The sequence below is a fragment of the Lathamus discolor genome, chromosome 3 (assembly GCF_037157495.1).
Source record: "Lathamus discolor isolate bLatDis1 chromosome 3, bLatDis1.hap1, whole genome shotgun sequence".
NCBI classification, from domain to species: domain Eukaryota; kingdom Metazoa; phylum Chordata; class Aves; order Psittaciformes; family Psittacidae; genus Lathamus; species Lathamus discolor.
In genome coordinates, this window is record NC_088886.1 from 109214110 (window position 1) to 110267853 (window position 1053744).

Genomic DNA, 1053744 nt, shown 5'->3' on the forward strand with positions numbered 1-1053744 from the left:
TGCAATGTTGTAAATCAATATAGAATTCAGATCTTTATTTTCTGGAGATGCCATACTGTAAATGACTAATGATTTTAGACTCTGAGCTGTCAGTAAGCACGAAAAACAACATCAGTAGCAGTACAGACTGATATGGTAAAAAAGGCACTTTTCCTTTGGGAAGTGAAGTATTAGCATGGCTTTGGTGGATACAGTAAGTAGAATAACGTATCAGAGTCTTGGGATATAATTTACAGCTATTTAACCAGTGAAATTTGTAAAGCTGACGTAAGGCGTTTGCCACTGGGTTGCAGAACTTCTGACTGCCTAACCAATCAAGGTGATAATCATTGCTCCTGACACTGATGTAATTTGTACACTCCTCCAAGGAGGCAGTGATAGTTTTGTGGTTTAGTACAGCACCTGCTATGTTTTCAGTATAAGCAAGATTAAAATGACCAACTGTGTGGCTGTAGAAGGTCAGTGCAATGAGGCAGTAAAAGGAATGTGAGGAGAAACATGGACACTTTTTTTTTTCCTCCTTTGTTCAAGTACATACTACTATGATCAAGACTGTAACGAAAGCTCCACAGATCTATTTTGGACCTGTTAGGAGGCTTAAGATATTTATGCAATAATGGTAGATAGTCCTTGCATCCAGGATTTGCCTGAATTGGTATGGGAGAAAGCATAGTGCTGTGATGTCAGCGATGTCTTGATGCTTTCTGCTGACAGAGTGGTATCACAGTGCGATCACTCAGCATCCCTACACCACAGGTTGAATCCTTCCAGAACCTGATTATGTAGCTGGAAAACTTGCAGAGTTAGCAAAAGAAAAAAAAAAAAAAAAAAAAAGATTAAAAAACAAATCTGAATTTTTAGCAATGGGAGAACAGCACCAATCTAGGACACAAATTTCAGATTCTATGATGGAAAAACATGTAGTGGGAATGGGATATTTTCAGGCAGTGGCAACCATGAAAGTGCTGGAAAGTGTCACACACCTCTATGGGGATGCAGCTTGGTATTTGAAAAAGTGTCTGATGGATCACAACCGTGGTGGTTCTGGTTTCTAATGGTAGTTGTCCCCACATTACTTCCATGTGATGATTTCAGTGGCTCTGAAGTGGCTTCTCCTTTTTACATCTGTTTCTTCTAGCAAGTGTCACTTGTAACTCAAGACTTAACAAGTCTAATTTAAAGCTGGTGGATGATGATGGATGCTTCTTACCTTTTAAGGTCCATAATTGTGCTGCAAATGGGGGTATATATTTGGATACTTTCTCATCAAGCCCTAGTTTGTGGCAGTGCAAAGACAGGCATCTAGCTAGAAGTAAAAAGGGCAGCAGCTTTCTTCTGCACAGCACACATTTGCTTGCTGACACTTGAAATGCTGCATGCAGAAATTACAGCTTAAGTTACCATTGACTGTCTTATTGTTTATAGTCTGAGAAAGACTTGCACTGATTACAAAGTATTGATAAACCACAAGGTTTGGTAAACCCGAAGAATGGTGCACTTTATCAAATGGATTTTGAAGGCAGCTGGTTCTCAAACGCCCATTAGGGGAGTACTGAGGAATATTACCTTTTTTCTTTATTATTGGAAGAAGAGAATCTCGGTGATTTCAGTGTTTGGTCTAGGAGCACTCAGCCCAGCTGATCAAATGATAAAGCTGTAGCACAGAGCTAGATCAATAGTGTAGCAACAACATGAGCAGAATCAGGTAATTTACTTGTAGCATAACAAAACCAAAGCTTTCAGGGTGGCAGCAGCCTGGACAGCTGGAACACAGTTTATCTTTCTGTCATTGATTGTTGCTCTTTACCAGTACACAATAAAATTATATTGTTGTTTTTGTGAGCCATCCAACATGAGCAACACCAGCCCTGCAAACTGTGTGCATGTTGTTGAGAACAGCTGACTGTGATTCCGCCATGATGCTCAGAATGAGTTGTAGCATTCCATGGAGTGTTTGCCTTTCCTCATATGAATGCCCTAGAAACATATGGGTGGCTGTGATATTCAGAAAATCCTGCCATTTGACTCTGTCTAAACAGCCAGCATGGTGTGAGCAGTCATGGGGAGAGCTATGGACATGGTACATGGCAAAGTCGAATGCAAGTGTCTGTTCCCAGGGAAGGTGTTCCTGGAAGCCCTGTGAGTACTATAGAAGTTCAATTGGAGTTTTTTGGGGAGATATTTGGGAAGCCAGGTAAGGATGCTGATACAGAAGGGCAGCTTTAATGCAGAACTGAATATTGCATTACACTTAAGGGAGGTTTAGTTTTGTTTCAAGAGTTTAAGGAGAATATAAGCCTTTTTATTGATTACAAAACCATGTTGTACACCAGTGTTGCAGAAATGGAAAGTTAATGTCTCATTGATGAAATCCATTGTAGGTTCTCCTCAGCAGTTAGATTTGCAGTATGCGTGTGCATCATCTCTCTGTCTGCCTGTAGATTCTCTGTTATCTTTTGAGGCACATAAGTGAGGCAAGTTTCCATCTCAGAAGGCAGTGGTCTCATAGGAGTTTGCACCCTGCAGCCAGGTGTCTTGTAGAAGTACTTCCTGCGGCGCAGTAATTTGTCACTGGTCATGTGGATTGTAACTGATGGCATTTCATTTGTGCGAGAGTCAAGCCCAGCCTCTAACAAGGTACTGTGTTGTGTAACATGCTCCCGTTTGCAGACTGAGCTGTTCCTGTTCAGCTACTGGCATGTGATGTGCTGTGTGATATAATTAGTTGTGCCCAGCCGTGCCCTACTGCAACTTAGCAGTGACTGTTTCTTGTGAGAGAACATGGCAAATGTACAGTGCTCAGCGCTGCCATGGTTTAGTTTCTACTCATTGAGGTAATGCTTTAGATTCTCCTTAATGCCTATATTGAATGCCAACAGGAGAGTTTAGAGAAACTCTACTTTGTCATGATTATTTTTAGTATCTAAGAATTTCTTATTTCCTCAGTAAAGGTCAGCAAGGGAAATTGTATTAAGGTCATTATTTAAACTGATTAATTTTTCACAGGTAGAAAGACTATTATTTTTTAATGCATTGCATTTTAGAAACTAGACCTAGACAGCATCTCTCTAACAGCATTCGAAAAACACTTCTTTATTCTAACATGTTATCTCAGAAATGCTGGTAAGAGGCTGTTTTAATGAAAAAGGAAAGTGTAATTTTTAAACATATAAAATATTAAGTAGGGTTTGCCCTGATTTAATGTTTCAAAAAGCTATTGCAGCATGTTAGTCCTAGGAAGAGGGGGTAAATAAAATGTCAAACACTGATTAATCACAACTGTTTAAATGAGGAACACGAAGTATAAGAATGCAATAAACTACAGCACTTAATACCATCATCAAGCCAAGCAACAACAGTAAATATTTGTCTCTCTCATCAGTTTAATTTACTGATACATTTTTTCCCTTGCAGACTTAAAAATTTGTGTACTTACACTATCAATATGCATAAATAATTGAAGCATAAAGGATGTGAATTCTGAGCAGACATCCAGGCACAAAGTGGATTGTAGGCACTTTGAAGGACCTTCACAATGTGGTGAAACACTGGTTGTGGACAGAATTGTTAAGGCCAAGTGAGTTAGAAGCACAGGAAGGGAACAGAAATGATGCTCCCAGATGTCATGTTTGGAAGCTATGCTTGACTCAGCCACTGTCTCCTTCTTAATCTCCTTAAAAAGGTGAGCAATGGCAGGAGAGACAGGACTCTGCACAGTGCATGGAGAGATACCCAGTCTAGCACAGGTGCCAAAGTACAGCCATGCTGGGCATTTTGCTGCCCCAGCTAATTATCCTGCCAAGATGACAAATTACAGTCCAGACTTAAAGAATAACCATGCCCTTGTTTGCTTGGAGGATATTTGCTCTCTTTGTGCACATACATGTGTGTATCTGTACACATACATGCACCCACCTGTCCATCATCCTTCTCCATTTATAAATGTATAGCTGTAACATAGAGTGTTAGACTATTAGATGAGTACATCTTTCTGTTAAAACAAGCTAATGGCTAATGAGTGACTACTGTAAATGAAAGATGGAAATTCTGAGAAAAAAAACAGATCTTAAAGGAAGAGGGAGAAAGTAAGAAATGCTGAAACATGCAGCAACCATTATCACTATGTAACACTGTGACCGCCAGACCCTGGCAGCTCGTGAAGCAGGTCCATGTGGCTGCAGCACTGCGGCGTGCACAGGGAAGACTTTGCAGCAGCAGGCGGTCTGTGGTGGTGCAGCATGTCTCCCTCCTGCTCCCGCTTGCTGTACATGTGCCATGGCCTTGACTGAAATACAGACACAGAGCTGCCTGAGTGCTGCCTTGTGCACACAGCTGTCACATATAGCTCCCATAGAAGCCGGACCGTGTTTCTTCTGCCACTGTGAAGGTAACAGCTAAATAGCTTCTTGTGCCAAATAAGTTTAGGTTAGCAGGAGGCAAAGTGCTCAGCTGTAGTCTCCACAAAGGCAAGCAGAAAAGTCACTTTGATTTCAGCAGCTGCTCTGTTTATGACGCAGCTTTCCAGACTCCCTGATAACCTTCACGTCCTCAAACTAATGAAGATGTAGTCACTAAAGGAGAAAAGTGTAAAAAGAAAAGACAGCAAAGCTTCTGAGGTTTAAAAACAAGGTAACAGTCTGCAAGTACAATGAAACACCCCATCTGCTTCTACTGCAGGATGTGTCACCTTGATTTCTTGAGCTTCCTTTGCAGCATCCATTCACCTGGAATGTTGCTTGAGAAACCAGGTGAGGGAATGATTTTTCAGAATTGGGGTGAGGGTGGAAAGATGTAGAAATGAATTAATCCTAGGGTGTGATGCACATTCATCTGAGGGCTGCTAGTTTAGTCTTTATAGAAAATACACTCTATTCTTACAATTTGGGGCCAATAAGATCTAATAAATCATATGAGACAGCAGCTGGAAGCGCAGTCCTCCTAAGGTCCACTTAAGAGCAGAAACTTTGCCAATATGTAAGCACACCATCCTGTGTTAGCAGTACCCTGAGCACAGGTGAGTGTAAATCTGTGGCTGCTACAGGTGGACATGTGTACCTTTTCCAAATTTTAGACCTTCCTTTACTCATTTATAGACGGCTTTAAAACAAAGAAATTAAAAAAGGGCAGGGTGAGTATGGTCTTGATTCCTAAGGCCTGGGGTAGTTGCAGGTAAGTGCTGATACTATCAATGTTAAGTCCTTCTTGAGGAAGCTTTCCACTTTGGCTGAAAAAAAAAAAGGTGCTCATTTGCCAATTAAAATCAAACCATCTCCCAGAATTACGTAAACTAGCGTCAAATATATTTAGCACGTGTTGGGATTTTGTGCTGGTAGTATACTACAGTAGTAGAAGGCCTAGCTTGTTGCATGCATCTAGCTATGGTAAGTGCCCAATTACAACCTGGCTGCAGAGCCTTAGTCTTGGTTTCACTGCAGATCACTAGGAATGCAGTGATTCCTTTTGCAGAGTGGGTATAGGTTACCAGGACACTGACACCCTCAATTCTCGTCTCCTCCAAACATCATACCCACTTTCTCTTGCTAACTGCTCTTTTTTCCTTTTGTCCATTGTCCAGGAGATCTCTGATAGCTGCTGAGCACTGCAGTGTTTGCAATGAGTGTATAGGAAAATGAAAGGCTTGTTAAACAGTAGGTAGCTATTGGAGGTTAACAAGAAATCACCAGTACTTTAGGCTTGATCTTTTCTGGTTGAGTCAATTAGGAGCAGGCTGTTAAAATGATGAAATCTTCGAATTGCAGTAGCTACTATAGCACTACAGTTTCTGAGCATGACTGATGTTAAAATCAAAGGATGCTCAGTGGTCACACACACTGACTATGCCTCCATACAGGGAAACTCTGCAGTAACATGAATTCCATCTGATGACAGATATAATACAAGAGCAATTTTTTAGGAACTAGTGAAAAATATTCCTCCAATGCTTGTTGTTGCTGCTCAACTGCAGGTTTTTAGTTACATTTAAAAAACTGGGGAATGAGTCTCCTGAATATAGCACAGAAGAGCAGACCATCTAGGATCAAACTGATTCTTACACAGCCTTAGCAAAGGGGACTTCTGTGAGGCCATTTCATCTACGAGTGTAGCTTTGTCTCTCATTATTGATTCATATTTTAGAAGTTTAATAATACATGCAAATGTTTATAAGTATTGAAATATGGACCCTTCCTTTGATTCAAGCAGCAAAATGGATTTATTAAAGGAGACTATCTATGAATGCACTGAAATTACAACAAAAAATTGCTGTAACGTGGGACTTGGTTTGAAGTGGGGATTTTTTATAATAAGTTCATTGTGGAAGGAAGCTATTAATAGCTAACCTACTTCCTGCATAGCTAGCTTGAACCATATTAGTTCTGTATTGCAGAGTTCAGGGCCTAAGGTCATATTCCTTTTAAGCGTCAATATGTAACTCCTTGGACTTCGTTCCCCACTGTACATCCCAGTCTTTTCACATTTTCCTTTTGGCAGGTCTGTTTATAGGCATTGATTCAGTTTCTATAAAAGTGGATTTAAAACCAGGTTGACCGTGTTGAAGCAGAATAGGGACACAGAAATATTGTTTAGTGCTAGTAAAGCAGCCTGGTTACAGTGTGTGTTAGATAAAGCTGACTTCTCAGTGAAAGGTTTCTTTCCAATGAAGGTTCACCATCCAAGGCAGTCTTCTCTCTGTCTTTTTTGCAGGCAACTTCTGCAGCAGGATTTGCATGGAAGAAGTGTTTGGCCTCTCCTAACTGCTTTCTCATTTCATGCAAATATTAAGTAAAAAAAGTCATCTCTGCCGTGACCTGTCTGATAATATCCAATTATTTATTTTAACTGGTTTTGGTTTCTGAATACATGCTGGGCTGTGCCCTGATTTCAGAGAATTATCTGTGATGACTCCAGGAGTTCTTCCTGTAATACCCATCAGTTCAGAGTGCTTCATTTGATAGGTAGCATTTGGACTATTTTCCCCTGTATGAATTTCCTTGCATTTATCTCTGATGAAAGTCATCTACTTCCCTTTTTTTGCCCACTCATTCAGTTTTGTGAGGTTTCTCTGGCATACTTCAGCATCACTGTGGCATCTTACTATCCAAAACTGCTGGTTTATTTTGGTTTTTTTTTGTTTGTTTTTCTTGTTTTTTTGGTGTTTTTTTTTTTTTGGGGTTTTTTTTTTTGGGGGGGGGGGGTGGTCTGTGGCTTTTTTTTTTTCCCTTGGATTTGCTTGGTTTGGGCTTTTTTTTTAAATATATTCTATTATTTGGAGTGAAATAGCATTTGGTGGATTTGGTATTTTGCATGGTTACTGGTGACCAAATAGCATTTATCTGTATTTGAACAATGCAGTATGGATGGAATGTTCTTAGCAGCCTAGCAGTAATGTGTGAGTCTAGCTAGTCTTTAATCCCTCTCCATATTTCTAGGAAAGGTTAGCTTTATACATAAATTATGAAATAAAAGGTCTGGTCAGGGTAGATAGTGTTGAAGAGATCTTATTTACAGTTGAACACATCTCTGTGTGGCTGAACTGAAGAGGAAAATGTATTCCCCAAACCGAGAGGGAAACCGAGGCAACAAAAGTTGTGGAGATTAGCAGCAAGAGTCTCATGCTCCTGCAAGTGACACTCCTTACGTGGGCTAATGGAGTTTGTGCAAAAATGCATACACCATAATTTAATCTGATTATTTTTTACTTTTTAAACACCATCTTGTTAAAAGTTCAGCCTGAGCAAGCATTCTGCTGATGATCTTACTTGTACAGGACTATCGTGTTAACATTGCTAGTTTCAGCCTGTGAATTTATTGCTTTACAAACTAGACAGAGTGGATTTGTTCTCTTCCCTACTCTACATTGTAACTATTGGAGACTTATCTTTTGAAAAGGTATAGGGAGGAAGTTTTTAGCTTTTACAGTCTTGCTCAATAACATGTTTCCAGAATCTTTCCAGCTGAATCCAAAGAAAAGAGTGTTAGTTTTGATCTCACAGGGTTGTTAAAATATCCAAAACCAAGGCTTGATCAAAAATTGAGCAAAAAAGATCTCAAAGAAGCTTTGATTTTGTGACATGTCACAGGCATCTGAAGTGTGGGCAGTATTTCGACCAGCTGCTGCTGATTGCCCTCGCTTTCAGAAGTGCAAGTTCTGTTCTAAGTGATTGTTTTATTTATAGATTTTACTGTGCTCTTTATGTTTGACAAAGAGCCCTGTTATCCATAGTCATGCCTGTAACTTGTGGGAAGTCACACTGTAGCATCACTACACCAACGTGCATATATAACCAGTACTTCCCAGATGCGTGGTCAAAATTAGTCCATCAACAATTATTTCTCCCACAGGTGTGATGTACTAATTAGGTCTCCTAAGATTTGAGAACCTCTTTTTTTCTAATGTTCTTGTTAATCTCTTGATTTCAGTTTTATTTCCTAAGGGAAACAGCACTTACGTGACTGTAGTGTCCATCCACCTGTCCCTTCCACTCTAAACAACTTAGGAACCAAATGACTGATTTCATCCAAATTTGAATGAGGGTTACAGTCTCCAAATTAAGTTTCCATAACCTTTAGGAAAAGCGGAAAGTGAGAAGCAAATGAATGCTTTTGTGCCCCCAGAGGAAGACAAGAAGTCAGTCTTTCACAACTCAGTTGGCCATAAACAGATGGCTAGCCAGGATGCACGCGGTTCTTCCATGACTGCTGGTGGGTGTCCTGATGGCCTTGGGATGCCTGGTGTGACTGTGGTGTGGGTGGCAAAGAAAGAGATGGATATGAGAAATCCAAATACTTTCTTTAGTCATGGTGCAAGTCACTTTATTTTCCTACTGTCTGAGGTTCCTACACAGCTGAGATCTTAAAAAACGTTTGAGAGGTAATCATTGTCTGACGTGTACATCTGCCATGAGATGCAAATGTACTCGTTGCTGTTGCACTTTGACTAGCAGAAAGCTTCAAACACTGTACTCCAGCATAGACTTAAAAACCTTTGGCTTCCAGTTTTAATTAATGTTTTGAAGATATAAGAGGAATTTAATATGTTTAGTAAGAACAATTATTTGCTCACTTATAATAAAAATTATGGGAACTGTGTAATGCATTTTCTTTTCCCCCACTATAATGAAGTTCTAATTAGAATTATAATTTCTCTTCTTTGGAGAAGCTTTTAAAGTAATTGTGAGGTCACCTACAACTTACTTTGAATGAGCAGTTCATTGTCAGTTTCATTTTCATCACGATCTTCTGTGACTTTCACTGTAAACCTGCAGCCTGCCACTAAATGTAACTTTACAATAACAGAGTTTTAGTTAGATTACAATAACGGAGTTTTAGTTAGATACTCAAGGTTTCTTTTGCATTTTAGCAAACAAAGGTACTGCATGGACAGTTCAGGGTGATTCTTATTAACCCTGTTATATTCAGTTCCCAAAAATTAGAGAATAGAACTTGGGGTTTTAAATGTCAATTTTCAGTTTATCATCTTAAGTGAATTCTAAATACTGATAAACCTTACAGTGTGTGCTGTATCTGAGGTAGAAAGCGACTTCTGTATGTCACTTTCTACCATATTGAGTTTTCATGGTAGCTGAGTATTAAAAAGAGGCACAGCAAACTATGGTTAAATATGTGCATGTTAGCAGAATCCTTAAACTGCACTTTTGTTCTTCTGCCAGTTTATGATGTGTTACTCTAAGGCAGCCATGGCTCCTTAGATGGCTCAAGCTGACCACCACTGGGCACTCTTCCATGTCGTATTCCCTTTTCACTGCTCTGTCGCCCAGCCCCCAGCCTGCAGCGTGCACCTCATGACTTCTCTGCAACCCTCATCTATGTTACTGCCTGTATGCACTGCTGGGGACATGCCTCAGCAGCACAGCAGATTCTCCCAGCCCTGGAATATAGTCAAAGGTTTCTATGGATGACCAGGGGTCTTATTTCTATCTGGTGGGTCAACAAAGTCTTTTAAATTCTCCACTGTTAGGAAAATGAATGGGATATTTGCAATGTGCTACATGCAGTATAAAAACAGGAGCTGAAAGGAGCCAGAACAGCAGCTGGACATGAACATAAACTGACACCTGTTAATGAATGTTGCAGCTTAACAGTTCTTGCAGGCTGAAAAACTTCAATCCTAAAATGGTCTCTGCACATTTAGCTGCAGAACTGATTTATCCATCCTTTCCCTTCTCTTGGAAATTAATTTTGTCCTATAAAGTTATAGAAGAGTCCCCCTTGTGGTATAGGCCATAAAAGCAACATGCAGGACTGATTTTATCTGGTCTGGTTTTCCACTCTGGCCTGCAGCTTAAATGTATAGCTGTCTATTAGGTCGGTATGCCCTGACTTTTTCTTGGGGAGTTTTGTAACTGGAAGACCAGAAAGTAAAGACATTAAGACTGGTTTTCTTCCTCTTATCGCAGCTCTAATTTCACAGCTTGCCAACTGGGAACTTCTTTTATCACAGCTTCTGCAAAATGTAGTACTGGAGGGGTGAGCGCAGAGGGTGAGCAAGCTGTGAAGAAGGCATTTTGTGGGATTTTTTTGCAAGTCTGAAAAGCTGAAGTGGGGAAAGGAAACAAGTCAGTGGGTCTGTGTTTCCAGAAACCCCAGCGGCGCTGGGAAAGATCAAGAGCTATTCAGTGTGGCTGTCAGCACTAGCTTGCCCCTCAGTCTTCTGGGAGAAGATGCAGCAGCTTTTCTTCTGGTCGCTGCCACTTTCCTCCTCCTCTCTAATGTATTCAAATTTGTTTATATTGAAGTGTACAAAAGTCTGAGTGCTGCGTGGGATGGAGCTGTGAATCACCGTTTCTGTGTTGTTTATCTTATAATGTGTTTTCTGTGCTTTACACCTCCACTGTGGATGTGTTAAAAACTTTACCCACTAATGAGGTGTTCAGGGCAGTTGTGCTTTGTGGGTTTCTCCATCTCCCTCACAGAGCAAAGGGCTTTCTTGAGTACACAGTGATTTTTTTTTGGCAGGAAGTCTGGTTCTGACCCTGTCTGATCGCACCTGACACCAGTGTGATTACATTCAGCTCCAGACAGCAAAGAGGAGATGCAGGTTTTGTAGCATGTTTTTAAGGCTGGTTTAGCGTTTGGGCTGTCTTACTGGCTGACAGAATTCCCCCCTCCTTTGAGAGCTCACACCATACTATTTTTTTCCCCTTTTTTTTATTTTCAATTGCAGCAGTCCCTGCTTTGTGTTCGTCCGTTATCTCTGCACAGCAAAGGAGGAATTCATAACTTGGAGGCTTGACACACTGCTACTATGATGCAGCAGCGTTTCTGGGTGAAATCTGGTTTGACTGTAACTGTTTCCTGCAGTGTGGGAGAAAAACAATGAGGCCCAAACTATACAAAAGTTCTGCACTTTTAAACAAACAAGGTGGTCTTTAGAAGTGATGTTCCTTCCGTTAAACCACGGGTAGTCAACTACCCTGCTCTGAAGGGTGGCCACGCTGGCCCTCTGAAAGTATTTAAAGACTATAATCTGTTTACTTTACCAATGCACCAAACGTGCATTTGCTTATGAAGCTTCCCCCTCATGTTTAACTCTGTAACAGTTCCTGGTCCCTCCCTTGACATGGGACCACGGACAATTTATTATGTGGGATGGGGTAGGGAGGACATCCTGTCCTATGTGCTCTGGTGACCAGAAGAAAGCCACAGTTTGAGTGATTTCTAGCAGACTGGGTGTACCCAGGGCCACTTCCAAGCATATGGATGCCCAGCTTAATCTTCTTGTGGGAACAGGGAGAGGCATCAGGCATGACTTGCCTGGACCAGCTAAAAGAGAGAGGTATATAACTATGTTTTCCCCTTTATGGGAAAAGTCCTTCCAGGGGTTAGCTGAGGTTGGGCCTGTAATGGTTCTGTAACTTTTTCTTACCTTCTTCCCTGATTTGGGTGCCATGAAAACTACCCAACATTTTCTCATTCTTGCTAAACTCCCATTTAAAAAAGAAAAGCAAAACAAAACACAAAAAAACCCAGACCCAACCAGCCAAAAAAGGTATCTGCTCAAGGACACGTGTGATACAAGGATGTTGTTCCAGATGACCAATACCTTTTCTTCCAGCCCAAGCTATTTGGCTTTATACAGGGGAAAAGAGATAAAGTTAGTGCCCTGTGACAGAACTGAATGCCAAAATATCTGCGCAAATGCTCTCTTCAGGAAACAGCTAATTTGACACTTGGTTACATTACATTATTTTTGTGTGACAAAACTTGTATTCAAGCCAGCAGCACTTCTTAGAACCACTTTTTGAATTATCATTGACTTTTCTAGGTACTGCCAAGTGTGTTTCCTATGTTCTAGGCTTATTTAATTGAATGAGAAAGTGCTGAGAGTTTTGTGTATTCACTTGCTAACTACACTGGACTCCTCACCTCTGTTGGCATTATTCTATTTCATTATCCATGGGGCTACAGCAGACAAGAGATGGGTGAATAGTTACCAGTCATCTGAAGCTCATCCGTAGCCAAGAGGCCCATTCTCAAAAGGATGCAGGTAAACTAAGATAGCGGAAGTGAGAGGCACAATTCTGAAACATCCTGCTCTGAAACTGCTTGACCGTGGAGGCCAGTAGCCTCAGCAAGCAACTTCTATTGGTTTTGTAAAGGTTCCTTAGTGCCACTTTTCATGGGCAGAAAGCACTTTATTGGAGCACATGCCTGGAGAATAAGCTCAAAGACAGCTCAGGACCCCAGTGGGTGTCTGTTTCAGGGCATGTGTTAAACGTGGAAGGGCCCAGGCTCCTGTAAGGAGTCTGACACTGTGAGGACAGTGCCTTCCAGGGTGAGGGAGGGAGAGAAGTGCAATTTTTCTAGAGTTGCTTAAGCATTCAAGACGGAGTTGGGGGAAGCAGGGAACGTGTAGTTCTGCCTTGATGTCATCTGTAGTCTTGGTGTGTAGTTGCCTCCCTATGTAGGGTACTAATATATCCTGGGGTAAATCTGTTTGTACCTTCTGAAGGGCAGTTGTTCAATATTCAGCTATAGCACATGTCCATGTGAGGATGAAGCAAACCCCTTGAATCAAACCAATGTGCCAGCTGAGATGGGGGCATTAAGCTCTTGGTCAGGCTGTGAAGGCATTGAGTGTGGAAGACGTCCACACCTTCTGAAAGAGCTGTCCAGACCAAAGCTTGGGGTAATTGTCTTATATGTCCCTGTATACAGCTTTCCATTGGTTAACACTGACTGGATGCCAGGTGCCCAACAAAGCCACTTTATAATTCCCCCTCCTCAGGGGGAGAGAGAAAAATATAACAAAGGTCTGGATAGGGACAGGAGCGATCATTCACCAATTACCATCACACAAAACAGACTATTCAAATAAGAGTAGAATAATGAGAAATAAAACCAAACCTTAAAAACACCTTCCTGCCATCCCTCCTTTCTTCCTGGGAACTTTACTCTTCAGTTCTCTAACTCTCCCTGAAAACATGGATAAGGAGTGGGGGTTGGGGGTCAGTTCATTACATGTTGCTTCTGCTGCTCTTTCTTCCTCAGGGTGAGGACTCCTCACATTCTTCTGCTCCAGTGTGGGGTCCCTCTCATGGGAGACAGTTCTCCATGACCTTCTCCAATATGAGTACTTCCAATGGACTGCAGTTCTTCACTAACTGCTCCAGTATGGGTACCTTCCATAGGGTGCAGTCCGTCAGGAACATACTGCTCCAGCATGGGTCCCCCATGAGGCCACAAGTCCTGCCAGAAAACCTGCCCCAGAGTGGGCTTCCCATGAGGGCACAAACTCTTTTGGACATCCACTGCTTCAGTGTGGGATCTTCCACAGGCTGCAGGTAGATACCTGCTCCACCATGGGCTGCAGGGGCACAGCCTGCCTCACCATGGTCTTCACCACAGGCTGCAGGCAAATCTGCTCCTGTGCCAGAGACACATCCACCCGCTCCCTCTTGAAGAACCTTGGTGCCTGCAGGGCTGTTTCTCTTACATATTCTCACTAGTCTCTCCAGCTGCAATTGCTCCTGCGCAATATTTTTCCCCCTTCTTAAATATGTTATCCCAGAAGTGATGCCACTGTCACTGACAGGCTTGGCCTTGGCCAGCAGTGGGCCCGTATTGGAGCCAGCTGGCGTGGGCTTTATTGGACACAGGGGAAGATTCCTGTAGCTTCTCTCAGTAGTCACCCCTGTATCCCCTCCACTACCAAAACCTCGACATACTCTCCAGAATGAAAATGCAGAACCAGGTCATTCCTGTTGAAACCCAACCCAACCCAAATGGAAAACCAAACAACAACAACAACGAAGAAAGGGGAAAAAAAAAAAAAAGGAAAAAGGGCTTTATTAGGGGATATAACCAGTTTTGGAAGTTGAAGTAGCCTTTGGACAAAGCAACAAGGGGCAAGATGCATTGTATAACTGTCCTGGGTTCAGCAGTAGCAGTCATTTTTCTCCTTCTTAGTAGCTGGTGCAGTGCTGTGTTTCCACTTTCGACCTGCGAACAGAGCTGATAACACAAATGTTTGGTCTGGCCAAGGACTTTCTGAGCCTCATGCTCTGCCAGGGAGGAGGGAAAGCCAGGAGGAAGCAGAGACAGGACACTTGACCCAAACTAGCCAAAGGGGTATTCCATACCACAGCACGTCATGCCCAGGATGTAACTGAGAGTTACCCAGAAGGGCTAGGGCACTGCAGGGCTGGACGAGGTATCAGTCGGTGTTTGGTAGGGGTGGGGTGAGTTATCGGTCGGCTGGTTCTGGGGTGTTTTATTCTCTTCCCTTGTTATTTCCTTTATCATTATTATTATTGGTGGTAGCAGTAGTGATTTGTGTTATACCTTAGTTACTAAACTGTTCTTATCTCAGCCTGTGGGAGCTGCATTCTTTTGATTCTCCTCCCCATCCCTCCAGGAGTGCGGGGAGGAGGAATGGGGGTGAGTGAACGAGCTGCGTGGCTGGGTTTAAACCAGGACAATGACTTACACCCTACACCCTACTTCTGCGCTCTCTTTGGTTATAGCATAATAAGTGATGTGAAATAAAAACAGTAAAACAAGTCAGTTCTTGGGAACAGAGTGGGGGTTTGCTGGGTGGGGTTTTGGCCAGCCAAGAGAGTGCTGAGTGTAATAGTCCTTGTGGGAAAACAGAAGAGTGACAATTTTTTTGGTCCACTTTACAAGTCTCTTAATGGCCCGAAATTGCAGCGTTTCTGAGCTGTCCTCCGACAGTGTTGCTGAATGAGGTTTTGTGCAGTCTGAGTAGAGCCCAGAAGATGTCACCACAGGATAGTAGAAAGCAGGCAAGCTCCTCAAATCCGCTTAAAAACAGAGTGCTAGGTCTATGCAATAACCAGTCCAGGCAACCTCTAGGGATTTCGCCGTTGGATTTAGATTTAGAAAATAGTTGTTCTGTTGGGTTTTTAGTAATCAGATGAACATTAACACAACTATGGTAAGAGAAAAGCCGAGAATGTGGTAGTAGTTGCAACACTTCTTCCGGGGAAGATTTTTTGGTGAAGATTTGCATTCTGGAATAGATATTTATAAGCAACTTAGACAAGGCTGAAGACTATTTTTGAACAGTCACAAAAGTAGTCATGGGAAAAAAATCGGTTTTATCCATAAAAGGAGTGGTCAGACAGTGAAATGAGTGGGTTATTAAAAACAAGCAGTGTCCTGCTCTTGTTTTTGCATTGCTCTGGGGCTCTTCCGCTCATTTCCTATTCCCTACCATAACTTTAGCGAGTTTATCATTTTTACTTGAAAGCCTAAAGGGTCGTTCTTTAAACAAAACAACGATGTACAAATAAATAAAGCAACTATTTCTTTTGCAAAGTCAGCATCCAAAAGAATTATACAACCAAGTATATTCATGATGTGTCAAAGCAATCCACTGGGGACTGACACAGGCATTCACAAAAGCTTTATGAGATCTGCAGCTGTATACTCAGATGTATTTTAGTTGCTTGCTTAATTTGCACTTAACTCTTAAGTCTCCAGTCTAGTGCACCAGGCGACCAGGTTGTAAAACTCATCCTATCCAGACCATTACAAAAATTGCCATGAGTAGTTTCAAGCAGCTTTGCCCACTTGTTTGTCTAGAAAATCCCAATCTAGAAAGTATTTCCCAGTGAATTATATTTCTCATTTGACAGGAGTAATAAGACTTACAACATAGTGATGGAAAAAATCTATATGCTATATTACGTGCTAAAAGAAAGGGGTATGTTGCACATTGTTCTTAGTAGTATTCCTGTGGCTTCCTCTTTTTAAGGTCTGCATATCAGAACTATCACAACACTTCAGTTAGGGTAGAAAATATGTAGATGCATCCATGCTATTATCCCCTGGTTGATGTACTTCATGACTACACACCCTACATTCATCCTTATGAATGCCATAATCCACTAGGCTTGTATACCAGCACACAAACTTCCAGTAAATAAAAAGGTTAAGATGTGAATAAAAGCTAAAAATAACTGATACTAACAAATAAGATATTTTCTAAGTGTTATCTATATCTCCAGATCTACTAAATATATACATCCCGGACAATTCTTCCGATAGCTAACTAATGCTTTTGTAGGTAACATCAGCAAAAAAAAAAAGTTTGCCCAGCAAGGTAAAGTTTCATTCAAATCTAAATCCCAAAATATGTGCTCCTGCTTAAAATCACCATGGAGGATAGACCACATTGAAAACCTTCATGCTGATACCACCAATAATAATAATGATAAGGGAAATAACAAGGGACGAGAATACAACACCCGAGCACCAGCCGACTGATAACTCGCCCCACCCCACCCGACCGAGCACTGACCAATACCTCGTCCAACCTTGCAGTCCCTAGCCCTTCCGGGTAACTCTCAGTTACATCCTGGGCATGACGTGCTGTGGTATGGAATACCTCTTTGGCTAGCTTGGGTCAAGTGTCCTGTTTCTGCTTCCTCCCGGCTTTCCCTCCTCCCTGGCAGAGCATGAGGCTCAGAAAGTCCTTGGTCAGACTAAAACATTTGTGTTATCAGCTCTGTTCGCAGGCCAAAAGTCAAAACACAGCGCTGCACCAGCTACTAAGAAGGAGAAAAATGACTGCTACTGCTGAACCCAGGACAGGGATGAATCTAACTTTTTGAATTAGAAGCTGAATGTAGCAGGTAAAAAGTATAGCAACTCAGTCACATAGTTAGAAACCGTCTTGTATGTTGGAACACAAAATCAGTTGTTTTAATTGCCTGGCTTTTGAAATGGCTCTCTGATAACTGCTGCTACACAGCTCAGTTTAGCTTCATTGTAATTTTAACTCTAGCATCCTCCCTGGCTTACAGTGTAACTGATAACCATCTTCCTACTCTTTTTTTCTCTACCTAGAATAGTGTAGTCACAACATCATCACACTAGATGGCAATGATGTCCACAGAGAAGGAAAAAAAAAACCCAACATTAAGTTCTGCGGAGAAACTGAGTTGAGAAATTTTACGCCCTCTTACTTCAAAAAGTCTTGTATTGGCTAGGGAAATCATGGTAAAAAAAATAAGGTGAGAGTGATTTACATAACTGAACTTGCCAAGGTGTGTAGGTGAAATGTGTGTATGACGACAGCACAGCTATTATTTCCAGGGCTGGATATATTTTAAATACTATTGATATCAGAGAAATGAAAGAAAGACATACCTGAAAAACTGAATACTGATGCCTAATACTGCAGCAGATGAGCAAAATCACAATTTCCTTTCAGCACATGGTTTCCATAATTCTCCTTCAAGCCTTCCCTTGGTTGTGTGCTTTCTGACTTGGCTCATCCTTAATCTTAAAAATGCTTCATCCTTAATCTTAAGGATGCTTCATCCTTTAATCTTAATTGAACCATGTAGACATAAATCCATAAATTAATATTTTAGGAAAAGGAAAGGCTGGGGGAAAGACCTTTTACCTGTTAGAAATCTGCAGATCATTTACATAGATGAGTCTTTCAGGGCAGCAATGTCATAGAAATGAAATTTGCTTGGAAATCTGTACTCTGCATTGTGCTGCTTTCAGTAGAAAAACAGTAAAAATGTTAATCTGCCCTTGTGGTTTTGTACACATATACTTACGCACACGTGTATATTTATAAGTGTACATATACATATTTATATATAGATGCGCACACTATCACGTGTATTTGTATTACCCCCCCAGTCTGCACCTAGGTAAAACTGAAAAACCTCCTTCCCCAGGTCAGCGCAATGTAGATTTATGTGCCTCTCTCAGGCTTTATCCTGGAAACATTTCTGAGCACATTGTTCCCTTTGACAGCACTGTGTATAGCTTCTGGCCCCTTTCCCTTCCCTGACAGCAAATCAGCTTTGGAGCAGTTACAGCTGGAGCTATCAGTTGGTCCTTACTTGGAAAGCCCCTCTTGGCTACTCCTGCCGAAACACATTACTGCTGGATAGTACAGAGTCAGCACCCCAGAAGACCAGTGGGGCAAGACCAAAGCAGCTCTGTACATGAGGGTGGGCTGTTTGTACTTGCCTAAGTGGGTTCTGGCACATGCCAGTGATCACTGCTCTCTGGTTCTCTCTTCTGGTGTCTCTGATGATCTACAGAGACACAGCTTTCGTAAGCCAGTTTACCCTGAGTAACCTCAGTGTAACGTGAAGGTTTGCTGTAGGTACAGACTGCAGAATATGCCCACCTCTTGGTTGATTGTCTTGTCTGCCATACAGATGCTGAATGGACCACCTCCTGGGTGCCATGTACTTGTTTCTGTAGCAGTTGTGTAAGATGGCAATGGTCTTTCACAAGAAAAGCTGGAGAAGCTTGATGATTGCAAGACCTAGGTGTTGAAATCAGGGGTTTATTTCCTCATTAAGGACAACTGTTTGTCTGCTTGTCTGACTTCAATGTGTGCAGCTGTCCTGTCTGCCCATGAAGTCTCAGGTAAGTGGGGCTCTGCTGCTAAGCCAAGCTGGTTTTTGGTAAAAGTAAACAAGACTACGCTAGGAGGCCTCACACTATCATGTATTTGGAAAATACGCCTTTCAGATATGTGTGCCTCATTTTTTCATATAATTGACTTTTCTTTTCAAAATGAACATCCTGTATTATGCTGCTTTCTAGTCCTTACACCACAGCAAAAAAAAAAAAAATTGACATCGTACATTGCCCATCTGCAAAATCTAATTGTTTTGGTGCATAGGTTATATAGGGTCTCAGAAAAGGTAAGCAGGGTTTATCTCTAAATCTTACTTTTTTTTAGGATTTTGACAATTCTTTAATGTTTATTCAGTGAAACTTTTGCTGTTGGCTTAAAGGAATTACAGACCAGCCCAAAATCCTCTGAACGGACTCTCTGCTGCCAATAAATTATACCTGTGTTTTCTTTCTTAAGGGCATTTCTTACACTTAATGTGGGAATTCAAAAGGTTAAATATAGAACCGTGAGCTATACAAACAGAATTATGTTTACTATGTAAATATTTACGGTATAATCTGACCTCTTGGTTATGGTGCTGTTATTAGCTGCAGTCTGGCTAGGTATTTTTAGTTTTCCCTGTTTACATAGCATGTTCACATACTTTAAATTTATTTATTTTTTATTTTTTTTTTTACATGGACATTTTTATCAGTAAATGTATTTTGGGGAGGAAGATACTGGTATAATTTGGATAAAACATTTTAAAGACGTGACAGATTCAAACTGTATCTCCTAGAGTTATAAAGTTACCTGCAAACTTAAAGCGAACTTAAATCACTAGAACTGGTTTCTGTTAATCTTTTTATGCTGGAGAAGTTTTGGAGGAGTCAAGAAAAATTAGTATTAAAAAAGGTGAATGTTGACCTGTAGGCTGGTTGACTTCACGATGAGCTTGAGGCTGGCTATTGGAAAGATATGGCCAGATGCAATCAGTGAAAGATTTAAGACAACATAATTAACACCAATCAAGGCTGTTTTGTGAAAAATAATTCTAGCATTGCAAATATGAAATCTATTCTGATGAGGTCAAAAATTTAATTAATAAAATTAACTTTCAGTAGAGGGGCTGCAAAAGATTTTGCAGCACTTAAATAAAGCCACAGGAAAGAGCATGTCGTGTGGCGTTAAATCCAGACTAGACCATTTAGAAAAGCGAAGAGTACGGCTCAAACAGGAGTCAGACTCTTGCTGGTGAGTGATGTCCTGCAACACCCAGCCTTGGTGAGCTACAGTCTATTCTGGCCTTCAAATACCAGAGGTGAGTTGGGCAGAGTTCCTCTAAAACTCCTTTAGGTATTAATGTAGACACAGAAAAAATAAAGCATCGCCAACCCCAGCAACCGTAGATCATTGGCTGTTAATAGCTTGCTTGGGGTGCTTCTAGGATGCAATGATACTGGGATGTGTTTTTTTGTCTCTGCTCACAAGGCTGAAATTTACTTCTTTTTTTTTTTTTTTTGTTTATGAACAGTGATACATTTAAAACCATTGTTATTACCTCATTAACCATAGTCCCAATAAAATTATGAGGGTTAGAAGCACTTAAATGTTTTCAATCAAATATGGAACCTCTGTATACTTTTTACTACAACATAGTGGTACATATACTGATTAATGTGTACATTCATGGTAAAGAAGTATACAGAAAAGTATATAAAGTTATAAATACTGATGCTAAATCGTTTGGTGCTGTTTTCAGGACAGCATGCATATGTTAAAAACAGGATTGGAGATTAGGCAGAGGATCCTAACTAGGCAACGCTTCAAAGAGAAGATATCTCCTCTTGTAGCTTCACTGTGGATGAGCAGAGAAGAAACTATTTCAGTGCACAGGAATTCCAGGGCAGGTAAGGGGAGGCTTTTAGCTCAGTCTGAACTGAAAAGAAACAACAGGATCTGACTTGTCAGCAGGGCTCTGTAGGAAGCCTACTATTGAAGTTTGCTCAGGAGAACCTGCCTCACTGTTAACTGAAGTCAGCTACATGTCTGGGCTGTGAACTGTATGTAACATCCAATGTCAAAGTGTGAAGTGGTGCAGCACATTCTTGTATGACAGCATTAACTGTTTGTCCTGCTGGGAAAATAGTGTTAGGCTTACTCATTTGTAGAGGCATGCTTTTCACAGGACCTTTACAAAGTGAGAATAAGTCTTGATGTCAGGCAAAATGTGGCAACTACTCACTGATAACTGCAGCTCCTTATCAGTGTTGTAAATGTGATCAGCCCTTGATCAAGTACAATGTTTTTGGCCTCTTGAGGGTGGTTACAAGTTCCCAGAGAGGTAGCTTCAACTTCCTACAGTTAAAGTTAAATTCACAGCTTTAAGATACAATGCAATTTTTTAAACCTGGAAAACCAATCTTTTATGGCTATTCACCTGGCAATAGCACACCCTTTTATGTGGCTTCACCACAAAGGTGCTGATCCATATTGTTTAAAAAGTCATTTAGAAGAGTTAACTCCAGGTAATACAAGGCACTGCAAGGCAGCTGTCACAATTTGGAAATCATCCTAGATCTTCAGTATGAGAGAATGTTTTTCCCCCTTTCTAGGGACTCTGGCATTAAACCATGTGTTTGGTTTTATTCATCGTGTTCTTGTATATCTGGAGCAAAACAGTGTCTGACCTTTTTTCTTAACTGGTTTTAGGATAACTCTCCTGAATTCATCTTTTATCACCAGATGTGCAGATTGGCAGCATGTTGGCTTCTTTTGCAAGGAATGGATGAAGCAGTATTTGAAGTAATTTTGTAGGGAATCATCAAAGATATTTAGTGGTCTCACTCTATTTCACAGGTGGTTATTTCCCTGGCTCTTCTCAGTTTCTGTGCAAACTTATACAATGAATGATTTGGTTATTTTGAAATTGCAGGTAATCCTACAATAAATTGAGAGATTCTGTTACACTTTACACCATCTTAAAAAGAGGAATTACAAGTTCAAATGATACAAATCATTAGTAAGTTAGTGATTTACTTACTAATATACATAGTAACACAATCAAACCAGAATCGTTTGGTTGTTGGTTTGTTGGGTTTTTTTCCCCAGAACAATCACTTTCAGTTCTCCTGTGAAGTTATTGAAATTGCAAATGAGGTAAATTTGCAATCATCTTTTAGATGTAATTGATCATTTATAAGGTACACTTATTTCAGTGACAGGGAAGAAAGGGTTTAGTAAGGGCTAAATAGGTTGCAGGACTGTTACTGAATAAATTTAGTCTGTCCAAACCCAGTGTATTTTGTGCAAATTTTAGTGAAATCAGGCTTAAATAAGATTTTGCAGAATAGCTTATATCTGAGCGTGCCAAATGCTGTTGAACTGTCATGAGTAACAGACAGCTTGTTTCCATGTCCTGTGTCAGGGAACTAGAATCAATTTGTTACAAAGACATTGAAAATTAAATAAGTGAGGGAAATCGTTAACAGTCCCATCATGTCTGTAAGCACTAGCAAAAGCCAAAAAGGAACAACTTGTGCAGAGTAAAACCATACCAGTGTGAAGGTGGGTTGTAGGAAAGTGTTTGGAAAACTGACTAGAGGCTGTAGCAAGCCTTCTCACCTCCCTCTGCAGTGACTTAATTCGTTTCTGCCCCCAGAACAGGTGAAAATGGTTTGCAGTAAGAGGTGCAGTCTTTGGGGGAACATGAAGGGCTGCTTCATGAGAGTCTGCAAAGCTTTTAGAAGGAAAAATAATTTTCAGAAAGTTTCTTCTGCTTCTCTTCCTTCCCATTATGTTTGTCTCTTTTCCTCTCTTTTGCTTACCTCTCATTTTCCAAGAAGTGGCTGAGCAAAGGCACTGATGTTGAGTAACCTAATGGGTATTGGGAGCTTTTCTTACACCTTTTTTTCTGAAAGATATGTCTGGGGGATGTTTTGTTTCCAGACCTGGTATATTTTGTGAGTGAAAACACATTTTTTTCTGGAGCATTTCCCCACAAACTTCTGGGTTTTGCTGCTGGGTCCCTGACAGCTTTAGCATTCCTTTATATTTAAAAGATTTAGAAGACATGCCCATCTCTTATGCTCCTTTGTCTCACTGCGGCAGCTGTGGGGGCAGCACGTTAGACCTCATGTTTCTCTGGTTATAACCTGGCTTCAGGGTGACACGGTTATGTCTAAAGCTAATGCAAGTATAAACTCTTTTGCTCCCCCGGAGTGCCAGTCTGCACAGCTGAAACAAGTGCTGAAGTAGTAACAGGCATTGCAGTCTTGAAGCTCTGGCTGGATAGGAGTCTTCAGAGCAATACATTTAACTTACAGTGCTGATTGATCTTGCCTCCATTCCTACTTACTTGAGGGTGAGTTCATTTGTGAAATTCACATTATCTGCAGAGTCTTCTGCCTCTGGAGAGATGACTCATACTTCCAAGGTAAAACAGCTTATCCTGAGGCTGTCCGTCTTATTTAGATAAGGTGAGACATTTAGCCTGTCACTAGAAAGGCTTGGATAGGGAATGGGTTACAGGAATTTGTTTGCAAAGCATTCAGCTTTATGCTGTTGGTTGCTCAGGTAAGTGGCATTCTGATCACTTATGAAAACATATTCTGTGCACCTTCAGTGCTAGTCAATATGGTTATAAAAGGGTGGATCATTTTGATTCTAGTTACCAAATTTTTGTATATATTCACAATTTCAAAATTGCTTATAAGGCAGGGGAGCCATGTGTTGGCTGAAAACCTCTGTGCATGCTCCTGCAGCTTCAGCTTCATGGACAGATAGTTCTTACTGGGGGGAAGAGTCACCTGAATAATAACTGAGTAAAACTTACTTTGTTGATCTTCCCATCCCACATGTCTTACTATTGTAGAGATTCCCATATACATACAGGCTTTTGGCATTGTTGGGTCACAGTTCCTAGTCTGCACTAATAGGCACAAAATAAATAAAAAATAGGTCAGTCTCTGTCTAGCAATACCAAGAATTTGGCCATTATGCTGTTGTTTGCAAGGGAGGCTGGGGACACATACTGATGTTTCTCCACAGTCACAGAGGTACATCTCCTGTGGTGTTCAAGATGTAACTGCTGACCATAAATGGCTTCAGATTTAATTGTGGGTCACCTAGGCTACAGCTGAAGGCTATCATGGGAATCACAAACTTCTGTGAGGAAAGAACTCCAGAATGAGCTGCCAGCAGCCAGAAATACTGTTGATTTTGATTCACCTCCTTCATGAAGTTCAGATAGCATGGAAGTTTGTTTCTGGAGTTGCTGGTGCTGCAATTTCATCTCCTCATTTCAAGATATAGGGGAAAAAGTTTCACTAAAGGATCATAGTAGGTTATTGATGTGCAGGTAGTTGGATGCTGATGTACAAGGGCATTTATTGCAAGAGCCTGTGTGTATGTACAGTGGTGATTTTGCTCAGAAGCTCATTTTAAGTATAAGGTTTTCTGGACATTTCTGACTATTGTAAAAGTGTTGTGCTTGGAATATTGTCTAAATCTGAGTGAAATCAGACGCAGGCTACAAGTAGAGGTCTTTATATGTTTTGAAAATTACATTAATAGACATCAAAGTGTGCAGATTAAAGGCTGACAACTATTTGCATGATATTGTCATCAGTGCTGAGTTCAGATTGAGCTCCACTGGAATGCTGATTGTACAGGTTATAAAGAGGACACAAAAATAGCTCTGGGTACAGCATCAGACACCCTCTCTATACTGCAGTTCAGCCCCCAAAACATGGCAGAAAGCCTATGCATCAGACGAATGTACTTAAGAGATCTACAGTTTGGTTTAAGTAATCTTAATTGGTGTTGTGCATCTGTTATTGGACAACAACTACACATTATCAAACCACGAGGTTTGCTTTGCCATAGACTATTAGAGCTGAGAATAGTTTCTGGCTTGTGGCTTATATATAGAAAATTATGGTTTGTAAAAGCTGTTTCCAGTCTTTGACTGGAATTTACTGAAAGGTCCAAAAGGATGCATGTTGTACCCTTTTGTACTGAGACTTAATGTGGTGAAACTTAAACTGTTGGGTCACAACATTTCAATTCTGTATAGAGCCAAAAGTGTAGAAAAGGCCATGTTTTCAGATGTTGCACTTCTCTGTAAACAAATATTTTAAGGGTTCCCTGTTATTGCATATATTCAATGCAGTATAAAGCAACAATCTAAGTGCTGTTATTGTTCTATGGAGTCATAGTGTACTAGGTAAAAACACATGCTTTGTGTAAAATTGTTATACATGCAATGTAGTTCACATGGCCTTCTTCAGTGACATCACTAGAAATGCTTACTATGAGCTCTCAGATTTCTTTACTACAACCCAGATATTATGTCAAGACATTTGTCTGTTGCATAGGCAAGCTGGTATGCCAATAACTTCTGGCACTTGAATATAAAACTTCCACTGTGAAACAGAGGCCTGGAGACTCTATTTTGGGGCCAGGACTCAAGTCCAGCAGCACTCAAATTGAGCAGCATATCCAAGGACTTTAAACAGGAATTAACAAGGTAAGAAAAGGCAGGGGTCCCAGAGGACATGCCTTGGAAATATTAGTTAACCCACAACGTTATGCAAATTATTGCAAGTAACAGCTGCTGCAATCTACTGTAATTATACACTGTACTTTGTAAATTCTGGAGATTACATTCTGCAATGAGAATTGAATTGATGGTGAACTGAATAACTGTTAAATATCTTGGTGTGGAGTTGGGAATATGATGTGTAAACTCATGGTTTCAGGCATCACCTCTGTAACATGGGCATAAACAACCTTGTAATAGCAAAGAATGGTGCTTTTCCAGACCTTTGGCTGTCTCTTCTTGTGGAAACACTGTCTCTTAGAAGCCTTTTTTGCACTGGCACTTGTTCATATACCTTTCTGCTGTGTGGAATTTTGATATCTTCAATAAACCTGAGGTGGTTGCGTGGGCTTAAAGCCACCTAGTAGATTTAAAGCCCAAGAAAAAAACAAACGGAAACAATAGAATAAAAATCTTCTTCAAAACTGTGTGATATTAACTGTGATTTGGACTGTGTTGAGATTTATATCCAAATTTGTACACTCTTATTTTTTGAATGCGGACAGAAAGCTAGCATATCCATGAAGACTATTGGGTAAAGTTTGCTCTCCTGAGTAAATCCAGAGCTTGAAGTTTCACTCCTAATTTTCATGCTGGTTTGCTCAGAACAAAGTCCACCTTCCCCCAGGAAAAGAAGTTTGAAGGCCGTATGAGAAATTAGGACAGGATAAGTGTATAATTGAATTATATAAGCCCACAAGGTGACTTCTGAAGGCCAAGGAAAAATGTGTTCCAGAAAAGGAAAGTAATAGGCATTCAGAATAAAAATTCAGATGTGTAAAGCTTAATATCTAGGACAAACTTATCTTAATTGGCAGTAGTAAACCTTCCACTTTGTGACTTTCTCTCTACGATGCAGGAAAGGCCAAATTCCCTTAGATCTATCTAGAATCTACCCAACAGTAATTTGTCCAGTTCAGGTTCATATTTGTCTTCTCAGGAATAATGGCTAGCAGTCCTACTGCTATCTGGTATATTAGATTGCTGCTGGGTGACTATCAGCATCCTTTTGGGGGCAGGTATCCCAACATCCCAGCTGGGTTTGGTTTTGGGGTTTTTTGAGAATGCGTATTATAGTTCATATACTGTAAAAACAAAGACCTGACCTGGGTAACAGTGTCTGGAAAGCACCAGCAGTTGCTGGCATGCAAAAGGCTGGAAACAGTCACTATGCCAACCAAGTAACAGAGAAGTGCTGCCTGTAGCACTCCATTTACTTTTCCAGGAGAGTCAAAAAAGTGTGGAGTGGCAAAGAGTCAGTAAAGAGAGTTGGCAAATGTATCAAAATGCATGTGGAGTTGCAAAGTTATATGGCAGTTTGGTAGTAGGTCCCATGAAGGAACTGACCTCTTCTTTATGCTACTTCACTGGTTTTGGTGAACTTCTTTAGTAAACCTGGCTTTAAGTATGGACTCGCACTTGATGTTGGGGGTACTGCGATTTGGTCTTGAATTCTTTCTTTCTGAGTATAGTGCCAGGCATTGCAAATTATTTCAGTTTGCTTTTAAAATGGTCTTGTATTCTGTAAAGCCTATTTCTTTAACAGACTAGTGGAAGAGGAATGAGTTTACAGAGTTTGACTCTTGGTTCTTCGAAAGTTCCCGTTTAACTATAAAGGTATTTCCAGAAAAAGACAGTAGAGGGGGCTCGTGAAATACACGTTTTGTTAGTTTCTGCAGTAAAATACTCAATTTCTTCGTTTTCCTGCTGTTGGGGTAGAGAAACGTGCTGAAATTGTTTTTCAGGCAGACAGTGTACTGCCACTGTAGACTGGAAGCTGAAGATAGTTTTGAGCAGATGCCAAGTGAGATCTACAGTGGGAAAAAGCCTAAGACACCCAAGGAATATATATCCCATTATGGAATTTTTTGTTGTTGTTGTTGTTTGTTTTAATGTATGGAGTATATATGGAGCATGGAGTGACCTAACTTCCTGCGCTATGTACCTTGAAGTCCTAGATTCACCAGAATGAGCTTTTTTAAAGGCCTTTTGAGTGGTTTTTCATATTTTGTCATCTTGGTAAAAATTTCATTCTATTTTCAAATAATCACAAATTGTGACAACATCCCTCTAAACAGACATATGATCAAATGACGGATTTCTCATGATAATGACCTAATCTTAAATGTGACATAAATGGGAAAGGTGAGCCAACATGAGCCATATGGGTAAAATTACCCGGTTAGTAGTATATATCATGATGCAGCTATAATATGTGCACATAAGCAAGTTATTTGAGAGAAAAGTTATTTCTCATTTAATCAAATCTTATACGTACTTCTACAGTTTAGGGCTGTTTCTTCACTGTTTTTTGGTGCTGAATGTGTCCTCATGTTTGCTGTTGACAAAACAAAGTATCAGGAATACTGCAAGCAGAATCATAGAATGGTTTGAGTGGGAAGGGACCTTAAAGATCAGCTAGTTCTAACCCCCCGCATGGGCAGGGACACCTTCCACTAGACCAGGTTGCTCAGAGCCCCATCCAACCTGGCCTTGAACACTGCCAGGGACGGGACAAAGAGAAAAACAGTATTGCTATAGCAAACCGATGTAGTTCTAAATGTTGCATATATTACAGCTTTTTTCCTCTTCCACCTATGTTTCACGCATCTAAAAGAGCATCCCACCCTACTCAGTGCTTGCCAGACCTGGAATACTGTGTTCAAATTTGGTCCCTGCTGTACAAAAAGATGTGGACAGGTTGGAGAGAGTCCCAAGAAGGGCCACAATGGTGTTCCAAGGACTGGGAAGCTGTGTAAGGAAACTAAAAGAACTGCATTTGTCCAGCCTGGAGAAAAGAAAGCCTAGGGAGACCTTATTATTATGTTCCAGTATTTAAGAGTTGGCTACAAAGAAGACAGAGTTCCTTTTTACAAGGAGTCACACAGAGAAGATGAGGGCTAATGGGTGCACATTACTCCTAGGGAGATTCTGGTTAGACACTAGAGGAAAATTTTTCACCATGAGAACAATCAGCCATTAGAATAATTTCCCCAGGGAAGTAGTGGACTCCCCAGCTTTGGACACTTTTAAGACTCAGTTGGATAGGGTGCCAGGCCATCTAGTCTAGGTCATGCTTTGCCAAGAAAAGCTGGACCTTGAGATCACTTCCAACCTGGGGTTCTAGGAGTCTATGATCCTACCAGTTGCACTTTTTCAGTGCCTGATCTGCCAGCATGCCCAGGATACTAACATATCACAGGATTAGCGCATTACTTGTAAACAAAACACATATACAATTGACTCAGAACAGTATTGCAACCAGTAGGACATAATACAACATCGATTAAATACGTGCTTAACTGTTCTCTTAACTGTGCTGTTGAAGAGATTAAAAAGGTGAACAGATTTCTTTTTAACTTGAGGTTTGTCTCACTGAAATACATTTGCTGTTTGATATACCACCTTCTGTCGTGACTCAACTGTTGACAGAAATGACCTTTGATTTGCTGTCAATGACATTGTATTGAACCTTGGTCAATATTTCCCTGTGGAAACATGATCATAAGTGTTGTGTGCTGTGTTTGCTTCCACATTTCCCTTCCATAATAGCAATGACATAATAGGAACCACAGTGGTGGGTTTTTTTTCTCCAGGTAATTGAATTCATATGGATTTTGGCCTCATGTCCTGTAGGAAACCACAAATACAAGGTGCTGAAAAATCCCCTGTAAAGCTAAGGAATGACAGTGGACCTTTGCAGAGTAGAGCTTTCAATGAAACATTGTGTCCTGGAAAGCATATTACAAATGTTCATTGTTAATAGCATTTACATGATATCTGAAAACAAAATCTTCCCAGTAAATTAGCCAAACAGGGTGAATTTTTCCATGCAAAAGACTACAGTCCTGGTGTTTATATATATATATATATATATATATATGTGATACAGAGTAATATTTCCTGGGGACTGTGGAAATGTATCAAAACCCATAACAAGACTATTAATGAAAGTACATCATTATGAATACATATTTTGTCCAAAGTACTTTGTCAGTAAAATACTAGGTAGGTATAAAGTGCCTCTCCCTTAATTCTTCACAGACTAAATGCTGTAGAACATAAATGTTGCTCACAAATCCTTGACAGAAGGATTGTGTTGCAATAAGTTGGCTTTTTTATTGCAGGATAAATAGGAATCTGTGTATATAGGAGGGCTTGCTCAGGCCAAAAAGATGCGACATTTCTGTCAGGCTTGTATAAACCTGAACAATATGAGGGATTGTCTACTGATTCTGGACATAGACTTGAGGTTTATTATTGATGTCTCTTCCTCTTCTCCTTTTATGGTCCAGGACTGTCCATCACAATGTTCACGTAAATTATTTGTATTGTCAGAAGGAACTAACTAGAGTGCTACTGTGAGAAACTGAGGGGAGGGCAGGGGCAGATATCTTGACCATGTATTGGCTGCTGAAGAAAAGCAAATTCCAGCACCTGTCAAATGCACTCTGCCTTCTTGTCGACTAGGGATTTTTCTAAGTACATGAGAGTTTTTTGCATTTTCTTTCTATTTAATCCAGTTTGCTTATAGTCCAGGTCCTGTATGTCTATGTGATGGGTTGACCTTGGCTGGATGTCAGGTGCCCAACAAAGCCACTCTATCACTCCCTTCCTTATCTTGAGAGGGGAGAGAAGATATAGCAAAAGGCTCATGGGCTGAGATAAGGACAGGGAGAGATTATTCACCAGTTACCATCACAGGCAAAACAGACTTGACTGGAGGAAATAAATTTATCACTATTCAAATCAGAATAGGATAATGAGAAATAAACCCAAATCTTAAAGACACCTTCCTGCCATGCCTCCCTTCTTCATGGGGCTTTAACTTTTCTCCCAAATTCTCTACTTCTTCCCCATGCAGTGGAAGAGGCGAATAAGGAATGGGGATTGGGGGTCAGTTCATTACATGTTGCTTCTGCCACTCCTTCCTCCTCAGAGGGAGGGCTCCTCACACTCTTCCCCTGATCCAGTGTGGGATCCCTCCAGTCCTCCAGAACTTTTTCAACGTGAATCCTTCCCACAAAGCTGCAGTTCTTCACGAACTGCTCAAGCATGGATCCCTTCCATGGGGTGCAGTCCTTCAGATATCGGCTGTCTCAGTGTGGGTCCCCTGCGGGGTCACAAGTCCTGCCATCGGACCTGCTCCAACATGGGCTCCTCTCTCCACGGGTCCACAGTCTCTTCCAGGAGCTTGCCCCAGCACAGGCTTCCCATGGGGTCACACCTCACCAGTAATTTTTATTCCTTCTGGAATAGCAGGTCAAAAGGACGAGTTAAATCTTCCACCTTTCCTTAACATGTCGATGTATGAACTGACTGCAGGAGCCACATTACTGGGGCTAACTTGACACCTGTCTGCTCCTGTGGCTGACCCTGAGTGAAAACCTGGAATCGGGTAATTAGGGATCCTTTGCTCCTCTGTACTGAGTTTCATTCTGTCACTAGTGGCAGGAGATCGGAAGTTCAGAACTGCCAACCCCCAAGTATCGAAATCTAGTTTATATATTGAAATCTCGCACAGAGTTTGGTAGAAAGGTAGTGTGCTGCTGTACAGCTGATCTCAGCCCCTTGCTGCTCTGTGCAGTCATGCATGCATGACAGAATATCATCGTATCTCCTGAGCTGTGCCTGGTGCAGAAACGAAGTGTACAGTTCTTCATTGCTTTTTGCAGTTTTACCGCAAATCAGGTTTACCTTGAAGTTGTAGCAAAATTGTTCCAATCGTTTCTCATATTTTGATCTTGTGGCCTATGTTGAAGAGTGAAGTAGCTGGGCTAAGAGGACATGTTTTACAGCCAAATCCTCTGGGAGCTGGCTAAGCAAATTCAGGACTAAAGCAGAGCTGCCAAAACACATGTGTAATCCTAAATTGCAGAAAACGTCAAGTTCTCAAGACTTCTGAGATCTTCAATATCAATCAGAAGCAGAACAGAACACCGATCTAAACCTTCCCTCTCTTCCCCTCTCTCATCCTTTTTTTTAACAAGAAAGAAGAAATTATTCAGTCACTTCCTGTTGAAAGAAAAACATTCAACCCAAACCCTGATGCTTAAACCTGTCACTTTTGTCTTCTGTGTCAAGCAGAGAGGAGATACAAATTCTATGGCTTTGGGGAATGAGGAACCAAGAAATAAAATAAAAATATATTGTGCTATTTCTGAAGTAGACTAATGTCATGTTTTAAGCCCAACTGGCAACTAAGTACTATGCAGCTCCTTGCTCAGCCACCCCCACTCCTGGTGGGATGGGGAGGAAAATAGGAAGATGGTAAAACTTGTGGGTTAAGATAAGAATAGTTTAATAACTGAAATAAAGTGAAATAGAAGAAGAAGAAAAATAATTATAGGGAAAGGTTGGAGGAAAAATAAAATTCAGGAAATACAAGTGATGCACAATACAATCGCTCACTGTCTACTGACTGAAGCCCAGTCTGTCCCTGAGCAGCAGTCAGCAGCTCCCAGCCAACTCCCCCCAGTTTATATACTGGGCATGATGTGCTGTGGTATGGAATATCCCTTTGGTTAGTTTGGGTCAGGTGTCCTGCCTCTGCTTCCTGCAAGATTCTTGTGCCCAATTTCTCACTGGCAGAGCATGAGAGACTGAAAAGTCCTTGATCAGGGTAAGCACTACTTAGCAATAACTAAAATATTGGCGTGTTATCAGTGTTGTTTCCAGACTAAAGCCAAAACGCAGCACTGCACCAGCTACTAGGAAGAAAATTAACTCTCAGGTGAATCAGGACAACTGAACATAAAGGGAAGAATATTAACGAGAAAACATAAGCTTTGCAATGTAAAGAAAACTTTGAGCAAAATATATTGAATTATTTCAACATCAGTTGCAGCAACTTTATAAATTGATGTATTTCTTTTTGTTATGTCAGGTTAGTGCCAGCACAAACCTTTCTGTCTTTGAGCTGCTGCTACAAGCCATGGATGTTACCTGCATCTATCTACCTGCAGTCTATAGGAGTCTAACGTCTATAAAGTTTCATAAATCTAAAGAATGAGGAAGAGTGAAGAGAGAGGGAAAAAGAGGTAACTGTAGCTGTAAAGATGAGACTGTCCTCCATTTCTCCCCCTGGAGCTGTGGATCTGGAGCTGTGTTTTTATCTTTGTGAATTTGTTTTAAACTGTTACTGTAATTTTTCCTTTTTTTTTTCCTGGTAAATACAGAACACTACTCTGAAGTGTGTCCACCACATGTCCTCCAATAGAAATTAAATTGGTCAGCTCAGACTTTTATAACCACAGCAAAATTTAGCTTTTAGATGTACTATTTCAGGTCCTAGCAAGACTGGAGGAGGTGATAGGAAATGCCTCTTCTCAAGGCTATAGCTTGTGCAATAGTTATTGCCAACTTGAATGTCTCACCTAATTAAAGGCCTTAATATCTGAATGGAAATCCTTTTCTACCCCAAATAGATATGATTTCCAGGGAGACCTAAGTAAAAGGACCTGAACTGTTTTTTCTTAATGAGAAGGAAAAAAAACCCTCCATGCTTCTTCCTATGAAAAAAGAAAAAGAACCCCAAACCATTAGCACAAGTCTTACCAAACTTAGTTACTGGAAGCAGCTGAGAGGTTGGACAAGCTAGAGCTGGATTAATGAGCAGAATACAAGTGGGCTTACTGGCACAGAGGTTCACAATGCATGGAGCATCCATATGAATCACTGGCTGAAATATCTCCTGCAGTCCTTGACATGTCTTTCATGTTAAGGTACTTCCACTTACGTGGCTCATTAATGGTGCATCTTTTGCATCATCAAATTCCCTCAGGAGCTGTCTCAAATTTCCCCTCATCTTTGTTGGCTTATATACAGCAATATCCTTCTAAGTCCTTGGCATCTGTCTCCTTTATGTAAGTATGTAGAAATTAATCTCCGTGTATCTGAACAGCTCATTTTCCAATATTAACACAAGGGCTGCTTACATTGTTATTAATAATGCACCTCTATTTATCAAAGAACTCTGCGAGGAATAGGCACATAAACTTCTATGTGTAAATACTACACTAAAATTCTAGCTGTCTGGACTACAGTCAGATATTGGAATGCAAATGCTGCCTTCTTTTACTGCAAAGACAGCAAATGTTACAAATCAAAATTTTTCATCAGCTGCAAAACACACTGCTAGATGTGCATCTCCAGGGCAGCCCAAAGCCCTAGGTGACAGGCTTCTAACAGATATCTCATGAAACCCAGCATTTGTATTTTTTAAAGCTGAACTTTAGTCCATGTTCTCATCTTGTGATACAAGGTGTGATATGTCTGAGCTAGTCTTAGATACCATGACTCTTTCATACTAGAGGAAAAAAAGCATGAAAGCAGTGCAAGTATGCAGCCTAAATGCATGCAAGTCTTTTTTTTCCCCACAGATCCACGAATTTTGAGGATTTTTTGCAAGAATGTAAAAAGCTCACTTGAAAGAAGCATCCAGTCAAATCCACAGAGGTTCACTCGGAAGTCTGATGTCCCAGTGAGCTATGCCATCGTTTCCCATCTGAGGAAATGTCAATTTCCAGTAATATATGCTGTTATTAAGGTAAAACTTGGAGCTAATGCTTATACAGTAGGTTAGTTTCTCATTGTACTGCAAAACAGAATGTGGGTCAGGGAATGGGCTAGAAGCCAGCAGTGAGACTACTCCACAAGCAACTAGTTTTGCACTTGTGGCTGAAAATGTATCATCCGTAAACTGCTTCAGACCTTGTATGTATAAATCATAGAATAGTTAGGGTTGGAAAGGACCTTAAGATCATCTAGTTCCAACCCCCTGCCATGAGCAGTGACACCTCACACTAAACCATGTCACCCAAGGCTCTGTCCAGCCTGGCCTCGAACACCGCCAGGGATGGAGCATTCACAGCTTCCTTGGGCAACCGACTCCAGTGCCCTACCACCCTTACAGTAAAAAACTTCTTCCTTATATCCAATCTAAACTTCCCCTGTTTAAGTTTGAACCCATCACCCCTTGTCCTGTCACTACAGTTCCTAATGACAAGTCCATCCCCAGAATCCTTATAGGCCCCCTTCAGATACTGGAAGGCTGCAATGAGGTCTCCATGCAGCCTTCTCTTCTCCAGGCTGAACAGCACCAACTTTCTCAGCCTGTCTTCATACAGGAGGTGCTCCAGTCCCGTGATCATCCTCGTGGCCCTCCTCTGGACTTGTTCCAGCAGTCCCATGTCCTTTTTATGTTGAGGACACCAGAACTGCACACAATACTCCAAGTGAGGTCTTACAAGAGCAGAGTAGAGGGGCAGGATCACCTCCTTTGACTTGCTGGTCACACTCCTTTTGATGCAGCCCAAGATATGGTTGGGTTTCTGGGCTGCAAGCGCACACTGAAGCTGGCTCATGTTCATTTTCTCATCAACCAACACCCCCGAGTCCTTCTCCGCAGGGCTGCTCTGAATCTCTTCTCTGCCCAACCTGTAGCTGTGCCTGGGATTGCGCCGACCCAGGTGTAGGACCTTGCACTCGGCATGGTTAAACTTCATGAGGTTGACATCAGCCCACCTTACAAGCATGTTGAAATGTGAAGTTCCAACAGATTCTATTGATAAATTTCAGAGCAATGGTTTCCTGTTACTTTCCATGCAGCAGAGTTATCTGTGTTAACAAAATGAGAACTAGATGTATCTAAAAGCTCCCTCCCCATTAGAGTAATATAGTTCACGTGAGCATAGACCTCCATGAGTTTAGGAAGGGGAGGGCCGCCAGTACTGGAGTAGCAACACCCTAAACGGGCTGGTTGCTCAGCCTCACAATAATCCCTAGAAAAGAATGTTCTATTCCATTTCCAAACATTTTAAAAGCAAAAGGATAATCAAGGATGCATTTCTTGAGAGCAAATTGTACTTGACCACCTGGATTGCCTTCTCCAATTAAATGACTGGTTATATGGTTGAAGGAAGAATAACAGACACAAACTACCTCGATGTTTAGAAAGGCTTTTGACAGGATCTATCACAGCATTTTCATTTGGAAGCTGTGTAAGGTGTGGGTTTGAAGAACAGACAGAAAGATGGGCTGGAAGTTGCCTGAGCTAGGCTTGAAAGGTAGTGATGTTGGGTCATATGTCCAGGTAGCAGCTGGATAAGGGTAAAGTACCCTAGGGATTGATTCTGGGGGTGATGTGGTTCAGTATCTTCATCAACAACCTCGATGATGAAAGAAATTTCCCCCATGACAATTACTAGGTTGTTCTTTATATATGTGTCCTAATTAGGAAAAGAACCTCTGAGGCTGCTGAACACTTTTGGTTTAGACTTTGGATTTTTGCTAGTCCTAGGTTTTGCAACACAAGATCTTCTATGAAGCTGTAGAAAACTTTTCAATAGGCTGAGTTTACTTGTCAGTATTAGAATAAAAGGGACCTCAGTAAAGTAATATGTGGGGCCTTGTTAGGTCCAGTTCCACGATCAGCCTTAAAACTTATAAACAAAGTGAAGCAGTCCAGCCCCAAGAGCAATTCAGTTATTATTTTAGTAAACCTTATAAATTTGACTTTCTGGAGCAATTTAGTACCTTCATGTAATATAAAATTAGATTATAATGTCATTCTCTTGCCAAAAAATTGGCACTTTGAAACAGGTCTACTTTCTTATTCTGGTATAATTTTCCAGAGTAGTGGCCTAATTAATGATTTATGCTAATAGGTCTTTTGCTCATACACCACCTTCAAAATGCAAGCTAGGGGACTAAAATCTACTAAAAGACATAGGGTTTTTTTCTGGTATAATGTCTTAAATTCTGAACTAATTATGTAGTGGCTGGAAACATGCTGTGATCTCACATAAAATAATTTTCTAGATGAAAAGACAAAAATAGTAACTTAATGTTGGTGGCCCCTGAGGAGGACAAAAGTAAAATATTGGTTCTAATACAGTTTTAAAATTCTGTGGCATTAATTAAAGCATGTTTTGGGGCTGTTATCTGTTGAAGGTCTTAGAGCTTGCAGAGCCTGATAAAGTGCTTCAAGAAAAAGTAACTTTAAATATAGGTCATGGATTCTGGTTCTCACATACAGGTTTGTATTGTCATTGTACGTGTTTTGCAAGAACGTAGTATAAGAAGGGCCATACCAAGAATAAAATTTACTTTCCTAGCTTCCAGTGATTTTCAACTCAAGCATCCTCCTACACCTTGTATAGTTTCTGAGTGCTAAGACATTTGGTAAACTGTTCACATCCAGGACATCTTGTGGCAAGGAATTATATGGTTTAACTAAGTATTGTATGAAAAAAATACATTTCCATGTGTATTCTTGAACCTTCCAGCTGCTAGTGTCTATTTTATAACCCTGAGGTGCTCTGCTGGAAGAGGCAGGCAGTAGCTGGCCCCTATTCAGCATGAATGATTTTACATGATCTCTGTTGCTCTTCTGTATCATATTTTCTAGATGAGAAAATGATGGTTTATGCAGTCATTCTTTGTATGAAGGAATTGGCTCTTCAGAGCACTGAAGTCCCAAAAGAATTCCTGCAGACCTCCTTGGGTAAGGTTCTGCTCAGTGTTTGGCAGGTTTCTGCCAGAGCTTGCTCAGCCAGCCTGGATCTGGCTTATTTTTATCACTTCAGACTTACACAAAATTTCATTGAAGTTGCCCATATAATTCTGCTTAGGAACAGCCTTCTGTGGAATACGAAATAGTTTCCTGTTAATACTTTCTCTGTGAAAATCACAAAAATACCTCAGAGAAATCCAAATTAGCTGATACAAGTTAATTTAAAAATCTAATTCCTTCAATTGAATTGGAAGAATATTGGTTATTAATAAAAGCACAAACCAGAAAGAAGTTTGAATCTTCTTGATATTCATAAGGCAGAAAGCTATGAAGCTTAGCAAAAGTCTTTGCAGCTCAGGGTCTCTTTCCCAGCAACAGCCAGTAGTGTGATTTCAAGAAGAACCTAAAGAACTTGCTGTTCTCCTGTTATTTTTTGTCATAAGCAGAGGCAGTTTTGCAAAGTTTGTCTGACATCTTCTCAGCAGAGAGATGCGCACACACAGAAACTCTGTGCAGCAGTTGGTCTAGGTAAAGGCTGGATCCAGGGTGCCTTGGGGTGACCTGGCTGTACTGCCCATGTGCTGCACAACTGGGCCTTCCCATGTGCAGGAGTTGGCACCCAGAGCTAATGAATCCTGAGTGCCCTGGATTTGTTCTGCATGCGTAGGCTGGCTGCGCAGCACGTGGGCAGCAGATGTTGTGTGGTTGGTCAGTGCTGGGCGTGCTTTGTACACATGTGCTGTGGGGGCAACTGTGCAGCAGGCTGCTGTGGGGGCATTGCTGATCATTTCGTCCATCTGAATGGTGACCAACAACCTATATATGGACAAAGCCCACAACCTGCATATGGCCGAAACATCCTTTGGAGAAGATGATGTATTCCAATGAATTTGGATAATGCAGGAGATGCTTAGTATTAAAGAGTTTTTAAATAGCCATTATGGCTATATCTCTGCACATCTCAGAATTTGGACTAATCTTTCTCCTGCTGAAGCCAGGGCCAGAATACACACTTGTTTCTACTGAAGCAGTCATTGGATCTCTTTTCCCTTTTCACCAAAAATCATACTGCCAGCATGTATGACAGTAGTTGGAAAATAGGGAAGTGCAAGAAGGAGTGAAATCAGTGCCTGTCTAGATCATGGCAGCTGTGTTAGCAACTTGTCTGGAGTTAATGTTTTGGCCATAAATTTTAATTCATCCAGTGCTGAATTTCCATTCCTCCGACAGTGAAGAGGAAGGACTAAAATCATTGAATTCACTGGCTATAGGAGTAGGCTTAGCTAATTTCTTTGCTGTAATTGCTCTTTATCTTGAATAGTCTTTGAATAGTTCCCCTATTGTCAAGGAAAATCAGTCTTAATGCATCTAACTCACAAGGGTTCCACAAAGCTTGCAAACATCTCTGAGGTACTGGCAGCTGCGGAAGTGCTTTTGAATGACAGCACCACTTTAATGTAATAACTTCAGTGTTTCCTTTTGTATTGTTTTCAATTACAGTAATTTCAACAGAGTTGTCTACAATCAGAAACTATGGAAATTGAATACAGAAAGATGTAATATTTCAAGGAAGAGTAAGTATAACAGTGCCATTTTTTTCCCCTAGAGAGAGGATATAGATTTCTCAAGACCAGCACTGTATTCTCAGTGTAACTGGCAGACAGGAAATGTTTTTTCTTTCTTTAGGATGTTTCTTTGTTAGAAAGCCAAACCTCCATTTCCTCCATTTCTTGTAACACAGTAAACCTGGTGAACATAGAATAGACTTGGCACCAAATGCATGAACTTGTAGCCTATTTCTTTTACAAACTAATTTTGTTTGAACATTGGAAGTCTGCATTTGTTTTTTGATAGATAACTCGGTGGGCAATTAATTGATGTTCTTGTGGCCAGATGCTGGAGCCTACCCTGATGTTAATGAGACTCCACTTACACAAACAGTCTCAATGAGGTTAACAGCAACCCATGTGTGCATGGAAGTCCCTGATGTAGCTCTTTTATGCTGAGAAATGTAAGCTGTTGCTTGGTCTCAAGCCCCACTTTGACCTGCAAAAATTCCCTCTTTCTTCCCCAGGATCCCGTGCACACACTGAATATGGCTAGACGGCATAATGCATACACAGAAGTCCCCAACCTAGTTTTGGTACAAAATCAATACCTATGTACACCTAAAAACCTGCTTTTAAGAGGACTAATTGCATTTGGGGGGGCAGAGCATTCTGTCCAAATTGCTGTGCAGCTAGCACATGGGCTCACGTCCTGTTAGATGGTAGGATAGAGATTTCAATCGCATTTTGAAACAAATCAGTCTTGTGATCAAAAAGCTGTGATCACAGCCAGGTGGTTAGGTTAAGTAAATTGGCTATCTAGGAAGCTGAGTGAGTGTGGCATGATGATATGGAGCAGATATGTATCTGAGAGAGCTGGAGATGTATTGCAAGGATATACAGAAGTACAACGCCAAACAGTGTAAAACTGAGACACGGCAGAAAACAGCACTGGAAGTCAAGATTCTGGCTGTTACTGCTACGTAATAGTCAGCTGGAGGGCTGCAAGAGCAGAAGCATGTATGGCTGAAGCTGGCCTCATGTTCATGGATGCAAAATTCTAAGCACCATTTAGTTTTATTTTTCTGTACAGAGTTTAGGAACCTCAGTGGCTGGAGTTTGCCATTACTGCAAGCTAGTCTGAGTCAGTATCTGCAACATTACCTCTTTGTTGTCTTTATGTTTTCAGGGGAGGATTTTTCTTGATTTACTTCAAATCAGGACATAACACCTGTGTGCCTTAGGATTACTGCCTGAGGAGTTCCCATGATTCTGAACTCAAGTTTAAAGTTTCTCAGTCATGAGGCTCTCCTTTGCAGAACTGCTGACACTATTTCCATTTACAATTAAATGAGAGGTGAAGTTTAGCCTTCCATTTTGTTTGGTTTTGTGCCCCCACCTTAAAACTGCTTCTGCAGTGGTTTGTCTGATCATGCAGCTATAGAGATCAGACAGAGACAAGGAAGGCTTCAGCTATTTCATTGTCACCCTAACTGGCAATACTAGTGTTTAAGTAGTGTTTGGGGACTTTTCAAGCTGATAAGTAGGTTTATATGTTTGAGTGCGTTTACTCTTGGCGGACGATTGTGTTTACTTCTGGTTTAAAGAGTTAATTGAACAACCAGTTGCTTACTTTCACCACATGCAGATGTTCACACTTCATTGGTGAATTAACCATGTAATTCTTGTTTAAGAGTTTCAAAATATTCCTGCATGCTGCTAGGTCTTTGTACATGAGAAGAGAAGGAGAACAGTAAATTTATTAAGCTCCTCATAAGAAGCATACAAATAAAAATTAAGGACTCATGAAGGACCAAATTATAGGGTAGAATTGTGATAGTTGGATATCTTAAAAAAAAACATATGTTCTGATTGCAAACAATCTGCAGGAACACTTTAAAAGGTTATCTGTGAAGACAATATATTCAGAAATAAATGCCATGTGTTCTTGGAGGAAACTATAGCAGTGAAGGAGCACAGGAAAAAAAAAAAAGAAACCATGCAACAAGCAAGCCTATTATGTTGCCTGACTTGCATTGTACACTTTACTTATCCTGAGGTTAAGATTGTCAGTTCTGTAATGAAGTAATTTGTTGTAGCACTCTGTTGCATTACCATTCAAAAAGGTAAAGAGGATTTTTGACTGGTTTAGTCCAACTTTAATAAAACAGGAAGCTAAAACTGCACCTTTATTCAAGCCATCAGTAAATTTCAACTTCCTTAGCTAGCAAGAAAAATAATATAAATTTTAATAAGCTTGATAAAAGTAGTTTTATGGTACAAGATGAGTAATCAGCCTCTGAAAGCACACCCAGGTAACTACTAGTAGCTTTTCGTATAACGACTTGATAACAAAATTAACCACTGTTAATAATTTCATTGTCAGTTTAACTTTGATAAAACGCAGTCACTAGCACCTACATATTTTGTCTAATAGTGCAATGCCAAGGTATTTTAGGTCCTGTTCCCAACAATAATTTATTTTGTACATTTGTCTCCAACTGCATATTCTCTGTAAAATCATAATGGCAGGATGTGGTTAGAACATCATACATGATATTACAGCTCTTAACAACAAGGCTTTTCCAGGAAGGGATGTCAGAGACTTGTCTGATATAGTGCTTGCAACCATGCCCCAGCCAAAATAGTGCAGACTGGATGTCTGCAGTTACATTACCAACCTCACCAGAAGAGCAGTGAGGCTCATAGTGGGGTATGAATTGGTGGTCTTCACAACTGCTCTCACTGGTCTTCAGCAATGTCCCTTTACTGCAAAGTTATGCAATAAGATGGTTGGCCTTGCCACTGATTTATTTTTAAATGGGATCAATTTTAAATGCAATCCACTTTCTTAATTTCTTCCTAATTAGTCTCTTTTAGACATTATATAGGTCAGTGGTCCCTCAAGATAGAGATGACCTGCTGCAGGAAAGATAAATAGGAGTCCAAGATTTGTTCACAGGCCTTACAAATCTGTGTTTCTCTCCAGAGGATTAGTTTTCTTTCTTTCTCATTCCTTTGAAAAAAAAGTCTTTGGTACAAAGCAACCTTGAAAAAAATAAAGTAAATTCAACTAGCTCAGATATCTGAATCTGTGAAGAAGCTAAAACAAGATCCCAGAAATTACCTGGAATTCATATGCCAGTTCTGTGATCTTTTTGGCATCTTCTGAATAGAAACACTGCTCAGAAAAATTTCCAAATAGTGTTGCCCAAAGCAGAGGGTAAAGCAGAGTCCATTGAATGTGATTGCTGAAGACAGGCAATCTGAGATGTGTAAACTTGTAATGGGGGTGTGTGTGTGTGTGTATGTGTGTGTGCTTTAGAATTCTCAAACACCTTCCTGAGTCGGGGTTCAGATGCTGGTGGTTTGGGAAACATTGTTGTGGTCATGTTAGGGTTTTGTGAGAAGCTTTCTTTGCTTAGACTTAGTCTGTTATATGGGATTGAGATCTCAGAAAACTCAAAAGATAGACAAAGCATCCCATTGCTTCACTTCAGCCGAGTTTTACTCTGTTGAAAAATATTAAAAAAAACCTTTTAAATGAGGAAACTTATCAAAGCAATATATTGGCAAGAACCAAATATTTGGTTTCTGTAAACACATAAGATGGACCCCTTAGTGCTTTCTGCATTCACCCAGGGACCTGACTTAACTTGTGGAAGCCACATCCTGTAAGAAATCAGTCCTCATTCAGTCAGTGTTTGCCCAATGCTTGACATGCAGGAGAGCTGATAGAGCTGACAGGAGCATGACCAACGTATGTGTGTGTTTATACTGCTTGTGGTTACCACAAGGCAGAACTTTCCTTCACTACAATAATACCCCAGTGGATGCTGCTCTGCTGATGTATGGAGGTTCACTGTTTCCTCTTCATTACATGGTAACTCTGCCTTGTGGGCAGAGGTGAAGTACTGAGCTGTGTGGACCTGATCAGGCCCAGTATGGATATATTTGTGGGTGCTTCCTGAGAAAAACTCAGAGAAAAACAAAGTGTTTGCTATATGCTTGACACAGATACCGATGGGAAGAAAAAAAATATTTCAGGTTTTACTGTGTACAGTGGTGTTTTGCCTGCCACAGAGAGCAGTGGTGAGTCAAAGAGGTAGCTGGTTTAGTGGGTGAAATGCAAATAAAAGTTACAAAAGCAATGGGTCTCTTGCTGATGAAGCAGTTCTTTTCCCAGTTATGATGACCCACTGTAATATATAAATCTCCAATCTGATATTTCCCCCTCTTCTTTTGCTAGGTGAACTGTAAGTTTCAATAGCTACTTAAGATCCTGTGGTTAAAATAAGATCCAGAGGTGTGTATGTTTATACTTACCAGCTGCCGTGGCAAAAGCTCTGTAGTTTGATGATCTTATTTAATATAAATCACCACTTAAATGCTCACTGATATATCATAGTGAGACGCCAGCCTTTGAGAAGGGCCTTTGTGGCTGTTGACTAGTGATAAGGCAAAAAAATGCTTGCTGCTCTGAATAAGGAACATTATTAAGGTAGATTGATCTACTACTGTGTTCTGCAAACCATTGGAATCTATAGCACATCTTTGCACTAATCCTTGTTTAAACTGCAGGCCTTGAAGCTACATCTAAGTTACTGTACTAAACTCACATGTATACTCAGCACAAATTCTCTGTGTTGTTTCTTCAGAGCTTTGACTCAGTGCCATGAATTGATCCTCGCTTTTTTGCAAGAAAATCACCGTTCATCATACACTTAGGGATTCAGTTTGGGAGTAGGGTGATGGTGAAAAACTCATTTGTTCCATTTGAAGTAAATTTTACATTTCTGCCTCGTGTGCCATATTTTGTGTGCTGTAACAGCCAGATTTCCAAACAGATATTGTGAAGCCTGATCTGTCCAACAAATTTTAATGAGGGTTTTCAAATGTTTCATGCAGGAAGGCCTAAAAATTAGTGCTCCAAGGAGAACAAGAAACTTAACCCACTTCTGCTGTGTGGAATCAGTTCATTATTTACAGAAGTGCTGCAGCTTCTCAGATAAGACTTCTGTGTGTTTTTCTGTTTAGGAGTTAATTCAATTTTAGCTGAATCCGTCACTTAGACTGTCAATAGTGTCTCTGTTGCCGCAATGTCTAAAGATGTAATAATTCATTCCTGTTGTTTGAGTATGAGGCAAAGTGTATGTGTGAGAGAGAAGAAAAATAGATGAAGTCCAGGAAAAGAAAATTGAGGTGTTTCTGCAAACCTTGTGGAGGTGATGGATGCTGTTGATGTAATGTGCAAACAGCAAAACAAGTGGTTTGGCAGCCGCTGCAAAGCTATTTACCTTGCTTACCAATACCACCTCAGTCGCATTTCTGTGCACCTTTCATGGCTTGGATACTCCGTGGTTCCTAGTCTGTAGCTCTGTACCTGGGCAGGCCAGGGCTGTTCTGTTTCTGTGGGTGTCTAAAAAATGGTGTTGCACAACTACTTGTTACTAAAGTTAGCAGCAGCTTCATCATAGCTCCCTGGGACCGCATAACCTCCTGCCCATTGCTGAGGAGTGTGCGTGACAGCAACAAGGCTCTGACATCCCCTGGGATTTTCCCAACTTGTTCTGGTGGGTATTAATTGTGTATGTTAGTCAAACATCACTGTTGTTAGCCTGGACTTTAGGACACAGAACAAGCGAGACCCCTCAGTGTGATCCAGGTTTCACTGAGTACAGCTAAAACTTTGATGTGGTACCATCTACCAGGGAGAAGGCCATGTCTTTCGGCTGCACTGCGTACTCTATGGCATAAAACTGCTAAAAGCTATGATAGCAAGACTGAACCCTAGCTCTGTGGGAGCTGTGCCAAATTGTAGTGCAAAAGCTGCAACACAGCACTCAATGTGACTGATCATACCTCAGACACTGCTCTGAGGTCTCATTAGAAAGAGTTACAGGCTGCTCTGACCATGACCTTCAGTGTGAGAAGATGGGATAGCCCACTTAAGACTGTAGTAAAGAAGTGTCCACAGGGTGAGAATGTCAGTCATGTTAAAATCCCTGTATCAGCAAAAAGTTTCACATGCTCTGTAAGATGGTCAGCAATGGAAGAAATATCATAGAGTTCCCTCACTCCGTGCTTGCAGCAACAATGCTGTTTGGAGTCTGGACTGCAGTGGTGGCACTGTAGGGCCTTAGCTGGTGCTATAGGTGCTCCAGGACCTGGGAGCATGGCACTGGAGCTTCTCCAAGCAGATGCAGCTGCTGGGGCTCTGCCACTAAGTCCAAGGAGGCCCTTGAAATATTTTCATGGGTACAGAGTGCTGCATCTCAGCCACTGACACTGTTTTGTTAGAGCTGGAAGCAGCTTCAGTATTTCTTTATCAAGGGCAGCCTAACTCTAACTAGTGGCCTGCAGGCATTAGTTAACTGGGATTAAGATATCCCTGTTCTGTGGGTATTGGTGGGCTTTTGGGGGTTTATATCAGCAATAATAAGTCACCTCGCTCACCCAAATGACTGTGAGTCAGGCAAGAACACCTGCATTTAATCTGGAAGGCCACTCCTTATCTGATGAGGAGAGCAGGAGAAAAGGGTTGGGTAAAAATTGCTGTGTGTGATGGACACTGTTAAGATGGATGGAAGAAGCAAGCATTAAATGCTATGCAGTTCAGTGAGTGCTAGCTTGCAGTAAGAAAATATTGGCTGGACAAGATGAATTTTGACCTTAGGGTTTTGGTTCTTAATGTTTCCTCAGAGAGGCTTTTTATACTCAGGTGAGACAAATCAAAATGAGTATTTAATGTGAGTGTGTGTGAGCACAATGCTGGCTTCCAAAAGCCAAATCTACACTTCAGAAATTTCTGTAGCAGTGTCTATACATGGGGATAAAAGCATAAGTATTATAAGCATTTATTTTCTTTGCTATCATTGCTTTCCACTGTTACAGGTGGCCAAGAAGACCATGCCAGCTGGTGTACCTTGGTTTCTACAAGTGTTTTAATGCCCCTGTGATCAACTGAGACAGGCCATCAATTTTGGTAGATTTCAGTAGTGATCTTTGACACAATTGATCAGATTTTATGTGTGATGGATAATTGTATATGAAAATAACATGGCAGTATGGTTAAAATCTTATCACAATATTTATTATTTGCCTGGGTAATTCTGTTCAAAAAGAAACAAGCTCACTTTCCTGTGGTATGCCACCAGCATTTTGTATTGTTTGTATTTGTATTTGTATTTGAATTGTTATTGTAGCAATGGTAACCTGTCTTTTAAAAGGAATACAGAGTGGCCATAAAACTGTGCATGTTTCAAAGAGCAAATGTGCGTGCTAAAGTTTTTAAGCCTTAGACTTTTTAGGATAAAAAGGGGACAGTATGGCTAATTTTTTCTCAATAACAACTTTTTTTGCATTTCATTTGGTAAATAAGTCCCAAGTGTATTTCAGACTAATTATTTCAAAGTATGGTTGCTCACAGCTGTAGGCCAGCTGTACAATGACATCTATGAAATATTCAGAATTTAACAGATCTGGTCTTTTAAGCCTAATAGAGGCACACAGTCCACAAAAATGCTTGATAAACAACTCATTAATTCTACTACTGGATTAAAAAGGAGCTTCCTGATTTGGTGCAAAAAAAAAAAAATAAAATCTCCTTGTCTTCAATTTACAAAACCTCTCTAAATGTTATGCCCCTTTCTAAATTTTATGGTGGGGAACAGGAGGTATTCTGGGTTTTGTAGCCTGAAAAACTCAGTCTTCTCTGGTACCTTCTTCTGACATCATGGATTGTATTTAAGTGATTGTCATACCCTGTCTACAATGGAAAAGAGTTCTTGGTGTCTGGTTATCCACTGAATGGCTTGCTTTTCTCTTGTACTCTATGAGACCTTACGCTGTTTTCTGCTTCTAGAGAAATGTTCTGATTTGGTGTTTCAAAGGTGCAGTGAGCTATCTCAGAAAGGCACAGTTTGAACTGTTTCCCCTTGCAATAACTTGAAAATAATTGTCTTATATACTTTATATTCCCTGAGACCTATTTTCTTTCCCTTGTTTTTTCCTAGGAAGTATTTATAAAATCACTTCAATTCTGTCTTTCTATATTGTAATGACAAAAGAGATAGTCTGAGCTAATGTCGTAAAGTATCACTGAGGAAATTATTAGTACATTGGTTCTGTTATCACTGCTGTAAATACCAGTCAAACACTGACAGAGGTGTATTTCTTCTCGAAAGTGCAATGAGGTAAGATGTTAAAACTGTCAGTGGTTCATAACAAACTCTTCACTGTAGCCAGTATGGTTGGAAGGATACTTGTGTGATTAGGATAAGCAGCTTGGGAAAACACCTTCTGAAATCATCCTTTAAAGCTGCCTTGCTGCATGTTCCCTGCAGCTTGCTTGGAAGAAGTAAATAGTTGGTAATTACATGGGGAAGTTGGGCCACCTGCATGCTCCTACTTCCACACTTAGTTATACCCCTATGCTTCTTCTTAGCAAATCTGATTTTTGCTGCAATTCGAAGCTAAGTATGTTTTTGCATTTTTTGCAAGAGAAAATCACAATTGTTGATAGTAGGCACAGACTTGGCTTTAGCAAAGAACGATAGGGAGGAAAATCTGTGGTATTTGACTACTGTGTAAGAGATGAGCTGGCTGCTCTGAGGGTGGGCTGAGCTGCTAATCCTTCCCTGTTGCTTGTACAGGCCTATGCTGAGATGCCTTTGGGCTGGCTTTGAAGGAGGCATGATTCACTGAAAATATCTGCTCCCATGTTCTTGCTTCGCAAGCAACCATGCTTTGTAGTTTGTCCCACACTTGGAAATTTAGATTAAGTAGTGACGGAAGGTAAAACAGGTAGTGTTATGGTGGACTAGAGAATTAAAGAATAACCTTCCCAGAGTCAGAACTGAATGTGGTGCTGAGACATATTTTTCTGTGATTGTGTCTTTCAACTTGACAGCATCCCCTGCTCAGTGCTGTTTACTAAGCTGCTCACCTCTTCTCCCTGTTTCTTTTACTGTGCCCTGTCTGCACTTCTCCCAGCAAACACCCAGGTAATTTTGAAAACATCTGCTGGTCTCTGACATACCATTGGCTTTGCTAATCTACAGAGGGATACAATACTTCAGTGATAGAGTTTGTATACTTCTTACATACATAGAAATGCTGGGAGGTGGGCTAAAGAAAACAGCTGAGGCTTACCTGCAACTCTGTACACTTGTCCTTCTCATAAATATTCTTGAAAATGTGGTAGCGTGAGTCCACTAAAATGTCAGCAAATGTTGAGTGAAACATGTCTGCCACTACTTACCTCCTGACAATATACAGCCCAGCTCTTCTGTTTGGGGCACACAAGAAGCAAGCGGAGTGCAAACACCCTAAGGATGCAAATCCAAGCCTGAGGTTAGGACATTCCCTCTTGAGCCAGCTTAGGGCACAGTAGGAGAATCTATTGCCTAGGCCACCCCTAAACAAGACTGTAGGTCCTTTCTGTATAGGAAGAGCTTAGTTGTGAAAGAAGGCAGTGCTTACTGTCTTCCCCACAGCAGCAGCTGCTGCCTCACAGGGAAAGCAGTAGGACAATGCCCTTCTATCCAACATCTGTGCTCTCTTTTCCTTCCCAGCTTTGTCCTTTATCTTATATATGTCGTGAAGGAGGAGGACTCATATTTTTCTGAGCCATTCCTGCCTTCTAAAGGGGCCAGGGGGGTAGATTCTTCTTTGTAGAAGAAGTAGGTAGAGGGGTTGTGGAGGCCTGCTGGTGTAGTCCTCAAAGGTAAAGGTTGAGATCAAGTGATGGGAAGTAGGCTTTCATTCTTCCTTGTGCTTTTAACCCCAGTGCCCCTCCCTCACCTGCTCTGTATCTTCCAGGACACATTCTGCTGCCGAGAAAGCAAATTGAACCTTGCCTCTGGGGCTGAGATATCTTGCATGCTGAAGTCTTTCTTGTCTACCAGTGACACTGTTCCACATAACAGCCTCTCTTTGGGGTGTGACTCCACGTGGGTGTAGGTATTTCCCTGTGTTCTGGGAAATTTAACACTGGGAATATAGCATTATGGAAGAAAGAGAGCTGGGAGGGATCTCCAGTAATCAGTAAATCCAGGCCCTTGCCCAAAGCAAAGAATGATTGCAGCTAAGCCATTCCTGTGAGATTCTTGCATCATCTCAGTTGCAGATTTGTAACCTTCCTGGACATCCTTCCTGTATTTACCTCTCTGTTACTTCTTACCCTATCCACTGCAGATCCAGAGGTGACCTGTTTCCTTGGGGTGTGCAGTGGCTTTTTATCAGTTTGAATGGTTATTATTTGAAGATAGTTATTGTATGTTTCCTCTGTCTAGCCCTTCTCCAAGGACTAGCCCTTCTCATGGAATGGATGAGTCTGGTTATTCCAGATGGATGCACAAAACCAGCTCTCTGGACTAACTTCAGCTGGTTCTTACCTTCCAGGAAGGGTCCTGTGCAATACAGGATACCGCACTCTGGCAGAGACATCCTCGGTAAAGCATGAAAGTACATGGTAGAATGTATCCTTTCCCAACTGAAAGGTAAGCTGTTCTCTTCAGGAGAGAAGAGAGAAAAGGGCTACTTTTAAGTATTTTTTAAGAAATAAAAAAAGTATTTGAGGTGGAAGGGAGACAGGCTATTGTCATTTATAGGACAGCTTCACATAAAATCTTTTTCCTCTTCCTGATAGAAATGGCTCCATCCCTGATGGCATTGATCCACCTTTAGCAGTGCATATGTTTTGGAAAATGAGAGTCAGGCACTGTATTGTCTCTGTGTTGTTGGCAGGATGTCCCCTTGATGTGCTTTAAGGGGGTTGCTCCTGTCCTTGGCATGATCTAAGCCTTTATTCTCCCCAAAGCACAGGGGTTGTCTTAACACTTGCTGACAGTTGCAAAAGGAATTAGTTTTTGCTTGTACTTTGTGTAGGCTGTTACTGGTGTTGCTGTTATGCAGATGAATCCTTCCCTGGCTGCAAACCTCTTCTTCCCATACAAAAACCTTGAAGTAGAACACAAAAACATTCTTTATAATGATGTAATGTATGTGAGCAAAGCAGCTGTCTTACTGCTACCCTGAAGTGTTAAACAGTTTTTCAATCAGCTGAAACCCCCATAACTTAAATTATGTATCTGATCCATATAGGATCACAATGCTTTGCTCTCTCAGATCGGAGCCTTCTTTCTAACCATAACATACTACAGAATTTATCATACACAAAGAAAACACTATTTCTATGCAAACATCTATTTCTATTTCTTTTTGTTGTTTTTCCCCTGGTGTTTAATACTGTGCCTATTATACTAGTATCTGAGTAATTCCTTGGTTTACAGTTGTCAGACTGTACTGGAAGTTAAGCCTTCCTGTGTGGCTAGGTATCCCTCTAGCCTACATGTGGATTAGGTATGAGCAAAGCAAAGCAAGGCTAGTGAGGTTTGCAGGAGATCCCATGAATCTTGCTTGATAGTCACCTGGGAACTCCTAGGTGAAGCACAGGTAAAGCTAATAAACTGTGTTTGAGGAAGCCATTATGGTCTTAAAATTGCTGCAAAAGGTGACACTGATGGAAGTCATTGAAAGAATGCAATTTTTCTGTGGTATACCATGTTGTACAATGCTGTTTGTGTCCACAAAGACATGATAAGAGGAGCCACATCTCTACCCCTTGTCATGAAATATGCTTCATTTCAACTGTACCAACAATGGTCAGTATCAGAGAGCAACTAGAATACTGTGAATGACCCAAACCTATATTTGCTATCCTGAAGTGCTTGCATATTGTCCAGAAAACACCTCTTGCTGTCAGTTCTGTTTTCTGCTTTCTTCTAAGCCTATTGAACTGTATTTTCCCCTAGATATTTTCAGTAAGTGGCAAAAAAAAGGGTGTTTTACCTCTCAATGTGCATGTATGATTAAATAAGACACTGTCTGTATGCTCACTCTTAACAGTGGCACTCAAAGAATAGTATTAGTTTCCCCCATGTTCTAGTGCTTTTATAAATAGCTAAGAGCAATCATGCTGTTACTGGTTTTTTACAATAAGCAACAATATTTTTACCTCTATTAAAGCCTAAAAAAACTCAATTAGATGCTTTCACCAAAGTATCTATAAACGGTAATGTAGAAACTTTTACTGCCTTGTTTCTGGGAGTGTACATGCATACAGATTCAGCTGAATTCCTCCAAAAATGTATATATAGTTGCTCAATTTAATAAATTTATGCGACAGTGAATAAAAAAATCTTTCTATTCTCTAAAATAATTGTATTTATGATGGTCTTTGGGAACCTCAACTTCAGTTGCTGGTTTGGTTTTTTTTTTGGTGACAAGCCATAGTTTCCTTTAAGCCAAAGGCATGGTACTACAAAAGGAAGATAGTTTTTGATTTAAAAATACATAGGACAAGAATTGAAGGTGATTCCGTTTACATTTGGGATCTGCTTGCACATGACCTCTGCATGCTATGTCTTGTTCTCAAATTTGCTGTTTCTTGAATGGCTTTCCTTACTTCTGACATCATCCTTCTTCTCCAGGGCAATTGCAGTACTGTTTGAGAACTTCAAAGATTTTGAATGTCCTTTGAATATCCTTGAAACCAACCTGGTCATATCTGCTAGGAACCAGCATGCTGTTGTATACAGTTCAGGTCTTGTTTGAATCTAAACAACTATTTTTGAATAGCAGCCAGAGATCTGCCCCAAAACTAGATGGACAGTTACGAGTGACAGGGTGTGTGGGATAGTATGGGCAAGTACCTAGGACAGTGGGTACCTCTAGTGTTTTGGAATGTCAACCCTGAACAAGTACAAAATCTGGAAAAACTAGTAAAATATTTGGAAAAAGTATGCTGTTGCCCTGACAATACCAGAGAGGCACAAACCAGTTCAATGTGCTGGGGTCTGGCCTATGCCTACCCAGCCCTGTTCAACACTACTCGGTACCTTCAAGGCGAAGAAAAGTTTTCTGGATCTGATAACAAGGTGACAGGCACTGAAGCTACTCCAACCACTGTAACAGGCACTGCAGCTGAACCTATGACTTAACCTGTGCTGGTATCCTATACATACGAAGAAATGGGCACGAAAGACATCTCATTTCGTAAAGGAAGTGTAATTGCAGCTGGAGAAAGAAGTGATGAGAATATGTGAGAGAAACAACTCTGCAGACACCAAGGTCAGTGAAGAAGTAGGGGGATGAAGTGCCTCAGGTACTGGAGCAGAGATTTCTCTGCAGTCCATTGTTTAACAGGCTCTCACTCTGCAGCCCAATGGAGGTACATGGTGAAGCAGATATCTACCTGCAGGCCATGGAGGACCACATGCCAGAGCAGGTGGGTGTGTGAAGGAGGCTGTGACCCTGTGGGATGCCTGTGCTGAAGCAGGCTCCTGGAAGAACCTGTGGACCCATGGAGAGAGGAGCCCACACTGGAGTAGGTTTGCTGGCAGGACCCGTGACCCTCGTGCAGGACCCGTGACCCTCGTGCAGGACCCGTGACCCTCATGCAGGACCCGTGACCCTCATGCAGGACCCGTGACCCTCATGCAGGACCCATGCTGGAGCAGTATATTTCTGAAGGACTGCACCCTGTGAAAAGGACCCATGCTGGAGTAGTTTGTGAAGAATTGCAGTCTATAGGAAGGGCTCGTGTTGGAGAGGTTTGTGAAGAGCTGTGTTCTGTGGGAGAGATGCCACACTGGAGTGAAGGAAGAGTGTGAGGACTCCTCCCCCTCAGAGGGAAGAAGCAGTAAAAACAACATGTGATGACCTGACTGCGACCCCCATTCCCCATCCCCCTGTGTTGCTGGAGGGGAGGAAGTAGAGAACTTGGGAGAAAAGTTAAGCCCTGGGAAGAAGGGAGGAATGGCAGGAAGGTGTTTCTAAGATTTGGTTTTATTTTCTGTTATCCTGTTCTGATGTGATAGATACTAAATTTATTTCCCTCAGTCAAGTCTGTTTTGCCTGTGACGGTAATTGGTGAATAATCTCTCCCTGTACTTATCTCGATCCATAAGACTTCTGTTATATTTTCCTCTCCCCTGTCCAGCTGAGGAGGGGAAATGATAGAACAGCTTTGCTGGGCACCTGGCATTCAGCCAGGGCGAACTCACCACAGTCCTTTATCCTGTGTACCAGGAAGAGAGGCTAATGGGAGGCTATCAAAGAGTAAACCACTTGGGGCAGTGGACTAGCAGAAGTGTGTGAAAGTAAGCCTGGGACATATTCGTTAATGGGGAAGTAATGTGAGCTGGCACATCTGGGAGGAGAGAAGCCTGTCATGGGGATGATATGGCTGATACGAAACTGGGAGCTGAATTGAAAGTTGAGACAAATGCCAGAAAGCCTTGGGCCACAAATAGAAAATTGCTGTCTGAGCAAGGTTGGGAAAAGGGAAATTGAGTTGTAAAATTGCTGCTGTTCAGAAATTGAGCCATGAACTATGCAGAAAAGGTTGGTCTTCTATAGGTGTAAAGATCCTCTCTTGATGAATGCCCTGAGGAGAGAAGTAACCAGAAACTGGGAAGTATGAATGGGGGGTTTGTTGTGTCTTGTCTTGGGATTAGTGTTCTTCAGTTTATTCAGCAAAGAGCAATTACTTCTCTATTTCCTTTAAATCCGATAGATGCCTCCAAGCAGGGGATTGACAGAGGGAGGAGAAAAATTGTTAATATTAAAGGAATCTAATGGGTATACACCACAGCCATGAAAATCTACTAGACCAGGTTGCTCAAAGCCTCGTCCAGCCTGGCCCTGAACATTTCCAGGGATGGGGCAGCCACAGCTTCTTAGGGCAATCTGTTTCAATGCCTCACCACCCTCGCAGTGAAAAACTTCTTCCTAATATGTAAATCTTTCCTCTGTCAATTTAAAGTCATTCCCCCTTGTCCTGTCTCTACAGGCCCTTGTAAAAAGTCCCTCCCTAGATCCCTTGTCAGCCCCTTTAGGTGCTGGAAGGCTTCTCTCAGGTCTCCCTGGAGTCTCCGTCAGGCTGAACGGCCTATCAAGTCTTCTCCATTTGGTTGCCAACAACTCAAGTTAAACTCCCTCTGCCCTGAGGTCTGACAGTGTCTCTTTCACTCCCTAAATCCAGCTCCTTCTATATCTTTCTAACTAAAATGAAGCACACATCTACTCTGCATATGGCCCACTCTGAAATGCAACTGGGACAAACTCCTGGATATAGAGCTACTACTCCAGAACTAGCAGCTGCCAGGGTTTTGAGATGTGGAATCAGACAGACAATGAGAAGTCCTCTAGCAAAACTTTCCCTTTTTTGTTTGTAGTTTTAGTTGTTTGAGGGAGAGTTGGACAAGGACATGACTCAAGGCCAAGCTGAATGTGGTTCTGGGCAACATGATTTAGTTGAAGGTGTCCCTGCTGATTGCAGGGGTATTGGACTAGGTGACCTTTGAAGGTCTGGTGCCTTCTAACCCATACTATTCTGTGATTCTATGACAAGGCAACAGAGTTCCCTTCTTCTCCCCAAAATAGAAAATATAATTTTAGTCCTCTAAAACTTGTAAAATAAAGGATTTAGGAGGATGTAGTTGTATATTTTGATCATACACACACACCTTTTCCTGTGCTGCTTCTAACATCAGCCACAAAGTATGCAGTGGAGAGTGCAAAGCAGCACATTAGGTGGGGATTAAAAGACTGGCTCCAGAGAGATGAATAACAAGAAGGAGGAAAAGATCAGAGTGAGGAGAGAAATAAAGGGAAAAAGTGTGAGACACACAAATGGAAGGCAGGAAGTGGAGTTCAAAGTGGGTGAAATTCTCAAGGGGCTGAAGGACCTGTTGCACTTGAGAGGGCTGAGAGGGAAAATCTGAGCCAGGTAGAAATCTTTGTAATACATGTGATTTTGCTTCCAGCAATTCTCACCAGTAAATACACTGTTGTAGGAAGACAAGATGAAATAAAAGTTCCATTGGTTGGTGAGGCTTCTGCCACTCCATTGTAAGAACCTCTCCAGAGTGGAGACTTACAATCTGATGCAAGTGTGTGAGGAATTGGAGGAAAACAATAAATAGCTTGTTTTCATCTCTGAAATTAGGATAAAATGCTGGCCCGGAGATGGCAGACTAGCATAACTCATTATGCTACTGAGACCCACTTTTGTTTTCCATGGTTAATTGTATGATAAAGAAGCAGGATGCTTATGGAAGCAAAAGAGTTTTCTAGAGAGGGTTCTGGCAAACAATGCAATCCTTGATATGAAACAGCAAAATTGAGAGAGGTTATACATAAAAAAGTAGTGTAACGATGCCTTTCTTTTTTCTAAATCCTTCACAGCTTCTGACATCTGAAAGCTGTCTTGCTGTGGTAGGTTGCATGGTGCTGGTGTACCAGCAGATCAGGGTACTCAAAGGATTAAATATCTGTACTTGATGTTCAGCGGGCAAGTGAGGTTTGTGAGCTAGTAACTTGTTTGCACTAGGTTCCCTTTTGGGCAATGTTAGGCTCCAGGACCTCAAATCTTGTTTTTGGAAACTCTGCATAAACAGAGCTAAAAACTTGCTTTTGAACACAAATGCATACTTAGTAGACTAATCCTTAATTTCAGGGCCTTTCTGAGACATGGGATCTTTGTCTGAATTCCTTTAACAAAAGAAAATTGAGGGTTTGTTGAGTCTTTCTTTTTGGGGGGAAGGAGGGTGGAGAGGGAGGTAGTTCTTGTCTTTTGGGGTTTTTTTCTGTGTTTTTGACCAGGGCTCCACTAATTAAGTAGCAATTTAGTTGCTTACACTTTGAAGTTTCATTCATTACCTGTCCTGTGTTAAGTCAACAAAAGGCTACATCTAAGGCAGTGAGTCTCAGGCCATCACTTTTTTGGCTGCCTAATTAAATGTAATTACTTTATTTTGTGCCAGGGTTCATACTTGTAACATTGCCTTGTAATAATTTAAATTGCATGTGTGCCGTAGGGGGACTGTTAGACGCCAGAAAGGAGACGCTCCTGCTGTCCTTCCTTGCAATAGCATGTAAGCCAAAAGTACAGAGACATCATTTTTCTACCTACTTATTAGCTACCCTACAGGAGGATCACCAGTAAGGCACTCATTTTATAGGGACAGGATGTATAACGGACCCACTATTGTGCCTAAAAATAGCTCTTATTCAGGACATGCTGGGATTAGCCACAGAGGGAATCCTAGACGTTTAAAAGTAAGTGACCTTCCCATGTCACGTGAGCTTTGCATCCATTCTCTTTTATAACTATGACAGATCAAAAGCATTACATTGCCACTCATTGTCTCTTCAGAGGGATTTGAAGAGTTACTGTCCCCTTGACAAGCAAAATATTTCTGCTGCTTCTATTTGTTGAGATCAAGCAGCAAACACTGCTCAGACAGACAAATCACCTGTATTCTATTTTTCTGCTCATACATTAGGAAATGGTTGCTGCAGAAAGAGTAAATGAGCAGACCAGCACAGTTAATGAGCTCTGGTAAAGCTTCATGACCCATGGAGTAAGTACAAGCCAGTCCGAAATTTGAATTAGACTTTAATGATTAATAATATGGTAAATCTAGTCTCACAAGCACTAATAGTAGGGGTCACTTTTGCCTCTTTGTTGGTTACTGAAATGTGTGCATCTTCCTCGTGTGTTGGAGCCCTCCCTTTTTGTCAATGGTGCCAGCACGTCTACAGTGAAGCAGTTAAAACTAATGTGAGTCTCTCAAGCTGCATTCAGGTTTAAAGGGCAGTGGGGGGAGGAAGCTAAACAACTGCTGGCTTTCTAAGGGCTAGATAATTTGTGGAGTGTTTCGAGGAAACATCACAAAGAATACAAATGGAAAAACAATTAATCAATTTAATGTAGAAGATGGATGGGACTGTTCCTTCCCAGAAACAATGCCATATCAGTATTTGGGTACAAACAGGAAGCCGAAGTTCATTTGCAGTGTATTTGGTTCAATGTAAAATGGCTTCATGGGGGAAGACTAAATTTTTATGGCAGTTTTGTGAGGGGCATCCAAATAAAAATCAAACATGCATGTATTTGCTGTGGGGTTTTAGTTTGGTTGGTTTTGTTTGTTTATCTGCTTTTAAATACTGTCAAGAAAACCTTATTCCTGCTACACATTGTTTTAATTTAAGCACCTTTGGAGATTCAAGTGCTGGGTATGCCTAAGCTAATTCTTTATCTTGCTGCATGTTGTTGGCATCCAGCCCACTAAATTTATCCTACCTATGGCACAGCATACATGTCACTTGCAAAAAACAGTGGGAGATACTGGGAAAATTGTTGCTCTGTGACTGTAGTAGTAGGTCATCGGGCTTTTAGGCAGATTTTTAATCTGCAGAAATCTGGGGAGGGGAGTTATATGTCCAGCTGATCCTCTTTTGTGTTTAGGACTCCATTATATGTACAAAGAAGTGTTTTATGTGAGGTATGAGGATGTTCATCTCCATAGAGTAGGGTAAACAGCATGAAAAGTAATTCAGCTTTGCCGCAGTAGCTGCATAAGCTAAACCATGTAATTTAGCTTTCTTTTTTAACCTGCATTTACACCCTCTTACAGCTCTGTTTCCTATCTCATGATGACATAAGCTTGTTCAAAAAGGGAGATGATCAGTCCGTGTTCGATTTTAGATGTAGGGATATCATTAATGATTTCTTCCATTGAATGTCAGTTTAAATCAGGTCCATTTAGAACATTCATTTAGAGTGTTCCAAGCACAGAGTCTTCAGACTTGGACCTCCTTAGCAGACTCACGTAACTGAATACATTTAAGAATGAGGTAAACAAGGTCATGGTACTACAGGCGAAAAGTCCTTATGCACACTCACTGAGGAGCATCAAAGACATGCTCTGCATGTATCGAGTGGTTTGGTTGGAGAAGAATGTAAACCCATACCTACTACTGATGAAAAAGCTTCAAACACACAGAAAATGCTGCTGCCTCTTGTGAAGCTCTCTCTGTGCTATGCTGGCAGTGCCAGGGAGATCAAACTCTGTTACAGGAGTAGTGCAGGGCTATCTTCATAGCTAAGTTTGTATGGCTTCCTAAACCAGCAGGTCCATGATTAGGTGTGTCTGCCCTGCAGTTGATTACGGGCTATGGAAATTCAGTGACAGAAGAAGAGCTTGTGATCTGAGGCCACTTGTGTAGAGCTGGCTGAGATGGTCTCTTGCTTCCTCAGTCAAGCTGTCTTAGATGAGCAAGCAGGCAGCCGAGCTATTTGAAGTCAAAGAAATGAGGAAAAGCTGAGAGGTGCTATAAGAGATAACCTGTTCTGTGCTTTGGTTTTGTTGGGTTTTTTTTCCCCCTTCAAACTGTAAGAGACCTGTATTAAGAGAGATTGAGGTAGTACCCATCTTGCTTCCACATTTCTTGCCTCTTTCTCTCTCAAGGTTCAGGGCAACTAAGCCTGGCTGTGTCCTGCCAAAGAATTACAATGAAGAAGAATTTGTATGTTGTACAATAGGAACTAAAAAGAAAGAAACCACTCATGTGAGGATTGTGAACAGGTCTTCCTTTGTTTCTGCAAAAGAACAAATATGACCTGAGTCATTAAGCAACTATGCAGCATATTTTATATATATATATATATATATATATAAAAGCAAATATGGAATTGTCAGCAGGCATAAACCTATGCATAATGGTGCATGTTTTACTAAAGCTTAGATTAATAGTCGTGTTCTAGATTTACTTCCTGCCAGAAGATTTCAAGCACAGCTTCCTTTCATTTTGTTGCTCTTGGTGGACTCTTGCAGGATGACTGGCAGAGGTTTTTTTTTCAGACTGAAGAGTCTCAGTCTACACAGTCATTCCTTGTCTGGGATCTGTTCTGTAATTTTATAAGACTGCTCTGCCTGTTACAGCCTTTCTTGAGATAAGAAGACAAGAGTATTCAGATTGTGGGTGAACCATGGATTTGACAACATGATATTCTTGGTTTTATTTGCTGCTTCCTTCTAATAATTTCTAATATTTGAATTACTTTTTTACTTCTAATCTACACTGATATGGTGATTTTGTGGACCTTTTGTCTATAACATCAAGATTTGGTAACGGTCAGATCAGATGTCACTATTTCTGTGTATGCAGTTATTTTTTTTTTTCCCCCATGCATCATTTTACATGCATTAGTGTTTAATTTGATCTGACATTTTATTTCCCAGCTTTCCAGTCTTATATGGTCCAACAATTCTTATCAGCCCTTATTATCTTAAATCACTGAGTGATGTTAGCAGACTTTATCATCTCTCTGCTCAGGTAATTTTGTTAGTATGCTGAATAAAGTTAACCATTTAAATATATAGTCAGGGCAAGTCAGTGAGCACATAAGCTATTTGTGAGATGGTTCTTACATTCGGTGTAAGTACTGTTTGCTTCCCTTAACACTACTTAGATTTCTAACCACCATTACGTTTGATAGAGTTATTTGGGCCCAGCTTGAGACTTGTAAGGCCCTAAGAAATCTCTCCACAGCTGTCATCCTGTTGCTTTCAAAAACATTTTGATAGATTTGGGAGAAACAGTTACATCATTTCTCTCTGATGGAGTTCTGGGCTGTGCATAGAAAAGATGTGAAGCCAACATTAAGATCTTTGCTTGCCAGGAGCCGAAGAGGCTCAACTTGAACATCAAAAATACCAAACCAAAATACTTCCAGCCCCTAACTCCTCTCATCAACAGATGGTATTGATAGGCTGTTCCATAGTAAAACAACAAAGGTCTAACCAGGATCTTTAACAAATTGCCAGCAGGGAGGACAGGAGGGAGGATAAAGGAAGGTGTTGCTTTTAAACAGAAAGGAAGGAAAGAGAAAAGATAATACTTACAGTTTTATAATTGCACAAGCCCTGGGACCAGCAAGAAAAAGTCTCAGGCATATTGGAGACCTACAAATGGAAGCAGAGTAGGAGAGAGAGGAATGGAATTGCTCACAAAATTTTGAAGTCTTTCCAATATTAAAAACCTTGAATGTTACTGGGGGAGTATCAAACCACTCAGCAACAAGTATAATGTAGCTTAACTCAGTTTTCTTGTATGCACAGCAAATGTCCCCAAATCTGTTGTTGTCACACTCTGTTTCAAAAGAGGGACTACATTTTTCACAAAATAGTTATGTAAAAACAGCTTTGGTTTTCTACCAGCTCCAAAGACAAATCTAGGTAAGGGTACCTAATCTTGAGAATAGGGAAAGCAGTGCTATGGGGAACTGCAGACTCGGAAGCCTGACATAAGAGCTGGGCAAATAAAGAGGGACTGTGCTCTAGACTATAATTATCTGGTGCTTTGATAAAGATATATCTGACAGCAGCCAGTGGGGTGTCTGTGAAGGCAAGCAAAGTCTCATGGTTTTTTGAGTTCTTTGATGGAACCCCCTTGCTGTCTGTGTCCCAACTCCCAGTTAATACAGATTTTGAAAAAGTGCTTGGCAGTTAAAGGCACTGAGAAGGAAGGAGTTTACATGTTAAGTAATTAGTTGAAAGACAGGAAGAAATTAGCAGGAGTAAGTAACCAGCCCTCAGAAAAGACAAGAGGGGTCACCAGCAGATTGTGGAAGGATTTATTCAGTGTTCAATATACTGAGAAATGAATGAGTGAACCACATGGTGGCAAAGTTGTTGATGATGATACCTAGCTTTTCATCAGAATAGGGCTGAGGACCAACAAACAGGCTGCAAAGAGATACTGACACTAAATGACTTATGTAACAAAACACACAAAGCAGCAAAAGTGCTGATACACAAGAGGGTGGGGGAAGTGCACTTACAGCTCTGAGCAGACACTTTCTACCTTGGTTATAACAAATACTGTTATGAAAACAATAGCTGAGTGCAGTAGCAGTTGAAGGAGGAAATCAAATGTCAAGAGTGGAGATGACTGTAGCTCTGTGAATGTGTTGTAGTTTGGTGTACAGCAGTCTGTGTAGTTTTGGTCCCCTGAAAGGATGTGGGCAACAGGAAAAAGCCCAGAGAATGTTGGTGGGATAATCAGAGTTCTGGCATGACTTCTGTATGAACAATGACTAAATAGCAGGATTCATCAGCCTGGAAAAACACTCAGGAGGATATGATAGAACTATATGAAATAAAGGAGGTGACTGCAGACCAACTGTTCAATGCCAGTATAAATATTTTTTTTTTCCTTCTCCCTTTGTAACCAGGTTTCTGAGTTCTTACCAAGATCTCCCAGTTTGGTCCTAGTCTGCCGGTATCCTTTGCCTGTGAGTGATGGCACTGCCGAGTAGAATGGATCACAAGCAAAAAATTGGTATGTCTGTGTTTTAATGTTCGGTGCATACTTTAAAACACATTAGCTGAAATACTGTCTATACCTTCAAGCAGCAGAATATCAGTCTTAGGGCAGTTGCAGAGGAAAGTATTTAATGTTAAATTTTCTTGCCTTCAAATTTGCATTATAATAATTTACTGTTGTAGCTTTGCATTTTACAGTACAACTCAAAAAATAATGCACAAACACTTTAAGATACTTCCCTTATGATTGCAATGTCTGTCCTGGCAAATGGTGTTCTTTACGAAATATATATATATTCATTGTAAAAATGTATTGTAGCTGTATTGAAGTTACAATTTACACCAAAAAATTCCTAAAACAGATGATGTATTAATCATAATTGTATGTTCTGTTTGAAAACTGAAATTGTTCTTAAATCACCTATCAAAAGTTAAAGTAACAAATTTGCTTTTTTTTTTTTTTTTTGCTTATGTATCCCATCCTCCTTATCTGTGGGAGGGGAGAAGGAAATCCAAGCAGTATAGAAGTTTAAGCTATAATGTTGTTGCTATTTTCCTCAAGCTTCCAAAGCTTTCAAATAGCTAAATATTGCAAAACAAATTTTGGTGTGCTGCATACAGTACTCTGAATTCCCTCTCACTATCACTTTTGCATCTCAAATTTACTATTGTATGTCAGAATAGTGTGTGCATATAATATATAAGAACAAGGTGGTGCATGGAGATCTTAGAGGAAATTCTGAAAAGTAGATTAGGTATTTTTACTACACAGTCTAGAGATTGTGATAAAAATATATCTTTGGGATTATAATCTTTTTTAGGTATAAGTTAATGCTAGTAAACAATGTTTAGCAGAACTGCTGAAAATATTGAGTCCATTTAATCTGCAAGCAAATCCTTTGAAATCCAAGAAATGCGCAATAAAGGTTACTGTAAAAGAGGTATGAGGACTTGCCAAATTTTCCTCCTGGTAAGGTAGACCAGATATTCAGCATATGAAGTAAAACCAGGGTCTTGATAAGCGACCATCAGTATCTGACTCACTCTGTCTCTCCATATAACTGATTCATCTATGTATCATATATGTTCAGTCATGTGCTTTTCTCCTTATATAAACCCCTTCCCTGATCCGTGCTACTCTGGATTCATTATTTTTTGCTCTGATGAACTGTAATAATCAGACTTCTAATTTGTCTTATTTTGTTTGCAGTTTCTTGTCATCCTACAGTATTGTAAATGTTGCCATTTTATCTTTTGATGTTTGTTGGGCTATGTTACATCTGTGCCTCAGACATTTCAATTTATAATGTTAATGCCCAAATTCTTCTACCACCCCTATTTTGTTGTGCAATCTTTTTTTAGCCTTTGAGGTTTTTGCACTTTGAGTTGCCCATGTCACAAGATCCAGTTCTTGCACTCTTAGTCCCTCTTTCCCATATGTGTTCCATATTCTGTTCTGAACTCCTCCATTATGTCCAAAGTACTATCCAGGATCACTTGCCTGTCACTTTCTTGAAGGTTTACATATATGGAGTTTTTTTAATATATATATTTTTTAAAAAGTTGGTCAGTTTGCTTAAAAGATTTCCTCTGAATTTATCGTTCAGCTATGTTTAATTTTTCAAGGGAGTAAGAAGTTATGCCAATGACTGAAAGCCTGGCCTGTTTCCTAGGTAAGCTCTGATAAGATTTTATTGCAAAATGATGCAAACATTCATAAGATACTCCATTTTATAAACAGTAAAAAAGACAGAAATCTACTTAAACTGAGCAAGAACAGAAGGAAAGCCATTAAACTATTAGTATATTTTGTTTTGATGTCATCTTCTCATTTCAATCTTTGGAAAATGAATGTGTTTCAGCAGAGACATCTGTAGTTACACACTTGATTGTTGTGTTAGTGTACGTGTGGCCAATATTTCTGTCATTACACTGGGATAGATACTGCAGTTAATTAGCCACTACCATGCTTTTTTCTTTGGCAGCTGCTGGGGCCACTTAGTGATGGCATTGCTCTAGGCTGGGAGAGAAGTGAGGAAAGAGGTGGTTCTAGTAAGTTCCTTGCCTCCTGTTTGCAGCTTGACCCATTGCATCTTGCCAGACACAGAGACTCCTCCAAGTACTTTCACAATCATTTCTTGTCTCCTCAATTACCACTTCCTCCTCCCCCTGCCTCTCTATTCTGTTTGACCTGGTAATTCCTCCGGCACTGGTTCAGTATGGTGCAGTAGGCTACATTACCTCCTCCAATTAAAGATATAAGTATGTGCACATTAGAAGTTACCTAACAAGCATCTAAACCCCCCCTCAAACAAGAGCTCACAATCTCACTGGTCTTGCCTGGCCCATTCTGAATCCCAAATTTTTGTAGCCTGAAGTTAACTGTCACAGCAATTTCAGGTTTTTGGAACTTCGCTGTTGCTTTGCTTTAGTTTGTGCTGTCAGGCAGCAGTGGGCTTTTACTTCCAGATTTAGGCAGTCTGATTTCCCAGGTTTACCTATTACGCTCAGGGTTTATTTTTAATTGATAAAGACCACTTGATGTAATGATCAGCAATCAAAGTACATGCAGTTATCACTCTTGCAAACTTTCCTGTGTCTCAGTAATTAAACCAAGAAATTAGTTAAAGGCTCCAATGCGGAAGAAGATTGGTAGACTGTGGTCAAGACACACATTTATAGATTTTTCCCTTAAGCTGCTTTTCTTGAGGAAGCTTTGATAAAGACCATATGATATCAATTATCATTAACTCTGTGTGGTTTCTCTGCATTTAGAGCCTTCAGACGTTAGTAGACAGGAGTCCTGTGTTAAGTCTTTAATGTATAACTGGTATTTATGCTACATAGCCTATTCTCATTTTGATTTGTCAGCTGACATTTGAAAAGGAAGATTTGAGACAATTTATATGCGCAAACTGTGGCCTGTTGTGCTGAGTGACACTTCCTCCTCTGATCTGATTTGACAGAGAACTATTCTAACAGCAGCAACATATTTTAAATGCCAGATTCAAAACCAAACATTTTAATTATACCTTGTGTTCAGTTACTGCCTGAAAAATTGAAGGATGCTTTTTTGTTAAGGTGTCACTGCCTAAGCTTGAGAACAAAGTCAGCATGATTTAATAAACTGATTTAAATCCTCTGTTTAGAGAGTGCACACTCACATAAAGTGCCTAGACATCAAAGTCTCTCTTGTCTTGAGCTCTGTTCTACAGTCCGTCAGTGTGAGCCTTCCTTCACAGGCAGCAGCAGGAATTCAGCAAACATGTAGCTGTGATTCATTCTTAAGATCTTCAAATATGTGGATGAGTCACTGATAAGTACATGTAAGTTGTGCTGACCAGATTTAGAGTGCAGCAGTCAGCACTGGAAATTACAGGATGTAGCTGGGAACAGATGAGTGAGCCTGAGAACTCTCATAATTGAGGAAGTACATATGAAAATCCACAGCAGCCTGGAGAGTTCATTTCAGTGAAACAATAGCAAAAACCCTAAAACTCTACCATTTTACTAGGATTTACAGACAAGTCTAAGCTGCTAGTTCATAACTCTTCTTTGCTACATTTTCTGTTTGGGGTACTCAAGAACTTGGGGGTGGGGTGGAGAAGGGGACAAGGCAATCAGAAACCCCAGCCCTGAATTGTTTTGATTGTGTAATTTTCTGTAAGTTGAAAGGCTGCATGTGATTTGTAATACTGGCTTACATGTTAGGTGAGCTTTATGTCCATGTCTAATCTGGATGCTGTGAGCTAGGGAGAGTGGGGGGCGGCAGCAGGGGTGTGGATAACCAAGAGGCAGAAACATCTCAAGAATTGTTTTAATTTTTTACTTGTTTTTAGCAGCAGGTAGGGCTAGATCATAAAAGCTGAGAGTTGAAAAGTTTCTCTTGACTTTTTGTTTACATGGCGGAGCCCATGCGTTGCTGCTTTACTTCATATGTAAGAACACCACGACTTCAGGGACAAGGAAAAGAGAATTATGTTTGAACACATGCTTTCAGGCAATGTTCTTCAATCCACTGAAACAGCATGTAGCATTTTATACCCTTTTTGGTAGAGAACACCCAAGAGAAATTTGGAGACTTGAAATGACACTTCTATAGATTACGTTAGTCAATTTGACTGACAGCTACATGAGGTTATCAAGTTCTGCTATTTGTCTTTCTGACTTAGAACATCACTTTAAGGCAGTCCAATGTTACTATGCCTTATGTCATGTTTTACTTAGGGCTTTTCTTCTGTTCATTTAAGTTTTCATGGCCTTTTTTAAAGTTACAGTAGTTATCATGAAATAATGCAGGTGGTGCTTTCAAGTGTCGTAACATAAAACTTGTATATGTTTTGCAGCTACTTAAATATGAAACAAACCAACCTGTTAAACAGCCAGATTCCTGCTTGATGTCAGCACACAGCAGGGCTCCACCTGCACAGCAGGCCTGGACTTGACCTTGTGATTTTTCACACTGATCCATCAGAAGGTTATTTGGCTGGGATATTGCTATAATTGTGGTTTAATTGGAAAATCTTATGCTGTTCAACTGCCTTTAACCACCTATTCTTGTTAACTGTACCTGAGCAAATATCTTCAAGGACAGCATGCCAGGGATGCAGTTTCCCATGGCTATCAAGAAGAATTGGTGGGTTCCAACTTTTCTCACAGAAAATAGCAGTGCTACCTTAATGTTTCTTATTTTTCAACATTTTCAGTCTCTATTTTACCTGTTCATCTCTCTGTTATATTCTAAACACCTCAGTGTTCAGCATGGGAGTTTGCATTTTAACTTTAGATGCCTAATAGTTCTTGCTTAGTTATTAGAACCACTTGTCCTATACTTCTAATTTCTGAGTTTTTTCTCAACCAAAGGTAGTGGGAGCATAGACAGGCAGAGATTTAACTTTCCTTCACAGATTTTCCACACCAGGTTACACACTTTATTAAATAGAAATATGAGAATCCCCTATTTCTTGTGTGAAACTCTAATTTTTGCAGTGTCCTCTGACCCAGGCAAGATATACGCTCATGGCACAGTGTAAACTTCACAGATTACAAGTTTCTGTAGTGACTTCTGATGTTTCTGAACAACAAAACCCAGGTTTTCTACCTGAATTATTGCTAATTTCAAACTTCAGACTATCCGCATTAAATTTAACATCCTGGCACATAAAGGGCTGGTTTAATACAAGACTTTCATCCCTCCAAGAGGCTGGCATTTCAAGATGATGCAAAATTAAAAATGGAACTGAGCTGAGTGGTGTATCCCAGGCTGTCTTCACTAAGAGGAGCAGTTTTCACGTATAAAGCCCATTCCTGGAAGCTGTTAAAGCCTAAGTTTGTTGCTGTTGTCTTGATTAGATGACCCAGACTTTTGATAAAACCTCTCCTAGGTAATGATGCCACCAGATCAAAAAATGAATGTCAGCAGTAGAAGAAATAGAGGTAGAGGGATGTAGAGGGAAAATAAATAGACCTTCACCAGCCACTTGAAAACTGCTCCACTTTTTAAGAACTGTGACAGGCAGCTCAGAAGAAAACCCAGACAGGAGAAACAAAAATTCCCCTGGTAATTTGAAAACAAGAAAGTTTGGAATGCATACTTGTGTTAAACAGAGGCTGGCCCCTGGCTTAAACACAGCCCTTGCTTAACCAAATGTAGCTAAGAAAAGCTTGTGGTGCTCAAGGCGTGCAATTTCTGAGCGTGGTTAGTGTTGTAGTGAGAGCCACCAAAGAAGCAAAAATTCAAGTACATCACAGCAGCAGCAATGTTGTGTTTTGATTGAGTAGTTTTGCTATTACCAAGGATTTGAATTAATTGAAGTAAATCATTTCCCATCAAAACTTTTCATGAATTACCCCAGTCTTTCCGTTTCCATAGCTGACTAAGACAGGAAAAAGTTCTTGCATCAGTCTCACAATGCTACTGAGATTATGTTTAGTGAAGTTAGGAATTAATAATATTTACTGAGGTACATCTTGACTGTTCATTGAGCTTTTGTTATTGCTGCATTTTATTAACCTTCTTCAGCAAAATATGCTGGAATTGCATTTGCTTACCCTTTGTGTAGGCTTTTACCATTTACACAGAGCCACCTCCAAACTAAATATTATGCATGCACTGTAAAGCTTCAAAGCAATACTCTTAATCTACTGGGTTTATGCAATGAAAGTTGAATAGGTTACTGAAATTCATAGTGATCCCACCACCTCTGCTCCCTAAGCTAAAACCTATTGGGATATATCCTGCAATGCCCCTTCTCAATTTTCAGGTTCTTATGAAACAAAACTTAAAAGGATTTGGGAATGAGCTTTAAAAAATCCTATTAGTAAACTGGATTAGCATCGCAACAGTATGTGGCTCCGAAGAAGGCACAGGGAAGCTAAAAATCAGGTCCTGTTTTAAGATTCTTGTAAAGAAGGCATGCCCTCAAACTTCTCTCAACTTGCATGAACCATCTTTCACTGCTCCTCTCTGTGTGTATTAGGGTAGCGTCATGGCAAGCTGCATGGCAATTATGCTTTGTATTTCATTGCACATACAGCTCTGCCAGTCCTGCACAGTTTCCACCCTGGAAGCTATGAAAAACAATTAAATACAGTTTTGTTTGTATTTTTAAAAGAAATATAAGCAAACAAAGATAAACAAAAACGCACACACACACAAACAAACAAAAAACAAAACAAAAAACCCCTGGCCTGTGAGGACTGATAAATGAATTGGTAATGTGATCGCTATCTGTGTAAAACTTAGGCAAAAAGCCTCCAGTAGAGGGAGTGACCAAATTAAAAATCCTATCTGAACTCCCTCTGAATTACACGGTGCTGGTAAATATTTTTATTCCCCAAGTGTATGTGCCCTGGGAAGCAGGGAACTATCTTAAACGGGACTATGTTTTACAGAGCCTTAGGCTGACAATCACGATCCCATGTGTGAACCAGTGCAATTCAAATAGTGACATATAAATATGCCAACTGCATTAAAAAGAGTTTTTCCTTTCTGCAGCTCATGCACTGTGGATGCTGTTACCCTAGTTCACTGCTCTGCACTGCAGTATTCAATATGCCACACTGCCTTTCCATTCACAAGGAATGAAAAAAAATCCAGCTTTGATCCTCGAAATCCCCATTGAACAGAAGCCCAAACATGAGTCATATTTACTTTGCCTTCTAGAAAAATTTTCTAATTAATCAAAAGCATTAAAACATTGGTTAGCTTTTAAGTAGCACCTAAAACACTGTTATAACATCTTTGAGGTACTTGTGTATTTCCCTGATGATGATGCTAATCTGTCTTCTTTCAAATCCATCTTCATTATCCTTCCATTGTCACCCATGCGTATGCACCTAAAAATCACTTTTTCTTCAAAAGCAGCTCAGAGAAACTAGGCCCAGCCTGGGTTGTGATGAGACATAAAACCTCCTTTCCCAGTGAACTTTATAAATGTATATTCTTTCCATTACACAGAATCACAGAATGGTTTGGGTTGGAATGGACCTTAAAGCTCATCCAGTTCACCCCCCTGCCATGGGCAGGGACACCTTCCACTAGACCAGGTTGCTCCAAGCCCCATCTAACCTGGCCTTGAACACTGCCAGGGATGGGGCAGCCACAGTTTCTCTGGGCAGCCTGTTCCATGATGGCAGAGTCAGCCAAAGCTGACTGGGCTCCCCTGTCTCTTTCTTCCAGTGGTGTTGGCTGTTGGCTTTCCTCTAAATCTATTGAAGCCACTAGTGAAACCCTTTTAGTTTCCATAAGAAATTCTCACCTTGCAGGATTCTATATGTTTTTAATTTTTAATTCATTTAATGTATTTAATCCAGGGTCTATCCATTCTCAATCTCTCTTCGCCTTCCCCTTCTTCCCCCTCCCCCCCCTCCCCAACTGCTGTTCTCTTTAATGTTTAGGCAGGAACAGGAAATATTTGCATCATGTCTCTATTCAGAAGCTTATTCTAAGCTCGCCATATAACCACTGCACAGGGAAGCATCTTACTGATCTATTAATAATCATAATGGTAACATTAGCAAGTAACTATCAAACAGAACAACAGAATACGGACCCATGATCTTATCCCAAGGTAAGAATGATATGAATGACAGTGTCATAGCCTAATGATTATCTAGCTACTAAAATTATATCCCTACAAAACTAGACAGACGTGTTGCCCTTATTTTAAAGATTACGTCTAATTAAGAGCACTCCTGATGTGTCTAGGAGGTTAGAAGAGTTTAGGCGACTGTTGTTATACTTTCAAAGTAAATCAGACTGTTAGGCTCTAATATTTACATTCCATAATTTCTGGCTTATTGTATTATACTCCCAAAGTAAATATCATTGCAGCTATTCCATCATTTATATTATCATCAAGGTGAAAAACACGTTCTTGCAATCACCTCACTGGGTTCAATCTTATGCTCAATTAGCAGGAACCCTTTTCATTTAAGTAAGCACAGATATTGCTTTTGTAAAAGAATTTTGTATTCTGCAGCAATGCCTCATCTCACTATCAGTAAAGTCAGCGGGAGACATGTTTCTGAAGGTAATAGTAGTAAAATGAGATCTCTGGTGGTGTTCCCTGTGCTACACCATCAAGAAAAGAACCATCAGTTTCAGAGGTCATGGATGTTCCCATCAAAGAATCTATTTGCTTCTAATAAAAAAACAAATGGGAGTGGACCTGAAATTTATGAAACTTCAAAGTGACCTACACTGCAGCATGGCAAGAACATCAGATCTTATGCATTTTAATAATCCTCATGAGGACAAATCACCTGATTGAATCAATGACTTCAGTGCTCCAGTTAATGTCAATATGTATACAATACAGCATCTTCAATTCTTGATTGTATTAAAAAAGAAAAAAAGTAAAATTCAAAATTCCCTGTATTCCCTAGGAATGCCACAGAAAGTAATGAAACCTTTTGTTCTAAATGAAAGATGTTTCATTTTTCCAAGCAACAATATTCTTTTCACTTTTTAATTTGGCAGGAAGCAAAAGGATCCCCAGTTTTCGCCAAAATTACTCAACTTTTTACTGTGATTTGTTTGCATTTTCCTACTTTGAACTCTCTTATACGTACTAACATCTTAGTTTAATCTCTTTTTTTAAGTTCAATCTTTTATTTTTTAATCAAGTTTTTTACATATGGCATGCGTAATTTGAACTGGGATCTTCATGTTATAAAACATCAGGCAGTGGTGATACAGTTTCAGAAGCCTTTCTACAAACTTTTACTGAACAGTTTAAAGCAGTATCAAAAACTGTCCTAAAATAAAAAATAGCATAAATTCTATTTAAAAAATTGATTAGAAAAGCAGTGTCTGGGAATGCTGGGAAATGCTGCACTTAAGAACTGGGGGCATTGGAGGGAGGAGAACTCCACCTAGAAAAGAACTTCAGAATTGAGTTTAAATATGTATTTTTGATAGACATCTCATTTTTCAAATGATCCCTTACGTTTGCACTTTCTTGCAGCTTTCAAATGCAAGGGTTTTTTTGTTTTGTACCCAAGCTGAACTGTGTGTAAAGTGGTAGTCCCATTTCAGGTGAATTTTTAAGTTCTATAAATTTCATAATTGTAGCACACAAACACTTTTTTCCCAAAGACAAACAATATAATATCCTCTGGGGAAAACAAGAGGTCTCCAAGTTTAGAAAGCAGGCTGGAGTGATCATTAGTGAAGCACAATTTCATGACAGGAAGTCGGCTTGGATCCCGTCAATGTATCCCAGACATTTTATGGTCTGGATAGAGAAAGCTCATATGGTGAATGTTGGGGTTTTTAACAGCCATATTTTGGGCCCATAAAATAACCAACTACAACAGTTAATTTTCACCCACACACCCAAATTGCTAGTTGGTATCACAATTTCAGTCCCCTGACACCCCTTACACAAACATACGCTATTCACCACCAAAAAAAGTCAAACCAGGAGGGTAGTCTTTGGGGATTGCAATGGAAGTTAAAAAAACACACACACCATACACACAAAAAACGAGCAGCAGATGACTGATTATACCTTCCAGCAAGCTGCAGAAGGAAACAGTTTACAGAATGTGTTGCCTCACACATCTCTCCATCACCTCCCAGTTCTTTTCCTTTCTTTTCTGCTCTGGCCTCTGCCATACTCCTTTCATAACCTGTTGTAGCCAGGAGCAGAACCAGCAGCTTCCAAGAGTACCAGCAACTTTAAAGTTTGCTTTAACTCTTTTCAAAATGGCTCCATGTGTTTTAGCAAGAAATACAGCAGATAGGTTGCAACTGTGTTGTTCTGTATTGCGAGAAAATACAAGCAGACAGCTAGGTTATAATCTACTTATCCCAACAAGAACTTAGCTCTATGTAAAATATTACTGCATTGCAGAATAAAGTACTGGTGATCCTCTGGCTCATTAGAAATGAACAGCTTGACCAAGCTAAGTTGTGAAACACATTAAAGTTTGTTGATCATTCAGTTCAGTAAAAAAGAAACGGAGTGAACACTCACTAAGATGGGGGATTTTTTTCTTAAGCTATCTGAAGGATTTGGCTCCCAAGTCCCATTAGAAGTCAGTTAGAAGTAATCAACAAGTCCCAAAGATGGTTTTGAAAAGATTTTTCAGTGTAATTTTATGTTCGGCAGAGAAAGGTACTAATGTGTAAATATGTATTTTGAACTAGGATCCTTTTGTTAGGAAGATGTGGGTGATTAGGGATGCCTGGAGGATGTCATGTTTTTAGGGAGAGAGGTGTTATTTGATAAATTATTGCAAGCTACTCAGTAATTTAAACTGTATTGAAATTAAAATGGAAATTTTCTGAGGTGCATAGGATGTCCTGAGACATATGAAATGCTGACCTAAGGATCAAGAGCAGGATGCTGACTCAGCCATTTCTAATACAAGAAAAGTGGGCAATGGGCTTTAAAGATGCAGATCGACCACTCCTTCATTTACTTAATTAACTATGTAGACTATTTAAATGGCTTTCTTTCACCTTTTTATGTCCTCAGCACTTCCTATGGGAAAACTATACCAAGCACAGAAAAAGTTAAAAAAATTCTGAGGTACTGGAAAAACTAGCTGTAAAATACAGATATAAAGATGACCAAGCCCTCCAGCCATCCATGCTGCCTTTCTGTCTGCTCATTTAATTAATCTTGTCTAAAGCAAGCTACATACTGTAACACATTGCATCTCTTTTTACTGTGTGTTCAGACTGGTCATCTTCCACCCAACTAAGTCAGAAGGAAGCTCAGCACACAGCTTGTAAACACAATTCCTTTGCAGTTTGCATGGGCTAGGTGGTGTTTTTCCTGAAGCCACATTCCAGGAACTTCTCTCCTTAAATTACTTCCTCAGCATCGCTTGATAGTTCCTCATAAAAAGGACGACAGCTTCCTTATGGCCTTCCTGGGCTGACAATATGTCAGACAAGCTGTAATCCTTTTGACCTATCTCTTGCCAGAAGATATTTCATCCTGTTGAGGATCTCAAATCATGTTTCCTGAGTGGAACTTGCCTACAGCACACACTTCAGTACTCAGAGCTGATCTCTCCTGGCACCTTGCCCTGTGATCCGATGACATCCTTTCAGTTGTGGTCCCCAGCTTCACCTCACACACTAGTTCTTTGCAAGGCTTTGGCCTAGTTTCTAATCATCAGGTTTCTTCATTTGCTCAGTTTCTACCTGTCTGCACTCTTCCAGCCTCAATCAGTGTCTCCAATGGCTTTCTGGATTAAGCCCTAACAACAGCATGTTTCCCTCTGTTTACCTGAACATGGGATTTACTGCAGTAACTCTCAGCATCATCCTGGCCTAGAGGTTCTTTTACTAAAAATATATGTATTACAGGTACTATTGCTGCTGATGAGCTCGTTCTGGGTGTAAAATCTTGAATCTTGAACCACGACAGAGCTGAAGATAGGAAGGGATTTACAGCTCAGCTCCCTTAGCATCATCTCTTTGAACTATTACTCATTTTTTAAATGCAGGCAATTTGGCTGGCAAAAGCTGCTGCTCAAGAACGTTTGAGAAACACCATCTCAATGTGCTTCACAGGACTGGCCCATCAGACAATTTTCACTGGCACTGTTTCAAGAGTGTTCAGTCAGGTTTGTGTTATTCACACTAATTCTGATGAAGTTCCATGTAATATGTCAAAGATAAAACACTTAGGTTTTCCAGACTGCAACATGTTTCAGGTAGTGTTATTAAGAGAAGGGTGAGGGCCAGCTTTAGTTCAAACAGAATATCATGTACCATATCCATAGCTTGAAACATGACAGCTTTGTGGGATACACTGAATGTCTGACCTTATATAATATATAATATTATATTAATAACCTTATATAATATACCCTGCTCATAAAGATTATGGCCTACACTTACTATGCAAACTATTATTTATCTAGTCTTACACATACTCCTTTGGGGCCTGAAATCCATGTCTAAAAGATAAAAGAGCTGAAATTTCATTGTCTGACATGCAGAGCTCTCTTTTTTGAGATGTGATATATATAGCAAATTTCAGCTTTAAATATGTAACAATAGCAGCAACACTCTTGAACGGTTTACACCATTGTGGAAAACAAAGAAATTTCTGTCATTTATCATTCAGCTTCAGCCAATACTTTCACATTTTAGAGTCTTGGTTTGTGGCAAACTTTTTCTGGCTTTAATTTTCAAAGATTTTATTTTACTTCTGATCAAAGTAATTCAAATTGAGCTACAGTGAACTTAGCCAATATAACACCAACAGAACTAGTTTCCAGATACCTCATTTTAATTTTCTGTAAATCAGATTACAATGGTTAGCCTTATTGTGTGGTTTGCATGATTGTAAGAGAAAGCAATCTTCAGCACTCAGCAAATTCACAGAAATCCAGTGACAAACTTACTGAGCAGAAAGCAGCTAGAAAATGTTGAACATGGGAGACTGCAGTCTAACAGAGCTTAGCTGACAACCTTAGTTAATGATTCACCTTAATAATTACCATGGAAAATTAAAATATTTAATCCACCTATAAAAGACACTTTCACAGCATTTGATGTTCTTTTTTAAGGAAATGTCAATTAACACAATGGAGTGAAATCTGAATCACAGCGCAGAACCACTGAAGTACTGGATCAAGTCAGGAAGTACCACCATGCATTAGGAAAAGCTTTGGAGTTGCTAATATTTTTTTAATAATTACTCCTCTGTTGCATAATTTGGAGCACTAACTAAACTTGAAGAGCCATACTCTACCATGAACTCCACCATCATAAACTCTCTGCATGTTATCTTGCATGATTACATATCTTACACCAGCTAGCAAGAACACAATGCATATTTGCATGATCACAACTGTAAGGAATTTAGGTTAAATGTTTGGCTATTGCTTCTGTTCTGATGCCCACAAAATAGTATATACTGACTGCCTGCTTATACAGTGTTCCCAAATGCTCTAAGTCATGTTCCCAACATGACTCTAAGTCATGTTTTTTCATAGACGATATTTTGGATTGTCTTGCTTACCAGTTCCAAAATTGCTATCTAAAACTGTGTTAAAAATCAGTATTTGGATTGAAACGAATCTTTCAAACTTGCAGTGATTTTAAAAGCAACAACTTGCAATTCACAAAGTAAATTGCACATAGCCTCAGATATTAATTTGCAGTAGTTTTTCTTCTTATATATAGGTAGCATCATAACTAACCCTCTGCATATGTATCCAGTCCACCAGGTTGGTTCCTGATGGAGGAGTGGTTTTGACCATTTTAAGCAACCATATTTTACACTTTCATTGGCTGGGTTTATAGCATAAAAACCCATGTTTGCTGCTAGTTTTCTCTGAGCCTTTTGCACAACTTTTTCTATCAAAACCAGAAGGAAAAAAAAAAAAAATTTAGGTTAACCCTCATCAGAGTATAGCCTTTGCACCCATTTTCATCCCCAAACTGCAAAAGCAAAGACAGATGCTGTGACAATATGCTGTAGCTAAGGAAAGCCTAACAACTTTGAATGCAGAGGAGGGCTGCAGTGGCTCTCCCACATTAGATAGTGGATCAGGCTGACCACTTACTGCAAACGTGAAAGATGTGAACTACTCTACAGGAGAGCATATTTGCTGGCAGCAAGCCAGGTGTGTGCAACCATTAGCTCAGGAAGCTCTAAAGTTTGGAGTGCCAAAAGCTGGGAGGGCAGCCAGGGAAATACAGGTGCCATAGTCGCTGGTTGTGTTTTACTGAAACCTTCAGTACTGCTGACAGTCACAAACAAAGGCTGGAGCAGATGATTTGGGAGGGCTGCCTTGGTATAGCTGTTCCTGTATTATGTTCTGTGCATGACATTTAGCAGGAGTGATCTTCTCATGCTGCTTAAACCCTTTTTGTGCAAGTTTTGCTGACACTGAGGAGAAACAACTGACCCAGATAAAAAGCACTCGCCCAGTGACATTTACTCCTCTGTAGTATTTTAGAAGCCCTGATCCAGCCAGTGCCAGAATTTAAGGGCACATTTTAGGTACTGGTATGCAGAACTCCATGTTTTGTAATGTAAATGGAAAAAGTTGCGATTCAGTGAGTTGAACCAGACAGCCTTTTCCTTGCCGGGGGCTGGTGACTTCCTGTATTTCTCTTAACCTGTTGTTCCTGGTATCTACCACAGGGAGCAACCTAATCTGCAATTGACTCCTTTTTTAGTCTAAAAATCAATCTAACAAAGTTTTCACAAGTATCTTGCAAGCAGAATCAGTGGATTAAGTAGGCTCTTCTACCTGCTTGCTCCTCCCCTCTTCCTCACACCCTTCCATCCTACTATTCTGTCCTGCAGCACATCCCTGCCCAACTGTACCCAAAAGTGTACCAGGAGACTCCCATGAAAACTAAATAATTACGTTTTCTGGGCAATTATCCTCTAGGCTAGTAGTGCTCTGCTTCCAGAGGGCTTTGCAGAAGGCTGGGAATAAGAAGGTGTTTTAGCAGTTTTGCCGACAAATGTTTCAGCCCAGTTTAAGCAGCATGACCTGGGAGACCTACAAGCATAGGGGGGCCTCCCCAGCATCTCCCCCAGTCTCTTGTGTGCAAAAGATCTGCAGAGCAGTGTGAAACACATTTTTTGAACTTTTCCTAGTATGTAGGCTGTGCCACTTCAGAACTTTCAGAACTAAAAACACTAAAGGGAAAAAAACGCTCCCTTTTTATAGCCTACTGTCTCATTGAAAGTGATTTATGAAATGAAGCTTCCTGCCCACCCAGTGCACAGAACAAATACAGACAGTGCTTTGAAATAACTACAGTACTATGCTATTTTCAGTAATATTTAGCTCAGACTTAGCCAAGAAAGCCCACTAAGCTTAGCAGACAGACATAAAAAGAAACACTCTTTCTGCATTTTTGTGTGCACATGCATCTATTTTAGGTTTTACTACTCTTTTCTCCAATTGCATAGCTGAGTATCAATGCAGCAAAGTCTCAGGTCTGAAAAATGCCTTAAGCCCCTTTCTCAATACAAGTAATAGCTCTTGAGCACATGCCTTATTATAAGTGCTTTAATAAACATAAGCTTGTGCTTACATTGAGATGATACTTTTATTTACTGTAGTGAAACTTGTTTAATTCGTTCACTTCAGTAACTGTAGAAAATACTGTGGTCCATATACTTGCATAATTTGATCATTCTTTGTGTATGTGTGTTTAGAAAGTACTTTTATCTTTTCTATGACTGTGGGTTTTTTCTATGAGATTACTACCTGTCACACTTGGCATCAGTAGTGCTGTTGAGGGGGAAGCGCTACCTGACACTGTCTTGGCCATCACCTACTGTATTTACACACCTTTCTTCCTTATCTGCAGATTCTGAGCCATAACTTGTTTTCACTTACATTCAGGACAAAAGATAAAACCAAGCCTACCAAGTCATTTAGGTCTGTCAAATCCATTTCTCCTTCCTTCAGCAGTGGGTGCCTAAGGAAGAATATAAAATCAGATTGAAAATACAGTAATAGTTCTCCAAAGTACTCTTCCCTTTTCCCCAGTGATTTGGAGGTTGAAGGACTTCTTAAGTCAGCAATATTATTTTTGTGCTAGGTGGACTTTTACTTGAAACAGTCTAATACTTTTGAATGCATGCAGAGCTCAATCATCCAGTCTTGCATCAAGGAGTTTTGCAGTTTAATGGGAAGTGGTATGACAGAGCATCTCCTTGGCTTGTTTTGAACTTGCTGTCTCCTGGTTCTGTGTAACACTGCCTGGCTTTTGTAGCATAAGACAGTAAATTACAGCTCCCCTTTCCTCTTATCCATGCCACCTAAGCGGTCACAGAGCACTCTGTCATCTCCTGCCCTGCAGGTATTTATGATCCTTATTAAGAGTCCTTCCTGCAGGAAACTCTCACTGGTGCAGTTCTGCTGGCACTAGTGAAGGTGCTTGCAGGAGCGAGTGCTGGCAGGATCACAGCATTACTCAAGACCAAGAGACAAATGTTTTATTTAGGTATTGTGAGTATTGTCCACAGCAAGCATTACCATCTTCACCTGGGCATCTGGATCCTTAAAGCGATCCAGTGTTTGTCATAATTCTATGGAAACAGAGGTCCTTCCAGTTGTGTTTCTACTCTGAGATTTTTGGGATACATATGCATGTCAGTTTCAAACTGCTCCATTAAGATAGTATCCTCCCACACAAACCTACGAAATATCTGTAAAGCTTACCAGTTTATGCTAGTTCACCACCACCACCTCCATTTTCTATTTTTCCTGGTTCAAAGTTCTTTTGTTATTCCGACTAAGCTCTAGGATCTAACTAATGAGAGACATCAGTGGTGCAAAACTAGAAATCTCATCATGTTCAAAACACAGTAAGAAAGGTCTCTCTTCTTGGTGTTCCCACGCTGTTAACACGTGGTTTTCTTATTGTGGTTTACTTTATAGATCAAAACCATATGCTGTATTAGGAAATGCTGTGGAAGGTCCATTTCTCATGATAGTTTATCAGATGAGATCCTTTAGAACATACATTAAAAATACATCAAACAAAATCGTTATTATAGCTCACTATCTCATTTTAAGGGAATGGTAGGAAAGCACCACCAATGATAAGGACTTGGACTTTGTGTCTGTTCCCATGTAAGCAGCTAAACTCCTCTACCCAAATAGATCTCCAAAGAAATCTTATAAAAAGATCTTTCAGAATGAGAAATAACATGTTGTTTTAGTTCAGTGATGTAGTACTCAGTTGCATAGTCAGATTTAATAAATGCTGAGACTCTAGTAGATAGAAAAATAAATAGTACAAATTAATTTACATCCAACTCTGATTATTTACATGTCCCTATTTATTCTTTCATGGTCAACTAAGGTAAACTTTTTGATGTGCTTTTTCCTCATTTAAAATCTATTTGGGATATTAATGTCCTACAGTCCTAAGACCTGAGACAAAGTGCATCTTTTCCTGCTCTAAGAAAGAGGATGGAAATTTCAAAGGTAGTAGCTGCATGCTCTGCGAAAGACCCCAGGTGTAATGGAATGCTTGGTCTTCAGCCCCATAATCACAAAAAGTATTTCCTTGTCAAAGACTAAGATACTGATTTGCAAACTTTCTGATGCATTAGTTGGTGAGACATACTGCTCCTTTCACATAGCTGTTTTTCTTCCTTCTCTTAATTCAGGAGAGACTTTGACCCAGCACTTTCTGTCATGCATTAGTAACTCTGAAAACATGTTTACTTAAGTACAAAACCACATTAGCTCGGCATTATTGTATACTTCCAACACACATAAATTACAATATATTGTGGGGTAGGAACTTTGATCAAGAAAATCCCACACTGAATTAGCTTAGAGGTGGGGAGGAGGGTTGGAGCATTAAATGTTCTTGTCTCCTTTTCCTCTCATCTCTACGATTCCTACTGCCAGTCAGTCTTTCCCAATCACTTGCTATATCTGCACTTCATGCTACAAGAAAAGAAAACACTGGCAATAGTAGCCATACGAAAATCATGTTATTTCGTGAATCTAATCTTCTCTAACATTAATTTCCAAATGCAGAATCTCAAGTGTCACTTTTAGAAAATCCTCAATCGTTGTCCCCAACATTGTATCTCTCACCCAAACAGCACTGGGGTTCTGGAGTATAAAAGCAGTTTTGAGAGGGAAAAATACTATAGATAGACACCCAAAAATGTAACTTGTAGCCAAGATTATTTAGCCTAGGGAGTGAGGAAGTTGCTCTTAACATATGCTGTTGTTTGTAGAGGACAGAGGTGGTGAAAATGGTGGCCTTAGTGTTCCAGGCAGGGCCGCAGCAAGGGCACAGCAGACCTTTCTTCTGTAACTACAGATACCAAGTGCCTGCACACAGTCCAGCTGGCCCTTACTGGCCACTTGCTCACTGGAAGACAACCTGGATGGGAGGTGGGCAGAGCTGAGAAACAAAACCAGCATAGCATTCCTTACAGACCAAATACAATTGACCTGATTGATATAATAGGTCTTGAAGGTTAACAAGTCTAGAAAGCATGTCATTGCTCCCTCCCTCGTACCCATCTGATAAATGAAAAACACACATCTTCCCACTCCTATGCTATTTTTTTTCTGGCAGCCTCTGCTCAGCCGCTTTTTTAGGGCCTTTTACATGCTATCATTACATGCTGCACTGAGTAAACTATTATATGGCTGCTCTGAAGTTGATTCTATAGACATTGATGCCATCACCAGAAGGTACCCAGTGGCTGGGTGTGATTTAAAGGTTGAGGAATCAATGTCACTTCCATTGAAGCTGGAAGAAACTTTGCTCCTGTTGCAAAAATGCAAAAAAGCAGAAATCAGTCCTTACTTGTATTTGAAGTGTTAATTGATTTTGCTGATTAGATAGCATGAAACACTGTATCAGCTACTAAGTAAAAGCACAGATTCTTTCCATGCCAAGTATTTGATTTTTTTTTTACTTATCATTTGTTTGTAAGCATAGAAATTTAAAGCCATAAATTTTGAGAAGCTTTAAAAAGTGACTTATCTATTTATATACACACAAGTACACAGAGTATTTCATGATAGTTTGACTCTGATACTAACATGCTTTCTGTATTATTCCTCACTCTTTTTTTTTTTTTTTTTTGCAAGTTAGAACATCCTCCAAGCCCTAGGCTTTATCTTGTGATGAAATTGATACTGCTGTTATATAGAACTTTGTCCTTTTAAAGGGCTTGGATCCTGCAAGTGATGTGTGTCTTGTCCAGAAGCCTATCCTTGTTGCAGTAATCCTAAAAAATAAAATATCTTTCTTTCTATTTAGTTTGGGGGCTTATTACGCAAAACTATATTACAAGAAGTATAAAGTTTAGCAATGTGCAAAAGCAGAGAGAAAAAGTACTAAGAATTGTTTTGTACTTGTATTTATAAGACATCACCTCCTTTTCTTTGCTTTGTCAGGCTCTACAATTTGCAGCTCAATTTATTGTGAAAATTAAGCTACTTTAGACAAAGAAAACAAAGATAGCATGATACTTCAGAGAAATTATCACTAGAGAGTGTCAGTATGTCCCTAGATGTCACCTATGTTAAAGGCATTATCTCTCTGGCTCCAGAAGTCTTGTTTAGAAGTGGACCCAACTACAATGAAAGGTTCTTTGCAACTCCACAGATATTCAGGGCAATTTAAGAGGGCAAAATGAGCTGTAAGTAGTTCACCAGTCTGGCAGAGTACTACATACAACCCATGGGACCTTTGGCAGCGCATCAGCCTATATGCTACTCCACCTCATCATAGCTAGTGTGTAGGGCAAGATGTCTTTTGTACTTGTATAGTGAAATGTCAGATCAATCACCAAAAATAACAAGTGAAAATTTTTTAATTATATCCATGTATACATTGTAGGCTCAACTGGATATACCTTACACAAGAAACAATTTGAAAATCTGGCTCAGTTGAAGGCCAAGAAGCTTTCTCATATTAAATATTTGTTATTTTTATGCAAATTAACATTAAAGAAACATCTAGATTCCATAACATCTGCAAGGAACTGCTGAGATATATTCAAGCATTTCCTACACTGCACATTTTATGTCTGTGCTCCTCAAGCCCGTCCTAAGAATTGATAATTATATTTCATGAGCTAATTCACAGCAGTTATAGAAATTATAGGTATCATAGCTGCCACTGATTTTTATTATTTAATAAAACCAAGTAGCTGATAAAAGACATAAATATTGCTTTATGTTAAACTGCTATGCCACATTATGGTTGTCATGCTACCATACAAATAAGTAAGCAAAAAAGAACTATAAGATTTAAGAAGGAAGGCTTTATCTAGAACTCAAGTAATTTACAACACACAAGGAAACAGCTCACATCTGTTAAGGAATATTACCTAGTTTATCTCTTCTTTGATCAGAAAAATAAAAAATAATTTCAAGCCGCTGTGGAGGTCACATCCATGGGAACAAACTGGTTATGACAACGCTTCTGATTTTTAGAGAAAAATTCAAGTCAGTACAGCTCATGGATTTCTACATGCTCGTATACGTACCCTTCTGTAAGCCTGCTAATGCATTTAAAATTAATGCTTGGTACGGTAATAGAGCTCTTGTTATAGCAGAATTGCATTTATATGGTTTCATTATTATCTACCTGAACCATCTAACAAAATCGGTTTATACAATAATTTACTTTTTACTGCATGCAGATCATCTGTATTCAGTTGCATTGGGTTATCTTGTGCTTTTGCAGGCTGCTGGTACAACATGTAGCTCTAAATGATCTAAGATGGCACACTCCAGGAATTCATCACAAATACAGCAGGGTTCTCAAATCAGAGTTCAGATATTACACCTGTCATGCATGAATTTACTGAAAGAAGTTTGCCAAACACAAATAAAACAATGTCTGCTGTCATTTCCTGTCAGAAATTACTACTAATTGAGGCAGGGCTTTGCTTTAACCTGATGAGGTACAGGGGTAACTAAGTGCAAGTACACTACCTTTTGCTGGTTTTCTCATTAGGGCTGAGAGAGCCTTTAGGAATTCCATTTGAGTCATAAGAAAATGCTGTGCTCACAACAGCAGCCCATCAAGGTGCTGTCATTGGAAATCTTTGTGTTTAGAGCATAAGCTTGGCCACTTTCAAGGTCCTTTCAAAGTATATGGGGACATGACCTTGATCACAAATTTATCTAACCCGTTTTTAACCTGCTGGTGCTGCATCCAATGGGAAGTCCCAGAGGCTTGTTATCTGGCTGGCATTATAAATTGAGCTGTGGTTTCATAAAACCATCAGTGTTAACTTTGGCATGGTTTCTGACTGTAACTGCTATTTCAGAGCTCAGGATTAGGCAAGTAGGCTCTGGTTGCTTTTTTCTTCAATGCATTACTTATGTTTATCTATACTTGGACTCCTCTGCTTCCTTTTTGCCCTTTCACTCTGGGTTGAGAGATCCTTATGGAGTTTCTCACTGTTATCAAAGCATTTGACTACCCAGAAGAGCTCAGTGTGATCCACAAGCCTGGATATTTCACTGCTTCTTTCCTCCCTAGTCATCAATAAGACTGGCTTTATGTCACAGCTTCAAGGAACCTGTTCACCCTTCCCTCTAGCTGCCTGGCACAGCAGCAGTTTGCGGTGACAGGCTGCACACCCTGGCTAGGAGTTTTGCAGTCTCACAGCTAAATTCATTCAGGACTTTCGAGCGATGACATTCAATCACTTGAATGTCATCACTTGTTTAACCACACCTGTCTAGTGTAACTCAAACTGACCTTGTTCCTCTGACCAGTCCCTGTTGCAAGGCACACATGTAATGTCTCCAGTACTTTCTGGAGGAGAAGGTAATGGGTAATGCAGTTACTATTTTGTCTGTCACTACCTTATTATCCCCAAGTGCCCTTTTACACTTTTATCACTAAGTGGTCCTACTGATTCCCAGGCTGCTTTTCTGCTTTTGAGGAACGCAAGTGTTTACTATCAGCTTGATCATGTTTTCCAAGGTGGTCTGCAAATTGTTTCAGCCCTCCCCATATTTTGCTAGCACCTGGCCTGCCCCACTTAGATATAGTGTTCTACTTCACACTATTAAATGCTGACCTTTCCTTATAGCATTTCCTTAGCTTCCTTGTTAAACCATACAGGGACTTCTTGGAAAGCTTTTGTCAAGTGTCAGGACAGGCTTTACCTGAGCTTATAACAGTATATTTTGAGCGGCTTCCAGTTTGCTTGTAGGCCTGCTTGTACCCTTCTGACCCAAAGGTCCCTTCTTGGTCAAGCACCAAGCTCCAGTGCTTGCTGCTCCTTGGGCCTTTTGGCTTGAAGAGGTGACCATCAACTTTATGATGCCTGTTCACACATCGCACCTCCAAGCTGTTGAGGCCAGCATTGCTGAGAACAAAGGGTAGACTTATACACATACCTGTGTTCTCTGACATGGATCCATCTTCCATCTCATGGCTTTCATATCATCTTGAAAACAGCAGATGAGGTTACAAAAGCTGGCAAACTCTGAGCTTGCTTAGCATCTATCAGACACTTGCTTGACTTATAATTTGCAGTGCCTTAGGCTAATAAATACAGACACAGGTGTTTGTCCCCACCTTTTCCCTGAATTTCCTTGTCTGTGAACTGTATGTGTTTAGATAGGCTATATATATTGTAGTAAGACTGAACTGTAGTGTGTCAGGACTGCAAACCTGTTGTGCAGTTGGAAAGCACCTGCTTGACACCTGTCAAAGTGATAGACCAGAAGCTTAAAGTTCAGTAGAAAAAAAATAGCTCCTAGAAAGATGTCATGCTAAAAGAAAATAAAGAGAAAGATCAAATAAAACGCAGACTCAAAATACTCTCTCTGTTAAGGTCCACCTGCATCAGCCTATTTTGTTCTAGCAGTGCCATAAGTGAATTTTCACTTTGGAAATACAGCTCCCATTCAACAATTGTACAGTTTTGGGCAGCAGCTTCACCACTGAACACTGCTGGGTATTATATAGATTGAATGAATGCAGATGCCTTACCCCAAATATTTACAGCTAAGCAGACAGATTCATGAAACTGAACATATTGATCAGAGCTGGTGTGCAGTAACAAAAGCAGTTATAATTTCTCTGCTTGGTCTCTTTTGTGCCTGGAGACTCCCCATCCCCATTCAACCTTTAACCTAACTAAGGAACTCAATGAAGTAGAGCCAATGGGTATAGCATAACCAGGAGCAGCCCCAGCCCAGGGATGTTGGGCTCCTCTGTGGAAATGGGCTGAGGCCAGGCGCAGGCAAGTCATGGTGAGGATGCAGATCAATGGGTCCATGGCCAGAGTGGCAGGTTGACCCTGGCCAGCAACCAAACATCACCCTATCTTTCACTCGGTACCCTTTCCAGGGGAAGAAAATGGAAGGAGAAAAGACTCATGGATTGAGAAAATGAGTGTTTAACAAGAAAAGCCACAGCTGCACAGGCAAGCTAAGCAAGAAGAGGAATTCACTCATTTTTTCTCATCAGAATGTGGATTTTCAGACACTTGCTGGGAAGCAAGCCCTCAGCATGTGTAGTGGTTGCTTGGAAAGACAAATGCAATAACTGAATGTGTCCCACTTCCTTTCTTCTTTCCATGAGCTTTTACTGCTTACTACAATATCATATGGTATACGATACCCCTTTGGTCAGCTTGGGTCAGCTATCCAAGTTGTGCCTTCTTCCAAGCTCTTGTCTGCACCCAGCCAACTGACTTTGGAGAGCCTTGACACTACTCAACACCATCCCTACTCAACACTAGCCAAAAAAATGTTGTGTTACCATCACTGTTTCAGCCACAAACGCAAAGCAGGACTCCATGGGGGCTGTTATGAAGAAAATTAACATTATAACTACATCGCATTCAGACCCAGTACAATCTCTTCCCCTTATCCCATACCACTGCATGCTTAGACCCCACATCAGCTATATGTCTAAGTATCCTCTAATACTTACAGGGGATGTCATACACCCTATCTGTTTCTTGGCCTTGGAGTACATGAGGCTATTTTAGAAATTAGTCCCATCATCTGACTCAGTTCTTTCTGGGGTACTGTGTCACCAGAGAACTTGCCTTTTGAGGTCCAGAATGATGTTATGGGCAGTGGTGTGGTTTTCAGGTTTCCAGCCACCAGGTAGTCACTTCCACCATGGTGAGCATGTAGCAGTTGCCCTGGCAGGACTGTCGCAGCTGTCCAAAAATCAATTTGCCAGGCCTCACCACAGTGATATCCCAGCCACCACTTTCTATTCCAGAGAGACTTTGCTCACCTGGATCACTTGACTGTGGCATGTTTCGCATTCATGTAATTACCTCAGTGGACAGGTCCATCACTTCATCATGAGCCCATCTGTATGTTTTGTCTCTCTTAAGATGTCCTAGTGATTCGTGGCCCCACAGAGCTACCAATAACTCACCTTTACTTTACTAGTCCAGGACCACCTGAGCTACTTCACTTCTGGTAGCTTGGCCTCCCTGCTCATTGCTTTGATGTTCTTTGGTAGCACATTTTTTTGGGGTATTATTTTTTTTTGGCATACGGGCATGTACATGACATCTCTTTACAATAATGTTTTCTAACTGACCAGTGATGTCTTGTCACAATCCAACAGCTCATACGGGTTTACCGCTGCATTATCAGTATGTCTTTTTCAAAACCCCACAAGACATTTTTCACCATTCGTGAGTCAATGTAGAGTTAGAGTACTGGTCACTTTTGTCATTCAGCAGCCTCGAGGCCAGCTGGATGGCTTTCACTTCTGAAAACTGACTTAACTCGCCGTCTTCTTTGGCAGCTTCTTTGGCTTGTTGTGGGGACTCCATGCAGCAGTTTTTCACTTCTGATGGTTTCTTATAATGTGACAGGATCTATTAGTGAGCAGAGCACTGTGCTTTTCACCTACTGATAACTCATTGCATAGTGGAGCCTTTTGGGCACAAACCACCTCCTCGGGTAATGCTCTGAAATCCCTGCCTTCCTTCATGCCAGTTCATGACCTTTTCTAGGATTCCTGGGCAGTTGGGGTTCCCCATTTGAACCCATTGTGTGATCAGCACTACTCACTCCATGTAGTTTTGGCTGCATGGTGTGTAGAGGGGACCATGAACATCCAGTGCACCACAGGTAATCATGGTGCAAAGAGCTGTGCTTCTATTCCAACAACTTCTGAAATGGCACAACTCCTGCTCATACACTGCTAATATCTTTTTTCAGTTGGGGTGTAGTGTGCTTCAGCTCCCAGCTCTTAAAGCAAATTGGAAACATCAGTTCCTAACTTGGAGCGTGCCCTTCAGTGACTACTGCATAGATAATTAATGATCTGTGGGACTACCACACAAAACCAATTACAAGTTTTTCATCCAGACTGTGGCCCATTTCTGGGGGCCTCAGCCCAGCAGGCAGTGACATCTGATCATTTGCTACCACTATCTTATCCTTGGCCTGTACAGTTCACAACTGTAGTTTAAGTATACTACAGGGTTAAATAGCATTAGGGCTATTGAGTCATTAAGTCTCTGACTGAGCAAAACACTTAAGTAAGCATGCACTTAGCTAGTTTGGTTATTCTGAAAAATCCTTACTTACCCAAACAATCACATAGCAAAGGAAATAAGCCAAAACTCACAGGATAAAACCTTCTCTTACCATTTGCAGGAATAGTCCAAAATTGTTTCGCTTAAGCTTTTCCTGGTGTGATTCTGTACTCTTTCACAAGTCCCTCAACTTGACAGCTATTAAAGTCACTCTTCAATAAAGATGAGTCTTTCACTCTATATTTTCTAAAATAAGTGTATGGCATGAGGTGGTTTTTTAATGATTTGAAAGTACAAAACCAAATCCTTGTACTGTTCTTGGCCAATCATATGTAGTCATGTGGCCTGACACTTTTGACACTTTTTTGTGTCCTGAAACTTTTTAATGTGACAACAGGTATCAAATACATGTTGAGAACATGCTGTAAGTTGAGGAGAATCAATAAAGCGTTCTAGAACCTTCTGTGTTTTTAATTGATAAAGTCTTGCACTAAGCCAATGATGCTGAATTTGTTTAGGGCACTGGTAGGTAAAAGTAATCAGTTGCTTATACAAAGTATTCTTCTGTATTGATAATACTGTAAAAGACCCTATAAAAACGTCTGAGCAAAAATAAGGTCATGTGCATTTTCATGACCTTATTCCCATTTATTTATTAGTTGCCTTTTAAATTCAGGTCTTCAGGTCTGCTTCTGAAGTTGTTCCAGCATCAGAGAGGAGACTCCAGACACAGGGTGATAGAGAATAGATCACAGACTGATTGGGATGACAGCTCTGTGCCAAGGATGGCTGACAGCTGTTTATGTTAAACAGCAGATCTTGGGTACCGGCAAATGATGGGCGCTGTATTTTCCTGTATTCCAGGGCCTCATGTTAAACAAATTCTCTGCCTCATTAATTTCTGTATGTCTCTAAACAGCCAAGCAGTATGAACTTGACTTTATACGCAAATTTCAAGGCAAATTCAGACCCAGAAGAAGATAGTATGTTGCCATGGATTTCAGCAAGACTATTTCTAGTTTGTCTAGCTCTTAATTTCGCTCCTCTTGCTCATAGCATTAATAACCTCATAAAGGAGGCTAATTAGTTGAGAGACTAAACAATTTGCAGAGAAACCAATAGCTTCTTCAAAATGAGAATAGCTCTCCAGGACATGATCTGGTCAACTGATTATGCAGAGGCTTCATGGCTTCAGAAAAAAACAGGTGATGGGCAGTGAACCCCAGGGCACATTTTTATTCTCCTGGCAGCTTTTGCCATTGTGAAGTGCCAGAGTTATCTTACAGGACTTTCCTGTCCTGCTCTTGGGATTCTTATCAGTTATTGATTGTGTAGTGCAGATTAAAGGAGTTGTTTATGTTTAGCAAAAAAAATCATTCTTGGCCGTATGGGAGTGCTTCTGCAAAGTGTCCCACTTTCTGCATTTCCCCTTTGCCTTTGACAGGAGGAAGGTATTAGAGTTACATACATGGTGACTAGCCCCTGTACCCTGGAGACCTTGAAACAAGAAAATAATGCTACATATTAGAAATTCCACCCCAGCAACCATTCACAACTTAACCCTTTGTACTCAAGACTTGTAAAGTCAAGGAAACACTGACAGTTTAGGCTGTTTGATAGATTTTCGTCTAAACCAGTTTCTTGATACAAAGCAAAGAAAGGAACTGAGAGGTTTGATAGGACTGTCAGGTGTATTAAATATATCTTCTTAATCTTTATTTCACCAAAGTTCTGTAAGTCCAGTTAGCATTTTGCAACATACAAAGGTAAGAAAAATATTATTAAAGGTGAAACTAAATCCAGACTTTTATGTCCATGAGACCACATTTAGCCTAGAGTCCCTTCCAATTTCATTAGAAAAAAGAAGCAAGTTACAAAAGTGTAGGTTAAGATTGCGTGAGCCAGCACCAAAACCTTAACCCTGGTCCTGCCTTCAAGCCATCCACTCCAGGCTCATCCAACATCCCAGTTTCTGTCATAGTTCACAACCCTAGACATTTAGCCATAGCTCTGGAGCTGACAAAATATCCTGAGCCTCTTCTGGCTTATCCCGACAGTGCAGCACTCAGGAGGCTAAAGGCCCACTATAGCATGTCAAGGCATCAGTGAAGTGTGGGAGATACCTGGGCATTAACCCTCTGTCTCAGTCTGTAGGCATTTTAAAAGTGGAGTGCTATTTGATATTTAGGAGATAAAAAATGTGTCCTCTCAATTCCTCAGAGCACCCCAGTTTGCTATGCTTAGCAGATAAGGAACATGCCCTATCTCTAGAACTGCACCAAGGCTGCAGAGCTAGCAATGAAAAATACTGCCCAAGGATTGCTGCTTAAAGGGTAAATTTTCAGCATATTTTTAGTAAGTTTGTGGGTTTGGAATTTTCATTTCATTGTAGCCAATTGAGGAGGAAGTATCAACAATTATGTTCCTTTTCAATATAGCCATAATTATGTGTACTTTAATGTCCTTTTCAGAGTCAGTGTAGTATCTGGGGACTTCATGTGTATGAAACAGACTCCCAGCCTTTGTTTAATAAACTTTTACAAGACGCCTTTTTTTGATTCTTATGATTTCCAGGTGCTCATGTGGAAATTTTCATAAATGCTTTTGTTTTACTATTGTAAGCAAAATAAATGTGTGTATGACGATGCAAAGTAACCTGCAGATATTTTTGGAGCTTCTGCATTCAGTAGTCCCATGCATCTCCGGATGTCATTTATCAAAACCAGATGTTCTTTATATATCACTGTGTTTTGTATCAATGTCTATTTAAAGTTAAACTGAGAGCAACCAAAGCCAAAGGAGCATGCTTTGATTTAAATAAATCAAAGCATATCACAGTCATAGTAATTAATAATCCAAGACTGGAGCAAACATGACGAGTAGGAGAAATCCATTCAGACAGGATTGGTTTTGTTTCTTGCTGCTTTTCTAAAACTTATTAGAAGCAGCAAGTCTTTGATTAAGCTAGATCTACTTCCACAAAAATCCCTCAGCAACAGTAAGTATTGAGAGGCTCAGTCCTGACAGCCTGAGCAAACAGCCTGTATAAGTCATGGCTGGGGTTTTGGTTATAATGGTCCCTTATTTATGACAGGTCATAGAAAACAATTCTTCACTTGAATCATTCTCAGCTTTAAATGGAAAAGCTCCTGCTAATGGTACAGGATGAGGTCTTGAACTGTAATTACGTTACTTGCATCATGTATCAGGCAAATATACTAATGAACCACGACTCAGGCAATTATAGCTGCAGGAAAGGGAGCTGTAGATTATAAAACAAACTTCAAATTGTACTGGGGCAGCAAAATCAATGTCTGGTTTTATTCCTGATAAAGTCAGTATATAGTTAGTATTCTGTGTGCGTTCGACTGGAGGGCGTCTTCTTCCCATGTCTCCAGCATACATTTGCCACACTACCAAGTCTGATCTGCCTGAACTACGTCATCTGAAGAGGTATCACTGGAAGAGACAAAAGTTCAAAAACATATTTAGGAAATGACAAAAGAATGTTCTGTTGGGAGGGCCCATCTTCAACAGAGGTATAAGGGAATCACTGGAGAAGAAAGTTACTGGTGGAAAACTGCAGAAGATTCAGCTTTTTCTTTGGAGTAGGTGGGAAAGTCCCACCAAAACTTTCGTCTCTTTCTAATGAGAAATTTTGCTGTAATAGTGAAAGATATACAGCACATTTTTAAGGCAAAAACACTTTTTCTTATTGCAAAGCTAATGAGTATTTGTTCTGTGAAACTCTAGAGTAACTATTCCATTTTCCTGTACATGTAATTATTTTGAAACTAGTATATATATATCGTTAAATACTTGCAAACATTCCCCAATGATTTGAAAGAACAGTACAACGACACCACTGACATTTTATCAGTATTCTTGAAGACTGGCTTTAGGAAAAACCTCACATCCACAGGACAAAAATCCTGCCCTCTGCTGCATGCAGAAAAGGGCTCAATGGGATGAAAGCATGGAGGTAGTAATACGGAGGCATCAAGCAATATGCTTGTCCCCATTTTCTACAAGCAGTAGGCTGATCATGTTCTATAGTATGTTATTCCTTTGCTTTCTCTCCTTCATTAACTGTAAACCAATCCACTTATTCTGAACATTGGAAAACAAGCATTTTATGTTTTCAGAGAGGATGGCTCAATCAGAAACATTCATAAGATCTAGGATGGCATAATATTAGCGAAAGCATCAGTATAAACCTAAGGACAAATAATTGTGGTCAAAACATTTTTTCCATCAATAATGTATTTTTTAGTTTATCCAAGCAATTAAGCAAATTGAAAAGGCCATAAAAATGGGGAGCTTTGCCCACGTTTTCAGATTTTTTTCAATGCTTCACCTTTTGTTCAAAAAGGACTTTTCTACCTGATGCCAGCTCCAGTCTTGACTGGCAAGCATTTTTTTCCACCCCCATTCTCCTTTAACAGCAGCTCTTTGCTCATCTGCAGAGCCAGAGCCGAAATCATTGGAAACAAGAGTTATTAGGTAAAGTGCTTGTAAAGTTTAGGTTTAAGCTTGTTATATCCATACCCACTAAAGCAGAAATTAAAACTATTAAAGAAAGTATAACTGCACTTATTTTAACCAATTACTCAAATGGCAAATTTGATGCATTTATTTGTTTTCCCCTTACCACTTAGATGGTAGTGCCTCTCTCTATTAGAGATTTCAGCCATTCAGGGACTGCCATGATGTTGTATCTCTCAGCACAGCATGTACCATCGTGTGGTGTGGATGGGGGCACATGGCCTGTCTGCCCTCCAATGACTGGACAGGCACCCAAAGGAATAGGGGAACAGACAGCAGCTTCTCTCTTCTTTTAATCAGATGCTCAGAGGTCTGGTACTTATTATCTTCTGAAGAAAGGGCACAGGTTTTTGCAAGCAACTTGAGCTCATATCAGCACTGAGATCACAGCGCATGATGTAAATGGTCAGTTCAGGAAGACAAATTGGCTTGAAAAAGAAAACGGATGCAATGCTCTGACCCTCTGGCTTAATTACTTTCTGCTCTCAGTTGACAGGCTGGAGTTTAGCAGGCAAAACATGAAGCAAGGCAAATGAAGATGCTTCATGTGAGAGGATGACGTAGCCCCATTTAAGGCAGGAGATGATATATTGCTTGCTGAGCTGACTGTGAAAACAACGGCGCCTAAATAAAGCTGTGAATCATCCCCCTGTCTCACACCACTTCCACTGCAGTAGCTTCCTTTCTGAAAAAAAAAATGTGGCAAATCCTTTGATTGCAAATATTGCAAATAAGCATGTCAGTCCTGGCAACTCTTGGACAGACTGTAAGTAAGTGGATGCACGTCCCCCTAGTCCTACTGGGGAGGCTGCTCCCTTGCAGTGGTGCTGGATGGGACCATATCCACCACTTAATGAAAGTGAAAAAAATATATTCATCCTTGTTCTGGTTCTGATGCATTCCAGAACATGAAATGACTGATAATTTTCTGAGCAGAAAAAAAAAAAAGCGTGTGACATTTAGCTCGGTTAATGGTTAATGCTGAATACAAGTGTTGCTGGTAGTGTGACTAGGGCTAGGTTTGACTCTTTGCCTTCAGGGCTTGCGGTGTAGGCTCTCAAACTGGGAGAAATAGCTGAAGGAAAAACTGTGAAGTTAATTGAGCCTGCCCTGACTGTATCAGGAAACCTGATGCACTTTACTTTTTTTGGTGGATGCATTGAGTAAAAAAATATATCCTTAACATGCATATTTGTTTTCCCCGTTTTCCTCCATGAGGTGCAACTTCCCAGTACTTGAGCTCATCATCATTTAATTTAGTTGAAATACTTTGGGGATAAAACAGGATAGTGGAAGTACCCCTAGCTACAATCTACTCAGTCTTATCTAGTCTACTGAAATCAAAATGTGGTTCACTTTATGTTTCACTTAAACTCTGAAAAACGGGACGAGGGGGAAGTAAAAAAAAAACCCTAGAGAACAGGTGAAAAACACGCATTTTATAAAGTGTGTGTGGGAACTATACAGACATAAGTCAATAAATAGAGTGCCTGTTTGTGCTGCTGTGCAGTCTGAGAGGTGTTCTGCACTCCCTGAGGTAGAAAAAAAATGTATTTGTTTTTCTGTAAACTGTGTACCTTGGACAAAAACAATGTAATTTGAAATGGCAGTGAAATACACTTTTCTACTCTAAATTAGCAAGCGAACTCTGTGAACATGAAACAGACTTTGCCAAATTCACAAAGCCCCAAATACTGCAAAGTTGGCCCACCTCTAAATTGAGCTCCAGAACCATGCAAAGGGGCTCCTTCCATGGTGCAGTGTAAGCCCAAGATCTGGGGATGGTATTAGAAATATTAATATTTACTGAATATATGACAGAGATGATAACTAGTGGAAACTTGGTAGCCTCCATCAGCTATGAAGTTTCAAAAAAAAATCTAGAAGAAATGCTGTTTGACCTTTGGCCTGTTGACAGAGATTTGGCTGAATTTTCAGAATCTGAAAGCATGAACATCCTAGAAGCCCCTTGGGAACAAAGTTTAGTACTATAAAAGAGCTAGCTTAGGCTTAAGGAAATCACAGCCTTAGTGGTACAACTCTAAAATCTAGCAAGCCATGAATCAAGCTGATAAGTAATTAAAAACGCTGCAAAGACTTATAACTATAATCTTACTGCCTCCTGTCTGATGATGGTACTGTCACACTTGATGCAAGAGAGAGTGAAATCATACTTTCAACCCTGGGAGCCTCACAGCTTCTTGCACAGGGGGCTCTTTCTCTGCTCATACAACTGCTTCATGCTTTTGTAGTCACAACTGCAAGCTAAATGTGGTGTACCCTCTTTAGCAGGCATTTTGCCTATAAGCTTTCTTGCTTTAACATGGGACTGTGATGTATTTTTTTATATGTTGTGAATTCATTGGTGGAAGTCAGCAAAGACTTTATTTCTCCCTTTATTTCACTGAAGGAATATCAAAAAGGACTGGAAGAAACTGTTACAGACTGATTCCCCTTCAGGTCTTATAGCCCTACATGGCTAGAAGGAGCTGAATCCAGCGGTTTGGAAGATGTGAGAGAATGCTTTTGTTGTTTGAAAATGTGTTGACTGCCACGGTGGAGTCTAGCTCAGAACTCACTATTTAAACATGGTTTTTTTTAATGTCTTCACAAAGTCACTACACATATACTGGAGCTTTTGGCAGTGAAGAACTGCAGGTAGAAGAGGTCTGAGAGTTTGACAGCAGCTATCTGTGGTCTTAATTTAAAACGTGAACAAAGATACAATTTAGAGTAAACAAAATTGCTGCAGCAAAGCCATGAAGTACGAGGAATGGTGCCCCAAAGAGGTGCAAGGCCTGAGCCAATCTTTCAGTAGTTTCTTAAACCATTGATCATGTATATAAATGTAATTTTACCAAAAAGCTGTTTGATTTCAAATTCTTTCAAAAGCGTGGTAGGTCACGGATGCTTAAAATTTTGTTCCAAAGTTACATTAAGAAAATGTATACTTAAATAGCAGTTTAATCATGATAGGTAGTGGAAAATAAGTGAGCAAAAAAGCCATCAGCATGTGTTTTGTCCCCTCACAAATTGTGTGTTTTTCAAACTGTTACTTGTAGATGGATTTTGTTGTTCCCATTTAAGACATTTGACTGCTAAGTGGATTTGTTGTTCCCATTTAAGACATTTGACTGCTAAGCTGGAAAATCCCAGCACTTGAAGCCCCAGCCATGTTTATCCTTATGCCAATAATGCAAAATGGTATATCAGATGCAGGTAGGAAGAAGAGTCTTCAAAGGTGTGGGACTGTATAAATGATGCCATGGCACTGAAGGACAAGGACCACTTAGAGGACTCTTCTTATACCACTCCAACTTTCTCCTTCTGAGTGCAAGGAGCCATAAATTAGTGGAAATTGCCAGCTTAGGGAGTAAATTGGCAGAATGAAAGACATTTGTTGAATGCTGCCTCTGTGGTAGAGGGAAAATAGGTGTGATAGAACAGTCAATGTGAGTGATCACAGGAGAAAATTAATATATGTGACCCCGTGTTTTTGGCAAGTTATTTATTGCAGCAGCGAAATACATACTCCACAGTTACAGTCTCAAGTCTTATTGACTTCTTTTATCACCAGTAATAAAGGCAAAGCAGTGGCCCAAGTTGAGTTTATTTAATTTTTTTATTTTTTGTGTCGCTATTCCCAGGAGAAAAAAGGAACACGTTGCTTTTGGGAATTAAATAGGGGTATCATGCCTAGAGCAAGGGCATGAATTATTTTTTCCAAGTTGTTTACTGCAGTTTTGGCATACACATATCCTGTAGAAATCTTGATTAGGAAAGCGAAATGGGGAGCTCATCCGAAAATGTATCAGCTGCCTTTGTGGGGAAGTTGGAGAATGGACTGATTTTCCATCTACAGCTGGATTTCCAGGGGGGTTGGGGTACATGACTATGTTAGAAATGTTTTAGTGATAAGTTGTTAGGAGAATGATAGTCTCCTTCCTGTACTTAAATTGGATTATTAGAAATTGTTAGAAATCCTGGAGGAAAGTAATGTCCACCATTGAAAAAAACACACTTTTTCTAATTTTTCCAGAGGGCTTTCCTTTCAGAACTGCACAAGCAAAACTTACATGGTGTTGCATGTAAATACAACAAAAAAAGTGGAGAAGCAGAAGCACATTATTAATTCTCATTTGTTTTTGCTTACATCTCAAAACAGAAGAAAGATGTTGATCAAAGAGGAAACTTTCAGCTTGCTTCCAGCTTTCTCAGTGGAAAGGGCAGAATTTTGCTTCTGCGAGAACAGTGCAGATTTAACCTGGTTAAATCATATTAAACGTGCAAAGTGTGCCACTGTAGCTGTGGATGGAACTGAATCTGCTGCCAACCTAGCATGACTTTCTTACAGTCAAATGTTTTTCAAGGGCACAATAGGAATAGAAAAGAAGAAAAGGAAGCAAAGCTTTGTATCCTGAGCTCTGAGATGGGGTATGTGTGTGCTCAAATACTCATCATTTTTCTATACAAAGCCTCTACAGTTAGGCACTACGTCCAGCATAGTTAACACAATATGTGGTGTTTTTATACCAGATAGATACTCTTGAAAGGCTGTGAGAAAATTGGTTTAGGAAGGAGGCCCATCAAGAGAGAGTGATGGGTACTCAGAAAGGCTGCAGCCTTTCTGAGAACCTCTATGAGGTACTTTATGAGTACCTCTGCTCTATGAGACCGAGTTTTGCAGGTTCTCTCTAGACTCAATATCATAGAATAGTTAGGGTTGGAAAGGACCTCAAGATCATCTAGTTCCAACCCCCCTGCCATGGGCAGGGACACCTCACACTAAACCATCCCACCCAAGGCTTCATCCAACCTGGCCTTGAACACCGCCAGGGATGGAGCACTCACAACCTCCCTGGGCAACCCATTCCAGTGTCTCACCACTCTAACAGGAAAGAATTTCCTCCTTATATCCAATCTAAACTTCCCCTGTTTAAGTTTTAACCTGTTACCCCTTGTCCTGTCACTACAGTCCCTGATGAAGAGTCCCTCCCCAGCATCCCTATAGGCCCCCTTCAGGTACTGGAAGGCTGCTATGAGGTCTCCACGCAGCCTTCTCTTCTCCAGGCTGAACAGCCCCAACTTCCTCAGCCTGTCTTCATACGGGAGGTGCTCCAGTCCCCTGATCATCCTCGTGGCCCTCCTCTGGACTTGTTCCAACAGTTCCATGTCCTTTTTATGTTGAGGACACCAGAACTGCACACAATACTCCAAGTGAGGTCTCACGAGAGCAGAGGAGCAGGATCATGTCTTTCGCCCTGCTGGTCACACTCCTTTTGATGCAGCCCAGGATACGGTTGGCTTTCTGGGCTGCAAGCGCACACTGAAGCCGGCTCATGTTCATTTTCTCATCGACCAGCACCCCCAAGTCCTTCTCCGCAGGGCTGCTCTGAATCTCTTCTTTGCCCAGTCTGTAGCTGTGCCTGGGATTGCTCTGACCCAGGTGTAGGACCTTGCACTTGTCGTGGTTGAACTTCATAAGGTTGGCATCAGCCCACCTCACAAGCATGTCAAGGTCCCTCTGGATGGCATCCCTTCCCTCCAGCATATCAACCGGACCACACAGCTTGGTGTCATCGGCAAACTTGCTGAGGGCGCACTCAATCCCACTGTCCATGTCAGCGACGAAGATGTTGAACAAGACCGGTCCCAACACCGATCCCTGTGGGACACCACTTGTTACTGGTCTCCAGCCGGACATCGAGCCATTGACTACAACTGTTTGTGTGCGGCCATCCAGCCAGTTCTTTATCCACCGAGTGGTCCATCCATCAAATTGATGTCTTTCCAATTTAGAGAGAAGGATGTTGTGTGGGACAGTGTCAAACGCTTTGATGTCCAGGTAGATGACATCAACAGAGAAGATGACAGAAATCCTTTGCCTGCAGCACATCTGGCTGTAGCTAAACCACTTTATAATACATGACAATGGTATTGCAAAATAATGTGATTTCACATATGTTGGGGGGGGCAAAAAAAGCAAACAAACAAAAGAAAATCCAATCACACAAAAGTTCTTCTTCATTTTTCTCCAAAGCATGGAGATTGTCTGCACTGGAGCTAATTAAAAGCAGGCTTTGCATGAGCCCTGTTTCTGTCCAAATTCTTCCCTTGACCTAAGACTAATTAAGGAGGGGTTATGATTTCTATTTCTATTTACCTTTCTATTTCTCTATTTATGATTATCTTTATCTTTCTATTTCTTTATCTTTATATGTATAAATTGTTGTTGTTGTTATTATTTACAGGACAAGCTACACCTATTGTATAAATGGTCCTTTTCCTGAAAAGCCAGAGCAGGCAGACATGTTGTTTCCTCCTTTTGTACTGACAGCAGTAGATGGCAGAAAATAGATCTTCCTTCAACACCACAAGCCCAGAGCAGCTCTTGCCCTGTCCTTGCACATAACAAGGACATGCAACATCTGAATGCTGGGGAAAACAGCACACTTGAGCTTATTTTGAACCTCTTTATTAACGTTTGCAGTTCACTGTTGCTCTGCTTCCATCCCCTATCAGGTTTTCAAAAATCATCGTTGACCGAGGACAGCAGCATCTCATCTCCTATAAACAGCCACACTTAACAGAAGTGTTTCCATCCAGCATGTCCTATTTTACCTTGCCACCCAGTTTCAGTTTAATGAAGCTGATATGTTTTCAATTAGTTTTGTACTGCACGTTTGAAAATATAACCATATATTTCGAATTACATGTAGAATTCAAGCTGAAATCCTGCTCACAGCAATGTGATTGGGTTTTCTTTCTTTCATGCAACTCTTTTCCTTTTTTCCCAGCAGTCTGTCCTGCCATTCCTTGAAGTCCAACATTGCTGTGACAAGCCAGAAAGAAGTGAAATGTTTTTACACTACTTTATTTAGCTTGTTGATTTGTTTTACAGGATGTCCAGGAGAATTATTGCCTTGCAAGTCACTGATGCTTCATCTCTAAACTCTGGCCATGCTCATGGCCGGGAACGTACCCCAGAGCCATTTCCCAGGTTCATGGAACACATCATTGCTCTTCTCCTCCTCCATAAGGTGGTGGAGAAGAGCATGGAAAGGCAGATTCCTATCTATCTGTGCCATTTGATCCTACTGCTCAGCCTTAGGCTTGCACATCCTTAAGGACTGTTTAAGGCTGCCATGGGAATGGATGTCAATGTGGGAGAGGTCTGTCAAGTACTAGGCAAAAAAATCAGAGGTTCTCCACAGGTTTTTTTCAGATATTTTTACCAGATATAAGCAGTGGAAACTGTCTGCATACCTCCTGTGGGCTCATGCCCTACACCTTCCCACCCCACATCCACCACCTTTGGTGTCATGAATGTGATGAGGCATGGTGGTAACTACCTCCCCATCTCTCCCTAAATACCTGCAGGGTTACATTTTCAAAGTGAAAAAGGGACTGAAGCTGAAACCTGCAGCATGCTGGCTACTTTCTAAGCAGCCACAACACTCCTCTCCCTGTCATCTTGCTGAAGGGGGTCTGTGCAGAGGAAGTCACGCCAAAGCCCAAGGACCAGAGCAAGTGGCAAAGTAGAAGATGCCTTAAGTATCCCTCCCTCCTCACTGAGCAAACTCATACTTTCCACTGAAGAAAAAAGCAGAAGGATAACTGTGCTAGGAATCCACAAGCTCCCTCCCCATCTGAGCAAGTGAATCCTGCCTTTAAACCAAGGCTTCCACCAGCAAGCTCCCTGCCGGATGTTGCTAGACACCGCTCCTTAATGAGACTGACGTGTATTTTTAATGTGGTAATCTTCTGGCTCTGGCAATTGTACAGACACAGAGACTACAAAAGAGTCACTTCAATGCAATGAGCTGCCAATGAGCCTCATGTCAAAAAGCCACTGTGCCACAGGGACGAAGACATTGCAAATAAACACTTCTGGGGAACTCTCTCTCCTTAAATAACACATTTATAGAGCATCCAGATGTTGGTTTAACACTTAACGATTGTGGGAGAAAACAAAGCATTAAGGGCTGTGTTTGGTTTGGTTTGAGTTGTCTTTTTTTTCTTTCTTCTCCTTGATCTCATATATTGAGTGTGTACAAACAGATATGGTCTAAAAAAAGTATAGGAAACCCATATATACGGGTGGATGGATAGATGGGTGTGTGCCAAGATAGTTATTGGTCTGTGATAATGTTATTGGGTCCTGTGAGGATGGAGGTAGAAGAATAATCCTGCATGAAGTGTGGTCTGCAAAAGGGAGAGATATGTCTTTGTTTTAATTTGAGAGGGTCACAATGAATCCATCTTACCCAATTTACTCCTAGACTGGTTGCAGAAAAAAACAGGGAGGTGGAGGGAGAGTAGCCCCCAGACCTCAGTAATGAGGTGCCTCCTAAAAGGAGATTTGAAAATTGAGGAGTAGGAACCTGATGAAGTTTTATGGCTTTGATCAGGGCTTTGCAAATTGTACTGTGTGCTCATCTGGTCCTCCAGGGGATGGGTCCTGCCTTTAAAATTGAGGTGTCCAAGAAGGTCAAGGACTGTTTGTGAATTGAGAATGGGAACCCACTACTTCAGTCCCATGCCTTGAACACCAGGTCCACCAGGCAAGCCTGATTGATAGGCACCCAGGCACAGGTGAGGGCATTTCCTCAAGCCCCAGCAGTTCCACCCAGAAGAACCTGAAAACATTTCAGAGAAGCTCGTTGTGGTCTTGGGGAACCACTCTGAGTGAGAGATGAATTTGGAAGTGAAGGGAAAGAGCTTGTGTTTTAATGTGTCATTTCACAGTGAGACTTATGTAGAGGAAATCTGGCTGCTTAATCCAGACTTCCTCCTGGCATAACCTATCTTTTGTTGTTGTTCTCCTCACTTCCTTTGTTCCTCTGGTGGGGGGAGCCCTCAGCATCCTACACAGCTCTGATACCAGGGAGGCAAGAGCAGTTCCAGCTGTTGATGCTGGAGATCAGATTGCCTTCCTTCTCCTCTCAGGAGCCAGGGCAGCCTAACCTTCCCAGCCATTTCACAGCTCCCCAAGCTTTCCCTGCTGTTCTTGTTGGATCCTTCAACTGCACAGCATGCAGTCACATTGGTAATGCTGAGCAATGTTTATTTCTATATGGGAAAATGCAAGAAAGTAAATAGTGGATAACTTTTGTAAAGCTGGTTCTGGGCATCCATGGCCCAAAGAGTCTGGGGGAGTGTAGATATTCCCAGCCAGTATAAAGAAGTCATTAAATTGATCATTGCTGGGGGTGCTTGTAGGACAATTTGGAAACAACAAACTTACTTAGATTAATACAGGGCTTTCCATGGGATAGGGCAAATTCATTAATATGGGGTGACCACAGAAAGCTACTGCACTATTCCAGATGAAATCACAGTAACAAAACATGGCCCACAAGCACTGGTACCCTCCAAGGATGAAAGTACTAAGCATTTCCAAAAGGCAAAACTAGTTTTTAAGGTTGCAGCACCAAAGGCCACACACCCAGATTTTGCTCCCATGGGAAAGTGCTTTGTGCTATCATCATGTAAAACCTATTTCCTAAAAAAGAGCTGCAAACACTGTGACTGTGTTGCTAAATTTGCCTATTTTGGGATAGCTCTGGGGGAGACAAACATTCCAGCTCTTGCCCTGAGGGCCCCTGGCATGTTTGCCACCAGAGAGTCCCTGGGGATGCTGCCAGACACCCCCAGCACCCATGAGGCTGTGCTGAACCAAGGAAGTTATGATGGATTCAGTGCTGGGATTTATTTTCCCTTCATCCTGGCAAATTTTCTTCTCTCCTTGCCCCAAAATGTCCAAACTGATTAGGATATATGGTTTCCTTTAGGTGGCAAGACTTTGAGGAATGCACATACATAGAGCAGAGATGGAATTATTTGGTTTGGTTTTGATTTAGGGTGGCTGGTTCTTGGAGGAAGAGGCAGATTCACACAAGTAAAAACCTTGCCTCTCCCCTCTCAAGCAGCATCCAGCACCACCCACTGAGCCACAACTATCTGAAATTCCAGCACCTCATCCCTCATCCTTCTATCCATCCTTGCCACCGTCTCCTGGTCTGAAGGCAGCAGCACCACTCCTGCCCACCACCAGGTCACTCCCAGCCCCTTTGCTCTCTGTGCCTCTCTACTGCATTCTGAAAGTGTGCATGTTTGGAAAGTTTATCTATCTTTGTGTCCTTACTCACATATTTAATACGTATTTACTGGCCTGAGTTTTCCTTTTCCCATGTCTAACACACTATTTCTGAACTTTCCATCTCCCAGCTGTGCTACATTGGTGCCTTGCTTTTCCCATTCACTGTCGTGTGATTGACTGAGTGGTGGATCAGCTTGTTTGCTTTCCTCAAATCCTCATCCTCTGAAAAATCTCAAAGCATGATGATTATTTCAGGGCCTGCCATAAGTGTCGGATATGATCTAGCGAAATGCCGCTTGCAAGGATTTTCTGCAAATCATCCCTGCATGCATGTTTCTCTGAGCATCTGTTTTTAAAAAGTGCTTAATAATACAGTCAATACCTGAACTGAGGTCACACTCCCCATGCAACATCCCCACCATAAAATTCAGCAGATAGATAGATAGGCTCCATCTCCTTTTTCTTTTTTTCTTTCTTGTAGGAAACTATTACATCCTAGCTGCAAAATCTGCCCTGGAGTCTGGCAGAGTGGAATGAGGAGTCCTCACTTAAAAATCAATTCATGGTGGTCTCAAGCTATGTTTTTGTTCTGGCACATTAAACAGAATGAAGACATATGTCTGAATTTAAGACATCCTTTTGGTTCCCTGTATACACGAGCCAGCCGAGAAATTTGAACTATTTCAAAGCGCTACGAAAAAGAATTGTAGACACATCCTTTGTTTAAGCATATATTTTTAATTATCCTGCCTTTTAATATTCCTCTCCATTTGAGTATAATCAGAGAAAATAGATCCTGCTGGGCATTGTCATGCTTAATAAAAGTAAGACTGAACATCTGCAAATTTGGCGACAGTGTGGCGCATATGATGCACCAGCGGCTGAGCTGCATTCTTGCGTAATTATAACACCACATGCAGCTGTAATAGTGTAATTCTCTGTTTACATTAGTTCTAGCACTTATCCTAAACTCTGCTGGGTTGGGGTGCTAAGCATTTGCAAACTGGTAATGTTTTTCTCCCCTACAGAAGAAAGCTGAAAGGACAGGAGGACTGTCTGTTGTCTGCCCATCAGTGAGACACTGGGTTTGGGGGGGGAAAACTCTTGCAAGGCAGTAGCCTGCCCCGCTGTGCAAAGTAGGGCTGGTGTTGCCAAAGTTAGTGCTGTTAAAATTAAATCAGTGAAAGTGAGAGCAGACTTTGGGTTTTCTCTCTTCCTAATTTTTTTTTTTTGGCAATGCAAACCCCACAGCCTTCAGTGGCTGAAGCACACACTTAACCCTGCATCCTGAAAATTACACCGCTGCCTCCAGGGAAAACATGGTTTTGCAGGATGGAGAGCCAAAGGCAACACTTCCTTCATTACCCCAGAGAAAGCTGGGCCATCTTGCCCTTCTGTGAAGCTGAAAGTCGGATATAAACTCCTCTGAGCAACTGATGCATGTGAGACTGTGTGGGAGGGAAAGCAGGGAAGGTCTTCTCTTTGCGGGCAGCTGTTTGCCTCCTGCACACTTCACCTCCTGCCTGACTGGTGTATGCACTGGGTGTGCTCTGTCCCTCCAGGGCTGGAGAATAGGGAAAACGGGCAACAGGGAAAAGGGACAGAGGAAAGGGAGCAAGATGCACAGTGATATGTTCCCAACCCTGGCAAACATGAAAAGCTCAAACTCTCACCAGATATAAGCAAATATAAGCATACCTTGCCTTACCATGAGCCTTCCCTGCAGCAGCACTGCTCCAAGAAAGAGAACTGAATTTAGACCTAGCAGCTTGGAAAGTTGAGCCTGGTACTATTACAAAGGTATTCTGCCCTTGTACATCCAAAATCTTGCTGCACATTGAGGTTGTTTCTGTCTGAAAGCCCTTTGGTACCTAACAGATTCCTCAGCTTTCCCCCTGAATGCAACAGTTCTGTGTCTGCAATATCATGTGTCCCACTGTCAGCACATTCACGGAAATACAAGGGTGACAATGGTACGCAGTCATCTCAGCCCCAGCCAGAGGTGTGGGAGGCAGTAGGTGGAGGATGTAACAGACCTCTGATGCTCTGGATTGTTTCAGGGGACAAGGAACATCTCCCTCTTCTGCCCTAAATCAGCCCCTGCAGTAGTAATAAGTGAAGATAATTTTTACACAACATCATAATTTCATCTCCAAGAATATCTCAGACTCTCTGGAACAAAAACTGGATAGTCACATGCCAAAAAACTGTCACAGGCTGTAAGGTGAAAATGCAGGGAATGAGCAAATAAAGCTATTGCACTCACCTAGCAAGTGGGTGCTTCACTGGCCCAAATCTCCCAACTTGCAGCCTAACATTAGGAACTGCTAAATGATCTCCTAGGAAGCTCATGGTGGCACACCTGTGCTACAGTGGCTCAGTCCTGATGTTTTGAGGGAATTTGCCAGCATTTAGTGCTGTGCTCAATGAGAAAAATGGGACCAGTCCTTCCTCTGAAGCTGATAGAAGGCAATGACCATGGTGCTGTGATTCCCAGCATGCTCCTTTGTTATGCCAGATGTTGCCTGCACCCTCCAAAGAACCATTTTTCACAGACATTAGTACAACTCGGGTTCTTCTAAGGCATCCTTTTTTATAAAGGCAATGCCAAATGAAAGCTCTATCATACCCTTCTGTCTGTTCTGTGCCTAAATGGAGAGCCACGGGCTGGCAATGCTTGAATGCTTTTTAGCATAAGCCACAAATCTCAGCATCTCCATCTTTCAACAACTTTCTAAACCATTGTGCTCTAGTGGGAATAAAGTGATCCCCCCTAATCTCAGCCATTGGTTCACCATTGGTGTGGAAGCCGCTTTATATTGCTCTGAAATCGCAGAGCTCAGAGGGTCCAGGAAGCCACCCCCAGCAATAACGGTGCTGCTGAGAGTGAATGCTCTTATTATAGCGTCCCTTTAACTAGCAGGCAGTGCTTTCCCTTTGCACATGTGCTCAGCAGCTGCCTGGCTGATCTTTTGAAAAGATGCCACAAGATGCAGCACCATATGTTCAACTTTCCAGAGACCAATAATGGTGGACTCGATTCTGTCTTCTTGACTGCTGCGCCAGAAAGGAAAAGGATAATAAACGACCAGCTTACCATGGCAGGGACTGCAGGGGTTGGGAGTTTCTTTACATAATTTAAAAGTGAGACAGCAAGAGAGAGATAGGACGCTGAAAGTACTAGATCAGTTATTGCATCTTCAAGCATCTTCTTCTTTGCTATTCTGACCTCCTTGAGCTGCAACAATGACTGAAATCCAATGGAGTTACTTCATTGCAAGGCTGAGTCATGGTGTTGGTTTGCAGTTTACAGGGTCCGTCTAGTGTTCCAGTCTACAATCTTATGTGCTGATGACAGCAGCAAACACTAGCAGGAAGTGTGTACCATTCCTGTTCTCACAAGTGGCAATTTTTCTGCTGTAACATGCTGCCAGAGATGGGTTTTGCCACTGGTTTTGGGATAAAACAGGCTGGGAAGGGAAGAGGGATTTCAAGGTCTACTCTATTTTATGTAAGCTAGAGCTGTGTCCTATGGAGAATAAAATACCTCATCAGTAACCAATCTTTAGAAACTTGCGTTAAATCCAGCCTTTGTATCCGAAAGACTTTTCATTACAGTTCAAAGCGATTTTGTATTTCAATTTCAACATAACACATTTTTCAGTGTATTTTCATTACTTGCTATCATAGCTGTATGCTTCAAAGTTGTAATTATTGTACCAGGAATAATTCAGAGGTGGCTCACAAGCAAGGCATACAAAATCATACCTCCTTACTGATGCAGCTGATGGGTTTCCAGGTGATTCAGGCAGGCCTATCAAGGCAAGAGCAACGAAGCAGAGAGATAGCATGACCTGCAAAATGCCCTCTGCTGGTTTTGTGGAAATCCCTAGATGCACAATTCAATCTATCTATCTCAATTCTTGACCAAGTTGCATATTAAATGAAGTGAAATTGTACCGAAAGCAGGTAATATTACCAGCATAACCCAAAAATATACTGCAGGATAATTGCAGCTGTAAAATGGCATTAAACAAAGTAATTATGAAATGTTCATGGTAGTCTTCTCTAATGATCCTTGGGAGCAAGCAACATAACCTGTTCCAAACCCATGCTTGATGCAAGAGGGAGAGTGAGTTGGCAGATCAACATTAAAGCTTGTCCCATGGTGTGCGTGGCTTGTGATATTCCCCAGTATGATCCAAAGAAGATTTGATTATTGTTTATTTCACCATATATATATATGTAAATGTATGTGTGTGCACACTGTATTAATCCCAGATATCTACCACTGTCTGCAGAGACCAAGAGTTTTTCCCATTCTTTGCATGTTAGCTTTGTTGCTCAGTGTTTTGCCCTTCTCTGTAGTGACAGTGAGAGATGGGCTGTTGGATTAGTCCAATGACTCTGTCCTGCTCATGCTAATTTTGTGATCAAAACACCATCAGATTTTCGTGACATTTGGTCTTCTTTTGTACTAACAGCCTATGTTCTGACCAGCATTGAGTGTTTGGGGTATGGAGGGCAGATGCTCCCTGGACCAGTTTCTTTACTTGATGGCTTTTGACCATGAATGATGGTTGTCACATGCTGATGACCCTCTGCTTCTGTAAATGTGCCAGTGAATACTTCTGCTTCGTCCCTGAAAGAGGTGCAATCCCATCTGCGTGCTGTAATGGTGGGAAAGAGGAAAACACAGAGTGTCAACACCAGATGATATCCCAGGAAGCATCTCACCAAGCAAACTAATTGCTTAAGGCTCCAGGTGTGACACCCAGCCCTGTGCATGTCTCTTCCGTACGGGCACAGCAAGGGGCAATACCATATTCCCAAAAAAGTTCCTTCCCTGTCACATTTGACACAAACCCGAAGAGCCTACCCAAAGTTCTCCACAAAAAGATTTCCTCTGGGAAGAGCACAGCAGCATTGCTCCACCAGCAAGGTGACCACACTGTGATATTGCAGCGACATTCCTTGTATTCCCTACACATTATAGCATTATGTACTATCATCTTGCACCTACCCACATAATTCCATTTTTATTCACCATTAGACAAACACAATCAGCCCCCACATTCCAGAAACGCAGTGGCATGCAGCTAATTAAAACCACTGTACACTTTGTTATCCCAGCTTTTCTTAGGCTTCAGTTTCCACAGTCCAAAAGAAATGAAAAGGAGTTGGTTCTGAACCGCTTTTCCTCCTCTGGCTCTGCATTCCTCAGGGTCTTACAGGAATTGCTCGAATTCTCAGATGTTGTTAAACAATCAAAGAGTAAATATTCCATCACATCCTGATTTTTCTAAAATGTTTGTGGTTGCAGAGAACAGCTTCTGTAAAAGGGGGCTCAGCCCAGCAGGCCTGCAACTAGTGGTTACTGAATGGCCACAAATTAAAGGCAGTCAAAAACAAAAAGAAACAAGCCCAGACCACAAGCAAACGATATCTAGATGTGCGCTGAAGCATGGATGAGTTTTGTGTCTGCCAATTACTAAAGGGAAGGGTGTGCTTGCTTTAGAGTGACTTTCAAAATGCAATGTGCCCCTTCTCTGCATTCATCCCAAGTTCCCCAATAACGGAACTGAGTCCCAGAGCCCAGGTGAGATTTAAATGTACAGACTTTGTGCAGGAGCTTCAGGCTTTCATGTATGCACCTTCATAGACGCTGTCCTCTTCAAATCATCACAAATGATGTTGTATATCCAAGGGGTTTAAATTCTTGTGGAGGTCAAGTTACGCTGTGGTTGTCCCAGAAGAGGGCAGAGGTGATCCTTCCAACCCAACTTGTCATTGAGGTGGCTTCAGGAGCCACTGGTAACCACCATGAGCTCTGCAGTCTCCACAGTACCTTATCTGACACCTCTGGAAAGCATGACATTCATCATTTGCTTCTCCCATTCACAGTGTGTTGCAATCAGGTGGCAAGGGTTGCTAATAAAATGACTGGCACTGAAGAGAAAAAGCCTGGGGTTTTAGATGGACGCATCTTTGAGTTGCAACCATCTTGGTTAACTGCATGGGTCTCTATTTTCATGAGCCAATAAATTTAGATGTCAGATCTTAAATGGTGACTTCTTAAACGTAGTCCCATGTCTGAGGAAGTTATCAAGAGATTATTTCAGACTGATATTGTTCAGAGATTTAAAATGTGCAACCATGAGTGCTCCTGTCGGTCCTTGTGTATTTGTCTTCAATAGCACACAATACAGATAAAGGTCAAATATGGGTTATACTTATTTTTAAAGGATTTTTGTGTAATATTTTTTTTCATTTAAATGTCCGTTAGCTAAAAATCACATAAGGGAGACAAACCATAAGGTGTTAAACTTACTGATTAGCCCCGTGGATCAGCATTTTACCTCACCATGAAAATAATACCTCATTAACTTTTACATACGCATCTCATTTATTTAAAAGTGAAAATGTTGAATGCTACAATACAGTTTTTAGGTTCAGCAGCATTCCAAGATGGTTGCAAGATTTAGTAGCAGTGATTGTAACTGCAGAGGTCTACAAGAGTAGAAGGGGTGAGGTTTGTAGGACAGGCATCTATCAGAGAAACCAAGATTTTGGAAAAATAGAGAAGTGTGAGCAAATTTCCTCTACTTCTCATATTTTTCTTTTGCTTTCCTTGTTCCCTCCTCATGGCCTCACTGTATAGAGCATCCTATTCTTTGGAAATAAATGCTGTATTTTATCCCCCAACAACATCCCTCTGCTTGGGTGTTGTGTTTGCCCAAGCAGCAGGTGACTTCTCCAGTTTTCATCTGCTTCAGATCCTCTCGTTCCTCCTTTTAAAACACCATTGCTTTCAGGAGAGGCAAGATGAAAGTTTCCACTAAAACAAGTGCCCCCCCCCCCAAAAGAATGAAGGCCAGCTCAGGTGGCAAGGCCGCCAACACAGGCAAGGAGATGAGTCTTTCATCTTCCAGATGCCCTCCACACCCAGCTGTTTGTCCTGGTCCCAGCAGCAAAGGTTGTTTGTCTTTGGGGCAAGACTTCAGCCTGTGAAACTTTGAAGTTCCCTCCCCGGCTTGGTGTCACCTACTGCTCCTGTCAGCAGCAGCCAGATAAACCCGATGGGCTCAGGGTGTCTGCTCTAATGCCTTCATTGACACATAGGCTTGGGTAAATGGCTGAGTGTGGAGATAGTAATGCGTCATTAATCCCCTGCCAGATAAGCACCCTGATGTATGCACTGGCCATAGCTTCCTAAGGCCCTAACAACCCCCAAACCTTACAAATTAGCACCTCACCAAGATCAAAGATTTCGCTTTCCTTTCTTTCTGCCTACAGTTACCTACTGGCAGAGTTTAGGCACCAAGCCTTCTCTGGCTTGAGCATGTCTTCCCCAAGTTACAGAGCAAATGGTTAAATTACACTCCCATGAAGGTCTGAGTGTCTATCCGTGCTCATTTCCCCAAAGAAGTAATCTGGGACAGGGCTGGGAGAGGAAATATTTTCTCTTACAAGATGAAGATGACATACAGGATTTTTTTTTTTTTTTCACTGCCCATGTGAGTTTATAGTAAAAACAGTAAAATTCTTATGATTTTTACGAATCAAAGGCTTATGATTACAAATACATTGCATTGTGTGCAACCATAATTTTAAAGGCTACTTAACGGTAAATATGCTATCATCTAACAGGGTGGCAGAGATGTCTCTTGGTCTTTCCTAAAAATGCCCTGCAAAGCCTCGTCCTTCAGACCAAGCCCAAAATAAGTGCTGTGAAAATAGTGTCCTCCACAGGCAGGTCTGAAACATGCAATGCACACACAGGGAACGTCTTACAAAGGAAGATATTTTCAATCAAAAGCATTATTTTCCTCTTTGAGATGCTATGGAGCACCATGCATCTACATAAGCAATAGGTATGGATAAGTACTGCCTTATATGCAATATCTTTAGCATAAGTATGAAGTGTGGAGTAAAAGCAAATATTGCATCAACCGTGCTGCAGCTTCTGGTCTTTAAGTCTTGCATAGCATGTAATGTTTTATATAGAGGTGCTAGTCCTTAAAAAAGTGTCAGAATGTTTAAAGCAAACAGAAAAAAGTACGCAGGTATTAGAGGAATTGAATCTGCCTCAACCAGATACCTCAACAGGCAACCAGATCTGAAATGGGGGCATCTGGGTTTAGAAGATGAGTCATATAAGACAGCTGGTAGAAACTGGTTAAAAGACAAGTATAGAAAACGCCCAAAGAAATCATTATGTCTTTTCAAGCAGGCTTCATTACTCTGGAGGTCTCAGGAAGCCTTGAAACTCCAGCTGCATTTTGCCCTAATACTTTTTTTCAAGAAGCAAAAAAAATCCTTTCTTCCTAAAGGCACCCTCCTTACTCTCCTTATGTAATATCACAATGATTAAAGCATCCATTTAGGAGGTGGGAGAAGCACATTGAAGTTCCTCCTTGCCTGGAGGGGTTTGGACCTAATCTCCAGTATCAGGAGAGCATTCAGCCAGCCAGTACATCACAGCTCCTGAAGGGCTGGGTAGCATGAAGTAAAAAAATCCTGCCTTTAAAATGAAAATAAAAGTTAAAAGAAATGTTCCTTGTAGGTCATACATGTCAGACTTCTAAAAGAGTTGGCATCTTCCTTTTTACCCACAAAAGTAAGTAAGAAAAATAGTATCATGGTGAAAACAGGATTTAAATAAAGTTTCATGAAGTTTTAATGAAGTTTAATTAAGTTTCTCTTTTATGATACTTCTACCCATGAAAGAGGTGGCAATGACTTTCCCAGGACAAGTGAAGGCTGGCTTCTGTACACAGTGGGCAAAGCTTTAACATTGGTGGTTTGTATTGTGAGTAAATTCCTTCAGTAGGAAAGAAATCATTTAGAATGCTTGTAGCACATTTAGCAAACACTGCCCAGAAAAAATGCTTCTAGGTTTGGATTGGATGTGATGGCTTTAATATGCCACTCCTTTAACCGTGGAGGATACTTATATATGGGCTTCTCCTGCTCCATTTTTTACGCTAACTCTTGTCCCACACATGTAGCGGCATTAGCACCAGTGAAAGCAGCTGAGAAAAATGGCTATTAGTAAAGAATATATTATTTTAATAGTGGTTTAAGTCATCCCTTCAAGAAGCATTTCATCAACTCATTTCCAACATGCCAAACTGTTCCTACAGCAAGTCCTGTGGATTTTCTAACTCTGATGAAGGAACTGCTTCATTAGCCTTCACAATGATGGAACTTCACCACTGAGCTCCTCCCATGCCACCAGCTCCTGAGAGGTCTGCAGTAAGCTGTAGCTTCCTCTGAAGCCACAGACATGGTGGTAGGCTCTGCACCTACTAGGATCTATTGCACCAAACTGGAATTTGGGACAAGGTGCATTGGTTTTAGCTCAAAAATTAGCTGGATGTATCTGTGGGAGTACCTATGCAGCTTTATTCTTAGACACTAGGGATGGAATTTAGTCACCTAAATGTAGTTATTTGAGGTGCTATAGGGGTATGCAGAACATCTCCACTCTTGTTCCTCACAGCCTCCTGCAGGTCCTGCATCACATCTGCTGGTCCCCTTTGGCTGGAAATTAAAAGGGGTTTTGGGGCTCCTGGTGGGGTCAAGCAGGCAAAGAGGATGCTAGACCAAACCATTATCTGAAGTCAGGCTGTGGCAATCGGCAAGTGGAAGAGCAGATGTGACATCTTCCTACCCAATCTCCTGCCTCCCCTTTTGAAGTGTGAGATTAATGACCATATCAGATTGTTGACTCTGCAGAGGCTGTAGTTGGGGCTAATGTCATAGTGTGATACTTCAATGGCGGGAGGACTATCCTCATGTCTGACAAAAGCAGCTAATAAACAAAGATAAATTGAATGTACTTCCAGGTTATTAATGACTTCCCAGCACAGTAATCTCTAGAAACAATAGGGAAATGTTTACTCAGCAGGTTATAGTTTTACTGAGGTTAATGACTGTTGAATTAACTGGCAGCTTGGGCGATGCATTAGTGTGTGCTTCGCAGCAGTATCCTGCAGGGATGGATCAAATGGTATGTTTTGGGTTGGGGGGAATGAGAGCTCAGCTGTGACCTGTGTCTTCTCCAGTACATGAAGGCACCAGGAAAAATAATTGGAAGCACTCTTCACCCAGTGCTGCTCAAAAGATGAAGCACTCTGTTTATCTGCCTGTGTTTGCCTAGTCTTTCTTCGTCATCTTCAAAGCACTTGGCTAGCATTATCTCATTAACATCCAAGCGGGAAAGGTAAGCAACGGGCACCAGTGTGGAGACAAGCTTCTGTGATGCTGACATCTGCAAGCACTGCCAGCAGCTGGCTATGGGGGACATCCACCCCTAAATGATGCACATTCCCCATACCCAGGGCAAGGAAAGTCCAGCTCAGGTCCTGCTCCTTATAAGATAAAGATGCTGCCCATGGTAGGAGCTGAACTGCTGTTGTCTGGACACAGATTTACTAGGAAAACTCAGAGACCTGGCCTTAATAAACCATTTCCAACAGATAATATTAATTGTCCCACAGGGGTCTTGCTGGAAACAGGAGCTGCATGTACACATGCATGTTCACTCAGACACCTGAGCTACCAGCAGTGACTGTCTGCCCACAAGTAGGGCTATACTAGTTTTAAATACAGGATTTTTTCCCATTTGTAAAAAAAAGTTTTCTCTTTTACCCATGGTTGCCCAGTGAAAGTAGAGCCAAAGCATAAACAGAGCCACCAAGAAACTGAGGTTTGTTTTTCTATTGCTTTTCTGAACAATTTGAACATTGTAATTTCGGCATGTGGTTCAGCTGAAGGCATCCCACTGGGATGCTGCAAGACATAGAGCAGTTTCTCCATAAGCAAGGGTTCTTTAAGGAAGAATTTCTTAATTTCTTCTTGTTCTTCTGCCTTCCTTCCAGCCCAAAATTGCTGAGAAAAAGCTCATGAGCCCAGGTGCCCAGGAGAGGAAGAGGCTGCACCAGGTGTGAAAGCAATACAGTTTTAAAGGGAAAACATGTAAAAATCCAAATATTGGGAGTAGCAACACAACTCCAGCGTTGCTCTCAGATTTGAAAATCTCTGTGCGTCACTCTCAATGAATTCTTCCTTCACTACCAGCCAGAGGGCAAGAAAACCAATGTGAATTACATCTGGTCTCACACTGCCAGAAGCGGTGCATATGGTCTTACCTCAATTTAAAACTTTAATAATAATAAAAAAAAAAATAATAATCGCCCATGCTTTCCTCCATCCTGGCAAGGACGCTGCAGAGGGCAGTGTCTCATTTTCCGCATGCAGCGTCTTGTCATGTCATTTCTTTTTATCGGGCACTTAAATTATAGATCCATCGTCGGCGGTCACCTGCTGAGAGGCTCTGTCGTTCGCACTCCCCATCTTCCTGTCTGCTGGTCATGTCAGAAGGTCGCGCAGCATGAGCGGGCTGATTTATGGGCTCGCCGGAGTGCACAAAGGCTTTCGGAGGAAGTCAGAGCTCTCCTGCCAGCGCCTTTCAAGGCTGGCGAGTCGGGCGGCGAGGGGCTGCCGCGAGGAGCTGCCGCCCAGATGAGGCTGCCGCATCAGCAGCACAGTGAGCGTGCTTGCCTGAAGGAAACAGGCGGCTTGCTTTTGGGTTTTTAGGCAAAGATAGATAGATTTTTTTTCTTTTTCAAAAAAGCAATATAAACCAATAATTTTTAAAAATTATTATAAAAAATTGGTGCCTTACCTGTAATATCCATTGATTCTTATATAAAGATTTGACACTGCTCTTTAGTGATGCATTATTGCTTTGGAAGCAATGCGTCTCAAGAAAAACCCAAGTCCATTTTTTAAGCCAGATTTTCCCCTTGTGCATTTGTTTCCCACCTTTCTCATTAATTCAGTCCTTGTGCTCCTCTGCCTGTTTTGTCCCACCAGTTTTTCCATCTCCACACACGCAGATCGATACCAGCCCTGCACCTGAGTCAAGCACAGGGTAGTCTATGTGAAAAGGTTGAGACCTGAGTTGAGGTCACTGCGAAATATCCTGCAGATTTTTTTTGCCTCAGTTTGAACCTTTGCTGCCTGAAGTCTCATTGATTTTTAGAATTTAGCAAAAGCTGAATTAATACAGTGGTCCTCGAATGTGAGCAGGGGATACTTTACTTGTGAGGAAGCATTTATTGTCCAGAGAGCCATGTAACATTAATCCAAAAAAAACAACTTTTTATTTTACCTTATAGCAAAAAGTATCCTTGTGCTGATTCATTACTTTATAACAGCTTTTTTTACTGATACTTTTGCGCTTACATGCATCTTTTCCACAGCAAGTGTACACTTAGCCTGTACTCAGTTGCACTTCACATCAGCATCAGTTCAATGTGAAACAGGAGACCTGTCACATGCCCTGATGGCTGGGCTGATCTATGATATTAACCTTTATAGAGATGCTGTTTTGCAGCCTTTTTCTCTTTTATGCTTTCCTGGTGGAAAGTGCTCCCATGGCTTATCAAAGAAAACTTGATTGTTCTTGTGAACACACAGAGGGAACACAGTTCAATTTTTATGTTGATATCCCGTGTCCTTGCCATAATAACTGTAAATCTGGTTTTTTTGAAAAAACAATTTTCTAGAGCAGAATGAATATTTATTAAATGGCTGGGTTAACCACAAAGTGCAGTTGTCATTATGTTAATGTGTGTTCATGTATGTGTATAAAAACAGTATATGTATCTAAGAGTATATATTGATATATATGGAGAGAGCACCATCATGTATATAAACCTTTCCCTTTTTCACTTGGGAATGAAGGATGGGGGGGGATTCCAAACAATGGCCTCAAATTCCAATGAAAAAATACACTTCAAAGTATCTGACTGTATTGAAAAGGGAAATACTGCAACAGTAGTTTTTCTTGCACTAGTCAGTTCATCATGGTGTTGGATGCAGTTAAAGGAAAAGTATGCATAAGTTTTGTGCAGCAAATCAAAATGGTTCAGTGAAAGAAGCCAGCTTTGAAGGGACCACCTACCATAAACATTATTCTGAAAGCCTAAATTCTTAGCACAAGCATCCAAAGAGTAAATGATAAACAGATGAGGGAGCAAACAGAAATTTCACAGAGTTGTAACTTTAACTTTCTGCATGTGTCAGAGAAATATGTCTTTTAAAAGAGCAGCGGAGCTGTTTACTATTAACAGCATCACTTTATTTATATACACAGCACCTGGCACTGTTCTGATCCACTTGATTCAGCATGTGAAGGGGTTACACCTTGGCTGCCAAGATACAGTTTCTTTTACTGTAATACAACTTCTTTTTTTGCTGGTCACTGGTCTATGCCTACACTAAAGCAATCAGATTGCATGCATTTTTTCATGCTATATACAGCATATTTCCGGGTGCGTACAACTTATATTAGCAAGCGCACTGGGAACAAACAAATTGCAGCAGCTGCAATGCAAATTTGAGTGCTTAATAGTCCTGGATTGGCTTTTTTTTTTCTGTTACCTTCCTCAAAGTTGTCCAGTACTTTCTGACCCCTCCAGCAGCACTCAGCACCTGCAGTGTCTACCAGCACCGTCAGCCAGCCACATCACTCACTCTGCTGTGCCCCACCATTTCCACATGATTTCTGTTGGTTTAATTTTGCCACAGTTTATTAATTAGTGACAAATTTATAAATCAGTTCAACAGCTCATAGACAATTTGCATGTGCAGCCTCAAGAGAAGGCCTCAGGTTACCAGCTTACCACCACTACCTGTTTGGAGTCAAACTGAAGCAAGAATCTGGAGCATGGCTTGAAAAATGTCAACCAAATTCACTAAGTACATCAATCACTTCATCCAGAGGGTATTTATGACTGAGAACAAAAACCAATCAAACAAAAAAACCAACAAGCATATTTTGCTGACTGTCAGGTCACTGAAAATCCTAGAGTGGATTTTCAACTCATTTCAAACCCATAAGACGCTTTTGTAATACATGAAAAAGTAAATAAAAGGGTCTAATGAACAAACAGTTTGCCTTTACAAGATGCTGTGGGGCCCTGAGCACCTGAGTGCTGCATCCCAAAAGCTACTGGCAGTCTCTGTCTTCCAGGTGTAGAACTCCCAGTATTTGTAAGTATATTCCTAACCAACAAATTGCTGGCTTGCCCTGTTACAGCTTAAAATTGTGTATTTCAAACCCTTTTGATTTTAGAGGTGTCAGACATTCATGACAGCCTGACCTGCCCAGTTAGATTTGTCATGTATGGAGGAAACCAGGCTGGGATTGGTGGTGATGACTTGAGTTCACCTTCTAGACACACTACCATGGTCCAACAAAACTGGGCCTCTTGTGGACAATGAGGCTTTTGGTGCTTTCAGTGCAACATTTAAATTCTTAACTCTAAATAGTGGGGAATTTGGACTGATCTGAGGGTTTAATCCCTTCTTGACCCCAGAAATTTAATTTGTATTTCTGATGCAGCAGGTCCTGTGTTTTTCTTTATCTGAGGCAGCATCACATCTTCACTGTTCAATACCAGTGAATCCAGCATTTTGAGACAGGAGTTTGATAAAAGCCGTCAGATTAACTGATCAAGGACACTTGGGATGCCCATGCCCTATGAGTTTCCTCTTTTTCTGCATAATCTGCTTTAAAAAACCTTTTCTCCTCTATCCCTAATTTGGAAAATGTGTGAACACCACAAATCCATGGGCATGGCCATATACCCCAAACCCTATCTTGGGCATGGCCTCCCCTTTGCTCACCTCCATGGGTCCCAAACTGAAACGAGCTTCCGTGGTCTCTCTTGAAGAAAAATTAACCGTGCTAGTTAATGGTGCTGCTGAAAGGAAGCATCTGACTCCTTCTGTTTGGGAAGGGAAAAAAAAAAAGGAAACGAATAGCAACGAGCTGAAATCCAGAGCATTTCATGGTCAAAACCCCAACTATTTCATTATGGGAAGCCTGGGTGTCCTGTAGCTTCTTCTTACACCTTCAGCCTCACCTACCAAAGGACAAGGAGTCAACACAGGGTGAATTTTGGGGTGCTCCACCTTACTGGCCATGACCAAAAGCCATCCGGGCAGGACTGAAATGGTGACGGCATTTTAGTGTGGTAGGCCAAGCCTTTCCACACTGGGATCCCCAATAATAGGGTTTGGAAACAGCTTCCTCATGTTCCACAGCTCATGGGATTCAGTTTGCCTGCGTGTCCATCCAGGCTTTAATGAAAGGATCCTGGGTGAAATCTATTCATCTGCAGTCTCTCATTTCAACACATCCCTAAGTATACTGTATGTGCCCTGCAGAACTGGTAACCTACTATCAAGGGCCTGATACTGCAAAATGTGGAGCAACTCCTGGGAGGTGCTGAGCATCTGCAACCCCCAGAAGTCCCTCCATGCTTCCCAGCACCAAATAAACAGGGAGAGTTATTCCAAGGTCTGCAAACCAAAGCAAAGATCCAACCCGAGCCAGCTCTTGCCCTGTGTTATTTGCATCTTACTATGTTTAACTCCAGATCACAGTTTTTAGTAAATTGGGCTTGAAAACTATTCGAGCGGGTTAGAGCTTGGCTAGTGGCTGGGTAGTTATTTCCTGGTCCTGTTATTTAGCTACTTCTACATTTGTCAGAGGAGCTGGAAAGTCTTTAAGAGAGCAGGATAACAAAATGTGAGCTGGAGCCAGTTTACTGCTTGAAACCCCAGGAGGAAAATGGGCTTGTGGTAGTGGCCAGGACTGGGACATGGGCTGTCCAGTTCTACCTCTGGATACCAGACCTGGAGGCACTCTGCCAAACAGTCTGTATTAGAAGATGCTAAATCTTTGCATTCTTGATTTTGGCCTTAAAAATAAAAAATAAAATAAAGTGTGTTCACCTACAATTATAGACATTATTCTTGTTCCCATTATGTGCAATGAAATAATTTGTACTTTTTTTCTAGCTTACCTAGGACACTTCACAACAAACACGGTGATGAAGGGATGAACTTATTCAACAAGACAGTTGTAGTGGTAGAACTCTCTGGGCCTTGCACTGCCAGAATGACCACTGCTCATAACAGTTGTATGGTGACTGAGCGTATGGCAGTGCAATACCTATCTTTATAAGCAACTTGTGCAGATGCTGTATGCAGTCAGAGAATGGACCTTCATGCAGCTTTGCTCTTACTCAGTTTTCTTCTTTGAAATTACAGGAGCTAAAGAAAAAACAAGCCCAGACATGCAGCAATTGGAAAGAAAGCAATTTCAAATGGGAGCCTCCCCAGGTGTTGGCCACACAGCAGGAGTGTTACCACTTCATGATGAAGTGGTCTTGCATTTTAGGACTAAAAGCATCCCTTGGCAAATTATCAAGCTGTATTTAATGTAATCATTATTTCAGCTCTGTGCTTTGAGTTCACTGCTTGTAGAGCATAATAAACCCTATTTCTCAAAAACCAAACCAAACCAAACAACGCATCATTTGGGGTATGATTAAGATTTTTTTTAATTAATTGTGATGAAACACCTGATGCAGTAAATTAATAGATATCAAGCCTACAAGTAAAAAAAGCTGTCCTATGTTAGAAAAAGTTTTCTGTGAGGAATGACACGCTGGACTGATTTATTTACTGTCCTTCTTCTCTTTATGCTGAGCTGCCCCATGGGTGCTAGCTATATTATTCACGATTATTCCCCCAAATCTGTACCCTTCTTCTTACAGTAGCTTCATTACTACTTAATTCATTAGCAGTTCAAGGACAGCTAGGAACTTGCCTTTTCTTTCTATTAACTGCTATGACACCATACATAGTTCTACTTTCACTGTAAGAATATGGCCAGAACACCCATCATTGTCATTGTTATCCCACCCCATGTGAGAACATTGGGTAAGTGGACATTGCTGGCAAGAAGTCAGATAATTATAGGGCTGAATTCCACTGAATAATACAAAATTGAAACCATTCAGGCCATGGTGGTTTCTGGGGTTCTTCTTGCTGAGTGAAACCTACTCACACAAGGAAGGGCTGGCTGTTGGGACATGGTTTTCGGAAGAAGGGTTGAATTTAATTTCAGCCTAACCAGGCCAAACACGATACTATTTGTTGCTCTCCTCCCCAGTATGGTTGTGTAAATGCTTACTTAGACAATCCCTGGGGTGCAGTACTGTGGAAAGACACTCAGAATTTACCTTCCAATCCTGTATGGTATATATAACAATGCACATGCTACTTTTATTTACTGATTACATTGTTTTGGGTTTATTTAACTGTCAAGCTTTGCTCCAGTTAAATCAGTCACACATACAAGACCAAGCCTTCACGATCATGGGACTATGGTAGACATTTTCTGTGGATGTTGAATTAGGGGAAAAAGTGGCTCGGAAATAAGGGCAGGAAAGTACTATTCCTGTATCCTGAAGAAAGAAAAAAAGTAATGCCAGTGTCTGACAAATGACTCCTGTGATGCTGAAGACCACTTCATGTTACATGTGTGTGTGTGCAATCAGCTGCAGCACAGCACAAGTTTTCCTAGGCACAGGCATCACATCTTGATGCCATGGCAAACCACACACAGAGTGCTACTGCTTCTAGGCTGAGTCAACAAGAAGAATTAAATGTAGACAAAAATTAAGGGAATGAAGATGATTGATAGAGACTCTGCTGTTGCTAGCTGAAGGAAAATAGATTTTGGATTGCAGCAGTGGAGAGTAGAAATCAAGATGCTCTTGAGATGCCTCTGATCACTGTTCCTGCAGTACTGCACCACAACCAGGAACCAAATCTAACCCCAAAAACATTTCTAGGGCCACAGAAATGGAGTTGAGGAGAGGATGTGGAGATGAACTTTATTGTTAAACACACAACTGTGAGACTAGCTGCAGAATAGCTGTAATCTAAAGGTAAGTGACACAAACATGCAAGTTCCTCGACATGCAACACTTAAGTCTCTTTTTTTGGTCAAAAGACTTTAAAAAAAAATAAAAAAAAAGAATTTTGGGTCCCTGTTTTGCTAGACTGTGAATCCTTTAAACACAACAGGCTTGGTTCCTAGTTGGGAGATAACCACAAGCCAATTAGAAGTTAAATTGTTGAGCAGTATGCATCTAATTGAAGTCTCTACTTTCTGCCTGCTATTTTTAGCGTTTGGACTGAGCTGCAGCTCCACATAGGGTATAATCATGTTTATTTAAGAGCAGCATGTACCTCAGTGAGAAAAATAAAATCCAGGAGGCAGAGCTGGTTTTTTTACCAAACATGGGTGGGTGGTACACTTCAGGTCTAGACTGCTCTGTCTCTCTTGTTGTACACTATCTTCCATTGGGCATACAACTTTTTTTGCTTCAAGACAACGCCTGCATGTTCATGCACATGCTTTAATGCAAAGTGCATTTCCCCAGTTATTTTACTGTCACTTATTGTCATCTACTATTGTGATTTCTTGATCGTCTTCTACATACATCTGAGCAGTAACAAGAGACTCTGGTTGTGCTGGAGCTAATAGATGAGGCTGACGCGCTTATAATTTAGAAGATAAAAAGATGAAGAAGATGTAATTAACCAGGTCTGAGCAGCTTTCCCTTTCCCAGGGAAGTTTGAGGGGTTTTTGAGTATGTATGTTCTCAGGTATTGAAGAAGTGATTTGAATGGCGACAACAAAGTGATTGTGTTGGAGGTTTTGGGTAGCTTCCAGCAAGAAGAGACATAGAAAATGGTTATTTGTTGGAAGTTTTCAGTGTCTGGGCTCTAAATAGTCATGGGACTGGTAGGACTGGGATGGGACAACTTCAGCATCAGGTAGGATGTCTTGAAGGTCCAGACATTTTTGTTTATGCTTGCTGAATAAATAAAGGGCCCAGAATGAATGGAAAGAGAAAGCAGGACAAGGGAATCAAATCACATTAAAAATAATAGGAAAAGGACCTTTCCAGCAACTTGTCAAGTGGACATGAGGACTGAGACAAATCAGCAGTAAATCAGAGAGTGGACAGCCATGGGATAGATGATGTTGGGTTGCAAATAAGACCATCAAATCAGTGCTGTAAGAGATGAAGAGCAGGGGATAATGACATGACCACATGGGACACATGTTGGGAGCCAGAGCAGAGATGAGTAGAGTCATAATATGAAGCACAGCCTGAAAAATGAGGGAGGAAAAGCTTAAGAGCTTTAAGCATTTTTTTAGCCAGAGGTTGCAACAGAAGCTCTGGCTCTGCCAAAATGTCACATCAGTCATCTTAGCTTTAGTAATGATAAGAAGGGAGATAAGGAGATCACTTTGTACCTTAAAAAGCTCTGTCTGTCCTGTGACTGTTCATCATGACCTAATCAGCTTGTTTCATTAAAACACCCCAAGGAAGTAAACAAAAAACAAAACCCCAGCAGAAACTGCAGCAGTGTTATACTTGTTCTTAGTAACAACTGATTTTTCTCAGTAATTTCTATTTTATATATGCCTGTGGAATAGTTTGTGTTCATGCCAAGTCACACTGGGAGGAAAATAGTGGGGTTTTTCTCAGGAATTTTGCATACATTCTTCTTTCTCACCACAAAAAGGGTTTGAGTTTGTTTCAGTGAGAAGCCATAAATTTTATTAAAAATAATCCCACAGTGATTTATCCCATTTCAGTGGCTCTGCAAAATACAAAGCCAGTATTAAACAAATACTGCAGTGCTATTCCTAAAATACACACCCAGAAAGATAAGCCTCGGAACTTCATCCTAAAGGATGCTCTTGCTCCTTATCTTGTTCCACAGCATTAGGTGCGAAATCCCCAGATGAAGGCAATTTGAAAATTAAAAAATGTTGATGAGGAAATAAAACCCAAAATATACACAAACTGATGTTCTGAGGATCAAGAATATTTAAGGGGCAAGCTAAGATATTGAGGTTGTTGAGTTACCCAAGCACTCTTATAGAGCACATTTATCCTTTAGCACACAAATGCAGGCCATGGTCTTCAGATTTTAATGACAATGGTTTTATTAGCAGTAGACTACTTACTAGTAAGAAATGTTCAAGACTAAGGTGTTATGATAACAACAACAAAAAAACCCAAACAAAGAAAGAAACAAAAAACCTCTAGCTTTTAAAGGCTCTTACTAAATATTTATTTAATTACACCCACAGCTTCAGAGAGAGTCAGATCTAAGAAAGGATTAAGATGCCCAAATACAAAGGGGGTCTGACTTTCTAGGCTGTTGTATTTCTGACAAAATGAAGAATGCCTAAAAACAAAAGCTGAAAAACACCATCAGGAACATGATGTCAGGTCCATTCCTATCTCCAGAGGGTATTTAAACACTTCTTGAAGCTAATTCCACCAGTCTAAGGATAATGCTTGTACTGCACAGCCGTGTTGACATCAGCATAGAAGGCATTATGTCATGAGCTCAAATGACACGGCACCTAGGACACACAAACAGGACCCTACGTGACATCAGAAACTTCATGGGGCAGAACCTGGCCTCCCAAATCCAGAATGAAAGTTCAGCAACATGGACAGATATCTGTTGAGCAACAGATGAGTATGGGAAAAACGCAGACATAAGGGCTCGGCTAATACCTGGATTTGCTCAACAGCAAGAAAATAAGGCATTAGGGAGCTTCCAGGCATTAGAAGCATTCACCACTAGCTTGCTGACAGCTACTGTATGAACAAGAGGTCAAACAGCAACCTATAGGGCAGCACATAACTCGATATTCAACATGTCAGTAAACTTCTAAAAGGCAATGAAACCTGGAAGACCTGCAAGGGAGAAAACCAACATTCTTCTGTCTAGCTAGTTGCTGTTGTGTCATTTGAAGTGCAATGGTATCATGAAGACTCCAGTATAAATGCAGCACGTATTTATAACCCCCATGATACAAGCAAGTCCACAGAAGCAGCTATAGGCTATTTTGCTGGACAATAAGGATCCTACCAAAATTGTGTGCCATGATGATTCCTTGTACCAAGCTCTCAAAAAAAAAACAACCCCAAACCCCCCCAAAAACCCAACCCCAAACCCAATTTGAAGGGCTTTAAAAGCTTTACAGATTAGATGAAAACTGGAGGCGCCTTTCCCCAATACAATGCTTTGGCCAACAATTAAATGATAGTTTTTAAGAACATGATATCTAAACCAAAATAAATATAAGTTATTCAAAGCTCTGGAAAACCTTCATATGTACAAATTTTCAATGCGCATGATATAAACTGAAGTTATTCCCCTCCCTGCTGATCACTCCAGCTTGCAGTGGATCAAAATGTAACCTGGAAAATACTAAGCTGGTTTCCCCTTGCCACTGCCTCCATTTAGTCTGGTAGAACCACTGCAGCTACTGCCAGTTTTCAGCAATTTTGAATGTGTGCTTTCCTCAGCTTCTGAGCTCCCGAGAGAATATAAAATTGTACAACAAAGATTTAAGCACATCAATAATTCGGGGCATAAGGCTTACATTTTGCATTCCCTCTGCTTTGTAGTTGCTCAGACAAATAGGCTGACAGCAGCTGCTACCAACAAGCGCTGCTGGCTTTCTGATGGAAATAATATCAGAGTGCTCAGGCAAAGGGCATCCATTTGAGGAATGCAATTAGCCCTTCATCACTCTGATGGAAGTAGAGTAGGTCACTGGCACACGGCCAGATTTCATGGACTAGAAAGTCCCCATCTGCCTCTAAAGGAACTCCTCATGAAGGAGAAGCTGAAAGCTCTCCGCAACACACAATGGGACAAAATACTTCAATATTGCTCATAATGATACCTTGTCTTGAAAAAGGGGAAGCCAAGACAACATCTTGCATGAATAAGCCTTCTCTAAAATTTACACAAACACTCTGGGACAATGCTGAGTTTGAGTAGGAGCTTTGCCCATGAATGAAGGTGTTGGCCCTGGCCAACCTGGGGACAGAGAGGCTGGGCTGCTTCCTCAGCAGATGCCTGAAAAAAAGACACCCAAACATGCCACCCCGTGCCCCTGATGGTCTTAAAAAAAAGAAACAAACCAGAAGAGCTACATGTAGAAGCAGATTTCTGCACATAGATTTGTGTTTAAGGCTGAAAGCTCAAGAGCCCATGAGACAGATAGATTAAATCATCCCTGTGGATGGGAATGGAATAAAGTACTGTCTAAAAACAGCTCCAGACTCTTGCTTTACTTCCTCTCTGAGTGCAGCCCATGGGCTGTGGTATGCAAGAAGCAAGTCTCCAAATAGGGGAAAAAAATAGGCTCATGCCCATCATTCATCCCCCTATACAGGCTGGGCTACAGCCAAAAGAAATTACATTTCTTGGATGATCATTTATGGTCAGGCATTCTTCCTGGCTAAAGCACCTAAGGCCTCCCTAACGTGAGATGTCTGGGATAGCAAACCCACCATGACAGGGAAGGATAAGCACAGGCCAGTCCTTTGGGAGGATGGGCAGTCTGGGGCTACCTAAAACCAGCAGAGACCTGCTCATATGCAAGTTAAAGAGGAAAGAGCAGAGCAGAGACCTCTGGCAGACATTTGTAATGGAAATTCGCTCCATTAGCATTTCATTTCTTCCACTTTACCCCATGGACCATAGCCTGTTCTCTTGCAAGCTGGTTGTGTGAAACTCCCCAAGCTCCTCCCAGAGACAGATGACCTCAGCTTGGCATTGGGTGCAAAAAAAGTCCCGTTCATTAGATGAGGATTCAAGGGAGGCTGTCCACACTTAAAGAAAATGGACCACAGCTGGGCCTTTTATACCACCTGTTCTCATTCTGCTACACACCAATGGAGTGGCGCTTCTTCAATGTGCAAGCTAAAATAAACTACATTATTAAAATTAATTGTAACTTTTATTTACTGTTCCTTGTGTGAATCCAATTGTTCTGAAAAAGAACCGTTAATTCCAGATCTTACCTGGCCAGGATTATCAGACTTCTTTCCAAGCTGTGCATCTGTCATTTTTGAAGTGCCACCTGTACACCACAAGACTAGCTATAAAGCTACAAATCACCTGTGGATCAACAGAAAATAGAGCATTAATGTTAAGGTGAAAGATCAAAACTACATGAAAATACTTTCATCCGTGGTTAGTTGGCTTTCAGGATTAAAAGAAAAAAATAAAAGAGGAAGTGACCCAATGCTGGAACATGCTCTTCCACACTTTGGCCTTCTGTTCATTCCTGATTTGTGATGGCATTGACATATTTTTACGTCAAACTCATGAAACCCAGGCATGTTAAATAGCACACAGTAGAATTACTTCTTATTTCTTTTTCATAGCTCATCCACCTTATGGAACAAGTGGTTAGACAAGCCTACAAGAAGTCCTCCACTGGGCACAACAAATACAGATGGAGGATGTGCCACTGACATCAGCCTGAAGTTTCAAGAGATCATTTCAACAAGGACATCACAACAGAGGGCAAGATACGGCTCTGAGTCACTGCTTGCTTGCCTGCCAGGGTCATTCTTCCATGAATGGAAGCTCTAGCACAATCACTCTTCTCAAAATCAGCATCTTGTACCAATTACATGTTTTAGATGAAGTTTAGTTTCAAGCTATAAATAAAAAAATGAAGATAGACCAACACTTCCCTGTGGGTCTGACATCCACATATTTGCAGCCCAAGATCATTTTCTCAAAGAGACAACAGAAAGGCCTTAAGAAGCTGATATTCAAGAAAAACAAAACAAAAGGAATAATTAAATAAAACCCACCCCTCGGACTCTTCCAGTATCACCCTTCCCACTGCCAATAATCAGCAGTTAGAGACTTCCTCAGCCAGTGATCACATCCGAACCACTGTCTTCTATGAAATTGCCCTGTCCCCATGTGACTTAATTTTTGAGTTTTCATTTTTGTGGTCATCAGTTACACAACTTGGCAGCATGCTGGGCTTGCTTTAAACTCACTGGCTGAGCAGTCCATCTCCTTGCATTGCAAGAAACAAAAATAACCACTTGATCACCTCCTCAGCATTGTTTACAGCTTTACAGACCTCTCATACCCTCCCTTAGTCAGCTCTTTTCCAGCTGAGAAGAGCTGCCAAACCTTTCCTTGTATGGGAGCATACTCTCACCTCCTTACCCTTTATTTTCCACTGTTCTGCTATACAATATGCTTCTGGAGTCACTTGGTGTTGCCACGTTGTCCTGCAATATTTTCCTAGTCTGCTATTGGGATTATTTTTCTTCTTTTTAACTTTTCTCCAGATTTACCTACCCTGACTCTGTATCATGCACAGTATTAAAAAAAAACCCAACCCAAAACAACAACCAACCAAACAAAAAACTGTGGGGTTTTGTTTGTTTGTTTTTGTTGTTGTTGTTTTTAATAAGTTAAGAGCTGTACAGCACAAGTCCCACTAGCCATCCTTTTAGGACATCATCACTTCCACTATAAGCAATAACTATTTGCTCCCTTGGCTTACTCCCCAGCTACTTCAAAGGAAGGGGAAAACTTTGTTTCCTCTAGCAGCAGCTTCATCTCTTTAGTGAGGCTTTTCACCAAGATCTCCTTGTTGATTCCTTTAACCACTTCTAGACTACCAAAGCACTGCTTTCTCACACAAAATTCACACTGACTTTTTGTCCACTCCACAATATCCATCCATTCATCTACAGTAGCTTCTCTTTACTCATTGAACCATTCAGACCCGGGATCTGTAAAGGTGGGAGCCATCCGTACCAGAAGAAAGACTTAACATCCCATTGTGGCCCAGCTGCACCTCTCACCCTCCCCAGCCAACTCTTTCATCGGGCCACAGCCATTTGCATGCTGATGGACTTATTACTCACTTAAATCACCTGCTAATGGGTCCCCTCCCTCACTGGCGGTAGATTAGAAGCTCTGCCCAGAAGTGCCCTCCTTAAGTATCTCGGTTATCCTCACCCCCCTCTTAAGGTGTTAATTAGGGACACAAGTCAGGCACTGGGGGGCAAAGAGGGAAGAGGGGAAAAAAGCTATTTGGGAAAAAAAATAGTAATAAACATCACTCTGGATTAGCAGGGATGTAGTGTATGTGTTTGAAGGAGCAAAAGGAATGGGGTAAACACACCTTTAACGCTCTACAAGGGGTGGTGATGAGCTGGGCTACCTGGATGCTCTGTTTCCCACCACTCTAAGTAAGATCAAAGTTTACTTCACCAAGCCCTCAGCTGAAAGACAATAAAGAACAGCTTCAGCAGGTGGGTTAACACCCTGCAAGAAAAACCCACCCCCAAATGTAAGGAAAAACAAACAAACAATCGAAAAAGCAAAACCTGAAAAGCTTTCTGTATTGCATTACACCCATAAAGGTTTTCACCTGTTGTGTCTGCTCAGGGCTTTCATCTTTCTAAGCCAAAATGTTCAGTTTTCGGCTCTGTGTCAGGAGAGATGAGTATAAAAAAAAAAAAAACAACCTCGGAACTTTAATTGTCCTAATGTTTGTGGATGGATTTAAGGACTTTTGTAACCCTATCTTGCACTGTATGAGTATGGAGAGGAGTTAAGTTCCTTGGACAAGCAGTTTTATTGGCATGGGGGTTTAGTTTTAAATGTGATGTGAAGATCGGTGGAAGTAACAGGGGCACAAACATCTATGTAAAAGCTTTGTTTTAAAAGGAAGAAAGGATATTTCTTAGGCTACAACTTGGGGCAAAACTAGTTTCTGAAAGAGCTTAGGAAGAAAAGGAGAAGAAAATAGTATTTGCCTCCCTGAAAATTCATTTCACCACAAATCACAGCAAAAACTGCATGTCCCATCGTACCCCCTCCTTCCCTTGTGAGATTAATGCCTTTAGACCAGTATTGTCACTGGGAGCAACAGAGAGAGGGTTCTGATGATCTTGAAATCTCCTTGAAATCTGTATCCATAGTGCATACAAATAACCTCAGGAAAACCATAGCATAGTTGGAAGAGTGATTCCGTTTTCTCTTCTAATCATTGATACATTTATGCAGCCCACGTAATCTTGGGGCTGGGGTAGGGCTATTGGGTACTGGGATGTTGCTTTGTCACTTTTAGCTGAGTACTGCAGAGATGCAAGGTATCCAACGAGCCGGTGGTTAAGAGTTCAGGAAGGTCTTAAAAAATTATAAATCAATAATTAGGCCAATTAATAGCAAATTACCCTGCAACTCAATATTGAAGGGAATAGGACCTTTAAAACCTGTAATATTACACTTGTAGCTGTCAGGAGGAGTATGTGAAGGAGTGGACCCTTTAAATACTGTCTTCCACCACTGCAGAGGCTCAAACCCCACCTCGTTACATGCTGCTTTTTTTTATCTGCCCTTCTATAGAACCTGAAAAGGTAAAACTTTGGAGGGGGTATCACTAGTTCCCTTCCCATGCCTCTGCTAACCTGGGCAATGTACTCAGTTTAAGGGATGAGCAGGGCAAGCACTGTACCCTCATCCTTTGCACAGGGCTGTGCTGCCTATATAGCAGTGACAATGAGACTGTCCTTATTTATGCTCCGCCAGGCCTGCAGCCACCCTTCCACTGGCTGTGCATGATGCAGGATTTAATTTGGAATAATGAAGGAGAAGGGTTATATTTGCAGCAGGCTCTAAAGCTGTGCTAACAGCAACCAGTCATTAGGAGAGGCTGCTTTACAATGTTCTTGGTTTTTATTATTATAAATAACAATATTTCACTTCTTCAAGCTTTATTGTTAGCTCTTTCAGCCCTACAGCCAGGAACAGCAAGTAAACAAGAGGCACTAAACCTTCTTGTCCACCAAAACCTGCTTTTTTAATTAGCTCTTCTCTGCTTAGAATATGGGTTTTTTTCTGTCTTTTAGGGAAGAATGATTTCATTGTAGAGGAGACAGTGGGGGAATTGCATCCTGAGATACCTTTGACGATGGGTGTTACTGGATTGTGTGTCACGTGCTGAGATAATGTGGCTTTCCATATTTTCTCTCTTTGGATAAGTGCATGAGATCCAGATCTGAACACACCTGCCAGTTCAAACTTCAGGGCTCCCAACATCCCATTTTTTTCTGTTCAACTTCCCATATGCTTGCCTTTTCTTTTTCCTTTTTTTTCGGGGGGGGGGGGGGGTGGAGGTTGCATGTGTCAATTCAGGTTATCTGAAATACGGAGCATCTGCTGGGTGAGGAAGGACCATGGTGATGCTGCTTATTTATTCCTCAGGGCATCCCAATGCTGCCACCCATCTTCCAGGTGCCTCTGCCCTGTACTGGGGGCACAGGCACCTTTTGTTTTGCTTCTGCCTCCTTGTGACCCCATTTACAGGTCAGGGCCCAGGTACTACTTACTCACATTTTTGAGCTCCTGCTGGCACAGTATGAATATTTTGACTTCCCAGGCTGGGGATGATCCCTCGCCTGGGAAGTAGAAGGCTCTTTTTTGATCATTTCCCTCTACATGGGGTTGTGTGCTCCTTGGCATTTTCTACAGCTGTGAGCTTGATTCAGCACCAGCTGGTACTTGCAGGTACCTGTGAGAGCTGCAGTTCAGGTTCATATTCAGTAATCCCATGTACCAGTGCGGTCCCCAAAGTCCCTAAATAGGCAGCATTAATGCTAGGGGCAGCAAACAGCAGCTAGTGGGTGACATTTTAAAACAAGACGCAGCACTGCTGGAGCATCCCTGCAAATGGGACACAGTGCCCTCAAAAGCCACAGCCTCAGATTTGGACTTCAGGTACAAAACACTTTTGGATTGTTCATTGTTTTGCATCCTGAACACCTTCCACAGACTGCAGGGTAGCCAAGGGTAACCCACTAGGTAGGCACAAGACAGACACTGGACTTGCTGCCCACCAGCCCTATACTGTATGACATGGCCCCCACGCTCACCCCATGCACATTTACAAACACTTGCAATCGGTGAACAGTATTAGAAGCTAAAGAGGATTGGAAAACAATGCATATTTGCAGCTTTCTCTCCCTCCAGACCACCCAAAAGGGAGAAAACTCATAGTAACAGGCTGCAAAGTTAGGTGAAAAATAAAGTCTTTGCTGTGCACGGAGCAAAGATTATGTGACGGACCAGTTAACATTGCTGTGCTCCTCAGCACCCATCCCGTGGTCAGCTACATGCTGCAGTCCAGCACAGCCCCTCCAGTGATCCTTCATTCCCTCTTCACCCCATAGGAAAACTGGCCAGGAGGGCGTTTCGCTGCCACTTGCCCTTCCTTCCCAGAGCCCTGGCCATGGTACCCATCCTTGCCCTGCATGCGGCAGTCAGTACTGGTGGCTACCGTGGCACACTGGTAATTCCTAGAAAGCAGTTGAATAAATCCTGATAACCAAACAGCCTTTCCCATGTGGCATCAGTGGTGAACCACCCCTCTCCCCCTCCCCCTTTGGGCACTTTCACCGCAGGGCACATCTCCCCTCACACGCAGGCAGCCTGGGCTCACTTTAAAGAACGGTTTATTCGCTCGGAAACAGACGGTCACATCTCTTTGACCGAGATTTAAAATCCCAGTGTGTACAAAGTCACAGTCACGGCTTGCAGGGCACACGGCAGCGCCCTCGGAATAAAAAGTCATTAAAAATCCCAGCGCTATGTACAGCTAAGTGCCAGCTCAAGTATTCACAACACAGTAACGTACTGCAATTAGTTGCTTAAAAGTAGTTCCCTTGAGAAACAACCTTCTGCTCCGGCAGAGCCGGAGTCTGTTCCGTCCTGTCCATCAGTGATGCTCAGTGTTGCTGGCAGGTGTGCAGTCGGGAGGCATCAGCAGGGCCATGCTCTCGCTGGAGGCGGCACACCAGCCCCTCGGCGCACTGGCAACGCTGGAAGATCTCCAGGCTATGGGTGCCTTTCCGACGGTGTCGGGTACACACCTGCCCTTCCCGCAGCACTGGCTTGCAGATCTTGGACCAGAAGTGACGGGCACAGCACAGCCCGGCTGCACAGTCTGAAGAGCGTAGGCAGAAGTCCCCCTCCTCACCTGTGTGGGGACAGCATGGCATGCGCTCAGCCCAGGATGCTCCCACTGGGATGAAGGGGCAGGGTGGGCATCCCCCATCGGGGATAGTGAGGCGGGGTGCAAGGCATGCACTGCTCCATAGGGATCAGTGGGGCAGGATGGGCAGCCCTGAAGGGGACAGTAGGGTCACAACATGGCTTGACCCCCTTACCTTTGGCAGTGGGGAGCCAGGAGGGAGCGGGCGTCCGTCGGGTCAGAACCTCAGCGCCGATCTCGTCCGGCTCGGTGGCTCCCTGGGGTGGCTCCGGGGGCGTGCAGAGTCCTGTGGGAGGCAGCGGGATGGCTGTCAGCCACGGATGGACCCCAACAACCCGTCCCGCATACACCTCCAGGGTGTCGTCCCCCCTCCCCAAGCCCTGCCGCCCCTCACCGTTGCTGCAGGTCGTGCCGGGGCAGCACATTGCGTCGCGCAGACAGCGTTTGCGGCGTCTCCGGCAGGCGAGGCAGAGCGGGGCTCCCCCGCCGCGGGCCGCGCCTCCACAAAACTCCTCGGGGCCACAGTCCTCGTCCTCGGCGCAGGGGAAAGGCTGGAGAGGGGGCAGAGAGGAGGCGCAGGGGGTCAGCGCGGCCGCCACCCACCCATCCCCACTGCGTCCCTCCATCCCCCGTGTGTGTCCCCCCTCTCCATCCCCAGTGAAGCTCTTTTCCTACCTGCCGGGTGGCGGCCGGCGGTGGCTTGTTGCTGCCGTCGAATGGGGCAGCGGGGGGGGCGCTGGCCTCGGCCCCTACCCCCGGTGGGGGTCCCTTGATAGAGTTGGAGCTGAGCGCGCCGCCGGGTACCGCCGCCCGCCCCGCCGGGGCCGCGCAGCTGAGCGCCGCCAGCAGCGCCACCAGCCCTCGCATCCTCGTCCCGTCCCCTCCCAGCCCCTTGTCCCCGGTGATGTCCTATCGGCAAAGAAGCTCCCGCGGCCCCCGAGCAGCAGCTACCTGCGCTGCCCGCCGCCGCCGCCTTTATACCCCTGGGGGTTGCCTCCTGCGCCCGCCCCCTCGGGGAGGAGGGCACGGCGGATGGGATTTCAAAGGGTCCCCGGGGGGTTGTGAGACCCCAAAACCTCCCCCACCCCGCCCCGAGGGCTCCATCATTGGCCGCCGGCCCGGGAAGGGGGTTTCGCAATAGCGAAGGCAGACACCACCACCACCACCGCCACCACCGCCCCCCCCCCCGCCCCGGTCCGCGGCCAGATGCTCCGCATGCCCCGCCGCTGTCTCCAGGCGGGCGCGCCGCCTCGCCCGACGGGAAGGGACGGGAAAAGAAGGGGAGGGAGGGGGGAGCACCCCATACACTCCCCCCAGTGGCTGGGAGCCACGGTGGGATGCAGAACGGCCGCCCCCCCGGTGACAGAGGCAGTCCTTTGGTCTCCTATAAGTCTGCGCACCCCCTCCCCCGCGCCCTTCCTGGCGCCAGCGCGACTTTACAGGAAGGGAGGGGGCCGCTCGGCACCCCCTCACCCCCCGGCCCGGTTGAAGGGGGGTGCGGGGAGACGGGACATGGGAGGGGCTGAGCCCCCAGTTGGTGCCCCCCCCACTCCCGCGCGCTCGCCTGACCCTAACCGGGGCAGCTCCTCGGTTGGGATGGGGGGGCCGACACCGTCGGGGGACGCTCCCGGCACTTTGATGCGGGGAGGTCTCCCCTTTCACCCACCCCCCCGGCCCCTGCATCGGCGCCCTCGGGGCGCCGCGGCCGCCCCGCTCCCCCTCCGAGCCTCCCGCTCCGGGACAGTGCGGCGAGGCTGTCACCCCCGCGCCCCCTTGCGGCCACGCCGGGGTAGCGCGCCCCCCATGCTCCGGAGGCTGTGCAAGCGCGTTAGCAAACGCCAGTTAATTAAATGGGCTTTTCACGATGACGGCCTCCTGCTCGTATTTATTTATTGACAGAAAATACAGGAACAAAATCAGGGCCACGCACCGCTCCGCTGCCGAGCCCACCATAAATAGCTATTCCCCCGAGGGTGGGTGATTTCAGATGTCACACTCCTGCAATCAAAACCTCAGCAGTGCTCACCCACCTCCAGCGCAGCGGGTATCGCTGCGGCTCCGGAGGAGCTCCTATCAGGTATTTGAGGTCCAAGAGGCTCAAGCTGGGCTAATAATTATCTGGGAAGGTTTCGGCGGGCACCTAACACAGGTGCCGGCGGAAGCGGCGCTGCTGAGTCAGCGCTCGGCAGACGTCCCTGCCGCAGCCAGGTGAACCGGAGCCTTGCTGGTTTTAGCCTGCAAGAACGAAGGCCACACCTTGCCCCCAAGCCCCTGTATTCCCCTTGCAGTTTCAGGTGAGGGCCACCAAGGGTTTTTATTGTATTACTGACTTGTATCTGCGATTGCTGCATCCTGCAGTGTTTCCCGGCTCCTGCTTGTGCAGTTAGGGAATTTATATCCTTCCTGAGAGGATGTTTTCATGCTCCTGTCTCCAGTTTTTACCTGTCTCTGTGTCTACATTGCACTGAAGTACACCCTTAACTTTGACCTTGCTGAGATTTAAATGAAACTGTGTCACACAGGGGCTGAGCTGTTTCTCAGGGATGGATTTAAATCTATTGGGAGTGTCAGTCTCAGCATCCTGACCACCACATCATCCTGCACACAGAAGCGATGTCTTCATGACATCTCTTATCTGTGCTGCCGTTAGAGGCTGTGCCTCTATCATTACATCTTGGCATTTTCCACGAGGGGCAGCAATGACAAGGACACCATCGTTTTTTGACACAGGTGTTGTTTGCAGTCACACCCCACCTATGGATGACGCAACACGTGTTGGAAATATGGCTCCTTCCCAGCTGCGTGCCCTGGACTCGCTTATATTGGCAGCAACCAAAATATAAAGTGAATTCTTCATCCCTGAAGAATAAACGTGCCGCAAATGTGCTTTTTGGTTAATGTATCCATAGAATAATTCGGTTGGAATTGAGCTGTGGGGCTCACCCAGTGCCAGTCCTGCTTGAAGCAGGACCTCCCATCAGCCTCAGACCTCTTTGTCCAGGCTACTCAGGGTGGTGCTTGTGCTCAGGTAAGTCCTGTGGCAACTGTGGCCATTTGCCTTTGCAACCTGCAGAAAATCTGGATCCCAGTACGAATCTCCAACTACCATGCATTTTGTTCAGTTGTGTCTTACTGCATAGGATCATAAGAGAGAATAAACCCCCCAATTTAATCACTACCCGGAACCCCTCTCCCAGTCTTGGCTTCTGCTGTGGAAGAGAGCCACCGACAAGTCGTTCAAAAGTAATTATTTTTATTTCAACTCTATAAAGTATACAACAGGCACTCGGCAATTACAGCTGCAGGGAAAATACAGAGCAAAACAAAAGCAGTTAAAGTTTGTGAAAAAAAGGTCTTAAATCTACATCAAAAGAATGCAACCGGCCAGCGACCGGTGGGTGACTGACATGTGTCTGACAAACAAAACCTCTTTCATGTAGGAGGAAAACTGGAAAAAAAAATAAGAATCTGAACCAAAAGGCTAGTGTAAAAACAGCGTTAATTGGGACTTGGGACGATGGGCAGCTCAAAACAAAAATTTCTCCTTTTGCCAGGAAGGCTCTAAAACTGCCCAAGTCTCAGCGTTACGGCTGGTTTACACAGCCACGGAGCTGTGGAGGACAAGGAGCTTCCCTTCCAGCTTCTCAGCTCAGCTTTGTGAGAGCGCCAAGGGCTCGCCTCCACGGTAGTTTGCATATAAGAGTCAGGGGAAAAGCACAGATCCTGTTTTGTTGAGTGGTGCAAACCAGCTACTCCTTTGAGTCAGGCTTTCAGGTCAAAACACGCAGGTCAGGTTGCACATCGAGTCGCTCATCATTTTTTTGTGTGTGGGAGATTTCTAAAGGAGTTTGTATAAGACAGGAGGTTGGCATTGGACAGCACGATGGGTTGAATCTGCACACCTTAGCAAAACAGGAATACCTGTCTACAGACTGATAGGATGTCATATATTAATTTGACCTGCACATAACATTTATACATTTCACAGAAATGACTCTGTATCTCATTAACAGATACACAGCTCTGGTACATTGAACAGAAATAAGAGAACAACTTCATCATTTCTGTAATTCATCAATATTATATAATAAAGGCTTAGAAATTGGTAGCAGAAAGAACTGTAAAACGCAGCAAGCTAAGAAAGGACGACATTTTGAGGTGTGTTTGTCTTTGTCATGCAGCATAACACCAAATTTGTAATCTTTTTTTATAGGATGCCACAGATTTAAGGCACTTGCAACAATGCCAGATAGCTAGTCATGTTCTAAAACTATGGGACAGATGAGTTAACAATACAGTTGACATAAAGTTTAATAATACTGACAATTATGACATTAATTCAAGTCTACCTTGATTTAAAAACATTACATTACAAATAAGAAAATGAAGTAATAATGCCATGGAACTCTAAAAGAAAAAGTTATATGTGTACCACAAAATATCAACACGAAAATACCTATTTACATAAATATTTGCTTGTGGTCCTGTTGTTAAATAAGAGTTTGCTATGGATAATGCAGCACTGTGAGAAGCTACAGATCATCTGTGTCTTAATGACACCAGCCTTAATACACTCATTTTAAATATGGGAGCTGCTTTCACCTTACACAGATATGCCACTGTCCCATATATTAAAAAAAGGAGACAAAGAAGAAAGGACAGTAAAGTGGAAACACAGAAGCAATCCATCGTTGTGAATATATATATATATATATATATAAAATGCAACTCAAATATATTACTTATAAACGAAGGTGGTTATCATATACATATGCTAAGTATGTTGTTTAAGGTATGCTTAGGAAAGGTAATGAAAGTCAAGTGAGGTGTTTGATATCAAAATAAACTTATATTCCATATAGTCCATGCTGCACGCCGCAGGTATTAATAACCGTGCTTGGCACAAGGAAAAAAGGACAGGAAAAAGAAAAGTAACTCAGCCCATTTTAAAACCTTTTTTCCTGTAATGTTTTCAGGTTGGCCCCCAAACTCATTGTTGATGCTTTTCCTTCCGGCAACACCTTAACTGACAACTGCATCTCAGCTTTTGGGACAAACTCTTCTCTACATTCTTCTATAGAAAGTTACCAAATACAATAAGTTTTCTCCTCCAATGTCACTGCATCATCGAGTGAAAAAACAGGGGGATGAAAGTAAAGAATTCAGCTTTTAGGTAGCAGCCTGTTTGCTAAGATGCCTAGTGATTATTTTAGCCCTAGTACTCAGCATTGGCTTCCAGTGTTTTCCATCCCTCAGATAAAGGTTGAGAAGCCAGTAGTTGCTGTCTTGTCCCTATGGTTTTGAAAGCAAACAAAGTTTTAATGATTAATGAATAGCAGAAGTAACCTGAAGTTACTGTGTCAATGGTGTTTCCTCACCCTTTGGAAACAGGAAGGAAATTCAGAGACACAGACTGGTTTCAAAGGCATCATGATGACTGAGCTCTTTAGTTTGCTATCAAACATCAGACATTGTCAATGCTGTCAAAGAAGGGGAGAAAAATACCTTTCTAATATATTCTATTTAAAGTTCCTTTCATTAGAAACGTGGGAAAGAGTTGGGATTTAGCACAGGGGAAATATTTTTACTGTTAAAACATACATTTTCTGTGTACTATGCAGGCAAAAGTCATATGCATGACTTTTTAGCAAGAGCTGATCTTTCAACTTCCAGTGTATACAACTACTCTTGGCTGCCAAGCTCTTGGCAGCTCTGAGATGAAATGGGGCAGTGCCTGCTAGTGTTTTGAGTCAGGGTCTGTGACAAAGACTGAAAGCTGACATTTTTTTGTTGGTATTATGGGATAAACTTTTAGTCCCATGTATATGCAATAAACAGGCACACAGGAGAGATTCCTGTTACATCCTATAAATCAGAAGAGACAGTATTCAAGCAAAGGAAAAACAGTGGAAGTGAGGAAAAAGTGTACATATGATAACACTATAAGAGCTGACTCGGGTCTAGCTATCCCCGTGCTTTAAACATGGTCACTGGGGTCCTGGTACAGCAGAGACATGGAGACCTTGCACAAACACATCCAATATTGGTTTTCCATTTATTTCCACTGACTTTCCTGTGATGTTCCTTAGTCTGACGAGGCACTAGGATTACATTTTTATGGGCAATATTACAAACAGAGCCAGAAAACTGGCCCAGTACCACCTTTTATTATAACTAGCTTTGTACTGAACCTGGAAGTGATGCAGACTTGAAGATGTAAAATTATGTAAGAACATGATGGAGAATGATGCTTCTTGCTACATATTTCTGAAGTGGTGGTTGACTGAGTAGGTAGATTCACAGATGAGGGATGTACATAGCACCTATAAAGTACATTATGGGTCTTACATTTTCCCTTTGGGCTCTAAAAAGACAAACATTAAGCTTAGTTTTATGCCTAATAGCTAATCAATAAGACCAGTGGGCTGCTGTCACTTTATTACAGGACCATGATTTAAGCACTATTTTATGTGTAAAATGGATTAATGTTATGATTTTTTTTTTCATGCATTTATGTATTTGTATCAAGGGAAAGGAAAAAACCCCAAATAAATACCGTGTTACAGTATGGTCTCAGCTGTATGAGAGAAGTGACCCATATCTGCCTTAACAGGATCTACAGCAGTTGTGCTTTTGTTTTACCAGGCTAAAAAAAGAAATTCTCAAAAATAAAGAGGAACGGTAACATTCATTCTTGTCATGAATACTGCTCAGAAAGAAAAAGAACAAATTTTATCACTGCTTTGATATGAACTCCTTGACCAGTACTGTTGTGGTCCTCCTTTGCTCCTACACTGGCCTACAGTAGAAGACCTACAGGGTTTGGAGGGTGGGAGTAGCCCAAATCCTGCACTGTATTTAGCTACAGCATTTAACAAATTACTATTGAGCCTACTGATAAAGCCAGAACCTTGCAGCTAGAATTAAGTGTGTCTTAAACTATGTATCTCTCGACTTTTATAATTAAGAGCGTAGCAAGATCATCGCAGTGATAGAAAACATATTTCTTTACTGGTGAAAGGCTTTGTGTCAGGACCACCATGTCAACTGCTATTTTAAGTTTGAACATAAAACATGAAGAGCACTATTGTCATCTAAGCAATAAGTCCTAATGCCACTGTAGTTACTGTAGCAGCATCAATCAAGGCATCATGGTGACCCCGAGCACTAATCCTCCCCAATTCTTTCAATTTCGCTGGCAGCCATGTCCCAGGAAGCTGTCTTCAGCAAGGCAGAAGCAGGTAAGAGAAATACATTAAAAATCTATGTCCCATCCTGAGTTGTCATCAGGGGGTGGTTCATCACTGTCCTCTGGGAAGCTGTCAAAATTGCTTGTGTCTGTTGGAGATGCAACCTGCAGAAAGAAAAGAGTGACAAGAAGGTGATGGTCACCAAAGTGGACCTCTGCAGTCATTTCCTCTTGATCTCACAACCATGGTCATTCAAGAGTGTTCATTGCTAACTGCAGCAAGCAAGAGAAGTTCTTGCATTCCACAACTTTTTGATGAATCCCTGGAGGACTTCCCACAGCTCCCCTACTCTAATGATCCAGGCTCTTTAGGGTCTCTAGTTCAAGAACAACTGTCCTACCCATTGGTACGAGGTCATCAGAAAAGACTTGGGAAAGCTCTGGGCTTCCCTCTGTCCCTGATTTCCAATTTATGGCTAGGATCCTGAATCTGAGAGGCTGTAAGCTGGGGCCTGCCACATTTGAGTTTCCTGACAAGTACTGCTTGGTCTAGCGAGCCTACCAGAGAAACTCATCAACTCATCTTCCTAGGATGAAGACCAAATACCTTTCTTTTTTGTTTTTTCACTTTACGATGTTGACTGAAACTTCCTCACACTGAGACATTCAATGTAATTAAAAAAAACCAAAAGAACAATACAAAAACAGACCCGCAGCTCACCAGACCAAAATTATCAGTGTCTTACTAGAGAAAATCAGTACTTTAAACTGTACCCCAAGTAGCCAGCGCAGGCTGGAGGTAACTGCCCTTGCCATGGGAATTCTGGTCAGGAAACGCTGTCATTTTTAGCCATTTCACTAGTGCGACTAGTGGAAAAGCCACAGCCAGAGGCCAGCCTACAAATACATCTCCAGCAGTCCAAGAGATGTATTTGATGCTGGATGCTGCTATAAGCCTTGGGAAACAAGAGCTCCAGCTTCAGCTCTAAATTTAATTTGCTGCCTAGCTACATCAGCAGTTTCCTGCTGCTGAAAACATCTTGGGGAAAATTAAGGCTCTTGAATACCCAAATAATTCTGGAAAAAAACAAAAACTGTAAAAGCTTAGTGGAGTACTACAGACTGATGTGATGCTTCACTGTGTACTGAATACTGTAATTTTGTTTCTTTTGAGTTATCTGGATCTGTTTACTTTGTTGGTGCTCCTCCACCCTTCAGGTTTTAACCCTTGGGGTGCTCTACACTTGTTTTCCTCCATGGTGCCATGAGCTGGACCACATTCCTCTGTTTCTCTCAGCCCATCCCATGTGAGCTCTCCCTCTGGGAGCAGAAGTGTTGAAGATGTATGTACAAGGTACCAGCTACCAAAGTGTAAGAGATGCAACTGGTATGGCCATTCCAACCAGCATGCACACAAGCTGTAACTTCTCACAAAAGCCTCTCAGCAGTGATGGGCAGTGCATAAGGCAACTTCACTGGGAGAAAGCATCTATGGAGATTCCTGGGGCTCCTCTGCAGATGTCTCCTCTGGAAGCACCTAGCAGGCAGCATTTTTGAGCTCTGGTTAGTTGAGCCCTAAGGACATGGAACTGCTGGAACAAGTCCAGAGGAGGCCATGAGGATGATCAGGGGACTGGAGCACCTCCCGTATGAAGACAGGCTGAGGAAGTTGGGGCTGTTCAGCCTGGAGAAGAGACGGCTGCATGGAGACCTCATAGCAGCCTTCCAGTATCTGAAGGGGGCCTATAGGGGTGCTGGGGAGGGACTCTTTGTCAGGGACTGTAGTGACAGGACAAGGGGTAACGGGTTAAAACTTAAACAGGGGAAGTTTAAATTGGATATAAGGAGGAAATTCTTTCCTGTTAGGGTGGTGAGACACTGGAATTGGTTGCCCAGGGAGGTTGTGAGTGCTCCATCCCTGGCGGTGTTCAAGGCCAGGTTGGATGAAGCCTTGTGTGGGATGGTTTAGTGTGAGGTGTCCCTGCCCATGGCAGGGGGGTTGGAACTACATGATCTTGAGGTCCTTTCCAACCCTAACTATTCTATGATTTCTATGAATTAAGTCCTGTTTTGGGAAATGGACTGCATTTTGTGTTCATCTAACAAAACAAAAAGTATATCCAACACCTCAAAGATAGAGGGCTTTCTTAGAAGAAATATGATTTAGGGAAAAAAAGGTTGGATGAGTTGTTACTCTACTCATTGACATTATGTGATGCTAATGCTGTTGTGTGTGATTCCCCACAGTTCTGAGGTTCAGGTCACCTATGTGGCCTGCAGTTCTTTACTGCTGGAGACACGGGAACAAATGTCCTCTAAATGCCCTCTCCTAAAATTACCTCCTGTCCAAGAAGATAAAGTGCAAATGTCAATATCAGCTTTCTGGTTGCTTAACAACATAAGGGCTTGAGATGAATTATGGTGGAGAGATCTGTAGATCTTTCTCAAAGGCAGAAGCTGTGATTCCAGATGGCACATCTTTGGAAGACTCAAGAGCTTTTAAGGACAGACACTGTCACTGATTTCTGCTGTGGTATCAAGGGTCAGCTGCTCCCTGAAGCAATGTCCTAGCAGCAGGATGTAAATTAAGATTTTCCTAAAATTCCATAGAATAAGAGCTAAGGAGCAGCTTTTGATTGCCTCACTGGTAGTACCACATAACTGTTGATAAGAGTTAAAGAGCTGGGGAAGGCCTTTTTTAATTAACAAAAAACCAACCAAACAAAAAGCTATTCTCTATGTTTAGCCCTGCTTGCTCCTTTACAGCTAACAAGTAACTGGGAGAGATGCACTGATTGACGTTAAAATGGATTTCTTTCCCAGAACTATGTATTTTGGGCCGCTTTTCAGATATGGCTCTTACTAGCAGTTGGGACTTTTGCCAAAGCAAGTGAAAAACTTGTGGAAAACAAAGCTGAGCAAGACTGACAGCTTTGATTTTGACAAGATACACTAGTTAACAGAGGAAGGTTTTGGAGAAAATCTCATGAGTATGTCTAGAGAAGATATTACTCTTAAGAGCTCTAGGAAAGAGGTAGCTGTGTTGAATTGGAATCAGGTCAATGTATCCCTGTCAGCATTGAGTTGCTCTGGAAGAAGGATTCTTCTGAAGAGGGAAGGATTTTCCCATCTATTTTGGACAGCCTTGATAGTGGTGTGCTGGCCAAAAGGGTAACAGCAGATCACTCTCCTGGAAGCAATCACAGACATATTTCTTGGTAGGATATTCGCAGTCCCATCAGCATCCAGCCTTGATGATGCCAAGGAATAATGCCAACAAAGTAAACTGGGTGTTCACAGAGCCCTTTTCTACTACTGAATTGGAACACAACTGAAAAAGCAAAGAACGAGTGATTTCCTGCACAACAGACTGGAGAGCAGCCTTCCTCTAGGCAATGTCAAAGGAGCAGAGACCATTTCTGGTAGTGAAGCAACATCCCAGCTTGGGGATGTCAGGAAGCAATTCATGTCCATAGCGAGGAAATACAGCTGAAGTCACTGCTGCTAGTTGTTCTGTCTGAGAGTTAGACATGCAGGGTCCATACATATACTGGGTAAAAGCAGTATTGGAAATGCTCTTACAAAAGTAAAAATTAATGAAAAACAATTAGAAAATCATGTTTGGGCATTTCAGGCGGCACTGACATCCTGCAGAGGTAAACCAGGAATTGTAACTGGATATAAAGGAGCAAACTTGACTTTATATTGTGATTTTGAAACATGGGGAACAGTGCTGCGGACAAATTAATAGTCATTACAAAGAAGCTTACCAGAAGAACCATAGTTTTGATTTATAAAACATTTAGGTATCCTTTGGTATCCCACTTTAGGCAGATATTTGCCAAGTCCTGCTTTCCCACTGACTGTCAGTAACTGCTATAGCCTGTACGGCAAAAGGTGACAGGTCCTGCTTTCCCACTGACTGTCAGTAACTTCTATAGCCTGTACGGCAAAAGGTGACAGGGGCGCAAAACCCTCTGCTTTTTCATAGCTGGTAAGAAAATTTTGGGATTGCAGATTTAGCCCTGAAGCTGTGCCTGCCACTGCTGCAGGAGGTGCCGGACCATGGGTGGAAAGAGCAAGGGGCTGCAATTAAACATGATTGCTAATGTCATTCTCTTGGTGATCCTGCGGGACAGGCATGGAGGGAAAGGATTAAGTTGAAACAAGGAGGGGAGGCTGCAGAACAGAAGGGGCCAAGGTAATTTCTATCAGCTAATCCTGTTTGGTTTCTCTTTGTGGCAGGCTTTGTGGGTAAAGGGCTCACAAAGACATCAAAGGAAGAGCTTTGCTCCAAAGGAAAATGAGTCGAGCCGTTCCTCCGTGTCTGCTCCCAGTTAAACATAAACTAGGCGGTAACAGGGCTTTTCATGTAGGACACAGACACAGGAAAAAAGAAAAGACAGAAGAAGAGGTTAATGCAAAAGAAAAGGGAAATGACATACAAATCCCACTTGCCTTGCCAAAAGAAGTAAGAATAAAGGAGGAAGAAAAGAGGACACATTTGAGAGAAGGGGTGAAAGTGGCATTTCTTCGCTGAAATGTGAAAAATAGATGAAAAAATAAGCGCAGCAGTTGCAAAAGAGAAAAATATGTAGTAGTGAGTGATCCTGCCCTGATCTCCTGCCGAGAAAGGCATTTCATCGCAATCATGCTCTCCCCAGACTGCCTTCTCCTGTAGAAGACTGCCTGGAGACCAAACATGGCTGAAATGGCTCGACTTCTTCAAGCATCTTCAGAAGAAATAAAGCACATGCTGTTGCCACTTGACTGCAGTGTACTAGTGCCTGCAGCTCCTAACATTCATGTAGAAGAAACTCATTGGCTGTGAAGGAGAAAATAATTAGGAAAACTTACACTTGGTATTATAGGAGGTGTCAGTGTCCCTTTTCGTAACCCTTCCCAGTTAAAGCCTTCAAACCATCTAGAAGGGAGAGAATAATGAAACAGTTACACATACAGTGAAAATCTCTCTGTAGCATAACATTAAATTGATTGCTTAAACAGTGGGTTTCGACTCCCACGGTTATCATCTTCAAATGGTCTAATTAGCCTTAATAATTCTTCCTGTCAACTTTATATATGTTTTTTTGGGAACTGAAAATGAAGCGTGTGCAGCAACCAAGTGGTGATACCATGGCAAGTACAAATTACCAGTGCTCAGAAGAAAACTGTTCCTCACTGCAGATGTCCTGGTGGCTGTTCTTTTCTTTCTATAAAGTTGATTCATCCCATATGAGACCTCTAATGTCTCTTTTTTGTAAGAGATTGGGAGCTAAAGGCACGCACAGGGATGTCCTCCTCCTGGTTTGGGCACTTCAGGTTTGCTCAAGCCATGGCAGCTTAGGTGTGTAGATGAGCCCTGAGCTGAGTCTTCAACCCATTCACCCAAAATGTCCATCCAATTCACTTCTGTTGCTTTGGGTATGGATGACCAGCATGGATGGATGAGAAGTCCTACTTCTGTGATGGGTCTCTAACTTGTTCTTATCCTGCTCCAGCAGGAACTTGTAAGACATCACTTAACAACTCTGCCATCAGACCAGAAGTGATGATGAATTAATATTACAGATAGGGAAAAAGTGTGCTGGGCTTTGGGGAGGAAGGGAAATTGAGGAAAACCTTGGAAAGTGATTCTGCAAACCAAAAAGTCCAAGCAGGCAGTGGCTCAATTGGATTGCTTTCAAACGCTCTTTTGCATTAGACTAAAGCATAATGGTCAATATGCAATGCATTTTGCTCAGAGGCAAGGCTAGACTCTACACCAAACACTGGGGAAAAAGAAGTCCGATGGAAATTCAAATAGGGTCTAAAGCATACTTAGAAGGCAAGTATTATTTTGCAGAAAATTGAAGTGTTTGAAATGCACGTTTTTGTGGATTGAATCTGATGATTGGTGGAGGAGACACTTACTTGTGCTTTTGGATATCTTTCACTCCATTTTTCAAATTCCCTAACCTCTCTGATGGATTGTCCCTATAAAATAAATAACAAATTGATTACTTTCTTAATCCTTCTGAACAACTAATTTCTTTGCAAACAAGATCAAGGTAATTATATTTCATGTGCTTACCTGCATAGTTTTTTAATTAAATTGGCAGCATTTTTGGCAATCTTCTTTGGAAATTCAATCATGTCTATTCCCCTTAGTATGATGTTATAGGTCTTCATGGGGTCTGGGCCTGAGAAAGGGGGACTTCAGAGGGGAGAGGAAAATAGAGAAGATTAAAAGTTTGCCTTTAAAATAGCATTGAGGATTGATTAAAAAAAAAAAAAAAAAAAAAAGACCAAAGCAAAAGAGTACCCTACTGAAATGAGAAAGGGCAGGGGACAACGAGCAATGCTTTGCTTTCTATAATCTTAACAATTTCTCAGTCAAGGAGCTCTGATACTGTCTGGATTTCAGTAATGTTGGCTGCAGGGAAGTATCAAAGAGTAAAGTTTTGCAGAGCAGCACATGCTAAACCTCTTCTTTCCATAATGGCCCATGTACCAACAGCGTGAGGAACAAGTGTCTGAGTAATGCTTGCTGGCTTACAGCGATATGACACAGTGGAGATTAATTAGGTTTCCAACAGTTTAACAGAATAGTGCCTTAGGTCCATCCCTAAAGGATAAGCCAGGAGTGAGTGATGGGGGATGAGGTTAGGAAGTGCCAGGAAGCCTCTACTGCCAACATCAGCACTAATATATACATCCAAAACTACGTAAGGGAAGGGATGGATATAGGGACTCAAGTCCCCATGGTCTAGCTCCTCCTTTTCAGACATGCAACAGCCCATCACTGCACCTCTCCAGTTAAATTGCAAATTTTCTTTCACCACCATGTTCAGCTCACTTAGGCCCAAAACTAACTTTTTGGTGCAATTTTACATTTCCTAAAGAGCCTGCTCATGTCTTGCCCTTTGAGAGGTCTGCATTGAAGCTGTGATTTAAAGTGGAAAACTAATTATTAGGTTCAGCAGCACAGCGCTGTGCTGCTACAAGCACACACCAGCTCTGAACCTTCCTCTTGCCTAATCAGGGTGACAATGGCAGAAATATTTGGATCTATTTTCAGCAGCGGTGCCGGCCCCGATGCCCATACCTGCCAGTCAGGAGTTCATACATTAAGATTCCCAGTGACCAGTAGTCTGCCGAAATGTCGTGACCTTTGTTCAGGATGATCTCAGGGGCTACATACTCTGGGGTTCCACAAAAAGTCCATGTTTTCTTTCCAAATCCTATTTTCTTTGCAAAGCCAAAATCGACCTGCAGAAAGGAGCAGAGTACCCATCAGGGCAGAGCACGAGAGGGAATGTCAGCCATGTGCTCTGCTCCTCTTGAAGTGAAGCAAAGCAGAAAAGAGGTTTCCTCGTGGGAATATTCTCCTAACTAAAGCATTGTGGGTCGTTCCAGGACCAGGCAACCGCAATGACCTCTTAACTGATTTATCCTTTGTAATATAAAAGGAAGAGTCTCATGAAGAAGGAAGAACAAATGCTGGCACCAAGAGCTTCTTGGGAGATGAATCTTTGTATCATTCAGTTTTGCTTTTGCGTTTTTGTTGTTGGTTTGTTTGTTTGTTTGTTTTAACTCTCAGCTTTAACCTGAACAAGGAACTATTTAGGCTAAATATTGACCATTTTGGCAGCTACTGAAAAGCTCAGATTTCTCTCCCAGGCTAAAGAGCAATGCAGTACAACAAGTGTCCTCTTGGTTTGCTTGAGGCTGTTAGAATGTGCTGGTGGGATCACAAAATGCAGCATGTCCCTATAGCAGTGCCCTTATAGCACCAGCAAGTACAGAAAATCAAATTATACTGGGAACTGAAGCTGTCCTTTTCGGTCCAGGCAGAGATCATATTAATAGACTTACTGTATTTCTAGCTCTACCCCTCTGCCCTTCCCTGCCTCAGTGCTGTGACAGCCCACAGCTGTGGTCTGTAGCAAACTCTGCTGTCTCTTCATGGCTGTGGGATGCTTCTGCACCTGCACCAGTCAGGAGCAAAATGTCCTACATGGTCACAGTCCCACAAAGGATCTGAGACACTTCTTGTGCTATCATGGGCATATTTGAGGGGAGATAAAAATGTCTAAAGAGCTGGGGGACAGTGATGGGGTCAGAAGGCACCCAGGTCCAGATCCTCCTGCAGCAGAGAGAATGGCTTTCTATTAACTGAAAAAATTGCTGGAGCTCCCCAGCCTTATCAAAATGCTGTAGAGTATAATTTCTGATGTAATTCATTAGGCTTAGTGTCACAGTGAAACACGGCGGCTGCCACCAGGCTATAAAAGTCCATGATGATGGTGGTCTGACTTACTGCTCCTAGCTGCTGATACCACTCCCAAGTTTCTCTTCCCAAAGGCAGGGAAGAGACCTCAAGACAAGGAGCAGAGACCTTGGCCCCTGTAACTTCAAGGGAGGGCATCAGCCCCTCCTGGATGCAGGGGCTTTTTAGGGGTGTATTGCTTCTCATGGTTTCCCAAGTGCTCGCATCCTCCAGCACCCTCCTACCAAGGGAAGTCTTTCTTTTCTTCTCCCCTTCTTCATGGTATTACCTGGCCATTTGGGATGTACCTTACATTCAGGGCACCTCTGCATTCATTTTCAAGGCAAAAAAGTAATTTGAGTGAATAATGCAACACAGTGAAACTCATCAGGAACTCCATAGTTTGGGGGGTGGAGGTCTTGTACATACTGCCGTCCTGGTTTGAGGAGATGGATCTCACAGGGGGACAGCACCAAGAAGGACCATGACTTTCTGGGAAGACCAGTTTCAGTCAGAGCCTTATGCAGTTTTCCCAGAGGAGCTTGCACAGATTAGACAGGAGTGTTATCAGTGCTAAAACATAAGTGGCCCTCCTAAAGCAAGAAGCTGCACTGGCCACAGTTCAGCAACACCATCCAGAGCAATTAGTAGTAACTTCTTGCCATGACAGAGTCATGAATAATATTTCCATTTTCCATTATGAATTTATAATTGCTTACACAAAGGACCTGACATAGAAACAATAGTGTGCAAAATTTGTTTCACCAGTCACCTCTAAAGCCCACAGATGCAAGTCCTCCTGGTCTCCCACCAATACACCTATTTTCAAGTTAACTATTAATCTTTCAGTAGCTTCAAAACAGCTAGGCTGATGTCTCCGGGTGCTGGTTTTGAAAGTTTTCCGGTTCAGTAACACAGATCTGAATTTTAAACCAGAATTAGTGTTTAAAAGCTCAACTGTACCCTGAGCCTCAGCCTGCTGGACGTTGGGAAAGTATCCTGGTGGTGGGTGACAACACCCATGCCCTGATCTCATATCAGCATCTACTGATGGCAACCGTCAAAGACAGGACCCTAAACTGGGAGGACTTTGCTTCTGACCCTCTGTGGCTAATCCCGTGTTCTCCTCTATCCCTAACATCAGTAAGTAGCAGTGACTTTTTTGACAAACCAGATGTAGGCACTCACCAGTTTGGCATAACCTCGATGATCCAGAATGAGGTTTTCTGGCTTGAGGTCCCGATAAATGATCCCTTTGGAATGCAAATAGGCAAAAGCTTCGACCACACATGCTGTGTAAAACCTGGTTGTTGAATCCTCAAATGAACCTCTACATAAAATGAGAGAGGGAAAGGGGATAAAGTGATTACATCTCTTCCCTTATTTGACTTCACTCTACTGTTAAAATATCTATATAGTTCAGTAGAATCACTCTTACACCTGGAAAGTGCCTGTTGCTAAACTCACCTTTGGCCAAGCCATTATCCATCATATTTGAGAAGCTGTGGCAGTTGAGTGAAATTCCTGCTGACTGGAAAAAAGGGGAAATATAACCCCCATTTTAAAGAAGAAGAAAAGAAAGACCCAGGGAACTACAGGGCAGTCAGTCTCCCCTTGGTGCCAAGCAAGATCATAGAGCATATCCTCCTGGAAACTATGTTAAGGCACATGAACAATAAGAGGCTGACTGGTGACAGCCAACATGGCTTCACTAAGGGCAAATCATGTCTGATAAATTTGTGGCCTTCTATGATGGGATAAGGGAAGAGTGACTGATGTGATCTACCTGGATTTATGCAAGGCATTTGACACTACCCTGTACAACATCCTTGTCTCTAAATTGGAGACGGATTTGATGGATGGACCACACTGGAAGTGTCCAAGGCCAGGCTGGATGGGTCTTTTAGCAACCTGGTCTAGTGGAAGGTGTCCCTGCCTATGGCAGGGGGTTGGAACTGGATGATCTTTAAGGTCCCTTCCAACCCAAATTATTCTATGATTCTATGATTTGCGTCTTTGAAATTAGCATCTTTGCCCTCAATCCACCTTCATACCAAACATTCATATCTGAAATATTTTAGGTTTCATTTTATAGTTTCATCTTGTGGAATTAAAATTTACAAATCATTACCTTGTAAGCAAAAGGTGATTTTTTTATCATAATCTTTGACTTTTGGGTGTAAAGCTATTTTGAGCTGTAGAGATCAAGAACTCCTGTACTAATATTCATAACCAAGACAAAAGGCAGAAAAATTACAGTTGCTAGGACTTGAAGTGTTAAATGCAAATTCAGCATAAACTGCACCATATCCCCCTGCCCACCAGGAGCTGGCAGTGAGAACTGCCTGAGCTCAGAAGCACATCTAAGCTAGGTGGCAGCAGAACCACAATTTAAAGCTGAGAGAATTAATGAAATTATCAGGCTCTGACCAAGACAATGAAAACTACAAGCTAACTTTGCTATGCTTCTTGTTTTAATGGCCCAGAGATGGCATGCTGTTAGAAAAAACAAGAACTGAAAAAAATTCATTCTAGGTAATTAAAAAATTATTTAATCTTTGATTTCTGGTCAGTCTTTTGGATGCACTTCTTTCACTTTCCAAATTTAATTAAATTGTGTTCCAATCATGAGCCTATTACATAGTTACAGGCAATTCACCACACCTTTTCCTTCCCCATGGATGATGAATTATGTGCACATCCCGCATACACCTGTGCAACCCACCTGCCACCTACTCACACAGAACCAAAACCAATCGCTGCAAGCTCAAAACCTCCCAGGGCAGGAAATACCAGGGCCACATTTGGTTGTGCATTACAACGTGGTATGTAATTACATGCTTTCCTATTTTTTTCCATGTCACTTCTGCATCCTGATGGTGTAGTGCTCCTTGCAGAGTGAGGACTTGATGCACGATCCTGTTTCCCACTTTGATGAGTGGCCCTCATGTACTATGCGATATCTGGACTAAAAGCCTATGCAGAACTACTGATTTCCTCCTGCTCATTGCTGTCACAGCTGACTGTGTCATAAATATTAAGAAGTATTAATAGATATTATTTATGACAGTGCCTCCATGAAAGAGGTGGATGTTGCTATTTACAGTTATTGAGGGTGGGCAGCAGAGCAAACACTGAGATGAAAAAAGCAGGTCTTTCTTTGGGATGGGAAAGTGTGATTTTTTAGATGACTTTGAAGAGGTCTGTATTTTTTACCCTGAAAAGGCACTTCTCCATGGATTTCTTTCTCAACTGTGAAGTGTCACTGATGCCAGTGCTGCCTTAGGGCCTTGCTTTACAAAATCCAGAGTCTAAAATAGCCATTTAAGCAGCAATGCCTAAAGTTGTGGCACTAGAAGGGCTCTGACTCCGGGAGTGTGTCTTGCAGGAATGCAGCAAGACTGGCTTTGACATTGCACCTACTGAAATGCCTGGAGGGTCGCTCTCTGCCATCATCCATGGTACCCAAAGTCTTAGTCTCTCTTAAGACATTCCCATGTTTCCCTATCAGGTGCCTGAGCCTCCCACCAGGCTTCCAAATGCAAGAAATGATAGCACGGGCACCAAGAACACAACTGTAATTTCTGTGATTGCAAAAGGTTGTTGTTCTAGGTAATTCAAATTAATTTAAATAATTAATTATTTTGATTAAAATATGCTGCTTGCTATTTAGGGGTACCTGTTAGAGATGAAGACAGAGAAAAGACAGTCAAAGACTTGTCACAGATGCAAATCATCACGTGACTACCATCACTTCTATCACTACCTTCTGTATTTTTTCAGAGATGCCACGACAAAGCAGCTCTGGATAAGTCTCTACTTACATGAAGCATTGTACATATTGGATACAAACTAAATCTGTCCTTATTCTCAGTTATAACTGGATTCACTTTGTGTCTAGTCAACTGCATAGGAACAAAAATAGCTCCTCACCTTTCTGGAATCTTAAATCAAACACACATAGTATGGTAAGATCCAGATCTTGATCATGAAAGGTAAAGATGTTTGGTTATCTAGAGGCATATGAGAAAATATTCCACTTTGTAGGACAATAGTTTCTTACAACTCACCTGTCCCTGAGAATTGTCCAAAGCTCTCCACCTAGACAGGCTTCCATCAGCATGTACAGGTATTTGCTGTCCTTGAATGTCCTGTAAAGCCTGTTGTTGACAAGCAAAATCATAAATAAATCCACTATACAAATGAAGACACCAGGCATTCCCACTTCTCACAGACCATACACTTCATCCCAGGAAGCACCACAAGACTAAATCTATCTTTCAGAGTTAGTGCTACATTTAAGGAGATCATTTTATTTCTCTTCTTGGGTAGGAGATACTTCAGTGGAAAAGGATGGGCATCGGAGTGGCAAAATGTATTGTGGACCTCAGAAGAAGAGGTCACAACTCCTCGGGGTGCTACATATAAAATTGGCCATTTCTAATGGTGTAACCTGACACTTGGCTCTCCAGATGTGGTTGTAAGTTTTCCTACTGTTTTTTATAACATTCATATCATCTTGTTCTTCATGCTACAAAGTCCAGCTGCAGATCAGTGGTCTTCTTTCCATTTGATCATTTCAAAGGAGTGCTGCCCAATTTGTGATTTGTTACAGAACATAAACCCACTGATGTGTTAGAGTTTAAAGAGAACCTGCTGACACGCAGGTATCCTTTTGTGAAGTGCTCTTCCTCTTCCCCCCAGGGACTCAATATGGAGGAAAAATTGCCTAAACGGATAGATGGGCCAGGCTTTATGAACCTGTCTTTCTCAATCAAAATGCGTGTCAAAATCCGTGCTGTGTGTTTAATATGATATATTAAACAAATGCAATTATAAAATTATGAAAACAAAAAAAGAGAATTCAGTATTAGCTGATTCACTTAATTTTAATGTTGAACTACTTCTGTACTTATTACATGAGTGGGTATACCAGTTTAAGTTGCCTGCAAAAACAAGCCCGGATACTGGAAAGGTTCTTCACAGCTGTACTGTTTAGAAATTAGTTTTAAAAATGCAAGCTCCACAGCAGAAGGGGATGCTGAGGGATATGGTGCATTCATGGGAGTTACCAAGAGTTAAAAATTGAAGGGCCAATGCAACATCATATAAATCAAACAGGTGGTTTTGCGAATTCTAGCTCTTCCCAGCTAGTGCTAAATGTAGTTATTAATATATGTTATTGAGCTGTGATAGACCAGGGAGAAAACACAGCAGGATATGTTTCTTTCTAAGGCATACAGTTAAATATTAAATTAAAGTACATCGCAAAATATCCTGGCAGCTACAGCTTGGCTCCAATATGCTTTCACATCACAATGCTAGACAATGTTTGTCTCCTGTCTGTATCTACGTAGTATCCAGCACGCAGCTTAGCAGCCGTTACCTACTCTATTTTTGCCGTGTTTAAAAGGCAAAGATCCCAGCAGCTGCAGCTGTGATGTAGGCAGGAGTCTGGGTACTAAATATGCTCAGGTAGATAATATGAATATTGTCTACCTGAGAAATATTATGTAGTCAAATATTCTGCTTGCTTCCACAACAAAATTTAGAGAAGAAAGCCAAAACAAAATAGTATTTCAGATCTTTCTTATTCTAGTATTACCTACATGACCCTTAAAACCACAATTATAACGTGCTTCTTGGAAAAAGTTGGAATAAACCTGCTGATCATTTCATATGGTTAAAATTTTTGAGTTAAAAAAAATCTTATTTCTTGCCAGTTGGACAAAACATGATTCATCTTAGTAAATATTTAATCCAGATGAATGTTTACAGAAAACATACATATTCAAGAATCCAAAATGTGAGTAACTAAATATGTTTCATTTAAATGCTACTGAAATATGGCACTTTCTCTAGTTAAGGTAGCCCTGCTGAAAAATTGCTTTCCAGAAAATTCTATGTGCATCAAATTTGGCCTAAAACACGCAGAACAAAAAAATATTGTTTATCAACTGTAATGGAAGCATAAAGTTAATACATGTTGAAGTCATGCTATTTCAGCAAATCAAGCAGTCACCAGTTTGAAATGTCACAATATTTGAATTAATTTTTTTATTTTTTATTATTCGTTGAGTATTTGCAGATCCAATGCAGGCATCCACTGCTCAACACTTGTTAGGCCTTTTACCAAACCCAGATAATTTTGGTCTTGAGATTCTTAGTTTATCTAAAAGTAAATTTTATTTAGCCTCTTCTGCTTCTTTTGCCTGGTTTAATGCATTTTAGTAACCAAACTGAACTATTCTTCAAAGATTTTTAATGAACCGTTTCATAATGAGCTAAGAGTTATTTGGGATTTTTTTTTCCCCATTCTGTTATCCCAGAGATTGTGTCCTTGCTCCAAAGCCATTTTAAACCCACCTTTCACCCAACATTTTGAAATACAATTAATCTACTGAAATTACAATATTTCTACCTGTAGAACCCAGAAAAATATTATCCCCGCTGGTCCAAGAAAGGGTATAAGCAGGTTATGAATGATTTTAGAATAGTAACTGTAAGACAACTGAAAATCCCCATGAATGTGCAAAAAGAGAAGAGAGGGGGAAAAGCAGACATGGAATTTGACAAACCAGCTATTCTCTAGCTAACAGCACATGGAACAGCAAAAGGCTGAACTCTATGACTTAGAAAGTCCCTTCCCAGTGCAGGATTTACATGGGGTATTAAAAATAGTTAAGGCAAGCTTGTTACTGTAAAGGATGGGAATTGCCTGATATGGAAGGAAAAGACATACATATAACACATTCTTTTTTCACTTGCCTGCTGAAAGAATAAAAAGTGGGAATGAAGAAGTATTTATTTCATCAGCCATGAATATCAGTGGCTCCATTAAGAAACGTTTACAGACTTGAGGTTTTTATTTAGGAGGGGATATTTCTGGAAATGATGTCAAAATGTCCCTTTGCTTGGCTAGCCCCACACTTCATCTCCCTTTATATCCCCATCACAAGACGGTGCAGGCTTCAGAAGATAAATCTATAGGCTGAAATAGCCCACAAGATATATTTGGCTCTAGCCTAAGTAACAGGGGCATGTTTGTGAATTGAATATTACAGAGTGAAGGAAACTGCAGCTGGGTAGGGTACTGGGCTGCAGTTGTCAGCCATGAATCAGAGGCGAAGCTGTGGGCTCTGGGGGAATCCCAGGGATCAGCCCAGGAAGGAAACACCCCCCTAGAGACCGATGGGTGGCTGTCCCGGCCACATGCTTGCCTTTGCATTTATCACAGGGGTTTGGTTTCGCCCCTAGGTTAGTATGTCTCTCTGTAGCAATTTTTGGGAGCAGGGTTGTTCTCTGGCAAAAGGCAAGTGTTTCAGGCATCTCTTTGAGGGTGGGACTAAGCACCCTTGGCTTAAATGAGAGACTGCCCTTTTAGATACCTCCAGCTGGGTGAAATGCATTGCTCTGCCAGAGTTTCATACCACTCATTGTCCTTATCCTCATCTTAAAACTATAAAGAACAATCTCTGTTTCCTGTTAACAGATACTCACAATCCTTGAAGAGTCAGGTAACTTTGCTATTAGGATTAAAACAAAAATGCCTGGAACCTGGTTTTATTGACTGAAGAATTGCCTCTGCTTGGGTTTGGTGGAGTGATACAGCTTTCGTGCATTTACCCATGATGAGTCAAGGGATGCTGAGCTAGATTTATCTAATCCACCCTAGAGAGAAGTGCTGGCTACAACTTTTTATTCACATGACAGTGCATGATCTCAAAAGATTAAACTCTACCTTCCAGCTTCCTTTTGTGGGAAGAAAAATTCAGAAATTAAGAATAAAAAGGAAAATTAACCTTGAGCAGGGTCAATACCAAGTCATGGTGCATATATCTACATGGAGAATCGCCCACCAGAATCAGCAAGCTCTGCCCAGGCTGCAGGCTGGGGGGTGTGTTTGCTCCAGGAGCCACAAAGCCATGTAAGCAAGGCATGAGGCCAACACAAATCAGTTAAGACATGAGTTAAGTTTAGGCTTGGGTGACTATCCCCCATGGGCAGAGTAATCTCACGTTTGCCTGAATAGACTTTATTCTACGCACTGTATTTGCAGTCCCTCTCAGGAAAGCTACGGCTAAAGGGTTTTTGTTGTGATGGATGTATTATTCCTATATGCTTTTATGAAATCCTGAGACCAGCTGTGCTTCATTCCCCTGTGGCAGCACGTAAAACAGAGGGATGGTACCTCACAATGAAGTCCGAGTGTGCGCTCTGCATGATCTGCTTCTCTGAGCGGATGTGCTCCTGCTGCCTCGTGTCCACAATGTGACGTTTCTTCAGTATTTTCATGGCAAACGTTTTCGATTCTTCACTTTTCAACTGGACCTTGGGTAAAGCAGGCAAACACAATGGTTAGAAGCAAGGCAAATCCCTTTGCCAAACTGTGACAGTCCAACTGCATGGGAATGCAGTAATCCCACCACCCTACCTTCAAATAATTCCTCTCACATCTTCAGCCACCAGCTTCACTTCAGTATGAAACAGATTTCTAAATACCTGGCCTATTGCTAAATTGAAAACCTATTTCTAAAACTCCATGTGTTTAAGGAAAACCCAGCCATCAGCATTACCCACAAGTCAGATGATGTTGCTACCTAACTTGCAACTTTCACAAAGCCTTTTTCTATAGCTAGTAACAAATGCAAAGGCTCTGGCAAGGAAATGCAGTTCTTGGATGTTTGTAGAGGATGAGCAGAGCTGGCTTTTCAACAGCACTGCTCGGTCATGTCTGTACTTTCAACCTTAAGCCTCAGCAACCTATTTTTAGCCTTATTTCCCAAAATAAAGTTGAAGGAAGTTGTTTGCTTGCTTGCCAGGGTAACACTGGTAACTTTTGAACCCTAAGCCATCCCCAGCCCACCCTGAGGTACTGATACCCATCCCAAAGAGAGCTGGAAGGCAGCCATCCTTTCCATTTTGGCCTTATCATCTTAGTCACCACCAAATGAGAAAGGAGCTTTGCCATGGACCTACCAGGCCTCTTCTTTGTTAAATTGCCCCAGCAGCTGTTCACAATAACATTGCCAGTTAAATGCTTTGCCTCTTTATAGTAAGAGATGCCATTTGGCAACTTCTATTTTGATTTTCTTTTAGGAATTTGGCTTCTGCCAGCAGACGAGTGGCTTGTCTGTTGTCAAGCCCCACCATAAATCCAGCTTGCTTTTTAGGTTAGGAGACAACAGTCATGCAATCACAATGTATTTAATATAATATCTATTTTTATATTTTTTTGGTAACAAAAATATAGACTGATATGAGAAATGGCATCTTCCATGTTTTTCCCAGGCAGCATACCATAACCTTGAATAGTTTCCTCTGCATCTGCTTTGTTCATGTAATGGCTCAGGTCACAAGGAAAATGCAAAGAAGGATTGTATCCTCAATATCCCATCTTTGTCAGAAATGAGACTGGTATTCTGATGTCCACAGAGACACAGCTTAAGGAAATCAAACTCCAAAGGCTGATTCCCAGCTGGCAAAGAGATTGCCAAAATCACCACAAGTGATACAAAAATAAATATTAATACATGAGAGTCTATGGCCAAAGTTTTCATCATTAAGTTCTTCAATACGTATACATGTTTGCATGTATTTTTCTATCTGTTTTAAAATCACTTGGGGTTTTGATCTTCAGATTTGTGGCTTCTTATTTTCCCTGCAGCCACAAGCATTTCAAAGCCCACATGATGCTTTTCTTTTTCCAAAGGCGCTGTTCCGTATTTCACACAGAGACTCATAATTATTATCTTTGCATGAAGCCAGTGTTTGCCATTTAATCTTCAGGGAGACAGGGTACAAAGACTTAAACAATCTACATAAAATAAAGAAAAACATTTTTCCTCATCTATGCAGTAGAGCTGCAAGCTATTTATCAAACGGGTGCTACACAATGCTGCCTTTGCTATGCAGCTTGACCACATCTCAAAGCAGAAAGGAATTTCGCATTTATGGAAGACTGAAAGTGAATAAAATCATTTTGGGTTTAGGATTAGTGTTTGTTTTGGGTTTTTTTTTTTCCCCCTTTTTGAATAAATGGCTCATGGGCTTCAGTTCAACTGTTTGAACTAAATTACTTAGTAGCATTCTACCTAAATCAAAACAGGCTGTTTCAGGGAAGTAGGAAGAGGAGCGAGGTGGCACACATGGAATGAAGACATGATGAAAGTTAAGGGAAAATCTGGGCTGAGCAAAATTTTTTAAAGTTAGCAAAAAAAAAAAAAAAAAAGATGAAAAAGAAGATTAAGGTTTAGTATGACCAGGCACATACTTCTGGAGAACTTACACCTCTTGCTTTTGATGGCAATCCAGATTGCCTGGTTTCCCATCAGACCTGTGCATCTGGTAATGGACAAGTAGAATCAGCTGCCACACAAATTATTTCAAATATAAGTCTGTGCAAAACTTCGTTAGGTATTACAGATCCGATTTGCTTTCTTTCCCTCTGTGTTTTTTTAATGTCGGCTTGTCCACTGACAAAGTATAATGAAGAGTGGAACCAAGAAAGTAGCTCCAGTAGCAAATTTATCAGTTAATTTGAACATGAAACATTAAAAAAATTAAAAAAGTATTTAGCACTCTAAACGTACTTCAAACATTTCCTGATGTTAATCTGTACCAGGCATCAGTGTTAAAAATAAACACAACAACCTGGTGGAGGCTCAGATGAATAAAGTCCAATATTACAGAATAAAGGGTACTATGAATAAATCCAAGTGTGCTTCTTTACGGTATTATCAGTTTAACGTGATGGATTCGGACTACCTAATTTTTTGTGTCTTTCATTAAAAAGGATATTTATTTTATTAATGTTTTTTTCAGGGTTTTTTTTTCTGGGATACCTACTTACACAGCTTCAAAATTAGTACAGAAAAGGAAGCAGAAGGCAGTGGTTTTATTAGGTGTTTGATGGTGTCATCAGTGCCACAAATGTTTAAATATAGAACAACCAGGTGGCTACAATTAGCTAATGCAAGACTTTGACCTAATGCCACAGGAGAATTTAGATCCATTTTCCATTCCCACTCCTGTCGTGCTTCATAAGGCAGAAGACATGTGAGAGTTTGGGAGCATGGGGTCATTAATTTGCATTAAATGTGCTGATACATCAAAATAAGCTGCTGAGGTATGAAGTTTGAAGTTTTGGACTGCCTCATTGTCCACCTGGAAGATGAACCCTACAGACTTCTTCAACATGCATGAATCCTCTCCTTGCTTCGGTGTTCCTGCCAAATGAGGTGACTGTGAAGACTACTTTTATGATGCAAGTCTGGGGAGCCCCAGGTAATTTATATTATTCTTGCAAAGAGCAAGTTTAAATATTAAGCTCCTGATAGTTCACAGAAAAAAAACCACAACAAAACCCTCATGTTTAATACCAATCTCCTTTCAAAAGTAGAAAAATATATTTAGGAGTCACCTGGATATTTAATATAAAAAAAACAAACAGGATTAATGTTGAGAAGACGAGAAGGGCTGCTAAGAATACCCTGCCTTTCAATTATAATGAGAAAAATGGCTCAGAGAGCCACAGAAGCCATAAGGATTTTGACTCTTGGCTCAGAGGTAGGGATATTCTTGGCAAGAAGCTCAGCCTCCCAAAGAAACCCACTACAAAATCTCCCGAACAGTTCAGAAAAGGGAAAAGGTTGCAGCTTTCCTTGGATGGCAGTTTGCAAAGGAGTTTTCCCTGCCGCAAAGCTCACGAGATTAGCGTTCACTCACTTGGAAGCAACATCTTGTATTTCAAAGGCCCCAGGACTATTCATTCAGTGGAGACCTGCTGAGCCTTGGGTTTCAATCCCCCTTCTTCAAGAGCAGCTGAGCCACTAAGAGGATCAACACAGGGTAACCACCAGCCTCCATCTCTCTCAAACTTTTTTTTTGCAAGTTAAAAGAATTTCTGGTCCCTTCCCTCCTCACTTTTTTCACTCCTTTCCTTGAATTGACCTTACCCAGTCATTGCCTTTTCATCAGTGTAAAAATCTCCCAAATTAACTCTCTCAGAGATAATTTCACTGATTGTAAGAGCAAACATCAAGGCCACTGGAATGTTGACACAGAACAGTGATATTAAAATCAGGTATCTCCTGAATACAGGCAGGGAAAAATTAGAAATAACATTGATAGCACTGAATATACTCCATCCCTTTCTCCATCCCTTTCTCTCCACCTTCATACATGTTTCAGTTTTCAATTTTATGTCCATCTCATCATTGAGCTCTGGTCCACAGTTGCAATCCTGCCTCCAAATTGCATGGATTGCAAAAGACAAAGCAGTCTGAACAGCAAATCTACACCAAGAGCGGTCTCATACCATCCATTCCAGTGCAATAATCACCCAAATAGTGAATTCTGGTAAAGCGGTAGTTACTACTGATGCTCTCCTGGTCAGACTTCCTCCTGGTGAATCTGCTTGAGCTCTTTCCCTCACTGTTGCAAATTAACTTCTGAGGGAGGATATAAGCTGTTTCAGTTGTGGAACAGGAATACATTTTCTCTCAAAAACAAACAAACAAAAAAAGCAATAGGGAGCACAGTTAAATAAAATACAAACCCCACCTTAAAAAGGTGATGTACAAAGCCAGAGAGATAAGAGGTAAAATTAATTAGATCAGGTCATTCTGCAGGATTATGACCCAAGGAATAAACTGCATCCCAGTGAAAAAATAACAGGAGAAATTTTGTTTGTAAGTACATAAGCCAGTTGTAGAAACAAAATAGAATGAGAAATAGTTGTGTTCATTTTGCACAGATACATATTTGCATAAAGATATAAAATACATATAAACATATATTGCATATGTTGATATGCATATCAATTAGAAATAGAAATGTAATGTAAATATAGTTGCATTTTGAAAAATATTCTGGTCCAAGCACCATGGTGATGGGATATCACAGTCACATTTGGAGCTGTGGCTGCATCTTCAACCATCAGGTTTAATTGGACAGCGCTACGTTGGAAGAACCATACTTCCCTATCTTTTAGCACCTTCCTATTGCATGAGCTTGCTTCATAAAGAAGCAGCTATTCCTTTCCTCCACATGTCACATCCATCCAGCCCTCTGAAGCAAAGAAGCTCCACAACATAAGGGTGGACAGGAGTTAAAGCAAGCAACTTTCTTGCATGCTAGCCCCATGGCTGCCCTCTCCCTCCCTTGTGGTTGTGTAGGAAGCACCATTCACTCAGATTCATGGCCTTTGGCTGTGTTCAGTGTGGTGCCCCATTTCCATGTCACCAGGTGTTTGTTTTTTTTGGCAGCCTGAGTCATTGTGACAAAGCTACTCCTGAACAAACCCAAACAGGTGGGTCACTATCTAAAAATAAGTTTCAGAAATTCCCTTAGAGAGGACACAACAACAAAATGCAAATGCAGAGGAGAACAGAAAGACAAGAGGAGAGGAGAAAGAGAGATGGAGAGGAGAAGAAGGAGGGCAAGAGAGAGAGAAGAGATCCAGCCTCTCTTGCTCTTCCAAGTCCTTGTTTTGTTAGACCTCAGCTGGCTTCTCCTTATGTCTCCCCATGCTTATATGAAAATGTTGGAACCATTCCAAAAGCTTTGCTTTGCTTTATGGTGTATAAACTTCTGCAACTTACAAAACACACAGCACACTCAAGGCCTGATTTTTGTTTCTTTTCACACAGCTGTAATTCATGTATATATAAATATGGTTCTACACCTTAGTGCTTTCTCAGACTTTCTTGGAAAACGGATATTGATGAGACAAAATCCAGAACTTGATGGAAAAAAGAGTAAATGGCTCTATCTGTATGTTTCTTATCCTTCCTCTCTCTGCCTGTCTTTACTATAAATCATGTATGTGTATTATATATAGTCTGCAATGTGAGCAATTTCCATGCAACTCCAGTGACAGCCGAATTGATACAATGCAAGCTGGCCTTGAGAAACTGTAAAAACTAATAAATTTTTACCAGAATGTAGAACAATACCCCTCAGAAGGATTAAGTTCAGTGATGATTAGTGAGGTGCCTGAACCTTGCCATACCTAGCTTGAGGATATGCTATTTTAACTGCATCTGTCTCATTTATGGCCAGTCTTCTACTCCTGCATGATTTTCTTCTAGAAGACAGCAAAGAACTTCTGATTTTCGTTATGCCTGTGAGTTACACGTCTTGCATGGCTGTGGGTTTTTCAAGAAGCCCTATGATTGTGCTTTTTTCCCCAAGGAGATGCTACAAACAATATCTGGAACTATGGTAATCTGTGTAGACCCCTAAAGCCACAAAAGAGCAACAGACCCAAGGGCACAAAAGCAGAGCTTAACATTATATTTATATATATATATTTATATTTATTTTTTTTAATTCATATTTAAATTTATATTTTTAGTTTATCCTTCATTCATTTTGGCCAATGCAGTGTTTGCCATTCAAAAATCTCCAGATTTCTTTCACTTATGTAATGGAAGCGCTTGAACGAACATGAACTTTCACAGCGTCTGGACGCTGTGTTCACAAAAACCTTAGTCAGGAGCTTTTTCTGTTGATCTTCAAAGGCAGCTGGCCAGGCTCCCAGCTGAATGGGAACACACAGGGAGAAGAGTTTATGCAAGTAAAAAATATTTTGTTTACATCTGGAGATGTGGCTTTTTCCTAAACACACAGCAACAGTGAGCTTTTAGGAGCTGGACAGAAGCTTTTCTTGAACTCTTGTGTCCGCAGCTCACAGATCAGTTGCTTGTTGCTTGTGTCTCCTGTTGAACTTCCCTTGTGGGCACAGTGATACCTTTGTAATGACAGAGATGCTTTTAGAGAGGTCTTTTGCTGGCTGTGCGTTTTGCTGTATGTGTATTATTCAGATATAATGGAGCCAGAAATCTGTGTTATGAGATGCCAATATCTTCATATCATGTTAAATAATAACTGGTTCAACCATAGCTCTTGGGAACTGAAGTGCAAATGCTTTTGCTTGCTGGGTATGTCCAAGGTCCTTTATTTTCTGCTGTTTCCCAGCTAGATGCATTTGAACCAACGAAAATAGAAGCAGCTGTTGCTGAGCGCAGCACTTGCAAGATGAGCTCTCCTAATCCCAACAGCTGAAATGCTGCACGAACAAAGCAGAAACTTCTGCCCACCCCCAGCAAAATGGTACAGCATGCTTTGTATTTATATTCTTCCAGGATGAAGCAGATTTCCTTATACTAATATTATTTGCCTTACAACTTGTTTTCTTGTCAGCATTTCTTTTCATTGGGCAAGTGAGGGTATAGTTTGCTCATATTTATGCCTTAAAGTCTACTATGGTGCTCAGTATTTCAGATCTTTCCATTTGGGTTTTGAATGTACTTTGCACATCTCCTTAAGGCCAAATTCAGCTGCTCTCCTGACCTAAGGTTTAGAGAAAAATTGTAGTTTGCATATCCAAATTATAAGCAGGCTACATGGTGCTTCTCACTCTATCCTTTCTACCTCATGCCCAACATCACCTTAGTTTTGGGTTAGCTGTCTGCTGAGTGTGAATAGGCATGGTGATTGGACCAGGTTAGGCTGGAAAAAATAAGTCAAGGCTTAAAAAAAAACAGACCTAAGATGGAAAGAAAACTCAAGAAGCAGTTTATGTCATCTACCTGGCGAAAGTGTTCGATGCTGTCCCACACGACATCCTTGTCTCTATACTGGAGAGACATCAAATTGATAGATGGACCACTCAGTGGATAAAGAACTGGCTGGATGGCCACACACAAAGAGTTGTGGTCAACAGCTCAATGTCCAGCTGGAGACCAGTAACAAGTGGTGTCCCTCAGGGATCAGTGTCGGGACTGCTCTTGTTCAATATCTTTGTTGGTGACATGGACAGTGGTAGTGAGTGCGCCCTCAGCAAGTTTGCCAATGACACCAAGCTGTGTGGTTCGGTTGATACACTGGAGGGAAGGAATGCCATCCAGAGGGACCTTGAGACGCTTGTGAGGTGGGCTGATGCCAACCTCATGAAGTTTAACCACAACAAGTGCAAGGTCCTACACCTGGGTCAGAGCAATCCCAGCACAGCTACAGACTGGGCAAAGAAGAGATTCAGAGCAGCCCTGCGGAGAAGGACTTGGGGGTGCTGGTCGATGAGAAAATGAACATGAGCTGGCTGCAGTGTGCGCTTGCAGCCCAGAAAGCCAACTGTATCCTGGGCTGCATCAAAAGGAGTGTGACCAGCAGGTCGAAGGAGGTGATCCTGCCCCTCTACTCTGCTCTCGTGAGACCTCACTTGGAGTATTGTGTGCAGTTCTGGTGTCCTCAACATAAAAAGGACATGGAACTGTTGGAACAAGTCCAGAGGAGGGCCACGAGGATGATCAGGGGACTGGAGCACCTCCCGTATGAAGACAGGCTGAGAAAGTTGGTGCTGTTCGGCCTGGAGAAGAGAAGGCTGCGTGGAGACCTCATTGCAGCCTTCCAGTATCTGAAGGGGGCCTACAGGGGTGCTGGAGAGAGACTCTTCATCAGGGACTGTAGTGACAGGACAAGGGGTAATGGGTTAAAACTTAAACAGGAGAAGTTCAGATTAGATATAAGGAATTTCTTTGCTGTGAGGGTGGTGAGACACTGGAACAGGTTGCTCAAAGAAGTAGCAAATGCTCCATCCCTGGCAGTGTTGAAGGCCAGGTTGGACACAGCCTTGGCCGAAATCGCCTAGTGTGAGGCATCCCTGCCCATAGCATCGGGATTGAAACTAGATGATCTGGAGGTCCTTTCCAAGCCTAACTATCCTATGATTCTATGAAGATGCCCCTGCCATGTCAGGGGTGTGGGAGCTAGATGATCTTTAAGGTCCCTTCCAACCCTAACTATTCTATGACTCTATGAATTAATTACAAGTGGACAGCAGGGTGGAAACTGTCCATGATGATCTTATTTTCTTTGAAAAAGTCTTACTTCGACTGGTTGGGAAAGCACTTAAGTATCATATCACAATCTGAATGCTATGGGACTCTACAGGGAAATAAATTGCAAAATTACAGTCTATGAATACACCTAAGTACAAGCTAAAAAATCCACAGTCCTTAGGAAATCTCATCTCTTCAACAATTAAAGTTGCTTAATCAAATACTCAACTGTGCTAAAACCCTGTAATTTAATGTTTTGATCCCTATACTGAAAATTGATATTCAATGCTTGACAACATGCACAACTAAGTTTTTTAAAAGCAAGGGCACTGGGAAATACAATAAAACTTGTGTCTTTCTTTCCTGGTTTCATCTGGGGAATCACAACACTTTCTATAAAGGTATTATTTTTCAAAAATGTCTAGAAGGAAAAAGCTAAAAGCAGTGAGAAATGTAAACTGTTTCATGCATAAAATCACGCTAACAAATGTAAATAGCAGAAGAAGGGTTATATATCTAAAATATGAGAAACCAAATGGAAAAAATTCACTACCGTGGTTTCTTGTAAATGTCAGACAGACCTAAACTCTCCAGCCCCATACGTGATCCTGACCCCCTCCTGATTTTCACTTTGTCTACAGTAGAGCACCTATTTTTACATCTAATTCCTGCTTCCAAACAGAGCTGAAGCCTCTGGCTTGACAGCTCATATCCTTATCCAGCCTCTGACAGTATTTGATGGGCTACAAATGGCATCTCATCTTTCCAAACTTTGAGAACAGCTTTTCCATTAAGGCAAGCCCTGAGAATATGTTTTCATCTACAAAGGATGTATTTAATTCCACTAGGAATTAAAAATCAAAGGAAAAATAAAAAAGTAGCTCTGCAGTGGCCCAGTGCTATCTGACAGTAACATTAAAATTAAGCATCCTGCACATAAGAAGGGAATAGGCTGCATATGTGAGAAGGAAAGGAGGAAAAAAAAAGGGGGGCTTAATCTTCATAACCATCATTTTGTTCAGCTGAGTAGCAGTAGTTCTGCTGTCAGATGAACATGGGATTTATTCAGGTACCTGATCTTCAAATCCCTCACTTAAAGCTCAATTTCTTCACCTTGACGGCACCCAAAATGCCTATTCTTTCAAAAGGAAGGAGGCCAAAGTACTCCTGATAATTAAAAATCAAGAGATTTCAAAGCGAAGACTGATCTTTCTAACAAAAAGCTTAATAATAGCTGGAATAAAAGGATAGCTATGCAGCTGGAAATTTTCACTAAGAAATATCTGAATTATACATCTGTCAGTCTACTGGAAGACGATTACAGTGTTTTTTTCCTCACTATCTAATTCACTAATGGTTTTGTTTACAAAACAGGCTAGAGGCTATAATAAATTTGATTGCACTTCATAATCTGTGGTCAGATTTCTCTTAAAACATGAATAAAAATGACAAATGCTGTACTGACCATTTTAAAATGGTCTTGTATAGCCCCAGTAAAATATGGCTGAAATTGAGGCTTCGTTTTTATGTGTATGTCCTTATTAATCTCCATATTGCAAAGGACTTTAGCTTTCAGTGGCCACCATGAAGCCAGAAGGACTTCAAGGGGGTTTGTCTAGTATATGGCACCATAAAACACTTTCATTAACGGCCTGGATTATAAAATAAGAAGATTATTATTAACTTTGCACCTATTAAAATCAAGCCGTAAAGGGTTGGAAGCACTTTTGAGAAGAGCAAGAAAATTCAAACTAATTGTTGCAAATTGAAGTAATGACTTGAAATAAAAGGGACACCATTTAGTAGTGGCAATATGCTGCTGCTAGCTTCCAGCTCTACCTGACCAGAGATAGGTCCAGGTTGGACTAATGTGCCTGGTTTGGGTATTGCTCCAAAGAGGGGAGAGCCAGCTGGTGCTAAGGAACAGGAATGACCACAGGCCTATAAAGCATAAATTAGATGTAAAGCTCAACACCAGCACATTTATTCTTTCAAAGAGAATTGTTCTTCAGGTTCATGTGATAATGGTCTTCAAATAATACAACCCAACCTCAAGGGCTGTATGTATTTGTATTTCAAATCTACTACAGGCTACAGCACAGAGATGTTATAATATTATGAAAAACCTTCCTGCAAACTTCCTTCTCTAAAGACTTCAACAACAAATTAGGGAAAACTGGTCAGAAGTGGCTAGCTATATTTGAATCTGACTGGATGACGATCTCTTTAGGTCCCTAACAGCCTGAGCTTTAATGACTGTATGGTTTAAGTATGTGCTCTAAGTGCCAATGACTTCTACAAAACTGCTGAATGTTAAAACATGTGATTAAACTTTTGTCAAGTCAGGGCTAAAAACTGAGACTGTCCTGAGACAGCCTTTTGCCTGCTGTCATCAGGATGTCCCAAGCCATATGTTCCCCATAGGAGTGAAGGCACAGCTCCCTTGAAGCTTGTGCACATGCAGGGAAAGTGGGTAAGCCTACAGGTTTTTAAAGGTGTATCTGTCCTGAGAAGTGAACGAAGATGTAGCTGAAACCAAATTTCAATTAAGCTTGCAGTGGGGTGTGGAAAAATATTTTATTTTGCAATTTTATTACCATCACTGAGTGATTGTTGGAAGCAATAACTGTGTAAACCAATGTAACAAAAAGGCATATGTTTATGCGTGGACCTGGTTTTTAGTCTACCTTTGCTCAGCCATCACCTACATGAACTGATTTCACAGCAATAATGACTCCAATCCTGTATGTTCAGATACTCCAATACATTTATTTTAGAGCTGTCTAAAATAATCTTGATTTCTATCAAAAATAACTGACCTAGGGCAGATGATTGGAAACACAGGACTTAAATTAAAAGGAAATTAAATAACAAGGACAAGAATACTAAAGTTCACAAAAGATTACTTATGATGGCTGGGGACACCAGACCTGCATTCCTATCCTTTGCAAAGCGGTGTTTCGTGGGACATGAACCTGAGATGATATTGCTTATTCCAACATATTACTAAGGCACTTTCATCCCAACACAGAACTTTGTCAACTGTCATACAGCTGAGAAGCTGAGCTGCAAAAAATAGTGGATTTGTCTCTTAATCCATGCTATTAAAAAATAAGAAGACCACTGGAAATATCTCTTGACATACAAATAATAAAATTAACTAGAAAAGCAATGGGAAAAAAATAAATATGATATTTCCACCTGTAATCTCCATAAAATTAAAAAGATTTTAAATTTTAGGCTGTCCTGCCTGAAAGCCATGTATTTGTATATGAATGCACTGAAGGGGTGACCTCTCCAAACAGCCAGCGTTCACAGAGTTGTCTGGAAAACCAGTGTGTATTGATACATACCACATCCGGAAATTAGCATGCAGACCAATGGGATCATTATTTCTTCTTGGCCAGCAAGACCCAAACTAAGCCCCAGACATTCCAGTTTTCAACCAGACACCACCAGCTGCCTCTTGAAGGGTATGGAGATGCCCTAGGGGGAATTTGCCCACAGCGGCTGAGGTCAAGCTACAAAAATCTTCTTCCTTTCAAAGTACTTTATTTATTTGATCAATTTTGCTCTTGGAAAGTGCAAAAATGTGAATGTTTTCCAGAAACAAATCCCAGCACTCCAGTGCACTACCAGGCTTCTGTAATACACTCAGGCAATAGTCAATTCCTCTGATACATTTTGCATTAGTTCATTTTTAGGCCTTAAATTATAACATCTATTTTTCATGGAGAAGTCAGAAGCAAGAGGTAGCAATTCTAGGCTTAGTTTTGACAAAAAGAATATTTCCTTGTTTTAATAATAAAATTTCCCTCTCTGGTAAAGAAACATAAAATCTGGAGCATTAAGCTGAACTTTGAAGTATCATTTATCCTTCTGTGCGCAATTCACTATTAGTTAAAAGCTATAGAAAATGACCTTAACCAGCATTTTCCTGCTTAAGAAAAGCCCTACAAGATAATGGAAACATTCTTCCCATCAGTGGCCTTTAGCAGTCTGCATTGGTGGCACCATGGATTTTTGCAGGTGTCTGAGATTTGGATGCCTCCTAAGAATTACCTGACTCCGATCTGATATGTTGAAGTGACAGAGCATGTCCATTCCTGCTTTTCTTCACACCTGGCCAAGTGTCACACGTTGCTAAGATTTAGTTTTTGACAACATCTTAAACCTTACAAATTAATTCTTTGAGCACCCAGAGTTAGAGGACTGGCCCATTGCCATAAGTAACAGTCCAATCTGCTTTCATATCTGTGTGGTTTGAGGGTCTCATAAGCAACCCTTATGAACACAAACTTATGCACCTTCCCAGGAACATCTCGAGGTTTTCAAACATCTTGAGAGCTTGTGCCAAAAAAGCCTTAAAAATGAAAACAATCCTCAGAAGCTCCTTCAGAAGATTCAGAACAAGCACCAAACTGGTGGGTCTCTCACTACAGGTCACATCGGCCAGAGAAGCCAGAGGTGGTGTTAATGTGGAGACGAATCTCCTGAGCATTATGCTGCTGTCAACAGAGGGTGAAAGGCCTTCAAAAGGGAGGTCGAGCACAACCCAAATTAAACTCCTGCTTTAAAGCATTCTCAGCAATAGATGGCTATAGAAGGAGTGGGGAAAAGACAGCCTTCCCAGACTATGGGAGAGCTCTTGTAACTCTCTTCCAAAATAACAACAAACAAATAAATAAATAATAAATCGAAACCCAAACTGCCAGAAGGGACCAGCATTCTCATGGACATGCTCTCCTCTGCACAATTTTACATACACCCAAACATGAAAACTTAGAAATAAATTACATGGAAGAGCTAGTTGCACTTTTAACACAGAATCTACCTGATAACAACACAAATAATCACCAAACCACTTAATTTTGTTAGTTTTCCAGTTACCAGCACTACGAGTGTGTTTGGCGCCAATAGGATTACAGAGTGGGAACTTCCCTGAGGTTTCATGATGCAGCAGTAACTGCTCCCTTTTCTGCCCCTAATTTACAGGAGTTCCTAACATACTGTACTTGTGGCAGTATCAGAAGCTCCTCCATGGTCAGCACCATGATGTAAACTAAGCTCCCTCTTTCCATTACAGGTTTTTGTATTTACATTATATTTCAGATGGGTCACACAATGGCTGCCAATTCGGTCTTCTCCTGCTCAGTTTTAATAAAAACTGCTGACCTCTAAATCCAAGAAGAGCAAAAAGCAAGGTCGAATTTTCTCCTTTCTACAAAATTCTGCACAAAATAAATAGTTTTCTATGAACTGTTGCAATAGTTTAGACACTGAATGTCTAAAATGAATGTACGGCTTTCATGATAACAAAACTATCTCTATACCTGAATCAGAAACTGCTTAGAAGAGACTGTACCATTCTCCGGTTCTGGTGAAGTAAGATTTTAGATTGCTCCTTCAACCTTAACACTTAACAGCTACACAATTCTTCAGGTTATTTTTAAAAGGCAATTAAAAGACCACTCAGAGAGATGTGTGTTCATCTCTCAACCTAGTACATAAATTCTTCTTGGTTACTGCAAAGCATTTATTTGTACATTTTTATTTACCAGAAAATGTAATTCAGCTTTCTTCAACCATTAGAAAATATATAATCCCATCACACAATTTTCTTCCAGTTATTCAGGTGTAAAAACAAAGAAAAATTAAACAACCAGTAACACAGTACTTACTCTAGGACACTCAAACTTCAAAGAAAAGGTTACCTACCAGCTCAACTCGTCCAAACCCTCCGACTCCAAGGGTGTCAATGATGTTGAAATCAGACAGTTTCAGGTTGGCGAAGAAGGCAGCTTCGGCTTCATATCTGGATTTTTTTATGTGAAAAAATGGAAATTTCTTAGAGGTGTAAACATGAGTACTGTGCAATACTGTACCCGAATGGCATGAGCGTGGAACAGCCTTTACCTGCTCAGTTTCCATTTTATCTCTTACAGTTTGCTTTTATTCACACACATCGATTTACTAGTCCCAATTATAGCATCTCTCCGATGTGCATGTTTTCCAAGTGAGAAAAGCAAACATACCTACTGCATGCCTACAATGCAAATGTCTGGTACTGCAATTCAGCTCCAGCTACCCAGCACATGCTACATTTTGATGTTTTCTATTGATCTTCTTGTGGGTGGGGTTTTTTTTGGTGTCTTTAAGTATTTTTAGAAGATAAAGTCTCTCATAGGAGTATGTCTTATCCAGAGGCTAGCAGTAGTTTCTACAAATGTTTATTGAAAGTGGCAAGATCATTAAGGTCCCTGGAGAGAAATCACAGCCAGGTTTTATGAAATCAGATCCGATAAGCTGCAGGCTGGTGTGCAAATGCCTGAAATGAATGACTTCAGTCACATATCAACATTTCTATAGGAATATCTTCACTTCTTTTCCTCCTATATGATCACTTGGAGTAGACGTCCCATCCCTGCAGGTCTCCAAATCCAGATGCTCTCTTTTTAGCCCATGTCCAACTGGCTCACAACATAGGTTCACCAAGCCCTTGACTAAGGAAGCATGCAAATTGAACACATGCAAGCCTGCCAAAATAAGCTTCCCATGACTATCCTCATGAACATGATTCCTCTAAAATAGCTCCTTGACAAGGTTTATGGTATTTTTAGAAAGGCTCAGAGGGGAAATGGATGAACAGGATCCACCCACTCAATAAAGTCTGACATTCAGCTGCTGAAGGAGTCCCCGTGCATGTACAACCTTTGGCTGCTGGCAACACAGACTTGTATGGGAAAAGAGCATTGACAGGATTATGGAGAGAGGCATGAAGGGTGTAAAGGGGGCATTGGTGTGGTTTGCAGTACTTCATTTTAGCCAAAATATTTTTCATATAATCCGCTGTTTCACCTGGATGTTTCATTTGTGCCTGATAATGCTAGCGTAAAGATAAAGCATCATAATGCTAGCCTCAATCATACATACATATGCACCTGTCTATCCTTTTAAGCACCTTGTCCATCACATCTGTCTTTAATTCAATAATGGGATGGAATTGATCTATTGACTTATTCCCTTCAAACTACCTGCTTTATTTCAAACTTCAATGACATTGGGAGAGAAAAAGCCCCTCTCTCCTCCCTCCAATTTTAAAGTTAAAAGGGAAAAATAAAAAGAGATGTGAAGAAATGTGAAAAGTCACATCTCAAAGGCCCAAATCCAACGCAGTAAAGCATAATTTTATCATGGGGTGTTGTAGACAAATTATTTAAGCTCTACTTTATTATTTATACTGTCACCATATCCTCTTGGTGACCTTGCTCCTGTGGCCACAGCAGCCTGATGCATCTGACTTTGGAAACCAATCAGAACTGAGCCTGCTTTACACTTGGGATAACCTTGTGTGACACAGCTGCTTATCGATTGTTTTATACTCATCATGAGGTGTGTACTAAACCTGTCACTGAAAACCTCTGCTAAATTAAAGGCGTACCTACGTGTTCCCTTCTAAATCACAGCAGAAACATTATTTTAAGGGTGACAGAGCAATGAGATGGATCTAATTTTCATGATAAATGTATAGACCAGTTGAATACCCTTAATGATTTATAATTGCTAGGGAGATGAAATCCCAGCATGGAAAATTTCCCTTCAACAATCAAACAACTTCAGGTCAAGGGAGCTCTGCATTACTTTTGCCTAAGGCTTGGGAGCTGAATGAAGCCATCTCATGCTTCCAGGAAGGCATGGGGTCAGCTACCCCATCTTCTCTCCTGAGCAACTAGTAAGGATTTCTCAATGCTGAACAAGCAGGGGATGAGAAATGCCAAACAGCAGCGTGTCAGAAGGGTTAGGGGCTCCAAAATCATATGGGGCAGAGACGGGCAATACTGCTTTCCCTATAATACCTCATCTTGAAAGATGACCAAGTCCTAAAAAAATTCTGTATAGTTCATATCATGTGTCATGAGAGGACAAAAACTAGGTAAGACATGGCATGCTGCTGGTAAGGCAAGCAGGATGCTTGTTCCAGCTCCTGCAAATTCCACCAGTTCTCCCCAAAATCCCTTAGTTTGATGAGAGTCAGGATCTTCTACTCTAGCCTCAATTTCTTCATCATTTTGTGTTGAGTTGCAGAAGCCGAGAGCTCTCCTAATGGGTTTTAAAGTACAAAAATATGTTCATTTATTGTTTTGCTTAGAAAATGTACTTGCAGCATTATTGTGATAGCTTTTTGAAATCTCTTGGCTAATTATCTTTGACAGACTTCTTAAGTGTAGTTAATAAAGACAAGTGAAACGAAGCATATAGAACAGTCAGATGCAGTTTGGTAGATATTGTGCAACAGGCATCCAAAAAACCGAAAGAAATTCCAAAAACATATAGTGAAACCAAACATATTTAAAATCAGGCAAGCAAGCCTTTCACATGCTTAGCAACAACAGTGATACCCGAATTCTGTTTTAATCCAAGCTATAAAGGTCAAAGCCCACTTTCAAGATAAATTCCTATAAACCACCAGAAGTTATACATTTATAAGCCCTGCAAAGCTTAAGAAAAAAAATCTCTTCAATTGCTAAATAAAAATATCAAAATGCGAATATTCCCAAGACATCTCCTAATCAGAAACTGGGGTATAATCCTCACCCTGACACTTAGAATACGGAATATTCAACTTCTGTCCTCCAATTTCCTTAACTGAAGCATGCTGCTCCCTAAACAGAAAATCCCAAGGCTTTCTGTAGCATGTGTTCCTCACTCAATAAAATTACAGTGAAAAAAAATATGTGATGTCTGATTTTATCACCTCCAAAAGAAAAGAAACTCTTTCAAGGCATTGGGAGGGCAGCGCAAAGAAATACAGAAGTAGTTTAAAAATTAATATCTGTGTGTCTACAGGAAAATATTTGGCTCTGGACCAGGCTGAAGAAATCTGCTACACTCAGATACTGGGGAGGATGCTTGGGATATTCCCTGGGAACGTACCAGAGATGGGAGGAATGGTGGAGACAGTTTGACCACATTTGTGCAAGATGACATGGAAATAACTCGCACTCAGGATAAAATACATGTGTGCCAAGTCAGGGCATATTTCTTCTGGGTACCACTTTGCAGATGCTACAGGCTTTTCCCATCTGGTACTTAGCAGTCTAATAAGAAATGTGGCTATATTCTAAATACACGGCTGCATGCTGGTGCTCTAAGACTTTTCAAACAAGAAAATGCTTTTTTGACCTCTGGAAGAGTTGGTGATTTAAGTTTCTAAATTAATATATAAGAGATATATTCGGAAGACATCTCGGTCAAGCTTAGAGGCATGAATGCTGATCAGCGTCACACCCATGTTCAACGACACTCTGGAGCTACACAGATGCAATACCCAAACTTTTTATGCTGAGATTCCTGCGGTTTTCTGAATCAGATATAATTAAGAAGAGCCCATCTCCAGATATTTTGGTAATTGCGCCTCTCGCCCACGCTATTACAGGCCAGTACGCCTGGGAAGTCATAGCTGGAAGTGCACAACAAGAAAAGACACAGAAAACATTCTCCTGGAAGGCATGCTAAGGCACATGAATAACAACAAGGTGCTTGGTGACAGCCAGCATGGCTTCACTAAGGGGAAATCCTGCCTCACCAATCTGGTGACCTTCTATGATGGGGCTATGGAACTGATGGACAGGAGTAGAGCAGTTGATGGACTTCTGCAAAGCGTTCAACACTGTCCCACACTACATCCTTGTCTCCAAATTGGAGAGACATCAATTTGATAGGTGGACCACTCTGTGGATAAAGAACTGGCTGGATGGCCGCACGCAAAGAGCTGTGGTCAATGGTTCAGTGTCTGGCTGGAGACCAGTAACGAGTGGTGTCCCTCAGGGATCGGTGTTGGGACCAGTTGTGTTCAACATCTTTGTCGGTGACATGGACAGTGGGATTGAGTGCGCCCTCAGCAAGTTTGCCAATGACACCAAGCTGTGTGGTCTGGTTGATACACTGGAGGGAAGGGATGCCATCCAGAGGGACCCTGACACGCTTGTAAGGTGAGCTGATGCCAACCTTATGAAGTTCAACCACGACAAGTGCAAGGTCCTACACCTGGGTCAGAGCAATCCCAGCACAGCTACAGACTGGGCAAAGAAGAGATTCAGAGCAGCCCTGCGGAGAAGGACTTGGGGGTGCTGGTCAATGAGAAAATGAACATGAGCCGGCTGCAGTGTGCACTCGCAGCCCAGAAAGCCAACCGTATCCTGGGCTGCATCAAAAGGAGTGCAACCAGCAGGTCGAAGGAGGTGATCCTGCCCCTTTACTCCGCTCTTGTGAGACCTCACCTGGAGTATTGTGTGCAGTTCTGGTGTCCTCAACATAAAAAGGACATGGAGCTGTTGGAACAAGCCCAGAGGAGGGCCACGAGGATGATCACGGGACTGGAGCACCTCCCTTATGAAGACAGGCTGAGGAAGTTGGGGCTGTTCAGCCTGGAGAAGAGAAGGCTGCGTGGAGACCTAATAGCAGCCTTCCAGTACCTAAAGGGGGCCTATAGGGATGCTGGGGAGGGACTCTTCATCAGTGACTGTAGTGACAGGACAAGGGGTAACGGGTTCAAACTTAAACAGGGGAAGTTTAAATTGGATATAAGGAGGAAATTCTTTCCTGTTAGGGTGGTGAGACACTGGAATCGGTTGCCCAGGCAGTGTTCAAGGCCAGGTTGGATGAAGCCTTGGGTGGGATGGTTTAGTGTGAGGTGTCCCTGCCCATGGCAGGGGGGGTTGGAACTAGATGATCTTGAGGTCCTTTCTGACCCTAACTATTGTATGATTCTATGAAACATTATCAAAACAGAGAGAAAACAAAAATTTTGCTCTTTAATAAAGAGTGTTTAAAACTGAGGCCAAAATTTTCACCAGAGCTTGTGAGAGTCCAGGCTTTAATTCCCAATGCATTCTTAATAGGACTTTTTGCTTATTGAAAACAAGTTTTGTCGCATACCCTACCAAACCAACCCTGCCAGAGCATATAGTCCACTCCTGTACCTAACAGGAGAGGCATCTTTTCCACAGTGGATGTCACAAAACAGCATAGAGGAGATGTTCCGATCTAGGTCAAACACAGGCATCCTTCCAAATCTATCAAGCTCTTCTCCAAGATTTCTTGAAAATCTGAATGATAGAGGTACCTACTGAAATCTCACTCAAATGACTGGCTTTCTGTAACGTTCTTGCCCTGACAAGTATCAGGGCCCTTTTATGGGCGAGCTGAGGCTCGGTACCATCACTTCTTTCTCTCCCTCCAAATAAAATACATACTCCTAAGGAGCTGCTAATTAAAATGCCTTGATTCAGCCTCCTCTTCAGCACGGACAGGCATCACATGCGAGAAACCAGAGTAATCAGGGGGATCAGGAGTAAATACCATCATCCACATGTCCCCATTACTTTGAAACAGCAGCGCAGAAGCCACAGCCCAAGCATTTGGGCAATGCCTGTTATGCAGAATAGGAGAGAAAAACACATGGCTTCTTACACTGCTGGACATTTCCAACCATTTAAATGAGTGATTGCCTCCTAGGACGACAACTACTCTGAAACACGTTTCAAGCTTCTCCTCCCAAATCTATAAAAAAATAAATAAAATGAAATCATCTTACCTAGGCAGCTAAAAAGGATAAATGACAAAATGTGAGGAGCAGAGGTTTGCAGTTGCCCAACTGCTCAGCTTTACTAAACTAGCTCACAATTCCTATCACATGAGCTAAATGTGTTGGGAAACATTAGACATCTGTTACCAAACTGTCATCTTGATAGACAGCTTGGCTCTTTCCACCTGCATGCTGCCAACTAGATGTAAATTACAACCAAATGGGAACCAACCACCAACTCCCTGATAAGAGTGAATGTAACCATTTTGGGTGAATAAAACCAGAATTTCAAGGTCTTCCTCAGTGTCAGACACCTGCTCATTTAACAGCTATTTTGTCAGCCTTATATTCAGCTTTTTTGGCTGGCCTGATCACTGTATCACCCATAGTTGAGGCATACACTTCTGCAGACAGAAATAATGAATCTCTTCAAAGACTAAAATAACTTGAGTTCCAGTACGTGGATGGTGATCATTCGACCCAGCCTGCAAGAAGACACAAATTAAATGAGCTTAACAGCCACAGGTGGGGAAAAACGCTTTACAAAAGAAAACCAGATTTCTGTGTCCACTAAAGAAGAGAGTCCATCTCGTTATGGTTCTTAAGATATATCTAGATTCTTACGATACAGCTAATTTCTTTTTAGCATGCTGCTTCAACTGATGCAGCACTTAAAAAAACCCCAAACAAAACTAGTTTGTGAATAAATGACAGCAAAAATCCCCCAAATCTTTGATTTTGTAACTATTTTTTCTATATATCTAAACATACATATTTTAGCTCTGGTGAAATAACACACCTGGGTCTAGTCTACTTATGGCACCTGGCTGCTATTGCCCTGCCTTGGACCCTGAAGTCACAGCAGGCTTTCTGGATTGGGTTCATGCTATTAAGAGAGATGCAGTTCCAAATGCAAGTGAAAAGTGGTAGAGAACATGGATCGAATTCATGTAACAAGGAAGCTTCACTATCTAAAAGCAATGTAAAGAAGAGCAAATGCAGTAAATGGTGGTAGGGATCCCATGTCTTGCCTTCTGCTCCAGTCAGCCCTCTTCCCACCTGCTCAAATGACTCCAAAAAGCCAAGACTCATGTGTTTCTGAGCGATTTTGGATAAGGGGAAATCTATGAATGGTCATATGGGTGAAAGCAAAATAAAAAGCACCTTATGTCATGCCCACATGAGATCCTTACCTTCAACTACGCCCTGTTTGAGTGGGGCTCAGAAGACTTAGCCACATTCAGGCAACAGACAGAAGCATGGCACAGCGACAGTGTATTTTACACAACCAGCAAGATCCAGAGCCTGGGAATGCCTGAAAGCAAATTCTTGAGAGGCATTGAGAGCAAATCTGTTTTTCTTTATAGTGTGTTGCCACTCAACCTCTCAAAGGTCCCACCCCACATGCAAAACCCTTCTTACTTAGCATTCCCTCCAGATATCAATCTATTTGAGTCACTACACCTGGTGGAGGGAGATGTCCCTTGACAAACTATTACAGTAAAAAAAAAAAACCAACAAACAAGGGTTTGAACCCAAAATCCTGTAACATGCTCATCAGACTTCTTCAAGAGTCTGATCCTAGAAAGTGAAGAGCACTCTCAGGTCTCCACTGATTTGTATTAGCTGAAAGTGTGATGCTCCCCCCAGAATTACACTTAGGTAGAGCAGGCAGTGATAGCAGATAATAACTATTTCCTAACTACCATGTATCGAAATGTCTGGGAAATGCCTATGTTTTGTGTTTCTTCCTCAGGGTACTAGATGTCCATTATCTCATGACACACAAATGCATCTTTTAACTTCCAAAAGTCCCTTTCAGGTAAACACTGGTATCAGTAAGAACAAAAATAACAAGAAAAAGACCAGCTCTTTACCTACTTTACTGTCAATCACATAACATTACAGAAAAGTTGAATTAATTTCAAGCTCTGACACATTATTGCAATTTATTAGCTCATTCACAAATACAGGATCACAAAATTGTTCCAGGATATCTCCATCAGCAGGGAAAGCAGGAAAACACCAATCAAAGACTGCAAGCTGTTGGATAAAAGTACCAGCACAAGATGACGGTGATATCTCACATTGGCAGTAAGGTTGCTGTCACCCACCCAGCCCTGAGTTGTATTAACCAGGGAGCACTGACATGCTATTGCCCTAAATCCAGATGGTGTTTTCTGTCCTTTCACAGAGATAATGGACAGATGGCATTTTAGTATGCCCATAAGTAAATTCTGCCTGATATTTGCTAGCCTGATGCAAACCCATTCCTGGGAGAGGTGGATGTTACAGTGTTACCTACAGATCTTGACTTGTTAGAGATGATTTACTGCCCTGCAACAAGGATGACCGAGGAGAACATTAAACTCATCTTACTCTTCCATTTTTCCTAACTGCAGACAACACTGAAAAAGTAGAAGGTGTATATCAATCTATCTACCATGTCTGTAGATAGACAGATACAGGGAGAAAGTATGATAACTTAAACCCCAATTTTTCCTTAGTTCAGGTCTCCTTCTTCCAGACCATCCTCCTGAGGTCAGCAGTGCCATGGCTTTAACTCCCGATTTAGCTGCTACCACTTCTTTATATGTCTTACACTTTCAACTGAAAATCCAAATCAAGAGAGATTTCATTTGGATTTTTAAAAGCAATGTGCTAGTGGCGACGATGCAATTGAAAGCTACAGCTGCATAGACCATTGCATCAAAAAGAAAGGCTGTCTTTCTTTTCAAGTTCATGTTGTCAGGGCTGGGAATTTTTCTTGGACGCCCCAGCACTTGAACTCACAGCATACTTGCCTTTAATGACTTTCACATCAGGAGAAATAGCATACCTCCTGGTTTAGATTTTCTTACAGAAAGTGAACATTTGAGTGGCAGCTAAAACAGACATTAAAGCTATGGCATCTCTAACTTCCTCTGGAAGGGGAAGGAGATCTGAAATTAAAAACATAAAGTTAAAAAAAATCATTCCTTCCCCTGTTTAAAAAGCACATTACTTTTTAATTAGAACTTGGCAACATGAACATGATATTAAGTTATTATAATAAGCTGTGCTTATTGTAAGTTGTTTCAGTACTTTAGCAAATAGAAGATTTTTTGAATTATGGGGCTTTGAAGACTTGTTATTGCATGGAGACCAATTTCACTGAGAAATGTTACTGAATGTACCCAAATACAGTCAGTTAAAATAGCTCGGAAAGACCTTGTCATCATTCAGGCTCTTTAAACTTCAAAGTTACTATTGTTCAACTTCTAAATGTGCCAAGAGATTGGCAATACCTTGTTAAACAAATTATGCTTATTGGGTTCAGTACCTTCCTTCTAGAAACAGCATGAGCACTGCAGTGGGATCTTATCTGAACAAAGGATGTGCAGGGAGCAACTTTAGTTAAATTCCTAAAAATTTCAACCTTTTTTCAGATGGTCACTGTGGGATCCTCTCTTCTTGTAACACCCTTATTAAATATCCACACAATGTGCACGTGACAGAAACAAGCCAAAATTTTGGTGGAAGAATCAAACTGTCAGCTGACCAGGGGGTGATAATGCCATACAGGTATGAAGCAAAGTGCTTTCAATAGAGCACAAGGGTATCAGGATGTTTTTTAGGGAATAGGTAGCCTGCTTTTCACTGAAAGTCAAAGGGAGGTCACCACTGAAAATGTGTGGTTTATTTTCTAGATGCATGTGTTTCTCCTCCAACTTCTAATGAAACAGCCTGGTGCTTCAACAGGACTCTCAGGGTCTTACTTCAGGAAGTCCTGGTTTTAGCTTTGGTTAAAATAACATTTGCACTTTTGTAATATGCCTAATGCTGAGAACATCCTGAAATAGTTCAAACAATATATTCTACAGAGTAGACTGACTTACAAACCCAAGACTTTAATCAATTTTAATTAAAAGGGGCGGAGGGAGGATGTGGAGTATTCCTTCCTCTGGCGGTGTTTCCTGTTCTGTACAGTATTAAAAGATATTGCTTAAGAAGGAGGTTTGTTTCTTCTTAACTCTGGGTGTTACTATCTGGAACCAAAGAAACTGCCTCATTGCCATTGTGTTGCAGCTCTGCCTTGGCTCAGCAGTGAGGGATTGAACCCAAAAGATTTGCTGATAGCACCATTGTGTATGGTATGCTGGATTAACCTGGGTAGGAAACTCATTGGTGACACTGGAAAAATAAAGCATGAATAACTTTCCTGACTCTGAGACAGGCAGCAACAGCACAACCTGAAATTTCACGCTATAAAAATTCTGAGGAAAAGTAAATTATTTTACACAGCACTTCAAACATTGCACATCAAATATAAAATGAAATATAATTTAAAAATGTTATTCATCAACATCAACAATTAATGTTCAAATCATATACTTCTGTAAAGCATTTCCTTGACAATTCAACACTTTCATTAGAAAAATTCCCACCAGTTTTCCTTGGGCAATGGGTATTATCACAGTTGCTGGGTGAAAGAAATACTGATTTACACATAGCCCAATATCATCATGTTTTGATGCCAGCAGGCATGAAGTACTGAGATGTTCTGTTGTTTGGGGGTTTTTTTGTTGTTGTTGTTTTACTGGGAGTTTTTAAAGGACATTCAGCTGAAATGTTACAGCCACTAGATAGAAGCTATTATATACTTTAGCTCACCCTAGTCCACAGAGAGTTTTATGTCCTGGCCACCCCATCCCTACTTCCAAGAAAGCTGTTTTGTTTTTTTTCTCCATGCAGCTGTGATTATTACAGTAGAAATGTGGGGTAGGAATCAAACTGCAAAGATACATTTATCATGCTCTCACACACATGCATTATACAACGAGAAAACTCTTCTGCCTGGCTGATGGGAATAAACTGAAAGTGCAGTGCACTTCAGCTTGCCTTCTTATCTTTGCTATGCCAGTGCCCAACAGTATTATGCCTTAATAGCCTTCTTGGCACATTTCTCTCATCACATGCTAATTCTAATCTGAATAATCAACCTTTCAGAGTAAAATATTAGATTCATGGGTTGTTGGATTGCAGCACAACATCTAACATCCCACTGCAGGGTGACAAGCTAGATTAAAATGCAGTTCACTGAAGGATTGCCAGGGACTATAGCATACTAATTCCTATATAACTCTTCCTAAATCATAGGTCACTACCAAGATAAAATTTGGGTTTAAATTCTCATATTCACCAGCTGAATCAGCTGATGTACTTGGGTATACTCAGCAATACTGAATTCTATTGTAGACTCACACCTTAACCTTAAAATAACACAAAATCAGTGAAAAATGAAGCTCCCACAGTGATGTTAACTACCCTTGAATAATTTAGAAGAAAAAAAATATTGTGGTGAGAAGGAGACAAGTCACAAGCTTCCTTCTATTTTCCTTATTAGTTCTGAATTTAACAGTTTCTATTTATAAACAAGAAAATGTATTTGGAAGATAAGGCATCGGGTTTTTTCCTCTCATATTTCTGATTGACATCAGAGGAAATACCTTCAGATCCCCTATTTTTTCCTTTTGAAAATACCAAGGAAAACCCATGCTTATGAGAAGTGCTCATGAAAAAAAGGATTTCACATTAGAACTCCAAATGGTGAACAAATCCCAGCTACCAAACTTGATTCAAAGATGCCAGCATATACACCACAGAAGAATACCAAAGTTATTTTAATGCAACTTATTGGAGTCACTGGGGAAGAGCCATGTCCATGTTATAACCTTGGAAAGCCAGATGCAATCTCAAGGAAAATTCAGTCTAATTACAGCTTGAAATTGCTCAAATCACAGTTAGTTCTGCTCGTTGCTCTTCTACTTTACAAAATCCCACAATCTAATTGCACACTGCTAATTAGATCCCACGAACCCCAAATCAGCCCATCTAAGCATGTAAACACTAAATGGCCCTTTTGCCTCCAGCCTTAATGTAAGACTGTGTTTCTCACATAAGTAAAGGCTCACCATGGCAACAGCAATGCTCAGATTAAAAAGACTCGGTTGCAGTTTTCTTCTCTTAGATTTTTTAAAGAATGCGCAGAACAGATTGATATGTTGCTGATGTTAGACATTTGTCTGACTTACTGTGTTCACAACTTATTGCACATTTGTAAGAGTCCCATGTGTTTTAGACAGAGAGACACTAAGTTTTGCCCCCAGTTCTTCTTCCAAAAGAAGAAGAATCGTCTATGAAAAAAATCACTTGCTAGATGGTTTCCAGCTTGATGGCTACTAAGTAGAGGTCCACCTCGAATGAACTTATGTCCCTCCTCTAAGGGCTGCCCAGAGGCATTTCTGCAATACTTCCTGCAGCCTCGTCTAAATTCTCACATACACCCACGTATGATAGGATTTGGAGATGTTGCTGTAGCAGATAGGTGAATGATGTTCTTTTTACCCAGTGGCTCCCCCAAAATGCCCACAGACCATCAGTGAGAACTACTAATTGCACTGGGGTTGCTGGACTAAACTTCCCAAAATTTTAGTGCAAGACCTTCAAGCTTTTATTCCTTTGGCCAACCTCAGAGCACCCCAAGCATGCCTGCACTGCTGGCATGTTTCATCCTAATTAACTTTGGAAAAAAGGTGACATATAAGGAGAAGGCAGAGAAGAGGACATAAAGTCCTACAAAAAAGTGGTAGCAGGCAGGAAGCAGTTTTTTCCTTACAAAGCAAGTACGTGTACACACAAAGCGAGGTTTGTCTCTCCTCTTGCTTATTCTGGCAGACAGATGAAAATGTGGGAAGAGATCAGTGAAACTGGGTTCCACACAACCAGCTCCATCCTGATATCACCCTGTGTCAAACCTGCTTTTAATTTGACTTATCTGCTAAGATTTTACTTTTTTCTGTGACTATGACTTTCAAAAGCAAAATCAATTACTTGGGCCATGCAGGTCCTTTTTGCTCCAGGTTAGAGAAACTCTGCAGAGGCAGAAAGTTTCCTCTCCAGCTTAACAGCTCTACAGAAATAATGAATTTTCCAGTATCTGGCAAAGTTAAGAAAAAGCATCAAAACAAAGGGCCAATTTAAAGAAAATCTGGAAAAAATAGGTAACAAAACAACTGTGCATGTACTGTCCCAAAAACACAAAAAAAAAGATCTAAGAAAAAGAATGGGAGAACTAGGTCAGGCTCTCAACGAAGCTGTGGCACGACAAACATATAGGAGGCATGAAATGACCATGGCTAGGATGACATAATAGCAGCCACAGAAGACACGGGAAACATGAAGGCTGGAAACACCAAGTAGCCTGGTCCTAAGGAAAGAGTGATCTGTTGCGTTAAATCAGGTTAACAAATTAAATTATCAAGTCATGCAGGTCATCTGTAATTGGAAATTACAGTCTAAACAGGGAAGGAGAGTATCAGGATGAGATTACTGACCACCCATTAGACAGGCAAGGGTGGCTTTGATCTGCTGAAGGAGCATCTGACAAGACCTCATCAAAGACAAGACAACCAGCATGAGTGTGCAACAAACTCTAGATATACTATCTGTCAAGCCTGAATTTTTAGGCACAATTAATGATTATTTTTAGAGATGGCTAAACAGGTGGCCCAAGAACAAAGAAAATTTGTGACTTAATGCCAGATGATATGCACGATGCATTTCACACTACCACTATTGAAGAATCTCCCTGTAACAGAAACCATAATGTATTGAGATTTAACACGGCTGGAGGTCTGAAAAGAGGTTTAAAATAAACGCATCACTCTTGCACTTAAAAATTCACAAAGGGAATTCAGAGAGTAGCTAGGAGTTGAACATGGGAATTAAATTTAGCAGCAGCATGTAGGTATCCAGAAACATGTAGCAAACATACCATCTATTGAATGTGGATCTAGGATAGGTCAAATGGAAGCTGGTGTGGCTGAACAGCAGGATGAGACAGTACGTTAAAAGCAAAAAGGCAACCTTCAAATATGAACTGGTTTCAAAGAGACCAATAAAGAGACAGGAAAAGAAAAAAAAAGAAGAATTAAGCCCTGTCTGGTTGCAAGGAAAACCACCATAAGGCAGGGGGAAAAAGTAACACAAGTAACAACTTCAAAAGGCTTATAAACAAATAATAAATCCTTCTCTATCATAGCAGCAGCAAGGAGTCTGACTGTAGGCTCTAGGGTCTCCAGAGGCTCATGCTCTAGAAAGAGCACACAGAGGAAAACAAAGCCATCTGAGGAAAGCTCTGTGCACTTTTTACCCCAGTGTTCAACATGGAAGACCTTGGGGAAATCCTACCACTGCAAACTTCCTTCCCAGGGGAATCACCAGAATAAGTGTCACCAGTTGAAGTGTCAGGAGGGGCCCCAAGTCAACTAAAGGAACGTTAACTCATTTCCAGGCCCAGATGGTGTTCACCCAGCACTTCTGCTTGAACTCAAGGTGAACTACTAACTGTGGTTTGTAACCAGCTCTGCTCACAGAGGGATGGAAGTGGCTTTTTGATGTGATCCAGAGTGCTGTACTTGACTAAGCCCAACATCTGCCCTAACAGAATTAGTTGACACATGGATAAATCTGACTTCTTTGGGGAAGAGCCAACATGTTTCACAAGTCTACTGGAGTTCTTTGAAGGAATCAACAGGCACATGGGCTGAAGAGGTCTGGTCGGTATAGCTGGCTTGGATTTCCAAAAGGCATTTGACAAGGTTTGAAAGGCTGTTAGAGAAATTAAGCTACCACGAGATAAGACGAAAGGTTAAAAATAGGAAACAGCAGACAGTAATACATAGCTGGTTTTCCTAATGGATAGAGGCCAAGAGTGCTCAAATCTTTCCTGCTCAACATCTTTATAGATGATCTGTAAAATGGGAAAATAAGTAAAATGACAACATTGGTCAAGGATATAAAATCACCAAACACCAAAAAAAAAAAAAAAAAAAAATAATCCCAAGGTGAAAAATTGCCCAGGGACTCAGGGACAAGATAATACATTCATCAAAATCCTGTAGAAATGTAGTGAAGAACATCAGGGAAAAAAAGTCCTGATCTTATACATGCAGTAATGGTTTTCTTCATCCACCTTTACCCCCTCCATTCCATCTCCAAAACTACAGAAAACAACTGGAAAAGATACTGAGGAATGTGATGGCAAGAAGCACAGATCTGGATTGGTTTTTGTTGCAGGAAAGACTGCACTAGGTGTTTCTTCCTGAGAAAAAGACAATTCAGGTAGGAGAAGGCAAAGGTCTAAAATCTGGATGTGCCATGGAAAGCAGCTAAGGGGATTCAGGTTAAAAAACCAGACCACCAAGAGCTACTAAATATATCAACAGCACCTGCGTGCAGGAAGTCTCAGAGTCCCAAATCACTGGAGACTGGTGCATCATGTATCCACAAGCATCTCTTTGCTCTTATTCTCCTTCCTAGATATCTGCTATTGGGCACAGTCAGAGACAGGATACAGGGTTAGCCACATCTTGATGCAGTGAGGCCATTCCTATATTGGCACTTCCAGTGTATCTGTACATAACTAGAATAAACTGAGAAACTCAAGGCCCCTATTTGTAATGTATAATAGCACAAAAAAAAAAAAACAAACCCAGAGTTGTGTTTCACCATGCCTGGTGCCTGATCTGGAAGCCTGCTTGTGTTCTGCATGGTGAGAGATGAGCTGTTCAATCTTACGACTTGTCTTGACTTGATAAAAGGAAGTTTTAATCAGACATTTATTTAACACATGGCAGCTAACATGAGGAAAAAACATAGTTCTTGCTTATTCACTGATGCTAATCCTAAATTCGCCACATGAGAAAACTACCAAGTGCTTTGTCAACATTTGAATATTATCACGTTCTAATTATAGAAAGAGGAAAAAGAAAAAGGAACCAAACACATCACCATAACCCCAAAGTTTTTCTACTGCAGATAACTCCTTGGCTTGAAAAGTGATACAAGCTGTCTCATTTCAGGAATGAAATGAGCATGCTGGAAGGCTTAAAACTCTTCACAGCACAGCAGTTAAACAACTCATTTGCCTCTCCTAGTGGAGGGGAACATTTCCTAACACCCCCCCAATGTACTCAGCTCATTTTGAAGAGTGACTCATGGAATCCCAGGAGCTGAAGCACTCCTCAAAACACACTTCCAAGCCATGCTCCCATACAAAAACACTGAAATATTACTGGCTACACATCACCTAGCTGGTTCAGTGCCTCAGATTTGGAAAATTTGAGTACAGGTAACGATGGGTCTACCAGCACGCATGGGCAGGTGAACCTAGAGATGACCAAGGGGATCTGCTGGGAAATACCGATTCTGGGAACATCGGATTAAAAGCTGTAAGTTTCCTGGAAGTTTCTTAGCATCTCTTTGCGGGCTCCCTTCCTCTTCTAGCCAAGAACTTCCGAAAGGCACTTTCCCGTACTTCCACTGGAGGGCAGAATATCCCACGTTTTCAGAGGCGACCCCTCAGCTCATTGCGACACACACATCTGCTTGAAGCAACTTTAGCAAGGCTTCACCTCTGGGAGACATTCTTGAGCAGTTGCAGACTTTAATTTGGTCTCTACCCTACTTTTATGAGTAGCTCCATTTTAAAAACCGACATAATTACTTTCATAAAAAGCCTACACTATTGCCAGTTTACCCTCATATCAATGCCTTCCCTCTCAGTGCCCCTTTGCTTCTGCTCCCTGAATTACCTGCAGCACTCCAAGTTCACTTATTTTCCCCACCTACCTTTCCTATAGGTGGCATAAATATATTGGAAGTATGTACGTATGTGAATGCCAGGAAGTTAAAATCCTCACTGCCTCCGCAATAAAAATGAGATGAGCTGACACTCATAGGAAAAATAACCCAAACTTCTAATGTCAAAAGACAGACTTAAAGATGATTGTTCACCCTCAGAAGTTTGTAACAGTCCCATGAAAGCAACTGCTGAGGCTTGGTCAAGAAGACAGACTGAATGTCAGGGATTACTAGGAAGGGAGCAGAAACCCGCTTGTCTTTATACAAGCCAACAGGCTACCTGGTACCTCTGTGTCCTTCTAGTCCAGCAGAGCGAGCGCTGCCAGGGAAAACCCAAGCAAAAGGCAACAGGGTTGGTCAAAAGTAAATGCCTCTACAGGAAAGCAAGTTGGGACCTTCTGGCCTACAAACTGCTTACAATGTCACATTGTCAAGATTTACTTACTAGAGGGAGACACCACTAAAATCTGTTTTTTGTTTGTTTGTTTAACTGTATGTGGGGTAGTGCTGAACATAGTCTGCTATAAGGAACTCTTCTCCACGCTTAAGTACCAAAGTTTTACAGACTAATTCTTTCACAGCTGAAACCCAAAATGTCATTTTTTTCCTTGCTGTTTGCTATAATGACCCTATGTTATCTCACTAAACAGGAAATCTGCAGGTGAAGCTTTTTCCACTCTGTCTCCTTCTCTGCCATTTACATTTACACCTGAGGACTGAAGATGGGAGAGTAGGATGGTGCCAGCTCCAGTTCTGCTTTGTTTTTTTCTGACCTCTGGTTTATTTGATTAACCTATCCATGTCTGTTTCCTCACCTGTAAAATGAAGATACACTTATTCAAGAACAGATCACCTGAGGACTGTCTGGGACCAGGTCATGGGTCCATTTTGCTCAGTGCCTTCTCTGGAGAACAGCCATGAGGAAGCACATGGAAAAGCAGAGGAAGTAGTGATATTTCCTTGAATACTCCTGCAGCTCTCAAGACTGAATGGGTTTGCAGCATATACTGTAAAAGTGTTACATGAAGGGGCAGAGTGTTGCACACCAAAGTGATCCTGAAGATCGTGAATCTCATGAGAGGCTTGTTATGACAAGGGCTTCAGGACCAGGAAACATTGCTTAGCATTCTCCTAGGCCCACATAAAGAGGAGGACTGTGTCACCATTTCTACCATTATAATAAATCCAAGTTTTTTTCATTTAACTCTTAAGTATCTCTGTGGCACAAGGATGCCCAAAGCTGCTTCTTCCAACGGAAGCCTAAGCAGTCACAAAGGGATGACCCCCTCTACCCCATGAGACAATGCAAAGCCCAGATCATAGCAAGGATTTCTTGCACTTCTCCACTATTACCCAGTACTCAGTCTATACACAAAACTTTCCAAAACTCCATTTCTTTTCTCAAAGAGAATTACACACTTCCTTTAATGAGTAGGTTTTTTCCTGCCTCTTTCAGCATCTTTAATAAACAACAAAATTTTAACTGTTACTCACCACGATGATGGAGAGACCTAGTAACACTTATTTTATAATGTAATAAAATAATACTTAATGAAAAGGTAAATAGTGGCTTTTGGAGAAGAACAATATAGCCAAATACATGTTTTCTGATAAAGATTGTATTCCTGTATTTCCCCTCTGCTAATGGCTATGCTGTCACTTGAAACTCCCAAGAAAGACTTAATGCCGCCTTATTTTACTGGAATTAGCAGTGGTTGTTTCAAATTAGCTTCCCTTAGCCTGAAAATGAATTAGAAAAGGCCTGTACTCAGCTACATGCCAAACAAGTGTAATTTTGTGAAATCTATTGTCAAGCACTTCAGTGTTGAATGCTGTCGACCCCTGATTAATACCAGGCAGACCAGAGAGGGACAGAACTCCTTTGTAAGAGATGCACAGGGATTAGAAATGTTTGCATCCAACAGTGCTATATAAAAATTTGCTTTTTAAATAGGTAGCAGTGGTTTATCTTATCATGGCATAAAAATATGTGCTTTTGTTTATTTTCTAATGGAGTGGGCTTCAATGCTTTCTATGCAAGGCTATGCAAGACCTGCAATAGTTCTTTTGACAGCAGTGTAGTATTTCTAAAACCACTGGGGCTCTAAATGGGCCAAATCTCTCTTCTGGGTTCACAGAGGGAAAATTCTTCATTACGAGGGCAGTGTCACACTGGCACAGGTTGCCCAGAGAAGTTGTGGCTGCCCCATCCTTGGAAGTGTTTAAGGCCAGGTTGGATGGGACTTTGAGCAACCTGGTCTAGTGAAACCCTTTAAGGTCCCTTCCAACCCAAACCATTCTATGATTCTACGATTTCAGCCAAAAGGCTGTTAAAAAAAGGCTTTTCTCCTGGAGCCTCCAACCACAGCAGCAAGGCATGAACTAATGGCATGAACACCGAGCACCCATGAACTAAATAGGCTACATCTATAGTAAAACTATAGGCCACTGGAAAGGTCCAAAGCTTTCAGAGGATGTGGGAAGAGAACACCTCCCCTGAGACCAGGGGAGACGATAAGGTTCTGCCATAAGCCTCAGTACTCTCCCACCATGGGGATGTGCAGCACCAGAAGGAACAGGTTGCTTCATCATTGTTTAGCCCAACAAACATGTACAGAACATAAAGCCTTAAAACTACCTATGTAGCAGAAGGGAAGTGAATCTAGTTGCTGTTTCACTCTCTTCTTTTGGAACAATTAAAAGACACTTCAAAGCACAAAAGGATGTTTCAGGAGGCTGTAGAACACATCAATACCGAAGACAGAAAGACACATCTGTATAATCCTGGGAATTTACAGCATCAAGTGGTACGGATTTTCCCAGGAAAAGGGGAGAACTAAAATTCTCTCACTGAAAAAAAAAAAACAAACAACCCAACAAAAAGCAACCCAAGCCAAAACGCAGACAGTTTGGCCCATCTTTGATAAAGACTGCGAAGGAAATTTCATGGCCAAAAGACAACATATATCTATATCTATCTATCTATCTATCAGGTTAACATCAACTATAAAGAGACGCCTGAAAAGAAAGACCCACAAGAACAACTTCCTGGAATGGTTAAAAAACTATTTCTAGATGCTGTTTTAAAAGGTCAAGTGCTCACCACTCCCCTTTTGAACATTATTTTGAAAGATAATTTTAAAATTGCTTTACCGCAAGAGCAAAGTGACCAGGAGGCATGGGCACTGACACACATCCTGAAGTTGTAACATGGAACTATGGAGATAATATAACTACTGATGTAGTGTGTTTGATTAGTAGATTTTAAATGCCCTTCTTCAGATCAGGAAGCCAAAGGACAGAGAAAAGCAATTTGCCTAGGATTATTCATCATTCAACACTACTGAGAAATTAAAGGGGTTTAGCGACCCTGTTCTTTCCAGACCCAAACAGTGGGAGTAGGGGAAGACACACAAGTTCATCTCACATTACAACTTACTAACTTGACTCATCAATACCAATTCAAAACAACTTCACAGAAGGTACAAGTGAGATGAAAAGCCATCTGTCAAAAGCAGAGTTATCTCAAGGTGACTGGCACATCAGCTTGCAGAGAAACATGGATTCTGGAGAGGGCTTAGAGACCAGATGGTCTTGAACAGGCCTACTTGGCCCTAAGAATAAGCATTTGTGAGAAAAAAATAGCCCGAAGATAATACTACTTAGCATCCTAAAGGGTGCTCTTGTTTCAGCTGATTCTGCAAGGGCTGCTGAGAGACATTTCTAGATATTCAGGAACACAGCTGTGAACATCCACCTTGATGCACATGAACATTAGAACAAATGAATAATATATTTCAGGAACAACAGTGTAAGTCTTGCTGGTATTAGCTCTACCAAACCCCACTGTTTCAAAAGCCCTTCTGTTTGTGTACATCCTTGCAAAGTTTTCCAAATCCACTGTATTTTAAATCTAGACCTGTTGAAAGATGTAAAAATTATCTTTACATTTTTAGCATAGCCCTAGACACTCTGTATTCAAAACATACATTCATATTCTTCCAAGTTAGATTCAAATGCAAACATCATGCAAGGAATCCATATATACACCATGGTGCTGCAAGAAATGTCCTCAAGGAGTTTTTGCTAATTATTTCCTAATAATTATTTCAGCTCATCTACATTGCTCACCTTGATTCACTGACAGATACTGAAGCAGTGGAACCTAGATGATACACTGTAATATACAAACTAGAATATGTTTCTCTGCAAAATGTATGGAATTGTACATGAACATCACATTTCCAACTTATTAGTGTAATTAATTATTCCTGATAGAGAGGGATTTTTTTAATTTTTGTTTGCAATGGAGCACTTTGCACTAAAACCGCCATAAAGGGAAGCAATGCAAATCATTATCTCCTCCTCAGAAAATGTAAACCTAACTTTTAAGCATCATACATAGATTTTCAAAACAAAAAGCATTCGATAAAGATGTTTCTGGAAGGAGGAAATTCATTTACCGTCAACTTTCTTGCCTTTAATTTGCCCTGATTTTTTCCCTTCCCAGTTTATTTTGTTCTAAGTGTGTTTGTGCCTGATATACCATAGTGACAATACAGCAGAGAAAGAGAGTTATGTTTCTGAAGACCTCTCTTCATCTCTATTCTCTATTGTCGTAACAGCCCAGGTTCCCATAGAAACAGAGTAAAGAGCAAATGCGTAAAATACAAATGAACAGGTCTAAGCTGGCAGTTTTACATATTATTAGACATATAAATATGACAAACAGGCACTGGGTATGGGTTCCTTTCTAAAGGAAAAGCTAGATAATGCTACACCTTATCAAATGAATACAGGGCATATAAATTTTACAGACTGAAGTCATCAAGTGCTGAGTATTAGCAGGTCGATACCGCTTTCTGAAATTGAGTCATTTTTTAAATTATTCATTTTTTGAGCAAACAAAATACTTTTTCCTCATCTGCAGATCTCATCCTGAATCCCCCAACTGCCCCAAAGCTATCGATTCCCATCTATTAAGACAGAAGATTTGCACTGTGGGAATGGAGCAACAAGCACTGATTTCACAGAGGATTAGGACCTTGTAAGGTGGACTTTGCAATTTTAAATTAATATTGGCGTATAGACTGAAGTTCTCGGAAAAAATGCCTCCATTGTAAAAAAGTTTTTCTGAGTAAACACTAGTCCAGACACTTTCTTAATGCTTTTGAAGAAGTTGATGTATTTTGAATGCATTCATGGGTTATTTTAACAGAACTAGCTTCAAAAATACAGTGAAAGGGGTTTCTTAAAGATGCAGGACTTCAGGAACATTAACAATTTGATTGCCCTGGTGAGCTGCCAATATGATAGTAGGATTCTTCACATCATAACCAGGTCACTGAAAATTGGGGAGAGATACTAATGTGACTTAAATTATTTCAAGCTTTCAATAGTTTTTAGAAGCCCATAATAAAATATGATCAAGTATATGCAAATGAAGTACTTTTTATTAAAGACACTTTCAAGCACCCATATACAAATATCCCATTGGTGTTTATCTTTAAGCACCCTCATTGTGCTGTCTCCAAATGAGTGACAGAGCCCCAGTCCTCCTGAGCCCCAGCAGTAGGAGTGATGCTGTCTGCTAGAAGTGTTCATCGTCTAAGCAGTTCAATCCATTAAAACTTACAGAAAATTAGGAAAACTTTAAAATATCTCAGGTGAGTATGATTTCTTTCTTTCAAGCCAAACTGTGGCATCCAACATTCACTGACTTGAAAGGGGAATTCATTGTCAGTGGCTCCTGTTGACTTCCTGAGTGATATGGACCCTACAGCTCATCTTTTTATGTTTGGCTTCTCTTTTTCATGGCATAGGAGATGCTGAAGATCAAAGAAACATTTCAATTTCTTTCCCCAACTCTGTTCAAAACAATATTGCAAAATGCTTGAAGCCATTGAAAGAGACTCGCTATAAAAGGACCTTCACTCAAGAGACTCCTACCTCTGTACATGCCCTCATAAACCCATCACCAACCTTTATGCACTATGTTAGGAAATAGAAGGTACAGGACTGCTTTTTTCCAGCCTATATATCTTCTATTTCTCTCCTAATAAGTCTGAATATTGTTTCCATTTCTAGGAGCAACTGGTGGTAGCTGTCCTGTGTAAAAAGGCAATGGTAAAAATCTGCCTTCTTTAAAAAAAGTAGAGAGGTTGAAACACATATATAAACAAGAGAAAATACTCTTAATTTTGTTTCTACATTTAACAATTTCACTTAAAAGAGGTTTAGGATACCAGAGTTTTGTTTTAGTTGATTGGAAGAAAAAAATTTAGTTATATTTCATTTTAGAGGGGAATCTGTGAGGTGCTGAGCATGGTCTATAACTACAGGAAGGTTGCTGCCAGCACTCAGTCTTGCAGGACTTTACCCTTTGCAAAGGCTGCAACCATAAAACACGAAAGTTATTATTACTGTTGTTGTTATTATTATTATTATTGTCAGTGTTGTTACTTAACAAAGGCACATCTGAAGCAGCAGTAATCCCATGAAGGTCTTGCTTTACCAAGACATGAACTTTGGAAACACATTTGCTTGTTGATACACTATTCTTTGACAAGCAGGTCATGCCTTCAACTAAGCACATGTCCAAATCTGATCCAGATGTAAAATATACAATTCAACTATCACAAAGTTGTTCAAATAGCTTATTTGGAACCTGTGCAGTTGAGAATGGGATCACAAAACATCTTTTTCAAAGCTAAACTTAAGGCAAAGGCATCAATTTCTCTAAGTGTATGAAATCAGAAAGCAAGCTAGGAAGCTGTGGGAATTTAAGGAGATGTTTAATGTTCCAAAGTAGCCAAGTAGTTAGCTTTTTCTTTTTGACTTTTTTTTTTTTTTTTTTTTGCAAAACCAGCACCCATAGAGACCCCCTGGCAATTTCCTTCCATGTTAGGAGTCACAGCCATTTACTGGCCTGCTGCAAGCCCACTTCTGATTATTAACGCCTAAAAGAATTTCAAGCAATAAGAATTACATTTTGCCATCCAAGATGAACAATATCACTTCTGCACAGAAGCAGCCTCCAAATGAAATAGGAATACCTATCCATTAAAATTGCAGTGTGCGAAAAATACACCTTTATTAGAAAGCATCTTCTTAAAGCGTAAAGGATTAGGATTAGGAAATGCACCAAAGACTGGCAAAGCTTGTGATTTAATCCAAGACTAAGATCGGTACAAGGATCTGAACATACACCTGTATCTCTGATGGGTTTGGGTGGAAGTACAGCACAGTTATTCACAGTAGATCATCAACAGCCAAGTAAACTGCAATTCCACAAATGCTTTTTAAACCTCATTGTATCAGACTAATCCCTTGCTTTCCTATCGGCAAATTGTTATTTGATGTCTTTTGTTGAGAAACTCGACAATCATACCTGAATATGAAGAAAACCTAAGAAATATTAAAGACAGAGTCCAAAACCATCTGTATGTGATGGTTCACTGAGCAGACAGAATTAGGAACACTTCTTTCTCATTACTAAAATGAATTTTAAATACAGCAGTGAATAAGATCCTTTTAACTTATATCAGAAATTAAATTACAATAGCCCTATTACAAACCTCCAGGAAGTTTCACATTAATGTCCAATATAATAGCAAGATCAGACTTTGATCTTCTCTTTAAAGGTTTACAGACATGAAGCTTCCTCTCACATTCAAAATTTCATGTTATCTGTATTTTTGATGTTTTACCATGCTATAACTATATAAAAGCTGTGGGATCAGTGAAATAATGAGAACAGCTTTTCTTTTTTTCTTTTGCCCCCCCCCCCTTTTTTTTTTTTCCAGGTGATTTAAAGATTTAATGCTCAGCACTTCTCAAATCATTTAATGGAGTACTCAGTCAGGCACTGAGAAAATATAACAAATGCAGCCAAGGGCAAATGAATGTAAGTGGAGCACAGCATAGTCAGGATAAATAAGTGCACTGCCTAGCTGTGGGCTTTGGGATGCTCTAAGTGCTGCAAACAAGCAAATCTAAAAAGTAGTATTCTCACATGCCAGCAGTTTCTCAGGATCCATCAACAATATTGGAAGCATCAGGTTTTTTTAAACAAACCCCCTTTACTCAGTGTTATAGCGTATTGTAGTGGCAGGCTGTCACCTTAACATTGCACTCAAAGAGGTGACTGCTGTGCTGTGTGGGTGCCACAGCTGGCTGCCAGCAGCAGTGAAGGCAGACACCCGTCTTGGCAGTATCATTTGCTCTTCTGTGGTGCCTCTTGGCCTGCCTTTAATTTACTGCTTAATTTCTGGCAAAATTGAGAGAAATCAAAATGAGAGGGTCTTGCAGTTGAATGTTGGCAATATAGGCGGCACAACACTGCCGATATTGCAGTGATCCAATACCACTCGTGCTTACTAGATAAGGATCAGATACCTGTAGAAATCCTGAGTTTAATGTGGATTACATTTAGACTGTAATTTATATGTGGAAATTAATTTGAACTTTTGGTAAAACTGATTAAGTATTCTTTATAGGGGAAAAGGGAAAGAAGAAAAAAGGGTTTTTTCTTTGGCAGATCAGCAGCTGGTGGGATGGAGGTGTCACCAGTAACTTCTGAGTTAAGGCTGCTCTGAGTTTTTCACTTACAGTGGGATTTAATTTCTTCCATTTCACAGTTCAGTGATTGAATTTCATCTTTGAATTTGACACAATTACTGTTCAGGGGTCAGCTGAATTTGCTCTGCAGTTTTTGGGTACCACACTTACTAACTTTTGCAGAGAAAACAATTCATATTCATTCATCTTTGAAATATGGACCTCCACCATCCACTCTTTCCCCTCGCTGTCCTGTTTAAACAACTGCATACAGCAACATTTCAAAACTTTGGAGCTATTCCTATCACATCTGAGCCTCAGAAGTTTATTGAGTGAATGGGAATTAACTTCTTTGCAACACATTTTCCAGCTCTGCCAAGACAATTTGGAAGTGAAGACATGGTGTTCCCACACCTCCTCCCCTGGTACCTCCCTCCTGGACCCCAGATGTCTTCCTCCCAAACCTTCCCTGGATGCCAGCACCATCCACATACTTGCCCTTCAGCTTCCACTGACTCTACATTATCCTCTTTCCCTTTCCTTAACAATGCTTGAACATAAAGGTGAGGTCTGACCTAACTCCTAGTGGATCTTGTAGGAGTTGCTGACAACTCCCACACTTGCAAAGCCCCAGATGATTCCACAACTATTTCTAGCAGTTTCAAAATTCAGTAGGTTTCTGTAGTAGAATGATCAAAGTTTTATAATACATTTGATTCCATTCAAGTGCCTTTTTGTTATTTAAACCAGAAGTTGCAAGGAAGACAGAAACAGCCCATCTTCCAGTGGCTTAATCCTTACAAAACTATTTAGACAGATCTTCAGGACAGCTCAAAAGTGCTGGACAACAAATGTACAGGCCCAGAAACTGCTAAAATGTTTTAATGCTACCTTTGCCTCATCCATCCAACAGATGCCAAAGTTTCTGTTTAAAGCTACCAAGACTGTGCTACATGAAGATCTAAATGACTGTATGTGGATTAGTAAAGTATTTTTAGCACCTACTAAAAAAGTATTTAGATAAATGCCAAACTTACATTTCCATCAAGTGCTACCATGTACAACTGATACTGCCAAGCACCTGGATGCATTCACCACAACATTTTTCTGTTTCCTCTAGAATGAGACTCATTATCATCAGAAAGCTTTCTGCTGCATTTTTATTTCATCAGTACAGGCCCTAATTCTATAAAATAAATGAAGTAAAATATTCTAATAGCAGCCTGCTTCAAAGGCACTGATTTTTTTCACTAGCACTTCCATCTGACATATCCCATTATCATACTGAAAGGCCAAGTTAGCAACAGGAAAGCATATAGATTATTACCTAAATAAAAATGACCTGGTTTTAAAAGCTAATTTAAAATAGCCCTTGCAAGTGACACAGTGCATTACACAGCGCATTTTCTCAAGAGGAAAGCAGCCATAAAGTCTACCCACTACATATCTCTGCATGAGCAATGCAAGTCTGCAAGCAAATAGCAATTCACTTTCAAAAAAAGACAGTCACAATTTAGGAGTCTCCACCAGCTTCATTTAGGGATATCACCCTCCATGCTATCTTGGTGGACTCTGGCCTTTTAAAATGTTTTCTGATGCCTTATTTTCTTAGTAAACACCTATTTTTACAGCAGTTGGGAAAATTCAATAGCTGGACTTGGATATAAAATACCAGTGGCTTCAGGATGAAGCTACAAATCATTTGAGGCTAACCTCTGTTATAAACAAAATTCTCTAGCAGAAAGAAAAAAAGCTCTTACACACCAGAGGCCAAACAATGTCATCTAAAATGTCATTTTTTTCTAAACAGCTAGATAGTTAAACTCATACAAACTTAACAGATATCAATGATCAGTTATGACTTCTCCATGCACCAACCAAATAGAATTATTTTAATTATTTCAACAGCTTAAAAGAAACTATCGCATCTGCTGCTTTTGGTAGCACTAATGAGCCTTTCCCCCCTCTTTTTGCATATCTCATGAGGTTTTCCCCCAAGTCTGGCCCCGCAGATAGCCAAGGCAAAAGCTAGTTCCCATATGGTCCCTAATTCACAAAACAATTGACACAGAGGGAGACCTGCCTCAGAAGATGATTTATGCGCCCCAAGCCCAGTTCAACATTGAATCCAGAGAACCAGACTTAAAGTAGCCACAGGAAAACCCCACTGAAAGGCGAATAGTCTGGTACAGCAGGTCCTTGTCACCAATGTTTTTTTCCCTACACACATATATTTCTCTGAATCTGTGCTACTTACTAATACTTCGATTTGTCCATGTATAGTAAGTTTTCAACTCCCAGAGACAACTTCAACTATTAAAATAACTCTCACAGAAAACCTCATAAAGCAAAAGAAAAGGCTGTATAGAAAGGAGACACATATAGAGCCAGCAGTATCCCCCCAAGTAACACCACCAAGGACACTCAGAAATATTTCCTCTTGCAAACATGCTGGCAAGGAGAAACTAGATGTATTGGAGGATACAGCAATTTCATCCTGCAAAAACCAACACACAGGATGAGGAAAGCCTTCGACAGCAGATGGCACCGGCACACTGGCCACCAAGAAACGCCAGGAGCAGGCTTCACTCCAGCCACCTGTGGGAGCACTTGCTTATGGCTGAGAGCAGAAAGCTTCCTAAGCTGGTATCTTCCAAAAAGCTAGTTCTAAAAGGCATTGTGGTACATAGTACCATTTTGTAAACATCGAAGGAAAGGAAAAAAAGATGGCGCACCCTTCCACCTTACTTAAACCACAAAGCCATATCTGTACCTTTCTTTTTAGAATAAAGTAAATTTCACCTTTATAACCAGGGTGGAAGGGGAAAAGAATGTACAAAGAATGCATATAAAACCAAAAAAATATTAATAACCACTCTCTGCAGCAAAACTATGACAATAAACTGCTAGGATGCTTTGAATATATGCAGTGAGAGAGGAGGTGTAAAGTGAAAAAAGGGACAACTCTGGCCAGTGAAACAAAAGGTTTGGATGGAGCATTTTATTAAAGCACAGCACAAATAAAGATAAAGGACATCTGGAGCAAGAACTGCTATGAAAGGGAAAGGCATCTTATACCTACACAAAGGTCACTTCCTCTCCAGTCCTATGAAGAAGGGACAATTTTGTCTGTGAGTACTGAGATGTATTCCCCCAGAGCTGCAATGCAGCTGGAATTGGGGGGGAAGGAACGGGGGAAGCAAAAAGTGCAATCAAAATAGCTTATATCTGCAGAGAGCTTGGAGCAACAGCATGAAGGCTCCACCTCTGGACTTTGATAGGGTAATTAATTTCAAGCCGCACTACCGCAGAAGATCAAAATCAGCAGATAATTCTGGATGTGACAGGAGAAAATGAGTGCAGGACCCTGGTCATTTGAGTAGATAGGCTTTGCTTGGCTAGGCAAAGCCTAGGCAGATGCTCTTTTCCAGCCTGACAGTGAGGGCCACCTTGCTGCTGTCCTTGTCTCTCTTTTGCTACAGCCATGTCATGGAAAAGTGGGACCAAGCTATGGAGGACCTCATCTGATGACTTGTTCATGGTGAAAGTAGCGTGCAACTTCAGGAGTTTCTGGACAGGGAAGAAATCAGCTCAAGGGGTTCATGTGCCTGGAGCTAATAGCATTTGCTGAACCCTCACCTCACTTGGCACCGACAACTGCGTGGAAACCACCTGTTTCTTCTTGGATTTATGAGAACTGCAGTAGTGGCTCTATCTGGAAATAATCTACACTTATACGGGTGTCTACTCATTTAGGTAGCTCCTTTATGCCCTAAATACCAACGTGCCTGGGCCTGATGCTGGGACACAAGTGCTGTTCTGCTGAAACTCCTGTTTTCTCAGAATGTGAAGCAAATTAAATGTTTGCCTCTCTCCTTCACCTTTTCTCTGGTAAGGATGTAACCATAATATTCATTAGTCAATGAATTTAACTTATCTGAATACATCTGATGTGTAGAATATTAATTATATAGTCTCATAGGTGATAAGTCAACCTGAAGGGGGCCTACAAGGATGCTGCGGAGGGACTCTTCATTAGGGACTGTAGTGATAGGACCAGGGATAATGGGTTCAAACTTAAACAGGGGAAGTTTAGGTTAGGTATAAGGAAGAAGTTCTTTCCTGTGAGGGTGGTGAGGCACTGGAAGGGGTTGCCCAAAGAAGTGGTAAATGTTCCATCCCTAGCAGTGTTCAAAGCCAGGTTGGATGGATCCTTGGGTTACATGGTTTAGTGTGAGGTTTAGTGTGCCCATGGCACAGGGGTTGGAATTAGACCATCTTAAGGTCCTTTCCAACCCTAACTATTCTATGATTCTATGACTTCTGAACTAAGAGATTGAACACAAAGAATGGATGTTAAGGAGAACTACCAATCCCAAATTTGCAAAAAACAGGGAAAAGTGTCTCCAAAATAGGCATTAGTTGGGTAGTAAGGTATTATTTATAAAGAAGAAAATCAGTTCTGGTGCTGGAGTAAACTCATGTTATAAAGACAACTTCTGTAATCTTGAGGATGAAAAAGGGTTCTTCCATTCAGATGAAAGCCTCAATTTCAGGAAACTAATTCACAAAGCGGCAAAGATGACTCAGCTTGGGCATATGAACAACTGTGCTGAATTCCACTGCCTTCAGTGGCCCAGGTGCCCACATGCTTTCCTAGACAGAGAAGTGTCCTCTTGAGGGAAGGCCAAAGCCCTTGAAGAACACAGCTTTCTTCGAGGTCTGCTTGGCAGGGACTCCTGGGCACCTTCCCACTGACACAGCCTTGTGTTAGGCATCCTGGCTGCCCATGCAGGCCAAGAGCCAGCCATTTAGGACACAATCTGAAGGTGCCCATGCACAAAAGAGACACCTACAACTGTCATAGCCAGTATACAGATACCTAAAGCTATGGTCCCACCTGTGACACCTCATTTAGTGGTGTAGGAAGCCCCTCTGCTGAGCTTACCTATTTTTGAATGGTGATAGGTATTTTTATTTTGGTCGTCAAGAGCCGAGCAGGCCTTGCTCTGTCCTTCAAACTATGCCCAAAGGTAGGAAGGGATAGCTGAGTTGTCTACAGCAGTTTGATTCCTAGAGTATTTTCGCAGGTCCTAGGAGCATCCTAATCATACCTCAAGGCTTAGCTGAGAAAACACCAGCTAGCCAAGAGATAAAGCCAACAGAAAGTTCACCCCTTTCAAGATCTAAAGGGCTCCAGGCTACATGGAAAGGTCTTCTGACCCTGCAACTTTTGCCCAACATCCTCTCAGTCATGCCCTGCACTGAGACTACCAGCTCTGTGACCCCAGGGTTTCACTGTAACATGGAGATTAGAAAACCCACCACTGGCACCAATTTGTTAGGCATTTATGTATTGAGCTCCTGCCCATGGCCCAAGTCCTACTTTAGGAAAATGAACCTGCATTAGATGTATTCTAAATCTGTGATTTTGCTGAATAGGGGACTACAAATTAACAGGAATTTAATAATCACCTTGATATAGTAGATATATATGAAAATATATTGGCTACCATTTTGTAAATATTTTTCTATGTATCATTGCAGTTCATGTTTCTCAACTGACCACAACTAATAAGAAAATATTAAACTGTACACATTTTGGCCCTGAAAATGGCCACCACACCATGGAAAAGTAAGTTCTGACACTAATGACATCTCACAACAATATCCTTTGTGTTTACTTTGTCACTACATCCCATGGTACAAGTCATTGCCCTCGCGTGTCCTCTCCCTGACGCCGGCGGACACTGAGTACGCACCATGGGCTTTGGCCACGTTGTTGATGAGCTCCATGATCAGCATCTGCTGAACATCTGACCTTTGTGTGGATCATCCTGATACAGTGAGACACGGATATACAGAAAATTTCTATCCATCCAAAGGCCTTTTGCCACCTGCCATACAAGCACCAAAAATGAGATGCTAGCTACAAGGTTGCAAAAAGGGGGTTGTGGGGGGGTGATGGTGGAATTAATGTGATTTGGGTAAAGTGTGTAAAGCCTCAGCTTTCCTCCCTTTCACAAACTTTCCCTTGGAAAGGATAAAGCCTTGAAGAACTAATTAACAGCTGCCTGAAAAGTAATCCAGGTTAAAATTTGTGCCAAGAAGACTTTTCTGCCAGAGGAGTTTTATCTTGTGAGATACAGAAACAATAACTCTTGAGCGACAAAATTTTCTGAAACAGGTTACAATGCATCATGCTTTACTCTCCAAGTAACTTTGCCATTTTTATCTCTTCCATTCATCTTTCTGCAGGCATGCGCTTGCTTTCAAGGAGTTGAGCTCACATAAATATTTGACTAATAAATGCCGTATCTTTAGAAAGAGCATTCCTATTTTTAAATGTTTCTCCAGTCAGCCAGCACTGATCCCTTCTGCTTTTTCAAAGTGTCAATATGCAAAGGGCAATGTCACTGTCCCCTACAGTCTCAAGTGACAGGACACAAGCACAGACCTCTGATTTTTCAGATAGAAAAGTTGTTATCAAAATTAATTGATTTCTCTCTTTGGGGAACAATTCCTCTATCATCGGGAATCCTTCGCTTTGCCCTTCCATTGGGATGAAATATTTGGCATTAGAAGAAAAGAAGAGGAATAAAGAAGAGAAAAGCTAAAAAGTGTTAAGGTTAACAACTGGCCAATTGGTTCCCAAAATGAAGAGTTTATTCTAAACAGGTCCAAAACTGCAGTCCCCTCAAGACATGTTATAAAGTGCATAGGGGATCCTGAAAGCCCTCCTCTAAAACTCACAAAACTAACCGAAAAAAGCCTCCAATACAATCTGCATACACAAACATTTCCATAGAGCTTAAATTCATAGATGTGAAAAGACAAACTATGAAATGGGGAATGGCGAGTCCTTACTGCAAATTACGCTTGGTGCTAAAGGTGTAACCTTATGAAAGCTTCTGCGATTACTAAAAGCAAAAATCCTCAGTTTCATTACGTTTTCTTTCCTTTTGTTCAAATGGAAATCAATATAATCCAAATAGTAACACTAAAACAAACAAGATAAATAATCTAAAACAATAATAGCACATGCCTGAGATACTTGAGACTATCTCTCTGAAGATGTACTGCTTTGCATAAACTGATACTGTCATTGAAATACCATGTTTTCAGCTGGTACTAATAGCTAATATATATGATAATGCATATTTATCCATAATATCTAATTCCTAGTTATCTGCTGCTACAGCACTGTCCCTATTTGACTTTGCATTCTGTGCCCAAAATACATACTTTCTGAGACGGTAAAAAAGGCTGATAGCCTCCTGCATACCAACACCATTTTTAAGGAATGTAAACATTCTAATAAGAAAGCTTACACATTTTATTTGGAGCAGGGAAATACAGTTCTAAACTAAAACGCAAGCCTACGGTGCCTTCTAGTACCTTAAAATACATTAAGCATGATTAAAAATGTATTTCAAATATCACTCAACGATGATAAAAAAGAAGACACTATTTCAATTTGTGGGTACTCTGCAATATTAGCAAGTCTTTTTTAAGAAACTAAGTTTCTTGGGATGCTTATTTAGTTTCTGAAACCAACAAACAAAAAGTTATTTTTAGTCAACTATCTAGTTAAGGATTCTAATTTTGTGTCAAATATCTTTTGTTATATACTATTTCAGACCCGTCTTGTTGCATAAGAAGATACTATGCATAACTTAAGAGCAATTTTAAATTTAGACGGCTGCAGAACCCTTATTAACAGTCACACTGAGCATTTGACTTTGAGAAAACACCTATCTATTTTTTTACTGTGGTAATTAAAAAAATAAAAAGGAAAGAGAAAGTAAAATAATTTTAAAAGAGAAAAAGTAAAATAATATTGAAGACAGAAAGTAAAATAATTTTGTATAGAGCAGCTTCAGTTTTCTTTTTAACAACTTTTGCCTTTGAATCATACTGGCTAATATTCAGTATTCCTCTAATGAGAACATGTTCCTCTTCTAGAGCTTTACTGTCGGTATACAATCAAAGTACAGACATAACAAAGCTTTCTTATTAAAAACAAATTTTAGATCAAGAACGAATATAGAGTAGGATTTTTCTGCAAATATTTTAAAATCACAATACACTACAGCTCACTTCTGAAAGGAATGAATATTTATAGTAGGACCTTAGATGAATATGTTCGTTCACATCAAGGTAGCCCTAGTATTCATTCAAAAGTGACAAAATCAATTTCACATTCTTTATCTCAGAACATGCTTTGACTTTGTGAAAATGTCTGAGAAAGTTCAGAGCTCTCTGAAGAAACAAATCAATGTATTCAACAACAATTTCCTTCACTATGAGAGCTTTTAAAGATGTGTAATTTCTCACCTTTAAACTATTTTAGAGAATTTTTTGAAGATCCAGTACTTCTGAGGAATCAAATACTGTGATTAAGATAGACCTTGGGACCACCTGGCTCTTGGCACTGACCTGATTCATTACTTTTTAAGCTGTTCTATACTACTGTGTTAAAAGAAAGCAGAGTATTTTTTGAATTATAGTGATGCACCATCAATAAAAACAAGGTTAAGATTTTATGCTAAACACAAAGAGCAGGCACTTACTTTGCTTTTGCTTCTGCATCTTCATAGGCTTTATTGGAAACGTCATCTAGGCCACCAATCAAATGTTTGAAGGAGCTGTAAAAACAAAAGGTAATTTTTAGTGGATGAGTCTCTATTTGCGAGCCAAGCATGCCAACACAGCTGTTCAGCAGCAACCAGCGGCCATACCTCAATGCTAGGGATGGCTGTGACTGACCAAACCGGGGCCAGGGTTGTGCATCTGTTGGGAAATATGGCCTCAGATATGCTGGAGAAGGGGTGGAAATGCAATAACTAATGTCAAGAAGATCAAAACTTAGGGACTGAACCCACTGAAATTACTGCTGACGTTTTTCCTCCCTCCAGTGTAAGTTTCAGAGTAAATCTGTCAATGTGGCTGGTAAGTCCCATGATGGTAAGGTGCTATCACCCTATCCCTGTCCTCTGATCAGAAGCCCTAGAAGTCCCTCTGCTTTCAAAGTGAAGGATAATCTTTGTTTCTGTATTTCAGCTTTCTCATCTTTTGACAAATTGCAGCCAAAACCACAGCAAAGACAAATGAAAAAAAAAAAAGGCAAGCAAATTGTCATCAGCCAAATTGCTTAATGACATTTAAGTGGAAATTTGACTTTAACTGGGTTAAACTGAATAAGATGGCGTGAAATGTTAGGAGTGCCTGATACACTCAGTGCTGAGCTGTCTTCTGCACAAGCTGCGAGTAGCTTGAGAAGTCCCCTGACACCATCCTCTGTCCCAGGGGAGATATAAAAGGCACAGACATACTGGAAAAAGAACCTAAAAATCTTTTTATATTGTGGGTGACTCAAACAAATGGACTCAGTGACCATTTAATCAATTAACAAGCAACACTCCAGAGGAAAAAAATCCTAAAATACAGCTGTTATGTCTTTGGCATTGATACTACACAGTATCAGAGACTAAATAAGAAATTGAGTATTTTTAATAACTGAAATCAATTAATACCTATAACTGAAAATATTCCAGGTACAAAACATAGTTTGCTACCATATATTTTCATTATTTCTAGCGTGTCTGTCATGCATAGGCTTTCTTTTTTTTCAAGATAGAAAGCACCACTTGTAAAATGAAAAACAGCTAGGCTAATTTGAAAGGACAGTGGTGTAAACTACAGTCTCCTGACTAATCTCTGCTTTAAGGTCACAGCTTCAGAAATTAAAGACTTGCAGTTGCTCTGGCTTCTATACATTCGTGACACTCCTGAGGCACCAAACATAGAAACAAAGAACAGAAATGGCAAATAAGAAGTTCAAAAAATATTAATTGAAAAGTTGAAATTTTTTTTGAAAAAAACTATCACCATTTAGTGTCATATTTACAAATTTAGGAAGAAGAACAGAATATTTAGCATGGCCCTCTCTCCACAAAGACTTTTAGGATGAAAGACAGTTAATGCTATTCAGTGGGTGAGGAAGATATAGGGCAGGTTAATAAAGGTAACAGTGTGCAGATCGTTTGCATTTCCTCCCCTAAATCACTTGGTCTCAGATCACTTGACATTAGGTAGGATAAAGAGTGGCATATTAAAAACCTACTAGCTGAAGAGTTCCAAATCCCAGCTGCTTGTGAAAACACAGGAACGAGCAGCATTCACCAGCCTGATGTATTTGGCTTGGGTAGAGGGCAGCTGTGGGAAATGCAATATCCTGCGACACACAAGGTTAACCAGGGTGACTTTGGCCCTTGAGCACAATTAAACCGTTCAGACCGCACTTTGCTCAAGCAGCTTAAACACGTGGTATGGTCTTAAGTGGGTACTTAAGTGTACTGCTGCATCAGGAGATGCCTGACCCTAAGCAAGGCACCCCGTGTACATGTGTGGTGAGTGATGATACGACTACCAGACGAATGAAAGGAGGCTTAATTATTTTGCTTTATGAACAGCAGCTGGAAAAAAACATATTTTACTCATTATTGCAATAAATATAAGGCAAAAGGCCACAGTCAGGGGAGGTATTTGTACTGGTTTGTATCTACAGCTGCTGTAACAGACCTTTCCAGGGTGGCCTTTTGCATAATTACAGTCATCACCACTCCGGAAATATCCTCTGCCCACACAAACTCCCTGAGTTTTCAATTTTCTTTAATTCATAATATTTTAAATGATACAATCTAGGAAATAATTTATGCAGCCCAGGGAAAGCAACAGGAAATCATTAATGAGGAAGAGAAGGCGAAAAACCCTTTACTCGTGCACAGAAATTGTGCTAGGCAGGCTATAATTTTCAATATGAAGACAAGTTAATCACCAGAGTATCTTTTCAACCCCAAATTCCTTTCTCAGCAGTGAAAATATGAAAAATTCAGCTCATTCAACACATCAACATTTGTCTTTCTTGTGCTGAAGATGTGCCATTGGATGAGGCCAAATACAAAGCAAGATGTGTATGTTAATGCTCATTTGCACCACAAACAGATAATTAGGCAATTAAGTGAGAGACGGGAATACCATAATCCTCCTGGAATGCTATGAGACATGACCTAAGGCTTAAAATGCAATTTAAAACAGCTAGTCTGAGTTTGCTTTCATGGGGTTAGGAAAATGTGGCAGGGTTAAACATTCAATTTTTTTTGGCAATGCAAATAGATCTGTGTCTAGTGAAACATTAAATAGGCAAATAAGAAATAGTCACCAAAATGAAAAACAACAGTTTGTCTAATACCAGTAAGTTTTTATTAAAATACGTTAAGCAAGACTTAGGACTCAGCAAGATATTGATGTTCACTCAAGTCACTTTTGTATTCCCCATTGCAGTGCTGTTGAAGTATCATCTTGGTCACAACCTCCCCAAGAATTTAATCAGAAAACTGCTTGGTATTTTTATTCCGCATAGCCTTCTCTCTTCACTTTTTCTATTCTCTCCTCACAGCCAATTTTCTCCATGGATAAACTTCACCCTAACTGGGAAAAACAGTAAATCCTAAAATACCCAATGAGGGAATTCAGCTCAGCTTGTATAGAGTCAGTCATGCTAGGATAATACTTTTTTATGTTATTTTTTTGCAATTTCCATTGCCAAGAGGGTTGATACAGTAACCTTTCTTGATATCTCATGGTTATCCCTGTTAAAAAACAAGGCTTTCAAACAGAGAAAACATAAAATCAAAAGTGAAGAATCTGAAAGTACCTGAAATATTGACAAAGCTTCCTTAAAAATCCTATATATGTATAACTGAAGAAGACAATAAGCAGAAAAAATAGCATTTAGCACTCAATATCTGCAAACACCACGTGGTTTTGCAGCACTACTGGCCTCTGTCAGCAGCAGCTGTGCCTTGAGTTTTAGTGGCTGTTATCCTTCAGCTCCTCCAACATTTGCATTAGATATTTTTGTACTCCCAGCACCCACAAAATTTACACCTGGTCAATCTCAGTGCCCCAGGAAAATACTGTTATCAACATAAGTCATATGTAAAGACAACCACATATAGATAAAAGATGAACCTGAATCAACTTTGGTGTAAATACATTTACAGTTCAGGAGAATCAATGAACATTTCCAGTTTCAAGAAGTATGTGTGAAGAAAAAAAATATTTAAAAAGTTTCACTAACTTCTCTCTCAAGGGCGCCAATGACCATAATGTTAGAAATGAGTTTTGAACCTTTTCTCCTGCTTTATCCCCATAAAAGGCAGCTGCAAATAAAGTGTATCTGTACATGCTTATTCAAATTGATTACAGAGCAGATCCTCAAAGTTGTCCCAAAGTTGTCTACAGTTTTTATCAGAAGATGTTTTATAGAAAATTTCCTGGAGGACCAATCCGTTAAAGCCAGCACATCATAATTATTAACTTTTCCCAAGTCAAGTCATCTGTGCTTCTGCAACAAATCTAATAACCCCTCCAGGGAGCCTGAAAATTCACTAAGATGAACTACAACAGGGCCAAGATTGAAACACATTGGAGACAACAACACCGTGAATCTCCCACAATTTGTTTCTTCCCAAAGGATGAATTACTGCAGTATCACAATAGGAAACTTAACTAGCAGCAGTCTTTATTTTATTTCACATAGGCTCTTAGCAAGTAATAAACACAGAAAGCCTATGAATTGTAAAGAAAAAATTGCTCTTGGAAATAAAAATGAATAAAAGACATCTGACAACTAATAACTGTTATAAAATATTAATATGTCTACATAGATCGTAAGTTTGATCATAAGAGAACTGTATATTTTGCAATGAGCTGACTGGCTCCCCAGCTATCCAAAAGCTTCTACCATTCTTTGAACTGGTCAGACGTATAGTTTTACAATTACCATGAATAATATGTGGATTCTGCTGAATTTCTGAAGCCAATTTTTAGGCCTCCCTCTATGTTTTATAGGTTGAAAGGAAGAATATCTCCCTCCCTCCAGACAGCCTGGCTAAATCAACCCTGTCTTACCATTAAGCTTGAACACAGAGTAGACACCAGCCTGCCAGGTGCTGAGCAAAGCTGTCATCCTCATTTGATCAGCTTTGTCACCACCTCATATTTTCCCTATCAGGTTAGTGGAACCTTCTCTTCAATGACAGAGTGCATGGACATGTTGTAATTTTGAATATAACATGAAATTACCTAGAAATTTTTCCTACTGATTACTAAGTTGTATCTTTGACATACACTCCTTTATCATATTTCCATTACCTCTGTGTGTGAGGTTCCTTCTGCTTGGGAGGCTTCAGTTTGCCCTCTCTAGCTCCCTGCACAATTCCCAGTTTTGCAACAGATTCCTTAAACGATTTCCCATAATGTCTGCAAAATCTCTCTTCTTCACTCACACACAGCCTGTATTTCTTCACAGGTTCCAGTTCTTGTCTGAAGCTAGGTGTTCTTCCTTGTTTTGTCATCTTCTGTAACTGTCTGCTGCTCATATTCATTCCCCAGCACAACAAACATATTAATTTCTGCCTTTCTTCCCTCTCTTAGTTCACATTTTCTGCCTGTTCATGAATGTTACCTTTGAACAACTATGGTACTTATTGAGACATTTGCCATCCAGTGATGTTTCAGCTGGTATCTTCAATGCTTCAGGTGGTGTCTTTCATGCTTCCATTCTTTGTCCATCCACTTCTCCATGTCTTTCAAATCTGAAGTCGCGAATCATTTCCAGTTGAAACTCAAACTCTCGCTTTTTCTCCTCCGTGAACTATAGCGTATAATATACTGTCCTTATCCAGCTTCCAGCTCAAGGATCACATGCACTGAGCTTCAGTAACTTCCATTCCCTGAATAAATATATTTCCCTTGTTGCTATCAACCTTCATGCATGCTGTTACCTTTTCTTCCTTTCATTACCTTAAAAGAACACGTCAAACCTTTCCTAAGTTTTCTGAATGCCCTTCTCCGGACCTACTCTAACAGGTCCATGTCCTTCCTGTGCTGAGTATTCCAGCTCTGGACACAGTACTCCAGCTGGCAGTCTGATGACAGTGGAGTAGAGGGGCAGGATCACCTCCCTCAACCTGGTGGCCATGCCTCTTTTGGTGCAGCCCAGTATACAGCTGGCTTTCTGGGCTGCAAGTGCACATTGTTGGCTCATGTCAAACTTTTCATTCACCGGTATCCTCAAGGCTGCTCTCTATCCCTTCCTTTCCCAGCCTTTGTTGACAGCAGGGGGATGCCCAGACCCAGGTGCGGAACCTTATGCTTGGCCTTGCTGAAACTCATGAGGTTCACATGACACTTCTTGAGCTTGTCCAGGTCCCTCTGAATGACATCCTGTCCCTCAGGTGTGTTACCTGCAACACTCAGCTTGGTGTCAACTGCAAATTCACTGAAGGTGCACTTGATTCCACTGTCTATATCCCACTATACCAATGCATATTAGTACTGGTCCCAATACAGACTCCTGAGGGACTCTGCACATCAACGATCTCCAGCCAGACATTGAGTCATTGACCACCACTCTCTGGATGTGACCATCCAGGCAATTTCTTAGCCACCAAACAGTCTATCCATCAAATCCACCTCTCTACAATCATGAGAAAAGGATGTTCAACTTGCATATTGTTCATAAGACACATTTATTCATTCACATGGGAGAAAAATGCAACATAATCTGACATCAAGCCTTAGCAAAGTTATCTGAAATTTATCCTACAGCTTGGTTGGAACCAGATGATCAACTCCATCTCACCTTCTGTGTGGTGAAAACTGGGTGTTAAGGACCAAATCCCACTGAAATTCATTATTCTGGTAAAGGAAAGCAGTCTAAAGGATAATTGCAAGATGGAAAGAATGTTAATCTTATCCTTTCTAACAAATATTTTCAGGACAAGGACAAGTGGTAGAAAAATGGCTCAAAGTCCATGGGACACATCAAAAGCACTGCAAGTCTTTTTCTTTGTTAGATCACAGCTCTGCTAGTGTCTACATCAGAAAAGGCTGCACAAAATCCAATCCTGCAAAGCATGTCTACACAGATTTACAAGAAACAGCTATACTACTGTTTTTCGTATTTTTGTGCCTGTAATGGCCTTCTTATTTCACAAGGAAATAAAAAGCAAGGCAACATCAACATCATGAGAGTTTGGTAATGAAAGACCCATCACTTACTACTGTTTGGCTTTCCTCATGGTATTTTCACCTCCTACTTCTTCACCCCTGTAGCATTGTAATACATGTTTTTTGAATTTCAGGTATGATTTTAGGCAAACCATTTCATCTTTTCATGCTTAAGCAATGTCCCATCTCAAACCCAACTTTTCCAGAGCTTGCCTGGTGGTCTGGCTCATCCCTATCAGGAAAGTTTCCTCTATTATTACATTCAAATCCCTTCAGCAAATTGCTCAACCCTACAATTGTTCATATTGCCAAATCCAGAGACCAGTCTTCCTTCTCTCTTAGAAATAATTTGCTGGGATACCAAAGTGTGACTCTTACAGTTCAAGTGTTAACTAGATGGGAGTACGGCAGCTGTATTAGCAGCGTGGCTTTCAGGTGTCCTGTAGAACAATTTTTTGATGCCTTGGGAATACTTTTACATTGAAGCCAGAAGAGTTACCCTGATAACAAGGTAATGCCAACAGGTAATATTAAGCCCTACTGTCAGACTAAAATTCTCCAGTTTCTCAGAGAAATGTATTGACCGTTAAGGAAAAGATATTTTCCTATAACTTGTTCTTTGAAATGGCAACACCAATTTTCCTGAAATGTTTTTGATCAAGACACACAGTGAGCATAAATATGTCTGCATCAGTTGGCACATCTGATTAAGTAAACATTTTTTCTTGTAATAAAAAATATTAGGCAACCTTAATGACATGCATCACTCCTATTGTGCAGAACTCCTGTAAGTAAAGCTGACTTCTAATTTCCTATGCCACCTTGCACGTAACTCAGCATGAACATTTACCACGACCACCATAACAAACTAAATGTTGCAATATTCTGTGTATCTAGATCTAAAGAAATGCTTTATTTTCTCATTAACAGAACAGCATCTTCATAGTATACCAAATTTACACAAGTCTTAGTAGATTTACTCCTTATTAAAATTATCTTCTACAGTTATTCACATGCCTATAAAATAGTATCCTAAGAGAAAACCATGACAAGAAAGTCAGAGCCAGTCAGGACATAGGACAACCTTTCCTGAACTATAGAGTGTTATAAATAGCATTACTTTTCTTGCACTATAAATAGAATTCTTATAAATAGTGTTTCTCTGCTACTAATTGAAGCATCACTAGAATCTCTGGTACAGACTAACTACAGCTTCATCAGTTTAAATTTGACTTGTAATTCCTTACTATTTCAAGGGCATTATATACTGAAAAACAGGCATGAGGGACAAGCAAAGAAAGAGTCTGTAAAAGGATCAGGAGTGACTGACTCTGCCATTACTAGTTAACTGCTTACAGGGCAAGACCAAAATAGCTCCTAAGAGTGTTCAGAAAAAAAAAAAGCATAAATTACTTGCTGCTTTGTATTTACTTGAATTAATGCTTGCTAAATTATCTAATTACTTCAATTCTTCTTCTCTTTGCCTCACAGATTGATAAGGGATAGTGTGACTTTAATCTACCAGGCTACCTTTCTTGTCTATGTGAAAGAAAGCCACTCAGCTGACAGTGCTGAAGTTCACCATCTGTTTTCAATGGACAGACCATATTTTATTTTTTTTAAGTTATCATAAACAAACATAACAGGAGACCTCAGATTTTTTAAGTGTTTTTCACCAGTTCAACCATTACAAAAAACTAGATTTCTAGAAATGCAGGACTGTAAGATAACTATATACAAACCACTTGCAGCTTAGCAGGATTGAGTGCGTGTAGATCACCCTACAAGATACTTGAGCACAGAATCAAATATCCCATCCGAATATAAGTGCTTAATAGGTAACTCCTAACCCAGCATGTGACCTTTGACACTGCCATGTGTCAGGGAGGAGTTCAAGGACAGAGGAACCATTTGTGATATTTGCCTCCTTACTATCCTACACCTCTCTGAAAGTTCCTAGCCCAGAGTAGGTCCTATGTAGTTAAAAAAAAGAGTGGATTTCCTTTCCATTTGAACACCTGAAAACTTTTCTTATTTTCCTATAGCTCTGTGAGTGATGCCCATGTGAAGAGAAACCTCTTCTTAGCTTTCACCTCCCTCCTGCAGGTTTCTTTGGGTTCTTGCACCAGTGGAAGCAAAGTTAATCCCCATCAATCTACCTGCCTCTCATGGTTTCACAGATCTATACTGCATTCTCTTGCATGGATTCCTGTGGAAGATTTGTTTGCACCTTTTGATGGTCTATGCCAGTGCTTCACTGCCTCACAACTAGAAAACCATCCCAAGAGTTCGGCTGAATTTTGATTGTAATGCTATTTTTGTTTTAATCCCATTCCCAACAACTGTAGAGAACAGTTAAATTTGCAGCACTGTTTTCTGGAGATCCCACACATTTCTTTTCTAGATTAATCCCCTCAAATTACTTTAAATTCTCTATACATTATTTTACTCTCCTGATCTCTTCTATCTCCTTTGAGCCACACAGCTTCAAGCAGGGTTACATCCCTTGGACAAAGGCTCTCCATCCCAACATAGACTAGAATAACAACACCTTGCTCTAACATTTGCCAGAAGCTTGATGACTTTCATGACATTTTGACAACCAAAACCACAATCTGTGTTCAAGCATAACGCCTGGATCCATTTCCACAGTAATGCTATCTCCCCATTTATTTCCATTTCATCTTTCTGCACTTCTTAACTGTTTGCATTTGTCACTACTGAGTTTTATCTTCTTGATTTAGGGGAACCTTTCCTCTACTTCAGCAAGGACACATATATACAGTGACTGCATGACTCAAAATTAAATGGAGAAAATGATCAAAGGCTCTACTTAAAAAATGTGAAAGGTGAGAACTGGAGATATTCCCCACCTCAAAGCACGAAAATTATGTACTTACTCTCTGTCTATGACCAGACAAGTTACCGCTTCAGCTGCAATGACATTGGCTGTTCTGACATCCTCCCTGAAAGGAAAAATACATTTCTTAAATGAACTGTATTATTTTCATGACAATCTTTATTTTTCCAAACATACTGCATTCTTAAAGCACTTCAGGAATAAATTTCTTGGTTCCAAAGCTTTTCCCCTGTATTGATTTGATGTTCATCATCCATAAAGGCTTCAAAAATGCAAAAGCTAAAAACCATGCATGAAAAGAAAAAAAGAAACAGGTTCCCCTTGTAAATAAGACATCCAGCTATGCATCAGTCCATGCTTGTTATCTGTTCTAGTCAAAGCGTCATTTCTTATCATGCACGTTTGTGCACAGAAACCATTTTATCAAAATATGGGCTATATCCATAGACCTATTTATGAACATTTAGTCTTCTGCTTATGTTCTTCTCTCCAAAACCCCACATAATATCTCAGGGCTGGAACATGAAGCATCTAATTAAGAAGGATGTCAGCTCTGCTACTCAGAATAGGTACAATGTATAGGACTTGCATTTGCTATATGAGCATGGGGGAGGCTGGAACTGTGCCTGTGAAAGGGGTCTGATTAGTAAAGAACTTTTGAAAGGTCTCAACATTAAAACACTGTGCTGGTTATTTTCACCAGCTTTCCAGAAAATAAAAATATTGCACTTAGATTTTTTTTCTTTATCTTCATTACCAAATGCTTTGTATTCTCCCTCTTCCTGACCCACTGAGAATTTAGCTGTGGCCAGCCCAAGCTATACAATGTGAAGTTCATTCATTTTAATCAGACTGATTCAGCATTTCATCAGGGTTTACGAGATGCTGTTCTATTATCTGCATTGACCAAACAAATGTACATGATTCAGAGTTGCTGTTTTACTCAAACGCACTCCAAACCTTTCAATGTATGAAACGTAAGTGGATTACAGGCAAAAGAGACCCACCTCTTTTAAGCATATCTAATTAATTTAGGCTGGAAAACCACTGTACATTACCATTGAAGCAGAAAATGAGATTTAAAAATGCTGTTAGAAATAGCATTTCCCCTGTTTAAAGACTGGAGATATTAAAGCAGTAGTATAGTAAAAAAAAAAGGCGGGGGTGGTACATGTGCACTCATACAGGAATATGCACTCTCCCCTTAAGGTAGTCATTAAATGACTTTAATTAATTATTGACTTTAATTATTTTTGAGCTATCTTTACTTTAATATCCTTATAACAAAGCAAGCAGAAATACAAATGAATAATATTCGAGCCTACATTTAAATGATGCCTTCCAGTCTATTTTCAATTAAAATAAGCGTACATTAGTACTAATTTATCCATACTGATAAACAAAATTATGTTAATTTAAAGCAAGTAGAAAGAAGTAGCTAAGTAGCAGAAAACAATTATATCTATTAACTTCTAAAACTTTGGTAAATATAAAGAGGATAAGGAATGATAATATCTAATATCCTATTATGTTGCTGCCAGTATATTAATACACTAAAATGAGTATGCAAACTTTTGGTTGTTCAATAATTCCAGATAAAACTTAACATGCTTATTGCATTATCTCAGATACCTTTCTGTCACAACAAGCCAGTTTATAACTTCACAGTTGCAGATTATAGACGTGATTACAGTTAGTATATTATAGTTATATGATTATAGACGGGTAAAATACAGCTATTGGTTGCTTCAGTTCAAACATTTTAAATAAACATTAATATTAGGGATTAAAATGCATAAGTAACTATTAAGGTTTTCACTACCTTGTACTTAATACATACTTTCAATCAGCATGAAATAAATGTAGAATGAAGGCACTTTCCCAAAAGGCATTTCACTTCACACAAACACCCAAACCAGAGGAACAACAGAGTTCTTGTAATGCAGAAAGTCACGCGATTCTGAGGTTTCCTCATGTTATGTTAGAAATAACTGATAAATCAGGTAAAAAAACCCACTTTTTTTTTTTTAAATGAATGATAAAATGGCTCACATATGAAGTGTTAAGGAAAGAAATCCCTATGTTTGGGTATCTCCAAAGCCATCCTGTACATCCTTGCCTACAAACACCACTCCTTCCACTTATGCAGGAGCCTCATTCCACAAATACTGAATGAAGAGACCGATGGGGGGAAACAGCTTTATGTTTACAATCAAAATTGATTGTAGTGGGTTTAAAAGCCTCAGCTGCTCTTGTGTTAGTGGATGTTCACCAATCAGGGTGCAAGCAGGATTAAAAATCTCGTAAAGTTTCTAAAAACAGAAGGGAAAAAACTCCAATGTATTTTCAGCTCTATATAAATGTTAAACCTTTATGTGCATCAGATGTGAAATACAACACACACTCAAACTTCCAAATACTGCCAACACATCACATAGGCATAAAAAAGACAAACATACCTAGGGCCATGCCACTGATGTACAAACTAACCTCAGACACCTTCAAGCAAAACAAATGGTCAGTCCATGTTCTGAAAGGTAATATTTCAACAGGCATCCACCGCTACAGCATTTAGCATTAAATGCAACAAGTAATTATTATAAGTTCAAAAGTGCACAGCATTAAATTCAAAAGTAACTACGCAAAGTGCATGAAATTAAATGCAACAAGTAATTACTAGGAATGTATGGCATTAAATGCAAAAGTAATTATTGGAAGCACATGGCATTAAATGCAAAAGTAATTATTAGAAATGAACACCATCAAATGCCACAAATAAATATGTGAAAGCCTTGCTTGCAAGCACTGACTCGGACACTTTCTGGACTTCATCACAGGAGTACTCATCACTGCTTCCCGAGAAACAGCACTCTTCATCAGAGGAATTGCCTTCACTTTCTGAAAACTCCATCACTACTGTTTGCCTCCACCATTTCCCCATGGGAAAATGCCTGCTTCCTTCCAACCGCTACTATATTTTGTCCTTCAGGCGAGCTGGGGTTATTTTAGAGCCCCTTCAGCTTCAAACTTTGGGACTTGGTGAAAGGTCACAGCTGCTGCGGGGGCTTTCTAGGATGCATCATCGGGAAATACAAGCGGAGGGTATTTTGGAACCACAAATTGATATGCAGCTGCACACAAGTGGGCACAGCTCCTGCCCTGAGCACACGCCAAAAACTGTGACAGGAGACCTTGTACTTCTGTGCTTCAACTCCTAATCCACAGCAGAATTAGATGGCAACATCCCTAAAGCTCTACTAAAGCGTGTTATCACATCACTGTAAACACGAGTACATTATTTAAGAGATAAAATGCATACATTTTTTTCCTTCCTATAATTTGTAGCCCAGTTCACTACTTACAACTCAGGAAGTTTCAGTAATTTTGCTTCTGATAAGCTGCCAACAACTTACTTCGAGCACAATAATTTTTTAACCATTTCCAGGAACTTTTCTGATAAAAATATACTGATGACATGATTTACAAAGCTGTGTTGGAAAATGTGAATACAAAAGATATAAGACAGCTTTAATCAGAGGTAAGGTCATACGTCAGCCTCTGTTCCCTGATTTTACATTAGGCTGTAAAAATAAGTCTTAGATTTAAAAATCTTTGAGATGATTCCTATCTTTTTGCTTTTTTACCCTCCTTCATAGCTTAACTCATAAAAGTCCTGCTGCAAAACTGGTTCTCATAGCTCCTACTATAGAGTCCCTTAAAGATGCCTATATAATTTGTCAAATAAATAAAAACTACATTTGGATGATGTAATTTAACAATATACCATTATATTTGCTTGAAGACTTGCATCAGGGACACAACTGGTCCAGCCTTGGAATGATTTCTGTCAGGATTTTGGGATTGCTCTCCCCAGATGCAGCCTCCCAGCACAAAATAGTATTTATTATGCAGTGGGAGTATCCTGCTGCTGGAAGTATCATATTTACAGCCAAGCCTTTTCTGCTCGCCTCCTGATGGGCATTTTGTCAGTCAAAATTGATTTCAAGCTAAAATACAGTAGAGACATTTTTAAGTCTATAGGTAGGCAAACACTAGCTTAGAGCTAGGGCTGGTTTTTTCAGAAGACTGCCAAATTTGGGTACCACTCCTCAGAATAAATAGATAGATATAATTTTTATCTCCCATGATAAAAAGTCATGGTGTAATCAGAAATACCCAAGAAAATCATACAGGGAAGTAGAGAGGCTGGGTTTTGAGCTACTGCTACATTCAAGTTAATAACTGATTTTTCCCTTCCCCCCCCCCCCCCCTTGCTTATTTCTGACATCCCTTGTTCTTAATACTTCGAATCAACCTTATTAAAAGATTCTGTACAGGGTCAAGCGTACAGTGCTGGAAAGGAGTAAAATGCAATAAAGAACTTGAATATCAGCAAATTAGGAACCTCCAAATAGTCTTCCTACAGCAACTTTTTAAAACCTACCAGGGAAGACCTACTTTTTTTTTCCCCATCTTTTCTTTGAAAACCCTCATTAATACTATTATGAAGTTTAAATGATCTAAATACTCATTTCCAGAAGTCCCATGGGACTTGAGCTTTCTCCCATAGGCCTCTCCCAGGAAGCAGCAGCTTCTGCAGAGCAGCTGGCAAGGATCAGACATTGACCTGTCTACACTTGGTGACTGGTTGAGGTCCTTCAGTTACTTGGACAAAGAAAAATGGGCTGCAGTCATAATTTTTAGAGAAAGAAAGAAAAAACCCAACAATCCTAAATATACGATTTGGGATACTGCTGCAGCCAATAGCCCTTTGAGAGTCTACAGGACCATTTAGATAGGATGCCCATCACTCTTCCCAAGAAACACAGTCTGATCATCAAGACAGGTGTCACCTGTAGGAAGTTTTATCTGAAATGTTAGGACAATCCCTGTAAATGATCACCTAACACACATGGAATTTTAAGGTACCTTCAATTGGTAGAATTGGTGCCACTCTACACCCTCTTTCCTGCTTTTTCTCGGTTGCCGTTGCTGAAGTCAAGTCAGACCTACAGAATGGTGATAAAGTCCATCATGATTGATGGTGTAAGCCATGGTCTGTACCAGTTACCTGAATCTATTGACTGATTTCCATAGGGTAAAAAGACCCCTTGTAGACCGGTGTTTGGCTTCGCAATGCTTCAGCTTTCTGACAACACAATATCCATTTGCAATTGGTTTTGAATATAAAAATACATTACTGGAATTAGTAAACACAGTCTGGTCTTCTAAAATGAAATTTTAGTGTGAACCTAATAAAACGTACAACTTTAAAAAAGCTGCACTTGAAAAGAGTCATGCTGTACAACAAAACCCGTGAAAATCCCCACAGCATTAAAATCACGCCTCTGTAAAGGGAATGAAATAAGGTAGGAAAGAGAAACTGCTTTAAGGTACCCCAATTTGAAAGCATGTATCAAAATGTGCACACTACCACCTGCGCTTTTCTGCAATTTAGGCTATATGGCTACTGGGAAAAGGAAACATTTCTTATAAAAAAAATTACAGTTCATTCAGAGAAAATGGTTTAAAAATCCTATTTTACAGTTTTTTTAATTGAACATAAGCAAACCATACAACTGTCCAAATAGGTTAGAAAATGTACTGACCCCTTTTAATAATTTATGTCTTGTGAACATATCATTAGCACTTACTGTTGTTAAAATACATGTATACTGCCCGTGGCTCCATCTGAAGGGTTTAAGTCCTGGCAAGGACTGCACAGCAGGATTTATGAAAAACCAGCCCTTTCTAATAACTTATTTTAATATTTAAGAAGTTAAGGACTCAGAGATGGCGAACGGGTCCTGACCCTGTTATTAAAAAAGTTCTGCTCCATCCTTATTGTACTGACACTTTTAAAAATAAATGAAACTCCCAACACCTGCTGCTAAGATTATGGTGAGTTTTAACTCAAAATTCTCCCAGGAAGTCACGATGTGCTGGGATCATTTCAGGATGCTGTGTGAAGTCTGACAATTATTTTCTGCTTCATGTTAATGACAGATGTTATTTCATGAAAAGGTGGAGGGAGCTGGAGCCTCCAGGCTCCATGAAGCCTGGAGGGCTTCCATTTCCTTTCAGTTTCATGAATATGAAAAATCAAGTCCATTTTACATAAAATGCAATTTATTTTGGTACTAATGCAAATGCCCTAATTTATAAAATATAATTTTTGCAGTCATCATATGCAGAAACATATGCTATTACAAATATTGCACTGGACTGTGACTGCTCCTTTGTCTGCTTTGTCACTGCCTATAGCCTAGCCTTGAACATGCCATTTTATATCTGATTCCTATATCCGTATATTTCCCTATATTCCTATATAAGTATACACTTCTGTATGTAGGAACATTTCTTGTATTTCACTATATTGCTATATTTCACTGTCTGATTCCTACATTACAATGGGAAAACTGCCTTTTCTCACTTTGTGTTCTCCTGGGTCTACAGACAGAAGAAAAAACGTGAGATGATTACTGTTACTTTTATTGGAGTAGAGATCTGACATAGTGATGCTGCTGAATTAACAGGTGTTATATCAGAATACCTACACTGAAATCAATAAATGCAATGTAGATAAATTTTGCCAAAAAACCAGCATTAATTAAATCAGAAGCACTATGACAAGCTCTTTCATATATGACAATATCAGACCCATTCCCGCCCCTTGAAAGCAAATGGGGAGATACAGAGGGTATGATAACACAGAGACCTCTTGTTGCATATTTAAAAGTTGGTGTAAAATCAGGCCCTGCTCTCCACCTTCACATTTATATACATAATCATAAGCTGCCAGTGATTCAGGAAACCTAGAGGGGGTTATGTCAGCTGCAAACTCTTCTGAGAGGAGTACATGCCCCTCCTGATCTGAAAGAAGAGAAAAAAGGTCTTGCTATCACTTCATTACCATGAAGCTGGTGAAATCTGATGATACCTGCTCTTTTGACAGTCAGCACAAGGATTTTCCCCTTGCTGTGAGGCATAATCAGGTTCTTCTGCTAACTCCTGGCTGCAAGGTAATTGTGGCTGCAACAATATGAAAGGGTTATGAACCACACGGGTAACAGCATTAAAGGCAGTATTCTGCGCTGTTTATTCTCATTGTATTTAATCCATAATTGATAATTGCAAACTACTCAGAAAAAAACCCTATAGCCTCTGCCACAACTAATTTAACACGCAAGCACTCTGAGTGGTTTCTAACTTGCCATTATTTATGAAAACAGCCAGATTAAAATCAAATCCAACTGTGATCTGAGAGTTAAAGTAATATGATACACCTATTATACATGAACAATAGCAATACTGTTCTTACACAACAGCATTCTAAACCACATGCAAAAGGTCACAGTTAAATCTCAGAAGCAGTAAAGGTATACAACAATATGTGCAAACCTATTTTATAGGTGAGTAAACAAATGCACAAGGAGCTTGAGCAAGGTGCATTAGATTGTACAGGCAGCAATTAGCCTCAGCACTACCAGAACTGGCAGCTGGCTTCTCTTCAAGAATTAATGAGACTACATCCACTTGGCCTAATGTCTTTACTGTGCTGCAGTGCTCAAAAAGCCACATGCACCTGATTGCTGCAGAGCTAGGGAGGTTATCCCTTAACTGTGCCACTCAGATACCATGCCAGCCTTACTAGCTGTAACCACTATATTTACTCCAAACCCTACATTAACACAGAATCTTTGGCCAGATTAGTGGAAACAACTGCATCCAAAGCAGCTGCTTACAGGTTGAGTTCTGTACATAGCCAGATTCTTTTTTTTTCTCCCTTCAGGTATTTCTATGACTGTTACGTTCTTTTTCTTTCTTGGCTTTGTGCATTAAGAGTACCGGGGCAAATACCCTTTGTCATGCTGAAGTGATGAGCAATGTATTTGTCTATTGAAACCATATCTCATCGCAAGAATGTCTGGCCTATGCACAACTGACAAAAGGCTTTTTCAGTTAACATTTTTTTAGACTTTATTATGAATTCATGTTTTGGGTGTTTTTTTTTTAAGAATAACTATATTTTAAACAGTGCTCTTGTTAAATTCCTAAGCACTGCAAAGAGTGGGAATTGTAATGAGATTATGGCTTCTCCTTAACAGATGTCAGCAGCAGGATCTAGACACTAAGCCATGGGAGATATTTTTTCAATAACACTTGTTAGCTGACACTACCAGCCTCCACCACCAAGCTTCCTGGGTACCAAATTCCCACTCCCATATATTTCAGGTCAGTGCAATCCCACGTAATGCATGGGGTGTGCATCTACCTCTTCCCATGGCCAATGCTTTTGACTGTCATTGGATCTGAGTGCCCCAACCCTGGTAACCAGGCCCATCTTAACTTTCTCCCCATGTCACTGACTCCTCCAGATCCACCTATCTCTTCTTCACTTCTGCAGGCCAAATTCACTGCATCTTTCTGTTATCCCACAAATGATTTTACTTTCTTCCATTCTACCCAACAACTGTCACTGATATCAAGGACTGCATTTTATATTCACAAAATAAGGGGTTTGTGCCTAGAGTGTGCCAACAGGCTTTAATTACCCTGAGCAGCTTGACTGGGACCTTCACCCAGCACTTTCTGCCAATAGTCCAGGAGTCCCATTTCATCTCCATGTGGTGCCACATACAACTTTGTGTTCAAGTCCAGACAGATAATGCCTGCTGTGGTTCCCTTGTCCAAAAATAGTTTTCCTGCACAGACACAACATGTAGCATTTTCTTTCAAGCTTTTGCAACAAATTTGGAGGGAAAGGATAACTAAAGATTATATAACATTGCATTTTCCAGCTGATAGCCAATATATGGCCCCACTGTTCCTGATGTCTCTTGCTCTTCCCACTTATAATGGCACTCTTGCTCTTCCCACTTATGATGGCACTCATGACCTGAAGATTCACATGTCCAGTTTCAGAAACTAGATTGACCTGAGCTTGCGGATGGAGATAATCAGGTCCCTGTAAGTCTGAATCTACTTTCTTTTAAAAGATTTGTTTACCTTTTCCTTGTAATAATTTCTATGCCATCACCTTCATCTTGCCCTACAGTTACAGCATGGCCAGTTATAACAACCATCTCTCCTCCAGTGCCTACTCTTCCTTTAGTAAAAAAAAAATAAATAAAATCAATGTTTTATTTGATAAAAACAAATAAAAATATCATAGTTACTAGGTGTGATCTCACTTAATTCACAAGACAATTAAATGAAGAAAACAAAAACTGGTTTTGCTTGTAGGAGCAGAATGAACCAGAGGAGCTCCAGAGGTCCCTTCTGATCCAAGTAGCTCTATGATGAGGACAAGATATACAGTATTTTGGAATGCATCAATTTAAGTATTACTCAAAACATCTGGTTTACAGTTTTTAAAGACAAAATTTAATAAATTAAATTAGAAAAGACAAATTTACAAGTACCCAAATAACCAGTAACACCTTATTGAAAACTGAGCTTAAACTTGAAAAAAACCCTAACCTTCTACCGATAAGAATTATTGGTCTTAAAACAATACACCACACACATAGGGCATGACACATCCCTACTACAGGGTTTTGCAGATCTCATTTTCAAGGATGTATTTCCTTAATAAAGACAAATAAAAGCAAGGAATAAGAGCAAGTGCCTAAGATCCATTTCACTCCCCATGAGTCTTCTCTATGCACCTGCTGCAGAAAAGCATCACAACGAACTCTGATAAACACATCCTTATAAGAGGGAATAATTTCTATATGTATAACCTGAGAATACTGCAACTGTTAGAAGTATGTTATGCTGATAAAAATGACTTTTTGTTTTTTATTAAAAACACTTTTTAAGTTTTACAACTGACATGTCTAACAGAATTACAAACCGTGCCTGTGAGCAGCTCTTCTCTGTTGCTGTGAGAATCCTACCCGAGAAATAGAACTGACATGGAAAGAAATTAATTAGTTTCAGGCACCAGTGGGGGTAACACATTTCTGACCTACAGGAAATTATACTGCTGGGAGTATGATATAAGTGTTAAGAGAGCAATTAGGATTGTCACCTAGCATATTCCCAGGAGAAAACTGACAGACCCTTATTCCTGGCCTCGTCTCCTACAGACATCGGCGTGTTGATGAATATTGCTACTGCTTTGAACAACCCCAACAAGAGGCATCTTATTGTTGGCCTCAAAAGCATGATGTTATATCAGCTCTTTTGTACTGCAGAATGGCCAGTCTTCTTCTGGGGGGGGGACATATACCACCCTGATACATTTGATTTTATTGCTTTGAGGGATAGTTTTATATGATTTTATATGAGTTTTATATAATTTTATATGAGTGAGATTTTTATGACACACACAGATAAACACATCAATATCAAGGTGGTATATTCAGCAGCCAGCACTGGGGAATGCACAACAGAAACTAAGCAATTATTATAGCCATAATTAAAAGCCATTATGACTCTCCAAGAAACTTTCTCCTTCTTTTATAATTCATATTAGCCAAGCAGATATTTAAGAACAAATTGTGATGAATGCCAATATCATGTTTGAATACAAGGCCATTTAACATGGGAAACAGCAGAATGACTTGCATCAGAAAGTATAGGCAGGTCCAGGTTTATCCTCTGTTCTCCCCTTTCCTCACACATCCAGTTTGCATGACAGGACTCTAGCCCTTCTCCAGCTTCTGAACCACCTAGTCCATGTACAATTTACTGGATCATTACCAGCTTCATCTGGAACAAACCCTCTTTACATCACAGTTCTATGCAACAGCCCTAGAACATTAAAAGGTTCTAAATAAATCAGTTAAGATGATACTCTTTTGGTGAGGCAGACATGCCCCTCTAAGTAGTGTATTTCTAATTAAAAACTGAATTTCAAATGACAGATGGGTCTGAAATCAAACCATAAATGCTAACACTTTGAGAGAAGACTGACTTGCCCCCAAGGAAGCAACCAATGTGAGTCCAAGCCCCTCCTCTGGTGGGGTGAAGAGCCTCTCTGGGTTTGCACTAAACCACTTCAAGTGTTATAATAGGTGATCTCTTCCTGAATTTTGACAAGGGATTAAAAGGTTTTTAAATAATGCCGGGTTGAAGGAGAAGTACGAGTCAAAGCTTAAATAAAATGATCAAGAACACTGAAGCAGACTGGCTTTCAACCACTTTTAACTGATGTAACACTGAACTGCATTTTTCCTAAATATATACAAAGAAAACCATATCCAGCTTAGGTAGGATTAGAATTTGGACATAAATCCCACTAAAATACCACTAAAATTTACAGTACCTAAAACAAAGCACTGCGGTTTTGCTTATGGTTTGTTGTCACATCAAGTTGCTTAAAAGCCACTGCATTAATAATGACATCTACAGAACAAAAAAAAAAAAAAAAGAAACCTCTTTATATCACCCAAACAGTAACAGAAAGATTACCTGGGCTTTCTTCCCTACAATCATTATTCAGCTCAAATGCCAGCAAACCACAGCAGAATTTTAAATTGGATGTGCTTGTAATTTATGGGTATCACTTCTCATAACTCACATACGCTTTACAAAATGATTATGACATGGATAACTTTGTAGTGTTTTACTGTATTACGGCCTATGTCATCTTCTATAACCACAAAATACAAATCCTGCATTAGTGATCAAGAATGGGGCATCACCATTTTTTTTTAATCTACCTACAACTTTCATCTTACCTGCAGTTATCAGAGCAGTGGCAAGCCCAGAAATCTTAACACAGAATCACAGAATCAACTGGACTGGAAAAAAATCTTTAAGATCATCAAGTCCAACCTTTATGCCAGAATTGCCAAGACCACCACTAAACCATGTCACTAAGGGCCTCATCTACATGGTTTTTGAACACTTCCAGGGATGGTCTTTCCACCACTGCCCTGGGCAGCCTGTTCCAATGCCCAACTACCTTTTCAGTGAAGAATTGTTTCCTAATATCCAATCTAAACCTCCCCTGGTGCACCTTGAGGCCATTACCTCTTGTCCTATTGCTTGTTACTTGGGAAAAGAGACTGACCCCCACATCACTACAATCTCCTTTCAGGTAGCTGTAGAGAGCAATAGGATCCCCCCGAGCCTTCTCTTATCCAGATTAAACAACCCCAGTTCCCTCAGCTGTTCCTCATAAGAGTTGTGCTTCAGGCCCTTCACAAGCTCTACAGAAACAAGGCCTGTGGCTGAATTATAGAGATGGCTTTTCAATAAAGCAGTCTAAGTAGCCTGTGAAGGTCATCTGGAAATCAAGAATTAAATTTCTAAATTTTCTTGTGTTAATATTCACAATATGGATTTTTCTCATTTGGCAGTAATAGTACCACCAGGTGTTCTTGGGATGTCAGTGTCTCTATGGGAAGGCAATTTATGCTCAACTAATTTTCTGAAGATGTGAAATTCTGGTGTATTTGTGACATAGCAAAGTTTATATATAAATGAGTGTCTTCCCCAAGTACTAAAATTTCACATGCATATTTCAAGGACGGATTCACAGTAGCCTAATGCAGGCAAAATACAGGCATCCCTAGGTCAACATTTTTATTTTTTTTTTTTTTATTCAAAATAATTTTTTATAAAGTATGTAGGTTTGGTTTGTTTTTTTTTTTTTTTTAGAGAAAAATACATTAAAACATATTGTTTTGTGCTTACAAGCAGTAAGTTCAACTTAAAATATCTGTTAATGGCTTTTATTTACTAATCTTTGAATGTGCTTGCATTTGACATTGTGTTCAAACTGTGGGCTGGAGTTATTTTAAGTCACTGGGCCATACTCTAAAATGAGTATCACAGGCTGAGCCCTGTTTCCCTTACTCCATAGCAGAAACACATACTAAGTGAAAAAGAAAACCAACTGATAAGAATTCTTAGGTTCCACAGAAAAAGACTAAAGGTAAGTAACTGAGTCCCTGCAGTGTCCCTTACCCTTTTTGTAAAGCAACAGTTATAAAGACTTCCCCTACATATGTTTGCAATGGTTCTTTTTTCCCATCCTCTTTCCACTCATTCCATCTTTTTTATCCTCTTTCAAATCTTCACCAGTTTTAGTTTCATGTTATTGCACTTTTTTCTGCTCTTCCATCACTGCACAGAGGTAGCATGGCAAAGAAAAAGCACATTTTGCATTAAAAGGCAAAATATAAGGGACACAAAGGATCCAAAAAAGCAGCCAATCAAAATTTCTTAGCATTTTCTGGCCATACTGGTTGTTCTTAAATCACCCATATTCATTATGTAATGCTTGTTAGTCTTGTAGCTGTCAGAGCATTAGGCAAAGATGCCAAATTTCACTATATTCCACCATCCATGATGCAGCAGTATCCATCAACAGCAGTCTGAGCTTTTGACAGGCCTACAGGAGCATGTTTCCCATATCTGAGATGGCAACAGTTCTTAGAAATCATCCTTTGCTGGTGGGAAAACCATTTCCAGTGGACACACTCCATCAGTATCACTCAATAATATTTATATGATTTGGTACATTTTTTTTCAGAAGACAAGAAAGATTGAGAAGAGCAAATACAGTTCTCTAAAGGAATCAAAAATGTTATTTTTGTAGGTAAAATGTGGCTTAAGCATGAAATGAAAGGCTAAAGAAGAGTCGTGGGTGACATAATTCTGATTCTAGAATTAATACCTGCTTGCTTGCCAAATCTGTTAATGACTTAAACCAATTATTCTTATAAATTTATTCTGAATCATTATAATGAACTAGTATCTCACTAGCAACTAATTAATAATATTCCCTATGTGAAACAACCCAGAGGTATGAAATTACCAATTTTTCATTAAGCAAAAGTGCACTAGTATCCTACCACACACAGTACATTACTATTTCAATCAGCCAGTGGGTAACAAGAGTGTCTTTAAGATATATTAAATGTTGATTATCACATTCAAGAACAATTCCATTAAACTGTGGGGAAATCAGAAGAGTTCTAGAAACTAGATCCTTGCAGACCTACTTTTTATGAGATATGAATCTACCAGCCTTGATAACACCAAGCCAGAAGAAGCTGAAAGACCAAAAAATGTATACAGTTAAAGAGGAAACCATTTAATTGCATACAGATTTCCTTGAAATAAACGTTTCAGCTGAACAGAATAGGTGTCACATTTTAGTAAGTTCTGAACAGTATAATCTGTTTCATATGTACTGACTGCATTTATGTATCTACACATGCATGTTTCTGTTGCTTTTCTGAGTCTTTTTACCTTTAAAAAAATGGTAACACTATAAAAGTGTTTTGAAAAGGAAGTAAGAAGCAGCAAACCACACAATTATGCAAAGATTATTTGCAGAAAAGTAATTTGCAAAGCAGCAGAAACAGAATTTGGCATACAAAGCTACATGAAACGGTCTTTGACCCACTTTCATCATGAAGGACTCAAAAGCTGCACTTTAGCACATTATTTATTAATTCACTAGAGAGAAACACAGGCAGGGAATAGAAAGAAACCTCAAAGTCTCTCAATTACTTCACTTTGGGATATATTGATATTTTATCCTTGTTAAAGAATCAAAGAATTTGGAGGAAACAAAGCCCCATTATTAGTAAACCAATTAATTTTCAAAACATGTTAATAAGCAGAATTTCATCCCATTAAATAGCATTAATAATATCTGAGTTCAAAGTCTAGCTAATGACAACAGATGCTGTTCTGAGTAACTTGTATAGAATTAAACAGATTAAGAACTTGGGGTTTCTGTTTAGATTTTCATTGTTTAAATTATTTGAATCAAGGGAGACCAATATAATATTTAATTTGAATAAAATCATAGGAATTCGTTACATGCCTGGTTCTTTACAGGTTACTCAGGCCAAATTGTCATCAGAAGAGACCTACTGCTTGCACGAAAAGAAAGGACCTGCTAAAGCAGAGAAAACAACAAACTCTCACACCTCCTCTTGTTCTGACTATGACATGGAAAAGACATGCACAAAATTGCTTTTAATTTTGTAAATAAAAATTGGAAAAGCAATGCAAAATGGACAAGCCACATGATGCCTCTACAGCTGATAACTGAAGGCATCAGTGACCATCTGTGTATGCTCTTCTGGACCTGGGGAAGAAACATGTTGCTTCATTATTTGCAAAAGCAATGAAAGCTCATGTCAATTAACTTGTGTATTTCGTTCTAGGAATGAGTGTAGGAACCTTCTTATACCTTCATTTTTTCCTTTCAAAATTGGATGAAGCTGGCATGAAGACTTACACCCTACCAGTGTATGGAGAAGAGAAGGAAAACAGGGAGGTGGGAGAGGACAACTAAACTGGATAAGAAGCAAGGACAAGGAAGGACATGGAGAAAACTGAGGTCATTCAGCCTTTGCTGAGCATATATACACCATGTATGTGTGCTCAGTGTAGCCCACTCCCACTCTCTGATTATCTGAGAAGCTGAGAAACCTGTACCCATGACCTGCCTCTCGTTAGTCCCTACAGCTCCTGCAAGAGACACACAGGACTAGAAATGGAGAGGGGAATGAAAAAAAATTACATGACCTGCAAATGATGACTTATTGACTGATTCGAGATGAGTAAACTAATGAAAGTGTGCCCTAGTTAAACCATGTCTCTTCAAGTGTATCCTTCCCCACCAGGTACTGACTCACTGCAGATGACCCCATATAAAGCCATAAACCACCACAGATTATTTCAAGAGGGAACACTTGCAAAGTGTCAGAGCAGTAATTAGAAAAAGTCTGCAATGCTACTGGCAAATGAATTCTAGCAAAGCCTTATCAAAGCCTACAATCAAACATGCCACCTTCATTTAAAACTGTGCGCATCAATAACCTGCGTCTTACAAACCGGGCTGCTCATTTGTGGTTGGAGTATTGTATAAGACCATGCTCCTGCTCCTCTCTGAACACAAGTAGCCATATTGTTCTCAAAATCTCATAAATCTCATCACATGCTCATAATAAAGGAAAGAGATAAAATATATGCTGATGACCATGACGAAATCCAGATTTGATCATGTATAACATTATCCACCAAACTATGCCTACTAAGATGAACAAATACCATCCTTTGATACAGTTTCAACATTTTGCATTATTAAGTTAGATTTGTTGTTCATGAAAAAAAACCTCTGAGAAAATGTATTTTTTTAATCCAAGCTAAATCTGAAATGTAAAGGTTTGCCTACGTAGCAGACTAGTGCTGCGCGGAGATAATCCAGACTTTGAACACCCTAAATGAGTTTGAGGGCTGTTAAATCATTGGCACAAGATTCTTAAGGAGACAAATCCAGCAGGCTGGATTCCCATATGGTTACTGGCACATATTTTGACTGATTCCCTGAACATGGTGGCTTGCTCATTTTTGCACAAGCAACGTTTTTCAAGGAAATATGACTGCTTTCCCCTTGTGTTTTTAGAAATGACAGGGAACTTAATCATATATATTCAATATTCTCTTCAGTTAGAAAATCAAAAGACATGAACTAATATTGGAAAGTACAGCCATAAAGTGCACATAATTTAGAAACACTGTAGCCATTTGAGTATGCAAATATTGCCAACAAAACTATCACCAACGTCACAGGTTAACTGAGGACTTCTGCATCTGTTGGGGAGTATCAGCAGTAGAATTTGTGAAAATTGAGGGGCTTAGGTGTCTGACACAAGTCCAGCGGTTGGCTCATCTCTCTTCAAGCATTGGGTACTGATAAAATCTTGAGCCTGGATGGAAAATGAAGAAGCACAAATTGTGAAGTGGTCCAGTGCTTCTCCTGAGCGCTGGGAGGAACACAATGTCACAGTGTCAGTGTCTCATCACTAAATCAAAGCTCTTGACAATTAAAATACTTCCCTTCCACATTCTCACTATTCTTAATCTGGAATCTCCACATGGGAAAAATATGTTCTACTGCCATAAAAGGAAAAATAGGGCTATAAGGTTAACTACAGTACTTTATTATGAGCCTTTCGTGAACAGTTTTAAAATGATAAAATATTTTCTAAATGAGCTTGCATTCCTCTGAGATGCCCTGCTTAGAGAGGTGATATCCTTATCCGTAAAACATCATTGATCAAGGACACACACCTGGGGTTAGTTTAAAAATATAAATCTTTCCTAAATTCTTTGTAGCATCAGGGTAATAAAGCAACAGCACAAAAGGCTCAGTCTTTCCCAGTATTCAAAAGATTTTCAGCTCTCCTAGGTAGACATATCTCTCTAAACTGCCAAATTATTAAAGTCTTTCTCCAAGCCTCTAGAAACCTGTGCAGGAAGGACATATGATGCAAGACTGAAAAATACGCATATTGGTTAACTCCTTTGATCTTGTGGACCCCCCCAAAGCCCATGCAGATCAGACACATTCATTGCAATAAAACACTGGGCTCAATAGCTTTTTGAAGCAAATAGCTGCAATAATCCCTGTTCAATGTCAGACTGTTTGGTTTAAATGACTTCTGTTGCTAATTTCCCTCCCCCCTCAACTGTTTTTAAAGCAGCAGCCACATGTTGTTATTTAGGAAGTTTAGGTTGGACATGACGGAAAACTTGCAGCAGTGCAATAGGTCAGCTGGAGACCTATGCTCTGTCCTTGAAGATTTTCAAGATTAGGCTGGACAAGGCAATGATGAATTTGCTCCAACATCAAGCAGGAGGTCAGAGAAGAGACACTTGGAGCTCCCTTTCGGCTAACGTTCATCTGTTTTTTGTCTACTTCCTGTACATGATTCTCCCTTCTCTCTGTTAAATTCAACTCATTGTTAAGAATTGTGTAATAAAAGGGTCACTTTCTAAAGTAAAATAGACTTTCACTCTGGCACTAAGAACTGCTAAAAACCATGGTGTAAGCTCCAGGTCACCTGAACAACAAGAGTCAAATGCCTTTTTATGCCACCTCTCAGTTTTCCTTAAGGCAGATATAATCAAGGAAAGCTTAAAGAGAACACTAAGAGAATTTTAGATGAGGTTTTCAGACGTGAGATAGGAGAGAAAATCACAACTAGAGTCATCTTTAAAAGCGCTACATTAACCTATGGTAATATAACATGTTGGAAATACCTGCCTTCATAACAGAATAATATTGAGTTTAAAATTAATTCCATCTCCGTTCACAAAGTTTCAGCCATTACTAGAGGAAATTTCAAAATGTCCAAGGTCAAGATATTAAAATCGCAGGGAAGTCTTCATCAGCAGATGCAATGGGTAACACATATTATCTCCCAGTTATTTGACAGAAGAGAGATTTACTCTACAGCTTTTGCATAAAAAACTTGTGTGTAATTTCTGTCTTTCCAGGCTATTTATGGACTGCTGCATACACACTGCTCCTTTTAACTTCTACATATTCGCATTGATTTTTACCTTCTTTAATTCCTGTCCTTTCAGTGCAGAGATGAGAAGACACTCCTGACCACTTCTGCAACCAAGTGTGTACTGTAGCTGGTTCTTAGACTGGACCTGCACACCAGACTGGCATGAAGGAGCTGTATGTCATCAGTCTATAAAAGCAATTCCTTGGCAAGGAACCTTACACATTTCACTCTTCCTGATTTAATTTCAGCTTGCTTGTTTTCCCCCTTCGGGTTGAATGTGACCCCACCTATTTCATTGTAGAAGACTAAAAATGTTTTTGAAGGTTACAATCCAGGACCAGATGAAGACCACCTATGTATTTCACATCACCATCTCTATCACAGCATGATGCAAAAGTCAATCATGCATTGCAGAAGATATTAAAGAATTAAGAATAAGGTTATCCCCAAAGTAATGCTTTTGTAGATTTTTAGCTAGATTATCATGGGGCTTTTGCCAATGTTACTGATTCTTCAATTCAGAGCTGACTTGGGCACCTCAACACTTAAATTACCTAAGAGAACAGACATTTTAATTTGGAAGAAAATTAAGAAAACTTCTTTGTGACATCAGCACAGTCAATATTAAAAAAAGCCAAACAACCCACTAGTAAAATATAAAGTAGATTTGGACCTAAGAGAGCAAAGTCAAGCCAACAAAGCCATCATCCCTCTATCCCTACTTAATGCTTAGCCCCTCTTGCTGAGTTTACTTTTCACTAGTTTGTGCTTTCTGTTTGAAAGGGAAAAAAAAAAGTACAAGACTTTACTGGACAGTTTAAGACGTCTTCTTTGTAAAGTTCCCAAACATACTTTATCTAAAATTACACTACGGAGTGGGAAATTAAAATAGCGCCCAGGACAAATGATGACTAACCTGCTGCCTAGCAGTGAAGACCTGTATATTTCCTAACTATGGCAGGAACTATTTATTATGTTGGCACTTAAATCTACACTTCAGCTTAAGGCTAAGACAAAGTGGCTGGCTGCTGAGGAACAGAAGAAAATATGTAGAAAAAAGATGCATATAATGGCTCAGAATGACAAGAGGTGGTCTTAGCACATCACTAGAACTCTATGGGGAAACAGCTTCACACACATCGTTGTAAAGGTGAGCTCAAAGGAGTGAAGCCTGGCCAACTTTTTGGGTCTTTACAGGGAACTTCTCCCAGGCTGAGGGGCATCAGGAGAAGCACAAAGGTACTTTTTAGACAAACATAGTAAGCGGGCATTAATGCCAAAATCACTAGTGACTACCACAAAAGGCCAGATGGAGTCAAGTTGTGAACACAAAGAGGAAGAACTGGTGTTTGAGGCGAGAAAGCAGAAGAGCCAGGACACAAATAAATGGATCCTAGTCAAAGAAATCAAGAAAAGAAATGAAAAAGCAAAAAAGAAACCTTAGGGTAATGTTTGGACATGCATTTGAACATGTTCCTGAGGAACCTGCTGTAATTAGACTCCTTTTGAGCCCGGAGTTGTACCAGATGCCCTCTGTAAGTCCCTCCCAGCTTAAATCATGAGTAGGTGATGCTGTAATTCTAGAAGAACAGCTTTCAATACAATAAATAGTATTAGAGGTATAAAAGAGAGAAGAATGGGGTAGCAGTTCATCTCTCTGTGACTGAGGAGATAACAATGTGCTTATCTGGTAAGGGATAAGGTAGATGATGTCAGCAGCTCTTCCCTTATCCATCAACACTATCCATCAAAGGTGCTCTTTGGGAAAAAAACAGTATTGTCTACTAGGGTGCTGTAAAGTGCCCTAAGAATAAATCTCCATTTAAGCCCTGTTCACAGGGTTTGCAGTGTCTCAGTTGTGACAGACAGGAGATTGCCAGCACTGCTCCCATTCCAGCCATGGGGCTAGGCTAGTTCACACACTGTTCAACACAACTAGCACAGGTATAGCTCATTCCCTGGTTAAATTTAGTCTAAAACTTAAAAACTTGAGCCCTAGACAAAGTTTCTGAGGGTCAGTAATAATATGGTTCAGCCTAATAAAATGTTTGTAGGCCATTTAGCACCCATAAGGAGCACTCCTAAATAATTCTGCATATAACAATCCAAATCTTGTGTTAAGTAAACAGCTATCTTAGGTGAGGATCCACACTGATGTTACAAATCATAGATTTGTAAATAAATAACAGACTTTCCTAGCAGAAAAAAACATTTCAAAAAATCATCTCTCAGACGCATGTTATGGGAGCCAAACACAAAGGTAACATAAGCTTTGGACATGAAGTCCCAATGCTGTAATGGGAATGCTTCTGCGTCTTGCAAAAGCTATGCTCAGATTGCAACTTTGCCTAAAATAGGATCTCACTTTGTCTAGTGATAACACAATCTATTTATTTTTAAATATTAAAACTGGCGATATTTCCGGGCAGTATTTCCAGCTTGCCTAGATGTCTCCAAGATCCCAGAGTTAAAGCTGGCTCCAGCTCCACTTTCAGAGCCCCAGTGACAACCCACGGGGACAGGATGGGACAACACATATTTTCTTTAACGTGTTGAGTACTCCAAAGTTCAACTGTATCATTTACATCAACAGTCAATGTAACTTATATGTTCAGAGGCTATAACTGAAAATGGAGCCGTCAGAGCCTAATTTGCCATTGCCAGCATAAACAGCCCTTCTGCCAAGTCCTGAAATGGGGGATAGATCTGCTCTGAGATTCAAAATTGATGTTAATATTAACTGAATTCAAAGCAAGGGTCTAGTAGACTGATGACTGTCAAGAAATGGAAATATAGACAGCATATGAACAGTATACCACCTATGAAACTCCTGGTACTTAGGTAGACAAGATGAGGAGGAGAAAAGCAGACTTGGTCTAGAGATCCCACACCCATCACCCAGCCCTGATGTGCATCTGGTCTGACAATATAGCCATTTTCACAAAGGGTGGGCATCATACCTCATGTCTCTGGAGAGATTACCAAGTTGCCAGCCCAGGTAAAGTTTCTCATGCTGTGCTCATACCTGGATTAAGAATTAATTTGTTATCACCAGTTTGGAGGACACACAAGCACAACTCCCACTGCTATTGCATCCAGCACCTGTTTACTCTCCCTGGCAGACCCACTCAAAGTGAAAAGCTTCGCACTCTGTAACAAAGCCATGAAAAAAAGCTAAAAGCCAGCTAAAAAGGTAGATGGAGAAAACCAATCAAGCTTATCTCTGCATTGCTACCAGGCTGACATTTCTTGTTGAGTGGTGCTTTGCAGATGTCAATGCCAATTCATGTTTCAGGGTGACACACCATGAGCTACACAGAGGCAATTACCCCAGTCAGTTATTATTAAGTGCCTATGCAGTTATGATTTCTTTCTGCAGTTTATTAGCCAGCTTGGGACAGCACTGGAAGCAAGATTCTAGGTTGTGGAAAGTAAATGCACACATGCTCCTTGAAGCAGTCCATGGCTCAGGGGACAAGCTGTGGCTTCGCATGAGGGCCTCAGGTTCTTTGCTCTAGGCTTTTGAAATGCAACTGTGAAGCTTCTTGGGTACGAATGATATTCCAGCTCTGCCATAGAGGAAGACTTCAGCCCATCACCAAGCACATTTCTCAGACAAAACAACCAAGCAAAAAAGAAACTAAAAACCCAAACTGGACACTGGGCTCAATCAGATTCTTAAATTAATGCCATAAAAGAGGACATGGCTCTTTTGATATCTTCTTTTCAAATTAAATTAGCATTACTTGAAAAGGGTGATCTTAAAATGGTCTTTTAATACTGTAGAGTTCCTAACAAAATAGAATTAAATAGGCATTCATATGGACAAATAGATAGCTCCAGTCCTGTAAATATTTCATCCTTAATTTTGAGCTTCTGTGTGCAGTTAACTGTGTTACTTAATGGTTGGACAGCCGTAACATAAAATCTGAAGAATAACATCTCAATTATCTGGAGAATAACATCTGGAGAATAAAATTGTCTGAATAATGTCCATCACTAGGATTCCCACTGGTAATACTTATTATGTGCGGCCACCCAGAGGTTTTTAATTTTTTAATCCCAAAGGAAATACAGTCAGTGCCTCCAAGTGGGATACAGCTGCCCTCCATGATACTGGGATTCCACCCAGCCCAGCAGTCTGCAAGTCCCAGGCAGCACTGAAAGGCACAGACAGCAAAGGAGTTTCAGAATAGGATGAATCACCCCTTGAAGGGTCATGGTGTTCCTGTAAACCTATAAACCACTGACCACTGGGCAAAATTGGGTGTCCTATGTAGCTTTCTGTGCAAAAAAAGTTTATAAATTAGAAAGAACATCAATTATTAGGTGCTCCAGCCACACTGTCCGAGTTGTAGAAGGCAAAAGCAGGGAGTGGAAGAATGAAGAACTGCCCTATGTAGCAGAATCACAGAATCAGCTAGGCTGGAAAAGACCTTTAAAATCATCAAGTCCAACCTTTACCCCAGGACTGCCAAGTTCACCACAAAGATCAGGTTTGAAACCGTCTAAGGAACCTAAAGGTGCACCGGAACATGCAGGAACATGATGCCTGATAAGATGCAACTGTGGATCCTGAGAGACCTGGCAGATGAAGTGCCCAGGCCATTGTCCATCATAATTGAGAGGCTGTGGCAGTACAGTGATGTTCCCACTGACTGGAAAACAGAAAACATACCCCCCATTTATAAAAAAGGCAAAAAAGGAAGACCTGGGGAGCTACAGGCTGGCCAGTGTCACCTGCATGCCTGGCAAGATCATGGAGCAGATCCTCCTGAAAACATGGAAAATAAGAAGGTGATTTGTGACACCAGCATGGTTTCACTAAGGGCAAATTGTGCCTGACAAATCTGGTGGACTTTTATGATGGGGCTAAGGCATGGATGGATAACTCCAGAGCACCTGATGTCATCTACCTGGAATAAATAACAAGAATTTCCTAAACTTTTCCTTTCCTTCAGGAAGAAGTTCATCACTGTGAGGGTTGTGGGGCACTGGACCAGGTTGCCCAGAGAAGCTGTGGCTGCCCCATCCCAGGCAGTGTTCAGGGCCAGACTGGACAGGGCTTTGAGCAATCTGGTCTAGTGGAAGGTGTCCCTGTCCATGGCAGGGGAGTTGGAACTACATGATTTTTAAGGTCCTTTCCAACCCAAACCATTCTATGGTTCTAGGATTGTATTGCACGGTGTTGCAGAACTATACAATCCACCCAACTTTCCTTAACTGCTAATTTATCTAGTTTTAGTGTTGCTACACAATATTCTTCTTCTTAACTCATAACCTACTATGATCAAAACCAAAGTCATCAGGATTCTGGGATAGCTAAATGCAGGAGATTACGTGTAGCCAGTGATGAAACCTGAGAACATCAGGGCTGGGATCCTGACAGGTGTGAGAGCTCACAAAGGGGATTAGGTCATTGAAGGATGACATGTTACAGAAAAATAATGTAAAAATAGCAAATCTATAATGGTGGAGACCATTCTTCCCTGTTGAATAACCTGGATGACATAAGTTAAATCAAGAAGTCATTACGTGTTGTTCCCAACATCCAATATGAAAACATGATTAACAAAATAACAGGTTATTAGAAATGTGTGTTAAATGTAAACTTACAGAGTCACAAAATCATAGAATAGTTAGGGTTGGAAAGGACTTTAAGATCATCTAGTTCCAACCCCCCTGCCGTGGGCAGGGACACCTCACACTAAACCATGTCACCCAAGGCTCTGTTCAACCTGGCCTTGAACACCGCCAGGGATGGAGCATTCACAACGTCCACAGGCAACCCATTCATGTGCCGCACCACTCTTAAAGAACTTCATTTACTATATTATGACTATGTCATGTGTCAAAATCATAGCTAATTTAAATGGCTTACCACTTGTTTTTAAATTAGCATGAAAAATGAAAGCCATGAAAATATACTATTCTATATTTTTATGGGTTGAATTGTTTTAATATGATTCTAAAAGGAACCTTCTACAATTTTTAAAACATAAGGCTTTATATTAAGTATTCTACATTACAACGGTGCCTTATAATCATCAACACGTAATGGGGCACTGCATCCCAATACCAGGCTACTATGCATCCCTGAAGAAAAAAACCTTCAATTTTTATGCTTGAAAAATTTATAAATGATAGTTATTTTATATGGAGTTACAAGTCTGACACACGATACCAAATACATGCTGATATAAAAAGGAGATTTGAAGAGGAGCCACAACACATTATGCTGTAGCGAGCTTGTCTATAAATTAAAGCAGCCAATCGAGATGCCCTAGGCAGACATGTTTTTATAATGCCATTAGATGTGATGACATTCAAGGTTGTATGTTAAAGTGCATGCATAACTGTGTAACTGTGAGCATTTTTTGCTCTTCTTTTCCCCTGTGATTGCATATTGTTATAAACCTGCTCTGAGGGTTAGCTTACACAAATTTTCTTGTCTGCATCCTGGGTAAGTTACACAGAGCAGCTGGCAGGCTGTGAGTTTGCAAGCAGTATCCCCATCAGTAATTTGTACTTCTGCCTCTGCATCCCCAGTAGGCATCTTTAGTTATTTATTTTTGTTTAAGGAAGTCAAGAGAATTATAATTCGTTGCTGTATTTTTCAGTTCCATTTAATGCTTACACACCTTAACAGAGCTATCAGGAACATTTTTATGGAAGCATTTTCTCAAGAAAATGTCTGATTTTCTCAGGAGGTCTTCTAAAGGGATATTTTCTCATCTCCCTATAAACACATATACTTTGGATTAGGGATTTTTTTTTTTCTAATTAAAAATGTCATAAAACAGCGTTTCAGCATTTTGACAAAAACATAATTTTGAGATTTTCAGGTAAAATGTTTTGTTTCAATCACCAATATTTACTGTTGACAGTAACATGTTGACATAAAGGTCTTATTATTTAAGAACATAAAAAGAACCCAAATACTACAAGTAGATGCAGGACAAAAATTAGGTTGGTTTGACTGGTTTTTGTTGCTGTTATTGGTTTTTTTCCTTGGGGTGGGGGGAGGGGTGGTGATTTTCTGTTGCTTTTGCTTTTGCATAGTAGAGGCATTGTCTGCAAAAATTGCTTTCCAGGCTATTTCACATCCTCCAAATAAGAAAAACAGACTGTGATTTCAGGTTTATACTCTTTCAAGTAAGCGAGAGCTACCAAGATCTGACCTCTAAAATAATTTCTATCACTAACCAATTTCGCTCATCCCATTTCATGTAAGAAGACACATCCCCCAAATTGTGCTATTTTAAAAACTTTATAATAAGAACATATAGTTTCACATGAATAGCACTCTAGCAGTGTTATCTCTAACAAAAAAGCAACAATATAATACCCCTGTGGTATTTCCTATGCATTACCTATTTTAGCAAGAGGGTTTCTTTCAAGGTCTGAAATGATGCTGAGGCAAAAAGACACGAGAAAAATTCTCAGAGACTTTCACTGCAGTAAGTGTAAGCAAATACATTTGTAACTATAAACCCTCAGTAATTCTGCTGTCCTCTATTTGGCACAATCCTGTATATGTATATTCTAAACTCAGATGTAGGAATATTGTGCTTGCTCTGTAGGGCTGCACCCTCAAAAGAAAGCAAACACACAGTTTTGGATCCCAGGCTATGATTCAGTTGTAAAAAAGCCAAACATATTAATAAGCTGTGATCTTATAAACTAACAATTGTTATCTTTAAGACTCAACCTGATTATTTATGAACTACATTTGAGTCCTGAAGCTGGCTCTGAGCATAACTTCCCTGTAGAAATTGGAGCAACTTTATTTCTGGAGTTTTAGTTAAATAATAGGAAAATTTTGAATTTACTGCCTAATCGCTATTTTCCCCAAAATAAGTCTTTTGTTTGACAGAGTAAATAAAAAGCCAGATATTTGTTTTCTTTTTCTCTCAGGCAATAAATAAAAAGAGATATTTGTGCACCAGCCTTCTATTAATATGACTGTCTATAGTCTTTCAGTAACTGATGTATTTTCATGATTATGTATTTTATGTAAACAGGCTTGTGAAAAGCAAAGTGGCCGCTCAAAATACAGCATGAGGCAGGCGACTGATAAGGCACAAAAGACTGCTGTTCACTGATCTTGCTTAAGTACATAAACACTTGGTTTTCCTTCTGAATGTGGTGTTTACTGTTGCTTGACTGAAATGGCTTTTGTTCAGCACTGTTATAAAATAAAGCTGCATCTCATTTCCAAGTCAACTGCCCTGAAATTCAAGAAATTTAGAAAATATTTAACAATGGGGAAAATCAAGCGGCTGAACCCCTCCCCACCCCCCAGTTCATTATCTCCCTGCTCAACTCAGGTCCTACTTGAGGTTTTTAAGTTATCATTTAAACACGGACATTGGAAGAGCTTTTGTAGTTGTTTTTTTGCAGCTAGTGTCCTTGCTGTACTACTTCGGGTCTAAAGAAACCCTTTGCTTATTCTAACCTGGAAGAGTAGTTCTTTTGTAACTTGCTACGTGCAGCAAATCTGAAAAGCTGCATAGCTTTTCGGGAAGGCTCACCAACACATGGTTGACTAAGATGTTATCAGCTTCCTGTGCCATGAGCACAGAAATTATGAAAACCCTCAAATTATTAACTGAAGAGCTGTTTGTCAAAATGCAGAAAGATGCTGCAGTCGGTTAACTCTAATTCTAAATACCTTTATGTAAAAAGTGTGGTTCCTGTTAAAGAAAAAGTAGAACTGCTCTCATGAGATCTTACCAAGTCATTTAAGATGCTAAAACCTGTAAATATAGTAAAGAAAAAATATTATTTGTCTTCACATGTAATCTCTTGTTTCACGTCTATAGTCTCAGAGAACAGACCCTTGAGCTCTGCAAATCAAGAAGTCCACTGCACATCTGAGAACTTGGAGGCAGCTCATAAGAGGAGCAGATGGCCCACCCAGAACAACCCCCATAATAAAATCAGCATTTCTTCTCATCCTGCGCACTTAAAACTGTGAAGCTAATAGCCATAGAAGTTTGTGGATTTTAAAACCACTTGCACATGTTTGGAAGGTAATTCGACACCCCACCAAGGATTATAAATTATTAAAACCACCAGCTCTGGTTCAGGACATTCTTCAGCAATTGATTCTGGTTCCTGTAAACAATAGGATGCCAGGCTAGGTGGACCTTTGGTTTCATCTGGTGTGATCTACTCTGTATTCTTATTTAAGACAAGAAGAGTCAACAATATCGATTCATTCCTGCTGGAAAAATATAAGACAACCTTGATTTCAGTGGTCACAAGACAGCACTCCCAGATAGGATGCTGAGAGTCAATTCACCTTGCTCTGTCCCTCTGGGTTCTTCTTCATTTTTTATACAGGGGGTGTTTGAAGTTGACACAGCTCTAAAAATAACAGATTTATTTTTGCTAGGTGGCGAAGGCATAACAACACTTTTGTGAGTTTAAGCATGCCAACTAGGGTCAATCTGCTAGCTCATTTTAAAAGACTTTGTATAAGTCCCTTAATTGAGAGCCTCTTCCCTGCCAGAGAACTTCTTAAATCATCAAGAGCTTTTGGTAACCAGATGAACATGCTTGCCACAAGCATCTGCACAAGCCATCATAACACTGGCTTATGTTTTATGAAGAAATAAAGGGTGAAAATTGTGTATTTGGAGACAGTGAAGCAGCTACATCAGCAATCAATATGTGCTTGCAATAATGCAATTAAACAAATTGCGAAGGTCGTGATGAAGATTTCATGATTTACTTTGCAACAGCAGTATCATAAAACATCTCCATCTGTGCTACAGTGATGCCCTATCTAAGGGCTTTAAGACCAGGGCTTAAGACTCAAACACCAGAAGCCAGCCTGGAAAGGATAGGGAGACATTTTAGCAGGGTGTAATTACTGCCACGGTGTTCCCTTAGGAGATCAGTCTGACTGAAGGTTCACCTGATCACCTCTCCTAACACAAGGAGGGACCAGATGGCTGCAGGAAGAAATCCAACCCCATGGGGAAACATATGGTTATACCATCTCAGTGTCACTTTGCCTCCTTGTTTCCAGCTGTCTGGCCTTCTGAGCTCCTATCCTTCAAAGCCTCCAGAAGGGTTTTGTTTCAGGGGGTTGCCAACAGCTTTCCTAAACCTTCTAAAAGCTTCTGGTATTCCTTGCATTTCTGGGAAATGGGTTAAAATCCATCAGCCATCAACCCCTTTTCCCACTTCCCAGGTCTCACCTGATTTTATGGGCAGGGTTCTACCTGGGAGGAAAAGATAGAAAATACACTGTAATAGCCAAAATACCTTTTATTATTACCCAGAACTTGTAATAAGTGTAAAAACCAGCTTATGTAATGGACGAAATAATTCCAGCTGGTCCTTGGAGGTCATGAGTCGCATCAATGGTCCATGAGCTATGCACAGAGTATTGCAGGTGCGGAGCAGGAAAAGGGCTACAAAACGCCCTGCACTTAAAAAAAAGACCCATTTTTTAGCAACAGCTGATAAAAAGTGCTTCCCAACTTGCCCCCTCCTATCAGCCAAAGTTAAAAGGGTCTTTCTTTACAAGAGGAAGCAGAGATGTGTGCATATCTACAGGGGTATGACATCACAGAAACATGGTGGGATGGCTCCTATGACTGGAGTGTTGGAATGGAAGGTTACAGGCTCTTTAGAAAGGACAGATCCAGCAGACGGAGAGGGGAGTTGCCCTTTATGTTAGGGATAGGCTGGAGAGTATGGAACTCTGTCTCGGGACAGGTGAGCTGTCAACAGAGAGTTTGTGGGTCAGGGTTAAAGGGAGAACAGCCATGGGAGACATTACTGTGGGGATCTGTTACAGGCTGCCTGATCAAGAGGAACCTGCGGATGAAGCACTCTACAGATAGGAAAAGCCTCACGCTCGCAGGCCCTTGTTCTCATGGGTGATTTCAACCACCCTGATATCTGTTGGAGTGACGGTACGGCCCTGCACAAGCAATCCAGGAGGTTCCTCGATTGTGTGGAAGACAACTTCCTTCTGCAAGAAATAAAAGAGCCGACAAGGAGAGGTGCCCTGCCTGACTTCCTGCTCACCAACAGGGAAGGGCTGGTTGGAAATGTGACGCTCCAGCGCAGCCTTGGGTGCAGCGATCACGAGATGGTCAAATTTGAGATCCCCAGGACAGTGAGAAGAGCGTGTAGCAAGCTCACTGCCCTGGACTTCAAAAGAGCAGACTTTGGCCTCTTCAGGAGCCTGCTTAGTAAGGTTCCATGGGATATAGCCCTGGAGGGCCAGGGGCCAAGACTTTAGTTGATATTCAAGGACCACCTACTGCAAGCTCAGGAGTGTGGCATCCCAACTAGAAGGAAGTGCAGCAGGAGGGCCAGGAGACCTGCTTGGATGGATAAGGCGCTGCTGAGAAAACTTCAAAGGAAAAAAAGAGGCTTATAAAAGGTGGAAGCAAGGACAGGCGGCCTGGGAAGAGTACAGGGATGTTGTCCGGGAAGCTAGGGACCAGGTTAGGAAAGATAAGGCCCAGTTAAAATGAAACTTGGCTAGGGATGTTAAGGATAACAGGAGGGGATTCTATAGGTACGTACGAATAAAAGACAGACTAGGGACAATGTGGGCCCTCTTCAGAAGCTATCAGAAGAACTGGCTACCTTGGATTTGGAGAAGGCTGAGGTTCTTAATGACTTCTTTGCCTCGGTCTTCACTGGCAAAGGCTCTGACCACACCACCCAAGTCTTGGAAGGCAGACGCAGGGACTGTGAGAATGAAGACCGTGGGCCCACTATAGGAGAGGATCTGGTTCGAGACCATCTTAAGAACCTGAATGTGCACAAATCCATGGGACCTGATGAAATCCATCCGCGGGTCCTGAAGGAGCTGGCGAATGAAGTTGCTAAGCCACTGGCCATCATATTTGAAAAATCATGGCAGTCAGGTGAAGTTCCCAACGACTGGAAAAAGGGAAATATAACCCCCATTTTCAAGAAGGGGAAAATGGAAGACCCGGGGAATTACAGACCAGTCAGTCTCACCTCTGTGCCTGGCAAAATCTTGGAGCACATTCTCCTGGAAGGCATGCTAAGGCACATGAAAAACAACAAGGTGCTTGGTGACAGCCAGCATGGCTTCACTAAGGGGAAATCCTGCCTGACAATTTGGTGGCCTTCTATGATGGGGCTACGGAACTGATGGACAGGGGTAGAGCAATTGATGTCATTTGACACTCATACCCACACAGCTATACAGTATTTCACTGGTTCTGTGAATTATCAGCACACAAAACATATCTCAGGGGTTTTTTCGGAGTTATAGAAGAGAAAGCTTCTGTAACTTTGGGACAATAACTACACAGAAGCCTCCAGATGTGGAGATATAAATAGGAGATAGTACAAATTTTCTTGATCGGAAGATGTGTTGTGTCCCATGAGAGATAGGTGCTACTATAACCATTTTCAAATCATTGTGAAGATAGCAAAAATAAAATATATGAATTTGTTATAGTAGCTCAATTATCACTATAATTGCCCCCATTGCAGAGCATGACCCAAACCCCACAATTTCTTCTTCACCCTATGCACCACAAACACATTTTGGTAGCAGTTTCATCCACAAGACAACACACCATGACCCTGGAAGCAGGAAGGCTTCCCTTTTTCATACACTGTGTCCTAAAATAATTTATACCAGTCACCAAGACTCCCTCATCTTCTCAAACTGGCTGTCACCTTGCTATGGTTTTGTTCACAGTCAAGTGAATATGGGTTTTGCTTTGGCTTAATTACATCACAAATACACACCCATGTGGATTTAAAAATCAACACGACTGAAGATGGAAAACTCCAAGTGAAAACCACGTAATTTCATTATTTTCAAAGACAGCTCATATGGCCAAATTAGAAAATGAAGCTGTTTTCAAAATAAAACTGTGTTTCCATAACCCTGTTTTTGTCCACCCCAGCCACACTGAAGCAGCTGCCTCTTCTGGTAACTTGCATTAAAAGTGCTCCTCTCAAAGCCTAAAAATACAGTAAAACAGCCTTACAACAATCTGCCATTTTCATCTTACTATGTGTAAAATATCTTTGCTAAAACCATTTCATATATTTGTGTAACTTGAAATCAAAGTGCGGCATTCATATTTCCATAACTTTTTTCAGTACAATGCAACCCCAGAATTTATACTTATACATGGATACATGAAATTATATACATTGTGGAGGTGAAGGGAAACCATTTCTCAGCTTCAACCTGGCCGGTTCTCACAATTTGTTCCTCTCTTGCCACTACCCAGGAGACTTGAAGCTACCAAATTATTAAGCATCCCCTTTTTTAAAAGCCAATGCATTCACCAGATAATCCCAGCTATTTAAAAATCCCTTTCCTGCTCACCCAGGTGGGCTCCATTGTCACCTCTCCAAAACATCAGCCCTCTGCCATGTGCCACTGCTGTTTTGCCTCACAGTCTGGATCTCCTGGATCTCAAAACCAGGTGAAATTCACAGCACCTAAAACAACAGGCCCATCTAAATGCAATATATGATGCAATATACAAGGTAACAGTAAGGAGGCAATGGCTCAAATTGTTCTTCTTTTGAATTGGCCTATGGGAAACAATTTCTGAGGTAGAAAGATCCTTTCCTATATTCCTAAAAATTTGCTTTTATGTCCTCTTGTCTTTTCCCATCATTCTCTGTAAGACTGTCTGCAGACTAAACCATGTTTTATATCCAGTGAGATGGATGGATGGATGGATGGATGCTCCAAAACCAAAATCTCTGGAAGAGGATGTGGCAAGATGATGCAAGATGATGCAAACATTCATCTGTGTGATGCCACCAAAGCAGCACACCGTAATTATTAGCTATTTTTGTGCATGAGCCACAAAGTTGCAATGAGTAATTTTCCTTTGCTTATTTGAATGAATTGTTATTTCTCTGTTGATAGAAGTAATCATTATAAAGTCTTATAAAACGTTTTCTTTCCCATTAAGAAAGCATCACCAAACAAACCTGACTGTGAGTCCACTGTAAATTATATATTGCTATACTGTAAATTATGTATCTGCTATCTTGGCACCAATTAGCCAGGAAGGTTAAGAGTATTACTGCAAGATGATGTGGCTGATCATTTCATGACTTTTTGTTACTGCCAGGGTGTAATGGGATACTGTGAAATAATACATGCCATCTGGAGTGAGAGCAAAAAACAGAATAATGTATATCATCACCCAGTGTTTATGTCAGTACACATATTGCTGTGAGGGATTAGAAGGTATTTGTTATCTGTCCTCCTGCTGTGTGGCACAACACAACGGATGCTACAACTATTATTTTATACTGTCAAGAAGAAATGTCTTTTAGTTTTTATTATATCCTAAACATATGAAATCACAATATGATTTAATAACATGCAATTAAATACTGCTAGGCAAGTCCTAGTAACTTTTGGGAAAATTAGCCAAAGATGAAACAGAAATACACTAAAAATTCAATTTTATCTTGAGCTTTCAGCCATAACTGTATTTTACAGCAGTAGGAACATCCTAAATGTTTCCTAAGTTGCTGAACAGTGATGTCTTACACAGTCCTGAAAGATACTTATTTATTAGCAATTTATGGAGCTGCTGGATGCTTTATGTAACAATATTTTCCACACTAACCAATCTAAATCTAGATAACAGAACTACAAGTGTATTAGCAAGCTGGAGGTATTCTTCAGATATGCCATCTTGCCTAGCAAAAAATCTCAGTATTATGCTTTCCTTGCATTTTGAGAACATACTCTCAATTAAGTTTCCATTTAGTTTTGGAAGATCGAAGTTACTATGTACTGAATATTTAAATATATGTAGAAAAGTATTTATTGAAAATTAATCTCAGCCTGAGCCAGTTAGCCAAAATCCTCTCTTTGAAATGATGAGAAATTCTCATCATGATGTTGCTGCATGGCACTAGAACTGGAGCGATGCAAGACAGGAAATCCTTTTTATTTCTATACGGGTCTTCTTCAAAAGATTATTTTGTTGGAGACACTACTGCCTACTCTCACTATTAGAGTGGATACCACAATATATTTTGTGCTGGTTTAAAAAAACACCAGGTCTAAGAGTCGAGCTTCTGTGAGGGTCCAATAAGAAAGTGTTTCTGTCTTATGTTTGTTGGGGGAAATTTAAAATTATAGTTCAACCCATTTTAGTATTTAAAAAAACACCTTATTATTTTATAAGTAAGGTACAGATTTGCAGGGGCAAGACTCGAGTTTTGTGCTGGATACATCTCCTTGGCTGCCAAGAAGTGACGTATTTGGCCTTTAAATGTTCTGCCACCTTCTAATTGGAAGAAGGCTGATTGATGAGGGATTGAACATGTTATTGCAACATCTAAGAGAGGCCACACAGCTCTTATGCACAGATATGCATTCAGGATGGGATAAGTGTTTGTTCATTGATTTGAATGGGTGCCCCAAACTCCTGCCTAAAGCATATTTTACTATTCCTGTTCTTGTTCCTCCCTATGGAAACAAAACATTTTTCTTAAATAGTCACCCATTGAAAATGGATTTACAGCTTCTTTTAGTTCATCCTCAAAGGAAAATGTTTATATAGAACAGGTCACTCGCATACAATTCCCACCTCCACCAAAATCATATATATACACAATAAGACAATTTAAAACCCACCTCTACTGCCCTGCCCTCAGCTGTTGACCCTATCAAGAAGTCCATGATTATATTACCATACATGAAAAATACTCCAGTTACAAAACATCAAACATTTTGACCTTTAAATGAATGGTCAGGGAAGACAACACAAAGATAAACTATTTTCTGATGCCTACAAACACAGTAAGATATACATCTGGCCACTCAACTGCAGAACATACTTTATTTCTCCATTTAAGTGCATCCACCTTGCAACATGCAACACCAAGTAACAATTCCTGACTCCAAAAGCATAAACCCACTCCAAATCTCTTTCCAAATTGTAAGAGGCCTCTGAGGGTTGCAAAAGTCCTTGAAAAAGTATCACAATGTAAGAGCTACATCATAAGGAGCACTTACCCTTGAAGGGCTTTTTCTCCAAACCAATCTCCCTTCCCTAGAGTACGGAGAAAGACTGGATCTTCACTGGGGGAGTCTTCACGAGTAACATTCACCTGTTGAAAGGCCAAAACCCCCAGCATTTACACAACTTTTAATTAATAAATAAACCCTGTTTGTTCAGAGAGAGATTTGTCATCTCCTGGATCTCTCAGGAAAAGCTGTGGTCTATATCTCCTCTGGGAACCATGTAATTCCTCAGAGTCCTGCACTATTGCCTCAGCATCACCAACCAACCATCTAAGAAAATGAAGTTATTTTCCATTAATGTACCTACTACACTTGCAAAAATGCAATTTGTGTGGTTTTGAAGGGTTTTAACTCTAAACATGGAGTTGGTTGCACAAGCACAGTCACTGCCTGTATAGAGTCAGCAGCAGAAATAGATTTCAACTTTTTACCGCGTATCAGACACACAGATGGCATAGGCTTCTGTTAGCTTTGTTTCACATGATTTCTTGTGTTACTAAGTTCACTTAATGGAAAGGAATAACAAAATTAAACCACATTTAGACATAATTGAAACAAAACAATTTGGAGCATTACAGGATGAAAGATGCCTCCTCTTTTTTTTACTCTCACAAATTCAGGTAGGGGACAACTCTAGCTGGAGTAAAAATCAAGCACTTTCATTGAAGTTTAAAGAAAAATAACATCTTATTTTTTAGTGTTTTATTTTTGCAATGAAAGAAGAAAGCAAGTTCTGCTGATGGAAAGCAGACTTTCTACCCACTGTAAAACCACGGGTAGTGTAAGCCGAGGATGAAGAAGCTGGCACTGCAACAACAGGAAGATGACTTCATATCCGTGAATGATAATTTCTCATTGCTGGGGGGGTCCTTCTTTCCCAAAACTATTTCTGAAGAAAAATAGTAATTGATCATCTGAAGACCCCTGCCTCTGTTTTCCTGTACCAGTATGGAATACAAATCCTGGCTGTCATGTAATGGCAAAGCCCTTGATATCCTACTGGATGCTGAGGATGGCATGACATAGCAAGGATTCAAAGGGCTCCATGAAAGATGAATGTTCTTGATGTAATGCCTGCTATGAGAAATATTTCTTCCTTTTCAGCTGTTATCAGAGGTAACTAATACCTCTTACAGTATGAGAAGGCAGGTAAAATACAAACCCCTCCTAAAAGTACATGGTAGGCATCACCTTTCCCAACATTAACCATACATAAACTTAGTCGTCCAGTCTCTGTCTGTGGTCAGTGGAAAGGGACAGCATTTCCAAACCATGGGTTGTCCCATACTTCACTGGGATGAACACCTCTCTGAAGGTACCTAATACGCACAGGAAAATCTCTCATCTGCTTCTCCTTTTCAGGCTGCTTAGTTTTAATCAGAGCTTTTGCATATGCAAATTCACAAAGCCAAAATCTGTGATGTCAGACACATCTTTTCAGATTTAAAGACATCCCAGTTTAATTTCACTATTAAATATACAACTGTGGCCTGCACCTTCTCCCATCTCTTTTATGGATGGTAAAACCAGTGGGTTTGAGTCATTAATGAGCGCTTAGTCTACATCATGCTACATTTAACATCTGCAGCAACTCATTGAAGATCAGATGAGGGTAGGGAATATGTAATGGATGAGTCAGGAACATTTTTTAACTTATGAAAAAAATTTTGGGAAAACAAAGGGAACTTTAATGCAGATTTAACCTTTTCTCTGAGACCTCTGCTGATTCAAAGCAATGAGTGCTAAGGGATTATGGGAGTGTGATCTCTGTGTGGTTCAAAGTGATGAGCTATTTGAATAGCTATGGTGCCAATGCAGAACCTACATGATCAGGCATTAGACTGGTGCCACATCATGGCTCTTAAAGGGAAAACAGTGTACAATGGCACAGCATGACACATGCTGTCTCCAGGTAAAGGCAAGGTAAGTGTACAATGGCACAGCTTGGCACATGCTGTCTCCAGGTAAAGGCAATGTGCGGAGCAGGCACGGCGCAGCAGCACTTAGAAAGCAGAAGGGACCAAGCTGTTCTCATCTGACCTATTATTCAACATATTTCTGCACACAGGATGTTTTGAACACACTTTTGATTTCTGTTCAGTTGGATTTGAAGAAACATGCTAAAATAAATAAATTAAATCAGGGGTGAGTCAAGTGCGGTGAAAGGAGTTGACAAAGAAAAAGGGGAAAAGGATTTTACTCCTAAAAGAACTATCCATGGAGCATGGGCTGAAAGAAAAGGAGCAGAAGTCTTTCTAAGCATTTCTGAGCTGAGTGATGGGCTCAGAAATGTAAAATATCTTCTCTATTCACTTGACCGTCCCTACAGATGTGTTGACATAAAAGGTAAGGCAGAGTTTTTATAAGTAGCTATAGCTGATAATACCCATGTAATGCTGCTGAATGCAGAAACTACACATGAGGTCCCAGGTACATGGGCTGCTGCCAACATTTTTACTGGCTCATTAAGTTGCCTGGGTCAGGTTTTAGCATGGGGCATGGGACATTATGTGCCCCTGCTTCAGAAAGCCCCAGGCAGCATACATTGACTTAGTAATTTTATACTTCATTGCTATTTATTCCATATTTCACTGCTGAGGCTCAAAGTCTTCCTGTCCTGGGCTGTATGCTTTGCATGCATTAGTTATTACACCCACTGTGTAGCTCTTACATCCCAATATAGGCATTAAAACTAACCAGTCTCCAGCTCTGTTCATCTTATGCAAGTCACTGACTATATTTTGCAAATCAGTAAGCTTGGAAAACTGGGCAGGACTTAACTGTGCCTGTGGGAATTTCTGTTAAGCCACCAGGATCCAGCTGAGGGTCTTGGAATTTCTCAGCAAGCACATGTGCATTTTATTTTAGCTCCCTTTTTCTGGCCATCAGCTGTCATAGTAAGATATAGTAGCAAAAGCCAGGGATAAAGCCAAGGACTACAAGCAGGACTACAGGGCTCTGGAGCAATAGCTAAGGGCCATTTGGTGTACTTCTCCTCCACCCTGCAGGTGAGATATAAGGGCTTAAGGAGGTGCAGGTCAACAACCGGTTGCCCAGCTGATGTCAAGAACAGGGATTTGGTTTTTACAATCAAGGGACTCTCTTTGGAGACTGAAGACTGCCAGAAAATGAGGGGAGCCACCTGACCAAGTGGGGCACAAGCATCATTGCTAACAGGCTGACCAACATGACAAGGAGGGCTTCAAATAGTCAACAGAGGAGGGAGGTGCACCCTCCCATTATTTCTGCACATTAAAAAAGGGGAAAAATAAGGATTTGAAGCATGCATCAGGGTTGTCCTTATTCTGGGAGTAGAGGAAATATTACTTTATTACTTATGAATGGAGGGAAGCAAAAGGGCATGAGGGAATACCATCTGGATTTCTGCAGTACATGATTATTTCAGAAACTTGCCTATGACTCTCTTATTCATCTACAAAAGACCATGTTTTTCTTCCAATGAAGACTGGCTCTCAGATATAAAGAATTGAAGATTACACTGAAAATCTCATTTTAGCACATGCAAGCTTATAGCTGTCTTGGGAGACAACCCAATGGCATGTACAACACCGACACTGTTTCTCCATGAATGCCATGGGCAGGTTGCTACTCTTAATTACACTAGGCCAATGTTAATACGTGCCTTGGTGCAAACCTCTGAACCAGGAGGCTGGGGCTGGCCTGCTTTCAAGCTTATTTATCCATTTGTGCTTACTTTCAAAGTATCACATTTCATCTGCAGTAGGAAATCACTGCGTATTCCCTTGAATATCTCCATCCTGCTATGTGAAAAGAAGCCAAATGCTTCTCAAGTGTAATAGTATTAGGACAGCTAAAAAAAAAAAAAAAAAAAAAAAAAAAATTGCATGGAAGGAGAAACCTCAGTCTATAAAATCCCATCAGGATTTTATGGGAAAAGAGGTCAAGCTCCATATTTTCCTTGTGAGCAGTGGAACAGAAACTTAGACATTTTTTCCCCAAGGAGAGTGTTCAGACCTCTCCAGCTTCCTATTATTTAATTTGGAGAAGATGACTACTGATATCTATGGGAATGAAATTTGGAAATCAGACTTGTAAGAGGGATATCTAGAAAGAAAACATTGAGCATTGTAGGGTATACTGTTAAAAATAACTGAGCTTTTTGGTCATTTACTGTAAAACTCACTGCTTTCAACTCCAAAGTGTTTGCTGTAAGCACACGCATAAAACAGCATGAGATCTATTTTTTTCCCCTTCAGGCCACTCTTCCCTACTGGTACAGTGCCAAGATGTTTAATTAAATGCCAAGTGTTGCAACGCTTGTGCCTTAGGGAGGAGAGAGAGAGAAAGTGTTGACTGGCGCTGAATTTCGAGAGCATCATATCATGACCATTGTTTCCATCATCTCTCTTGCTTTCCAAGGGTGTCAACTTACCTTTCCTTTGCTGATTATGAAGAAAGTGTCTCCTCGAGCACCTTGTCGTATAATATACTCTCCATTTTCATAGTGCGTCTGTAAGAAAAAAAGTTAAGATGAACAAATAGAATCAGAGACTGTTATTCAGCAAGATAGCTTGGCAGTTTCACAAGATCGCACTTCTGGAAACATTACCCTGGACCAGTTTTATCTCAGTCTGACATTGACCATGATTTACAAATTGTTGTGTGTCAAGGAATACAATTAAAATTAAACTGTTTATGGCTTGCCCATTTTTCTTCTTACTGTACTACTGCCAGGTTTTGCCCAGATAAATTATCCTCACAGCCTAAATTCATTTATACTATGTAAACCAGAGGAATTTTCAACAGAGAATATGGTACATAAATAGTAATAATATTTATGTTGTAAAAACAGTTCTTTTCCTCTTGTTGGTTTTGGTATGTTTCCTGCTTTGCTAGCAAGGGCTTTTTTCAACAAATAATTCAATTTGTTCAACAAATTCATCAACTCTTCTCCTGTTATTATAATAGTTTAATCTATACTTTATACCTTGTTTTGTGGAATAGCCCTTGCTAAATTTATGTCACAGCTTATCAACGCTTGCATCTACACTGCAAAGCCTTCTTCCAACATTCAAATCACGTTTCTGTAGTTCTTCCTTGAATGCCCAATCACGTAGAGCTCTCTCTTTACTTGACCTCTTTCTCACTGGCACTTCTCTTCATGCCCTTCCTGCGCTCCACATCTTTGTCTTTATATATTTCAACTCACTCCTTTCACAGCTAATTCTGCCTGGCCTTACCACAACTCTTTCTACTTGATTCAACCTATCCTTCTCAATCCTCTAACAATGCTTTTCCTCTTACTTCCTCCTTTCCTAACACAAATCAGCTTAGTCATTGATTTTGTTTTAACTGAATTATTTCTGTCTTCTAACCTTCTAACCGATTTATTTCTGTCCATTTAGACTCAAAGCAGGCAAAGTGTGTAAGTGTTCACTTATGACACATACGAATAAATTACAACCCTCTTGATTTTAGCTGGCCATGCATAAGGTAACAAGCTTTTGGAAACCAGAGTCTGTTGAAGTGGATCCTTCTGATAAAAAGAACAATGATTTTTGTCATCTTCTTAAATTCTAGCTCCAAAGCCCTGTATATACTGGTCAAAGAATTTCCAGAATGCTTTTTAAATGGGCAATAAATATTTTGCAGTTGCAAATGAATAAAAATTTATACAACTAGTTTAACACCCCAGACTCTGGCTTAGAACTTGAATGCTTTCAGTTTTAGACATTCGTCCCAAGAGAAAGGACGAATACTGTGTGGACAGAATACTGCGTTTTCAGAGGCAATATTAAAGTTCAGTGATGAAAGCTAATTTAATATCTCAGATAGATTTCACTGAGAACTAAGCATCACATCGGGTTTTGAGCATACGTCTTAAGACATAGCTCCTTCAGGCCTCAACAAAATCAAAGCAAAATACAGAAATTAATTCCTAGCTGGAAGAGTTGACCAGACTATATTAGCCATTCTTACATTTTTTTTCTCTCCAGCTGAAAACTAGAGCTGAAATAAGGTGTAAAAATGGAACAGAGAAAACCCAACTAGAAATGCAGGCTGCAGAAATACAGCTGTATGATCTGCCAAGGTCAAGATAACCAGGCAGCAAAGCTAATAGTTACAAAGGTCTTGTGTGTGCGGGGGGAAAGAAAGATTATCATCTAAGGCATCAAGTTGCCAGTTTGGCATCAAAGTCTGAGAAAGTCTGCACTCAAGAAAACAGCAAAGATAAAGCAAAGAAATTACTGCTGGGAACACACATATAAACAGCAAGCCACAAACATATATTTTATAAGCTTTGGAGAATGGGGATAAAGGCTCAGTTTCTGTGAATTATGAACACTAAGGCATTTACTACATTGTTGTTTTACAAGTAGCACCAGGCCCTTACAGTACTTCACTATGGAATGAATAGCTTTTATCACCTTTTGAATAAATTCCCAGTCCCCTAGTACCCCATTTTCCTATATAATACAAATTTTTCCCAGGCTAAACCAGTAAAGGGGTGTATCCTTAGCAACGCAGGGTTGTCCATAGGGATGAAGAGTGCAAGCAAAGCTTGCAATCCAAATGCTCATGCCTTTATCAGAGCATAGTTAAGTGCTCCAATAAGAGGTTTCTTTCTAAGAAAAGAAGTGATAAAATAAAAAGAAGTGATAAAAAATGAATCTTGTTTTTTCTGCTTTTTTTGGAACATGCAACACATCCAAAATGAAAGATTAAAGGTTTCCTTAAAAAGAAAGTTTTAGTTCTTCCATTAATATTTATGGCCTTGATTTCAGTATGTCATATACAAGGTTTAAGTCCTATAAGCACTTAGTATTTGTAAAATAAAGGTTCCAAGTCTTTCCAGTCAACTCTCAACTCAAAGCCACAGCATTACATCATATTTACAGAAAGAATGTGTTGGAGGGGTGTGTGTGTGGGGGGAGAGGACAGAGAGTGAGAAAACTCTCATTAGCTTTACAACCAAGAGAAAGTCACGTACATATTACATAAACTCAAATTTCGCTTAAATTCATCAAACACAGCTTTGTGGAACCACCTTCTATGTCAACCACAAGAGCTTCAGATTCTTTCCCATGCTTTTGGCACTCCTTGCTTGCCAGCATTTTCTGATGAAGTCGTCCTCCACAACACACTAGGGGGGATATCTCATACACAACACAGAGAAAACATGAGCCTTACAACTTCAGACACCCATGTTTGGGTAAAGGCTTTGCCCCACCAACCTTACTCTATCAGTCACCAAGTTCAACTGGAGCTTCTGTTCCTAACCACCATCAAACACTGAGACAATTTAAAGCTCAACCAAGTGTTGACACAGGCTTCATGGAGAAAAACCAATACTGGAGACCAACCCAGTGGGTAAACTTTTCCTCCAGCTGGATGTCTTTGAATGCTATGTTTATACACAGAACATTTGGAAAAAAGTGGAAAATAGATCGTGTGTTTGGAGTGCTATGTAACCCATGTCAGCTGTGGTGCTGAGAGGCCAAAACCCTGCCAAAGGTCATGTCAGGGGAGCAGAAACACAAAGGTGACTTTGAAATGGAGTTTCACTCCTTGCAGCCAGTTTACACCACATAAACCAGTGAGGGCAACCTGGGTTTGATGATTGCACTCAATGTATAATCCCTCTCTCCTATAATGGGATGTTATTTTGCTGGCGGTTTAAAGAAATATTCACAGAACCACCAGCAAAACTCCAAACATAAGCAGCTTTCAAAATACTTTTGTTTCTGTTCTGAACTTTCTGTTAAGCATTTTTTCAAGTCTGAAATGACAACAGCAATGCTAACAAAATAGAATTTGAAAAAATGTTTATTTGCTGAAAAATGCTTCAAACTAAGCAGGTTGCTATTGGTCTTCTGCACTGAATTCCTTAGGAATCATGAAACTTCACTTCCCTTGTTTTACTGTGTCTCACTCCCATGAATTCTCTCAAAATGCTGCTCTTTGAAATAGCCAAGGGCATAATTATAATACTGTGGTCCTCTCCTTATTTATCTCATTAATTAAAGCACAGCAGGTGGATCTTGAGTTTTTGACACTCAAGATGTCTCAACAGCCCTCTAAACAGCAGCTTAGTTAAAGTTAAATAATTGGGAAATTACAATATGAGAAAGGTGGATCATTGATGGGAATTGAGGCTTTTAATTCAACATCATTATGGAAGACAGGGTTGCGAAAGCAAATGAGGAAGGGTAAACCGAACAGATGGGGGATGTTGCTAAACAGCTCATCCCATGTACACCTTCCATCATCCACTGGGGGATGAGGCAGCACAGACTGGCAGATAGTGGGGTATCACAGCAGGAAGTAGTACATTATTACAGGAATTAGTACATTACTAGCACACGTCCACCATCCCAAACAGTTCTGAACTTGAGCTGGAAACCTGTGGATGACCCTACTGCAACCTGGGGTTGCAAACCCCTATTTCAGATTCAGTCGGCTCTAACTGAGCTGTAATCTTCTTCAGCAAAGTTTTCTTTTTCTCACTAATGGATTACAAACTTACTCTTCCTTCTTCAAAATTAAGCTATTTGAATTCAAATTACGTATTTGAATACATATTTTAAAGTCAAGGTTGTTTTGTTATAGGACAGTGTTGCCTTAGTAAAGCCTTGTGGTAAACATTTTATTTGTACTGCACTGATACAGTGTGGCTTCTTAGTGGACTGTGACAGCAATGAGAAGAAAAAATGTCCCTAGGCAGGTTTTGGACAGTCCGGGCACCCAACTGTGGTGTCTTCTGCAGTTTACAGGTTGCTTCTGATCCCCACAAAAGCATCCCCTGAACAGCAATAGTCTTAATGCACCTAAAAAGACTTCCTGTGTGGACACTCAGGTCTAGTCTACAGCATAATACAAATCACTCCAAATGCTGGGTTTATTTATCCTTGACTGAAGTTTGTCTTCACATCCTCATGAGACAGGAGGTGAGGAGCTGGCAAAAAAAAAAAAAAAACAAGCTACAAAGCAAACAAAAAGGAGGAGCTGCTCTGCTATGAGATGCATTTTCCTTAGACTGAAAAATGTTGGTGGCGTACCTCCTAACATTAAGATATAATATGTGCTTCTGAAAACTTGTTCACCTTGATTTCTCTAAGTGAAAGGAATATAACAGGATGTAAGGGAGCAGTCAAAGAGGTACACTCAATTATTTCATTGAAGCAAAAGTACAACCTACACCTACTCTACTGGGTACAAAAAGAAACAAATGAAACAACAGTCCTATAACAGTTCCTGCTGTTTTTGAAATTGAAAGATGCAATAAATGTTCCCAATTTGAAGATCTTCGTTTAAATGATTGCTTTAATTTCCTGATTGTTTTTCTTGGGTTTTGGCACTACTGTTTCATGAATCTGAGTTTCACTGTGCAGAGAACCAGTGGGAAAGGAACATGCAACAACAGTAGGGATGGAGCTGAGACTGGTACCATTCTTCTCTTCCTTTTTCTCAAAACATCCCCCAGTTTCAATGTCCTACAGATACACAAAGCACCCATGAACTGAACTGGAAATGATCCTCTCCCACGTTTGCTGCTGGGTGGTACACACCAACGCTGCTGGGGACAGGGCAAGACATGCAATGGAAATATAAAAATGGAAATTGTGGAAAAGAAAAACTCAACGTACTCAGTTCAGAGCAAAAGACAATCTCCAAACTGCAATTTTTCCAACTGTGACCTGAGCTCTGATGGCATCTTTAGGTGAAACTGCTGGTCCTGAAACATAGGCTGAGTTTTCACCATGAATTCAAGACTTTTGCATTGACCTGCAAATATGAGAGATGTGATCATTCGGGAGCTTCCCGAAGGTTGACTTCTCTCATGGAAAGAAGCAGCAGTGCCACACCTTTGGCATTTTGATGACCAAGAGCACACAGTTGGGTTTCCTTTTACACCATGAAAGGTGTAAGGTCTTAACACCAGAACATCCAACTTTAAAACAGCTCTCCGCATAGTAATAAATAGCAGACAAATAGGACCACTAGTAACTTGTAAATTTTGTGAGATACATAAACAAGATTTCTTAGGTTTGACATTAAACAAACATGCCTCCTCAAAGAAGACCCCTAAACCAGGCAATACTAAGAAAAGGGCATGAAGCACAGACAAACTTCAGTATAGTAACATCTTCTAGCAATGAAAAACACAACACTGTCTTTTTGCTCTGATTTTATCATCTTTCTTTTAGATTCCAGTGGACGTCAATCCACTGCTCAGCAAGTGCAATTTTCACGGATATATAAAAGGTAGCACAATGTATAAGAGACCATATTTGGCAAATTGTGCCTCAGGTTCCTGTGTTCAAAAGGGAAGACATGCATCAGACAGAAGGAGCTTTTGGCCCTTTCCTTTGCCCACTCCTGAGCACCTTTCTCACAACCCAAGGTGGTGGCCGCACTGTTACAGAAGGAAATGCCTTTTCTGCACCCCCTATGCCTTTTTCAAACAGCAGTTTTCTACTGAGGCTTCTTCTCTTTTTCATACTCCTCGAAAGTCAGCAAGGAGTCCTGCGGTAAAAGGAGCCTCCTCTGTCCTCTCCTACATAATCATAACATTCGCTCAACTCTGCCTTTACTGGAACCTTCTAATCTGACATGACTAAAAAATTCTCTGGCAGGAGCCAAGTTTTGCTGTCACCTCCAAGTTTCATTCCCGGCTCCAAGTTTCATTCCCAGCCCACTCTCAAAACTCACAGTTTTAAGCAAATCTGAGCATATTCAGGGACTCTTGAATGCCCACGGGACTGAATGGCAGAAACTGTCTTGTGTAGATGAAGATTTGTTGAGCTTCAAAGATTTTTATACAGCCAACTCTAAGACTAAAAGATGTTGCAGACTACCAAGTAGATGATAAGACACTGACAGACTGTGAGCCAGGATGATTTGGACTAGATAAATCCATTAAGGTTTGTAATGAAGACCTGATATACAGTTTTGATTCCTAAATGCATCATGCACTTTTAAGGGAGAAAAAAAAGGAAAGTGAATCTAAAAAAACCCCATTATTTACTTTAATGCATTATTGTGAAAGAAATTTCCTGTCTTAATTTGGTCTAAAAGTAGACACAGGACATTATAAACCACATTTTAACTCTCGTTCCATCATTACTGTAATGCGGCCTGACAACCATTTTTGGAGAGCAGTTAGGCTTCCTAAGTTGGAAACAGCCTGGGAAGTGACCACTCTCAGTTACTTTTTCTCCACAGTGCTGAGGCAACCATGCGTTTCTCTGTTTCTGTCTGGAAAATAGATCAGGTCATAAAATGCTGAGACCAGGTGGTGCAGGGGCTGCTGCCTTTCTGACCCCCAAGCCTGACTCTGTCCCTGCTCCCCCCCCATCCCCAGGTCAATGACAACCTCCTTGAGTGTAAGCACTTAGAACAGAGGTACAAGAGATGCTCAAGCTGTTGCCTGCAGCCCAACATCTTTTTATAAGGGAAACGTGTAGGAAAATACAGGAAGCTCAGAAGCACTAATTTTTGCATGCTCAGACACTGAAAACAGGTTGTCTATCCGCATATACATAGCAAACATTGATGTGAAAATATAGGAGGAGAAAGACAAAGTAGCTGGTGAAAAGAATGAATGGAAAACCTGATGCTCTTGAAGAAAGACCACATGTAAAGATGCTCAAAGGATAAGAAAGGGCAAAAGGAAGGATGAGGGGATCAGAGAAGGAAACTCAGCCCTTCTTGCACACATTCATTTGGTATCACAAGAGGCCACCAGAAGAGATCACCTGCAGAAGTGTTGTCAGGGGTGGAGAGCTTCATTTCCTTAAGTGTAAAGAAACAGGAAAAGAGAAATAAAAGTAGATTAACGGACAGGACAATCTTCTGACACAGGAATTTCAGAAGGATGAGAAATGAAGGAAGGAGAGGATGCTGAAAAAGCTGGAAAGTTTAAAGAGATACTAGATGGAGATGAAAAGGGTAAAAAGTCAAGACAAACAAACCTCGAAGACAAGGAGGGAGAACTCAAGGAGCAGTACTTCAAGGATTAAGAGCACACAGAGATGATACAGGTGGATGAGAGCAGCACACTGGGACAGGCTAAGAAGCTTTATCAAAAAGGGTTGCTCAGGAAGACAAGAGAGGAACCAATGTGGAAAAAAAATAGGATTTCTCCCATTAGAGATGATGGTGATATTGAGAGACAGCAAATTAGTCCAGTGAAAGTTGATAGTGGTCTTAGGCCACGGATCAAGCTGTCAATGAACTGCAGTAGAAAAACCAACCCTTTTCTTGCTAGCTGAAAAACAATTGATTCATAGATAATCATAAACATGAAAGGTGGAGAATTAACTCAGTGATAGGTAATTAGAAACAGGATAGCTAGGCAACAGAGTGGAATTAATCAATTCCCCTGACTACAAATTAGCAAGCAGTAAAATCAAGTACAATTAAGTAAAAACTAAATTTTTTTAAGAATGCATCTACATACACATAGCAAGTTGCATGGGGTTAGTGCTGACTCTTGGGGAGGGAGGAAACAAGCTGCCAATTGGAAGTATTAACACGAGAAAAAAGTTTGCATGCCCATGACCAGTCACACACATTTAATTTTGAGTATAAAATTTTGTAGGATTGAAATCTCTACCTGAGCAACCCCTGCCCCACAGTATTTCCAGCCTACTTTGAACATTTACACGTTGCTGTGACTCAGATTGCTTCATTTTAATACAGTGTTCTGGACGGGAAAAGGGCTTTGTTTTTAAATACAGATATTAAAAGGTCTCCCTCATCAATATGACAGAATATTGACTTTGACACCTTTGCTTTGAGAAAATACATCAGAAAAAAATATCACACTACATCACTGCACCATAAAACGATTCTCCAATCACAAGCAACTTAAGTATAAGGGATTTTAATTGGATTTCACTGAAATTCAAGAAAAGTAGCTGCTCTTCTCTCCTTCTTGCCTGAATAGCTCCGACTTGTTCTTCTCTTTATAACGGAAGAGTGTGTGTGTAACACTAATTTCACCCTGTAAATCCAAAGACTGGTTTCACAACTATTAAAATGGCAATCAATTCCTTGCAAAAAATGAAACTGGAAGCAAACAATGTAAATCAACATATTTGTTTAATTTATGTTTCTTAATTTGCTCCAAATTTTGTATGCTTATTGAGACAAATTATTTGTATTGCCATGAGGGTCCAAACTAATTTTCTAACCTATCCTGAAGAATAAAAAAAATATTAATTAAATATATTCACCCAGTCTTCAAGTAACCTGTGATGAAATGTACTTTCTTTTTGTGCTCTGAATCAAAGAGAAGACTCTACCTTTCCATATGCAAATACATTTCTTTAAATTCTCATTAGAAACTGAATTTACTGGAAGCAAAATCATGAAAAGCATTTGGTTTAGCCAGTCTCTACAGAGTTTTACTGAAACAGGTACTTCGCCCAATTCAAACGCCTGAATTCACCAGTTGCTTCCAGTTTGACAACTTCTTTGGGGGTTTGTGTAGGTGACGACCAGTTCTGATTTAACACATGAACCTTACAGCACCAGATGAATTTAACACTATCACAGCTTATCCTCTCTTTCATACCTCCATGGATTTTGGCTTTTACTAGAAGATACTCTCCTTTTCCCTCAATTTCTCTCATTAACTGCACAGAGGAAAAAAAAACCCAAACAACCCAACCGCAGAGCTTTATCAGCCTGTATGCATACAAACTGACTCAATTCCCAGTCTGCCAACAAGCATTCTGGATTACAAGTAATTTTGGAAGTGAATTACAGTGAAGTAACCAAGATGAAATGTTTGTTTGAAACATAATTATTAAAGCAACGAATGAATTTTCCCTCTGAGTGTGCAATAAAATGGGAAAACCCCAAAACTCTATTATTTTAAACAACAATAACAACTTTTCTCAATGGAAATAGAAGCTGCCTTGAGCCACAGACCCTAACCTGGGTTGCAACTGTCTTCTTGACAACAGAACTTGCTAATTCCAGATTTAATGCAGAAATGCAAAATATCCTCCCCTAAACACAGAATTCAGTATTTATTACTGTTAATGTAGACTTATTACTGTTAAAATATGCTCATGCAACTCCAGCCATGTAAATTTAAACTTTGCTATGAAGTTGTTAAAAAGACAATTTTATTGGATCTTTCTGCTGCCTACAACTTATTAGGGCCTTTGCACAACTACTAACAAAACACGAAGCTGTAAGAAATAAAAAAACCCCAAACGCATTATGAACTCAGAACATGGTGAACATTTACATTAGTAAAAGATGTAGCATGACATGAATTAACCCTCCAACAGTAACACCTTCATCAATCTCTTGTGCAATGACCAGGCATATAAATATTTAAATGACCACATCTATTTTGCTCTTTAAAGCAGCTTTTTTTGAGTATATCAGCCATGAAAAGAAAACCAGACCAACACTGGGAAATGTGACCTAGGTCAGAATTTGGCACAAGATGCAGTAGTGACACAGCTGACTCTGTCCTGACCAGGAAAGGACAGCACATCAACCCAGAGATTACTTCATTAGGGTTTTTTTGAACTCCAGACACAGAGAATTATATTTTTTGTGGCTTTCTCTGTGATGAATTTGGAAAATGACAATTTGCATTTACAAGTGGACAAGCATGGGATCGAGTCTTACTGTAACAGAGATGGGCTCACCCGTCACTGCAGTTAACAAAACCCACTCCTACATAGCCAAGGAAAACCTTCACCCTGGTAAAAGAAGAACATAAAACTATTCTTCTCATTTCACAGTCTCTTATGGTGGACAGAAATCAAAAGGGACAGGAGGAGGAGAGCACATCTGTTCCACTGATGCCCTGATTTAGGACATCAGCATTTTCCACTGCAGCAGTATCATAAGCATTCCCTGCAATAAGCTATTTTTTGCACTCGTCTTCTCTCTGAATTACTGATAGTTATTTTCATTTTATGTTAATTCTGAGATACTTAGAGTCTTATTTTTTCAGCACAAGTGTAACACTGAATGGACAAAAGGCATCTGAAGGACACAGATCTCAAGCAAGAGATCCCTTCTTGCCTGTTTTCCATGGCTTTCAGAATCAAAGACAGACTTGGTTGATCCCAAGAAGCCTGCGGCTGGGCAGGAAGCTGAGTTCCAGCCCTTCCCAACATATAGCTGGGTTTTGGGGCGGGTGGGGGTGCGTTACCCTCCTTCTGGGGATACACAAACACACAGTGAGCTGTGCTGAGGTCAGGTGACTTCCTGATACCCCAGCTGTGCACTGGGACCCAACTGGGCAAAATTCAATGGTGAACACTGAAGCAGCCTCTCTGTGCTGTGACCCCTGAGCATATGGCAGCACGACAGCAGCTAATATTTCATTTATGATGCTAAGCATCTGTTACCAAAGCTGCCCACTGCTGATGGAGAATCGAATGACTCGAGAAGGAGACCAAAGTGCTCTTTAGTGCATCTAGCAGGAAGCTTTGGGGAGGTGCTAACCCAACCCAGTGTGCTCTCACCCTTCACCTCCCATCTGGTGTGTAATAGCAGAGACAATGAGCATTTATCCATTGTAAAACTGAGTACTTTCTTGTCCACAATGCATCTCTGAGATCCGACTATGAGTAATTTTATGCAAAATTTTTTTTTTTTTCAGACAAAAATATCTTTTTCACCATCCCTCAGAACAGAATTAGTTTTTCTGCCATGCTGGCAAGGTAGATCTGAATATCTTTATTATTTCCACTCGACAGAAAGCAACAAATGAGTGACCTGAGCTGACTTTCAGTGGTGTGAAGAAAACCTGTAAATCCCATCTGAAGTTCTTGGTGGGCATGTTTTACAGGACCAGTCTTTTGCCTTCACCTTTCCAAACCCCTCACCAGCAAGGGAGGCAAAACAACCAAAGAGAGGGCTTCACAGAACTAAATTATGTCAGTCGCGATTCCTCATGCTGTATCATGCTTAGGCTATAGGCTACGCCAGCAATTCAGGTTGCCTAAATAGCTTATTAAGCTGCTTAAAATAGTACTAGAGACTATATGAACCTGGAATCTACCCCCAAAGTCAGAAAGGTCAGGTTAAATACACCTTGCCATACACTACAGCAATAGTGTTATGAACAGTCCAAAATTATATACAACTGTAATTTTTTATATTTCTTTTGAAATCTTGGCAAAATATACATTTTCTTATCCAAGTACATATTTTAGAGGCCAATTTGCCTAGCATACTTAATTTCTATACATTTTGATCATGAGAATTTTTTGATAGAAGCCCACATCTTGATTTCATTCCAAATGCCCATTTATCAACTGGCATGGCACTGGTGATACCTACACTCCACAATCCAAGCAAGGATCTGCCAGGAACCAGCAGGTTCCAGAGCCCATCCCAGGCCAACCCTTCCTTCAAGACGAAGATGGATCTATTATGGGGATGCTCCAAAAAAGGTACTAAAGACAGATCTGCTTTGGGAATGCTCAATCAAAGTTACACAACTTTCAGTGACCTCTTGTGACAATGTTTTGAGGTGATGAGTTTCATCCCTGTTCTACTACTACAGGGTCTAAAGCCATATACCCAAAAACTTGTGTATGTCCCCCAAATATAGCCACATGCTGTTATTTCCATACTTCCTGAAGGCTTCAAATGAGAGGCAAAAGTTCCAAGCTGTGCTCAACTCCCTGGAAGCTCTGAAAACTAGGATTTTCATATAGGGTCACTATATGAAGCAGCTAATCCTCAGAAACACAAAAAGCCCAAACCAAAACCACCTTCATCTAAACTGTCACCTCATACACAGCCAGATCAAAAAGCTTCTCCTCTAGAAAGAGATCCAATTTCCACCAAAAAACAGCGTGAAAGAAGGATTTAGCCATTACCAAGCAGTGTTTCCTAGGGGATGATAAACTTACTGTAGCCCTGCAATTGCGTATTATAGCCTTATGTCCTCTCATGAGTCCAATCTGGCAGACAGAATCTGATCCCTATGCTATGGTGGTAAGAAATTCTATTTTGGGAAGCTTCATGGTAAATTCCTATTAATATGGACAGAAAGCCACAAGGTATTAAAAATGTAAATAGGAAAACTTATCTCAAATGGTGTTTCACTGCATTCTGCACAGTATGGAAATAAGGCCATTTCAATTTTACCACATCAGTAACTCCATTTCTAATGTCATTCTCCCTTTCTCCAGTGGCTTGGTCTTATGGTTATCTATTAAAATATCCAATGCCTAATAATTCATGGAATAAGGGTGAAATGGCTTTCTGATATTATAAAGACATTTTTCAATTACTATTATTACAACTCAGGGATACTACAAATACTGCACCAACAGTGGGAAATAAGAAGTTAGTTTAAACATATTCAAGACTTTAATTGAATGCTTAACAATATACAGGCACGAAAATTAAACTTACTCAGGTGAGTATGAGCAAGTCCATTTCCCAAGGAAAATAAACTCCCTGAAAGAAGAAACACCTCCCAGATGGGGTGTATTTTGAGAAGCCACCAAGGTCAGGAAAGGGAGAAGCATCTCCCCATTTTAATGCCTGATCTTTTGCCTAGCACAAAGCTGGCATTTAATGACCAGCATCATTGTTAGAGGGTCTTCTTCAGCTGGTGAAGGAAGACTCAAAGGGCAGAGCAGAGAGCCAGCATGCAAAGGTTGGTGGCCATTCCTTGGGTGGCCACAGGCGTCTCCACGACCACATCTGCTGTTCTTTTCACTTTTCCTAATTGCTCCCTGGCATGACTTGCTTATGAGGCTACAGCCTGCAAATCAGCCTTGTTTAAAATGCCAGTAGGTGTCACTGTGAGCAATGGTATATGAGAAACCAGATGAATAAAATTTGAATCAAAGGGAAAACACCCATCAAGTTAATTAATTAAAAAAAAATATATATAATTGGTAATTATATTTGTCTGCTTTTAAAGATAAAAGTGCACTGTCTGTGCCTCACAGATAAAAGAGGCTTTTTCAGAAACAATTCACTTTTTCTGTCCCAGATCATTTATGGAATATTATCAAGCAAGCACAAGGTTGGATTTTGTTTCTTTGGTTCATTGCCATCTAAATTAGCTGATGTATGTATGTATGTATGTATTTAACTAGTGATATGTGGGTTAAAATTATATCTTTTTGGAAACTGCTATTAAAATAAACTCACAAAAGGAGATGCTTAGCATGCCACAGACAGGCAAGCTCTCATTCCGGAGCTTCCCACAAAGACAGCACAGCAAAGCCCTCCACCTCCTTCTCCCCCATGCCTGCACACCACCACGACACTGAGCAAGTGCCTCATCAACAAGGAGACCTATCCCATAAATCACTAGGTGGCTGAAAGAGCTCAGGCTGTCAGAAATGCTTTTTAATCGTAATATCAGGCCCCAGAGATGCTCCATGCAAAACAGGCAGCTAGTCCTGAGCTTAGGTGGCTGATGCAGGAGGAACTGAGACTGTTGCAGATGTTCATGTGGAGTCTTTTCATAGGTATACTTCATTAACATTATACAGGCTTGTTTTCTCTAAAAATTAGTAATCAAAGCATTATTAATCTTATTAAAAAAAGCATAATTTGCTCTACAAATCTGTACCCTGCCCATAACGTTGGAGCAAGACGGTGCCACACCTTGCTGCTGATGCTCACGTCACTAGAAACAAATGGACTTTTAGAAAGAGTATTTCTATCTAATGTCTGATTGAGATTTTCTAGTTCAATTTTAAACTTACTCAGATGCAACAGGAAATATCTCTGAAGTGGTTTTGGCCCAGAAGAATTGCCCATGTCCCAAGAACAGCAGCAGCCTTGGCTCAGGGCGCTGCTGGGGAGAGGGGCTGGAGTTGAGCCACACTGGCTGCAGAAGAAATCAAATCTAAATTATATTTTAATTTGAAATTAATATACTGTATTTGCTTAACACAAGAAGTGAAGGGCAGCCACCAACCCATTGGCCCTAACATGGCTGCAGGCAAAAACAGCATATAAAATCCACAGAAAAACAGAATCCATGTGTGCTTTTACTGAATATATGCTGCAAAGCCTTTTAAAACTAGAAATAGTAAACTAATGAAAGTGGGAAAATCAAGCACATGGCTGGATCACAGAGGAGACATTTACTTGGACCTCCCAACTTGTATGCTGTGACCTCCCTGTTGCCCCATGTGCTGTAAAAAATTCACATCCATCTTGCACGTTTCTGAAAGAATATGCAAACCTGCCACAGAAAATGATAAACTGTGCATTTACTTAGAGCTTGTTTTCACATCTATGAAAACTTGGAAAACATCTAGGACTATCAACAGAAAACACTTTCATGTTGTTTGGCTTTTTTTGTTTTGGTTTTTCTTTTTTCTTCCTTTTATAGCTGTGACAGACTGCCTGAAGAATCCACATACAGAGAGTGTAAAGATTGCCCTGGATTCAGCTGCAACAGTCATTTTTCTCCTTCTTAGTAGCTGGTGCAGTGCTGTGGTTTTGACTTTCGGCCTGGGAACAACACTGATAACACCGATGTTTTTAGTTGTTGCTAAGAAATGTTTACGCCAATCAAGGACTTTTCAGTTTCCCACGGTCTGCCAGTGAGGAGGGGCACAGGAAGCCAGGAGGAAGAAGAGACAGGACACCTGACCCAAACTAGCCAAGGAGGTATTCCGTATCACGGTACGTCATGCCCCACATATAAACTGGGGACAGTCACCCAGAAGGGCTAGATCACTGCTCGGGTCAGGCTGGGTATCGGTCGGCAGGTGGTGAGTGATTGCATTCTCTTCCCTTGTTATTCCCCTTATCATTATTATTATTGGTGGTAGCAGCAGTGATTTGTGTTATGCCTTAGTTACTGGACTGTTCTTATCTCAACCCGTGGGAGTTATGTTCTTTCCATTTTCTTCCCCATCCCTCTGGGAGTGGGATGGGGACAGGGGTTATTAACTAGCATTTTATTGGTGACTTACCACAGAACACTTTAACATCTGCTTATTTTTACTCAAAATAATAATAATAATAGAATACTGGAGCTCAAAGCAGCATTTCAGTGATTTTTTTTTCTGTTCTGCTGAAAACCGTTGCATGACATTGCCTTTGCCATATGTCCTGAAGGCGACCACATTATTGCTGGAGTGGCTTTCTCTACACACTGATCTGGCTGAGAGGTGTTTATTAATGATAAATGCCTAAAACAGGGAGACAGCATAATAAGCTGGAAAAGGTGATGCTACCTGAGAGGCAGATGAAAAAACAGGGAACTAAAAAACTCTTTTGGAGGATACATTAAAAAAAAATTATCACAATGGACATACTGCACTTGAAAATACAGCCTCTAGCAATGGTTTTTGCATCTTCATTCCTGGGATGCTGTTGAACAGACAGGATAGCTAATGAGCAGTCTACAGCTTCTCCAGGTGGCTCCACAACAGCATGGAAAGCTACATTGCTGTGCTAGCAGCTGAGAAAATCTTTCCTTACAACCCCAGACTCCTACTGTTCTGAGTATCCTTTGGGATTCTTGTGGAGGTTTACATTAATACATATATATCCACATGCTTCCATATCAGACGGCCATGTAATTCTCCAGCTGGGTGCTTTCACCTATCTTCCGTGGATTTTACAATCTGCACCAAAAAAAACCCCAGCAACCCAGATCCTGTATTTGTGGTTTAGGAAATAAGCACAGAGAAAAGGGCAGCCATACTTCTGATAGTAAATTAGGTAATAATAAACTCCTACACTCTCCAGAGAAATCTGGCTCCCTGTGGAAAGCCTCCAGAAAATGATCCCTCTGAAGCCACTGGAATTTTCAGTGTAAATGCAAGCTACTTCTTAGAGAGATTTAAAAATAAATTTTGTTAGAATCAGTTAAAGAGCGAACACAATTCTATGATTACAAACTGTATCTGACAGAAGCCCTCTACAAGCAGAAGGTTAGCATTAGTCATTGGCTGTACCCACTGAAAACACAGAACAGGTCCCACTGTGAAAAGACTGGAAGCTCTTGCCATGCTGAGCAGTTGGAACTTAGTGAAATGGCTTCATGTGAGTTCAGTACAGTGATATTTTTAGAGAAAAGCTAAAGTTTTAAAAGCCAAGAGTGGACTTAGCCAAGGCCTTGGTAGAAGACAGGGTTCATCAGGAACAAGAAAGTATTTCTTGCTGAGCCGGAGGCACAACAAACCCAACAGTGCCAGTGCCCACGAGACCTTGTAGGTCCTCTGCAGCTCAGGAATGAGGTATGAAGCAGCAAGAGATCCGAAGAATTATGAACAAGTCTCAAAAAATTTCCAAACTAACCTTTAACACATATTACCAAGGTTTGTCACAGTAGGAATATTAAGCTATTCCTACAGAAAATATTCCTACAATAAGCAGAACACAAGTGTAATTTATTTTAGAGATACACATAAAGAAAGCAAAAAGATAATTACTTCCAGCACTGAAAGACCTCCCTAGTTGTACACAAAAATATTTACATCCAGGGTTTAAGGTACTTCTTTGTTTACAATGGTTTTAATCATTGTTTCATCATTGCCATTAAATAGTCTCTGCCCTTTACTCAGAGCAGAGCTTTCCTACATGCCAAGCTGCCTAAGCCAAAGGCAGAGGTGCTGTCCCACAGCTTCTCTGCACTTCTTGCCCAGTAGCATCAGCCTAAGCCCTCATCTGCCTCTACCATGAGGCAGAGAAGGATTCCCTTGATTGACAAAACAAAGTGGGTTTGTTGAAGAGTGAATCAGCCTCTATTTCCCACTGATGCCAATGGTTCAAAGCACAGTTTACCTACCACCAGCAAGGAGCCCAAGTAAACTAGAAAAGGGAAATTGGCATTCAGAGGAGATTCTCAACACAAATCCTGCTATTTTTAATCAGTCGTATTTTTTTGTGGTTAAATGCAGCCAAGTCTTAGCACAGGTCTGCAGGGACTCAAACTCAGCAACCTTTACAGAAGTGAGGATTTTTCTGGTGTGTCATGTCATTTGTTCATCCATGTCCTTTCACACACCTCCTCTTCCCTCCCTTCACCAGGACACATAATGTTTAACTCATTCAAAGTCACAGTCACATCGATGCTGACCCTTTTCCCTATGTTCATTATGATATCTACATTTTGCATTTTGAGATACCGCCATCTCCTCATACGTTCTTAATAATCCCATCTTTTTTCTACAGCCTATATCCATATTTTTAGAATTTTTTCCCTATTTACAATACTCCTGTGCTGTTTTTTCTGAAGAAGTTTGATGCTCTGTTGATACAGGCAGATCCAGTGTCTCCTGCACTACACACTCTTCTAGGGAAACAATAAAATTGAGAAAAAGGAGCCAATCAGTCAGGGACTTGATTACACCTTGACTTTCCAGCACCTTTATTTTAACCAGTGGCATTCTATTTTCCTCAGCCGTGGTCATATTAACTAGGTATTTAACCACATTTATTTGGGGTATTCATAAGTTTCCATTTTCTGTTTCCCTCCACTCTGTTTCTCCATTCCTGTTATTCACACAAGACATTATTTGGTTGACTTTTCTTTGCAGAGGCCCAGTTCTACCCAGCCCAAAAGTTACTTTTAGCCCTGCTCACACTGAAAGAAGTGCAGTGGGATGCATCTTGAGTGCCAGATCCTGAACAAGTAGATATAAAACCCCACACCATAGTGCCCTGTATGAGCGTCATCTCACTTAGTTTTTCTGGGTTTCATTCCCACTAGGACAGAGTGGCCATGGAAACCATCAAAATAATCACATAAATTTTTAGTAGGATGGGAGAATTAAATGGCTTATTCAGTTTTGTTGCAAATTTTAACAGATGACTTGTCTTGTTGTCCTTTAACTTGTCTTCAAATTAAATAACAGCCTCCAATCTGAATAAAAAAATATGTTCCAGTTAGACTGAACCATTCACCACGTGAAATTTTGAGTATTCTTGCAAGCTACTCCATCAGGCAATAATTTTTTAACAATTCCTTTGTTACTTGTATGAAGAGCCTGCTAGACCTTGTTGGTCTTGCTCTCAGCCCATAAGCTCTGCTCATGCACTGAAGGTCTCAATTTCTCAATCACAAGGGACACTTCAAGTGCCTTCAACCCACAAAGTTTCTTCCATCTGCATCACCCTCTAACAATAAGATTTGCAGATCTATTAACTGTTGCATGAAGAAACACCTTCTTCCTTTCTATTACTCCAGAACAGAGCAATCAGGATGGTCATTATAATAAGCACATGGATGACAAAGCTCCTGACAAGTTTCTGCAGGGAATATTTAACTCCTTTCCTCTTTTGATAACTTAAGCATGAGCTTGTTTGTAATTGCCTTTAAACGGTCAGTGCCCACAATAAAGAAAATCAAAGAAAAACTTATATCAAAATGAGAGCATTTATCCCAAAGTAAGTGCTAGAGCAGCTTCAATATTCGCTATTCAAATTCAATATTCAAATATTGTAAGCATCACTGTACAGCCACATCATCTACACAGAAATAATCATGCTTCTCTCTTTTTCCCCCTAATATTTTTTAAAATCAGTTTTAGGTAATTCATCTGCACTTTGATAAAAACTGAAAGAGGCATAGATATTTTCCAGTTAGACCAAAATTCCTTGTTTCTCACACTGGAAGAAATTGTTTTTAATTCTTTGAACAACTGTGATTTGTGGTGGAAAATACAGCATATGTGCACTACACACATATTCTCCCAGAAAAGGTTTGTCAGTGCCATAAAAGGAAGACTCTATTTTACTCCATTGCTCTAGACATTGCAACTGAGTACTTTATTGTACTCTTGCGCGTCATTATTTCCAACTGCATTTTTTTTCCCTAATCCTTCTTTTTTTTTTTCCCCTGGCAGAACCAGAAAGCTTTTTTCACCTGCAAAAACAAAGCTATGTTCTCATGAATCTCATTCGAAAAAGTAATGGAAGTACAAATCAAGTTAAAACTTCACCCATATATGTCCACAATTGAATCAGTTGTGACTGAATTAGTTTTGTTGTCCTCCACATGCAGCACTTCCATAACTTTATTTTTGTTTGGTAAATATACCTCAAAATCAAATCAGATAATTAAAAAAGATAAATGAAATAATAAAAATGTTTTTTCCTAACCAAAATATTTCACTCCTTTCTGTTTATTTCTAATTCCCTCTCAAATCTAGCTTGTACCTCTAAACCAGATCAATACCTGCTACCACCAGCTACAGTCCAGACAGAACATACAGTTACTTGAGGGATGGACCTGCAAAGAATTGCACAGACCTCGTTTTCTTTACCTAAGAATGATCCTTAGTCTTTTTTAGGCAGAAAAAATCCAAACCAATTAAATATATTGAAAGCTAATTAACTATTCACTGTTGCCATGCAGTTCTGCATAAAACCAGGATTGTATTCAGACTCTGTTAATTAAATAGAGGCATCCTAAGAATTTATGATCCATACCGATTTCACAATGTGAAGCAAGAAGGATAGTTGGCATCTTTGTATGAAAGCCGGAAAGAAGAACAGGTCTGCCCAAGCCAGCTTGTGAGGCTAATCTATTAAATGAAACTTTCTTCAAGATCATCAGAACCTGTGACGGAAGGAGTACCACTAGCAACAGAGATGAATTTTGGTTTTCTTTTACCATTTGCACCTTACTAACTTCATTCTTTAATTGGGGGGAAAAAAAAGAAAAAAAAAAAGGGGGGGGGGGGGGAAGAAAAGAGTGGCAAGCAAACCTCATTACATAAATTTATAATGGCATTAATGAAATGGCTGCAGACAGCCGCTGTGATCTGTGCTTTCATCACTTCGAGATCACACTCCCCAGAAGCTCTCTGCATAGCGACAGCAAGCTGCAAGAACACAGTTTTTAGGCTTAGCATCATCCGCCTGTGGTTTTTAACACATTTCTCTTTGCTTGTACTGCTCAAACTGTTTGGCAGTGCCACTTCTCTATGACCATATATGCATTGGGATCAATGAGGTAGCCAAATCGTAGCTGTTTGAGTTTGGAGGAAGCACATCATTGGTGCCTGGACCTCCACAATGCATTAAAATAAATTTTTAAAGTATCAATGCTTCTAGTGAAATAATTTCCAAAATGCATGCTGGGAGACATGGGGAATGGTAACCTCAGGGCCTAACACACCCCCAAGCCAAACTCTGCAGTTTCAGCAAGAAAAAACAAGAACTAGTTAATGGTTTATAATAATATATATATATATTATATATAATATTATATATAATATATATATAACAATGAAGGCATACTTGATTCAGGGCAATTAGTTTAACTTATAGTATATTTAAATATTTATTTTACATTGCATATGTAATATTATATATTTGCAACATATCATAAAAATTATATACATACAGCAATAATATAGACATGGCAAAAAACTATCTAGATCTCTGGATACAAAACATACAATAAACAATTTGATGTAGTTAAGTTCTGACATTAGCTACACAAAAGGAATCTCCATTATTATTATATTAGATGATCTTAAGGTCCTTTCCAACCCTAACTGTTCTATGATTCTATGATTCTTTTCTGGTTGCCACGTAAAAATCGCATCTGCTGCTTTCTGTCTCTCAAACTGCCCAGATTCATACATATAACATCCTACATGCATTAGTACACTAAATCCCAAAGGGTGAAGACACACCAGGGACACAGGATTTAGAAAATGCTAGAGTCAAAAATGCAAAGGTAACCTTAATTCAACCCCCTTTTGAGTACTTATAACTACAAAACTCTCCAAGGCTCTCCAAATTTCTGCCCCTTTCCGCTACCTTGAAACCTCTGCATAATTCAACAGAGCTGAGACAAATACTAAGGTCCATCCCCGACACACAGATAAAGCAAACTCCTTCTTTGAAACAGAATTAGTACTTCGAGTTTGGGGAGTGGGGTGGGGGGGATAAACAGAAAAATCACCTGTAGGCCAGCAGCTGCAATGATTAATTTAACTCCTAATTGTCAAGACAAAGTGAAGGTGCTTAACGGTGGGCAAACACATGTTCTATACGCACTTTGCTAAGCTATAGGGAGACAAAGAACCTATACATTTACCATGAGGAGTTACATCTAAAGAAATCATACCACAGGTTGGGTATTTGTGGGCTTTGTTTGTTTTTTCTCCTCTATGACCATAAATTCCCTTTTTTATTCTCTCACCTGGGGTGTAAGACTCACCACCCTCCTCTCTTCAGAATGTACTTTCATTTAACTAACAGAGTTAATCCATAAAGACTAAAACTACTGGCAATATCAGTACCTTCCAGATAATCACTGGGCGAGACACCAGATGTACGCTGTCCATGAAATAATAACAGTACCATGATCCAAAAGGGCTTTTTACAATACCTCAAAGTCCTTATAGATACTGGTTTTGACAGTCCCACAAGAAAAGGAAGGTGAAAACTCTCAGAGACCTGAAGCTTGGTAAGATTCTCTTCCCTTTCTGCCCAAATTTCCATCCAGGCAGCAATGCCACGCAGAGTGGGAGAATCCCCTCCCCTCAACCTACTGGTCATGTTTCTTTTGATGCAGCCCAGCATATGGCTGACTTTCTGGGCTGCAGGTGCACCCTGCCAGCTCATGTTGAGCTTTCCACACCCAAGTCCTTCTCCTCAGGGCTGCCCTCAATCCAGTCTCCACCCAGCCTAGTTGTGCTAGGGACAGCACCAGTGTGGGTGCAGGACCTTGCACTTGGACTTGTTGAACTTCGTGAGGTTTGTACAGATCCACCTCTGAAGCCTGTCAAGTTCTCTCTGGATGATGAGCAACTGCAAATAATTGAGAGGGCTGTCCTACATACAGACATAAACCTCATTCCTTAACATGCTGAGCTACCAAAACACAAGTAAACCAAAAATTAAGTCTTGAGCTGCAGAAAAGTATTACTTGTTGACTCACACATTATGCTTGGCAAACACAAGGATAAACAACACAATAAAATCAGGGGCCGAGCAGTGCTTTTCCAGCTATCTCTGCTGGAAAAGCATCCAAACTAAATCAGCCTCTTTGTTGGAAGGGATGCTCAGCTTCCCGGTGTGGTGAAAATCACTGCAGCATACACAAGTTTTAGAAATGTTAACAAAGTAATCTATACATTATATTGATACTTGTTAATAAGTAATGTTGAGAAATATTACTATATTAAAAAAATGTCATGGAAGAAAAGGGTCAGGTTTTAGCATTGGGAAAAGCTGTACAAGGGTCTAGTAGTGACTCCCAAATCCTGGGAGTGGGGCTATAGGTGCAGCCTAAAGCTCCTTTGAGATTAGTGTCAACTGGAATAATCTACAGATGGAGAAACCTCCATCCCCAAAACAAGGCCCTGGAAATGGGGTAAATGATGGCCCTAGAAAGCTAACACCTTGGAGATTTCTTGGCAAAACCAGCATATTGGTAGCTTGGGATTGAATGCACTAAAACTGAACCCAAGAGTTGTTTCTCTTCTCATATATATGCTATTATGAACAATTTCATTGATGGGATACTACAAGCTACTGCAAGAGAAAATGAACCCCTGTTTTGGGGGATTGTTTTTAATTCTTGAGTTATCAAAGGACTTCTTGTAGTATTTCCATCAATGCTAAAAATGAAATTATCTTTCAAACACTAACCTTTGTTCCTCCCCACTGTTTTTATAAAGCCATTTCCAAGTTGATTTGGGTAACAGGCAATTAAACAGCTTTTTTTCTTGCTTCTGGATTTTAGCTAACAGGTTTTGGAAATTATTTAAAGAATGTAGGACAGAAGTGTTGCATTATTCACAGCACTGTATCAAAAGAAAAGCTGCATGAAATCTTGACATTAAGAAAGAGACTTCCCCCTCTCCACCTCACACTGTGCCAAATCAGTCACTTTTATCCAGTCCTTGTTACACCAACAGAGAGAATAAAATAGTTATTGCTGCTTAGTTTCAATAGGTTAGATACTATTAAATACAAGATGCTTAATAATATCATAGCAGAATTATTTTTTCAGTTTATGTAAAATGTGGCATGTTAATTCAGAGATAAACCCAGAGGTTACAACAAGAGTGATTCCAAGTAGGAAACTGGGAGCGGTATCTCAGTACAGACCGGGACAACCAGCCTCTCTTGCTATATCATCCACCCTAAGGTACAGAGTTATCTCCACAGATGTTATCTCCACTGATCTGGTGGCTCATATCTTCATTAATGTTTATTATCTTTTCCCCTCCTGCCCTGAAACTGGAAGTGTCCCTGGAAAAGTTTTATTGACTTTATTCTTTTTAACTCTCGATAAGGAGCTTAATGCTCGTTACAAGATCCAAGGAAATTAAACTGTTTCTGGTTAGGCATGCAGTTTTGAGATAGGCAAATTTAATTCATAGCATATCAATTTAATATGCCTTTTCTCTCTAAATCTGAGCACTTCTCCAGCAGTAAAGGAAATAAAGCTTATCTATGAATATGCAATTATTCTGTATGACAAACAGCTGATTTGTTCAAGTTACAAAATTTATCTGTACACTAAATAGAGGCAAAGAAGTAACAATGTCCTATCAATGCTTCGAAAAAGGAAACGAGCTTATATGGCAGCAGCATCATTTCTTAAAATAAATGGCACTGGTAGTGCACATGAACATTTTTCTTGATGGCAAAGCATGTATAAGAAAAAACAAGAAGGAATGAAATACAATGCTGTCATGCATAGAGATTTCCTAAAGTTAAGTCACACAGGGCTACATTTTGAAATGGTTTATTAACAGTTTCTGTAATATTTAATCACATGCAATTCTGCAGGCCCTGAAAAGAGCGCTATGTGAATCAATTACGTGGACAAAGTGCCTGCAATGCAACTCAAATATTTTCCATTACTTTTACACATTCACTTTCAGAGCAAGCTAAGGTTTTTGGTTTTGAGGGACTGTTTGTTGTTGGGATTTTTTGGGGGGGGGGGGGGGGATGCAGGGTTTAGGGGGGATATTTTGGTTGGGATTTTTTGTTTTGGGTTTTTGGTTTGGTGGTTGTCTGGTTTTTCTTGGTCTTTATGGTTTGGTTTTTTTTCAATGAAGAGCCATGAAAAGCCTGACACTAATGAGATTCTAGTTATAGCCAGGCAGGCAAAGCACAGCTGTGTCTGGACCATCAAATATCTCAACACATGCTACATTACCCCTCTCTGCTGTAACTCTTAGCAGCTTTTCTATGACACTTCCTTTAAGGCGTGATATTGCCCTCTAACAGGAGTGTCCCACCAAATTTGAAAGGAGGCAGCGTTTTCACATCCCTCCTTCCTCACCACTGAGCTAGGGCCTAGAGAAAGTGGTTTCCCTTCTGCACACCACATGAAAATACTGTTTCACTCCCCAGTTGGACAGAAATCCAATTAAAAATACATAAGCCCTGTTCAAAACTGGATTCATTTTTCCCACAGCTCATAATCTCAATGTGCAGAAACATTCAACCATAACTGGGAGCAAATTTGTCCGTTTGGAAAAAAGAGCCTGGATATTGCCACCAGAAGGCTCACAGATGCTCATTAGCTCTCAAAATTAAAAGCACTTACCTCTTCAAGGACATCTGCAAGCTTACTAAGTATCTCCTCAGGAAGGCTCTGGAATGTAGGAACACTGCAATACAAGAGAAACCTTGATTAATGGATCCCTCTATATGTGCCATAAATCTAGCTGCATCTAGTTCATCTGTCTTCCAGAGATATTTTGCCCTCATTGGCATTCACCAGAAACATGGCAGATATAATGGAAATATTATCATCTTCTAGCAGCCAAGATATATTTTGTTTTGATGGAGGACCACTTGTAGTAAACATCTGGAGAACCAATCGTAGAGCTGGTAGTCAACTAAGAATAAATCAAGGATTTACTGGAATTAATCTGTGCTGCAAACCTGCTCAGTCACATGTGTGACTGTGCAATTTTTTTCCTGATCTGCTTCCATCCCACTGGATACGAATTAAAAACAAAACACAAAGAAAGGGTGCAGGCGGCAGAAAAGATCAGCTCTAACCAGCCACAGACAAAAGACTGACAGAAAACACACACTGACATAAATATGAGACATGAGGCAGCAGCTGCGAAGTCCAGGGAGGCAGCATGGACACTGCCCAACCCAAGATGGAAACACTGTAAAAATTATTGAATACTTCTCCAGGAGTTTTACATTAAAGCTTGATTCATTTCTTTTGCCAAAAAGGCACTTTTCCTCTTGTAAGGTAACATTTCTCTTGGCAAAGTTCTCCCAGGCTGGACCTGCCTCTCAAGATGAGCGGGTGATGCAGCAATAAAGAGCCCATCAGCCCCTGGGTCATCAGGACTGAGACTTAAATCATTCAGGATGATGGATATGAAGCTGGGTCTCCAAATCTCCCACAACTACCCTGACCTTGAAGCTGTATCTCTATTACCTTACAGCCTGCACAGCAAGATTGTGGAGTCTCTGTCCTTGGACATATTCAAAAGCCATCTGGACATGGTCCTGAGTAACCAACACTAGATGGCCCTGCTTGAATAGTGGGGCTGGACCAGACGACCTCCAGAGGTCCTTACAAACCCCAACCAGTTTGTGATTCTGCAATATCTTCATTTCTCATTCTTTATTTTCCACAAAATGTCAATGATCATCAATATTCCCAAGTGATACTAAATGAAACACATAGACACAACGTACAGTCCACAGGCAGAAAAGCAGCACTATACCTGCTTTAATTAAAAATGCTTGTCATTGGTAGACTAGCAATGTATCTACATGAAATATTAGCCTGAGCTAATACAGCTCTACCAAGGCTATTTCCAAGAACAGCTCACTCAAGAGTTGCTTTCTCACCCCCTATTACATGGTGCAAACACAGTCCTATGCTCCTAATATTAAACTGAGCTCCCCAATGTATTGCTCTGATTTCAGGAACACTGATGATCAGGTACAAAGCGAGGAGTGAGGTGTTGGGAGGAGTCTCCTGCAGAGAGGTAAATATAACCCAAAATAAATCATGTTTTCGCTTTCACATAAGGCGTCACTTACTTTGGATCACATAACTGCGTAAGTTATCCTCCACATTTTGGAGAGCTAAAAAACCCAAACCAAGCCCAACCACTTTTTGCAGTCCTGAACTCTGGAGAGCAAGTCCTGGCATGTGCCTTTGGGGCAATCACCCCACCTTTTTCAGGAATCTTAAACACCTTCTGGATGCACAATTTGGTGGCTGTTTTTGCACCCAAAGTGCACCCACAAAAGCAAAGGGAGACCTGAAGACTGCTCAGTGAGCTTGATAGCAAATCCCTTGGGTTTTTCTCTGGAGACAAGCACAAAGCGCCTGGTGAACTGAATTTGTGTGCACAAGTAAAGCAGAATTTGCTTTTATTAACTTAAGCAATATGCCATGCTGCAGTGAAATTAGAAAGCTGGGAAACTTTCATTCTTTGTTTAAAAACACCAACAAAACTTGAGCTGAATGTATTAAATGATGACAAAATGAAACTAAGTGCAGAAAAACATCTTTTGTTTATTCCTTAGGAAACACTCTTTTCCACTAGAAACACATGGCTTTACAATGTAACAAGATCAAACAGAAGGAACTAAAAAGGAATTATATTATGTCTGGGCCTAAGTATATAATGAAAGTTCATTATGCCAACTCTAGCATTCCCAAACGAGGAATAAAATTATGGAAGAAGATAATAATCCCAGATATCTGGTCAAATTTTATCGTGGTTGCACACAAGAGAATGCATCACAGAGTATTTTTTTACAGGTAATTCTATCTGTGCAACCCAAGGGAGAGTAGTGGAAGACACCTATTTTACACCAAATGTGTTAGAAACAGAGAAATAGCATATCAGCTCTGAACAAATTCCACAGCTTACTTTTGCTAACTTAAAATATTAAGTAAAGAGGAAAATTTCCTGACAGAAATACTTACAACTTTAACACAGCAATGGAGCAGATAATAGGAAAACCAAGTTGTCGACAAAACAAGCTCCAACTACATCATATCACATCTGAGAAATACACACTATTCACAGATTTGTGACAGTTTATGATGGTCCAGTATCCTCCTTATCAGCTGGTTGTGGCTGAAGTGACAATACAACGAAATTATATTTGAGTCACAAAAGAGGTCTTACAGGACTGCCCATCAGTTTAATACCAAAAAAACCTCTTTACTGAACAAATACCTTTATAAAATAGTGGAGAGAAAGCATTTATCGACCTGTTAAAAGATGTTACGAAGTCAGGCAAACAGAGCTAATGATAACACCGACAGAAGAACAAGATTAGAAAAGATGTTCAAGTGTACAAGACAATATTGAATATCCGGTTTGATTGTCCAGGTCAATAAAAATATACCACCACTCTCTCCATAACAATATTGAACAGACTCATAAAATAGATTCTTGCTTTCTTCTAAAATCTGCCTGTACTATTTAAAGTTTTGCATTCAAAAATCAATGTTTTGGAGATTATTTCCATGTGGGTACTTGCATTCAAAGGAAAATGAAGCCTCAGCTCTAAAAGAAGAACAGAAGAAAACAGGTGACCTGCAAATTGCTGCAAGTGGGAAAACACATGCTAAGGAGAGAACCAGGAGCACAAGACTCAAATGAAATCTTCGAATATGTTGCAGCACAGCAAGAGGTAAGAAAAATTGTACTCTGATCTCTACAATTTTCTAAAAAAGACTGAGACTATATGGAAGAGAACATTCAGCACTTGAGTTCAGATGCATTCCTTATTTATGATAGAAGAAATCACAGCAAATGGAGCTCCAAGTTGTTTTCACAACTGACATTCTACTCATCTGCTGCCCTCCCTGCTCCTTGAAGTTATTTATGGTCATGCAGATGTTAAAAAATATTTCTACCAAAATACTTATGCCTGCTTTTCAGGTCTCCTTTGCAAAAGTGCAGTCCAAGATCCACATGAAGATGTAGACCACCCTCCAAAGGCAGAACATAACATGGCACACCAGATCCCTAACTTAAGGAAATTTAAACAGCAAATGCCAACATGGTATTTTTTAAAAAATCAATCCACAAACATCACAATGCTTTATCACAGATGTGTGACTGCCATTGCAAGCAACAGGAGGAGGAGCAACCTCTGACCTTCTCCAGGCTCCCCAAGCCACGTTAGACTGAGCACAAAAAGAAGTAGCTGAATTGGCAGAGAAACTGCACACACTGGCATGGAAAGGTGACTTTTTGCTGGCTATTTTCTACACTATTCAGCCACGTAATATTTTGTAGGGGATGACCGTCCAAATACCCAGTGAGGACACCACAGAGAATTGCTCACTGTCTACAGGAATGGCAGAGAAGCTATTCTGGTTGGCTCTGAAAGTGACACATTTTCACAGAGAACTCAACATGCTGAACAGAAGCTGCCAAAACAGAGGAAAACAGCTGCACCAAGATGTCCATGTTGAATCTCCATCCCAACACAAAAAGCAAAGACATGCCCAACCTGAAGGTAGTGGAAGGATGAGTGAATGGTCAGGTTTCCATCCCTAGCGATCTGCAGTCACTGAACTGCTCTCAACTTTCTGTCAGAAGTAATGTCCAACTCTTACTCACCCTCTGATTCATCCCATGGGGTTACTGTTGTACTAAAACAGCAGGGGCTTCCAAATAATACTGGCTGTGCTGACAAGGTTGGTTTTACCTAGAAAATACTCAGTGGCAGAGATGACAGCACTCTAACAGGACGTTTATCTTCTGACACACATAAAAACTGTTCAGGGTCCTTGTTGGGTTTTTCAGCCCAACACAAAAGTGGCTATTCACTTTCTAAATGCATTTCAAGATATGTTCCCCAAACTTTTGAAGGGTGTTCACTGAAATTGTTCGTCCAGCATTCCTTGCGGGATGACTCCAAAACAAACCATTTATCTTTTACTAATAGATGTCACTGTTCTCTGCCTTGATGGGCAAGCACAGTTGAAAAATCAAGACAGAGCAGTAAAAGGAAATGCAGTGTGTCTGCATTCCCTGAAACTCTTTGTTTTGCATCCAATTGGAGTGAAAGTTGAAAAATGCTAATGTCCTCGCTTTACCACATTTGGGATACCCCTACAGCACTGTCCCTCTGTTCCAAAAGAACTAAAGCTAAATCTTACCTAGCAGAATCTGATGCTTCATACTCACAAAAAAATTATGTTTTGAGCAACTCAAGTTGGCAATGCTATGTACAGGCAGCCTCCCACTGGCCATCAAGATGTGCCAAGTAAGGACTGCTGCCTCGGCCAGGATCATGGCCTTAAAAAAAGAGAGAACTAAGAAATGTGTTTGCAGCCTGACTGATGAAAGTTTACAAAAATTTACTGTGTAATCTTTCATGCTGTCTTCTCTTTGCCTTCTTCAACTGGGAGATGTTGCACCAGAGAACCCCACATTTCCCATTTGACATCTGTCCTGAGATATGATCAATATCCTTTAAAGCGGGATCTTGTAGAAGATTGTTTCAGAAGGAAAAAACTAAAAAAATCTCTGTTGCTCCGAAACCATACTTAATTCTTCAGGGACAGATCCTGTCCCTGTCTGCATGTATGTTAACACAGCCATACAGAGTGAAAAAAATGCTGATTATGGAATAAATCCTAACCAAAGCCAGGAAGGTAGAGAGCAGACGCACAAAGCAAGACCTGTCTCTTACGTTTTGCACCATTGCATCTGTGCAATTTCATTCCAGTACTTTAAAAATGTACTTACATCCTAGTAAGCAAATTGCATGCTGAGTTTCAGATCATCAGCAAAACCAGTTCCCAGGGTGCTCAGAGACTGGGGATTATCCCATATCAGAAGCGCCCAGCAATGCCAGAGCGCTGAGATAATCCAGTGACTGGACACGTATTAGCTTGCTGGGAAGAAAAGGCAAAAATATTTGAAGAGGTGGTAGGACAGGAAGTATCTTTTGAAAGGTGAGAACAAGTGAGAACTTGCCTGAGGCCAGCACAGCTGGTGGATGTCTCCGTGCAAGAGACTGTGCAGAAGAGGCAAGTGTGAGGACTGAGTTACATATTGTGTATGTAACACAAACCTCATTTTGTGTTGCAAACTCTTGCATCAAAATACAGTTCTTCTTTACTGTCAGATACACAGGTATTATTTGGAGGATAAACTGTTAGGTTTTGGGTTTTTTTCTCATATGTAGTTCCCACCACAATAGAAGTGGCAAAAAATATGCATTTCGTTCTCTAGATACTCAGTCCTTACCCTATTATAAATGTCATTGGTAAGACAAAACCAGCTTTCCTGAAGCAATTTCCTGCACATTCTGCTTAGCTTAAAGAATAATACAGAAAAGGAGAAAGGAAGATGGAGAGCAACACTCACGCTCGCATTAATTACACTTAACGTCTGGCCTTGAAAGCAGCTCATACAATGCAACGCTGAGGAAGAGAATAGATCTGTTCTGCAGGTGTTGCAGATTACTTGTCTGCTGTGCTAAAGCTACAAAAGCATTACAGTCATTTTCAATTTTTAATCTCAGAACGGGTGAAAATGTTATCGCTACAGTTTTAAAGCTCAGCTACTCGTAACACAGATCTTATTCTGGTAAATAAACTCCTGAAATTGGTTTGCAGTTATTTTTTTTTTTTCTCCCAGACATCTGGCTATATACTAAGAGCTGCTATACCTATGAAAATGGGGGTGATGCAGAAAACAAACACAGAATCACAGAACATGTCAAGTTGAATGGGACCCATAAGGATCATCGAGTCCAACTTCAAATGAACTGATCTTTTTCCTTACGAACAAAAATCTAAAGTAAAACAAGCACAAAAAGTTGCATACTTTTTTCATCTTAAACATACTTTTTGCATCTCATGATGCAAAGATGTCGTGGTTTAAACCCAACCACAAACCTCGTCCACTCACTCCCCCCTTCTTGCCCTCCCCCTGCTTCTGGAGGGACGGAGAGGAGAATCAAAAAGAATGCAACTCCCACGGGTTGAGATAAGAACAGTTTAGTAACTAAGGTATAACACAAATCACTGCTGCTACCACCAATAATAATAGTGCTAAAGGAAATAACAAGAGGAAAGAATACAACACCTCAACACCAGCCGACCAATAACTCACCCCACTCCCCCCAGCCAAGCACTGACCGATACCTCCTCCAACCCTGCAGTCCCACTACCCCTTCCGGGTAGCTCCCCGTTACATCCTGGGCATGACGTGCTGTGGTATGGAATACCTCTTTGGTCAGTTTGGGTCAGGTGTCCTGTCTCTGCTTCCTCCCAGCCTCCCCTCCTCCCTGGCAGAGCATGAGGCTCAGAAAGTCCTTGGCCAGACCAAACATTCGAGCAGCAACTGAAAACATCGGTGTTATCAGCACTGTTCCAAGGCCAAAAGATCAAAACACAGCACTGTACTAGCTCCTAAGAAGGAGAAGAATGACTGCTGCTGCTCAACCCAGGACATTATCCACCCCTTATTCCATACCATTCACGTCATGCTCAGATCCCACATCTTCAATATCCCATCACTCTTACATATATATATATATACATCTACATATACACAGAGAAAAACATCATTTCTTAGTGCATGGACCTATAAAGCTGCTGAGTCCATCTGGTCCATGATGTCAGGCTCCATCTCTTGTAACAGTCTCTCAGAGCAGGAGAGGCTGTGTGCAGTGTTCACACTAGTGAATAACCTGGGCAATAATGTCCATTGATAAGTCCACCCCTCGATCATGAGTCCATCTCTATGTTGCATCTCTGCCCTGATGGCCTGAAGTGCCATGGGCCCACCAGGCTCAGAATAATTCACTGTCCCCTTCAGCAGTTTCTGCAGCTTGTTGCTGGGGACCCCATAGAGCCACCTTCCATCTCCAATGCTTCCAAAGCACTGGAGGGGCCCAGTGGACCAGATGCTCGGTCATACTGTCCCACACACCCTGCCACTCATGACTGTCCAGCCTTGGGGAAGATCTCCTGGTCCTCCTATATTGTTGTCTAACCCCAGACAAGAAGCAAATCTGACTCTGCTTAACTTCTGAGATCAGACAAAATGGCCGTGGGTAGAACACACTCTGTGTGTGTGCCAGCATGCTGATCCCCATCACAATCAGCAGGCAGGTCCCAAGGGTACCCAAAGGCCATTCAAACCCTTCAGAACTCTCAAATGGTGCTGCTGTGCTTGTTCCTGGGGCTGGTGGAGCTGCTGTGCTTGCCGGCTCTCCCACCACCAGCTTCTCTCTTCCTGGGTGCAGCTCTTCCTCCTCTGCCGTGCTGGGAAATGCTGTGTGCACTCCTGCATCCTCCTGCGGCTCTGCGGGCGGCTGCCGGGGGACGCTCTCGGCCGCCACGAGGCTCGGCTCCTCCACGGGGCTGGGCTCGGCCGCGGGGCTCGGCTCCTCCGCGGGGCTCGGCTCCTCCGCGGGGCTCGGCTCCTTCGCCGCCTCCCCCCGCTGCTCAGCAGCCGCCTTCCTCCCGGCCTCGGGCCCCGCTCCCGCCGCCGCCTGGTCCCCGGGGCCGCTCTCCCGGGCCGCTTCGGCCGCCGCCGGCTCCCGGGGCCGCTCCCCCTCGGCTCCCCGCAGCCTCACGAAGACGGAGGCGAGGACAAGGGCCAGGACGGTGAAGAGCAGCGGGACGGCCCGGTACAAGTCCACGGCCACGTCCATCTCTCCCTGCTGCTGGAGCCCACCCGTATTACAAGCCATTGCCATAAAGTACAGTGAAACAAAAACCTTAGCCCAAGCCCCACACTTGATAAACACGAACACAGGGAATACCGGCTCTATGTAATGTACTACATTCTGAAGCGCTGAGAGCAAGAGAAACAACTTTGAGAGCCAATAAATCAGCACTGTGACGACTATTAATCTGATCATCTCCGTCGTTATCTCAACCCTTCGAGCCCCACGTTGGGCGCCAAAAAGAACTGTCGTGGTTTAAACCCAACCACAAACCTCGTCCACTCACTCCCCCCTTCTTGCCCTCCCCCTGCTTCTGGAGGGACGGAGAGGAGAATCAAAAAGAATGCAACTCCCACGGGTTGAGATAAGAACAGTTTAGTAACTAAGGTATAACACAAATCACTGCTGCTACCACCAATAATAATAGTGCTAAAGGAAATAACAAGAGGAAAGAATACAACACCTCAACACCAGCCGACCAATAACTCACCCCACTCCCCCCAGCCAAGCACCGACCGATACCTCCTCCAACCCTGCAGTCCCACTACCCCTTCCGGGTAGCTCCCCGTTACATCCTGGGCATGACGTGCTGTGGTATGGAATACCTCTTTGGTCAGTTTGGGTCAGGTGTCCTGTCTCTGCTTCCTCCCAGCCTCCCCTCCTCCCTGGCAGAGCATGAGGCTCAGAAAGTCCTTGGCCAGACCAAACATTCGAGCAGCAACTGAAAACATCGGTGTTATCAGCACTGTTCCAAGGCCAAAAGATCAAAACACAGCACTGTACTAGCTCCTAAGAAGGAGAAGAATGACTGCTGCTGCTCAACCCAGGACAAAAGATAATAATGATCCTAATGGATTAAGTGGCATGCTGACATCACGAGGCCAATACTCTGATTTCCCTGTGGAGAATGTATAGGGGTATGCAAAATGATTGCCAAAGGATGTGGTTGCGCACCCTATTTTGGTCCGGGCTCTGTTTATGTTCAATAGGGTACTTGGGTACTGTGGAATATCATTTTTCCTTGCTTCTGTTAGTCCCTGTCTTTCCCTGACAGGGATTCATTACAACAGACAGCCCTCCTCATTTTGTAGTCACTGAGGAGATTGTGCAATTTAAAAAAAAAAACTAAATTGTTGCTGCCGTGAGGAGTGAGAGGGAGAGAAATTAGCTGGTACGTAAACCCCTTCACCCATTTTACATGCCTTTATTCAAGATCATTCATCTTGAAAATGACAATTGATCCCAAAGAGCTACAAATGCTCAATAGCACAAACTGCTTTGGAAACATCACTAAACTTTAAGCAGGCACGGTTTTGATTATTCAGCTCAACACAGAGGATTCCACATTGCCCAGCTGTGATCCTTTTGTGCCGGCCTATGGAGAAAACCTACACCTGCTATTAACATTTTAGTACGTTATGGATTTTTTTTTCTGCTGTGGCATTTGATATTTCGTCATATTTGCAAACCAAATTATACCCAAGTCCTAAGGGAAAGCTTCTGTACTTTTCAACTCACGCATCTTCTCCAAAAATATCATATAGGTTATTAAAATAATAGCTGTTGCAAGAGGTCTCACACCTGTGTACCCTGCATGTTTTGTTTCTATGATCCTGCATTCGCAACACAGCTAAAAATCAAATTGCCCGTGATTTGCAATATAATTGCTACCTCTTCAAAACAGTTTACTGTCAAGGCATTTCTCTCCAACACTTTTTTTTTCCCCATTCTCTGGGAGGTTTCATAGGAAGCTATCCCTCAGCATCCGTGGACAATCCCAGAATGGGTGCACCAAGCCCGATTTTTGCTTGAATTACAAATCCATCACTGTGGCACCAGAATAAAGTCAAGTAAAATCCATTCTCTCTCACAAGCTGCTAATAACATGCCTAGAAAATGCAAGATGTTTGCGACTGACTCTCATGCTGTATCTCAAGAGTTCCTTAAACACTGATCAATATTTTGAAGACACAGTAGTGTTAAATGAAATGACAAGTCACATTTGCATGCACAGTCCATTTTGTCTTATTTCTCTAAATTGATATTTACAACATCTCCAAAACCAACTGAAGTCAGGTGTTTTGTCTCTAACAGATGTCTACTGCACTTGACAGCAAATTGTCATAATAATATCTTTTTCATGAAGACACTGACCATACTATTTCTAAAGCATTACCTTGTTTTGCACTGTTCGCTGCTGTTGTAATGTAGCTTCCTGCCTCCCTCATTTTAACTCCCACCATTAAATGAAAGTATTAAAAATATTGCCATGGTTTTTTCTCGTTTTTTTTTTCTCCTTTTATAATTGCATATATCCAAAAGAAAAGTAGGCTGTAAATGTTTTTAAATTCAATTAATCATAAGCATTTCACATTCCTTCAGGTAATTTCTTACAGCACTCACCAAAGGAAAGAGACACGAGAGCTGGGTCCCTAGTTATGAACTTTGTGAGAAAAAGTACTCTCCGACAGACACATTGAATGAATCTACACAGTTCACAAAGCAAGCACTGAAATACCTAAATGTCTTTTTTCATTATTGTTAATTACAACAAGAAGAGTTAGAAGACTTCTTGCACTATAGCAAATGAATAAGATAGGATAAAAACCATGGAAATCCTGCCCAACACATTTGTACGTAGTAAGGTGACCCTTAGGTGGGCAGCATTATCAACTGTCAGATTCAGCAATAGCATCAGAACTACCTTGCAGGCAGTCTTGAGCTCCTCACTCTGGAAGGATGCATCTGAGATGATTTACGGAGAAACCAGTCCAAACAAAAGCAGTTTAGATCAGTAGATCATCACTGAGAATAATCTTTCAGGTATAGACTTAGTTACCCCATCTGCAGAGAAAAAAGCTACAAAAAAAGCACCAAAGTCCAGAACAGTTTGCTCCTCTTCATGGTGGAAACCTGGGAAAACTACATTTCAATGAAATTATGAAAATGGTGCCATGTAAATTCATCTCAGAGTGTTTGATAGAGGCATTTGTGACCTTCCTACAGACAAGTAGTGCTGGTGCAAACCCCAGATAACACCAGCAAGTACATCCAGGATATCCTAACCAGCTTAATTCAGTGATTCTAACTCTCCTAATTTCTAATCTGCATCGCCTCAGGGCAATGTTGAATAATTACTACTTAGTTGGAGACACAAGAGGAACACTGACATCAAGATTTGTTCAAGGCAAAAGTACACAGCCGGAAAATCCCTTCCTATTTTAAGCAAAGAAATTCTCTCAGCGGTGTGCTCATTTGCCAGTCGCAGCAGAAAGGACAGCACACACGTTATTGATTTGGGGGTGTAATTCAGGACATTCATTCTCTGTGAAGCTCTGAAGGCTAACAGACTGTGGCTCATCTTAATTCCTTATTTCTAATGGCTTCTACTCATACTCTTGGGGATGCTGCTGCTGTTGCTCTGTCTTTTCGTAGAAGAGATCTGTTACCTCTGAATACCTTTTAAAGATATTCTAGGGACTTTTGCCTGAGTTGAGTTTGGACCTACTTGAAATTTGTAATACTACATGTTTTAGGAGGCTCAGCACACCAAATACCTCTAAAATGCCTCTAAAGCCACAACTGATACAACTTTCTTTCTCCAGGATAAGCCACAGTCCCCTTATTGAACTAAAGAACTAAGAAAAATGATGTAGTCTTTCAGTTTACAATGCTGTTGGTTTTCTCCTCCCCTCAGTAAAACCCTTACATCTCGGGAGCCCAAAATTTGCTATGCACAACAAGCTTCTGTAGCATTTTATTTTCAGTGCTGAAAATAAAACACAGCTGAAAATTAATTAAATGTTGAAGATTTTCAAGTGGCTTGGATTATATTGGAGAAATAATCAAATAAGCTTGACAGATTTGAAATAAACAATTGAATTTTCAACCCGTAAGAAAACATGATCTTGGGAATATTACAGACAGGCAAGCAATATAATGTGTAACAAAAAACCCAAACAAAAAAAAAATGTGCTGGGAAGACATTTGCAATTATTCACTACAACTCTACTCAGCTGCTGTCAAACAATCTTTGCCTATCATTTCCTTTGCATTTGCCCAAAGAACAGCCCATCTAAGGATTGCAATCCTAAAAACTGCTCCCAGATTCTTGATTATAGGACATCCCTGTTAAGACCAGGTATAACCCTATGCCCAGGCTCATTCTGAAGCCCCTGCTGAGAGCACAGCACCTAACCCACATAACCTTCAAACTGGATCATCTCGGGTTTGGATGAGGATAAGTGAGAGCACAGATCCAGCCATGCAGATGTACTGGAAGGTGCAAAGCACTCCAGGTACCAAGTGGTGTCCTGGGTTCAGCAGTAGCAGTAATTTTTCTCCTTCTTAGTATCTGGTGCAGTGCTGTGGTTTTGACTTTCAGCCTGGGCACAGCGCTGGTAACACCAATGTTTTTACTTGTTGCTAAGTAATGTTTCCTCTGACCAAGGACTTCCTGAGTCTCATGCTCTGCCAGGGAGGAAGGGCACAAGGAGCCAGGAGGAAGCAGAGACAGGACACCTGACCCAAACTAACCAAAGGGGTATTCCATACCACAGCACATCATGCCCAGTATATAAACTGGGGGCAGTGACCTGGAAGGGCTAGATCACTGCTCGGGTCAGGCTGGGTATTGGTTGGCAGGTGGTGAGCGGCTGTATTCTCTTACCTTGTTATTTCTCTCATCATTATTATTCTTGGTGGCAGCAGCAGTGATTTGTGTTATGCCTTAGTTACTGGACTGTTCTTATCTCAACCCATGGGAGTTACATTCTTTTGATTTTCCTCCCCATCCCTCCAGGAGTGGTGGGTGGAAGAAAGGAGGGGAGTGAGAGAGCGGCTGCGTGCTTCTGAGTTACCGTCAGGGCTTAAACCACAACAGTTCTTTGTGGCGACCCAGATGGGACTGATGTGCCAGGCCGTCTGATCCACACAGTCCAGTAAATCTGATTGGCCCTTACCTCCACCTGGCTGGAGGCAGGGCCCCTCTAATGGTGATCACAACATTGGTCACTTACATCTTGTTGAAAGGGATTAGTCTTTATCACAGGAGCGGGAGTAAAATCAGCTCTTCTACTTTCTGGCCAGAAGCAAGCAGTGAGACTAACTAGCCAGGGCCACATGATCCATGCAACGGTTGCTCTTTTTTGCTGAAGGGGCAACTCTCAGGAAATTTTGTGTTGGGTCCAACATGTATTGGATCTGTCGCTACTAAAATCACAACAGATGTCTAGCTGTGCTCTTTTATTCTTTTCTTTTCCATTATTTTTTCTGCTGCAATGTGAACGCTTCACTAACTTCTATCGATTTGTTGCTAATCAACACAGAAGATCAGCATATTGCACAGATGCCTCTGTATCCCAAGAATGAATCTCTGCAAACACTCGTAAGTCCTTCAAAACTGACAGAGCACCAAGATCATTGATACTCAAGGATCATTTTGCCCATGGCTGAACTTCTAAACCTTTTCCACTTGTCCTGTTTCAAGAGTGATAAAGACAATATCGAAACTTGAGTGGGAATTTTTAGTGGGCACTACCTGAGCCAACACGGTTGATATTTAGATAGAGAAATAACACACAGGGAAAACAGACACAATTTCAGAAATTCTGTTGCAGACATGAAGCAAGCAGAATGGAAACCTGACCCCAAAATTAGCCCACGCATATGTCGGTGGACAGGGACCTGAAAAGAATGAACTTAGCGTACTCATTTTTGGTGCTCAACATTTACCCTGAGCCCTGGATGCACCATCCTGTCCCTTGCAGGCCATGAGCAAAAAAAGGGACTCATCCAGTGAGCCTGGCTATGCATAAAGGCAAAATGGTTATTTAGCTACATTGACTTATTCAAGACCTCATAGCATCTTGATAAAAAACACTATCATGCATGTTTAGAAGGAAAAACTTTAGATTAAAATCTGACTCATTGACAGACATCAAAATATAGTGAAAAGAAGTGAGCAATGGGTGTTGAAAGCACTTCCCATAAATCTATTTCTGTAATTTCTATTTTATTGATGATCATTCCTCAGATTTGCAGATGAGTCAATTTACTCCTCTCAGGTGATTAACATCTAACAAAATGCCTTAAATAGCCCAAGTATTCAATAACTCAGTTTTGGAACAGGAATGCAGATCACGGCTACAGCATCACAGCAGGCACACAAGCGCTGACTTGAAACAAGATAGCCAGGTCCTCCCGAATAACCTTCTCCAAAAAAGCTCTGTTAACATTCATTGGAATAATGAATTTGTTATTCAATATGGATTCAGTGATTATCACCTGCATGGGAGAAAGATCAGATGGTGAAATCACCTTACAGGTGAAGGAAGACAAGGTTCAGTGGAATTAGAAATCAGATAAACTGAGATTTTCATAAAATTACCTAGTTTCTAGCAAGAAGGCAAGCACTAGAACAGCATCATCCAGAACAGAGCCATCTTAATTTGGGAGCATTCATTTGGGAGCATCTTCATATTAAGGTTGGATATTTTCTCATAAAGACATGCTTTTCTTTTCTCTAATAAAAATCCTGTGGTATATCTAGGGAGGCTGTAATGGATCTTGGCAGCTTAGAAAAAAATGTAACTTTTCAGCTGGCTTTCAGACATCCAGGACCTCATGAAGACAGCACTGGGAACAGTTTGCTTATGAAGGGTGGAAATTTCTTGAAACATCAGGTTAACCTGTCATCTGAAAACACAAAGGAACAAAATATCCTGGATTTCTGGTGCCATGTGGAAGGGTAAATCCCATTAGCCTGGACTTGAAAATCCAGGTCATGGATTTCAACACTGGTTTCCTCCAACAGAGGATCCAGGAGATGCTGAGTGTCAGCTTTCCCTACAACTACAGTGGAGTAGAGGCCATGCTGTTGAGCACATCTACCCCTTTCAGACTTTTTTATGTTGTTCTGATTAGCTCAGCTTCCCCATCTGTTTTGAAGGAGGGTTTTAACAGATGACCCCTGAGACCCTTCAAACATGAACTGCTCTTTTATTCTGTGCTCCAAAAGAAAATGCTGATTTCTTCTGTATTTACCTACTCTATACTTTATTTATATACTTTATTTAGTTTTTCCAAATACCCAGCCAAATTGATTTTTTTAAATAACGCCTTTTATCTTCCCACCCTAGTGGAAAGCATTAAAAATCCTGTTAATACAGATGTGTGTGTTTGTGCACACGTATATGGCAATTTGTTTTGAAAGTTATCTTTAAAGTTTTGTATATCTAGCAGTTTGGATTTTCTCGTTAAAATCAGGATGCTATTGATTTATAGTGTGCTTTGGCCAAAAGGTCTTCCTTAGCCTCCTTGTTAGCAGCTTAACAAGAATACAAACTCACTGCAGGTCAGCTGTAATTTTCTAAATACTTAAGAAGTTGAGGATTTTTACTATCTCCCTAAGGACACTTTTGCCTTAGCCCAATTTGTCTTCATCTGTAGTCCAATTCAACAGCATAACTCCTGCAAGCAAGTTCTTCGAGATAATCTTCATTTATGTAATGCCCTTTCTATGTTCTCTGCACTTTAAAATATACATTCCTAATTTCATTGTGAACTGGCAGAGGCACACGGTAAATTTGACTTTATTGAGCTGCAGACACCCTTCATCTTTTTTCCAGAAATTATTATGCTGGTTATCAGTGTCTATATGAAGTGAAGAATATTCTTATTTGCATTACCTTGTATTTTTTGAAGTCCCAAGTAATATGCTGCTTCATTGTTACAGTTTAAGTCACTCTGGTGATTACTATCCTCCTTAGTTTTCAGTTATCTATGAGTTCTATTTATTAGCAAGTGACTATCACACAGCAATACTTCCAGAGACAGTATATAATTGATTTTAAAATGCATTCCTGATGCTCGTAAAATTAATAAAAATGTCACCTTCTGCGTGCACATTAAAAATTCATCCCATGCACACAGAGGATGAATGCATAAAATGCTCATTATGACATGCAAATGTACTAGATACAGGAAAGGAAAATGAGACCAGTCTCTGACCGGAAATAAAAACTTCTAATAGATCTATGTTCAAATGGCATTATTTATTGAACTTTTCCAAAGTTGCTGAAGAGAAAATGCTCCCATTAATAACATGACTAAGTCCACCATAGCTTGCTTACAAAATGTGATTTGTACCATTTTTAACAAGAATGTGGATCCTTTGTGAAATTAGGATTAATTCCCTTAAATAAAATCCCCAAAATACACCATTTCATGTTAGGTGATTCTATCCAGACAGTCATTTTATCTATGTGACTACTTTTCTGATAAGCCTATATGCCAAAGGGGAGACTATTAGAATCTTAAATCTACTCCCAGTCAGAACAGAACCTCAACACTTATTTAAAGTTTGGTAACTCATACCTGAGCTCGATGTGGACAGCCCTCTCTGTGAAATCAGGCCAATGGAGGTGCTGTCATTCGTCTTTTCTCTTCTAAAATGCCTGCATGCAGCTTCTAAGTTACTATCTCTGTATTTAGATTTTTTTTTTAATGTCTGAATTTGTATTAAAATCACCAAAAGATTCAAGCCAGCCTGCCCTAGTGGACAGGACATAGAAATAACTTTTGGGGAAAAAAAAAACCTTTTTCTTGACTTGAGCACTTTTCTCAAGCAACCAGATGTTGTATCACAATGGTTTTTTTCAACTCCTCTTTAACCTTGGCTAAAGAAGTGATAAGCCTTTCAGAGCTGCCTGCTCAACTCTTATTTTTTATCTGCTTGGCACAAATATTAACACTGTGAGTCATTAACTCCTCTCAAGATTCTCGTGAGACTTCTTAAAATTGGGTGTAGAAGTAAAAATTAAAATCCATACTTTGATCACATGGATTATTTTTCATAAGCATGAAAAAGCCTCCTTTTCCCACATCAGGATTTTTTCTTGCATCCATGTGCTGAAGCCCTAGTCACTTGGAAGCCTTGCTGAGCACCCGGGATTGGCAAGACAGCAGCTCATACACAGGCTGATGAGTTTTCCTCCTCTGTTTGCCCTGATTCAAATGCAAATACCTCCAGGAGTTCAGTATCAAGGATTTTCTGTGTTCCAGGTTGTGGTGATGATAGCTTGTTATTCTTAAGATAGTCTATTTAAATACAGTAGTGTCCTGGGTTCAGCAGCAACAGTCATTTTTTTCCTTCTTAGTAGCTGGTGCAGTGCTGTGGTTTTGACTTTCGGCCTGAGAACAATGCTGATAACACCGATGTTTTTAGTTGCTGCTCAGTAATGTTTACTCTGACCAAGGACTTTCTGAGTCTCATGCTCTGCCAGGGAGGAAGGGCACAAGAAGCCAGGAGGAAGCAGAGACAGGACACCTGACCCAAACTAGCCAAGGAGGTATTCCGTATCACGGCACATCATGCCCCACTGGGGGCAGTCACCCAGAAGGGCTAGATCACTGCTCGGGTCAAACTGGGTATCGGTCGGCAAGTGGTGAGCGGTTCTATTCTCTTCCCTCATTATTTCCCTTATCATTATTATTCTTGGTGGTAGCAGCAGTGATTTGTGTTATACCTTAGTTACTGGACTGTTCTTATCTCAACCCACGGGAGTTACATTCTTTCGATTCTCCCCCCCATCCCTCCAGGAGCAGGGTGGAACAAGCTGGGGGAGTGAGAGAATGGCTGCATGGTTCTGAGTTACAGCTGGGCTTAAACCACAACAAGTAGTTTGAAATGGTTTAACCTAGCAGAATATCTCAGTTTAGGCTCTAGCAACAGCCAGGTTTGCTGGAGGTTGGTTGTAACCCCAGCCTGACATTGCTCTGCCTACATCTTCTCATTCTGAGCAACTATTTTCTGACCAAAATCTACTAATACGGGATTTATCTTTTAAGTACCAGCATCAAGATGCAGCTGACACCTTCTAAAGAGGCAGAAAACCCCTCAGAGCAGGAACCTTCTTCCCAGATCCTCAAAGTACACACAACAAAAGCCATAATTTTAAAACAGAAACCAAGCTGTAATTTAAATTTAAATTCATCCACAGTTTCTTAGGAAAGAAGAACGTTTGCTTCTCCAAAAGAAATATTTATTAAAACAGTCATGTAGCATGGCCATTCAAAAACTACCTTTATGTGCTACCACAGTTTGCCACATGTTTTTTCTTGGAAGATCTCATGAACATATTTCCAAGCATTGAAACAGTGAGTGGGTTGAGAAGGCTGCTCTCAGCCTTTCTTGGGAAAATTTATGTCTGGCATGGAAAAATGCCTTAATTGTAGAGCCAAAAAAAGCATCTCATTGAACTGAGTTTCTCCTGAGATCAAGGTCAAGCATTGGTGCACAACTTGTGGAGAGTCTCTTCAGCTGGAGACTCTCCACCGGCAGAGATTGAAAACTGGCCACTCCAAGTATCTGACACAACCACAGTTAGGACATTATCCTGAGGAGCAGGTTTAGGTCAACCTGAGAATGAGAACAAACCTGATCTTGGACTATCAGATACAAGCACGTATGTTTTGGCTTAAAGCAGATTGAAGAAAGATCAGACCCATTTCTCTCCAGTTTGGTGAAAGCTTCTACACTCCTCTCAGTTTCACTTCAGCCAGAAACTCCCAAATAGGAGCCAGATTCTTTGTTTTCTTCAAATCAACATGAGATTAACACTTTCAATTCAACAAAGGGGAAAATGTAGTTTATTAAAAGCCTTCACTTTTTCCTGGTTAGGTTATTAATAAAAATCCCCCTACTCCAGGCACTACCAGCCTTGCCCATGTAAGTAATTTGAGCAGTTAATCAGAAAATTGGCTCATATCATTAAAGAGAATATTTTCACACATACTCTGACACGAAGACAGACACCGTGAATTAGGGGTGAGGAAGACACAATAATCAATTTACCAAACCTATAATCCGTGGGAATTTGTTAATCAAATAAGTTAATTTTACTCAGTAGGATTTCACACTAAACAAAAGCTTCTGAATGAGATCTACTGTCATAAATGCCAATGGCTACTGTAACAATTTATTTTCTGCTAATTATACTTGAGTATCTTTAGATCAGTACTTTCTATATCTTCATCCTTCAGCTTGTTAAACCATTCTGAAAGGAAACTACTATTTGTATATGAAAGGCAAATTGCCAAGTCTCAAGACAATTACAAATAATGAGATACACATCTAAACAGCTATTTCTAATCACATTAAAGGCTTTGTACTTAATCTTTCTTGTACTTTGCTAATACAAAACATAATAATTACCAGGTAAATTATACGTATTCTACTCAGAGAGATGAAGACGTGTTTGGAGAATGGCATATACAGGGCCTTTTCTAGTCTTCAAGCATACCTCAATAAAACTTAGAACTTACTATTCAATGTGTTTTCCTGTGGGAAAAGCACCTTCAGGTTTGAATATTCAAATAGCCTTCCTATTTTCACATCATCACAGTACAGTGCCCCCACAGCAAGAGACCACAATGTTCAAACCAGCACCAGTGTGGTTTATTTTTTTGCAACTATGATGCTCCTGGTACTTCACAGTCCACTGCTGTTTTACCTCCCTGATTTCTCAATTCCCACATGCTCCTTCTTCAACAGTTCTGTACTTTGATGGATGTAGTCTACATCCAAGACTGCAGACTTTGCACACCTGTACGCTGCTCTGTCCATCCAAACAAGCTGCATTTAACGACACAAGCTAAAAATAGAATTCTAGAATTACAGAAATACTTAAAATACTCAGGATAGCATGGACTGAGGCTGAAACAATAGTAAAGGTATGAATACCACATTCAAAGCATACCCCTTGGAGTGAGTTTCTTCCTTGTAAAACCTACTGGTTCACACCAGAAAACACTACAAACATTTATTCTAGACTTTGAAGATAAATGTCCAATTTCATACAATGGATTATTTAAAGAGAAGAATAAAACCTATCACCTTCATTATATATCTCACCTTGTTCAAAATTACAGGACAAAGATAGAGAAGCACGCAGAGGACAGATGCAATGTTTGGAACCACATAAATCCCAAACATACAGAAAATATCCTCAGCAGCTGGCCAGGTAGTGGGACAAGTTCTATAAGCCACCACCATCCATCATGCTCTACAACCTGTGTCCAGCCCACAATGGTAATCTCTCATTCATACTGTTAAGGGAAGCTCAGAAATCCACTGCTATTGCAGCACAGTGATAATCCCAGTGATAAGAAATTAAGAGGTACTAGATAAGTAAAATCAGTGAAAGTTAAACTCAATGACAGAAAAAATTAAATCAGTAAATATCTGACATAATTCCTTTGCTCCTAGGTCCATCCATAGTCATGGGTGATTGTAGGGGTTTTGTCTGGGTATCAAGGAGGAACAGAACCTGTCACTTTAAGCAAAGAAACAGTAAAAGCCCCCTAAACCACTATATTAAGATTTATTTCAAATATTTGTTAAAGCCAATTTTCTTCTTTTATCTGCCAAATTAGCTACTGACAAGCTCACCAAGCTGCAGACATGCAATACATAGGATATAAAAGTGGATAGGCACAAACTAATTGCATTAGTATGACACATTTAAGAACCCTTCATCTTGAACATTTTGGAGAAATAAAATCTAGATACAGAAAGGATCTTTTTCTCCTTATGAACCATCATTCTTATCCCATGGATATAATTAAATATTTCACTCACACCTCTAATTGCACCCAAATAGCAAATTAGCAGCCTTTTCTATGCCGAGACTTCATCTCCAACTCAGCATGCTTTCACATCTCTAACAGAAGCTGCAGCATATTTTTGTAATGCCAAGGCCAAAATTAGATGCACTATTCCTTGCCAGAGTACCAAAGGGTAGCCTCGCTATACACTTCCTAGCTGACAAGCCAAAAGAGGGCTGAAGTTTAATGAGCTACTCATTTGAAAGCATGCCCAGGTCTTTACTTAATTTGGCCTTTAAACTCTAATTCAGAGTACGAGATGTGCTCCTGAGTTACATATTGTAACAGGACAAATTCAAAGACCCTGGCCCTATTCTTCATCTCAGTATGGTTTGTTTTGCATTCAGCAACATGGCTTATTTGCAGTCAGCAACGGTTTCTTCCATATTATTAACAAAGATTAAAATCACACCTTCAGAAGAATCAAGACCAATTCATGTGCTTCATGCTCCCGTATGCATGGTTCCAATTATGCACAGGCAGTAATACATCATTTTATTTCAAAGCTCCTAAAAGCCAGTGCTTGATATTTCATTTTTTCTTAAACAAACATAGACTATGACATATATTAATCCCCAAAGGATTTCTAATCAACAAAACATTACATCATCTATATTCAAATGCATACATCTGAATAGTTTTGTGTTTATGAAGTTTTAACTCCATGACAGCTAATCAGGCTCTTGAAGAAATCTTTGTTCTTGTTGAAAATACATTTTTTTCCAAAGGTTTGCCAAATGGCCCAGGGAAAAAAAAAAAAAAAAATTCCAGTGACAAGTGGCACATCAATTTCCATTTTTCTATCAGTCTGCTTCTGTCTGATTCACTCCTGGGTTAGCTGGGCAATATAACTGCCAGCCACCCATAAGGAAAGATAAAATGAAGGCTAAAGGCTTTGATATGCAAGTTTGCTTACAAAAGCATATGGGTGATTTTGTTGTTTTGATTTGGTTTGTGTTTTTTTTTGTTCCCATTGTGGTTCTCTTCAAAAGCACCGCAGCTTTTGACTGGCTTTTCCAGCAGAGAGAGAAAACACATCATAATCTGTCTAAATGTATTTAAGTAGCAGTTATGAAATGCCTCTACTTGTGGATCTGCATTGGGTCTTACAGATCTATAGAAAATTAATGCCAATTAGATAATGTGAAGAAATAACATCTTTCTTTGTCTTTTGTCATGCCCTTTTTTACTGACCGTACTAGAAGAAGGTTATGGCTGGTAGACAAAGGTGTTGTTGATATATCCTGTGAGGATTTATTTCTTAAAGGAAGAACTAGCACCACCTAAGCACCATATTATGGGAGTAACTCCAGTTATAGAATCATACAGTCATAGAATAGTTAGGGTTGGAAAGGACCTTCAGATCATCTAGTTCCAACCCCCCTGCAGGGACACCTCACACTAAACCATGTCACCCAAGGCTCTGTCCAACCTGGCCTTGAACACCGCCAGGGATGGAGCATTCACAACTTCCCTGGGCAGCCCATTCCAGTGCCTCACCACCCTTACAGCAAAGAATTTCTTCCTTATATCCAACCTAAATTTCCCCTGTTTAAGTTTGAACCCATTACCCCTTGTCCTGTCACTACAGTTCCTAATGAAGAGTCCCTCCCCAGCATCCTTGTAGGCCCCCTTCAGGTACTGGAAGGCTGCTATGAGGTCCCCACACAGCCTTCTCTTCTCCAGGCTGAACAGCCCCAACTTTCTCAGCCTGTCTTCATACGGGAGGTGCTCCAGTCCCCTGATCATCCTCGTGGCCCTCCTCTGGACTTGTTCCAGCAGTTCCATGTCCTTTTTATGTTGAGGACACCAGAACTGCACACAATACTGCAGGTGAGGTCTCACAAGAGCAGAGTAGGGGGGCAGGATCACCTCCTTCGACCTGCTGGTCACACTCCTTTTGATGCAGCCCAGGACACGGTTGGCTTTCTGGGCTGCGAGCCTACACTACCAGCTCATGTTAAGTTTCTCATTGACCAGCACTCCCAAGCCCTTCTCCGCAGGGCCACTCTGAATCTCTTCTCTGCCCAACCTGTAGCTGTGCCTGGGATTGCTCCGACCAAGGTGTAGGACCTTGGACTTGGCATGATTATCCAAAGTTTTCCTCTCTCCCTTAGCTGAGAAAATTCGACTTCCAATGCTCTGATTTAGGATACACATCCTTCAGACCAGGCAATCAGTTTTAGAACTGTGTTTGTAAAGCATTCTTTATAATGGAGCCTGACGCATGTTTTTAGCTAACACCACTTTACTAAGCACTACTAAAACCAGTGCCAGGAGAAAGCAACAATGACAGAGGTTGTTTTCATCAACCAGCAAAATGCTGGGTCTTTGCATTGCAAACTACTTCATAAATACTGAGCAGCTTCACATCAAATTTAAACTTTAAATGATTCCTTCATAAAAGAGTGAACTCTAAGTTAATGCACTGCTAACTACTTACTGACATTGTAATTCCTGCCTGAATGTTTCAGACCAAATCTTCATGTCACCAGAAGAAGTCACTATTTCCACTCAAACCTGACACAAGACTTTGAGGGTTTGGGAAAGGTGTAAGCATGGGCCTAAAATATGATGCTGAACTAGACACAGGCTATTAGAAAGGTAACTGCTGTTTATTGTCATTTTGATGCCCATCAGGTCATTGTAAAAATAATCCTGTTTAAGACCCAGCAATGAAACTAATGTAAAGAAATCACTCTTAGGCATCAAGTTAGCCTTTTCTACTAGCAATTAAGCAGTTGCCATGGAAATGAAGCTGATCCTGCCCGACCTATTTTTCTTATATGCGGTGGTCATTATGCAAAGTATTATTTCTCACTGTGGTATTTTGCCTTGAAAAATATCTAGATTTGAAATAAGATGATCATGCTTTTAACTACTCAGGCATATACAACCCCCTGTTTCTTTTTTCCTTCAAGGCTACTGACTGCAAAAGTTCCAGCTATATTTATTTAACAGATAATTTTCAAAGTTCAGTTGACATTTTCAGACTTTAAATGAAATGTGAAGTCATAGAAAACATGTGACATTGCTTTGTAGCCACGGGTATTTATTAGTGCTTATTAATGCCATGAAAAACAAAAACGAAAGAGTTTGAAAAAGGAAAACAGCAAGGTGATGCAAAAAAACTATACCAGGAGTCCACTAGAAAGCAAAACAAACATAATGGGTACAATTCCTGTTAAGAAAGTAGCATTTTTTATTTAAGAGGTCTATCCAAAACCAGCTGAGTAACTAGCATACCTGTATCAGTCTTCTGCCATCACTCTCCTCTGTGGTTGGGCATGGCATTAGGGCAGGCCTTTCCCCTCATCTTGAACCAGCTCTATGTTAGTTCATTGTTATCCATTTGCTGCCAGATTGCATTTAATTCCACTCTGCCTAGTGCCACTTGTCCAACCACAACACCAAAATGCAGAGGCGCCAACAAATCTAAAAGTGGCCCTCAAGGTCCCTTTCAACCGAAGGTCCACTTTTTGGCTTGGCACTAAGCCTTTTCCCTAATTTATAGCTGGATGCACATACATTGAAGATGACTGTCCCATCATCTAGGCTGTCAATGGATACAAGGAGTATCTGCCCCAGTATCAATCCCCACCTTACTCTGCTTTTCCCTGGTACAAGCTAAACATCAAAGCTGCTAATTACCCCTCCTCTAAGACTGACAAACTTGCCAGCTTTCAACCCATCTAACCATCTCTGCATCTCAGCCCACCCATCCCCAGCTTCCAAATGACAATGCTGCAGGCAACAGTGTCAAAAGCCTTTGTAAACTCCAAACAAATGACATCTGCTGTTCTCCCCTCATCCTCATATTCATTTCATCGTGCATCCATCACTAAGAGAGCACAGATTTTTTTCATTATTTCTGAAATATTTCATCAACAAATTATTCAGCCCTAAAGCTGCATTTTTCATCAAATAAATGGTTTGCCAGAATGCTTTGCTTGGCATTGTGTATTTGCAGGCAAATTCAGATATTTCATTAGGATCAAAAGACAGTTATTGGATACACAGTTATCAAACATGAAGCCTAAGACATCCTTCTAGCAATTAGTCTGTACTCAAACTTTCTCACCATCTGTGGATAAAAAGACACTTTTTCTGCTACTTTCTCTACGAAACATTGCACATATTTTAAGAATTTCAATTTGCACACAGATAAATATGGCTTCCTTGCAGTCCATTTGTAATTATCTAGAAGCTTTCTTTACCAGAGACCTCAGCTGGTTTTCCAGTTACCAACTCAGAAACTAAACTTCCGCCTGTAAGCTGTCAAGCAATGCTCAGGTTACTCATTCATCTGAAAAATAATGCTAATAAAGATAAGAATCCTCCTTTCACATAGGAGATAAGTTAATATGTGGTTGGAACTAGATGATCTTAAGGTCCTTTCCAACCCTAACTATTCTATGATTCTGTGGTTATTAGTTGAGCACAAGGAAGTGAAGTTCAGAAGCTTCCAACTGCATTTCTACCACTACAAAAAAGTTTTGAGTGGCTGCCACCAAGAAGGCTAGTCTCACTGTCTGGTCAAAAGCAAAAAAGGAAAATCTTTTAAAGCAGACAAGCGGTACTGCTGAAATCTTTCTCCTGATGTCATGGTTTAGACCCAGCCATTAACTCAGCATCACACAGCCATTCACTCACCCCTCTCCCCACTCTGGTGGGGTAGGGAGGAGAATTGAAAGAACGTAAACCCCATGGGTTGAGAGTCAAACAACTTAATAACTAAAATAAAGTAAAATATAGTGATAATAGAAGGAATATCAATAATAATATTAATAATAGGAAACAGCAAGAGAAGAAATGAAAGCTCAGAAAACACAAGTAACGCACAACACAATTGCTCAACACCCCCTGACTGATACCCAGTGCCATCTGAGCAGCGATCAGTCCCTTCTGGGTGACTTCCCCCAGTTTATATACTGGGCATGACATGCTGTGGTATGGAATAGCCCTCTGGTTAATTTGTGTCAGGTGTCCTGTCTCTGCTTCCTCTTGGCTTCTTGTGCCCTCCTTACCAGCAGAGCATGGGAAACTGAAAAGTCCTTGGTCAGGGTCAGTGCTACTGGGAGACAGCTAAAACATTGGTGCTTTATCAGTGTTGTTCTCAGACCAAAGCTGAAAGACAGAACTGTACCCGCTACTAGGTAGAAAAAATAACTGTTACAGGTGGAACCAGGACACCTGAGCATTGCTGACTGATTCTTTTGAGGACAGGAGACTGCCAGATGCTTTGGTGAGTATCTATTTGTAATATGAACATGCAAATAGACACAAGAATAGGTACTGTCTGGCAGGATAACATGTTGGATAGGTGGATAAACTTTTTTTATGAGAAGCATCAGACACATAGACAAGCTCTGAAATGTCTGTGATTATCAAAAGGCTGCACACTAACCAAGGGCTCCAAAACTGCCTTTGGGGCCCATGAGGGAAGACGACAGTTAAATGGCTCATGGGAAACTTACCCTTGAAAAAAAGTTAAGAAACAGACCTGGACCCTCAAAACGATCATGTTGTCTTTGCTTTCCACCCAGCAAGGTGAGTCCACCTTGCAGAGACTTTGAAAGCAGACAGATGCAATACCCCCTCCTAAGGCTGCTGTGTTTATGCTTTCACTTTGATTTCCAACCCATTGATTCATATTGTTTCAATAGTTAAGAATTACCTTGTCATAACACCAGGCTTATTGCTATCTAGCTCAACTTCTCACCACATTGCTTCCTTTTATTTGAAAGTCTTTTATTAAAGACTTTTTAATAAAGTCTTTTGTTAAAGACTTTTTAATAAAGTCTTTTGTTAAAGACTTTTCCCTGCAAAGCCTTCTATCAACCGTGACTGTTACTCTGTTGTCTTCTCTAGGTTAGACTACATGTACTCAGCTCCTTGCAGCCCTCAGTGTCAGGCATCTTTTCCAATTCCACGACTCTTCTCTCAACTCTGTGCAATGTATCTGTTTGTGTCCCTCTTGAATTATGGACACCTGAGTTGGATGAGGCCTTACAGCTGCAGAGAGTACAACATATGCAAGGTCATGCAATAGCCCTGTCCATTCAAGGGCTTTTTTTTTTTTTTCTTTTGTCCTAGCATTGAACTAGTTTCATTTCCAGCCACTGATGCAGACCCTCCAACCTCTTTCTAAGCCAGCTATCAGCTGCTTCATACCAGGTCAAATTCATCACAGGTGCCTGATTACAGAATGTCAATGCTTCCGCACTTATCATCTAGATTTGTTTCCTAATGGAAGAGACCAGAAAAAAAATGTTCCAAGGCTTACTTCTCACAAGCTCAGTTTCTCACAATCCTATCCTCTTCTTTTACAATCTGAATCCTATTTCAGTTGCTATATATTTTGTCCAAGATCAGTATCAGCCCATTTAATCAACAGCAGCCTGACAAACTCTGTCTTCCACTTCTGGAACCTCTGAGCTGTTGCAAGATTCATCACAATCAGTACTAATGACCAAAAACCCACCCTCAACAAGTCTTAAAATAATTCTTTGATGCAAGGTACCTACACTTGCTGATTTTAAACTAACTTATTTCAATAGCTGTTCAATTTCATCACCAACATACCAAACAGTTGGAATACAGTGTATTCCACCATTTCCAATTATTTTTCTGTCTTTAGACAGCATTACCATTTCCACACCTTATAGCCCTGAATGGGACCAATTTTATGACAACTATTTCCCTCTTGCATGGTCCTTAGAACTAATAGTTCTCATTTTTCTCATGCGCTTTTGCTTCTTTTACCATATCTATACTTTCCTTTTGTATAGTTCCAGCTTCATCATCACCCCCTTTCCTTAGATATTCCAGAAGACAGAGTAATTTATATTGGCATGCTTCAGTAGCTTCCTGTTGACTTAAGTATCTCCTAAACACATTTCATTTTAATGCTGTTTTGCCTTATATCTCTTCCACTGTTTTGGTATGGGATCCCAAACTGGCCCTGTCCCCAGCTGGCTTCTTCGGACAGCTGAGTTCATGGGTGAGAGCTGATGAGTAGTTTTGGTTCTGGCTGGGCTGAAGAGCCACCCTAGGCTGCTTCACATGCTTGCCACTAAAACTGGTCAGTACCATATCTTCTATTTTCCATGATGACCTTTTGCAATTCATTGCAATTCATCCATATTTAATGTTTTAATACCAGGCACCACTGTTCAGTTCTAGTCTGCCACAGCGAGGGTATGAACAACTAACCTGGGCATTTTAAATACTTGATAGATCAAAGGCACAGAGATTATCACCATATAACATCTGTGAAATAACAACCTAACAAGTCTTACCCAGTTATTCTGGGCTGCCTCCTCACTCATCTTTTGTAAGGGAAATGTCAATGAAGCTGTCCACAGCTGTCCAGGATATAACAAACTACCGCAGATCTCGACTTGGATATCACACTACCATTCCAGAGTCCTAAATTGTAAGTCACACTATAATGCGATTAGAATAAAATAACCTTAATATCTAATAATTTCATCTACTTTAATACTTGTATTATAAACCCCTAATCTTAATCAGTCTACTCTTCACTACATTTAAGCAAGCAATGGAAAATTATCTTCTTGGTATATACAGCCACAACCATACACATAATATTACAAGACTAAAATGTTAATTTAGTAAGGGTGAACTACTTCAAATAAATCCTAACACCCTAGTAAATCCCCAGTTATGCCTAATGTTCTGCATCAAGCCGTGAAGAGCTTCATTTCTTTGCTGCTACAGAAAACACAAATGTAGGAGTTGGCTGCTCTGGAGCTCAGAAAGCCACTATCCTCCAAATCATGATAGCAACTAATAGTTAGGCAGAGAGCCAGGACTAGGTTTGACCTGATGAAAAATTACTGACAAGAGCTCTCTTTCTCTGAAAAGGCAGAATATTGGATGGACCATACCTGAATGCTCTGAAGCACCACTGTGACAACAGAGGATCAGATTCTGGTCCCGTTTGTATCAGTATAAAACCACATTAACACAAGGTTTACCAGTAATCATGTCCTGTTGGTTGATATGCAACTGAAACCACACTCTATGGGTGTGGAAAAGTAAAATGTGATTCCTATCATGGGAAGAAATGATAGCTGATGATAAATAAAAATGACAGTGCTCACCCTAAAACAAATATATATACACACACACATATATATATATGCACATAAAAAAGTGGGATTTGGAATTTAAAAAGCAAAAATAAACACTAAGAGAAAAACTACAAGATTTAATTCCTGATATCACCTTGTCTTCTCAATTAATCAGTGGCTATACTAAAGCTGAGGGCTAAACCACTTCAGAAAGGAGGGCTTAGAGGTCTAGCCTTCATATAACCCTGCAAGAACAGGTACAAAAGAACAGGTACAGAGCATCACCAAGAAAAGCTCTTCTATTCACCGATCATACAGAACAGATTAATTTGTTGTTAGTTGCAGCCTTATTCTGGCTTGACTTCAGTTTTTTGCCATCTTTGCCTTCCCCACAGACACCAACCCCCTTGCCACTTCGCTTCCTGCATCTCTTAGGCTGGTTATTCTCAGCAAGTTTTACAACAGAGAAGCACAGCCCATTCTTACATTTACCTTCAAGAAAACTGCAATAAAACCATTTCAAAGATGCTGTTAGTGCATCAAATTTGTTTTTGAATGAATGAGACATTCCAGTCTTCCTGAGAGCATCTACTTTGTGAGTATAATGAGTAAGGGTATTTTGACTAATCACAAAATTTCTTTAGGTTTCAACTGCTTCCTGGGGTTTTTTTCTGCTCATTAAAAAAAATAAAAAAAAAAAAAAAGAAAGAAAACCAAAACCTCTCTTCCAACTTAAGTGTCAGGATTGCTGACTCAACTGAATTATTTTGCTGTTGTCTTTTACCCCTACAACAGTAAGTCTTTATGCACAACTTTGCTTTCCTTCTTTTTCTATGCAAGGTTACAAAGCTTCATCACTATTACCTTTTAACATTTAGCAATGAAGGGATTGTCTTTGTCTTTTCTTCCGATGTAAATAAATGTGAAGAGACCAAATGGCTACACATGGACCCACAGAACAGATTTTTCTGAACGATGTTAACTTGGGAGTGATTTAAACCAAAATAAGATCTTGTGCAAATTGAGACCATGAGTTCATCTTTGAAGTGTTTTTCCTTACTGATAGTGTCACTAGGGGAGGAAAAAGGACATAGGTAGCTTTGCTCTCCTTTGAAATGTAAAGAGGTTATCTCATGTAACAGAGCAATTTTACCAGCAAATTAGATTTTACTTCACCAAGAAAACTCTGAGTTGAATGTAGGGGAAAAAAAAAAAAAAAAGGAGCAAAGAAAATAAAATGCTTCAAAACCTTCACAATCCACAGACATCTTATTACCACTACCACCTGTGGCCTCAGACACACAGCCTGCGGTTTCCATTTTTCTGCCTCTGGTCCCTGTAACTGGCTTTTTCTCACTGGACATATCAATTTCTCATTTCTACAAAGCCCTAAATTGCCAAATGGACAGGTGCTGGAAGCAAAGTCACTGTCTATCACCTGAGTTGGGTAAATTATTTATTGTGAAATTGCAGATCTGTAGCAAAAAGGAAATCGCAGCACACACCATCAACACTCACTGCATTGATGATGAATACCCCTTTGGTGTGCAAAGAAGGTCTGTGCAAGGACGGTAGGTTTAGACTGGATGTAAGGAAGGAATGTTCTACAATGAGGGTGAGATACTGGACCATGTGGCCAGAGAAGCTGTGGAGGCCCCATCCCTGTAAGAGTTCAAGGCCAGTCTGGACAGGGTTTTGAGCAACTTGGTCTAGTGTAAGGTGTCCCTGCCCACAGCAGGGTGGGTTGTACTAGATGATTTTCGAAGGTCCCTTTCCACCCAAATCATTCTATGAGTCTAAGATTCAATAACATTACAATGAGGTATAGACTTATTCCCATGTGTATTAATCTACATTGTAAATACAGCTGACACCAAGACCAATGCTATCTATCTTCAGGGAAGTCCAGGGGCTGCTTCAACCCCTTAACACACTTAATTGTGTTACTGTATCTGCCTTAATTGAAATGCTGCAATGTAAAAGAAAACCCAGCAATTATTCTTCCTCCTTCTTCATGCTCTGAATCAACAGGAACATGAGACTTTCACCTTCTTTGCACTTCTTCTCCTTTTTCCCTGGGCTGCATTGCCTCCAATACAAATTTTCCTCAGATTAAAACACGCTTCCTCAATATTAAACTTCTATTTCTTAAAAAATATCTGCCTCAGCCCCTTCATACACATTAACAGCATTCACAAAGGATTATGGAGGCTAGACTGTGGTTACTGAAATAACTCATTACAAAAATATTTAAGAAAAAATCCTAACCTGGCCTTCTCTCCACCAAAATATGAGAAAGACTATTTTTCTTATTAAAGGCCAGAAGAAAATTGACAGTTTGATACTGTGGTGCATCATTTCAGTTCTGCTTCAGTGCCTGCCTGTGCACATCCTTACACTCAGCCACCTGCAAACAGAAACTTCCTTCAAGATATCCTCAAGTGTCCCCAGTACAAACTGAATTTAAGGCAATGTGGGGAAAAAACAGACAAGACAGACAAGATTTGTGCAGTTTCCAAAACTGAAACACTGCTTTTATTCCATGCAGGGCTACTGAAATACCACAAAACCTGCATCACACGCTGTCTTCATACTTTATGTATGAGCTTCGGAGGTGCAAGGACCTCCTGAGAGCTCCAGTGGGCACCCTGGGTATCTTCACTGTCTGCAGCCTTACGCTCAGTTTCTTACAAAAAGCCACTCCTGAAACCTTCCCACACTTGCCCAAGGAAATACAACTGCATTTTCCTTCTTTCTACCATTAGGCAATACAATGGCATTTTCTTTCTTTCTACTTTAGGCCAACCCTAGTTTGGTTCCCAGCATCTTATTTACTCTCTGGTTTGCATCCTGGAAGCTGCTGCCATCCTCCCCTGCTGTGGTAACTCATTAACACTCTTCAAGCCTGCCTTGGTGGATTGTGCATCTCTAACCTGCTGCTGCTCCCTCTTGCTTTTACCCAGCGGGGGTGGTGATACTTGGCAGCCCATTAGCTGCATCCTGTTGACACGTGAACAGATTTGTGGCAGTTTGCATGAACTACAGCCTGGAATGCAGCTTCCTGTACATTCCAGTTCGTCATTAACAGTGAGAAACCCAAGCTGAGAAGCACTAAGCTAGTGGTAGTAAGCATGACTTTCTAAAATGCTTGTTTTCCCCAACACTAGCTATAACACATGATTTATCTGACCAAAATGCAGAAGATTTAACACATGATTTATTTAACCAGATTTTAGAAGACCAAAGTTTCAGTCTTGCAAACCCTTTCAAGTCATCTTAGCCTTCCGCACTAACGCTCCAGGCATAACTCACTCTAGCTCCTCATGGCACAGTGAGTTTAACATGACCTTAGTCAAAGACTAAGCTGTACTTCCATCTCACCTTCAAAAAATCCCAACAACACAAATGAAAGGGACAGTATATAGATGTCTGCTCTGAAAGAATCCCCACTGCTTCCATGTGCTCTCTTCAAAGCTGGCCCTTTTTGTGATGTGGAAAGACTCTGTCCTCTTATGCTTTCCAGCTAAAATTGCCATGTAGTAGATGTGCCCTAATGCAGATCACTCATTCAATCTTCCCTCTCTTAGCAGATCTGTGGGGGCTCATGCAGCATGAGGCAATAGAAGGAACAGTACATCTTCAGAGAGAAAAGAAGATACTACTTGACAGCTCTGCAAACTGGAGTAAAACTGTGGATGGCATACGATCTGCTTTGCTTGAGTTATGCTATCAAGGAAGAGAGGGTTTAAAAATGTCACGTGTGAATGCTTCAGAAGAAATGAACGATTCAGTTTTCCACAGACAAACTGAGCTGAAAGCCAGCTCAGCTGTCAAGCAGACAAATGATCTATTGCCTCTCCCCAGTTTTCTTTATTCTGGGTTGCTTATTATGGTCAGTACGGGGGATGGCAGAGGAAGGTGAGCTGATTTTCACAGAATCACAGAATCCCAAGGGTTGGAAGGGACCTAAAAAGATCATCTAGTCCAACCCCCCTGCAAGAGCAGGGTAACCTACAGTACATCACACAGGAACTTGTCCAGGCGGGCCTTGAATATCTCCAGTGTAGGAGACTCCACAACCCCCCTGGGCAACCTGTTCCAGTGCTCTGTCACTCTTACAGTAAAGAAGTTCTTCCTGATGTTAACGTGGAACTTCCTATGCTCCAGTTTACACCCATTGCCCCTTGTCCTATCACTGGATATCACTGAAAAAAGCCTAGCTCCATCATCCTGACACCTACCCTTTACATATTTGTAAACATTGATGAGGTCACCCCTCAGTCTCCTCTTCTCCAAGCTAAAGAGACCCAGCTCCCTTTTCAAGTTTTGTCATCTCATCTACAGCTCTTGGGAGATGTTGTTTGGATGTTTCCAGCCTTTCTGGCTCCATCCAGCAGATCATAATCTGGACATAAGCTTTCTTGTCACCATATTAATAGCACAGTTCATATATCACGTTTGATCTAGTGTTCACCAACCTGGACAGAAACAGGGAAAATAAAAGAGAGGTAACTTGACAGAATTCTTGGCTGCCTCTGAGGTCAGAAGGAACTTGATCATAATGCAAGTTGAACAGTCCAGCTTGTTCCTCCTAGAGACACTCCTTGGACTGTCTAAAAATTTGGACATCCTTAAGGTGGGTAATGGCCAGATCTCCTTGTTGTGAATATTCTTCAATATGATGCTCTTGGCCTTCCAAGTCTTCCACTGCACACCCATTGTAGTGGGGATGGTCCTGTCCATTCTGGCCTTGAGCAACATCTCTGGATGAAAAGGATGATAACCTAGATGGGCTCTTGATTTGAACCAGCACATCTGTTCCTGTCTTTAGCTTTACATTAAGAATAGTTGCATTTATGTGCTACAGAAATAATTTCCCTTTTTCTCTTTTTCTGCTCTGTTATCCCCTCTGTTAACTTTGTCTACACTAGTGTTCTACTAAAGTCTTTTTTCAGCCAAAACCCATTTTTCAGATTTAGTCAGCCAAAACAATCTCAATGTACATATTTACCATCTCACCACCCACCTCCAACTCTCTTTTTCCAAAGTCTCTCTTCCTTTTGCCTCACTTAATTTCTCTCCCACTTCTATCCAGTATAATTTCACTGAAAGATGCACTTTGGGAACCATTTCATGCAAAAATGCAGGCAATTTTTCAAAGACAGTCATTTAACAAAGCTTCACACATTTTCGTATTTGTTTTCTTCCCATTGACAAATGACTCATATTAAATCATCATGCTGACCAATTTGAGTATGTATCACCACAAGATCACCTTCCTGGCTGCACTTGCTACACACAAAAAATTTTACCAGCCTAACTTCCCATGTAGATAAGCTGTGAGTGCATAAACTCCCATTTCTTAGACATAAACAGCTCACCTCTGCCATGTCAGCCCAGATCACAGCTTCCCACTTCAGCTAATTTGGAGTCATAAAACTGTCAAGGAGACTCAAGATCAAGCCAGAGCATTATGACAAAACAGTAAAAGCTGAAGAGCAGGCATTTCTTCAGCCAGATTAAAGTTTTTGACATTGGGTTAAAAGCTTAGACTAACAACATACTTTGATTTTCTTTTTATTAGCACCACTGAATTTTGATTCATAAGATTCAAGATTGTGTGCATATGTGTATATCTCCTTTAAGTTCCAATTCCAAAGCTAGATCTTGCCTCTGAGGTGACACAGAGGTGACACATTTATTCTCCTGATCTGTTCCAGGGGCTTGGCTGAATCACAGTTTACACAGTGGACCGGAACATAAGGCCTCTTTTTATGGAAAAATTAGGAAGAGGTTTTTTTTTAGATTTTTTTTTTCCTTTTTCTTTTTTGTGATTGTTTGGGTCTTGTTTGGTTGGGTTTTGTTTGTTTGTTTGTTTTAAATATAATATTTACTCTCCCAAGGCATTCTGGTCTTTAAACTTTTATGATCTAGGAAATTATTACGCTTGCCACAATAAAAGGCTTTTCCCTGTCTTCTATTTCCTGGACAAATTTATCTTACAAATGGCTGTTTCTTTAACTGAAAAATTCTGATCTTGCTTATATGGAATTATTTTTAGTACAGGCTTGAAAAGAAAATAATTCTAAATGTTGTAACAGTTACTATTGCAGTGAGATCTACTGTTAATTTTAGCATACCTGTAACCTCCACTGCAGAATGATGCTGTTTCTTGCTTGTATAGCGGCAAATATATTAAATGACACATGCCATAAGGAATTACTAAGTCTACAGTACAAGATTATATTTTAACTTTTTACTGTTAGCTTCACTACGAACTAGCTTGATCTAGCATTGATTTGACTACATAATCAGCTACTGAAAACTTGTGTTTCAAAGAGAATCAATGCTATGATTCGTCATTCAGCATATACACAGGGATCAAAAACCGTCTGGATTTTCCATTCCTTACTTGAAGCAGGTTCTGCTAGGGAATTAGGCCATCTTTTGATCACTTCAAAAGATCTGTTGACTTTACAAGCAGCAGAAAAGAATACACAAACTGGTTCTTCATAAATTCTACGAAAAAGAGGCTGTTCACTTGCTCCTTACTCCAGTATATTGCAGTTGATTTATATAAGTCAGAAAAGTTATCTTCAATTTCATAAGCCTGTGAAAATTACGTACTTCTAGCCCAGGAGCGATTAGGAAGGTTTCTTAACTAGGAAATGTACTTTTTATAGTTTTCTTACAGCATTCAGAACAAAGGCTATACATACTTCAAACATAAAAGGGTGAAACTAAGAAAACAGTAGCTGATCTGTGTCACCAATACCATTCTGCTGTGGTATAACAAGGCAAAACCACAGCACTGGTTATAAGGTAATATTATGCACAATGAGTACAAGGACACCCAGTAATATTACTGCACAGACTGCGCTTATTTTCAGAAAGATACATGAGAATATATGAATAGTTTTTTTGCAGTCCCCAAACTTTAATTTCTATTGTATTTTGTTCGTTGGTGAAAATATGTTATTGAAGCATTATGTTATTGTTTTTAATGACAGGATTAGAAAGGGTAACTTTTTCAGACCAGTATCAGGAGAATATCATGCCCTCCAACCCCATTGACTATTCTGTGCACAGGTGCCATTTAAACCTTTGTTTCTATTCCATTTGTTTTCTTAACAAGAGCATTTTTATTAATTTATTAATATAGGAAAGAAAAAAGACCTCCAAAGAATAAGAACTGACATACTCCTTGTATTAAAGATTTAACCTATTTTTTCCTTAACAATATTTAGAAGGAAAGCATCCCTAAACAAGATCATTTAATGTAATAAATGGAATTTAAGATAAGCTTGAAATAGCTATTGATAAACAGATCCCAACTGGAAGACATAATGGGCAGATACCATTTTGTCATCACCTTCCTACAGCTACTTGCTCCATTTTACAGCTGCTGTGTAGGATGAAATATTTTTCTAAATTCAAACTGTAAGACTTAAAGAAAAAATATTTGCTTGCCATAGGCCTTTCTAATGAGAATTATTATAACATAATAATAATATTAATATATAAAATATTAGTATATTAAGTATATTATAATAATATTGTCATTATTAATATAATGGCTCGACAAACTGTAATAGGCTGTGTTCAAGAAGCTCAGCTACAGGGTGAGAAATGTTTCTTGGTTTCTTCCTAACACTATTTGCTTTACAATTAAAGCTGAGCAGGCCCTGTGGAGCCTGCATCCAAATTAATCTTGACAATCTTCTTGAAAATCTCTATTAAACCTCAAAGCTTAAGATCTTCATATTGCACAATTTCTGCTTTGAAAGAGAGGCTCTAACCCCCAGAACTGATCTTACGTACATCTTTTGGTTTCATTCACCAGCACACAAAAAATGCCAACACTTGTTAACATTTGAGTTTATGACCTTTTTTTTTTTAAACGCTTTCAGCATGGTAATAGCTTTTGTTTTCTCGTCTGAGTTTACTTGTTAATAACAATAAAATGAGACACCCAGAAAAAGCTAGACTTTGATGACTACACTTTCATGGGCTGCAACAAAAAGGTCGAAGGAGGTGATCCTGCCCCTCTACTCTGCTCTTGTGAGACCTCACCTGCAGTATTGTGTGCAGTTCTGGTGTCCTCAACATAAAAAGGACATGGAACTGTTGGAACAAGTCCAGAGGAGGGCCACGAGGATGATCAGGGGACTGGAGCACCTCCCGTATGAAGACAGGCTGAGAAAGTTGGGGCTGTTCAGCCTGGGGAAGAGAAGGCTGCGTGGGGACCTAATAGCAGCCTTCCAGTATCTGAAGGGGGCCTATAGGGATGCTGGGGAGGGACTCTTCGTCAGGGACTGCAGTGACAGGACAAGGGGTAATGGGTTAAAACTTAAACAGGGGAAGTTCAGGTTGGATATAAGGAAGAAATTCTTTACTATAAGGGTGGTGAGGCACTGGAATGGGTTGCCCAGGGAAGTTGTGAGTGCTCCATCCCTGGCAGTGTTCAAGGCGAGGTTGGACAGAGCCTTGGGTGAGACGGTTTAGTGTGAGGTGTTCCTGCCCATGGCAGGGGGATTGGAACTAGATGATCTTAAGGTCCTTTCCAACCTTAACTATTCTGTGATTTTATTATTCTATGTCATCTCTCATCAAAGAACATCTCCGTGGAGCTCCTGGTCCTCTCCAGGGAAACATCTTGTCCTCTGAGGAAGACAATGTTGCCTGGACAATTATTTTAGTTTCATTATTTTATTATTACTATTTTTATTCATGACTGAAAAGAATCACAGGTGAAACTTCAAGCTACACACAAGAGGCCAGGATGTAAGGTGTCAACCCAGCCAAGAACCAGTGTTAATGGGCAGGGCTCCACTCCCAGATCTAAGCAGTTAATGGTGTCCCAGGTTTGATCAATTTCTTACCCTGTGACCTGGGTGAGCTGTGGTATGGAATGCATACAGGCTATTCTTTGAGTTTATGTTACTGAATGTCTAAGTGAATGTACTGTGAATGTTTTTCCAATTTTAGAAGTCTTATATTTGAAAACATATATAAGAAGCAGGTCAGAAACAAGAGTATATCAAGGATGCAACATGGTAGGGCAAAAATTAGTATGCCCACATTAGGGAGACTTGTTACTTGCCATCTGATATGGCTGCATGGCTCTAACTTTTCATTCAAAATATCCTTTTTAAGAGAGTGTACCATCACTCAGGTCATCAGCTTACAAACTGTGAGATCTAGATCTTACAACAGCACTTTTCCCTGAAAACCTCTCTCTGGAAAAAAGAGGGAGCTTCTGGAAATGAGCAATAATTGCTAAAACATTTCCCTATGTTGAAAATAAGACACATACAAAACAAAAAAAGAAAGAAATCAAGCACAGCTTCCCCCAGGAAAAGGTGAAAAGGAGACCAAATCTGAAGGATTTTGATCACACCCCCATCTACCATCAAAAGAAATTATCTCTTGGGCATAATTTTACTCCTTGCACTGCTTCTGCACAGCAGGGGGTTGCTGGTTCAGAAGGGAAATTATGCAGCGGGAAATGTTTTGATCTGGGACAAGCCTGAGGTAGAAACATCTTACTAATGATGTGATTACTTAGAGTATCACATTGACTTGGGTGATTTTTTTTCTCTAGAATTCAGTGACATTATTCTGTTTGGGATTATTTTGCTGACCTGAAACATAGCCCACTCCTCACTGCTATAGCACACTTGAATTACTAAGATATTAGACACAGCTTTCACAAGGAGGATTTGTTCCACTTTGAGATGGCAACATGATCCAAAGGAAAGTTTGAGACAGTCAAATTTAAGGAGTGAAAGACTTGGCTTTATGTCTTTCTTGTCACCCAAATAATCCACATTTTATAGCAAAATGAAGTTTTTACTTCTCTAGAAACTTGCATTTTATTCTGGAAGCACAAGAACACACTTAGAACGGGCTTACTTCTTTCTACAAAAGTTTAATAACCAGGGTTTTCCCTAATGAGGGTGGTTTTGGGTCTTTTTTAAATTATTATTTATTCTTTAATGGGTAATAAGGTACACTTTGACTCATATCAAAGGTTTTTCTCTCACATCTCAGCTGCATGACTCTGCCAATGAATAACTCACAATAGGATGAAACTAAGCTGCAGCAAGACTTCCTAGCGCTCACCCTCCTTTCATCTGGAGGATACAGCATCCAGATGGTTAAACAGCAAACAAACAAACAAAAAAAGACATGAGAAGGAAACAAATCAACCACTGGACTCACACAAAAAAAGGCAAAAGATGAGGACAGCAGTTTCACTGTAGTTTTTGATAAAGTAAACAAGGGTCATACCTTTTTAAAAATTCCATATACTCAGTATGCTTGATGAGGCCTGTCCTCATCATTATTGTTTGAAAACATTGCCGATCAATAGCCCAAAGTTTCACATTTACGAGAGCTGGAAAAAACAAGACAAGGGGAAAATGTGATTAGCAAAATGTCAAAATTTGAAAACCTGTTGTGAACTGCAGAGGAAAATGGCTTCATTCACGAGAAAGCATGAAAATGGGTACACACTTCAAACAGTAACATAAAATTCATCTGCTGGACAATGGACTAAGCATGCACTGAAATGATCTGAAATACCCTTAGTTTTAGCTATAGTACACTGGTTTTCCAGAAAGACTGCCTACAAGCAACTCTGAGATGCAAAGAAATCAATGCAGGTTGAAAGCAAGCAAGAAATACGGGCTCAGTTCATTGTAACCTGAAACAAATCACTGTCTATGACACGGAGTGATCTGGGGAAATTTCTAGTGCATTATGCTGTTTCTGAGGGTTTCATCCTACTCCCAAAGTAGATGATAATTTCTCCTTGACCTCGAGAGATTTTACGCAACTGAGTCCTGTTATACCCTAATAATTGAACACCTCCCAGTTCTGGAAGTTTTGAGTAATTTATTTCCAACTCTAGTTTTCATGGTTCAGATAAATTCCAAGACTTCAATGTTACACACCATATGCTACATCATATACTTTAGAAGCAAAGTCCTGTTGTAAAAACAAGCATAACAGATTACTACTGCATAAAGTACAGATGCGCAAAGAAAACAGGACCACATGTATTGAATGCACAGGACCCCAAGTGGTCAGATTTTAGTCTCAGATGTAGCTTAGACATTTGTATTAGCTATAAAAGTTTGCGTATGTACAGTTTATAACAGTTTCTCCCTATAGAAACAGTTAAATTAAAAAAAACTACTCTAAAAGCCTCTTCACTTGTACTAATTATTCTTTTTTTCAGAGAGTAATTGCAATGAATTTCATCCCCATATCCCATTTCACTACAGGAAATAGAAATGAGCAGAAAGACACTCAGAAAAATATTGACAAATATTCTCACAAATAAAATTCCAATAAATGACTCTGCTTTTATTTGCTGATCTTTTCAGTCACAAACCCCCTGGTTAATGAAATTAGTTTTTATTCCTAACTGCATTTGCAGGATACAAAACCCTTCAAAGTGCAAATTCAATCTTTTCTTCTCAAATTGCATTGCAGAACTAAGTGAATGCATCACATCATTTAAAGCCTCCTCTCATTTTCAAGACAGAAATTCCTTTTTGAGAAGCATTTTGATTTTTTTAATCAAACTGATGAGAAAGAATGACCCATAGCTTTCATATGAAAGATTTCTGTAAAAAAACCAAAAAACAAACCCTGCGTCTTTTACTCTTTAGAGTGAAAGAGAAAATTAACAGAATGGGATCTCTAATTTCCATGTTTGGTGTCTTTTTTTCCTTTTTTTTTATTCTCTTCTGCCAAATAGGGGTTTTAAGAAGAAATTAATATCATTCTATAGGGGGTGTTTGCTGGGACTCACTGAAAAGGATGGTTTCCTGCTGTACTGGCTGATGATGATGATGAAGGTTTGTATCAAGTCACTAAAACCTTAAAATCTCAGTAAAATCCTAGTATACTCACTGAGAGCAGGAAAAGATGACCTTGTAAAGTCAGTGCTTTCTAGCTAGGAGAAAAAAATGTAGGGGATTTCAGCCAGCCTGGCCATTTCAAGATGGTTGGTGTTCAGTGTAATGTATGATTATCACACAAGGCAAAAAAGCAACTTGCTTTTTGATTGGCAACAATACTGATAAACCCATGTACTGAACATGAAAATAATGAAGAGTTCATAATTTTTATTTTTTTTTTTGGACTAAAATATCAAACAGGACCCCAGTGCCCTACCACAAACACGTACCATGAGCATATCTCACGAAAACATCAAAACCATTTTTTCCTTTAGAGTAAAATTAAAACTTTTGCCTATATTTCTATCATGCGGTCTTTGCAGCAAAGGCGTGACTGTTAAGCTGACACAATAGCTAAGTAAGCTCAGAAGATAGCAAATTCTTAAATTCACTTTTTTTTGTCTATCATCACGTGTAATTTTGAAAGACAGGGCAGCCTTCCTCTAAATATTTCTGTCTGCCATTGCTTCCCAATGTATTTTAACAGTGTCATTATCTTATGCAAAAAAAAGTAGCCCTGAAAAATCACAGAATCACAGAATAGTTAGGCTTGGAAAGGACCTTAAGATCATCTAGTTCCAACCCCCTGCCATGTCCTTTTTATGTTGAGGACACCAGAACTGTACACAATACTCCAAGTGAGGTCTCGCAAGAACAGAAAAAGAAAAAAGGTTTTAATTCTGGCCAGCTGGTCCTTAATGAACATGTTCAATCAGCATCTTGGACTAAATTCGTCTTGGATTCCATCACAGTGTGAAAGAGCATGGCCTCTGAACAGAAGAGTCCCCATCCCATCAGATGCATTTATAGGCTATATGGCATTATGCCTTAAATTGGTGACTGATGGCAATCAGCTAACACTTATTTTTCATGTACATAGTGAATGATGAAGGCACTCTGTGGATTTTCTCTCCCACAGTGGGTTCAGATATAACTGCAAAGATACCACCCACCTATCTCTGATGTCCACATGGGTACCAGGAAGCCAGATAAGTGACGAACACTCACTCATTCTCCCCTGATCCCCAGGTGTTTTACAAAGTACTACGTAATATTTAGTATCAATCCCCAAAGACTTACACGCTCATGCTAGGTATGTTCTGACTAGGTCTCTTAATGCACTTAGGTAAATGGCAAATGTAATTTAGTACCTTTCAAGCTAAATAAAGATCCATTTATTGCTGCTAGAAATTGTTCTGTTAAAACAAATTTCTGCAGCTGGCAATCTTCATCTGAGCACAGGACCAGAGGCTTACTTAGTGAGCCTAGAAGAAGTCACGTTCTCCCAAAGGTACCCCCTAGTAACCCAAGTTATATATATATAAGACTGCATATACAAAAAAATTACATGTCTGTACACATATTTATATATACTCTATGTAACAGAATCATAGAATCATAGAATAGTTAGGGTTGGAAAGGACCTCAAGATCATCTAGTTCCAACCCCCCTGCCATCGGCAGGGGCACCTCTCACTAAACCATCCCACCCAAGGCTTCATCCAACCTGGCCTTGAACACCGCCAGGGATGGAGCACTCACAACCTTCCTGGACAACCAATTCCAGTGTCTCACCACCCTAACAGGAAAGAATTTCCTCCTTATATCCAATTTAAACTTCCCCTGTTTAAGTTTTAACCCATTATCCCTTGTCCTGTCACTACAGTCCCTGACGAAGAGTCCCTCCCCAGCATCCCTATAGGCCCCCTTCAGGTACTATATATGATTTAATTTAATAATATATATCATTTAATGTAATCATAATACTATAATACATAATGTGTATTTTAATATATCCATATGTATACCACCTCATTAAACATACAGCTGTTTAACAGCCCCCTCACAAGGACCGTGTATCTCAGGAAAAGTTAAATGCAGACAATACATTTCTGTACTGCTAATTATAATCACTACTTATATTCTTTATTCACATTTACCTTGCCTAATGATAAACAGAGGTTTTGCTAATGGTTAGTCACAGTAGGGCTTTAAATGTTAGTAAGACCCCTATAATCAGGTGTGGCCACAATCTCCTGTTATGCTTAAAATCCTCTGTAAATGTGCTGGAGGGTTAATGAAGGAACAGTGTGAAGTCGTTAAGATTTGATGACATTAACAACTTCAAAGAGACATATTTATGAGTCCCCTGAGATGAAAAGTATTTATATGGTCTGTATACCACAAAGGCAATTCTGCCATGAATAACTTTTATATATGGTTATATACAGATTTATAACAGATACAGACAGAGGTGACGCAGAGATATTCTTGTCCATTCAAAAAGCATGTATTGGATGACAGAGACAACATTTTCTGTGAAGCGTGATTTCAGGAGAGGATATTATTCTCTGACTGCAAGAACTACCACCATAAAATAATATGATAAATAACATCATGAAAACAGATGAGTGTGCATATATCTGTAATGGAAGTTTCCTAAAACTACTCAATAATATAAATTATCATACTGCGATCAAAGCAGCTAAACTGGAGTTATACTACATTTAATGTTTATTGCCTCTTTTTTTCATACTAAAACTTTCTAGCTGGGGTATTGTTTTATCTTTGTAACAGTACATAATGCAATCAATGATCATCCTAGAAGCCACCAAGATTTTGGCTGGCACACAAAAAAATTAGCATGGTGTAAGGCAGCAATATGCACACTCACAAATTATGGTATACTATAAATTATGTGTCTATCATAAACTCTTCCTTCACTCTGAGGCACAGATAAAAATAGGGATATCCAGGACTGAGACCTCTAAATGGCTGTTTATATGGTATTATCATTGCATTTTTAGGAGCCACGGCTCTCTGGGTGAAGGTATCAGCTGATGCTGGGCAGCCTGCAGTCGCTGAAGTATATTTTAATGCATTGCAAGGGCTGAAACCAAAGCAAAATGCTCCTGGAAAAAAACATGGAAGAGCAGTGACAGCCAAACCAAGAAAGTCATGATTTCATGCATCAAAACTGGATGGGGGTGGAGATATCATTAAAGTTTAAATTTGAAGTGTTCATTATGGTCAGTACTTAATTTCTGATAACAAGTTGACTGAAATTATTTAAGTCAATCATATCAGTATATGAGTCAGACCAAAATCAGTGGTTTAAGCAAGTAAACAACTTCAATAAACAATTTCAAACTTCTTTTCCAAAAAGGAACTTTCTTCCTATTCATTTACCTGGACAACCTATGAAAATGTAGCCCATTTTAAACAGGTGGAAATACATCCCCAGGGGTACAGGGCTCCCAACACAGCTCAAAGCTTGGGCTATGCCCTGGCTGGTTTATTCATGTCCACTGGCTTGCCTGTGTGCCAGAATGTCTCTGAACATAAGGCAAGATAAATGTATTTTCTCTGTTTGTAAAGGATTATATGAGCATATCCTCCATGACGCAGCTCAAGCCTGATGGATGCAGCAGCTCAGACCTTCTCTAAGTGTTTTCTCCCTGTGCAAGGCAGGGCACAATTTCAGAGTGATGCAAAAGACTAAAAGTAAAAGCAGATTTTTAGGTTGCAGCCAGCCTCAAGCTTAACGTGTAGATTTTCCCACCATCTGATAGGATTTTCCCACTGGCCCATGCACAAGTACCCCGGTGTACTGCGAGGTCAGAGCCAGAGGGATGCCAGGGAGGGTGAATGGACACAAGACATGGTTCCAAGGTAAGAAAGGCCAAAAGGTTGCCTTTCTCCTGCTTAGCATTGCACTCTTAAAAGATGTTTGCAACATTCTGGCTTTGATATATCTCCTTCTGAAACCACAGCATCATGTTTTAAACTGCAATTTTTGTCTAGTCTTTACTGTATATTCTGCTATCAGTTACACAGTATTATATTTTGGTGCCATCAGGGATAGAACACAAATTCCATGAAAATTAGAAAAAGTATTCAGATTTTCTGCACCTATGGCACTAAATAATAGAGACTATTCATTATTGATCCTCTCCAAGGCTTAATTGTCTCAATTTCTAACACTGCCATCATATCCCCAGCCTGCTGAAGGACAAGGTTTTTGCTCTTCTGCTTCTTCTCTTCTTGTGGACCCAGCGACTGAAAGACATAAACTTCAGGCTCAGATCCAAGTTACTCCTTTTCTCTGCATCACACACAAAAGCAATGAAATAGGTGGAAAAACTGCAAAGTTTTATGTGAAAGAAGTATTTACAAAAAAGCAACATAACTATTATTTATAAGTATTATATGATATAAAATATATATTCTATAAGATTATATATTATATATGTTAATATAGCTGCAGAAGTCCTTCAGGTGCAGCTGCTAAAATGCACCAGGAAGTAAAGCATCATTTTGCATAGCACAACTGAAAAACATCTTCCACATATTTCAAGCAAACGGTTGCTTTTCTCCAAAGCTAGGTTAATCACAAAATTTGCTTTTAACCACATCCAGTTCATCAAAGCTTTACCAATAAAACATTAAAAGATGCTTTAAATCCTTTAAATCCAAGCAACCACCAGAATAGTGCCCAAATAGGTGTATTATGTCAAAATGAAATGCAATATTCATATGGCCCTGCAATCCTTTAGCTTCTTTCCAAGTTTTTACGTGCTCAGTGAAGCCTTTCCAAGGTTTTCAGGGATCACAAAATGAATCATCCTCAGCTTAAGAACTCATCAGTAGTATTTTCAGACCTGAAACTTTTTATTGCCTTGCACTGTAAGTCAGAATTCATCGGCTCACTTTTGCCTTTAGGCTATTTTATTCAAAAAACTGTTTGTTTACCTGCCCAGGCAAGCCTCAGGCAAAGAAACAGCAGCATCTTTGTGTCCTTAGGGCCTTTCTGGCAGCAATGATATGTAGTATTTCCACTCACATTTAAGCGCCCTCCCACCAGGGTTTGATTTTGCAAGGATTATTGTGCAAATTACCATTGGGGAGAACAGTCATTTCCAGTTACTTGTGTTTCATCATGTATATTTTGTGAAATTATGATGGAAAGCACATTTAACTAAACAGAAGGAGCACACTCAATTATTTTACCCCCTCAGACACACAGTGAATCATGAAAGAGGCCCCAGCAGACTCCATTTTGGGATATGCATGGAGCAATGCACAGTGGATCTATTTAACAGTAAGATTAAAGTTCTCTATTTTCTCATGTGTCTGCTTCACATTTCTAACAAGGATGGCACCAGTACAGTGATGACTTCATCCTAATGCTATCCATTTTCTCAATAGGTCCTTTCCCGTAACTTCCCAGGGGGTTTTGTCACTTCATGGCATGCGAAGCAAGAAGTAATTTTACACTTGTCTAAGGAAAAATGCAGCATTCAAGCAGAGAGAGATAAGCATTTAAATATACTTTTTCTCCTGGCACAGTTTACATCTATGTGCTCCTAAACTGGGACAGTTTGTTAAAAATGTTTCATAATAAGAAATTAAAACATACCCACAGAAGCAGGAGAAAACATTAGGGTGGTTTTATTTTGCATTCTCAGGCCAGAGCTGTGGTTTTTCCTGGCACAGAGAGCATGGGATAGGAATTAAGGAAAATTAAGAAAGGAGAAAAGAAAAGGCAAAAAGCTTCCAGAAAGCTTAAAACTAATCCCAGTGATGGAGAAGAAGATGATTTTGGACGTCTAGGGCTCAGCGCAAAAGGATGCTCAATGCTGCATTATGGCAGGACTGCATACTGTGCAGTGAATTTTTGGAGTGCAGTGTCAGGATGGCAGCAGGACATGCCAGCCATGGTTCTTCTGGTGCTGGGCTACAAACACTGTGGCTTTTTTTCCCACACAGTGGCAACTCTGCACTGTGACACAGGTGCAGGATAAGGTTCTACCTCCCTTCTCTGTGGACTGCCCATTATGTAGTGACATTTAAAGCAGAGGTCAAATATGCATTTTTGCAAGTGCCTGTAATTACCCTCACATTACTAAGACCTGAAGTACAGAGACCAAGATTTCATATTTACTGCGGTCTTTTATATTTTTTTATTTATGTTCCCCCCCCCCCCCCCCCCAATCTTGACTAACTTGAATTTTTATGCCAAAATAATCTGTATTACATGCAATAGAAAATCCTGTTGCGCAGAATTCCTGGGCTGTACTGCTCATGTGGAAGACTGAAGGTAACTGTATCCAAAGATAACAACTGCTTCAATACTTGAGCTTTTTTCAAGCCATTAATGAAATTGATTTCTTACTCAGACTTGCATGATCCTTCAGTAAAAGAGAGCCTCTGCTTTGCCATGGAAGGGTGCACTTAACACCCTGCTCAACCTACTCCAGCCTTTTCTCATCGGCACCATTTCAGTGCCTAACACTGGGGAGGTGAGGCAAAGGAATCCTCAATACTTCGGCACAACTACACGCAAGAGATGTAGCTGCAGCAAAAGATGCTCTTGCGTATGTACCTAGGACTGTGACATTAAGAAAAGTTAGCAATTGTGAGACACCTCACAGGAGGATGCTGCACCCATGCATGTTACCTCCAATTCATCTCCCGAGCCTCCACGCAGGTGATTCTGGATGCTCACTTACATGTGGTTGTAGATACAGGTAAGATAATCTTCACATTGCATGAGAGATAAGTCCTTTTTCTTTTGAAAACCATACACCATACTGCACTTTCATAGTACTCAAAGTACAACCAAGATTGCTGCAGACTTACAAAAATGGGCATTTTTTCATACTAAATGGATAAAAGATTCAAAACCAGATTAATGGGCAAGTCTCAGAATTGTATTACTTTTTAAAGAGTTGGTTTGGGCTGCTGCTTAAGCACTGGTCTCAGAGGTAGTTGGTAATATATTCAGGTTATGTGAGAAGGAAACAAAGCAAGAAGGACCTGACTCTATGAAAGTTCTCCAGATAGCTCTGCTTTTGCTGCAATAAACTATGAAGACACTGGATATCCCAAAGACCTGTATACACTTTGCATAAAAATGAAACATGCCTGAATGAGATCAGATGTAACTAAGAAAAGAAACTGATGGAAACTGTTATTAACAAGCTCTGCTCTTTTCCATGATAATAAAATCACCTCTAGTTTTAAAAAGACAGTAAACTAAATTTTAAGGGTAGCAACATTAGCAATGAAGAAAACTGGGAAAAACTGAGGCAAACAAAATTAAACACTGCACGTGCACTGTAGAAATTACTCTGGAAAATACAACCACACTTTCTGTTCATCTCTAGTAAGAGGCAAGTAAATAGAATAACACTGTTGATATTTAATGATAATTAACAGAATTCACTATCGGTTTTACTGTGGTTTCAGTATGTTATGCAGGAGAACGTGGGCTAACTCCTCCTGCTGAAGTGACTGGCCTCTGCAGAGTCAACAAAATGCTCTATTTAAAATAAAAATTTAAAAAGGATCAATTAATCCCATTGCCAAAAATAACAATGCTGTTATTTGCATTTGAAGGAAGGATGTACTTCATGTCTGAACGACACCAGGGGGAGAGACCTTTTCCACTAGTGCTACAGGCTGGCTCTTCCCATTGCTCCTATGTGTGATTCAGAGGTAGAGCTGGTCTTACCCCAAGTTCCCCTTGTGTCTACTCCAAGGAGGTCTAGACTCTGATTCTTTTGCTGTAAGTGATCATCCCTGTGAAAATCCTGTATCACAGCAGAAGAGGAATGAATATGTATAAATGACAAGTGGAGTTTAGCCAGCTTGTGCAAGCCCTGAGACCCTTACAAGGCCTTACAAGCTTCAGACCAAGCACTGGTTGACTTCAATAGAGAGGATTTCATCCTCCCTCCTCCATCATATGGCTTACAACCTAAAATACCCTCACACTTAAGAACCGACAACATCTATCAGCCAGAGCTAAGTAAAATAATCCGTATTAGATACTATATAGTATTGCAGGACTTTTCTTGATAGAAGAGTGAATCAAGTAATCCAGCCTTCTGCCCTAACAACCACCTTTACCCAAAGTTTCAAAGAAAACTACATGTCTCCTAGTGAATTATTCAGCAATAACCCCAGCCTGGGTGTTCTTATTAATTTAAGGCTCACAATGTTTGGCTGAGGGTATACACTGTCATTTGTTTTTATCTAATGTAATTCACAGAATCACAGAATCACAGAATCCCAAGGGTTGGAAGGGACCTAAAAAGATCATCTAGTCCAACCCCCCTGCAAGAGCAGGGTAACCTACAGTACATCACACAGGAACTTGTCCAGGCGGGCCTTGAATATCTCCAGTGTAGGAGACTCCACAACCCCCCCTGGGCAACCTGTTCAAGTGCTCTGTCACTCTTACAGTAGAGAAGTTCTTCCTGATGTTAACGTGGAACTTCCTATGCTCTAGTTTACACCCATTGCCCCTTGTCCTATCACTGGATATCACTGAAAAAAGCCTAGCTCCATCATCCTGACACCTACCCTTTACATATTTGTAAACATTGATGAGGTCACCCCTCAGTCTCCTCTTCTCCAAGCTAAAGAGACCCAGCTCCCTCAGCCTCTCCTCATAAGGGAGATGTTCCACTCCCTTAATCATCTTTGTGGCTCTGCGCTGGACTCCTTCAAGCAATTCCCTGTCCTTCTTGAACAGAGGGGCCCAGAACTGGACGCAATATTCCAGATGCGGCCTCACCAAGGCTGAGTAGAGGGGGAGGAGAACCTCTCTTGACCTACTAACCACTCCCTTTCTAATGCACCCTAAGATGCCATTTGCCTTCTTGGCCACAAGAGCACATTGCTGGCTCATGGTCATCCTCCTATCCACCAGGACCCCCAGGTCCCTTTCCCCTTCACTACTTTCCAGCAGGTCAACCCCCAACCTGTACTGGTACTTGGGGTTGTTCTTCCCCAGATGCAAGACTCTACACTTGCCCTTGTTAAATTTCATCAAGTTTCTCCCCGCCCAACTCTCCAGCCTGTTCAGGTCTCGCTGAATGGCAGCACAGCCTTCCGGTGTGTCAGCCACTCCTCCCAGTTTTGTGTCATCAGCAAACTTGCTGAGGGTGCACTCAGTTCCCTCATCCAGGTCATTGATGAAAATATTAAACAGCACCGGTCCCAGCACCGACCCCTGAGGAACTCCACTAGTCACAGACCTCCAGCTAGATTCTGCGCCATTGACCACAACTCTCTGCCTTCTTCCTTTCAACCAGTTCTCGATCCACCTCACTACTTGATCGTCAAGCCCACACTTCCTTAGCTTATCTATGAGGATGCTGTGGGAGACAGTATCAAATGCCTTACTGAAATCAAGAAAAACTACATCTACCGCTCTACCATCATCCCTCCACCTAGTCACTTCCTCATAGAAGGCTATAAGGTTGGTCATACATGACTTCCCCCTCATAAAACCATGTTGGCTGTTCTTAATGACCCCCTCATCCTTGATATGCCTAGTGATGGAGTCAAGAATAAGTTGTTCCATCATCTTTCCAGGGATGGAGGTAAGGCTGACCGGTCTATAATTACCCGGGTCCTCCTTCTTGCCCTTCTTATAGATTGGTGTGACCTTTGCCATCCGCCAATCCTCAGGCACCTCGCCCGTTTCCCACGACTTACCAAAGATGATGGAAAGTGGCCTAGCAATGACCTCCGCCAGCTCCCTCAGCACCCGTGGGTGCATTCCATCCGGACCCATCGATTTACAGATGTCGAGTTTGCATAGCTGATCCCTAACCCAATCCTCATCTACCAAAGCAAACTCCTCCTTTGTCCTGACTCCTTCTGGGGCTATAGAAATCCGGGGCCCTCGGGGAGAGTCTGCAGGAGTAAAGACAGAGGCAAAGAAGGCATTCAGCACCTCTGCCTTCTTTATATCCTCTGTCTCCAGGGTACCCACTTCGTTCAGCAGTGGGCCTATATTGCCTCTTGTTTTAGTTTTATTTGCTATGTATTTGAAGAAGCCCTTTCTATTGTCTTTAACCCGACTAGCAAGATTGAGTTCCAAGGAGGCCTTAGCTGTCCTAATTGCCTCCCTACATCCTCTAACAACTGTCCTATATTCCTCCCAAGCGGCCAGCCCCTCCTTACATAATCCATAGATTCTCCTTTTCCACTTGAGTTTGCCCAGCAGCTCCTTGTTTAACCACGCCGGTCTCCTAGATCCCTTACTTGACTTCCTACTCATTGGGATGCTCCGATCCTGAGCTTGGAAGAAGCGGTCCTTGAATGCTAACCAACTATCTTGAGCCCCTTTACCGCCTAGTACACTTTCCCATGAGACTTCCCTTAGCAGTTGACTGAAGAGGCCAAAGTTGGCCCTTCGGAAATCCAGAACTGTGGCTTTGCTAGGTATTCTATTCCTCCCACACAGGATCCTAAACTCCACCATCTCATGGTCACTGCAGCCAAGGCTGCCATTGACCGTCACCACTTCAACCAAACCCTCCTTGTTGGCGAGTACTAAATCTAGCAGCGCTGCTCTCCTAGTTGGTACGTCCACCATTTGCATTAAGAAATTATCATCAATGCACTCGAGGAACCTCTTAGACTGTGAATGACTGGCTGTGTGAGTCTTCCAGCAAATATCGGGGTAATTAAAGTCCCCCACGACGACTAAGGCATGTAGTCGCGAGGCTACTTCCAGTTGCCTGTAGAAAGCCTCATCAACTCCTTCGTCCTGATCAGGAGGTCTGTAATAGACCCCCACAACTGTATCACCCGTGCCCGTCTGCCCCTTGATTCGTACCCACAGACATTCCACTTGCTCCTCATCCGACCCCGGACAGAACTCAATACATTCTAGTTGCTCTCTCACGTAAAGAGCAACTCCACCACCTCGCTTCGCTGACCTATCTTTCCTAAAAAGGACATAGCCATCCATGACCACATTCCAGTCTTGTGAACTGTCCCACCATGTCTCTGTAATTGCCACTAGATCATAACCTTTAGCCCGCACACAGACTTCTAACTCCTCCTGTTTATTCCCCATGCTGTGTGCATTGGTGTACAGGCATTTCAGGGAGCCAGTCCTAGTACCCTTTTTCCCCTGCGGGACAGGGTCTAAAAAGCTATCCTTTCCCACAAGTGAAACAAGAGATTGATAGTCCTCCTTAGCCCGCCATCCTTCAATCCCTAGCATGTTCCTCTTGGGCTTGTCCCCAACAGGCCCAGTTAAATCCCCTCCCCCCTTCCTAACTCCCCGAAATACCTCAGTCCTATTCTGAAGACTCGTAACTTCTTAGCCTAAATGAGAAGTTGTGACAAGGATTAAATAAGTATTATGAAAATCTTTATTTGCACCTAGTATTTTTCCTTGGAATTTCAAAGCATTCACATCATCTGTACATGCTAATTAGATGTCCTAGTGCTCTTTTGAAGCAAACTGCTATTTTACATAAACTTTACTATACCATCTCCTATTCGTCCCTTCAGTATAAGCATAGTTCTACTCTTCTTACACTCCTATAATACAGAAGTTTTTCTAGGTTTTTAATTAAACTTACCTTGCATGAGCAAGAGCTTAGAAAATACTCAAGAATTGTATTCATTATAGTATTAAAAGTCCACATAAAGGATGAAAGCTGAAACAGCTCCTTAAAGTAGTTTAGGAAGAATGTATTTAGAACAATTTGAAAGCCACTAAAAACACTTTCAAGTACTGTTTTGAGTTTGATGGATATTGATGTGAGTCAGGCAAAATTAATGGAAAACCAACATGTCCTGGTTTCAGCTGGGATAGAGTTAATTTTCTTCTCAGTAGCTGGTACAGTGCTCTGGTTTTTTGATTTAGCGTGAGAATAATGTTGATAACCCACTGATGTTTTAGCCGTTGGTAAGTAGTGCTTACCCCTACTGAAGTCAAGGACTTTTCAGTTTCCTATGCTCTGCCAGTGAAGCTGTGCACAAGAAGCTGGGAGGGAGCAGAGACAGAACTGACCCAAAATAGCCAAAGGATATTCCATACCACAGAATATCAGGCTCAGTATATAAATGGGGGAGGAGCTGGCCAGGAGGCACCAATCACTGTCTTTCTGGGGTTTTATTTCTCTCTCTCTTTTTGTTGTCTTACTTTTCATTAAAATTGTATTATTACTATTATCATCATCATACTTTATTTTAATTATTAAACTGTTCTTATCTAAACCCATGGGTTTTACTGCGGGGGGGTGGGGGGTGTGAGTGAGTGGCTGTGTGGTACTTAGTTGCTGGCTGGGGTCAAACCCTTACACAGCAAGGATTTAATACAGGTCAGAAGCCTAAAATTTAGTTGCTCAAAAAACTAACTTAATGCAACACTAGAGGGGTTGAAGTAAAATGTCTCCAATTATTTTCTAAGGAAAAGGAGAAAAAACCCAAACCCCTCGTGGGGGTGTGAGATTCAGCCTGGGATGTATCACTTCATCGACACGCATGGATCATAAAAGCAGTACCAAGAAACCTTACGTTATATGAGTAATGAGCAAAGTAATAGATTCACATTTTAAAGAGACCTACAGATCAGTTCAAGTTCATTGCCTAAAGGAACCCCAAGAACAAGGAAACTGAACGTACCCAATTAAAAGTGGTATCTTAACACTACCCTAATTTGTAAAGAAAGGCAGTGATAAATGAAGCAGACAGCTTGCAGGGCCATTAAAGAAAGTGACAAAAAAAAAAAAACCCAAAACCCTACTAAAAAGGTGAGGCATCTCAGCAAGACTCCACAACCAGACTCCTGCAATACAGCTGGGGAAGAACCAGGGGTCTGTATTTTGGGCAGGGATGAATTGTTCTGCTTCTAGCAAATAAAAGTTGGCCAGAAGAATTGCATGTGGTATTAAAGAAAAAAAAAAAAAAAAAAAACCAAAAAAGAAAGGTTCTAAAAACAGAGGAAAACCCCAGGCACCAATACCTGTGGCTCCTGGGGTCTTACCAAGAGAACTGCCAAAAGCCATATGGAAGAACCTGTAAAAACAGTATGTCCCACAAGTTGTTCCATTTCTTGAAGTCACCAAGGCTGGACAAGCATCCTTGTGATGGCTTTTCTGACGAAAGAGCCTCTCTCAGACTCCTCACTTGAAAAATATACATGTTTTAGTGTTCACCCTAAAAAATGATCTTGGGAAGTAAAAAAATAAATACAGTGAGTGGGTACAAAACACAAACCTACAGGGCAAAAACTTGGGGTTAATTTTTAAACTGATGTACACAAGTTTAGAACTAGGTTGATTACTTGTAGGCTGTAAAGGTTTTAATGAACGATTAAAGGCAGTGGTTGGTATCCTAAACAGACATGTGCTTGAAAATTTGAATGGGGCTGAGTATTTTAGGAACTATTGGAAAACACAAAAGAGATTTTATACTCTATTAGAAAGAAAATATCACTTTCTAGATATATGACTGCCAGATACTGTGTGCTTGTTGTCCTGGGTTCAGCTGTAGCAGTCGTTTTTCTCCTTCTCAGTAGCTGGTGCAGCACTGTGTTTTTGACTTTCAGCCTGATAACAGCGCTGATAACACCGATGTTTTTGGTTGCTGCTCAGTAATGTTTAGTCTGACCAAGGACTTTCTGAGCCTCATGCTCTGCCAGGGAGGAAGGGAAACTGGGAGGAAGCAGAGAGAGGACACCTGACCTAAAGTGATCATAGAGGTATTCCATACCACAGCACGTCATGCCCAGTATATAAACTGGGGGCAGTTACCCAGAAGGGTTAGATTACTGCTCGGGTTGGGCTGGGTATCGGTCAGAGGGTGGTGAGCAGTTGCATTCTCTTCCCTTGTTATTCCCCTTATCATTATTATTATTGGTGGTAGCAGCAGTGATTTGTGTTATACCTTAGTTACTGGACTGTTCTTATCTCAACCCGTGGGAGTTACGTTCTTTTGATTCTCCTCCCCATCCCTCCGGGAGTGGGGGCAACAAGGTGGGGGGGGGGGGAGTGAGCGAGTGGCTGCGCGGTTCTGGGTTGCCGGCTGGGTTTAAACCACAGCACTTGTTAAAATAATAACAAGAAAAAGTAAGAATAAAGAGTAAAAAGAAATCTGCAGCACTTTATAAGCAATGCTTATGCCTCACAACATTTGCAGAACCTCTAAAGCACTATATATTAGAATCATGGAAAAGAAGAGAGGAAAGTGTCTCTGACACTGCTGGTAGAAAGCTTTGCTAAGACTTCAGCTCTTCGCAATTCACCCATTTGCCAGTACACATACCAGTATCTCCACCTCAAAAATAAGCAATGGGCTCTTTAATTGCTCCTTTACCACCTAAGGTAGTGCTAACACCTAAAGCCAGGTGAAAGTTATCCTCTGCCTTCTTCAGTCATCACCAGACCCCCAGCAGTCCTTGAAAAGGGAGAAAAAGATTGTTTAAATGTTTAACTCCACAGCAAGACACAAGGCAATGAGGTCTTTTTCTCCGTCTTTATTCCAGGTTCTCTCACTGACATTTGCAACCGATCTTGACACTAAAATATCTAAAATGAGCACGAGTTTCAGCTTCAATGACTGATTTTTTTTCTAAGGACAACATAATGCAGGTCCAAAAAAACCTATATTCCACTCTGAGTTATCAGGAATGATTTTGTAAGGAAAACAGCCTTTTAAAGAGCTGTTCACATATAGTAAAATTAATTTTACTTTCTAAAAGTAACAAACCATTATTTTAATGCAAAGTAGTTCTGTCGTTATTGTTTGTTGATTTTTGGTTTTGCAGGTTTTTTTTTTCTTTCAGCTCTAGGTGCTATCTGATTATTTAGCTACAAAAGTAGCTCCTACAGACAACTTCCCATAAAGCTTAGTCAACCACACAGATCAGCATGAAGCCATGTGGAAATTCATTTCCACAGCTAGACACTCTCACTTATAATTCTGCACTGCAGGATGCTTTAAGTCATGAATAACAACAATAAGAGCAAGAAAAGTGCCATATATGCCTTCACTAGGTGTGACTAATTGATCAGGGACACCTTTCTGGCAAGATTTTTTTAAGTGATTGAAAAGCCCAATTAAAGAGGGACATAGTATAGAATAAATGAGTGGGTTCGGTTTGGGGGATTGTTTTTCTTTATGTAACAAGTACCAAAATACCCTGTGCTAACTTTCTCAGGCCTGGTATGCATAAAAACTCATTACAGCTCCAGTGGACAGTCTGCTGCAGGAGCTAATGGGATCCCCTGGGTCCCATTCAAGTTTCCAAGATCTTCCCTTCTAATGCAGCTGCCCCTGGGATGCATCACATGGTTGGATCTGTAGAGCAGTGTCTTGGTACATTTGTCGAGTTTCAAAAAGGAAAATGACACCATTGGATTTTAGAGTTGTTTTTACACTTTTATGAAAGGGGCTTTGTTATTTACTTTTACTCCTTTTATGTATGAGTCAGTTCAAGTATGTGTGTTGAATTCATTTTATTGCTAAAGCTCATAGCTGCTCAGTGAGATGTCAGATACAAAAACTTAGAATGTACTCAGAAAATACAAAGGAAAAGCAAAACCACCGCTGTTTGTATGTAAAGCAAAGCGAAGAATTTAATTTTTACATTATGTTATTAGTAGAATTATTAGCAAACTCATTCCTCGAAGCAAAAGGTCACGTACATAAATGAAGGATTTTTGGACTGTATAATATTAAGCAAAGTGATGGAATAAATAGAGAATAGTGTAAAACTGATGACAGCTGAGCCCTATAAACCATTCTGCATTCAATGGCCCTGGTAGGACACTATAAAATAGAAATAATCACAACACTGAGGTACTTACACCTTCCTAACTAAGAGAAAAGCAGAGCCGCAGCAGAACCCTTGCCTGAGAGGCACGAGGCTCCCAGGCTGGTGCTCCCCTGCTCCACCTAGGATATTTGTTTCATCATAAAAAGGACATGGGGTGGGGGGGGGAAGAGATGGATGAACAAGTTATCAACCTTTCAGAGGCTGTAAGGAAAATATTCTCACAACAAAGCCATGACGCTTTGAACCCTGCTATTTAAATTTGTATTGTCACCTTCTGACATTCTCTCTCTTTTCACTACAACCCTGAAGTCCTATTTTATACCAAATCTTTAATTACTCTCTGTGATGTGGTTAGCAGGAAAAAAAAAAACCCAGATTTTTTCCCCATTTAACTTCAAATTCAACTGAGTTTCTAACCACTAATCACACGAACTTCAGTCAGCACAAAGTCAACCAAGTACAGCAACAGAAGATTTTATCTTCCACCATATTCCCTTCATCAAAATACTGCATGTAATTCTGAAATTTAACATAGCACAAAATTACTCCATTGCTGCTATCTGCAAATAATGTTAAACTTTCAGATATGAGCCTGAATAACAAATCTTTTGACAAGTCCAGAAAAGTTAAACTGCATCTTGGTAGCGCACTAGGAATATCAAGCAACTAGAAACCTCAACAACACAAAAGCCTTTCTCTCTGATTAAAAACAGGCAGTTTACTAACTAAATTTTAAAATAATTCCACACGTGGAATAACCTATCCCAAACCTGCTCCCTGCCATCACAGGTAACGAGGATTAAACATTCTTGCTTTGCTGCATAAAAACAAGTGAGGTCCTAGCTCTCGCACAAATCTCATTGCACAAAAGCTCACGACTTTTCTCTCTTGAGCATTAACAATTTGCAGCAGGCAACTTATAGAAACTCGTCCCATCAGCTATCACATGTCTAGTTACTTTGCATTAGCTTTTTAAAGAATCTTATGGATGCCGTGAGAGCACCAACAACAGGCTTAAACTCCTCCAATTTGTGCTGTTTATCATCTCTCATTGTCTGTAAAAGTAATCCCAGCCATAATTCTTTCAATTTCCCTGTAAGTGCCCAGGCTAGCCAACAGGGTGTCACTTCTGTAAGCTCTTCCCAATGACCCAGGAGCTTCCCCAGTTTGGAGATATCCCCTCCTACAAACTCTTTCACCTCCAGCCCCATAGCACAAGTTGCAGACCTGCCTGGAAAAAGGGTCTATTTTTGTTATGACACTGAAACCCTCTTTTTTTTTCCCCTGTCAATACTGCTTTTGGAGAACATAAGCCATGTATAAACCCTGTGCTGTTATACACTGGGTATTAAAGATCTGTCTTAAACATTTAGCTGTGCTTAAATAGAACGGAGTAGGGTGCAGAATATAGGCTGCATTAATGCCTCTGTATACCACATCCATTCCCCAGTTACCTGTTTCTGCCCTCAGCAAAAGCTGCAGTCTGGGGGACTTCATCTCATCCATTGAGCAAATTCAAACCCCCAGTGAGACCCCATATGCAGTAACAAGACATATCTAAGATACCTCCATGGAAAAGGGCAGAAGACCCAAAGCCAAACACTTGTGTGATATAAGTAACAGAGATAAAAAAGGGTCTGGTCATGCCATACAGAAGTGACTGAATTACATAACAAGATAATGTTTTTCTAACTTTCCATGTAAGGTTTAAGCTATGATTCAAATGCTCAACTTCTGTTTCTTTACTTCTTTTTTTTTTTTCTGGAAGCTGCAACTTCTTTCTCTCCCGCATTAATTCTGTCACTTTCGAGCTGTTAAGTTCCAAGCCATAGGAAAAGCACACCAACTACAGTCTTTGACTGGATGAAAGAAAATACAGCAACACTACAAGCTAATGCAAACTAGTTATCAATAACCTCCATATCCATATCCATAAGGCCAGCATAAGACCCAACAAGGGCTGTGTGAGAACCTTTCTACTTTCAAAGACAAGGGACTTTGGCTTGAGACACATGCAAGCCAGATAATTCAGTCTGCCTCTATTTTTGTTCCCCTAATTTTAATTATTGGATGATTACAGGGCAATTATCACATATGCTTTACCTGGTCAGGGTCTTTACCCTAAGGATCTGCTGCAGATGATACCTGATTAACACAGGGCAGATGGGATGGTCATTCTTATACCAGTAGCAAAGCACCATAGGCAAAAGCTGTGATCAACTACACCGACAGTAGGGAAAAAGCCTAGGTTGCTAAAACTTTTTCTGTTGGCTCACATCCCATTGCATAGCTTAAAATATTGGTAGGCTTGTAACAGCTCCATTAATTCTACATCAAACACCGGCATTTGCTTGTGCAACGCCTTTGAGAAAAGAAATGTAAGTGCAGCTTCACTTCTGCTGGCATAGCAATGAGAAAGTCACATTTCTGCTTAGTTCTTGACCAGGTTTAGCTCTACAGAGCAGAAAGCTGGCAAAAGTAAAATATATCACCAGTCACCTAAAAACATTTAAACTAAAACAATGGACATTTCTTCTGCAAGCTGACTACAGCTGCTGAAATGCACTGTTATTTCTACCAAGTGTCAGAAAATTCCCTCACTCTAATGAGAGTGCATCACCATTTGTTGCTTTTGACAGCACATTTACTTTAAGGAAGTTCAACAAGCAATCACATTCAGGATTCTATACTAGATTTTATTTAGTACCAGAGTTATTAGTTTGGGATATAATTCAACAAATCATTGCCTCCTTGATAATTTTCTAGTTCTAGTCAAAGCAGGTATCGCCCTTCCTTCAGAAGAAGCAGTTTTTGGAAGAATTACAGTCCAGCTCAGAGTATCTACACTTCAATTACCAAAAGCATTCCCTATTAAAACAAGACTATAGCACTTGATACCCATTAATCAGATCTAAAATGTCCTTCCAGGGCATTATTTCCTCCCTGTATTCAGACTTCCTGGTGAGTGTGCAAATAACTGCAATCAGGTCCTGCTCCTTTACCCGATGCCTTCTTAAATATGGTTATTCACACCAAGATTACCCTACGCTCCCCCAGCAAGACCAGCTGCCTCCAAGACCACAGGGATGGTGGGGAGGCATCTCCAGAATCAATTCTTCCAAGCAAAGCAGTTCTGGGACTTCAACCTACATTAAGAGGAATTCGAGAAAGACTGTGAAGCTTTTTCTCTTTGGTGTGAGGCTTGAAATCCAGATAGGTCACAGGGGATCAAAAGTTAGCACCACGTGCTGGTTGTTTGCTGGCTCGGGTAGAAAGAGATAGTAGTTTCAAGTCCAGCTGCATGAAGATAACTCTGCAAGCAATTAGCAGGCAGCTTCCTCTCCAGTAAATCTTTCATCCCTCTCCACAGTGTGCTGATCACAGCAAAAAAGCTCACAGATTAAATTATTAAAAATAGCCTGTACAACTCATGGGTACTCCAGGGGAAAGGGAAAGGATTGCGCTAGCCACGTGACCACCTCTGGGACCATCAAAAGCTTTTCCTGTCTGCCACCATTCCCTCACCACCCTTTGTCATGCATCATACATAATTTAATGATATTTCTGCTCCTAATGTTGTGTAAGATTTGATGCCCAGTCATGCTTTACCCTGTTTGCTTTGGTTTTCCTAGTCTCTGTGTCTCCCTCTTCCTGAAATGACCTGATCTTTGGGAAAGGACTTTTCTTGCTTCTGTATTTGGAAACCAGTGGACAACCACAGTCTGAATAAAACAAAAGTCAAACAGCAGCAATAACACTGGACATCAAAGAGCATTGGCAAAGAAATGGAAAAGGGCAATTTAAAAATATCATATATGAAACAGGAGGACTGAGCAGTATGCCTTTTGAAAACAAGGTCTTGTTATACATCCGATGAGAAAACAGGAGGTAGAAGGTATGACATTGCCTCAAAGCACCCCAAGAACTTCCACAAACATTACTGTCTTGATATTTTCCTAAGCACAAACAGCAGTGGCTGTCCTCTCCACATAGCATTTAACATGGGACGAATGAGAAATCTCTTCCACCTTCCCCAAGTGACAGGATAGCATCTATCCTGTCTCCTCCTCCCTTTCTGGGGAAAACCCCTACTCCTGCTCTGCACCAAGGCATGTGCTTTAAACACTCAGGTCAGACAGCTAAAACTTGAGACAGGTGAGAATTACATGATGGTCCTTTCAGATCCGGAGGTCCACAGCCGGGTTCCCTCTGTCCTTGCTGTCTTCAGAGGCCAAATCCTCCACCTGCCCACTCAAGAGCTGAAGGGTAGATTGTGGCACAGCAGGAGATGACGGTAGGGAAAAGGGATAATAGTAAAAAGAAAGAAGGTTTCCAGGAAGTGCTGGGGAGATGGAGAAAGCAGGTGAAGAAAGGGATGTCACACCAGAAGAAAGGCACCGGAAAGAGCAGCAGTAAGGAAACAGGAGGGCACCTTCCAGATAGCAGAAGAGCTACTTTGGACTTGTGCAGGCACTTCTCATCACTTGAAAGCCTTTTTGGAGTGCCTGTTTTGTAAATCAATGAGGAAGGACCTTGTAGGGTTGCAGGAGGAGTTCTCAATCCACTAGTACTTGGATCACATGTGGGTGAGAGTTCTGGAGGGTTAGTCTCCACCAAACCAAGTTGGCATGTGCCAAAACCACTTTGCGTTAGCAAAGCAACACACACTGAGTAGGGATGAGCAGGGGACTCCCTTCAATACCAGACTACTGAATCAAACTTGGAGGTAGATAGAGCCACTAACAATACAAAGGGCACAAAATCTGCTTATTTGCAGAAAGAGCAAAAAAAGTTAAATATAAGTATTTTTTTCTGCAGAAGGAAAGAGGGATATAAAGAAACTAAGGCAACATCTGCTGTGCTGGGTTTTCTGCCTTCTTGCACTACTGCCCTGCGCACAAGGCTGGGAAAAAAGAACCAGCCTCAGAGCGCATGACCAAAGACGCACACATGAAGAAGTTTCTCCTTGCTTAATTTGCTTCCTCTGGGAGGTTAATCCCCTCAGGATGACAGGGCAGGCTAACTTGCCTTTCTGCAGCAGCTCACAGTTTTACAGCTTTGGTCATACAACACATTAAAAGGCACTACTGTCATCCCAACATACTGATGGCTCCCTTTCCATCCCTGAACCTTGGGAAACCCACCAGCCTGCCTGGGAGAGAGGACCTCAATGCTCCACTCAAAGGCAGCAGCACATCAGTTTATGGGAAAATTATGAACATTTTTCCTGAGCCTCCAAATCTTGCTCCTCTAACCATCTGATCTAGGTGGCAAGAACACTTTGCCTGAGCAGAGGTAGACATTCATTTTCTCTGGATGACAGTGTATTTAATGTGATTCATGAGAAGCTATTTTCCAAGCCATTAAATACATAATACAGAAAGAAAATAACACTGTGTATTTCATTAGATAAACTTGTGGGTTTTCAATACATGCTGCAAGGGACAGTTTGGAATAAAAAAGTTTCTGATGTGTTTATTGAAGTTGTTAAGGGGCATACAGCTACAATGGCTGTTGATTAATACATACATCAAACAAAAATCCCTTGCTGATATACAGAAGCATCATTCCATCATTACAGATCATTTTGACTTTGATGAAAAATGCTGCTAACTTTAACTGTGGTAGCAGGCATCTCAGCTGTACTGAAGCACTTAGTGATCAGAAATCATGTTTAAAACTGAATATCAAAGAGCCTTTTTTCCCCTATAATAATATTTATTAATTATTTTAAAATGTCTCCAGTCCCCAGGCAGCAGCAATTTTTCATAATTAGCATAAGATTTGATGTTGCATCCCAAAGGCAAGTGGTAACTGAGGTTAAAACACACTGAAGATTTCCAACCCTGGAAAGTTTGCTCATCTACTTTGCAGCTAACTAAACATCCTTGCTGCTGTTCAGGATTTCTTTTATTTGTTTAGTTTTGAGAGCCAGCAGCAAGACACAGAAGAGTGAGCTAACAAGCACAGAGGTATAAAACATGAATCAAAGCTGGACTTGCTTGTTTGCAGTTGGCAAAGAGAGGCTGTGAAGGAGTAAAGGCAAAAGAGAAGGTGTCCATCACAGAGAAAACCAGACTTAGATAAACCTTAAGATAACTTGAGGTAAACTTGGCTAAATCTTAGGACAGCTTAGGTAAACTTGAGACAGGCAGTTAGGAGGGTCTGTGGCAGATGTGATGCAGACAGGACCATGAGCCGCAGCACACAGCAGTGAAGCTTCTGCATCTGCCCAGATTTTGAGACGAAAGATGAAAAGAGGGATGAAATGGATGCTGAAGAACCTACTGTCCTAATTCATAGGGAAGGCATTTTACTGCTCATTTCCAATAGTTCAAGCAGTTCAACTTCTTCAGTGAAGTAGGCTGGAGCAATTCCAGGTATCTATTTCTCCCCTAATAAACAGGAGCTTGAACTTCTTATTAAACTTTTCTGTTTAATCACACCTCCTTTAAGTTCTCAAACAACCAGATCCAACAAACTGCCAAAACTCACTGAAACAGTAATTTCTTTCTGCCTATACCCTGAAATTTGTTACCTTATGTTTTTCTGTACTAGCATTAAATGACGTTACACATATAAACTCTCATAATAGCTGTGTTTCAAATACCTTTGCAGTATAATTTCCTCTGATTCAGGGAACTGTAGCCTATTTATGCCTGAAGATTTCAATTCTGCAACACATGGAACATGCTGGAAAGGAGCCAAAGCACCACATAGGTGCCTATATATATATTAAGAGAGCAAGTAACTAGACTTTAGCAGCATTGTTTATGTGCTTGCACCTCCCTGTGATTCCACTTATGCAAATTATTTGGCCTGTAGACCAGATCCCACTATGAAAAGCACCAAGAATTGACTGAATTAGGCCTTTAATGAAAAAGAAATTGTTTACTGCAAATCCACAAGCTCTGAAATGAAGAACGAAATCAGATGAGACACAGAGAGAGCCTCGGCAATAACTGCAATACTGACTGTTTTTTTCCATAGTTATTCCTTACCATGCTTTTTCTGACAGATTAAGGTAGGTACATTACTAGCCTCAGTGGTTTTGGCCAGGGAAAAATTAATTCTTAATGTTTATTTTTATCACTTTGAATCTTTGCAAAGTTCATCTTTTTGTGCTTACATGCATATTAAACATGTCTCTTCAATACATATTCAAATAGGGATACAGAAGAGGCTTGTTTTAACAGAGCTTAAATAGCAAAGAGTTGGAGGCAGCTACAGTTTGTTTACTGAGGTCTGAGAGTTTTGAATAATTTACTTTTAATTGGATCTTGATTTTTTTTTGGCACTTTCTCTTCCATGATCCTTCTGAAAAATTGGCTTAAATCATCACTTGACTGACAAGAAGGGAAGCAGGTAACAGCAACATACACCCAGTGCACCCTCAGTCATTTCAATGACAAGAAAAAAGCCAAATACCATCCTCCTCAAGCCTCACAGCCTGCCAAATTCCTGCAATTACAACAATCAAAAGCTATAAAAAGTAACCCTTGAGAAGACAGACTGCATCTGTGCTCCTGTTCCAGCCATGTCTCTGTGGACTTTAAACTGGCAGATCAGGTCTCCTTCCCAGAAACAGTGACCACAGTGCCCCCAAAATTACGATTTCATCAGAAAGTTTTCTACAAGAACAAGGCCAGCTTACAGGATTGGAAGAACATTCATTTCAGAACTATACGTTCCTTATGTATGAGGGGCTTAAAAATTCAATAGCCAAAAAAAGTAAGAATAAAATAGAGCAGTAGGAACAGCCCAGTATGAAACAGCATTTAAAGAAAGCTCAATTTAAACAAACCACAGAAAAACACGTAGCAGAACTAGGACCAGCTGCAGACGCTTTCCATAGAAGCATTTGGAAATCTGTAAATTAATATACATGAACTGTGATGTATTATTTTAAGCTGAAAATACTCAGCATCTCAGAAACTTGTTGGAGAGGACTTTGTAGCACAGTAGAAAGTATTTGGGAAACTGCAAAGTCAAAATTACTGGACAACTACCTCAGTTATCCTTCTTTGACCAAGTGAATACCAAAGCTGTCTCAATAATACTGAAATCTCCTCCTTCAAGCAGTCTTGGCCAAAAAACAATTCTCAGACCACTGCAAAAGGTATGCTTTCAAAGATTTCTGCTGAAAGACTTACATTTAGCATCTTCATGGAAGTGCAAAATCAAAATTACAGCTACCACATGGTCAACCTCAAAAGAGTCACCATGCAATGGGCTCTTAAATTACCATCTTGGTGTTCAGCCATGGTCAAAAAGACAAAGTTATTAGGAAAAGAAACAGAACCAAGAAGAAAATCCTGCTGTGATGCTGTAAAAAACCACTGTGCCTCCTTATCTTCAACTCCACATGCAGCCCTGATACCCACATTGCAAGGAAACTAAAGCACGGTATGAAGAAGCACAGAAAAGGGAATGAGAAGAGAATGAGGGGCATGTGGTTCCTATATGAGGGACCTGCTCCATGGCTCCTGGAGGGAGCTACAACTTGCTTCTGATGTGCTCAGAAAAGGACAGAAAGATGTGATAGGGTTCAAAACAGGAAGCAGAAGAAGTGCAGCATGAGATGCTGAACTGCTATGGAGTCTTCTAGCTCAGGACACCACCAAGCTGCTTGTAACCAAAAGCTGATGAACGCCAGCAGCCTTGGTGCTGTGTATGTGCTGTGCTCTTATCCTTCTCCATCCCTGAGTATCATCACATTCCTGGCATTCACAGACCTGGGTTGCATGGTGCTGATTAACATTACATTCATTAATCCAAAGAAGCCTCTTGTTGATGAGTGTGCCTGACAGAGATGTGTGCACCAAAAGCAGTGCTGAAAGCATCAACATGGAAAAGACCCTTGGCTCCTAGATCAGATTAAAAGAAAGCTATAAAAAGCACCCTATTTTAAATTTTTAAAACTTCCAGGAAACCTCTTATAAATATGTGGCAATAAAAAAGAAAATCTTCACACATTTTACTATACCACCTTCAGCTGCACTCTCCACCAGCTCCCATCGGACAGGACGTGAAAAGCTTTCACACACTAAAAGCTCTGTACTGATGGAATACTTTCACATAGTACAAGGAAAAAGAAATATATTAATTAAATCTTCATTCCAGGCTCTTTTAGCCCCAAAAGTGCACTCTGCATTGCATTGGATCCATCTAGAGTTAATGAATCCTCTCTTCTAAGCTCTTTTACCATTATACCGCTACCACCCGCTATCAAAACAATAAATGCCATCCAAATAGATGATATTTGATGAAGGATGTATCCATCTATAGAACAACTGCATCAGGGCACAGCACGCTAACTGCCTTTGCTCAGATGGGCAGTGGGGATGATCACATTTAGACAACTCATCAAGGATCTGCAGTACCAATTCCCAGCTTCTTGAGCATTATTTTAGTTATGTGTCATAATTTTTTATGGTGTTTTTTTGGTTTTTTGGTTGGGTTTTTTTTTTTGGCAGAAGTTTGAACAAGAACTGCAGAACTCTGGAGCTACTGCTATTAAGCTCAGCAGCAAGAAACTTCTAATTGAGATCAACACCAGTCCAAAATGCCATTGCACTTATTAATGCCAGTGCATGAGGAAGCTAATCCATACGATACAAACGTAAAGATTCCTGTGATATGAAATGCTTATCAAAAGGGGAAAACAGCTTAAAAATATGGAAAAGCAATTTTGCGAATGAGAGAATGACTGAATTTGAGCACGCAATCAGCACACAGAGCATTAGCTCATGTTAAGCAGCTTAAGACAGCTGGACTTTTGAAGACTTTTCCTGATGTCTGAATTTATCCTCTGAAATGAAGAGGGGGGTTGTTCGGTGGTTTGTTTGAGGTCAGCTCTTTTGTGTATTTGGGGGTTTTGTTTGTTTGTTGGCTTTTTTTAGTAATAGCTGTATGAATGGTCAGTTTAAAGGTACATATTGATGGGAATATGGTTTAGCTATGGACAATTAGAAAATACACTTCCAGAAACAGGAAAACAATGCAATTTTTAAACTAAAATTCTGTATTTCCATCAACATCCCCCCAGAGACACATGCATGTGAAAACTTTGGAGAACTGGGTGTTTCAGATGTTCCATTTCTCACGGCTAGGAAAAATAAATAAAAAAATAAATAATTACATTTCACTTAAAATCAGAAAGGTTAAAGGACACAAGAATAAAATGTAGTAAATGTAGGGCAGGTTTGGTCCAAAGCTCAGTTCTCTCAAGGAGATTACTCAGCATCATCTCCAGAGTTTATCAGTCAGGTCTGACCTGAAATGGCACACCACAGCCAATCCTTGGAATTTTTAAACATCCATTTTAAGCTTACAAGCTTAAGCTTACATTTTAAGCTGTAAGGAAACCTTAAACTGTATATAGTTAACAATAAAAAAGAAACTGTAACAAGGGGGTATGTTTAGTATAGGCTAGGAGCCTTTTTCAGAATTCTGTCTCAAGCAGATAGCTATTTTCTTCTTCATATATTATTTTTTGTCCAAAATGTTGAAAATCATCTATATAAAACTGTACAACAGGCAATTTCCTTCCTTCTTTAGGAATGTATTTAAAGTAATTTTTGCAGGATAGCCTCCACTTACACTCATTAAATAAGGAACAAAAAGACTCAATGAGACTTCCAGAGAACTGTCCAGTTGTGAATCGATGCTTTGTTGGAGACGAGCTGTAATAAATGCATTTATCTTTTGCATTTGTCAGCTCCTTCTCAGACATTTCTGATCTGGTTAGAAAAAAGTTTAAGAAGAAAAAATACTAATTAGCATAACTGGAGAAAGTTACGGAAGATGGGGAGATGAATCGTGATCCACCTATTTTTCCTTCAATGTAAGACCGTATTATTCTCATTTTCCCTTTTTCATAATTTTCATGAGGATACAAACCACCATTTATACAAATCCAAACAAGACTTTTAATGATGGATTCAACCCTAAAACCAAGACAAAACTCAAACGAAAAATCCGCTGGGATTTGCGTTTACAACTTATTCCCTGACAAAGCCACTTTTGGAAACAGGAAGTTTGTTGCTTGTACACTGGCAGCAGGACAGAGCTTTATTGTTAAAGTCACCACCTTGTTCGTACCTTAGATACTTAGTTATCATATCTATCGCCTACTCTTTAACCGGGTTAAGCAAACAGGAGACATGCTACCTAAGACACAAATTTTCCTTGGAACCTCTCAAAGTTCAAAATGTAAGAGAAAAGTAACTAATATTCTATTTTCTCAACATGTAGAGCAGCTCAAAAACATCACCTGCTGGAGATGTCTGCTGGGATGGCTGAGGTGCTGTGCACAGAAAGTCCATGAAAACCAAACCTGTGCCTGTGAGTGGTATGGGTCGGTGGATGGGTTCCTGTGCGTATTTATGTCGCACAATGCTGGCCCAACTCACTGAAATACAATTTTAGGACAGCACTGAAACAACTCAGTGGTCTTATTAAAAACCTTTGTGGATCCTTCTGCCTGTAAGAAGGCTGTTTTCATCACAACCCCTACTACTAAGCAAAGTCATGCCCAAGTTGCACAACAGTCCTATTCAACAGAAGGGTCAAAACACCATTTGCTCAGATACCGGGTCTTGCTGGTGTCACTCTTCTGCAAATCCTCAAATGTCCACATTTTAACCAGTGCTTACACAGCTTTGAAAAAAGGCACGAAGAAAACTGTAAGGCTACATTTCGCAAACTGGGGTCCTGTTGTACTTGGCCTGTACTGCTGCTTCTCTCCCTTGGCAGAGAAGTTTAGTGTCTCCATTCAACTTTTCAAGGTGTCTCCATGTGTAATACAACATAAGGACATTACAAATGCCAAGCAAAAGTATTTTTAAAGAAGCATTTTTAGTGCTTGTCATATTCCAGCCAGTTACAAGTGCAGTAAATTAACAAAATTTTTACGTAAGTTCAGTTACATTCAGCTGAGGCCAGAACGGCCAGGATGTCAACTGTAGACATCCGTTTCTGCCAGCTAAATACCATCAAATTTTTAACCCCAAATTTCTGCACAAAAGGAAATGAGTCCTTCCTTGAAAACGAGCCATTTTTGTGAAGATACAGTGATATATCATCACTGGAGAACTCAACTCACTGGAATTTATCTAGAACAGAAAAATAGAGTCATTCCACTATTTCCTTTCCTGAACTATAAGAAACTACAGATTTGTTCTTGCCTGAAAGAACATCAAGAGTATCACACACACCAAATAAAAGCATTTATTCTTCCTTGTGGACAACTTCTAACATCAAGAAACTACTTAAGAAAAGAGTATTGGAATTGATGACAAGGAATAAATACATAAAAGCTGATAAATCCTTAATATTTCTTTTCAGCTATTATCTGGTAAGAAAGCCACAGGTACTTACATCATGAAACCCAGCACTAGAGTTGATGGGAACACTGCATTTGTTTGCTGGAAGGGCACGCAGACTCAAAGGCATCTTGCTCCCCGGCTCATTGACTTGCTCCTTCTGCAGTGTAGTACAAACTTCTGTTTGTACTATGCAAGCCCAAGGCAGGTTTTGTGTGGCTTCTCCTGACTGCAGCCAGCCAGGTACACCAGGGTCTGCTTGAAATCCAGAATACAGTAGTATCCTCCCTAGTTCCATAGTCTGCATTCCTGTACGTTTATTTTCTCTTTCTGGTATGGTATTTGTTGTGTGGCAATTGCTATGGCTAACAAACCCAGCCGTTCAGCTGACTTCTTCCCAAGTCTGAGCCAGCTGAACGCCTTAAGGGTTTGCAAATTAGTCCTTGAATATTAATGATGAGTTTAGGGCAGCCATGAAGAAACTGCAGTTTAAAAGATGAGAAAAAGAAAATGGCATTAACTCTGAACCTGGGACAACCACCTCATCAGAAAGTAACTGAAAAGCCACCCTAACCTTATTGCTAAAATACTGTGTCTTGACCAACCAGAAGGAAAAAAAAAAGTTACGGGTTTAAGAAGTTGCGCTCAACTCAACAGAAAGCAGAGCAGGGGTTTCAGCACAGACATAGAGAACCTCTCTATTCCCAAACTGCTCCTGCCTGCTTAATGAACCACCAAACCCCTCCCAGAGTTGCTCAAGATCTACCTAAAAAACAGCTCTGGGCCCAACCACTTTGTCCTGGTTTCAGCCGTGATAGAATACCTTCTCCCTAGTAGCTGGTGCAGTGATGTATTTTGGCTTTAGTCTGAGAATAATGTTGATAACACACTGATGTTTTAGTTGTTGATAAATAGTGCTTACCCTAAGGTTTTCAGTCTCTCATGCTCTGCCAGTAAGGAGTGGCACAAGAAGCTGGGGGGAGCAGAGACAGGACAGTTGACCTGAAATAGCCAAAGGGATATTCCATACCATAGAATGACGTGCTCAGTATATAAACTGGAGGGAGTTGGCTAGAAAGGGCTGACTGCTGTTCAGGAACAGGCTGGGCATCAGTCAGCAGGTTGTGAGCAACTGTATTGTGTATCACATGTATTTCTTGGGTACAATTTCCAGAACAGATAAAACTTTACTGCTAACATTTAATACTCTTCTGCAATTTAAGAAACACACAATGCAAAAAATGATGGCTTGCTCACATTTCCTTGAAATATTGCATGGAAAACCCAAAACAATGGTACAATGAACCATTTATGTTTCTTTCACGCAAAACTTCCCTGTGAAGAAGATAAATTATTTCAGTCTGTTAACTCCTAAAGTCAATTTGGACAGAAAGGACAAAGGCCCATGCACTGCCCTAGATACGACTACGTCAATATATAGATATATCACATATGGACGCAAATATTCATTCTGTACAGACATACGTATTTACATAGAGTCTTATCTAGACATCCATGATTGTAACATGTATCTGTGTGCATATGAATTTTAAATATTAAAAAAATTGTCTGTAAAGCTAGAGGCTCTGTTTTCTAGATTATAATTCATGCAGCTAAGCACGGATGTCAACATTTCCATGAGCAAATCAAAGCAAGACCCAATGTTGATAGATATGTAAGGAAATGGATTGTGACTGCCAACGCTGCAGTGTCACGTAGGAATAATAACTGCCCTCAAACTGAAGGGCTGTCAAACATCAGAATGTCTCATCTTCCTTTCCTTGTTTTCCTCATCTTTATACTGACAGTGTAAAGAAGCAAGATTAAAAAGCGGTGCAGTTATGCAGGCTGTGGGTGAAGATGCTACAAGTGGGGCGACATCTAAAAGAAAGAACTCTGTATAAATTCAGCTGTAGCGTCTGTTGTGTAGGGCAATTTTAATTCAGACAAATATGCAAATTTTATTAAAAGGACTCTGAGGCTATATCCCTACTTTTAGCTAGTTTAGTAGATGGTGATCTGGGAATCAATCAAAAATCACACAATTACCACAAGGTCTTAAATTTCTTATTCTTTGCCAGGAATTTTTGGATTGACACCAAACTCTGTCAGTTGTAATCTCGCCTGTAATCCAAAAGGCTTACTGTACTTGACCCCAGAACAAGAAATATATCCTGACAGTTTCTCTCACAGAAATCCCTCATTTGCATGGTCTGTACTGAGATCCCGAGGCTCAGCATAGGCTAAAAGGTCTTTTATGAATGTTGACAACAAATAGGTCTATTAAGACCAAATTGAAGACTAAAATGTCAGACTAGATCTGTTTTGCTGCTTGTAAAACTCCTATTTGATTACTCATTGATCCAAGTTAAGCTTATTAATTCACATTTCTATCAAAAGACCAGGATAAATATTATGTGTTGAATATGACACAACATTTATGAACTGCTGGACATGACAACATTTGAAAGCAATTGCAACCTAAATTTTAGCATAAAATTGTACAATTTGCATTTTTTTTGTTGTCATTCCCTTTCTTTGGTAAGCATTTAACCACACTTCTTCTTTCAAGACATACCAGTATCTAAGGGAGAGGTGGGATGGAAGGAGAAAACAGAGCTGTGGGGAATCTTTAGCTTTCTTCTAATTTGACACCAAGCTCATGTGACAAAACTTTTTTCTGCGCTCCAAAAGCTAAAAGACAATAGTGGTTTGTGTTCAACACAGGACTGCTACCTACTGAATGATACCGATTATGAGCAGAAGCAATCACCAAACTGGTAAACTTTGAATATTTCAGGAAGCCTGTAGGTAAATGTTAAAATCCATCTAACTGACTTAGGCACCGAAGTCTCATTTTCCATTGCTCACTATAAAAGAAGATGGAAAAGTCCAACTGATGTTTTTAAATGGTGTATTAGTTCCTAAGTATCTGGTGCTTCTGAAAATGGAAGCTGAGCACTTTAGCAGATCCCGTATCAAGCATTTAATGCATAGTGCAGACTGCATTACCATTACTTTTTCCCTTCCTCAAAAAAGGAAAAGAAGTTGCAAAACACCAAAATCATATGAAAACAACCATGAGACCTGCCACTGCTTTTTAGGCAGAACTCAGCTATAACTAGATCAATTACCTGGCTTCTGACACAGGTTTCTTCTCAAAAAACTCCAGGAGACCACTGGCTATTCTCATAATTTATCCTAAGGTGCTCATGCTCACACCCATCAGTAAAACTACAAGGTTGTTCCTGAACTTGATGACTTGCTCAATACAGTATACTGAAGACCCCATGATCTCATCCTCCTGGGCTCTTTCTCAGTGCGGTCTTCCTTTTCCTAAGCAAGGTAAATTTAGGAAAGACTAAGTCAGGCGGTTTTTTCAGGCTTTTGACTTCCCTTCATTCTTGAGACATGACCCACAAATTCCCTGACCTTACTAGGAGGGAAACTCCCTTCTCTTGCTTTCCTGTGTGGTCTGTGGTAGACAGCATGTTTTTGTTATTAGCCAAATATCACATGCTCTCGTAATTAGAAAATCAGTACCTCCTTAATTCGTAAGGCAGCCCTTCCTTGGCTTGCCTGTCCTCGACAAGCTGCATACTTCTCTATCAGTTTTCCAGGAATGTATCTCAGCAAGCCCTAGTAGTTGTAATTACGTCATAACATTGATTACGCACCCAGCCTTCCAGTATCTTGTTTATTCTTCATTATTAGCATACAAATATCCAAGATATTCCATCACTATTTAGAAACTACTTGAGGTTATTCTTATTTCAAGGCAAAATACAGGCACATTCAGTTTAAAACTGAAAAAGAAATACTAAGTCCACACATATGCAGAAAGCACTGATGGCTATTAGAAGCAATTCACACCTCTGTATTCATTAAAAACAAATTTATCCTGTACTCATATTACAGCTAAAGAAAATCTGCAGTGATGATCTAAAAACTAATTTTTTTTACTACAATATATTTGAATTGTACCAAGGGTACAAATTCTGTGATGTTCTGAACATCTTTTAATGCTTTGTGAAGTCAGTCAAGATAGAGGATGCTCAGCCTTAACCCTAATGAATTTAGCCACTATCACTCTGGAGTTCTTGATGTGAAGATAAGTTATCAGCACTCTTACTATGACTGGTTGTGTATATATATATGTAGCCACAGATAATGTATGTGTATATACACAAATACACACACACATACACACAAATCACAAGCATTCCTGGATTAGCAAGATCTAAAGGCTGGCACAATTTTCCATGACAGAAGGAGCAAAAATAAGCACAAAACTAATATAGAAGGTTTTAACACCTTGTAACATGAATAGTTAATGTTACAAATATTATTTGTTGGACATTTGCATAGGATTCATTTTATGATTAAAAATGCTAGTGCTCAGCTCTTTTCTAAAAGCAGAAGTTACAGGTTTGTCGTGGTTTAAACCCAACCACAAACCTCTTTTACTCACTCCCCCCCCTTCTTGCCCTCCCCCTGCTTCTGGTGGGACGGAGAGGAGAATCAAAAAGAATGCAACTCCCACGGGTTGAGATAAGAACAGTTTAGTAACTAAGGTATAACATAGATCACTACTGCTACCACCAATAATAATAATGATAAAGGAAATAACAAGAGGAAAGAATACAACACCTCAACACCAGCCGACCAATAACTCACCCCCACTCCCCCCAGCCAAGCACCGACCGATACCTCCTCCAACCCTGCATCCCTCTAGCCCTTCCAGGGTAACTCCAAGTTACATCCTGGGCATGACGTGCTGTGGTATGGAATACCTCTTTGGTCCGTTTGGGTCAGGTGTCCTGTCTCTGCTTCCTCCCGGCCTCCCCTCCTCCCTGGCAGAGCATGAGGCTCAGAAAATCCTTGGCCAGACCAAACATTCGAGCAGCAACTGAAAACATCCACGTTATCAGCACTGTTCCCAGGCCAAAAGATCAAAACACAGCACTGTACTAGCTCCTAAGAAGGAGAAAACTGACTGCTGCTGCTCAACCCAGGACAAGGTTTCAAGAGGAAAAACTAAAAATCGCATTAGATACCAGTGTTAATGTTCAGCTCTACATGATATCAGATAGAGAAACCGAGCTTTAAAATGGCAAGTAATTTAGGCAAATATTTAACTGATTTGAATTAGGTAATTATTAACAAAGTTATTTAAAATTTCAGAAAAATTCTGGTGGCTGCACATAGCACATGGTTTACACTATAGTTTTACCTTTAAAAGGTAACCTCTCTTTCCAAAACCTTGTATTAACACTTCACTGCATTTAAGTAAAGTAAGGTAATAGTCACGAAATTAATTTACAGTTAGTGCTGCTTTCTCTTTTCCCTGCCTTGCCATAAGTCCCCCAAGAGTAGGCAGGAGATGTCCCATGTAGGAAAGGACCTGACACTGCACAGGCCTTCACTGTCAACATCAATGGAGTCTCAAAGTTGCTGTCAACATGCTGTGACTAAAATTATCTTTGCACTGGAGATGATGACCTCACTCATATTTATTGGAAAGTAATTAGCCATGTTTGCCCATCAAGACACTATATGGCTTCATTTTAGAGGGCTTAAATTAGCTTCTGTTTAAATTGTTTTGTAAGCATACAGTTTTGTTTTTGTGATACTGGATTAAAGCAGAAGCATGTAACAAAATAAAGAATCACTTTCCTTCAGGATGGAAGGCCCCATTCTGGCCTTATGTAAAATATGGGGTTTAATTATATAATCTCCTGCTGTCTGGTATGTAATATGCACCAAGTTTAATCATGGGGATAGACACTTCCAACCTCATCAAAAAGTTTCCCATAGCTAAGAAATATAGTTCAAGTATCCTTAAACTTGATTCATGAAGTATTACAGGCAATTCATGCTCACATTTGTAATCTGTAGATCCAATTCTTTTCCTTATCAGGTTATGAACAGAGGCAGGAGGATGCAGCATATGTAGGAAATACAACATACCAGCAGGACTTAATCCATCTGCATCTACAAAGTGAGGGATTCCCATAATACTGAACACCAAGGTCTATATTCAATGAAACCAGAGCAATTTTGCTACTCTCAAATGGATGATGTGAAAAGATAATCATGGTTCTTCTGTCAGAGTTAAAATTGTATTACAAAAACGATGCTTACTATAGATGATTACACCGGACTTTGGTGAGATTTTTTTTCATTAGGCCTTGAGAAAATCATTAATCAGTGAGAAGGAAAGGTGGCTGGTTACATAAACATTATTGTAGATTTCAGAGGTTTAGATTTCCAGGAGGCACATGAAAAACAACAAGGTGCTTGGTGACAGCCAGCATGGCTTCACTTGGGGGAAATCCTGCCTGACCAGTCTGATGGTCTTCTCTGATGGGGCTACAAAACTGATGGACAGGAGTAGAGCAGTTGATGTCATCTACCTGGACTTGTGCAAAGCGTTCAACACTGTCCCACACCACATCCTTGTCTCTAAATTGGAGAGACATCAATTTGATGGGTGGACCACTCACTGGATAAAGAACTGGCTGGATGGCTGCACACAAAGAGTTGTGGTCAATGGCTCCATGTCTGGCTGGAGACCAGTAATGAGTGGTATCCCTCAGGGATCGGTGGTGGGACCAGTCTTGTTTAACATCTTTGCTGGTGACATGGACAGTGGGATTGAGTGCACCCTCGGCAAGTTTGCCGATGACACCAAACTGTGTGGTTCAGTTGATATGTTGCAGGGAAGGGATGCCATCCAGAGGGACCTTGACACGCTTGTGAGGTGGGCTGATGCCAACCTTATGCAGTTTAACCATGACAAGTGCAAGGTCCTTGTCGTGGTTTAAACAAAGTCAGCCATAAATCACGCAGTCGCTCTCTCACTCTCCCCCTTCTTGCCCTCCCCCTACTCCCAGAGGGACGGAGAGGAGAATCTAAAAGAATGCAACTCCTACGGGTTGAGATAAGAACAGTTTAGTAACTAAGGTATAACACAAACCACTACTGCTACCACCAATAATAATAATAATAAGGGGAATAACAAGGGACAAGAATACAACACCTCAGCACCAGCCAATCGATAAGTCACCCCACACCACCCAACTAAGCACTGACCCTGCAGTCAACTAGCCCTTCTGGGTAACTCTCAGTTACATCCTGGGCATGACGTGCTGTGGTATGGAATACCTCTTTGGCTAGCTTGGGTCAGGTGTCCTGTCTCTGCTTCCTCCCAGCTTTCCCTCCTCCCTGGCAGAGCATGAGGCTCAGAAAGTCCTTGGTCAGACTAAAACATTTGTGTTATGAGCTCTGTTCCCAGGCCGAAAGTCAAAACCACAGCGCTGCATCAGCTACTAAGAAGGAGAAAAATGACTGCTACTGCTGAACCCAGGACAGTCCCACACCTGGGTCAGAGCAATCCCAGGCACAGCTACAGGTTGGGCAAAGAGATTCAGAGCACCCCTGCGGAGAAGGACTTGGGGGTGCTGGTCGATGAGAAAATGAACATGAGCCGACTGCAGTGTGCGCTCGCAGCCCAGAAAGCCAACCGTATCCTGGGCTGCATCAAAAGGAGTGTGACCAGCAGGTCGAAGGAGGTGATCCTGCCCCCTACTCTGCTCTTGTGAGACCTCACCTGGAGTATTGTGTGCAGTTCTGGTGTCCTCAACATAAGAAGGACATGGAACTGTTGGAACAAGTCCAGAGGAGGGCCACGAGGATGATCAAGGGACTGGAGCACCTCCCATATCTGAGGCTGAGAAGGCTGGGGCTGTTCAGCCTGGAGAAGAGAAGGCTGAGTGGAGACTTCATAGCAGCCTTCCAGTATCTGAAGGGGGGCTATAGGGATGCTGAGGAGGGACTACTCATTAGGAACTGTAGTGACAGGACAAGGGGTAATGGGTTGAAACTTAAACAGGGGAGGTTTAGACTGGATATAAGGAAGAAATTCTTTACTGTAAGGGTGGTGAGGCACTGGAATGGGTTGCCCAAGGAAGCTGTGAATATTCCATTCCTGGTGGTGTTCAAGGCCAGGTTGGACGAAGCCTTGGGTGACATGGTTTTGTCCCTACCCATGGCAGGGGGGTTGGAACTAGATGATCTTAAGGTCCTTTCTAACCCTAACTATTCAATTATTCTCCGGTAGAGAAATAGATATGCTACATAAAATACATAAATATATATTTTATGTATCTATTATATATAGTTATAAATTTGCATAACTATAAATAAGAATGTGTATATACATAAAAAGTATAAGTATATATTTTTGTGTATATATATATATGCATTGAAATATTGGCATTTTGATAAAGCAAAGCAGCTCAGGGCTTACATCCTCCAGTACAAATCATGATTTTCTCAGTAAAGAAACCCTGCCAATTTCAATAATCATCTTAATTCTGAATTTTCCTGATTTCATTAGCTCAATTGGGACTGGTAATCCAATTGCATCACAGACTTTTTTAAATCAGACCACATGCTCTGCCTTATAGGCTAAAACACCTATAATAAACTCATGCTGTACGCATTGACTCAAATAATCCCATTCAAACCTCAGAACTGCTTATACTGTCCTGGCATGGTTTTCCAAATAAAAGGCAATCAGACAGATTGAAACAAATATGGGCTCTGTCAAGTTACTACTTCACGGCTTATAAAAATTTAAAGACTGAGAGCAGGTCCAGCTCTGTGCTTTGGTGTCTAAAGCAAGTCCTGGCAAGATATTACCTCCTGCTGGTGAAAAATGACTTTTTAGACATAACTAAGGAGCCGCTAATCTCTCAGACTGACCAAGGGTATGTTACTCATCATTTAAAAAGAAAACAAAGTACAACTATTAAACTTTCTGTCTTCTTTCTGAAATTGGTCCATAATTTGCTACGTTCTTGACTGTGAACTATCCAAGGGACAATTTCTGAATATATTATGCACAGAGCTTAATTAAATTCTGTAGGTAACATAATAACAATAGAAATAATTCATTATAAAATGAAATAATACCAAAATAATAATTTAAAATAAAATACATAAGACTCTTGCCTTCATTTTAAAGCAGATATTTGTGTTTAGCCCATTACCCCTTGTCCTACACCACTACAGTTTGTTAAAGAACAGTTTGTTAAATCACTGCTTTGTCAAAGAAGATACTATGTGGTGAAATACAAGGTCATTTAATTTTATGCTTTCCTCTATTATGCATTTGAAGGTATGATCAAAACTGTATGAATTTTTACACCTTGTTAAATATATCTGATTTTTCTGTGTATACATTGCAATTCTGTTTTAAGAACTTCTTTAATTAATGCCTACAGAGTATGCAAAATTGTTTCCCTCATTCATTTCCAATCACCTTATTATTCCAATACCAAATATCACACTGAGCTGTATAATCCTGCAAAAGTAACTAAAAATTCAGCCATGCAGAATGTTCATGACTCACATCTTCCTGACTTAAGATAATATATGATTTTGTCTATCACTGTCCTCTTCCTGTGACCTGTACAGATCATAACTACTTTTTCGAGCACCCTGCTGTATATCAGTTCCCAGGTCATCTATGAATACAAAAAAAATCTGCTCTTTACTCCACATCTCATCCAAACAACACCCACCCCACATCTTCTGATACTGCTCCAAAACCGCACATCAAAAGGAGTCCAAACTAATCTGTTTCCATTCTGTTTGTGCTACCATCAAATATCTGAACTTATGCCTTTGCTTTTAGAGCATCATGCCAACTTGTCATTTCTTAATCTGAGCCTGTTTTCTAGGTCAGCAATCCAATTTCTCAAAGCTTTAGCTTAGTTGTCTGAGATTAGTGTCTCACCTACTGATCTTTATTTCAAGACTGCAGTTCCCAAAATACTAAAAAAAAACCCCAAACCAACAACAACAAACCCACAACAACCCACTGTGCAAAGAGCAGTCACTGAATCACATTAAGACTTTCATGGGGCTCCTCTGATGGAAGTCAAACGCAGTCTGACACATCAAATCTGTATCTCCTCCTGATGCGAAATAGAAAATATCAGATTTACCTCATGGCTATCAAAAGATGCATAATATCTAGGGCACAGAAGTTACTGGAGTGGCATTCCTCCACCTTGAGGCAATGCAGAGGACTAGGTCTCACAGCTCGATTCTACCTTTCACTGTGCACATGTTCCCATGTCCCTGGAGTTCTGTGTCCAATTTCAAGACATGCACAGACTAGACAGCATCCAAAAGTGGGCCATGAAGATCATCAAAAGGTTGAAGAACCTGCCCTATGAGGAAAGACTGAAGGAGTCAGGTCTCTTCTCCCTGGAGAAGCCTCAGGGGGACCTCAGTATTACAGAATTGAAAAGGTGGCTACAAAGGTGACAGGCTCTCTCTTCATGAAGAGCCACTTGGAGAACACAAGGGGCAATGGTACAAGTTGCATAAGGAGAGGTTTTATTGAGACCTAAGATAGATATTTTTTACAGTGAGAACAATCATTCACTGGAACAAGCCCCCCTGGGATGTGGTGGAGTTCCCAACATTGGAGATGACTGGACAGGGTGCAAAACAACCTCATTCAGGCTCCTTTCCCGCAGAAGGTTGGACCAGATGATCTTGCAAGGTCCCTTCCACCCTGGACTATGCTATTAGTCTATGATTTTAAAACACACATGGTTTTTACATATAAAATCACTGCTTCTCAGATGCACCTTACTTCCTTAAAAAAATAAAATAAATAATATATATATATCTCCATATCTATCTATATCTGTTATCCCCTGAGGTTTAGGACTAAATTAATTGTCCATCTTTTCTTGCAGAGTTCGGCAGAACCTTGCAAGATTCGTGAGTTGGCTCAGCCTATTTCAGAGGGCAATCCCTGACAACAATGGCATACCCAAAACTCAAACCCTAACCACAGCTGCTTAATCCACTATTTTAGATCTTTGGAGAAAAAGATCAACATCATTTAGAATCAGAATTTGAGAATTTAGGTTTGCAATTTAGGTTTAATCAAAAGTTTGTCTTTTTAAATCAAAAGGCAACACTGACTGAAATAAGAAATCTTGTTAAAAAAACAGAACAAAACCCCGAGTGCTGGCAGGAAATGTTATTCATTACAAGCTACAATCTGATGCCTTTGCACATTATTTGGCACCTCTCCCCACAAGATCAATAGCTTAATTTTATTATAAAGATACTAGTCCCATCAGCAAGGAGCAGCTGATGAGAACTCCATTCAATCTTTCTCAACAGAACAGCTCTGATCATCATCTTACTAAACAAATATCAGATATAATCTGCTCTGCAGTTTTAGACAGTTTCTTACAGGAAAAATCAGTGAAATGTACTACTGGAGAACAGCACCACGTAAGTAAAACTCAAGATTTCATTTCTGCTCCTCAAGATACTTTTTGTTAGTCCAGTTTTCAGATAGGCATTTCTAAAGGATTACTTCAGCGTATATTACTTTTCTTTAATGAATTCTATTATTCGGAAGTGACATCAAAGTTCTCCAGGAAACTATGCAAATCTTTGAGAACCATAGAGAAGAACAGCCAATAAAACCAGGCAATTCTCAAAAATGTCTAAACACACAGAAAAAATAAATCTAACAGTCCATGCAAAATTTCTGCTCCCCATCTTAAAGAGTATTTGGTGGTCCAGACACTTAAAGTTAATGGGATGCTCAAAAGCTGTGTTATAAGACTGCTTAAAATCAACAGCAAAATCTATAAAATGTTGTTTGAATAAAAGTTTTATACCAAACCAATGAAACAAACTAAATAATGGAGAGAATATCTGAAAGAAAGAAAGATACGCTGTAGAGTCTTTTACAGGAATCACGATATTTTGATATTAAACAGGAGCCTGAAGGATTTGCTGTCTTCTAAAAGTAACTTAGACATGTGGCCATTGAAATGACCGGATTCCTTTCCCCAGAGGTCTGATTTATTATAGCATTGCTGAAATGTTCTCCTTCTTCCACCATTAAAGCATCTGGCCCTGTTGAGTTGAACACACTTGGTTTAGCCTACAGCAGCGACTGTTCTAGGCAGAGAGGACAAAACCAGATTACTGGGCTCGACAAGCCTGGAAACAAGACTTGCTAAAGGGAAATTGCCTGGGAATAGAACTGACAGCTTCTATTTTCAAATGCACAAAGTTTATAAGTTTAGTCTGAGTTACCTTACTGAAATCCCATTTTATATCGATAATTTAGAAACAATTACAAGGTTTATCTAGCACATTGTTTCACTACAAGGTTCTCTTAAGACAAAAATCAAATTTGATTACAGAAGTATAACTGAAGGTTTTCTTTTCTTATGTGATGATGGCAGCTCTGTGCCAACATCTGAAAACACAGGACTATGAGAAAATACACATTCAGCCTATTTTTTTTTCCCTGAGAAAAAATGGCCTCAATATAGCTACTTATGCAAAAAAAATGTTTATACACTGGGTTTTTAAAATATGTATTTATACAGATAAACAAGAAAGTGCATAAGAATCAAGATAAGAAAAAACAGCCCGGGCTGATTCTGTCATTTTAACAAATGTCAAAGGAATGAAAATACATACACTAGAGAAAAGTAAATCCACAAAAAAGTAAATCTCAGCAAAAGAGATTTTTGTTCTGCACATTTTCATATGCAACCCTAGGACAGTATCTTCCCAGATTACTTGTATTTGTCATCTGATGGGCTCCATTATCATCCTCTAAAAGACACCACCACTGCTTTACTTGCAGAGCAGCAAGGGGCAAGAAGCGAAGCAGAGATGTCACGTTACCAATACTCAGTTAGATGTGGAGGTAAAAGATATTACAGTGATTATGCTGATGCAACCATAATGCAAAAGGCATATACTGTGTGCAACTACCACCTTCAACTGAAATCCCTGTACTGTCCTTTGCTTCGTAGCACAGGTTCCGCAGAGCGATACCCCTCTGGACATGACAGCATCAGGCAGTTTGAACATAGCAGGAAACACTGATGGGTCTGAGACACTACAGTTTTGGAGTTCAAGCACAAAACAAGTGGAAGACATTAAAAAAGTATTAACTACTTGGAAAGGTTGCAGTCATCAAGGCTTTAGAAACTTTCTGCACTAACCTGACTGATTAAAATCCTGCACTGAAAATAATACATTTCTATGATTCAGGATTAGCCAAAATCTTTCTTGAAAAGCACACAAATACATTGAGCCCAGAAAAGACTAAAGATAAATACAATTTGGCTCTATTTGTACTAGTGCCAACTTCAAATAGTTATTCTGTTGTCTTCGTTTTTTATTTTCAGTTTTCAATCAAATAAGTATCATCCTATCCAAAAGCATCTAAATTAATATGGAATTTCTAGACCACATGGGATTAAATCATCCATTAAACCCCAGAGCATAGATATACTGACATACAGAAGTACATACAACCTTTTCTAAGAAAAAACAAAACCAAAACCAAGCAACAACCAAGCATTTTGACTTCTTAATTTTTGCAGCCGCACTTTTGCCAGCTTGCTAAAAACATACCTAAAATGAGAAATAAATGAGAGGTACAACTGCTGCACAACCCAGGTTATACTTACTGGAAATTTCCTCCCAGTCCCAGAGGAGGCAGCACTGCCAGAGCATACCTAGTGTTTGCTTGGGTGTATTTACAGAAGCTGCATCTTCATCTTTGGTGGCTTTTTGGCAAATCCAAGAAATTCACAGAGCCCTGTGGCTGAGTTAGAAATCAGACTATGTCCTGTGCCATGGTCCAGCTCAAACAGAGGGTTACTGGAAGAAGGGGTGCAAAGGAATCCCTTATTTAAGCTGCATGCCATGAGCATCTAGCTGCACACCCTAGGAGTGGGAAGCTACAGCAGAAAGTAAAAAGTCTGCTTACTTCCTTTATTCCCTTTGGATAGCACTAATCCATTCTGCCATAAAAAATAAATAAATAAATAAATTCTCCCCTTATCTCTCCTTTGCAAACCATAATCAATCAAGTCTTTGCTGTTGTTTAACCATCTTTACCTTTGCTAGACAGGTTAGTGGCAGCTACCAGACCAGAGACCCCTCCTGGATCTGCTTTTGCAGAAGGATCGAGTTTGCAAAGGGTTGCTGGGAGCCACTGCTCCCAGTTCTGAAGAACATTTCCCAGTTACGCCACCCTTCTCTGACACTGGTGTTGCTACCTAGATATGCATTTATTGTAAGCAGTGATTTTTTTTTAGTTGAAAAGTCTAAAGGAAAACATTTTATGTAATTAATTCTAAAGTAGAAACACTTCTGCTGGAGATAAAATAAATTCTATAATCATGCACATTCCTACATTGCTCATCTCCATCCTAACACTATTAATATAATGGGATATAAAATGTCAAGATACTTCATTTGACACTAATATGCTCAGAGCTCCCAGGCATCTTTGCCTTCAGTCTGGGGAAAATACCATGAAGTGGAGGCAAACAGCAGGACTCCAAGACAAATGTGCAATTCTTGATCAGAACAACAAGGCTGGAACAGGAACTAATTTATCTGGCCCAAAACTACCTAATTCACAGTCTGTGGACTTCAGTGCAGTCCAAATCTTCACCATAAGCCACTTTTAAAAAAAAAGACCTCTCAAAGATAGGAGACTTATCACGCTTGCTAACACCAGGGTAGTTCAGGTCCTCTACAGGTCATCACCTTCCATCAAATATACAGAGTATTTCAGATTCTAGCTCAAATTAACAGAAAATAAAGAGTTACATCCTATTGAGTCCCTAAAAAACCTAAGGATCGCAAGCAAAATCAATTTAAAGTGCATTAAGTCTGGGATACACACAACCATTCTGTATATTTGTTATACACACCAACACTGAGCATCAGAGGGCAGCTTGCTCACTTAGGAAACATGACAAAAAACTGCTTGTACCAAAGATTTTTGCATTTGGGAAATGATACAGTTGACAGAACTGGAAAAACTAATAGGGCTGATTGGCAAGGTGCTTCCCAGATGAGTGCTCAGATTAATAAAAGCTGTTCTTGGGGTTCAAGAAGTGCTCTGGCCTATCTAAAAGCTACAGACAGAGAATTCTCCTTTTACAGACTCTCAACCATAAAGTTCATTAGGGAAGGCTCTTTGCTTTTATAATTCAGGAGGAGTTATCAACAAGCTTTGAGGACTCTTTCAGAGGCAAGGGGACTGATTAGCACAGGAATGATGCAGGCAAATCCAATTTATTTGGAAGAGCCAGTTCTATTTGGAAGAGCCAGTTCTTCCAAATAGAGAGGGAGAAAGGGAATGGAAGAAAGTCATACCGAAGACAGTAAGATTTATCGTCTCTATGTAAAACATGGGATTTTTTACCCTTCTGGCACCAGAATAGACCTCCAGAAGATTTTTGTTTAGTCATTAAAGAAAAACACAATTATTTTAACATTAGATTGGAAATATAGGGCGCTTTCACTATTTCTGGAATAATTAAGGCATTTTCCTTCACTGGGGTTTCATTCACTTGAGGAATACACAATATTGCCATAACAGCAGTGGGTAAGAGATGGGTAAGACTCACTTTTATTTCTTTGTGGTAAAAGAGTTTAATTTTGAAATTTGTTCTGAAAATATTTTGTATCCATATTCAAATTTGCCTTAATTTTCAGCTTGCATTATTTCTGTTTTACAATTAATATAATACATAGAACAAAATTTTCAAATAAAATATCCATTGTTAAAACAGCCTGAGGCTGAATGGAATAATCTGACCCTTTCTTAGTGATCTACTTCTTTTGTAACCAAAGCTAAATGCAATTAAAATCAACATGTTTCCGAATAGCAGTCTTGGCATAATATAGTCCTAAAAACACCCAACGACCTCCTAATAAGCATTAAATGTCACTCTAACAGTTGATATAAAAGCATTACAGTAGATGGTATTGAATTATTAAATGTAATATGCTTTTTTTCAAACATGATTACTTCAGAATCACTGGAGAGTTGCAAGTAACTGTAACTGGAAATCTGATGTCTGAAATTATTTTAAATTATTAATGGTACCTAGCAATGCTTTACGTTTGAATTTTTACATTGGTTAGATTAAAATTAATCATTCTGGGGGGAAAAGATCAACCTCTGCTGACAACCTGCTAGCAGAAAGTGTAGATGTTGACAAGCATCTGTTTCCATCAGCCTGGGAAGGGCCTTTGGGTTTGTATCAAATTTATAGTAATAAATAACCCACAGCTTCCAGATCAGGTAGGTGAGATTTACCAACCCCCTTCAGCGGCAGGATAGGCACCCTTCTTGAAGGAAGCTGCCATTTTACTCAGCTGTATTTAACTGTCTTCAGTATTTCCACTAGAATTTCCTCTAAGGCTTTGTACACCTTTGATATTAGACTATGAGCATGAGCTACTACATAAATTTTTAGTAAACCCTTCTTAATTCAAAGTAATATATTTGCTGTTCTTTCATCACAGGGTGCAAGCGTTGATGAAAGATGCATTTAACATTTCAAGTATCAGTTCTCAAAAATTCCTGCCATAGATATCCCTTCTCATATGAAGGCATCAAAAACCTTATTTTATTGTTCACCAGATGTTTTAGATAACCAGATTATGTTATTGTTCAGAGATACTGTTTAATCTCACTACACCAGAAAGCTTCCACTGCACTGACTCTCCTTTTGCTATTCTTGTTGCACTGGTTTATACTGCTGAAAAGAACAAACCCCATGTTTGATATGCTCAATTTACAAGGAGGTCCTGGACCAGTAATTTCCCAGTAATTACTCCAATAACAGAATATACACAGTAGGGACTTATATACCCTTATTTTTGCTTCTGGACTGGCTTACACTAAGCAGCAGTTATGTAGAATGTTCATATGTATCCTGAAGGCATACATCCTCAATCTCCATTAAAAAAAAACTTGCTTTTTCTTTCCCACTTCCAAACAATGATTTCGGGGGGGGGGGGGAAGGAAGACATCATCCAGGTAAGAATTCTGCAAATCATCCCACCTAAGTGCAGTTCAGCATTACTGTTCCTTAAGCTGAAAAATAAATGAACATGTTGATGCCCCTAGCCTTACCTCTCTGCAGCACATTGCCTCCTATGAAATCAGAGGAAGTATTTTTCCTGGAAATTAAGTATTTCAGTGTATTCTTTGTAATGAATGCCATTAGCAAATGCTGATTCACTGCTTTACCTATGCTTGCCTTCATCCTTGCAAATAAGAAGCAGCCTTATCTGTTATAATCTTACTGCCACTTTTTCCTGGTATTTTATAAGATGATTCAGAAGTCACTTCTGAAGGTGGTTGATTCAGAAGTCTTTAACTGATACAAATTTAACAAACCACAACTTTATACTGTAAGATGTTGCAAAGTGCCTGGATCCAAAGCTGTTTAGACTCCTTGGAAACACCATAAACTATAGTTTCATATATCAGCTCAGGAGCTAACCTCACCTCAGCTAAACAAACAGCCCTGGACTTGGGTTGGAGAGCTTAGATGAGAAATACACAGCTGTAATGCCAGAAAGGGAGAAACAGTTTGGTTTGCTTGTCCCTTATTTACGTTCATGCCAATGCATTCATATTAAATACAGTTTGCTTTAAAATAGAAAGATATCTTAAGCTCCAACAGGAGCTTTAGAAGAATTGCGAATATGTTGAACAGCAGCATCTTTTGAGGATCTTTGCCTAAAGTGAATGAAACAAAGTAGAAATTGCTTCTGTGGTATTAATTACAAAACTGTCTGTTTGGCATCTCAATGCACTGGTAAATTTGTGTGTAAATTTTTAATTTTTCTGTGCAAAGAAAATTTACTATTTTTCACTTCCAGAAGGAAGAGCCATGAGAACTTAGTGAACCACCCCAACTGGGGACTGCATTTCATCCAGACTGACCTCTTTCTGTTCAGAAAGTGAAATCTTCCCTACATTAAGCAGCAACTGCAGGACAAGAGTCAGTCAGCACAACATCAGTCAATTTTTTATATAGATCTACAGCCAACAGTGGCAAAAAGTTTGAAGTGTGTGTCATGGAAAAACTATTCCTTGGAGGACTGACCAGTCACCAGAATTATCAAAAAGCACATCACCTCAGCTTTGGAATATACAGCCTACATCTCAGGACAAAACTCCCACCACCAAAAATTAAAACATAAACCTGACCCTTTCTGCATCCCTATGGCTCATCTCCCTAAGTGCTCGTAAATACTGATTTGCTGAAAGAGTGTTTGCCTTTAGATCTGAATTTAAGAGTGCAGCAAGACAATTATAGAGGTAGGTATATCTTGTTTCCCAGGGCAGCTTTTTAAGCTGCCCTTATGAGAAAGATGTTGCAGGTCAAATCCACTGTCTCTCCCAGAATCCCCTGGCTTTATCAGAACCCCCTGAAGAGTTACACAGGTATGGCCAGGCTGTCTTCTAGGTGAGGAAATAAAGCCTTTCCACATGGAAAACAGTGCAGCAGGTTGCCAGGAAGGCTGCTCTCCATGCTCCCAGGACCCACCTAGATGAAGCCCTGAGCAGCCTGGTCTGAACCCTGAGCTGCCCTGCTTTGAGAAGCTTGGACCTTCTGAGGTCCCTTCTGTCCTGATTATCCCCTGATTATCCTATAAATGATAATATTTGCTATTTCATCTGGATGGATATTTGTATTTTTTTAAGTCCAAAATAAATTGCAAGATTAGTGCCTGTTTAATCTTTAGCATGAGAAGACTGCACTGGATGTGCAGGGAGAAGTCAACATGGCAGATGAGAAAGGAGAGAGTAAAGCAATTCACAGGACTGGAGTGGGTTACACATGAGCTAGGTAATGAGAGCCATCAACCCTTCTTCTTGGGCAGCCTCAAAAGCTTTGGTGCCTGGGAAATCAGAAGATCCTGGTTAAAATGTTCCCTGTATCCTCACTAGCAGCACTTCTAAAGCATGTCGCTTCAACAACATCCTCCTCCTCTAGTACCTTTTCAAATCATAGATCGTTTCTTATTTTACATACTTGTAATTTTTTAGTTATCTGTGACAGAGTGTATTTTAATCACAAAGCATGTTTCAATGGGAAAACAGTCTCTTTCTGAATAACAAGGACTAAGGAATTTTTTATTCCAACATGTACACATCCAACATAAATATCTAGAAAACGCTAAAAATACCCAAAACTGTAACTCATAAAACAAGCCCTCTTTGCTAATAACATATTTGCATCTACGCAGAGAATCCTGTCATACCTGGTAAAAGAGTTCTAAACATTTTCCAAGTAAAACATACTTTCAGGTCAGGAACCAAATCAATATGCTCTTCTGAAGCAATGCTCCTAGCTAAGCCTGCACCGAAATGGTGGAAATAGCTATACACTGAGTTGCTCCATTTGAAATTTCCAGGGAAAACATCCTACATTCCTTAAAATGTACAGAATTAATAGAGAGTTAAAGATGTTCAACATGACCAGAGCAACCAATCCACCCTTAAGAACCTCAATTACACAGTCCTGGTTGGCATTAAGGCTCTCCATGTTGTATTCCAAAATCACTCCAAACAAGTAAAAATGCAACTTTCAGGTCTGTTGAGCATCAAGTTTTATCGGTACACCCTAATCGCAGAAACACCTGTGCTAAATAACTCTGTATTTATTCAAATCCAGAACATGGATAGTGTCTCATTATTCATCCGCAATTCCATGCAAGGAAGGATGCTATGACTGCAGGAAGACAGCGCTGGGCTGGCTTTTCTTGCTGAAACACCAGATCTTGAAGACTTTAACTACATATTCATGCCATTTCTTCCAGATTTTTAACATATGCCCATCAAAAATGTTATAGGATTGCAAAGAAACAAGCGTGACTATCCTATGTGGCTCTATCCCTATGAAAAACTTCATCAATGAATATAACAGATATTAGGATCATGACGATGGGAAGGGAAAATGAGAATTATGACTGCTATGACTTGGTTACACCTGTAGCATGGACTGATACAACGAAAACACAGAGCAGGCAATTGTTCATTAATTCTTAATCTCACTGATTAAAACAAATTTCAGCAAAAAAGTCTGTTGCAAATAAGCTTCTCCCCCAAGAAAGTGTTCTTTAAACAACCTGGGAACCAGCCAAGTTGAAATTCGACAAAATCCACATATATTGGCAAAATATTTTACTGTCAAGAAAATGCAGCAGCAGTTACATGAAAAACCTGTTTTCTTTTAAAGAGTTCCTACGGTTGGCTGGAGTGGCAAGGCTAGAAAAAGAAAGCCTAAAATAATTTGTACTGTGCAATAAAAATCTAAAACAGACTCTGCAACATAATTTCATTACAGCTAAAGTTAACTCTATGGAGCCAAATTAAAAATTTCTGAAGCACATAATACATCTAACTGCAAATATAGAGACCTCTGCTATTTTTATGTATAACTTGCAGCAGAAAACACTATCTAAAAACCCACATCTGACAAGGAAAGCACTAACTTGCACGCCTTGCTCTTCCTTGCTCTACAGAGGTAGCATTAAATTTTGGTAAAGATTGGGCTGGGACTTTGGAAATTTAGTTTCAGGATAAATTCTGGTTTGGATCTCTCTCCCTTGGATCCCATCACAACTTTAATAAAATATAATGATATACTAAATTACCAGGAAATATATTGGAAAAAGGAAAAAAGTTGGAGGAGGTAGAGACAGTTAACTTTAGGTAATAACCACTAATCATAAACACTAAGCTAATGAGCACAGTGTTTTTAAATTGCATCTCGTAATTAAAGATATTAGTTTAAATGGTTACATCGTGTCTCATTTTCCAGCTTTTCCTACTTCTGTGTTGTAGGAGAAGATGGGAAGGGGTATTGGATGACTACTCCTGGCATCTATCACTATACTCTTGGAGGGTATGATACACCTCTCTCCCCCTCCCTCCCCTGAATACGTAACAAATAATCACACTTGTAATAAGAGATAGTGATAGTCTTCATGCTCAATAGCCAAATGACACTTATACACATGCTGGAAACGTACAGAAATATCAAAGGGCATGTTATCTAAATCCTGCAGGCTCTCTCTTTAGGGCTACCCAGGCTGATACAGAATAATGATGCTACCTCCTTGTCATCCTTAAAATCTCTCTTTAAAATGCTCCCCCACCAGCTCGCTGGTGGGACCCCTGCACCTTTGCTCCAGAAAGCTTACCCCTATGCTACTCCCTGTCATACATGCAGATCCAAAATACTCTCTTGTTTGCATCTGAGTTGTGCCATTTGAGGTTTGCTTTTACTGGGGATGGGAGCCTGTCAGGGGGTAGCCCAGGCAAGAGGCTCTCAACAAATTAGTAACATCAGCAAAACCAGTTCAGGGTTGGTTTGGGTTTTGGTTTTTTTTTAATCTAGATGCTGCCTGGCAAACTAAAATTGGAGCTGGCGAAAGAGCAATTGCCTTAATTTTCATCTATCTCCAATAATCACATGCCTTTATTCCAGAAGTAAAACATTTTGCAGACATGCAAGCTGACTTTTGGAAGGTAAATCAGGACTGAAATCTAATACTAGATTATTGGTATAAACACCTTCTTTCAAACCAGAGTATAAAGACAACTAACTACTCTTTGCTGTCATTTCCAAAAATTAGACTTTATATACAAATTACCTCAAGCAGCAAAGCTAACATGTCTATCTCCTCAATGCTGGACCTGTCTCTCCATTGAGCTGAAAAATTAATAACAGTTATAACTCTCTCAAACTTGCATTTGTTAAACACAACTGCAAGCTGTGGAGTTCACTGCACTCCGCCACAGAAGAGACAAGATCTACAGTAAAGCTGCTTTGGTCTTTAACCAAAATAATCAGATCAGACCTAACCCATCTTGACCTCCTAATGCCCAGCAAAAGCTCGAGGCAGCACATTTAAATTGCACACGGTACCACCATGTATCTCAGTTTGAGAAGCAAGGCATTTTTGAAAGACTTATTAGGAAGTTTATTTGTAAGCAAACTGCATTTACAGAAACCTTTGACAGTCAGAAAGTCCTGGGTATTGAAGGGATGTGTTTAGAACTTCAATTTATTTTTTTTCTTCTTTACGCATTTACATATGCAATCAAACTCCTCCTTTCTCATCCAAGAGGAAAATGGATAAGGACGAATGAAAGGAGGAAAGCCAGGCTCTTTGTGGATTCTCCTTCCCTGCAATTCTGAAGGAAGAAGAAATGCAGGAGACAAGGTACTGTCTCCACAGGAGAACATGGTGATTTCCACCCTTCGAGCCCAAATTTCGTCCCAGGCTCTCTCACAGAGGCTCAACCCCACAATGCCAGTGCAACACATCAGTGCTTTGTACTAGCTTCAATATTTACAGTAGGAATATTAATATACTTGCATATAAACACATAGATATTTCTTTAAATAATTCGGGTTGGGAAGGGTGCATCTCATTTTTTCAGGAATTCATTTCAAATTCCAGATGGTTTTTAATTCAAAATGAGAAGGTTTCAAGAAGCGGCCAAAATTCTAGAATGAGCGACGACACCTACACTAACCCCTCACCAGGAAAAAAAAAACTCAGCCCCAAGAATCCCCTTCTTCTCTTTCCCAGCTAACAGTGATGAAATACGACAGCACATTAAACTGAAAGCCCGTGCATCCCTCCCATGTGCTATGGTAATCCCACAGCCTGGGTTGTTCCTGTGTCCTGAAAATGAGAAATGGCAGAGAGAGAGGACGGGGTGCAAACATGATGAGAAAATCTGGGCAAGCCAAAGATGCAGCAGCAGCATAGTACTGGGGACTTAAACAGAGCAATTGAAAAAGGTAATTTACTTGGTCTTATTTATTTATTTACTGGAGGATTTTCCGAATAGCCTGGAACAAGCTATCACACAGTGACACGAACACAGTTTTTATACAGCGCTGAGCATTTCCCCAGGATCTCGTTTTCCCCTTTTCTCATTCTGAACTAACCTGTGACTGTCTTAACTCTTTATTAAAGTACAGACAACCCATACAATCACTTTGCATGTAATTCCCCAAAGGAAAACGTGAGTCTTTAAAATGCATTTACCAATCAGGCATTTTACCCCTGGCAACTAACTTCTTGCAAATGTAGCATGGATTTATAACAATTCAAAATACGAGATATCAGCAAATAGAAGGCCCTATAGACAGAACTGGTATGGTATGGTAAAAAGGGTGATATCAAAATGTGTTGTCTTCTGTATAGAAAACACACAGATAATACACCTACTAACAGAAGTAGGTTTGAGAATATATTAATAATCCAAAAACTTTATATCTTCTTGAATAGCAATCAATCTTTTTTTGGTGGAAATCATATGAAGAATTATATGCCTTTAGGAAAATAAGCTGAAAAGTGGTTTATTTTCCATAAAAGCTCAAAAAGGGCCAAGATGACCATTTAGCAACCTCTGACGCAATGTTGTGATGTCAGCAGTCCTAATTTTTGTGACAGCAGGCAAGTGCCAACAACTAAATGCTCAAATGCAATAATAACTTGCTTTGCCACATGTGCTCTACAGACCTCCAGCCTTACATCTCCACTCCTGTTCCATAGCATCCCCAGCACAGAAGATACAGGTTCAATCAAGTAGCTCTGAATAAGAATAAAAGTCTTTCTCCTCCAAGACCCTAAGAAGTTTCTGTGTTCCTACTAGCCAACCTAAAAGCCAAATTTAACATACAAAGGAAGATAAACAGGTTCATTCCTATGCACTTCAGTGCAGTAACACAACACTAACCACTTCCTATTACGTACTTATAATCTATCAAATATTTCATACACAAAAAAACCCCACAATATATGTTGCTTCTACAAGCATAGGGTAAAAAGCAAAAGTCTCAGTTACTGAAAATAAAACAGCATTCTGTAGTTATGGCAACTAAACTTTTTAACAACATTAAGGAAATGGTAGATCATCAATAGCTGCATCTTGTTGTTATAGCAACAAAAATGTTGAAAGTAATTGCTTCTAAAGATTTCTCTCTTTTCCTTTGAGTTTTAATAAACACCCCAATATAATAATATGCTGTTATTAAAAGGATGGAGTATTTTGCCTTTTGGCCAAACAAGCAACATTCATAGTGATTTAATGAAACAATTACTTTTGGTACTCATTTGTGGGCTACACTGTTATCTGTAGAACACAAGGAAAGGGAATGCCTGTAGCACCAACTCCAAACCACTGCTCATAACATTTTGGCAAGAAAGGTTGAACCAGGTGATCCTTGAGGTCGTCTTCCAAGCTGGTATTCTATGATTCTCTGATAACCACAGTACTGAGACTGTAAAAAGTTTGATGCCAGGAGCAATATTTTTGATGAAGAAGTTAGTTATAATAAATATTTTGCTTTAATGAATGCAGCCTTAAAAAAAGATGCACCATGCAATTTGTATAACGCTACTAAGTTGCATGCGGTGGTTGGAAACAAGAGGTTTTCTAGGTTTTGAGAATCAGCAAAGAAGGGAACAAGGAATGTTTTCGAGAGCCAGATATAATGGATCAAGGAAAGTACCTTCTCTAGGTATTACCTGATAGATTTGTTGAGTTTTAACTGCTGATAAAACTGATACTTCTCAATCCCAACTAAATTTTAAAATATCATATTGCATAAATGTAATTCACTACCGGCAGCATTAAACTTTCTACCAGCATATAGCAGTGGTGTGTTGTATAGACTAAGAATATACCACTTTTATGGTAAAGTTAGGGCAGTGAATACATTTTGTTCAGTTGTGTGTGTGCAAAACATATAAAGATGTAGTAATTTTGTAAAAATACAGAAACCTAAAAGTCTCCAAACCACTGAAATATTGCACAGAATATAGCAGTGCCAAAAAGTCCTATGTATCGTAGAATCACAGGTTGGTTAGCTGGAAGGCATCTTAAAGATCATCTAGTCTGATTTGGTTTTTAAAAGTGCAGAAAATAACTTTTCCTTACTTGGAAGCATAATCCTGTGAAATAACAATTACATAACAATTACTTTTTAATCCAAGATTATGGAATATCATTAATATAAACAAAACTGGCAGTCTAGCTCATACAAATGGGTAAGAAAATGCAATGGCAAAAATTTATCACTGGAAGTGGGTAACTTGTATGAATGATGCATTTACTGTATTGACTGAGATCACACTGCTAATGACGCCTCCTGAGGACCTGCCCCCAAAACCTCTAGTATCTTTGCAGCATCACTTTCTCCTTCCCAAAAATTCACCTGTATTAAAAGTTTAGCCTTAACTAGAAAAAAAATCCAGGATGTGGATCTCAGCATGCTGCCTGCTTTGTGCTTTGTACAGTTTTCATTTATGGACAGTTTTGAAACAAGGAAAGTTTTACACATACGTTTTTTCTGTTTCTCCCCTACTCTCCCCTCCCCTCAACATGTTGCTTCTAATGCATTTTCATGTCTTCATTGTATCTAAGCATCAGCCACAAAACTGCCAGTGTACCTGTCTATATGCAAAACCTCAAAAAGGCTATTTAACTTAGCGAACTGAAGGACATTTTAAAATTAGCACAACTGCCACTAGCTGTTTGAAATGTAAATTCTGTTTTAGGTCTTTTTCAAGCAAATCCCAGGCATGCAGGCACATGGCCTGCCTCCCATCCCTCTCAAATACCCAGTGACCTCTTGGCTCAATTTATTCAGGTATGATGGCGGTATAATTAAACTATGCTCAAAAGCAATTAATCACACAAGCCTTCTGCCAACAGGTGACTGGGTTTGAAGAAGAGCTTGCATGATATTGTGAGTGCCAGAAAATAGCTCAAACACTATTAGAGACTCTGTGAAAGCCCCTAAATTCCCCAAACGGGAGAAAAACATCAGTATGAATACGTGTTTTCCTAGACGCAAGCTTTCCTAGCACCATCAGGGGAAAATCAGGCAGTGTGGCTTCAGGCTTGCAAAAATATCATATTAATTTTTGTGATGCTCTAAAGAAAAGCCACTTTGTTAGGTGGCAGCAGGGACAAAAGACATGTGGACTTTGCTTCCCCTAATTGAGAAGCAAGAATATGCACATCAGGGTAAAGTTACAGGACAGGTATTAATTACATAAACTGCAATTAATTGCAAAATGACAGTCAGGCAAACACTTTCATCCTAAATATGAAGCAAATGAGATTTGGTTTTCTACCCGGTTTCCCTAGCAACTGTGTTGTCTCTTCTGAGCAATAAACTGAAGATCGCATATTACCACCTAAAGAAGAAGCCTCTGGCATTCATACAGGAGCTACCTTCCAGCATGAAGTTGCTGCCAAAGCAGACCCTGAAACTGCAGAGGCTTGTACTGTCCTCCATTGGACAGCAATCATGGTTTCAAGTGGGTGACGTCCCTCAGAGAAAGCTACTCATGCCCACTTGAACGGGAGGGCAGGAGGCACCTATACGGCACAGACCGGGAAGCAGCCTTCAACAGGCACCTATGAACTTATTTATAATTAAACATGCTTCATGTGACTTATCCTGCCTCAGCTGCACATTAACAGGTATTTACTACCTATCAAATACCCCCTCCTATGAGAGAAGAGTTAGCAATGACCACCCTAGTGTCTTTTACATTCATCTCCCTTGCCTTTCTGCCCATTACTAGCCATCTCCATTTGATGCAAACTAAAAACACTGATGCAAGGCCAAGACAGATACCTGCAGAGGATCCCCTCTTCTGCATCACCTCTGACACTTAACTGCTAGAGTGCTCTTTAGAGGAGGATGTAGACCTTCCTCTTCTAAAATACTTTCTATAGCAATTTGGTGCTGCCCGCTATTTGTAAATACTAAGATAATTGATTGAATTAAAAACAAAAACCCACAACCAAAAGAAACAAACAAAACCAACAATAAAACAAGAACAAAACAAGCCACATCAAGCAACTCTTTATGCTCCTCTCACCACTGCTGCCATACAGTTTCCAGGGAAGCAGGGAGAATGACACAGGCTTTAGCATTTATCAAGGACATGACCTCATTCTTAAAGCCCCCAAAAGGAAGCACAAAAAGCCCACTATTTTAGCAGGGGTTTTTTTGGGGTTTTGTTTTTTTTTTTTGTTTAAATAAAGATATACTCTATCTGAATATAGCCCATGTTATACTGATTTACTAATACGCTTCAAAAGCAGGCGCTGTCCTTGTTCAAAGGTGAAAATCTCACCTTCACTGGACTTTCTTGTCCTTCAGACGCTCTTCTCTAATCACCTTAGCAAATCTCTTGGTTTTGTTGTTTTAATGCATCGAAAGAGAATAAGTATGATTAAGACTGTCCTAATTTGCTGTGACTTCTAAAGTCTAGCGGAAGGTGTCTCTGTCCGTGGCAGGGAGTTGGAACTGGATGAGCTTTAAGGTCCCTTCCAACCCAAATGATTCTGCGATTCTATGATTTCAGAGATCAGGAGCTGTCTGAACCCCACCTTATCCTTCGTGACTCTGCTTGGAGACATGGTGAACCTACAATTTTCATCATTATGGAAAAAGACACTGGAAATCCAGTTCAAAAACACTGTCTAAATTTATAATACATAACAGCCACAAAGGTGACCAGAATACACCATGAAGAATGTGCAGAGCTCTCCATCTCCTCCAGTTTTCCCAGGGAATGGTATGAAAAGCACCATTTCAGGGAACAAAAGAAAACTGGATGTCATCTGCTCCCACAGACAAACACAAAATAATCATTGTCTTAAACTGTTCCGCAATATTTGGATTGCTGCTTTTGAGTTACGCTGACAAGTAAATCGATGCAATGTCAGTATGTTGCCATGATTATTTTTTGTTTTGTTGCATGCCTCCTTGATGACTAATTGGCTGCTCAGACATTCAAGGTTGAACAACAATGAAGCAAACATTCAAGCAACCACACGTATTATTATAGTCAATGGTATTTTTAATTACTTGGAAGCAGCAAACACTGCCGATCATTTACAGCTATGACATCCATTTATACCATAGAGCGTGATTAGCAAGCTGTTGCTCTGTAAGGGAATATGCTTAAATGTTGATTTAAAATAGTGAATACTAGCAATTCTTCTGATGATACTGAGGAATTGAAAAGCTGCCTTCGCCTCCACTGCATTTTGGTATTATAGATATTAAGCTGTCACAGGCATCATGCTTGGAGAGAAGTAAAATGAGCAACTGAAGAAACAAACATTACACCATTAAAGAAACTGAAAGAAAATTCCAAATTCTTCTAGCGAATGATAAACATCAGGAGTTTTGTGGTCACTTATTAAGGAATATGAATATATAGTTTTAGAGTTAAAAATAAGAAAGGAGTCACAAGTAGCACTTGGGTCTGAGAGGTCGCATACTGGTTCTAAGCCATCAGGCTGGTATGGATATGATGCTGGTAATATACAATAAAGACATACATCGAAAGCCCTTTCTCTTTGCTGTTCTTGAAAAGACCCTTTACCCCTTGAAAAAACGAAATTCTGCTTCAAATTACCCTATAGTGATGTCTATAAATTATTACTTATTGCCATGATTACCCTACATTCCAAGATCAGTAATCATCATTAGGAAGTCATATGTTGAGACCTCTGTTGCCTCCTACTTGAGAGAGGGTAAATGCCCTTGGTATACAGAAAGCTGCACATGGCACTCTCGCGATGCTAAGAGTTTATCAAAGCAATAACTTTACCAGTAATAAAGACTTTGTAGCTAGAAAGTCCAAAGCATGGGGAGAGAAAGTGCAAGGAGCATTTTACTGGCCTGCCATACAGTGGGAAGGATGCAGGCTGGATTCTATAGACCATTAAAAGCCCACTTATTCAGCTCTTAAATAATACTCAGAATTGCTTGAAGGAAAGCATGTAAGTGATGAAATTGTGAAAGTTTTCCATGTTTGACAATATGATCATGAATAGCACTAAAAATCATCAGAAAACTTGCAAATGTAAAAGGGTGCTAGAGCTAGATAACAAGAAGTGAATCTCATATTTACCAATTTCGGGAGAAAAAGGGAATAAACCAGGAGAGCAGAACACTTTAGGGAATCACTTCTGATGATGCTGGTCACTGTTTTGGAAAGAAAGAAAAAGTAGACCTGCTACAGTAAATAAAAAACCAAACCCAGCAGGCTGCTGGTTCAATAAACAGTATTCGAGCTAAGAAAAATAAAACAAAACACTAGCTGGCAGCAGTTAAGAAGAGTTCTGTGGATTCAAGAGACATTCAAATCAAGCAGGAGACTAAGAAATATGAAATCAGAAAAATAAAACTAAGAGAAATACCAAAGACTGGTGTGGCATAAAGCAAAAAAAGTGCTTGTGCACTTTGTTAGAAGATCTGGAGCTGTGAGATGAATGAAAGCTGCAGAGGTGTTCTGCCAGTCTGAGAGCAAAGTGATAGATTTGTGATTTTGGTAAAGAGAGGAGATGTCTGCTATGCATGAACTACAGAAAATTCTGAAAGGTAGAAGAACAGTTTAATCGCTTTTTTGAGCCAAGACCAACGTTGCTGAAATATCTGTGAACGACCTAAATGTTAATGAGCCCAACATGAACAAGAACACCAAACAAAAATGTGGGCAATGTTCCTGCTGAACTGAAGAAGACAAGACTGTGTTAAGCAAAAGAGCTTGAAAATACAAAGAATTAGATGCCTGAAAAAAATCTCAAAGGAAGGAAGAAGGCATGCTCATGTACAGCAGGCCAGCTAGGACATAATTAGGGGAAATTTTGCTTTGGATTGACCCCAACCTAATGACTACTTGAGAAATGAAAAGACAAAACTGATTTGGGTCCAAGAAAACTTTGTTCACTCTATATTGTGGTGTTTTATCCTAAACTCTGACGAAAATCTCAAGCATTTAGAAGATTTTTTGATGTTTAAGAAAATGTTCCATTATGATTATGGATTCCCAATCTCTTCTTAGCCCATGTTCTGATATTTTTTCAACACAGCAGAACCTGAAGTGAAAATCAGGATGCCATAGAACTGATCGGGGATCATTCAGCAAAATGCTTCTCATTGCATTTTCTGCACGCCAGAAAGTAAATTTCGCATATCAGTCTATTTAAAAATCTATTTTTTTTCCCTGAACTTTGGATTGCATTAAAGGCTTTTGCTATAAATAGCACCTATGACACAAAGAGGCTATTGTAGGAGACAAAAGAGAGGGCTGAGCCCACGTGTTGGTTGTATCCCATCAACCAAGTGGATCAACTGGCACTGCCAAGCTGTGCTGGAGATATCCGATGTTATAACAGTGCTGTGCTATTTCTGAATGCACTCTACCTACTTATCCCTGCCACTGACCTGTCCTTGGTGGCTCAGTATTCATAAGAAGCAACAGAGAGGAATGAAGGAGCTTTACTGCAGAGCCACAGTTTTTATTTCTATGCCACTTATTTTTATTATTTTTAATGAATTAATTGGCAAGTAGCTGAAAGAGGTTGGGTTTCCCTGGTTGGATCTGAAGATAGATGGGAGGGGAAGAGACTGGCAGCAGGAGCAGTTACATGTCCCATATAATCCATACTCCTTGCCTCAGCCTATCCTATTCCCCCATCTCATAGTCCTCTTTGTTTACCTGGATGCAAGCCTGCCTAGGACAGATTGCCCACTCACTCTGTGCCCAAAATTAACACAAAAAAATCCTTCTCCATCACTTTTGCAATACAGAGAGCTGAACCTCATTACTGCTCTTTACTTCAAGGTTCTTTCCTGGCATCCCAAAAGAGCATCCTTTGTGGCTGGTATTCTGAAGTATGTCTGATAGGTACAAAATGAAGTGTTCCTATTATTTCCCTGAAAATACTACAAAACAGATAAAATAAATGCATATTTTGGGAAAAATCTTGCAGAGAACTCACATATATGCCTGCAGAAAACAACCATCTGCATTACAGGGCAAACAGGAGCCCATCCATGCCAGGGGGTTCACTTCTGCAAGGGAAAGGATTTTTTCCAGAATTTATTCCAATGGCAAATTTTCTCCTGTGAAGCTGCATGCTGAGTTTTTCATATACATCAAAGTGTCAGCTACTTAACCATTATACTGTACCAGGTATCACATGATTATTCCAGCTTATTGCTGGCCTCAAAACAACTTCAGTTGAGCAGGGCATTCATATAATTACTTTTGAGTACAGTTTTGGGACAAATGTGAAGTAAAAAGGCACAGGGATCTCCAGGTGTATTGGTTCAAAGCCAACACAGGTATTCAGTTGTACTGAACACAGTGTATTCAGTTGGCCGCAAATCTTTCAACATGCCAATGTGCACCAGTCTGGTACAGGCAGCTTTGCTGCTTCCTTGATCTGTCCCCTACAGAAGTCACTTTGTTTCCCTGCTTTTTTGTTACTTTGATTAAAATAGGAATATTACCACATTTTAAGCACAAACAAGAGCTTCAGGCATTATCAGAGTTGTAGTAACACACCTAATGAAATTGAAAAGCATCATGTGAATTAAAAACTTTATTAATGCACTAATGTGGCATTATCACATCAGTGATAATGTGTGATGAAAAATTTGTTACGAAAACAAACTTCAATTTGCCTCATGGTCCAAGTCATTTAAATCTCCACTTCAATACAAATAATGTCAGACTATTTCTTATTTTGCTAATGTAGGAAACAGTGCAAGACAGCATGTTCCCATAATTCCAGCCTGACTTTTAGGTTGTGGAGATGCAGCCAGCCTGATATACTACTTGTCACTATCAATACCAAGTTAGCAGGGTATCTAGCAAATTTGGTTATCTCCTTGATTCAAACTGATGGAGCTTCAATTACTACCAACTCTCCTGCACAATGCTTATTTTCATCAATGTCAGCAGTCCCAAAAGGCAGAGGCGCACAGCAAACTAGTCACATGGAGAATAAAAGCTAAATTATTTTGGCACAACAACAGGAGGAAGTGTGCAGGTTGGTCTGTCACTGGGATGGACTAACAAAGGATTCAGTTCTCGAATTTCTTCTCTTACACGTTCACAAGTGCTACATTCATGCTATTGATCTCCTCCACGTAGAAGCACACTAGTGCTTGTGGTACAGCCATAAAGAGCTCTTGATTTTAGTGTCAGTCCCTCTGAATTCAAGCCACAGGGAAAGGCGCTGCTCTCCCTGGCACAGGCTTCCCATTAAATTCAAGTGCACTCAGCTGCTTGAATGGACAAAATGCAGCAATGACATAGAAGTTATAAAATGACAGTTTAAAGTGGTTCTTTGCAGCACCAAAGAGTGCTGAGAAGAAACGGGGATAATGCTAATATCTAGACTGGTATGCATTAATAATGACTATGATGACTTCAACAGCAACAACACATTTTTTTGCTCAAGCTCATCCAAAACAGCTTCTTGAAAGAAGCTATCCTTATTTATTGTTATTTCTGGATAAACACCATCAGAAGGGTAAATAACCCATTTCTATCACTGTAAGCAGAGAAACCCAAAATAGATGTCCCCTTGAGTATTCACAGCAGGCTGCAGGCTACTGCAGGAGCCTTGCCACTTAATTGCTCATCAATCACTTGCAGCTCTAGCCACAGCCACTTTTTAATACATTCACATCATCCCATTTGCTCTTCTCAGCCACTTGGACCACAGTGGCATTCTGTGTCATTCTGAATGCAAATTATGTCCTAACGCAAAACCAGATAGTTATGATGTTCCCTCGGCAGCATTAGTTGTTTGTAAATGCCCCATCAGTCAGAGCAGGTTGACAGCGCTCATGCATTAAGTCAACTGACTTGACGGATCGTCTCGTCTTTGCATCATCATGTGGTGACAAACATTTCCTGCTGGCAATTTGTTTTGTCTATGAAAGTTCACATTGGGAAAAGGAAAAATGGTGACTGATTTGTGCATGGTGTTCAAGCGTGGCTGCATGAATCAGGGAAGGTGATCAAAGCCCACCCACATGCAACACAACATGCCATGGAATTCCATACTCTTAGTAATACACACCAAGGTTCGGTGTACAGATTTGACGCAACCATTTCCAATGTTACAGTCAATTAACCTTTTGCCAAAATAAATTAAAAAAAAAAAATCCTGTAATCTCTATAGGTCTACATTATGTTCACATTAATGTGAGTGGTTGTTGCTTTCATACCAAAATTATCTCAAAGTAGTGGGTTGAGAAGGGTTTCTTTGCCATTTAAAATATGTTCAAGAAAATAAAATATTACCAGTGACAAAAAGACCATATATAATATCTCCATGTCTAACTCATATATTAACAAGAGGTGGATTTTTCTCCTCTAACTGTTCAAGCTCCAGTGTGATCCCACATGTAGGATTGCACTCCCAATCTCAAATTTCATGTTCCCGGTAGCAAAAAACAATGGTGGCCAGTCCACAGCATAAAAAGCCACCTCTGTTTCTCAGGCTTACTCGGAAGGTCTTCCTCCAAGCAGCCCAAGTGCCCTCTCATCTTTCTGCTGCTTCCATTTACAACCTGAGCAATCACACTTCAAAGCGCAGGGGCTTAATCAGTGGTGTCAAAAAAGGGGAAAAACTCCATGCAGACAGCCCGAGGCAGAATGCCTCTTTGCTACAGAAACTTCGACCACACCAAGACATTAAAAATCAGATGAGAGTGATCTATCTGCAAAGACTGCAAGGAGCAGCAGATTCCGAGCACTCAGGCACATGGAGACTCACCCATCAGTTAAGCCAAGGGACATAAATTAAAGCTCCACTACATCTGCCTGCAACAGCTCTTACCCAGGAGTTAAATTTCTTTAGGTGCACTGTAACTTAATCCTCTTCAGGATTAAAGCCGCTGCATTCCAGAATGAGAGCTCAGACACAGAGCCCTAGTGGTGCTTAAACTTCTGGTGAGGGTGAAGGAAAAGCAAAGCTGGAGTAGAAGCACTCCAGTGCTGGAAACCAAAGAGTGGATGGACAACACTGTCTGGAAGTGATGGGGATGTGAACATGGATATGTCAAGGTTGCAAATTTAAGTCTTAGCCCTTTCATACTCCGCCATGGCAAAAAAATCCAGCAAAGCAGCTCATGTGCACAGATTGCCATTAAATTGCCCATTCACAGCAGTATTTGATTGACAGTTTTTATTAAAATAATAGGGCTGGAGGAGAGAAAACTGATTTACCACTGGCCAACAGAAGCAGTATTTCCACCAGCTTGCACAGGTGAAAAGAAATTGCATTGAAGTTATTGTTTACTCCGCTTTTGTCCAAGTCGGGATTAAAATATAATTTCCAGGACCATAGCACAGGGCCTCTAAGGATGTAAACATGAGCTCTAGGCTCTTGGCAAAGGTGTGGCTACAATGTGCTGTGACTGTCCATGAATGCTGTCTCCTGAGTGGTGAGGAAGAGATAGCAGGAGAACGGATACTACACTGTAGCTACAGGCTGTTGCAGAGATAACTGGAAAAACTTGTTTGTTGGTTATTTCACTTCTGCCCTTAAAAGGACATGTTTTCCCACAGCTAAAAGGATTCGCATACTTCTCTTTCATTTAATCCTTGCTTTTTTCTCTGAAAAATAAAAATAAATAAAAATGCTGACCCAAACTGAAGCCCAAACTATGACACAGAATTTAGAGTAGCTGGACCATCTCTGGAAAGCACAGACGGTACAGCCTGATAAGGCAGTCAAGGAGGAAGCTCTATGTTAAAAGAACAGAAGGTTAAAAGAAACCGTGTTTGCCAAAAAGAGAAAGGAAAGTGAGAAAAGATGAACAATCTAAACCATAACAGCAATATTATCATAAACGCGCATATTTAGAGTTTCAGCATTCATCTCAAATTATTTTTATATTACACTCCATTACTAGTTACATTATAAATACTACCAGAAAATCAGGTGAAAATATTCTTCATTTACAAGAATAAAGTATTCATAAGCAGATGATGTCCTTTTACCTGTTATTACAATGAATACCCTTCAGTCTAATAAAGGGCTACAAAGTTGGACCATATTTTCTGTAACTTTATCACAAAAGGGTCATGAATTTTCAAATATGCTTTCATGTACCTTACACTCCTTTAATAAATGAATCAGCAAATTTCATGTGGTGCTCAGTTAAAAAACTGCGCCCAGTTCTAACAAATGGTATGTTTTACCAAATCCCTAGGAAATCAAAAAATAGCACGTAAGGGATGAAGTTCGGAAATACCACAGGAAAATTAAAAGTGCCACTGGCACACACTTCTTTCCCTATAAATGCAAACAATTTTTGGTATTTCAGAGTGTATGTTTTTTGATTATTATTAGCTCTAAGAAGCAGGATAACTCTGAAATACTATTTTCCAGGAACAAAGCAGATGAAATAATGTTAAAGACTTGACAGAGCGCTGACTTACAGAATCATAGAATAATTAGGGTTGAAAAAACCTTATAGACCTAAAGTAGTTCATCACCTTGTTTTCTAAAGCTCTTATTGCTCATGGTCAACCATAATCAGACGAATTAATTTGGAAATGGAAGGTCTTTGGGGACATTAGTAATACAAGAAGTTTTGGTGACTTCACGAATGACATTTTTTCTTTGGCTACATACTTAAAATTCCTCACCACCTGATTACCAGGATGAGAGTTACATGATCAGTCTTACAAGACAGGCCCAGAACACCTGAATTTCTAACCAAATCTGACTGTTAAACTTCAAAAGTGGCATCTCCCTGAGCCAAGGGCTTGCTTTGCATATAGGAATTTCACAAAGTATTGTGCCTCAAACTGAAAACTCTACACTTCCTGTTTGGATGCAGTATTCTCTTCCTAGCCTAGCTGGATTCAGTATTTACTCCTTATTCCAAAACCATTTTGTTAATTTACTGTTAATCTGAAATCATGTTCATGCTGGGTTAAGACATGAAAAAAAAAGAAAGAATAATCACTATTTTAGAGAGGCATCCTTTCCAAAGCCTTAAACAATACCGTCTGCCAAGTCTCCTCTTCCAGATGCATACGAATTTCTGAGCATCATTAAACTGTTCCCACAAAGGTCTCACCAGCTGTTGCAAGCTATTTGCATATGGAGTCCATATTCATCTTAATTTCAAAAAGCTACTTTCATCTGAAGCTGTTCTTAATTTTGCAAACCAGTTAATTCACTAGAATTAGGAAATCGTAAGAAAACTGACAGATCATTAACTATGTGCTGGATAATACTACCAGAGCATGCTGACTTTACACTTCACCTGACACCACCTCATTTCCATTCCAGAAACTGATTTTCTTGCCTGGTGCATTCCCTCTGTTCTGCTAAATATTAACACACATATCAAAGCGAGGTGAGATTTTAAAAGAGAGTTAGCCAGTGGCAGAGACTTAACAACCAATGGGTGCCTTTGAATTTACAGCAAAATCCTTCATTAGCTGGGGATATAATCAAATTAATAAATATTGTGGGGTTTATAAATAAAAGGTTTGACACTGATGACAGCTTTAAGTGGTTATCTAAAGATAGGTGATTTATTCTAGACAACACTCATGAAAACAATCTCTCTCAAGTGGATTCAGAGTCTTACTGCCCTGACAAAGGCAGGCACAAGTACGTATCTCAGCATACAGCTATGCCTTTTACGTACAGTTATGCTTTACATAATATAAATTAATATTGCTAATATCACCACAAAGATGTTAAGCAACTGCAGTTGCATTTTCTCCCTTCCCAAGGGTAGTCCATAGTCCCAGAAGAGCCACCTGCATATTGGCATTTGCTGAACAATGCAAATTGCGGGCACGGGCATACAAACCACCCACCTTCCTAGTTGTTCATCTGAACAACTGGCTGAAATTGTGTTCATCTGGTACATTTTGAGGACATGGCTCATTAAGATGAACTCATACACACAGACAAAAAAAACCAACTCCGAGAGACACATGCCCCCAGCTTGACGTGAGGCACCATCTTGGTCCCTCTATGCAGTGGGAATGGAGCAGGGAGAACGGAAGGTGGGAATTAAGGAGATGAGAGAAAGCAGAAGTAAAATGTCTTCACGAACTTGCTCTTGTGTATCAAAATTTCTGGTACTAGAATAAAACAGCCTTGAGGATGCCAACATCTTCTCTTTCGCAGGTTAGTGTCCCACAGTACCATGGTGGGTGGATCTTACATCCTGGTTTGATTTTAAACATAGACAATAAATAGCAACTACAAGAATCAAAATAATCACATACGCTATCTTGACCATCAACACCAATGTCTAAAAATGACTGCTGAGAAGTCAGTTCTGGACTTTCTGAAGTGCCCAAGTCTGGGTCTGTGAAAGTCAGTGAACTACTGAAACGTAGTACTGTAGTATCACTGGACTTCAGTTTCTGCCCTTCTGTTTTACAACCTCTATTGCTAGTGGAGAAGACTTGTGCAAGCAACATAATAAGTTTCCCAAACCAAATATTTAGCACAGATTTCAAATGAAGGTAGTGAAATAACCCTACGCTTGCTTAAATAACCATCTCTAAGGGTGACATAAAAAAATATATACATTTATAGAAGGATGTTGGGATGAAGGTAAGGTGAGGATTTTCTTGTTGCTTAGAGGGGATGGTAAAGTTATTTCTGCCTTTTAAATCTAACCACATGGCTAAACATTAAAATAGGGTTTTGCAGGATTTAACTTGTGAATTATTCCAAAAATTATGTGTTAAACTTCTCTATACCCAGCCCCCTTTTTTTTTCTTTGAGAAACTTTTCACTTCGGTTTTCAGATGCTGAACCAACTGCAGCGCCAGCTGATACTGTTAAAGTTGCAGGACAAAACTAACTGTGAGGCATTACACCTCGTTAGGATAAGTCCACCTACTTAAGGCTGTTACTCATAAAAAGACTGTTTTATTTCTATTATTTTCTTTCTGGTTTGTTTTTTTCCCCCTTACCACAAAGAATAAATTGCTACTTTAATTTAGAAGTACAAATCATGTTGTCATTACAACAGAGCCTGTACCACAAGGCTAACTGCTAAAACCTACAAAATTTTACACTACAATGAAACACCAAGACACGTAGTACAGTCCCCAGGTAATGAAAACCAGGAAGCTGAAAAGCATCTCACTCCTCCTATTTTTTAATAGTTTGCCTACCTACCTCATTTTCTCTTCAAAGTAATTAAACGGGCACCTGCAATCAAACTATATAAATTCACCCATTAAATAAAAGCTTATTGCAATACATTTTTAAGGAGCCACAATGTTCCCAGTATTTTCTTCAAGTCTTTGAAATTCATCATGATGGATGCTCAGATCAGAGGAACGTCCTCAGCACTTGCCACGAGAACCAATTGCATGTTCACCCAACTCAACACCTCCTCAAATAACCATTGCTCTTGATTTTGCTTGCATGTGTCCCCAGGTTTAGGCAGACCCGCAAAACAATAACCCCCAACTACATCCGTGTAGCTACGTGCCAGGCACTGACATGGCCCACATTACTGTCTGACAAAACCGGGCTCCACGTTTACCCCACACATCTGCTGCTTTTATAAGGCTGAGATGGGAGATCCCTGTGTCAGTTTTACAGACAGAGATCTAAGAAACAGGAAGGATTAACTATTCATTTAATTAAACGGGGAGTCTGTAACATAGTAGGTAACAGGCCATTGTATTTCAAGCTTCAGTTTACTGCCCAGTCATTAAAGAAAAATCAAACAAACAAAACAAAAACCCCAAACAAAAAAAAAACACCCAACCAAAAACCAAACCAAAATTTCTTCCGAAAAGCCCTGCACTCTTTAAATACACCTTTGGACACCAAAAGTAACAAATCAGACTTCAAATATTCCCCCCTCACCATGCAGAAATACATGCATCATCCTTTTCCTTCACAACCATAGGAGGGAGTGATTTAAGATGCTCCTCAGCCCATCAATCTACACCTTTTCATCTCTAATTCTTGCACATGGAAGAGCAAGCACAGAATTAGAGCAATACCATTTTTATATCCTTAACCACAGACTTTGACTGCAGAATCACAAGATTATAACTTTACTGTGGACCACAGTAATAGAAGAATTAGAGATCACGGCTGAGATTTTGTTGTAAGAGAAATAATAACAGCCAATACAGAACATGACTGGAAAACTAACTAGCTTTGTGCATTGAAACAAGAGGGACAGAAAATCACAAAATGGAATATATAAACCTTTAGAATCACTAACTGATAAGTAGGAGGATAGGAGGATTATTATGTCTCCTGTGCTAATGAACCAATTAAACTGGTATGAGCATCTACTGCGCGTGCTCCAAAGGCTGCCAGAAGTGATGAAGATTGTTGGAAGAAGTAAACGACCCTCAGAGACCACCACCACAATTCTGTACGCATGCGGGGAACTTTCTGGAGAATGACGTAATGCATGTATGCCCAGGGACTATATAAGGACGGCTTGTGGAGCAACAGAGAGACACACGTTAGGAGGAGCTATCCCCCGTGTCTCCCGGCACCACAATAAAGAATACCTGTTTGTCAGCTTGAAAACTTTGTTGGCAAGTTTGTTCCTGGAGTTTTCTCCGAATCAGCATGTACCTACTCTTAACATTTGCTTGAGTGTGAAAAGGCTGTGATAACAGCATAAATATTAATACTTACAATACCCACTTTTTTTACAGTTAATCCCTTTTGTTATCTTCATGAGCCATTAATGTATGGTCACAAGCATTTCAAAGAAGTAGCAACTGGGAACAAAATAAGGACAGGCACTTGAAAATATTAAAAAAACCACCACATACTTTAAAGGTACACTTTTGCACCATTTTTGGAAAATCACTATTTTCCATACATGTTACTGCTTGCTGCACATGTGCAAACAGAGCTCTGAAAATTTTGTGGCTTTCAAGAGTAGATCATGAAAAACATCAGACCGGGAGCATCTTGGACCAGACTGCTTTTGCAACCCCTTTTTTGTGTCCACTGGAACATGAAGAATGAGAAGGGCTGATACTGGAAATCACTTTATTACAGCTAGCCAGCCTCAAGCACCTTTTTGGTAGGCTGCTGCATCTAAACCATGCAGGAAGGGGGTGAGACTGTACCTCTACTAAAGCATAAGAGCCAGCTTTGGAGAGCACAGCCATCGTGCCTTATCACCACAGCATGAGTAAAATAGTATCACTGGAAAAAACTGCTGTGAGCATTAAAAAAATGCCTTTCCAAACTTCGCAGATGACAAAATTACTTCTCAGATGACATGGCACAAGGGGAATGTAGCAACACGGCTGCTCTTACTTGTTCAGCAGTACGTAAATATCCCACTTCCCAAGAGCTGGGCAAACACCGAATGCAGAAACAATTCCCACCCCATAAAGACATTGATTTTGGCAGGAGACTCAATTCTCTCTGCCTCTCTCTAATTGCAAGAAACATTTTTATTATCTCCTCCACAATCTCAATGCCATCTCTTAACAGCAGAGCTTTTACAGTAATCTGTCTCTCAATTGTGACTACAGTGACTGGTCCAGGACTTCTAAAAGTCAACAGGAAACTTTGCCTTTGACTTTCATGGACATTTAATAAAAACAATCTCCAAGAAAGGCATTTGCCCCATTTCTTTCCCATGCAATCTCTTTTCCAGAGCTATCATTGTCACTATCAACACAGTATTTTTGAAAGAGGCAGCCAGTGAATTAAGTAACAACCCCTGTGTCATCTACATCAACACAAGAAATAACAGAGCCTTTGTAACACAGCTCGCAACCTTGCCAGGAGAAATTTGGGTGAATTAATTTTATACAAAGAGAATGGTATTTCCTCTCTAAGTATTTTGGGTAGTTAAGAGCGAACATGCCAAGGTCAAAAACATAAGCTGTGGATTTCCCAGTTTTACCCTGTGTTAAAATTGCTGCATTTTCCCTCAAGCCAGGTCACTGCCGTCTTTTTAGGAAGGTTTTAACCAATGGCACTCTCATCATTAACAAAAAAATAATATCTCATCTAGAGATGAATTACTTAAAGTGCTTTAGTATGCTCACACTTGACATCTTCAGTGCTCAACACCAAAGCATTTCATGCTTCAATGCTTTGGTACGCTCACAAGGACATGACATCTTCAAGAGGCAGGCTTCCTCTCTGCCATACTTGTCTCTCTAAAAGCCTGCCCAAACTACAGTAGTAATTAATGCGCTTTGAAAAAATTCACTCTTGTACAGGCTGTCCTGGGTTCAGCGGTAGCGGTCATTTTTCTCCTTCTTAGCAGCTGGTGCAGTGCTGTGGTTTTGACTTTTGGCCTGGGAACAGCACTGATAACACAAATGTTTTTAGTTGCTGCTCACTAATGTCTACTCTGACCAAGGACTTTCTGAGTCTCATGCTCTGCCAGGGAGGAGGAGAAGCCAGGAGGAAGCAGAGACAGGACACCTGACCCAAACTAGCCAAAGGGGTATTCCACACCACACCATGCCATGTCCACTATATAAACTGGAAGGGCTAGATCACTGCTCGGTCAGGCTGGGTATCGGTTGCCAGGTGGTGAGCGGCTGAATTCCCTTGTTATTTCCCTTATCATTATTATTATTGGTGGTAGCAGTAGTGGTTTTGTGTTATACCTCAGTTACTGGACTGTTCTTATCCCAACCCGTGGGAGTCACATTCTTTTGATTCTTCTCCCCATCCCTCCAGGAGATGGGGGGAGGAAGTGGGGGAGTAAGAGAGATACTGTGTGGCTGACTGAGTTTAAACCACAACACAGGGTTAGAAGTTTGACACCTAAAAATACAAGAACAATTTCATCTGCATTGCCTGGAAGAAAAAATGATTGCTTATGGTGGAAACAGCTGTGACAAGATTTGTGGACTGGACCGAAAGCAGCTGATCCATGTAGAATGGGATTATCTGCATGTGTTAGAGCCCACACTCAAAGAGTCAAAAAGTTCCCAAGTCCCTCATCTTTTTGTTCTCAGGAAGCCCCTGTATATGTATCTTCTCTTTCTGCTACTTGGATAACACCGCATGTCAGTTACTACCATTAGAAACCAAACCTGATGGGTAACCTGCTCATGAAGCTCATTTGATGGCATTTCTGGTTTGATTTTCTATGAAACTTGGGTAGTGGGAGAAAACCTACTTTAAGAAACACAGTACTGCAAAATCAGAGGGTTACTTTAAGAAAAAAACGTACAAGCATCATTAATTCCTTGGTGAACACACATCACAGTACTACACTTACACTACGCAAGACTTCTCTCCTATGTCTCCTGCCTTATTCCAGAGGTCTGAACAAATAACAGAACATATAAAAATGTAATTAAAACCCTAAATCAAAAGCAAGTGGCCAAAGGTACAACAAATAGGTGTTCTTAAACTTATGAGGTCTCTGGCTGTGCAACTTAATTGTATTTTTGTACCCAATTTTTCACTTGTAATACAGAAATATTGTTAACATTATATTCTGACTATTAGGTATTTGCCTGTGTGCATGCCCAGGTGAAAGGTCAACTCAAAAACACTCAAACCAAAACAACAAATGAACAAAATTAAAAAAAAAAAAAAAAAAAAAAAAAGAAAAAGTGGAAGGATTTCTTCCAGAAACCATGAAGAAAATGGTATTAAAAAGAGGAAAAGTATAATTTCAGAAGCAACTATTATCCTCTATGTGCGATTAGCTAAAGCTGTAGTTTGTAAAACAAGAGAAAAGCTGGACTTAATGAGACAAATTTAGTTTAATTCTATTAATTTAAACACCCATTCTACTGAAGCTAGAAAGCATGAAAATGAAAGTCACTAGAGTACTGTACAAACACTAACAAATTATCTCATCTTTATCAAAACCAAGCAACACAGAAAGGATGGGGTTTGCCAAAGGAAGCCATAAGCACAGAGCCAGGAGAAGAGCTTAAAAGACTTATATTCAGTCCAGAAGATCATCCTTTATCATTCTGTAAGGAATTACTGCTTGGAAAGCTGTTTCCAACTAAATTAAAATAATGCAAAATCTTCCTGCCAGCAGACAGACATCTTTACAAACTCACAATACATAAATGTAGAGAGATTGGGTAAAAGCTACCACATTACTGGGTAAAACCTGCAGTATGCTCAATGAAAATACATCCAGGACTGTAGATTAGCACCAAAATTCACAGAGAACAAGAAGAGTAATGATACAGTCATACTCTGATATTCTGAATTTTTCAAAGTTAAACTTAAGGGAGATAAACTCACAGAGCCACAGGAGATACTCGGAGACCTCTTGCAGTGTTGCATTCAGTCATTGCTCACCTCCACTATCAGAGAGGCTGAACACAGAGCTAGGATGTAAGGAGTCTGTCCTACATTGTGTTGGTTTCAAGTTATACTAACATGTTTTGGGACAGGTAGGCTTCTCCAGGAGGTGACTCACAGCATCTTTTTTAGCCATCTCCCCCTCTCAGGTGACTGTACAGGGAGGCTGAACTTGAATGATATCCCCTATCATGTCTACAATTATGCTATATCACTCAATTGATGTCAGAGTATTGCTGTAATACGGAAAGCATGCTAGCTGTAATGTAATGTGTTTGCTCCTTTTACCAGCAAAGAAACCCCTATGCAAAAATCTTTGGAGGTACCAAAATAGATCTCACTGAGGTGAAAAGGAAACAATAATTTTGGTCTAGGGCTGGTGAAAAAAAATAAAACCCCTGTAATTGCATTGAAAACACTGCAAAGCTAGATCAAAACCTGCTGTATGATTCTGGCCGTGCCTATCAGGATGGGGAAAAAAAAAAGTCAGCAATCAGAAGTGGTTTGGAGAAAATACCATTCCAAGGAACAAGAACAATCTCAATGACACCCTCTTATTTATGACCTACCACTACTCCAACACAGAGACAGACAAGGAGAGAGGAGGAAAGAGATCAAGATAAAGTCAAGGATATTATTTTCAGGTCAACACACAAACACAAACCACTGCAAATTTCACCAGAAGCCCACACAAAGGAGTCTGCCAAAACAACATCTTGTAAGTCTGCTACTGCAAGAATAACACTTAGCACACTCTTCTCTTGCAGCATATATATATGTGGAGTCATACATTGCTGATACCATGTTCACATCTTGGATAAATCACAAATCACCCTTTGAAACAGCTCCTCTTGAAATGAATACAAAATGCGGAAATCATCAAAGCTCCTAAGTATTTTTGACCTGTGTAAATCTTAGGCACCAAGCCGTGATCCCCTGATTCCAATAAGATTAATGCCACAGAACATGGCACCACTCTAACAGCCAGCACTTACAGAAGCAGCAGCTGATGCCAACTGGCATCTCACTTGGCTGGCTAACAGAAAGATAGCAAAATAACCCATGAAATCTGGGATACACATAGATTTCAGGTGTAAAACATGATTTTACACCTGAAGAAGCAAGTCAGTCACTGACTTGGGACATTCAGTAGGAGAATAAAAGAGCTTAAAAAATCACATAAAAACCACATGAAAGTATGGATGGAGAGTCAAATCTCCAAAATTAGGTCACATTTTTCTTAAACCATGGTGGAAAAAATTGGCCCTTACCCTCAACAACAGCAGGAAATCTTCCATGTACTTTCCAGGCAATTTCATGAAAAAACAAACAGCACTAAAAGATACTAAAGCAGTAGGAAAATCCATGATTAACATGGATTTTGATTTTATTCTTTTTTTCAGGATAATGTTCTCTCTATTGCAGACCATTTGCTTTGTGTAAAAACTTACTTTGCACGCAGATGAAGTTTCAGTGTGCTGTTCCAAAAGGTAAATATTAAATGAACATTCATTTCTAATTAAAAGGATGCACTGTGGCACTTTTTATTAGATTTGAGGAATGAAATACTGATCACACTTCCGCAAAGAAACCATCACCCTTTCCCCCTCCCCCACCTCAACCTGTGTAGGTGAGCTTTCAAAAATTATCCACCTTTTCACAGGTGTCAGGACCGAATTTTTCATCGCAAATTCATCTGAAAGATTTCTATACACTTTGGGATTTTTAGCCTTTCTGTAGAAAACTCCAATAAGAAACAACATAATTTAAATTCCTCAGACTTTTGGTACCTAGGTTCCCTACATTCACTTTTAAGTGTTTCTCATAACTCCTACAATTTTTCTAGATTTGGCTCTGTATTTTCTCACCAGTATATATCTTCATCAAGATGAGAAAAAACAGCTTGTTGTCTCTACACCTTTGAACTGTCTGGAAACATTCAGAAACAGGGCATTTCATTTCATAAGAGATAAACCTTTAAATTTGAAGAGACAATGCAGGAATTCATTTAGGAGTACAAGAGTAAAGGGTTGGTCTCTAGATCTTGCTACAAAAGTTACCCTGTACAAGCAAATGTCCTTTCATTCTTGCAGTAAGCCCATCGTAAATCATTCACATGTGATAGCTCAGTCCATTACAGAGAGTAAGACTGCTCACCTGGCACATCTTCCATTTAACAAATTCCCTCTTTTGTACCTTAAAGGGAAGCTCCTGGAGTCTGCATTGAAATCAGGTTCACCTAATTTAGAAGAGTATACGTAAATAACACATTTCGATTCCATTTGCTCCAAGTGATACTGAAAAGCTTAAAAGCATGCGTCTTACGCAAAAAAATAAGCTTGGCTTCATAATGAAGGTTAACTTTCCAGCCTTTGTACCCCGTGAATGATGAGCTATCTGCCTGAATTTCACTGAGGCTGCCCTTCTACCACCAGAAAGTTTAATTTGGTGAAATCTGTGATGTGTAGTAATACATATGATCCCCTCCTAGCTTTTCTCACCCGTGGGTCATTCCTATCACCTCTAGATGTGGATTCTCAATGGTGATGCATATCACCTCGTCTCTCTCTGGCATCTCTCTCCCATGGCAGAGAAAGGGTTTCTTCCTTCCCTCTGCCAGCCTGTTTTCATAAAGAAGACTTTCATATGGAAGAGCTCCATAGTGTTGAGATTGATCAATATCTCCATCTTTCCGGTTTTGTTTTCTAAGGGCTTTCTAAGTTATTTCCAGACTGATGCTGGGCAGGTACACAGAGCCATGCGCTTGTCATGACTCTCTGCAAAGACCACTGCAGGCAAATAACTGGAGATACCTTGGTTTTAACATCTTGACCCAATTTTTCAAATGCTTCAGTCACCAGCAATGCTATCAACGTCCTGGCCTCTATGTAATCAATTACCCCTTATGATTAGAAAGGGGAATAGTATGTGCAAAATACAACATTTCTTTTCAAAACACTGTGTTACAAAGCTCAAGACTTTTCCTACCTGAAAATCTTAATTGCCACTTTCATGTTGAAGGATGCTCCCCTTCAACACTTGGAAACCTGAACCTGATGTAGCATGAAATGAACCTGGTCAGAACTCCCAGCTGCCTCTACTCCTGAGTCCTGAAAGCCACCTCCAAAAAACCAAACAAGCAACAACAACAAAAAGAGCAATTTAGGTCAAGGAGTCTTCCTCCAACACTCCAAAATACCCTGCTCATATTCCAGTTAAGAGTGGACATCTATGCATGCAGCACAGCCTCTCCATCCAGACCTATGCTGCCTTTCAGCCCCTGCCATGACTTCTCATGCTGAGGTGGCAGGTAGTAAAACTACACAGAAACTTCAACTACAGCCTTGCCATATGTATGTTCATAATTAAAAGCAGTTGAGCTTGGGGGTTATGCTGCCATCCACTGTCCACTCAGCCCAAAGGGTTAACATGCAAATTCAGTTAGTTTACCTTCATTTCATGCCTCATAATTTATATAATCCATTACTTCTTGTGCTCCTCATAAACCCATACAAATCACAAATCAGGAGTACAATAAATAGTGACAGGATTTCTGAAGATTTTATCTGTCAGAACTTGGCCCATGAAATGACAGCATGGAAACAGAAAAGCAAGCATCTTCTACAATACATTTAGAAAACACACCTTTAATGAAAAGATTGTAACATAGAGTTTTAGTGACTTAATTTTGGGGGTTTTGTTTACTTTGAACTTCCTAAACTCCTCCACTGTTCTTTCTGAAAAATGAGTAACAACAGCAAAATTATTGAAACTAATCCAAAATAAAGCTATCTGGTAACACAAGTGTGCAAAACAGTGGTTATAATTCAATAATCTTACTAAAGAAAAAAAAAAGGAAAGTCAAGTTGCACAACATCAAAGTAGCAACTATGTATGCGGTTGAAGTAAATAAGGAAGGGTTTGGGGGTTTAGGTGAGCACCAGCTTATTTGGCAGTCAGCTTATCACGTGGGAGGAAAAATGCCTGGAACTGTAATTCCCTGTTTCCTCTGGGAGACCTGATCCAAAAAAAACACCAAAACCAAAACCCCGAACGCTCCCGAGAACTGCAATGCAGTAGTACAGGAGAGAATTGCAAGCTATCTTGAAGACACAGATACTGTACAGATGATACTCAGTCAATGTCAGACTTCGCCATTCACACCTGCTTTTATCCATTCACCAAATTGAAAATGAGTAATATTGTTCTGTGAGTGAGAGGTCTCATGTCACTGTGCCTACCACTGACAGAAAGGACACAGGCTCCACTCCCATCTGGTTTCCTTCCACCAGAATTGATTGATCTCAGTTAGGAGATAGTATTGGTCTCCTCATTTATGTGTTTGTGAAGAATACCGGTATTTTCCATACACATATAAAACAGGAGATACCAAATACTGAAAGGGCTCCTGTTGAGAAACAACAGCTATCTCACTGGGTGAGGAAAAGCACTTTTTTCACACAGCAGGTTCACAGTTTTCTCACAGGCACTGGACAAATATTTAATTAAACAGTGGGGAAACACGTAATTAACAGACTCTGTTTCTACTTAGGATTGGAGATGATGCAAAGGTAATTGATAGTCCAAGGGAAAAGTTGACAAACTTCCTGCTACAGAAGTGGTGAATTGATAGCTTCTCTACCAGGGAGAGCCCCGGTGGAGTGCTAGCAGGTAACAGGTTATTCTTGAATTGTATCTGTTTTGCTATCACATTATTTTAAGCAAATAAAGTAACAAAGCACAGGATACATTAGTTGTGTCTTGTTTGTACACATGAATGATAGAAATCTGGGGTTATCACTTAGCTAATTTGTTGTGCCCACCATAAGATTCCTGCTCCTAAACCTCTATTCTGATATCCTACGAAATTTTGTTTCCTATGGAATTTTATGGCTGTTCTTTTATAAAAATACATTAATATTGAGAAAGAATCATACAAAGCCATTCAGAAACATTAGAAGATTCTATATCCATCTTCAATTATCAGACACCTAAGGAATTTCCTTGCAGAGTATGCCCACCCATTTAACCTATATGCAGCCTGATGCAGGGAAATCATCCACTTAATTTACTAATTTCTAATCCTCTTCAAAGAGTGCAATTACTGTAACCAAGTGTTACGAGGGGAGGCAAGGCCAAGAGAGGTGATGAAAGCAGAATGGCTGCACAGGAGACATGGTAAGGGCTGGTGCAGGAGCAGGTATGTAGAGGAATTGACGCTGCAGCACAAGGCAGGAAAGCAGAAACCACAGCAGCTGCCATCAATGCACAAGCAGATTTCAGGTCCGGTGTAGGCCGGGAGCAATAGACCTGTACTTCACTTAGCTGGTACATGGGAAGATTTGGTATGAGGAAAGCTGGATGGAAAGAAGAGCTCTATTGAGCATGGAAAGCTGGAGAAAAGCACCACAGAAGGGCTTTAGGGTCAGCTCACACATAAAGCTTCCACACCTCTTTGGTAAAGAGGAGAACTACCACCTACCTAGCCAGTTATTTGCTCTCATCATAGAACTTGGAGAAAGCTATTCAAATGGTGCTGTATCACTGTAGGTTTGTTGTATGTTATCCAGCAACCTCTTAGCAAAGAGAGAGGTAAGAAAGCTCTCATTTCAGGCAGTATGGTACAGCTTCTGTTTGCACATAAAATAAATTTCCAGTGTTGATCAATATGTTACGAAGGCTTTATTAATTACCCTCCTTTCTCCAAATATCCCTCCAACAATATTTTCTAGGCTTCTGAGGCTAGAACATTTGTTTTTTCTGGAATAATTAAATTATTCCCATCCTCTCCCAAACTCAGGATTTGGTGCTAATCTGCTAATCCAGGAATCTCGCATGCACCCATTGCTCATATTATTTTGCTGTCAGAGGAGGGCTGAGAAATCCAAAACTAGAGACTGGGCCTTGTCCAAGGGTTTGAACCTCACCCTTAAGCTCACAAGAATTACATAACAAGAACATCAAGTGGGAAAATGATAGCATACAGTAAATGTTCTAGAAATTCAAAAGCCATCCCAAAATAAATTAAGAATTTATCAGAATGAAATGTTTGCTGTGGAGGCATTTGTAACAGCATCTGTGATGCTACTTGTGTAAGCTCCTTTTTCTTCCTATTACCTTGGGTAATGCACAATTCATGAGTCATACTGGCACCTCATTATCCAATTAAAATTACCAATTTTTAACAAAGAAATAATGTTGGAAAGGGTATGATTAGGTTAATGATTAATTCTGGCTACTCATATATGAAATAACTGTGCAATTAATTTGGGAAGGTTTGTGTATTTTAAGCTCCTCAGCATAATTATGACAAGCTGCATCACTGGGTCTTAGAGTTCTCCTCTCTAATTAATTTGTTAATAAAGCACAAGAGGAATCACTCCTAGAATACAAGAGGCACTGCCACAGAAGTAGACAAGAGGTGTTTTTGTTTTGTTCTGGTTGTTGGGTTAGGGGTTTTTTTTGGGTGCATGGGTTTGGTTGGGTTTTTTTCAAGAAAAATCAAAAGAAAAAAAAAGGCAAAACAAGCAAACAAACAAAGAAAAAACCAACCACAAACCAATGATTCAGGAATAGATTACTGACATCTTTTTTATAGTCAGTGAGAGGGTTTTTAACTCTTTGGCAGCAGACCTGGGACCTACTTCCATCACACTACTGGAAGGAGTAATACATTGTATCTGATCAGTTAAGTAGTCTTGATGTAATCATAACATTATTGTTCAATTTAAGAACCATCCAGCACAGAATTTCTTAGGTGTTAACCTCTGGAAATTGCATTTTAAGACCAAGGCTGTACTCTTTTAATAAATTCTTTATGAGATCCCTATGAATCATTTGGAGAGAAAGGCATTGATAACTCAGAGCATAATATCTGCAAACATGTTTCTCTAGTTTACTCTCCTTTTTGTTTAACTCGTTATTTAAAGACCCTTTCTCTTTGCTGCTAGTATTTTGCACCCTTGACCAGAATGAGCTGTGATTCCCTCCCTGCTAATGACCCCCAAACTTTGCTATGAAGCCCTTAGTGTGCACCAGGACCTCCCAGACACATCCCAGAGGCATGCAATAACATAGAAAGGCTGTTGTCATGGTACTTAGCAGTTCCTGATGAGCCACAGGTGAACTACTATGGAGACAAACCCATTGGAGACCTGATGAAATTCTTCCTTTCAGTCTGGATTAACATTATTTATTGTTTGTCCCACCTATTTCTATAAGTTTTTTGAGAGCCATGTCTTGGCAGCAATTCCTCCCTTCTCGAGAGGCATTAATTACAAGGTACAGGGCAGATTTTGTCTCTCAGTTCACAGAAGGATAAAAAGGACACTGCCACATGCCTGCCTTGAGAACAGTCCGGGTCTCACCCTTGCTCCACAGAGAGGTGTGGGAGTGAAAAATGGCAATAGTCAGTGTTTCCCTGGGCTCACCGGTCACCAAGCGTTGTCACCTGCATGTTGGGTTACTGACAATGTGATCTACAGTCCAGTCAACGCTTGAGCACCTTCAAAACCCGAAAATAAAAGGCAAGTTTTTATCCATTTTGAAGGTCTGATGTTTGCTTTTGTTGCCCATGAGAACAAGACTGGGGTGGTGGAGGATTTCAGTCCTCCTGAAGAGTAGGTGAGAGCTTAACTGAATCAAACTTAGACACTTAGTAAGTTTTGGTGGAGAAAAGTAGGCTGGGTGCCTCCACAGCAACGCCAAAAATTATTTGACTGCTATGACAAACCAGAAATTGCACACGTTTTCCCTGGAGATACTGTGAAAAACAGGCAGAAGAGATTTTGGAGGTTGAAGGTCCCACATTCCTGGCTGGGTTGGAAGTAACACTGCTCTGCTGGGTTCTTCACATCCACTCCTCAACTATCAGTATAGGTTATAGTCAATGAAGACAGAGAGCTGCTATCCAGAGCCAGTGCTCAAGGTGAAGATGCAGCAGGTGCCACCTCCACACGTCTCCTGCGCAACCCCAGAGACTGCTGTCACAGCTGCTTCCACACAACATAGAGAAACTCACTGTGTAACAGTAAAAACAGCTGTGATTCATAGCAAAAGCTACCACTGGAGGACAAACTTTTCAACAGCAACACGGTATTCCATGATGCGGCACAAAATATTTCGTAAGCAATGCAACTCAATTTTTAGCCTACTGGGAGAAGGTCCTGTTACTGGGACATTTTTCACCATTATCAAATCATTGTTTGTATGATTCAAGTGCTTTAAGCAAACAGACACCATTTTTAAGGACTTTATGATCTGGTCCATTACCTTCTTAGCCTCTACCTCACTTGTGATGGCCCCTGTCCATTACTAGTTTCTTCTGCAGAGCCTCCTCCAAGAAAGTTCAGGCTGAATCACATCCCTTGTGCCATGGCATTCAGCACCGTCTATGCATTTTTCTAAGTGTTGTTTGTTAACAGTGTCGTGGTTTAAACACAGTCAGCCACACAGTCTCTCTCTCTCTCTCACACACACACATACCCTTCTTGCCGTCCCCCTGCTCCTAGAGGGGTGGGGAGAAGAATCAAAAGACTGCAACTCGCACAGGTTGTTGAGATAAGAACAGTTTAGTAACTAAGGTATAACACAAATCACTACTGCTACCACCAATAATAATAATGATAAGGCAAATAACAAGGGATGAGAATACAACACCTCACCACCGATAACTCGCCCCACCCCACCTGACCAAGCACCTACCGATACCTTGTCCAACCCTGCAATGCCCTAGCCCTTCTGGGTAACTCTCTGTTACACCCTGGGCATGACGTGCTGTGGTATGGAATACCCCTTTGGCTAGTTTGGGTCAGGTGTCCTGTCTCTGCTTCCTCCCAGCTTCCCCTCCTCCCTGGCAGAGCATGAGACTCAGAAACTCCTTGGTCAGTCTAAACATTTGAGCGGTAACCAAAAACACTGGTGTTATCAGCGCTGTCCCCAGGCCAAAAGTCAAAACCACAGTGCTGCACCAGCTACTAAGGAGAAAAAACGACTGCTACTGCTGAACCCAGGACAAACAGTATACTGACATTAATTTTATGGAAATAATCTCCGCGATTTTTAATTTCTCCATTTTCCAGCCCAGGCATACCACTTACCACTAATTTCTCCTCAACCTCAACAAGCACTCACATCTTCTGCCTTGTGTTTCATATTTAAAACATGTGAAAAGCATTAAGTTTGGTAAAAGCTTTTCTACCCCTTTCCTCCCTGCCTCCATAGATCTTAACCTATCTAAAAAGCAATGTGACTTCAGTTCCAAGAAGGTTGATACCATATTCACCGCAGAGTAGGTCACCTATCAAAGCAACTTGCCATCACAAAAGTGTTACCCAACTCCAAACCTTCCTCTCTGCACAGACATGCTGGGTGTTTTACGTAATGCATCCTATTTCAGCACTGGGGAGGACACCAACAGTTGTTTTACAATGCTGCTTAGCACAGACCTTCGTTTCTTTTTCCTCTAGCAATACCTCTCAACACAAAACTGCGATGTGGATTAGGCTCATCAACCAAATGGTATTTTCCTTCCTTGATAAACCAACCCAAGGGTGTGAAAACACACATTAGGAGGCTTACTTCTCCCAGCAGTCATGCATTTCTAAGATGTGTTATACTACAGCTTTTACTACTTAACAAAATCATACTGAAAACAATCCAAGAGCTAACCAAATCAAGTCAAAGTCAAAACAGCTACAGTTTACAGGCTCCAGGCTGATGAGCAAGAAAGCTTTACACTAAGGAGTAATATATCCACTGCCACAACTGTTGTTTAGCTGCACACAAAGTCAAACTTGCAGGGGTTGCAGGTGCAGAAACACACAGGGGAAAAGCAAAGATATTTACTGCCAAACACCCACTGCAGAATGAAGAGCCACAGGGATGCTATGTCATGAGCCGCCTGCTCTCTTCTGAAATAGAAATGGTCTGTGGGCTAAAGGGAAAAGGCATGACAGCAAGCCGTGTGTTTTACCCAACAACAGCAATCAGCCAGGAATGAAAAAAAACTGAGGTGAAGATAAAGGACATGTCACTGTAGAACTTGCTAACTGACAGTTACATCTAGAAAGATGTAATCTGATAGCAGTCAGGTACTGCTGATATTTCTGACATCCGTTATCCGTCTTACGCTTTCAGAGCCTGCTTGGTGATGAAAAGCTAAATTATTTTGCATTCACTTTGCATTTGTGATCACAGCTGTCAAATCCCTGATGTACGAACACTGCCTTTTTTCACAGGCAACCAATTAATTTTATTACACCAGTTGAGAAGTTTGGAGATGGAGTTACAAAGCATTTAATGATCAAAGAAAATAGTGAATAAGATAAATAGAGATGTCCTCCCATTCCTCATTACTATATTCACATGCTTTCTAATAAAATGGTCTCCAGAACTCCCTTTGAATTATGTCCATTTTCATTTGGAAAAGCACAAATATTACATTTATCGTAAGCAGTGACTGAAACAGACTGACAGAGAGAATTTGCCTCCATGCAAGCACCACTAAAAAACCCTGTCCATCAAAAGAGAAGCAGAGATGGGCTTTTCTCACTCTAATTCTTCCATCCCACAATTTCCATCATCTCTTTTTTATTTAATGTTATGGTCATAACAATATCACCTGGCAAAATGGCAGGTAAAGAAAAAATAAAGTGCAGCCTGCACATATTCCAGTTGCACTGCTATACGGCATCCAGCTTGCTCCCTTCTGCTGTGTACAAGAGCTGCTGAGGGGCTGCATAGTAGGTGTGGCTGACAGCAAGCTGGCAGGAGAAAGACAGCCATTGGGCTCCTGCCTGCTGCTCCCTGCCCAGGGGAGCATCACTTGCTGCTCATACATCAAAAGAGGGTAGAAGAGGTGGCACTTTTTGCTAACGAAGTATAATACTTCCAGCACCACAAATGAAATGTGATATGCAAGTTCAATGATAGAATTTAATTTCTTTGCAAATACTACTTTCTTGAAGAACCACATGATTGCAAATAAAAACATAATCTAATCCTGTTATTTCCTGTGGCAAATCTTGACTTCTTAATATTGCTCTTCAAAATAACTACTAGTACGGCATAGAGGTAGTAAATCAGTGATGCATTTAGTTTGCCCTGTACATTACGCATTTTCAGTTTTGGAATTATTTCCTTACATGAAAAAGGTGATGTTTCCTTTGAGGATAACATTCCCTTGACAAAGTTCCCTTTCCATTATACAGACCATCTTTGACACAAGGGATTGACTCATCCACACTTATCCACAGCATTTGAGTGAATGGCACACAGGAGATACTTGGCCAAAAATATTTTTACCAGTTTTCCTGTCACACTTCTTTCATTTAAAGAATGTTCATCTTTCCTGCATAGGAAACACCTTACCCATCTGCTTCACGGGAAATAAATCGAAGACCCATCCCTGCCTCTGCCTTCCAAAAGGATACAAGGCCGTTTTTCCTAAAAATGAGCAGCATGAGTGGAAAAGTCTTTCCCAAGAGGTTTGTTGGTTTTTTTTTTTTTGGAACAGTGAATTGACAGAGTCAAATTCAGAAAAGCTGGGAAATCCCCACGCTGTAGTTCTTCAGCAAAAATCATCAGTTCCCTTTATATCCAGATGAAGCACAACAATCGACTTCAGGATCACAAGTGGTTTCCATTCCCTGGAATACTGCACATAAATTCAATCCCGTTCCAGGAGGAAAAGCCTGCAATTTGAAGACTGTGGAAGTGGAAAGCAAGTGCAGAGCAATTTTTGAAACTTGTATTAAGTAACAAAAGCTTCACAGGGCTTTCCACACTCTTATCCGTCTCCTTTACAACATAAAACACAAATTACTTTTGCTATTTGGTACATAAGATAGCAAACTGAACACATATCTGTGTTTTGACTGCCTTAGGCTTTTGGGTTTGGTACTCATCACAATAGAAGGGATTATAAAACATTTCTTTTTCTATTATGTGAAGCTCCACTATGATTTTACATGATAACAGGCTAAATGTTCTAAATGAGTTTACTGAAGCTTCATAAGGGATTTGAATAGCCAGCTGCTGTTAAGGCTGAAATGATTCGCAAATATTCAGTTTCTAAGTGACTTTAATAATAGTTCTTAGTGAAACAACACAACAAAATCAAATCTCTAGTACCCTAAAGCATGCCAAAGCAGAAAGCTCTCTTCCTCTCTGCCTTCACCCCCCAAATAAGATGGCTCCCCACCTAGAAGATAAATGAGATTAAAACTATTCACCCATTCATAATACATCCATTCACTAATCAGAATCTTCTAAAATGCAGTAATCCATCAGAAATCTGCATACCTGTTGATACCTGTGTATAATGGAAATAGTTTGAGCAATAGAAAGTCTCCTGACCAAAGGCTTATTGCATTTCCAAAGCCTGTTATTTTGCTATGGAGATTTTTCTTTAACTTCTGTCTCCCATGGCTGTAGATTATACACTGTAATACATTCTAGTGATGGTTGGCTGTAAAAATCTGTCTAGATTTTATTTTCATTATAAATATCAAAAACTGCACACAGATTTTTAAAAGTGGGAAAACCTCATTATTAAGATGAAAATCTGAAAACTTCCCCAAATGAAACTTTTGGGAATTTTTTTGTTTATTTTGCCCCTTCATATATGTTCCAAGTTTTGAACAGCACTAAATACAACTGTATGCATCAGCAAAATCAGGATGGAACATCAAAAGCATTCTGTATGGTTTATCATCTCAAGCTGCCTACAGACACCAAACCAAAAAAATTCAAACCATCCTATTTTAAAGCACTTTGTTCTCCACTGCACATTTATTTGCAGTATTTGGAAATATTTTGCTTGTGAGAGCAATATTTTAAATCTCAGGGCAATGGAAGATATTCACAGTCTAATTATAAAAATTATTAAAAACTAATAGAAGCAAAACAAGATATTACCATGGAGTTCTATCTATCTATAAGTGGGTTGTGAAGTTAAATTCAATTATCTTTTTTTTTTGTAGCATGTATTAAACGAGGGATCAGTGCAACTAATGAACTACTTAATGAGCAGGATTAATAATACTGAGGTACAAAAATGACAGCATCTATTAAAAGAAGTCAGATGAACTAAGGTCACTGGAGATGTACTGGAGAGGAACATACATTTTGGCTTATTGTCCCAGTGCGTTTTGCTTTCCTGGACTGAAGGGACCACATGTAGGTGAACAGAATGTGCTGGACTTTTTCAACAGATGGGATGCCAGATCTGCTGGTATGTCTCCCAAAAATGTCATTCCTGTGCTACACACCTTTGATAAGATCAAGGTTTCCAAAGACCACCATAGCTTGGATTGACAAGGATCAGGGACATTAATGGGTTTCATCAGCAGTCGAGCCAGATTTAGCCCAGTGACTTGGTAAGTGGCCGATTCTCCATGGCAAGACAAGTGTGCTGCATTGTGGACATTCAGTCCTGGTCCCCAGCACCATAACCTGGCCACATCACCACTGGAGCTGAGTGTGAGACCCAAGCACTCATCCCTGTCTTTGACTAAGAAAACTTTATGCGAGAAGCTGAAATGGTTGCACAAACAACAGGCTGAAGGCAAGGTTGTAGCCGCAGGGAAACTCATGGAGCAAGGAAGCAAAGAGCAGCAAAGTACAGTTGGGACATAAGGACAACATGAATCCCAAACAAGAATTCTGCTCCATCCCATCCTTTGTTTACAGCAATTTTACTGTAACATTCCACTGAAGATACTTATCTACACCTGATAAATGGCATTTCTATACATGTCAGGATGGGCACTGGGGATCACAACAGGCAGCAGTGGACCCTCTGAGCCCACGTCTCACTGCAAGAATTCACTACAGGAATGCTGATCTATGGGGTTTCAGAGCCACACTCCTTATTCAGGATTTGAGTTACTTGTTTGCTACTTTTAATATGTACTAAAAAGCTACATACTTAGGTCTGTTGCAAAAGTAACTTCCGCTTACCCTGCTTCCTCCCCAGCTCCTGGGTCTCTTGGGAAGGAGCTGTCTTATGTGACTAAAGGTCTAGGTAGCCCAGTTACCATTTCTTCCTTCACATACACATACTTGTAACAGGAGGACAGAGAAAACTAATAATAAAAGTCAAGAAAGTAACAAAACAGCTAAATGAACTGAACTTTCCACCATATGACGAATCAGCTGCAGGCCTACAGGTGCTCTGCAAATAAAGAATCTGCTAAAGTGAACTGCAAAATATATAAGTAGAAAAAGGCAGGCAAGCTTTCAAACTAGGATATCTGCTGTTCTACTATCATGAGCTCCCAAGATAGCCCTCTCTTACAGGTTTCATTTCACAGCTTATCTGTTAGCAACAGAAAATCATCAAAATCACCCTGGGGTCTGGAAGTCAGGCTCGGTTCTTGCTCCATTATACATCATTGTCTGCAGTTTATTCTGCTCATAGCAGTTATTTCAGCAATTGCTAAAAATACTTTGTCATCCCAAAATGAATCACTTGAATAATTTTAAAAGATACTGAACACAATGCTAAGAATTTAAGCAAGCCATCAAAGCAAGCACATAAGTTTGCATGTATGCAAAGAAACCTGAAGGTATGTTTTCAATCTTCATATAAAGCATGCAGAAAATTAATTCTCCCATTAACAGAATCATTCATATGATCATGTCCATTCCTTGTTTTGGTCTCACATCTTCATTCTCAGCCTGTTTTCACAGTATACCATCTCCATTACTGCACATACATGGCACAACCATGTTTATGAAATGGTAACCAATTGTGCTTGTACTTTAACACATTTTCTTTTGAAACAGTAAGTTATGTTCTAGAATGAGAAAACAAATTAGCCAAGAGAAAATAAGATCTCCAAAGACGGATATTCAGTCACCTCTCTGAGCCCTATACAAACATAGCACTGCTCTTGATCACATATATAGTGTGATATATAGACACATAAAATAGTCACTAGCAAGAAAAGACAGAAGGATAAAGGCACAGTCACATAAATCCAAATAATGTTTTGGTTTCAAAAGTCCAAAAGGTTTGAGTGAATTAGAGCCAAAACCCATCAGATAAACTGCCGTAAAAGTAAGCAAAAAATCTAGAAAGACTTCAAAAACTTTGGAAGGTGCAAAATACAGTTTTTCTGCCTCTTTACCTCTGCTTGTGTAGGTAAGTGGGACAAAAGCATCTTCATTCTGAAAAGCACTTCCTTCAATTCACTGTAGGACACATGCAAGAAGTTTTTTTGCAGTAGCATACAAAACCACTTACCACATTAAATCTTCCTTCAGTGATATTTCATTTGCTTTCTATACAGTTTCTATTCTGTAATATTCTTCCTTGACCTTATCTGATCCAGCTTTCCTATCTGATGGTGCCATTTGCCATCTCTAACTCTTAATTTCAAGCTTTGATCAGATATTACTCTATTCACTGTGCATTTAGATCCTACATCAAAATAACTCTAAGTGGGAAGATCTATTAACAGACTTCAACAAGGGCTATACTTGAGCCCTTATTTTTAACATTTCCTTTTTAAAAAAGTTATTATATACTAACATTTAATGAAAATAAATTATAAATGATTATATATTATTCATTATAAATTTGTGTAATAATCCCCAGTAAATGCTGCTATAGTACAGGAAGTTGGCACACCTATAAAGTAATCTTACGAACACTGTGGACTAATTACTATGTGAAGTCATGTAAACAAATTCTGATCTGTATTCTGATGATTTATTTTATATATATGACACTAATGCAATGGAATTGGTCATGGTATATTTTGCATTATGAACACACCAAATCTGCTTTTGTGGAGCTGTTGCTAGTAGCTGTTCAAAACAAAAAAATAACTAGTGAAAGCAATATTTAGTAACAAACTGAAAATGGAAAAAAAAAGGTTTTAAATAAAGCTACTGTAAAATCTCCACTATTTCATGCACTTGTCACAAGATTGTAGTTCAGTTCTCAGTATTAGTGTATTTCTATTCCACATAAATATTCACAGACTACTGCGTGCAAATAACAGTTTAAAGATATAAAGATATAAAGAATAAAATATTTCCAAGGGAAATGAGAGTGTTGACTTCATGATCAGACAATTTTCAGACCACTGAAATATCCATTTTATAAACACAGTATTTTCATAGTTAGGAAAAGCTATTGAGATTGGAACAGAAAAATTAAAAACACCATGGCTGCACTGGCAAAAAGGTATGGTCTTGCATTATAGCCTGTATCAATGTACGTATTATATACAGGTACCCATACACATATCAACAAAAAAATATAAAATTGCATAAAATATAAAGTCCCCAAGCCAAATCAGTAATACCTGGGTACATACTCAGATTACATCTCCTGCAAGTTGAATTAATAATTGTGCATGCTGTGACCCCAGCATGAGGCCAAGATAACCAGGAAAACACAAAATAGGCACTGGCAGAACGTGCTCTGTGATGGAGTCTCCATGAGGGACCTGCCACCACCACAACTATGGGCAGATACTAGTTGAAGCACCTTACTGATATAACTTTGCTTTTTGATAGAAAGCAGACTCTTTGTAGCAAAATAAATGAAACTATTTTAAATGGGACCATCAGATCACTGTTTGCTAAGGTATACATTCTCTAATATTTTATCTGCATTCTTCCATATCAGTGCCTATCAGGTCAAAAAGGCAACAGTGTGAAAACTGAGACTTCCCTATGGGCAAAAAGGAGGATTTCTGCAATACCATGCAGTGGCCCTAGAAGCCATTGCTGTCAATGGTAGGACAATAGGTATCACAAAGACAGCAAACAGAATCTGAACAATTCTTTCCTGATGGATCTTTCCTACAGCTTCATCTGGAAATCACATCCTTGTTATTCAAGGCACAAATATTTAAGAAGTGACCAGGATTAATTTCAGCAGCGTATAAATGCAAGAAGGAAAGACTGACCTATCCCAATCTATTTTGCTCAGGACTGCAATTCAGAATTAAGAGTGCTGGTATAACTATAGGAGAAGCTAGTGCATCCAACCATGCGCTCTTTCCCAGCTTGTGGTATCTTTGCTTTTCCATTAAACGTGCATGTCTTAGGACATGAAAATAATAGCATTGTTAGAAGGCTTCATTTAGACTATGATACTTTCGTTAAATCAGCTGCAGTATTATTCATGCATATGGATGTCTTCTAGCCCCTTGAACTCAGAAAGATCAAATTTACAGCGGTTTCATGAGTTTTTCCATACAGTGAGGAAAAACCAATTACCACTTCATTGAAATTCATCATTGCAAAAATTAATGGGCTTCAAGTAGGAACGAACTTAGCCCAAGATGTGGTCTTAATGATCATGTTAGTCTTTCAGCAGTTACAGTCCCTGCAGTGGTTAATGAAGGTTAACACCTCTAGTGTTGGATAACTGTTCTATGCAACTTGACAAATTTTTGGTGGAAAGTAAGTTAGAGAAGCTGAGAAATAGCTTCAGTTGACAACAGAATTTATCCAGCAAAAGGCCTCCTAGAGAGGCCATTTTCCTCCTGAGGGCTCAGAGAGGCTGACTTCTCATGTTGTTAAACTTTATGTTCTAAAATTCAAATTTTAGAAAATGTTCAGTGAAGCAGATGCTAACTTCATCTCCAGCCTGAGTCTTCAGGATTTCTGTGTCATTTCCAACACACTGTGGAATACATAATATTTATGAAGCAACTGGAACTGCTAAAAGGCATTAGGCAGCTGAAGTCAGTTTAGGGTTTAATATGATCAGCACATCAAGCAACCCTTAAAACCACAGCAGATACCTTTGGGACTAGGAATATTTTCTTCTTTTTACACACTATTAAGCAAACTTTGTGAAGAACAGAGATCCCAACACCACAGGTGGCTCTGTTGAACTAAGGTAGGCAGCACGTCCTGAGTTTTCATCACAGGCAGAAACTTGCTGCTCTTTCAGCTGTTATTGCCCTTACCAGCATGAAAATGCTTGCCCATACTGGTCCCTCACTGCCTCCCTATAACATGCTAATGTTCCTTGGACATATTGTTGTGAAGATGATATCAGCCTCAAACATAATCAGTTTGCAGAGCATAATTAAGGGTTTATAAAATAAATTTATTTAGGACCAGGTTTGTATGTACAGATAGTACTTTTTCTCAGACTCAGCAGTGTAATATATGTAACTAATTGCACTCAAGGAATTTTTTTCTCAACCTTGACTTAGTTTCAAGGTTTGCTGCTTGATTTGAAGCCTAAAGGAAAACTTACAAGGCAGGAACATGCCTGTGGTCTCAGACAGCCCTGGCGGCACCAACATTACAACTACTGCATAGCCAAGCAATAGTTTGAATAGCTTTTATGCAGTTCTGCTACTTAAACTGATGTATTCCTTCCTCTGTCAGGTGTGTACAGTACTACTTACAACAAGAGCAATGTTCTGACTGGAAGGGGATGCTCTTTAAAGCCAGTGTATGATTTGGAAATGGACTGATTGTGTTTGGGTAATGAAAGGCTTCTACAAATAGCACAATCGCAGCAAGTCGTGGGGATCTGTAAGCATTGGGCTTACAATGAGTTGGTCAGTCATGGAAAAGCTATCGAGGAGAAGAAAGGATCATGTGCATCGTACCTCACCAACCGTGCATGAGCCATTCAGCGTTATTCCCTGAAAGAGGACAGACCTTCACCAAAGGAGCCTGCCAGGACCAGAGAGATACTATGGATAACACAAAAGCAGAGATAAGATTACCTTTTAAGGATAATCGTAAAGACTAACTTTGGGTCCTTCTCATCTCCAGACACTGAATCTCTCCGAGAATGACAAATAGGCTCTTTTTTTTACCTTCTCGTTCTAGATGGAGGTGCAGCTCAGAAGTGCTTCCAACAGAAGACCTCACAGCATTTCCAGGTTGGCAATACAAGGTACCTAAGCTACCAATGTCTGCTCCTGTCCCAGAATAAAAGCACTGGGGACTCAAGAACTAGAAAAGGAGAGAAATTTTAGCAGAGCTTTATTTATGCCTAATATGGAGTTTCAAAAAAGCCTTGTGAAAATGCAGAGACCTTCCCTATTCAGCAGGTCATTCCACTGGAAGTCATAGGTGAAGAATATGGATACGTAGCATTTTCATCCTATCCTTTATAAGCAAAAATAGTAGCTGTTTTTTACGTGACTTACATTCAAAGAAAACACTGCAAAAGGTGGTTTGTGGAAAGGCACATCTCCTCGAACAGCCTGGAACATTTTGGTTTGGAAAAATTCATACTGCCTGTGTCAGGCTTTCATTTCAAACACACCAGAGAGCTGTTACACGCCATTGGAGTAAGTATCACAATGGTGATTAAAAGACATTTACGTTGTTCCAGTTCTATGTGACGGCTGAGATCAGACACACGATGAATTCAGAATCTGTGTGTTAATTGCCCATACAAATCCACCGCAGTTAATTAACTAAGACTATAACATAAAAGAGACTCAATATGGAAATGAGCATTTCTTTCCAGAAGGAATCATTTCTTTACCAGGTTCTGCTCCTGTGCTGTTCAAGGATAAACTGGTGTTAGAAGACAAAGCTGGTAACGCTTCCCCTTTATCAAAGTAAAAGCAAATAAGGACTGCTTTAAATGTGGTTTCATAAAATTCTTTTTCTTCTTTCAGAGCACATCATATATAACAAACACATTGAGAAAAAAATAATTCGCAAAACAATTTGGAAAAGCAAGATCATTTCCTTCAAACCTCCTACCCTCCAAAAATCTCTCAACATTTTGGGAAATGTTGTTCAAAGACTTTCTGGTTTATCTCAGCTCTAAACCTGTAATTCCTACAGGAATTTAAAAGTGCATATTTTTCTGCATCTCTACCACCTCTCTGATTTTTGCCCAGGACTTCCACATGCCTGCTGAATGCTCTTGAACAACCTCCCAGTGAGCCATGACGCTATCTAGTCAGCTGCAGCTGAAGCCAAGGGAACTTCATTCAAGGAGGTATTTCAGGGATTTTGAGGCAAATTGCCCAGCACAGGAGGATCAGTGGCTTCTAGAGTTGTCTAATGGCACACGGAGGGACATGGTGGCTCATGAGAGGGGAGGACTGGAGCCAGGCCTTTTCCAATTGAGGACTTTTTAAAATATAATCCCTTTTCTTCATAGAAGGAAGATCCAGCTCTTGTCCAGAGACATAAAACAACTGGGCAAAACCTCCTTCTCACCTTAAAACCCAATGACTGAAATACAATCTTGAAGATGGAGAGATTTAAGCCTACTCCTTCCTATTGAAACAGGGGGTAGGATAACAGAAGATGTGATGACAAAGAACCAAGAAACACCGCGGATTTGTTAAAACTTTGTTCAACCCTACAGAAACCACAAAGCACAGTTTAAAATTAAATCATACCCACTTCATTCGCAAGATCATTCTACACAAAGCTGCAATTTACTACAAATGGAAATGGTCTGCTTCAGCTGTTAGGGTACTTCAGGAAAACTACTTATCTTGTCAAATGCCGTGCCACGAGACTGTAATCTGCAATAAGCCTTATACACTAATGGCACAAGGTTGGAGGTGAATCCTGCCCAACGTCTGTGACGCTGCAGTTCCCCTGGAAACTGAGGTTAATGCTAATGCACCATGTAAACCTGGGGCAACAGTCAAATCAAGAGACAAGCTGTATGAGACACAGCAAAACTTTGTTGTGCATTTTTAAGTATAAATGTTTTTCTGTTTGTATTCTGATATATTAGAAAGGAATCAGCACTTTTGCCTGGTTTTGCTCTATTTTATTAATAACAGGTAAGAATGCTTTGTGACAGAGAAATCTTACGAATCCTATCAAGTTGTTGGCATGATCTGGGCTGCCAGCATCACAAAACAAATCTGTTTTAAAGACTTTTCTTTCAAGCCCAGCAGAATTCAAAAATATTCCCAGTAATTGATTTTCATTATAATTTTCATTATAAAATCCCTATAAATTTGTTAATAGAGATGAGTAAATATGGCCAAAAAACTACTTGGGGTATAATCTTAAGTCCCATGAAGAAAAAAACCTTGCAGCCTTTGATGGATTTGAGGCCTTAATCTTTTAACTAATTTATGTACTCAGCTCTGGTCCAGAGCTGAACCAGATCTGTAATTTTTACCCTTAAATTCAGGATTGTCTTTACTGCCTTCATGCTGTGCATCACCACAGCAAGTCAAGGATATTCTGAAAAACTTTCAACACAGGCTTCAAAATTGAGGAAAAACCACAACAAAACCAAATAAAAACACAGCCATCGCAAAACCAGTTGAAGTCTACTGTATTACTGGGTGATATACTGACACCACAGCATCCCTGGGACGTATACATCAACATGATATAGAGGTATCTGGGGTATTCGGAAAGGGGAATGGGAGAGGGATATGTGGTTAAGTAGCGTCCACCACTAATTCAGCAAGGATGGAACAACTGTTTTCTGGATGCTATTGTCAAGGTTTTTAAAACATGCATTAAAACACCACCAAGGGGCAATGTAGCAATGAGGCTTCATGATTTGATGCTTAATTTTACATGTATTTTTTAATATATTCCCATTATGGAGACAGTGCAGCACATCCATGCTTTTCTCCAGCCAAAATACTATGCTCTGAAACCAGCCACAAGAGAGCCAGATTTGCTAGCATGACTGTAGTTATTCCTGGGGTTATTAATTATCATTAGCTGGAAGAAGAAGCAAGAGTAATATAGTCTGCACAGTGTATCCCATCCCAGACCTGCCTGCAAGCTAATTCCAGACAAATATTTATGGGAATCATGGAAGCAAATACATTCATATATGGTCCATTAGAGAAAAATATGCTTTCACTGATATCTTTCCATGCTTCTGTTAATATCCAGAAAGAGGGCACAGAAAAGCCTGGGAGTCTCCCAGTTTATTGATAGCATCACTTACTATAGCCGATGTACTGATGTGGATTTTTATTTGACCATAATTCAAGGGAGATTATTGTATTAATAAAGCAGGAGTTGAATATTAGCTGTTGAATGCAATCATATCATCTTCCTTTACTCAGAAGGAAGAAGAATTTCACTGAAACCACAAAAAAAGTCTACAGCAGTATCAGCCAAAACTAGGTTAGAATGTTTCCCACTGCTTCATAATGCTTGGGTGTTAGTAACTCTTTTGAGATATTACAATGTTGCCAAGCAACAATTAAAAACACAACAATGCTTGGGCAAATATCATAAACCTTTTGTAATTGATTTGAAGCAGTCAAATATTTGCGCTTTGTAGGACAGCAACAAAAAAAACCCCACATAATCAACCTTGAATGACGGCAATACTTGATCCTCTGAAGATTTAGAATACTTCATTTTGAAAATATATTAAAATAAAAATCTAATCGGCTGTATACATTTCCTTATAATGAATACATGGACGTGCAAACACTATTGGACAGGTGTAACTACCTAATTACATTCTAATTGGATTATTTATTATTATATTATTACTAGTAAAAATGTTTAACCCTTCAGTGTCCACAGTTTCCAGGGGAAGTAGAAACCAGCCTTGTCCCAGAAAGCTTACAATCTCAGCAATGACACTGATGACTGCAAGTTGTATTATCCTAGGTTTAAGTACACCCACAGTAAAGGACAGGAAAACTGATCCAAAAATCACATCGCATTTCTGACACAAAGCAGGAACCTCAACTCATTCTTAAACTCTGTGCTTCACTCAGGTATTTTTATTTTCCCTAAAATAAAATAAAATGGCATACTACATTAAAATGGCACAACTGAGTATATGCTGTGTAGGTCCCCTGATACTCCCAACCTTCTCCCTGGGCAAGGTCAGGGTATGTTCAAACAGCTCTTAGTCTGAAGCAAGAGAACAATTAAAGCTTGTTAAATCTTACCCAAATATTGTAATACAGAATAAAGAGGATTTATGCACTTTTAAACTTCTTCACTGCTACTCAAAGCAATCCTGACCACACTCCTCCTCCCCCCACACTTCCTATTCCCACATATTGCACCCTCCCTCTTGCCAGCAGTAGTTTAAATTGTACATTTAGCTTAAAAATAACCTAAAGGGTTAGATTTTTTGGATGCTGTGGGGAATTAATATTTAACCCAGATTACTTCTTAATCTTGTTCCTGTACCACTGGACACAAAGGTGTGAACCTGAATAATGAGAGGCAGACAACGTAGAAATAGCTGTATCTCCTTAGGGTTTGCTCTTGCCAAGGGGATAGCATGAGGAAAGGCTGAACCCTGACTGAGCCTACACCCCCGGGAAGGTAGTTACAAAGCTAAACATTCATAACTAGGAACAATGCTCAGCAGATGCAATTCTTCAGAAGCTCAGGTAGGACACGAAGGAAAACTTCTTCCCCAAGAGGGAGCCCTCCCTCTTGGGACAGGGCACCAGAGAGGTCAAGTAAGTAAGAAGAGGCAGTGTAAATAAAAGGTGGCCTTACATATACGCTGGGTGTCCATGTTAACAGCATGTATTTCAGTAAATTTCAGTATCTGACATGCAAGCAAACCCTCCTCTGCCAGAAACAGATAACATTATGCAATTCCTTCCATTAAATATAATCAGCTTCCCACATTGCACTTTAAAAAGTGGGAAGTCAGGACTGCCCATCACCAAAGGCAAAACAGAAAGCATGCAACGTCCCCAAGGGAATACTTTCTATTTTTGGCAACAGAATTTTTAATGTGAGAGTATCAACGTTGGTATATTCCACAGGCAGTGTGAAAAATGTTAGCACTTTAGTGCAAATTGACAACTGCCCATGTGATCAAAAAGCGGAAAATAAGTTCCCTTTAGGATGACAGAAAAGCCGAGACAATTGTTTGCAATGCCGCAACGATCTCTGCATGTGAAACAAGGTCTTCTCAAAACCAACAGGTAAGACGTAATGAAACGGGGCACTAAGTAGTTGCTGTGCAAGCTGCTTAGAGAAAGTGATTGGAATGAACTTTTCCAGATCAATCGTTTAAATATCTTTATCATTTAAAACCACCTTTAAGTTCTGATTTATTCACCTCTTTCTTAGCGCTATGCACTTTTCTGGATGCCCATGAGTCACCCTGGCTATGGATGTGGCCAGCTCAATTGATGGTTTTCAGCAGTTGGTAGTATTTTGTGAACCTATGGACCAAATAAATCACCTAGAGATCAAGGCTATAAAATATGCCTCCTGCTTATCTCCTCTCTCAGCAAAAGGGGATAATCAGCTTCCTCCTCTTGAGAAAACAAGGTGGGATTTTCTTACTTTGCATTATGGTGCTTTCTGAGGCTCCTGGCTAAAATTGTGGCCATTTGTGCGCATCTATTTTACATATATAGTTCATATATATATCACATATACATACACACATATATATGTGCCTATATATATATGCATGTGTGTGTGTATATATATATATATGTATATATATATGTGAGTGTGTGCATACAACATAAGATCAACAGACTTTAGGCAAAATTTGCTTCCCACTTAGATGGCTGAGCAAATACATGGAGGTTTTAAAATTCATGAGTGGGCACACAGGGATAAGACAGGCAACAATTTTCTAAATTTGGATCAGTGGTTGGAAGGGCAGCAAAAGGCAAAACAATAGTCATCCCTCAGCTGAATAGCCAAAATAAAGTTCAGCAGAGGCAGCCATTAGAGGTAACTAGAAAGAAAAACCTGAAAAATGGGTTACCTTCAAGGCATGGAGTTCCCCACTATTCATATGCCTTTTACGCCTTTCCAGACCTGAATTTCTGCCCCAACAGTTCGATAACACCATCTTGGCTTCACGACCTAGAAGAGTCCCTAATACAAACTGCTGAACACTGACTACTACTGAACACGCTCTAAATACTTACACACAAATGCACACACTGGAAGATGGCTGTGGGCAGGTGGATTGAGAGAGATCACACAACTTCACCATCATTATAGAAGGAACAAATACATCATGTACTGAGTAACAAACCACTCTGAAGCAAAGTAGAGACAGAAGTGGGACCATCACTCCCTTCCAGCAAAAAGCATCTTTCTGCAATTCTAATCAGACTCTAATTACCACATCAGGTTGTACATGGTAATGAGCATGTGTGTGATCTGTGAGTGACGTAGCACATCCTCAGGCTCCGCAATTGCTGATAGCTCCAGCAGCACCAAACGGACCCACTGCAGCTCCCACTCAACAGCTATAAAACTATCTGTGCTCATATTTCTGCTGGGGCATGAAGAGACGTGACAAGCTTTCATAACAACTAGTGTTTGGTATCTGTGAGCAGGGATGTTATAAAAATACAGAACAAAGCAAACTTGGCTCTTTTGCAGTATGTCTGACAACAATAAATCTATACTTGGAATATCTTTCAACGACTGTGAAAAAAATCACAGAACTGTGCAAAAATGAAAGACTGTAAAAGCACATGGAAAAATGAAATTTGAAGAAAAGGCTCTGAAGTAGTTCAAGAGACTCATCAAACCGATAATATGCAATCTAATTAGATACTAAAAAGTTTGTAAGTGGAGAATGTGTCTTAACAAGGAGGGAGCGGGCCAGGAAGGCAGGAGAGTAACATGTCATCACCATCTTTGTTACCAAGACTCAGACTCCCCACCCCACAAGTGCTCCTCCCTCCAGCTCACTCACTTCTCCTCTAAGGATGATCCTAACCACAAAGCTTTGGGCATCCTACTGAGTTCCCAGCATGAGTCCATTGAGAACTCACTGCCATTTGCTCTTAGCTTACTGGATTTTCCTCTTCTAGTATAAGCTTTTAGGAACATGGTTCTCTCCCAGTTACTTTAATGCACACATTTACACTAAACCCCCTACACGACATTTTTGGTAGTGCTCAAATTAGTCCTGTAAGAGCACTTCACAAGTTTTACCTTCATGCTTACATATCTGGGGTGTAATTTCTAAAGAGCCTTGTCTAGGATATCTCTTTAAGGAAATAACATTTTGCTATGAGTGGCTCCATGTATGATGGTGTTACAAGCAATGTAGCTCAATGCCTGGCATGCCAGAAAACCCTTACCCTCAGATTTTGGTAAGTTCCCAAATGCTGCATTATTCAATACTGATACTCTGCCACAAAGAAATTCCCATTGCCTTGCCCATGAAAAAAAATCTAAGTTTAAAAAGACAGACTCTGAGCTGGACACATGCGAATTTAATCAATCATTACTCCTGCCCTCTATTATAGGTAAGGCAGGCAGAGTAACCTGAGAGCTGAAAAACAAACACAAGAAATAAGGACAATTCTACATCTTCAAAGGTAGCAAGGATTTTTCCTTGTTCAGATCTCTGCATTTAATTTTCAATGCTATCTGAGCTACTCAGCTGGCTTCAAATGTCTAAAGTTCAACACAATTCCCATCAAAAGAACAATTTAGGGTGTCTAGGATATGTCATAGAAAAGTAGAAGACAGCTTCGCAGTGGCATCTGAACTTTATGTTGTTGAGACAGGTTGCAGACTACCCTGAAAATACAAAGAGCTAACAAAATATAGTTGAGCCTCTTTGCACATCCCTTTTTCCTCTGGTTAAAAACAACACACTATTTAAATCTCATTTCCTCATTTCTCATTTCTTCGTGGAAAGAGATGACCTTCATCAGATCCATTTCAAACACCGACCACTTTTAAATGCAGAAGTTTTTTTCAAACAACTTAAGAGGAGTGAATCCAGTTGTCAAGAGCCTATTGTATGGATGATTTTAATTGCAGTCTAAAGACAAATAAAAGTGCTTCCATTCTGAGTTCATTCAGAGAGATGATGCAATTCATGAAATGTAATGAGTTTTTCAGACCTGCAATTGCCTTTTTTAAATTAAAAAACCTATCTGCCATTTTGTCAGTTTATTTGATATCCAAGTGCTTTTAAACACTGGCACTTAAATAATATTGAAATCCCACCTTGGCCAGAAACCTTTAGAGCAGGTAAGTGCAAGTAAACCACAGCCTGCTTTACAGCATCGCAATCTTGAGTAAATACTAGCCATTATAGACTGCATCTAAGGTATCACAACACACTGGAAGCTTATTTTCTTTCCTTGACGCAACTAAGTTGCCACTAGTAAATGGATTTATGGTTAGAAGATTTATGTAACAGAGAAGATGTCAGTTGTTTTGTCACTATCTACAAATGAACAAGGCCAGGAGGTTTGATGAGACAGTACACAGTCCCAAAAATACAGTCGCATTTTTCAGCTCCTGTTGAGAATTTTGATCCTTTTAGGAACTATACATGATGTGTAGCATTAATCACTTTTAAATTGACTTATCACAGCAGTCGTACAAAGCTACAGAAGAGGAAGGCTTGCTAACATACAGCTCTTGCTGCCCTACACAGCCATTTCTTAGCTTTAAACATTTTCTGACAATGCCTGGCCTATGTAAAAAAATCCCACTTCAAACAATGTCCATTAAAACGAGACACTGAATGGCTCTGCTATGAGAATGCAAAGGTAATCAAAGCAACACAAACTTATCAAGAACAAAGATGGTTCACTGAACACTAAATAATGAACATGGCTTTTTTTATCAACACAGAAATTTGCAAATCATCTACAATTGGAGGGCTGCTCCCTAAACCCTTAGACTTAAGTTTCACCCCTGACAGTAGACAGGGAGAGATGATGACCTCACATGCTAAGTCACATCCATGCTCTTAAAAACCTTACAGGGACGTTCATGCCTGCAGAGTAGATCACCAAGTCAATCAGAGGAAGGTTTCCTTGGAAAACCAGCCTCCATGATGGCTACGCACTTGATTTAGAGACTGCTTCCTGGCAAAAGGCCCCACAATGGTATACAGCAGTACCATCTCTTCAGGTTGAACAGCTGAACAAGCTGCATGTTTGTGTGCAGGCATTAAAAGGATAGAGAGAATACAGCCCATGTGAGCCAGGTGCAAACCTGAAGCCCAGACTCTATTTCATGAGAAATAACCATCGGCTGTCATTCCATTCAACGCACTATCAGGTGCATTCTCTGTAACCACCTTCTACCTTATGTCTGCCATAGAAAAGAGGAAAGCTTTCCTTTTAGTCTTCTCCATTTGATAAACTATTGTCCACTACCATCAGCCAGCTGAGAATTTAGCAAAGCTTGAAAGGAAAAAGTATTTGCAGCTGCTCCTACTTGTTCAAATAACTCAATTTTGAAGGATTTACAAGCCCTGAATATTTTGGGCCAATTATTTTGGGAAATGCTAAGAAGTTGGGCTATGGTAGAAGCCCCTAAGAGGAGCATGTTAATGTACAGGAGGACACCAACTGTACTCAGAGGAACCCTCAATTCCTAAAGCTAAATCAGCATTAACAGATGGTGAAAAGTGGAAAAAAACCCTACCCTACTAGCAAAGCCAGAATTATAGTAGACAGACGCGTTTTCTTCTGCCTCTTTGTTTTTCTATATATTAAATATAACCTCAAACACTTTGTAATAGAGCACATGGCATACCCATCTGCTACACCAACACCTCTTACTCTGAAAATACCCATATCACAAAAAGAGAGTGGAGACGGCTTTCAGAAAGAGCCACCTACTTCCCATCAGCAACTTCCAGCAGCTTTGTCAGTCACAACAAACTCCACAGCCCCTCCTGATTTCCCACAAAATCCACTCTCCATCCCCTCCAGTGTAATCCCACTCATGCTTTCTGTTCTTCTCTCCCATTTCTCCAGTCTCCTTTCCTGCTACCAAGAGCTCCACTCCTACAGTGATGTCCACAAATATAATGGGAAGATACCCTTCACTGATCCAACACTGTTATAAGGGCACCCTGCTTTATTTTGAGCCATGCAACAGCTAAAAATTAAGGAAATAATAACTAGAATCATGCTCGGGGAGTGTTTAAGAGAAGAATACTTTTAGTTTTAGTATTCACAAACATATTTCTTCATTGCACAGACATTAAAAGCAGAAGCAGTGCTCTTGATCTCCAGCCTAAACTTGAATATGGTCCTCTCCTCGTCTCCATTTTGCTCAATCTAAAATAACATAGCACAATAAACAGTGCCGGTCTGCCAACAAAAGCACTTTGGACATCTTTATGTGCTCTTTAAAACTCTGCGGATGTCTATCAATGACTTTTAACCATGTGGAGAATAAATTTTACTGCTCACGTTGTGCTGCATGCTAGTTCTGCACCACCCCAGAAGAATATCCCTTGTAAAGGCACGCGGCACCTCAGTTTGAGATCCAAAAGTAAATGAAGGGATTAGAAAAACCTAGTGCTAACTAGCTTTCCAGAGGAGTATGAAGTTTCAAGATAATTCCAAGCTAATTTTCTATAGAGACAAACTGTTTTCCTGCAACACCCAGGTAACTAGGACTGATTCAGAAAGAGCCAGAAGCTGAGGGCATCATTACTCAAGGAACAAGTGCTGTACAGGGGCTATTGCTCACCTTTTACAATGTCCCTAGAACCTTCCAGATTTTTATTTGCAATTTTCCTTGTGTAAACTATACTAATAGGTAGCCCAACCTGAGGCAGACTGTCGCTAAAGTATTTCCTTAGTTTTTAACATGGACAAAATCTAGGAAACTGTGTACGCTTCTACAGTTACTTTAATTAGAGAGTCAGAAATCCCACAGAAACTAAACAATTTACCATACACCTTTCAGGGAAAATTTTTTAAGATTAAGTAGGGGAGAAAGAGTTCATCATTTAAAAGATAACAAAACACAGCAGATACAAGTATTCTTTGTTGATCTATTACTTTTCAAGAAAGTAAAAAGCCAAAAAACGAGCAAAAAAAAAAAATAATCCTACAACTAAAAAAACAAGCACAAAAATAAAATGAAAAAAAAAAAAAGTTTTCTCCTACAAGGAAAAAAACAAACAAAAACAAAACGCTTCCAACTCACTCTTTTTTCTTTCTTGCTAATACTTGGGAGGCACAGTGGGAATAGTGAACTTAATGTGTGTTTTTTCCAGGAACTAATACTTAGTAAGTCTGAACACAAGTTCACAGAACTACAATGCAAAATCTTTTAGAAATTGTTACATGCTAAGAATTCTGGATTCCCTGTCTGTAAGGTTAAGGTTATAAATGTTATAATGTTATAAATGACAGCAGTATAAGTTCCTTACATTCTCGAAGTCTGACCCGGGACATCAGAAGCTCCCAACACAAAAGCATGCTGGTAGGAGCAGATAAGCTATATTCACGGCACAAATTCCCTGCCAGAACCAGGGGCTGCAGCCTTCTTGACTGTGGACCACACACAGGTGCAGTCCCCTGGCAGGTGCTCCATCACTGCATCAGTCCCTGTCCCCTCCCAGCTGCACACCTCCCACCAACACAGCCCATGGCCCAGCTCCAGCTTTTAGACCACTTCTTGGCCCAGCCCCAGTTTTTAGACCACTTCTTTCAGCAGTCTAGAAAAGAAAACCCTCCCTGTTTATTTCCATAGTTACATTTTTGCCAACGTATATTCTTAAATACGGGAGATAGCAAAATCTGACGCGGATATGGAATGTCATACAAGACGGAGGGTAACATCTGCTGATAAATAATCCATTGGCACTCCCAAAAACCCCATGCTATGAGGTAGTTTGACTCTGTGAGACTTCAGAAAGTCCAAAGAGGCAGTATTTTCCTGGGACAGAGCAGCTGCCACACAAGGAGAGGATGAACAGATTGGCAATCTGCAGTCTGGAGAGATGAAGACTAGGATAAGGCTTGATATCATCCAGGTGGTGAATAAAACGAATGCAGAACCACTTTCACGATACCCCACAATATTATAAATGGGGGGTTGACATAATAAAAACAATAATCAATGAAACCTGTAGCAAAGTAGCAAATTGGCTTAACAGTGGAAAAAATGCTACTTTTCCCTGTGGGTTGGGAAGATCCGCACATCATTGCTTCCAGAGACAGTGGAGGTAATAGGATCAGCATGGTCCAAAGAAACCAAACACATCCATCAGCAGAGATAATGATGTTGTAGCTCGGTTGAAAACAGTATAAACTGCAGTAACACTTACTAACTAGTTATACATTTGAGCTTATTGTTGGGAGATTTCAACTCCCTTAATGGTAGTTTATTAGAAGTGATGGACTTCAAATGCAGGTAAGCACAACTCCTCCAATACAGAAAGGTATAATAGAATCATAAAATCACAGAACAATTAGGGTTGGAAAGGACCTTAAGATCATCTAGTTCCAATCCCCCTGCCATGGGCAGAGACACTTCACACTAAACCATGTCACCCACGGCTTTGTCCAACCTGGCCTTGAACACCACCAGGGATGGAGCATTCACAACTTCCCTGGGCAACCCATTTCAGTGCCTCACCACCCTTACAGGAAAGAACTTCTTCTTTATATCCAATCTAAACTTCCCCTGTTTAAGTTTTAACCCATTACCCCTTGTCCTGTCACTACAGTCCCTGATGAAGAGTCCCTCCCCAGCATCCCTATAGGCCCCCTTTCAGATACTGGAAGGCTGCTATGAGGTCTCCACGCAGCCTTCTCTTCTCCAGGCTGAACAGCCCCAACTTCCTCAGCCTGTCTTCATACGGGAGGTGCTCCAGTCCCTTGATCATCCTCGTGGCCCTCCTCTGGACTTGTTCCAACAGTTCCATGTCCTTTTATGCTGAGGACACCAGAACTGCACACAATAGTCCAAGTGAGGTCTCACGAGAGCAGAGTAAAGGGGCAGGATCACCTCCTTCGACCTGCTGGTCACACTCCTTTTGATGCAGCCCAGGATACGGTTGGCTTTCTGGGCTGCGAGCGCACACCAAAGAAGGCTCCTGTTCATTTTCTCATCGACCAACACCCCCAAGTCCTTCTCCGCAGGGCTGCTCTGAATCTCTTCTCTGCCCAACCTGTAGCTGTGCCTGGGATTGCTCCAACCCAGGTGTAGGACCTTACACTTGGCATGGTTAAACTTCATAAGGTTGGCATCAGCCCACCTCACAAGCGTGTCAAGGTCCCTCTGGATGGCATCCCTTCCCTCCAGCATATCAACCAAACCACAAAGCTTGGTGTCATCGGCAAACTTGCTGAGGGCACACTCAATCCCACTGCCCATGTCAGCAACAAAGATGTTAAACAAGACCGGTCCCACCACCGATCCCTGAGAGACACCACTCACTACTGGTCTCCAAGCTGGACACTGAGCCATTGACCACAGCTCTTTGTGTGTGGCCGTCCAGCCAGTTCTTTACCCACCAAGTGGTCCACCTATCAAATTGATGTCTCCCCAGTTTAGAGACAAGGATGTCGTGTGGGACAGTGTCAAATGCTTTGCACAAGTCCAGGTAGATCATACAATCACAGAATAGTTAGGGTTGGAAAGGACCTTAAGATCATCTAGTTCCATCCCCTGCCACGGGCAGGGACACCTCACACTAAACCATGCCACCCAAGATGACATCAACTGCCCCGGGTCTTCCATTTTCCTCTTCTTGAAAATGGGGGTTATATTTCCCTTTCTCCAGTCGCTGGGAAGTTCACCTGACTGCCATGATTTTTCAAATATGATGGCCAGTGGCCCAGCAACTTCATTTGCGAGCTCCTTCAGGACCCACACATGGATTTTATCAGGTTCCATGGACTTGTGTACGTTCAGGTTTTGAAGATGGTCTCGAACCAGATCCTTCCCTACAGTGGACCCAAGGTCTTCATTCTCACAGTCCCTGCGTCTGCCTTCCAAGACTTGGGTGGTGTGGTCAGAGCCTTTGCCAGTGAAGACCGAGGCAAAGGAGTCATTAAGAACCTCAGCCTTCTCCAAATCCAGGATTGCCAGTTCTCCTGATAGCTTCTGGAGGGGGCCTAGGTTGTCCCTAGTCTGTCTTTTACTTGCTACATACCTATCGAATCCATTCCTGTTATCTTTAACATCCTAGCCAAGTTTAATACATAATCAAATCTTGAAAATTAATCCATTGCAACTCAGAAAAAAATCCCTTGATTTATAAGAGTAAAAATATCAACCATACTTTTATGTGGACACCAAGAACAAAAGAACAAAAGGGGATGATTGCTTTGGTTTTGAAACAGATTGATCAGTTCCATGTCAGGTTTAGTACTAAGCAGACTTTTGTTCCCCAGTTAGTACCAGGAAATATATCAGTGAGTCAAAACAAGACCCTGTGCAGTCTGTTGCATTTTAATCCGAGAAAAAACCTTGTACTGTTGAGCCTATGAATTAATAGAAATGGCAAATACTACTATTGCATTCTCTTGCTCACCAAACTCTGCTCAAAGCAAAGGTTTACTATTATTAGCAAAGTTCAGTCATCTCATCTAGCACAATCACTCTAGCTGTATTTCATGCATCAGTAACATTTTCAGAGACATGAATAAAAGGGGATGAAAATGAAGCTCTTGTGAAGTAATTATTTTACAGACGCTGTTAATATTAACTACTCCTTCAAGGGTTTCGTAGAGAAAGTCATAATCTACTTATAAACATGTTTAACTGATGGTTTTTCAGACTACCCAAGTCTGCAATTAAAACAACATGAAAAATTTCAACAAAATTATTTTCAGGAGTATTTAGAACACTCGAGTTCTTCATTTCCCCCGCATGATGATCATTATTCTTTTGTTATCAGTCACAAAAAATATTATCTTATTCTGAGCTCTAGCAAAAAGGTCTATATAGTTTTTAAATATGGACTTATACTGAAAGCTTTTTCTTGTAATAAAATGATTTCATATGACTGAGTTTCAAATAACATCATATTTTGAAGGAGAGGAAAGCTATTCTCTGCAACAGGAACATGAATAAAGATATCATCCAGGGACAAGAAGATACAGCTTAGTATCTACATGCTTTCCAGAGTGCAGCCAGGGTACCCAGCAGCACACACCTCCATTTGCATCACTCCCTGTGCTCTAGCTTTACCATGCAGCAGACAAGTCTTAAAATTGTGCATGATGCCTAAACCTCCACGTGTTACAGGAGCTGCTTTTGCTAGTATGTTTGATGAACACCTTTCAAGACTTTTATTGGGCTATATCATTGTACACACCTTTATTTCTCCAGGTATTCAACCTCATTGTAAAATAGAACTATCATTCAAGATTTCCCCATGCTCCATTTGCAAATTTAGATGCAACACGTTTTCAAGTACCACTCTTAGAGGTATCTCTAAACTCCAGATTATTTGCAAGTTTTTTCCAGACTGTTTCATAATACATTTTCTAATGCCTTAAATTACATGCTGAAGGAAGAGTTACAGAAAACAAGTAATCCAAGACTTTGATTTGAGCTGTGCTACAATTAACTGGGAAATATTCTAAATAAGGAAAGGAAAACTAAGAAATTCATAGGATGCTGCTGCATTTGTTTCCTGCCATCTTTCCAACACATTGGCACACACACCAAAACACTGCACTGAAGAATTTTCTCTTTGATTTGGCAGAAATATTGTTTCATAGACCCCCAAAATGTAAGCCATCAACCACACTTCAGCATCTTTCTTCCATTCCTGCATCCAAGACAGCTTGTAATGTCTTCACAGAGCAAAACCACTCAACTGGCTCCAAAAGTTATCACTGCTTTCTCTCTCTGATCTAATGAGCACTGCTAGAAAAACAGCTCACATTGATGACTCTCCTCTGAAGCATCCTGCAGGCGAGCCAATAAAGATAACAGCAATATTAAACCAACTACAAGGATCAAGGGGAAAACTCTGAGTACTGAGTAATCGCTGTGACAAAGCTAATCTAGATAAGTTTAGGAGGGAGAAAGAAAAATATATACATATATATAAAGAAACATTCAATGTACACACAAAAAAGAGTAAAAATATAGAGAAAAAAGCCCAGTCAAATGAGCCACAGAAAACTAAGCCCCTAAACTGCAACAGTTTCCATCCTGAAAAGACTAGCAAAATGCTAAAGATGCCAAAGGCAAGGAAACTAAAACAAATACATTTAAAAATAAATAAATAATAATAAATACCCCAAAGAAAAGGAAACATATCTGTGGTTTTCTTTCCTTAAAAGCACTTACTAAAGGCTTTGAGAGACAAGACAGATCTCAAGAAAAAAGGCAAAACAAAAGGCAACAAGGGCATTTAAATAAGCAGCAAGCAACTGCCAAAGATTTCTTGGGTTTAATAACAGCTCAAATCAAAGAAAGAAAAATCCACAATGACAATTCTTGGAGGCTGGGCCAGCACTTTATAACCCTTTCAAGCCACGTAGCAGCAACATCCATCCCCCATTTCTTTTTCAATTCAAACTGCAGTTGTTCCTAATCTAGGAACTGAAACACACAAATTAACACACTGATCCAATAAAGTGGGGGAAATAAAGAATCTCTTCAGAGAAGCAAACAAAACATTCCCAGAGTTTGCACCTTTCTTATTTACAAGTAATTTTTTTTTATTTCAATCTCATGGTTCTTAGGAACTGGATATATGGGACTTTCTTTTCTGTCAGATCTTTTACGTTAGAAACACTGAAGGGGGGGGGGGGGGGGAGGAAGGAAAAGCAAAAGCTGAAACTTTCAAATTTTAGGCCATGGGGTTTAAGTCTGAATAAGTCACTACCTCTCCTGTGCTACCAGGATAGCAAATTTAATGTATAGCAGAACACATCTATTTCTTAGATGGGACTGGTAGCTGTCTATACTGAAGACTTTTCAGTGGTACAAACCTGAGTCACAGTGAGTGTTCCTCAAAATCCTGAGCAGTAAGGATTAAGGCCTCCTACCCAAAAAGCCCTGAAATTACAATCAAAAGTCAGTATGTACACAGCTGGGGAGGTGAAGGTCACACACAGAAATGGGAGATAGAAGGTATATGCAACGGTATACGCAACACAGTTCTGCAAGCTCATCACTTCCTGAACATGCAAAGCAGTGAAGTGCTGCTGACAAACGAACCATCAACAAGTATCTGCTCTTCCACAGCCTCACTGCTCCCTGAATCAGCTTTCTCCACAAAAGGCTACCAGCATCATTCTCATTCACCATTAGAAAACATGGCTCTTCCCCCGACAGTTATTTTTGATTGTACCCTGCTTGCAATATTTTGCTCAGCTTTGCTGCACTGCTAGAAACCAGCTGAAGTTCACATGATTGAAAAAGTCAAAACAAAGGTCAGGATAAGCAATAAGCCTAAAGCTACTGTACAGACTGTCAGCTGCACAGTTTGGAAATGTTAGTGCTGCCACAGCTCTCATAATTGATGCAGTGACTTGAATCTTGAGGCACCAGAACTGCATTGAGATTAAAAAAAACAAACACCATATTGGAGGGAAACCAGTTTAAGCATTGACTTGACACTTAACCATCATCAAAACCAAATCTAAGCTGATTTTCTTTTGCTCAGTCATTTCAGTTTCCCATATTGAAAAAGCAGTTCAAAAGAACAAGCTGCATCGGCTGGTTTCTACAGTCAACAGCAAGCTACAGCACCTTTCAGATACCCTGAAAGTTTACATGTCTTGGATGGTACCAGAATTTGTCAATTAAGTACATAGCCTGGCTTCTGGACCTTCTTATTTTCACACAGAAAAGGTGTATATGTAGAAGAGAATTACAACATACTGTTTCACACCAGGCTTGTGTCAGGTGGATGCTCCCTGCATGCCACCAGGCAGGATACGACAGCATGCCTCACCTTGGACTAGAATGTTTCATGACTGGTCATTCCTGTCTACACCACACCACTGGACACCTTACTATTTAAAAATAACTAATAAACCAGTAAGTATCAATTCACCCCAAGGTGAATCATTCCCTATTTCTTCTTTTTGCTGTGCTTCCTTAACCAGCTCTGATTTTTGTCAATGAGTTTGACAAGTGTGCTGACATTTCATGTACACAACAAAACCAGATACCATATGAATTTTTTATTTTGCTCTTCCCATCTCAGTCTATTCTCTCATTGATTAGACTGCCTCTCAGTTAAAATTTCACTGCCCTGTTCTGAGTGCTCAGAACCACCCATCCCTTCATTTGTGAGACACAGAGATGCCATTCTGAAGATGCTCCTGCCTACTGAACAAGATGAGGGGAAAAAAAGTTCTATGTCATGTCCATTATCCTCAAAATAATTTTCTCTTGTTGTCTTTCTTTTGAGGAATAATCCAGTTCCACTTTGTCACATTACCTGGCAAAACCTGTAAAGGTCAGATTAAAATATAAGCAGTGCAAGGGAGGGCTTAAATTACTTTCTCCAAGGATATATCCACTGGCACACCAGTCTGATCAACCTGATCTCCTCTAGCTTGGACAACCTGGGCTTCATATCCACAAGTAATCAGAAAATGGCTGAATACTGAAAGTTAACTTCTTTCCAACATGCAATTGTTTTAAGAAGATCTGAGCAAACTTTATACTAGCTTCCATAATTGTTAGAAGAGAACATATGAAGGCAGCATCCTTCTCAAAGGCTTTTAATGAGTCCCTGCAGTTTTAATTGGCAACTGTCTGTTGCCTTATCTTGTCTTGCAAATTATCCACGTTACCAAGCTCCTTGTGAAGTTCAAGCAATTTCTGGGGCTGAAGCAAGCTAGAGCATTATTTTCACAGGACTCCAGTAAAAATACACAGCAGTAGGAAAATTCAAACTCATCCAAATTTGGCAACAAATTGCTAAACTACTGCCTTAAACACACAGTGTGGCACTGAGTTTTGTACAACAAGCACTGCTGATAAGCAGAAAAGCTTCTCAGAGGAGCTTGAGAACCTCTTGTGCTGGGTCTTCAGGACACGCTCTTAGTTTCACCAGGAAGAAGATTTAAGTAATTTACAGAGAGCTTGAGCTTGTGCTTTTTTCTTTTTGCTATTACTGTTTTCCTAAACTGATAAGACTGCTGTTGAGCATAAGTCCACTGAAACCTGCACCCTCGCGTCAAGATGCTGTTGTGGGAAGTTTTTATTCAAATTTTCCCTCTGGGAGAATATAATTTCAGATGCTAAGGGCACCTCTCAAATAAATATATGTGCATTAAAAATCCACTCCTTTCACAAAATCCTTGCTCCCCCCAAAATGCAAAAAATACTACTTAACTCTGCTCATCAGATTATTCTTTAACAGGAGTGACAACTACTGCACAATATTAACAGCAGATAAGTTTTCACTTACTAAGAACATATTTTGTGTTTTCAAATGAAGAATTACAAACCTTTATATTCAACTGAATATAAACAACCTGAATTCAACCCAGAGTTGGTTTTGTTTTCCTTTTTTTTTCTCTGACATCTCATTGTTCCTTGTACCACATATGTTACTAAGAAACAAAACCGCATTTGAATTTTAATGTAATTTTGCTTCTTCAGGCTCTTGCGATAACACACTTGGAATCCTGTTTGCTTGGCAATGAGCAAGACAAAAATCCTTTTTTGGTGGAAAGATTCCTAATTGACGGAGTCTAATATTAAGCTCTGTGGCTTGGGTAGTGCCAAGGTGCATCTGCACATCTCATGTTCAGCCTCCTTTACTATCACTGGACTCCCATATTAATGCTATACTCATGAATAGGAAGAGAAAGGTATCAGGCATCTAACTGCATCAAGTCACCCGCTCCCTGATATTTATCTTCGTGATAACAAGTGACCAAGACAGAGATTTTCGGCATGCTGGCATTCAGGCTGCTATTAATCTACATGGGTGGTGGCCCTACCTTCCTCAGTGTTTCTGAACACCCATGGGTTTGGTCAATCTTTCTTCCCAGGCCCTGGTTAAATCTTATCCTGCTTTTATTTAAGACTGCAATAATGAAAAATATTATAATAATTTTCTTGGGGTAAGCTTTCAAAAGAGCTGGGCTGTCTTATTAAAGAGGTTATAATGAAACAAGATTCAGATCAGAATAATTAAATTTTAAGTTCTAAATTACTTTTAAAAGACAAAGTCTTTCCTACAGTTATTTATCCCTTTCAGCTTGCAGTCTCCTACAGAGCAAGCACTAGTTAAAGAGCTGATGTAGACTAATCCAGTGAGTAATGACACTAAAAACTTTATTATTTACAAAGCTAGAGTACACATACAATGAGTTACAGCAGAAGATGTCCACACAGCTTACATATCATTACCGCCCAAAGGCATTAATGAGCTTTACACTACCATAATGCATCCTTCATTCAGTTTTTGCTGCAACTTCATTTTTTAAAAACAAATACTTAAGGTCCTTGTAATGAAATTTTGGCAGGCACATTAAAACAACCCACTTCTGTCACTCTGGAGTTAACAGAAATTTATCTCATGAAAATTGGGAAGCCCTGACTTAAACTATTTCTCTCGATGAAAGTTGGATGATACCCCTAAACACATCATCACCACTTCCAGCATCAGGGTTGACTGGGTATCTACTGTAATTATAATGACCAATTGTTCACTTCTTTTTAACTAAACCTTGTAATGATCAAAGTTATCATCAGACTGAATGGAACACGTACTAGCGTTCACCTTCCTAGACATTTGTTACATTTACCATTTAGCCAAAAGAACAAACAGATGTTTGAAGTTAAGCAAACAATTTGAAGTGCAACAGCAACAATTTATGTCCTAAATTCATCTGCACACTTCCAAGACCTCTGTTCAGTTAGGTCTAGATGCATCAATTCCCCAAAGTCAAGCTGTGACCTTGTGTGCCACCACACTTGAAAGGATATAAAGGTGATTCCAATCACAACTGCTACTTACTTATGCAAGAGAGAAAATATCTAAAAGTCACTTGCTGGCTTTGGAAACAAGATCACATATCTCACAGCTGCCAGCAAAAGTAGGTGCGTAATTACCATATCTTTATGCTATTGGTGGGAAAGGAACAGACTGTAACAACAAATGCAGACACCTTTTCACTGAAGAGAGATCTCTTTGAGGATGATTACAGTAGTGACCTTACTACTGCCCCAGATTTAACCACAATAAAAAGATTTAGTAAAACTAAGCACCAAGTGGCAACCTGAAAGTTTGCTCAAGAGAGGATAGTACATGAAAAATCAATAGCAAAACTAGTAGTAAAAACTGCTGCCAGTATTATTTCCTGCTGGAGTCACTTTTACAAACAGGTTAAACATGGACCCAGGAACAGTGTGAATATGTAGGATTCTATGATGTACCACTCATGGTACTAGAGAATCAGGTGCTTTTTAGCTCTGCATTTCTAAAAGGAACTAAACAACCATCCTTTTGTTTCCTTTTCTAGGATTCAAACATCTCCCCCCTCTTTCTCTGCTGTTTCCAAATTTCTGTAATTGTATTTATCACAGATGAGCCTGCAGCGGAGCCTGCAGCTCCGAATTCTTCACCATCATCAATTCTCCAAACCTTTAACTGGACAGAAAACCAGGCTATTCATGGATAATGCGCCTAGGGGGCAGGAAAGTATGGGAAAGAGCGGTTTTCAGGACATGTCCCATTTGCACCTGTGTCTGCATTGGTTCCTTGACGGACTAGGGGGAAAGAGAAAAAGCATCTCATAGAAAAGCAGCCCCACACACACTGTCTGAAGTAGCCTGGAGGTCTCTGGATCTGAGGCTGTCCCCGTCAAACTAGGTATGAATTGTGCAATACATGCACATTTGCTGCATCATTTAGATTACTCCAAAGCATTTGCTAATAATTTGGATTACTCCAAAGTACAAACTGTGCCACTGATGAACTAACTATATTGCAGCCGAAGACTAACCTGCAATAAACAGTACTTGTGAAAAGGCAAGGTTTGTGCAGGTAAAAACAGAGTACATCAGTCAAGTTCTTCAGAATTATGGAGAACAGTGCATTCTTCACAAAAAAACAAAACAAAACAAAACAACCCAAATCTGTTTTGTCATTTCTGCCCATTTGTTATCTTTCTTTATCATTTTGAAGCAAAACTAAGTATTTCTAAAAGGCTTTCTTCTGAACAGGGATTCACATGCATCAGTATTTTGGTACCACTTGTCTTCCAAATCTCAACTATTAAACTGAATTTAAATGAAAACATAGTTTTCTTGTACATAGCAATGTGATTTTTTTTTTCCTCTACTTAATATACAGTCCAGGCCTTTACCCAGAATATTCATAAAAGAAATCAGATTGCAGGAGAAGCACTGAAGACTTGAGAGCAGGGGATCAGTGCTGTCCAGGCTTTTTTCCTGGTTTTTTTCAGTCACTTTAGGGAGAAAACAATGACTCGTCCTGAAAAATTACATAAGTGTAACTTACCTTCTCTTGAAGATATACACTCCTAGGGTCAGATATGCTTCTTCCCATTCACAGTGGCTAAATTCAATACTATAATGGCTATAGAGCACAATTAAGTAAGAAAGTGAAACATCTAAAGGAGGCTGCAATCCCAAAGAAGAGATAAGCAGAACCCTATTTCCCAATTAAATAACATGTCATTCAATATCAATAATCAAAAATTATCTTACTTTTGACAGTTGCTGTCCTGGTACAATTGTAGAGGATGGCTAACTCCCCAAATACCTTGCCAGGTCCCATGGTGCACAGCTTTACACCTTCTTTTGTCACTTCAACCTTCCCATCTGTGAGGAAAAATAAAAAAGACCATTTTAAAAGGGAAATTAAGAATATTTCAGACTTTAGTTTTAAAAATTTATTCTATTATACTGTGACTAAAACCAAAAGAGCCCTACACCTATAAAACCAATTAAACATATTATGAAGGAAAGGAAAACCAGAAAAAGGTTAAAACCAGCCATTGCATATATACGCTTTCAACACTTGAGGGCTTTTTTAGTGGAGCATCTGTACAGTCAGGAAATACTTACTAGCAAACTAAGCTTTATGTGAAATTATTACAGTTTCAGATGAAATTTTTTCCAATTTTTTGTTTAAAAAAGGAAAAGATTCAGGTCTTTAACACCACACATGAAAACCAAGTAATTTTGCTCATTTTCACTGAAAAACTAATGCCCGAGAACACTCATCCATGAATAACACAGCTATAATCAAAAGGAAGATTATTTTGACCCGTGGCCATTATTTAATTCCCATCTCACCATACGTTTCCTTTTGAACATTTCATCTTATGAGAGAGCAAGTCTGCTTTATCTGCTTTATCAATCCCATGCCAAGAGGAGATATGTGAGGGGGATTTAAAAGCAAAAGTTGAATGGAACGAAAGCAGCTCAGGGGCAGTCTGGGGGTTTCAAAGGACATCTGAGGAACAAGAACTAGGAGAAGGGAAGAAACTGAAGATGGCCTCACCACCTGCACACACAGGTAATGCCACAAGAAGCAGGGAAATTGGGATTAGGGTTAGGGTCAGGGTTGTTTAACCACCATTTAGGCTGTAACAAACTACAAGACAGAGAGTGTGAATTTTAAATGTTATTAATCACTAAAAAGCCTCCTCTCACCCCAAACTGGGAAGCAGATTGTCTACACCAGCCCACATTGCATCACTGACTTGTTCTCTGTGGGTTTATATGAGGCAAGAGGAAAGGTCAGCAGTTACTGGCTCTTACCCAGCTTACAGCTATCTGCATTTGTGTGTTAGATACCAAACTAGGCCTCAAATGCCTGCATTGATAACTCTGCTTATTTGATTAGAGATTATACAACCCTCTCCTCCTGCAGATGGAGTCCAGAGGTACACACCTCAAAGCAAAAAAGAAACTTCCCCTATATAATATATACTCTAAAATACCTGCCAGCTCTATATATCTGTGTGTAAATCTACACCAATCTACCCATGATACCCCTCAAAGCAAGAATGACTCCAGCCTACCCCTACTACCCTACCAAAATAACACACCAGTGAGAAAAAACAAACTTTGAGGAGCCTGAAACAAATTTCGATGCCATATCGCTGCTAGACACATAACAACGTAATTGAAACTAAGCAGAAAACTTCAAGTATTTCCACAGCAGAATAAACAAAGGCAGTAACAGTATGTAGAGGTGAACAGAAGAAGGTATTGTATTAAGGTAAGGCAAACTTTAAAGGGTGCCTTAAAAGGGCATAATGTATTTTGGAGAGAAAGTGTTTTCGCACTATCTGGTACAACAGATCCCAAGATCTAGTACTGGTTTTAAAAGTTAAATTTAAAAAAAATCCCACATCATTTATGAAACTAAGAGTTACTGTTTGATAAATACCATGACCTAAAGGTTACCTGGTCTGTGGGAGCATTAAGATTGCAGCAGTGTACTCTGTAATACAGAAGCACAAAGAGGTTGAGGGGGAAGGGTGTCTGTTTATTAAGTTTCTTTATTACAAGTTATTACTATTAAGCAAGTATGTGTGTGTGTATATATATATATATAGATACTATGAAATTGCTACCAGAAAGCAGGTACATATTTCAATATTAAAAACAAGTTTCTAAAGTTATCACTCGTAAAGTAGAAAATATGCTTACTTATATAAGTACATACATATATGTGTGTGTGTGCGTGTGCATAAATATATATGCAAACACACATTTACATATTAGTAGGAGAAAATGTCATTTCTTTTGGGAGCTGACCAGTCATGCTGGGCTGGCAGTCACAGTGTGCAGAGTTCTGCAGCTTCCGTCACGGCAGGGAGAAATACACAGGATGGTGAATGTGTGAAGGCAAAGTATAATGGCATCGATCACATTAATACTAGCCATTGATACTGAAGAGCTAGCACCTACTAAAGGTCTGCCAAGAATACACTCGCCTATACTCACACAGTAAAGCAATTCCACTAATACTAAAACTCACAATATAATACTAATAAATAACCCTGAGAATTAAAATCTGAGGTTGCTGATTTACTGTTATCTTCAAATGGAGACAAATTCCATTATTGTGTAGGCTAACTTCCCTTTAACAGTAAATTTGTCATTATCTTGTATAACTTTGATTCATTTGTTCATATTAAATACCAATCTAATATGAAGCACAAACCCAGGTATTTATCTCAAGAATGAGCATAATCAACCTTTAATAGTGCCTCACACACTTCACAGACTCCTAAATGACATTGAATAATATACTTTTTTAATAGAAGCGAGTTTCAGCAGAGATGAAATGGGGATATTGCTGCACAAAGCTCTACAACAAATATCCACAAAGGGAATGAGTTTACCTCACTTTCAGCTCCTGAAGTCAGAACCAGTTCCAGAGAAAAGACAGCCAGATCTGAGCAGTAATGCACAAATAGATCATATCATTTAAAAGCATTTTGAGATCTGTCCCACTGCTCAAGATGTTATTTGTTACTTCCCAAAGCAATCCATGCTGATCATTCATCTTTGTAAGAAAGCCACATATATTCCCATATCCCATATATTTTTTTATAAGGACTTCAAAATAAGAAGCTGGGTTCTGATTCTTACAGCTCAGTGGGTTCTTTTTGGGGGGAAGAATTCCCCAATGTACTAAGTTGTTCACTCACAATCATGCACGATTACAAGTCAATGATTCATCACCCACAGAGGCCCTCCAAGGCTTGAGAGGAAGAGCGGGTGAAAATCCCCATGAGGGAGTGACAATGCCGGAAAGGACCACCTTGTGGTTGAAAAGGGCTTACTGGAATAATACACAGAATTACTATCTCAGCTTCCATCAATTTATAGACTATTTTCCACATGTAAAAAATTGAGCTCTCACTGCTGTACCTTGATGACAAATTCCTGCTTGATCACGGCAAATGACTTTGAGATTTGCGATAGAAAGAACAATATTGCACAGATTATTTTTACTATAGTTTTCATGACCCGTTTACTGCATCAACCATTTACCCCAGTATTCAAGAAGCATATTAGTGATCAAATTAAAATACTAATTTTAAAAGTGTGAAGATTTCCTACAATGATATTATGGATACAGGCAAAAATGTGTAAGGTAACGTTCTACAAAACCAAAGCAAACTAATTCCACTTACAGAAGAGAAGATCAACTGCCAAAGGCAAAAGTTATTTAGATTTGCATGTACTTATCTCATCATCACCTTTGAGATTCAAGCAGCAGCTATAAAGTTGAGCAGAAAACCATAACCTTCAGGAAACCCCTGGACAAGCACAAATTGCTCAAATTCAATACAGTTTCTATTTCACAGCAAACCCAAAAAGCCATGGACATTAAACAAACTATTATAGTAAGTTTTTTTCATGATCCAAGATAGCATATGGTTTGGATATTAAACAGAAAAAAGACAAGCACTGGTACTGATGAATTCAGCAAGGATTTGCTATATGAGAACTGCTAACATTTGGAGGTGGTTATCAATAACCACTCTTAACTGCTTAACAATTTAGAAGTGCTCTGTTTATAAAAGAGAAGAATGATGACACAAAACTGGGAGGAGTGGCTGACACACCAGAAGGCTGTGCTGCCATTCAGCGAGACCTGGACAGGCTGGAGAGTGGGCGGGGAGAAACTTGATGAAATTTAACAAGGGCAAGTGTAGAGTCTTGCATCTGGGGAAGAACAACCCCATGTACCAGTACAGGTTGGGGGTTGACCTGCTGGAAAGTAGTGAAGGGGAAAGGGACCTGGGGGTCCTGGTGGATAGGAGGATGACCATGAGCCAGCAATGTGCTCTTGTGGCCAAGAAGGCAAATGGCATCTTAGGGTGCATTAGAAAGGGAGTGGTTAGTAGGTCAAGAGAGGTTCTCCTCCCCCTCTACTCAGCCTTGGTGAGGCCGCATCTGGAATATTGCGTCCAGTTCTGGGCCCCTCTGTTCAAGAAGGACAGGGAATTGCTTGAAGGAGTCCAGCGCAGAGCCACAAAGATGATTAAGGGAGTGGAACATCTCCCTTATGAGGAGAGGCTGAGGGAGCTGGGTCTCTTTAGCTTGGAGAAGAGGAGACTGAGGGGTGACCTCATCAATGTTTACAAATATGTAAAGGGTAGGTGTCAGGATGATGGAGCTAGGCTTTTTTCAGTGATATCCAGTGATAGGACAAGGGGCAATGGGTGTAAACTGGAGCATAGGAAGTTCCACGTTAACATCAGGAAGTGTGGGCTTGACGATCAAGTAGTGAGGTGGATCGAGAACTGGTTGAAAGGAAGAAGGCAGAGAGTTGTGGTCAATGGCGCAGAATCTAGCTGGAGGTCTGTGACTAGTGGAGTTCCTCAGGGGTCGGTGCTGGGACCGGTGCTGTTTAATATTTTCATCAATGACCTGGATGAGGGAACTGAGTGCACCCTCAGCAAGTTCGCTGATGACACAAAACTGGGAGGAGTGGCTGACACACCAGAGGACTGTGCTGCCATTCAGCGAGACCTGGACAGGCTGGAGAGTTGGGCGGGGAGAAACTTGATGAAATTTAACAAGGGCAAGTGTAGAGTCTTGCATCTGGGGAAGAACAACCCCATGTACCAGTACAGGTTGGGGGTTGACCTGCTGGAAAGTAGTGAAGGGGAAAGGGACCTGGGGGTCCTGGTGGATAGGAGGATGACCATGAGCCAGCAATGTGCTCTTGTGGCCAAGAAGGCAAATGGCATCTTAGGGTGCATTAGAAAGGGAGTGGTTAGTAGGTCAAGAGAGGTTCTCCTCCCCCTCTACTCAGCCTTGGTGAGGCCGCATCTGGAATATTGCGTCCAGTTCTGGGCCCCTCTGTTCAAGAAGGACAGGGAATTGCTTGAAGGAGTCCAGCGCAGAGCCACAAAGATGATTAAGGGAGTGGAACATCTCCCTTATGAGGAGAGGCTGAGGGAGCTGGGTCTCTTTAGCTTGGAGAAGAGGAGACTGAGGGGTGACCTCATCAATGTTTACAAATATGTGAAGGGTAGGTGTCAGGATGATGGAGCTAGGCTTTTTTCAGTGATATCCAGTGATAGGACAAGGGGCAATGGGTGTAAACTGGAGCATAGGAAGTTCCACGTTAACATCAGGAAGTGTGGGCTTGACGATCAAGTAGTGAGGTGGATCGAGAACTGGTTGAAAGGAAGAAGGCAGAGAGTTGTGGTCAATGGCGCAGAATCTAGCTGGAGGTCTGTGACTAGTGGAGTTCCTCAGGGGTCGGTGCTGGGACCGGTGCTGTTTAATATTTTCATCAATGACCTGGATGAGGGAACTGAGTGCACCCTCAGCAAGTTCGCTGATGACACAAAACTGGGAGGAGTGGCTGACACACCAGAGGACTGTGCTGCCATTCAGCGAGACCTGGACAGGCTGGAGAGTTGGGCGGGGAGAAACTGGATGAAATTTAACAAGGGCAAGTGTAGAGTCTTGCATCTGGGGAAGAACAACCCCATGTACCAGTACAGGTTGGGGGTTGACCTGCTGGAAAGTAGTGAAGGGGAAAGGGACCTGGGGGTCCTGGTGGATAGGAGGATGACCATGAGCCAGCAATGTGCTCTTGTGGCCAAGAAGGCAAATGGCATCTTAGGGTGCATTAGAAAGGGAGTGGTTAGTAGGTCAAGAGAGGTTCTCCTCCCCCTCTACTCAGCCTTGGTGAGGCCGCATCTGGAATATTGCGTCCAGTTCTGGGCCCCTCTGTTCAAGAAGGACAGGGAATTGCTTGAAGGAGTCCAGCGCAGAGCCACAAAGATGATTAAGGGAGTGGAACATCTCCCTTATGAGGAGAGGCTGAGGGAGCTGGGTCTCTTTAGCTTGGAGAAGAGGAGACTGAGGGGTGACCTCATCAATGTTTACAAATATGTGAAGGGTAGGTGTCAGGATGATGGAGCTAGGCTTTTTTCAGTGATATCCAGTGATAGGACAAGGGGCAATGGGTGTAAACTGGAGCATAGGAAGTTCCACGTTAACATCAGGAAGAACTTCTTTACTGTAAGAGTGACAGAGCACTGGAACAGGTTGCACAGGGGGGTTGTGGAGTCTCCTACACTGGAGATATTCAAGGCCCGCCTGGACAAGTTCCTGTGTGATGTACTGTAGGTTACCCTGCTCTTGCAGGGGGGTTGGACTAGATGATCTTTTGAGGTCCCTTCCAACCCTTGGGATTCTGTGATTCTGTGATTCTGTGATTCAAATGCTCATTTAACATTTGCATTCAAACTAGTTTTATTCCTAATTTAGTTGTTTGAAGCGTAGTTTGCAGAAAAGACACAAGACTGTGGGCACATTTTGTGCTACAAAACCTGATTCTTCCAGAAGTATATGATATGACATGAGGCACAGGCCTTGTCTATCAGAACAGAACTAAAACTTGCTTTCTTAAAAGATAATGAACATGAATTTCATGTGCAGTCATTTAAAAGCATTTTCTCAGTTCTGCTATGGAAGTGCTGTTTTGATTCCAGCACCCATTTCTTATTTTATGAATTTGAATATAAAGTTACTACACACAGATGAAATGGCTCTTATAAAATGTATTCTGTTGAAACAATCAGAAGGAATGCAAGAACATGATGATGGAATTTGCAGAAAAGCCTCCCTAAATCAGTTTGAACATGAAAGCAACCTCTTTCCTGCAAAGCATCAACAAATCTCCTCTTTACCCACAGTGTTCTCCTTCAAACAAAGGTTTTGCTTATAGAACATAAACAATGCCTTAGCAAGGCTGTATTTTACGTTCCCACCTTGCGACCGAGTAGCAGCTCTTTGCTCAGGTTGCAAAACGGGTCTCAGTTAGTTCCAAGTGACCTCAATACTGAAAGGCAGTGTCCTGGCACTGATGATGCATCGCTATTGCAAACAACAGCTCCTGATGACACTGTTTCTGCCCTGTGCTAAGCCCAGGGCACAAAGCCCACCACAGCCAGATCCACCTCTGCACCACAAGTAATGCAATTTAAAGTTACTGGGTTAAAGTACACTGCCTTTCCCCACCACCCTTCCTGGTTTTTAATGGAATGCCATGGGGCTGTCCTCCTAGGGCTCCCTGCAAGGATGAGCTGCTCCTTGCTCTCAAGCTTCGCAATCTCTAGACAAAGCCAAACACAGTCTCTAAGAGATCTTTAGGAATTATCTGATCAGCTCAAGAAGTGATCAGAGCACAGGAATCCACTTGGCTCCAAGCCCAACTCCGCTGCTGTTTCTCCCTTTTTCCAGAGCTCTGCCATGCTTCTGATGCCTGAGCTGAGCAGCCTCTTGGTCCTCCTCAGACAGCTGTATTCTTCTACCAAGCCATTCCACCAAAGATGTCATTAGACAAACTCAGCTGCTGCAGGTTTTTTAATAAGTACTTAAGAGAAAGATTGAACAGGACAGTAGCCTGAGGAACAGTGGAATTGAAAGGCGAAAGGTATTCGATCTTTGACACTACAGGAAAAGAAGAGATACGGGTAGAACGCTTCTCTTTCAGTGTGGTTTAGTAATCAATGTGCTGTTTAACTACCATTCATTGTACTGGACAAAGTCTCTCATTCTCCTGTTGTGTAATTAAGCAACCTGGAACATGAAACACCTAACAGTAAATTCCCCAGACCATGAGCCAAATTCACCTTTTGTGGAACTAAAGGTTCTAACACAGCTATAAACAAAAGGAATTTTACCTATTTTCTTTTCCCAGCTGGCAGCCTGGGAAAAACACTGCAGTTTTCCATGTAGGAAATAAATAGCTTTCTTTGATGTTTCAAGCAGATTAAGAAGCCGAATGAAACGCAATACAATTTTGTTCAATTAATGGAGATAAATTTGCAACTTTCTTTGACAACTCCATCAGATAAATAGTAAATTATGCAAGTGATGCTTTACTCAAGGCAAGGAAAAGAAGTTGGAAAATGCTGTGTTTCTGCCAAAATATTGAGCATTACTGAATTCAACATTGATATGTAATTTACAGCTAAGCTGATTTTGTGGAGCTTTACTTACATCCAAAATCTGCATTTTTATGTCAGCTGTAAGAGACTATTCCAGATTGGTGGAGGACAATGCAAGTTATTTTTCATACAGACAGAGCATAAAATAAAATAGAAATTTCTGTATCTTCACCAGCATGGAAGACTTACCAAGAGTAAAGGTAGGCAGCTGTATTTTGGTGGCTATACTTTGAATTCCCCTCAAGTCCCTATTCTTCTCTATTCGCACACAGACAAAATATGGCCTGATATCATCTGACTGATGAGTCATTTCATTAATGGTCCTGCAAGCAGTGAAATAAGCCTTTGCCATATCACGCTGGTAGTTTTGACGCACACTTTCAGCAAAGCAAGTTTTATGAATCAATTCTCTAGCTCAAAGGGTGCCATCCATTTGGCTTTCTCACAATGCAAATGAGAAGGTGACCAGCATGAGGATATAGAAGAGAACGATACCTCCAGAAGCCACCAGCCTGCTCCCAACAAAACTAGCTGCCCGAAATCAGTTTAACCATGCATAACTCCAAATATTTTGAGCAGATATTTCTGGCTGATATTCAGAAGACTCAATTATATGGGAGGCTCTTTGGTTCTTTTTCCAGGCTCTGTCATTTGAATTGTATCCCACCTTTGGCAAAAGGAATTTTTATGCTGGAAATTTTCTACCCTCATTCCTTCGATTCAAAGAGCAGTGACCTTCCTCTTTTATCCTCATTTATTTCTTCCCAGTGCTCCTCCTGGACAATAAGAGCTAAAGCCTTACCTTCATTCCATTGCACTGATTTTTACATAAATGTAATTCATTTAGGCATAAAATTTCTGCATCGCCGAAAACTTTGCCCTCTTTCCCATCCATTTTTTCACTTGTCAACCAGAACTCACAACTTTTCTTAGCAGCTTGCAAATTAGCTGAGGAAACAAAATTATTTGTGGAAGGTGCAGCTAAACTCATCAATTCTTGCTGCCTCCTAATAAGTTCATGGAATGTTGTTTGCACTATTTGTCATATTAAATGCACTGTTCAGCTCCAACAGATGCAAATTCTCCAAACGATGAGCAGAGGCCCTGTAGCAAGCTCCCCTCCTGCAGCTACAAGTCCATGCTGCTACCAGTAAAGCACTACCTTGAAAAAATGGAGTGTGCTATAAGAACAGCAGCCTCAAATCACCAGGAGCATCTTGCACCCCACTGCTGAGGGCAGCTCCATAAAAGCTTTGAAATAGCCAGTTTTGCAGTTTTATACATATGACTTTTGGTTGTAACTCAAGACATCTTGAAAACCAGAGTCAATTTGCAAGATTTCAGGAAGATGCACTAAAACATTGGGAAATTAAGCTTTCCCTACAAAATCCAAGGGCAAGTGGCTTCCTTTGCTGACCTGGACCCCACCACGTGTTCCTCGAGCCCTGGGACTCAGCCAGAGCCACGCTTTTGCAAATTAAACTCTGCATGCTAATTGCATTGTAGCTGCAAATATAATTGCAGAGCAATTAAAACTTTAATTGCAAAGTGGCTAGTTGACATTAGAACCAGTCTGATTAACATTTGTTATTGTTTTTTGCTGTTTCAAAACACAGGCTGAAAACTGCCTGCATTAGTCATGGAGCTGTGCCCAAGCCACTGTATGGTTTAATTGTAGTGGCTGTAGAGCATTACATTTCATAATGACGAATATTAACAATATTAAAAGTAAATAAATTATTTTCTTTCTTAAAACAGGCTGACATTGATATAATCCTGGCTCATCTCCTTCCCCAGCCCCACATTTGCAGTGTCTAATCAGACTGCAGCATTGCTCAGGCAACGCAGTGAATATAAAACCACAGGTGTCGGTGAGCATAGTTCATACCTTGAGAATGACAGGAACAGTCCCTGAGAAATAGCCTACAGATGGAAAATGCTCTTATAAGCATGTGCTCCGATAACTAATTGCTCTTGCAAGTTACTTTGTACCTTTCTCAGGATGCAAAGTTAAATGTGGGTCATTGTAAGGATAGAAAAGTAAAAATACAGACTACTGAACAACGTACAAACAAAGCAGGATCAATTTTATTCCATATAACAACACGAGCAAAGCACACAGGCAGTTTTTGTTTTGATGAGGACATTCAGTGCTTTGTCACTTTAAGTCCACAGTTAAACATTAAATAACATCTTTGGCTGAACTACATCCGTGTCCCTGAAATAAATCAAATGATAAACTAAAATGCACTGATGTGACTCTCTCAATTAGTAGGATAATTTTTTCTCCCAATAATTAAATGTCCATTTTCTCTTTCCGGGCACGGAAGAAAACAGATTAAGTTGGCTTGAGGAATTTGTCAGCCTGCGTGTAATTTATATAATGGGCAAAATTCTTGTGGTATGTTGCCAGCTCTCTCTCCTCCCATCTTAGAGGCACGGTGGAAAGCCAATTTCTATTTCAAGTCAAAGCCTTCCATGACTCACAAGCCCAAACCTGCCCCTTAGCTTCTTAATTTTAAAGATACAAAAATATCTGAGAGGATATCTAAGAATCCAAAGTGCATTTTCATACAGCATGAGGTTTCAATAACATACACTTTCTTCTCTTGTCCAGTAAAGCCCTTAACATCAGAATTTGGTAGTAATATTTTTAGGTTATATTTTTCCATTTCTTTGCTTGGGCATAAATTGTATATCCTAGAAATACCTTTGAGACATGGATAAAAGCAATTAGTTGCATCATTATTCACATTTGTCCCTTTTCAGATCCTAGACCTGAAAACGAAAAAAACAAAGGCAGGTTCTGCCATGAGGACACTAATTATTCATTATACCTCCATACAAGGTAAAAAAAAACCCAAACAAACACTTGATATTGCAGAAATTCAGAAAATAACAAAGCGAGGTTCAGTGTGAGCTCAGACTTCCTTTAGGATGTACATTTCATCATGCAGCTCCAAAATGACAGGAGGGATGGGAGGGGGATTCCCACGATTCAGTGCAGAATTCACTCAGTATTTTGTCAGTGCTGTTTCACACTTGGACTGCAGCTTTATTTGTTGAATGCTATTCCAGCCCTGCTCTGAAAACAGAGTAACAACTATTTGTAATTAGTTTTCTCTAGGAAATACCACCACAGATCTGCAGATTTTCCTGAACAATAGCGAATGCACTTCAAAAATTGCCCCTGAGATGAACCATGAGTTATCGCATCACACAGCGACAAGGGCATTTATATTAGAAGTACCTTCTTTGGAGCATCCAATAGGAAAATTAAATTAAACTCAAAACAGAGTCTTATTTTAATACTACTTCTTGCATACCCTTTGTATTCTGAAAGTTCAACTCCACCAACTTTAATTATAGCTTTCAAATATTCGGCACATTGGCAAACCATAGTTTGAGCTCAGAAAACGAGGACCTTTAATAAACCCAAACTTTTCACAACCATCTGGCCTCAACCTTACTAGCATTCACGTCCAGCACATTCAAAATGGAAATGGGTTTTCCCTGAAAGCAGCTGGCAGCTTTAAACAGAGACTTGCTTTGGCGTTCCCTGTTATCAATGTCTTCTTTTCTGTAAAACTTACTTTTTCCAGGGTTTTACTGACAATGCCTGAAATTCATTGCTCGCAGCTCCATGAATTACACACAAACATGGGCCATGCAAAGTAAGAAATAAATCTGCAGGTGGGGGAAAGAGGAGAAATAAGAAAACTAAGAGTTAAAGCTGAAGCAACATTGTTACACTCCTTACTTGCTCTGAAGCTAACAGGAAGAATGTCCAGTCTGTGTTTCAGAAGCCCAGAGATGCCCACCTATAATCTGCTTTAACAGGATGTCATTAGTACCACAAGGTCAATGGGCGTCAACTTACAAAAAGGTGATGCAGTATTACAGCTAGTCATCAGCAACAACACCTTGCCAGCTGAGCTAACCCAGCAGCTCCCATCAACAGCAGGGCACTTCCTTCCCTGTTCCAGTTTCCACTGCTTTGCCAGCAATCTGCAAAGACCAGTCTTAGTCCCTTTGGTCCATGCCTCATCCCATCCCAGTATCCCTTCCGCAGCAGCCCGTGACCTCACCCAGCCAGAGCTCACCCTGAGCCTGTGCTGCTTCTCGGCCCATACACATGCAGGAACTATAACCCAATACCTTTATTCCTTAACCAATCTTAGGTAAGTTTTGACAGAAGAACTGTAAAAAGGGAGAGGGGGAGAAGCCACATTTTTCAAGTTGTGTTCTGAAACATGGCAACTTTGCAAATTTGTTGCAACAGTGGTTTGAATATGTAGAAAAATATAAATTTTCCTTAAACACCTCCCTGGAAAAGACTGACTTCGGACAACATTTCCCAGAATGATTTCATTTTAAGCTGGCACCTGCAGCAGAAGTTTAAATCTCAACCTTCTAATATTTTGCAAACAACAGACAACTGAAAGTAGGGTTTGAAAATATTAAGCACCTGGTCAGCCTTCAGATTAATAAGACTGAGGAGCCCCATCTGTAACATACCTACAAAAAGTCCTAAAGAGAGCTTTTTGCTTGTTAGATAAACCTAACAAGAGGAGGGTAAATTATACAAGACATGAAGACGTAAAACTCTCAAACCGGCTGGCATAACCAGTGGAACTCTAACAAGTCCCTTCACAGAGTCCAGTAAAGCCTTTTCAGTTGAATGAACTTATTTCACCTCCTGTAAAACTCTCTTGGAAAGACCTTCCAAATTCGGTGGACCACTGGGACAGTCTCTCCCAAGACTGCACACTGGCAGCCTCTCTGGGGCACTAGAGAAGAGGGAGTCGCTGGGGTCCCAGACCCAATAACCTGGTTTGTGGGAATTTCCAGTGCCTAAGCTTATTTAGGAGTTAAGCAGACAGGATGGACGCTCTGACATCAGCGGAAACCCATGCCAAGCTGTCCACAAGAGATGGCCAAAACCACTAAGTATCTACCAACCCATGCTGCCCCACCTCACCTCACTGTTTGTGACCTGCTAGCAACATGGGGGAAGTTACGTTGTGCCTTTTCAAAAATTACATGCTGTGACTATTCTTTTTAACATTTGCTTTTAAGAAGTGGTTTTGAAACTGGGCTTGAAACGGTGAATCAACACGTACAATCTCAGCAGCCTTAAGCAGTGAATAACAGTGAATAAACAGTGAATAAACGCTTCTTGGACTTAAATCAAGACTCACTCTTGAGAAAGGATTACTGGAGATAAGAGCAGATCTGCATATGAATTTCTACCATGTCTGCAGAAATATTTTGAAAAATAGGAAATGGAAATAAAGAAGGCGATCTCCAAAATCTGTAACAGCAGCCTAGGAGCAGAGAGAGAAGAGCTTGGAGGGTTGAAAGCATCTGAAAAAAAGCATAAACAAACTTCCCCTGGGCTTTAAAGGTAGGAACTAAAACCTATATGAAAGGCAGGAAAGTGAAGCAAAGTGTGAAGGGCACAAGGCATAGCCAGTAGAGCAGGGAATAAGTATGCAGAGCAACCAGAAACATTAAAGTGTGTCAAAGTAGACAGAAAATAAACCAGGTAAAGACATATTGAGTCGATTGGTAGATGAAAACTTGGGAACCAACCAAAGCTGTCCCAAAAGTCAGCCTATCTTGGACAATACCACATCACAATGTAGCTTTGGGATGTGCACAAAGAAAGCAGCAAACAAGGCTATTGGGCAGAAAAGTCATGCTGGAGACTGCTTAACAGAACAAAAGATCTTCCCAAAGCAATTCATAGCAAGATTTCACCTTCAAAGAAGTAAAAGGGCTGGGCTGATATTAACACTTCAGATTTAGTTGTGCCTCTATGGGTTATGGTTAAACCTCCTTTTACATCCCCAAGTAAAACAAACCTCTTGAAAAGTACACTGTTAACATTCCTCTTGAAAGGAGAAGCAAATTGTTACTGCCTGGCTTGCTAATTAATTATCCCAGAAGAACTACTCTGCCTTTGCAGGGATGTTAATTCTCTACTATTTTCTCTTGTGACCTTCACAAGTAAACTCTACAACCAAAGAGTTTAGCGAATTAAAAGCAAATTAAGCAAAGCAAATTAAGTGGGTAACTTTTACTTCAATCCAAGTGACTTCTGTCTGGGAAGATACAAAACCGGGGGGATGGGATGGAGGGGTACGTGTTGTTAGTACGATTTTTATTGTTCTAAGGATTTTTGTTAATGCTGGAACACAGAGGACCCACTTTGTCCTGGTTTTGGCTAGGATAGAATTAATTTTCTTCGCATTAGCTGGTACGGTGCTGTGTCGTTTCTTTTATTTAGTCTGAGAATAATGTTGGTAACACAGAGATGTTTCAGTTGTCACAGAAGAGTGCTTACTCTAAGTCAAGGACTTTCCAGTTTTCCAAGCTCTGCCAGTGAGGAGGGGCACAAGAAGCCAGGAGGAAGCACAGACAGGACACCTGACCCAAACTTGCCAAAGGGATACTCTATACTGTAGCATGTCATGCCCAGTATATAAAGTGGGAGGAGTTGGATGGAAAGCCACCTTTTCTTGGGGTCAGGCTGGTGGTGAGCAATTGTACTGTGCATCACTTATCTTTCTTGGGTTTTACTTCTCCCTTTTGGCTGTCTTCCTTTCCATTACAACTGTTATTATATTCTTATTATTATATCTTATTTTATTTCAATTTTTAAACTGCTCTTGTTTGAGACTATGTGGTTTACCTTTTTTCCAATTCTTCTTCCCATCCTACTGGGGGTAGGGGTGGGGGGATGTTAGCGAGCGGGTCCATGGTATTTAGATGCCAGATAGGGTTAAACCACAACACACTTCCAAGTGGAGATGCACATCCTCAAACACCATGCAAAACTTTAAAGAATATATACATATGTACACATACACAAATCCTCTTTCCGATATCTTTACAACTGTAATACAGAAGTTTAGGCATATGGACCTGCAAAACTCTCTCCAACCTCAGTGATTCTGTGACTATGCAAATTACTGCCAATGTGAGGTTTCTTTCAGCCTAAAGCTGTGCATGTAGGATTGTGAAACTTGCATTGAAAAGCACCATATAATGAGTTTGGTTGCAATGAGGCTCTAAGACCATGTTAAAATCTGCAAGATAGTGAATAAAGCTGCCAGAGAAACCTCTTAAATTAGGGTGTGAGTTGGCAAACAAAGATACAAGGACTCAAACAGCTATGAGGCAGGCAGAATATGAAAAAAAAAAACCACAAAGTCAAACCAAGTTGTGGTTTTTTTTTCAAGATTCAGTTTTGTCTCAATAAATAATATATTTCAATTTCAAAAGCAAACAAACCCAACAACCTCAGATACACCTTGCTTTTTCCCCTAGCAAGTAATTCTGTGGCAGGACGCTGTCCACCCTGCCAAGTTACAACGTTTAAACGTTTGTCTCTAATTCCTGTTTTTGCTGAGCGGCAATTAATCTGGAATTGTGACTGCAACACCACAAGCGCAAACTGTCCCTTTTTGGTACTCTTGTGCTCTTGTGAGCATGACTCACAAATGCATTTGTACAATGGCAGATACAATGTACAGGACTCTACTGCAATGGAAGGTTCGCAGGAACTAGATTACACTTAAAAGAATAAATTTAGTCCATGAGTAATTTATTACCCTGGCTAAACGTCATGAGCCAGCTCACCCTTGGGTATGGATGCTTTCAGATCAGGTATATCAGAGATCCCTTTGTATAAATCCACACTTGAATACAAGATCTTGTTTCTTCAAGCTGTGCACACTATCTGTAGTAAATGGGCCACAGCAGTCCCTCAGGCAACCTAGAGTTAGGTTGGGAAGTGTGAACAAGCTCCAGATATATTTTGAAACTCTGATAAATGGCACACCACCTTTCAAAATAGGAAGAAACCAGTTATAAAGAAAGGAGGAATCAAGAAAGCAGGCCTGAAACATGGCAGCTGGGCTGGGAGCTGGATGAAGGAAGCTGGATCTGCTCTCAGCGCTACAAGCATCTCTGGTTTATTATGGTCTCCAAACTGCACAGACTTAGTTCTCCGAAAAACAAAGCAACAGACAAGAAACTTTACACTCTTCTTTGGAGTTTCCATACCAACATTTTTGTTACTAACATATTTCAAATGCTGAGAAACCCCAATTTATTATTTTTTTCTCAGGCCTTCTAAGAAACTGAGTTAACTTCATCTCTCTTATGGCACAGAGATGTTTTCTGTTGAATACACTGGGAAGAGACTTATTTTGTTCACCTGCCCTAAACAGCTGTTAGATCATGCTATCCAAATTTATTTTCCCTGCAAACCTCCTCCCTTGCTGTTTAGAGCTCTGGCCTTCATTTCCTGGCTTTTCAAAGTGTTTTGGGAGGTTTTCAAAATGTTAGGGAAAGAAAGAAAAAATAATGTTGAAGCTATCTACATATAAAACAGTGGAACTGACTGGTCAATTTTAATTTATTCTTTCAATTAAAATGAAAACCAGATTTGGTATGCAGTGTGGTAACTGACTCCAGGACATGCGGTCACTGCATCTCTTATGAAGCACCCCAGAACAAAACCAGAGGTTGAGATCCCTTTGAACAGCAAAACCATCATTCCCTTCTCTCCCTTTTACCCATGATAATCATGTGCTTTAAAGACAATGATAAAAGAACAGATACATTTTTTAAAAAATTGAGAAAGTTACTTCATACAGAAGTTGCAAATTCACAAAATCTGAAGACTAAAATAATCTGGTTTATTTTATTTGGTTCTTCCAGCCCACACTGCTTGGCCAAGCAGAGAGAGCAGAGCTAGTCTGGACAAATGCCTTTGACTCTGCAGCTCTCTACCAGCTTCGTGGCCATTGGTGGCAGTAACATGAAGGACTCTGGCCTAAGCATGTGATGTTTGCATAGGCTCCATCCTTATAGGTTTTTAGGTCCAGACTGGATAAAGCTCTAAGCAGGCTGGTCTGACCCCAGAGCTTGCTTGAACAGGAAGCTGCACTTGAGACCTATTGAGGTCCCTTCTGACCTGAAGTATCCTACACTCCTATCTTCTTTCTCTACCTATAAAAAGGAGCTAAGAGGACTGTACAATTTTATGATTACTGTCACTAATTAAAGATGCACATCTGATGGGGAAAAAATAAGTATTCTTGATATTTCCATTGTCCCTGTCTTTGGAAATGTGACACGTCACACAGTGTTCCATGTGCCAAGTAACACGTAAGTCTACACATATGATTACAAATCTCATGCTCACTAAGCATGACTCCTCTCCCCCCTATTTTCCATGTTTCACTGGTAAATAAGTATCTGAGATGAGACTGAACTATGGCCACCTTCATGGGCCTGGCAGCTGGAAGGAAAGCTCAAAGCACAGCCTGGGCCAACAGGCAATGTTCTCAGTTGAGTGACTCAAATGAAGCAGGAAAATGCTTTGAGTGGATCAGCGTTTTCAGCTGACACCTTCAATAAGCCCAGGTTTCTGAGTTACACAGAACCAGCAGCATTTTGTTTTCATTTCTTGTCCAGACACAAAAGAGGTTTGGAATAACTGGCCAATAAAACTTAGTAACATTTTTGACAGCAAAGTGTTACGGATAAAATAGGACTTCAAAATTTTACTCTTACCCCTGCCCCCACAAGGCAAAAAGTAAACAATTTCTTCTGAAAACAAACCCTTTTCCATCTAACAAAAAATAATTCTCCAAGAGGGGCACTGCTGGATTCCCAACCACCTTAAAAACAAACTTAGGAACTTTCATTAGTTACTTTAACCTTCTAAACTGAGAAACCAGTTGCCCAACACAGTGGAGTAATGCCTCTTTAAGGTGGCTGCCAGCCCATCCTACTTATCATATACATTCCCAGTTTTCTCCCAAGTCATGCTTTGCAGCAAGATCCTTGAGATGAGGAGACTGGGTGGTTCATGCTTTCATCTGCCAGGGCATGCAGTGCTGGCATCCCAGTAGGCTCCTATCAAGCAGATGACATCCTTGCAGGCACCACAGTGGGATTTCTTTTGGCATATCAGCATCAGCCTCCAGAACAGGTACATACAGCAGTAATGCTGTTCTCTTTAAGCTTTACACGTAAAGCTTCTCTAGCAGGAGCACAAGCAAATATGATATTGAATGTAGCTGTTTTAAATCTTGACAGGTGAAAATATCCTTGCTACACCTCCAGCTGGTATTCAATCACTTTACAGAAAAGAGTGAAATGATCTAGAGACTCTCCACTGATCTGAGGCAGAAATACCTGCTGAAAACAAAACCGTCCGATTCACTGCACAGAGCAAGGTTTTTAGGAGGAGAGAACTGCAGCCAGACATGTGTCCAAGAAAAAGGCTATCACTGGAAGTGCAGCACAGAGAAATATACTATCGGAGCAAACTGAGATGGCAGAGGGGTTTTTTTGCTATGAGCCTGAACACTTTTCAGCACTGTGAAGAGGGAAAGGAATGTGCAGCAAGCAGACTTGGAAGCTGCTACCCTTCCAGTTTCTACACTGCAGCCTCAGAGAGAGATGAATGTCTGTTATTTAGTTATTGCAGCTTGTTATTTAGTCTACTTTGCACTGAGAAGACTCCTAACTCTGATTTAGGATCTCAAATGCTCTATGAATGAAGCAAAGACAGTTTACAGCTTTTTTGTGCTAGGGAGAGAGGGGAAAATAGCATCAATGTCTCAGCACAAATTTTATAAAAAATGTCAAGTGTGTCATAAACCATCCAGAACAATCAAGAAGAGAACCAGGAATATGAGAAACTGTCAATACCAACCAAACCACTGAGTCCTCAGAGACCCTCACATGCCTGGAGGATGCAGGTTCCAAAATGAAGTTGTAGAGGACATGTACCTAATAATGGCTTCCATTTGTTTAATAGATTTTGCTCTTGTATTGCCCAGCATGGTTTCTTACATTCACTCCCCATTCACACTGCAAATGAGCATAGCTCTGAGATCTCCATGGCTATCCAGAGCAAAAGCTGGGCTGTTTTCTTCTGCAGCATACAAGAACAGCTCTAAAAAAAAATCAACAGTTCACTGAGCAACAGGGAAAGTATGCAAGACTTATAGGTTGGATTAAACAGTAATTCTGCCTTGCCTGTGACTAAAAAGACATAACAACCCGAGTGGGAATGCTTAGGGAAAGTGAGATGATTTAGGCTATACTTTCTTCCTTTCTCTCAGCTAAATGTGATCCTGTCCCTGCTTTCTTCAAGGGGGTATGAAATCACTACAGGAAAATCAAAAGAGAGAGCAACAAGCAGAAATGGTTTGCATACAACTCAAAGAAAAAAGAAGGCTGAGCTGAACGTATTCTTTGCCAACCAGACAGGACCATCTGCATTTCCTTGCTGCAGATCAGGCAGTCTCACAGCCAGTAAAAGGATTATGAGGCTGAAAAAAATCAGCTAAAATACAGAGCTGTGTTTCCCTGAAGGCCATGTATGGATGCCTCATTCCAGACAGCAGCTGCTAGCTGAGAAAGGTAACAGGGGAGCTGTTTTGGAGAATATTAAGGATTTGATAACTTGGAAAAATATATATGCACTATGAACTTTAGGAGTTTTTTCCATTCAAAGAATAAAAAGTAGGAAGACAGAGAAACTAAATTTGTAAAATAGAGTCGTTACTGTGAGACAGAGAAAAGGCAAATTCACCATCTAGGAGCCAGATGTTTAATGTCATCACCTAAGAATCAAGGTGGCAGGTCTGAGGCGAGGAACCAGGGCTTAATGTAAACTAAGCCGTTCATTATTCTTCCCCTCCTCTTGCAGACCTGCATATTTACTTTACATAGAATTTGTTTCTAAAGCAGCAAAGACAGACACACTGCTAAAGGGTGTCATGAAAGATGAAAAATTGTACAGTTACGTGCTTGGTAGGCTTAGGCAAGACCAGCATGTGAGTCCAAAAAAACACTTCCCATATACAGCAATTAGAGCATAGGCATGTCTAGCTTAGCTTTCTAAAATAAGACTAGAACTAGCTCAGACTTACACCTTTCTTGAAAGAAGGGCCAGTCTACTTGGTTTGTGTTTTGGGAACGCCCAACAAAGCAGACTTTTTTTCAGCAGATGTACCAGGCCAGCTTGGTCTTGTAGTGGTAAGCACTTAAAAGTCATAGAATCATAGAACAGTTTGGGTTGGAAGGAACCTTAAAGATCATCTAGTTCCAGCCCCCTACCATGGGCAGGGACATCTTCCATTAGACCAGGTTGCTCAAAGCATTCTTCTTTTAATCTTATTTTCACCAGACTTGCATTTCATTTTTGTTTAGAAAATCCAACATGGTTGAATCCACACCAGTATGGAAAACATGGACCAGAAGAGTCTACCCAGTAGATTGAACCTCTGCAGTTATCAGAGATGTAACAGCTCACAAGGCTGCTGAGGATTTCTGAACCACACCAGGAATGGGAAAAAATGTGCATATATAAGAACTACACTGTTCTTTGGAAAAGTAAGCTTAGAGTAGCAGGTAGCAGCATTTCTGGGGATATCCTGAGGACTGGAGATCAGACTAACAGGGGCTGCTCATGTTGTACAAACATGGTGAATATTCCACCTCCTCCACAGACAAGAGAACCTAAAAGGGCTGAGAGAATGTTTGGAGATTTTATACAATATTGGGTACCATTCACTTGAAATATAAAGGTAAGAATAATTACTTATTGTTATGAGTCTTGCTGGGTGATTGCTGATAGAGAAAAAAGATTGCTTTGCTCTTATTTAAAATCAAAGTTGACAACTGGGAAAATGTCCTGGGTTCAGCAGCAGCAGTCATTTTTTCTCTTTCTTAGCAGCTGGTGCAGTGCTGTGGTTTTGACTTTCGGCCTGGGAACAGCGCTGATGTTTTTAGCTACCACTCAAATGTTTTAGTCTGACAAGGACTTTGTGAGTCTCATGCTTTGCCAGGGAGGAGGGGAAGATGGGAGGAAGCAGAGACAGGACACCTGTCCCAAACTAGCCAAAGAGGTATTCCATACCAAAGCACATCATGCCCAGGGTGTAACTGAAAGTTACCCGGAAGGGCTAGGGCACTGCGAGGTTGGACGAGGTATCGGTCGGTGCTTGGTTGGGCTGGGTTTTATCGAGCTTGTTGGGCAGGTGGTGAGGTGTTGTATTCTCTTCAGTTGTTATTTTCTTTATCCTTATTATTATTATTATTGGTGGTAGCAGTAGTGATTTGTGTTATACCTTAGTTATTAAAGTGGTCTTATCTCAACCCGTGCAAGTTGCATTCTTTCAATTCTCCTTCCCATCCTTCTAGGAGCAGGGGGGGAGAAAAGGGGGGGTGGAGCGGAGAGAGCGACTGTGTGATTTATGGCTGAGCTTAAACCACAACAGAAAATTACAAGATTGGAAATGCCTTGTAATATAGAGGCATGGGATTTCTCAGTCCAATGTATTTGAAGTTTCTTCTGAAATCACAAGCAAATTGAGTTTTAATTAGTTTTGCACACATAAAGTATATGCTGCACTTTCAAGCAGCAAAACTCCAGTTCATTTGTTGTAGCTGCAATCTGCACTACTTCAGGTTAATCCAATGTGTGCTCTTTAAAAATCTGAAATGCTACTTCATGTTTACAAATCAGCCCGTTGACTTGGCTCAGTCAAATGTGGTTTATTACCGTCTGTAGACATCGAAGAGAAGCAAAAATCAGCACACTGACATTAACTAATGAAGGTAATACAGACTGGCAAGTCCCATTTTGCTTCTGCGTTATGTCGCCAGTCTGTTCACTGTGTAAGAGGGGAAAAAATACCTGATATTGCTCTCTGGGCATGCAATTTCAGAAAATAAAGCAGACAGATCTTATGATCTGCCTACAAACAATTTTTCAGCTCACAGTCTGCAGCCTTGTGCTACACAGTGCGGTGAAGCATGTTTTCCTCAGCAAGCCAGAAGTTTTAGTCCTCCTATTCAAATGAATAGTACACAAAAAAGTGAAGGGACCAAACATTAAAGCCAAACTTGTCAAGCACTAGTACGAATTTGGATGGGAATACGGCTGGGCATGTTTGAAATTATTTTCACATGGCAAATACTTGCTTTCATGTCCACACTCCAGGGCAAGAGCCTGCAGATGCTAACAGGTATTACGCAGAAGCCTAAAGCATGAGTACTTAATGCTAAACACTGGCAATTCAATTCTCTGTCAGTACTGTCACAGGGACGGCAATTACAACCATTTTACTCTGGTTGACCTCACACTTCTTCCTGTCTAGAAGCTTCAAAACTCCTATATATATACATACTTCCCTGTGTCACACTGAGAAGCTCTATGCATGTTTGGAATACTGCAGCATTTACTGTAAGAGCACATACCAAAGAGTCATCCAAAGATTTTACTAAAATGCAAAATGATACATCACTTATTTCACCATGAAGCCTTCTGCATGGAAAAAAGTCCCTTCCTCTGGGGTCATTCCTGGACCTAAACCCAGGAGCTCTACTGGGTAATCACCAACACCAAGTATTTTTTGCTCTCATTTATGCAGGCTAAAAGGCTGCAGGCTTTTCTCCCCAGCATTGATACATACACACCTATGCTTTTTATCCATTTCTCACAAATCTCAGCTAAGTCAGGTGACGCATTTGTTAGAAAGCATTATATGAAATGGAATCATCTTTCCATTGCACTACAAGCAAAGCAGAAGCTTTTATCAGTCCAGGTTCCACCATGAGGTAGCCAAAGAGTCTGTGTGTCTCAGTCACTTGTGCTTCAAGGACCATTTGTTCCCCAAACCCCCTCCTGAGGAAGTAAATGATATACCAGAGCTCACAAACTGCTCTGGGTATGAAATTCAGAAGAAGAATCAAGCCCTCATTAATATATAGCAGACCCACCAGTAACAAGAGCTCTCTGTGAATACACATGCTTGTATAAATCAAGGAAAGTTCACACTAGACTAAAGCCCGCAGCTGAAGATTAAAATTGCAGAAGGGAGCATTAGTTAAGGAAGAACACAAAAGAGCTGGAAAGGTTACAGACAAAAGTTTCTGAAAAGAAGCAAAAGAAACACAGAATCCTCCATAAATCTCGTTTGCTTTGTTTAATTTTCCTGAGTGCAGAGGGAGATGAGACATGGAGAAGAAAAAGCCAAAAAGGGGTCCCAACACTGAACTATTAAATAGATTTTTCCTGAGGTGAGTTATTTATGGTTATTCCTAGGAACAGCATTGTCTTTTCAAGAACTAATTCTTCTCTATTTCCCAAGAGGATATATTAATTTTTCTTCCACTGAGCAGTGAGAATAAAGTTTTTTCCTACTTCTCCAAGTGGATGTCTTCCTCCTACAACCAATAATTGCCCTGACAGTTCCCAAGGTTCTTAATAACAGGTATATAATCTTATAATGAACACTAGTGGATAGAAAACTGTGTCTTGCACAGCACTGCAGAGCCATAAATACAGATGATTTTTATAGTTTACTGTAGTGCATTGTATTTGTCATCAAAGTGATGCAAACTATCTCACAGAGAAACACAGTGAGGATACTCCAAACTCACCCATGGGAGGAAGCCGTGCTCCCTAAAAACCAACTTATTAAGCTCTGGATGGGCAAGCCTTTCCACCTGATGATCTCAGGACTGAACACCGCCTCTACAAATATGATTTGGAAATAGAAAACAATACCATTGTTGCTAAATTATTAATACAACTTTGAGCTTCAGCCTCTGCAAATTTGACTGCATTAAATAAAGCATACAAAACTGCTTTAAAGGAACTACAGTTGAGAACTTTTTCTGGGTAAACGGGTTATAGCAAATAGTAACTAGAAGCCCTGCTCACCTTTTGTGATACTAACTAGCAAAGGATTCAACTAATGTAGATGTCACCACTGCCTCCTAAAGCCAAGTCAGCCCTCCTTCCTCTACACACTATGAGAAGTGCATATTACTTGATACAGCAATATTCAGCATCCACACCACCATACCACTGGAGGCTACTACAGTCCACAAAGGAAAAGAGGATATTAATGTAGGCAGTGCATTACCAAAGCCATTCAGTGCAAACTCTGGATAACACCCGGCATCCAGCAGACCCAATCAAATCACACTGTTTTATACTGATGTGTCTCTTCAGACAGTATGGCCACAGAAAGCAACACTCCAGTCACAGAAGCCCTCTACCCAAGATGGTGAAGTAAGATGTGGACAGAGATACGATGTGGTACAAGACTCTGCACTAGGAGAGCACACTGGCATTTTTCTCTACTCCCAAAACATCCTCAAACCTGCTGCTGTCTCTGTGCAGAAGAGGCAAATGGGTGCATTAACTATCTTTCTCATGTTTTCCTCAGGGAAACAATCACAACAGCTCTACACTTAGTTCAGGATATGAACCTAAATAGCTTCTACTCACACTTTCTGGCTGTCTACGAGGACCATATTGCTGCCAACTGAATTGCAGGGACATAGTTCATTGTGCTGCCAGCTGAAACGTGAGGTCTGGAACCAAATAAGTAATGTCATGCTGAGCCATTAATCAGAGAGTTGGCTGATAAATCAAAACCACTTTCAGCTACTCTTAAAGACTCCCTCTGCACCCTCCCTACTGCCTTTCCCACTGCCAAGAGCAACACAGCCATGACCAAGAAATAAGTGGCACAAGCAGTTCACAGATTTAGGAGGCATTTACAACTTCTAAATAATCTATTCAACCCCACCTGTAAGACTGCCACTTTTCAGATGACCTAACTGTGATGTGAACTACCTGAAGGTCCACCAGCTACCTGAGCCTAAAACACCTCTTTGAAAGATGCTGACTGGCTACTGTCTACTGAAGCTGTAATATTGCCTAGGCTGAAGGCTGGTTAATTACTCCTCGGCATGTAATCCATTTTAGTGATTAGGATTAATGGAAGGGTCACCCGGAAAAAGCTCTCACAACAGCCTTAGATCTGAGTGCCTGTGGTCTGCATCAGGGAGAATGCATTAATTATGTTGTTCTATGGCCACTTTTGCAACAGTAGAAAGCAATATGGTTCTTGTCCCTTACTGAAAAAGGGTGGGAACAGTTAAAGATGGCTAGGGCAACAGATATATAATGCTCCATGAACATACGAAAAGGTCTGGGATTAAGTGTTAAGGATTTAGGTCCAAATCTTGGCCTATCCAGAAGGCAAACTATTTTCTTTCATTCCCGATCCCCTCCTCCACACACCCTTTTCCCCTCCATACTCCTCAGCCTTCCTCTTGCTTTTTTAAAAGTGAGAGATACCAAAGTGCATTTAGTTTTTGCAACACTATTGCAGAATATGGATTTAGTAAATACAATATTGAGATTTGCAAGCATTTTTGCTGCTGGCCCTGATCCTGTCTCCATGGAGCACAGGTGGGACAGGGTGCAGGCACAGGGCTGTTCACTTGCTGCATGTCAGGAACACAAAGAAAATACCATCAGCAGCTACCCAGAGCAAGACCCAGTCTGGGATACATTTCCCATCCCTGTCACACTGTGTGCAACTTCAGATGATCTTGCCTTGTGTTCCTCTTGGGGGAAAGAGAGCTGACATTCTGGAAACAGCATTCATCTGTCAGGCAATCTAAAGCATTCAATAGTTAGGCAGAGTGTTACATATTTGAGGGCTACATGCTTAAGAAAGGGAAGATACCTTCTCCTTTCCGCTGGCACCGTGTTTGGCAGCTTGCCTTTCATTTTTATATTTATCTGTGGTGTTGTTGATGCTTTTTTTTTTTTTATTTTTTTTTTAACTGAATCTCTGCAAACACAAGGAAATAAGAATTTCCCAAACAAACCAAAAGCAAAGAGTTACTACAGTAGGGTTCACCATTTCCAATACACTTTAAATCCCAAACTAACCATTTCAGCAGAGCGCTTTTCCACTTTTATGCCTGAATGATACTGAAGCAGGCTACAATGAGAGGAAACATTACTTTAGATACCTTAAAATGGCAGGATTCAAAAAGGAAATAAAAATGCCAGGAAAAAATAAAATATAGAAAAATATATGAATTGAATTGTCCACCTAGAACATCTTGGGAGGAAAGGCATGCAAACCTCAAACATACCCACAGAAATGCCCATTCAAGTATGTTGGCATGTTAGCAACTTACATGGACACGATCTTAAAAGCACTTTTTCAGTGCTTACTGCCTTTTTCAGTACAGACACATGCTTCCTCTATTTTATGAACTAGGTTTGTGTGTCTGTTTAGGAGGAGAGAAAAAGCAAGGAAGTGGAGAAGGTAGCTCAGGCTCACTTCGCCATCAGAGCAACTTCTGAAATAGGCTGGAGATAAAGAAGCAATGGGGAAGAAATGTTCTTCTCAGACTGGAAAACACAGCAAAAACTAATAGTCAAAGTGACACTTCAAAATCTCACCAAGCAAGATCAAAACAGAGTAGTTACTAATTTTAACATCAAACATATGTGTTACAACCTGCCATCTCTCCACCCTGCCTGGCTCCAGGACCACACATAGCATCCTTTGAAATTATATGCACCAAATACATGCACCAAAAAGTCAGACCTAGCAATCCACTGTTTCTGCAAGTCACCCCTGCCGCCAGAGCCCTCAAACCAGTATATAAACCCTTCAAAGAAGAAAATGAAGAAGCCCAATTCCCAAAAGTAGCAGACAGCCCTGGCCGCATGTCTCCCATGGAAAGAAGGATCACAGCATCATTGTGGCTTCACAGAGGTGCTCCTCCTCGCTGATTTTCAGGTGTTTGCAGAGGAGGAAAGCTCTTTGCAGAGAAACACAGAGGATTTGCTTCCCTGCACCCCTCTGCTCAGAATAGGGGTAAGATGTGACCCCTCTCCTTCAATCTCTGCCAGTTCCCACAAAGCTGTTTATTTTGGAAACTTTAAGATGGGAGAAAGGGATTTATTAAATCCTGAGGGGTCCAGAAGGCATTTCATCAGAGAGACAACCACCTGTAAGACCTGCTATATATGGAGAACACATTAATTTATTCCTGCTGTCACGTGGACAGCCAGTCTAGCCAAGGCTGGATGCATTCAGGTCTCTTGCCCATGCAACCTGCAGCTGTAAAAGCAAACATTGAACTACCAACTAGTACCACAGTGATTTAATGTTGCCATCAATTAATTCATTAATTCTTGGCTTCTTTTGTCAAGACAAATGACAGCATATACCAGTGCATTCATCCTTGGATCCCAAGCCAGTGTTCAGTGAAGCCCAGCTTCTGGCAAACTGTACTGAACATGCTGATTAACAGAAAGTAAGATGCAAACAACCAGTCAAGTTTCCAATTAACACAAATAAAATGATAAATGGATCCCCGCAGTTCAAAGAGGGAAAAGAAGCAGAAATATTCCTTTAAATCTGCCTCATTCGGTTAACTTCAGGTCACAAAGAAATTAATCTTCCTGTTTCTATGACCTCTTCCCTCTCTCTAGAGGCACAGTTTGGGAGGCAGAAGCAATGGGAGAAATGTCACCACAAGCTGAAGGATCCTTACCCCCTCAGGAGATCTGAGGTTCTGTAATACACTCTGTTCTCTGTTTTGCATTTTAAGTGTTTGATGTGCCTAAAGCATTGGACAGGTGAAACTGGGAAAAAAAGCAGGGATATGCTGAGAAGTACACCAGGTCTCAGGAAATGTGGAAATTGAAATATGATTATCAATTTTAGGCATATTCTAACAATAAACATCACTGATTTGCAGATAAGTAACTTGGAACAACTACAGTTACTTCACACTAAAATCGCATTTTTTAACCTGAAAATTGTTTTCTAATTCCACATATTGAATTTCAGGTTTTCCTTTATAGGATTAAAGCACAATAATGAAAGACAAAACCTTTAAGCATTCATTATACACTTACCTAACTTAAATTTTATTACTATTGTTTACATTGTCCTTACTTAGATAATTGTGTTTATTAGCAATTGGGAAAATAGCAATGTTATAAAATAAAGGCATGTGGTATGTGCATAATTTCATGCACTTGTTTCATACCCATTTCTCACAGAGGAGAGAGGAGAAAAGGCCTCCTCTAGCTGCATTGTTAAGGGATTTCAATGGTCCAGATTCCATTGTTCCCACAACCAATTGCTATTTACTTTGTCCAATCACATCCATTAATAGCCACATGTATTTATACCCAATTCCATGCAAGGGAAGAATAGACAAAAGCTAAGAAAGCAAAAAGCAAAGCAAGAAGTTGAACGAAAGCTTTAATATTAAAAGTGAGTTTGCATTAAAATTTTAAACCTGTTGTACCAAACACTGCAAGATTTTGTAACAAGTTCTCCTATTTGCTCTTCTCCAGAACAATCTGGTAGTGAAATGAAGTCACAGAAGATTTACTGCTCTTACTTCGTCGACTCTTATCTTCCACACACACACTTACAGAAGCAGCACTGCGCTGTAATTTGGAAAATAATCAAACTGTATCACAAAACAAGAGCTACAAACTCATGATCAGCATCAGGAACATGTACCCCACTGATGGTGAAAAATTGCAAATACTTTCAGACTAGTAGGCATGGTTTGCAGTATAGTTTGTTTTACTTCTCTTGAATGCTTAGCTCTTGATTACAGAGCTGCTCAGCCAATGTTTTTTTAATATCAATGTATTTAAAGAAGCTCAATTCAATCACATATCACTTCAACTTTTCTACCTTTTATTGGTGTTGAATGTGTAACTCCACAGACACGTATGGGTTACAGAACCAAAATCTGTATTACCACTGCACTCCCAATTTGTGACTTAAATTATTCAGCAAGTGAGGGCTGATTATTTCCTTACATTTAGGAACCAATTATGAGCAATTTATTAAGAATAATTCCTGAGGATCTCTACAAAGCTGCTGACAGGGTAGCAAATTAACACAGGAGCCATATTTGCATACTATTTACAAACAGTTTGTCCCTGTGTATCCTCTCTGAAAGTAGCTATTCAGGGCACTTGAACTTGTTGGAACAACATACTGCACAATTTTAATCTACAACCGATTCTTTCCACTTACCCCATTTCTGACTGGAATAGTTGCCTTGGAAAACATAAGTAATTTACTCCCTCAAAACTCAAAATATTGTTTGGGTTTTTTCTCTTTACTTCTCAGTAGCTAAGGATTTTTACAGTTCTTGTAAGAGATACAACCCAGAGACTGAACATACAACCCATTAGTATTTATTATCTCAGTTTTGGGGACATCATAGCTTTTGGGCACAAATCCTACGAGAAAGGCCTAGGACGAACCAGAACAATTCAGTTCACAGAATCTGGGGAACTACTGAAAAACAAGTCACATATTCAGAAGGGTAAGATCCACAAGGGAAGGGGATGACAGATCTGTTCAGGCACAGGTAGGAATTAATCATTTTAGTCCTGCTGAGGGTTTCTGCCTCCTGCCATTGGAAAGAGTAGAAAGCTGCAGATGTAACAAGTCCCAGTGGACTGGGAATGGGTAGGCAGAGATGAACAGGAAGATTGAGAAAGATAAATCTGGGACCTGGATAAACTTGACAATCTATCTCAGGCCACACCTCTCCCACCCTGGTTGGTCTTTTGGTAGGGAGCTGTCCTGCTGGGAAGCCACCAGACTTCCAATCTACCAATCTGCAGTAGAGGAGAATTAAGAAAACCAGAAGGAGCATGTGGCTACATAGGTACTTGCTTTCACAGACTATAATTCACTCACAAGGCAGCAGAGGTTAATGCAGCACTTTATAAAAGCCTGCACTGAGGCAGCCCCTTACTAGCATTGATATAACACGGTTGTTAGGGCACATACTCTAATTTGACATGGCAGCTGACACTTATCAAGTAACTGACCCCAATGCTAATGCTATACTACAGACCTGCAGGATGACTGGGTGCTGCTTTTAGCCAGTTGTTAGCAGTGGGGCAAAAATTGAAGCATAATTGTTAGATTCATGCATAATTTGGCGTTTTCCTGGGTAAAAACTGGTCTTAAAAGGATCCCTACAGGCTTTGCATTTCCTTTTTCAGGGAACACCAGAAAAAAAGTTTAGCTTGCAAATCAATCTCTTTGCAACCATTCTGCTGTCTCAAAGCATTTGGAACAAATAGGCTGCTGAGATGCCAGCACCTGATGAGGCAGGACAGGCTGAACTACTGGGAGAAGGGCTCTGAGCAACAGCCCCACAGCACAACACATGTCAGAGCGCTGACTGCCACACAGGGATCCAGAGGAGCCATGATTCGGAGCCCAGGCAGTCTGTAATCCTTCTGGATGACAGCTAGTGCTGTGAAACCTTATCAATTTGGACCTTCATGCTTTACTGCATGAGACTCCTGAAAGCAGATTACACATTGAATGAGGCTGTGCCATCACTGTAGCTGACACAGGCAGAACTGGGAACCACAATCATCAATATGGCAGCTGCATTCACTCTATCATTAAGATACTGGAAAGATTCAGACCCTCCTCCCACATTTGAAACCTTCCAGGAACAATGTTTAACCACTGACACAGCACTACAACTGTGTTTGATCTCTTTTTCCCCTTTACCTTCCACTACTGTTCATACATAGCACTTGGTGGCAAATGACAGCTCTTACTTTTCCAAGAGGAACAGGTAGACCTGCAGCTGTTTCTGCCAAGTGATGCAACTGCACAGCTCTACATTCACTTTAGAGAAAAAAAAATAACAACTTAGTTTTATGGATACGTAACTCTTACTGCTGAAACACAAAGATGGAAACCATGTGTCTGTAACAGACTTGAAGCCTCTATGACTATACCAAACAGAAATAGGAGATGGTGCATCAGGATGAGGATGGGATTTCCAAAATATCTGCCACAGCTTTCAGCTCTGTCAAATTCAGGCCACACTAAAATCCACCTCAATGAACTTTTTACATGACTGTTTCATTGTTTTCCTTACACGAGCCTGGAAGGCAGAAATTACACCTAGACAGAAAGCCTACGGAAATATAAGGAGCAACATGAGACATGAGCAGTTGTGTCACACAGAACAACTTCAAATACTGTGAGCTCGCAGCTCTGATTTATAGGCAGAAGCAGGTAGTTCCATTTTGAACAATCACTAATTCTGTGTAATTGCTCTTGCTGACAGCAAAAAAAAAAATGGGGGGGGGGGGGAGTGGAGGACTGCGCAAACTGTGCAATCACTCAGATCACTCTACATCCAAATGCCACATTAAGCAACCACAAATACTAGTTCATCTTTTCCAACTTGATAATGCAGATTCTTAAAAATCACAGCACAAGGTACGTAGCAACATCCTCCACAGACACAAAATTAAGAACTACCATTGATGCAGCCATTAACTGGGGAGAGAGAGGATGATTTTACCATTATATTTGAAACTAGATCTCTAAGCCTTCACATTTTAGTTATTTTACTTTATTTCCATTGCCAAAATTATTGTTGCATATGCTAGTGTAATTACTCAGAGTAATTATTGAACTGAGCAAGTTACCACTTTGCAGTGAGCCCATATGGATGAGGACCCAGGATTAGCCTCTGCAATTTGCTGCCAATTCCAATTAGGTTTCACCAACAAGGCAATATTCCATGTACATCACCAGATCTTTTGGGTACAAGTCTTAAGATGCTTTTTCATGCAGTAAACCAAGTCACACAGAAAAATTAGAATTAATAGGATGAGCTGGTTAAAAGCGCAAGCTACTGCTGCATTGGGTACATATACACTGAATTACTGTGGGTATACACCAGTGTCAGGTGGGACAAGGCACAGGTCTCCCATCACTTTCTGAGATTAAATTAAAGTCTTTCTGGAAGCTGAAAGGCATTTTACTCCCAAGAAGTTTGGTTAGTTACTAAAATAAAACTGCAAGATTTATAAAACAAGCACTTATGCTAGCAGAAAGCAATAAATTTTAAAGATTCTGATGTTTTTCCCTAGCAAATACTATTTCTATTTGCTAATCAAGTGCATTTTAGTCAACACGAAAGCTAAAATGTATTTTTCATTTTTGCTGTTTTCTCACTTGGAGAATTTTCCAAAGACCAATTTGGAGGAACTGCCAGTTAGGTAATTATTTTGTGTTCAGAACATATGTTACAATAGATACAAGCAAAAACACGCATTAAAGAAGAAGAGACATTAATGGCTCGTTAGTTATATTGCTGCCTGAAGTGGTATCCCATCTACTGTAATGTCAAAATTTCTGCACACATCTTCAGTGCTGAAAGGTTTTGGGTGCCATCTTAAACGCAGAAGGGTGCACTGTAGAGCACCACACCTGGTTTCCTACCTATGGCTATTTTGCATCAGTTTCTTATAAAATATGATTACAATAAAGAATTTTTTGATGAACAAACCTTAGTATTCACATTTGTGCTTAATTTTGTAAAGTAGATTATGCATTAGTAATCTTCTACACATCCAAACTCCCCAGTTAATTGCCCCTACATGACAAGACTGACTGCCCTCTGCAAATCATGGATATAACTGCAACGTTAAACACTGTGTATTCAATACTCTGAAAATCCTCACACAGGTCTTCTACCAAGAGCAGAAAGGAACGGAACACAGACCTAGACCTAAACCTTGGCCAGACCTCCCAGTGTGCCTCAAACAGAAAAACATGTGGTGTTTAAAAAGCTCACATAAAACCTGCATACGTGTTAAGCAGGAAATGGAATATATATGTTAACTCACTGACTTGTTTAATAATATTCCTTGCCTAGACAAATCATCCCTACCTTGGTTTCTCCTAAATGTAATCATAATGGGCATTTGTAAGATACAAAATGGAAAGCGGGTTTTGAGCCTGCTTTGAATCCGAGTCTTTCTTCTTTCTCTCTCTCTTTTCATTGAGTCCTTGCTGTCTTTACTCCTATGTGAACACCAACTCCAACTGCAGCGGCAACCGAAGCACCGCTTCTAAGGTCCTTCAAAAGCCAACTCTTTCTCCAGCACAACAAGAGAATAAATATGAACAAAACTATGACCTTCCTGCTTGGCATATTACTGACAGGCATACAGGCATGTTCTCGAGAAAGAAGAGATAATATATTGGAACCATGAGGTCCTTTGTTTTGATATCTGTGCTAGCAGAGAAACTTTCACTGAACCACTCTCCATTGCTTTCAATACCATTAGAAAAAGAGAGCTCAAAAATCCCCCCAAGCACTTTGCTGTCTACAGTTAACATCATGGCAAAGACCTTCCAGTCTTCTTGAGGAGCCACACTGACTGTGGACAAAATAAAGCTTGCTCATGATAAAACACAGTGCAAGGGAGAAATAATCTGAGGTATCTAAATGCTGCTCACAGTCACACCATCACGATCTGATGTCTTGTGTCTACTTTGGTTTCATGGGGAAGTTCTCATTTGTCCTTTTAAAAAATACCCTGACAAAATAAAGCAAGGTTACCTACTAAAGATGTGGCATGGCAGCCACATTCTAAAGGGAAATACCAGATGTCAGTAACAGACACCAGGAACCAGAATTTCAGAGAATACGTAGGCTCTTGCAGGGGGGTTGGACTAGATGATCTTTTTAGGTCCCTTCCAACCCTTGGGATTCTGTGATTCTGTGATTCTGTGATCCCAACAAAGCCATGGTTACGATTTTCTCCAACTGGACTCATTCCATTCATAGTTTTGTTTTTGTCTTCAAATTATTAAATTTAATTATTAAATTATTAAATTTAATGCAGGGGTTGTATTTGCTGAATTTTAACATCAATTTGTATAGCATACAGCTAAGAGACTAGCAGAAAAATTCCAGGTTGTTTTTTCTTAGGCACAAACACAGAACTCTGTGCATGAGCACTAATTACAGAAAACATCTTTCATCTTCCTGAAGACATTTGTGAGCATCAAAACTGCCTCAGGCTTGCTAAGTTAGATGATCAAGGGGCTGGAGCACCTCCCGTATCTGAGGCTGAGAAGGCTGGGGCTGTTCAGCCTGGAGAAGAGAAGGCTGCGTGGAGACCTCATAGCAGCCTTCCAGAATCTGAAGGGAGTTAGGAAGGGACTCTTCATTAGGGACTGGAGTGATAGGACAAGGGGTAACGGGTTGAAACTTAAACAGGGGAAGTTTAGATTGGATATAAGGAGGAAGTTCCCTACTGTAAGGGTGGTGAGGCACTGGAATGGGTTGCCCAAGGAAGCTGTGAATGCTGCATCCCTGGCAGTGTTCAAGGCCAGGTTGGACAGAGCCCTGGGTGGCATGGTTTGGTGTGAGGTGTCCCTGCCCATGGCAGGGGGGTTGGAACTAGATGATCTGAAGGTCCTTTCCAACCCTAACTATTCTATGATTCTATCACTGCACCATGCAACAGTATTTTCATACACCTCCCCATTCTCCCACTTTTCTGTGGTAATGAAACAGTGGGAATTCAGGTAGGCATATGCCCACAAATCAAGTCCTGACATTTTTTCTTCTGGCTGATGACAAACAGCCCCACAAAAAGAAGAGGCAGTATCTGTAAAGAAAACTTGGCCAGCTTTTGTTTTTATAAGGTTAATTTGTCACTCTTCAGTGCATTCAATAAATTTTTTTGTAAGCTCAAGTTGATAGAAATTGCTAACTCAGTTGATCCAAGCATATTCCACTACATGCTTGCAGATGCAAAACAGAGAGCCTAAGAAGTCTTCCCCTCCCCCTTCTCTTAAACAGGACTAATAGTTTTCTTTTTATAAGGAAGTATTTTAAACTGTGGTTTTTTATTCTTTTGATAGTTCCAGCAGACAGGAATTGGTGCAGCACAGATCCTTCTGCTGATGACCAGCACTCCTGAGAGCTCCTGGGTGCCACCCTGCTGAGTGCTAAAAGCATGATAAAAGAAAAGAAGGTTTACCACGTGGAAGGCCACAAAGGTGCTCAGGCAGGTGGAACACCTCTCCTAGGAAGCCAGGCTGAGGGAGCTGGGCTTGTTCAGCCTGCAGAAGAGAAGGCTCCAGGGAGACCTTAGAGCAGCTTTCAGTACCTGAAGGGGGCCTACAAGAATGATGCACAGGGACATTTTAAAAGGGCATGTAGTGATAGGACAAGGGGGAATGGCTTAAGGTTGGTGTTTCCTGCTCCTAATTTGTAGTTTTACAGAGCTGGGAGGCTGGTGGGATGGAGCCTCTGTTCCAGCCAGCCAGGAAGGTGATAGAATCACAGGCAGCAAAAGTTCTTCTTGTTGAAACAGGTTTTTCTGCTAAGGACCACTGTCCCTGCCTCACTTGGCTCTCTCGACTGTGAGTTGTTTCCATACTGTCTCATACCCAGTTTTTGATTGGTCAAGATTTAATTGTTGTGGTGAAGAACCCTGTGAAAGCAGGGGGGAAACAAAGGTGGCTGCCTGTGTCAGAAGCATACTGGTGCCCTGTATCTCTTTCAGAGGCAAATAAATAAATTTTAAAGAGTGTGTCCTCTGAGATAAAATGGATGATTGTAGTTCCAGAGACTGATGAGACTTGTAAAGAGACAAAGCTCAGTGTATCAGGCAGGTGCCATAAATAAAGGGACAGATAAAAATTTACTGATGGTAGACCAGTACAGAACTGAATACAATTTTGTAGCTTCACAGTCCACAGCTCCTCAGAGAATCACTCACTGGAAGGTGATAGAGAAAAGCAAGCCTGCTGCTGGCAGGCTAAGGTCAGAATAAAAGGTCTGCACCTATAATGGAAAATGCTCAGGTGCCTGCAAGTCACAAAAAGTTGAAGGCAGCAACTGTAGAGAACCTAGCTCCATGTCTGCACTGCACAGGCCTGCGAACACCAGTGAGATTTCATGCTCATGTCAAGAAACTCCTATTTGCTGGTACTTGCAAGGCACCTTGCAAAGAGAAGGGTGGCTGAAGCCCAGAGAAGGGAGTCTGGAAAATCACAGCTCTGTCTGAGGGATGGAGGTGATGTTGGACATGGCTCAGTCTCAGCTTCAGCCACAGTAACTTGCTCAATATTTGGACTAAACTCAGAAAATCAGATTGGTTATAAAGCTAGCAGGAAGGAGCCCATATAGTACTTATCCTTACGAGATGTGCAAGATCCTAGAAAGGCACTTTTAGAGCGCTACAAAAGATGCACAGGCTGAAGCCAAGACTGAGCATACAAAAGTACATTAAAAAAAAAATGCTAACCAATGGACCTTAAGGACGAGAGGGGAAGAGGAAAAGAATGCGGTCACCCTTGCTTTGCCTGGACTTGCTGTCAGAAAAAACAGTCACATAGGACCAGGACTTTTTCCACAGAGTAAGGAAGAGCAGGTGACTGCAGAATGGAGAAGCCCAGAATAGGAAGGATTCATTTTTGGGCAGTGCCACTCTTCTCAGTCTAGACTAAGTGACATAAAAGAGGGACAGCCCACCTTAAATTAAGAGGCAGAAGCTAACCCAGATGTTGAAAAGAGTAACAAGGGGATTCATTTCTAAGAATATTCGAATGCATTTCTCAGGCTTATGTTTTCTGCACTGTGGTTGCGTCTTTACAATTCTGTTTTAGGCAGCCATATTTTTTATAAACACAAGGAATAAAGCCAACTTGGAGCAACCTGATACACAGCAAGGACGTTGTTCAGAGCAACCCTACCTCCTTTCCTTGTTCTTTAAAGAGAAGTGGAAAATAAAAATGCTAAACCTTTAAAATGTGTTTCACTTGATGGATTTATCAGTGTGTTGATCAAACAGAATAAGGGTGCTGTTGGGTTTTTTTATAATAAAAACTGCTTTAAGTTAGGACATCATTAGCAATTACTTGATTTATTTTCCTCATCTTCAACAAACACTCTTACTGCTGCTGGTGGTGATGACTGATATTTTTCCAAAACACTCAAACAGAAGATATAAGGAATTAATTTTCAAACTAAAATCAAAGCAATCTAAGCAAATAAATGTACCTGACAACAATGCCCCAGATAAAGACATCTGAAATGTGCATGTAAACTGCACTGGCTCCCTGCTAGACAGGGCATGAACTTCTCTACACTGAGAAGTTACATGCACCATGTACACAGAAGGTCATTGGGTTTCTGCAGACACATCCTCTGATCTACCCTGCTCCATCTTTATGCAATCTTTCATTTGTGATTTCTGCAGACCATCAGGATTATAAAGACACTGCCAGGGCAGTGCACTTCAAACAAGGCTAAAGGGGATTCCATAATAATGAACACATACAACCAGTCTGTACAGCACTGTAACATACTGTTCCAGTAACAAGATGATGCTTTGATGCATCTCTAGATTTAAAATATTCATCTCTGAAGGCTTTTAAAGTACCAATATGCTACCTTGTGCTTAAAACCAGTGTTTACACTGCAGCACTTGTGACATGCCTGAGAAAGGAACAGGTAGAAACAATACACCAAAAGCAACTTTTTCTTTGGTATTGATAAATTAGTCCACCACTGAGTCACTCCTGTGTTTTAGAGGGAACAGTGCTTGCCTGGCACTTCACATAAAAGCTATGTCAGTGATGCCTAGTGCTCTGAACATGAATGGGTACTCCAACCTTAAAACATGTAATAAAGGGAACAGAAAATTAAAGAAATCTTCAAATTTCCCCCAAATTACTCATTCTTTCTCTGACTAGAGTAATTTCTCACTGGCTTTATTACTGTAGAACAAACACTCGCATTTTTTAGATGTTCCCATTCCACAGTAATAATTATGACCCAGATATCCTTGTAACAAGTCTTAAAACCAACAGATTCAGCCAAAGATGAGAGGAACAACATCTTTTACCTTTTTTTTTCCTATACAACTAAAGCTGGTGATCAAAGATTTTAACCTGACTACATCAAACAAAATGTTCCAAGTGATGTTCAGTATGTCTTAATGACCTTTTGATTTCAAGCAGGCCACATGAGGAAGACTACCTTTACTCAAAATACAGGTGGTTTCACACAGTGAACAACGGCATGAACTGAAGAGAAATTAAAAATTCAGAAGACTTTCTATTTTTTTTTCCCTGTACTAGAGCTTAGGGAAATGAAGGCAAGAAAATAAACTCTTCACTTCAAAGCTTTATTTTACTGTCGCTGGTATGGTAAAAACAGCTATTACACCATGTACCACTGCCACATGACTCTGCAAACACAGGCAAGAGAATAGTATGCCCTTTTCCCAGCAGCCAAGCCAACCAGTTTACAAAAAGCTGATGTGAAAAAAAACTTCCTGAGATGTGTTCATTGGTTCAGTGCTTTGAAAATGCAAAACACCATATAAAAATTAGCCCCTTATTTATGATTCAGGCTCCTGATTAGTGCTGCTATTGGTTCAGCTGAGTGCTTTACCTCTGTTCTGAAAGTCCACTTCTAGTAACAGATAATTTTTAACAGTTATCATTAACCTGTATTTAGGAACCATTTGTTACTGTGTATCATTCACAGAATCACAGAATCCCAAGGGTTGGAAGGGACCTCAAAAGATCATCTAGTCCAGCCCCCCTGCAAGAGCAGGGTAACCTACAGTACATCACACAGGAACTTGTCCAGGCGGGCCTTGAATATCTCCAGTGTAGGAGACTCCACAACCCCCCTGGGCAACCTGTTCCAGTGCTCTGTCACTCTTACAGTAAAGAAGTTCTTCCTGATGTTAACGTGGAACTTCCTATGTTCCAGTTTACACCCATTGCCCCTTGTCCTGTCACTGGATATCACTGAAAAAAGCCTAGCTCCATCATCCTGACACCCACCCTTCACATATTTGTAAACATTGATGAGGTCACCCCTCAGTCTCTTCTTCTCCAAGCTAAAGAGACCCAGCTCCCTCAGCCTCTCCTCATAAGGGAGGTGTTCCACTCCCTTAATCATCTTTGTGGCTCTGCGCTGGACTCCTTCAAGCAATTCCCTGTCCTTCTTGAACAGAGGGGCCCAGAACTGGACGCAATATTCCAGATGCGGCCTCACCAAGGCTGAGTAGAGGGGGAGGAGAACCTCTCTTGACCTACTAACCACTCCCTTTCTAATGCACCCTAAGATGCCATTTGCCTTCTTGGCCGCAAGAGCACATTGCTGGCTCATGGTCATCCTCCTATCCACCAGGACCCCCAGGTCCCTTTCCCCTTCACTACTTTCCAGCAGGTCAACCCCCAACCTGTACTGGTACATGGGGTTGTTCTTCCCCAGATGCAAGACTCTACACTTGCCCTTGTTAAATTTCATCAAGTTTCTCCCCGCCCAACTCTCCAGCCTGTCCAGGTCTCGCTGAATGGCAGCACAGCCTTCTGGTGTGTCAGCCACTCCTCCCAGTTTTGTGTCATCAGCAAACTTGCTGAGGGTGCACTCAGTTCCCTCATCCAGGTCATTGATGAAAATATTAAACAGCACCGGTCCCAGCACCGACCCCTGAGGAACTCCACTAGTCACAGACCTCCAGCTAGATTCTGCGCCATTGACCACAACTCTCTGCCTTCTTCCTTTCAACCAGTTCTCGATCCACCTCACTACTTGATCGTCAAGCCCACACTTCCTTAGCTTATCTATGAGGATGCTGTGGGAGACAGTATCAAATGCCTTACTGAAATCAAGAAAAACTACATCTACCGCTCTACCATCATCCCTCCACCTAGTCACTTCCTCATAGAAGGCTATAAGGTTGGTCATACATGACTTCCCCCTCAAATATTGATAATATACAAGCAAGTCTTCTTTTGATTATCCTGCTTGTTCATAACAAATAAACCACTGTTTCCAGGGATACAGGAAGAAAGGCACGGAGGTGATGCCTGTTCCCTTGCACTATAAGGTTGCTTCACTCATGTTTCTAGAGCCCCTTCACCATGACTTTAACTAAAAGCTCTTGCTGCATTTTCCTTGGGCAAGCTTAGTGCTTTTCAATTTTCATATTCAGGTCATTCCATTTGTTGTCCTTCACAGTTCCCAGCTCTAATTTAATATCTCACCTCTTGCATTTTGATCCAGACTCAGGCAAAGAACCCTTGGCCAACAAATCTGGTTTGGGCATTATTGTTCCTCCAGCTATCTAGCTGCAGACAACCCCAGCCCACCCCAATGCTATGTGGTGTTACCACCACCTTCAGTCTTATCCAAATTTTAGCCTAGCATTAGATAGGCAGCTTCTCATGTGTCTTGGGCTTCATCAGTTCAGTAATCTGGTGCCAACCACTTTTGAACCTCCAAGGTAGCTGGGGAAAACCCTTTCATTTCCGTGCATAGTTCTTCTATTATTGCTGTCATGACTTATCATCTACTTAATAACCTCTTTGGAAAAACATGGCATTTAGATCACCAAGAACTGAAGATTAAAACACTGTCCTGCAGGGATGCCTGATGAAAGCAAACCCAGAGCACTCCACCATAACACATGCAGCTAGACCTAACACCAGCTTTTTAACAACACAGAGTGCATGCAGTTACACAGGGCCATGGGCAGTGGCAGACAGGCAAAACTAGAGGAAAAGCAGAAAGAGCAATGGGCATGCATTTTACTGAACAACTTTTCCATACCCCAAGCTTCACCCAATACCATGTTAGAAAGTTTCTTGCCATTTTGACATGGACTTTCAAGTCACCACACTGGTAAGCCCTTTGTATCTTTAAGTGTCTAACATGGTATTACAACTCTTTCATATAGTATCATATATACTACAAGTGTTTCACTGAACAGACTTACAGGTTAGGCAAAAAGGTTACCAAGAAGTAGGTGACATTCTTTTAGGACATATGGAATAAGTTGCCAAGCACTCATTATATGTACGCATACAATATTCACAGGGCTTTATAGTCTGCACAAATCCCACTCACAGCCTTGAGCTTAAAATGGGTTTGAACCAGACGCTCTTGCCTAAAACCTTTGATTTTTGCAAGGCCCAGGACAAAAGCGTTCAGATTCAAACCCAAATTCCCAAGGTTAAGTTGCCTCTCCAATTTTTGCCCAGATGCAAGAACCAATCAGAGGTTTTCCAGTCCCACACCTGCCTCCCTTGTCAGCTTCTCAACTTAAAAATAACAAAACAACATACACCCCACCACAATATATAAACAAGGCAGCAACAAATGAAGCTGCTATAAGCATGTGGTGCGCACAAATCCCTCTCTACTAATCTCATTGTTTTACATCTATGCTATACAGCAAAGAGAAAACTCAGAACTCAGGATGACTGGACAAAAATGAAGATATGAGATCTACATGGTACTACCTTAATTCTGTTGTGATCCCTGGCTGATCCCTGGTACAGCAATGAACAGAGCATGTTCCAGCATATAAAGCCCATGCTCTTTCCTAGCAGTGTTTTAGAATCATAGAATAGTTAGGGCTGGAAAGGACCTCAAGATCGTCTAGTTCCAACCCCCCTGCCATGGGCAGGGACACCTCACACTAAACCATCCCACACAAGGCTTCATCCAACCTGGCCTTGAACACCGCCAGAGATGGAGCACTCACAACCTCCCTGGGCAACCGATTCCAGTTTTATATGAGTGACTCATCTCTACAAATGATAATAGACTTAATTGCTCCAAAACTATTCTGTAGCATGTAGTAACAGTAGGGAAGCATTGGAAAAATTACTCACTGTTTAAAACCAACCATTTCACCTTCTTAAAATGAAAAAAATCCAAAATCCCCAGTGTTGTTTGCAGCAGCAAGGTCTCTTCAGCCAGTCCATGACAGCTCTCACATTAGATACTAGATACAAGCCCCCGAACATGCAGGGCTTAAAAGGAGGAGACACATACCTCAGTCTTTTTGAGGGGTGGGATTGACGTCAAGCACCCCTTTTACTGACAACGGCTGAGAAGCTACTGTGAAAGTGGGTAACAGGGAAGGCGCAGATGACATTGATTTGAAAGGCAATTTAAGAATCTTTACCATTTTCAATTCTCACCCCCTATGTCAGTTATCTCGAATATTCTATTGTAAGGTTAATTGCCTGCCAAATGGCCACTGTGAATATTTAGGGAGCAGAAATAATTTATCTAGAAATTGATGTTCGTGTTCTTCAGCTGGTACCAGGGTCCTTTGAATTTATAAAAGACATTCTTAAAACACAATAGCCACCCTTCAGCTTCAAAGAAAATGAACATGCCAATCTTTGCCATTACACCAAACCAAGCTTTCAAGGATGTAAACAAGTGAAAACTTCATGCTCTGAGGTAGGCACAAGATTTGGGGGGGACACTGACTCCAGCTTTCCAAAGGAAAGCCTGTCCCAGTGCCTGCTAGAGCGTACAGGGAAGGATGGCAAGAGCCAGCTAAAGATTTGTGCAACTGAATCCAAAGGCCAGCAAAGCTTGAGAAAAATGCTAATGAATCCTTAGAGTGAAACTGGAAATTAAAAAGTTACACTAAGCAAACAAAAATGCCAGTCCTTGAGTCACTGGAAGGCCACTTTAATTTTAGTTCTTGAGTTCCTCCAGTCATTTTTCCTTCCAAATCTGTCCCCCATACCACCTACCTGCTATTTAACTTGCCCAAAAGCTATTTACCACTGAGCGAGGTGGAATTAAATAACAAATCTCTACAGGACAGCCTCTGAATGACGAATCCTCCCCAGTGCCCCTGGCCTACGTTTTGCCAGGGAGAGTGCAAACACAGCCCTCCCACTGCCAAAAGGCTGCAGGGTCTTCTTGAATTTGGGCAAACCACAGGAATGGGCACGCCTAAAGAGCAAGGGCCTCAACCTCAGAGATAGCATATTCCCTGCTGGGGACAAGAAACACAAGACTACAGATCCGACCTAATGCAGGCACTCACACCTGGGGAGAATGACCGTCTTAGAAGTTTTATATGAATACCTACAGCAAACTGGTACACATGACTCCACATTCTTATCTTGAAAGAGAGAAAAAAGTCAATATTGAGTCTTGCCCTCCAATCTGAATCCTTCTAAACAAGATTTCCTGCTCTTGAAAGGACATGGCCTGAAGAAAAACAGCTCTGATGTCCATAGCCCTTCCAATGCATTTATCCATGCCCTCTCCACAGTAGGACAGCACTTCATAGGCAGAAATATCCATTCCCCATCTTCCCACTCATGCTGACTTTATGACCCTCTAAAGTGGGCTAACAGGAAATCTATGGAAAATTAACAGAAAGAGAATACACATTCATTAACATAGGAGAGAAGGCTGATAAGTATCAGAAATGCTAGGACAGGTACTACCAACAACCATCAGCCACCAAACCACAGAAAGCACTATTTGCTAAAGCAGAAATATACAAGAAATTATCAGAAAAAGGAGCTGTGAGTAAAGGTTTTCCAACACCACTTGCTATTCTGCTTTTTAATAACACAATATGATTTGACTGACAAAAAATAATGTAGGTACTGTCAAGGAGGCTGCTTAAACTCATCAATCATCTGTTTAAAGGCAATCCACCCCTGCTGCCAAGCAGAAAGCTCAGACATACAAAAAGTAGTGGTTACAAAACCCAAAGTCTCACCGACTGCCTTCATTATTGCTTTTGGTAAGCATTATCCTCAGCAGATTTTGTTGCATCTATCAATGAGAAAATCCAGATTAAAACCTCTCTAGGTACAGGCCCTCACATGATACACCTCCTCTAGGACCTATTTTAGAGTATTTCTTCTACCGAGCGGATTTGAGCAAACCTTTTTCTAGGGAAACAGAAAAGCTGGCAATGAGAAAAACCTGAGAAGCTGGACCTTATCATGTGTCCATCACCACAAACATTTCTGCTGGCAGAGTCTTCTGAGTTGCAGCATAAGGAGAAACACTGTTTGTCTCTGTCACACTTGCGGCTCTAGTGCATATGAATTCCCTGTGCTGCAGTCAATCTGACCTGCGGTACATTTCTGCTACTGCCACGCTGTCCTCTTTCCTTGTCACTTCATTAGCTGCATGGTAGCTTGGGAAAACCACACAGTAGTAAGGGGCACATAGGTTTCTGGCTGTCAGTGGCCACTGATAAATGACCATTATATTCACTACAGCAGAAATTGAGGGGTTCAGCGGACATGCAGTAACATCCCTTAGATGCTGCTCAAACCAAAATGATTCATCAGTCTTACTGGGCAGGTCATCAAGACAGGACCTTGACCTGTGACATAGATGAAAAGCCCATGAGATGAGGCTTAATTTGCTCATGGAAGAAATGTTACCTTCAAAACAAAGAAGCTATTTCCAACGTCCACTGCTACACAGAAATAAAATGAAAAGCAAGCATGGAAACAACAGCTGGCTCTTTCTTACCCCAAATGGTTAGGTAATAAGACCCTGATGGATCAAACTAGAGATGCCATTATTGGACCCACACTTGACATCCCAAACTTACGCAGCTGGCTTGGTAATGACTACCAGAAGGAAGATATGGAGAAAAGTCCCCTTCAAGTAGAGGTCATGCAACAACACTCCCACATGAAAATGCCCTCAGTACGAGCAGCCAACAAGGGTTTGTATTAGCCATTTTGCAAGAGCCATGAAATAAGACCCAAAAATGAAGCTACTGCCATCTGTTGTACTTCTGACTTCTACCCTGTTTAAAACTATTTTTACTTTATCTTAAATACTTAGCAATACACAAACAACTCGCTGCTTATCTAATGAAAACAACCCAGCAAAACACAAACATGCCCACAATGGCAGCAGTCACTGCACTCTCACTGGCAAGGCTGACATCTCGCCCCTTGTATGAATGGCAAAGGGACATCGGCTGCACAAGCGTTGCAACTCTTCTCCAACAGATGAGTCAGGGAGGCCATGTGCTTAATATATCATTTTATGCTATAGCTTTTCTCACCTACTTTTGTGTATTACAATATTTTTAGCATTTCCAGGAGGGGGAGGATGCAGGTATTTGCCATTTATTGTTGTAGCCATGTGCCAGTTGCACGGGAAACAGCCAGAGGGGGGAATTACATTGGCTACGTTGACTGGAGTTTGCAACAGAGAAAAAAATCCTCTCCTCACTCTACTTAATATGCCAGAATACTAAGAGACCCTTGTATACACGCACATGTGTGAGATGATACATGTCATGTTGCCTATTGCTGTTAAGAGTTGGGTTGACTCCATACATTGCCCACATTGGCACTATTCTCCCCCCCAACAGTGTAGGTCTGCCCAAAAATAACAAAGTGTGTAGACTTTACATAGCATTTTATGCCAAAACTGAGAGAGCAAACAAGTCCTATATTCAGTCTCTCACCAGACTGCTGTCTTGCTGCAAGGCACTCAGCATCGGGCTGCCTGCAGGTAAATGATAAGACATCTTCTCTATTGTTTCTGACTTAATATATCTGATTAATAACAATAAAAGCCACTGATCTTTTTAGTTATTGGCTTTTTCTTTAAGCGAAATCAGAGCAAAACAGTGACAGGCAGCAGATATTAAAACCCAGAGGTGAAGAACACACTGCATCACCAATGAGATTCATGAAACTCATTTGTTAGAGTCATTATACTCCAAAGCAGAAAAGTTTGCAGGGCTTCATAAGGACTGAGGCATTCTGTTACATACAAAAATCAAAACAGCTAGGGAACAACTCCAAACAGGCTCTTTACCCAAAAACTATGCCTTCCCTTGTGCCATTTTACCAAAAGATGTTCCACACAATTTTACTCTGTTAAAGCAAATAAAAACATTCACTGAGGCTCAGCAATCTTTTTACCCCAATATTTATAAGCTCTATATTGCAACCCAAAGTATACCTCTCAACATCTAGCTTACTTAGTTCCCTAAAAGAATATGATTTAATAAAACCAAAATTGGATTACAGTAATTTACCAAGAGACAATGGAGAAAATGGGGAAAAATAAGGAAAGAAAGTCTACTGGTCACCTCTGAGCAGAAAATGGGAGAAGATATTAAAATCTGGCAGGTTCTTCCTTATCTAATTTACCATATACAGTTAGCAGACCGTTTTTAAAATGAAATGTTGAAATTTGAACAAAAGCAGTGTCCCAGCAGGTCACGGCAAAAATTGCTTGACTGCTAAAACCAGAGCAATCAAACCACCTTCTGCATGTTAATGTCATACATGCAAGAAAAACAACAGGAAGCAACAAAATTACAAGAACGTATTTTCAAAGTGTATCAAAACCATATTTAGACTTCATGAAGGAGCCCATCTCTACAAACCAACGAGTAGTCTAGTAGCAGGAATTTATGGCAGCTTTAATGCATAAGAGATGCTTCTCTTCAGTGGATGTCAATAATGCTTTAAAATGTAATTAACTTGTGTCAGTGGGCTACTATTAATTTAAGCGTGGACTGAATAGTAAATCACAACAGGTACTGTCATTCAGCCGTACATAATCTCTATGGAAAAACTTTCAGTCTGACTGAAAAACATTTAAAACTTGCTAACAGTTTACTATTTTGTTTCTTAGCACATTCCAGTTTCTTATTATATTGCTTGCACTGTTACTTTTGCTTCTTTACCCACATCCTCCTTCATCCTCAGTTCATGTCTAGCTCCACATAGGCACTTGCTGACTTGGGAACATGGCCATTCTTTGCTAAAAATCCATCCACAGATTATTTTAATACTAGACATCTACAGTGCTTTACTCACATAGCAGCTTAGCATCACCCAAGCCACTCTCTCCATTTCAGATCTCTTCTAGCATCTTCCCTTTAAATTACTCCATCGGGTCATTAGACAGGGAGCTTTACCTGTCCTACCCATGGATATATACAACCTTCAGAAGCTTTAGGTAGATTATCCAGTACATAGAACAAACACTTTTCTTCCTTGAATTTTATTCAATTTCTACAACATTAATGAGTATTTTGCTCAGTGCTTTTCATGAGGCTTGTGAAGAAGCCTTCAACTACCCTTTCTTTTCTAGGTGGTGTCAGGCAACTATCCTTACATATTTGATGTATTTTAAGGGTAAAACATTCCCACAGATTATCAGACATTACTCCTGGAGTAATGAAAGGAACCTTTAGCCTTGTTTTGCATTTACTTATTCATGCTATGGGCAGCTCTTCTCCTCCCTCTTTCCTTGCTCACATCACATAGGACAAACCATCCTGTTTTCCCTCCCCAGAACACAACAGCCTAGACACAACCATTTATACTGCACAAACCCCCACTGCCTATCCAGAAGGTCTCATGTTCAAGTGATCAAAATTATTTTTCCTTCATGCTTCCTGCCCCTTCACATTTTGCAAGAACATCTCTCAGTGGGGTTTGAGTCAATGAAAAAATAAACAAACAAAAAAACCAGAACGCACTGGTTCATGCAACCCATATAATAATCCTGTAGAGTCCACTAAATTCAGAGGCTCGAGATTGCATTTGAAACGAATACTCTGAGAACACCACTGCAGCAATATATACATTTTCTTTAAATATTTGTAATTTGCCAGGTTTCTTCTGTATTACTGTTGGTGCAATTGCAAACACAAAAGACTGACTTGCCACACACTTCTGCTAGGTAAGATGAATCAAAGATCATTTATCAAGGTATTCATTTGCTCTTTGGGGAAAAAAAAAAGAAAGTGTGGGGGGAGATCACACTGGGGGGGGGGAAACCTGCCTACAATGCCATTGGTCTTGGTTATCCAGTGTCAGTTTCAGACTTTGATGCACACTGCACTCTGTGATAAGAGATCTTAGCAAAAAACAAAGAGATCCACTGTTACACATCACACAAACAACAGAAAATTATTATCTTTTATATTCTTATTCTTTTAGAATTTGTGCTATCAAATCTTGCATTTCCTCTATGATACTTTGATCCTGCAGCACGTGCCAAGCACGCTAAAGATTTCAATTAGTCTGTGACAAGCTCCTGCTCAGCTGTATAGGTCAGAGGGAAAATATCTCACCTGTTCTGACCCATCCACCAACAAAGAAAATTATGAATCCCTGGAAGTTTTCAAGGCCAGGCTGGATGGGGCTTTGAGCAACCTGGTCTATTAGAAGGTGTACGTGCACATGGCAGGGGGGTTGGAACTGGATGATCTTGAAGGTCCCTTTCAACACAAATCATTCTGTGATTCTATGATTCTACGGCAAAGTCTAACAGAAGAGGAGAAGAGAACGATGGCACCTGCAACATAACTCCCAGAGCATAAGTATCCTCTTATATCTATCGTGACATCCTACACTAGTGTTAGTATTAAATCAGCTATGCTGGAGGCTTGGGAACCAGCGATATCAGAAGCTACTCCTAAAAGTAAGAAATAGTAAGTTTCTCTCTTGTGCCTTTCAATCAGATTTTAGATAAATGGACATTGGGAAGCCTGAACATTACCACAAAAATGTTGAAGCTAATAGTCATGCCTACAAGAACAAGCAAACCTGCTTAACTTTCACATCGCTTTCAAGTGCTGCCTGAAAGAATGAGAGGCAGAGAAATAAATAGAAACTTCATATTGCTGCAAAGCTTAATGTAATTTATAGCCACATCTGAAACCCATCACATTAAAAGAGCACAGCTTTTTATGCTGAAATGTGTTACCTATAAAATGTTTTGTTAATGCAACAAATAATCCAGACAGGTCAATATTACCTTTTTTGCAGAGGGACTACTGGTATTTCCCACTGTGAATTTAACTATTATGTGTACTAGCCACTGAGAACTGAACATTCAACAAATAAAATTCATCACACAAGCTAAAGAGATGATGCTCTCCAAACATCTTGTGTTTTGCAGGGCATGGTATTTGTAAATCAGCAAATTGGATTTGTCCCGTTGAATTTGCCCCAGTCTCACTGCTGGAAAGAGCTGTTCACAGGATGAGAGAAGATTCTGCTGCTTCATTAAAGGTCCCTTGGTATTTTTTGAAATATAGATGATGTTAACTCTAATTTCTTGGCCAATTTGGAACTGGTAATTGCTAAAGCTGCTCAGCATTTCCTACTCCATTTCTGCTAGTGGCTGTTAGGGACTAAATATTGTCCCCAGTGGCAGACACTGTCTGTGGAAATGCCCTCCTCAACCACAGGTGTGCAAGAAAGTGAGAGAACATTTTGCATAGAAAATTAAAACTTCCTCAGTTTCCTTTAGAAGGTCTTTATAGGAAGCAAAAAACCCTCCCAGAACAGCACTGCTAATTAAAGCCTGTGCAATTTAAGTTGCAGACTGCTATTAGCCTCAACTCCTAGACATCCACATACAGGAATGTCATGCTTCTCCATAGCCAGGAAGGCTGGAACAACCAAAACACAGGGTTGTAAAGAAGAGCTAAGCTTAATTTAAAGACATAATTATGTGGCCATTTTAATGTTGGACCTTCCAAAGCACAGTGCACCAAAAGCCTTTTAATACCATTAAGAAGTCAACATCGCAATACGAGGCAAGAATTGCATTTGTTACCAAACAGTTTTGTTGCATGCTTAACCAGCAACATGCCACATATGTTCAAACCAGCAAAAGTGATTTGCATCCATTCTTGCTAGGATCCTAACAAACTAAAAGAGAATTAAAAGGAAATCTTTCAGAAACAGGAGCTTCACTGTCTAATGGGTTTTAGAACAAAGAACAAAGTTAAAAATATCTATCCTGTCTGTCATTTTTATTGAGTATTCCGCTGTGCGTCAAGCTAACATTTCCCATCAAATGCTTTTTACTTGCTACAATTATCTCTCTTCCCACAAAAAAAAAAAAAAAAAAAAAAAAAGAAGAAAAAAGGTAACTTCCTGATACTGAACATTTGAAAAGATGCCTCACAATAGTATCTTGCGCTGCCAGGATGTGAAGTGACTTAAAGACATCGCCTCAAGATGTTATTATGTAGCTTATTCTCCTTAAGTGCTAGCTACTACAGCTTACAAAAAAATCCCCAAACTAACAGCCTCACACCTCTGTGTCTGTAGTTCTACTGAGCCCAAACTGGGGTCAAAACCTGCATAATGCTTTGGTCTCTGCTTACTTTACATCCAGCCCTGTTGAGCTCAGCTCTCTCAAACGTATTTACCCCATTACTGCTACCTTGCTCACACCCAAGCACACTTGGCAGCAAATTCTTAAATTTCACCTTCGGGGGATGGTTTTCTGTAAGGGAGAGCTACAAAAGGCAGGGAGCACCACAAGGTTTAAAGACAGCTGTGAAGCCCATGGTTTAGAAGTGCAGCTGTGAAACAAAAGTAGAGCACAAGCTGTGGAGGTGGCATCACTCTGCAACAATTGCTTTCTCCCAGTACAAACAGGCAGAGTGGAAAGGAAGATCAAAGTGAGACCCTTTCCTCACTATTATGCTACCGCCTTTCTATTTCTAAAAGAGAGAAGAAAAAAGGTCACACTTCAGCTGAGAAGTCAAAATGGTTTTCCTACTTTCAAAGTGCTGAGTGTGATTTCCCTTCACAGCTCTCAGGAACACCAATAGCACCCACAGAGCTTAAACCCATGAGACACCTGAGAAATGCAGGCAGTACAGCAGGATACTGTAAGGGGACCACCTAGTGCCCTCAGAAGTAAAGGGCTACCCTGCTCTAAAAATTGTTCACCCTGTCATTCTCACTAATAAGTCTAAACTGCTTATATTTTAATCAAGTGTGGTCTGGAAACAAATCACAGCAGAATTGTCAGCCACATGGAAACTGATTTTGTAAGAGTAGGCATAGATATAAAATACAAACACAGAAGAGCAAAGACACTGTATTTTAAAATACCTCTGAGACATCATATGGCGTTAGATAGTGACTATGATGGGAAAAAATTAGAGGGAGGGGGTGGAAGAGCATTTTAAACCAATTAAATTCACACTTTTGGGAAATGGATGCCTAACACTCACTCTTACCAGCAGCACTGCTTCCAAGCCTTTCTTGGTGAGACCCACACTTGTTTAGAAACGATTAAGTTTTCTTCACAGGAAATGCAAAGTGTTTTCAAGCACCATGTGGCCTCTCGCAGAGGGGGAAATTAGGAAAAGAAGAAACTACATAACATCCTCATTTTATGCCAGATATTCATGCTGTGACAAGCCCAGGAAAAATGCTAAGATGTAGCAATAACCAACCAACCTGCTCTCTTTGACAGAGGGCCTGGGGGGGGGGGGGGAGTGTGGGGGGGGGGGGGGTGAACCAACAAAAAAAAAAACCACAAACAAACAAAAAAGAAAAAACACACACACATTTCCAGCAAAACTCATCACTGCATTTACTTCAAAGCACCTAAAAATAGCATCATTTCCTCAAAAGAAAGATATCTTGAAATAACAAGCCTATTGTATACCTCTTGCCAGAAACATTTATTTTTAAATAATGACATATTTAAAACAAGACATTTTTCCACCTACACTGAGACTGTCACATACCCATAAAAACTTTACAAGAGGTTTGTGCTGTGTCTTTTTTAGCAAATCAATTGTCTAAGTTCTGCTATGTATGTACTCAAAATCAGCTTTAGAATAAAAACAAGTAGTGCTAAAGGGCATTTCTGAAATTTGCTTTTTTATTTTACAGTAAACCAGTAAGGGTTTTATTCAAGTTCTCCAGGAGGCTGCTGCAACCTTTCCTGAGCAAGGGTTGGGGCCAGCTGTTTCAGCAGCCAGAAACATTATTTGAACACTGAAACTGCTGTAGGACTTTGCAGCCAAAACCACTTTCATATGCCTGGATGCTGTAGCTATTGCATACAGAGAAAATAAGCAAGACCTCCTGCAGATGAATGTCCATGTGGCATAAACCCAAATCACACCAGTCATCCTTGGGAAACGTAATTATTCCCACAGCAAAGGAAGCAAAAAGATGCTCCAGCAATTCCTCACAGCAAAACACAAATACTATTTGCATCAACAGTTGCCAAAGATGCAGGAAGGGAAAACTATCTGATTTCTTTTCCTTCTGTGCCTTGATAAAGAAATACATTAGCAGGAACTTGCAGCAAAAGTCTTCAGTGTACAAAGCAAAGCTGTTGCCAAAAAGCAGGACTGAGCACACTAGTACTCATAACAGGATTCAAGACTAGGATATTAATGAAATAGTCACCTTAGAAAGCTGGATTTGTCCCGTTTTGAAAGGAAACAATGAGTCTTCATCTACACTTAATTTCTGCAAAACAAACTACAACAAAATTTCCAACTTGCAATGGCATCTGAATTGCCATTTATTTGTAGAGTAGTTTGTCACAGTGCAAAGCTCTGAGGTCTTACGCAAACCTTTACATCAGTTTTATTTAGTAGAACATCACAATATTTGACATGCAAGTGGCATTTTAAAGGTAAAAACAGATAATTTATGTGCTCTGATGCTCCCATGAACATGTAGCCCAAAAGTACATGGGCATTTGAACATATTTTCAGGACTCAGTGGGATTAAGAATTTCTCTCTGCATGCAACCAACTGCAAAAATGCCACACTAGGAGCTGACGTAATTTTCAGTTCCATTCCCTGAATTTACAACAGTGTTTGATCCTGATTTCAATCACAGCAGTGTAAATCAGAATAACTCCATTATGTAAAATCAGCATGTGATTTTGCTCCATTGATTTACCTTCATGAAGAAATTTAAAATTCTTCTTTTGCAATAAACTACCAATTTCCATGCTCCTTAGTGGAAGAAATGAGGTGTTTAACAAGAAATATACTTGGACTAAAATTAACAGCAATGCTTTGGTGATACCAATCTGGAAACAGTTGCTATGTGTTACTACCTACAAAGCTGCAATCCTTGCTTTTATGTCAAGTGCTAGTATTAAGACTTCCCAAAGAAAATCGTAAGAAATAGGTGAAATCCCAAAGAAACACAAAATTATTCAAAACGACGGTTAAGAACCAGATTTTGGCTTGAGCATGTTACTGGCTTGGACTTTGCCAAGGACAGGAAAGACTGGATATCCATCTCCACAAGACAGTGAAAATGACCCACTTTCAAACAGCAGACTGTTTGAGCTATTTTGCCCCCATTCATGTACCACTCTTCTCACCTGCTGTTCTTGTTTCACTGTATTAGCCCAACTCCTGCTAACATGCTCAGTGCAAACAAAGCAAATCCCATTTGACAGGGACTTTTCTTGTACAGGCCTTTCATAAACAAAAAAAGCAGAGACTAAAAGTTGAGACCATAGTTTCCGCCCTCATGACACCAACTAGCCAAAAGTAGTATTTCACTGGATATCAAACTTCCAAAGCAGATCTGTGCCCTGCTCTTTACACAACCATCAAATGATCTCAGAAATTTGAGCGGAGAATAGTTGTATTTTATGCCTGTTTTCCGCCACACAACCACGACAGAACAGCCAGCAAGAGTGATTAGAAAAACACAGTGGTAATCCAATTTGTACCCACAAAATTACAGGCTGTTAAAAATAAGTCACAGACACCTTATGAGTCTCTCTAACTCAAGGTGGAAGTCTTTCAAATGTACTTAACAATAATGGGTAAAAGCAGTGAGGGCCTTTAAAAAGCAAAATGAAGGAGGTATAATAACTAAGAACCTAAGCATGCTTTAGCTCTCAGCAAAAATTTTTACTTCCAATTAATTCCTAACTGCCCTCTTTGAGCGCAGGAGTCTGTTCCTTGCACAAGATTTCAGCTCTCTTGCAGAGAGGCACATCTGAGTTTTCTTCTTCTGTTTGTGCAGATGGCAAATTATATACTGGCAACAACCAACTTTCCTGTAACCTTCCATCAAAAGCTAGCCTTGAAGAACACAGAGATAAAGAACAGTTTTGTTTAAAAGGAAATATTATTATTTGTGCTTCTTGCTCTGCTGTTACATTTTATTAAAAACAGTTCTGTGATAATGGGGCATGCTTTGACTTTGTATCCAAAACTACATGAAACTATACTCTGCCTAACCAAAGGAGGAGGTGGGAAAACATTTACTGTTTGGTTTGGGATTGTTTTTTTTCAAGGGGAGACACCAATCCCCTCCTGACAGGCTACAGCACCACAGTACTGTCATTTTGGGAAGTACCCACTCAGTACCCTCTCAGAAAGAGTATGGAAAATGAGATTTCAGCAACATCAATCCTTTCTGTTAGAAATATATTCGCCTTATTGATTTGTTTGGCTTTTATTTCATTTTTAACTCATTAAGCATCATTGATTTAAGAAAAAATAAAACACTAGAGAATTTTCCAAGGGCCCCAGCAATCCACTATAGACTTGTAATCCACTTTAATCACAAATGCCAATGCACTTTCTAGTGATGTTTTTGCATTATCCTGGGTGAGAACAAAAGAGGGATAAAGCAAACAAAACAAGACACAAGAAAACTCACAAAACCTCTCCAAAAACCATGCAGACGTTTCATCTTCTGATCTCTTTAACTGCCCATTAGATGCACCAGGTAGCTTCTTGCATCAGAGCACAGAAATGCCTCACAGCAACTTTTATGGTAGAGGTGCTAAAAGTGACACACATCTATGTGTATATTTATATCAAAGCACTCTAAAAAGGAATAAAAATCACATGAACTGTTAAAAGATTCATTATGTTTTTAAAATAATTAAATATATTTTGTGGCTCATGCTCATGAGAGAAATGTTTCACTCTTAATTTGAGAGCCAGCACTGAAAACACCTCAAATTTCTCAAATTCTCCTAGTTATGTTACAATTGTACAGTTAAAAGTGAGATGGGTATTTGCAATATATCTATTAGAAAAGCTTCAACAACCTTCATTATGCATTAATTAAATCAAAAACATTATTTACTTTGGAAGTCTCTACTAGTAACAAACATCCAACGGAATCTGACACTTCATATGAATTAAAAACCTCCAACAAACTGAAAGCTGTGATCATGTCTCTCTTCACATTTTGTAGTTTTGGCACTACATTTGAGAATATGGAAGTAAAATATATTTCTTTATTTAAAACTAGAAAAAATACACATTATATTAGAAAACCTGCCAGGAGCTTTCCTAGAGATACTTAAGGATCATACAGAAATATCTTTCTCTTTTGATTGTTTGTTATTTATAGGTATGGAGAGGTTTTGATCCTGGAACAGTTCATGTATTGTAGCTATTTTTCGAAGTGAATTCTTTCAGAGATCTGGCCTTTTCTTGGTTCTTTGCAAGTGCAGAGAAAAAAATTCAGTTAGTTTCAAAAAAAAAAAAAACAAACAGTGTTACTCTCCTTGCAAACAAACAGACAAGACAACAAAGGTTTAGCTACCATGGATTTTCCAGAGAACAGGAGAAAAGAAGGAAGAAACCCCTCTGCACTGACACTTCAGGAAATCAGATCTGTAAAATGAAAGCATCTGAGCTGACTGGGTTTGTTTTTTTCAAGGCTATACCTCTATGAGCACCTATGACAAAAGCTCATGTAGAAATAAGAGGATGATCTATTTATCTCAAACAGAAAATGCCATACATTTCCATCTCCAAATGATTTCAAAAAGAAAATCTTACTTTCTCAACACAATCAAGTAACTATATGGTTACATTACGTAGTTAAGGTATAGCTAACCACAATAATTTCACATTACAGGTGGTTTTCCTTGGTATATAATAAACCATGTTTTTACACAAACTTATAGTCAAAATACTACTTAACAGTATGTTGCATACAGAAGCTGCTGATTGAGCTCATTAATAAATCAGATATTCCTAATTCATTGTTAAATCAGCCTGTCATTTCTTTTTATGTATATCATAACTGAATTAATTTATAGCCTACCTGCATTTGCAAAAACACATGCTGATGCCTGTCTGGCATGTACATTTGAAGTTTAAAACAGGATTTTAAATAAAGAAATCGGAACACCAAGCACAGAAATAATCCATCAAACAATGTGAATAGAGGTAGCAAGAAAAACAGCATGCAAACCTTAACTTCAAGACTACTCTATTCAAGTGCTCAGCTTTCTTACTTTTGATTTTGTTTGCTTTGAAAAACATCATTCTTAGGCAAGCAACACTTGAAAAGCAAGCAGCCTTTCCGCTAGCTCACAGCAATGTTGGCATGGTCTTCACCTGATATAAATGAGGACAATTCCTTAGATTTCAAGAGATCTGTAGCAAATGACTTCTCTCAAACACTGGCCCACAGTCTCAACACTTTCAGCAGATACTCGGCTCCTGCATCCCCTGGACAAAAGTGATGATTTCTACTGCCTCAGCTGCAGGCCTTTTCTGAATTGCCACTGTCAGCCCCAGACATATCACCTATTCAGTTTTCAGAAACAGAATGGCAGAGCTACAAAAATATTTTACAACACAAAAATTGTATTCTCCTCATGCTCCTCTTCAGGTTTATTTTTCTTACCTTCAGACAGAAGCTAAGGATGTCACATTGCTGTCTGAAAAAAGCAGAAAAATATTTTTGTCTACCAGACCAGGGGATCGGAAAGTGATGGAACCACAGATTTCTGTCACTCTTGCTACCCACATGCTCAGAAGTACTTGAAAAAGGAGGGCAGTTAAACACTGTAATTTTCATTACAGAAACTGCACTTTCTACAACAGGAATTTGTCCTTTTTATAGTTTGTTTTATGCTGAACACATGCACCTGAAAGCAAGCACCTTCTCAGTATGTCCCTGTAACCACAGGGGATGGAGAGAGAGACAAGACAGGAGAACACTGGACATTTCATTCAGCCTCTTTCAATAACATACAACCTTTTCAGGGAATGGGAAGATGTCATGACAGGTAGATACATAGAGAATAGTATACAGACAGGATGACACCCTAGTCCTGAGTAACGTATTGTGAGATCATATCAAGTTAAGATGATGTCCAAATCATCTGGAGGACTCCTACACATCCAATGCAAACCCTGTCTCAGACTGACAATACCTCTTTTTAGGGGATTCATAGTAGTCAAAAATGAGCCATATTCTGCTTTAAAGGTGATTTTCTAAAGCCTGCACACTTGCCCAACCAATTAAATAGAACAGAGACAAACTAGTGGGAAATAGCAAACTAAAAGATTTTTCTATCCTTTTTTTTTTTCTGACAAAAACAGAACAGTGAAAAAACTCTTTACAGAGCAGTTTAAGAGGGATCAACAAATACCAGCTAATGAAGTGTGTCGCTTTAGCTATCTCACTGCCTTACGTTCAAGGACCAGAATGACTGCAAACATCCCCTGCATGCAGATTGAGAGGAACATTATTGACAGTCATAGGAAAGACATGATGAGATGACAGCAGCTTCCTCGAGTATAGGCACAACAGAATAAAGATATTACTAAAAGCAAACCAGAGATAAATTAAATGTTAAGTACACTTATGCAGATTAAACATCCTGGGGAAAGGCTGCAATAGCCTCTCTTTGACAGTAAGGACAGAGCAAAGCCTGCTGCCTTTGATTCCCTTGAATTTAAAGTATCAAGTTGACAGGTCTAAAAGGGGATGGATGGCAAGTCCAGGGGGAAAATCACAGGGCAATCAGTAAATACTGCAAAATACAGAAAGGAGAAGATAGAGCCATGAGTAGATATTATGAGGAATACCAGAAAACAGTACTTTTCTATTTTCTCTAAAACATCAGCTTTTCTGCTTCCATCTCTCTGCTATTCTGGACTACCTTTGGAGGAGGAAGATGAGTGAATGAGCCTGGAATGCAGGGACACATCGGATGGCCCCAGCAGAGAGAGACCAGTCTCCACACTGCCTTAACCCAATGTGTCAGGGACAGGAAAAACACTCTCTCTTCACCAGGACCCTTCTCTTCTTTAAGAATCAGAGAAAAGCAACCAGCTTCTACATGATACATTTTGGTTTCTACTCTTCTCCATTTTAAAAAGGGAAGGAAAATGACTTTTTTTTTATCTCCGGGAACTGGGGAAAATTAATAAATATTTGACCTTCATGTCTAATCCCTTGTAGGCTCGCCTTCTTCAAGTACACTAGAAACTAAGCTTCCTTGAGCCTCAAAACAGTCCAGAACTAGAAATCCAGATGGTTTAAAAAATCTAGGTACTCAAGGATATGCAATCAGAAGCCATCTACAACCATAAAACACTAAACACCTCTGAAAATGTGATGTCAGGAAAGCCCAAAGGCATGCTGCTCACTCTGCAAACCCAGCGATGCCCACTGACGGCAAATACAGCACCTAAACTCCTGCCTCAGCCATTGCTTAAGCAAACTAGCTTTGCTAGCTCCTTTTTCAACATCCTTTTCAAACAGTCATGCTTCTCATGTTATGCCATTTAATCATTTAAATGGACAAAAGGAGTACTATAGCAAACACAAAATTTACCTTTCCACACAGAGCACAGCTAATCATGCATGAGCCACAGAAGGGTCTTCACCTGGGAGGCCAACAAAACCATGGAGACATTGCCTTATTTTTACTTTTTTCTTTTTTTAAAAAAAAAAGCATCACATGAGAAAGTGTGCAAAGCTGCAGAAATTATTCTTAGTTTCTATGACTAAAAAAAAAAATATCAAAAATAAACTTCTTACGAGGGGGTTTTGCTTTCTTAAGTAACAAAAAAGCTATTGTTTCTATTCAAAACCAGAAAATTTGGTGCCAAAGAAAGGTCGACATTTCTGAAGGCTTTCTCTGAATTCCTGTGGAATGAACACTTCACTCAGTTCATATAAAGAGCTTAACTTTCTTTTTTAATCTGCCTCAAACATACTATTACTGTGCCAAGCAGTAGCACAGCACAGACAAACAGACTTGCTGAAGTGATATATTTCTATGCCCTAGAAATACACATTGTATTGTTCCCTAGTAGCACACATTGTACAGGCAGGAGATTTGATTACTTTTTCCCTGGGGATGCATTTTACATTGAGATACCTTTCTATAGTTAAGGATTGGCTTAATTACTCTGTGAATAAATGTATTTAACAGAGGTGAAAGTAAACATCCCAAAACCAAAGCTTTGCTGTTACCTGCCCAGTGTGGATATATATGTGCATAGGGGTACTCACCCACAGGCTTCCCTTAGGGAAAGGGATGAGAAAGGACTATATGAATCTCTGCTAGAAAACGAATGGGAAAGCATCAGCAAAGATAGACTTTGCAAAGTCACATTTAGTTATTCAAAAATCAAGCAGGCATTCTGTCCTGGCTTAAGCTGGCATAGAGTTATTTTCTTCGTATAGCTGGTACAGTGCTGTGTTTTGGCTTTAGCCCTAGAATAATACCGGTAACACACTGATGTTTTAGTTGTTGCTAAGCAATGCCTACCCCAAATCAAGGACTTTCCAGTTTCCCATGCTTTGCCAGTGAGGAGGGACATAAAAAGCTGGGAGGGAGCACAGCCAGGACTCAAACTAGCCAAAGGGATATTCCATACCATAGAGTGACATGATCAGTATATAAACTGCAGAGAGTTGGCCATGAGCCATAGATCACTGCTCTTGGAGTGACTGTACTGTGCATCACTTATCTTTCTTGGGGTTTATTCTTCTCTTTTTCCTTTTTGTTATTATTATTATAATACTTTATTTCAATTATTAAACTGTTCTTATCTCAATCCAAGCGTTGTACCACGAGCAAGCGGCTGTGCGGTATTTACTGCTGGCTGAGGTTAAACTACAACAGCACCTCCAAAACTGAAAACATTTCATATAAACACCACTCTCTGGGATCCAGAACATGTTTTACGCAGCTTCTTTGTTTCTCTAAAGCAACTCCACAGAGGCAGAACTAATCAAAATGCACTGCAATATTAACTGTAATCACAGTGCTCACCCAACAGGTACTTCCAGCAGAGAGAGCTGAACAGAAGCAGTTGAATGAGTAAGGAGCAGCTTGGCAATGGGCTCTGACATGTCATTGCATGGGGACAGTGGTAGGAGGCTTTAGTCCTACAGGGAGCAGAGAATACTGCTTATATCAACAACTGCATTAAACATATCCCATCCTAGAGCAAAGCCCAGGCAGGTGAAGCTACCTGTCTTTCCCAGGGCCTCCCAGAGAAAGGGGAGTGGGTAAGAGCTATAGTAGCTCCTCTGGGTTTCTGTAGGAAGAGATGTACGTCAGTGCACATACACACCTAAACTTATACATATAGACCATAGCTAATTATCAGTCTAGGATTGTCCTCACTACCTGTATAGTCCAATTTAGACTTCCCCACCAAAATCCTGTCCCAGGACACATTCACACAGCACAGCAACGCGACTGTGGACAAGCAGCCCACAGCAATATAAAGAAGATTCTGCCTGTCTGTGAATTTGCAGCACTAAAATGGCAGATTAAAGCATCTTTTCCTTGGAACATCTCTGATTTTTTGCATAGCAATGTTATATGGTATCTGTCACCTGCAGCATTGTATGCATACTGGAAAAGAATGGATGCTCTCCGGGAAAGACAAGACTTTCAGTAGAAATCCTAAGTTCCACATGACATAAGGACAGTAGGGGGGCTAACACCCACCTCCCACATATCACACCCCCATGATTTACACCAAATTTTATCAGTGAACAAAATTTAAAAACAAGTTTCTGCAAGAAAGAAACAGACAAGGAGAATTTAAACTGAATTTGTATATGGATGCACACTAACACCGTAGTATATAGCTTCTGTACATAAATAAGTCACCGGCAAAGATGCAACTCTGCACCAAAACAAGAAGCCACTATTTTGGGGAAAAGAGAGAGACACTCTAGACAAGAGCTGTAACAGCCCTACCTTCTCTGTACTGAAGCAGGTGGGTGGGTGGCAAAGTTACAGATGACAGTTATGGTACCTCCATATATCCACAAAACGTTTTAAGCTTCATGGGCACAAGTTAAACGTATTTTCTGCTTGCAATGATCGTGCAAGTACCTCACATCCAACACATAGTTTGGATCCCTGTAAGACTGCCCTATACTGAAGTGCTTCAACTAACACATTCAATATTCGAAAAGTGGATGGTCAGCAGAGCAGTTTGAAAGGTTGAGGAAGCCATACTGTAACATAATGACAAGAGGACAAGAGGAATAAGACCAGATTGTTTATCTTCAAAGATGAGGCCATATGAAGCAAATGATGAAAATAAATGTTTTAAAAGAGCAATCACTGTCATTACTACCCAGTGAACTTCTATTTTGCAAGCCCATGCAAAAAAATAAGGTGACCGCCACACGAGAGAAAAAACACGTTTTAGATGCGCTTCCCCTTTTTCCCATCACTGAGCACAGAATTCCCATAACATAGGAAAGCTGTTTCCTCTACCCAGCAAAGCAACACAAATGAGTGACAGAGTAGCTGGCATGATGACAGATGATACCAACATCTTCATCCTGCCATGGAGGGGCCAAGAATACACAGGGAAAAGGGTGCTGAAGAGCATATTAACAGATGGCATCTTAATGGTTGAAGCAAGAGGCATCTAAATTAGACCCAGACTGGAATCAAAAACATGACACATTACCAACAGTAGCAACACCAGGGAAAAATACTATGAAAGAAGCATGCTCCCATCTGCAGGTGCCACCCAAAATTAATGACACAGCTTCAATCATTGCCATAAACGCATCCACCTGATGGAGCAGCCAAAACATAGCCCATGGGCAGGGAGCTGAAAACACAAACTCATCTCTCCTCAGACAAGGGCACTGAAGAAATTCTTCGGGCATTGTATGCATTTTTACATATGCTAAGCATTCAGAAGTTCAAGGTGTCATAAAACTTCTTCACTGGTTCATCTCTATATACCATACAGGAGTTTTCAGCACAGCTCCAGATTAAATACAGTGTCACTAAAATTCACATAACATCTGTGCCAGAAAGCTGCTATAGTGGACTTAACCAAACAGCAGGACCAAGAAACAAAAAACATGCCTGCATTTGAAGGATTGTGGTCAACACACACCCCCTTACATCATGGTATCAGCTTTGATGCATAAAGAGCCACTCAGAAAATACAACCTGCAGCATACTATAAAACCTGCTGATACTAGTCCATAGCTGAAGTCAGATGAGCTCAGGAGCCACAGCCTCCATAGGAATATAAAAGCTCTTCTACTCATCAGAACTGCTCTGATTCCAGAAAAAATGCCCCCAGCCTCTGATCCCTATATCACAATTACAGTCTGAAATACTCTGCTCAATAAAGAGAGTTCTGGCTGAACGAGACAGGCAAGTTAAAGGGGAAAAAATGGTATCATTGATGCAGCTGAGATTTTTTTTTTTTATTATACTCTTATCTCAGTAATCACACTGCAGACATACAGAGATTTCAGGGATTTAAACCCTTTGCCTCAAACCCCAGCTAAGGTTTCCTACAGGGGAATGCTCAGAAAAATTAATCCAGATTAATATTGAACAGTTATTTATCCTTGAGCATCTGCACAGGCTCTCCTGCACAGCTTTTATGTGGTTTGCTTCACTGGCATTGCAGGTGAGTCATGCTAAACCAAACCAGGGAGACTTTAAATCCAGACAAGAATATCTCTACAGGGGTGTAACTCATCATTCACCCCCTTTCTGCAGGGATTAGCACTTCTGGACAGCACATGGTGTGCTCCCACACAGCACACGTGTGGCTTGGGACTCTGCCTGGTGTTGTAAAACACTTAGCATATCATTCGATCACATCATCTGAAACAACACTGCTGAAATTTAAAATTACATCAGCCTCTGTACTTTGTCCTCACCAAGTGCCGTGTCTTAGCTCGGCCAAAACTTCTGTCTGCACTCTGGACTTAAAATCAGCCTGCTGGCTCTGTCCCAGCAGAGGGGTAAGAGCAGAAATGTTACTATGGATAGAAGGTGAGGAAAAAGGGTGGTTTTGCCCCAGTCACTACAGTTTTAATAGAGTGAAGTCAGCACTGTCCTCTTCTTGCACTTGGGAAGATAAAGGGTAAGGACCAAAAGCTAGCCAGGCACCTCTTCCTTCATCAAGAAGAAGGGCAGAAGATTGAAACAAGGCTAGAGGAAGGACTTGGTCTTTAGACAATACAAACTAAAGAAGAAGGGGGTAAACATGCCAGCTTGTGTATGTGAATCTTAAACTCATTTGTTTAGTCTTTAATTAAGTAAACTTGAAATAAGTTTTCCCAGTTGTCCAAACAGATTACTCTTGCTAGCCAACAGGATAACCTGGATATTGCCACTGTAAGAAGGAATCCATTCTCTTCCACATCTCTGTGCTTTTCTGTTTGCCCTTTCTTGCACTATCTCCTTTTATAATTATTAATATTTTCCTTAGCATTATGAAAATGGTTAGGTCCTTCTGTAAAACAAAACAGCAGGGGGAAATGCCGTTTAGTGGTTATTTCCAAAGTAAGGTTTGTATTTATATCAAAATTGAGGCTAAAGGCATGTAACACCCCTAAAAAAAGTGTTCAGCATGTGTTAAGCACAGCGTGAAGAATTCTCAACACATGCAGCCTTCACTGCCAAAACCCAGTGTGCAATATTCTATGCTGCTGTTTTTCTTCTTCCCTAAATCAAATCACTGTTACTAGGCAGAAACATTATCTTTTAGCATCTTCCCATTTACTATTTCCATGAATTAGCATTCAAGACCACATGAGTGTGATGAAAATTTTAACAGCACAATGTTCTTTGGTCAAACTTTTGCATAGTCAAGGCCAATACCAATAGAATAAAATTTCCTCCCCCATGCCCTAATCTAGACTAGAACTGCCCCATTATTTTCATTATTAAAAAAATTTAAATAGTCTACAGAGATACTGATCACTAAGTGTTTTAGCTAAACTGCAAAATTGATATACCAATATGATTTGCTCAGATGTCAAAGTATCCTTGTAACACATTCAAATACAAAAAACACGGGCCATCACAGCCTGGTGACTTTCAACCAGCCAAGCCAGTGCCTAAAGGCAAAGTGTTCAACATTAAAAATAACACAGTAAAGGACACTAAGGCTTTCAGTACATCAAAAACACATGCAACCAAAGACTTTTGGAAGCGAAATTATACAATAGATTTCTATGCAACAGCAGAAAAATTATCAATGTTGCTTCAATAAGGTAAACGTTGCAATCCACAGACAGGTCAAAGTAACTACGGCAAATGAAGAAAAGATGTAACTCTGGTTGGGAGCACAAGATACACCAACACACATTTTCGTTGAAATAGCAATAGATTAACTGAGATCACACAAGTAAAATGGGGGGAGCATATTCCACTACAACTTTATGACACACCTAGAGACAGTGGGGTAGAAAACAAACAGACCATGTTTCTGACAGTTATAGGGCACAGAGAAGGTTGATAACTTTATCAGCCATAGTGCAAAACTTTATTATCCTGAAATATTCCAGCACTGGTCCAAGAGTTGCTGACCACCAATAGAACAAGAGAGAAAAATACTAAAAGGAAAGACAAGCAAATGTCAAGGACAAACAGAAAAGAATCAAGGGGTAGTTTAGCTGAGAAGAAAGGAAAAAAAAACTAGAAAAAATAAAAAAAAGCTGAAAGAGGAGATGATGTTGCTTTTAAGTAACAACAATGATTAAGTAAATGAGAGATGCGACTGTTCTGCAGGACATCAGAAAAGAGATTACACAGTAGAAGGAGAATTGAAATGGAGAGAGTATTCATCAAGTAAAAATACCAGGTCCTTGAAAGATACTGTCACAAATTCAGCAACAGGAAGTAACTGTTACTGGGAATATAAACTATTTTCTTCTTCATTTCACAAGGACAAGGAGAGAAAGGTCAGAAAGTGAATGATGCTTGTATCACTCTAACATATTCAAGAGCACATAAAATGAAAATATACCAAAGCTATTTGAGAGGAAAAAAAGCATAAGGCACAGGAGGGCAACAATTTCATAGGTGAGTATTATGGGATCTCCTTAAAGCAAAACAGTGCTTCATCATGACTGCTGGTATAAAACAGAGCTGATTCTCTCCACTACTGTTTAGTTTTGCTGTGGTCTGAAGAAGCTTACAGGTAGCACAAATCCTAGCATAAACAGATGGCAAAGCCATGAAGACTTCATTTGTGTTGATGATACCATGACAAAGAAAGGAAAAATGGAAGTTCATAGCTGAGCTGAACCCATCTCCGTGTCTGAAACAGAAGTCCCACTTCCCATCTCTGACAGACTGTCCCCAAAATCAAAAAGTTCAACAGCCCTCCAAGTCCAGCTGTCTTTGAAACCTGTCAAGTGGTATCATCAAAGCAGAAGACCGTCAAGAAAGCAGAGGGGCTCCTGTCCCATGCAACCCAAAAACAACGGAAAGGTGGAAGTCACAGGAAGGAAAGCAGGGGCAGCCTCTGCATTTTCTAAACTCAAGAGTATCCTAATTTAAGATGGACAAAACAAAATATTTCCAAAACAAATCCAACATTGTTGCCAGACTCTTGGCTCTAAGAGAGCTCTGCCATGGCCTTAAGTATGTTAACCGCACATTTGCAAAAGATACCAGATGTCAAATGGAAAGACTGCATCACCACCTGAGACTTTCAAGAACCTGGTCATTGTTGGTACCTGCAAGAAGCATGGAAAACAGTCAGAACAACACACACCCTTCACGTCAACACATACACCATCCTATCAGGCAACCAGGAACAGAGAATACCCAAGATAAACGTCTAGAAAGACCTTACAGAGTAAAGAGCCATCAGTCTCAATATGGCAGGGCACATGGAAACAACAGCTCATGATTCAGGCAACAATAGTGCCTTCAGTGAGCAACACTGACAGCACAGGGTGGACATAAAGCAACACGATTATGGGCTTTTAGAAAAACTCTCTACAAAATACTTCAAAGTGTTGTTAACTGTCCTCTGAAACCAATTATTCTTAAAAATAAAGATGTCCAACTGTTTGAAAATCCCAGAGAATATGATGGGTCTGATAACATGACAAAAGGGACTGTTTCCTATGCTTTACTCTTGCGTTTTGGTTACTGTAAAGTATTCCTGCACTCTTCTACACAAAAATTAGCTTTTCTGTTTAACAGCTGCTCCCCATCTGGGCTAGCAGCAACTGCAAAACCTTGCAAAGCCAGAGTTCAGGAAAGACAATGAGAAAGCTCATGATCCACAGCATCTTCTACCACTGGCAGGAACCAGCATAACACCAGCAGCCTGTGAGCCCTGCACAACACTCCTTTCTCACCCCAAGTTTTCCTTTTTACACAACAGAACTCTAATCATGAAACCCATGTTGAACCATGTCATAACACATCACGGTTTTGGTACAATAATCAGAGCATTGGTGCATGTGAAAATTATGGAAAGTATCTATAACTTTGCTTGACGTGAAACATCTTTGTACCCAGCCTGGAGTAATTTCTGGTTTTGCAAATATATGCTCCAGTTTGGTTGTTTGGGGGTTCCTCCCTGTCACATCTCAGTCTTCCTACTATCCTAAACAGGATCTCAGAAGAGTTGGCGTAAGGAGGAAAGCAGGACTGCACTTGGGCAACTAAGGAGGGTGATGGTGCAGGAGCCAGCAGACCAGCTTCAGCAGCTGAGGAACTGCAGCCTGAGACTGCAGATGGGAAAGATGAAGCATGTGCCCTTTTGTTCATTCCTCTCACTGTATTTAAGCAGCACAGATCATTAATGAAACAAAGAGATAGGGTTGGCTTCCTTAAAAAAAAAAAAAAAAAAAAAAAAAAAACATAAAATTCTATTATTAACAGAACCAGCTGGATCTTATCACTTTTCTTGCAACTAAAAAGCTATCAAGCTGCTCTCCTTGAACAGCACAAAAATTCACCCTCTCCTTTGTTTAAGCTGGAAATACCTCAGCAGCCTGTCTTACATTTACCACCAAAGAAATTCTGTGAATATGAGAGCTCTTACACACTGAATAAAATTTTACACTGAATTAATTCAACAGATCACAGAAATCAGACCCTCCTCCAGCTAAATGGTTTGCTTTTATTCATGGGGTTGTTACGATTCTTTTCTCTACTATAATACAATTACGTATGGCAATTAACCTGACATTTCTTCTCAGTATCCTTTTTTTTAAACTACCTGAATGAAAAAAGGCTGATACGGGTCTCCGCAGTATGTTCATGATTGCTCTACGTTGTATCTTATTTAAGATATGACACTTTGAAAACACACATTAAAACACAGTACTACAGATTGCTGTAGCCTTTTCTACTGAATCTCTTTCAATATTATAAGCATATTAAATACTAGCAAGTACTTTTTTAGTATTTGTGCATCAGTGCTAAACCATGCAAGCAAAGCAGAACCAGCGTTATACTGTAGCCAGAATACTCGCTTTCCAGAACAAAGTTTTCTATGCAATGTTTTAAAGTTACATCTCTCTATGAAAGTATTTGACCATTAACTCCCACGAAAACTATTAAACAACATCACCAGAATGTCTAACTCAATTTGGAAGTTTGGGAAGTTTGGAAGATTTAAAATTTTCTTATTTAATTAAAATAACTGTTAATATTATTTTGATCTTACTAAACTTAGTCACATAAAATGTTTGTCTACTTTGCAGTTTAGAAACAGCAGAAGCTATGCTTTAACATCTCTTTCAGCAGGCTCTTGAAAGGATACTCAGAGAAGCATTTCAAACATGCTTGTATACCTAACGCGCAGCTAAGCATCTCATTACTGATTCTGCTGTTAAGCACCAAGAAAGGTCTGGCAAAAGACATCCACAGACCCCAGTTATTCCTCCTGAAGAGATCAAAACCTGGGGATCTTTGGTCCTCAACTCCGCTGTGCTGGAAATCAAGAGTCCAGATGCTGTAGCACCAAGCCTATCCCTAATAATCCCAGTCAAACACATCTTGATTCTGCAAACAGCGATTAACTTTGTGGGCAAAAATGTTAACAATACAAAATCCTGCACTAGGATTTGTGGGGGTTGGGGAGGGGTGGTGTTTGTTTTTAAAGTGAGCCTTCACAGAAAAGCAGAAAAGAATTGAGAGGTTAGGGCTGCTGCTGGGGAAGGTAAAGGTGACATGGAGCCTGCAGACAGAAGTATATGAAACATTGAATTGTTTTACATTTTCATGAGCTGCTAACACCAAAACCTGTTGCACTTCTGCTTACCGACTTTTAAATAGCTACATGCAGTATTTGTCTGCAGGGTACAGGCAACAGCAATAAGCCTGCAAGTTGCAAAGAGCCAAGCCAAACATTTTTTAGAGTATTCATACAATTTGTGTGCTTTCCACTGTCCTCCTTAATTGGTGTTTGCAGAGCTAGAGTCCTGCAGTGCAATCTGTGGAAATACAGGACCTGAGCCAGCAGCAGCAAAATGAATTGAATAAACTAAAACACTGCTGCAACTGCACTGATTGGCAAACTTGGGAAACAAGCTCAGGTACCTCCACAGAAAGAAAAAGATGCTCAGAAATCACTAACTGTTCCATAGGGGCAAAAGACCAGCTGCCACAACCTGTGTTATAAAGCCCAGCCCCCCAAAACTGCAAGCAAAACTTACACATCTTTCAAGTCCAAAAAACATAAATTGCACTTCCATCCATCCTACACGCATTTTAGCATTTGGCTGTGAAAGACAGCCTACAGAACTACAGAACAGCAGATAAAAGGACATATTGATGCCTTAAGTCCCACAAAGTGCGTTTCTAAAAAAAGGAAATTCCAAACCTGCTGATTTGGGTCACAGGGTACAGCTTTTCAGACTGCAAAAAGCAATTTCACTTTCATACCATATAAAACTCATGCAGTGCACTCATTTTAAGAAAAAACAACTAGTTTTGCATTAGTCCTCAGCAGATATGGTCTTGCAGGTGCTGATAAAATTGTAGGCTTCAGTAAAATAGAAAACAACAAGGTAATCCATTGGAAATGCTTCAGTAAACACGCATAAAATTTGCTGCTTGTTAGTAAATACAAAACACTGAAGACAAAGCCCAGTGCCTGAGGAAAGATGTCGGTTTGAATGCTTAATGCCCACAGCAACTGGCGATCACAATCACTACACTGCTGCAAACGTTCCTGCAGGTTCAGGTTTGGTATTCAAAGCTCCGGATGCTTTGGCAATACTGCCATAAATCACATTTACGTGGCTTCAACTGCGCCGCTGAGCTTTCGGCATGCCCTGACCCAATGCTTTCCAGCTTGTGATGTGCCATCTCCTGCCCTTGGCCTTTCAGGGTGTATGCAAAGCCCAAACACTGCAGCAGAGGCACATCCCACACACAGGCAAGGCAGGCATCCTGCAGCATCTTCTCTTATCACAAAATGTGTCCAGCTTTGATACAGAGGGAAGAGGACATTAAATCAAGGTTTTCTGCAAAATTATCCACAGTAATACTGAAACTCCTCTTTGTAGCTAAACTAATTTAGAGCATCCTGCTGTACATCTAGAGTTACATTTGTTCGGCCCATGTATGCTATTTTGTTCCAACATCAAATTTCAGTTGCCAAGTTCCTAAGCATCCTACCACAACTCTTGCAGACTTCCAATTTTACTACACCATCTGACCAAACTTTGCCTCCTGCCCACCCCTTTTCCCAGATCATTTATGAACACAATGAAAAGCACAAGGTTCAGAGATCTCGTGAAGGTGATCACTGACCACATGTTGAGAGTAGGGAAAGACCATCCTTCAGAGAACCTGCTAGTATCATTTTCCTTGAAAATATTCACAATTCAACAGAGCTCAGAGTAACCTGACTTCACATGAACATCATCCTCGCTTTGAGCAGCAATCTCCAGCCTAGAGAGCTACAAAGGTCCCTTTCCAACCTATATTATTCTATTATACTATGATTAGTCCCTAATGCAACATTTACCCAGAGTACACAGAGGGTAATTAAAACCTCACACTATTATTTTGTTCTCTGTCCTTATGATGGCTCCTATCTCAGTGCATCACATCCACTGCAACATGCAACAGTCAAAAGGTTCACCAGAGCCCTGATATTTTTATTGTAAATCTAGGAGTCAGTGAGACTTGCTGAAGCAGATAATTCACATACTTCTTTACTGTGCCACTCTGTCCCCAACACAGTCAAAGTCCTGTGTAATACCAGCTCTCCGATTAACCCACAACCTGTCACCAAAGGTAAAGACATCTTTCATACATCAAGGTCCTCAGTGAAAACCAGGCTCACGTGTTCAACCGACCTGTTCTTTGGGTTTCTGGCAAATCTGCAGGAATGCACATAGCTTTGATTCTACTTCGGCTGTCCGGCTGCCCTGCTTAAATGAGATTGCACTTGTTGAAATTGCTCTGCGCATTTTCTTATTTGAAGTGTATTCTGCCCTATCCTTTGTTCCTGAATAAAGAGCTTTTCGGGACTTAATTGCTAAAGAATGTGTACTAACAGCTCTAATTTTAATCAACTGAGGATCCTTGTTCCACAGCCTGAACAAAACTCATTCTCCTGTTGCTGCTAGTTCTCCTGCACTGCGTGCTCCACCTTTTGCACAGCTTTAATTTACACTTCATAAACCTTGAATGCATTGCTGCCTCACTAGCAGAGAGCCCTGGCCTTCCCTGGCAGCTGCTCCATTCCTCATCACCATTTCAGGAGTTCATCTGATTTGTTTGCCCTATTTGATAAGTGGCTTATCTCCCCACAGTTTTCCAGAGAAACAGCTCCATCTGCCTTGTCCTCCTGCCCCAAAGCTCACACTGAAGCTCAACTTTCTCCTCAGGCAGGCACTGGCTACTTTTAAGCTGCAGATTTATATCTGAATATTACTAAAATCTACTAAATTAGGCATGAAAAATCAAGCTCTAAATGTTTTACAGTTCTACCACTTTACAATTCTAGGTTCACATGAACTTTGCATACACCTCCTCTCTTAAATTTTCTTGGGACTGGATGCTTAACACTCTAAAAATACCTTTTAAAATCTGCTTTAGTCCCAAAACAAAGGAAACCATCCCAAGTAAAACCTTTACACTGACCATCACCAAGAAAACTCTCTGAATTCAGAGCTGGTTTCATATTTCAATATCTGTATTGAAAAACACAGACAAAAATCCCAACTGAAAGAGAATAACTGAAGGAGAGATAATATCCCTGGCAACACATCTTCTGGTCATTCTTAAATGACACTATGCCACAATACTTTATCTGACGCAAATTCTTCAGTCCCATGTTGTCCTGGGTTCAGTAGTAGTAGTGATTTTTCTCCTTCTTAGTAGCTGGTGCACTGCTGTGCTTTTTGACTTTCAGCCTAGGAACAATGCTGATAACACCGATGTTTTTAGTTGCTGCTCAGTAATGTTTACTCTGACCAAGGACTTTCTGAGTCTCATGCTCTGCCAGGGAGGAGGGGAAGCTGGGAGGAAGCAGAGACAGGACACCTGACCCAAGCTAGCCAAAGGCTATTCCATACCACAGCACGTCATGCCCAGTATATAAACTGGGGGCAGTTACCTGGAAGGGTTAGATCACTGCTCGGTTGGGCTGGGTATTGGTCGCCAGGTGGTGAGCGGTTGTATTCTCTTCCCTTGTTATTTCCCTTATCATTATTATTATGGGTGGTAGCAGCAGTGATTTGTGTTATACCTTAGTTACTGCACTGTTCTTGCCTCAACCCATGGGAGTTACATTCTTTTGATTCTCTTCCCCATCCCTCCAGGAGCTGGGGGGAGGAAGAAGGGAGGGGAGTGAGCAAGCAGCTGCATGGTTCTGAGTTACAGGCTGGGCTTAAACCATGACACATGTATAACAATCCACCAACAAAATCAACACATAATGCAAGCAGAACAGCACCCAAGCAAGTTAAGTCTGTGCTTAGTAACACAAATACATTTTCACACATTATTACTACACACCAACACCTTAAAAAAAAGAAATATTTCAGAAAAGGCCTTTTTCACTCCCAGTGCACAGTTCAAAAGTTCCACATAGCACTCATGAGGTGCCTCACCAATACAGTGAGCCACACACAGGCTTGCCAGTGGCCAAACAATATCAGTGAGCCAACGAGCTTTGGCAGGTCTGACACTAGGAGCATGCCTTGGGAGCTCACTTAGTTAAATACTAACTCTGTTTCAGCAATTACATCCAATACTGCTTACAATTGACAGCACCTTTCTATATAAGGCCTCAAAATGAAGACATCTTCACAAATTGTGTTGGGAAGGAAAATGCATTCTAAGGAAAGGTTCTACAGTATCTTTATTTACCCTGGTTTTATCAACCTGCAGAAAGAGAGATGCCCTGCTCCATGTACCAAAGCAGTTCTGGCTTTGCTCAAACCTGCCCTCATCGACAGAAAAAAACCCTAAAGATGGGTTATGGTACACCCTACACTTCTTGTAATGGAAGTGAAGTCTCTAGATAGCTTATCTGAGTTGGAAATAACAGGTAAAACATACAATTCCTTCAGGCAGACTGTGAGAGTGAGGGTTGTGTTTGGGTTTTTTCCTTTCTAAATAAATCCACTTCCTGGAATCCCAGACACAAATATCTCGCTCTGTAGAAAAAAGTATTAATTGTTTCAATAACTAGAAAATGTTCTGGAAGCTTGGTTTGCAGTTTTGGGGTTTTCTTCCAAATGAATACTTTAATACATCTTAAAGCTGGATTACATTCTCATTATAACCAATGTCATATATTGTAAACCTTGAATCCTCACTGATATAGGTCCACATACCTAAAGAGATGCTACTGATAAATGATGAAAATTAGCTTTTCTTAACAGTTAAAACACATTAATAGGAAATTGATTTAATTACAATCCAATATCCGGAAATCACATATGCACATAAACAGCTCCTTAATGAAAGGCATTAGGACTTGTGGGCTTAATGCATGGTAAATAAGAAGGTGCGTATCTTGGTTAATGGCATTCTTGTCTCCATTTTTCTAGGTTTTTCTCAAGTTCTTTAGTCTCATCCTTTAATGTTGGATGTGTATCAGAGACTGTTAGAATAACAAAATTCCCTTTAGAAATTGATTTGGCTGAGAATCAATTGAAAGACAATTTGCATTGCAATAAACTGTTTCCTGCAGAGAAAGAGAATAGCTCTAAGAAATATGAAACACAATTCCCTGCTATCAAAGTTATAGAGCCTGTGTGTGCATATACATGCTTTTCCACATAGATGCTAACAGAAGCACGATTAAATATTCATGCTGTCATCTCCTACACACAGCACAGGCTGTATTGCAGTAGTATTGCTCTAATCAACAGCAACAGAAGTGAGTTGATACCATGCTCCAATCTGATGGTTACAGAGCATTGCTGGTGACCTGGCTTCTTCAGAGGCACATAACAGCTACCGACGTAATCATTATTCTACTTTGTTGAACTGAGAAGTAACACAGCTACATGCAAAGAACTGGGAGCTATACACACACTGTTCCACTGTTCTCTTTTACATGCAATTAGCTGATGCCATCTCAGCAGCCACTGAGTTTCTGTACAATCATACCTCAGAGAAAGAAAACTGCTCTGCCTTGCTACGGTTCTTCCAAGTATTTACATGTCAGGAGATATTTGGCTCTACCTTTTATAATAAAAAAAAAATTAAAAAAAGAAGAAAAAAAGGCATATAAAACAGAAAAAGTCAGTACACTTTCCCAGGAAATCTATAACCTGGCAATCATGAGACTATGTCCAGTGCCGAGTTGGAGCACCTCTGGAGCTGCCATCACCATGCCGAAGCCAGCCACATCTGCACAGTAACAGGCTGTTACTGCAGTTACCAGTTGCTAGCAACTCTTCCAAGCTCATCTGACACACGTTTCTCCTACATTGCTGGTAAGGCTTCCAAGTGTAGAAACAAAGCCTTCTGGCACAATATATTTGGGTAGATTTCAAGCTAAGTTAAGAGAATTGCTTTAATTTTGGGAAGTGATGATACGTGTCTGTCATGGTTTAAGCCCAGCCGGTAACTCAAGACGTGTTCTATTGACAACCAGACTTGGGGGCCTGGGAGCCTCCTCATTTTCCTCCTTTGCTGCCCCCACCTACAGCAAGCTAATGCTGTAGCCTTACCAATATTTCTATATTTAAGTAAGGAGGCTCCCAGGCCCCCAAGTTCTGCGGTCAATGGAACACGTCCTGACTTATCAGCTGGGCTTAAACCACGACAGTGTCAAATAGAAAAGCTGCAATGCAATTTGTGACACACATCGTCATGTATATTTTGAAGAACTGAACTGAATCAGGGCAGTAAGCAGCACTGCAAACCTTGGCTTGAACCAGCTGCATAGGCCTTGAGGAGCAGAGGAATACCACGTCTAAATTTCACTCCTACAGACTAGCACAGTGGCAAGGCCACAGAAGAGTCATTGCAAAAATGGACAACAGCAGCACAACAGCACAGAAAAACTCTTTACTCTTCCAGCAGTCACCTGTTCCAATTTTTTTCTCATGCCAAGATCTGAGCAACACAGTACTCCTGTATTCGGCAATTTCATGGACTACAGACAGAAAGACCCAATCAGGCAGACAGACAGACTGCGATCTCTGGGGAACTGCCTACGGGTGGACCTCATGACAGAGCTGACTCCATGGCAATACATATGCATAGCAACAGAAAGCTGAATTCCCATAACCAGGTTCTCCTGGGACACTTACCCAGTATGCAATAATAAGCCTTTAAAAGTTTATCACAAGAAAGCCAGATCTGTTCCAATGGATGCTCCCCCATGTAGCTTTTAAATATTTATTCAATTATACATCCTTATGTTTGAGCTATTTATTCTTAGTTTGTGTTAAGTTTATTCAAAAGAAAGGCTGTTTCAACAGTCTTTGCTCACTTCCTGCCTTACCATTTCTGCAGCATTTCTACATACTTCTTATACACGCTTATTTAAGAACATGTTCATTTTTCCTCTACAAGCAAATAAGGAAGGATCTCTCTATTGGATCTTCTCAATTTGAAGTATCTTTTAAGAAACATCAGCCATATTCATGTAACTAAACTTGATATAAATCCTATTGCTCTACTAAAAAATCTACACTAGCTCTCAGCTTGGCATTACCTCACACAGCTTTTGAAGAGCAGTTAAGCAGAAAACATATTAAACTCCATGCACAAAATTTTGGATGCACCTACTCCTCACATCAATAGTGAGGCTTGCCCAACAAGCGGTTTGATCCTGAACAAGCTTCACCAACAACTCATATTATTTAGTCTTGCTAGCCATATCTTGAAAGATAAACCCAACCTTATCATACGCATTAGGTCGGATTACTGAAAGCTCCCAAGACTTGAAACATCTCAGGACTGTAATCCAGGATCTCACAAGATCACAAGGCAGCCAACTTCAAACATTTCAAAACAAACCAGCTTGCATTTGGCAGACTATTGAGATGTCTTCATCACATAAATAAACAGAAACAAAAACAGTGAGGCAGCATAATAGCAAAAGCAAACCACTGTCCTCTAGGAAGAAAGGATTCACATGTTTTCTGGGCATTAGTAGGTAAGACACACCCTGTGATGGGCTGCAACTTAACCAACCTAAACACTCCTGAACATGATCCGCACACCACCACTTCTTTTTAAAGTCCTTCACCCTCCCAAACAATTTGTACATTTTTAAAACACTGACCTCATGTCTTCATCTCCAATATATATAAATACAAATGGGTTTCTAGAGACCGATTTTAAATGCAAAGCAGAGTCTGCCGAACAGAAGTAGCTGAACTACAGCATTTAACACCCCTGTTTTCACTTTCTACCAGCTTCCAGCAAACTGGCTGCATGAAATTCATAAATATCCTGTTTAATATCTTCAAATCCCTAAGCAGTCCAAGGCCCAGTCTTTGCCTCTGGTTCTTGGGTTTTGAGAAGTATAAGGGAAATTAAGGATTTCACGTGCAGAGTTCCCACCAGCGGCCTGGATCAAAGGTGCTAGCTGCTCTGTGGATGTGTATGCAGAAAGAGACTCTTCACTTGAAGGAAGCTATGTAATGGCTGCCAGGTTTGCCACAGGGGCAGAGAATTCACAAGGGTAAATCTAAATCAGATCCAAACATCTTCTAAGTTTTCTGCCTCCACAAGTTTATAACTTAAGCTGTGTTTCAGACCACAGTTGAGCAGATGGATCATACTGCAGCTCCCCAGTCAATATTAAAAAGTCCACAAGAATTTACACCATTATCCTAGGACAACAAAGCAAGGACATCCATATCAGCTGAAAAGCTATATTGCACCTAGTCTGCTATGTCAGTTAATATCTAAAATTAATGACGCTTCCAAGAGCCATACACAAACTAGAGCACAGAAATAGACTGTGCCCCCTAATCCTAAAGTCAGCCAATGCACAGTGATATCTATGACCATCATGTCCTTATGGGAAATACAGCAGGGCAAGAGTCAACTTGCTATCTGCTGCTCTCAGTGCATTTTCAAAGGTAACAAGCACAAGTGGCCACATTCTCGCTATCAGTAGTCAACTCCAGTGTACAATTCTCTTACTAAGCTCTACATCATTCTCGGTTTTAACAAAGCTTTTAAATGAGGAACAAATATGCATGCAATTGGCTGTTATGGTCTCTGTGGGATTTAAAAGAAGATGGGAAAAGAAGTCATGCATTATTATGGAAGTCATTTTCATGGCTCGCTTTTTGAGCTATGGAACATTTCTTTTGGAGAAGAGTCACAAATAAATTCTAGGGGAATTTCCCCCACCCCCACCCCTTACAACAATAAGTATTTCCTGTGAACTAGAGTTCTGAAATCTTAACAGGTTTAGAGGTTCAGTTTTGTAAAGGTAAGCACTCAAGAGTTCAAGTGTATATCAAGGCTTCTTTGATCTGCACACCAGGCTGGAAATCCTACAAGAAAAAAAAAAAAAACAAAAAACAAAAAACTTTCTTGAGAAATTTCCTGTAGTCCTAAATTTTTACCAGTGTGGAAATAGCTTATTCCTTTCTCATAGCAGCTCAGTGTTTTTACTTCTAGCTTAGCTGTGAACAAAAGACACAAACAATTTAAAGGAAACAATCGAACAGAAAGATCAGCTTGCACATGCACCAGTATGCAGGAAAATCTCTTGGGAGTACTGAGGTTTACAAGAGTTTCTCAGGTTAAATCAAGGTGGTGGGCACTAAAGACTGTAGCCTTTTTTTGCATTGGACTGTTCTACCTTACAGAAAATGCTAGCAAAATACAGGGTTTAGCCTCCCAAGTTAAAGGATCCAACAGCACAGAGATTTTTCTCAGCCCAGAGGACCATAACCTTGCAGAAGCGTATACCTGTATATCATACAGAACTGGTAAACAAGTATTAGCTATCAAGCCCAAAGCACCCTCAGAGGTCATTCAACCCTGGATGCTACCCTAGAGGCTGCTCCTGCATTTCATTGCCACAATGGGTTAGGTCAAAATTTTGTGTGTCTGACTCTTTTCCGACACCTTGCAGAAAAAGTACTGAAAATCAGAGGAAATCTTCTCTGATGCTCACTCTGAAGCACAAGTTCTATTATCAGGCTTCTATCACCCCATACCATGCACTACTTCAATGAAAAGGTCCCAGTAACAAGCAACAGTGCAAAAGGACCTGCTGATTTTCCAGTGAGACACTCCAACAACCAACTAACTCTCTGTAACCTATAAAAAGGGGCTAAGTGTGGACCCAAATTCCAAGCCACGTTTTATTAACATCACCAGTGGTCTCAAAAGGCCAGAAACACACTTTGAGTTGCAGGACTGTCTGCAATACTGCACCAATACTTCTGCAGGATTTTTTTTTTAGAAATGGAAAAGCTCTAAGCTGTTTCAAAGGAGGAAATTTGTATTGCAAGTCCTGTTCTCTGTGAAGGGAGGGGGAAGACAGTCCAATTATCTCCCCAGACAGGAGGATGAGGTTTGTATGAGCAATCAGCATATCTAGACACCTGAAGATATCAGACACCAGCCGGACTTGGGCCCTGCTTCATTTACATGCTTGTGCATACTCCACACAGCTCAAACAATGTACTTCACTGAAGTTATTAGCAACAGGGAAGTGTGGGGGACTCCAGACCCACTTTTGACTTTAATTTGAAAGCAGAAAACTCAATAATCATCAGGAGTTATCTTCAACAAAGAAACCTAAATCCAACATTGACAGAATGCCACCTTCTCGGAATAAGGACTGTCTTGAAAGAATGTGAAATGACAACACAAAGAGCTAATTTCAGCTATAGACAGAACACACTTTTTATCATTTTCTACTTTCCCATTATTATAATTATACACTCCCTGTGGGTTAATGAAAGGGTAACAGAAGTCTCAGCTGGTGGGTGTTACTGGGCGCCCACCAGAAAGGGGAACAGCTGGGTGGGGCAGCTTGGGGAAAGCACTTCCTTACACAGATAGCCATCAAACACCACACTTATCACTAAGGTAATACCCCTGTTTGTCTTCTACAGTGAAAAGGCTCTGCCTTTCTTTCAGGCTTTCCAGGGCTACGGTTTAATTAGGAAGGTGTTTATAGCAAGGATGCCTAGATGTATCTATTCTACCTCAAATAATGACTTTGTAACCTCACACTGCAGTGACGCCCAAGAAAGCTCATTCCTGGTTTAAAGCAACAGTAGAAAGGCACAGTTCAAGACCACATTGAACCAAAACCACTCATTTTGGTGTCTGTCATTGAGCAGCCCTTTCGTTTCCACACACTAAGTGCAGCTGGAGTTCACTATACACACACAAGGCTTACTCAACCCTCGGCAGCAGCAGCGGTGGCAGAGGCACCCTTCCCCTCACACAAACACGGCACCCACCCGCTGCAACCTCACTCGCCGAGCGAGAGTCGCAGCAACGGCTTTTATAAGCGGCAGCCACCACGTGACAGCACGTCACTGCTCTGCAGCACGGCACAAGGGGAGCGCCCCGGGCGCCCGGTGTCGCTTTCACGGAGGAGCCGATGCATGACCCTTACCAACAGCGGCTATCGGCAGCCTGCCCCGCAAGATGGCGCCCGGAAGGTTGCGAGAGGGGCACAGGGCTGAGGGAGCGCACCATGACCCATCCTAAATTTTCAGTTCCTACTTCAATTCACCCGTGAAAGGCCCTGTTCTCACGAGTTCCCTTAGGCCTGAAGCACTTCAGGGAGTCTAGAAATGTTTTTGGCCAGACAGAATGTTTAATTAGAAAGGAGTAGAAAGCTATAGCAATAACAACCAGGAGCCCACAAAACCGTGACAATGACCACCATGGGCCTTCTCCCACCTGAGCAATTGTCCAGCAGCACAATCAGTGAGACATCAACAAAACAAACTGTTCTGCAACTGTATTTAATGTCTTCATAATTAACACTCACGTCCAGTCATAAAATAATTTAGTTTGAGATCTCGAGGCACAGAGGGGCAGTGCAAAATCTAGTCCTTGGAGGTGCTGGAGAGGGTCTAGAAGAGAGCAACAAAGCTGGTGAAGGGTCTGGAGCACAAATCAGATGAGAAACAGCTGAGGGAACTGGGGTTGTTTAGTCTGGAGAAGAGAAGGCTCTTGCGGGGACCTTATCGCTCTCAACAAGTACCTGAAAGGAGGCTGTAGTGAGGTGGGGGTTGGTCTCTTCTCCCAAGTAAACAAGGGACAGGACAAGAGGTAATGGCCTCAAGCTGCGCCAGAGGAGGTTTAGATGGGATATTAGGAAACATTTCTTCACCACAAGGATGATCAGGCATTGGAACAGGCTGCTCAGGGAAGTGGTGGGGGCACTGTCCCTGGAACTGTTCAAAAAACATGTAGATAGGGCCCTCAGTGACGTGGATTAGTGGTTGACTTGGCAGTCCTGAGGAAATGGTTAGACTTGATCTTAACAGTCTTTTCCATCCCAGTTGATTCTGTAATTCTATGGAGAAATATCCAACCCCTTGAGTTACAACCCAGAAACCTGCAGAAGAAGATGGAGGGCTGCTCTGCCTCCAGCAAGGCTTAATGCCTTTGTATTAAATACAGGCTTATGCTCACAAAATGCACTTGTGGTAATAATTTTTTAAGCTTTAAGCTTGACAAAGTAAGTATTTTTTGTAAGTCCTGTTACTTCTGAATTCCTGTTTATTTTTGCAAGTTTGCCAGAAGAATGCAGAAACACTTTAGGTTTAAAGGTGAAAATACTGAAAACAATTGTAAAGAAAGCTGCCAGGGGAGAGTAAACATACTCGCCCAGTTACTTTGTTTAAATACTGTTTATATAACCAAAATGTATTAGGAAATTTTGAGTGAATACAGCTGAGAAGGAGGTTTAGTGCTTGTGCTTCCTTTTGTAGCATTTGTTCTATGCTTGTTTATCAAAACTTAGAAGGTCACAGCAATCAAGAGGTGCAGATGCCTTTTGTTTCATTAGCCTGAAAATGGACATTTGATGTACTGGTATAACATTTCAGTTATGAAGGCTACCAGCTTATTAGTAATAGAAGAAAAATCCAGGAATTATGGAAGATTCCTGTCTCTTTCTGGCCCTTACACCTAATGTGCACAAGATCATTCAAGCAACTTAAAAAATGTAAACTGAATCTTAATGTAGCATTTACGTGGCGCCTCTTTATGGGTGTTTTAGATCTGATATTTATTTCATTCTGAGTCATGACTAATTGATAAGATGATATGCCAGTGCATTAATTCTGTGTGTACAGTGAGGAAGAAAACTCACATACCTAGTCACTCCATGTGGCACTGTGTTGCACGAGCTGAGTATAGCTTATTAACTATTCAGGTTAGTGAATAACAAAAATCAAAAATGTCTGTGGACACGACTATTAGTAGAGAAGATCCTGTGAGAAAATGCAGAAAAGGAAACTCTGTGCACAAAAGTAATATATTTATCCACAGCTGCCTGACATCACTCTCTAGGACTATCTGTAGAGACACTTCTCAGGAGCAGCATTCACCTTACATTGATGCACACCTCCCAAAAACAGGAAGGAGAAAAACATGGAAAGCCTAGAGCTTTCCAGCATTAGGCAAGTATGGTATTCTTTGTCCCTCAATAAGACAGATATATTTTCAACTCTTGCAACTGTAACTCATCTTGCACAGACTGCAAGCAAAATACTCGAAGGCAGACAAAGAAAATTCACCTTTCCAGCAAACCACCTGAAATGATCCAAGCAACATGTAAACCGGAGAACTGATCTATCATTTTCTTGCCTATAATCCTCACTGGCACTCAGGAAGTTGAAGATTCAAGGGGAAGCTGAATTTTATTTTCATTACGAGTTACTGACACCTTCTAGATAGGTTTTTCTAACTACTAATCTACTGTTTATATCAGAAGTGAAGTCTGTATTAACTTAAGGGCTCCTTACTACTGCCAGCAGAATGGGAATGTCTGATCTGACACTTCACCAATAGTCACATTTCTTTGTGTACAGTGGGGAAAAAACTTTGGATTGCAATTTTGTTCTCTGGGAACACCCGGGAGAATCCCAAGAACAGTCCAGGAATCACCACCATTAACCACTTCGATTGTGGTTAGAGGGCCTTCTTGTTTTTAACTTTAATTCAGTACAGCTACTGCAGCTCTGGAACACACCAAGAACCTCATCTAATCTGCACCTTTAGGCTTATTAGCCTGTTAATCTGCTTATTCTTATATTTTAAGTAGGACTTTTACTGGTATTAAATAGCAAGTTTTGAATGGAAAAATTCTATGCTTGACAAAAATTCACTTCACTACAGATCAGATTAACTTTCCCTGTCTCAGCAAGCATGTGGTGAGGACAGAAGATTGTGGTGGCAGCACTGGTTTATCCAACTAAGAGCATGGATGCCCAGATCTGTTTTCTCCATCTGCAGTTTCACTAATCAAATGGTAGATCAGCACAAAATATAAGGTCCAAAGCAAAACCAGCCTTTTTGTCCCAAATCTAACAATTTCACACATCTCCTCCAAATCCCTCTTTCTGCCCCTAAAACCTCCACCCTAAAAGCAGCAGTGGAAGTGTTTTGGGTTTTGAGGAGCAAGAAGGACAGCACAGGGAGCAGCTGCCTTTGAAGCCCCTGGTCCTCACGCTGCATGCTGAAAAGGCATTGCTGCAGGAGGTGGCAGACCTGTGCAAAAATACTTCGAAGTCTCTTAGATTTGGAGCCTATCAGGCAAGAATGCTGCTGGAAGGAAAAAAAAAAAAAAAAAACACACCAAAAACGTACAAAAACCAGAAGTCTAATAAAGCATGCAAAAACTTGGCTTTAATAGGCTAAATAGATGCCAGCCTAGCCTAAAAATGCAAATGAAACATGTCTCCAGATTTCACAGAGAGCTGCTTCAGCTCTATTGTAAGAGTTAGACGTCAAGTCAACTTTCTTTATTAGCTACCGCTATGCATCTGCTCCCCAAACATGGCTGGAACACAGCTGATACTGCAGAAACAATGGGAGAACAAAACACCAGTATTTATAAATGAAAAAACGCATTTGGCCTACAATGAAGGCATCGCTGTGTTAAATATTGCACCCTAGCTGGATTTTACAATCCAGTGAGATCACATTGTCTGGAATACTACAAAAACATATTTAATCTTCTGGGAGCTGATGAGCATGGACTGTAAAGTGCCTCTCGGTTTTCAGTTCAAAAAAATAACCAGAGTTGGAACCTTTTAAATGGCTCTGGCCACGGCATCCACTGCTTAAATCTGTCAAAGCTAGAAACTGATCTGAAGCTCTCACAAAACAAAGGATTTTGTCTTACCTAAAACCATCTTGGGCACAGTCCCATCGTGGTTGTAGTATGCATTCTCACTGACTGTCCAGGGGGAGTATGGCAGGGAGGAAGTGGGGGAAGAAACGGGGAGAGTGAGTGAGCGGCTGTGTGGTTCCGAGTTACCAGCTGGGCTTAAACCATGACACTGACACATTAGATTAAGTAGTGTTGCAGTGTGGCAAGAGTGCAAAAGTATGTCGTCAGATTTCACAAACTTAAGAGATCCTCAGCAAATCCCAGGCATGTTATTATGAAGCTCTGAAGCGTCACAGAAAAGTTTGGAACACTCCTAAAAGGACTATCTTGGAGACTAAGATGAAATGCAAGTGTTTCCCATCATGTGCACTGTATCACAGTAAGCATGCAAACAGAAAAAGGCATCTCCACTTCTAAAATCTCCAATCCACAGCAAAGCAAACAGCTCACACCGACTAAGTTTCTAAGAAAAGGCTACAATTAAATGAAAAATAAACTTTCTGTAGGCAGTCCTTGTTTTATGACAGCAATGCAGATGCTGACATTGCAAATTTCAGACTTCCTACAACTTCCAGTATGGATAGGTCTTGCCTGAACAAGCCTTACCAGAGGGACAGACCTGAAGCATGAGCAGTAGGATCCCTCCCTGCTTTCAGGTCTCACACCCATTCATCAGTCCAGGTCAGACAGATCAGCCCATCCTCATTATACAGTCTCCCTGGCTGAAATTCATTGCATGAAATCCCCTTAATGGCCCTCAAATGCTTTGTCATAAGACATAGATAAAAAAGAAAAGCAATATATATACCATCTCCTATATGTCATGCTCCTAATAAATACAACCATATGGTAAATGCAACCACAGTGAGCATCAAAACAAATAAACGACATACTAATTAAAGCTAGTCTTACACAAACACTGAGTAATTGCAACCAGTCCTCCCACCTCCAAAGGAAGCAGTAGGAAATCAGCACGAGCATCATCCAGAGAAATTGGAGAGTTTGAAAAAAAAACTCAACTGTGGCTGTGGCCAAAAGACAACAGGAGTCTCAAGAAGTCCTCACTAGTTGTAAGAAAGCTTCAGATGATGAAACATTCAAAATCATATCCAAAAAGAGGTGGGAAAGACCATACAGAGTTGCGTGTCACCAGAACTGCCAAAGGGAAAACTTTTTTCAGATTGACAGCTCTGGCATCAGGAAGGAGCTAGCAATGGACCATATCCCAGAAAAATACGCATTATACACTGAAGGAATCAAGCACATTCAAGCCCCAATCGGCTCAAAATGAATGGCTGCAGGCAGCCATGAACATTACAGACTGTAAATCCCATATTGAAATTCAGTTGGTGGTTTTAAGAAAAGGATTTTTATCTTTAAAAAGTCTCTTTTCTTCATTCAGAATGCAGAAAATATCTGGATAAAAGAACAAAAATACCAAGACAGTCTTCTTACCTACCCCAAACTTTACCAAAAAGGTATAACTTGTGTTTAAGCTGTCATAATATTTTAAATATGAACTTCATTTAGCTGATTTAGAAACAAATGTTGATGTTAATGACTATGGGCAACTAACCTCTGCCACCTAAAAAAAATAAGAAATTGACCTATAAGCAGTTAATTGCTTAAAATATGTAGACTGCTGTTCAGGAGCAGCTTGAATTTTTTCCATCTGTACTGAAAACCATCTGTTCTGCATGGTAGATTTCATGACTTTTCAGGTCCATTTCTAAATTGAAATGGATGTTTTAATGATGAAAAATGGGGAGAAGTGATGAATACTTCATTAAAGCACATTATTTCCCTGTCAAAATTCTATTCTCCTGACTGTAAGCAAAAATAATGTCTGAACAGAGTTAACATCTTGGGTTACCAGGACTGCAGATGCCTCTTGGCAATTGGTTGAACAAATGAGCTATTTCATAATCTGCAAACAAAAACTATTCAATAAATTGGAAAGACTTTCCCTTCTAATGAAAACCAGAGTTTCCAAACTCTTTAAATTACCTACATGTAATGCAAAAGACACTAAAGAGACAGTATTTCTACCTGTTTACTTTCAATGTACCATTGTTATGACCAGCAAGGCACATTAAAAACATTAACAGGTACACAGTATAGGCTCAACCAGTGGTTCCCTTTGCAAACTGTATTTAATTATTTTAATAAGATGAGAGGATATTATTACCTAACAACACAAGCACATGATGAGGAACCAGCAAACTGTTGAAAACATATCTATCACGCAAGCCCTCTTTCTGTAACATTTCTCACTATATTTGCCAATTACCACATACTTTTTGGACTGAAGCAAGTGTTTGCTCAAGCATAGAGAAATGATAACATAAATATCCAAACAGGGCTGTCTTTTGTGCTTAGGCAATTTATTAAACCAACAAGACATTTCAGCGTGGTATGAAATTGAAAAAGAACCAGCAGCTAGAAGAGACTGACTGTATTAAAATTCTGAATAAAATACCAAAAGCCTTCAAAATCATCAAGCATCAAGAAGCCATGCAAGTCCCAATGTACTCCCACTATCTCACTGGACTGGGTTAACGATGGCTACTTCCTGCCAAAAGGAGAGCAAGACTTTACAAATTGACATATGACTTTCAATATGTCACCTTCTGAAAACACCCAGGAGGAGAATTCTTAAAAACTTCTGGTATTCAAAGGATTGCTATGGCATCTTTAATAGTCAATTTCCTTTTCAGACACGTAAAAGATCAATAGATATTTATGAAAAACCGAGCCTTTGTTACATAGCTTTAAGTTTCTTAGTAAAATCATTGTTTATAGAGATTCCCAATGAAATAAAAGCCAAATCCAAAATGCAAGCAGCTATCTCAACCTCTGAACATAACACGCCAGAATGTTTTTCCTTTACTTGAAGACTTCCAGGCAACAAGTGAAGTCTATACAACCTCCTACCTGAATGGTATCAGTTCCCCTATGCTCAGCTAGGCTTCAACAGAAGTACAGTTATACATGCTTAACTGTTCCTCTTGTCAAAGTACCCAACAGAGTCCTGTGGGCCCTTCAGGAAAATCAAAGCAAATTAACATAAGACATCCAGATGTGGGACACAAAACACTTCTGCTGAGCCATCTTTCCACCAGGTTTATGGGAACAGCAATTTAAGCTCCTTAGTAGCTTAAGAGGTATCATAAAACTGGCCTTGTTCTTCTCTTCAAAATGCATGCCAAAAAGACCACCATGGCCACACCATCACCACCTGCATGGTTGCACTTTCTGCATTGCAGGCCATGAAGAAGAGATGCTGGCTGGCAATATCAGGGGAGGAAAATGTAACCTACTACCCAGCTCATCCACAGCCCAAAATTCAGTATTGTTTACAAGTAAGATAACCTCTTGTTTAGCTGACAACATACAAAGAGCTACATAAAGGTGTAATGCTGCTTTGGTTATTTAACCAAACAAGGGGAAATACACAATAATAATCACTTGAAAATCATGTATAATGTAGTACTAAATATGATACTGGATTTAATCTAGCAAATTTCAGCTTGTTGACAGAAACAGAGTGATTAGATGGAAGGAATCTCCACATTCATATGAACAGGGTATCAGGAAGAAAATTATGACAGTGGAGACTTTGTGCAATCACTACATAATGAAATAGCTTTAAAGGAATAATGTTTTGCTTGCTCAGTGCCTGTTTCTTTTCTTCATAATTGATTTTGCACTGAAGTTTTAAGATTGCATTAGCAGCCTCAAAAATCATTGCTACGAAAACAGCTATTTTATACCTCTTGTATCTTCTCCCAGCAAGTTAATTCCAGGTTGAAGACTTTCCACTGATGGTTCTGCTTATGTGGTGAATTGGAATTTTAATTAGTCAGTACATTTTTTCCTCTGTTTGTTTCTACAGTGGAAGACACAGTGGCTTTACAAACAAGCCAGTTCTCTTTCTCTCTATTCATACTCTTAGCTCAAGTTTGAAAAAGCCTGACAATGTCGTCTGTACCACTGGTGAACACATTTCATGCAGCCATAAGGGGAGGTTATGAATGGATTACATAAAAAATATTGAAAATTCTGTCATCACACTCAAAAACTTTATGGCAAGTCTATAAGTCCTTGCCAAAGGCAATGTATAATATGCTATCTGATTTCTGCAAGTTGAGCTGACTGGCGCCTTTGAAACCAGTTTTGGCACCAATAAAAAGAACACAGTTCTGTTGGTTCAAGGGACTGGAAAAAAAACAATGTAAATTTAGCTTTTGAACAGATATAAAAGTACTTTGGGTAAAACATCTGTTTGTTATTAATTTTCCTCCGCAGACGCAAACCGAAAGATAGTACTCCAGATGACCCCAGGATGTGTATATTATTCACAGTATAGCGTTTCATAGAGTAACTGCTGTGTTTGACTTGGATCCAGACCTGAAAATTTTCTAGCACAGTTTAAAAGTATGATTTGGAGCCAAACAGGATACAACTATTTTCATTTTAGGTTTATTTTACTTTTGGTAAGTACATTCCATATATAGTCCTCCTTCTAAACTAAGAATTCTTGCATATGTAATATAAGAAGGAAGTCAAGATTTAGAAATACATGGCCTACCAAAAGCTTTAAAAACTAAGACCAAAAGACCAAAAGTTTTCAACAGGATAAACATGAAAGCACAAGTACAGTCCTACTCTTTAACAAAAAAAAAAAAGTGAGATCAAGAATGAAATACTGTCTACAAAACAAAAGCAAGAGCTGTATTTTTTTAAAGCCAAGAAATTTGCAAGTTAAGGTTTTTATTCAACCCATTCTATCACTTTAAATAGCTGCATACTTAAAGATTTCCAGTGTGTCATTTTAAAGTGCCCTTTTCATAAAGATGCCTTCCAAATTTTTTCTCGATTCACACTGCGAAGTATTCTACCACTTGACAAGCAAGAAAAAAATTATATATAAAATCAGAGGACGGAAGGATACCTGAGACACCCTTCTTGAAATCCTCTTTAAATAACACTAAATTACAGTAATCAGATCAATCATATTTCCTATGACACCACGCAGTGAAAGGAGGGCCTAAGGTAACCAACCTCCATTTACAAGTTTCTAAAACAAGCCTGGTATCTTGAACGTAAAAGTTATGGGCACTTCCAGAAATCACTGACTCAGAGTCATGTGCTTCCTTAATTCTTTAATTCATAATTATACTCAATTTGGGTGTCATATTTTGGTGTGGATCTTCTCCACTGCTGTCACTTCTGGAATATGCAGACATATCTTTATTACCAGTGAAAAGGCCATCATGAGTTTTCTCTCTACTAGGAATAATAATTAATGAAAAGAATATAGCAAATGGAGAGAAATAACAGGGGAGAAGCAATGCTTACTCTCAGTCAGCTCCCACTGGAGAAGTCTTCAATCATCAAAAAAGAGAAGATGAACCATTGCTTCCCAGACTGCAAAGTCAGGGGCACACTTTTCAGATACACATGGAGAAAAGCAACACCAGAAGTCCCCAGTTATATTACAGTCAATGGGGTTTGTAACCCAGTTCTACACTTGTTCCTTTTTTTGCATAAGCAAGAAACCTGAGAAGTTCAATTCTGGTTCAGCATGTGTTTCTGCTAAGGATACCTTTCTGGAAAGGAGGGGTTTAATCTTCTTTGTGTGATTTCTGTTATTCTCTGTTTCTGTTGGATGGTAGCAATGCTATGCAACTTTGTTCTGATTTTTTTCCAGTATTCTTTAGAGTGGAGTTCCTGGGGACCGGTCTATCTAAGGATGAGGCTTTTTGGTTACCAAACAAGGGGAGTAAAGGGGATCTTTTCTATTAGCAATTATGTTCTAACTGCATAGTCTGAGAAGTTTTTCCCTATCAGTGAAAAAAAAAAAAAGTTTCAGGCAGTGTTCAGCAAAGCTTTTTATTAAGGTAATTATTTTTAAATCCTAGTCTCCGAGGTTTGCGCAAAAGCACTCATTTTGCTGTGAAATTAATGCTTACAGGAAGATCAACAGGAAATATTCATAAATGCCTTCCTCCAAGACTGACACAAAATTAGCATCAAAATTCATAACCTTTAGGTAAATAGGGACATGGCATGCACAAAACCCTACTAGATTCTCTAGGTGCACTGGATATATCTGTTCAGGATTTTGAGACCCTGAATCTCTGTAGACTTCCATAGTGAGGCAATTTTAGTGCAATTCACAGCAGGCCAGGCACGCTTTCCAAAAATACCAAATTGAGATTACATAAAATGAGTGGAAGGACTGCAAAGGAAGAAGGGTTTTGATCAAACAATTTATGGTATTTCTGACTGTGAATGTAAATGAAATAATATCAGTGACCTTAAAAACGAACTGAAGCAAGGGGTCCTTGGAGGCATGGAGTCAGAATAGAAGGGTTTTTTCTCCAAGAGTCAGATAATGCTTGGGCTAGAGCATTTTAATACATTGTGTTCAGTAAATCGAGTTCAGGGACAAAACTCTGCAGAATATTTGATTTCTGGCACAAAACCTACTATGTTGAATTAGTAAATCATTCTGCACTAAGTCAGGTTTTCAAGGCTTCTGAATGCCTATTTTCTGGAGATTTTTACTCAGTAGTCATTTTTATAGAGGTTATATAAAAAAATAAAGGAGGCTGTTCTGAAGAGTGCTTTATTTTTCTTTCTTATGTAACAGACATGTTTTGTTTCAATTTTTTCCCATAGGAAAGCACTGATATTAGCAGTACCCAAAGTTTTGAAGAGATGTTAACAGATGAGACATGGAAAGACCTTCCACCCTGCTAGAAGTAATTTTTTCCTGTATCACATAATACATTCTCAAAAACCTTGAGATCTCCATATTTACTTTTTGCAATGTTATCCGGTATCTATAGTGTTCCCCAGTGTGGTACTTTCCAGTGATAGCTTTACCCCAGTCCTCACGTGAATCACTGTACCTGGCTTGTAAAGAAGACCTTATGTGCAATATTTTGTGCAGGAATCAGACATTGTGGATCTTCTACTGCCAGGTGTTTCCCCGAGACAGCAGTCCATTGTTTTTTACTACCCCTGAAGATTGTTCACTTCTTCAAAACTCTCCTTTTACCAAGAGGTGATGCTTGACAAGGGCTTGCTTTTCTCAAGGGTGAATATCTTCTTTTGGGAACAGCTCTGCAAATTTATACTGCCGATTCTATGAAAATAATGGGTTTGGAAGCCAGACATTTATTTCCCTGTTCCTCTCAGACCAAGATAGCCTGGAAGTCTGCGCAGGAGGAGCACCAACTATGTTCTGAATCTGAACTGACATTAACAGAAAAAATTGAGATGGCTGGTTGTTGGGTCTCTTGGGAAAAGCCTCTTAAGAGTCTCTCCCAGGATAATTTAGTAAAAACAATTGCTCTGCAAGACCATTTCCATTCCTAAGAACTACCCAATTAAGACAGCTTTCTCAGTCTCTTTCACTCTAAGAAGAAACGTAAGATAACATCATTTTCTACAGCTTTTGAGAATGAAAAGCTAAAAAGAAGCTATAGATATGGGTTTCTAGATGGACCATACACTTGCAAAAGCCCATTAAGTCTCATTGGAAGACTTTTTAGAGTGACCCTCTCCACAGGACACTGGTACCAGATGCACTAATGACCACTGCCACAGCATCATTGGCATGATCATGCATCTTGGCTTGTTCCTGGTCCAAGCTCTCTTTGGTTGGCCACAAGCAGCCAAATCCTGGAAAAATCCAAGTATGGAGAGAGTCTACAACCTTTCCAATCATCAGTACTTTGGTTGCACCTAGAGCAAGAGCTCAAGAAGCAGGGCCCAGAAGTGCATTGCAGCAGGTTACCTTGCTTCTACTTGGCTAATACTCATTTTGCTTTCAATCAACGTGGTCACCATGAATGCACTAAGATAAGTGCTACAGATGGAAGAATGGTTGTTGTGGTTTAAGCCCAGCCATAACTCAGAACCATGCAGCCACTCCCTCACTCCCCCACCCCCCACCCCCCCCCCCGGCTCCTGGAGGGATGGGGAGGAAAATCAAAAGAATGTAACTCCTACGAGTTGAGATAAGAACAGCCCAGTAACTAAGGTATAACACAAATCACTGCTGCTACCACCCATAATAATAATGATAAGGGAAATAACAAGGGAAGAGAATACAACCGCTCACCACCTGGTGACTGATACCCAGCCCAACCAAGCAGTGATCTAACCCTTCCGGGTAACTGCCCCCAGTTTATATACTGGGCATGACGTGCTGTGGTATGGAATACCCCTTTGGCTAGTTTGGGACAGGTGTCCTGTCTTTGCTTCCTCCTGGCTTCCCCTCCTCCCTGGCAGAGCATGAGGCTCAGAAAGTCCTTGGTCAGAGTTAACATTACTTAGCAACAAGTAAAAATATCAGTGTTATCAGCGCTGTTCCCAGGCCAAAAGTCAAAAAACACAGCGCTGCACCAGCTACTAAGAAGGAGAAAAATGACTGCTGCTGCTGAACCCAGGACAAAGGAAGTATTTTCTTCTGTCCAGAACGGGTAGATGGTGGCAGTAGAAGAGTCATAGCGAGTAGTTTTGAACAACAAACATCTCAGATAGCATGGAGGTGGGGGGGAGGTGAGAATCCATTATTGTTTATTGTCTGTCTAAAGCTTAATTCAGCCTAAACTCACCAGTTATTCTGAATCGTTCTTAGTTCCATCATGTGACACACACCAAAAAAAAAAAAATCAAAAGAAATATATCCACAGAATCTAAAATTAAAGGAAAAATCTCTACATCACTGTGGATTTTATTCTGCAAGCTGAGCTCAGCAGGCACTTTATCATTACCCCAGACTGCTGTTTATTTCCACTCCTGTATCCTCCAAAGCAGCAGCATTTGCACCGAAGACAGGGACTGATCAAAGATTCCCCTGGATTGTCTCTACCCTTTCTCCAGTGTTAAAAAACATCATTATGAAAGAACAAACCATGTGTCACATTCAGCACATCCAACATAACACCTGCATTCATCCCACAGTATTTCCAACAGTGATATTAGACATGTAGTATACAGCTGTCTCATACATGGTTATTTCTATTTCTCTCTTAAAATGGGAGACTTTCTCACAACAGTTCTCTGCTGCGTTATCTATGAATATGCAACTATGACAACTTACAGAAGCATGTGTCAGTTTTGCTCATAAAACCAATTACTCATACAAAATGTGGGTTTGGGGTTTTTTTTACACTGTAAACCCTGTTGGTTTTTTACCTTCCAAAGACTGCTCATTGGACACAGCTTTCCTTTCATGCATCTGGCTGCTACGTACACCTCTCCCTGGAAATGTTCCTGTGCTTTTAAGGCTTCAGTCATTGCCCTATTTCTCTATCAGTTCAGATGCCAAATAAATAGCATTCAGTTGAAATTACTAGTCAGGGTTTGGCAGCCAGCACAGCAGTTCACAAAAGCATTTAGGTGTATAACTAGTTGACAGCTACACAGTTGGTTTCCACTACAGAAGCAGCAAAATAACATGCATGCAGCAGGTAACAGTCAGCAGGCTGTTAGTGCCAGCTACACAAAATTTTGCCAGTTAAGGCAATCATTTAATTTTCTTGCAGAGAGGGAGACAATCGATTTTTCATTCAAAGCAGCCTTGAGAAGGTCAGCAGAAAAATATAATGTAAGTATCCAAGCCAAGATGGATTTCAATGTGCTGGAAGGCCCATATTCACAAACACGGGCTATGCAGATTATCATCACCAAAATCTAAATAAAGTGCCTTTGTCTGGGCACTGCAGAGGAGCTTTGCGGAGCAGTAATAAACTCCATCACGAATGGCTGGACATAGGCAATGCCTCACCCGTACAAGTACCTGAGAAGTCCTGTTCACGAATTACCAGTTTATTCCTTTACTTAGGTTTTAAAACTGAACTTCTTACATAAAAGGGCTCTGTGACCCCACTGTTAAGCACACTGGAACATGAAGCTCCATCAGCTTCCTCTCAACCACCTTCCCAATTTCTACTGACAAGAGACTTTGGACAACTGTTACTGAAATTATGGTCATGTAAAATTTACACACAAGCTCAGACAATGTCAGCAATTACGAGAATGACCTCAAGGCTTAGACAGGAATCAAGATTAGAGTGAAGCTTGTTTTTCTGAAGTAATTTAGCAGTAGATGGTGACTCTTGTTTAGACCTTCTGACAAAAAGTAGCCTTGAAACAGGCCCTTTGCCAGGTTTATTAACATAATCTCGAGAGGAATATTAAATGTCTAAAGCACGACCAATTCCCAGAGCCTCACACAATCTTTAACAAATCAAAACTCTACTGCAGAAATTTGGTGCCTTTTTTGGGACGTGAATCTCAAACATCTGATGCTTCATTCTCTGTGCTTTCCAATTTTATCATGCAGTGAAACTAGATCAGCTCAGCTTCTTGATTAAGGCCTTTGCTTGTAAAATGCCAAATATTTTACAGCTCTCAGAAGAAGCTGGCACCACTCAGCATTTCACCTGCATTTTGTTTGCCTGTAGATAAAAGAAATAACCAGAAGCACAGAAGTTCTGTACCCAGAACATTTTGAATTTTCTTTCACAATGTGAGTCTCTTCATAAACCAGAGATTCCAAAAGTGTAAAATAGGCATAAGGGAAGAAATGAAATGGGCCAAGGTTTAAAAAACCAACAAAAGCAGCAATCAAATATCAAGCACTTAGCAATGGGTCACAGGTCAATAGCATCACATTCAGAAGGACACGTGGGTCAATTTGTTGCTGTCCAGTCAAGATAAACCAGACCTGCCTACAAATCACAGAAAATACTGCCATACGTTTTTGAATATTCTGGGTTGAAAACACTACTCTCTCTGAATAATTTTGACTGTTAAAAGAATACCACAGTTTCCCCTTGCCTAAAGAAAACACTTACGTCATCAGTTCTTCTGTGTAAGGATCAGAACAATGTGTTTACGCTAGGGTGACATTTCACAAACTGTGTCTCCATTACCCTCCCACTTACTGCTTGACAAAGGCAGCATCGAGCCCGCACTGATGCACACTAACATGAATAAAACCACTCTATTTCAACTAATAAATGAAGATAGAAAGAAATTCAATTACAGACAGAAAATACACATTTCTAACCTGTATATTAAAGGTAAATTTGACTCTTTTATATAGACTGAGATATAGCTGAGATTTCTGCAAAGCTTTTTTTTACTACTAAAATAAAGCACATTAAATGTTGGCTTCCATCATCACATATGGTATGCCAGGAAACACATGAAATAATCATGTGAACAAGCAGCTATACGTACATAAATGAAGGCCAAAAATCAATTGCTGCTGCACTTACTACTGAATGAAAATCATCCAGAAACATAGGGGAAAAATTTGCCCTAAAAACTGAAATGGAAATTGAAGAATTGAATTTGCTTCTATAACTTAAATTATATATTTCTTTTACTGCAGTGGTTTGGTTGTTGTGGTTTTTTTTTTTTAATTCCATTGATACATTCTCTTTTCATGTACTCTTTTATATGGATATACCAACATCATATTTGGCTTAATGACTCAGAGCAATGCATCTTCTGGAAGACTCAGCACAACAGCACTACTGTAAATCACTGTGTTTAAAACTGAATGTTTTAAAAGAGCACCTAGATCTCTCTGAGTACCTGAGTAAACATCACCAGGTTATTTGTATTCACAGTGCTCCCTCACCAATTCTGTGGGCCCACCGCTTCTTAAATGTATTACCTTGGTTTTATTTATTCTGCAGTACTATAAATAAAAATGCTTAAGTTAAATCTCCCTGATCATAAATTCAAAAAGGAAACCTACGACTGAAGGAGTTAGCTACTTTAAGTGTTTTCAACTACCAAAACGTGTATAAAATATCTCAGCGAAACTTGAACTGCATCAGATCTATAACAAAAAGAAAAAAATAAATACTAATTCCTGTCAGAAGCTGCCAACCCTCGTTAATTGTGTCCTGATGAATGTAACCCTTTTCCTTGCCCTGAACATACATTAACTCTGAAATGGTAAAAATGTTGCAGGTTGATCTTTTTGACAAAGTAATCAATTCAGTGAAATAATTTTCTCCATATCGCCTGGTTCCTCAACTAGTATAAATTTGAGAGGCTCAGCTGGAGCCAATGAAGTTATGCTGATTTATATCAGCTGTGGCCTCAGCCAAGAATTTCTCTCTGTTTCAGTGAAAATACATTAGTGAAAATCCTCAGGGAACTTTGGGACATATTGTCACATGTTAAGTCGATGATCTGCTTGGAGAAGCTTCCAAATTTATTTTAGAAGACAAGCTGAAAAATGCATCGTCATGTTATCCTTTAAAATGGTGCTGTGAGGGGCTAAACTGACCTTTGCTTAACCATATTTTAAGAATGGGAGTCACTTGGGGAATACTTAATATTTTGGAATAAACATATTTAGCTGGAAATGAGACCTGAACAACATATAAAAAAACTGGCTGTGTGCTTTAGCATACTGTACTTACAGTATCTATTCTTTAGAAAATAGGACACCAGTCATGAAAATGAGAGTTTTGGTTCTGAAGTTTTGTTTGATCCTCTTATAATTGAGCACGTGAAATACAGCTTCACAGCACCAGAGCTCATCATGTTTAATGAGCACTGTTGTCTGACCTGATAGGAAAACCTATTCCTTATTTCAACAGGCTCCAAAATCAATTTTAACATTCCTTAGAACTAAACTGTTAACTGCACAAAGAAAAACATGCATACATTGATCCTGAGTTAAGCTTTTTCCACCATTTTCAAAATACTGCACGATAATTATTAAGGTTTGGGGTTTTTTCTTAACCAATAGTTTATCACTGAGAACATGATGTTTAGCAACACATATCTAAGAAAAATTTCTTTGCAGTTCTTTAAACTAGCCTGGGACAACCCAAAGCAGAGGCACTGCAAGTATACCACTTGCACGAGGACTGCAAAGCAGTGGGTTTATATGCATCTCCTTCTGAAAGTGAAAGCCAGAGCAGAGGCCGTATATTTTATCAGCTTTTAGATTTTAAGATCATTTTTTGCTGTTAAAAAAATCTGATCATCTGATTTTCAGAATGGTAATATATAGAATTCTTCCTGGAAGGGAACACTTGAAAAAGAAAATTCAAATTACAGACTTATTTGCCATGGAAGTAGAAAGCAAAGTACAAGGAAAGTCAGGATATATCAGCTATGCTGAACATGCAGGGGTAGGACTGGGCTTGTGGCCTGCTGCTGGCTGAAGGTCACTGCACAGGCTTAGCTTTTAAGTATCAGAAAAAAACAACAGGGATCAACAGCAACAGTAATGAGTCGAAGGTGACACATATTAGTGAGACAGAGGATTTTGGTGGGTGGAATGGGAGGTCTGTCTCCCTCCTACTAAGCATTCACAAATATTTATACAAACTGGAACAGATTTAGGACATGCTGAGCCAGACCATCCAAACAGAAGGCAAAGACAGGCTCACTCTTGAACAACCCAGAGTTTGATATTTTATGTATTCTCTGCAGATTCAGGCCTGTCTTAGACTAAGTCGGGTCAATAAAAATGAAGTCAAGCTCCTAACATCCAGTAATAACTCAGTAATTTAAACCATTAAAAAGATGAGGTTAATAATGGGGCTAAAACTAGAAGTAGGGTGACCGTGCTGAGCCCAAACCAGAAAAACCCCAAAACAAACAACATTACCACTTCAATTTCACATGAACTCAGAGGCAAACGGGCTGCATCGATTCATGCATGTGATGAGAGATAAATTATTTGTACTTAGAAAAGCCCAAGCCTACCCTCGCTGATGGACAGACACATGCCATACACTTAAAGTGAGGTGCAGCATTTACCCCATGGAGCCACTGCCATGCACACTGCAGCACCATTACAGTTTGAAGTATCGCCTCTAACAGACAACCCTAATGCTGCAGAAAAAGTCTGTCCCACCTTAGCCTGGAAACAGTAAGAGATCTTGCAGGTGGTTATCATAGAATCATAGAAATACTCCGTCTTTTTAGCATTTGGATTCTTAACATCTGTGCTCATAGCCCTTGCACCTTTCAACTAGATGTGTCACATCCATCCCCCACTGCCTGCGAACTGTACATAGTGATGACACAGTAAGGTGGATTCTGCGACTGCAAAATATGCTGCTGGGTAAGTGGTCCCATGGCTTAATTTGGAAAAGACAGTCATCTCTCAAAATATCAGTGTTATTCCCACGGTGTGATTTAGGGCAATTAAAAATACCCTGATAGTTTCTTCATTATATTAGCAGCAGCCCCCCTTTTTTATACCACAAAATCCATTTATTTTCAAGATAATTATAAACAGACATAGACTCATTAAGTTGCCTTTATAATCACTCTTATGCTAACACAGGCTGCAAACATGCAGCTACAAAAAGAAGCTACTCTCACACAGGAAGATAGAAGCTATAAAGCCCAGAGAAGGATCCATTTCTTCCCCAAAAGCAACATCTTAGCAGCCTTGTATTATAACTACAGATTAGCTTAATCCAGAAGATGACACTAAAACAGTCATTTAATGAATTTCATAGTACAACAGTGCAGGGGGGAAGGGTGGGGAGAAAACAATTTACTATTTATTCCTGTAAGTGCTGCACAAACCAAGAGCAAACAACTCTACCAACTACAAGGGTGATCTTTTATTCTGATGGCACAATAAAATCCTCCTTATGGGGGGCGGGGGGAGAATGGGCAAGGGGAGAAGGCACTGTACAATGCTGACATCTTCTTGCCTATAGCCAGAAAGCACACACAAATTCCAGGCCTTGCATTCAAAGCTTTGCCCCTGCAAAAAAAACAAGTATTAACGAACCTCCAAGACAGAAAAAACATGAAGGAAAGTGTAAAGTAAATCACCACTTGCGAGCCTCATAATTCTCGTGCAATTTAGTACGCAGAGGTAAGTAGATATCAAATAAAATTTAAACCTCCATTTGGTGCAGTACAGCCACAATCATAACCTTAACTGCCATAATTATTCAGTACATTTCAAACTCCTCTAACATTTCTTCAAGCAGTAACTAGATCAAACCCTGTGATTTTTTAATAGAAGAGCTGACTCATTTTTTCCCAGTATTATTTTACCTGTTAGCAATTTATCAGTCAGATTAATAGGAGAGTAATAAGAAGCTGTGCTGCAAAAATTACTCCTGGGCTCTGGAGCAGAGTTGCCATGTGGAGAATGGGAGCAGCCTGCTTTTCACCAGGTGGTCCTCCTCGGTTTTCCCATATAAACTAATACATGGACTGCAGATCTGCAACCAGGGCACTCATTGCTGCCTGAGCACTCCCAGATCAATCCCTTAATAAATACATCTTGCATGTTCAAACAAGTTTCAGGGGACTGGGAAATAGCAGTCTGGCAAGGCCTGTGTGGCTTTAGTCTACCAGAATTGCAGAGCACCTGCCCAAGTTAGAAGTGCCTGCGCAAAAGACATCTCATCATCATTGACCTCTCGTTTGTGGGCTGCAGCAATCTCTCCTGCACACTCTTTCAGATGCTGGACAATGAGAAGCTCAACATAACCTGGCTATGTGCACTTGTAGCCCAGAAAGACAACTATATCCTGGGCTGCCTCAAAAGTGCAACAAGCTGATCAGGGGAGGTGATTTTCCCCTGTGCTCCACTCTGATGAGACCCCACCTGCAGCACTGCGTTCAGCTCTGGGGCCTCCAGTGCAGGGAGTATATGGATTTGCTCAAGAGTCCAGAGGAGGCCACAAAGAAGTCTGAGGGCTGGACCACCTCTCCTATGGAAACAGGCTGAGAGAGCTGGGCTTGTTAAGCCTGGAAAAGAGAAGGCTCTGGGAACACCTTAGAGCAGCTTCCAGTGCCTAAAGGGTCTGACAAGAAATCTGGAGAGGAGGTTTTTACAAGGATCTGTAGGGATACGACAAGGGGGAACGGCTTTTAACTGACAGAGGGGAGATTTAGATGAGGTATTAGGAAGAAATTCTTTACTGTGAGACACTGGCACAGGTTGCCCAGAGAAGCTGTGGCTGCCCCATCCCTGTCAGTGTTCAAGGCCAGGCTGGACGGCGCTTTGAGCAACCTGGTGTAATGGAAAGTGCCTCTGTCTGTGGCAGGGGGTTGGAACTGGATGAGCTTTAAGGGCCTGTATAATATATATAATATGTAAAACCCCAAAGTCTGCTGGTATTTTCTTCCCCTTCTCCCTAGTTTAACCTCTGAAAAAGATGGGGCTGAAATCACATTTGACTATCACTTCTACTTTAGATGCCTCTCCAGATCAGGAATGCCAGCACTTTCCACATGGCAACACCGCACCACTGTTGCAAGATTACTGATTGTGTACTTCTACGTATAATGTAGTATTAGAATAAACAAAGCCATCCCACTTGTAAATCTTAAGCAGTTGTTTCTGCTTAAGAAGCAGAACGGTACCATAAGCGGTTGGTAGATCTTTCATAAAGACGTAAAAAAACAAGCACCTCCCTGCTACATCTGCACATCCCACACATGCTCGGAGGATTCTGAGGTCTGTGGTTGCTGCCCGCATATCACAGTAAGCTGTATTCACTCACATGCAATTTACTTAGCTCAGCAGTCAGAAGGCATGGCATCAGACATCCTAAGGAGAATCAAATTAGTCCACTCAAAGTTCAGGGCAAGGAAGTGTTTTTTTAAAAAGACTTGTCTCAACGAGGTGACAAGAAGAGGAGAGACTGATAACCTCAGGCATTTGCACATATACCCCTGGGTGAGCAAGAGAGGAAAACAACTTTTCCTTTAGTGCTTGGAAACGGAGGACAGTTTGTGCTCAATATAAAGAAGCAAATAAATTGAGAAAGTCCCCCTGCAAGAAAGATGCTGAAAAATTTGATTTCAGGATTATTCAGTAACACTTTTTTTTTTCCCCTATTGTTCTGATGAATGAGAATTTGAGTTAATTTGCTGGAGTTAATTGTTTATTGTTATGAAACATTATGGCTCCCAGATGGTCACTGTTATTGTAATAACTTCCAAGGAACCTGCAGTGCCTTGCAGGGGCCTCTTCTGTTTCATTCAGTTCAAGAAGAAAATAGAAGTATCTGCCAATTCCCCAAAAACTTCACCCTCTTCATATTATCACTGCAACCGTAGTGCTTTCCACTACTGGCTTCTCTCCTTTTTCCAATAAAAGGCATCAAGTGCAGTCTGATTTCTAAGAGAGAGAATTAAGCAGTTCTTTCTGTGCAGATTACCATGAAAATGAAGTCTCAGCAAGAAAACCCTGGTGTAACCAATATTGCTGAAGTAGTTCAAGTACAGGCATGCTGATTGTCCTTGCATCCCTCAAGAACAACAACCCCCATTCCCAAGGACAGAGCACACGGCACACATTAATAAATAAATCTAAGATAATATATGTGTAATGATGTGCCTCAGCATCCCACCCCAAATCTAACAGAGCCATTGAGCTCCCTGCCTCCATCTACCTCTGAGAAAACACTGAAAGCCTGTTTGCAGATGTAGGCTTGAGATGCTGGTGGTGTTTTGACAAAAGGCTCTTCTGAGTTGAAAACAAGAAGGAAGAGGAATGCAGCAAACATTCAAGGTCTGTGAACTCTTCTGTGCTGCTCCCCAGCCAAACAAAAATATAAACTGCAGGAGACCAGTGTGTCTCTGGGTTTTACCCTGCCAGAGGCCAAGCTGTTGCACTTCCTGCTCCAGGAAGGGGAAAAAAAGAATAAAATAAATAAAATAGAAAAGTGAATTATCAGAGTTCCCTTGCAAAGTTTCATAGCATTAACCCCAGTAAGCCAACTTCTGTGCCTCAGCTTCTCTCAGACTGCAAACACTCAAAACTGGCTGCATTTCAGCAAAAGTGGGAATCATTAGGCTGTCAAAACACACAGTGAGACAGTATCATAATAAGAAAGCAGGTTCTCACAAGCTCTTATTACTAACACAACCTTTTCCCTGTCACTTCTTGACCCTGGGCTCAAACTTGGAAGGACAGAAAGCAGAAAACAAAGTTGGAGTAAGCATTTTTTTTGTAAAACATCCTGTTTCTTTGAACAGACAAATCTGATTATCAGCTACTTCAGCACCAAAAGAGCAATTAGATTTGGAAAAGTGTAGCCACCACTGAATATGCATACACAGTAACTCTGGAGTGTAAACAAAGCTGGTTTAAACCATTTCACTTTCTTCTTTTTCATTAGTTTGCAGAGATTATATACAACTATTTGCTTTTTAATCACATCTGAAAACATTAATTCCATATAAACAGTCCTGATTTCAAGTGCAAACACTGCTTAATTGGAAGTAGTGGGGAAGCGATTTTAGGTCCTGTGGAAAATGAGCCTGCTCTGATTTCAGACAGAAAACTATTCACAGCGCAAAGGGCATTCATTTTATTCCCGGGGAACATAAAAATCCCAAATATGAAAACCAAAAATGCAACTACCATTTGATGTGGATCACAGCCCTCCAATTCTTGAGGACAAGGTAAATGGAGAGGTAAAAAGGGAGGAAATCTGTGCTTTTAAAGTGAAATGCTCCCCCCCCAGAGCAATAACCCCATGTCTCCATCTACACTGGGAAGCCACCCTGTGGAAAGGGTCCTGGGGTGATGCTGGTACCTGGCAGCTGAGTGCTATGAATAAATACAACATGAAGAGAATACGTCCCATCTATATTGCACACAAGCATACCTTTCAAAAAGTCCAGAGCCTAGAAAAAAAGTAATCCTTTGGGGAAATAAACAAAACCTGCTCATATCAAACCAATTTTAAAGAAAGAAAAAGAAAAAATAGCAACAACAAAGGAAAAACCAGAACCTGAGGATCTAAAAGCATTTTTTAAAATCCCAGCCTCTGTTCGTTGCTGTGCTTTCACCTGTGCAACAAATCTATCCTATATAACTTAAATGAAGAAAACTGAGAGAAAGGAGAAGAGGCGGTATTACCTCCAGTGTCACTCTGTTAGAAGCTGTTACTATTAGACATTCATGCCTCCTGTTAAATTAGCAGGGCTGCTGTGAATTATTAAGCCTTGCCTGGGCAGAACAAAAGGGTGGGAGAAGACGCAGCTTCTGAAAAGGTTAACTTAAAAGTATAAGACTCTAACAGGTACATTGATAATCTCAGTTTGCACAAAAGATGGACTTAGATAGGAGGTTATTGAATCAATGCACACATTTACTTAAGGAAGTCAAATGCAAGTTATTTTGAATGAATGAAAACAATACATGAGGTAATGACAGCATTTAGCGAGACATATCAATAAAGCTAACTTGCCAAACAGCCACTCAGGTCATTTGAGACCACATTACCATTACTTAACCAGCCAGAATTACCGACTGCTGTGCTGAATTTTCACTGATGCAATGAATTTGCATTCCTGTAAATTCCCAGTGCTATGCAGCTGGCAAAGGCTGGGCAGAAACACAATATATATGGGTGGCAACAGAGAGTCCCTTTTTTTCACTGTGGCTTTCTAATTAGAGGAAACAAGACTACTGGACATCACATAAAACAAACACGTCTCCTATAGTTTACTAAAATGCCTACCAAATGAAGCTCTAAAGATTGGAGCAGTCTGTAGCACATGCCTGTACTCAGCACTGCCAAAATCTCCTCCTTCCTTTCTTCCTCCCAAGTTTGACAGCATCACTATTGAATGAAACAGAAAGGTTTGTGCCCTTCAAACCCTCTAAAATATGCTAGAGAAACAGAGGCTGTGTGACTTGAAACTTTATGCAACACAACACCCCAGCCTCAGCACAACTTCAGGCAGATATCCAGTCCCAAGAGTGATCTTTGCCCCAAAATTCATAATCTTTCTTAAGTACACCCAATTGTCCTCAGTATTGGCCATTACCTTCTGCCTTGTACTGTCATTTCTGGACTCTCAGTTATTTGAAGAGCACAAATAAAGGTGCACAAACACAGCTAACCTTTCTTCTGAAAGTTTTCAGAAATGTGATATCCTTATGAATATTAAAAAACAGAGGCAGTAAATTTTTCATCTTTTATTCATTTGACTATCTCTAACTGCAGAAGAGTTGTGAAATTGAAAATTAAAATTTGGACAGACCCCAATAAATAAAGCAATTCAAATACAAATACCAGGAGCTTGGTGCAGAGACAATGAAATTCAACACATGGACATCAAATTACAACAACAAAAAAAAAAAATCATTACAAGAGGTGTCAGAACAGACGAATAACTGCAACCTGCCAGAAATTTCAATAAATCTGCTTTACAAAATAATCAGGAACTTAGTAAAAAGTTTCATCAGACACCTGTCATGAAGGTGAAACATAAGACTTAGGTCATGTGTTCCTGGGGTTTATCCGAGTTACAAAACTGTTCCTGTGCAATTCTACATGAGCCCTCTCTCACTGTGAACAGTTTAGACATTTAGCAAGGCAAGCTATCATTTTTCTCAAATAAAACAAGTCTGGACTAGTGAGATTTACATCACCATAATGCCTGTGCATTGCAGGAGTTCTCCATCTAGTTGGCTTTCTGCTATCCCACGCTTCAGGGTTGTCAGTACATTGCCAAGCATCCTTTGGGAGTGAAGATGCAATTTTGGACCAGCAGCTCCGTCCCTCTTCACAATGCCTTGTTCATCCTCCTGAAGCTTGATGAGGTCATTGTCTTGAGTGCTCCAAGAAGCAAAGAACATATCAGTTTCCAGCCATGACTGCTGCACTTGCATACTAACCTCAGCCAATGGCTGTCTGGTCTCAGAGATGCATTAGCTTGTGTCTGAAAGAGCCACTGGGGATGGGAGGCACAAAGGCTCCTTATACATCTTGTCCTCAAAGTTTGGGAGCTTGAGGTTTCACAAATACAGCGAGAAATAAAACATGACTTAACACAGGTGATGTTATTCACAGTAGTGTGAAGATGATCTAAAATCCATACTTGCCCTTCAGTTCACTAAAACCACTTGGCATGAGCATCCCAGAACGATTTCAGATGACAAAGTAATGCCTGGCTCAATCAAGACTTCTGGCAACTCAGAGAAGTAGGAGGGAGGTTGAAATAAAAGTTTGTGTAATCAAGAAGATGTCAGAGCTTCCTGCTTCACTCTCGTACAAAGACTTGAATTTCATTCATAGCAAAGCAAGCATTTTTCAGCTGACCAACACTCTTGATGAACCAAATATATCCTCTCTGATGACTTTGGACTGTACTCACTTTGTTTTCCTCTAAATACACTCCTGCCATTCCTCCTTCCAAATACCATGAATTCCCTACCAATACAGTAAAAAATGATACAATCCATCACAATATAAACATCCTGAAGCACAACCAGGAAAGAATGTGAGTCACGAGTTGTGACACGTTTAACTATGCTGATACATAGACCTTTCTTAGAGGTCAGAGATGCTCAGCGATGCTGTGGAGCACACCACGCAGTATGAACCCCATAAAGGGACATGCATCAAAGTGATTTAGGATCCCTTTTGGGGGATGCTGGGAGGCTCCGTTTGGCAGGCATATTGACCTTGTTTCCTCATGTCATATTCAGTAGACAAGTACTTATCAAAAAATTATGTTTTGAAAATCATGACTATTTAAGAGCAAAACAGAAGAAAGGGGAAAACTATTTCACTATGCAAACATTACCGCAGCTTCCTCCATCCCTCCTCCTTACGGGGCTACAACTGAAAGTGACCTTCAAGATGATTTACAGCCATTTGCCATCACTACCCCCCAGACCTGAGAACAGTTCACCAGCCTCTCTCCTTGCAAGAAAAAAGCAATAAACTTCAGTTAATACGCAAGAGAAGCCCATGTTTTCTGAAAAACTGAAAATTAGCATCTTCCAGAAAAACAAAAGCTATAATAAACAGCCTAATAATGCTTGCACACTTTATCTCCCTCACACATAAGCAAAGCACAGATTTTCTGCTAGATCGTATTCAATACGTAAATCCATTTAAAAAAATCCACTTAAAAACATATGGTTACAGCTTTGGCTACAAGTTTTGGGGGGTTGAGTTTGTTTGGTTAGTTGGGTTTTGGTTTTGGTTTGTGCTTTTTTGTTGGTTGCTTTGTTGGTTTGGTTTTGTTTGTTTGGGTTTGTTTTTGGGGGGGAGAGGGGTGTTGTTTTTCCTGAAAGGGCACAAACCAAGCAATTCTGAACATCATCTGAAAGAATGGAATTGCTACCAACTCAAATCTGAATCAGCTATTAAACACCTCTACAAATTACCTTAATGTCTGAAGAAAACAAACTGTCCAAGGCTAGCCAGAAATGCTGGAGAATGTGGGATGAATCACAGCAGTGACATTGCTGTTGTGGTCGCAAAGGCACAGGCGTGATTAGGTGACGTTATCACACAGAACAATCACTCACCAATACATGTATTTTTGGTAGCTGCTTTTGAGAGCCTTTCAGGTGTCTGATATGTAGTAAGATTTATTTTTGGCTGATAAAGCAACATTCTCACTTCATCAGCTACTTCATCTACCCGCTAAGGAGCAAATGCTTTTTAAATCTTGGTTTTTCTTTAAAGCACCCTCAAAAAAGTAAACAAAAGTACTTAAAAGGTCAGAGACAGATTTTCTTTCTTACACATTAAGGGCAGAAATATTTTTAAGCCTACCAATGGTTTCAAAGAGAGCCTGCTGTATCACCTTCAAAGAGCTGAAAGAAATTGCCTTTCGGCACCCGTTTTTTAGCCCCTCTAAATGAAATGGTTGTTTTCTGACCCACTGAAAAATACAAAGTGAATAATGAATGACAGAAACAAAAGTGTTTTCAGACAAAGACACCATATGTAATTGATGTGACATGGGGATGGAAGACTGGATCAGAAATAAATGGGATGCTAAGTGATCTCACCAGTTCTTGAAATAGCAATTATGATACATACTAGTATACCCAAAAATGAAACAGACTTTGTCATCTTAGGAATGTTATCATCTTAGATGTTGTCATCTGCTTGTTTTCTGTAGAACACTGGGATCTGCATCTCCTCTGGAGTTACTCCCCCACTGAGATGCAGCAGGTAGAAACCCACGCTCATGAGACAGGGATGAAACAGGAAGGAAGGATGAATAAAAATGCATAATGCACTCAAGCACACACACTGTCCTTTACACAAGAGGAGAGGAGCTTGCTGATCATGACCACTATTCAGCCAAGTTTCCAATTTACAGATGCACAGGAGGTGCCCTTGAGGTCCCCTTAGCAACACCTGCACAACCCAGGGTGGTCTGCCATTATGATGCTACACAGCAGGCCTGGTGGAAGGCTGAACTGAAGATAAGAATAAAAGAGATTTCATGCAAAGGGATGGTGTGAGGAATAGGATAGAGAAAGGTTTCACAGTCCGAACAGGTCTTGCCAGCCACATCATCCTTAGTCCGGTTCGCTTGAAGATTGACCACTGAGAGCTGCAACAGCCCTACAGCCACAACAGATTAGACTAAGAAATAAAAAGAGGTGAGCAAAGGTGAACGACAAGCCCGAGGCTTATTTCTGTACATGGCTTTCATGCAACTCCTGCAGAGCACAGGCATACTGATACAGACCTCACTGTTTCAGGGCAGCCATTCCCTGTGACGTTTGTTCTAAAGAAGAGCTGATTTACACTGTCAGATGGGTGTACCGGCACCCAGATGTACTATAAACAAGACTTGGCATATGGACTGTCATGGATAAAAGGAAGCCAAGATAATGGAGTGCAAGTCCACAGGAGAAAAATTTTCCCAAGCAAAGAAACTTTAAAATATAGTAAAATCTTCAGCCATGCAGTCCTTCCATAAGGTTCAGTCAATAACACGTATGAACAAAGAATGCATTCTTTTTACCTGGATTATTGATTGTGAAATTGCCTAATATGCATTCACTCAGGATTATTCAAAAAGTTTATTCATTAATTCTTGGCCTGCAGATCACTCAGATGCTTTCAATACCTATAACCTGACACATTAATTCAACTGTTTGCTTCTACAAATAAATGCCTTCCAACCAAGATGATTGGGTTTTGGTTTGTTCCTTTTAAGATTATATTCAGTCTCTTTGGCTCTTCAGGAAAGTGCTGTGCTTTCTGGATACACCAGTCTGTGGGTGCTGGTGGGACCTTACATTTATATAAATCATCAGGTTGACAGCACTGTCATCATTCTGCTGAAACACGTTGGACTTGGCCGTGGAGATTTAGTTTCAACTTGCTTGCCAAAGCAGCATTGGCTTTCTCATGCCATGGAGCCCTAGTCCTTCATCTTGCTTACTACTTACCCACTTGTATGGTTTTGTGCATGTTTATTGTATTTCCTGTTCATCCCACTGCTGGGCATCTACTCAGCCCAAAGACTCCATACCCCAAGTGCCTCTTTCAGACTGTATCAACAGATCTAACAAGCCTCGCCTTCCTTTGAGACTAAAACAGGACTAAAAACAATACCACGCTGCCAATTACAGTATTCAGTAAGACCCTTTCTGACCATCTTTGCCAGTTTTCCTCAACTGCTTTATCTGTTTACTGGTCTTGGTTTTCCCCATTCATTCAGAAGACACATCCTACATGGTATTACACCATTCTCAATGCTCTCACAGTGCAAGAATCAGTATCTTTTGAAAGACAAACTGCTTTTTTCTGAAGCCAGCACTACCTTCCCCTTCCCTCCCCTAAAGCCTTAGTTGTGTCACAATCATTAACCTGTACTGGATAGATGATGGAAGAATTTTGCACATCTTATAAAATGGATTCCTAAGGTTGGCATCGCAGCTGAAATAGTGTTCATTGATACATTGAATGTACTGGCAATTGTTTCAGCTCTGCTCCTCTTTTAGGTTTTGGAATTGCTTTTGCTGAGGTTGCTCTTTAAAGTAAAGACAGTTTCAGATTGCCTTGAAATGCAAATCCTTTGGGCAGCTTAGCAACAACAGCTAAGGGGGGAACTATCACAATTACAGAAGGAAGAAAATAGGAAGGATTTAAAAAAATCTCCAGCGAGATCTTTGTTAAAACTTGTCAACACCATTATGTGGCTGCTCTCTTGTGCTGTAAGAATTAGGTTTTACTTTGGTAAATACCACTGGGTAAGGGCAGGAAAACTGGTTTGGACTCAGAAGTGCCAGATGTCGTTTTAGTGGCGTGTCAGGGATCCTGAAGTCCCTTTCCTCTCTCTCTCCAGCTGGCTTCAAAATAACAGTAGTTTAGGACACACTGTGGTTTTGAGGCTCTGAGTACAGAGGGAGATATGTATTGCCAAGATTATAAGAAGAGGTGATGCAGGGAGTCCTTGCTGTAAGCTGGGTAGCAGGGCTAGCAGTAGGGAGTAAGGCTGGAAAGATGCATTGGGAACTCTGCAATGCTTTATGCAGGTATTCAAGCACGTCAGTTCAGATTTGAAAACTGTGGGCCAGAGTTTACTACAAAGTAAATGAAAAAGATTATTATTGCTACAAAATACCTACCTGTTGTGGTTTAACCCCAACCAGCAACTAAGTGCCATGCAGCTGCGTGCTCGCTGTCCCTCTCTGTAGCAGGATGGGGAGGAGACTCAGAAAAAGGCAAAACCCACAGACTGAGATTAGGCCGTTTAATAGAAAATAATAATCATCATCATTATCATCATCAGAAAAAGAGAGGAATAAAACTCCGGACAGACAAGAGATGAACAATGCAATTGCTCACCACCCACTGACTGATGATGTCAGTCCCCGAGCAGCAGTCGACCCCTCCTGGGCAACTCCCCACAGTTCATATACCAAGCATGACGTTCAGTGGTGTGGAATATCCCTTCAGCTAGTTTGTAGCAGCTGTCCTGCCTGTGCTCCCTCCCAACTTCTTGTGTACCTGCTCACTAGCAGACCATGGGAAACTGGAAAGTCCTTGATTTAGAATAAGCACTACTTAGCAACAACTAAAACATCAGTGTGTTACCAGTATTATTCTCAGACTAAATCTGAAACAGCACTGTACCAGCCGCTAGGAAGAAAATTAACTCTATTGCAGCCAAAACCAAGACACTGCCTCTTGGTAGTAAAAGAAGCCTTATGGCTGCATCAGTAGTATAAACACTACTCACTGAAAGCAGTATTACATACAGCAGGTCCATTTCATAGGCAAGGTATCCTGCCTAAAAGCCTAGGTTAATTTTGCAGAAAAGCACAGGCAAAGCAAGGGTTGGAGTCCAAGTTTTAGCTCACTACAAACACAATTGCCTGGGGATCCATGGGTGCTTCAGACTGCTCCCCAAGATACCTGGCCAAGTTTAACACCTGCAGCACAGGCACTGGGGGAAGGAGCCTGGAGAATCTGACCCTTACAGTGGCATTAATACACTTTTTAATATGAAGAACACTAATAAACCACCAAGTCATACATCAAGTTGAACACTGATACTGCTTGGCATATGAATCATATCTTTCACAAAATAATTTTCATTAAAAAAATTTTACAAGCTTAAAAACCATTTCATTTCTCCATGCAATGCTTTGTTTATTGCACGAGAAGGGTCTTTTACAAGCTCCTGCCAGAAATCTCCGTCACACCTAGAAATTCAGAACATAGACCAAGAAAAATCACACAGCAAGGACAACGTGGCAAACCTACAGCTACCTATGATCAGGAAATCATTCAGAAAGGCCAGAAAAAATCTTCAAAGATAGACATCAATTAGCCAAAGAGTAAAAAGCATTAGTCCTGCTCCAGACCAGACAGATGTTTGGCACATTGAAGTGGCCTGGAGGTTGTCACTTTTTTTTAAGATCAAAAGTTGATGAACTGCAGTGAAGCTCTAAACTGCTCTGTTCTGACCACACAAGAAGATAGCCAAGTGTCACTGTCCAAATAGTAATGCCTGTCCTCCCAGAAGGGAGTGACTTGGCTTGGGACAGCAGGTTGGCACATTTCACAGGTACTGTGCAAGTCAAACGAAAATCCTAGTTTACTTAGCATGTGGCCTTGATAATGACTCCTTGACAATGATAAATGTTGATAAATATCAGTATTTTTAATTTGCAGAGTCCCTTCAGCTGAATTTACCAAATTAATAATTCCTGTTTCCTGGGAATTATGTAGAAGACAAGATTGAAGCACTCTTTCAGTAAGCAGCATTAAAATTCAGAAAGAGCAGTTTTAATCCCAAGTCCTACATCATGTACTGATGGATGAAACTTCTGAAAAAAAGAATGCCTTATGTTTCTGTCCAGTGGCCTATAAGAAGCACACTGTCTATATTCTGATATACCTGGAAGATCCCGTGTTTCACAGTTGCACAGCTGTTTGGGTCTTTTTGTTTTTCATATGTCATAAGCCACTCACAGGGGTGTAGGGCTAATGTTCCTCAAACCATCATGCTCTTTCATTAACAACCCAGCAGTCAAAGTTTAAGCTCTTCACCAAGTAAGTTTAGAAGGTGTTCACTCCCCACCAGAAAACACTGGTTTTGTGATGTAAGCCTTAAAGAGGACCTAGGTTGTCCATTCCTCCAGACAGCACCAATATACGCTGGGCAAAGTCAGCTTCATAGCAAAACTTTGTGCAAAACTCACCATCTGGAACAGAGAAGGTGCAATTCACAGAGATGACACATGTTAAGCACTCAAAGAATTCTTCAAAGCAGATAAAAGTCATGGTCTGCTGGCAGGCAACACTCCCTTCACCAGGGTGAGACAACTGCCAATTAACTACTGAAGCTGTGACACATGGTAGCAACAAGTGATTTTAGAAAAATTGGCTCAGTCCTTTTTCTTCATTCTCGTCTGTTTGACTTGCATGACATGGAAACCTTCAACATCACTTAGGGGCATTTTCATAGCTTTCAGCCCTGACTATGACAGAATGATGGTAGAACTCAAAACAGCCTGGAGAGATCAGCAGTAATTTTTCAGCACATTAGCAATCATCTGCCATTAGGAAAGGCTAATTTTTGTTCTCATTATACCCTTATATGAAGCTATGATGTTGAACAGGTAAGTTTGCACCTGCTCCTAACCTGTGTTGGTTAAGTTCATATGGTAATCATTAGGCTTCACCAGAGGAGGAAATGTAGGGAGGAAATGTTGGTAAAATACCTATTTCAAAAGAAACACAGTAGTGGTTAAACCACACCAAAATCACAGCCAATGTATTACCCTGCTGGTTCTTAAAACACCACAGAAGCCTACACTTCAAAATTTTCAAGGGACCAGAAAGGACATCCAGTGATGAGCAATGATACAATCTCAGAAGCCATCATATTCTAAATACCCTGCACATAGTAAAAACAGTAAAACAAATGCCATATAAGGAAGTAACTGTCAAATTACTAAAAATACTGTTTTCCAGAATGAATATTCCCTCAGGAATAAATTCATACTTTAAATTGTAAAGTGTTTCTACACTTTGCAAGGAATTAGGTGAAATTTGTGTATGGAGTTTGACTGATTTTTCTTTCCTAAAGCATAAACCACCCAGAATTGATATGACTTCTACGGCAAATTTCCATGTCTCTTGTATTACTAGGTTTGAACAGCAGGTAGTGTTTCTATTGCATGCCTGGCATCAAACACTTTCTGCCTGAACTGCACATCCAGGTCCTGTCTTAGCTGTTCCATTACTGCACCCAAAGGAATTTTGTTCCAGTACAAAACAAAGGCAATGGATTGCAAGGGAAGAGTTGCAACAACTGCCCTGCTTAGTTATACTTAATCTCCTTTTCAATCTGTTTACGTTTCTAGCTTTATATATCATGTTAGCATGAATTTCACCACTAAAAATAAAACAGCATTTTTGCTGTTGAAGGTTGTTGTCTGTTCAGGTCTGTTGGTGCCTCCTGATTCCTGAATGATGGAGCCCTCCTTCTACTCTGATGTGTTTTCAGTCGCTGTTCAGCTTCTCCACAGTATTTGCAATGTTTATAATTTCCTTGTTCTTTCACTGCCTCTTTCCTAGCATTTTCTGAAGTTATTCCATACCTCCCAACATCCTTTTCTCTACATCTTGAACCTTCACTGTGCACACTTTTGATGTGATCAGCACTGCATGAAGTCCTTAATGTAGGGACAAACCAAAATCCTGAGGCATGTTGTACTGATGTGATTTGGTTTAATTTCAGCTCCTTTCTCAGTAAAGCCAAATACGCTATTTATTTCAGGGCGCTTTTTTTGCTCACCACTGGATACAAGGAGGTATAGCCACAGCATACAGAAATAACAACTCCAGCCTTTCTATCCTGGGTACAATAGCTAATTTAAAACCAATCACTGCGTGCGTTCACTAGAACTGCTGCTTTGAATTTACTGACATCAAGCCTCACCTCTTCAATCATCCAGTTACTTCCTATATATGTGTTTTGTGTAGGACATTCCTTGTACGTATAAAAGCATAAGTTATACAAACAGGTACTCAGGAAAACAAACAGCCCATTTTGCCTAGGGCACACTTTAAAGGTTTTATACCATGAAGCACAAGCATTCCCAGATTTACTGCTGAGGACTCCTACACAGTAAATGTGTTCAGTTTACACATCCCAAAGCTACTTCATTTAATGACAAATTCAGTTTTAAGATCCCAGACCAAGCTTTACTAATGAACAAACATACAAAACAAACAAAAACAACCAACCAACAAGGAAAAGAAAACAAACAAACAAAAAAATCCAGACTGCATTTTCCCCAGCTTTGATTTCATCACTTGTAATAGTCAGTTATAAGTGGGCATCAGGTGATGGCTTTGCTGAGGCTGCAGAAAACAGGGTGGAACTGAGCTTCTCTGCTCACAAAACTTTGGTGAGCAAACAGGCAAAGCTTCTTGTTGGTAAAGCAAGCAGTTGCCCTAAAAAACATACTTAGGTAAACACTGCTGTCCTATCCCAAAGCTCACTGCTCATAGCCAGTTAACACAAAACTCTTCCACCAGAAAGCAATGTACAAAGTTAACACATTCAGCATTCTCACAGCTCAGAAAGCCAACCGTATCCTGGGCTGCAGCAAGAGGAGCGTGACCAGCAGATCAAAGGAGGTGATCCTGCCCCTCTACTCTGCTCTTGTGAGACCTCACCTGGAGTATTGTGTGCAGTTCTGGTGTCCTCAACATAAAAAGGACATGGAGCTGTTGGAACAAGCCCAGAGGAGGGCCACGAGGATGATCAGGGGACTGGAGCACCTCCTGTATGAAGGCAGGCTGAGAAAGTTGGGGCTGTTCAGCCTGGAGAAGAGAAGGCTGCGTGGAGACCTCATAGCAGCCTTCCAGTATCTGAAGAGGGGCTGTAGGGATGCTGGAGATGGACTCTTCATTAGGGACTGTAGTGACAGGACAAGGGGCAATGGGCTAAAACTTAAACAGAGGAAGTTTAGATTGGGTATAAGGAGGAAATTCTTTCCTGTTAGGGTGGTGAGGCACGGGAATGGGTTGCCCAGGGAAGTTGTGAATGCTCCACCGCTGGCGGTGTTCAAGGCCAGGTTGGGCACAGCCTTGGGTGAGATGGTTTAGTGTGAAGTGTCCCTGCCCATGGCAGGGGGGTTGGAACTAGACGACCTTAAGGTCCTTTCCAACCCTAACTATTCTATGATTCTATGATTCACCTGCATTAGTTCGAAATTTTAGAAGTGACGAGTTCAAGGTGTGCCTTTTTTAGCCTGCCCTGGTTTATGTAATGAAATTTTCTCTTCTGTGATCATTTTTAAGTCACTGTCATAGCTTTACATAGATGTTTTCTTTTCCTTCTTGAATTTAATTGCACAAGTGAAGGGTTTCTGGTAAAAATCATTAATCGTAATCTACAAAGCTCTTCATCAATTGACAGCAGAACGGACATATGCTCCACTTACCACTTTCTAATAGTAAAATTTGAAGAATGATGACCCACTACTGAAACCCAGCTGCAAGCCCCGCCCCCCCTTCCCTCTCCCCCCCCCCCCCCCCCCCCCCAAGCATATCTGAGAAGGAACTACGAACTGAATAGCCAGCACTGGCAAGCAGACTTCATTCTTCCTCTGCCATTCCAGAGGAGATAACACCTCTCTACGCACTGACATTCACTGTTGTAGATGATGCTGCTTCCAAGAGGGAAAGGAAGATAATTTAGAAGTCATTTACTAATCAAATAATAGCGCAGGTTTAATTCAATTCACTGCAACACACCTTGGAACAGTTCTGTTCTCAGACTGCCAGATTACATTTATTTGCACATTTTTCCTAGAGGTGACTTCATATTAGAAATGTAAATTCTACATGCTTTTTTGATTATTTAGATATCCTTTGTACTAATGAGATTATTTTGATAGATTTACAATGGCACATTCGTAATTTTTTCCTTTGTACTGAACAGTCTTTCAATCTTTATAAACAACTTCAGGAATTTATTCTTGGGACACATTTCCTGCCCTTGCCCACCCCTACAGGTACATATGGACATGCATTTTGAAAATCCCAGTTACCCCACCATAAGCTGTCCAAATGGGCCAGCAAGACAAAGTCCCCTACCTAAGGATGGAAGTGGAACTGTTTTCTACATACTTTAAAGGAGGCTTTCTTTAGGTTTAGGAAACTATGCAAGGTTTATGAGAAAGCTCCACAACTGAAACACATCACACATACTGAGAATCAAATTTTCAAGGCCTCTTGCTGGTCACCAGTGGGACCCCCTCGCACTAATAGCTCTGTGAAACAAGGCTATGGGGAATAACATCCTGGATAAAAATACAGGACGATCTAAATAGGTCTCTGATGACAGCTATCACCACCTGCAAAGGAAAGAAAGCCCTCATCCTCCCAAACCCTTGTGTTATCATGGTAGGAGCTTTAGTTACCGAAGGGGCTGTGAACCATCACCTGCTCTGTCGCTCACACTGATCTGGCACACACAACAGGAAAGATAGATGCTATGGCCTCCCAATATCAGGAATACATGCTACCAAGTATGCACTTTGAGGTCCCAAATTTCCAGACTTAAGAAAAAAACCAGAAGCGACCGAGGATACGTACTTGGCTTTTCAATTCTCCAACCTCGCCCCCAGCAGGTTTCACTGAGAAAACATAGCCCTCCTTATTTTGACAGTTAAATATGACACATTTATTTTGCAAAAGTAAGACGGAAAACTGAGATGACCGTTAACATTTAAGGGGACAAAGCAGCACAGGAAGCTGCTGGGATATCTTAGCACTGCCTAGTGCTTCAGTCTTCCCAGCCACCACCAAAAATACCGAAGGAAACCCAAATGCTTCAATTCCCTGATGTTCACCATCTGCCAACAGAGCACAAGACTAGAAAATACGTTCTCCTCCAAGCAGCAGTTATGAGCAAGATTAGTTCTGCAGTGTAAATTATTTTCAAGTAAGTGGGGTCTGAGAAAAAGGCTTGTTTTTTCCAAGAAGGAAAACAACGTATTGGAGATAGCTGACAAATGATAACAACCGGGAGCTGCCGGTTGAAAAACAGATAAAAAAAAGAAAATAAACTTGCTTTCTTTTCATTCATCATGCATGAGGTCCAGTTGTTCCCTCCAAATGAAGGATACCTCCTTTGCTTCTTATCTCATACCAACTGGGAACACACACATTCCTTGGTTAAAAATTAATAAATATATCTTTCATGGATTTAGTTTAGGACAAATTTTAACAAGAGTATTTTAAAAGAGTATTTAAAGGAGATCTCTGGAGATAATCGTCATTTTAGGGCATGTTGACCACTTGGCTCCAATAAAAGTCTATACTGAGACCTAACAGTTTCTCAGTCACTGTGGAGCATCTACCCATGGATTACTACAAACCTCAAAGTATGACTGGAAAACTACCTGATTTAGGGGAAAAAGAATCACCCCATGGTCCTTAGGAATATATTTCCAGGGATGTCTGCACTAAAATTCACGAGTTATTCCCCATTTTGCACATCTTTGCCACAGATATTTCTTTATTTCCCACTGAAGATCTATCAATATCATCGACTTCACTTGTACTAGTGGAAACTACTGCCACCAGAGAACATAGGAAAATAACACAGTGCTTGGAGCTGAAAAGCTTTAAGTAACATTTCAGCCTGTTATGAGCAAAGTTCTTTCACAAGCTCCTGCACCTCTCCATTGTCTCCCAAAAGCAATGGCAGAAAAGTGGTGGAAGCAGATGAAGAACAGGTAACACAAAATGTAATTAACTTTAATAAACCTGTGAAGTTATATGTCATTACTAGGAAAAAAAACACCTCACAATCCATCCAGAAAAATAACTTCAAGTTTCCTCCTACCTCAAGATAAGAGTTTGTATCATTTCAGCAGTGATAAACAGTCCCTTGTAGAGCTCTACTGGAAGGATGTGACTGCATAACTACAATGGGATGATTGCTTTTCAAGATCTCATAATCTGAAACCTCAGCTCCTGCTTTTATTTAGAATATGAGAAAGCCTACCTAGTGTTATTTCATGTTCTAGCCTATTTCACAAAATAGCTGTTTCCAGACAGAACCAAGAGGTTATAAAAATACTTAGCACAAGGATAGCAAGCTTATTTTTATTAGTTTTTCAATCTTAAATTCCCATGAATTCAGATTGCATTTAATTATCATCTGCCTGGATGTGCTAGGAATAGCTGCTGCCAGGATAAATTGTAATTTTTATTATTTTAGAAGAATGCAGTGCAAACATTGATCTGACATTTTGATATCTTAAAGACTTGTTTCATAAGAGGAAAATACTATTTTTTCCCCAGAACTCATCTGCCAGAGCTACATAGAGGTTTGAGATCAAGACCAACATATTAAAGTCAAAGATAAGAAAACTTTGCCAAAAAGTGCAATCAAAAGATCTCCCCACCTCTCTAGCTGTATTCCCTTTCTTTTAATTTATTCTCAGATTTCTTCCTGCCAAACTTCTGGTCTGCAAAAAGTCTTGCCCATAGAAATCCATGGGAGTTCTTCCCCACTGATAAGAGGAGAGAATGAAATCTAACCTGAATTTCTCAAGGCCAGAAGCTGTTCAACCAAGGTGAAGCATTTAAGAGACATGGTTATATATATAAATGTTTCTTTCGTGTCTTACAAAGAGGAACTGCTGTTGGATTTCTCCATTTCACTCACTGGTGCATGAAATAGCTATGACTATATCACCACTCAAATAAAACCAAGAACTGGCATCACTGGAAATCTTAACAGCTGGGGTGTTTGCAGTGCTTTACCCTGTTGAGAAGCAGTCTTGAGCACCCAGTGATCATATTGTACTTGCCAAATATAAACCAGAGATTGGGTTCAAGAGGCTATATCAGCAGCCTATCAAGCAGGGGGGTAACCCAGGTGGCTTAAAATAACTTGTCTCCCTTTCAACTGGTTTGTATAGTGCACTTTCCAAACAGTACTGGAGACTTTGATGTTTATGGACTAGAAGTCCCTTGCTTTCTCCATTTTCTTGTTTTCTTCTCTTATTTTCCGCTACAGATAACGGGGGAGCGGGGAATCTTACAAGGTAGAAATGACCTGACATTCCAGTTTAAACAAGAAGCAGGAAGCCTTTGTCTCCTTCCCATTCCTCAAACTGTTTATTCTGAGCTCTCTTTGTACAACCTAGAGCAGTAAGAAAGGTCAGGAGACTTGCATGTTTTGATTTTTTATCTGTAGATCGGCTTTCAAAATAAACAAGCAATCCAAAGCAAATCAAGCCAAACGAAATGATCATCTGCCTCTAATAATGATCCTTTAATAATAGTTCAGATTGCTAACACTAGAGTCTTTGTACCTGCATGCACAGATTAAATTATATAGCCATGCATTTTAATGGACAGAAACAAAGGTCAAAATCCAGGCACTTTCATGTGTACTATTATGATGAAAAGTCCTTTTATTTTAAATTTCAGTTGTAGGAGTTTCAATTAAAGGGAGTCATGGGACAGGGTGGGAGACAAGACAGACATTTGTGCCGCCCTTTTCTGTTGCTATTAATAAAGTGAATGAGGCTTTATTTCACCAATGTATTTTATAAATAAAACCCCCTTAACAACAAAGCAGTCTTTGCATAACTGCTCGAAAACACAAAAATAAATAGTGCATATCTATGATCTTATGTGGGCGAAAAAAAATATATACATATTCATTACGTCTCCCATACAGCTGGAATCTTTTAAAGATGTTACGCCTATGCATTTTCTTCCCTGAAGAGTGGAAAAATGAGTATTTGGCTGCTTGCAGAAGAAACAGGTTGTATGAATGCATTTACAGAACAATATATCTACTTGATAAACTCTGAATACTCCTACCTAGCAATGAAGACTAGAGCTTTTACCACATCTGCTCCACCCTTGTTCAAAACTACAATGCAAAGAGACTGGGAAATTTAGATTCAGAGGAGCTAAGATAATGAACAAAGTGGCAAGAGTAGTACATCACTGTGAGTAGGGGCAAAACCCAAAGCAAGCTGAACCCTGATTCTGGAAAATAAAAATTTTTGCAGTCATCTTGACACTAAAACTTTTACAGTATTCCTTAAGAACCTTCCAGGCTTTGGACTTGAATGAGTACAGAGATATGAGACTCAGCTACTCAGGTCTTGGCAGCTTTCATATAAAGGCATTATATACTGTACAGTCCCACCTCTCCATTCATCAGTTTGGCAATACCTTGAGAAATATGAAGTTGGTTGATGATGATTTCTTTAAATCTCTACAAGAAATTATATCTGATAGGTCTCAATTCATCAGCTCCCAGGTTTGATTGCATTTCTTCTGCACCCCCACCCCCACCCCAAATATTTGCTTAGACTAACCAGAGGTTAATGGATTTTTTTCAGTAACAATAACCCATTTAATCATATATCCTTAGAATATACACACATCCTCTTGCCATTCCTTAATGTAAATTACAAAGGGTTCGGGGCTTTGTTTATTGATTTGTTCTTAAGAAAAGATCAGTGTATAAGGCCAGCACAGGTGAACTAAGGGTTATTTGCTCACCCCACACAGTATCTCAGCCAAACAGAGGGGCAGGTCACAGGACAGTGGTCACAGACAGCACTGCATTACTCCTCTCTGAATACCACTTGACTCAATTTATGCTTCACAATCTCATATCTTAATACCTGTAAGATTTATACAGACTTTCTTTCCCAAATCCCAGCTTAGGTGACAATGAATGTTCCCACTGCCAATATAAAACCCTATTATCTTCCCTTTCTGTTTTGCTTCAATTCAGCAATCTTGCTAATAAAATCTGTTACATTCATATGAGTTATTACAGAAATATATACCAACCTGCAGTTTAGTTTGTGTTATTTTTAGGAGAAAGGGTAAGAATAGCTCCCATAATATGTTGCAACAGTATTACTGTACTATGGTTATATACCTCTACTGCTCTTATTCCATTTAAAGTGCTAAGATTTAGTTCTACATCTTTAAAAAGATATATAGAACAAATAGTAAACTATATCATGAGCAGTCACTGTCACTACCTATAAAACACTGCTACTATGATCATGATGTGTGATTTCAGACCCTATTTCAGCTCATGAACATTTTTTGAAAGTACAAGAAATACTTACTTCTACATCGCTAGTATGAGTAAATAACTACTCTTAGAAGAGCTAATTATTAAGAAACTAAAATTAAAATAACTAGACGATAGCAGTGGAGGATGTGCAGTCAGTTGTCCTGCATATGAAAACAACCATATGCAACTCAATTCCGCTAAGAGACAGGCCATACACAAGGCTCTCGTAGCACCAACACAGTTAAATGAACACAACATCTGAACATTCAATTTATCACATACTGGAAGACTGCTATAAACAGGTTTTAAGTTGATAAAAATTTGGAAAGATACAGAAACAAACACCTGTAACGGTGCTTAAACAGGCTGGGCCTCAATATTTAATGCCCTCGATATTGCAAACCCAAGCCTTCTCAAGACTGCAGCCTCACAGAGACGTCCACACTTTACCTATTTATGTAAAAATAGTTGGTGAGAAATACTTGTGGATTTTTAAAGCCAGTTTTGACTTTAAGAACTAAAAAAAAAAAGGGGGGGGGGGGAGAAGGGGAGGTAGAAAAAATCAAATTTTAGTGCGAATCATATAACTCCAAAAGGAATTAGTTAGAATAGTGTCCAAGTTCTGTAAGCAATAGTTAAGAAACTCACAAAAGATTAACAAAAAGTTTTCTGCTCCAGCTTTGTACTGACAGATTTTACAACTTTTACAGTTCACAAAAGCCTATGAAGATGCATGAAAACATTCAGTTAAATGCTTAAGTAGATTCAGATGAAGGCACAGAGTGCTGCAGCGAATGTACAGCTGCTTCTTTGATCCAGTGCCTAACTTTTTGGTGATTTTTTGAGAGGACCAACTTTTCAACCTGCACCATAAAAAGCATGGGACCACCAAGTCATGGAAGTCTTTTCACTGTTCTCATGCTGCCAGTTCCTAGGTACACTCACAGGGTGTTAATTCCACTTAAACTACAGCAGGAGGTTCTGAGTATTTCCAAGTAGATCAAGATAAGCCGATATAAACATATGCATTCAATTGTCTTTTTCCACCCCATGTCTAGTCAGGTGCATGACTGGAATTATGCACAGCTGATACAAAAGCACAAAGCAATGCCTACAGCAATAGAATTGTTACCTTAAGATAAGCAGGTCTCATAGTAACATAACCATGTTTCTTGCAAATATTCAGGCTAGACATAAACCAGTCTCAAAGCATCAGCTAAGGGTTACAAACAAACCTGACTGTCTCCAAAGCAGGTAGACTGAACGCCATGGAAGGTGAGTGTGTAATGAAAGAGAAGCAGCCATAAATGTTTGGAACCCTCAAGCCTTCACTCATCTGTATGACTCTTCCCCAGGATTTGCGATAAAGGGAACACAGTGCCAGATGTGAAAACATTTATTGACGCCGCATTTCAAGGAACCTGGTTGATAACATCCCTTGCTCCTTTGGCCTATATGCACATTTGCATAAGAAGCTCCAGGAGCTGTATTTTAATGCCACTACATTGCCCAAGGGATGGTCTTCAAGCCCTACAAAAACACTGGCTCCATGAGAGACCAGTTTTCCTACAGGCAGCTACTGAGATATCATGCACACCTGGAATGACGCCTGATATTTCTGCCCTTCCCTTCTCCAGCATGTCTTAACAAAATCTGCTCTGCAGTAGTAATATCTAGAATTAAGACATCATAGAGAATCCCTTAAGCTCAGAGAGCCTTACAAAATGGTCCTGCCCTGTTATGTAAAGGTCTCAGCACTGGACATGGGAGATGTGTAAAAGGATTATTGATGAGTGATTAAAAAATTTCCCAGAGGAGCAATGACTACTAAACTACTTATCCCTATGGGAAAACAAAGACTCAAATGGGAAACCCATGAAGGCTGCAGGATTCCAGCGAGAAGCAGTATCTCTGACCACAGGAAAAAACCCTGATCCAACTCCTTTTGCTGGTTTTGGCTGGGTTAGAGTTAATTTTCTATTGCTGGCTGGGACTATGTTTTGGATTTGTGCTGAAAACAGTGTTGATAATACAGAGATGATGTTTCCTTGTTGCCGAGCAGAGCTTACACACAGTCAAGGCCTTTTCTGCTTCTCACCGCACCCTATCAGCAAGTAGTTGGGAAGCTGGGTGGGGGGGGAAACCGCCAGGACAGCTGACCCCAACTGACCAAAGGGATATTCCATACCATATTGCATCATGCTCAGCATATAAGCTAGGGGAGGAAAAAGGAAGGGAAGGACATTTGAAGTTACGGCAGTTGTCTTCCCAAGTAAGTTACACATGATGAAGCCCTGCTGTTCTGGAGATAGCTGAATGCCTGCCTGCCCATGGGAAAGTGCATGAATTCTTGTTTTGCTTTGCTTGTTGTGCACGGCTCTTGCTTTCCCTATTAAACTGTCTTAATATCAGCCCATAGGTTCTCATTTTCACTCTTCTGATTCTTTCCCCCATGCCAACACAGGGGGAGTGACTGAGCGGCTGTATGGGGCCTTAGTTGCTGACTACACTCCTGCACAACTCTACATTAACCAGGATGAAGCAGAAAACAAACTGAAAAGACAGCTGAAGATATTAAACAGAGGAGTGCAAAGAAGAAACTGCTGCCACAGTACAAAACTAATTTTCACAAAACTAATGGAAAGTCCTGTAAAAGGCAAATTCTTCAGAGGCTAGTGATTTGTTGGCATGCTGTGCAGAAAATCCCACTTTGCCATAAATGCCTAATTGATGCCTTCCTACACAGTGCTCCTTTTGAACACTTGAGTAAATGCTCTCCAATCTCAAGAGCCATCTAATGCCTCTGCAATTAGATGGTATTTTTTAATGTTTGCTTGGCAAGGCAGATCCAACCCCTTCGAGAAGAGGTTTGGAGACTCAGGTAAGGCCCAAAACACTCGTATCAAAAGGCAGAACACATCTTAGAAGCAGAACTGCTCCAGTTGCGTTAGAAAAGCCCTGACTGCAATGGATATAGTTCTCATTTACCTTCCCAAGTGTCCTTGGGAGATGCAGGGAAGGTGGGAGCATATATCAAGACCTAGCTACATTTTTAAGGCTATATTGGAAAGAGCACTCAAAGCTCTCTGGTTCTACACCAAGAAATTCGGAAATTCATGGATGTCCAAAGAACCAACAAGCTGCAGAAAGTCTAGCACAGATACTACTTGGTCACACATGACAAACGCATTATGCAGCCAAGCAAATCCCTACCTGCAAAGGCTCATCTCCATTTCTCCAACTATAATCTTAGAGCATGAGACTGACCCAAATCACCCTGGCAGGTGTGGAGTTCAGCCAACATCTCTGCATTTGACTGAACCAGAAAATGCAAATTCACTCTTAGCCCCAGAGACTAAACAAATAAAAACAGCTTAAAGAGTTTATAAAGTTTATTCCAGCAAGCATCCTTTCACCAAAGCTGGGGAAAAACAAATTAACAAACAACAAACCCCTCAATGTGGTTTTCTTTGAGGTGAATGATCACCACCATCAGTGCTGGTGAATACCAACAAGGAGAAGCTCAGCATTAGGACTTCGCAATGACAATAGTAGCAGGCTGTAATAAAGTAAGGGACCTCTTGTAAGTACAGTGAATAGCAATATAAAAATAAATGTGGTGCAGGTCAAGAGACGTGGTGCATTGTATCCACTGAGGTGGCAGCACTACTGCTCCCATTTTGCTATTCTGGAGTTGCACTTGGGAACAAAGTCATTTAGCCTACTTAAATCTAAAATGGGTCTGTTCTCCATTTCTCTTTCATTTACAAGAATCAGTCCTACCAAATCCTTTCTCTGACAAGAGAGGGAACTGACTCAAAAGACCCTAAGGCTAGAAGAGCAATTACATCCTATTAAATCAGACCCTTATGAGAGTAGTCCATAAAGAGAGACAAAAGAGGGGTCAGAGGGAGAGTGACACAAAGACAGACTGAATGCAGCATTTGTGGATGATTGCACATAGCTTCAAAGAGTATGCAATGGTTGTTGTCCAGTTGGGGAGAAACATGTAACCGCAAAGTCAGGAAAAATCAAACCAGAAAGAAAGGGTGATGCACTCCAGCACACCTTACAAGTGAGAACAAGTGTGTTCTGGCCAGCAGATTGATGATGAAAATTTCAGAGTGGAACAAAACTTGGGCAAGGCTGTGATAACCCACAGGAGGCAGCAATATAGAGGCAGTATCTATATGCTTGTTTTGGTTTTGACTCAACAGCAAAAATCCCCAGAGACTGAGAAGTCGCTACAAGTATTTCACCCATCTGAGACCAGACAGCTCTACTGCCTCCGAAGGGAGGTCTTCTACAGCCTCTTGCATTTCAATCTGTAGTTCAAACAGCTACAGAGACTCTGTTTGTCTTCCCTTATCAAACCGAGCTTGATGTCCTGGCAAATCCCGCAGTTTCTAGGAATACATTCCTTCCCAAGAGATCTCTGACACACACACAAAAAAGCCCCCAACACATTACCGTGAAAAGTCATGCTTCATTGCTTTGGAGAAGCTACAAAGAATGAAGCACGAAACAAAGTCTCCTTTTAAAATAAAATGCAAATCTCCATGACTGAACACAGTCAAAAATTTGAGAGGAAAGCTACTAGAACAAGGGGTGGGGAAATGTAAGCAGTTTCTCAACATGGGTTCTTAAAAAGCTGTTTTTCGTGTCAACAGAAGTATGAGCCCACAGGATATTGGTAGAGCTATTTCTCTTTACTTGGGTACTCAAGCTATAGAGCAGAGGTGCAACCTCAATATTAATTTGCAGAAGGACAGACAGGGAAGATGTTATAGCACCCACTGCCAAAAATCATGAGCGACAAACCAAGTATTTTAACCTATGTTTTCACCCAGGCTCATTGTATTATTTCTTCCATATTTTATGGGAACAGCGACAGAATAAAATGAAGACTCTTCACACTTATTAATATAGCTTCAAAAAAAATAAGAACATCCATTTATAACGACATGACTGTTATTCACATGAGTGCCTGAAACTTGTACCTTGTCACCTATGTATCTATAGTTCTGCTGATATATTTTCCTTTCATCATTCAGCCATCAAATTTGACATACTGCGGTTGACAGGTTCAGACAGAGAGGGAGCGCAAGAGGAAACATTTGGTTTCAAATGTGGGGTATCACATTTATCCTCATTAATGTGAGGTAACACCCACACATAACTCAAACCTGTCAACACAGTACAGATATTGATGTACCTCTATAAAAGAGACCTTTCCAGGTTTTCACATTTTTAAGTGCTTTCAGAAAATTTAAGTAATATTATGCCCAAAGAAGGAATAACAACAAAGAAGTCAATAAATGCTAACCTCCAAAACTAGAACTTTGAAAATGTTTAGGTTTTTTCTTTAAAGAAAACTGGAGGTGGTGGGCTAATTTTAGAGGCGGAGTATAATTAACCAGCAAGAACCCTTTCTGGCTCTAAAAGAAACTTCAGTTTTAAGACAAACAATCTGTTGAAACACTCAGAGTAATACACTTTTCATGTAAGAAAGGGAATATTTCTGATAAGTTCATTTTATTCTCAAAATTGCTTTACTGCAGAGTGCCAGTATAGACTAGTTCAGATGTATAAGCCACTGCATCTCTCATCCCCCCTTTTCACTACTAGTCTCATCAGTCTGGAGGAATACTGTTGCTGTAGATGGTCAGAGCATGTATGTTTAATGCTTCCAGCAATTACAGCCCCTAATTAATACTTGTTTATATCACAAATAAGTTAATTTCAACCTTCAAAGCACAGCTATAGGAGAAGTTTTCTGGTGCTAGAGATTAAGGGCATCTCTTTACCAAATTTAGTTAATGTGCAAAAGTTGTTGGGTTTCCTCACTACTTAGTGAACATTAGAACTAGATATCTTAAGGTCCTTTCCAACCCTAACTATTCTATGGGGAAATTAAGGGGTGTTCTCTGCACTTATTTCAGAGCCTGCTGAAATACCAGTTCCTAACTTGCTACTTCATATAAATCCTTCTTCCATAAGTCATGAGAGCTACCCAAGAAAAATGGACACATATCATTTGCCTCAAGAGTCCATTATAACCACCTTCTCTCCTGTAGGGCTTAAGGGAAAACTTTGGAAGGAAGAGAAACACTCAACTTGTACAAAACACTACTCAAGAAACAGTTTGCTATTACCACCCAAATCCAATGGCTCCTCAACATCCTGATCAAGGTCTCTGTCCTGAGAAGTCTTTCACAGGCAAAGGACCTAGTTTGTATTACTATTTCATGATTACACAGATACCTGATAACAGCACTGCTGCTAAGGAACAGACAATTACTAAAAATGCAAAGAACAGTCTGTAAAAAAACCTATCTGAGGTTAGGTATAATAGGAAACAGTAAGATCTCTCTTCATTAAATTCCAACTGAGATGCCACCTTCCCTCACACCCTGGCACCTATCTAATAGTGCCTTTTATGCTTTTATGGAGCTCTTCAGCTTGTTGTGTCTCACTGTGGGTACCTCCTATTAAGGTTCCCCCTTCTCCTGGAAGAAATACATTGGCATCAACCTGCTTAACTTTGGTAAGCAAACAAATGTAACCTTGGTTATCTGCATTTAACAAATAAGGCATTTTTTAAGGTTGTCTGTGCCACAAATCATATCATGGAATAGTTGGGATTGGAAAGGACCTTAAGATCATCTAGTTCCAATCCCCTGCTATGAGCAGGGATGACTCACACTAGACCATGCTGCCCAAGGCACTGTCCAACCTGGCCTTGAACACTGCCAGGGAAGGGACAACCACAATCCATCAGATCCAGCTACCCTAGGGGACTAAACTAAGTAACAGCAGAAAAAGGATGAAGCTAGAGAAAAGGTGTTTTAAAGACTGGTATATGGTGGATCCAGCAGTAGCCCTGAAAGTCCAAAGCAGGTGAACCAGGAGCCATTTTCTTCCTAGAGGTGGAAATCTGGCAAGCAAGACACAGACTATGGCTAGAGTTAGGCCAGAACAAAAACTAAAGTTACTAAGAGCAAAGCAGTCCTACATTTGGGATTCTGCTTGTTGCAAAATTTAAGTTTCAGCTCCTGACTTAGGGCTTTGTTTTCTCACTACCTACCCAAACAGGAACAAGAGCCCAAGTTCAGCCCAAACCAGTATTTCCTGGTAAAAACAGCACAAAAAAAAAAAAACCCAAACCAAACAACAACAACAAAAATACCCTCTTTGCATAAAACTTTTCAGATTTCAGATTCCAGAAATGCAGAGCCAGTCAAAAAGTAAAAAGTCCAGATGCTCACTCAGGAGGGAATTCTACCAGGACTGGAGCAGCCTCCTCTTTCAGATGCAATTGAGCATATCAGCAGTTGCTGGGTTTAGAGGATGAGACTAACCACACATCTCCCTCACCTTTGCATAATTTAAGAGTGATGCTAACAGCATTAAAAGTGACCTCTCAAATCAGTACAATTTCAGGCCAGAGGCTATTTAGATTGAGAGGTCCTCAATCTGATGGGTATTTCCCTCCTGTTGAGACTGATGAACAAAATCCAATCCAGCTGAAGTATGGCACATAACAGAGACACACTTTTACTTCTCAAACTCAACATTTGCTTCTGTCCTGGGTGCTGGATACAGAGAGAACATCTTCGTCATTCTGATTTCCTTCAGAAAGCACCTTACCATTTCTACTCCAAAAACATTTCCCTCAGCTTTCTCCTCTACCCATCTAAATCACAATTTACAGTATCCTCCTCTTTTCCTGTACTGTTTCACTTCTCCCTGCCCAGCTTTGCAGACTGACACATAATAGGCTGAATAACAGAATGTATGAGAGATTTTCTTCTTGCATTTTCAGTAACCTCAGTGTTTTCTTAAGCTTCACTGTATTAAACAACTTTTTGTCTCTGGAGTCCAACCTGTTTGTACCACTGCCGCTCTCATTCCTGATAAGAAAAAAAGTGTGGGGGAAGGAAAGGAGGGGCAGAAAGTCTAATGTATGACACAGAATAATATGACCAAGAATACAAAGGTTTTAGTCATCGCATGCATGGGAGCACAAGACCGAAAAGGAAAAAGTCAAGCCTACTAGTGTGAGTAGGGTTGGGCAAGTACACAAATAAAAATGACTGACCATATAAACCCAGGAAGCTCAGCAAGTGTCACATACATATGAATTTTAACATCCATGGTAAAGAAACCAAATATTCAAGAACCACAGTTAAAAAGGTCTCACCAGGACTGGTACAGCCTTGTGTCTATGGGGCAGGCACTACCACTGCTTCACCATGATAAACAAGAACGCAGAGAGTAACAGTGAAAATGATGGATGTTTTTAAATCTTTCTCAAATTGTTATTCCAAATTGGTCTAAAGAAATGTCACCAATATATAACTCAAACTTCTGGTAAGAGGTTTTATCTAAATGCTAAATCATAAATTAAAGCAAGTATGAGTATTGGTGATCAAATCAAATGCTCTACATAAGTAATTTTCATTCATACTAAACAGAGCTGTAAGTTCAAGCAAGGAAAGAAAGAGGAATTAATGGAAGAAACACTTCCAGCATTTATTTGACTTTTGAGGAAAGAAAATACCTCTTAGTAACACTCAAAGATGGATTTCTCCAGTAGAGTTTCGTAAAAAATAAAACTTATAGCTGAGGAGTGGTGAAGGGTGTTAGCAACTGAGAGGACACAGAATGATAAGCCAAAATGAGCTAGTGAGTCTGTTTTCATAACCATAATCCAACCCATTTGATAACGTCTTCTTCCATTTCCATTACTTCATCATCACTCATTGCATTATGTCTGAACATAAGACTACAAACTCTTCATAATTTTGTTTGAAAAGCATTATGCGTATTTATGGAGCTTATATGAAGTTACAAGACAAAACAAAGACTGGGGGAGAGCCAAGTCATGCTTACATAGAGGGCTTCCAGAAGAGCAAGGATAAGCCAAAGCGCTCAAAAGACACAAGAGTTGCCTTTGACACACATTTGCTTTAGAAGACAAGAATCAAGAATTCAGGGATAGAGTCTGGACCAACAATTAAAAATATCTGGTAAATTCAAGGAAGTAACAGGACGCTGTCATCAGATGTATCAAATAAGCAGACGTTTGTTCCAATGATCTCAGTGCAAGGTTAACAGCTTTCACCCTTTCTTTATATAGGGAGGCACACAAACGTAGTCGGAAATTTTTCCACGCAAGACGCCACACAATTTTCAACAACCATATTTAGACAATAGCTTCTTGCTTTAAAACTGTTTTTCCCATGAAATACAGTTTTTATCTATGTGTTGAAAAAAATGAAATAAATATCATCTTTTTAAACCATACCTTCCATGACATACACCAGGGAACCCACATCTCCTTCCTTGATGATGCAGCTATCTTTGCCATACTCCACAGGATACATACAATCCACAATCTCTTGGATCTGAGACAGTTCCAGATTCTTCATGAAGTCATTGTCAAGGATTGCTTCCTTTATTAGCTCCTTGGACCTGTATATAACAAAAAAAAAAGACAAGATCTATCCCTGTACCCATCAGCCAAGATCATTAATACCAGGTGAACTTTAGTACAATTGCATGGTGCCCCAAATAAGTATTTTCGGGGGGGGGGGGGGGGGGGGGGGGGCAGGGAGCAGGGGGTGGAAGGGGGAAATCAGTATTTTCCCTAAAATTCTGATAAAGTCCATCTGCAGAGAAAGAAAAAAAAAAAAATCAACACAGGAATGTTCACTTCTAATTATTTTTGCAAGTTTTAGATACATCAAGTATTGAAATAAAAATAAGATTTCATGTGATTGCAAGATCCTCTTTTAGGTACAGGTTTCACATCTATAACACCACCAAAGACTAGCATAACTACTGGAAATATCTTCCATATACAAAACTGAAAGGAAATAAACACAAACAAGAAGTTAATGCATTTGTGACTTAGTTTATCATATTTTTCTATTAAATTACACAAACTGTAGCACACAAAAGCACAATACTTCACTGATTTTTCAAGTATTAATCAAATACCAAATGTTATTAGATTCACTAGAGGAGTCACCACTGTTACAGGAGTGATACCACTATTAACTGATTTCTTTGATGATTAAACAGAAAATTGCAAAGTTACCTTAGAGTTCAGAGAACTACACATGCAGTTTTGGGTTGGCATGCAATTAGGTTGGAAGCCTGGAGTTCTTAAGTAACCACTTTGCAAAGCTGAAGAAGGAATGAGTTGTTTCTGAAGATTTCAGAACTCAAAAGTTCACAGATTCTCTGAGAGATGACCCAAATGGGTATGCAATATAACCTGCTCTCTCGCTAGAAGTGCTCTGCCGGTGCCATGACAGAAGATGTGCAACAAAACCACATGTAGTTTTGCCGAGATTCTTTCAATTCCTACAGCTAAAGTGCTCGCTACACAGCGAGTCACACTCAGGTGCTAATGCAGCATAACCAGCATGTTACAACATTTGCAAAAACCTCCTAAAGTAACTTGTGCAAATGAACAACTGAGAGGTTAAATCTAGATCTAAACAAAAACTAAAGCTCCTAAAACACCTACAGGCTGGACACCAGGTGCTAGGCCCTTCATTTCTATTATGCAGCTCCTTTTCTACATACTAATTTCTATTTTCTGTTTGCTAATGTGAACAGACAGAGCTACCTGCAGAGCTTATGCATCAAGAGTTTTATTTTTTTCAGATATGAATATGAAACAAGGTTTTCAAAGATAAATATATTAATGCATCATGTCTTCTTGAAAGAGAACCAAATTGGAAATTTAGAAGTCCAAAACCAGCCAGCCAGCCTTGCAAATATTACGGCTTTCCCACAGTCCTTTCAAAGTACACATCAGGGTTAAATACAGCACAGATTCAATTCATTAATATTTAAGATACTTTTCGTGCTTTTGATAGTTTTGAAGTTTTTTTAACACAACATGTTACTTTACAGCGTCCATCGCTACTGACCCAGCTGAAGCACAAGATGGGAAGCAGACCAGACTTTTCAAGTACTGTCTGCACGACGACACTGCTACAAAACCATTTTGCTCTTGAGAAATTTAATTTGACTTCATATACTGTCACTCCAGTTCCTCGTGCACGCAAATAAAAACCACCGGAAAAACCTGCATCTGTGTTACTTCTTGCTTTCAGTAATGCAAGAACTGAGTAAATAGTAAGGTTCACCAGATGACAGATAACCCTATTCCTTATTCCCTCCTCCTGTGCTAGAGCAACACTACACTTTCTGTGCTATACCTTGACTCAGTGCTGCTCTTTCGGTCTCAGCCATCCCCACAGGTCCCAAAAATCCTCATAACAAAGGCACTAATTATAAGAATTACTCAAACTGCCTGCTGAAGAAGAAAGCATAATAAAAGCTTTTGCATTAGTCATATCAACTAGCATTACAATTTCAGCCATTTATTTCATTCCAAGGCTCAAAATGAGGCTTTCTCCTTGATAAAGTCAGCCTTTCAAATGGAGCATTTGTAAAAATACCCACAAGAGACTGGAGGGAATTCAGACATGCTCAAATCAGACCACCCTTGTTAATTTAGAGGCCCTCAGTAAAAGACAATGCTGCTCTTGTCAGAATCAAGTACAGCAAAGGATTTTAAAAGAATCACAGAAACTTGGTCTAAATAACAGAGAAGGAGCAGCACAGGGGCTAGGAAAATCCACTAAAAGTCTATTTTGGGGAGAAACAGCAAAACATACACAACATGAACAACCTTTGGGAATTTATGAGCTTAATATTACAGTGTAGGAGCCCATCTGAACCAACTGAATCACAGCCTCTCCCCTTCAACATGGAAATATCAGAGCATTAAGGCTCAGAGGCCCACCACGCCATTCAAACCCCTTACCGTCAATACAAGATACACCTCTTAAGAGGAAAAACACACTGGCTGGGATATCAATAACAGTTTAATCTCTGCCACATCTAAGCATCTTAAAATTAAAGCTCTCCATGGAACAGTCTGGATAATAACTCAGTCACGCTTCAATGTAGCCAAAATAGATATTAGTTAAAGATAATTAGTTCAAATGAGACTTCAAATACAAAGAGCAAAGCATGAGAAAAAAAGCACCTCCAGCTGCCCATAAACAGTGCTAGCTGTAGGAGCAGGCACCTTGCAACCCAACTGTGTATTTATGATTTAATTTGCATCAGACTAAAACACACTTTATAGTGTGTAAGCAATGAACATTTTCATCATGAAATATTCCATCCATCTTTAAGAAATAAATTAAAACCCTTGTCTGGCACATTTGAAAATTAGATGATACTAAAAATACATTGTCATAGCTACAGTAAGAGTTACCCTATTGGTCCCTGCAAAAGAATATTCGCCACTCTGATAATTCAAAAAAAAAATTATTCATGCAATGTAGATTACCATTTCCGCACACTTGCACATACCAGGCCTTCAGCAACTCCTGCGTTATTTTATCATGCAATTTTCTTTCAATATAATTCACAGGTCAATTCCAGGTAAATATATTTTTTCTTTTATATTTATTTTTATAGGAAATCAAACTCAAAGCATAAAAAAAAATTAACTTGTAGTTCCTAATTATTCCATAACAAATGCTTTTCTAAACCACAGCATTCCTTAATCATCATCATCAGTATTTTAAAACAACATGTATATCCCAGATACGTGAACACACAAATCTCTCTCATAATATTAAAAAAGGTATTTAAAATGGTCAAAACCACACTCCTATCATTGCAAGTAAGTGGCTTAAACAAGATACAGCTGTTTCATTACCTCTTATTTTCAAATAGTATTTGTTCTTTATTTTCTGAAGTTTCTAATAGAAACAATCTTCAAACAAAATCAGCTACAATATTTGTAAAGGAACATGACTATTTCCAAATGACCCCATTTTAAGAAGGAGGCATTTTCATGAATATTTACTAACGGCTGAGTTGAAGGGCTCCTAATGCAGGCAGGCAGGCAGAGTAGAAAGCAGTAGTTATCTTTACTCTCCACAGGTGGGAACGTGGCACTAAGCCATCACTATTTTTCTGAAAGATTAATGACCAAATGTGATGGAGACTGGATGAAGAGTTTGAGAAAAAGAAGATAAAAACAGAAGAAATCGTGAAGGGCACAATCCTCTGCAAGGCATCCTATCCCAAATCAGTTTAGGACCATCATAGTAATTAATAAGGCAACAGTAGGAAAAAGCCAATTGCATTCTGATTTGCAGGGGTCATGTGAAAAGCAACTTACAAAGTTTTATAAAAATATATTGAAGTAAAAAACCTGTATGCCTGGGTTGCAAATGCCTCTCAAAAGAAAAGCATATAAACATGCATTAATTCACACACCTCCTAATCCTGCACTGGGAGTCACTACGGTCCTCTAGCCAGATCAGAGCCAGCCCCCCCCCACACCATTCCCCCCCACCCCCCCCCCCTCCCCGGCAACAAACCAGCATGACAGCTTGGGAGCATAAAAATGCCTGGAAAAAAAATTGGCCACATTTTCTGTCTCAGTAGTCAGGGGCTGTGCACAGAAGCTGTTTCAGCTATGCTGGAAAAGGCTTGTATTAAAGGCTTGCCTTACTTCAGTGGCCAGAAAATGCAGAATTTCAAAACCTGCTGCTAACATCTGCTGGCTACTCATCAAACATGACATCAGAAGATAAAAATTATGGCTTGCAGCAGATGCAAAAAAACAACCTGAGATGTTAGGCAGCCCTAGATAAGAAGCTAAGTTAATGTTACAGTGGTATGCAATGTACACAGTAAAATACCAAACCCTGTATTATAGCCTGTTGTTATCCTGACAGTAATTAACATTTTACAAAGAGCAGAACGAACAGTCATCTTAGGCTCTTCACCCACGGATAAAAACAAAACACATTCTCTATGCTAGATTTGTACCTTCCAGCACACACAATACATATTAGAACAAAAAGTTAATCTTCATCCCCAAAAGTCTTATTTCAACATCAGTAATGATGCTTGCCAAGTTTAAGGAAGGGAAGAATTTATATGCAGATGGAAAGACTACCTCTATACACATCCAGGGACACTTAAAGAAATGCAAAGCCCTCTTTATACATAGTGTGCTGGTATAGCATCAGTTTGCAGTGGAGTTTGCAGGAATCTGAGCTTCAAATGAAGCAGCAGGTATTCTGCTCCAGGTAATCTACTGCTGGCACGAATTAATAAAACATAGGTGGATCCAGTGGAATAAAAGAAACCAAGAGGTCAATTTAGACAACACTGATAGAGAGCAGTTGGAAGCAGATCTGAATTTTACAGTGTTCACAAGTATACCACCATAGCTATGTATCAAAACCATTTTGAACTACCAGCAAAAGAAAAAAAGTAATGTACTATGCAGACAGCCCGGAAGATAACTCAGGAAAGGGAAAGAAAAAGTACATTTTGTATTAATAGTCAACAGACGAAAAGTACAATTACCTTTTCTTTACCTGTTCCTCTCTCCAAAATTTAAATAAGACTTTTCAATATGAGCTTTTGTGCCAATAATAATCAGGGGAAGGAGTATTTTTTCTAAAGACTCCCCCATCAAAAGTCTGCCAACTGCTACCAATGACCTAAAGCTCTGTATTTAGGAAGGAAACATCTACAGGAATTTGACTAAGCAGAGAGACTGAGCTCACCGTCAGGGATGAAGTTTAAAGCAGCAAAAGTACAGCTCCCTGGGAGGTGCAGACTCTTTATTTACTCAACAATAAACCTCGCTTAAAGCTACCACAACCAGTGGCATCTTTTTTGTGCTGTTTCCTCATTGCTGTAAAAATAGAAGTTAAATACACACGTATATCCTTTACATCTATCCATCAACATATCAAGCATATTTGTGGAAACTCACATCCAAGCACTCCTTTTCTGGGAGTATCCATATGCCTTCACAAGGAATTAAGCTCATTTCAGTAGATAAGAAACATGGGGGAAAAAAAAAAAACTATGTGGCCTCTGACCCAGAATATGGCATGCAAATCGGAGTCCAGACAACCCCTACAACAACCGTGTGTTTAAAATGCACACTGTGAAAGGTTTAAAAGTGTTTACTTCTACAGAATGGGGCAGGGGAGAGAAAACATGGCCAAGTATTGTGCCTGCTCCAGACTTCCAGAAACTAGGATACAAATACATTCAGCAGGACACAAATACAATGCAAAATTTGTTGAACAGCTTTTTGGGGTTTTTTAAAATATGCGTATTTTAGATGTATCTCCATATCATAATGGGGTATCCATTCCAAGCAACACAAAAAGCAAAAGCTGTAAGTTTCTAGCAGGTTTGGGGAAGCTTTTTGCTCAAAGCCCACTTCACAGAGTTTTTAACTACCTTTTTAAGCCCTTGTGTACTTAAAAGAGTATGTAAGATTCGAACACATATTCACACGCTGTTCCCGAAACGGATCTCGGCATTTCAGTTCCCAGTCTAGTTAATACCAAATCACTGGAGTTACCAATTATGAACCTCCGTTTCTTTAACCAACAAAACTAGAGAAAATTCTGACAGAAGGATGTGTGCTTAATTACTAAGGACAGGAACATCAGGAACAGACAAGTTGAATAATCTGAATAGTGATTTAAAAGTTCTCTATAGAGATGCTCCCTCCCATACAGAAAAGGACCCACCTTTTAAGAAGTAGTAAATATAGAAGCCTTACTAAAAACTTGTTATTGCTTACTATAAAATTATTCAATCCACCAAGTGGCCCATGGATCCTACATGTTTTCATCTACATACTTTATATTCCTGTATCTCTTTATGAATGCTGTGGCCTGGCCAAGCATGCAGAGGTTCAAAAACAACAGCTGAAAAGTCTTAAGTGATTATCAAAATTACTGTCAGCAAGAGACCGCAGTCAAAATCTCTTCCTTGCACTCATCCCTTCTGAACAGGTTGTGTCACACACTGTAGTTCTCTCTTAGGCTTCTACATAAGAAATAGAGGCACAAAGTAGAACTTTCCAAGATGATTATTTGATCCCTCTACCACCAAGTCCATAGCCCTCAGGCAAGCTGGCGTTGCGAACAAAGTGTTTATGTTGTTAGAAATTTTTTTGTGCCAAGTCAATCACAGAAAGCTGGAGGGTCCTCCCCAAATGCTCTAGGAAGCTTTGCACTGAAGGCAGTAACAAATATCTGCTGCACAGGGCAGTATGCACTTTTTGCACAACAGCACAACTGCAATGCAATAGAAACTGTCGCTTTCTAGAGTCTGTAATACTGGATAGTGTCTTTAAAGCCTGCAAGTAAACAAATGAGTTTCCTTTCACAACTCATTACTAGGATCCAAACAGTACAGAAAAGCCTAGACCTTTTGGTAAAATCATGGTCTTGTTTGGACTGTAATGCCATTAATAGTTAATAACTTTATATTTGCTGTTTCTTTTGGCTATGGATAAAGAAGCTTTGAATGTTTCTTAAATGGGAATTTTAAATATAACTCTAGCGAGCTATTCTTGTCTTATTAACTGGGAATAAGAGTAGGATTGCAGTCCTGGACTAAATAACGTGAAGGCCCTTAAATATACTTGTGGATTTTCTTTACGTTGCTTGCCTTTCGCACAATGTGCAACCCCCAGCATATCTTCAAGCTGCAAGCGGGAATTTCTGAGTAGTACCTTAAGCATCTGCAGAAGAGACTGTTACTGCATAGTTGGATAGAAAAGTATGTTCTTCAGAAGAGCACACTGAAATTTTTTTGAACTGACATTTTGATTACAGTGACAAGCAACAGGGAAAGTAACTGTGCCTTGATGTAAACCTGCAAAAAAAGAAAACCACACAACCCCCCATTTTTGTTTTTCTTGTACTTAAATACAACTTCGAGTTGCAAAAACAAGTTGCTCTGCAGAGAATGTGTTGATCTGACAGCTTCACTTAGGATTTCTAAATATATCGGTAAAACATGCAGTTCACTTACACTGCTGTTCATTATATCACACTTTGGCATTCGACATTCAAAAAAGCAAAATAATTTCAAAAAAATAATTTTAGAATCCTTTTTCACCTACTCTGAAAATTGTTGTTAGTCTAAAAATACCATAGGCAAGAGTTGGTTAATTCTTGCATTTTAATGTGTCTCACCCCACAGATCTTAATTTACCACCCTTTTCTAGGCTAGCATTTTGCATCCTACAAAAACCCAGGTTTAGATACTGAAAACGTTGGCAAGCTCAGTTAAAAAAAGTCAATTCTTGCTGACACAATTTGCCGAATTCTGAAATTTCCACCACCTCCAACGAACTCCCACATGAGATTCATTTTGAGAAAACACTACCAATACCTTCAGACAAGATCAAGCAGCTACTTGATTACCTGAAGCAAACAGCAGACCTTTGAGCAGCTAATTGTAGGTGAAAACATGCAGCAAGGTTGTGGTGAAGGAGAATGGGGTGTCTGTCAGAGCCTCCTACCCGCAAAAAAAAATAGATCTTTTGAGGGCTGTTATCCCAGTGCATCTCACAGTTTTGGTGCTCACATCCAGCGCGACTGAGATGGAGACTTTTTGCACTAGCAAAAACAACAGAGAAAACATATGTACCCGTATGTCACAGCACCAAGGGAACCAGAAACAATCCAGACTCCTCCAGGAGTTCAGTTTGCAAGATTCAGTCACCTTTAAAGGCAACAGCTATCTATGATTTACAATTATCTATGGACACCTCCACCCTTGACAGCTCCAAGCAATTAACTCGGGCTGGAGGCAGGTATGAGGGGTCTAGCTAAACAGCAACTAAAACAGTTCTCCCAAGTCTATTAGCATATTTTGAGGTCTGCATGACTTCACATTGATAAATGAACAAGTGGACAGAGAACTGCATTCAGATGCCCTGAAGAAGTTACTGATAGCCACTACGGAGATGGCCTTCGCCCTGGTGGAATAAGCAGGAAATCTGCCAAGTGGATGATAACCTAATTTAAATAGATGCAGAAATCCAATTAGAGATCCTCTGAGCAGAGACAGCTCATTCTCATCTCTTGGATTAGAGGCTACTAACACGTCACAAGCTTTTCCAAAATGCACTGTTGTCCAGGAGAAATGAATGCGCTCTGCAAAACCACTTTGTTCCTCCTTGGCATAAGAGCATCAAAAGTGAACACTGTCACAACAGCGTAAATATATAGCTGCTTCCAGTGTGAGTATAGGATTGGTTTTCACAGCAAATGTGAGGTATGGGGGGAGGGGGAAGAGTGACAGAGATTTGAGGTCATTGATTCACCTAACACTTCTGATGGATGTTACTGTCACTAGGAATGTTGCTTCAGCTCTTTTGCTTTTTAGCTGCCTGGAGAAGTCCCTGGCTTAAATGCCATGGGTGTATGACAGCAGAATGCAGACAAGCACTTAGAGCCTGTCTTTCAATAAATATTTGTAGGGATTTCAGGGAGAGAGATTTCTTCCTGCTTTACAAGTCAGAAAAAAAAGCACTGGCACTAGCAGCCATGCTTTGAGACATTATCTATATAACATACCCCCCTGCCAAGAGTCAAGAAGCAGCCTGCAGGGATTTAAAGGCAAGCACCACCACTGTTCTTGGTCACTTCGGGATACAGCAATCCCGAGTGGAGTTGCAGGGGCACCATCATCCAGGCTCTGTCTAGTCTGCTAACAAACCAGATTACGGCCCGGCAAGCACCTTTTGGCAGACAATACGAACTCTAAACAACCACACAACTTGATAACGTTTAAATGGACCAGTAAGCTCATAAAGGTGTCTGTGCAAAAGCAGGGAGGCTGGGGCTCATATCAGGGCAGTACCACTGACAGTTTCTTTCCCTTTAAAGTCAGACTGGGGAGAGATCATCACATTCAAATTATCTTCCAATTCCTATTTGCACTGCATGAGCATTGACTGTCACCATCCTGCTGAGCTTTGAAGAATACCCTGAGAGCAACTGCCTCATATAAGATGCTTTTTTGTTCAGAAATGCTCTTGCTAATCTTGTTTTAGGAAGTCTACTAAGAATCCCAGGCTTGTGATGCTGCCTTTGGCTGTAACCAAAAAAAGATATAGACACTCTGAAGCAGAAGATGCAGGCTTTGGCACTGTCCTCACTGAGGGGTGCTCCAAGTGGGACTGCAATCCAACAGCCACAGCAAGGATGCCCAGCTCCAAAGCAGGTACAAGAGCAGCACAAGGCAACCACCTCCAGAGAAGCAGACTTCTCACAAACAAGCCAATATGAGCCCAAGCTTGGAAAGTTGCAGTCTCAGGGCAAACAGTTCATAAAATTCCTAGGCTACCTAGTAAAGAATAATCTACAGGAGGCAAGAGGAGATGCGCTGGGGATTCAGAGAAATTTCTCCAATTCTCATGAGCTATGAGGCCAACTCCAGGGATACCAGAAACCTATTCCATCCCATACAGCCACATATAAATACAAGCCAGAAAGAACTTAAAAGAACTGTTTTGAATAATAATAGTTACAAATATGACATCAGGAGAAAGGCACCAAATTCATATGGAAGGCAAAGAAAAGATGAAGAGCTCTTGCAGTCTTTGCAAAATGACCCTTCTTTGATCAAAAATAGCTGTCCACCAGAGGAGCTGAATGCTCTCAGGAATCTCAGCCTGAAAGGATATTGAAGGGGAAACATATTTCTTGCAAAAGGGGGCATATTTTTCCACAGTCAGCATACTAGTAACCTCACATTTCATGACATCACTTGTCTTCAGGGAATGCTAATGAGAATGGACATACAAAGGTAAAAGAAGGATGCAGCAACACAAACACATCTTACCCAGGGAAAGCTGAGCAACCACATGCTCACTGGGGAAATGATCCCGCTGAGCAATTTTTGGAGATCAGAAGGGCAACCTGCCCCTGTGACCAGTTGTAACCTACTGGTGTTACAGCCTAGCAAGCCATAATCCCAGCATGGGAGATGTTGAGGTATTCCCAAGTGAAAGCTCTCCTCTTTACAAACAGGACCACTTCAATGAGAAACAAGAGCACTGCTTATTTCTTGAGGATAGAAAACAACATGCATTAAGCAGATTGCTATTCTAACTCCTTCGGCAAGCCAAAAAAGCCATTCCTTTAATAAGACAGGAATACTCAAGATGCATTCTGTTAAAATGTGAGTGATGGGAAGCATACACATTTACCATCATAGGACAGGCTTTGCAGACAACAAACAAGGCTCCATTCTCAGAGACATGATGCGCAAAATGTACCTGCAGCTTGTTGCATCAAGGGATGGGGGGAATTCCTTTTCAACCACAGCAAATGAAAAGGCTATGGGAGAACATGGGATGGGATTATTCAAGTATAATGGAAACAGAGACAGACACATACTGATTTGCCAGTATGTAAATCCATGAACACAGACAGCAATAAGGATTTGAAAGTGCAAAGGATCATACATTAGAGAAAAGATCAAGACTGATCAAATTTCACTGAGAAAGAAATACAAGGCAGTTTCAAAAGCCTTAGGAAGGTTTGTATTTTTAATCCTCAAGCCTCTGGGATGGCCATCTTACAGAACCTCACCTGGAAAACCACCCCACCATTACAAATGTTGCCCTGGATCTAGGATTTGTTGTGTCAGGTGAAATAAAAATGAAGACACCACTTAGCCATCAGCATCCCTGATACATCAGCATCAGGGATATAATATATGTAATATATATATACACATATAATATAAACATATAATATATGTATAATACATCAACATCACTGCAAGAGTGCTAACAAGAAATCAGTCATTTATGTTTCTCCCAACACATCTGTATGACACGACAGATCAAACTTTGCTATGTACCGATTTAAAAGCGCCTACTACAACATATGTTATAGTTATATGCAGTTATCAATGCCTCTGCTCTCCCCATAATTTGAAATTTAAAAGTGCTGCCAGTCTGCTGTCCAGGATCCTTAACAAAACCCCTTTTTTTGTTGTTGTTGTTTAGGAAGACTCTAAACAGGGGCATTGGAGAAAAGAAATGGGTATCAGGGCTGAGAACCGTGGCAGAAAAGCCAGAAAGAGGGCACAAAATTAAGTTACCTTCATCTGCATCATAACAGCAGAAAAGTAGGTTTGCTCACATGCCTAATGTACTTTTATGATTATTTTCTTTTTCTTGCATTACTAACCTGCACTTACTCTCCAAATTCCCACCACCCTCACATCTCATTAACCTTCCCACGTCATCTTTAAACTCAGATACATTTGCTTCCATTAAAACATTTTTTGTCTGAGCACCTTCCTTGAAATTCCTAGTGCATAGTAATATTGTTTCCTTTTCTCTTTCCTTCCACCACCTGCCCAAACAGTTTCTCCCCTCCTGCTCTCCTGCAAGTCCCTGCTCCTTAACTATTTCACTGCTTCCACCAGGCAGTTAAGCAAGCAAACAGCAGCCAAAGCAAACCAGAAAGCAGAACCTTCAATATGAGAGGCACAGAAAGCTGAGCCCCAGGCCAGGAGGCAAAAGTCTGAAGGAAGACATGACCAACTTGGAAACGGGCAATAAGGAGCTAGAAGGACCCTGAGGGTTTAATGTGGAAGAACAGAAAAGGAAGTAGCAGAGGTATTTGCATCAGATTTGGTGGAAAAGGGGGAGCAGAAGAGGGGGGTGAAAACAACCACATACAAAAAGCAGCCAAGTAAATCAGTGTATCCTTATGAGACAGAAACAGCAGTCCTTTTGATACAGCACACATGGCTCTCTAGGGAAACAATTCATTTCCTCTGTCATAAATATTTTACAGGACTAGGAATGCAGTTTCGTTCACTTTCTGAAAAGCACTGATACAACTCTCCCACATTTTGAGTTTGTTCCACGTTCCACAGGCTGCATTTAGGAAATATTTACATGAAGCAATACACAGAAAGAGTCAACGAGATTGAGAAGCTGTGCATGCCAAGGAGCAGAGTTATTTTGGTATAGGAGACAGGAACTACTGGAGTGAGCTGAAACAATTTCAGATCCAATTTCACCCCCACAGAACTAGAGTGTTACCTGAATGACATTTAAGTCCACTTAAAAGATGCTCAGGCAGTTCTGATTCAAAGTCAAAAGCAGACACAAGCTCTTTGCCTATATGCTAATATACTGCATGTTCACAAGCAGAACATGGTTAGAAAGATCAGCTCAAGCATGTGTTAAACCAATAAGCAATGAAACTAAGGGACAATGAAACTCCTGAAAAAACACCTCCCTTTAGTGAATTTATGGAACAAAAACATACAAACTTTTGAAGTCAGTGAGCAATTAGCAAATCTTTCAGTATTTTTTTTTTGTTTTATTTAAATGCAGCCTTTGACCTTGTCTCAGCTAGCAAACACCAACAGCAGTCAGAGCTAAAAGAGAACTCCATGACAATAGCAGAAACAGCAGCTGATCTCTATACACTTTGTCTAGGGACATGCACTTTCATGTCTGCCTTTACAGCAAGTTTGAAACTGAAACATCCTCTATTTCCAACAGACTTCAGTTTATTTACCCTTATGCACACACTGTGCAGGTCACCAACTGAGTCATATAGATTCACCTATCTTAAATGAAATACCTTTACTCACCCAACAGAACATTTTTAGCTAGCTATGATGCATAGACAGATCTTTGGAAATGTGCTTAAAGTTAACTGTGTCCTTATGAGACTGATTCACTCTAGAAATGAAAACTTCCCAAGTTTCTCCATTATGAAACACTAAGAACTAGCATCCATTAGTTTTTCTTGGTCATGCCAATCTTCCCCCTATTGTCACCTATTTACTCATATTTAACCCTGGTGTCCCTTAGCTGTCTAAAATATTAGGTGCAGCGTTCCTAAACAGATGCTAAAAGCAACATCAATATTTTTGTTTCTCTACAGCATATGATTTCAGCAGTTGGTGGCATTAACTTCACAAGGCGCTCAACAAATCAGAGGGGCTATAGGGATGCTGGGGAGGGACTCTTCATTACGGACTGGAGTGACAGGACAAGGGGTAATGGGTTAAAACTTAAGCAGGGGAAGTTTAGATTGGATATAAGGAAGAAGTTCTTTACTGTTAGGGTGGTGAGGCACTGGAATGGGTTGCCCAGGGAGGTTGTGAGTGCTCCATCCCTGGGGGTGTTCAAGGCCAGGCTGGATGAAGCCTTGGGTGGCATGGTTTAGTGTGAGGTGTCCCTGCCCATGGCAGGGGGGTTGGAACAAGATGATCTTAAGGTTCTTTCCAACACTAACTATTCTATGATTCTCTGATTCTTGCTCAAATCCAAAGGAAGATATTTAGGAATACAACAGTCAGTTTTCATCTGCAGGTTTTATGTATATTATCTGCACTTGTTCAGCAGTGGTATGAGAGAGCTGGTATATATAGTGCTAATCTGTCCAAATCCTACTTGGACAATTTGTCTTTCTGCTCAAGGAATAAAATCTAGCAATTCCTATGTATGATAGTTAATAAATACGTATACTACTTTCAGGCAGGTTTTTTTTTTTTTGCAATAGAGATACAATGGTGTTCTATTTATAAAGGTCAAGTAAATTGTATGCAGTGTGTGGAGCCCTAACATCTCTGTATTATTAAAACAAAGTGTTTTATTTAGACAGCTCATTTCAGGGAGAGGAAAAAAAAAAAAGTATTCTCAGAATGTCTTTCCCCCTCCAATTTGAGTTAAGGTATGTATGCAATTTTGTGTACACTGAGGAGAACAGGAATCCAAGTGTTTGTTCTTCACTTGAATTACAACAACTATTATTTTTTTCTAAACACTATAGCCTTTTACCAGTTGCAGGATAAGGCACAGCTATAAATCCTGCTAGGCTGTCAAGCAAGGAGAAGGCCTTGCTTCTTGTGGGCAAGGAAATAAACTGCCAAGAACAGCAAAGGAGATGGGGAGTGAGAAAGGAGTTAAATCGTTTAACATGCTTAACCTGGGTCCTCACAACAAAATCGTCAGCCACGCCTCTGCCATCTTCCCATATTGGAATGATGCCCCTGTGATCAACACTTCTACAAGTGTTCAAGGCCAGGCTGGATGAAGCCTTGGGTGGGACAGTTTAGTGTGAGGTGTCCCTGCCCATGGCAGGGGGGTTGGAACTAGATGATCTTGAGGTCCTTTCCAACCCTAACTATTCTATGATTCTAAGAATTACTGAGGAGGTCAGACAAGCATTCAACAATATACAAAACTGACAATGCTCAACTATTTCATAGTTTTGTTAGAACCAGCTAGACATTTTTTAATCGTTATCCAGTGCACAACAATTTCAGAATAAGCAGGCTTCATGATCATTCTGATGATTATGCCACAGTAAAATGCAGAGAGGCCCATGCATAAGACAACTTAACTTACTCAGCTAATAGTAATGCAGGAGGTGCTAGCTCTGCAAAAAGCCCATCCAGGAGTCTGAAGAAGACAGCAAATGAACATGCAAACATAGAAATCCCATCTAAACCAATTCAAATGGCAGCATTTACAGTTAAAATGTGTGATTTGCGTTGAAACCACAATACATAAGAAATTCCTCAACTGAACCTGGTTAGGAAATTTAATTCCTGATGACATTTCATCTTTGAAATTCTCCTACCAAAGCCTCTAAGGTACAGTGAATGCCTGAGAGCTGAGGGCTGTCCTGTGCCATCAAGCCAACATCAAAGAGCATGAGTGCAATCAAAAATGCACCTGAGGAAGATAACTCCCTGAGTTTCAGCTTTATAGTTGTCATATTTCTCCCCCAAGCAGTTCAGAGAAGTCTGTAGAGACAAGAGAGGTCAAGGAGAACAAAGAAGTACCAGGCAGAATTACTACTTGCAGGTGCTCTAATTTCATTTTTTTTGGACAGATATGCCCAGCACACGCAGCTGAAGTTAAGTAGCAGAAATCCCAAATGATCGGCTATACCTGCCAAGAATCAAGCTGGGGCCCACACAGCCTTTAGACTAGACAAAAATGAAGAAAAAAGTACAGAAAGTTCCTCGCCTGAATTTTAACTATTCAAAATTGTCAGCTGTTCACACTCTTGACATCTCTATAACAGACAAACCCAATTCTAAAGATTGTTGTGTGAGTTACTCTCAGGTTAATTGGAAAAGAAAACCTTAAATAAATCTGTTATTAACCTATATCTGTATGAAGTTTTGTTATTTAGGTGGAAACTTGGGGAAAACTACTCTGCGTGTGAAAAATCAATTGCTCCTTAAGCAACAGCACTGGAATTTTAAGTGTCCCTTTTTTGTTAAAGACTATGCCTTGTAGTTTGCTATTTAATTAGGAATGAAACCTAACTTCTAATCACCAAATGCTCATGCTTACAAAGGAATTACAGTTAACATATTCTCTGGGATTAAAAAATTAAGGCTATAAATGCTGGTTAATCAGCACTGAAAGCCAGAGAAATCAAAGACTGGAACGATGGGGGCAGACCAAAGCTCATGCTGACCACAATTCTCAGGTTTTATGTACACCAGCTGCCCCAAACTGCCCAACATCTTGTAAATTATGTGGCAAAAAACAAATGAAAAACACAAGTATGTCTTTAAAAGGAAAAATAAAGGAATAAGTTTCATACTGCACTCTGGCCATTCTTGAAGTTCCAAGAAGCACTTAATGTGGGCAGATGAAATCCTCCTTGTCAAAAGCAGAAAATGATTGTTGCAGATCTGCAGACTCCCTCTCCTAATCTGTTCTGGCAAGACGATTATGCTATTTGCTTCCTTAAAAAAAAAAAATACAAAGAAAATGCATACACTAACAAAGGGCTAACCATGCAATCAATACCAACAGCAGTAGCAGGAAGAGAACCTACTGCAAGATAAAAATGTGATTTTCCATATAAAGGAAGATGCTTATTTTTTAGCTCATACTTTTTATAGAGATCAGTAAGACTTTGGTCACAGAGAAGAGTTTGTGGGTTTTGGCTCCTGAAAGCATTACTGTTTTGTACCTAAAAGAGCCTATGGATGTAGTGCTAACAAAGGGCCAAGGAGAGAGAACAAAACTCAACACAGTGACTGTGTGCCTAAGAGCTTGCTTTTTCTGATTTTTTCAGATGTGACAGATGTCCTTTCCCCGCCACTCAGAATCACTGTTTTTGCAAAGAACAGAATCCACAAACAGACAAGACATTTACAGACAGTATAAAAAGCGGTTTGGAGGGTGTGAGGGGGAGGGTCAAAAGCAGAAATCTTTGTTTGGCACCTAAATATAGACCAGTTAACTCAGCAAACATTTTTTCTCTACTACATGCTATTTTGTCTATATTTAGAGGCTGCAAGGAACCAGCTGTAGCATCACCATTTTATTACATTCTCTGATTGAGAATTTGCTTTGTTCCCCAGAACTAATCTCTGCTGGTAAATGACCATAACCATGACTTACCTGAGTCTTGCATATAAAAAAAATAAGATTTCCACTCAAGTACCAGTAGTAAGGATAAGCTCTTAACCTTAGCCTTACACAAAAAAACTCTGCTTAACTATGCTTGGCTGTGAACCAAGCCTTTACCAATCAAAGGGAACACATCAGCAGGCTGTTAATCAGCCACGGGTTGATTAGTTATTTTATTCAACATGACACAGCTGCTGGTAAAAGACAGGTTTCAACAAATTGCATTCAGAAGGAGGCTGCTTTTAAGGAAAGCCTTTTCAGATAGTAAACATGAAAAAAGTTTCAGCACTTTCAGATTCTTGTTTTAAAATCATTATAAACTTTCAGAGTATTTTTGCCCACACCCCCCCCCCTTTTTTTTCATAAATAAGATTGCATATTTGGACACCTATAGCACGTGAAAGAAAACTTTGTGATGAAAATTACTGTACATTAGGATTAGGGCTAGAATGATTGTGGTTTCTTTTCTATAATCATTTAAATCAAACCTTGCCTGCTGAAGTTTTATCATAAAGAGAGATCTCTGTCAGTGCGGCATCTGTTTTACCTTTTTAGATAAGCTCACAACTGGACAACTGATTTGACTTCTCAGAATCCCTTCCTGCACAACAAATACTTTTTAAAGAGATCAGGCCATGGGCCACAAAGGGATAGCATCTCACTCAGAAAAAAAAAAAAAAGCCCAAAAAAAAAAAAAAAAAAAAAAAAACAACCATATTCTACTTCTTTTTTTCTCCAATGCTTTCATGGTAATTTGCTGGGGTACCTGACTCTTATTCTCAGTATATGCACTGCAAGAAAGTGCACTCAAGTTTACAAAGCAATCCAGAGAAAATGGTATCAAGGCACTGAATGGCTGCATTTGAGCCATTTCAGGATTACCAAGACAAATAGATAAAGAGAAATTTCTAGGTCTTCTGAAAATGTGCAGAGCACAAGAAAGGTTTAAAACAAGCAGATCATGTTCTGCTTCATGCTCATGGAAGGAAGAAAACAGCAGTGTGAGAGAGGTGTAGCACTGCTTGTCTTCAAGAGGTGGATCTGAACCATCAATGGGTGATGATCAGGCTCCATGCCCAGGACCTCACATCATTCAGTTCTGCCTTCTCTGTCTCTTGGTGACCTGTAGGATTTGATCAGGCTGCAAATACTTGCAATTTAGGGTGTGATGGCCCCTCTCACGTTTTGTACTGTAAAGTCAAATGGAATGCCGAGGCAACTCTGAAGAAGATACAGAGAAAGCAACCTGACATCAAGTTAGCTTTTTTGTGTATTGTACTGTTCAATTGAACTGATGAAAATTCCATTAAGAAGCTTAGAAGAAGAATAGAATATTATCTCTCCATGATGTATCATTTCTTCAGTATGAACAAAGTAAAAAAATATTTCAAGGGCTGACCAACAGAATCAGTATAGGTAAAGGAGCTGAAGGCTTCCAACTATGCAAGCACAATATGTAAATTTTTCAAGCTTCAGGTACTACTCAAGAACTAGCATCTAAGACTTGCAAGGCTCCTCCAGCATATATTAAAACTTAAAATACCTGCAAAGATTATACTTTCTTGGTACATTATACAAGGATCCACATTTTACACAGTTGTCTTGACCATCCTTAATCTGATCTGATTTAATTTAACATCTGATTTAATTCAGTACATTAAGTCAGGTTATCCTAACTTACACTGCCAGATCCTATACCATGCAATCAGGGTACAGGTTCATGAAGCCTTACATTTTGTTTGCTACATGATCATAAATTTTGCATTGATTTAACACCTCTGCCCCCATGCTCTGGAAGATTGTTTGGCTCTATTTAAACAGTAGCCTTCTTCAGTACTAGCCTTGCAGCCAAAATTTTTGTGGCCACTAAATCCAGTGAGCTTAATCAAATAACATAGTTCCAATCTACAAGAGTTGCCCATCACAGACTGTACCAAGAATCTTTGTGGTGGAAAAGTTTGCAAAAAACAAGTTGGAACAGGTTCATTTTGATTAAACCTGCAACTGAAGGTCCTCTCTAGCTCACAGTTAGAATTTCCAGTTGAAACAAGAAGAGAGAAAAAAGCCACTGTGCTCCAAGGGTGAAATGCGAGTGACACAAACTGATGTCCCTGGTTCTGCCTAATTTCACTCAGCTCCCCCATGTGTTTGCCCTCACTATGCTGATGGAGCAGCTGCATTCTCTGTGCAAACTTTTCCGTCTGTACCTGCAAATACTGGGATAATGCCTTAACATGGGTTTATATATGCTAAGTAAGGCTAGTGGTTTCCTATTTGAGCTCTTTCAGGCTTTCAAATAAAAATAAAATAAAAACCTGTTTCGTCCATGCAAGAGTAATAGCATCAGATCAAAAAGCTGAGATTTCCTTGACGATGTCCCTTTTGGACTTGCTTTGCCTATCTAAATATCAGCAACAGTTATCCTTCTACAAAGTCCACAGGGAAAAAAAATGTTGTGGATTTAAAAGTGAAGTGATAATTTGCTCCCAGTCACAGACAACACATGCTCTTGAAGTACCTGCTATGATGGTCAATGAGAAAATAACAACACTTGCAAAGCAGAAGGTAGAACAGCTGCTTTCTGAGCAACAGGAGCAGAGGTCAGGTCTGCCACCATACAGAACCAAACATCATTTTCCCCAGTGCCTAAGCCCTAACAAACAGCAGCTGCACACATAACATACCTGTGTTTGCAATTACTAGCTAATGTACTCTGGTATTCATGCTTGCCATGCCTGCAGAAAACACTCCTTGACGGTGTGTGCTCTCCTGCAGGCACATTAATAAATCTTGCAAATGAATGGAGGGAAATAAGGCCGTTAGCATTCCCTTGGGACTCCTCTAATGAAAGACTGCTGGGCCACAATACAATACCCACCCGCAACAGATAACTGTACCACTGCCAAAAAAAGACCATGTGAGCTTTTCCTGCCAAAGCAAGCTGTGGCTCTGAGATACCCTGTCAGAGTCAGTTAAAAAGGAACAAAATGAGATAGTTGCACCCACCTGTGTCCCTTCTCCAAGCAGAAGAGTTATGAAACTTCAATTACCTTCCCGCAGCAACAAATCTAACTTCAAACAGCAAGTAGTCAGAGGCTGCACCTCCCTTTCAGCAACCTGAACCAAAGTAATGCCAAATAAAACCAGGGTATTTGCCTTACTTAAGCTGTCCCAACATACTCATTATCACAGTATCTGAATACATCTGTGTTTTGGTATACTGCTAATAGAGAAAAGCCATTGCCTCGCCATGCTTCATTTCTCTTGTGTGCCTCTCAGAGCTAGGCTTCTACTGGGAAAACAAAAAGCAATCAAGTGTCTGATGAGTGGGAGATGTGTTCTCTTGTTTGTGCAATTGCTGTGTTAACAGGATTTAAATATGCAAATAAGGAAAAAAAAGTATATTTATACATTTATATATATACACTACAACTTTTTTTAAATATCTAGCAAGTTTAGATAAATAGCACCATTTGAACACTCAGACACAAGTTGTGCATGAAGGTATATACACACGTATTTCTAACAGATTTAGATTGCTTTTCTGTCCATACACTCTGCACCGCTGAGACATTTCTGTTACTTGGTCCATCAGCAGGACTACAATAAGGACAAGTAATAATAAATACTAAAATACAACCTCATGGAGCTGGAGCAGCACTTCATCAAGCAGCACAAAAGACATCGAGTCACTGCAGGATAACAGCCATCGCATGGTATGCATCATGAAGTTTTGTCAATACAGCTCAAAAGCATTACCACTAAAGAGTTTATCACTGCAACAAACTCCCCTTGTTCCTAGCCCAGGTAGCAACAAGGTGTTCCTGCTATAGTAGTTACCATAACATACAACTCAAATCCCAGGTTACAACAATTTAAAGCTATTTCCATTACAATCTCCATTCCTCATCCTTTTGAAGCAAGCCACAGGGTTTAGCACTGCAGTGAACTCCTTCCCTTGCTCTTGCTCTGGCTATGACTTATCCATAGACTGCAGTCCCTTAGGGGTGTACCTGCTCCAAGAAGAGCCTTATCTATGAAGCACAGTCTCTCCAGGGGTATACTTGCTGCAGCAGACTTATCCATAGCCACAGATGATTTGAGGTGCACCTGTTTCAGCTTGGCCTTCTCCATGGGCCACAATGCCTTCGGAGATACCTGCTCCAGCATGGCCTTACCCGCAGCCACAGTCCCTTTGAAAGTAAACCTGCTCCAACATGGCCTTATCCATGACTGTAGTCCCTCCAAGGGTGGACCTGCTCTATCTTGGGCTTATCCATGGCCATACACTGTGAGGTGCTCCAGCATGACCTCATGTACAGCCACTGATGTTTTAAGGTGTACCTGCTCCAGCATGGACTCATTCTTGGCCCACAATCCCTTCAAAGATACACCTGCTGCAGCACAGGCATAACCATGGCCACAGATGCTTCAAGATGTAACTGCTCTAGCGTGGACTTATCTATGGCCATAGATGCTTCAGGGTGTCCTGCTCCCACAGGGACTCATCCACAGTATAGTCCCTCCAACTCGAGTTCACACTGGAATTCCAGCCTATGCAGTACAGCAGCACAAAACCAACAGCGATGCCCTGGTCATCTGCCAGCCCAGTCGCACAGCCATTGCTGTTCCCAGGCAAAGCACAGTAAGGTGATAAGCAGTAGAGCAGTACATCAAGCAACAAAAGCAAAAATCAGCTGCTAATGAGCATTAGACTCTAATATACAGTGAGGCAAGTGAGCCCTAGGGCAAACACAAAAACTTGTCAATTAATACCTAAACAGCAATAACAGTTGTAAATTTGATCTAGCACATGCCAATCAAATCTGTTGTTATTTTGAGCTCTTCAAGCCCCACATTGGTTGCCAAAACGTATTGTCATGGTTTAACCCTAGCTAGCAACTAAGCCCCACACAGCTGCTCACTCACTTCAACACCCTCCCCCCTCTCAGTGGGATGGGAAAAGAATTAGAAAAGTGAGAAAATTTGTGGGTTGAGATAAAGACAGTTTAATATGGAATGCAAACGTTGCACACACAAACAAAGCAAAACAAGGCATTCATTCACTCTTTCCCATCAGCAGGTATACATTCAGCAATGTCCAGGAATGTGTAATGGTTACTTGGGAAGACAAACACCATCACTCCAAACATGTCCACCCATTTCCTCCGTCTTCCTCCAGCTTTATATGTTGAGCATTGTCGTGGTTTAAACCCTGCCATCAAGTTAGCCATGCAGTCCACTCCCCGCCCTGCCCTTCCCCCCACCCTCGCCCCCCACACCCCCCCAACTCCCAGAGGGACGGGGAGGAGAATGGAAAGAATGTAACTCCCACAGGTTGAGATAAGGACAGCCCAGTAACTAAGGTATAACACAAACCACTACTGCTACCACTAATAATAATAATGATAAGGGAAATAACAAGGGAAGAGAATACGATACCACCCATCGAAAACCAGCCCAACCAAGCAGTGAGTGCCCTTCCAGGTAACTCTCCGTTACATCCTGCGCATGACGTGCTGTGGTATGGAATACCTCTTTGGCTAGTTTGGGTCAGGTGTCCTGTCTCTGCTTCCTCCTGGCTTCCCCTCCTCCCTGGCAGAGCATGAGGATCAGAAGGTCCTTGGTCAGACTAAATATCTGAGCAGTAACTAAAAACATCAGTGTTATCAGCGCTGTTCCCAGGCCGAAAATCAAAACCACAGCACTGCACCAGCTACTAAGAAGGAGAAAAATGACTGCTACTGCTGAACCCAGGACAAGCATAACATCATAATACATGGAATCTCAGTTGGGGTCAGCTGTCCTGGTTGGGTCCCCTCTGAAGTCCTTGTGCACCCCCAGCCTACTTGCTGTTAGGGCAGCATGAGAAGCAGAAATTACTGTTTGCCCATAACAACAGGCCCACAGGAAGTCACATCTGATCAGTTCTGAATCAACTGATTTTGTACAAACTGGCACACTAGAAAAACTGGAGTGTCACAAAAATCAAGCCTCCTGCAGTATCTTGTGCTACAGCCACTGGAGGCTTTCTGCCTCCTGATGCATAGAGGAAACAAGGCAGGTTTTTAGGGAGATGTGAAGTCTAGACTCTATCGGATCTGACAGCTTTGCAGAAGGAAGAGCTTTGGGGTTGAGAGGGAAAAGAAGATCAAGCATCCATAGGATGAGAAAAAAAAAATCTTGGGCTGAAGAAGAAGGAGCAGGAACAAGACACCCAGGGAAGTAACTGAGGGCTCAGAAGAGAAGGAAGAAGACAGTCAGGCCTTTCCTGGGAAGAGCAGTCTGCCCAGCCATGGTGGGCAGAATGACAGCAGCATGAAGGCAGAGGCCTCTGGGAACATAATGCCAGAGCACATGCCACAAACAGGACAGAGAAGACATGCAGGGATCCCAGTGGGAACCTGGAAGCAGAGGTGAAGGGAACAGATGCAAAGGAATTCAGTCCACAGAAACTGCAAATCACTATAATCTCAGATTGTACAATCTCACCCTGCAGATTCATATCCAGCTTCAGGTAACTGCAGAAAACTGGAAAGGAAGTATAATTTCTTTTGCCCCTTCCACAGCCCCCTCTTCCACAATGCTTAAATGCTCAGTTTTTCCTCCCTCACTTCTTAAAAGCAGGGAGAGAAAAGAAACCCTAGTGCCTCATTTGCTTCTTCCAGCCTCTTCCCTGAGTCTTGCTGCCATTCACTCCACACCTCTTTCTGCATCCTCCAACACAGGGAAGCCAGCTGCCTAGCCAAAGACAGAAGTGAGCTGCAACAGTTGCAGCTGTGGTCTTGGTGACAGCTATGTTGAACAGCCCTGCTGAAGACCACATGTAATTTATCAGGTATCAAAGTCATTTATCTGTTTTGTCTATTAAATATATGTATCAAACTACAAAAGACAGCAGCTGCTAAAAGATGTGTATCTCCTCTATGTGACCAAGTTTAGCCACTGTTAAACATCACATGTAACCTCTTATAAGACTTTCAATAATTTAAGCAATAGTGAAACTTCAAGGCAAAGACATGGATGCTAACTCCATTGCGTATGTATTTCCAACTCAGAAAGGCAGATGCCTGATCTCCCATTTTACCTAAAGGAACTTCTAGGGTTTTTAAGAGTCATGATTTTCAAAGCATCTCTATAGCTACTAAGATAGCTATTGTTTCCAACAAGCATAAATGTATAGCTGAATGGCATTATTTGCATCACATTTGTTTTATTTACCCCTTTGTTAAGTGCTTGGCTATTGCCTTGGCCATGCTGTTGCCTGATTCATATAGAAATTGATTTCTTCTATTCATCAGAAATGTAACCCACCAAGAAAGTTATTTTCCTCATTTAGCCTGTAGACTACAAGAGCACTAATGAATTCCTCTCAGCCAGTGGATCAACTGACATCAAATAGGCAGTTTAAATAGTAACAAGCACTGACAGATCCCAGGGACCCACTTACACTGGGGGCAGGGAGCACTAACTTTAGATTTTCATCACATCCATGTCACCAGTTATTTACTCCTTCACTCCTGAATCTGAATGATACTCTGTGGCTGTGAAGCCACAGAAGCCAGCAGCATTTTGACATTCCTATCTGATATTGGGAAAAAATCCATATCCTCCACCAGTATGAAACTGTGATTGTTTTCTATCCTAATAAAAGTCCATCTCATAGTGTATTTGTATTAATGCAACTCTCCCACACATGTGAATAAATACATACATGCACATACACAATTATCACTGTTTGTATTTCTCTTGAACCTAGGATATCACATTTAACACAAAGTATACGTATATCTACAAGACTCCAGTTTCACTTTTGGTCAACCCAGCCAGCTACATTATGATTTCTACTATTTGTTCAAATCACCCATGATCACACATGATCACACAATATTAAATAAGTGAACAAAATAAGCTGGCCTGGATGGGTAGTTTTCTTATCCACTTCAAGCCCACATTGCAGAGCCAGTTCACAGCTTTCCTGACAGGGTTTGTGTGTTTAACAGGATACACCTCCAATAAATATGCTCACAAACCAAATTTAAGGAAAAAAAAAAAAAAGGCATTTTGGAGAAAGAAACACAGCTTCGGGGAGCAAAGGCATTGCAGTATGATGATGGGATTTTTTTCAGTGATATCCTAGTTCAAGATTGTTCCTAACAAGCCCCTAACAAGCTCCTAAACAAGCATGAAGTACAGTCCAAATATGCCAATCCTACTTTTTAAAGTCTGTGAGCCCATTTTCTACTTTGAAACCAGGCACCCGTGTTCAAGTTTGGCTATACATGCTCAGGCACTAGTTTCCAAGGAAACCAGTGACTGCAGGAGCATTGCAAAATGCAAGTCCTGGCTGTTTCACAAATACACTGTGGCTACATCCATGACACAAACACTTCCAGGTAGGTGCTTTACCATTGTTTCTAAAAGACCTTAATGAAATTTCAGACATTCAGGGTGTCTGTATGTATCCAAGCAACGTGCAAACTTGTAACCAAACCACTCTCTGTAGATGTTGAGAGAAAAATAAAGGAATTATTTGTGTTGGTTTAGAGTTCAATGTAGGAATACTTTTAGCTTTCCCTGTTCTGTCAGCAGTTCAAAACTAAAACACTAACCATGAATGTCAGGGACTCCTCTGCCTGTATGTACCCCCTCGAAATGGCAAAACAGCAGATGGAAAACATTTATACAAGTATTTATCCTTTAGCCTACTATAAATGCAAGTATTATGGCATCATGAGAAAGAGAAGAAATACCAGCAGCACAGACATTTATGAAAGTAAGTGGCATTTAAGCCACCATCACCGGTTCAAAAAGTACAGCCTTCCAGTACCACTTCCCTCAAGGTAAGGTTCATACTCAATGACTTCTGAAATCTTAGCATCCCGCAATATCTGTGCCAAGCAGGATGATAACCAAATAAAGAGGTACATATCAAGACAATGTGGGGGGTTTAACTCTCTGAAGGGGTAATTTTTTCCTCTTGGCTCATGTTTTGCACCTGGCATTCAGTAAGACAACATTTAGTAAAGTCATGGAGTTCACTTGCCTTCCCAGTGAGTCTGTATGCTGCACACAGCTGGCTAGCCTGAATTTTGTGCTACTACGTACATTTTTGCTCAGTATGGGCACTCTGATCTGGTGCCATGGGGGGTTATTCATTTCAGACAAGTAAGACACATATTGTGTTTAGGAACACAGGATGCTACAGCTCAGAACTATTTTCACAGAAAGTCTGGAGTGAAGGCATCTGTGTCCGTGATCTGGGACTTCATTTTCTGCTGACGTACTTAAAAACTATCTACCTACAGCATTCACTCAATAATACAGATAAGAGGGCAAAAGGTTAACTATGTAGAAAATTAATTTATGGAGATGTATTACAATAAAAAAAAGTTTCTATGTTAACAACAGCCTTCATTTATGTGGTACTAGCTCATTTAAAACTACTGTACTTGCTGAATAGCTTTGTTTTGCATATAACCACCACAAAGACTTCAATATTGTTTCTGAACAGAACTAGTTTGCTTTAAAACATAGTGTATTTATGCTATTCTGCTAAAACAAATATCAAAAAGCAGCAAAAAAAATCAGAAGTATGTGTTGCTTATTGCTACTGAGCAGAACTAAAAATAACTGAAATTGCAACAAAGTTTAATCTTGCCATCACTCATCAAAGTAAGAATCAGACAGAAAATGATAAAACAAATATGTGGCTTTAACAGCTTTGTCCACTGAATTGTTTTTTTACCTTCCTTTGAATAAAATGCCTCTGGTCCTTTGAGTTACATTCAGCATAAACATTACCTGATTAAACAAGCATACTTCACAGATGACCCAAAACACTACATGCCAGTAGAGAAAAGCCTTCTGCATAATAACTAAATACTATATAGTTATTCCTTACCACAACTAGTAACCGAAACCTCTGAAGGCTGAATTATACAAAAAACTAAGCTATCAGCAGTCTCACGCTTGCCACTTCACAAGGCAGTAAGCAGCACTGACTCCGAGGTGTGAGTCACACGTGTGCCTCTTGCATAGAGGAAAGCCCCATCCAGCACCACCTCCACTGCCTAGCCAGACCTGTCAAAACAGTATTAAATAACATTTGACTGACTTGCATTCACCACTATGCTTGAAACACTGCATGTTAAAACTTCTGTCAGGAAGCGTACCATTCTTCACAATAAAACCTCATCCCCGTACAGCACAAGGAGGCTCTGCTCTCAGCCCTGCTGTGCGAACAGAAGCAGAGCAAGTTGGGTATTTGGGGAGTCAAAAGAAGAGACGGCTCACCAAGGCAACTCTGCCAAGCTGCCTTGCCCAGCCTTCAAGATAAGTTCAGGACTGGGCTGACAGCTAAGCAACAAGTCCCACATACATAGATTCAACAGCACTTGCTACAGGAGCAGGCTGTCCTTCACAGCACTCAAGAGCTTGTCCATGCAAATCAGGCATCTGAAGCCAAACACGAAAACCACAATAGGGTTTTATAGCATCACACTGCTAGAAAGGCAGGAGAAAAGTCAATCTGTCCCCTTGACAGCCTCCAAGATGAGTGGAAAGCTATTCAGCAAGGGCCTAAGGGAGATTGTTCCCCAAGGCGATGCTCTTGGCCACATCTCATATTGGTAGGCATGTCCCATCACCACTCAACACATACCAGTAAAGTCCTAACCCAAAAGTCCTAACCCAAAACCCCCTAGATCCTGCATACTGGAAAAAAAAAAACACTGACATTAATAGATGTCAGCATTTAATCAAGCATTAGCAGATTTTTCCAGGCACACAAATTCTTTCTCAGAACAATGTTAAACTACATTCAGATGGATCAAAGCTTTATCTCATAGCACATAAAAGCAACCACAGTAGTTAATTACTCTCAAACAAATGATAAATACATTTTAATTGGTCACTGGACACATCATACCAAATTACATCTTGATACTGAAAAAAAAAATAAAGGTTTCACAACTACATCCATTGCTGCTGACTGCTTTTCGTATTATGTTTTCTGCAGTACAACACCAAAACCAGAAAGTAACAGGATTAAAGAGGCCACCATCCTTCATCTGATTTCACAGCTCCTGTCCCACACCGCAGGAAGCAATCACTGCAGGCGTGTCTCAGTTCCTGATCACAGGTCCCTCAATCACCTCGACCAACTGTTTCTAGTGGTTAAATTATGTTGCAAGCATCCTCCAAAGTATTTCAGAAAGAGGAAAGCATGGGGTTTAAGAAAGAGGTTGGTTTTTTGGTTGTTTGGGGTTTTTTAGAACTATAGTTTGAGAGTTTTAATTAATGAATGGATCCTGGGTACTACAGCATTCATACCACTTATAGATACCAGCAGATAATTTTATGCAGACACTCTAAATATGAAATGCTTTTCAAATATTTCTGGGGATTTTATTACTATTACAATTACTTAAAAATATGTCCTTAGTCCACAGAAGACATGCACATTTGCCTTCAAAGAACCAATTTGGCCATTGAAAGGATTTTGTTAAATCTCTTCTATGCATGTTGTACTTTCCCTAAGGCTGCACAACCAAGTGTTTGTTGGGGTTTTTGAATTCTTTTAAACAGAACTCCTAAATACAACTCCTAGGCAGCTCCTCCCCCCGAAACCAAATCTCTGGGATTTTGGCAGATTCCCCAGCTTTACATTCAATTCATCCTAAGTCTGTTAACTCACAAAAACAAGTCATTCTTCATCTTACTCAATATTTTCTACAAATGACACAGCATTTTGCCCTTATCTCAGTTAATGACAAGGCGTACACAACCTCTGACAAGAGAAGATCAGGCCCTATACGTTTCCTAAGGCTCACAAGCTCTCGCTTTGTTTTACATTCTGCTTCTACATTTTTTTCTTTTACCCTTCTGGAAAACAGAATATGCTGATTACATAGTCTTCAGAAAAAGCATACAGCTGTTGCCAATCACCAAATGAAACAGCCTTTTAAAATTTAAGTCCTGGGTATTTTCCCATGGCAAGTACAAAACAACGAAAGCAAAGCAACAAGAGTTACAGCTTCCTAGTTAAAAAGGCTACTCTTTAGTTTGCAGCTCTGTAAAATCTTAACTGGAACAACAGTTGGTACGAATCTGGTCCCACAGTATTCTTTTCATGCTGACAGGCTGTTAGCAGCCAGGATATACTCTGTGAGAGGTCAAAGGTGTGGAAAAACAAATAGAGCAGCAATTTTAGAAGATGAAGAGGAGATAAGGATTTGTCACTGCATTTTTCTACCATGGAAAACCACCCAGCTTTCTTCAATTTGTGCTCACTTATTCCAGTTACTTCTTGCAAGTTATTTGCTTTGAGGAGAGAAAGAAAAAGCCACTTATTCTGGGGCAACTGGCTTCTAGTTACTTGAATACGAAGAGTGATAAAGTCTGACTTCTCTCACTGGTCTTGTGACTAGGAAGAAAATGGCAGGATGTGTCCCTCCATGGATTTTAGCTATTAATTCCCCATGTGAACCCACAAAGCCCATTTCACATTAAAAAAAAAAAAAAAGAGAGAGAGAGGCAAAATAAGCCCAACCCTGCAACAGTAGCTAAAATTCTTTAATACCCTGAAACAGGTATTTTTAAAACTATACACATGTTAAAAGGTGTGGGCTGTTTGCAAGGTAAGATCTTGCAGGACATTTAATGGTATTTTCCTATATGAGGCAATTAAATTTACTTTCATGTTAGAAAGCCATTCAGAGTTTAACCATTTTATAACCCAGAATCTGCTAGCTGGTATCACCGCAGCTTCCATAGACACTTCCCCACAGAGTCAGACCCACAGGTATCACAACTGTACAATGACTATCATGATCACTGCTCCTCATTTCTAACAAACTTCTACTACTACTGATCCCACCAATATCCAGCCACTTTAGGTGGTCCACCAGATCAGGAGGACAGACCTAGCACCACCTAACTGCAAAAAAAACACAGGATACCAAACAACTGAAGATTTCCTGTGCATCCTCTTGGTGCTCCTGTTCTGGTTAGAATGCTGGAAATGTTGGATGCCATAACCTCAAGAGTCACTGAGGCTTGAACACAGCAAAAAAAAGTCAACCTTCTTTGCATATTTGATAGTTTCTGTTTGCTTCCAGGTCCTTCCCACAAATATTATCTTGAACATCAAAATGGCATCAAGATTGTGTCACATTCATTTAATCAAGACAAGGACCCTCCCTCAACCACTCACAAGCATTGTGTAAGCAATGTTTGCAGCCACACGTAGGAAAGTGTAAGAAAAATCAAAATTTGTGTATTAATGATCCCAAATAAACTAGACCACTTGTGCTTCCTCACCCAGTCTCCCAGCTACATCCACGACTAACAGAACAGTTCATGTGGATTATCTTTTAAACATGAGAACTAGAGGTAAGCAAAATACACAGCTCACATTTTCCTTTATTTATGTAGAATCATAGAATCATAGAATAGTTAGGCTTGGAAAGGACCTCAAGATCATCTAGTTCCAACCCCCCTGCCACGGGCAGGGACACCTCACACTAAACCATCCCACACAAGGCTTCATCCAACCTGGCCTTGAACACCGCCAGGCATGGAGCACTCACAACCTCCCTGGGTTGTGAGACACTGGATTCCAGTGTCTCACCACCCTAACAGGAAAAAATTTCCTCCTTATATCCAATCTAAACTTCCCCTGTTTAAGTTTTAACCCGTTACCCCTTGTCCTGTCACTACAGTCCCTGACAAAGAGTCCCTCCCCAGCATCCCTATAGGCCCCCTTCAGGTACAGGAAGGCTGCTATGAGGTCTCCACGCAGCCTTCTCTTCTCCCTTCCTTTCCACCGAGATGCTCAAATTACAACTGCTTATCAGTGCAGTTACAGATTTAGGCAAGCACCTGAGATGACCATCTATCTCCAGAGGACATCGCATCACCTCAGCAGGTGTCCACCCGTGAGCTTCTAGTCACCATAACATGATGGCTGAAGCAGAACCGCGAATGCTTCCCAAAGCAACGTGCACTCCTGAAGCCATTAACAAATACCTTTTCCACCTCACTGATCAAGATCTGATCTTGATACTCTGCAAAGAGTATTGGAGTATTAACCATGATCAATATGAAATACCCCCTCAGGGGGGTGCTGTGTTACACCCCACATGAGACTACAGCAGGGCATTTTACGCAATGAGCCATTAAAGTTCAAGTTAGAAAACGTTACTTCAAGGTTTTGTCAGGCTTCCCACATGTTTCACCATACACATCAGAGGCTCCACGCTTGTTCCGCTGAAACCTCAAGTGCTTCCCTGAGCTCTGGGGAGCTCAAGTCACACACTTTGAGGGCACCAAAGGGCAAACACCTGTGTGTCCCTGACAGTATTTTTGGTAGCGATACTCTGTGCTACACCTCAGCTAAAGAAATGATGCTTCTGGGCTGCCCCATCCAACCTTAGATGTTTAAAAGAGACACCATGGCTTTCACACACCTGCTCTCCTGCCCGCGCCGCAGACCCACAGCCCGTACGTGGGTGAGCCGTGCCTCGCAAGGCCCGACAGAGCCTGGCCTGCACGCCTTGCGGTGGTTTCCGTTAGCTCTGGGGCTTGGTAAGGGGTGGGTTTTTAACCACCCGTGTCTCCCCACTGCCCTGTTGAGTTCGCAGCTGCGGCCGTTCGCCTTAAAAGGGCAAAACATCTGTGGATGAACGGCGGCAGGAACTGGGGGCCGGGCGGGCAGGCAGGAGAGCGGGCACCCGCCGCCCGCCCGCCCGAGGGTCCCGAGGCGGTGGCAGGGCCGTCCCGGCGCGGCGGTTGCCAGGAGACGGCGGTGCCCCGCCATGGCGGCGGGAAGAGCCGAAGCTACACGGGAAGGGCCGGGCCGGGCCAGCGGTACCGCTCGACCCCAGCCCGTAACCAGCCGGGGAAGCAGACAGCTCCTGCTCCGACATCCCCAGTGGGCAGTACCTGGGCATCACCCCTCGCTGCTGCCCCACCGCGTCTGCAGCACCCGCGCCACCCCCGCCTCAGCCCGGGCGTACACCCGGACCCATGTGGGACTGGTGAAGTTCCCCATGGGGCTCCAGAGGGGCCTCACTGAAGAGCCGCAGAATCGGGACACCGAGTGCCCCGTCTACCATGTGCCTTAACAAGTGGCTGGGGGTGACTTGCACCCGAAAGCCCACCCAAAACAAGAACAACCCCAACTACTAGGATGCCTCCAGCCATCCTCCTCGACCCCACCGCTCCCTTTTAATTCAGCGAAGAAGATGTCAGCTGCAAAGGGGAGGTGGATTTGCCCACCGACTGGCAGCGGCGATGGGGAGGCCGGGCCCCGATTGCCGCCAGCCGGGGGGCACGGCACGGCACGGCACGGCACGGCACAGCAGGGCAGGCAGGGGAAGGGAACGCTGGGCCGCCCTCCACTGTGCTTGCACATGAAGCCTGGCGCTTTAGCGGCAGATAATCTCTTTCTTTTTTTTTCTCCCCTTAAGGAGCGCTGAACCAAATACATTGCGATTTACTGGATAGAAAAGGATACGCGGGGGGGAGGGAGGGGAGAAGTGTGTGATCCCGCTCCTGCGAGGTCTCCGTTTTCTCTATTAAATCGCTATAATTTGCCTAATCTGCAGCAAGTGTGAAACGAGGGCAGAGCATCTCCCAGGCGTGCTGTGAGCTCAGGTTGCCCGTAACTTTCCCTTCCCGCCGCCTCTCTCCACCACCACCCCCCACACACACACTTTCCCCCGCCGGCACACGCTCCACCGGACCAGGACGTTGCAACGAGCCCCTGTCACTTGCCTGCCTTTCCCCCCCCCAAAACACCGACACCCACGGAACAAGGCACGCTAGACAGGACGGTGGGAAGGCTACTGGGGACCCGGGCAGCGCACCCCGCCGGGTTCCAAGTTTCCCTGCCCGCTCCGCTGTGACTCGCTGCCGGCAGGACGCCGCTCTTTCCCGGAGGGGAGAGACCTCCGGGGTTCCCCCGCTCCCTCCAGCAGCGGTAAAGCCCCCGAGACCACGATGCGCGCCGGTTCGAACGCCGGCAGCAGGAACTACCCCGACCACCGACTGCCCCTGCCCAAACTGGCCGCCGTGCCTCCCCCGGCGGGACGGGGGGGTGGCCGAGTCCGACAAGAGCGCGGTTCCCCCCGCACCTTCGGGTTCGCTCCTGTAGCACATCACCCCAAGCCCAGAGCCCTCAACTTTCCCACCCCGAAGGGTGCGGGGACAACCGGCATCCAGGGCGGCTGCGCTTCGGCGCTCTGCACCTCCCCCTCCCTCCCTCCCTCCCCCCACCCCCTCATCTCTTCCCGGCGGGCGGCGGCAGCGAGGACCGGGGTATCCGCCGGCTGCCCCGCAGGCGGCTAGGGGAGAAGGCAGTGAGGGGAGCTGAGCGCGGCGGGTGGCGAGGCGAAGAACGGAGGGCTCCGCTCCCCGCGGGTGATGGGTACCCCGGGTAACCCCCCTGCTTACTGTGGGCTCTTGGGGTAGAAAGGGAGGGTGACGTGGCTGAGATCCTGGATGTCAAAGGCGGTGGGCTCGGCCGAGATCGCCTGCCGCTTGGTCCTCTGTTCCCCCTGCAAGGTGCCGGCGCTCTGCTGCTGCGCCTGTTGGGTGGCGGGCCGGATCACAGAGCGGTACTTGTCCAGCTCGTTCTGCAGCTTCTGGATCAGTTCGTCCTTCTGATCTAACTCCAGCTCCAGCTCGTCGATGAGCGCATCCCGCTGCCGCAGCTCCTCGATCTTTTCCTGCAGCGCGTACTGTAAATCCCGCAAAGTGCCCATGGTCCTGCCGCCTCGCTCGCCCTTCGCCTCTCCCGGCAACTTTCCCCTCCGGGCCGCCCGCCGCCTCCCTGCACTTGGGCCAACTTCACCTCCGCCGCCCCCTCCGGCCCGGCCCGGCCCGGCGCGGCCCCGCTGCCCGCCGGGGCCCCGCCGCAGCCGGACCCCCTCCGCCGGCACCGCGCTCCGGAGCCGGGTTGTTAGGGGCGATTTCGATCCGCCTGCGTCAGGCTAGGCTGGAGAGGGAGCGGGAGACACACACTCACGGAGGGGGAGGGAAGGAGGGAAGGCGGCGGGGAGAGAGGCAGGGGCGCCTGCGAGGATGCACATGCACTCCCCGCTCCCTCCTTCCCGGCCCCGCCGCCCCCCCCGCGCCGCCCACAACCCCTCGCCGCCGGCCCGCGGGGTCGCCTGGCGGGGGATGCGGGAGGGGGCTGGCCGAGAACAGCTCCGCCGCCGGGAGCCTGTGCCGAGCCCTGCCCTCCCGTCCTTCTGCAGGAAGAGGCCATCAGACAGGTCCAAACCTTGGGAAATGGCTGCACAAACCTGCCCTCTCCGTCCCGCTTTAGGGGTGTCCCCTGGTTCTCTCCCTTCCCATCCTCTGCTCCAATCAAAGGTGCTACTTTTTACCTACAGAACTTGGTCGGCTTATCTCCAGTTTACTTTGTTTTTCTTAAGTAGCCAATTTGTGTGGTCGTCTCTGAGTGAAAGCACAAGCCAATGCCTGGCATGGTTCCTCCTCAGTCTCAGCAAGCTTTGGGCTCCAAAAACCCAGATTTTGATGTGAATATCGGTCAAGTATGCCTACCCTGGAAAAGCCTGGAGGCAGGGCGTATGGGTCTTAGAGCACTAAACCCACCCTAACTGAAAATGTGGGAAACAGACTGACTTTCTGTGTAGCCCATATACCCACATGAAAGCATAAGCTAGTTTCTGCCGTACCAAACACAACAGGATTTTCCCAGTGCGACGCTTCATGCACTAGGATTTTCTGCGAGCCAACAAACCACTGCACACCAGTTCTACCTATGTGATACAGCCCATGGGTCTGCAGCAGAAAAATAACAAAATAAAATAAATGAGCTGCATCGGCTGAGCCCTCGGTGCCAAATGGCTCTGTTTTTTTCTTTGTCTTGCCTGCATTTGCCAGGCGCAGAAGGGACAGCGATGTACGCTGTGACAATGCAGCTCCTGGGCTTGGCCCTCAAGGGCGGAAGAGGGATCTGTGGGCAAGGAAATAGCTCGTTTGGGGGTTTCCTGATAAGCTTGCACAGTCGGAGGAGTCAGGGGTAACTCCCCCTTCTCCCCCAAAGCCCAGCCAGGCACTTGGATGTTTTCAGGGCAGCAGAAGCAGCTGCTTCAGTTCCCTCTCTAGGAGTTTGATTTGGAGATAAGAGAGGTAGGATGCAGCCATGGATACATTCTTTGGAGGTGGGTGGTACCTATGTGTTTGTATCTGCTGTTAGGAGCGTGACTAGATCACGCATTCGGGCACTAGCTGGAAATGAGAGAAATCCAGACAGAGACCTTGTCTGTAGGATTGAGCTTTTTTGGTTGGGTTGCTGGGGTTTTTCAATTGTTACATGCTGGTGCTTGGCTGAGTCCAAAGTTCCAGCTTTCAACCTGCAGCTGGTCTTTATAAAATGAATTTAAAAAAAAACCCAAAACTGTGGATGAGGAATTACAACTGCTCCCTTCTCAACACTGTTGTTTGAAAGGACCTGGCCTGTGTTCATACGCATGAGGCTTTGCAGGTTCTTCCAAGGCATTTGATACTTCCTGTGTTTGTTGAGATGCGTGTGAAAAAAAAAAAAAAAATCAGGTTATGCAAAGTGCTTCAGTTTTCAGTCCCTTGATACAGATGTGCCAGGCACAAAAGCAAAGTCTCCTGATTGTTTTCACAGGTTGCCAACGCACTTTAAGTTCAGACAGCATTTTTTACTGTGTATTCCCTCCATTTCAATCTTGCATAACTTGCTAGGAACAGAAGTACCAAATATCTTCTGAACATTTCCATTTTAAAGACAACTGGCATTAAATAGATGCAATCCTGCTACCTACAAACTAGAAATCAATCATAAATACTTCAATAGCATTCGGCCAACATGCTTTAAGTTTTATTGTTTTCCTCCCTGCAGCAGTGATACCAACTCTGGATGAGGGAGACAGTGATACAGCTGACTGAAGCCCACCATGCTTCAAAAAAGTAACAGCCCTGGAGCAGAACTTGTGCATAATTTCTCAATGACAGGCAGTAAAGTTCACATTACTTGTTTTTAATTAGAGGTGCACAGCCTGGCACTGAGACAACAGTACCTAGAAAAGAAAGGATCCAGAGAAAACCATGAGAAATTATGGGAAATAAAACTGGCAAGGGATTTACCAGCTAATATCTAAAGAAAATATTCATTTACAGGTGGGAAGAAGATTCTCGTAAGACCTATGAGGTCTAAAGAGAGATTTTTATGGCTCAGTTTCAGATTTGGGACTGTAACCAGCAGCCATCAAGTGTAAGGCTGGTCTTCCCTGATGTAAGGATGAGGCCAAAGCAGCGCAAAGGTCTTACACAACCTGAAAGCCAAATTCTGTCGCAGGAAGACAGCCAGCAGTTGCCTATTTTCGGCTGTTCACTGCTCTCCCAAAGCAACCATTGGGCGAGTGCAGATCTCCTCCCTGTGGTTCATACCTAAGGATTTCCTAGTACCGGCTGCTACTAGGATCCCAGCCTGGACCCCAGGCTACTGCCCCACTCTGATAAAAGTAAATCCTCTCATCTCATTCCTTTCAACTTAGAGTTTCCAATAAAAACATCTCAGACTCTCTGAGCAGCTGCTTTGTCTTCTTGATCCAGCGAATGGAAAGAAGCAGCTTTAGGGTGAAGAATGGCAGGAATGCACCAACTGGCTTGGTTTTGGGAGGTTGGGACGAAGCTGCTTGCAGTTTCTTAAGAGAGCTCTTGGCTACAGTAGTTCTAAAACTTTTTTCTGACCTGGCCCCTGTAATACTCTGCCTGGATGTCAAGTAGGCAGGAAGCATCTGCAGACAGGATCCTCTGTCTCCCACAAAACGTGCACTGTGGCTGCTGATGGTAATCATACCAAACCAGGATGTTCCTTCTTTTCGAACAGGCTCTGATGTACTCACAATATTTCCTCTCTGCCACAGCTCCTAGGTTTTAATATCTTTTGCTTCTAAACCTTTCAAGGATCATCTGTCACCAAATGCACCCACTCAATACCATCTTCCAAGCTAAAAACATATTTGAAAGCTCTCTATTCTGCAAACATTTCCCTGGTCTCACCAGTCAAAGCTCAGGTAGCAAGTGGGATTACTGACAGGCAAATGTCACCTTACTACAGCCAACCATGACAGCATGGTTAGAGAAGCTGGAGTTTCATCACCAAGTACATACATAAACATTTTCTTCTTCTAGATAGCACTTTTTTTTGCCCCTGCCTAATCCATTCCAATCTACTTCTTTCCCAAAATATCTACAGGAGCAGATGAGCCTGGGATAGAAACTTGAACTGCTTGGATTTTGCAACATATTTCTCTGCTTATCAGGGCTTTGTGCAGATTTTGAAGGGTATGTGACCTATGGGACTTTACCCACCACTGGCACACAGCCATTTGCACAGCCAAATGTGTTCTCTATGTGCATAGTCATATGTAAAGAAGGAAAGACTAAAAATACAGAAAGATCTAGAGGAAAGCAGCATATACATGAGCTGAACTCTTGCAAAAAGCACGTTATAAACAACTCGAGTTGCAGTTCACCCCTGCGAGTCACCACATCTCGTCTGTGGGATACTACCTGCTATTCCACCATCCACAAAATTCATGCCAGTCCCTGAGGCAACGGAAGAAGTGCCACCTACTGATACACAAACACACCTGGTTCCTTCCTAGGGCACATCTGGCCATTCTTTTTGCCTTTTGTCCCAAACAGAGTGCCTCTGGGAGCTCCTTCTGGGGCCATGGTGCCCTACAGATTTGTACAGTGCAGCTGGAAAAATAATTTAGCACCCAAGGACTGGGAATGATATTGGAACTCCTGTGTCAAAGCAGCCCTGCCAAGACCAAGGATCAGGAATTGGCAATATCTAGGAAGTGCTTCAGCCCTATTTCTCATGACATTGGATGTTCTTCCTTATTTTGGTCCTTTCTGGACCAAAATGAGAGGTGAAACCTATTTGTTCTTCCCCACTGAAAGGATGGGAATATCTAGGGTTGAGCAGTCTTGCAGTGAGTGCTGTCTTTTAAACCCCATTGATTCCTGAGTGCTTAACTGGATTATCTTGAGGATTTTCCTGAAGCATGGAGAGTCTTTCCATTATCAATAAGAAATGTGGAGAAGGTCTTGTGAAGAGCATGCAGTCACTCCAGTCTGCGCCTTAGGAAATCCTCCCAGGATGAGGATCATTTAGAGAGAGTGCACTGAGGGGAAAAAAAATATAAATAGCCGAGGACATATTTACAGTACCAAAAAATGCTCACTGCAGAGACAAGAAAAAAATACCAGTGTGCTGTACTACAATTGGTAACATGCCTAACATTTTATATCACATTAGGGGCTTACGTAACACAAAATGAAATGTTTGCATCATGGAAGGCAAAACAATGAGTCTTTATGAGTACATAATAGCTCAGAATTATCCGTGTAATATGGTGATTTCAAGCCCTGGTCTCCCCGTGTGCAGATGCATGTGCCAGATTCAGATTTAAGATTCACATTCCTAGAATACAGAAGTTTCTGTAGTTTACAGAAATTACAGACCCTTTGCCGTCTGAAAAGCATCTGCCACACTTTAGCCAGGCTTTTTCTCCTGTGATCGCATGGAATGTTGGATTTTCAACAGCTCACCCCATAAGATGTTAGTATGTGGTAGCAGTGGGTCTCTGCATCCACTCACACAGTGCTAGTTCAGCTGCTCATGAGTACGCAAGGAGTAAAAGGGGATGCTACAGGCTTCCTGGTAGCATCTTCTCATATCCTCAGCCTACATGAAATCTCTGGTGTTGTGCTTCCTCCAGGAAAGAGCAAACACATTTTCTGTGTACACCCAGGTAAGAGCTGCAAATAGCAGCAGATCTTCAGGCATGGGAACCACAGTTCCTGATCCTGATCCCTCTTGTCCATACACAGCTCAAGTGACTAGTTGAATTTTACAGCCTTCCAGAAAGGGTTAGACTGCCCAGCAATGTCAGGCAGAGCTTAGACATGTCTTCCCATAGGCTGGATTAAGCCAGAAGCAGCTTCAAAATGATTCAGCTGCCTTAAGAAGTCTCTTTAGGCTCACGTTAAGCAGCAACTTGTTCTGAAAACTGCCAACATAAATTCTTACTGCTGTTTTGCAGTTACTACAATTAGACCCTGACTATACCCCTGCTTTTCTCAGCAGTCCCAGGGCACCAAATATGTAGAGTAAAAGCAGCATTTAGACAAGGAGAGCCCTGAAAATGCAGTTTGCTTCTGCTTTCAGCCTTAAGCTATCAGCAAATGAACTCAGGGACCAATTAAACTCAATGTAAGGAAGCAGATGTAGTCAAGAGATACAGGATATAAGGGAGGTGAAGTTTGTAGAAAACATCAACTCAGTTGACATAGTTGGAAAAACAGATTCATTCTAGCTCTCACACACATTTCTGTGACACTGGGGGAAGCTGAAAAGTTTGAAGAATGATGGGACCCACATGTTGGATCTGATTTTTGCAGAGCTGGCTGGGATAGCCAGGCTAGTTTCGTTGTACTTACCAACTAGAGTTTCACCGCTTGAAACAGCCCATGGTCAGTGACCCTTTTAACTTCACTATTAAATATACATTCCTCCTCCTGCTGTGTGACATCTCAGTGTTGCAGTGAAGGTGTGAGAGAGACAGGTAACTCATCCATCACTCAACCCATGCACCAAATGGTGTGGGGTTACTGTCTGAGGCCGAAACCATCCCTGTCTGACCACACGACAGAGATAACATCCTATTGCTAACCGAGCTTGGCAATGTCATTCAGTCATTGAATGACTAACACGCAATTTTATACCAAAAGTTCTCCACACCTCACTTTTCAGAGATAAGACCCTTACAAACCCATTGACACAAAAATAAACCCTACAGCTGCCTAACACATGCTGCGTATCACCTTTGTATTGTGTTGCTTAGGAAAGACACATGGGCAGAATGTAGATCTGACCTTACTGTGTTACACAGTCCAGCCCATCAGGAACTCAACGGGCTGTCAGGACATCTGGGGTGAAATCACAGCTTTCTGCCATTGTTTCTGAATTTGTCTGTTCCTACTAACCTTCTCCATGCTAGATCATTTCTTCAGTTGTCTTTGTGTGGGACTCCAGCAAACAACAATAGCTTCTAGAGGCACAATTTGGAGTAGTGATTCTTGCATCAGTATTGGAAGTATGCTGGTAAAAACTTGCATTGACCAAAAGTGAGGTTTGTCTTCTGAGCCAACCTGCAATTCTTCATGGTATACTTTTAAAACATAACCCAAACACAGCTAAATTCATCAGCTGTTACTATGCAGTTACTTCTTTTCCTTTCTCCAATCTCAATCACCTTCTGCAGTTTGCTGATTATTTTAGTCATGGTTCTCTGGTTGCAAGAGGTAGAAAGCAAAGTACTCAGGAAGGTACAAACAGTGAAAGACTTGTTTTCCCCTCAAATTATTTTGATTGATAACAGCATTGATGACATTGATTTCTGCAGCCTGATTTTGAAACTGCTCGATGCTATGCTTAACTTCACCACCTGGTTTAACAGTGACAAACCACTTGCTAGCCCTGAGTGCAGTTCCAGGTACTCCTATCTCATCGCCCTTTTGGACCCTGCAGTGCTTCTTATCTCTACTTGCCAGCAGTGTACCACTCACCTATCATAACTGCCTTGGCCTGTTGGGGTGATTTACCCAACCTTCAACACAATTCATATATATTTGAAATTTCATTAGAAATAAAAACATTTTCCGCTACCACTGATACAAAAGTAACCAGTGAGTTACCATTATCTTATGATGAATGCATTGAGAAGTGCACTGTCTCTTTGTGTAATCAAATTAATTCCCCTGCTTATTAAAAACATTATTTAAATGTTTCAGGGTTTTATAACAATAAGCATGAACCATAGATTTTACGCTTTGGTTTACATGCCTGGGAAACACTCTGGTGAGTCTTAAATAAGTGGCACTGAAAGCTGTCTTCCTTTTTAGGAACAGATCTGTGTTAGAATTTATTCCGAAGTCTTTGACATCTGCATGTCCCGAGCAGCTACAAATATTTCACTGAAGTGCCAAGCTTTCATTTAAGTATCAACAAGTGTTTACGTCCACAATTCTAGTAACACTAAACACTTCCTTGCAGAAAACATTTCCAGAAAAGGTTTGTACTCAAGAGTTGAGCCCCATCACGATTTAAGGCTCGGAATAAACGACTGCACCCCACAGAGGACCCAGCTCATCAAGGTACGAAGGAAATATCCGTGAATCATTCAAGCACAATCTGCAAACAGGGCTTCACATCAGGTTTCGCAAAGGTTTTACAATGCTCCACTGACTTCTACAGCTATTTCATATTCATGCTTGGGGAAAGTTCATCAACTTGGGCACTCTGAGTGTGTAAAAATATTTATGCTCACAGTTTGTTCTTTGTCGGTGTTTGCTTGAAACAATTGCTCTACTTATCAGGGCATTAGAGGCTGGTGTTCGCCTGATTTCCTAAGCATTGCCAACATCTTTCAACTGACTGCCCTGCTGTGCTGGGTGAATCAGGGAATGGTCAGCACTTTTATTCTCACCTTTCTGCACAATTTCTGCTTCAAATCAGCAGCTAAGCCACTGGGTAAGGTGCAGGGGTGCAACATGCACTTTGGATCTCTGTGCTCTAGAAAGAAAAATTTCTAGGTTGGTATTGACCTTTCATAGGCTAGTTCTCTGCAAGAACTGTTTCTGCTGAAGCTTTATCATCTATGCTTTTGCTTGAGCAGCTTGGCCCAGACGGGGGCAATTTCTTCATACCCTTGTTTATGCAATCCATATACACCAAGCTCATCTCGTACGAAGCTCATATCATGCAAACTCATCTTCAAAGCAGCTGATGTGCTGTGAAAGGCCCTCATGCTGTTAGAATAGGAAGAATCAATATTGGTACACAGCATAAAAACCTGCATTGTAGCAGACAGGAAGGCAATGTGTATTTTATACTTCTGCTCCCTGGAACAAAAGTGCAAATTCACAACCCGCTTCAAAAATCCCCCTGCTCCTTTACAGATACACAAAATTCAATTTGCTTGTTTGGCTGGGTGTTTAAACCCACTGTTTTCCTTTCTTGTTTTTGTTTAAAAGCCACGACTATCAGCAAAGCAACTGTTTTCAGCTCATGATTTGTGCATGACGTAGCATGAAGAACTGTGTGCCACCTCCCTACGCAGTGGGTGTTTGGCCCAGCTCTGTTCCCTTACATGGCCTGCAGCTCTGGCAGGCACAACATTCTCCACATTCTTTCTTTTTTCCCCTGCTTTTTAGTTTTCATTTCTTTTAGCAAGAGAAAACGCAAAACACAAGGAGTAATGCCGCCCTCTACTGTCCCGCTCTCCCAGTTGGAGCCGCTCAGCTGCAGATCTTCACACCAAACACTTGTTGAACCAGCATGCCACAACACAGCCACAACATTAAAAACGGAAAAACAAACCCAACCCAAACCGAACAAAACACTCAGCCAAAAGGCACTAAATAAACAAAAATATGCATTCACTTAAAAAAAGAGAAGATGCAACATGGGGTCAAGAGTATTGCTCAAGCTCAGTTTTGTTCCCACTCATATATTAATATAGCTTATTTCTCAGCAAAAGAGTAGGATTAATAAGTTTCTCTTCTTTCTTCTTAATAGTCAGTTTACTTTATAAATGAATTATTTCAGAGAACTAATAACTATACCCGCAAGTCCCAGCAGACTAGACATCACATTTAAGGTAGGTTTTCTTTACCACACCTGTATGTGTTCCTCCTAGAAAGACACAAAAGATAGATAGATTTGTTGAAAGTTTTCATCAATTATTTGATTCAGTAATAGACATTATATCATTGGTTCGCACCAGTTTCTTGCTCTTGGCTCAACACCCAGTACATGCTGCCACTATGATAACATGAAACAACTCCAAGCATGTACATAAAAGTCAGGATACAACAATTGAAAAGTCTGTTTCTTTTAGTACTAACGACAAATTGAATAACCAATCTGAAAAAGGAAGACACATCATTTTCTCTATATACCACAATTCTGCATTTATAGAATCATAGAATAGTTAGGGTTGGAAAGGACCCCAAGATCATCTAGTTCCAACCCCCCTGCCATTGGCAGGGACACCTCACACTAAACCATGTCACCCAAGTCTCTGTCCAACCTCGCCTTGAATACTGCCAGGGATGGAGCATTCACAGCTTCCTTGGGCAATCCATTCCAGCGCCTCACCACCCTTACAGTAAAGAAATTCCTCCTTATATCCAATCTAAACTTCTCTGTTTAAGTCTTAACCCATTACTCCTTGTTCTATCACTCCAGTCCCTAAAGAAGAGTCCCTCACCAGCAACCTTCAGGTACTGGAAGGCTGCTATGAGGTCTCCACGCAGCCTTCTCTTCTCCAGGCTGAACAGCCCCAACTTTCTCAGCCTGTCTTCATACAGGAGGTGCTCCAGTCCCCTGATCATCCTCGTGGCCCTCCTCTGGACTTGTTCCAGCAGTTCCATGTCCTAGAGAAAAGGATGTCATGTGGGACAGTGTTGAACGCTTTGCACAAGTCCAGGTTGATGACGTCAACTCCTCTACCCCTGTCCATCAGTTCTGTAGCCCCATCATAGAAGGCCACCAAATTGGTGAGGCAGGATTTCCCCTTAGTGAAGCTATGCTGGCTGTCACCAAGCACCTTCATAAAAGCATAGAATCATAGAATAGTTAGGGTTGGAAAGGACCTCAAGATCATCTAGTTCCAACCCCCCTGCCATGGGCAGGGACACTTCACACTAAACCATCCAACACAAGGCTTCATCCAACCTGGCCTTGAACACTGCCAGGGATGGAGCACTCACAACCTCCCTGGGCAACTGATTCCAGTGTCTCACCACCCTAACAGGAAAGAATTTCCTCCTTATATCCAATCTAAACTTCCCCTGTTTAAGTTTGAACCCGTTACCCCTTGTCCTGTCACTACAGTCCCTGACGAAGAGTCCCTCACCAGCATCCCTATAGGCCCCCTTCAGGTACTGGAAGGCTGCTATGAGGTCTCCACGCAGCCTTCTCTTCTCCAGGCTGAACAGCCCCAACTTTCTCAGCCTATCTTCATACGGGAGGTGCTCCAGTCCCCTGATCATCCTCGTGGCCCTCCTCTGGACTTGTTCCAACAGTTCCATGTCCTTTTTATGTTGAGGAAACCAGAAGTGCACACAATACTCCAGGTGAGGTCTCACAAGAGCAGAGTAGAGGGGCAGGATCACCTCCTTCGACCTGCTGGTCACGCTCCTTTTGATGCAGCCCAGGATACGGTTGGCTTTCTGGGCTGCGAGCGCACACTGAAGCCGGCTCATGTTCATTTTCTCATTGACCAGCACCCCCAAGTCCTTCTCTGCTTGTTGTTATTCATGTGCCTTAGCATGCCTTCCAGGAGAATGTGCTCCAAGATTTTGCCAGGCACAGAGGTGAGACTGACTGGTCTGTAATTCCCCGAGTCTTCCATTTTCCCCTTCTTGAAAATGGGGGTTATATTTCCCTTTTTCCAGTTGTCGGCAACTTCACCTGACTGATTCTAGTCTAACCTAGTCTAATTTCTTTAGATTTTAAACTATTCAATTTTCAGGAGACTGAATCTTTTTACTTTCCATTTATATTCCTACATAAATTCTCAGAAAAGTCAAATTAAAATAGCTCATGCTAATGCCACCATACATATAAACATATATCACTGCTATTGCAATTAATCCATCACCTCAAAAAAAAAACCCTAATTCTTTGCAGACTCCTCAGATACACATATAAAGTTAAACTTCGCAAGCAAACTCTTATTTAAAATACATTAATGTAATTTCTAGATGCAATTGTTATTGACTGGGCAGCAGAACAGCAAATGCTGAGTATGGAGGTCTAAATTATGGGCAAAGAATCAATACAGAAGACCTACTAGAATGGAAGATTTAAAAACTCCCCCCCCAGGCTTCTATATATCTTTGCAGGGGACACTCATGAGGCAAGATAAATAGTATTTTTAAAAGGCAAATCAAAGCCAAACATATGAGGAGATTCAGGGAAATAAATGTAACCTCAGGCTGAAATGGTACAGTACCCAATTCTTTGGTGGCAAAGCAAGGTCAGCCCAAGGTCTGAGAGTAAGTTAAAGCCTCTCCCAGCTTGTAGAGAGAGGTAAAACCTTTTATTAACCCAGATAATGAGGTTGGAAGCAAGATCAAAAATCAGAAATAGCTAAGAATTACCTTCAGAGTGAAAAGCAATGCTTATTAACAAGACAGGAGCAGAAGGAAAATGGGAATCCTCTAAGATATTTTCCTTTAGACCCAGACTTGCTGATATGTCCTTCAAGGAATAAGGATGGCAGATGCCTCTTCGTGTAAATAAGGGGTTATAGATGTTTTCAGCATGATGCTTTTAGGGAAAATATAAACCACACAAAAAGGGAACCAAATCTGCATATACCCACTTATAAGTAGGAAGAGCCAAGACAGTGTATATTTCCATATGAAGGCTTATAGTGAAAATCAATTATCTGTATACAACACAACCAGTTCCAAGTTTCTGGAAACAAGACCTGTTTCCCCGAGGCTAGGTGTTACTCATCCACCCAGGAGAGCAATACAGACAAAGCATTTGGGTAATGAGTACAATGAACATAAATCAGATTTAATTTGAATGCAGTTTTCTGTTGATCGTTCAAATCACACCTTTTAACCCATATTTTTTAACGGTAGCTTCAGTTTATTCGTATTTTAGTTCATTTTTGTTCCTAAAAACACAGAGCAGCCTAAAAAACTTTTTCTTTGCTTAACTAATTGCAGCTCCTGCTAGCTGCATGGGTTAATTAACATAATTACTTATTTGTATCCTGGTCAGCTTGCTAAATTCATGTACTGTATTTCCAGCTTGAATAATTTAACAGCTATTAATTATTTATATCCTACAGCACTTTCAAAGGAGTTGTTCAGAGCCAATGCCAGTTATTAGACTTGGCAGACAAAGCCAAGTGCTGCCCCACAAGGGCCAGCTCATCCCTGCTCTATCCTGGGGATTACAGAAGAGAAATGGGAAGGCTTGCATTTAGCCACCAAAAAGCATCATGCATTGAATCTCCCTATATCCAGCACTTGATTTATAGACAGTGCCAGTGAGTTCAAAGGAAACTGAAAAACACATCTCCCTGGTACACCTTTTTCTTTTGGCTTGTCAATATAAAACATTCTAAAGGGCAAGACTGCAAGTCAGCAGACATTCTTCCCTCATAGTCTTTCCAATAATTTTCTCTTCCTCTAATCACAGTGTTGGTTTCTAGCTAGGGAAAGACCATACAGGTGGATGACAAAATGGTCATCAGAACATCCAAAAAGACCGGGAGGAGGTATGCTGAACATCACCCACCCACGGCTTTATCTGTGCCCATCCCACTGGCTGCCTTCTACAAGAGGCCAAAAAAGCCAAGGTGATCTCCTGCTGGCCAGAACCTCTCCACCTCCATCCTGTGCTTCAGTGGGAGCCTCAATGAAGAGCTGCTTCCATCCAAACCCAGAGGGTGAAGTTATGGCCAATGAGTAAGTAGGAAACGAATAACTAAACGAAGAAGTAACAACCAGAGAACAGTAACAGCATGTACCTACTGGTGGCTGAGGCTGAGCTGCTTTTTCAGAGTGCTAATATCCCCTATGCTGGAAAGGATACTGCACAGCTGGAGAGGGTGTTGAAGAAGGCAAGCAAACACCACAGAGCAAGAAAAATATCAAGGACAGAAAGGACTTGATTTGTTTAGCTTATGGAAAATAAAATATTAAGGGAAATTTTAATTATATAGACACTATAATGTAGATGAAGTGCTCTGGGTTAAATGGCAATTTTAGCATAGCAGGGAAAGGTGTTACAAGAACTGGAAGTTATTTCCAAATGAAAAAAATGAGGCCCCTATTTTTAACATGAAGGGCAAATAACCGTAAGAACAAACTCCCTAGCAAAGTGATAGATCACATACATCTCAAGGTTAGCAGTACCACCTCAGGCCACCTTCTCCCCTGCTCCATCAGTGAGGTCTAAGGTGCCCACCACTACTGCAGCTGAGATTTAAGTTATAAAAGCCCCAAACCAGCCTTTTTTTTATTCTGCCTAAACATGTTTGCGTATATTTAGGCAAAGTATTTATATTTAATCTTCCCTCTTGCTCTCCATCTCAGGGTCACCCACTGCCGTTGCTGGTGTGGAGGATGTTACAGCTGCTGCAAAGAGCCATGCTGACAGGAAAATATTTTGCACAGCCGAGCCACGTGTGCCAGCATACAGGAGACACTTCTCCCCACCTAACAGTTGTTTTGGGGGGATTTGGCAGCTTTCACCCAGGAATCCTTCCCCAGGGTTTAACCGACAAAAATAACAGTGTCCGAACAGTGCAGCCTTTCAACCTCCCCTGGTCCCGCTGCGCCAGTGCAGCCTCCGGTTGTATCTTGTGAAGCTCCTCAGAGCGTTGTGCGGTTACCCAGATGTACCCAAGGGCACCACTGGCTATGTACTTTACCTTATTCAAACCATCTGTTTAAAGACTTCTGGTCTATGACTCCTTTTATGAGAGCAGAGGGTGGGGAAGCAGACCTGAAAGAGTTTTTTCATTCCAGGGAATGCCTGGGGTCTGTGCAGCCCTCCAGCTCTTCCCTCTGCAGTGGCGTCCCTCCATTCCTCAGCAGCTGAAGCATCATATCTTTTGATTTTGTTTTAACCACTCCCTAGCATTAAACTAAGGGTCATCCTCTGCCTTTTGCCTCTTTTACCACAGTCTTGACAGACACATAACCTTAAGTCAAAGCTGCGAGACGTGGGTCTGTCATTGCCTTAATCATCAAACTTTTCCCATCACATGGAAGATAACGCTGAAATAATCCTCCTGTTAAATCTCCAGCAATAAAAGACTGCCTCGTAACCTCAGCTGGTGCTTCAAAATGCTCCCATCTTGTTGCACTGTGGGGCAAGTACCCAAAGTCTTAAGCAGCCTCCATCCTGTGGTCATTCAGTCACCCCTTCTGCACATGCATGCAGAGAGCGGTTGATCACAGCACTCACATCATCAAACCCCTCTCCTCTGCTGTAAGGCAAGTGTCATCCCCTCCCCACTGGATTAAATAATCACAGCGGCAGGGGATGTGCTGGAAAACCAGGCGTTTTGGGACCACCATCAACTTTGTGATATGATTTATGATTAAAGGAAGATAACACATTATGGTTTTAATATTCTTTGTTACCATAGGCTGATCCTGTTCAGCAGTGTTACCCCAGTCTTAAATCTGATTTAAATGAATGGTCTGTCCAGACCAAATCCATCCCTGGTTCTCCCACACAGTGGTATCAAGCCCTTTAGTCCTTGCACTACCAACTATTCTACCTAACTCATATGAGCTAAAACACGATTCAAAATTAGCAAGAGATTGGCTATGCAAAAAAACCCAGGACAAATACCCAGTTTTACCAGTTCTTCCACTGTTTGGCCAGGTTTTTCAGACCTGAGACTCCATTTCAAGGTGAGTCCATGTGCACTCAGAAAGTTAACAATATGGAGATCACAGGGCCACCATTTTCTTCCCACTATTCCATCATTCAAGGCTCTCTGTTCATCTTTTGGCCCTCAGCGGTACCACAACTCAAACACAACTTCAGTTTCCTCATTTGCTTGCAAAGCCAGATCCTTATTACATTGGGGCATATTGCAGTTTGAATACGAAAGCTCCTGCTTAGCTACTACTTTCAGCTCAGACTTGGTATTTTACAACTAGGTATAAGCTTCTAAAGCTCTTCACAGTCTGAAATACTGTCCCTTTTCCACATACACTTCTGGTCACTGGGATTTTTTAAGTTAGGGATTTCGCACTCCTCTTTCTGTTTGTCAATTGTGGCCTTGCAGGAACTTTGAAGAGATGTTACAATTTCATGAGGCCAGTAGCTGCAAACCTCCAACCCTATAAATAACACCCACATGAATATATGCCATTTAATTACCTGTTACAAAAGCATGCATACTTTGCAGTCTGAAAACACCCTCTTCACTTAACATCTCCCATCAGTGATGGCCTGCGGGGCCCTTTCCTGTGGTGCCATACACCATCTTTCTCTAGCCAAACCGATAGCTTCACCTCCTCTCTATTGGGGAAGGCAATACAAGTCCATAGGAAACATGGCTGGAGTTCACCTCCACCAAACAGCATATCGTGTAATCTGTGCTGAATTTCTTCTTACCCTATCGCTTATCAAAATGCAAATCCATCAGAGCTGGAACTAGCAGTACATCCTCCACATGGTACTTATTTCAGAGATGCCAGTGATGCAAGTACCAAACCAACCTGCATCCTTTCTCATTTCAAGCCTGAATTTTCCTTCAGTGCTCTTAAATGAGAAGTACACTTAAAAATTAAAATCTGTGTTTAAGCTCCTGGATGCTTTTATTGGTCAAAGATCAGTAAACTGTCATTTACTTTAGCATGCCAAGACAGCTTTATCACACTGATAAATATAGTAACTACTTCATGCTGAATACGTCTTTGAACGTATATGAGTGGAAACTGTATTTGTAAAGGCAAAAATGAAAGATCACCTAAAGGTTTTAAAGATCAGCCAGTAACAGGATAACATTTCACTTCTTCAGAAACATTTGTCTGTAACAAAGGCAACGTCTAAGCACATGAAATTGGGTTGTAATTATCCCATTATCTTTGCGTGGGTCTAAGGACTAGAGCAAGATAATGTTAGAGGAAAATGTTTCCTCCACACTGGGAAATCATTACCTAGATTGTTTCATTAGTAGGGAATTAGGCTCAAGTAGCTTCTGCTGCCAACAGACACTCAGACAACCAGAAACAGACTGAAACAGCATCTCAGCTGTTTCCTCAAACCCTGTTACTTAAAACCACCTCTTACAATACAGGCTGGGGAGAGAAACACTTGTGATGGGATCACCAGAGAGAAGAGGAGTAGAAGAAATCTCACGAGCTCAAAGCCATCCTCATGTTCTCAACATGGCAGCTGCAAATAACATACCTGAAGACCTATATAGAATGTGCTAGTATTTGGGGCAGCTATATATATATTATGCATGCATATATATATGGGTTAGCATGTAGGCAGCTATACAGGGTATACCAGCAGCAGCCCCATCTCTACAGCAATGAAGTTATCTTCAGCCATCCCAAGTCCATCTGTTGCAAGAGAGCTGTGGCAATCCTGATAGTGTTCAGGTGAAAGACCACCTCTCGTTTTGAGAAAAGACACCTTAGACTAGGAGGAAAGGTGTTGAAATAACGGGAAAAAGAAAGAAGGACCTCCGTTTAGTAAAATTGAAGTGTTACAACAGCTTTGCCAAGACATCGTGGGCTGGAAAGAAAAGTCTCCTGCCCATCAACAGCACAGCCTGGCCATAAACATTAGAATTGCCCAAATTACACTTAATTCACAATAATTGAAGGGGGCAGGAAGTCATGTTATTGGGAGGGTAAACTCAATGGTCACAGTTGCCTTAGGGAGACAAAATATTATTATTGGGCAAGTCCCTGGATAAAAAAAATGTGATGTTAGGGGTCAGCATCTTAACAGCTAAAACACGGAGTGGGACATGTGTTATGGACAGCCAAAATATTGGCAGAGTGGATCAGGTCTTTATACACTGGCTTTTCAAACTAAAAACAAAAAGGAGGGACCAATGGGTCATCAAGTTTTCTCTACTGATGATCTTCAGTCGGTTTTGAAATACTGAGAAAAATATTTTGGAGGGCCAGAGAAAAGCAAGCAGCCCATGAAGACTTTCAGCAGGTAAACAGAATTGCACAGGTAATTGTGTCAGCTTGACACCTATCCTGGACATCCTTTGGGATGTGTGATTTTCAATTTAATTGCTGAAGAAATTAAGTCAATATAACCAATGCCAATCTATTTAGCTCTATGGAAAATAGATCTCACGAAATTAACTTAGCAAGTTTTATTAAGCTGCCTGCAAACTGGGTTGAAAAAGCATTCTCAGCAATGTAACGTAATTAAGCTGCTGTAAACTGTCTGACTTACAAACTTGAGCTCATTGAGCATGCCTCCAGCTCCAGGGCTTTTTATCTCAGCAAAGGGGAGGTCAGAAGTGATGAGTAACCATCGGAAAAGGACTTGGGAGAAGCGTGAGAACAGACAGCTAATCCAGCCAAAAGCAAGGGCAGAATTTAACAGCAGGACCATGAAGATAGACAAAATCGGGCTTGAAATGTGGAACAAATACTTAAGGCAGAGCAATTAGGGCAATTACTGTTTTCAACAGTTTGCAAGGGACCCTGGTGCTTTCTCAAAGTTTTAAACAATTACTGGACTTTTTTTTTTTCCAAAAACGAAAGAAACTCTAATTCGTTCTTCTGCCATTCAAGCACACTAAAACATCTCAAAAGTGGATATAAATGTAACTGCAGAGTCTCTTTCTCCAAATCAAGGTTATGAACTGAATTTACAAACGCTGTCAGCCCAACAGCCAACAGACTTTTCAGTCTAGAAACACGTGCAGAATGCAGATGTATGGAATTTATCAGCTCCATATTATGCCTCACAATGTGAAAATGATTGCATGACAAGTAAATCCAACACCCACGCAAATAACTGCTGCTTCCAGTTCCTAATGAATCACAGACCCAGAAAGGGGTCAGAAGAGTCATTGTGGGGAGAGGGAAAAAAAAAACAACAGAGAGAAGCCCAGCTCAAACAGACTGTTTCACATGGTTGCTTGGGGTAGAATGATCAAAGAAAGAAATAAATGACATAATTTCAGTGTACACCAATGCCAATGTATCCATGTGAATTTTTTCCCTGATGTTTTCACATTTTATTTAAAGCCTTTTAAAGAGTTAATTTTTAGCTACTTAATAGTTAGCAAGAGAATAAAAAAGACGCCTCTCCAATACAGAAGTCAAGCAGCCCAATGTGAAAGGATGGAAATCAGTTGTACCTGCTCTCTGGCATCATATTAGCAAGTCGAAGTTATGGGTCAACCCAGTCAAAAAAGTGCAAAAGCTGTTAATAAGCTGCAGTGGAAGGAGCTGGGTTGGCATGACACAGGTGGTTCAGCATCTTCTGGATGCAAATAGCCTCTTCGATGAGCTGGTTATCTTCACTGATGCCTTAGGATAGATTTAGCTGCACAGACTCAAAAGAGATTGATTGGGCACCAAAATTTCCATAAAACTGGCCTTCTTTTGACCTGTGACACCATTTCCACTTCCCTTTCCCACGCATTTTTTGCTCTTCTGCCCCCAAACATATGGCTTTATGGAGTAGGAAATTTCATATCTGTAATACTGACACTAGCTCAACCCATTTTTTTCTAGCATCTTTCCCCAGAGGAATGAGCTTATGACTGAAGCTGCCACAAGCAATCTCCCATCAAAAGATAAAACATGCACTTTGAATTTATTTTTATAAGTGGTTATTTTAATGCCATGGAGGGGAGGGTGCAAATTTCAATTTTGCTTCAACTCTCTCTGCTCCAGCAGTGCTGAGTTATGCAGGGAAGGGAAGACGCAAAACTCCGGGATTTCTACAAGGGAGACCAAATGTTCCAGTCTGTGTTTCCAAAATGGCAATCCAGTCCTTTCCCTGAATCAGGCGTCTGGTAATAAAACTGCGGATCAAAGCAAGAAAAGTGCTCCTGGCAGGGAGAGCTTGACTGCCAAAGCATCATGTTAAAGCCCCACCCATATATATTATGTGATGAAAGGGAGCATACTCATCCTTTACCCTGACATAGCTTTCGTAAAGTAGTGTCAAAAATCAATAGGGGTGGGGGGGAGAAGGATAGAGATGAACAAAGCCTTTCAGGCTGCTTTGATTTTTTTTTCTTTTTAATATTGAATAGCCCTTCTCTGAGCTACAGAGGCAGTTTAAGACAGAAATAAAGTCGCTGAGAAAGCAGCCGCTGTGTCATCTACCAGGAATTCACACAACCTGCTCCCCAAAGTGACTCCTTACTGCACCAGGATGTGAGCTGTGACAGAGTATGTATCTCACCTCTGCAGAGCCCAGACAGAAAGCTGCAGCCTTTCTTTTGGGCTTATATATTAATAGATGTTGCTTCATAGACACTCAAACCCAAGGAGAACAAGGCATCAGAAAGATTTGAAACAGATGGTGATTTGAAAGTTACCCTGCAATTCCACTCTGTGCAGAAGGGAACACAAAAAGGAGGCAAAATGGGGCAACTGCAGCCTTCCCAGCTGGGGAGAATGATCTATTTTTCAGCAATGGCCATATATGTGGTTTATAGTGTCACCTCCTGACCCTGCTACTAGTCAGTAGACTCATCCTGGGTAAGTTACTCATGTTCCCCATTAGCGAACAGGGGGCAAAAAGTCTTACTTCCACTTTCCAACCTACTGATAAAAAACATTCTAACACCTGCAGTGTTGTTCAATGAAAATTTTCCCTATAGAAGCTGATCATGAGATTCCCCGCAACCCCACCTCCATTCAGGCTGAAATGGCATCAGAACCACCCACGTGACTTCATGAAAAGGACAAACCTAAGCCTCACTGTGCCCTCAGCCAAATATCAGCCTCCACCTGAGTGCATATCCCCATCTCTCCATCATACTGCCAAGAAAAATGGAAGATTTAATCTGAAATGAAAATGGTGTCTTGCAATGGTGCATCAATGAACGGCCTTCATTTGTCCTTATTTACAGTCCTTGTTTCAATTTGTTGACAGTAACTCATTATTTTTTTAATAAGCAGATGCTTTCCCATTTACTGAAAGAAACAAATCATCTTGCCCACTTACTAAGTCATCAAGCCACTGCCCATACGTGTATACCATGATGGACACTAGCCGTAATTAATCCAATCATTGTACGCTGTATTCCATCACTAATGCTGCTTTTCCTTTGCACAAGCTCTACAGCTGTCCTTCCACTCATCCCCCTCGTGAGTCGTTTTTGTGGATTTGGAGATCTGCTGTATCCTAGCACTATTGCACTTACCTGAGTTTTTGCTGTTTGCAAAACTAAATTCAATGGTCTAAAAGCAGATGCATCAAAAGGGAATGATCAGTTTCTCCAAGACTGTAGCATCTTCCATCCTGCTCCTTGTTGTGATAGAAACATTCAGATAAATCATATCTGGTTACGCAAACATAATGTACCCCAGCATCAAAAGTGTGTTTTTTCTCCACTTTCACAGAGATTAATTATTCCTTGTTTCTTTGTTTCTACACCAAATCCAGTCCTGATTAGTTGCCATCTGCCATGCTCAGACCTCTCATTTCTTCAAGTGCTCAAGGTTTGTCCCTTGTCTCCAGAAGGACAAAATGTGCATTGCCATGAAAATTCCCTGCTTTAGCATCAAAACATTGATACTGTTATGCTGCATTAAATAATAATAATAATAATAATAATAATAATAGTAATAATAATAATAATAGAAAGTATTTTTCCACAATTTGCCCCCAATTACACAGCGAATACACAGCCTATGTGGAGAACCTCCCACTTGCTGGAAAATTGAATTTGATAACATGAAAGCCATTTAAGCTACATGGTGGGTAATGGGCCAAGTCAAACCCAGAACAAATATGGTTATTCCTGGGGGCTTTTTCAGGAGTTCCAATATGGACTTGGAATAAAATTTCTTAATTGCAGTTATAGTAGCTAGGATCAAATATCATGCTCAAAGAATACAACTCATCAAAGCAAACTCATGCCACTTGCCCATGTTTATCACCTTCCATATTTAACAAATCACCTCATTTTATTTTCATGGGGCTGGGCCACATGAGCCCTCTGGATGTCCAGGTAAGGAAACCAAGGCAGAGAGGTGTGCTCCAACCCATTCTCCATAGCATCGTTGATGTGGTCAGAACAGTGTTGCATAATGCTGCTGTGATGGGGACAGATACAACATACCAAACACCACCCAGATATGAGGTATGATTTTAAAGTAATGCAAGACAAAGAAATACCCTTAAATAATAAAATCCTCACTCTAATCCTCAATTACTTGTTTAATGTTTTAGGCATGTGTTGCATTCATTGCCCAAGAGCTATGCTATCTATATGCCTCATCTGTGGTTTCATTTTCCACTCATCTTCTCAGACACCACTGCCCTCCAGTGATAAGTGCTGGGAGATGAAAAACAAAAATGCCTCAGAGTACCCTTGGAGACGCAGCCCTGTTATCACCAACCTTTTCCCCTGTGTCTAGCAAACTAAAGCAACTTTCCAGTTATTTTACCAAAAATACTCTCTAGCATGCTGCAGTCTGTGTTTCCTTCTGCTCATGACTGCAGCAACAATCCCAGCCCAGGGACCTGGTTTGTTCCTGGGAGCCGCTTCCCTCCAAACACAAAATTAAAAGGTTTTCTTGCCACCAAGCCATATTATAGTCCATAGGAACGTATTCCCTCTGCTGTGTTCCTGGGCATAGTTCTTACAGACATGGGACAAAACAGCCCTCTAATAATTGCAGAGCAATTTTATAATGCAGTTACACACCCATGCCTCTCAAGAGCTGTTTGCTGCTTCAGAGCTTTTCACAGTGATGCCTTTCCAGATTACTCCAAATCGAACTTTTCTGTGCTTGCTAAATTTCCACAAGACTCTTCTCAGCACACAGATTTATTTTCTTTTGACTTTCAAGAAAATCATGGACTTCAGCATGAAGGAATATTTCGATGGATTTGCACCTTCTAGTTTTGGGGTTTTTTTTTAGATAAGTGTTTAAGTAAGTTTAGCAACTACTCATCAGCCCTATTCAAAGCATAATATCTCTCCTTGCATCTTTCTTTGCACCATATTTGCTTGTGACATGCCTTCAAACCATTAAAAACAACCCAGCTGGAAGCCATCCTTCAGGGTGCATTTTTTAAGGGAGCCCTTCCTGTTACACCCACCAAATCCAATTATTAAAGTTGCATTTAGGCTAAGTTACTATGCCAAAAGCATCTACCATACACCCAAATTTTGGCATGCATGTTAAGCCACTCAAGGGATTTGGACATATTTGTTTGAGATCTCATCACATTAGCTGCTGGAGAAACTATCCCCAGTTCTCCTCCCATTTTCATACACTGCAGGATAAATAATACAGAACATGGCTCTTGGGCCAATCCTCAGCATATGAAGCATTAAAGGGTTTAAAGAAATCAAACACTGAAAATATCACATGCAGATACATAAATACAAAGTGGAATTACAGTCAGGACCTGATCCTTTCTTACAAACAACTCAACAGAATATTGTTTTTTACTTTGTTGTTGTTGTTGTTCGGAATTTGTACACTCATTGGTCATTTAAAATCCCGGTGGTGTTTTTTATCTTGGAGGATTTTATAGGAACTTCTAAAAAAGAGCAAAATACAAATGAAAATCATTCAAAATTCCCTTCCTGTTGCACTTGATGGAATCAATCACAGCTTCACACTGTGCTCCATTACTGCAAACTGTATGCCAGAAAACCCAGCTATTAAATTGCTGATGTCCTGAACATGATTCCCACCTGCACAGTCACCTTCTGGGCCTTTCATGTAAATACTTTCTTTTCTACCAGGCGATTCTATGCCATTTGAATTTTAACAGTCACAGGACCAACTTGTAGTAATTTACTGTTACAAGGACACTGCAGGTGTATGTTTTTATCCCATTCTACATACCAATAGGCCTCAAAACCACAAACGCACCTAGAAAGCCAGTGTCAAAGGAGCACAAAATAAAACCAATTTAAGTGAAACAGGGGCAAAACTTTCCTTATGCTTAAATAACATCTTCAGCTTTAATTTTTCTGTTGTCTCTAACCCAAATCCTGCACCACTGCAGGTCAGGAAGACTTTAATATCACATTCACCTGCTGCTGTACCAGCATGCACTAGCCATAACGTGCCTCTATTAAAGCTCCAATTGATATATTCTCCCTGTAAAATATAGAAAGGCTTCCAAGCCCTAGAAAGGGCAGGCAGTCTTGCTCCAGTGTGTATAACAGTATACAACATCCCACACATCTTTAATGGATAATTTTAATGGATCCTCACTCGTTCAAAGATACACAGTGTCTCTTGGGAGAGGAAAAGTAACACATAGCTGCTTCGGCATGTCTTTCACAGCTCATAGCCTTTCAGGAAAGCCATCATCTGTGTTTTAGGACTGTATGTCATTTCCTGTTCTAATCGACATTCAAACTAAATGAAAAGCTATACCTGCTCCATTACACTGGAATCAAATGCACTGGAGTGCATTGCAAAAGAAGCCCCCCCCCTCCCCCCCAACTAACTATCATTATCAGCTAGGATCAAAAGCAGAGAAGGATACAAATGAGCTTTTTTTTTTTTTTTAGCCCAACATTGATTAAATCAGTTCATTTGTGCACCAGTGGAACATTTTCCTTTGACAAGTTCTTGGGGAGGTATTCAAATTTTTACATGAGAAGAGAGGAAGCCATCAGATAATGAAGCAGGTTTCATTAATCTGATCATTGAGCAGCAATCAAAACAGGAGCTGGTGGAGGCAGCAGAGTGAGAGGTTACTGGGGCACAGCAGACCTAGTCCTGGTCACAGGCTAATCAGGACACCATTTGAGCCTGCATCAAATCTAGGATAGTCCCTCTCTGGCTGCACAGTATCTCTCTTCTCCCAAATCATCAAAGCTTTGGTTGACCCTCTTGCCATGAGGTCTGGGTACAGCCACAACCACTTTGCTAGCAGATTTGACTTCAAAGAGCTCATCACTTTGGAGCACTAAGCCTCTGGTATCTCAGAAACTCCAGAAAGATTTAGTTTGAAGGGTCTCTGGTCCGCTCTCAGCACAGACAACTTTGCAACTACAGCTGGTTGCTCAAGGCCATGTCCAGGTGAGTAAGAGGAGTCCCTCAGGGTGAGGAGCCCACAAGCCATAGCATCAGCATGACAAATTTGGGTGCTGACTCAGAAATGCCCTTTCTGCATCAGGTACATGACCACCACCTGATATTCGCACCTGTCATGACCACAGTGGACACAGCCAAGAGATTTGATTGTACTGCTGGAGTTGTTTCCCCTCTCTTGCAGTAATTTCCACAAACCTTGGGCTTTGCCCCAAGTGTGAATTTGATCCAAAAATATAACCACCACCATTTGTGCTTGCAGATCCCTGAAGGTCAATATGGAGCATCCTAAGTCCTGCCAGCACATGCACAGTCCTGAGCTCAGCCTCCCTCTCTCAATCTTTTTCAGCATCTTCATGGGCACGTGCTTCATTTGTGACTGCAGGGTTTTTTTACTGATGGAACCAATATCCTGTAAGAACATCAAAATGTAGGAAAACAAAAAATAAGAAAAAAGCAGTCCTCATCTTTTCCAGCCAGGAGGTCGTGGCAAGGGGATAAAACTCTAAGAAGCCCCTTGCCAAGCTCTGTTAGATATTTTTCAGGACCTGCATCAACTCCACAGGCAGCTAAGTGGATATCTTGGGAAAGGTTTTACCTGAAGTTTCTCATTAGTAAAGCTGCAAAGAGAGACTCACAGTCTTATTTTAGTTCCTTCTATCTCCTTTTATTTCAACACACTTCACCACCCAGGGGATTTTTGCTAGAGAATTACCTTTTCCATGGTACAGTTCTGACCAAAATGACACTTGCTGTGACTAAAAAGAATCCAAATAAAGAGCAACTGTGGCCAAGCACTTTATAGTACTTTCATGTCTACATCTATGTGCTACCTTTAAAAAGGCAGCAGCAAGTGAGACACAGGACCTTTTTCTCCTCCAAACCAAGTGATGTCCACAAGCTGCTGCAGAAAAATAGCACATTTGTTAGATCACATCTCCCCGATATGTTTTTTTACATGAACTCACGTCAAAGATCCAAGAGAGAAAAGCAGTTTATTGTGACCTTGCCTGGGAGTGAAGCTGTAGGGTTAAAGCTTATATGTAATCACATTTTCAGGGATTCATAACCAAAGCCGGCAAAAGGTAGGTTATACAGTAATCTGGCAGCTGCCTGAAAATCTGTCTGCCTGTGGTTTATTCCCCAAGGGAGGCACTGAAAGCCTCATGACTTGAGTCATTTAAAAATAGGCAGAAGGAAGAATTTGCAATGACGCTGCTGGGAACAGCTCTGCGTCAGCCAGGGACAGGCCATGGCAGCTCATTCCCTGCCCATCCTGGGCCCTATCCTAGATAGGATAGTCACCCCCTTCACGGCATCATGTCAGTAGGAGGGTGCTGAGACCCAGCAGGCAAAGCGCAAACTGCTCGCCGTGATGGTGACAATTAGGTTTCTGATTTTGTGTTACAGCGTTGTAGGCTTTCCTCGGTACAAAACTGAGAAATTAATAGCAAAACCAAATATTTCAAGTTGTCATTAAAAACTACCTGGAAAATTCTTAATTCAGCCATCTTGTCCATCCTTTTCCACATAGGCCAGGGATCATATCAGATTACCTAAATTTGGTTTAATTTCATGTATTTATATATGAGTAAGTATACGTTTTAATTATTTTTGCAGGAGGTGGAAAGCAAAGCTCAGTTTAGCTGCTTTTGATGTGCAGCTGTAACAGTGATGCCATTCTGCCTGCAAAGAAGCACCAAATGGATATGATGGGAAAGACAGTACTGGTCGCCAGGATTGCTGGTGACAGACAGACAGACGCCTAACTGTACCCAGCAGAGAGGTGCCATCCGATGCCTTGGAGTGCAATTTCCCCACGTTGCGGCTTGCTTTTCAGGTCTCCCATGAGCCAAAGAAAGCAATGCCCAGGGAGGGGGGAGCAGTAACTTCAGCCCATTAAAAATTGAAAGAAGGGAAATGGTTTCAATTGATTAACCATAAATGTTTGCCTCTCTCTCTCTCCTTAAAATCCTTCCACTTATTTTACTGACCTCAGACCTCTCAAGGGACCCAATGACCTGCGCTGTACCTCTTCCTACAGCATGCAACAACCTTTTGTCTCCAAACTGCACTCAATATCCTTCACTGCTTCATGCCACAGACTAAGTTAAGTTGCTCTATCCAAATTATAGAAGGGAGATGGCCAAGCAAAGAGTTGGGTTCCCAATTAAATCGCTCTCTTCACAATATTTTGTGGCTCTCCCAGAAGTTAAATAACACCCAGTCAAACTGTCACCCTTCATCTCTTCATCTGTCTTTGGGCCAGCAACACGCTGCTGACACTACAAGCAATGAGAGCAGGATTAATTCTTCCTATGCTGATATAATCGAATCTAGCAGAATCTTTACGATCTTCAGTGTCAGTCACCCAGGGACAGGCAGCCTGAGAAGAATACAGTGACACTGTCCAGGAAGCTAGGGATCAGGTCAGGAAAGCTAAGGCCCAGTTAGAATTGAGTCTGGCCAGGGATGTCAAAGAGGATTTTATAGCTATGATTCTAACAAAAGTCAGACTTGGGATAATGTGAGCCCTTTGCAGAAGAAAATGGGAGAAGTGGCTACCCTCAATTTGGAGAAGGCTGAGGTTCTCAATGAATTCTTTGCCTCAGTCTTCACCGGCAAGTGCCACACCGCCCAAGACCTGGAAAGCAGAAGCAGACACTGTGAGAATGAAGACCCTGGGCCCACTGTAGGAGAGAATCAAGTTCAAGATCATCTTAAGAAACTGAACGTGCACAAGTCCATGGGACCTGATGAAACCCATCTGTGGGTCCTGAAAGAGCTGGCGAATGAAGTTGCTAAGCCACTGTCCGTCATATTTGAAAAATCATGGCAGTCAGGTGAGGATGTGAACAACTGGAAAAAGGGAAATATAACCCCCATTTTCAAGAAGGGGAAAATGGAAGACCCAGGGAATTACAGACCAGTCAGTCTCACCTCTGTGCCTGGCAAAATCTTGGAGCATATTCTCCGGGAAACAACAAGGTGCTTGGTGACAGCCAGCATGGCTTCACTAAGGGGAAATCCTGCCTCACCAATTTGGTGGCCTTCTATGATGGGGCTACAGAACTGATGGAAAGGGGTAAAGCAGTTGACGTCATCTACCTGGACTTGTGCAGAGCATTCGACACTGTCCCACACGACATCCTTCTCTCTAAATTGGAGAGACATCAATTTGATGGATAGGACCACTCAGTGGATAAAGAACTGGCTGGATGGCCGCACACAAAGAGCTGTGGTCAATGGTTCAGTGTCCGGCTGGAGACCAGTAGCGAGTGGTGTCCCTCAGGGATCGGTGTTGGAACTGGTCTCGTTCAACATCTTCATCGCTGACATGGACAGTGGGATTGAGTGCGCCCTCAGCAAGTTTGCCGATAACACCAAGCTGTGTGGTCTGGTTGATACGCTGGAGGGAAGGGATGCCATCCAGAGGGACCTTGACACGCTTGTGAGGTGGGCTGATGCCAACATCATGAAGTTCAACCATGACAAGTGCAAGGTCCTGCACCTGGGTTGGAGCAATCCCAGGCACAGCTACAGGTTGGGCAGAGAAGAGATTCAGAGCAGCCCTGGGGAGAAGGACTTGGGGGTGCTGGTCAATGAGAAAATGAACATGAGCCGGCTTCAGTGTGTGCTCACAGCCCAGAAAGCCAACCGTATCCTGGGCTGCATCAAAAGGAGCGTGACCAGCAGGTTGAAGGAGGTGATCCTGCCCCTCTGCTCTGCTCTTGTGAGACCTCAAAGGAGTATTGTGTGCAGTTCTGGTGTCCTCAACATAAAAAGGACATGGAGCTGTTGGAACAAGTCCAGAGGAGGGCCACGAGGATGATCAGGGGCTGGAGCACCTCCCGTATGAAGACAGGCTGAGAAAGTTGGGGCTGTTCAGCCTGGAGAAGAGAAGGCTGCGTGGAGACCTCATTGCAGCCTTCCAGTATCTGAAGGGGGCCTATAGGGATGCTGGGGAGAGACTCTTCATTAGGGAACATAGTGACAGGACAAGGGGTAACGGATTAAACTTAAACAGGGGAAGTTTATATTGGATATAAGGAAGAAGTTCTGAGGGTGGTGAGGCACTGGAATGGGTTGCCCAAGGAAGTGGAAAATGCTCAATACCTGATGGTATTCAAGGCCAGGTTGGACAGATCCTTGGGTGAGATGGTTTAGTGTGAGGTGTCCCTGCCCATGGCAAGGGGGTTGGAACTGAATGATCTGAAGGTCCTTTCCAACCCTAACCATTCTGTGATTCTATGAAGCATCCAAGGAGTGTGCTGTTACAGCACACCAGGAGCAGACGGAAGCAGATCAGTGACAGGTAAATGAGGGAAGAAAGGTATTTTTTAGGACAGCAATTAGTGTCAGAATTACTGCTGTCACCCATACCCTCCCTCTGAGTTTCGGAAAGTGATGCTGATTCTTACAGAGGTATTGCTGAAGACAAATAGCAGACACATGGAAGACTCAAAGACAGGAAAACCTGGCTGCTTAAACTATTTAAGGCACAGCTGCTTAGTGGTATCAAATACTAGACTGGCTATGGTGCCAGACTGTCCTTTTCTTAGATTGAAGACTGTCCCTGAATATCACGTATTTGCCCCACAATAGTGGAAAAAAAAAAAAAGGACAGAAAAGCAAATGATCCTTTTCCAGCCTTAAGGGATGGTGGTTACGGGTACCAGGGAAGCAGCTGGGCTGTTTTTCACATGGAGGCTGAATGCAAGATCGATATTGCTTTAGCGGCCGGCAGATGATGAGATCATGTCTAAATTAATGCAACTCAGCCACCCGGAGGGGAGCTGAGTTCCCAGAAAGAGGGCTGGGGGAGGAAGGGCACAGCCCCAGCTGCCCCAGGGAGGGATAAACTCTCTCTTGCCATGCTCAGGGTGATTGGAGGATGGGTGAAGCCATTAACAGACCAGCTCCAGGGGTAGTGGAGACAGCTATGGCAGGTGAGCTGTAAGCCAAAACTGTGTTACAGAGGAGGGAGAAGTGATGGAGAAACACAGGGTTGTGCAGGAGATCTCTTTGCTTTACTCTGGAGCAACACAAGCAGCTCTGTCCATGAGGGTAAATGACCTTTCCTTGAGTTTTGGCCCACAGACCTCCCTTTTCTTACCCTCTGTGTGGTCGGTCCTGGTCTGGGCGGTACACAAAGCCCAGCTTCAGCAGCTATGAGATGGGTTGATCCTGCCAGAGCTATCATCAAACAACAGTTTATCACGAGCATTGGAGGCAGGAACCTCCAACAGAAGTCAAGAGCATCAGCTCCAATCCTCCATCCACAGTACAGTATAGACCACCTGAAGCCACAAGTATTTAATACTGCGTTTAAACACATACTTTCAGCAAAGCATCCCACAACACCTCAGAGAAGGTGGAAGGGGGGAAAATGATAGATTCACACTGAGATTTCATCTGGAAAACCACTTGCAGAAGGACTGGGCCAGGGCTGTGAAGCTGAAACCACAATACCCCCCAATATCTCACCTTAAATGTTAGACCCCACTGCCATCTTGTGGCAAGCACTTCCCAAAAATAAAGTAAAAGAGGGGAAAACGCGTTAAAAAAAATAATGTTAACAAAGTTAGACGGTGCAGCAATGAAGGATGGGTAAGTTACTGGGAACAGGGTGGGGAAACCTGTCACTTCTCTCAAATGATGCTGACGTTGAGTCTACAGCACCCTACATGATACAAACTAATGTGGAAAAACACAGAGACAGGATGGCCCAAAAGTTGAGGATATAATAGCACACATAAAGCATAATTGCTTGTACAGCTCTGACTGTCTTTTAGTTGTGGCTCTGGCATATTAATACTAGCAAAGATTTAATTGTTATTTCAAAACATTTACATTTTAATTTAGCATCAACCTGGTTCAGATAAGGCTTTTGACCCCAATAAGCAGGATTAAGGTGGAACTGGATATTACACAGAATTGAAGAACGCAGTTGCTGGAATTCAGGGAGAAGATGATTTAAAAGATGGGAATAATGGCTCACACTGATGGTTCATGTGGCATGAAGCATCTCCGGATGCTGAAACCCCACAGATTAACACCCTTCAGGTTTTCAAAATGCACCTTGCCACAGGAATGAAGCAGTTTTGAAATTCCCCACGGTCCTTATCTGGTTGTTAGTCTCAGTTAACTGCTTTGAGTACACCTCAGCATTTACTTTTTGCATCATTTATCACTTGTAGTGCTCGCATCGTGGCAGAACCTTTGCTTAGCAACTGGGAATCACTTCCTAGGAACTGCTTTCTGAGACATTAGCAAAGTGCCTTGATTGCTGTATCATCCAGTCACACCGTGGATGGCTCTTACCATGCTAGAAAAACAGCAACAAACTGGTTTTCCTTCTTTATGGTGCAATAAGCTGCTGTCAATTGCTGTATCAGACAGCACTGAATCCATGTATGATCCAAAATGCTTATTGGGTTTAGGTACAGTGAATAAACACTCACTGAACAAACATAAATTAATGAATCATCTTCAAGAAGTGTGTCTTTTTCCTCAACACAAATATCCACAAGCAGGAACGGATCAAGAAAACAACAGGAAAGAATTATAATTTGAAAAGCAGACATGAAGTGGCAGTGTTTTGACTATTTTGAAAGAAAAACTGATTTATATCAGAATAGCTCTATACACCTGACTACCTACACAGCACTGCTTTCTTCCTTTACAATCCATACAACTCAGGTATCGGGAAGAATAATGGCATAAAAACATGCTTCCAGACAAAAGGTAACACATCTTCCAATACCTTTCTGTTTTCACAGCCTCTTTCTTTGGATCTTTGCAAGTCTTTACAAGTTTGACCCTGCTACACATTACAGGGATGGGTTACACTAGACACAACATATTGCCAGAGACAAACTCTATTTTCTGCTTTCAGTTGAGATTTAATTCCTTTACTAGTTTCAACTTCTCGAGATTCTTAAATGTCAGTGCAGATTACAGACAAGTTTGCCCTAAATAAAATCAATTATGTTGTGGACGCTACATCTTTATCTTCAGAGATGAAAAAGCATTTGAAGGTTGATCCCAGACCAGACCTGAATAAAAAGGTTTCTACTGTCATTAACTTGAAATCAAGACCATTGGCATTTTTATGGTATGGAAGTTGTCTCTAAGTTTTAGAAATTAGGCATTACCTGTCTCCAACCTCTCAGGCACCTGAAAACTTGCACGATGAACACTTTAGGTGATGCTGTCAGCTGCTGTTGCTAAAGCCCAGGCAGGAGACTATTGCAGGTATATAAGTTAGCCCCCTAAATAAATTAGCCAAAATGCTGTCAGCAGCTTTTAGACGCAAAAGCCAGGGAAAATCACAGAGACATTAAAAAGAGCTGGCACCAGACAGACCCACTTATACCTCTAGTCGGCATCAAAAACTGGGAAACATCGTCATTCTCTTGGCAGAGGTTGACTGCAGCAAAGCCCTTTACCCCCAGCACCCAGGATGCTGTAGCAGCAACCTGGAACCGATCAGCGGGTGAGATGCTGACCACAGAAACATACATTTGTTCAACCTACTGGTAGGTATAAATGTGGGGACAATAAAGGGGAAAAAAGGCAGTTTGTGGGCACAGCGTGCTCAATACACTGTGCAGCTGCCCATCACTCTTCCAGCAGTGAGATGGGAGAAGAATTAAGTGGACCTTAATTAAAATCTGAGAGCAATCCCAAGCTGGCTTGGTTACCATCGTCATGGCTACCACAAACAAGACCGAGGTATGGGAAAATGCCGGGGGATAAACTGCCAGGCTAGAGGGCAATGGGAAATGCCCACATGCTCCACCAAGAGTTTTTCCTGCACGCTGAAACAACATCTCTGGGTGATGGGAGCAATGCAGAATGAGGCAAACAACCTTCACAACATCACATGGACGCAGCATTTTCTGGTGCTGGCCTGCCAGCCCATGCTGCAAACAGCAGGGGAAAGACTCGGGTGAGGATTAGAACTCCCCAGGGCCATGAGCAGGTTTAATAGCTTCTAAATGAGTTATTACACACGGGTGAGCACCAGGGTCCCTGCCGTTACCCCAGGTGTTGAGTTGCTGTCACCTTCCCCTACGGTAGTTGAGGCTCAGGACGATCACAAGCCTTCAAAAAAAGAAATGGCAGAGGAAGAAGCTGGACCTGGGTTTCTTCTCCACCTGCAATACACAGCCTGTGCTTTGGGCCAGGCATGCAAAGGGATGTGCTAACCCAGGGGAGGACGGACTGACACGCTCTGCTTGCATGGCTGACAGTCACACACCTCCCTGTGCATAGCAGTTTGCTTTATGAAATCACCCATACAGTCAGGAGAAAAAATACCAACAAAAAGAAAAAAACCAAAACAAAACCCCAACAACAACAACAACAACAACAACAACAAAAAAAGCCCAGAGCCAAGCACTCCTCATTTATCTTCAAACGAGCAATAGTCTCGTTAACGAAGAGCAGAGGAAAGGGTAGGAGTTTGATCTGGGTACCGACAAGGTACATTTTGTGAGAAGATTGCGGAGAGCGGTGGGGATCCACACCCAGGTACACCCGGCTAGGAGGAATACTGTCAGGAACGATTGTGCTGACAGGAACGGTCACGCACGGAAGAAACGAGACCCTCTCTTAACTCGGTGAAAGCCGGAGGCAGCTTCTGCCGAAAGGAGGGTGATGCTTGGTCCCGCGCGCTGCGGTCGCACAGAACTTGCGCGGTCCCACGGCAACTTCCCCATCACACTCAAAATCCCCCGGGAGCCAGAGCAGCGCCGCGCTCCCCCGGTTTCACACGGTGTACCAAGGCAAGAATACTGCGCTCGAAACTGCCGGAGTACCCGGGCTGAGGGAGGCAGACCCACGCTCCCCCTCCCAAAAAGAAAACTCTCCCTGGGCGTCTGATGCCGGCGCAGGCTGGTAGCTGGAGGCAAAGCACCGCCGCAAAGCCCGCGGGTGGAGGAGCGTGAGCTTTAGTTCTTGAGGAACCCGTTGGGAGGATGGGGTCAGGACAGGATTAGGGGGGAGAAGCATCACCTGCCCGGGGTATGTGGCGGGCGGGTGCTGCCCGCCCAGGGCCTCGGGCAGCGGCCAAAGAACTTCCCGGCGCCGCGGCAAACTTTTCCCAGCTCCGGGAAGGCACCGCGGCCTCCCGCCCCGCCGGGTCCTCCCAGTCCCCCCGCCCCCGGCAGAGCGCACCCCGGGGAGCCGGAGCGGAGCCGAGGCGGGGAAGGCAAGGGAAGGGAAGGGAAGGGGGGCCGGGCCGCCGGTAATGGGTTATCCGATCCCCGCAAGGCTCCTTCCCGGCGGCTGAAAGCCCCTAATGCGCCCGGCGCTTCCTCTAACGCCCCGGGCACGATCGATGCCGCTTCTCCGGGGACCAGAGCCGGGAAGGCGGGGGGGAGGGGTTGCGATGTCCCGCCGCCTGCCTCTCTTCCTCCCTCCCGGCCACTCCACTCGGGAAGGGGTTTCTCGTGGGAGGGTGCCCGTCCCTACCTCTCGGCCTTGGTGAACTTGCGGAAAGCCTGGCGGAGGTCGTGGAAGGAGCGATAGGTCTGCGGCTCGGCCGAGATACCCTGCGCCCGGGTAGTGCGGGGCCCGATGTGCGGGCTGGGGGCCGGCAGCACCGACTGGCATTTGTGCAGCCGCCGGCGCAGCTCCTGGATCTCCTCGTCCTTCTCTCCCAAGCGCCGCTCCAGCTCCTTGATCCGCTCCTCCTTCAGCAGCAGCAGCTTAGTGAAGTCCCCTTCCAGCTCGGTCATTTTGGGGGTAACCCCCCCCGGCACTAGTGCCGAGCCGGTCCCGGGTCGGAGCGGGCAGCTCTCATCGAGAGCAGCGGCCAGATCCGCTCCCCGGGAGAGGGGCGGGGGGAAGGCGGCTCCTGCCCGCCCCGGGTCAGGGCAGCGGCCCCGGCATCCCCAAACGCAGCCCTGCGCTCCGTCGGCAGCCGGCGAGCGGGAAACCCGGGTGCGGAGGGCAAAAACAGAAAGGAAGAAAGAAGGGGAAAAAAGACAAGAAAAGAGGAAAGAGCTTTTGTGCCACTCTGCGAAGCCGGGATCCTGGAAATAGCAACAACTACCATGTGATCGGAGGGTGACGCAGCTCCTTGTAACTGGAGCCGAAGACTTGGGATTCAAACAAGAGCACTTCATAAATATTAAATTGCCTTCTGCTAATGAGCCATGTGGAGCCGCCCCGCTCCCCGCTCGGCCCTCCCTCCCGGGAGCTCAGCATCCCACACCCCGGGTCACTCCACATCCCACGCTGCTGTATTAGCCCTCATCAGTCTTCCTTCTCGGCACCCCAACCCCTCCCGGGTACCCTCATCCCTGGAGTACTCGACCTCTGTCCTTGCTTTAGCACCCTGTATCCCTCCCTGCCACGACGTTCTGCGTACTTCCCTCCTGGGGCACCCCTCATCCCACCCTTCTTGAGCACCTACATCGCTTCCCACGACGGTTCTCTGCTCCCCACCCTCCGCCAGGTCACCACACACACATGCTGGTCACCCCCATCATCCTAGGGGGCACCCAACTGCCTCCATATGGGGTACCCCTCATCCCAGCATGCACAGACGGTCTGCACCACATACCATGAGGGAGCAGAGCGTACAGACACTTGGGCCCTGGTGGCACCTGGTCTCCCAGGGGGATGATGGCTGGGGGCTGGAGAGGGCAGGCAGCCTGAGTGCTTGCCAGCAGCTCTGAGGAGGCAGAAACTCACCCTTCCTGGACTTATTTGGAAGAGCCCAGCATGCACATGAATTTTTAATGCTGGCTGGCAAAGGACACCATCAGCTCCCCTATCACATTTCCCTCCCAAACCATCCTCGCTTCCAGTAAGGAGGACAGGAGCCCCGTGCTGCAGGCATAAAGGGAGAACCTGGCCCAGCCCCACAGCCAGGCCTTGGGGGCAAAAGGTGCGCAGGAAGCCCTCAGGATCTGCACCCCAACCTGGGGCAGCCATGGAGTCTTATGTCCTGGGTTTGGGGCTTGCAGGCCTCCTGGGGTTGGGGGGACGACAGGACAAGGATGAGGCAAAGCATCTGAGCTGGGCTTGAAGGACAAGATTGTAGCAATGGAGTCTCAAATTAAGATGGAAAAATCAATTAGCAGCCTCTCTTCAATGAGTTGGAGGTGGTGGGGTGTTTTAGCACATTTCTATTTGTCCCCCAGCCTTTCATGTGTGGTTGGAAACTGCAGTCAGAGCTGCTCTCAGTTCCTATCCGTAGCTTAGAAGCAACCCTTGGGCCAAGGGGTCAGGCAGAACAGAGGGGAGGAAGAGCTGGGGGGTGAATAGTAATTAATAAAATTAATTGCCTTTAGTCTATTGCTAGGCGAAGAGCGCCATCTCGTGTAGGAAACCATCGTGTAGTACAGGACAAAGATTTAGCCGCACACACCCGCAACCCACTGCTCCGGGAAAGGGAAGGGGTGGTGCTGGGGAGAGGGAGCTCGGCCACGCACTGATGTTCAGCACCGTCATATGTTTCCTTGTTAAAATCTTGTTTCTTTAAAAGATGCTTCATTTAGGGAAAGGGGAGCGCTGTACCTGCAGTCATCAGGGCCTTCGTGAAAGTAGTTGCTGTGGGGAACTAGAGAAAGAAACACATCAGAAAATATATAATTTCCTCATAAAGCACATAATCAAGCAGTCATAGTTCACCAATATCAATCCAGGCTTTTCAGGGTTATGTTTTAAACTCACTGCTCTTTATTCAGATTCGAGGACCTCCTATAAGCTTTGGCCTCCATGCAGAAAACAGGAACTGGGTTAAGTACTCAAATAACAGTTTAAAGAGAGATGATAACCAAGCAACACACAAGTGCTTCATACCAGATTAGTATACAGTTATAATATGGTTTTAATTTGAAACGGAGGTAGCCCTCAGTCCCCAAGAACATCAAGATGACCTGCGTGCAATGGCAGGATGCAGGGCATTAGATGTTCTTCTTACAGTGCGAATGATTCCTCCCCATGGTCCCTGGGGCTCAAAGCCCCAGTCCCCAAGGTATGCGACTCCTGAAGAATTTCAGCATCCAATAACTTCAGCAGTAACTTTTCACTTCAATAATTGCCAAGACCAACCTGGAAGCATCACAAGAAAAACAGCAGAATACATGTAAGAAAACCAAACCCCAAATACCCTTGGGCTTGTATATACTTGTAGAGGAAGAAAAGGTGCTTGGCATTCATGCTGGCTGTGCTACTGGCATTCCTTAACCCTCTTTCTTTCCTGACCAAGGAAAGCAGAGGGAGGGCAAGAGACCAGCAGGGACCTCCAACAGGTATCAGTCACAAGATGGTTCCCAAATGTAATTGTTTCATTTTTGTCCCACAGTGGTAACACGTGCATCAGAAGAAGGATGTAGCTTTCCCCAGAGACGTTTTTAAAGCCCAGCTAAATGCTCTTTTTTTTCACTGGAACTTGCAATTTCATGTTTCTGCCCCAGTAGCAGCACTTTTGTATTGGAGTAGTTTTGCAGCCTTAGGTGCCAGAAGTGCAGAGAAAACTCAAAGCATACTGCAAATTAGGCATAATTACATATATACTATGAATTAAAACAATGGCTAAGATCTTATTATCACCACCATGTACTGACAGGCTCTCCAGTCTTCACCGATACATTACTAGATCCCAAGTACAGACACTGCCTATGACACTCGTTCTCTTTTGGCAGAGTTTTACTTAAAAGAAATGAAAGCTCTGGAGCAGAGGACAGCAGGATAGCAGCAGCAGGTCCCAACCTGCTTTCTCTTCCATGCAACCTTGGGTTTAAGTATATGAGCAGTCTCGCATGTGATTATTATTAATACCCCATCTGGCTTTGATTGCTTGGGAGTCATAGCAGAGGAAACATAATCATCAACTTTGGATTTGATTGAGGGCTATCTCTATATGTATAATATGTACATGCCACTAAGAACAGGTATTAAATTGAATCCATGAACTGACAGCCACAGCAAGTCACCAAGGAGAGTTGCCAATTTTACCTCCAACAAGGGCTGCAACTTCAAGGTCATCTGGAGAAGCCCAAATAAGAGTTACCTGCAGAGCAAGCACTTTGCAAAGCCTGTAAAATTGCAGCCTCCCCTTTGTCTCTGCAACAGCCAAAGTCCTCTTCATCATTCATTTTGAAGCCTTGGGTGGGATGGTTTAGTGTGAGGTGTCCCTGCCCATGGCAGGGGAGTTGGAACTAGATGATCTTGAGGTCCTTTCCAACCCTAACTATTCTATGATTCTGTGATTCATCAGCCCTTCCAGGAACACACCTGGTATGGTATCTGGGCTTAGCCTAAAGCAATTTTGGTTTCATCTAAAGATGAGCAACTTTCAAAAACCACAGAGATAAAACATAGCCTTGCAACAAAGCAACAGCAAGAAGAATTAAGGTGCTAAGTAGGACCAGACACCTTAATTGACTTTGACCCTCTTAAGTCTTCCAGGAATCCCATATATATAAAAAAAACAGGCAGGGAACAAGGCAGCTCCTAACTGGAAACCTTTCAGGGCAAGTGGGGTTGAACACATCCAGTGACCCTGTAGTAATGAGAGTATTCAGTGTTATCCCACCTTATTCCTAGGGAGAAAAGGTTATGCACCTGCTCCACCTTTCCTGCAAATTCACCAGGCAGCTGCAGAAAATAACAACACAGCCAGTCCAATTTATTCTTGGTAGTCCCATTTATGCTGGATAGCCCATTACTAATATTTTGCTTTTAAGATAAGGACAGTTGCAGCTATTTCCAGTGGTAAGAATGGGGGACTAGGGGAAACTGGTTGCTTCTACAAGAGCTGGTAAAGAGTTTTACAACCACCTTACTATTGGCTCCTTTTATTAGCACTCTTTTAAAAATGCAGCCAGCCAAATGAAATCCAACCAGTGATACCCCAAGGGATTACAGTTTATCTAAACAAAGAGCATGATAGCATCTAAGAAAGGGTAATGTTTGGCCAGATACGCCAGTCCCAGAGCATCTTGAAGGAGTGCACCCCTCCATTTCCAATTACTAATTCCCAGCTGTGGGTGAACATCCACAACAACTTTCCGTGTGCAAAGGAGGCAAAATGCAATATGCTACTGGAAGTCACTCCCTTGGCTTTGGCCAGCACTACCAGAGCATATTTTCTTGGCTCCCAGCAGCTTTTCTGTTATGAAGCACTACAGAAAACAGTTTAGAGAAAGTAGATATGTAAAATATGCCATCAAACCCAGGAAGGCTCAGCACCTTCATTTCTCACTAAAGCTCCTTCTAATAACGGCAGATAACTTCGCAAGCCTGAAGCACACAGACATTACTCAGACTGGGACTCTAATTATCCCACTGGAAGCCGTGCCAGCTATCCCTTAGTGTAACTTTAACAGAGTATCAAAGGTGGTGCTGGACTTATAAAAATCAGTACCCTGGCTTTTATTCTGCCTTTACAGCCCTCACCCATTTCTCTTTTAAGTTCACTTTTGCAAGCAAAGAGCCTCTCTAGGGTAGACTTGAGGTCACAGCACTGTGTTTTGGAGGAGCTGTATGAAGTCAGCAATTCCCCCATGTTAAAAAAAAAGGAGGGGGGGATTAAGAAAATAAAAAGCAGTATTTATAATCTATGTAAATAGTGACAAAGGTCTAAGATTTCTTCCCCCCTTGCCCTCAATATCGGCTAAGATTTTGTGGCAGCTTCCTATGAGATGCAGCTGTCTAATGGACCAGGTGACACAGATGGAGCACTAGGTAGGACTTCCCAACATTTAAAGGGGTTTACACTTGCACTTATAGAGGGATGGGATTAATAAAGGCAATAGCTAAGGAATGTATCAAAGGTATTTTTGTTTTAAAGGGCAGCAGATATTTCATATATGTTTATTTAGAGGGGGGATTTTTCAGACATATGGGTGCAGTGCAAGAGGAGATGTGGCAACATGTTCTACAGGTACAGGGCCCCAAGTCCCAGGTGTGGTGGCCCTCAATGGCTATCAGTCACATCATCTCCCCTCCCTTACTTGTTCACACGGCTGTGTTCTCCCTTCACCTTTATTTGGTAAATCATCCCTTGGGAATAGATATGATGCCAAAAGCAGGGTGGTACCAGATCAAGTGCTAATTGAATTCAGATGGAGTCCAGGCACTCTTTGTCTTCTTCCAGATTTTAATTGTTTTTCTCATCATGCACAAGATAATTTGTTATGGGAGGGCGTTTTAAGATTACAAAGAGGAAAGATTAATTTTGTGCTCTTTCCATCTTCAGTGAATGTCATTTCAGTCCCTATTTCACCAGGTAATTTAATAAACTGTGTCACCTCCTCAGTGTCTAATTTACTAACAGCTATGAGGCCTTTTCACCACACAGTAACTTCCCAAATGGGAAGCAGAAAGCATCCAAACAGTTGTGGGGCTTTTTGCACATAAAAATGCAAAAGATATTTATATTTAAACAAACCAACAAAAATACCCAGTCTTCCCAATCCCTCAGCAGCCGATGTTAGAGTGACCTGCATGCTGAGGTCTTCACAGAGCTTCTTAAGTTTTTCTTGCTGCCTGGCACCTTCAAAAAGTGCCTTTGATTTGGCTTTGGGCAAAGAGCAGTGTGTGAGGATGTATATGCTGCGTGTCTTAGAGCTGTAAACCCTGTATCTACCAAAGCATGCAGTAGCATACCTCCTTCGCATCACAGAAAGCATCTGTGCTGCTCAAGCATTTCAATAGACCTGGACTGGATTTACCCACCTTGCTGTTAATTACAGCCCATCAAAATATCCAGCAAAATGACTCTGCAGACACTGAGTTGAAGAAAACTATTCTGATTAGGATTTTGGCTTACAAAATTGCATTAGGTCACAGAAATACAGAGATGTCCTACGTTAAGTATTTTTCTTGCAGTGATAAGCTGGAAGAATTTCCTTGTATTCTTCTCTTCTTGCTTTTAGGCACTTTTTCTCATTATTGCTTATGACTTACTGCTCTGTATACAGACCCATAAATTTAATTTCTTCTGTATTATTATAAATTAAAATCATCAGCAGAATGACACGAGGAGGATGTCACTTTCATTAAGGAAAAATAGAAAGCAGAAAATATTTGAGTACATCAGTATCAACACATACATGTTCTTATCGCCGAGTTCTCACCATGACTGCTCAACAGCACCAGAGGTTAGCAGGGGAAAATTAAAAAGTCTCAAGCAACTCTAAGGATAGTGAGGATTTCATTCTACTTTTATCCAATGTGATCCCACAGGCCCTATGTGGGTTTTGCCATGTTATTAAATAAATAATACTAACTCGCCTCTCTGTAGGCATTTGCATGATTGCTGATGCTCTCAGACATGCTCCCTTTCATTCTTCAGGCAGCCGTGACATATGGCTGTCTCATCTCCCCGTCCTTCACCGTCCCACTGCAACCTAATACATTTCTGTCAGTGAATAGACTGTAAGGAGCACTTTTCTTCTTAATATTGAGAAGGGAAAAAAAAATAAATTAAACTTCACACGTGAGACCACTTTGGGCTACAGAAATAGAGCACTGAAATTTAGAGGATCTGAATGTCTATGCCTGAATTCCTGCTGGTTTGTTGGGATGTTTTTCCCCTCTATACTATCCCAAAAAAGTTTCTCCTCTCTGCATTTGTGGTCCTTAAGACTGTACCTTCACTCACATTCTGCATGTGGTAATTTCTGCAAGATGTTGAACACTCAAAAATTTGTCATAATTCAATTTAAAAAAGTAAATTTCTGCCAGATTTGTATCAATCCCTTTCCTTTTTTATCATCTTCCATCACTCGATCTTATTACAAATTTAGGTGCAGGCTTTTCTGAACTGAATTCTGAAAACTCATCCTCCAGAGCATTTTAGTTCTTCTGCAACCCTCACCTGGAATGGCAGTAGGTACATCTGAAACACTCCCCAATTTCTTCAAAGACAGAAGGAAGAAACCAGACCAGTATATCTTGGAAAACACTAAAAGACCATGCACAGGAGGAGGAATAGTGCCTGTTGATGAATATTGTCCAAGACACATGCAAAACAGCACATTTATAACTCAAATCTTGGCAAAGCCAGAGCCAGCACACACAAGGGGCTACCACATGGGAAGCAAAGGAGAACAACTTCAGGAGTTGCAGGAATTCAAGCTGAAGAATACACGTTTTTCAGCTATGAGACCTATCACATTTTTCTGCTGTGAGGCCCATCACAGCACTTTCTCATTCTTTCAAAACCACAGGAATGAAAGAGCCTTCACGATCACTTGCTTCTCTGAAAAAGAGAGTAATACTCCAAAAAAATGAGCTGCCATACTTGTTAGTTATATTTCCCCAGCATGAGCAACATAGACAGCCTACATATAGCACTGCTGCTGTGAAATGGGGTTCTGGCACATAGGAAATGTTTAATCCCAAATATTAAATCCCAATGATTCATTCTTCTGAAACAGAGGGGAAAAGATACACAGCAAGAAGAGTTAAGTTCCTGGTAAAATATCTGCTCCAAGGTTCCTAATGGGAAACGACACAACTGACCAAAGTCTTCCGGCTTCCTGCAGCATAGTACTATGTCAAGCAATGACTATGCCCTTCATTTCTCTTGAACCAGCTAGAGGGTTCCCAGAGGAGCACTGAGCCACTTCCATTTTTTGCAGAAAAACCACAGTTCCAGATCTCAAATATTTCCATCTTCTTTTGTTGCGCTGTGGTGCTCTCAAGATGAGCAAAATATTCCTATTTGCTTCTAGGCAAGAGCCTTTCATTGCCCAACCTTCACCATGAAAATATTGACTAGTTTTCATTTTATCTCTTTTCTGAAGGACTGTCAATTCAGACTAGAAAATATTTAAGTTCTGTATGCTTGGGACTTAAAGGTCAATTAAACAATAGGTCATAAATTACAGCAGTCAGAGGCTTCTCTGTTTGCCACCATGTGCATGACCAAACATTGTCTGAAGGTCCACCTAACACTCCTAAACCATTTTGTTACTCCCACTAGTATTTCACCCAAGAGACATGGACTCTCCTGAAGGTTTTATCAGCTTTCCAGGAAAGTTGTCACAGGCACCCAGCCTTACAACTACACCACGTTTACTGTCCCTGGCCCAAACCCACTCCCAGCATGGTCAACATTACAGGCACACCAGAATGCACGTGGCTGTGTCCTGGCAAGTCAGGGCATCTCTGTCTCAAGAATGGGTATACCTCACCACTTTTTGTGGGGAATAAAAACACCATCTTATTTATTTCCACATCAGACTGGGAGAAATTAGAGATCAGGACCTAAGAGCAGCCAATTGATGTGGGGAAGAGATTGGAGGTCTGGAAGAGGATGTCCCTTACATGGCCAAATCTGTTACTACCTAATGGCAGTGCTGATACTACTAACATTGCCTAGATTTGAGAAAAAGCAAAACAAGCAGCTTGTTGAGAAACTAGGGACTTTTCAGCACTGTATGGCATGAGGTGGACAAGACATGAGCTGCAATGCAAAAGGCACAGAAGAGGTTTCCACCCAAGCCCATAGGACACAGAGCAGAGCTCTGCTCCAAAGCCCATTCTTCTCCCTTGCGGTTGACAAGGTGTATCACAGTCCTTGCATTAACAGCTTCATTTTATAAAGCACTAAGACCAAATTTAACATTTCCCAGTATGCTGCAGTCACAGAACAGAGCACTTTCATCTTTTCTGCTCTGTGTTCTGTATCATACCTAATGGCATCAGTGCTAAAGGGCAGCATCCAGCAGCATAACACAGCTGCTGACAGCCACCTGGCCAACCACAGATACATTAAACCACTAACAGTCTATTTGGAGACTGAAACCATTTCTGTAAAACGCTCAGCATCTCATCTGCAACAAATCTAAAAAGCTTTCTGCTCCTTACAAGCATGTTCAAGTGCAAAAACAAGTGTGCTCAGCGTGACAACTGGTGGTTATCTTGGGAAGATGACACCAGGCCTGACTGCAAAAGGCTGCTCTTCCTGAGCTCCCTCCATGTTTATATTTGATCAGCTAGAAATACCAGGCTGCACTATGGCTGGGGGTATTTGTGGACGTCTGCTTCAAGGTATAATCCATCTTTTCCTTCCTGAGGCCTGCTAATCTCTTGCCTAGCACTGCAGATGATGACTCAAATGTAAACAGAGAAAAGAAACTTACTTGATATGTCAAAAAAAAAGCTTTTTAAAATTAGGAAGGTGACAAAGCAGTTGTAAAATGATCGTTTCCTGGTTTGCTGTAAAGAGAACACTCAGCAGCAGTAAAAACGAGTGTGAGCTGATGCTGTGCCAAGAAACAGGTCTATGGGTCCTTTACATAAATTGACCATGTTGGACGAGGTTTTGAGCTACCTACTTTAGGGGAAGGTGTCCCTGTCCACGGCAGGGGTGTGAAACCAGATGGTTTTAAGGTCCCTCCCAACCCAAACCATTCGGTGATTCTATGATTCAAGCAATGGCTGTAGGAGAAGCAATGACCTCAAAGCACAGCTTTGAAGTCCATGTTTATTTTCCTACAAATGACTCTTGCATTGTTCTATTCTGACTCAAAAAAAACCCATCAACAGTTGCTTTCATGAAGCAGCAACATGTGCAGTCACTCTGGCTTGGCATCACCCGCATTGCCAAGCAATCCCACCAAGCTCAAACTGGAGGCACGGGGGTGGAGGTTTTCAGCCTGACCATGCTTCCAGCAGAGCCAATGCCACAGCTACAGCAGGTTGCTCAGGGCAGGGTCTTGTTACATCAGGGCAGTCCCTGAGGGTGGGGATCCCCCACCCCACAGGGCCCCGTCCCAGGTATGCTCTTCCAGGAGACTTTTCATTAATGAGGCTATTTTTAGGGTCCAGAAACAGGTCTCATTCCTTATTTTGCTACTGCAGCTCAAACCCTGGACAATGCTGTCATTAACTCCATTACTTATTATTGTTACTATTCTCTTGAACCTGCTTTGTTAGGACACCATATAAAATTAAACTACTTGACAGACACACTGAGAATACTGACTTGGAGACTGGCTAGCACCCTATCACATCCCTGTCGTGCTGGCTTGTGAAGCCTTTTAACTTGTACATCTTTATATCAATACTCAGGGGTTGAGATTAACTGTTTAGTTTCTTTTCTTTCAGGAAAGCTCACATTCTCAGAGAACGCCCTGTCACTTCCTAGTCTTTGCCTGGATTTCCACAGCATTTGAACAATAATACTGTAATTTCCCAGCAGAGCTGTTAATGTCAATCTCTGCCTGTGAGAAATTAATACACTGAATATCAATGTTCCTTTCCGCTTCAGTTTTGCAGTTATTTTTACCTTGTTTCCCTTAAGGACCCCAGGATTTCTAAATAAACTTTCATTTTAAAATCCCAAGTAACTGTACACTCAGCTTCTATGCCCTTTGCTTTTGGAAGCTACTGACCACAGAAGCCATCAAGGAAGAAAGAGCCTTAGCTACCTGCAAAGTCTTTCAACACGAATTTTCTTCAGATCTTCCTCAGAAATGGGCTTTTCTTTCTTTGTGATTAAATATTCTTGGCTAAGAAATGACACCATGCACTGCTCACCACAAGTGTTCATACTGTTGGGGAGGGGAGAAATAATTAAAAGCCCCACAGATCTGCAAAGGCACGGTGAATTGCACAACCTACAGTTTGTCAACTCTGACTTTAGCAGCAAAGTGAAAAAACTCGGGTAGAGCTGGTCAAACAAATTAACGACGATTCATCTCACTGGGTACAAATGGCTCAGGGATACACTGCAACTGGGGAATTGGTTGGGTTTTGATTATTTTTTAATCTCAGACATTTGCAGCAGAAAAATGAGAAGAGTTATTGATGCTACTGAAATTACTACTGAAACTTCTTACCTATAGTGAGAGTAAATAGTTGTCATAAACTCTTCAGGAGAAAAGTTTGAGGGGTTATTTTGGGTTTTGTTTTGCTTGGTTTTTTGTTTGCTTGGAGTTTTGTTTGTTTGGTGGGTTGGATATTTCTAACCTGAAGTCCAATGCTGTATTTATTACCTTTTTATACTATCTGTTCAAGATGAAAACACAAGTTCAGCAACAGGTACCTAACACCAAGAGAGTATCTGTGGTATAGACCAGCTTAGTGCAGTGAGCAAAACCAACAAAACCAGATGCCTTTTTTTAAATCTAAATGAATATTTTTCCTCTGGTCAATTTGTTCTTCATTTGAGCATTTTATGCATCACCTGCTTCCCATATTAGAGCCTGAAAACAGCTAGATAAGCACGCTTTGCTCCCATGAACCAACGTATTCATCAGCTAAGAGGCAACTCTGTGTTTTTCAAAGTAAAAGGACAGGAGCGAATTGCTAGTCAGTTACTGTTTACCATCCAGATGAAGCTGTGTTTACGCATATGTTAAGATAAAAATACCAAGGTGATTGAATCAATTGTATTATTTTAGAAATCTTATTTTTCCCCTGTTTCCAAGCTCAGTCCCATAGGAAAAACAGCCTCTTGCCAGTACCAAAGCTTGGTGCACCCAGCTGAACCCAGCCCTGTAGGCACCAGAAAAGCTTGGGGCAAATCAGCTGGCAAAATATTTTACAGCCAGCCTTCAGTGACTGCTCAAGGATAGGTATAAAACCTCTTCATTCTCCTCTCAGCTGAAGTCAGGACCTGTTAAAAGCAATTTCCAAGATCCACAAAGCAGACTTCAAACTGCCTTCAGGTTTTTGGCAGACATTTATCCTATTGAAACTGGACTCATCACATGAAAAATTATTTGGTTTTCCTACATCATTGTAAGTTCTATCACATATCAGCTTGAGTCATGGGAAACAACGCTGAACCTACTCTTGAAGATACAAGATGCTGAGCTATACTCTGCATCTATCTTAAAAAACAAAATGAAATTCCTTTTCCCACTGAAACTTCCTTCTAGTCATAAAAGTGTTTGGCAGAAGAGACTTGTTGCCCACATGCAAGACTGCCATTACATTAATTCTGCTAACACTGCGGTCACACAAGGAAGGGATACGCCACTCTAAGTGGTACCTGCACTAAAGAAGTCCTTGGCTTAGTCAGGATTTTTGGGTTGATGTTCATTATACCTTTCTGCAGAGGAATTTCCAGATCTAAATCACATGAAGAGATGAATTTTAAATGTCTAGTACAGACTCATGTTATCCGGAAGTCATTTACATGCAGTTGAAAATCTTCCAACGCCTAAAATACCCTAATTTTAGTTAAAAATAGAAGTGTGTTTACATTGTGCCAAAGAGTTTACATGATCACAGTCTTACCAGCACCTCTACACTCACATTACTGACATTTAGTGTTTAACATGCTCTCTCTCTGCTGCATCTCCGGAAAACCATGATCTTTGCAGGATTTTGTTTTACAGCTGACTTGCGCTGTATGATGGACGTAGTGAATTCAACTCATGCAGTAATGGGTTTAGAGCAGGAGTGTAACTTTTGATCTGAGAAGAATGTGGCCATCAGCATCCCACATCCAAGCCATGAGGGTCCTGTTCACACGTCCATTTTGTTAATCCCCATCCAGCAGCAGGACACTGAGCACGCTTTCTGCCCCCTCAGAACTTATAAAACTTGAAAGACAAGGTTAGCTGACAAGAGAGAAAGATACACACAAATTGCTGAATACATCAGACAACAAAAAGTCAGTCAAATCACAGCATCCTGGGAGATTTGATGGTGCAGCCTGTAAGCTTTAAAAAACCAGCCACTGCTTCTGATGTCTAGCTTGTTTCAAAGCCAAGAGATGCTGCACAGCTCCTGGATGAAAAAGTAATAAGCACTGCTGACAGTGGACAAGATTGCTTGTCTCTAGCTTTTAATTTTTAACCCCAATCCTTCTCAAATAAAATCCTTCCAGAGAATAACTCCATCTAAGGCTAAGTGGAAAACATCCAGCCTAAGTCTGGAGAGTTTATACACAGCTAAAAGTGGGTCATTTCAGAAGAGTGAGCAGTAGCCTTACCTAGCACAGCCCATTACAGCCTGGTAACCACTAATGCTTTGTTGCGTGCATTTCCTATTTCCAAAATTAATATAAGGATTCCCCCCCCCCCCCCGGATTAAAGTCTCCATAAGACCTGATTGGAGCCAACATAGTGGTAAATGCAGCATGGCCTGACTATTCAGTCAGGGATAAGAACTGAAACAAAGCTTCAATACTGATAAATAACAGGTAGAGTTATTAAATACCTTGAATACTTTTCCAGTTTTATTATTTAGGACATTCCTAGAAGACCACTTTTAGAAACCCAGGGAACATTCTGCAATTTCAAGATAAACACATTTATTTTCTGTGCTCTCTTATATATACGCTTTGTATTCAACAGCATAAAAGTTTCATCCGATATAAAAGAAATGAGCCTGCTTACATATAAAAAAGAAAAAGTGTTATTCCTGGAATATAATTACTTGCTGATTCCAGAAAAGGTAATAAAAAAGGGTTTGTTGAACAAGAGGAATGAAGAGCCAGACCCAAAGGGAAATACATTCCCTTTGCAAAGCTTGAAGTGCCCAGAAGAAAAAAGAACACCAGTGCCAAAAAACAGAGGTCTAACTTGTGGCAATGCTGAACCCCAGAAAATTAGCAGTTTCTAAGGACTTTCAAGGAGCCATTATCCCAGTGACTCCACTAAATTCTTACAAGATTAATACTTCCTAAAAAACCTGAACTTTTAGACACATTAGACCGATCTCAGATTATGATAAATGTACACGATGTATTTCCATTTACACTGAAAAGGTCTTCAAAAGTTGTCAGGTGTGTTAGGAAAAAAATAAGATCCTACCCTTCCTCATCATTTTTACAATTACTAAATGAATAAAAATACAGAAATTTGTTCCCACAACTGTGTTAAATATGGTTTTAGAATAGCATTGTTTTCTAATATTCTGATAGGATTTCTGCACTAGCATCTTTCTCTAGAAAGTTTCAGTAACTGTGGGGTATTTACGAGGATGGTGCATTAGTGCCTGTAAAAAAGGTAATAGTAAAAACCAGATAGAATATCTTCAGTTCTTTCATGGATAGAAAGTGTGCTGCCTGCTCCTGCCTCTTACTGCCAGTGGTAGAAGTGCGAGTTAACTTGTCTAGGTGTTAAGAAGATATTCCATAGGAAAATGCAGGTGAATTTAATCACAAAACAGAAATTTAGGTCCGGCCATCTGTCCGTAACAAGGAGCACAAGCAGACGGTATTTACCCCTTTGCACTCACTTTCTCACCTGCCAGAAGTGACAGTGATATTAACAAGACAAAAAAAAAAACAACAAAAAACCCAAACTAAACTGATTCTGAGCACATGACAAAAATGAAACCATGGCACTTGAGCTCTGACTTCATGGCCATTATCAGCTCAGAGCTGATGGTCTCCTTCCAGATCCACAAGTCAGTCTGTTGTTCTTCCTCGACTGGTGATGGTGCAGTAACAGAGCAGTAAAATCTTTAAAGATAGCATTCATTTGCCAGAAATCAGGTTTTCCAGTCTTTCAAAACACCTCACTAAGGTTTCCTGCTTGACATACAGAAACATTCCATTAAAAATATTAAATTAGGCCATCACAACATGCCATAACGGGCTTGGAACTAGATGGCAGGGGGATTGGACCTAAATGGTCTTAAGGTCCTTTACAACCCTAACTCTTCTATGATTCTATGAAGACCTTCTTGACAAGGTGAAAAAAAGGAAAAAGGGGGGGGGGGACGGGACGGGGGAGAAAAATATGATCATCCAGTGTTGACTAAAACTTATTAACCCTTTTCAAAAAGATATTTTAAAGAAATGTTATGTTTGTATTTTGAAACAGTCCCAACAGTTAAGTCAACCCCAAAAGAATTTCAGGTTTCTTCGTTTCACAAGGCGGGGAAAGGTTGGAACAAAAAACAAAATAAAAGCCAAAACAAACAAACAAACAAACCCCCACAAAACCAAACCACAGACAAACAAAAAATAAACCACAACTATTCCAGTTGACCCAAAAGTACGCTTTTTTGCTTGCTGGCTGAACCAGAAAGCAGTTTTCCATACAGCTCTGTCCTCAAGGGCAAGGTATTGCAAGTGGAAGCAAGCTGAATTCTTTTGATGATGAGTAAAGCAGAAGAGTGGCTAGCACACTGCTGGCTGCCTTGGCTCTATGCTAATATCCTATAAAAACCTACATGCATCACCCAGAGCAGCAGCAAACCCTAGGACACTTCAGGATGAAATCAGTGGAGTTGGTCCCAACCACACTTTAAACATAAAGTTGTTCTGCTTATTGCAGCAAGTGGCCATAGAACTTGGGTGCTCAAGAACCTTTGAAGCAGAGATGTGCTGGAAAATAGTCAGAGCTAGGGTGAACTTTTCTTGCTGCTGATCCAGAAAGGGTCTAACAATTTATGGGCTAGTCCACGTCTATTTAGATTAATCAGCTTTTTTGGTAACTCCATAGGAAATCAAAATGTAGATCTAGAAGGCACCTCTGGAAGGGGTCTCCAGAGCTTCCCAACCTAGTTAAAGGCCCAGGTTTCACTCCATCTATTCATGAAAAGCCTCAGTATAGTCCAGACAGTCCCAGAGATGGTCCAGGTACCCTTGTCTTTACAGGGGCTCAGAGGCTGAGCCCCATGGCCCAATTCAGTATCTCAATGAAAACTGAGAACCATTTATTCCTAGACTACCCTGCGCGATATCAGAAGATGTCCACGGGAAGTGGCAGTGAGAGATTCCATGACTGCTTTCAGCAATCCACTGCGGTACTACGCAGGAGAAATTGTGTGATCTACAGCAGAGAGACTGAGATAAGACAACAATAAGAGACTTATTTTCCACATTTACCAGGGACAGGATATTTTGCTACTCTGTATGTATTGGAACATGTTGGGGATTTGGAGTCTTCAGCTACCTCCCATTTGTCCAGAAATTCTTATTCTCCCATCTCTTTTTATTTTTCTTTTGTTTCATAGAATAAAGTATATTTAAAAAAAATATCTCTTACAAGTATGTACTCCTAAACTTTAGGCTAATACTTATTTGTATGACTGCATCAGCTACTGTTGATATTTATGTTGAACAGAGCATCACCACACACATATCCACCTACACTCTGTTGAAAGAGCTGTGCAAGCAATCCTTCAGGTAACATGGTACCCATCATCCTCCCTGTGAAACACAGCACCCCTGCTCCAAACCCCAGTGCTTTAGCAGCAGGAAATCTCTAGCAAGGACAGAGAATCGGCCAATAGTCAGTGCTTTGATCCATTTGTGATTTTTTTACATCAGAATTGATTCATGAAGACCACAAATTGGACAAAACCTTGAGTTTGCTCTGAACAGCAGCTGGCTCCTGTCATCTCCAGAGGTCCCTTTGCGTGCTATTGCCTCTCAACTCAAAATCTTGGGTAGAGGTCTGCCCAGTTCCGGGTGGTGGCAGTGATGCCTCATCCCCTCCCAAAATATCAGGGATATTTTGGTTGCTTTCTAGAGCAGCTGATTTAAGCCTTTTTTATTATTATTTTTTTATTTTTTGTAAACTGCGAAAATGTATGGTCCCAGGGAGAATATTTGTTTACAACTCAGAATTTTTGCTTACATTGGTCAGTTCCATGGTATCTAAACGTTTTTTTCCCCAGACATACAAATTAGTACTTAAAATACCCAGAACACACCATTCCTAACCAATGCCCAGGGCTATATATTCTCTCAAATTTGTAATTTGTTACTGAACAATAGAAAGACTTCAGCAATTTCCAGCTGCAAAAAGTTTTGTGAGAAGTTTGGCTGCTTCTAAAGCAGAAAAAATAAAGGCAGCACATTACCTAAACGTTGTTAACAAAGTTTGCCAGGAAGGGTGGACATCTCCTTTTCAACAGCACTTTCCAACAGTGCAAAGCTATCTGGTGCTGCCTGATAAGCCAGTTTTCCATTGGAAAAATTATGGTTTGCCAAAGCTGCAACTTTCTCAAAGAAATGTCAAAAATTCATTTTTTTGAATGGCATTGACGTGCCATTTCTTGACTCCAGGGTGCTGTCTCTGCTCACAATGAGAACGGCCAGAAGTGAAGCGGCCAGGAAAGCTTATAAGGTGAATGTAATTTATTTTTTTTCTAGCAAGACCATACCTACCTTGGGGTCCTGCATTATTCCCCTCCACTGCATGCATCTGAAAGGATGGTAAGTGCGACAGTGGAGCAAGGAGCCTGCACTATCCAAAACCACTGCAAAAAGAAGGGTTCTCCAACGCTGCGTATGCCAGGGCTTCTCTCTGTTTTACTCCTGCATTGCTCTACCCTCTTTCTCCAGCTGAATGCTCCTGCTCATAGGAGCCTGCAACATTTATCACCAGCAGATGAATATTTGTCAGGGCCAGAAGTGTTATATGAAAAAAACATTGCTGAAAAGCACCTTCTGCTAGAGAGAAGCCAAGTTTTCTATTAACAAGTGCATTTAGGGTGTATGGGTCCAGACCTATACATTACACCTCACCAAATTCACCAGCCTCAGAGCCCTGCATGAAAAAAAACCCCAAACTGCAAAATATTTCTTGAATCCCCACAGTTTTGTCCCATTTGCTGATTGCAGCTCTTAAGATTAAACTGTTGTTTTCTATTTACAGTGAAGTTGAAGCAGAGCTAACCTTGATCCCTGTTTCTTGGTCACAGAATTGTAGACGCTGGAGCGATGTTGTCAGTTTTTACTTTAAAGAAACACCATTCCTCTAGGCATGGAAACATTTGACGGTTTAAGCTTGGCCACAGCTGAAAAGGATTTGTTTAAAACACCACTTCAAACTGAATACATTTCCCATACATTATTATGCAGGGCAGCTGTGGCAAGGATGCTGGCAAGCTATCAGCTGGTAGAGCTCATTTTAAATAGCAAAGCAAACTGCAACACCCCAAAAGCTAACAGGGTCATTTAAAGAAATAATAAAATTAAATAAATGCTTCAAAGGACAGAAAATACACCTATGTTGAAGTGACACAGGCCTGCTTAAGCTACTCAGATTAGTCTATTTTTCCATTCTATTATATTAAATATTTACTCTGTTAGTGGTTAGTAGTCACACATCCAAAAATAAACACCACTGCCTTGCATCACAGACCCTGTTTTGTTCAGCTTTGGCCTAACACGGACGACCAGGCCAGCCACCCACCTGAACACAGGGACAGCTTGGCAGCCTTGCTGAACAACGCTGCAATTTTGCTGGCTGGATCCAAACCCAGGCCCTCAGGGAAGTTCACATTTAGACCAGGTGGAGGGGCCAAGCCTCATGATTTGGACCTGAATTACTTTTTGTAAGCTCCAGAAGAAGAAACAACCTTTTCTGCTTCTGACCCAGGCTCCGAGGTCTCAACAAGCCGTGTCTATACCAGCCTCTGCCATGAGGACCCTATGCCTTCAGGCTCAAAACCATCCGTCATCAAAACCAATGTACCAGAAAACAGACCACCTGACAAACCATTAAGTGAAAAAAAAGAAAGGGGAAAAATAAAAGAACAAGACTTTGAGAAATATTTTAAGAAATACGTATCTTGACCAGCACTAATTCTGGTTCTTGGCACTTTGAGGCTCTTGGACCACATGGAAGTATCTAAGTCTCCGCCATTGAGATGTCCATATTTACTGGGGCAATACGGTCAGAGTAACACTTAATAAACAGTTTGCCATCTCTCCAATTTGTATAGACAAGTAATTTTTTCCTGTACCTACAGAGCCTGAGAAACTGATGAGCAGTGTGCAGCTCCAGGCTTTGCTTTCACAGTAATACTCACCATCTACTTGTTATTTCTCATATCTTTCAGGTCACAGGAACCTTTTTTTTCCTTCATCTTACAGTTCTTCTCATAGCCATTTTTACCTCTTTCATCCCTAAGGGGATTCAGTACAGGCTGTTGACACGCAGCAAGGGACAGACCACACAGGCCTGATTTATTCCATTGGCACCTCTGCCTTAGCAAGAGCAGCTGACGTTAACCCTGATTCTTTTTTCCCTGCCACAAGAAAGGTCAGAAAGACAGAAGAGGGAAAGGTGGCAACAGGCTCTTCATGCAAGGAAGTTCATCCTATCTTGTCCCATGCAAGGCTGGCTGCAATCACACTGCAGAAACCCCACAATAAATTTGCCAAAGTATAGATGTGCGGTTTCAGCTGCTGGTTCTGCAGTTGGTTTTTTTCTTGTGCACCAGATGCACTTTTCAGGTAGTCCCAGAGAGGAAAAACCAAGCTAAAAGGCTGATCCCAAACACTTGCAAAACTGCAAACCAGCAGCACAATGGCAGTGCCAGTGCAAAGATGACTCAATTTCCCCATTTCACATTTACTTCCCTATCTCACTGGCTGCTTAATGGACCAGTGTCTACCTTGGTGTTTGGATTAGGCTTACCCCTAGTTTGACAGACGTTATCAAATACATACCCAATCAAATACTTTTGCCCTTTCTACAGAGAAATATCTGGGCCACACTCACCCATCCTGGTACAACGTGCTGTGAGGTTAAATGATGCTTCCCACTGTTTATTCTTCCCCTCACTCCATAATTTGAACAGGACATTTTTCTTTACTTATATTTCACAATGAATGAATAAACCAGTGACTTAAAAAGCCAAAGTCGTTACATCAAATCCTAGCGAAGCTGTGATTTCGTTCTTGAATTGCTGATAACAGTTCTGTACCTGGTTTATAAACTTTTTGTACTTCATGCCTTAATGATATCAGGATGTCCCAAGTGATTTTCTGCAATACCACAATGTAATAAGGCACACTTTACTTCAATGTACTACTGAAACACTTTACAGAAGAAAGTTTGCATATTAGAAAGGTACAATGAGTCATGGAAATATGACTATCACTTAAAGAGTGAATTGGGAAATATTCTGTATGCCTGCATTTGCCAGGCTGACACAGGAGTTATGAAATGGTCTTTGAAGAAAAACAGAAGTGGAAAAAAGCAAAAGTCACATGGAAGAAGACATGAACCCAAACTCTTTGCTCTTGATTCCCCAGGTGGCAAAAGCTCAGAAGCAGCAAAAGGCTCAACCTAGTGGTTAGGTCTGGCTCACAAGTGCCAACTTTGTTTGCATTATGAAAAATTACAGAATCACAGAATGGTTTGGAGTGCAAGGGGCCTTAAAGATCCCACACCCTGTCATGGGCAGGAACATCTTCCGATAGACCAGGTTTCTCAAAGCCCTGTCCAACCCGGTGTTGAACACTTTCAGGGATGGGGCATTCACTGAGCAACCTATGCCAGGGTCTCACTACTCTCATAGTGAAGAATTTCTTCCCAATATCAAATCAGAACCTGCCCTTTTTGAGTTTCAAGCCATAACTATTTTTTGCGTATCACTTCACAGCCTTGTAAAAAGTCCCTCTGCATCAATCTTGTAGGCTTCCTTTAGGCACTGAATGCTGTTTTAAGGTCTCCTGGAGCCTTCTCTTCTGCAAGCTGAACAAGCCCAGCTCCCTCAGCCTGGCTTTCCAGGAGAGGTCTCCAATGGTCTGATAATCTATTCCTCTGTATGTCACCCAAGATACCTGTCATTGCTTCTACCCTCTGTTGGCTTTCTTTTTCTGCTGGTGTTTGTCCAGGGGCTCTTTGTTCATTCACAGACCTCCTGGTATTCTTGCCTGACTTCATCTTTGTTGGGATGCACTGCTCCTGAGCTTAGAGGAGGTGATCCTTGACTATTAAATCAGCTTTCTTGGTCCCTTCATCTCATTTTACTCTACTAAGCAGATCTCTCAAGAAGCCAAAGCCTGCTCTCCTGAATTCCAGGGTAAAAAGCTTGCTGTAGACCCTTCTCACCAACCTAAGGATCTCAAACTCCACTATTTCATGGTCACTACAGCCAAGGCTGCCCTCAAGCTTCATGTTTCCCTCCAGCCCCTCCTCGCTGATGAGAAAAACGTCCAGCATAGCACCTATCCTCGTTGGCTTTTCTATCACTTGGAGAAGGAAGTTACCATCAACACATTCCAGGAACGTCCTGGATTGCCAGTGCACTACTTCGGTGTCCCTCCAACACATATCAGGGTGGTTGAAGTCCCCCATGAGGACCAGAGCTTGTGAACACGAGGCTGCACCTTTTTGTCTATAGAGGGCGTCATCCGCTCGATCTGCCTGGTCCGGTGACCTGTAGCAGACCCCCACTGTAATGTCGATTCTCCCTGCCCTTTTATCCTGACCCATGAACTATCAGTCGGCTCCTCATCCATCAGCAGGGCTCCATGCACTCCAGCTGGTCACTGTCACAGGGGGTGACACTGCCTCCTCACCCCTCCTGTCTGTCCATCCTGTATACTTCCATTCCAGTGCTCCAGTCATAAGCCATCCCACCACATATCCCTGATGCCAATAAGATCATAACCCTGCAGGAGGCTCATTTTCCTCCTTGGTCTCCCAGCAGAAGAAAAGTCTCCAAGGTCCACCAATGCCTTTTTAAAGTTGTACTTATATATAAAAGCAGAGTAGCTCCAAGCCTCATTCCCCCACATCTCTCCTACCTAGACTTGCCTAGTATTTTGTGCAAATTATTACCATTTCTCTTACCAATGCCCTTATATCCTAAGATCAATACCACTTTTCTGACCTCCTCTATTTTATGTGCATAGTTCAATATTTGCTCCCTCCAAAAAAACAGAACAGTGCCATTGTTCCCATCTTCTTCACGTGTGCCACAGGGAGATTTTCCTTTCACCACCAGCTTTCCCTTATCAGGTTGGATTTTTTGATTGATGTCAATACTGCCAAACCATCAGCTCCCAGCTAATTCCTGACAGTTTGTGCATGAAGGAGATGTACTCCACATTTACATGCAGGCTCACAGGAGGACCAGGAGATAGCTGCAATGTTTAATGACAAGTCTCTCACTCCAAACAGGACAAAACCCTAATTCAATAACATATTATTTGTCCCTAGAAATGTCTTTTTCCTTAGGATGGTTTATAATCACATGGATAAAATTTTGCTTTCTGTTCTCCTCTCTTGGGCACACCAACAAACCACATTTATTTGCTTTGTAACATTTGGCAATGGCTGTTTCAAGGTACGCTGTATCACTTGGGTGGTTTCCCCTTGTTTGAACCTACAGCCCATGAGGAAGCTACCAGGTTCCTGAAGTTACACCTGTATTAGAGCCCAAGCACCACAGTCCATGTGCTGTTGAATAGCTTTATTTCCACCACTGCTTCAGGATCTGTATAGAGCTGCAAAAAGCCCTTTTTTCCTGTAATAAAAATAGGTTATGTTCTGTAGGTATCCATGCAGGCTGCAGCATGTTAAGTTCATGCAACCTTGTGCAGAGTGTCCTTCCAAAACAAATAGACAAATAACTGTGAGTCCTGTCTTTTCCATCTCACTTACTTGTCCTGAAACAAAACAAAAAACCAAACACAACAACCAAAAAGAGAAAGGAAACTTTTCTCCTGCACACACATAAACCACAAAAAGGTGCTGCAAAATAAGCACATCTGGCCTTTGAGTTTGCTTGTTTGTTTTGTAAGATTTGGTTTCAGATGTGACACAGTTTTAAGTATGTTATTTTAATGATTAGTAAAAGCATTAGAAGGCTTCCTGTCAGTGATTTATACAGTAAATCCAATTATTACTTTTCATTTATATTTAATGTAAATCATTACTATTGGAACATCCTATTACTTTAGAACGTACTTAAAGATGTAATAAGAAACTGGTTGGGAAGGCAGAGCTTAGAGAAAGCCATTTCCACAACAGATAATTTTAATGTCTGCTTACTGTGGGAGGAAGAAGGGAAATATTACCAAAAATTAAAACCCAAATTTTAACCATATTCGCACTCCCATGCTATGAAAATATTCGCCCAGGTATTAATATTCATTGTCCCAGCTCTTATTTTCCCTGTGAAGCACATATTCAGAAGTCTTATTTTCAAATTAATCTCCTTTCCTTCCATTTTTTGACAGCCATGACCACTGAGAATGACAAACTGGGCACCTGCTATGCTTTCGTACGAAGGACAACTTACCCATGACATTTTGCAGAAATTGCTTTTTTAACCTCTATTACATAAACCTGAAAACCTGCAGCATCAGGGTTTGCCTTCATTGCCTCCTACTTAAGACGGACATTTTATGGAAAGAAATTAATAGCTACTTTTTACTACCTAACATATTAGGCCCATGATAACCTGTCTTTTTCCAAACCTCGAGTAAAGCTCATAGTATCAAGAAACTGAATGAAGAGAAAAAGAGGGATGAGGGGGAGGAAGTCATGGAGCAGGTTGGGAAATTTTCAGTATAAGGTGTAATCTAACTTTTAATTAACATCCCAAGCACTTGGGTCTAAGGACCTCTTTTGAAGAATTATATGCCAAAGGGAAAGACACGCCAGCAGGTTACAGAATTAAAACATGCTTCTCGTAACAAGGAGACAAAAACATTTTCACAAGTGGCATTGCCACCAGCTCCTGGTTTAAAACGCTTTTTGGCAATTCCTTCATGACACAAATTTCAGAAACCTGTATTGGCAGACAAATTAGGAATGAGCACATGTCACGGGCTTGATGGAACACAGTTACCTGCGCTCACATACAGGACTCAGCTCCTGTATGTGCATTATGATTATTCAGACTGACATTATACCAGGGAACAAGGGTGGTATTACAAAACTACTTTTGTACTTTTCCCCTTGTGATCCCGATCGGTAGCACTTGCAGAAAACCCATGAGACTGCAGATGTCATAAACACAGCAGGCTCAAGCACCACGCTACAGAAGACATTAGATTTGCAAGCAGGGGAATAAGAAAACATTTATGGACAAGCATAGTGTCAATATTTGATCAATATCCAAACATTAGCCTTACACAAACACATCATATCAAACTATTATAAGCCAAAGGAGTATTTATGACCACAGACACAGAAAATGTTTATAATTTATTTTATTTTCTTTGGCAGTGTCAGGACATGTGCCAGTGTCAAATCACTGCTGCTTCTCTGTGGCATGATCAAATGCTAAACATCTCAGCCACAATAAGGGACAAGTGGCAACACGAGAGGCTAGAGACTTCCCAGCCAGAGGAATGGGGAGTGCAGAAACTCCATTACTAAAAACGTTTTAAAAGAGTTTGATTTGCACCTGATGTCAGTTTGGAATTGGGACCAAACGGTTTATATATAAATATACATATACACAGACTATTTGCTCTAATATGGGTCCTTCGCAGCCTAGAAGCAATTCTTTCACAGGGTATGCTGCAGGCTGCTGAACCATAGGGTTGTTTTTTGAAACCCTTAGGACTTGATTTGTTTGCAGTAATAGACCACAGTAACATTACAGTATGCAGATTTATTCTGGGGAAAGGGACCAAAGGTTTCTACAGCTATGACAAGCTTTAATGGTGTTCAACACAACCTGTAACTCATGGCTCTCAGTATACACTCACATACATAACCTTCCCTAATAATACCTATGTGTCCTACTGGATCTACAGCCCACTTGAGAAAATTCAAAGTCCTTTTGACAACAGCACATTTCTTCCCCCATTTCCAGCTGACCATCCCCCTGCAGTGGGCATACTACTAACCAGGGGCTACTGTACTCAGGTGTCTCTGGAGCACAGCACGATCAGTCTAACCCAGGTGTCCCCATCAAGCAGAGCAAACAGAGCACTTGAGAGATGCTTTCAACACTACCAAGCAAGGGAAGGGTGTTGGTAGCACAGACACATCTACATTACAGCTGAGCTATTAACATTGAATCTCATCACTATTTTAATGTTTTTTCAGGGTTTGAGAAGGCAGATCTTCTTATATCACAGATCACAGCTCCACCCAACAAAAGCTGAGGCCTTATGTTTCTTAAAGCCCAGCCTCCCAGCAAAGGTCTGCACACAGTTTACTGGGTTATGTGAAAAATAAAGGAAACAAGGACCTGACAAAGCAGCCTCCAACACCATCCACATCTCCAAATGCGGGGATGCACAAAGGCTCCTTCACCACTCCAGCACTCAAAGCCACATCAGTCTTTTGGTAAGCACATCTGTATCCATAGATCTCCACCCTCCCCCCCAAAATTCCTGATCACATCTTACCTTGGCAGAGCCTCTGCTTTCCTTCCCACTGCATGGCAGACATCCCCATACGAGTGCCTCCATGTCAAAGCAGATGTGTCCTTATGCTGGGTCCAGCCTTTTATCTTCTCACCACTTGGCAGCCAGTTCTCCCACACCTGCTGCAGTTTTCTCTCCAGTGAGGGCTTGCTTGGTCTTACCTGTAGCTCAGCTCCTATGGGCCCAGTTCCACTGACCCCAGGGCTTCCTGCAGATCCAGCCCAGCTGCATAGCCTTGGTTAAAACACCTGAGAAAACCATCATGGAGAGTCACATGAGCTAAGGAAGATACAGAGATGGTTGGGATGGATGGTGGCTGAGATGGATCCACTCCCAGCTCGAGGATTCAGAGAAAGAAGCTCCAGTAAAGAAAGCTAAGGGGACTGGAAGCATGATTGAGGTTCCCTTCCCAGGCATGATGGAGGTCAACCCTCTCCACCTGGCTAACGACAGGCCAGGAGGTGAACTCTGCTCAGGTGTCCACTGGGGGGTGGTGAACACTGCTTGGCATAGAAGCTCCCAAGTCTCAGCTAACCAGCACATGCATTAACTAGTAAATACTTGCTCTGTACTTTTTAACCTATTTCTATCTTTCTTGCTAGGTCTCTTTTTGCACCATATAAGCTGCCCAAGTCAAGTAACCCACTCATGTGACTTTGGGGCAACATGGATTCTAGCAACATCTACCTACTGTAGCATGTCAAGCCATTTCTAATGGATGTGAACAATGTCCCTACCACTGGTGGTTTCTGAAATCATGTCCTCCTGAGTTCCCATCTCCTTTCTCTCCTGAGCTTCCTCAGCAAAACTCAAAGAAAGCCCAATGCTAAATTAAAATCTTCCCTACTTCAAAACCTGAGGAAGCAGAGACCAAGAGGTGACCCCTGAACAGGGCACCCTACTCCTACTGAAATCAAAGATGTTTAAATGGCTTCATTACTATGCTAATGAGCAGCTACTGATCCCCAGCCACAGCCAGCAGGATTTGTCACAGCTGAACTGGAGATATGCCATTAAAGCCTCACTGGACAGCCTAGGAAATTTCCTGCAGCACTTCCAGGGGAAGCTGGAGGACTGGGGCCACCTTAGGGGTTTTGTTGCAATCAATAATTAATACAAAGGGGTGACATCCATTTAAGTGTCATTTTTCTTGAGCTGGATGTTCTTTTCTCTAATCCCACCTGGCAAGCTGAGGGAAACTGCTGAACAGGCAACCCACTGCTGGTGTGATTGTGGAAAAGGAAACAATTATGTCTTGCTGCTCTTGGGGCTTCTCAACTCTACCTCTCAAGAGGCTTTCAAGCAAACATAAACACAGATCACAGCTCCTCTTTTGATCAGTTTTCCTCTTCTGAGTAAAAGCTGTCCCAGAGAGAGGAAGGCAGAGAAGAAAAGCAGAACGGCTGCCTTTTCTGCACAACCCTGAGGGCCTTCATAAAGTTATGCTAAAATAACAACTCCTTTGGTATCTGAATGGCTTTCCATGGGCCACCGTGTCCAAATGTGTTTTCATGCTTCCCGTGTGTCTGTGGGTCAATCCAGTGGAAGCACAGCCAGTTTCTACACCACGATAGGCCTTGATGACTGGCTTTCAATCCCAAATTCTTCTATTTACATATCTAACGCTACTCACCCCCTGCATTTCATCTAATGAACAGATGGCTTTTCCTCCCCAGCAAGACTTTCCAGTCTTGCCTCATGCATCATCAGACTCCTCTGTTACCCACACTGAAGTAACATCTCCCATTGCTGTCTTTCCCCCCAAAGAGACTTTTTCATTCCTTCTTTTGATGATGATCACATGAAGATGCATGACACTTCATTTTTTGGGGCTGATTCACCCCCCTCCCCCCCATGGTACAATTCCAGGCAGAACCATTTATCTGATCACTGAATTATTTCAAATAATTTCCCTGTGGAGTCCAAAGTGCTTGGTGGCACAGTAGCATTGAGTCTGAAATTTAATGTCACCGATGACCAAATCTCACCAATTCCTTAAGACGGATGAAATAGGACGGCACATGAAAGACGGAAAAATCCCTTTCATAGGGAAAAAAATCTGATGTTATATCTGTCCGTCACTCCCAAGCTCTGTTCAGGAGGTCAGGAGAAGCAGCAGACCCCAAAACCTCCCTGGGTACTCCGCTCAGTGGTAGGCAGATATGACTGTGGGGGTTTGTTTGTTTGGTTTGGGGTTGGGGTTTCTTTGTTTGTTTGTTTTAAATGTGCTCCCAAATCTGCGTTTGAACCTTTGTATTCAGCAGAAAGGTGGATACTGGATGGCAAGCATTTACTTGGGAACAATCATGACTCTGGGCCAAGAAATGGGTGAGCACAACATTGCGTCAATGAGACAGTGGTTTGTGCTGAGCGAGGAGCAAGATGAAGCATGATGATGATGATGAAGCATGAAGATGAAGATGATCATGAAGCAAGATGCTGCTTGTGTTGAGGGAGCAAGGCCCCTGTTATCTACCCACCACACAGGAATACCTAACGCTTTTAAAGCTGAGCAAACACCAGTATGACACTTCCAAACATGAAGCGTCAGCAACACCTAATTGTAACCTATTTAACATGCTTCAAAACCAAGCCTGAGGCTCCCTTAAATGTAGATCAGCATCAGTATAGGCTAAGGCTGCTAGTAGGGGTCAGCTTTAGGACTGGCAAACCTACAGGCTGTAGTGTGATCATGGTCCGGTATTCAGGTGAGAAATAGCCACAGCAGGATGTAATTTCAGGGACAGATCCTTATGCTGGGATACTAAACTTGCACATCATATTAGAAATTACTCTGCCAAACCACTGTGACATCCATTTCATTGCTGTTAGGGTCCAGAAAGATTTTAGCCAAGGCAAACATTCAATTCCGCTCCTGTGTCAACAGATGCAACATGATAACCTGAGGACCACAGTATCGGATGCTCAGAGAGTGCCAAATCCAGAAGCCACCCATCACAGGATTCATGGCCACGGAATTTATTTGCAGCCTTTTCTAGGTGCAACAAATCATCCTCAAAACCTGCACTGACTTTCCTCCCTGCAAGTATATTCAGTCTTTGCTCAGACATGTTTTCATAGCAAATCCTGCAAATGTGCCATTTGCAGGCTACATGCATGAAGGCCACCAGTGAGAGGGTTTTCTCACTCCTGCCATTTTAATCCAGCAAGCCAAAACCTCCTGTTGAAGCCAGGATGGGCACAAGGCTGTGTCCCTTCTCCCAGCATCTCTGCTGGGGGCAGCAGCAGCAATTGGAATGGATCAGCTGGGAATGCCTTCGGCACAGAGCGAACAAACCAGTGCCATCGGAGCAGCAGTGACCCAGCTATCTGGTCAAAGGCCTGCAGGGAGCTGGGAGATAGAGCAGGTTAACGTTTAACCTGCAGGGACTGTAAACCAGCCCCACGGCTGCTGAACCTTTGGAGTTTGATATGATGATTAGGGAATAACCAGAGTGACACGTCGCAAACTCCCCATAATCAAGAAGACCTTTTTCCTGGGTGGTGATCTCCAAAACTGCTCAGGTACGTGCCTGCTCATCCTATCCCAAGGTCTGGGGCACAGGGACTGGGGCTTTTGGCTGGGATGGGAAAGGAGCAGCTTCATCATGTGCCCTCCCCCCTGATGGTGCCCCACCATCAAATTCATGCCTCAAGTGCTGCTGGGCACCGGTGAGGTCAGAAAGGGAAGGCCAGGACCCCCCTGCACCATGTAGCTGGACCCATGCACCAGCACAGCCCTGCACAACCTCGCTTTGGTTTTTGATGGGCAAAATGGGGAGAGAAGGGCTCACCGGGGGGCCTCAGAGTAATTTCTGCGAATTGCCAACAGCAAGGAGCTGTTTTTACTTCTTTCCCCGTGCTGATTGCCAGCAGTTGCCAGAAAAGCAAAGCCAGAAAAGGTGGAGGGGGGAGGAGGGGTTTTCCCTGTGATAATTCAATCTCGATTTGTTAAAGCACAACTTTCTACAGCTAATCATTGGAGATCTTTCCAGCCAACTTCTTACTTGCAACTTCTTCTCTTTGCAAAAGGTTGGTCTTCATTTCAAAGGCAGTCACTGCTCCAAAAAAACCCTCTCAATTTTCTGTAATCTATCCAAAATAGTAGGCTTTCTGCCCACTACATTATGCTTCTCTTAAGCTATTTTCCCTTTGCAAAATAAGAGGCTCGGGTGGGAACAGGCATGGGAGGAAGGTTGGCTTCAAAGCATCCAGCACGTGATGCAACAAATAAAAGGGGGAGGAGGGAGGCTGTGCTCAGCATCAGGTACCCTTCATCCTCACAGAGCGCTTTCAGGGGCATGTCGTGTGTATTTGATAACACAGCTGCAAAAGCCATGTGCGAGAGGAAAGGTATTTCAAAGAGAGAAGCAGCTTCCCGGGCAAAAGAGGCTGAGAAAAACGTTTGCCAGTTTATACGTGAACTGTTTTTCCAGGGTTCATGCGCTGCAAAGTGTGCAGCGCTTTTCCATTACCTTGAATTTATTTTGCTTTCCTGCAAATACCTGTGAGTTCCCACTTCGTGTGGGACCACCTGTGCTGGAAAAAACCCCCTATGCCCTGAAAAGCAAAGGGACTAAAGCATCGTGCTGCATCGTCCAATCGGACTCCATCCCACAGTATGTCTCACCCCAACAAAGAGCTGTGGCAGCTCATGAAGCTTCAAGTGTCTGTTTTTAGGAAGAATGTGAAGAGTGCTTCATGATGTATATGAACATATATTGTATAGAGCCTGAAGGGAGGAAAAAATTCCCAAACACCTAAAACCTTGAAAAGCAAGTAAATAACCTAAAGGAAAATAGTTTCTCCAATAACAACCTGTTTGGGTTACTAAGGGTAAAGAATGAATATACTTCTCCATTCTTTAAAAAGGCTGTTACTCTTTGCATGGAGCGGTTGCACAGGGTAAGGGGGTTTTAGCAGTGCAAAACAGCCTTCATGAAAAGTGTCCAAGTGTCTCAATGCATTCAAACACAAAGCTGTATTGACCTGCACAGGATAAACACGTTTTTGTTATCTCGTTCATGGAAACAGTAACCAGGTTTCCCTGAAAGGGCTGCAAAGGGGAAGGCTCAGGGTGCAAAAGCGGCGGAGGAAGAGAACAGGGTCCAGATGCAAATACCACCTTTCCTCCTTCAAACCTGGTATTCTGTGGTTCCATGATTCCTCTCAACAAAAATCCTGGCACAGATTCAAGGGAGACATTCCTTGAATGGGGAAAGAGATTCCCTCTTTTCCAAGCAAATAACCTAAAAGCAAATTAAAATCCACATTTTGGAGGTAAAAGGTTCTGGATTCATCTTGCTCCTGGATGGATGGAGCAAAGCTATATGATCTGTCTGCAGCAGCTGGCAAGGAAACCACGTGTAGAAGTAGTCATGGAGAGGTGAAGCAGTATTATCAGTTTGTTTCTTGTCAATATGGGGTTTCCTAGGCATAAAAGTACTTTTTCTTGCCTTGGTGTTTTAGAGTTTTAATAGACACCTATAATAAATGAGAGTTTTCAATTGAGAGAAAACAAATTAAGTGATGATATAAGATAAAAGCAGTACCTTCCTTTTCTAATGGCACAGGATTCTAGGTTCTGGGACCATGATAAGCTGGTGGTATTGTTTAAAGTTTAGTTGAAAATGAGCTAACATAGCTGGGCAGTTTGCACCTCTGAAAGTCCTAATCTCAATGTAAACATCTGAATAAAATGCAACCACCCCCTTTTTCATTTTCTTTTTAGCACAATGGTAATTTTTAAAAGCAAGCAATCTAAGGGTCAGACCCCTGAAACTCGTTGAATTGCAGAACAATTCTTTCTGTTAAGTGCGGCTGTTGGTTTGGGTTTTGGTTTTTCTTAAATTGTGCTAAAAATACTGCCTTAATTTGCCCCAGTCATTCCCGCTTTCAAAACGCAGCCATAGAAGGGGAGTTTTCCCCCTGTGAGGGTGGATTTGCTAATTGATTAATGGTCCAGGGAAGAAAGCAGGAGGGGAAATAATTGGGTTTCCCCAGGCTCTTCGACACCAGCTCTCCTCCCTTAACAATAAATAAAACCAGCCCGGCACACCAGCACCACTGCAAGGACTGAGGCTGATTGCTGCAATAAGGGTAAAAAGCTGAAATCCTGCCAGTTTCAGAAACAAGCCATCCCACTGTGACTTGTATGCTGGAAATAGTCTGTATGCACTGATGGATACGGACCCTTGGGTGGCAGAGATGGGCAAGCACCCTGTCCAAAAAGGACATGTCCTCAGGCCAAGGGAGGTAGAAGAGAAGAGGAAGGGAAGAATTGCTTGGAAAATTGGAGTCTAGGAAGCCTGTTTTACTGTGTTTGGGATTTCTTGTGTTGAGATTTAAACCTTTTTTTCTGCTTCCATCCTGACTGATGGAGGAGCTCTCTCTAGCAACAAGGCCTAGAAATTAGCTGTGAATGACTGAGCTTGTAATTAGCAGGAAGGCCCTAATTTCCGAGAGTGGCGCTACAAGCCAGATCCGGGTAGTGCATTGGGTCACACACATGTGTCCAAGCCCTGAGTGTGCAGCATTGTCCAGCCCTGGCTTCCGATGCTCCTCCTGAATCAGGAGCAGAGCCTTGCAGAGTAACTCAGGCTGGAGATTCCCTAGAGGAAAGGAGTAGGAGTCTCCAGCTGGACAAACACCACAGCTTCAGCAGCCTGCGGAGGGCCATGGTCCAGGCAAGCTGGGGCATCCCTTGGGGATAGGGAAACTCTTCCACTTGCACAGGGAAGAGCTGTTTCCTTGGGGACTTTCTTCAAAGTCAGCAGCATGTGGAAGCACTGCACAAAGATTAAGGCCAGATCATTATTAACACACACCCTGAGAGAATGGCGACCAATTTTTCTGGCTATTTCAAAAAATGCATGGAAGTCTCCAGCACTGGTGTTGCAGTGCCTGTGATTAATACCTTGTGCAACCCTGAATGGTCTTGAGCTCTTATTCCTAGCAGATTGCTCGCACATATCCTGGAGTACACCAGTGTCTAGACATTCTGGTCTGGAGCCTAGAAAGTTTACAGGATGCCTTACGAGAAGAGCTTGCCTGGTCTTATCTAATAAGGCAGAAGCCAAAGAGGAGTACTGTTCCTACTGTAAATGCATCAGCCAAGGAGATGCTCTACTCCATCCATCCCCCATCCCCACAGCTTGTGCTCATTCAGCATGAAACCATCACATGGAGTGAGATGTTACCGGAAATTACTTCTCCCTGGAGGAGAGGTACGGAGATTTTGACATTTAAGGGTCCACATGCAAGTACATTCAAAGCGGCAATGGCTGAGACACCCAGCCCCTAGGGAAGTGCAGCATGAAACCAAGCAGTTTTCAGAGGAGGAGAAGGGGGGGGGGGGGTGTGGAAAACTAGGGTTTTACACTACTCATCTAACTAGGTCATGGCTGGGGACAGACTGGAAACCTCAGCCATGACTGGAAAGCCACCGAGGTTTGCCTGGCTGCGGTCCAGCTGCTTTCCCAGCATGAAGAGGCGATGCTGCCGGCACAGGGCAATGTGCCTGCTGTCTGCAGGCAGCCCACTGCTTGCCTCTGCTCTGACACCTCAGGTAACGTCGCTGTTGGGAAGGTCACTGCAGCACTGATATACCTGACAGAAAAGAAAGATTATGAAATCTGAGGCAGTAAATATTAGAGATACCTGCACAGGGCAGCCATCCCCTTTCGTCCCACGTCTGTCCCAGCCTTCAGGTACATGAGGATAGGCTCAAATCCAGATATAAGGGCTAACAGAGACTTGCAGAGCATTGCACATCAAGTGCTGCAATTTGATTCCTCAAACCCCTGATGAAACCGGATGCAGCAAAAGCAAAATAAAAGAAGACAAATTGGCAGTATGACAGAGTTTTCCTCAATAGGGTGCATTTAGGTTGTTTCTGCCCAGGAAGGGAAGGATGCAAAACCAATTTGGATATTAATTGGGTTTTTTTTAACAACTGCTTTTTCCTTCTTAAGCAGCCTGGAAAATCATCCAACTAATTTTTGCACAGCAGTGTGTTAATCCTGCCCCAAGCTGTGCTGAGCCCCAGCTCTGGAGGAGTCAGCAGGCACTGAAACCACAAGCAACACCTGTGTTCTGCTGCCACCCTCAGCAAGGGCAAAATAAAACAACAATCGAGCTCCAGCTGCTGCAGAAAACACTCACTTTGTAATTAAACAGAAGAGAGCTATTGCATTGGACAGTCGATCTCCCAGCCCTTGCACGCTGGTAATAATTGAAACACTGGAGAACCTGGGGGCACAGGAAACAAACAAATAAATAAATAGGCAGATAAATGAATAACTAAATACACAGAAGGGTCTCACAAACCTCAGCAATAAATAGCTCAAAAATCTGGCATTACAGAGATGTCTCTATTTTCAGGTGTTTAAGTTGCAGTCTCTGGAGCTCAGTGCAGCAGAGCCCAAGTGACACACTGCACTTCTATATTGCACTTCTTTATCTGCATTCCTTTATTGGCAATGCTCATGTTATCTGCACCAAGAAACGTGCTATACAGGGAGATTGTTTAAAGTCCTCTCCCCCCCGGTTGGCACTAACTCTAGGTGCAGCCACAGCAACTCATCCTCCTTCCACCTTTTTGTCATGCTGTGCCTGCTCCTCCAGATTTCCATTCTCTCCTTGCCAGCATTGACACCACAATCCCATGCCCTTCCCAGTCCCTGTGTAATGAGGGGTCCTGGGTTGTGCTGTTCTCCCCATCCCCATTACACCCAACCTGTCCCCTTTTGGCCCTGTTTTCTCCCAAACGAATCCTGGGAGTTATTGCCTTCTGTTGCATTTAAGTTTGTACAACTGAAAGCAAGTTAAGGCAATAACAATCATTTTCAATTACATGATTTAGCAGTTTCCTACTATGAAGTTCTTGGTCCTATCATCCCACAGCACATGTGCTGGCTACAAGGATCCCGTGAGACTAAAATTGCCCTTACTTTTGTTCTGCATCTGCCCATCATCACAAGTCCTCAAGCTCAACGTTGCACCTGCAGACCCTCTTTCAGTCCCTGGCTCATATAAATGGGTTTTGGACAAGCTCAATGCTCAGCATGCAGGAAAAATAGGGCAGCTTGAAATTATAGGTAGCAAGTCTGTCTTATAAATGCCCCTTTGCCAGTATGTAACCCAATTCAGATTCGTATTTCAGCTTTATAGCATTTTCAATCCATAAAACAAAACGTAAAAAAACACATATCTTTATTTAGACATGACCTAAAACTACAGCTCTGAATCAAAACATCTGAACCCAAGGCTGTCCTAGCTCTGCTCCTAGATACAGATATGAAGCTGTCCCATGTTCCTGATTTTATAACATAGACCAAATCTGGACCTCAGTCTTGTTTCTTATGAAGTGCCAAACCTGTCCTGTACAAGGTTCCCTTCCCAGCTTCAGCAGAATGTAATGGCATAAAGGACTCATCATCATGTACTCAGCACAGAATTAGACATCTTACATGTTTCCCTCCTAAGACACACACGCACTGATACGTTACGATACCCCTCTGCATCTCACTGAAGTGCTGTCTAAAATCTGACTGCAGGTTTAAATGCTACTTATTTTCATGCAACATGAGGCAGATATTTTTGCTGTTTCCATGGTCTGTGATGTTTTGATTTGTTTTTATCTCAAAATAACTGATTCAGGAAGAATGATCCTGGTAACTTGCTCAGGAGGGTGGACTTTCTCCTCGTAGCTGTATTAATTTATTTAATTTATCTTAAATTTGATTGCAGTGAGCACCCCTAATTAACCTGATTTTTTGCTGATAATCATTCACAATGGAATCAAATCACAAATCCGGGGATGGATTGACCGGCACACAGAAAGAAGCCGCTCTCCGTGCGTTAATTCAGCGAACGGGATATAATTTGATCCAGGTAGGAACTTACTGTCGTGTCCTTTTGTGTGCAGTGTCTGGCTTCATCCTGAAGAGATGCATTGCATCAGGGGCTTGAGCACTGAATCTGTACATATGAAGTGCTCCTTGCTCATTCTTCTCTCTGTTTTTCTCTAACATATCTGCTGCACATAGCTACAAGAAGTAGATGCTATCTTCTACGAAGCAGGATCTTATTCCTCCAGGAATTCTTTGCCAGATGCCAAATTACGATAGGGGTAGTAAAAAACCACCCCTGAGCACTGTTAAGCATTGGGAAAGATTGAGATAGCCGTCTTACAGCCGTGGCTGCAGTGGTAGCAGAGCAGAGAAAACACAGAGAACAATGTTTCAGGAAAGAGTAGGTCCAGAGTTGCTTATAGAAGTCCAACACCTCATTACTAGATCTGCTTTCATGTACATGTGCATGTGAGGCAGGCAGGTGCCTCACCTGCCCAAACACCAAAGGTTTGCTCCCAGTTTAGTCTTCAAGGTCTCCAAGTGCAAAGCCTCCCCTGGTTAGGAAAGCAGAGAGTGGGCATGCCCTTCAAAAGCCATCTAAAGAAGTCTTTCTCACTTGGCATGACAAAAACAAACTAATTTTTTGAAAGTGTTGGACACTGGTATGACCAACTTTGCATCATGGAAGAAGTTACTGAAAACATTGAATATTAGGCAGGTGGCTGCCTCGAACTTTGTCTTGCTTTGCATAGCACTAGAGGGCACAACAGCCCAAAGCAAAAACTGAGACTCCTGGGAAAAAGCATTTTCCTATAGCCCTTAATTCTGTGTGCATCCCAGGACCAGGCCAGCAGCTGGGTTTGTTGTCCTTTAGGAGGTTTTCTGTTGTATCTGACTCAGAAGATAATCAGCTTCTCTGTATCTTGTATTTACTGTGGCTTTCTTTATCCTCAGTTTTTCATGCTTTCATTTCTGGCTATAACAGTTCACAACTTAACACACAGGACGCAGAGATTCACCTCCCATAGCCAAGAAAACCTACATTTCCTAAGGAGGTATTTGACTGTCTCTGCCTTGGACAAGTAACAATTGCAGAGCATACATTGATGCATATACCTTAACAAACCTCAGCTAGTACAAACCAGGCCTTTCTCTAGTACATCACCAACATACTAACTGGGTTAACATAGCCTTTCAGTACAGATATGGTGGTGGGGCACCAATGCACATTACTTTATCTCTGTTGAGTCTGTAAAATGTTGCTCCTTGAAGGGAAAGAGGACATCTGCCTCCAGCCCACCGGTAACAGAGCGTGCCTAAACCGTCATTCCCTGGGAAGAGGCTGCTTACATCTACATTTAAAAATCTGTATCTTAATCGTTTGGTTTTTTTTTCTTCATGGCAGGAAAATGGGCAGAGGAAATACGGAGGCCCACCTCCTGGCTGGGATGGCCCTCCACCAGAGAGGGGATGTGAGATCTTTATTGGGAAACTGCCCCGAGACCTCTTTGAGGATGAACTTATACCACTATGTGAAAAAGTAAGACTTCATGGCCAGTAACTGTATTGCAGCAGTTAGTAATGATCAAACCTGCATTTCAAGGCTGAACTGGAGATGATTTGCCCCAGACTACTAAGTGGAGCTTTGACACGATATAGCCAAGGAAGCACCCATTCTTATTTAAACATCTCCCCTCTTGCTAACAAAACTTTATCTTGCTGTTTACAGATCGGCAAAATCTATGAAATGAGAATGATGATGGACTTTAATGGCAACAACAGGGGCTATGCCTTTGTGACCTTCTCAAATAAACAGGAGGCAAAGAGTGCAATAAAGCAGCTCAATAATTACGAAATCAGGTAAGCATGAGAAAAACCTTCACATTGACTTTAAATCATACGCACTAATCTATTTTGCTATGTAAGGCATATTTTCCCTTGCAGCCCAGAGGAAGATTATTTAGATACCTAAGCTTTATGGAGAAACTTAAAAAAAAAAAAAAAAGGGAAATCTATCAGGACATTGGAAAAAATATTTTCCTTGGGATCAAATTAACTTTTGCCTAACCATTGCTGTTTGTTTCATGCTCCCTTTTGGGCTGTTTTTGTTGATTTTATTCCTATTCATAGTCTCCCTCACGACCTATACTGCAGATATGTTCTGGGAGACAGACTGATAACAAAAAATGGTGAAATAGGATGGAAACCAATTGGCAAAATAATGACATTTCCCAATAGATAGGAAAGAAAAAGCTCTCATATTTGTGACTAAAATTTGAGAACATAACACCCAGAAATCAACAACATATGGGCCCGTCAATATGTTTTGGTTTGATTTCAACCACATTTAATGTTTTTTTTTCCAGTTCAAAGTATGATTAGTAGATGCTTTTGCCTAAAAACATTTAGAGATAAACCATTCTGGCAATTTTATAGCTTTCACTTTGTTTTTATAAAGGAAAATGGGTTGTGAATTGCCTTACCAGCAACCCTAAGTATGAGCAGGTCACAAGGCACACAGTGGGGGTGAAAAAGTGATTTGTATCAGAGGTGGATGGTCTCAAAAAATAGGCTTCATCCACTTCCTCTACTTTCTTTCCTTGTTCCAAAGACTCCTCTAAAGAAGTTTTTAACTTCTTAAGATCTGCAAGAGGTGCTTGGACCATGGAAAGGTGAGCAAAGCGGATGTAAGGAAAGTTTTACTGTGCTGCCTTACTTCAAATTGATCACAGTGGCAGCTTCCACATTAGCTTTTGCACCGAGCAAGACCACTTGAATATCCCGAGCAGCATATGCCACAGAAGTAGGCGGCCTTCTGTTTGACCTTGTGTTTTGGGACAAGATGGGGGGTTATTTTCTTTTTTTTTCTTCTCTTTGAGAACTGATCCTGACTCCTGACAAACCAGCAATGTTGTTTATACTCAGGAACGGGCGTCTCCTCGGGGTCTGTGCCAGCGTGGACAACTGCCGCCTGTTTGTGGGAGGGATCCCCAAAACCAAGAAGAGGGAGGAAATTTTAGCAGAGATGAAGAAAGTGACAGATGGAGTCGTGGATGTCATTGTCTACCCTAGTGCGGCTGACAAAACCAAAAACCGGGGCTTTGCTTTTGTGGAATATGAAAGCCATCGCGCAGCAGCCATGGCCAGGAGGAAATTGCTGCCAGGTTAGTAGAGATGGTGAGCGGCTGGTTTCACATCAGGGATCACCTATGTATATATTGCACTGAAGTGAGACTGAAGTCTCCAGAAGACCCAGGTACCCAAGGAACTCTACTGGGTTTTTTCCTTTCAGCTGCTAGAGACAGAGCAAGCAGGGAGCCCAATACACCGCTGCTGTCTGATGGAGTCACCCTGGCTCTGGAGGGCAGTGTGAGCTATTCACTACAAATCCTGATGCAGCACCATGCTCGTTACCCATGCTCTTTATTTAGGAGCTTGAATTTATGAAAAATATAGTTGGATAGATTTAGCTGTGTGTATCCATACAGCTCTGTTGTAGAATGTGCTTTATCCTGTAGTTATCTTGGGTTATATACAAAATATAGCCTAAGTTATAGCCTCCTGGAGAGAACCACTGTGGAAAGCACCCAAAAACATATTCAGTCTTGAGGATATATTGAGGATATTCCTGAAAATGGATATTTTCATGTAGGAAGAAAATTTCAAATGAGAAATTGCTTTAGGATTTAAACAGTATAAAGAATAAGTATATGCAATTTAGAGCTGGGGAACATTCAAAGTGAAGCAGAGAAAGGTTTGGCAGGTGTTAGAAGAAGGAGACACTTAACCTTAAGTGCATTTGCAGTGATTTCACCAATTCTCTCATGCTTTCTTAAGCTTGGCAGCTCCTGCACTACTTTGTCAAACCCAGATCAGTTGTTGATGAAAAAAACCAATAAACCTCCTGTTTTCTGTTTTGAGACTTGCTCATAACCAGCCAACCTTATTTCATTCTTTCTATACAACAGCCAGTGAAACATCCTGAGTAATGTAAATCTTTTTTTTCTTATTGTAAGAAACTGAGCATGACTGTGAGCACTGAATACGCTTAGCTATTGTGGGATATCTCACACTGACTATTTTTCCTCTTACTCTGGGTTTTCTGCATCAGTTTAGCATCTCCTTGATTACAGAAAACACTCAGCTGGTTTGTGCTTCAACATAACTTTTACATAGTTTCTCTATTGAGAATGAAGGAATGCACAGGCACAGCCACAGCTGCTGATGACAGCCTTGAGGGAGCAGAGCACTTGAAATTCTGAGCAAAGACGGTGAGACAGATGGAACAAGCACGTAGCATTGAACAGAGATGTGCAATGTGCTAGTGATTTCCAATTTAGGGACATCTCAATAAACATTTTGGGGAATTTCAAAGGCCTGAGCAGGAGCCAGAGTCTTCTGATATTGCAAACATAGAAGAGGAACTTGAAAGAAGTTTCAAGCCAGAACCAAATGTGTTTCCAGCCGATGCACTGGATGATCGTGAGGTTGAATATCATTATCAAGATGCTTCTTTTTCTCTGAACTCATTGCTCTTTAAGGGCTCTTTGTAGAAGAGACAGAAATGCTCAAAAAGGAAGATGTTTTTGTTAGAAACTTTGTCCTGTCTCCTGGTTAAACAAGAGGGTGGAGGAAGACTGGGTTTTAGCAAGAGCCTAGTGCAAGCACTAGCTCATTGCTGCAAGTCAACCAGGTCATTATTTCCATTATTGAACAGAAAACGGCAGTTCAGAAAGCTGCACATGGCCTTTCATTTCACCTGGCTGCCATTAGCCGCTCGCTCTCTATTTCTGGTCATTAACAGCACAAGTCAGATTGAGCAGTGTTGAAAGCTGAACATCAGTTCAACTTGGTTCTACAAATTGCAGCTTGTTCATGAGCCTTCTTAGCAGGGAGCAGCCTCTCTCCGTTTAGTTTGATAATTTTCACTTCAAACATAGAAAAACAGGTCTCCAAATTCTATCCTCACCCTCTAATTTTCTTTATTTTGAGAAAAATCCCATCTCAAATGGGTTATCCAAGCAGAGATGCAAGATTGGATGACTTTTTACGTCTCTCAAGAAACACTTTGCAGGATTAGAATTTTCCCTCTACCAGCATAGGCATCCCCAGGTTTCTTCCAGGTTTTAGCATAAAAGATCAGAGAGAAAGAAAGAAAGAAAAAACCCACAGAAAGACCCACTTGCTCTTTGGGGCACATTTGCAGAACAGGCAGATTTACTTAATTATTTGGAAAGACTGCCTATCACTTACCATGCTGCTAAGACAGACCCACACCTTGTTTTCTGCCTTGCTGCTTTCTGAGTCTCTCCTTTATACTACTTCTGCCGCAGCTTCACCCAGCAGGGACCACATGACTTCAAATACTTGCACACAGAGACACCCTTGCTTTTCCAATGTCCTTTCACCCAGCTGAGACTACTGGATTCCTTTCCTGTTATCCAGGGAATTAAACTTTTGCAGACAAGAGGGATTTTTATAAGTTCATTCAAATATTTTCCTTTAGAGAGCACTCCAGGGAACACGGATGTTAGTGAATTATGCCATATTTTCACTTCTTTAATTCTGGCTGCTGCATTTCTGCAGGCATATAGTTATTAGTGGGAACGTGTTCAAAGTGTGACCATCTGCTTTTGGAAATGAGTTAACGAAGCAGCCGTGCTTTGAGCTAGAAAGGCTTCTTTTGGTCCTGTCTGCGAAACTGGCCTATTCTGCTGTTCATACTGCATGTTAAATTAGTCTCTGAGCAGAAGTAAAAGGAACCAAAGTCTGTTTGACACTGACCGTGTTAATTCCTTTAAAGGAAGGATCCAGTTGTGGGGACACCCTATCGCAGTTGACTGGGCGGAACCTGAAGTGGAGGTGGATGAAGACACCATGTCATCTGTAAAAATTCTATACGTGAGGAACCTCATGCTCTCAACTACTGAAGAGACCATAGAAAAGGAGTTCAACAACATCAAACCAGGTAGGAACCCACTGACATCAAATAAGTACTGCTACTGCAAGCGGAAATATATCTCCATTCATAAAATGTCAGAGATAAAAATGGCTCATTTTCTGCTATAAGGTGTTCATGTGTAATGCCACAAAAATAATCATTATGCTGAAGGCTCCCACCCAACATGCGCATTGTGTCATCCCATTAAGGGCTGCCTAATTTCCAGCTAACAACACTACTAACCTTTTTAGGATGATTGGTAACTGGAAGAGATCCAACATGCTGCATGGGGATGCTAGCATCACAAAAATGATTTTGAATCATTTCAGTCTTTCTTAGAGAGTTGGTGAAACAGCTTGGTGATTTCAGCATTCTTCTATGGCAAAGGATGATGACAGAAATACAAATGTGTTTAATCTGTATAAATTCTGAATTCTGTCATCTTCATACAAAACCCCACACATTCTTCTGTGATTTTTTTAATAACTGGTGCTTACCATTTAGTGCAGAATTTGACAATAACCCTTCATGGCATATATTACATACACTTACATGCACTTAGGGTGAGATTTTTCAAAGAGCAAGCAGATTTGCTGGGAATAAACATCCTGCTGCTTTCAAGGGAGATTCTATGTCTGAGTTGCTCCAGCTTTAGGAAATTCCACCCCAAAACAACAATGCAAAAATAACCCATTTCTGCATCTCTCCAGGCCACACAGTCCATTAGGCATTAGTAACTTATACTTGGCAATGTGAAATTGCCTTTCATCTCATTCCCATTAACTACTTTCTATTATTATTTTAAAATACACCACAGAGTTTCATTTTTCCTTCATTAACTGTTCATTTCTGCACTATACATTTCTTTTTCTGTACTAGGCTGCAATGCAAGAGACTTTATGGGGTTTCCTTATGTGTCTCTTCTGTCCTTCTAATGTTTCTGGCTAATACTTTTAATCACCATAGAATCACAGAATCATAGAATAGTTCGGGTTGGAAAGGACCTTAAGATCATCTAGTTCCAACCCCCCCGCCATGGGCAGGGACACCTCCTACTAGACCATGTCACCCACCATCAAGCTGTTTGAGATCCCATTTTACCCAGGAGTTAAATATGGATGCTGACACTATCTTAACTGTTTACTTCTTTTATTTGCCCAGTTTTGCTCCTGAACACTGAACTGCTCACACTCCCCAGAAAAACATTTTATGCCTCTTTGATGCTTCAGTAGCAGTCATCTGCTTTGCTCCTAAGACAAGTTTTCTAGTACAACAACAGAAGATCTGCATCATCTTTAATTTTCACTTTATTATTTCACTTCTCATGCTGGAAATTATTTTTGTTTTTTAGAGAACTTCATTGTGGATAAAATCAGGGATGCCTTTTTTAAAGCTGTGCTGTGCATTCAAACAAATGTGCATCAGAGCATCAAAACCTGAGTTTTGGAGAGAGAAATGCAATTTAAGTCACAATGAGATTACAATCAAACAAGTTAGCAAGGATCTGAAAAGATTCATTTCCGCATGCTGGTTATCTGCCTTATTCATTGTGCTACATTTCAGTAGCGCTTGCCTGAAGTGTGTGTTTGATCCAGGGCATTAAGAAGCTGTTCTGATAACAACACATTGCTTTGCCCCAGCAGAGGCAGAAGCAGGGAAGAGCAAGATTTTTGGCTCAGGAGAGGGTCGGTAACACAGGGCTCTCCCAAGGAGGCAAAAGGGGGATTTTCAAAACACAGAGAGTTCATTAAAGCCTTGCCTTGTAAACAAGGCATCAGCATATAATTCCCATAACTTCAGGCTTAGAAAATCACCATCCAATCCCAGAAGGAAATGAAGTGCTGCTTACTGTTCCGGTGTCGTTTCAAAGATGTGCAAGCTGCTCAGGTTATAGGCTGGAACAGGCTTCATTTAGCCCACTGGAGCTCCTAATGACTCCCCCTGAACTCCAAAGAAGTATATTTTCTCCTTCAGTTATTTAAGTAAGTGCTTTATGCAGCAATATGACATTTCCATGTGCACCTGTTCAGCTTTAAAGTGTAAGAAGACAACAGAAGAGTCATTCAGCATCCCTTAGCCATATATCCAAAGTATATGTTTGGGGTGTTATAGTTTTGGTGGCTGGGTTGGTTGACAGTGTGCTTCCCAACCAATAGGAGCAGGGAAGATGAACAATTAGAAAAAGCAGACATCTAAAGCTTGTGACCGTGGAGAACAGGACTAGCGTGGTTATTCTGAAGACAAACCTATTAGTGTTGTATATCTCAGTGATGAGAAGATCTTAGGAGCAGAGCAACTGACAATGGAAAGCTGTACAGGATGGATATAGAAGAGAATAAGAAACCATTTACAGCTGAATTAATTTGAATAATCACAGAAGTATAAGAAAGAATCATGCTGAAGACACCAGGGTGGGGGTCTCCAGCCCAATCCCACTCCCTGCAGGGCCACGTCACAGGTGCAGTAGGCTGATTTAGGCTGTGTCCAGGCCAAGACAACTCTTAGGAGGTGGATCCACCACCACCTGGGGCCCTGTCCAAGGAATGCCCCATTCACATAAGAAAGGCTGGTTTTTAGGGCCAGCCCTGGGGCTCCGTCGATCATAGCCAATCCACATGACTGGGGCTGCTCTTTCCCAGGTAGGACTGGGTGCTCATTCTTGCTGAACATCCTGAGCAGGTGATTAACAGCCTCCTTGTTTAATGGCAGAAGCATCAGCTTTCCTGAAGCTGCCTGTAACTACTATGCACAATGCACCAACAAAACCATGGAGATAGTGATAACATGGTGACATTACCTGTAGCTTACCAAATCCTGTGCTGTCGCCTGTCCTGCTCAGCCATCTGGTTTGTCACAGAAGGGGGACACAGGACCAAAATTAACATCCAATAGAGCATTTTGGAAAAAAAACACTCCATTATTTTTTGAAAAAAACATTCCATTTTAATTGGAAACTTATTGGTGTCTGACCCACACTACTTCTATTTTGCCTTGAAATAGTGTAACCATTATATACTTACTTTTACCATGGCAAATACAGCCTTAGAGGTAATAAGACACTGTCCTCTTGTTCTCTTACCCTTGGTCAGCCTTTGCTGAAGGACTCCTAACTCACCACAGTTGCTCTTCCAGATCTGTGTTTTCCACCTGATACCCATTTCCAGCTAATATTCTGACATTTTCTGCAGGTGCAGTAGAGAGAGTAAAGAAAATTAGAGACTACGCCTTTGTGCACTTTAACAAAAGAGAATATGCGGTGGAAGCTATGAAAGCCTTGAATGGGAAGGTAAAGCTGCTGTAAATGCTAATTTGTGGGGTTTATGTGCAGTTTATTATACACAGTTGAAATAAACCTGACTGGTTTATTAGCTACAAAAACATCCTGAAGATGTTAGCGCTATTTTCTCTTTGCAGGCTGCCTTTATACACTTGAATCCATTTTTCAGCAGCTCTGATGTACACAAACTCTTCGTTTTGGCTTCTTACGTCTTGCATTTGTGCTAAATGTTTGCCCAGCTCAGACTGTAGTTCACTGCTCACAAAAAAAAGAAAAACAAAAAGCAGAGCGAAGCTGAAACAAGGACTAGCAAACGAGGGGTTACGGGATCCTTTGGTGTGCACTCACATCCTTGTTCCCTGTCTGCCAACAAAAACACTCCCAGGACAGCGTGTGAATGGCAAAGTGGGACAAACAAGGTCAACTCAAAACATCTGCTCCAAATTCAGATGTGGATTTGCAAGGGGATTGCTGTATTTAGTACTTTTTGCGCTGCATGTAATTCGCGGCGCTCTAGTGCAAAAGCTGTTCCCAAAGAAGTGTTAACCCTGCTCCTATTTTTACTGCTACTGCTATTCTCCATAGGAGCACGCATACAATCTCAGTGACTGACATGCTCCTTTGCAGAGAAGTGAAGCCTTTTGAAAGGCTTCATAACTCTGCTAATTCAGTTAAAGAGCCTTTCCTGGCTGGAGTCAGGGCTGGGTGCTCTCAACACGTTAAGCTTACCCAGCCAGAGCCTTCTTCCAACCATGGGAGGGAGATTTTTGCTTTTTTGGGTCGTTTTCTCCATCTTGCAGTCCCATTAGCAAACCATGCAGGGAAACTGCCTCCCTAGGCAGGATAACCCCTGTGCACTTTGGAGACTTACACTTGTGCTTCTCCCGGCATGAAGGTGGTGGATGGGTCCCCAATTGAGGTGACATTAGCCAAACCTGTTGACAAAGACAGCTATGTCAGATACACCCGGGGCACAGGCGGCAGAGGCACCATGCTACAAGGAGAATACACCTACGCCTTCGGACACGTGTACGACCCTGCCACCGCATACCTGGGTGCCCCAGTTTTCTACGCACCCCAAGCCTATGCAGCTATCCCCAACCTTCACTTCCCCACGACCAAGGGGCTCAGCAACAGGAGCATCATCCGGCCCCCATCCATTCGAGGTAACTCCTGTACACTCAGCTCTGGCAAAATATATCCTCCGGGACTTGGGTGGCTGCTCCCTAGACTCCTGTTGAGGGTGTTGGCTTTGACCTGGATGCTGGACCCCTTTCAGCACACAGTTTTTGGGCTCTGTCCTTCCCAAAGGTGTGGTGATCTTCCAGTAGACTAAGCACGGATTGAAGAAATTAAACCTTTTCCTGGAGCAAGCCTGAAAAAGCCTCCAGGTTGCCCTCAATCCAGTGAAAATAAACTACAAATCCTCCTGGTTTTGCCCCAGCAGGGAAGACCAAACAAAATCATTTTCCTTTCTCCCCTTCAGAGCAGAGTCTGTAACCTGCCACCAACACAGCTCTCCACTGCTTCCTCTTTGCTTTGAAGGTCACAGGAAAGTTATACCAGTCCTGGTGTTTTCTGACCCAAAGCCCTTCCAAGGAGATCACATTGCCCTGATGCAGAGTAGGGAACCAGCACTGAAATCAAGAAAGCCATTCATCATGTGCTCTGGGAGACGGACTTCTTTTTAGGGCGATCATTAACCTACTAATAAGCAGTCTGTGGAAACAGAGTATTTCTGAAAGCTATCGGGGCTCTGCCTTGAGCAGAGCCTCTGCCTCTCTTGAGTAACAGCACCTGAGACCAAATCAAATCCTCACACCTTGGAACCCCCAAATCAAATGTAATTGTAGGAGTCATTTGGGAAGGGGAGAAGTAAGCTTGGGGCCTAGAATAAATAAATCTGCCCATTTGACCTTCCTGTCAGAGATGATGCCGGTGACAGTCAGCTTGTGTCCACAGGCCAACAGGCTGGTCTCATGGCAGCCTGGAGCCCTGCATGGCACTCCAGTAGGGTTGGCAAGGACTGTGCCAGCAGTTTTTCCTGCTTACAAAGGAAGGGGACAAGGCAGCATGCTGCCCCCCATGTTTTTGCCCACACAGGTGAAACCAGCTTCTGTGAAGGTTGCACTGGGAAAGGTGCAGATGCGATAACCAACCAGCTCTCTCTTAGAGTCTCCACACACTACCAAGTATAGCTCCCCTAGGAAAAACAGGAGTGTAATGACGGGATGGGGGGAAAGGATTTTGGTTAATACAAGCTAGGACTGTATAAACTCTGAATTCTTCAAGAAAGTGAAATTATACCGGGTGTAGCAAGTGATGAGAACTGTCCCCTCGCCGCCTTTCAACTACAAATCTGAATATAAAGGTGTCAGAAAATCAAAACTTACCAGAGAAGATGGAAATTGGGTCAGAAAGAATCAGGGCCCTCACTACAAAGAAACCCTAACTTGCCCAAGCAGACAAGCCCAAAAAGAAAGGGTGTAAATGTCAAGGCTGGGTTATTCCGTCAGCAGGCTATGGGGGTCTCCTGCCCATCACTTCCCAAACTTAGCAAGTGGGGCTAACTTTTCCATTTCAGCAAGAATCAGGGCAATTTTTCCTGCAATTTGATTCAGTTTAATGCCTTCTTACATTCCTAGAAATTTACATGAATGTACCTGTAGGGGCTGCGGGAGTTAGAGGACTGGGAGGTCGAGGCTACCTGGCGTACACGGGCCTGGGGCGCGGATACCAGCTCAAAGGAGAAAAGAGGGGAGAGGATAAACTCTACGACCTCTTGCCAGGAATGGAGCTCACGCCAATGAACCATGTCACGCTAAAGCCCCAAGGGATCAAACTCGCTCCTCAGGTATGTGCACAAAAAAGGGTGTCAATATCCCAGCCAGAGGTTGTCTTGGCCCAAAATGCTTTTGGGAAAATGTCTCCCTGCTTGAATCTGCACTGGGGACCAATAACTAAATCAATTCTTGCGTCATTGAAAAAGTAAAATACAACTAGATGTGTCTTGCAATACCCACCCACCTCACTGGAGAACAGTGTTCCCTCCTCCTCGGAGGAGAGTTTTCATTAATACCCGCAGGTGTAAGATGAAATGCAGCTATGGCTGTTGCTCCATAAAAGCACTGAGGGTAAAGAAACTCTTACACAAAATGGGTTTGATAAACAAGATGCACTTCTTGGAGCTTCACCAAAGAACAAATGTGCATATATAGAAAAATAATGTATGTCCTAAGATCACTTATGGGGAAAGAGGTGTTGACTTGCCTGCACAACCCAGACCAGGGAGAAATCTCTGCTTGCTCAAGGAGACTTTTGATGTGGTTGTGTGTGCAGGGCTGGCATCCAGATGGATGGATGAGGGCTGAAGAAAACAAACCCAGAGCAAAGTCCCCCTTACATCATCCAAAGCAACAAGAGAAACTAACCTCACCCTGAATTTTGAAGCATATCTTTGCCTATTAACACTTTAGTTGCCACAGCATTTGGTTTGTCAAAGTCAATGAAAACATCCTTTTCTCACCCAGAAAACTGGGAAGTGTTTCTCTCCACCCTGCAAAAATTTGGTTCCCTTACTCTGTCAGCATATGAGGGCTGAAAGAGCCTAAGTGGCGCTGCACTGCCTAAGGGCAGGTGAAATTCATTTTCATCTCTTCCTGTACATGAAAACTCCCACTGGGTGTATTTAAAATAGTGCAGTAACAGCAACAGACTCTCGCAACACTATTTTTTTGGGGCACATTTTCCCAGTTGCTGATCTATCTGATCCCCCACTGCTACTATTTCACAACAGCAGGTTTTATACAGCTACAGCTGGCTTCACAACAGCCTCGTTAATCGGACAGCCTCATTATTACCTGTCAGCTTGGTCAACCTCTCCCATCTGCTGCACTAAGACCATTTCAACAGCATCTTTGAATGATTGATAGGTTTTATTCCTGCTGCCTATATGAGATGCTTGGTGTTAATAAGTAGATTTGCCTTACTGATGATTTAAAGGTTGACATTACAGTATAATATGAAGGTGTTGGGACAGAAGGGAACAATCGTTGCCATAGTCAAGAAACGTAATGAACTAGTTTACTTACACTACAAAGCACTAAACTTCAGTTGGAGGTACAATTATGAAATTAAAAACAACAAAATTAAGTGTAATTTTTAAATAGGGCAGACCACAGAAAGACATGGGCTGGAGGCACCCGGGGTCTCTGGGCTGATTCAGCTGGCACCATGGCCAATGTCACAAAGCCCCAAACCCAACACCTTCTCAGCTAAGAGTCAGGTCTGGTGGAGCTGCTTGAAAAGAATAACTGGTTTGAACATCACTCACAGGAAAACACAAGAATACCATGCTGTGCTCAAACCCATTTGGGACAGCACGTGCCCGGAGGGTTAAAAAAGAAATACAAAGCCAAAGCAAGAGTGTTTCCGGGCAGTGATTCCCAATTACCATAGAATAAGCTGTGCTAAGGCTAAAGGCAACATGGTTCAGCATTTCTCTTTCAAACTCAAAGCAGAAATGAGTTACTGAAGCCGGTATAATTAATGGGATGAAAACACGGCCCTTTTAATTTTTTCTTTTTTTCTTTTTCCTTTATTCTTTTTCTTGTTGATTTTTTCTTTTCATTAAAAAAAAAAAAAAAGAACCGCAAAAAGCCCCCAGCTATTTGGGCTTTTCATGCACTGTAACCCACTAAGCCAGGGGGGCAACAGAGTAGTGAAGATGAATGTGATCCTGTTTTTTCAGCACTATTAAATAGAAGTACGCAGATAGAGTTAGTGTGGAGAATTCAAAGAAAACCAAACCAATGACAGAATAAACCAGCTAATCAGCAAAAGGACAAAAATGTATAAACATTTAGATGGATCTTATACTGCAAGATGAATGTAAAAATATCCCATCTGCATTTATTTTGTATTTTTTCCCTAAACCATTGAGGAAGTCACCACAACACCCCTGAAAACCCTTTGGAGGGAAGGAAGGTGACCAACGTAGGGGCTGAACCTCGGTGAGAAGGCTACTGCACAGCAGTTAACCTGAGAAAAAATCCCTTCTCTCCGTTCTAGATCCTGGAAGAAATCTGCCAGAAAAACAACTGGGGACAGCCTGTTTACCAGCTCCACTCTGCAATTGGCCAAGACCAAAGACAGCTCTTCCTATACAAAATCACCATCCCTGCCCTCGCCAGCCAGAACCCCACCATGTATGTAACTATCTGAGGTTTCCTGGGGTTTAGGATGTTTTTATAAATGGCATTTCATCTATAATCTCTCCTCAAAACACAATTGCACAGGTCTCCATTTCTTTTTTTTTATATATATGCATTAGGGAGGAAAGCATCCACAAACTAAATGGACTCACAGTGATGTATGCCAGGGTTGGTGTTCTCTATCTGATGGTGCAAAGATTACAGAAAGCCAGAAATAATAATAATAAGAAGAAGAAGAAGAAAAGGGCACTTTTTAGTACAAAAAAAACCAAGCATATAATAGCTCTTGTCGGAAAAAGAAAGCAGCTTGAAGGAACATGCTGATAATTGGGCTCCAAATATAATCCTAAACGTTTCTGACCTGTAACATTGTTTGCTGTGCATTTTAAAGAAAATCCCAGACCTCAACAGGCTTTCTTTCGGACTGAAAATGCACAACATGCTCTGAAAGGATGTCATATCCATAATGAGACCCAGGGCCAATAAACTCGGAAAAAAAACAGGACTACTACAAGCAGAGTACTTTTGTTAATGCATCATCACAGTAAAATGATGTTGCCATTTGATATGTGGGATGCCATGAGTGGATCAAAACATCTTGTGGGAAAGTCCTAGAGAAAAAAAAACAAGCTAACATTTTGCTGTACTCACAGACATCCCTTCACACCACCCAAGCTCAGCGCCTATGTTGATGAAGCCAAAACCTACGCAGCAGAATACACCCTTCAGACACTGGGGATTCCCATGGAGGGAGCAGAAGTGCCTTCTGCAGCACCACCTTTTCCAGGTATGGGAAGGTCTGTAAAGCAAAGGTCTCCTTTAATATTATTTTTCCTGCTGCTTCCTTATGGATGTCAAAAATGAACCTGGTTTGGGCCACTGAGGACAGACATCGTTGTGTTCCCCCACATGCCTCTGCCTTGACTCGTGTTTGTTACTTATGCATATGACATCTTTACTGCCTATATAGTCATTTATCTCAGGACTGCCCAAACTGCAGTGTACATACCATAGAGCAACTCAAGCTGGAGGCACTGGGGCGGGCATCTCTGGTCCACCAGTGACCATTCAGGTCAATGCCCCCAGATATTGCAGGTTGCTTGGTTGGAGCAGTGTCCAAGGACAGGAATACACCACCACTCGGGGCCCCATCCCATATATGCAGGTCCCTCACTCCTTTCAGTTTGTGGATGCCTCCCTTAAACTGAAAGCCCCAGACAGGATGCAGAAACCAGAACTGATGTCCCTGGTCCAACAACTGGGATGAGTCCCCACCGTGGACCTGCTGGTTTCAGTTTGGCCAATGCCACCCAGTATGGAGTAGATCTTCCTCCCTGTAAAGATGCACAGTTGATTGATTCATAGTCAATCCATCCTTCCCCAGCACTCATAGCTCCTTTTGAACCAACAGTTTTGATTTCATCAGCCAAAGGAATGATGCAACTGTGGAAGTTATGATCTGACTCTAGCTCTCACACCCCCACTGGAAGGATTATTTTCCATTTGGGGAATTCATACTCAACAGCTCTTGCAACTGAAAAAAACAGCTTGGGAAGTCATGGAAAACACAGGCTGGGAGCAGGAATACAGCTCACAGTCATTATATTTACTGTGCTTTCCAGCACAACAGTTTTTCTGATGTAGAAGGAGCAACTCATGCCAAACTGCACATGAGGAGCTTGTTAGCCAGTACTACTGAGTTGTTTGGAGTGTCTCAAGGATGGATAAAAAAAAGAAAACAACAAAAAAAACCAACTCTCCGGCTTCCTGCCACAGGAGTCCACAAAAGCCACAGAAAAATCAATTTGTCTGGGTTTGTTCAGGCTTCCGCAGAGTGGAAACCAAATGGGCTCTTCATTGAATACAGTCTCCACTTACTGCTTAATTATAATCTCTCCTTTTTCTTTCATCCACCCTAATTTATTTGTCTTGGAAACTCAACAAATTGACATACACTAAAGTTTCTGCTTGTAACACACACTGGTCCTTGACAAGGGCTTGCTGAAGCCCTGCTCAGCTCAGGCCATGCCAGGTAGCAGATCATTTCTCTTATGATGGTGACAGATACACGTTAAAACTAGTCTAGTGGAAGGTGTCCCTGCCCATGCATGATCCTTCAGGTCCCTTCCAACCCAAACCATTCTGTGATTCTATGAAATGACAGATTTCTCATTTCTCTGTCAAAATGTTACAGTGAGTTTTTCTGATGAAAAAAAAAAAAAAGATTGCAAGTGGCCACAACGCTCAAATTATAGTGACTTTCTCATGTTTTCCCCTAAAGTAACACTTCCACAAGGCAACAAGCTCTCAGTGCCACCCAAGGTCTGCATTCCCCCTACTGAGAGGACTTTGGCTCTGACTGACTTTGAGTTGATCCCATTGCCCAGCTGGTCAGTGGGAAATGCAGTTTGGCAGCAGCAGAGCCAACGGGTACCACAGCTCCTCTTCCCAAATTTGGGCTTCACCATAATTCTTGATATTTGCCCAAAAATCACACTGTAGCCTGGTCGACAAGCTGCTTCACCCTGCTTTCAGACAAACCAACCCCAAACAATGTTTGTTTTCCCAGTGATTCATTTTGAATCAGCAAAGCCAACATTTTCCCATGGAAAATTTTGAAGTGTTGAAACCACATTTTCCATTAGAAAAAAAAAGGCCAGTTTACTAAATATTTTCTCCCTGGTATTGCATAGAAGGAGTTTCCCTCCTTTCTAATGTGGCTGTTCTAAATTGCATGTATTTTGACTATGAATGGTATCAGAGCCATATTTTCACTATGAAAACTAGCCAGATTTCCCCTGTATTACTTCATTTTCTTGCCTTCCTCATGTCATGCATGGGAGGATGAGTATTTCTTAGCTCATAAATAACAGGATCCTATTGAAAGAATATTTAACAGAGAGGTGATTTTTTTAAGCAGCGTGTTTAGCAGAAAATAGGTGAGAAAATGCATTAACTTTCCATCTCTTTTATTACTGCTAACATAGAGAAAATCATGCCAGAAATGACCTATTTCAGTTAATTAGAATATTCTCATTAACAAACTCATTGCTCCCTAGGTCACTCCCATTGACAGCAAAATCTTCCCACCAAAAACTGTCAGGCAATGGTGAATTTTTAACGTCTTTTCCCCTCTTTTCCTCTACAGGATACACTATTGCTAACGCAGCCGCGACTGTCGCAGCCACTCAGCTCAAACAAGCAGTGACTATGGGACAAGATTTAGCAACATACGCAGCCTACGAAGCCTACCCCGCTTTTGCAGTTGCTGCGCGCAGTGATGGTTACGGAGCATTTTAATCCTGTCTTTAATCAAATTCCCTTAAATTAAGCACAGGCAGAAAACAAATCTCAGTCTGGTAATTCTTAAACCCTCATGATTTTAAACTAATCTGTTGCCTAAAGTTAGATTTTAGTCAGAATTTTGTTTCTGTAGTTCTTTAGTTTCATAACAGGATACTAGGGGGAAAAGGATAAAAAAAAAAAAAGAGAGAAAAATCATTCAAAATCAGATTTTCATGTTAGAAAGCAGAATCTCAGCCCAGAAAATGAATGGTTCTCAGATGTGTGCATATACATACATATATATATATATATATAGAAAGAGTCCATTGTGTATGTGTTTACAAGCAACAACCTGTGCTGAAAACAGTCCCATGGACATTGTGACATAAGACAGGGGAAGAATGGGGTGTCTGCAGGAAGCCCCTCTGTGCATCAGGAGTTCTCTGTTCACCCCATAATTTCTCAAGCCAGGCAGAGGAATGGGTAAAAGGAAAGGTTGCCCTTTGGCCATTTGGGGGTTTGCAGTTTGCCTCTCAGTGCCTATGAGCATCCCGTGCCACCAGTGCTGCAGTGATGTGTTCAGACATCTCAAGCACCTTTTAAACTCATTTTAGCATAGCCAAGGAAAAAAGACTATCATAAATGTGTTTGCCCACCTCTAACAGGGTAGTCTGCATGCTCTTGAATTCTAATTAGATTTTTAAATCAGGAGAAAAGCATTCAGCAGAGCTTTCCCTCTTAGTTTGCTACTTCCCAGCCATACCCACAAGTCACAAAACAGCAGATAACAGTGTATTTTTCCCACCTCTTATCAACTGGCACTTTCAGTGAAAGACAGGAAACCTTTCAGGACTATTAAGGTTGAGGACCAGAAAAATACTCATCACTGGGGCCAATTCTCTACTTAATTAGAGCACAAGGGGCCATAGCCCAGTAATAAAAGACACCTGTACAAGAATTAAATTATATACAGGGAACATTTTTGACAGGATGGAAAGAGGCCTGCCTGGCTGTAAGTGCTGCTTTACACATTAAAGCAAGGCTGCTGGTTGCTGCAATTCTTGCAAAACTTTATTTAGTGGAAGAGGGTTCATGTCAAGTAAAGGTACCTCTTGTACCTTTGTATGTAAGCATCCTTTAGGTTACAGCAGGAAGGCATCATCTGTTCATTTTTGCCATCAGATTGAGGCAGGAGTAATAATGTTCTAGAGATATAGGGGAAACCCAGTGTTAGGAAAGTACTGCAGACAGGTGGATCCTATCTAATATATCCTATAAAGTAATGCACACTAAGAAAACTTTAATCTGCTCACTTTAGGGCAAAGAATAACCCTTTCGGGGGGAGAATTTACAACAAGGTTGATGATGCCCATCGATTGCAACAGATGTGGCCTCACATTTTTCATCCACTCTAAAATGTGTAATGTATCACTGCACAAGCCATTTCAAGCAGAGCTTTTCCTGTGCACCCCCAAAGCTGTACAAAGCACAATGGTCCATGAAAAGGTGTTGACTACCAAGAGCTATGGTTTTTGTATTCTCATGCTTTGGCTGACTTGATTTCACTAGGAATGGAACAAATACACATAAGCTGTGTACTTTGCAGTCCTTTTAGATCCTTTCTATTTATAATGTAGCTCAATAAGGTGATCCTAAAGCACTCTGTGGTTGCTGTTCAGAATGCTTGCCACCAGAGAAAAAGACAAGCATGTCTTTTTCAGGGCAAAATAACTGAGAGTGTTATGAGTATGGCTTTATTTTCTCTTCTATGTCTTTTAAGTAGTGTTTGACTGCCAATGAGTTAACATACCCATGTGTCTTTCTCTCTCTAAAAGACTACCATTGGCAGAAAGTGTTTCTCACTTTCCATGTTCGGTAACTTTAGTCTGCTTTTTCAGCTATTTATGTAAGTTCAGAAAGATGTCAAAGAAAAGGCCAAGAAGCAGTATTAAAAAGTGTGTGCATGAAGCACTTATTTTTGTACACATAGTACAATATTTGTATAGAGTTTTAACACTATGAAGTGTAGTGAAAGATCACACTATCCATTTACTGGACAACAATCATGTATGTTTAAAAAGAATGAAGTGGAAATGGCATCTCAATCATCCTTTACAAGGAAATTATAACCCTAATTAAGTTCTGTGAAGCAAGTCTGTAATTCTGGAGTAATCCAAGGACATTAACTGGACTTTGAAATATCATTAAAACTTTTTAAACAAACATACATGCCTCAGTCCTTTCGTACCCCAAGTTTCACCTGAAAGGGCCATCCAACGCATGGTAAATAAGAGCATACTTTGCTCTCTAGGGATCGATTTGGGGTCAAACAGGCAAGTTCACAAGCTGCTCAACAATGCTGAGTGTTTTCAACATGCACTTTGGTGACACTTGGCATACATACACAGCAGAAAATTTGCAGCGTTAGACTTCTACAGTTTTAAGTAAAAATAAAGGGGTTAGGGTTTTTTCCACCACCTGTTTGGTCAATATTTGTTTATCTATTGATGCTGCAGGAATCACTTTTGCTATAAATTTATTTAAGTGGTAATACCTTTGCTCCTCATCTGATCCCAGTGAAGATGTCTTGAGGGCGATACCAACAGTGAGACAGCAATGTGCAAAACTAATGGTGTAGATGAGGCAATGCATGACTTAGGGCTATGAAGGACTGGTCTCACCTTGGTAAGAGCCTGTTGCCAGGTCATTGACAGGTAAGAGCGTCTACAGCCCTGGTCATTTTAAGAAGATGAGGACCTGCTACTCAAAGACAATCATAGCTAAATGTCTGAGCAACAGCAATTCCTGCTTCCACACCCAGTACAAAGGGTTCTGGTTTTAGAACTTTCCAGAGAAATCCTGAGCCCAAGAAATGGGGGAAAGACCTCATACCTTGCTACTGATAGAACACAGCTTTAAACCAAAGGCCTCCCTACCAAGCCAGAAGAGATTTCACCAAAATAGCTTGACATTGTTCTTACAGACTTAGAAAGAGGTCAGCTGTATTCTGGGCTTTAGCAGGAGCAGCAGCTCTGACAGTTTTGTTATTTTACCTCATTAGGTCTTCCTGATGTCCTGCTTTCATTTTCTTTGAAATTAGGGCAATGGCAGAATTTCCTTTTGTGCTTAAATATTTCCCCTCACAAAGAACTTCTTCCCTTTTGCTCAGCAGCAGCTATTTTGGAGCGCAAGAATTAGATTTCAAGAAATCTCAAACCCGCAACCCAACTTAGAAACCATAATTTCTCATTTGTAAAGAAGTGGGTTCCCAGTGGAGAGCAAGACAAAGCCAAAAACCACATCCATCCTCCACAAACAAGTCTATGACATGTTTGAGCCACAAGGGATTGGAAGATCAAGAGCCCAGAAAAATCAGCAGGTGGCCACATGTTTGGCTGCATGTAGGACAGGAGGTACAGAACCTGCATTTTCCTTCTTCCAGTCAACCTTTTCCTGGAGGCTTCTACAGCACAGAGCCTCACATCTGAGGTGCAAAGAAAGAATGAAATATGTCTGAGAAGTACACAACAACTCCACCTTTGGAGCTGGATAGACCCTGAAACATCCCACCTGGAAACCATCTCCCATGTCCCACTGAAACTCCCTCTAGAAGTCCATGGTAGAAGGTCTCCAGTGACTTTCAAGGGGAGCTGCTTTATCTTTGAGCTTGCATGGCTCCCTTTTCCCACTAGTTCAGCTAAATCTCCCATAGACAATCTCATCTCCCTATCCCATATCTACCTGGACTTCCCTTTTTGGGAGGTAAAAAAACCCCCCACAGTGCTTTGAAGGGTGACATTCCAGTCAGGTACCACAAATCACTGTTGTTCACTACCTGCGCTCTCATGGGATGCTCCTTTCTTTCAAAAGCTGGAAATTATTGTGTCACCCCAAAACCTTGGTCTCAGCTAAAATTGCAGTTCTCAGCTGCCCTTCGTTAAGTGACAGTGGGGGACTTAGACAGTCCCTACCCACTAGCCCCTCTCCTTCAAGGGGTGCTTGGTGTAGGCTCCCTCTCTATGGAGATGATCTGTTGTTCTGAACTCTTCTCCATGCCCAGAGACTTGTCCTGGCCTGGCTCCAGGTACCTACAGAAGATGGGAACTGTGCACATCCAGATTTGCGGAAGTACTGGGAAAAGTGACATTCCTTGGTCCCCAGCCTCACCTTGTGGGTATGCAGTCCCAGTTGTGAAGATGTTAAAAAGTAAACAGCTGCTGGTGTACCTCTAGATAGGTTGCACACAAACATTCACTGTGGGAGGTACCCAAACAACACCAGACAACTATAGGATCAGACAGATCCTAAAAGCCTGCATCAAATCCCAGAGGCAGCAGAGGGATTCTCCCCTTTCCCTCCAGCGCCTCAGGTCAGAGCCTAATTTAGCACCTGTTCTGCAGCTCCAAATACTGTTGGTAAATTGGGGATGTTGTGCAGGAGGAAAGGGTTTTGCAAAGGAGCTCTGCAAGGTGGCTCAGCCTGGGGACACAAACAAGCTTCTCAAATTCATCCTAGCTTACGTCCCACGATGAAAAAAAACAACAGTGGAGTTTTGCCTGTCTCCCGAGCGCGTACACAAGGCACAAATGGCCATACATTGAGGGAGAGCAGCCCGAGCGAGACAAGAGCAACTGCGATGGGTGATGCTATATTTAACCGCTGGCGAGCCGCCCGAATTCCGCGAAATTTTCCCTAGGCTTTGCTGTGCTCTCGTGTAAAGCGGCACTGGCACCTAGTGGCTGCTGGAGACAACCACAGCACCCCGCAGAGCGCGGCTGCCTACCCGTCTGCCAGCTGCAGGCGACAGCCATCACGCGGTTAAAGGGCAAATAAAACAGGGGATTTCTCTCAGCAGCCCCTCTGACCCTGAGGAGCTGCTGGGTACTCTAGACACAAAAAGATTACGAGAGGTTCCAAAAAAGACTCACCCAAAACTTCAAAAAGCCTGTGCACGCTGGTGAAAAACAAATAGCCAAGCCTGCTGCGAAGCGTTTCACAAGGGAAGCGGCTCTGGGGCACTGGTGAGACTCTCCAGATACCCTAATTCTGTTTCTCAACCCTTTCCTCCCACGAGAAACCCCAGCTCCCTGAAAACTCTCGTTTGGGGTCAGATGCTCTCATTTTAGAAGGTATGAGCATTTTAAGTGTGCGCCCAATTCTGCCTACAGAAGCATCGAGTTCCAGCACGGCTGAAAAAAAATCCAGGGTTAGTGTAATGCGACAATGCAACCAAAATTGTCTGAAACAATCAAATTAAACGCCTCTGTATTGCCTGAGATAAAATGAATCACTCTTTCTTTTTTTCCAATGTATTTCTTTTAGGAAAACAGAAGTACTCGTGTGCGACTTATTCTAGTTTACACAGTGTAAGAAAAATAGCAGAGAAAGAGTGATTGCTATACTGAGACTCATTAGGCAACACAATTTTCAGACCAGAAAGCAGTTCCTGTGTCTCATAAAGATGGTGTAACCCTGTTTTAAGGGGCTGTATCGTGTTTCACCTTGCCTGGTCCCCCATGAAAACATGCGCAAAGTGGGAAAAACCTTGCAAGAAACTTTCTGGATTCTTTTGCAGCTTGAGCATTGCTGCACTGACCAAGCCTGTCCTGTGGCAGAGTGGGGTGCTGGAGCAGCATCCTCTGCTGCTGCCACGTCCCGGAGATGCTACTGTTGCCATCAGAGCAATTTTGTCAGTGGTAGCAGGGCTGATGGGCCAACTGGTGTTCTTAGGAAAAGATGCTAAAAGCATCTTCAGGGATTTGATTCCAGGGTTGTTCTTACAAAGCTTCCTGACTCAATATTACGATTGCTTTGAGCTCTTCCGGATGGGGATCTCTGAGACTGATTGCAGCTGGCTTAAAATGAATAATTCATTCTCTTCTACTGATTTTAAAGAGAGGCAAAATTATCTGATTGATGATTCTCTGAAGAATTAAGAAGGTTGCATACAAAATTGGTACACACTGTTGGAGCTTATTAAATATTTATAATTATTTATCTGTAAAGCTTTACAAGAATCCCAGATCCAGATCTGAAAGGCATATGCTCTTCTCCCTTTGGTCCCCAGATCTACCACTTCCAGAGGCTGGAAGAGACTTCGGCACTGCTGAGCAACTCCTGCTTATGGTACCCCATGGCAGTTCCAGTGGGAGGCACCTCAGGAGGGACCTGCCACCAGCACTGCATCAAGGTGGTCATGCGTCTGTCCAGCCAGCTCCTGAAGGCCACAGGAGAAAATCATCTACCTTCCTGGGGAACTTTCTGTGTGAAAACTCTTTCACTGGGACTGTCCATCTACCCCTTCATTCTGCGCTTGGATTAAACCCTCCATTGGTGTTTTAGGTGGGAGGTGGGATGGAGGGCTGCAGCAGCATTAGCCCTAGCAGCAATAGAGGCCCTCAGGCCGCAGCTGTGCCACGCTGGCCCTGGTTATGGTGACTGTCCCTGTGCAGGTTGACCCCCATCATATTTGTACAGTGGCTGCTGTTTTGCAAGAGGTAAAGAAGCCCAGCCAGTGAGAGTTAATATAACCATATCTGACCACAGATCAGGTTCGACCAAGGATATAAATGGCAGGTTGTTTGAATTGGTCCTCCTTGGAGCAGCGGGACGGTAGTCAGGGACTCTCCCCTTGGGTAGGTATTTCACTCAGAGGAACTCCTTAAGGTTGAGATCCCTCACCTTATTGGTGAGCGATTGCACGGTTTGGGTTAATGCCTCTAAAACCTGTAGTACCAACTCATAGAATCATAAAATAGTTTGGGTTTGAAGGGACCTTCAAAGGTCATCTAGTCCAACCCCCTGCAATGATCAGGGGCATCTTGAACTAGATCATGTCACCCAGAACCACAACCAGCCTGGCCTTCCATTTGACATTCCAAATCTGTTATCCACCAAATGTCAACAGAGTTCTAATTGGTTCTATAAAATAAATTTTCTTTCTTTTATACCAATATTTATATTATATACCAATAAGTACATTACTACTCTCACTTAATTCGTAAACCTCTGCAACAAGGGACACCATGAGCTCTTCTGGTGACCAGCTTGTAAGTGATTCAGGCTTTGGCCGCTGGCTTTGCCAGCCCTTCATACAGCCAGAGCCTGCTCACCCTGCATCCTTTCTGATGCTAAAATGAAGCAGGCTGAGATCTGTCCAGAGCTGACCCACCCACGGCTTCAATTCATAAGTTCAGTTCCTACTGATTTCCCTCTGCAGTATCTGAAATACAAACCTGATGTGATAAAATCCAGCCCTGCTCTGACTGGACATCAGTCACCTTCTCCTAGCAGCTGCAGGCTCTCCTTCACCAGCTGGTCCCTCCCAAAATCCCTGTCTTGCATATGGCCCCTGGTGTAACCCCAGTGCCCACCCCATGACACCTCTGACACACATAAGTATCCTTATTTTGAATCTTTCTGATGTATCCCAAGGTTATATAGATAGGGTAAAATACCATTTTCTGCCCATTCTTGTGGTTAGAGCGTTGGGCAGGAGCTTAACACAAGGACAAGAGTGGATAAAGTCAGTACCAAAGTCCTCATCCTGCTTCCTGCCTCTGCACTGTGCCAGAGATGCATCATGTATTCAGGACATAAAACCAGAGCAAACAAATGTAGTCCTTCCAGGCACGTGATGGCCTTCAGCCCATCTGTAGTTTCTTGGGCCACTTGTAACTATTTGAGATTTTTAAGAGGGCTTCTTCTCTAAGACTTGCCTAGTGTCCCCTTGAAATGACACAAACCCACACAGGATGGGCAGTGCTGAAGCCACCTGGGGCACCGGTCAGTTCAAAAGTGACATTAGTGAAATCGATTAGCACAGTCTAGCAGGAGAAAACTGCTTCAGTATTTTACTTTGTGAGTGACTGACCTCCCTTTCTTTGTTAGAGACCTCTGAGGCAGGACCCTAGACAGCAATTCATCAGGCACCTGTGAAACAAGACCACTGATCTTTAGAGAACTATGTACAATTCACATCATATGACACTGTTAACCCACCACCCCCTGTAGTCTATGGTGACTTTTAGCTCAGAGAAGGAATCCTCCAAATGCCATAAACTAGGATGATTAAATGAAATAATACCCAAAACTTTTTTGATGAGTATCTATCCCGATTTATCCCATACTAGGAGGTCACCTTTGCACTTCAAGCACTATTGAGGAATCTTTTGATGGCTTGGGGATTCAGAAGCTCTTTCCAGTTTTATGGACTGGGGTCAATTTTATGGACTATTTTATGGTCTGGATTAGCTCCCAATATGCACTAATTCTCTCAGAGAGAGCCTATTCACAATCAATAAGCACTTCAATGACTGAAGAAAAACAGTTACATCTTTTATTACAATAAGAATCAACTGCAACAAGATCTAGCCAGGACGGGAACTGCTTAGATGAGAATATGTTGAACTAGTGAGACTGAATTGCAGGTAGAAGTCAAAACCTTGCAGGAAGTCAAGCTTTGCACAGCAAAGGATGACCAGCAGCACTTGAGGGACAGCAGTGATGTATAGTCATGTACGCCACAAAAAAAACTCATACACATGCACTGAGAACAATTCCTTCAATGAACAAGATTGCCTACAGAGTTGTGATTTCAAATGCTGAAGATGTTCCTTCAAATGGAAAAGAGACAGCGAGACTGTTAGACAATCTTTTCCTGTAGTGCCCAAAGTACCGTATCCTGTAGATTCCTGGTTCTGTGTCATGAGGGATGTGCCATTCAATAGTCACATTGCTCCGACCAAGTAATCCTTTGGTCCAGTAAATCCTAGCAGACAAAACAAAAGCTGCAGTCAGCAAGGAAATCCAGTTTTCATTTGTTTTAATATCCCAAGAGCTAAGTGGAATGAGGTGAATGCACTCCACTTAAGTATATTTTTAAAGCTTTTTTTAACTTTTCCTTAGATATTTAGGCTCTCAGAGCAGCAACCAATAGGCCAACACAAAACCTGACAGTGCTGAAAAATAACTGGAAACACAGAAAACCAAGTCAGTGGTCCTTTTTGCAGATGAAGAACATTTCTACCAATGTATTTGTACATTCCCAGCTCCATATCATAACCCATACAACGTTACCTCTGTAAGAAATATTCATCAGCTAAGTCTTCCTTGTGCAGAGGCAATGCTGAACTAAGAGAATGAGTATTGAAGGTCACAAGCAAAATCTATCATAATTGAGTTCAGGGCTTCTGGCACCCATTTCTACATCAGACTCCCATTTTCTTTTGCAGACTTCTTGTGCAAAATAATTACTGCTCAATCTCAAAACCCTACAGACAGCCACACATCTTGTGGGGGTAAGGAATTTTTTAGCCAGCCATGATAGAGCACTTCTTGGGGAGATGAAGATTAACCTGCTCTTCTTTGGTAATGCAAATTAGGGGCACTGGGAGATATGCTCCTATCTAGGCTCGACATAAAACTTATCAAGCCCTACTGAGACATCACCTCTATTTTAGGGCTTTAACTAAAGGAAGCTGAAGAACAAAATATGTTTATTCATTGGCAACAGTAATCAAAAGTTTCTTCATTCCATTGAAATACATATTTACAGACACCACTGGGTGAAAACCAGTGAACTACAGGGGAAATTTTATTTGATAAAGAGAGACCACAGGCCAACACAGGGCCCCAGTATCCACCTGGTTTCTGCTGTCCAGGGTTTTGGCTGTAGATTGCGCTGACTTGGGACAAAGACAGTGTTATCTCAGGAGATGACAATAAGGTGACAGCATAAGGCCTCAAGTGGTGAAGGATTTCCATCCTTGGGGACCACCCTGACTTGGCTGGACATGGACCCGAGCAACCTCCTATAGTTGTTACATTGGCCCTGTTGGGAGATGGGTTGGACCAGAGGCGTGCAGCCTGAGCCTGGCTGTAATGCTGTGACCTAAAAATGCTGCTGTGATAGATCTGTGCCATTACCTGGCCTCCTCCCCATCCTGCCATTCAGGCTCAGTGCACCAGGAGCACCTCTCTGGGACTCAGAAACTGGAACTTAACTCAGACCCCCCTCAGGAATAGGCTTCTCACAGATGAACTCATGGCGATTTCACTATGTCTTGATCTCTGTTGGCTGTTTGCTAAAGGCAGGACCGGGCAAATTCCTGCCTGTAGCTCAGTCCCTCCTCCTAAACAGTCCCAAGAAAGCAATTATTGCCCCCATGGCAGATGCAGGGTAGGGCCAGACACTTCTCTACTGGAAACACCAGGACAGCATCCAGCAAAAGGACAAGTCTGCGCTGAGTTTGTCCCTGCTGCAATGGCGGGCCCAGGTCAAAGGGCAGATAACAGCCATCTCCTTCCCCAAAAGCTGCACCTCCTGTAAGTAAACCTTCATATCTTTTGATCCCTGACAATATGCCTTTTACAAATGCAGTTATAAGTTATCTAACACTTTGCAACACTAAGCTAACAAATAACGTGTTCCCTTGTGCTACCCTCTTATTACAATATTTAGTAGTATCAAACATTAGTTTTTCCTGTACTATAAAAACAGCCTGACTCTATTAATATCCAGTAAAAGTGTTTGATTCTTCCTGCCCTCATCACCTTAATTACTAACATATCAAAGTTAACATACACTGACATTGTAAAAAGTGACTTGTTTTCATCTTAACAGAAACATTTCCTCTTACTTGTGTTTTTTTGGTGTTTTCCTGGGGCACCAGTAAAGGGGATACTACTGTCTGTATCGGTTTGCCTTCTGGCCAACCCCTTTAAGCAGGCCAAACAGCTCCTCTTCTTTATCAGCAGGAGTATTTAAGCACCGTTCAGAGATCCAAAGTCTGACCTTCTCAGGAGGGAAAGTAAGATGTCTAGATTCCTATCCTCCAGCATCATGGCACTACATTCTTCAAGTTCTGCACTTTTATGTTTTTTATTTTCTTGAGTGACATCTTACTAAACATTTTCAGTGTTCCTGTCCAAGATTTTGGGAAACCTGTTGGGTTTTTGGAAGAGGAGGGAAGAAGGCAGAGCTACAGATATGAGTGATAAAATGCCGTCATTTCCCTTGATCAAGTAAAGAACTTGACTGGAAAGGTTGACACCGATGAAAGTGACAAGGTAACATACTGCAAGTGTTAAACAGAGGGTAAGTACTTAAAAAAGCAGAGATCCAAGCGCAGGTAGGAATTTATCTCCTGTGCTGGTTCAGTCAGAGTCCTTGCTACCAGATTAGGTTCAGAAAACACGTGGTTGCTTGTGGGCAGAGAGAATTACACCCTGTAAATCCTCATCATAAATCCAGAGAAATACTTTCCTGATAAAACCAAGCTGTCAAGCATGTTGCTTCTCTGACCTTGGATGTTACATGTTTGCACCGGGACACTGCAAGGTCTGAAGACCCCCAAAGGGATGTTTTTCAGAGTCCTATTTCATAGAGATAGGTTGCAAAAGAAGGTGGGAAAACAACTGGTTTCATTCAAACAGGAGTAACTTGAAATCACATGCTTTGACAGAAAATGTCTTTGGTATTCCTATTCTGTGTGCTGACTTCTAGTGCAGCTCTGAAATGTGACAGCAGCTTTGTTGCTTAGTGGATCTTTTTCCTTAAGACTGACATCTCTAACCTTCAACTTTGCTTTCTTATGAACTTTTTTAATATTGTTGACTATTTCTGGTCAGGAAAGCTGGCCAGTTTTTCCCTATGAAAACCCTACTGTGGTGAACCGCTCGTATTTTTTATTTGGTATCTTATCAGCACGCTAATGCGGATCAATGGATATAGGCTATAAACCTTTTGTAATTCTTGATCTTCCTTCTACTTTCTGAAACTTATAAGCCTCCATTGCAGAACCTAGTCCCATGGGGAAGAATGATTGCTGGGGTCTTGACAAGTTAGCCACCCAGACACAGACCAATATGTCTCCAGAGAGCATCATCTGCAGGGACAAGACCAACCTACAGCTGGGAGCTCTGAAATGAAGCCTTTCAGGTTAAACTTGAATGACTCCATGAAGACTGTGGGGGTGTGAAATCTGGTCAGGGTACGCACCTGGTGTCCCAGGAGGCATCATTCTGTACCACATGCCAGCTGTCTGAAGTGCTGGTGTATCTCTCCACCGTCAGGAAGTTGTGTTCAGTCTTGAATAAAAATAACAGAGTTAGCCAGACACTGAAGATACAGGTGCCTTTATGTGTCACTTTAAACTGGAGAAGGGACTATGCTTCTGTGTGCTTTACTGGCAAATGCAGTAATTATTAGCAAAAAATGCTTTTATTTCACTACCAAACACAAATTTCAGCTAATAAATAACACAAAGAATGAGTAAAGAGCTTGATCATTAAAAAGAGAATGGGGAGGTGAGGTATCAATGTCTATGCAGGATGAGTGATAGGACAAATTAAGTACTTATCTATTTTTCTTCCTTTTATTAAAATAATGCGCTGGCCTGATAAGATGGAGACTAGAGACCATGCTTGCTATGACAGGATGGCACTGGATGCTAACTGAGAGTGTTTGCCTAACTTATGACATGAGTGCCTTCGACTTCATTAATATGAAGAGATCGTGAATAGTCCGTATCTGACCAAATTAAGGACTTTGCTCCAGAAGCATTTTGGTGGTGTGAATTCCCAAAGCACACTCTAAAGGAAGAAACTATCTTCTTCTGAAATCCCAGCAAGGAAAAAAAGAACCGGAAGCACATAGTTTTACCCTTTATGAAATCTGAACATCAAAGATTAGAATGCATCAGGCAGAGACAGTAACTAAACAGTCACTAATACCAGACATCCCCAGTTCCAGCACTGTGTTGTATTTACCGCGTTTTCTGCAGAGTTCCTGGGATTCGCACCTACAAAAGTTACTTCAGCAACTTCCATCTGTGGGGAAATTGAGATTTATATTAAAGACTGAGCAGCATATTGCACAACCTTTGAAGATGCCACATGAATTTTTCAGTGGTTTAGTTGGGTTTTTTTGGTTTTGTTTGAAATTATTTGTAATTTCACTTGTTGCGATAGCAAGGGACAATTGAACTGATGAACTGATATTCTGTGCCTTGCCATTCCACTTGTCCTTCTTGCTGGATAAACTCCACCATAGCACATAAGATTTGTGTGTAAAAGGAGCAGAGAAATAAGTAAGACTTTTAAGAGTGCCTCCTTGCCTTCTTCCTACCTTACTCCTGGAGACAGCAATGAGATGAAAGCTCTTGCTCTGAACACCTTATCTAAACTTTGAGCATTTAAAACCGAAGCTTTTCTGACATTTTTATTTCATTTACATTTCATACTAGAGACATCAAAGGTGACCTAATTTCTGCTTGTAACAAAATCATTGTACAACATTTTCCTATTTAATCGTCAACTGATATTTTATGCTGAAGCAGAAGGGGAAGTCTTATACATGTTGAATGAAGAGCTTTTATTTTCCCCTTAATTCACCCATTTTAATCACATCCAGTACAATGGCATTGGCATGAAAATGCCCTATGTCTGCCTTTTCAACTATGCTCACTAAGAACAAGACCCTTTTGGTCTGAGAGCACCACCGCCTTTTTGAAAGCACCACCTAGACTTTTTCAGATGAGGGATAAGACTTTAAAGTTGATTTCCTAAAGAGGTTTTAGCAAATCCTTGAAGCTCTCACCGGTTGATACTGTTGTCTCACTTCTTGTAGCACATCCCCAAATGTCTTATTCACTGGCACGAGATCAGGAATGAGAGAAGGCACCAAGGTAAGATTAGTTATATTGAAAAACGGGGGCTCTGGACCAGGTGGCAAATCCTGAACCGCATTCTGGAAGAGGGAAGATTTGCTCATTATACATAGATATATATGGCCAGTATTTCTCTGATGATTCGTATCACTGCTGTGCTCTTTATGCAAGTCCTTGCTTAGATAGATTTTAAAAACAAGGGCAACAAAGTGAGCATTAAAAAAAAGGGGGGGGGGGATTTTCATCTGTACTCTGCATGCAGGAGCAATCCCCACAGGACACCCACTGTCCTGTTGCTGAGGTTCCCCAAACCCACCCACCAGCATACCCCATGACTTAAAAAGGCAGTGCCCACCCACCAGTCCTGCATATTCACATGGTCACAGGTACAATGGTAACAAACATTGCCGTGTACAGCAGAAATAGAGCAGACTTTTTTTGCTCTTGGTAGAAAAGCGGGACCTTCAGGCCATGCAGAAAGGTTGGAGGTACCAATTTCCTCAACTTTGAACAGAAAAAACCCAAACAAATGAGAAATTCTCAAGTGGAATGAGACCCCCGCTACAGGAATTATTTTCATACCACATGAGAATTTCTCATAGCCGCTTATTATGAGAAAAGAGAGGATAGCAGTCGCTCAACCTCACTGAGAAACAAATATAGCCGTCCACATTTACACGATTTGTATGTCTCTAGCAGCATGTGGCATATAGGCAATTTTGATTACCATAGCAATAGACCTTGCAAGTCCTCTGTAGAGCTGAATATAAGCAGAAAGGGTGTGTGGTCCATAAATAGTCGATGCAGCCTCATATCGTTGAGCCTATCAATGGATAAATTTGAAACAGGAGGGTTTGAAGGACTGTTGAGCAGCTTATACAGCTCATCCCACTGTACCAAGATCAGATCAACATGATACCTGCAGGGCTTTATATACTCCCTTACTGCTAGGAAGACACCCCAACAATTTGTCTAAGTATTTCTGCTGCAATTTCAGGTTACTCTTCATTCTCTAATCCACTGCAGACAGGGAGGACCTGTTGTCGCTCTTCCCAGTTATTACAGGTTTTTTACTCTTTTAAAGGATTATGATGTAGGTTGTCTTTTTCCCAACTTTTTGGGTTGGAAAACCCCAGTTCTTCCAACCTCCCCTACCAGTTTAGGGTTTCTAAACCCAAGGAGTCCATTCAATGGTCCACATCTTCCTCAAAGCCCAGCATCTACCAAGTCTTGTGGAAAACCTTAAAACTGGGTCTTGCAAGCTGTATTGTGGTCTTTTCCACAGCAACTGCAATTCCATATACTTCTTTGGCACTACAACTCCATACAATTCCTTACAACCCTACAGCTCAAAATCTTTCTTCTGGCAATTTTGCCACATTAGGAAGACAACGTCTAACTTCCTCCAAGCCATCAGGAGATTACTAAACTAGACCTGAACTCACCAGAGCTCCGTTCAGCACGTCATAACATTTCCATGTTAAAAGCATCCATACATACTCTCTAGCTATGGTCAGGAAACCATATTGGTCCTCGGATCACATCATTTAGACCAGAATAAACAAGAGGTCTCGAGATTTCTGCTATAGATTCTTCAGCTTTTTGTGGCAAAGAAAAACTAAACGTACATAATTCCGCATGAATTGTCATCCCATATAGCTAAAGCTGAACTCAGTTAAACAGGTTTGATCTGCAATTTTGACATTTACCTGGTATTCTTCATAGGTGGTAATGTAATGGGTGTAGACATTGCACAGACCTGCAATTACGACATCCATTCCTGGTGCACCATGGGAATCAAATTCCTAAGAAAGGAAATAAATCACTTATCTTGAAACAACTGCTTAATGCACAATTATATTGTTATTGTAGTTGCTGTTGTTAATGTTATTCACCAGGACAGAACACAAAGTTATAGTGTGGGAGGGGCTGGATATTCAGGAATGTAACTCTAGAAGTGCAATTTGCCTTCATTAGCATCTCATGTTCACTTCCCAAAGAAAAAGAGGAGAAATAACCGAATAATCCAATAAATCTGATACATTTAGGGGTTTTCTTGAAGCTGATGTCCGTATACTTCCAAAAAAATGGTGATATAACTATGTGAAACGGGCTCAGTGGGTTGTGGAGATAGACAGCTTCTCAGATTAAGATGGGATTCAGGCTGGACCTGAGAATAGGATGTATCGATCAGGAAAATGGAAAAAAAAAAATACATTTGCTGATTTTCTCCGATTGTTCACATGTTGTAAAATCCTGGTAGGGATTAAGTGGCTGAGCCCTTCCCTACCAGAGAAACGACGCCTGCTAGCATCAGTTATGCCTGGATCCCAGTTGAATTAGCTTGTTTCGGCTTAATGGATTGAAACTCAATTGGTTCGCTTCATTAGAGGAGAATATTCATTTCTCCTGCACATCAGTAAGCACATGCAAAATGGGTCTGAGGCAACTGTGAGAAGGAAGCATCTGTGAGACATGACCCCAGCTGGAAGGAACCGGGGGAGAAAACAGAAGGATCAAGAAATGTGAAGTTCCAGATACGCTGCAGTCTGGAGAAACATCTTGCCGGCTACTTACTCTTTTAACAGCTTCCCGTAGCCTGCGTCCAGACATGGTCCTAGGGTCATTAAAGGAACAATGTCAGTCTCCGGAAATGCAGGGAGCTAAAACAGGCATTGCTGGTTGGACATGCAGCACAGCACAAGAAATTCACATAGCACCTGCAGTGCTGCTCAAGCACACCTTAAGGCTTCTTTGCAGTGAGTTCAACCAAAACACCTCAAAATGCTTCACATACGTCACCAAAGACAGGGTGAGGCTGAAGGCACCCAGGGCAGGGTGGGATATTAAAAAAAGGTGTTAGAAATAAATCATTATCTTACCCAGGTTTTCACCATTGTATCATCAACAGTCAGTGCTATTCATCATGTCAGTGTTTGTGGCATGAGTATCTCCAACCACCCCCCAAAAAAACCAGGAAAAACCAACAAAAAAAACCCCAAACAAAACAAACCAACAAAACCCCCCAGACCTAACAAGTTCCTTTGGTTTCATTAAAACTGTATTTTGCAATCAGCAGTGGAAATTATTTGGAAGCTTGTTTGCACCTTACTCATTTCCATGGCTAGTTTACACAAACAAAGAAACACATACGTGAATTCTCCGGGAACAGCAGTGATTGCCAGTGATCCAATGGCAACAATCTGGACATCCACAATGTCAGGGTGCCATGGGTGAGGCCGAGTCATCTGAGGTAAAATTAAAAAGGGATATTACTGTTGTAGGATAGTAGCAAAAACAGATAGTGGAAGTGTTTTCCTTCCTACAGTCATAAATCAGGCAAACGATTTATTTTGTAGACAGGCACATGAGAAAGTGTTTTACCTCCACATGTACAGCAAGTTGTCTGACCATAACAGACAGAGAAGGCACATGTGAGTACTATGCACAAGGCAGGAAAAAAAAGGTGTTGCCAGAGTGGCAGCTTAAAGCTAAGTGGATAAATAAGTCCAGAGTAGCACCTAGAAACCCCTCACCTGCATGTGAAAAAGAAAGTGTTAGGATCAATAAGGTTGGTCATCTGACCAGGAGAGCAACACTGAACGAGTGAAACCAGAGAGCCTGATGGCGATGGGAAATGAGAGATACTTTTTCATTAGCTGAGCAAATGCACTGTCAGTTGTGATACAGAGGGAGAGTTTCACCAGAGACCACACTATACTTGGACTCCGCAGCGTTGTGGCAGCCAAAACACACTACAGCAGCATTTCATCTTAAAAATAACTGCACAAATAAATAAATAACTACTACTAATAAAAGGATAAAAATTAAAAAGCCTTGCAAAAATAAACTAGGAACAAGAGCTTGAGGGTGGCATGGTTCCAGCAAGTGAAATACAAAATCCCACTCCAGAAAGCCAACACGATTTTTGAGGAGCAGTTTACTAGGGGAAACACCTGAATGAAAAACCTTGTGAAGCACATCAGAAGCAGGAGGCCTGCCAGAGCATCCATAAAAGGATGTTCAAAAGGTGATATAATTGTAAGAATAAAGTGTAATTTACTCTCAGTAGCACCATCCTGGACGAAGGTGGTGGGGTGGAAGGAGGCTTTGCACTGGGACCTCTTTTTATAAGACGTGAGGTGGAGAGCTGACAGAACACAAAGTGACATTAAGAAAGCTTTTAAAGAGACTGATGAAAGGAATAACAATGAATTGCTTCATCCAGATGCCATTCCCTAAGTGCCTTGGACATGATCCATCTGCACTACAGTGCATTTGCCTTAATGACAAGGGAGCAACAGGTAGAAAATGAAGCATCAATATTCTTTTGAAGCTGTAAGTAGGATTTTGGGAAAGTTCAGTAAGAACAAAAGCAAGACAGAACAGCCTCAAGAATGGGGATGGGCTGGGGCCAACAGCACAGCAGCTCTGCAGAGGTTGGTCCTAAGAAACAGCCCTTTCCCTGTGTCAGTGAAGCATTCTTGTGACGGGGGCCCAAGCAGTGGGGGATCTCCATCTTTCTTACTGACTGTCTCAACCCTTCTGGACACAGCCCTAAGCAACCTGAAGTGTTGGTCCTGCTGGGAGAGCGGTTGTGCTGAAAAACCTCACCCCATGGTACTTCCAGAGTGAGCATGGTATGATTTTACCCATGGATGAGTAAGTCTGGCATCATTTGATAGCTCACAGAACTATCAGACACTTGCTTAGACATGACGGAAAAGCAGAGAAGTCAACAGGACATTTGGAGAGGAAGTGAGAGCCTGGTAGCAAACTTTGAAGATAACACTGAAAATACAAGTTGATACAGTCCCCAGAGTTTCCAAAAGGCACCATGACAAAAAGGAAGGCTCTTTTGTGGATTAAGATAGGAAACCAGTGGTAGAATGGAAGAAATATCCACCCAGAGCTATTAAGATCTGAGCACCAGCAGAGGATGTCCTGAAGCCAGAATGCTAAGAGGCAATGCTGAGCTCCACCACTGTTGGTTCTCCCTGACATCAAGCATTTTCCCTGTGCATCCTGCTCAGGGATGTTTCATAGGCAGAGAATTAGGCCAGGGTGGATCTTCAGTTGCTTTTTTTGACCCTAACAAGAGCAGAGGGTCTAGTCCCTCCTCCTGGGATATGTGGAAAAAGTCCACAAGAGGAGAACTTCCACCTCTCTCACACTGATGCAAAGTAATGACAGCACTTATTCTTGCTTTAGATTTTCGTGCCTTCAGAGCCCATGCAGTGCTCTCTCCGTCCTTGTTCTTCACCATACTGGTTAGCACAGACATCATCTGTAGCACCCTACCAAAAGCTAGCCCAGAGCAGCAATCACTCCTTTTCAAAGGGCACACACCAGCATATCCTTACCTCTCCGGTGCTAAAGAGGATCGGCTTGGGTTTGTGGCAGGCTTTTGTTTCATCGGATGGCTCTCCCAGCAGCTGGTCCCGGATTTCATCCCAAAACGGGTCCCCTTCTACTGAGCCTTGAGGGGGAAACATCTTTCAAACTCTGTTCCTTCAGCTTACCCAGCAGCTATTGGACAGCAAACTCATTTATTACTCCCTTCCTGCTTATGTGAGACAGGATATTGCTCGGTGGATTCTGATTATCTCCATTTTCTGGGGTAGTTTTAACATCCAAGCTTTAGCCCAGCTGAGCTCCATCTTAACAGCCTTTGTGTAATGAGAACAAATGAGAAAGATTGCCCCAAAGCCAGGTCTTTCTTCTCCCAACTTTCATCAGAAGCTTTCTGATGAACGCAGACAAACTTGCAAAGGGTCTGTAAGATCACACCTTCCTAAATTCATCCTTTTGGAGACTGTGGCTCAGCCAGCGTTCATGCTCTTAAATGACTCTGGGGGTTTGAGTGTAACTGGGGGAGGGCCCTTCTCTTCCCCATTTGCACAAAACCATCTGCTGCCTGACTTACCTTGTGTGAAGTTGAAAGCACCCACTCCATCAATAGTCCCTGCGGCAAAGCTGTGTCCTAAGGCTGGCTTACATGTTTTAACCTTAATTGGAAAGCAAAAAGAAAAAAAGAAGAGATATTTTTAAACCAGTTTCCCTCAGTGTGTCCTGCCGTGAGGATATAACATTTGTTCCTTCCTTATGCCCGTGTCCCAGGAGCTTCTGCTCTTACCGTGTGCGTGGCATTGAGCTCCACCGAGACATCACTCATGTTCACCCACTGGTGAGCTGAGCTGAGGGGTCCTGTGATCTCCTGGGAAGCTTTTTCATACAGCTCCTAAGGGATGCACAGGTGGAAATCTTTTAGGAAGAAGAGCTCAGGAATCCAGCTCTTCTGAGATTCAGCTCTACGAATCTGTCATTCTGTTGACACCTTCCAGTGGCCTCTTCCAGGTGTTAGACTGTATTTCCCAACCTTCTCTGTTTCTACCACCCCTACATCCTGCACGCCCAAGTCCTGCAAGCTCTCCCTGCCCCAGGTAACACAGGTAAGACACTCTGTGCTCAGCAGTTTTCCGCGTGCCTTTATTTGACAGTGGAAACATGTACCTATTCTATGAGGATGGCAACTCCTTTTTCCTTTTGGCATTTATCACATCTTAGACCAACCAGAATAAATGTTTCCCATAAGAGAGATGCACCTTCTTGCATTCATTGCTTCGAAACACACAGACTTTAGCACACATTTACTATGCAGCTGACAGTTCAGTCATTCGGCTCTTTAGTGAATGGTTTTCTGGCACACATGCCTTGAGCTGGTACATAGAAAGTGTTGCCAGAAGTTATGCAGGTTTAATAACATTCCTGTCACAGCAGGAAGGAACAGAGGACACAGCCTTCAAAGGCCAAGAGTCTTCAGTGTTAAAAACAACAGCAGTGTTTTCCCTTGCCGTTTGATACACAGGCCACGCCACTCTGACCGGGACAATCTTTCACTTGCAAGTCACAATCAGCCTGGAATGACTTCAGGGCAAGCATCTGAGATGGCAGTTATAAGGAAACCGCCACCATCATGCCTTCTGCTCTTACTCCTCTGCTGGACCTGTTCCAGTTCCTACAAGCTGCTGTCCCTGAAAAGGTGCCCAGAAATGTCCTCTTGCTGACTGCTCTTAAATTACACAAAGCCACAGAACGTGAACTGGTAAATTCAGATGAGTTTTGAGCCCAAGGACACAAGGCAATGTCACAGAGCCCATAGGATGGAGGACACCACCTGAGTAATGCAAAGTCAAGCAGGGCAAGATGAGTATCTTTCATGGATGTTTAAGCTGGCACATTTTAACTCACATTTGCATGAATCTGGGAGTGTGATGGCAAAGTTGGCCAACAACTGGTATGTGGTGGTGCCTCTAAACCCTTCTAGCAATCTTCAACACCAGTGATTTTTCCCACGATGACACCTCCGAGGTGCATACATGGGAGGGGAAGATTGTAAGGGGCTACATCCACATTATATACCAATCAGGAACATAGAGATTAAAAGCCAAAACTGTTATTTTCAAATCTAAACACCTTCAATGATGTATCTAAAAAGAAGTATGTGCTTTCTGGGTAATCAGGAAACTTTTCTTTAAGCATGAAAATGTGAACTTTAGATTAATTTAAATCATAAAATAATTTGGGTTGGAAGGGGCCTTCAAAGATCACCTTGTCCACTCCTCTGCAATGGGCAGGGATATCTTCAACTACAGCCTGAATTTTCCCTATTTAGTTTAAAACCACTACCCGTCATCCTATCACAACAAGCCCTGTTAAAAAGTCTTTCTCCATCTTTCTTATAGGCCCCTTTTGAGTACTGAAAGGATGCAGTAAGGTGTCCCTGAAGCCTTCTCTTCTCCAGGCTGAATAACCCCAACTTTCTCAGCCTTTCCTCAGAGAGAGGTGCTCCATCCCTCTGATCAGTTTTGTGGCCCTCCTCTGGATCCTCACCAACAGCTCCATACCTTTTCTCTATCAAAATTCACAAAAAAAGGTGCAAGAAAGTTGCTTAAATGAACATGCATTCCTGCAATAACAGCATTCATGTACACTTGTAAAGTAAGATGTCACTTACCCTTGCTTTTGAGTAGATATTTTGCCCTATAATTCTTGTACTGTCAAACATGTCATTGCCAGGACCCATGGCCATGCACATCTTTGCCTGTTAAGAAATTTGTTTAAATGCTAGTGATCAGTTAACATGCAGAATTATGTGGCACTGCGAAGTAGATGAGTTCACAAGCGATCGCCATACTGTGGGCACTAACTGCTTCTTGCTAGGCATCTCAAATTTGGGCACTGGGTTACTACGCTAACCTTCGCAGGAAGATGAATTTACATTTGGGCTGAATGACCAGAAAACAGGGTGAATGAAGCCAAGACACAGTAAGTTCCTGAAAGAGGTGTCAAGTATAGTCCAAAAAAAAAAGGTGATTTTTTTTCTTATATCATCCTCATGCACAATAGTCCACCACATGGCTCTGTATTTGCTGTCCCATCCCAAGGTTTGTCTGTATCAGAAGGTAATGTAGATCAGGTAGGACATACTTACCCCCCCCACAGGACAGGTGCTCTCTGGGTTATTGCACGAATCCCCTGTGTTTATGCAGAGCGGGCCTTTGGTGTTGGGTGACACATCTCCCAAGTTGGAGGATGCAAAGGCAGCAACAAAAGAGCCCTGCCAAAAGCAGACATGGTCAGATGGATTTTAGTGCCTTACTGTGGTTGGAAATGTCTCCTGCAGCTTTCCCCAACAGTCAAGGCTGGCATTACAGCCCGTTGATTAGCATGGGATGCTGGTAAACATTTCTGAAGTGACTGGGAGAACTGGAATGGGAATTTAGAAGCGTCCTAAGAGCAAGGAAGAATAGGATACACAGGATGCCATTTCAGGGGGCACCCGCTTTGGTATCCAGACAGCATTTCTTCATCTACCTCTTCCATCTCAGTGGCAGCTTCCCCCAACTCCATGTCCCTGGTTGCCCATGTTACTGATCAGTCGTTAATGGGTCATTGTAGCATTTTGTGCAGGATTCTTTTTTCCTGCCAGGCTTCACCATGATTGATTACACAGTGAGAGCTATTGGATTTGACTGCAGGAGTTAACATCAGCAGTGCTCATTAGAAGCAAGGCTGGCTAAACATTGAGCGTCAACTGAATCCAGCTCTCAGATAATCTATTATTTTCCCCTAGTTATAGAGAGGAGATGCATCAACACAAGATATTTTGGTATTATGAACAGCTCGTAAGCCATTTTGCAGTGAGACTGCTGGGCACAGCTTGTTACTGTGAAGCAAATATTGAATCCTGCAAACACCTCTTAGCTTTGCACAAATGTGAACTTGCACTGACTTGCACCCATAACTATGCACTAGAGTCAAGTATTGTTTAAAATGTTCAGATAATCCACTATAAAAGGAAACATTTGCAAGGAGGAATTAGGTAGATTTCCTTTAGTTTCCATCTTGGGCATGAACTGCACATGTTCCTCTGCCCAGAGTATTAAAATAGGATTTGGGCACCAATTCCAAAGTTGGAGACACACACGTGACACCCTCTTAATCAACTCATACTCAAAGTACCTGTGAAATTGGTCCATGTCCATATTTACATTTCAGGGGAAATAATGCTTTTAAAGGAGCTGTGCTTGCACTCTAAGGATGACAAATCTTTCAGATAAGTGAAAATCAGAAGGCAGAACTGGCTGGAAGCCATAAGAAAGAAGTAGGGCTGACCACATACCTGATGCAATACCACAGCTGCAATACATGGATCTTTGAACCAAGTATCCCACACATCTTTCCAGCATTTCAAATAGTTAAATCAAAGTAAATTTACTTTATTCCTAAAGTCTAAATGAATGCCACTGATTACTAGTTTGGAAAGACAACAGCACACCTTGCAATTTATCTTCTCTGGAGGAAGTAAATACATAAATCAAACTGATCAACTTTTTCCTCATTCTCCTGTGTTTACCCAGCTGTCCTATTTCACTGTGTGAAAGAACCTGCTTTGGCCCATAGAAAGCACCAACCACCCCTTTCCTGTTGTGGCATTTTTGTCCCCATTATTTGCGGTAGTCTGAAAACACTCCCACCTCTCCTGGAAGCATCCCCTCATTCTTCTCCTGTTCGAACAAGTAAGACGCATAGCCCATGTTGTCGCTGTTCACAAGACGGTTTGTGTTGTTCATGCTGACCGGGTGTACAGCAAACCAGCTGAACAGGAGTCGGAAAACACACACAGGAAATGCATTGTTCAATCTACATGTAGGCAATTGACTTGTTCAACCTTTACATTTCCCATTGACTTATGGGAATTTTCTTTGGGTCAATACAAACATAGACTGTTGGTACCAAGGGATGGATTAACAAGGGCAGAGTTATTCCCATCCTCTCCCTTCCTGACAGGGAGGGTTCATGGATATGATGGTACTGGTCTTTAGGCCAGGAATTTGGCACTATATCTGGTAGGGCCACCAAGAGCAATTTCAGACCTGAAATGACTTTTTTCTGAGTCCAGAAAATTATATTTTGGGGGCATTTTTATTTTCTTGCTTCAAAGAAACAAGAAGAACTCAATGACGTAAAAAAAGGAAAAAAGGAACAGTCATTCTTACAAAAAAGAAAACCCTCCTCTTCCTCTTAGCATAATCAGATTTTTGCGTGTGACTTCTAACCGAAGAAAACACAATTATGACTTTGTTACTGCATATTACTTCATCTGCCTGGCCTTGAGGTCTGAACTTCATGCAGACAAACAGTGCCCTGCAGATCTGTTTAGAGGACAGGAACCATAAATGCTGCCTGTGGGAATGGCACGCTTCCCATAGAACAGGGGGTGTTAAAGACTATAACTAGAACAAGAGAATCTCAAAGGCTCCTGAAGATGATGGAGATGGGATCTGCTTGGAGGGCACAGCAAGACCCCCAGAGGGGGTATTTTTGCATTCCTACAAGGGAAGACCAGCTATGGTCATCTTCCCCAGATGCCTTAGGGTCATGCCAAGATACGCGCCCAAGCTGTAGGTAGACCAGATGCTGCTGTATCTTCCAGAGTAAATGAGGGACGGTGACCTGGTTTATGCACTTATGGACTCTCGCTTACTTTTCCCTCAGAGCTCTTCTGGTGACCAGATGGGAGCAATGCTCTATGGGCAGTGGACAGTGCTGGGAAACAGAGCTTGTGCAGGAAGACAGAGCTGCTACAGAACTGTGGTTTATGAGGATTTGCAGAAAAACATGTTACTTCAGAGGCCTGTACCTGATAAGGCCTAGCTCCTGTCCATTCTCATCTACCATCTTCAGCATCACCATTTCTTTATCTGTGTCGGATGAATACCTGGACGAAAATGAAGAGGGGAAATCTCATTAGCACCAGAGTTCTAGTCACACTCTGCATTGTTCAGTGCATTGTTGTGCATTGTTAAATCTGCACCAGGCTGAGCAAGGAAAAGAAGAGGTTATTACAGATATTATCAGAACACTGTGAGACTTTAGAGGAGTATCTGAAAATAGGTGTGAAGATAAAGGAAAAGTTAAGATTGTTGCTGACCTCAGGCACTGCTTCTCCAGGGAATGAAGAGGGGAGCCCTCCCTGGGTACAAATTTGTGCACCAAGGATGAGACTTTAATACCATCTGACCCAAGTGCCAACTTCTACTAAAGAATACTCTTTCATAAAAAAATAAAATAAAATACAACCACCACCACCACCAAAAAAAGAAACAAACAGCAAACCGACAACAAAGCATCAAAGTCACGAAAAAGTCACAACTTTGACCAATGCCTCACATGCCCGGATGGGGCGACCACAACTTTCAAGTCCAATCTTGCAACTAATTTTTGGGGACACAAACACCCAAGAGTCCAGGATGGCAACAGTGTCATTCTGCCACGGCCTTGGCTCCACATATTCAGCCACACCATAAATGACCAAAACCACCATCTGCGAGATGTCTGGGTCACAATCCCAATCAAAAGGTCCTCTTGAGGGCTCTGCTTCTCTCCCACTTGAGGGGAATTTACCTGCTTCGTTCAGACTCTGGATTCTCAAGATAGGAGAAAGGGCTTCGGTTGATCTGGCTGTTTTCTACAGTGCCTTTGTTTATAAAAAGCCTTCCTCTCTTCATGTTCTGATGTGCTATATCAATGCTCTGAAAAGCAAGAAGGCACGGAATATTAGCCAAGCATGTAAGGCGTATGTGAGCCCTGTCCTGCAACCCTTTCTTAGAAATTTGGGGCACCTTTTGTTAAGTAGTCTAAAATCCCAGAAAACTGGAAAACATTGTGAAGCCACCCACAAGTGACCTTTCCTAAAGAAAGACTTCAAAGCTTCTGGGTTTTGATCTGATTTCACTGGTAAGCATAAACCCACCTTGAACTGTGTTTTAAGACTGGACTATTCAGAGGTGCTACCATGAGCACCGCAGCAAGATCTCCAGTAGTCACAAACGTATCTCCTCCCACCTTTTCTGCGCTTATGGGCTCTCATGTCAACAGACTGGAAAACACTGACCTTTACGATGCCATTCACAACAGCATTGAGGGATGGCCTTATTAGTCCTTTGCTAGTGATCCAGAAGAGGGTGTACTGGAAGTAGCCACCAGGCCCTGAGTGCGTGTGGGTGCCACTGAGGATGACGTTGTCGTGTCGGTACAGCTCACCGTACTTGCTCTTCAACTGCCTGAGCACCTAAAAGGAAGGAGGTGGTCCTTAAAAAAAACATTTTCACACCCAAAGGCTATGGAGGTTTGTATCAGCCCTTGCAGAAAAAGCAGCCATTCATCTTCCTCCTTGTTCTTCTATAATCTGGTAGATGATAACTTGACTTGGCAAGAGACTTAAAATAATGAAATCTTGTAAGTGAAGACCTCTATGACCAACTTGCAATGAAGCCCAGATTACCCAAAGGGACCCTATTTCTCCAGCATCTTTCTCCCTCCTCTGTGATGCTGGAGATTCAGCATTACACAAGCAGCACGTCAATGTATTCATGATTCAGCTGTATTTGTGATATTATTTTCCTCTTAGGAAACCATTGTCAAAATTCATCTGATTCTTCAGCAAAGTCATTCGCTGAGGAATCAAAAGCTCTTCTTCAGCGGAGACATGACATTTCTTCAAGATCATACTGCAAAGCAAATGGCCAACATGCTGCCATGTGTGGCATTATTTAGTGATGACTACAACCCTAATGCTAACACCCGTGACAACCTAAACTGTGGCAGTCTTTTATTTCCAGCCACGTACCTCCAGCCTCACTCTCTGAGACACCATTCCTATGTCAGCGCTGACAAACACTACTCGTCTGGAGTCATCAGGTTCTGCCACGATGAAGGCTCGGCTGTAGAGGCGCATGAGAAGCCCACCACCCACCTGGTCCAGCTTGGCATATCCCATCTGGAAGGAAAGAGCTCCATCAAGACCACACAGCCAAAATATCGAGCAACGTATTCATTTGCATGTGTTTTTCTATGTAGATTTGCCAGAGGGTGAGAGGACTCATACAACATATGAGCACCCAGAGCTGCAAACATCTTGCCCTGTGATTGCAAGAATCATTGAATCATAGAATGGGTTGGGTTGGAAGGAATCTTAAAGCTCATCCAGTTCCAAGCCTCCCTGCCATGAGCAGGAACACCTTCCACTAGACCAGATTGGTCAAAGCCTCAAAGAAATTTCAGCTAATGTTTAAAGACAACAAAGTAGGCAAGGCAGAGCCTCTAAGCCAGAAGTCCTGCAAAAAATACTCCGAGATTATGAAAAACAGCATTTTGCCAACCCCATGTTCAGTTCCCCCAGCTTACCAGAGGAATTTCTGCCACAGGTCCCGTGCAGTCAGCTCTACCTACACCCAGTAAGTAGTTTGCTCTTACTTTGCTGGAATCTATTGCAAGAATAAATAGTAGATTAGTGGACACATGAGAAAGAAGAACTAGGGACAGAAGAGACAACCCAGCCTTTTTAAAGAGATTGCATGCCTGAAACCTGCTTGATATCCCCAGAGGCCTCAGCAGGCCTGTGGATAGGGGGATCCAGCTGATACTGTCTGCTTGGATTTCCAATAGTCTGTCAGTGTGGTCACAGCGTGATGAGGCTGGTGAGGCATTCAGGGTGGTAAGGGCAGGCATGAAGAACTGCAGAGGGATCTCACAAAACAGGGTCACTGGACTGCGTAAAATGGGTTGTGAGTCACAGGGCGGGGGGGGGGGGGAAAGCCCAGCTTCAGTGATTAAGCTCTCCAAGCCCCCCACCACCATGCAGGAAACAGATCTGAGCGTGTAAGAGCTGTCTTCACGCAAAAATATTCAGCACAAAAGCAGTGAGAAAAATAGGATGGAATGTCAAAGATACCGGGAAAGCATTAGAGAAGAAAGAGGGGCACATCCATGTGTCGCCCTGCTGCCTCCAATGTATCCCATGTCCAGCACTGGTGCTCTGGTCTCAAAAAAGTCACAGCAGAGCTAGCAGAAGTTTGAAGAAGGAAAAAGCAGCTCTGGGCAGTGACCTCCAGGCAAGTGGTGAGGAAAAGGACTCTTGAATGAGCTCGTATCCCATCCCAGCCACCACGAAGGTGCAGAAGTTCTTCTGCAGAGCAGACAAGGCACCTAGGCGAACTCACGGAAGAAAAGCCACTGAGGGCCATTGAATTAAAATTAAACATTAAAAAAATATCTGTGTCTCAGGAAATCCCAGAGCCACAGATCACTGGAGGCTGAGATAACGCTGTGGGAACGTATTTCTATGTGCTTGATCTATTCTCACAGCCTTCCCCAGCCAGCCGCTGCCGCTCAAGGCAAGGCATCAGGATAAGGGGACACGCGGTCTTTCCAATCTGGTCTTTTCCAACCGGTCACTTAGACCAGAGAAGCGAAACACACTGGACACAGACTGATGACAGGATGTTTGTTTCATTAAAAGGACATGAGTGAACTGGGCTACCCATCAAAACTACTGTTCCGCCTTCTCCAAGAGTTATGCTTCTGCTAAACGCTTAGGTGTTACAACCTAAAAGCATGAAGAAAACATGAACTACATCCAATTTGAGACAAAAGTCTAGAAACTGGGAGGTCGCACTGCTGACATGTTAGGTGATACCGCATCCAAGGCAGGGGAGAACGCTGGCTCTGGGAACAGGTTCCTGCCATCTGGAAACTCCTAAAGTTTTCCAGTTTTTTCTTTCCCCATGAGATTTTTTCCCTCCAGAAGACAAGCATGGGGTGCATTAGAAGTGAACTGAGAGTTAACCTCAGGCAGTTCCTGACACCAACCCGCCTCATGCCTGGTGATGGGCTTGGAGGTGTAAATGGGCTATGATGGGATTGCAAGAGCTGTGAAGCCCTTTGGTGCAGTGCCAGGAGCAACGAGCTCCTGGGAGAGGGGTTGTCTGGGTCCCTGGAGTCAGCCTCACCCACCAGCCCTGAGGCTGTGCATCTACGCCCTGAGGGATGCTTGCAGTGGTTTTGACCACAATGCTCTTGCTACAGAGGACAGTAACAGCACTGTGCTATAGCTGTGTGAGCAGACCATGTGCAAAGAAGATTATCGAAGCTTGGCGGTGGCCCAGTGACCCTCTACCTGTATCCCTTTAATTAAAATTACTGCACTGGACACACACTTGAGCAGGGTGCGATGGCAGGACTGAAATATCTCAACTTGCCGTTGCTCTCTTTGGTGAGAAAGTGGAGGACGAGAAGCACCACGGTCACCACTATCATCAGCACCAGGCAAACGATGAGGATCACCTCCAGGCGGGAGAAGCAGCACCTGGTCCTCTTCCAACACATGGCGGAGACACTGTGAAAGCAGGAAGCAGCTCGTGGAGAACGCGGACAGGACAGCCCAGATGCTGGGCACTTCCCGCTCAGAGCGGCACATTGCACCCTCAAAGAGCTGGTGACGGCTTGCGTCCCCCATCCCAGTGGCAGCAGCAGTGGTAAGGATGGGAAGTGGAAACTTATCTTTCAATCTGCTTAAGACTGCAAAACTGTACCTCCTGTGAGCAGTGATCGCTCCCTGCCATGGGGCCCGATGGGGCAGGGTGCGCGGCTGAGCTACCAATCCCACATTTCCCAGGACACTTTGCTCGCTCTTTGGAAGAAGTCTTTTAAATAACCCCCCCCCCCAGTCTTCCACCAATACATTAGCTGAGTGGACAAGGGAGGTGCTGCGGCCTGAAGACTCACAGCCTTTCTGTTGCTTGTGTGCTCAGAGCACATCAGAAAACAATATTGTCACCATGATAAAGGTCAATTTGGGAAACTCAGTGTGAAAAAAGCACACTCCATTGCATGCTCAGGTGCAGCTCTCTCCTGACTAGAAAAAGAAGTGGCTGTGACAGCTTTCCAAAATAAGACCCTGTGTATAGATGCCAGCTTTCTCCATCATATACAGAGAGCTCTTTGGCTTTGCTTTTTGAATATTGTTCTTCCTCCTAGAACGGAGGTTTATTTGGGGTTAAAGATTAACAAGAAACATTATTCAAAACATGGCTGTGGTAAAATACGCTATTTTCTCCTCTGACAAAAGCTCTGGTGACCTCTGATTTGTCCTGCTCTGGCAACCAAGGCTCACACCAAGGGCTTCAGTCTTGCCTGGTGGGAAGTGGCACTTGTAGCAAAGATGTGTCTTTTGCCCTTCTTGTAAGCATCTGTACAAGGTAGAAGTAAGCCTTTAAAATAACTTTGGACATTTCCAAGTGTTTTTAGAGGTGTCAGTAGATAAAACTTACTGCAGATCCCATTTCTCTGCCTGTGACTAACCACATATCATCTGCCCCAAAGGACTGGTTCCCTGCTTAGGGCAGGTCAGGGGTCTCCATCCTTGGGAATACCCCTGACTCACTTGGAAATGACCCCAATAAGTCTGCTGCAGCTGCGGCATTGGCCCTGCTGGAGCCAAGCTGTCATGGGAATAGAGATGGGAGAGGATGGACTTGTAATTAGAAAGGGAAGAGTGAGGCAGAGCCTGTAATCTTCTTGGAGGTAACATTTGCCTTATGGCGAGTCTGGCATGGGGCTTGCTAAAGCTCATGCCTGGACTATTCCCTGAAGGTGATTTGCCGTGGAAACAGATAACCTGCAGAAAACAACTGCTGAAATAAGCATTTATGGGTTTGGAAAGGCTGCGACATGGAACATCACAAGAGAGCTGAGTGGGCACCCAGGCTTGCTATAGGTGACCTTCCTTATTGACTGCTTTTGCCATGGTAACCTACAGCAGTCATGATCATTGCCGAATTTCCCCAATATATTCTAGTGGCTACAAATCTAACATTACAGGTTTCCTTCTTCCCCTTTCTACTCTCAAAGCATGGCGCTGGCAGCTGCAAAACACCGCATCCTGTCCAGAAAACTGACATTACAGCACCAGCCTTCAGCACACCTGCGCAACGCACTATTACAGCTTTGTTTTCCCAACTGACTAAAATGCCGAAGGAATACTAACAGAAGCGAACATGAGTCCTATGAAATTCGAGTGAAATCTCATGCAAACTTACCTGAGACCCCTCTTGCGTCCCGCTGTCGAGAGGAACTTCTTCAGCTCGAGACCTGTTTCAAGCTGAAAAGTGCAGCTTGAAAATTATTGCTGTTATAGCCCTGTGAGTCAAGCACTGCACAAGATAAGAAGAATCAATAATTTATACTGCACAAGGAGATGATAGGGGTTTTTTTCCCCAGTGTGTTTGCTTTAAGTTATGAACTGTGCCTACCTCTCTACAATAACCTTTTTGGGATCGCACTGATCAGCTCTGGAGCAGCTTGAGCAGCTCGTGTGACAGCTGCTGCTTCCTGTTGGGCCAAGACTCCTAATCCTCACAGGAGATTAGTCCCCAGCGTTGCCAAACTCTACTAGAGGAAGAACTTCAACACAAGATTGTATTTTGAGATGCAAAATATATCTTACTAATGTGTTTTTATTTGTTAAAACGTTTATTTATTGGAAAGCATCTTTTTCCATCTGATTCCCTTTGCGTTGCAACATCCATAAATTCAACAGCTGCTAAAGTATTCTTTATCTGAAGGGTTTTGACAGTTTGCTCTTCCCGAACAGGACAGGACCCATCACATTTCCTCAGAGAGAAACTGCTTGCCTTTGCTGGCAGGAGGGATGAAAGCCTCCACTAGCAATACACTAGCTTCCCCCACCAAACATATATTATGGTGGGATTTAAGGCTGGAAGCACCTCCAACATTTTCCCTCTCACTCAGCTTCCAAAGGCAAACACCTCAGAAGGTTCAGGCTTTGTCTTTCATCACTGTTTCTTTCATGCACCCTAATCCAAGGGTTAATATTCCAGGTAGTGCCAAGCACGTGCAATCTGAGTTATCGCTTCAAGGTCACATTCAGTATCGCCTTTTGACTCGGTGATTTTTGGACCGGCTTGTGGGGAGAAGCAAGATTTATCTCCTCACTGCAACACCGGAGGAACGCGCTTGCCCTTGCCGCTGGTGGAGAAACAACCTGTGGGTTGTCAGATACCAGTGGTCACCTCTATGCTGCTGGGAATACCCTGCCTCAGGCTGCAAGGTAGCCCCAAATTCTGCATTGGCCCTAGAGGTAACTGAAGAGCCTCATTTGACAAAGCCATGAGCAGTCAATTACACTGCTGTGAGGGGAGACCTCCCGGGACAGAAACGAGCCAGAAATAAGTTGTGCATTGGCAGGAAAAGCAAGGGCTCTTCCTGAAGGTGCTATATTTGCTGGATTGTCTTGAAAACTTAAGAAATTGAATTATAAGGAGTTGGTATAGTGATAGTGTGTCCTGCCAGTCTCACCCCATGAAATGCAAAGAACTGAGGAAAAGACCTCACGATGGCTCTGTAACTCAAGAAAGCACAAGCTAGCTGATGCTGGGGCTGGAAGAGGAAAAAGAAGCTTGGTAGCAGCTCAGAACAAGCTTTGGGGAATATCTGAAACATTTTTCCTTTAAAAAAGGCTGCTCGATGAGGTTATGGGGAGCTGCGGGTCGCCATCTGCCCTGGGTGGCATGACCGCATCCATCCGTCCTGGCTCAGGACTGCAGAAGCAACAAGATTTTTGGTACAGAAAAGGGACTTCCTGGACTGCAAAGACTTCAGCTGAAGCACTAAGGACTTGGTAAATCCCCCTGAACTTCTTCCTTCTTGTGGAAATACAGCTCAGCGTCTCCAGAGAAGGTGAATTACCAAGATGGTATCCAGGAGAGTGTTTATTGAGTACACAGAGGTCATCATATGGCAGTGCAACAGGTACCCTGGAACACCTCAGAGCCCCTGCCAATCTAGTGAGAAACAATTACCTGGCTCACAAAAGAAGTCCTGGCATGGTTTCCAGCACTTCTCAGGAGAAACCATCCCTACTGGTATCTGCACCCTCACGTCCACCTCCTCAGACAGGGTTACAGCACAGCCTCCACAAGGGAGGACTGTGGTCCCACTGGAGGCGTGATGCTTACCCCCAGTGCAGCCACACTGGAGCACCTCGCCTGGAAAACAAAACCCCCTGCAAAAGCTGTCCTGTCAGGGGTAGGATGCCCATGGACCTACTCATCAACCACTGATTGTTGAGATCAGCAACTCTGCAAGATGCAGGCTGGAAGGAAACCAGAGCCCAAGAAGCAAGAGTAGTCATGGTTGGAGGGGCCAGGACATCCCTGAAGTTATATTCTATGTTGGAGGTGGGAGAAAATGTGGGATTTGAAAGCAGGCATATGTGAAATGCACTCAGGCTCAGGAAATTTCCTTTGGGAGGTAATTTTCCAGCACTGTCTGGGTAGCCTGGGACTACGCATCAGTCTGGGCTGGTATCAAGTCATAAAACGTCACAAGGTGAAATTGCCATATATATATATATATGTATATATGTATATGAGAAAGATATATCTCAAAGACAATATTCTCATAAGAAAAGGTTTGCACAGATCATCATCTTCCCCAAGACCGCGAGTCTTCCAACTTCCTCCCCTTCTCATTTTGTGCTGAGACCAAAGAAAGTTGTATTTTATTTATAATATTTATCCTACTAAAAAAATGGCTTTTACGCATCATTGCTATCACTCAACAGCAATTTGTACCCTTCCAGATACACCCAGGAGCTGCAAACAGCACAGCATTTTCATTCTCAACATAACGCAAATGCTGCAGAGAACTATGGGACAAGCCAGCAAAGCCCTTGCAGGCCTATTTGGTTTCATGCTACCACCCGACCACTCCTGGAAACACTCAGCTGGTCTTGACCTTCATGCTGGATGCTCTTGATTTCTCACATGACACCAGGTACAAGGTTTTAATCACTTGATAATATTTGACAAGGAGCATTCAGGAGATTGTGGATCCTCTCCGTGGGATTAAACAATGCGGGTTTAGAACAACGTTGTGGGTAAACCATGTAAGGAGATCTCAGAGGATAAAACGATGCTATTTTTCCTGTCCTAAAAATCATTTCATACATTTGGAAAGGCAGAAAGATAAAATATTTTGTTAACGTACCCTTACATGAAAAAAGAACTTCTAAAGCCACTCATGAATAACGGATCCACTGACGCAGTAAGGCAAAGCTGAGAAGAGGAAACCCAGTAAACAGTTTGCAAGTGTGCATTTCCTTATACAGCAAAGGTTGTGCTTCCAAATAATTATGGAAGGGAATTCAAAGCACATCCATAAGTGAGCCTCTAGGGGAGAAATCAAAAAGAAAAAGGAAAAAAAAGGTAAATGTTCTTTAAAAATACAAACCAGGGATGCGTTTGCTTCCCCTGCTGCCCCTTATTTTGTAGTTTCTCACCACCCCAGATCATTTCAGAGAACTGACGCTTTCCCCCAGCATCCACATTTCACTTCAAAACCAGCCTGCATAAACCCCTCACTTCCTGGTCAAAGCCATCAAAGCCAAGACCATACAAAACAAAGTTTTTACCATATAAATGCATAGGAGACCACAACCTTCTCAGCAAACCTTCTGAAACTGGATTCCTCCATCCAGGTCTTCCAACATCAGTGTGCAGGAATGGCGATGGGGAAAATCACCAAAGAGATAAAGAGGGAAGGTACATGTGGGACACCAAGGACTTCCAACATGCCCTGGGTCTTCTAGGTGCTCTTCCCATGGAAAACTTACCTATAAGTAAGTTTCTGAAGTAAACAGAGTACTTATTCATCTGTTCTGTCCCTTTGCTTTCCTTCCTTTTCTTTCCATCATCATTGCAACCCTGAATTTATCAGAGCACTGGCTTTCCCACAGACTGTGAAGGGGAAGGATGTAACACTCCATCTGTGGTGCTTCACTGTTGCCCACCCCACTCAAGAGAAATAGCCTAAAGTCTGGCTGTTTATCTCTTCCTCCCCTCTCATTTTCATGGTCCTTCAAGTGGTCTTACAGCAGTTTGTTCCAGCCTTCATACTTGCTCTTGTCTGAGCTCCTTCCAAATGGAGGCTCAGAGTGGCTTCACTTAAATTTGGCCAGTGGTAGACATTCATTCAAAGCTGCAATGCTCCTTGGAACAAGCATTTTTGGATAACCCACAGAGGTGCATGAGGTTTCCATGGGCCAACTGGGAATGCAGGATGCAATCACAACAGGAGGCAATTTGTCCCTACCAGGAACAGGGATATTTGCCATATCCTATCTAAGCCAAACAAGAAGAAAATACTTCATCTGTAAAAATTGTAAATAAAAGTAATGCTTTAAGCAGTGAGGCTTAAAGGAACGGCTGCCTTTGCTACAGGAGGAGAACAAAACCTTCCTCTAAAGCATCTCTGCTTTTCTGACATGGCTTGTCATCACTGGGACAGCAACCCAACCATCCCATTTGCCCGCTGCCAGGTGAGTTTTGGTTGACAGACAAAACACATCTCATAATGGCCCGAAGTAAAAACTCACGCTCTCTTGCATTTTAACAGAAGCTTTATTTCCTACCTGTAAGTGCAGCCCCATGTCTGGGGTGAAGCACCCGCTGCCTCATACAACTATCTGCTGGATGAGGTGTGGGGTTCTTGAACATCTTCAAAAGGCCCTCCTGGAGATTCATACCAATTCTACTGCCTTTCTGTTGAACTCATTATAAAAGGAGTCCAGAAGAGACCTACCTGCTGGTATCACTCACCTCATACACGGAGCGGGGAAGAGGACAGATCTGCTGCATAATCTGGATGAAGCTTTGTTTGCCTCCGCTGGAGCACATCAACAAACAAAGAAAGAGCACTGTTTTGCCAGGCTTTTCTTTATTACACTGGAACATTCTGCACCACCTTCTACAGAACCAGAATTCCGGCAGGATATCTGCTGCCACTGCATTGACCCAGTGTGTTTCTAGGGTGCAAATCTTTTTTTGCCCTGGGAAGCCATTGCAAATACCCCATAACAGTGAGCAATTCTCCAGTGAGGTCAGACATGCTGCAGGCCTCGTCACTTGGAGGACAGAAACCTTGATTCAATCCTATTTGCTAAATACTCGCTTCCTAAGCAGAAAATTGAAACCACCATCATCTCAACACGGGCACGTTACTTGTACAGACCCACAATGTTCAGCAAAGCTGTGATCCTGGATGGGAGGACGGGAAAGCAATTATGCGGCCTCTTAGATAATGTTGTTTATTTTATAAAGAATGGCCAAAGTCCTTTTTACGTGGACACAGGAGGATACCGATGGCAGAAGATAACGTGTCTGCACAGAGCTGTCAGCAAAAAGCTGCTCAGGCTTTGGCAGGGACACAACAGGGGGTGATCAGGAAGCTATTCATGGATATTCTTCTCCACCTTTCCTGGTCAAAGCACTCACACACCTGCTCCAAGCAGCAGCAGATATCTCTGTTGGCTGAAGGGCTGAAGTCACAAACACGACATGAACACGGTGGCCATGCTTGAGTCCAACCCCACGACCAGGCTGGCACACAGACTGATCCAGAAGCACCAAGCAGTAGCACCAGATCTCTCTCTAACTCTCTGGTTGGCTGCCCAACACTTGGGTCAGCGATTTCCTTCTGGAACATCTCCTGCTTCCAGTGGCTAATGCAGAAATTGAGGAGTTTCACCAGGATCTCAGCTCTTCAAGTACTTGTTTTGTGAATGGCTTCAATGGCTTCATGAAACCTCTAGTTCTTCTGGTAAAGTCAAATCTGCCACCCCCACTGGGAGAGCTCATCCCATTGGGTTCAACAGGAGCTTCAGCCATGGACATGACTTTTGCCTGGTCACAGAAGCTGTCTGAGCTTGGGCTTGAGTGACACAAGGGAACATGGCTAAAGCCAGTTCTAAACACATCACTGAGGCTCAGAGCCCCTTTCTGTGGGTACAGGCAGCACCTAAAACTTCAGTGGAAAAGCAAGAGGAGGACAAAAGTGGTGCCAAAGAGAAAGGAAACCAGAAGAGCAGGCCCATAAAGATCTGCACAACAAAAACATGCTCCAGACCCAGCACTGGGCTCTCTGGCATCCCTTGAGGTCTGTCCTCAAGCACTAGCCTTGCACATGTGCTAAACAGTTGTTGGGGGCAGTGAAGGTATTTTCCAGGAAAGACACCAACAGCTCTGTGGGATGTGGCATACGGGTACTTGCAGCTTACTGGGAGAGAGCATCCCATGTTGCGGAAACACCATGGGTCCATGGCATGGCTGAAAGCTGCTCCTGGTAGCAGAATCAGACCTATTTGTGGTGATAAATGGTGATTTTCCTGCTGGACAACACGGCTGGGAGCATGCATGGGAAGTTTAGGAATGGCAGGCTGAATGGGGAGAAGGCCTTTTGCAAAGGTAGTAAAACTGGAACAATTACAGTTTCTGAACTCAAGTCAAGTGCACATCACACAGCAATAGCTGACCCAAAAGGGTTATCTACCAAACATTACTAAAATCCTGTCCTGGGATGTGGTATGAGTAAGGACCTTCTACCCTTCCGGACAACCAAGTCCTGGCAATGGTCTGCTGCTGTCTTACTGCTGATTAATGTTCAGACATGGGAACACCAAAAAGTTGCCCAGATCATATGCCTTAAATCTATTCACAGATTAAATCCAATGGGTTAAAGCTTCACCACAAATGAAAACCATTTTGCCATCAATCACCTGAAGCATCAGCTAAAGGCCAAACAGACATTCCTTGTCTCATACATAACGTTACTGCTTTCAAAGCTGAAGTGCCTCCCCTACTGCTCCCCTAGCCTGGCTGAGGTTTCCCCAGGCTAAAGAGCAGAATGACCTCGTGAAGAGGCCATGTGACAAAGCACGGGTCAGTCATTCCTTCCATGGGAAGAATATGGGGTAGAAATGGACAGATGTGGAAAAGCACCGCGTTTCCATTTCCCTGACCAGCAGTACAAACCAAATGACAAGGAGGGCACTGAAGCAAGTATCAGAGTCTCTGACAAAAAAAAAGGTAATCGTGGATTTACCAAAAAGTAAGCCGGCTGCCAGATGCAATGGGAAGGTATGTTTCAGTCACCCGGCAAAATGCAGGCAAAGCATGGAAGTACACTGATGGGCTAAAAATAATGAACCAGAGCATCTTTCACTGCTGGAAGGTAGAGCCCTGCATCTTCTAGCCAAGGGGGAGACAGCAGTGCAGGGAAACAGGTGATGTCCTGAGCTCTTTGCCTACTGCGCTCTCTTTAACACTATAAAACATTAAGTGGAAAAGGAACAAAAAAGCCACCATGTGGGCTCACTCACCCGGCAGAGGGCTGCCTCGGCCAACATTGCAAATGCAAATCCTCACTTTGCACTCAAGGCTTGCAGCTCAGACTCATCGCACCCAGCCTGCTCTGCCTACAAGAAGCTGAAATGAACCAAAAACCCCAGAGTGTTGCTCAAATAACTTGTCTGGCAGCATCTTTCTCCCAGGGAAAATGAAAATCAGCAGTTATGAAATTCTACACTGTGATGGGTGTGTGTTGCAGCTGCAGGCAACCAATGGAGAAGCCTGAGCAGAAGCAATTATTAGAGTCAGGGAGTATGCTGGCCAAAGTCACCCAGTGCATCATAAATGGATCTAAAGGACAGACCCTTTGTCACTGCAGATGCTCTGCAAAGCCTGGGGAGGGAGATGCATTAAAACATTACATGGGCAAAAGCAGAGCTTGAATGAATCACTTTGACCCTTCCAGGGGGTGAAGGTACCCTGCAGGAAAGCTCTTGCAGCAAGTTGTCCCCATCATGTTAAAGGGGATGGAACCAACTCTGAAGCAGCTGGACCCTATGGTAATACCTGGAGGATCATCCTCGTAACCAGTGAGGAGTGTTCAAGAGAGACATTGTTCTGACAGAGGTCTTTTGAGAGCAAAATTGTTTCAGAGATTTCTAAGTTTAAACTGGCAGCACTTTCAGTGCTCAGGACTGTAGGAGATATCAGAAGAAAGACTACAGCAGCCAACTTTGGCTTCAGACCACCATTTCCTGGCCCTGCACATTCCCCTAAGCTAACCCATTCCCCCTTTCCCCAACCTGCAACAAGATCAATTGGCAGCAGGACACATTTAGAAGTATTTGTTGGAAATGCTCTGGTTTCATTAACTTCATTCACATCCAAAGCTGCATTTATCACAGCCAGTCCCAGGATGGATGTTTTGCTCAAACACACACAGCATCAGCCCCACAGGCACAGCACTTACCTGGGATGTGGGAGAGCATGGGGAAAACATCGCTCAGAGGAAGAGCCGAGGAAGAGCCAAGCAGCATGTGCAAAGCAGAAGAGCTCTGGCACAAGATACAGAAAACCTTCTTACTCCCTGGGCCCAGAGACTGAAAAAGAGCAATGCAGAATTGGGCAGATCCTTTCCAAAGTAACTCCCACTGGCTTTTTCTGGGCAAAAATCAGGCATAAAATGAACAAGGTGGGCTGCTCTATGCCCACCTATGCCTACATGCCAACCGTCTGCCAGCAAGAGTAACTAGCAGGGCTGAGACACTGCTGCTGAAAACCACCTGCAGTCAAGCTGAGGGGTTCCCACCTCCTCCCAAACTTCGCTAGCAACATGCTTACTATTTAAACAAGGCTGCACATGGGATGAGCAGAGTGTCATGGCCAAATCTTGGTGCTCACCAGCATTCCCTGCCAAGCCTACGGCATACACAAATAACCAGTGACATAAATTACATTAAGATGCACCAGTGCTAGAAAATTCATGTTAATTTTCTACAGGGAAAATGTGTATTCCTGCCAGGTTACAGGAGATGCATGGGAACACTATGCTGCATATGACGCAAAGTGTTCATCTCTATTTCGGGCACACGGTTGTGGAAAGAGTCCTTATGAAATGGTCAAAACCAGCCATAAATCCTTCCAGAAAACGTCTGCTTCCAGTACCTGCTGAATTTGATAGTAGAAGTTGCCAAAACAGGAACCTGTGGTGGCTTCTCTTAGGGGAGCACTCTGATACTCCAGCACCAGAACAAGGATAAGCCAAAGGGCACTGAGCTGTCCCTGAATAAATGCAGGAGGGGGGAGGTTGATAGGGATAAATTAATCTTTTCAGAGTACAGAAAATCAAAGGGATCATTACCCTCGCTTAGCTTGCGCTCCTCAAAAACTTCCCACCCTTGTAGGTTAAGGGTCTTAAAACTTTCTCCATCTGGAAGGACTAAAAGCTAAACTGAGGTGGATCTCAGCAACATCAAAGTCCACCTTTCTTGCAAAAGTCTTCGTTTCTGTTTGTCCAGGACCCAAGACAGTTGCAAGGTCCTCCTCTATCTCAAGCTTTCATTTTCCATCATTCTCTGGTGGAGGTCCCTCTTTCAAACTTCAGCCTCCTGGAATCTGCACAGGACATGGTAAGGTTTATCCCTCCACACACAAAACAGGCTCCTATCATCCTACAAATGACCTCAAACGAAACAATTCGATGTTCAATTACAACATCAAGAGAAGGAGGCTTTTCTGGCACAATGTGGAAAAAGCCATTAGCTGTTTGCTTTGATCAAGGCAGCACACCACCAGACTTCAGCTCTTTTTATTGACTTCTTGCTCTACACTGGCCCAAATCTGCCACGCTCACTTCTCTGATGGGGATCAATAGCGAAGGTCCATGTGCGCCCAAACAGCACAAGCTTCACTTACCAAGGTAGATGCATGCTATGCACCCATGCACCAGTGCAGTGAATGATATATGTGGTGGTTCAGACTCTAACTGGAAATAGGATTACCCCTGGAAGTTGCCCAATGATCTCACTCCAGAAACACAAAGTTCAAAGGCAAGCATGGGTGTTCAAAGCCTCCAGAAGACCTCCACCACCCATGGCTACGCTCTTCCAGAAAGCAAAGGCTGAAGAATCACTGTACGTGTACCACACCTGAGTGGCTTGCACAAAATGCCGCTGAAGTGCTCAGCGGTGGGAAATTTGAGATCCCCAACCATTAGCACCATCCTAAACAATGAGCAGTTGCACTCCACACACCGATCCCTGCAGCATTGGTGCCATCACAAGCCATTACCCATCTTAAAAAGCTGGTGCTGGCGAGCAGATACTCACAGGGGACCAAATCAAGGCAGCACAAGCACCACGCAGTCTGGAGTTAACACTGATGCGCAACAGTTTTGTCTCATGTATTGCTTTGGTCCCCTCCTCCAGACCAGGCAGCACCCAGAGCAATGCCACACTGCTGAGCTCCATGTCCCTGCTTGCCCAGTTATTTCTCAAGATAGCATGCTTTACGAAAGCACAGCTCTGCTGTGGAAAAACATGAAACCACGTTTAGCAAGTAAGTCATGCAGTAAGTCAGACACTACAATGCAGAATTCAGCAGATTCCATTTAATATCATGTGCATATATCCATACATTTACTTATGTCAATGGTTTTGATGTGCGTGATGCCAGGTCTTGAAAAATCTACTAGCTCATTTACTTCTGGGAGCGTGAATTCTCTCTTGGGGGGGTTTGCTTTCTATTTTAAATCTATTTTCAACCATAGAGTTGCCAAGATAATACCATCAACTGAAGGTAAAGTGTGCAGAGCTGATCCCTGGAATTTGCAGGCAGCTCTGCAAATACTGCTGCAAAGGGTTTTGCCAAGAAGCATGGCCCCTCCCTCCCAGGGAGAAAGAGAACTGATAAGAAATTGGTTAGTCTTGTTCAGCATCCCAAGCAACAGCAAGACAAAGCAGCAGAACTAACACCCCATAAATTCTCTAAGGAAGTTTTTGGCCAAGACTGAGGAACAGTGCAAAGAAGTGGAGATAAAACCATCCCCCCTCCAAAAAACTGGCACTTTCACTTCTTTTTTTTCCTTTCTGTCATTTAAGTGACAGGACCAGTAGATCCTGCAGTCATGGATGTTTACCCTGCGATGTGCTCCGTCCCAGCAGTTTCACAGTAGATTTTTCAAGCCCTGGTGATGGCTCCCAGGAAGGCTTCTCCCATCTGCTCCCGGCTCCCACACGATCAGAATCTATTGCATAGCATTTATTTCAGATAAGGCACTGTTTTGCCCAACACGAACAGCAATTCAAAACCAATGCAGTTTCCATACAGTCCAAATTTGATGGCCTACAGTGCAATAACACATAAAATTAAAGGCAAGGTTTGGAAGAATAAACCCAGCTTTCAATTTAAACTTAATATTAAAAAGATAAAGGAAACTACATTTTTCAAAAGCCTCTTTATTTTCCTTCACCATTGTTGTTTTACAATACAAATATCACCTTGTGAATACACAAAAACCCTACAGAAGATAACTCTGCTTCACGTAAAATACAGAATGGATATATATATATTTATATATATATATTTTCTCTTCTTCATTCTTTAAAAAAAACTATTTTGCTCTGCACATTGGCAAGTTTAGGATAGAATTCTTCCCCAGACATACAGTATGTATGGTAGGAGTGAAACTTATAATTACATGCAGTTTCTGCACAAATATTTTAAAGAAATAGAGTATCTTTGTTGTTTTTCAACAACATTTCAATACGGGATGGAGAAACCATTTGTAGTTCACTCAGTGATCATTTGTAAAGTTCTTAAAAAAACGGAATTCATGGCTGTTTTTCTTTTTAAAATACAGCTACCAAGTAGACAATAAAGTGATACCTTTTAGCGTGACCTGCCCACAATGTGTGAGCAAGATCGGACCCTTTTCATTTGTTTTTTTCCCCTATACATGGCATTTTCAACATTATAAGCAAATTTCCAGTTTAATTTAGCTATAAATGCAAAAATTAGTAATTATACAGTATATATAATTCTGCTTTCATGGAATACTTTATATTAAATAAAAACATTTAAGACTGCCTACTGACCATACAATCAAGACAAGAAAGGCACTAGAAACATAGACAAATCTCTCTCTCCCAAGAAGCATTTTCTTTAAATTTTAACTCTCTATCCTCTGACATGTAAAAATCTTTTTAAATTTAATTTTCATACACATTTTGAAAAATAAAGTTAGGAAATACTTAGAAAACCACTTTACAACTTTTTTTTTTCTTTTTTTTTTTTTTTTTTTGCACTTTTTGACACAGTCACTGCAGATTCTACAAAATCAAGATTACCAAACCTTCCTGTGTCTATCACCTTATTCATAGCGTGGTGCAACAGGTAGAAAGATTTCTTGATTTTACCCAAGGCAGGTATTTAGAAACCTTCACATAGTCATTTGCTAGAAAATGGCTTACAGCCCAATCTTTGGGGCAAGAGATATGAAAAGTATGTTTTCCCAAGAAAATAATATGCTTTATTTCCAGATGTGACTGGAAAGACCAGAACTTATGATATAAAAGCTTTCATTTATGCCGTCGCATCATATACAAAGGAACATGGTGATGGGCAAATGTAAATCCCAAATCTATTAACAAGAAATGTGTAACAGTGCATGATAAGTTAAATTTTCTTTATTGTTGTCCAACGCAGATCCTTTGGAAAGAAAAAAAGATCACAGTGCTTACCAGGTAACTGAATAGGTTAAGTCAAGGGAACCGTTGAAAGAAAGGGTTAGGGAGCAGTTGATTTTTTTTTATGGCATCTTCTCATATGGAGTTCTTAGCACTTGGGACAGGTCCTTTCCCCCCCCCATTTTGTCTGTTGACATGCTGTTATGTGTCATTCACCAGGCGGCTGTATTTCACCTGCCTGCCCCGGTGCAGCACCGGCCAGGGGAAGGGCCAGTGGTAGGAGCGAGGTACAATTCCTTGGACATTCTTTTCAAAGTACTGGAAGGGCTTGTACCACCAGACCCTTGCAAGGAGGTTAGTTTGGGAAGCTTCTTTTAGCACCTGCACAAAGATAATCAGAAAAAAGAGAATTACAAAAAAGCACGACTTACTTGTACAATTTCACTGCACATCACTTGCAATCAGTTAATCAGTGGTGTCCTGCTTACAGCTGCTTCCAAAAATCTCTTAATATCTAGACACACACCTCAAACAGACCTGCATGGACAAAGACCAAGAGAAGCCAAGCTACTTTTTCATAGCCTCCCTGTGCTCACAAGGGAGGCTCACCCTTGTTTCCAAGACCTCAGCTGTTCAATAGTCCCATAAAAAAAGAATCAATAGCCCAAAGAATTGGGGTCTTCTTTCTTTTGGGAATGAAAAAACACCAACCCAACCCAACCCAAAGCACAGCTGTTTGCATAGGTATCTCTGAATTTATCTCTGAAATATGCTCAAGCATATCTTTGGAGCCCAGCCGTGTGCCTACAGAACTATGAGCAATGCATGCCTCAACCCATTTGGAGGAGGTAATGAACCCTGCCCTGCCCTCCACATACGCTCAAATGGTCCCAAATCCACCCTTTCATTTCTCCTAGCTATGCACAAGCCATAGCTGAAACACAAGGAGTGGGCAGGCACCAAGGGAGTTATCCAACTACCCAGCTGCACATATTCAAAGGGAATCATTGTATCAGCCCACCAGAAAGCACAAGCATGGGGCTTGTATACTAAGCTTTCTTTCCATGTCATGAACTCACATGTAAAATAAGTTAACTTTAGCCCTAGTGGGCTTCTAAGGTCAGACACAAGCCACAGCCACCTGCAAATGGAGCAGCACCAGGAAAAAAAATATCACACGTGCTCAGGTAAGGATCCAGGGTTCAGCATTTCCCAACATCTCAGCAGCTTAGGGAAGCAATGTTGAGCAATCTTCTAAGTCACACCATGCAGTAAAACAGGTACATTTCCATACAGTAAGGCAAAGGGCTTTTCTGAAGCAAGTCCTCATTAGCATTCAAGGCAATCCTGACTTCAATTGTTTCCAGCTTGGATGTACAGCCACTTAGCACCATTGTTTTGAAAGAGCCCAGAAGCAAATGCAAAGGGTAGAAGTCAGTCTGATGGTGATTACAAGAGTCTGGGCACAGACTGGTATCAAACACAGTGGTTCGCAAACTAACTGAGCATCAAAGGGCATTCCTTGCAATTAGGCATTTGGTGGTAAAAATGTACCACAGGGTCTGACTGTAGTGTACTGCTTCAAGTAGCATCAAAACCACTGGAATAATATGACATAGTAGCTAGAAGACCTTGATATGATCTAAAACTCTGCACCATCATATTATTAATTAATTTCCTACCATCATACTGCGTCTTTCTTAAACATAATTAACTGGAGGCATAGGCAACAGATAAGCAAAGCATCTTTTTCCAGAAAATATTTGGAAACCAATTTGCTGTTACAGACCTGAGTTTCTCTTATCTCATTAGGTCTTTCCCATGGATAATAGACTTGTGCATTTTCTCTCACATTCCTCAGCACTGTAACCTCATTTCTTACTGATCTAGTTCACTGGCAGGAAAGTAAGAACTGACATGAGACCTCATTTAGACTTCTTCATATGACCTCTGAATCATTTACCACTGCTCCCTGGTTGATTATTACAAATCAAGTGCTGCCTCCTCCTAAGCCGCTCCTCGCTCTCAGTATTTCCCTCATCACCCTGTTTTCCATGCCTTCCCAGACTTGGGCCTTAGGACAGGAACAGCCTGTTCTCTGCTGCAAAAGCAAAACATATCTCTTGGTCAAGGGATCTTACTGCCACTTGGAAACACTTTGGAAAACTGGTTTATTTGTAGTGAGGCCTCATAATATTCTTCAAGAGATGTGCCATCTAACTAAAGTATACAAACCACAGAATTCCAGGAAAACCCAGCTGGCTTCAACAAAACAAAACCAAAATAAACACCAAGGCACAAAAAAACCCCACTACATCTAAACGGTTTGTTCTGCTATCACAAAACTGGCCAACTGGCCCAGATTCAGAAGGACTTCAAAAACTGAGGTTACACAGCAGAAGCAGAGAGGCCTGCCTGTGGGAAGACCTTCAGATATTTTTGCAGGCATAACTCAAGATGAACCCAGCTGATGACGCCTTTTTATTTCCTGCAAACCCAACGTGAAGTGGGAAGAGAGGAATGTTCCACAAGACATGGGTGAGTCCACTCCTACTCCTGCAGAAAGTCTCAAAGTGCAGAAATTCATCCACCACCATGCTATGGCGAGTGGAGCCACGCAGGTCCAAAGACTGTGAGAAACTCACTTGCTGGTTGGCCATTGTGTGATACCACCAGAAAAGTCTTGTAGTGATGTAGTAAGCCACCACCACGTCCACAGTGTAGTGGTCATGAGCAAGGAGGATGCAGAACATCCCAACCATGCTGAGTGCCCAGCAAAGCCAGTGATACCACCAGAGTCGCCGTGGGGAATCTGGAAAGAAGCACAAGCAGTGATTATTTCAAAATGTGATGTTATTGACATGCAAGACTACTGCTGTAATTAGCAGAGGATGCAGACTGCAATCCTGGGTGCGTAGTGCAATGACTGCATTCAGATTAAAAGGAGGAATGCTGAGATCACAAAATAAGTATCATTCTCTTAAGGTGTAACTTAAAGTTGTGCTCAGGGGTAATCAGGTCCTTGGGAAATAGAAACATTATTAAATCTTTGAGAAACAAGCCCAATACATATACGATACACCTTAGCCAGTAAAAATTAACTTATTTCTATTTCAGCACTGATTCTACATAGACAGCAATCCTTTCCTTTTGCCTTTCATAAAAGATAAATGCATATCCTAAGGCTTGACTCTTGCAAAATGAGCAACCTTGCATTGAGCATAGCATTCATCTGGAGTCTTGAGACACTAGGAAACACATAGTTGAAACACCATTCATCAGGCAGGGTGAAATGAAGGTTTCAATTATATTCTAAATTATTTTTGTTCTGTTTTGGGGTTTTTTTGTTTGGTTTTTGTTGTTGTTGGTTTTGGTTTTTTTTTGTTTTTTTTTTTTAATAAGATGCTTAACTTAGTCATCTACATGGTATTTTGCTTCCAAGGTTTTCTTTTTCAGTAAGCCCTATGTCTTAGAAGTACTATTACTTTTATTTAATTGGAAAAGCATGCACTTTCACCTTAATTGTGTTTTCCAATCAGTACAACAATAATTTGTGAATTAGCAAAGACTTATACAACACGAAATTCTACACGAACATTAACAAACTTACACTCTTTGATAAATAAGTATGTAAGAGTTAATATGACGGTGTGACCGCTGTACAGATAGTCACCGCACATGTTGTGGGATCCTGTGATTGACAATCCACCGCCAGCAATCAATTTCATTATCCTTCGCAGATGAGATTCCCAGTCTCCAAAAAGCTGGTAGAAGAGTAAAACATAAAAGCACAGTCTGTCATTAATAAGTACTTATTGCTCACACTATGTAAAGGCATAACCTTGCTCCCAGGTCTTCTCAGCAGCCTTTGCTAATGTTCATGGCTGTGCAGGAAAAATATCTCTACCAGGAATCTCCAAGCACAGCTAACGGGTTCAGATCTGGTTTTATTTGTTATATTCTTCCACTGGGATATACAATGGGCATGCATATATATATATATATATATATATATATATATATATATGAAACTCACATATATACAGTGGGGTTTAGAATAATGACTCTTGGAAAACCTACAAATTCTGTAATACAGTCTCAAAAATCCAGCCTCACCAATAAAAAGGAATTAAAAAGTATTTCCAGCTACAGCTATAATTTTGTCATGTTCTCTAAACATCTGGTTTTCCTTCTGTTCAAGAGGCAATGCACTCCAAAATAAATCAAGCTTAATTTAATGAAACTTGTTCGTAACAGCACAGGCCCTAGAGATGATAATCCAACCGTAAAGAGGATGAACTGCCCAAGCTGTACAGCCAGCTGCCAAAACCTAGATCCAACACACAGAAGAAGTGAGTATCTCATTCCAGACTCTAAAGCCTCCCACCACTCTGCTTTGGAAAGTCTTCAAATTGTTTCCATCCACTTCACATTTCAAAAGAAACATATATAGTGTTTGTCAGAGGAGAGTGCCAAAATTTGGTGTACAAAACTTGGGAGTATTGTGTGCAGTTCTGGAGTCCTCAACATACAAAGGACATGGAACTGTTGGAACAAGTCCAGAGGAGGGCCACGAGGATGATCAGGGGACTGGAGCACCTCCCATATGAAGACAGGCTGAGAAAGTTGGGGCTGTTCAGCCTGGGGAAGAGAAGGCTGCGTGGAGACCTCATAGCAGCCTTCCAGTATCTGAAGGGGGCCTATAAGGATGCTGGGGAGGGACTCTTCATCAGGAACTGTAGTGATAGGACAAGGGGTAACGGGTTAAAACTTAAACAGGAGAAGTTTAGATTGGATATAAGGAGGAAGTTCTTTACTGTGATGGTGGTGAGGCACTGGAATGGGTTGCCCAGGGAAGTTGTGAATGCTCCATCCCTGGCGGTGTTCAAGGCCGGGCTGGACAGAGCCTTGGGTGACATGGTTTAGTGTGAGGTGTCCCTGCCCACGGCAACGGGGTTGGAACTAGATGATCTTAAGGTCCTTTCCAACCGTAACTATTCTATGATTCTATGAGTCTGCACTGGCTTTATCTCACACAGTGCGTATGAACAATAGGTACGTTCCTGTATACCTGATGGATTTGCTCAGACCCAACTCCAACCCATGGCAAGTATACCCTCACTGGGGTATTTCTGAAAAAACTTCAATGTGCCTTAGGACAGCTAAATCAAAGTAAACCAAGTCCTTCTGGTGAAGATGCCTCTCTCTCTCTCCTCCCAGCTGACCAAAGGGCAGCTGGTACTCTCCCAAAACTTTGCTTTTGCTGCTCTCAGCTCAAAACCAAGCCCAAATGTTAAACAAATCTACAAAGAAAATGTACATCATGGGACAAGCACAGCCAGGACATACTGAGCACCTCTGGGACCCAATGGGAAGCAGGAACCACCTGAGCTCAAAGGAGCAGGGCTAAAAGATCAACGCATGGGATTACACATGCTGCAACCTTACGTCATTTGATGAAGTTTTAAAATCCATGCTAACCATTTAACAGTCAGAAGGAAACACAGAGTCACCTAGCTGGCTGTTACAGGCATGTTCTTTTCTTTTAAAGCTCGGTCTTGCTTTAAGAGGTGGAAATCATTAATTTCTGATGGACTTAAACAGGGTCTTTGCAGCAATTTAACATTTCCTGCTAGCAGTTCCTTACACAACATTAAAATGCTCCTCAGAGCCTACTCCTCACAATCATATATAACTCATAAGGTGTTGAGAGGTTATTCTTTTCCCACCAGTGTATTTATAGCTTTCAAGAAAGCCCAGCTAATCCTTAATTTTACTGGGTCAACAGAAGTGCACAACATAGGGTTGCCTTTACTTGTAAAGGAGTAATGAGACAGATGTATCAATGCTGTAAATTTCAAAAAACGGCAGATTTACTCACTTCAACACCTAAATACCCATGTTTTCTTTAATTTCGTAATGGCTGACTGACAAAATACTATGTTGACTCCTCTCTCACTTGCTTCTCTTTGCAAAAGACCTCAGTCTCTCAAAAAGCCACAGGAGGCTTGGCAAACACCCTGCCGTGTCAGACAACTGGTGTAGTACATTCATTGGCTTTATTTCCTGAGGAACTGAGGCATTTTGGCTTTGTACATACCAGCAACCCTTACCAAAACAGCAACAGCAGGTGTACCAAGTTGAATCAGTATTTTACTACCTCTAAATCAGTGATTTTGCTACCTGTCATCTAACTCCTGGCTGTGCACACAAAACTGTTGAACTGTGTGTATAGTTAGTGTGGAGCAGATAGTTCCTTTTTTCCCCCTCTTTCTCCTGTTTAAATCAAGCTATAGGACAAACAACTCCAGGAGGGGCAGGGAGACAAACTGGTATGGAGAAAGAGCACTTGTGTCTACTACATGTAACTTGCCCCCTACTCTAGAAGTCCAGTCTGTATTAGACTGGATTTCCCTACTACAAACAGCACATTGCAGTAAGGACCACAGTTAAACTAATGTTTACATATAATGAGATGGATGCAACAACACGATCCCTGTCCCATCTCCACCCTGAGCATGTGAATTACCCTTCAAGGCTGACTACAGTAGAGTCTTGCCTAAGCACCTCTGCTGTAGTAGCTTAGTTTCAGCCACGGCTTTTGCAAGCCTAACAAACGGGAGTCAGTGCTAGATTGGGGAGGAGGTGGCAAGTCCTTGTGCTAACACAATTGCAAAAAACATATATAGGGACAGACAGCTACAAAGGAGACAGTTTTACCAGCCTTAGAGAAGTCTCCTTGGGCCATTTTCAAATTGAAATCATACTTGGATTTGACACCCTGAAGTGTTTAGAAATAAATGATTCACACATGCACCTCCACAGATTGCACACACTGACTGTGCAAATTAGTTGAAAGGGCTACAGAAATGGCATAGATTAGTACTTTGAAAAGGGTGGGAACACCTGCACTGCCCCAAAGCAACCATCAACACCTTCACCAAGAGTGAAGACGAAGATCTGCAGGCGGATTACTCCATCATGCCAAACTGGTATTTTCAAATTAGTAACAATTACTGAGGAAGTGTTGCTCATATTTGTGGTAACAGCAGGACAAGGGGAAAACATACAGATTAAAATATGGAAAGACAGCCAGAAAAAGTTTACCTTTGGAGAACACTTGAAATGCATGCCAGGTACTGGGAGTGTAGTCACATACATTGTAATACACCGATACAGGTATAGTGTGCCAACTATACAGAAAAATCTTCTGCTAATTATAGACCTAGAAGGGAAGAGGAAAAAAAAGAGAGGAAAAAATAAGGAGGTCACTGAATGCAAACAGAACATGCGAAGGTAAATAAACTACCAACTGTTCTCTTCTGGATGCTTTTAAAACTTGTGACAGTATCATCTTACACCTGAATACTGAAATACTTTATAAATATTCTCACACTTTAAAGGTGGGAAACACAAGAGCAACTCAACCAACATTACACACAAAGGTGATTGCAGCAAATGTTAAAGATCAGAATACAAAGGCCTGTGCAGATTTAGTGTTGAACACATTAAAAGGGATTCCATGCCCCACACCCCTTCATTAGCATTGAGCAGTCGCTAATTTCCGATTCAAGGCAGTGGATAAAGTTACAGTATTTTCATTATAAGATGAAAAGGAGTAAGTCTATTTCGGCTGACACACACATTTAGTGCTTACAAAGGGCTGCTTGAGAAGAAATAGCTTGTATGACCCAAACAACTGAGAACACATCTTTTCCTGAGCAGCATTAAAGAGGAAGCAATTCACATCAGCAACAAAACCTTCAAAATACAAATTCAGAACGGCTCTGGCTACAGGACAGGGTGTTTTCATGGGAAGCCAAGCACAGCAAGCAGCCACAGCTGCAGAGATTTATTCATTGAGGGCTGACAGCAAATTGCTGATGTAACAGAGATGGCAGATGCAATTTTGGGGTACCATGATGCAGTTCTGCAAACCAGCAAGAACACCTGGGGTAAAGAGCTGCAGATCAGACTTGGGAGTAATAGCCAGCCCCAAAACTGGCCTGTTGAGTTTCATTGCTACATACCAGCTAATAACCTCACAAGGAAAGAGCTACAGCAACTAAACACCTTTGGCACATCCGTGAGGGTGGAAACAACCTCTATCTGAGCTGGCTCAGAGTTCAGCAAAGAGGAATCACTACCAGCATTACAAAAATCAACAGCAAATCCAGCTACAGCAGGTTCATAACCTTAACCACATCAACCCTTTGCATCCGGCGAGTTACAGCCCCTGTTGGTTTCAGCTGATTTTAAATAATTGTAATTTACAATTATGATCATTTGGGAAATGCAAGGGTTATAACATAAGCTGCAAGTTCTGGCATTCATCTGTTGCTATTTTGAAGTATTCACTTTGAAATAAAAAAGTACGTCTATCAAGCTGAGCTCTTACAAAGCACAAAAATGGCCATCTTTTTTAACAGCTTTTGGCAGAGTTATTAAGCTGTAGTGCTCCACCTCAGACAATATGACTTTACAGTGCCAGATCAACAACAACTTGAGAGTCTTCATTTATCAGAAAAGCTTCAACTATGACAGGGCAAATGCATTTGCATGCCAGTACTTACTGCTATTGAAATACAGTATTTTGTATTTTTTTCCCCCTCCTGATGTAAATATGGACAAAACTGCAAGACAAAAGTTATACTTTATTAATTTAGCTCCATGGATGGAAATTTAAGAGTGGAAGGCACAATGCCATTGGGGCAGTAGTTTTCCTGTGTTTAGTATTTCTCTCTGAGAAGGGTGATCCAATAGAGATCTCACACTTGGGCCTGGCTTTAAAACCAGACATAAACTTTCTTCTCTTTAAAACCTGGTATGAAGGCAAATGGGGGCTAGGGATTAAGGACTGAGCAGCACTGTATGATGAGGCTGAAGAAACAGCAGTGGTTTATAAGCACTGAACTTTCTTTTTTTTTTAAATAAAATTCCCCATGACCCTACTTGGTGTAACTGGATTTAGCACATTTTAGCTTAGGAAAGTCTGAAAGTGCTCTGTACTAGAATATGTATTTTTTAAAAAGTAAAAAGCCTCATATTTTCCCTTCTCAAAAGGATTTGTGTGGGTGTGTGACTACAAGCCAGCTACAAAGTATAACTTCTAAGGTTATTATGGCCAAGACAATACGTATAACAACTCTCCAGACCTCACTAACATGGGTAGCCAGCACACTGCTTTTTCAATCCCATGAGCATGCAGACTGAATTAGATGTCAAATATGGCCAAACCCCAGCATTGTACTTGCTCCAAAACATCTGGGAATGCTTCCCAGAGAAGTTAACTCTCCCTTGGCAGCTTGCCTGAACTTCTCAAGGTCCCCATGGTATCTGTGGAAAAAAGCTTGAGCCCCCAGCAAAGATCTGTACAGCCACCCTTCTCCTGCTTTCTGGTGGGAAACCAGTGCAACGCCATGGGCAGTATTCTGTATGGAAACTCAAAGAAAACTGTCACTGATTTTCTTGCACTAAATGCAGTACCTTGCCCAAAAGCCAGCCAAAAACTCCAGTCTCTACCTGAAGGTAAAACGAATTTTCAGGCAAGAAAGCAGTAACAGGGGCCAAAGGGAAACCCTGCACTGTGGTTAGCTGGACAGACAATGCCTTCTTCTATTTTGGCCCAAACTTTGCAGTTCAACACAGAAGACACGTAGATCCATCCTATTTAACATCATCATGCAATCCCTGGTCTAAAGAAGACGACCTGAGTGATCAGTATTATGAATGACGACACATCTCTATTGTACGTCACTGCTTCAGAGAACAGCAGGCTTAGACTGGATGAAATCAGGTTACTGGGCAATAATGACTTTGGTAGGATAAGCAATAGGAATGTCACTGCTTGGCAAGGACAAGTGTTTCAAAAAGTTTGCCTCCTTCAGCCAAAGGCTCAACCCAGCCACTGGCTGCAATTCAGCTCATGGGTAACAATGCAGGCTCATTCACTGGTGACCCTGAGCTTGCACTTGGAGACATCCACAAACAGTACCTCTGTCATCTGAATAGGCAAGAAACCAGGTTCATCCTGCCCAGCAATCACCTGGCTTCACATCTTAAGATCTCAAATGTAGTGGGGCAATGATACCATCAGAGATCACAGAAGTGAGGAAGGTCTAGCTGACATAATTTCCTCTCTCTATTCTTGAGTTAAGTTTCAAAGGGAGATGATAACCCATGCCACAAAAGTAATTCCACTCTTCTTATAGCACTTAGTGGTTCACTATCCAAAGCCATGAGAATAAGGTCTTCCAGATAAATCCACCTCACTGGGCTCCTTTTTCCACCAGCACCTCTCCCATTCTTCCCTTTCTGCTGCTTACCAACAGATTGAGCCTCTCAGACTTCGATACCTCTGTTTGTTGACATAAAAGACAACCAAAGCATTACATGACCATTACACGCACCGACCAGCGCTGACCAGCTGACATCTTCCTCTAACACCAGAAAGAACCCTTCTAAAGCAAATAGAAAATGAACACATCAAGCCAAATGGTGACAGGGTGAGAGGGTACAAGGGGGAATCTTCACATCTATCAACAATACCAACATACTTTATCACCAGCCAACGTCTCAACGCTTTGAAATCTCCAAGGACTTAATGGATTCTGCTGCTCCTTAATCTAAAGACTGGTCAGTTCCATTATAGGGCATCTGATCCTTCATACTACCCTATTAACCTGCCACCCTGTTCTTGAGAGCAATCTCATGCTACCTCCTCTACATGCTTCCCTCATTTTTGGACATTTATACTCAGAGACCCAAGAAACTTAATGTTCTCCCACATTCACTATAGGCAGCTGAAGCAGCGGGGAAAGAAGCTGGAGTGCAGCTGCCAACACAAGAGTGGAGTGATACCGAAGCTTACAGCCATAAACAAAACAAGAGGCCAAGCTGGGGTAAATCCTTTCTCCTATACATACGTGCACATAAAAAAATAAAAATAAAAAGGGCAATTCCACAGTTTTTACAGCCCTAGAATAACAATAAATTACCCATTCTAGAAACACTCCTCTAAGGAATGCCATCTCAGTAGAAATGTGCAACAGTTTTAGAATTTCACCTGATAAAATTCATTAAGTAGTACAAAACAGCAGGAAAGATGAATAAAACATCATCTCAGTCTTGTGAATTACTTAAACATCTGTCACATTCCTATGGAAATGCACAGCTGTATTGCACTAGGGCATCCTGCCCCAGCTTAGCAATTCTCTTTTCAAGCTGCCTGTACCTTATGAATCAGGTGAACCACATGCTCACTTTTAAGTTTTAATGTTTTTCTCCACTATGAGAGTGAGTGATCCACTGGACTCTAGTTCTCTTTTCACAAAAAAGGGGTCATTAGAAAGTCCTGCAAACTGAAAGATCTTCTATTTCATACGGTGGGGCTAAATTACACTCCTTCCTCAGTTTCCTACACAGGAGTCACAAGAGTCAGTGCACAGGTAAAGAAGGAGGAGACCCCCTTTGGGCTGTGCAGCTGTGGGGACATGACTGTGCCTAGGTTTTGAAAGGAAAGGTGATATGCCACCTCATAGTACTTAATGCCATTTGACTCTGAACACTTTACTCACAGCCATGGCAGCACAAGAAACTTACGATAAGGCAGTCCAAGGTACAGATTTACAGCAGTATAAATACCCTGAATTAAGCATCTGCACACACTCTGTAGAGGGTAAGCAGCAGATTACTTCCACTGGCAGACAAATTCACCCTTGCAATTCTGACCAGCATGAGCAAGGAAACAGACAACCACCAAGACCATGAAAATTCAGTATATATCAATACTTTTGCATATTTTATGATTAGCTTGACATATTTTGTGTCTGACATTACCTGTCCCATCTAATGTCAAGCAAAAAACATACTTCAACACTTTTTCATGAAGCACTGTTTAGGTACATGAACTAAGCCACTGTCTGTTGGCTTTGTCCACCAGTATCGTAATCTTAGGGTAGGTTTTTACATCAGGCAAACTACAGAGACACTAACTGATCCCAAGTTGGTTTGCACTTCACAAAAGTGTGAGCTGTGCCTCTGCTGAACAGTCAAACTGAGGTAAGAATACCGTTACATCCAATTCATGGCTTTTCACACATGAAGAGGGTTCAAGTCAATTGTGCAGGCAAACAAGACCAGGGCTGTATCTTAGTTTCTTAGGTGACTGTTGAACTTCTCAATTTGGGAAAATAAAACCAGAAAGATCACAAGAAGCTTCATTTTATTTGGATGCAAACCAGTATTTGACCTCCCTAGCACTCAGTTTTCAAAAGGTTTTACTTACTTGTATTTTAAGAGCAGCCACTGAACAAACCACAGTCCTACAAGGATCATGCCATTGATTTCACAAATAGAAAAAGCCCATTGCACTCGATCAAAACGATCAAAAAATGCATCTGGTAGGGGAGGCTGCACCTCCTTGGGAGGCACTCGTTCATGAACGACTGAGATAGTCACTGTAGTAAAGATGAAACAAGAAAGTGCATAAATAAAAGCCAGGAAAGTCTTGCCCCATTCCATAGGATACTGTGAGCGCTCTGGCTCTGGCATGGGGATCTTTATCATCTCCTTCTTAAAACCATTTGGCATCCCGTTCAGCTTCATTTTACTGCTAAAGCCATTCTCGCGTGTGGTGTTGCTGACGTGGATGTGCCCGTTGATGTGCCCGTTTTTGTGAGCCTCCATGTGGTGAGCCATTTTTAAAGTTTCAATCATGTGCAAAAGCCGCTGTCCGCTGTCAGAAGACACCCGAGAGAGAGGCGTCTTCTTAAAATCTTCCTCCGTGAGGTTGATTAAATCCTGCCCAGTGAAGCTTTTCAATGGCTCACAATACTCCGGCACAGCATTTTCCGTTAGCCAATTCGTCACCTCCTCAGGTGACCACAACACCACTTCTTTCATCTCGCCAGGCAGCTGTGGCACAGTCTGACATCAATTTTAAATTGGGCAGCAGCCACTGCGTCTCCAGTGTGTTGGAAAGCTCCTCCTTGGCTTCATCTTGTCCTGTGAAGCAGTTTGGCAAGAGGCAAGTCCCTGTCTCTAACCATCTGATATGAGCATCCACGCACTGTGGCAAGCATAGGAAATGGTTCACTTCATATTCGTGTTGGCATTCTTCCTGGGGAGGAGAAAAACCCAAAACCAGTCATTAGGACAGCATTTAAAAATAGTTTGCAATTCATTTTTAAAGAAGAGATTGCTGCACAAGAATAGCTGGGCTCTAGCATGGAAAAGACTAACTGATCCGAGCTCTAGCGTTGTATGCACAGCACTGTCCTTTCTGAGCTCGCTACTGATTTTCTCAAGAGCCTTAACAGTTCTGTATTTTAAACACCACTTTGCAGCTGTGGGAAGGACTCCTCCTGCTCTATATTTGTTAAATTTTCTATTACCATGCAGCTCCGGTCCATAACCAGTACCCAAACTGTATTTAAGGATATACAGAGAAAATGTTTATTTAGTATTATTTACGTCAGAAACCTTTTCTCCCCCTTATAGACTATCTTAATGCAATGTGTTGCAGTTAGTTATTGAATAGGAAGCCTGATTATTGTTCTGCAAGGCAAAAATACCTAGTCTACCACAAAAAAATGCTTTTCTATAGGTCAACGACAACAGAAAGACGTAGGTAAGCAGGATTATATTCTCTGGGCCAAAGCACCAGCAGGAAAAATCAATGTCCAAACAGGTTAGCTTAAAAATGAACTGAAGCATTTAGGTTTGCAAGACTCCAGTGGATGTTTAGCAGCTCTTCAAGATAGATTTTACTGTTTCCATGGTATACTGCTACAATTCACATAAGTTTGTCATCAGCTAAAAACCAGTAGAAAAGTTAACGTGAAATTTTTTATTTTTGAAAAAAGGAACTATGTAATGAACTTAAATACCACACTAATTGCAAAAAGCTGTTCACTTCCAATACAAAAATTACCGGAAAACAGGTATTACTAGCTGGAAGCTCTTCCTGCATTTCTGAGACAGGAGCAGCATGAGATGGTGATCATGTGGCAGTGAATGCCACTAGCAAATTCCCAGGTTTGAGATGTTTATTAAATGAACAAAGAAAACACAGTTGTCCCCAGAACACAGAGAGGAAAACAGCAAGAACCCCTGTCTCCAGCCTGCAACCTGAGACCAAGCGTCTCCTTCAGGAAGCTGCAGTATCGTAAACACATAGTGACCTGAAGAAAATAATAGCATGGGAAAAAAACACTTCATATTTTCAAAAGTCGTATCATGCCTTCATCAGCTTAAAGAATATATTTAGCCTCTCACAAGCTACCACGTTTGTGTTTCATCACAGGGAGCAAAGTTACCACTAAGAAAAACCAAAATAATCTACACTACCGGCACGATTTAAGCAGATGTTGTATAAAACAGATACAGAGGTATGCTTCTATGTAAAATGTGACTGTGCTGCACATAAATATGTTCTTTGAGCTGTTACCTCTAAACTGAGCAAGAAACACGAGGTGCAGGTTTTAATCTGTTTCTCTGTGGAATGAACCAGGTCTGATGATTGAGAAAAGAAAAAGCTTTGGCAAAGGACTGTCAGCACTTTGCGTACACCACCTTTCCATTTGCTGGGCATGCCATGCATGCGTACACATTAAACCCATGTAGCAAACAGGGATGAAGATGAACATTCCCTCTTGTGAATATCCATGCTATTTCAGAACAGCAGAGGAGAGGATAGAGCTCTATTTTCTTTCTTGCTTTTTTTAAATGGGATTATATGTACTGAGGAAGGCTTTTAGCCAATGATTGCTTCATTATTCAAGTTGTGTTTAGCAAACTGATATTTAGTTACACAGCTCAGAACATGGCGGGTGGGGGGGGGGGGAGGAGGGAAAAGATGGATTGAATTATGCATGTTAACCCACATTAGAAACTCCTACCACACTTGACTGAAGGAGAGCAGCTCAGCTCTTCACCACGCTGGTCTCAGCTGTACTCACTGTAGCCACATTATCACAGGGCACCTGAAACCCAGAGTCTGGCATCAGCCATAGCACAAAGCTCAAGCATGAGCCCTGCATCCTTACGGCATGCCGGGGATACTCCATGCCAAGGAGAGTTGGTGTCACCAGCAGTTATGGGAAGATGTTTTGCCTCCAGCTCCCTGTTTAGCCCACCTGGGCATTAACGGTGATGTCAGCTTTGAGCTACCTCAGGCCTGTGGCTTGACTTGGTCACTGCAGACCAAGAAGGTGGAAACACCATCATCTCTGTGATGTCCGCAGTATTTCAGTCTCAAGTGGTGCACCAGTAATTCACAACTCAAAGATCTTCTATCTGTGTGAAGAAAACACAACACACCTTCACACTTGTCCTAGGGTAGACACTCAGGTTGCAATCCATGAGATGCTGCACCAAAAACTGTGTGGCATCAAATTCACAACTAATACTAATGGACCTCTACAGCCTTGCTGTTTCCCAGGGTAGCACCTTATAATCTTGATAAAGCCTAAGTTATTCTTTTAATCCTGTTACAACACCTGGGCTCTTTGTCTGCAGCAGGACTTAATTTCTTCATGCCATTTAACAGCTACATCAGCTGCCTCTCCAAGTTTTGCTTTACATATTCATCATGGATTTGGGGTTGCTGGAACACTCTGTATACCACAAGGTAGGGCAATATTAAACCTTTGCAATTTTAAATGCTGGAATGATTGAATCGCTGTCTCCCAAACCACTGAAAGGAGGAAAGCGGACCTTTAACTGTTATCCTCCTGACATACCAGCTTTTTTGATCTGACAACTCACCACAAGCCTCCTGTGTGCTTAAGGATTCAGGATCCCAAAGACATACTGCAAAGGAGCCTGTAGCCAAGCTTCAAACTACATCTCCATTGCCAAGGGAGGTTTAGATTGGATATTCAGAAAAAATTCTTCACCGAAAGGGTTGTCAAGCATTGGAACAGGCTTCCCAGGGAAGTGGTGGAGTCACCACCCCTGGAGGTATTTAGAAGACATGTAGATGTAGCACTTAGGACATGGTTTAGTGGTGGACTTGGCAATGCTGGGTTTATGGTTGGACTTTATGACCTTAAAGGTCTTTTCCAACCTAAAAATGATTCTACGATTACTTGCCATGCATATAACATGTCCTCTTGCTGTAGCTAAGCTAGTAAGTTTTAAGATGAGCTCTCTGTGGAGCCTAAATGAACAAGAATTGATTGCCAGCTGCAAACACTACTCCACTACTGGCACAAGAGTCATAATATGCTAGTGGAACCTCATGGTGCCTGGCCTTGGCGGCGTTACGAGAAACAGCAAATGTGTATGTCTTCTAGCAAGTGTGTGTGCAATCCCAGCCTACCACTATCATACCACCAGTGTGTAATTCACTATGGAGTACCTTTTGTAAAAGTACAGTAACTGATACTCACAGGAGGAAGACTTAGGGCAAAGATAATACTCTGCCAAAGATGCAGGCCATGGAGCTGAGAGTTAAACACACCTACCGTTCAGAACTCTATTTCACAACCTGTCTAATGGGAGAGGAATAGGCAAAAAAAGATGCTTTACTAACACTTTCCAGCTTGTCACATTAAAAATATCTTGTTTTCTATCATGCATTCATCAAAGCTTGATCAGGTGAGGCTGTCAGAAACTCATGGTTGTTTATAGGAGACTTAACAGACTCTGTTAAGGATACTCTGGTCCCCTTGCTTCCACAAAGGTCATCTTTTGTCCACAAAAGCTGAGGACAGGAGGCAAAGATGGGCATCAGCTGCTGCCAGGCCACATCCCACTGTCCCAGCAAGGGCACAGGGGTGGGCAGGGGAACGGATGCACACCCAAGCCTCCCCAGCTCTAATAGCGGTTGTCAGCCTGGATCAGGCAATTAAACCACTCTATCTACAGCTGATCTCCCCCATTAAGGAGCCTTTATCTGATACTGGTTAAAACACTAACAATGTGATTATCAGAATAATACAACTGCATTATGAAAACAATGCCATGTAGAACTGGTATCTCAAAATACCTACACACCACAAACCAAGCACAATGAAATAACTTCAGCAAGGGCTCTAGTCCCCACCTCCCCATGTTCCCATGACCTTGATTCCCCTGTTACCAACAAATATTAAAGTGCTAACTGAAAACTTCCAGATCCTTTTTCACTTTCCCAACAAGAAGTATTTCCCACCACCACCACTACAATCTGCCTGTATAAAGGTTGTTAAACAAGTATTTGAGAGTGCACTACACAACCCTGCATGTCAAGATCTGTTCTCTTTTGCATCGCTTTGTCAAAATGTCATTGTGCATAAAGACTAAACATGGGAGCAGTCATCTTTCTGATTAAAGGACAAGATAATCAGCAATAAAATCATCAGGTGACTAAACCTTCACACTTGATTTGATGACCAAGGTGCAGAAAACGTTACAGTTTTCTGTTTCTAGATCTGCTTGAGGGTAACTAAGCACTCATGCTGGACATCACTGTTTAAGATTTCGTTTCTCAAAGTCCATGGGCTCACCACTGAGCAAGTGATGGACATCCCCAGGCAGGCAGTGTGGGCTGTCTGGCATAGTTGCAGGGTCCACGCAGCAGTAACTTTCCTCCACAACACCAGCACTGGCTTACAGGTTAACAAGCTGTTCCCCATTACCTCTAAACATACAAGCAGAAAGCAGTACATCTTACAATTAACACTGATGAGATAAGCACACATCCACCTAAAACAGCAAAAAGAGACCCCCCAAACCAGTTTGTTCATTTCCAATTTCCTCCTAAAGCACCCTGAAACCCAAACAAAGACAACCTAAGTCTTCCCCAATCAAATTATGCCTTCCTCATGTTTGTACAGTGCTTTTCTTCTCTAAATGAGGACCTTTGCTGCCAAGGCAACAGTCACTATAGAAATAAGTTAAACAACCAGCCATTTCAGAAACTGCAACAAGTTCCTCACCAGCAGCCAAGGAGATTTTCAAATCCTTTCTGAGGCGGTGGGTGTGTTTCAGTTACAACACTGAGCATCCTTCCCAAACACCCCCAAAAATTTGAGATGACAAATGCATTAGTAAAAAACAGTGTTAAAATGAGCAAGGACCAGGGAAAACCACAGTTTGAAGCCATCATAGTGACATTTTCCTCCCCTTCGGAAAGCAAATGGTTAGATTCACACCAATTATGTGTGCACACATGTAAGTAAGGAAAAAAATCACCTGCTGTAAGGACTGAAATTTCAAAGCTTTAAAACCAACCCACAAGTGAATTCCCCAAGCCCCCGGTAAGCAGACGTTACACAGAGACCGAATACTCCGGATGAAAGCCGGAAGCTCTCATCCTGCATTTTTACAGCACAAAACAAATTGTAACAGCAGGGTCTGAGTCACTGCTAGAGTCACCTCCTCTACAGGCATTTTATCATAACTAACAATAATGCTCCGGCACCTCAATAACTGGACATCCTGTACTTGCAAGGAATCTCTGCACACCAATTTGCAAGGAAAAGGCAATGCCTGACACGAATTATGTGCTGGACCTTACTAACACTAACAAGCTCTCAAGCAATGTACCAAACTGCTTCACTCCAGGATAACTTTGCCTTGAAACCAGAAACAGCCCCTTGCAAAAGGCTGCACCACTAGCACACAAGAGATTGTTGCCATTTTATAACATTACAATAAAGCTGGGTTTGTGCTGCACATACAAAATATCTATAAGGATAAAATCAAGGTACAGATGAGCTCACAAGTTTCACAGAGCTCCAAGATAAGTTTCCAAGGTCAGTCCTTGATGGCAAACACTGTCCTGTGGATAGAAAGTCAGAGCAAGTAGAATTACTACTATGAAATGAGAGGATGGGATAAGCATGTGAAGCAACACCCACGTACTCAGAGTAGCTACTTACACAGCTTCAGAGAGAGAAAAAAGATTGCCTGCACACTGCACAAATCCCAGAGCGGCCTGTTTTTTCTAAATTACTCTATAGGAAGGGAAAAAAAAAAAACAACCCAACAAAAAACAGGCCTAAACCACTCCCCCCCCCCCCAAAAAATAATAAAAAAAAAAACAAACCAAAAAACCCAAAAGACAGTTCATGTGTCTCCTATCCTAGTTTAACAAGAAAATAAGAAATGGCAACCCACTCACAGGCAGAGATCTCTCAGTATGACAGCTCTGAACCCAAGCCCAGAGTTCAGTGGCAAAGATTTCAAAACGAAAGTACTTGCATCATATCTGAATAAACAAACAGCTCATCTTCAGATGGGAAACACCGCTAGTGAATATCTCTGCTACAAAAATTCAGCATCTATACTGCATGCATAGGTAACTGCACGCACACCTTCTGTGCTAGGTGATAAAGACACCTTTTCCCTCCAAACCTGATGAAGCCTCATCCCTTTGATTCTTTGTAGCCCTACATCTCTCTGCTCAACTTTCTTCCTCCCCTTTCTTCTTCCTTGCACTTTGAAGTAGTTATGGAAACCAGCAAACACTCACGAGAAGGCTTCACCCAACCAGCAATCTCATCACAGGAACACTTGCTAAGCAGAGCTTTTGTTTTGACACTATGGAAATCCTGCTTTGAGTGATCTGGGGGTGGAGAGGATGGGGTGTGAAGGGGAGGGCAGGTCCTGCCCTTAGACAAACAGCTATTTCAAACTGAAAAGTCTCCTGAAACACAGGAGGGAGAGCCAGGTGCCAGGACCCCAGCTGGAACATGTACGAGCTTTCCACCTAGGCCACGGATAACCCACCAAGTGCACATCTCATTTTGTAATGCACACCAAAATCCTAATGTCTAAATTCTAAAGTAACACCTGCAACAGAAGTGGAATGAATATTAGCCTGTTTCTGAATGGCTGCAATAGGAAACCCACCCCACTTGCTAACCCAAATGCTTTTAGTTCTGTGCAAGAAAGATGCAAATAACACCACAAAGTTAGTTTGCAGACGGGCAGGAATGAACCAGACAAAAAACAAACAAACAAAAACCCACAACAAAAGCAAACAAACAAACAAATAAAAAAAGCCCCAACAAAACCCACAACTATACTCAACTCCTAAGAATATTATCTTTGATAGAAAGTCGGTTTGTAGTATTGTAGCCCTTCACCCACAAAGCGGTGCGTGAAAATATTAACAGACCCTCACAAATCCTTACATGGAGGTAATTTCAACACCAGGATCATTAATTGGGCAGCAGACTTCTACAGCAGGACCCAACCCACCCACATCACTTTGCTACATACAAACAAAACCCTTTATGGACACCACAACACCCACTGTGCTCAAACCTTGCACATCTCTTTTCTGGAATGAAGCAAACTCAGGTGTTTTTGGGCTCTGGGCTCAGCTGGCAGCAAGCTGTGGCTGTCATCTTCAGCACAGCAAAACACACACGGGTGTCACACCTTGGGATCTGGGTCAGCCAAAGATAGGGCAGAGCTGGAAATAGATCCTTGTGTCCTCATGCAACCCCTGAGCTAACTGTTACTAAAGAGCACGAAATTACAAACAACAAAAGACCTCCAAAGAAAAAGAGATGAAACACTGAAAACAAGCCAAAAAGTGGTTCTTCCCCTACAAGGCACAGAAATGGGGAGAGGATGGGATAGGGCAGAAGGATAGAAACAAAAAAATAAGGAGAACAAAACATTTGTTACATGCTCTGTGTTGTAACTTATTTTAACCAAGTGCAGGTGTTTTGAGGTGTTTTGGGTTTGGGTGATTGTTTTAGTGGTGTTGGGGTTTTGGGTTTCTTCTTGTTTTGTTTGGGGTTTTTTTAATTACCCACATTAAATACCTAGAATTCATTTATTGTTAGAAACTCAAATTCGCGTTGAGCCTCTGGGAATCCAAGCAGAATGAAGAATTAAAAAAAAAAAAAAAAAAAGAAAAAGGAAAAAAAGGAAAACAGAATTAGGGAAGTTTTGCCTAAGGAAACTGAGGGCAATCTTGTGACTGATGGTAACGTTGATCTAAAATGCACACTACAGCATATTTTGCCAAATCAGCCATACACATTGGGTAAAAGAAAGCTGGCAGAAACTACAGTGAAAACAGAGCCTCACTGAAGGCTTAAACTGATCAATTGGTTTAGATTTTTTTAATATTTGGGTACGTTCCTGGACATGTATTAGCATCCAGAGCACAAAAGTTGCTTCCTCCAAACTGCCTTTCCCAGAGCTACAACTAACACAAAAGAAAACCAAGTTTACGCACCCAGAATCCTAGCCTAGAATGTTTCCGTATTTCATTTAAAATATGGATATTTCATTATTTATACCATACTTCTGAAGTCCAGCACATCAGATCCAGATCAAAAAGACTTCAAGCTGCAAGAGCTGAAATATAAATATCTGTATATATTCAGGCAAGATGCTGTCCTCTGTATTTCATCTGTTACTACTCATAAACCCACACAAAAGGCACACCCATCAACATTATTAAATTTCAATGCTATTACCCTTGTAAAACAAAACAGTTCCTGGGTTTGCCTTTATTAACTTAGTTTATATAACACATACCGATCCCTGGTCTGAAAGACATAACACCACAAGTATTCAAGATTATTTCTGGTGTAAATAGTCCTTATTCAGTTCTTGAACACATAATCCTCCTCTTTCCAGCAATACCTGTTCAGAGTTGTATCATAAATAAAATATTTATGTTTGGAAGATATGTATCTGTATGAAGGGAGGGAAAGACTCTTATTGCACATTCAGTCTAGAAACCAGAAAGCCAGGAAATGCTAGGGAGAAAAAGAAAACAACAATAAAAATAAACAGCCACATACACATTTCTTATTGCCAGTGAGTTACAGGTGTACAACCTCCGTGATGGGAACTTGCCATACCAGAGTCAGATCTACTGAAAATTCAGATGAACTGCTCTGGCATCATCCTTTTGTGATTAACTCTACAAGAAAGAAAAAACATCTCTGCTCGCTAAACTGCAGCCACCTTCTTTACTCTCTCCACTGCCAGTTGCATAGATGCCAAATCTCACCGTCTGCAGTGGAGATCTGCCACTGTTGGCATTAACACTTCATGGCAAAAACATGCTTATGTTCATTCAGCAAAATCTATTGTGGCTGAAAGGACAAATCCTCCCCACTGCCCACTCCATTCATTTAGCCTCTCCTCCTTTGAAAACCACAGTGCCAGAGAGGTACGGCAATTCAGTTCAGCTCTGTTCCCCTGTTCTAAGGGTCCCTATTTTTTTTGCCTTCTGTATGTAATTTCATGACTACTGCTTGGTGTTTCAGGACTGACGCTGCTGCTACCAAAGAGAGAGATAAGGAAAGATGTATCTTGCTATCTGACTGTTCTGGAAATTATTTCAACAACCAACTGAAAGCCTCACTACTAAGTTCCTCCTGCAGACATCCAACTACCCTACATTTTTTTCCTAGTGATACATTTGATGTATATCACATTTGCCTGCATCATGCTGTCCTAAGATCTTTATGGAAATGTCCATTAGCCACCCAGCAACTCTGGTTATGATCCCAGTGAGTATCTCAGGCAGGGTGTCTCTCAGCCATCCTTTCTTCTGCAGGTAGTGACTCCACTATCTGGCACACCAAACATGAAAGACTGGATGACTGCATAACAGATTCACATGCTGAACTGGTAGGTTTTGAACACATCAATTAAATCAGTTCAGAAAGTAACCTGTAATTCCAGCCAAACAAGAGAATCTCAGCTCCAGGTACTGGGTAAGTACAACTAGCATGTATTCATATCATGGAAATTAGGTTTGGAAATATGTTCTACCTCCTCTTCGGCCACAGAAGAGATGGAGGAATCAGACCCAGCCTGTTACCATCAGCATGACTGCCCAGCTTCTAGCACAAGTGTGCAGCCTCTAGCAAACTTTGCTTACTAGTCTAAGCATTTTCTTTTAACTAGAAGGCAGCAAACCGAGCTGTACATTACAAACTGTATGATGCACTTCCCAAAATCTGTTTCCTTTCATTAAATTGTACATTAGGCAGAAGGAGTTAAAGGTTTATAGCACAGTGCTAGACATAATACTACTTCCATGATCCACCCCAACATAAGTGTCCAAGGCCTACATCACAGTGCATACGCTTATTGAGCACATAACAACTGTAGCTCCCTGCGACGAACCATCCACACACTGTTCGTACAGCATCAAAGTGCTTAAGATAATTTCAGTTGGTTTAGAAAAGCTGTGTCCAACTTATAAAAAAAACAACCAACAACCCAGCATTCTGTACCAGAAAGTAGAATTAACCATTGAATCAATTAAGGGATGCCTGTTGCTCCAAAAGGATCACTGAGCTGCTCACCTGCAAAAAACAAGACTGGGCCTCGTAGCCCAGGACAAGCCCTGCTTGTTTACAGTGTTTGCAGCAGTGAGAAACTGCAGAAACCTGGTGCCATTATTCTTGTGTTCCAGCCACATAAAGAGGAATCAAAATAAACTGCAGGACAGGAAAAAAAGGAGAAGAAGAACGATTTAATTCTGTGATCACATGCACCCCAAAGCTTTCTGCAAGCAGATGGGTGAAGTCCGTATTAGTAAGGTATTAAGAAAAGCAAGGCAGTAATGCCAATGAGATGCAGCTTGAAAATAGTTGAACTCTGACCTGCCTCACTGAGTGGAACGCAGCTCTCCTCTCCCAGACGGATTGGTGTCAGCTATGAAGACATGGCTCTGCTGACTGATGAGAGCTCACAAGAGAAGTGGAGCATGTTGGAAAAAGCTGCTGAGGCTGAAGCTAAATGATGAATAGCAAAGTAGATAACGAAGCAGCAGCCACACAGGAGAGTGCAATACTCCTTTAAATCAACCTCCAGAAGCAACATGCAAAAGGCTTGCTGCAAATAAGCCCTTCCTGTAGGTAAACACTGAGAAGATGCACTCCCTAGAGATGTCTAGCAGGATGCAATTTCCCTGTTGCATACCTGGGCAAGCAAGCAAAACAAAGGAATAACAATTACACTGATATTTCTAGTGTACAGGGGCTTATCTGAGCAGAAGAGGGTTTCAGATGTTATGGTACTGCAGAAACTCATCTGATGAGGAGCCCTTCAGAGCAGGACGCTGGTAAAACTCCATCCAGCCACCTCATAGCAGGCTCCATGACTACGCAGCACTCCCCTCAGGGCCTGGGAAATGTATGAATGACTTCTGAACGCATTAGTAAAGAGAATATTTTAGGAGTACAAAACCAATAAGGGTCAACCTGACATAGCTGCTGCTTTACCTACCCATCCCATAGTCAGACTTGCTCTACAGGACTATCCTTGAGGGGCACTTTGACATGCATTTTTGGGGGTAAATCCCAAGAACACCTCCAGATTGATAAAACACGGCATTTTAATAAGAGGTCATTAAAAAAAAAAAAAGTAATAGTCTTCTATGTAGAAAGATCATGAAAATTCACCATCAGTCCTCCGGTAATGTCAGTGCTGTTTCTGCAAGCAGTACAGAGCTGCTGAAATGACTACTGACAGGAAAAAAGTACTATTTTTGGAAACGATAAAGTACTGTGAAGCGTTCATATCAAAAGATGTTAAACAGTCACAGTACTCTGCGTTTGGGGTTTGTTGGGTTTTTTGTTTGGAGTCTTTTTTGTTTGGGTGGTTTCTGTGTGGGTGAGGGTGGGGCTGCATTAAGAGGGACTGCACAGAGCACAAATACACATGAAATTTGCTTTTAAACATGTCATTTATCTGTCCTTAGGCATGCCAAAAACTTTTAATTGGGTCTGAAAACACCTACATTCACAAATATTTAATGTGGGCAAGGGGATGAAAGTACCATGGCAGAAATCCCAATGAAATACACAGCTCACCCTATGTAACACCACAATAGCACTGAAAAAGAGTGTATTATTATAGGTTTTATTTCACATCATTAGTGTAACAATGTAGGAACTCGATTTAATTTGATCCTGAGAAAAACATCTACTGCTTTGAACTGGTATTTGGCAGCCAAATTCCAAAAGCCTGACCTTACAGGAACAGCCGAGGAACTGCCATAAAGTACAGGCAAACAGCAAACACAACGGCTGGCACATGAACCAGTCCAGTCCAGTCAAGATGCAGCACACACATGCACATGGGTAATGTGTTCCCAGCTGAAATGCAAGACATGCCACTTGAGGCATCCGGTGAATTAAGATTTAAAGGGGAAAACACAAAAGCCAGTGGCTACAGCACAGCACAAGGATATCACGTCCCTACGTGTCACGGGGATTTCTCGCACTCCCCAGAAGGCACAACATGATCTGCAGGAGACAGGTTGTCAACAGCAAGGCTGAAAGCTCTCCTCACTTTCTGGAGGAGTAAGGAGGAAGGAACAATACTTAGAAAGACCCTGAGAAAATGTGGTACAGCCACAGGGGAGGGGAGCACCAAAGACAGCACCAGCCCAAAAATCAGGAAACATGCACTTCCTTAGTTTGCTAAAAGCCAGTTTTTGCCAAGTAACCAATTTCTGTACACTCTTCATTAAATAAAATATGAAGGGCAGGCAGAGACGTAAAATATAAATGCATTCACTTCCATAAGCAACAGGCCCTATTATTGTACATGCTGCATAAATCATTAAGGACAATGGGACTTATGTCCCCTAATGGAGGGCACAGAATTCAGGGTCAGTTAGCAGGCAAGGAACTTTCATATTAACAAGTGTTGCATTTATATTTGTGGCCCACACTGCCTAGAAATAGCAGAAACCGCTTTGGTTCATGTATTATTTAGTTAGGCCAAACAGGTAAAAGGCAGAATCAAACCTCAAGACAAACATCATGTGATTTTGGTGTGGATCTCCACCAAATATAACTTGCAATGGGATGGCAGGACACTCACCAGTTTGGTAATTAAGCCAGAATGGCTGAAGTGATCCTTCCAACAGACTTCTCTGCAAAGCTGCCTGAAGCAATGAGAGTAGTTATGAACTGCCCTATTGAAACTGGTTGCTGTATCTGTTTTCCTGCACTTTACCACGCGCGTGAGCGCAAACATGATGTCTTTACAATTTCAAGTGTTAGCAGGTGGAAGTACTGCTTTGGCAAATTTCCCTGGGTAAGAGTAATAGCTACCTATAGAAGACTTGCCTCTAATCACTGCCTTTTCTTAGTATTTTTTATTTCAGGCAACTGACTGACATACTGTTGCAATGCTCCTGTTTACAATGCACAACATCTTTCTCTTTTCATATTCGCAACATCTGATTCAAAAAGCACAGCAGCTTCCAAACAACTGGCGACTGGCACCTCGAAGTTCAACTGTGAAAACTGTATCCAGGTGAAAACCACCTTTCAGCTTGAAAATTAGATATGTCATCTAAAATATTTTCAAACTATCTTTTTACTGCTCTGTATGTACAAAGTGGACTTGAGGTGGCCTTCAACTTGCAGCCAGATGAATGAATTCAGGGTGAAGACCGTGCTTAGCTGTATAAGCAGCTTCTCTAAGGACAGGACATGCAACCTTTCACGCTACTCTTATCTAACATACAGGCCTATGAAGCTCAACGGGTCCCTGCTAAAGCTCCTAAAATAGCAGGTCTGTCCCAAGCATGGGGAAAACCCAAAGCTCACGGCTGCCTCCTCCCCTGATTATTCAGAGGTTCATAGAATCATAGCATAGTCAGGGTTGGAAAGGACCTTAAGATCATCTAGTTTCAGGCCCCCTGCCACAGGCAGGGACACCTGGCATTAAACCATGTCACTCAAGGCTCTGTCTAGCCCAGCCTTAACTGAGCAGAACTGAAAGTCATCTTCATACCCAAAGTGATTTCTGAGTATAAAACCCCTTTTGCTTATTTTGAAAGGTACTTACAGACAGAAGCTACTCCCTGTTTCAAAGCTCTGCTGGATTTATTGATGCAGACCCATGATTCATCACTACAGCAAGCTGCAGGAGATTAACTGTATTATGCTGGAACCTATTAAAATCAGGAAGGAAAAAAAAAAAAAAAAAAAGAGTATTCATCCCAAACTGACACCTAGGCCAAAAAAAAAAGTGTGAGTGTCCATGACCTCCAGCTTTTTTTCTTACTTTTCTTTTCATCAGCAGTAACATCTTTTCTCCCTCTGTTCCCCCATCCCCTGCAGCTTGTTTCAGCCCTTCATGTCAGACCCTCCCCAGCCAAGCTGCACACGCTCCAGATTAAAGGTCAACCAGGTTAGGAGAAAATGGAGATGCTGCTAAAAGCACGGCAGTGTGAAACCATCACCCGGAACAGAGGGCAGAGTATTTCAGATAACTTCGTGACAGACAGGCACAGTGAGCCCCAGCAGCCTCCTTGTCCTCCTCCCCTTCCAAGGGTTTTTATAAGAAGGAGAATCAGTCTGAAAGGACGACGAGAACTGTAAATAAATTATGGCCCTGTTCATCAATTAGATCAGCTGCACTGAAATGAAAGCCACAGCAGGCTCAGTAATCACTCAAAATAAACTCCTCTGACCGATCAGTCCTGTGCTGATGGCTCAATTACGCCCGGGAAGACCGTTACAGAACATTAAACATTAACAAAAGCCTGAGCCTGTATTACATCTCTCCCAGATAAATCTCAATCAGTAACTGAGTGCTTTTAGCTTAAGTAATCCTGAATTACTAGATCAATTCTTTTCCCACCTTTTCCTCACAAGCTGCAAAAGCCAGACCACCACATACAGGGAAAATATTTGCAAACAGCCCCTTTGCTAGACAGCTACATTTTTATTATACTGGAAGGATATTTTCACCTGGTTTGGGAGAGGGTTGTTTATGTAAATCTAGTAGCTCAAATCAAAACAGGGGCAAACTGTTCTGGCTTTACGAGGGTTTACTCTAACCTCCCTAGAAGTACTTCTTCATTTCTCTAACAATCCAGTCCTTAGCAAACAGTTGCACCACTTATTTCTTCTGCAAAAAGACCACGAAGACAAAAACACTCTTAACATAGCAGAGAGCTGCTTTCATTTCTCATTTTGCTTTTGCAATACATTGTTTGCTTTTCATAGCTTCAAGTTTAACAGGACTAGAGATACCCTTGCTACCTGAAGCATCTCTTCATTACCTCTGCAACAGTACTAAAACAAAAATAAAGTTTCTCAAGGCTTGCCCAGTTCAGATCCTTGCTGTTCTAACCAAGATACACAAACACGTCATAGAAGTCTGAACAATGCCAGGATTTCACTGCGGATTTAGGTAGGGTGTGACTAGTTTAGAACAGATAAACCAAGACCACAAAGAAAAGCACGTGGCTGAGATTAAAAGAGAAAATTTCAAAACACAAAAGGGATCAGAAATAATAAGGAAAAAACCCAAAGAGCTGGGAACAGTAGGAAACTAAAATTAAAGATGTACCAAAAATAACAAGCTGGTGGTCTTCCTACCAAGTCCTCCTCATCCTCAATGCTTAATACCAGTTGCAAAGCATCAGCTTCCCAGTATAAATAAACTGGATTTGACTGAGTTCAACTTTTCAGTTTTTAAAGATGAACACAGTATAACAGTGTCGGCATTCCTGCTTGACTACTTAAGTGATCTTTCGAAAATCTGCTTGACTACTGAAGTGATCTTTTAAATTTATACATATCACTGGGACCAACAAATTTTTACTCCAGGTAATATGAAAAGCAGCCCAGTAACAAGGGACAAAGCATGCTCAAACATTTTGAAACTTAGCTGAATAAAACAGGCTGCTTGTCTTCAGAATTTTAGTCCACAGGCTGAAAGAGTAACTTCAATTCTTAAATTCACTTCTAGAAGACAGTATAATTCCGGTTTCACAGACAGAGAGGTAAAGTTTGACTTTATACCGAATTCCACCAAGCTCTCAATATGCTTTTATCTACAGCCTCTTGAAAAGAATAAATGCTGTTTGTATTCAAGTTATTTGCTCAGGTAAAGTGTTACATTACAGGTCTTCTGAAGTAAGTATTATATAGCTAAATATTATTTAGCTGTGTTTAAGTAACTGCTATTTTCCCTCCACCATGTCCTGTGCAAGGAATTCCCTGTACACATCCTGTGGTACAGCGCACTTGCTGGTTTTTAGGGTCCATCTAGGACAGATATATGGGATATCTGAAATGCCCCTGGGTATTTCCTTCTTCTTCTGGCACTGGACTGGATTGTTCACTGGTTATCGATGTGTGGCTAAACCAAGAGGAGCTCACCTGAACCAAGGAGCAGCTTGAGAAATCACAATGCTCTCAAGACTGACAGAGTTAAAAAAAACAAAAGCAAACAAAAATAAACCCAAGCCCCCAAAACCAACGACAAAAAAATAGAATCAGGAAACAAACTTTTCAGCAAAGAAAATAATGGTTTCCTTAACTGGCTTTTGCCCTTATTTTAAAAAAGGCAACAGAAAACATATCCAGACAAGTTACAAGGACCAGTGATAACCACAAGGAATAGCAATAAACACTGAGTGAAGAGTTGCTGACAAAGCACTGTATAATGGCCACTTCCTAAAAGCAACTCTTAAAAATCCTGCTGCTTACAAAGCACACAATATATTTACCCTTGGCTTGTCCATTGATTACCTTTCTCCTGACACTTTACATGTTTACTGCAAAACAAAGTGTCTTGTAAGACTGCAATATTGACCAAGCAAGATATTTACATTTAGTAAGTGAAATTATAGCCCCCGTACTTTTTATGTGGGTTTTCTTTTTTTCCAGCTACTCAAACTCTCCCCATAAACTATCATAATACGAACAATTTAAACAGCAAAGTAAAACTCCTTTGCTCTTAACTTGGGTAGACTAACCTGAATTAGCTCAGCCCCAGCTAGAAGTGGCAGCATGCATGCTGTAGCTATGATTTTTAAAGCCAAGCTGAGCACACAGGAGAACTGAGATACAAAGTGTTAAGCTGCTTACCTGAATTCAGCTCCGACTCCTGCACACCTAAACTAGGGTTATTTGGGCCAGCAGAGTTCAACAAGCCTTTTCTTGGAGGTATCCCCTCCCTTTACCCTCCTCCCTTGTCCTTGGGTGACTGCATGGAAAATTTGCTTTTCCTGGTTTTCTTCTGGGCTGTGTGGACAAAGCAGCTGGCTGCACAGCCACAAGAACATAAGCAAGTCCTTTCCCTTTCGGCGGCAGCAGTGAGTTGTCAGAGCAGCTTGGCTGTATGTTGAAACCCTACCTCGTTCCCTAATCTGCCTTTCTATTATTAACCAGTCATTTCCCCCACCTTCTTTGCCATGCAGACAGCTGCAGAAAGCAGCTGGAGACAACCAAGTACTCCATCAGGCTAATTTTCCTGGCAAAAAAAAACCCAAACCCATCCACAGGCCAGCGGCAAGCGCACAAGGGGCAGCAGAGATAGTCTCAAATGCTATCCTGAACCCCTAGCACAAAGTACCTGAGAGGGAACAGAACTGTATTCCTTTTCCCTGTCCCTCATGGCCACAACAGCTCTTACTGAACACAGAGCTTGGTGACCTGGTTGTCCAAAGGACTGCTGCTGTCCTGGTTGTCCGAAAGGTTGTTGCTGTTCAGGCTGGCTCTCCCAGGAGAGAGATGCCTTCTGCAATCCAGCATTACCATGTGATACAGCATTTGAGAGCACTTGCTCCACTACGGAGACCTCCTCCAACAAACTCACATCTCTTTGGGAAACGTCTGGATTTGTATTCTCCTCCAGGTTTGGGTATCTCCTTCAGGTACTTGGTACTAGATGCAACACAGACATGCAGCAAACCCTGAATTCTCTCCTCACATGGTAGAACAGCTTTACAAAGCTCAGCAGCCACCCTGTAAAGTTAGCCAAGCAAAAAGGGCACTTTCCTGAGCAACAAGAGCAGTTTTGAGCTTTCACCAGCACATGGAAACCTGGGGCTGTGCAAAGCACTAAGCCATGTGGAATAGCACAAAGCAGGCTTTCGGCTTTAGGATGTGTTGTTTTATTTTTTGTTTGTGCTTCTTTTTTGTTGTTGTTGGTTTGTTGGGGGGAGGGCTGTGTTTGTTGTTGTTGCTGTTTTGGTTTTTTTAGAGTCGGGTCCAGGTTTCAAGACTGTGCTCTCAAAGGTCTTACAGGACCAGCTATGCTCAGGAAGAAAACCAAAAATCTCCTTGTAGGACCTTTGGCATTAGACAGCCAGGCTGAGAACTTGGCACCTAAAACAACACAGCTTAGGGAACGCAAAGCCTAACTCCAATGTCAATTCAGGGAGCTTAAGAATTTAGCTGGAAGTTTTGAGTCATGGTCTTGGATGTAGACAACAAGAACAGCTTAAACCCTTCTTGAGCTAAGTCCTTTCTCTTTTTTCAAGCAACAACTTTAAGCACTGCAAATGAGGCTACTTTTGCTGTTCTCCATATGATGTGTTTTCATATGCTACGTATTTTCTGTATTTTGAGTTACCTGCACATATTTTCTGTACTTCAACTTACTTGCACAAAATAGGCTTACTGCAAACGCAGACAGGCCTTTACAGATTATAAATATCAAATGCCTTGGAGAAATCCATTTCCTATTTGCCTACAGAAACAAATGTCAGGCAAAACAGAAGTCTGGTGTAGAATTAAGCACAGCTAGACCCACAGCAAATCTTCCAAGCTCAAACAGGTTTGAATCCCAGGGAACAAAGATGCTGAGCAAAACAGTCCATCAGCCCTAAACCCATTTAAAATTAAGTTTCATTAAATGAGTTGCAGCATTTACAAGTAGGCATGTGGCAGAAACTGATGTGATTCAGCAACTGCTATGCTGCTGCTGTGGCCAGGGGAGAGAAACCCCACCATAAACTCAACGGCCCATATCCACATTCAGCACAGGTAGCAGATAGGTATGAAAACCTGTTCCTCACTACACACACTAGCAACAGCCTAAGAAAGTACACTGCTCTTGTCAGTTTGTGGGTAACCACGCATCTTAGTCGCTGGTTTCTGCAAAAATCTTCCTGGCCTCAAGTTACTTTAATGAAGACCTGAATATTGATTCCCACCTCAAACTGCTTCACAGAACAAGCTTCTTGCTCACATGAAATAAAAGCATCATCTACGTACAGTTTCTCCAGCACAACAACAATGCATGAGCTAATCCCACCAAGCAGCCTGGCATGCTGTGTTTTTCCCCTCTGCCTTAGCTGTACCTGCTCTCTTAGGAAAATATTCTTTATGCATGGGGAGGTGGTCCTCTCCCATTCTTAATCCACTGACCTAAATTGCTTGATTAACCAGTACAAAAATCACAACAGCAGCAAATACCCACACATGAAACCAAGATCTGCAAGTAACTTCACTTCTCACCTCTGGAAAAAGGGAGTCTCAGAGGTCAAAAGCCTCTTTAGCGGCCTTTACAAGAACTGCGACCATGTGCTAATGATTTACCAGACAGTACTCTAAGCAGGTATTTCATAAGAGCATGTTTTGTTATGGTCTACTTTCCTGCCTTCATTTGCACAACCAAATCAACTTGCCTACTTCACAAAGGAAGTAGGCATGGTACTACTTAACAGGACAAGAAGAATTTAATGCTCCTCTAAGCTTGCTTACCCCATCCTGCTTTAGAAAACAACTTTATATATATATATATATATATATATAAACCCAACTTTATATATATATATATACACATACACAGACTAAAAAATAGTGCCTGAAGTAGCTCTTCTATATGTATGTATATCTGCATAAACACAAACACATATACATGCAAAAACACACAAAGAGATGAGCTACTACAGGCACAGGGGGTTTAATTTCTTCCCCAAAAGGTGAGTAAAAAAATTCAGATTAAAGCATTCAGTTCAGAAGAGATTCACAGTGAGGAGAAAAGGCATCTATACCAGAAACACACAGATAGGACCACGTACCATGGAAACACCCAGCTGTGTACCTAAGAGCTTAATGATAAAGTTGTATTACTCCATCTGAAGCTTTACAGCTCATCAAGAGGATTTCTGTTCCACATGACTCCTTACTGTGTTCCTCTACACACCCAGGGCCACCCTCCTTTAAAAGCAAAGTATTCACGTTTTGGGGCAGTGGGTGACACTGTGACACATGCGTATCAGCACAGTTGCTTTGTACAGCTGCTAAAAAACCTCAACAATTTTTTGCTCTTACTGTTTCTCTCTGTTGCACTCACTGCAATTGCCCTGGAGATACTGGCAGCAATTAAGGAGGGGCTGGGAGACATGCCCAAGATGGCAAAAGGGACAGCAGCTTGTCCCTGACTTTTTGTTTCTGCAAGCAAGCACCACTGCCATGCGGCATAACTCTGATTACCTCGTACCTGTATGTCGCAAACAAAATCTCCAAACCTAGAAACCATGGAGAGACTTTATGTCTCAATGTCCAGCCACAGTGAGATATGAACCTACTTCAGAGACATGCTGGACCCTGGACATAATTTGGGGAAACAAGACTGGGTTACTCACCAGCCATGTAACTGCCGCCCTGGTTGGCTGGCAGCATGGCTGGCTTTAAGGGGGAAGTGAGGGGAGGGAGGAGAACCAGAAGCTTGAGCGTCACCTTTAAAAATAAATAAATAAATAAATAAATAAAATGCCCAAAAGCCGTATTTTAGATCTTACTGTTGTGAGTCCTCCAGCTTGGCTTCCAAAACACAAGCCCTGGCGCTTCACGAGCAGTTAAACATGCCTCTTAACTAAAATGAGATCATCCAGAGGCAGAGAGATACTCACCTATGGAAATCAGGCAGCAGATAACAGCAGTCAACTTTTCCTCTTCCCAGCTACCAGCCAGACACGATGTTTATGGCAAGAGGAGAGGGAGACAGCAGCGAGGCCTCTGCAAGCTGAAGCGTTTTACGATCCCTCCCCGCTGCTCGAGCAGAGCGACTCCCGGACCTGAGGTTCCCGCTGGCGTCTCCTTCGTGAGTCGAACTTCCTTCAAATTAAAAGTTGCCTTTCAACTTTCCCGGCGCAGGCAGTGCCACACCAGCTCCGCAAGCACTCCTCTCCTCCTTGCTCCCCAGTCCCGCACAGGAAGCGCCTGGAAACGAGAAGCACAAGAGGTGAGCGGTCCAGCGGGGGCCACGAAGCAAGCACCCTCCTGCTGCCGCCGCTCCCTCCCCGGCCACAGTGTCTCACCCCGCCGAGTGCGTCAGCAGCGGGCGAGAGGAGGAGACAGAGGAGGAGGACGGCCGGGAGCACCAGCCCCGCTGGAGGGCTGCAGTTTCCTACAGCTGCCGGCGCAACGCCTCGCAGCAGCTCTGGGTTTTACCAGCAGTGTAACAGCTAAAACATGAGGAAATCAAATCATCACATAAATTCAGATCTAATGATTCTTAATGTGTGCAAGTGACCCAAAGCAAAGCCTTGCATTAGTATTACTTTTCAAAGCCTCAAGATGACATTGTGAATCTGTGTCAGTGCAAGGAGAAAGAACTCAGTTTTCCAATATATGTATAAACACGAGATGTTAAGTCCCACCCTATCCGTAAACAAATAAACTCCACAACAAAACACCACACTAAAACTAAGCAAAATAACAAATTCCCCAACCTGGCAATGAAGTTTTTGGCCACATCCCACTGCTGCCAGCAGCGGCAGAGTCCCTGATTGGGCAGCATCACTGGTCCCTGGGGGCATGCATTCAGCCTTTATCCCAAAGATGAACCAAGGACTAGAAACATATAGGACCAAGAAAGCTACCCCCTGGCAGAGATGAGCTGGAAAGGAAGATGTGAAGCATCCCCAGTGAGCATGAGAGGGAGTTCAGGATGTCTACTGGCTGCTCCCCTTGGGACAGCAGGGAGGTCCACATTGACTACAAAACCACAAAACAAAGCAGACTGAAGCCACATGTTGGAAAGACTGATGATCTGAGCAGCACTAGCAGAGTGTTTTCCAGCAGCTTACATGACGACAAGGACTCTATGCAGTCCACTGGCTGCTGCACGTGAAAGAGATACTGTCCAGAAGTGAACACAGAGGCATATAAAGCAGCCTGTTTACAATCCAGAGATGAAATAATGTGGAGGGGGTAGGAGGAAACAGACACCAGTATTAACACATAGCAGCACCTGAACATCCCTAGAGAGGCAACCTGTTGTCAATAACACTGACAAATCTGCAGGGCCACATGGAAGAAATATAAGGTGGAAAAATCTTTTCAGAAGCCACACAGAGAAATCCTGCCATACTAACCTTGTCATACAGAAAAGAAACAAAAAAAATGCTTTTAAGGAGTAGTTGGTTTGGGTTTGTGGTTTTGTTGTGGGAGTTTTTTAATAGATACATGCCCCCTGAGTATGGCCCACCAGTCCTTGTTCCTAAGACATGTAGACAGCTATGTATCAAAGGCAACAGCGTGTTCGTGAGCAGCTCCTCCGCAAAGCCGAGAAGCCAAAACAGCCCATGGGTTTGTCAGTAACCTTCAAATACTGGTGAAGACATGGGTGGGGAGAAGGTTTTGATTAAGGGCTCCGAACATCAAGTTGTATGTCTGCAAGCACCAATTCAAGGAAAACAGTCAGCCTCCTGTTAGTCAGAGTACCCACCCAATTCGATTGCCTTTAATTAATTCTTTAAGTCTTTTTTTTTTTTAAAGATCAACAAAAAAAGCAGTTTGTTTAAATGGTCCAACTTGGTCCTTTCTCAAATAGTTTCTTTCCTAATTTAAGAATTAAAAACCATAGACTCATTCTCCTTCTCCTGCAGATCATCATTAATATGGGAGCTGGCAGACTCCAGCTGAAGAGAACCAAATATTGGATTTCCTTTTTCATAGCTCTTTTAGGAAGGGTCTTAACTGTTAAACTGCCAGAAAGCCAGAGACAAGTCCAACTCAGCCCATTTTATTTAAAATCTGAGGAGGAAATGCTGATGAGCCACTAGTGAGCTCCCTATGCCTTTTCCCCCCAACAGTTTTAAAGTAATTGAGCTCTGTAATGCAAAACAGATGCATCTGCCCAACCTCATCCTACTTTCTAGGAGGGATTCTGGAGTTGAACTAGTAATTACTCAGTACCTAAAGATTTCTTACATGTAATTCAATTGGTATCAATTCTGTAAATTCCTTCCACTGAGCTTATATATGAGGAATTAAAGGTTTAATTAGGAGACACAGTACAGGCTATGGACTCATTATGTAGGTGACACTTATGCCTACTTTGGACCATTACAGACGTCATGGGACAGCAGAAGTCACCTGGTGAGGACAGAGGCCAACTTAACTACTTACTTCTGACAATAAATGCATTCATATTTTACAAAAATGCCCTTTTATTAATCCAGCAGATCTTATCTTGCATTCCCCCCCACCCCAACTCCCCATACAGTGATCCACAACTATATGCGTTAAATGACCTCAAGGCATGTAATGAAGCCAGCCCTGTTTTCCCACAAGTAAGGTGGGGCCAGAAGGGAGAAGAGATGACAGTTTGACAAGTATTACAGGTACTTAAAAGTGAGCTTTGGGAACACCTTTTCAACATGTTTAATCATTACGCATTTAAATATTGTATGTGTCCAGACAGATACAACTTAATACTCGATAAAGTCCTAAGCAAATAAAAAGAAATATACTTAAATTCTTCCAAAGTACATGCAAAGGATTTTTTTCTTCTACACAATTTGACCAGGACATATTTAGCCTAAGGGCTAAAATGGAGAACAGCCTGAACTGATTACATCATTTTCTTTCTATAGGTCTGAACATCTGGGAATGTGGTTCTCAGTTTCATGGCTGCTGCTCTGCTTCATCTCCATCTTCCCATATCATGCTTCAATGTGAGGATGACCATCACTATAAAAAAGAAGAGAGATGACCACCAAGTGTTGACCTTTTGCTTCATTACTGATCAGAACATGAGCTATGTGACATAACAGTAGATTTAAGATTGACTGCTGGCACCTAAGAGAAATAGCTTCTACCAAGCTTCAGTGCTAATGTTTCTTGGTAATTCAAGAGACACAGGCGCTGTCAAGAGAGCAGCCTTCCAGCACCTAGAGGTACAACTGATACACAGAGAGTGGCTTTACCTTCTCCTGTCACTGGAGCAAGAAACATCATAAACCAGTGACAACATCTAAAGCAATGCATTTCTTTCTCCTTAAATTAGTAAGCAGCTGTCCTTCCAGTGCAAGGCTTTAAGGAAGGAATACATGCCTGCCTTTTCAGGAAGCCTTTCTGCAGGACTCAGCAAGGAGGCATGTGGCTTGCTGGCTCCTGAGGACCACTACCAGCACAAAAGCGGGTACAAGTTCAAAGACCAATTACCAGTTTCTAGGATCAACACCTATCAGAGAAGACACATTCATATTGCTTCACATGAGCATTATAAATCCATACATCCACCACACATATCCCAAGAACCTTTTAAGCTTTGTTTGCTTGTTTGGGGGAGTTTGTTCATTTGTTTGGGGCTTTTTTGTGTTTTATTCCTTCAATTAACTTCATTCTGGTCACTGATACAATAGGGGGGAAAAAGTGCTACAGCAGCATTAAAAAGCTACTTTAATCTTCATTTGTTTCAAAACACTTTAAAACACCACATTCAACAACAACTCAAGGACACGTTTTAAAAAATTATTAAAAACAGATATCCAATTCCCTTCACAGTGAAGCTATTTGGTCTTAACTACAATGTGACTACCCGCTCATTTGAGAGGATACATTTGCTATTGCACTGTTTGCTATAAGCATCAAACCTTCTACTTAGCCTTTAGAATCACAATATGCTGAACAATCCATGCCATTCTAAAATTGCTCCTTATTACTCTTTCAGCGCTTTCACCCCACAAAACAAGTGACCTAGTTTATAGCAAACTCACTGGGCAATCTGTTACATAGATTTCACCAGAGATGCTGTGAATGCAACAAATGCTGTTGCTTATTATTTATATCAAGCTTCTTATTTCTTCCAGCTCCAAGCTGGCATTTTTTAACCACCTTTCTTAAGCCGAAATGTCTTCACAAACAAAATCTTCACACACAAAATTGAGGACATTGCTGTTTTGAACAGCTCTGGCAGAGACCTTCCAGCACATCTGCTTTTTGATCCAAAAATTAAGCCCTTTTTATTAAAGATGCAAAAATCAGTCATTGCTAAAAAAAAACCTGTTCTGGCCATCATGGCTCCACCATATCTTTCACAGGTTTTCAACCAGCAAATATATAATTTCCTGTTTGATATAACACATTAACTTGAATGCCAGAAGCTTAAAAAAAGTCACAGTGGACACTCCCCCAATCTATTACCTTTCCTACTGAGAAATGACCTGAAATTTTATTACATGTATAGTATAATAATAATTTATTATTACTACATCTGTATTACAGCGCTAACAGCCACTACAACTTCTTAAGTGCAAGTCTGTTAAGAACAAGCAGTTGCTTTTCAAACTGAAAAAAATGTCATTAAATTTCCTGTAATGGGGTTCTGATATATACTCGGAATATTAAAAGGTTGAGTTTAAAATCTATGAAGTATTAATAAAAAATTTTCCAGAAATGCCAGGTTAAGTGTTTAGGTGTATCAAGCACAAAGGGTGGTTCCAGGGTACAGATGCACTCATCAGCTCCAGCAATTAAGTTTCCAGAGAGAATGCTGTGTCATGTAACTTGTGACTCGTGGAGCAACGTCTGGAGGAAACCACACTTCTTTCTTTTCCTATAAAAAGTTCAACCTGCTTTTGATTTGAACCAAATTACCTGAACAAAAAATCTTTCCTCCAACAAAGGAGCTAATTTCAGCATCGCTTGTGTGAGCATGCGTACAAGGACAAAGGTGTGTTTTAAATCACTTGCAAAGAAGATGATCATGCAACTTGGTAGCAAACCACTGTCTTCTGGAAAGATCCCCTGCTCCTCCTTCGGAAGTAAATTAAGAAATATATCATGTTTTATTTGAACGCATGTTTGTACTTTGACCTCAAATCAGTTTTGCAACCTCCCAGTGCTTTGGCTGGCTAACCGGCTCCTAGGCAGCTCCCAGTTCACTCCCTTTCTGCATCTGACCCTGGTCACAGTCACGGGACTCTACCATGTTGCAACAGCTCTAATGGGTCACACATACCTATGCACCCCTGTGCACTCACTGTGACTGAAACCCATAAAAAGGATGGCAGAAATACCAGTGGGATCCCTGGAGGTCCACCAGGACATGAGACCTTTTGCTACTGATGAAGTGATTCTCCATGCCACTTGTGTTGTCCAAGCCATGGAAGCAACTTAAGTCTCTGGGATTGTTGTCTAATTGGCATCATCTTTCTAAATGGATAAAAATCAGTCATTTTGCTCATCACATGTGCTTCCCTGGGCTACAACATGTGTACACCCTTCTCCTGGTTAAACACCATTGGCTGCCCTTTAGATAGAGAAGAACTAAGATTTTCTCATTAGCAGCTTTGCCATTAGAAGCTAGGGCTGCTTTACAAAGTCAAGCTCCCAGCACATCTCCAGAAGCAAGAGTAGAGAAAAACAAGGTAGCACACTGTTACTGCAACTCACTTTCATACAGGAGATGTGCAATCAGATACCAAGTTGATTGGTACCACTGGGATCACATTTTAACCTAGAAGCGTGAAGCTTTCCATGAAAAATATAAATAATACACCCTTTTCAAACTCACCATCTCAACTGGAAGTGCATTTTGCACACAGCAGGGCATTATTCATACGTGACTATATGTCACATCCAGCTACAGCGCTCCCAGCTCATGAAGTGCCACTCCTATTCCCTGTTCCACTTACTTTTAAGTCTCATTATCCAGCTGTGTCAAAATGCTCTGGTTAAAGTCACTGCCTCAGAACACCAATTTGGTTGTATTTCTTCCAAGCCCCAAACCACAACCCAAAGGCCTCTGTTTATAGAAAGGCAACAAATACTGTAATGGGACACAGGTAGCACCATAGATTTTTCCAACAAAGAGTTAATTCCTTTGTTATTTGTCCCATATCTTGCTGCAACGTTGCTGGTTTTGTATACCAGTACTTGGGCACCTATCAGCTGCTCTGGCTTCTTTAAAGCTTTTGACAGATCCAGTTGGCCTTACCCAGAAACACGGCATGTAGTGATGGATGCCAGTTGCTGCTGTCATCCAAGAATCAATCAAGAACCTTTCAGGAAAATACCCTTGCTCATTTTAAGTATGGCTGGCTGGATATAGCAAGTCACTAATTTATTATGCATAAACGGAGCCAAAATATCCATACTTGGGTACTGCAGAGCACTGCAAGCAAAATACTTCTCCTTTCATTAAAAAAAAAAAAAAGAGGAAAAAAAAAAAGGTAGTTTATACTGAATTCACATTTCATGAACTCATGGTACCATCAGTTTGTAGGCCTGCCCAACAATCCCTGTATTAAAAGGTTTAATACTGTATACAAGGTTTAATACTGCACTAATGCTGATCTTTACGCCAAGGAGGAGCAGAGACAGAAGACTTGTGATTTTCTCCCCATCTCCTCTTATTTTGCTGCAGCGGCACTGTACCCTTCTTCAAATACCAACTTCATGCTCTGATGATGCTATCTCTTGCTCTTCAAAAAAAGACCTAAAAGAAGCCAACACCTTCCAGCACAATCAATAGCTTCTTAAAAACCCCAAAATGAGGAAAAAAACCAAAAACAAGGAAAAAAACCCAAAATGAGGAAAAAACTCAAAAATGAGGAAAAAAATCAAAAACCACCCCCCCTCCAAAAAATCTCCTGAAGAAACAAAACCAAAGGACACCTCCCCAAAACAAACAAAATCACACACACACAAAAAAAAACCAAAAAACAAAAAAACACACAAACAAAAATAAAACCCCAAACAAACAAAAAACCCAACCAAACAACAACAGCAAAACCATGAGTTAATAGGTGGCCATGTTTCATGCTAAAAATCAACAACGGGTCTCCTGGGTGTGGAGGGCTTTTTTTTCCTGTTAAACATAAACTAACCCAGTCTCCACATCCCGAGTATTTCTTTGCACACCATGAAGACTCGCACAAAATACAAACCAGGGAGAAATCCAACTCCTTAATTTGCAATATACTTTTCAGCACCTTAGTAGGACATTTCATTATCCCAAATACACAACCTGTATCTGCTGCTCATGCAATGACCATCTTCTACCTAGTACCCAGGTAGCAGATCCAGAACAACATATATGCTACTCAAAGACTCTGAAGATAAAACACAAGCCAGTTATCAAAGAATCACTGCTTCTGTCTCCCTTTCCCTCCCCCCCTAAATAACTGAGAGTATTCACAGGTTAAACAGCACTGATTCAGACATATTCACCTATCCAATACCTTATTAATAAGCATGATGTGGATTAATACTGCAAATTAGGGCTTCAAATATCTACTTTCTCCATCCCATGGGCAAAAAGAACAACATTAAAGAGACAATAAGGAGCTATTTGTGAGGACCACAGGGTGTTTTATTCCCAACATCCTGTGTCAGTGCAATGGGTGTTATCACAACTTTACATATGGGTGAGTCAAGTGATCCCTTCATTGCAACACACATCCTCCTCTTGTTACACAGTGAGTGCTAGAGTTTACCTGGGTTCAAAGGACGACCAGATGAATTCAGAGCAGTAAAGGAGAAATGACGCTCAGGAAGCCTGAGCCATTCATCACTAGAGGCTCTGAGAGCTTAGTGGGGAAGTGTGTTTATATATACCTCCTTAGGCCCCACCCAACAAGAAAGGGGAACATACAGCAGTGCCAACACAGGCACAAGCTGGTTTTGGAATTAACTCAAAATCTAACTGTACTTATATGATCCAACTGTGATAAAAATGTTCCCAAACCCTATTTTCAGGCACTGGCCCTTTACACCTTGTTTTTATAACCTTAACCTCTTTGATGTATATGAGAAACAAGAAAGGATAAAGACCAAAGTGCTCCCTCCTTAGCACAGGTTTTGTGCTCCAGGCCCACGAGGCTTGGCTGTCCCATAGGACAAGCATGTAACGCTTCTGGTGGGAAGCATTGCTTGGAGAAGCAAAGGGACAGAACACAAAATATGGCAAGGTAAAAAAAATGAAAATATTAGAGATTGTTACAGAACACCAGCACTATCTTCTACTTCCATCTGCTTGTTTCAAGATTGGACCTTTGATTCATTTATGGGTTTTCCCTCTGGTGAACACACAGACTGGGAAGTCATTTCCTCTAGTCCAATTTATTCCTAAAGGAAGTACAAGCATCAGCTCTCTGTAAGCATTAAAAATGACAACCTGGTCTTTCCACCAGGACCATTAAAGCTCTGCTTCCTTGCATGCATATGCCCCCAAAAGATCAGCATTTACTGAAATCCCAATTCATGGCACTTTTTACACGTAAGCTTTCCTACAAGCACCTTCATTTGTGTCTGACTACAATGCTGAGCACCAACTTGAACATGGACTTGAAAGAACTTCATCCTGCTCCCACCAAAGCCGTCTCAGCAGCCTTGACCATAAAAGGCACTGTGCACCCAAGGCAGAAGCTTAAACCCATCTTCTGGCACATCTTGAGTTCTGCTTAGGTGCAGCACACATCTACATAGGATTAGGCTCGATGCACATCAATTTCTCAGTCTCTTCGGGAGTTACGTACTTTAGAAGAATAAACACACAGAGATTTGATTTGCAAGTAAGTAGCAGATTTCATGTCAACTCACTTTCTACTGATATGGTTAGTTTAAATGACCAAGGATATGTCCACAGCCTATACATATATATATAGCCTTACTAGAGAAACCACTAGCAGTTCTCTCAATACTAAAAATCCCTAGCAGTATATTTACGTTGTAAATATACTATGCTGCAGCATACACAGAGCAGCAACTGCTGAATCAATCCATGGCCAAATACCTTCTCCCTGGCATTCATGAAATATATTTTGGCTGGCATTTACTGTGTTTACACTTGCACTTCTTTTCTTTAGACCAGTCACAACAGAAAGGCTACATACATCTTTTCAAAACCTACCCAGGAGACCAACACAGCACTGAACCTAATTAGTACTGATCCTGCAAATCCCTGTATGATCACAGCATAAGCGACACCCTGCTGCCTCTTGTTTATTCCCAAAGGATTATGCAAACTCAGAAACAACTGGAGCTGACTCTGTGCAAGCTGGGTGGAGTAGATATGTATCTAATTGTAGACACCACCATCCTTCCTGTGCTCTCAGAATCCTGTGTCAAAGAAACTCCTCGTTTCTTTTTAAAGACCTTTCTTAACTACTCCCAAAGGATGACGCTACTTGGATATTATTGTGCTGCACGCTATGATTTCCTAGAGTAAGGAGTTAGCTTCTTCCCAATCCACACAAAAGAGAACTAATCCAGAACAGCATTTCCACAGACCTTCCGCTGACTGTTTAATGCTGTGTTTCATAAAAATCCGTCAGAGGTTTTACCCCTGCAGTTACAGTTCACAAAAACGCAATTCTGTAATGAGTTTAAAATATCTAACAGGGACTACAAAAGGGTAAAGGTAAATACTCGAGCTTTCTAGAGAGGTGGACTTGCTTTCTTTCCTGTTTATCTATGCAGTAACTGTTAGATTTGCTTGGTGATTGAGGTATCTGCAAAAACACAGTGCTCACACATGCTCAGCTTCACACTGTGCTCTCAAAAAACCTCAAGCCTTGAAGTAGTGTTACTTTCTGTGTCTTCTACAGCTCACAAGTAGCAATAAGTAGTAGCAAAGGAAGCTTCAGACCTCAGAAAACTTGTACTTAAACCAAACGGGCCTTATTTTGCAAACCATCTTACAAGCAGAATATAGATTATTTAATCTACATCTTTACAAAATTATCATCCAAATTTGTTATTTTAGATTTAAACTGAGCACACGTTGTGGTTTAAGCCCAGCTGGCAACCCAGAAACACGCAGCTGCTTGCTCACTCCCCCCCTTCCCTCCCCCCACTCCCGGAGGGATGTCCTGCTGAACCCAGGATAGTACAATAAAAATGGAAAGTCTTGGTAAGGTTTTGAGAAGCCAGAGCTCCGAATTGCTTAGAAAGCACGAGATGAGCTGAAATTCAATTTTACTATAATGAATGTAGTGCAGTAACAATATTTGGAGGATGAGAAGAAGAAGCCTGTCTGCATCACCTATGTAAATCGCTGTAATTGGAACTTTGTAGCAGTACCTTTCAAATGTGTGTGAGGGGGGACAAGCAGTCCCTGAGCACTGATGCTGTGCGTGCAAGCACTGATGAGATCCACTCTTGCTGGAGTATCGAAGAACCACTGTCTTCAAACCTAAAAGTGTTCATCAACTTGTTTCACAGGTCTTACCTAAAATACTAACCCAGTGTTTAACCCCTCTGCCCTCAACACAACACTGTAATTGAAACTCACAGTTTTGTGTGGCTGTTTGTCCCTGGGTTAAACAGAAAAAGGTCTCTTTCCTTCACAGGCTTCCTGTCCTTCCCAGGTGATAATTTGCTATCACACTTTACAACCCCTCCCCCCTTCTCACTAAAAGGAGAAGAAAGGAACACTACCTTGTGTGTTTGGTTTTGGTTTGGCTAAGAGATTGCTTCCAAAGTGAACACTCCTGCGAGTTCAAAGGGTATATATATAGACACAGGGCAGGAGGAGGAGGAAAAAAAAATACAGCCCTTCTGTAGATACTCAGTTACATTATGCAAAATGTAAGTAGGGGAAAGTCTCAAAGAAGTCTTGATTTTTCTAAAGCCACGTGCACGGTGTTGACTCAGACACTAAAGCCAGGTTGAGCGACCCAACAAAAATATTGCATCCATCCAATAATAGGAAGTTTCTCACATATTCCTGGCTTTTGCCAGAAGACATGCTATTTCTGCTTGGCAAAGACTGCCATCCTGGCAGCTCGTACACATTTTTGCATGTTCAGCCAAACTTCAGGAAAGCCACTTTTGATATCTGCTGAAGGAACAACACAGCACGGCAGAAGTTGGTTGATATTCAAGGGTCACCTACTACAAGCTCAGGAGTGTTGCATCTCAACTAGAAGTAAGTGCAACAGGAGGGCCAGGAGACCTCCTTGGATGGATAAGAAGCTGCTGAGGAAATTTTGAAGGAAAAAAAGAGGTTTACAAAAGGTGGAAGCAAGGACAGGCAGCCTGGGAAGAACACAGGGATGTTGTCCAGGAAGCTAGGGACCAGGTTAGGAAAGCTAAGGCCCAGTTAGAATTAAACCTAGCCAGGGATGTTAAGGATAACAGGAAGGTACGTAGCAAATAAAACACAGGATAGGGACAACATAGGCCCCCTCCAGAAGCTATCGGGAGAACTGGCTACCCTGGATTTGGAGAAGGCTGAGGTTCTGAATGACTTCTTTACCTCAGCCTTCACTGGCAAATGCTCTGACCACACCACCCAAGTCTTGGAAGGCAGAAGCAGGGACTGCGAGAATGAAGACCTTGGGCCCACTGTAGGAGAGGATCTGGTTCGAGACCATCTTAAGAACCTGAACATGCACAAGTCCATGGAACCTGATGAAATCCATCCGCGGGTCCTGAAGGAGCTGGCAAATGAAGTTGCTAAGCCACTGTCCGTCATATTTGAAAAATCATTGCAGTCAGGTGAAGTTCACGATGACTGGAAAAAGGGAAATAAAACCCCCATTTTCAAGAAGTGGAAAATAGATGACCTGGGGAGTTACAGACCAGTCAGTATCACCTCTGTGCCTGGTAAAATCTTGGAGCAGATTCTCCTGGAAGGCATGCTAAGGCATACGAAAAACAAGAAAGTGCCTGGTGACAGCCAGCATGGCTTCACTGAGGAGAAATCCTGCCTGACCAATCTGGTGGCCTTCTATGATGGGGCTACAGAACTGATGAACAAGGGTAGAGCAGTTTATGTTATCTACGTGGACTTGTGCAAAGCGTTCGACACTGTCTCACACAACACCCTTGTCTCTAAATTGGAGAGATACCAATTTGATAGATGGACCACTCCGTGGATAAAGAAGTGGCTGGATGGCAGCACGCAGGGAGTTGTGGTCAATGGCTCGATGTCCAGCTGGAGACCAGTAACGAGTGGTGTCCCTCAGGGATCGGTGTTGGGACTGATCTTGTTCAACATCTTTGTCGGTGACATGGACAGTGGGATTGAGCGAGCCCTCAGCAAGTTTGCCGATGACACCAAGCTGTGTGGCTCAGTTGATACGCTGGAGAGAAGGAATGCCATCCAGAGGCACCTTGACACGCTTGTGAGGTGGGCTGATGCCAACCATATGAAGTTCAACCATGACAAGTGCAAGGTCCTACACCTGGGTCGGAGCAATCCCAGGCACAGCTACAGGTTGGGCAGAGAAGAGATTCAGAGCAGCCCTGCGGAGAAGGACTTGGGGGTGCTGGTCAATGAGAAAATGAACATGAGCTGGCTTCAGTGTGTGCTCACAGCCCAGAAAGCCAACCGTATCCTGGGCTGCATCAAAAGGAGCGTGACCAGCAGGTTGAAGGAGGTGATCCTGCCCCTTTACTCTGCTCTCATGAGACCTCACTTGGAATAATGTGTGCAGTTCTGGTGTCCTCAACCTAAAAAGGACATGGAACTGCTGGAACAAGTCCAGAGGAGGGCCACAAGGATGATCAGGGGACTGGAGCACCTCCTGTATGAAGACAGGCTGAGAAAGTCAGGGCTGTTCAGCCTGGAGAAGAGAAGGCTGCGTGGGGACCTAATAGCAGCCTTCCAGTATCTGAAGGGGGCCTATAGGGATGCTGGGGATAGACTATTCATCAGGGACTGTAGTGACAGGACAAGGGGTAATGGGTTCAAATGTAAACAGGCAAAGTTTAGACTGGATATAAGGAAGAAGTTCTTTACTGTAAGGGTGGTGAGGCACTGGAATGAGTTGCCCAAGGAAGCTGTGAATGCTCCATCCCTGGCGGTGTCCAAGGCCAGGCTGGACAGAGCCTTGGGTGACATGGTTTAGTGGTAGGTGTCCCTGCCCATGGCAGGAGGTTGGAACTAGACGGTCTGAAGGTCCTTTCCAACCCTAACTATTCTATGATTCTATTCTAAGTAATCAGAGAGGTTTCTGGAGTGCACTGGTGACATTTTCCTAACAAATGGTTCAGGGAGCCAACCAGGAGAGGTGCTCTGCTGGACCTCATACTTACAAACAAACAAGAACTGGTCAAAGATGTGAAGGTCATGGCATTGACCATGAGATGGTGGAGTTCAGGACCCAGAGAGGAAGGAGCTGGGGAAAATAACTCCATCACAGCCCTGGACTTCAGGAGAGCATACTTCGGCATCTTCATGGATGTGCTTGAAGAATCCCATGGGATACAGCCTTGCAGAGGAGTCCAGAAGAGCTGGTTGATATTCATGGATCATCTCCTCCAAACTGAAGGAGAGTCCATCCCAACAAGCAGGTAATCAATCTGAGGAAGCCTACACGGAGGAGCTAAGAGCTCCTGATCAAACCCAAGTGCAAACAAAATGCAGCAGCAGGGACAGGTGACCCAGGAGGAATCTGGGAACACTGGTCATGCAAGGATGGGGTTAAGAGAGCCAAAGCCCATCTGGAGTTGAATCTGGATGCAAAGGGTGACTGTAAGACTGACCTTCAGGAATTGCAGGCCCCTGAGACCACAGGGGAAACCCAGAGCAAGGAACCCTTACTTACCCTTCTACTTACCTTTAGTAGAAGAGGAACAAGTTAGGGAACAGTAGACGGGACATACATCCAACGGGATGGACCCATGAGTGCTAAGGGAGCTGGCTGATACCAGTGAGAGGACACACTTGATTATCTTTGAATAGTCAATGGCAGCTGGGAGATGTTCCACATGATTGGAGGAAAGCAAATGTCACTCCTGTCTTCAAGAAGGGCAAGGAAATGGATCTGAGGAACTACAGGTCAGTAAGCCTCACTTCATCCCTGGGAAAGAGCAGCTAATGCTAGGAAACAGTTGAAGGCACTTGAAGGACAAGAGGATGATCAGAAATAGTCAGCATGGATTTATAAAGAGGAAGGAGCAGAGAAATCATGCTTGACCAGCCTGACCTCCTCTTAAAACAAAAGAACTGGCTTGGTGGATGAGGGGAATGCAGGTGATGCTGCCTGTCTTGACTTCAGCAAGACTTGCAACACCAGCTCTTGTAATTCTGACAAGCTGGACAAGTATAGACTAGGCAACTAGGCACTGAGGTGGACTGAAAACTGGCTGAATGGCCAGGCTCAGGGGGTTGTGATCAGTGGCACAAAGTCCAGGTGAAGGCAAGACACTAGTGGCATAGCAAGGGCTGGTAGGAAAGCCAATACTGTTTAACCACTTCATTAATGACCTGGATGACTTGCAGAGTGTACTCTCAGTGAGTTTGCTGATGACAAAACTGGGAGGAGCAGCCAGTACACCAGACGGTCGCACTGCCACTTGGATGAACTTTGACAGGCTGGAGTAAAGGGCAGACAGGAACCTCGTGGTGTTCAAATAAAAGAAAGGCAAAGTCCTTCACCTTTGGAAGAATGACCCCAAGCACCAGTACAGGTTAGAGGTTGACAGACTGTAAAGCAGCTTTGCAAAGAAAGACCTGTGGCTCTGGATGACAAGATACCATGAGCTAGCAATGCACCCTCACAGCAAAGAAGACCACCACCATCCTGGGTTGCATTAAGAGGAGTGTTGCCAGCAGGTCAAGTGAGGCGATCCTTTCCCTCTGCTCAGCACTGGTGAGACACACTTGAAGTTCTGAGCCCAGCTCTGCACTCCTCAGTGCAAAACAGCCATGGACATACTGGAGAGAGTTTGGCAAAGGGCCACTAAAATGACTAAGGGACTATGAGGAAAGGCTGAGATTGCTGAGACTATTCAACTGGGAAAAGAGAAGGCTCAGGAGGGATTTTAATCAATGTATACAAATGCCTGAAGGGAGGGCGCAAGGAGGAAAGAGCCAGGCTCTTCCCAGTGGTGCTCAGTGGCAGGACAAGATGTCAAAAACTGAAACACACTGGACCATAAGAAAAAAAAAAAAAAGAAACTGTTTTACTGTGAGAGTGGTTGAACACTGCACCGGGTTGCCCAGAGAGGTTTTGGAGCCTCCATCCTTGGAGATATTCAAAAACTGACTGGGCATGGTCCTGAGCAGTCAGCTCAAGGTAACTCTGCTTGATGACAGCAAGTTGCACAAGATGACCTCCAGAGGTCCCTGCCAGCCTGAACCAGCCTGGGATTCTGTGATCATTTTGCCTGTCCATTTGCACACACATCACTTATGATAAACACAAGTATTTAGAAGCAGCATCTCAGTCCTAAGGTACCACCAATGGCAGAAACCCACGATATCACAGTGTTGACTTGACAGATCTCACACCAGCTCAGCAGAAAACAACTAAAATGTGCTCTCTATCTCCCTTCCTCTTGAGGCTGAGGTTCAGTTTCCCATAGCTGCTAGCTCACTTTAGCTATGGTTTGGCTCAAATTCTACTTTCTCAGTGCAACAGAGGGGTCAGAGACTGGAAACATTAACAGGCCATCAGGTGTTTGAGACTGCCTGGTATTATCAGATTCCCTAAAGCTCTCTTACAGTCTTCACCTCCTTCAAGTTTTGCTTTAAAACAGCCCCTCAGCTCTACAAATGCTCTGTATCACCTCTAAAAAACAGAGGATGACTCTCCTCTTTTGTAACAAAGCAAGAAGTCAGACACTCTAGGTTTACTAGCTAAAATCTTCATCAACTTGGCAGATACCTACTTATTGCTGGTGTAAGAGAACAGAAGTCCTGAAGATTTTGATTTTAAGGCCAAGAGGTAAATTAAAGTTTTAATTTCTTTAAGTCTCCAACATACCCTGTTCCCACAGCTGGAGGTGGTGTAGCAAAAAGAGGCCACTGGAAGTTACCAGTGATGGAGTGCAAAACTAATCCTATTTACTAAGATTTTACCCTAAAAAGAAATTCAAGAACAGTAACTCTCTATGTGGCATTTAGGTTTTTGTCAAAAAGCTCAAGATAAAACATGTTTCTGTCCAACCACTGTCCAACATTCATCTTGACTGGTTCCCAGTTTAGCACACTTCCTCCTCTTTAACCTCTCTTTGCTGAGGTGAGCATGCTGGAGGGCTGAGCAGGCTGAGAATGAGAGCACAGCTGAGATCTACCATGACAACTGTCACATTTGTGGCCAGAGCACTTGTGGTCACTTCACCCAGCAAAAAACAGCACTACAATTTTAAACTGACCTAGTGCATGCATGTGTTTCACAGGGATTTAAAGGGCATCCACAATCCTGGCTTCTTGCCATGGGTATTTTTCAACTTTCACCTTGTGTCATCAAGTCTAGTGCTGAGATCCACAGAACACACCAGGTCACAAGGGACTTCTGGAGGTCAGCTAGACCAGCCCCTGCTCCAAGCTGGGCTAGCTCTGCAGCTAGGTCAAACGTACATTATCTGGTAGGGTCAATGGTTTTGCGTTTCACACTGGAGCTAGGGAAGGTTTTTACGGACTATCCAATCTGTAGCTGCCAAGCCAGATTTTAGTGTGGCACAAGATATGGACAAAGAGACAGCTCTGAAACAACATAAATTTGCTGCACTGATCTCCTGGTCCTAACAGGGGCTTAGATTCCCACCTCACTTACAGTTTTGTCTTTAAAAATCCCACAGCTGTGAAAATGGAAATTAGACCAGCATCTAAAAACACAAAAGCAACTATTCCTAATGAGGCTAAAGAGTTAGTTTCTTTACACTTGCAGCACTCCTAGCACACAGGAAATCCCATTTAGATGGTACTTTTCTCTTGGGTGGTATAAGCTACTCTTTCTTACTGAATTAAAGCCAGTAACACAGAACCAACTAAACACAGAAATAACTACAGAATCCTCCCTGGATTTGCAAGGAAAAGAGACGATGCTAATTACAGCCTAAATCATCTCCTCACTGCTATAAAAGCATTAGCAACTCTGTCTTTATAATACACATTGGCGCTGGGGTTTTATTAAATTGGAGATTTTGATTCTCGTGGAAGGAGCTGGAGTGGTAGCAACCCCAAACTCTATCTTCCCTGAGAAAGAGTGAAGACAGGTTGTTCTCCATAACCAAACCATTCTTGGTTACTCCAAGTCAATTAATCTGCCACTTTATCTCACCACTAGCAGCCACCAACACTAGGAAGCCATCCAACTTAGGCTGTACACAATGGTGACAAGTCTCAGAGGAACCGCTACTTATATCTAATATTGCCATAAGCTACTTTAATGAACAGTATATTTTCTTGCCTGAAGGCTAGTAACACTGAGCATCTACATTTGTTTCATCTTTTCTATACTCCTGGCATTCTATTTAGGTAACAAGGAGCTCAGAGTATTTCCAGGGAATACCATGCAGCAGGTGTCAGGGCTATTTACTGATTAAAGGACACACCTGGGTCCAGACACATTAACCTGCATGCAAAGCCAGCTGCCTTCCATAGTAATACAGGGGCTCCTCTATAAGAGTCACATTCAAGTTGTGAGACACCAGCAGACTGCATCTGGCATTCCAGCACAGTGGCTGCTGCAAAACAAAGTGGGATACCAGAATGTCCAGGACATTACTGGTTTGTTAAGTCCACCCATCAAAGCAGGCTGTGCTGCTGTTGCTAGTAGATAATAATGTTTTGCTGAAGTTTCAGGGGTATCTGAGAAAAAAAAATAGAAAAATAAAAAAAAAATGAAAAAAGAAACCAATACAACCACAAAAACAAAGCATGCGGGGTAAGGGAGCCAGGACTCCATCCTGCACAAAGCAGCAGGCGTGTACCTCACAACAGCTACAACCTGCCCCCAACATGTATCTTCTGAGTGGTCCTGAATCAGAAAAGCATAAACTCATGGCCAAGGAACATCTGTATTACCAACACAGAGTCCATGAATGGTGAACAATGTAAACCCAACATAGCACAGATAGCCTTCTCATTATAGGCTCACCCAACAGGAACCCCACTATAGTTCTGGATCATGCACCTAGTGACAAAAGTAAATTAGTTACTTCCTTAAATACACTGTGAAACAGGACAGCATGACTAAGACGGACACAGTAGCTTTTCTTCCTGGTAAGAAAGACTTTCTATGATCAATGATGTTATAAACTCATGATGATTTTGGCAGAAAAGACCTATATTATTTATTAATTTCTTGCAATATCAAGGTGTTCACCTCTGACTCACTGCACTGCTTCATTGCTCTTCCTGTTAAGAGTAAAGGAAAATTCTTCCTGAGTAAAGGAAAATTCAAGTTTCAGAGCCATTATGCATCTCTAAAACAAAATGGTAAAAAGAGAACAAAAAACTAAGAAGTTCTGCTGGACTCCCCAGTGCCACACTGAAGAGCTGTGCTTACTTGGTTTGTCTCCAGCACTCAAAGACGGACCACAGCCTTCCAGGGATTACAGCGCTAAATGAAAGCTGGCTGCAGAAAATTCATTGTTAAATGCTTATTAGCGGTTTCCATTCTAATTTTAAGCCAACAAAAAAATGACCAAAACCCAGGAGACCATAAAATCCATGCAGGGATTCTCTCCTACCTATGCTACTTCAAAAATCATTTTGAGATTCAGGAATACTTTTTATTTTTCCTTTTTTTTTTTTTTTTAATCACTGTTTAATTTCGTGTTAATGCTTGGAAGCATTAAATTACACCATAGCCTCAGACCAGACTGTGCAAGAAAGCAAAGCTCTTAGAAAGGAAGGAGACATAGAATCCTATAGGAAATAACAGTTTCCAACACAAATATTTCACCAATAATATAATCCATACTGCAGAGCAGAAATCCCTGTTTCTTTGTGTTTCTGTGTTGAAAGGGATTCTAGGAATACAGAGGAGTACCCCACACCACTGTATGCTGTATAAGCCTTTCCTCAGGCTCATACGGGCCCCATCAGTCCCTGCAATGCTGTTTCACTCATCCGGCCTCTCCAGAAGGGTTCAAAAAAAACCAAAAAAAACAACAAACCCCAAACTTCCCCTCAAGCCTTCACTGCATCTTCACGCACCAAAACCAGACACACTACCATGGTTCAACAATAATTTTCCTGTCCAGGCCCACTCCTTCCACTTCTACCAGCAGAACAGACCATAAGAACCTTAACAGAGGCAACTGCTCAAGCCTACCTTGTGCAGGCCAGACTGCCCAATATTCGTATCAGAAGCTTCAGGACAGACTTTTGCAGCTGATATTACACACAGATGCTCATCACAGTGGTACATGAGGTCATACCATAGACTAGAACTATTCCAAGATCTCCAGGTAGAAGCACAGATGCAGATCTTCTGGACAACAGATGTGTTCTTCCTTATTTTTTTTTCCATAAAGGTAATTTCTTAGGTGCAACCCAGACACCCAGTGGTGTGTTCTGGATAGTTAGGAGGTCAACAAGAAAGAGAAGAGAACAAAAAAAATCCAGTCTCTGGGGCAAGCACCTGCCTGCAAGGATAAACTTCACTTGTGGAGAGTCCCCTGCTGTTGCCAGGAAAGGCTTTTCCCAATAATTCTGACCATGTCCAAAAAAAGCAGCGAGAGCAGTATTTCTGGGTCTCCTAGTTCTGGCACTCTTGGCTGTACTATAGCCTACAGTCTTCTCTGCTTCCAAACTATTATTAGTACAAGTAACATGTCCTTAATTTAACTTCCCTCTTGACCCTACAAGCTCACCACAGACTGATGGGAGTCCCATAATCTGAATGATGTGTCTTTCTTTACTTTCTGAAGTCAGACTCTTCAATTTAAGCCAGATAGGCTGCCTGTTACACTAGCTGCTATTTGTTTTGTTCTATCTGCTATGTGAACAAGCATTTCTTTGTAAAATAAAAGGTAAAATCCCCCACTGCAAGTCTGCAGGGTGTGCATGAAGGCAAAGCAATCACACATGATGCCTTTCCCCTTGACCTGCTCAGAAGAGGGGAGCAGAGTTTCTTGAGTTTCTGAGTTTCTTGAGCTCAGAAAAGGGACTATTCTTTGTGGAAATCATCCTTGCCTGTATGAGCCCAAATAAGTCCTCTCCTCATCTCGCTACTCCAAAAGGTGACAGGTAGCCCTCTGCCTTTCTAACCCAGGTGCCCTGCACCATCTCTTCTCTGGATGTCCTCAAGGCCTTGAATAAGGCACAGGGACAGTATAAGAAGTATGGGAACCTACAGATCCTTATGGGATCTCTACACAGCCATTTCACAGCTAGACTCAATTACAGCAACAACGCAGACGTACTCAGGGGCAGATCTACTGTACTCAAGGGAAGGATACAGTGGTACCTGTGACTTGGACATCTCTAAATCCAAAAGCACTGCACACTATTCCCAATTTCACAGCTGCTCCCAGCACCCACAGTGGCACTACCATAGGAAACCATCCAACAAGATGATAATGCTGGGACTGACAGAACTGACCACTCCACTCCAGGATTTCCCTCTGACACAGTATTTCTTAAAAAAGGGAAGAGACCATCCTTTCCCCCACAGAATGTTAGCACAGGATGAGCTGCTGAGGACATACTTTGGTTGGGTTTGAGGTCTCTTCCCCCCCTTGTTTTTATTTTTAACCATAAACCTACGTACCCAGTCTCCAAAAATAAAAAGCTATGTCAGACAAAGACCTTCACAACACAGCAAAAACTTAAGTACATCATCAATACGAAAGTACTTTCTCACCCAATAATTCAAAACCTCAACAGTACCAATGAAGTGAATTAATAAAATCTTTAAATGAGCCTAGGTCATTAGATGCAATACCAGTTCAAAGTTACCTACATGACAAGTTACAGCTACTTGTTGGGGAAAAAAAAAAAAAGAGTGCCTGTTGCTCTCAACTTTTTCAGATCCAGGTAATACAGGGATCTTAAATTTAATATGACACATGTCACAGTCCTCCTCTCCCCAACTCCAACTTTTCTAACTATCACTGTCATCTTCGGTTTCCTCAGGTTAGCACCTTGTTTCTGTACAACAGGTCTAAGACTTCTTAGCAGTGGCGTAACAGTATTTTGCATAAGATTATATAGAGGAAATAGTTTATTGTTAACCATTTCAAGACTGACTCAGAGTCAGCAGTTTAGAATGTAAAAGGAATCACAGGCAGCTTATGAAACAGCTGGTAAGTGTGAGCAGCGGGAAATACTGGAGGTAAAAGGCACAGAGGAGTCAGGCTTTTGCTGGGAAAAAGAAGCAGCTTGACTTGCAAGGTGGCTGATAGGTTTTAACCTTATCTAGATGAAGGTATAATCCAATCATCTTATTTACGTATTAAATACTCCCCACTTAAAATTATTAACATGGCAAACATCTGGTTACAGGGCAGCAGTCCTCTGACATCTAACCTATGTCCACACAAATATTCCCATATTCAAAGGACACTAAACCACCTGCCTCTGATTTTCTGTCCTGGAAGGCAAGCTTGCTATTATTTGCTTTAATGATCTTTAGCTGTGGACTTTAAACTCTTCATCTTTCTTCTGACACTTGTTTTTGTTTCCAACACAGTCACCAGCTGCATACACTTAATATTTGCACTACAGCAGCTTGCCGCATCATACTTGTATTATGTTGATTTCTTTATCAGGATTCCTTCTGTCCTACTGCTGCAAAAGCCTGGGCCTGTTTGGGAAGGGCTTCTGAACTCTGCTTCCAACCAGCATTTTCAAGGTCCAAACAAGAGAACAAAAAACAAACCAAAAAGCATTAGATTATTTTTTGGTACTGACCAGGCTAAAAAGCTACCACCAGCAGGTTCTATTGAATGAATCCTTAATTCTACCTTTTTTATTAGAAGTCTTTCATAAATGTAGGTGTTTGCTTAGGAGACACCCTCACAGACATGCACAAATGTACTCTCAAACAGTTCTCGCATACACAGTCATCCTCAAAGGCACAGCATTTCTTCATAACACTAAGTCAAAGCTACTGTAATCAGTAACTAAAAGGCAGGCCAAGTGCTTTTTCCGCCTAAGCAATTTATGCTTAAATCATCATAATCTATGCAGAAAATGCAGGGGGAAAAAAGTAAAAGTATGACTTAATAAACATTTGCTGATTCCTGCTGCAAACAGGCTTGCTTTTTCCTGCAGTTACAGAAGAGGGATTTCCACCACCACCACCACCACTTTCAGTTGCCACAAGCAGCCTATTGTTTGGATTTAACCATGCAGCACTCTGATGCAAACCCACAGCTCATGCTAGCACCACGGACTGCACATAACTGAAAATTAAACAGAAGGCAATTCAGTCCCATTACAATAAGAACAGTGCTTTGTACTAAATACTTGTTCAGAGCAGAGATACATACCCTACTTGGGCACAGTTAGAGAAGACTGAGCCCATGCATACCAGAGAAGCCTTTCAATACTTCCAAATATCCAGGTGCCTTTAGATATGTTGTATATCAACAGACAGTTTAGTAGTCTCTCAAGAGCAAACATCAAGCTGATCAATTGCCCCAAATCCAGGAAGCCAAAAATTGGTCAAGATAACATCTCTATGCCTGCCCCCCACACAAACACCACAGTCACATCTTCTTTCATCCAAAAACCAATTCCAATCCGTTGGACACACCAAAATTAGTCATCCCTGTGCACTGGCACCGTAACTCTGAAAACTCCTGCTTTGTCCCTCCACTGCGGGAACTGAAATGCCATAAGCTCACTCGTAGCTGCAGCAACAGCAAATGGAAATCCTGCCACATTGCAGAACTTCACCACAGTCTCCTCTCCAGCACATGTGAACTACATGCGAGCAAAACTACCTTTTTTTTTTTTTTCTCCCCAAGAATAAATTTGGTTTCTGAAAGCTGTTGCCTACTCTAAAGCAAAAACAAAACCAGCAGGGCAAAGTTTAGCCAGACTTACATTGCTTTAGCAGGATTTGCACCAGCTGTGCTTTAAGGCACTTAGGAAATGTACTCAAAAGAGTTTGGAAACAGAGTGCAAGAAATTCAAAGTGTCTCATGTACAACTGCAAAGACTATACCCACTGTTCAAATTCAGTGAGGAGCTACTGTATTTGCAGCCTCGAGTTCCAGGGTAACGAGATCATGCCACTACTCTTTTAATATAATAAAGTCAGCAGTGCATATTTAGGCATAGAAAATGGGTTTAGGTGACACTTTTGTGGTTTTTTGATAATCAGAAATCTAAAGAATATCAGCATATCTGAATGCACAACCAAGAGCTTTTCTTGGGAGGTATGTCAGATATTTCTAATTAGGATGCATCTAGTAACTGCATATAACAATCACAGGTTTAAAAAACAGCTGATGGAAGGGAGGGAAGAGGAGAGAAAGAAGTAAGTTTCATCACCTAACAAGTTTCTAGCAGCAAAGGCTGTGTGAGCTGTAAGACCTGAAAGGCAAATTTAGCTGTGGTGAGAATTTTACCTCTAACACTTGCTTGCAGGATATCTACATGTAGTCTGCAAAAACTTCGCAGATGAGCTTCAATATTCTGAATGGCAAACAAAGAGTAAAAGCCCCGACCAATGCTCCCTGCATGTTAAGAAGTTAGGGAAGGGAGTTTCAAGTTTTCTGGGTGTGGTGGGGGTGTCAGTTTTGTATCAGAGTGGGGGCTGTTTGCTTGTGGTTTATTTTTGGGGTTATTTTAAAGGGTAGTTTATACTACCATGTGTAAATAACTTAGAGACTGAAAACACTGCAATCTAACCTTCACCTACATATGAGCAAAGCAAATCTAATCCCACTGTCAGGTTATTCTATCTGGTAGCAAAGCAAATGAGTTAAAAAACTAAGGAAAGGGAGAGTTACCATGGGATACCAAGATGCGTCACTTCTCTTGGCTCCTTTTGCGCCACGTGACATCTCAGCCATGAGTGAAAAACTCAGCAGATGGGATAGAAAAAAAATAAATCTAAAAAGGTCTCTAGATTATAGCAAAGTTCAGGCTTTTAAATCCAATTTGCAAACTGCTTATGACTACAGAAATACAGGCAAACAATATTTATCTATAAACCAAACCATCTGTAAATCTTTTGCCGCTCGTGCAGTAAATACATGCTTTCCCTTCCAACAGTTATCATCTACACTTTTCAGTTCCTTACAGTAAAATTTAGTCCAAGCACGTTCAGAAATACTGCCCTTGCCATCTTCAGTAAGAACTATCACTGCCTTCCTGAGAAAGCAAAGCAGGTCCATAGTTTCAACCTTGCTCATAAATGCAGAAGCAGCCACCTCACAGCAATAGACACAAGCAGTCAGAGTTCAAGAGAGATCAGAAGAGCAATAAATCACTATGAATTTACTCTCAGCGTTATCACACAGGTCGTTAAATCCACACCTTTGGATGGAGCCCACTGAATAAAGACTCTTAATTTTCAAGATACCACTGTTTGGCAACACTCCACTGCAAAGGTGCCATGTGCGTGTGCAGCATGTGCGCTGACCCCGCCACATCCTTACCTATACTTTGATTCATTCACCCCACTCAACTCAGTATAAATTTTTAAACATCTCCCGTACAAGTCTTGCTTCTCTACTCAAAATCACAGAGTAGTTCAATGTTTGGTATTTTTTTTCCTCCCCTTTTACTTTTAGCTGACAATTTCTTTCCAGAACATCAAAACAGCTCTGATTCAAAGGACGTGATTCCACCTCCACCCTCCTACACCTCCTAAAGCCTCTTAATACCCACATGCTGCTGAGCACCAGATTCTCTTCGGAAATGTGGTCCTTTCATACAGCAGCCAAGCAAACCCTCTCTGTAGTAAAAGCAACATACAGTGTAAGAAATCTTCACTCCCGAAGCCACCCCAGTGACTTCAATGGTGTAATCCCAGAGTTTCAGCTCCACCCAAATACTACGTCATGCTGAAAATAGAGCTTCCAGGGAAATACTGAAGCCTGTCTGCCTTCAGTGCATCACAATAACCCGATCAATACTCCAGGCACCAGCCGGCAAGCTGCCACTCCAACTTACCCAGCTATTAGCTCTCTCCTATTAGCTCCAGACTGCAAAACTTTGGTGAAGTAACACAGCACGTTACCCAAGACAACTGCTGCTACAATCTGCTCTTAAACATCAACTTTTTATCACCCAAATGACTTGCTAATATGTGCCTGCTTCCCACTAGCTACCAAAACCAAGCAAGAAATCCCACATTAATTTGCTACTCCAACCTGTAGCCCCCTGCAGCAGCATGCATCTATACGACGTGGCATTTGAAATCAGCTGAGCATTATTTATTGCCTACTTACAACATGAAGTTTCATATTTCTGCAGCAAGTTTAACACAGATGGTGTTCCCTTCTTCAAATCACTGCTTTAATAACTGTTCCCTGATGCAGGAGATACTGTCTTTAATAAGCCATGGCTAGGTTTTATCGAGGCTCCCTTGAGCCTCGTAACCTTTCAGTAACATCCTCCAGCAGGGATACCACAGCATAACTGTGCACCACCTAAAGAAAAGCATTATCTAAAGAAAAACTTTCCCTTGTTATAAGCTTGTTGCTTCCTTCTTTTATTTGACACTATTTTTTTGAATGAGGAAGACCTGGGTACAGTCATCCTCTTCTCACTTCCTCCACTCACAATCATTCCTCCTCTATGCTGTAGAGTCAAAGCTTATTTACCTCCTTTTATACAACAGCTGCTGCATGCCTTTGATTACCTTCATCATCCTTTCCTGAACCTTTATCCAGAAAGGAGATGCAGGACCAGCTGGCATTCAAGACACAGTGAATCATGGAGAAGAGAGGGTGGGGGGTTGTTTGATAGATTGGTTTTTTATGGTAGCTTGCTATTCTGTTCTCTATCCCTTCACAAATAACATTAATTCATTTACTACTTTGAATTTAAAGTTATTTTCAGTGTTTAGATCTCCAATTTCAGAAGAAAAAAAAAAAATCCTCCCAAGTGCAGAACAAAACCCAAAACTAATTTTGCATCCTGCCAGTGTTGCATAAACAAGCATTACATTTCAGAGACAGGGAAGGGCCTGGAAAATGCTGTAATCTCTTAATCTCTCACAGTGGCTGTTTCCAAAACTTCGTTTCAACCAGAGCAGCACAGCAACACATTAATCACATCCCTGTCTGTGCATGAAGAAGCCTCTCTCCATCTTCTGGTTTCCCTCTAGTAAGGTACTCACCGTCTGCTGGCTCAGGCACAGTGTGGAAACCACCCATTTCTTTTACATGTCTCAACCCAGTGTTCTCCCCATCTTTGCAAAGCACCCCAGCCCAATGGGCACTCAACTCCTCTTCCATGCCCAGAGAACCAGATAAACATTCTCCCCTCATCACATGTACTGCTGACCCCTACTCTGCACCACTACGCTCAGACTTACAGACATGCAATGGGTCTGCTGACAGCTCAAACAAGCTATAGAGGACAAGCAGCAAAAGCATCAGTGGTTCACAGGTGCCAAACCCGAAAGAACAGGGAAGATGGCAGCAGTGGGAAGGTAGAAGCATGGATTTTGGGTTCAGAGCAGACAAGCCTGAATTCAGTGCCCATGGGCTCCATATAAAACAACAGAATGCACATCTTGAGCTGCTTGTGCTTTGTATTTATTATTTCCCGATTCAGTACCAGCAAAACGACCCCTACTGAGGCCCACGGTGGGGAACAAGCACCTGCTTTTCTATTAGTAACCAATTGCTGCTTTACAGTTTCAATGACCGTGCATCACATACCAGATTCCTTTCCTCACCTATGCTGGACACATGCTTGTTTTCTTCTTTCATGTGGAAACAGAGTATCCCATATTTTTTGGGTCATTAACAATCACAGTACACCAAGGGGCAGAGCTGTATCCTGAAACTCCTGCCCGCTACATAGATTTTTTTTTTCCCCAGTTTTCAGCACCTCAAACTCCTCCCAACAAAGGATGACAATGCATATTTGCTTTAAAGTGACCATTTTCACTCCACCCAAAATTACCACAGAGAAGCAGATAATGGCTGAATAAAAGAAATTTCCAGCTAAAACTAAAGAATCAGTGTACAAACATTAAAAAAAAAAAACCAAATCCAAACAAACAAACAAACCCTTAGGCAGGCAGTTTACTGACAAAAAATGGGATTATGAATGCACAGATAACAAATTTCAGATTTAGCATGCCCTTTTGCAGAGACAATGCATCTTGCACCTACAAGAAGCAGCAGGATGCAACCGAAAATTTGGTGTTCATGTAAGTTCACTTATAGAAACAACTTTCTAAGTCTTCAGATCTTGCCCTTGCAAGGGTGTGGGGTAAAAATGAAGCTCTACCTTGGAATAGCCTGCCAGGTACTCCTACTACACAGTTCTGGATGCTGGTTGCAATAGATAGGAAGGATGAGTTGATTTTGCTTGTGATGATAACTAGGCTTTCATTCAATTAAGCATCTAGCACCCCACCTTGAGAAAAAAAAGAATCAACAGGTCCAGAACAGACTTTCTTGGGTACACCATCTGGAATTGCAGGTTTCAAAGAGTTCTCACTTATAGAATTCAAACTATATTATATGGTCTCTGAAACAGCACTCCTTTGATGGAGGCTACTCCTCAGGCACTCAGGCTGTTGGATACTCTGTTCCCTTCTTTTTTCAGTGAGCCACTCCTCTCTAGGCCACTAATCCATCCAATCTTCACACTGCACAGTGACACCCTCCTGCTCATCCAGAATACATTCCTGAACAGAGACACATGCCCATTGGCATGAGATTTTGACAAACAGTTCTCCTTACAATAAGGTATCAAATCTTTCCATACCTGAATAACCTTGTCCCACTGTTCACCAAGTGGATCGTCATCCTGAAAGGTCTCGGCTGTTTCACTGATACCTAACATATATCTTTCAGTGTGTTTGTGCTGCCTCTTTCTGAACAGGAAGATTTCAGCTGTCAGAAGCATCTTTTTCCAACACCCACTTCTCATCCAGGTCAAATCAAGCAAAATGAGGGTGAGGGACATGAAAAGAGTATTAGGGCGGTTTGGCAAGATGGGTATTAAATGACATGCAATGGCTCTCCAAAGCTATAGACAGGAAAGCCATGAATGGCCAGGTGTTATTGCACTGTCACTCACCCTCCACTCCCCCTTGAAACTCCCTTATCCTGAACTCTTCATGTGCATTCTTTCTGTGCCAAGCTCAGCTTAACTCATATTTTCATCTGAGCCTTTGGGCCTCCCTGATGCCATTGCAAAGACTCAAGATGACTACTGAAAATCCAATAAAACCATACTGTGTTCAGTTTTCCCCTCCAGAGGGGGCGAAGTTGCAAAAACCTGAGCACTGTGCTATAAACAGCAGAGAGGAGCTCCCTTTCCTTACCTTAACCCTGATACACACAGTGCATGATATTAGAGGAGCAAAAGGCTGATGACTCCAACCTCAGGCCAGTCAGAAGTACATCCCTCACACCATGCTCAGAGGGATGTACTTCCCATGAAACACCATTTTTAGGATGAGCATACACCATGCCAAACTACACAGCACCCAAACGACACCAATTTAAAACTGCTGAATTCACAGTGCTGCAGGTATCACAACATCGGACAATTAAAATCAGAGCTCTTGAATTAACAAGTTGCAACAGCAACCCAAACAATCTGCATTTGGTTTCTGTGGAATTTTAAGATGACAACCCCAGAAATCATTAATTTAAGTGCTAACATTTTGATTTGTGTCTGGACTAGTAGTTAGTAATGCTTATTGCATAAGGCAAAGAGGCTCAGAATAAAACTTTTCCTAATTTAAGGCACTGCTTTACAGCAAAGAAATACAAACAACGACTATCTGCTGTTGCCCCTTGCCTTTTGGCTAGACAATTCTGTGTGCAAACAGTGATGCATTTCAGTTGTGAAGCTGAGTATGCAACATATTTCCCCCTACACACAGAAATGAGCTCACTTTCATACTGGCTGCTTCAGCTGTGTAAATAAAAGCTAAAATACTGCCTTACACATACATTCTGTAAACTAAATCCTACAGAAAGTAGCCAAGTAAGAGTCACAGAATTTTTAAGCTCTTTATCCTTGTGGCACCCTCCTTTATTTCATAATTTTTATATAGCATTCACTGAAGATAACTTCTAAAATTCAACAACGGAGCAGGCTGTTCATTGTAAAACTTTTCTTCACAGAATGCTTCAGGAAAACCTTGAAGAGGATGGGCATGAAGTCAGTGTATTTTCATGCACCACTTCCAATTTTGTGACTAAGTATCTTAGGACGCGGCATGTGATTTACTTGTGCAACTATTGCTCTAAAGCAAGTCAATGCAATTAAAGAATCCAGCCTCAGCTCCATGATGTTACCACATTGCTAACAAACCTGAAATCCAGCTGGATGGTGATGCTTCAGAGCTAGCAGTGACTTAAGGACAGAGCTCTCCTTCTGCTTTGACAGACCTGCCCATAGCATTAGTCCTTAGGGATTATGAGCAGAGAGCTCACGCGTTGGCTTTGAGGAAACAGACATCCTCACAAAGCACAAAGACAACCTCATGCTGAATATTACTAGAGTATGAGAAAAATCACGTAGAGAAACAGCAGCTACAACATAGCCATTTGTCTTCTCTCTTTTGTAAACAGGTTTGAAACTGCCTAGTACAGCTATGATCAAGGAGCAGCTGGAGACAAGAAGAGACATCCTCATAACTGCTGACAGGTAAGCTTATTTGAGCTTCAGCACAAGTATTTAAAGATGAAAGAGCACAATGAGGATATTGAAAGATAACTGACAGCTTGAGGAATACACAGCAGTTTCCAAATAATTTCTGTGATGTAGGGTAATGTTCATGATCACAGCATTCACTGGGAATTACATCATCCATTGAACAGCAGGTTTGCTAGATCAACTGTCTGGGGACTTTGAACAGGATCAGCAAAATCTGTAGAGCATTGCAAAACTGGAGTCAGTGCCTTTGCATTCATGGTATTCAGCTGCCTTCCCGGAGGAACTTCACAAAAGACTAAAACACTGGGGAGAGGAAAGTAGGGGAAGGGAAAACATCACAAGGAAGAGCAAACTGGGAAGTTGTGAATGCTCCATCCCTGGAGATGTTCAAGGCCAGGTTGGACAGAGCCTTGGGTGACATGGTTTTATGTGAGGTGTCCCTGCCCATGGCAGGGGGGTTGGAACTGGATGAGCTTGAGGTCCTTTCCAACCCTAACTACTCTATGATTCTATGACACAATTTCAGGATTCAGGAAAGTTGCATGCTGTCCATGTTGACTGCTATGCCCAGACCTGTTTAGTCTATCTCTGCCTTACCTACAGTGCTCCATTTTGCATCTGCTGCTGGCTTCATTTAAATGCTTCTTCTGCAGGATTATTATTTTTGGAGCACGCAGTTTGACAAACCAGCACTATGGCAGGGCAGTTATGCTGTCAGATGTACACCATTTAAATCTTTGGCAGCGGCAGACACAGCATTGGGCTGAGGACAGCACCAGTTATTTTGCATCAGTGACAGTATTTATGAAGCATCTGAAGCAACCGTGAAAGCACAGTTAAAATATCCTAATAATAAAACCAGCATTTGTGCAAAGTGCGTTCCTTACCTTTTCTGCCTCTCGCCTTTCACAGATACAGCATACAGTTCAGGGAGCTCCCAAGGCTGTGTTTACACCAGCTTTCCAAGAAACTATTAGTAAATCTTGAGGAATTTAGTGATGCGTCAGTGCCTAGAGATGGCTGCAGGGAAGCTCCACAATGCACAAAAGTGCAAAGAGGAACATAAAAGTAGGAGCCTGCTCTAGACAAGATGATATTTAAGTCTGCTAGATGTAGCTTGGATGGGCACATGATGTGAACAGCTGGGAGAGTCACAGAGTACTTCAGTGACAGAGCAGACATCCTCCATTAGAACTACAAAATCTCTCAGAATTTTAATATCAAATAATCTATCCAACATTTGCTATGTATTTACCACCATGGAGCAAAATATATTAGATATAACATTTTGTCTTCCTAGTTAGTACACAGAAACCTGTCAAAACAGTAGCTGACAGCATTTCAACTCTTCATTGGAAATGGGGACAGCAGAGGGAGGGGGAGCACAGGCGGGGGGTGGGAGTTAAAAAAAAATTAAAAACCCCACCAAATCAACAACTTCTTGTTTTAACGCATCTTGAAAACATCTATGAGAACAAAGAAAAACATTTAACGAATTAACTGAAACAAAGCCTATTGTGCAAGAATCCCAGTAACTGTATCATCTGTGGAATAATAAAACTAAAGAACTATGGAGTAATTTAAAACAACTATGTCTGTCATTCAAATAATGAACGAACTAGTGAATACTTTTCCAATAAAGAGAAAGCTATTTAATAGGGTCTAACACAGGAACAGAGCCTGTTGGATCCATGTCATAATGCTAGGGGAAAAACAGCCCATTAATAATGCAGCTTCCCAAAAGCCACACAAAACAGAAGTATGGCAATCAGAGTCTACATCTCCTGGGTCTAAGCGGATGCCCAGATTCATGAAATCCTTCAGCACAGTGAATACAGGTTTGCTGAATGCAAAGAAACCAAACATAAACTAGAAAGCAAAACAAGATTAGAGATCAGCAAGATGGCATTCCCCTTGTGAATCCAAATAAGCAAGACATTTTCAACTACTTTCAGCATGACTTCAGCATGAAGTAACATTTGCGCTTCAGCATAATAGCTGATCTTTCAACTGCATGCTAAGAGCTACAGGAACAGTCACACACAGTAGCCCCAGAGTTTTAGATCAGCTACTCAGCCTTCAAAGGAGGTGAAAAGAGTTGCATAAGAGCTGTGCTGTATTTCAAAGCAGAAACTGCCTTTCAGAGAAACACTAGATGTTCCTACATGCAATTTTCAAGCACTCGAACCCTAAGTAGATTACACAGGCTGTTTCAGTATTTGCTCGGTGCCTTGTCCATCCCCAGACCTCTCAGGTAGATGTGACACTCCAAAGGAGTTGGGATGGCACTAGCCCCCAAAGGCCAATGAAATCTCATGTACACGAGTAGTAAGAATTACACCAAAACAAAAACAAGCACAAGCAAACAAGATGCAAAGGAAGACAGAAAACCCCTTTTCTGCTTGAACACATGTGAGAATTGGTGAGCACACCCTTAGAGGAAATCCTGTTACTTGGGTCTGCAAATTACGAATGAATCTCTAAGTCCTAAGAGCCTCAGGAAAAAGGAAAGGTCATTTTCTGATTCAGTTAACAAATCTGGATGTGCTCGGTCTGGCTGGGGTAGAGTTAATTTTCTTCACAGTAGCTGGTATAGGGCTATGGTTTGGATTCATAACACAGGGATGTTTTCCTTTTTGCTGAGCAGTGCTTATACAGAGTTAAGGCCTCTTCTGCCTCTCACCCCACCAGCAAGTAGGCTGGGGGTGCATAAGAAGCTGGGAGGAGAGACAGCTAGGACAGCTGATTCCAATTGACAAAAAGGATATTCCATGCATTATGGAGTCATGGTCAGTATATAAAGCTGGGGGAAGAAAGAGGAGGGGAAGTTTGTAGTGATGGCATTTGTCTTCCCAAGTAACAGTTACACACAATGGAGCCCTGCTGTCCTGGACATGGCTGAACACCTGCCTGCCCATGGGAAGTGGTGAAGGAATTCCTTGGTTTGCTTTTCTTGTGTGGACAGCTTTTGCTTTCCCCATAAACTGTCTCAGCCCAAGAGTTCTCTCACTTTTACCTGTCTGGTCCTCTCCCCCATCCCAAGTAGGGAGAGTGAGCAAGCAGCTGTGTGGGGCTTTTGCTGCTGGCTGGGGTTAAACCATGATACTGGAAAAGGAAGATTCTCTCCTTAGATTAAGGATTAATCAGCAGCATGTATGGCCTATTTTCATTAACTGTGTTGTTTCTGCTAGCACATCCTTTGCCTTTTCCAAGAAACAGGGGAGCAGCTAGTGTCTAACGGGAAATGAATTAAGAGACAAGAGTGAAACTATCAGCAGCTACCTGCTTTATGTTACTTGCTTACAAAGAATCAGCCAAGCTATTTAATAAGCAGTAATGGCTAGGGAATCTACCAAAGTTGAATTTGATCGATCCAAACAAACTGAGCACAGGGAACATACAATATTTGCTCCAAAACTCAGTGTGGGGTAAGCACCCAAGATGTTACACCATTGCTTCTCTACTTGGACTACTCACTCCTCTCTTGGTATAGCACTGACATGGGAGGAGGCAGCAGCAGCACATCAGACCACAGCCCGGATTCAGGCACTCCCAGGGGATTGCACATGTTCACTCTTCATCCTTCTCACTTTTAAAACATGACCTGCAGACTGTGTTTTTACCAAAACCACCCATGCAGATCCTGCAACATCCCCTTGCCATTCCCACTTCTATGGGATAGTTCTGATGTATGCAGCTCAGGTGCATCTGGAAAAAGTTGGGGGTGGAGGGTGTTAGTAACGGAGTCAAACAGGAACTGAGAAGGATTGCCCATTTTTTCAGAGAGCAAGGATAAAACCATCAGCAGGCTGGACGGATGGTGCTGTAAAAGGTGTTGCCTGCTGCTTACAGAAGGTGAATAAAAGAAGTGCTGACACAGCAGATTTCAGACTTTAGCCTGCCATGTCACCTCTTCTGTCATCAGTAACTTCAAGCACAAGCAGTCCTAGCAGCAAAGGTATTACTTAAAAAGTCAACGTCTCAAGGAACTCATGTCCTACAGAGGATACAGTAAAAGTCTAAATCCACATTCAGTTACATACGTGATTAATAAATTTCCCCAAAGGTGCTTGTACAAGACAACATCCAGAAACTAGTCACTGCATTTAATGGACATTATCTCCTATGCATTTGACATTTCACAGGGTGGTGGGGTATTTTTGTCAGGGGTTGTTCGTGGGGTTTTGGAGGGGTGGGCAGGTTGCTTTGTTTAAAACAAACACAATCGCATCTGCCCTAGCCAACTGTTGCCCATTTAACTGGAAAATCTGATGGCTGAAAATCTCCGTGCCTGTTAAACTAACAAGTAGTCTGCCAGTCTGCACTGGAATTTTAACATAACCATTCCAAGTTTCGCTGTTTTAATACATATTTTTATTTCTCAAAACGCAACTTAAGTAAAAATATTTTCAAAATACACAAAACACGCGGAGGCTCTGTTCCCATGGAGTTAAATTTTGTGGATAAAAGCATATCTGACAGTAACAAGCTTACACAAGAATCATTAAGAGATGCAGACACTGAGTTCCAGCCATAAACCACTGCCTTACACTGCACTGTCTGATTTAACTAATCACTGTTACATTGTCATTACACAGCAATCAGTGTGTTTGCTTTGCTTTCTGAGTCCAGAGAGCTGCCATGGTCAGAACCATTAAGTGCTATAAAAAAGTAACACCCAGTTTCTCCTTTAAAGCCACTGAAGTTTAAATTTAAAGAGAATTCAGCAAGCAGCTATATAAAAGCACACAGAGTGCCAAGCCGGAGGATGAGTGTATTTATATAACAAAAGGCTTCCTGGATTATTTTAAGGCTCTAGCTCTGTAAAGCTAACACTTGATGAAAGGGAACTTTTCCCTTTGTTTAAAAAATAGCACTCAAACTAAAAAGAAAAAAAAAAGGGGGGGGAGGGAAGCCACTGAAAAGACAACAGTATCTTGATAGTGTACTCAGATCCCTAGATCTCCGGAACAAGACATCCATGTGCTTTGTGACCCCATTAGTTTGGACGTATGTTGCCATATACTGAGACAAGTACACAAAAAAATAGAGGTGAGAAGTACCAAAGCACCTGCAAGTAGTATATTTACATAAATTACAAAGTATGCCACACACCCAAGGGTATTCGGTTTGAATCTTGTTCCATGGAGCAAACCACCCTTGTACCTCTTGCACTGTACCTGTTTATGTTCAACCCCTATTAAACCTGCATTAAACTTTAAGTAATAGATTACTACATTATTCATCATGTTTGTGTACTGGATCCGGGGAAAACAAAAGTTGAATCAATACAGTGACATGAGCTTGTGGTGTCTGGTAAAAGTGTCTTCCACTCTTAATATTTATATAGTTGAAGGAGAATACAGAAAGTAGAATTTTTTCATGACTGATTGTGCAGGGTTTGGCTGGAGTAGTTAATATTATTCGTAGTAGCTGTTATGGGGCTATGGTTTGGATTTGTGCTGCAAACAGTGTTCATAACAGAGGGATATCTTCCTTTTCGCTGAGCAGTGCTTACAGAGAATAAAAACGACATCTGCCTCTCACCCCACCTCAAGTAGGCTGAGGGTGCACAAGGAGTTGGGAGGGACACAGCTAGGACAGTGACTTCAACTGACCAAAGTGATATTCCATGCATTATGGAGTCATGCTCAGTTTATAAAGCTGGGGAAAGTCTATAGTGACGGCATTTGTCTTCCCAAGTAACAGTCCTGCTGTCCTGGGCATGGCTGAACACCTCCCTGCCCACGGGAAGTGCTGAAGGAATTCCTTGGTTTGCTTTTCTTACATATATGGGGTTTGCTTCCCCTATTTAACTGTCTTTATCTCAACCCGCGAGTTCTCTCACTTTTACCCTTATGATTCTCTTCCCCATCCCAAAATGGAGAGAGTGAGTGAGCAGCTGCACAGGGCTTAGCTAGCAGCTGGGGTTAAACTGTGACACAAGCTAAATACTACAGTTTGTCTAGAACAACTATCACATAGATGCCAGCTTTCAGAAAGCAGCAACCGCAGAAAGCCAATCATAACAATTCACCTTACAAGGGACACAAAAATAAATAAATCAGTTCCCTAATTTTCAGCAGCAATGATGCTTAGTCATGACTTTTTTCCTCATTTTTAATTACTGATGGTATTTCTTAAAAGTATCTGCAGAAGCACTACTAAACATCTTAACTGTGCAACACTTGAGATTTGGAGGCATGAAGTACTGTGACATCTATAGGAGAGGGGCTAAAACCAACTTTCCAAAACCAAATTTGCCTGGGGCACCTGCAAGAAGAACTGGAACTGCATTAGAAGAATGACAACTGAAAGCTGCTTTTCTGGTCTGTCCCTTTCCCCAGCCTCTCAGAACAGCCAGTTCAGTCTCACTAATATTCAAGAATACTTTGAGAAAAAGGTAGCAGCTTCCCCAGCTGGGACAGGAAGGCCTTGGTTTGTTCAGTGTGCTGGTCAAGCAGGTTACAAACAAATAAGTAACAGTTTTAAACACACCCTCTTTCCCAGAATCTCTGTGTCCAACTGTTCCATTTTTATTCTCTGATTCTTATGACACCCCTCTAGCTCCTACATCACTCATGAAGCTTTCAAAGCATAGATCAAACCCAACAAGACCAGGAAAATCTCCCACAATGTCTTTCAGTAAATCCTTGCAGTTTCAAATGATTATTGAAAGACAAAAGCATAACTACAAGCAGCAAGAAAGAGCATATGCCCCCTTTATTTTCTTTTTGCAGGTCATTCTCTACATCTAATGCAGAACTGGGAACAGAAACCAGGTATTCCAGCTGCCAGACTGGTTGTCTGTCCAACTATCACTCTACATTCTACAGCCAGAATGTCAAAGATTTCCTAAGAAGTAAGGAATTGGGAGCATCTACACACAAACTATATCTTCTTTGCCCTTAACTGTCCTTACCTGGAAGTAGGACTCAATTTGGTCCAGGGTACCACAGACCAGAAGTCATCTATTCACAACATCATGGGAATCTCAGCATTTCACTCTTGAAAGCCATACCCAGTTCCAGTGATATGCAGAGCACCTTTTCTTTAACAAAAAAAGGATCAGGCAGAACAGTTCTTGAGACACACATGGCCACTGGAAGCATAAACTAAAGAAGTAAATCTCAAAGTTTTCTTTGAAGTTATCTGATAAAGTCACCCAGGCTCTGAACCAAGCATCACACAAGACAATACGTTTTACTGACAAAAAAGCTGCAGGGGGAGCAGAGGAAGAAGGGTGAAAGCCTTTTCTGCTATTCTTCAAGATAATCAACATCATTTACAAGAGAGAGGAAGCGCCTGCACCGAAGCAAAAACAAAGTGTAAAAAAATCAAAATGCATTTGACCAAGATCCCCAAGCGTCAGCACCCAGGTAACAGGCTTCTCTTTATCCCTGTTACTCAGCTTTTGCACAGCCAAACATTAGAGCTGGCAGCAGTAGACAAACCACAGAGCCCTGTGGCTAGGAAGCAAATACACTCTTCACCCAACCCTCCAGCTTTCAAGGGAGACAAAACCAGGGGGGAAATTTGAAAGAGAACCAGCCACCTTTTGCAAGGCTGTTTAAATTAACTTTTGGGCAAGAGAAAACCAGATGGTCTCCCTACTCCATTCACATTAGTTAGAAAACTGTGATTCATACACTTGCATTCAAATACTAGTTGGGGGTTGGGGTAGGAAATCAAATTCTGCTTGCTGAAGCAAAACCAAATCCAAATAACTGACTGCCGGGAAGCAAGCAGCCTTCATCATTGCAATTCTGCTTTCATGGACTCCTTTTTAGCTATGTTTAGGATTATTTGGAAATTCTTGCCTCATCCTCAAGGTTAATCCATCAGAGTGCTTCACGGAGGGTGCCATGAGGCACCCCCTGCGCCAAACACCCCTCTGAGCACCCACCAGCCCAGACTCCAGTCGCCAGAAGATTCTTCTCTGTTTTTGTTGATCCAGATGAAGCCATGGCACACTGCCAGCAACAAAGCTGATCAGTAAAACCCTGCTATCCTGCCCTGTTTGCTGTAGGATTGCACTAATAAGAGCTAATGTCTACAAAACATAAAACAAGTTATCCAACCCATGAACATCTACCAGCACGTCCTCAGTAAGGAGGAAGGCCCTGGTTCCACGAGTAACTATGCTGTTATCTCCTAACAACAGCCACCCTCCCAAACACATACTTCCTCTGCTCACAAGCACTCACTCATCTTGCAAAGTTTTATGAAGTACAAGAAGCCGCCCATCTGCTGAGAGCAGCACCGGCATGAACAGCAAGAAAGCCAGCCTGGTGTCTCTCTCCCTGCATCCAGAGGGAAAGCTTCAAATTCTGCATACCCATTCTTCTAGGAAAAATGGTGTCCCCTGTCATTCCCCCCCACCCCACCCTGATCCAAGAGACGGTAAAGCATGAACTGGCACTCAAACACAAACAGACATTTCAGTGTGAGGTGTCCCTGCCCATGGCAGGGGAGCTGGAACTGGATGACCTTAAGGTCCTTTCCAACCCTAACTATTCTATGATTTTTGATGAGCAAGTCATGAATCAGCATGGGCTGCCGAACACTACAAGCACTCCAAAGATGTTTGACACTAGCTGTATACTCTTACTCTCCTGTATAAAGCCATACAGACCCTTTAAGGACACCCCTTCTGCCACATACAGAGTTATTACTGAGCCAGTAAGAAAAAGTTACACTGACAGCAGAACTGTATGGCAAGGTTTGATAAGAGCTCCATCCTATCTTTCCTGTGGCACACATGGCACTTCATTATTTTTTAAAACCACTAACATTTTTAATATACTTCTCAGAAAATAAAAGATCCATCTTACCTAAATCAATTAGCCTGTGCACCAAACTGCTCCATCCTCTGCTCCTTCCCCCAGAGTAAGGCCCTTCTGCTCACACAGCAGTGGCTTCTGCCCTGCTGGGATATAGACTGCCAAGTTCAGAGCCTAGTTTCCTTAAACTGCATGTTAGTATCCTTATGGAAGTAGTTCAGTTTCTGGTGTTGCTAAGCGATACCAAGCCATAACAGCATGAGGGAAGCTCACTTCTATTTTAGCATATAACATGACAACACTCAGCTCTGTCACGTTTAAGATCCTGAATGTACAAAAGTCCACGAGACTTGATTAAATCCATCCATGGGTCCTGAAGGAGCTGGTGAATGAAGTTGCTAAGCCACTGGCCACCATACTTGAAAGATCATAGCAGTCAGGTGAAGTTCACGATGACTGGAAAAAAGGAAATATAACCCCCATTTTCAAGAAGGGGAAAATGGAAGACCCGGGGTATTACAGACCAGTCAGTCCCACCTCTGTGCCTGGCAAAATCTTGGAGCACATTCTCCTGGAAGGCATGCTAAGGCACATGAAGAACAACAAGGTGCTTGGTGACAGCCAGCACGGCTTCACTAAGGGGAAATCCTGCCTGACCAATTTGGTGGCCTTCTATGATGGGGCTACAGAATTGATGGATAAGGGTAGAGCAGGTGATGTCATCTACCTGGATGTGTGCAAAGCGTTTGACACTGTCCCACACGACATCCTTCTCTCTAAATTGGAGAGACATCAATTTGATGGGTGGACCACTCGGTGGATAAAGAACTGGCTGGATGGCCGCACACAAAGAGTTGCGGTCAATGGCTCGATGTCCGACTGGAGACCGGTAACAAGTGGTGTCCCTCAGGGATCGGTGTTGGGACCGGTCTTGTTTAACATCTTCGTCGCTGACATGAACAGTGGGATTGAGTGCGCCCTCAGCAAGTTTGCCAATGACACCAAGCTGTGTGGTCCGGTTGATACGCTGGAGGGAAGGGATGCCATCCAGAGGGACCGTGACACGCTTGTGAGGTGGGCTGATGCCATCCTTATGAAGTTCAACCATGCCAAGTGCAAGGTCCTACACCTGGGTCGGAGCAATCCCAGGCACAGCTACAGGTTGGGCAGAGAAGAGATTCAGAGCGGTCCTGCAGAGAAGGACTTGGGGGTGCTGGTCAATGAGAAAATGAACATGAGCCGGGTTCAGTGTGCGCTCGCAGCCCAGAAAACCAACCGTATCCTGGGCTGCATCAAAAGGAGCATGACCAGCAGGTCGAAGGAGGTGATCCTGCCCCTCTGCTCTTGTGAGACCTCACCTGGAGTATTGTGTGCAGTTCTGGTGTCCTCAACCTAAAAAGGACATGGAACTGCTGGAACAAGTCCAGAGGAGGGCCACGAGGATGATCAGGGGACTGGAGCACCTCCCATATGAAGACAGGCTGAGAAAGTTGGGGCTGCTCAGCCTGGAGAAGAGAAGGCTGCATGGAGACCCCATAGCAGCCTTCCAGTATCTGAAGGGGGCCTATAGGGATGCTGGAGAGAGACTCTTTGCTAGGGACTGTAGTGATAGGCCAAGGGGGTAACGGTTAGAACTTTAACAGGGGAAGTGTCGACTGGATATAAGGAAGAAGTTCTTTACTGTAAAGGTGGTGAGGCACTGGAATGGGTTGCCTGGGGATGTTGTGAATGCTCCATTTGTAGCAGTGTTAAAGGTCAAGTTGGACAGAGCCTTCGGTGGCGCGGTTTAGTGTGAGGTGTCCCTGTCCCTGGCAGGGGGGTTGGAACTAGATGATTTTAAGGTCCTTTCCAGCCCTAACTATTCTATGATTCTATGACTGTGATACCACTTGCTTTAACATCTGCAGTGTTTCTTTAATGCAGAAGCACCAGCTGAGAAGCAATTCTGACGGTTTTGATGCCATTAAAATTAACGTCTGCCAGTCTTGTTCTCCCTATCACAAGATGGCTAAGAACTACCAGTCATAGGCAATAGCACCCAAACACCCTCTACTGCATTGCTAGCTAACTCAGAATATATGCACCATTTTATAACACGTCATCTAATAAACCATAACCAGCAAAGCCTCAAGCTTATGGCAGGCTTAGAGTAGAAGCTGCATCTCTGGTGAATGCATTTAAATAAATTACAGCTTGCAGAAACCTGCAGGATTTCCAGAAAGAGCACATTCCTTTTATTAATATTTAAATGTTTTTCAGGTGAATGCTAACATCCTTGTCATCCCTGCAGAATTATAAGCTAACCAACAGCCTGCACGATTTAGGAGCATATATATCCACATCTAAGGGCAACTTTTCAAGACTTTACAGAAGTAAAAATGTCTTGTCTGTCCATCAGCCTTGCCTGTAAAGCACAGACATGAAGCTGTTGAGGATTCTCCTCTACCTCTTTTCCTTTCCACTTAACACATATATATAAGTGGCACTGTTACAAAACAAGCAAGTGTAGGCTGCTGTCTTACTTTCTTATCCAACATAAGCAGCAAGGATCAGGAATGTCTGCAAAGCCTGGGTTAACCAGCTACCAAACGTGGCACCTCAATGACTACAGCAGCATTTTCATTTTACACCCTAGCACAGGCAGGCAGGCACATTTCACTGGCATGTTTGCTTCTCATTTGCCAGACACACCAAAGTACTTTTTAAAATACACTGGAGAAATTCAGCTTAAATAGATCACTTGCATGAGCTGGCCAACCCAGTACACTTGTGGATTAAAGAAGCCAAATTAATTGATTAGAAGACAACATAAGGGATTTTGAGAGAATGTTTAGCCAATGTCTAAAATGTCATTTTAATCCTCCTCACAGTTAATTCTTCGAACTTAGGAAGCCAGTAAAACTTGTGATGCAGTTCTCACACAGAAAACCTCTCCAAAGGCATGCTAATCATGAACTATTTTGCAAATTGCTCCTAATCTACAGTTGTTTGCCTGTGCACACTTCCTGCAAACACAATAAAATCATGCAGCAATAAGGTAGAGCTCACTCCCAGTGAAAGGGTATTTCAGAAAAGAACGACCCTAATTTGTTTTAGGTAGAACTGCAGTAGGGAACCATTACCCAAATACTTCCCTCTCCCACCCCAGCTTTTGATGTTGTATTTTAGAGTAACTTCCATTTTACATTTTTTGTCTTTAAATGTAAAATAGCATAATATTTATAGATTCCATTTCTATTTGAGGAAGATTTAGAGATAATTCCCCCCTGCCAGACACACTGCACTGTTAATCAGTGCTTGGTGAAGCACTAAAGGAGACAGCCCATTTCTTGTATAGAAAGATGGTAGCCAAAATGCTGCAAACTCATTCCTAGTGTCTCAAAGACCTGAGAAAACTGTTATCACCACTGACAGCAACATAATTATGTTAATTAGCAAGATTTATTCATGGGATTACCTTTGTGAGTTCTTCCAACATGTCATTGACTGAACAAGGCTCTGTGAACAAAACAGAGGGGAGGAAGCTCAGACTTCAGTGACACACAAACGAAACTGTTTGCTGCAAGCACGCCTTCTTCACTATTAAAATTTGCACTTTTAGCATGGAAGTACATAACTGTGCCCAGTCTCACATTTAAGACACCTGTGTACTTTCTGCACTAGACTGTACAACACCAGCTTTGACTTTCATTTTATGGTATAAATAGGGTGAAGTATAATTTTTAGAAGGGGGAGGGGGAGACTGCATGAGCACCAGTTCAGATGACATCTTTCGAGTTCTCTTACTAAATAACTACAGGAGAGACAGGAGATACAACAAAGGAGGAAAGCCACTTCCAGTAAGAAACAACCAGATCCAAAACCCCCTTTGCCTGTTGCCTGGATTTATTTTTAGGTCATGTCACTGGAGGTCTAACAAATGACTACACAACAAACAGTAATCCCGTTAAAAGGAAACGGTCTCTTCCCCTGTTTCTAAAATAGTAATTCCCCTCCTCAAACCTCCTCCCCACCTTGTAGTTCAGCCTTCCAAAAATATACCTCACAAGACACACTCCTATCCACAAATCTGACCCCAACATTGCTGAAGCCCTTTACCACTTAGCGTCCCAGCTGCCCAGAGGCACTTGGAATCCTTACAATAGATGAGCACTAAGACACTGTTAAGTAACTTGGTAGATACCAACATTTTCAACTGTCCCTGCAGGGTGAGATGCTAAAAATTTCCAATATTCACCAGAAAATAATTTGAAGATGGATAGCCGAGTTAACTCTAAACCAAACAAGCCCTTACTAGGTTAGAAAACAGTAATAAAATGGAACACACTGCAACTGAGTCATAGTTAGGTCATTTTCAGGATATCAGCAGTTAGACCTATCTAGGTAATTTCCCCTGGTTATAAAAACCCTTGGTCTGGTTATTTAGAGAGAGAATACTTTCTGAATCATTATTTGGAAAGAAGTTTCCACTGTTACATACAGCCCCCAGTAACAGTCCACTTAGTGCACATACACATATGTATCTATTATAAGGACTTTCTCGAAAGCCTCAGCTTTGATCATAATCTCAAGGCATACTGTTATAACATTTTTCTGAATGCAATGCTGTCTGCTGCAATATTTGCTTCTGAAACACATGTTCCTTGCTTACTGGCAAATCCACCAAGGACTGCCTCAACCTGTAATAAGCAAACCTACTCATAAAAGGTCACATGCCTCTTCCCGAAAAAGAACTAGAAAATGACAAGCCTTCCCTTCAGCTGGTGACCTTTCGTACCATACCTTGTGAGCTCATTATGCAAACATGTCATTGATAAGGAATGCAGGGTACAAACCACGATACAGAACTCACTGTCAGTCTTGCAACAGACAGTAACAGGAGCAAAGTTTCCCGTCTTCTGCCACCAATAGGAACTACTTCAAATTGCTTACTATACTGCTTATTTTTACTGATCAAACTGGTGTTGGCCAACTCATGAATCATTTTCCATTGACTGGTAGCTATTTTGGCTTTACAGGAGCTGGAGGAGAATGGGATGAAAGCAGAAGACTCCATGACAAGCACAGTCTACATGCTTGTGCTAAGGGGATAGAGACAGAAATGGTTCTCCTTGACCTGCAAGCAACATCATGTGTCAGAATTCACACTATATTTAAACACATGACTTCACACACAAAAGCCTTCCTTGTCAAGTTATCTACTGACTCGGAAACAAACCACAGCAGTTTAAACTTAGCTCTTCCCATTTTGCAAGTGCTTTGAAACAAGAGGCCCTTGTCAGATATATTCCACCTTTCCAAGCATTTTTTAAAAGTAATAGCTGATACAAAACTATTACAAAAAGAGGAATCCAAATAACTTTTCTTGGTAAAAGGAGATGCACCCTTCATTGACCAGAGAGTTGAGAAATTGCTGGGGGCTTTTTTCAGCCTCTAACATGTGAACAACTACCATATGAGACTTCACTAGCTGGAATATGGTTCCTGCAGAGTAGTGGTGATGATAGCCTGGGAAGAATGGGAAAACTAAGATGTATGCTGGTATGCGTACATGTGGATCTCAAAGGAAGGACAGGCAGAATGGAGAGACAAGGTCATTTACAGACTGTGCAGTCTGTAGAAATTAAGGCAAATAAGCAGAGCACAAAACCAAATCTGTTGTGTGTTTTTTTTTCAGCTCCAGCAGGGTTAAGCGCATTAGTTCAGATTTACTTCTGAAACTCGATACTCAGCTGGTGACTGAATGTCTCCTTTGTGCCCTGCATCAAAGGCAAACACCAGCTTATTCTGGTCCTGCAGCTCCTCCAAGGACATGTGGTGCATTGCGTGGAGTGCACCGAATTCCAGAAGCTGGTGCATTGCATGGAGCTCATCAAACTCCAGAAGCATCAGTGGATGTCAATGGTTCTCCTGGGCAAGGAGGTCAGGAAATACTTAGTAGGACAGCTGGAAACATGCTGACAAGTTTTGTGTCCATTGCTCAAGCTTTTCAAGCAAGCTAAAACCAACCTGCTCCATGAAGCACATTAAAACCTTCACTGGAGAAAAAAAAAAACACACCACCAAACCAACAAACCACCACACAAAAACCAGCCAAACAAACCAACCAACCAAAGAAACCTAAACACATTCTCCACTCGTCTGGCCAATGCAACTCAAAATGTGCCCAAGCAGCTCACCCTACATTATCTCAGCAGTTAAAGATATTTTAAGTACATAAAAATGTGCTGTTAGCAACAACGACATTTATAAAGGATGTTTCTTTAAACCTTTTTAAGCTCTTAAAATATCATTTAGTACTTTGTATGTGGGTCTCTTCTACACAACTTACAAAATAATTATACTGCTCTTGGAACAACAAGTTGCCACGTATGCCCACGTGGGCAGCTATCCCATGCTATTTTAACCTCCTTTTCAATTCATCTTAGTGTCCAGCAAAACTCAATCAAAGAAAGGCTGTGGAATGGAAAATCAGAAGGTATCATTCCCATAATACCTCAGGGGTGAAGCCAGAATATCCAAGATCAGTGACCACCTTCCACAGAGATTCCCTTCAGTGTCATCACACAAGTAAAAGCTTAGCATTTGCCCCCATTATTACAGCCTTCAAATTCAGTCACCCCAAGCTCCAGGGGTTTTATGTTAATGCCATCCCTATGCAACAAAAAATACAAATCAAAGCTGGTCTGCTCCATAAGTTGAATGAACATGTAAGAGCAGCTGAACAGCGCGCCTGGCGTCTGACAAGGCTCTGTCTGAGGCTTTGACTACATTCAGCTCCAGGAGTTTCTTAAAACTGTATTGAGGTTTAAGGGGACGAATGCTTGGGAAATCTCTCATCCAAATACTTCTTCAGCTTCCCCACCGTCCCACACCAACTCACTTGATCCCTGCTAAACTTTGCATCCATAACATTATCTGGCAATGAGTCCAAACACATCCATTGCTGCGCAGAGAGGAGACTACATGCCACTTCCAACTCCTTGGGACTCCAGTTACTGCTGCATCCCATCTCCCATACAGATGAAGTGGAAAGAAATTCTTGTTTCTGGCTTCCAAGCTATTTACAGATTAAAGCAGGTATGTTTACACTACTACCACCTAACTTCTAAGTTGTCACAAGGGTTTTCTCCCTCAGCTCTTTCTCCTGAACAGATGTCAGGTTACAAACCATAGATTGAAGACACTTCTTTGTAATAACATATGGGAGATGTTTTAAAAAACCTTTACTGTAAAATAACAAATATGAGAAACGTGCCTTTTCTGTGCAAGAAAAATTATACAAAAATAGACTGCATCTCAATAGGCTTCTTCATGATTCCTAAGATGTCACATTAATATTTTCAAGCGGCAGAACAACTGATATTTACATTCTTTCATGAATGTAAATCATCTCTGGCAAAGCTTAAGTACCTAAATATCCAAAAAAGTTGATCGCTTTGGCCTCTAATGCTGCTAACAACATTCAACAAATGACAACAACATACTACATTATTTTCTTTAGTATTTAAACAGCCTACAGAATAAAAGGACAGAACAGCAACTCTCCCAACAGGCAACAGAGCTGACCATGGCACTGCATGAATGACAAACGATAATGCCACTGGTTAACAGTAGAACAATACACATCTGCTAGTGTCAGTGCTAAACCATACCTACCAGATTCACTTTCCAATGCCTTTCTGCCATCACTTGTGGCAGTGGCACTGTTTTTCTGCAGTGGAACCTGATAGGGCTGGTGTTAAGCCAGCACTCCGCAAATACATTCCTAGTTGCTCCAACTTACTACGCAGCCATATTCAGTGGCAATTTTGGTAAGAAAAACTACTATGAACTGTTCTATAAATAAAAATTAATCTGGTTACAGATGCCAGTAATTTTTCATACTATAAGTGGTATGGAGTGTGATATGCTCATCAAAATTAACGTTTAGATATGACACTTTGCCCATGACATCCCAAACCTGGCCCTCAACTATGCAGAGAGGTCCTTGTTCACACTGGAAAGTTCACAATGGCTGCATTCCACACTGTGGGTAAAGGTTGCCTTTAAGCGGTTTACACAGACGGTGAAACGCCTTTTTTTTTTTTTTTCCAAAAAAAATATTTTGGCCCCAAGAAACATTAAAGAAAAACACAGGTTTCAGCATTAGCACAGTAAAGAGCTGCAACTCCTGCAGTTACTGCCAGAAACTTTCTTCCTTAAGGCTTTACAGCTATAAAAGACGATTTTGCTAAAGCAAAAGCACAAACAAAAAGCAGAGTAGAATGCTCTTAACATATGCTAAGGAGGGTCGTTATAACATGGTTGAGAACAAGCAGAGGAGGAAGCAAGGGCGCCATCTCACTCTCTCTGTGTTCAGAGCAGCCCACTTCATCAGTAGGAAAAACCTGATGTCGCAACAGAGTAACATAAAACTTATGGGGTCTTCCCGAGTAAGCAGGCTACGGAAAACCACTATAAAACTAAAAGGAATTTTCCCTGCAGTCTGGTCTGCAATTTAACTTGCAGTAGTGAAAGCCAGCTGGCCAGCAGATCTCTTACACTTAAGTCTTACAATAGTCATGCCTACCTGAAAAACAAAACTGCCTAAAGCACATTAGTTAGGCTGTTATTTGGGACAAGAGGAATTAACTACACATTGATCACCAGAGACAAAAGCATAACAATCGATAGAGAAGATTTTAAAACAATCACAATTCAGCACAACTCATTTATCCCAGGGGTACAGAACTGTATCATTCAAAAGAAGCAAAGCATCTCCATTTTTGCTCAAAGGTCTACAAGACATGCTGTAGACATGCTCTCAATGTATTTGATTCCTGATCCCTGTTTTAGCAGAGCAGCAAAAGCTCAATCAGATGAGGTATACCTTCCTGCTAAGGCCAGTACACCTAAGTTCGGGGGTAGGCAAAGGGAAAGAGGGATCAGGGGACAGTTATCTCCAGCGCCACTCTACTGGTTCTGTAATAGTTATTGTTTAGTGCATTTTTCTATACTGTCTCCTTACTTAACTCTGCAGGCTTGCCAGCCTAGAGCTCAGGTGCACGTTTTCCTTGGGTTGTGGTTTTGTTGTTTGACCCTGCCAGGGAACTCCCAACCGCAAGCTGGTTCTGCACCAGTTCCTCACTTCCATAAACTGCCCACTTAACCAATTGACTTAACTCAAGCTATACTACAAATGTAGAATTAACCAAATATAACCAGGGGAAAGCAAAAAAACAAAAAACAAACAAAAAAACCCAAAAAAAAACCCAAACAAAAAAACCCCACACACTTTTAAAACAGTGACCTGCAGGTAAGGAAATGTTTTCCTGCTCTGTTTAATTCCCTACATGAACATTTACAGCAAAGTAACACTACATAAGTTATATTTTTATGTTTAAAAACACTAGAAGATTCTAAGCTGGGGTAACAAAACCACAAGTTAAAAACAAAGGTATGTGCAGAAAAACACGCCCTACAGTTTGATAAGCCATCTTCTTGTAAGGTACTACAAAAAGCATGGACCTTCACATAGGTCTTAATCATACTGCCTTAAAAGTTGCAATTCAGCCAGTGTGGTCAGACCTTAACACAAACAGGAACTGGAAGCAATGAAACCCAGACAATCCAATACACCAAAAAAAAAACCACCAAAAGAAACAAGTTTGAATAAACCTTGGTCAGCTTGGTGCTTACCCTCTATGAGGTTAACTTCAGCCCTACAAGACTTGTTCGAGACTAGTCCTGCATAACACTTAAATATAAAAATATTAGATGAGTCTCAAGCAAGAGCTAGCAAGTTTATTACAGGTTCCTGACGAGACCCCTGGCACTAGCATACAGATTTTATGTGTGAACACAGATAATTTCAGTCTTGCTCCAAAAAGCAAAAAAAAATAAAAAATAAAAATAAAAATAAATGCATTATTACTGCCTAGTACTGAACAAGTTGCAAGACAATGAGCACATCACAACCATCACAGGACAGTAAAACCAGACAGACTTCATTTTCCAGTTTTTTTTTTCTTACACTGGAGAGAAAAGCAGCTTAACATCAGGCATATTAAGAGCCAAAATGAGCTGGTTTGCTTAAATGCAACATACAAAACCATCGGCTGTACTTCCTGAGGTGGGAACACCAAAAGCAGCCAAGTCACACAAGATTTTCAAGTCTGACTTAGGGGGAAGGGGAGCAGGAGAGAAAATAAAAAAAAAGGGGGAAAGGAAAAAAAAATAGAAAAAGGAAAAGAAAAAAAGAGGGGTGGAAGAAAAACTATACTTCACCTCTGAAAGCAAAGGAGAGGCAGAAAGGCAGGCTTCTCATATACAAAAAGGATCACACAGCACCTCCAGGTTTTACAAGACAGCTACAACCTTTAAAAATGAGATCTCTTTTTCCTTCTCCACAGACACACGCTTACAAACCCACTGGGAGAGAAAGCCTAATTCTGAAACACATGGAAATAGGCACGCAAACAGCACCTATGCTGTAGCAAGTGTCAAGTGTGTCAAACTAAAAGCCATAGAGATCTTACCAGTCCGCACAAAGAGCAACAGGCAAAGCTACCTTGTACCATTGAATTTACATGTCATGGATTGTAAAAGTGACCTTCAGCCTCCCTGTCCACTCAAATTCTTCTTTAAACATTTGGAAAAAGACACAGCTATCCTGGTTATTTCAATTAAGTCATCCATCTACCACAGACAGACGGACTAAATATTGCCAGTGACCTATCCATGTTTTAAATCAATGGCATAACAGTTTGTCACCACCTCACCAAGAGGCCTTTCCCAGTCAGTGCATAAGGATAGTGACATAGAAAACAAATTCATTCTCTTTCAGATATCTACAAGGGTTATGCCCACCTCAGAGAAATTATAACAACCTCTTGCCTTCTTCAATCTCCCCTTTCTATTTGGGGTTTGCATTAATTACAGGCCAGAGAGCAGATGAGCATTAGCCCACTCTCAGTTGCACAATGAATGGTCTCAACTACTCTGACCTAGACAGACTTCACTGACCAGAAGAAAACCTCTCACACAGAGCAAACACTGGTGCAATGAAAGCTGAAATCTGTCATACCATCTCGTTTCCCATTCCCCCCACACAACACATTTTATTTTTAGGTTATAACATCTCACGCAGGAGGGAAAGAAAGGATGGGCACAGGCACAATCGCTGAAAACAAACTTTAAAACGCCAAACATTCCATTTCACATTTAGTTACATCAGCTACATCTTCAAATCACATTCAGCATTCCTGGAGTCACAGTAGCAAGATTTACATTGTCACACTGATGTCACCTTCACGTGTGATTTCCCCATAGTCACAAGCCACTCACAGAGCCTCTCACCATCCTCATGAACTAGATCAAGTGCTGCTTTTTTGCCTCTTGCTTAATAGGGTGTCACAATTTAACCCCAGCTGGCAGCTAAACCTCGCACAACCACTCACTCACTCTCCCTACGTTGAGATGGGGGAGAGAATCAGAAAAGTAGAAGTGAGAAAACTTGTGGGTTGAGTTTAAGACAGTTTAATAGGGAAAGCAAAAGCCATATATGCATGAAAAGTACATGTAAGGAATTCATGTACTCTTTCCCATGTTCAGGAAGGCATTCAGCCATCTCCAGTACAGTAGGGCTCCATTGTGCGTACCTGTTACTTGGGAAGACAAATGCCATCTCTACAAACTTCACACACACACACGCTTCTTCTTCCCACAGCTTTATATGCTAAGCATGACACCATAATGCGTGGAATATCCCTTTGGTCAGTTGAGGTCATTGTTCCAGCTGTGTCCCTCCCAACTCCTTGTGCACCCAGAAATGCAAGCAAAGCCTGACACACTGAAGCTCTACCACAGGTTCCTTCTTCCCCTTTCACAGTGAGGCTTTTTGGTTTGTTGGTTTTGGTTTGGTCTGGTCTGTTTTTTTAAACTTATCCAGCACATCTCACCAGCCTCTCATACTCAATTAAAGTCTGAGATTAAGAGCAGCTGAACTGAGACAGCACATCTGCTATTACACTAGCATTGTCTTACGTGATCCTTTTTGCTAATTCTGTTGGTGCCACAGCTATCAATGAGAAGAAGGAGGAAGCTGGAAGGCAGCTCTGTTCACCAGAGCAGCATGATACAGATAATGGCACAGTAATTCAATGCATACTTGCCCCATGGGAGTATTGAATTCCATGGCTGGGTCTGCAGAGGAGCTCGGTGACCCAGCTGAGCTGTAGCCTGTTCCTAAGTCTCACAAATCGTGACTGTTTCTTACGTCTCTGAAGGCCAAGCAAGCAGAGGCCCTGTGATCTGTGTGCTGGAAGCGGTTTAATCCCTCGTGGCTGTAAAACACAGAAGTTCAGCAGCAACCCCTCTGACAATATGCCATGTTCAGAGGAGCCACAGTCCTCAAACTCCCAGCAAGGCTCTACCGTCATCTTCCATACACACCAAATTCAGCAGAAGCTTTTTTCTCCTGCGAAGTTCTTTTCTTCTTTTGTTGCAACGGCCAGAAAAGACACCTGCATATATATGCACTGAAGGAAAGGAATTCAGGATGGATTTGCACTTGACTAATTCACTACAAGTAAAAACCAAAGTTACAAAGTGACACCTGGGTCTTTAATTAGCCTACAAAGCAGTGTATGCGTGGCTGATCAGCAACAGTTATCCTGTGCTGAAAATCAATACATCCCTAATCTGATACAAATAATATCTCAGTAACAATGCTTTTTAAGTGGTCTGAACACACACATTGACAAGCAGCAGATAACTTGCTAGGGGTCAGGGAGGAGTTGAGGGGTCACTGGAGGGTGGCACAAAGTGTCCATAAAGTAATTCAAGTTTCACAGCAACAAAGTACAGCAGAAATTTGTTTCTCATACTTAAAAGTTTTCTACCTTCTGTCTTGGCCTAAAAGCCACCAACTTGGAACATGAATTTTCTGGACCACGGCCCTCTCAGGCTAGGGTAATTGCTTTTTAATCTTGCTTCTTCTGTGCATTAAAAAAAGCATCTGTGCATTGCTGCAAAATCCCTCCTATGCAGTTAAAAAAAATGGTAAAAACGGTTACCTCCTAGGCTTCAATGAAACTACGATCAGTATTCATTTAGAAATTCCTTACACAAGAGATACACTTTCAGAGTTTGCTTTTGAGAGCACTTTGTTTGCTAAGCTTCTGCCTTCAAGGCAGAGCAAAGCCTTGTAGGATAAGCAAACCTGGGTGGGGACCACAAAAGCAACGAAGATGCACTTCGTGGCTCCCGCACAGCTATTCAGCACCTCTCAAAGCCTCCGCTATTCCACAGCAGCCTGATAATTACTACCAATGCAATTAACAGATACATACTTTGAGTTCAAATACATATTCTGACTTAGCTTTTACACTTCCAAACAGGAGCCACAAAACTAAAGATCCTTCTACTGCACAAACTGAAGGCACAGGGCTGGGGAAGGCACAGCCGTGGGGCTGACAGACACAGGGCAGCACTTCGGGATGGAGGAACCACTGTGCCACCCTCTCGACACCACCAACATTACTTTGAAAGCCTCAGGCACCAAAGCCAGAAGTACTGCCAGCCTTGTTTTGACCTGCATGAGCAACTCACTCTTCCCGATGTCTCATCTGTTAGTCCTCATCATCTCTCCATTTTCACTATGCAACCTCAATGCTTTTACACTTTGAAGAGTTTCACTGTGGGTTTAGGAATTTAGCTCTTGCTGAAATACTTTCTCCTCTGGCAGTTTCTGTGGTAAACTTCAATACCGCACCCAGTTACCGAACTGTGGTTTTTGAAAGACAAGTTCCCTGAAGAAACCAAAGTACTGCATTGGAGAGAGAGGAAGGAATTCCCTGTTCTGGTCTATTCCTGTTAAAAATACTAATAGCCTGAAAAAAAATCAGCCTGAAAAAAAAGCAGCCTGAAAATTGCATTTGCGCAGAGGCGAGGGATTTAAAATCTCTTCTAAACAGGTCTGTCAGCAAGGAAAACATTATCAGCTTTTGTATCACTTCCCTTTTTGAGAGGCCATCTCCTATAATGCACGTGTTACTCAAGTTTTCCATTAGTTTTATAAATGCCAAACAGCCTCTTCCAGTTTTAACAGTTAATCAAATTATTTATGAGAGGTGCAAACCCACTAAATTGTCAGGAAAGAGAAAACCGGAGCTCCAGCAATGTATCTGCAAATTTGGCCAGAACAAAACAGCATGTTTTCTCTTAAAAATCACGGAAAAGATGGAGGAAACTTGAACTACATCCTTGGTAGAAAGGATCTTCCCCTATACGAACAGAAGGCCACACGACACCTTGTTCAAAAGGCAGAACAGTAATATAACACCAAAAAGAGCACTGGTACCATAATTAATTAATTAATTAATTAAATTAATCACGACATTAAACAAAATTATCTGAAAATGGCTGTTCCCGTCCATTCCTGTTGCACAGCCCACCATGATATTAACTCACCAGTTCTGCTTTACAGGATTTGGTTTTGGAGTTGCTTGCTCTCGGTTCTCAATTCAAGAAAAGAAAAAAAATTATGTGGCAGCAGCACCAAGGTCCTTAGATCTATCAGGAGTACAACATTTTCCACTTCTCAGCAAAAGAATACTGCAGATTTGCCTCGGATCTGACAAAAGCATGTTTTTTGCATCTACTTCCCCCCAGCCACAGGCCCCAAAACTAGACACACCTCAGGGTCAGGAGAAGAAATCTGTTCCACCCTTCTAAAAGTCATCTGCAAAGTCTTGGTGCTTGCTAAGTTTCCCTTGCCAGTTTCCCCTGATTGCTCGAATGGGATCATCCCCTCCGCGGGGAGGGAGGAGAGGCAGCCCTGCACAACCAGGAATTGCAGCCATCTCTCCCTCCCCTGCCCTGCCGTGCTCTGCCCTCGAGGGACGCTTACCCTTGACTCCAGCCTTACACATACATTTGCTGGGAAAAACAGATCTTGAAACTAAAAACTGTCATCCTGGTCGAGCTTCTGGATGTAAACATGTAGGCTGATCTCTCGCAGAGCAAGCATGGCACAAATGGCACATATGACCTGGGCGGGAACATAACTGGGATGCCTTCAGTGGTCAAGTTTTATTCTGGTTTATCGCACACAGCTTGGTGAAAATCCGAACATGCACACTTGCAAGAAGCACGATGAGGATCCTCCCTCCTTGCAGCTCTACACACTGCTTTTCGGTTGTTAAAAGAGGGGGCAGTAATCGTGGCAAAGCATCCTCCCATGCTCCCCACAACTCCGCTTGGAGGGGTGTTCGCTGAACAGCCTGACTGGGGGAAGGCTGAGAAACAACCTGAATGGCACAACAGAATTACTGTAATAAGCTTAACTGCTGAGCTGGTACCTGCAAACGGGATATCTTAAGTCCCAAAAGCATGAGCAGATTCTGCTCTCATCAGATATAGCCATGGGTCTTTCTATACAGGATTAAAGATGGATTGACACACATGGCAAAAGCAGTTTCACTAAGGAAAAAAGGAAACATTCTCTATGAATAATACACAAGAAAAGCAACACATACCCTAAATTTCTTATGCTGACCTTACCAACTCAGGCTTACTTTCCTGCTTTAACACCCATTCAAAACAACAGCCCACACTTTACACTTGATCATCTATGGCTTATTACCAGTTGTTACAAACAATCTACAACATTTTCAACCCCTCCCTTAAATTTCTGGGGAGTTAATTGCATGTGAGCACGAAAAGAGAATCTGAGCTTGGCAATGCACTTGCCAGAACAATATTCCTACATTTGAGTATATAAACAACACACACACACCTGGTGACTGATCCAGCAAAGGCAGCTGTTGATAACTATCAAGCTCTCATTCCCTTCTCACCTTATCAGAAGCCCCAAACACAAGGTCCCCATCAGCAAGGCAGGAGTCAGTGGTACCTATACCAGGTGTTCCAGTGGGGACCATGACTAACCCTTTCTGAGCAAGAGTCAAGGCACTCTCCTTCCACAGCAGCAGATGCAACTCTGTGACTGGGCAGTGGGTTTCAATTTCCCCCATGCACTCAGCTGGGGCTCCCTCACAACCCACTGCTGTTCCTCCTCTTTGTAATGACAGGCAGTTGGAGAAATCAGGTTTGTGTTTGCTTCCCCATTCCCCTTAGGTGAACAGCCACCTCTCAAGGATATCTATGAGCCCAGGGGGAAGGTGGTGGCAGCACAGGTCTCACAGGACACGGCAGGGGCTTGAAAAGGTGTGAATGGACACGAGGAGGAGGAAGACATGGAGAAATGGCAAGAAGACCAGCAGTCCAGGAAGGCCAGAAGGATACTCTTAACAAGTGATTTGAAGGTATATGATTGTAGCCGCATTCCTGAGCCTTGTACAAACCTCTACCCACTTTGACGACAGAAACTACAACTGGTAGATTTAACTTGGGAATACTTGCAAAGTCATGCTGAGAATACTTTCATTAAAAGCTGTGCTTAAAAACAAACTTTCCTCTTCCTCCCTGCAGTTAACTTTTTAACACTTGTCTAAGCCACTGGAGGAACAGTGCTGCCCTCACCCTGTGAACGTAAATCATAGCAATAAAAGTGCCAATTAAAAAAAGGGAAGGTACTTTGTTTAAGACAATCCAACATGCCCTGTACAAAACAATCTGTCTTTTAAGGGCCTGACTTGAGATCCTAGTTTAAAAATAAGAACAGCACAAATAAAATACGTAGGTTATTATTAAGCATACAGCCAAGTCACTTTATATAAATGACCACAGAATAATTCACCCCTGCTTTATAAAAAAGGAAATGTTTTTAAAGCAGTCCTTGAAAGGACACAAATCCTCAGATTCAGAAGAGACTAGTACTGCCTCCAGAGAACCCAATATAGAGATCACTCCTCTTTATTTTAATTTTCCACACATTTTCAAAGCTATAAATACAGAAACATCAACATTATCCACTCTTCAAATACTTAGTCATAGAATCATAGTATAGTTTGGGTTGGAAAGGACCTTCTAAGGTCCTTTCATGTAGTCCAACCCACCTGCAAAGATTCAACTAGATAAGGTTGCCCAGAACCACGTCCAGTTTGGCCTCAAATGTCTCCAGGGATGGCACATCCACCACCTCTCTGGGCAACCTGTGCCAGCATTTCACCACCCTACTTCAGACATTTCACTTTGAAGTGTCTGTGGAATTAAGATGATAACTTCTTTCTACTAGGTGAAGTTTATGTTGCCTCTTTTATCAACTGTTAGCAACATTAAGAGCAAAGACAAAAGAATGCAAGAACTAAACCTGGCACACATTCGTACCCGCTTCAGACCCACAATTGCCTCTCATGGTGTTTTCTTAAAAAAAAGGGGGGGGGGGGTGGGAAACAACAACAACCACAACTCAAAACCACATCAGTCATAAAGAAAGTTTGTTGATTGAGTCAACACAGTCATTGCAGATGTTATTACACCTCAGTGGTGCAGAGATTGCCATTGCTATTTTGCATGACAGACCTGGAAGAAAAGTCAGTTACTACAGCACTAGTGAGAGCAGACAATGTGGGCATGATCCCACGTGCTGACATTCAGTGTGTTGCTATTTCTCTCTTGATAAGGTCCTACTTTGCTAGGTAAACCACAACACACTTCTCCAAAACCTGCTGGGACACTCTTTATCACTGGCAACTGAGGAGGCGAAGAGAAGGGGGAGAGGAAAAAAAAAACAACCAACCAAACCAACAAACAACCAGCTCCATGACAACCATGAATCAATTCAGCTCAGAAAGCTCACTTTTAATGGACACACCTGAACCTTTGGGAATTGAACCTGCAGCCTTTCAACCTAAAAGAAGAGATTTAGTGATAGGGATCACAGCCTACAACCCCAAGTCATTCATATCTCACCTAGGTCATTGAGTGGGAAGCCTCTGCCTGCCACAAGCCACCCTGCCACCACCAGCCCAGAATAATGCACCAAAGAAAACTAGACTCCCTCACTGTAGAAAATTCAAGCAGTTCATCTTCAGTGAACATCTGGACTTGATCCACATGCTGAAAACATCAAAAAGATTTTCACTGCTGCTTAAATGAAAACTCATAATATATCAGCTAGGATCCTTTAGAAACTAGCATGCCATCCTTATTAGCATTTGCATGCACATTAAACACCCTGCAATTAGTCAAAGTCTTAATGATAACATGAACTTACAAAACAGATAGGACTGAACTGTGTGCCCCATCTATGCCTGAGTAACCAAGACTGTGAGGTACAGTTACTTTTTCTGTTGTTCAAAAAGGGGTAAGGTGCATTTATTGGATTGTTCGGTTATATATTCAGCTACTTTGAAATTACTTCACCCTGTAAGGTCCAACTATGCACAACACAGCTGGAAACACAAGACAATTACAAGCAGTAGCATCTTACCTACAAAAGATATATAGGCTTCACCTTGACACAGGTCACAGGAAAAATTAATCCTTATCACACAGTATAAAAATTGTCTTCACAAACCTATTTGTGCTTTATTCAGATATAGTTTATTAATTATAATTATTAAGCAGTCTAAAACTAGATTTAATTTTCTGAAATGAGGTAAACAAACTCAAATATCACTTGGATTTTCATAATTATCAAGCTGTTCTGGGCTTTTTAATTTGCTATGATGAATTTCGCACATGCTGAGAGACCTGACTTTGCAATCTTCACCTTGAAAAAGCTGGAGCTTCAGCATCCCCCCAGCTGCATGTAACAGAAACACATTAACAACCAACCCCATTCTCAACGTGTGCTGAAAAGCGCAACTAGACAGAGGCAGGCAAAGCACTATCTATCTGCTTTGCAATTTTGCAAAGCTTATAGCAGAAGGGCCAAACACTGGCTGGGTTATTATCCAGTCTGCAAATAAACACAAGTAATTAATTTAGTAGCATGGCACTGCATCTTGCAGGCTGAATTTCAACACATAGCTATTACACTGGAACCACTTGAAGGAATAGAGCGATTCCTTACGATTTCTACTGTATAGTCTGCTTTCAGGCTACAGCTATGAAAAGAACAGAAAGGAAGTCCTGAACATGGAAACAAGATTCCCAGATCATTAATGAATAAAATACAAAACCATTTATAAAGGCAATAAACATTTTTGTAGAGTGAACAACTATTTAAAATATTTGCTCATATCCAGCTATGAATGGACAGTATTAAAGCAGTATTACCAGTGTGAGAGGGATTACAAAGTTAACGCGAACAATTCATTTTTAACCTCTTAAGTGCTTTGTGCGATATTAGCAAAGAAGTCTTCCAATGGGAATAATGATAACAGGATTTTAAAGATTGGCAGGCACTCAATAAAATGGCTAAAGAAAGTTCCCTGTAGGCAGTTATAAAATGACTGTCAATTCACTTGTGCCATGATGAAATGTGCGTTAAGCAGCACCATTCAGAAGTCAAGATCTTCAAGGAGTAACTGGTAGTCCATTGAGAATGTCAGCTCAGTTGGACAGACACAGAGAAGAAAACAACTAATGGCCTTTTCTACTGTATGGTGCACCTGTATCTTACTATCTCTATCTCATGTTCTTTCCTCTTCTCCACTCTCATTCCACCATAGCACTGAGAAACACTGAATAAAGCTTGCAGGATGGACTCTCTACAGACAAGCTAAGAACCCCTCTTCCCAAAGACCACATGAGAATCTTACAGCAATAGATCTTTTTCCCTGGAGATTTTCAACACCTCACATACATTTGAAGCTAGTCTTGCTCTGAACAGGAGGTAACAAACTTTTCTGTGATTGTCATCTCTACAGATATTCTTGTAGCCATTTATACTTAACTGAACTCTCAGCTGAACTCTGGCATTGCCTCTCAAAAACATTATAGATGCTTGGAAGGTAAGACACGTGGCTGTATGGGTCTGTGTCATCCGAGCACAGGTACTTGTTTTCTTGCAAACATTCACAAAGAAACTGAACAGCGTATCAAAATGCAGTTAATACACTTAAATGTGTTTTGGGCCCTGTTTTGGCTTTTCAAATGTCCTTTGATGAACTATTTATTTACATTTTGAAAAGGAGAAAAACTGAAATAGGAAATTGCATATGCACAAAAGCAGTACCTGACAAGTCATTTTGTTAATTTGTGGCCAATTGCTCATTACTGCAAAATAAGGCTTTTGCACTATTTCAGGAAGAAACCCTAGCCCATTACTAAATACTGCTTTTGGCAAATGCAAACTTCTTCTAGCACAGTGAATCTCCATAAAAATCATGTTTCCATTAAATGCATACGCTGGCATCCCAAAAGTACTGGTGGAAACAGAACAAGATGTTCTCTCAAGGCATTTTGTTGGGACCTTCATCTGCTTTCATTCACCCTTTTTTGCCCATTCTTGTGTTGTTCACAGTGCTGCTTTGAACACCACCTACCCCCAACACTGCGCTTCTTCTCAGCACCCTGTCCCACAAATGACCAACTTCAGCATTCTACGAAGAACACATGTTCCTCTTCCTTCCTCCAAGTCTTGTTCACTTAACTATTAGACTAACACTGTATTCCCTAGACACTCAAAATCCACAGAACATTGTCACTTTATATTATTCACACACCCTCTGTAAGTGGCAAAGCTCACCCTGAGCTGCCCGTTGCCTGACCCACCTTCTGGCACTGGATTTCTACTCCCATATAAAGCAAGCGGACCTTGAGCCCTGATGCACCATCACTAGTCAAGCTGGCCAACAGCCCATGCACTGAAAGGTGGCCACCCTGAAGTTACTACATCAGTGAATAGTGAGCACACTCTGAGAATTGTATACAATTAGCATAGCCAAGCAGGTATTTTTGCAGCAACTGCCCTCAAGGCACTTTCAAGGTCTTTTTCATCATTGTAACAGCAGGAATAATTTTTAAGCCATCAAATACTCTTAAATTAACTTCCCTGACAAAGTTTTCCAGAGCAATATAATCTGACTACATGTAACTCTATGCAGAAGAGCAGGGACCCAAGGAAGACAAAGTACAGACTTCAGAGCAGAAGAGATGCTATAGCTCAATCTAGATGGAACTGTTTCATTACTATGTAGATTCAGAGCCATTCCTATGCAGTTATTGAAGTGATACCCAAGCCTTCCTAGCAAGCAAATATCTATTCTGTGCACAAATAGGGCTTTTATAGCTTGGCACAGTGCTCAACTGCAGAGTCAAACTTTCAATGCCTGGTAAATTTTTTACTTGAAAGTGGCAGGAGAGCTGATGCCAGAAGCCCATATGAAATGCAGCTTAGTGGCAGAAGGTCAAAGTGTGGTATCAAGAGATTTTATGAAAGTGTTTCAAGACAAACTTCTTAAAAGCATTATGCTATCTAGGGAGGCATAGATTTATACCACTAAGAAAGCCTAGTAAGAATCTTTATGACTCCTTCCAATAATGGGTAATATCTACCTTGTGCAGTAGGATCTCCTGTAGGTGCTGAGAGCTGTGTTTATCTAATCCTTGGTTCTTTTGCTTAAGTTATGAATGAATAAATAAAAACTGTTAATGCCAGAGCTTTTCAGCAGACTGTTTCCTAAAGAGAAAAAAACAAACAAACAAAAAAGAACAAACCAACAACAAACAAACAGACTTTCAGGGGCAAAGGGTAATATTTCATGCATTAAGGAAAAACACAGAAATCTGGCCTACAGACAACTAAAGAAAGCACAACAGAGTTTAAAGACCAACAGCTTAAACAATTACCCTTTCTCCATTAGTACCTAAAACTATGGCTACAGAAGGATAAATTTAATTTGAACAGAGAGGAAGGCTCCATAATCTACCATTTTTATAAAAATATTTAAAGCTAGTGTTAACAATGACCCTGAACACATGTCAAGCATGAAGACTTTCAACATACTGAATATTGCCAGCTGTCACCACACCATAATAAAACAAAAAAACAGATAGTAAAGCCCCACTGAAACCTAATCTGTCTGCTCAGGGTCTCTCCATGAATCTGCACAAATGCACTCTTAGATTAACCTACAAGAGCAAATTTGCAAATGCTTATACACTCTCCCATTAAAGTATTTCAATTGTCTGAATCTGCCATTTTAATAAATTCAAGTATAAGACTTTAAATTCAATTAGCAAAAATCTCAGTGCTCCCAACATAAAATTTGCAAGTGACATTTAATGGCATTCAACACACACAAAGCTAAGCTAATACACTAATGGACCAGCAATGAAAATTGTAAGACACTCTGAAAGGCAATATTCTTTTTTCAGTCAAGGAAATTAAAGGTGTAGGCTGCACTGGACAGGAAAAGATGACAGCTATTAAAAAGCCTTCTGAAACCAAGGCTGCAAAAGCACCACACAGCTATGGCTGCCCATAATTTGAGAGCAAAGAAGAAAAGCAGCTGTTCTATTCAGCAAGATCTCCTTCCAAAAGGCTAGGTTTTGGGGGTTATATACCTAAGGCTGTTTCAGTTCTTAAGATGGGAATTACAACCTCTTCTGCTGTTTTTACTCTGACCCCTCCTACCTCTTTTTCCGATGAAGGCTTAGGCAACACAGCCCCACTCACCACCATTCTGTAGTCCCACAACGATGCCCACAGAAGCACTAAGATTTCCAAGCCTTGAGTCCCAGATGGCTAAGGACACAACACTGGACCCCAAGAAGCCAGCCCAATGAGCAGACCTGAGGAATTCTGCTACTGTGCCTCCCCACTGCTCACCTGCACCTCACCAACTTGCCAAGAAAGCTGCAAGTTTTCACACAGCTATGCCTCCTGCATTAGAAAAACCCAAGATACTGGACTTCAGGGATCCCTTTAAGTCTTTTTTACATGTGGCAATACACTTCACCTTAATTCCATTTAAATAAAGCACGCTACCTCCAAAGAGCTTCAAAAACTCAGGGAGACAGAAGGCAGACCACACTGGGAAGTCTGAGAAAAAAACCTCTAGAGTGATGATTAAGCAGAGGGAGATATTTTTTTTTCAATTTGCTTAAATATAAACAAATTAGCAAAATCAAAACCTATGGTTAGTGAAGATGCTTTTGCAATAAAGATTTATGAGTGTTCTTCTTTGAATATGGATGTGCAATTGGATACCAGGGCAGCACTCCACAGACCGATGAAAGAAGCATCAACAGGACGTTCTGCTTCACACAAATCTTGTTCCTGTGATTTGGATGAGTGAACTATAAAGACCAGCAACAGAAATAACTACATTTTAAAAGCTGCATTTAAGAGAGTTGTTGTAGTCTCCTAAATTAGACTGATCTTTTTTTGATGCTCTTGGTTAAGAGCTTTAAGAACAACGCTCAGGTGGTAGTTTCACGGATCATGGATGTTTAAATATTCACTTATGTTAAGAACTATACAAAGCACAGGGTTTCCCTGTTAGTTACACCTAGTAGCTTATTAGGATATGTTCATTTTATCAACAAAAAACAAGAACAACTAACCTGCACCAAACACGGCCTCTGCTAAGTAGATTTTCAAAAGCATACAATATATTTGGGATGAAAGTGCCACAAGAAGCCAGTAGGTTTCACACTTTTTTCAGTTTGCTGCATTTCCCCCAGCCTTCTGGGGAGCAAACAGGGCGAGACAGGGAAAACTTAATAGTTAACTTGAATGATGGCCCACACTTTGAGAATACAAAATGTATTAAAAGACAGAGTTTCCAGTCCACAGCACAGGAGTCATGCAGTACATCAGCTTCTGCCCCTATCTGTGTGCTGGTGTCCTAGGTGCAAAAAAACCTCCAATAACACCAAATCCTTCAGAAAACCATATGCTGGGCTGGCCAACCATATGCTGGGCTGCATCAAAAGAAGCACGACCAGCAGGTTGCGGGAGGGGATTCTGCCCCTCTACTCCACTCCTGTGATACCCCACCTGTAGTGCTGTATCCAGCTCTGGGACCCCCAACATAAGAAGGACATGGACCTGCTTGAGTGAGTCCGGAGGAGGCCATGAAGATGCTCCAAGGGCTGGAGGACCTCTGCTATGGAGACAGGGCTGAGAGAGCTGGGCTTGTTCAGCCTGAAGACGAGAAGGCTCTGGAGACAAGACCTTACAGCAGCCTTCCCCAACTTCTAAGGGGGCCTTCACCTGGAGAGGGACTTTTTACAAGGGCCTGCAGGGATAGGACAAGGAGGAATGGCTCTGAACTGACAGAGGGGAGATTTAGATTAGATAACAGGCAGAAGTTCTTCCCTGTGAGGGTGGTGAGGCACTGGCCCAGAGAAGCTGTGGCTGCCCAATCCCTGGCAGCGTTCAAGGCCAGGTTGGAAGGGGAATTGAGCAACCTGGTCTAGTGGAAGGTGTCCCTGCCTGTGGCAGGGGAGTTGGAACTGGATGAGCTCTAAGGTCCCTTGCATTCCAAACCATTATATGATTCTATGAAAACACTGACAGTACACAGGAGCTCAGTTCATGAACCTCTGATTGCTAAAAAAAAAAAAAAAAACAAAAAAACAAAACCACCAGAAAAAACAAAACAAACAAAAAAAAAAATCAACCCACTAAACATACAACCCACCAAAAACCCACCTCTCAAAACAGACTTTTGAGCTTATTTTAAGCTCACCTCAACTTTGGAGCACTTCTTCCATGTTCCGTTGGCTTTGATGTGCTGCACTTGAATCACGACTGAAATAGCATTCAGGTGCTCTGCTCTATTTCAACAAAGAACACTTTGGATCTACCTCACTGTGAAGCTTTAAAAATCCTTCTTGCACAACATGCGTCTCTGTGAACCACACCACAAGAGAAGGATCTCGTGTCACGTTCAACAAAAATGGCCACGTACAATTCTCTTAGTTTGGGGTTGGGGGTTTTTTGACGGTGTTACACCACCTTCTTTTTAACTCCAAACAAGCTGGAGAACAAGGATCTGGATTATTTTTGTCTGAGCATTTTTTACAGGGTGCCCCGTTGCCCCAGTTAAAAAGCCTGTAATTCGTCAACCATTCCTTACAGCCAGACTGGAATTGCTATTAAATCTAAGTCCCAGGCCACCCATTTTTAGCACACCAATTAACCACCACTGAACAACGCAGAGCAGCAGCAACCAGAAGATGGGAAGCATTTTTAAGTTGTCATCACCCACAGCGTATCTGTTTTTCTTCCATATGTTCAGTTCAAGAGAACTCAATAATTATTTAATTAAAAGCAGCACCTATTCAAGCTTGACAGGTGTTGAGAGAAGCAATAGTACACATGGAGAACAGGTCTGTAGAAGGTGCTATTAACAACCCACTGCCTTTTAAGGATACCGTTAACTCTGAGTAGTCAAGTAGTATTCATTAATACCTCCAAGTCTAGAAAATGATCCGCATACTTTGATTTATTTAATTTAGAAGTGTCACAAGTTTTCATTAAGAGGTAATGAAACATGTGGAGGCATGTCGCCTCTGGGTTGATATGTGAAAGACAAAAGAGTGAGAAATTATTTGGGAATCACAGTTTGTTGCACAAATCAAACACAGTTTAAATGCATCTGAGCTAAATTTAATTCTGCTCCACATACACAAACCCTGAAAAACAAGGCAATCTCTCTGGATTTAAAGGAGTTTTATTACCTTTGTTGTAAAGGTAGACTTTATCTTTTGTCTCCCATCATCCAGGGTTCAGTTTCTAAACTCTGAGCAACTTCACAAAGCTAAAGCAATTCCAATGCCCATCAAAATAATACATAAAATAAAACAGAAGCACACATTACTCCAGTGCAATATCCACTCCCCAAACAAACACAGACCAACCCAAACCCACCAAGATCAACAGTACAGCTTCCACTGACTTCAACTGTCAGGCATCACAGGCAGCTGTATTCTATGCTGGTTTGCAAATGGCCATGAAAGTCAACAGAAATCACATTCATCCATGCAGACATGAAGTGGCAGAATGGAGTCTGAAGGAACTGCTACAAAACCTGTCATCACATTACAATGTGTTGATACTACCATCAGCGCAAGTGGCACAAGAACGTTCTTGGACATCCCATTTCCATCTCTGCTAAGAAAGGTTCCCTCCATCAGGAAGGCTCATCAGCATGATGTCAACATGGCAGAGCTCCCATTTTTACAAATAATATTCTCCTCTCTCTCTCCATCCTTGCCTCATGTATTTACAGCGCCTTCAGGCACCAAGGCCTTCTTTAATGAGGTTTTAACACAAGACAGAATAAATTAGAAACCTTGATCAAAACAGGGCCTCCAGCAGGAACACAGTAAAAAGATCCAAGGAAAAAACTCCCAAGTAATGCAGTGCATCAATCAGCAAGCAATTTCACAATCAGCAAGCAGCTTCACAAACAGGGAGCACACCTGCCTGGCAGGTTGCCACTGATGGTGAGGCCCCTTCTCACCTTCCATTCTGACTTCCAGCCTCTTCACCCCCAAGATACTCGAGCTGCGGTCACCCAGCAAGCCTCAAACCCAGGGAGGTGGTGCAGCCCTAATGCCACCACTACAGCCCTTTGAAGTCATCAGATAGGAAAGATCTCCTCGCTCCCTGTGGACTTCTCCAGCTTCTTTTGGAGTGGGAAGCAGACTACCTTCGCACCTCAGAGAACTGAGGGTACCAGGCAGCCCCTGAGCTGAGCGGACCGGGTTCCGGCCCACAGTCCCACCTAAGCTGAGAAGACCACATGCCCCCCGGGAACCTCTGTGGCTGAGGGGACTGGACCCTCCACTCAGACACCCTGAGAAGGAAGGGTACAGACCTGACCAGGCATCACAGCTGACGGGACCAGTGCTTCAGGGGGAGCAAGGAAGCTGAAGTCTCCTCAGTTCCAGTCCCACCAGCTAAGGCAGCTGTAGCCCTCTCAGCCTCCGGGGCCCGGGAGGTCTCTGGTGGGGGAGCTGCAGTCCCCTCAGCGCTAAGGGGCTGAGATACCCCCGAGTGGAGGAGACCGCGCTTCCCTCAGGGCCCCCGGGCGGAGGGGACCCGAGCTCCCCGGAAGGGAGACCCCTGGGGCTGAGGGGGCCTGGCCACCCTCGGGGGATCCTCCGGGGTGCGGAGGCCTCCGCCACGCTGAGCTGCCAGGTACTCCCGAACCGCTGTCCGGCCTCGCCGCTACACGGCCCCGCCTCGGGCGGCCGCGGCCTCTTCCCCGCTGTCACCCGCTGCCCCATCCTGCCGCCACCCCCGGGCCTGTGTCCGACTTCCCCGCCCGGCCGCACGCTCAGGCGGCGGCGCGGGTGGCTGCTCACCGTGCGGCGCAGAAGCCCCGCGGCGGAGCTGCTCGGGTGGAGCCGGCACGGCTCCGAGCGGGCGGATCCCCCGGGCGGCGGCGGCTGCCCCGTGTCCCGTGCGGCGGCGGCGGCGGGCGGGGCGGGCTGCACCGCGCGTCACGTGACCGCCGTGTCATCCCGCGGCGCCATCTTGTGCGCGGTAGGGGGGTGTGTTGTCACGGGCTGGGGCTGCCCGCAAGCGTCTGTGCACCGTGGTTATCCGCCAGCACACTGCGCCTTATCGCCCGGGATATGGGCCGGGACGCTCGTCGCTGTCAGAGCTATTGGTTTTCCGTATAGCGTCGTGCCTAGAAGCTTTCTGCAGGCATGTAACCGAATAATAAACCCCAAAGCAGCCGGCACCAGCACCTTGCTGCGAGCAGACAAGGGGTGAAAAGTTCTCATGCTCAATCTGGCTGGCATCCTGACGGAGCTGGGCCAGGCGTGGCCTTGTCCACCAGGAGGTGAGGTTGTGCTTCGTGCTGGCGTGAACGGAGGTGGCAGTCAGGAGGGGTTTGGTCTCCCAAGTAGTAAGTGATAGGACAAGAGGAAATGGCCTCAGGATGCACCGGGGGAGGTTTAGATGAGGTATTAGGAGCAATTTCTTCACCGAAAGGGTGATCAGGTATTGGAACAGGCTGCCTAGGGCGGTGGTTCAATCACACTCAAAAACTGTGTAGATGAGGCCCTTATGACATGGTTTAGTGGTGGACTTGATCTTACAGGTCTTTTCCAACCTGGCCGATTCTGTGATTACCCTTCTGCAGGGAAAATGTGATGCAGAGCTGGAGTGCATGCGTCCTGCCCTGAGAGCCTGAAGACCAGAGGGTGCAGTGTTGGCACAAACTTGGGCATCTGCTTTTATTTCACTATCCAGGAGCTGTTCTTGGGTATTGGTCTTCACCTTCTTTGTTGTAACATCAAGAGCTCTGGAGACGTGACAAGTCAGCTGTTATTAATAAAATCTTAGTTGAAACAGAATAAGAGAACAATTCAGCTTGGAAGCAACCTGTGGACATCATCTTCTCAAGTTAGAAAGATTGTAAAATTTAGTATCATGAATACTATTGCCTCACACCCTATTTCAAACCTCACATTTCACAAACTCTGCCTTGTTAATATGAGAACATTGGGGGTTTTCCATACAAAAAGGTCAAAAGCATTTCGTGGTGCCCACAGTGGCTGTGGGTACCTGTGGCACTGAGTCTGGTTTCCTGTGGGTCTGTTCCCCAGCGTGGGAAGATCTGCAAGGTCTGATTAAAGCTGTTCCCACATTTCAGGCATTCATTATCTCTCCAGGGTGGTTGCTAGCCAGCAGATCAGGGAGATAGCAGAGCTGCACCGCATCCAGCTACCCCTCTCCCACACAGTAGGAGGATGAAAACACACAGGGGAGGGACTGGGTGTGCCAGTATGTCATAGCAACATCGAGCTAGAGACAGTTTTTGCCATGTAAACATATCAAAATCTTAAAAAAACAAAAAAAACTCATGACTTACCCTAGTCAATCACTGATTGCAAATATTGCCCAAACGAAGACAAAATTAAGCTTGGATAAACAGTAATTCATGCACTGGAACAAGTGAAACACAAAGGTGTCCTGATCCTCTATAAAGAAATACCAAATAATGCAGTTTCTTAAAATGTAGTTTAGCCCTTCAGAGGAAAAATGCCCCATGTAATAAAACTCAAGTTTAGAATCAGTGTGAAAGCTGCATTTTGAGATCCACCATGACCAGCAACTCTTTACACTTTTTCATTACTGATGATGAAGAGGGAATGAGTTTCATTTGACCTCAGGATACAGGCAACAGCTTTCACATGTGCAAACCGCTTAGTGCTTAGGAGGGAAAATAAGGATGGAAGAGGATGGCAAGGAAAAGGGTGCTGGGGAAATCCAGCACAATATTTCACTAGACTTTTCTCCCAGGCAGCTAATCTTCAATCTGTTGTTTCTTTTTCCAGCTAGTTGTCTGTGTGCAGCACTCATGGATCAAATATAAATGGGTCTTTTTCATCTGATGAGGAAACCAGAGTCTAAGTGTTGTATTGGCCACTATTTTACTACTCTTTGCTTGACATCTCCTCGAAGTCGTAGTGGAAATTGAAAATGTAGGTGCCATGTTGGGTCTTCTGGCACTGTTGAGCCAGTCATACAAGCAGAGAAGGTTTTCTCCAGGCAAATGGACAGGACCAGTGTCCTCCAGAGCTGAGCCAGAACTGCTTGATCTTCTTCCATAGTGCAAGAAAGCACCTTGTAAACTGTCTCAGCTAACAAAATGGTGCCTTAAACAAGGAGTTTTCAGAGCAGCCGAACCCCATGTGTATCACTGGCACAGCCTGGAAATGACTCTCCCCTCCTGCCTGCTTTGAGGCAGGTCCTTTCTTCTTCCTCGCTCTTGCTGCCTCGCTCTTTCATTTTGCCTTCATTTTTGGGGGGCAGGTTGTTGCTGAAGACAACCCAGGCATCAATGGCTTCAATTCTTTCATCTCAGGAGGTATTTATTTGTAAGCTTTACTCTATCTCGAACTGACCAAGCTTAACATCTTCTTACAAAAGCTTTGCAAGACTGGCTTGCATGAGTGTGGTTGTACCAAGAATGGTTTAGGAATATGGAACCGGGCCAGCTCACCACGCTCTCATTTCTCTTCAAAAAACAGGAAAGCTGATGGCAAAGACAGAAGGAACCTGTTGGAAACAGTGCCAACCTCTACCATTACAGCAGGCGCTGAGCATCCACCCAGCCATGCCAGAGATGAAAAGGCTTGTTGAGAGTGCTGATGCATCTTCTTTGGGGTAGTGGAACCTAGGGAGAACATGACAATCCTCATCATATGTACATTACATCTTTCTATTTGCTCCCATTGTGCGATGCTATCAACACAGGGACATTCCTAATAGGGGTTCCTGCTTTTTGGCAGGGCACTGTTTTCTCCCTATCGTGTCTTGCAACCTATTAATTCTATAACAGGATTAATGTTGCTGACACTTCCCCCAGGGTAATTGTATAATAAATTCCCCCTTTCTAGGGTTTTTTCCAATGGTATGGGCATTTTCCAGCAAATAATGTGAACTTGAAGGCTGTGCAAATTGATTCCCAGGGAGCCTGACCTCCCTTTTAGGAATGACAAGGGGCTGTCAAGAGGCTTAGCAATAGCTGTCCTGGGCTGCTGCAGGGGCTTAATCCTGCTGAGCCAGTCTTGTTCCTGCAGGGCTACAACCAGTGTCCAAGCACTGAGAGTGGGATAGATGCTGAGAGAGTGTGCCAGTACCAGATAGCATCGTTTTGGGGATCTCCTTGTGGGTCAGTGGTGCCCTTGCAGGAGCAGGAGGGGACGACCCAGTGCTCTACTCCACTGGGGGTTTCTTCTGATGGCACTCTGAGTAAATCGTTTAATCAAAATCAATGTACACATGAATGAATCAGCAGTAAAATGCTAATAGATCACAATGTTTAATAATCATGAGGCATTGATCAATAATAATTGATTTGTTTCAAGATATAATTTTGTTTAGATGTAATAGGCTTACTATTAGCACACTAATACTTTATTAATGAACTAATATTAAACTAACTTAAATGTCAATAACCTTCTTCATCCTACCACAGTCACTGTATGTACATCTTTCAGTACAGCAACAACCATTTACCTAGTAACTTCGTTTATGACATCACTTGATACCATATGGCATCATTTACTCACTGATGGTATTTATGACATCACATTAGGTGACATCATTTATGTAGGTTGCAGAATTTATGTAGGTTGCATCACTTACTTAGTGGCTTTAGGCATGATACTATTAAACGACAACATCATCTCAGTGCCATAGTGATATAATTTTTGTATCATTTTGACACCATATGACATCATTTATTCAGTGACTTTATGCTAATCCTGAAGTTAGATGGGGTTGCACTGACTGTGACACTTTCTAAAGCCTTAGAAATAGGATTGGCAGGAGTTGACATTACTCCAAATTTGTACAGTGCATCACAGTCCCACAGGGCTTTGTCCTTGTCTCCTGATGGTGGCAAGTGGTGTTAAGGACAACAGCAGCGGCAGCAGAGCGAAAAATAAGAATTAAGTGCATCATTAGTGGAGTCAAGCAAAAGGCACATTGCACTCACATGCCATAGTTTTAAGAAACTGCAGAGCAGAGCTCTTAACTGCAATATAAATGGCAAAAGAGACCAAAATATTGATTTCCAAAGGATGCAGTAGATTCCAATACAGCTATTTTATTATTCAAGCAAGAGATTAATGGTAAGGTGGCATCATCTTCTCAGATCAGCAATATTTTCCAGTGATCTGTTGCAGACAAACAGCATTATACATGCAAGATTGTAGTTTTCTCCTGTTTGTTTCAGATCGTCAGAAAAAAATAAGTAAACTAATTTATTTAACTGATCTGGTTTTAATGGCTGATTGCTCCTGATTAAAACAGTGTGTGTCTTTGAGGGAAAATGCATCAAAATTTGAAATAAAAACAGAAATGCTTAACAGAGGTAGGGCAATAGCAACCATGTCTCCATTTAAACAGAAGAAGAAAGAAAAATTAAAAAGAGAAATGAAAGACAGTAAACGAAGGAAGAAAAGACAGCTCAAAGGAGATAACAAGCCAACAGTTATCAAGAGAGGACCAGCTTGGCACAGGCTGTCATTGACTTGCCCAGGGCACCCCATGTGCAAGCGGAGTGTTCCAGCCATCCTGAGCCACTGCCTTCCCCAGGGTCTTGGGGACAGATGTGTCCTTGGGCTTTGGGATCAGAAATAGGAGAGCCCATGGCAACACCATGGGGTTTTGACACTTCAGTGGATCTGTATGGCTTTTCTTTAAGTGCCATGTTAGGCATTTCCCATCAGATAATGAAAGGGGTAGGTAGCAAAGGATCCTGTAAAAATGGCTGGGGAGTAAAAGCTACAGCACAGACTTGTAGCCACACAGATGCAGATGGGAGATGATGAGTAGCCATGGGGCTGGGAGTGGGACAGAGTTGATGGCACCATGTCTCCCACAGTAGATATTGCTGCTCCCAGCACTTTCAGCCAGCGACTTGCTTCTCGCCAGCATCCTGAGGGGACCGCCATGCACAGCACCCAACAACCACAGGCAGTTATACTCTTCCCTATTTCTATCACTGCTAATAGGGTTTGCTGCTCTTCTTAGGGAAAAAAAAGTTTTCTTTTCAGGCAGCAGCATATTTCCTGAGAACAGCAGTTCCCAGGCTTTTCATATCCCTCACCCACTTTTCACCATTACCCTTGGTTCCAATGCTCTGTGCTCCGTCCTCTTTCAAAGAGTAAGCACCTGGTCCTGACGAGGCTTGTCAAAACCCACAAGACTTCCCCACGCTGTGCATCACTCCTCACCACAACAGTTCCCAGTGCCAGTTTATGGAGCACATTGTTTTACCCATGCTTTTTGCCATGAGGATTTAAGTGTTGGCACTGGCATGCATTTTTCTACCCTTTTGCTGAGTCAAAAAGGAGGAGCACAGCTGATGGAGGGCACTGTGCTGCCTTCTCTGTTGTCAGAGGGTAGCAAGTGATACAGGGAGACAGATACAGAAGCATAATGACAGGAGCTCAACAAGGCCATTATCTCTGTTATCTTGCAGGCTGTGATAGTTTTGATGTGATCTGCCTTCAAACTCTTATTGAAACCACCTCACATGCTGCAGCCCTTGATTTTTCCCACAGGGCTAGTGCTGGTCATACAAAAAGCTTTTTTTTTCAGGGTAACCCTAACATATTTGCTAATATAATAAAACATTTATTTAACTGCAAATAAATAAACAACTGTAAAAGCAGATTTGAATTGTTGCTGTGCTGCATGTCTGCTTGCCCATTTCCTTTTAAAACCTGTGCTTATCCCTGAAAGGGTGAATTGTGTTTTTCCTCGCATATACACACTAGCAGGGCTCAGCTGAGACTGGACCAGAGCAGATCTGCTCTGAGCCAGCACCGCTGCATCCTCCTCCCTGCAGACAATGTTTGTGTGCTCAGGCAGGTCTGGCAGCACAGAGCTGTATAGCAGCCCCAGAGCTATAGATTACAGGATGGTTAAAACTCAGTAAGTTCAACCAGACTGTGGGCAGGACTTAGAAAAAAACCTTGCTCTGCAAAAGCAGCAGCACAAAGGTGGGATTTCCCAGGGGCAGTCACTGCAGTTGACTCGGGGAGCCCCAATTAGCTGCCAGCTTTCAAAACAGGAGATTAGCTTGTGATGTTCCTTGTATTCACTCTGCCAGCAGGTTTATGCTGAGAGCAGCATGCTAAAATTGTGGAGGAAATGGCTTTGCAAGTGCTCAAGGCTAATTTGCAGCACAGCAGAGGCTGGGAAGAGGCATATTTCTTGGGGCGAAGTGGTATAACAGTTGTGTTGAAGGAAGATGAATGGAGGCTGTTTCACAGATGCAGAAGTGCTGCTCCTTCCTGCCGTAGTCAATCAGAAATTTCCTGGATCCATCTGCTAGGAGTAGTTCCCTGGCCAGCACAGAGCTCTATACTTTCCAGCAAGTTCCGGAGATGGCCACCTCGAAACTAATGTCCCACAGTGGGGTCAGATGTGCCAGGCTAGAGATACCCTGGGGTGGTAAATATATAAATATATTGGTATTTTATATATTTATCAATATATAAAAGTAGAGAAATCTATAGAGTACCAGGTTCTCCGTGTGAGGATAAGCATCAAATGTTATTCCAGACTCAGTGCTAATACAGTTTTTACTGTAACAGCCTCTAGATACAATAATCTGATGCTGCCTTTAGGCAAGGGAGAAGCAAGGAAGAAAGGAAAGAAGCTGATGCTAAGGCTCTCATTTTAATAAATATTTTGGTAACTTGAAGATTTAAAACCAAAATCCAAGTGGAGCTAGCATGCATTACTTGAGCTAGAAAATAGTATAAACCATATAAAAGTCAGAATCATATAACTTCCTCACTACTGCCAAGAGTGGGAGAGAGTGTAACCCGTTTGGCATGGCTACAGAATTTTATTGGTGTAAAAAAAGATTTATGCTTCTGCTAAAGAAAGAAAAGGCAACTTTAAAGTGCATTTGTCCTATAGGTGGCTCAGGTATTACCATGGCTAAGACCTTTGTTGCTTGGGCTGCGAGTGCCTTTCAGAGGAGGTGATAGCAGAGGTTTTGCAGGAAGAACGCGGGAAGTAGAGCAGCTCCCATCAAATTCAACAGGAGTTTTGACCCGGAGCACCACTCAGACGTATCAGTCCTATTAGCAGTATTATTCACGGGTCACAGCGCAAGGGCTGAAGGTTTAATGTGTTGGTTCTGCAAATTGGACCAACATTGTGAAGAACATAAAAGAGGGCATTTTAACATTTAATACATCATAGAAATCATAGCAAAAAAATTTTGATCTTGATTTGGTATGAGACAGCTGCAACAAAATTACATCTGAAGCCCCTTGAGTTGGCCAGGGCATGGTCTTGCTCCTGAAAGGTACTGAACATCCAGGTAACCTGCAGCCAGCGAAGTGGCAAGCTGCACTGAGTTTTTGGATAAAAATGCAGATCATGGGGATGGCATCGCAAGAGGTTATCTAAAGCTCAGGTCAACATATCAGCCCTCTCCTAGAACAAGCTGTGAGTGGCTTAAATGCCACAGATTTAGCAGATTTGGAGCCAGAGACTGTCACATGGCTGTACCAAACACCATTACCAGTGTGTCAGCTTCGCTGTCAGACCTCTTTGTGATTGTTTTCTTTGCTGCACTCACTTTTACTGTGACAGTGCTGCCGTGACACACCCCAGTTGCACCTCTGTCCCTGGCCAGAATCAGTTATCTCCGCAGCAGTAATTTGATTTCTATGTTTCACCATCACTGGGTGTGCTTACCATACATGCACCCTTGGTGCAATAGGACATATTAGGCGTGATGAATAGCACCAGCAAATAGCTCATCCAGTGTCACCCACTGACACATGTCCCCCAGAGCTCAGCCTTGTACACCAAGTGTTGCAAATGTCCTTTGAAACCTGCTTAAACAGACAGCAGTAATAGCACAGGGCTTATAATAACAGTATTAAGATGAGTGCTAAAACATGGGGAAGCTGTTTTTAACTATGTAATGTATTTTTGATGCAGGAAGGATGTTTGATGTAAATGTTGTGAGAATAATTCATATTAGGTATGTACATGAATACAGATGTGACTTGGATGGCACCACAGGATGTTTAGAAATGGAAATAACATTACCCTAGTAGTAATTCAAGACTATTACAGGGAAACTTGGCGTCTTTAATCAGTAAGACTGCATTAGCATAACAAAGTTAATTGCAATAAAGTAAAAGATACTGATTAAAGAACATTTTTCTCCACCTAAGACCTGCTGCCTATTATATGCAAAAAATCAATAGGCCAAATCCTGCCTCTGATTTGCTGAACTCTTCCCCTTCTCTACAAGTCAAGGACAGAAAAGGTGAGTTTGTCTCCTGTAAGGCTGGCCCCCAAGCTGCGTATCTTTTCCTCAGTGTCACAGGGGAAGGAACAAAGGCTGCTCTGCTTCCTGCTCCTGCTGATGAAGCCTGATGAAGTGCAAGTGCACTGAGACCAGAGGCTAAAACGCTGGGTGAAAATGAACAGCTCTTCTGGCTACTGTGACAAAACTCTGTCTGGAGAAAATAGGAGGGCTTGGCCCTGCTGTTACAGTGTTATGCCCATTCCCAGGAATAGCCTAGGTTAATACCTGCATGACTTCTTTTACAGAGCTGTAGAAATACTGACATCTCATAGGGCAACAGCAACCAGCCACAAGGGCAAGGGAGGGAACAGCTCTGGGCCTGTAACTGAGACCAGGGACACTGTTGTCCCTGCTGACTTTCTCCATCACAAGCATACAATGCCACAAGCTTAAATTTGCAACAAGTTCTTCTTGAGCAGCTGTTACCACAGAGTATTCTTGATAAGGCATTTGGAAAAGTATCATTAGTGCTTATCCTCTGCAAAGATAGATTACTTTAGGCCAGATGCTGTAGTCAGGGCAGTGTTATTTATATCCCTGCAAAATATCCAGGCATCAAACAACTTGTTCATTCTAGATTATTCAAGATTTGGATCAGAATTATGCAAGAAAACATCTTTCATAGGATCAGTGTCACCGTAGTGCTGAACCTCTTGGGTTCCCTCCACTTGCAGCAGGAGCCACCTCCCATCTCATTTTGGATTGGGTGCTTCAGGCCCTGACTTATTTGGCATCAGCAAAGCCAAGGACACATCCCTTTCTGTTGGAAAACACTGTGTCTTTCCCCTTATATATGGTGCACTGGGTTTGTTCCCTTAGAAAGGCACTTCTCTGGATTATTTTAAAACCCACTGATCCTGAGAAGACAACAGCTCTTATTATCTCCATGCCCTGGAGGCTGTTTGGCAAGAAGTGTGGCTGAGAACAGCAAAAGGCTGTGAGTCAGAGAACCAAGTTCACCATTGCAAAGATTTCCTTCCAAACTAGGTACAAATAAAACTGCATCTATTTCTTGCCCAGGGTAGGAAACCTTGCTGGGAGCTCTACATACTATTTTTTAACTTTTGTTGCCACTTGAATTCTTTCTCAGACGTTGTCTGAAGTGGTCCCTGTATCCTTCTCCGTCTGATGCTCAGACCACAGCTGTGCTTCAAGGATGCAGCTCCCAAAGACATCTCAAGATAAATCTCTTTATTTAACTGTAATTTGTCCTGAAATTGTTGATTTGGGAAGATCATTGGCTTCACGCCTGGCTGGGTACTCCTGTGAGGTCTCTAGTCACAGTGCTCCCTCTCAGCTGACTCATCCAGTTCAGTCTTAGATGATCTCCTTGGAAAATGTGACCCAATATGGTAATCTTTCTTTTGGTGATGACCACACATTTCTCAGGGTTAGTCTGTTTTGCCTTCAGTTTGAGTACAAGGACTTCAGTACTGGCTCTGTCATCATGGGTCTAGTTATCCTCAGCTATTTCTGGGCTCTCCCACAAAACCTCCTATATAACCTTTAAAAAACAGATTAGAATAGGTCCCTTCCTCCTCCATTTGAAGACTAGAACTGTATAGGGGCATGGTGACAATCTCTGTGGAGAGCAGAGAACAAACAGAAGCAATTTTGCTGACTCGTAACATCTCCTTTTTATCACAAGAAATACCTCTTTTTGTTTGTTTGTTTCTAAATCATTTGAAAAGGGGTATTTAAAAAGGACTATTTATCTTCCGTGGGTGACACAAGGGCATCTAGTTCATATAGGAATAGACATATGGTGTCAGACCTGAAGTCCCATATGTCTCCATCAGCATGTAGGAGCACAAAACTGCTGCAATGAGACTTTCCTGGTGCCGTGCTCAGTGACACAGGGCTTCTCACAGGTTCTCTTTGTGTTTAACAGCCCATGATTATTTTGAGCTAAAAATAATGTGCTCTGAAATCTTGGAAGAATTAGCTGACTGACTTTCTCTGTCAGTTCAAAGTTATTCTCAGTAATGAATTAGCCTTTGTTCAGACCATACGTACTTTAACGGGCTCCTTGACTCTGCCTGCCTTGCTTATGGCTGCTTCAGAGGCGAGGTGCCTGAGTGCACTTGGGAGTCAAACGCATAGTGCTTTTGTCTGGGGAAAAAAAAATCTATCAATCAACACTGCCAAATTATCCAAGAGGATAATTGGATGCAAGAGGACATCTCCAACCCTGGCTGGCATAATCAAAGCTTTTGTAAAATGTGGTTTTTATGTGCAAAATGTGTAGAGGCTTAAAATCATAACATGATAGTTTCAAATGCAACCCTAATTTCTTATTATTAAATAAACAACTCAGAAGAAAATACTTGTTCGTTAGCAGGAAGGTTTATAGTGGCTACAGAAGCTACAAAAGGATATTCAGGCTGCCATCAGTAGCTTTGGTATGACCAGAAAAGCCTGGGTGGGATCTTTAAACACACAGGCAACCAGTAGTTTGTTCTGTGTCTTCTTAAATCAGTGTAAACATGCACTGGCTGAAGAACAGGTTGACTTTAAAAATTTTACACCAGGTAAAAAGCAGCTTTGCCTAAGTATAACCAACTGAATTTTACCTTATGAAAAGTTCAAAGGTAGTTTTGGCATTCAGGGGTGATGTAAGGATGGCACAAGTCACCATTTCGAATGAGCCTGCTTTGTAAACTTGCTCTGCAAAAACAGGCAACGTCTGTGTTGTAGTAAGACTGTCTGCGTCAACCTTAACATTTAGCTGGAATTTCTCAGGCCAAAATTACAGGGAAGATAAACCAGAGGTCTTATGAAAGGAACAAGCTGCAAACTTTTTGTGGAACAGGGAATATTTTACAGACTCAAGTGTCACCTTTTTTATTTTAATCTTATTCCAACCCCATGATTTCCCAAAAATAGACTCACTCACCAGGAATGTCATGTTCATCTTGATTCGGGTAATGATATTTATACTTTTACATGGGATGGGATTAATTTTCCTATCCTGTTAATGCAGCATGTGATTAGTACATATCTTTACTGCATACATAGATGTATATTTTCTGTATCAGAAAGGAAAGCAAGTGGCATTTTAAATTACTGAATGATAATTGTAGGTGTCTGCTTTTCATAAAGATTAAATAATTCTTTTCAATATGATAAATAGTTACAAGACTCCCTTTTACACTAAATCAGCTCAAAAGTGAATGTATCCAGCAGTCATGGGTTGTGGGTCTATTGAAGAATCTTTTCCACCCCTCAAAGGCATGTGTGTTAATGTAGTGAAAATGTGTAGCCTCATATTATGGAGTAAAGGTACTGAAACTTCCCAAATTATGGTTTTCGGTACTAACACCTTGTACAATTAATGCTACAGATCAGATCTAGCCAGATTTTAATAAGGCTTATTTCACATACACATCTAAAGAAGTGCAGTCAGTGCCTGAACAAAAGGGGATCATGACAAGCACTGAAGCAAAATTATTATCCTGGCATTTTAAGTAAAAGGTTTTACAAAATCAATATGCAGCCATGCACCATTGACATATCAAATGCAAAAGTGAATTCCAACATGGAAAATCTGCCAAAAAGAAAAGATTTTACCCTGACATGAGTGAAGCAAACACAGACATTCAATCAGGGTAAATGTCAGAAATCCAAAAGAAATAAGAACTCCCATTCTGCACAGGATTATTTCCTCAATCATAAAACCAGTGACTTAAAAAGGAGATCGTGATGCTTATGACACTCTGAAGCGTGACTTCAACCTTCCTGAATGGACCAGCTCATTGCCTTCAACAAAACGACAGCAGACCTCATAATCCCCCAAAGAAAGCAGGAAGAAAGATGCTTGAGTTTGACCATGTTATCAAGCAGCATCCCTCAATGTACAGCTTGTTTCTGTACAAGAGCATGCACAAAGATTTGTTTCCTCAACCATATCAATAACAACAAAGAAAAGCTTGTCTGGACTGCTATTTTTGCCTGGCATACATTCTGAGGAATTTGAGTCAGACCCTCTCCTGTTTCATTTCAAAATAAGCTTTTCCTTTCCTTACATGCCCGGTCCTTCATTCACAGGCTGCTTCAGGAGTTTCCCTGACCCTGCATAGGATGGAGACTGTCTTTTTGGGGACCTGTCCTAGTGCTGCTATCCACTCCTGGGGAAGGTGTATTACGCCCCATCCAACCTGAACTCCCTGGGTGTTGCATCCTCTTTTGCTGCCGAGGAAGGTTTGGCTCTGATCTCTCTGTAACCAAACATACTGCAAATACCCAGGAACCTGAAGAGGGGTAAAACATCCCAAACATTTTCTAGATGAATCCTTCCTTCCTTTCTTTCTCTCTCTTTCTCTCTTCCTTTCTCTCTCTCTTTCTTTCTCTTTCTCTCTTTTTTTCTCTTTCTTTTTTCACTCTTTCTTTTTCTTTCTTTCTTTTTCTCTTTCTTTCTTTCTCTCTCTCTCTCCTTTTCCTTCTTTCTTTCTTTTTCTTTCTCTTTCTTTCTTTCCGCCTTGCCTTGCCTTGCCTTGCCTTGCCTTGCCTTGCCTTGCCTTGCCTTGCCTTGCCCTGCCCTGCCTTGCCTTGCCTTGCCCTGCCTTGCCCTGCCCTGCCCTGCCTTGCCCTGCCCTGCCCTGCCTTGCCTTGCCCTGCCTTGCCCTGCCTTGCCCTGCCCTGCCCTGCCCTGCCTTGCCTTGCCCTGCCTTGCCTTGCCTTGCCTTGCCTTGCCTTGCCCTGCCTTGCCTTGCCCTGCCTTGCCCTGCCTTGCCTTGCTCTGCCTTGCCCTGCCTTGCCCTGCCCTGCCTTGCCCTGCCCTGCCTTGCCCTGCCCTGCCCTGCCTTGCCCTGCCCTGCCCTGCCCTGCCTTGCCTTGCCCTGCCTTGCCTTTCTTTTTTCTTCCTTCCTTCCTTCCTTCCTTCCTTCCTTCCTTCCTTCCTTCCTTCCTTCCTTCCTTCCTTCCTTTTTCTCTTTCTTTCTTTCTCTCTCCCTTTCTTTGCTTTTTCTTTCTTTCTTTCTCTTTCTTTCTTTCTTTCTTTTTTTTTCTTTCTCTTTCTTTCTTTCTTTCTTTCTTTCTTCTCTTTCTCTCTTTTTTCTTTCTTTTTTCTTTCTCTATTTCTTTCTCTCTCTTTCTTTCTCATTCTCTTTTTTCTCTCTTTTTTCTCTCTCTTCCTTCCCTTCCTTCCTTCCTCCCTCCCTCCCTTCCCTCCCTCCCTTCCTCCCTTTCCTCCCTCTCTCCCTCCCTTCCCTCCCTTCCTCCCTCCCTTCCTCCCTTCCTTCCTCTCTCCCTCCCTCCCCCCTTCCCTTCCTTCCTTTCCTCCCTCCCTCCCTCTCTCCCCTCCTCTCTCCCTCCCTCTCTCCCTCTATTTTTCTGGATTCTTCATACACATATAAAGAAAATAAGATGATTTTCACAGCTTTTCACTTTCAGCATGAGACTCAAAAGGCATTCCTGAAGCAGAACATGTTAGCACCATTTCTCTACCCTGACTCTCTCCTAGGCCCATGTCCCAAGCACTTCAACCCTGTATAAAGAAGAGTAAATTAATTTCCTTAATGAATTGTAAATCCAACCTGCAACACCCTTTTCCTTTATCCAAGCTAAAAGCATTACTGACATGAACTGATTTTGAGGGGCAAGCAGACAAAAGTTTTTAATTTGTTACAAGACTTCAATGGGGAAGTTAAGGATTTTCCAGACAAAAGACTAAGACCCAGTTAACTCCAGCTGAATAACTCTTCATTTTCCTTTTGTGCTGCAATTGCTAATGGTGCTAAAAGAAAGACCCCAATGACTGACATGCTGGTTCATTCCTGTTACTGAAATCTGTGCTCTGAAACGCAGCCAGGATCAGCTGAGCTGTGGGCAAAGCTGCAAAGCAAATCAGCATCTTTCCTCTGCAAAGCTCTGTTTGCCATCAACTCTGGTTTTGGGTGAAGCAAAACATTTCCAAAAGCACACATGGATTATACAGTTTGTTCACAGCCCATGCTGCCTGGAAAACATGAAAACAGCTAAATATGCAAGAGCTAAAACTAAACAAACTGTGAATGCAGAAAACTGATTTGCAATCAGTTTGAGTGTGAGATATATTGGCAGCTGGTATGGATTGCCCTTGCAACCATTATTGTGATGTACTTTTGACATGGCTGCAGACATGTCAGTAAAGGGATCTACGAGTTAATTCTTGATATTTGCTTCTCCTCTTGTGTCAGAGTATTGGCAAGTACAATAATGTCTGTAGCTTCCTAATGCCTCCCCATCTTTCAAATATAGATGAGAAGAAACGTAAGCTTCACAAAACAGGGCAGTGAAGAGCACACAGAGAAGAAAAGGGACCCAGCAGTGAGTTGTTATGTCCTGTAGAAATAAAAGAAAAAGTGATAAAGTTAACTAGTCTAGGTAAGAAAGAAGCTTCAACTGGAACTTAAATTGCCCCCAACTTCTTGAAGTCCCTACGAAGTATTTGTAAAACAGCCTGATACATCCATTGGCAGACAAAAGTTGTCTAGGTGGTCTAGGTTTTTCTAATGATAATATGGGTGAAAAACACTTCCTTAAAGAAAAAAAAAAATATGAACAGCAGTAGAAAATGTCAAAGGAATCAAAAAGCAATATCATAAGGATAACTTACTGCCTTAGGACTGGGAGAAATGTTACTACACAACATTCTACTTACTGAATCTATTAAAAAGATTGCTTGGTCATGAAGAAAATCTGTCTTAGGTGAGTGTTTTAATTTTAGAAAGCTGCTGACCAGCCGTGGCTCTATGGCTGCTGAATAAATTGGCAAACTGCCCCCGTTTCCAGTTTTTCATTCTGAATGACTTAATGAGATGTGGCTTTGTGTCCCGGCTTCAGCTGTAACAGTTACTTTTTCTTCTTAGTAGCTGGTGCAGTGCTGTATTTGGGCTCCAGTCAGAGAACAGCGCTGGTAACACACCACTGTTTTAGTTGTGCTGAGTAATGCTTACCCTGATCAAGGACTTTTCAGTCTCATGCTCTGCCAGTGAGGAGGGGCACAAGAAGCTGGGAGGAAGCAGAGACAGGACACCTGACCCAAACTAGCCAAAGGGGTATTCCATACCACAGCATGTCATGCCCAGCATATAAACTGGGGGGAGTCACCCAGAAGGCCCAGATCGATGCTTGGGTGGGGATGGGTATAAGGTCAGCCAGTGGTGAGCAGTTGTATTGTGCATCACTTATGTTTTCTAATCTTTCTTTTGTTGTTGTTTGTTGTTGCTGTTGTTGCTGTTCCCTATTCTCATCAATATTGTTATTGTTGGTGTTATTTCTCTTATCACTATATTGTATTTTATTTTAGTTATTAAAGTGTTCTTATCTCAATCTGCAGGTTTTATATTCTTTCGATTTTTCTCCCCATCCCGTCCAGGTGAGCGAATGGCTGTGTGATACTCAGTTGCTGTCTGGGTTTAAAACATGACACTTTGCATGCAGTCTGGTAGAGTTTGATTAATTTCATACCAACTCCTAAGGCTGACTTTTTCTGAAGCTCTTTCAGAGCTTTTCCATCCCTCTTTTCATGCAGGGATGGATGGCATTGGGCAGGGAAGGTCACATTCTTGGCACTGTCACAATAACATCCCTGTTTTCTGGAGCAAGAAATTTGGTCATAAAAGCGTACCGTAGGCTTGAACCTCTGGTCAGAGGTAGAGTAGGACAACAGGGCACAGGGCTAAAGCAGTGACTCACCAAGCTCAGTATCTGCTATTAGAGGCAGACAAACCATTTCATTCTTCTCACCATGCTTGGTAAGTTTATCTTGAGGTCAGGTAAGTCATTTCCTTCTGGAAGGCTGTTCAGAAAGCTGCCCTTTCCAGATTAGAAACCTCCTAATGTCCAGCCCATATCTACTCACATCCGGTTTGCACCTATTTGCATGTCCTCTCATAAGACATGCGTCAAGCCAACAGCACTTCTGTGCAATTTTGCACCTGAGTGAATGGGACTGTGGATGGCCAGCACTGTGTACGCAGCTTTCCAGATACAGCTGCAGCAATACCCATGGTGGGTAGCATTAATCTTTCCCTGTCTCTACTGATAATGTCTATTCTGACTCATATTTGCCCTAATGTGGCCATGCCACATAGATGGCTCACAGTTGCCCAGAAATCAGTCGGTCTGCTCGAGCCTTTCTCTCCCTTTGTTATTCTGAGCTGATGAGTTTGGAGTAAAAATCCCTGTCATTTAGTACAAGAGCACAATTTTTCACTGTTAATTTTCTGTTCATCTCTGACTGGTTGTTTTCTGCATTGGATCACTGTCAAGCTTCAGGCTGTCAGCAGACCTCATTATTATGGCTTTCTTTTGGCCATCCAAGCCCAAACCCAGTCTGACAGAAACACTAAAAAAAAAGGGTTCTCAGTGAATTAATTATTACACTTGCCAATTCTTTCATGATTCACTGTTGTAACTAGTCCCTTGCCTTGAGCATGTCGCAGTCCTTGAGGTTTTTTTCCTAGCTTCTATTTGGTGAAAATACAATGCAGAAATGTACCTTTTCCATATACAGAGCACACATTCATAGTGTGTAGTTTCTGTCCTCCTCTTACTTATCTGAAAAAGGAAACTGTTAGTATTTATTTTCATTCTTGGAAAACCCAGTTTGGCTGCATTTTGAGGGTTTCTGAGTTTATGTTTGCATTTTTCCAAGCCATTCCGTGTCCTGACTGTGTTTGTTGTGTGTGATCATGCTGCTCAAGAACTGGAAGGGCTTGACATGCTCCAGAAAGACAAGCCACATAATTAAGGTGTTGCCATGTGATGGAATTCCCCACGCAGGGTGAAGCCACACTGCAAGACCAGAAACTCTACTTGCAAAGAGGTCAAACCACTTAGGATCCCCAAAGGTTTCTATATTTTCTGTGAGAACAAGCCATGTGACACACAGCCTTATTACGACATAGCCATGCTGATCAGGTCATGCAAACAATACCATGCCAGCAAGGAGACCATGTTACAGCACTCAGGGTTTCCGAGAGTGCTGTGTTTCCCATACACGACCAAATGTGCCTGATATTTCAAGCGCTGGGTGGCTAACTGAAAAAGCAGAGTAGCAAAAGACCATGAGAACAGAGATGTAAGCATAGTTACAGAGATGTAGTTGTACTCAAGGTTAATCAAGGTGTAGCATCAGCAAGCAGGTACTGGCTCTGTGATAATTATAACCATTTAAACAAACCAGCCAGATGGAAAAGCAGGCCCTAAGGAGCTTGTGAAAGGACTTTGACCCCAACCTCAAGGGAGTCACACTGAGCAGCTTTAGAGCAGCCACCCTTTGAAATGGGAGGGAGGGACCAGAAAGGTGATCTCCAGGCCAAGCAGCCCAGTCATAGACCTCCCATTTTCAACTGCTGGTCAGTTGCAGTGCAGCAATTCCCAAACTGGAATGACATGCAAGGCAGGTAGCAATCAAAAGTATTAGGAGTACCTCTCCATTAGGACAGACTGGACAAGATCTGAATTCAACCCTTTCTGTGAAAAGCAATAGTCATCAGTGGATGCACTGTTTCTTTTCCAATTCTCTGTCTGATAACCAAAATGTGGCATGAGCTAAGGAAAACACCATTACTTTACATATGAGCAACAAATGTGTTCCTGCTCCCTGCTCATATGCACAGAAGACAAAAGACTCCCCAAAAGAACAGAAAATGCCTCTGAAAAGCCTACATGTCAAAAGGGAGCATTGAGGGATCTGGCAGTGCCCCAAAATTAAAGTGATTTTGCAACTACAGTACAAAAACATCATCCAAAATGGGTGCCACTCTGCTGACATGGCTTTGCACTGGAAGGCAGAGATGTGATGCCAACTGACAGAGGATCAACAGCCAGGGTTTCTGGATGCCACCATCTAGCCCAGCAGCAGCAGCAACTTAGCTTTGCTTGCTGTGCACAAACACAATTGTGAGCCAATATTTTGTGAGCCAGTTAAGTTTGCAGGGAACAGGGTTACCCTCCCCATGGGAAAAATAGAAGCAGTTCAGTTATCATTGATGTTACAGAGTACACAAGAAACTCCCAAGCTCATGTGCTGATGCATCATCTCCAAGTGTGAAGACATGACCCAGAAGCAGGCTGAATAGCTCCAAGCCCACACCCTTCAACTCCTCTGAGTCTCCACCACACACCCTCATATTTCTGACCCTCTTTATGCCAGATCAAATCCACTATCAGGTTGTCTCTACACTGCCTCATGCCTTCTGCCCAGGCCAAGAGCCAGAACAGTAACATGTTTATGTAGATCTTCATACCTGGGCTGTTACCTATGCCTTGGCCAGGCTTAGCCTAGCCCCAGCCTGCAGCCCTTCCACTGCTGCCAAAAGCCAGCAACTTCATGTGTGCAGGGTTCATCCAGTTGAATGAGATAAAATTTGGTTGTCTGGAGCATGCAGTGCCTGTGGATATCGCTTGCTTTGCTTTCTGACTTCAAAAGTTGAAATTCGCTTGCTCACAGAGAATAACTAAACACCACATGAATAGAGGATATCCTTCTGCTCTGAGCTACCTCTGCTGAAACTTTTCAGACCTTATTCTGAAGATGGCATGCCACAGTGAGACCAGGATGTCCAAACAGCACCACTCCTGTGTTTCTTACATTCCTGTTACTTTAGGACTGTGCAGCTCAAAGACTGACAAAAACTTACCTTATTTCTACTCTTAAAACCATAGCTGGCCATCAGATAACAAGAAATACGGCCAGTCAGCAGGAAGAGATCCTTGCTTGGATATCCGTTCCTTGAAAGTAAAGAAAATTAAAGGACAGGTTGCATGAGAAAGTAAACTGAACACAAAATTAGAAGCCAACACTTTTTCCTCTCTGGACCATGTAATTACTATTACTGGTTTTAAAAATGTTATACAGAGAGCTGAAACCTAGAACCATTTGTTGCTTCTACAGCTACAGACAGTGAATTTTGTACTATATGAATTATCTGAATGCTCAGACTGGCAACTGGAGCAATTTCTTCACTCCTGAAAAGACCAGCAAATAGCATACACTCAGCTGGGGGCATATTAATATAATGTTTTCTCTGCCCTTTGACTGCTAAAGAAATGTATCACCATTAACAGCAATTACAGGCCATCAAAGTACTGAGGAACAGGAAGGCTTTATAAGAAAAAAAGTGTTTTCAGAAGATTGACTTTCTAAGTTGCATTTCAAATATACCTTGGTTTGGAAATTGATGCACCTCTAAGGAAAATCCATAGAAGCAGCAGAAATAGGAAATTATTCAGGACATTTCTTTGAAACTGATTTCACTGCACTCTAAAAGAATAAAAAATTGCCAGTGAATGGAAATGTGACTTATGAATTAACCATCCCCCACCACCACCATACTTGAAGATGGAAAGAAACAAAAAAGATAAAGGAGAAACAAAGACAGAACAATTTGACATGGCTGCATTTGGAGCAGGTGTGTTCTTTTTTTTGGCCTCTAATTTAAACATAAAGAAGACACATCAAGGACCAAAACAGGACATCACAGTACTTGTAGAGGGTGAAAATGACAACTTGGCTGCTATGTAAATGCTTTGTCCCAAGTTTTGGGGTATGAACTGGAGCTGTTCTCCAGAGAAAAGACAATGCTTTATGGGAGGAAAAGCTTTGAAGGGGAAAAAGTGGTATTTTCAACACCCAGAGGCTGCACTTGACTAAGCAGCATCAGGCAGGTTGGTATCTATCCAATTTTTAACACACTTGGCCTGTTTGTCTCTGTTGATCTGAGCAATCATGTTCACATACCTCAACTTAGGCTGCGTAGGCACTATGCATCTGAATCATCTGGTCTTTCTTTATTTCTGAAGGTGACAAACACGCTGCACATAAATTCTGAAAAGAGCTTGGCTTCATGTGCAAACATTCAAACAAAGCAACATTTTTAGCTGAGAGCAGCACTAAAAAATTTCCTGTGTAACCAGTGGTCACAAAGGCCCCTATGGACTCAGACTCCATCAAATATGAAACATGGTGTAAAAGCAACTCTTTCTCTTGATGTTTTCAAATATTAGAAGGGGAAATAGAGGCAACTCTTCATTGAACAGTATGTGATGGATAACATTTTCCCCATCTTAATAGATATGTAAAAAAAATAATTGTGAAAGCCATTCAAAACACATAACTGAATGTGATATACTAAGATGTGACAATTTAATGTAATGTGATAGAGCAAGTAAGGGATCGCAGCGGGGGGGGAGACTGCCTTCACTTGACAATTCAGGACACAGAATTCCATAGAAACTGTGATCACAAATCAGTTTTTATTTAACTGCCTTTTAAATTCACATTTTTAAAATCTAAATATTTATGATCTTTAATGAAAAACTCTATGAGTTCTTTTTCTCCCTCACACATGTAAGCTCATGTACACACTGCTGTAATATGCTAAGTCATCTTTCTACTAAAACCAATTACAGATTTGTTACAGTGAATAATTATGCAGAAGATGGAATTTATATTTTTCTTAGTATTTTTTAAAATACCCTCAATAGTTTTCAAAACAACTTAAAATAGTATTTTCTTAAAACCACACTATATGCAGTTTTGTGCTGGTTTTGTTATAAAAGATTATATGCTAGAAATTACATTAAATGATTAGATATGCCTAATATAAATTACACAAGATCATATGAAATGATGACGGGGTATTTGTATTTTCCCCCCTCTGAAACTGCTAAAATTTCAGAGAGGAGAAAATGACTTCAAATTACTTAGCCACCAGGAAACATGACAGTGTAGTCCTGCACAATATCACTGGAAGAGAGCTAAGTCACGCCACCATAGAGGGCCCTTAACTTTGTCCAGAAACTTTAAAACACATTCTTATACTTTTATTTCCCCTTTCTGTCTCAGCTTTAAAGGCTTTGCCTACCCTGTTTGCACATTATCATATCATTCCATTAACACCTTGTTTTGGTTTTTAATGAGGTGGGATAATAATAATTTTGTAAGAACCACTTACATCCAAAAGAGCTGTACCAGACAAATGATCACAATGCTTTTGTTTGTCTCACTGGTTTTGAATTACCACTGGTTTAGAGTAGACAATGTCCTATTTTATTAAACAATAACTAGTTATTAGCCTCGCCTTTTTGCACAAACTTGTATTTTTCATGTTTAACCTGAGCTCTTTCCAGCAGAGCTCCATAACCAGTGAAATGCATATGCAGTCATTAAGAATTTATCTGCTTATTGTGCTAGCAATTAAAAAGAGGCACGGTGGGTGTTCCACCTCTTCTGAATCATCATGGGATTGTACCCCTTTCTTTCAGATCCTTTAAGATAGCTTAAAGACAGCAGTAGGGTCTTGTAGGGTCTTGGACTGCCAAGTGCATCAATTCCTGAGGGAGCAAGGAGATGCTGTCCAGAAGTATATTGCATATATCCAGAAATCCTTCCAGAATGCTGGTGAAAAATCACCTTGTGCATGAAAACACTTATTGGAATATTTTAGATACAAAATAAAAGTCTAGGAATGGAAACAGACTGTTTGGTTGCATGTGTTTGTTGTGTCCTGATACAGAATGAGGCTTTGCTCCTCTTTCCTGAAGTTACTGTTTAGAAGACTTATGTTACGAGTGCCAAACCTGTCTGCCTCTCAGCACTGTATTTGCTTGGTACTTACCTACAACTGCCTCAAGATCCCAGCACAGGAAAAGCAGCATGCTGTGCAAGGCTCAGATGAACAGGCCACAAAAGGCACCAGAAACAGTGAAGTACTTGGCACTACACCCCAGATACAGCTGAAACACAAGTCCCAAAAGAACAACTGAGTGCATTATCACTGAAGTGGAATTAATCTGTAGACAGCTAACATACTTGCTGCTAAGTATGAAGAGATCACAAATCCAACCCCTTATTAGTTGCATCTCTATGAAACATACAGAAGAAAATTCTCACTGTCAAAAATTTTTGCTATATATGCCGAAAGTCTCTATTATACATGGTAAGAAGTAACCTTTCACACCACAGAGGATTGAGCCAAAGCAAGGTAGTTTAGTTTGCATGCTGTACTATTTCCTTTCCCAAAGCACTAGGAAACGTGACAATGTAGTCCTGCACAATATCACTGGGAGAGAGCTAAGTCACACCACCACAGAGAGCCCTTAACTTTGTCCAGAAACTTTAAAACACTTACTTATATTTTCATTTCCCCTTTCTCTCTCAGCTTTAAAGGCTTTGCCTACCCTAACTGTTTGTACATTATCATATCATTACATTAACATCTTGTTTTAGTTTTCAATGAGGTATAAGACAGATGAGATACCTATTTTTCAACAGAATTTTAGTTGACTAAATATATAATGAAAAACTTTATTCAGTGAAAATTCTCAATTGTATGCGCAATAGCCTGACTGTGTAGGCAGGGTGCAAAGTAGCTGATCTTTCTGTATATAAAACATAGGTCTCACCAGGACATGCTAGAGGTCAAAAGCCAAGCCCTTTTCCCGAGACTTGAGATGCTTCTGTTAACCTCAAGCCTTGGTTCTCTTACAAGTCACTCAGTTTCCTTAGCTACCTATTTAGTAGTGAGTGTTTTCTTTAAAATGGGTATCATCAGCACTGGGGATGGGTTTGGTTTTTTTCTGCTTATGCCTTTGCTCAGTGTTTTATAATCATCACATCACTGGCAGGCTCAGGCTTTTCCACAGAATGCCTTTGCTTTTCTAAGCCTTTCTAAGCTTTTATGTATAGGCCATTACAATGCCATCACGCTGTGCCACCAGTGATGCCAGTGGAATGTGAGGATTATAAACAATACTGGTGCCTTTCTGGACACCACTCCTGACTGGAAGCATCCCTGGCTGCAAACTTCACACTCCTACATGTTCAACTTTTCCACAGCTCTCTATTTCCACATGAACTCCCTCCTGCTGGGAACACATAAACCCTGTTACAAAACCCTGACGCCCTGCACTGCCCTTGATCTGCAATGCCATCCTCAGCAGCAGCAACCCACAATCCCCCGCTCAGCGATGCTCCCTAAAGTAATGACTGGAATTCGTCAGCTTTTGGGCAAAAAGAGAAAAAAATGCCCGAAAAAAGCCCCTTCTTAGCTTTGCTTGCCCAACTTACTGGCCAGTGTGGAGGATGATGCACTCCATGTTGAAGGCCAAGCCCTGCCAAAGTGAGCACAAGGTGGGGAGAGTGAGGGGTGTGTGTTTGATGGTGAATACTGGGGTCTTTAGCACCACGAGGGGCCATAAATGGGACAAAAAGGCTTTTTTTTTCCCCCTCACGGGTGAAGTGCTATGGTGAGCTACCATGACCTCAGGGAAGCCGCCATCTCCCCGTTGCGTCACGCCTCCTCTGGCTAGTGCCCACCCAAGACAGGCACAAGCGTGGGGGTGAGAATCAGGGTCTTTAGTGTCCTGAGGAGCCATAAATGAGTCATAAAGGCGGGGTTTTAACACACAGGTACATCGCCGAGGGATGGAGCCCGGCCGGAGGCCATCCACCATCCCATACAAAGCACTCTCCGCACCCGCCTGCTAGCCTGCCGGGCTGAGGCGCGGCCCCGCCGGCCTGGGGGAGGAGGGCGGAGCAACTCCGCCCCGCCTCTTCCTGCGGGAGCCGTGCAGTTGCCGCTATGGCGTCGCTGCGGCGGGCAGCGATGTTTCTTCCTGCCGTTGTCCTTCTTTTGCTGGGGGTGGCGAGCGCGGGATTGAACGGCTACTTCGGCACCAAGTCGCGCTACGAGGATGTGAACCCGTACCTGGTGCGCGACCCGCTGTCTCTGGGTCCCGCCGCGGTCGGGTCCGGGCTGCCGCCCTCCTGCGCGCCGCTGCAGCTCCGCGCCTTGCTCCGCCACGGCACCCGCTACCCCACTGCCGAGCAGATCCGCCGCCTGGGCGACCTGCACGCCCGCCTCCTCCGCCGCCGCCCCGCCGCTGACGCAGGATCGGCCGCAGCAGCCTGCCCCGCCGCCGCCGACCTAGCCGCCTGGCAGATGTGGTATAACGAGAGCCTCGACGGGAGGCTGGCGCCGCAGGGCCGGCGCGATATGGAGCACCTGGCCCGCCGCTTGGCCGCCCGCTTCCCCGCCCTCTTCGCCGCCCGCCGCCGCCTGGTGCTGGCCAGCAGCTCCAAGCACCGCTGCCTGCAGAGCGGCGCCGCCTTCCGCCGCGGGCTCGGGCCGTCCTTCAGCCTCGGCAGCGACGGTGAGACCGGGCGCACATCTGTCCCCCCCCTTCCCTCGGCGAGCCTTGCTCCCTCCCTGACGGACCCCGGCTCTCGTTGAGGGAGCCCCCACGTCCTCCCCGCTACCCCGGGGCTGAGGGAAGCCGCAAGGCCAGTCGCATGTCCCCCGTCCCCAGGCTGAGGGGGCCCCCGCGTTCCCCTTGTAGGAACACCGCTGTGGAGGGGGACTGTCCTTGGGGAGGGTGTCTGACTGCGTCCCTGACGCCTGTGTTTGCTTTCAGAAGCAGAGGTGGAAGTTAATGATTCCTTGATGCGATTTTTTGATCACTGTGCCAAGTTTGTAGCCTTGGTGGAAGAGAACGCCACGGCGATGTGCCAGGTGAAGGCCTTCAAAGAGGGGCCAGAGATGAAGAAAGTTGTGGAAAAGGTTGCAAGTGCCTTGTGTTTGCCGGTGGAGGAGCTAAATGCAGGTAATGAATGCCTGTTGCAGGTGGCTTCTGCTTGAGTCTGGTCGAGAATCACTTCCAAGATGTGTAGTTATGGAGAGAAGGTAACTAAAATCATGGTGTAAAAGGGAGATACAGTCTCTGATTAATTGCATAGGCAGTAAATATATATTGGTATTGCAGTAATGAATGCTTGTTGGTGGTCAGAAGAAAAAGATGTTTGAAAATACCTTTTCTGTAGGTGAAATCAACTTTTCTTTGCTTGGAGGCAAATCAGTGTTGTTATTCTAATTCTGCTTTGTCGAGCAGGTTTAGCTCTTTAAAAACCTGCTGCAGTTCAAACATACAAATAACCTCAGGAAAATGTGGACCTGTGTGTCCGTGTGGTAACTTCACTTGTCCAGAATAGAAGTGCTAGGTTTCACTGTGTGGTCAAGTAATGAGGGGATCCCCCAAATAAGTGTTGCTGTTGCTTCTAGCATATCCCTAAAGCCTCAGTCCCAAAATTGCAGCATACTGCTGTTCAAACTCAGCTGGTAATGTGGAAGGTAGAGTAGTGGTAGCAAAAGACTGCTGTGTGCTGAACAAACGTATCTTCTCTGTGTTGACTTTTTCTGTCTTTTGTGGTGGTGGTTACACACTAGTAGTTGATATGTATAGCATGTATATCAGCAGATGTGCAGCATTTGGTGTGAAATGCTGTTGTTTTCCTCTTGGAGCAATGTAACGTGAAAAGCTTGGAGTCCAAAATGAGGATTCGGCACAATCCTGTTGAAAATGGCTTATTTTTAGTGTTTGGCCTTTAGACTGGTGATTATTTATTGGATTACATTGTTTGCATTACTGAATTGTAATTACATTTCATTTTAGAGGCAAGTTGAAAGTTGCTGGTTGTGTAGCAGTGCTTTATCCTTTGCTTGTTTGGCTTTATTGCAGATCTCGTTCAAGTGGCTTTTCTTACCTGCTCATATGAGTTAGCTATAAAAAATGTGACCTCCCCGTGGTGTTCACTCTTCAGTGAAGAAGATGCCAAGGTACGTGTGGCTTTGAACAGCCTGGACTAGCAGGAGGTGTCCCAGCCCATGGGAGGGGGGAGATGATATTTAAGGTTCCTTTCAGCCCAAACCATTCTATGATTCTATATGTGCTAAATGGGAGAGATATTTGAGAAGCCTTCAGAAGATACCATAGTGTTCAGATAAAACTTCTGACTGTCCAATGAGTTGTAAGTTGTGTGCCCCATATTTCCTCAACCTAATGAAGCATTTTGGCCTCCAAAGAGATTTGGACTAATTGAGCAGCAAGACTGAAATGCCCTTCTTTATTCAGACTTCAGTACTGGTGCAGTCTTGATATGTCCTGATTAAAAATGTCCTTTCCTGTTGTGCTTAATTCATATAATGCTTTTATTTCTCTAACATTGGAAATGCTCTAGACAGATTTGGTTTGTAAAGGATAATCATGAGATAAAATGCCTTGATTCCGGAAGACATCAGATGAGGTCTTCTGGATCCTCTTAAGACTTTTTCTATATGTTTTTAGTCACCGTCAGATTTCTAAACATAATGCCCGTTAACAAACCTAGTAGAGCCCAGATAAATGAGACTTATGATGGTTCCTCTTGTTTAGAAAAGTACTTGATGTTCCCTCTGATGTTCAGTAGGTCTTCCCCAAGGCTCCAAGGAAACATAGCCCTCCTGGGAAAGCAGGGAAACCTGTACATAAGTAGGTGGTTGCCTAAAGGATAGGCAATAGAGTTAGGGGTAAATGCTGTCATCTCAAAGAGGACTTTTGCTGAGACCTGTGCTTCCTGATTATAGAGAGGTACTTAATAAGAATCTGGGGCAATAAGAAATGAGAGGCTTTGCAGGGGGACCCTGTGAGGGTGAATTCTACATCAGTACAGTGGTACATGGCATTCACTGTGGAGTGATGTGTATGGAGTAAGAAGTTAAAATTTCATGTACAAGTTGGTCATATCTGAGGTAAATTGTACCACTGAGAAGTGAAATTCTGATGTGTATATCCATGAAAATGTTGGCTCAGCTACAGTAAAATTAATGAGCAAAAATAAAACAAATTTAATGTTAGGAATTGTAAGAAATGGAGCTCTTACATAACTCCAAGGCACAATTCTGTCTTTTTGAGGTATGTGCACATCTCTAGAACATAGAAATACACAAACTCGGTTAAAAGTATGGGATTGCTTCAATCTGAAGAATGATTAACTAAATTAAAGAACTTTGACCTTCATAAGGTCAAATCAGAAATGCTTTAAAAAGCAGTTGGATGGGTAGCGATGGTCTTGCCAAGGCAGTAGTTAGCGGGTACTAAATAATGCTAGCAGCAGGCAGGTTTGCAATATGCTTTTTTGAACACAGTGTATAGCCAAGCTGCAGGATACTATCAATGCTAAAACTTGGTAGGTTCAAAGGGGAGATTGGGTTATTGTGGGACAGAATCCACTAAAGTCTATTAAATTTGTAGAAAACCACCTTGGTGCTCAAAATCCAGAGCTGAAAGTTAGTGGAGTCTGGGAAAGTACGCCTGCTTCTTTCCCTAGGCCTGATTGTAAGCATGATCAGAGACAAGATGCTGAATTTGGTGGCTCTTTAGTCTGATCTTTTCTGTTTGTTTTTATGCTAAAGCAGCTTCAACTGGAGCCTTGATGTTTGGTTGGTTGGGAGTGTTTCTGTCAAAGAATTGCTGATTTCATGCAGTGTGTGGAGGTGTCATTGCTCCAGTTTGTGGGGGGTTTAAGGCTTGTTTTTATTTTCCCTTTGTGCAGTAGTAAAAACCTGTGAACTCTAACTAGGTACTGGAATACCTGAATGACCTGAAGCAATACTGGAAGAGAGGATATGGCTATGACATAAATAGTCGCTCCAGCTGCATTTTATTCCAAGATATCTTCCAGCATTTGGACAAAGCAGTGGAAGAGAGCAAAAGGTAAATAAAAATGCTTTTGTGCTTTGGCTACAAGCTTTCTGTGGTCAATCATGAGTTGGATGTCGTGTGAATGGAAGTACTTCTAAACTTAATAATGTTAGGAGAGTTTGAGCTAGGAGAATTATAATGGAAAGAATAGAATTTTTAATCAAGCAGTATTATGTTAAGGAGGATGGTTTGGTTTTCGTTTTTTATTTTCTTTCCATTCATGTGTTTATATCCAGGTAATGTATTTCCTTTTAACTTGCTAATACACACAGGCCTTCAAGGGACAGCCAGCTGCAGTCTGATAATGGTGCTCTCTTCCTGCACAGTTTGAGAAGAAGCCATTGAGTTAAAACAATGGGCTTATTGTTTTAAATGTCCTTGTTAAGAATCACATATAACAAAAAATGAATGACTATGGGTTCAAAGCATCCCTGGGGTACAATCTGTTGTCTGGTTACTTAAGCATTTCAGTGTGCAGTCTTTCTTTCTGCATGTGTTTGAGTCTGTTTCATTATTAAAGCTTTTTGTTCAGATTAAATGTGTTTGGAATGTCATTGTGGAAAAAGAGTTATTACAGGGCAATCCAAACACTTAGTGATTCTAGCCCAGAACAGGCTGTTGAAGGATCCAAGAGGCCAGAACTGTAACAGCAAGCCAGCCTTGTTGTTACAAACTTGCTTTGTCAAAACTAGGGAAGGACAGACTTGGAGCAGGGTACTCTGTGCTCTGTTAGAACAGAATAAAGATACTTTTGTCCTGAGGTCCTTGTAAATACCTTGATTTGTTGCCTTAAACCAGTCAGTAGTTCAGCTGTCCAGTCCAGGAACTCTGGCTAGGATATTTAGTTTCCTATCCTTATTCTTTTGCAGCAAAGCTGTAGTTTGGGAAACACTGTAGCTATAGGAATGTATTAGGCCTCACAACTAGCTGGTAATAGGCTTGAAGATGCAATAACCAGGTGTTTTCAAAAGATGCTGGTCTAATGAAGTGATTTGTTTTCATCTATTGACATGATTTGACAACAGTAATTTTGTGTCAGTGGAAGAACAATAGCAGTGGTGCTCCAACCACTGAGTTGCACAGCCCTCAAAACTGCCTTGTCATGGATTTAACTATTCTTATATCTTCTTAAAAACTGGAGATATCTGTGCCATTTTTGTGTGTTGTTTACTCCGGTGAGCTGGTGTCAGTCAACAGTCATGATTCATTATCTGTTTAGTGTTGATCTTGTCTTGTGTGCATCAGTATGATGGGGAAAAGTGAAGTAGGAACGAAACTGGGATCTGTTGTGGAGACAACAGGCTTCACTTACAGGATTGTGTATTTGTGTCACAATCACCTGCATTAATGTGCTAGTAATATTTTCTGTTTATTTGCTTTGAGAGCTGCTTTAGGCTTAAGTGCAGTGCATTCATGTGAGTGTTAATTCACAACCTGTGCACTTGTTCCTCAAGCAAACCAAAGAACTGTAAATTCATAGTTTAGTGATCAGTCACTTGAATGAATACCTTGGCAGATAAGTGTGGAAATGTCTATAAAAGCACGTGGTATCAAGGTTATGATTGTAAGATTGTATCGTGCTGTTAAATACTTAATAGAAACCAATTTATAAGTAACAATTTGTCTTTGCTGTTGATGCGTAAACATCAGTTACATGTGGTGGATGCTCTTGCATTCCTAGCATCCTTGGAGCTTCATTTCTATAATCAGTATATTAAAGTAGATCTACTCTACACTTAGTGGAGTATTAATAGTGTCAATATTTCAGAAACAAAAGCATGAGTCATCGGTCTTTGAGGCTGGCTGTGGTTTTCCATAATAACCCATTGGAGGATGTTTATTTTTTTCCTTTTCCTTGGCAGACTGAAGTTAGAAGTAGCATTCATATTTTCGGAGGAATGATCCATAAAGTTGATTATAATCATTTTATAGTAGAGAAGACAGCAAAGAAGTTTCATTCCTTCAAGAGTCTGCTGACTGAGGATCCAAGTTGGACATTAACAGTAGTAGAACTGTGTGTTAAGTCAGTTGAAGCATAATTCTGAAGCAGTCAGTTGGCTTTTTTTGCTGTTTAGTGCCAGATACAGAGAGACCCTGTATTTGTCGCTGGAGTTCTGAGTGATGAAGGAACGTTGAGGTGATGTTTAATACATAACAGGGTTACTTTCTAAAGGGGAGTCATCCCTAGGTAAACAGTGAAAATAGTCTTTATCTTAATTACTTTTGTGATTCACCTGGAAAACCTGACTTACAAATCAGACTTGTGTGTTTGTTTTTAACAGTGTCAGCTTAGCATGCAAGAAGGTAAATGTGTTGAAAATTAGCCTTTGAAGTGTACACACAGACTTTGTCAACACTTGCATCCAGATCAGTGCGTTGGCCCTGCTGTAATTATGTAAGCAGAGGGAAGGGGACCATGTAGGGTTGACAATGAAAGCTAAGAGAGTAAGTGTACAAGACTGTGCATGGCACTGGTGGTCAGGGGCCCTTCTGAATTTTATTTGTGCTGTGTGCCAGCTGGCACAAAGGAGGCACCTGTGTTCATTTTGCCATGAATGGGTTAGCACGTGGCAATGGAAAACATAAGCAAGTTTGGCTTTGGGGAGGAGTTTCTGTGGAATGACTGAAGGAAATGGTGATAGTGACCCCTCTGCAGCCAAGATGGCTTAAGAAATTGTGCTGTCATACGGTCATTCTGGTATCTGGAAATTTAAGGCTTGTGTGGGAGTCTGTGGTACCTCTCATTTTAGAAATGGTGAAGTTAAAGCAATGGTAGTGACATATCACTGTTTAAATAAACTTCACTGCATCCTTTCTTCAGCCTACCAGAGAGCTAAATGGAAAAATACATTAGGGCACAGGTCATTAACACCCAATTGTGAATAGATTGACAAGCATGCTGCTGTGATTGCCTCTGTCATGTGCTGTGTCTGTCTCTTAAGAACAAACAAAGCCAGAACTGGGAATGAGAGGCTGAGGAAGACCCACAGGTTAACAAAAAGACAGCAAGGCCCTTAAGACCCTTCTTGTGCTTCTGAAATCTGAAACATAACTTCTAAATGTAGCTTGACTCCTCTAAGGAGAGTGGTCAGTTTTGTTTCTGTTTAGTGTCATTCATTTTTTGAACAGTGGCAGCCTTTCAGTCCTTAAATTACATGTACTGGTTGCAGTTGTATCTACAACTGCGTGCAAAATATCCCTGTAAGTTTAATAATAATTAAAAAAAAAAAAAACCAACACCAAAACCAAACAAACCAAAAGCTGTAGTTGAACTGCTGATTTATTGAGAACTCGATATCAGCAGTCACTAAATTGCAAGGTAGAACAGGTTTCTTGGGGAAGAGCAGAAGTCTGAGGCAGAGCACTAAAGGACAAAGGTAACTTCATCCTGTCTTTCAGCTTTGGCTGCAGAAATTCAGTTGCAATCCCAGGGGTTTCATTGCTGCTGCAGAGGGGAAGCAGATAGCGAGTTTGCATGTGTGTAAAAGATCGGTACCCTAAAAATATGGGAAAGTTCAAAAATGGGTGAACGGTCTGTGTAGTTTGCGCCCTGAATGGGAACTGAAAGCTTCCGAAGTGTATTGCCTTGCACAAAGGGAGCGTGTTATTCCATTCCACAACGTAAGGTGGCAGTCTCAAAGCATTGAAGACTTGAGTATAATCTGAATTGGGTAACCCGGTGCACTTGGGAACACATGGAAATCTGCCACTGCCCATGTCTTGGAACAGCTCCTGTCTCCTGTGATCTAAAGAGCTGAGGTGCAACTAATGCTTTCTCATCCGAGGTAAGAGAGACTTATCCTGGATCCCATGGCAATAAAAACCAAAACCATGCAAATAAAAGTATATGCCTGTGTTAATAACAGGAGGTATTTGGTTGTGCCTCTGTGGGTGCATGAGTAGCTTTCTAAAATTTTTCTGTTGTGTTGTGTGACTTCAAGGCAACAGGTTAAACGCTTTGCAGCAGTTGATTACTTGGAAAATGAAACTTTGTGATGATAAAATATCTTTTAGTGGAATGTTATTTCAGTTTAGCAATGTCTAACATGGATTTGTAACTGGCTGTTTATCTTAAAAATTTAACAGCAACAAATTTACTTCCAGAGCATTATCCTTGCTCCAAGTTCTCTTTTCTTTCTGAAAAGCTTAGGCTCAGCTATCCAAGAGTAGAAAGGGGAGCATTTATGTTCCAGCAAGAAGCTGAGGTGTCTGGATTATCTGTTCTGTTACAGACTTGGCAGTAGAGAACAGTGTTTTTATATTCAATAGCTTTGTCCTGGTTTTATTCTCAGTTTCAGCTGAATTAGAAAAGATAAACCTTGCTGTTACTGTAACCCTGTTTCTTCCATCAAGTGATTCTTGGCCTTGCAGTCTAATTGCTCAGTGAATTTAATTGCCTGACTAGTGGCCTTGTTAAAGCTCACTTTTTCTTCTGGGAAAAACATCTTCTGCTGATTAATCTATCCTTAAAGTGCTGAAGGTGGCAATAAATACCTACTGCCGATTAGTCCCACCTTCAATTTACAGTGCAGAAGTTTCAGACATTTTTAGGATCTTTCATCATATGAATTCCAGTAGAATCCTTGGTTTAAACTAGCAATGGTCTTTTCTGTATAGGTTTTGCTGTACTGCAAGATGGTTATGAAGCCTGTGAAGTGGATTTTCACTCTAGGATTGCTCTTGTCTACTGTCCCAATCCAGAGAGATGGTGGAAAGGTGCTAGAATATCTATTCAGGAACATGGGTCTGATATTGAATTTATGAATAGCTGGTATTGGTGACCACCTACTGTTAGCACACCCATGCATGGACCCTATTCTTCTACACATTCAGTATCAATGAAGTATAAACGTCTAATCAAAGTTAATTCTTCAGTAGAAAACATCTATTCTTTGAGACCTAACCACAGTCGTAGGGGGCCTTTCAGAACCACATTCCTCCATACCTTCTTACCAGTCTGCAAGGAAATGTCATGGGCACGTTTCTAGGGCGAGTTTGGGGGCTAGGACTCGGTATGTTCCATACACATTTTCTTAATTGCAAAAAAACCCCCAACAAAACAAAACCCCCCAAAACCCCCAACCCCTCCCAAAACAAAGTATCACAAGAGTTGAATATAGAATTAACCAGGTAATTTGTTGTATTGAAGTGGTATCCTTGAGCAGTTGTCTTAGTCCATAAGGCACTTTATTTCTGTGAAGACTTAAGAATTGCATTTTTCCCCGAGTCTTCCTGCTACAGATAGAAAATACAGAGTCAGGCTACACAACTCTGTCATAAAGAAGCTAACGGGGAAACACACTTCACTAAACTGTTGGGTTTCCCTCCCACTGGAGCCTAGGGCTTACTGAAAGTGTCAGTGCTCTTCCTTAAGATGATAAAGCTGCCAGGTAGTCATACATATGTGCATGTTCACTTGCAGTTGGGCTACTAGGGAAGAATCCTTGAAAGGCTGCTCTTAACAGCCAGTGATCGTTTAAACAATTAGAAAGTGTTCTACTTCCCAAAGCTGTGGTATTTCGAGATGCTTCAGTGTTGGGGTGTAGAGGAACAATCAAAGAGCATCACCTTAAGTCAGAAGAAGCAGTGAGGCATTGCTGCTTCTGAGCCACAATGCTCACACGGGTTCTTAGTGGCTCATATGTGGGCTACAGCTACTGACCAAACCCTAGTATGTTATCTCCCCACACCAACATGGTGCTGATGGTAGGAATAACCTTAAAGTTGACGGGCCTTCATCGTTCCTCAAGAGACATATCTGGTGTGTGTGTGTTGCATGGGACTGCCAGTGTAACTCCATTGTTCGCTGGCTTCTTGCATAGTTGGGAGATTTGGTGCACTGATCTTGGGAGGAGAAAGGGGAAACATTACCGTGGCAGGAGGAAGCTCCTGTTGCTGCAGCATAGGGTTTGAATCTGTAGGAAAACTGTACATAGAAGGCTTAAAGATATATGTTCCTTTTTTGCTTCAGGTTCCTGTGAAATGCCCAGGTAAGCCTTACGTCTGTGATCTGGGAGTGCTGTGCTGCCAACAGGAACTCTGTGTACAGATGAGAAATCCATATATTTTCATAGCTACTAAATAGGAAGCTGCCAGTTTTACTAAAACAAAAACAAACAACAAAACAATCTTAACAGCTACACATGAGCAGAGGTGGATTTGAAATTGGTTGTGGCACACTTCAAGGATATCAGATATTCATTAAAGCTGTTTAATGTCTTTTTCTTCTAGTTTCAAATATTTAACAAGTCTACCCTTCTTGTTCTTGAAAGAGAATATGAAATTCCTGTTAGTACTTTACATGTACTGCCTGAGTGGATTACCATAAAGCTTTGGAAACTGGGAAGTGCACTTTGTGTAGCCATTTCAATATTTAAAGTATGTGGCTAATGACTGAAAATACTAACCTAGCTGCACATACACACTGAGTAGTATTTGGTGGGTTCCTCTGAGAGTAAGCAGGTTCAGACTTACTTGAAATTGGATGTAGTTCAAGATCAAGTGAAGGTGATCTATGTAGTTATACTAGGCTAAGCCATATGGTAAACAGCTCAATTTGCCAATCTGTCATAGAATCATAGAATGGTTTAGGTTTGAAGGGACCTTAACAATCATCCAATTCCAGTCCCCCTGCCACGGGCAGAAACACCTTCCAAAGGTGTCTCAAAATCCTGTCCAATCTGGCCTTGAACACTGCCAGGTAGCTTGTTGTTTCAGGTAATTTGTATTCCTCTTTGCAGGTAAGTTCACAGCACAGTTGATAACTTTTCTGAAGTCATTTACTGCTAACTAGTAGCACCTAGGAGTGCCTTAATTACTCCTTTCAAGCCTATGACTCAGTACAAAAGATTTCAATATATGATGTAAAACCAATTAAGTGTTCAAAACTATCTTTTTATAGTATGTACAAAGGGAACAGAGCAAAAAGCTTCCACGTATGCAGTAGAAGTGATATAATTGGATTAAAAAAAATCCTTTTGCTCAGATCCAAGATTTTTAGGTATTTCTTTTATTAAAACTTTCTTTGCTACAGGGATCCCATCTTTGCTCAGAACAGGTTCTTGGTTATTTCAGTGCATCAGCAGGTTCAGAATGTCCTGTGTTCCTTGTTGGGAGTTGTAAACCAGTGTGCTTGATCACCCACTGGAGGATAACCTGAGCTATGATGTGTAGATATGTAATTGGCGTTATTTGAAATGCAGGACAGTTTATAGCCAGATGTGTACTACATGGGTTTACTCTGAGGTATGGAGCGGCACTTACAGAGCCAGGTCAGAGGCGTTGGCACTGCACTCCCCAGACAGTCACCTTCTCAGAGCGATTGAAGGTGTGTGTGACTCTGTAGCTTTGTATGGGGCCACTTTAGGCATGGCCCCACTCTGTCCCCTTGATGCTTTGGGGTATTGGGGAGTGCCTGTGATGATAACTTGTGGACCAGGTGCTTGTCACCTCTGCTACTTACTTAGTGATATGTAACTTAAGGGGGGAGGGAGGGAATAAAAGCTCTACTCCAGACTGTCTGTTCAGAGGAGAGGGAGTTGTGTATGTCATGGGTAAACTGATCCCTGTCATAAGATGTTCATGTATTCACAGAGCAGTGTACCAGCTGTACAGCTCAGTGGACCACACAGTTTATATAAGTACACCTGAAAAATATACAGGTCTTCATTTCCAGAGACTTACACTTATAAACTGCAGTTATCTCAAACAGCTGTGTCATATTGTATAGTCAGTTTTGATAGCTTCATCTTTCAAAGATGGTGCTTCTGCTGTGATTAAATGGTGCTTTTGGGGAAATCAGATAGAGGTATAAAATTCCCCATAGGTCCTTGTAGCATGTTCAGCAGTATCCCTGTGTCTGCATTTCTGAAGTGTGTGTGCATGTGCTGGCTTCTCTCAGATAGCTGGGAAGTCCAGGGGACCTCCCCTGGAAATGTGTCTTTTCATCTCTCTGCCTAGAATCAGATATTTCAAGTGTTGCTTGTGCCTTTCAAACCTTCCAGAGCATACTTAATCTCTCACGTTAATTACCTATTTTTTGCTTGTTCAGTATTGCTCTGGGAAGGTATCTCAGCAACTTTTACAGAGTCATATCCTTTCATCTAAGGAATTAAGAACCGAAGCAAAACAGTATCTAGGCAACTAGCATACAGATGAACTGATCTACCAGTATTCACTTTCGCCAGGAAGTTTGACCCTCTTGATTTGGTTTTGGCTCATCGTGGTGCTACAACATTTAGCATCATCATGATGCTGCTGCAGTAATGTATTTAATCTCTGAGGTCTGTAAGAATGTGAGAGATGGAATCATTAAGAAAAGAGCCTTTGAAACTGCAGAAGCTCTGAAGTGAAATGCAATGAAGCCTAGTTAGCTTTGGGTGATAAACTCTTGCAGGACAAAGAAAATCTTGACAGTATTTGTTGGTGGCATTTTGTTTTGTTGGTGCTGATTATGGAAATGAATGGGCACAGCTGTCTTCTGATGTACTATTTAAGGTGGAAGTTTTGACATGAGGACTTTGGCTTAATACTGTTTGACAGCTGTTTTTTATTTTGTTTTCTCCCCAGTTGTGCTAACACCCTGAGCAACACCACTGTTAAGTATTTCTGCTGTCTTCTGAGTCCCACCACTGAGTTCCCTCATCTCCGCAAGTTCCATTGCAGATTTAGGGTTCCTCCAGCTGTTTTCTCCAGAAATAAATCACAAAGGGATGTGGGAGGGATTCTTATGAGAATTCAGGTTGTATATGAGAATTCTTCCCATAGCTGAAAATAGAGGAGTTTGAGTTCTTTGTCCTGGCTTTTGTACTGGGGAGGAAAAGGATAGAATGTAGTCTAAGCTTGCTTGTTAAGCAGTTGTTAAAACTTCATTTCTTTGAAGTTGTTGGAGAGATTTTTTTGCATGAGGTTTGAAGGTTGACCAGTTAAGCTTTGCTGTAGGGAATGTTTTTTCTTATCCCACTATCTCCTGGGTTCTGGGTTTTCTCTAGCTGAGTCACATTGGTGCTTAGGATGATTCAAGGTAAACCTGAATCTGCTGTGATTAAGAAATAGAATTGCCTGAATGATAAATCCCATATCTGTGGCTCTCCATGGTGAGACTTACCTTTCAGGGCTGTGCTGATGTATTGTTCAGTAACTTAATTTTCAACGGCAGTCAGATTTCCTTAGAAGGTTATACCAATGGTCAGTTCAGTAGCTGAAGTTGACACATCTCTCAATGAGCGCTGCTTGTGTTCTGCCTAGTGACAGCCACTTCTGCTCATCTGGAAGTGCCCCATAAAATGAGCATGAAACCAGTCACCAGCAATCACGTTCAGAGAAGCTCTTAAAATTTCATGACACAGTTTTATTCACAGTCTCTTCATCTTCTTTTAAAGTTGGTAATGAGATTATTTTTCTTTTTCTACTGGTCAAAACCTTTAGTACTAAATAAAAGGGAGAAGGTGAACTGAAATAGCATTGGCAGTTGCCAGAGTACAATGTTGAGAACTTTAATGCTTCTGTGTGATACTGAATCATTATCGATCGTAAAGACAGACTGAGTGTGGAAATCTCAGGCCTTCTGTTTAATATTTCATTAGCCTGTGCTACTGTTTGGAGTTTATCAGCGTTCTGCTTATTGTGATTTGTGCTCCTGTCTTTATCAGAAATACAGGGGCAGTAGTAACCTTTGCTCTGAAGAGGCAATCTTTTGTGGTTTCTCCCATGATTAAAAGTATTACTATCACCGTTTTAACCTTGATGGTGATTTTTATTGTCATTATTAGATATGAAACGGCACATGTACTGGAGTCATAACTCTAGATACTGAACAAGGAATGCTTAAGTAGTCTTAGAAATCAGACATTCGGCAATGCTGAGAAACCCAAGTATACTGTTTTGAAGAGGCTGTTGAAAACTAAGGATTGTGCCACATAAAGAGACAGTATTAATCCTTGTTAAAGTAATATGGTGGGACAGGTGTGAGAGGGAGAGGTTTGTTTTGTCTCCCAAGGTGGTTTGACCTGTTGGCATGAGGATTTAATGAGATTAAAGCAGGTGAAATAAAAACTCAAGTTACAGGTGAGAGCGAGCACCTTGTTTATTCTTTCTTTTGTCTCCATGAAATTTTTCTTTTCTTGTTCTTTAAAAATCTATGGGTGTGTATGTCTATATGCTATAATAAATTTCCTGGTTTGTAAACTAATGGTTGGGGGGGTACGGGCGAGTGAAATCCACTCCCTGTGTAGTGAATAATGCCTGTGTAACATTTATTTTGGAGACTTGAGCAGCATATTCAAATTTCTAGCTTTCTTGGTTAGTAAACTATAAAACACAGACCACCATGTTTGGAAACAGGCATGTGTTAGAAGGGTGTGCAGCTGTGACCAGATAAAACTGTGCTGAGTTGCTAGAGCTGGGTGATAATCTCCCAAGAGTGCTGAAAGAACCTTAATGGAATAGCTGAAATAACAGCCAGTGTGTGTTGGCTTCAGCCAGGAAGCTTGTGGAGGCTGGCAGGTGTGATGATTTAAAAACAAATAAATAAAAGGGAGGGGGAGAAAAAGGAAGGGAAAAAACCCAGCTCCAGGGGCAAATCAGAATTACAGACCAGTTTAATAGAAGTAATGATCTAGGTTAACATTGATGAGCAGCTTGAAGAGTATGATATACCAGAGTATTGCTAATATGGCTCTGTGAAGGGAAACCTCTTGTCTGCTTGTGGATCCTTCCCCGGAACTCCAAATAGGGTGGTCTGGGTGACACAGTCATGATTTCCAAACATCTTTCTACAGGTTGTTTCCTTATCAAAAGAAATGAAGCAGCCAGGGTTAATGGGAAGGTTCTTTTACATGGGTAAAAAATTAATAAAAATACAAGAAATGGAGGTAGGGTAGCTGATGGATTATTTTGTTTTTTTCCCAGCAGAGACAGGTTGTTAGTGAAGATAGATCTGCAAGGATCTGGGCTGCCCAGCATGTTGAAATAACCAGGAAAAAGAGATGAGAAGTGTCATTACAAATGCAGCACTTTTACTCAAGATAAAGAAGAAAAATTGTTTCTACTAGGAGGATTGTAAAACGACTTTGTGAGACTAATTGGGCTTGAAAATTACACCTTTTTGAAGTAATCCACATGGTAAAAATAGTCTTATTATTATCTGTCAGGTAGAATCTGCAACAACTTGCTGCTCAGGAACTGAGTTTTGAGGTTATTAAAGTTGTCTGGAAGTATCTCAGACTTCTGTAAGCTAACTAGAAAAGGTGTTAGGTGTCCTGAATTAAGAAAACAGCATTATGGATGCTGTGTGGATTTACAGTGTAATTTAATGTCTTGAGTATTGTGCATTTCTAATACTCTGATCTAAAAGGACATAGCTCACTTGGAAAAATTGTGGTGCCTTTTTCCTAAAGGGGGAGAGTATGTGCATATCTATGGAGTATAGTCAGAAGAGCTGCAGGCTCACCAGGGAGCAGAATGGTGCAAGCCGTGTTTCAGACTGCACAAACACCTGGCTGTATATGGCTCATGGCTATACTGAGCTGGTAGTACAGAGGCCATCCTGTGCCCATACAGAATTCCTGCTTATCTGAACAGTTCGAATGTATAGGCATATCCCCTAGCTAACCATTTTTCAGTTGCTTCAGACTTTAGGTTGGAGCAGAGGTAGAGCTTTCTTTTCAAGCCAGTAAAGATGTGTCTTACCTGTGGGTGGACTTTACTGGCAGCAGGAGTGTTGCCAAACATGATCTCTTGTCTTATGAAAGCTAAACATGTGTTTACATGTGCTAAATAAGTCATGTGGGCTTCTGAGTGACACTTGGGGATGGTCCCAAAATTCATCATCCTTCTCTGTAACAAGGGGTGGATTTTCATCTTGGCTAATGCTGCTTCTTGCATCAAACCAGCTCTTATCTTCCCTTTGGTTGAACAGTATGTAACCTTGTGTTGTGCAAGCTGTCTTAGTTTTAGGCTTTGTTCGTGGTATGAATCAGTGGCTCAGTTTGCTGGCTTGTGTGCTGAGGGAGTATAATTGTTCAACTAGTTGGTGTTCTTGAGTGTAAGTAGTAATGGACTAATGAACTGTGGAGGGACAACTGTTTTCCTCCAATGACTGGATTGCTGTCTTCAGACTAAACTTTGGTGAGTGCTGGTGTACCTTCCAAACAGCTGAATAGTACTGGGGGGGGGTGGGAGTGGGAGAGGAGGAGGGGAAGTCAGTTTTTTGCCTCTCAGGGCAAACAATTATCACAGTATAGAATGATAGAATAGTTAGGGTTGGAAAGGACCTTAACATCATCTAGTTCCAGCCTCCCTGTTCTTGTATTTCACACAGTTAAAAGCATGGGTGGTCATCGAGGTAGGCAAGAAACACCCCTTAAAACCCTGCACTGGTGGTAGTGTGTCAGGGAGGGAAGCAGTTTGTGTGTTAAATCAGCAATTTGTTTGCTTCTGCAGGCAATCATATGGTTATAGTTAGGTCAGAGGGTAGTAGCGCTTTACTGTAGTTTCTTAACGTGCAAATAAGTTTGTACTTAGACTTAATTTTCATCTTGAAACTGAATTGTCACATATTCTTTATTACAGCAGCTGGAAAAGGTTTTGATCCTCAGATCTAGGAAAATTAATGCTGAAAGCTTAAAACCTTTCCAGGTCTAAAATGATGATAACGTGGGGGCTCTTCACAACACCTTGGATTAATTTAGGCAGAAGCCTATTAAAAAGGCTTTTAGAAAGTCTGTGTTGTTTGAAGTATGTAGCCAAAGAAAAAGGGTATGTTTTAATAATAAGTCACTGGTCTTTGTGAAGTGGACTGTGTCCTGGATGATCTCACTTAATAGTTCATTATGCTTTGTCATTTAGGCACTTTTTGCATCTGCCAGAGAGCAACAAAAAAATCACTGACTCTAATCAATCCTATTAAATACAGCTCGGTATCCTGGGAAAAGTTATTATATTTTAGCTGTAGGTTTGTACTAAAGGAAATTTATGAAACGTAGTAAAAAAATGCATTTGGTTAAAAAAAAGAAAAAAAAAAGAAATTGAGTTTGTCCAAACAGCCGGTGACAGGGGAGTTGTTATATGTATTTGCAGTGGGTCTGTGTTAACAGAAATAATAAATTAGTGCAATGTCCATGAGCCCTTCTGCATGTTGACAGTGGAAGGGGACTCTGTCACATCTAATGAAGGGCTTGTCTTGGTTTGTGTGTTAACAAAGCCTTGCAGCTGGTTTGGCAGTTTGCTGCTTTCTCTCAAATTCCTGATGGGAGGAAGCAATGCTATTTAGAAATCTTGTATTTAATCCTAACCCAGTGTACTAATGTTAGCCTGGTCTCTGGATTATCCCATACCTGGGAAAAGCACAAGCAAGTAGGTTCACACAGGAGCTGAAGAGATGTACCGAGTATATGGATGCACACCATTAATTTGTTTCTTGCTTTTGTTTACCTTATTTATATTGGGCTCTAGCTGTAGCCCAACTACATCTATTACAGCTTCTTGCATTTTATGTAAAAGCTAATACCTTAAGTTAGGGCAAAGTTTAGGAAACTTAGATGCTTTAAAACAAGTCTGTAATATCCTGGAATTCCCAAACAGGGTTTTGAACTTCTTTTACTCCAATGCCCAGCAGTCTGCTTTCTGAAGCCTACATTGCTGACAGTTGTGCAATATGCTGGTATATTTGTTTTAAAGCACAGGCTTTTGCTCATCCTTTGTATATTTCTCTTTTTCAGTTCAAAACCTATTTCTTCACCTGTGATTGTACAAGTTGGACACGCAGAGACACTTCAGCCGCTGCTTGCCCTTATGGGTTTCTTCAAAGATGATGAGCCTCTTAAGGCAAACAATTACATCAGGCAAGCACATCGGAAATTTCGCACTGGCCGGATCGTGCCTTATGCCGCCAACCTGGTATTTGTGCTTTACCACTGTGATCAAGTGAAAAACCCTGAAGAAGAGTATCAAGTACAGATGCTGCTGAATGAAAAACTGATGTTGTTTCAGCACTCGAATGAAACCATCTCTACTTACGCAGACCTCAAGGACTATTACAAGAACATCCTGGAAAACTGCCACTTCAAAGAAGAATGTGAATTGCCAAAAGTTAATAATACTGCTATTGATGAACTTTGAGGGAATGAAATAGAGTGGGTATTCTGAAAATTGATCTTGGTTCTGTTTGACAGCTGTTGTGAACAACCACTTTTGATGATTTGCTGCTGCCGTGTTGACTTTGAAAATTTGCTGATTTGATGGGTTGCTTATGCAAATAAGTAATTTCATTGGTCATTCCTCTTATGAATGTGCCATAGATGGATTTTAAGAGCTGGGGCAACTTCTGTTTTATCAGGCATTGGATGGATTCACTATTGCTTTGCTCTGCCTCTTTTGCTAGCTGCTTTTTTTCCTGTGGCAGACACGGAATAATTCAAACCCGTGAGCTTTTCTGCTCCTTTTCCTGAGCTTCTAGGAGGGAAGAGAGTACATAGTACTTCTGCACAGCTGCCCAGTATCTGGCTGGACAGTACCATGTGAACATCTTTCTTGTGCATTTAAAGCAGGCAAAATTGCAGTGTTCCTGCATTCATCATTGACCTACCCTGCATAGCAAGTTAGCCTCCAGGGTAAGTAGACTTAAAGTGAGGCAGTGGGAAGATGCTCTGGGAGATGCAGCAGTTGTTCTCTGAGTAATCTGGTGTGTCTCTCACTTGACACCATCAATTTCTGGTGTTAAAGTTTTGGGTTAGGGCATTCAGATTAGGCTCTGCTACGTATCTTGGTCCTGATGAGGTGCTGACACTTGTCCTGGCAGCTCTGGTTGGAAGGGACCTCTGGGGGTCTGCAGTCCAGCCTCCTGCTTGAAATGGGCTTGTTGCTAACCCTAAGGCAGGTTTTGGACTGTAAAAAGTAACTGTCTGAGACTTCTGCTAGCTTTAAGGCACCAAAAGTGGTGTCACTTACCTAGGACTTACACATTGATGTGCTGCCTTGTTCTTGAAATTAAGCTGGTCTTAAATTAATTGCATACAAGTACTGGTGATTTTTTAAGACAACTGCACTTAAAGTAGGTTCACTTGCTACTGAAAGTTGGAAAGTATTTTAGAGCTCTGCAGTGTGGCAGAAAAAATGGGAAAAGAAGATAATTGTTCAGAATGTCTGAAAGTAAGTCAGATTAAAATTTCATCATTGCCCAGGAAGGAATGACTCTGAACAAGTTGCCCCAGAGCAAATGAGGGTATGGATTTATGGTCTGGTTGCTCTTAAAGTGTGTACTCACCCTATAATGAATGTTCTGGAGTTTGTGCCGTAAAGTGAGACTTAGTTTGCTGTGCTTACTGGGGAGGGGGTGAAAGGTTGGTATGCGTGAATACCACAGGGTATCAGGTGCACTATAAATGTCTACACCCTCATTTGCTGCAGGGTAATTTCTTTTTGTAGGTTCACCTTCATAACTGAGAACTTCATTGCTGCAAAAACAGAAAAGAGAAAAAGGGGCTGAAAGTTGAGGAGTTAAACTTGGTGTATGGTGGTGTTCTGCTTTGCTTTGTTTTTCTTCAGGACTTAGGCTTTTGTCACTTTTTTTTTTAATATGGCTTGTATAAAAGCACTTAAAGTCTACATATTTGTAAGTTAAGGAGCAGTCCAGAAACCTGGTTTGTACTGTTTTACTATTAAGGGCTTTCCCTTATGTTGGGATGTAGTGCCCTGTATCTGTGGAGACCAAGGTTCTGATCGCTAAAGGTACTGATTGAAAAGGGTGGATATTTCAACACTAACATCCCAGTGGAGTACTTGCCTCTGTTAGCTCTGCAGCTCTTTTTGTGACGCTAGTTGGATGGTTAGGGAGGAGTATCAGTGCTTGAAACAAATGCAGGGATGTACGTCAGGATACTTGTCAGCCCCAGCATATATCAGCTTGGCATGTCTCTTTTTTTTTTTTTTATGTGATCCTACCTTGAGACTAGGTCAACAGATAGTAATGACTGTGACAGATGCCTGTTAAGAACTTTATTGCAACATTGAGGCAAGCTACGAAGACATTAATCTTTCTTTTAGAGGCAGTTAAGTTCGGTAAATAGCAGATGTGAGAGTAAGAAAATCCACCTTTGGACAAATACATTTTTTGTGAGTCAGTCATCCTGTGATGATTCATGACTCGAACAGAAAGGATGAAAGCCTGACAATTGGAGATGAATGGAGGATTTCTGTTGTCAGTTCAGTGAAACTGATTTTAAGACATCGTTTGCTAAAAGATATATCCTTCTTCCTCATGGAGGAGGAATACGTTGCACTTAACTGCATTTTTAATCATGTGCCAGATGAGGTGGAGGAACCAAAAAATTCCTTCTACAGTGAAGCATCATTTGCTTATGCGTTACCAGACTGATTGTATGCTTAAATTGTGTGCGAAGGGCTTCAAGGATAACTCTTCAGAGGCTGTATTCTATTATGCCTTGGAGTACAAGTCCATTGTAACTCCAGCATAAGATACATCTTCAGTGGCTGTCAGCAGTTAGCTGAAAAGGAAAATGTACTGTTTCGTTTCTGACCTGTATTTAAAGGAGGCACTCACTCACTTGTTTGGCAGAATTGGAGGCTGAATGTGGAAACTTTGAGCAGTTGTAGCAATAGAAGTGTTTGGACATATAATGTTTTAGGCATTTGTTCATGTGGCTGGTTCCTACCACAAGGGAGGTGACTTCAGTAGGACCCTTTTATTTATTAAATATATACATTTGTCTGTATACTATAAATGAAAGCTAAAATGCATCAAAATACATTTTTGATCACTGAGCTACTTGAGCACTAGCTCAGTGAGCACTGTTTGAACAGGCCGTCGTATCTCATGGCATTGCAGATGACCATATCCTGAAAAAGTCCTGCAAGAAAAATAATGCTTTCTCTTCCTTTGTAGTTCTGGACAGAACACCTCATTTCAGTCATCTGTTGAGGACTCTGCCACTTTTCTCAAACTGGAAGCTTTCATTGATGAAAATTACGAATGGTGTTCATGGACACTGGTCTTAAATATGTTTGAAGTGCAATTTATTTCGTTACATGTCTAAAGCTTAATTAATATTTCTGTCAAATTCAGTGTTTTTCTCCTAGTAAGTACTGCTGCTGTAATTCTGGTTAGCATTGAGCTGTCAAATTGCTGGATGCAATGTAGTAATGTGATACTAACTGGATGAGTTTTGAGAACTTGTTTTGGATTTTTAGTGCTGTGAAATAAAACTGCACACTTCCTTCATCTTTCTTATGAGTGGTAATAATGACCCGATCTTTAGTATCATAGCTGTGTTCTGCTTCAGAATGCATTTGGTGAAAGCTGTTACAACTTGCATTCGTGTGTCTGATTATTTTAAGTCATCACATTGCTTGGTGATTAACATAAAACACCTTAGTGTTTTGCTGTTGTATTTTGAGGTGAGTGAAAATTAACTCATGTTTTCAGGAGCTCTGGTTTTAAAAACAGTGATAGTTTCTGGCAAGTTTTTTCAGATATTACTATAGAATACAAAATCCCTGGAAGCATCCTGCGTTTTGAAGAGGAGTGAAGGTTATACGCATGGTTTTGTGCAGTTCAGAATCTGCTGCAGTATTATTTTTCTAAACATTATCACTGTCAGTAAGAGATTGACACTGTTGATTTGATAAAGAATTAGATACAATATGCAATACTTCCTAACCTGTCATTTCTTGTAGGTATTTAGCAATAGATCGTCATTATTAAGTATTGATTAGCTACTTAGTTTGTTAATTCACTAATTACCTGTATGTAAAAATTAAGCTTTGCCTGCACCATGCTCATGAGCTGAGGATGCAGCACTTTTAAGTGTGTTGTGCATCATCTTTGATCAAGGGCTGTTTCTTCATTTTTCAGAATTATTAGTCTGTAAAACAGTTTTAAATACAAAACAATTAATGTTTTGTTTAAAACAAACATGCCTTCCTTTCCCCCCCACAAACTGTATAGTCATAGGAAATGTCTCTAAGATACCAAAGTCATGTATAATCTTGTAGGCAAAGAATACCATCTCCCATCTTCCTGCCCCCCATGCCCTTCCTCTCCCCCCCTTTTATTTTTTAGATGTATAATATATTTAACAGTCATTTTGTTAGTTGCCTGTCTTTTCAGATGTTAGCTTGCAGTTGCTGGTATAGCAGAAATAATGGCTTATTTTTGAGTTGTTAAATTCTTGTTTTACTGGGCTTGAAGTTATAAGTTACTTCTGATTGTCAGAATCATTTCAAACCTGCTCATCCTAAGGACTGACCTTCCTGGGCTGGAGTGAAGGCCTCTTGTGTCCTTCATAGCCTTCAAAGGATAGTCAGGACCATCAGAACAAGAGTTGCATACAAATGCAAACAGGATACATCGGTAAGTCCATGAAATGTTGGTGCCAAGAGCAGGTGAGTCAGGGAGAGCCTGGAACTTTAAGATTTCTGAGGGGATTTTTCTCCTCACTCTTTCTCCTCCTATGAATTTGTTGTCTTGAGGCCAGCCACACTTTCATTATGTGTCATCATGGTGAGGCCATGCTTTGCTTTACTGCATGGTATAGTTGGTTTCTTTGTTTTAAACTTTCCACGTCTATTTTTTGTGTTGCTTTGACTGATGGGGGTGTGTGGGTACATTCTGTCTTTGATAATCTGCCGCTTTGAAATTCATCATGAAGACTCAGCAACTCCTGTGTATCCAATTCATCTTTTGAGTGCTGTTTTACTGCCTGATTTCTCAGGATTTCTGGTCCAGTAAGTAGAAAACTATTTTGCAACTGCTTTGTTTCTGATGTTGATAAGATTTTTGAAGAGGGTTTTCATTGACTGAAATACATGCCAGGCCAGAGCTAGGTTCTCCTTCCAGATCTGATACGGCCTTTACAAACATCTGATTGATGTTTGTAAAGGTCGTACAGCTTTATTTTCCCCTCCCTTATTTGCTTCCAGAAGTGGAAAATTAAGATTATATATAGATTAGCCTGCATTTATGGCACTTTTTTTTTTTTCCCAACTTAGTTCAGTATTTAAGAAGAAAGTTAATTATTTAAGGAGAGACTTTTATTTAAAGCCAAGATAGAGGAGGTGGGGGAGGTTCAGGATGTGATCTTCATGGTGGTGGATTTTTTCTTTCTCAAGCAATTCCTTTGCAAAAGGGTTTAAAGCAAGCATTGTTCTTCTGACATTCTGTTGAAAGGTTTGGACATACCTCTTACTGTGTTGAATTAACAAGAACAAATAATTGGTTTTAGGGAAGGGATTGAAAGACTAGGATGGAGGGACCTAAATGAATTACTGATTATTACTACTGTTATTTGGGGGGCAGAAAAGCTCTGCAGACTTTCCTATGCTAGCAACCTGTAGATCTCAAACTCTTCACTGGATGTGATGATAAATACTGAACCTCGTACAGAAACAGAAGGTGCTCAGTGATCCTGGGCAGCAAAGTGTGCACCCCAGTGGGATCAATTCAGTTGGATCAGGCTGAAGGTCCTTTAGCCTGGTGAGCTATGGCATTTGGTAAGATGTGGTGCCTAAACAAACATGTAGGGTTAGAGCAAATAACTTCCCCTGTACACTCTCGATTACCAGCTGTTTGTGGCTACAGGGCTGATTGGGATTTGTTTTTTTTTTTTCAGTTAAGGGAAGTGGGTTTATGTTTAGCTTTATAGATGGCTCTTAATGATTTTCTTTTATACTTGTGTCTCCTGTTACTTTCCAAACCCAAAGCCTAAGATTTGCTTTGTGATGGGATGTGGTGGATGTTAGAGCTCTGCTCTAGGCTTTGTGAAGATCCAACTGTGTTTCATTTGAGCCCACCACCTGCTAGACTGGAAATTTGGTCACATCTTGGAAACAGTAATAGTTTCCTGATATACTCAGGAGAGTTAGTTACCATATGTAAATGCTAAAGCTTGGCATGTGTTCTGGAGCGGTTCAGTCATTTTGTGTGATACAGATCTTGTTTTAGTGTTGTGTTTCCCTGAACACCAGCAGTTCATCTGATTCCTTGGCGCATGGGAGAAGAGCTAAATGCTTGATCTCTTTGCATTTTACCGATGCTGCTCATGACTTGCATTTTCTTTTTCCCACATGGGAGAGTCCCATCTTGTTTATTTGTTCCTTGTGCTTAAATCATTCTCCTAATTGTTATCCTTGCTACTTCAGTTTCTGGGTGGGTTTTACCCTGTGCCTGTAAATACATTTGCTGGACCAGACTTGCACACAGTACTCAAGGTGAGGCTGTACAATTAACTTGAAAAGAGGTGAAATGATAATTGTAAAGTTGTCTAGATGTTTTTCACACCTGTGCCACACCAAGTAGCATCCCATTTCTTGACAGGTTATGAGCACCAGGCAAATGCATGTATAGCTCTTTACTGGTTACCTCCATGTCACTGTCAGCAGTGTTTAAAAGTATCAGCAACCAGTGTTTTGTGGTGGTTTCTCAAAACACTGTCCTCCATGTATAATGTATTCCTTGTTGCTATGGGAGGCTATTTACTGCTCTCTGAGTCTTTTGGTTATGTAAGAATTTGATCAACTTTGTATTCTAATGCTTATGAATTTACAATATCCTGTGTTTTAATTATGGTGATTTTAAAAAATGAGTAGTTCATTAGAATAAATTTACAAGAAATGAATGGTGAAAGGCATATTTTCAAACAATCAGTTGCACAGCTGCGAAGCTTGGCATTATAGGAAGATAAGGTAGGAAGGAGTTTTTGACAGGTCCTCTACTCCATCCGCCTGCCTTCTATGGACTCTATCCTGCCGATGGTTTATCAAGGGCATTTGTTATTCTCATCTGTTGTTCAATGCATCTGCTACATGTATTTGGCCTTGTTGAACTTCATGAGGCTTGCACAGTCCCATCTCTTAAGCGTGTCAGGGTTCCTCTGAATGACACTCCTTTCCTCCAGTGTGTCAACTGCACCACACAGCTTGGTGTCTTTGGCAAATGTGCTGAGGGTGTATTTTATTTAATACACATGAAGCATTACTGCTCACGTTACAGAGCTAAGTGAGGATTCTTGGTCAGAAGGATAGTAGCACTTGTTCGAAGTGACACGCCACTATTGTCTTGATATTGCAGGGGAGGAGATACCATAGGCTGTCACATGTCTTCCACAGCCAGTTTTACGGAATGTCTTTTTGCATCCACCTATTGATCTGTGGGGGTTTTCTGTTTGTTTTGTTTTTGTTTTTGTTTTGTTTTGTTTTTCCCCCAAACCCTAAGCTGCCACTTCCTGGTGTATCTGCCAAAGAGACTTGAAAAGCTTCATCTTCTGATTTCCAGCCTATAACTTTATATTTGGCCTGTACATCCCAATTCCATTTTCCAACATATGCTCATTGACCTGCCTGGTACCTTTGGAGATGCCACTTGCATTTCATTTCAGTCGTTGCTTTTCCAGATCTGATAAGTTGATCTCTCTTTATCTCTCTTCCTGACTTTTCCTCCTCACCTAGCTTGTTTCTTCTGTGTACTGGCTTCAGTTCCTTTGAATATAAACAACCACAATTGTACTCTGGTTTTCCAGATGAGGTCTTACAAATAGCTTGCTGGCAGTGAGAGTTCCCATCTTGGAAAGGTTAATCATTATGTAAGTGAGGTCTTTCATATTTATTTGGTTGGTCGAGGGCTGTTTTCTGTGGTACTATGGAGGGTTTTTGTGCTCTGGCTGCCATCTTTGCTACAAAACATTTTCATCAGGTGTCACAGGTCATTTCTTCTGCATGAACTTGTGTATAACAGATTTAGTTATAATGTAAAGGGTATTACTAATTATATCCTGCATTTCTCTATTTGCCTGCATGTCGGCTGCTCATATGATCCAGTACTGCTGTATATAAAACCCAGTGCCTGGGGCCTTGTGCTTCTAGCCCTCTCAAGCATGAAGCATATTATGCAAAGTCCTGCCATGGCTTGGCTTTGCAGGAAAGCCTTTGGGGTTCAGATTTCATTTCACATAACCCAGAATTATAGGGCAGTTCTTCAGCCCTCACAGGCCTCTCTGTGGCAAAGAATGGCATGTCTGTAGGGAATGTAGGTTCTGCCTTGAATCAACAAACGTGGATGCTTGGGTTTACAGCTAAACTCCCCAGGGATTGATTATCCAGTGCCTCAACAGCTAGTATCAGGAAGTTTCTCCTTTGCCTTTGCTTTTCTGGGGGTGAGGTCAGGATACTCCAGTGTTGCCCTGAAGCAGATCTCCCCTTTTGGCTTCTCCGTGCTTTCTGCTTGTAAAACCTCCCTGTGCAAAATTTGTAGTGAATGCCACTGCCAGCATGACATGGCCTGACTGCCCTGCGCCTCTATGCCTTGTGTCCCTGCTCAGACAGGAAAGATGGGGTAAATCAGATGGGGTTTTGCCAAGTTAAAGCCCTTTTTAGGGTTGTTTGGTTTGAGATGGATTTTTTTTTTTTTTCCTCAGAAGGTGCTGCATCTGCTGATTCAAACCAGCTTTTGGCATCAGGCTGGAGATGGGTGTGAAAGCCAGATCTGGATGTGATGCTTTGAGCTGCAGGCTTCCAGCTGAATGAGGCAAGACAAAATTAACTGCAGAGGCTCATGTGACCTACTTCTTAAGCCCTCACATGCAGCCTTTAGATGAGAAAACTAAACAAGAGGAAGCAGCTTTCATAGTAAATGAGAAATTGTTTCCATCCTGTATGACAGTGGAGAGCTTTCAGGTTAGTTTTAATTGTATCATGGTTATTGGGGCCTCTTAGTTTGCTGTAGCATGAATGTCAACTGGTATTCTATCCTGCTGAATGTTAAAAGGCTGTTAACCCATTTTGAGAAAGGGGCTTTTATTTATGTCCTGAGGTTCCTCCCAAGGAGCTCAGTCTTCCCAAGCAGCTTAATCCTGGCCAGAATACGCATTTGTGCCAGGTGCTCCCAGTGCCCCAAACTCATTTTTCTCTGACATTGACATAAAACAGTAGCTCAAAGCTAGCACAAGACCTCAGCTGGCTTGCCATGAAAGCCCGGTAGTTGTGCATGATGTTGGACTTAGGGTGAGAGAAGGTTTCTGGAGGGAGTAGGAAAGAAGGTTTTCCTTCAGGTCAGGAAAGCATAATGGGAGGGTGCTAAATGGATGTAGATGCCTCAAAAGCTGAGCAGAGGGTGGCCTCTGCATAGGAGAAGAAAGGAAGTGTCCACTGTGGTCTGTACCTCAGATGAAGATGGGCTGAGACCTTAGCTAATGTCTCCACAGATGCCTGTGGAAACCCATGTGGAAAGAAGGTGGAAGCAGTATTGCTCAAGTTAGTGCAAAAAGGTAGGGTGAGCAAATAAACAGTTATCTTCTTTTTCCAACTCCCTTTTATTTATACTGAGAACAGGGGTTGAGTGGCTGGGTCTGAAGTGTAACTAGGTGAAGTGCTCTGCTGAAGCCTGAGCAGAACTGAACTTACAGAGCAGGAAGGCTGCAGTTCAGTAAAGTCTCTAGGTGTCTTTTCAGCAAGCAGAAAATGCCTTCTAGCTGTTGCTTTAGTTCAGTGCATTGTATGCTTTCAACTTTTAATGGCTTTTTAAAGGTGGAATGTGAGGGTAGGGAGAGTGGATCACTAGACAAATGACATCCAAGTCTTAAAAATGCAGTGCCCTCCACCACCCAATTATGATTTGTTTAAGGGATTGGGCTGATGTGAACCATTGAACTAGTCTCATCTGCCTTATGGCTGGACACGGGGCAACCTAACGGACAATGGTATGTTGAGGCATACCCACAGCCCTTCACGTCCGGGTAAGACGTCAATTCTGCTGGGCATGGCCACTACGAAATAGGATATTCAGTATGTCTCTTCTCCCTCATGACATCTGCCAGTGACCGCTGCCAAGACCAACATGGTTGTTTGGTCAGCTCCACAGGGTTGCAAGTGCTGAAGATGTGCTTGTTCTCATTGCTGTTTTGTTTGTTCCTCCTTTGTTCTGGTGATTCAGCTGATGTTTGAAGTTCGTAGGAGGAGATAGCACTTGCTGTTCCTTGCCAAGGTACTCCTGGAACACAGTTGGCAGCATGGGCTTGAGCATTTTCTTAGCGACTTGAAGGAAACTGGTAAGAAGGAACATTATTTTACAGCATTTCCTTGTATTCAATATGCATTTGCAAAGACACTGCTTATCATGTAGAATATTGGTGTGTTTGGGTAAAGCACCCAACATGTTTCACAATTAGTAAACAATGACACCCTGATTTTTTTAAAAGCTTATTGCCTGTAATGAAGGATGGCTTTTCTAGGAGAACGGTAAAAAGGCTTCCCTGTGCTAGTCTAAAAATAACAAACTTGAGATAAAGTTCATCAAACCTGAAGGCTTGCAGAAGTTCCACTTACCGTGGCTTCCTGTACAAATAGTTTTTCTTATCTTATTTGGTGGCAGCGTATGTATCTGCCTTGCTTAGATAGCTTGCCTGGTAACCTGTGTAATAAATTACATTAGGAAACAGCGCAGAGAAAATGTGATAAAATTCAGTAGTGTATTGAAGTTTCTAAATCATCTGTCTTTACACAGGAATAGAGACAGTAAACCATATGAACAGCAGAGCCAGTGAATCATAGAATCATAGAACAGTTCTGGTTGGAAAGGACCTCAAGATCGTTTCATTCCAACCCCCTGCCATGGGCAGGGACACCTCACACTAAACCATGTCACCCAAGGCTCTGTCCAGCCCGGCCTTGGGACACTGCCAGGGATGGCAGTGCTTGGTGCTAGAGTGCTAGTGTTCGTACCTGCCCGGGGGCTGGAGATGGAGGGAGTGACTGGTAGGAGCTACTCTCATGCAGTGCTAGTTTCTTCATGAAAGGATTAGGATAAACGTAAGTATCAAACTGCTGTGACAGGAGCTGACTGTTATCTGCCTGTGCTTGTCCAGCTGTAATGCTGTCTGACCCTAGAAGGGCTGGGTTTCCTTGGCCCTTCTGTTGAATCTTGTTCTATTGTGACTGCTTTGATGACAGTTTTCTCTACAAAGATACCAGAGTGGTTATCTTATCCCTTTTTCTGTGCTACCTGTTTTTGGAAGAAGATATCTGTGGCCTTCAGTTTCCCTGCCAAAGCTTCCAGACTACAGCAGTCTATAGGGAAAGTGAAAATGAGCCTTTGCGTAATTTCGGGAACCAAGATCTTTATTCCAGTATTGTAAAGGGAACAAGGGAGGGATAGAGGCCAAAGTCTGTGACAGAGACAAGAAATCACATAGGGCAAAGGCAAGGGATCTATAGCAGAAAATTACACACAATAAATAAATATCTTTACTGGAATATGACACATCACAAAATCACGTGAACCTCGCCTTGCTTCCAAAGAGATTTGTAAAGTTGACAGTTCCTAATTCATCATTCAAGGTGATTACAAAGAGAACAGCACACTTTTATGAGTAGAGCAAACTGCAGCAAAGACTTGCCTTGGCTGAGCTCCTCCATGTTTAGGTCTACAAGCTGCTCTGACTAGTGTGGAAAGTCAAACAGAAATTGCTGGCTACTTCTGTTGCAATTTCCTTGACAAAGGCTGCTTTCCTTATAGAATAGAAATATGTTTTACACTTGTCTTGCTGACATTCAACCTAAAGATGAGGCCATGCCGGCAGACTTCAGGCCAATAAAATCCTCTTAGGTTCTCATTCTGTGTTTGCCCAATTGCTTTTTGCTCCATCCCCTGCACTGTCTTTGCATTGCGTCTTCAAAACCTCAGCCTGCATCCAGAGATGAATGCCAGCTCCTCTCCGTGAAAGCAGTCATTGCTTGAACATCTCCATGCAAGCTCACTAGGTGAAGCATTCACTTGGACATTGACCCATTCAGGTCATGTTTTGCAGTCTCACATCTGCCCTAGCTGGGTGATGGTGTGGGTTTGTAGTGCACTCTGAGTTGCCTGAACCTTGGGGTGAAATCCTTTGCTGCCTGGCTGCATCACTCATTGCTGCTCTTGTAGCTGTGGTGTATGAGCACAAGGAAAGCCTGCAGTCTATGTGCAAAAGGGAGCTGAGGTCTGAGGTTGCTATGGCCTTTGCAGAGGTGGCAGAGAAATCTCTAAGGCACTGTAGGTTTTAAGACAGGAAAAGGAAAAAAGAGAAATATGAATAAGGAAAAAAAGAAATAAGAATGAAAAGGTGAGTGAAAAAAATCAAGGACCTCTAAGGTAAAACTTAGCTTAGAGATCTGGATGTTGAGCTGTGCTTGGAGGGCAGGGCAAATGTTTGCCCTTGCTCTAAAAAGGAGAGTGAAAGAAGTGGCTGTGTGATTGTACAGTTTTTATCATTGCCATTGCTCTAATAATTATGAGGATTTGCTAAATACGAGCTTGCAGCATGGGGATGCCATCCCAATCGCTGGACCAGTTGCACTGGGAAACTTCAGAACTGTCAGTTACAGACCAAAGGGTGTGTAGGAAAGCAAGAGCCTGAAGGTGAGCATTAGTGGTTGTCCCCCCGAGGCACAGTGGTTAAAATGAAAAAAAACCACCCTAGAAATCCCTGATTTGTGTAATTTAAAGTGAGCTCTGAAGCAGTATGAGAAGTTGGTAGGTAGGTGGGAGGCAACGCATGTGGCTATCAATGGAAATTTTGTGGAGCACTGAAGGTGGATGTTAAATTGTCCTCGGAGGAGAATACAGTTCTGGAGATAGCAGCTTGTTAAAAGCTCTCTTTTACCTTTGTTCTTGTCACCCTTGTTCTGCTGCCTGCTAGTGAGCTACAGAAGGTTGCAAAGATGTCTGAGTGCCTAAACTGAAGTTTTCTCCTGCCTCAGTGATCAGAAGATGCTGATTGTTACGGTATTCTTCTCCTACCTTTATGCTTCTTTATTCCTTTTTTTTTTTCTTTTTTTCTTAATTCTAGAATGAGAGCAGCATTTTGTTTTCCTGACTTCTGGATTGTGCTTTAAAGATGCAAAGACCCACGTGGTGCAGAGCTTGTTCCTGGTTTGGGATAGTTTCTCCCATTGTGAAATCTTGGCAAACTGGTTTTGAACTTAGTTTCTGGCTGGCTATAGCAGTCCCCAGCAGCAGTGGGTGTTGCCAGCAGTGAAATTTTCTGTGGCTGATTTGTTGTCACTTCTGGAGCTTTTGTTAATCTCCATTAGAACAGAACAAGGTGAGGAAAAATATTATTTCCAGCTTTCAGTAAAAGGCCCAGTTGCTTATGCCAGCAGTTAGTGCCCTACCAGCCTGTATTCTGGTGCTTGCAATATACTGTGCTTTTCTTTTGTAGTTTATTTCTGATTTGATGTTTCACAAGTGAGGTTTTAGGGCTGCAGATCCAGATTTGACTTACACATAGAATTCAAAACTCTTGTGAAAAGACACAGGTGAAAGGGGAGGTGGATAAGCCGGATCTGCTTGTTGGGGCAGTTCAGTATCTTTGCAGGCTGATGCCAAAGATATTATGTATGTTAATTTATGGGATATTTAATTTTCAAAGGTACCGATCAGTGCATTTGTTGTTTGAGCAGAATTTGTTAGACTCACAGAGACTGAAGGATGCTCCATTAAAGTGGGGTGACAGCCTTGCCTGGAACTTTGTTGTATGCATATGACCAAAAGCTGCAGAGCCTGGGTCTGCCTTTCTCAAGTTTCTGTCCACTCACTTCTCCTGTGGGCTCCCTCTCCAAAGCCACCTTTACGCTGTTTGTCCTCTGCAGGATCTCTTCTCCACTGCTTGCAGGTGGTGAGTGAATTTGCAGAGGAAAGCTGTGGTGCCTCCGGGAGACCAGGGAAGTGCAGGCACTTCACTGATCATGTAGGAAAATGCCATCCAAAGCCAGAGAAGCTGGGAAGAAGTGGAAATGAAGATGACAACTTTGTCTTCATCACCTGCAAATCTAAGAAAGGCACTGATGCTGCAGCTTTCACCGGCAGGTTCCCAGATGCCAGGAAAGCAAAAAAAGCAGAGCATGGGTCTAGGAGTGGAGTAGTTTGAGTGCAGGGGAGATCATTCATCTGGCTAGCATAGCCCTGGCACACGGGAGAGCCTGCCTTCCATGGCACACATTCAGGCTTGGCCACCCTTACTGCTTCCTCCAGCCTTTGCTCCTGCTTTATCAAACATACTCACAGAGCTGGTGGGAGCCATGGGGGGAATGATGTCACCAGTAACATTGCAGCTGATTTTGGGCTCCTTCTCAGGCTGTGGTGTTAATTTGGGCAATGTTTTTCCAGGTAAATGTCAGCAAGGCTTCGCTTGCCATTACCTCATTTTTGTAAGGGAATTTGTGCAAGGATTTGAGAGTATATAGTTCAGCAAAATCAGGAACAGATACCTCTCTAACTTTTATGTGGGAGAACACTGCAAGGGACATACTTCTCTTTCCATGATGCTTGCCCATAGGCTACAGTATTTCTGGGGTTGATACCATCCTATGAGCAAAAATGATGTGTCCTGTTTCAGTTTCCACATCTGCCACCTTGCAGGTGGGCAGAGGGCTGTGAGTGACCTTTTGTTGGTGGTAAACTTGTTATACTAGGCATGCCAAGGTAGGTATGGAGGAAACCAGCAGTCATGCCTGGCTTGCAAGCATTCATGTGAGTCTTGGCACTTTGGGGTAATTGGTTGAGTTATGTTGGGGTAGAAATTTTGATTAAGAAGGGGCTGCAGTGGATTCCGAAGTGAGAAGATAGATGTAGCAAATGCCTCACGAGGAGCTGCTTACTAGGCCTGTTTGGTGGAGTTATATATAGATTTTGCTCTCTGTGGGTCCTGCTGGTGTAACACTAGGTTGCACAACTGGCTCTTAAGAGAGCTCTTTGTCTAGAGATTTGTTGCCTCTTTTTGATCAGAGCGTCAGGGCAATACAGACCATCCAAGGGAGTGCTGAATAATCTCTATTCTGCTTGCACAAGGGCAGATACCCAGAGCATAACTTTCTTTTGTCCCTCCTATTAAAGAGAACGGAAGTTTCCAGTCCCGTAAGCAGAATGAGAATACCTTCAAATAAAACTATTCCCTGTCATGCTTTAGCATATGTAATAGGACCCCAAAGTTGCCAAATCATTCCCGAAGCTGCTTTTTACCAAGCAGGAAGGCTGCTTAAGTGCCTTTATTTATCCGTCTGGAGAGATTTTTGCCCCCCTGCCTGCTTTGCTGGGGTGCTGCTTCTTTCCCCAGCTGGGCTAGGCTGAAGCTCTTACAGGTTGTTTAAATAGGCAAGGAGTTCTAAATGAAAATGACTTGTTTCTAATTTGCATGTCTCTTGAGATAAGCAATTAGCTTTTTTCCTTTTTGCTTAATTTCTGATTGTTTCATCAATTATGTCTTTGAAAAGCACACACAAATTAAAACCCGAGGCAACAGTCATACACGTTATTAGAAATTCATATTACAGAAATTCATACCATTTCCCCATTTTTTGTGTTGTGCTTGGGAAAATATGGGGGCAAAGTTCCAATGTTTTATACACAAAATATTTCTCATTTGCTTGAATTCTCAGGCAGGTTATAAGTAGTCAATTCCTAGAAGGGAGATAACTTCAATGAAGTAAGAAATGAAGAATGATGCAACAAACGGAGATAACGTTGACTTGTTTCCTGTCTCACTGATAGATATCTAGGTGAAGCATGGAGGTGTTACATACTCTCAGTGCTACTTTTGCTGTTAGTAACAGAAGCTTTCTGTCTTTCCACTGACCTTTCTATTGCCCTTTTTTAATGAGAAAGAACTGTTTTTCTTTTAAAAATGTCCTCACTGGAACTAGTTGTGTATCAGGCCAGAATGGTTTATAGTGGTCCATGCTTGCAGAAGCTCCTCTTTCTGCCTTTTCTTTTATGCAGACCCCTTCTTGCTGCTACTCTTTCTTCAGTAAATGTGTTTCCCCACTTACTTTGGTCTTTCAGGCATGTTTTCACCTTCTTTTTTTTTATTTCTTTTTTTTTTTTACTGAAGATACACCAAGGGAAGGTAACGTGGTAAGGGTGGAAAGATGGGAATTTAAAAATCATCCTGCAGAAGGAGAATATTAGATGTCTTTCTCCAACTCAACAAAACCCACATAAAAATACTTCTAGAAATTAAGATGTGCAATTAACTCATCAGAGATAATAACAGTCTCTCCTATGCTGCAGTGGAGCAGAGACACAAATACAGTGACAGCTAAGGTTAACCTGTAATCACCTGTATTTTCCCTGAGATTGTACATGCTTCTCCTGCCCGGTCAACATTGATTGGATCAGTTCAGAAGCTCTCACGTTAACAAATTTGCCCAAATCTGTGTGCAAAGAAAAGATGAAATGCTGAATCTGGGTGCCCTGATTTGGGCACGGCGCAAAGTCTCTCCTGAGCGGCAGCTGAACCGGCAAAGCAGCTTTGGATAATGCTTGGATGCCACCATGCTTGAGGGAAGGCCGAGCCCCCCGTGTCATTTTGCTGTGCACCCGCTGGCTTCGTCATTTAACGTGTCCTTCTCCTGACGCCCTCCAGGGGACGCGGCGTAGCTGAGTCGTGGCTAGGCAACGGTTGTGGGAGCGTTCCCTGCGCCGGGATACTCTTTTCCAATGGATAATGTGCTGAGGCTTGTTCGCCTGTTCTTCTCAGCATGCTATATTGGTTTTACAGCAGGAACTTAATCTGCAGATGGACAATCAAATAACCGATCTAAGGAAAGGCACGAAATGAAAGATGCTAAAAAGTGACTGTGGTATTACTTAGCCCAAATGTAATAGCATGGGTTTAACTGGAATTATGCTGAGGATTAGTTGATTTGATAGCACTGTAACAGCTGCCTGGCTTGAGGAGTTGAGTAAATAGGTGCTGCTTGCCTCCTTTCAGGCCCAATCCTTCACACTGTACCTGTTCCTCCTTCCCCAGGCTGTGCCCTGTTCTTCCTCCAGCAAGACCTCATTTGAGGAACCCCATTTATTCCACTGTATTTCCTTTCGCCTCTCCTTTGAGGTTTCCCTTGGTTTATTTGAAGAGTCCCTCTCCTAGTTATCTCAGCGAGCTTTGCAAACTCCTGCCATCTTTTTTTCCTTTTTCCATCAAGGTGCATCTTTCAGGGCACCCGCATTCTAAACTTTGCTGGAATGAAAGGTAGAGATTAAATGATGGTATTTTTATGGTGAAGGGCATGCATGGTTGCTGGTGATCGTGTGATGAACAGCTGCAAAGGGATGCCCACAACTCCCATGCTCAAAGCAGGCTCTGCACGCTGGACCTAGAGAGAGTGCTTGCTCATCTAGGCCTGAAGAGAAACGAGTTCTCTCATTCTAGAAAAGAGGCAGCACTGTTTTCATAGCTGTCCTCGTAGCCCAGGGCTGGATTCATGGATATATGGGTAGGGATCAGGAGAAAGTGGTCAGAGGACAAGTATCATGCTCCATCGGGCCATGGATCCCCAGGTGCAAATTTACACATCTATGGGTAACAATTCTTCCTTTGCCACTAGCTGACAGGCTATGCCAAGGATGTACTGTGATTTCCTTCCGCCTTTCCCGGATGTTGCCTGTCCTCTGTTTCAGCAATATTCTGGGATGTGGGCTTTTCCAGTGGTGAAAAATTAGAGGATTAGGGGAACTGCTGTAAGGCATGAGCTTCTGTTTCCCCTCACCTGCTGAGCTTTATCTAGCAGTAGACTCTGAGTTTCTTTCTAACCTTTCTGGCATCTTGGCCACCCAGTTGGGGGCCAGCGTACAGCATTGCTTTTTTATGGCATCATTATCTTCCAGAGGTGATTTTTCAACTTGTTTTTTGTGGAATCCCCTTCATTCTCTCCCTCTGCTTAAATTCACATGTGCCTTCCTTGCCTGGATCGTGCCTTTTACCCTAGGTGCTATGCAGCTTGGCATTTCAATCTTCCCTCTCTCTGTGCCTTGGCAGAGGAGAAGCCAGCTTGCCTGTCACCTCTGTGTCTGTAGGCACCATGCCATAGCTGAGCCCAAACTTGACAGGCAAGCCCCAGACAGTGAATTTCAAGGGACGTTCAGATTAGCATGGTTAAGCCATCGGGCTGGGAGCTTTTGTCATTGCCTGTTACCCCCTCGGTCGGGAGGTGACCCGTCCTTTGGTGGGGCCGAGCCCCGCACTGTCACGATGCGCCCCGGGCCTTGCGCCCATTACCGTGGAGCCGGGCACCCTTACCCGTCCGGGGGTTGCCGGCCTCCCTTCGCTGCTGACCGGGGCAGAGGAGGAGGTGGCAGGGGCGGGCGCAGGGCGAAAGGGGCCGGCCTAGGGACTCGCTACGTGTCGCGGGAGCCCTTATAGGCCCGGCGCAGCCCGGCCCCGCCGCCCGTCACCATGTCGAGCCGACAGCAGACGGTAGGACCGCGCCGCGGGGCCGGCGGGCGGGGGGCTGCGGCGGCTGTGGGGCGCTTCCAGCTCCCTGAGGAGACAAACCCTTTCCTCACGCTCCTGGCACTGCCGCTTTCCCTGCAGGGCTGGGGGCTTGCGCCGAGGCGGGCAGCGCTGGGCAGACGTGGACTCCCCAGGGGGACCGATCCCTGCGGGTCCCGTCTCCGGCTGGCGAGCGCCTTCTGCTCAGCGCCGTGGCCGGACCCGTCGTTCTCCTCCCGGGGTACACCGATCCCCTCGCAGGAGGACGCTAAATCCGCCCCGGTGCGGTGCAGGGCGCTGAGGGTGAATGCCGTCGCCGGGCGTCGGTCCGCGCTGGTGCAGATGTGCGAGCCGTGCGTGCCCCGGGCACAGCCCGCCTGCCCGCGGGTGAGCCGCGCACCGCCCCGCCGCACCCGGGAAACGCGGTAGCGGTGCCCGGCGCAGCCGGTCCTCCCGGGGAGCGGCGCCCCGGCAGCCTCCCGGGCGAGGCCGAAGGCTGAGTCAGCGAGAAGCTGAGCACCGCCGCGCTCACGGCTTGTCGGGTTTCTGCCCAGGTCCCACCCGGGGGGAGACGCTGGTGAGCGTCCCAAATCACCAGCGCCGGGCGGCTGCCAGCAGTGCAGCAAGAGGCAGCGGGTGCCGCAGAAAAGCTGCACAGCAGAGAAAAACAGTAATATCCGGAGCGTAGTTCGCTTGGAAATGAGAGTTGCAAATCGCAGTCACAGCCAGAAATCGTTTTCCTCTTGTTAAATGCCCTCTCTCACTTCTTGGATTTGGGATGTTGATGTCTGAGTCCTTCTGGCCGCACGTACGCTTTGCAGGTTTTAGATCAGAACCATAAGAAATCTTGATGTAAGTCTCCTGGGCTGCTTTTGCTGGTCCGTTTATTTACTTACTTTGTCGTAAACTTTTCAGATGGATCTAATGCATTTTGAGCACACTGGTAATCTGTGTGGGTAGGAATGCAACCAAAGCCACGTTTAACAAAGCACGCCTGTGTGGCAGGGTGTTCTTGGAAACACGAAAACCTGTGGTTTAGGGATCATTTCTGGGAGGGGATGCAAGACGTGAGCTGTGTAGGGGAATTTTATTTATTGCTGTGATAGGAGAGAGGCCTTAGTGAGCTTCCAGAATAATCCCTCTCCTTTGCCTCCACCCTGGGCTGGAAAAATGACCTTTATAAGCAGGATCGTGGCTGACCTTTGTACTGAGACTGTCAAAACAGATGCTATCTGGTTGACAGTTGTAGGCTTATTTTCATGTGCTTATCTGCTAGGTAGCTGATAGAATGGGAAAAGGTATGACTTCACTGATTACAGGAGGTTTTGGTAACTATGATGAAATGGCAGTGATACTCCATTAATGATCCTCCTGGTCTATGGCCAGGGACATGTGTTGCACAGAGCACAGGTGGAGTTCTTGCTCCTAACACAGTCCCAGTGTCTCAGTTTTAGCCGTCTCAGGTTCATCCCAAAGGACTGGGATAAGGCATTTCACTTTGACAGGAATCCCTTGATCAGCTCAGTTATTAGCTTACACACACAGACGTTGCGTTCGGTCTCAGTGCAATTACACGGTGTGGTTCAGGAGGGTTGAGGCGTTGGCAGTGCATCAGAGATTCTGCCTAACGAAGGAGCGGGCAACAGCACAATGTGCTCCCACAAGTGGCAGGCTAAATGTTGTAGCTTAGAGGAGTTTTATTACGGTGGTGAATTTTTCATGACACGTTTCGTAGCTGCAGCAGCCAAGATGGTGCCATTTGGAAATGAAGCTGGGATGCACAGAATAACTTGCCCTACTGAGATCCCTGCTAGTACCACAGCTCGTCCTTCTGATGCTCCTTACTTAATCCCCATTTTTCATTCTCCCAGTAGCATGAATTGTTATGACTCATAAACATCCTTATTACTAATGAAATGTCAGGGCTTACCACTTCTCCATAATGTGGGTGATGTGTTAATTTTCCTCCCACAGACAAGGTTTTGTGGGGATGGTTGCTTCCAGCATTGTTCCCTGTCCTAGAATATGTCTGAAATGGGTTTCGTTGGTGATGTTCGTTAGCTGTCAGTTTTTCAAAGGTGCAGTAGTGGTAGCTGATACAAGACGGACTGGTTGTATTATTTGACTGTGCTCCTTGTTTTGGATATTGAGTAATTGTACATGAATTCAGTCTGAATGTTCTCTGGAGTTTGTGGGTAGGTTGAGGATATTTTAGCTGCACACCCATTTATTAATAGAAGCTTATGGTGAGGTACAAAGAAGAAAACTGAATTTAGTTTTTTACTTCTGCATGTGTTGTCCTTGAAAATGAGCAAGGCACCCTAATTCTGCTGAAGACCCAAGACCTGGTGTGCAGGAATCTTTGGCTGGTTAGTATGGAAATGCTCCCTTCATTTCTGCTCATGATGTTGCAAGAAGCATGAAGTCCCCTACGTGCTGGGAAGTGTCCTTCAGTTCACAGACTTCACTGACAGCATTAATTTCTGACCAGTTTCAGGGCTGACTTCTGGGGGACAAGAACAGTCTTTAAGGAGGACCTTAAAGACCTAACGTTCCTTACACAGGCCTCCTGTGTGCCCCAGTCATGAAATCCTGCTCTCAGGAGTAAGTACACTGTAAAGTAATGGCAGTGAGTAGTGTGGAGCTGTGGGACTGCCCTTGTTCATTGTGTGGACTCCTGCACAGCGCTGCATTCAGGGCTGAGCAGTCCTTTTAGCCCCGTCGAAACAGCCGCTTGTTCTCTCTATATCTGAGGTGTCAGTGGTATTTCCGCAGCTCGTTCCTTCTCCCCACTGAGCAGCGTTTTCATACCAAGCAGGAGCGTACAGAAGGAGCAGTGTGCTCCGTGGAAGTGGCTTGCCATGGAGCACAAGCCCGTGGGCATAGCCCTGCCCTGGAAGGGCTGGCCCCTTGCCAGAGCGACTGGCTGCGTGGCTTGCATGTCCCTGTGGGTGCATAGAAAATGCAGCTCAATGCGTGTTGTGAGGTGGAGGTGTTCAGAGCTGGCTGCCAGAGTCCTGCCCCTGGCAGCAGGCGAACATCATCCTCACTGACTACTTTCAGTGAGCTTCTCTTTGGATGTCCTTATGGGTATTAGGGGAGAAAGAAAGCCCAGTACTGAAGCTGTCTTTTTTGGGGTGTTACAGGTTTGCCATCTGTCTGGCCTTGTGAAAGTATTTCCAGGACTCTGAACCACGTGGCCTGTGGCATCCCTTGCTTTCACTGGGATGTTGTTTCCATAGCTCAGTGGAACACAAAGTGGTAACTTCTGATAGTTCAGTTTTGCTTGTGTAAGGTTTATGTGCACAGTCACAAATTATGTGGTCTGATTTAAAGATAAATTAACATGTACAAATAATTTAGATTTATTCTTTTTTTTTTTTTTTTTAATTAAAGAGAAAAAACCCTACAAAACAGATGACTACCCTGAGAAAATAAGAAAAGGCTTAGTTTCTTTGCCTAAAAACTATTCTCGTGTTGAAAAACTGGAGGCACAGGCTGGACCAAGTGATATCACGGGCTGTGCAGTAACGTATGTATAGCTTCATAAATTTAATTGCAAAGCAATGTAAAATAAAAAGTTTACTTAAAAAAACCCTAAACAAACATGCGTTCATTTCCTCTCATGCTTATTCTTTACTTATGTCTTGAACATAAAGACCAAAACATTTTTAAGGATGTTTGTGTTCAAAGCAGTTCAGTGTAGATCATCACTGTGACACTCACTCAGGCAGCTACATCAGGCAGCAGAGCTGTGATTTCAGGGAATTAGTGTGGCTTGGTCTGGGTTGAATTACTCAAGACAGTGTTTCTGATGTTTTATCCAGTGATTCAAAAGTCTTGCATTTACAGCTGTGATTTATTTTGTGAAACACACTGCCTAACTCATTGCACTGTGACAGTAAAAGATGATTGGTTTCTAGTCGCTCATTGCATGCTTAGTATATATTGGTACATTTGGTATATTTTCTATTACTTTTTTTGCTTTGTATCTCTCTTTTTCAACGATCACAGAAAGGTCAGCAGATTAACTATCTTGATACACCGTTATTTCAATTTCTGTTGTTTCCTATAGCTCTCTCCCTTCTTCTCCCTGTTTCTTTTGAAGTCCTTTGCTATTAAAAAGTTACCTTTCCAGTCTGTTGCCCCACCTTGCTGTTTGCCTCACTCGCACTGTTTGGCGGGGCTGCCAGTTGCCAGACCCATGTTTATTAAACATACTCTGTACGAACCAGGGTGTTCCATTTGGGGAATTTCAGTGAAAAAAAAGCCAGAAAAAGCTGCAGGCTCCTGAATATTAATGCCTCTTTATTTCTATGGTTCAGAGAGGCTGAGCCCTCCAGAGGATGTCGAACCAAATAATCAACTTGGTGTGGTCCAGCCCCAGAAGCTGCAAGCTGAGGACCTTGGTGGACCTTCCCCAAGTGCAGGAAGCCTTGTTCTGGTGTCCCCTGGTACTGCCATGGCAGCAGGAGAAATAGGGCAAGTTTTCCAGGAAGCTGCATGGTCGGAGCATCTCCTGGGGCTGTAGGAGGGTGTGTACATGGAAAAGTGGAAGGGAACTTCAAAGGGTTTTTCTCCTGTCTTTGCAGGAGACAGGCAGGTAGGTCAGGCCTGATACCTGCTCGTGTGCTCGGAGGTTAATCTGCTTTCCCCACAGGACTAGCGGCTCTTCACAATATTTCTTCCTCTCCCAGGGCCTGGTTTGGAGAAGCGCAGCTGAGCACCGCTGGTGACGGTGGTCGACATGGTGGGTGCCATCTGGGGTAGTGGCCAGGGCACCTAAACCCAGCTGTGATTTTTCCAGCTCTTGAGTCAAAGCGCTTTGAGTCAGCATGTTGTTTCCTGTCCTGCCGCTGGACTCCTGGGTAAATACAGACTCCAGCCTTGTCTGGTTCTCAGGCTGCACTGATGAAGTCACAGCCAGTTACAAATCTGTGCCAAAACCCGTAACTCAGGCATAGGTTTCCATCCATGCTGTCTTTGGGCAGCGTCAACAGGTGGTTTTAGGCAAGACAGCAAATGATTTTGAAGACCCCATGCTACCCAGACATGTGCACTGCAGCTGAAACTTATGTTGAAGCCACAGGGATATTGGTTTTCTGGAGGGTTTTCAAGATAAGCAGTGGCATACTTGCATTTGTTTTTTTTACTGGTCTGATGTTGATCCTGGAGGGTGTATTTAAATAGCCTGTATAAATGAAAAGACCTTGCCTATCTGAAACCAGGTGTTTTAGATAAACTTGCAGTTGTACATGCCCACAAAAGATAAGTGGTGTGCAGGGCCTGTATTAATGCTCCTAAAGATATGCTCTGCCTTGAACTTGTACTTTGATCACAGTGCTTGTACACTTCAGTATCTTTACAGTCCATTAAGAGAAATGCCGTGTAATTCTGGTTGCTGTTTATTAATTTTCTATTATCGTAAGCAGGGTGACTAATGGTTATCTCTGATTTAACTCTGAATCAGAGCTGTAGGAGGTGAGAAATAGTTCCTTAATGGTCTGGTAGCTTAATGATTTCTAAGTGAAAATTTACTTGGAGTGTATCATTAACAGAAGGAGAGATGCAACAAAGCTTGGTCAAGGCATTTGGCATGGATGTGCGTCACAAAATGGCACACTGGAAGTTAGGATTTTGCCCACAAGACAAAATTAGCTCGCTGTGAGCGCTGCCTCCTATCGCTCTCAGAGCGGTCCTTTTTCGTTTGCTTACAGTTTGGCTCAGTTACAACTATATGTGTCGAAAGCTTTATCTACTGAGTGGGTGCCAAAATGTGTTGGGCTGTTTGGAGAGCAGAGCTTGAGAAAGGAGCCAGTTGGCTTTTCTTTTTTTCTCTTTTTAAATGTGGCCTCTCTGTAGATGCAGCTCTTCAGGGTTCGTTGAGATGGGTTTTTCTCACGCATCTTTGGGAAACAAGCATTTGTACCTACATTTCCAGGGCTTTCTGACCTTGAGGTCTTCACAGCCTCTGGCAGAACAACGTGTTTTCTGCAGTATCAAAATGTTTTCAGCCTTCCATTGTAGTGCAAAAAAGTGTGTCGGTGGGAGGTCACTTTTCAGGCCTGCCCAGCCCTTCTGATGGGGAGATCATTTGTTTGTTGCCAGTGGGTGTGGAAGAGGGAAAACTCCCTCATTTTAGAGGAGGTTTCTGCTGCTGCAGGAGACTCCATTGTGTGCTTGCCTATGTCCCGGCCCTTGGGCATGATGCTGGACGAGTCACCTCAATCATGGCCAGGGCAACTCATTGCATCTGCCCCCATCTTTGCAAATCTGGTCTGTGACCATGTGCGTGGATATGAGGAGCATTGAGCTCTTGGAGGTGAAGCCTGAAGTCTAGGGGAGCTGCTTTTCAAACATGTCATTTTTATAGGGCTTAAGTGTTGTGGGAGCTCAAGTCTTGATCTGCTGTTTGCTTTGCCTTCTGCTATTCTGTGCCTGTAGAATTGGGGATGGTGCCAGCCTCAGGGGATCGTGGTGTCTGTGGATCATCCTTGTGTCTCTGACCTTGAGTCCTCAACTGGGCTTGTCTCATGCAGCTTGTTGCACTGGATGGCACGCTTAATCGTATGACTGTGAAAGCAACTCTGCCTTCAGCCAAGAGAAAGACCAAGGAGACTGAGTTTGCTTGACTCTGTCTGCAGTCTCCAGCAGCAGCCAAGAGCGGGGGCCAGGGAAGAGTTTATGGCTGGGACACTACAGTGCATTGTCCGAACTCCTATTGATTTACAACTCAAGATACCAGAGGCCCTGCCTTTCTTCCTGATAGTCCTTGATGAACTTTCCTTCCATGAATTCATGTTTATGATATTTTCCAGCCAAGTGAACTTTTGGCCTCCCCAGCCAAGTTCCCCCATTTAACTGTGTCCTGCGTGGTGTTTCTGGCTGAGCTTTCCCGCAGTCCTTCCTACTGCTGCTTTTGCACTTTGCAAACCTCAAAAGGGTCGCTGAGGTGGAGAGACATCTCGTGTCGCTTGCTAGCAGCCATTGACCATTGAGAAGTCAAATGCATGTGGTTCAAGATACCAGGTTCAAGACTGCATGTCCATCCTGGATACTGAATGGGGCAGGCAGAGGCATCATGTGGCTGTGACGCTGAGCCCCCACCAGCCTGAGCTAGTGTCCAGCTTTATTCTTTCAGCAGGCTGCCACCGTGGCCGGTAGGGATGTGATGCAAGAGGATTAGTTCTTTTACAGAAATATATATTTTAAAACCTGATGAAGCTGCTTGAAATGCAGATCCTTTGTGGTTCCCACTAGAGCTTCTCAACAGATACAGGATTTCTTTCCTGAGAGGGATATGATGAGCATGTTAAAAACAGGTATCTTGTCCCCTTATTGTTGTAGAGACAGCATGGGCTCAGGTCAACCTGTGCTAGCTTGGAAGAAGTTCTGCTTTCTCACTTAGCAGAAGATGGAGCTGGTGTCCCACCTGCCTGCTCATAGCTATGGTTAGATGTTGGCTTCCAAGCTTGAAAACCTATTGCAAACTGAGTTAATGGGGACGCGAAACAGTTGAATGTGGCTCACTGTGTTATGTGTTAAAGCAGTGCTGGTTCAGCTTTTTTAAAGGTAGGTTAACAGTGGTCCTGGTTTGTTGAACTGATTTGTGGGGCAGTCAACGGGAGTGGTTTTGATGAAACGGGATATTGCTCTGACATGTTGGCTCCTAGCGCCCACTGGAGGACCCTCTGAGTAAGCCGGTCCCGTGTGTTATCTCTGAACAGCAGGGCTTGTGGTTTTGGTGGTATCTTACACCTGAACAAAATGTAGTTCAGCTAACAATCTCCACACTGCACGTCAAGTTTTAACTTAGGTGGTATTTGGTGTATGAGTCCTGTCTGTCCTTCTGTTCTGTTTTAAGGGATAGGGTGACTCCCTTGGCATGGTAAGAGGCGGGACATTTACAGTGGCTTATTTGCCATAGGGAACCACAACCCATTCATTAAATTCCTAAATCTCATATTCAGGGAAAAAAAAAGTAAAATTACATATAGATACAGTTCCTACGTGGCTGGTATTTTTTTTTTTTATACTGAAGTTAATGTGTAGTCACAATATGCACCCTTGTCCTCCGTCCCTCTTGTCCCTGAGTCTGAGGGACTCTTTCTCAGTTTACCATTTCCGTAACCTGATAGTTCACTCCACAAGAAGATAGAGAAGCATGGTCTTGTGTATTCGGTAGTTCTTGCTGGTATGGGAATGGTGTTGTGCTGCTCTGTTCTGGTGCAGCATTTCTCATGCAGATGCCCTTGCACTGTGCAAAGCAGCTCACCTGGCTGTTGGTCACAGCTCTGTGCACCGCCGGGCATTGGATTTGCCAATGGAGGTCATGGGGCTACACCATCTCTGTGTTTTTTAACTAGTCACCTACCTTCTGGTCATGTAATTCCCTTCCTTTTGGTATTCTCTGAGGTTAGACATTCTTGATCACTTCCTGCGGGTGTTCAATCCCAAAACTTATCTGTACTGCAGTAAGAACATAATTTATGTTCCCTCCTTTGGCAAGATAACCAGTTTTGCGTTGAGTGTGGTCCAGCAGTCTTGGCATGATCCGGAGCAGCCTTGTAACAAACGCCACACATCAAAGCAAAGCAGTTCTCCTTTCGCAGCGTCAAACCTATTGTTTGCAAAATGAACTCGAGCTGAACGGCTTAAATGGGTTCATTTAGAGGAGGTAATTTAGCAGAACTGCGCTGACTATTAAAAAATAGGGCAATCGTGGAAGGATTTATTGTTTAAATTGTTATTTTTGTTAGCAGCTGACGAGAGGCTTTGTTTGTCAAATATTTGTTGCCCATGCGGGTGTCCCTTGTGATTTCTGGAATGAAGATGGGAAGATTGTCTTTAGAACATCTGTACTGGCCTTGCAAATCCATCCCAAAAATGTAGGAGTGCAGGATGACTCACTAGCTTTCCCGTGTCAAGGAAATGAGAGTAGTGACATCATCTAATTCAGAGATAAAGAAATGCCTGATCTGGGTGCCTTCAGAAAGGCAGATTTTAACACCCAACTTGCGGATGTGAAGTCACACAGTCTAAAACTCAGAGTCTGATTTACAAGGTGACTGGAACATAGGCCTAGTTTAGTTGTGGGTTTGGTTTGGGTTGGTTGTGGGGGGTTTTTTGCCAGGGGTGCATAAAACTTGATTGTGGCAATGCAAAACATGTAAATTTATACCAAAAGAAAAATATTTTCCTGCGGGTTAAGAAAAAGAACACTTTAGCTTACACCACCTTGAAAACCTCATGTGTTAGCAATATTTGCCATCTCCAGTCATCTGTCTCCAAGATGAAAGACTGCTTACTTTGGGATGTCTCTGCTGGTCTCCTTCAGATCACCTGTGTTATGTTCCTGGCAGGGACAGGGGCTGAGGTAGTGCTACAAAAGGAGCAGGTATCAAAAGCAGAGGTTCTGAAGGAGCAAGTGAAGTCTGCTGTGGTTTATCCAAAGAGCTGAATGAAGAAAGGGAGCCCAGTTCAGCATCCTGCCTGGTGTGAGGGAATGCGGGCAACCCCAGCACGGCAACTTCTGCAGAGTATTTGGTGACACTTCACCGTATTACTCAGCTAAGTCTAAAAAGAAAACACACCATTATTTCTGTTCACATACACATGGCAGGAGAGGAGACAAATCCCACGTGCAATAAGGAGGTGGGACAACAGCATGGGAAGTAGGAAGGTGGCCGGTACAGTAATGCATCATCAGGTGCTTGAGAAGTCCCACTTCCCTATCTGGACCTGCCAGCCGAGCTCTGTGCCACAATAGTGGAATTCCTGGTGGTGAAATGGGCAGAATTTCCAGGGTAACTCCATCTTGGTGGGGATTTCCCCTGTGAAAAAATGAAGCTGATGTTGAAGCATTTATGCCTTAGTCCATTAAATGAATCAAACACAAGTCTATAGGTTTAGGGTTAAGAGAGCTAAATCAGGACTTCAGAGAGTCTGAGGTTTCTCCATCGTTTTTCGGTATGATTATAGTCAAATCTTTGGATTCACAGGCAAAAGCCCCCTCTTTCCTCTCTTCCTTCTTCTAATAGTTTTGCTTTTCTGCAGCACAGAAAACCCTTTCACAGAAGGTTTTTCCCCCTTATCAGCAATGGATACTTTATCTTCTCTAGGTCAGCTTGCCCATTTGCAAGAGCAGCCATGGGACTTGCCCTGGTAGAAGAAAATCATTATTTAGGGAAAAGCCCCATGAACTTAATTTTTATGCATCAAATTCAACTATTAGGACAAAAGTTAGGGTTTTTTTGGTTTCTTTTGGTTTTTTTTTAGTAAAATGGCAGGATTTGAGAGGGGATTTTAAGCAGTAGATCAAACTCCAGAGGCACGTGTTCGACTTCAAACTTGAAATCTTCTTGATCATTTTATAATTTCAAAAGCTTGTTTTACCATTTGCAAATAATATTAGCTGAAAACATTGATAACATTTTGAAAGCCTTTTTTCCTCCTCTCCTGGGGAGATGTCCAGGCTGCAGTACCAAAATAGGGCTAGGTGCTCACCTAGGAAAAACAGGAATCATGTTCCTGATTATGTGAGAGAGTTCTATGAATAAAAATGCAGCTGGGGGAGTGCTGACCCTACCCGCACTGTTGTGTCTGGGTTTCCCCAGGGCTGTGGGTCCTGCCAGCTGCCAGTTGGTTGCTAACCATGTTCCTACGAAGACGGCCCTCCTGTTAAGTGAGCCAGACATGTGACTGACATGTGCTTAATAGCACTGCGCTACAAGAGTGTTTCTCCACTGGCTTCATTCTTGGGCTGATCCGTGCTGTGTTTTCAGGAGGGAGTTCCTCTCTGGAATGGGATGTTGCTGCAGCCTGCCACGAGCTGTGCCGTTGGACAGCTTCGCACCCTGCCTGTGCCAGCTACAGCAGGCAGAGGTACTACCCCAGCAGTGGAGGGAAAGTAAGGGCGCAATAAGGACATTGTTTTAGACCTCATCGGTCTTTGCGATGACCAGCAGTGCTTATTAATGACAAATCTTTCCTCCTGCAACACTGGAGAGCTCTGCCTTCTAAGGATGGCTGAGTATGCACTTTGGGGATCTTCTGAATGTCCCGCTCAGCTTCTGGCTCTCCTCCTTTCTTTCCACCCTTCAGCGTAGCATGTGGCACTTGCATTTGTTTCTTGCCCTGACCCCATTTGTTATGGAGCCATGGAGATGCTGACTAAAGAAATGGGTAGGTGGGGTAAGGAGGAGGTGCTGCCTTGTGTCATAAGGACCAGAGTTTATACATACTTACATTTCAAGTGGAAGGTGGCAAATCATCCATGTAATTCATTGGGACAAGCCTAAATATTCTTCTAGTGTGCTTTCTATTAATCATGCAGTGGTTCTGCTCCTAACAAATGTCAGCAATGGTTGGGAACAGTCCCCCAGGCATTTAGCTATCAGGTGAGAGGAGAAGATGCTCCCTGGCAACACCTCTTGTGTTGGTAGTCACATGCAACCTTCTATTTATGCGGGCAAGCACAGCTGCTCCCTTTCAGGGCCAGATACTTAACAAAAACCTGAGGTTACTTTCTCAGACACCATGAACTGAGCAGTGGTAGCTCTCAGAACAGAGGACACTGATGTTTCCTGATTTCCAACAGATCTACGCTACGGTGTACTCTCTTGTCTCAGGGGTCCATCTCTTTATCTGGGAGGAGCACCAAGAAAAAGCCTCCTGCCTCCGCCTGCAACCTGCTTTCACAAAGCAGAGGAGCATCTTGTACCAGCAGTGGGGAAAAACTTGTTTGTTTAGGAAGCCAGGCCAGGAGACATTTGGAAATAGCTCAGTCAAGCCTGATCTTAAAGACACCTGAGGTTTTGGTGCCTCCCAGTTTGTCAACCTCATGGAAAGATTCAGTAGAAGGGAAGACCAAAAGTAGAGTTAGGATTTGGCTTCTTGGTCTGCTGCATCTGCGGTACAAGGTTTGGAGCCATGTCTTTATTTTTTGTCTCATTTCCTGGATGAGGTAAGGCAGGGTGGGCTGAGTGCTGAGGTCATGCACATGTGGCCAAACAGTAAATTTCCAAGGAAAGGAGAGAGCGTGCCAGTGTCCTTCCTAACCATCTGGCTGGCAGAGGCTGCACGGCTCTTCTTTGGAGGCACTGCCAGGTCATTTACTGGCTTCTTAGAGCCTCGCTTGGGGATGAATTTTAGGTAAGAAGTTCCCCTCCCAAACATCAGATCTTTGTTCTAGACTATTGCAAGAAAGGCTCACCAGTGTCCCTAAATTTTCCCTGCCAGGGCCCAATATCCAGGAGCGAGTGTGTTGTGATGAGAGTTGGATTATCTCTTTTAAATATGCTTGGGTTACAATGATGAGGTTAAACTGTGGGAATAAACTCAGTAGGACAGCCCCGGATCTGATTAAACGCTGTCCGCCAGTTATCTCTGCCTCCCAGCTGCCTTGCAGTATATGCTTGCTCAGATGAAATCTCTCCAGGGTTTGCTCTCAGGCCACTGATGCTTATTTTGGGTGGTGCCTTCACTCTGTCCTGATCGTGCTACGGTTCTGGCTTCCCAAGCCATGTCCCAGCTGGGGGATGATTGGGCAGGAAGTTGGTGTTTCCAGGCAAGCAAGCTGCCATCCCAGACATCTGCTGCTTGCTTACGTTTCTCTCTCTTGCTTTACCTTTGGTGTAGGTGGCAACCAGAATTTGAGTTGGTGTGTGGCAGGCGGCTGCTCGGGGTTAGGAAGAGTTTACCAGCTAGATTATTGACATAGCAGAAAAATCAGAGGGATTTGGTACCAGCTCCCAGCAGATCAAAGAGGTTTGACGGTGTTGCCGAATTGCAAAAATGCCCTCAATGATGTTTTCCCAAGCTCCACAAGATGCCAGCATGCAAAATAAAAGCTCTGAGATGCATGCACTGGGAAGATTTATGGCACAGCAACGTGTACTTATAACAATCTCGTTACATCAGCCGTGTAGGAATGTGTTAGTTCCTGCATCTTCCCAAGGCACGGATGTTATCGTAGTTCATCTCCTGTAGGACGGACCCAGCAGATCAACATTCTGCAAAGGCAGGTGTGTAGCTGGAGTTCCTACTGATGCAGAGGCTGTGACGGAGAGATTCGAAGCATGCACGTTCATTTCTCCCTGCAGAAATACCAGTCTTGTCTGCTGCGGTTTGCAAACAAATTGCAAAATAGATGCTTTGTGGTTTTTGGAGTGCTGCGCTTGAGGAATGTGTGATCACGGGGCAGGTGTTAGGCTGCAGCAGGGGAGGTTTTGCTGCGGGGCTGAGTGGTGGCGGGCTGTTGGGAAGGTGAGTTTGGGCGCATGTGCTGTGCTGAGGGTCCTTGGCTAGGTGATGCCTGATCTCAGAGCAGTGCTAGAGCTCAACCAGGAGTAAACACAGCAGGAGCACACCTGTGCATCCTGGGAGAAAGGGTTATTTTTGTCAGCTGGATCTTCAGCGTGTGCTCATTTAGTCTCTGCCCAAGTCGGAACCCCTGGGGACGGGTAGAAATTAAACCGCTGTGGTGCTGGCTCACCTTCGCAAGCTCAAAATGTTCAAAGAGACTTTTGAGACCCCTCTGCAAGAAACCCCAAACAAAATGGAGTGAAACACAGAAACCATATCTTTTATTTTCTGAGCCACCAGGATGCATTGAGCTCACTCACTTTTCCGGGGTCAGATCTAGAGAGGTTTTGTTTTGCTGCGGTACCCAAGCTCTGTGTTTCAGATAACATCTTGTCCATCCACTACACTCCAACCCCCAAGTAATAGATTTCATCCTTTGAAACAACTGCTGAAGGAGGAAGTGATGTCTGGGACGCACTCTGGTTGATGTGACAATGAAAATGGGAAGCGAGAGTCCCTGGAGTGAGAAGAGGCATTGCTGGAGGGTGTTGAGACTGAAGTCCTGAAAATCATGCTGAAGTGTTAATGGCACAGCAAGCAGAGGGAAAAGAAAGGCAATCAGGCTGTTCTGCTGATGTGTTTAAAAGGGAATTTTAACTTGATTTTTCTCCCATTCCTTTTTTCTTTTCTCCTTTTTCTTGTCAAAATTTTATGCTTGGACAAATGAAAGATGATCACTTCTCTGCTGTGACCTCAGATGTGGAAATATTTATATAGCAAGATGTAAACCATGGGAAAGGCCAGACCTGCTCTTGAACTGCTGATATGAAACTGAGGACAAACCTGTGGTTGTGCGGAATCTGGCTGTGGAGAAAATATTTATATCCTTGTTCCTTCCTGAGAATTCTCCTCTGGATGCCTCAGTTGGAAATTCTCACTATAAATAAGACCTTGTAGATATCATATGTGCAAAAAATCATTGTGTAAGCACCACTGCTGGCACTGCAGGACACAAACAGGCTGTTTTAGTTTGCGCCCCAGTGAAGGAGCTGAGGCTGCTCTGCCCACAGCAGGTCAACATTAGGAAGCACCAAAATTCAGGCCTCTGGCTCAGCACTGTGCTGATCCTTTGTTTGCACTTGGAAGCGCACACATATGTGTTATGTATTGTTTCCTCTGCCTATCCCACCGTGTTTCCCATCTGGGTCCTGGTTTCGCTCAGCTCAGCCCTGTTGCGTTGCCGTTTCGTGCCCCAGCTACAATCATTAGCAGCCGTGTCATGTTGAACACACCAAGTACATCAGCAACTACGAAGTTGCTTTTGTTTTGCAAACGTAATTAAAATAATAGGCGAGTCTGCCTGGATTTTAAAGTGCCGAAGAGGCAGGGAGTGTGCTGCCTGTACCTCTGCACAGACTCTGTGTCCTCCCATGCCTGCCTGCGGGTGTATCAGTCACCTGGCAGCGCTCCTGCAACATAGCAAATCACCTTCTGCTACTGCCGGCAGTGACAGACGTGAAGGCATTGCTACCGGAGCGCTCAGAGCAGAGGGAAATACTGTCTTCAAACAACAAGCCTGCGCTGTTCAGGCAGAAATCCAACTTACCGCAAAGTAACAATTTGCTGAGGTTTACTGTAATGTCTCATGCAGATTTTTAGTGGATTTGTGTTTCTCTCCCTTATGTTAGTCCCCGATGGAATTTTCTTTGGTACAGAGAACGACAAGGTAACAAAATCGGTTTATTTTGCTTTGTTTTCATCAGGGATCAACCAATGTGGTTTACCAAGCCCATCACGTCAGCAGGAGTAAGAGAGGTCAGGTCGTCGGTACCAGGGGTGGATTTCGAGGCTGCACGGTTTGGCTAACAGGTATTTTTGTGTGGGCACAAAAGCATGGCTTCACGTGTGAAACCCACTTGCATAAACGGGTATGGCTCGGAGGTGGGGATTTGAGATCTGCAGGAAACATCAGCGTTCCGTGTGAACTGGGAATTGCAGAGCATTTACATGAGGGAAACACCGACACACAGCGCTGGCACAGCAAGATGCTCTCTCTGGCAGCTTCTGCCTGTAACTAATGTTTTTGTGAACTTCACAGCTGTTATCAGCCTCCTTTGAACATGTCAGAAGCCCTTAGGGTCACACTTGTTATTCCTAAGTGTGTGGCTTAGAAAGCCTTGGCTCGCATCCAACGAAACATGCCCAGGGTTGTCCAAGAGAGCATGCAGACGTTTTCGTTCTGGGTCGGTGGGAAGTTTGTTGGGACACCTAGGTTTACTGTGTTTAAAGTGACCTCATGAGCAGCACAGCGAGGCAGCTGTCTTGTCCGAAGAATAAATGCTCCCATGAATTTATTCTCTGGACAATGAGTTGCACTGGAAGCAATTACTTGCACAGCCGGTGCAGGTTTCTTATGTTCTTTCTCATTTCATATGCCTTCAGGTGCGTTGCCCTTCTCTTCTGCTTTGAAAGATAAACTCATTGTTTGAGGATTAGGGCCTGCTAGAAATGGTGATTGCATTTCTTTTGCTCCACTAATACATACACAACTCTTATCTTCTGCCACTTGTCCAGTTATTTCTTTGCTTGATAAATATTGGTATTTTCTTTGCCAGATGTTGAAAGATGTATTTGGAAGGGTTTGTAAAGCCATTCTGGTTTGCCTTTATATCAGCTTATGTGCTAGATGTTGGATTAAAACACATTTCTGTTTTGTTCTCCTTGTCAATTTTGAAAAGAAGGTCAACACCTAATCTGCTTGAATATCATTTCTGAAGCCGAAAAACCTATCCAGGGCAATTTCGTTCTTTTTTGATTATCACTCAGAAATCTTGTGTCTGAAAGGTAGGTTTGTGTTTCTCTGGCTGATGATTATTCTTTGAAATAGACAGTGGCCTCCTAACTTGCTATCAATTTAGTTTTAAGAGACTATATAGAAAGACATTTTATTACATGGACTACGTGGACTAAATGGAAGGGCACTTGAATGCCCTACATTGCCAGCTCAGGACAGCTATCGGTTAGTCTGTTGCACTACAGAAAACAAAGGCACAGCTGGCAGGGTTCATCTCTTCCCAGCCAGGCTCCCTCCCCAGCACAAACACGGCTGTTCTGCATCAGACCAAAAGCCCACCTCACCCAGGGTCTTGCCTCCATGAGCAGTCACTAGTAGGTGTCACGCAAAGGGTATAGAAACAGGTGAGCAGATGATGCTGTCTCCATAGGAGATTCTCCTGAAGCTATTTCCTGAGTCAGGTGTGGTGTTTGGGGTTGTTATCTCTCCTAAGTCAAGGTCCTCTTCCATCTCAAGAATTTTTTTCAACACCCCAGGGAAAGGAGGAAGTTTGTGCTCCAGGTGCACTTGCTGCTTTCTGACACAGCCAGTAGCAAGTGTTTTTTCTTCAAGTGAATGGAGCTGGGATGGGAAGCAGCCACCTCCTTTTGGATCGTTGTCTTTCCGGTTGATGAACCCAGGAGACGCAGACAGCTGAAGATGCGCTGCTTGTTTGCCCAGCCATCCTGCTCTGTGCTCACACCGATCTGTGGGTGCTGCTTTGCGGTGTCAGTCAGTACAGACAGGCAGTTGCTGCTGGAGCCTGTCCCACTATTTGCAGGAAGAACCTCTCCTTGGGTTCAATCTGGGAGAACATTTGGCTGTTTGTAGGGAAAACAGGAAGAGGAAGATGCTGAGAGACTTACAGACAAGCATCCATTCAAGGTTTCCCTTTTTACTGATACTTATTTGTCCCACCATGGCAAGAGGTATTGCAACACACTGTCATTTTTGCTCTTTTGACCTCAAACCTGACCCTCACTATTCTGTCTTGAACAGGCCTTTCTGGAGCTGGCAAGACAACCATTGGCTTTGCTCTGGAGGAGTACTTGGTCTCTCATGGCATCCCTTGCTATTCCCTGGATGGTGATAATGTTCGGCATGGCTTGAATAAAAACCTGGGTTTCTCAGCTGGGGACCGTGAGGAGAACATCCGCCGCATTGCAGAGGTGGCCAGGCTGTTTGCTGATGCTGGGCTTGTCTGCATAACTAGTTTCATTTCTCCGTTTGCAAAGGTAATCTCACTGCATCATATTCTGCTCTTTTCCGGGTAACCTAGATCTCATGATTCTTCTTAGGGAAGAGAGAGTTACGTAGAGGACTTCTTACGTATGCTGTCAGATGCTCCTTTTAGCTAAAATACACCAATACACAGAAGGACATGCAATCAGTACAAATTTCTGGAGGTCAGTTTGACATGACCTTTTTGAATATACTCACGGTTACAAATCCATTAAAAGCTGATTAAAAATCAATTAAAAGCTGAGAGAAGTTTAAAATCTCCCTACAGAGGCTCCTTCTGTTAACTCATTAGGAGGCACAAAAGAGGCATAGAAGCGGTAGTCTGTCGTAGAGCTATCACTGCTCGGTTTGAAGAACTACTGATTGCGTTTTTATGCTTCCTGAGCATACCAAGTAGCTGCTGTTATCAGGCTGATGCAAGCAGTTCCTTTTTTTTTGACACAGGACAGATAACTATTCACTTTCTAAAGTTCTGCTGATCTCCTTAATGAAGGGATCTTCTTGATCTTTCAGATGGAAAACACTGAAAACAGATGAAAGTTGTAGAACTCTTTTTTTAAAGTATCTTCGAAGAAAAGGGGGGAAGGGAGATGAAAAATCCTCCTTAGAATTAGTGTTAATTTATTAAATCTATATCAGAGATGTGTCTATATGTGTCCAAGTCCAGGGCACATCATATGGTAGGAAGATGCTTGCTGCAATTCAGGCACATACGATTTTCCCATCTTTCTTCCAACAGGATCGTAAAAATGCACGGAAAATTCACGAAGCAGCTGGACTTCCTTTCTTTGAAATCTTTGTAGATGCTCCTCTAAGCATTTGTGAAAGCAGAGATGTGAAGGGTCTGTACAAAAAGGCAAGAGCTGGAGAGATCAAAGGTATGGAAGAGTGGGCTCTTATTTTGCCTTTTGCTCTCCAAAGCGCTGGATATCTTGTCATTGCAGCTCTGCACATAGAGGTGGGTTACGAAAGGCCCTTTGTAGTGGGGAAGAGTATCCCGTTTCCCTTATCTTTCTGTCACAAGTGTCACTTGCAGTAGCCAGCACGGTTGCATGCTCATGGTTGTTTGTACAGCGTTGTTGGCTCTAGGGCACAGAGTATTACATTAAATAAATTTAGTTTGGGTTTAATTGTCCGTAGGATTCACGGGAATTGACTCGGAGTACGAGAAGCCTGAGTCTCCTGAACTAGTGCTGAAAACGAACGTTGCCTCAGTGTCTGAATGTATTCAGCAGGTTGTGGAGCTCCTCCAAATACAAGTAGGTCATTTTTATGCCACCGCCACTGGCAGCTTTGTAAAGCTGCTTTCGGATACAGACTTTTTGGTGGGCACTTGAAAGCCAGCATGTTGCTTACAATTGCTGTCTGTCTCTCTCTTTCAGAACATCGTGCCCCACAGCTCAGTTAAGGACATTCTTGAGCTCTTTGTGCCTGAAAATAAACTCAATACTGTACAAGCTGAAGCAGAGATGCTACCATCTGTAGAGATCACTAAGGTATCATCATGCATGCTTAATGTGCTGTGATTCAGTCATTATTTAGCTGTTTGAAGGGTAGAAGCTTTGACGGGGATGTTGCTAGAAGGGGCTCTGTTCCTCTGATGGCTGTGTCCTTTTGTGGCTGAGGTTTATTGGTGAGCTGAAGTGTGGTCCTAATCCTCAGCCATTTTCTGCTGTGTCGCCACCCTGTGCTGTAGCAAGCCAGGGGTGTCAGACCCCTTTGTTGTGTTACTACAGCCCTGCAGGCAGTTGTGCTATGAAAGTGTGTGAGTCTGGCTTGAAAAGCAACCCCAGGCTAACCCCCTCACGGCTTTCTCCCCCTTTATGAATGTCCTCTATGTGAAGCAAAACAAATGAGAGCACTGAAGAAGCAGAAGCAGAAGGGAAGGAGAAGCAACCTCTCAGTGTGCCCTGGTGACAGGAGTGCCGTTTGGGTTTGTTTTGCAGCTGGATCTGCAGTGGGTGCAGGTGCTGAGCGAAGGCTGGGCCACTCCGCTGACCGGCTTCATGCGCGAGGCAGAGTACTTGCAAGTGATCCATTTTGGCACCCTGCTGAATGGTACGAACCCCCACGCTTCGCATTAACGCTGGCCACCAAGCAGCTGCACGATGGGATGCTTACCCGGCGGTGTCTCAGCAGGCAGCCACATAGAAAAGCTTAATGCTCAGCAGTGTTTTCCTCCTTCTTTACTCTCACATGTTAAATGTGAAGGCCTGTAAATGACTGTGGGGGCCAGTAGGCTGTGCTCCAAAACACACCAAAGGTTGCAGAATGTGTCAGCTTTCACCGCGCAAGGCCTGGTGCTCAGGCACACAGCTTTGACATCTTGCATGGTGCCAGTCAAACATTTTGGGAGCCATTGTGTAGCTCTTTTCATGCTTGGTTGTACTAGGGTAAATAAAGATGCAAAGCCAAAGCCAAGTAAGCAGGGAGGCTGCCAGGCTGAATTTGAGGTGGGAGGACAAGGCGGCTGTTCCTTGGAAACAGGAGCAGAGCCTGATTTCACTTTTTTCCCCCTACTTTTGTGATTATCCATTACTGTGACTTGGAAGAAATCAGATCTATCTATTCATTAGCAACATGTTTGAGGTGCTTCATACCCGGAAATGACAAAAAGTACTCGGGCAGTGATCGTCTACAGCTGAGATCAGGGTGGTAGACATTTTGGTCCCATTTCTCAGCTGTGGATGCTATTGCTGTGACTTCACATGCACGCACGGCACTCGCTTTGGGTTTCGTAGACCTGATAGTGATCTCTGGTCTCGAGTATTTGGGATCTTGGCAAGTGACTCCCTTTGAGTCTTGCCCTCCCTCTAGAGGATCTCATAGTCGTGCAGTGACTTGCTGCGATTAGGATTCGGGCACCATGCAGCAGATGCAAAGCTCAGGACTGCTTGCTTTGGACCAGAGGAGTGTCTGTATACAGGCTTCTGCCTCCAGACGTGTCATAGCCTTTTACCTTCCACCTAGTGTGCAGTGTTCAGAAGCACGTGTTCTTGTTATCAGACCCTAGTCTGTGGTCTTTGAGCTACCTGTTGTGCCTGACAAGGTACAGAGGCACCCTGTAATCACTGCGCTGCTCCAGAGCTCTGTACTTTGCACCGGAGGCTCATCTCAGCACTATTTTTGGGGTGCCCGCCCCAAACCTGGTTGCTTCACTGAGTGCAGGTCCTGTGGGGTCTGTGGGCATACACTCAGGATTTGCAGGGCTCTGTGGGGTCAGAGACAAAGCCCAGAGCACTGGCTTTTGCTAGGGAGATGAACACTCCAGAGCAAGGCCTTTGTAGTAGCATCAGTCCCCAGTCCACCTTGTCTCTGCAGAGACAAAACTAAACTCAACATCTGCATGGTCAGACCCACAGGGTGACATCTGGGCAGGAGGGAGAACATTCCTGGTTTGCTTGGATGAGCTTTAGGGAACAGTGGCGAGTTTCCATCTCATGGTGCTCAGGCTGGGGTGCGGCAGCATTGCCAAAGAGAGATTTGAGGCTGGTCTTTCAAGAGTCATTGTTCCAGCGCTCTTGCCCTGGGGTGCGGGTGATGGTTTTGGCAGCTCTAGGGCTGTGATAGTTTTGGTGGACTTGTGCAAGTGAGTGCTCCTTTTGCTCAGACTTTGAGCAGTAAATTCCACCTTGACACCACCAACAGTTGGGTGGATTGAGGTGCTTTGTGTAGGGGCATGATGGCCACCAGGAAGAAAGGTGGATCTGTGCATTGTATGGCAGCAGGAGTGCCACAGAGTCTCCAGCACTCTGCCCTCCACACCAGTGATGGGTGCCTCTGCTGGGACTGGGTGACAGCAGAAAAGCATAGGTGGTGTACATCGCTCCCAGCCAGGGCAACCCGTGTTGGATGGGTGAGCACTGGAGAGGCTGGGGCAGCACCATGGAGTACGGCAGCCACACCAGCAGGCGCCCTGCCTGCGGTTAGGTGCTGCTTGCCAGAGGTGCTTTGGTTCTTGCAATGGTTGCTGCAACTGGTGCATGTGGGTGTTAACTGTGTTAATTGTGTTTGTATTCTCCCAGGAAGGAATCGCTCTGTAGCTGGTATGTATCTAACTATTCTTAGGGGGTCCAGAAATGACTTCAATTTACATTTCTTTGCTATAAAGTGATTTTCTGAGATTTAAAAGAAAACCAACGAACAATTATTAAGACTCTCCTAAACTGCCACAGCCTGTTTGTGATTCAGCTGGTTACGAAGCGGCGTGACACATCCCGTGTCCTTTTAATTAATTTTATAATTACCTTTGCTGGAGTGATTTATATTTTTTAAACATTGCATCTTGCATTTGGAAATGGAGCATGGAGAGTCTCAGCTACAGCATCATCTGTTGGTTTCATAATTCAGCTTCTTCCGTGCTGGCTTTATTGACTAATCACTGAGTAACGTAATTTACATGTATGAAGTTGAACATTGATTGGGTCCCATGCGACTATAGTTATGATTCTTCATGAAGGTGCTTGAAGATTGCTGCCTGGCAGACAAATGACACCTAAGTGTGAATTGAAAGTGAATGCAAACATTTTAATAAATGCTTTTTAAAAAACTACATCGTAGACAAAATCCTCAAGTGAAGACTCTCAAGGGTCCAAAGTGATTTCAGTCGGATCGGAATAAACTGAATCAGTGATTTGCTTGTTCTTGTTTCTAAATGGAAATCCACGGGAGAGACTGATTCTCCTTTATTAATACCCGGATAGCAAAGAAGAAATGGGAGGACCTTAGTGGAGGACTGAGAAATTGGGAGAGTGGGGATAAAACCAACACGGCTTCAATTTGTTAGGGACAGCAGTGAAATTGGAAACTCCACATGCAAATGTAGACTCGCTGTATATACACAGAAAACAGATTTAAAATGGACTCTGCAGAGATACAAAGGAGGAGGAATAATAGTATAGAGATATCCAGGACGATAATGCAACAGAGAAACAAACAAAGCAAAGTGTGACAGTGTTTTTCCAGTTGGAAGAGGCAGTCCAAGAGGAGGTGGGCAAGGAATGAGATGCCGTAGGGAACACCAAGTTGGAGCCATCTTAATAGAGATTGTTCTCCTGGTGGAGGAGGTAACATCCAGGGTTGCGTTTTCCCAGTACATTTGAATTTTGCAAAGACTTTGCAACAAACTAGCTGGAGAAAAACCAGTCTTTCTGTGGAGATAGAGAGTGCAGAAAATAATGAAATGCTTCAGGTATCTTTGAGACATCTCTGGCCCAAAGATAAGGAGTTTTCATATTCCACTACCATCATCATTTGTTAGCAGTGCAGAAAAAAGTGGGGCAATGAATAAATTTGCAAGGCTGATGGTGAATCTCTGAGCCGGTCCTGGAAAACTTTGCTCTCCAAAGGGAGAACGTGTGCTTCTGAAAGCCTCTGTTTATTCAATGCCCAAGGCTGGAGTACATTAAAATCCTCCATCTCTCTTGCCAGACGGCATTGTCAACCTGAGCATCCCCATTGTGCTGCCAGTCTCTGTGGAGGACAAGGAGCGGCTGGAGGGCTGCGAGGCGCTGGCACTAAGCTACCTGGGGCGGAGGGTGGCGGTCCTGAAGAACCCCGAGTACTTCGAGCACAGGAAGGAGGAGCGCTGCGCCCGCATCTGGGGCACCACCTGCGCAAAGCACCCGCACGTCAAAGTAGGTTTGTCCCCGCGCTGCTCTGGCAAACCTGGCCGGTTCTGAGGGCTGTGGGTGTCCTATCTGCTTTCCAAGACCAGCTCCTCAGTGGGAGCCATCGTGTCCCAAGCAGACAGGACTGAATCTTTAGGCTTGTGAGTTAATGTTGTGCTTGCTGTTCAAGAAGAGTACCTGATAACAAGCACAAAGTGAGAGGAAGAATGAGCGTGCTGCTGAGGAGCTGCTCCTTTCATCCGCTCATCTTCACCAGTGTGCCTACGTTCAAACATTTTTAGTATGACTACCAGCTTAGGCTCCAGCGTTTTCTTGCATTTGCGGTGTGACAATCCCAGTGATGCTGCCAAACACTAATCATAGAATCACAGAATGGTTTGGTTTGGAAGGGACCTTAAAGCTCATCCAGTTCCACCATGCCACAGGCAGGGACACCTTCCACTAGACCAGATTGCTCCAAGCCCAGTCCAACCTAGCCTGGAGCTTCTAGGGATGGGGCAGCCACAGCTTCTCTGGGTGACCTGTGCTGGGGCCTCACCACCCTCACAGGGAATAACTTCTTCCTAATGTCTAATGTAAATCTCCCCTCTGTCAGTTTAAAGCCATTCCCCCTTGTCCTATCACTACATGTCCTTGTAAGAAGCCCCTCTCCAGCTTTCTTGTACTCCCCACTTCAGGCACTGGAAGCTGCTCTAAGGTTTCCCTGGAGCCTTCTCTTCTCCAGGCTGAACAACCCCAGCTCTCTGAGCCTGTATCCATAGCAGAGGTCCTCCAGCAGAGGACCTCAGAGCATCTTCGTGGCCTCCTCTGGACTCACTCCAACAAGTCCATGTTCTTTCTGTGTTGGGGGCCCCAGAGCTGGACACAGCACTGCAGGGGGGGTGTCTCACCAGAGTGCATAGAGAGGTAGAATCCCCTCCCTTAACCTGCTGATCATGCTTCTTTTGTTGCAGCCCAGGATAACGTTGGCTTTCTGGGCTGCGAGCGCACACAGTACTAATGCTGCAGACTGCTGACTCGTGCTTCTTTTAGCTACGTTTTACTCCTCGATTTGGCTGCTTTGTGCAGGCAGCCAACAAGGGTGTTACATTTGTACAGCTTATCTCTTCCCACTTACTCTCTGGCAGTACAAAGAACATCATCCTTTAGAAAGGAAGAGCTCCAGGTTATGCCGAGTGACTTGAGCTGTCTGCTTAAAAAGACTAAAGCTGAGTTAATTCTGTTTTCCTACCTTAAAATACATCTTTTAGTTATTCAGCAGCAGTTGCTCACCTTGCATACTCCCAGGAGGACAAAACAAAGAGTGAGGTGGAGGAGGGTCTTGTGCCATAACCTGTAGACCTCAGTCTGCCAGAGAGGGGTCCAGCACCCAGTACAGTGGTAAGGGTTCAGTGGCCGGTGCCTCATTTGCAGGGTTACACTGATCAGGACATTCAATTCATGTGATAACTGTAAGAATGTTTCCCACCTATAATGTGCTGAAAGGAAACATCACCCTGCAAGCAGAGTCAAGCCGAACAGTTTTCAAAGGAGAATGCGAATGGGAAAAGGAGGCACTTTGCTGTCCCCTCCATAACATATGTGTGTGTAATTCACAGATGGTGATGGAAAGTGGAGACTGGCTGGTTGGTGGAGACCTGCTTGTGCTGCAGAAGATCAAATGGAATGATGGGCTGGACCAGTACCGCCTGACACCGCTCGCTCTCAGGCAGAAGTTCATGGAGATGAATGCTGGTGAGTGCCCTGGTTTTCCACTGGTGACATGGCCCTCCTTTGCCCTACCTGGCACTGGGAGATCTGTGTGATCTGGCACTACTTGCTCCCAAGCTCACGGTACTTGCCGAATTGCTTCTGTATCTCCCGAAATGGAACTATGCAGGTGGGGTGAGCAGTAAGAGGGACACAGGGTATGGTACAAAAAGTGGCATGGGGTCTTCTTGGTTAAAGGCAGTATTTGCCAGGGGTTGTGTCCTCAGTGGGCCTTTCCGAGCATGGCACTGGAAGGCATTGAGCATTGTGTCTTCCCTGGCAAGTTAGAGCCTCTCTTTCTGTACCCTGGGCATTTAAAAGCCCTGTGATGTGCCTGGCATTCACACTCGGGGGACAGCTTAGATGTCTTCTACCAGGTATCTGTCTCAGCAGGCTGGAAGGCATGAGACACCTACCCTCACTCTGGGGGAAGAGTGTTAGCCTTCCTGAAGGTGCTGTAGAGCTTGGAGAGGTGGCAGGTCACTTGAGAAGCCGGGGACCTCAGTGGAGGTGTCAGTGGCATGTAAGAACGTTTGTAGGAGAGCTGATAGGACTGGAATCGGCACCAAAGGAAGGCTATGCAATGAAAATAAACTTCACAGAGTGATGAAGAGGCACCGTAGATGCATGAAACGGTCATCTAAGGTATTTAGGGCTTCACACATGTGAAGATGGGACATACAGCTTGTGATGTATGCGTCTTATGACTGTTGAGATGTGTCCTGTGTAAACGAAGCCGCAGGGTCTGATGATCAGCGCAAGCCTGTGACCATCTGAATCTTTCCCTTTTAGATGCTGTCTTTGCGTTTCAGCTGCGCAACCCCGTTCACAATGGGCATGCCCTGCTCATGCAGGACACGCGGCGCCAGCTTCTGGAGAAGGGATACAAAAACCCCGTGCTTCTCCTGCACCCCCTGGGGGGATGGACCAAAGATGATGATGTCCCGCTGGAGTGGCGGATGAAGCAGCACGCAGCAGTGCTGGAGGAGCAAGTCCTGGACCCCAAGTCAACCGTCGTTGCCATCTTCCCTTCTCCCATGCTTTACGCGGGCCCCACAGAGGTAATGTACCCATCAGCTGCTCACTGAGGCGAGGTGTAAAGCCTGTCCATGCTGCCAGCCTGCCTACGCAGCCCCAGAAAGTCACAGAGAAGGGAGCTGGTATTCGCTGGTTCACCTGCAGCTTGCTGCCCAGCTGTCTACCAGCAGAGCTCAACTCTTTGGGCTCCCCTGCTTTCACAAGCTGTGCGGGGAGCTGGAGAGAAGGGGATTAGAAACAGACTTTGCTGCTGTAACCTTCTCTGTCAGGCAGGGACATTCATTTGTGTTCTCCCAGTGGTTTCCCTTCTGCCCCTAAATCAGTGGGATGAAAATGCTGAACCTTCCCTGAAGGAGGAAGGAGAGGGATGTGTGAGTAACCATTGGCTGTGTGGGGCCCAAGGGATGGTGAGCACTGTCTTTGCATGTTCAGAAAGCAAACCACTGCCTCCATTAGCTGCAACAAGACCAGTTCCCATCCCCAGTATGTCTCTTGGAGTGTACGTCCTTAGGAGAACTGTGATGCTGCATCAGGTCTAAGCAGTGGAAGGTGTGTCTGGGTGGCCTGATAGCTATGAGAAACTGCAGCAAGGCTGCCGAACGTCTCCTGCCTGCCTGCATGGGGATCACTAGGATCTCTTTTGCAGCCTGGGATGGGCATCTCAGTTGCTGCCCAGCCCTCAGCCAGTGCTGCTGGTGTCTCTCCTTTGCAGGTGCAGTGGCACTGCCGAGCTCGCATGATTGCTGGGGCCAATTTCTACATTGTGGGGCGCGATCCTGCAGGCATGCCTCACCCTGAGACCAAGAAGGACCTCTATGAGCCCACACAAGGAGGGAAGGTCCTCAGCATGGCGCCAGGCCTGACCTCAGTGGAGATCATCCCCTTCCGGGTGGCTGCTTACAATAAAGTGAAAAGGGCCATGGATTTTTACGACCCGAAAAGGTAAAGCAGGCAGCAGTGTCCCTGCTGCTTCAGCCTACACAGCGTGGGCGCTTTGGGATCGTGTCTGGCTGCAAGGGGAAAGGCAAAAGCAGATCGTAAACCCAGGCATGAAGCCGCAGACGGGCTCCACCAGTGCCAGGAGGTTTCCAACCATGCACCAGGCATGGCAGAAGAGCTGCGTGGGGGACAGTCCGAGCTGGCTGTGCTGATTTCTCACCTGTCTTTGCTCTGTGCAGGCACAACGATTTTGACTTCATCTCGGGGACACGCATGAGGAAGCTTGCTCGTGAAGGTGAAAACCCACCAGACGGCTTCATGGCCCCCAAAGCTTGGAAAGTCCTAACCGAATACTACCAGTCACTGGGAAAACAGAATTAACACTACTCCTCCCTAGAAACGCTTGTATTAAGAGTGAGCAATGATTGATTGATTCCCTATGACACAGATCAGCTACTTGGCATTTCCAATGCTCTGCCTGTAGGATTTTTCTACCTAGGTCGGAGTGTTTTTTACTAATCAGAAATAATTTGAGCCTGGTCCTTCTCCCCTGGAAGCTGCCAGGAGCATCCCCGTGGAACTGGAAGGGAAGGGCAGCGAGCCCTGCATTCCCAGCTGAGCGCAGCTGCAGGAAGCCCAGCACAGCCCCTGGGTGGGCCAGCTGGATTGTTCAGTGCCACCAGAGCCAGGCAGCAGCCCCCGATGCAGAGCTGGGACCTCAGAACCAGGATAAAAACCTCACCTGTCCCCTGTGTGGAGCAGAAACGAAGAAGTGCCTTTTCTCTACCCCTCAGCCAGCCCTGCCTGAAGAGGAAGGAGCCACTGAAGTGAGGAGCAGCTGCTGCTGCCAGGTTGGAAGACGGAAACAGGCACACAGTGCTTGGATCCATTGGCTGTCCTCCAGGTTGTCCCACAGACCGTTTTTGCCAACAAACAGTGGGTTTTTTTAACGCCCTTTTTTAAAAAGGATTTTTTAAAATCAGCCCTGACCATCACTCGTTCCTTGTGCCTGAGACAGCTGCTCGCTGTCCTTCCTTGCTTCCTCCTGCTTGACCTCTCCGGTCAGAACAAAACCTGGGCTGAGCATTACTGATGCTCTAAGTTCAGCTTTCCATGGCAATTCCCGTGCTCTCAGCCTAGGGGGCCCATGGATGGGGGAAGCAGTTCCTGGGAGGCACTGTAAAGCCTGGGAGATCTTTGAGAAAGTTCAGGGCAGCAGTCAAAAACTGGGGATGGTTTTTACATGTTTTCATGGGTATCCTCACACCTAGCAGGACTGCATCCCCCCTTTCCTTTGCCTGTGCTTCTCCCATCTGAAAGGCAAATTAAAGGCAAAACAGCAAAATCACAGTGTGAGGTGGGTCCAAGGGGCTGTACCTGTTAAACCAGGTGAGAGATGGCTCAAGCACTTGCCTTCATCTGTACCCGTAATCCCACGTGGGTACAGGTGGCCTGATTTTACTTAGTACCTGTGTCCTGCGGATGCTGGCTCTGGTAGGGGATGGCAGAGGATGGAGAGAAGTCCTTGCCATCCACCGCCACCTGCATGGGGTGCTGCTGTGCGAGGCGTGGTGGTGCTGAGCCATCATCCCTCACATAGAGAGGTAGCCAGTGGCTGGTGCTGCACCCAGCTGTGGCTGGTGGAAAGTTACAGCAGCCCTAACCTTTCCCAACCCACCGTCTCTGACACTGATTTTGCTGCTGTGTTGGCTTTTTTACTGACCGGCAGCACTTGCAGTGAACTCTGACAGGGCAGAGCAGCATGACTCAGCACCGGAGCTTTACCTGGCCCCTCTTGTCTCACTGCAAGCACATACTGCTGGGACTGGCGCATGTCTCTGGTGGCTGAGGTTTGAGCACAATGCCCCACATGGCTGGGAGCCCCTCAGCCACCTCCTGCCCCTGCCTGTGTCTCAATGTCCTGCCTGTGCTGGCTTCCCCAGGGAAAGGGCTGATCCTGCAGCCCTGCTGTGCTGGCAGCAAGGAGCCGGCTGCCTTCCTGGCCACCACACTTGAGATGTGAGGTTTTTATTGAGGGGAGGACAGCCATGCACTTGTTGGTTACTGCAGCAAACTGAATTGGTACTTTCTGTACTCATCTTTTCTTAGTAGATGCCCCAGGACCGGTCAGATGTGTTTCAAGTGACATGGAAATAGTGCTCTCCTCTTGTACTTCAGTTTTAATTACAAATGGAGCTACACTCAGTAAGAGCAATGACGCTTCTGCTTGTAACTTAGAATAGTGAGCTACATCGCAAGCTGAAACCTGTTTTGCTGTGGCCATAGTACAGTGCCCAAGACTATGTATGTAATTGGGAATCCTTCTGCAAAAAGCCTTTTTTCATTCGTCAACTCTTTGGGAGTTATTTTTTTATAACTTTCTAAAGTAAAGCAAAGGCCCAAAGCTGTATTATACCTCAAGAAAAATGCTGCAGCGCTCATGCTGGTAGCTGAAAGCACACACTAGCACCAGTGCCTTTTACACTCGGGCCCTCTGGCAGGGACCTGGAAGACAAAAGCAATACTCCCATTTATGTTTGCAATATTTGTCATTTTTAAGTAGTGACATAGTGCTGTTGCCACTCATCATATAATAATCAATTGGTTAAACCTCCCTCCCATAAATCCGAATGGTTACAGCAAAACACAAATCTTGTATTATCCTTTTAAAACAGTGTAGTGATTACCTCTGATCCAAATAGAGTATGTGGACTAGTTTTTTTATAGTGTATTTATTAAAGGCATGAGACTGGAATTTGCATCAAGTGATGCATCTCATGATTTAATATATTCTGAACTTGATACTCTGCTACAAAACACTCACTTTTAGTACAAATAAATATTTATATACTAACTCTCACCTTGTGGGTTTGGTTTTTTTTTCCAGGCGAAATCATAACCATGCAGTTTATCCAGGGCTGTGACCAGTTTGTAGTGGCAGGAGCCCCGCTCCCACATTCCAGCCTTGCATTCTCAGTGCCTTGAGGAGGGTAATGGCTGGACCAGCCAGCAGAGAGGGTGACTAGAGTCCATTTCCTTTTGGCAACCTCATGTAATTTACCTGTTCCCTGTCTGGGCCATGTATTGTTGAAGTCACATTTAACAAGAGTAAAAATTGGCATATCTTCTGCTGCCCTGCCTTTCCGTGGTGTTTAACAAGCACTTAAACATCTTCTAGCTGCCAAAACACTGAAGAAATAGAGGCTGATACTGCATCTCTTGGTCTTTTCCTAACAGACCTGCTGTAAATGGGCTGTGGACCCGGAGGGTGCTGTAGCCCATGCTTCCCAACTAGCAGAGAAACAAACGGAGATCTTACAAGCACTGTCAGCTTCTTTTTGACAGGGAGAGAGGCCCTTTGCCGCTGCCTTGTGCTTGCCCCTATGCAGAGCTGGATGGTAGCTGCAGCAGCTTGGGCTGTGCCCTCTGCTCACCCTGCTAGGCTCCCAGTAACTCCACTCAACCAGTGTGGTCCCTGCAGCCCCCCAGGGTTCACCCTCTGCTGTCCGGCCAATGCATCCCCGGGTTTCCAAGCAGTAGACAGGGAAAAGATGCTCTTGCCCAAGCCAGTCTCAAAAAAAAAAAAAAAAAAAAAAAAAAGCTGTATTTACAGAATGCAAACATGGACACACTGATGAAGGTTACAGAAAACAGATCAACAAAAACACAGAGCAAACAAACAACGTATTTATTCACCTAAGACTACTCCAAGGGTTTGTGTTTGTGCTGTAGTATTGAACAAGCAGGATTAGCTGCTTTACAGCCCAAGGACAATTTAGGTATGATCTGTGCTGTACAGTCTACTGGTGACTGCTATGGCTGAACAGGTCGTAAACAAATTACTTGCCTGCTGAGAATGTCTGTGCCTCTTCCTGCAGAGGATTCAACCTTTAAACCCCAAGATAGACCTATTTCACACAAGACATTGCATTACAACTCAGAGCTCAGTACTGGCAGCTGGACTGGCCTCAGCCCACATCTGTGAAACAACACTCGGTTTGACAACTGGCCCTAGAGCCATAGGAGACGGGTTAGGCACATCCCTGCTCTAAGGAGACGAACATGGACCACACCACTGGAGACATGGAATTAGAGCAGCCATGTTCCTGCATGATAAACTATGCCACTCCCCCAGCCTTTCCAGCAAGCTGCAAGAACCACAGAATACTTAGGAAGAGTCTGTGCTTTGCCAAGGACTCCCAAAATGACAGAAAAAGTAGGCAAGTATGGAAAAATCCTTGGAAAAGTGGAACTCACACTCCAGCTGCAATTAGAAATAACTCCTTCAGCCTCTTCAACCAGCCCCTTTAGCCTGTGACAATGCATTACAAGCACAAAGCAAAGGCAAGATCCAGCCATCATGCAAACAGCCAAGTTTTTGGAGAAACATGCAAAAGGACATGAAAGCTCAGCTGGTGAGAGAGGATGCCCTCAGCACCTGCAAACAGTCAGGGTGTCATGCACTGTTTGACATTTAAACTCCCTTGAGGACACACTTTACACTCAATTAAAACCAATTAAGACAGCATTTTCTAGCTGCCTGCACTAGATGCTTACCAAGTAGGAGCACCCTGAACAAAGGAAGGAGGCACAGGACCAATTGCATTACTGCACCAGCCTGGAATTTCTCAGGTGTAACAGCTACTGAGAGGGCTGGGGGTAGTCCAGAGCCAGAGCAGGCACTGAGAACAGACTGAATAGCTGGAGAATTTCATCTGACACATGCATAATTTAAACCTTCTGAGAAACCAGCTTCCAGTAACGCTATTTGCACGTTTAATTGTAAGGCTGGTTCTTCAACTCAGCCTCTCACAGCGCTAGCACTGGCTCACATCACTGCCTTATACCCTGTCACTAACTGAGTTGTGGGATTAGCATTCCACAGGCCACATTTCTTACATTTCCATAGCCCAGTATTTCTGTGTGCCCAGTTTCCTACGTCCTTGTATTAAAGCAATATGCATTTACCAAAGACTTCTCTCCCCATATAAAAAAACCAAAGCAACTACCAATTTATTTTTAACCTCACCATGTTCTGTACCCAAGGAGACTAAACTGGGTCAAACTAAGACCTACCCCACCTGGTGCCTTACACAACCAGTGTGCCAGACAAAAGGACACAGTGAGAAAGCTGTGCTTAATGTAAATTGTCAGCAGCACCTGATACTGCACCATTGCTGGCTCCAGCTGTCTTTATTTTACTTTGCAGTGCATTTTTTGTTACATCCTTATCGTGCTTTCAGTGCTTACCTTCCCACAACAGCTAGCAGAGCTCTGCTAGCAGCCTGGGGGTTTGAACAATTCTGATTACATATTTGTGTTGAATTAGTACACAATTCATCATATTAGAAGAAGAAAAATCAAGTTACTGAACACCTAGTGACAATAACTGTACCAAAACACTTTTGCCACTTACATTTCCAGCTCTTTGCCTTTGTCACTACATAACATTACATGAATTTACTAAAACTGTTACCAGCAAGTACAGCAGAACATTGCTAAATCACATTTACAAACCTAAAACCCATTCTCTTCTCTTGAGTTTTGTGGATCAGAGCATGTGACAGAGCAAAACACCACAAAATGTCCCCCCACGCCTCAGAGCTACGTGTATGACACTTCATGGTACAACGCCACAGCGCAGCAGCGGGGCTTCCAGAGGAGATTAAAATAGCAGCAAGTCCTCATTACAATGCATAATAGATCAGAAAGCCACAATTTCAGAGAGCTTATAATATCTGGGACTTTATGAAAGACCAATTAAGATTCTACCCTGACATCAAGGGAAAAATAAAACCAACATTCATTTAAAAAGCCTCAAAAAGCAGAATTCATACAAAATGAAAAGTATTCAAACATTTTTACAGAAGTTTACTATCTTTACTAAATGGCACCAGATTTCAAGTGGTCATGTGCAAGGAAAATCAGTAATATTTCAAATTTTGCCTGAAAGTTATTCTAGAAGCAGAATTCCTACCTTCATACTTGCTGCTAAAAGGAAGAAGTAAATGTGCATTGAGTATTGACGAATCTTTAATCTATACATCTTCTGACTTGATTTGATTCAGTAAGTAGAAAAGATTTCCCATACTCAAGTTATCTACAGATTATGTCTATATATAAAAAAAGGTGTGGATATATACATTTAATACATACACACACGCTCGTACATATATACACAAACTGGTAATAGATTGTTTGCCCTCCACACTGGTGACCTGCTAAACCCATGCATCACATCAGAACCTGCTTTAAGGCTATACAGTGTATTGATTACGGGACAAGACACAGGCAGTTGCTCTTGGTCTGGGCTATAATTGTTCCACTTATGATATATTGTTACACTTCTAGTTGTGCATGACAAAATTTCAATAACTTAGAATTTGTTGTATAAAAACAATTCCAGAAACAGAACTCCCTTATTCAAGGAACATCCCTGCTCCCACCCCTGACATTATTTTTGCTAACCAATTACGGAAGTCAACCTAAATCATATCAGAAACTGCAAACACACTCTTTTGTCTTAATCTAAACTAACGTGCATCAAAACATTCTGCAGTGTGGCCTCCTTGGATTTTCTCATCTTCTCAATTGCCCTGTGGAGATCCTGCTGCTGCACAGGCCGGATTTCATCTTCATCATGACTTTAAAAGAGAGAGAGAAAGAAAAAAAGCAAGATAATGATTCAGGTGCTATGTAACAGCTATTCAAACAATGAGAAGTAATCACTGAAAATGGCAGCTCTGACATGGATCCAGCATTACACTGAAAACATGCCCCTGTCCATGCATGTATTACCTCCAAGTATGGGAGACAATTAAGTGGAGTTACACACATGCAAGAGCATTACCAGCATTTAAGGCTGGTAATATAGCGCAATAGTATCACTTGCTGGTTCATGCTACCTCAAGCTTGACACTTCAGGGCAAACACTCTTATTTTCATTGTCAAAATGAATAAAGGTTACTTACTTGGGGTGGGTTTGTTTTTTTTTTTGCTGTATAGTGGCAATCTGTCAAGCAAGAGAGAACCTCCTGCTTTCTGTGAATCATAGCAAAGTTTTTAAAACCTCTCTAAATTTGCAATTCAAACCAGAAAATACAAACTCATAATTGGACAGGAGCATTCATAGCTGCTGCTCAGCTACCATAACAGGCAGAAAAAAGACACATACATCTCTTCTTCACAAGCAGAATTAACATATTCCCTGACACAGAGGAGTGCTGCATCCCGGCACATTTCTTTCAGATCACTTCCTGAGAAGCCATCGGTCTCTTTAGCAACTTCCAGGAGATCTACATGCCTGTCCACCTGTCAAAAAACATAAGGTCAGAGCGTGAAAACTCTAAAGTCATTTACTTTGTTCCTAGGACAAGAAAGTCACCTCCAGCCTTGACTTTGAAAGCTAAAAGAAAATTATTTTGCTAACTTCTGCTCTGAATCCTCCAAGCAGTTCATTTCACTACATGAAACTGATGCTTCATCTCATGACACCAAGCTGTGTGGTCCGGTTGATACGCTGGAGGGAACGGATGCCATCCAGTGGGACCTAGACACGCTTGTAAGGTGGGCTGATGCCAACCTTATGAAGTTCAACCACGACAAGTGCAAGGTCCTACACCTGGGTCGGAGCAATCCCAGGCACAGCTACAGGTTAGGCGAAGAAGAGATTCAGAGCAGCCCTGCAGAGAAGGACTTGGGGGTGCTGGTTGATGAGAAAATGAACATGAGCCGGCTTCAGTGTGTGCTCGCAGCCCAGAAAGCCAACCGTATCCTGGGCTGCATCAAAAGGAGCGTGACCAGCAGGTCGAAGGAGGTGATCCTGCCCCTCCACTCTGCTCTTGTGAGATCTCACCTGGAGTATTGTGTGCAGTTCTGGTGTCCTCAACATAAAAAGGACATGGAACTGTTGGAACAAGTCCAGAGGAGGGCCACGAGGATGATCAGGGGACTGGAGCACCTCCCATATGAAGACAGGCTGAGGAAGTTGGGGCTGTTCAGCCTGGAGAAGAGAAGGCTGCGTGGGGACCTCATAGCAGCCTTCCAGTATCTGAAGGGGGCCTGTAGGGATGCTGGGGATGGACTCTTCATTAGGGACTGTAGTGACAGGACAAGGGGTAACGGGTTAAAACTTAAACAGGGGAAGTTTAGATTGGATATAAGGAGGAAATTCTTTCCTGTTAGGGTGGTGAGCCACTGGAATCGGTTGCCCAGGGAGATTGTGAGTGCTCCATCCCTGGTGGTGTTCAAGGCCAGGTTGGATGAAGCCTTGTGTGGGATGGTTTAGTGTGAAGTGTCCCTGCCCATGGCAGGGGGGGTGGAACGAGATGATCTTGAGGTCCTTTCCAACCCTAACTATTCTATGATTCTATGAAACTCTGCAGCTGATTGATTAACAAAAACTGAACAGGCGATTGAAAGTGAACCATCATAGTGGCATACTCTGTCACTGACAAAGCTCCTGTATTGTTTTGGAAGCCCACTAGATGGCAAAAACTGGATCACAGGAATAATGACCCATTTTCACAAATGTCCACGCAAGTTTCCAGTTCCTGCAATGACACTCCTTTTTTTGGTAAAGGGCTCGATCAGACCATACACACATCTTTGTATCTATAGACAATGAACACTATCCAATGGGTCTCCTTTCCCAGCCCCAACCCATTTTTTACATTATCTGAAAGACTACAGTTTGTTTTCATAAGCACATCTTTTGACCAGTAACACAACAAGGCTGGAAGAAGTTCCTGTCACATTTACGTTTTGTTGCTGCCACCTTTTAGTGCAGAATAAGAGCTTCAAAAGCAGCTGTTCACTATCTCAGCAATTCACATCTGTCTGCTGACTTACTGAACAACTGCTACTTTATACAATCATGAAATGAGGAAACTGGAAGCAAAATAATGTGTCTAACCCCATGCACTGGATCAGACCAATCTCTTTAAAGCCAAGACCCCATATTTATTCCATCTGTTTACAGAATCTCCAGTAACAGCCGCTTCCAGCACATTTTCCAATGCATCAGTATTTCCTTTTCAAACAATTAAACCCAAACCGGTCTAGTAAAAGGCTGAAATTATGGGATGCCTTCTTCTAAGAGGGAAACTATTCTGTGGTGATGAAGGCAAAGCCCCAGATGTAATCTTTGCTACTTCCAGCTACCCCTTCAACCCCTGCACTCCCCAGGATAACCCAAGAACATGCTAACACCCACTGAGCACCCTTCCAATTATCCACCGTTCCTCCTGCTTTTCTTAAAGAACAAGGGTTACAGTGATACTGTCCTCTTGGCTCAGATCTTGAGCTTGTACTTGAACCCCAGCTCCCTGACCTAGGACTCAGCATGCAGTCCTTTGGTTTGGGTCTTGAGTGAGACATCTGGCTCCCCAGGCACAGAAATAAAGGCAAAAGCAATAGCTGGCTTACACCAATGTGCCTCCTACAGACACTATGGGCCGGCTGTCTTGAAGTGCTTTGCTTTAAAGAGTGATCCTGCACACACATACTTAAGCCAGTAACAGTCAGCTGCAGATCTGTAATGTATTTGCTCAGTGTGGGGCTGAAGGCCATCAAGAATTGAATGGAACAGCACAGCTGGCTAAGAATAAATAGAAAATGGGCATGTTACGTAGCAGGCATTAAAAGGTGTTTCCTTTTGAGTGAGAAAGAAGAAACAGGACTTTAAGACAGTCAAGGAAAACGGAGAGCATGACTACACCTGTCATGTGAAGGACTGCCAGGAAGGTTGTCATCCTGGCTTAAAATAAGCTGGGCTTGAGAGATCCAGTTCTTCCTCATATGGGATAACCAATATAGGCTGATGGGTTTTTTTCCCCTCCCCTGAAAAATGTATTTGTGTGGCTCTGATTCACTGCCAGGTGCTCAACATACCTTGCATTCTTTCAGGTCCATACTCAGGAAACAATTTAGGTTTTTGCTGAAAGCCTTAAGGCCAAGGTGCTCAGCTCCCACACCCAGCTGCCAAGGCAAAGGAGGCACAGAGTCCACTTGCATGCGAGGGCTGGGTGGCTGCAGATACTCAGGGAGCCTGTATAAAGGTCTACTATTTGGCATACCTCCCTAAGGGTTCTTGAATAGAATTCTGAGTCTGAAATCACCGCTTGCAAGGAACTCTTTAGTTTGTTTGAGATTTTCTGCAAATAGGCCAGCTCTTCCTCCACAACTCCTTTAGCATTTCGTAGCAGTTTTTTCTTCTGTTTTCACATCTATGTCTAGTATTTTGCATAAAACCCAACCACATTCTAATCCTATACAAACAATCCAAAATGATTACTTGCAAAATAACCTCTCCAGGAGTATCTCAGCCATCTGCAATGATGAGCTGTAATTTTTAGGCTTCTCAAAAAATGTAAGCTGGTTTTACTAACAAATGATATTTATTAGGATATAGCTCAGCCAAAAGATGCTTTGCAACATTAACTTCAAGACAGTTAGTGCTGCAGACTAAATTTAGCAGTAACCTCCAGTAACGCAGGTCCCATATCCTGCCAACAGACACCACCAGATGCGCTCACACTTACCCCTTCCTCTCATGTTGGAATATAGATGACAACATGAACACCATACAATATTAGTAACAACATCCATAGTAGTTTTCCTCTAAAGTGAAAAAAGCACTTCTAAGTGAAAAAAGCAGCACTATCAAAAAAATCAATCCCCTTTTTTTGACTTCAGCCAATCGACTGTACAGAGTTAAAAATATTCAGTATCTCTTCTCCCTGCCTCATGATATCTTGAAATTTCTTTCACTGATCAAAGTGATTTCCAAACATGATCCACCTTCAGCATCTTTGACAGATAAACATATTATCTTGTTACGTAACAAGAAAATGGAGACAGAAATTAAATCTTCTTCCTCAGAGCTGGTTAATCACCACAATATCCAAGACTGCTTCTCTGTGTGAGGCTAATGCTTAAACCAGTAGGCAACCTTACTGCTTTAATTTAACACTACACCTAAAACCGCAAAAGATTCCTAGGTTCTAATCAGAAATACTCTGGTAGATAATCTCTACCTCACCCCAAAATAGCCAGATACAAAACATAAGAGCTTGCACTCATAACAGTAATAAAGCAAATTAACCATTAAAAGAAGTCTACTTACGTTTTCATTCTTCAAAATTAACTTCAAGATTGCTTCTCGTTGTTTCAGAGCCTTAAACAAAACAGACTAACATTACTAGAGTACAAAAATAAATGTGTAACATCTATCTCAGTTTTGCACTGTGTGGGCTTTCCATCAAAGTTCAGTGACACAAGCTGATCTCTCAAACAGGAGATGCAATACACACTAAGAAAACCTATCTGATGGCAAATCACTCAGCAAAGTGAGATCTAAGGTACTCTGACTCCAGGAGCACAGGAAACTAAACATTTGAGCATGTACATTTACACTAACTACAAGGAAAGCGAAATGCACTAACATTTAGTCTTACTTCACCCTAAGTGAAAGCAGCTGTCTCCAAAAGATTTCGTATCATCTTTAATGGAAGGCAGACTCCATTTTCAGGCTGGATGTGAGGAAAAAATTATTTACAATGAGGGTGGTAAAATACTGGCACAGGTTCCCCAGAGAGGTGGTAGCTGTGCCATCCCTGGAGACATTCAAGCCAGGCTGGATGTGGTTCTGGGCAACCTGATATAGCTGAAGATGTCCCTACCCATTGCAGGGGGTTGGACTAGATGACCTTTGAAGGTCCTTTCCAACCCAAACTGTTCTATGATTCTATGACTCTCTAGACATAGTGGACACTTTTAATACTTTGCTAAATCAAATGAAGAGGACAAACTGTTCCACTTTAAAAAAAAATAAAAAATAAATACAGATAATGCTTGGGAAATTTTAAGCAATACAAATCACATACTGTAATGAGGTTATGAGGTTACTGAAAGAAACAGCTTAGTCCTGAGTATATCCTTGCTAGCAACAGGCAGCGAAGAGACTGAGTTTTGTGTCTCCCAAAACCAAACTTGTTTTAAATTCACTCTCATTGTTAAAAAAGGGAAAAAAAACCTACACCATAACTACTTTGGCAGCTGAACAGTTGACATTCTACCTCAAAAAATACTTCTTCTATTTCCCTCTGCCTTGCAGGTAACTTCTTACAAGTAGTTCTGGGCCTTTTCATCTCAAACTTCGTTATAAGATCTACAAGGCTTTAGGCTACTCTGCAGTGATACTACTTGTGCAGACTTCCAATTCACAGCATATATATTATCTTGGCCCTCAATAAAACAGTTGTAACCAGTCTTATCACAAATTACCACAGACAAGAACAAGAGACAAACAGTAAGTTCATAATGCGGCTGTAGTGGGGTACGGAAAATTACATGCCTGTGCTGTACATTATACTTCCTGTTTTAATTCTAATCCTGGGAGAGGGAGCCAACCCCTGTAGCATCCTAAAGCACTGTTAACTGCAGATAATTCATCCAGCTAACAACAGTGCTTGATAGAAAGACATGACACAGTACTAAAATACACATTCTTGCCCTTCACTAATTCAAGGAAAACTTGAAGATGAGTAAGGTATATGAAACCCTATGAGCAGCCATCACAGAAAAGTAGTTACAAGACTATAAATGCTTTGTTTCAGAAAGTATCTGCCAACAAGGAGTGAAAGCCAGTTCAAACAAGATGGGATTGGCAACATGACTACTTTCTTGCACAATAAGTAAAGAGTTTTACTCCTCCAATTTTGTCTCTTTCTCCAAAAAATGAATAAAGAAGGTTATTTCTGTAGCCAGAAGGGAATACTGACAAACACGACTGAACTTTTTATAACACTGATACAAAAATGTCTTGTGATATTGCTAAGTGTTGGAAGGGGATTAGAATTCCTCAAAAAGGATGGCAATAGCAGAATTGTCAGTAAGGGCTGCCTTGTGATGGCTGGCCTAACTAATAGCATACTTAATCACTACCTATTTGGCATAAATCATAAGCACAATTAAACCAGTTTTCCAGACAGCCTGACTGGAAAGGCTTCCATGGGATGAAGACTTTGATATGCGGAATTTGTTTCCTCTTCTCTTCTTCAGAACTAAATATTGTATATCCAGAAGGTATAAATAGGACTTAACAAGTACCTCCTCCTTCTTGACATTATCCGGCCTGGGTGCCACTCACCCCCATAGACAAGTGTGTGCAGTCACTTCTGTGCTTTTCAAATTAAAACTAAGCTCTTTCTCGAGTGCAGCACCTAAGCCACTCCATTCTTACAGATGAAGAAAATGGGTGGGAAGCTCTCAAAAGTACATGGTGTTGCTTCAGATAAAACCCCTAAATAATCAAGATTTCTGTGAGAAACTTCACCTTAAAAAGACAAGTTATATATATGCTTCTAAAATACTAAAACCAAATCAAAAGAATACAGTATTTCTTCGAAAGACAAAAAACCCCAACCAACCAAAAGCAAACAAAACCAACCCCAAAACCCCAACAACAACAAAAAAAAAAAAAAAAAAAACACACCAAACAAAAAACACCAAGGAAAGAAACAAAACCCACCACCACGAAGATAACACAAGAACAAAACCCAGGACACTTTCCTGTAGCTCAGCAACTAGGCACACTGTTCAGGCAAACCTGGCATGACTTACAGGTTGGTTGATGTGAAACCGGGTCGGCATTCTTCTCATGATTGCAGAGTCAAGATCCTGAGGACGGTTGGTGGCTCCCATCACTATTACCTGTACACACCAACAGGAAAAAACTAGTCAGCCTGAAACCAGCTTTTGAAAACATTGCCATACTGGAGTTTCAAAACCAAACGTGTGACTCTTCCACACTTTATCAAGAACATCAACATTTAAAGAAGTTACATAAGGTTTCTTGGTACAGATTTCAGCAACTGGATTAAACAGTCGGTTTGAGAGAGCACTGGTACCACAGAGTATCATCTGGGTGGAGATTTTTGCATTAATCTGAATCCTTCTGAGACCAATTTGAAAGTTCAAACTCTAAGCAATAACCCAAAACATCTGCTTGTAAGTCTTGGCAATGACTCTTTAGTTCCTGTGGGTCTGGAAGGAACTTGAAAGGAGATGCTCCGATAAGGTTTAAAAAATGTGGCATTTTTGTGCTGTGCTGAAAAAAGAGAGGCAATCAGTTCACCAGGGCAACCAACCTGGCAGCTTTCACATGCACTCAAATGTTGTTTCTTTCTTTCTAAAGCATTAAAAAAAACAAGGCCACAGAAGTCAGTAAGAACCTATATGCACTGACATACTGTAAGAGCAGCATATTAGATATGTACAGGTTAAGTTCAACACAAGGAAAGTATTTACTTAATTTGACTGCATTCCAGTTATTAGTTTAAGAACAAATTTACTTCCTATTCACATCAGCCTTGTTTTCTCATCTGCTATTCTAACTTATGTACATTGTAAATACCCAGTCACAAAAGTGAAAAATGTCAGGGAAATTAATCTCCTATCAGTACAGTTTCCTGAACCTGCCTCTCTCTTTTCTCTAGGGTCACTGTTTGGCAGACAGCCCTGGCAGCTCCAGCAGCCCCTGGCCAAGGTGGGTGGTGTGTCCTGGAGCAGAGTCACCCTGCCACCTAGAGGCTTAATTACACAGTGGCAAATTGCTACACAGAGGGAAAGCCAAAAGGCACATTTTTCGCCAGGCCTCCAGAACTCTGAATCTTCTAGAAAGCATTACACATGCAAGCGCTTTGTGCTTGCCGGCACACGAAACACAAGCTCAGCTAACGGCTGAGCTGCCTCTTGCAAAGGTGTCACTGTATGAAGCACCTATGCTGTGCTCCCCTGGCGTCTGCACCAAGGCCCAAAGTGTTGCTCCCTCCGTGCTAGCAGAGCTGAATGGCCTTCCCAAAACCAGCTTTGTATGCAGCTTCTGCAGATGTGAAATGCGGCTGTACAGGGCTGCCAGACAAACTGTCCCTTCAAGTAGCATAGCTCTGTTTTCCAGGCACTGTGCCCCAAGTTTCTGTCAGACTGGAGACTGTATCCTCATACGACCGCAACACCATGTTGCAGTATTTAAAGAGTGACTAGGAAGAAGATGGAGACTCCTTTTACGAGGAGGCACATGGCAAAGACAAGGGGTAACGGGTACAGGTTACTCTTGAGGAGATTCCAACTGAACACAAGAAAATTTTTTGCAATGAGAACAACCGGCCACTGGAATTATTTCCCCACGGAAGTGGTGGACTCCTCAATGTTTGACACTTTGAGAATTCAGCTGGACAGGGTGCTGGGCCATCTAGTCTAGATAGAAAAGGTTGGACCGGATGATCCTTGAGGTCCCTTCCAACCTAGCATTTTATGATTCTAGAATATCCCAGGCAGGTTTAGCCCAAAGCTGAACACACTTTTCAGGTGAAACCAATGGAGGAACAAGTAACATTCACTACAACACTTACAATTTTTTCCTAGCATTTGGAATTTTTGTTACCATGCCAAACGCCAAATTTAATCCTTATTCAAAAGAAATTTGTTCGGCAAGAATCAGACAAGCAACCCAAAGCTCCCAAGTAAACATTTGTAATTAACAAAAGAACCCAGCAAGCTGTCTGTCAAACCCTGAGACAATGCAAATGTCAGAACTATCACTTGGAGAACACTTCCTGAATTGCAATGACGTCACAGTAAGGAGCCTGGAATACTGTATTGAAACAAAACATCCTGCTGAAAAACTCGCTAGAAATCAACCTGAGCCAATGCCTGCAGTGTCACCAGCCAATTGTTCGTATTGCATGTTACTTGGTGGCTCCCTACCCGGCAGAGGCATACAAGTGGAAGGACAAGAGTGACTTGTTCAGGCTCTGCATGCTGAACTTGAGAGATGGTAAGATCACATATTGTCTTACTGCAAAGAATGAACAATGTGACCTGCTCCAAAATGTTCTCAGTATATTGAGGGAAAAGATAACACAAACACTGAAAGAAATGTGTGCTAGCCAGATCATGTTAACTTCCAGTTAAGTGTTCATACCATTGGTTTCCTACCACTAGTAAGCGAACACTTCACTTGAAAGCTCCTTAGCATATACATTCACTGTGTTCTATCAGTTTTTTAAAAAAATCAAAAGAATCTTTAGTACAACCTTTAGAGAGAAGGAAAAGCAGATTTTACAAAGAACTAATGGACATCAGTGTCAGAACCCATGCATCAAAAAACACAGATCACAAGGGCTGAAAATGTTAAAACTGAAAAATAAATATCCTTTCTAAAGGCCTTAGAAAGACTGCTCCAGCTGGCAGTTCAGAAACATACCAAGCAAGCTTTCATCTATGCAACATTTAAGTAATTTATTTCATAAACTGTTTTTGTTTGTTTATCAATAATAACAGCTTTTGTAATTTTTTTCCTTTCCAAAACACAATACTTCTGTCCAGATCATGGGAGGCAGCATACAGGGATAACAAGATGGAAGCATGGCTCCATTTAACAGAATTTGTCTTTTAACAAGCTCAACTTCTTTACCCTTTCAGGTTACCTTCAGAGTCTAATGCTTGTCTAATGCTTTTAATGGTTTGGTTTTGGAAACAAAACAACCAACCTGCAACTCAGATGAATACTCAGATCTTTCAATACCTTTCCTGAAATCAAAGATTAACTTCACCTGAAGACAATATTGTTGACAAAATGTTTTTCATGACAGTTTATAGAGTTTTAGCAGATCCTGATTTGGCAGCTCAAACTATACCGCTTTCATATTATTGAGACTTAAGACATTTTCAAAAATAATGCCTCTTAATTAAAACCAAAATACCTACAAAACCAGTCTTTTAAATAAAAAAAATGATCTAGTAGTACAACTCACCTCATTCCCATAATATACTGGTAATCACTAACACTATCAGGTAAAGAAACTCTTTTGGCAATTATTACTACGTGCAATCTGCTATTCTTCCCAAATGGTTCAATGCACAATGTCTGAGAGGGAAGAATCTCATTACTTTTCTTGTTATCCTTTGTACTTACTTGGCAGTTATAATCTGTGTCCAGTCCATCCCACAGACTCATGAACTGAGCTTTCATCATAGCTGTAGCTTCATGGTCAGAACTCGATCGACTTCGCAAGAAGGAATCTGTATTAAGTGATTCAGTAAAACTGTTCATTTCCAATCCTGCCATCAAAACTGTTTTTTCAATCTTACTGCAGGATTTTTCAGTCGTGCCACAGAAACTGTTCAATTTCTCGTGCAGACTTGTGCTATTCTCCATCTTGTAAATATTTCTAATAAACATTGTCAACAAATGACAAATACTTCTTACAATAAAGAATAGGAAAGCAGAATTTCACCACATTTTTAAGCACATCTTTAAATTGCATTACATGACTATGTACCTATCTATCATACGAGATTGTCCAGAATCTTGTTTTCCATATTTTCACTTTCCTTAGTTCATGAAAGTGTAACTTCCACCTTAGTTTCTCATGCAGAGATGGAAGCAGAGTCTGGCAAGCTAGAAGACACCAGAGCACGGGAGAACAGGAAGCTGCAGGACTGATGTCAAGCAGACTACAAGCTTTGTTATGCGGAGCTTTAATTCTGCTAATAGTTGCCTAAATAATTCCCAACAGCTAGAAAAACACCAAGTTTTCCACACCTATACCAAAGTATAAAAAGCATCTTAAGTCCATAGCCCTTTCATAAACCTGAACTGTGGAGAGGGTAAAAGCTTTATCAGGCTCTGTTTCTGCAAACTGTACAACTTGTTCTGAGAAGTGACAGTGCTACAAGACAATGAACAATTTTAATTACGTTCACATGGACTCATGTGACAAGTCCAAATGCACTGAACTGTCAAGTTTGCTGTCTTCCTAGCTGAACTTCCCCTCCTACTTCTTCAGCCTTATTACACTGTTGTTCCTGAGCTCTCCTAAATCTGTATCTTATTTTCCATTATGTGCCCTCATGGCAGAAGCGTTGCAGTGTATTTGGTGATGGGTTTCCTGAATAAGTAGTTCCCTTGACAAAAGAAAAGCTTTCCTCATCAGCCACCTCAGCCCAACCAAAAATAAGCAGCAACTTGTTCTACTCGCAATTTTCCTCCACTAACAAGAAAAAGAAATATGTTGGTTTTCCCTCATTTGCCACCATTATTTTACAATACCCTTTATATTATTAAACCTTGCTGCATTATCACTCTTTAAGGAAAAGATGGCCGTAGATCAATATGCCCATCAACTTGAACCTGTAGTTTAATGTCACTGCTATAGTTACTTACAGAGAAAAAAAAAGATTTTTACCTATTTCATCAATAAAAATGATGGATGGCTGGAGCTTTATAGCAAGGGAGAAGACAGCAGCAGCCAGTTTTTGAGACTCTCCATACCATTTGTCTGTCAGTGTTGAAGGCTGGAGATTAATAAATCGACAACCTGCTTCTTTTGCTGTAGCTTTGGCGATCAGTGTTTTGCCACAACCAGGAGGACCATAGAGGAGTACTCCTGAAAAAGCAACAGTATTAATGCTCTCTGGTTGCTGTACAGAAAACATGCTTTGGTATGACAGACCTGATAGTGTCCAGGCTTGTATTTTATCCAAGTGTTAAAAGATAAGAAACCAACTTACGCAGTGTTCCATCAAATACAGTTATTTAAAGACATTCTTATTATAAAATTAAAGTTAAGAATATCTAAAAACAGATATGGTGAAACTGAAGGGAGTTACCTATTGAAAGTTGACAGTTTTATTACTGTGACTGTAAAGGTTACATCGACAACCATTGCTTATAGCCAGCTTCAGCCTGGCTAATAAAACCTAGCACAGAGCAGGGAGGGGAGAAAAACAGATTACCCTCAATTAAATGACATCTCATATTTTTTAAACTTGTCATAGTGAAAGAATCCACAGTAGTGTTTTTCTAACATAGCTGTAAAGAAAACAATTTAAAAGACAAAAAATAATTAAGTCTAACAGGCCTGAAACACAGAGAATTACTAGGGGTTTGGTTTTTTTCTGTTTATGTGACTGATGACCACAGGTTACTCTGAAGCAATGACTTCCCATTAAGACACAGTGCAAGCCACTGAGAGAACTGGGGAGCTTGCCCTGTATGGAAAGTCTGCTTTAAAAAGATAAATAAAAAATAATTTTTTCCTTCAGCTTATTAGATCATGACATGAAAGTAATTTTCCAGACAGTTTCAATTTGTGACATAAGCAGAAAGCAGCCTGGAAAAACTAAACCAGTTAGAAAACTGCTTTATTTTCCATCACTTAGGACATAAAACTATGATGATCATAGATACAGTCAGTAATTAATAGTTTTCAGAGAATTTTCAGAAGACAATATTCCAGGCATTAGAGCAGTAAATACAAACTTTGCCGTTTTGTCCCAACATTTCAGGTTTAAATTCTGCTTGTTTGCAGTCACATAGAGCAAATTTGGCTGTAAGCATTCCAGCAGAGTGAATCCAACTTCTAGTTTACTGTTGGAAAGCTAATTTGTCACCCAACAGTTTCCTTACTGCCTCAATACTGTGCAACTCAACTACAAAGAAAAATCAAGGCATATCCAGAATAAAAATGGGATCTCTGCCTTTTTGAATGACTGGAATTTCTATGGCCAGAAGAGAGAGATCTCTGCAAGATTAGCTTATAGTGATGTCTAATGTTTGTGACTTAGGACTTTATGACACCACAGAAATACTAACTAAGTGTACAGCTGTACAGATTTATAGCTCACCTCCAAAAGGACGGGATAGGTTATAAGAAAAATATCAACAATTTATGCAGTTAAAAATGCAGGCTACATAGATTAGTGCAGCAAAAAGTAACATAAAAAACTGAAAAGCAACCATCCCTTCATTATTAAAATGAAACTTACACACTAGAACTTGATTTCATGGCAAGAGAAGAGGAAGAACTTGCGTGTTTTCCCTTGGCATCAGTCATAATGGTTGCACTTTGGACTGGCAACCCACCTCCTCCCACCTTTCTTGATTATTGTAACCTTTTAACTTTTTTTTTTTAAACGCCAACATACACATCCATAGAATTTCTCTCCTACCTTTTGGTGGCTGTAAGAGCCTGGAATTCTCAAACAAATATTTCTTCTTGATGGGCAAAATGACAGTGTCTTTCAAATCTGTAATAATATCATCTAAGCCAGCAATGTCACTCCAGGTTACCTAATACAGAAAAATAGTTTTAGAAATGGCCATCATAGCCCCTGCCAACAAAAAAAACCACCCACAAGCTTAAAAGTAGTACAAGGCCTCAAAAATAAAAAAGACAAGTGATTAAAAACCCTTCTGTTCTTAATAATGCAATTTTAGTTCTAAATTACAGAAATTTTCTGTGCATTTCCAAAAATACATGTGACAAATCATGTAATCCAAAGTCAGAATCAGTATCTCCCATGTCTGAAGTGTGTTCAGCAGAGTAACAGCAAAAACAATTTCTTACATGCATGCTAAGTGGGTCTACGAGATGTGCAGCAATACTCATTTCGTATTCACTAAGCTTGACATTTTTCACTCCAATTTGCTTCATTAGTTTTTCAGCCTGGGGGAAATAAAACACCAAGAAAGACAGAGAAAGAAGTTGAGCTGCTATTTGGAGTCTGAAAAGCTTTTCTGGAAGTCACATCTAAATCTTTCAGAAGCAGAAGATTCTGCTATTTTCTAATGCCTTGTTGTCACTTGAGTAAAACTAAGTCGTAAGTCCCAGTTCTCATCAAATAAGTGTCACACCAGCCCTCCCACTTCCAAGCCTGAAAAGCAACTAAAATAAACACTAAGACATGGAGTTTGCTGTTCAGAACACAGGTAACCTTAGTACAAAGTAATTTCCATAATCTCACACTCCAGGATTTTCCAAAGCTGATCCAGGCATGTTACACTTAAAAAAATCCCCTTAGCCTTTACAAACTTTGTAAGGGATTCAGAAGAAAAGCTTGAAACTTCTTATGAAATAGAACTCTAGAGTTCTTTCACATGTGTATCTTCATTCAGAACTCTGCAAATAACACACACACATTTTAATGGAAGATATACTTATTATGAAAAGCATGCCCCTCAACCTCCACGGCATTATTGTATCAGGGAGAGATTAGTGGTCTTTTAAGTAAAAAGAAAATTCATAGAAGCCAGTAACTTTTTTAAAAAAATATGTATTCAATGATTTATTTTTCCCAGTTTTAAAGGAAAAGTCATTTGTTGTGTCAACATGCTTTCACAATTCAGTTTCTCTTTATACTCTAACTTGTGGTTAAGTCTGACATGCTTTTGGGATATTGCAACCTCTTAAATAATAGCTGGCACTAGCACAGATTGTGAAGTAGGCGTAATTTTTTAACTCATGTTTTCATTAAAAAAAGAAAAAAACACCCCAGACAGAATTAGGTTGCTCAAAACTGCTGCTTGAATCTATGAAATTTGTGTCAGCCAGAAAACAAAAAGCAGTTGCCACATTTCCTTCAATACTTTCCAAAGGAAACATTTAACTTTTGGTTCTGCCCCTCAATCTTTTTTCCAGAGTATTAACCCCCATGAATCATTCTAGCTCATTGTAAGAAATTAGACTTTTCACTTCTTCCCTTTCCAGGGCATTCTGACTGCTACTGGAGGTGGGGCAGAACAGAGGGAGAGGGATAAAGTGCAAGCTATTCTTGAAAAGGCATTTGGATAGCAGAGCTCCTCTTTGTCATAAGTAACTACAGTCCTTGCTTTTGCCATTAAGTTGCCAAAAAGCAGCAGAGAACCAAGTTATTTCTGCTCAAGGTTTTAAAAAGCAACCAAAACACAGATGAGAGCTTTAACTCAACTGCTGCTTAGCAAAGTTGTCAGAAGCAGAAACAACTCTGGGACCACACACTTGCAGGTAATTAAGAGACAACATCATACTCCAGTTCAACAGTTTTTCCACCATCTCAAGTTAGAAAGCTTGTCATGAAATGCAAGTACTGAAAACACTACAGCCTAGACGCTGAGGTTTACTAAGGTAATTCTAGACTTTGATTATTCCACATGATTTTGTCAATTATTTTGCTAGTTTTTTCAAGCCCCGTTTGCACGTTTCTCTGTATGAATGGTAATGAACAAGACAACATTTCACAGAAATATTTATGAATAAAATCCTACCTGTTTCTGAGCTTCTACTTTTTGCTTTCTGGTTGGATCAATGGCGTCAACCATCCACTTAATGGTAAAATATGTTACAGCACCAAAAATAGTTAAACGAAAAATTAATCCAACCACTTCATTCCGGCTCAGGGGACGTGAAAATGCTTCAGCATGGACCATTTTGCTTCTCAACACTAAGTGTAAAAAACACAGGGAGGGACAGAAAGAAAGAAAATTAAAGCTAAACACCGTTCTAGAGAAACTTTCCCCCACACACACAGTGGGCATAGTTATAATGAAGTATCTCAACAGTAGCACCATCCCAACATACAAAACTGCTTAAGACTAAAGCACAGAGCACTGAGTATGATGGTTTCATTTCCAGTTTCGGTAAGCAGGGAAGAATTCAGAGGCAGCAACAATGTGAGGCCTTACTTCTGGACTGACTATATGCAAAAACGCTCTTTTTACACTCTTTCTTCATCAAGAAATCTTCTTTCCTTTCAGCTTTACAAAACCCTGACAAACTAACGAAGATTGTATCAGTTTACATTCCCATTAAGACTGACATTTTGTGACGGTTATTGACCCAAGAATGCTAAGTCATGGAGACAAAGATAACTGCATTATTTAAACAGAGAGTTCTTTCCCCTAAGAAGTTTAAAGGAAAGGCACCCAATGGCCAGATTAAGAAGTGATCAATGACTTGTATCTAAATAAAATGAGGTTAAGAGCTGAAGTCTGCTGCACCTAGCAGAATGTATTTTGAGTTATTAATAACCCTGGAAAACTGAAAATATTGGATGTGGCACACAGCTACCAAGGAAAAAGGCTGGCTGCTGTAAGAGACAAAGCCAGCAAGTACAGCACCTTCAAGTTACAGAAGCATGCTGTACAGAGGAAAAAAACTCTTCCTAAAACACTGAAAAATTACTTATAAAATTGAGGTCTTCTTTCCTCAATCCACTCTCTCCTCAACCGGCAGGGTTTCCACTTGAGAATCCCCAAAGCTCCCCTTGTTCACCACCCTATTTTCCTGCTGCAAGGGCAAAATCAGTGGCAACTCCTCTGGCAGCTTCTAATGCTCCTTGGCTGGTCTCCAAGCTAAGCTGTCAGCCAGGGAAAAGCTAGACTAGCTACAGCCAAGATATCCTTGAATTCCCCTCACTTGGCTAGCAGTTGCGTTATATCGACCCTGTATTCAACTCAAGGCAATGCCATACCATAGATTAAGTTTACAAGGACTGGGCAGATGGGAGAAGCATTGCAACACAAAGACCAAAATATTCCAGCGCAGATCACTAAAAACCAGTTTCATTTTTTTTAAACTATTCATTCTATATTAGGAGACTGAAAAAAATCAAGGCTGTTGCTGTGCATACCTGCTTGGAAATCAAGTGAAATTTGCCTGCTTAGGCACCTGAGCAAGCAATACTGAACTAGCATATGCTGCATATTCTCTTAAGTCTGATTTATTAAAATAAAAGGGCTATCTATATTCAGTGAGCAAGAAAAAGAGTCCCCAAGCCCAAAGATAAAACAACCCACTTCTTATGCAATCCTTGCCCTGAATACACCTTGTAAGAGAAAGCTTTAACAGGAAGGAAATTCCAGCAAACGCAAAGTTCTACTTATCCCGCATGAAATTCAGCATTTCCTTTCTAGACAAATTGCTGGGATAGCGAGGACAGTTCACTGCACAGCAAACTCTAGGTCCGTAAGGCTGCCACCGCCTCTTCCTTTAGCTCGCTGTCCGCATGCCAGCGTTTCAAATACAAGAAAGAAACCAAAAGGGGAAGCGCTGCTGGATTCTAGTCTGTTCCGACAACACGGGGAGGGGGAAACTTCAGTCCCTGGTAGGAAACCCTTGCCTCTCCCCGGGCCCTCAGGCGACAGCGACCGCTTCCATTTCCAGGGCTCGGCTTTACCACCACGCAGCACACCGACCGGCGGGGCACCTCAGAGAAAGGGCCGGTTACCGGCCAGGCCACCAACACCGACCGCCTCACCGCCGGGGCCGCAGCTGACAGGACGGAAGGGGCAGCGCCGCCCCGCTTGGCCTCCCGGCCCGTCCGGTGGGCCTGAGCGAGGGCAGAAGCAGGCCTCGAGGAGTCCCAAGCGCTGCCGAGGACGCGGCAGCGGCCGCCCGGGGCAGTGCCAGGCGGCGTGGCACGGCGAGGCGAAGGCGGCCCCGGTGAGCGCCGGGCCGGACCTGCCGCCTGTGACCTTCCCGCCGCCCGACAGGTGCCGGCACGGCGGCGGGAAGCGGCGGCGGGTCGCTCTCCCGCCGGGTCACTCACCCGTCGGGCTGGGCTCCCGGACACGCAGCCAGCGGGTCGTGCCGCAACGGCAGCCGCACCGGCACACCAAGGCGGCGGCGGCGGTAGCAGTGCGGGGCCTGCCTCAGCGGCGCCGCGTCCCTCGCTTCCCCCCTCCGGCCGACTCCCGCCGCCCCGCACGAAGGTTCCGCCCGCTGACATAGCCCAGCCCTGCGCAGCCGGGCCTTACCCAGCCTAGTTCAGTTCAGCCCAGCCCTCAGCCCCCGGCTCTCCAGGCCGCTCCCCGCCGGCAGAAGGCCTGGCCCTGCTTGGGGTCAAGCGTGCCCCGTTACCTGCTTCCCTATAAACACGGTCTGTCCCCTCTCAGAAGCGGCGACGTAGAATAATAGCTCGAGTTTGGAAAATCTGTTACTTGGCAGATTTGGGATGCTACAGGGATCTGCAAGAATGAAATCATCAAAATGTAAGAATTAATCGTATTTCACCACGCTAAGAGATACGAGGGAATAGTTTCCCTATTTCAACTTGTAATGAAACCAGTAATTTCACTCTCTAGGAAGAGAAAAATGTCTAGGAAAAGGTTAAAATAAGGAGATCTCTGTAATAACTATAATTAATCCAAGGTTTTAGCAACTTGTCTTCAAGCCTTAAGCTCCTGTGTGAATGAATGCCTTTCAGACCTAGCTTTGTCCCTGGGGTAAAGCTTTATCACCAAGTTTTATTCTTACCTGTAATTTATACATTGTCCAGGGGCTTCCTAACAAAATTCAGCTTGCTCACTGGGGATCGTAATTTGTCAAGAGCACTTAGCTTTTTTTACAACAGTAATTGTATTACAGGTAATTTTTAAACATCATTCCTTGTTCACAAATGCAGATCTTTCACCGACTGGGGAGTCTACAGAAAGTATTGGTGGCTATGATAGACAAGAACATGCAGAGATCTGCTGCTTCTGCTCTGTGTCTGCTCCACAGAATCTGCTTCACCAGCACCACCTCAGGTAGAGCGTGTGACACCTAATTTCGTTCCTTCAGCTGATCTGGATAACGCCAAACCCCAGGCATGGCGTCCAGTGATCCAGGTGGGATGCCATCTACCCTCCCCACAAGTATCCATGCATCAGCACATCGGTGGTGCATAGTGTTTCCACCATTAAACCCAAATGCAAAAACATACATTCTTAAAGTGACTGTGATTTTACCAAAGTACCATTACAGCAGTTTTGGTTTGGTTCCATTTATTAGATTAATATACACCATATCCCCCCCAAATAATAAAGTTTTGAAACAACTTTACCTTCATCAGTATTTCTCTTTTATTGGTTTGTGCGCTATAGCTCTTCCAAATGGAAAGTGTATTTAATCAGAAAATAAATGTATCAATGTCTGTATTGATTTACACAAGACCTTCCTTTTCCGCTCCTCCTCCACTCTTTGATGGTAAATAAGATTATAACCTTCTACAGATTTTTTTTTTCAATCTACATAGAATAAGTGAACAATTTCCCTTCGATGTTTTAAAAATGAACTGGATATTACCAGTGATACTGACAGCCTTTGCTATTAATTTGAGGCTTATACTCATTTTTGCAATCACCACTATTGAATTAAAAAAAGGATTATCAATCATCTCACTGTCTGCATTTCATGCGCTAGGAAAATGATATCATGTTCTAAGCACCATTACTGTAGGAAAATATTTAGGACCCTTCTGTTTTTTCTCCCACTCTGAAAAAAAGTGACATCTGTTTTGCTGCAATTAAGGAGAAATGCAAACACACGCAAGTAATAAAAGCTCAAAACTACATTTCGTCACTGCTATTTGACAGCTGCGGTGGTAACCTTTGAAATAAATCCTCTGCTGAAAAATACTTTAAAAAATTTGAGAGATTTTTCAGAAGCTGACCAGCGTCTTGAAGGTGAGGCTGATGCAGAATGTGGAAACTGGACTGGATCCCAATTTCTCAAGATATTGAGAAATTACAATTTCTTGAACAAGTATTTCTTTAAAATGCTGAGAAACACCAAATTCATCTGCTTTTTCCTAAGTACGGAGTCTCAGAACCTTTACACTGCTGAAGACTCGACATAGGACTTAACTGGTTCTGGAAGATCCTGCAGAGATCTCCCTGAAGTCTTCATTCCTCTTGTACCACTTTCCCTGTTTGCACAGAACTGGCCACAGTGAGATGTTGCTTTGCTTCCTTCTTAAGGACAGATCTAGAAAGCAGTAACAAAAGTTGAAACTCATTCAGCGTAATTTTTTATCAAACTTGGTTTTGCATCTGTGGAAAAAGAACATTTTTGGTCAGCTTTTGTTTTGGTTTGTGTTTGTTTGGTTTTTAATTGGTATTGAAAAATAAGATTGCACATTTCCCCCCAAATTGAAAAATTTCAAATCGAATGTATGGATGACTTGGTTGGACTCTAGGAGATTGTAGCTCTTGAGTACAGGTTTACAAGGTCACAGAAAGAACCTAGTGTAGCTGGAAAGCTCATCAGAGAAGAAAGGATGAAGACCACACAGTGCATGCAGTGTTTTGCTTTTTACTGCTGGGTTCCTTGCTATGAAACATGTTTTTGGTGAACTTAAATCTCCAGTCAGTGCAGGATGACCCAAGCTTTGCCAGTGACCTGAACAAGAGCAAGATGGGAAAGGAGTGGTATGTTACCATCAGAAGGCTCTATGGCGGTTGAAGGTAGGAAGGGGATTTGCAAGACACAAGGAAGAAAACACAAAGGGAATAGGGACGAAATGAGATAAACAGAAAGTAAGGCAAAGTGGAAATAACAAAGTGAGAGATGGGGAAAGTAGCAAATAAGCTGGAGAAACGGGGAAGCCTAGAAACAGCTTTACAATTGGGCAAAAGCATGTAGTTGTTTGTCCCCAGAAGATTTCCAAGTTTCAGCAACTTATAGATCGAAGACTTCCCAACTCAGAGAATGTGTTATATTTTATAGCCAATTTTTTTCATGAATTTGTCTACTCTGTCCTGAAAAAAACTTTAGGCATCTGTGGGATTTTGTAGCTAAGTCCTATAGTTTAATTTTACACTATGACACTACCTACTTGTCTATTGTTTTGAACCTGTCACCCGTTGGTTCATCTGGAACCCCTACATTTTATATTGAAGAAATGGCAAAGCAAGCAGTTCCTGTCATAGAATTATAGAATACTTAGGGTTGGAAAGGACCTTAAGATCATCTAGTTCCAACACCCCTGCCATGGGCAGGGACACCTCACACTAAACCATGCCACCCAAGACTCTGTCCAACCTGGCCTTGAACACTGCCAGGGATGGAGCATTCACAGCTTCCTTGGGCAACCCGTTCCAGTGCCTCACCAACATTACAGTAAAGAACTTCTTCCTTATATCCAATCTAAACTTCCCCTGTTTAAATTTTAACCCATTACCCCTTGTCCTGTCACTACAGTCCCTGACGAAGAGTCCCTCCCCAGCATCCGTATAGGCCCTCTTCAGGTACTGGAAGGCTGCTATGAGGTCTCCACGCAGCCTTCTCTTCTCCAGGCTTGAACAGCCCCAACTTGCTCAGCCTGTCTTTATATGGGAGGTGCTCCAGTCCCCTGATCATCCTCGTGGCCCTCCACTGGACTTGTTCCAACAGTTCCATGTCCTTTTTATGTTGAGGACACCAGAACTGCACACAATACTCCAGGTGAGGTCTCACAAGAGCAGAGTGGAGGGGCAGGATCACCTCCTTCGACCTGCTGGTCACACTCCTTTTGATGCAGCCCAGGATACGGTTGGCTTTCTGGGCTGCAAGCACACACTGCAGCCAGCTTGTTCATTTTCTCATCTACCAGCACCCCCAAGTCCTTCTCCGCAGGGCTGCTCTGAATCTCTTCTCTGCCCAACCTGTAGCTGTGCTTAGGATTGCTCCGACCCAGGTGTAGGACCTTGCACTTGTCGTGGTTAAACTTCATGAGGTTGGCATCGGCCCACCTCAGAAGCGTGTCAAGGTCCCTCTGGATGGCACCCCTTCCCTCCAGCATATCAACCGAACCACACAGCTTTGTGTCACTGTCAAACTTGCTGAGGGCGCACTCAATCCCACTGTCCATGTCAGTGACAAAGATGTTGAACAAGACCGGTCCCAACACCAGTCCCTGAGGGACACCACTGGTTACTGGTCTCCAGCCGGACACTGAGCCGTTTACCACAACTCCTTGCATGCGGCCATCCAGCCAGTTCTTTATCCACAGAGTGGTCCACCTATCAAATTGATGGCTCTCCAATTTAGAGAGAAGGATGTCATGTGGGACAGTGTCAAACGCTTTGCACAAGTCCAGGTAGATGACATCAGTTGCTCTACCCCTGTCCATCAGTTCCGTAGCCCCATCATAGAAGACAACCAGATTGGTGGGGCAGGATTTCCCTTTAGTGAAGCCATGCTGGCTGTCACCAAGCACCTTGTTGTTCTTCATGTGCCTTAGCATGCCTTCCAGGAGAATGTGCTCCAAGATTTTGCCAGGCACAGAGGTGAGACTGACTGGTCTGTAATTCCCTGGGTCATCCATTTTCCCCTTCTTGAAAATGGGGCTTATATTTCCCTTTTTCCAGTTGTTGGGAACTTCACCTGACTGCCATGATTTTTCAAATATGATGGCCAGTGTCTTAAACTTCTTCAGTAACTTAAGATTTTACAGACCTCTAGCTAACTTTTTTAAGTAGGCCATCAACTGTACACAGAGTTGAAGATGGAGGCACAGCACAAATATTAATGGTGACATAATTATGTTCTCTTTCTCTGTCCTATCAGTTGCTGGCAAAGTCCTACAGGCTGGATCATGAGATTCACCAGTGGCTGCTGTTACGAAGATCATCACTCTATGTCGTGATGGAGTATCTGTCCCAGGCCTTGCTGACACAATGGTTACTGATAGGTATCTACTGCTCAGAATGCTTTTTAGCCTTGGTCTGACTTGTAATTGGGAATCTACCAAAAGGACTGTCAGTTCAGCCATAGCAGCTTCCTAGTAACATGTATTTAGTCGGATGTTAGAAAGAGGAGGGCAGTCTTAGGACTTGAGGACGTTCAGAAATGTTTTCAAAGATGGTCTTGATTTGCTAGCTGTATCTGTATTTGTCTATGGATAACCTCCGAGTCCAGCACCCAAAAATAGGTTTAATGGGTTCATTCCATACATTTGAAGTTCAGGAAAGGAACAGTACAATCTCACTGTACACACACAAGTTGATCCCAAAATAACTATGACCTGCCAATGCAATCACAAAAACAAGACACTGAGAGGCCTTGGGAGCAATGTTCCTAGCAGAGTTTGGAAGGGATTAATAAAATTGTCCTTGGTGCTGGCAAGATGCCCTCCAGAACACTGCATGCCATTCTGGTCATCTCTGTTGAAGAGAAATAAATAATAATGAAACTGGAGCAGAAAGTAATTGCTGAGATGAGGGAGAGAGCAAAGTTATGGGAGCTCATCTAGCTTAGCATAGTCAAACAACTGCTAAGGGGGACATTTTTGCCTGTAAGTGCACAAAGAGTAAAAAGGGTAAATGCTATGGAGTGGGAGCTATTTAAGGGCAATGCTGGCACAAGAGGAAATGGATTTATACCAGTCATAAATATATATTTAGCAAGAAAATCAGAAGAAGGTTCTGGGAACAGCTTCCCAGTGGGAATGATGGTGGCAAAAGAGCTTAAGATGAAACTTGATACATTTATGAAAGGATATCTATATATATCATTTTGCAAAGGCTGAATGGCTGCAGCAACCCAGGAAATCCCTCCACCTTATGCTCCAGTTTATTTTGAGCCCTTCCAGGCAAAGAGCAGCATTTCACCCTCCCATTCCTCTTCCTGCTCCAGCCATCTGGAGTCGGTCTTCAGCACCTCTCTTAAAAGCTGTTTAAAGATTGGACACCAAACTTATCTTGCACTTCTGAATTCTGTTTTGCTGTTCCTCAGAAAGGAAAAGTTTAGGAAAGCATTGCCTAATTTATACACGCATAAATTTGTATTTAATAAGTCTTCTCATACACTTAAAGAACTATGTTTCATCCAAATTTTCTTACTTCCATACTTGCTTATTAGCCAACCAGCCACAGCATCCACCCAATATGCAAGGGCTATTTATCTCCAGGTTGCCCTGCTCAAACGTATTTGATAGCCATTCTCTGCGTAATGCAATTACTAAAGCAAACCATAGGAGATATCCCACTCATAGTCCTGCAAGGGACGCCTTCATTGGGGTCTGATGAGTCTAGCAAGTTAAAAAGTGTCTTCAGCAAGGTGTCTTTCCCTGCCAGCCTCAAAAACTTTTGAGGTGGACTTATGAATTAAACCCAGAAATCTGTCATTTAGGGAGATACCAGCCTGGTTACATCATCTAATTTTCACAGAGAAAAAGGACGGATGGTCTTTTCCATGATGTCTCTTTTCTATCAGTATAAGAAATGGCTTAATTTAGCTTTTGTTTTTGTTCTCTGCAAATTTTTGGAGATGCCCAGCACCTCTCCATTTAACAAACAAATGCCTTCTCAATCCCTTGAAATAGGCTTCTTTCAAAGTTATCTTTGACCTCACATTACTTGCTGCCCAATCTGAAAATGACATGAAGATTTTTCATTAATACTTTTTTGAGGAAGGCAAATTTATAAATGTATTTGCCTAGTAACCCTGTTTCTTCAAATGTAATGGCTGGCTAGCTCTTTCCTGATCCCTTAGCAGTTGGGGCAGATGCTAATATCCAGCAGATTTCATTCCTGATGCTTTACAGAAGTCATACGTATCAAACTGCTTTAAAATTTTCTGTTACCTCCATAGGCTAACATTTCACCTGTCTGCACACAAAAGGAAAACAATCACAACAACCCTCACAATCTGCCATACCAAATAATGAGAAAGATGGAAACTGGCAACTGAGACTGCAGCCGGTGTTCATAGCCAACTCAGGCTGCCATAGGCTACCTGATGGTCTTTTTCCTGCAAATCATTAACACCAGCAATTTCCAAAGGCTTAAAGAAGTTTTCTGCATTGAGTACAAAGAACTGTACAATACGATTGATTTGCTAAAGTTCTGAAGGAATTTAAAGGTTGATTTTGAGATTTAGAGACAGTGCTTTTTCCCATCTGGATAACTGTCATTGATGGGGCTAAACGGGAGGACAGAAGCTCCACGAAAACAGCATGACCATTACCAGTGAGCCAGCAGCCGTGATCCAGTGGGGCACTTCCATCTACCTACCCCCGTGTGCTCGGCCGCCGGCAGAGCGTGCTGGCAGCGAGAACAGCAGGCGGGCCTCCCCCGGCCCTCCTCCTGCCCCAGGGCCTGGGCGACTGCAGGGGGCAGCAGGCGCTCACGATCGGAGGGAGGGCAGCGAGTCCGCGCCAGCCGAGGTCGCTCAGCTTTACGCTGAGCCCCACGACGGCGGCCCAGGGGCGGGGAGACAGAACGAGGCCGCTGGAGATGGGCAGACCTTCCCTCCCCCCGTCTCCCCGTGGGCCTCGGGGTCGCACCGTGTCCGTTCCGCTTCCCGGGAACCAGTTACATAAGTCAGCTACACCCGGCCCGGGCACCTCGCAGGGCGGGGGCAGCCGCTGTAGCACCTACCCGCCCTAAGGGGCCACCTGACTGGGGAAAGGCTAGGAAGGGAGAGACCCCCGTTCTCTCGCCCGCCGGTAGGCCATAGGAGCGTAAAGAGCAGGAAGCGGCCCAGCTCCCGCGGCCGAGCCGGTGCCGGCGGAGAGCGGAGGCGCGGTCGAGGCACACTCCCACTCCGCGCCGCTCCGCACCTCACCTCACGGCCCTACCCGGCTACTTCCGCCCGCGGGGGGAGGGGCCGCCGCGAGCGCAGCGCAGCACCCACGTGACCCGTCGCAGCACCGCCGCTTGGCGCGGTGACCGTGGCTTCTGCTACCGGCGGCCGTATCCCTCCGCCCGCCAGCCCCCCGTTCCCGCAGGGAAGAGCGGGCAGCGGGTGCGGCGAGGTGAGGGGCGAGAGGGGCGGTGGGTGGCACCGAAGGAGGCGGTAAGGTGGCGGGGTAAGGTGGCGGCTGGCCGGTTCGTGGGGGACTACTTTCTCGGTACGGCGGAGGCGGCAGAGGGGGCGGGGCGGGGCTGACTCCCCTCTCGGAAGCTGCAGCCATGATGGGAGTCTAACGCTGGCGCGGCGCTGCTGGGCGCGGAGCTAGGCCGGGGGGGATGAGCCAGGCCGCGCTGCTCGCCCGCACGCCCTGAGGAGCCGCCGCTGCTGCCGCCGGCCCGCCGCGGAGCGCCCACCCGGCGGCGCGGCCCCACCGCGCGGCTCCGGGCCCGCAGCCGCTACCGCCGCCCCAGGCGGGGAGCGGAGCGGGGCGGAGCGGGGCCGGGCCGGGGGGGCGCCCCGCGCCGCTGTCACCATTGCTGGGGCCCGGAGCGCCGGAGAGCTGCTCTCTCCGCCTCCGCCTCGCTCGCCTCAAAGACGGCGGCGGCGGCGGCACCCTCAGGGACTTGGCCCGGCTCCGGACCTTCTCTGCTCGCCCGCCGCCGCCGCCGCCGCTGCTGCTCCCGCCCCGCTCGGCGCAGCGGCGGCAGGAGGAGGAGGAGGGGGCAGCCGCCGGGAGCCGCCGCTGCGGAGGGAGGCGGGCCCGCCTGGGGCTGAGCCGCCGGCGCAGCAGGCCCCACGCCCGGGGCCGCGCGGCGGCCGCCGGCCCACCGCCGCCTCCCGGTCCCGCGCCCCGCCGCCGCTCTGCCCCTGCGCGCAGTCCCGGAGCGGCCCCCGGCTGCCAGACATGACCGCCATCATCAAAGAGATCGTCAGCAGGAACAAAAGGCGATACCAGGAGGATGGCTTCGACCTGGATCTGACCTGTATCCTCCCGTCGGGGACGGTGCACGGCACCGGGCGCTGCACGTACAGCTATTGCATCAGACCTGCGCGGTGGTTACCTAACGCGCTTCCCGGTGCCGCTTCCCCGGGAGGCCGGCGGTTGCTGCCGGGGCTCGCCCGGGCCGCCGCGCCCTCCTCCGCCACCGCGCCGCCTCGGCCTCCTTTTGTCAGGACGGTCGCCGAGCCGGGGCCCGGCAGCCGGGCAGATTAACCGGAGCTCCGTGGTGGCGAGGATTAACGTTAGCGCTCCTTGGCGGTTGCAGTCGGCCAAGCTGCCTGCTGGTTTGCCTGCTGTCACCCCCCCCTTGTCGCGGAGATGCTGTCCTCCCCCCTGCCTGGGGAGCCCCTGTCTGCTCTGGAGCAACGCGGGTCTGCTGCTTACCTTTGGTTGTGTTGGTTTTTCTGGCACACATAGCAAATGTGTCTGTCCTGTCGTGACTCATGTCTAGAGTACTTTTTTAAAATATTTTTTTGGGTTTTAGTTAGTAACAGCTCTTGAATTGCGAATATCATGGCAGGTCTGTCACTTGGGTTGCTTCAGTCTTCGTGGCAGGAGAGGTGAAGCTGGTGTCCTCTGCCCTGGTTTTCATATCTTCAGTAAGGCAGAGTTTGTGCTGTGTTGCCATATGATGCGGCAAGGTTTCCTGATGACAAGAGGTGGCAATCACTTCTTCCAAATTAATAAATACCTCTTTTCCAAATGCGATGCGTGAACTGCACTTTGGCATAATCTCATATACAGTAAACACGAGGATGTGTTGCAAATGAGAGCACGTTGGGCCTCATTGAGGAGGACTGTTGAGTGCAATTCTGAAATACATAATTAGTATGCAATTACAACTAATGAGTCAAACCATAGAAAAGCATTGCTAGTGTATAGCTTTGGTGGTCTTTCAAACAGATGTGCTGTAGCGGTGACAGATGTTTAGCTTTGAATGCCTTGCAGAGTTATGTAGGGGCTGTGCTGTGGGCATGGTCTATTGGTGGAGAAAGATCATCACTGAGAAGAGAGGTTCTTACTCCACAGACTAAAAGTTGGGACTGCCCTAGGAAAAATGAATATTGATAGTAGTAGTCAGAGCTAGACTTGCTCCATAGAAAGAGTGCTTTCTGTTCTGCAACAGGGTGAGGATAAAATCTATTGGGTTTTGGAGCAATTACACTTGTATCGTGTCAAGTGCTACAAATAAATCCAAATCCTAGGCAGCATCAAAACCAGTAACAGCTGTAACTAGTGCAGAACTTGTGCTATTGCACTGAGCCTTTGCCTAAAATTTTAGTGGCTTTAAACTGACCTGGAACATTCTTGACTTTAGCAGGTGGCTGCTGAGCTTTTAGTTAAAAAGCAGCAGCTCTAGTACTTGATTCCTGCATTCTGTTCATGGTACTGATAAAATACAACTTTGGGCTTGCATTTTTAAATGGTTACACTTGGTCATTTTGTTGGCCTGCAGCTAGGATAGCTGTAACACTGCCATAAGCCAGCGCAACACTTTACTGCTTGACTTAATGGCAGAAGTCTTGAGTTAGATTTTCTTGATTCTCTGAGAGATGGGTTTGCCAGGAGCTTTGAGGTTATAAGAAGAGTTAAGTGGTGGCAAAACAATGAGGTTTTGGCTTCACAGTTGAAAAGATTGGTGTTTCAGTTATCTCTGCCCAGATGTGTCATTGGTAGGGAGAGGTTGATTTTTTTTTTTTTTTTGACCAAACCAGATCTTCTTAACTAGTCATTTACTCCCAGCAACAAAATTGGTGAATGTTGAACCTTGATTTTCTTGCCCAAGGTTGCTAATGATATGCCAAATGGATTTTATTGCTTATTTTTTACTTTTTCACTTGATAACTTTATTCTTGCAATTTTACATTAGAAGTAGACCACTGAATGCTGGGTTCAAGCTAGTTTTTTTTAGAAGGAGCAGCTAGCTGAAATTCTGTCATGAAATGTATGTATGAGGTGCGTTTTTTTGTGATTGCAAAAATCTCTGGAAGAAGCTTATACTGAGTTTTGGGGTTTTTTTTTGTCTCATAGCTGCACATTTTGAACAGATAATTAATGAATAAAGACTGCTGCCTGCATAGTATAATGGCTTTGCTTAAAGGCTGATGTTGCTGCAGAACTGAAAGCGTATTCTTTTTCCTTTTTTCTTTTTTTTAATCACTTTGTGCAGGCTTTTTAGTGATGTTCTTTTTGTAGGGCTTTGGTGGAGTTGTTGCTCATCGTACCTGGTAGCTGGGAAGTAATCCCTTTACTTTACACGTGTAGAAGGGAGGACCAAGCTGGGAGTTATCTCTTCAACCATGCAACGTTAGATGAAGAAAGAGAAAGCTTGCTTGGGAAGGTATGTGGTGTGTGGTAATAGGTTCGATAGTTTTAAGTTCTCAAAAGGACTTCTCAATTTGTGCTGGAGTTTAAAATTTTGAGACCAAACAAGCTACCATCCGCATTTCTGCTGGTGGTTAGCTTTGCTTCCGTGTGCACCCGTATCTGTAGGAGTGTCTTCTATTACAGATTACTGGTTATTTCAGGGTAGTTGCTTCTGTCAAGCTAAAAGAGAAAAAGCCTCACATGAGCTGGGTAGCCCAGTGATTGGGCTTTTAGCCAGGATATAGGAAATAGAGATGTGAATGCCTCCTGCAGTAAATATTTCTGTACAAGTAGTTCAGTGGTGGTGGCTTCAAAATAATAGGTGGTGATTGCTACCCTAACTTTAGGAGGTGAGGAATAAAATGAATCTACAGTGAGTCCAGGTGAGGTGCCTGATGTCCAGCCTATATTCTATGCTCTTTTACACATATTTGAGGGAGGGTTTGTGTATTGGTTTCCTAGGTAGGCAAAGAGTTGCAGTTTTCGTATTTCGGTAATGGCAAATTCTCCCAGGGCATTGCAGGGAACACCTGAGTTCCAAAAGGTGGGTTGGGTTAGGCACTGGAGTGCCAAAGTCCCCTTCGAGGACCTACCTCTTTTTTTTTTTTTTTTTAATCTCTCCTCTGTTGGCTGTGCCAAATCATTTAAACTGGTGCTGGTGAATATATCCTACAGTACATCATGGTTAGGACTCTTGGTTCCTGACGAGTTAATTAAGAATTTTTCCTGCGTGGATAATGTAGGATTTTAGGAAAGGGAAGTAGTAACTTTTCAAAATCAGTAGCTTTGTGTACACAATATGAGAATAGTCTTACATGCTAATTACCGAGTAAGTGTGTTTAAAAAGCATTGGCATTTCTTTCTATCTAGTCAAATGTTCTATCTCCCTGTATAATCTTTTGACCCTGTTGGAAAAAGTATTTTGAAATTAGAAGAGGAAAGGGTTTTACAAATAGAGACATTAAATCAGCCTTATAATACTGCAGATAATTGTATGTACTCCTGATTTATTTGGGTTTGTATTTAATTTCTGTGGTACTGGATACCTTTTGGAAAGTTTGGATTAATGGCTTGCTTATAGGATGCTTGCATTTCTTCATGATGCAATGACCAACATATTTTTCAACGCGCAATATTCTTTGGTATTTCCAAAGTCGTGTGGCTTGGTTGTTGACCATTTTACTGTAGAGAACAGTGGAAAGAGAATGCTTGCATGCAAGTCTTGCACATTGCATTGATTGTCTGTGACTTAAGAGGCCATGCATAACTGAGTTTAGCAAGTGCCTTAACTTGCTAAGACTAAAGTGGAAAAAATCGTGTAACTGCTTTTTGTGCCCATGGTTAAACTGTCTTGTATTTCCAGGCCTTTCTTTATGTGTGAAAATGGCCATGTAGCCTGAGCGTAGGTTGGAACATGCTAACCCTGATGCTTAAATGAAGCATATGTAGCTCATGACCCACACAGTCGTGTAAACTGCAGCAGTATTCAGTAAAGACTGGATGTTGGGTGCAGTTTATTTACAAGATGTAGTTTGTCTTGTAATAAAAGGCAGAGAATGCTAAAATTGCAAGTGGGAGCTTCTTAGGATATCCTGCTGCTTTATGCTATTTGCAGTCCTAAAGCTGTTTGCATTTTAAATGAAATTTTAAATTACGTGACTTCACTCAAAATGCCTCAGCTTCCAGGAAAAAAATGAATTAGTGGCATGAGGTACGTACTGTGTTTAAAAATAGAGCCCAAGTTGGAAATGCTATTAATTTAAAATATTTGGTCTCATTTTTAAATTGAAGTTTGTTAGATGCTTTGTAACAAGTTTTTCATGCACACAAGTCCAGTAAGGGCTGGTAAGGTTTTAGAAGAAACCAACTGGCAATGCATTTTATTGGTGGAAAAGTATTTCTTTGTTCCAAACTAAACCATGTTACTTAGCAGTGTTAAGAGCCTGACAGACTTGTTTTGCCTCTGGAGTCTGGGATGATCTTGGTTTTTGGTCAAGAAGATTCCTGCGAGTTTTGCTCTGAATTCATCTAAGTCTGTTTGAATAGACAGTGGGGAAAATGGTACTGACTGGGGACTTCTCCGGGTTTGATTCAGTTACCTGCTTACATCCTGTAGAGGATGTATTTGATCCTGGAAAAATTCATCTTCATCTTTCTGCACTTAGCAGGGATATACAGATTTTTTTTTTAATTGTCCAGATGTAGAAGGCAAGGTAGTGGTAGATGCAATTGTGTTCATGCATTATTCTCGTCTGGGGTTAGAGATGTGCTTACATTTCCTTACGACCTAAATGAAAAAAAATTCCTCTTAATATATTGTCCTAGTATGTGCATACTTGTGAATAGTAGTGTTTGACAGCTGAAGCCTATGCACAAAACCCCCACCATTTGACCCAGTGTTGAGTTGTGCAACCCTTGCTGCATCCGTTCAGTTACCCCAGCCCCTTTCTGCCCTGCTTTTTGACTGCAGTTGCTCAGAAGAGCACTTGAAAGATGCTTGACAAATTAGAGCTCATCTCTTTGTGATTGCTTAAATGTAGTGCAGGCCTCCTAATGAACTACTTGATCTTGCATCATCAGAAATTTTTAATCCATGTGCAGCATTGCTGGAGACTGTTTGCACAAGCTGAACACAGAGTTAAAAAATAACTGCCTGTGCATACTTTTAAATTGGCAAAAGCTGCACACTGATTCTTGGTTTCACATAGCTCTGCTTTTGAAGTGACAGCTATATGTTCCTTTCAAGATAGGGAAAGAGGTGAGTACAGCTAATGGGGACACTTTACAAAATTATCTTGTACAGTGACTTTTAGGGAAAAAAGAAACCAACATCTGAAGCTAATCTTCATTGAAGTCTGTTTGTAAGCTTATTTAAATGTGTGCAACTGTCGTAACATCCAAAGCTGAATAAAGTGTAAGCTTTACTAGGGCTGGTACTGGGTTTGGGCATTTCTTTTCTAAGGAAGCATCCAAGCTCCTCCTCATTATCTCTTACAGTAAGACTGATGATGTGTTGACACTTGAGGTGTTTGCAAAATTACCTTTACTGGGGCTTGTCTGACTTTGGTGAGGACAGTTAGGTCAGTGTTGAGGGCTTCTGGAAATCCCACCTGTTCAGCTCTTTAGCTTTCAGTGTAATTGGTTGGCCAGCTCTGGGTCCAACTTGAGTCTTGATGAGTTGATGAATTTTGAAAGTACATCTTTCTAGGAACTTGTGCTAGTCAGAAAGGCCTTTCTGTTCTCAAGGTAATTACATGTGACTTCCGCTGACTTCATGAGACTGTTAGAGTGTATTTAGGGAAAGGATATAGCCTTGAGTGTGGAGCTTATGCAACACTTGAAATGGCTATTATTGCCACAGTATAATACATGTAGAAGGATTAGTTGGCTCTTGATGACTGCTAGGCTGGTGATCAGATTTCTTTAGGACAAAAATGTGTTTTTCCTGTGATATCCAGTGGTACACTTCTATCTCATTTAAGAACTTTAATTACAAAAAGTGTTTTGAAGTACAGTGACGGCTGTATTTGCTAAATGACGTGTTAAAATACTGTGTAGAGGAGTACAGAATTTTCTAATTTTCCTTCAGAAGAGGGGTGATTGTTTTCCGTTCTCTTCCTCATAGGATAATTTTTACACCTAAGTCCTCTTTGTCTTGGAAGCAATTGATAAAAGTTGTTCGGTAATAATATTACTGAAAGAATGTGTTTTATCAACACATTATGTTAAAACTCCAGTGCTGAAAAAAACATAAAACCATGCCAGAGCTAAATTTCAGAATGTAATATCCACAAAGTTGAAATTCTATATATAGTTTCTGTCTACCAGGTTGCTTTTGCCAGTTGTGGATCTTGGAGCAGTTTCTAAAATGAAATTATATTTTTAGTGGATTAGTGTTTTTGCCACATTAATACAGCATAAGCTGGCAAATTATACCTCTGGTACTTTAGCCTACAGTCTTCCCTCATGACATGTTTAAGCAAGAAAATGGTTCTTGTATAATGATTTAAAGGACAATAGTTGCGTTCTGACAAACTGGAAGAAAAGGGAGGGAATAGGCAGCTGAGCTGTCAAATCCCTTAATTACATTACAGTCCAAAAGTTGCTGTCATTAGTAATAATTAACTCCCTTTTAAATCCCACCTCCTTTCTGGTTTGTGTACCCAGAGAGTAATCTGGAATTCAGAGTTACATGTGATTTGTAGTCATTTATTGTGCCTAATGTGGGGTGGATATTGAAGGCTAATTATTGCATAGTTTTTTCAGGGGGGTAAATGGGATATAGCCTGGAGTTGTGAGTAGTGATTGCTGGATCTGCCTGATGCTTCATCTTAAAAAGTAGGGTAGTTGTGGGCTCCTTTTGATTTGGCTATTCTGTGGAGGTTTGGGGGATTAAAACTGTACACATTTGTGCATTTTGTGAGTTATTGGGTTGATGTTTTCTAGAGTGTAAGAAGGGAATTTATTTGGAAATATGGAACATTTCTAAGTGGCCTGTAGAGCAGGATCTCTTATGAAACATTAAAGGGTTTGTGGGTGTTTGACTCTGCTTTGGGTTCAGAGATTTGATGTTAGTTTTTGAATGTATCTTAGCTTCGGATATTTCAGATGTAAACAAATCCTTGTTCCAGTTTCTAATTCAGGCTGTCATCCTCTTTGCTCCTGTCATCATCTGCCTCATTTACTGCCTTGCCTGTGAGGCCCTTAGAAAAAAAACCCCACGTTTTTTAGACTGGAGGTAAATAATCATGCAGTTAGGCTGTGTGTCATGCTGCATAAATCTAGGTTATCTTAATAACGATTTTTAGGCAGCATAGCTGAAGTAGAGGCTCTGTGATTCAAATGGTAATTGACTGTGCAGCTAAAAAATTAAACTCAACTGCTCTATGTTTGGTATGACGGCTATTGCAAAAGCTGGCATTGTTCCCTTGAAAGATGAAGTCCCAACTTCACAGCACCAACGTGCGGCAGTGCTTAAAAACTGCTTAATATCCAATTTTTTATTTTATTTTTTTTTTTTAATTTTTTTAGTAGTGAAGTGCTTAAGAAATGTCTTTACAATTCTGCTTTTGTGGAGCTGTAGTATAATAGCTTTTAATTGCATGATTAATTTTCATAGAGGTCTCTGCTTAATTCATTGCATTGCCTGGGTATATATCAGGCTAGAACTGAAGAAATTGTGTATATTCTGTTCTTTATTTTCTTGTGTGGGTGAGTTAGAGAAGTAATGTGTAATTTTTTTTTTTATTATTTTTTTTTTTTTACACTAACATTTAGAGCACTAGATCTCATTAGAATGAAATTAATATTATGTGCTTGGGGCTTGGTTAAGAAACGGTTTATGTTTTATGTCTTATTTTGCTGCTTGACCCCAAACAATTGTTTGATAAATTCATACAAATCATGGTTTTGTAGCTTGTGTTTTATAAAGCTGTTTAGTATGACATATTTGTCCTGCAGCCCAATAGCTATTTTAAATTCCCGTGTTTCTGAAAGTTTTGGATGTCCTTTCAGACTTGCAAAAACTTGAGACTGAGCCATTTTTCACTTCCTGTCAGTAAATATCCAAGTAGTGACTCTCTGTGTTGACTTCTTACTGAACAAAATTCTCACATGTTTCTATGGGTTTCTGAGTTAGGATACGCTTATGTACACATCGGTGCTTGTTAAAAGGAGCTTCTGCAAAGTGTGGTGCTGTGCTGAGAATGTGTACCAGGGAGGTCCTGTACTCTGCCTTGAAAAAATTTGTATTAAATTTGGTTTGTGGGTTCAGATGTGTCAGCTTGTCACTACAGAAATCTTAAACTGAGATGTGCCAGTCAAACTTCTCATATACATTGCTTCCTACTGAGAGGATCCACTCTGTAGAATTGTTACCTTGGAGACAGTTGCTTAGCCTCACATGCAGCTGTGCAGCTGGTTGCATGCTCTTGGTACAGCTTTTGGTCTCCAGCTGCTTTGTGTTGCTGCAGCTAGTTGGGATGCCAGGGTAGGTATGGTAAGATGGGATGTAGCCTCTTCCAAAGAGTGAGCAGAAACAAAAATACTTCTTAATTGGACCTGTGCATGTTTTTATGTCTAGAAACTTGTTGAGATTGTAGGGGTTTTGTTCAGTGTTTGGACTTGAAGTTGAGTAGGGAACTGAGGCCAAATCTTCGACTCCTCAGCTGAAGAGTTCTTTCTGTCATACTTTAGATGAATAACAATAGTGTGCTGTTGCATGTTCCTGTTTCTCATGGCTTTTTCTTAATGGTAAGGGGAGTTTTTTTTGTCCTGCAATGTCATTGACTATCTCTGAGGGATTTGCAGCTCTCCACAAGCTTGTGTTTCCTTTACTATCTGCATACTTTTGTATCTTTATTTGTGATTCCAAACCATGTTAAAATGGAAGTTTAAGGCATCTATTTCTTAGCCATTGTTGAGTAGACATCTTTCATGCTTTTCTCTTACCATTACTTGTATTTATGCTGCGAGGTTTATGAAGTTGATACTGTGTTTCGAAGAAAACAAAAACATGGTGCCTGCTTATTATGTAGATTGCATGGAGTTTTTTTCCCAGTTGTCTTGACTGTATTAGCTGTTGACCAAAGCCTCCATATGGCTGACAGCGCCAGGATACATTTCATACACCTCACAGAAGAAGGGAGACTTTTGCTCTGTTTACTTCGTAACTGGAATATAGTAAGCATGTCCAAAAGCCTTGCTATGTGATGGAAATGAGTTGTGGATGTAACTGATTCCTGAGGCAACCTGGCAGCTGCATCTTCAGGTACCTCTGATTTACTTCTTCGCACTGTGGGAATCTGAGTTCCCCTCCAGACCTGTTGTCAGCCTCATGACCTCATTTGGACAGGTTTGCCTCCTGGATACAAAGGAGCTGCAGGTTTTTTTGTTTCTTGTCTAGGTTGCTGCATTTACATGACAAGTGGAAAGATTTTTTTTTTTTTTTTTGAAAAGTGGGGGAGGAAAAAAAATTGTAGTTGAAATACTGAGCATTAAGGGGTTAAATGCATTTCTTCTAAATCATAAAACATTTCTCTTGGCTGCATCTGAGTTGGTCTCTTTTTCTCATTCCTGAAGGCACAGATGGTAGAGTTGGCAAGTGCAGCTGACTGGCTACAAGGAATCCTCCACTGCTCTGAAGAACTTTCTTCCTGTTCATTTCCTCTATACTTCCTGATTATCCAGGCTTATAGAAATATAGTAAACTTACTTTGTGTTTCATGTTGGCTAATGGAAATGCTGCCTATTTAAAAAAAAAAAGTATGCACATGTACAGACTAAGCAGTATATGTGCTAGGGAGGGTTTCTGGGTTTGGCTGGGTGTATTCTGCTGTATCTTTTGTAGGGATGCTGTCAAGAAAATGGCACTAATAAGAGTTTGGCCATTTGTCAGGACTCCTAAATCTGTTTGAGGATGGAGTGTGGACACTTCTTGTAACACTCCCCCTGTAGCTTCGGGCTGTCAAGCTGTTGAGCAGCAAGAACAGTTCTTTTTTTTTTTTTTTTCTTTCCTCCTTGCTGTTACTATATGGGCTTGTTTAAGCTGGAGTTGAAAGGCTTGATGTTCGCACACTAACGTTTTATGGATGCTAGGGCCAGATGCACAGCTATACTGTGTTGCATGGTTACTGAAGTCAGAGTTCAGAGAATTGCAATCAAATTGAGACAACAGAGCAACTTTCAGAGACTTCAGAGTCACATTGTTCCTGTGCTCATCAGTGTTGCTGTCAAATGGGACATAGTAGCTGACAGGTTGGCCACCTCATGCTAGAGGCTGGTTTCCTTTGCACTGTGGTTCTCTGCAGTCTGGAGGGTGATGGGTGATGGACAGCCAAGCAAAACTGACAGCAGCTTTTGTGTGAATGAGGAGTGGGCTGCTCAGAAGCAGATTAAAGGAAGTACATGCCTTGCTTGCCTGAACTGGAAGTGAAAATTTGTATACCTGTCATTTGTGAAACTTTTTTCAGGCCATAGATTCACTAATTTAAATCTGTTCTTTGTTAAATAAGATTTGTATTTGGAAACTGAGGGTCGGGGAGAAAAGGACCTTTTATTTGCTAGTGTCAGGTTTGAGTTTTGCAGTAACTTTTTAGCTCCAGGGCATTGGACAGTGACCATCATTCACAGCACCAGGAACACTCAGCTTGTTTTAAATTTCCTTTTTAAAGAAAGGTGAAGTCAAATGCATTGTAGGTCTTCTTGAAGCCTTTGATTCTAAAGAGCTAATAGTTTTAAAGTTGTTTTTTATCGGTGTTTTGATTTATAATCCTTCATCAATGTTGGCTTTAAAAAGTAAAGCTATATGTTAATTCTTAAGCACTGCATGCTCTAGCATGCTTATAAAACAGGAACATTAGGTAATTTGCTTTCTGTTTTTCCGTTATAGCTGTTTTCATGAACAGAGTGAGGATAAGGGATTAAATACATTGTTTGAAATAGGACTTCATAAAATTAATTAGAAATTCTAACAATGCTATAGATACTATTTGAGAATGTTGATCATTGCAGGAAATGCTATAACTGTCTATTTTTCGCATTTTCTTGTGACTGTTACAGAACTTAAGAATTGGTAAATATTTTGGTATGCTTTTTTGGCCTTCTTCCAATATTAGGAAAAGCACTGAATTTGTGATCACAATCATTTATAGCATCAACCCAAGTAATTTGCTTTTATATCTATATGTGTGTAAAAATTTAAAGTGTATACTGCATATTCTTTAATTTGATCTTGGCATAATGGGAATATATAGACAGCTATTTTTAAAAATGATTATAACTGCCAATTTGCATAATGGTACAGGATTTTTCTCATAGCAACTGGAAAGACTATCATCTTTAGCATGTGGGAATTGCTTCAGGTTTCAAGAACAGTGTTCAATCTGCAGACAGTATTAGAGCAAAGGCATTTCTGAAGTGGTGTATGGATTGTTTGCTTTAGTGTGTCTTCAGTATTGATAAAGCATCACTTTCTTGTTTTGGCATTTGGTAACTTAACAAGTTATTATGTTGCTTTTATTTTAAGGTTACTTGGGTATAGTGGAGTGTTGTCTATGTTCATGTGAAAGCTGCAGTTTTGTACTTAATAAGCAGCATGAACTTGAGGATGGCATTTTAATGTTTGGCTGTTATGTAGCTTGTATCTGTCTCATGTGTTTGGGTTTTTTGTTCTAACTGCTAGCTACAGTCCCAGCCTCCATGTTTAAAAGACTGAGAAAGGAATGAGTGCTTTAAAAATGGTTGAAACCATTTCTAGGCATAGGTTTCCTAGGAAAGAGCTACTTTGGCAAAACGTGGCAGGGTGTATTTTATGTTTTTTAGAAAGTCCATTTCAAATTTTGGTAATTAGCAACAGTCTGGTTAACTTCATTTTGCATGTGTTGTAGAACCGCCTCAATAAATGGCTGAGGCATTTTCCGTTTTTATTTCGCTTGTCTTGAAAAAGCAAAAAAAAAAAACCAAAACAAACAACGCCCCCCCAACCCCCCCCCCCCAAAAAAAGCAACAAAAAACCAAACCAAAAAACACCCCAACCAAACCAACAAAACCCAACCAAGAAAACGCAACACCCCCCCAACCCCCCCAGCTTGGAATTGATAATGAACTTGTTGCGTGTTTTAAATCATTAGTTCTTCCAGGTTTCTAAGATTATCAGTATCATTACTAGTTCAATGATGACTCAGAATTGTTGCTTTGAAATTAAGCCCAGCTTCGAAACTCTTCTGTAAGAATTTTGTCTTGTTAGTGGATATCTTAATTTCAGCTTTGGAAATCAATGTTAAATTAACTGAGATATGAAAAGCAATGTCTCCGAGCCACTGAGTGCGGCTGGAGACAAAAGAACTTGATGAAGATGGTGCCCGGTGGATGTCTTTGCTCCCATAACTGGTTCAGCTCTGTACTCTTCCCTGCAGTGATCTCTGGCTGTCCCTGAGGAGGACTGTTTCATTCCCCAGCATCAGGAGTAAAGCAAGCTAATACTGATGCAGTAACAACCATCCCCTTCACTTGCTGCAGATCTTGGGACATCTTTTTGCAGGAGAGGAAAGGGTGGAAGAGCTTGGGTTTTGTCAGCTTTTTCAATTAAGTGACGAAACTGCTATTTCTGCCCAGAGGTTTAGATCATCTGTGCAAACAGCCACAGCACTTCCACTCTGTTCTTCCATCTTGCTCCTTAAAGCAAAAGGCATTCCTCAGTTGCTTGAACCAGCAACAGAGTTTCGAAGCAACATGCTTCTTTAGCTTGCTTGCCAGACCATATATTAAGACATAAAATGATCTTCACCAGCAATGCAAATGCATTTGTCATAGTTGTTGCTTGCTTTTGTTCACTGCAGGTGAAGCCTGCAGCCTCACACACCTGCCATGGAAAGGTACCGTTTGCTCACTGCGGCCAGTGGCCTTTAACGCCAGATCTGTTGCAGACTGAAGAGTGAGTCAGCAGTGGCCTGGGAATTACATTCCAGTCTAATACTTTGAGATAATAAGTAAGGTACTTTAGGATGCTTGTATTTAGGTGGAGGAGAAATTAATTTAAAAAGCAATCATGTTTTACTAAATCCAGCACCTCATCCCCTTGGATACTTGTTTTTCAGCAGAACTTCGATTTTTGTGCTGTCAGATTGCAAAGCCCTAGAACGTACAGCACTTACTGAATCAACATCAGTAAATTCGTTCATGCTACCCCCCCCACTCCCCCCCGAGCAGTTTTCCAATTTCTTTTCTTACTGGCGTACTGTGGAACATCTTTTGCAACACCAGCTCCTCTGGGTTTAAAAATTGCACCTGTAGCAACGCACAGTTGAGCTTAGAGCATTCAATTCTTGGCAGCTTCCTATTTAAAAGAAGAAATGCATGTGGGCTGTGCATGTACTGCTCATGCGTTGCCCCCGAGGAGTGAGGGAGGAGAGGGGTCACGTGAGATGTGGGAGCCAAAAGGGGATCATTTTTTTCCAAAAGTGTGAGACTGCCCTGGTTATCTTGGAACTTTTAATCTCTCTCTTCTTGCGTGTTTTGAGACTTTAGTGTTTGGACAAGTCTGTGAGGCTGCAACCTTGAAGTGCTGCTGCTAAGATGTTCTCTTTCCTTCACTTGGGGTGTCTGTCTGCTTTGCTTCCATCTTGCACCTGCTGGGAATCCTGGAAGGTATCTTGTGTCTTAACCTCTTGGAGAGGAAAAGTCAACAGCAGAAGAAATGCATCTGAACATAAACTGCAGGCTGAAATGCATGAAAAAAATGTGTATAAAAGCTCAGGATTGCGAATGGAAATTTGAGCAAGTTACATGGCAATTTGGTGAAGTTTGGGCATCCGTCTCATGGGTGATACTGTAGTTGAAACTGAGATTTGTTTTGATGAGTGTGTTAAAATGAATTTATTTTACTCCTGTGGCTAGCATGAATGCTTGTCTTCCATGGAGAAGTGCTGTGGAAAGCAGGCTAATACACTGAATTATTTTGCTCTGGTAATTTATATAGCCTTGCTGCTTGGAGCAGGACACAATAGGAGGTGCTTTGTAGTGTAAACACTAGAACTGACAGTAGGTGGAAGTCAGGTTAAAATTGGGGACTGAAGTGGGGGTGATGGAGATGGTGCTAGCTGAAAGGTAATTCACTTCTAGTAGGCATAGAGCAGGTGCACATGATTTATAACCAGTTTCTTCTGCTTATGGCAAGTAATAACTGAGAGTATGTTGCTAATTATATAGTGTCTTTTGTTAATTTAACAAAGAGGTGTGGACTGTTTGCAGAGTACAATGTGTTCAGAGTAGTTTCAAAGTTTAAGATTTATGTGATTTGATAATATCTGAAGTTATCAAACACTCTGAAAGTCAAGCAGCTGTTCTTTTTTTTCCTCCAAGATAAGCTTGTCTTAGGGTTTGAGGAAGTACAAAAAAACCTGGCAACCAGATGAGAACCCCTTTCAGTGTCAGTATTTAAGGCAGCTGTAGGTATTTATTTGGATTTCTGAAAAGTTTTCACATTCTTCTCACTGCATAAATTGTATTTTGAGTAGCCCAAGCAGAGCGATATCTGTTAATACTTGGACTACAACATAGTAAATGCTAATTCTTTTTTTTTGAGAGTAGAAAACTTTATTTCCATGTATTCAGTTCTTAATGCTTTCCTCAAGTCTTCTAGTTAACTGTGTAAATGCAGAACTTGGTCCATGCTATTTCTCTGTAAGTACTTAGGCTTTTGGGAATTCTGCAAGGATGGGGTAAAGTACTTTGTAGCTTAGTTCAGGCTTTTCTTTATGTGCAAGCAATTGGAATATTGATAACTTGGAAACTGCTGCAATATTTTCCATTCCAATGATTACTCTTGGAGCTTTGTTATGTTTTAACCATAAACATGATTCTTTTAATTGTGGAATAATTTAGGTTGAAAGGGACCTGTGGAAGTCATCATTTCAGCCCCCTTGTTTAAAGCGGGGCCAACTTCAAACATGCCATGCTTTGTTCTTGCTCCTTCTAAAATTAGTTTGAGGAGGAGTATGTTAATGTGGTAGAGTATGGTCTGTTTTAGAGCTGCTGGTTTCATTTCTGTTTTGCTTTTCGATGAAGCTTCTTCACTACATTATAATTTCTAATAATGTTTAAAACTTGAGAGTACTTTCTTTACTTGAGTTCTGTTCTGACAGGTAGGTCAGAATGTTTTTCCAGGAGTGGGGAGTTGTTTGTCTTTTAAATAAAAAAGATAGATTTCTTTTCAGATCTGTACATCTACTGTGGTTGTCTTGCATTTAGGCGTTCACAGCTACCTTAGCAGCTGCTATATTGGTCTGTTATGTAGAAATCATGGAAAGTGACAAAACCAGTATAGCCTCACCAGAGCTTTCATGCCTGAAATGAGCTTTTTTTTTTGTTGGTTTTGCTGTTTTGTGTGATATACCTATTTTGGGATCACTGGGATGTGAACGTGGGTTTTAATTTGGAACATCTTACAGTTTAGTCACACAAGACTATTTTAATAGTTCTCCATCGGATTTAATATGTCATTCAAACTGTAGAGAAAGACCAGTATGCAGCATCTATTTGATTCTAGTGAGATGATGTATGATAGAAGTGGATTACTTGACTCTGCTTTTCTAATGGATTGCCTTCCTAATGGATGTTAACTGTTAGCTGCACCATAGCATATGCTTTTAATAAGTTATCTGTTTGAGATGTGAGGAGATTTCTGTTACAGTGGCTGTGGTCAAAGTACTGTGTTACCCTACTTATTCCCCCTCTTCCCCCAACCTTTTCCTCAGCTTTTTTTTTTTTTTAAGATCCCTTACATAGCTTTACATAGCAGATGTAAAGACGAATTGTTTGCATATGAGAGTTGGTAGGAGTTGTTGCTCTTACTTTACTACAGTTAAACATTTGATTAATGTCCATTTAATGCTGCTGTAGAAATTTCACATGCTTTACAAATGTTTCCATAATTTGCATATCAGATATTTATCCGAACATAATTGCTATGGGTTTTCCTGCGGAGAGGCTTGAAGGAGTATACAGGAACAACATTGACGATGTAGTAAGGTAAGATTTTTTATTTTTTTTTTCATATTCTTGTAAACATTAAATATCCTTTTCTGTACTCATTTACGTTCTACTAAAGAAAGGAGGATGTGTGCTCTGACTCGTAAAAATGGCAAGATTTTTACATCTCACAGATGTTGGCATACTAGCTTTCCTGAAAATGTTAGAAACAAAATTATATTTTCAAGACTTACAGGCCAGGCAGCTGTTACAGGTTGATCTCAAATGCATGTAATCTGCTTTATTGTGAAAAATTTATTTCAGTGAATTGTGTGGGAGTAAAACAAGGTTCTTTGCTTTTAGAAAGATGTCAGTCCATGCCTCTGTTAACAGTGTTGAGAGTTCCTCAGATAGCTGATGGCATTTCAGAATATGTTTCCCACATCCTTTCTTCAATTAATAAATGAAGTGCTTGATAAGTATTTTTGATTTAAGGTAGTAAATGTAGGTGACTTTAAATAAAGACTTTTACATCTGGATGTGTTCAATAATTGTGGAAGAGGAAAACAATCAGTTAAAAATTGTTATTGCTGGTGATGTTTTGTAGCATGTTTTTAAAAAAAAAAAAACACCTATAGGTTGTCATTTTTTAACATCAAATAAAGTTACCTACTCTGAACTGCTGGTTACAGCTGTGGAAAGGTATGCTTGGTGTGTTCAGAGCATCACAATTTGTTTAGTCAGCGTGCTACCTGGAGAGTGAGAGGTTTCATTGAAAACTAAGTATTTGTCAGAAGCTGTGAAATGTTAGTGTTTTTAGGATCCCAAGGTCTGATTTTAAGTCATGCGTGATACTTTTAGGGTCTTAGGCATTTGAGGTCGCAAGTTCAGTAGCTCTCCCAGAGGCTTGGTGTTTGGGGGTGGGGGAATAATGCAGTAAGGGTTTGTACAGAAATGAGCTGAGGTAGCTCCTCAGTTCCCACACTGGGAGGAATCATAACCTTCAACTGAGAATCATTTATCTTGCGGCAGTGACTTCCCAGTGCAGCTGCAGTTAGCTTCCAGTGAGTTTGGGGGGGTTTGTTCTTGCATATTTAACCATCATGACAAAGCTCACTATCCATGAATAGCACTGAAAATGTCAGGGCTTGAATTTGACCAGGCTTGCAGAAGTGACCTTGTTCTGTGACCATGGTAGTAAGGAGAAGTCACTTTTCCAGAGCTGATCATATCAGTGAGGTTCAGCATAGCAGTCTGTAAATGCTCTTTCAGAGTGTGTATGTTTCTGCTAGGACTGTTAAGAGGTGTGAAGTTTTGCAGTTGTCATTGCACACAGCTTGCACACAAGAAAGAGCTTTTGCTGTGCTTTCCAGATAGTTTGTCTGTGGACAGCCCTTAACTATCTAGTCATCTTTCTTCACCAGCAGTCAGAGCCATCTTTTCTTTAAGCTGATACTGACACTGAATCTGCTGTGTGAAATACGTGGTCCTTGATGGACTCCACCTTTGGAAATTGTAGGATAGGGGTAAAGGCTGGACTTGGAATAAATGGCATGGGAATAATCTAAATAAATAGTAGGCAGTAGTCTTTGAAGGCCCTCTTCCATTCTTAACATTGATTTCAGTTGCTTCTGTATGGAGAAAAATGTATTGGTTAAGTATGTAGATATGTGTAAGTTAAGACTTTTGAAAGGAAACGACTACATAATAATAAAGTTGTTCATAAACACTGATCAAAAGGAATAATGGTCACCTAAGAGTATAATCAGCCAAAATAAGGTGGAAATTTAAATGAAGTGGCTCTAGGGAACTGTATGCTAAAGTAGTGTTATGTTTGTTGCCCCCTTTTTTAAAATGAGAATAATGCACAGAATGTGAACATGCATTCTGCATGTTGCAGTCTGCTCCTGTCATCTTTTTGTGTAATTTTTTTTCAAGAACTTTTTAATGCAAAAATTCAGTGTGTTTGAGCTCTGGAACAATTGATACTGAGCCGCAATAAGCCAGTGGGCTTTCTCCAAGTCACTGTTATCCTGATGAAATGTAATGCTAATACTGTATGAGAAGTACTACTAGAACTGCTGGCTGTCTCCTGTGACTGACACTTTGAGACAGTTTGGATGGAATCTTGTCCTTAGGAAAATACTTGCATGAAAGCTTACACTCAGTTTGTGGATATTACTAGCAGAAGCAGAGTCAGCTCTCTTGCTCTCCAGTGTGTTTTGAGCGAGTGGGTTCATCTCCTGAAGCAAATTGCCATGTCCACCATCTTCCTTAATCGCTCAAAGTCTGCCAACAGGGATGCCAGTGGAAGTCAGAAAATATTTTTGCACATTAAATTGAAATCTCGTACTCGGTGCTGCACAAGGAGCATTCACATCTGTTCGTATTTTAACACATTGGTTTAGCCGCAGAGGAGTTCTAGGTTCTTCTGGAATATTATGACTGATAACCAGAGCTTGGTTTTGCTTGAGCTTTCCAGGATTTTAGCAGCTAGTGTTTCTTTTCAATTTGAACAGCATGTTCTGTCATGGCTAATTAAATTCCTTCTGGCTGATGTGCAGATACACACTGTTGATGATGTTAAGTGTAAACATTTGTGTGTTATTTCTTCGTGAACATTGCCAGGTGACACATTATATATAATCATGGCATTTTTGATGAATCATGTTTGCAGTTTGGCTTTTCAAAGCTTGTATGGGAAGTTTTTGTTACAAAGTGAGCATGAAAATGAAATGAGTGTGAAAAAGTATAGTGGTCTTCCTCCTTTCTGAACTCAGAATATCATCAGGCACTGTCCTCAGACTTCAGTGGCAAGTAATGGCTGTTTTAAAAGCCTGGTATTAAAATAAAGATTCTGGCTGTTCTAACTGGAATAAAATTCATATTCCAGTATTCTTTTTTTTTTTTTTTTTTTAATCTTAATTGGAGATACCACTGTGGCAGAATACTTTGCATTGAAAATTAAACTAGAAGTGTTCACAAACATATTGTGTACTTGATGCTTTGTGCTTGAAAAATAAACAACCCTTCTTCAGCTAAATATATTTATTGGTGTGTAGGTATCTTAGAAATCAGTGCAGATTGGTTCATATAATAAATATTTCGGTTGCAGGTCAGATTTTAGTCTCCTCAGTTGCAAAAATTGGCTTATACTACTGCATTATTTGTATGAGTGAGGTTTGCAACATGCTGCTTCCTTGACTGAGGCACTGCAGGGCCAGCTGGGACTTGGAATGCAGAACTGCACATGCTGGATGGTGCTTTAATGATGCTGCAAATTGAGGTCAACATTATTTCGATGTATATTAATACATGCTTTTTTATTTTCTACCTAAGGTTTCTGGATTCAAAGCATAAAAACCATTACAAGATATACAATCTGTAAGTATGCTCTTATAGATGTATTTTACAAAATAATGAGTTCTAAAAATAGCTAATGCGTGAAAGTGGTTTGTTGCTGTACTGAAGCAGAGCTAGAGATGTTTTGCACATTTCTTAAAACAATTAAGCCTGATTGAGAGCGCTGTTACTTCATTTAGTGGAGCTGAGTGAGGTTAAATGAAATGCTGGTGTGTATTCATATTACTTGAACGCTTTCAAATGACTTGGCATCTAGCCCATCTGGAGCTTATACCATGTGATTAAAAAGTGAGAAGTAATTCATAGCAGGCTTTCTGTCAATGTATTGATGTCCACAGTGAAGAAATTGCCAAATGAATATTTTCCTATTTCTTTTTTTCTTTCTTTTTTTAAATCAAACTGTATTGGTACACAAGTTCTGTTTGCTTCCTCAGTCTTCTTGATTGTCCCTGTTTGAGAAAGCTATTGCAGCAATTGGTAATGTGATGGTTTCTCACTTTAGGAAGTGCAATATTTTGCTCTCAAGATTTAGTTATGCAGAAAGCTGTTCTTGTTACAGAAGGGATTTTTTTTTTTTTTGGTGGTGGTGGTGTGCCTTGATCATCCTTGCATGTTAGCTTAGACTAATTTCATTTGTATGAATGATTTGGTGGTGTCAGCTGATACTGAAAAGTAGGTCATGATTTTCTACCCCACATTTTTCCCCTAGAAATCTAAATTGAAGATTTATTGATTCTTTGAGCTGTTATGGCTTTACTTTTTAAAAAAATATGTTCCCAAATATCTGCAATTCATGGAAAAATGCTGTAATATGAAAATCCAGGCAATGCATTATATCATAATCTGTCAGTCATTAAAAATAAGTATTTAAATATGCCTCTAAATTATTTGAAGGGCTGTACATTGAGCAACTCTGTTTCCTGATGTTGGAACAAAGTCATAAGCTGAGAAATTGTACATCGGTTATCAAAGTTGTCTGTAGAACCTAGGGTAGGATGGGACAGAAAAAGACGTATAAAAATATGCTTTAAAACCCCCCTCATTAGACACTCTTCATACAGTTCAGTGACAAAACGATATTCTCCTGTGCAGAAGCTCTCCAGAATGTTAGACTTTTAATAAATGCTGTCTTGGTGGCACTCATGGGTGGAAAGGGCAGTGCTTCCTAAAATAACTGATAGCTGCTCCTTTGTGTAGGTGCAGCTCTCTAAGGAGGTAATTTTCTGGATATCTGGGTATCTATCTTTGAATTCTTCTGGAACTCAGCGCTAGAGATCTGTCATGTAAAACCTAATGAATGCGGGTTTATTAGACACCCCAACCCACCCCCCAAAAGTCTCCTGACAGCTTCTGCTTGGTTTGGGGAACAAAGCAGAGCAGAATAGATAAAACTGAATTTCTTCCTGCTTCTTGGGGCTGAGTTCAGCTGTCAGCTTCTGCAAAGTGTGGCTCTGGTATCTCTTGCAAGATCAGGGTTTGCTGAGCTGTGTGATACTGAGCTGCTTGTTTTGAATTGGCTGTAGAGGCAACAGGTAAAAACAATCGGTTGCTCCGTGTAAATGTCTAGGCTTGGTCAGAAAGTAGGAATTCAGTAAGACATCTGTGTATCTTAGCTAGTAGCTCCTCAGGGAGGTGGTGATTTCAAATGTTTCTGCTTTGCTGTATGCTTACAACCTCATTTTTAGAAAAAAAGCGAAACCAATCACCCACACAGGAGCAACTTTAAAGTGAGAAGAACTGTGACTGAGACTGATTTTTATGTTTATGTTGCTGATACCTGTATTTCAGCTGTGTAAAGAACTTGTCCAGGTGTGCCACAGGTTTTTGTCTTCAAGTTCTTCATATAAAAATTTTAAGTTTTCTGTTTTCGGTGCAAGAACCCATCGATTTTACTTGTTGCTAACTTCAAAACAATTGCGAGTGAAACTTTCTAAAATTATGTATTCACCCTCAAATGAAAATTCCTGCAGGATAGAACATCCTTTTAAAGTGTGCAGGTTTTCTTCTTCCCCACAACATGGAGCAGTTGCAAATGAAGATTCAAGTGATTACTGCACAGCTTGGAAAGCACAGCTTTTAAACTGTGTATCTCTGACTGGAGGGGACAGGTTATCTCTATGCAGGCAAAATTTATACACATTAAGCACACAAATGCCATTAGTTGAATTGTAATGTTTGGTCATGAAGAAATTGCAGCCTTCAGGTGTTTCGGAGAACAGCATCTCTTCAGATTAAGCTGATCCTTTGTAAATAATCAACCTATTGTCTGTGTTCAAAAGATGGAGGTGGGAGTTCAGAGGAGTTATGTTATATTCAGAATTATTTCAAACACTGTCATGGGGTTTCAGTTCCCTTAAGGTAGCTGTTACATGAAGTCGATAATAATGTGTGTATTGAGCAGTTCTATTTAAAAGTATTTAAAGAGATTTTTCTGAACTGATGCTTAAATGATGTCAGTTATGGCTCATTCTTGCATCTTGACTTTTAAATTTCCAGTGACTATTTGAGCAGTTCTATTTTGTTTCTTGCTTGTGTTAGTTTTCTCGTGTGTTCCCTTAACACTGCTATTTCTTTAGTATTCTTTATTTTATCATCTCCCAACTTCATATACTGCCACACTTCTGTCTTCCCTATTGTAATAATCTCTTCCTTCTCAAGAATATTTCTACTAACTGACCTACAGGCAGATAGTTAAAGGAAGGGCCTGTAATGAACAATGTGGATTTTATCTGCATATTTTCTGTACCTCTCTCTACATGCGGCTGGACTTTGCATAGGCTGTCATCTCTTTCTGTAGCCTATAGTCCTGTCATCAGTGGGATCATAGTTACAGTCACAAAGGTATCTGGCTGACAGCACTTAAGATCTGGGTTGCTTTAAATTTGCTTTAATCGTAAGGAGGATTACAAGAACCCTGTTAACCCACTCCCCACCCCCAAAATACAAACAAAATGTCCAGGTTTATTCTGGAGATTGGACTTTATTTGAAGTCTAATAGTGTTTATAAAAAAGAATGTATTTGAAATGCTAAGCAATGAACTCATCCGCCAAAGTGTGTTGGTGAGTTCTCTGCTGCAGATAAACTTATAATGGAAGGTGTCCCTTCCTGTGGCAGGGGGGTTGGAACTACATGATGTCATGTAATGAAACTGCAGTATATTTTGTACAGCTGTGACTGGAGCTGTGTACTTGTTGCGTACAGCTCCCATAAGAGGGCATAGTGTGACATGGCTTTGTTCTGTGCTCAGTTTCTGTCCTTGGTATCAACAAAACTGCTTTTTACCCCCTTCAGTATTCTACTTGACATTCAGACTTCAAAATTTGAAGGCTTTTTTGCCCATATGTCGGGGTTTGGGTTGGTTGGGGTTTTTTTGTTTTGTTTTGGTTTGGTTTTTTGGTTTTTTTTTTTTTTTTTTCATTTTTGGAGACTTTCATCTTTTACTACCCCTTTGTACTGTGTGTTTCTTTAGAAGGAAGCAGGAAACTTTCTAGGATAAGATGCTTTCTGTTAACTGCTTTGCTTCCTAGCAGGCTCAACTTCCAAAGTTCAGATGCTGACTAGCTTGTAACAGGCTTTCCCCAGCATAGCTGATGGCTGCTTCAGGCATGATGACTCCATCTTGGATGTACATACTGTGTCTAACCTTCTCACAGCCTCGAATATAAATAATGTTGTTTTGAGTCCCATCTGTCAGCTTAACCTGCAATGTATCACTTCTGACCCTGAGAAGGTGTCAGCAATGTGATCAGGGTGTGAAAACTGCCAGACTTTTCCCTGACAGAGGCTACAGTTGAGAAGGCTCTGGAACTCAGAGAAAGGGAAGTGCTGAGTGCACATGCAACCCCAGCAGACCTGTGTCTGTCACTGGTGTACGGGTCTGGTGGACAAAGCTCAGTGTAGCACATGTAAGGCTCTGGTTGTGTACAGCAGTAGGAGTAGTAGGAGCTTAAAAGTTTGTATGTCTAGAAGTGTCAAGTTCCACACAGGTCCAAAGGCTGCAGTCATACTTACCAAGGAAATATATGTTCATACCAGTCCTGAAACTGGTGTGGGTATTTGAAACCTGTAAAGAGTACAGGATATAATCAGAAGAGAAGATCTAGATATTTCATCTACTGAAATGACTTCAAATAATTGTGTTTCAATGTGGAATCCTGTTATTTTGAGGCAGAATTGTTCTCTTTCTTTCTCAGCTGCATTTTCACTTGCATTTTGTAGGGATGATTCATTTTGCCTGCAGAGAGCAACTCCAAGGAAAATTATGTAGAGCATGCACTTGCCTTCTTTCCTTTTACCCACAGCGTCTGATCCAGCTTGCTCCCTTACAGGATGCCATATTGGCTGTGTTAGACCCTACTGAATGGATTGTTTCTATCTGGTTCCTGATGTTTGTCCCTGGGCAACTCATCCTGCAAGACTTAGTGCAGTGTGGTTTGCTGCACTACTAGCTAGTTAGTCTCTTGCAGAGTGATGAGGTAGACATTGATGTAATCGAGAGTCTTTAAGAAAAGTACCATTTGCCAGGGTCTGTGAGGGGAAAACTGGCTGACTGGCCTGGGTTTTTTTGTTTGGTTGGGTTTTTTTTTGGTGTTTGGTTGTTTTTTGGTTTTGTGTGTGTGTGTGTGTGTGTGTGTGTTCACCTGATTTCATGAAGAAGTGCCAAGTTGGAAAGCAGTATCACAATCTCTGCTTAATGCAGTGATATCCATTATAATATTGAGTGGTGCTTTCAGTTGCCTGTGCTGTCTTGTGGTGGTGGTCCTGTAATCTGAGGAAGAATGTTTGCTTAGGTTACACTGTCTGAGGGTCCTTGAAATGTCCTTGTGATTCCCGTCACCTGTAGCACCCATGTTTTTGTTGAGGCATATTGATGTGTGTTTTGAGTTCAGGGTCAAATGGATGAAGGTCATAGCTGTCTACTCTTTATGTGTTTGTGTGGGAGCATATAGCTGCTCAAGCAGCTGGAGCTGTTAATACTACAGCGTTAAAAAGTAATAGTGTTTTGCATTACTTGGGTGAATGTCTCCATTGAGTCATACAGATGGACTGCAGTTACCATAGGGTAAGTAATTGTTTTTCAGTAAAATAACTGATATTTTAGTGAGCAACTATACATCTGTTAAAAAAACAGGTTTTCTGCATGTAACCTCTAGCTGCATTTTTAAATCGTAAAGGTGATTGGTATACATGATTTTCTCATATGTTGATCTGTATGTGCCTGGGTGTGACAGATGTTGGGAGTGCCTCAGAGACTTGTCTTGAACTCTTTGTCTATTTTTCTTTTTTAGATGTGCTGAAAGACATTATGACACAGCCAAATTTAACTGCAGAGGTATGTTTTTTACTGTCTAGTATATGGGTTTTCTCTTTAAACTTCAGTGTTTCTGAACAGAGGTATAAAGGAGGAGCTGATGAATAGATTTGGGTAAAGGAGTGATGTTAGATTGCTTGGAGTCATTGGAGAAACTTGCTATGTTCTTGGGGCTTTCAAAAAAACTATGTTCCTGACAGTTAACTAGATCTAATAAGGAAATTAGAAGTCTGCTGTTGCAGAATTTTTGCAGAATGGGCTATATAGAAGTTTCTGTTCAGTTCAGTGTGCAAACTCATTATGAAATTTAGATGTGAAGCTTAGGGAAGTCTGGGTTTTATGCAGAAGCATCACCTAGGATAAAATGGAGAACACTTAAGCCACTGTCACTATTCATGTAAAACAACTTTTTTAAGATTTGGAACAAACCTTCAGTTGCTTAAAAAGAAGAATTGAAAAGCAAAAAAAAAATAAAATTCCATGTGATGCTTCTTTGAGATGAGTTGGTTCTTAGATGCTTTGCAAAGCTGCCAGAGCCAGCAGGGAAACTTTCAGGGGCTTCATTTGATCACCTCTTTTGATTATCTCTTGTGAGTGGAAACTGGTGTACCTGTTTTGTTAGTATTAACTCCCCAGGTAAATAAATAAATTCAGATTGACCTTTATTCTTTGTGCAAAGGAATATCTTTGTGCACAGTAGTAGAGCTTGTAGTTTCTTTTCATGCAGTGCTTCAGAATGGCAGATAAGGAGTACTTGTGTGTATGTAATTGTAGGAGATGAATAAATTTTGGCTAGTACTAGCCAGTTTTGTAACTGGCTAATACTAGATCCTAGCAAAGGCTCAATTTCTTTTTTATTATTATCCTTTATTTGTTATAGGCCATCCTTCTAGTTGTAAAGAGGGCGTTTAGAACATGGCCAAAATGTAATTGGCTGCTTTAATGTCTGAATATAGAAGGACTAAAATTGTCATCTTGAAGTCATCTTCGCTGCTAGTTTGCTCTTAAAATATTGAATGACAGTGTCCTGAAACCTCACTGAATACATACAAGCCAGAAGAAAAAGTATTTTAAGATCTGCTTGAGCAATACCTTGGGTAAGAGGAGAGAAGGCATAAATGAAAAGGTTGTGCTTGTAATATGTGCAGAACATATGCTTGCTTTGATTTTTGTGGGTTTTTTGGTTGTTTGGGTTTTTTGGGCTTTTTTTGGGGGGGGGGGTTGGTTGGTTGGTTGTTTTAATGGGGGTGCTGAGATCTTGTTACTGTCATTTTCAGCCCAAAATGTTGTTTGTTGACAGCACCTTTCACAGCTCCTCTGCGTAAGACAGTGCTGTTGTAGGGAGCTACATGCTGTAGTTTTTCTTTTCATCCCCAAATTAGTTGGCTTAGATAACCAAATTGGTGACTCAGGACTGTTAAGGGAGCAGAAGAATAACAGTTCTACTCTAAAATCTTCTGAAGTGAATTAATTTCAGAGGGAACTTCTTATTTTGTACACTTAGCATGAAACACTGTAGTCGTTCATTATTCAGCTTGGATGCTCTTGCATTAAATTCAAAACCAGACATTGAAAGCTCTTCATCTTCTTTGGACACAAGCTTTTTACTAGGATTTATGCAGTTTCGGAAGTACTTCCATGCTGGAAATTGCCTTCTGCTTTGCCAAAGGCTCTTCTTCCCTTTTTTTTTTTTCTTTTGGTGTTTTTTTCTTTTTGTGTGTGGGCTGTTTTTGTTTGTTTGGTTTGTTTTGTTGCTGCTTTTTGCGCTGTGGGATTTTTCTTGCAACTTCTAGGAGCTTGGAGAAAGTAATCGTGGAGTAATCTCCGTGCTCTGTGCTCCAGTGTTTAGGAACTAAAATCCATGGAGGACCTGCTCAAGATCATACAGCTTTATGTTTCCTAAGGTTGCTTTCTGACTCCCAATCCCTCTGCACCATCACAGGTCTCCCATACCCATCTCATCTGTTCCTCATTCCATCTTTGCAGAAAATACCACAGGGTTTGCATTTGATCTCAAATCTTGGAGAGCACATTCAGCACACTGCTACTACTTCAGATTTTTCAGGCTGTTCTTTCAGGACTACTTTGTCTTTCCTTGTCACTGGAACCTGACTGGATGTAGTTAGGATAGACTTAAAGTTGTATGGACAAATTGACAGCATCTCCTAATAGCTTTTTTTCTTAGGGATCTTTAAATAAATTTCTCCTTTTATCTGTTATCTGCTGCAAAAAGTGACATCTCTGTAAGTTCACAGAAAATGATCTTTTGGGGAATCTTTGGATCTTCCATGTGGAAGAATTTATTAGCGTATGTTCATTAACCTTTGCTGTTCTTTAGCAAAGATTGTTCATTTTATTGGGCTTCCTTATTTGGTTTTCTGGGAGAGTAAGTGGGCGGCCTGTACTGCAAGTGAATAAACTGTCTTTGCAGATCCCTCCGAAAGGCTCCAGGCTTGTGCTGCGGTAATTTGGCAGTTCCATAACTTCATCCCTCACTTCTGCTCTTTAAATCCTTGGGGATTCATCAAAAGGAGCCTTGCGTGTATGACGAGAGTAGTACTTACGAAATGAATACAAACACTTGCCAAAAATGAAATGCATTCATTTTTAGACCAGAAAAGGAAATGGTGTTTCTAGCTGAGAATTTTTAAGTGAACCAGAGCTGTATTTATAAGATCCCAAGTCTGCCGAATAAGAATTGGGGTGCACTTTATAAAGTGCTGCTGTTCTGACAAAACTAATACAGCCCTGTGTAATTCTTCTAGCCAACAGAGCATTGCTTGTCATCTTACCTGAGGTGTTAGAGGTTTGGGTGCTTGTCTCTGCTTATTGCTTAATTTTGCCTTCTTAGGTTTTCTTTCATTTCCTGCATGCTCATTTGAAATTCTTTCCATGTCTAGATGGAAAAAGTGTTTGTATGCATGTATGTATTCATATGAGAAAAAGGACAGTTTCATTCAGTGGCTTGACTTTAAAACTCATACGTATTGCAAGTGCCTTATTTGAGGGTTTATTATCTTTTTTTTTTTTAATATGGAAATTGCAGGGGTTTGTTTCCAAAACCCTTTGAGCAATTCTGACAGCTTGTTCCCAATGTAGACCCAACCGGTCAGAATTTTTCACCAAAATTCCTATTGTCTTATCAGTGACTGAGGTCTGGCCCTGTTTTCTCTCAGCAGTCAGTCTAATTATCACTGGAGTAATGGGGTTTCATAGGGTTGTTCTTTGTGCCAATGCACTCATAAATTCTAGAAAATTTGTGTTGTAAGATACAGTCTGTGCTGTAGTCACAGTCATTTCAGTAGTGCTGTGGAAGTCTCTTCATGTAGCAGGATGCTTACGTATTACTGGGGAAATGTCTGCAATGTATATAATACGCAGTACATTGCTGAATTATGTTGGAATAACAAAAAAATACGTATGTGTGTGTAGGATGAGGGTTTATTTAAAAAGTTACTTTGCTTGTCACAAAGTTGACCTGAGCTTGCTGTAATTTCCTTTTGAGATTTTGATGAATTACTTCTTGTTGCAGTTGCACAGTACCCTTTTGAAGACCATAACCCACCACAGCTAGAGCTTATCAAACCTTTTTGTGAAGATCTCGACCAGTGGCTAAGTGAAGATGACAATCATGTTGCAGCAATCCACTGTAAAGCTGGAAAGGGACGAACTGGTGTAATGATATGTGCATATTTGTTGCATCGAGGCAAGTTTTTAAAGGCTCAAGAAGCCCTAGATTTCTATGGGGAAGTAAGGACCAGAGACAAGAAGGTGAGCTATTTTCTGTTTTTCTGTTCTCCTACTTGTATCTTAATTGCTTTTCCTTCTTGAGGTCAATTTGAAAAGTCTTAAAGGGCTATTTAAGAAATACTTCCCGTCAGTTGTGCTACCTTGTTTGATTCAGTTTTAATATTATGTAATCAGTGCAGCTGTTCTAAATGAGATAACTTTCAAGCAGCAGTAGGAATCAGTCACAACACTAAACCTGTCTGTTTTTTCCATCTCCTGTTCAAGAAGATTTGGACAGTTTATTTTAAATAGCTTTTAAAATAGCATTCTGCTGTGTGTTGCATCAAATGGGCGGTTGATGAGTGTACTGTCTTGTTGAGCATTTTCAGCCCAAATAAGAGAATTATTCTAGCTTGTTTTGACTGAATTGATGAGTTGCTCATCTCCTCAGGTTCTCTTAGCTTCTGTGGTGATATTTGGAGATGCGTGGTCATTACAGTTGACTATTCGTTCTGGAAGAGTCTGTTGTTAGATGCCCCTTTTCAGTAAAAGGGTGGTTAAGCCCTGACATTTGTTGCCTCAGAGCCTGCTTCATGAGGTACTATAGTTTCTTTTCTTGTACTTCTCCCAAGGAAAATGGGAGGATCTCATTTCAAAGAAATGGTGTTCATGGCTACAAGGGATTTCTGTTAAGATCTTTAGCCAGTAGGTTTATGTTAGGCCTTTCATGGTTATGCCTCATTAATAGGAATTTATCCTTCTTATTGGAAATCTTATCCAAATATAATAAGGTGTAACTTGGAAGGTCACTTCAACAAGCTTGCCTGCTCATCTTCCCTAGTTTCATTTGCATATGTTGGTAGAGCAGCCCAGGGGGATGATCCCAGCAGACCAGTTCCAGCCTACTCAAGTATAGAGCTCTCTGTGTTCCTGTAATACTTGTATGAAATACTAATTTCGCAGTGTGTAGACTTCTAATAAGCAGAGCTTCATCTTTGAAGGCTCTTGAGAGCAGAAGTGTCAAATAAGGAATTCTAGAACTTTGCTGTTAATTTGTTGGAAGGAGCAAACAACTTCTTAGTTTGCTCTCTTTACAAGATGGGGCTGTTCCGTGTATGGCTAAGAAGATAGTTGTAGTGTAATACTAGAGCAGAGACACTGTCAAGGTTTCCCATGAAAACTTCGTGGCTTTTGGTGAGAGTGCATGGTAGTAAATAGGAATGAGCTGTGTGATGAATAAACAGATTAGGTTACTCCTGCTGATAAGGATTATCTAAAAAGCTGGGTAAAATACCATGAAAGCTACATAACAAATACATGGTGAAGCATGCTGTACCTCAGTTTCTTTTCTGTATTTTTGCATGTCAGTGTGTTGAGTGTAAGGTCAGTTAGGTGGTGTTCATCAGTACCCTGGCATGTTTGAGGTAACAGAGAACTTAGTAAACAGGAATAGTGAGAGCCTTGTTTAGCTTCACTGTAAATATTGTCTGTAACCAGCAACTTTGTTTTGGTTTCGATGTCTCTACTGGAAGATTTTTTTTTGGTGGTTTGTTTTTGGGGGATTTTGTTTGTTTGTTTGTTTGTTTTTGGTTTTTTTTGTTTTGTTTTGGGGTTTGTTTGATGGTGGTTTTTGGCTTGTTTTTTTTTTTTTTTGCTTCAACTCCATTTGAGCATGGTTATCTTTATGTGGACACTGGGCAGCACATGATTCATGTAATCCTTATAGTGTTTTTATATACAGGCGTTCCAGTGCAGGTTTTGGAAGCTTTTTCTTCACTTATGGCCCATATTTCAGTGTTATATGTCAAGTACTGCTCTCTGATTTGGTACTTCACCACACTTGTATATAACTGATCTCCTGATTTCAAAGTAAATGAAGCATCAAAAGGACTGCTTGCACCTAAGGACAAGAAACTGCCTTTTTTGGTGTTGTCATTATTGAACTAGAATAAATACACGTATGATGAAGGAAAATTGGTTTTAATTAGATGCCAGATTTTCTTTGAAGCAAACACAAGGTATGCACTTTGTATATAGCTGCTCAGAATAATATAGCTAAAATCACTGTTGCCATTAATGTGCTTGGCAAAGTGGTTCTTGAGGAGGTTTATTCTATGCTGGCAGGAATTGTGAGTCTGATTTCAAGAGGAAGTATGACTAATTGGTCAAGAGAACAACCTTGAGTACTTCTGTAGCAAACTGCTTTTCCCAAGTGTCTACTGGAAGCAGAAACTTCATGGAGGCCTTTGCAACATTGAGAGTTGTTGTAGATGAGGCTGATTATTGCAATGTAGTCTGATGTGCTGTTGTCCTAGGAAAGGCAGTGGGGAGTAAGACATTGCAGAATTGAGTCTAAAAATATATCTGACCAAAAACTGTTGGAGGTTTAGGTTTTGTTTTTCTCTATAAGTTGCCTCTTCTGACTTACGTAACTCACCATGGTGGAGAGAAGTTTTTCAGAAGAAGCAAATGATGAAGGTGAGAAAGTGTTGGCTAAATATTTGTCACGGTGGTGGTGACTGAACAGGACTGATTTGTTTTCCCTTTGAACCAAGGGAGACAAATGTTTCTGAAATTGGATAAAGAACTGTAATTGTCCAGCCTGTTTTCAGAGCTGGGGGAGAAGTAAACCCCTCAAAAAAGTCTCCCAAGGAAGCTGCTGCTTCCACTGATAGAAATGCTCAGCTTATCACCTGTTTTTTCCTTAAGGTGGGTACTGAAATACTGCTGTGATGACAGACAACTTACCTTCCTACAGCTGGAGAAGGTCATTTATTCCTGCTTCTGCTTTGAAGGTTTTTATGGTGAGGGTTAGACCTGGAAGGAGCCATAGTCTACTCAGTGGATAGGTGTCAGGTGGGAGCACCTATTTAAGTGTTTGAGCTGCACCTCATGGTTTTTGTGAAGTCTACACAGCTTGGCATTGTCCTGTGAAAATCTGGCATAGGGATAAAGAAGCTTTTCTAATGTCCATTTAAAAAATTAAGGTAGTGATAGATGGGAAATACAAGCTTCTCAAGGATGAAGTAAAATATGCAAAACTGCTTCCCTATTCTTTTATTCTTCTTGAGTAAAAGTAAGCAGGGGTTGATTTCACCTCACGGAATATTAGCTTGCTATGAAAGTATTCTGCTGTGAAATCAGAACTTCAGAAAATGGGTAACTTTCTGTTCTGCTTCAGTGTGGCTGGTTCTTAGGATCTCAGGGTAAAGGCTGCGTCTCCAGGGAGCAAAAATCTCTGGCTGGAGAGATAAAACTGCCCTCTTGGCTGAGAACTGGTTTTGCTTTGAGATTGACTATCACTTTACAAGCTGTAAAAGTGACTGTATTCCTTTCATTCTGTGATCCCAGCCCCAGTTGTGCTGGGGTTTCTCTGTGGGGTACATCCTTTGCATTTTCCTTACCTGCACGGTTTTCTTCTGATTGGCAGCATTAGCAAATTACTGATGGCTTGCTCTGAGGATGGGGTTTTGAGTCTTGAAGCTGAAATCCCAGTAAAGCAATCTCTAGAGCTCCCTTAAGAAGGCAACTTCTGAAATGACACCTGAATTAAAAACATGGTCAGTGTAGAAGGTACTTAAGAAGGTCATCATTGTACAAGTACTGCAGGGAAAAGTCTTGTGTGTAATAACTGAAGTGTAATAACTATCAACTTTTTTAATAATGGGAGGAAGCGAATATTTTCATGTTTGCAGAATAGGTGCTTACTAAATTGGAAGTACTCTGGCCATTCCTAGCATATGGCTGTTGTAAGGTGAAGCAGGTATTGGGAATAATGTGTTATAGAAATACTATGTTCTAGGTTTTGTGGCCAAAATGCTCATAGACTTGTACATGAAAACATTTTTTTTATCTCAGTTTTATTGCAGTTTCACATCTAGCTTTAATACGAGAGTTACTTACTAATGCTGTTGCAAGTATATAGTATGGGTTGTTAAAAACTATATAATGCATTTTCTAGGAACTTATTTTTCATCTTTATCACTTTTTGCTTGAAGGTATTAGCTGTAAGAGCTTTAAAACTACTCCCTTGAAGTTTAAATTGGTTTAAAATCAGTAGTAAAAGCCGTATTTGGTTGTATGTTCTCAAAGTGTTTACTTCAGAATTGTGATTCAACTGAAAAGTCCTTCATTTAACAGTTTGGGCAATTGGGCCTTGGTTAATGAAACTTTCCACTTCTGGCTTTTGTATAATCATAATAAAAATACAGAAGGGTATTTTGTAATAGAAGGTAGCATCAGTCTTGGGTCCAGTGATATTAGCAAATAAAATTAGAATCTTTTGACAAACTGCTGTGGAAATGTAATTCTTGTATTGGTGCTTAAAAAATAGAGTATGTTCAAGGCACCTCCTGCTTAATGTATGACATTCCCCCACCCCATAAAAGAGCACCTGCATGAAGCCATCTTCTATATGACCCTCAGGGTGTCTGAAGTATTTGGTGTTTAAGATACAGGAAAAAATCCACATTCTTTGTCTCATTGCTTGAGATGATGGATATTTGGAGATTTTGTACTAAAGTAACTGGAAAAGCAGTGTCCTGCTTGTTTGGTGTGGGGGGCTGATTGATAATTAATTGCCTGATGCTAGATAATGTGTGCACACAGCCTCCTCTTGAAGTCTCTGCAGGACAAGTACGAAAGATGTGGACACATGTCTAGGGAAAAGGGAAATGTGTAGAGAGGCTGTTTTGGGGAGCAGTTTGAAGGTGGATTATGTCTTTGTTAGTCCCTGAGTTACCCAGGATGTCCACAGTGAAGAAATGGCTGAGAGTCGTCATGTGTTACTGTCCTAAAAACCCACATGACTGGGTTTCTGTGCAGCATAGAAAGCAGTGCAACATCCCTCTGCTTTCCAGGTACAGCCAAATGCTGCACCTAGATGCTTAGGTACATTACTCGGTCTGCCAGTCTCCAGTGTATCTGCTGCAGAGGTATACTCAGCATTGATCATGATGGTACATTCCAGGTGCTTTAGCAGGAGCTCCATTAGTGATGCTAATAAAAGGTCTTGATGGTTTTTGACATTTGTTTTCCCTTGGTTTAGGGAGTGACAATTCCCAGTCAGAGACGCTACGTGTACTACTATAGCTACCTGTTAAAGAATCACCTGGATTACAGACCAGTGGCACTGCTGTTTCACAAGATGATGTTTGAAACAATTCCCATGTTCAGCAGCGGAACTTGCAGTAAGTACACAGCACTCCATTAACCTCCATTATAACCTCCATTATCTCTTGTAAGGAAAACACATTGGCCTTTGAACTTGGTTTGAGTATGTGACAGTTACCATTCTGTTACATGACATGAAGAGCTGCACATCTTGATAGAGAAGATGATGCTTAGTAACGTCAGGTTACAAAATCTGATGGGTTAGTGTGGTCTGTCTGATAGCATCCTCCCAGGTGCAGTAAGTTGAGGTCTGTGATGGACTCGGATGGTTGTTTGACTGCGGTTTTAAATTGAGAAATATTCAACCATTTGAGGATAAGTGATGCCATATATATATATAGATAGATAGATATAGATTAGCTCCATACTTTTTATAGAAAGCATGTATTTTTTTCTAATATAGCAAGTTATACAGGGAACATAAATTGCTGAAAATCTTTTGCTTAGTAGTGTGTTTGTTTCAAATGTAGCAATGTCATTCTTCTCATGATGTTTAAAAAAAAAAATCAGTTGAACAGGGTAAGTATCTAATTAGCTCTGGAATAAACTTTTCTTTAGATGGAGGCTTATAAAGTATCAATACACCTGTAAAGGATTAATGTGGTTTGCTGGTAAATAAGTGTGTTAGTAATGAACAGCAGATACCTTGAAACTTTGAAGTACAAAACCAACTTCACTTCTGTCCTGTGGGCTGCATTACAGGAGACTAACTGCCTCATGTTGCATGTTCATTTTTCATTAGTGGAAAAAGTCTTTCTAATGCTTTTGCTATGGGGATTGCTGCAATGTGTAATTAATTCCAGTGCCTCCTGTGGCTTTGATTAAAATTGCACTATTAATATTGTAAGACAGTGTCTGAACATGTAACACACAAGAAGAAATCAAGCAACTTCTTAGGCTAGCTGTATTTACAGGAGGAGGAGGAAGGGAGGAGCCTCTGCCAGAAAACCTCTTCCTAGAGGGTAGAGGTGTAGGGGTTAGATTTCTGAAATTACCCCTTACTTAATGCTTTGGATAAACTGCTGTACTTGCAAAATCAAGTATGCTACAAGTATGAATTGTTCACATGAGCATTAACTTGTTTGTCTGTACCAGGCTTTTAGCATGCTGTTTTCACAGGACAATGTTGGGATAAACGAAAAGTTTGCTAAGCACCTGATAAACTGTCAACTTCAGCTTCTTGTGTGCTGCAGTATTTTACATTTCTGTGGAGTTCAGTGATTTTTCAGAATGAAACCAATGGTCTGTGTTACTTCTTTAGAGCTGTTACCTACTGCATGGTTTACCAACCCATGATAACTTTAAATCTGACTTCCTTGTTATCTTCCTTCTTTTTAAAGTCACTGACCAAGCAGAGTTGTGCCTCTCCTACGAAACAAAGGGATGACAGGGTTTTGCAGCTCTGAGGATTTGAGGGAGATAAGTAGCAGTTTTATAGCTAGGCTGCTTAGCAAGATAGTATGGGTATGCTTGGTAGGGACTTCTGCAGCTCTCCGGAGCTGGGCAGGGGGGTTCAGGGTGGCTACACTCTATATCAGGTTATGGTTCAGTTTGTATTGTCTAGAGCAGTCTGCATCTGATACTATCAGAAGTCAGGAGCAAAGGCAGAAAGATGTCTCTGAATTTTTCATTTAATATTTCTGGCTTTCTTGCTGGTGTCTGGCTATTCCCAAGAAAATCTGTCTAGGCTGCACCAAAAAAAAACCTCCATAATTTCAGCTGTCACCCCTACAGATTCAATTTGGAAAGTTATGCCCTGGGTGGCACTCTTGATGGTGATTTAGAGGACAGACTTATGGCCCATGTCTGTATAGCCTGTAGATACTGGTTGGTTTGCGTACAAATGTTAAATTTTTGTCCTTGTTCTTGTTTGTATAATATGTTTGGTTTGTCTAAGAGAAATCAGTTTGTGTTTACATGACTGCCCACTCTGCAATTCGAAGAGGCAAGAGAGAATAAAACTCCTCAATTACATTCACATAGTAGAGATGAGAGCAATATGCAAGTAAAAGTCAAGAAGTTGTCACTTCATTTAGTCATTCCTTATACTGAAAAGAAACAGCAGCTTTCTAGGAACCCTGTGTATGCCTGAGAGTATTGCTGCTAAGGACAGAAATCTGCTAGGTAGTTTCCAGTAACATCTAGTGGAGTTTGATGCCCTGCCATGCTTAAGTCTTAATAGATATTTTTTGAACTTTCAGAATAATGTAGCTCATGATTGTGATTATGATACTAATATTGTGCTTTTTGACACTTTAAGGTTTTTCTTATAAAGTGACACTCTTATTTTGCCATGCAGATCCTCAGTTTGTGGTGTACCAGCTAAAGGTAAAGATATTCACCTCCCCTTCAGGACCCTCAAGACGTGAAGACAAGTTTATGTACTTTGAATTCCCTCAACCTTTGCCGGTATGCGGTGACATCAAAGTGGAATTTTTCCACAAGCAGAACAAGATGTTGAAAAAGGTTGGTTTTCTTTCTTTTCTAGAAAATGTTTTTGAGCCAATCCTGATGCAGGGCTGGGATGTTGGTTATTCTTCAGTGATGTGTAATCACAGTATTATTCTTTGATGTCTAGTTTTCCCAAGGAGAGAATCTGCTACAAAATCAAAGCTGGATATTTTGAGAATTTGTGAGATTAAGTACAAAGGTTGGATAAAAATTATAATGGATATGTATTGCATTCATTTGGGTCATAGTGAGTAATCTAATTGAAGAAGAAACATTCTCATTCTAAAAATAGACTTGCATACTGAGCAAGTTAACTCCAGCTGTTTTCTTGACTAAATTTTCCTAAGGTTTGAGCAGGCACAGAAGACCCTGTCTGTGTGCTGCTGGCTGGTTTCTACCCAGGTGACAAATTCGGTTGAATTTCCAAGATGGAGTTCCACCACACTTTGTAGAAGTCTCTCTGCTATCTATCCAACCATTTCTCAGTTCCCAGCTGCAGTGTCTTGACACTAGGCTTTTGGAGAATTTACTCAGAGCTGAGAATTTTACCAGTGTCTTAATTGCGGAAAAAGAATTTCTAGGACTTACTTTGACACCAAAGTCAGCAAGTTCTTAAAAATGAATGCTTCATCCCAGGGTTTCATTAATTATGATGCTTGTGGGGCTAGTTTGCATCTACCAAAGTGAAAGGTGTGGATGAGACCGTGTTGACTAAAAACTACCTTTGTATTTACTACTTTAAATTTTTTTATGAATAGTTGTTCACTGTTTAGTTGATGTTATAAAACTTAAGAGTATTCATTGAGTGAATCTTGTGTATAGGCAAAGCATAAAAATAAGAAAATAGAGTGGATCAGAAGACACGTTAAGTGATGAGAAGTCTCTTATAACTCTGCACGTAGGTTGTACCTGCTAGATGTGTGTGTAAATCCACATACACTTTTTGTGGGCTTATTCATTTGGAAGGTATTGTTAACTAGTTTAATGGTATAATTTCACTAGCTGGGAAGGTTGTGTTCTATTTGTGTGTTGACGTGTGCAAAAGTTTTTAAACAGTTTTTTAATGGGAATATTTTATTCTGCATGTTTAACAGGATGCTTTAGTTGGTCAGTGCAGCAATATGCAGCAGATGACTGTAAAATAAAGCATTACAAAAGTAGAAATTCTTTAAGTCAACCTGAAAATCATTGACATACAGAACTGTAATGCACAGAAGCCAATTTTGAGAACAGACTTTAAAATGAGCACCCTTATCAGTACTTTAAAATGAAAACCGAGATAAGACATAAGGGGTGCAGGCAGGAGAGGAAATGGAACCTAAACATCTGACAGTGTCCAGTTTTGTCCAGTGTCTGTCCTATCTTAGTTGTGAATTTATTATTACCATCTTCAGTAATAGATGGATTGCAAATGGACTTCACAGGAAGCATTGTGTTACACTGCTCTTCCCCAAGTAAGTCCCAAAATATCAGTGCGCAGCTCAGATGCTGGATCTTGGCCCTGTAGCACCAGGAGTGGAATTCTGTATTTGTTTTACCCTTATAGAGCACTGAGATCCAGTGTCAGCAGAAACTAGAGCTTGTTGTTACCACATACAATTTCTGTAGTATAAATGCAGACTTCAGGAGTCTGTAAAATTGTCCACAGAAACACAGGAAGTGTTCCACTATGATGTACTTTCAGAGTGTCGTATCAGCTGTGGTTTCATTTCTTAAGAATCTCTTTGTAGTTTGAATAGTTGATTTTCTTTTTGTGTGTTTTTGGTCTACTCTTATTAAGTACCCTAACTATTCAGGTTCTGTGAATTGCGGATAAGGCAGAGGTGATCCTCTTAGTGGTTTTGGACTGCTAGGGCTAAGAAATGCTGAGATGGTGAAAGTTCTTCTTTCTACCTGTGCAAGCTTTTGTGAGAAATAGAAACTGTCCTTTCACCAGACAGAAGTAGTTTGTAAAGAAACTACCTTCATAATATGCCTCAAAGATCTCTTGAATCTAGTGTCAATGCCATTAACCTTATGTAAGAGTGGAGGCCAAAAGAAAGTAGGTATATGGTGTTACACAGTTCTGGTAAGGCCACCTCTGTTAGCACTGATGTGAATGCAGACACAAGTTGAGGGCATCTGGGATGAGGTCAGTAGATCTTCTTGGATGTAAGCACATTAGTCTGTTTTATGAAGCCACTGCTGAGGTCTTCATGTTGAGAAATAGTGAAATACTCTCTGATGTGTGCTTTGGCACTAGAGGAGATTGTTCCCCATGGTCCCTTTGACAACTTGTTAAGTAAAGTGGCTGAGACAGGAATAGGGCAAAGGCAAATATTTGTGGCAGAAAACCTATCTTGACCCAAAGTTGGAACACATTTCTCTTTACAAGTGTCTCACATCTGTGCCTGTTCCTTTATTAGATAAGCTGACTGCACAGTTTTTACTCAAAACTGCAAAAGAAAGGGCCTTCCACTGTTGAGACTTGTCTCATTTTGGAGATCAGCTCTATGCACTGATCACCTAATTAATAAGAAGCAGCATAATTAGGAGTAATGGGATCTTACCTTTCAGAGGTTCTGATTGATTCACACGGAGTTACAGGTCTGTTGCCCTTCACTAGTTCTGTCCAGGTTTTCTGTCAGCAGGTTTAGAGGTAGCTGCTAAACAAGTTTTCTTGCATGCGCTTAAAGGCATCACAGTTAACTTTCCATGAGAAATGTGATGATAACCCTAATAACTTTTAATTAAAAGTGTAATGCCCAATCCATTCTGGGCCATTCAGGCTGGAGAATGGCAATATCTCCTCTTTAGGGATAAAGGAAACTTCTGTGTCCTCTTGCTGGGTCTGATTTGGTGTTTGAGACTAGTGATCTCAGCTGAAGTGCTCCAAGTTTGCTCACCTTTACTAGCTTTCAAATTTCTAATCTTCTGAAGAACAGTAGTGTTATCAGCAGAGCTCTCTACTATGAAGAGTCCTCGTCAAATTTGAGCTGCTTTTGGATAGAATTATTGTGCATGAAACAAACCCAACTTGAATGACCAAGTGACTTTAAGCACCTAGTGTTAAGTGTCAATGTGAAATTTAAAGTGGTGAAGTGTCCTGGTTTTATAATGGCAAAATTTAAATTAAGTAAATTCAGTGGCTAGCAAGAGCTGGCCTCAGCCAAAGGATTATTGATGCTGGTGAGCTGATGTTGGTAACAGGGTGACTGCCTTGAAAATATTACCCTGGTTCAGCTCTTCCATAATTTGTGCCACCTGGCATCACTTAGTAAGTCCACAACTTTTGATCTTTTCCTGTCTAATAAAGTTGCTTAGTTTATCTTGGACCATTTCTTCAGTATGATGTAGCTACTTCTTTCAAGAACGAAATGCATGCTCATATGAGAACAAAATGGCTTAAGGCTTGAGTACATTTATTACATGTGAATTTCTGATGGATAGAAGTTAGTAATTTGCTTGAGGTTGACCATGGTTTTTTGTTTCTCTGACTTGTAGCTTGGCGATTCTTCCATCTCAGACTACTGCTGTATTCTCTCTAGGTTTGTTTCAGTGTAGCTGTGTGAAACCTTTCTCTTCCAGTTGTTTATGTTGACATGATAATCTTACAGATACCCTTATATCACTTGGTTCAATGAGACTTCGTTTAAAAATAATACAGAAGATCTTGTAATCTTCCTGCCTGCCTGCAAAGCCTGGGGGTGAAGGAGACCTTTTTCAGGAGTCCTCCCAGTATAGATGAGAGGGAAATGTTGGTGTGGGTTTGTTTTTTGTGGTTTTTGTTTGTTTGGTTGGTTGGTTTGTTTGGTTTGGTTTCTTTTTTTTTAAGAGTCACTGTATCCAGACTAACATAGGCAGGGCCGACAACATTGAGCTGTCGGGTATGCCATTTTATTTCTTGGGTCTGTATAGATGAGAAGTTCTGCTGTGCAGTTCAAGAGGACTTTGGGTGATGGTTGTTTAGCAAACACTGAAGAATGAACTCTGGAAATGTCAGAAGACTTTAAATGTTAATCTGAAAATGGTACAAGAAGTTCCATCAGCTGTGACTACAGGAGGGTTGCGAGGCCAGCGTGGAGCTGGACAGTATCTCAAAAACCCTTAGCAATTAGTTCAAAGTGATTATAAGTGCCTATAGATCTGTCCACAAAATTAAACTCTCAGGAGGTTATGGGAACTCCGAGCTGCTGGCTTAAATGATCTTGCATTTGGATCTCAGTCTGCACTTAGCGGCAGGTATCGGCTCTAGAGTGAGATATATTTTTGTCAGTCTGAGCTGAAAAACTGCACAGGGTAGGCATAAGTATTGTATATCAAACTACTGTGATTAAATCAGCTTATCTCAAATGTCTGATACTGCACTGTGGATTTTATGGCACAGATCTGGTTATGGGAAGAACATCTGCGTCTTAGTTTTTTTGTTTTGTTCGGTTTTTTCTTTAAGGCCTGTGATGTAACTGGAATTGAAGCAAAGGGCATTCAAAAAAAAGCTTCTACCTAATAGTCGTTTTCAGAAGCCTATTCATTAAATTGTGTTCCTTGTGAGCGCTTTGTCTGGTATTCTGATTTGCTATATAAAGTCCAAAATTCAGTTTGCACCTTGATCTTTAAAATTCCTTTGGCCCTTATTACATGAGTGTTGTTGTCTCCCATGAAGTATCTTGGACCCTGGTGCTTTAGTTTAAGGTGGATGAATCCTCACTTTGAATCCTCACTTTGAGGTTTGTTTTTCAGTGAAAGCAGTGACAGTTATTCTTAAGAGCTAATTTCGAAAAGTCTTCCCTCAGCTTGAGTAGCCATGCCATGTTTCAGTACCCATGAACTTAGTTTATTAAACTAATTGGGTGAATGGAGTGGGAAAGGAAGAAAAATAACTTGATGCTTTGAAGAGCTGGAGGGAGATAAAAGGATAAGTGACCAGCTCAGCCAAGTTGTATTGTTTAGTTTGAGTCCCTGAAGACCTCTGCAGATTTATCCCAAGGAAAATAAATTAAAAGATGTCTAGTGAGAAGTCTTCTGTCTTGTCTTCTTCAGAATTTATCAGGAAAGCAGAGTCCCTGCAGTTGTTTCTTCAGGCAGGCCCTTAAGTGCCAAGAAAATCTTTCCTGCTTCTGTTCCACCTGGTGAAGTTTTAAGGTGAGGCATGACAAGACCATGCCTTCTGCTTCTCCTGGCAGTGGTTTACATGCAGTGGCCTTGTTTGCTTTGGCACTGCTATCCTCTGAAGGTGCTTCAGCACTATTGGTATAAGCCATTTTTCATCCCTCTGCTGCAGCATGTTTATCAGCTTTGTCCTCTCCTCTGCTGACCTCACTGGAGGTGTCGGGGGCACTAAGAACCAGCACTAAAGGGCATTGCTGCTTTTGCATTGTCCTGAAGAAGGATCAATCATAGTAGTAGCATCACCCCAGCTACAAAGAGGTGCAATCTTCCTTAACTGTGGTCTTAATATGGAAATGCACTTTCTTCTCTAAAGCCTCACTGGAAGGGTGATACCTCTTCAACAGTGGTGAGACTGCAGGTGATACATCCGCCTGCTTATGGAGCTGTTGGGTGCTGGAAGCATCAGCTCACAGTTGCATTTTCCTGCTGTTTATTGTAGATGGCACCTGGACTCCAAATCCCTCCTGTTCTGTAGCTGGAAAACTGGTGTCATTAGTTGTTCCTATTTTGGTTTGAACTGGTCTTTTGGTTTGAGCAGGAGTAGTCATCTCATCTCCGTGGAGGGCTACATATTTTTTGAGGGACTCGCCATCAGGACATAGGATGAATCTGGACCAGGTTAGCTTGAAGATGTCTTTGTGGGGGATTTTTCCTGGTGCCATGTTGTTCATAAGACATCTGCAGGCTGGCTGATGACTCATTGGAGCATTACAGAAGAAAACACTCTTGCCGTGGATGTTCATCCTCTACTTTGAGATCCTGGGGTGGGCTCTCTTAAGACTGTTTGAGGAACTGCTAGTGAAAAAGAGGTTGCTAAGTGTATAAGCAGTTTGGGCCTGGTGAGAACCTACTGACTGCCTTGCATGGATGGGGCCCAAAAAGGCTTCTTCATAGATATGATGGCTTGAAGGCACTTGGTGACAGTGGCAAACACCTGTTAGTCTCCCAAGACAACTGTAATTACAGCATGTTAATTTGGTAAATTAACTTGATTCCCAAAGGTACTGGTGAGGTGTTCGTTGAAGCAGGTAACTTCTTAACTATCAGAAGTGTTTCTGACCAAATTATTTAACTTTTGTCTTTGCTGTTGCACTTGCTTACAGACTGTTGGTCTTGTAGGAACTTACAGAAATGCACACAGTCTGGAAGTGGTTTTGTATGCTTTACCTAAAATACTGAAAATGGGTCTGCTGACCTTTGGTAGAGAAGGCAGATAGAAGCTTCGTCAGGCCCTTCTGAATTCCCAGTATTTGCGTACTTAGATGGTTTTACAAATTCGTGAGGAAGAAGAATACAAGTTAAGGAGTAGCCCGGGTCTTCCCTGTCCCCTTCTCATTGGCGTGGGAAAATATTGTGATGTTCTGCTGGTGCCAAATTACCTTCAGTAGGGAGGCATGCCCATATGATACACACTAGAACCGCTTCTTTTCCTCATCTGATTCCCTCCCTGCTTGCCAGCAGAGGTGGGCAGCTGGGAAGATGGGGCAAGAGACTGGAATTAGATGTCTGGTAAACCAAAATATGTAAATTAGCTCAGGAGTCAGTTTGTGTTCTGGCCCTGGGTAATACGAAGGAATGTTGGATTCTATTATGTGCCAGATTTCTCACCCCTGCAGCTTTAACAGATATGCAGAAATAGTGGCTATTGTGGGAAGACTGGCCATTTACATTATGGATCTTCTGCCTGAAAACTCAAATTGGAGTAAAATAGAAAGGTTAATTTGTAAAGAGGAAGTGAACATAGCTCAGTTTCAGATGGAGAATTGCTCATTAATGTGCTAGTCAGGACCAACCTGCTAATGGTAGTTGATCTTAGAAACTTCAGCTCTTGACTTGCAGAAGTACAGCAAGTGGTGGAGAACTGAAAGTATTCGGTGCATCCTATGGAGCTATTTAGCTGAGATCTTTCAGAGGTTGTCTAGCCAAGTGTAAAACATAACTGCTTGTTCAGTAGCGCATCTGGAGATAGACACTCAAAATAAACCTGCTAGTCATGATGGTAAATATGTAATATAGTGGATAATACCAGTCCAGTGGCTCTTTAAAATCACAGATATATTTGTATTTTGCCTCTTTGTAAAGGAATGCCTGTTGCATTGTTATGATGGGTAGTGTAACTTGTACCTTTCCAGCGGTGGATGATAATCTGTAATGTTCTGCTTAAGCTGACTGTATTTAAACTGCTGATGCCTCATATTCCCATTAAAAACTTCCTGTTGAGTAGAAGTGCAGCAAAGAGCTTTGAGTCTGACTTTCTCTTACTACTGGCCAGCAAACAAATGACTGGTAGAAACCATTTCTGTAAAGCAGTAATGAATCCACTATGATAGGACCCCTGTATTTGTAGGGTGGTTTTGCTTAATTACAGCTATTTCTGTATGAAAAGTGCTTTGTTACATGGGAAGTTATGGGAGAGGATATTCTTTATTGATAAATATTACTCACCTGAGCTGGTTTGCCCAGGTTGTCTCTTGGGTTTGGCTACTACTTGGCAAGGAATGAGCAAAAAAATCTCATCATGCCTTATGATTACAAATTTGTTTATTGTCATCTGCGTTTTTTATAGGTATGATTGTTTTAAAACCAACTTTCTATAAGGAGTGACTTCTGAAAGCTGAATTGGTTAAAATTGAGTTTGATTAATGCAGAGTTTTGTGTACTGTCTGGGGAAATTAGTGAAAATGCCTTTGCATGCAATGTAACCAGTGATGTACTGTTGTCCGAACAAGTTTTGTCTGATGTTACAGATTTGGTTTTGACTGGTTGATGATACTAGTCTAATTAATGTGCCATTAGTGTATACTGAAGCAAGCTTGTTCTTTGTCTTCTTCCTCCCCCAGGACAAAATGTTTCACTTTTGGGTAAACACATTCTTCATAGGACTGGATGAAAATTCAGACAAAGTAGAAAATGGAAGTCTAGTTGCAGATCAGGAACTTGATGGTATTTTCAGTACGGAGCGCTCAGATAATGATAAGGAATATTTAATCCTTACATTAACAAAAAATGATCTAGACAAAGCAAATAAAGACAAAGCCAACAGATATTTCTCTCCAAACTTCAAGGTCAGTATATTGTATGTGTAAACAAAGCTGAAACACTGCATGATGTTATCTGTCTGTCTTGCCTTATGTAGGCAAGAATTCATATGTTAGTATGGCCACCACTTAGTAAAGCTTCTACCTTTATAAGTTTATCAGCTTTTTGGGAAGTCAGTAGATATTGAAAGACTGGAAGTAAAGTTTTCCAGTTGTTTCAGATTTTTATCCAAGCCATTAGAGACTAGTAGTAGGAGACCTAGGTAGTATCTTTCCTGTACCAGCTGCATTGCAGCTCTGTGCTTTATACAGTAATTCCCAAGCTGATTTGCAGAGGTACTTGCTTCATGGGAATGTCTTAACATATGAGTTGAGCTTTGAGGGATATGAGCCATTGCGAGCACTGTTTTTAAAAATTGAAAAGCCATTTTTAAGAATTTTAGTACTTTCTAACTTGCTCAAGAAATACCAGTTTGAACTCAGCAGTGCCCATTTGACAGTGATGGCCATAGTTGCTTTTTGGAATGTTGCTTGGATCAGACTTCTAAAGCACACACAAGTCACCAGTTAAAGAATGTTTTGTTCACTCCTGTGCACACTTACTGGAATCTCTGTGATGGCAGAGGTCTAGAAGGTGGGGGTAGTCAAAAAGCTCAATATGGCATGGACTACTGCAGTGGTATGTTCTGCTGCTGTAAACTCAAGGGTAGCTGTGTTTGGTGCAGATCTACAGAGCACCTTCAACTGGGCTTGAAAAACCTGCTGCTTTGCTAGTTCCTAATTTTGTGATGGGTGGTAGTTTAAGAGGCTGGCAACCCTCAGAAGAGCTCATTCTTTCTTTCTTTCCAGAGTAGAGAGAGGAGCATGTGTGTGATTCAGTGTAGTGAGAGGAACCACACTGTTAAAAATTGCATTGTTACCTGTGCTTGTTTGAAGTCCAGATTCCCTTTTTAAATGTTGTTTTTTTCTTTCCCAGGTAAAGCTATTTTTCACAAAAACAGTAGAAGAGCCATCAAATCCAGAGGCTAGCAGTTCAACTTCTGTAACACCAGATGTTAGTGACAATGAACCTGATCATTATAGATACTCTGACACCACTGACTCTGATCCAGAGAATGAACCTTTTGATGAAGATCAGCATACGCAGATTACAAAAGTCTGAATATTTTTTTTATCAGAGATAAAAAAACACACAGAAAAACCAACCACGAAGAGTGACAAACTTGAATAAACTGAAAAAGGACCTTTTTAAATGGCAAAAGGACATAGTGTCAGATTACCAATTATAGGAACAATTCTTTCCTGACCAATCTTGTTTTGCCCTATAAATCTACAGGGTTTGACACTTGTCCAGTTGGGGGGAAAAAAAAAGGTTACGTAGCTCTTATATGTATATACCTTTTTGTGTCAAAAGGACATTAAAACTTCAATTAGGAACTATAAACATGGCACTTTCCCATTTTATTCCAGTTTTATAAAAGTGGAGACAGACCTAATGTGTATACGTAGGAATTTTTCCTTTTGTGTTCTGTCACCAAACGAAGTTTCAAAAATATACAGGTTCACATCCTGCCCCTTTTTTTGCACTTGTGTGGCAACAGAAAAGTCTACAGTTGGCTAAGATATGTTTCTAGAAGGTTTTACTGCATTCTAATGTATGTATTTTGGATGGGGGATGAAAAGTAATGCTCAGAAAGGAATATAGTCCGCTGGAGCTTGGCCCGTGTACCATATCTGGCTATTTACATGCATCTTTCTTTAGCATGCTACCATAATTCATCCTGGACAATTGAAGAGTCGCCGCTGTCACTGCTTGTTGTTTGTGCGTTTTCTTTTTTTAAGTGTAATGGTGCTAGAAAAGGCAGCTAGAGGGAGTGATTCTGTATAGGGGTACAGGAATGAACCTTCGCAACATCCTAAAGACCCGCAAATGAAGGGAGAAAAATTTTTGGGGTCACAGAAAGGAAACACAGCAACAATGACTTAACCATACAAATGTGGAGGCTATCAACTAAAATATGGGCTTGAAACAAATTGTTACAAAATTTGACAATGATTTATTAATTGGTTTTTTTATGGATTGTAATGGCTGCTCCATCTCCTGTGTAATCAAGGCCAGTGCTAAAAGTCTGATGCTATTAGTGCATACATCAGTCAACATCTTACATTTATATTATTAGTTTTTCAATCATATTCCTGCTGTGAATACTTCATGTGCTGCCTTGCAAGCTTTTCTTTCTCATTAATATAAAAATGTTTTGTAATGGTGCACAGGAAATTTCAATTGGAGATGCTCCAGGTTAATGTTTGTTTTGAAGATTTATGATGCATTTATTCAATCAAACCTCTGTCAGCTGTTCTGCCCCTTTGACCTTACACATTCTATTACAATGAGTTTTGCAGTTTTGCACACTTCTAAAAAACCCTGTCATTAACTGTTACGGAATTTTACTTGAATACTCAGTACCTGTTGTAAAAACAGACATTACACACAATATAGAGGAAACCAGTGCTGCAATAAATTCTCAACGCTGTGCATACATGACGATGCATACTTTTGAAAAGCAGAGCTTGTCCCAAATATATGGTTTGCTATTAAAAAAAAACATCAACCCAATACCGAAACAACAAACCACCCAACAAATTAAATTCCTAAACTGGGAGTATTGTATTATTTTTTCATAGGGATATAGCCAGGAATAGGGTTTGAGATTCACTTTCAGTGTTTAATTGACACACCCAAACTGCAGATGACTTAAGAGTACAACTACTGTTGCATACAAATGTGAAGTAGCTGACAAAACTGTTCTCTCTAAAGTATGCCATGAATAGCTGTCCCCAAATTAACACTTTTTTTAGGACATAATACAACCCCCCCCTTTAACTTATTGGTGCTGACATTGAAGTTCATTAGCTGTGTTCTCACCTAGATAACTGTGTGTGGAATCTGTAAGGGCCCTGTACAACAGCATTAATGGTAAGAATTTGAATGAGACAAGGCAGGATTTCCAGTAATTATTATTGGTAAACAAAGGTATAAAATGCCTCTTTTTTTTTTTCTTTCCTTTTTTTTTCTTTTGGTGTCTATTGGCCAGTTCTGCTCATCAGATTTATGATTCTAACTTCTAACAAAGCTGATAAATTTTTTCTTATAGGTTTAATTACACTTCAGTAGCTTAATGGTTCAAGATTGCTGGTTCCAGCGCTCATTATTCCCGCTGTTATCGACAAGCAGGAGGTGGTTACTTTGGGACGTGACGTTTAACTCTTACCCTTCAAATCATGTTTCACATTGTCTGTTTTTTAACAGTTGAAAATTGTGTTGGCTAATAAACAAAAATGGTTTTGCTTTAAAAGTATTCAGATATTGACACTGCTGCGTGTCCCACTTTGGATAGTAAGAATTGGGTTGGTGCGGTTCTGCTATGTAACACTGAGGGCCAGATTGGAAATCATGACGCAATGGGCTTTTGCACTGTTATTTTTCCTTTGGAATGTGAAGGTTGGAATGAGGGTTTTGATTTTTTTTTTTTTTTGAATGTTTCAATGTCTTTGAGCAGCCTTGCTTACATTTTATGGTGTAGTCATTGGAAATGGAAAAATGGCATTATATATATATTATATATATAAATATATATATTATACATACTATCCTATACTTTATTTCAGTTACCACCCCCATAGAAGTTGACAAGAATTACTATGACTGAAAGGTTTTTGAGTCCTTATTAAAACTTTATTTATGACAATATCCATAATTAGCTTGAACTGCATTCTGTAGGTAATCTTTCCTTGAGTTTCTGGACTGTATGCTTAAACCTTTTTGGATGTGCAACGGCTTACACGTCTGAAACTACTTGAAGGCATCACTTTGGTAAGAGCTTGCTGTGAGGCCCTGAAGCATCCCCTAGTCATTGGTAGCCCCACTCAAACTATTTGCCACAGCTATTAAAGGGCAGTTGTATAAATAGCTTCTGGATTTGTTCCTGTGGCATACATCGTAAACTGAAGTGGAGTTTACATGCAGCATCAAATGTTTCAGCTTTCAAAAAAAAAAAAAAAAGAAAAATACTAAAAAAATAGGATGTTAGTGTGCAAGTTCCATGTTTAGTCATAGCAAATGTGTGCAATATGTTAACGATGCCTGCGGTTGCCACAAAGTGCCTCGTTTACCTTTTAAATACTGTTAGAAAGTGTCATGCATGCAGATGGATGGGGTGGAACTGTGCACTAAAAGGGGCTCCAACTGCAGTGTTTGGCAGAGCTGCCTTTCTCTGCCGGTTCAAATTTTCAGTCTGTTTTCATATAGCATATATATATATAGATACTAAAAAAAAAAATCAGTCTGTTAAGCAGCCTTACTCTGATTCAGCCTCTTCAAATACTATTGTGCTGTGCAACAGTGGCTCTGTGTGTAACTGAGAATACACAAAACCCAAGTATGACATGTACAGGATAATGCCTCATACAAATCAGATGTCCGTTTGTTATTGTGTTTAACAACCCTTTATCTCTTAGTGTTAAAACTCCACTTAAAACTGATTAAAGTCTCATTCTTGTCACTGTGTGGTGGTTTTATTCTAAAATACGTTGCTTGTAAGCAGTGAAATTTTGAGCATGATCGTTAGAGCAAAGGATGCTCTTTTGTGTGTCAAGGGATTTTAAAGGAACTACAGCTGAAAACTTTGTGTTCAGAAGCTTTAAACAAGTGTAGGCATTGGAAGTGCAGATTGTGTGCAGGGAGATCAAGCCCTTTACTGTGATGCTGCCATAGTGAGATGCAGGACTGCTTTCTTGTGAAACTCAACCGTATTTAGTCTCCAAGTAAAAGAACTGTTGAAAATGCCCTTTACCTTAGTTTTGATGTCAACCAGTGCATCTCCAGAAAAATGAGATGTGAATACAACCTGAAAAGTCTTTCCCTAAAATAGCTTTAAATTGGCAATGAGATGCATTTTTCCCCAGTCAGAAAAGAATGCTCAACATGTATATCAAGTATGAAGTTTGAGGTTCTTCTGTTCTTGTTCCTCATCTGTTTTCAAATGGCACTTAAAATGTATGTGATGTTCCCCGTTTGTGTTAGGGTTACCCTTTGAGCCTCTAGGAAAGTGAGACTAATAGCTCAGTGGATAGCCTTTGCGCTTCTAGTGATGGTGAGGAACCAGGGTGGTGGTCTGCACCCCATGAATGAGGTTACTTTATGTAACTCTTGTTATTCCTCCTTCCTTCCTGCTGGTGATAGCACCAGCTCTGTATCACATCTGGCTGAGTGTTTGCAAAAACTGTGCTGATAAAGTAGAGGCTTGGTGCTGTGACCAGTTCTCTTCAGTGCAGGAGAAGTGGCAAGTAGTTTTGGTGCTTTATGGCAGTGGAGTTTGCCAGCTGTGTCTGGCTCTTTCAAGTGGATGACAGAGTTGTGGGATTTACACCCTTTTAATAAAACAGCAAGCAGTGCTACTCAGTCTGTTAACACATGTTCCTTTGCTGGGGTAAGCTGCTCTTTCATCCAGAAAATGGAAGTAGAGTGGAAAGGTATAGAAAGGAAGGATGGGAAGCTTTAAGGAAAGTAATCTAGACAGTGTTCACTATGTTGAGTAGTTACTATAAAGATACAGATCTATACAAAAGGATTCTAGCCTTGAGACAGGTGAAAAGCGCTGTTGCAGTGTGGATAAAGTATTGTATTTGACTTATACCTGTCTTGTCTATAAGTCCCGTGCGCTAGTCCTTAGCAGCTCAAAGCTGCTTCTGTAAAAATATTTTATCCATGTATAGCTATATGAATTAGTGCTCTGGTGACTAATGTGGTGATCGCACTTCCAAGGATGGTGCTGAGTGGCTGTATAGAGGTTGCTCCCTTATGTTCCACCCCTGCACCTGCAGTTTCCATGTACTCTCTGACTGCCTCTCCTGCTGAAAGCTTCAGCATGGGTGCCCTGGTGAGCTTTTGCTACCTTTGTTGTTGGCAGGAAACAACAACTTGGTCTCTTTTTAGGCATCCATGGAGTGATAGTCATTAATTGCATTTTTCGTTAAAAAAACTGCAGCCAGGGTTATAAATCACACTCTTTCGGGAAGGAATTATGTTGATAGCAGACTCTTAAAACACTTTTCGGACCAAAAAAATAAAGCCCAACGAGCCAGACCTACAGGTTGAGACCAGCCCTATAAATTGAGATTACGGATACAAAGGGAGGGCAGGTCAAATAACAAGCTGGCTTGATTTTTGGAAGACGTCTTCTCAGAAACAGAGTATGAGTTGCTTGTTACTTCTGCTTCTTTGGTTTCTTCTTAATCCTATTCTTTGGTATCTTCTTAACCTCCCCTCTTTCCACATCTGTCCTTCTTGTTAGTTTTGTCCTTTTATTCATACAATTCAAAGTGTCTTGTGCTAAGCATATGAGAAAAGGCATTTATTTCGAACTGATATGTCTACTAGAGTAAAAATCCATGCTTGTTTTTTCCCTTTTTGGTATCTCTCATTCCCTGTGGTTTGAGACTTTTTCTGTTTGGGTTTTGTATGGTGTTGCATTATTTGCTGTGTGTGTTTCTTCTCACTTTCTGCTTTTCTTCTGTGCCTTTAAACTTTTTAGCCACTGGTCTGTGTTGCAATGTAGGGCAGGTAATTCCTTTGTGCCTGTTTCCTGTAGATTTTTTTGTATACAGAGTTTGAAGGTGTACAGCAAGGAGAAATGCTTTTAGGTTGCTTTTCATAAAAGAATAGCTCTGAAAAAATGTTAGGGTTGTGCAAGTTTAGCAAATGTGTCTGCCTCAGTGAGCTGCTGATTGCTGCGTGAATCTGCATGTGTTTATTCAACCTAATGGGAAGGATAAGCACGTGTACTTGACTCGCGGTGGGCAACCTGTGCAGAAAAAAACCCTGTTAATTGACGGCTGGGCTCTCTTTTCCAGCTCAGATGTTTCTGTATGGGTTGTACTGACCATGGCAAAGAAGAAGAGGGTTTTAGCGGGTTTTATGTTTTGAGGACTCTTGCCTGATAACTTACTCTGTGTCCCACAGCTAACTCCAGATGGTGAAAACAGGTGGCACTTTGCCTTCATGAGACATCCTTTTCCTGCTTCAGAGCTTATTCGTTGGAGGAGTTTTAACTCAATAAAAGATGATATTTTAGAGGCTGAAATTTATACTTTAAAATGATTCAGGCTGCTTAAGGCTCTACTTTTTGTTTTTGTCCTCTAACAAGCTAGTGATAGTATTGGGATTATGTGGGGTTTGGAAGATGAAGGAGCTGAAAGCAGGTGGGAAATGCTGGATTAAGAAATTTGAGCAGGTTGAACAGGTATTAGGGGTGCCTCGTCTTCGTAGTGCTTTTGCAGTGGAAGGAAAATGGTAGAAGAAAATGGGAAGGGTTCTGTAATGGAAATACGCATGAATGAACATTTTAAATGGAAATTAATGAGTTTCAGGGATAAGAAGGGAAACTCTTTGATGTGAAGCAGGATTTAGTAATGGGAGAGAAACCTTGTGGGTGGAGGCATGGAACTTGTGAGAAAAGGGGTGATGGCTCATGTTTAGACAGATTTGCTGAGGTTTTGGAAAGACGGCATAAAACAGCTGATGAGAGGTATGTGAGGGGCATCTTGAAGGCTGAGTTTAGGCAGGAGATGAATTTGAGAGGTTGGCTTGAGGATCATTTGCTTTAAAGGTGTTTGAAACTATGGGAACAGGATGGCTGACAGCTACAGACTGTGGATAGGACTGCAACCAGCTTAGGAAAAGGTTGGCATTCATTTGGGAGGATGGTGAAGAGCTTGTGTAAAGATCATTCAGCAGTGAAAGTAGACTGATAACATCCACTCGGAAGCAAAAAAGCGTTACTTCCCTTTGAATATAAGCACTTTGGAAGGGCTTTTTCACAAGGCTTCTTAAAATTTATTGTAGATATACAGTAAAGTAGTTCTGGTCTGTGATTTTTGACTGAAGGTTTAGTATTGCTCAGATGTGACTTGCAGATGGGCTACTGGAGTAAATAACTTGCAGCTCAGTTGGAGAGGGCTGAGGGTCTGATGGCACCCTAGATAAATTGCAGCCACATTAGAAGAGGAGAGGGCTGGAAGTAGAGGGAAACCACTGAACTGAGAAATAGTAATAATAAAAAGCAGAGAGAAGGAGGTGCTTCTGCCAGGTTGGTATTATTTTGATTGACCACAGAGGGTCAAATGTCTTGGTTCTAAAGTTAGCTGTTTTGAGCAGAAAGGAAGGAAAAGCTGTATACAAGGACGCAAGCTCATAGCTCATGTATTTGTGCCCTACTTTAAGAACCTGGAAAGGCACTTCTTGTAATGTGTGTGTCTTGAGGATGATGCCCTCATCTCTTTCTGTTGAGCATAGAGGGATGACACCTGGTGCCATACTGGTAGCTTCCCTTGATGTGCTGCTAGCCTTCTTTCACCATTTGTCTTCTGATGTCTTCTTCAAAGGCGTCCTTTTGAATCATGTGATCCTTCTGAGAGTTTCATCCTCTCACCAGTGGTACTCTGACACCTCTTCATGCCCTGGAGGCTCCTCTGCACCCCAGAACGATGATCATTTTGCAAGCCTTCAATGAGAGCTTAAGCTCTGACTCTTGTTGCCTGCGTGCACTGAAAAGATGCCCTGTGACTGGTGCTGCCAAATCAACCCTGAGTATCCCTCACGCCGATTTACCTTGTGCACACATGTTCCCTGGGGGGTATCTGCTGTTCTTGCTTAGAGTTGGCACATGTCCAGAGTGATGCAGGTCTTGGGGCCCCTGAGGTCTCTCTTGAGTTCCCTAATGAAGGCTTGGTCCTGAACATGGCACACCCTGTACTGGTTTTGTCATGGGGATTTTGCCTCCAACTCTCCTCCTTCACTTCTGCTCTTTGTGCTGGAGGCACCAAGCTTTGGGAGTAGGAGAAAACGTGCTGTGAACCATTCCTCTGATTCCTGCTTTCTTCCCAAGTTTGGTGAATAGTCTCCCACTTAAAGTCCACCAGAAGTCTCTCTGCCTATCAGCTTTTTGACTCATTGTCCAATGAAGCTGGTGAAAGGATGGCACCCAAGGGTGAAATCCACATGTCCTTTTTTGGTCAGGTCTGTGCTGCATCACTCCGGGGAATGCCCTTGCTTGCCCTGAAGGCTGAAGCAAAGAAGATGGTGCAAGGAACAGGCTTTGCCTTCTTCATCTCTGCAGCTCTGTCTGTCAGACTTGCATTCCAGGAGAGTGAGGTCTGGAGATGTTACTGTAGGGGAATAAGTTAAGGCTTGCCAAACTTTTATGTGCACATAGGATAAAAACCTACCTGTTTGATAAAAATGTTACCTTTGGCAGATCATCTCTTGACCAGTGTGTGTAAAGCACTCTGATGCTATTGGTGAAAGTACGAATTCTGTTAATCCAGCCTGTTGTTAATGGTGCCCCATGGAGCCTAATTGCTACGTTAACCACGCAGGGAGAAACAGATCCTCACTGCTTTGCTGGAAAGGACTGAAATGGGGGATGCCAGCCACTGTCAACAAGATCAACTTCTCTGCAGTTAATTTGCCTGGCTCCTCTGCTGTTCCTGTGGATGACAGCCAGACTGCAGCACAGCAAGAAGCTAGGACCTGTGCGTGTGTGTCTGGTGAAGTTCTCAACCTGTGACCATGAGCTTATCTGGGGTCGTTTGCTCAGGTTGTGTACTTTACAGAGGTTTTTCCCTCCCCACTCACCCTCGTCCCTCTTCTTCCCTTTGCTTATACTACAAAACCTTTGGAGTAGGAAATTCCGGATTTTGGTCTTTGGTTCAGAGCAGTGCAAGAAGAGCAGGACTTCAGGCTCTTCCAGGGAGGTAGGACTTGTTTGTTAAGGATTTGACATGTCTCAGCACTGGGAGGTGGATGCAGTCTTAGGCATGCATATTTCCTGTGGTGGTTGTTTTGCATGGTGTTCACAGCTGATTCTTGCAAAGGAGCTGGGAAGATGCAGCACAAGGAGGTGGATGTGCCCTAGAGCCACTTTAATTTGACCAAATAGGGGCTGTGTAAAGCAACATTGCTGGGAAAGGAAATTGGTTCTGGGTATATAAAGTATAAGATAGTCCTCTGAGAGCAGTTGCTAGACCCTGTATCAGTAACTGCACCTTCATTTAGATGCTGTGGCATGAGCTGTCCAAGAAATACTTTCCAAAAATCAAGTTACCTGTTAGCGATGAGGTATTCAGGGTGTGGGTTTGACGTACTTGTGGCGTAACCTGGTGTTTTGGCTTTGACACTTGTCTACTTTTTGAAGAGTGCATTTTTCTAATGAGGTTCGTGACTTTTTTGGGATGAAACAGTGTGCCCAGTTCATGTGGTGCGTGCCTATAGCTAACTTTTTATAAATCAGCCCACTTCCTGTAGCAATTGCATAGGAACTGGTTTGGTCTTGCATGGTTTCAGACCCAGAACGGGTCAACAGGTTGGCTATTCCTCTGGCGCTTTCAGTTCGATGCTCCATTATCACTTGATACCTGCAGCTTTGGGTGATTTCTCTCCATAATGCTGCTAGTAAGATGACTCTTGGCAGAAGTAGGCCCACTGCTACTTGTCACTTCCTTTTAACAGAACTATTGGTGTTTAGCTCGTTTGCACATCTGTTTGTGGGGCTGGAGTGATTTATTTTGAATCGTGCATATTCATGTACAGCAAAGCTTGTGAAGTGCTGTCCAATTCCCCTCTTGCCTCTTTCCACATGGAGCACTTTCTTAATGAAGAATTAAGAGTCCTTAGGGACCAGATGTAACTCAGCGATGGAAATAGTTGCACAATAGTGTGTTTAATTAATGCCTTCTGACTTTTCAAAAATGCTGAAGTCCTTCAGACAAAGCAAGCTTGGCTTAACTGGAGGGAGAATGGAGAATGAGAAGACCAGAGGAGAGTGAGAGGCAAGGTGGCATGTCTGGACAAGGAGGTAGAAGGGAAATAGGGGATGCTAATGTCCACATAACTGAGTATCAGAAGGAAAGTCTGAAATACAAGAAGTGAGTAGCCCGTTGCTGACTACTTGCTTTGGATGGTTGGGGTTTTTTGGTTGTTGTTCTTAACAAATTTGCCTTACAATACAGGAATAACAGTTTTGAATGTACATCTGTGTAACCATACAACCGTTCGGGTTTTTGGCTTATTAAAATGGTTCTCCTGCCTATATGGCTGGAGGTGACTGTTCTGGGATGAGTAAGAACAGGGTCTACACATACGAGACCAGCCTATAAAAAAACCAGTTGGTGGCCAAGGACTTGCTGAGCCTGAAGTGCTTTGTCTGTTTAGAAACCTTTGATACGTTCATCTTCAAAGCGCAGGTCCAGTTTCTCTCAAATTGATGTGTAAACTCTTTGTACCCACTGCATCTTAAGACAGGAGTTTCACAGGTCCAATGAGCTTTTGGGTGAAGTGGGAAAACATCTCTTTATCTTCAGTTGATCACTCCTAGTCCTTGTGTTGGTGTTGGAAGAGACAGCGGAAGGCCAGTGTTCCCTCCTCCTTTCTGTGCCACTTGCATTTTGTAGATCTCTGGCAAAGACAGCTCTTCTCCAGGCTGAACACTTCTAGTCTGGACTTCACACAAGACTTCCAGAAGAAAGACATCTCCACAGTTTTATGCTGTGGCAAAAGCACCCTTTTAGGAGCAATTTGCATGGCAACTATATTTTACCTTGTCACTTCACATGCAGCTGTGACTACTGGGCCCGCGCAGAGTTTGCATTTCCCAAGAGATCATGCAGTTTTGCGTCATCCTCTGTGATTTGGAGGGTGGTGGTGTAGACAGAGGTGAAATAGTGACAGTTTGGTGGGGGGACAGGTGAGAATGGTTTTCCCTGGGGGGTTTATATGGCAGAAGTCCTGTGTGTGCAGTTGTCGTAGGTCCATGGGCTGTTGCGTATGCCTCAGCTGCCTATCAACACAGGCAACGTGTAATTGCTAAAATCCTTTTTCTATCTGGTGTTTGTGTTGAATTCAGAATTCCAAGATTAAAGTCAGATGTTTCTATCATAAGCACATGGTTTGGTTTGGTTTTTGGGGGGTTTGTGTTTTTGTTTTTTTTTAATGAAGTCAATTAAATAGTTTAATTGGGAGATGGTTGCTTTTGATTAAGTGTTTTGCATTAATGAGGTAGTTTACCACTGCTTATGCCTAATAGCTCTTATATCATAGAATCCTAGAATGGATTAGGTTGGAATGAACTTTAAGGTTCATCCAGTTCCAACCCCACAGCCATGGGCAGGGACACCTTTCACCAGACCAGGTTGCTCAAAGCCCGTCCAACCTGGCCTTGAGCACTGCCAGGGATGGCGCAGCCACAGCTCCTCTGGGCAGCCTGTGCCAGGGCCTCACCGCTCTCACAGGGAGCAGCTTCTTCCTCATATCTAATCTAAATCTTCCCTCTGTCAGTTTAAAGCTGTTCCCCCTTGTCCTATCTGTATAAGTCCTTTTAAAAAGCCCCTCTCCAGCTTTCTTGTTGGCCCCTTTATGCACTGGAAGCTGCTCTAAGGTCTCCCTGGAGCCTTCTCCAGGTTGAACAAGCCCAGCTCTCTCAACCTGTCTCCATAGGTCCAGCCCTCAAAGCGCCTTTGTTCCCTCCTCTGGACTCACTCCAACAGGTCCGTGTCCTTCTCATGTTGGGTGCCCCACAGCTGGACACAGCACTGCAGGTGGGGTGTCACGAGAGCAGAGTAGAGGGACAGGATCACTTCCCTCAGCCTGCTGGTCACGCTGCTGGTGATGCAGCCCAGGACACGGTTGGCTTTCTGAGCTGCAAGCACACACGCTGCCGGCCCCTGTTGAGCTTCTCATCAGCCAGCACCCCCAGGTTCTCCTCAGGGCTGCTTTTAATCCAGTCTCTGCCCAGCCTGTGGTTGTGCTTGGGATTAGCCTGACCCACGTGCACTTGGTGTTGTTGAACGTTACGACATTTGTCATGGGCCCACCTCTCGAGCCCGTCAGGGTCCCTCTGGATGGCATCCCTTTCCTCCAGTGTGTCAGCCACACCGCACAGCTTGGTGTCATCAGCAAACTTGCTGAGGCTGTGCTTGATCCCACCGCCCATGTCACTGACAAAGATGTAGAACAGCACCAGTCCCAGTACTGTCCCCTGAGGAATGCCACTCACATCTTCTCACCTGTTTTCTCCCTCTTTCATGCATTTGTGAGATGACCCCAGCTTTTATTCCCAGTAAGCACTTGCTTCCTTGGGGCAGTCAGATGCTGCTGCCCTCCTACCAGTGTGCCACTTTGGCACTGTGCAAGCAGCTGGTAAAGGGTTAATGTCCTCTGGAGGGGTGTCTCCTCAATGCACGCTTAAATAAGGGTGGTGGTTGTGATCTCATTTGTCAGGGCTAAATCAAAGCTCCAGCAGGGATTTTACAGCCTCTTGGCTGCTCTGTGGCCATACAGGTACCTAATGCTCTTGCAGACATGGTGTGCACGAGACTCATAGGGCTAGAGCCTCCTGGTGCTTTGGTCTTGCTTGACTTTTTTGTGCTGTTTGCTGCCAAAAGTTGACTTTTTGTCTTATCTGTGGTCTTTTCCCGCGAGCTGATGTGGTCCGTGCTCTGACTTCTGCTGTGCTGCGTGCTGTGTCAGACTCGCCATGCTCGGCGTGTGTTGCAGGGCTGCTGCAGAACAGCTGTGATCTCAGTCTGATTTCCTTTAGGCTTTCTCCCTCTTTCAGTGCAGAAATGCACAAAAGCAGAGCCGCTTTGTGTGATGTTTGCACTAACTGCTGCTCCTGCTTTTCTTATTGTGGCGCTTACCTCTGCAGGGTTGGAAAAAAAATAACCATAATCCTGTGATCCGGCCTCCCCAGGCCCCCTCAGTTAGAGCCGTATCCTCAGGTTGAGCTATAGCATCTTACTGAAGATTTTTTCCCAGCGCAAAATATGCTGATATGGGACTGTTTGAGCCTGGAGGTGGCAGACATCCAACTTTCATCTAAGGGCTCTTACTGCAGGAGCCTCTACCAAAGTTTGAAGCTGTATCTAGTACCTGTGGACCTCAACCAGTGTAAATCGTGTGCCGATCCATAGTGAGCTGTAAATCTGTAGTAAATGCCAACAGTGTGGTCTCTCCTTCGTGGACATGGCTGCGCGGTGCAGTTTGTCCTTCTTGTTGTGGCAGCAGAGGCCAAATAATGAAACCACTTCCACCTGCTGCTACTACAAGGTGCTAATCTTCTGTTGCAGGGTGCATGCTCCTAAGCGGTGGTTTCCTCTTGACTTTCTTGTCTTCTTCCTCGTGTCTTTTCCTTCTTTTCCGGCATAGATGGATTCCTGGTAATATATAATTATTATTGTTTTATTGCTAGCCCCCCCCTAAATAAGGGGTCTGACCTGATTTATTTTTTACCTGAGAGACAAGTGTCTTTTCCAGTGCATCCTTGACACGTACTGGAAGTGCAGGGAATGGCAAAGTCTAAAACCTATCAGCTTTGCACTGGATTTGTGTGTGTTTGGGCTTTGCCCATTGTTGCACAGGAGTCTTTTCACTGTTTAATTAAAGGGGGAATAACCTAACCATTGTAAGCCCACAGACGGAAATATCTTTCTCGCAGCTCTGTCAGGGGTTGGGCATGGGTCAAAACAGCAGGAGGTGGTTACCACCTCTAGGTGGTATATTCCTTCTCCATCTTGTCAGTGTTGCTTGTAGTGCTGAGATACTGATGGTTTTCCACTCCCATAAAAAATTAGGGTATTCAAAATTCCTAGCCTTTTTCTATGTTGGGACGATCAAAGAAAGCTTGAGATGTTTTCAGGTTTTGCTATCTTCTTGTGGGTGCTATGGATGGATCATCCTGTGCGCAATGATGTGGGGATGCTGGGTGCCTTGGGTTCAACTCTTGGTTGGGCGTATTTGAGACTGAAACCTGATGTTTTTCCTCCGTAGCTTGGTGCAGTGCTCTGAATGCTGCACAGCAATTCGCTCTGCCCTCCTCTTCCCGTGACACGCTGTCACAGGCCTCTCTGCTTGCACAGCAAATCACCTGTTTGAATGGGTGTTTGCCTGTGAAAAAGCGTTGCCAAGTCCATGGGGTGGTTTTTTTCAACCAGAACCCCATCATGGGCTGGAAGAATTTCTCACCTGCTCAGTTTAATGGCAAAGAGTTTCCAGGCTGTGCTGTAAAATCTGCCCACAAGTCTCTTTAATAACATAGGATCTTTTTTTCCTCCTGTAAGCAGATCAAGAGGGTTTTTTCACCTCTGTAAGACATTGGTCGGGGGCTACTTACACTGTTTTTGTTCCAAATTCTGTTCACATGAGGAGGGACCAGAGTGTGCAGGCCAGCAGAGCAATGTCTCCATGGCCAAAGAGCTGAAAGCTGATGTGGCAGGAGATTATCCAGGAATTAAATTGAGCAGAGCGGCCAGAAGGGAGCTGATGCTGCTTGAAATCACAGGGGCTTATCCTTGCATATCTGCTTAACCAACACTGATGTCTCATGTTAAAGCGTGCTGGTTTGCTGTACCTGCTTGCTTTCCGATGTGACAGCAACCAAAGCTGTAGGTATCAGGGACATCTCAAATATACCCTGCGTGGCCTGGGTTAGAGGGTTGTGTTCATTTACCCACCCAGCTGTCAAGAAAGCTTTTGCTTTCTAAGACATCATTTGTACTATTTGTCCATGGTGCTCTGTCAAAAGATCTGAGTGTTTTAGCTTCAGATGCAAATCATTTTGTTGTCATCAAGCTACATGCTGCTGGCTCAGGTTTTCTGACCCGTATTTGATTAGTGAAGTTGCCAGTAAGATTTCTGAGGACCCAAGTCTGCTTCAAGGCAAGCAAGGATTTAAGCATAGCTGAAGGTCAATGAAACTTGGGGTTTGCCCTTCTTTTGCTTTCAGCAATGAGAAAATACTCCAGATGTCTCTGAAAATGGAGCTCCCTCTTTGCCTTGATGTAACCAAAACCCATGTCACCAACAGGCTCAATCAGACACCGCCTCCTGGTGAAATTCCAGTTTGGTGATTTGTAGCTAATTAGCACAGAATAGAGTATTTTCAGTTGGAAGGGACCTACAATAATCAAAGTAGACACGAAGCTCACTGAAAATTTCCCTCAATTTCCCTTCTGTACAAACTTTTCTCTAATTGAACATGGTTTCACAATTATATACAATCTTATTCACTATTATAGATAAAATCGCTATTATATGTAACTCTCATGCATACGGTCATGTGAAATGCTGCACATTTTCTAATAGGAAATAAAAACTGTAGACCCTGCTAAAAATACCAGTGTTGATTGTTGTACATAGTGATGGCAGGATAAGGCTTGTGCTCCAAATGGCACCAGATTTTCTTCAGGAGACATTTCCTCTTTTAATTTCTTTTTTTTTGTTTTTGTTTAAAGTCCCTCTGGAGAGCAGCAACACTTTCTCATGGAGCAAGATGCGGAAGCAGGCTTGCTGCTTCTGATTCTATTCTGCAGAGTGGGTGGAAGAGGGATACCAAATGCTTTCCCGCATCAGAGGACATCAGAGAAGCTTGGGGATGGTGCAGACTGTGCTGGTGTCTGTTAGACGTCTTCTGACCAACACTATTTGTCTGAATTCCCAGGAATGCTGCTTGTTCTTCAGAGCGGAAAAATGTTCTATTTTTGGCCATGAAAACTTTTTTTTTTTTCTGGGAAAAAAGAAAAGTTTTAAACAAAGCATGGCAAGAGTTCATATGTGTGTAGGTCTTAATAGTGTGTAATGGAGACAGAGCAAGGCATCGTAAATAAGTGTCAGGCAGATACATCAGGAAGCTATTAATGCTCTACTTGCGATTTAAGGCTAAGAAAATGCATCATTAAGCGCATGATCGTGGAGACCCTGGTGTGTTGGAGTGGAGGCAGACTCGGATATGTGGGAAAATGTCTCTTTGACCAGAAAAAGATGAAAACAAAGGGGTAAAGAAACATAGAAACATATGTTTCAAGGCTGAAAAAAAATGAGATACTTGGTGGATCAAAACCCAGAGTCATTCAAGAGCTTGAAGAAGCCCTCAGTGAGCAAAGGGCCAGCAATGGTGCCTGTTTTGGGGTGGTAGCTCAAGGCTCTAGGTGGCTCCGACCATCACTGTGGTTGCTGGTGGTGGTGTTGACTGGCAATGGGGCTCCTTTTGCCCTCCCACCCGGCCTGTGGGGTTTCACTGGGAGACATGACCAGCTCCGAGGAGGCAAGATGAGTGTTGCGTGCTTCTAAAATGTTAACAGCTTGTTCTTATTGTGGGTTGTCAATGAAAAGGTCAGTTGTGTGCAGTTCTGTGCATGATGTTCTCTGGGTGAAGTGTTTCCTCATGTTCGGGCTGAACCTGTGGATGGGGATCTGGGGCTGTGGGCCATTGTATCACTTGTTGCTTCTAGGAAGGGTTTGGCCCCATTCATCTCCTCCATCCCTGCTCATGCCACAGTTGGGAACTGCTCACAGATGCTCCCAGTGTCCCCAAACCCAACAAGCCCATTTACGTTGCAAACCACAAATGGCACGTGCACTTACATGGCTTTAACCTTTGCAGGACCAGACTGACTCCCTTCCACTTCACTTAGAAAAGGCCTTGACTAACTTGACTCTTTGCCTGGTTCCTTCTCCTGTGATAGGTAATGCTGTGTGTTAGAAGTGTTTTATGGATGTAGCCCTTTTTACCTGCTTTTGAAGCAAGAATGGCAACCAGAGAATCTCAAATATCTATGGAGTCAGCAATAAATGAGCCCCAAACTGATTTCCTTTAGAAAATGTCCTGCAAAAACTCTGGTTTGAGATCTCTCCGAAATACTTTGAAGTAGTACTAAAGCAGGAAGTTAATTAGAGCTGCTTTGATATCTTACAGTGTGTTTTAACAGCTGCTTTGGAGGCAGCTCGAACAGTAAGAGCAAGCATGGTTTAGTGCATGCTGCTGAGAGCCTGTGCCCCTACCAAAATGCCTCTGCATGTCATGGCCACAGCTAGTTGTTTTCTTTTCTAAGAGCTCAAACTTGCTTGCAGAGGGACTTGGGAAAATAAAATGGCCAAACCTCATTGGATTGCTGCTTTTTGTACTTTGTTTTTTTTTTTTTTTGTTTTAGTAATAATAATAGAAAAATCCCTCCTCAGTGCTGTGGTGTTGCTAGCCGCAGTCTAAAATTTCCCTGTTTCTCACTTCTGTTTTCAGTTGTCTTCCTCCCAAGTTCTCCAGCACGCTAACATTTTCCTTGTTCGCGTTTAAATGACTTCACTGAATGTTCTAAAACAAAATCATTGCAGTGAAGAGGTTCGGTCTATCTCCTTTTGGTGAAGAACCTCTATATAGCGAAAAAGCAAAGGTTTTGACCCTGTTGGTCCACTCTCTTGGAGTTTGCTTGCTGGCAAACGTAATCTGAAATCTTTCGCTGTGATGATTAATGGTTGGATTTGGGCAACATGCACTGTCATGGAGAAAAATGAAGTCTTCTGAAGTTTTCCCTCACTGCAGCTGTAACTTTTATGCTTAATTTTTTTTTTTTAATCTTTTGACTGATCCTTAACTTATGGCTTTATTTTCATTATGTTTGTTACCATTTTGGTTGAATGAGTGACGCTTCGGGGTGAAATCCTACTCTTGGGTCTTATTTCTTGAAACCTATCTCCACATTACACAAGAAGAAAGAAGTGGAGAAACCACATAAATCATTTCATGTGCATGTCCAAATCCCTAGCTCACCTATCCGTTGTGCTTCTTCCCCTCCCATGTCTTTAAGATGATGCAGGAATGCAGTCTTAAGGCTGGAGAACCAGCCTGAGACAGAAAGTCCCAGGTCAGCCCTTCTGCCCTACAAGGCTGCTTCTCACTATGACTGCATCCTTCTGGGCAGCGTGACAGTCTTTGTCATAAACATAATGGAAAGGGCTGCACCTTTTCCTAGAAAAGCGATTGCTCAGAGGTAGTGTTTTACCCTGCTGTGGGAGCCCAGACTTGCGGGGCAGCTCCAGCACCACTTTTACCCGTGGTTCCCTTGGTCATATTCTGCCCACTCTGAGTTGATTTTAAGCTTGGTCAGTGTCTGGGTATAGAGTTAGAAAAAAAAAATCATTTTGGTGACTGTGGAGAGTTAAATGAAGCTAAGGAAAAGGAGGCGGGTATCCAGTTTGCATACATGCCACCTACCTCTTTTACCTTAATGCCTGCATACCTAAAGTGAGGGGGACGCATGTATATTGGCCACACAACAGGACTGAAAGCAATGACTAGCTTAATCAGGGGGAGGAGGACACAAGAGCGACATATGCCGGCTATTTCGCTACTTTTTGCTCCTCCTCCTTTGGCTTTGTGTGAGCTTTTAGGAAAATGTCTGGCCCTGGCTGAGCTGTAAACATAAGGGCAGTCAGTGGAGGCTGTGAACCCGTGGGGCTCTGCTGAAGTTAGTCCAGTTAATGGCAGGAGGAACATCTGGCTTTGCAGAACTAGTGATGCACAGGACCAAAGCTTGTGTTCCTCCCTAGGGAGGACAAGCAGCCTTGGTGCATTTCTCCTGGAGGTGCGTCCCAAGGTGGAGCTGGACAACGAATCCCATCAAAGCGCCATTGCACATCCCAAGCATCTCTGCCTTCTCTGCTTGGATCAGCAGCGCTTCTGTGAACCCTTGGCCGCAGGCCCACCTGCCTTCTGCAATGACTCGAGGAACATCTGTTTTGCCCATTAGTGACTCTCCTCTCCTGGCCCCCAGCCCACGCCTTTGCTGCCATTGATTAACAGCAATTTCCTTCCCCAACCTGAAAGCACACACTGAATGGGATTGTCATCTCAAAGCATCAGGGGGTGTGTGGGTGTGCGGGTGTGCATGCACAGGCATGTAAATAGCAGGGGCTCACTGCCCTTTTAGGCACCTTGGGAACTCTTCTGCTCACTCAGAAGCTGCGATTACCTCTCAGCTGCTTTCCCTTTGGATATAACTTAATGCCTTTCCATCTCTGACTCTTAAATCCAGTTCTCTCCTACTTTCCTATTTTGCTTCAGCAGCCATAGCACTACAAATTGCCTAGCAGTGACTTTCACTTCCTTGGCACTATCTCACTGCTGTGAAAAGCCTCTGGAACATCTCCTCATCTGATTGCTGGATGCAGACCACAGTTTTCCCTGAATCCATAAATACTTGCACCTAATTTAAAGCGTGCTGAAGACAGGGTATGGGGGTGGTACTAATCACTTTGGAAATGAAGTGCTTGCGAGCCATCTATTTGGTTAGGTGCAGTAACCAACTGGATAATTAGGCAAGGTTTTTGGAAGGATCTTCCAAATTTGGAAGGATCTTCCAAATCATCTTCCTATGCTGTCTTGATAGAGGGCTACTCTTGGAACAGATGCTTCTTTTTGGGGTGAAAATTGATGCTTTTCTTGCCAGAGTTAATGGAGCCAGGCTGTGGGTGGCTAAAGCTAGATGAGCTCCAGTCAATGGACTTCACTGTATGGGGGGAAAAGAGCAAGAAGATTAAATACCTTGTAGTAATCACCTGCTAGAATTCACCACTGCTGCTTCTGCTATCTTTCAACTTGTTATTTATTACCACTAATTTTTAATTCTATTTGTATTTTGCAGGAATCTTCACTGGTTTCTCCTCCCATGTGAAAATAATGTCTGTTATGGCTCGTGAAACACTTCCTTGTCTTTCTGGAAAGAAAGGGAAGTTGATAAAGCATAACTCTCACTTTTTACATAAATGATCTCTTACACCTTTAATTTTATTTCATTTTTTCACCCAGTATCCCAGGTCTGTGACCCCTTAAATCTCCAGAAAACCAGTTGTGTTCAAATAGAACCACAGAATAGTTAGGGTTGGAAAAAACCTTAAGATCATCTAGTTCCAACCCCCCTGCCATGGGCAGGGACACCTCAAGGTATTCCATCCCACCCAAGGCTCTGTCCAGCCTGGCCTTCAACACTGCCAGAATTGGAGCATTCACAGCTTCCTTGGGCAACCCATTCCAGTGCCTCACCACCTTCATGGTAAAGAACTTCTTCTTTGTATCTAATCTAAACTTCCCCTGTTTAAGTACGAACACGTTACCCCTTGTCCTATCACTAAAGTCCCTAATGAAGAGTCCATCCCCAGCATCCCTATAGGCCCCCTTTGGATACTGGAAGGCTGCTATGAGGTCTCCACGCAGCCTTCTCTTCTCCAGGCTGAACAGCCCCAACTTCCTCAGCCTGTCTTTATACAGGAGGTGCTCCAGTCCCCTGATCATCCTCATGGCCCTCCTCTGGACTTGTTCCAGCAGTTCCATGTCCTTTTTATGTTGAGGACACCAGAACTGCACACAATACTGCAGGTGAGGTCTCACAAGGGCAGAGCAGAGGGGCAGGATCACCTCCTTCGACCTGCTGGTCACGCTCCTTTTCATGCAGCCCAGGATACGGTTGGCTTTCTGGGCTGCGAGCGCACACTGCAGCCGGCTCATGTTCATTTTCTCATCAACCAACACCCCCAAGTCCTTCTCCGCAGGGCTGCTCTGAATCTCTTCTCTGCCCAACCTGTAGCCGTGCCTGGGATTGCTCTGACCCAGGTGTAGGACCTTGCACTTGTCATGGTTGAACTTCATAAGGTTGGCATCAGCCCACCTCACAAGCGTGTCAAGGTCCCTCTGGATGGCATCCCTTCTCTCCAGTGTATCAACCGGACCACACAGCTTGGTGTCATCGGCAAACTTGCTGAGGGCGCACTCAATCCCACTGTCCATGTCAGCGATGAAGATGTTGAACAAGACTGATCCCAACACCGGTCCCTTAGGGACACCACTCGTTACTGGTCTCCATCTGGACACTGAACCATTGACCACAGCTCTTTGCATGTGGCCATCCAGAGGGGCATTTTGAATGAGCAAGGAGCCCTGGTACACTCCCTGCGAGGGCTAGGAGCGGTAGGGGTTGGGGACATTGCCCACAGGCAGCCTTAGCTGAGGTTACCCCTTTCTCCTGCACAGGGTTCTTAACTCCCATCTCTCCTTAAAGCAGAGATGCTGTTGGTCATTTTTGGCATATTGTCCATCTGCTATAAGGTGAATGAGTAGGTGAGGATACGCTCTCTCATGGGGAAGATGGAGCCCATCAAAGAAGTGAACCACTCCTGTAGAACTCATGTACCTAGGAGAGCCTATGTTTGTGGGACATCAGCTGCTCTCCTGTTGAACAGACACATTCAGATGATTTAATGCAGGATGTGGCTGCATTACGCCATCTCCAAAAAAGGAGACAAAGAAGCAGCCATGCCTTCTCATAGCATAGCACCATGATGTGGAGGCAAACCAAAGCACCTGGGAACAAGAACTGGTGAAGTGTTTGGTGGAGGAGAGAGGATGGGGCTTTGGATCAGAGAATAATTTAGGTCAGAAGAGTCACCTGGGGGTCTCTAGTCCAACATTTACCCAATGCTATGCCAGCCGTGAAGTTACTTCATACTAGTCCTGCCAGTTTCTGCTCGCAAATGACATTAGAACAACCCCATGTACCAGTACAGGTTGGGGGTTGACCTGCTGGAAAGTAGTGAAGGGGAAAGGGACCTGGGGGTCCTGGTGGATAGGAGGATGACCATGAGCCAGCAATGTGCTCTTGTGGCCAAGAAGGCAAATGGCATCTTAGGGTGCATTAGAAAGGGAGTGGTTAGTAGGTCAAGAGAGGTTCTCCTCCCCCTCTACTCAGCCTTGGTGAGGCCGCATCTGGAATATTGCGTCCAGTTCTGGGCCCCTCTGTTCAAGAAGGACAGGGAATTGCTTGAAGGAGTCCAGCGCAGAGCCACAAAGATGATTAAGGGAGTGGAACATCTCCCTTATGAGGAGAGGCTGAGGGAGCTGGGTCTCTTTAGCTTGCAAAAGAGGAGACTGAGGGGTGACCTCATCAATGTTTACAAATATGTGAAGGGTAGGTGTCAGGATGATGGAGCTAGGCTTTTTTCAGTGATATCCAGTGATAGGACAAGGGGCAATGGGTGTAAACTGGAGCATAGGAAGTTCCACGTTAACATCAGGAAGAACTTCTTTACTGTAAGAGTGACAGAGCACTGGAACAGGTTGCCCAGGGGGGTTGTGGAGTCTCCTACACTGGAGATATTCAAGGCCCGCCTGGACAAGTTCCTGTGTGATGTACTGTAGGTTACCCTGCTCTTGCAGGGGGGTTGGACTAGATGATCTTTTTAGGTCCCTTCCAACCCTTGGGATTCTGTGATTACTGAAATCAGGTGGGATGGCTTTCCTGAGATATCAGACCACTGATTTTGAAGACTTGCTTAGGAGGATGCTTGGCCTCCAGGATCCTTCCTCTTACAAATAATGTCTGCCAACAAACCACTGAAAATGTGGAGAGGGAGGGGAGATATCCTCTTGAGTCCCTGCATGTCAATGTCCTTCCAAGGGAAAAAAACCCCGAGTAATAGTATTTGGCTCATTCTAAAGAGCAAACACATAAACTCCCTGACTGCCTAAATTGCCATCTGCAATGGAGGGAAAGGGAAGAGTGTGTTTGCCATGGCAGGCTTGAGGGTCAGAATTATAAAATATTCTTGGAATTGCTAAATGTTATAGACAGTCATTCCACCTCGGAAAGTCTCCTGGTGCAAATTAAATCAGTTAAACATCGGCTCGACACAAAATGAACCTGGGCATAGGTGTAGGAATTAGCTGCTCTTTGGTGCCAATGGAGGATTGCTCAAGGATGTCTTACCAGATGCTCCAAAGCTGGTAAGGAAGGCTGCACTGCTGAAAAAGCCAGGTCAGCATAAAGGGGAAGTCAAGACAGCCTGACTTAAAAGGAGACGACAAACACCACCACCATCTGCCCTTTCTGCTGCCAGTGTCACCATCACGAAAACCAAGAATTCATGTAGGTAGAGTTGGTTCACAGTGGATGAGGTTAAATAGGCGGGGTTAGACATTAGAAGATAAATTACACTGGGATAAATTGACGAAGAAAGTGTTAGAGTTTCTGAAAGTCAGAAAAATCCCCCTTGGGACCCCTAGTGAGGTAGAGGCATGGTGGGGAGATGCTAATGCCCTCCCATGTCACTATTTGAATGAAAACCAGCCACAACAATGCCTTTGTATTTTTTCTGTGAGTAGCTCCTGACAGCTTTGAAGAAGCCTGAGGAGCTTTGAGAGCTGCTGGAGCTACCAAAACCTACTATTGAGATGGTTGGAGCCTCCCAGGCAGACTGCAGGAAGACAGCTGAAGCCATTGCAAAGATTGGTTGCAGTGAGGGAGGAGATAACGTAATTAAAACAGCTTGGTGGGCAATCATGGAAAAACACCTAGTCCAGCCTTTTCTGCTCATGACTGTCAAGGTTTAAACATTGAATCTCATGTGTATGAGATACATTTGGCTCTAAGGCAGTATAACTGTCCTGCAAGGCAGACTAAGCAGGAGACATCTAAACACATACATGGAACCTATTTACAGGTTTAAAACTGGCTGGTGAGTCTGGACATCTCTGTAATTGAAAAGAATCGGAGGGTGTGATTCCCACAGTGAGGCTCTGGCCTGGTATTCGCGTTACGGTTCCGTGCTGCGCTGCGGGGGGAAGCCTTGCCAGTGTCATTTTCGTGTTTTTGTGAACTTTTGTGCTGATGAGCTTTTTCCAGTGCTGGCCGCGCTCCCACAGCAGAAGTGCCGTTCGGTCTCAGCACTGGGGTTGGCCGGGTTGCACCCAGCCCTGCGTTGCACAATAGCCACGGGTCCTCAGCTGCTGCTCGGGCTCCTTGTCCCAGTGCACAACTTGTTCCCACGTCCTCACACTGGTGGTTGTTATTGCTCCTTTTTTACCTCGCTCTGGCAAATGGTTATTTTGGAAGGACTAAAAAAAAATAGGAGTAAGAAATAAAAAGAAAGCTTTTTGAAAGCAGTCATGCAAAAAAGTGGTTGAATAAAATTCAGATAGCGCTCGGAAAAACCAAGTAACACAGAATTTGGGTAAATCCTGCTGAAGCTGCCTGGTTTGTCTTCTGCCACTGCTGAGGCCAGCTGCGGAGCTGAATAACAGCCTTGGGAGCAAGCCAACCAGATGCTATTCTTAAAGTAAAAAGACAGAGAAAAAAGCAGGCATGCCAGGATCCAACATCTGCCAGTGGCCTCAGCATCGCAGGCTGAGGTTGCAGCGTGGTGGGGGCTAAAGCAGGGGCTGCAGCTCTCCACCATCTGCAGGTGCCACCTCAGCTGACAAAAGCCCTGTGAGAAACCTCTTGCGTGGCAAACCCTGGTGTCCAATGGCCTCCTGCCACCTATGAAGGGAGGGATGCCATAGACAGCAGGAGTGTGCTTGGGCATTGCTTCTGGGACTGTGAATCAGGACTGATGACGGGGAATTAAAAGAAAAAGGCCTATATGGTGGGATGAGTGGCCTCAGCTGAGCTGCAGAATGATGGCTGTTTAAACCAAAGTCCCACTTGCGCATCAGCTTGAAATGTATGCTGAGCAAGCATTTTTGGGGAGACCAAGACCTTGATGAGTGTTCTGAGAAAAAAAGCAGGGTCTGCCATGATGCGAGCCTGGGTAAAGTTCAGTAATCGAAAATCTTGTGTAGGGAGGCACCCTTCGAGGCCCCGAATGCCAACACTGCAGCTACAGCAGGTTGCTGGAGGCCACGTCCAGGTGCGTTTGGGCATCCCTGAGGGATGGCACCTGGAGACCTAGCACCCACTAGCACCTGGGGACCTGTCCCACTCACACAGTGAAGATCGGTGTTTCCTACGCAGTGCTTGTGCACCTAGGTAATAAAATAAGAAGCACAACCGTCAACGCTTAAATTTGTTGTTTATATTCCATGAAGAGTTTAAAAGTCTTGTTTAAACTTGGTCTCCCTTTGAAAAATCAGATCCTGCTCATAGAGCAACAGAGTATGACCTTGTTGAACCATGATTCCCTACGAGCAACCAAACCACTAATGATGGACATGTGGTTATTTTTGGACGTGGAGTTCCTATTACTCGGTTTAATTTCAGTTTTTCTTGAGCAAGTGTGGGCATGGAGATCTGTGGGGTTTTTCTGGATTTGGTAACAGGGACCAAACTGGGGCACTTGAAACATCAGTGTCTTTGGCTACTCCATTCAGCAGACTTCTGAAAAATTTTCTCACAGAAGGAATTGGGGCGGCAAGGTGAGGGTTTGCCTTTCAAATGTAGTTATAGTAACGGATGAAAGGCAATGAAGAGCAGCAAGCATACAGAAAAAAACCCAAATATGCAGAAAATTCGTACGGAATCATGGGCTGGCTGAAGAATTATTTCCTTGCTTGCTAAAATCTAGACCACCTCAGCCCTCTTGCTTGTTTTAGGCACAAAGGGTGCAGACTGGACTTGCTCTCCAGGAGGCTAGCAGGTCTAAACCTGACTGAGATGCTTTCCGAAGAGTTTGTGTTCAGAGGAAAAGCTGATGCCACTTCATAAAAACATTATGATGATCTGGCTAGCCCAGAGGAGAGGCAGCAGAGACGGAATATTCTCATATGACAAATCTGATGTACATGATCCACATGGGAGGTATTGAATGGAAAAAAGGGATGGGAGCTGGTGGAAGGAAAGCAATGCTGAAGGGGACCTGGCATCCCAAGGGGGTTCCGAGGCAGCAGTGAAGGTCAGTTCTGTCCAGAGCTCTGCTGGCCGAAGTGCATACAGCAGACCTGGGGAAAGTATAATTCTCTGCTTGGCACTAGGGATCTGCTTGTGGATGCTGGGAACAGTTTGGAGCCCCCAAGAGATGCATCTTCAAGGTGAAGCATGTCTGGTGTGGGGCCACATGGAGGCTGGGGAGGGGAAAGAAGCCCGGAGTTTTCTTTCAAAGGGAAGAGTAAATGTGGGGGCTTTATTTCTTTTAAGGTAACATGCACGGTATTTTGAAATGGGCGTAAGGAAATCCTCCCTGCAATAAGTATTTCCCTTTGCAGAATCCAGGGAACCTGTACGTGCTTTTTTGCTTTTTGTTTTTTTCTGTCATGTCTTCCAGAGGTGATTACAAGCATTTGCGCACAGCTGCGAAGTCGAGATGTTGCGTGCAGCCTGACTCAAAGCATGGAGGTCTGAATGACTGATTTTATGTAGAAAGTTTCAAATCCACTTACTTTCCGACTGTGCTGGTTGCGCTCATTTATTAACTTCCTTCTCCACCTCATTTACTGTGTGTCAGATGTTCACACCCAGGAAATGTGTGCTTGCATAACTGAAACTTTGCAGCTTGAATGTTTAGTGGTAACTTCGGCTTCGATGGTTTGGGGTTTTCTTAAACTGTGCTTTGCAGTCTCCATTGTGTGTGCAGCTTTATAGTAATAACGTGCTGTTAGTTCCTAGGCTGAGTAAAATGGACCCACTCTCTTCCTCCAGCAGGTTATAAAAGCTCTGACGAACAGCCCTGTGTAGCATGGGAATTGGCTGGGGTTCAGGAGGAGATGGGCAAACAAAGTGCTTCAAGCGAAAACGTGAAGCAAGGACAAGAATCCAGGCTGCACAGACAAGAGCCAGATCTGTTCTGGTTTTGGTTCTTGAATTCACTTGTTTCATTTGGGCTATCGGCATTGTCTAAATACCACGCATAAATACCTGTGGTAGCCAAGTGCTCATTTCAAGATCACTTCTGCCTGCCGTTTTAGAGAGAAATAATTATTAGCTTTGTATTTTTAATAATTCTCAGGGAATAGTCTTGGCATGTACCCATAACTTCAGCATGAGGGTTTCACTGTTTGGAGGGTGCAAGTAAAGAATGAATGTGTATCACATCCTGTAAAAGCATTGCTGGTTTTGATTTTTAATTTGCAGCTAGTGTTTCACAGGGCATGGCTGCCCTTGCTCCTCTGTGCAGGAGCAGGGACCTAATCCCCCAGGGATCTACTCCCTACGCAGGGATCTAGTTCCCCTGCTCCCAGTATTGCTCCATGCTCTCCCAGCTCTGCACACTGCAAGATCTCAAGCATGGGCTCTGCAAGACGGCCAAGTTCTGCATTTGCACAAATGATCTTCTCAGTGCAACCAGCCAAGCTATTGGGTCCTGGGAGATGATGGCTACACTGATGGTGCCAAACTGCTTAATTTTTTACTTGTTGGAGTATCGCATACCACAGCACTTAAGGGAAAACCCTCAACATTGCCTATGCAGACATCTGGACATGAAGAGTCTTGTCTGAGCATTTTGACTTGAGGCAAATACTACTTTTAATTGCATATAAGTGGGGAGACCCTAATTTTGAGCTAATGAATTTTCTGCTAATAAATTATTGCAATTCCTGTATGCTGGAGGGTAAGGAGACTCTGCTTCCACCTCTTGGTGAAGCAGGAGAACAGCCACAGAGCAACACCCAGTCTTGCGGATGCTCACCTGGACACGTTGAGTTGTACACAAAGAAGGGAGAAAGGTGGGCTCAGACCTCAAACTCCTGGTACAGGTCATCCAGAGACCAAGGGGAATCTATGTCCCTCTTCACTGCTTGGCTACAAAATGCCACAGCTTCCCTAGTCCTGTGGAAGGAGCAGACTCCCACTGATGGAGAAGTTGCCTAAGCCCATCTCAGGGTTCCCAGGCTGAAATTCATTGTTGCCCATCCAAGAGGGATTAGCAAATTGAGGGGAAGGTGTTGTTTGCCTGTGGATTTAAGGACAGAAAAAACACCCTGTTGTCGAGGCCAGTATGAACACACTGCGGTAGCTACAGGGAGCCACCAGGCAGGACAATCTCTGCTCCAGAATTAGCATGAGGAACATCAGTTGTTCTTCTTATGGAGACCTGATGTTGCATTGTCTTGGGCAGTGTATGGAGAGAGAGGCTGTTTCAATGGTGCTGTCACCATCTGCTGCAAGGCTTACAGTGTGGTTTCCTACTGAATCCTCTCTAATCCAGGGAGCAGAGCAGATGCTCCACTGTGGAGCTAACTCATTTTGAGACAGCTGCAGTTCTTGACCACTGTAAAATTATTTCCAGATTAAACATACATATATGAGGTGTTATTTAGAGCATGCAATTCACTCTTTTTTGACTAATATCAATCTCAAAAGAATAGATGCATATAAAGATATGAGGTGAGATGGGTCAAGACTGTGATCTAGCGAGGTGCTGAAATGTGTGCAGTGATAAGAGAGTTACATGGACTTTACTGGCTTCTGTATTTAATAGTTGTACAGATATAGCTTTCCTCAAAGAGAAGCACTGACTTGCAAGAGTCCTCCTTTTCAATAAGCAAAGCTGCCATAACAAAATCCGGCAATGCTACAAGCAGGCTTGTGTCTACCATACAGTCACACACACTGCCATTGCCTCATATTTAGAAAACTGTGTGATGCTCTGGAATGAGACCTGAACACTGAATTGTGATAAGTTGTGGTCCTAAATTTGCAATAATGAATCATAGATGGTTCAATGTCAGTAATTTGCTTAGAGAACAGTGTGAGTGTTACCTGCATGTGTAGCACGTTGAAGACCTTACCTGAAACCACAGACCAGAACAGCTCTGACAAATATTTGTGCCTTGGCTGAGAATATGGAAATATCAGCTCTTCAGACCTTCACTTTGGATGTCCATGGTGCAGTGCTGTGTTTGCTGCATCATGAATCAATGCCATATTGAGGAACAATGCAGAGGTTCAGCGGTGGAATCAGAAATTAATAACCTGCATTAGATGAGGATGAATTACTGGTGGCGGGTAAAGCTTCTCCATCACCATGGAAAACACACATCCCAGAATAGCAAGATGACCAGTGGTTTCCCAAGCTGAAGATTCAGAGTCTGGTGAGATCAATGGCACTTTGCACATGATAGCAGAGCCTAAGGGATTGCAGAAGCAGGGTCACAAGCTCGGAAGTGAAACTGAAAGTAGGATCACCAGAGAAAAGGGTTTGGGAACTTCGTCTCTGTGGTTGGCAGCAGTGGTGAGAGCCCTCACAACATCCCTCAAACGGAATGCGTCTACCACCAGGTTACGTTATCTTGCCAAGCTCAGTAACTTCGACATGACCAAAAGCCTCAAGAAGCAGCATCTCAGGCTGCGGAGAAGAGAGTTATAATTCGGATCAGTTAGTAAACCAAAAGTAGCAAATGTAGGTTTGAGTCCATGAGCTGAATTATAGTGGGAATTTGAGTCCATATGTCCTCCTGGAAGGCTTCTAAGCACCAGGCTGCTGCTTATTCCTACAGGCTTCTATGAAAAGCTTTGGGTTTAATAAATTTTTTTTTTTCTCCAGGAACAACATTTTGTTGTGAAAAATCCTCAAAAGAACCTGAAATTGTAGGCTTGCTAAGAAAAGGCATGTATTATTTCCAGCATGTTGAGACTTCTTACAAGAATTCAGTGAGTTGTTTTGGTGCACAAGTTTGTTAACCTGTGGCTATGCTCAAATTACACCGGTCTTCTGGCCTCTTATTCCTGCAGATAGGCTGGTCTCCTGGCTAGTGTGGGGCTTTATGAACTCCTCTTGTCCTCCTCACCATGGGGGTTTCATAAATAATCCATGTGTTCTCCCAGTTCTCACACTTACAACTTTTTTTGCAGGGGGAGAAAATGACTGCTCCCTCCAAAGGAATCCCAACTCTTGCTGACGCTATCTAGCATTTTCATTGTCATAATTTGACAAGCTCATTTTGTGGTCCTGCACAAGCATGCATCAGGGCGTCTGGGTTTTGGTACACCACAGACATCACCTGCTTCTGAACTGCCGCTAACTTGGGGAAGGTGTTTAAAATACAAAGGATTCATATAGCTAGGAAGGAAAGCATATTACTTAGAAATCAGGAGGGGCTGACCCTTTTTCTTTTGGGTCCAGAATAGGGGTTTTCAGACTTTTCTCTGGATGTGGTTGGGTGGTGTTAGAAGCTGGGCTGTGATCCTAGGGGAAATAAGCTTTGAGCTAATCAGCTCTGTAAAACCTCCATATTTATATGGTACATGTATTATTTCCTTCCCCCCCGCCCCATCCTTTTCTTTTTGTTTGATAGTAGGTTTTTTCAACTTCCTTTGGTGTCTGTAGCAGAAAGAACAGCCCTTATGGCAGCTGCTGAGGGAACACTGTGTCCTTCCTGTGGCATGAAGCTTGTCTCTCGTGGTGCTCGCTTCAGGTGGCTACATGTGTGGCGCAGGTGCTATGAATGACTCAATGAGATGACTGCAGTACTGAAGACTTCTTACGAGGGGTTGATCAGAGGTGAAGAGAGAGAGGAAGGAGGAATCTTACATGACTCTCTGGACCAGTTCTTTGAGGGTGATGTAGAAGTCATTTGCCTGTGAGGTTCTCCCTCTGGCAAAGCTTAGCCTTACAACTAAATATTCTCAGGAGTTCTTCCGAACTTGCGAAAGCCGGGATGACTGACACAGACAGCAATCCGGAGATTTCCTGATGTGTGTTTGAATGCAACTAAAGACTTTATTACATGTGACAAACTGCTGTGGAAACTCCTCCAAACCTAAAATTAAGCTTGTGCATCCAGGCCATCTTACAACTGCTTCTACAGGAACTTATTCAGGTCTGCGGAAGCCCTGCCTTCAAGCTTGCCATGTCCTCTGTTGCCCGTACCTCTTTTGGAGGACCAGAACAGCTTCAGAAGAGCTGGCTGTAGTTCCTGTAGTTGTTAGTATTCCATCTTGTTTGAGAACTGCACCTTGCCCATTCTCCTAACCCGGTGCAATTGGAAAGGGTAGATGCATTCAAGAAATAACAATATTACGCACTTTTGCATATTGTAAATGCATAAAATACTATTTTCAGCCCTTACTGTTTGGCACCAGCTCAGACACATAAAGAGTGGTTGTAATCACCTGGGTGCAGCAACAGTCAAGACAAAGGCCTTAGACAACATTGGTGGGATTGCTCTAACCTGACGTCAGCAATACTAAGCTGTTGCTGGCCAATCCGTGTGTCCATTTGAAAAACGTGAGCAAAGAAAATAACACAAAGGTTCAAGTTTCCCCTGTGTCCTGGGGCAAAAGTTTTGGAGATGCCAGAGATTCAAGTAGCCATGCATTTCTTAAGGTCTGAAGTTCACATCTGCCTTTAGTGACTTGGACCTAACCTTAACGTAAGCAACTGCTTTGGCATGTTACACTACGGCTCTGTGTGGATGGTGTTGCAACGTCCTTTGGGCTGTGGGAGAAGACAGCACTTGAAATATGCATGTTTGAGCAAGTTCAATACAGCTTGCCTTAGCTGGAGCCTGACTTCCTTCCTTGGATGAAGCCAGAGATTTGTGGGCTCTAATAATGTGGCAGCTATCCAACTTGGCGTATAGAAACAAGAAGGGTGCGTCCTTGTTCCAGTTGCACAAAAATGTCAGAGTGTGTGGAGAGTAGATGAAGGTAGAAGGAAGACCTAGTTTATTTTCTTTCCTTCAAAGTGTATTGTGTTTCTTGTTACTAAGAATAATTTCATAATTGCAAACATATGGTGAAAATTTCTGATCATCAGTAGGCAGTTGAGGTCTGAACCTGTGGCATTCGGGGGGGAATCTTGTGGCAAAATTCCTTAGTATTTTTAACATAAGGAGCAAAAGGAATAGATGTTGGTTATGGTTATTTGGGTTGCTGATTTCTTGGGTGAAGAAAGTGTCTTTTGTGTCAGATACTGTGGTCACTTCTGCTCTTGCGGTTGGGTGCCATGGTGCTTGTATGCTATGGGTGTTCAGCACTGCCAGCCATGTGATGACCTGGCTGGCCCATGATGATCTCAAAGAACAAAACTAGTCCATCATGGGCTGTTCTTTGTCTTCCAAGCTTTCAACATGCTCAGGGTCATGGTGTTCAGCTGTACCCTGTGGCCATATGGACTAGATGTTTCCTTCTGACAGCAAGAATTGAGACTGGTGTAACTACTGGTTTTCAGGAACAGAAGCTTTAAAACAAATCATCAGAAGTACAAAACATGTTGTACTGAGGGTTCGTGTTTTACTTGTTACTCGTGTTCCAAATGTAAAACTGGAGAGTGCTTCAACATCATTGTCACAATGCTCTTCTCTATGAGGAAAAAATGCCTTTGGTCTACTGGGAACGACAAACAATGCTGGCAAAAGGAAAGTCAACAAGGCTAAAATCAAAATGCTTTTATTTACGATTGCTTGTACCAGGGTCTCTGAAGGCTTCTGTTGCAGTGCATAGTCCTGTAGGGTTAAGTGCTATGCCGAAATTGAACAGAGCAGGCTTCCAGGCCCTGAAGTGTTTGAGATATGTGGGACTCCTCCACTGGCCAGATTGACAGTGACACACTTGGAGACCATTTCACAGGCGTACTGGTTTTAATCGGAAAAAATGAAAAAAAAATAAATTTATAGACTTCTTTTTTCAATTGCAAATTAAACTTATCCCATCCTGTCAGCGGCTTTGAATGGCCACTGCGGAAGGATCCCTTTGCTGAGACAAAAAGGCTACAAAAATAAGAGAAATGAACGTCTGCAACTGAAGAGCTTGACTGAGACTTGAAAAGTTTGCTTTGGATGGGAGCCAGGTCCTGCTGAGGTCTGCAGGAGTTTTGCTTTTGGCCTCAGTGGGGCCAAGCTTTCGCTCCTGGAGATCATGTCCTGATGAAGAATTTAGTCTAAAATAATTTTCAAAACTTGTATTGTTTGACTTGAATCCAAGTGGTTTTTTGAAACTGAGTGGCTTTGTGTTACTTACTGACTCAGATTGCTCCCCTTAGCATCTTCCAGGGGTAAGCTCTCAGCAAAGGGCCAAGCATAAGGAAAGATCAGATGTGAACAGGCCTGCTGCTGCATTCCTAAACCAACAGCTTCTTTAATCGTGTGTGCATAAGACTTCCTGTGTGTCTGTTTAAGCTGTATATTTTTTGTGGGAGATGCACCTTGGAGCCCTAGCACATGAGAGAGCTACAACATGGTCACAGCCAGGGTCTGGAGCATGGCATCATCAGATCTTTACCCCATCTCCTGCAGAGGTCCTCTCAGGCAACTTTCTGAAAGAGAAAAAGTGAAATAGTAAAAGTATTTGATTCCTACTGCATGCACATGCTCTTCTTGATCACTTTCCCCTCCTTTTTGAGAACATGGTGTCAGGAAAAGCAGCTTGTTCAATTCACAGTCCTGAAAACCCTGGAACTGCAAGGCCAGGTTTTTCCCTCGGCATCACACTTCAGCAGTACATAGAATCATAGAATAGTTAGGGTTGGAAAGGACCTTAACATCACCTAGCTCCAACCCCAACATAATTGTCAATATTTCAGGTTTGCCTCCTGAAGTCAGCTGGTTCCATAGCAAACCCTGACAAACTAATATTATTTCACTGAAATACAGCACGAAATAATTTTTACAGGTTCCTTTTTGAAAACCTTGAAAACTGAGAAAGATTTATAAGGCATAGGCTCTGCTCTGTTGTACTTGAAGTTGTCCGTCGTGGAGTGAATGATTTAGATTTAAAATCTGTGAATCAGTGACTGCAATACAGGGGCTATCGACCGTCAGGAGGCTTTCTTTTTGCTAGGAGAACTTTTTTTTTCTCTGTTCTAAAATAAAGCAATGATATGGTCCTGCTGTGCCTCAGGCTGTCTGCTTAAAACCAAGGAAGGGCTAAAAAGACTGGCCATCTGGAAGCCTGTGCAGAAGGAGCATGCAAGTGTAGTTTGACGTGGAAGAGCATCTTTTGGACATATTTTTGAACACTGGTCAACCCACTGAGGGCTTTTGTGTGTGAGTGTGTGTTGTATGTGTGTGTGTGTGTGCGCTGAGTTGATGACAACTTCTGAGAGGCTTTTGCTTCATGTTCTAGTCCTCATCACCTCCTTCCTATTTTGTTACAGGCTGAAAGGGAACACTAGGACACAGTATTGCTGCCTAGAAGCAGCTTCCCTCCTCCTGCTGTGGCTAGCACCAAAACCATCACCACAGAGAATGGAGGGTGATGAAAATGCATTTTCTCTTGGGTCTAGGGTTTTATTTTGGTGTTATCTCCTTGGCTGATTTCTCCCATAATGAGGACAGTGCTTTGCGTAGCTGGTTTCACTGTTGTGATGAGTGGCAGTTGCACATCCTCTCCCACTCATGGAGAGATGGATGGTCTCACCCTCGCCTTTTCTTCCCTCAGACTTGCAGGGGTTGCGGTGGGCACTGCTGTAGCAGCTGCTTCTCATGAGTTTTTTGGCTGCAACTGCTGCTGGGAGTAGGGATTCCTCTGGATCAGTGATCTCCCAACTTCTTTGATCATGCATCCCTAGCTGCGGAGCTTTTGAACATCTGCTCAAAAATGAGCTTTGGAGACCACTGCTGTAGGTGATGAAAGCACCGGGAGGCTGGTAGCACAAGTTTGGCCAGGTCTCCTTTTTACCAGGGCACAGTAAGGTCTTCCTCCTCTTCCTGGTTCCTTTGAGAGGCATGGCTCCTGTGACTCCAAAGCATGGATTGGAAAGCACATGAATTTGCTCAGCACGCTTTGCCTTGTTGCTGCTTCTGAGATGAGCAGAAATTTGCCACCGTTCCTAGGAAAAGGGATGAATTTTTAGCACATGCAGCATTCTTCTTAGGTTGTATGCCTGAATGTTCAAGACCCAGCCCTGCACATGATGATGCATATTTGACTTCACCTGCACATTTGACTTAGTCCATGGAAGGTGCTGTGTCACTTATGATTAAAGGACTTCTCAGACATAAGGATTTAGAGCCTCAAAGTCACGAACATCCATAGGAAAGCATGGCAGCTCTTTTGTTTTAAAGAAATGTTGGGCAAATCTGATTTTTTTTTATTTCTTTTATCTTTGGTGGAAATATTCATGACACCAGCAATATTCTACCTTGTAACAGATTCTATCGATGCATGCAGCCTCCATGAGGAGATGATTCTTGGCTTTTTAGAGGATGGTGGAGAGGATCATTTGAAAGCTGGTGCAGTTTTTTGGAAAGGACAAATAGGCAATTTTCCTCCCCTCGATATGGTCCATATAGAAAGTGTTGGAGGAGTAAAGGACATCAGGGTGTCGCGGACATTTGTGCCATTAACTGCTGTTGCTTTTGTCAGCCATATGTACAGCTGCGTTCTTTTTATAGTGCTGCATATGGCACTATCATAATTGAATTTTTCATAATAATTGATCTGACCTGTATCATTCTGTTCACTTTAGCAGAGCTAATTCAAACAGATTGAGATTAGGACCAAAAATATGGTCTGCTTAGCAGAGGAACCATAAAGAGCCTGACTTCACAGTAATGACGATGAACAATCTGTTTTACACAGTCCATTTTGTACTATTTATATGTAGCACATGGTCAAGGCTGATACCAGTTTTGTTTCCATTTGTGTCTTCTATAAAATGTGATACAGGGCGAGCAGCTGGCTGCCTCTGTCCACATTAGCATCATTGTTCCCCCACAGCAAGGCCAGCAGGTCTAGGAGTCTGTGGTTGGTGACTCTGCCTATCCTGTAAGGGATTAGAGCTGCAGCGTTCTACCCCTGGACAGTGGGATGTTAAAGACTCTCATATTGTTTGCTTAGCTTCATACAGCAAACTACAGGAATATCAATGAAGAAAAAAGGTGGAATTGGTGAGCTGAGCCTGGCCTTGTAACTAGAGAGAAAAACCTCTTTGGTGGTCTCCGAATCTCTCATTGCTGAAGCCAGAGCTTGGTTCTTCAGTTCAGATTCTCAAATGAAGAAACAGTTGTGTTGGGCTGCGGACGACAGGGAGCATTAGAAATTGTCCTACAAGATTAGGAAGCTACAGAAATGAGCTGCAGCTACTTTCTCTCCCAGTGCTCTCAGCTGCAGCTGAGAATCTAGACCAGACTTTATTTTTGGCAAGCGGGAAAAAATAAATCTCCTTTGATACTGTGCAAAAAATGAAAGTAAATGTTGAGCCCCGTGTCTTGAGCAAGGATCTCTTCTGCTGTAAAACAGCAGTGTTTTAGAGCTGAAATCCATTTGCTTTGATCACTGATGGGGGGTAATAAAGAGACATAAAAGGGATTTATTGTGAAATAATGGATTTGAGCCTCAGTAATCTTTTCTTTGGGATTAAATTTGGAATATTAATTTTGTGATTTCTGGAATTCGACTATGCTGGCGTAACAAACCAAAGCATGTGAGTTTCACTGCAGGATGAGGTTGAGCTGTGAATAGAGCCGAGTGAATTACTCGCACAGAACAAAGGAGCTGATGAATTTACAGTTCTATTTTTGATTACACAAGATCCACAAGCAAGCATAAAACCAGAAAAAAAACCCAATCTACCCCAGCTCAAAGCAGAAAAGACCCCAGCCCTCTCTTCTTCATAGCACACCCAAGCTGTTGGGATCTCTGAGAACTATTGGTTACAGCTTCTTTTCTGAGGGTTTTCTGCTTATGGGAATCGCAAGTTCTATCTGGTCCTGTCAGCATGACCCTGGACATGAGATGTAAAATGCTGGTGCAGATACTTGTGTGTGGCCACAATGCTTTCCAGAGAGATTTGGCAAGCCCGAGTTTTGGTGCCCACATTCACAAGCCTTAGGTGTCTCAACACATGGTTAATTTGGCCCAATATTTTCTGAGAGATCTTCCTGAGCAGTTTGTTTATGGTCGTGTTAAAGCAAAATAGGTACAAAATGTGCTGCGAAACCTTGGTATGTAACTCTGAGGTCCCAAATCTCTCACAGAAAGCTATTCCAAGGAACTTCTCCTGGTTTCCACGCCAAATTTCAACTTTATCTGCGCTTGAGGCAGGGCATAGATGGATTTTAAACAGGGGCGAGTTCTTCTGTCTTTTGCTTTGAAATAGCTGCTCTTTAAAACACAACGAAAAAGAAAATCTGTGGGACACAGAGCAAGTAATGGAAAGGGAAAAATGTTCACTGCCTGCCTGGTTTTGCTGTTGGACTCACAACCTCACTTCTGGTGGCAAAGGGCACTTCTGCCAGGGAACTTTGGTCAGGCTCCCAACCTCAGCCTAGGCTTGGGGTCTGCAGTCCTGGAGTGGCATAAAAAGTGGGGCTGAAGAAGAAACAAGGAAATGAGCCTTGGAAACCCCTTTGGGAGCAGGGGTCACATTGGTCCAATGCCCTGTGCCAGCTGCATCTCCAGGGTCTTGTCAGTGATCTCTGTACTGCTGCATTGCAGCCCCTCTTTTGGGAGCTGTGGAGTGGCCAAGCCAACTGAGAAGCACCTCAAACGTTACCTTTTCTGAAAAGGCATTACCTCCTGACCGCGCTGGGGGTAGGATTGCTGTGCCAGCTCTCCAGGTTTGGGGAATTCATAAGTACTTGGATTCCCATTAAAACTTCTGGTACTAACATGGGGATCCCTACCAAAAAAAACCCAACACAAACTTGTGAGGGACTTCTTGAAACTGGGAAAGGCATGCCGTATAATCTCCCAGGAAGCAGCCAGTGACTATAGCCTATTTTCCAGAGGTAAAATGGTCTTGTGTTTCCTTTGGGGATAAAAAAAGTGTTAAACTTTTCAAGTTTTGGTTCTGAGACAGCGAGCTACCTTTCCTATCAGTAGCGTATATTGAAGGGTTACAAACTGTGCATGAGGAGCTTGGAATAAATCCTGCTTGGCTGATGTTCAGAAGCTTTTCTTGAGTACATTGTGTCTCACTATGGCTGCTGACAGCCTTGTACATTGTGTACAGCAGACACCACTCTAGTAAAACACCACTGAATGCCACCTGGCAGAGCCATGGGTGTAAGCTATGCAGGTACAAAGACTGGTATGAGAATTTCTCCCCTTGAAACCCTTAAGAAACAGCTGGAAGGACGATTCAGATGTAAAGCCTCCTGCTCTGGGGTGGGTGTGTTCATGTATGTATCGTGCCTGCTGCCATTTGTGCAGAGCTGGTAGCTGTGTATATATATACCCTCGATGGGGGTGCCCAGCAGGACCCCCAAGCCCTTGTGGTGCTTTGGACCTGTCTGTGCACCACACTGCTTTCATCTGTTCGGTTTGTAATGCCTGTTGCTGCTTCCTTCCTTTTCAGCCACATCGGGCAACATTACTCAGACTTCTCATTCTTCTACTGTAGAATCTTGCTGTTGAATATTCCCTGGCCATTCCTCATCCCCTGGGCCTTTTCCGCCCATCTCCCACGCATGCCCTTGGACAGAGCGCACCCTCAGCAGCTTTGCAGACAATGCAGAGCTAGGGGGAGTGGCTGACGTGCTGAGGAGCAGAGTGTTGGTCCAGAGGGATCTCGAGAAGCTTGGGGATTCAGCCAACAGAAACTTCCTGAAGCTCAGCAGTGAGATTTGCAAGTCCTGCACTGGGGGTGGGAAAACCCCATTGAATAGATCCAGGCCGGAAAAAACTGGCTGAGCAGCTCTCCTGGAAAGGACCTAGGAGTCGCAGCAGATGCTGTGTTGAATATGACCCAAGGTGTGCTGTCACTCCAAACAAGGCAAATCACATCCTGGGCTACCTTAGGCACAGCAGGGGCAGGAGATCAAAGGCTGTTGTCATCCCCTCTATTCAGAGCCAGGGAGCTCAAGTCTGGATACTTTGTCCAGTGTTGGGCATTACCCACAAAGCTGGTGCTTGGAGTAAATCTGCGGAACTCTGCCAGATGTTGAAGGAGCTGACACAAAAAGACTCAAAAAAGAGAGAGGATGCAAGCACAGAAGACGTATCTGCTGGGAATACACTAATCGAAGAAATGTCTGCATGGAAAGCCACTAATTATATCGGTATCACCTCTAATTAGGTGAAGTACCTGAGCTCCAAACTGCTGGAACCTGGTAGAGCTTTCTGGGGATGTATAGCTGTGCTGGTCTTCAGTAATATATACTTGTTAGTGACTGCTGCTGAAGGCATGATCAGGGTATATGTTTGAGCTGCAGAGATTGTTTTGTTCTTCTGCATCTTCCTTGGAAGCCCTTCTTCAGTGAGAAGGGTGGTAGACAGGTAGAAATGTGCCCAGGTTTGGAGAAAACTCAGAGGAGCTGTTGGAGGGGGAGCCTGAGATAGTGTGAAGGAAAAACAGGATAGAGGATTTTTGCCCCATGCCTACCTTGCAGGCCCGGGAGAAGAGCTGCTTTGAAGAACTTCCTCAAAGATCTCTCACCTTGGATCTCCTTGGAAGTCAAACTCTAACTTGGTGGGTGTGAATGTGATTTTTTCTTCCTGTTCTACTAGCTCAGCAGAGAACTGCCTGGCCCTTGTGTCTGTACACATCCTCAAGCTGGCTTCATTCCCTATTCTTTTATGGTCCTGTAAGTTAAACTTACAACTTCTTGTGCTTTCCCAACAAAGATGGCAGAGTGCAGAATGCACAAGCAGCCATCCTGGAGCATCACCCTCTCTCTGGGGAATCCCTTTCTCTTTGGAAGCCAGAGCCAGGTTCTTTCTTGTTGCCCCCCGCTCCACTGCCCCCTACCTTGTGTTTCTTTTCTGCCATGACATCTCCTATCACTGGGAAAAAAGCCACAAATGTCCCCGGGACATTCTTCTTTTGCAAAACAGACCCAGTGCCGCTTCATAGAATTTTCTTCCTAACCTGAGCAAAAGACCTGTCAGCAACGCCCCTTAAAATAGCGTACTTGGAGGAAAGGTTTTGGGAAACATCCCTATCTGGCTAAAATCACCGAGAGAGATGCATGTTGACTTTACTGGGGAGTCTCTGTTATCACAGTCATCCTGCACAGATCTTTCAGCCATCTGAATGTGCTTCAGAGACACTGGCACTGATCCTGCAAGCTGATCTTGTGACCAGAGGTGAGAGGACTGAAAGGGAAGGGCTTGTCTGCAGGCCTCAGGTGAAGGTCATAGAGTTTTGCTGCCCATCAACCTTTTTTTTCCCTTTGGTAGAGGGTGGTGGTTCCCAAAGATAAACACAGCTTATTTATTTAGAGAATTCTTGTTTAAAAAAAGGAAAAGGAACGGGAGGAAAAAGCAAACCACAAGCACTGCCTTTCAAATGTCTGTGTTATCAAATATTTGGAAGTTTGGGGTCTGTAACTAAAGGATGGAGACACAAGCTTCCATTAGCAGATAGCTTAACAAACGAACACACAGGCTGGGAGCTGAGTAATGCAGCACCAAACTCCCCCTATGCACTAGCCTGTATTGTACCCACAGAGATTTTTCTTTTTTCTATCTATCTTGCAACGTTCATTTAATTCCTAGATTTGGATTCTTTGATCCAAAATTCCTGATCAGCAGAGTGCTCTGATGCTTGGGAATTTTGCTGAAGCACAAATTAGGGGGTTGTGCCGATGTAAGTTACACCCCTAATGAAGGATCAGCAGATCATGGTTTGGGATGTCTGGAGTGAAGACCACACAGCATCTGTTTTTTCCCAATGGAGTCACTCTCTACAGGAAAGCAAAGCCCACCTTTGCCCTGAACTCATGCAGTAGTAGTAAAGGAAAAGTACACATCTGTTGGGGAGGATCGTATGGGCTTCAAATTTTGGTGGTGAACTTCTTCCAGCTTCCTGACCTGGCATTCCACTTTTCTAGTACATGTTTTTCTACGGAGGTTGCGTCTGGCATTAACACTAGTTCTAGTCTAGGCTCACAGTGACTCACAAGTGACAACCTAGTGATGCAACAACAGATGTGATTTACAGTCCATAATGACTTTTGAATGAAGCCAAAGGGCACCATAGTTGGAGAATCTGTGTCCCTACCTGCTAGAAGGAGGTAACAGTGATGTCTGCAAACCATGTCATGTTTTGCTTATGTTGCCTGAATACTTGTGCCTGTAGTTTTTTAGTAGCTGGGAAGAAGTTAATCTAGGCACCATTATGCCAAGAGACAAAACATACACGCTTATGCTAGGCTCCACACTGGTCCCTTAGCACACCAGTGTGCACAGTCCTTCCATGTACACAGGACCTAGAGGATCTCTTCTGCAGTGGGTGCTGAATATCCAAGCAGTGAGAGCATGCCCAGGTGGAGGTCTGCAATTTCACTTCTAATTCAGGCTTCTCAGCAGCAGCACACCTGAGGATGAACATACAGAAGACTTGAGAGAAACGGGGCAGAATCTTGATATGAATGATGTGGGTATAAATGACTATAGAAAATGTGGAAAAGCTGAATCTGGAAAAATACCTTCTGCTGTTGAGAAAAGCTTAGCAAAGAGATTTTCAGGTCAGCAGTACTGTTTTCCTGAAACATAAGGGCATTGCTCCTGCTTTGTTTCAAAGCATTGTGCTGTAAAACAAAACTCAAAACTCAGGTTAGCTGTTTAGTTTGTCAGTGCATGCAGCAAAGTTCATGTAAGGGGAATGAGGATTCCCCCCACCTCCCTGAGGACCTCTTTCCCTCTCTAAGTGACTCTTCTCTGGTCCCACCCATGCCATGGTCAGGGACTATTGTGAGACCTCTCCAGAGTCCCTGTGGCCCTACCCAACAATACCAGCTCCATCTCATCAACTTGTAGGTTGGGTGCTCCGAGCCCTAAGCAATTTGATAGAGGATTATCTTTACCAGTCTTTCTGTCACCTCTGTTTCTACTCCACAGAAGCAATACAAGATGTACCTAATGTAAAGGTACACATTGCATTATTGCACTTACTGCTCCAGGCCTAACAGCAATAAAGCATCCTGAGATGTAAGTGCATTCGATTGCTTGATTTTTCTTGGAAGCAAAGAAGAATTTCCCCCTCCTGTAATGGAGCCCATGCTCCCCAAGTACTCCCTGCAGTACAGGAGGTGAAACTTCTTTTAGCCTGTGGGCACGGTAGGCTTATGATTATAGTCATGCAAATCTCTTTCTACTATTTCAGCAATGCCCTGTGCACCAGCTGTCATGAGCTCTCAGGCTGGCATCTCATCTGTGTATGCCTGAGCTTTGGTGTTTGCCAGCCACCCTAAATGTGGTTAGCTGCACAGAAACCAAGTGTTGTCTCTCAGCAGCCAATCATGTTGTGGAGAAAGACACCATGGTTTGAAACTGCCTGAGTCCTTCTCGTCTTCTGATTTGTGGTTCTCAAAACCCGTTTTGATTGCTCCCTTCACTCTGCCTAACAGACACAATGTTAGATGCTGTGCTTCATGAGTTGTAGTTGATGATTGCTGCTGGACTTGTCTGCTTTTCTCTCTTTCTTTTTTAAGCATATCCTCCTTAAGCATATTCTCACAGGCACTTCACTTACCTCTGACCAGCCCATGGCCCCTCTGCTATCTTTAGGGGTCCCTGAATGGAGAACTGGTGTTCATCTGTTTTCCTTCTCATGTTCTAAGCTGGTTTGAAGGAGACATGTACATGCGCTTGGCTGGACTCCAGATACTGCCTCTTTCCTGCCCAAGAGGTTAAAGATAACATCAAAACACCCCAAACACACAAGCAACAACTGAGTATGAGCTCTCATACTTGCGAATATGAGTATGACCTTGTCAAACTTGGGAGACGCAACTTGACATCTAAGGGCACATTCAAGGCAGTGAGACTGATATGGTTTTTCAGGCTTGTGGTTTTGTGCCCTTGCCATGCCCAGTGTGTGGTTTGTAGTTTACATTGAGGTGTCCACACTTTTTTCCTTCTTTTGAAGAACAAAGATGTTGGTCTGTGCTTTAGCTGAGTAGCCACTGACTTTCTTTGGAAGCATGTCATCCTGTATTACCAGTTCAGGCAGGATAGCTCCTATAATCTGAGTATAGATTTAGTCCCAGGGACTCAGGGAGTTCCTTGCTCAATATCTACTCTGTGTAAGCCTGAGATGGTATTAAAGAGAGGAACAGACTGTGGGTTTGAGGCCTGCTGCTGTAACTTGCCTTTTGCACTTCCCAGCAGATGTCCAAGTCACTTGATGTCTGTGAGACATTTCCATGTGCTCTTGTGTTCCCATGGTCTTCACACTAGTGTCTCCAGATTTCTGGGTAGGAGATCCTGAGGTACAAGAGAAACAATTGGAGATGGCCTTAAGTCAAAGTGAGCACGGGTAGGATCCTGACACTATGTACCTGGGGCTGGATGAAAAATTGCCAGTGCCACCATGTACTGGATCTTAAGTCACTTTGGGAGCATTTGACATGGTGCTCTGAAAAAAACAAAAGCTAAAGACCTCAAATGTTGCAAAATTCACATCCCAAACATAGCAACCTCTGGTTGCTTTCCCTGGCAGAAGTGATCCAGCTGGTGCTTGGTTCTCTGAACATCATTTGGGAGTCTTCTTTCCCATTGAGTGCATTTACTGCTTGTTTATTCTGCTGAACATCAAGTTTGGAGAATGGTTTTGCTACTGCAAACAGTAGAGATCAAATGACGATGCTGAAGTGCTCAACAGGGGAAGAAAACAGGTATTGACACTGGATGTAAAGACTGCAGAGTAACCTGGTAGGAGGTCCACTCTGTAAGAACCATATCTAAATTAGTAACAAACCCCCATACTGCTGATGGTATCTATCTGGATGCAAAATGGAATCCGTTTCTGCAGAGGCAGTGGGGCAGCCAGGAGGGAGCTGTCAGCCAGGTGGAGACCTCCACCAGTCTTTGCAGGCGTCTGGGAAATTGGACCTCAGCCTGTTGATGTGAAGGTGTATATTAATAATTGATATTGAAAATCCTTCATGATAAGTGGCAGGTGATGGAAAGCCTGCATATGTATTCTATGAAGCATGGGAACCCCAAAAGCTCAAGTTTAGCACCCATTACTTATTGTTTTAGCTTTACATAGTTATTTTTCTTGCCTAAATGGTGCAGTCTTGTGCTTAGCATTGTGTGATAGACCTAATTTCTTTCTGTGGCCTGCCCACCTTGGAGGCAAGGTCACAGTCTGCTGATCTAGCAAGCCCTGATTTTTCTTTTTCCTACCCACGGTCACATGGGTACATATATGTGTCATGCCCTCAATTTTGATAATCAGTCTGATTAAAGAAATAGTTTTCTCAGAGAGAAAGAGGAAGCTATAGGAAGGTTCTGCTCTTTTCAGCCTTGTTAGCGCAGGAGCAGAACAAACTACAACCTGCAAAGCACTGCAGGCTGACGTCCTGATGATGCAGATTCCTCAGCGCATGAAAATCAAGAATGGCTGATAGCACAATGCAAGCAAAACTACCAGTTTCTAAATAAGTGTCTTCCTCTGGGCTGCAGTGGAAGGAACATCTGCCTGCCAGGAGGATCCTTGACATGAAAACAAGCTCTGAGGGGTATTTCTTTGTATGGAGGTAATGTCTCCACTCATGTCATTGATATTCAAGTGTTGTGGGTCCAATTCTGTTTTCATTTCATGCAAAAAAAGTATCTTGTTGAAAGAATAAAAAACAAGTGGTTGTGTGTAGGAGGCCAAAGCACCACTGTGTGAATCTTCAGGGCTCAGCAAGAGTCAATACATAACAGCTGAGCTTCTGTGCCAGAAACTTTTCTGTATTTCCCTGCCTCATTGACATATGTTGGTCATGCATTATGCCTGCCTCTAGTTTATTATGCAATAAGTAAGTGCAATGCTAAATATAAAGATTTAAATGGTGTTTAGATTTTACAAAAAGTCCATAGCAGCCCCTGTTCATCACACTTAAAGAGCGAGGAAGCCTTGCCAAAGAGATGCCTTATGGGTGATTTCACCAGGGCATCCTTGTGCACAGCCAGGCAATACCAAAAAAGGTATTCCTGTATGGGTTTTCCAAATGTATTTATTTTACCCAGTATTGGTTCCTGCATGAAACCTTTATACCCTGAGCTGTGATATGATCATGCTTGAATTGTTCTGATACACAACATAGAAGATAAGAGTTGCACTGCAGGATGGGCAGGGCATCATGCATCTTCCAACAAAGATGTGGTAAGAAATCATGTGAGATGATAGTACATTTTCATCTCAGATTCAGCCCAAATCTGCCACAAGATCAGAACTTCTGGTCAGGTAAAACAGCTTCTGCAACTTAAAAAAAAATAAAAATAGAAGTGTGTGTATATTTATACACACACATGTAACTTGGCAGATTTATTTAGGCCAATGTTTTGGAGCGTGCTCTCTTCTCTCTATATTATTTCATGGAGTGGTGCCCACTGCAGGAATCTGTGGCCATCACTGAATTAGAGCTTACATGTAAATAATGTAAGCATCAGGGTGGCATTATTAAATAAAATAACAATTAAACTATCCTGATGAGGAGGTCCAATCCACAGGCTGAAGAAGAGTCAGGTCATGCTACAGCCTTGTGCCCATTTCCAGATGGATCCTTCCCTTCTTCCTGGGGCTGACCTCCCAGGACATCGCCATGGTTAAATCCTCAGGCAAAAAAGTCGTCCCTGGGTGGGTCCTCACTGTGGCAGTGAGGGAGTGCAAAATTCCCAGCTGTGATGCACACTGGCCCTATGAAACCTATAGCTAGTCCCCATCCATGCCAGCAGACCCACAGAAATGATGCTGAATGTCAGCACTGTAGAAGCAGGTAGTAGAAAGAAACATTCATCCACTTCTTGCCATGTGACAAAATGTTAACGCAACCCATATGCCCATACGTGAAAAAGAACCAGTATCTTATGCAAACCAGATACCCTCAACAGGGAACAGCCTTGGCACTTCCACCTTGGTTTACGTTTTTTAAGAGGTGCGTAAGGTTAATGAAGAAATCCCTGTAACGGCCCTTGGAAGTAGGGGCAGCTGGGCTGAATCCTTCCTCTTCCTCCAGCTGTCCAAGCGCCTGTGGCAGGGCAGGTGGGATTAGAGGCAGGACTTTATGGTTGAGAAAGAGGATGTCACAAATGGATGGCAGCTCACCAAAGGGAAAAGGGTTTCCTGGGCTGGTACACGCGGCTGGCAGCTGTTCTGCCAGAGGAGGCCGGTGAATATGTAAGGAAGCCACTGGAGATGTCAGGACCCCCTGGGACCTCAAAAGTTTTGAGCAGAGCTCAAGCTGAACAGGTTTATCCTGTGTTGCATTTGCTTTTCCCTGGGTTTTCAAAAAGGATCCCTGCAAAAATGCCGTTTCTTGAGCATGGAACAGTGGCTAATAAATGAAAAAAGTACTGGAATTCCACTTTCCACTTGCTTAACTTCAGCATCTTCCCACGCATGCTTCCAGAAAAGCACATTAATATAGTGGTTAAACCAAAAGATGCTACTACAACTGTCTCACTATCCAATATTGGATACGAGGACATACCTGCTTTAGCACACCAGCCATAAAATACTGGCTTAATCTCCCTGGGTTGATGATTGCCTTGGTTATTTTAGTCTTGACAGGTTTATAGCCATTTGAGTGATGGAGACCAAACGGGCCCTGATGTAAAATAGAAGGAATCCTGCACAAATGAGCATGTTTACCTCATTTACAATTTAGCTCATTAACTAGGTTAAAACCCTGGCTCACTGCCGCTGTGAAAAGGCAAACCAAAAAGTCAGCTGGAGGTGCCCCCATCTCCATTTACAAACCCAGGCATGGAGATAACATGTGTGCCAGGGACACCAGGAATCTCTGCTGTCAGTAAGGATTTCAGTATTTCTAGTGAGATTTGGTATTTGGGGTTGGACTCTGCTCAGAGGGGTGCAGAAAGAGCCCCAGAGACACCAGCACAAGCTTCAACATGGGAAACCCTCTGTAACTGAAATCCAGCCTTTTTAACACATTTGTTAGCAACCTGGTGCTCTGTTTTGCAGAATGGTAAAGCTGAGGGACAATGGTGGAGAACTGGAGATTCACTAACTGGTTGCAAATTGATGCACAAAGGGAAAATAGCTCAAATGCCATGTATGAGATGGCGGGCTCTAGCTGATGATGAGCACTGCAGAATGAGATCTCAATGTGTTGATGGATGGCCCCCTGAAAAGCACCAGTCCATTGCTCAGGAGCATCGAAAAAGCCAAAAGACCACAGGGAATTACCAGGAAAGGAAAAGAACACACATGCTAAAGCACAAATCCACCATGCTCCTATGTTTTGGATGCTGGGTGTAGTTTTAGTGTTCCCATCTCTAAAGGGATACAACAGAGCTGGGAAATCTTCGGGGAGGGTGAAATATCTGTAATGGCTTCTGTAGGAGGGACTATATCAGCTAGATCTGTCTGGCTGTATATAACCTCTCCAGCTATAAAAAATTAGAGTGCACTAAATAGTCAGATGGCACTAACTTCAGCTGGAGGCAGATTTAGGTTGGGCAAGAGGAGGGTGTTGTTCTCGGGACGTGTGTTTCCTCTGCAGGGTCCCCTGGTGGATGGTTCTGGGGATGTGAGGAGGTTTTGTGAGTTTAAAAAGGTGATGAAGAGGTTCATAAATGAGGAGTTTGTTCAATGGTACTGCTCACTTCCAAAATGACCTATTCCGTAAAATCCCTGAGCAGCAAAGTACCAGAAACCGTGAGAGCACCCAGGGGAAATTTCCGTGCATGCTTTTCTTATTTTTAAGCCCTTCCCCAGGTTTTTGGCCAGAGTTTCAGACGGGATCCTGGGCTTAGTGGATTTGCACCAATAGAACCATTTTCGTGTTCTTCTGACACAGGAAATCAAAGAGAGGTACCCTTGTGAAGAGGATGTAATGAGCAAGCCATCATGCATCAGTGATTTCTGCTTTACATCATGATTCAAGCTAAGCATTTAATGATGAAGCCCGGAATTCAGAGATTGAAGGATGGAAAAATAAAAAGCACAAACGTGTGAAAAAGCGTTCTCTTTCAATAAACTTGTGTTGTTAGGTTTCTGAGTAAAAGAGCTACAGGATATCTCACAATCATTCAATCATTCATGAACTGAATCTGTAAGCAATATTGACAAGATAAAAGCCACTTGCACCAAAATGCTGAATAAGCAAAGAAACCTGTGCAATTTGCAGTGCGTTCATGGCTTATTTTGCCAGCAGAAAAGGGTCTCAGACTTCTGGGTGATTCACTTACTGCTATTTGGCTCCACTTCAGAGGTGAAGGTTTCGGAATTACTCACAACCCCATGCTAACGAATCGGAAGCCATGTAACGTTACTGAAGTATCTTGCAGTTTTGCCTCCTTTGAACCTCCAAGAGGTACTGAGCAGGTGACTTGACTTAAAAATGAGACCTCACTACTATTTTCTTTCCCAGCTTGATGCAAGTTTTATTCCAATTTTAAGCAAGCCCTTGTTTTAGACATACTGGGTTGCTCATGGCTGACACTAATGAAGGCTCAACAAAACAATCTCAGTACTTCACTGTAAAGAGACAAGTGGGTTCATCATTGATGATACAGTCATTACCCAAGCATCAGAAAGATTTTTCCATAGTATCAGAGCCTCTCTTTTCTAAGACAACTCACACAAGGAAGGAAAAGTCTTTGGTGCACAGTGTTTGGGGCATGGGGCATGGTCTGGCAGAGGTGGGACAACATAGAGTGAGAAAGCTCAGCTTCTAAAAAGCACAGTCCTCTTTTTACTCATAGATGCTTTTTTCCCTACCCCAACTTCTTCCCCAAGAAAGAGAAGTAGTAAATGAGAAGGACATGTATTTGTTGGTGGGAAATGGGAAAAAGCGATAGTCCTATTATGGAGGAACTGGACTATCCAGTGCCCAGGTGTGAATGCTTGTATGTAGAAACTGCACAGAACAAACCCAACTTTATCGTAGCTGGTCAAACCCGGGAGCATTAGAAACACCTGCCTAAGAGCTCTCACACTCAGAGGAATATAGGAGTGTCTCCTTAGCTCTGCAAGGCTAGGAATCCTTGAACAAGAGAGCTAAGACCTAGTCTCCGCTGTACCAGAGCAGCCAAAGCTCAGCATTGTAACTTCATTGACAAGGTACAGTTTCAGTGGGGTAAAATAGCTGAAAACCACTGAGTTTAAGTTGCTGTAATTGAAAAGAATTTTTTTCCTTACTGTGTGTTTAGTTTGTCTTTTCCCTACGTACCTATCTAGGGATGACTTATACAATCTTGAAATGCCTAGAGCCATTCTAAGTAGTCCTAGTTTTGTGTGATCTTCAACATGTCCAACACAAGCTCAATGCACATTCACATTGGAGTTGCATTTACATATGTGTAATCATGATGCCTGTGCTGAAACTAGAATCTGACACGAAAGAACAAAAGAAAAAATCAAAACATACCCAACAAAGCTTTCCTCAAGCCATGTATCCAACCCACGTGCAACAGGAAAGTTTGGAAGCCAGACAAAATTATTTGTTGTTCTGCTAGATGCAGTTATTTTTAAAGCCCACAAATGTATTCCTTTTCCTTCCATGGGTCTGTCATTAAAAAGCTACAATGCACCCCACACAGACATATTTCTAAAGGTGTCAAGCTTTGTCCACCAGCAGAAGCAGAAGGGGTCACAGGAGATACTATAGTGGGGATCCTGTTGCAATAAATGCCTCAGACTTGCAGGGTTGGGAGCTGTAGTAAAAAATACTCAGTGGCATCTCATTTGATGTATATGGATTTACAAAACGACTATGACTATGAAGACACCCAAGGCTTCCCTGCCAAGCCCAATTCTGCTTTCTGGGCTGCAGGCCAAGCCTCAAGGTGTATTGCATGAATGTACCGGCCTGATGCTTCTCTCCTGGGGTGGAGAGGCATGGTGACAGCAAAGCAGGCACATCCAGGTTTCCTCTAACTGACTTGTACTTCACCAGCAGTGAACGTGAGGCTTAAGGGTGGGTTGAACAAATCTCCTGCCTGCCCTGCACTTACTGTCTCTGGGCTACCATAGGTCGTAACACGGATACTACTGCTGCTCTTAATGTTATCTTCATGGATGGTGCCTCCTGGCCAGATCCAGCCAAAACTCTCTAAGGCAGTGAAAGGCTCATCTTTTCTACAGGTTGCTCCTCCCGGAGGAAGAGCGCTTCTTGCAAGAATTCATGGGTTTCTCTAAGAGCCCTGGCTTTGCCCAATGTAGGACTCCTGGTGACAGCATCCCTAGCCTCTGTATTTCTGCTGGGAGTAGGCTTTTCAACTACATGGTCACCTTTGTTTGCTCCATGGAGCCTCCTTGGCCAAATAAATATTTTTATTAATACTCATCAGCAAAAATATAAACAGATACTGAGTTATATCCACAGGCTCAGTTCTGATTATTTGACCTCTAGTTTCTATTGACAACAGCAAAGTAAACAATTTCTGTAGCGACTCAATGCTGTTTTCAGCCAGGAATAAACAAGAACATGAGATGAACACAGTGAGGTATAAGTTATTAAACCAGAGACCTAAAGCCATTGAAACCAAAATGCTGCTCTTTGCTCAGCTTGCAGGCGTGTTTTAAACCACGACAGTTTGTTCAACATGTTTAACATGGACAATTTGTTTAACAGTGGTATAGATTTGAGCTAAGGCGTCTTCCCCCCTGGCCATTTTCATGTCAGGTTTTCAGATGAGCCCTGGAGTCAGCAGCAACTTTTAGGAGTGTAAATTGGCACTGAAGTTTCCGGGAAGCCTGTGAATGCATTTTGTATGTACTTGCATAGCTGGGTATCTTCATCTGAAAACTTGGCCAGCTCTCAGCAGCTCTTTATGTTTCTGAGGCTGTCACATACAAACAATTAAGGCAAGGTAACACTGGTAGATGCACTGAGGACACATTCTAGCAATAGAGGGCCTCTCCAACACTGAAAAGTAGAAGGTGAAATGAGAGCTTTGCAAATAGCTTCATTCTGGAGGATCCCCATTGGGTTTTGGTGCCTCTTACGCCATTTCAATTTCACAGAGGGGCTCAGCTGGGATCTAGGAGTGGGTCCTTGGACTCCCATCTAAACTGGCTGTGTTTGCTCTGCCTTTCTGCAACCCACCAAACCCTCCCGCCAAGACCAGCTCAGAGTGGTTTGGTCACAGTAGCTGAATGATTATTTTAATGCAGATCTGCGCAACAAGCAAAGTCCCAGAGACGGATGTCCTTGCCAGATCAAAGTGAGTCTAAGAATGCCTTGTTAGGAGGGACAAATCAGGGTGTGCTCATACCTGTAAAGTATTCCTCCAAACTAGAAAGTGTTTGGTGTGACTTAAGGTTAACTCTTGACCTGATCAAGTATGTGGAACTGTTGGAACAAGAGGAGGGCCACGAGGATGATCAGGGGACTGGAGCACCTCCCGTATGAAGACAGGCTGAGAAAGTTGGGGCTGTTCAGCCTGGAGAAGAGAAGGCTGCATGGAGACCTCATAGCAGCCTTCCAGTATCTGAAGGGGGCCTATAGGGATGCTGGGGAGGGACTCTTCATTAGGGACTGAAGTGACAGGACAAGGGGTAATGGGTTAAAACTTAAACAGGGGAAGTTTAGATTGGATATAGGGAAGAAGTTCTTTACCTTGAGGGTGGTGAGGCACTGGAATGGGTTGCCCAAGGAAGTTGTGAATGCTCCATCCCTGGTGGTGTCCAAGGCCAGGTTGGACAGAGCCTTGGGCAACATGGTTTAGTGTGAGGTGTCCCTGCCCATGGCAGGGAGATTGGAACTGGATGAACTTAAGGTCCTTTCCAACCCTAAATATTCTATGATTTTATATTTAAAATTTAAATCTTAAAAATAAACCAGAAAACCCCCAGGTCTGTATTCCTGAGAAACTGACATCTGCTATACTTCATAAACTTGCCTAAGCTGCACAGGTAAGTTTGCAAGATGACAACCCGAGTACCTGGTGTCTGCACAAGAGCAGCAACTGTATCTGCAAGATAAAGACAGTGCCCACTGCAAAACCAGCTTTCAGCTTGTATGAGAAATCTTATAGGGGAGAGAGCTGTTTCTGGAGGTTGCACTGAATAAACCCTGGCTCTAAGTTCAGATCCTTCAGCAGATAACTGCAAAATAACAGTTAAAACACCAAGCAAGCCAACATCCTTGTGCTGGCCAGATGTGGTGGTCCACTTTTTGATCTCAGGCAGCACTTCCCAGTTTACAGTTTGAGTCTGGGCTGTGGGACTTGTTTAATTTTCTGCCATCCCAAGGCAGCAATGTTTGCAATACTTCACAGCTTTCTTACAATAAACAGCCACTTCTAATGCTGGAATAAGAAAAAAGGTTTGTAGGAGGTGAAGTATGGAAGCTCAGAGCTCATCTGCCAACACCAGCCATGGAGAACCCAGTCCCTATGAACCCTCATCCTCTAGACTAAGTGGTCCAAAAAGGAGGCATACTGGTAACAAACAGAAGTTGGATGAATCAGAAGCAAGTTAAATCCTTGCTCCAGCCTCAGCATAGCCTCTTCAAAAATCATCTTGTCCAGCTGGCATTACATAGATCTCCTGGTAAGGAGATCTACAATGCACAATGGTGCAAGCTCTTCTTGATGGTCACCTCTTGTAGGACCCACCCCTCCCTTGGCTGAAATGAAGGATGCTCTAGCATCTGATGCACCATCTGCCTAGGGTTTGCCCCAAATATAGTCAGATGCCCTGTGATCTCTGTGAGCTCTTTGAAAAAAGATGCTCTTGTTTCGGTTGAGTCAAAGCCATTGATTTCCACTTGTGGCACTGGAAAAGCAATCCCCCTCCACTTGTGGCACTGGAAAAGCAATCCCCCTCTGCTCTTTTTCTTGTTGAGATTAAATAATCAATATTGTTTTTTAAAGGGTCACTGTTATGGCTAATTCATTGCCCCAGTGCACATGCATCTCTTTCTGAGTTGATGATCCCTTGAGTTTAATTGATGCATACTTTTTAAAGCTGCCTTTTCAGGCTGCAAGATACTACTTCTGACATGCAAACCAGTGTTTTGGTCCAACATAAGCCCTGCATTAAGATGGAAGCATTTGCCGAAGTTTCTTTGGTAGTGAGAAAGGAAAACCCCAAAAAACCCCAACAGAGGAAAGAACAGAAAGATATCCCCAAAAATGACCCAACAAAATTACTCAACTGCTCCAGGGGCAGGTCACAGCATGGGGTGCAAGTCACAGGGCAGGATGCCCTGGCCTGCGTTTCTGTCTTCAGAGCAAGTAGAGACAGTGATCATGCATTTTGTTTTCAGGGTGTTATTTAGGACTGATCAGAAATATTCCAGTGGAAGCTTTTCCTATGGAAAAAAATTAAAATTGCAATCTGATGAGCTTCAGACAATTTTCAGTGAAGATCTCGACAGACTTTGTGCTGAAGCAACGGGTGGCTTCCCAGGCAGCCTGGCAGGTGGGTTTCCATCAAACACCCCCAAATCTCCTCTACCCCCTGGGATCCCAAAATGTTAGAGGAATCACACTCCCCAGTTTTGGAGCAAAACCAAGGGAATCAAAGATCAGAGGGGCTGGGGAAAGAGTCTTCATGGTTTGTTGAAGATGTGTTTTCTTCCAGATGCTGCAGTCACATTCAGCCACACTGGATGCAGAGCAGCAGTCAGTGCTTCTGGTTGGTTTTGCATTTTGATATAGAGGTTTCTCAGGAATAAATTTCAGGAGACCTGTTTATCTGTCCTGCTCTCTTTCCTATCACACCAACCTGTCTTGTCAAGCTCCTGAGACTATTCCTTGATTTTTGTGCTCAACCAGTAACTAAAATCATAGAATCATAGAATCATAGAGTAATTAGGGCTGGAAAGGACCTCAAGATCATCTAGTTTCAATCCCCCTGCCATGGGCAGGGACACCTCACACTACCATCCTACACAAGGCTTCATCCAACCTGGCCTTGAACACTGCGAGAGATGGAGCACTCACAACCTCCCTGGGCAACCCATTCCAGGGCCTCACCACCCTAACAGGAAAGAATTTCCTCCTTATATCCAATCTAAACTTCCCCTGGTTAAGCTTTAACCTGTTACCCCTTGTCCTGTCACTACAGTCCCTGACGAAGAGTCCCTCCCCAGCATCCCTATAGGCCCCCTTCAGATACTGGAAGGCTGCTATGAGGTCCCCACGCAGCCTTCTCTTCTCCAAGCTGAAAAGCCCCAGCTTCCTCAGCCTGTCTTCATACGGGAGTTGCTCCAGTCCCCTGATCATCCACATGGCCCTCCTCTGGACTTGTTCCAACAGTTCCATGTCCTTTTTATGTTGAGGACACCAGAACTGCACACAATACTGCAGGTGAGGTCTCACAAGAGCAGAGTAGAGGGGCAGGATCACTTCTTTCGACCTGCTGGTCACGCTCCTTTTGATGCAGCCCAGGATACGGTTGGCTTTCTGGGCTGCAAGCGCACACTGAAGCTGGCTCATGTTCATTTTCTCATTGACCAGCACCCCCAATTCCTTCTCCGCAGGGCTGCACTGAATCTCTTCTCTGCCCAACCTGTAGCTGTGCCTGGGATTGCTCTGACCCAGGTGTAGAACCTTGTACTTGTCATGGTTGAACTTCATATGGCTGGCATCAGCCCACCTCACAAGCGTGTCAAGGTCCCTCTGGATGGCATCCCTTCCCTCCAGCATATCAACCGGACCACACAGCTTGGTGTCACTGGCAAACTTGCTGAGGGCACACTCAATCCCACTGTCCATGTCAGCAACAAAGATGTTAAACAAGACCGATCCCTGAGGGACACCACTTGTTACTGGTCTCCAGCTGGACATGGAGCCATTGACCACAACTCTTCGTGTGCGGCCATCCAGCCAGTTCTTTATCCACTGAGTGGTCCACCTATCAAATTGATGTCTCTCCAATTTAGAGACAAGGATGTCATGCGGGACAGTGTTGAACGCTTTGCACAGTTCTTCCTTTCCCACATGCTAGTGTAAAATAGTTTATAAAGTGAAATATCTCTAGACCTATGCAAGAACAATGACCCTGGGCTCTTCTAAGTAGGTCTACAGTATGCTTTTCCACAGGATAGTGAGAAAGAGAGATCTTTTCACGGCTGGGCAGAACTCTCCATGGGTCTCTAGTTCTCCTAAAGCTGTACAAGGAGGCTTGAAATTCAGGAGAGGTTGGTGTTAGCTGCAACGTCCCTAAGCCAGGCTCATCTCTCCAAGCCCATCTCTAAACGTGCGCTGAAGGATTTGCTGCATTTCCCAAAGCCCTTAGCAGGGAGTTGAATGATTCACAAGTTTGAGAATGTTGCTAGATAATGTCTCCAGAGAGCAGCCACCGTAATCAAAACCACCTGACATCTGTTTTGGGTGAGATTGGCATGTCCTAGGCATTTGCACCAGAAACATGGGAGGGGCATTTTAAGGAAGAGGGGGGAATGTAGGGCAGTCATGCCTCTGTAAAGCAATAAATGAGAAAAGCCAGTTTGTTGTGGTGGAAGACCACAGCTGCTTGTAGTTATTAATGTCTTTCATTTTCAGCACAGAAAGGGTATAACCTGTGGTGCCTCTGCCATGGGCAACTCCAAGAAGGAGAGCTTCCCAAACCAAGAGAAGCAGCCTTTGTCATGACTCAAAAATGGGAAGGGCAGAGGCAAAAGTCAGTGATGTGCGGCTGAGGCTTGCCTGGCATTTCAGGGAACGGCTTGGGTGGGTTTTAATTTGTTTTCAGTTTGTTTGGGTAATGCTACCTCTTTCACTGGGCTTTCCTCCTTTCCATGTTGGGAACCTTTCTGCTCCCACTCCCACCCAACTTGTCTTTCCTTAAAACACAACTTCCCATGCAGAGTAGGGAAGTAAAACTCTGGATTCTGTTGCTTTATAACCAGTTAGGAGAACGTTAATTGCTCACAACTAGTCCAAAGAAACCTCAAATACCAAAGAACCTGCAATAAAAGCGAATGTTTTTGAAGACTGTGCAAAACACCCTGGTTTTAGTATAATGACTGCTATTAGCCAAGAATAATATGCATGTATCAGTCTCATGTTCTTAAATCTGAACTGCAGATGACTAATTAAGTAGACAATTCAATGCCTGATAGAGTTGAAGGGTTACGGTAGCTCCATGCTCCGCACTGACCTTTCAGTAGTTGCAAACTGGCTGGCTCTCCCATCCCTCCCCCACAGGCTGGGACAGCTGTAAACATCCCTGTAATAATGAGACAATTGTAATATCCTATTTATTTTCCATTAAGAACCAGTCCAGCGCAGGCTTAGGTAGCCCCAGGGGCTGGGCAAGCAAAGTCTTTCTGTGCCCTCCTGCCACGACCTGGCTGAGGCTTGCCCTTAAACCCATGAGAGCACCAGGGACCGCTGCACGCAGAGAAATGCCTCTGGTGCTCTTGCTCTGCCCCTCCAAGCAAGTCCAGCTCCAGCATCTCCAGGACCCCTTCTGTGAGATTAAAATAGCAAGCCTATTCCCTCTCTGCCTCTCACCAGCTCTTCCCATCCCTGATTTTCCCCCGGGTGCAGGAGCAGAGGGTGGGGAGGAGAGCAGGAAGTTGCTGACGCGTGTGGTTGGATTTCAGTTTGAACACTGTCCAGAAAGGAGCACCAAATATTAGTAAACAGATCAGGAAACATCTCTGTGTTTGGCGATAACTCTGCTTTTCCAAGGCAGCAATCTCCAGTAGTTTTTCCGCTAGAGAAAAAGACCTGCTTGGTCACTTTACTTAAGCTGGAGCAGCTCAGATCCTAGACCCCCTTCAGACCCTGACCTTCAAACTCAGGTCTCTCCCCTTGGGGGCACTTGCTCCAGCTCCTGACTTTGCGCATGGAGCCTGCACAGCAGAGGGTGCATGCTCTTGTGAATACCCAGGGGATTACAGAACCCTGCTGCCATGTCCAGTATCTTTGTAATGATCCAGGCTGAAATGGAAAGGATCAAGATGGTTGGCCTATTTTGCTTTTCAAAAGAAGATTACAAAGCAGTTTATTTGCCATGTGTTAGACAGGGAATTATTGCATACCAATGGGCTCTTTAGAGCAATGAATAAAAGCCTACCAAGTCCCAGTGGTTCAAGCTGCAGACAGTCCCATTTGAAAAAAGACCCAGGAGTGAATCAAGCACTGAAGCAGGTAACTGAATGAAGTCCTAGTTTTGCCATTTATCAGCTAGTGGATTTGAGATCAGAGAGCAGTGAAGTCATATGCTTCATAGGTAGAGCACGCCATCAGCTCAGAGAAGCACATAGGATTGGGAACTACAAGAGAGATAAGACAGCAAGCAACATTGTCTTCCAAGGAATTAGTTTGCTAAAATAAACCTCTAACCTTGTCTAAAGCCAAAGCAAAAGCCATGGATCTTCCAGTGGAAGGAGGACATGGCTGGAGGATGTGGGTGGCATTTCTGCAAGCTACTTGACACTGAAGGAGTGACTGGCTCTTTTTGAAGAACTACCCTGACACTACTGAGGTTACTGGAGGGCTTTCTATTATCCCAGCTATTGAAGATGCACCCTTCTTTTTCACTTTTACCCAGCAGTGCAACTACAGTGAAAAACCTTTTGATTAAACCTGCAGATAGATCCCACCCAAGGGGACAAGGCACATTGTCTTGTGAAGGTTCATGTGTCAACTAGTGTATGAGCTGAGCTACTTCAGGTGAGAAGAATCATCCCAAACAAACATATCTCCCTGGTGATGCTAAAGATGTTCACATAAGGTCCTCCCTGAAACCCCATCAGTGAACACACCATGTGTGTGGGTCATCTCTCTGTTGAGTCAACCCACTGGCTGTGATGTTATTATTAATAGCAATTAGTCCACTACTATTACTACCACTAGCAGTAGCAGCAGCAGCAACAACAACAACAACAATAATAATATAATAATGCACTGCATTTAGTATTAACACTTTTGTGGTTGTTGCACATATGCCTTCTGAGAGACCTCTGGGCTGGAGCAGGGGATTCCGTTTCATCCACTGATGGACAACATGAAGAGTATAATGCACCCAGCTTCCAAAAGGAAAGCCTCAGCTCTGCACATACCATCAGCCAAGATGTCTGGAGGAAGGATTTTCGATCTGGCACCCATGGTACAGTTATGTTGAAAGATTTTTGCTGCACAGTCTTCCCTCCATGCCTGTATGCACTGTCTACATGAATTGCCCTGCAGAAGCAAGCAAGAGGGATCTGATTGCTTTTTCTGGTGTATTTTCAAATGGTCTTACACCACACTGCCAGACTGGGGGGTGTTTTATTTCTCCAGAAGGAAAGGAAGAGAGTTACTGCATATATGTACAAGCCAAAAAATGCCACACCAATTGGTGAGAGAAGTTGCACCATCTGTGCCATGCACCCCTTCCTATGACACCATGACACCCTCTGTGTGCCACTCCTCTGGCTTTTCCACCAGGTATACAAGATCAGCAGTGGTTTTAAATGAGGCCACCAATGCTGTCTACAATAGTTAACAAATTACATGATCATTTGGGAACTAGGACCTCTACTGAGATGCCATCACATCTTCTGCTTTTGCCATTTCAGTCTCCTTCCTACACTTTTGTCCTACCTTGTCCGGTTTATACAGATAAGGCACTTTGGGCACAGAGAACTGCTGTTATTAAAGAAATTAAAGGGGAGCCCACCTCTCCTCCATCACCTCTGGGTCTGGTCTGGCCATCCTGTGCATGGCTGTGGGTACTGAGTTTGTAGGGGTTAAACCCTGCCAGCACCCACTGGGGTAGGACATGTGCCATGGGTCAGAGTGTCATAAGCAGACCTCCAAACCACAGCCTGAGTACAGGGGAGTCAAAGCAATGGATGCAATTAGCAGCCCAGCACCTCAGCAATGAGTAAGGGTGGATTAATTTTTGGAGTAGTCTCATCCTTAGAGGCAGTTTTGGGGAGGTTGGAGACCGGTAACGAGTGATGTCCCTCAGGGACCGGTGTTGGGACCGGTCTTGCTTAACATCCTCATCGCTGACATGGACAGTGGGATTGAGTGCGCCCTCAGCAAGTTTGCCGACGACACCAAGCTGTGTGGTCCGGTTGATACACTGGAGGGAAGGGATGCCATCCAGAGGGACCTTGACACGCTTGTGAGGTGGGCTGATGCCAACCATATGAAGTTCAACCATGACAAGTGCAAGGTCCAACACCTGGGTCAGAGCAATCCCAGGGACAGCTACAGACTGGGCAGAGAAGAGATTCAGAGCAGCCCTGCGGAGAAGGACTTGGGGGTGCTGGTCAATGAGAAAATGAACATGAGCCAGCTTCAGTGTGTGCTCGCAGCCCAGAAAGCCAACCGTATCCTGGGCTGCATCAAAAGGAGTGTGACCAGCAGGTCGAAGGAGGTGATCCTGCCCCTCTACTCTGCTCTTGTGAGACCTCACCTGCAGTATTGTGTGCAGTTCTGGTGTCCTCAACATAAAAAGGACATGGAACTGCTGGAACAAGTCCAGAGGAGGGCCACAAGGATGATCAGGGGACTGGAGCACCTCCCATATGAAGACAGGCTGAGGAAGCTGGGGCTTTTCAGCCTGGAGAAGAGAAGGCTGCATGGGGACCTCATAGCAGCCTTCCAGTATCTGAAGGGGGCCTATAGGGATGCTGGGGAGGGACTCTTTGTCAGGGACTGTAGTGACAGGACAAGGGGCAATGGGTTAAAACTTAACCAGGGGAAGTTTAGATTGGATATAAGGAGGAAATTCTTTCCTGTTAGGGTGGTGAGGCCCTGGAATGGGTTGCCCAGGGAGGTTGTGAGTGCTCCATCCCTGGGAGTGTTCAAGGCCAGGTTGGATGAAGCCTTGTGTGGGATGGTTTAGTGTGAGGTGTCCCTGCCCATGGCAGGGGGATTGGAACTAGATGATCTTGAGGTCCTTTCCAACCCTAACTTCTATGATTCTACGATTCTTCTAGGTTATTTTCATTGCACCACTCGCTCTCTGCAAAAGGTTTCATCTTGTGACCCTGGGACTAAAAGTGAGATTAGGAACAATTCACATGCACTGAGATTAGACCCCAGATTTCCCTTCTGTGTTTCTCTGTAATGCAGTGGAATGCCTACGTGCATTTCTAGTTCCACTTGTCCTCATTCTTCTGTCAGCAATCAGAGATGTTACTGTAGGGAGGTGAAAATTCCCTCTCTTGCACCCCGTCCTGGGCATCCTTTATCTCCAGCAGTGCAGTGTTAGGAAAACACGCAGGTTTGGTGTCCCAAGGGAAGCCTGCAGGACCGTCTTTGCCATAAATCATCTATAATCAGTCAGGAGCACATGTTTTGGTTTGGAAACACCAACCGAAAGCATCCCTAGGAAATTCCTCATGCAGCCTTCCAGTGCAGCTGGGAAATTAATGCACAGATTCAAGGGGCTTTGCTGGTAATGGGCTGCAGATTAGTCATGCACTCACCTTCTGCAGGGCTCATCTTCAGCTCTCATTCCCCCAGTGAAGGGCTGAGCATGCCCATGTGTTTTAACAAGGTTTGCAAATAGATTCTAGCCATCTAGCCTGCATGTCAGGCTTACATGCAGCAAACAAAAACTATGCTGAGGCATAGGATGGAGCCTGAATCTTTTGCTGGCAATGGCCAACTGGGAATAAGAGTTACTTTTTTACAGCAGATGTGTAGCTCAAAGTTCACCATAAGTGCACTCACATTGAGAGCACAGCATGTATTGTTCTGCAAGAAGGCTAAGCTCAACCCTTCAAAAGACTATGGAACAACTAATTTCATTATTTGAAGAATAAAGTAAGTACGTGAGAGAGAGTGACAAAATTAACCCTCTGTTTGCTCTGTGGAAGCAGGGATGCAACACATGCATGCAGAAAATCTGTCAGACGGTCTCCTATCCCTGTTTTTCTCACTAGTTTAGGGATTGAATATCATATTCCTTCAAAAATGACTAGCTGGACCAAGGCCAGATGGAGCACCCCCACATGAAGTTCCTCTGTGTATACACTGCCTCAGTGAATAAAGCTTGGGATTTTCATCTGCAGTTATGACCTCCAGGGAAAATCAAAAGCAGCAAATCATGTTGGTTTTTTCCTCAAAATTAACCACACAGAAATAGATTGTTCTCTTACTGACCAAATGAAAAAATACCTGCAGGCAAGAAAGGCTAAAGAAAACAAGTCCCATGGAAAAACTTTACCTGGGTATTTTTAGGTAGATTTGAGCAAAGAAAAGTACTTTCCTACAATTGTCTGCAAACCCACTTCAACTGGTGGATCTTTGCCTATACTATTTATTTGTTCAGAGGAGGAGGTGAATACACTCCCTCACTGCAACGTTGATTTTAGCCTGGTGCGGTTCTCTCTCGTGCAGCATGACCAGATTCTGCCCAAAAGCTGACCCTAGCTCTTATAATTTGTAATAACTGCCATAACAAACCACTTGTATCTGCTTTTCCTGCAGCCATGCTCCAGCAACACACTGGGGAAGTTTAGATTGGATATAAGGAAGAAGTTCGCAACACACTGGGGAAGTTTAGATTGGATATAAGGAGGAAATTCTTTCCTGTTAGCGTGGTGAGACACTGGAATCGGTTGCCCAGGGAGGTTGTGAGTGCTCCATCCCTGGCGGTGTTCAAGGCCAGGTTGGATGAAGCCTTGGGTGACATGGTTTAGTGTGAGGTGTCCCTGCCCATGGCAGGGGGGTTGGAACTAGATGATCTTGAGGTCCTTTCTAACCCTAACTATTCTATGATTCTATGATTCTATGATAGGGAGGTGCAGCTCCTGGTGTTTTCCTGGGGCACACATCCACCTTCTCAGGCTTGGCAGGACAAGGCCCATCTGGTTCACCTTGCTCTCTAGCCACAGGAATGCAATGCCAGCAGCAACAAGGACCAGCCACATCCCCTCCTGTACACAGCCATGCACCACTTGGCCATGTGGCTGGTACATGAATTATTCCTGAAATTCTCCCTGCACGACCAAATTCCTCTCTCTGGAGCCAAGCTGCTCACTGTCCTACCTGCAGGTTTAGCGCGAACGGAAAAGCTCAGGAACACTTCACACCTAAAGAAAGATCCATCCCAGATCAGAAGGTTAATAATGGGTGGTTGTCAAAGACCAGCTGTAACATGTGTCTGCAAGGATGCATGCATGTGGAGGGGTTTGGCAGAAAACTGTCCAGATTTCTCAGTGAACAAGAGAAGGGAGTACAGGGGGGTTGGAACTAGATGATCTTGAGGTCCTTTCCAACCCTAACTATTCTATGATTCTGATTATCTACTAGAGCTCTCCTTTATCCTCACAAATGCACCCCATGCAGTGATTCCCCACCAAGGGAGAGGTAAGCCCCACCCCCAATATCTTCTCCGCTGGGTGAAGTCAACTCAGGTGGCCAGGAAGCTGAGCAGGCCAGTCCCAGGGACACCCGGCTCGCACAGGGAAAGGCTGTTTCCTTGAGGCCCACCAGGGTTTCCTGCGCTGCAGTTTGTGCCAATGCACAACTGTGCCCTCTCATGGGCTCCTTTTCTGCCCCGTGAGGAGCTACCCTGCACCTGCGAGGGAGCATCCCTGGTCCTGGTGCAACTCTGGGTGGTGCAGAGAGAGGAGGCGGGCAGTCCCCTTGAGGTGTTGCTACTGATGCAGAAAAGACCTGGGGTGTTGGCTGCAGTGGTGTCACTCTGCCAGGACAGTATCAGGTTGGTCTGCCTCACATTAGGATGGTGAATACTCGAGGAGGGTGTCAGTGAATGGCATCTGTGTCCACTGCTGTAGTGGGGACACATGGGAAGCAGAGGACATGGTCCTTGGGGGTGGGAGCTGACTTGTAACCACCCTTTGTAGCCTCTTCATGAGCATCTGCCATGCAAAAGCAGTCAGCTCCCCCTTGCACAGCAGCAAAGAAGCAGATGGGTCCCTTTCATCTGCTGTTTTGCTTCCAGTTTCCAGTGCTTGGTCCTGAAGATACAAATATGACAAGCTCTTTTACCTGGCAAAACAGCCAGGAATCATCTCTAGCCACATTTGGGGCAGAAACCCCAGCTTTCTCCATAAGCCAGAGTTGTGTCCTGCTCCAAAACCCCTTGGCAAGTCCTTTGGCAAGGGCCAGGGTACTGGCTTAAACACTGGACTGTGATAAGTTAAGGGCTTTACTTATACTTGCTCCAATGCCACTGTGTTTGCGGCTCACATTCCCAATCTGGATTTCAAAACTGTGTTTGAAATGAGAGTGGGATTTGCACTGTGCAGGTGTGCTGAGGGAGGCAGCAAATCCAAAATGACCAGGGTGTGCAGGGTGCTGACAGTCCAGGATCTGGACCAGAATTGCCCCGGCATCTCCCTGTGAAGAGCAGTAATTATGCACAGCCAATGACTATGTCTGTAACACATTTGTGAGCAGCTTGAGAACAAAAATCTCTGTTCCAGAGGATTTCTGAAACTCTGTTCCTCCTGTGATGCGGAATGGCCACATGCATGCTCGCTGCTTGGGGGCTGCAAATGAAACGCCGGCTGTGTTTCACTAAGCTTTGAGGTACTGAGCTGGGATTTTCTGTGCACTGAAAAGGTGGTGAAGGCGAGTGGCTGAACCCCTCCTCCCCTGCCAGCTCATCCCCTTTCCCTCTGCTCTGGGCAAGGAAAGCAGCTGCTGGGACAGAGGCTGACCTATATTCCAGTGCCGAGCGGTGCCTGACTGGTCACCACTTTCCCATCCCCCCAGCCTGGGGTTAAAAAGGCAGAGATGGCCAAACCTGTGCACGATGCAAGCATCCCTTCCATGCCCTGAAACAAGCCAGAGGAAACAAGACCTCAGACCTTGCAGCAGGGCGTGCTTCACTTTAAAGGTCTTGATGTGAGTGATCATCCTGGAGGGGAGATCTGAGTGGACGATAGTGCTGAGAAAGGAAGGATGTTTTGGCACTGGCACAGGTGAGGGAGGAGGTGTCATTCAGCTCAACAGGAACCCTGTGCTGAAGAGATAATTTCAAGCTGAGCTGTGGTTTACCGCAGCGTCCTTGTGACCGGCTGAGCGGTTGGGTGGCAGGGGCGGTGGGGAACACACTCATTTTCCCACAGCCAGGTCCTTGCGCAGATGTGTCGGAACTTGGCTGGGGCAAAGCAGCAGCTTTCCGCTCACCCACGTGGCCCCAGCTTGCCTGAAACCCCCGTGCATTAAAACCCCTTCTCCAGATCTCCAGAGCAATCAGGGAGAAGGGTGACAGCCACACACTGTCTGGTTCACAAGGACGTGGGTTTCTTCCCCCACTGGGACAATGTGCAAAGCTTACAGTGATGTTCAGCTGTTACGGCACGAAAATTGGGGAATGACAAGAATCACGAGGCTTTTCAAGGATCATTGCAGACCTCAGCACCACAACCTCCAAGATGACAGCAATCTGCTGAACACCTTCTTTGCTCAGTGCTAAATCTCTCCACTTGCAATTTGGTAATAGCTCTCCTGAGGTTACTTCTCACCTGTTTTCATTCATTTGCTTCCAGAGGAGAAACTTTGCTCAGATCTTTCCAAAAAGAAAGCCAGTCACTCTCACTCCTCCTTGGCAAAGGCTGTTTCACTGCCATGTACGGCTGCTTCCTCTACAGTGGCTGCAAGCCCTGGCTGTGTTGTGCATCACTGCAGCAGTGTCATCACTGGCTGATCTTGAAGGTGCCACCTGAATGTGAAAATGAAGCAAAAACCCTAAGGAGGCTAATAGTGAGGCAGTGTGCTGAGACAGGCAGAGCTGCAGAAGGCTCCAGGATTTCAAGGCTTCAGCTCTGCCACACAAAGCCGCTTACGGATGGCACATCCGAGACAGAGCCTGGATTAGAGGCAAACCCGGCTCTGGCCCCAGGCAAATCTCTGTGCAGCAGCTCAAGGTGCTTGCTGGGCAGCTCAGGGAGTGCCCTTATCACCTCTGAGAGACCTTGGGCTCCTGATCCCAGCACCAGCCTCCTAATGGTATGTCATCAGCCATTTGGAGGTTTTTACACTGAATTATGCAGCATGGAGCAGCCAAGCAAATGCTACCTTTGCCCAGGCACCCACAAAGCCCTTCAGTGCCAGGGCTCAGTCTGCAGCTGAGGTCGGGAGCCATGACCCAGACACAACTGCACGATTTGGCTGGCCTGGGGCCAGGTTCCTCTTCTTTGCATTATTTCAAAGAGGAACTCATCTGTCAGCATTGCATGCCAAGTCGGTGCTGCTGCTTAGCGATGTCTGCTTTTAAGCAGGTGCTGGGCCAGTACAATGCTGTCACTCCATCAAGAAGAAGTGTGGTCATGGTGGAGGGTGGGGATGCCCACAACTCGCCCAGACATGGCCCTGAGCAACCTGCTGTAGCTGTGGCATTGCTGGGAGCAAGGTTGGGCCAGATACCTTCGTTCTCAGTCACACATGCCCTCTAGAACAGCCAAATATGATGATGCTGGCACATCCCAAGGACAGGAAGATCTCTAGCAAATCCTAGCCTCTGGGAGACCAGGTCTGGCTCCAGTGGCTTTGGCTTCTGGGATGTTTCACAGCTCAGTGCTATGGAAACCTATCGTGTATTTTCATCTGGGAAGCACCTCCCATCTGCAGCTGCTTTTAAAAAGTTAAAATAAAATCTCTTATTTTCATATGCTTGCACAAAAACAAGGCTCAGAACCTTGGAGACATGCAAGTTTGTGAACCAACGTGAGCTGAGGAGCTGGGCACTTGTCTCCTCTTCCTAGCTCTTTTTAGAAATGGACCAAATTCCCACAAACTGCACTGAGCACGCCAAGAGGTGCGCAGATGGTTTTATAGATCTGGCAGAGTTATTCCAACTAACAGCTACAATATGCTCCCATGCAGGCAGGGTCATAACAGACATCCTCTCTGCAGCCTGGCATATGGGCAGATGCAGCCCTGGTTTGGATGGAAGGGTTGGGGAGGGGTTGGAAAGGGGCTCCCCCCAAGCAAGCATGACATGGGACATGTCCACTGGACATGGCAGAGTCCTGGCCTTCAGCTGAGAAGGTGCCTGTGGACTTGGGCTATTGTATGCAGCCACAGCTTCTCACCCTGCAGCTCACCTAGAGCTAGTTTAGAGTGGAATGTTTTCCTCCAAGGCACTGCAACTCACATGATGAGTATCTGCATCCAATATTTTCCTTGCCTTGGGAAGGGAGAGGTCTCTGACAGTGGGACACAGGACAAACAGATCTGTCCTTGCTGGGGCTGCAGGTGTAAAACTGGGGGTAATGAGAGCTCTTTAAACACATCATTAATAGCACTTTTTGGAGTCAGGCTTTACAGCTCTGATGGGCTCTCAGCAGAGTCCTGTGGCTTCCTGTTACACCTGGTTTCTAAAAGACTTTAATCTAGTTCACAGTACTTTTAGTCCATCTGAAGGATCTGCAAAGCAGGGTCAGATGCCAGGACTGCGTAGAGACCACTCTACCCAGAGAGCAGGGTGGGATCCTTACCTATAGGCTTTAACCTTATGCCAGAAGGATGCCCTTCAGGAGAGGGTGTGCCATGACTTCAAACCCAGCTCTGCCAGGGCCTCCAACATTTGTGATGGCATGGGATATGACGGCTCCACCTTAGTATCCCTGACACAGTGTCAACAGCATGGACATGTGCCACATGTTCTGCCTCCTAGGCTGAAAAGCACCAAGCATCTCCTTGTCCATGCCAGAGATTTCAGTCGGTACTGTCTCCAAAAACACCTCTGCAAGGGCAGCATGTGGATGCACCTCCCAGAAGAAGGAAGAAAGGCCTGCAAAGATGACCAAGGATGGCCTATGAGTGGAAGAGGTGGCAGAGTAAGGGGTCTGATGAGTCACTACAGCACACTTGGTTTTCTCAAATGATTGAGGACCATGCAACAGCTGTGATGCAAAAATTGCCTTACATCGAGACAAATGTTGGGTGGATCATACCTGGCTGAGCCACAGCTCTCACGATGTTTCTATTAGCAGGAAATGACAAGGTGTACTTGTGTCTACCAACCCTTCCTGCCAACACCTAGCCTGCTATTTGGCCAATAGTACAAAATCTTTCCTGGTGAAACACACAGCTGATGCCAGTCTTGGTAGGACAGTAATCAATAAGGAAGGGTTGCTGTTAGAGACCTAAAAGTACAGTTAAACACTCAGAGATCAGCAAAATGTGTCTCATGCAGCTGAATACATTGCAAAAGCATTTGATGCCATGAGCCAGCCCTTCAAAGCGATCTTCACTGGGTGGAAGTTAACACAACTTTGAGTTAAAAGTCTTTGAGCATTTATGCCCCTGTCTTTCCGTGTGATGAGGAAGACAGTAACATTGTCGTCTCAGAGCTGAAACGCTTTAATTCAACTTTGGGCACTAGCTGTGGCTTGTGACATATAGGAGATCAGACGCAGCCGTCACCCTTGTGTGGGAACAAGGAGATAGTAGTTGTAATTGATGGATCTGCCAGTTAATCAAAAATAACATCCATCCAGGGAAAAGCCCAGGAAATAAACCAGACAAGTCTCCTCTGTTGCTACCCTTTGGATACAGTGGACTCTTTGAAACATCACCACTCGCTACCCACCCTGTGTGGGAAAGTTAATACCGTTGTCTCCCTGTTCACATCTAGAAAATGAGATATCGCTACAGGAACCCCACAGAGACCTTGAGTGCCTGCTGTCTGGAGTGCGTCCAGACAAACATGCCCGTGAACTTTTCTACTCCGCCTTAAAAAAACAAGGTGGTTTTGTGTAAGTCATCTTGTGTAAGTCATCTTAATCTGGGAGGAAGCTATAGGAAAAAGGTGTTGGGATACACTGTAATGATAGAAGGAAGGATGGGAGCAATTTGAGACTCATCGTGATTCACATTCGAAAACCTCTGAATTGAAAATCTCATAATTTGAAAAATCTCTGAAAAATCTCTGAATCTGTGATTTGCTTATTAATGGGTATTTTGAGGTCTCACAATGACCAAAGCTGTAAGACTGTTGAAAGGATGGGGTCAGAGACATCTCCACTTATCTGTCACTTGTGGTATTGAAAACTGTTGCTGTTATAAAGCCCCCGTGACAGCATCATAGCTCTTCAGAGCACGCCTGTTTGCGAGGCAGTGAGAGGAACAACACACAGCATTAAGTCAAAGATGCCTCATTTCCAGTTTTCTGCAAGTCACATGCTTTCAGAATTGATCTCTATTTGGAGTTTTAGCGGCTTGGCTTGCTTCCATTCAAAATGGAAGAAAGGGGAAGGAATTGCAAAATCCATCTTTGCTGAAAGGAGCAGAAAACAAAGAGTGATGATAAGGAAAACAGCACAAGCAAAGAGTCTGTAAAGATCCCCTAAAGTTACAGCCTGCTCCTTCACCCTTGCAGGAAAAGGACCCACATCCTTCCCTGTGCACTAAAGCAGAGCTTGCATGAAGGCAGAATGGTGGGATGGGTCCCCTGCCTGCCATGGTGACATCTTCAAAGGGAACTGATAATCCAGCAGAATACTCTCTTGTCCAGCATGTTACTCCTTTGGGGGTCTGCAGGACAGCCTGGTCTGGATGGAAACTGAGGAGCACATATGAAAAATGGGGCTTGGATGCTTCTGTATGCCACCCTCTGCGGGGTAGGACTCTTTGAGGCTTTCCAACACTGCAACATAAACCCTTATTTCAGCTGGGACTTTAGTTGCTTTTGGACTTGTGCTAAATCAAGCCAATGCTAAATGCTTCACCAAATTGGATTTATTCCATGACCATGTGGCTCTTCATGAATACTTTGATCTATGGAAGACAGGAGTTCACATGCCTTTGTAAAAGACTTTTGCACATACACGAGCACCAGTCTTCCCTGTTTCTCCACAACACACAGCGATTGAAACCCGAGGATTTGAAGCTGGTTGGTTCAGACACAGTAACAACACCTGATTTTAAACTCAAGGGCTTCATGGAAAGAAGAAAAAAAGAATCAATAAAACTGTATGGTGTCATGTAATGTCCTTCAAATATGTTTTTAAAATTAAGTTTTAAAGTTCTTACTGTCACTTAAAATACTGCATTAGAAACAGTCAAATGCAGCAGATAACAGCGTTCTGTTACTGTGAATACAGGATGTCAGATTTTTGTGAAATGGAGGGGTAAAAGAAGAAGAGGCTGAATGCACTTCTCTAATGGTTAAAATTCTGTCTGCTGAAAATAGCATTTTGTTATTTTTAGTGCTGTAGGATAGAGAGGTACTAAACTTGTGACACGTGATTTAAGAGGAAGGGCAAGTTAAAGCCAGATTTAGAATAAATACATTATTTCTTGGTTAATTTCTGAGTAATTTCAAAATTTACTTCACAAACACAATTTAGTACCTTCGACATACCTGAAACTGTGACCAGTAGCATTTTCAACACCATTATACTTGCTGATTATTTTTTAGTATTTCAAATCAAATTCCTTGTTCATTCACTCACACATGTATTTATATCCTTCCCTGGATCTGTCCCTCTCTTTCTACATCTGTTCTGCCAAGACAAAGTATAGAGCTGTCTAGAACCCACCTTTCTTTCAGACTGGCTGTTTATTTCAAATTAGTTTAAACTCAAAGGGGTCATGATGTAACTGCCTGAAATGTCAGCCCAGTTTTCATATTAACACACTGCCATTGACCATGCTTAGATACAATTCTTTTCCTCCTTCCTCTTGGCATTTGCCAGGCAAAGAGCTTCCATACTGGCTGCTCCTACCCTGACTCCCCCACCACCTGGAAGGAGAAAAGGGCTGCTGTTTGCTCAGGGAAGTCTGGACCAGTAAAGAGCTATGACGCACTGGCACATACTGAATTACTTTAAGTTCACTCACTTTCCTGGCCAGTCTGCTTTACTGTGTTAAGCTCATGTCACAGCCCAGATGTCAATGTCTATTTCCAAGATGACTTTGGGATAGCAGTCCTACTGCTGTGAGAAGCATGCATGTCTTCCCTTTAACATTCTTGCTTTTATGAGCATAGCTGGGCTGATACTGCTTAGACCGCATCCAGGACAGGTACCATATTTCAGTGGCACACCACTGCCAGTAACGCCACTGAACTCTTAAATGAGCTCTTCCAGCAATCTCCAACCAGGACTCCAGAAAACTGTGGGCAAAGAAAGCTGATCAGCAGACAACTATTATCCCTCATTTATAAGTTGTCCATGCCTGGAGACATGGTTAGACCTTGCATAGACCATGCAACTTGAGAAGCATAGCAAGGTATGCCCATCACTGATTCCACATGGCCAACACCATGTCAA

General features: G+C 41.8%; 10 protein-coding genes and 4 long non-coding RNA genes across 41 annotated transcripts; 5 read left to right on the plus strand and 9 right to left on the minus strand.

The window, feature by feature from the left end:
* Positions 1-129116: 129116 nt before the first annotated feature.
* On the minus strand, positions 129117-130511 carry DKK1 (dickkopf WNT signaling pathway inhibitor 1). Its single transcript, XM_065672829.1, has 4 exons — positions 130320-130511; positions 130039-130195; positions 129820-129930; positions 129117-129629 (listed from the first exon to the last, which is right to left on the minus strand). The coding sequence occupies exons 1-4, from the start codon at positions 130509-130511 to the stop codon at positions 129379-129381; spliced, it is 711 nt and encodes a 236-aa protein (XP_065528901.1). The 3' UTR covers positions 129117-129378.
* Positions 130512-132880: 2369 nt separating this feature from the next.
* PRKG1 (protein kinase cGMP-dependent 1) lies at positions 132881-623338 on the minus strand. 10 transcript variants are annotated; one of them, XM_065671108.1, is made up of 19 exons: positions 572697-572794; positions 571888-572032; positions 555696-555862; positions 427651-427764; positions 313667-313772; positions 274513-274576; positions 249433-249510; positions 245010-245104; positions 210742-210807; positions 201334-201408; positions 167647-167743; positions 153276-153415; positions 149155-149244; positions 146273-146414; positions 143921-144084; positions 142907-143029; positions 142747-142809; positions 141691-141757; positions 132881-136998 (listed from the first exon to the last, which is right to left on the minus strand). In XM_065671108.1, the coding sequence occupies exons 2-19, from the start codon at positions 571899-571901 to the stop codon at positions 136900-136902; spliced, it is 1764 nt and encodes a 587-aa protein (XP_065527180.1). In that variant the 5' UTR covers positions 571902-572032; positions 572697-572794; the 3' UTR covers positions 132881-136899. The 10 variants fall into 10 exon arrangements, with proteins under 10 accessions (XP_065527180.1, XP_065527189.1, XP_065527179.1 ...); XM_065671117.1 differs by lacking the exons at positions 571888-572032; positions 572697-572794 and adding an exon at positions 623061-623338; XM_065671107.1 differs by lacking the exons at positions 571888-572032; positions 572697-572794 and adding an exon at positions 589164-589614.
* On the minus strand, positions 524779-527674 carry LOC136010241 (uncharacterized). The gene is made up of 3 exons (XR_010610802.1): positions 527455-527674; positions 526561-526607; positions 524779-524801 (listed from the first exon to the last, which is right to left on the minus strand). It is a non-coding gene; the product is annotated as an uncharacterized LOC136010241 (long non-coding RNA).
* Positions 620569-620887, minus strand: LOC136011178 (uncharacterized). Its single transcript, XR_010611263.1, has 2 exons — positions 620738-620887; positions 620569-620638 (listed from the first exon to the last, which is right to left on the minus strand). It is a non-coding gene; the product is annotated as an uncharacterized LOC136011178 (long non-coding RNA).
* A 1081-nt stretch (positions 623339-624419) lies between the features above and the next one.
* On the minus strand, positions 624420-649478 carry LOC136011179 (uncharacterized). 2 transcript variants are annotated; one of them, XR_010611265.1, is made up of 4 exons: positions 649344-649476; positions 648589-648854; positions 625522-625652; positions 624420-625158 (listed from the first exon to the last, which is right to left on the minus strand). It is a non-coding gene; the product is annotated as an uncharacterized LOC136011179 (long non-coding RNA). The 2 variants fall into 2 exon arrangements; XR_010611264.1 differs by lacking the exon at positions 624420-625158 and having other exon boundaries at positions 625275-625652; positions 649344-649478.
* Positions 649479-652016: 2538 nt separating this feature from the next.
* A1CF (APOBEC1 complementation factor) lies at positions 652017-678399 on the plus strand. 6 transcript variants are annotated; one of them, XM_065671123.1, is made up of 12 exons: positions 652017-652131; positions 658357-658500; positions 659866-660000; positions 660190-660320; positions 661386-661624; positions 664264-664428; positions 667590-667687; positions 668574-668844; positions 670324-670532; positions 672749-672885; positions 673545-673688; positions 676040-676137. In XM_065671123.1, exons 2-12 carry the CDS (start codon positions 658402-658404, stop codon positions 676053-676055), a joined length of 1644 nt encoding a protein of 547 aa, XP_065527195.1. In that variant the 5' UTR covers positions 652017-652131; positions 658357-658401; the 3' UTR covers positions 676056-676137. The 6 variants fall into 6 exon arrangements, with proteins under 6 accessions (XP_065527195.1, XP_065527190.1, XP_065527194.1 ...); XM_065671118.1 differs by having other exon boundaries at positions 652018-652131; positions 673545-673678; positions 676040-678399; XM_065671122.1 differs by having other exon boundaries at positions 652018-652131; positions 670348-670532; positions 673545-673678; positions 676040-678399.
* Positions 678400-684655: 6256 nt separating this feature from the next.
* Positions 684656-705578, minus strand: ASAH2 (N-acylsphingosine amidohydrolase 2). The gene is made up of 20 exons (XM_065672830.1): positions 705452-705578; positions 703599-703678; positions 703042-703191; positions 702307-702483; positions 701817-701944; positions 701053-701130; positions 699887-700007; positions 698341-698466; positions 697864-697950; positions 695983-696087; positions 695773-695854; positions 695210-695325; positions 693000-693094; positions 692424-692463; positions 691556-691651; positions 690574-690669; positions 689777-689926; positions 688948-689007; positions 688178-688266; positions 684656-684946 (listed from the first exon to the last, which is right to left on the minus strand). Exons 1-20 carry the CDS (start codon positions 705576-705578, stop codon positions 684757-684759), a joined length of 2193 nt encoding a protein of 730 aa, XP_065528902.1. The 3' UTR covers positions 684656-684756.
* An 11913-nt stretch (positions 705579-717491) lies between these two features.
* On the minus strand, positions 717492-819071 carry SGMS1 (sphingomyelin synthase 1). 7 transcript variants are annotated; one of them, XM_065671126.1, is made up of 8 exons: positions 818958-819071; positions 795253-795293; positions 753185-753494; positions 731870-732703; positions 726691-726808; positions 723194-723347; positions 722229-722395; positions 717492-719964 (listed from the first exon to the last, which is right to left on the minus strand). In XM_065671126.1, exons 4-8 carry the CDS (start codon positions 732484-732486, stop codon positions 719785-719787), a joined length of 1236 nt encoding a protein of 411 aa, XP_065527198.1. In that variant the 5' UTR covers positions 732487-732703; positions 753185-753494; positions 795253-795293; positions 818958-819071; the 3' UTR covers positions 717492-719784. The 7 variants fall into 7 exon arrangements, with proteins under 7 accessions (XP_065527198.1, XP_065527199.1, XP_065527202.1 ...); XM_065671127.1 differs by lacking the exon at positions 795253-795293; XM_065671130.1 differs by lacking the exon at positions 753185-753494.
* A 13748-nt stretch (positions 819072-832819) lies between these two features.
* LOC136011181 (uncharacterized) lies at positions 832820-838178 on the minus strand. Its single transcript, XR_010611266.1, has 3 exons — positions 838096-838178; positions 835839-836008; positions 832820-833788 (listed from the first exon to the last, which is right to left on the minus strand). It is a non-coding gene; the product is annotated as an uncharacterized LOC136011181 (long non-coding RNA).
* Positions 838179-843000: 4822 nt separating this feature from the next.
* On the plus strand, positions 843001-864209 carry MINPP1 (multiple inositol-polyphosphate phosphatase 1). 2 transcript variants are annotated; one of them, XM_065671134.1, is made up of 5 exons: positions 843001-843610; positions 843878-844060; positions 844973-845070; positions 846852-846985; positions 860692-864209. In XM_065671134.1, the coding sequence occupies exons 1-5, from the start codon at positions 843040-843042 to the stop codon at positions 861089-861091; spliced, it is 1386 nt and encodes a 461-aa protein (XP_065527206.1). In that variant the 5' UTR covers positions 843001-843039; the 3' UTR covers positions 861092-864209. The 2 variants fall into 2 exon arrangements, with proteins under 2 accessions (XP_065527206.1, XP_065527205.1); XM_065671133.1 differs by having other exon boundaries at positions 843003-843610; positions 843872-844060.
* A 14920-nt stretch (positions 864210-879129) lies between these two features.
* PAPSS2 (3'-phosphoadenosine 5'-phosphosulfate synthase 2) lies at positions 879130-908821 on the plus strand. 2 transcript variants are annotated; one of them, XM_065671135.1, is made up of 13 exons: positions 879130-879210; positions 894294-894399; positions 896363-896598; positions 897345-897483; positions 897746-897864; positions 897988-898101; positions 898552-898663; positions 900631-900651; positions 902036-902241; positions 903834-903969; positions 904777-905045; positions 905735-905964; positions 906201-908821. In XM_065671135.1, exons 1-13 carry the CDS (start codon positions 879190-879192, stop codon positions 906340-906342), a joined length of 1851 nt encoding a protein of 616 aa, XP_065527207.1. In that variant the 5' UTR covers positions 879130-879189; the 3' UTR covers positions 906343-908821. The 2 variants fall into 2 exon arrangements, with proteins under 2 accessions (XP_065527207.1, XP_065527208.1); XM_065671136.1 differs by lacking the exon at positions 900631-900651.
* An 809-nt stretch (positions 908822-909630) lies between these two features.
* ATAD1 (ATPase family AAA domain containing 1) lies at positions 909631-930600 on the minus strand. 3 transcript variants are annotated; one of them, XM_065671141.1, is made up of 10 exons: positions 930542-930600; positions 928052-928227; positions 926376-926474; positions 925978-926098; positions 924213-924413; positions 922940-923046; positions 919585-919674; positions 917087-917137; positions 913136-913272; positions 909631-912605 (listed from the first exon to the last, which is right to left on the minus strand). In XM_065671141.1, the coding sequence occupies exons 2-10, from the start codon at positions 928211-928213 to the stop codon at positions 912485-912487; spliced, it is 1089 nt and encodes a 362-aa protein (XP_065527213.1). In that variant the 5' UTR covers positions 928214-928227; positions 930542-930600; the 3' UTR covers positions 909631-912484. The 3 variants fall into 3 exon arrangements, with proteins under 3 accessions (XP_065527213.1, XP_065527210.1, XP_065527212.1); XM_065671138.1 differs by lacking the exon at positions 930542-930600 and adding an exon at positions 930334-930499; XM_065671140.1 differs by lacking the exon at positions 930542-930600 and adding an exon at positions 929905-930073.
* On the plus strand, positions 928837-931603 carry LOC136010045 (proline-rich protein HaeIII subfamily 1-like). Its single transcript, XM_065670649.1, has 3 exons — positions 928837-928874; positions 929699-930775; positions 931189-931603. Exons 1-2 carry the CDS (start codon positions 928837-928839, stop codon positions 930513-930515), a joined length of 855 nt encoding a protein of 284 aa, XP_065526721.1. The 3' UTR covers positions 930516-930775; positions 931189-931603.
* A 7380-nt stretch (positions 931604-938983) lies between these two features.
* PTEN (phosphatase and tensin homolog) lies at positions 938984-1003876 on the plus strand. 3 transcript variants are annotated; one of them, XR_010610803.1, is made up of 10 exons: positions 938984-939145; positions 954972-955056; positions 958336-958380; positions 963649-963692; positions 967204-967442; positions 972448-972589; positions 974872-975038; positions 999554-1000430; positions 1000702-1000783; positions 1003736-1003876. XR_010610803.1 is itself a non-coding variant. In XM_065671137.1 (9 exons), exons 1-9 carry the CDS (start codon positions 939067-939069, stop codon positions 984369-984371), a joined length of 1212 nt encoding a protein of 403 aa, XP_065527209.1. In that variant the 5' UTR covers positions 938984-939066; the 3' UTR covers positions 984372-987771. The 3 variants fall into 3 exon arrangements, 1 of the variants encoding a protein (XP_065527209.1); XR_010610804.1 differs by lacking the exon at positions 1000702-1000783; XM_065671137.1 differs by lacking the exons at positions 999554-1000430; positions 1000702-1000783; positions 1003736-1003876 and adding exons at positions 983012-983236; positions 984186-987771.
* The last annotated feature ends 49868 nt before the right edge of the window (positions 1003877-1053744 follow it).

Coding starts and splice junctions, on each gene's coding strand:
- PTEN (XM_065671137.1), top strand. CDS start 939,067: ATGACCGCCATCATCAAAGAGATCGTCAGCAGGAACAAAAGGCGATAC. Junction 955,057..958,335: donor AACATTGACGATGTAGTAAG/GTAAGATTTTTT, acceptor TTTCTACCTAAG/GTTTCTGGATTCAAAGCATA. Junction 983,237..984,185: donor ATTTCTCTCCAAACTTCAAG/GTCAGTATATTG, acceptor TTTCTTTCCCAG/GTAAAGCTATTTTTCACAAA.
- ATAD1 (XM_065671141.1), bottom strand. CDS start 928,213: ATGGTCCATGCTGAAGCATTTTCACGTCCCCTGAGCCGGAATGAAGTG. Junction 926,475..928,051: donor AAGTAGAAGCTCAGAAACAG/GTAGGATTTTAT, acceptor TATTTCCCCCAG/GCTGAAAAACTAATGAAGCA. Junction 919,675..922,939: donor ACACAGATTATAACTGCCAA/GTAAGTACAAAG, acceptor TGGTGTGTACAG/GTAATAGTGATGGGAGCCAC.
- ASAH2 (XM_065672830.1), bottom strand. CDS start 705,578: ATGTGTTGGAAGAGGACCAGGTGCTGCTTCTCCCGCCTGGAGGTGATC. Junction 695,326..695,772: donor TGCTTTCAACTTCACACAAG/GTAAGTCAGGCA, acceptor TTCCCCCTCAAG/GCTCAGTAGAAGGGGACCCG. Junction 689,008..689,776: donor TGAGACAACAGTATCAACCG/GTGAGAGCTTCA, acceptor ATTTCCCCACAG/ATGGAAGTTGCTGAAGTAAC.
- SGMS1 (XM_065671127.1), bottom strand. CDS start 732,486: ATGAAAGAAGTGGTGTTGTGGTCACCTGAGGAGGTGACGAATTGGCTA. Junction 726,809..731,869: donor TGGCTGCTCTTAAAATACAA/GTAAGTAAAACC, acceptor CTTCCCTTCTAG/GTCTATAATTAGCAGAAGAT. Junction 723,348..726,690: donor ATTTCAAGTGTTCTCCAAAG/GTAAACTTTTTC, acceptor CTCTTCTACCAG/CTTTTTGGAGACTGGGAATC.
- PRKG1 (XM_065671107.1), bottom strand. CDS start 589,474: ATGGGCACTTTGCGGGATTTACAGTACGCGCTGCAGGAAAAGATCGAG. Junction 210,808..245,009: donor GGAGAAAAAGCCCTTCAAGG/GTAAGTGCTCCT, acceptor TTTTCCTTTCAG/GGAGGATGTCAGAACAGCCA. Junction 142,810..142,906: donor TTAATTAAAAAACTATGCAG/GTAAGCACATGA, acceptor TTTATTTTATAG/GGACAATCCATCAGAGAGGT.
- DKK1 (XM_065672829.1), bottom strand. CDS start 130,511: ATGCGAGGGCTGGTGGCGCTGCTGGCGGCGCTCAGCTGCGCGGCCCCG. Junction 129,931..130,038: donor CGGCACGACCTGCAGCAACG/GTGAGGGGCGGC, acceptor TGCCTCCCACAG/GACTCTGCACGCCCCCGGAG. Junction 129,630..129,819: donor CTGGCTCCCCACTGCCAAAG/GTAAGGGGGTCA, acceptor GTCCCCACACAG/GTGAGGAGGGGGACTTCTGC.
- A1CF (XM_065671118.1), top strand. CDS start 658,402: ATGGAATCAAATCACAAATCCGGGGATGGATTGACCGGCACACAGAAA. Junction 660,321..661,385: donor CTCAATAATTACGAAATCAG/GTAAGCATGAGA, acceptor GTTTATACTCAG/GAACGGGCGTCTCCTCGGGG. Junction 672,886..673,544: donor GCCAGCCAGAACCCCACCAT/GTATGTAACTAT, acceptor CTGTACTCACAG/ACATCCCTTCACACCACCCA.
- PAPSS2 (XM_065671135.1), top strand. CDS start 879,190: ATGTCGAGCCGACAGCAGACG. Junction 896,599..897,344: donor TCATTTCTCCGTTTGCAAAG/GTAATCTCACTG, acceptor TTCTTCCAACAG/GATCGTAAAAATGCACGGAA. Junction 898,102..898,551: donor CATCTGTAGAGATCACTAAG/GTATCATCATGC, acceptor TTTGTTTTGCAG/CTGGATCTGCAGTGGGTGCA.
- MINPP1 (XM_065671133.1), top strand. CDS start 843,040: ATGGCGTCGCTGCGGCGGGCAGCGATGTTTCTTCCTGCCGTTGTCCTT. Junction 845,071..846,851: donor TCAGTGAAGAAGATGCCAAG/GTACGTGTGGCT, acceptor AACTCTAACTAG/GTACTGGAATACCTGAATGA. Junction 846,986..860,691: donor GCAGTGGAAGAGAGCAAAAG/GTAAATAAAAAT, acceptor TCTCTTTTTCAG/TTCAAAACCTATTTCTTCAC.
- LOC136010045 (XM_065670649.1), top strand. CDS start 928,837: ATGTGGCACACAGCTACCAAGGAAAAAGGCTGGCTGCT. Junction 928,875..929,698: donor AAGGAAAAAGGCTGGCTGCT/GTAAGAGACAAA, acceptor TTTCCTTTCTAG/ACAAATTGCTGGGATAGCGA.